This window comes from Scyliorhinus torazame, chromosome 22 (genome assembly GCF_047496885.1).
Source record: "Scyliorhinus torazame isolate Kashiwa2021f chromosome 22, sScyTor2.1, whole genome shotgun sequence".
Lineage (NCBI taxonomy): Eukaryota > Metazoa > Chordata > Chondrichthyes > Carcharhiniformes > Scyliorhinidae > Scyliorhinus > Scyliorhinus torazame.
This window is the reverse complement of record NC_092728.1, coordinates 86,905,020-88,058,452: the sequence shown is the minus strand read 5'-3', so window position 1 is coordinate 88,058,452 and position 1,153,433 is coordinate 86,905,020. Positions and strand designations below refer to the sequence as shown.

The 1,153,433-nt window shown below is 46.9% G+C and overlaps 5 protein-coding genes, 2 long non-coding RNA genes and 1 other non-coding gene across 19 annotated transcripts in view; 6 read left to right on the top strand and 2 right to left on the bottom strand.

The window, feature by feature from the left end:
* Positions 1–98,700, top strand: part of garnl3 (GTPase activating Rap/RanGAP domain like 3) — a 617,196-nt gene extending 518,496 nt beyond the window's left edge. For 4 of the 6 annotated variants that reach the window (XM_072488531.1, XM_072488532.1, XM_072488530.1 and 1 more), the window contains 13 exons: positions 1,073–1,184; positions 6,692–6,790; positions 11,229–11,345; positions 14,545–14,714; positions 17,808–17,966; positions 34,549–34,615; positions 35,213–35,320; positions 36,687–36,805; positions 37,506–37,644; positions 63,228–63,302; positions 84,688–84,897; positions 90,470–90,590; positions 97,710–98,700. In XM_072488531.1, coding sequence (XP_072344632.1) covers positions 1,073–1,184; positions 6,692–6,790; positions 11,229–11,345; positions 14,545–14,714; positions 17,808–17,966; positions 34,549–34,615; positions 35,213–35,320; positions 36,687–36,805; positions 37,506–37,644; positions 63,228–63,302; positions 84,688–84,897; positions 90,470–90,590; positions 97,710–97,869 — 1,656 coding nt within the window. In that variant the 3' untranslated portion in view covers positions 97,870–98,700. The remainder of the gene's footprint in view (positions 1–1,072; positions 1,185–6,691; positions 6,791–11,228; positions 11,346–14,544; positions 14,715–17,807; positions 17,967–34,548; positions 34,616–35,212; positions 35,321–36,686; positions 36,806–37,505; positions 37,645–63,227; positions 63,303–84,687; positions 84,898–90,469; positions 90,591–97,709) is intronic. The other 2 variants (XM_072488536.1, XM_072488533.1) reach the window with 1 other exon arrangement.
* An 88,846-nt stretch (positions 98,701–187,546) lies between these two features.
* On the bottom strand, positions 187,547–213,137 carry slc2a8 (solute carrier family 2 member 8). Of its 2 annotated transcripts, none has more exons than XM_072488526.1 (10): positions 212,998–213,137; positions 203,161–203,323; positions 202,120–202,326; positions 199,021–199,120; positions 197,568–197,779; positions 196,413–196,562; positions 194,692–194,800; positions 193,307–193,483; positions 190,456–190,601; positions 187,547–189,108 (listed from the first exon to the last, which is right to left on the bottom strand). In XM_072488526.1, the coding sequence occupies exons 1-10, from the start codon at positions 213,069–213,071 to the stop codon at positions 188,953–188,955; spliced, it is 1,494 nt and encodes a 497-aa protein (XP_072344627.1). In that variant the 5' UTR covers positions 213,072–213,137; the 3' UTR covers positions 187,547–188,952. The 2 variants fall into 2 exon arrangements, with proteins under 2 accessions (XP_072344627.1, XP_072344628.1); XM_072488527.1 differs by having other exon boundaries at positions 196,413–196,478.
* Positions 213,138–213,272: 135 nt separating this feature from the next.
* Positions 213,273–273,699, top strand: fbxw2 (F-box and WD repeat domain containing 2). Of its 2 annotated transcripts, none has more exons than XM_072488529.1 (7): positions 213,273–213,910; positions 239,642–240,151; positions 244,938–245,132; positions 246,144–246,277; positions 248,264–248,350; positions 253,261–253,430; positions 272,884–273,699. In XM_072488529.1, exons 2-7 carry the CDS (start codon positions 239,662–239,664, stop codon positions 272,960–272,962), a joined length of 1,155 nt encoding a protein of 384 aa, XP_072344630.1. In that variant the 5' UTR covers positions 213,273–213,910; positions 239,642–239,661; the 3' UTR covers positions 272,963–273,699. The 2 variants fall into 2 exon arrangements, with proteins under 2 accessions (XP_072344630.1, XP_072344629.1); XM_072488528.1 differs by lacking the exon at positions 272,884–273,699 and adding an exon at positions 262,240–264,052 and having other exon boundaries at positions 213,279–213,910.
* A 5,135-nt stretch (positions 273,700–278,834) lies between these two features.
* On the bottom strand, positions 278,835–1,118,651 carry LOC140399187 (ras-specific guanine nucleotide-releasing factor RalGPS1-like). Of its 5 annotated transcripts, none has more exons than XM_072488521.1 (22): positions 1,118,309–1,118,651; positions 1,012,020–1,012,129; positions 940,910–941,037; positions 924,937–925,044; positions 908,587–908,637; positions 877,228–877,311; positions 875,253–875,342; positions 873,954–874,046; positions 815,554–815,680; positions 573,558–573,695; positions 550,162–550,255; positions 476,473–476,540; positions 427,309–427,440; positions 383,526–383,652; positions 356,135–356,283; positions 341,516–341,567; positions 340,383–340,463; positions 312,009–312,114; positions 308,132–308,224; positions 287,543–287,648; positions 283,349–283,440; positions 278,835–282,763 (listed from the first exon to the last, which is right to left on the bottom strand). In XM_072488521.1, the coding sequence occupies exons 3-22, from the start codon at positions 940,964–940,966 to the stop codon at positions 282,734–282,736; spliced, it is 1,878 nt and encodes a 625-aa protein (XP_072344622.1). In that variant the 5' UTR covers positions 940,967–941,037; positions 1,012,020–1,012,129; positions 1,118,309–1,118,651; the 3' UTR covers positions 278,835–282,733. The 5 variants fall into 5 exon arrangements, with proteins under 5 accessions (XP_072344622.1, XP_072344621.1, XP_072344623.1 ...); XM_072488520.1 differs by having other exon boundaries at positions 1,118,366–1,118,651; XM_072488522.1 differs by lacking the exon at positions 340,383–340,463 and having other exon boundaries at positions 1,118,366–1,118,651.
* LOC140399186 (angiopoietin-related protein 2-like) lies at positions 727,433–786,681 on the top strand. Its single transcript, XM_072488519.1, has 5 exons — positions 727,433–728,101; positions 742,286–743,093; positions 777,729–777,922; positions 780,550–780,820; positions 784,809–786,681. The coding sequence occupies exons 2-5, from the start codon at positions 742,289–742,291 to the stop codon at positions 785,006–785,008; spliced, it is 1,470 nt and encodes a 489-aa protein (XP_072344620.1). The 5' UTR covers positions 727,433–728,101; positions 742,286–742,288; the 3' UTR covers positions 785,009–786,681.
* trnak-cuu (transfer RNA lysine (anticodon CUU)) lies at positions 937,447–937,519 on the top strand. The gene has a single exon. It is a non-coding gene; the product is annotated as a tRNA-Lys (tRNA).
* LOC140399185 (uncharacterized) lies at positions 1,022,412–1,029,002 on the top strand. The gene is made up of 2 exons (XR_011937658.1): positions 1,022,412–1,022,900; positions 1,027,862–1,029,002. It is a non-coding gene; the product is annotated as an uncharacterized lncRNA (long non-coding RNA).
* LOC140398843 (uncharacterized) lies at positions 1,038,147–1,057,144 on the top strand. Its single transcript, XR_011937591.1, has 3 exons — positions 1,038,147–1,038,278; positions 1,049,414–1,049,492; positions 1,057,037–1,057,144. It is a non-coding gene; the product is annotated as an uncharacterized lncRNA (long non-coding RNA).
* Positions 1,118,652–1,153,433: the final 34,782 nt, after the last annotated feature.

The window sequence follows — 1,153,433 nt, the reverse complement described above, 5'->3', positions numbered from 1 at the left end:
CCAGGGTCACCGCTGAACCCAGGAACCACCAGAAGCGGAGGTGAACTTGGGATAACAGTGGCAGTTTAGGAGGGAAAGGGTTGATTAGTGGGCCCCGCTACCCTTTAGGCCCTGTTTCCTCCCCTTAGTGGTCATTCAAGCCTTGTTAACCGTCTTATTAAATGGTAACACTTACATTCAGCATGTGTGTCCATGGCCTTCAATAGGCCTGAACCTTACTGTTTGGTTGTAGTGTGGAGAAAAGTTGGCATTCAAAAAAGAAAATCGCAGAATTGTTCCAGCCCAAAAGGAAGGCATGCGGCCCATCTGATCTGCACTGGCTAGCTGAACGAACAATTCATTTGGTGACATTTTCCTGCCATCTAACTGTAACCCCTCACATTCTTCCTTTTCAGATAGCAGCCTCATTCACTTCTGAATGTTTCCATTGAACCTGCCTCCACCACACTCTCAGTCAGTGCATTCCAGACCCCCCACTACTTTGCTGCCTGAAAAAGCTTTTTCCCCTTATCGCTTTTGCCAATTACTTTAAATGTGTGGTCCCTCCCCCCCCCCCCCCCCCCCCTCATTGTTCACAGGTGGGAATAGTTTCTCCTGATCTACTATGTCAAGAACAAGAAACATCTTATCCAAGCTTCCTTCTCTGATTATTAGGAGCCTGTATTTGGGGGGGGGGGGGGCTTTGGGGAGAGGCCAGATTGGTTCTTGGATTTGTTAGTCAGGAGAGCAGTGTCCACACCCAGGGAACCCTGTACCTCTCCTGTACAGGAGAGTCCAAACATGTCCGTAGCCCAGTTTGTGCTCAACTCCCAGCACAGTAAGCAGCAAACCAGCGAATTATGGCAAAAGAAAAACGTGCTCAGTGAGTTTGTGATAAGCAGCCCTCTCATTGCAAGCATCATTATCAAATGGAAATCAAAAGATAAATGCACTAAATCTGCCTTTCAGCTCTGAGGAAATGAATGTATGTTCGTAAAGTTATTTTAATTAATGCATTCACGTTTGGCACCATCCTATTCTGCTCACTTTGAGATGTTCCTAAATTGCGTTCTTTGTGTACTTTACCTTCTAGCCCTGGGAGCCTCAGTGTTTCTGCAGCAATTTCCCCTTTGAAATCATCTGCAGTGATTCTTGGGGACAGTCGTTACTAATCTCCACAGATGCTGGAGTATTGTTGTTAGACGGTTAGTGTTTCATTTGTCTCGAATTGGCATTCGATGCCAGCCATTTTCCGCCGCGTAGTAATCTCATTTGCGCGCTCATCACGGTGACCACTTCCTTTGCATTCCTCAGCGTTTATGGCAGCCGGTTTTAAAGCCAGAGTGGAATGTCCCATCCAGTGAGGAGAAAGCAGACAATGCAGTACATGGCCCGATAATTAATTGACCGAGCGGCTGATGTTGTGACTATTGACTTCATGGCCGCCTCCAACAAGCTGATCCTGAATAATGACTGGAAGCTATCGCAATGTGCACCAGCATCATTTGCAGCGCAGCATATGTGACTGGGTTTTTCACACACAGTGGATGAACAAAATATTTGTGGCTTCAATCTTTTGACACTGAATAACATTGTCACCATTGTGAAACCTAATTCTCGTTGGGAATGTGAGAGGGAAATCAATATGCTTCCCACTAAGTCACAAGCTGCTTTACCACAATTGGAGTTGTTTATCACGAGGCCAATTAGTTAGCGTTTCTTTTTGCATCTTGCACCTTGTAGCATGCTAACAGTGCAGTAAACACAGTGCTGGAAGATTATTGGAGCTTGTTGGGGGTGCGCGAGATAAAACTGGGTTTCAATGATCCATTATACAAGACACATGGAGCAGAAACCACAGTAGTGTGTGATTCAGGGCAACTTTAACTTCATGAACTCTAATTCCCCTATAAAGTGGCATTTGGTGTTTATTGATCCAACTGTTTAAGTTCTAATTGAAAATATCTTTCACTTACGAGGCTGTGGAATATATTCGCCACCTCTATGACTACGGCAAAGTACATTTGTTTCAAAAACCCTGCAGTTTTAGACTCACTTTGTTTACCTCATGTTTACTTGCATTCAATGTTAAATTTCTCAGATTTATCCAAAAGTGTGTCACTTTATTCTCAAGACTAGAAATTCTCACACGTGCCAGGTTGATTTGAAATGCAAATGAAATTTATTTGAACACCCTGTCAACAAACTTTGGTTATTTTCAATGTGTTTTTTCTGAAACAGTTAGGCTTAAACTCATGCACACATGTACATATGCAAACACGCCCACAAACACACACACACAAAGATGCCCCCATTCAAGGGTGCACAAACATGCAGACATTTGCACATGCAATCATATGCACATGTGCAAACACACCCACACTTGCTGTTACAATCCCAGTCGAAGTTATAACTGGATGCGTGGTTCCCAGAATGGAATTCTGGCTCAAAAGAACATAACTTTTTTTTTGGAAAACATGGGGCAACAGAGTCGCAGGAATGCCAATCAGCTTTTAACAACAACAAAAAGATATTTATTGAAAGTGAAAAGTTTGATGATCATACAGTCCACCTTCTCTCCCCCCTTATCTTCACAAATGTGCGCAGATTTTAAGGATAACACAGGTTACAGAATATATCTTATGCTATAATGTTCTCAATAAACACACAGGCTCTAGCCCAACAGGCTGACTGTAGTCATGCGACACCACACTCTAGAACCAAGTGGCAGATGCCACTCAATCGATCTTCCATGGATTTCTCCTCAAATTCCCCCAGTTGATTGTCACACGAGTGTTTCCAAATTCCACCCTCAAAAAAGCATGTCTTGAAATTTTCTTTACACAAATATTTTCCATCAGCTGTTTTCATCGAGGATCCACCTCCAGGTTTTCCAAGTCTCCTTTCAAACAAGGTTTTCTCTCAGCTGTTTTGGCAAGGAGCCACCTCCAGTTTTCCAACTCGCCTTTCTGTATTCCTTTGTCTTGAATGCTTTTACACAAACTCTGAGATCCAGCCATTGAGCGCTCCACAATTACTTCAACTATCACTTCACAGGCTGCTGTATCACAAAACTTAAAATCACTTCAGATACCTTTCTGGCTTCTTACTAGCCAGCACCTTCTCAGTTCTCTCTGTGGCTTCAATGATCTGAACCTTGATCCAGGTTCCTTTGTTCCTTTAACTTCATACAGTCTGGAAACATCTCTTAATTTCTCTACTTTCTTTAAAGAGCTGTTCTTTAGATTTTTGGCACTGGTTTTCTTGCCTCTAACTCCATTATATGGCTTTTCTTCTAACAAAGCTGTGAGAGATGGGTTTTCTCTCTCACAGTTAAGCTTCTTCTCTAGCTTCCAGGTAAAACTAAACTCAAAAAGTTATTTTCCCCATACGTGGCCCCTAGTTGTTAAGCAACATCTCATACTTTCCCAAGCTCGTATTTACTTTCCCCCACTAGGTTCTTGTCTGGAACTACATCCTTCCTAATTCTGCGTTAGTATCTTTGCTTTGACCGTCAGTTAAATTGAAACTCTCTTTCTCTATTTCTATCCTTTTCTCTTTCTTCCTGTTCTACATTCTCCCTTTCCAATTCAAGTTTCTTCATTCCTATTTCTCTTCATTTTCCATTTCCTTTGCCTCCAATTCCATTTTTCTTTTCATTTTCATATCTCTTTCCAATTGCTTCATTTCGAATTGATTTTTTGCCAATTTAGTTGCCTCACCTTTCAGAGGACTTGGTCTCTCAGCCATCCCTTCCACTTTTAAATGCTTTGCTACACTTGCAATAATGTTAGCTTTCAGAATTCCTATTTATCTGTCAATTCAGTTAAATAATTCTTGGTTACTTTCTGTAAACTAGTCAGAGTTACATCTTCCATCTTTAGAAAAGTCTCCACCATTTCCAACACTGTTTTGTATTAAACCCATACAATATACCTCGCAGCAACTCCAATTCTTATGGCCAGTAACGCACTTAATCCTTTTTTAAAGTATTCGCAGATCCCTCCTTTTAACAAAAAATCCCAAATCATGTTTTACTATTCAACATTCAGAAACTTGCTTTTCACTTTTCAAACTATCCCAATCGTTTGTTACTAATCAGCATCCAATAACTGTTTCCCCACGTTTTGAAATCCTGGACGAGCCCCAAATTTTGTTAAGAACCCCACTGATCTTAAGCTCTAACAGGTAACTTGGAATGACGGTTCTTATGAGTGTGCTTGTTCAATTTGGCATAATGTGAGGATAGATTTACACACCAGTGAGGGAAAAGGTCCAGTTTGTTGTAACCACTCAAATAAAATAAGATTTATTAAAATGTAAAACACTCAACAAAAGAGGCCACAATAAAAAACAAAGGTACATTTAACTACAATAATGGCTACACACACACTATACTCTAGAATTAACCCTGTTCCCATCTATCTATGTCCCTGAACTCTGAGAAATGTCCCTTGTCCCAAAACAAACATCCCTAACAGTATAGCTCCATGAGCTAAATCCAGCAAATAGTTACCACCCACGAGTTATCTTTGAGTTTAAGAAGCCACCTTCAGCGTAATTTTTCTCTGAGGTTTTCAAATCAGCAACTCCGAGCCTTGAATTCTGCTTTCTGGGAGAGTTCCGTGTTCCAGCTGGACATGGCTGTGATCGTAACTGCTTTCAAGCTGCTTCTCTTCTTTCTCATTTCCATCTCTCCTGTCAGTACAGAGCTAGTGGCTACCGTTATACCATATTTCCCATTTGATTTGCTCCTACCTAAATTACTCACTTGAAAAGCCAGGCTTTAAGCACATACGTGTGAACTGTATTTTCATGTCTCCAATTTGAACTCACCTCTCCAGCAGTTTTAACACCTAACATTCTATACTTCTGTTGTTCCCACCTTCACATAAGTAAATATCTATCTCCCTTGCTTCTAAGCTAATTTGCATATTAAAACCCCTTCAGACAGCTGCACTCTTTTCTCTTTCATTCCATTCCTCAAACTATATTTTTTCCAAACATCTTTAATTTTTATTGTATCCCATTCTAAATCTTTACATTATTCAAGCTCTTGACTCTTGACACATGCGAACAGACTCAAATACATATGGAATCGAACAAACACATGTACGGAAAAACGCTCCCACTCAAGTACATGCGCACGCAAGCACAAACCATGCACACATACACAGGCGCTCGTACACAATCATACATCGACATGCATGTGTGCAATCACACAAACACTAGCCCACTGCGACATGCCCCCACTCAAACATGACCACAAAAGGACATGCGCACACAAGCACAAAAAATGCACACATGCATCGACATGTAATCACACACCACACCCAAACATGTAAACACACACATGTCTACACCAACATGTTACTCTATATTCAATATATTTTAGTGAGAGAACCCTCCTTAGTTCTGCTGAATTGAAAGTGAGCGTGAAGCAGAGGTTTACAAATTATTAACCTTTCTTTAACAAGTTGGAGATTTAATGATAAAACCTCTGTTTTCCGTGACTGAATATTAAGAAATATTCAAACCTTAATGTGTGAACGAATACATCATACATTCTAGAAATAAAGTTCATTGACATTTAATTGCTAGTGATTGTGCTGGTTGGAAAGTTTGATGGATGGATTGGCCTCATTGAGGGGAGGGCTGTTCTATGATTATGTCGCCTCCGTCTTATGGTGTAGTTCACTTTTGCGTTACTTCGAGTGGTGTGTCGTCCCTGAGTTGATCTATTGTCCAGGTCCACTAATGTAACAGGACGTGATCGACACGTGGGGTGGCATGGTAGCACATGAGTTAGCACAGTTGCTTCACAGCTCCAGGGTCCGAGGTTCGATTCCCAGCTCGGGTCACTGTCTCTGCAGAGTCTGCACGTTCTCCCCGTGTCTGCGTGGGTTTCCTCCGGGTGCTCCGGTTTCCTCCCTCAGTCCAAAGATGTGCAGGTTTGGTGGATTGGCCACGCTAAATTGCCCTTAGTATCCAAAAATGTTAGCTGGGATTACTGGGTTATGGGGATAAGGTGGAGGTGTGGGCTTCAGTAGGGAGCTCTTTCCAAGGGCTGGTGCAGACTCGATGGGCCAAATGGCCTCCTTCTGCACTGTAGATTCTATGACCGTACAGCTTCAGCTCGGGATACTTTTCTGCGCGCAAGTACCTGCCCAGAACAATCTTCAATTGCTTCTTCTGGATTTAACTTTTTTTTTTAAGGTTGTACTTTACGACTTTAATGCAAAATGCAATCCCAATTCTGTCCCCAGTTGGATTAGATTGGACAGACTGTTGACATCACACATAGTGAGGTATGCCAGTGAGGCCGTAATCAGTCATTTTTAGTTCTCCAAAGCTGATTGGCGCTGCGAAAACATTTTGTCCTTGGTTTATGGAAAGAGCTGGAAATAGTCAGCAGGTCTGGCAGCAGCTGTGGAGGGGGAACAGAGCTACCATTTCAAGTTGATCACACCAGTTTCTCAGAACTTCTCCTCAGAAGAGGAGTCATACAGACTCGAAACGTTAACTGTTTCTCTCTCCACAGGTGCTGAGTACTTCCACCACTTTCTGGTTTATTTCACATTTCCAGGATCTGCAGTATTTTGCTTTTACTTTTTTTTGACAGTTTTAGGCGACGGGGAAAGGGTTAATTAAAAACAAAAAATGTACATTAGAGGTGTCTACTTTCAACACTCTTTGTTTCTGGTTTATATAGAGGGGCAGACCCCAGTGCCCGTCTTTGACAGAACGTTGCCGGTGAAACAGATGGACATTTTGGAAACTCAGGACCTCTTGCTCACCAGAGCTGACAAAGGTAAACTCCAATGAGAATTATCTTAGACCATAAGACTATAAGATATAGGAGCATAATTAGGCCACCCGGCCCACCGAGTCTGCTCCGCCATTCAATCATGGCTGATATTTTCTCATCCCCATTCTCCTGCCTTCTCCCCATAACCCCTGATCCCCTTATTAATCAAGAGGGCCCTAATGAGGAGGCCGGCCTTTAGCTGGTGAGAGGGGGAAACAAGTGATCATGCAGACGCAGTTTACTACGCAGGGGGGATGGTGGCGTGATGGTAATGCCGTTGCCCTAGTAATCCAGAGGTTCAGGCTAAAGCTCCATGAACCAGGTTCAAATCCCATGAAGGCAGCTGCTGCAATTTAAATTCAACTGATAAAAAAATCTGGGGCGAAATTCTCCCCAAACGGCGTGATGTCCGCCGACTGGTGCCCAAAACGGTGCCAATCAGACGGGCATCGCGCCGCCCCAAAGGTGCGGAATGCTCCGCATCTTTGGGGGCCGAGCCCCAACATTGAGGGGCTAGGCCGGCGCCGGAGGGATTTCCACCCCGCCAGCTGGCGGAAACGGCCTTTGTTGCCCCGCCAGCTGGCGCGGAAATGACATGTCGGGGCGGCGCATGCGTGGGAGCGTCAGCGGCCGCTGACAGTTTCCCGCGCATGCGCAGTGGGAAGAGTCTCTTCCGCCTCCGCCATGGTGGAGACCGTTGCGGAGGCGGAAGGGAAAGAGTGCCCCCACGGCACAGGCCCGCCCGCGGATCGGTGGGCCCCGATCGCGGGCCAGGCCACCGTGGGGGCACCCCCTGGGGTCAGATCGCCCCAGGACCCCGGAGCCCGCCCACGCCGCCTTGTCCCGCCGGTAAATAGGTACTTTAATTTACGCCGGCGTGATAGGCAATTTATCGGCGGGACTTCGGCCCATCCGGGCCGGAGAATTGGGCGGGGGGGCCCGCCAACCGGCGCGGCCCGATTCCCACCCCCGCCGAATATCCGGTACCGGAGACTTCGGCAACCGGCGGGGGCGGGATTCACGGCGGCCAACGGCCATTCTCAGACCCGCTGGGGGGGGTCGGAGAATGACGCCCCTGGAATATAAAGCTAGGGCGGGCTTCTCCGACCCCCCCGCCGTGTCGGAGAATCACCGGTGTTCGACGTGAATCCCGCCCCCGCCGTCCTCCGAATTCTCCTGCCCCCCAAAAAAATCATCCCGGCGTGAATCAGGCCGCCCGCCTCGGAGAATGGCAGGGACCGGCGCCACCCAATGGGCTCCGGGGCCACCCGAGTTCTCCGGCTCGCGATGTGCCGAAATCCCGCCCGTTTTTTGCCAGTCCCGCCGGCGTAAATTGGAGTAGGTCCTTACCGGCGGGACCTGGCGGCGCAGGCGGATCTGGAGGTGCCCCCACGGTGGCCTGGCCCGCGATCGGGGCCCACCGATCCGCGGGCGGGCCTGTGCCTCGGGGGCACTCTATTCCTCCGCATCGGCCGCTGTGGTGCTCCGCGATGTCCGATGCGGAGACGAACCCGCCCGCGCATGCGCCAACTCACGCCGGCCGGCGGAGGCCCTTCGGAGCCGGTTGGCGTGGCGCCAAGCCCCTTCCCCGCCGGCCAGCGGGGCACAAACCACTCCGGAGCGGGCCTAGCCCCTGAAGGTGCGGAGGATTCCGCACGTTTGGAGCGGCCTGACACCGGAGTGGTTCATGCCACTCCTCGGCACCGGGACCCCCCACCCTGCCGGGTAGGGGAGAATCCCACCCCTAGTCTCAGCAATGGTGACCATGACAGATGACTGTCATTGATTGTTGTAAAAACCCACCCGGTTCAATAGTATCCATTAGAGAAGGAAATCAGTCATCCTTACCCCAATCTGGCCTCAACAATGTGGCTGACTCTTAAACGCCCTCTGAAATGGCCGAGCAAGTCACTTAATCAGAGGGTGATTAGGGATGGGCAACAAATTCTGCCCTTGCCTGGGACACCCCCACATCCTATTAAAGAGGAACAAAAACTGTCCAGAAACCCGATGGTGAAGCCTCCTTTTCAGCTTCGCCTGGCATCATCTCTCTCCCGAATTGCTTGATTCATTAAAATGTAAGGTTCGAGGGCCCCTGTTTCTATCTGTGAAAGTACGACACTATCCAATGGAACAGCTGACTAGACGCAGCTTTGTGGCTGTCTCATCAAAAGGTATGTTTTTGTTAATCTGTCGGAGAATGCTCATTCCTGCCCACAGACCGGGCTTTTATTATGGTGTCAGTGACAAGAAGAAAGCTTTTACCAGTGACCCAACTATCTGCAGCTCTGCAATCTGCAAGCTGCTTTGACGTGATAAATCTTAGCCATTGACGATGATTATGTATATAAATGAATGTGCGGGGGAATGACAATATTTCAATTTTCGACCAGGGTATGCAACGTTTACAATGTCCATTGAATGAAATGATTCAAAGAGCATTTCTGGCTGCTAGTTTTAGAATTGAAAACTGAAAATGCAAGAAACTGTAATATGTCTCCAAGGAACCACAAGGACTTTACAAGTGTTGCAATGATTCCTGTTATCGTGACCATCAATTTAAGGGTGCATTTGTTGTGCTTTTAATATGCCCTGGTAGAATGGCAGCATCTTGGCAATTCAGAGTCTGATAGGTTTATGAGAACATGTAACTAGGACAAATTGCAACCCTTGCATGGAGCTAATCTGTATTTCTAGCTCTGTAATTGAAGAGTCAAGTTCCGTCAAAAAACCCTGTTTTGTTTGTCCGACCCTCCCCCTGAGAGAAGTGGTGGAAAACGTTGTGTGCTGTATAGGTAAAAAGTAAATATAAGGTTAATATCAAGAAATTCTTCTTTGTTAAAAGGGCAGTGTGTGGAGTGGAGGTAAAATCCTTTCCCTTTCCGTGAATGAAACTTGGCTCCACAATGCGAATGTTCACGAACGTGAGCCCTCACATTTTTCAAATTGGCTCGGGGGTGGATGAGAGGGCGTTTTTCCACCGTTTGACTGAAGGTGACTGGAGACGTATAGTTCTCTCTGTGTTGGCTGCACTGCACGTTCCAACCCACGCAGCCAAGTGTCGGTCCAGAGTCTCCCATTGGGATAAAGGAGCCAGTTTCTGTTGTGATACTAATTGTCAACCAGAGGGAATTTGAAAGGTTGAGATTTATTTCACCTCGCCTCATTGGCGCATCGACCACATTCATTATTGCCAACAGCAAAGGAGAGAAAATTGCCCATTATTGGCCAAAAGCTATGGCTGCCACCAGCCAGAATGCGTCTCCCAGTCTGAAACCGTCACTCTTACTGGACTGAAACAATGCCGCTCTGGGCCTTGCTGCTGCTGCAACTCCTTTCCCTGTTCATGTGATGTCACCCTGGTTGCCGGACATCCCTCCCTATATCCATTCCCATTGAGCAGAGGTGGATGTTTGTGCAGCTGTTTCCATATCACCTGCCCTACAGTAACCCCCAAAAGTCAAAACCCACCCACGTGTGCACAACCGTGCAAACAGATTCATAACGCTCCCAAGAGTTAAAAGCAACATATTAAAAATAGACTGCCCAATGAGTTTGAGTTGCTGAAACATGCTTTAGGTGGGGACAAATGTGCTTGAATGTCCCCCCTCTCCGCTGCATCAACATGTAAACATTTGCAGTAGAATTCTGCAACATTTTAGCCTCTGCCTAACCGGCTTTGCCAGCTTTATGGTTCTGGGAGCAGACTGGTAACCCAAAGGTCGTAGGTTCAAACCCCACCATGTTGAAAGCTAGTCTCAGTAATGGTGACCATGAAACTATCAGCGATTGTTGCGAAAACCCATCTGGTTCACTCATGTCGTTCAGGGAAGGAAATCCGCCGTCCTTACCTGGTCTGGCCTACATGTGACTCCAGAGCCAGAGCAATGTGGCTGAATCTTAACTGCCCCTGAAGTGGCATAGCCAGCCACTCAGTTGAAGGGCCATTGGAGATGGGGAAACAAACGTCACCCTCGTCCTTGAAAGAATAAAGAAACAAAATTGATGAATTGTGTGTCTGAGTACAACAGATCTGGCGATTTGTGGTCTGGGTAGCAGCAGATATTACAATGAAAGCTGATGATTTGTTATTTTAAAAAGAAACCTAACTGGATCACTCGTGCCCTCCTAAAGGCCTACCTAAATCTCACCCACGCAGTTGTAAAGACGGAAAGCAGCTGGCGATGGAGAATGAACCGTCGCCTTGCCAGTGCTGCCCACACCCCGAGGTTTAGAAAGGTAGGCCAGGAAGATGGGCACCAATATAACACAAAAGTGATCGGCAATACAGCTTGGGTTTTCTCATTCCCTCCCTCTACCTGGATGGGTTCCAATGAGAACAGATGTATCTGCCACACTGAGGTTGCACTGAAGACTGCGCCTGTCTTTACTGTTTGTCAGTCATTTGAATCTAAGCAAAATGTGCCGCTTGTCCCCACAGGAAAAGATGCACGTCTGTTTGTCTTTAGACTGAGTGCAGTCAAGAAAGCACTGGAGGAGAAGCAACCGGTGAAAAGCAAATCCGACAGCAAGGACAACAAGCTGGAAAAAACAAAAGGTAATGTGCATGAATAATTAATGCCCTGCGAAGACATGTTCCCCAGAGAAAATATTCTGTATGTTTTTGGACCAGCGAAGAAGGGTCATTCACCATGGGCAAGAGTGGAGGTCCCACTACAGTATAATAGTCCAGATTCTCTGACCAAAACTCCCTGTGGGCATGGCTCTATGCTGGGAGTGCAGAATCAGAATTATTGGGTTCAGATGAAGTTAGTTGGGAGGCAGATCGTGTGGAACATAGATTTGTTGAGTTGCTGTTGTGCTATATAATTCTATATAACTCTGTCATATAGGAGTCACTTGCAGACTCATCTTAGGCTTCACTTACACTACTACTGTTGGTACACAACAAACACATCATTGCAAAGAGGTTGATGTATAATTCCACGAAAGGTCACAGACCTGACTACAAAGCGACAGGGTAAGCTTCCCTCTTCCACTCAGTGTTGCTCTCCCTTATTCTACTTGGAGACCAGGGGCGGGATTCTCTGACCCCCCGGCGGGCCGGAGAATTGCCGGCGGGGGGGGGGGGGGGGGGGGGGGGAGGCGGTGTGAATCCCGCCCCGACGCCAGCTGCCGGATTCTCCGGCGCTGGTTTTTCGGCGGGGGCAGGAATCGCATCACGCCGGTCGGGGGCCGTTGGCAGCGGCACCCCAGGCGATTCTCCGCCCCGCGATAGGCCCAGTGGCCACCCTGTTTTCGGCCAGTCCCGCCGGCGTAAATTAAACAAGGTTCCTACCGGTGGGACCTGGCTCTGCGGATGGCCTGCGGAGTCCTTGGGGGGGGGGGTGCGGGGGGATCTGGCCCACCAGTCCGCGGGTGGGCCTGTGCTGTGGGGGCACTCTTTCCCTCTGCACCGGCCGCTGTAACGATCCGCCATGGCCGGCGTGGAGAAAAATACTCCTGCTCATGCGCTGTGATCACGCCGGAACATGCTCGTGCTCCTGCGCATGCGCCAACTGGCGCCAGCCGGCGGACGCCCTTCGCCGCTGTTTGGCGCGGCGCCAACCCCGCCGGCGCCAGCCTAGACCCCGAAGGTGCGGAGGATTCTGCACCTTCCGGGCGGCCCAACGCCGGAGTGGTTCACGCCACTCTTCGGCATCGGTACGGCCCGCCCGTCGGTTGATGTCAAGTGTCCTCCATGTCCATGTTTTTGGTGCCAAATCACTGAGTGGCGGCATGGTAGCACAGTGGTTAGCACTGTTGCTTCACAGCTCCAGGGTCCCAGGTTCGATTCCCCGCTGGGTCACTGTCTGTGCATAGTCTGCATGTTCTCCCCCGTGTCTGCGTGGGTTTCCTCCGGGTGCTCAGGTTTCCTCCCACAAGTCCCGAAAGACATGCTGTTAGGTGTATTGGACATCCTGAATTCTCCCTCTGTGAACCCAAACAGGCGGTGGAGTGTGGCGACTAGGGGCTTTTCACAGTAACTTCATTACAGTGTTAATGTAAGCCTACTTGTGACAATAAAGATTATTAAAGATTAAAGATTCAACTTTCCAGCTGCTGGCAAGAAGCCTTTGAAGATGGATTGTTTTCTTCAAAATAAGAGATGGCCAGAGACTCAAATAGGCAGTGTACCTACTCGACAGGATCTCACAACAGAATCTGCTGGAGAGAGCTGCGCAGGAGAGTCCAGGGCAGGACAGAGCAGTACTAGTGTTAGCTCTGTACAGAACTCCAGGGCCTCTGGTTAACAGCCTACAAAGAACTTAACAGAGCAGTAGAAAGATGATTCTTGAGGTATGGTTTTGTCAATTGTGCTAATGTAAATAAGGAAGCAAAACACATGTGTGTTATATGCAGGGAATTACTGACAAATGGGAGCAGTTTCAGATTTTGAAAGAGAAGTGGTGGGTGAAAAATAATTTTTGAGGTTGTGACCCCAGAGTCAGTTATTAACGTAGTGCAGACTCTAAATTAAAAGAGTGCTGCTGTAGCTGACCTGTGATACCACATTAAGAACACGCCAAAAGCCCATGAGGCTGTCAGCATTCTGGAGTAGCATCGCCCAGTTCTGAGTAAAACAAGCATTTTGTCGCTATTGCCTTTCATGACGACCTATATGTGCGAGGTTGGATTTTTAGTTTTCACAAAAATGACGACAGCACAAAGGTACTGGTTGAACTTTGTGCCTGATGTGAGCATTTCCCTCTCCTCTTGTGAACTTGATTCAAGTGAGAGGGTGAGAACCAAGCAGGCTCCCCTTTTGCATCACCAAGGTCGGCCGGCATTGGTCGCCTGGGTCAGCCGGCGTGGGTTGCGTAGGTCAACAGGCTGCCAAAGCTGGGTCCTGGGGAAAAAAAGTTTGACGCTGCCATAAAATGTTAATATATTTATTGAATTAAGCAGGAGTAAACCACAGAATTCAAATGTGATTTAATGCTCCACATCTACTAAAGGCCATGTGCATTATTGATGGATGCAGGTTTAGCGAATGTAGCTTCCAATTTTACTCAGATTACTAATTCAGCAGAAGCATTAAAACATTTATTTAGAATGGTTATACAATTTGTGACGTATTCACCCATCAGTTTTGTCAACATCATCACTCGGTCACAATTCCTTTCTGATAGTTAAAGGTCAAAGGTTGTGGATTGGCCATTCTGTGCTGAATATCAAATCAAATAAGGTTCACTGCACAGAGACCACTATTTTCATTGTGGGCACTTATGGCATTTCTTTTAGATGTTGTGGCTGAGAGACCCCAGAGGTGTACCAGTAGTTGCGGGAGCCCTTTGGATTGTACCAATATATGTAGAGGGTCTCCAGGAGTGTGCCAATATTGGCAGGAAATCCCTTGCTTTTTTCTAAGGTTGAAAACCGCGGGAACCACTCAAGGTCACAAAAGGTGGCATTTTCACGTTCAGTCCTTTTGAAACATTGAAAGAGCAGAACGTTTGTTCTTGCAAAGGAACGAGCGGTCATGGGGACACATGGGGCTGGATTTCCCGCCCTTCTCCCGCCAAAGTCAAAAACACCCCCTCCCCCAGCAGGTTCCCCAGCGGCTTGGCAGCAGATCCATGTGAAAGCCCATGGACCTCGGGAGATCTCGCCAGCGGACAATGGCTCGCTGCATCCCCCCCTGGGAAAATATGCCGTGGGGTGGGGTTGGCAGCGGAGAACGGCGGCCACATTCTTCAGTGCGCAGTGTGTCTTGTGACAGCACAGGCTGACACTCTCCTGTTTTGCCTCAATAGGCTGCCATTTGTACGCCATCAACACACATCACGGGGCTGAGCTGCGTATCGTCGCAGCCATTCGCAACAAGCTGCTGCTCATTACAAAGAAAAACCTCAACAGGTCCAACAGCTTTGCAAGCCTGCAAACATCTGCAGAGTCACCTGTCGAGGAATTCCAGTACATCAGGGTAAGATCTGGTAACCACACTTGTTTTACCTCTGCACATGTTCCACAATCGGGTCAAGTCAATCCGATAGCTGGAGCTTTGCTTCACTTGGTGTCTGTGTGGATGGTGCAACATCATTGTGAAGATGGGCTAGAACCTTGTCCAGTGAGTCCATATCTGCATTCCCTCCATTAGAAGGAAACCGAATTGATAGAGCCTCTAAATTTTGATGGGCCGTGTTTTTGGTGTGGTGCTGGCATCCCTTCACAAATTGTGGACAATCTTTGACATTGCTAATGACTCCTCCAGTGGATATGCTAATGAGTGAGCCCATGTAATATCTGTGTAAGTGCGACCCTCCCCAGCTTAAACCCGATAGGCAGATTCCTTTCCTATTCCTCTGTGATACCAACTTATTTGCTAATGATCAATAATTGAATTGACACCGTTTGAAATTGTGAAGGCCATGGGCTGAATTTTTGCGTCAAGCGGGAGCTGGGACTGATTCCAGTTCCCAGACTCAGACCCGGGATAGTATAGATGCTCATTGGGATTTTGAACCCCCCCCCCCTCCCCACCTCCTGCTCTCCCGAACCTGAAGGCAGATAGGCATGGAGGGAGGGCCTGTAGTCTGCCTGGGTACTGGGTTCCTGGTCTGTTCCTGGATCCCCACTTCCAGGCAGCTGAACTGTCCGCTGCCACATGGGGAAATTCGAGGCTGACTAGAAAATCCCAATGACCCTCCTGTTATCATCATCAACAAAGGGTTGCCTAATTGCCTACCTGCCAGGTGGGGATGGGCAGCCTTTGCTGGATCTTGAACCTGCCTCCTCCAAAATGGCTGGCACCGCCACCTTCGGGTCCTGTCCACCCTTGTTCCTGACCTTGGCGAGTCCCGACAATCCTGCCGGCAATGTTCTCAAAGGAAAGGTTGATTTTTCCCGAGAGTTTCGGTTCATTTAGAACATAAGAACTAGGAGCAGGAGTAGGCCATCTGGCCCCTCGAGCCTGCTCCGCCATTCAATGAGATCATGGCTGATCTTTTGTGGACTCAGCTCCACTTTCTGGCCCGAACACCATTACCCTTAATCCCTTTATTCTTCAAAAAAAATCTATCTTTATCTTAAAAACATTTAATGAAGGAGCCTCTACTGCTTCACTGGGCAAGGAATTCCATAGATTCACAACCCTTTGGGTGAAGAAGTTCCTCCTAAACTCAGTCCTAAATCTACTTCCCCTTATTTTGAGGCTATGCCCCCTAGTTCTGCTTTCACCCGCCAATGGAAACAACCTGCCCGCATCTATCCTATCTATTCCCTTCATAATCTTATATGTTTCTATAAGATCCCCTCTCATCCTTCTAAATTCCAATGAGTACCGTCCCAGTCTACTCAACCTCTCCTCGTAATCCAACCCCTTCAGCTCTGGGATTAACCTAGTGAATCTCCTCTGCACACCCTCCAGCGCCAGTACGTCCTTGCTCAAGTAAGGAGACCAAAACTGAACACAATACTCCAGGTGTGGCCTCACTAACACCTTATACAATTGCAGCATAACCTCCCTAGTCTTAAACCCCATCCCTCTAGCAATGAAGGACAAAATTCTATTTGCCTTCTTAATCACCTGTTGCACCTGTAAACCAACTTTTTGCGACTCATGCACTAGCACACCCAGGTGTCTCTGCACAGCAGCATGTTTTAATATTTTTTCATTTAAATAACAATTTAAATAATAATCCCTTTTGCTGTTATTCCTACCAAAATGGATAACCTCACATTTCCTTTTGAATGCTGGAATTATGAGGCATAAAATAGCAATAGCTTGAAGATGATGATTGCTGTTCATTTTCATCTCAAAAAGAAAATAATTCACTTGCAACTGATTCTTTTGATTCCTAGTTTAAACTTAATACAGTCAGCACAGTTTAGTTAATGATAATTTCCTTCAGAATCAGAAGGTTGCAGGCACAAACCCAGCTCGAGGACTGTATCACATAATCTGCGCTGACCTTTAATGCATTACTAAAGAGGTGCTGCACAGTTGGAGGTGCCATCTTTTGCAAAGGACCTTTAACAACCACATGAGGCCATAGTTTCATTTCTAAGTAACAGGTGCCACCCTGCTGTCCCAGCCAACATTTGTCCCTGAACCAACACTATCAACAAAGAAATAGATGGAAACAGAAAATGCTGGGTTAACTCAGCAGGGGTGGCAGCTGTGGAGATAGAAACACAGTTAACATACCTGCTGAGATTATCCAACATTTTCTGCTTTTATTTCAGACTTCCAGCCTCTGCAGCATTTTGCTTTCACTATCAAAAGCAGATTCATTCAGCTTTTACCTCATTGCTGTTTGCAGAACCTAGCTACGTGCAAATTGACTGCAACATATAAAAAAAGTGATCATACACAAAAAGTAATTAATTGAGCACACATTGGCTGCTGTATTTTCCACAGTGCACTTTAAAAATACCTTTGATGCTTTGCGATGTCCAGTGGTTCAAAAGAGTACTATAGAAATGCTTACCTTTTATTGGCTGGGAAAAGAAAGACTTGCATTTATGTAGCCCCTTACATGACTTTCAAATAACCCAAAGTGCATTGCTGTCAATGAAATGCTTTTGAAGCACAGGCACTGTTGTAATGCAGAGCAGCTAATTAAGAACAGCAATGCGATGATGACCAGATACGATGTGGATTGAAGGGTCGATGTTAGCCGGGACACAGGGAAGAATTCCCCTGCTTTTCAAGGAACACTGTGGAATTTTTTACCTCCACCTAAAAGGGCAGATGGGGCCTTGGTTCAATGTTTCATTCAAAAGACAACTCCTCTGACAATGCAGCACTCTGGAAAGAGACCTGGACATGTGACCTCTATTTCAGCGGTAAAAAACATAGAATAATAGAATGGTGTGGCTTAGAAGGAGACCATTCAGTCCATCGGCACAGTGCTGGCTCTTTTGAAAAACAGCACAGTTAGTTCCACCCCCCTGCTCTTTCCCGATATCACTGTGGTTTTCTTCAGAGAACAGTTAAGATTCTGCGGAAATGGGCTCCTTTGTTTTCTTTCTGCTCCTCGGATGTAATCACCTCGCCCTCCTTGTCTATGCACAGGAAATATGCTTGTCCGACCCACCCATCGTAATGACCCTCGTGGACGGACCCACTGGAGAAAATGACAATCTAATCTGCGTTGCATACCGCCATCAGTTTGACTTGGTGAACGAGAGCACGGGGGAATCCTACAGGTTGCACCATGTCGATGCGAGCAAGGTGAGCACAGAGCTCGTTGCATGCAACTCTGCACAAGAAACCTTATTTAGCAATCTTCTCTTAGCGTGACTGAGAGCTCCTGCACTGTCCTGAAAACAACTCCGGTTGATGAAAATATGTCCAGCCTAACACAAAACTGGCAATGGAGACTAAGCAAACAATTTGTTGTCTAGCGAAAAGACAATGGGTGGGATTTTCCGCGCAACCCACCGCGCTTTTTGAAGCGGCGGAGGTGGCAGGCCATTGCTGGCGGAGGGATCTTTTGGTCACGCCACTGCCAACAGGATTTCCCGTAGAATGCATTCCTCGCTGCCATGCAACCCACGGCGGGGGTCGCTGTCTGTGTGACCGAATGATACTGCCGGCATGAACGGCCAGGAAGTTTGGAATTTCCCAGCGGGATCTTCTGGTCCTGCTGACGGCGCATCCCCACTATAGGTTTCCTGGCCAGCAATGGGAAACTCCGTTGACAATAGTGGCGCCAGAATATCCCGTCTCCGACCAATGGCGGGCTGCCCCCATCGCTACGAACCACGGGGGAGGGCAGCAGGCAAAAAGTCCCGCCCAATATGAGTTAGCAGCGCAGGCAATTTTAAAGAAAAGGAAATCGGCAAGGTCTTTGTTGAAGGGCAACCTGAAAATCTGTAATAAAAGCAGAAAATGCTGGATAAACTCAGCAGGCCTGGCAGCATCTGTGGAGAGAGAAAAACAGTGAGTGGGGGATTTTCCGCCTTTTTTTGCCCGCCTTGGCCAGCAGTGGGATCTTGTGGTCCCACCGTTGACAAAGGGGTTTCTCATTATTCATACTCTCCGCCGCTGGCGGCTCCGGGAAAAACCCGCTGGTGGGAAGGGCTGCAAAATCCTGCCCAGAGTTAAAGTTTCGAGTCCATGAGACTCTTCTTCAGAACTGAGAATTCGAAGCATTACTCAGTTGGCTGTGCATTGTTAAAGCAGGGTGACATTTCAAACTTAGAAAGGCAACACTTTATCATGGCTTATTATTGAACGACCTTTTCAGTTTAACGTGATTTTATACAATGATAAAATGTTTTGCTCAGCATGCAGCCAATGTTACGTTTAAAGATCCGAGTGGACTGATATCCCAGGGTACCTTTAATTGAATCAGGTTAAAATGCACAACAGTGACAGGAATTTGTTCAACAGCAAGAAGAAGATGGTTGGAGTTAAGATATCCTGTAATAAGCTAACAGAAATAGCTTTGAAGTATGGTGGTCTATCAGCATCTGGTAAGATGTCCTCATGTTAGCACTTCAGGGGGTAAGACCCTTCATTCTGATCACTAGGTCACCTCATATTGTTGGTGAATCTTATTGAAAACAAGCTCTTTACTATTTTTTGTGCCTATCAAGGGTCTGAGATGTTAATGCAGAGGGAAATGGATCATTTTCCATGTCATTTTCCATGTCACTTGTATTCCAAAGGGATACACAGCCAGACGCAGGGTAAGCTCCCACCAGTGCTACCTAACAATGTCCCTCGGCTACCAGCCTCACAGGAACCCCAGTGTGGCGCTCTTTCTTCAGGCCTCCCTGAGTCACATAAAAGAAAAAATAACTTATATTTATAGAACACTTCTCATGACTGCCCGGTGTCTCAAAGCGCTTTACGCTTCAAGAAGTACTTTGTTTGTTGTAATAACTTGTTGAAAATATGGCAGCCAATTTGTGCACAGCAAATTCTCTGTTAAGAACCCCGCTGATGTCAAAGGTGAGGTACCCCAAAATCCAGAAGGCCAACTTGGAACACCGGTTCTTAGTGGTGTACATTTTCAGTTTGCTGTAATGTGAGAAGAAGGTGGGCAAATCATATCCAATCTTGTTGCGATCAATTAATAAGGAATATTTATTAACTTAAAAGAAAACACACAAGAAATACTATAACAGTATACCTGAAACAGTACACTACAACAGTATATCTACAGCAGTACACTACAACAGTATATCTACAATAGTACACTACAACAGTATATCTAACCAATGGTCGGCGCAGGCTTGGAGGGCTGAAGGGCCTGTTCCTGTGCTGTACTTTTCTTTGTTCTTTGTTTTGTACACTAATGGCTATACACAGTGCCTCATGAAGTTACCCCATGATCCCAACTACCTATGTTTCCTGAACACCTTTTCCCCAAACGTCCATTATTATATAACTCTATGCGCTAAATCTAGCAGATAGTTCCCACCCACAGGTAATTTTTCCAGGTTTGGGAAAGCTGTCTTCAGTTTTCAGCGTCGAGTTCCTTCTCTGCTTGAGTTTTGATTTTAACAGTAGCCTTTCAGCAGCAACTGGTTTTCGGGGGAGCCTGCTTTCAACAGCCGGGTGTGGCTATGATGGTAACTGCTTCTCTACCCTCTTCACCAGTGGAGATATTGTTTTTTCTCCCTTTGATGTTACCCGTCCCAGGCATTTAGCATATAGCTGCTTATCTTTCCACTTTGAAGTCGCCTCTTCTGTACACCATTGTTTTCCCCTCGTCACTTAGGTAACCACTTATTTGCATCTCAAAAACACCCCTTCAGACAGCTGCACTTATCGGTTCCCCTTTCATCCAATTTCTTTATCCCCATTTCATTTTGTAATCTTGATTTCCTTCAATTCTTAACAGCCCCACAAATGGAAATGTGATAACGGCCGGTAATCTGCATTTTGGGAGGCTGATTGAGCAAATATATTGGCCAGGACACATGGGATAATTCTCTCGCTCCTCTTCAAAATAGCGGCATGAGATATTTTACATCCACCTGCGTAGGCCTCAGATTGACGCCTCAGCTGAAAGACGGCACCTCTGACAGTGCCGTGCTCCCTCAGTGCTGCCGATATCGGAGCGTCAGCCTTGATTTTAGTGCACAAGGCCTGGGGCGGGACTTGAACCCAGAGCTTTCTCAGTCAAGAATAGGTGAGTTACCAACTGAGCCCAGGGCTGACACATTGACCATTGTAGGCCTTGTGCATTGTTGAAGGCATGAGGGAAGAGGAAAATCAGGACGGGATGTAGAGGCATCGCACAGGAAGAGGCCGCTCAGCCCATCGGGTCTGCGCCGGCCACCAAACACCTATCCTAATCCCATTTTCCAGCACTAGCCTTGTATGCCACAGCATTCAAAGTGCTCATCTAAATATTTCTTAAATGTTGGGAGGTTCCCGCCTCTCCCACCCTTTCTGGCAATGAGTTCCAGATTTCCCCCCTCCCCTCCCGGTGAAAAAGATTTTCCTCCAATCCCCTCTAAATCTCCTGCCCATTACCTTTACCGTTTGCCTCCTGGTTATTGACCTCCCTGCGAAGGGACGGTCAGTCTGCAAGCCCTGTTTCCCACTACCCCCAAGAGTTAAAACCGGTTGTTACCTGGGAGTTGCAACATTTGACGATGACGTGCACTGGCTTTCACTGCTAATATGTTGAGGAACCTGCTGTTTGTCTAGTTACAGGATGTTGTTATCCCTCAGGTCAAATGCTGCTCTGCCCTTACTTCTATGTAATTTTCTCACAAGGTTCACTACTGCAGTGCTGCCAGCTGAGTTAATGCATCACAGGAGGGCAAAACTATTAGAAGACGCCCAAAATAGATCTAGTTTTGTCCAAGTGACTCACTCCAATAAACATAAGTTTGCAGTAAAAGCTGCCCTTCTAGCAGCAGTCAAAATGCAAAGCTGCCTCTAAAAGTGCCAGGGAAATAGTAAATCACTGGGCCGCTGAGCGACATATGGGGCGTCATTCTCCGACCCCCCAGAGGGTCGGAGAATGGCCGTTGGCCGCCGTGAATCCCGCCCCCGCCGGTTGCCGAAGTCTCCGAAGGGAGAAAAGTCGGCGGGGCGTTAATGGCGCCGCTGCCGCGGAGAATGTCACGGGTCTGCGCAAGGCAGCCGATTTTCGGCCTGCCGATATTCTCCCTTCCGGATGGGCCGAAGTCCCGTCGACGTGATGACCGTTCACGTCGACGTGAATCAAACCTCCTTTTCATCGGCGTGACCCGGTGCTCCAGGCTCACGCCGACCAGCGTGGAGTTGAGTGACGGCCTGGGGGGTTGGCTCTGGGCAGGCAATGGCGTGGCCGCAGTCTGATTGCGCGAGGATAGGTGTCTCGGGTTGTGTGTGTGTGTGTGTGTGTGTGTGTGCGGCGGGGGGGGGGGGGGGTGGTTAGAGTAGGCTGGGCTCCGGGGGAGTGCCGGGAGGGGGTCCGTGCCGGGGTGGAGGTTGGGGGGGGTCCGTGCCGTGCCGGGGTGGAGGTTGGGGGGGGGGGGTCCGTGCTGGGGTGGAGGTTGGGGGGGGGGGGGGTCCGTGCCGAGGAGGGGGATGGGAGGGCAAGTGAGTTGGTCCACCTGGCCAGGTGCCAGCCTCCAACAGTTGGACCCATGCGGTCCATGCCACCTGGCTGGGGGGAGGAGGGGATATGGGCAATGATGACATGTCGTCGTTCCCCTCCCCCCCACCAGGCCGTCATGTTTTCAGATCATCCAGCGATGTTGGCCGCCGTGGTGGCAGCCGCTCATGTCTATGTTGCCCTGGATGAGGAGGAGGAGGAGGAGGAGCGTGCCAGAGAGGCGGCGCAGGCTGCCGCAGAGGGGCAGGCGGCAGCCGCCCAGGCTGGAGGGACACCTGACCGACAGGACGAGGAGGGGGAGGAGGACGTCGCGGCCCCACGGCAACGGAGGCACCCGAGGGCACCCCGTGTGTACCGGCCCCGGCAGTCAGGACCTCACGGACCGGGAATGCAGGAGGAGACTCCGGATGAGCCGGGAAACCGTGGCACACATCTGCCACATGCTGGCACACCTGTCACCGCGTGGCACTGGCGGGGGACACCCTCTCCCCGTGTCCGTCAAGGTTACGGTGGCCCTGAACATTTATGCAACGGGGTCATTCCAGACACCGAGTGGGGACCTGTCCGGCATATCGCAGACATCGGTGCACCGGTGCATCCGGGCAGTGACAGATGCCCTATATGCCATGGCGCACCGCTACTTCCGCATCCCCGTGGACCGGGCCAGCCAAGATGCCCGGGCCGTGGGCTTCTCTGCCGTTGCCGGGTTCCCCATGGTCCAGGGCGCGATCGATGGGATGCACGTCGCCGTGCGGCCACCTGCAGATAACGGGGCCGTGTTCACTAATAGGAAGGGGACATATTCGATGAACGTACAGGTGGTCTGCGACCACCGCATGATGATCCTGCACGTCTGCGCCCGTCACCCAGGCAGTGTACACGACTCATTTGTGTTGTCGTGGTCATCCAGCCCCGGCATGTACGAGGGACGCCATCCCCGGCTGAGGGGCTGGTTGCTGGGCGACAGGGGCTACCCATTGCGATCGTGGCTGATGATGCCTATACGGAGGCCACGCAATGAGGCGGAGAACCGCTACAATGATGCCCATGTAGCGACAAGGGGAGTGATCGAGAGGTGCTTTGGTGTGCTGAAGATGCGTTTCAGGTGCCTGGACCTCTCTGGGGGCGCCCTCCAGTATCGGTCAGATAGGGTCGGCCGCATCATTGTGCTGTGCTGCGTCCTGCACAACATAGCCCAGCAGAGGGGCGATGTGCCGCAGGCAGAGGAGGGCGGAGTGGAGGAGCAGCAGGAAGAGGCCCAGTCCTCCCCAGATGAGGGGGATGGGGGCAATGGTCAGGGCAGACGGGGTAGACACAGGCGGGTGGCTGTCCACCGTTACCGGCTGGCCCAGCGGGCACGGGACAGACTGATAGACGCCCGCTTCACTGACTAGATGGGCGTGGGAATCGGGTAGTATGGCCACAGACCGCACACCATGGCAACAGCCGACCACCCACACCCCCCACCCACCCAGCACCCTCACCCCCCTCCCCAACCCCACCCACCCCACCTGCATGCACACCCCCCCCCCCCCCCCCCCCCCCCATTGCCGATCCACCTGCGGTACAACGGGCTGGGCTCACACAGTTGCGGGTGGACGCGTGTCTATCGCAGGCCATGGAGGATGATGACAACCCGCCCTGCGATGAGCTCTTGGCTCTACATCGTTGGACTATGTCTGACCCATGGCCACAGTACCACCATCCACCCGGACCATCCCTGCATGCGGCCGTGACACTGCAGCGCACGGTCCCGTCCTCCGCCCGGGGGATGTTGATGGCGGCCCAGGGGGAAGGGGGCAGACTCACCTGGGGCTGAGGTAAGACAACCCCTCACACACACACTTGCGCTCAACGTACATGACACCCCCGCACACTTTGGACAGAGCACAAAGGCAGCTTCGGTAGGTGTAACATTGACTTTAATAACCAAAGGAGTTCATGCACGTGCCCTAGCCCCTAAAACTCATCTGTGCCCTGCACCCGTGCCAACTTACTCAGTGTCTAATTGTTTGGCCTTACGGGCCCTTTGACTACGTCTACGTGGTTCCCCAGACGGTACAGCAGAACTGGAGGTGGACTCCTGTGATTCCTGCCCTCTGACACTGGATCCCTTTGGCGGCCGGGCGACTGGGATGGCGAGCTGCCAGCCTGTCCTGCCCGTTGCCCACCCGATGCACCTGGGACGGAAGGGGGGGAGTCCGAGGTGTCGCGGTGTACCGGGACCTCCCCTACAGAGGGAGCCGGGACGGACCACACCACCTCCTCCTCCCTCGGGGTGCCCGATGGCCCCCAGGCCTCTACATGGGTGGGGGATGCGAACGGACTGGCCATCCGACGCCCCCCCCGACATCTGGTGCTGCCAGTCCTGGAGGCCCGTGCTGGTATCGACAGGGGTCTGCAGGTTTGCAGCCATGGAGCCCAGGGGGTTGGCAAACCCTGTCTGTGACAGTGCGACGCCGGCTCGCACATGGCCACTGGCGCCGATGCCCTCAGCGATGGCCTGCAGAGACTGGGCCATGGCCTGCAGAGACTGGGCCATGGCCTGCTGAGACTGGGCCATGGCCTGCAGAGAATGGGCTATGGCGTTGAGCGCCTCTGCCATCTGGCGCTGGCACTGGCTCATGGCCTCCTGTGAGAGGGCAGCCATTTCCTGGGCCACAGACGCCGCCTGCACGGAAGGCCCCAGGCCTCGCAAACTGTTCCCCATGTCTGACACCGTCGCACCCATTGCCTCCACCGCAGACGCCACCCGTGCGGTGTCAGCCTGGGTGGCACGCATGACCGGCACCACTCCCAGCTCCTGGACACGGGTGGACTCCTCCACCTGCGACCGCAGCAGCCGCAAGCCGCCCGTCACCCTCTTCGCTCGTCTCCGGGTCGGTGGTTGCATCGGATCTATGTGTGGGTGTGGTAACTACATGAACCCGGGATCCATCTGGGCGGCAGATGTTCGCTTGGGCTGGGCTGCCCTCCGACAGCCCGGTCCCTCTGCTGCTCCTACCTCCACCTGCTGTACCGGGACGGCTGTGTTGTGCGCACCAGTGAGTGTACCAGACGCCTCATCACTAAAGTGCCCAACCGTGGTGAGTGTTTCTGCGATGGTGGAGGGTGATGGTGACAGCAGTGGCGTTGTGTCGTGCTCTTCGTCCCACTCTGAGTCCATGGCACTTTGGGGTGGGGGTTCGTCTCCACCCATCCACTCTGAGTCACTGTCCGGTATTTCGTCTTCCTGGGTAGTGCTGTCCCGGGTAGGGGTGTCCTGGGTAGTGCTGTCCCGGGTAGGGGTGTCCTGGGTAGTGCTGTCCCGGGTAGGGGTGTCCTGGGTAGGGGTGTCCTGGGTAGTGGTGTCCTGGGTAGTGGTGTCCTGGGTAGTGGTGTCCTGGGTAGTGGTGTCCTGGCTCGGATGTGACGGGGGCCTGTGGCTGCCCCCCTCGTCACTGGGTGGTCGCTCCCGTACGTGACGGGGGTGTCGTCTCCCTGTTGCTCCAGGTCTCTCCGTCTCCCGTGGTCTCCGAGGGGCATCCTGCGGGCGTCGCATGCTGGAGGGTGCAGGTCTCTCCGTCTCCTGTGGTCTCCGAGGGGCATCCTGCGGGCGTCGCATGCTGGAGGGTGCGGGTCTCTCCGTCTCCCGTGGTCTCCGAGGGGCATCCTGCGGGCGTCGCATGCTGGAGGGTGCGGGTCTCTCCGTCTCCTGTGGTCTCCGAGGGGCATCCTGCGGGCGTCGCATGCTGGAGGGTGCGGGTCTCTCCGTCTCCCGTGGTCTCCGAGGGGCATCCTGCGGGCGTCGCATGCTGGAGGGTGCGGGTCTCTCCGTCTCCCGTGGTCTCCGAGGGGCATCCTGCGGGCGTCGCATGCTGGAGGGTGCGGGTCTCTCCGTCTCCTGTGGTCTCCGAGGGGCATCCTGCGGGTGTCGCATGCTGGAGGGTGCGGGCCTCTCCGTCTCCTGTGGTCTCCGAGGGGCATCCTGCGGGCGTCGCATGCTGGAGGGTGCGGGTCTCTCTGTCTCCTGTGGTCTCCGAGGGGCATCCTGCGGGCAGTCTGCATCTGTGGGGATGGGTGCCAGGACGTTTGGTCGTGCGATACACAATGAAGCATGCATGGTTAGACATCAGGCAGTGATCAGGTGATGCGGGGGAGGGGGATATAGGGGAGGGGGATATGGGGACAGGCTGTCGGTGGCTCACTCGCTAGTACGCCCCCGACCTCTACATCAGCAACCTCCCGGTCCTCAGGTCCGCCAGCCAGTTCCAGGGCCCTTTCCTCGTGTACGGTCAGTGGCCTCTCATCAGCGGGTCCTCCTCCAGTCCTCACATGCTCCCTATTGTTGTGTGCGCGCTTCTCCTGGGGGGGGGGGGGGGGGGGCAGGGGTAAAAGGCAACAGTGTTAGGCAGGTATATGAATACACGCCATCGGTTGCGCGTGCATTGCAGAGGTTAAGGTTAGGGCTGGATTCACTTGGGGATATGGGGGATATGGGGGAGGGGGGGATATGGGGGAGGGGGGGATATGGGGGATATGGGGGAGGGGGGGATATGGGGGATATGGGGGAGTGGGGGATATGGGGGAGGGGGGATTATGGGGGAGGGGGGGATATGGGGGAGGGGGGATATGGGGGAGGGGGGGATATGGGGGAGGGGGGATATGGGGGAGGGGGGATATGGGGGAGGCTCACCCTGCCTGCTCTGACGAGGTCGTTCACCTTCTTGTGGCACTGGGTGCCTGTCCGTGGTGTTAGGGCCACAGCGGTGACGGCCTCTGCCACTTCCCTCCACAGACGCCGGCTGTGGCGTGGGGCAACTCTGCGGCCGTGCCCGGGATACAGGGCGTCCCTCCTCTGCTCCACCGCATCCAGGAGCGCCTCCACATCGCGTGACTCGAACCTCGGGGCTGAGCGACGGCCAGCCATCCAGTCGGGTGTTGCGGTCGGGTGGGGGGGAGCAGCGCGGCCTTATGAGCCGTCACGCCGTGCAGCGCGTATGACGCTGTACGGCGTGAACCACTGCGCAAGCGCGGATCCCGTTACGTCGCTGCTAGCCCATTTCGGGCCGGAGACTATCGACCCATTTTTCCGACGTGACGCAAGTCGGATTTGCGCCGTTTTTTGCGCCGATCGGCGGACTTTCCACCGATAACGGAGAATTTCGCCCATGAAATTTAAAACCATTTGCAGCGAGTTAATGGCAACAGCATCACCGCACGGTGCAAGTGATGCTGACACACCTTCCTCGTATTGTCTTTCCAGCTATCAGCACTGCCTTCGGAATTACTGCTCTTAAGGCACTCACAGGAGTCTCTGATTTAACCTGTAATCACTAGATTAGCTTGGATAAATGGAAGAGAGACATGTACACTTTCAAACCCTTGCTCAAATGGATCAGCAGAGATTTGAGCAGGCCACCATGCATCCATCAACCAGCGTGTGAAACAACTCCGGCGCTCTCGCCAGTTCTGTCTGCGTTCATCTCAACCACTTCCTTCTGCTAATTGCGCCATTTATCATTCTTACACCTTTCCCACTCCAGTAATTGTTTCCCCTGTTGAAATCTTGGCATTTAGTCACGAACATCTCCCAGACGTGCCTTCAAATCTTGTATCGAAGCAAGTAGCTTCAATTTCCTGTTTTTCGCACAACAGTGACAAACTCACTATCAAAACTTCCGAGTGCTGCTGTTCCAATCGATTATTGTAACCACGGCAACAGTGTTTTTTTCCAGCTGGATCCTGTGGGATATTTGACCTGCAAGAATATCCTTCCCGGTTGCCTTTTCTTCCTTCCGTAGGAGAGGGAGGTCTCCATGGTCCTGAAAGTTCACACACTTTAATCCTCACTTTAGTTCGACAATATTCAATTTGATTTTCTTTCTTTTAACATCTGGGGCGAAATTCTCCGGTATCGGCGCAATGTCCGCCGACTGGTGCCCAAAATGGCGCAAATCAGTCGGGCATCGCGCCGCCCCAAAGGTGCGGAATGCTCCGCATCTTGGGGGGCCGAGCCCCAACCTTAAGGGGCTAGGCACGCGCCAGACGAATTTACGCCCCGCCAGCTGGCGAAAAAGGCCTTTGGTGCCCCGCCAGCTGGCGCGGAAATGACATCTCCGGGCGGCGCATGCGTGGGAGCGTTAGCGGCCGCTGACGGCATTCCCGCGCATGCGCAGTGGAGGGAGTCTCTTCCGCCTCCGCCATGGTGGAGACCGTGGCGAAGGCGGAAGGGAAAGAGTGCCCCCACGGCACAGGCCCGCCCGCGGATCGGTGGGCCCCGATCGCGGGCCAGGCCACCGTGGGGGCACCCCCCCCGGGGCCAGATCGCCCCGCCCCCCCCCCCCCTCCAGGACGCCAGAGCCCGCCCGCACCGCCTTGTCCCGCCGGTAAGGTAGGTGGTTTAATCTACGCCGGTGGGACAGGCATTTTAGCGGCGGGACTTCGGCCCACCTGGGCCGGAGAATCGCGGGGGGGGGGGGGGGGGCGCCAACCGGCGCGGCGCAATTCCCGCCCCTGCTGAATATCCGGTGCCGGAGAATTCGGCAACCGGCGGGGGCAGGATTCACGCCAGCCCCCGGCGATTCTCCGACACGGCGGGGGGTCGGAGAATCTCGCCCCTGGTGTCTCTTATTTAATGAGGACTATTTTAATCTCCATGGCAAGACACTTGTATTGTTCCAAATCCCTTTCTTCCTTAAACTTATCCCTTTTAAAATGTTCCCTCATCAGCTATGTAAGTGTAACAGTCCAAGGACGTGCAGGTTAGGTGGATTGGCCATGATAAATTGCCCTTAGTGACAAAAAGGTTAGGAGGGGTTATTGGATTACGGGGATAGGGTGGAAGTGAGGGCTTAAGTGGGTCGGTGCAGACTCGATGGGCCAAATGGCCTCCTGTAAGTGTAAGGAGATATGGGCAGAGTGGATGGGAAGGGCCTATTCACCTTAGCAGAGAGGTCAGTGACTAGGGGGCATTGATTTAAAGTGATTGGTGGAAGGATTCGAGGGGAGGTGGGGAAGTGGGGAATTTCTATTTCACCCGAGGGTTGTGGGGGTCTGGAACTCGCTGCCTGAGCGGGTGGTGGAGGCAGAAACCCTCATCTCATTAAAACGTGTCTGGGATGTGCCGATACCTGCAGGGCTACAAACCAAATGACGGAAAATCGTATTCGGCAGGGCGGCTCATTGTTCAGCTGGCCTGAATGGGCCAAGTGGCCTCCTTCTGTCTGTAAACCTTCTATGATTCTAATAGATCTGAGATTAAAACAACCTCCTGTGCCAAGAGGAGGTTGCCAAGGCCGCTGCTGCCTGCAGTATGTAATACGTTCCTTTATTCGTTCTGAGCAAGTGAGCATCGCTGGGTGGGGCAGCATTTCGCGCCCTCCCCTAATTGCCCTTGAACTGAGAGGCTTGCTGGGACAATTCAGGGGGCATTTTAAGAGTCAATCAGATTGCTGTGGGTCTGGATTCACATGTCGGCCAGGCCAGGTAAGGCTGGCAAAAGGACAGTAGGGAACCAGATGGACTTTTACAACAATCGACTTTTAATTCCAGATTTTAACTGACGTCAAATTCCTCTATCTGCAGTGGTGAGATTTGAAGCCAGGTCCCCTGAGTGCCTTGGGTCGCTGGATTGCTGTTCCAGTGGCAATATCACTACACCATCACCTGTCGGAGCATTTCAGAGCTCACCAGGGATACTGTCCTTCTTCAGACCCAGCTGCTTTAGCTGTGTAGCATTCAAAGCCAAGGAATCTACTTGGTTAGAACTATCACTAAAATGCTTGGAAAAGAAGCAAGAGGCAGACTAATGATTGGGTGACACGGCATTTACCGCTGGTAACTGGACTGCCATTTTGCTGTATTATATTTCTATGTAGCTGCAAAGATGTACCGCAGGTCTCACGCTCAGTGGCAGCTGTTTTACACGATTCTGTCAACCTGACAGCAACAGAATTATTGGTTTATTATTATTGAGGAAAGCAGGGTTTACTTCACAAAGATATTTACACTGGTCCACATCACTGCTTACTAAGATCACAACTTTCTGCTTGTTCACGCTGATGCGATTCTCCAATCCCACTGACGGTGCACCCCCGCCCCAGGTTTCCAGGCAGAGAGGAGTGCATCCAACGGGAAACCCCGTTGACAACAGTGGGACCAGAAAATCCTGCCACCAGCCAATGGTGGACTGCCTCACGCTGCCGCGAAATATATGGTGGGTTGTACAGCAAATCCCACCTAACTTACAAACAGGAAAGACTGACCAAGCAGGGACTCTTTTCTCTAATGGCCTGATAGAGGCCTTTAGTTTTATGGAAGGTTTTCATAAGGTGGCACGGTAGCAGAGAGAGAGAGACAGAGACAGAGAGAGACAGCACGTCTTTCGGGACTTGTGGGAGGAAACCGGAGCACCCGGAGGAAAACCACGCAGACACAGGGAGAACGTGCAGACTCCGCACCGACAGCAACCCAAGCCGGGAATCGAACCTGGGACCCTGGAGCTGTAAAGCAACAGTGCTAACCACTGAGAGAGACACAGAGAGAGAGAGAGACAGAGTGCTGTTAGGTAATTTGGACATTCTGAATTCTCCCTCCGTGTACCCAAACAGCCACCGGAATATGGCAACTAGGGCCTTTCCACAGTACCCTCATTGTTGCGTTAATGTATGTCTACTTCTGACAATAAAGATTGTTATTGAAAGGTAGATGAAGAGAAAATGTTTGCATTTGTGGGCAAATTCAAAACCTGCCACCATATAGAATAGTCACCCAATAAATCCAATTGGGAATTCAGGAGAGCTTCTTCATCTTGAGTGGTGAGAATGTGCAACCTGCTACACATAGAGTAGCAGAGATGCCTTTAAGGGGAACCATTCTTACACAGTGTGGGCATCACTAGCTGGGCCAGCATTTACTGTCCATCCTTAATTGCTCTTGAGAAGTTGGTGGCAAACCACCAATCTGAACCCATGCAGTCCACGTGGTGTAGGTATAACCACTGTGCTGTTAGAGAGAGAGTTCCAGGATTTTGACTCAGCGACAGTGAAGGAACGGTGGCATCGGTCCAAGTCAGGATGGTGAGTGACTTGAAGGGGAACATCTAGGAGGTGGTGTTCCCATGTGTCTGCTGCCCTTATCTTCTAGGTCAGAGCTTCCCAAACTGTGGGTTATGACCCTTATGAGATGTGATTCTGGAGGGGTAAGCTCTGAGGCAACAATGGCTGCTGAGGATCTCCGACTTAACAGTCCGACTTATATTCTCACATTTTTTAACAGTGGGCGTGGCCTAACTGGCTGATCTTTGAGACCAGGGGCGGGATTCTCCGCAATCGGCGCGATGTCTGCCAACCGACGCCTAAAACGGCGTGAATCAGTCCGGCATCGCGCCGCCCCAAAGGTGCGGAATTCTCCGCATCTTGAGGAGCCGAGCCCTCACCTTGAGGGGCTAGGCCCGCGCAGGACTGATTTCTGCCCCGCCAGCTGGCGCGGAAATGACTTTGCCATGCGCGGGAGCGTCAGCGGCCGCTCACGGCATCCCCGTGCATGCGCAGTTGAGGGGGTCTCTTCCGCCTCCGCCATAGTGGAGACCATGGTGAAGGCGGAAGGAAAAGAGTGCCCCCACGGCACAGACCCGCCAGCGGATCGGTGGGCCCCGATCGCAGGCCAGGCCACCGTAGGGGCACCCCCCGGGGCCAGATCGCCCCGCACGCCCCCCCGAGGACCCCGGAGCCTGCCCGCACCACCTTGTCCCGCCGGTAAGAGAGGTGGTTTGATTCTCGCCGGCGGGACAGGCATTCCAGCAGCGGGACTTCGGCCCATCGCGGCCGGAGAATTGCCGGGGGTGGGTGGGGGCCCGCCAACCGGCGGGGCGCGATTCCCACCCCCGCCGAATATCCGGTGCCGGAGAATTCGGCAACCGGCGGGAGCGGGATTCACGCCAGCCCCCGGCGATTCTCCGGCCCGGTGGGGGGTCGGAGAATCCCACCCCTGATTTCTACTCCCAAAAAATCTGTGAAAAGACACTTTCCCTGCATCACCACCCCTGGAGGGGGTCTCCAACACCCTTGCTATCACAGGCTCACATCTACCCCCACTTTCACCCCTCCCACTGAAAGGTCACAGCAATTTTCAGCCCTCAAAATGGAGTCACAGTAGGAAAATGTTTGTGAAGCATTGTTCTGGATGGTAGACGTCGTGGGTTTGGAAGTTGCTGTTGAAGGAGTTTGGGCGAGTTACTGTTGTGCATCTGTAGATGGCACACATTCCTGCCACTATTTGGTGGAGGGTTTCAAATGTTTAATGTGGTAGATGGGGTGCCAATCAAATGGGTTGCCTTGTCTTGGATGTTGTCGAGTTTGTTTTGAGTGTCGTTGGAGCTGAACTCATCCAGACAAGTGGAGAATATTCCATCACACTCCTTACTTGTACCTTGTAGATGGTTGACAGGCTTTGGAGAGTCAGGAAGTGAGTTACTTGCCACAGGATTGCTAGCCTCAGTTTTTGTAGCCACTGTATTTATATGGCTGGTTCAGTTCAGTTTCTTATCAATGGTAACCCCCAGAATCTTGATAGTGGGAGACTCAGTGATCAGAATGCCATTGATTGTCAAGGGGCAATGGTTAGATCCTCCCTTGTTGGAGATGTTCATTGCATGGCACTTGTATGGCATGAATGTTACTTGCTACTTGTCAGCCCAAGCCTGAGTATTGTTCAAGTCTTGCTCCATTTAGACATGGACTGCTTTAGTTGCGAATGGTGCTAAACATTGTGCAATCATCAGCGAACATCCTCACTTCTGACCTTATGATGGAGGAAGGTCATTGATGAAGTACTAAAGATGATTGGACCAAGGACATTACGCTGAGGAACTCTTGCAGTGATTTCCCAGGACTGAGATGACCGACATCAAACAACCACAACCATCTTCCTTTGTGCCAGATATGACTCCGACCAGCAAAGAGTTTCCCCCCTAATTTCTATTGACTCCGGTTTAGCAAGGTCTCCTTGATGCGACACTCGATCAAATGCTGTCTTAATGAGAACTATTGTATTTTCACCATGACTGCCATGTTGGAATCTTGGTACTGCTAGTGGTTACTGCTTGTGCCTGCTGTCACACTTGTGTTTCCCAGCTGTTCATCTTGTTGAGCCCTATTGATCCAATGACAGTATGAGCAGCAGGATTAGAGTCTGTTAGTACCGCAATATTAAATCTAAATGAGGCTACAGACACAGCCTCATAATTAGGAGTCCCATCTTGCAATAATTTAGAACATTCTTATAGTATGAAACTCCAGAACATTTCGGGTTAATGAGTACAGTGTCGCCCACACAGTGATGTAAGGTGAAGGTAAAGTCACCATAGTCCCAGATGAGGCTGCTTTCCCCTTTGAGGGGGAGAGCTGACTGGTGGTGGCTTAACCTGGAGATCACTGCACCTCAGGCGAGGGGCGAGATTCACCTTCATGAATAACCTCAGCCGGTACAGGAATTGAATCCACGCCGTTGGCGTTGCACTGCGTCACAAACCAGCCGTCCAGCCAACTGAGCTAAACCAACCCCCTGACGTAAGAGAGCACATGACGAGCATCCAAGATCAGTCTGGTGATGGACAGAGCTGTGTGTACCAGCAAGCATGGAGGCAGCTCCTGGCATGCACACTTTACTGTATATCTGTAAATAGTTGTTAGAGTCAATAAAGACTCAAGTTAACCTAAATACGATTGTGACGACCTCTTGGCCCACAGAATTGTAACTAACACTTCACAACAACTCTCACGCATATTTTTCATCTTGAAATCCAGCAGGGATTAATTTGCTACCATTTGGGTGTCATCTATTCCACCAAATAATTGGTTACTTTACATAGTCTGAAAATTATTGACATTCTAATGATTGATATAATTTGTGTGGTGAATGTGTCTGTATATTTTTACACTTTTGCAATATTTTATATCCCCAATAAGTTGCATTCTGTTAACAGTCAGTCGGGACATTTCTGATCGGCAAGTGTGAGAGATTGTAAACATGTTTAGCTACGGTTCTGTGCCCATCCAACATTGAAATATTAAACGGGTAGATTGGCATTGCCAGTGAGTGAAACTATGCTGCTCTCCATTGTCAGTGTAATTTTGAGTTAGGTTAGTGGCAAGGGTAGTAGTCTTGGCTACACTGAACTTATCCTTGCATTATGAGACCTTGTTTCAAAAGTTAAGACTTTCCAAACTTCTTGTCAACACTATGCACTACCCATTATCATTGCAGGTTAATTTTGTTGCAGCTATTGATGTGTATGAAGATGGTGAAGCAGGACTATTACTCTGTTATAACTGTAAGTTGAAACCTTTCCTGTGGTTTGCGTGATTTCATGTCAGTACGGGTTTTACTGAGGAACAAAGCAAATACTGTCTGCAGTTCTATTAGTTCTGAACATTGTTCAGTCCGGCCTTTCCTGCAGTTGGATGCAATGGTGTTGTAGCATTGCAATGCCATTTAAATAACACAGCGACATTGGCATCTGTTGCATTAGTTTAACTTCCTCAGTTGCAGAGGAAATCTCCACAGTTGGGTACTTAGCAATCATCGGCTTGCATGTTTACTAAAACTCCTCCAGGGTTACATATGCCACCTAACTTTCAAAAGGCCTCTATGGCGTAATGTGTTGATGTACCAGCAATGCCACTTCATGAGCTGGCCAGGGCACCTTGTAAAGGAGAGCACCAGCATTGGCGGCGGTTTGGCACAGAGAGCCTGTTTGCCCCCTATGCCCTGGACTCGTGTGCGTTTTAGAGTTGCTTTTACTGTCTATTTGCCGCGCAGCGGGGGGTGCTGGATCTTTGCACTGCTGGAGTCTCTCCTCCTGTCAATGTTGATTCACTAAGTTCCACTTAACGTTAAAGTGATACAGTATTCTTCTGTTGTCTTACAGATGTCTGTTACTATAAAAAGGTGTGTCCCTTTAATGGTGGCTCTCCATTGATCCAGCCGTCAGCTTCAGACTTTCACTTCAGTTGGAATCAGGTTCCTAATGATATAGGTATGAGTGTCCGTTTGTTACGGGCTAACTTCAGGCACAGGTTAAAATAGCCACTGTGGATGGGCGAAAGATTATAATCTTGCTTGTTACCACTTAACTGGATGAAAGAAATTAAGAGAATTTGATTCCAAGGGAGAACTTTTATATGGTGCTACTTGTGTAAATCTCGATGGGGGGGGGGGGACATTTCCTTTTGATCTTGGTGTTACTTCACAGCTTCATGTAGAATGCACTGTAAATTCAAAATGGAGCAAGGTGCAATATGGCAGCATGGAAAATTAAAGCACGATGTTTGGAGGCACAGTAGCAAAGTGTGTAGGGAGTGGAATGTGCAGCCTCGGGAGACGCTGACTTAACTACACTGTGGAACAACAGCGGCATTTCAAATGTCCCCTTTCTAAAACAAGACTGAGGAGAAATTACTTCACCCAAAGGGCTGTGAATCTTTGGAATTCTTCACACAAAAGAGTCAGTAGTTTCAATGGCAGCCTTTGGAGGGAATTTCCATTTTGATGACACCAATTAAATGTTTTTATAATTACTTCAGTTTTGTTCCTTTCTCTCCCTTTCAGTATGCCCCTCTGATTTACCTTGTCATTAATAAGATGACAAACACCAGCAGTAACAATGTACGGGTGGGGATTCTCAGTGTTTATCCCTGGCCAGCCTCTGAAGAGCTAAAGTTAAGCATTGCAGCTGGGAACTCTCCTCAGGAAATCTCAGACGGGTTTTCTGACCCTTCCCGCTGGCCAGTCCAGCTGGAGGTGACTCCCCCCCCCCCCACCACGGCAAGTTCTCCGGTGGCAGGACGGGCGTGCCACACAAAACGCTGTAGACATCGGCAAGACCAGAAGATCCCACCAGGGGCCAATGGCGACCTTAATCCCTCTGTTGCCACATTTTACGAACAGAGATGAATTGGCACCATTCTACACCCATCCTGAAAATAGCAGCTCAGAGTTAGGTTTGATAGAAACTTTTCTGCTGTATATTTCCTATCAAGACCAACACTGAGGACGGCGCGGTGGCGCAGTGGTTGGCACTGCTGCACCACAGCGCCGAGGACCCGGGTTCGATCTGAGCTCCGGGTCACTGTCCGTGTGGAGTTGGCACATCCTCCCCGTGTCTGCGTGGGTCTCACCCCTCACAACCCAAAGATGTGCAGGGTACGTGGATTGGCCACGCTAAATTGCCCCTTAATTGGAAAAAAAAAGAATTGGGCTCTCTAAATGTATTTTAAAAGTGGCCAACATTGAGATGGTCATTTCGCTAATCCTCGCTTGTACATTGCCGTGTCGGGCAATAAGATTACACCAGAAGATTCTCAATATGTTATAACATTTTTGTTCCATTTTCTTTTCCACAGTGTGTGTGTTTCCTTATATTTTGGCCTTCACTACTGATTCTATTGAGATTCGACTAGTAGTGAATGGAAACCTCGTTCACACAGCTGTAATGCTTGATCTTCATCTCACGGCATCACAGGTATGAGACTCGGGTGCTGATTACATATGCACAACTTTATATATCCTGACAAATGATGTGCCATTGTGGGCAAGGTGACACAGAAACAGTGCCTACCCTATTGTGGAGTGGATCACCTGGGAAACAGTAACATTGTCATGGTCTAATGACATTTGAAAGATTCAATTGTAAATGGACGAACAGATTTATTTCAAAGTTAAAATACAGACCAATAAAAGTGTGTTCAAAAATGCAAGAGCCAGGTATTTCTGTGTATTGTTAAACGGCAGACATGGTTCATTGGAGTATGCTCTCCCTGTGGGAAGGACGAATCTTTTGTGTTCATCATGTTTAGGAGCCGAGGCTGAGGGTTTCGGGCCCATCGTAAAGTCTACAGAGCAAGACGTAAATACAGAATGGGTGTCTCACAATGTCACAGGAATATGGCTTAATTGCAATCACACAAGAATATCTCAATTGCACAATCCTACGTTACGCAATAGAGATTGCCACTGAGTGCTGCAATGGCAGGTTGTACACCACGCGCCCACACCCAGGGTTATGCTATCGTGATGGAGCCTGGAAAATTTAATTCCCGCAATCTGGGGTAGATTCAAATCCGTTCCCATTGGTGAAAACCAACTGCAACTTCCAGTCCCCTCAAAACAACGTCATTGCTCTTGGGAAACGACTAACCTGCCAATTGATTTTCTTATTCCAGTCCGACATCTATTTTACCTCTGCCGCAGCGTCAGTGAACGCAGCCTCCAGTGGCAGCTCGAAGGAAACAAGCTCACACAGCTCTCCGCAAACCCCAACAGGGCAGGAGCTGCCTGTGCTCCCCTCATCTCCAGGTGAAGGTAAGCTGTAACCTGTACCTCTCAGCAGAAACATTCAGGCATGTCAAAGATTTAGATTTCAATGAAAGTATTCAATGGTAATCTGCATTTATCTTTGTGGTAATGAACATCTCAAGGTGCTTACAGATGGCTAGGTAACGAGCAGGAGTGGGCAAATTAAGAAGACTGGTTCAAACGTCACGGGGAGGACTGGGTTGATGAATGTGCAGGACAGGATGTGGGCCGTGGAGTTTTGCATAATTGGGAGTTACTGAAGGATGGTGTTTAGGAGATCAGTGAGGAGGATTGTAGGAGTGCTGGAGATTTGAGGAAATTTCGATGGTGGACAATGTTTTGGAGGTGAGGGCGGTGGTTAGCACTGCTGCCTCACGGCACCGAGAACCCGGGTTCAATCCTGGCCTTGGGTCACTGTCCCTGTGGAGTTTGGACATTCTTCCCATGTCTGCGTGGGTCTCACCCCCACAACCCAAAGATGTGCAGGTTAGGTGGATTGGCCACGCTAATTTGCCCCTTAATTGGGAAAAAAAAAAGAATTGGGTACTCTAAATTTATTATTTTTAAAAAATGTTTTGCAGGTGGAATTTAGTCCTGGTGACTGATTGGATATCGGCGAGTGGAAATTTGACTTGTGCCTGAAACGGACAATTGGTCGCTTAATGTCCTTATGTTTGTGCTGGTGTGCAGTCCAGGCCCAGTAAAACAGTAAACCAGCGAGCAGCCTGTCAGTTCAGAGGTCACTAATTTAGGTTGGTTACAAAACTGTAGCGGCCATATTGTAAGCATTGGGGATGTGCGGTGGTCGGGTTTGTTGGCAGGGGAGGGCGAGGGAGGTTGCGCAGTGCAGATTGACAGTACCCCCCTGAGGTGCTGTCCTCCTAGCACCATATTTGGAACATGTGAAAAAAGACTTGCCTCTTTGCTCTGAACCCTGAAAGTACCATTGATTTGGCCATCGCAATTCCGAAAGCATATCAAGCAGAGCTCAATTCAATATTTGGCAAACAGAATTGCAAACAGCATTCCAGGTCTCAAGCCATAGACAATTGTAACAGTACGCCTCTATTCTTGTACTCCGATCTTCTTACAGTAAAGGCCAACATGTCATTGGTGTTCCTCATTGGTTGCAGTACCTGTGTGCTAACATTTTGTGTACCTTGTACAAGCACACTCAAAGTGCTCTGAACATACATGTTTAACACCTTTTAAAAAAATATTCTACGGGCGGGATCCTCCGTAGCCCGACGCCGAAATCGAGAAGGGCGATCGGTCAGAGAATGGCTCTCGACCCCGAAATCGGGGCAGGAGCCGATTTGACGCCGGTTTGACGCCGGTTCGCGATGCTCCACCCCCTCCAAATCGGCGTCATCAGGACGCGCGCCGTGCGCAGTCGCAACCCCATCGGAGCGCCATCATCCGACCCACTCGCGATGCTCCGCCTCCGATGGGCCGAGATCCCGATATGTGGTCCCAGCGGTCGGGAGCATGGAGTGCTGGCTGCGGACAGTGTAGCCACACTCGGTGGTGTTTTCCGGTGTGTGTGTGTGTGGGGGGGGGGGGGGGGGGGGGGGGGGTGTAGGCTGCAGCTTGTCAGCCCTGTGCATCTGCGGCCCGGGACCCGGCGGTTCTTTGACCATTTTCCGCACGTTCCACGGTTTTTAACGTGGCGCCGGTGCTAACCCCTCACCGATAGCTGAATCGGTGAAGGTTTCGCGGCGACTATGGATCCTCCGTTGGCGTCGGCACTTAGCCCCAGAAAGGGAGAATCCAGCCCTATGTTTCGATGCCATGAACCAAAGCAAATGATCTCACACTTCCCCACATTATATCTGCCACCGTGTTGCCTGTCTCTTTGCAGCCTCTTTATTCAGAATTCTCCACCAGCAGGATTCTCCATTGCGCTGGCAGAGCACCCGTGCCCGCGGGTTTCACAGCGGCGTGGGATGGCCGCATGGGAAATCCCATTGGCTGGTGGCAGGCCCGGAGAATCCCGCTGCTCAGGAAAGTGCGGCTGTCTGTCGGGACAATTCCGCCCCTTGTGTCCTCCTCACAGCTTGCATTCCCATCTAACTTTGTATCATCAGCAAACTTAGAAACATAACTAACTCCATCTCTTCGTCAACGTCATTAATATCGCGTGTAAGTAGCTGAGGCCGCGCAGTGATCCTTGTGGCACTCTGCAAGTCGCAGCCTGCCAACTTGACAGTGACCTACTTTTCCCTACTTTCTGTTTCCTGTCTGTTAGACTATAAGGCCAGAATATATAGGAGCAGAATTAGGCCATTCGGCCCATCGTGTCTGCTCCGCCATTCGATCAGGGCTGATATGTCTCTCATCCCCATTCTCCCCTAACCCCTGATCCCCCTATTAATTAAGGACATTTATATCTCTGTCTTCGAGACACTCGGTAACTTGGTCTCCGCTGCCTTCTGCGGCAATGAGCTCCACAGATTCACCACCCTCTGGCTGAAGAAATTCCTCCTCATCTCCATTTTAAAGGATCATTCCTTCAGTCTGAGGCCCTCAGGTTTATGTCTCGCTTACCAGTGGAAACATCTTCTCCACGCCCACTCTATCTAGGCCTCTCAGTATTCTGTAAGTTTCAGTAAAGTCCCCTCTCATCCTTGTAAGCTCCATCGAGTACAGACCCAGAGTCCTCAATCACTCTTCAAACGACAAGCCCTCCATTCCCGGAGTCATTCTTGTGAACCTCTTCTGGACCCCCTCCAAGGCCAACATATCCTTCCTTAGAAATTGGGCCCAAAACTGCTCAAAATATTCCAAATTATGTCTGACCAGAGCCTTATATAGCCTCAACAGTACATCCCTGCTCTTGTATTCTAGCCCTCTCGAAATGAATGCTAATATTGCATTCGCTTTCCTAACTGCCAACTGAACCTGCGCGTTAACCTTAAGCAAACCCTGAAATGTGTGAGGTTGTCCATTTTGGAAGGACAAATATGAATGCGGAATACAGGGTTAACGGTAGAGTTCTTGGCAATGTGGAGGAGCAGAGAGATCTTGGGGTCTATGTTCATACATCTTTGAAAGTTGACACTCAAGTGGATAGAGCTGTGCAGAAGGCCTATGGTGTGCTCGCGTTCATTAACAGAGGGATTGAATTTAAGAGCCGTGAGGTGATGATGCAGCTGTACAAAACTTTGGTAAGGCCACATTTGGAGTACTATGTACAGTTCTGGTCGCCTCATTTTAGGAAGGATGTGGAAGCTTTGGAAAAGGTGCAAAGAAGATTTACCAGGATGTTGCCTGGAATGGAGAGTAGGTCTTACGAGGAAAGGTTGAGGGTGCTAGGCCTTTTCTCATTAGAACGGAGAAGGATGAGGGGCGACTTGATAGAGGTTTATAAGATGATCAGGGGAATAGATAGAGTAGACAGTCAGAGACTTTTTCCCCGGGTGGAACAAACCATTACAAGGGGACATAAATTTAAGGTGAAAGGTGGAAGATATAGGAGGGATATCAGAGGTAGGTTCTTTACCCAGAGAGTAGTGGGGGCATGGAATGCACTGCCTGTGAAAGTAGTTGAGTCGGAAACATTAGGGACCTTCAAGCAGCTATTGGATAGGTACGTGGATTACGGTAAAATGATATAGTGTAGATTTATTTGTTCTTAAGGGCAGCACGGTAGCATTGTGGATAGCACAATGCTTCACAGCTCCAGGGTCCCAGGTTCGATTCCGGCTTGGGTCACTGTCTGTGCGGAGTCTGCACGTCCTCCCCGTGTCTGCGTGGGTTTCCTCCGGGTGCTCCGGTTTCCTCCCACAGTCCAAAGATGTGCAGGTTAGGTGAATTGGCCAATGATAAATTGCCCTTAATGTCCAAAATTGCCCTTGGTGTTGGGTGGAGGTGTTGAGTTTGGGTAGGGTGCTCTTTCCAGGAGCCGGTGCAGACTCAAAGGGCCGAATGGCCTCCTTCTGCACTGTAAATTCAATGATAATCTATGATTAATCTAGGACAAAGGTTCGGCACAACATCGTGGGCCGAAGGGCCTGTTCTGTGCTGTATTTTCTATGTTCTATGTTCTATGAATCCTGAACTTGGACTCCCAAGTCCCTTTTTGCTTCAGATTTCTCCATTTAGAAAATAGTCTCTGCCTCAATTCTTCCTACCAAAGTGCATAACCTTTTCCACATTGTATTCCATCTGCCACTTCTTTGCCCATTCCCCTAGCCTGTCCAAATCCTTCTGCAGCCTCCCCGCTTCCTCACCACTACCTGGCACTCTACATATCTTTGTATCATCTGCAAACTTAGCAACAGTATCCTCAGTTCCTTCTTCTAGATCATTAATGTATATCATGAATAGTTGTGGTCCCAACACCGCTAGTCACCGGCTGCCATCCTGAAAAAGACCCCTTTATCCCCACTCTTTGCCTTCTGCCAGTCAGCCAATCCTCTATCCATGCCAGTACCTTGCCCATAACACCATGGGCTCTTGTCTTATTTAGCAGCCTCCTGTATGGCACCCTGTCAAAGGCCTTCTGGAAATCCAAATAGATCCCGTCCACTGGCTCCCCTTCGTCTAACTTCCTCATTACGTCCTCAAAGAGGGCTGGTTTAGCTCAGTGGGTTAGACAGCTGGTTTGTGATGCACAACAAGACCAACAGCGCGGATTCAATTCCCGTACCAGCTGAGAATTCTGAATTCTCCCTCTGTGTACCCAAACAGGCGGCGGAATGTGGTGACTAGGGGCTTTTCACAGTAAGTTCAGTGCAGTGTTAATGTAAGTCTACTTGTGACAATAAAAAAAAGATTATTATTAAGAATTCTAACAGATTTGTCAGGCATGACTTCCCCTTGATGAAGCCGTGCTGACTCAGTCCTATTTTACCATGCACTTCCAAGGACCCTGCAATCTCACCCTTAATAATGGACTCGAAAATCTTACCAATGACCGAATTCAAGCTAACAGGCCTATAATTTCCTGTCTTCTGCCTCCCTCCCTTCTTAAACAGGGGTGTTGACATTAGACATTTTCCAGTCCTCTGGGCAGCTCCCTGACTCCAGTAATTTCTTAAAGATCACCACCAATGCCTTCACAATCTCCTCAACTATCTCCTTCAGAACCTTAGGGTTTGGTCCGGGTGATTTATCCACCTTCAGGCCTTTCAGGTTCCCCAGCACATAGTCCTGGACCCTCAAATGTGCCAGTCTGCGACATGCAGTCGTCAACAAGCCTGCACTGGAAACCTAACAGGTTTGGGGATATTGATGATTTCACTAATAGCTGAGGAGCACATTTCGACACTTTATTGTCCCCATCCTTCGGGCAAGATTCAGCGGACTCAAACTCAAGTCCGCGGAACGGCACAATTAGCAGGGTGTCTCTCAGCAGCTGCAACGCCGCGAGACATCCCACTATCCAACCCCCACTCCCCCACCCACTTCAGGCACACTCGCACTCTTTTAACCCCCCCCCCCCCCCCCAAACCTTGGGGAGGCCCCCCCCCGGGCCCGACACCTGGCAGTGCCAATGTGGCACCTGGGCAGCCTGACACTGCCAACCTGGCACCCTGGCAGTGCCCAGGTGCCAGGAGGAGTGCCAGGATGCCACCCTGCCCTGTCCCCGACCAGCCGGGGCCCCCAATGACCTGGGAGACCCCGCAGGTGCTGTTAGGCCTGCTCCAAGTTGGTGTGGACCAGTACTATATGGCACCCTGATGAGGTCTCCCAGGCACGGCCGTTGAATCTCGGGCGCTGGGTGAATCAAATAGTCACATCTGGATCTCGCCCATTGGGTGGGTCAGCGGCAAGCGCTTCGGGGTCGTTGAATCCTGCCCTTCACCTTTTACTACTTTTGGAAACCATTTATCAGGTTTGTTGTTAACTGTGTAATATTTACACCCTGCCTAAATTCCAATCAGGCTCCAAAGATAGATGAAAAAATGGAAATGAAAATCGCTTATTGTCACAAGTTGGCTTCAAATGAAGTTACTGTGAAAAGCCCCAAGTCGCCACATTCTGGCGCCTGTTCGGGGAGGCTGGTACGGGAATCGAACCGTGCTGCTGGCCTGCCTTGGTCTGCTTTCAAAACCAGCAATTTAGCCCAGTGTGCTAAACAGCCCCTGATTCGCAATCCGCAGCGCGTTGTGATTCAAGGATTGGTTATATTATCAAACAGCAAATCCAATAGCTAGATTTGGCCATATTCCAGAAACATTTGAGTTGTTTGTGTCTAAACCTTTCTTGTAAGAAGACTCTGTAACCTCCCGAAGGCAGCTCTGCCTGTCCTGAAAGACCGGTGTAAATTAATTCTTTCTTTCAATAACACCTAAGGCTTTGCAACATGGGTCCCAGTGCACTGGTTATCAGGCATAGCTTCTACATTTCATTAATGTTTGTGTTGGTGCTGGGTGAGAATAATGTGGGGAAACCTGCTAATTGACAAACAAAGGGAACTATCCCTTTGTGGGGATATTAGACTGTGTGTTTATTGCTTCAAAATAGCCCAGCAGATGTGCTTCACGTTTACATGGTCACGGAAAGAAACACTCCGTTTAACGAACGGAATCTGTTTCCACCAAGGATTAGCAGAGAAAAGTGAGTCTGATGCCGTCTCTCCCGTTATTAATGGTGGGAAATTGGGGAGGGGGAGGAGATTTATCTTTTTGGCAATAATATAATTCGGCCAATATCAGATTAACTGACTGTTAGGCGCCTGCCTGGTATTTCTGGACTGAGATTGAAGGCTGAATTGTACCAGCTCCGAGGTGGTGGTCACAGAATCGAGAGGATGCTGGTGAATTAACAGTGGATCCACATTGTGGTGCCACTGCCTGGGAAGTTTTTAAATGTCTTTAAAGGGGAGGTGATCTGCTGCTTTTATTGCCCATCCTTGATTGCTCTTGAGAAGATGGTGCAGAGCCGCCGCCTTGAATCGTTGCAGTCCATATGGTCGAGGTACACCCACAGTGCTGTTAGGAAGGAGTCTTAGGTTTTTAGCTCAGCGACAGTAATAATAATCTTTATTAGTGTCACAAGTAGGCTTACATTAACACTGCAATGAAGTTACTGTCAAAAGCCCCTAGTCGCCACACTCCGGCGCCTGTTCGGGTTCACCGAGGGAGAATTCAGAATGACCAATTCACGTAACAAGCACGTCTTTAAGGACTTGTGGGAGGAAACCGGAGCACCCGGAGGAAACCCACGCAGACACAGGGAGAACGTGCAGACTCCGCACAGACAGTGACCCAAGCCGGGAATCGAACCTGGAGCCCTGGCGCTGTGAAGCAACAGTGCTAACCACTGTGCTACCGTGCTGCCCATGAAGGAACGGCGATATAGTTCGAAGTCAGGATGGTGTGTGGCTTGGAGGGCAACTTGCAGGTGGTAGTGTTCCCATGAGTCTGTGACTCTTGCCCTCTAGGTGGTAGAGGTCATGGGTTTGGAAGATGCCTTAGAAGGAGTCTTGGTGAGTTGCAGCAGTGCATTTTGTACGTGGTACACACTGCTGCTACTGTGCGTCGGTGCTGGAGGGAGTGAATGGTTATTGTGGTGAATGGGGTGCCAATCACGTGGGCTGCTTTGTTCTGGATGGTGTTGAGCTACTTGAGTGTTGTTGGAGCTTCGCTCACCCAGGCGAGTGAAGAGTATTCTAGCACGCTCATGACTTGTGCCATATAAATGGTGGGCAGGCTTTGGGGAGTCAGGGGGTGAGTTACTCTCTGGAGAATTCCCAGCCTCTGACCTCTGTTTGTAGGCACAGTATTTTTCTGGCTAGTCCACTTCAGTTTTGTCAATGTCTAACCCTAGGATGTTGATAGTGAGGGATTCAGCGATGGTAATGCCAAGAGGAGAGGCTCAGCTTCTCTCTTGCTGGAGATGATCTGGCACTTGTGTGGCACGTATGTCACTGGCCACTTATTAGCTTAAGAGCTGAGGGGCAAATTGGCTGACCATTCCATGGAGGTGGGCAGCCTATTTGCATAATTAAGAGCCCAGTTATTCCTGGCGGCAGGAGGGAAACGCGCGAAGCAAAGGCAGATCCCCCTTTGGCTCCAGTGACCTCTCCAGAAGGTTCTTCCCTGTGACTGGTGAGGCCTTCCTCCTCAGCCATACTGTATTTGTGCTTGGCTGTACGAGGAAGCCGCCATCTAGAGGTGCCCCTGAGGTGACCGGCCTGCTTCAGCAGGGCTCGCCTGTCCTGGTGGGCTGGTTGAAGTTTCAAAGCTGCCTGTCCTCTGACTGGCCCAGCAGCATCAGGAGCCAGCCCACTATCCTTAATTGGGTGGCGATCCTGGAGACAGCCGCTTAGCAATAAAATTGCCGAGCTGGGCCCACTTTATTTTAACTGCCGCAAAACGCATTCAATGACATAGTTAAAATACAATCTGAAAAGTGGAAGTACCAATTTTGCAGGAGCCAAGCATTTCCAACTCTCTTTTCCCATTCCTTCTTTTCCTGCACTTTTCCAGTTGCCTCGAGCCGCGTCAGCACCCTGCTGTAATCTGTGGCTCACCCTCTCGCTGTGTCGCTCTTTTAAGTAGCAATCAGGAGGGGGGGTCGAGACCCTCCAAAGTTGTCTACACCTCCAGATGTCCCACCAGCCACTCTGCAGTGAGGTCTAGATTTCCATTTACCATCAGGCCCTCACAGGACCGCCGAGGTCAGGACCTTAGTGTCATGGAGGGGTGAGTACCGGAACTCTAAAGCAGAGGATCAATGTCTGCTTCTCTATAATCTCTATCAGGATATTGGGAGAAGGAACTGTTCAAGAATGACATCTCACAAGTCATTGCAGGATTTATCATTGAGCCATTGGGGAATAAATTGGAATTCACATGGGAACAATTAAGGGAAAAATGAAAGGGCAGGGATGAGACTGCAATCTAATTTCAAGCTTAGATTCCACCAACATTGCATTTCATAGATTAAATTCAAATCAACCTGGTCTGATTTTGCTTCCATCTACGCTGAAGAGGAACTTCTTATAATTCTGATGTGATTCAAGCCAAGGCTATACCTCTTTGCCAATGTCTGTTATGTTTTTCCATTTTAATCAAGATTAGAGTGTTGGGAGGCTAAGGAGAGGAACATTGGCGCCATTAACTGCTGCAGTGTGCACAACCAATTTTAATAAAAGGGATAATATTTAACTTCCAAATTGGAATTTGTTGTGCATGTCAGAGTGCGACAGTTGTAATGAATAAATATACGGTTCCAGCAAATAATAACTTCGTCTGAGGATGACTACAAGGCCTAATAAATTGGACTTTGTCGCAGCCTGCCCCGTGGGGAGGTTGGGATTATGAGCAGGACACTTTCCCCACACAGTCTGATTGAGATGGTTGTAGTGATTAGCCACCAGTCACTTTATTCGCACAGCAGCCTTTGGCATAGGCCCCCAACTCCCACCAAGTGAAATTAATTGAGGCATTATAATTGAATGAGTGGCAGGGACACTGCAGAGTAGCTTGAGACCTGCTATTTACAGGGCTTATCGTGAGGAACATTTGTTTTAACTCTCCACTGCTGATCTGTTAAAACAGCTTAGACAAGTGAAACAAAAGGAACATGGGCGGGATTCTCCGACCCCCCCGCCAGGTCGGAGAATGGCCGGGGAAGGGGGGGGGGGGGGGCGTGAATCCCGCCCCCGCCGGCTGCCAAATTCTCCGGCGCCGGGGATTTGGCGAGGGCGGGAATCGCGCCACGCCGGTCAGCGGCCTCTGGCAGCGCACCCCCCCAGCGATTCTCCGGCCCGCGATGGGCCGAGTGGCCGCGCGTTTTCGGCCGGTCCCGCCGGCGTAAATTAGAGTAGGTATTTACCAGCAGGACCTGGCGGCCTCCGGGGCCCTCAGGGGGGGGGCGCGCGGGGGGTTCTGGCCCCTGGCGGTGGCCCCACGGTGAGCCGTGGGGGCACTCTATTCCTCCGCGTCGGCTGCCGTGGTCCTCCACGATGGCCGACGCGGAGAAGGTCCACCCCTGCGCATGCGCTGGGATGACCCCAGCACACGGTTGGCGTGGCGCCAAGCCCCTTCCCCGCCGGCCGGCGTGGCGCAAACCACTCCGGGGCCGCACCATCAGAGGCACAGTTTATGTCGGAGGAGAGGGGTTAAACTGTCTGCCCTCTTAGGTGGATGTAAAAGATCCCATGGCACTGTGATGAAGAAGAGCTCGGGAGTTTCCAGGCCAACATTAACATCACAAAAACAGACTATCTGGTCATGATCATGTTGCTCTTCCAATCTCAGGCTCCTTCAGCGCTGCATTGGAGTATCCACCTAGATTTTCATGCTGGGGTCCTGAACCCACAACCCAATGCAACCAACTGATCCACTGCTGGCATACATTTACTTTGGAATGATCGAGCATCAGGACATTCTCATCTCCAGGAATAGCTAAAGCTTCTATTATTAAAAGCTGTTGGTTTCACAAAGCGATGTAACCATTTAACAGCGTCACTTTATGCAAGATGGTAATTATCAGGTACAGGCAGAGTGAAGGAGGAATCTGCAGATAATCGACTTGCACAACATCAAGGCCAGCGACTCTGCATGGTGCCATTGTACCATTCTGGGACTTTGTGTGAAGCCACAGGGCGGTATTATGTATCTTGAAGAATTAGTTTGTTCTTTAAAGGTAAGGAGCAGATGCTAAGGATTTGTCTCTGTATTCCATTCTAACATTGGTAACTATGAGTAACAAGATCAATGGACAATAGAAGCCACTTTGGGCCTTATTATTTAAGGAAAGTTGTGAATACATCAGAAGCAGTTCAGAGAAGGTTTACTATATAAGAAATCGGCGGGTTCTCTTCCGAGGAAGTTTGGAGAGGTTAGGTTTGTATCCGTCGGAGTTTCGTAGAGTAAGAGGCGACTTGATCAAAACCATTAAGGTCCTGAGTAGTATTGACAGGGTGGATGTGGAGCGGATTTTCCTCTTGTGGGAGAGCCTAGAACTAGGGGGTTACTGTTTAAAGATCTGGGGCGAAATTCTCCAGTATCGGCGCGATGTCCGCCGACTGGCGCCAAAAACGGCGCAAATCAGTCCGGCATCGCGCCGCCCCAAAGGTGCGGAATCCTCCGCACCTTGGGGGCCCGAGCCCTAACCTTGAGGGGCTAGGCCCGCGGCGGATTGATTTCCGCCCCGCCAGCTGGCGGGAAAGGCCTTTGGTGCCCCGCCAGCAGGCGCGGAAATGACATTGCCGGGCGGCGCATGCGCGGGAGCGTTAGCTGTGGAGGGAATCTCTTCCGCCTCCGCCATGGTGGAGACCGTGGCGAAGGCAGAAGGAAAAGAGTGCCCCCACGGCACAGGCCCGCCCGCGGATCGGTGGGCCCTGATCGCGGGCCAGGCCACCGTGGGGGCACCCCCGGGGCCAGATTGCCCCGCACCTCCCCAGGACCCCGGAGCCCGCCCGCGCCGCCTTGTCCCGCCGGTAAGAGAGGTGGTTTAATCTACGCTGGCGGGACAGGCATTCTAGCTGCAGGACTTCGGCCCATCCGGGCTGGAGAATCGCGGGGGGGGGGCCAACCGGCGCGGCGTGATTCACCCCCCGCGATGAATCTCCGGTGCCGGAGAATTCGGCAACCGGCGGAGGCGGGATTCACGCCAGCCCCCGGCGATTCTCCGACCCGGCAGGGGGTCAGAGAATCGCGCCCGAGGGCCGGGATTCTCCGATCAAGCGGCGGGTTGGAGAATCCCCGGGGGGAGGCGCGAATCCCCGGGGGGAGGCGTGAATCCCCGGGGGAGGCGCGAATCCCGCCCCGCCGCCCCGACACTGGCTGCCCTATTCTCCGGCGCCGTTTTTCGGTGGCCGACGGATTCCCGCCACGCGGTCGGGGGCCGTTTACAGCGCCCCCCAGTGATTCTCCGGGCCCCGATGGGCCGAGTGGCCGCAACATTTTGCCAGTCCGCCGGCGTGAATTACTCACCTCACGCACTGCGGGACATGGCAGGTAAGTGTGTGGGGGTGATCCTTGGTGGCGGGGAGGGTCCGAACCCGGGGCGGGGGCCCACGTGGCCTGGTCCACGATGGGGGCCAACCGATCTGCGGGCGGGGTGGTTCCCTGGGGGGCCTTCTTTCCTCCGCACCGGGCCCCTGTAGGGCTCCGCCATATTGCCCGGGGCCCGGGGCCCGGCACAGAGAAGGGAACCCCCGAGCATGCGTGGAAATACACCGGCCGTTCTCTGCATGCATGGAAATACGCCGGCCGGTCCTGCGCATGCGCGAGATCACGCTGGCCGTTCCGCGCATGCGCAAATTCGCGCTGGCCCTTCAGCGCCGGCTGGAGCAGCGGGGACGACTCCGGAGGCAACCTAGCCCCCTAGAAAGGTGAGAATTCCTCACCTTGGGGGGCCGTTGACGCCGGAGGCGTTGGCGTTGGTTTTCCCCAGCGTGGGGCATAGCCCCATTTCAGAGAATCCCGCCCAAGGAGTCATCCATTCAGGCAGAGAAGGTTGTGAGTCTCTGGAACTCTCTTCCTCTTTAGGGGCAGCACGGTAGCATTGTGGATAGCACAATTGCTTAACAGCTCCAGGGTACCAGGTCGATTCCGGCTTGGGTCACTGTCTGTGCGCACATCCTCCCCGTGTGTGCGTGGTTTCCTCCGGGCGCTCCGGTTTCCTCCCACAGTCCAAAGATGTGCAGGTAGGTGGATTGGTCATGCTAAATTGCCCTTAGTGTCCAAATTGCCTTAGTGTTGGGTGGGGTTACTGTGTTATGGGGATAGGGTGGAGGTGTTGACCTTGGGTCGGGTGCTCTTTCCAAGAGCCGGTGCAGACTCGATGGGCCGAATGGCCTCCTTCTGCACTGTAAATTCTATGAAAAAAAATCTATGTAAAGGCAGCGGAAGCAGAGTCTTTGAATATTTTTGAGGCAGAGCGAGCTGGAGCCTTGATTAACAAGGGGGTGAAAGGTTATCGGGGGTAGGCAGGAATGTGGGGTTGAGTTTACAATCAGATCAGCCATGTTGTATCAAATGGTGGAGCTGCCTCGAGGGGCGAGTGGCCTACTCATGTTCCTAATTTATATTTTCACATGTCCAACATGTGCGGAAACCCGAATCTCGACACAGTTCCTCACATTCAGGAAAATGGTTCAGGGACGTTTAGATGAAGGAGGAGACATATACAGCAGAGGCAGAAAATGGGAAAAGGAGCGAAAAGGGGAAAGTATAACAGGGAGTGAAGGCAATGAGTGAGAGAGAGAAGATTTTGAACCCGGGGATAGAGGTGGATAAGGAAAGCCAATTAGATCAACTGGCCCGACATTGTAGCTGAATGAGCAAGTGTGAGGCTTGGGGGGGATGGAGAATGGGCACGGGGGAGTGGGTAGGGATGGGGAAAGTGGGTGTGGGGGAGGGGAGAGTGGGTGTGGGGGACGAGAGAGTGGGTGTGGGGGAGGGGAGAGTGGGGGAGGGGAGAGTGGTGTGGGGGAGGGGAGAGTGGGGAGGGGAGAGTGGTGTGGGGGAGGGGAGAGTGGGAGTGGGGGAGGGGAGAGTGCGTGGGGGGGGGTGGAGAGTGGGTGTGGGGGAGGGGAGAGTGGGTGTGTGGAGGGGAGAGTGGGTGTGGGGAGGGGAGAGTGGGTGTGGGGAGGGGAGAGTGGGTGTGGGGAGGGGAGAGTGGGTGTGGGGAGGGGAGAGTGGGTGTGGGGAGGGGAGAGTGGGTGTGGGGAGGGGGAGAGTGGGTGTGGGGGAGGGGAGAGTGGGTGTGGGGGAGGGGAGAGTGGGGGAGGGAGACTGGTGTAGGGGAGGGGAGAGTGGGTGTGGAGAGGGGAGAGTGGGTGTGGGGGATGGGAGAGTGGTGTAGGAGAGGGGACGGTGGATATAGGGAGGGCAGAGTGGTGTAGGGGAGGGGAGAGTGGGTGTGGGGAAGGGGAGAGTGGGTGCGTGGAGGGGAGAGTGCGTGGGGGGGGGGGGAGAGTGGGTGCGGAGAGGGGAGGTGTGGGGGATGGGAGAGTGGGTGTGGGGAGGGAAGAGTGGGTGTGGGGGATGGAGAGTGGTGTAGGAGAGGGGAGGGTGGGTATAGGGGAGTGGGTGTGGGGAGGGCAGAGTGGTGTAGGGGAGGGGAGAGTGGGTGTGGAGGAGGCGAGAATGGATGCGGGGGTGGAAGAGTGGGTGTGGGAGGGAGAGTGGGTGTGGGAGGGGAGAGCGGGTATAGGGGAGGGGAGAGTGGGTGTGGGAGGGGAGAGTGGTGTAGGGAGGGAGAGTGGGTGTGGGGGATGGGAGAGTGAGTGGGGGGTAGAAGAGTAGGTGTGGGGGAGGGAGAGTGGGTGTGTGGAGGGGAGAGTGGGGTGTGGGGGAGGGGAGAGTCGGTGTGGGGGAGGGGAGAGTGGGGGTGGGGTTGGAAGAGTGGGTGTGGGGAGGGGAGAGTGGGTGTGGGGGAGGGGAGAGTGCGTGGGGGGGTGGAGAGTGGGTGTGGGCGAGTGGGTGTGGGGAGGGGAGAGTGGGTGTGGGGGAGAGGAGAGTCGGTGTGGGGAGGGGAGAGTGGGGGTGGGGTTGGAAGAGTGGGTGTGGGGGAGGGGAGAGTGGGAGTGGGGGAGGGGAGAGTGCGTGGGGGGTGGAGAGTGGGTGTGGGCGAGTGGGTGTGGGAGGGAGAGTGGTGTAGGGGAGGGGACAGTGGGTGTGGGGGATGGGAGAGTGAGTGCGGGGTAGAAGAGTAGGTGTGGGGGAGGGAGAGTGGGTGTGTGGAGGGGAGAGTGGGTGTGGGGAGGGGAGAGTGGGTATAGGGAGGGGAGAGTGGGTGTGGGGAGGGGAGAGTGGTGTAGGGGAGGGGACAGTGGGTGTGGGGGATGGGAGAGTGAGTGCGGGGTAGAAGAGTAGGTGTGGGGGAGGGAGAGTGGGTGTGTGGAGGGGAGAGTGGATGTGGGGAGGGGAGAGTCGGTGTGGGGAGGGGAGAGTTGGGGTGGAAGAGTGGTGTGGGGAGGGGAGAGTTGGAGTGGGGGAGGGGAGAGTGCGTGGGGGATGGAGAATGGGTGTGGGGAGGGGAGAGTGGGTGTGGGGAGGGGAGGGTGAGGGTGGAAGAGTGGGTGTGGGGGAGGGAGAGTGGGTGTGGGGAGGGGAGAGTGGGAGTGGGGGAGGGAGAGTGTGTGGGAGGTGGAGAGTGGGTGTGGGGAGGGGAGTGTGAGGAGGGGAGAGTGGGTGTGGTGGGTGGGAGAGTGGGTGTGGGAGGGAGAGTGTGTGCGGGGAGGGGAGAGTGGGTGTGGGGAGGGCAGAGTGGTGTGGGGGGGGAGAGTGGCGTAGGGGAGGGGATAGTGGTGTAGGGAAGTGGAGAGTGGTGTAGGGGAGGGGAGAGTGGTGAAGGGGAGGGAGAGGTGGGTGTGGAGGAGACGAGAGTGTATGCGGGGGTGGAAGAGTGGGTGCGGGGAAGGGGAGAGTGGGCGTGAGGAGGGGAGAGTGGGTGTGGGGAGGGGAGAGTGGGGTAGGGGAGGGGAGAGTGAGGTAGGGGAGGGGAGAGTGGTGTAGGGGAGGGGAGAGTGGTGTAGGGAAGGGGAGAGTGGTGTAGGGGAGGGAAGAGTGGTGAAGGGAGGGGGAGAGTGGGTGCGGAGGAGTCGAGAGTGTATGCGGGGGTGGAAGAGTGCGTGCGGGGAAGGGGAGAGTGGGCGTGAGGAGGGGAGAGTGGGTGTGTGGAGGGGAGAGTGGTGTAGGGGAGGGGAGAGTGGCGTAGGGGAGGGCAGAGTGGTGAAGGGGAGGGGAGAGTGGGTGTGCAGGAGGCGAGAGTGGATGCGGGGGAGGAAGAGTGCGTGTGGGGAAGGGGAGAGCGGGCGTGAGGAGTGGGGTGTGGGGAGGGGAGAGTGGGAGTGGGGGAGGGGAGAGTGGGTGTGAGGACGTGAGAGTGGGTGTGGGGAGGTGAGAGTGGGTGGGGGGTAGAAGAGTAGGAGTGGGGAGGGTGGGGGAGGGGAGAGTGGTGTAGGGGAGGGGTGAGTGGTGTGGGGGATGGGAGAGTGGGTGTGGGGGAGGAGAGAGTGGTTGAGGGAGGGTGAGAGTGGGTGTGGGGGAGGGGAGAGTGGGTGTGGGGAGGGAGAGTAGGTGTGAGGAGGGGAGAGTGGGTGTGGGGGAGGAGAGAGTGGGAGGGGAGAGTGGGTGTGAGGGAGGAGAGAGTGGGTGTGGGGAGGGGAGAGTAGGTGTGGGGAGGGGTAGTGGGTGTGGGGAGGAAAGAGTGGGAGTGGCGGCGGGGAGAGTGGGTGTGGCAGTGGGGACAGTGGGTGTGGTGGTGGAGAGTGGGTGTGGAAGAGGGGAGAGTGGGTGTGGGGAGGGGAGAGTGGGTGTGGAAAAGGGGAGAGTGGGTGTGGGGAGGTGAGAGTAGGTGTGGGGAGGGGGAGAGTGGGTGTGGGGAGGGGAGAGTGGGTGTGGGGAGGGGAGAGTGGGGGAGGGGAGAGTGGGTGTGGGGTGGGGAGAGTGTGTGGGGGAGGGGGGAGTGGGTGTGGGGGGATGGGAGAGTGGGGGGGTAGGGGAGTGTGGGTGGGGGGGATGGGAGAGTGGGGGAGGGAATGGGAGAGTGGGGATGGGGTGAGTGGGTGTGGGGTGTGGGGGTTGGGAGAGTGGGGAGGGGAGAGTGGGGGTGGGGGAGTGGGTGTGGGGGAGGGTAGAGTGGATGTGGGGGTGGGGAGAGTGGGTGTGGGGGAGGGTAGAGTGGATGTGGGGGTTGGGAGGGTGGGGATGCGCGGGTGGGTGTGGGGGAGGGGAGAGTGGGGATGAGAGAGTGGAATGGGGGAGGGTAGAGTTGGTGGGGGGATGGGGGAGTGGGGAGGGGAGAGTGGGTGTGGGTAGGGGAGAGTGGGTGTGGGGGAGAGAGTGGGGAGGGGAGAGTGGGGATGGGAGCGTGGGTGAGGGAGGGTAGAGTTGGTGGGGGGGAGAGTGGGGGAGCGGAGAGTGGGGGGTGGTGTGGTGGAGGGGAGAGTGGGTGTGGGGGAGGGGAGGGTGGGGGAACGGAGAGTGGGGGGTGGGAGTGGGTGTGGGAGGGTAGAGTGGGGGATGGAGTGTGGGTGTGGGGAGGGTAGAGTGGGTGGGGGAGGGGAGTGTGGGTGTTGGGGAGGGGAGAGGGTGTGGGGATGGGTAGAGTGGGGGGATGGGGCGTGTGTGGTGTGGGGAGGGTAGAGTGGGTGGGGGGAGGACAGAGTGGGTGGGGGAGGGTAAAGTGGGTGGGGGGAGGGGAGAGTGGGTGTCGGGGAGGGGAGTGTGTGTATGGGGAGGTGAGAGTGGGGGCTGGGAGAGTGGGTGGGGGCAGGATAGAGTGGGTGAGGACTGAGTGGGTGAGGGGAGGGTAAAGTGGGTGAAGGGAGGGGGTAGTGGGCGGGGGGGATGGAAGTTAATTGAAAGGTTCTGGAGGTGGACCAACTTTCATTAATCCGAAACTAACCGAGGAAATGGCCACGGTTGGGAGTGCTGCCCTTTATCCATTTTCACTGATTCACCTGGGCTGTGGAAAGTGCCAGAAGACTAGAGGAAGGTGCATATGGACAATATCCTTATTTAAAGAGCATTAAAAATGCAAGTTGGCAACCATAAACCGTTAGGCTTCTCGCCCCAATGGTGGAATATTACTGGTGATCATTTAGAATTATGTGCTTCTTGGGGATACAAGGCATGGCTTTAAGAGTTAGAGGTCATCTTCTGTGATGTGGGCAGCACGGTAGCATTGTGGATAGCACAATTGCTTCACAGCTCCAGGGTCCCAGGTTCGATTCCGGCTTGGGTCACTGTCTGTGCGGAGTCTGCACATCCTCCCCGTGTCTGCGTGGGTTTCCTCCGGGTGCTCCGGTTTCCTCCCACAGTCCAAAGATGTGCAGGTTAGGTGGATTGGCCATGATAAATTACCCTTAGTGTCCAAAATTGCCCTTAGTGTTGGGTGGGGTTACTGGGTTATGGGGATAGGGTGGCGGTGTTGACCTTGGGTAGGGTGCTCTTTCCAAGAGCCGGTGCAGACTCGATGGGCTGAATGGCCTCCTTCTGCACTGTAAATTCTATGATAATCTATGTGATACTCAGTGATTCACTGAGGACGAGGGACTTGGAGGAGTTTCTAAAATAAACTTAAGATTTGACCAAGGAACACTGTTCGTTAAATATACAGCAGTGGAAATTTTCTGATCCTTTATTAATGAATCCAAAAGGTGAATGTGCTTTATGAACAGTCACTCAGTTTGCCTTCTCTAGATTTTTCTCGCAGTATTGGACTCCATTTCAAATTTTGACAGAAGTTAACGCCAGCCATTGTCGAGCTATGTATTTGAAGATGATCGAAACAGATAACCTTTCAATTTAATTAAAGTAAGCAAATGGGAATCAAATATTGTTGAGTCACCTGCCATAGTAACAAAGTGAAGTGAAGAGGGCACTCAGTATATTGTTATTACAATTACGCAGCTCTAATTCAAGCTTTTCCTCTGCCTGGCTGATGCTGAAAAGATAATCTTTTTATTAGGTGCTTGCATCTCACCGAGGTGGCTTCAAGCCAATCCATACCGAACAACCTGCTCTGAAAACTCTGCTTACCCGTTGACCGCTGGGACAAATTGCGCCACGGCAGCTGAGACAATCCGAAACAATCAACAACACCCTAAATCAAACAACCTACAACCGTGGGGGGCATGGTAGCATAGTGGTTAGCACAGTTACTTCACAGCTCCAGGGGTCCCAGGTTCGATTCCCGGCTTGGGTCACTGTCTGTGCGGAGTTTGCACTTTCTCCCCGCGGCTGCGTGGGTTTCCTCCGGGTCCCCCTTAGTGTCCAAAATTGCCCTTAGTGTTGGGTGGGGTTACTGGGTTATGGGGATAGGGTGGCGGTGTTGACCTTGGGTAGGGTGCTCTTTCCAAGGGCCCGTGCAGACCTCGAGTGGGCCGAATGGCCTCCTTCTGCATTGTAAATTCTGTTTAAAAAAAATTCTTTAAAAAAGTAATTTCACCCTGTCTCCCAATGTTAAAGGTCTCTTTAAAAATAATCCTGGGTTCCGGATCCCTATCTTAACCAGTTGTTCCTTGGGCCTTATCTGTGTACCAGGTTTTGTGGAAATCCATCCATTATTTTTTCCAGATATATTGGGTGGGATTCTCCGACATCCCCGCCGGGTCGGAGAATCGGCGGGGGCTGGCGTGAATCCCACCCCCGACGGTTGCCGAATTCTCCGGCACCGGATATTCGGCGGGGTCGGGAATCGCGCCACGCCGGTCGGCGGGCCCCCCTCCCCGGCGACTCTCCGGCCCGCGATGGGCCGAAGTCCCGCTGCTGGAATGCCTGTCCCACCGGCGAGAATCAAACCACCTCTCTTACCGGCGGGACTAAGCGGCGCGGGCGGACTCCGGAGTCCTGGGGGGGCACGGGGCAATCTGGCCCCAGGGGGGTGCCCCCATGGTGGCCTGGCCCGCGATCGGGGCCCACTAGAGTGATTCACGCAGCTTTAGCTGCGGATACGGGCCCCCGCACTTCCGGTTTTGAGTCCATGCATGCGCATGGCGGCGGCCTCAAGCGGCCGTGCCGAGCTCCACAGCTGACTCGGACCGCGGAGGCAGACATAAAAATTAGACCGCCCCCCCCCCCCCCGATCTGCTGCCAGCCCAAGGATCTGACCGCGCAGATATTAACCCCGGCCGCCTATAAGGCCCCCCGCCCCGGTGTCCAATACCCCCACCCCCCACCATGGCAGCCGTGGACTGAGTCCGCAGCCACCACGCCAGCATCCCGACCGGCAATACCAGGTTAGTTCCATGCTGTCGGGAACTGGGCTGGTCGGGAGCGGAGGGTCGCTGGGCTGGCATCTGTCAATGGGCCCCCAGCGCGGGCGTATTCCGCGATCACGCCGATTCTCGGGTCCCGGAGAATCGCTGGACCGGCCCGATTTCGCCATGAAATTGAATTCTCTGCCCCCGCGCTGAACGCGATTTTGGGGCGGGGGCAGAGAATCCAGCCCCAGGTATTTTCAGATTCACTTCGTACAATCGGTTCATTTGATCTACATGTTAAGAATGACTTGCATTCATATAGTGCTGTCACAACGTCAGGACATCACAAAGTGAATTACAGACATGGAAGTACTTGTTGAAGTGCAGGTAACACAGCAGCCAATTTGTGCACAGGAAGGTCTCACAAACAACAATATCATCACCACCTTCACCATGTGTGCTCTGGAAGGCAGGTCCTTGGCTCATCATCTTCTCCGTAGGCTGGGTTGCATTGCCCCCACCCTGCCAGGTGTGGTTTTGGTGGGAGGGGGGCATCTAAAACATGAGGGGGGGGCAAGCCCACTTCCTGTCCACCCCCACCTGGTCCTCATAATATGGTGGGTGGACAGACACCAAGAACAGCAGGCCACCCACTATTTACAAATAAATAATGAATGGGTAATTGAGCTGGTCACCAAGCCTTGGTGACCTTGGTTTCATGTTGCCCCAATTCCATAAAATGTTGGATTGAAAGGAGTGAGGAGCCTCCTTTTGAAAAGATTTCTGTAAAGGCTATAAGGAAGGGGGATTGGGGGATACCGCATTCGGAGGCGCCCTTTGCACATTGGGAGGACCCCTCCCCCATGATGTGACTCCACCTTTGTGCCTCCCCGCCTGGCCTTCAAAACTTGTCTCTCTCAACGCCAGCCTCCGCTTCCAATCCAAAACTGTGTTTACCCTTCCTGCCCAAAGAGACCCAATTTACTAGGCTTAGGCATCCAGCTTCTCTTCTTCACGGAGACGCTTACGGCCCCAGCAGCGTCCAGTACCCATTCTGGTGCTGCTGGACCTGCTAACCAGTCAGATTAGCTGGGAGCTGATGGGCAGGACTGAGGGGCGGAAGTCCCCTCTATGCTGAGCCTGCCGGCAGCGTGTCATCGCTGCAGGGTGGGCTTTTTTATTAATGAGTCAGCTGCCGGTTCTTGCAATGGCAGGGGGAGTGGGGGGAGGGGGGGGGGGGGGGGGGGGGAGGGGGGTCAACACCGCTTGCAACACCCCCACCTGTGAAATTCCACCCCATACCACGGTCCTGTGCCAGTCTTTTCATTTTCCAATAACTTCCTTCGATTTTCCAGCATTGATATTCTTTCTCTTCCTTCCTCTTTTTTCTTGAAATCTTTCCTCCACAGCATTCCTAATCATTACCTTTCTTCTCAGGATGTCCTTTCCCGTCCTCTCTGCCTTTTCCACTGTGTTAATGAGCTTTTTTGTTGAGATGGTGATTGAAGGATAGATATTGGTCATGACACCAAGAATAATTCATACGCTCTTCTTCAAAACAGCACATGGGATCTTTTATGTCCACCTGAAAGGGTAGCGAGGACCTGGTTTTTAACGCCTCATCCAAAGGACAGCAGATGTGCCGGTGCAGCACTCCCTCGGTACCGCACTGGAGGGCCAGCTTTGATTTTTGTCCTAAAGCCCCTGGAAAGGGCTTTAAATCCACAACCTCTTGGATCAAAGATGAGATTGCTAACTGAGCCACAACCACGCAGGTATAACATTAATAAACACACTCCCCTACCCCGTTTCACTGAGCTGCCTTGCTCAACTGAAGCAGTATTTTTGCCTGCCTTATACTGAGGCCTTCCTGCCTCATCAGCTCCTCTGTTCCAAAACCCTTGGCTTTATTTTAGGTGTCTGACTCTCTGCTTCGCTCATGGCCATTCAAACTCGGGTGGAGGGGGGGGCCCGGTGAAATTAAAAAGCTTCCAAAATGGTGGGTGGTGCTCATTGACTATGGAGATGAGCAAATGAACAGCATTTAAAGCAGCTTCTTAACTACGACTGTCTCAGAACCCCCATATCTTTCTTTCCACATGCAAGCATACACGACATTCTCAGAACACATTGAAAGTAATTTCTTGTTAATCCTTTCTGTGGCAAAATCTTTGCGAGATGGTGAATTGTGGTGACAGTGAGATTAGGATAAAATTGTTCGCACGGAATGGCTCCAAGGTGAAATTCTCTGCTACGAGCCGTTGTTGAAGTGCATCCAAAAATTCTTTTGAAAAACGCTCGAGCCGCATGAGGTGCTATGGGAGCGAGCTGGCACGTGGGGCTAGGCCACATGGCTCCCCAGCACAGACCTGGTCAGCCAACTGGCCTGTTTCTGTGCTGTGACACGCTACCACCGAGAAATGGTGTAAAGATCTACTGAACCTCACCCTTCCGTACCCCAAGTACAAATATGGGGCGGGATTCTCCGACTCCCCCCCCCCCCCCGGCCCACCTATCCGCGGGCGGGCCTGTGCCGTGGGGGCACTCCTTTCCTCCGCGCCGACTATCAGCCTCCGCCATGGCCGACGGATAGGTGAACCCCCCCCCCCCTGCGCATGCGCGGGGATGACGTCAGCAGCCGCTGACGCTCCCGCGCACGCGCGGACTCGCGCCAGCCGGCGGAGTCCCTTCGGCCCCTGCTGGCGTGGCGCCAAAGGCCTTCCACATCAGCCGGCGGGGCGCCAACCACTCCGGGGCGGGCCTAGCCCCTAAAGGTGTGGAGGATTCCGCACCTTTGGGGCGGCCCGACGCCGGAGTGGTTCACGCCACTCCGTCCAGCCGCGACCCCCCGCCCCGCCAGGTATGGGAGAATCCCGCCCATGGTGTTCATGATCAATAAGGGGATTTCTTGATTAATAAGAAGACCTGAGGTTAGGGGGATGGGGATTAGGAACATTCCGGACATGATTGAATGGCGGAGCAGGGTCAAAGGGCAAATGGACTCATCCGGCTATATCTTATGAACTTATAATTGATCCCCTGACCCAGCAACATTCCGAGAGGAGGACTGAAGGGTTAACAGGCGTAACGCTGTCTATTTTTATACCTCTGAGCGGTGACTGGTCGGGAACAGTGCATTAGCCAGGATCAGTGGGGTGAGATAATTTGCTTTATTTTGGAGTTTGTTTTATTGGTTACTGTGATGTTGTTGATGTAACCACTGGCACCATAAGGGGAAACTGCTTCAATGAATCTGGTCAATAATGACCACTTAAAGGCCTCATCCCACTAACCCAGTAACGCGTCACCCTATCACCATGCTGTAAGTACAGTGGCTAAAGCTGTGTGGTCAGCTTGTCACCTCCAGGTGTTCGGGGGGATGGGCGGGAGAGGGGGGATGGGGTGATCCCAGATTAAAGACACTCAGTGTCTGATCTAGGAGACTGAATATTGGGAAGGGGCGTGCTCGTTGAGAGACACCCTGCTTGTTCTGCCAAACTCCCTGCACTACTCTTTCCCCCCCCCCCCCCACCCCCCCCCCCCCCCACCCCCACACACACACAAAGAACAAAGAAATGTACAGCACAGGAACAGGCCCTTCAGCCCTCCAAGCCCCTGCCGACCATGCTGCCCGACTAAACTACAATCTTCTACACTTCCTGGGTCCGTATCCCTCTATTCCCATCCTATTCATGTCTTTGTCAAGATGCCCCTTAAATGTCACTATCGTCCCTGCTTCCACCACCTCCTCCGGTAGCGAGTTCCAGGCACCCACTACCCTCTGCGTAAAAAACTTGCCTCGTACATCTACTCTAAACCTTGCCCCTCTCACCTTAAACCTATGCCCCCTAGTAATTGACCCCTCTACCCTGGGGAAAAGCCTCTGACTATCCACTCTGTCTATGCCCCTCATAATTTTGTAGACCTCTATCAGGTCTCCCCTCAACCTCCTTCGTTCCAGTGAGAACAAACCGAGTTTATTCAACCTCTCCTCATAGCTAATGCCCTCCATACCAGGCAACATTCTGGTAAATCTCTTCTGCACCCTCTCTAAAGCCTCCACATCCTTCTGGTAGTGTGGCGACCAGAATTGAACACTATACTCCAAGTGTGGCCTAACTAAGGTTCTATACAGCTGCAGCACGACTTGCAATTCTTATACTCAATGCCCCGGCCAATGAAGGCAAGCATGCCATATGCCTTCTTGACTACCTTCTCCACCTGTGTTGCCCATTTCAATGACCTGTGGACCTGTACTCCTAGATCTCTTTGACTTTCAATACTCTTGAGGGTTCTACCATTCACCGTATATTCCCTACCTGCATTAGACCTTCCAAAATGCATTACCTCACATTTGTCCGGATTAAACTCCATCTGCCATCTCTCCGCCCAAGTCTCCAAACAATCTAAATCCTGCTGTATCCTCCGACAGTCCTCATCGCTATCCGCAATTCCACCAACCTTTGTGTCGTCTGCAAACTTACTAATCAGACCAGTTACATTTTCCTCCAAATCATTTATATATACTACAAAGAGCAAAGGTCCCAGCACTGATCCCTGTGGAACACCACTGGTCACAGCCCTCCAATTAGAAAAGCATCCTTCCATTGCTACTCTCTGCCTTCTATGGCCTAGCCAGTTCTGTATCCACCTTGCCAGCTCACCCCTGATCCCGTGTGACTTCACCTTTTGTACTAGTCCTGGCTTGAGACAATTCACACCTCTTTAACCTGGGGTTACCCCATCTCTGGATCTGTAAAGATTTAATCACCTGCTAATGCTTGCATTCCAAGCATTGTTTGGCATCTTTGAATTTGTCTATATATGTGTTTCTGGAACAGACCTCTTCATTCACCTGAGGAAGGAGCAGCGCTCCGAAAGCTAGTGACATCGAAACAAACCTGTTGGACTTTAACCTGGTGTTGTAAGACTTCAGATGTTAAGAAAGTTGAGACTAAAGTTTCTGCGAGTCTCCTGAACTGAGAGCGTGATTATAACTGACTTAAAAGTGACAGAATTTTGTCTCTGGCAGTAACCATTCACTAATAGGCATTCAGTGCAGACTAACCTAATAGAGAAAGTCACTTCGATTTGGCCTTTTACTCAAATGGAGGTGATTAGTAATAGCACTTCAGTGATACGAGAGCTGCTGACTTTTTATTTTGTTAAGCAGTCTGACGTCTTGTGTTCCATTTGATGATTAAACTGCTCTGCTTTTGTAGCTTTGCATGGAGCACGCAGTCTCGAGCCCCAGCTTTCAGGACGCCGCTGCTGAATCTAACTTGCGCACATTAAGAATTATTCAACGGTTGAAGCAATTCATAGATTATCATAGATTATCATAGAATTTACGGTGCAGAAGGAGGCCATTCGGCCCATCGAGTCTGCACCGGCTCTTGGACGTTGACGACTTGCAAAAGCCGCAACCATAATAAGTCCGCGAAAGAGGCGCTTTGCAAATTTTTTTAATCCACTTTGGCGTGGACGTTATTTTGTAGACGGGTGAACATTTACCGCTTGTTGCATTCCGTGAAGCACACGGGAAGTGACGTGCCACTAGTGTGGGCGGCTTCCCCTAAGCAGGCAAACACACAGCATGCAAGAGCTGCTTGGATTGTCGAATCAACTCTTCGGTGTGTTAATCCCTTGTCGTCAGCCTACACCACCCAGTAACCTCTACACCTTATACCACCATGTAGTCTCGCTTCGCCCTGAGACCGGACGTTTCCACCCGAGGTCAACGGACCTTCAAATGGTACTTCACATTTTCCCGTCTCGCCCACGAAGACCGGTTGGCGAGACCGGGAAATTCACTCCACTGTTTATGTTTATGAGCTTAACAACAAGCAGTTGACTGGGTTCAGACATTAAAATGCAATTACATAGGATATGGAATGTGGGGGTGGGGCCGGTTACAGCAGGACCACTAACAAATCGGAAAATCCAATTATTCTCACCCATATTACCTCAGAAAGATCAAGGTGGCACAAGATTCCGGAGACTAAGATCCTCAGAAGATCATCCATTATGGCCGACACGTCAAGGAGTATATTCAGGATGTAAAACATTTTAATTGTGATTAAGTCGAAACAGTGAACAGCTCCTGGTTCTACCACGTTGTAGTTTAAGCTGTTCCTCACTTGACTCCTGTGACTCTTAACGGCCTATAAAACCACAGTACATTGATGCTAAGAATAACGCAGTGACAGAAATAAATGTTGTCACGACACCCTGGCCTGGTGCACAGTCAATTCCAGCCCCACTTGACCCGGAGTCACAACCCAGGTGAAATTAGATTTTATTTACAATACCCGAGGTCCTTCGCTGAGCCCAAACAAACTGCAGTCACCAGGTTTGTAACTTTAACACAAGTAAGATTTTATTATGTACAGTATTACAATTATACGGACAGAAAATGTAACTGATGATCTATTACCCCTTTCACAACCCCCGCCCCTCCTACTTTGTCCCATTCTCTCTGCATATAATATACATACACACACAGACCAACAACACAGAGGGGAAAGGGTAGTGGAAAGGGAAAGAAAATAACAATAAAAGAACAAGTATCTTTGATGCACTGGGATGATCTCCAGTTAATGTCTTTCTGAAGATTAAGGTTTCATTTTGGTACTTCTTCCTTCTAGGCTTGAGATGGTTTTCTCTAGCAACGTTGTCTTCCTTCTCGACATACTTAGCATCATTTCAGGTTTGCGGCAAAGAATTTGCAGGGACAACGGACCAAAACAACAAAGCAAAATAAAAGAAATGGGAGAAAAGGAAATAAATGAGAAGGGACTCTTACAACGTTCATCAATGCTTTAGAATTTGCTCATTGTTTAGAACAATCAATGTTCAAAGGGCTAGAGTTAAATGTTGCGACATTTGAAATACCCACTCCCGACGAACCTGTGAATCACATTTCCTGATCAATGCTATCATCGTTGTTAGCCGTTCTCCCCATGGAGAGGTCAACTTCTGAGTCAGAGACCAGTACACTCTGTAACGTTGAAACAAGAACAGAGGATGTGGTAAACATCCACTTCGTAATGGGTATGCGTGTCCACAGATAAAACTCACCCAGGGTCAACGGAGGTGGCTATCTGATTCTGTGAGAAACTATTGTTTTGCACTCGGGAGGTCAGCACGTGAAATAATGCTAAGTATGTCGGGAAGGAAGACAACGTTGCCAGAGAAAACCATCTCAGGCCTAGAAGGAAGAAGTACCAAACTGAAACCCTAATCTTCAGAAAGACATTAACTGGAGATCATCCCAGTGCATCAAAGATACTTGTTCTTTTATTGTTATTTTCTTTCCCTTTCCACTACCCTTTCCCCTCTGTGTTGTTGGTCTGTGTGTGTATGTATATTATATGCAGAGAGGAAGGGGCAAAGTAGTAGGAAGGGGGGTTGTGAAAGGGGTAATAGATCATCAGTTACATTTTCTGTCCGTTTAATTATAAAACTTTACCAAATACTGTACCCCCCCCCCCGGTGGGGAGTCGGAGAATCTCACCCCTGGTGACTGCAGTTTATTTGGGTTCAGCCAAGGACATTGGGTATTGTAAATAAAATCTAATTTCACCTGGGTTGTGACTCCGGGTCAAGTGGGGCTGGAATAGCACAGGTAGCATCTGTAGAGAAAAACTTGAGTTTCGTGTCCGGAACATGAACAATTGTTTCTCTCTCCCCAGCTGCTACCTGACCTGCTGAGTATATGCAGCATTTCCCGCCTTTATTTCAGATTTCTAGCGTTGCTTTTCTATTTTCGTTGCAATTGCTCCCACACCTCCATTCCCTTGAGGCAGAATAAACTTGCATCTCGCACTCTCTGGAGAACCGAATCAGTTCACAGCCAGTGAATTACTTCTGAAGAGTTGCTTCAGAGACGCATGTCAATTTGTCAAGATTCCACAAAGAGCAAATGAGATGAATGGCGGGTTAATCTATTTTGGTACAAAACTAAAATACTGCAGATACTGGAATTTCTGAATTAAAAACAAGTATCATAGATTATCATAGAATTTACAGTGCAGAAGCAGGCCATTCGGCCCATCGAGTCTGCACCGGCTCTTGGAAAGAGCACCCTACCCAAGGTCAACACCTCCACCCAATCCCCATAACCCAGTAACCCCACCCAACACTAAGGGCAATTTTGGACACTAAGGGCAATTTATCATGGCCAATCCACCTAACCTGCACATCTTTGGACTGTGGGAGGAAACCGGAGCACCCAGTGGAAACCCACGCACACACGGGGAGGATGTGCAGACTCCGCACAGCCAGTGACCCAAGCCGGAATCGAACCTGGGACCCTGGAGCTGTGAAGCAATTGTGCTAACCATCATGCTACCGTGCTGCTCCGGCTCCCCGAACAGGCGCCGGAATGTGGCGACTAGGGGCTTTTCACAGTAACTTAATTGAAGCCTACTTGTGACAATAAACGGTTATTATAATTATTATTATTAGAAAAGACTGTTTAAAAGATAAATTCTTCCCTACGGTGTCCCCTGCAGATCAGAACAGTGCCTCACACTAAGTTTTCAAAATGATGTCTGGAGGAGCGCTATTGCCAACCCCAAAACTTGAAATAAATTTTCAACCTCAGCGGATCTGGCAGCAAGTGTGGGGAGAGAAAGAGAAATATTTTGGGCGAGATTCTCCGTTCCCCGACACCGATTCCGTAATCAGCGATGGGGCGGAGAACCCCTTTTTACGCCGAAATAGGGAGTGGCGCCTGTTTGACTCGGGTTTCGTCTGCTCTGGCCCCTCCGAAACGGCGTCATTGCGGCGCGCGCCGTTGGGTCAGCCTCAGCGTGTCACCCGAAGGCCCTGCCCCGATGCTCCGCCCCCGATGGGCCGAGTTCACGACTGGGCGGTTCACTTCTGGTCCCAGCCGCGCGGGAACCCGGCATGGCGGCTGCGGACTGTATGCAGCACCGCCACAGTCGGGAGGGATCCGTGCTGCTGGACAAGGGGTGGGGGGGGGGGGCTTCTGCGAGTGCTGGGGGGACCGATGGGGGGTGGCCAGGGGTTGGCGAGTCAGTGTCCGGGGGCGCACTATCTGGCAGGTCGGGTCCGCGCATGGCCGGCGCCATTTTATAGGTCGCGACCACTGCAGGCCGCCGCAGTGCGCATACGCGGCCACGGACCGGACCATTCTCCAGCCGTTCATTTTGTGGAGGCCGGGAGTTCTACGTGGCGCGGCTGCTAGGCCCTCACAGGTCGCAGCATCGGTAAGGGGGTGGCGCTGATTTTTGTTCCACATAAAACGCCACGGACCCTCCACACGGCCTCAGAATCGGAGAATCTGGCCCTTTGACTCTGCAACTAGCATTTCCTGTAATCCAAGCTGGTGGTGTTTGTGGAGGGATATATTTCCCCCAGGACTCCATCTTTAAATAATGGCATCAGACGCGGGCAGCCTTAATTCATTGTCAGCACCTTCAACAGTGTAGCACCCCTTCAGAAAGTCAGTTTGGTGTCGAAGGATGAACAAGTCGGGGTTTTTATACCTCCTCGGAGATTGGTTGGAAGTACCAGCCTGGATTGGGTATGTATGACTTTGATTTGCAAAATGCCACCACTGAGCCAGACTTTACCAAATAATTCTTGTGAAAGCTACATGGAGACTTGCTCGCAGTTGGGTGGATTGAAAATAGCTTTGTAGATTTTGTAACATCACCAGTTTTCTGGTCATCATTTTAATTCTGCGGTCTGTGACGAGGTTGAGCTGTCTGTGCTTAGTCTCCAACATTAGCGTTTGGCTCACCAATGCCTCGATGGTAAAATTCTCATTCTCATGTCCAAATCCCCCTATTTTCTCGCCCCAACCCTGTCCCTGGGACATCGCCCCCACAGCCATACAACATTCCAGAAAACCTGCATTGTTCCGACTCTGGCCTCTTGTGCATTTCCCACTCTCCTCACCCTGTCATTGGCACCCGTGTAGGTCCTGGGCTCTGGAATTCCATCCCTAAAACCCTCAACCTCTCCATTTCTCTCTCCTTCTAAAATAACTGCCATAAAACCTCTTTCACCCAGTTTTTGGTCATCCAACCTTTGTCCCAGTCCCAGTTTTGTATCTGATTACACTCCTGTGAAGCATTTTGGGACACTTCACTACATTGAAGGTGCTATATAAATGCAAGTTATTGTATATTGAAAAAAAATGGACGATCTGTTCCTGTAATCTTTCAGCAGAGTCACCCACGGTAGCAATCACGTGATTCTTTTTCCACCTTTGTCTTTATCAGAGAGTTACTTGTAATTCGGAGGGGGGGGCGGTTGTTGGCTCAGTTAGCTGGCCAGCTGCTTTGTGAAGCAGAGCAAGGCTAGCAGCGTGGGTTCATATTCCCGTACCGGCTGAGATTACTCATGAAGGCCCCACCTTCTCAACCTTGCCCCTTACCTGAGGTGTGGTGACCCTCAGGTTAAATCACCAACGGTCAGCTCTCCCCCTCAAAAGGAAAAGCACCTTACGGTCATCGAGGACTATGGCGACTTTACCTTTTATCTGTAAACGGGATCAGCTTCAGTCATCAATTGAACACTGCAAGAAATAGATTGGCTTGCAAAATATCGACCTATGACTTCAGGGCATGGAAATGCTAGATTTAAATTTCACTAGATATATGAAACATTGTGGTCACATATTATGAAAGATTAAAAAATGACGAATTGAAGGCAGAAATTCAATCCCTTGAGTTCTACTAATGTTAAACTGTTTGAGCTTTCTTGCTGTGATTTATTATGTGATCATCTACTTTGCGATTAAATTAATGTCTTTTAACTCCCTGCCAGCCACCCATTATCCTGTATATAATCCAGCAGTACGACAACTCTTCAATAAGAGTTATGTTTATCAGTGTACCAGCCTCTTCCATCACCTGAAATGACTCATGGGGCATATTTATGTGTGCCACCTTCCATCGAGCTGACTCCAGCTGGTCTGAGTAAGTTAAGGGTGTCGATTATTTTTGTGGGGCCGGAAAGAACATTAATGCTCCTCCTGATCCCACAAGAATCATTTTGAGAACTTCAGCTTATTTTCGCTCCATTTCTATAAGATTATAATGGATATGGGAGTCTGTTGAACCCAATTTTTTTGGGAGTACGGACGGGATTCTCTGATCTTGTCCCTGGCGGGACCCATGGCGGGCAAGAACGGAAAACCTTGGGCCCTCCAGCCAAAACTCCGTTCGCTTTCAGCGGAAGGCACTGGGAAATCCCAGGCGCAAACGGGGACGGGAGATTTCGGCCTATGTATTTGCATGGGTTGAATGAACAAACAAACAGACGAATCACTGTCCTGGGAGTGGTACCCAGATCTCCTGAGGGAAACGTGTTGAGGTTCTCGGAAAGCTTGATTTTGGATAATGTACCTATGCAGCAATTTTGTTCAGCGCTCTTTCACTCAGGCAGATATCGTGGGACCCGATCTTCTTAAGATCCCAGTTCCCACAGGACCCCGATTTGCGACTGCTTCCTGCCTGTTTAAGGCGAGCGCCGGGGGGGGGGGGGGGGGGGGGGGGGGGCACAGATTTCAGGGTGCCCACCAAAGTACCATGGGCAGGTGGTCTGTGCCCCACTGGCACTTTCCTTGTGCCTACAACCCCATTCCCACCTTGCAGATGGAAGGAAATCCAGCATCACTTATTAAATAAAATGTGACAGCAAAAAATCTTTTGAGTACAGGAGATTTTCACTGGATTAAAATACGAGCCATTGTAGTGATTGAGTCAGTAAAATCCTAGTTTTATTACTTGGAAGGTGACAGTGTTTTTGACAATGAATTATGTTATCTGGTCGCTCCATTTTTCAGTGAAAAACACAAAATGCAACTTTTTACCATATTACTGGGCTGTGGGTAGTATTCCTCCTGTATTCATAACCTGCCGTCTTTCAAACTGATGTTAACCTGCTGATTTCGCTGCCACAGTTTTGTTAACAAATGATACTGTTATGTTGCTATACCATTAAATTATATTGGGCTGGAATCTCCGTTCCCCCAGCCGCATGTTTCTCGGCAGCGGGACGTAGCGCGCCGTTCGCTGGCAGCGGTATTCTCTGTTCCCGCTGCTGTCAGTGGGATTTTCCATTGAAGCCAGCCCACGTCTCCGGGAAACCCGCAGGCAAGGGGGCACTGCCGGCGGGACAAGAGAACCTCTCCGCCAGGGAACGGCTGGAGAATTCCAGCCATTATTACATCCCCCAATCGGTGCCAAGTTGAATGCACTGGATATGAAGTAGGATTCAATATGCTGTGTCCCAAACTAATATGGTTTTGTTACTTGTTTTTTGATGTTGGTGTCATGACCGAGACGGTAGGTACTGATTACCCATCCCTGGTTGCCCTGAGGACAGTACGTGTTATCACACAGGGTGGAATCTTGTGGAAGTGACCGGAGTCACGGTCGCTGGCTGGAGAGCTGGCCAGATCCCCACACTGCCTCTGTTTGAAAAAGCCCACTGCATCTTGTGCCAGTCAGGCACTTGATAAGCCAGTGCCGGGCCTCTTCACCCGGTTCAAGGACCCCTGGCGGAGGTCCCACCCACCGATAGCTGTCGGCCAGTCGGAAGGGCCAGCACCTCAGCAGGAAGGTGGCGACTGCCGCCTGTACTATAGCCGCCCGAGGCCTCAGCAGGCGCAGGTGAGTGCTGGCAGGAAGGGGTTCGTGAAATGGGGATGGGTTACAAGGGGCATGACGCTCACTGGGTCACACCTTCCCGATGATGGGTCCTTCCACCAGGCACTGAGTGTCAACCTCCGCACCCCCCCCCCCCCTCAACCCCGAGAGCCCACAAGCAAATGACCAGGGATCAATTGTGCTCCCCACATGGTGAGACACTTTGCGCCCCCCTCCTCCCTATTGGTTAGCCATGTAAAGGGGCGGGCCTCTGCCCACCATTTACAAGGTGAGGAACATGAAGCTGTGGAGTTTCCCTCCAATGGGACTTTCTGCTCCCCTAACTTCTCTGCGATATATGTTGGAGCCCCATATTCCCGAAAGATGCTGGAACCCCACATATTCTACTGGGGTTAGCTCCAGGAGGCACCTTTATGGCCTATTTCCTGAGAATCTCTGGTCCATTGTTGGGCTAGAGTATCCTGTACCCAGCTGCATTACACTTGACCATGAAACAATCAACCACGGCTGTAAGTGTTTAAAACGGAAAATGTTTCCATTCTTCCATATTCACCACCGCCAGGACAAGTCATCAAAAAATGAAAAGCACAAATAAAAATATACTTTTTCAACCTCTGAAGCGATCATTTGCATCCTTGTGAATCTGTTAGTGACCATGCCTTGCTGCGTTTAATACAGGAGAGCGCTGGCAGCTCTGAATACTGTGGTCCCTAAATCCAAAAATCAATTTCCTTGACATTTTAACATGGCATTTGAATCTATGGACATGTAGCATTTGCTTAGCTCAGGCTCTCTCTCTCTCAGCAGTGTCCCGGAGATTCATTCGTACGACTATTGCTTTTAACATTTACGATGGAATCCTAGATTAGTTTGATGACCTCAGTAATCTCAGTGACAAAGGCCGTCGTCTGGTTCCTGGATGCCTCACAGCACTGGCTAAGACTCTGAAGCAATATTAGCAGCTAGTTTCAGACTCTTACATCAACCGCCTGGCAGCCTGCCAGGTAAACTATTACCCAACGGGCATTCGCAGCAACTTGTGGAAGTACAGGTTTCAGCAAATATACTATAAAAATGGAAGCGGATCATTCTCCTCCTCGAACCTCTTTGCCCGTTCATTTCGGTCATGACTGACCTGCATCTCAAGTACACTCAGCTTTGCTCCATCGCCTCACCCAACAAATATAGATGGACCACGTCTTCAAAGTGCCAGCTCACCCAACATCTCCCTTTGGGAGAGCAAGTTCCAGATTTTCCTTTGTGTGAAAACGTACTTCCTGATTTCCCTCCTTCAAGAGCCCAGTTATAATTTTAACATTTTGCACTCTCTTCTGGACATCCCCGCCAGAGAATATGTTTATCTAGCCTGTCGAGTCCCTTAAGCATTTTACGCGCCCCCGTTAAAATCATCCCTCAACCTTTTAAACTCAAGGAAATTTTAAAAAAAAAATTTTTTTTTAATTCTCCTCCTTTTTCACGTTTTCTCCCACATTTACATCCATCAACAATAAACAATAATCAGCAAGATATGTCAGTCCCGATAATAACAACGATCCCATCTACCCACCAACCCCCGAACCTCAACCCGCATGTTTACATAAACAAATGACAAAAAGGAATCAGGGATTACCCGTAGTCACCCTTAATCTTACGCCCCCCCAGTCTCCAGCTCCTCCCGTCCACTGCCTCTTGTAAAACTCCTCCTCCCAACCTCGGTTCCTTCCCCCCCGGCTAGACCACTCGGACCCTGTTCTGCCAGGCTCCGATGGCCGCAGCCCCTCCCCTCACCTCACTCCTGTTCACTGGCCGGCTTAAACCGGCCAGCGTGGAGGCCCCCGCCCGGGTCCCTTTCCCACTTGCCCGGTACTAGGAAAGCCCAAAGATCCCCTTTTAGCACACAAACCCCGCATATCCACCTACACCCCAAAGAACCCTCTTTTCGAGTGAAAGTTCCCTTGTCCAAATATATACCACATTGGCTCCTTTAGTCTCTACAGTGATACAAAAAAGAAGAAAATACAGTCATGAGGTTACATCGGCAGATGGCCATTCCTCAATTTGTCAGTTCTGCCACAGTCCTTCTGCTTTCGCAAACTCCTCCGCTGCTTCCGCCGTTCCAAAATAAAAGTCCCTGAGCTTGTAAGTCACCCTCAGCTTCGCTGGATATACAATGCCGCACCGCACCTTGCTAATGTACAGTGCCCTCTTCACCCGGTTGAAGGCAGCCCGCCTCCTTGCCAGCTCCACCGTAAAATCCTGGTATACACGTATACCAGCTCCAGCCCACTGCACCACCCGCTTCTGCTTGGCCCAGCTCAGGAACTTCTCCTTCACACTGTACCTACGGAAGCACAGAGTCACTGCCCTTGGCGGCTCACTCGCCTTTGGTACAGGCCTCCACGACCGATGAGCCCGATCCAGTTCATATCGGGAGGGATCCTCCCCCTCCCCCAATAGTTTTGACAGCATCGCGGCAAAATACTCAGTCGGCTTCGGTCCTTCAACTCCTTCGGGCAGCCCCACAATCCTCAAATTCTGTCGCCTGGATCTGTTTTCCAGGTCTTCCATTTTTCCTCGCAGATCCTTGTTAGTATCCCTCGCCTTCCGCATCTCTTTCCCCATCGAGGCAAGTTGATCACCGTGCTGCAATAACGTCTCCTCCACTTCCTTCAGTGCCTCCCCTTGCTCTCGCACCTCCGCCACTGCGCTCGCCACCTCCGTCCTCACCAGGGAAACCGTCTCCTCCACCAGCACACTCAAAACCTCCCTCATCTCCTTCGTCACCGTCTCCATGCATTTCGCAATCTGCGCCAACTGCTTTTCAAATTCCGCAGCCATCACCTTAGTTATTTCTTTAGCCGTAAGCAGTGCGGCCTTCCCTGGTGCTCCAGCCTCCATTTTCCTTGGTGATCCCGCGGTGACCTTTCCACTCCCCGACGGACCTCCAGCTGTTTTTTTGTCCGGCCGTTTTCTTGCTCACCCTCGACATTTTTCTTTGTTCTTTTTTTCCTCTTGTGTCTTCACTGTGCCTCCTCCGTGCCTTCTCCCTGCCTCTGCCGCCTCCGCGAACCCTGGGACCGGGCTTAAAGCCCCGAAAATGCCGTTGCCGAACGGGAGCCCTCCATTGTGCGGCCGCCTCCCGCCCGCCGTCACCGGAAGTCAAACTCAAGGAAATTTAAGCAGCGTAATTTAATCATTTAAGATCTGATATAATTCTGGTGAATCTTAATCAGACACCCTCCAAAGCCATTGTATCTTTAATGAGGTGATCAGGACTGAACAAATTCAAATCCTCTTGTTAAGGTCCGGGGCCCTGTACAACGAATGGAAACTTCACTTCCTCATTTTTTTTTAGTAGTCCAGTCTTCCTTGAGGTGAAGGGCAACATTCTGTTCAGCTCTTTGGTTACCTTTCGTAGCCACGCACTAGCTTTAAGGGGTTCGTGTACCTGGACACCAGTGTCCCTTTGGCCAACCCACAGCTCCTCGCTTTTGTTATGGGCCAGAGTTTAGAGAACCCCAAAGTGTATCATGGAGTTCACCCGACCCACAACTTTTAATAGATTGTGGTATGGAGAGAACACGGCCCACTCTACAAGTGTGGTACAGCAGAAATGGAAAAGCATTTTTTTAAACAAAACAATGTTTATTCTATGGACTCAAGTTCACCTTTTCAAAACATACAGTGAACATCTTGGCAACCATCAATTTAAATACAACCCCCAAAGAATACAACACTAAGTAATCCTTAATAACTTCCCAAACAACATCCAGAAGACAAAAGAAACACCTTTTAACAGAAGCACATCAGGTTTACATTCACTACTGAGAACATTTATAATTCTGAATTCACCAAATGATCAAGAGATAGTCTTTTCATGGCAGAGAGATCAACAGTACACCTGCTCTGTCTGGCTTCAGTTCCAACACTGAAAACTAACTAAAACACACTCTGCAGCAAACAGCCTAAAACGAAAGTAATAATCTGACAGACAGCCCAGCTCCACCCACACTCTGACATAACTGATAAACACCCATTTCTTAAAGGTACATTACTTAAACACCCATTTCTTAAAGGTACTCTCACATGACACTTGAAAGAAAGGATTCCAATTTTCTCTCTGGAATCTGTCATCTGCGTATTGAAGCTGCGTCTGCCATACTTTTGCCCACCCCCTGGAATCATAGCTACCTGGCAGATAAGGATGAAGAAGGCCCTTCATCCCACTCGCATTCACTCTTCCCAAATAAAATGCTACCCATGTTGCACAATGGCACCTCACCATCCCGAGAACCAACCAAGCTCCTCACCTCATATGGATCTATACAACGTAATACCCAGTTTTATAGTTGAAAAGAATCGCCATGCACTAAGTTGACAATGTAGTAAAAATACTTCATAAGACTCTCTGAGTCGCATTCATCTGTGATGTCAAATGTCTTTTATGGCACCCCCACTAATGGGACATCCCATTAATAAAGTTCTTTTCTATGACTCCCAAAAATGGACAGTGACCCGGGGCCGGGATCGAACCCGGGTCCTCGCACCTTGAGACAGAAGTGCTAACCACTGCGCCACCGTGCCTCCTCGGGGTGGGTTTCCATTGTTTCCATTATTAACCGTTTTTCAACAGGCCCTAAGCCTGATCGTGCTCTCATCCTTATATTGTACTCACGGGAATTCAGTGGTGAGGGATTGAAATGTTAAACAGAGTTGCCACTGTCAGAAGTGCGTATTCATAACATGGAAACAATTTGTGAGCGAGCAGAGGGCAGTAATGCAGATGTACAAAATCCTCTTAATTCCTCCCACTGTCATTGGTTTGTCGGCGGAAATACACGCAAAATTCCAAGCAAATGTTGGTCACTTTACGCGACCGAGAATCAAACACAGGAAACCAAAGTGATATTTTGGTGCACACTGGTCAAGTTGCCCTGGTGTTTCTCACATTTTGTTCACAATACAGCTCTCTAAACAAAATCAGTCTGTGGACTCTTGTAAAGAACGCGCAACAATCAATCCCACATTCAAACAAGCATCAAAGACCCTTTTCAATGTGACAGGAAAGTGATGTTTTTTGCCGTATTGGAAACTAAGAAAGGAGGTGAATCATAGGGCCATCCTCCAACAAAAGGCTGGATTCCTTTCTGTTTTGTGGAACCTGACACATCGGGCCCAGTTTTAAATCTGTGCAAATGGACCCGCTTTGAGTGGGTTGAAATCTCGTCCATAATGTGCCACGACCATCAGATGGCCAAACATATTGGCCCGAATCTTCCGAGCAGTGGTAATCACCTTCGGATTGACACTCTGTGCCTCCTTTTCTGCGCCATGCTGGAGCTCTGCGTTTCTGGCCAATCCCGGATTCCCTAGAAATGTGAAGCGCTCCTGTAATGGAAATGCTTCTTCATAGCTCTAGACCAGTGAGGGTAAGACAAGCGATACCCACGTTTTGCAGCACTAGCTGCTGCATTCTGAAAGTAAAGAGCTTAAATGCCCCAGAGCTTCTTTGAAAAATCACAGAGAAAAGGGGTAGGATGGTGGGTGAAAAGTGGGCAGGTTGGGTAAGGTAAGGGGTAGGGTGGTAGCTGGTAAGGGGGCAGGTGGGCGAGGCAGTTTGGGGGGGTAGTCGGGTAGGGGTGGGAGGCGTTGTGAGGTGGGACTAGTCAGGGGTGTAAGTCAGGGGGTGTCAGTTATATAGTTATGCAGGAGTTAGAACATAGAACATAGCACATTACAGCGCAGTACAGGCCCTTCGGCCCTCGATGTTGCGCCGACCTGTGAAACCACTCTAAAGCCCATCTACATTGTCCATATGTCTATCCAATGACCATTTGAATGTCGAGTTAGGCTCGTTTCTTTTCCCTGTCTAACATTCCCTGGGTTACTATCCAGGTAAATAAGACAGAACCATCCGAAGTCTCCAACATTTTCGAAGGATCCCTGGAATTGTCCCTTGGAAGTTCAAACTGAAGTTGGAACTTCCGAGGGGTGCTGTGGAACATCTTTTGGGGTATGCATGGTCTCAAACGGTCTGAGACTAGAAGATTTGCTCCAATGTTATAATTCCATTAATCTGTAAGGCTTCACAATGTTGATCAAGCATTTGGACAAAATTATAATTTTATTTCCCAAACTGTTGGACACAAGCAGACAGTTACTGGTACAGGAAATCTCAACAACTCCCAGACGTTACTCACATTGCCTCAGTAAAGAGGATTCTTCTGGGTATTTATTTTTCTCTGCAGTCAGAGGAGCTAATTGATACTTTTGTCTTCAATGCGATGCAAATGTACCTATTATGGGCCAGTGTTTAGAGAACACCAAAGTATATCATGGAGTTCACCTGACCCACAACTTTGAATGGATTGTGGTTAGGGGGAGCACAGGGGCCCACTTTACAGGTGTGATGCAACAGAGATCGAAAGGATTTTTAAACAAAAGCAATGTTTATTCTATGAATCCAGTTAACATTTTATAAACACACAGTAAACGTCTTATCAACTACCCGCACTGATAACCCCCCCGAAGATACAACACTCCATAGGTAACCCTTAGTAACTTTCCTAACAACATCCATAAGTCGAAAACCCTTTTTAACAAAGACAGTAGGTTTGCAGTCCTTACAGAAATAGGTATTACTTTGAAATCATCCAGTGATCTGGAGACATTCTTTAGCATGCAGAGAGAGACCAAAATTGGTTTGAATGCAGCTCTCCAACTGAAAACAAAACTAAAACTCAGAGCTAAAAACATCTTCCAGCTCAAAACGAAAGTAAAAAGCAGAGCCAGAGCCCAGCTCCGCCCACACAATGACATCACTGCAGCCACTTGAGAAGACAAACATTTCTTAAAGTGACATTCCCATGACATATCGAACATACACAAGGATTGATGAAACAATAATGTGGGATTCTCATTTGAAGATACGACTATATACAGATAATGTTCAATGGGAAGCTGTGAGGCACATGCCTGACGCCAATCACTGCTGCTTATAGACTGCCGACAAGGCATGGGACCAAGACATCACATCCTGCTGAGGTATGTAACGATTGACGATAGTTTAAACAACATTCCTTAAAGGTACATGCGCATCATGTGTCATAGTAAGAAGTCTTACAACACCAGGTTAAAGTCCAACAGGTTTGTTTCAATGTCAATGACATTGAAACAAACCTGTTGGACTTTAACCTGGTGTTGTAAGACTTCTTACTGTGCTCACCCCAGTCCAACGCCGGCATCTCCACATCATGTATCATAACATCTCCCTCTGTTCTAACTAAAGCTTTACTTTAAAGAATCAAACTGCCTACATGACAACAAAACAAAGTAACATTGTGTCTGACTGTACGTTAACACAGAACAATAAACTTCAAGTCTCTGAAACATATCGGCAGTTTGTTTATCTGCCCAGACTGAGTTAAGGTGATCTCCGCTGGAGGCTGCTGTAGCTTTTCAGAATGCAGATTGGGGTTTCCTTGCTGGTGTTGCATCTTAGACTGTGTTCTAATCACAATAGGGTTACTTGGTGTTCCTGGTTGTGGTTTAGATCTGATTTGGCACCTGTTATGTCACACTGTCAACGCTATTTGGTGCGTGTGCTTGACACAGACTTGGTTCTGGGCATATGCTGACGATGCCCACTGGGTTCCAGGTGCCATCTGTTGGGTGTTGTACTCGAAATTTCCGCCTGATGTTCAGGTTGGACAATTTGTTACCTGCATGCAACACATGGGCATTTTTCACCTTCCTCTGTTTTTTGAGTACTGCTTCTCCTACACCTGCGATTATCGACAGGTGATGACTGGGGAGGTTTGTCTGCTGGATAGCAATTCCACATCGGTTCCACAGCCTGATGCAGTGTGCACATCTGAGATGGGTATACCCATTCAATTCAAATTGCACCACGCAGCCTGTTGGCTGATAATCTGCATTGCAGATTGAGGTGATATTTTCCCAGTTTAAGAATGGTGCTCCTTTTCATTATCTAGGCGGTACCATGGACGGTGACCGTGGACTGGCCCTGGCACACCGGTGCGCCCTGAGCACTGGACTTGTGGTGTCCACAGTATAAAATACCCGGGGTGACCATGGTGAGATTTTGTACTCGGTGAGTTTGGCATTCATGAGCTGAATCATCACTTGCCACTTCTGTGGGTACATATATTTCAGTGTGCAAAGTGGAAGGATGTTTGCACCCGCACATGCGGTACCCAGTTTTGCGTATAGGTCATGTTGACACTGCATCTGTGAGGGTGTAACATGGACTGTGGCAAAGGCTTCTTTCTGTTGGTATCACTACGTCAATACATTTTTTGATGTTCGCCATGCTGAATGTCAGCTTATTTTGTGTGACGGTGGCCTGGTTATCCTCAGCAGTGGACCACGGAGCTTGGCTAGATATTTTGTGCCACTTGTTTTGGCCTTTGCTTTCTGCATTGACATTTCCAGTGTCCCCCTGGTGCCACATGCCTTGCATATTTCTTTGAAAGTTGAGCAATTCCAAGGTGCAGGAAGGAGGTGTCACCACCCACATTGCTTACGAGGCTTGGCCTGCATTGTCAATGGTGGACACATTACCGTAGCTTGTAAATTCTGTCTACCCATTAGCAGGTCTTTGTACTTGCACCCACTTTGTAGTCATGTTTCTACAGTCTAACCATTGTGTTGGTCCAAGATACCTTTTGGATCACATCCATTGGGGTAGATGCTATCACGAGCTTTATTATTCTGACAGCTAGATTTGCCCCCACGAAAAGTTGTAATCACACCCCTTGGGTGACATTTTCCCATAATTTGTCAGAATGTCAGTCTCTGACTAAAAACCGGTCATATCTCGCCGAGCTTTCAGATCAGATCAGGTCTCAGACAAAAATAAATTTACTCCCATCAGTCTGGTGGGCTGGGGCCTGATAGAGCTGGCACAGAGATCGGGGCGCCATCTTTAAAGGGCACCCTGATCAGCGTTGAAGTTAAACTCCACCATGGAGGTATCAGGGGTTCTCCCCCACCCCCCCCCCACCCCCAGCTCCTCCCAGCACAATTGTTCAGGTCTCTCTTTCCCCCCTCCCCACATCCAACAACCAATGTGACAGTATCGGTGGCATCATTTACCCCCTTCACTGCTCCCCCACCCCATGTCAGCAAGTTCCTCCCTCAATGGCCTTGGTGTTCTCCCCATCACCACACAAAGCGGGCAACCCACCCCCATAATGCGGTTTGCCAGAAGGCCCGCTCTGGCACTGCCCTTTGGCACAGGCTGCCAACCTCGCGGTGCCAACCTGGCAGTGCCAAGCGGTGCCACTGTCCCGATACTTACTTTTGCGCTCCTGTGGGGGGGGGGGGGGGTCCCTCGACTGTCCCTCGACTGTCCCTCGACTGTCCCTCGACTGTCCCCCCTCGGCTGACTTACGTCTTCAAATAGCTGTTGTAAACCTCGCCCAGGTCACGTCACGAAAGCGAGGTTTGAATATTCAGTGAGGGGGAGGGAATCATGTGGTGCGGGACGCAGTAATGAGATTAAAATGTAGGTAAAATATTAAAATGAGGTTCTTGCCCTTGTGACATCGCCAGCGAGGGGCGTGGAAAGTCAAGAAACGAGACCTCGCCGGCGAGAATCACATTTCCAATTTCTCGCTGGACTTTCTGCCCACGTGTCGATCTTGATGACGGCTAATGTGGGCTGAAAATCGCCCTGCTTGTCTCGGAAGCTCCTAGTGAACTGATCAATGGTCAGTGTTGGCTGTTGGCTAAAAGACAGGAATTCCAGACAGTGTAGTCCGAAATTGAACCCCACTCCTAATTGATCTTCAAGTGTTGACCATATTTCATCTGGAAATTAAGATGGCTGTCAAACATACTGATGTGTTCAAGCTGTGGAGACCTTCATTGCTGATTGCAATTTAAATTTTAATGGCTTGTTTATCTGGTTTGGAAATATTCAGGACCACATAACACAGCTCGGTGTGCTTTCGGGAGAACTAAACTCAGCTGGGAGATCCGTTGCATTCTGATTGAATGTTGGAGACTTTGTGATCACCTTTTGGCTTTTTGCAGGATTTTCAATGCTTTCTGGAGTTTTCGACAGCTGGGCAAGCTTCCTCCAGTTCTTCAAATTAACTTAGCTCTTGAGCTGCAGTACCTTCAGTGGCCATTGCCTTAGGTGGTCAGAGGCTACTGCTTGGCTGCAGTGGGGGCACTGTTGAGCTTGGTGATTCTTCCAGTTTGTAGCTCCAGGAGGCCATTCTCCGGCGGACGCATTGCGCCAGGTGCAAATCCCACGAGGTGGGAGGAATCCCGGGGGAGACCGGAAGCGGGATTTGTGCCAGAGGCCAAACAGTTTCCCCCACAGGTGCCGTTACGCCTGGTCCATGTCTGTGGAAACCAGTGCTAAACACCGCCATGGTGCAGTCTCCCAGGCACGGCTGTTAGTCCCCGGACCCCGAGGGAATCCAGCACAGACATACTTAAATATGTAAATCTGGATCTCACCCTCGCTGGGCTCCAATGAAGCACCTTAGCACATTTTATTATGTTAAAGGAACTAAATAAATATGCATTTTGGCGTTTGCAATCCCATAAAACCAGTTAAACAACGGTGAAGGTTTTAGAAAATGCTGCGAATGAACGGTAGCGTCACACAGCAGCAGCTCTTGAGGGAAGTGTCTCCGCTATTCAATTCTTGTTCAGATCTGCTGGGTCATCAAAAAATTCAAAATATCTTGTGTCTTTGTGGTTGTGGGTTAGAAATCACTTCACAGAATCACAGAATACTACAGTGCAGAAGAGCCCCTTCAGCCCATCGAGTCGGCACCAACGCAAGAAAGGCCCTGCCCCCTACCTAATCCCACTTGCCAGCACTTGGCCCATAGCCTTGAACGTTATGACCTGCCAAGTGCTCATCCAGGTACTTTGCAAAGGATGTGAGGCAACCCGCCGCTACCACCCTCCCAGACAGTGCATTCCAGACCGTCACCTCTCTCTCGGTAAAAATGTTTTTCCTCAAATTCACCCTAAACCTCCCGCTCCTCACTTTGAACTTGTGTCCCCTCGTAACTGACCCTTCAACTAAGGGGAACAGCTGCTCCCTATCCACCTTGTCCATGCCCTTCATAATCTTGTACACCTCGATCAGGTTTCCTTCTCAGTCTTCTCTGCTCCAACAAAAACAACCCAAGCATATTCAACCTCTCTTCATAACTTAAATGTTCCATCCCCGGCAACATCCAGGTGAATGTCCTTCAGTGAAATTACATCCTTCCTATAATGTGGCGACCAGAATTGCATGCAGTACTCCAAGTTCTATACAGCTCCATCACGACCTCCCTGCCTCGGTAATCTATGCCCTGATTGATAAAAGTGAGTGACCCATATGCCTTTTGCACCACCACATTAACCCTGCCTTCAGAGATCTATGGACAAGGTCCCTTTAATCTGTCAGTCAGACAATGTCATTGGCTGAGGCACATTTGGAGAAATGTTAAGGGGCTTCACTCCGAATGCAGAATCTCACTCAATGGGTGTGTGAATCATGGAGTACAGCTCCACCCACACCCCTGTTAAACGACATACAACTGGGGCTGCTGCCTTGTTGAATTTACCTTTACAGATGCTGCCTCAGATGAGGGATTGTAGCCTGTTTGGATCCTGAACGAGAACCCAACTATTTTCAATTTGTAAAACTTTGAGGAAATGTTACTGCACCACAGGAGTGATAACACTGACCAATCAGGATCTTTCATGTTAAAATAAATTTTAATTTAATCACAGAATTAACCACATTAGCAACAAAGAAATAGCTTTACAATTAACAGTCTCAGCAGTTCTTAAGTAAAAGAAGAAATCTTAATTTACCTCTTAAACCTGTCACTATATTCCAATTAAGCACACCAATATATATGAAATACCACTCATGAATAAAGTTAACAACTTGCGTTTCTCTGTGCATAGTGTTTGGAGAGAGAACCTTTCAGGACCTCTGTTCAGATGAGAGTTCTAGGGTCCTTTGACTCTTCAGATGGATCTGATTCCTCCCATTAACTACATCATCTGTACCCAAACCATAAGGCATTCTTTTGTCTCTTCTTACAAGATGTCCCTTGACTTGTTCAGCCAGAAACAAACACAATACTCCTCATGCATTATCTACACCCTTCCTTTCCCGGGTTGCCACCCTTGAGGCTGCAAGATAAGGTGTTGTCGAGGGAAAGGGTAGGGGACGGTAAGGTGCCCGAGATCTACAAGGAGCTGATGGACTGGGAGTGAGCCCCGATTGGAGACATTAAAGCGAAGTGGGAGGAAGAGCTGGAGGGGTGGGTGGGGGGGGGGGGGGGGGGTTGAGGCCGAGACGTGGGGGGAGGCCCTGCGGAGGGTGAGTGCGTCCATATCGTGTTCAAGGCTCAGTCTTATTCAGTTTAAAGTAGTCCACAGGGCACATATGACAGTGGTGAGGATGTGTAGGTTCTTGAGGAAGTAGAGGACAGGTGTGGGCGGTGCGCGGGAATGCCCGCGAATCATATGCGCATGTCCGAAACTGAAGGGGCTCTGGCAGGGGTTTGCGCAGGTAATGTCTGTCGTATTCGGGGTGAAGAGGTGGCCCCGAATCCAGAGGTAGCGATATTTGGGGTGTCGGATGATCCAGGAGTCCAGGGGGCAAGAGAGCCCGATGTCTTGGCCTTTGCCTCCCTGATAGCCCGGTGACGGATTTGCTTGGGTGGAGGGACTCGGAGCCGCCGAAAGCGGGGGTGTGGGTGAGTGACTTGGTGGAATTCCTGAGTTTGGTGATGATCAAATTTGTCTTGAGGGGATCGGTTGATGGCTTCGCTCGAGGTGGAAGTCGTTCATTGACGTCTTTAAGGAGGATTGAGGGGTAGGGGGGTTAAGGGGGTTAAAAAGGGGGAACTCAGGACAGGGGGAGGGAGTAAGGCGGGGGAGTGGGTGTTGGTTATTTATTATGGTGTGCAATTTCACTTCTCTTTTTTGTTCTGTTTGTTGTTTGTTATATACATTTCTGAATAAAATATTTTTTTTTAAATTATCTGCACCCCAGGGTCCTCAAACATGAAAAATATTCCATTAGCTAGCTGTCTGTAAACAAGTAAATGGTTCTCAAGATCTATTAGCAGAACACTGACTTCATATGCAAATCAAAGATTATCTCACTTTTATGATACCTTAATCACTGTTCTGGCAGTCAGTCATTCTATATATGTGCATCTTAACCCAGGTTTTAAATATTAAATATGACAATTTCTTACATTGATCACAAGCCCTACCCTACAAAAAAAAAAGACAGCTTACTCTCATACGTGATTCGTGGAATAACTCTGCCTCATGACTCTGATGACAATAAGAGTTTAAATATGTAGTCACCAAAATTAAATTGTGTTAATGGTTAACCCAAGTAACAGATGTGAGTGTCTGTCATAAGGAGTAATGTTGAAGATGAATACCAATGCACTGAAATTATATGAAATATTCAAGCTCAGTGTATTAACAAAACAGAGATTAATAATGCTCAGCTTGTGAACACATGCAAACATCTCCTGTCTATAAGGGAATAATGTGATGGCTCCATCACGCCACCTTCTGGTATAGCCTCACCAAAATGATGTTTAATTCTCTGCAGTTTGGCAGCAGAGGTGCTGGTCCTGTTCTGAGTGGGTGAAAGTTCATTTTCTTGCATATTGACAATCACTGTGTTGTTAAGTTACATTATCTGAAATTTCAATGTCACTGAAGAACTTTGTTGAAGTTATAACTAACTCGTTCGGGACTTGATGTTTAAAATCTAACCGGCCCTTCAGAATGTCATCGATTTTAACCTCAGAGGGTAGATATGATTAATATTGTTAGAGTCTATTTGATTCAGAACCACAAAGTCGATTTTCTTGCTACAGCTGGATTTTTTCCTATTTAATTAATAAGTGCCCAAAATATACTGATGTCAAATATATGTCCATACACTGACAGAAAGTCCAGATTGTTTTACTTTCTTCATGGAGGCTCTGGAGAATACCAGGTCGGGCCCACTAATGACATGCAAACGGTGTTTACTGTGCATGTATTCTGGACGACATTGACGCCGCTGTTGAGGTGATGGAGAATTGTGAATTTGCGGCAAATCGGCATCCAGCGCGATTTCCCGTCAGCCAACGCAGAATCCCGCCCAGTATGTCTCCATTGTGGGACTATGAATTGGATTCAGTTTGAATTTACCAATCTTTTAAGATTTATTTTTAAAAAAAATTTGGGGAGCAAGCAAGGAGCTGGTTTAAGGGTGTGCAACACTGCACATTAGCTTTGCAACTCTAAGAATGGAATTAAAATGTTTCAAGTTCTCTGAAAGAGTTGCAAATTAGCCCCACTTCCCTGCTGTTGCTTAGGGCCCTGCAAATCTTTCCTGTTTAAATATCTGTCCAATTCCTTTTTGAATGTGCTTCGACCACCATTACAAATCAGATAATGGTTCTTTTTGACTTTTTGGTTAATTTGATATAGTCGTATTTTAGAAACGTGTTCATTTTAGATTTTACAATTCATGACTACGGTCATTTTAACAATGACACCATGCCAGTAAACAATTCATTTCAACTGGGCATGACAGTCTGTATCAGTTGCTGCAACAAAGTCACCAGGATCTACTGTACAGGTGATCAAGGATATGGTAGCCCGTTATAATTAATTATCATTCTCATTTTATAATTCACTGGCACCATTGACCAGCCCTGTACAAGACAGTATGATGGACGGTTGCTAACAATATTGTTGTACTTTAAGGTGAAATTCAATGGAGGTACATTTATAAGATTCCTCTCAGTAACCTCATTGGAAGGAGCATCGAGCGGCCCCTGAAGTCACCTCTGGTTGCCAAGGTTATTACCACCCCGACGTCCAGCGGAGTTGCAGCAATGCCAGTCGCCCATTCGCTTTCACTTTCCCGCATGGAGATCAAAGAGATTGCGTGCAGAACACGCAAAGAGTTGCTGGGTAAGGGTTGTTCCTAAATGACAAACTGTGCCGCTCCCCGGCTCTGCTAAACGCAGTCAGAAACTCAGTTCGTTAGATTTGACGGACTCTGAATTTTCCATCTTGCCTGAAAGGTGTCAGGCACCTTCCCCAGATTTTGGAGAATCCTGTTCAGTGAGGAGCTACAGACTAGAAGCAGTGTTATTCAAAACAAGATTACAAATAAGGCCACAGTGCAGCTCTGAAAAACTGCAACATGACGTTTTCGGGTACTTTACATGGTGTGTGTGAGTGAGCCCTTAATGACACGTGCTGGTATTTTAGCAGGTGGTGAAGGCTAGTCGTTTCAGTTTCCACTCCAATTCTGCCCAATTAAAATGAACATTATGTTGGTGTCTTTTCAATGTTGCTTACCTCTTAAATCCATATTTTGTCTCTCTCTCCCTGTCTCCTTGTTTCCATCTCTCTCACTCGCTCTCTGTTTCTTTCCTCCTGTCTCTCTCAATTGCTCTGCCCATTTGATCTCTCTCTATTTCCTGCTGCCCTCCCTTTACCCCCTCTTTCTCTCTCCCCTTGATACCCTATCTCTATTTCCTCCCTTCCTCTTTTCTTTGCTCTGTCTCTGTCTTCCTCTGGTTGTCACTCTCTCTCACTCGATCTCCTCTCTCTATTTTCTCCTCCTTTTTCCTTCTCTCTCTCTTCCTGCTGTCACACCTCGATCCCTCTTTCTCCCTGTCTGTATTTTTGCCTCCCTCTCCATGCCACTCTCTCTTTTTCTCCCATTTCCTGCCTCCCTCCTTTTCTACTCTATTTCTATCTCCCTCCTTCTGCCACTCTCTTGCTCTCTAATTTCTGCCTCCCTTTCCTTCACTCTCTCATCTTGCTGTCTCTTCTCAATCTTTCTCTCTCTCTCTATTTTTGCCACCCCTCTCACTCCTCAATCTCCTCTATTTCCTCCCTCCCTCTCTGTTCTCCCTGTCTTTCTTCGATCTCTCTCTCTATTTTTGGCTACCTTTCCTTTCCCCCTCTCTCAGTTGGCACTCTCCCCAGGTTTGGTCCAAGTGCAGCTCTTGAGAAAGCACACAGTTAGAAATTAGACATTGTCTTAGCAAAGAGATCAAATAATATGCCATATAATTCCTTCTTTGCTCTCAAATGGTTACCGGTAGAAGTTGAGTAAAATAAATACAAATGACAATACACTTGAAAAGGCGAGTTGATTCAGCTGGCCTTAGCTGTGCTTATCGAATAAGCAGATTACCCTGTCAAGCTACAGGGTATTATTTTAGAGTGTGAGCCTTAAACCTAAAACTGAATACAATATTAAACTAACTTGAATCTTTATCTTCACCAACTATCACTTAACAGCAGGATTTGTTTAATTGTTCCTGCACATACCCGCCTGGAGTTTGCACTCACTCGCTCTGGGTGCTGGTGCATCGGGCTTGAATTCAGAGAGACCAGTGCAAAACGAATTGCGAAACTTTAAGTGCAAATTACATTCAGCACAATTTGGGTTTTCGCAGTATTTTTGTTAGTTTTAAAAACATTACATTGGAAGCAGGGCCCAGCCACAAAGCTGGCCGAACCCCTGACCAAATTCATTACCATTGCAAGTCCCCACTAACTGCATCTCTTTTGGGCATTCAAGGAGGCTCATAAAATTAAACTTCTCTTAAGCACAGAATCACAGCATTTTTACGCCGTGGATGGAGGCCTTTCAATCCGTCGTGTCTTCACTATGGGGCAGTTTAGCATGGCCAATCCACCTAACCTGCACATTTTTGGACTGTGGGCGGAAACCGGAGCACCCGGAGGAAACCCAAGCAGACACGGGGAGAAAGTGCAAACTCCACACAGACAGTGACCTGAGAGAGGCCGGAATTGAACCCGGGTCCCTGGCGCTGTGAGGAAGCAGTGCTAACCACTGTGCCGTGGTAGGAGCCACGCACATGATAACTTCTTTATAAAATTGTGGCATAAATATCTATTATTCTAAAGCTCTTGAGATCATCTGTACAATGATTATGAAATTCTGCTTTACCTTCTGTCTTTACATGGTATGAAAAAGGAGCTTGCATTTACCTCAAACAATCTATGTCCATAGAAAATCCCCAAAGTGTTTCATAAATAATGTGCTATTGTTAAGTGTAATTGTTATTTTGTGGCCAGGTGCTGGAGCCTGTTTCACACAGCAAGGCCTCACAGGCAGCAACGAGATGAATGACCACTCACACTGTTTTGGCTGGCACTTATTAACAGATAAATGTTGCCCGGTTATCGTGGGAACTCCCTGCTCCTCTTCAAATAGTGCCATGGGGTCGAAGCTTAAACGGGCAGTCATGGCCTCAGTTTAACCTTTCACCCAAAAAGCTGCATTTCCAACTGTGCAGCACTCCCTCAATAGTGCCCTGAACTTTCAGCATAGAAAGTTATGCGCTCAAATCCTAGGCTTGAACACCAGCTCTTCTGACCCAGTGAACAAGGTGCCACCAATTTAGAACGTGAGGATTATTTGATATATTCTTCGATACGCCGCCCCTTTTTTTTTTGCTAGCTTGTGGAATTCTCTGCCCCAACCTGTTGTGGAACTAGAGTCTATAAGTTGTTTTAAGAGATAATTAGACAGTTACTTAATATAAAGGAGCATTATAAAAGGGTTGGGAACAAGCAGGAGAAAGGGATTAGATTAGGGGAGCCAAACAGTGCCATAGATCTGACAGGCCAAAGGGCCAGTATCTGTCACATAACATTGTATGATCCTGTGATTTATTTTTACACTTGCATGAGAGCATCAAATATTAAATAAACAATCTTACCTCAGTTGTACAGTGTTGTGTGTTAGCAGCCCAGCATCTCGAGCTTGTACTTTCGATATTCCTCAGTCACAAATGACTGAATCCATTGGCAAGCTGAAGATCGCCAATATTGTATTGGAAAGGGATAGAAGTTGATGGGAAAATTGTTACTGAATCCATTACATCTCTGCTCTCTGATTATGTTTTCAGGATAATATTCAATTATGATACACTCAGGCAAATAATGAGCTTTGTCTGCCGTTTTACCTGAAGTTAAACTAAAATATGTGCCGGATTAAAAACTAAGATATTCTGGTCTTGAATTGGAGCACTGTTATTCATAAGAGCGGTGTGGTTTATGGTCCAGTTATCCGAAGTGGCACTACATCCAGATTTAATTGCTTTTAAGGAAATTGAAATTTTAACTAGCTAACTCTATTAAGCTGTTGCCTGCTGAGGTAAGATGAGAATCTATCTGAAGCCAAAGGCAGGTGAACCAAAATATACCTTGACTTTCAGTCACCTGTATGTATGATCATCTGAAGCTGTCATTTTGCCAACTTCTGGTGGAGCATCGTTTATATTCCAAAGAAATTAAATTTTATTCCAAAAATGTGCAGGTTAGGTGGATTGGCCATGCTAAATGAGGTGGCACAGTGGTTAGCACTGCGGCCTCACAACTCCAAGGACCCAGGTTCGATTCCCGCCTTGGGTGACTGTCTGTGTGGAGTTTGCACTTCCTCCCCGTGTCTGCATGGGCTTCCTCCGGGTGCTCCGGTTTCCTCCTACAGTCCAAAGAGGTGCCGGTTAGGTGGATTGGCCATGCCAAATTGCCCCTCAGTGTCCAAAAGGTTAGGTGAGGTTACTGGGTTATGGGGATAGGGTGGAGGCGTGGGCTTAAGTAGGCTGCTCTTTCCAAGGGCTGGTGCATACCTGATGGGTCGAATGGCCTCCTGCGCTGTAGGGATTCTATCAGTCTATATTTGTAAATCCGAAAACAACACATCTAAAAAAGGCAATTTTTGATATCTCATAGACCTTTCGTGCAGGAAGTCCAATTGTTTACAAAGAACAAAGAACAAAGAAATGTACAGCACAGGAACAGGCCCTTCGGCCCTCCAAGCCCGTGCCGACCATACTGCCCGACTAAACTACAATCTTCTACACTTCCTGGGTCCGTATCCTTCTATTCCCATCCTATTCATATATTTGTCAAGATGCCCCTTAAATGTCCCTATCGTCCCTGCCTCCACTACCTCCTCCGGTAGTGAGTTCCAGGCACCCACTACCCTCTGCGTAAAAAACTTGCCTCGTACATCTACTCTAAACTTTGCCCCTCTCACCTTAAACCTATGCCCCCTAGTAATTGACCCCTCTACCCTGGGGAAAAGCCTCTGACTATCCACTCTGTCTATGCCCCTCATAATTTTGTATACCTCTATCAGGTCGCCCCTCAACCTCCTTCGTTCCAGTGAGAACAAACCGAGTTTATTCAATCGCTCCTCATAGCTTATGCCCTCCATACCAGGCAACATTCTGGTAAATCTCTTCTGCACCCTCTCTAAAGCCTCCACATCCTTCTGGTAGTGTGGCGACCAGAATTGAACACTATACTCCAAGTGTGGCCTAACTAAGGTTCTATACAGCTTTGCACTGTTTACCTTGCGAGTTTTATGGTGGAATTGCCAAAAATAAACTTTTTCTCGTACCCTATTATTCAGTGACACTTTCATTTTTCTAACCACTTTTCCAACCATTTTATTGACTGTAGCAAGCCCAGGCTTAGGCTAATGTAAATTTATATGCGGCATCAGAAAACCAAAATGATTTGAAATCCAACATGCAATTCGCCTTGAGGATTTCGGATAAAGGATTCTCGACCTGTATTACATGATATGTTTGCCAAATTTTTAGAATTGTCGCAAGCGTTTCGCCCTTTATTCATAGAATTTACAGTGCAGAAGGAGGCCATTCGGCCCATCGAGTCTGCACCGGCCCTTGGAAAGAGCAGCCCACTTAAGCCCCCGCCTCCACCCTATCCCCTTTATCCCCGTAACCCAGTAACTCCACCTAACCCCTTTGGACTCTTAAGGGCAATTTAGCATGGCCAATCCACCTAACCTGCCCATCTTTGGACTGTGGGAGGAAACCGGAGCACCCGGATGAAACTCACACAGACGTGGGGCGTGCAGACTCCGCACAGACAGTGATCCAAGCTGGGAATCGAACCTGGGACCCTGGAGCTGCAACTGTGCTAACCACTGTGCTACCGTGCTGCCCTATTGATTTGGAAGTTCTCATCTGGTATAATTCTTTTCAGTTTTTTTTTATTCGTACATGGAACGTGAGCGTCACCAGCTGGGCCAGCATTTATAGACCATCGCTAATTGCCCTTGAGGAGGCAGTTAAGAGTCAACCATGTTGTTGTGGATCTGGAGCCACATGTAGGCCAGACCGGGTAAGGATGGTAGATTTCCTTCCCTAATGGACATTAGTAACCAGATGGGTTTTTACGACAATCGACAATGGTTTCATGGTCATCATTAGATTTTTAATTCCAGATTTTTATTGAATTCAAATTTCACTATCTGCAGCATCGGGATTTGAATCTGGGTCTCTGGTTTACTAGTCCAGTGACAGTATCACTATGCCACCGCCTCCCCATTACGGTGCTTAACAGGCACCTTATTGATTTCCAGTTTAGTCCACTAGCCTCAACTACATTCTAGTTTTCATCAAGCCGGCAGCATTGTGCACTCATCCAAACTTGAATATTTTTCCTGCTGTGATTTCAGGTTTGACATCTGAATCAACTACAACCAAATCTGACACAGCGCCGAAACAAAAAAAATGGACCCGGAAAGGAATGGATGAAGAGATCAGGAAAGGTGCTGTGAGATCAACAAGCAGCGACAGGTAAGCAGTTATCAATGTTACGGATTTTCGTGGAAAGAGATTTTAGCATTGGGGAGGGGGGCGGTGGCAGGACATTAACTGCCTTGAAAAATTCCTGAACATCAACGTCAGCGACTGTAGATACTGGATTATTTTGGGATGAGCACTTTGATCTCATTTCGATAGCTTTCCAGATATTAATTATTCTGAATTATTTTAGTGTCACTATTAAACTAGCTGCCAAGTTGTCGGTCCTGAGAGACATTTTATAAGAACACTTAGGATTTAGAATTGAGGAGCTAACACTGGAGCCATAACGGTGACCCATCAAAAATTCAATGGAATTAAATTATTCTTTGTATCACGTTAGTGGAATGAATTTTCACGACGTCCGGTGCCTTGGTGCACCTTGCTATTCTGGCAGAGGAGGGCATTTTGGCATTTAATTGCAAGGTATCTATTTCCAGAGGGCATCCTGTCAGCCAAGTTTGGTAGATTATTTGGTGGCTAGTGCCAATGTACATTTTTGGCGACTGCTGTTCAATATCCATTAATTCTTCAGAGAGCTGCTATTGATACAGCGAGGCCGATTAAATTAGCAGGCAACGTTCATTGGTACGAGGGATTTCTGAGATAGACCAGCATCTGTAATATCCTTTCGCTTTTCTTCACTTTTCCCATGTTAGAGAAACCGGAAAGTTTGATACCTGCACCTGTGAGGATGGAGACAAAGGTTAAAGAGTAGAAAAGGGTACGGTTAGAAGGAGAGGCATGGTGAGTAAATGATGGGGCACAGAAAGAAAGTGAAGAACAGACAGACGGACAAGAAAGAAGGACCAGGAACTGAGAAGGACATAGGGACAGAAGAGAAACAGAGGGCGAGGAGTGAAAGGATGTGAAAAAGACAGAAAAAAGAGAGGCAAGAGTGAGAAAAAATAAAGACAAATACATTAGTACCATGTATGCGCAACCCTGAATGATGTAATGACTCCACCCGACAACAATGAAAGTAGCAGCCTGATTTGGATACATTGAAGCACCTTGCGATGTCTTACTATGTTAAAGGTGCTCCATGATTGGAAATTGTTGTTGGCTGCATGCTTCAATCACCGTGAGGTGGGGAAGGCAGTGTTTTCCATGCCTGCTCAAATGTATTTCGAGGGGATAAGACTCCACACTTGTAAAGTTTCAGTGGTTACTGCCAGTTACTTATTATGTTGTTTTAAAAACTATCTTATTTCTGATTGCAATAGCACAAACATTTTTAGCCATCTTTACTCTGAGACCAGTGCATCATTTCCCAATTTCACACCATTAGAATGCTTTCTGACCTGATTCCAACAGCAAATGTTTGCTGAGCCGATGGAGAAACAGACTGTCACTGACAGTGACTTCCAGAATTCCGCATTGAACAGACGTGTTCGGATCCCAGTGGTTGCTGTCAATTTAACCCTGTAATAATAGTGAGCACGGACAGCCTTGCCTTCACTAGCACAGTAAAATCTGGACCTTTGTAAATGCTGAGCATCCAGTTCGAAAATGTATGTTTTTACTTCATCCCTATTTCCCAGAATCAAATGGGATTGTTAATTTTTTTCCGTCATTACATTGCCACTGCTGGTTGATCAGGGTTTCTTTAATATTAAAAACTCACCTTTTCTCTCATTATGACCTTATCCCCGGTTGCTTTTGCATAGCGACCAATGTTATGCCAGTGTGAAACTACTTCTCCCAGGTGATTCCTGTGAGATGATTGGCTGTAAGTGTCTTTTCCTATAGTTTCTGGATAAACTGAAGAGCTGTGCTTCAATCTCACGTAGAATATTTATTTTATAAGGTTCTCTGAGAGAGCTCAGATCCAGCCAACTATGTTATCAACTCAAACTGTGAATTGTCTATTGCTTTGCAAATCCAATTATCTTCTATGTCAAGCTTTAAAACTGACAGATAAACGTTCAAGCTTGGATGATCACGGATGAAGACACCCCCTCCCTTTATCTGTGTCAGGCCTGCCCCGGCCTATACAAACTTCGAGCTCCAATATTAACAAATAGAGAACATCACAGAACTGCAGAAGCAGAATCACAGGATTGTCACAGCTCACAAGGAGGCCATTCAGCCCCTTGTGTCTGGCTCTGTATAGGAGCAATTTGCCCAGTGCCACTCCCCGGTCTTCTCTCCGTAACCCTTCTTAACCCGTAACCATTCTTACTTTTCAGATTAAAATCCAATTTCCTCTCAAATGACTCGATTGAACCTGCCTTCACCACACTCTCTTTTTTTAATTAAATGTTTTCTTAACGTTTTTCCAAAGAGCGTTTTTACATAACAAAAATAGAAATACAGATAATAAAAAATAACAGTCAACATATCCCAAAGCTTACAGTGAAACTACTTGCAAAACAGAAAAGTTTTTCCTTTTTTTAAAACAGAACAAGGTGGGTTTTGTCTCCATGCCCAACTCACATTATATCAACAGTACCCCCACCTGAACCACCACCCCCTCCCCCCCAGGATGCTGCTGACACTTACTGCTCCCCTAGAAAGTCAAGGAAAGGTTGCCACTGCCGAGAGAACCCCATCAAGGACCCTCTCAAGGCAAACTTTATTCGCTCCAGGCTGAGGAACCCAGCCATATCGCTAACCCAGGTCTCCACACCCGGGGGTTTTGAGTCCCTCCACATTAGCAAGATCCGTCTCCGGGCTACCAGGGAGGCAAAGGCCAGTACCTTGGCCTCTTTCGCTTCCTGCACTCCCGGATCCTCCGACACCCCAAATATCGCTACTGTTGGACTCGCCTTCACCCGAGTGTCCAAAATCCTAGACATCACCCTCGCAAACCCCTGCCAGAATTCTTTAAGCGCTGGGCATGCCCAAAACATATGGGCATGGTTCGCTGGACTCCCTGCACATCTCGGGCACCTGTCCTCCACCCCAAAAAACTTACTCATTCTTCTTCACCACACTCACAGGCAGCGCACTCCACATCCTAACCACTCACTGCATGAAAATCTTTTTCCTTGTGTCACCTTTCGTTTTTTGCCTTCTTTCGCCAATTGGCGTAAATCTGTGCCCTCCTGTTCTGGATCCTTCCACCAGTGGCAACGGTTTCTCCCATCTACTCGGTCCAGACCCCCCATTGATTTTGAATACCTCCGTTAACTCTAATCTCGTCTTTCCCTTCCCCAAGGAAAACAGTCCCAACTTCTCAATAATAAAAACAGAAAATGCTGGATCAGCTCAGCAGGCCTGGCAGCATCTGCGGAGAGAGATATAGAATTCACGTTTAGAGCCCATATTGTGCCGATGTGCATACATGCTTAAATGTATTTCGCTGTATAAATGTACAAAGTTGCTTATCAGTGCATGCAACTATAGATAATAATAATAATCGCTTATTGTCACAAGTAGGCTTCAATGAAGTTACTGTGAAAAGCCCCTAGTCGCCACATTCCGCGCTTGTTCGGGGACGCCGGTACGGGAATTGAACCCGCGCTGCTGGCATGGTTCTGCATTACAAGCCAACTATTTAGCCCACTGTGCTAAACCAGCCCCTGGAATACTGAGATATGACCTCCTGCCAGTAGGTGGCGCCAGACATGCATCACGTGACTGTCGGGATTCGGCAGTCGGTAGTAGGAGGTAGAGTAGGACAGTCGCACTTAGAGTAGCTCCCTAGGAACTTGAGTAACCTTGTATAAAAATCTGATAGTTATCATTCCATGTGTTTGACAATAAATCATCGTTCTGGTTGAATACATATCTGTTCTGTGTGCGCCTTCATCGTCGGGGAACCAAGGAACACAACACATATGACCCTTCTACAGAATCAATTTTTCCCATCTGACTACATAACTGAAGTTCGCCATCCCTGGAACCATTTTGATGAATCTCTAATTTTGCCCAAAGTGTGGTGCCCAGAATTGGATGCAGTCATCCAGTTGGGGATAAATCAGTTTTCTATACAAATTCAACATAATGTCTTGCTCTTATCCTCTGTGCCACTATAAATAAAGCCTTGGATACAGTATGCATCATTAACCTCTTTTTCAATCTGTCCTGCCACCTTCAATGATTTCTGCACATTTACCCCCAGGTCCCTCTTGCAGCCCCTTTAGAATTATATTTGAATTCATATATTGCCTTTCATGACTTCAGGATATCCCAAAGTGCTTGGCAACCAAATGAATATCATTGAACTGTAGTCACTGTTGTGATGTAGGGAAATTGCAATCGTCAATTCTCCATCAGCAAGGTCGCACAAACAGCAAAGAGATAAGTGACAATGTAATCTATCTCAGTCACGCTGGCCAAGACATCAGGGAGGAACCCTCGCCCACATCCTGCTCTTCCTCAAATAGTGCCATGGGACCTTTATGAATAATCTGAAAAACGGTACAGCACTCCCTCAGCACGGTACTGAAATGTCAGCCTGGGTTATGGGCCCAAGTGTCCCGAATGGGGCCTTTAACCCTCAACTTCCTGATTCAGGGAGAATCCAGCTACCGTTTACTGCTAGCCAAGGCTAACACTGGGTCACAGATCAAGCACATTTTTCTAATTGGACATTTTCTGAAGTAAAAACAGAAAATGTCTGAAGTAAACAGCAGGTCAGTCGGCATGCGTAACGAGAAAGGAACATTATGATGCACTTTCCTTTGGAAATAGCATTGAAAAGATGAACAGGCAGCATGCAAGATTGTCTTACCAACATCTAAATCTCGAGAATCAATCATTAACTTTGCTGAGAAGTCTCATTTAAAGGGATTTATATTGTGATGTGTTTCGATCATTAAGATGCAAAATTCTTGATGAGAATCAAATGCATTGTCTAACAATGTTTAAAATCTAGGGTGGGATTTTCCGTTGCCCGACGCTGAAATCGGGAATGGTGATTGGGTGGAGAATGGCTCCCGACGCCGAAATCACGGCAGGCGCTGGTTTGACGCCGGGTTGCGATGCACCGCCCCCTCCAAATCGATGTCATTGAGACGTGTGCGGCGGTCAGTCGCAACCCGTTGGAATGATGTTAGCGGGCCCACCTGCGATGCTCCGCCTCCAATGGGCCGAGTTCCTGACGGCGCGGGCCACGTGGGGGTCTCAGCGGTCGTGAGCTTGGTGTGGAGGCTGCAGAGAGAGAGAGGGCGTGCGGACAGTGTCCACCAGTGCCACATTCAGCCGAGATCTGTGACACTGGCCGGGGGGGGGGGTTCTGCAGGGCTGGGGGGGAGGGGTGGGGAGGTGGCCAGGAAGTGAGCTGTGCGGTCGGGTTGGGTCGGTACGCAGTCCAGCACAGTCGGCACCATCTTTTCCGGCGCGATTGGTGTGTGTGTGGGGGGTGCAGACATGCGTGTGGCTGCAGCTTGTCAGCCCTGCACATGTGCAGCACGGGTGCAGCACGGACACGGCGATTCTCCAACTGTTTTCCATGCATTACGTGGGTGTTTCATGTGGTGCCGGCACTAGCCACTCACCGGTACCTGAATCGGTGCGAGTTTCACGCCAATTCTCCCGGTGTGGAATACCACGGATCCTCCGTTAGCCGACGCACTTAACCTCAGGTCAGAGCAGGTCAGTTCCCCCTGGTTTCCTGGGCACTCTTTATCCCTCAGCCAATGGCTCTGAAGCATGTTATCTGGTCATTTCGACTTTGCTGCTTGTGGGCGTTTGCTGCATGCACATTGACTGCTGCATTTCCTATATTACAAGACTGCACTTCAAAAAGCACTTCATTGGCTGGAAAGGACATCCTGATGTCATGAGAGGTGCTATATAAACACAAGCTCTTCCTCTCTTTCCGTCTCCCACAAACTAATCGGTGCCACAGGTGCAAACGGAAAGGAAAAATACCCCCCTCTCCATTGGCCAGGCGTTGAATCGCTGTGACTGCTGCATCACAACACTGGCGGTACGGTAGCACAATGGTTAGCATTGTTGCATCACAGCGCCAGGGTCCCAGGTTCGATTCCCGGCTTGGGTCACTGTTGCGGAGTCTGCACGTTCTCCCCGAGTCGGCGTGGATTTGCTCCGGCTGCTCCGGTTTCCGGAAATGTTGCACCCCAATGAAATTAAATTCATCCTTTCGTCAGTATCTCACTGGTCAGCTACTACAATTCCTCTATACTGTCGTGTACAGAGAACAAATTCTAACGATAAGGGGCCTTTGAGGTCTTCAGGTTCCCATCACAGCTAGAAAAGTACTTTTGATTTGCTGTGATGTAGGCAAACAATCTGCGCCCAGCAAGCCCCACAGTCACCAAATAAATGACCGGTTAATCTCTCTGTGATGTTGATTGACGGACAAATGTTCGCGAGGGTGCAGGGAAAACTCCTCTGCTTCTCCTTCAAGCCGTGTTGAACAGCTGTAACCTGACAGCCGAAACTGGGAACTCACTTGACATGTGAGCCCGTCACTCAGGCACAACACGCCATCAACCAATTGCTTTCCATCAATGACTGTATGCATTATATGACACCTGATGTGGTCATTTAATTTTATGGGCATAATTATCTCTTCAGTAGAAGCAATGGATTGCAAACACACTGTTGAAAAAGAACTGGGAAGAGAAGGGGGAGGAACTGCACAGGTTAACTATTAATAGGATGGAGGTAGTTTTTGAAGGTTATTTAAAAGTGTAACGTCACCATAGTCTTGGTCGACCATAGGTTGCTTTCCCCTTTGAGGAGCAGAGCTGCCTGGTTGTGATTTAACCTGAGGGTCACTACACCTCAGGCGAGGGGTAAGGTTGAGAAGGTGGGGCCTTCGTGAACAACCTCAGCCGATACGGGATTTGAACCTGCACTGCTGGCCTCGTCTCTGCGTCACGAACCAGCTGTCCGGCCAACTGAGCTAAACCCGCCCCCAAAATGAAGATTATTTACCCCTTGTTATTTTGCCTCCATTTTATTCAGTTTTCGCATCTCAGGAAATATCTCCAGGACGCCTGCCTGGCGACGTTTCTTCAGTGGGACAATTCACTGTGCCTCTTTTACGAAGGGAAACACCAGTGGGGGTCATTATAACCTGACTCACCTGCTGAAAAATCCACGGATTACCCCCTTCCACCGACTCCCCTGGGACCCAGGGATAAAAACCTCAACTCCGAAGCATTTCCTTAGGTTTTCTTTCCTTGTTTGCAGGATCCTAGCGGAGATAATTGATACCGAGGTGGAAACCCAACGTCACTTATCCACCAGCTCCGACCCGGACACGGCGGCCAGCAGAGACGAGAGCCCCCCCACCAGCGGCTCGTTTCAACTGAATACTTCATTGGACGAAGAGATTCTGGACTTGAAGTGACAACTGGGAGACTGTTGCTTTCTTTTTATTTTTTTGTTTAAAATCCCTTCCTTCCCCCTCCCCCTTCCGACGAATCTGTAACCATAGCAACCTGCCCGAAATGTATAGTGCATGTCTGCTCAGTTCTATCCTTGCTTTTGCACCTTCGAAAAAGACCGACAACCTCTGTCCTCCTATTCAATGTGAATTTCACACATTTAATATGAGCCTTGACTAAAAGTTTTGGAATATTTTTGCAGATGATTTAACTTCTTATTATTTATTACCACGTATTTATCTCGTTGAACGGAAGAACTTTGTTGGCTGAAGGTTTGTACATTTTGTTTCGTCGGCCTAATGTTTGGTTCTGAACCCTTGGCCTCTTCGCAGTAGTTTTGTACTCAATGAATATGTACTGTCAAAACTGTTGCTGGACCTCTGTGATGGGAGAAAAAAAAACACCAACTGTCTTAAAATATTGTATTGCCATTGTTTTTAATGCCAAGAATTAAATGTAAATGTTTTGTGTTTCAAATGTTGCCTCTAAAATTACTGAATTCGTACCTACAAAAATATCTATTTTCAGTGCTATAGAGCACTGCTGTGAAAGTAGATTATAATTCTGTTAATTAATATGAAATGAATATTATGGGATATAAAACGTGTTTTGCTTTACAACTTAAAATATGTTCATTTCACCTAATAAGTAAATATTTTTGTTAAGTGAATGGAAATGTAAAAAAAAGAGAAAAGCATTTTCTGTCCAATCTTAATGTATTTACTCCTGAGGTGACCTTCAGGGGCAGTCTTTGTGAAATAATGCTTAAATAAATCTGTATTTATTATCTGGGATACTGCTAAAAAATGTTCTTTTCATAAGGGTCCTCTTTAACAATTGGTCACTATTTGAGCTAAAGTGGTCTGATTGTGAGTTGGAGGCTTCAGTGGGGCAGAATCAGGTGGAGCCGCAGTTTGATCGTTTAGAGATACACAGTCGGGTTGTTGTAACCACTTCATTTAAACTTTGCAAACTCATTCTGAAAATTGATTGCATTGTCTCTTCAGTTTTATTACGGAAAGGGTCTCATTAACTGAAACAGCCATTACCACCAGATGATGTTCGTGTACGGTGCTGCTTAAGGTAGTTGTCATTAATGATCTCTGTCCGCTGTCAACTGGAACATTGGGAATGAACAGTGTAGACGTGAATAATGCTCACAGGCTTCCTAATGGTCTCAATTGGGCTGAAGACATTGGCGATTAAGCTCAGGGCGTTGAGGTCTTACCAACAGATTGTAAGTATGTAAATGTACATCAATTGTTTGCTTCCTATGAGCAAAATGTTTAGTTTTAACCTTCCCCCGCCGCCCCTCCCATGTTCCCCAGAGGCGGAGGGTGTGAACAATGGGAAGTCCCATTGACAGCGGCGGCACGGAAACATCCCACTGCCGGCCAGTTGGGGGGGAGATTTCTTAATTAGGTACTCGGGTGGGTGGGATGTCTTAATTAGATGCTTGGGTAGGGGTGGGATTTCTTAATTAGGTGTGGGGGGGTGGCGGGGGGAGGGTGATAATGATTCTTAATTTGGTATTAAAGTTGCTGAAATTAGACTATTAATAAGAAAAACCATTGACCAAAATCTTAAACCCCATCCCTGCAAATGGACATTCACATTCGATGATAGGACTATCTTTGATAAAGAGAGATAGTTTTTTGAAGAATAAAGGGATTAAGGGTGTTCGGGCCGGAAAGTGGAGCTGAGTCCACAAAGGATCAGCCATGATCTCATTGAAGGCGGAGCAGGCTCGAGGGGCCAGATGGCCTACTCCTGCTCCTAGTTCTTATAACTTGTCATATTATTCACTAAGTTGTGCTTCCCTTCCTCCAACATCAAATGGACTTACAAACAACAGTTCTGAGGTAGGTTAAGGGTGTATGTTAATAAAGTAATAAATAGTGCAGTGAAGGAGGACCCATTATTATTACTTCAAGGTAAGTCATGTAATTATGTCAACAGGGCAGAAAGTTAAGTTGATGCTAAACATTAGAAATAATCTGCCATGTAAGGTAGTTAAATCGAAGACAGGCGACTCAAAATCATCGCTGGATGCCAAGTGAGGTTTGATTTACCAAGATTTGGCCTTAGTTTGGAACATTTGGTTCACCTGATCAAAGAGCAGCTCTCCGAAAGCTCGTGATTCAAAACACAGTAAGACTTCTTACTGTGCCCACCCCAGTCCAACGCTGGCATTCCACATCATGGATTGCATAGCCTTTTCTCGACCAGAATGTTTGCTTACTTCCTGGACAACTTAATTTTCCTGATGTCCTGATGAGTTTCTGATCACAGCCCTCCTGCCATCACAAAGACTATCTACTCCTGTCTGTGTAGACTCACCTCTATCTCAGTTCAGCTCCTGCCAAAGCTTTCATTCATGCAGTTGTTACCTATAGATTATCCAATTGCAATGCTCTCCTGGCTGGTCTCCCACATTGATCCCTCCATGAATTTGAGGTCACTCAATGGTCTGCTGCCCATGTCTTAACTCAGCCAATCACACGTACCTGCCCACTTGCTCGCAGTCAGGCAGTGCCTTGATTTTAAAGTTCTCATGCTCGTTTCCAAATGCCACCGTGGTCTGTCCCCTCCCTGACTTTGAAACCTCTTCCAGCCCCACAACCCTCCCAAGATAATTTCTCTCACCTAAAGCTTTCCTCCTCATTATTCTCAATTGTAATTGCATCACCAATGGTGGCTGCACCGTCAGCTCCGGAATTCCCTCCCTGCACCTCTCCACGTCCTGTTCCTTCTTTTAAGACGCTCCTTTCTCTAGTGCCTCCTTATGTGGCTCAGTGTCACGTTTTGTTTTCCAACACTCCTGCCAAGTGCCTGAGAATATATTAATGACGCTATGAATGAAGGTTGCTATTGTCCTGTGCTGGGAGCCTTGACAATCTCATTGCTTCCAGCCTTTGTTAACCAGAGATTTTTTGCAGGTTCTGAAATCTGCATTGAAATCTATTCCCACTTTAGATGTGCAAGGCCCAGGCAGCTGGCAGGGTTCCGCCCAGGCCTGGGCTGAGACAGCAGGGCTGGGACAGGTGCTGCACACATTGTGTGGGCTGCGCTGGGGCAGGAGGCTGTGATGTTCTTTGTTTGTTTCAATTAATATTATTAAGGTTGTAGTGTTGCTACAAAGAACATGCAGAATTTGTACTAAATCAAAGTCAATTTATTTGCACTACGCTATAAACTGTGAATTCTTAAGTATGCCGAAAAAGCTAAGGATTAGATCAAATAATTACATTCCACAGAACTACTAAAAAAACACAACTGTCTTTAACCTCTCCATTAACACACGCCAAGAACACACAGACCACTGTGTGGCATGTGATATGTGCTCTTACTCCATCTAGTGGCTGGATGCTGTAATTACACACTATTCTACATGGTCATTCATATATACAAAGATAATATACTATATGTACAAAGATGATATACTAGATATTGTTGCAGAGGCTCCCAATCACAGAGTAGAGGAAACTTCCCTTCGACTTAGGAGAGTTCTGTAAATATCCTGGACAACAAAAGAGAAGTTGGTGTCAGACCATAAAAGATAAATGAACTGAGAAAAATATGACAGATAAGCAAATCCCTCATGAACTGAATGTTTACTGAAAGGTATCCAAACACACACTGTGCTCTGTTTTATAAATTTGACTTGTTTTTATTTCAGGCAGGTATAAACTGACAAGCCATTTCTCCCTCACAACTTAATAATTTAACAGCAGTTTTTATTTTGGATCTTGCTTGGGAGGAACAGTTAGGGAATCTGAAATGTCTTCAGGCGATATTTCTTTCATAACAGCAAAACAACAGAAAAAGCTCAATTGCAATCCGGTGACGAGATGAAATCAAACTGCACCGTTTCTTGGTCATTGCCTTTTTGTTCTTCATCAGTGCTCGGCCGCAGAACCAGAGATTACGACTCAATAGGGATGATTTTTTAAAAAACATGTTTCAGATTAATGCACACATTAAGTTTACAATATCGGGCAGGCAAGACTTCCGAGCCTGTTGCACGTTCGAAATCCCGAACATCAGCGTCTCCGCTTAATGATGCAACGACACAGCTTTAAAAAATCATTAACACGAAGCCAACCTTCTACTCCCCTGAACCGCTCAAGCACCGATTTCTCCACTTTCAGCTTTGGAAGTAAAACTGTTGAGCAGCGATTTCCCCAGAGCGTTTATGACCTTGTCACCTTGCATTATCAGTTGTATGGTGATGGGATTGCACGATCTTCCTCAACAGGCACCAATCCCCACCCCCTTTTTTCATCACATCACTCTCAACATTACAAACAGATCTGGATTAAAATCACTAATTTCTCTCAATCACCCCGACGTTTACTTCTACTTTTGGATTTAGAAGTTGTTACCTGGATAACAGACCCAGAGTACGTATTTTGCCCAACACTCTCTCTCTTTCTTCTGTTGCATTGTACAGTTCAGCTCCATGACCTGACCAGGGGCCGGGAGTCTTGCACAATGCATTAAGAAGTAACATTGTCACTGACCCCTGCATTCAACCAAACATACGGCTCAGGAGTAGGCCACTCGGCCCCTCGAGCCTGCTCCACCATTCGATAAGATCATGGCTGATCTGATTGTAACCTCAACCCCACATTCCTGCCTACCCCCAACACCCTTTGTTAATCAAGAATCTATTTAGCTCAGCCTTAAAAATATTCATAGACTCTGCTTTCACTGCCTTTTGAGGAAGAGAGTTCCAGACACTCACGAAAAAAAGTCTCCTCATCTCCATCTTAAGATGCGGAGATGCCGGCGTTGAACTGGGGTGAGCACAGTAAGAAGTCTTACAACACCAGGTTAAAGTCCAACAGGTTTGTTTCAAACACTAGCTTTCGGAGCGCTGCTCCTTCCTCAGGTGAATGAAGAGGTATGTTCCAGAAACATATATATAGACGAATTCAAAGATGCCAGACAATGCTTGGAATGCGAGCATTAGCAGGTGATTAAATCTTTACAGAATCCAGAGACGGGGTAACCCCAGGTTAAAGAAGTGTGAATTGTGTCAAGCCAGGACAGTCGGTAGGATTTCGCAGGCCAGATGGTGGGGGATGAATGTAATGCGACATGAATCCCAGGTCCCGGTTCACACTCGTGTGCGGAACTTGGCTATAAGTTTCTGCTCGGCGATTCTGTAAAGATTTAATCACCTGCTAATGCTCGCATTCCAAGCATTGTCTGGCACCTTTGAATTTGTCTATATATATGTTTCTGGAACATACCTCTTCATTCACCTGAGGAAGGAGCAGCGCTCCGAAAGCTAGTGACATCGAAACAAACCTGTTGGACTTTAACCTGGTGTTGTAAGACTTCGTACTGTCCATCCTAAGAGACTGACCTGTAGTTCTAGATTCTCCCACTAGAGAAAACATCCACTCTACATCCACTCCGTCAATACCCCTCAGGATCTTATATCTTTCAATCAAGTTGCCTTTCATTCTTCCAAAGTCTAATGGATACAAAAATCAACCTTTCCTCATAAGACATCTCACCCATTCCTGGTATTAGCCCAGTAAACTTTCTCTGAACTGCTTCTTATATCTTTCCTGCACAATGGACAGGAGGAATTTCAGTTCAAACCGTTCTTGTAGGTGGAGTCATTTATGGCACAAAAGGAGGTTATTGGCCCATTCTGTCTTTGCCAGCTCGCCATGGCCAGTGAGTCCCATTCCCCTGCTCAATTCCCATAGCCCTGCAAGTATATTTCCTTCAAGTGCCCATCCAGTTTCCTTTTGAAACCATTGATTATCTTTGCTTCCACCAACCCAGTGGGCAGCGAGTTCCAGGTCATTGGCACCTGCTAAGAAAGCTCTTTCTCAATCCCCTGCATCTCTTGTCCAAAATCTTAAATCTGCATTTTCCTATCCTGCGCCATTAGCTGATGGGTCAGTTGTTCCTTGTCCACTGTCTCCAAATCTCTCATAACCTTGTACACTTCAATCAAATCTCCCCTCAATCTCCTTTGCTCCAAGGGGAGTGACACTTCTGCATCCTAATCTTGTTACGAAAATCCCTTATGCCTGGAGCCATGCTGGTAAAACTCCTCTGCACCCTCTCCAGTAACCTCACAGCCTTCCTAAAGTGTGCTGGCCAGGACTGGAGCACTATAAATGAATTGAGTTTGTTTTTGTAAACTGCTGGTGTTGGTAAAACAAATCTGGCAGGAGAGCGATTTTAGCAATAACCGCAGATGTTGTCCACCTTGTGACTCTGCGGAACTCTTCTGAATGCGATATGTCATTGCCCAGATGTGGAACTGTTTTTCTGTTAACATTCCTTTCTCTTTAGTGAGGTTTGAGTCTTCTCCACTGGCAATCAGCTACCACTAGGTCTTAATCGATGCGATTGTATATGTATTTTCCGAGAAAAAGTGTGATTATTAATTTGCATTGCGTTAGCTGATCTGTATTGATGGACATACGCATTGGTCTTTGAAGAATGATTTTTTTTGGCATGGAAATAGTGCAGTTTGCTGACTAGCTAACTGTAGCTTTAGTCGAATCCACTGAGTCAAGGGAACACCTGCATTTGGATAGCACTCTTCACGACCACCGGATCTCTCAAAAGTACTCAAACGCCAATGAAGTACTTCCAAAGTGTTGTCACTATTATAATGTGGGAAATGCAGCAGCCAATTTGTGCACAGAAAGATCCCACAAACAGAAATGTGAGACTGACCCGGATAATCTGTTTTCTGTGAATTGGTTTGTAAAATACTGCAGCTGTTGGAAAAACTGGAATGCAAACAGAAAATGCTGGTGATGCTCAGCAGGCCTGGCAACATCTGTGGAGCAAGCGCGTGAAATAACATCTCTCGTGCTACCCAAAAGAAACAGGTGTTATCCATTCACCTCCTTGATATTTATGGGATCCCACTGTGCTCAAAATCCTTGCCATGTTTGTCCGCATTACAATTACCACAGTGCATTCAAAGTAACTTGTTGCCAGTGAAGGGATTTGAGATGCTCCTGAGAGAGGTGATGATGAAATAGATGTAATGATTACTTCATGATGCTTAATTCAGAATAAACACAATTCTGAGCAGGATTTAACTCTGAGCCTGCTTGGTCCTCACAATCTCCCTCAATGTTACATTTCTGTTAAGGACTTCAGCTGACGATTCAAGTTCTTGCAGCATCTTTTGAAAAAAATCAAGAGGTTCATCCTTGAACTCGCAATGCTTAGTCTTCAAATGCCTTTGAAGATTTGAGGGTTTTAAACTTTCATTTGCCAGTACTTCCCTGCATATAACACACATTAGCTTTGCATCCTGATTTGCATTGGCACAATTAAAGCCAATCTTTCTACTGCTTTGTTCCCGATTTCAGATTTTTCTTCATTGTTTGGTCACCAGAGGCCCAGGAGCTCTGGATACAGCTCACACCAGCACTGTTTTGTCCTGCCCTGGACTCTCCTGTGAAGCCCTCTCTTGCACATTCACTTGTGAGATCCTGGCCTGTTTGTGTTCTGCCCCTCTCTTTTTATATAATTATCCATCTTCAGTTCTTCACACAGTACCGTTGCCTGCTTGCTGGTAACTACTGTGATGGGCGAGGCGTTTTCAGAACCCCAAAATGTATCATGGAGTTCAACCTTCCTCTCCCTTTAATGGATTTGTTGCTTTTCCTAACACACGGCTTTTTCCTTAGGTGTGGGATTACAATTATGGACACGTGGGTTTTTAAACACAAAACAATGTTTATTTCATGAACTCAACTTAACATCTTAAATAAACATTGGATCTCTTAACTCAGAAAATATTGCAACAGTAAATAATTCCCTAAAATGTTCCTTCCAACATCCAAAAGGCTTCAAACCTTCAAAACAGTAATACACCAGTTACAGTTAATATATATTTTCTGTTTTATGGCAGAGATATATATGCTTGGTTGACTTCAGCTCCAGCACCTTGCTTTCTTCCTGCAGCTCTCTGGGAACACACAGACACACCCAAGCTGCTTTTTCAAACTGGCTTTCTCTCTTCAAGCAACTCACAGCAAACCAGAACTTCTCAAGCTGCTGTCTCAAACTGGCTTTCTCCTTTTAATCAGCTCACAGCAAAACAGCCGGGCACTTTGAAGCTGCTCTCAGCAAAACCAGCCAGGCACTTTTTAAAACTGAAACTTCAAAATGACTGAACTGAGCTGAGCACCACCCACTCTATGACATCACTGTTTTCTTAAAGGTGCATTGCTTAAACATCAAATCTTAAAGGTACTCTCATGACACCTCACCCCAAGAAAAAAAATAAACCATCAACTTCAAGATGGTTTCATTTTTCACTTTTGCACCATCCACTAAGAAATGCACACAGTAAATATACATTTTCATTTAAAGAAAACAACACACTCAAACAGGTATAATAATATAGTCCATTTTTCTTCGTTCTTCTTCCTCCAACCGAAAACATTCTCGATTGACAGTCTCTTTGAACAAAGTCTCTGCACAATCCATCCATTCCTCTACTCCTCGGCATTTCTCGTTAAAATCAGATAATTTCGTTCAATCTGACCACAGAGTCCCTTGTAATTCACCAATACAGGAGCATTGGTAATCACAGCTTTCAGGCAGTCAAATCCCTGTTGAAAGTCTGCTGTCCATTGAAATATTTTAGGTTTCTTTAGCAAGTCCATCAGTGGAGTAATCACTGTTCGATCAAAGCCATTCATGCTAAGAAATCGTATTATTTCCCTTTGTCTTTATATCGGAAACTCCGGAAGGAAAGTGATTTGGGCTTCTCCAAATTCACTTTCGGCTAGGTTCATCACCAAACCCGCTACCTGAGGTCGATCGAAGAACTCCATACAATGTTTTAAATGTTCTTTCCATGTCTGGAAGTTGTAAATAAAAGCAGATTGTCCCACTTTCTCAATGCAATCCTTCAAACGTGGGATAGGATAAGAGTCTGTTCTTGTAACTGCAGTCACCTTTCTATAGTCCACACACAACCGTTGGGTACCATCTGGTTTAGGTACCATCACTATGGGTGAGCTCCATTGGCTGCAACCCACTTCAATTATGCCATTCTTCAGGATACTCTCAATCTCTCTGTTAACCTGTGCCAATTTTAAAGGATTAAGTCTATATGGATGGTGTTTGATAGGAACAGCATTTTCCACATCTACATCATGTATAGCCATTTTAGTACTTATCAATTTATCTCTACAAACTTGCCCATGTGATATCAATAACTCTTTCAGTTCAGTACGTTTTTCCTCTGGAAGGTAACAACAATTCATCCCAATTTTTAAGAACATCCTCATTTTCCAATTTAATGTCTGTCAAATTCACAATCATCTGGATTTGGTTTGTCACTTTGAGTTAGAATCATTAAAATCTCCTTTTTCTCTCCTTCCCTTTCAAAGTACCTTTTAAGCATATTCACATGACAAACTCAGTGAGTCTTCCTTCTATCTGGTGTTTTTACCACATAATTCACCTCACTTAATTTCCTTTCAATCTGATACGGTCCACAAAACCTAGCTTTTAAAGGCTCCCCTACCACTGGTAACAAACACTAAAACTTTATCCCCACTGGCAAAACTACAAACTTTGGATTTCTTGCCCGCTACCCGTTTCATCACATTTTGTGCAACTTTCAAATGTTGTCTAGCCAATTCACCTGCTCTATTTAATCGTTCCCTAAAATTTGACACGTAATCCAATAGTGTAATTTCCGATTTTTCACCCACCAATTTTTCCTTAATCAATTTAAGTGGTCCTCTTACCTCATGACCAAAAATTAGTTCAAAAGGACTAAATTTGGTAGACTCATTAGGTGCATCCCTAATTGCAAACGATACAAATGGAATTCCTTTATCCCAATCCTCTGGATAATCTTGACAATACGCCCTCAACATTGTCTTTAATGTCTGATGTCACCTTTCTAACGCTCCCTGCGATTCTGGATGGTACGCAGTTGATTTAAATTGTTTTATTCCTAAGCTATCCATAACTTCTTTGAATAACTTTGAAGTAAAATTTGTTCCTTGATACGATTGAATTTCTGTGGGTAGTCCATATCTAGTAAAGAATTTAAGTAACTCCTCCACAATCCTTTTAGGTGTAATAGTACGTACTGGAATGGCCTCTGGAAACCTAGTAGTCACATCCATTACAGTCAAAAGATATTGATTCACACTTTTTGTTTTAGGAAGCGGTCCTACACAATCGATCAGGACCCTTGTAAAAGGTTCCTCAAATGTTGGAATGGGTATTAAGGGCGCTGGTTTTATCACTGCTTGAGGTTCCCCTATCACTTGACATGTGTGACATGATTGACAAAATTTAACTACATCTTTATGTAGTCCAGGCCAATAAAAATGTTTCTGGATTTTAGCTTGAGTTTTCCTTATTCCCAAATGACCTCCCACTGATACCTCATGTGCAACTCGCAACACCTCCTTTCTATACCCTACCGGCAATACTATTTGATGAACTTCTGCCCACTTTTCATCCGCCTGCATATGTACAGGTCTCCATTTTCTCATCAAGACATCATTTTTACGGTCATAACACTCTGGTATGCTCTCAGATTCCTCTTCCGTATATGCTTTCTGATATATCCGTTTTATTTCCACATCTTTCTGTTGTAACTCCGCCAATTTTCCTGAACTAAAAATATCCGCCTCATCCTCCACCTGTTCTTGTTCTTTTTCAACCATCTGATCAAAAATCGTTTCTGATAATTGCACTTCAACTTCATCTTCACTCTTTGATTTCTCCTCTTGTCTTAACCTGTGACTTTGCGACCTTGTTACTACATAATCCGGAAAAATCCCAGGATATTCGTCCTTCAACACTTCAGTTGACTGATTTTCCACTGGCTTATCAACCACAGTAGGCATCACTCCCACCTGCGATCTAGCTATATCATTACCCAGGATAAACTGTATTCCTGGACAAGATAGTTTATCTATTACTCCTACTACCACTTCACCACTCTTCACTGGACTTTCCAACCTTACCTTATATAATGGCACGCTACTCCTCTCACCCTGAATTCCACATATCACCACCTTTTCTGGCAACATTCTTCCCAAACTACATAATTCCTCATCTCTTACCATTAAAGATTGACTAGCCCCTGTATCTCATAAAATTGTGACTTCTTTACCTGCTCCTCCTGATACACATGAGTAAACTTTACCCACACAAGTAAATTCTTCAAAGACATCTGGCACCTTCTTAACAATTACTTCTTGAACAGGCTGTACAATCGTTTGCACCTCCTTCGCTTCCCTTGGGCTTTCCTTTACCACTTTAACAAACCCCACTGTCTTATCCTGTTTTACCACATCAGCCTTCCCAGTGTTTTTCTTCAACCACCAACACTGTGACTTTACATGGCCTAGTTTATTACAGTGAAAACATCTGAAACTTTTCATTTCTTTTCCACCCTCCTGGATTTCTTTTTTAATCTGAGGTACACTCTCTTTATCGTCTCCTATCAGATCACCTTTACCTTTACCACTTGAGTATTTCTCATGTCCCCAATTTCTATCCCTCACCGGCTGAAACTGATGTCGGAAACCAATCTTTGATTTATGAACTAATTCATAATCATCTGCCATTTCCGCTGCTAATCTTGCGGTTTTAACCCTCTATTCTTCCACATGAGTTCTCACTACATCAGGAATTGAATTTTTAAACTCCTCCAAAAGTATAATTTCTCTGAGAGCTTCATACGTTTGGTCTATTTTCAAAGCCCTTATCCACCTATCAAAATTACCCTATTGATCCTTTCAAACTCCATGTATGTTTGACCAAATTCTCTCCTTAAATTTCTAAACCTTTGTCTGTTGGCTTCAGGCACTAGCTCATATGCACCTAAGATGGATTTTTTCACCTCCTCATACATTCCAGATATCTCCTCCGGTAGTGATGCAAACACTTCACTAGCTCTACCTACCAGCTTTGTTTGCATCAGTAACACCTACATGTCCTGTGGCCATTTCATTTGTTAGGTATCATCTCAAATGAAATGAAAAAGGCTTCTGCCTCCTTCTCATCAACCCTTGGCAATGCTTGGACATATTCAAATAGATCCCCACCAAGCCTTCGACTTTGACGCTCTTTCTCACTATCCTCATCACTATCAGCCAACTGTACGTTTCCCTTTAGACCTGCCAATTTTAACTGATTGTCATGTTTCATGGCCATTTTCTGAAGTTCAAACTCCCTCTCTTTATCTTTTTCCCTGATCTGTATCTCCCTTTCTTTTTCTTTTTGTTCTGCTGGGGCTATTCTTTCTTTTCTCCTTTCTTCTCTCTCCTTTACTTTTTCCTCTCTCTCTCTTTCTTTTCCCTCTCTCTCTCTCTTTCTCTTTCTTTTTCCTCTCTCACTCTCGTATGCCAGCCGCTTTAATTCTTTCTCCTGTTCTATTTGTTTAATTTGCAACTGAATTTTTGCCATTTCCAATTAGTGAAGCTCCATCTAAGGCAACTTTAAATGCTTAACTACCGCCATAATTACCTAATCTTTTTGCATTTTGGCAGGTAATGTTAACTGCAATGTTCTTGTCAAATCTCACAGTCTGCTTTTCGTTTCTGTCCGTAAAGTACTACGTGTGACATTCTCCACCCCCAAAAACTTCTGAGCCTCTGAAAGAGCCATTGTTCAAAACATTCTCCCCACTTAAACTAAAATACCACACAGGAAAAGCAACAATCCTTCACTGTCTTTAAGTTCACAAAAGCCAATCCAATAGATCGACTTTTATCCCCCTCGAGCCTCCAATTGTTATGGGGGAGGCGTTTTCAGAACCCCAAAATGTATCATGGAGTTCAAGCAACCTCTCCCTTTAATGGATTTGTTGCTTTTCCTCGCACACGGCTTTTTCCTTAGGTGTGGGATTACAATTATGGACACGTGGGTTTTTAAACACAAAACAATATTTATTCCATGAACTCAACTTAACATCTTAAATAAACATTTCATCACTTAACACCCCTTCAAAGATAACCCAGAAAATATTGCAACAGTAAATAATTCCCTAAAATGTTCCTTCCAACATCCAAAAGGATTCAAACCTTCAAAACAGTAACACACCAGTAACAGTTAATATATAGTTTCTATTTCATGGCAGAGATATATATGCTTGGTTGACTTCAGCTCCAGCACCTTGCTTTCTTCCTGCAGCTCTCTGGAAACACACAGACACACCCAAGCTGCTTTTTCAAACTGGCTTTCTCTCTTCAAGCAACTCACAGCAAACCAGAACTTCTCAAGCTGCTGTCTCAAACTGGCTTTCTCCTTTTAATCAGCTCACAGCAAAACAGCCAGGCCCTTTTAAACTGCTCTCAACAAAACCAGCCAGGCACTTTTCAAAACTGAAACTTCAAAATGGCTGAACTGAGCTGAGCTCCACCCACTCTATGACATCACTGTTTTCTTAAAGGTACATTGCTTAAACGTCATGTCTTAAAGGTACTCTCACATGACACTACAAAATGGAGGAATCTCTCCTCCATGATTTTGCGCCCAAAGATTGGACATACAGGGCACGTGGCTGTTTACATGCCGGGCGCATGACCTTCTCTCTGGCGGTAAGACTCTATCTTTTTTATTTAAAGGCCGCCCTCTTTTTTTTACTTTGAAACTTTATTTCCAATACTGGATTTTTCCAGATTTATGACTTTTTATTACTGAAAATTAAAACAATTTCAGTTGAACATGCACACCCTTACATTTACACATAAACTTTGTTTTAAATATATTCCCATTTCTTTAAAAATTTAAACAAGTATAGGAAAAAGTATAATCTTGTTTATATTTTACAAACTATGATTTTAGACGAGATGAAGTAACTTGTCAAACACACACAATGTCACAATATTTCTTACTAGTTCCACCGCATTGCACTATGCAAACATCCAAGTCATCTTGTTCTTCATTCTCACCAAAAGCACTTTCTCTTCCTGGTTTCCAGAGAGTGGTGACAGAAATAATGACAGTGTAGGTTTCTTCCAGTGTTGATACGTGTCAGCCGTATTGACTGGCCTCGTTTGATCAGCATTCCTCCCGACAAACCTGGCCTGGCTTCTTCTCACTGTCCAGTAACAGCATTAACCCCACTCACAGGCTGCTGATCACTTTCCGACCAGCACTTCACGTTGTGGGAGTGCAAGCGAACGTTGTGCCGGACGTTGAACAGCTTACCACGGAGCTGCAGGTCGCATGCTTCCAATCGGTGGCGGAGGATGAGCTGAGCAGTGCGCAGAGCACTAGCACCAGAGCGGAGCTCCAAGCAGGGGCCACAAATGCTAGCATTGCTTGCCAAAATGGACGCCCGTCAGCCCCTGTAGGATGTCTTACTTTTCTCTTAAAAATGAGGTACTCAGTCTGGTTGATTGGAGGTGTCCAAAACACACTTTTTTGCGAATACTCACTTAATACACACTTGCATAAGAACTGAATCAAAACTTAGATCAAAATAATACATAAACTTGTCAAGACATAGCGAAAAATCATTTTAAACATAAACTTGAGAAAAAGGTAAAGAAAATACTTTTTAAATAAAAGTGATTTCAACAGATGCTTCAAGAAGTTTGGAAGGCTTTCCGTCTCAAAAATTAGTCTTATGATCATATTCTTACGGAAATCCTTATCTATAGTTTAGTCCCCTACTTATTTTTCATTGTTTTTAACTCTTGGCTGAGACCCCCTGATTCGTTCAGAAAGGTGTCAATCATTCGACAAGTGATTAGTTCATTAAACATTAATCACTTACTCAAGATTTAATTAACATTTCCCTGACACAGTACAGTTTCCCATGCCACTTTCTCACGGTTAAAGCCTTTACGTCATGACTAGACACCAACTTTACTGTGTTACTGGATTTGTTGCAATTTGCTAAATGTTTCTTCAGTACAAAAGCATATTCATATATTTCATTTCTTTAGGTAGCGTTCACATGGAACACTCTTAGAAACATTGTTAGTATCTGCAGACATGACCTGAAGGGTTCAATAGTTCACACTTTTTATAACATTGATTATTTTTGCAGACTAAGCATTTCCAAGATTTGTTTTATTCCCCAGGATGTATTTAGTTGATTTAGTTGATTTCTTAAAGGACCCCAAACAATTAATAAATCTATTAGCCTCTGCGCCCCCCCCCCCCCCCCCCCCCACACGCATGCAGTGACCAGCACACAGCCCAACCATGCGCCACGTCCCCCCCACCTCAAATACCGAAACCAATCAGGGACTGCCCGTGGCCGGCTTGCTTAAAATCTGTCACAGCCGCTGGGGACTTCTTCCTGCGATCGGGAACACCACAACTGATCGCCTGAAAAGTACATAACATCAAATTGCAATTATATAGAACTTTTAACATCAGCAGATGGTGCTTCCCAGAGGTATAATCAGAACGAAGTGAATGCCAAAGTAAGGAAGGAGATTTTCTTTTTCTTTATTCTTTCATGGGACGTGGGCATCATTGGTAAGGCCAGGATATGTTGCCCATCCCTAATTGCCCTAAACTGAGTGGCTGGTTCGGCCATTTCCGAGGGCAGTTAAGAGGCAACCACATCACTACGGGTCTAGAGTCACATGCAGGCCAGGCTGGGTAAGGACGGAAGATTTCCTTCCTGAAAGGACATTAGTGAACCAGGTGGGTTTTTACAATAATTGATGATGGTTTCACGGTTGCCATTCCTGAGACTAGCTTTCAATTCCAATTTTTTAAACATTGAATTTAAACTCCACCAGCTACGGCGGAGGGATTTGAAGTCCCAACGGAATGAGCCCAGGCCTCAGGGTTACTGCAACATTACCATTGCACATCTGCCCCCTCCGCTGGAGGAGGAGGGGACGTTGTCGAGGCAGAGGAATGTAGGGAGGAAACTCTAGAGATTAAAAGCACTGCCACCGATGGTTTGGCAAAGAGAGCGAGAGAGCAAAAGTGACCAGAGCTGAAGGAATGGAAAATTATGGAGAGATTATAGGGCTGGAGATGGTTATAGATAGGGCGGAGACAACAGTTGGACAGGGTGGAATGTGGTCAACAGAGCTTTTTATGATCTGAAAGATGAAGAATTGGAGGCTGGAGGTGAAGACCTGGGAATGAGGGTTTCACCATTTAATCCACGGCAGTGGTAGAGATGAAAAATGTTGTGGAATTGGATGAGGCCGTCTTCCTGATCAGAAAGGAAAGGGAATGAGAAGCTTAGCTCAAAGTCTGATAGGGTGCCAAGTTTGCCAACCACCTGATTGAGGCTGCAGGGTGCGCAATGCAGTTCCCGTGATTGAACCAGAACCCAGTGATGTTAACTCACGGGGTTATCCTCCAGGTGAAGTACAGGAGACATCCTTGGAATTGTTAATTCTTGAGGGAGATCCTTTGTATCTGTGGTCATCTCTCAGCGCAGCTCCCTCATCTAGAGCTGATTCCAACCAGTTTATGCAGGACTCATTCTCCGCTGCGGATTGGTCACTTCATTCTTTGTTCGATATGCGTTCCTACAAATTTGTTTCATAGGCAATTGAAAGAGAAAAAACAATTGCACCTCTTCCTTAAGCCATTTGTGACAAACAATGATTTTCACAGGATGTCTGTTTTCTACACCTTTACTTCCAATAAATAGCGGCACAGTTGATGTTCTTATTTCTGTGTTTAGTCTCAATATTTTCTTCATTATTCTTGCCAATTAACCTGTTACTGTTTCCGTTTCTGATGAATAGGTGTATGCATTGAATGCTATCTCACCGCATTGATAGGAAATAGTGGGCGCGATTCTCCACTCCCACGCCGGTTGGGAGAATCGCCTGGGCCTCCAAAATGTCTGGGGACGCCGGTCCGACGCCCTCCCGCGATTCTCCCAAGCGGCGGGAACGGCCCGGTTGAGTTTTGCGGGCCGCAGGCCGGAGAATCGTCGGAGACACCCAAAATGGCGATTCTCCGGCACCCCTGCGATTCTGAGGCCCGGATGGGCCGAGCGGCCAGGCCAAAACGGCAGGTTCCCCCCGGCGCCGTCCACACCTGGTCGCTACAGTCGTGGGCGGTGCGTGAACGCTGGGGGGGGCGGCCTGTGGGGGTGCGAGGGGGGATCCTGCGCTGGGGGTACCTTAAATGTGGGGTGGCCCGCGATCGGTGCCCACCGATCGTCGGGCCGTCCTCTCTGAAGGAGGACCTCCTTCCTTCCGCGGCCCCGCAAGATCCGTCCCCCATCTTCTTGCGGGGCGGATTTGGACAGCACGGCAACCACGCATGCGCGGGTTGGCGCCGGCCAACCCGCGCATGCGCGGATGACGTCCGTTATGCGACGCCGGCCGCGTCATCTATGCGGCGCGCGTTTACGCGGGCGACAAGGTCTGGCGCGGGTAGATGACGCGGCCCCGATACTGGCCCATTGTCAGGGCCTGAATCGGTCGTGACCGGGGCCGTTCCGTGCCGTCGTGAACCTTGACGCCGTTCACGACGACGCGGCCACTTCGGCGTGGGGGTGGAGAATCCCGCCCAGTGTTTTATAGCATATTTGCATCACAGTTTAGTGTCAAATTTCTCCTACACCAACATTAAACTGGCAGTATAGGTACAGAGTCTGACACTGAAGTGAAAGGAATTAGACTATTTGTTCTATAGTGACAGGGGAATGTAGGAAATTGCTGCGTCCTACTTTCAATCCCACACACTCCTGTGTCATGTTCACCTGGTGATAAATCCATAGCACATAGGATGTCTAAAACCCAACCCATTAAACTTAAACTATACAGTCTATTTAAGATGTCAGTTCTATATTATAAGAAGCCAAATTACTCCTTTAAATCTGTCGCTGGTGTAACTTGGTAATGACAAATGGACAGGTTGAGATGATTGTTCAGTAACATTAGCAGCTCAACCTCTCTCAGTTCATTACCGACTGCAGCTATTGAAGAAGCTAACAGATTGGTGTGTAGGAGTGCAAATAGAGCTAGTTGCGTGGTGTCAATCGAAGAACAGTGAGCTGCATGTGCTATTAAAGGGTTACTGCATAAGACGATGGCCCACCTACCTTACGGAGCCAGATATTTATTCCTGCGGATATAAGGTTGCCAGGCCCCTCCTCCCTCAATTCCAAAGTTGTTCCAATTGGGCCCTCCCTAAATAAGTGCATTGATCATTTTTTTTTAATGTATCGCTTTTTGGAGGTTATGGCCACATGTCAAGTCTGGATTCTACCACTGATATTCTTGCAGAGAGCAATATGTCTCAACCTAAAGATGTAATGGTTACCAATGACATACTGTATCCTCATCCTGGGCCAGGACTGGGAACATCTGAAACAAAGACTTATCTTTTTACTTATGGAAGGCCCATATTTGGTCGTATACTCCTATAATTTGCTTGGGATCAATTTCAGTAACAATCCTAGAACCAAGGTCTGTGCTAATTCCAATTCCAATATCAATACGATTTAAGATGTTTGCTTACCTTTTGTGGGTGGGGAGGGGGAGGGGGAGGGGGGGGGGGCAGCTCCTCTATAGCTTTATAAAGGCATGACTGAAGTGCCAGATCTGAGAGCACAGGTTGGATTCCTGATCTGTGTTGTTCCCAGTTGAGACATCATCGTTGGTTTAAGTATTACAAGTGCTATGAGTTGGAAAAGATCTGCAGGCTAGTGGCTCCTGCCAGAGATCTTGTGGGACTAGGCTGGGACTCTGATGCTTCTGTCATAGAGTCATTATGGCACAGTAGGAGGCCATTTAGCCTCCAAGCTGTATCTCAAATAACCTACTCTCAATCATTAGGTTTGGAAATAGATGACAAGCATTTTTTCCAAATTTCAGAGGATGACTAGAACAAAGAACAATACAGCACAGGAACAGGCCCTTCGGTCCTCCAAGCCTGTACCGGTCATGATATCAACCTTTGCCAAAACCCTCAGCACTTCCTTGTGCCATATCTCTCTATACCCATCCTATCCATGTGTTTGTCAAGTTGCCTTTTGAATGCCGTTAATGTATCTGCTTCCACAACTTCCCCTGGCAACGCGTTCCAGGCACTCACCACCCTCTGCGTAAAAACCCTGCCTCGCACATCTCCTCCAAACTTTGCCCTACGGACCTTAAACCCCCTGGTGACTGATGCCTCCACCCTGGGAAAGAGTGCCTGCCTATCCACTCTATCCATGCCCCTCATAATCTTGTAGACCTCTATCAGGTCACCCCCTCAACCACCCTCTTTCAAATGAAAACAGTCCGAGTCTATTCAGCCTCTCCACATAGCTAAAACACCCTCCAGACCAGGCAACATCCTGGTGAAACTCCTCTGCACCCTCTCCAAAGCCTCCACATCCTTCTGGTAGTGTGGCGACCAGAATTGTGCGCAATATTCCAAGTGTGGTCTTACCAAGGTTCTATACGACTGTAGCATGACTTGCCAGTTTTTATACTTGATGCCCCGTCCAATGAAGGCAACCATGCCTGTGCTTAGGGCAGGACCACCAGGAAAGAATTGGAGGAAAGAAGGGTTTGTGTAATGTTATGACCCGTGGGCAAATGCACGGTAAATTTTAGCCTCACCTGAACGGGAATCACAGCACAATTGAAATCAATAAATATTACTCCGAAAAAAATCCCAAAGTCTTGGCCCTTCACTGCCCAATAACTATTGTCACCAGATTTGTAAATTTAAACACAATTAAATGGATTAATAACAGTAACTATAATTAAATATTCAGCAAATACAACAGGTTGACTATTATCTAATTCTAACCTCCCCCCCCCTTTATGTATACATGCACCCACACAAGACAGTCAACTCAGAGGGGAGAAGAGGGGGGTAAAATAGTAAGCAAAGTAAAAAGATACATCTTTGTTTCAGATGGTTGGTTCTGGCACACCTTCCTTCAAGGTTTCGAGATTTCTGTTTCCAGTCTGTAATGGTTTTCAGTGTAGATTTATTCATTCAGGTTCTCTGTATGTTTAGAAATATAGCAGCTCACAGCATTTCTGGAGAGAGTGGGAAAGAGAGAGAAGAACAGGCACTCACAGCTCCTTCTTCCTTGAGCGTCCTGGACCCCTTACTCTGCTTTCCCAGGGTCTCTGGAAATCATTCCACTCAGGCAAGATCCGATCACCACCTGTTACCAGGCAGAATATGGTCTTTTGTCCAATTCAAAGAACAAAGAACAAAGAGAAATACAGCACAGGAACAGGCCCTTCAGCCCTCCAAGCCTGTGGCGATCATGATGCCCTAACTTAAAAAAACCTTCTGCCCTTACTCGGTCCATATCCCTCTAATTCCTCCCTATCCATGTATCCATCCAGATGCCTCTTAAATGTTGCTAATGAGCTTGCTTCCACCACATCCTCTGGCAGTACATTCCAGGCTCCCACCACTCTCTGCGTGAAAACATTACACCGCACACCTCCCTTAAACTTTCGCCTTGAACCTGTGCCCCCTTGTAATGGGCAGCACGGCAGCATAGTGGTTAGCACTATGGCTTCACAGCTCCACCGTCTCAGGTTCGAACCCCAGTTTGGGTCACTGTCTGTGCGGAGTCTGCACGTTCTCCCCGTGTCTACCTGGGTTTCCTCCGGGTGCTCCGGGTTCCTCCCACAAGTACCGAAAGACGTGCTATTAGATAATTTGTACATTTTGAATTCTCCCTCTGTGTACCCGAACAGGCACCGGAATGTGGCGACTAGGGGCTTTTCACAGTAAGTTCATTGCAATGTTAATGTAAGTCTACTTGTTACAATAACAATTATTATAATTGACACTTCCAACCTTGGAAAAAGCCTCTGACTATCCACCCTGTCTATGGCTCTCATAATTTTGTAGCCCTCTATCAGGTCTCCCCTCAATCTCCATCTTTCCAGTAAAAACAACCCTAGTTTACTCAACCTCTCCTCACAGCCAACACCCTTTTTTTTTGGAAATTTTTTATTTAAAACAAATTTGTAACATTTACAGCGAGAAAAAAGGCCCTATGCAAAGGGCCTTAACATAGTGAAAACGAACAGTGGGAAAGAATAAACATGATAATAAGGCACCTCCCCTGTCAGCTCTGTCTGCCCATGCCCATGCCTCTGCAGCAGCGCCCCCCACCCCCACCCCGTTGCAATCTCCCCAAAACACCCTAAGCAATGCGCCCTCCAGTCCCTGCTCTCTGTCCAGGCTGAAAACAATCCTGGATAAAACATTACAGTACAGGATAATTTAACAAACCGCCGCCATACAAAAGCTCTGTGAGCCCAGAGTCCTTTAGTTCAAGTCCAGCTTCTTCTTTTAACAAAAGTCCATTCCTAGTCAAAGCAAGCTCGGTTAACAGACCGCCGCCACTGTACAGCACTGAAAAAACCAAGTGCCCGTTAGTTCAAGTTCAGCTTCTTATCTTTAATGAAAGCCCAAACCTGTTCTGGTGTCTCAAAGTAGTAGTGGAGTTCCTCAAACGTAACCCAAAGCTTCGCAGGATACAGCATTCCAAATCTCACCTTTTTGTAGAGGGCTGCCTTCACCTTGATGAATCCTGCACGCCTCTTGGCCAGCTCCGTTCCCAAGTCCTGGTAAATGCACACCTCGCAGTTCTCCTATCTGCTGCTCCACTCCGCCTTGGCCCATCGCCAAGAGGAAAGCCTCTTCCCTATCGTCTCCTCCACCGATTCAGGTCGCCAGGTCCCGAAAAAGTCCTTTGGAAAAGGTCCGTTTGCCCATCGCGGGCAGGAACGATCCGACCTGTGACCTGCTTCCTCGAGGGCGCCACCGGAAACGCATAGCCAACACCCTTGAGACCAGGCAACATCCTGGTAAACCTTCTTGGCACTCTCCAAAGCTTCCACATCCTTCTGATAATGTGGTGACCTGTACTGCACACAATACTCCAAATGCGGCCTAACCGAGATTTTATACAGCTACAACATGATTTCACAACTCTTGTACACAATGCTCCGGCTGATGAATGCAAGCATTCCATATGCCTTCTTAATCACCTTGGCCACCTGTGTTGCCACTTTCAGGGAACTGTGGACCTGTATGCCCAGATCCCTTTGTATGTTAACGTTCCTAAGGTTTCTGCCATTTACAGTATAATTCACACCTAGAGTTGATCCTCCAAAATGCATCACCTTGCATCTGTCTGGATTAAAGTCCATCTGACATTTCTGTGCCCAAGTCTCCAATCTATCTATACCTTTTGGAACCTCTGACAATCTTCGGCACCATCAGCAACTTCGGCAATCTTCATGTCATTTGCAAACTTATTAATTAGACCACCCACAATTTCCTCCAGATCATTTATATATACTGCAAACAACACAGGTCCCAGCACTGATCCCGGCGGAACACCACTAGGTACAGATCTCCATTCTGAAAAACACCCTTCCACCGCTACTCTCTGTCTTCTATAACCAAGCCAGTTCTGTATCCATCCAGCCAGCCACCCCGAATCCCATACGAGTTTAGTTTCTGTACCAGTCTGCCATGTGGGACCTTGTCAATCACCTTACTAGAGTCCATATAAACTACATCCACAGCCCTTCCCCTCATCAATTTTCTTTGTCACCTCTTCAAAAGCTCAATCAAGTTGGTGAGTCATGACTTTCCCCGTACGTGGGCAGCATGGTGGTGCAGTGGGTTGGCCCTGCAGCCTCACGGCGCCGAGGTCCCAGGTTCAATCCTGGCTCTGGGTCACTGTCTGTGTGGAGTTTGCACATTCTCCCCATGTTTGCGTGGGTTTCGCCCCCACAACCCAAAGATGTGCAGGCTAGGTGGATTGGCCATGTTAAATTGCCCCTTAATTGGAAAAAATGAATTGAGTACTCCTAAATTTATTTTTAAAATGACTTTCCCCGTACAAAACCATGTTGCCTGTCACTAACTTGTCAATTTTCCTCCAAATGTTCATATATTCTGTCTCTCAGTGTCTTTTACAAAAGCTTCCCACCACCACTGATGTCAGGCTCACCGGTGTATAATTTGCTGGATTATCCATGCTTCCTTTCTTAAACAAGTAAATAACATTGGCTATTCTCCAGTCCTCTGGAACCTCACCTGTGGTCAAAGAGGATGTGACGATATCTGTTAAGGCCCCAACTATTTCTCCCCTTGCCTCCCACAGTAACCTGGGATAGATCCCATCCGACCCCGGGGATTTGTCTACCTGAATGCAATTTAGGATACTCAACACTTCCTCCTTTGATATATTGACGTTCTCAAGAGCGTTCACATACCTATCCCTGACCTCAACATCTGCCATGTCCTTCTCCCTGGTGAATACCGATACAAAGTATTCATTAAGAATTTCACCCACTTCCTGTTGATCCACGCATAACTTCCCTCCATTGTCCTTGAGTGGGCCATGTTTCCTAAAGACATTTCATGGCCCCTTTTTGCCCTCCTAATTGCACGTTTAAGTTCCTTCCTACTTTCACTGTATTCCTCAAGGGCTTCCTCAGTTTTTAGATGCCTAGACCTGTCGTATGCTTCCTTTTTACTTTGGTCTGAGCTTACAATTTGCCTTGTCATCCATGGTTACTGAATCCGGCCATTTCTATCCTTCATTTTTGCAGGGACAAGCCTGTCCTGCACTTCAATCACCTAGCCTTTAAAAGCCTCCCACATGGATTTGCCCTCAAATAGCCGCTCCCAATCCACATTCCCCAGTTCCTGTCTAATTTGGATGTAATTAGCCCTGCCCAATTAAGTACCTACACCCGTGGGCCACTCTAGTCCTCATCCATGACTACTCGAAATGTTATGGAATGATGGTCGTTAATCCCAAAATGCTCCCCCACAGAAACATCAATCACCTGCCTGGCTCATTCCCTAATACCAAGCCTAGTATGGCACCCTCCCTGGTTGGATTGTCAATATATTGTATAAAAAGCCCTCCTGGACACATCTAACAAATTACTCTCCATCCGAGTCCCTGGCTGTAGGGGATTCCCAGTCAATATGGCGGAAGTACGGCAGCACAAGTGGATAGCACTGTGTGGCTTCACAGCGCCAGGGTCCCAGGTTCAATTCCCCATTGGGTCACATTCTGTGCGGAGTCTGCACGTTCTCCCCGTGTGTGCGTGGGTTTCCGCCGGGTGCTCTGGTTTGCTCCCACAGTCCAAAGACGTGCAGGTTAGGTGGATTGGCCATGATAAATTGCCCTTAGTGACCAAAAAGGTTAGGAGGGGTTCTTGGGTTACGCGGATAGGGTGGAAGTGAGGGCTTAAGTGGGTCGGTGCAGACTCGATGGGCCGAATGGCCTCCTTCTGCACTGTATGTTCTATGTTCCAACTTAAAATCGTCACAACTACCCAGCGTAGTTCTGAGAAGCTGACGGCTGAACCAAAAACAAATCATAACGTTTACCTGAAATAAAGAACACAAAAACTAAAAATACAACATGGAATAAGACCAAAGGCCAAACACTGGGGAGAACGTGCAGACTCCACACAGACAGTGACCCAGCGGGGAATCGAACCTGGGACCCTGGCGCTGTGAAGCCACAGTGCTATCCACTTGAGCTACCGTGCTGTTATTGCTAATAGGCAATTGGCAATCATGGTGAAGTGAGCACTTCACACAAGTGGATTCCCATGGGTGGGCGGGCCATGTAACATGTGCGAGTCATTTCCTAGCATCCCAATTACACTGTGATGCCTGGACACTGTGCTTGAACACTGCTGGGGGCAACACCACACACGCAGCAGCCAACATCCAAATGCCCAGGGGATGGGACACAGTTCTGGGGACGTCCACGGTTGGTGGGTAGGTGAGTCCTACGGGGAGGGGGTGATGCCTGGAGAGATAGGCCAAGGATTTTGCAGTCAGGCCTCATTGCGGAAGAAAGTAACAGAGGCGTCATAATGGTTGAGCTCAAGGGTTTTCAATATGTAATGCAATTCCTCACTGCTCTCCCACTCTCTCCAGCACTCCTTCACTCTCCCCGCCCCTCCCCGGTGCCCTCAGTGATCCTCAACGTGCGTGGCCCTCCTAGCTCTCCCGCTAACTCTTGGTGTGTCCCCAGGATGCACGTCAGAGGTGGAGGCAGCCAGCTGCTTACCTTGCCCCGTGGCCTTCGACGCCCATGGCGGGCATCCTCTGGAGCCGGAGGGCCCCGGCGCACTTGTCAATGGCACGTGCACAGCCGTACCACCCTGTCCCATGTGCTGGCTGCGAGACACGGTCTCATCAGAGGGGTGAAACTCAAGGGAGTTGTAGGCCACCATGTGGACTACATGGGACGGGTACGGGTTGGCACCCAGCGCCGCTTCCTGCTCGATGCCCATAGGGCCCTGGGCTTCACCTTGGGATGCAGGGACAGCTGGTTTGCGCCCCAGATGCCCCTGCATCATCCCTGGTGGCTCCCCATGGTCTGCACCATCAGGTCCACTCCCTTGGCAATGCTCCTCAGTGACTGGGACATGCTCTGCAGCACCTCGGCAATGCCCACCTGTGACTGGGACAAGCTCTGCAGTGCTTCGACCATTCCCATCTGAGAGTGGGACATGTCCCGCAGGACCTCATCAAGGTCAGCCTGGTACTGGGTCACGTTCCCCCAACAAGTCGGACATTCTGCCGTGACCCTTGGCCATCGCCGTCACCGACGGAGCAACGCCTTGGACACCTTCACGAATGGTCCGACATCGTGCAGCAGGCTCTCCACTGCAGTCTTGGTGTCGGAGCCACGCATTGCTGGCGACATCTCCTGTGCCCGTATCCTCTGGGACATCTGCCTTTGAATGTCCTGGCAGAACCCTAGCGTCTCCATCGGCTACGGGTAATGCTGTACCAGAGGCTCAGCATCAGGCTGGGTCCTGGGATCCAGCAGACCTCCGACTACTGCCTCAACTGGAGGCCTCCGACTACTGCCTCATCTGGAGGCCTCCGGCTACTGCCTCCACCTGATGTGCATCAGCAGCTGTGTAGTGTTGTGCCCCAGAAGCCTGACCACTAACATTTCCCACCGAGGTACGTGTATCTGCGCTGGTGGAGGGTGGGGATGAGAGTTATGACACATCGATCATGTCTTTCTCCGAGCTCCCCTCCGGGGTGTTCTCCTGGGAGGCTGGAGAGGTGGCCACCTGGGATGGACTGGTGCCATTGGCTGGAGGACCTGTGGGAGAATGGACATGTGGTCAGTGGGAGGGATGGGTCCGTTAGTAAGGCAATAACAACTCACGCTTGACAGGTCCTCCGGGTGGGGCCCAGTGAGTCCTCACCTTTGTGGCTTTCGCCAACCTCCGCGTTGGTGGCCGCTCTGTCCTCGGCCACTCCCGTCACCTCCAGGGCCTGTTCCTCAAAGGTTGTGAGGATTCTTAAGGTCCGGCATACCTTCGCCAGTCTGGGCCCTCCCGCAGCGATTGTGGGAGAGCTTGACTACAAGACCACCTCACATGAATGATAGGCAGTTGAAAAGTTAATTTTCATAGTTAAGGGATTAATTGTGAGTTATGCACTTTTCTCAAGCTTAAATTATTTACATTGATTTCCACTGAGATTTGAGACATTTTTATATCCTGGCAAATGTTAATGACAGCAGCAGCTGTTTTGGTATGAATCGACATGAGAAAACTGGACATAATTTTGTGTGTATATTTTCCAATCACAGCTGCATAATTTCCATCCCATGTACCTTGCCTTATTTTATTAATCTGGTGTTTGAAGAGGACGGATTTTCAATTATAATTCATTTCTCAAATCAATAAGATTCTAGGCATTGAAAGTCGGGCATCATAGATATATTAGGTATCCAGTACATGCAATGGCACATTTAATAAATACTTGCCTCACTGCCTCTTTCTTTGGGTGTAATTTTCACTTAAGCACATGGTTCCTTTAAATAGCTTTTGCGCCACCATGCACGGGTGGCATCTTAATGGGGATGACATTCAATGGCATTATCATCACTGAATCCTCCCACAATCAACATCCTGGGAGTTACCATTGAACAGAAACTGAACTGGAGTAGCCATATAAAGATGTGGCTACAAGAGTAGGTTCAGAGGCTGGGAATCTGGTGAGCAGCATGGTAGCAATGTGGATAGCACAATTGCTTCACAGCTCCAGGGTCCTAGGTTCGATTCCGGCTTGGGTCACTGTCTGTGCGGAGTCTGCACATCCTCACCGTGTGTGCGTGGGTTTCCTCCGGGTGCTCCGGTTTCCTCCCACAGTCCAAAGATGTGCAGCTTAGGTGGATTGGCCATGATAAATTGCCCTTAGTGTCCAAAATTGCCCTTAGTGTTGGGTGGGGTTACTGGGTTATGGGGATAGGGTGGAGGTGTTGACCTTGGGTAGGGTGCTCTTTCCAAGAGCCGGTGCTGACTCGATGGGCCGAATGGCGTCCTGCTGCACTGTAAATTCTATGATAATCTATGACGTGGAATTCACCTCCTGACTCCCCGAAGCCTGTCCACCATCTACACATCTACAAGGCACAAGTCAGGAGTGTGATGGAATGCTCTCCATTTGCCTGGATAAATTCCTTTGCAGAAGCTTAACACCATCCAGGGCAAAGCGGTCCGTTTGATTGGCACACCATCCACAAACATTCACTCCCTCCACTGACGCACAGTAGCAGCATTGTGCACCATCTACAAGATGCACTATAGCACCTTCGACAGCAGCTTCCAAACCCACGACCACTGCCATCCAGAAGGACAAGGGCTGCTGATACATCGGAACTCCACCCCCTGGAAGTTGCCCTCAAAGCCACTCGCCATTGTGTCTTGGAAACATAACACTATTGCTGGAAAAGAATCCCGAATCCCTAAAAGCACTGTAGGTGCATCTACACCACAAGGACTGCAGCGGTTCAAGAAGGCAGCTCACCATCACCTTCTCAAGGGCAATTAGCGATGGGCAATGAATGTTGGCCGATCCAGCAACACCCGCCTCCCTTGAATGGTGTAACTTCCAGGTTGGAAAGCAGCTCAGAGAGAACATTTTTCCCAACTGAACCTGCTGGTTTAATTGATAGACTCCAGCATGTCGTAGTTCTAAACTAAGCCTTTACAAACCCAAATAATCATTGCAAACTGCCAGTCTCTTATCCCTTCAAAGCAACACCCAGCACAATTCTGCATTACAGAATTACAGGTCCGTAAAAAGCAATTCCATGTAATGAGATTTGATTGATTGAGACCTTATTAATCATTTAAGCAGGGAAAGCTAAATGAGATAATTGAAGGAAGCAAAACAATCTCCAAGAATATTTTTGTTACCCATGGACAATCACCATTATAACTCTCCCCTCCCCCAGTGTTATCGTCTGCACCCATTACAATGGCTGATGCAAGCCCAAATGTTGTCCTTTACAGCATTAGCCGTTTTGCCACACTGCTTGCACATTATCAAAGGCTCCAAAACTTCTAATTCAGTGCGTAATGACAAATCTTTTTAATTAAGTCTATTACTTCAGCTAAAGCTGACCATTGCTGCTGTGTGAATTCTCGCCCAATAGCCGAGTGCTTTAGATTGACACTTCCCTGGTTAACAGGAAAAGGCTAAAGGTCGACATTACTCCAGCATAAAGGGAAATCAATTGTTACTTTAACATTAGTAGACCTCGGGACAGTTCTGATTAACCCTTTCCTGACCAGTCTTACTTACAGGGCAGTAGGTGGGGCTGTTCTGGAGTAACAAAATGGTTCTGGGTTTAATGCAGATGTTCGGTGAATCCTTCATTGAATTTTTGTAGGTTCCTCTTCACTACACCAATGAGGAAATGGTAATAATGGAAACCAGAATAAAGCTCGAGTGCAATTTGTAAGAAAGCTTTAATTATTTCCAGTTGTTTGAAAAGCCAACTTGTCAAATCCAACCAAATTGTGCAATTTGAGATACAGCAGAAAAGCTGGTACATCCCAGTGTGAACAACAAAGGTGTTTATGTTGAATCGGAAAATAAACTGGGAGGAAGGAACTGTTGAAATCTTCTCTTCTCGCGAATCCCAATTCCTTTTCAACATTCTACTTATGCTTGTGGAGGTGGAAATTCTAAGTGAGTGTGTTATTTTAAGTGCTATTTTGAGATAGAGAAGCATGAGTTATACAGAAGACGTGTTAAGCAATTTGAAGTATTTACTGGGAGCCAACTCACACGAGCCATTTCATCGCTTTACTGAAAAGGTTTGTTTACTTACCTGGGATCACAGTCTTTCTGATGAGAAAACTGGAGCAATGGGAGAAAGTAGTGAAATTGCCAAGAAAGACTTACTTTGTGTTAGGATACCGGACCAGACCCCAACATTTGTTAGGATACTGGACAAGAACACCAAACGCATGTTTTGTCATTTGTAAAACTGTGAGGAAAGGATGCTTCACCCCCAAGATTGATAACTCTGATCAATAGGCATCTTTTATGTTAAAACAAACTTGAATTTACACGCAGAATTAACACATTAACATCAAAGAAAATAACTTTACAATTGTCAGTTAAAGAGTTCTTAACCCAAAGAAGAATTTAAACTTACTATCTGTACCTGTTACTAACTTCAATTAAGCAATCCAATACAGTTCAAATGCCACTTCTAAATAAAGTTAACAAATAGATTACTTGCTCAGCTGTGCAGACCTTTACAGAGAATTCTTTTCAAGAGCAAATTTAGTACACTTCTGCTCAACCTAGCAGCATTGGCAAAACTGCAAAACTACAGACATACCTGGCTCCTCCCATTAATTACATCATCTGTATCCCACTAAGTTGTCACATGACCTGCATAGCTAAGACTAAATACAATCCCTCATAAATTATCTACTCGCCAGGGAATCTTCAGTAATTATAACAATGTTCCATTAGCCCTCTGTATGTAAATAAATAAATGATTTGAATCAATAATTTTTAAAAATTTTAGAGTACCAAACTAGTTTTTTTCAATTACGGGGCAATTTAGCGTGGCCAATCCACCAATCAACCCACATCTTTGGGTTGTGGGGGCAAAACCCACGCTAACACAGGGAGAATGGGGAAAATGTGCAAACTCCACATGGACAGTGACCCAGAGCCAGGATCGAACCTGGGACCTCGGTGCCCCCGAGAATCACCGGGGGGAGCCCGCCGACTAATGCGGCGCGATTCCCGCCCCCGCCGATTATCTGGTGGCGGAGAATTTGGGAAACGGTGGGGGCAGGTTTCACGCCAGCCCCCGGCGATTCTCCGACCCGGTGGGGGGTCGGAGAATCGCGCCCCTCCCCGGCGATTCTCCGGCCCGCGATGGGCCGAAGTCCCGCCGCTGTCAACCCTCGCCAGCCGGCGTTGATTGAACCACCTACCATACCGGCGGGAGCAGATGGCGCGGGCGGGCTCCAGGATCCTGGGGGGTGCCCCCACGGTGGCCTGGCCCGTGATCCAGGCCCACCGATCCGCGGGCAGGCCTGTGCCGTGGGGGCACTCTTTTTCTTCCACCTTCGCCATGGCCTCCACTATGGCGGAGGCAGAAGAGACCCCCTCCACCGTGCATGCGCGGGGATGCCGTGAACGTCCAACAGACTATGCCCTCCCGATCAGCCGCGCGCCCGAGGATCCTTCCGGCCTGATTGCTGCCCCGGCCGCTGATAAGGCCTCCCCTGGTGCTCGATCTCCCCTCCCCCCCACCAGGGTAACTGCGGACTGAGTTCTCAGCCGCCACGCGTGAGTCCCGACTGGGCAGATCACATTAGTTCCACGCCGTCGGGAACTTGACCGGTCGGGAGCGGAGTACCGCTGGGAAGGCCTCTGGCAATGGCTCCCTAGCCGTGCAGCTTTGATTCTCCGCCCCCGCGTCAAACGCGATTTCGGCACAGGGCTGTGGGGAATCCAGCCCCATGTTCTTCACACTAAATCTGGCCTATAACTCAGAATATCTAGGACATGAGGAAGGCAGTGGCGTAGTGGTATTGTCGCTGGATTAGTAATCCAGAGACCCAGAGTCATTCTTTGGGGACCCGGGTTCGAATCCCACCATGGCGGATGGTGAAATTGAATTCAATAAAAAAATAATCTGGAATTAAAAGTCCATAGATTACCATTGTCGATTGTCGTTCAAATCCCATCTGGTTCACTAATGCTTGTAGGGAAGGAAATCTGTTATCCTTATCTGATCATTCCTGCGTGTGACTCCAGATCCACAGCAATGTGGTTGACTCTTAGGGATGGGCAATAAATGCCGGCCCAGCCCGCGACACCCACATCCCATGAACGTATTTTTAAAATAGCGGACAGATCAGTGGAAATAGAATGTACATCGCATTACTAATTCCCTTCATAACACTATTGCTTAAATCACTTTTATTAAATATTCAAAGCATAATGTGAAAATTTATTATTTAAAAAAAATAAGTTTCGAGTGCCCAATTCCTTTTTTTCCAGTTGAGGGGAAACTTAGCGCGGCCAATCCAGCTACCCTGCACATCTTTATGTGTTGTGCAGGTGAGTCCCAGGCGTGCCCGGGGAGAATGTGCAAACTCCACACAGGCAGTGACCCGGAGCCGGGGTCCTTGGCCCCCTGAGGCGGCAGTGCTAACCACTGCGCCACCGAGCTGCTCTATGATGTGAAAATGTATCAATGTTATGGAGACTCTGCAATCTTATCCACCGGTTTTCTTCAGGTTTTGGATATGTTTTGAAATGCATCAAGCCCAAATCGCTCTCTCAAGTCCACCTAAAATGCACAAAAAAACTAATGTCACATTTGTGTATTTATTGTCGCTTCTACTTGAGTGGATATTTTGTTTCTTACTCTTCCTCATACTTGTATCCCCTGTAATTACTGTCATTGCTCTATATTTTTAGCCTTCGCCTGATTCAATTATCAATCATCCATTTTATGGTGGTGTTTTACTTCATGACATCCTAGGGAAAGTTAACTTTTTGGATTCATGACTGCTTCCTCTTCGAAGCATTGTAGTTGATGGGAGTCGGCTTGGCTCAGCCAGCTGGATAGTTGGTTCTTGATGCAGAGAGAGGTCAGCAGCGCGGGTTCAATTTCCATACCTGTTGAGGTTATTCGTGAAGGCCCCACCTTCTCAACCTTGCCCCTCGCCTGAGCTGTGGTGACCTTCAGGTTAAATCCACCAGTCCGCTCTCCCCCTCAAAGAGAAAAACAGCCTCTGGCCACCTGAGACTATGGTTACTTTACTTTGTGTCATAATATACATCTATGTATACAATGGAGTGCAGACAGGCAATGACTGACACACAGGATGACCAGTAAGCACACAGAACAGAGCAGCCAATCACCAGACAGGACACGACCACTATAAAGCCAGAGGGCACCAGTTTTCCCGCTCCCTCGGGACCCAGCCTCTGAGACAGTTAAAGTTAGTGAGCTGGCCAGTGCAAACACCATGTGGTAGCTAGTAAGTCTGGTTAGGCTAGTATCAGGGGCGACATTCTCCGACCCCCCCCCGCCGGGTCGGAGAATCGCCTGGGGCTGGCGTGAATCACGGCCACGCCGGTTGCCGAAGTCTCCGGCACCGGATATTCGGCGGGGGCGGGAATCGCACCGCGCCGGTTGGCGGGCCCCCCCGCTCGATTCTCCGGCCCGAATGGGCTGAAGTCCCGCCGATAAATTGCCTGTCCCGCCGGCGTAAATTAAATCACCTACCTTACCAGCGGGACAAGGCGGCGTGGGCGGGATCCGAGGTCCTGGGGGGGGCGCGGGGCGATCTGACCCCAGGGTGTGCCCCCACAGTGGCCTGGCCCGCGATCGGAGCCCACCGATCCGCAGGCGGGCCTGTGCCGTGGGGGCACTCTTTCTCTTCCACCTCCGCCACGGTCTCCACAATGGCGGAGGTGGAAGAGACTCCCTCCACTGTGCATGCGTGGGAAACTGTCAGCGGCCGCTGACGCTCCCGCGCATGCGCCGCCCGGAGATGTCATTTCCGCGCCAGCTGGCGGGGCAACAAAGGCCGTTTCCGCCAGCTGGCGGGGCGGAAATTCCTCCGGCGTCGGCCTAGCCCCTCAATCTTGGGGCTCGGCCCCCAAAGATGCGGAGCATTCCGCACCTTTGGGGCGGCGCGATGCCTCTCTGATTGGCTCCGTTTTGGGCGCCAGTCGGCGGACATCATGCCGTTTCCGGAGAATTTCGCCCCAGGTCTCCAGTCAAGTCAGCATAGTGTTGAACATGTATAATAATGTTAAATAAAATCGTGTTGCATCTTATCAAGTGTTGGAGGTCTGCCTCTCGCTACACTGCATCAAGTGCAGTCCACATCAACCCAGCCTACCCAACACATCAATGTGTATTATTACCAAATAAATAAACCAATGTACCTCAGATAGTCAACGGCTCTTGGCAATGTTGCCTCCATATGTATCCAGTTGTCAGAGTCTAGCTCCTGATCAATTATCATTAGAAAAGGTGAAATTGGTTTGACGGGTTTGATTATGTTTTTTTTAACCAGTAATGTTTTCCTTTGTAAATCTATGTCACGGGCTCTCAAAGTGTGGTCCACAGCCCACTGTTGTTCCTTGAGGGTCCTCTAGGTGGTCAGCAGACTGGTCTAAAATACACGTCACTGTCGCACAAGGCCGTTGGAGAGAACAGGTCGGAGCCCTGCCCACTACTCACCAGACTCGACCAAACTGAGTACACGGCATGAGCCATTATTAGTGCAAGCAAATGCAATGGGGTTTTATAAGCAAGATTTATGTTACTGCTACAACATACATCTGCCAGGTCAAATTTTCAACACCCGGAGAGCTGAAAACAAAGGTGAGCCAGCTGAATGTCGAACCCAACAGAAACTCTCCAACTGGAAATTGGACTCTCCTCATTGCCAGGATTGGCCCGGAGTCTCCAGGATTTGAAGATCAGTCTCCAGGACACTGTTGTGTGCGACCCTGGAGAAAACAAATCTTTGTCAATTTCATTGTATTTTTCTCTTCACCAGGCATAAAACTCTTGATAATGGAAAAGCAAAATGGCTGTTTAGCTGACAGCCAGTAAGGTACCTCAGCCGGTATGGGAATTGAACACGTTCTCCTTCAACTCACTCACCACCTGACCTTGGAAACATATCCTTCGCTGTCGCTGGGTCAAAATCCTGGAACAACCTCCCTGACAGCACGGGTGGGTGCACCGACACCTCAGGGACTGCAGCGGTTCAAGAAGGCAGCTCACCTTCTGAAGGGCAACTAGGGATGGGCAATAAATGCTAGACTAACTAGTGATGCCCACATCCCATAAATGAATTTAAAAAAACGTCAAGCAGCATCCAATTGGGCAATGCGTCATTTTCCTTTCCAATTGATGTAAGAAAGTAGTCCATCACAAGAATGGAAATGGAATGCGTTGGCGGCTAATGACAAGAGCATGTCATGCGACGAAACCTCCAGGAATATATTTAAGCACATTTGGCAACCCTACTGAAGTCTCCGCAAAAACTCTGGCATTCTTCAAATTTGCTCTTGAGCTATCTTCTTATGAGTGGCAAACGATAGCGGAGGGGGGAGGGGGAACTGATAGGTCATCTTTAGGCAGGGGGAGTGGTGGGAGGAGTTTTGATTTGTGCTTCCTTGTAATTCAGGAAAATTGAAAATGAATAACTCTGTTAATATTTTCAGAACCATGCAATCAACAGTTCAAGATACGTAAAATCAGGTGTAGTACTCCAGAATGGACTCTTTACAACCAGTCAGTTAATTGTATGTTCCCAGAATGGTAGAACAATTGGACCAGTATTCTCTGATTTCCCTGTTTTACTGAGTGCTTTTCCCCTTCTGGGAACGAAAGTTCAGGGAATGTGGAGGATCAATTGTTGTGCTGATCATTTGTTTTGGGATATCAGTTGAGACAGACCTAGAGGCACATACAGATGCTTCACCCAATCTGACCTGAGATTTGTACAAGCCAGGGCACTTGCTGAATTAAAGAAACTCTATAAATGCTCATGTTATGTCATTTCAAGTCTCTGTTAGAAAGTCAATGGCAAGAACATCATGCGACCCAGAGAATGAACTAACAGCCCTGAAGGTGTGCCTGCTGCAGATTACCCAGGTAACTGGGCATTCGCTCATGTGAGTACAATCTGAATTTGGATTTCTTTCTTTGCAATGCTCTTACATTAATGTTCCAAGGCAACAATCGGCAAGAACAGTTAAAGGTCAGTCCCATAAGTATTGTCTGAAGTATTTTTAATTGTTTTGGAAGAACCAATATAAAATGAGTGACAGCACCTATAATACCTTCATGTGGCAGCACTGCGTAACCTTCAATAGTCCATGCGAAAAATCAATGCAATGAATTGTGCAGATAGTTAGAGTGGAATTGATAAAGGTGCTTATCATTAAAATTCCCTGTGCCCTCCATGCTGCAATTGCAGAGGCAGTTTCTGTAAACTTCCCAACATTGAACTGCTACAAGGCCAAGAATTGCGGTGAAAACAAATGGAGGTGGTGTCTTCAGTTCTAGGCCCCAGATTGTTCAGAGGCTGGGATGAGGAAATAGAGGGAAGAGGATTTGCGAGGTCTAATGGACAGAAGGGACCAATTGTAACACAATGAGAAAGTGAGGAGAGAATTTTGAATGTAGAGCGATAGTACGCAAGTCTTAAGCAAGTAAACAAGAGGGTACCTGGGCGACAGTGAGTTAAAAGAGTTGCCAACCCTTCTGGAATGGCTGGGACTCTCTTGGGGTCGCTATCAATCTCCTGGTGGCAAAGGAATGCCTTTTGGGAGTATTTCATGTCATTCATTACAGTTTGACCAGTTTGACCCACCAGGGTAATTCCCTTCGAATCCAGGAAGGATAGGCCCTTTGGTCTAGCTGGGAAATGTCATCTCTCCATCTAACAGGGAACTGGGTGGAGAGCAGATTATATAGTGCACTGTGGCCAGGGTACTGGCATACAGAGACGTGTTTGTCAAGTGAAACTCCAGAAGTTGAGATGAAAGCCTTGTGTAGCCCCCCCCCCCCCCCCCCCCAACCCCCAACCCCCACCCCAAGTATTGTGCATCAATTGCAGGAATCGGAGTTGGGGAAGGATTTTTATTTTCCCTGTTTGTACAGCCAACTCAAACCTAGAATCTGATTGCGCCATGCCAGACGGTTTTATCACTTCCATCAATATCTTCCAGAATGTGTCCAGCCCAAAATGGCAACCTGATGAGTTGGACACTGTGTGGAGGGGGATTCTGGCCTGGGTGGCAGGTGGTTGGGGCCCAGGTGGCAGAGTGGGTGAGGCATTGGATGGTGGAGTGGGTTTGGAACTAGATGGCAGGATGGGGCTCAGGTGGCGCAATGGGTTAAGTATTGGGTGGTGGAGTGGGTTTGGAAATAGGTGCCAGGATTTGGCCCAGGTGGCGCAATGGGTTAGGCATTGAGTGGTGGAGTAGGTTTGGAACCAGATGGAAGGATGGGGCCCAGGTGGCGCAGTGGGTTAGGTGTGGCCTTGCATTCCTTGGAGCTGGATTTGACCCCAGGCCGAGGTGATTGGTTGGGAGTCCCCTCTGCTTAATGGCTGCACCACTTCTGTTTGAAATGCATTTGGACAGTAATTTGAAATTTGGCTCAGTGTCAGGATACAGATCATTAACGATCACTCCTCCGGACAATTAACCTAGGACACAACTGGAGGAGTGTTACTCTCTATGTGGCTGTCTGGTGTCTGACCCCAAAGAACTTTATCCTGACGTATTGGTGACAAGTTGGTTTAAGTTAAAGTTTGGTCTCTTCCTTTGAGAGATATACTGTTCTATTATTCCTCCAGTTAAGGTGAAAACTATGCCGATGGTATCTTTTTAATTAATTGTGGTGAAATTAGAAACAATGCTGGCTGCTTTGCCCTAGCAACACGGGGCTATTTTGGGACATGAATTGCTTTCCATTCCAGTGGGTGGCAGAATTGATGGATTTCATTTTAAGAAAAACCTACTGGTTCCAGAGTGGGTGCAGGAGCAATACCATGAAGTGCAGTTTGAAATGCTATCTGCTTACTCTTCAAACAATAGACAGTGATGAAGAGCAGTGCGTTTTATTTAAGCATACCCGTCTTCTTTATCTGGTGCAAAATTCCGCTGGCCTCTCCCACGTCGGATTCAATTCAAACTTCAAAGCTGTTTCCCCCAGTAAAAGATTATAGGCCCAAACTCAGCTTCACTTTTGACAATTAGCATGGGACATGCAACGAGGAACAGTTGTGCTTCACTTGAGTGTGTAGGGAAGTAAATAAAAGGCAATGTTTCTGCAGTCAGATTTTAAGACCTATTAATGAATGAAAGAGACTTCAAAAGAATCCAGGGGTCTATTGAGTGACATCTTTTTATCTGGGAAAGGTCATATCTTGCATTCTTATGTAGAAGCTATGGGCGCCATGGTAGCACAGTGGTTAGCACTGCTGCCTCACAGCTCCAGGGTCCCAGGTTCGATTCTCGGCTTGGGTCACTGTCTGTGTGGAGTTTGCACTTTCTCCCCGTGTCTGCGTGGGTTTCCTCCGGGTGCTCCAGGTTAGGTGGATTGGCCAGGCAAAATTGCCCCTCAGTGACAAAATATTAGGTGTGGTTACTGGGTTACGGGGATTGGTGGAGGCGTGAGCTTGAGCAGAATGGCCTTTCCTTTCCAAGGGCCGGTGCAGACTCGATGGGCAGATTGCCCACCTTCTGCACTGTAAATTATATGACTTCTAAGCTGCCATTCATATCTCCAGTGACGAGCCCCTTTACAGACTGAAGGGTACTTTCCTTTCAACAGATACTTTGATTGGGAGACCTCTCCGAATTGCAAGTAAAAACACTTGGATAATGAACCGAACTCCACCTGCTCCTCAAATTATGTCGTACGCAGCTTTACAGTGGATCCCACAGCAGCAGAAGCTGAGCCTGTTTCGGAGTTGCACTTTTGAATCAGAAGTTGAAGTCAACATTATTTAACAGTGACAAAAAGCCGTGAATTCTCGTTGCTGTGTGAACCTGTTATCACGTGCCTCCTGGCACAGAGCATCATTTCCTATCAGAAACCTCATTAGCAGAAAATGAGCTCAAATCCAACAGTCCCCTCGAGCTTTTAATAACAAACTCATTATAAGATTTCACTGTCCACCCACTGATCCTCGTGGTTGCTGAGAAGCGCAACATATTGTCATGTGAGAGTACCTTTAAGGAATGGGTGTTTATCAGTGATGTCAGAGTGTGGGTGGAGCTGGGCTGTCTGTCAGCTTTTTACTTTCGTTTTAGGTTGTTTGCTGCAGGGTGTGTTTTCGCTTTGTTTTCAGTGTTGGAACTGAAGCCAGACAGAGCAGGTGTACTGTTGATCTCTCTGCCATGAAAAGACGATCTCTTGATGATTTGGTGAATTCAGAATTATAAATGTTCTCAGTCGTGAATGTAAACCTAATGTGCTTCTGTTGAAAGGTGTTTCTTTTGTCTTCTGGATGTTGTTTGGGAAGTTATTAAGGATTACTTAGTGTTGTATTCTTTGGGGGTTGTATTTGAATTAATGGTTGCTCAGATGTTCACTTTATGTTTTAAAAAGGTTAACGTGAGTTCATAGAATAAACATTATTTTGCTTTAAAAAATACTTTTCCATTTCTGCTATACCACACCTGTAGAGTGGGCCGTGTTCTCTCCATACCACAATCTATTAAAAGTTGTGGGTCAGGTGAACTCCATGATACACTTTGGGGTTCTCTAAACCCTGGCTCATAACATTATTAAAATATATGAAGGCTGGTGTGTGTTACATCCAATCCATTAAACGTTGGCTGACGTTTGAGACTATTTTCCTTTGTCACGTGTGTGGGTGGACTTTTCATTGTGCCAACTTTCTGCTTTATTGCGCTTGCTCTTGGGCGAGAGTGAATTAGTTACTCCACAAAACGAAGAAATTCTGTCAAGTGATTACCTGGTTCCTTCTAAATATGGAAAACATGGGCCGGAATTCTCTGGTCATTGGAATTCACTTTTCCTGCTGGCAGTGCAGCTCGGCTGCGGGTTTCCCAGTGACTTCGGGTGGCTTCAATGGGAAACCTTATTGACAAGCGGCGGGAAGTGAGAATCTCCCCACTAGCGAATGGCGTGCCGCCGAGAGGCACACTGCTGGGGGGGGCGAGAGAATCTTGACCCAGGAGTGACCAAGCCACATGATTCAAACGCCAACATGGCAAAGCCCAAGGATGCACTTGAGTCTGGGGCAGCCGCAGAGGCACAATGGGGAAAGATCGCTGTCTAAGGCCTTTCAGAGTGCACCGAGGGGAGGGGAATTGTATGGAACCCTCCCCGCCCCCCCCCCCCCCCCCCAGGCTGGATGACCCACAACGTCTGTGTACATGTGTCACAATTGTAGGGAAACACCTCAGAATACAACGCGATCTATACAGACAACTGAAATACCTTTGCACCCTTTGTTTCTTTGCCTTTATTGAAACACCTCAAGAGTGCAAGATTATGTATGTAGAGAACTTGGATATTATAGCATTTTGTGCGATGGCCATTTTGAAATGCGTGTATTGTTCTTTCAGATATTTTATGAATGAAGTTTATTTTGGGGGGGAACAAAATGGCCACTTTGCCCTATGGCCCGAGGGGGTTCTATACCATTCCCCTCCACTTGGTGCACTCTGGCTGAAAGATCTTAGACAGCGACTTTCGCCCATTGAGCCTCTATGGATGCTGCCCCAAGTTTTAGTGCATCCCCAGCACGTAGTCCTGGGATTTGAAATGTGCCAATCTCCAACACTCGGTCAGGGACAACTGATTCATTTCATCGATAATGATGAGTTCTGTGCTTCGGGGTCACCAGCTGATTTGTACAGACTTGCATGTGATGGTTTCTAGGCAATCTTCCCAAATGTGGAAACCATTCTGAAAATATTTTTAACAATAACCTGTCACAAATACTTCTGGTGAACATTATTTTTCTGTATTGAAAATAATTTAGAAACGAGCCAGGAACATTTGACAAGTTCAGCAATATTGACGATTGAAAGTGCACCATGACAGGATTTCACCGACGATGATGTAGTTGTTGATTGTGAAGAAAAGATGCAGAAAGAAAGCTATCTAAATTGCAATGGCAACAGGGGGTGAAGCAAGAAAATCTTTAAAACCTGTCTGTCTTCCATGTAGTCTTGTTTAAATTCTGTTTTCCAAAATGGACCATTGCTGGTCTGATATAACGGTTGCAGCTGGTCACATGCTGACAATTCTAACCACCATCGTTCTCAAGACTGCCCTTCAGAAAGTCTCTCATCAGACAAAGAATGGAATCCTGCCAGACAGAGTCACTAGTATTGGACTAGGACTCACTGGGCACTCCACTCATGTGATTTTATGGCAAGAACCTCTTTGATGTTGCGACAGGAAGGTAACTTTTGAAGCTGAATGGGACTGAAATATACTGAATGGCAGCGTATGCATCTTGTTGATTGGAGTATTTAGTCCTGCACTGACCTGGTCTGCAGTGATGTCATCGGCTGATTTCTCCATCTCACTGCCCCTCAGCAAGCTCCATGTCTGTTTGCCTCAAGACTCGCACGTCACAATATTGGCCACCTTTACCATCATTCTGACAGGAGGTAAGCAATTCAGCAAGTATTCACACCAGCGCGCTTTTGCAAGCTGAAAAGCACTAAAGCAGCTAAGCAGTGATTTAATTTGAGTATTTTTGGTACTTACGCGTTTATGTTCTGTGGGGAGAGGGTGGGTGGGGAAGAGAGGGGTGTGATGTCATTGCAGAGAGACGTGACATCATGGGGGAGGGGTGCAACATCACTGCGGGGGGGGGGGGGCAGAAATGATGGTGACGCTGGACTCCACAAAGTGTAAGTCTGCCACTGCACTGAAGACGTGAGTCTTCCATTTACTTTTCTCTGTGAATGTGAAGAGCAAAATGTCCAATCTTGTTACTGGGTAAACCACACCTCATTATGCCCCTAAATGTTTGCTAGTGTTGCTACTTTCTGTTATTTCATTTTCATCCCAAGTTCACTGTTAACCTTGTTAACTTCCTACATTCCTGACATTAAATATATCTAGTCAATATTTGTCTGGAAGTCCTCGAGCATATTTGCATCTGAGAGCCAGTGTTGCGTTTAAGTGCGATGATCAAGTTGATGTGAGGAGAGGGTTGAGAAAGTTGTATTTTATCTGTCTCTTTTCTCTCCTTTAATTCTCAGAGGTAAAGGAGGCCAGCTGACCCATTGCCACTTCTGTTTTAAAGCAAGATCTTTAGAGATTTATAAGAGGGGTACGATGGAACGTTGGTTTAAAATTGCTTATAATTATTTCTACCTCTCTGGACCTTTGGAGCAACTTTGTTGCTTCTACGTATAGTTTAGCACAACTAAAGAATTCAACATGTGGGGAATTATGGAGAAGAGGTCAACTATAACAACAATGAATGTCGTTTCCTTCATGGAGAAATCATAAATACTCTGTTTATGCCACCCCTTTCCAGAAAACTCTATTACTTTAACCACACGATGTAAGATACTTTGCTTACACTTCCTACTCTACTAGGCAAATTAGGGAAGATGGTGGCGTAGGGTCAATGTCACTAATCTTGTAATCCAGAGGCTTGGGCCAATGGCCTGGGGACATGGGTTCAAATCCCGCCACGGCAGCCGGTGGAATTTAAATTCAATTCATAAACGTGGAATTGAAAGCTAGTCTCAGTCACGGTGACCATGAAACCGCCATCAATTGTTGTAAAAACCCATCTGATTCGCTAAGGGGCTGGTTTAGCACAGTGGGCTAAACACCTGGCTTGTAATGCAGAACAATGCCAGCAGTGCGAGTTCGATTCCCGTACCGGCCTCCCTGAACAAGTGCCGTAATGTGGCGACTAGGGGCTTTTCACAGTAACTTCATTTGAAGCCTACTTGTGACAATAGCTATTATTATTAATTATTAGTAATAATTATTACTATTATTATTAATTTCCTTCAGGGAGGGAAATCTGCCGTCTTTACCTGGTCTGGCCTTACATGTGATTCCAGATCCACACCAATGTTCTAGACCCTTAACTGGCCCTCTGAACTGGCCTTGCAAGCCATGCAATTCAAGGACAATTAGGTGTGGGTAACGCTCACATCCCATGAAAGAATAAAGAGGAAAAAATATGTAAAATATCTTCACACGTACGTCACTCTGCTTATTCATGCCCTATTTTTAGCTTCCACAGACAGTTGTACAGCAGGTCTACTGCACACAAACTATTACCATCAGCTCAAACTGACACAATAGGACGGAGACAAATTAAAATGACAAATGAGTATCCTGTGGGAACAGAAGCCGTTTTTTTCTCCCCAATTAGTATCGTACTCCAGAGAGGCTGAGTGATCGTTTATTGATGTCATCAGATTTCTGTTGTCTCCACCGTGACTTTTCTTTTCTTTTTCACAAAAGTCACGTTGCCTTTTGTAAATAAGAAAAACGGAACATTTAACTTCTCGGGATCTGGCAGTGAAGCAGCGAGGACTGGCCGGTAACATCACCCAAATGAAGCACTAACAATAACTGGTTCACTCCTTCTCCCCTGCTTCCACCCCACCCCCACATGTCAGATTTTCAATGTTTTAAAACCTGTGTTTCAAAGATGTATCAAATTATTCTCCAAACTATGCAATTCAAGGGCAATTAGGAATGGACAATGCCGGCCTCGCCAGCGATGCTCATATCCCGTGAAAGAACAAAGAAAACAATGCAAAATACCTTCACCACGCGCCACTCGCTTTGCTTATGTGTGTTCTCAATCAGGTGTACTTTTTTTTGAGGGGTTGGTTTTGGTTGGACGGGGAAAGAGGAGAATTTATCAGTTCAGTTAATCAGCTGTTGCATTTAAATATCATCAAGTGAGCGATCTAAAATATGGAAAATCTCACGCCAGTTACTCCCATGTTTTCCATCTTACAGTAATATGAATGATACAAATACATTAAACAGCTCAGCGGAGTCTGCCTGGTTCCGGTTACCAACAAGGCCGTGTCAGTCTGAATTGAAACCAGAAAATGCTGGAGCTGCTCAGCATGACGGTCAGCGTGTGGAAAGAGAAAAGGAAAATCCCATATGGAAGCCGCTGTGTGGGAGCCGAAGGATCTGTTTTAATTCCGCATCATTCCACGTTTCTCAACGCACCACCTCTGACCAACCGAATATTTTTACAGCACTGAAAGAGGAGCATTTGGTCTCTTGTGCTAATAATAATAATAATGAAGTTACTGTGAAAAGCCCCTAGTCGCTATATTCCGCCACACACCGGTGCCTGTTCGGGTAAGCTGGTACGGGAATTGAACCCGCATTACAAACCAGCTCTCTAGCCCACTGAGCTAAACCAGCTACGTTGGCTCTTGGTGAAAATTATCCCATTAATTCTACTCCTCAGGTCCTTTGTCATAGCCCTGAAATTCCCTCCCCTTCAAACATTTAACTATTTCCCATTTGAAAGTTACAGTTCATTCCAGGTTTTAATAGTTCACCATGTACAAAGAAAAGTCTCCTAATTGCACCTCTGACTCTTTTGCCGATTACCTTTGAAATGTCCTCGGATTAGCAACCCTTCTGCAACCGGAAGCTGTTTCTCTATATTTACTCAACTCTTTGTCATGCTAAATGCCACTACTAAAGTGCCCCTTAATCTCTCCTGATCTAAGAAGTGTCATAAATGCTTAAATCGCAGAAAATTGTGCATCTTCAAGGACTAAGAACATACTGGAATCTTTAGGATCTACGGTGCAGAATGAGGCCCACAGTCTGCACCGAACCTCCGAAAGAGCACCCTACCTAGGTCCAGTCTCCCACATCTCTGTAACCTCCACCTGACCTTTGGACACTAGCACGGTCAATCCACCTAACCTGCACATCCTTGGACTGGGGGAGGGAACTGGAGCACCCAGAGGAAACCCACGCAGACACAGGGAGAAAGTACAAACTCCACACAGTCACCCGAGGCCAGAATAGAACCCGGGTCCCTTGCGCTGTGAGGCACTGTGGAAGAATGTTTTTTTAATAAGAAACTACCCCCAAAGGGTTAATGCAAGCAATCCGGTTGTTACTATTCATGGAAAAGACGGCATTTTACAAGAAAAGGTCATTAAGCAGTTTTTTTTTAAAGCTGGAAGCTTCTTGACTGGGCTGCTTACAAAAGTGTTGCATGGTGGTTTATGGCTTTGGGGGAAAAAACACTCCTGGAGAAAAGGAAGATCACACAGCAGCTTCTGAAGCTCCAGCCCGAGTCCTAAAGCAGAGAGAGCGAATGGAAATTGCTCCAAGATCATTCTATGATCTCTGAACCGGACCGAGTGCAAGCTTCTCATGCATCCACCTGAAAGGTAGCTCAAGAGGGACTGATTGTTTCGCAGAGCAGCACTGAGAAACCAAACAGGTAACGGGGACGCCATTTCAAGGACTCCACCATCCATCCTCCTCTTTTGAACCAGTGACTTTTATCCTTTCGGTAGAATTCCTCTTTGTGTGTGTGTGTGATTATTATACTTTCATATTTCATACTGTATATTTATAACCTTTGCCTTTCTAACTAACTGGCAGGTTTGGTGTTATAATAAACTAATAATCTTGCTGTATATTGAAGAAACCTGGACATTGAGTGCTGATTCTGAGATTAATAGACAAAGCACATATATGGCCCTATAGCTAGGTGGATAAATCATTTCAGTATATGTTGTTACTCATGGAGCAGTGGAACTAGACACAGACAGTGCACTGCTCCCATCTTGGTTGTAACTGACAATCAATGGGAAATGGGGGCATTGTAGTAATGTCACCTAACCAGTAATCCAGAGATGCAGGCTGATGCTCTGGCAACACGAGTTCAAATGCCACCAGGGCGGCTGATGGAATTTAAATTGAATTAAGTAATGGTGGCCATGAAACCATTGTTGATTGTCGTAAAAACCCACCTGCTTCATTACTGTCCTTTAGGGAAGGAAACCTGCCATCATAACCCAGTCTGACCCACATGTGGTATGACAACTGCCACCAAGTCACTCCTCTGAATTGTTTCTAAAGTCTCCGTGGACTTTGTGGAGTTGGTCTGAGCTAATTCTTTTGTGGGTGAAGACTTTATGCCACTTAAACCCCTTGGTGGATAATCTCCCAGTAACCAGAAATCCCCCCACTCTTCAGGCAAGGGTGTTGCCGTTGGATTGTGGGGAGGTGAGTTATTTAGACATGCGGAGAATGCTACATCCTGGAGGTAAATAATTCACATTTTTCTCAGCTTCTCATCAATATCATACAAGAATTGATTCTTTCTTCATACCTCGAGCAATCCTACATTTGAGTTTCCTTGAGTTTTTACTCAAAGGCCACCCCACTCCGATCTAGATCATGTCGTTTCGAAAAGTCCTTGCTGAGGGACTTTACTATTTATTGTGAGAAGGAGTTTGAGATTTTTACTCCGTCAATTCCATTTCTGATGTGACCCCCTCCGTTTTGTGGGAGACTTGCAAGGATTATGCTAGGGGATTGGTTATTTCCCATGCAGTCAACAAAAGGCATAGAATGCTGGAATGTCAGCGCACGTTGGAAGTCAGATTAGAATGAAGTAGAGAAGGAATATGGGTTGAACCCCATCCCGCAGTTGTTGAGGGAGATTAACACGGCTCGGGTGGCACATGATTCCTTGTGGACCCAGTGGGGCTGAGAGGTGTTTAAAGTTTGTGAAGCAAAAATGTTATGAATTTGGGGACAAGCGGAGTACAACTTATAGATTTTACCTTTTAATAAGATAACTATGCATCTTGACACTTGCATTTCCGCAGTGGAAGAAATCCTGACTTTTGTGGAGCCGAAACAGTTAATTAGCAAGTTTCATTATGCCTAGTATTCTAGATCTGGTGTGAGTTTATTGGGTACCTTGCAGTCTTGGGAAAGAGGCTTGGCAATTAACATTGATGAGGAGACATGGGGTAGTATATGGGACTATGTCAATAAAATGTCAATACGAAACAGAATGAAGGAGACTGAGTTCAAGATATTGCAACATTTGCACATTACACCAAGTTTGAGATACAGGTTTGATCCTACTATTTGCCCGATTGTGCCGAAAGTCCCTGGTAGTCGAGGGTGATTGCATATTCTGCGTATGGTCCTGTGTCAAGATTCAATCCTGTTGGTCTGGTGCTATTAAGGAGTTTGAGAGTATATGTGGCACGGCCAAAGAATTTGCTCCTTTATTCCTAATTCTGGGTCTCCCAGATAGGAGAATTATTGACACTAATGAAAAAAGGCTCTATAACATCCTAACTTTTGCAGCTCAGGAAAATATGACCTATTCCAGAATTAGTGACAAGCATCCTTCGGTTCAAAATTAGCATAATATAGTTATGGATTGTATTCCTGTGGAATTCCTGACTTCTCTACTCGGTTCTAGAACAAAGAGAACAAAGAAAATTACAGCACAGGAACAGGCCCTTCAGCCTTCCCAGCCTGCGCCAATCCAGATCCTTTATCTAAACCTGTCTTCTATTTTCCAAGGATCTACTTCCCTCTGTTCCTCGCCCGTTCATATATCTGTCTAGATGCATCTTAAATGATGCTATCGTGCCTGCCTCTACCACCTCCGCTGGCAAAGCGTTCCAGGCACCCACCACCTTCTGCGTAAAAAAACTTTCCACGCACATCTCCTTAAACTTTCCCCCTCTCACCTTGAAATCGTGACCCCTTGTAATTGACACCCCCACTCTTGGAAAAAGCTTGTTGCTATCCACCCTGTCCATACCTCTCATAATTTTGTAGACCTCAATCAGGTCCTCCCTCAACCTCCGTCTTTCCAACAAAAACAATCCTAATCTACTCAACCTTTCTTCATAGCTAGCACCCTCCACACCAGGCAACATCCTGGTGAACCTCCTCGGCACCCTCTCTAAAGCATCCACATCCTTCTGGTAATGTGGCGACCAGAACTGCAAACACATTATTCCAAATGTGGCCTAACCAAAGTCCTATACAACTGTAACATGACTTGCCGACTCTTGTACTCAATACCCCATCTGATGAAGGCAAGCATGCTGTATGCCATCTTGACCACTCTATCGACCTGCGTTGCCACCTTCAGGGTACAATGGACCTGAACTCCCAGATCTCTCTGTACATCAATTTTCCCCAGGACTCTTCCATTGACCGTATAGTCCGCTTTTGAATTAGATCTTCCAAAATGCATCACCTCACATTTGCCTGGATTGAACTCCATCTGCCATTTCTCTGCCCAACTCTCCAATCTATCTATATTTTGCTGTATTCTCTGACAGTCCTTCTCGCTATCTGCAACTCCACCAATCTTTGTATCATCTGCAAACTTGCTAATCAGACCACCTATACCTTCATCCAGATCATTTATGTATATCACAAGCAACAGTGGTCCGAGCACGGATCCCTGTGGAACACCTGTTGCCCAGCCAGTTCTTTATCCATCTAGCTAGTACACCCTGAACCCATGCGACTTCACTTTTTCCATCAACCTGCCATGGGAAACTTTATCAAACGCCTTACTGAAGTCCATGTATATGACATCTACAACCCTTCCCTCATCAATTAACTTTGTCACTTCCTCAAAGAATTCTATTAGGTTTGTAAGACATGACCTTCCCTGCACAAAACCATGCTGCCCATCACTGATAAGTCTATTTTCTTCCAAATGTGAATAGATCCTATCCCTCAGTATCTTCCCCAACAGTTTGCCGACCACTAACGTCAAGCTCACAGGTCTATAATTCCCTGGATTATCCCTGCTACCCTTCTTAAACAAAGGGACAACATTAGCAATTCTCCAGTCCTCCGGGACCTCACCCGTGCTCAAGGATGCTGCAAAGATATCTGTTAAGGCCCCAGCTATTTCGTCCCTCGCTTCCCTCAGTAACCTGGGATAGATCCCATCCGGACCTGGGGACTTGTCCACCTTAATGCCTTTTAGAATACTCAAAACTTACCCCTTCCTTATGCCGACTTGACCTAGAGTATTTAAACATCCATCCTTAGCCTCAACATCTGTCATGTCCCTCTCCTTGGTCTAAATCAGATACACTCCATAAAGTGTGGGACACCCTATCTCAAATCTATAGGCTCCGCTCTGTCCGACCTGCTCTTGCAAGGTTTTCCGTGAGCCAAGTTGCAAATCTGGATTTTGCGATACATAAAGGTGCAAATCTTATGGCCGCGATTCTCCGAAATGGAAACAGAGTGTTCGCGCCGTCGTGAACGCCGTCGCGTTTCACGATGGTGGGAAAACGGACGTGGGCAGTAGCGAATCTGGTGCGGCGCTGGACCGGTTCATGCTGCTCCAGCCTCCCTTCCTGGCGCCAAATGGGCACCGCGCCAACCCTCGCATGCGCAGTTGGGCCGCGCCAACCTGCACCGGTGCAAATGGCACCGATTCTCCGCTCCTCAGAGAATCGCCTGCCGGCGTCGGACCGTGCCGCTGGAAAAAATGGCGCGAACGGCGATTCTCCCATACGGCGCGGCATTGGAGAATCACGCCTTATGTCTTTCTACCATGTTGTATGGCTTTATCCTCCTTCTCCCCCCCCCCCCCACACCCCCCCCACCCCCCTCCCCCACTGCATGCTCTGATTGACTGATTGACTTGCTGTGTAATTAGAGGTACTGCTACTTAAGGACCACAGTACTGTGATTATCCTGTTTTCCACTGTTCTTATGTTTGCAGGAATAATTGCTTCGCACTGTACTTTTGTGTTTTGAAAGGTTGTTGTGTTATCTGGAAAAATGATAAAACTCTAATGAAAATAGATGTTAAAAAAAAGCTGGAAACCTTTTAACCCTGGTGGACTAACCCTGGTGGACTGACCCTGGTGGACTGACCCTGGTGGACTGACCCTGGTGGACTGACCCTGATGGACTGACCCTGGTGGACTGACCCTGATGGACTGACCCTGGTGGACTGACCCTGGTGGACTGACCCTGGTGGACTGACCCTGGTGGACTGACCCTGGTGGACTGACCCTGGTAGACTGACCCTGGTGGACTGACCCTGATGGACTGACCCTGGTGGACTGACCCTGGTGGACTGACCCTGATGGACTGACCTTGGTGGACTGATTACAAAGACATTTACAAAGGTGGTTTATGGCTTTGAGAAAACTCTCTGATGTTTCCTTGCAAAGCTGACAGCATTGAAAAAAAAATACATGCATTCTCCAAAACTTAATTTTAGGATTTAGGTTTTAATTTACAGCAGAGTAGATTGTTCTCCAGCTACAACAGCTGAATAAAAACCCATTGATCTTTAGAATTACTTTTTAAAGTTGAACTGCACAAACCTGTCAGGGAAGCAAGTAATAGGTAAAATATTGAAGTAAATGATCGTCAATGTGACGACTGGAAGACTTTAGGAATATTGGATTCTAAGTACTGGGCAATTTAAGGGTTAAAGGCCTGGGGTTAGAGTGTGTTTGACTGCAGTGGTCATATTGTTTTAAAAAAAAAATTCTGCTTTGTGAGGCCTGGGTGCTTTTAGCAGCCAGAAGGTGAAATTGACAAAGCAATTGTTGATATTATTTGTTTATCTTGGTGAACCACAAGCCTTCCCTTATATCGATCAAATGACCACACAACCAGTTAGTTAGTTCAAAAGATGGTTTATTTACATACTGTGGTATTATAGGTATTACGGTACCTGAGAGACTAAAGTACCATTGGTAGAAACTGTATGCTTGCTATTGGCTAGAGTGTATAATAGCTCCGCCCTGATAGGCGGGGTATAAGAACCCGTGCCGCTCCAGCAGCCCTCATTCTGTACCTGAGCTGCTGGGGGAAACATCTAGCTTATTAAAGCCTTCAGTTGGACTACAACCTCGCTTTAGTGGTCATTGATCGTGCATCACATACACAAGAGTTATCTCAACATGCAACCACAATATCTACTATGAGTTAAACGACACCTATCAGCTACAATAACCTATACTTAACTTCAGGACGACCGGCACTGTGCAAATGGATAAAGGCCTTTATCTGGATTTCACTTGGATGGTTCGAAGAAAGTGGCTCTGTCTCTGCTGGGCTCATCCATCAGGTAGCGATCGTTGGTCTTGAACTTGGCTGGCTGTTCTTGCTGCAGTTGGGCTGGCACAGGCCTGTTCCAAAAGAGACAGCACACTGGCTGTGCTCTCTTTTATCCCTCTGAGATTTTGCGCTCTTTGGGGCGGTCCTTAACCTTGGACCCAATAGTTCGACAGGGCTCTGATCACTCTCTTTGATTTTGGCCAATAAAGGGGTGGGTGCTTTGGTAGCTGGGTGGGTCCTTAGCGGTCATTGACCTTGGCAGTTGTGCTTTCTGAGTAAGGGGAGTGGCGCCAATCAGTCTGTGGCTGTACCGGTTGCTTGATTGGAGTTCTATTGTCCTGGGAAAATGGGCCACTGAAATGTAAAATGAGCGGGGGTTTCGGTCAGATCTGGTTACCTGTCTTTTAGATACATATAGGCTGTGTATCTGTCTGAGTCCTGGTTGGCCATAATTCCCATGGTCCTTTGCAGGTGGCTATCTTAGATGGCGACATTCCGTCGTTTTGATCCTGAACGCGAAGCGTGGTGTATCCCACTATTGACCCCTGTTCATCCTTGGTGGACTGGTCACCCTTGGTCAAGGCAAGGTTCTACTCTACTCTATCTTATGGTTTGGGACATTTACCTAATATTCCATTAATACGTTCATAAATTAATTCATTTCTAACAGTTACTATAATTTAGGTCACTATAACATTTAATTTATCCGCACAGTTGATCTCTAGCTAACACTATCTAAGTTACTCTCATGCTGCTGGTGAATATCAAAGAACTTATATACAGTACAAAATTCAAAACAGCAGCATCACATTTCTACTTAATCCTAATAAAGTTAAAGAGGCACATGGTTTATTCTTAGCAACGATTAGTACATGCGTTTAATTTTGTTGAATTCCAAAGAAGGGGGATCGGATTGTATATATCGGGGAGCGGGAGGCTTTTGCTCGCCATTTACGGAGTCTGAGTGTCTGAATGATACTGTAGATTACTGCAATTACTAGAAGGGCCTTTACTGTGTATGAAAGGGGGGTCCATTTGGCAATGTTTTCGCACCAGGTGAGGGTTTCGGTGTCTGTCTTTATGTGTGGTGTAGTATCCGGGCTGGTGGTGACCTGTTGTATGGTAGTGTTCAGGGCTGGTGTGGGGTTTGTAACAAAGGTCCGTTGCGCGCGCAGTTGCAGAAGTCCAGCGATGATCCAAACGCATGTCAGCAGTCCTTGCTTCATCCTGTGTTTCCTGTTTTCCGGGTGATCCTGGGGGTGCAAGCATAGTATCTGTTATTATCTTTGGTTAATATCTTGTTTTATTAGCCTTTCTCTCCTTTCTCCAATTACTTGTTATGATTGTCACCATGTGTGACTCCCTCATTTTTTTTTTTTTTTAAATACCGTCTTGGAGAGACAAGAAATGCAAATTTTTAAAGTACAGAGACTCTCGCTTGTGGTCGATGCGGGGAGTGGTCGGACATTTTCTTCAACCAGTCTTTCTTTACTTGCAACCAGTGATAGTTAAGGCTTATCGTAACCAGCCGAATTTCAGGGCGGCCAGTTTTATAGAGTTTTGTTCCAGGGCTCAGAGGTAGTTCGCATATGGAAGCATGTAGAGCAGCTGTAAAGGGTCCTGTGTGGTGTTCGGCTGCTATGATCTGGCACTCATGTGGGGTCCCTGCATATTGGAGATTGTTGGCCAGAAATGTGTGGGCCTTGGTGCGTTTTACCGTAATGTCCCTGCCTTGTAACAGTAGTGTCCAGCGAGCTGCTCTGATTTGGCTGACTTAACCGTCCTTTAATCTACCGTCTAGTAATAGTTGAGTGGGGGTATGCGCGGTCAAGATCGTGACTGGGTTAAGGCCGGTGATGTGCGCAAAGTACTGTACTGCCCAAAAGACTGCAAGCAAGTGCCGTTCGCAGGCTGAGAATCCTTGTTCTACGGGGTCTAATACTCTTGAGGCATAGGCTACGGGTCCTAAGTGATCGTGTCGTTCTTGCAGGAGTACTGCTGATAGGGTTCGGTAGGTGGTTGCTACTTCTATGGCATAGGGCAAGTCTGGGTCTGGAACTTGTAAAGCGGGGGCTGTGCTGAGGGTACGTTTTAAATCGTCAATGGCATCTGTGTGCTACGGACGCCATTCCCGTGGGGCATTCTTTTTAAGGAGCTCTGAGAGTGGGGCTGCTTTGGTGGCAAAACCATCTATATAATTTCTGCAATATCCTACCAAACCTAGGAATGACCGGAGTGCAGTGACATTTTGGGGCAGGGGCAATTTAACGATGGATTCAATCCGTTTTTGCTCAATTTCTCTCTTCCCGTGGGTGATGATGGTGCCTAAATAAAGAACCTTTTCCTTTAAAATCTGTGCCTTTTTGGGGTTTACCTTAAATCCGATTGATTGCAGTAGGCCTAGTAATTCCGATAAGAGCTCTACGTGTTCCTCTTTTGTGTCCGTTTGCAAGAGCAGATCGTCTACATATTGTATTAGACATTTGGGTCGAGGAAATTTAGAAAGTCCGTTGGCCAATTGTCGGTGTAAAATGGAGGGGGAGTTATGGAATCCTTGTGGGAGGCATGTCCACATGTACTGCTGCCCTTGAAACGTAAATGCGAATTTATATTGGCAGGCCCTGTCCAACGGGATGGACCAAAAGCCATTGCTGATGTCCAACACTGTGAAATACTTTGCCTGTACTCCCAGTTTGAGCATGGTCGTGGGACTCGTGGCAACAGTGGGGGCTGCTAAAGGGGTTACCTTATTAAGTTCTCGGTAGTCGATCGTTAGTCTCCATGAACCATCGGGCTTTTTTACAGGCCAAATTGAGGCATTATTTGTGGAAGCTACTGTTCGAATAACTCCTTGGTCTAACAAACTGTTAATAACCTTTGAAATCTCACCCTTGGCTTGCTGTGGGAAACCGTATTGTTTTTGCGGCTTTGGATCGGGACCTGAAATCTTCACTGTACCTGGGATCTTCCCATAGTCGTGTTCGTGTTGTGCGAACGAAGCTTTGTGTTTTATGAGGACCTCTCTAATTGTCTGGACTGCACTAATTGTTTGCGGATTAAACCAATAGTCCCCTACTGAATAAATCCTGTTTTCATAATCCCCTACTGTGAGTGTAACAGGAGCCCTAGCTGTTTTGGCCATTCGCCATATACATTTGTTTACTGGGTCAAACGAAAGGTTATGGGAGCTCATAAAATCAATACCTAAAATGTGCTCTGCAGTTTAGGGTAAGTCAACTAAAAAGACAGGGGGTGGAATTCTCCGCAATCGGCGCGATGTCCGCCGACCAGCGGCAAAAACGGCGCAAATCAGTCCGGCATCGCGCCGCCCCAAAGGTGCGGAATCCTCCGCATCTTGAGCGGCCGAGCCCTGACCTTGAGGGGCTAGGCCCGCGACGGACTGATTTCCGCCCCGCCAGCTGACGGGAAAGGCCTTTGGTGCCCCGCCAGCTGGCGCAAAACTGACTTTGCCGGGCGGCGCATGCGGGGGAGCGTCAGCGTCCGCTCACGGCATCTCCACGCATGCGCAGTGGAGGGGGTCGTTTCCGCCTCCGCCATGGTGGAGACCATGGCGAAGGCGGAAGGAAAAGAGTGCCCCCACGGCACAGGCCCGCCCGCGGATCGGTGGGCCCTGATCGCGGGCCAGGCCACCATGGGGGCACCCCCCGGGGCCAGATCGCCCCGTGTCCCCCCCAGGACCCCGGAGCCCGCCCGCGCCGCCTTGTCCTGCCGGTAAGAGAGGTGGTTTAATCCACGCCGGTGGGACAGGCATTCCAGCAGCGGATCTTCGGCCCATCCGGGCCGGAGAATCGCCGGGGGGGGGTGGGGGGGGGGCGCCAACCGGCGCGGCGCGATTCCCGCCCCCGCCGAATATCCGGTGCCGGAGAATTCGGCAACCGGCAGGGGCGGGATTCACGCCAGCCCCCGGCGATTCTCCGATCCGGTGGGGGGTCGGAGAATCTCGCCAGGGTGTTTGGTGCTAATGTTCCCTATCTGGCTGGGTATGGGAGCTGTGATATATCCTTGCTGTATGTGGCCTGTGAATCCACTCAGGGTGATGGTGTCTGTGGTGGGCCATTTGTCCTGTTGAAACATGGTGGAGGAGTTTAAAGTGGTGCGGGATCCTCCTGTGTCCCAAAGAAAATTAACTGTATGTCCCCGGACTGTGCCTGTAACTACTGGTCTGCCTGATTTGTCCCAGCGTGTGTCACAGATCTAAGTTGGGGAGTCCGAACACCGTCAATCTGGAGTCTTAAACGCTAAGTCGTCTGAACGGATGCTAACATTATGCATGGGCCTAACATTGTTCCTAGGTGGGAGGTTTGGTTGTTGGTATGTTGAAAGTTCGGGGGGGTTTTGTCGGCAATCGCGGGCGTCATGTCCTATGTAGCCACAATTGTAACAACCTCGTGGTGCCTGTGCTCTGGGGTGCTGTCCCTCCTGTCTACCCTTGTTTATCCATGCTGGGTCCTGGCTAGTCCTAACTGGGTGCATGTTTGCTTCTATATCGTCTTGATCTGTCTGTCGGTGTAGGGTTTGTTCCCATGCTCTGGATACTCGTTTCAATATCCAAACTTCATTATGTGTGTGGTCTGCAGGGTCGTAGTTTACACAAGCCTTTTGACCTGCGTCTGTGGAATGCGAGACTAAGCTGCGGGACTATTTAGTGGTGTCCTTCTCATTTAGGTGTGCGTGGTTTAAATCCCCAAATACTGCCTTAAAATGTATCCATAGGCGACCAGCAAATGCGGTCGGATGCTCTCCCTTCTTTTGCCTGCAGTGATTTAAACCCTCGACTGGATCTCCTTTTTTATACCCGATGGCATCTAATATGGCCGTTTTCATTTCCTGCAGGGCTCCTCCTGCTACATTTTGGGGTTCGGGCAAAGCTGATCTTACGGACTGGCTAAGGCTCATAACTATTAGCTTTACTTCCTCCCTCTCGTCTAGGCTGTACATAACTTTTTTTGTTGGTGCACCTCCTCAAAGAAGCTGTGCGGATCTGCGGTGGGCTGGAATGGAATAATTTTCGTACAAGCGTCTCTTAATTGGGTTATGGATAGTGGGGTGGTGTAAACGATATCAGGCTCCTCCTGATCCGATGACCTGCGCTCTGTGGTAACCGGATTCATGGGGGTCGAATTGTGAGTGGCGGTGTGGGCTGCCGGTGCAGTCGCTGCTGCGGGTGCTTTTCTTTTTGGGCGTGGGGGGTTCGATTTTGATTTCCTGTGTCCTCTACGTATTTTTGGGCGCTTTCGTTTACCTCTTGCCAATCGGGAGCATCTTCCTCATCTAAATCCTGCCCGAAAGTGTACCTGAAGCCATTCTGTACTGAGAGTAGCGACTGTAACTTTTCTATCTTCTGTCGGAATTTAGCATGGTTAATGGTACTCTGCCTCTGTTCCTTAGTGGTTCCGTGGAGCGCTCTCAAAGCTGCTTTTAAATCTGCGCATTTGCTGGTTAGCTGGGCGACCTGTTGTTCTGTTTCTTCTCTTACCAGGACTGCATGCTGTGTATCTTGGTAGGCTTTATCATGCTGGGTCTGGAAGCTACTACGTGAACTAGACAAGATTGATGTGCGCGTTTTACATCGTCCATTTCATTATCCTTAGCTGCTAACTGTTCCCGGAGTTGCTCAATTATCTTCTCGCTTTTGTTACTGTTTCCCTCGTTCTTTTCTTCCTTCTCAATTAACTGCCTCCTCTGTGCCTCGCAACTGTGCCAAACAGGACACTATTGCCATCGGCTTTCTGACTTTCCCTCCGTTTTACTTGTGAACCTCGCTTAGGTTCTCCCACCAAGTCTGTCCTATCTTTCCTGGACCTGACTCATTATTAGTGCAAATATTCGACCAAAGGGGCCATCCTTCCCCCTTTAAGTATTTCCTTAACTCTTCCTCCCATATGGGGCATTGCTCTGCTCTGTTGGTCGCTGCGACCTCGGGTTCCTGTGGATTCATCAATCTTTCCATTGCTTTAGTGGCCATTACTTCTCTTATCTCTTTCTCTACTTTTAATTTTTGACAGGGGAATAAGGTGGCGATTTGAACAGCAGGTATGGCTTAAGCTATTTTCCGGCTCACAATCCCTCGATAGTTGTACACAATTCTAACGAGTTTACCTTACTCTTCCTGTTAGGTACGCATGCGGGTTAGTATACACTTCTGAAATTTGGTTATTTGGTCGATATGGAACTTGCATTTGTGGTTCTTTCTCTTTCTCACAATTGGATTCAAAGTTTGTGGATTCTCTTGGAGTGACAAAGTCACTTCTAATCGAGTCACGCCAGTGGTCGCCAATAATTTTGGTATTATTTATTTATCTCGGTGAACCACAAGCCTTCCCTTATGTTGATCAAATAACTACACAACCAGTTAGTTAGTTCAAAAGATGGTTTATTTACATACACAAGAGTTATCTCAACATGCAAACACACTATCTACCACGAGTTAAACGACACCTATCAGCTACAATAACACATACTTAACTTCAGGGCGACCGGCACTGTGCAAATGGATAAAGGTCTTTATCTGGATTTCACTTGGCTGGTTCGAAGAAAGTGGCTCTGTCTCTGCTGGGCTCATCCGTTGGTCTTGAACTTAGCTGGCTGTTCCTGCTACAGTTGGGCTGGCACAGGCCGGATTCAAAAGAGACAGAACACATGGCAGTACTTTCTTTTATCCCTCTGGGATTTCGCGCCCTTTGGGGCGGTCCTTAACCTTGGACCCAATAGTTCGATAGGGCTCTGATCACTCTCTTCGATTTTGGCCAATAAGGGGGCCCTGGTAGTTGAGCGGGACCTTAGCGGTCATTGACCTCAACAGTTGTGCTTTCTGAGTAATGGGAGTGGCGCCGATCAGCCTGTGGCTTACCGGTTGCTTGATTGGAGTCCTATTGTCCTGGGAAAATGGGCCATTGAAATATAAAATGAACGAGGGTTTCGGTCAGGTCTGGTTACCTGTGTTTTAGATACACACAGGCTGTGTATCTGTGTATCTGTCTGAGTCCTGAGTTGGACACAATTCCCATGGTCCTTTGCAGGTGCCCATCTTAGATGGCTACATTATGTGTTTTTCAGTCTGGGCTAATGGACTGTGGTTTGACTGAGAAGGCCCCTGGGGGGGGTTAATGTGCTCTGCAGCCTGCAGGGATAATTTGTTTTGCGACTTGAGGAGATGAGGTCTTTGCTGGGTGGAGCCAGGGAATGCAGAGAGACAATTAATAAAGCTTTAGAGTGGCAAGCTTTTGAAGAAAGTTTTGGAGAGAGCAGTTGAATTCTGATGCTGAGTCCGCAATTCCCCCACAGTAAGATCGATAGAGAGCTGTATGATTCCTTCCCTATTGAATGGAAAATCGAGTAGTAGTGTTTAAAGGGTAACCGTAAGCTGTTCGTTTCGGGTGTGAAGTTAAAAAAGTTAATATCGTAGTCGTAATCAAGTTTTATTTTTATAAATAACCAAGTCCTATTTCTTCATGCAATCACTCCTGGAGCAAGTCATTCTTTCCACAGTCTTAAAAAATAAACTGAAATATTGGGGTTTTGGTCCAGTATCTTAGCCACTGTTGGGTTATCGTCTGGGACCGTAATAGTCAATGCGTTTTAAACTTAGAGCACAGACTGCTTTTATAATTTAGTTTTGCCATACACTGACCTTTTTATATGTTTTCCCCTCTGGAACGCAATCAAAGTGAATCAATCTCCCTGTTTTTATTGACTTTCATCCTGAATTCTCAGAAGTGCCCTTTTTGTCCATAAACCCCCGGCTTAGTTAATGTCAGGCACAGATATTGTTTGCTGGGTAACGTTGATGAATGGATTATAGCAGTTCAGAAATTAAGTGAAATGAAATCATGCTCCTTACCTTGGGAGTGCTTAATGCTAACATCTGTGCACCTGAAATCGGAAAGCGTTCCATTTCTCACAATTAACATCACCAATATTAATGAGCAGACGAAGGAGAATCACCAGAACCTTTTAGAAATCCTTTGAACAAAAAAAAATGATTTATCTGTGCTGGTATTAACATTTACCAACAGCACAATAGGTCACCTTGAACAACAATATCTGACATACATATCAGAGGCAAAGTAGCATAATATTGGCACGTAACGATTAATATTCAAAAGCCTTGTGTCATTATTTTTGGTTTTATTTTGGGTGTTTTATTGAGTGCAGTATAAAAATCCTTTAAGTTTATTTTGATTTTTTTTTTAATGCCTGTGACCCACAATTAGGAATCAATCAAAAGACAGGCTTTTCCTTCTGTTTGCCTGAATAAGGTTTGAAGTTTTATAATATAACATGGCCCGAGAGAAGTGTTTTCTGAGCTACATAAAGTATTCACATCAAAGCTAAATGTGTACAATATGCATCCTGTCTTTATTTGCAAAGCACTGCGTGGTAATGGGCTGTATTGAGCAGATAGTTAGCATTCAGAGATACATACAGAGAAAAACCTAGTGGAGTGGTGTAGCGACAACAATCTCTCCCTCAATGCCAGCAAAACCAAAGAGCTGGTCATTGACTTCAGGAAGCAAAGTACGTGCACACCCCTGTCAGCATCAACGGGGCCGAGGTGGAGATGGTTAGCAGTTTCAAATTCCTCGGGGTGCACATCTCCAAAAATTTGTCCTGGTCCACCCACGTCGACACTACCACCAAGAAAGCACAACAGCGCCTATACTTCCTCAGGAAACTAAGGAAATTTGGCATATCCACATTAACCCTTACCAACTTTTACAGATGCACCATAGAAAGCATCCTATCTGGCTGCAACACAGCCTGGTATGGCAACTGCTCGGCCCAGGACCGCAAGAAACTTCAGAGAGTCATGAACACCGCCCAGTCCATCGCACGAACCTGCCTCCCATCCAGTGACTCCATCTACACCTCCCGCTGCCTGGGGAAAGCGGGCAGCATAATCAAAGACCCCTCCCACCCGGCTTACTCACTCTTCCAACTTCTTCCATCGGGCGGGAGATATAGAAGTCTGAGAACACGCACGAACAGACTCAAAAACAGCTTCTTCCGCACTGTCACCAGACTCCTAAACAACCCTCTTAAGGACTGACCTCATTAACACTACACCCTGTATGCTTCACCCGATGCCGGTGCTTATGTAGTTACATTGTATACCTTGTGTTGCCCTATTATGTATTTTTTTTTAATTCCCTTTTCTTCCCATGTACTTAATGATCTCTTGAGCTGCTCGCAGAAAAATACTTTTCACTGTACCTCGGTACACGTGACAATAAACAAATCCAATCCAATCCATATATCTTGTCTGCCTCTGTGCTTTAATGATGATGCAGTGTGCAATGATGCAGCGACAGCTGGGACATTTTAATACATGGTGATGAGAGTTCGCTATCCTCTAGCAGACTCAATATTTTAATCCACACCTGGGCTTAATGGCCATATCTGTCCTTGCTGCTATTTTTTAGAATTGTTAAGGCAATACATCATTGACAATTTTCTTCTAGATTTTAGTCTGCCTAGATGTTCACTGGATGTTCATTAGTTGTTGACACCCTTTTTGCCTTCACCATGTGGCAGTTCTCTGTCCTGTGAAGACTAAGGGCGAAATTCTCCCCCAACGGCGGGATGCCCGCCGATTGGCGCCAAAGCCGGCGCAAATCAGACGGGCATCGCGCCGGCAAAAAGGTGCGGAAGTCTCCGCATCTTTGGCGGCCTAGCCCCAACATTGAGGGGCTAGGCCGACGCCGGAGGGATTTCCGCCCCGCCAGCTGGCGGAAATGACGTTTGTTGCCCCGCCAGCTGGCGCGGAAATGCGGCGCATGCACGGGAGCGTCAGCGGCCGCTGTCAGTTTCCCAGCGCATGCGTGGGAGCGTCAGCGGCCGCTGTCAGTTTCCCGCGCATGCGCAGTGGGGAGAGTCACTACCGCCTCCGCCATGGTGGAGGCCGTGGCGGAGGCGGAAGGGAAAGAGTGCCCCCACGGCACAGGCCCGCACGCGGATCGGTGGGCCCCGATCGCGGGCCAGGCCACCGTGGGGGCACCCCCCGAGGTCAGATCGCCCCGCGCCCCCCCTAGGACCCCGGAGCCCGCCCATGCCGCCTGGTCCCGCCGGTAAATACCAGGTTTGATTTACGTCGGCGGGACAGGCAATTCCTGGGCGGGACTTCGGCCCATCCGGGCCGGAGAATCCAGCGGGGGGTCCCGCCAACCGGCGCGGCCGGATTCCCGCCCCCGCCCAATCTCCGGGAGCGGAGACTTCGGCGGGGGCGGGGGGCGGGATTCACGGCGGCCAACGGCCATTCTCCGACCCGGCGGGGGGTCGGAGAATGACGCCCTAAATGTTTATAGTTTTTCCCTACCATGCCCATGGGGCAGCACAGTGACAGAGGGGTTAGCACTGCTGCCTCACACCGACCTCGAGTGACTGTGTGGAGTTTGCACGTTCTCCCATGACTGCGTGGGTTTCCTCCCTGTGCTCCGGTTTCCTCCCACAGTCCAAAGATGTGCAGCTTAGGTGGAATGGCCATGCTAAATTGCCCCTAGGTGGGGTTACGGGGAAAGGGTGGGGGATTGGGCCGAGTTAGGGGGCTGTTTCAGAGGGTTGGTGCAGACTCAATGGGCTGAATGCCCTCTCCTGCACTGTAGGGATTTTATGATTCTACTGGCACCTCCTGTGTGTTGATCAGTAAATCTGACTTTCTGAATTGTGTGTCAATTGCCAAGCCCATGTGCTCGTTCAAAGTTGCAAATATGCTACTCAAGGAAGCCATTAATATTTGTGTTGTGTCACTACATTGTGGTAATTCAGACCCAGGGCAGTGTCTGAATCTGTATTCGTTGAATTTATGAACTTAGCAACTCACGCAGTTGAGTTCAGTTTTAATGACACCATGGATGCCCAAATAGATGGTGTTAACTTGGGACCCACTCAAGGCCCAGCTAACAGTTTGTTGATTTCCACAAGAAACGTGTTTTCGATGGAATGACCTCTACCTCTTGCATATTTCTGATACTTTGATGACACATTTGCTTTAGTTGAGTGTGTAAGAATCTCCTTACACACTTGTTGGGCTCCATCCCAAACCCAAATTCACCTTTAAAATGAAGCAGTATAACGAGCTCCCTTTCCCTAACATATTCGCTGAAAAGGTTAGTGAACAGGTTCTTTACCACTGTCAACCATAAGCCTATTTTCAATGGTCAATACATGCATTGCGATTCCTGCAGCTCCATGTGCTAATGTGCAATGTGATCAACCTTAATGGCAAGCTCGTACATAGGGGTTCAGAGCAGGAATAGGCCAATAAGCCCCTCATGCCTGTTCCACCAATCAATAGGATCACGGCTGATTTGATTGTGACCGCATCGACATTCTGCCTACCCCGATAACCTTTGACCCCCTTTTAATCACAAATCTATCTACCTCCACCTTAAAATTATTCGATGACCCTGCCTCCTCCACTCTCTGTGGGAAGAGTTCCAAAGATTCATCCTTTTGGATGTCAGAGGATTTTAAATATTACACATCTGTTTAAAAAGGGACTGAGGGATAAAATCAATAACTACAGATGGGGGGATCTTTCAGAGACAACAATCCAAGAAAAAGTTAACAATCCAAGAAAAGGTTATTTGGAATTTGGAAAAGTATGGGATTAATAAATTAAAGTTATTTATAAATTAATAAATTAATAAAATAAATTACTGCTGAGGGCAGTAGCGAGAGCACGGAAAAGATTCATGAGAATGGTTCCAGTGATGAGAAACTTCAGTTACTAGATAGGTTGGAAAAGTTGAGACTGTTTTATTTGCAGAAGAGAGGGTTGAGAGGAGATTTAATCCCCCATGAGGGGTCTGAACAGAGCAGATAGGGAGAAAGTGGGCTGGATACTCTGTTTGGGAGACTTATGGGCAGGATTCTCCATCCTGCAAGCCCCATTTTCTGCCGCGGCGCCCTCCCGCCGACAGTGGGATTTTCCGTTCCCACTGCCAACCATGGGGTTTCCCATTGTGGCCAACGCATGCCGTCGGGAAATCTGCGGGCATGGGTGCGCAGCCGGCAGAGCAGAGGATCCCACCGACGGAGAATCATGTTCTCCTGCCGGAGGTGAATTGCAGCCAGTTTGCGATCCCACTGGGAGCGTAAACCGGCCAATAATTCATTGTTCCTTGCCATGCAAATTTATGCATGGCATGGAATACGAAGGACTCCACTATCGAGCCCCCATTTTGAGAGGATGGGCCAAAGAGCGAGGTACCGCAGCCACCCCCACATCCAACACTGCAAATCAGCAGCATCACATTTATCTCCCATCCCTCACTGAACTTGAGAAGATGCAGTTGAACTGCATTCTTGAACCGCTACATTCCCTGTGGTGCAGGTACACCTACAGTGCTGTTATGGAGGGAGTTCCAGGGTTTAAGTAATGGAGCATATGGCGCTATAGTTCCAAACCAGCATTGTATGTGTGGCTTGTAGCAGAACCTCCAGCTGATGGCGTCCCCATGCATCTGCTGCCCTTGTTCTGCTAGATGTTGATTTGCAGCCAGTTTACGATCCCACTGGGAGCACAAACCGGCCAATAATTCATTGTTGCCTTGCCGTGCAAATTTATGCATGGCGTGGAATACGAAGGACTCCACTATCGAGCCACCATTTTGAGAGGATGGGCCAATAGCGAGGTACTGCGGTCAGCCTATAGGTGGTAGAGATTGTGGGTTTAGAAGGTGCTGTTGGAAGCGACTTGGTGAGTTGTTGCAGTGCACCTTGTCTGGCGGTGGTGGTGACGAAAATCTGCGCGGGCATAAGGAGGGCCTGCAGTAAGTCATTAACTAAACCCCGGTGGGATATTTGACCACACATAATCATGTCAGGTTGTTCTGAAGAAATATCACTCAAATCGTCCCTTATTGTGGTAGTTTCCTGAATCAAGGCTAAACAGTCGTGGCCAGGTGCGTCTTCATGGACAGGGGGACCACTAAGAAAACAGGCTGGATTGATAGTGGTACAGTGTTTAAATGTCAGACGTGGATTGTTCAAAAGGTATATCTCATACCTATTCTGACGAGCTGCGGTAAGATGCTGAGTCTGCAGTTGCCTCAGTAATGCGATGACCGAGTGGGAGCTATACACCGTAATATCCTGTTGGAGAGTGAGAGCATGTAACGGCTGTGCAATGGCATTGGTTGAACGTAAATCCTGTACTAATCAGTACTGGTCTGGCTTGGCTGGTTTAGGCACAGCAAGTATGGGGGTGTTACATTCTGATTGGCAAGGGACCAAAATACCCTGTTGCAACAGCTTGCGGATTAATTTGTCCATAGACGGGGCTGCAGTCGAGTGTTAATCGTTTCAGGGACCTCAAAATATTTTATGGCAGTGCCGTCTGGCGTGACTTGAAGTGCGTACTCTATTGGATCTGAATGATCCACTGCCCTCCTTACCATAGGTCCCAGATCCCTGGCATGGTACTGGTCGTGGACCTGACGTGTAATATGAGGGCTTACCGAAGCTGACTGTGGCCATAAATGTGGTGGTATTGTAACTAAATCGTCTGTACCTTCTTTTCCCGTGACTGTGGCTGTAACTTTGACTGGCCATTCGGTCCAAATTAATGGCCAGTATTTGTCCTCCAACTCCCTGTTTTGTCCGGTTCTGTCATAGGCCAGGGTAACGTGATGCAGTGAATGTTCAATGTCTAACGTCCCCCACTGGGGGTGATAGAAATATAGCACTGTTGTCTCATCCTCCATGATTGGACCGTTACCCCTTCGTCTCCGTACTCTAGCTGTAGCTGGAAGATACACAGTAAATCTCGGGCCAACAAGTTACAGTCCAATCCAGTAGTCACTACAATCTGATGATCTGCAGACTTATTCTCGTAAGTGACTGTCACAGGTTCAGAAATAGGATACTCACACACCTGTCCTTGGAACCCCGACAAATGCTGCGTGTGGTCGGATAATGGTAGTCGAAGTTCTGATTGCACAGAAGACATGGCTGCTCCAGTGTCGATTACAAATGAGTGATGTTGATCTCCTATCTGCAGAGAGATAATAGGTTCTCTGTCCGATTGGAGAGTCCTTATGACTAAATTAGCTAGTCAATCCTGTGTTGGGAAAGGGTTTGCCTGGGAGAAGTCAGTGTATCTCGTCTGTCCTCCCCTTGGTGGGTACCCCCTCCTTTGGGTCGGATAATCTCCTTCTGCTGCCTGTCTTTTAAAGGGGCATTCCTGTTGCCAGTGATCTGCACGGCCGCAATTATAACATGCATTGCTCCCTCTATATCTGCCCCGTCCTCTTCTCCCAGTAGACCAATGGCCCCTCAGAGGGGGCAGTTGTAAAGCTGTTGGTGCATATGGTGGGCCATAAAAAGGAGCTGAGGGTCCCTTTGGGTGGGTTTGATATCCTCCCCCTCGCTGATCCACCCACCCAAAGTCACAATATTGGGGCTCCAGCTGGTAAGCTACCATTTCTGCCGCTTGTTGGGGTCGCAGATCATCCTTTTTCATTACATACTCAGTCTTAACCTTTGTAACTGAGCCTCCTTCCTGGCCTACACCCTCCTTCCAATAAAATCTGACTGCCCTTGCCATCTGGGAAGGGTCGTTCTCTGTCCAATTCATGTTATTACATTTCACAGCAGTAGCCACGGAAGGTGGTAGGCAATGCATTAACATAGCACAATATTGAGGGGAATTCTGACCATTTTGATATGGCAAGTCGCCTGACTGCCCACGGTAGATTTCATTAAAACGTTTCAGAAATTCCTCTGGCTCTTCAATCTTCTTAGGTTTTAGGTCTAAGATAGCAGAAATATTTATGGGCTTTTGAAATGTGCTATTCAACGCATTCAGGATTTGTGTCCGTCTATCATCGTCTAACGCATGGGCTTGCTGAAGTGCGGCGTGGCTAGCATAATTCAAGTGATTAAGATAATTGCGGTACTCTGCTGGGGTTAAAACCTGCTGGACTAGGGCCCAGAGGTCCCTAGAATCAGCTTGATAAATTGAGATGGTAATTCTCAGGGAATCCACGAAAGCAGCAGGAGATTCTTTTCTATCTGGGATTGTAGCCATAATAGCCATCATCTCACTGGGTGTCCATGGGAACTAAACGTCTATCGTGGGCTGGGCCCCGGCGTCAAGGTTTGGTATCTTCCTAATCGGCAACTGTCTCCGAGTCTCACCAGGGGGCACTCTAGCTATTTCCTTTGGTTCTTCCAAGACTTCGACGTCTCTTCCTGTCACTAGAGGGAGTTCTTTCTCTTTCAATCCTGGCATCTCCCTTTGTTCTCGAAATTTGCGGTTTCCCCTTGGTCTGAAGGGATTTAGGTGGTATGCTTAATTGTTTCTGGTTAGGATCAAGCCCTTCTCTCTCTGTCCGAGATCGGGTCCTAGAGCTAACTGGGCTTGCGGAACAGAGCTCCTCTTCCCCTACTGATCATGAAGATGGTAAATCGGGACCCACGCTATCAACCAAAAGGGCTGGAGTTGCTGGCATGATTGGAATCTGGGGAGCAGTGACTGGATATAAATTATTATACTCTGGTGGTTCTGGAATTAGTGCAGACAATGCTACAGGTGCAGTCGGAACTTTTACTGACATTTTTAAATCATCGAATTGATCATTTTCCGTCAATTCAAGGCCAGCCATTGAACTACGTAGCCCATCTTTTGTTTGACCCGAGCCTTTCCTGTCTTTACTTGCGCGTTTTTTTGAATGCACATTCCTTTTTCAAGACCTGTAATGTTTTTTAGTTACCCTGTTCACTAATTGGAATTCCCATTTTAAGGGCATTGTCCTGCCAACTTGATAACATGATCTTATCTCTTTCCTCTTGACAATATTGTCTCCATAATCCAATTAATTCTTCTGCTTTCATACTTTGACTCTTTTTCCAGATGTGTCCCTGAATTTTCTTAATAATCTCTAGGTCTTTGGTGCCCCCTAGTGGCCATTCATCCCCCATTTTACTCCTTAACGTTGCTGACATTTTCCTGAAATCTTTTGCTTTATCCGGATACATATCGCAAAATATTTGCAGTGGCATGCCTGGATCATTTGTGCTATCCAAGGAATTCCGCATAATCTCAACTAGTCCTCAGAACTGCATTTTTCACCACTACAGTCCAAGGGTACAATTTTAGCATAATCAACTATAGATTTAAAACACTCACACATGGAATTGAATCATCTTCAGATTTAAAAACACTTATTGAACTGAATCTTCATCTACTGAAGTCACATCAGCCTTAAAAACACTTACTTAGCTGAACCTCAATCTACTGAAGTCACATCAGCCTTAAAAACACTTACTTAACTGAACCTCCATCTACTGAAGTCACATCAGCCTTAAAAACACTTACTTAACTGAACCTCCATCTACTGAAGTCACATCAGCCTTAAAAACACTTATACTTGGAATTGAATCATCGTTTTAGATGTCCCATCAACCCAAAACCTAACCCAAGCCGAATATTGAAAGTGGCAAATGGGCTGTCAATCAAATGGGCTGCTTTGCCCTGGATGGTGTCAAGTTTCTTGAGAGTTGTTTGAGTTGCACTCATCCAGGCAAATGGAGAGTATTCCACCACACTGTTGACTTGTGGCTTGTAGACGATGGACAGGCTTTGGGGAATTTGAAGTTGAGATTACCCTTCGCAGAATTCCCAGCCTCTGACCTGCTCTCATAGCCACAGTATTTATATGGCTAGTCAACTTCAGTTTCAGGTCAATAGCTACACCCAAGTTGTTGATAGTGAGGGATTCAGAGATGGTAATGCCATTGAATGTCAAGAGGAGGTGGTGAATGCTCTTGTATTGTACTTCAGATTTATTAAACAATATCTCCTCTGCCTGTGACTTTTCAAGCAGTTATATAAGTAAATTTGCATTCAAACCACATCTGTCTGCTTCTGTGTTGGATACTTACACTTGGAAAGCGTTTTTTTGAACCTGTCTCAACTAATTTGTCACCTTGCACACACAGTCTGAAAATTACGCAAAATAATTAATCTTACAAAAACGAAAAAGTGTTTTACCATAAATGAGTTGATTAGTGGAGCGGTGATGAGCTGCTTCATGTTGCAGGGGCTGATGGTAGCAGACAATCAGGAGGATTTGAGGTCCACAGGTCACTGAAAGGGGCAACAAAGGTGGAGAAGGTAGTCAAGAAGGCATACGGCATGCTTGCCTTCATTGGCCGGGGCATTGAGTATAAGAATTGGCAAGTCATGTTGCAGCTGTATAGAACCTTAGTTCGGCCACACTTGGAGTATAGTGTTCAATTCTGGTCGCCACACTACCAGAAGGATGTGGAGGCTTTAGAGAGGGTGCAGAAGAGATTTACCAGGATGTTGCCTGGTATGGAGGAACTCGGTTTGTTCTCACTGGAACGATGGTGGTTGAGGGGCGACCTGATAGAGGACTACAAAATTATGAGGGGCATAGACAGAGTGGATAGTCAGAGGCTTTTCCCCAGGGTAGAGGGGTCAATTACTAGGGGGCATAGGCTTAAGGTGCGAGGGGCAAGGTTTAGAGTAGATGTACGAGGCAAGCTTTTTACACAAAGGGTAGTGGGTGCCTGGAACTCGCTGCCGGAGGAGGTGGTGGAAGCAGGGACGATAGTGACATTTAAGGGGCATCTTGACAAATACATGAATAGGATGGGAATAGAGGGATATGGACCCAGGAAGTGTAGAAGATTGTAGTTTAGTCGGGCAGCATGGTCGGCACGGGCTTTGAGGGCTGAAGTGCCTGTTCCTGTGCTGTACTTTTCTTTGTTCTTTGTTCTTTGAATTGTGAATCAGAGGCAGTAACATTTTGACTTGCCCTGGTCGGGAAGTTTCTCAACCCCTCAGTGGCCGGGAGTGGTGTTGTCTGTTAGTGATGCAGGTTCACAATGCAATAATCATTACTTGTCGCATAAAGGCTATAAAGATTGACTAAATGTCATGCAGGAAGCACAAGTGATTTATTGTTGCTTAAACCGCTCACAAATTCACAACACTTTTGCTGCCAATGTGAATTTGAAAATGTTATCAATGCTCGCTGTAGGTGGTAAGGGTGGAACTTGGCAGAATAGGTGACACCATTGTTAAATTACTTCTACTCACAGATCCTGATCTCATGATTCTCTAAAACTAAATTTGGCTCACTAGATTTGATTTTTTTACAAGTCAGATAGCTATTTTAAAGGAAATAGATTGCCTCCCCATGTATTGCACATCTCCAAATTTAAGGTCACCACTTGCGGTCATCCCTTCAGCTATCGTGGCCCAAAGCTCCAAAATTCATTCTCTAATTTTCCACCGCCCTCTCCTCCTTGACCAAGCTTTTGGTCGTAATTCCTAATATCTCCTCATGTGGCTCAGTGCACAAGGTTGCTTGGTGCGGCACGTTGGCACAGTGGTTAGCACTTTCGCTTCACAGCGCCAGGGTCCCAGGTTCGCTTCCCGGCTTGGATCACTGTCTGTGCGGAGTCTGCACGTTCTCCCCGTGTCTGCGTGGGTGTCCTCCGGGTGCTCCAGTTTCCTCCCACAAATCCCAAAAGACGTGCAGGTAAGGTAATTTGGACATTCTAAATTCTCCCTCATGCGCCGGAGTGTGGCGACTAGGGAATTTTCACAGTATCTTCATTGCAATGTTAATGTAAGCCTACTTGTGACACTAATAAAGATTATTAATCTTAATGATCCTGTGAAGCAACTCTAAATATTTAGCTACGTTAATGGGGCTGTATAAATGCAAGTTATTGTTGGTCCATTTCCATTTGGGCCAGGGATAGGCATTGGAAATTCCTTCTAGAAGCAGCTGACTTTTCCATTGGAATAGTTTAAAGGGGTGAAAAATGGAACTGTTCCATTGTGCAGATGGTTGCCAAGTTGCTAAGTTCGAAATGCAGTGCCCAGAGTTTTGCTCTTGAAACATGCTGTGGAAGCAGCGGGTCCTGTGTTGCTTGATGGTTTGAGACTCATTCATGTCCCATTTTGGCCAGCCCTTTAATGCCCTTCAATTTGCCCTGGTGTTTATTTGTTTTTTGTTGCCAGGGGATTGAAGCTCAAGAATAAAGAAGTTTTGCTACAGTTGTGCAGGGTTTTGGTGAGATTGTATCTAGAACTCTGTGTGCAGTTTTGCACGTTTAAGAAAGAATATACTTGCATTGGAGGTGGTAAAGCAAAAGTTGGTCTCTTTTCGATTGGGGGGGGGGGGTTGCCCTCTGATGAGAGGCTTATACTCGCTGGAGTTTGGTAGAATGAGACAATCTCATTTGAAACCTAAAAAAAAAATCTGAAGGGGTTTGATTAAGTGGACGCTGAGAGATTGTTTCTGCTGGATAAGGGGGCTAATCATTTAGGACTGAGATGAGGAGAAATCCCGCCACTTCAAAGGGTTGTAAATCTTGGGAATTCTCTAAACCTGGGAGTTGTGGATGCATTTAATTACAGAATCATTATGGCTGTCAGACATATAGTGGTGACAACAAAATATCAAGGAAATCCAAGAAATTGGAATATTTTCTGCTGGTTTTATATTTTAAAAACTGCTGGAAAATGTAAGTTGCTTAAGGCAGGGGCGGTTTGGCTACATTAATGAAACTAGTGCCTTTTTTTTAACAAATGATTTTATTCAGGTATTTTTGGCCTTGTAAACAGTATACATTAGTGTGCAAATATCAATTACAAAAACATAGTGCAAATAATAGTTCCTCTCTCGCAAATAGACCCGCCTATTCTTCCCCCCTACTCTACACTATTGAAACTAGCGCCTTTGCTATGTTGATGAACTTCGCAACACTGCAAACTGATGCTTACCTATGGCAAGTCAGTAGCATTGGGGAACAGCACATGATTGGATTTGAATAGGGTGCTAAAGGTTCAAAGGAAGCGACAAGGTGTGAATAGAGGGTCACAAAGTGAGTGTACTTTACATTTGCACTCTAAAAGCTAGGATTAAGAAATGAAGATAATTAAGTCTGACTTTGGACGGGTTAGGTCAATTAAGGAAAGATCAAAAGGGGGAAAGTATATATAGAATCATAGAATTTACAGTGCAGAAGGAGGCCATTCGGCCCATTGAGTCTGCACTGGCTCTTTGAAAGAGCCAGGTAATTATATCAGGTAATTAAATATCTGCAGGTAAGCTGATATTTGACCTCAGCTAATGGCAGAAATGGCTGTGCCTGTAAAGAAAGCTGGCTGGAAAAGCAAGCTGTTTGTTCTACCTCAGAAGCAACCAATGTGATATAACTGCCTGGTGGGGTAACTGTTACTTGATGTTTATAGTTTAAAAATCTATAAGGAGTTGTGGAATATTTAGGGATAATCAGCTCTGAAGTTACTCAGATTGTTTAGAGCGGTGCAAAATTAGTGATACTCTGTAGAGCCATTGTCTCAGTTAAGTGCACTTCTAGTTTACTTTATTATTGTTTATTTTATTGCTTAGTTAACATTTATTTTATTCAAAGTCATCACAAAACGTCTGGGGCATAATTCTCTGGATTACAAACTTTTCCTCACATTGTACCAAATTGCAAAAACACAGTTGAGGGCAGCTGTTTCACGTTTCCCTTTTGGAATTTGGAATAACTCGATGTTTTGTTTTTTAAAAAATATATTTATTAAGAATTTTAACACAGTTTTTCACCCTTACAAACAACCCCCCCCCCCGGTAACAAAAAGAAAAAAAGCACACATCGCAAGACATGAACATGGTAAATTGATTTGACACAGAGATTTTTACATTGGATTCCTCCCGTACATGTCAGTTTTCCGGCTCATTTGTGTATTTTCTTGCTCGAATGCCCCCCAAATAAACCCCCCTTCCCCCTCCCTCCCATCTCCCCCCCCACAAAAGATATCCCCCCCTCCCCCCCCCCACCCCCCCTGGGTTGCTGCTGCTGCTGACCGACCTTCATCTAACGCTCCGCGAGATAGTCTAGGAACGGTTGCCACCGCCTGTAGAACCCCTGCGCAGACCCTCTCAAGGCAAACTTTATCCTCTCCAACTTGATAAACCCTGCCATATCATTTATCCAGGCCTCCACGCTGGGGGGGCTTCGCCTCCTTCCACATGAACAAGATCCTTCGCCAGGCTACTAGGGACGCAAAGGCCAGAATGCCGGCCTCTTTTGCCTCCTGCACTCCCGGCTCGTCCACTACTCCAAATAGTGCTAGCCCCCAGCTTGGCTTGACCCGGACTTTCACAACCTTAGATACTGTTCCCGCAACTCCCCTCCAGAACCCCTCCAGTGCCGGGCATGACCAAAACATATGGACATGGTTTGCTGGACTTCCTGAGCACCTCCCACATCTGTCCTCCACCCCAAAGAACCTACTCAGCCTCGCTCCCGTCATGTGCGCTCTGTGCACTACCTTAAACTGTATCAGGCTAAGCCTGGCACACGAGGAAGAGGAATTAACCCTACTTAGGGCATCAGCCCACAGCCCCTCCTCAATCTCCTCCCCCAGCTCCTCTTCCCATTTACCTTTCAGCTCCTCTATCAAAGCCTCCCCCTCTTCTTTCATCTCCTGGTATATCGCCGACACCTTGCCCTCCCCGACCCATACACCCGAGATCACCCTGTCTTGAATCTCCTGTGCCGGGAGCAACGGGAATTCCCTCACCTGTCGCCTCACAAACGCCCTCACTTGCATGTATCTGAAAGCATTTCCTGCGGGTAGCCCAACCTTCTCCTTCAGTGCCCCTAGGCTCGCAAACTTCCCATCAATGAACAGGTCCCCCATTCTTCTAATCCCTGCTTGATGCCAGCTCTGAAACCCCCCGTCCATCCTCCCTGGGACAAAACGATGGTTACCCATGATCGGGGACCACACCGAGGCTCCCATTGCACCCCTGTGCCGTCTCCACTGGCTCCAGATCCTTAGCGTTGCCGCCACCACCGGACTCATGGTGTGCCTTGTCGGCGAGAGCGGCAGCGGTGCCGTCACCAGCGCCCCAGGCTCGTTTCTTTGCAGGACGCCATCTCCAACCTCTTCCATGCCACCCCTTCTCCCTCCATCACCCACTTACGGATCATCACCACATTGGCTGCCCAGTAGTAGCCACCCAGATTCGGCAACGCCAACCCTCCTCTGTCACTACTGCGCTCCAGAAACCCCCTCCTTACTCTAGGGGTCTTATTCGCCCACACAAAAACCATAATACTCCTGCCTACCCTCTTAAAAAAGGCCTTGGTGATTACAATTGGAAGGCACTGGAACACAAAAAGAAACCTCGGGAGGACCACCATTTTGACCGACTGCACTCTACCCGCTAGCGAGAGCGGCAACATGTCCCATCGTTTGAAGTCCTCCTCCACCTGCTCCACCAGCCTCGTCAGATTAAGTTTATGTAGGGCCCCCCAACTCCTAGCTATTTGGATCCTCAAGTACCGAAAGTTCCTTTCCGCCCTCCTCAACGGTAGATCGTCTATCCCCCTTTCCTGGTCTCCTGACTGTACTACAAAAAGCTCACTCTTCCCTACATTAAGCTTATAGCCTGAAAAATCCCCAAACTCCCTTAGAGTCTGCATGACCTCCACCATCCCCTCCACTGGATCTGCCACATACAGCAACAGGTCGTCTGCGTAAAGCGACTCGATGCTCCTCTCCCCCTCGGACCACGCCCCTCCATTTCCTAGACTCCCTTAATGACATGGCCAAGGGTTCAATTGCTAATGCAAACAACAGGGGGGACATGGGGCACCCCTGCCTCGCCCCACGATACAGCCGAAAATACTCCGACCTCCGCCGATTCGTAACCACACTCGCCACCGGGGCTCTGTATAGGAGCTTAACCCAACTAATAAACCCTCCCCCGAACCCAAAGCTCCGCAGCACTTCCCAGAGATACTCCCACTCCACTCGGTCAAAGGTCTTCTCCGCATCCATAGCCGCCACTATCTCCGCCTCTCCCTCCACCGATGGCATCATAATCACGTTTAGGAGCCTCCGCACATTGGTGTTTAGCTGCCTGCCCTTTACAAATCCCGTCTGGTCCTCGTGAATCACCCCCGGGACACAGTCCTCGATCCTCGTAGCCAGCACTTTTGGAATAACTCGATGTTTACCGTCAGCCATACCCTTAACACGGGGCAGAAGGAGGCTATTCGGCCCATCATGTCTGCACCGGCTCTCCAAGTTAATACGATGGCTGAGCGCCATTCTCCTGCCTTTTCCCCATAACCTTGCACATGGTTCCCATTCAAAGACTCACCCAATGCCCTCTTGAATGCCTCGAACGGACCTGCCTCCACCACATCCCGGCAGTGCATTCCAACCACTCTCTGTTTGGAAAAAGTTTTCCCTCACATCACATTTGCTTCTTTTGCAAATTTAGGGCTGGGGGTTGGTCTCCCGGGGAATTATGGGTAATGGGTTGCAGGCGGGAAAATGGAGTTGAAGGCCAAGATCATCCATGATCATATTGAATAGCAGAGCAGGCTCGATGGGCCACATGGTTCTTCTCCGTACTGCATCATAACAATCAAAATGGAAGGATTAGGAGCAGGAACAATAGAAACTGTATGGTTCTAAACCCAGGCAAAACCAATTCTGTGGGCAAAAGAATGTTCAATTGAACTTCTGTTTGATAGGGGATTATCCAATTTGGTCTGCAATCACTGGATCTTATATCTGTGCACTCTTAACATTTGCTCTGAGCTATTTTTCGGGGATAGTTTTGGCTTTTGTTGCTGTTCTGCTAACATTGTAGTACAGGATAACTCATCTTTCTACCAAACAAAGACCCACAGGCCTCAAATCCTGCTGTCGATGCTGTTTGCGCGTCGCCCCACATTGCTGAACCGCTGGACACTAAATGACTGCCCTAAATTTTCTGCTTCGGCATATTCGAATGACCACTTTGCTATTGGACAAAGGGCAGGCCCAGTGAGAAATTTTGGCCAACAGGCCCAACTTAAAGGCATGTGTACAGTCAAAGAAATTCAGATGAATCTTTATCAAACTTCAAGATAAAATTTAGATACTCGTTAGTTTTGGCCAAGACCTGAGAGTTGGAACGCGGAGGCAAAACCAATTCTGTGGGCAAAAGAAAGTTCTTTGACCTTCTGTTTGATGGCTGCAATGGGGATGACCCAATTTGATTTGCTTCACAAGACTCACCCCGAGAGTATATCAGGGTATATTCCAGGCAGCAATTGGTTGGCAAGCTGAACATTCTGTACATTACCTGCAATGAACAGATACAGAAGTCGGCATACTTCAAGAAATCTGGCAGGTAACCAGCACCCCACAGTGCCATGAATAGCTCAAGGATTACTTCTTGGAAATTGTTGTCCTTCCCACGTGAGGCTTCTCATCCATAGCCCTCATTTGACCTTAGAGCATCTTCTCTGCAAGGCATGCTAATTCCTGGAGGTAAAGCCATATCTTTGTCAGACTACCATTTCTCAAGGCCTTGCGCTGCAAGTCATTTCAGGCAGAGCTAATTGCATGAATGATGCACAGTCACGTACGGACACCCAGATTGGCAAATTGTACCCATGTCTATCACTGTCCATGTGTTGCTTCAACTTTTAACCTCTTGCGACTATTCCCCTGCTAGTTCATCTAGGTGGCACCTTGGGGAGGGGGTAGGGGTGGTGCTGCAGAAAGACTTCCCTGGACAGATGTAAGTGGCCAAGGCACATTTCCACTGACATGCCCAAGGAATTTGTGATCATCGGGGGACATGACCAACCCGCCTTATTACCCCTCCTACTGATGAACCTTCTGGAAACTCCTAGCTAGCTTCCAGAGGGAAAGAAGACTTCAAAAGAGGGCACGTTGCAATTCAGAGGGAGTTGTCAGTGTTTCAGGAAAAATCCGTTGCAAGAGAAAATAATTTAAACGTTTAATATTTTATTAAATATACTGCTTCTTTTGAGCTAAATAAAATCTGTTGTCATAAGTCTTTGATTACAGAGTTTACCTGCTGGATAATTTGTGGCATTTATCATAAATTATAGTCATTAAATCGCTGCTAAACTATAATTAAAAAGTAACTCAACTGAAAAATCCCAGAAACTTTTCCTGCAGGAAACCATCTGTGTGCAATCTACATGCTCTCCAGCCATCGAGAACACCGTCAGCTCTGTTTTGATCTAATTGGTGAGTTTAACAAGTGCTTCAGAATCACTTTATGCGCAACACAATATTCAAGGTTCCCACATTTTTTTTAATGAGGCACGGACCAGGAAGCTGTGAGCCGTATAGAGGGTGTGGAATTGTATAGAACTGTGGAGAGGCTCAGAGTTGAGTCGGTCCTCATCTAGTACCCAGCAAGTTTCACCTGGATAGCAGTCGGGAGAGGGAAGCCTTCCTTAACCCAGAAGAGTTGAGGCTGCCTGTTGCTGCCCTGACCAATCCCCAGCCAAGACCTTGGGTGGGATTCTCCACTCCCGCGCCGAAGTGCCCATGCCGTTGTGAACGCCGTCGAGGTTCACGACGGCACGAAACGACCCCGATCCCGACCGATTCAGGCCCCGACAATGGGCTAGGATCGGGGCCGCGTCATCTACATGCGCCAGGCCTTGTCGCCGTGTAAAGGCGGCGCCGCATAGATGACGCGGCCGGCGTCGCATAACTGACGTCACCCGCGCATGCGTGGTTGCCGTCCTCTCTAAGTCCGCCCCGCAAGAAGATGCCGGACGGATCTTGCGAGGCCGCGGAAGGAAGGAGGTCCTCCTTTAGAGAGGACGGCCCGACGATCGGTGGGCACCGATCGCGGGCCACCCCACATTTGAGGTACCCCCCGGTGCAGGATTCCCCCCCCCCCGCCCCCCCCCCCCCCCAGTGTTCGCGCGCTGTTCCCGACGGCAGCGACCAGGTGTGGACGGCGCCGGGGGGAACCCGACGTTTTGGCCTGGCCGCTCGGCCCATCCGGGCCTGAGAATAGCAGGGGTACAGGAGAATCGCCACTTTGGCTGTCTCCGGCGATTCTCCGGCCTGCGGAACTCGACCGGGCCGTTCCCGCCGCTTGGGAGAATCGCGGGAGGGCGTCAGACCGGTGTCTCGGGAAATTTTAGCGGTCCAGGCGATTCTCCCAACCAGCGCGGGAGTGGAAAATCTCGCCCCTTACCTATGAACAGTCAGATTTGTTTTCCTGCTTCAACTCTTTTTGACCCTTTTTCCGTGTAAGCTGATGATCAGGTGAAGAGTGCTTTTGTCGGCCTGATTATCATTTAGAATGGTACTGGAAATATTTCCAGTTCAGTCTATTAGAACATCAAAAGTTAGTTTAAGAAATGAACACTGTCTATCGACCTCAGTTCCCAGGACACCACTTGCTCCTTGTTACATTGCCACAACGATCTTAAGACTTTTTTTCTTTCAAAGGTAATAGTTATCTCAAGCGGTTCTCGAGGGTCAATCCATTGGCTTTAGCGTCACCCTTTAATTTAGCTCAGTACCATAGTCTACTATCGCTTAATCACACTTCCATTGCATCTAATTATTTGGCAGCTTCGCGACATCCTGGGCGGGATCCTCCGTTAGCCAATGCTGAAATCGGGAAATTAGATTTGGCGGAGAATAGCTTTCGATGCTAAAAGCACGGCAGGCGCCGATTTGACGCCAAATCACGATTCTCCGTCACCTCGAAAACGGCGTCAATGCATTTCACTCCGCACATACAATGGGTACCGTTTGCATATCATTAGCAGGCCCGACCCAATACGCTCCAGGGCCTCCTCGATTCTCCGCCTTCGGTGGCCCGAGTTTCTGATGGCGTGGTTCACTTGTGCTTTTAGAAATTGTGAAATTGGCGTGGTGGCTGCTCAGGGAGAGGGGGTACGGAAAAGGTCCAACATTGTCATAGTGTGCTGACAGTTGTTCTGCTGACTGGGATGTGCTTCTGCCAGGGCTGGGGGGAGTTGTGGGGGTGTACGGTCGGTGTGGACGGGCACGGAGCACCATTGCCGCAGCCGGCAAGGCAGCCATGCAGTTGTACACACTGCTAACAGCCCACTTTGAACCTGGTGCCACGGGTTATATAGGTTCTCCTCTAGGGCACCCCACCCCTGGGTGCCCCCTGGCCCAGGCCAACCCGTCAGCTTTATGGGCGCTCCAGCACAAACAGTGCCATCTTTTTGGCTGGAATAAGTGTGTGTAGGTAGTGTAATGCGTATGTACAGCTGCAGCTTGTCAGCCTCCTGAGTTTCGATCACTGACCCCGTGTATCCCACACCATTTTTCAGTGGAATCGAGTGTGTTCCATGTGGCACCGGCGCTAATCCCTCAACGGTAGCGGAATCGGTCCAGATGCCGCGCCGGTTTTTCTGTCGGAAAAGTCCACGGATTCTCAATTGGCGTCAACACTTTGCCTCAGAAACGGAGTCCCCTGTATGTCACCTTTTTATTCTGAAAGGAAGCTATTAATAGGTTGACCTCAATAAGGTACTTATATTCTTTAGGAACCACCGAGGTTGTCACTTTTGAAATAAATTTTTAAAAAACATTTTATTAAGACATTTATGGTTTTATAGCAATAAACGATACAAATACAAATGTAAACATAATTCAGTGCGTAACCATCTCCCACTGTTCCCGCCTACTCTAGACATTGAAATAATTTATTCTGATTTCAGTGAAAGGTATCCGATACGTTGTCAAAAACAAAACAAAGCACACACTTTGTGTGGGGGGTCACTGTTTTTAAATAGCTTGTCACCTCCTGATCTGAGGTACTTTTCTCACCACCTTCTGGTATGTCGTTGAAATCTCGGGTTCTGCAGTTCTGCTAGGAAGGTCTCACCGATTCCATTTTGGTTTTCTCGGGCCAGACTTTCACATGTGATATGATCCTGATTCCTCCAGTCCACCTAGTGGGAAATCCGGTGATTGATATTGAAATCCCCGGCACTACCGCTGGTCCAAGATCCAAACGCTACGCACTGAAGGCGTATAAATGGTGCCATTTTGCCTGAGTTTTGAAATGCATGGAGCCTCATGTTTTTCAGTATCTCACCGAAGAAGTCGAGGATACAGGTTCCAGAGGGATTGTGCAATAAAACCACGTGGACCTGAGCAGGGTTCAGGATTATCTCATTATTTCCCCCCACCCCGCCCTCCCTCAGGACAATCTGCTTCATGTTAAATTAAAGGGAACATTTGAAAACTTAGTCTTGGATCCATAATAATATCCAATCGCAAATTGTTCCGAATATTAACAAGCCCAGTGAGTACTTCCCCGCCCCAACCCAGCCTTCTCTTCCACTATTATATTCTGGAGTAGAGCCAGCGGGATTACATCATCGCAGCAATCTGAGCCTGGAGGCTGCTATAACTCAGAGTCACTGCAAAACTAAGTGCCTGCCTGAATGATTTAAAAGCACAATATTGACTGTCACCTTATTTGTTTCTTTGAAGTATTCAAAAGTCATCAATGCATAAGCCACAAGAGCGAGTGTTTTTGGAGTGTTCACATCTACAAATTATAAAGCTTGCCCATGGTCCTGGCGCGAATACAATGGAGTGGTTTGGCTAATTCGCTCAGCGACTGCACAGCACTATTTACACCTTGCGTCACAAGGTAGAGAAGGGGAGATTTTCCTGAGACTGTGCCCAGGCGTCCTAGTTGTCTGGCAGTAACAGATGTTGGGACCTTGGGTGGACTCTGGGTGCATGCCGGCCAAGAAACCTGCAGAATTTCATTCAAAAGGAAGAACATTGGGCGTTTTCCTTCCACAGGACTTCCCCTCTCTCACCCACCAGGTCTCCAGTCCATTGCAGCTGCAAGCCCAGGAACACCTCCCGCACTCAGTCTTATGCTAGGCCATAAATTTTAGTCAACAATACATTGCAACAGCGGTGACCCTGAGAGACATGGCAAACAATCAAACAGCATGCTCCACGCTTTTATTTGATACACCTCTCCTTCACAGTATCATATATAGACCTCACAGCATGGAAACAGGCCGTGAAACCCAACTGATTTCTGCTGGTGTTCATATGCTCCAGTTGAGCCTCCTCCTCCTCCACCTCATCTAAATCGTAACAGGATATCCTGCTGGATTTACATATCTTCGTACAAGCCCCGAGGAGACATCTCTTCTCTATGTAAGTCCATTCCACCAACAGCTCATTCTGTTTTCTGCACTCACTTCAGTGAACACTCTGGTATCCTGCACCATTACCCATTGCATTCGGGGTGTTGTTTTCGGCGTCGGGGAGCGGAGAATCCAGCCCATTATTTTTAAATCTGCAATGATCAATGCGGAAAAAGTGGCAGTAATAAACTGCCCTTTGCCCTGTATCTGATTTAATATGGTAATGCCACACATTTCCCTTGTTTACTTGAAAACGTCAGCAATGAATCAGGGAGAGGGTCCTTCAGTTTCAATTTCCTCGGTAACAGCATTGATCTGAAACCAATGTATTCAAATGCTGGAATCTGTTTGAAGCACATTGGGGTATATTACTCAACACCTCGCTCTCATGCCCGCATGTCTGTCCTTGGCCTGCTGCAACGTTCCAGTGAAGTCCAACGCAAGTCTAGGGCTGCAAACCCCTGTACATTGTTTCTCTTTATCAATAAATACATTTTGGTTCCTACAAAGCCTGAAGTGACCTGACAGTGCCTGAAGTACCACTGCATAACATACTGGCGACGAGGTGGATAAATTGTGACGGCAGAGCCTACCTGTGAGTATCCGATTCAATTGAAGTTTGCAAAAGAAGGATAACTCAACCGAGTGCCTGGCTTTGGGTGAAGAGACTCAGAGAGAGCTGTCGAGGTAATGCCAGGCCCTGAGGGACAGACAACGTAATGGACCCAGTGTGGCTGGTGAGTCAAGAGGTTTGGAAAGGTACAGAAAATTAAAATGAAGAGCGATTAGCCTTCAGGAGCAAGAGAAGTATAACTTGAGTGAAAGAGAGTCTCAGGGAGCTGCCAGGCCTGTCCCAGAAGCACAGGAAAGTGAGGAGGCTGGGACTCTAGATCCCGATCCAAGCAGAGCATGCGGGAGGGGGGATTCTGAGTAGCGATCCCTGCACTCGTGGACTACAGGCAGCGAGCTTCTGAGGTTTTTGAAAGAGAAGACCTCCATCTAACAAGCAACATGGATCATGGGCATCTTGTAGATGTAGTATATCTGGACTTCTGTAAGGCATTTGATAAGGTGCCACGCAGAAGGTTAATACACAACATTAGATCACATGGGATTCAGGGTAATTTATTAGCTTGGATAGAAGACTGGCTGACGGAAAGCAGACAGAGAGTTGGGATAAATGTGTATTTTTCTGGATGGCTAGATGTAACTAGTGGGGTGCCACAGGGTTCTGTCCCTGGGCCCCAACTTTTTATAAGCTATATAAAAGGCTTGGATACATGTAGGCCAGGCCAAGTAAGGACAGCAGGTTTCCTCCCCTAAAGGACATTTGTGAACCAGTTGGGATTTTACAATCGACAACGATTTCATGTTCATCATTAGACTTTTCATTCCCAGATTTTTTAAATTAAGTTTACATTCCATGAGTTGCTGTGGTGGGATTTGAGCCTAGGTCCCCAGAGGATTACCCTGGGCTTTCAGAGAGCTGGCTTGAACCTGACAAGATGAAGAGGCTAAATGAACACGCACAACTAAAATAGCACCATTGCTAGAGTTTTTTTTGCTAATGAATGGGTGGCTGTAAATCTTAACTCATCTCCCTCAAAATGTCAAACTTGCGCCTTGTTCACATTGTGGAACATGTATAGGACATATGGCAGCTCGAAATGTTGAATTATTATGTCTTTTCGTTATTAACTCCAGACCTTCCTCGAAGTGCTGAAGATCGTTTGGATTGGCCCGTCTATACAAATGGGCTGAGTGCTGTGACATAATGCTGACGGTGTCAGACACCTGAAATGAAATGAAAATCACTTATTGTCACAAGTAGGCTTCAAATTAAGTTACTGTGAAAAGCCCCTAGTTGCCACATTCCGCCACCTGTTCGGGGAGGCTGTTACGGGAATTGAACCGTGCTGCTGGCCTGCTTTCAAAGCCAGCGATTTAGCCCTGTGCTAAACAGCCCCTATCTCAGACGGCGTTCAAAAGGCATCTTTACAAATACATGGATAGGATCGGTATAGAGGAATATGGCACAAGGAAGTGTTAAGGGTTTTGGCAAAGGTTGGTATCATGACCGGTACAGGCTTGGAGGGCTGAAGGGCCTGTTCCTGTGTTGTATTGTTCTTTGTTCTTTTTTGTTCTATGTGGACATCCTTGTGTGCATGTTTTTGATGATTACGATGCTATAATTTCCTTTGGTGTAAGTGGTTGTCAACATGCTGTCCGTTCTGTGTCGATATTCTCCCAGCTGCTTCACTGCTGTGTAATCTTTAACTAGTGACTGAAAGACAACTGCAGGAGTTTTTGGTTCAGAAATCTCACAGCGACTGTTTCCTATTGCGCTATCACCACTATTCATAAAACATGACATCGAGTTCTTGTCAGAATTAACTCTGTCAGCCCTTGATCTGTTTGCATTTTCTGTCTTTCTCAGACTTTAGAAACACATCAAATGATTCTGTTGATTTTTATCATGTTGAACTGAATTCACATGAATATCAGTGAAGAATGATTTTTGTTAACTTACTTAGAATCATAGAATCCCTATAGTGCAGAAGGAGGCCATTTGGCCCATCGAGTCTGCACCGACCCTCTGAAAGAGCACGCTAACATAGGCCTACTTCCCGCAACCCTGTCTAACCTTTTGATACCAAAGGGTAACTTAGCATGGCCAACCCACCTAACCTGCACATCTTTGAACTATGGGAGGAAACCGGAGCACCCGGAGGAAACCCACGGGACACGGGGAGAACATGCAAACTCCACACAGTCACCCAAGGTAGGAATTGCTCCTGGGCTCCTGGCGCCGTGAGGCAGCAGTGCTAACCACTGTGCCACAGTGTTTGCCAAATTATAGTTTTTTGAAAGACCCCCCCTCCCCGCCCCCCCCTGCCCCACTCAACATTCTCAAGGGGCTTGACAGGGTAGATACTGAGAGGTTGTTTCCCCTTGTGGGAAAGCTTAGGGGCAGAGGGCATAATCTCAAAGTAAGGGGTCACCCATTTCAGGCAGAGATCAGGAGGAATTTCTTCTCTCAGAGGGTAATGAATCCGTGCAATTCTTTACCGCAGAGCTGTAGAGGTTGGGTCGTTAAGTAGGTTCGAGGCTGAGATAGACAGATTTTTAATCAGTAAAAGAATCAAGGGTCATGGGGGCAAAGCGGGCAAGTGGAGTTGAGAATTATCAAGATCAGTTATGATCGCACTGAATGGCAGAGCATACGCGATGGGCCGAGTGGCCATGGTCTTCTTTCCACAGGTTCTGTTTGACGTACGGAGTTTCCAGCATGCCCCTTTTTTTTGTCTCAGCCTTCCACCATCTGCATTCTTTCCCTTTAAGTTCACATGAATTTCTAACGTTTAATTTATTTTACAAACACTCAGAGCCAACAAGGCTTCTGGATGGTGCTTAACATGAGCAGGAACAGAGACACCTGGGTGTTCATGTATATCAAGCTTAAAACGTGGCAGGGCAAATTGATAAGACCGTAAGCATGTGGGATCCTTGGGTTTACTGATAGAGGCACAGAGTACAAAACCAAGGAAGTGATGCTAAACGTTTATAAAATATTTTGCTTAAGCGTCAAATGGTGTATCATGTCTGGGCACACATTATTGAGAGGACATCAAGGCCTTGGATAGGGTATTGGTGAGATTCACTGGAATGGTGCCAGCTAGATTGGCTTCAGTTATGTGGAGAAACTGGGGTCATTTTCCTCAGAGCAGAAAAGGTATTGAGGAGGTTTAATAGTGGGGTTCAAGATCATCAATTTCTTTGTAGGGTGCAAACATTTTCTACATTATAAGAGTAACAAAACATCTGAAGTAATTGATTGGCTGTGAAGTGCATGGCAATGTCCTGAGGTTGTGAAAGGTCCTATAGAAAAGCAAATCTTTACTTTTTTCTTTTAATGGGTCCAATCCATCATTATAGGCTCCCTACAGTGCAGAGGTAGGCCATTCGGTCCATCGAGTCTACACCTACCCTCCGAAAGAGCACCCTATCTTGGTCCACGCCCCCACCCCGTCCCAGTACCCCCACCTAACCCTTTGGACACTAAGGGACAATTTAACATGGCCAATCCACCTAACGTGTGCATCTTTGGACTGTGGGGGGATACCAGAGCACCCGGAGGAAACCCACGTGCACACGGGGAGGACGTACAAACTGCACAGTGACCCAATGCTGGAATTGAACCCGGGTCCCTGGTGCTGTGAGGCAGCAGTGCTAACCACTGTGCCACCTATGGTCAAATTCCATTCACATAAAGGTCCAGATTTCAGCAGTGGATAGGGCGATGGTTAGGCCAGCATCTTTAATTCCTCACACCTGCAAAGACCCATATTCAAATGAGTGTAATCTGCTTCTACTGGTGTGTGCAGACTCTGCCCTTCACCTGTTAACATTAAGACATTGCACACAATCATGACTGCACGGGCCTTTGACAAGTTTGCCGAAACTTGGACGACTTGGCTTCTCATTTGGAAAAAGATTAAACTATTTCAAATTTGGTATTTAAATCTTTTGGAACTGAAAATAGTGCGGTGTCATAATGTTGACTATTGCCATGACACTAATGTTTTACAGATGAAAGGCATTTATTAAATTATTCAAACTGGATGGCTATTGGCTACTGCAGTCATTCTGCTCATACAAATTACTCATTATTTCTCCTTCCTGAAATGTGCTTACCAGGCTCAATAACTTAGCCAGCTGAAAGGGATGAGAATGATTGCCTGCCATCTGTCTTATTTAGACACCGAAATAAACAGACAAGAAGTGAGACTTATGACGGGATGTGAGTTCACAGCTATTCTGAGAATATTTCTGCCTCAGTCTTGCTAAGAATGAAACAATGGAGATTGTTGTGGGTTTTCATATTCTTTTAAAAAAATGTTTCTAATTAAGAGGCAATTTTAGCGTGGTCAGTCCACCTACCTTGCACATCTTTGGGTTGTGGGGGTGAGGCCCAAGCAGAGAATGTGCAAACTCCACACGGACAGTGACCCTGGGCGGGGATTGAACCCAAAGATGTGCAGTGTAGATGGATTGACCATGCTAAATTGCCCCTTAATTAGATTTTTTTTTTAATTTAAAAAAAAAATTCAGGACAACCAAGATGGTGATGGGAGGCAACTGCTGTTGTGCCTAGCTCACGAACTGGGTTTGCTGCACACTCCACCAGGCTGCACTGTATAAGGCTACAAGTGTCTCAACCAGCAGTATTTAAAATGGCTGCACGAGACTACTACACAACAGTGCAACGTGGGTCCAGCACAAACTAAAATGTAGACTGCTTCCAATCTGTCTGAGGCTCATTGCTGCCTCCCAAGATTGCCTCTCCCCACAGCTCTTGATAGGTTTAATATGGGGGGGGGGGGTTATGCAGGAATGACCAGGCATACGGTGAGGTTAAAAAGCAGCGGCAACACAATGTGAATGCAGGGCATTGGAGGTCGACGTTAATGTGGAGCGAAGTTGTGCGGGACAACATTAAGCAAGGATTTCCTACGACAGCAAACCTGATTGCAAAGTTTGCCTTGCTTACATTTAAAATCTTGGTTTGTGCTACCCCCCCCCCCCCCCCCCCCCCAAACACCAATATCAAATTCAAAAGCGTGCCTTCTAGATAACTAATTCAGGTTAATTTCGTAGCAGCACCAAATCTTTAAGTCCTTTTCCCTTGTCAGTTCTAAAATGTAATCTTCCAGCAAGAAATACAAGCCAGGAAGTCACTGCTGTTAGTAGTCTGCTTTTACCAAGTTTGAAAATGCATTGCCCACTATAATTGCACTGGGGAAAGATGACAGAAACAAACTCCATATGTATACAGGTCCCTGACTATTCCAATGTCAATTCCCAGAGTCCTGCACCCTTTACTTGTTAATAAATTCTATCAAATGAGAGGAAGAAAAATACTAACTGCAAGTCTAATAACTCAAATTTGGCAGAAAAGCAGGTCTTCAGTGAGGGTAAGGTAGCTCCGGTCTTCCATATATTCACTCCTTCATACTCCAGGTGCCCCGTTTACTGATGTCTTTTGTCTCAGATTCAGAGGGACTGCCTTACATCTGTGGTGACCTTCAGAGATCAACCTACAAACGGCACCAGTTTTGTGTTTGAGTGTACGTTAAACTCTTGGCACTGCATCTTTTCAAGGCAGAATTGGGATAGATGTAAGCTTTGTAAATAATTCATAGACGTCTAACCTGAATGCACTGCAGGCTAGTTTGGGTCAATCAGCCATTCTTGAAAGGTTTCGCTTATTTAAAATTTTTTTTAAACTGCGCAGTTAATAACCCCTTTACAATGCTGGAGGGTTTTATTTTGTCTTTAGGAGATACAGATCAAAATTCCTGTGACTTGTATTATATAATGTATTATATTTAACATTATTGTGGCTTCCACAAAATATTTTTTTTAAAAAGGCTGGTTTGGCCAGAGCGCAGAGTTCTTTTCCTACATTTTAAATTGCTAGCCTTTCTACTAGTAAAAGCCTGTTTTACGGAAGTGCCTCACTTTTTTCACCTGCAGCATCGCACAGCACATTGAAGTGAAGCTCAAGGTTACAATATTCAATTTGAGGAAATCCATGTAAGGTTCTCTAGAGATTGGCCAGGGGCAGGTATTGACAGGGAATTCTCTCCCATCTGGGACTAAACTTCGTGGCAAGGATGGAAATCACGCCATGTCGTCTGGCCCCGACCTCATTAATTTTGGCAGCCGGGAGGGGGGTTTAGTGCCATGTTGTGGGGTGGACTTGGTTGCTCATTCCCCACCATCATATCTGGGTGCCATATTTAAAAGGTGCTCAACATCACTGACCAACTCTTGAAGAAAGGAATTGAACGTCCTGAAGAACATGGATCTCCAGCAACTCTTGAGGCTGGAAGATGGACTTTCTCAATGACACCAGCTGGAAAATCCACCTGATAGTTGTGCCACCCCACCACTGTATTATTCCAGGGTCACTGTTGGCCTTTGAACTCTGGCAGCACCAGGCATTCCTCTGGTAACTTCGACTTCCGCATGCCATGTTGTTCCAGATGTGTTCTGGTCAGATGAGTTCTGAGCCCATGTATTTTCCCATCGGCGTTACAGAATTTCCCCCACCCTTTAACCCAGTAGCAGTGCAGAATTCTGCCAAGAAACCTTTTCAAAGATTCTATTTCATTTTTACACCAGAAATAATTTCCTTCACTAGATTAGTTAAAACCTTCAACTATGCAAGTTGCTAATATTTTTATGGTGCAAACAGATGGAATGGATCCAGTCTATTATAGAAAGAATATTTACTGATAGTGGTCATCCTTCTAGGTTTGGTTACACCTGGCAAGATTTAGTGGCTTGACCAGTTCCACATCCAACACCAGAGATCCAGGAAATGGGTCCACCAAATTTATCAGTCTATAGATTCACTCCAGATAGTGTGTGAAATGGCCCTCCCTGCTTCTACAAAGGAGCATGTGGTTTTGCATAGAGGTTACTCTGATGAGAACACAGCTATTAGTCAGGATGGGTTGTTTGTAACAGAAGAATGCAGAATGCGAAGGGTAGCTGGTACAGTGACCTGGAAACAGTAAAAGCAGGGTAAACAGCAGAGACAAAGATATCCTCCAGCAATCTAACATTAATGTCGACAGCTTGGAAAATTTCACAGCTGATTGCATGAGCTGTTGAGCAGTGATGCACGATGGTATGAGCATCAACATCATCCTTCTGTGAAGTGACAGCAGAAACATGAACAGCAGAAACATGAACAGCAGAAGTCTGTTTATCCTCAACAGGTTACTTATATCTGTGAAACGCATAAAATAAAGCTTATATTTGAAACCAATGCAAGGTGCTTGGTGTCCAAAATTATGCGGAACATAGCTATGGGAGGTGGAAAGGAACTTATTCCCTTAGTAGAGAAGTCACTTCACCAGGGAGCATAGGTTTGAGGCAAGGGACAGGAAATTTAAAGGGCATTTCATGCGAGGGTGATGGGAATCTGGAATTCACTGCCTGAAAGCAGGTAGAGCCGGCAACCTTCACAACATACGCTTACATGAGCACCTGAAATGCCATAGCATACAAGACAATGGAACAAGTGTTGGGATCGGTGCTTGATGGGTGGCCATGATGGGCTGAAAAACTTTGACTAATTTCTTCCCTAATGAGCATCATGACCTTCTGAGTGTAAAAGGACTATCAGATCCCACTATGCTTTAAATTATTACTTTTTAAATTATATGTTTTCCACATTTACCATTAGCATATTAATGAAATGTTTGGTGGGGGGGGGGGGGGAAAGAGTAACACATTTGGAAACTGAGCATTTGCTTTTGTATCCTCCGGCACAATCAAGTATAACACAACAGGTTTGTGCCAACTAATAGAGAACATCTAAGGTTTAAAGACTTTAATGAGTAAACCTTTGACAAATCATTTGTTTTGCATCGATGAACAATCCAGCTATTTACAGTAGAGTAGCTGAGTTGCCAACGAATAAGGTGATAAATAGACTAAGAGATGATCACAACCAATAACTAGACACTTGCCTCCCCCAGCCTCATCCTCACTTACTTCTGAATCTGTTGCCAGCCAAGAGTGCAGAGAAACAAATGCAAGGTATTGCTGCCAACACAGCCTACACTCAGTACTGCACTCAGTGACGACTTGGATTTCATGTTCAAACCCTAGGGCGAGATCTACATTCAATCTCATCTTGTAAGGCGTTCCACCTCTTTAAATCTAATGTCGGGATATTTATTCAATTTTAAAAGTAAGGCAAGTACGCTGATCTGCATAAAAACAGAAAATGCTGGAAATACTCAGCAGGCCAGGCAGCACCTGTGGAGAGAAACAGAATCAATGTTTCAGGTCAATGACGATCGGAAATGTTAACGGTTTCTCTCTCTCCACAGATGCTGCCTGGTCTGCTAAGTATTTCCAGCATTTGCTGTTTTTCTTTCTATTTTGGAGCACCTACAGTGTTCTGCTTTTGTTCTAAGGTAAAGGTTTAATCGAAATAGTCAAGATTCTTGGGGCAGGCAGGAGCTCACCAACATCTGGGACAGGTCAGAAAAACAGAGGTAACTTTTTTTTTTTAAATGGCATTTACACCTATTGCACAAGCTTCTGATTTCTTTATTCGAGAAGGCAATTGCACTTAGAAATGGAGGTTTGAGTTTTTGTTTTATGGCTTTAGTTTGGCAAAGGCTGAATTAGGGCCTCAGTGAGAAAACATCATGGGCGCGATTCTCCACTCCCACGCCGGTTGGGAGAATCGCATGGGCCGCCAAAATTTCCGGGGACGCCGGTCCGACGCCCTCCCGCGATTCTTCCAAGCAGCGGGAACGGCCCGGTCGGGCTTTGCGGGCCGGAGAATCGCCGGAGACACCCAAAATGGCGATTCTCCAGCACCCCCGCTATTCTGAGGTCCGGATGGGCCGAGTGGCCAGGCCAAAACGGCGGGTTCCCCCCGGCGCCGTCCACACCTGGTTGCTGCCGTCGCGGGCGGTGCGTGAACGCTGGGGGGACGGCCTGCGGGGGGGATCCTGCACCGGGGTTTACCTGGAATGTGGGGTGGCCCGCGATCGGTGCCCACCGATCGTCGGGCCGTCCTCTCTGAAGGAGGACCTCCTTCCTTCCACGGCCCCGCAAGATCCGTCCCCCATCTTCTTGCGGGGCGGGCTTAGAGAAGACGGCAACCGCCAACCCGCGCATGCGCGGATGACGCCAGTTATGCGGCGCCGGCCATGTCATCTATGCGGCGCGGCTTTTAAGCGGGCGACAAGGTCTGGCGCGTGTAGATGACACGGCCCCGATCCTGGCCCATTGTCAGGGCCTGAATCGGTCGGGACCGGGGCCATTCCACGCCGTCGTGAACCTCGACGGCGTTCACAACGGCGCGGCCACTTCGGCGTGGGAGTGGAGAATCCCGCCCCTTGTTCCTGGACTGCGTAGTATATGACTTGCCGCCAGGAAACACAATTTACTCTAATTGGAGCTGCTCATTGTATGTATCTTGAGCAATGGGCCAGATAATTTATTAGGCAACTTTGGGGTCTCCATCAAACAACCAATCCCAGTAGGTCATGACTTCCATAAAGCTTTTGTGGAGACACCATTACATATTCTGCTTTGTGATAGATGCTTGGAAAGAGAAAAATAATTCCTACAGCACGCAATATTAAATTGTTTGCATTAGATTTAGAACTGTTCTAAGATCTATTAAAAGCATTGGTAATGGTGCTAATCAATAAAAAGTAAACAGGACATTTATGGTTATGTTTCTCTATCCCACCCACTCCAAATAACTTGTTGCACCATACTCTATGGGCAATGGTGGATGGGCTGTAAATGAAGCAATGCACTTACTATCTATGCAACCCAAGCTTCCTTCTCAATGTATCTAACTTGGTCTAAGATCGACCATTAACCATCAATTTTTTTCTGTGAATCTGTTCACATGACCATTATTCTTAGGGATGAAAAGGAGGCTTCTGCCCCTGACCTTGCTCATGAACTCGTCTCCCTGGAAAATTGTCACTGGAACCTTTCACCCAACCTGGTGGTGGCAAGGGTTAATTCGTCAAGTGTAAAATTATTTTTGTTTGTAGAGTAAAAGCAGTGCAATCTCAATGAAACAACAGTTGTCAAGTTATATTATCCGTTTGTCTAAACGACTGGAATGGATTAGGTATACAATGACCTAGAAATCATTATATTCAATTTATTACAATAGCAGCAAAACGTTCAACATAATTATTCTAAACTGAATTTGCATTTGAACAAACAAGGTAAACATGGAATTAACAATGGTCCTACATTTTGCTGACATTATTCAGTGAGGTAGTGTTAAATCTAATTCAGATGGAAAATACAAATATGCAATCTGTTAAAACACATAATATATCAAAGCAACAAGGACTATACACCTTCATCAACTCTCATCTTCAACTTAAAATAGTGCAATAAAAAAAAATCTAATTCTGGATCCTGCACTTTTGTTTCTATGTTATGGGTATCAAACTGGGAAAATCAAAAACCCAGATCGAGACTATACACCTTTATCAACTCTATCTTAAACTTAACAACTTAAAATAGTGTAATTAAAAAATTAAATTCTAGATCCTGCATTTTTAATTTCAATGTTATGGGCATCAAACTGGGAAAATCAAAAACCCAGCTCGAGACTAAGTTTTCCAAATAATTTACAGTACACTGGAACTTCTTTATGGCTAATTCCTGCTCCTTTTCATCCAGTGGTCGGGGTAAATGTTTTAAAATCTCCCAAGGATCGCCCATTTTAATATTGTTTCTGTCCTTTCCGTCAACCCCAACCCTGGCACCATTCCCTTGCAAGGCAAGCAAACAATTTGCTCGACAATTTGTCTCTGGCTGCAGCACTGCACAATCTGTTTGGCATTTTCTCAGACCGTGCCCATGGCAACCTGCATCTTCCTCCTCCCCACTATGTGGGGCATACATAAACATTTGGGGTACTATAAATGTTTACTGTGCACAATTTTAAAAAAATTAGGCAACTGTCCGTACTAAGCAGCTGCTCTGAATAGCGAGTCTTAAATTATTTGCTTTTACAAATGGTATGCACGGTGTATGGAAATACTATGGGACCATTTTGACTTTGGACATTAGCAAATTGGGAGATGGGGGAAAAAAAACTTCCTATTTGCTGGTTCCCAGTTTACAATGCTCCCAAAACTACCCCCAATAACTGTTTGCAATATGAACTGCCACCAAATCACTCATACAAATTCAATAGCAACGACGGACAGACAATTGTTTAGACAAATTAGAAGATAAGAGATTAAAACTTAAAAACCAAAACATTTTTAAAAATCAACACAGTGCTATAAGCACTTGGGTCCAAACTGCAGCTTCCACGTGTGCTAGTTTAGTATTTCTTCTCTGTCCGATGTTTCATGCTACAGGGAGCAAGAGGAAGGCAAATGGTGGACTGATGAAAGGGAATGATCAATGGTGATATGATATTGACAGCTGCAATATCAGTGAGGGCCCAGATGTGGTACCACTTAAAAAGATCCATATACAATCACAGTTAAGACACAACTGAACAAAAGCGGCTTTAAAAACAAGTAATTCAGTTCGCCTGCCCTGAAACAGTTGCTTTAAAATGGGCCTCGATTTCTTCTAGTGTTCTCCCTTTTGTTTCAGGAACAAAGAAAATTGTGAAGAGCAGATTCATGAAACAGAAGCTGGAAAAGAGCCAGAAGGTCCCATATTGAGTAATGTTCTCCTAGAACAAAAAAGGAAAAGCTTGTGACTTCTGGTAAAAAAAAAAACACAGGTATGTAAACATTTAAAGGAACACCTGAATGTTTCTCTACAAAATCAAAAAAGTACATAAAATAATTCCACATGGGGCATGACACTGAATAATATAAAATGGTTCCAAATTTTTGCCCCTTTCTCTAAATAGGGGCTGGTTTAGCTCAGTGGGCTAGACAGCTAGTTTGTGATGCAGAACAAGGGAGCAGCGCGGGTTCAATTCTCGTACCAGCTGAGAATTCTGAATTCTCCCGTGTACTCGAACAGGTTCCGGAATGTGGCGACTAGGGGCTTTTCACAGTAACTTCATTGCAGCGTTAATGTAAGCTGACTTGTGGCAATAAAGGCTATTTTTGTAAATATTGCAGTGACCTCAAACTTGAAACAAGCCACATGTCTTCTATTTGGAAGAGCTGCTGTACTACTACGGGTCTGCAAAGGGATACAAAATAGGTTAAGTGAGTGAGTAATCAATTTGGCAGATGGAATATAACGTGGAAAAATGTAAGGTTGTCCACTTTGGTGGGAAGAATAGAAAAACAACATTTTAACTAAATAGAGATGCTATGGTACAGAGGATCATGTCCTCGTACACAAATCAGAAAAGGTTAACATGCAAATAGAACGTTAATCTTTATGGAAAAGAGCACAGAGCACAAAAGTATGGAGGTCTTGCTACAACTGTACAGGACATAGGTGAGACCACAGCCAGAGGAGTACTGCATATTGTTTTGGTCTCCTTACTGGTGGGGTATACTGGCATTGGAAGCAATTGAGAAGGCTCACTAGGTTGATTCCTGCATAGATTTATTGACTTTTGGGGGCTCAAAAGATTAATAATAATCTTTATTGTCACAAGTAGGCTTACATCAACACTGCAATGAAGTTATTGCGAAAAGCCCCTAGTCGCCACATTCCGGCGCCTGTTCGGGTACACAAGAGGGAGAATTCAGAACGTTCAAGTTACCTAACAGCAAGTCTTTCGGGACTTGTGGGAGGAAACCGGAGCACCCGGAGGAAACCCACGGGGAGAACGTGCAGACTCCGCAGAGACAGTGACCCAGGCCGGCATCGAACTTGGGACCCAGGTGCTGTGGAGCCAGTGCTAACCACTGCTACCGTGCTGCCCATTGCGTAAGAAAACAACAATAGTAGATTTAGAAATGAGATGGTAAACATATTTGAGTGTTCTGGCACCTCAATTTGGTACTACACCCCTGGTGTGGAATACTTCAAGATGCCTGGTCAATTCAACACAATATTAAACAATAACTTAATTTTGGACAATCCCACAGTAGAAAAATGTCATACTTACGACGAGATCATGGAACTCCTTGGTTACCAAAAATGCCGCAGACCAGTTTGCCAGGACACAGGCTCCACTTGCTATGCCTCTTACTCTGACTGGAAATATCTCCGACATCACCAACCAGGGAATAGGACCACAGCCAAGTGCAAAACCTGAAGTGGATCAGTTCAGCTTTTTAATCTGTGTTGTTTCTTACAAACATTGCAAAAAATAAATTGTTAAAAGCCATAACTGTTTCTGCTTCGCTGGACTAAGGCAGAGCAATGCAGTGAGCCCCACTGATGGTTCTCTCCTTGTACACAAGTCAATAAAGATTGATCAAAGAGTACTCCAGTGTATGCCTTGCAGTAACTTCAATAGTAATTGGAGGTTCCGGTGAGGTGACTAACCCCTGGAGTGCTGGATACGGGTACATAGTGTGGTGCCTCACTAGTCAACAACTCAGGAGGCCACGGCTGCCGGATTTCAGCATTACGAGGTTTTGACAAAAGAAATGCATACGCTCACCTGTGTGACACTACAGAGGTAAGTCATCATTAGTCTAAAGGGTGGTTCAAGTCCCCCAATGGGGTTTGAGTCCCCTGTCGGAACTGGGGTTCGAGTCTCCAGCTCAGTAGGGTTCGAATCCCTAGCTGATGAGGCACGGCCAGTAAGGTTAGAGTCTTTAGCTGAGTAGGCATGGCGAGCAGGGTTCGCGTCCCTGGCTGTTTGATCAAAGCTAACTTGAACGCCAGCCGGCAAGGTATGATCCGAACTTTTACCACGGGTAGCGTGTCGACCAAGATTCAATTGTTCATGTTCCAAATATATATATTCCCCCCCCCACCTTGGGATATTTACCATCTGCAGCTGGTGTTCAGTTTGATCCTACCCATACCACGTTTTCAATGAGTAGTTATCAATTCCTAAACGGCCGACCGCAGATGAAGCGGGAATTTTTTCGCTCTCAATTGTGAATATTTGGAATTCTCTATTCCAGAGGCAGAGATTATTTTACTGGACTAAATTTGGACGCCTGGATAAATGATCTGGAGGAGAGTTAAAATCTCTCCCTGTACCTCCCTGGAAGCTGGAGAATTTATATATTTTTATCTTCAATAAAAAGCCATCAGTTATGGTGACCATGACACTATTGGATTGGTGGAAAAATTCTTCTGGCTCATTAACATTTAGGCGAGAAAATCAGCTGTCTTTGCTTAGTCTGGCGTGTGTGGCTCGAGACTCGGAGCAATGACTCTTAACTGCCCTGTGAAATGGCCTAGAAATACAGCTGTTTTCGCGGAAAGCAGCTCACCACCACCTTCTCAAGGGCAGTTGGGGATGGGCAATAGACGCTGACTTTGTCAGTGCAGTTACATTCTGGGAATTAATAAACGCGAAAGGCTATGGATGCTCAATTGTTGAGTGTATTCAGGTCCGAGATTAACTCTACACGAATCAAGGGATAGGCAATTGGGCAGGAAAGTGCAGTTGATGTTAGAGCTCAGTCACGATCGCAATAATCAAACGGCTCAAGGCCGTTTGGAATATATATGCTCCTTTTTATGGCAATATTTTCCATTAATAATCCTGAATCGCCCTGTAAAGAGGCCATTTGGCCCATTGAGTCTGCAGCGACCCTCTGAAAGAGCACCCTATCTATCCCCACCCTATCCCCGTAACCCAATATCCCCACCTAACCTTTTGGACACCAAGGGGCAATTTAACATGGCTAATCCACCTAATCTGCATATCTTTGGACTGTGGGAGGAAACCTGAGCACCCGGAGGAAACCCACGCACACACGGGGAGAACGTGCAGACACCGCACAGACAGTGACCCAAGGCTGGAATTGAACCCGGATCCCTGGCAGCAGTGCTAACCACTGTGCCGCCCATGATAAACAGATTAAGTATTCCCCAAAGTTCAGTGACTGGGCACTTAGCAGATGGAGGTGATTGGACCCAACTCCACATGCGCACTTTTCTAATAAGTGGCACCATTCTGGCTCAATTGAAACCTTTCCTCAATATTCCCTTTAGGGCCATTATTTCTAGTGATGGTGGATAGAAGGGACTAAAACCTCAAGCTGCCACAGCTGATAGTAAGGGCGTGGAAGGGGATAGTAAGGGATAGGAAGGGTATGGAATGCCCTGCCTGCAACAGTAGTGGACTCGCCAACACTAAGGGCATTCAAATGGTCATTGGATAGACATATGGACGATAAGGGAATAGTGTAGATGGGCTTTAGAGTGGTTTCACAGGTCGGCGCAACATCGAGGGCTGAAGGGCCTGTACTGCGCTGCAATGTTCTATGATGTACAATGAAAACAGTGACCAGTCAGTGATCCAGGGATGAGGATCTGGGATATGAAAACAAGATCACCTAAAGCCAGCATGCACTCCTTTAGCCAGTTTCAGAAGCAGAACAGCTTTCAAGAGGATGTTTAGTTGCGGGAACCAGATTACAAAAGGTCTCTGGTTTCACAGCCTTGGCCCACGGCGAGTTAACTGATCTTTAAAGGTCCATGGTAGTTGATGCTTCACTTCACTTCAGCACTGAGGTAGAGGGGTCCAGTTATCGGCCCAGCTCCTGTTGGTCAACCAGCAATCATTGCTGAGAATGGAGTACGAGGACATCAGAAGGAAGGATCAGGTTTGATTTTGATCTTGACCGCAGTCATGATCAAGGCTTACGTATGAAGAAAGGCTACTTGGAGAGAAATGTCTTGACATGCCAATGAGGCTGCATCTTCACGAGCAGAGTGAAGTGGAGGGATATATGAATTTTCTTTAACGCTAGTAGTGCAACAGAAACCGTATGAGCATCAGCTTCTTCCCCATTCCCCCAGCAAGTCTTCTCAAATGTTAAACTTACCGGCTATAAAAACAACTAGACAGATGAGAGGTAACCACGTCGGAACGCTTCTTGCCTCAGAAACTGAATTCGCGAACATTAAAATGTCAGTTTTATGAAGTGAGGAGTTGTTAATATCTGCTTGCCAGATTTTAAAATATACCCCAAAGACTGCTGCACTGATGCACATGATCAACGCTGAAAATAAACACAAAAACAGCAATTATCGACAGCTTAAAGCCCGCATCACCAAGTGATTTTTAACTAATTTCAACCTGTCATTTCTATAATCCCCAGTTATGTTGAACTTTCTGGCAGGGACTTGCACCCAGAAATGTGTTATGCTGATATTGGGGGACTCTGGACTGTGCTGCACCTGCACCGTTGGCATAAATCTACATCAGTGCAAGACTGGCATCAACTAGATCTTTGCATGGGGGTAGGGCTATGTAAGCAAGTAGCAAAGTGACAGGAAACATAATTGGAATAGAAGTCAAGAGAAACTCATGTTTCAGTGCAGATCAGTTACATACAAACCATCGAACAAAAACACCGGTGCTACACTGAAGTTACAAGCAGGCTTTCCAAGAAATTCCAGATCGGCATTTTCAAGAGATGCTAAACAATGGGATAATTATAGCAGCAGTATTTCATATTCCCTGCAGTTATTTAATTTTCATCTCCCTCTGAAATGGGAAACTGGAGATGGACTTAGGACGAGGCTACAAGTCTGCAACCAGTCTTGAAGCCATGAGACCCAGACTACTTGTTTGCTAATCCCCGGTTCACAAACACTCGTTCCCGCCACTGCTGAACTACCCGAGGAATTTTTATTTTTATTTTTTTTAATGAATTTAGATTCACCAATTATTTCCCCCCAATTAAGGGTCAATCCACCTATCCTGTGCATCTTTGGGTCGTGGGGCGAGACCTACACAGACACGGGGAGAATGCGCAAACTTCAAAACGGACAGTGACCCGGGGCCGGGATCGAACCTGGGACCCTCGGCGCCGTCAGGCAGCAGTGCTAACCACTGCACCACTGTGCTGCCCTAAAAAAGAAGATGCAATATTAACTGGGGATGCACTGCTGTGTTCAATGGTCTCATTCCACAATTAGGTTGCAGCACCTCTAAGAGTATATCGCTTACAAAATGACACCAAGCTTAATCTTTGGGTTCTGACAACACCCAAAGAATGATTCAAGCTTTGGCTCAGGTCATTTTCAGAATATCAAGGCGGCATTGCTGCTTTAAAGGTTTTTACCAATCGCTTAATCAGCCTGTAATTCTGACAGATTAATTGTTTTTTCTTCAGTTCATGCCGTCACTGGAGTTTCAAAAGTATGTTTACGCAGAGTGTTGAATAACCTGAAGAGGCTTTTTCCCTTTTAAAAAGATGCTCACCTGACACTGCCAGGAGAAGTTTCCTTCCCGCTTTGTCCATGATGAGAGCTGCCACAGCCGTGAAAACTACCTGAACAATACCAACTATCACCGAGCCCTCACTGCTGTTCTGAAAGAGAATGGGCAGGAACGACGTTTGTTTCCATTTGATGGAAAAAGATTTTTAAAACTACCTAGCAGTGAGCGTAAACATTCCTATTTAATTTCCCAGTTAAATTGGTTATTTTAGCTTTCATGGTCATTTACATAGTTGGTTACTTTTTAATGCCTCAGGTAATGCTGTTCTGAATACTGGGCTAAAATATACACCTTTCTTATGCTCCTCAACAACATCTAGCTGTTGCAAAGTACATATCTAACTAGACTAAACTCCTCATTTGTTTCTCAAGAGGGAATGGAGAACTTCAAACACTAAGCGAGAATTCAATTGTGACTCAAAGACTGGCACAGGTAGATTCTGGTGGTGGTTAGAGGTTGATCCTTTTATTTTTATTAATATTTTCTTTACCTCCCAATCACCCTTTCCCTTCTGTGTTGTTTGTCAGTGTGAGGGTGGAGAGTTGGGGGGGGGGGGGGGGGGGGGGGGGGGAGAGGAGGAGTCTTAGATAGTGAGTTACATTTCTCTGTTGGGTTAATTATAATACTGTACATAATAAAAAGGTTACTTGTGTTAAAGTTACAAACCTGGTGACTGCAATTTATTTGGCCTCAGCCAAGGACCTCAGGTAATTTAAAATAACATCTACCATCACTTGTGTTGTGACTCCGGGTCAAGTGGGGCTGGAATTGACCATGCACTAGCTCAGGGTGTCGTGAGAACAAGGCAACATATTTTACTGAACAATATACCAGTGTGTTAACAAATAAATTAACAAATCAATTTACAAAAGGGAAAGGGGCTTTAACGGTGATTACTATTCACACACCCAAGTGGAAATTGTGTGAATGGTATTATGAATACTCACGTACAAGGCTATGGAACAGACGTATAGCTGGTAGGCTGCATCACCTTGAACATCTCAAGGTGCTTCACGGGGCGCTAGCAAAACAAAATTTTACACCAAGTCGCATAAGGAGCTATTAGGGCAAATGACAAAATCTTGGTCAAAGAGGCAAGTTTAAGGAGCAGCTTGGAGGAAAGGAGCGTAAAGGCGTGAAGTTTGAGAGAAAAATCCAGAGCTTAGGGCCTTGATAGCTGAGGCACAATCAGGGATGCTCAAGGAGGTCAGAATTGGTAGTGCATAGATATCTCTATTATATGGTTTGTTTTACAACTACATAAAATAGTCAGCGCGCTTAAGAGACACCTTTGCAACAGCGAATGGCTAATGCCTCACCCAGATTATAGATGGCTGTTCAGTATAAGCACGGAATGCCCTCTCTGGTTTTTAACTGCATCATTTAATCATGATTCAGCTCAACTCTTGTGCACGTTTGGGATCTTGCTATGCTAACCTGGCCTGTACCGTTTAAAGTCAATGCTCTGATGAGACAATGGAAGGTAACTGGAGCTACTTATAAATCCCTCAGGCCAAGCAACAACAATCTGCATTTACTTGTTTCCTTGTATCACAGAGGATCTATGCATGCTGACTGCTTGCCAATTCTAGACTTCGTTCAATGACCGGATTTCTTACATGTCCGCATTATAGAAGATAACTGAACACAATATTTAATTAAAAAATATGAATATAATGCTTGTGGTTCTGCAACTTTACTACCTTAAAATTTGCTTGTTCAAAGATGTTTTCTGCATAAAACATAACTGCATTGATTCCACTCAACTGCTGAAAGAGCATCAGAAATATTCCAATAAGAACAGGCTTGTAAATAGTTGGATTTTTTAGCTCCGAAAGTGCAAATTTGGTATTCTATAAATAATTCAGAAAAAGCATGATCAGTTAAAACAAAATGAATCAGACAATTGCCATAACTTGTTCTTACTCCAAATTGGCAGGGTTTTGATGGCAAACTGTTAGTGTTTGCTGTCAATACCTTTCTGAATTGAATCACAATGTCAGGATTGAACGCAAACAGAGGAATACAGAATTCCCAAAGTTGCGGTCAGACATTCGGTGCTCCAGCACCGGTCGCACTGTGTCAACCACACCCCCACTCTATGTACCCCCACCATTCCCCCGAAGCTGGCAGTGAAATCAACTGATTTCACAAGAACTTCCACATCGCTGTTGAAATAAATACACAAAGCCTCGTTCAACTGGGTATTTAACAGCAGTCTGAATAATAACAATTGCTAAACAGGTGAGCTGGCTGTGCGAAATGTGTGACATGCTATTTTAAAATCACTAGATTTTCTCAAATCGGAATTTAACTAAAAGTTTTTTCATGAAATTTCAGCTGTTTTTTTATAACCCCACAAAATAAAATGGTAGTGATCAGACTGTTCCTGCTTTTCACTTCCTGGTTGGCTGCCTATGAAAATGCATTAATGCGATTGGCTGCTTGACCAGCAGCTCCAGGGCGATAATCCACATTAACTTTCACTGTGCAACTGCGTCATTTAAAAGTTCTCGCTGGAGAACATCTCGGTGGCCAGTGAAGAGCACAAAATCTAGACCAATGCTACTATAACTGTAATTGGCTAACCAAGGTACAGGTGATCTAAATTCAGTGTGTTTGATTGTCAAGATGTTGACCATTTGGCTTTCAATTCAAGTGCAACAAACTACTGTTTGCTACATTGCTTAATAGCCCACTTGACGAGTCCCCTTTTATTTATTAAATTGGGAAGAGCTTGCAGTCGCTCTCAATAGGTGATTGTTGAAAGGCAGGGGAAGGAGGGGGTGAATTTCAATTCAATGTATCGGTACAAGCGAACATCTACTTAAGGTTCAGATCTGGGTCAACACAATTACCTGCTCATCGCAACTTGTTTCGATCTGCCTACATTCCCATTCAGAATCCACGTCAGGTCCTCTGAGCCATGCCAGCACCTGTAGTGCCTCAACACGTTGGTTCTTTCTCAGCAGGTACCTCGGAGTTTCTGGCATGAAGCACATTAGTACAACCATGACGGCTGGTGGTAAGGAACACAGCACAGCAAGCCAATACCACGATAAGAACATTCCTGATAAAAATGAAACAAACCTTAATGTAGTTACTTCCAATTATATCCTCATTGAGCTACTGCAATGTTAGAATGAATTTTTTAAAAAATTTCAATTTAGCGTGGCCAATCCACCCACCTTGCACATCTTTGGGTTGTGGGGTTGAGACCCACACAGACAGGGGGAGAATGTACAAACTCCACATGGACAGTGACCCGGTGCTAGTTATAATTTTAAACGGGACCGAATCAGATTCAATATTCAATCTCCAAAAATACAGGCCTTTCTAATTTCTTACTGGGAGCCCAGTTCTCTGACAGTTCACAGCAAGATGATCAGCTTTTCTGAGTCTTCAAGACTGTTAATGATCGAGCTGTGTCTAGTACAAAACTAGCTGCACCACAATCAGAATTTACAGTGCAGAAGGAGGCCATTCAGCCCATCGAGTCTGCACCGGCCCTTGGAAAGAGCACCCAACTTAACGAAGCATATCTACTTGATAAAGAGCACATGCATATGCCTCATCCTGTACAAGCTGCGCGTGTTGTAGTGATATTATTTGATGAGCTCATGGTGTTCTATGTACTTGGTGGTTAATTTATCAGTCCCTCTTGGTGCACGCTTCCTCTTTACTGCAAGTGCACAATAGGTCAGCGGCCTGGCTTTGAAGTTCAGGAAAGTAGCGCTTCTAAGCTGCTCGCCAAAAAGGCTTCTATTCAAGCCCACACTGATTGTAGAGTAAATGAACCTGAGCCTGGGCTGGTTTCACACCAGAGTGTGAAAGCATCCCAGCAAAAGGTGCCAATTAATTGCAAGATCAAATCTCTTTTATTGCAACTATGTTCCTCTACCCACATAACATTTCTCGTCAATGTCAATGCTCTTTACTGTGGCAACAGTGATGATCGAGAGCAGGAATTCTGCCTGGCTTGTGGATGACGAGAAGACATTCAAGCTTGAACGTGGCATGCCTTTACTTTGAAGAAGTGCGGTTGGCCAAGCGGCACTTGCAAATTAATTAATTAAACCGATTGAAGCTATCAAAGCAATATGGAAAAGAGATTGTAGGTAAAGCCATTACCACCACAACCTTTGCACGTCACAATGCTCGTTACAAGAGGACAGCAGAAAATTAAGCAAGTGACAAATTGTCAGGTGGGAAAGGAAAAGCCCAAGGGTGAAGAGAGCGTGTCAGGGGAACCCACAATAACTCTGCCTTTTAAAAAACCATCAACCATAAAAATAAAAACTCAAGTCATACCACCGACATATGCACCCATGATTCCAGTTACCACCATCAGCTGAACAGTGGATCCCAAGAGCCCTCGGACTTTAGGATGGGCCGTTTCAGAAATGTACACCTGGAAAAGAAAACACCCCACAAAAATAAAAACCACTTGTTTCGAAAGTTTCTTAACAAAAATATTTCTGCGCATCAATTAAATGACACTCTTAAAAGTACTGTTATTACATAGTTTGAAATTGGGTAAACTCAAAAGTGGAGAGAGCTGCACGCTCCAGTTTTGTTCAAATCGCCTGTAAAGAACTGTGATACATTAACTCCAGTTTTCTTTTTTTTTTTAAATTTAGGAGTACTCAATTATTTTTTTTCCAATTAAGGGGCAATTTAGCGTGGCCAATCTACCTAACCTGCACATCTTTGGGTTGTGGGGGTGAAACCCACGCAGACATGGGGAGAATGTGCAAACTCCACACGGACAGTGACCCAGAGCTTGGATTCGAACACAGGTCCTCAGCGACGCAACTCCATATCGGAGTTGTTGATATTACTCATGGGAGCCATAACCAACCAGTTTTCAGGAACTCACCATTAGATTGATTAGTTCTTTGTAGGTTATCAATGTCTTAGCCAGGCCTGCCCTCTATTGGTCGAGGAGGGTTCCTACAGGCTCCATTTCGGCCAAAGAGCAGATGAAGAGTTTAAATACTGTCGATGCTGATCGTTTAAAAAAAAAAAATCTCACTCTTCCAGGAAATGGTGAATTTTAAAGCCCAGAGAGCAGCCATTCCAGGAAAGTGGAGAAGCTGCTGCCTTCTGGCATTAAGCAGATGGGGCAGTTCCCCAGGAGGTACTGGCCTGATTTCTGTAGAGTTGGCTTGTTTACGTGCTGAATGACCAGAAAGGCATAGAATTGTTGGCATGCGTTGAACTTTGCCCTGTGACATGAGTCACCACCATATGAGGACAGGAGGGTTTTCTGGGGAGGGAATGAGGCAAGCAAAGGACAAAAAGGAAATCTGGCCACTTTAGTCTTCATTCTGCACTGCAAAGCACAATGCAACATTTTTGGTTCTGGTATGTTTTTTATTCGAAGGGATTCGGTTTTGGCTGTTTTGGAAAGATTGCTCTGGCACACATGCTCCACGCAATTTATTCTTGTACTTGATCTTTGATGCTTCATTTATTTGGAAAATTTGCTATAGTATCCTCTGGCTGAATTTTGTAAAGTAAAAAGGTGCAATCAAAACCACTTTTGTCTGTGGCCGAGATTATGAAAAATGTTGAAAGGGTCAGACACAGACAATCCTGGTTAATCATTGTGGTGTTTTGAGCTGAACATGCAGAGTTTAGCGGTGATCATGTGAAGTGTGTGAACTACCCTTTTCCAGGTTGAGAACTTTCCAACAAACTATATGGTAGATGGGCTAAGATTTTAATGTATAAAAGAGATCGCAAAACAAAAACTAGACAAAAGCATATAATTTTTAGGCAGTTAAGCCTTTGGTATTCAGCACATTTTTTCTTGTCCTTTTCCAATGTAATTCATGAATTCAAAAGAGCTTTATTTACAATTAAGTGTGCAAAGCAGGGCAAACAAAATGGCTCATTATACGGTTATTAGATTGTGACTTGAAAGTCTAGGTTAGCAGAGGCCAATCACATGAGAAGCAACCCAACTCGCCCAGCAGAAAAAGTAGGCAGATTTGGGTCAGACATTGGGTTTACACTGCACCCAGTTTTACACTCATTTAAACTGTTAGCTCAGTGGGCTAGACGGCTGGTTTATGATGCAGAACAAGGCCAGCAGCGCGGGTTCAATTCCCGTACCAGCTGAGAATTCTGAATTCTCCCTCTGTGTACTCCCGGAACAGGCTCCGGAATGTGGCGACTAGGGGCTTTTCACAGTAACTTAATTGCAGTGTCAATGTAAGCCTACTTGTGACAGTAAAGGTTATTTATTTAAATAAGTGTGCAAAACACACACGGGATGCAAAGCTCCCCACTTCAGATGAAGTTACAATGACCAACTTTGTTACCTGTCTCTTGCTCGTCACTGATTCTGTGCTTTGCTCATTGGGTTGTTGACCCTGGCTGACTTCTAATAGAACATAGAACATAGTGTAGAAGGAGGCCATTCGGCCCATCGAGTCTGCACCGCCCCACTTAAGCACTCATTTCCACCCTATCCCCGTAACCCAATAACCCCTTCTAACCTTTTTGGTCACTAAGGGCAATTTAGCATGGCCAATCCACCTAACCTGCACGTCTTTGGACTGTGGTAGGAAACCGGAGCACCCGGAGGAAACACACGCAGACACGGGGAGAACGTGCAGACTCCGCACAAACAGCGGGGAATCAAACCTGGGACCCTGGCACTGTGAAGCCACAGTGCTATCCACTTGTGCTACCGTGCTGCCCATATGATATATGATATGTATGAAATAATACGAGAGACACCTTGCTCAAGGGTGAAATTGTAGTAAAACTGTTAAGTATCTTAAGGGATTCAATCACCAGCCACCCCTCACTTCAACACAGACATTGAGTGACAGTTTTCTAAGAGGCAGCAATTCAGTTTAATTTTCACTGTCAAGCTTCGAGTGAACGGATGGACACAGGGGAGAGTCGTTAACACAATTCTGGTAATTGTTAAAATATAGGAGGTTCATTACACATTGAGTGACTGCAAATTGTTCATTGGCTTGGTCTTTTACATTGCTCTAAAAATCGCATTTTAAACTTTTTGTATCGAGCAATTGCTCGATACAGGAGATCAACCTTCAGCAATGTTGTGTCTTAAAAAAGGGCACTTAAGCAAAACTATCCAATAATTACTAAATTAGCCCAATACATCTCTGGCATGGTTTGCAGGTCACAAAATGGTGTCAAGACCGGCATCGCACAAATGATCATTCATTGTCCCAAGTGCAGGAACGGTCAGAGATACAGAAAACGGGCCAGGTTCAGGGTAGAGCACAAATGGTAAGGGGAGTGTGGTTGAAATTGACTTTGCACACTGCATTTTTACAGATTTAAAGTAGGCTGTTTTTGTCAATAAGATGCTCACATTAATATAGGTCCCTATAGTCCAGCTCAATGTTGAGACATTGTACTTACTGGCACAACAAGCGAGGTCACTCCACTGGCCACTCCAGTCAATACTCGTCCACCGTACAGCATCCAGACATTCTGTGCTGCGATGATCAGTGTAAACCCAGTGACATATGGAACCGCACAGATCATCAGGCTCAGCTTTCTGCCAATTTTATCAACAAGCCATCCTCCAATTATGCCACCCACGGCTGCTCCTATTGTAACTAAGGACTACAAAAGTAGTTAGATAGCTATTTCATTGAAATAAACATTTCAATTCTTCCATTTCCACTTATATCAATTGGGCAGTAAACACATACAATTCTCAATAAATGAAACTACTTGTGTAATCAACCAATTTAAATTAATCCACTCCAGAGTCAGGCAGTCTATGCATTCACTCAGAGTGGCATAAATCTTCATGTTAAAAAGTCCAATCTTCAGCTTGAGACTTCAGTATTCCAATAAATCCAAAAGTTGACTAACTGGGTGCATTGTACGATGGCTGACAGAGGGAGTGTGAAAATGGAGCAAATAAATAAGTTTCTAACTGAACAGTATAATGGAATACTGCATGGAAGCACAGTGATTTGCACTGTTGTTTCACAGCGACAGGGACCCCAGGTTCGATCCCCGGTTTGGGTCACTGTCTGTGCAGAGTCTGCACGTTCTCCGTGGGTTTCCTCCGGGTGCCCCGGTTTCCTTCCACAAGTCCAGTTAGGTGAATTGACATTCTGAATTCTCCGAACAGGCGCCGGAGTGTGACAACTCGGGGATTTTCACAGTAAATTCATTGCAGTGTTAATGTAAGCCTACTTGTGACACTAATAAAGATTATTAAAATGCTATTCTCCAAGCCCATGTTAACCACCACCAACCTTAAAATGGTGCTGGTGGGAGGAATGCAAAATTAAAGAGGAGAATCAAACAGCCTGTGCCAAATTCAGCAGCAGGAAGAGTACGCCAGTTAAGGGGAACTAAAGCTGGAATATTTAAAGAATTTGCCCAACTATACCACATGCAAAGGTTGGAGGAACATCCATACATTATTGCATCATTGCTTACCCCAAACCAGGAAGCCTGAGTGGAGTCAAGGTTCAGATTTGGGTTTGGATTAGCTTCCAATTCCGGAATGGCAGGAGAACTGTAACCGAGGACAAATCCAAAACTAAGAGGCCCCAAAACAGCAACGAATGTAGCCAGGTACAGATTCCTATTACATACGTAACTGTGGAAACACAGGAAAACAGAGGCATTGTTTCATCCACAAATGTTTGAAGGTTTGAACATTTAACACTGGAACAAGGATTGTAAACTACACATACCCAGAGTGTACAATTCCTTGCTCATTCGCAGTTTGAAATCATTTTGTGGCACAGCAAGCAGGATTCATCAAACACAAAATCTATTATTTAACTAGAGGGAAATCATCTCGCTAACAATTGAGATTTGCAGGACCACAGGGATTCTTTGAGAGAATCAGACACAAGCTGAAGAAAGTAAAAGGTTCAGATAGAATCATACAGGAGGCCATTCGGCCAATCCAGTCTGCACCAGCCCTTGGAAAGAGCACCCTACTTAAGCTCTCATCTCCACTCTAGCCCCGTAACCCCACCTTTTTGGACACTAAGGGCAATTTAGCATGCCAATCACCTTAACCTGCTAATCTTTGGACTGTGGGAGTAAACCGGAGCACCCAGAGAAAACACGGTAGCAGTGGTTAGCACTGTTGTTTCACAGCGCCAGGGTCCCCAAGGTTCAATTCCCAGCTTGCGTCACTGCCTGTGCGGAGTCTGCATGTTCTCCCCGTGTCAGCGTGGGTTTCCTCCTGGCGCTCTGGTTTCCCCCCCACAAGTCCCAAAAGACGTGCTATTAGGTAATTTGGACATTCTGAATTCTCCCTCAGTGTACCCGAACAGGCGCCGGAACATGGCGACTAGGATCTGTTCACAATAATTTCATCGCAGTGTTAACGTAAGCCTACTTGTGACAATAAAGATTATTATTATTAAACCCACGGGGAGAACATGCAGACTCTGCACATACAGTCTCCCATGCCGGGAATCAAACCTGGGACCCTGGAGCTGTGGAGCAACAGTGCTAACCACTGTGCTACCGTGCCGATGTTCGGTTAAGCACAGCTACTTGCAAATAGAGCGTCATTGAGTTGAGTTTTCAGCGACAATACTTTCTACTTTCCTTCTCAGTTCATTGGGCAATATACCACAGGTGTCTGTTCACAACCCCGAAACAATGTTCCTTTTGAGCTGCTTGTGGAGAAGTGCCCATATGGCGCTGTATAAAAGATTTTTTATTTTGATGTTGGTGTGCTATTGCTTTCAAAGGCAATTTTTTTTTTTTTTTTAAACTATGAAAAATGGATGATTAAAGTGCCTTGCTTGAAACTACTTATTGATACACAGCAAATGAAATTATCACCGAGGCAATTTCAGACACATCTACTTTCCAAATTGAACTAGACTCAATTACTTTCCTGCGTTCTGGTGGGAAAGATGGATATGAAAATGATAAATATTCTTAGATGTTAAATGCTGATTAAGAATAGGAATGTGCAGAGGATTGTGTTCCCCTGAGTCAGATGGAGATTTTCAAACTCACGAGGGGCCTGGACAGAGTAAGCGGGAGAAACAGCTCCCTCTCATGGAAGGATCGAGAATGGGAGGGTACACATTTAAGTAACTAGCAAACGGAGCAAAGTAACACGAGAAAAAACTTTTTCATGCAGTGAGTGGTTAAGGTGTGGAATGCATTGCCCGAGAGAGTGGCTGCACAGTAGTGGTTAGCACTGTTGCTTCACAGAGCCAGGGTTCTTGGTCCAATTCGCGGCTTGGGTCACTGTCTGTGTGGAGTCTGCACGTTCTCCCCATGGCTGCGTGGGTTTCCTCCGGGTGCTCCGGTTTCCTCCCACAGTCCAAAGATGTGCAGGTTAGATCAATTGTTCACGCTAAATTGCCCTTTCTAGGGAGGGAAAATCTGTTCCACATTCTCCTCCAGAGGTCTGTGAGGTAAATGTTAACGCTCAAGGATAACGGGTCAGCAGGTTTGCCCACAGACAAAGACTTTTCCTGGCATATTCCCTATCAATCGCCATGTGATCTTGTAATCTGTTCTTTTAACAATGAAATGTAACATCGAGACATTCACTATTCTTGGTTTAAAGATACATCCAACTCTGTCACATCCAACTCAGTCACATGCAGAGACTGGAGGCCAACAGTGCATTCATTCTACCATTTAGCTATGCTAATCTAATCATAATGTTCAGACAATCACTTCATTCTTTGAACTGCTTGCTAGCTACCGTAAAGATACCTACTGATTTTGATTTACAATTGTTCACTGGATTGGAAACCTGCATTATTGAAGGTAGGGAGGGAGGAATCAGGCAACCGCAAACCCGTCAGTTTAACATCAGTTGTGGGGAGGTTATTGAAATCAGTGATGCTTGGACAGGTATCAGTTGATCAAAGAGAGTCAGGATGTGCTTGTGATGGGGAAGGCATGGTCTGATTTAATCTGGTCAAATAGAAGGGCACTAACCTGTACATAGAATTTACAGTGCAGAAGGAGGCCATCGAGTCTGCATCAGCCCTTGGAAAGCGCACCCTACCTAAAGCCCACACCTCCACCCTATCTCCATAACCCCACCTAACCATTTTTGGACACTCAGGGGCAATTTAGCATGGCCAATCCACCTAACCTGCACAACTCTGGACAGTGGGTGGAAACCGGAGCACCCAGAGGTCACCCATGCAAACAGGCGGAGAACGTGCAGGGAATCGAACCTGGGACCCTGGAGCTGTGAAGCAACTGTGCTAACCACTGTGCAACCGTGCTGCCCAAGGGAGTGTCTATGTGCACAACTGTCTCTAGGGGAGTGTCTATGTGGACTTCCAGAAGTCATTTGATCAAATTTGCAAAAAAAAAAAGGTAAGCATGGATCTGGAAGGAACCTTGAGAAATGGGCTTCTAATTTGCTGGGAAGGAGAGACTGTTCTGATTGGTGGGATGTGGCAAGTGGCATTCTCCAGGGATCTGTACTGCAGGCTCTCAACATGCTTGTTAATGGCTCAGATGAGCTGCATCCAAAGTTTGCAAGTGAGACCAGGTTCGGAGGCAGTGTGTGTTGTGTGGATGATGGGAGCAGCAAGTTACAGAGATACACACAGACACTGTCATTGTGCAAAACTATGATCGATGTGTGACAATGGAGGGAAATGTGAGGTTATCAACTTTGGATCCAAGATGAAAAAAAAAAGAATATTTTCATAATAGCGAGATTAGGAGCTGTGGAGGAACAAAGGGATTTAGGTGTCAGTGTACTAAAATTCCCAAGAGCGGAGTACACAGGTATGAATAATCAAAAAGGTTAATGGCATGTTGGTGACTATCTAATGGAGATTGGAATTCATAAGTCAGGCAGTCATGTGCTTCAGTTATACAGACCCCGTCTCTAGTACTTATAGAATCATAGAATTTACAATGCAGAAGGAGGCCATGCGGCCCATCTAGTCTGCATCAGCCCCTGAAAAGAGCACTCTACTTAAGCCCACACCTTCACCCTACCCCCGTAATCCAGTAACCTCACCCAACCCAACACTTTTTTGGATTCCAAGGGGCAATTTAGCATGGCCAATCCACCTAACCTGCACATCTTTGGGCTGTGGGAGGAAACTGGAGCACCCGGAGGAAATCCACGCAGACACGGGTAGAATGTGCAGACTTCGCACAGACAGTGACCCAAACCGGGAATCGAACCTGTGAAGCAACTGTGCTAACCACTGTGCTGCCCTTTAGAGCAGGAGTTGAATAATCCAAGCTGCTTCAGGTGATTCCTTAATAATAACCCACCTGTTTAGCAGAATCATGAAAACAAGCGGTGAATAAGCTGCTGGAAGATGGATGCCACACTGGCAAGAACCTGGGGTACAGCAGAGCCAACGGTGCACAGGAACGAAGGTCAGTGTTAAATTGAGAATGTTGGAAACAAGAGAAGAGGAACTGCTATCTCTGCTGGAGGCTTCACTGGGACCACTAACAGTCAGGGACATAACATTTCACCAGTGTAAAAACATTTTAATTCACGTTACAACAACTGCCCCGGATAACAGCCTCAACGGTCAAAGTAAATGTTGTAAGGGAGAAGATTGAAATCTGCACAAGTAGGGGTGTTGTGTAGAAGATAGCTCTGTAATGGATTTTGGGTGAAAGCCAGCAATTAGGAAGCATTACTAAACAGCTTTTGAATTGTAGCAAGGATATTAAAAAGAAGTATATGTAGGAAATCTATAGGCAGCCCACACGCTACCTCAGGCACTGCACTCTGGCAGACATTAAAAGTTTTGCCTGAAGATGACAACTGTTCAATGCCTTGTGCAACTACACTCGACATACAACATACCAAGTTGAATGAAGAGCTGTATCACATTAGGGTTTACGCACCAAACGTCACCAAAATTGTACTGGACATGGATGGCGTAAGTGAAGGCTCAAAGTATTAAATTATGGGTCTAGAAATCTATCTAATTGCCTTCTTAAATATATTGCATAGCCTGTGGTGGAGAATTCCTCAGATTCACCTTTCTGAGTGAAGAGGTTTCTCCTCATCTCAGTCCTAGACGCCCTACCCCATATCCCGAGATTCTAACCCCTTCTCTGCCCCCTGCCTCCAGGGGAAACATCATCCCAGCAACCAGTCTGGTGTCAGAATTTTATACGTTTCTAAATTCCTGTCAATACAGGCCAAGTCAACAATCTCACCTCGTACGCCAATCCTGCCCATCCCAGGAATCAGTCTTGTGAACGGTCATTGCACTCCCTTTATGGCAAGTATAGCCTTAGGAGGAGACCAAAACTGCACATAATACTCCAGGTGTGGTCTCACCAAGGCCCTGTACAACTGCAGCAAGACATGCTTATTCCTATACTCAAGTCCTCTTGCGATGAAGGCCACCATACCATTTGCCTTCCTAACTGCATGCTGCACCGCGCCTGCTTGCTTTCAGCGACTGCTGCCTTGGTACATCAACATTTCCCAATCCAAAGTGGATAACTTCACATTTGTCCATGGTATACTGCATCTGCCGTGTATTTGCCCAACTTGCCTAAATCACCTTGAAGCCTCTCAACATCCACCTCATTCAGATTCCCACCAGGCTTCCTGTCGCTGGCAAACTTCAAAATATTACTCTCCTCATCCAAATAATTGATGTCCATTTGTTACATTGTGAGTAGTTGGGGCCCGAACACCGATCCCTGGGATCACACTAGTCACCACCTGCCACTCTGAAAAGGACCCTACTGTTTCCTGTCTGCTAACCCAGTGGCTCCCAACCAGTGTGCCATGAAGACATAATTAAACTGAAACTAACCATAGTCTTCAGCTCTATGGTCGGCGTCTCCAAGACTCGACGGATCTTGGGTCTCCCGTGCATGCGCTGGCTGGGAAAGAGCTGGTTTAGCACACTGGGCTAAATCACTGGCTTTTAAAGCAGACCAAGGCAGGCCAGCAGCATGGTTCAATTCCCGTACCAGCCTCCCCAAACAGGATCCGGAATGTGGCGACTAGGGGCTTTTCACAGTAACTTCATTGAAGCCTACTTGTGACAATAAGCGATTTCCGTTTCATTTCATTCAAGAGCCGTACATGCCTAGTTTAGACATTTTATGTCGGTCAGGCCCTTGCGCACGACCAATGGGACTTGGAGCTGAAGTCAAAGGTCTCATGCGCCTGCCCAAAACCTTTAAAAAAAGGGTGCAAAGCCCCCGGGAGAAGTGAGAAAGACAGGGAGGGGTAAAAGAAACCGGGGGGGGGGGGGGGGGGGGGGGGGGGGGGGGGGGGGGGGGCAGGGTGAATATAAAAACAAAGTTCTCAGTAAGGGAAGAAGACAGAGAAAGTACAATTTGTGCCTCGAAATATATTTTGTATATGGAGCTGCACCATGACATTTAGTACGTTGGGAACCGTGTTAAACAATTCTTAATACATACCAATATTTTACCCTCAATCCCAGGTGCTTTTAACCTCTTATGTGGGACTTTTACCACAAAGCTCTCTGAAAATCCAGAAAATCCTTGGAGTTTAAAAAGTGTGAGGGGTGATCAGATCCTGAGGGGGCTTGACAGGGTAATAATAATAATAATATTTATGTCACAAGTAGGTTTACATTAACACTGTAATGAAGTTACTGTGAAAAAACCCTTGTTGCCTGTTTGGGTACACAGAGGGAGAATTCAGAATGGCGAATTCACCTAACACCACGTCTTTTGGGACTTGTGGGAGGAAACCCGAACACCCGGAGGAAACCCACGCAGACACGGGGAGAACGTGCAGACTCTGTACAGACAGTGACCCAAGTGGGCATCGAATCTGGGACCCTGGCGCTGTGAAGCAACAGTGCTAACCATGGCGAGATGTTTTCACTGTGGCAGAGTCTTGAACAAGGGGTCATAGCTACAAGATTCAGCTTTCCTAAATGATTAGCTATTTCCTCTGTGATTCCAGCATCTTGCCAATAATTGATGTTGAACTAACTGGCTTATAGTTCCCTGCCTCTCTCCCTTTTTGAACAAGGGAGTCACATTGATCGTTTTTCAATCTTCCGGTACCCTCCCGGAACTTAGCGAGATACAAAACATTTCAACCAAAGGGTGCACTGTCTCTGCAGCCACTTCCATTAAACCCTAGCGTGCAGTTCATTGGGTCCTGGGGACCGGTCTGCCTTTATTCCCTCGAGTTTCACAAATACTCTCTCTTGTGACTGGGATTTTTGGAAGTTCTCCATGTTATTTGCAACACATACACTTGTCCGTTCAATTTTAGCCACCGTCATGCCTTTTAATTTAAAGCAGAGCAAGGCAGGCCAGCAGCACGGTTCAATTCCCGTACCAGCCTCCCCGAACAGGCGCCGGAATGTGGTGACTAGGGGCTTTTCACAGTAACTTAATTGCAGTCTACTCGTGACAAGCGATTTTCATTTCATTTCCCCAATTTATCTTGGTCCACTCACACCGCTTCCTTCATATTTCCTTTGTTTAGGTTCTACATTACATCCTAATGGAGAATTCTATGTTATGGTCATTGTTAAGTGACCATAACAAGATTAATTAACCATTTCACACTGCATAATACCAAATATAGGAGAGCCTGTTCCCTAGTTAGTTCCTCAACAGGATAGTCTAAAAAAAAATCTCGTACACACTCCGGGAATTCATTTTCCACAGTACTGCTGTTAATTTGGGTTGCCCGATATGTAAATTAAAGTCACCCATGATTACTATAGCACCCATGTTACATGCATCTTTAATTTCCTGTTTAATACCATCCCCTGCTTCACAACAATTGTTTGAGGTTGATACACAACTCCCGCTAATGTTTCTCGCCTCATGTTGCTTCTTAGTTCCACCCACACTGATTCAACATCCAGATTTTGAGCCAATACCCTCACTCATGATTGCTCCGATTTCACCCAACAACAACACCCCACCGCCTTTTCCTGCTTGTCTGGCCGTCCTAAATACCAAGTAGCCTTGGATATTCAGTTCCCAGCTTTGGTCACTCTGCAGCCATGTCCCCATAATCACAATCATATCGCATCTATTTTTAATCAATTTGTGCTGTTAATCTGCCTACCTTACAGCAAATGTTCTGTGCATTCACATAGTGCCTTTATAGACTTGTCTTAATTTTACACAAGGATTTTTGTACTATAGCCCTATTTTATGTTAGTGCCAGTTTCCTCTGTTTCCACTTACGCTTCCTATTTTGCTGACCAATTCTATCTTAGTTTCCCTGCTCAGGTACCTATCCCTCTGCATCCTAGTTTATTCCCCCTGCCCCCAACAGCACTAGCAAACACCCCTGCGAGGATATTGCTCTCTGCCCAAGGCCGAGACTCCTTTGGAGTATTCCAAGATGGATACGATGGGGATGTTAAACAAAGGCCTCATTTGCCTCCTCAGGCAGCTCGGCACCATGTCCGAATAGAGCAAGGCCTTTCTAGGTGTTCTGACGGCTTTTTAAACCCTTCAACCAATAACACTAAGTCTGCTGTGATCGGACTCTGTATATTTGGCTGCTGTTTGCATATTTGGCTGCTGTGTTTGCCCACATTACAACAGTTTAAGCTTTTGAAGTGAAGGAAGGCTCAAAATGTGAGGCCATGCTCCACATCTTTCTTCCGAGTACTTTTATACTGCTTCCATTCCCAGTGGACATGCTGATGATATCTGAGAATCTAGCAAATATCACATGCTGGACACTGTGCAGGCTTCTTTCACTGTAATGCTGATGCCATGACACAGCCAACATCGTACAAAGTCTTACAACACCAGGTTAAAGTCCAACAGGTTTGTTTCGATGTCACTAGCTTTCGGAGCGCTGCTCCTTCCTCAGGTGAATGAAGAGGTCTGTTCCAGAAACACATATATAGACAAATTCAAAGATGCCAAACAATGCTTGGAATGCGAGCATTAGCAGGTGATTAAATCTTTACAGATCCAGAGATGGGGTAACCCCAGGTTAAAGGGGTGTCAGTTGTCTCAAGCCAGGACAGTTGGTAGGATTTCGCAGGCCAGATGGTGGGGGAGCCAACATCAGGAATGGTACCGGTCACCCATGTGTCACTGCGAAATGTATTTGGCTGCGCAGTGTATAAATGGTAGATAGGGTGAGATGTCAGATTATTGCTACATTGGAACAGCATAACTCCTGCCTACAGGGTCCTTTCTATTTACTTACACCCTTGCAAGGGAAATCTAACACGTTGGCTGGGATTTCTCACACCCCTTTGACAGATATTACCTTGAAATCACAGTAGCCTCCTAAGCATCACGGTATGCAGAACAATGCAGTATTAAATATTACATCTTTGATAGGTCAGTAACCAAATTATAAGATTTGGAGTGAGTGGCAGACAAACTTGCAAGACTTCATGCGTCCACCATGATGACTATCGCAGAGACACTGATAAGAATAATTTAGCATGATCTTTAAAAAAATGGGCTTAATATGCAGCTGGCAAACTCACCGAATGCATTGAAAAAGATAAAATGCAGATGCAACAGTTAGTGAAAGTAATGAAAGGCATATATACAATGCAAAATAAATAAAGACAAAACCAAAAAAACTGCAGCTGCTGGAAATCAGAAATAAAAACAGAAGATGCTGGAAACACAGGAGGTCTGGCAGCAACTGTAGTGAAAACCAGAGTTAACGTGCTGAATCCAATATGGCTCTTCATAATCCGGACTTGAAAATACAACGGTGTAAATAATATATATATTTCTTCAGCCAGAGGGTGGTGAATCTGTGGAACTCTTTGCCGCAGAAGGCTGTGGATGCCAAATCACTGAGTGTCTTTAAGACAGAGATAGATAGGTTTTAAAATCAATAAGGGGATCAGAGGTGAAGGCAGGAGAATGGGGATGAGAATAGTATCAGCAGAGCAGACTCAGTGAGCCGAGTGGCCTAATTCTGCTCCTATGTCTTATGGTCTTAGATAAAAGTCAGCTGGAAAACTCAGTCACAATGTAAATAAATTACCGCAACTGGGATCAGAATTATAGAAGTGGGAGGCAGTTCGGCCCATCCTGTCTGCACCTGCTCTCCAAGTGAACAATTCACTGAGGACCCTCCTTCCACCTTCTCCCCATAACCCTGCACATTCTTCCTGGCCTAATTTCCCGAGGTTCCACTGAATGTGCCTCCAGCGCACTGCCAGGCAGCTCACTCCACACCCTGGCCACCAGCGGTCTTGGCCAATCTGTGCCTGACCCTCTCCAGCCTCTCAGCACCAGTTGCCCCCTCATTTACTCTTGACACTCGGTGAGACTGATGCAAAGTCTGCACAAGCTGCAATGGGGGGGGGGGGGGGCACTCACTGAAAATACTGCTCCTGCCCGGTGTCCCTCTCTGAAGTTGTCTCCAGTAAAGGTCGGTGTTCTTCTCGAGACATTCTCCTCACTCTGGCCTCAAGGTCCTCGATGGGAGTGGGGCGAGCGCACGTGACCCTGACTCCTCCCCCCCCCCGCGCACACGTGACGCTCCCTTGACCGCTCCCTCCGCGCGTGACCCTCCCCGGCTCTGCCCCCGCGCGCACGTGACCCTGACTCCTCCCCGCGCACGTGACCCCCCGGCTCCGCTCAGACCGTTGGCCGACGCAGCGAGAGTTTGCTCCATCGCCGTCTCCAAACAATTTCCGCCCGGCGGCGGGGGTCTGACCCACAGGGAGCACTTTCCCAATCAGCTATCCCGCCGCCTCCATACTCCACAGGTCGGGTCTCATTCTGAGCGTCCACTCAAACCGCTCAGCGCATGCGTCCACTCTGACCGTCATGCCCATGCGCACAACCCCTTGTGGTGAAGTCCGGGCGCCGCCATCATTGATACGGGCACACAAAAGTCTCTCTCATTCATGTGAAACCGCAATATTACATCGCATTAATTATCAAAGCCTCATTCCAAGGCACAAAAGAGATTTTCGTCTTCCTGATAAAGCAAACGGTAGCTGTGCATGTGAATCTCACCTGTAATTCCCAGGGCGTCATCGCCACGCGACCAACGAGAGGCAGCGCAGGTAATGACGTATTAACCCCGCACCGAGCTCGCGGGCTCAGAGATTGGGGAACGCGCAGGCGCGGCGATGTTGTTGCGTCATTTCCGGCCGTCTCAAACTTGGACTTGTCCCTTTTCTACCCCCGGCTGAGGATCAGGCGGCGGGGCCCATGTGAGGAGTGAATGACCCCCCGCCAGATTGGTGGCAACGGCAACGATGGTGACATTATTCACGAGATGGTAAGCTGCGATCAGCTGCACTGGGCCGGATGCTCTTAATTTAATGTTTTGAAGAGATAACTTTCTGTTAGTCTGTAATGGGGGTGGGGCACTGTTTACATTGACCTGCTCACACAGCAATGTGATTATGGACTATGACTTCCCAATTTGTGTTGTCCATCCATGTCTTTTTATTTAAGTGATGAGGTGTTTCTCTGAACCTCAGGAAAAGAAACCTCGTTCGCACTTGACAAAGATCATAACCACATTTAATTGGAAAATAGCAGATAGCGGGTGGATGAACCACATGACTTCTGCATCTCCCTTGAAATGGGAGTTGAACTTGGTGTATATAATAGATGAACAAACTCAACTTGTGTACTCTGGTGGTTCATCTGTGTAATGATAAAATGATCTAGCTAAGAGTCTTAAAACTGCGTTTTTGTGTCAAGCAGTAGCTTCTGATCAGATAATAATTAACGATTCTTGTTCTATATAAAAATTGTGGTTGAACAACATGCTTCTCCACACTTAATGTAATGCCTCTTACTATTATAGCTATTCAGGCTAAATCGGTCAATGTTGTAATTGTTTTTGGAGGGCACATTTCCTGGCATTACTTCCACAGTTAACTGCTTAATTTTGAGCACTGGCTTTAATTCTGAATATATGATACTGCATTGGCACTCTCCTTATTCATTCACCAGTTGTGGCCATCATCTATCCCTAATTGTCCCTGAGAATGTGGTGAGTCACCTTTTATTGAGTACAATTGGAAGGTTTGCTGGACTATTTCAGGGACTGTTAACGGTCAAGACCATTGCTATGGGTCTGGAGGTATATCTATGCCAGACTGGGTAAGGACAACAAAATTCCTTCCCTGAAGGGCATTGGTGAACTGTATGTGCGCAGTAGTTTTATGATCATCATTATTGAGACTAATTTGTTTGTTCAATTGAATTTAAATTCCTAGTTGCCGTGGTGGGATTTGAACTCATGACTCTGGATTATTAGAGCAGATCACTAGATTACTAGACCACTGAAATTTGAGTTTCAATCCAGTTCTACCTTGTAGGATGGGATACACAGGAAGAAATAATGGTGGCTTGTAATAAAGGTGTGGTGATAAATCATAGGTGATTTCAAATCTACATATATATTGGATGAATCAGAAAGACAAGGGAAGTCTGTGTTTTGGGACAGAGTTTTAAAGCAGCACATTCTAGAGCTAACCAGAAAGCAGGCTATTGTAGACCTGGTAATGTGTAATGAGGCAGAATTAATTCATGACTTCATAGTAAAGGCACTCCTTGGAAGCAGTGATCATAACATGATTGAATTTTGCGTTCAGTTTGTCGGAGAGGAGAGTGGTTTTAAGGTTAGTGTTTAAACTTACAGGCAATTATAAGGGTAAAAAGGGTATAGGAAATTAGGTTAAGGGATAGGTCAGTAGAGGTGCAGTTGAAGACAATTAAGAAAATATCCCAAAATAACACTCAGCAAAGATTCCAGTGAGAAAGAAGGATGCCTGGTGAAAGAAGCATCATTCATGGCTAACTAAAGAAGTTAAAAGTGTAAAATTCCACGAAGGATAGTGGCAGGTCAGAAAATTTGCCGGAATGTAAAGAAACAACAAAGAATGACAAATAATGATAAAGAAGTGAGTATTTAGAGTAAGAGAGAGAGCTAGCTAGAAACACAAACACAGATAATGGGTTTATGCTGGCATTTAAAAAGGAAAAACATAACTAAAATGAGCATTGGTGATCTAGAGATTGAGTGTGGAGCATTTGGGCAGCACAGTGGCACAGTGTTTAGCACCGCTGCCTCACAGCACCAGGGACCTGGGTTCGATTCCGGCCTTAGGTGACTGTCTGTGTGGTGCTTGCACGTTCTCCCTGTGTCTGCGTGGGTTTCCTCCCGGGTGCTCTGGTTTCCTCCCACAGTCCAAAGATGTGCAGGTTAGGTGGATTGGCCATGATAAATTGCCTTCAGTGTCCAAAGGGTAGGCAGGGTTCTGGGAATGCAGGGGGGGTGGGCCGGTGCAGACTCAATGGGCCGAATGGCCTCCTTCTGCACTGTAGGAGTTCTATGATTCTATGAATTGATAATGGAAAATAAGATGCATTGAACAGCTATTTTGGCTGTGTCACTGTAGAAGACCAAATAACATCCCAATGAATCAAGAGGTGAAAGGCAGGGAGGGAGGAACATAAAATAACTACAGTTCCCAGGGAAAGGGGACTGAGAAAATTATTGCCATTAAAGACTGAAGCCCCCCAGGTCCTGATGGACTTCATCCGGGATAGTAGATGCATTGGTTTTAATTTTACAAAATTTCCTAGATTCTGGAAAGGGTCTATCAGATTGGAAGCGAATGTAACTCCTTTGTTCAAGAAAGTGAGGAGACAGAAAGCAGGAATCTACAGACCAGTTAGCCTAACATGTGTCATAGGGAAAATGCTGGAAGCTATTATTAAGGAGCTTATAGCAGGGAACTTAGAAAATCTCAATGCAGTCAGCAGAGTCAACATGGTTTTGTTAAAGGGAAATCATGTCTGACTAACTTATTGGAGTACTTTGAGGAAGTAACAAGCAAGGTGGATAAAGAGGACTGTAGATGTGGTTGTATTTCCAAAAGGAATTCAATAAGATGTCACATCAAAAGTTACTACACAAAATAAGAACTCATGGTGTAAGGGATAACATAATCAGTAAGAATGAACAACAACACCTCCTCCACAATAGTCCTCAACACCGGCGCCCCGCAAGGCTGTGTACTTAGCCCCCTACTCTACTCCCTGTACACACACGACTGCGTGGCAAAACTTGGTTCCAACTCCATCGATGGGTTTGCTGACGATACAACCATAGTGGGCCAGATCTCGAATAACGATGAGTCCGAATACAGGAGGGAGATAGAGAACCTAGTGGAGTGGTGTAGCGACAGCAATCTCTCCCTCAGTGCCAGCAAAACTAAAGAGCTGGTAATTGACTTCAGGAAGCAAAGTACTGTACACCCCTGTCAGCATCAACGGGGCCGAGGTGGAGATGGTTAGCAGTTTCAAATTCCTAGGGGTGCACATCTCCAAAAATCTGTCCTGGTCCACCCACGTCGACGCTACCACCAAGAAAGCACAACAACGCCTATACTTCCTCAGAAAACTAAGGAAATTCGGCATGTCCACATTCACTCTTACCAACTTTTACAGATGCACCATAGAAAGCATCCTGTCGGGCTGCATCACAGCCTGGTATGGCAACTGCTCGGCCCAGGACCGCAAGAAACTTCAGAGAGTCGTGAACACCACCCAGTCCATCACACGAACCTGCCTCCCATCCATTGACTCCATCTACACCTCCCGCTGCCTGGGGAAAGCGGGCAGTTTAATCAAAGATCCCTCCCACCCGGCTTACTCACTCTTCCAACTTCTTCCATCGGGCAGGAGATACAGAAGTCTGAGAACACGCACAAACAGACTCAAAAACAGCTTCTTCCCCACTGTTACCAGACTCCTAAATGACCCTCTTATGGACTGACTTCCTTAACACTACACCCTGTATGCTTCATCCGATGCCAGAGCTTATGTAGTTACATTGTATATGTTGTGTTGCCCTATTATGTATTTTCTTTTATTCCCTTTTCTTCTCATGTACTTAATGATCTGTTGAGCTTCTCGCAGAAAAATACTTTTCACTGTGCCTCGGTACACGTGACAATAATCCAATCCAATAGCATGGATAGAGGATTGGTTAACTAACCGGATACAGAGAATAGGCTTAAGTGGGTCATTTTTGGGTTGGCTAGATGTAACTGATGGATCAGTGCTGGGGCCTCCGCTATTTAGAATCTATACCAATGACTTTGGGGAAAGTTCTGAATGTATGGCTGCTCAATTTGCTGATGAGATAAAGATCGGAAAGTAAGTTGTAAAGAGGGCATAAGGCCCCGAACAGCCACTGGAATGTGGCGACTGTGGGCTTTTCGCAATAACTTCATTACAGTGTTAATGTAAGCCTATTTGTGACAATAAAGATTATTATTAAGGTGTTTTAAAGGGGATACGGATAGGTTAAGGAGTGGACAAAATGTGGCAGATGGAGTACAATGTGGGAAAATGTGAACTTGTCCACTTTGGTAGGAGGCATTGAGAAACAGCGTTTTATCTACATGGAGAGAGATTACCGAACTCTGCGGTACACATGGGTCCGAGTGTCCTGGTACATGAATCACAAAAAGTTAATGTGCAGGTACAGCAAATCGTTCGCAAAGCAAATGGAATGTTAATGTTTAGTACAAGGGGAATTAAATATAAAAGTAAGGAAGTTATGCTGCAGTTGTATAGGTCATTGATAAGTTCTATGTACAATTTTGATCTCCTTATTTAAGAAAGATATAATTGCTTAGAATGCAGTGCAGAGAAGTTTCACTCGGCTGATTCCTGGGATGAAAGTGGTTGTCTTATGAGGGAAGGTTGGATGGATTAGAATATAAGATCCTGAGGGAACATGACAGGGTGGATGCTGAAAGGATGTTCCCTCTTGTGGGAGAAACTAGAATTAGGGGACACAGTTTAAAAATAAGGGATCTCCAATTTAAGATAGAGATGAGGAGAATTTATTTTCCTAGAGCATTGTTAGTCTGTGCGATTATCTTCCTCTGAGATCAGTGAAAGCCAGGTCATTGAAGGCATCTTTAAGGTTGAAGTGGATGGAGCTTTGACTGGCAAAGGAGCCAAAGGGTATAGAGGGTAGACCGGAAAGTCGAGGCCACAATCAAAACAGCCAAGATCTTATCAAATGGTGGAGCAGGCACAAGGGACTGAATGGCCGACTGCTGCTCCTAATTCTGTGTTCGTAGCTCTAGTCATTTACATTTGTTTGCTCTTGTTCTTAATGGGAACCCAGCCACTGGTACTGGCAAGCCAGCCTGGATAGATGGAGAGGGTGAGTGACAGGAATGACATTGAGTTGTAAAACTACAGTACACAATCAAAAGAAACTGATGGTTGCTATGAAAGATGATTAACCAGCATTGTGGCAACTCTATGCATCATTGGAAAAGTGGAAAGAGGAAGCATGCCTCTTTGTCCCTTAGTGCCCAAAGTTAGGTGGGGTTACGGGGATATGGCGAGGCATTGGTCATAGGTAGGGTTGTGCTTTCGGAGGGTCGGTGCAGACTTTATGGGACAAATGCACTGTAGAAATTCTATGATTGTGCATGCGTAGCTGTGAATAGCGATGGTAGATGCTCCAATTTCTTTCAATCACATGCCTGGTCAGGAATTTCTTCCCACTCTGACCACTGTCATTGGCGTATGTTGGAAGGGTTTAAAAGTTTTTGGTATTCAACCTGTTTCAATGCGTTACAAATTCAGCCACCAAGTTCTGGGGTACGACTTAAACCCAGAGCTTTTGGCTCAGAGGCAGCAATGCTCCACGAGACCTCCAGAACACAAATGCAAATGTTTTACTATTAGGATTAACTATCTGTTATCCTACGTGAACAATGGTGAGTTAGAACTCTTCCAACTTCTTCCAGCGGGCAGGAGATAGAAAAGTCTGAGAAAAAGCACAAACCGATTCAAAAACAGCTTCTTCCCCACTGCTACCAGACTCCGAAACGACCCTCTTATGGATTGATCTGATTAATACTACATCGTAACAGCCTCCCCGAACAGGCGCCGGAATGTGGCGACTAGGGGCTTTTCACAGTAACTTCATTTGAAACCTACTTGTGACAATAAGCGATTTTCATTTTTCATTTCATTTCTTGTATGCTTCACCCAATGCCAGTGTTTTTGTCTTTACACTGTGTACCTTGTGTTGCCCTATTACGTATTTTCTTTTCATGTACCAAATGATCTGTTTGAGCTTCGTGCAGAAAAATACTGTACCTCGGTGCACGTGACACTAAACAAATCCAAACCTTCTGATTTTGTACGTCCAGCGAGCCACATTATTCAGTCGGAGCAGATAGCCCATGGGATTTCCTAAACATTTAATATTCATAGTTAAAACTCATGTGTCGATCCCCCCTGAATTTCTAATATGTGGGAGGCTCCCTCCCCACTGGCACCATTGAAGTTGAAAAATAATCCTGAAATGTAGATTTTTGACTGTCTAACTAATTGTCTCACCTATTCCTCTGGATGGTTTTTGATATGTTATCACGTTAGTCTGGCAGTTTTCAATTGTGACATTATTTAGCTGGCATTGATGCTGTTTTCATCTTACTGAATACACCGCATCCTGCTACAAATAAGCGGTTGCAATCTGTTTTATGCTTCAAAAGGATGTAAATTTATGTATTACTGATTATGAATGCTCTTTATGTGGACGTTGAGAAGGAATTGGTTTAAAAGTTTCTTAATAATTTCCAATCAAATAATCATGAACTTATCAACTATACTTTAAATCCTGATTGGAATAATGTGCTTCCCTCAAAACAGTATACTGTAAATATTATTGCCATTGCAGTTATTCAGATTAAATCTCACACTGCTATAATAACTGGCATGTTGCCTGACTTTCTTCCCAAGGCTGCATATTCGGTGTAATAATGATGTCAGATGTTCATTGCACACTTCTGTGTGGTGCAAAGTTGATCTCCCTGATTTTAATTTTGAAAATATGCAGTCAAAACCATGAGGTTATTACCTGTCTTTGCGTTCATTTATCTGGAGTTCGCCATCTTCCTGCAAAGAAATGGAGAAGAGCAATAAAACTGTTCATTTTACACATAGCCCTTATTCACAAAAGGTTCTGTGTCTCCTTTTTCCTTCATTTTGAATGAAATTGTGTTCTAGATGGTGCACCCACAGAGTAATTTATTCTAAAGAGAAAAATCGTGTGCTGTCTCTCATGATTTGAACCCAGGAAGAATAGATTGCTGCCTAGGGCATTTTCCGTGGCTATCAAGCCTGCTCAGTAGACTGGATTGTTGAATAATTTTGCTGACTTATAATTGCTTTGATTTCATGCTTAACACATGATGTAGATAAATCTATGACAGTTCTGTTCAGCAGGAACCTGATTCAACCCTGTGAGCAAACTGCATAAAGCAGTGACCTTGAAATTAGATTAGCAATAACACTGTACCAGCTCAAACCACAAGGCCCACCTCCCTGTTGTCACAATACCCTGGGCTAGTCCACGGTCAATTCTAGCATTGGTATACACGATGATTGCAGAAAGGAATGGGTGGTTGTTCATCAGATAGTGGTCGCTCAAATATCGTAGGTAAATAACTGCGGGTGGCACAAAATACCAATGGCAGGACATGTGAGAATTCAGAAAACTCGGGCAAAGGTCAACAGGCATTTTTCCTGGCCAGGGCTGTATAAGGATGTAGTGCAATTCTGATTTTTGAAAGGCAAGAGGCACTGCCTATCTCTATTGACAAAGTCCTCCAACCTGGGAATCGGACTCAACTCCGTTCTGGTGATGGGTGGCACGGTAGCATAGTGTTAGCACTGTTGCTTCACAGTGCCAGGGTCTCGGGTTCGATTCCGTCTCGGGTTACTGTCTGTGCGGAGTCTTCACGTTCTCCCCGTGTCTGCGTGGGTTTCCTCCAGGTGCTCCGGTTTCCTCCCACAAGTTCCGAAAGACGTGCTGTTAGGTGAATTGGACATTCTGAATTCTCCCTCTGTACCCGAACAGGCACCGGAGTGTGGCGACTAGGGGCTTTTCACAGTAACTTCATTGCAGTTAATGTAAGCCTACTTGTGACAATAATAAAGATTGTTATTACTATTATTGATGTTCCGATAATCTATACGGAACTGGGTTGTCCCATCCAGCTTAAGTAGTAACATGACCAGTGAACTCCAGCTACTCTTTCCCAGCTCATTTAAATGATTCTCCAACATGTATTGGATTTCTGCTTCTAGCTGAGCCAGTTTCTGTGGGTCAAGTCAATATAGATGCTGCTTTATCGGGTTGGAGTCCCTATGTCTACATCATGTTTAGTTAATGTAGTGGGTCCTTACAAAACTTATGCTTCTGCAGTAGCTTTATGAGATCTTTTTGTTGCTCTTCTTCTAAGTATGCAAACTCAGTATCTAACTGTTCTAGTATTGCTGTATTTGCTAGGCGTTTCAAAGGAGAGTCGCTCTGTGAATAGTCGACCTCTTCCCCTACCTTACTCTTACCATCCCTGTCCTCTTCTATTACTTCTACTACCTGGTTCCTTCCTATCTTCTTCCCTACAATGATATTGCAACATATTTATGTGCCATAATCGGTTCTTCCTACCACCTGGAGTCATCTTACTGACTCTCCGAACTACCTTATAGGGGCTGTTGAATTTCACGTTCAGAGGCGACAAGACCAGTACCTCATCTCCAGCTTAGAATATTATGGAAATGGCATGTTTGTCTGCCCACATTTTTATTCCTGCTCCCGAAATCTTTGAATGCTCTTGGGCTACCTGACAAGCTCCTGTGAGTCTTTCTAGAAATGGGACACAAATGGAACCCTAGTTCTGCATTCCCCCACCACTGGGAACATTCTATCTGAATCTACCCAGTCTAATCCTGTTGGAATTTTATAAGTTTTTATAAAATGCCCCCTCACTCCTCTAAACTCCAATGAATCTATTCCTAACCAACTTAGTCTCTCTTCATATGACAGTCCCGCCATCCCAGAAATCAGCCTGGGAACCCTTTGTTGCACTCCCTCTACAGCAATAACAGCCTTCCTTAGATAAGGACACCAAAACCGCACACGATACCCCCGGTGTGGCCTCATCAATGTGCTATACAATTGTAGTAAAACATCCTTATTCCACTCAAATCCTCTTGCTATGAAGGCCAGCATACCATTTGCCTTCTTTACTGCCTGCTGTACCTGCACGCTTACTTTCACTGACTGATGCACGAGGGCACCAAGGTCTCGCTGTGTATCCACCTCTCTCAATTTACACCCATTCAAATAATAATCTGCCTTCCTATTTTTACTACCAGCAGGTTATACTACATCTGCCATGTCCAAATTCTGCTGAAGCACCTCTGCATACTCTTCATAGTTCACTCTCCCACCCAACTTTGTATCATCTGCAAATTTGGAAATACTACATTTAGTTCACTTCCCACAATCCCATGCGCTTTAACTTTACATAGTAATCTGCTATGTGAGACCTTGTCAAAAGCCTTTTGAAAGTCACACCTGCTCCCACAGCAGTGTTTGCCGCAGGTCTCCTAGTTCTCACAAGAGCTCCAGTATGTCCTGTAGTATTCTGCACTTTTATTCCCTTTTCAGAACCCCAATAAAGTCCTGGGCTTTCCTTGTAACTTCCAACATGCGAAACAAACGTGTGCCACTTTATTGCAATGGTAACACTTAAGTTTTCGAATCTCACCTCCACCTTCAGCATGTTCCTTCCTGGTTGGAGATGGGGATCTCTTAGCATTCCTAACTATCCATTCCTTATCTTAGCTATCTGCCTTCCTTTTATTCTCCCAATTCCTATAATTTTCAAACTTAAAAAAAAAAAAAAATTATTCTCCATTTTCACATTTTCCTTCAAAAATTTACACCCCACCCACAAACAGTAAATGGTAAAAATACAAAATCAATCCCCTTAACAATACCAATGATCCCATCCTCCCACCACCCCAAACAACGGCCCAACTGTCAATATATGCATCCAATAAACCAAACCCTCCCACGGTGGAAACAAAGGAAAAAAAGAAAAAGGAGTCCGGGACTGCCCATGGTCACCATTGACCAAGAGAGTCCACTCCCCACCCCCCCCCTACACTCAACGCCATCCAGCCTCTGAAAGAGTACGGTACATGATACCCAAGAGTTGTACCACCCCCCCCCCAAAGTCTCCAGCTCCTCCCGTCCACTGCCTCTTGTAAAACTCCTCCTCCCAACCTCAATTCCTTCCCCCCAACTTTCAACCCCGGCTAGACCACTAGGACCCTGTTCTGCCAGGCTCCGATGGCCGCAGCCCCTCCCCCCACCTCACTCCCGTTCACTGGCCGGCTTAAACCGGCCAGCGTGGAGGCCCCCGCCCGGGTCCCTTTCCCCCTTGCCCGGCCCTAGGAAAGCCCAGAGATCCCCTTTTAGCACACACACCCTGCATATCCACCTACACCCCAAAGAGCCCTCATTTCGAGTGAAAGTCCCATCCCTTCCCTTGTCCAAATATATACAACATTGGCTCCTTTAGCCCCTACACCCGCACGCAGTGAAACAAAAAAGAAGAAAATACAGTCATGAGGTTACATCGGCACATGGCCATTTCTCAATTTGTCAGTTCTGCCACAGTCCTTCTGCCTTTGCAAACTCCTCCGCTGCTTCCGCCATTCCAAAATAAAAGTCCCTGAGCTTATAAGTCACCCTCAGCTTCGCTGGATATACAATGCCGCACTGCACCTTGCTAATGTACAGTGCCCTCTTCACCCGGTTGAAGGCAGCCCGCCTCCTCGCCAGCTCCACCGTAAAGTCCTGGTATACACGCATACCAGCTCCAGCCCACTGCACCACCCGCTTCTGCTTGGCCCAGCTCAGGACCTTCTCCTTCACACTGTACCTACGGAAGCACAGAGTCACTGCCCTTGGCGGCTCACTCGCATTTGGTACAGGCCTCCACGACCGATGAGCCCGATCCAGTTCATATCGGGAGGGATCCTCCCCCTCCCCCAATAGTTTTGCCAGCATCGCGGCAAAATACTCAGTTGGCTTCGGTCCTTCAACTCCTTCGGGCAGCCCCACAATCCTCAAATTCTGTCGCGTGGATCTGTTTTCCAGGTCTTCCATTTTTCCTCGCAGATCCTTGTTAATGTCCATCACCTTCCGCATCTCCTTACCCATCGAGGCAAGTTGATCACCGTGCTGCAATAACGTCTCCTCCACTTCCTTCAGCGCCTCCCGTTGCTCCCGCACCTCCGCCACTGCGCTCGCCACCGCCGTCGTCACTGGGGAAACCGCCTCCTCCACCAGCACACTCAAAACCTCCCTCATCTCCTTCCTCACCGTCTCCATGCATTTTGCAAACTGCCTTTCGAATTCCGCAGCCATCACCTTAGTTATTTCTTCAGCCGTAAGCAATGCGGCCTCCCCTGCTGCTCCAGCCTCCATTTTCTTTACTGACCCCGTGGTGACCTTTCCACTCCCCGACGGACTTTCAGCTGCTTTTTTCACGGCCGTTCTTTTGCTGGTCTTCGACATTCCCCTCCTCTGTGCTGTCTCCCGACTTTTACTGCCTTCGCTGGCCCTAGGACCGGGTGTTAACCCCCGACAATGCCGTTCCCGAACGGGAGCCCTCCAACGCGCGGCTGCCTCCCGCCCGCCGTCACCGGAAGTCCCATCATTTTCAAACTTATGATGGTGACGGAACTAAGCTTTAAATTTATGGATTAGCTCATAAACCTTTGGTCGTCAACATGGGTTCTTATCACAGAGTGTAGTGAATTCTTAAATTCTTCCAAGGGAATGATTTGTCTCAGAGCCTCATAGGTAGTTTCAACTCCCAGTGCTCTTATCCACCTATTAAAATTGTTCTGCTTACCCCATTTAAATTCTATATAAGTCAGTCCCGGCAGTTTCCTTAGATTCTGGAACTTCTCCCTATATGCCTCTGGAACTAATTCATATGCATCCAGGATAGTATTTTTTACCTTGTCGTAATCCTTAGGCACCCTCTCTTATAGGTTGAACCTATCCAGAGAAGCATAAACTTCCTGCGCTCGCCTTGTTAGTTTAACTAGCATGGGCAATCTCCACTTTTCCTTTGGTTGCCCCATTTGAGTTGCTATTTTCTCAAGTACGATGAAGAATGTCTCCACATCTTTTTCCTCAAATTTTGATAGGGCCTGTACATATTTCAACATACCCCCACGAGGATTTGGACTGGGAAGAGTTGCACCTCCCTCTTGATTTTCCTCAACTTCTGTCTTTGTCTCCAACCTTTATAAGTTGATGTTTTCTCTCTCTCTCTCTCCTTTTCCCTTGCTAATCTTTCTATTTCCACATCAAGTTTCACCATTTCCTTTTGACCAGTCTTTTCCCCGTATCTCGATTGTTCTTTCTAGCATGTCTATTTAAAAAAAATTCCCCCTCATGTTCGAACGGCAACTGAATCCTCTCCAGATCGGTTTCTTCACCAGAAAGTGTTTCTTATGCTACGCTACCTAGACTACTTGCTTGTGGGCTCTCCCGTGTTTCTAACAGACCCAAGTGTACATCTCCGCTACCTTAGCTTCAACCAGCACCTCGACGTTTAGCTAATTTGCCAATTCAGGGCGGCACGGTGGTGCAGTGAGTGGCACTGCTGCCTATGTCACTAAGGACCCGGGTTCGATCCCGGCCCCGGATCACTGTCTGTGTAGCGTTTGTACATTCACCCCCACAACCCAAAGATGTGCAGAGTAGGTGGATTGGCCAGGCTTAATTGCCCTTTAACTGGAAAATCATAATTGGGTACTCTAAATTTTTTTTAAAAGTTCAACAATAAAAAAATTGCCTATTCAACTGACTTGTATTTTTGAAACCCTTTTAAATAAACCAAAGACAGCTCCTCCAGCTGAAGAAAGGCTTCAACAGCTTCCAGAACCACCCTGTTATACTATTATACTAGCTCAGTGGGCTAGACAGCTGGTTTGTAATGCGGAACAAGGCCAGCAGCGCGGGTTCTATTCTCGTATCGGCTTACCTGAACAGGCGCCGGAATGTGGCGACTAGGGGCTTTTCACAGTAACTTCATATTTGTGACAATAAAAGATTATTATTACCAACCTTATGCCTCTTTAATATATACTATACTCCAAATCATCACTGTTTACCATTCTAAAGATCCCAGACTGGCCCCAAACTATGTCATGACACCCTGGGCTAGTGTGCAGTCAATTCCAGCCCCACCTGACCTGGAGTCGCAACACAAGTGAAATTATATTTATTTAAAATACCCAAGGTCCTTGGTTGTGCCCAATAAACTAATGTTTGTAACTTTAAAGCACAATTTTTTAATAATGTACAGTTTTATAATTAAATGGACCGAAAATGTAACTATCTATTACACCTTTCCCAACCCACCTCCTAACTCGCCCCACTCTCTCTATATACAACATACACACAGACCACAGAGAGGAACGGGAAAGAAAATATGAATACAAATAAAAGTATAAGGATCTTTGATGCACTGGAATGATTTCCAGTCATTGTCTTTCTGGAGTTCAGGCTGTTGTTTTGATACTACCACATTCTAGGCTTGAAATAGTTTTCTCTGGCAGGATTGCCCACTTTTCTGCATACTCAGCATCATTTCACGTTTACAGTAAAGGATGTGCCAGGCACTCGCTGCTTTCAGAACAGTACAGCACTTTTTTCACTTCAGCGAGAGAGAGAGTGCGTTCCTTTCACTTCCTAAGGTCTAAATACGTCTGCCCAGTTCTCAGAAAGCATCATGCAGGAACCAGTCACTGACCGTTGTCGGGTTGAATACTGTCCCTGGACAACCCACTCACTGGTTGCCGGTTAACCAATCAAACCGACTATCTCCAAACCTCGTTCCCAAGATCCACTCGATGTTGGAGAATCTGGCTTCTCCTTTCCAGAAGCAAAACCTGAGAACGCAGCGTCCTGACGAGCAGGTGGTTTCAACTTTAAGTCTTCTGCTTAATGGCACATCCAAAAGAAATGGGACCAAAGGAAATAAACGGGAAGGGCTCTTACACTATGTTCTTGAATTGAATTACTTTGGAATGAGGTCGACAACTTGATTTTTGTCCTGTGATGGTGCTGGGTTCCTGCATTGCTGAGTAGATCACCTGATGTCATAGAATCATAAAATTTACAGTGCAGAAGGAGGCCATTCGGCCCATCAAGTCTACACTGGCCCTTGGAAAGAGCAGCCTACCTAAGCCCACACCTCCACCCTATCCCCGTAACCCAGTAATCCCACCTAACCTTTTTGGACACTAAGGGCAATTTAGCATGGCCAATCCACCTAACTTGCACATCTTTGAACTGTGGGAGAAAACCGGAGCACCCGGAGGAAACCTGTGCAGACACGGGGAGAATGTGCAGACTCCGCACAGACAGTGACTCAAGCCGGGAACTGAACCTGGGACCCTGTAGCTGTGAAGCAACAGTGCTAACCACTACGCCCTCCACTGCGCGACCGTGCCACCCTTGTAGGGCTGGATTATCCGGGACCCCCAATCGCGAGTTTCCCAGCAGCAGTTCGCTGGCGGCGTGATTCTCTGTTTTCGCTGCTAGTCAATGGGTTTTACCATTGAAGATGCCCTTTGCTGCCGGGAAACCTGAGGGTGGGGGTGCCCTGCTGGTGGGAGCAGAGAATCCCACCGCCAGCGAAAGCAGTAATGCTGTTAACACCATATTTTTTAGTTCTTATTGATAGTTTAGTGTAGAAAGGAACGTACATAAGACAAAATGACTTGATGTTGGGCAGGAGATACCTTTGCTCTTAATTTGTTTATATTGCTCTGAATATTACCACTGCACGTACACATTAGATGTTATATGAGTCATAATGATGTCTCAAGACAGTCCAAATCTGGAAGGACAAGATCTATAACAATACTGTGAGAAACACACAATTTTTTGCATAATGCCCTCTTAAACTATTATACATTGAGTTTAATTGGAATCAAGCTGCGATATAAACAGTGTTTTGACAAAATTTCACATGACCACAGACACACTTTTTCTCTTTTCAGGCACCATGCGCCACAAGAGTGTTGGCCATCGACCTGTGTGTTAACTTTACTCCGGAGGTGTGATCATCTTTATTAGTTGTGCATTAATCCAGTTTGCGAGGCTCTGATTCTTTGCCTACTTTGATCTCTTTTAGCAACGGTCTTTCCCATCAGCATCAGACTTTCCAGATCATGATCTTTTTATTACATCCCAGGAAATTCCAACTCTCTCTTCCTGATCCTGGCCAGCAGGGTACTTTTGGTCTCAGGTTTTCCTAGCACCTCTTCGTTGGTAGTGTGGCTTGTCCAAAATATCTTCATTATTTGTGGGTGACACAGTGGGTAGCACTGCTGCTTCACAGCTCCAGGGACCCAGGTTCAATTCTGGCCTTGGGTGACTGTCTGTGTGGAGTTTGCGCTTCCTCTCCTTGTCTGCGTGGGTTTCCTCCGGGTGCTCCGGTTTCCTCCCACAGTCCAAAGATGTACAGGTTTGGTGGATTGGCCATACAAAATTGCTCTTAGTATTGAAAAGGTTATAATAATCATAATCTTTATTAGTGTCACAAGTCGGTTTCCATTAACATTGCAATAAAGTTACTCTAGTCGCCACACTACGGCGCTAGTTCGGGTACACTGAATGTCCAATTCACCTAACAAGCACGTCTTTTGAGACTTGTGGGAGGAAACTGGAGCACCTGGAGGATACTCACGCAGACACGCGGAGAAAGTGCAGACTCCACACAGACAGTGACCCAAGCCGGGAATCAAACCCGGGTCCCTGGCACTGTGAAACAACAGTGCTGCCCACTGTGCTGCCGTGCCGTCCATGGGTTACTGGTTAGGTAGGGTTGCTGAGTTATGGGGATAGGGTGGAGGCATGGGCTTAAGTAGGGTGCTCTTTCCAAGGGCCAGTGCAGACTCGATGGGCCGAATGGCCTTCTTCATTCATTCTATTTGTTTCAAAAACCACAACATTGCAGCCTCAATACTTCTCTGCATTGCTTCACTGATCATCATTTCTGTATGACAAAGTTGGTGCGATGGATTGGCATGGTATAGCATTCCAGGATTCTCAACTTTGTTTTCATCGCTAATTTTGAGTTGGTTGTAATGTTTTTCATTTTTGAAATGGTTCTTTGGCATTTCCCAATCCTTGGTCTTAATACTTGGTCACACTTTCCATCTGATGTAACAAAATTTGTCGACCTGTGTGATCTTTTCATTCTTCACTGTGATCTTACATCCTGGTATGATTTTTCTTCTCGGACATGACTAGATATTTTGTTTTCTTGCAATTAACGTTCAGCCCTTTCTTCTCACTCTACTCTGTTGGCATATCTTATATTATTAAAGTTGTAACCTCCAACTGATAATCCAGGGAGATCCTAATGACAATATTGAATTCTTTACCCGTCAGTCTGGCCTCAATAAAACTCGAGATGGATTTGTAGGTATATTATTTATTTTTAACCAACTTGCAAGGCTGACTCGCTCCGCAATGAGTTCCAGAACACACAAGCTGTCTCCTGGAGCTCCGGAACCGAGTGAGGTCGGAGACAAAGAAATCTCTGCAAATACATTCAAATGGCATCATGTTTCACATACAAGATTCCCATAGGTCATCCTATACACCACCTGACCTGGCCATATATCCTGATTGGCGCACTTCGCATTCCTTAACCCTGGGCCTCTTGTTACCCAGCATCCTTTTCACCATCCTCCTTGCCATGCTTTCTGAATTCCTTTGTCCTTTGTGAACTCACTACTATCTACGTTACTGTAACTAATATTTGAACTAACTATTTTATATCTCATTCGTTTGTTCAATTCCTCACTCAATCATTCAGAATATTTTCACTATACAAATTGAATAAATCTGGGAAGAAAGCACACCCCTGACTGACACCTCATTTAATCTTCCCAAAATCGCTTAAATAGCTCTCAACATTTACAGCTGCAGTTTTGTCCCAATAAAGATTTCTTATCACTCTAAAATCGTTGCCATTAAGGTCGAGAGATTCTAACATGCTCATCAGTTCTTGTGTTGCATCATATGCAATGTCTTGCTATAATCAATAAAACACATAAATATATATTTTTTTACAAGCTCTGCTGCACCTTCTCACAATGCTAGATCCTAAATCGGAATCTCGGGTGGAGGAAACCAAAGTCACTCAATGGTTCACACCTTGTCGATTTTAAGGGCTGTAATATTGCCGGATCCTGTGAATTAAAAAAAAATCTAGCTGCTGCCTAACCAGTTGATTAAATCCAACATTTCCCATTGTTTCCAGATTTCCAGCATCGATAGTATTTTGTTTATTGTTTACTATCCAGTCCATCATACACAACTGGCTTTTCTGCATGACTTTGCTGTTGAAAAGGATCTTCTTGCGATTTCAATCTTGGCCTGGGTTCTCCCTCTCATTCTGCCTGACTGGATGCAGTGTCTGCAGACTCTATACATCACCGCAAGAGCTTTGCAGAGGGTCCATTTCCATCCAGTTGTGTTTAATCTAAACTTTGGCGGTCTGTGATCTTTGCATCATTGAGCTTATAGCAGCATGTTGTCTCTGAAGATATCAAGATGAAGAGCTGCGGGCAGGCAGCACTAAGGTTCAAGAGAGGAAAGTCTAAAGATTTCATTTTCTGTTACATGTTGGGTTATTTAAAGTTCATTTTGATTCCGAGAAGGATATTGACCAAATCACTGGGCGATCCCCAGATAATGGACTTGGCTTAATAGCTCACTCGAAAGACACAATATCTGACAGTGCAACTCTCCTTCGGTGCTACAGTAAAGTATCTGCCTATATCACATGCTGAAGCTCTGGAATGTGATTTGAAGTTACGGCCTGCTGACTTAGAGGGGAGTACGTGACCAGCTGAACTGGTGTCCCAGAAGTAGTGCGGAGAGTGACTTTAAACCGGTCGGCTGTCAGTAGACGGAGAATGTCTTTCTTTTTAAAACTTAAGAGGATTGATGAGGGTAGTTTTGTTGATGTTCTCTGCATGGACTTTAACAAGACCTTTAACAAGGTCCCACATGGCAGACTGGTTTAAAAAAAAAGCCCATGAGTTCCAGGGGAATGTAGCAAGCTGGATACAACATTGATTCAGTGGCAGGAAACAAAGTGGAATTGTTGATGGATGTTTAGTGACTAGAAAGTGGTTGCCAGTGGGGTTTTACAGGGCTCAGTACTAGTCTCCCTATCTGTTTGCGGTATATATTAATGATTTGAAAGTAAATGTAGGAATGATCAAGAAGTTTGCAGATGACACAAAAATTGGCCATGTGGTTGACAGCGAGGATGATTGCTGTTGATTTTAGAAAGATATCAATGGATTGGTCATTTGAGCAAAAGAGTGGCAAATGGAATTCAACCCAGAGAAGTGTGAGATGATGCATTTGGGGATTACATAGGAGGACACAAAGAGGTGTTGAGGAAGTGAGGGAACTTGGAGTGAATGTCCACAGATCCCTGATTGGCGGGAGTAACTATGACTCTCTTAAGGCGATAGGTTACTGTAGCTGTGAGAATCTTTTGCCTTTTCTATATAGCAGTGATTGCGCCTCCCCGCCGGAATGCCACTACTTTGGGCATCGAATGGTGGTAGCTAATGCAACTGGCCGAGAAACGTTCATCGGGAGTGGATACATGTCGTTTGTCTGTTACTATCTGACGGGCCTCCAGCGGTTAGGAAATATTTACAGACAAGACGTTTCCTTTAGGGTTGCCATCATCAGCCATTTCAATGGTGTTGATTTGTATTCACCTAACTGCAGTGACCGTGAGGTTGTAAGCTGCAGGGAGTCATGCCGTGGTCTCGCTGGGACAGATCATCGCATGCTGCCACCGAGATACTGAATGGGTAATGTGATGTGTTTCGACACGACTGGCCGAGAACCTCCTGAATACAACCCTCTGCCTGAATTAACTTAGACTTTTTTGTGTATACCGTTCAAGCCACAACATTCAGGTCCACGAAAGAATATTCGGCCCGCTATTCCTGGGCTTTGGGTTATGTGACCTTGACCCACACAATCGGTTGAAGAGATATGGCGATTAACATTTAAACTCTCCTTGCAGTATATTGGACACATGATGATGCCTTTCCGATTCCTTGGGATGCTTAAGGAGGTGAACAGACATTCAGGGGCACCTTGTCTTTAAATTGACACCGAACTTGGCTGCCTGAGCCCCATATGGATGAGTAGGGCGAAAGAGAGGTCGTCACTCCCTTGATATGCGAGTATGTACCGCACCAAAACATGCTACAGTTTGGTGTATTTTATATGTGCGCTAGCACTTTTAATAAAAGATAATACATTTATAATGAAATTATAATTTATTTTGGACATGTGTCTCCAGACTACCGAAATACAACTAACCTTACTGACCCCGCCCTTGGTAGCTGGCTGCCTGCTGGTGCTTCTGTTGAACTTGTGGGTCTGGGTGTACATTGAGATCAACCCCTGTTTTGCCCACTCTGTCCCTCCTGCTGTGGCGATCGTTGGAGGTAGTACTTTTCCTTGTTGACGAGCAACATAAAGACTTGGTGATAAAGCATGCAAATAGCAGGACCGATCGATAAGGTGGTTAAGAAGGCAGATTGAATTTTCTCATTTATTAGTCGACTAATATAATAATATTTGCTTAATGTCACAAGTAGGCTTCAATTAAGTTACTGTGAAAAAGCCCTAGTCGCCATATTCCGGCGCCTGCTCGGGAAGGCCGGTACAGGAATTGAACCCGCGCTGCTGGCATTGTTCTGCATTACAAGCCAGCTCTTTAGCCCACTGTGCTAAACCAGCCCCAGAACGGGAGCTATGCAAAACATTAATTGGGCCACAACTTAAGTATTATGTGCTCTTCTGGTCACCTCATTACAGAAAAGATGTAATTGCACTAGAGAGAGCACATAGAAGATATGAAGATGTTGCCAGGACTGGGAGGGTACAGCTAGAGGAAAGATTGGATTGGCTTGAGTTATTCTCACCGGAGGCTGAGCGGATATTTGATTGATGTGTACAAAATTAAGAGGCCTAGATAGAATGGATGGAGGTCAGTGTCTAGGGAAAATAGATTTAAAGTGGTTAATGGAAAGATTAGAGGGGAAGTGAGGAAAATCCTTTTCACTCAGAGGACTGTGGGATCTGGAACTCACTGTCTGAATGCGTAGTAGAAGCAGAAACCCTCAGCCCATTTACAAGGTGCCTGAATATGCACCTCCAGTGCGGTAACCTGCAGGGCCACGGACCAAATACTGGAAAGTGGGATTAGACTAGCTGGCCCTTGTTTGGCCGGTGCTGACACGATGGGCCAAGTGGCCTCTTTTTGTGCTGTGAACTTTTTATGATTCTGTTCTATGAACACAGTTGGATGACTTTGCTCACCTTATTTCTGCTCAGAACCAGGATGGTAGTGGGTAGAAATGGAGTTTTGTTTCTTCCTGCCCACATCTCTGGCAAACATCGTTCCTGGCAGCTTGAACTGCCATGTCAAACAGGTGGGAACCTCCTGAATAAATGAATGTGAAATAGAGACATGACAATGCAATTTCCTCGTCTTGCTTTCCAAATAATGTCACTGCCTGATCCGACCCAAATCCATGTGACGCAGTCATTTCATATCGTATTTGAAGCAATCCTCCGCTCCTTGCAGGTAAGTGTCATATGGAGCGTTGGAGTAATATTTCTGGCATCAGCTTGAAGGTGTTTTGTCTTTGAAGTTACTGTACTTGCCACTGTTATATAGGCTCTGAACTATAAAGGGACTTCAGGCACCACATTGTTTTATAATAATCTATGTGCCTGTTGCCTTATTGAACACATTTATAAGTATTCCCATGAACACTAAAACAGAAGAATGGGGTGTTGGTGATTGCAGGATTTGCCCAAATCCAAGCTGTTTTTGCACCCACATCTCCTTTTGGGCTTCTTTACACTGCTCTCGAGTAACGAATGGTCAGCTGTTGTGTGTCGACCAGCAGCACATTGTGCAAGTCTCCGACCCCACTGTCTTGCCAACCTGGATGTGTTTATATTGTATCACTCAGCCAATTCCCCATGCTTTTCCTCTGTGTAGCACCTTAAAGGTTGGCTTCTTGAGAGTTCTCTCCTGCCCACGTGGTTTCTGACATCTTTTAGGTACCCAATGCCAACAGTAGAAGTTCCCAACAATCAGAGCAACCAAAGCCCACATCAATCATTAGAATGCTCAAACAATGATTCAGATGTGCGCCCCTGTCTATTGGCTTCCTACACTGCTGCCCAGTAATAATGCTCCTTATTGTGCTGTGCTGTGTGTGCACGATTTTGAAGATGTTCATGTGTTGATATGAAACCACCATTATGGGCAGCCTTGAGCATGATGAGGGAGTGTACACTGATGGCACAGGGGGTGGTGAGGAAGCAGGAGGGGAGTGTATCCAGAGTTGTTTAGCAACAGCTCATTAAAGAGAGCTTCAGCAGAGGAATCTGTGCTCTCTTGCATTAACAGTCAATGCCCAACACCACCATCAGTATGTGCCCCAAATAGCAAAATTACAGTTCAGGTGACCCAATATTGGAAGATCAACAGCTAAGACAGAAACACTCTCCACATAAAAGTTTAAAATTACATTGTGATTCTAATAGCTTGTGTACTGTTTGTCACCTCTGTGTGAGCTCCTCATCTTTATTGCTTCAGTAAGGTATTTCTCTAAAAGCTGCAAAGTGGATGGAGGTGGGTTGTTCCGGCTCAATTAGGGGCTCACATGATGTTGATGATTAGTGAATTCTAGGAACTGTGGATTGCGAGCCCATCTTCAGAGTTTAACAATTCACCATCTGTGGGACCAGCTTGGCATCAGGGTATGGGTATTGGTTTTCAGGATTTGAAAAGGTACAAGGGTGTTATCATGAGAGATGGATTTTTTTTTGCATTCCCATTGCTTAAACTGCCACTGTTACTGATCTGCAGGAGAGTAGCTCAGTGATCTGAATGAAGCCCCTGTCCATTTGATCTCCAAACCTGCCTGAGGCAATGAAGATGGTTGAAACCAGAGTTTGCACAGCCCCCATATGAGTGTCCCTGCAAGATGCTATTACTGCTCGAGGGATGCTCTGTGCAATGGGCATCAAGGTGACTACATGGTTCAATGCAGATATCGATGATATATGAGAACCCTTTCATACTATCTGACCCGTTTTGCCATTTCCCTGACAGGTAATTCAGTGCCTTCAGTGATTGCTGGAGCATAGGAATCTAATTTAAAATGACAGGACCCTGAAGCTTGCATCTGTGTCCTCTCCAGACTTATAAACTGGCCATCCAGTTAACTCTTTCCTTGACTTTCTTTGCCATTGCCACCTGACCTATCTGTGTTACTATTTGGTGTAGAGAGCGGTGACATTGCATTGCCATCAGTCTTTTGATAGATCTAGCAGAAAAGGGGAGAAGGATAAGAGTAAGGAAGCAACTTCAGCGCTTAGCACTTGCTGGTTCAATGCCAGCACTATGCCACACTAGCTTCTTGCGTTAGAGGAGATGAATGTATGACTGAGTCAAGTAGAATGATATCTGTGTTATGGGCCAGGGTTTAGAGAACCCCAAAGTGTATCATGGAGTTCACCTGACCCACAACTTTTACTAGATTGTGGTATGGGGAGCACACGGCCCACTCTACAGGTGTGGTACAGCAGAAATGGAAAAGTATTTTTTAAAGCAAAACAATGTTTATTCTGTGAACTCAAGTTAACTTTTTTAAAACATACAGTGACATCTTAGCACCCATCAATTCAAATACAACACTAAGTAATCGTTACTTTCCTTTTAACATCCATAATATCGTTTAAAAAAAACTTTTAACAGAAGCACATCAGATTTAAATTCACAGAGAACAGTTATCACTCTGAATTCACCAAATGATCAAGAGATGGTCTTTACATGGCAGAGAGAACAACATTACACCTTCTCTGTGGCTGGCTGCAGCTCCAACTCTGAAACGAAACCAAAAAAATGCAGACACACCCAAGCTTTTCTCAAAGTGAAACTAAAAAGCAGAGCCAGAGCTCAGCTCCACCCATAATTGGATTGGATTGGATTTGTTTATTGTCACATGTATCGAGGCACAGTGAAAAGTATTTTTCTGCGAGCAGCTCAACAGATCATTAAGTACATGGGAAGAAAAGGGAATAAAAGAAAATACATAATAGGGCAACACAAGGTATACAATGTAACTACATAAGCACCGGCATCGGGTGAAGCATACAGGGTGTAGTGTTAATGAGGTCAGTCCATAAGAGGGTCATTTAGGAGTCTGGTAACAGCGGGGAAGAAGCTATTTTTGAGTCTGTTCGTGCGTGTTCTTAGACATCTGTATCTCCTGCCCGATGGAAGAAGTTGGAAGAGTGAGTAAGCCGGGTGGGAGGAGTCTTTGATTGTGCAACCCGCTTTCCCCAGGCAGCAGGAGGTGTAAATGGAGTCAGTGAATGGGAGGCAGGTTCGTATGATGGACTGGGCGGTGTTCACGACTCTCTGAAGGATCTTGCGGTCCTGGGCCGAGCAGTTGCCTTCCGAGGCTGTGATGCAGCCAGATTGGATGCTTTCTATGGTGCATCTGTAAAAGTTGGTAAGGATTAATGTGGACATGCCGAATTTCCTTAGTTTCCTGAGGAAGTATAGGCGCTGTTGTGCTTTCTTGGTGGTAGCGTCGACGTGGGTGGACCAGGACAGATTTTTGGAGATGTGCACCCCTAGGAATTTGAAACTGCTAACCATCTCCACTTCGGCCCCGTTGACGCTGACAGGGGTGTGTACAGTACTTTGCTTCCTGAAGTCAATGACCAGCTCTTTAGTTTTGCTGGCATTAAGGGAGAGATTGTTGTCGCTGCACCACTCCACTAGGTTCTCTATCTCCCTCCTGTACTCTGACCTGTCGTTATTCGAGATCCGGCCCACTATGGTCGTATCGTCAGCAAACTTGTAGATGGAGTTGGAACCAAATTTTGCAGTCGTGTGCGGTGTGTACAGGGGGTAGAGTAGGGAGCTAAGTCGCAGCCTTGCGGGGCGCCGGTGTTGAGGACTATTGTGGAGGAGGTGTTGTTCATTCTTACTGATTGTGGTCTGTTGGTCAGAAAATCGAAGATCCAGTTGTAGAGTGGGGAGCCAAGTTCTAGGTTTTGGAGCTTGGCTGGGATTATGGTGTTGAAGGCGGAGCTGGAGTCAATAAATAGGAGTCTGATGTAGGAGTTCTTCTGACAATCTGACATCACTGCAGTAACATGAACAGACAAACATTTCTTAAAGTGACATTCTCATGACACCTGACACAAATCCTGTTGTAACAAGCATGTAGCTTCACTATCTCCAAAGACTGCTGTGACTTCTCAGTATGTCAGTGTACCCTCTTTCATGGGAGCAAATGTTTGTGTACTGGCAGAAACCCCCCCCACCCCCAGTCTTCTCCTGTAAGAGGTGTGGAAGTGACTACGTATGTCCTGATTTAAGGACTTGCGACCCTGCTGACAATTGTGTGCATGATGAGAGATAATCAATGGGAGATGTGAGGATGGCAGCAGTTTTCGAGAATGAGCGAAAGCAGAAAAGTGTCAGGAGGCTTCCCTCTTGATTGACTGCAAGCCATGAAAATGAGAAAGGGACATTTGATTGTGTGGAGGTGAATAGGGCAGAAGGAATGCAATGTAAACAGGAGTCCCAAATTCTGCACTGCAGCCAGATCCTGGAGGAAAATGTTGTGTGCATTCACGTGTGGACTGTTTCTATCTGAGAGGAAGAAGGCTATCCTCTGAAATGTGCGCCACCAGCATTTCCAATGCTGTGCCAGCGAGTCTTGGAGCCCCACTCTTGCTGACCTTGTGCATCTTCCTGCAGCTCAATAACATTGCTTCCCTTTATTTGGCCACAAAATACTTCACTTTAAACTGCTGTAATCCCTTAAGAGCTTGCAGCAGTGGCCAATTTCCTGCCTCCAGTTTGATAAGATGTGCTTCTGTTATAAGTTTTTTTTTTAATGACTTATGGATGTTAAAAGGAAAGTAAGGATTATTTAGTGTTGTATTCTTTGGGGGCTGTATTTGCCTATTGGAACCACATATTGCACTGGCAGCTGCATTGCAAATTAGGGATGTCAAACAACTGGGGTAGATTTAATGCAGCTTCATTAGATGCCCATTGCTTGTTCCCTGTTCACCACCCACTGGTTTCACACCAGAGAAGCTGCATTTGATCCTAGGGTTTTTTTTCTTGACTGATGATTGACTTTGGATGATTTCTTCAGAAAAATGCTATTTATTTGAAAGAATGACAATTCTCAGCAAATCAGCTCATGTCCACTCTTCCTTGTTGTGAAGTAGCATGTCGCTATCACAGTTTTGAAAATATTTGTCCCATAATAATCAAATGGAAAATGGTCGCGAATAGTCCAGAGACTCAATTTTTTTTATTAAGTAGATTGCAATGTGACAACAATAGAAATCCAAATGCTTTAGTTTTTAAACAAAGAAAAGTTGGCATATAGCACCTTTCACAGCTACAGGACATAACTATGCACTTTGCAACCATTAAAGTGCCTTTTGAAGTGTAGTCAATGTTATGGTAGATAAAAAAACACAGAAGCCGTTGAATGGTGACATTCGTGTTCCACATACGAAGATGTTGTGTAACTTATGCAGTGTTATCAGAAATCGGAGATTGATTTTTAAAAATATATCTTTTTTGTTTCTCATTTACAAAGTAGTGTTCAGAATTAAAGCATTGCCTCCACTGCTCTCTTAAGGTAATTCAGGAGCAGAACATGCAACTGCAAATAACATAGGCCAGCAAATTAAATAAGTTTGACTTGGAAATACCAGCTGCATAGAAATAAGTGACAAGATAATTAGTTCGAGTAAACCTTTCTTAAAAGAAGCAAACGTTGCAATTGAATAAAATTTGTACTTTTCTTTTTTGCAGAGAAACTCTGTGCAAAAATGTTCACCCCTCAGTTGATAGGCAGCAGGGAGCTGATTTGGCTGCATATTTGACCTGTTCTCCATGTCGTTAACTACAGACGTGATATGCTGTCTTATGTTTCGCAGGTATATTGTCACATGGTCACATGGAGAGAAAGGACTTTAATGCATGGCTTGAAACCCTCTCCAGCACGTTTATCACCCTGACGGAGACACAGAAAAATGAGACCCTGGACCACCTAATCAGCTTGAGTGGGGCTGTCCAGTTGAGGCACCTCTCCAACAATCTGGAAACACTTCTGAAACGTGACTTCCTCAAACTGCTTCCATTAGAGCTTGGTTTTTATCTGTTGAAATGGCTTGACCCCTCAACCCTACTCAATTGCTGCTCAGTCTGTAAGCAGTGGAACAAGGTGATAAGTGCCTGTACTGAAGTTTGGCAGGAGGCCTGTCGAAGCTTAGGATGGCAGATTGATGAAACAATTCAGGACACTCTGCACTGGAAGAAGATTTATCTGAAGGCAGTTAGGAGGATAAAACAACTGCAGGACAAAGAAGCCTTTGAGACCTCTTCTTTGATTGGCCACAGCGCTAGAGTGTATGCTCTTTATTATAAAGATGGATTGTTGTGCACAGGTCAGTATAACAAAAGATCACCATTGCAAGAATGTTTGGGAATAAAAATGCATGCAAGCTTTAGTTGTGAAATGCTTATCTCTTCTAAACGTGGTGCTTTTACTGAAATGGCGACTGTAAAATCAGGGAGTGAATTATTAGCAAAATTTTATAGGCAGAACCTTTTTCTCCTAACCTTTTCTCCCAGCTGTTAACTGCCACTTAGTGCCTTCGCCCAAGAGGACATGCTGCTCGGTGCTGTAGTCCTCTCTACATCCGCAGTTCAGTTGGTTGTTGGGTTGTTGGGAAGTAGAAGAGTAACCATGGTGTTTAATCTTTTCTCCCCTTACAACGGCAATTTGGTTTGCTCTGCCTCAGCAGCCTAGCTGCCTATTCGAATGATTGCTAACCCTACGGAAACATGCAACTGTTAATGAGAGTCTGACATCTCTGGGTCATCAACCAGCCGGTGTCAGATGTTACTGGCGGTGGTATCCTTTCTGGTATTCGCTGGGTGCGCTATAATCCTCTCCGGTCGAGTAATATCTGAAAAACAGAATCAAATGTCACGTTATCATTCTTCAGTTTGAAATGAGTATGAACTCCGGTGTCTGGAAATGTAGAAATCTGCAATGACCTCACAGTACCTTCATTGCTTCATGTTTACTAAAATAAGTGTGAGCTGTTTATATCTGCCTGTTGCTGCTTCATTTGATTGTGGGCTATTTTCAGAGTGTAATTCAACCTGTGTTCCACTTGTCACTGATACTGGTTTGTAATGTGCCTAGTCTGTTTGATTAATGGTAATTTGGCTGAATAGACACTTCAGAGGATATCCCATTCCCTTGTACACAATACTGCGCAGAGCAAACGCACGTGCTCTGTACAGAAACTGAAGCCGAGGCATTGACCAAAACACAGTGCATTTTCCTTCAATGTCCTAAACATCTCTGATCAAGCACAGCACTTTTTTATTTATCTTCAAGATTATCCTGCACTAGCAACTATTGTAAGCAAAGGGAACCTGCTTTTTGTCAAGGCCCCGTTTATAAAAAAAAAAAAAAAAAAAATTTGCATTGGCAAATTGAGTGTGGATAAAGGGACATGCTGAGTAGAAGGACCTCTTGAGGGCCAGGCCTGAGAGAGGTATGGAAGCAAGTGACCCAAATTATATTTCCGTATAATTGCTTGAGTTCCACTTTAGAAACTAACTCTGGGTACACTAGTACAAGCAATTTTATGGTGACAGTGCTGCAGTTGTACGTTCTTACTACTGTATTAATATCCACTTGTATGATATGTAAAGCAACTTTTGTGTATATCATTTCTTTCTGAGACTGTTTATTGTATAGATTTGGCTTGCACATGTACTTTAGCAACAAAAATCGGGTAATAATCGTAGGGGATTTCAAACCCCCCCCCCCCTAACTGGGATATTCAAAGTGTGAAAGGTTTAGAGGGAGTGGAATGCTTAAAATGCATCCAGGCAAGCTTTTTATGCCAATATGTAGAAAGTCCTACAAGCGAGGGGCAGTGTTAGATCTAGTTTTAGGTCATGAAGCCGGGCAAGTGGCTGAAGTTGCAGTGGGGGAACATTTTGGAAACAATGACCATAACTCCGTAGAATTTAAGGTAGTTATCGAAAGGGACAAAGATGGACTGAATATATAATTCTTAATTGGGAGAGGGCCAATTTTACTAAAATAGACCAGGATCTGTCCAACGTTAACCGGGACCAGCTACTTGCAGGAAAATCTACATCATAGCAGTGGGATTCATTCAAAAAGGAAATACAAGGTCAACATGTTCCAGTGATCGTGAAGGGTGGGAGCAATAAGCCCAGAGAATCCTGGATGTCAAGGGATATCCAGGGCAGCACGGTAGCATTGTGAGGGCAGCACGGTAGCATTGTGAGGGCAGCACGGTAGCATTGTGAGGGCAGCACGGTAGCATTGTGAGGGCAGCACGGTAGCATTGTGAGGGCAGCACGGTAGCATTGTGAGGGCAGCACGGTAGCATTGTGAGGGCAGCACGGTAGCATTGTGAGGGCAGCACGGTAGCATTGTGAGGGCAGCACGGTAGCTTTGTAGGGCAGCATGTTAGCATTGTTAGGGCAGCACGGTAGCATTGTGGATAGCACAATTGCTTCACAGCTCCAGTGTCCCAGGTTCGATTTCTGGCTTGGGTCACTGTCTGTGCGGAGTCTGCACATTCTACCCGTGTGTGCGTGGGTTTCCTCCGGGTGCTCCGGTTTCCTCCCACAGTCCAACGATGTGCAGGTTAGATGGATTGGCCATGCTAAATTGCCCTTAGTGTCCAAAATTGCCCTTAGTGTTGGGTGGGGTTATTGGGTTACGGGGATAGGGTGGAGGTGTGGACCTTGGGTAGGGTGCTCTTTCCAAGAGCCGGTGCAGACTCGATGGGCCGAATGGCCTCCTCCTGCACTGTAAATTCTATGATTAGGGGAAAAAAAGGAGGTTTATGGCAGATCCAGAGGTCTCAAAATAGCAGAAGCCCTAAAGGGATATAGACAGTGCAGAGGGTTACTTAAGAAAGAAATTAGGAGAGTGAAGAGGGGGCATGAAAAAGTACTGCAGGCAAAATAAAGGAAAATCTAAAGGTGTTTTATAAGTATATTAAGGACAGGAGATTGATTAGGGGAAGAGGAGGACCCATTAGGGACCAACGTGGCAATTTGTGTGTGGAACCGGTGAGGCTTTAAATCAGTACTTTGCATCTGTGTTCACTGAGGAGATGGATAATTTAGGTATAGCAATCAGAGAGGGGCATTGTGATTCACTTAAACAACTTAACATTGAGAGGGAGGAGGTATTAACAGGCCTAAAAGTGGATAAATCCCCAGAGCCAGTTGAGATGTATCCCAGGTTGCTGTTTCAGTGGCTCTGACAAAACTTTTCATATCTTCTCTGGCCACAGGAGAGGTGCCAGAGGACTAATGTGGTGCCGTTATTCAAGAAGGGACCGAGGGACAAACCACCAGGAAATTACAGGCCAGTGAGCCTAACCTCAGTGATAGGGAAATTACTGGAAAAAATTCTGAGGGACAGAATTAATCTCCACTTGGAGAGGCAAGAATTAATCTCCACTTGGAGAGGCAAGGATTAATCAAAGATAGTCGGCATGGCTTTGTCAAAGGGATATTAGCCTTACAAACTTGATTACATTTTTTGAGATGTGTAGGCAAAGGTAGTGCGGTTGATGTAGCCTACATGGACTTTAGTACGGCATTAGACAAGGTCCCACATGGGAAGCTGTTGAAGAAAGTAAGGGCCCACAGGATACTGGGTAATTTTGCAAACTAGATCCCAAACTGGCTTGGTGGTACAGCAGAGGGTGATGGTTTAAGGTTGTTTTTGTGACTGGAAGCCTGTGTCCAGTGGTATTCCGCAGAGATCAGTGGCTCCCTTGGTGTTTTAGTACACATTAATGATCTGGATGTGAATGTAGGAGCTATGATAAGTAAGTTCGCAGATGACACAAAAGTTGGTGGTGTGGTAAATAGGAGATTCAACAGGATGTTGCCTGGGCTGGATCGTTTCAGCTATCAGGAGAGACTGGATAGGCTGGGGTTGTTCTTCCTGGAGTAGAGAAGGGTGAGGGGGGGATCTGATTGAGGTGTATAAAATTGAGGGACATAAATAGGGTGGCAGGAATGTACCTTTCCCCTTAGTTGAAGGGGTCAATAACCAGGGTGCATGGATGTACGGAAATGGACAGGCGGTTTAGAGGAGATGTGAGGAAAAACGTTTTCACCCAGAGGGTGGTTGGAATCTGGAACTGACAGCCTGAAACGGCGGTAGAGGTGGGAACCCGTAAAACTTCAAAGAAGTATTTAGAAGCTGGAAAACGGGATTAGGATAGGTGCTTGATGGTCAGCGCAGGCGGGATGGGCTGTAAAACTCTTAAGTTCTATGACTCTAAATACTCACTTGACAGGACGGTGATTAGTACTGTTGCTTCACAATGCCAGGGACCTGGGTTTGATTCCCGGCTTGGGTCACTGTCTGCACGTTCTCCCCGTGTTTGTGTGGGTTTCCTCCGGATGCTCCTGTTTCCTCCCACAAGTCCCGAAAGACGTGCTTGTTAAGTAATTGAAAATTCTGAATTCTCCCTCCGTGTACCCGAATGGGCGCCGGAGTGTGACGACTTTCGACACTACTTGTGACACTACTAAAGATTATTACTATTATTATTTACTGTAGCTGGGCAAATTTAAACAATACAGTAGACGCAATTAAGAGGTCCAGATTCCGAACTTAGAGTACCTGTTTCTAAACAAAGTTAGTGTGAGGAGGAATGAGAGAATCTCTCAACTCTACTTTAACTCAGTTGAGCTGAATATAATGTTTGTTTAAACTGTAATTGGGGGTTGAAGGCACCCATATTAGAGAGACCTGTCAGTTCAGAATGATTAAATCTCTTTTTTTGCAGAAATTGGAAATGTTGGAACTTACAATTTATTTATATTATAAAATTGGCACATATAATAATAATCTTCATTAGTGTCACAGATAGACTTACATTAACAATGCAATGAAGTTACTGTGAAAAGTTCCTAGTCGCCACGTTCCGGCGCCTGTTTGGGTACGCCGAGGGAGAATTCAGAATGTCCAATTTGCCTAACTGCACGCCCTTCGGGACTTGGAGGAAACCGGAGCCCCCGGAAACCCACGCAGACACAGGGAAAACGTGCAGACTCCGCACAGACCATTTGTATTGTGAAGTTGTATATTTGTATATACAGTGCTGAAAAGATTACTGAATTCAATTTTGATTTGAACTGCAGGCTCTGATGATCTATCTGCCAAACTCTGGGATGTTTGTACTGGCCAGTGTATATATGGGATCCAGACTCACACGTGTGCTACAGTGAAGTTTGATGAGCAGAAACTTGTTACAGGATCGTTTGATAACACAGTGGCCTGCTGGGACTGGAGTTCAGGAACCAAGACCCAAAACTTCCGAGGTCATACAGGAGCAGGTAGTGAGCAACAAAATGGAAATAATTTTACTTCTGCTACTCGACCTTCAGAGTAAATTAATTAAAAGTGGCTGTTTAAATTTGAGTATGTAATTCTTGACATACTAAGATCTCTTACTGCATACATACTTTCCCTAATACAATAACCCCCTATAAAGCTACAGTGTGGTGTATGGTGATATTTGTTTTCCCCAATCATGTAGCTCCAAAATATTCTGTGTACCATTTTGTTACTAATACTCTCAACAGTAGTTGCCATCTGTAATTTCATGCTCTTAAATCCCAAGCACACTTACTATCACTTACCAGAGGGTATCCATAATCTAGTGCGCTTGTGCATTGTTTGTTTTTTAAGTTGAGCAAGCGGTTGTAATTCAGTATTTATTCATGGTTTAAGAGCTTTTGCATTCTCCATCTGATGTTTCCTTCTCTTCCAGCATAGTTTTCAGGCTCCTAAGCCCCACTGGGTATATTAAAGTCCAACTGTTGTAACATTATACATCACCCAGTATGCTTGAGCATTGAACTTCAAAGCATGGTGTACTGTGTTCCCAGTTTTTGATGGCTTATTTTGAGTCTACCTTAGCCCCCGGCTACTGGCGTAATTTGCTTCCTTGCTGCAATCTCATAATCTCTGCCAAGCCACCGCGACTTGAAAGCTACTTGCATTCAAATTGGGACCGATCCATCCTTGTTACCAGCTGCTGAAAGTAACACTGAAATTAAAACTGGTCCCAGTAAAATGGTCACAATGAATGATGAACAATATAAGCAATAATTAGAAAGATCTTCTTGTTTACTTGATCTGACCCTACCCCCCTCTTCCCTCCCCTAGATCCTGATAGGTTCATCTGTCTACATCTACACCTCTCCCCGACGGCGCATCCAGACCAGACAGAAATGTTATGGACACGCTGAAGGACATATTTCCGAGGCATTTAAGGACATTTTTTTTTTTGTTTGTTGATTCTGAAATCTGATCTGTTCTAACATCGTAACTTTTTCTCTCAGTTTTCAGTGTTGACTATAATGATGAACTAGACACCCTGGTCAGTGGGTCTGCAGATTTCACTGTGAAGGTCTGGTCATTATCAACAGGAATCTGTCTGAATACCCTCACTGAACACACTGAATGGGTGACAAAGGTGACTATTATTGTGTTATATTTTAATCTTGCAAATCTGCATTGTTTCTTCTGTTTGTTTAATTAAAATATGTTACAATGTGAAGATGGCCCTAACTCTGTGGTTTACTACTTGCTGTGGACTTTGATGATTTTTAGAAAGATATCCAATGTTATATTAGTACTGGAAATAGATCAATTTACTACTAGCATTCAGTGAGTCAGTTCTGAGTTACAACCTAATGCATCCTAAAGCTCCCTTTTAATGTTGCCATAGAAATGCTCCTTGGAAGAGCTAATGCTAGTGTAATTATTTCCATTCTTCATTCTTACAATCTCTTTAAATTAATTTGTCCACTTGTAGACAAATCACTGATTGTCAGCTGCCCAAATTTACGTTAGGGTTTGTTTGTTTGGAAACTCTTAAACCCAGGAGTAAAAGTACAAAATATTGACTCCATCATGTCCCCATGTTCTCTTCCTTTTCCCTTTGTTATCAGTCTCGCCATCATTGTGAGTGTGCCTTGTGGCACCTAGATCAAAATAAATCACTTCTTCACAATGGACCTGTCACATGAAAGCCATATTCCTTGTGCTATCTCAATAGAAATTGCCAAGATGATTTCTATCCTCCCACTATGTTGTGAATTTTGTTAAATGTGAGACTTCAGAACGGTGAACAGAAGACTTCAGCTGCAACAGTCTTTCTATTGCGTATTCCTAAGCAACTGTGAAATTGGAAGAACCTTAGCAAAACCTGATGTCAAGTGTACAAGATTAGATTTCTACCATTGTGAAAGTGTTAATTATTGTCTTTAACATAAGAGATGAGTGGTGTCAAACCTTGAGTGGAACTTTGACAGTCACGTTCGTGTGCCCGAGTTGAATTTGTAACAATATCAAATACATTAAGTCCTCACTTTATGTCAACTCACTTAATGTTACATCACTTTAATATTGTTCATGAAGTAGTGTCAATATATCCGTTTAATGTCGCCTGGTTAACTTTAACATCGTTTGCCACAAACTTCCTCTTCTGTGGCCTGTCTGCTCACATGACGTTTCCCGCAGTGCTTCCACCCTTGCCTTTGCTTCCCCCGGACACTGCCGGCTATACACACACACACACACACACACACAAACACACACACACACACACACACACACACACACCGACCTACTTGCTGAAGTCCTGGGCTCTATCTAGTGGCAGAAGTTGGTCGGTGCAGGTAGTCAGGATCTCAGCCGCTACCTGCACCGAGCAGCTTCTGCCACTAGCGGGAGCCTGGTTGATCTCAAAGTAGTGTGCACTAAGGTGGGTACTGTAAACTTTAAATAATTTAATGGTATTGTATTTTGTATTTCTTTTATAGCTATTGATGTATTTTAGCTTACAAGTTATTTCAGCTAGGAACTCTGGGTTCTGCATATGTATGGTACAGTATTTCAAATTGTACTTTGGTTTTCCCGGGTGAGAAATGTCCAAAGGAACCTAACTCTGGCATTAACATCAATTCCTATGGGAACCTGTGATTCACTTGATGTTGATTCCTATGGGAACCTATGATTCACTTGATGTTGATTCCTATGGGAATCTATGATTCACTTTGTTATTTCACTTAAAGTTACGACTTTCAGGAATGTAACCTTGACTTAAGGGAGGACTTCCTGTACAATGATTTTCTAACAGAAATGGGTAGAGCATTGTAATTTATATATAGTAAGCGTCATTTAATACGCATGTTATTCAATATTAATTGAATGCAATTAAGTTTGACTTCATTTTAAATGCACTTTTAAAACTTGTAAATAGTTGGATCACATCACTGGATTTCGGGAAACTGGTCTAATTTGTTGTTAGCAAATTGTTTGTCATGCAGGTGAATTTCATTAATATGTGGTGTATGACCTGGTAGCGTTTGGTAAGCAAGTCTGCTACACTGTTGAGATAACATCATAATCTGTGTCTCCCGCTCTGTACTTCAGCCTATTTCCTTTCCCAATGTAGGTGGTTTTACAGGTCAGCCAGGTCGAATCCGTGATGCACAATCCAGGGGACTACATTTTATTGAGTGCTGATAAATATGAAATCAAGGTAAAATCATTTTTTAAAGGAGATAGAAACTCCTCTCTATCCTCTCGTAGCTTTTTACGACTACTTCAGTTTTTGCAGCAGACCGGGGAGATAGCTGCGCTTCTCTAATATTGCGCATCCCTGAACTGCTAAGCTGCAATGGCTAGGCCTTAAGCTGCGTCCCCTCGCCTCTGCGTGCCGCTGCATCCTCTTATCCCTGCCGTGACACCTGCCATCCTCCTCCTCCTTTAGAATGCTCCTTAAAACCAAGGTTTTGCTTACCCGTCCTAATGTCTCTTTAAGTGATTCGGTGTCAAATTGTGTCTAATACCGCTCTTGATATTTTACTCCATTAAAGATACAAATTCTAGTTGACTAGTTATTCATCAAAGATTGCTGAATTATAAGTTTGCCCATTTCTTTTCTGATCTTTTAAAAGTGTGATTAGCTACCGTGTGCTTTTCATTGTATTCATATTTGTTACCTCTAAATGTGACTTTACCTATTTTTATTTTCTTGACAGATTTATTAGAACTTTTGATTCTGTTGTCCTTTGTTACTGATGCACTTAATAAATTATGATGGTCTATTTCTATTGCATGATTTTCAAAGCTGCTATAAAAAATGCAACATTTCCCTGATTTCATGTTAGATAATTGATTTTACAACAACCAATAGTTTAATCCGGTGTTGTATACCTATGGAATAATGACGTTCACCTTTATCATGCCATGAGTTGAAAGAACAACTTTTAGTGGTGGAATGGATTGACCGCAATCTAATCCGGGTTTTGTTCCAATATATAATTGTGTCTCTTGTTTGGGAGTGAGTTTTGTTACTTTTCAGCCACAGTAATTTGTGGGAGACCTTTATAACATCAATATGCCTGGGTGTTGGGGGGGTCCATCATTTTCATCGCTGAAGAAACCTGCTGACCAGTATATAACAGCAGCAAAGAGATACGGTGAATTGTATGCTTTATTGGCATTTGAAACTTAGGAAATAAAGATGCTACAGAACAAAAAAAAAAAAATATATATATATATATATATTTAAAAAAAATAAATAAAAATAATGACTTTGTGAAGTTTAATGTTGCTGGTGAAAGTTTGTGTCCTAACCTATCATACAGCACGTCCCACTCCAGCCCTGGCCACTTTCCATAGGTCTGTCAAATGAACCCCCCAAAAAAAATTATTTGCTGTTTTGTTTGTTCCAAATCCACCCATGTAAAGTGATACTGTGTCACACTTCAACTTTTTAAATAGATTTTTTTGAAGTTGCCCATCTGACTATCCTTTCCTGAAGTACTGACTTCTGCACAGTCTTCAGTGTATTTATGATTCTGGATTTGGGAGTTAACATGTAACTTAACCAGGGAGGGTGTCACAATCCATGAGGGGATATGACTAACTCATTCTCCCTCTTTTTCTCTTTGCCTGTGTCTTGTTCCTGCCTCTTTCTCCTCCATCTTTCCTTGAGCAGGAACACTCCTCCCCTCCCGCTTTGATCCCTCTCTGGCAAAGAGGCCAGACATGTTAATTCTACTGTCTCTCTCTCTGCCGATTTTCAGGTAACTTTGATCAGATTGGAATTCAAGCACGAGAGCTGTTTGGCGTCTGAGGCACAGCTGCTTCCTGGATAAACTCAGATCTCCCTTGGTGCTCCCCTTTAACTACATTAATTTTAAGAATGAAGACTTCAGTTTTGTTCTCTGGTTCAGTTTTTGCAATAATTGTCTGCATCGCAGCACTTGCATGTGCCAAGCTGTTTTCAGTTTGCGTGACATTCATGTGCAGGCTGTGCATCTGTTACCAAATCGTGGTGCAGAAGCTTCCTCTATCAGACAGCCGTTTCTTATACCAGTCTGGTACTGGCTCAGTTGAAGGCTTAGCTCTGGGTCAAGGACCTGATGCTGTTAACTCATTAGAATCTGGCTGTCTGATATCCCAGTTCTAGTACAGGATTCCTGCGGAAGTCTAAACTGAATTTAATTCTCATGTGCAGGCACACAATGTAGGACAGGTTTGGTGCTGAGTGCGAATCCTCAATTATCAAAGGCATTCATAAGCATTCGGCTGACTTAGAACAGCATTCTGTCCCAAATCCCAGCGATTCCAAACATAATATTTTTTCTGGTGCTGGGGAGAGATGACTTTGTTACTAATTCTGATTGGTATCACTGTTAATGAAGACCGTGGCACTGAGTATAATGAATCAATACCTTTTGACCTTCATCCTTCAAGAACTCTGATCCCACTTATTTATTATTCGTTAATCCATTCATTCTTAGAATTTTGCTGCTGTCTAAAGGTGGTTGAGGTTCTGAGGAACATGCTTATTTTAAAAGGAAACTATTCAGCCCACTGTGCCTTTGCACACTTTTAAAAGGTCAATCCAATCCCTTGTTCTTTCCTTTGTATAGAAGAACAAGGAGCAGGATTAGGCAATCCAACACCTCGAACCAACTGCGCATTCAATATGATCATGGCTGATCTCATCTCGGCCTCAACTCCACTTTCCTGCCCGTTCTCCATAACCCTTCAACCCATTACTAATTAAAAATATCTCTATCTCCTCAAATTTACTTAATGTCCCAGCATCCAATGGACTCTGGGTAGTGAATTCCACAGATTCATGACCCTTTGAGAGAAGTAATTTCTCCGTATCTCTGTTTTATATCTACTACTGCTTATCTTAAAGCTATGACCTCTCATTCTAGAATATCCCACAAGCAGAAACATCCCCTGTATGTCACTTTGTCAATACCTTTTATCATCTTCTATACCTCAATTAGCTCTCTCATTCTTCTAAACATGTGGGAGTACAGGCCTAAACTGCTCAATCTCTCTTCATAAGGGTGGCCTGGTGGCACAGTGGTTAGCACTGCTGCCTCACAGTGTCAGCAACCCAGGTTCAATTCTGGCCTTGGATGACTAAATGGAGTTTGCACATTCTCCCCGTGTCTGCATGGGTTTCCTCTGAGTGCTCTGATTTCCTCCCATAGTGCAAAGTTGTGCAGGTTAGGTGGATTGGCCATGCGAATGGCCAATGGTTAGGGGGCATAGGTTTACGGTGCGAGGGGCAAGGTTTTGAGTAGATGTACGAGGCAAGTTTTTTACACAGAGGGTAGTGGGTGCCTGGAACTCACTGCCGGAGGAGGTGGTGGAAGCAGGGACGATAGTGACATTTAAGGGGCATCTTGACAAATACATGAATAGGATGGGAATAGAGGGGTACGGACCCAGGAAGTGTTGAAGATTGTAGTTTAGTCGGGCAGCATGGTCGACACGGGCTTGGAGGGCCGAAGGTCCTGTTCCTGTGCTATACTTTTCTTTGTTCTTTAATATTGCCCAAAAGGTTAGGTGGGGTTATGAGGATAGGAGCGGAGATTTGGGCCCAGGTATGGTGTTCCTTGGAGGGTCAGAGCAAGGGCCGGTGCAGACTCGATGGGCTGAATGACCTCCTTCTGCACTGTAGGGATTCTATGAAAAGTGCCAATCAAATCCATTTAATAAGACAAACTCCTCAACTCTGAAATTAATTTAGTGAACCTCCTCTGAACTGCCTCTAATGCAACTACATCCCTCCTCAAGTAAGGGGACCAAAATTGTACACCAGGTGCGATCTCACCTTGCACAATTGCAGCAACACTTCCCTACCTTTAGCCATAAATGCCATGATTCTATTTGCCTTCCTTATTTCTTGCATCCCTCTGCACCAAAGCACTCTGAAGTTTCTGTCCTTTTGAATACAAATTTGCCTTATTTTTCCAACCAAAATGGATAACCTCAAGTTAAGCTCCATTTGCAAATTTTGGCCCACTCACCTAATCTATCCATATCCATTTATAAATTTCTTATTTCCTCATTGCAATTTGCACCCCACCTATTTTAGTGTAATCTGCAAGTTTGGCTATAGTACCTTCTATCCCTGCATCCAAGTCATTCCTATAGATTGAAAATAGTTGGGTCCATGAAGACCGAACCCTGTGGCACTCCACTAGTTACATCTTGCCAAGTAGAAAAAGACCCATTTATCCCGACTCTCTGACTTCTGCCGGTTAGCCAGTCCTCTATCCAAGCTAAGAAATTACCCTAACCCCATGTGATCTTACCTTTTGTATTAACTTTTTCTGCGGCACCAATTCCCTAAACATTTGAGTAATTTTAATTTTCCTTTCTGTGACAGCAAAGTTCTACAATTGCACTACAATTGAGACCTCACCATTATGTCTTGAAATCCACATTATATTGAGTCATATCTTCATGTCATCGCTTCTGGATGTCATAGAATTTGCAGTGCAGAAGGAGTCCATTTGGCCCATCGAGTCTACACCGGCCCCTGAAAGAGCACTACCTCAGCCCACACCTATCCCCGGGAGAACCTGGTTGTTCCCAATCTGACTTGTTTCACAAGGATGAAAATATTTAAAAGGTTCACTACAGTTAATGATGGCTCCCACAATTAATATTTTGGGCATACCTATTTGTTCTACTCTGGAACTACATGCTTTAGTTGCCCTCTAACATTATCTCCACAGTTAAGGTGTGAAAAGTACTGGTGAAACTATCGGTGAAATTTCTCGAGTAAGCAAACCATATTTCAAGAGTCTCCAAAAGTCAAGGTTTTTAGAAGGTAATAGACACCATATTATTGTTGGACACCTTATTGTATACACTTGACACTAGTTTCATCGTTCGAGATTCTAATCCTTATAATGCAAATGCTGTAGTGAGGACCATTTTATGGAATTACATTAATTCCAATACACAGTTCGGGGAAGCCTTTCAGGTCTGCTAACTTGCAGAGTAGGAATAGGTAAGTCTTGTCTAATGCAGTCACGCATTCTTATGTGAGCAAATAATAGCCTAGATTTTCCTTCTTAGTAGTTCTAATATATTTCATTAAATATCATTAACATTTTATAGGTTTGGCCAATTGGGCGAGAGGTCAACTGCAAGTGTTTGAAGACTCTTGCTGTGTCAAATGACCGAAGCATATGCCTCCAACCAAGACTGCAATTTGATGGCAAGCACATTGTTTGCGCGTCTGATCTAGGGTTGTACCAGTGGGACTTTGCAAGTTACGATATTATCAGGTATTGTGCACGGTGGTTTTGTTATGTGAAAGTTATCGGGAACATTTTTAATGAAAGTCTTGCCGCCCCGGCGTGGGAGTGAAATGTGAATGCTATTCAAACAGCAACCCCCAGAAGCTTGTCGAGTTGGATTCAGTAAATTTGCTGAATTGGGGCCTGTTACTGGAACAAGTACCTTTTTAAAAACTGTAATTTTGGGCGGCATGGTGGTGCAATGGTTAACACTGCTGCCTCATGGAACCGGGTTCGATCCCGGCCCCATTCGTCCCGTGTCTGCGTGGATCTCACCCCCACAACACAAAGATGTGCAGGCTAGGTGGATTGGCCACGCTAAATTGCCCCTTAATTGGAATTTTTTTTAAAAAAACTATAATTTTATCACAAAAAGCAATGTCCTTTGGGAAAGGGAGCATGCCACCACTACTCCGTCAGGCTACACAGACTTCAGGCTTCAAGTTTTCAGAAGAGACATGGCAAAATAATTGCAAAGGCATCTCATCCTGTGCAATAAATCTAGCCTTGCCACCTACATGTAAAGAACAGGTGGAAAAGCATTTGCTTGTGCAAGTTGCAAACTCTAAAATGTTTAGGAAAAAGATTTACTGAAGATTAACAGTAATATAGTAACAATAGAATAGATGGTAAACTACAGCATTGTCAATGGGATCAATTTAGATATGTGGAATAACTTAATTTAAAATAAAAATGAGCTGTAAGTGAAAAATCTGTGTGTTCTCCATTTGGATGATGATGGTGATGAACAGTAACGGTAAAGATTCAAAGTAGTTTACAGTAACAATCTCAAAAATGCAATTTACTACGGCATGTAGACAGACCTCTAGAAAGGGGTAACTCATGAGAGGAAAATCTTGATAAAATAGGTACTGAAATTCAGTGGGTAGGATTTTTCTTCAAGTCTGCAAGTCTTCTTTCAGCACTCCTTTTGGATGGGAGTCTCCGGCCACCAGGCCGCATGTTTCTCAACAACGGGAGGAGGCCCATTGTTTGCTGGTGGTGTGATTGTCTACTCCTACCGCTGTCAATGGGATTTTCAATTGAAGCCACTGTAGGAGCAGTTTCAAGACCTGTGTATTGAGTCAGCTTCCACGTGGGGTTATTCCCTGTGGCTCAGCTCAGTACAGAGAGAAACAAAAATATCACAACCTGGACAAGATGGCTATTTAATCAAGCTTGTTACGTGTACCCGGAGAACAGACTGGATATCAGCAAAGATCTGTTCTACCGAACAAAGAGCCGAGCACAGTAATTATCACAGTTCAAAAATCAATAGCCCACCCAGTTGAACGCGATCCAATCCCTGAAGCTGCTTCTTTTAAACTTATCCAATAGAATTGCAAGCAATGTTTAAACTTCACCCAATAGAGTCGCAAGCAGTGCATGATTGATCATCATCCTGACAGCTGCTTACAATCCCAGCAGCTTGCTGACTGTTTGTGAGAAACAGAATAACAGATGTCAGAAGTAATGTCCTTTTGGTCAAGTGAGCTATCCTAAATCCCATTTGAGTACTTATTACTGCCATGTCCTAAAAATACATGTTTAATGGTTAATAATGATTACTCAGTCCTATAATTCATCTCAATCCCTAATAAAACAACTTATGTAAAACTACTCATGCTAACGATTCAGTTTTAAGACATATGATCGCTGACCCCCCCCCCCCCCCTTCAATCCCCCCCTTTTGGCCCTTGGCTAGCCCAAGAATAGGCCATTAAAGAGACATACTGAATTTACTGGAGTCCGGCTGATGTGTGGAATATTCAACAGGTAAGAGCTGCAACAGTTCCCCTTTAACTAGGGGGCGACAGTCTGTCTGCCGTTTCCTAATGCGGCGTCTGAGGCAACAGAGCATAATAAAAAAGACGAACAATATAAACAGCCGCAAAAGTACAACAACGTGCGAAATAATACGCATCCATGGATGGATATTGGCATTCAATCCCCAATTCCATATTGTAGAGAAAACGTTCTGTGTACTGAAACAGTTCTGCAGCCTTCTCAGCGTGAGTCTGGATGAGCTCCCGCTCCTTGTTCCAGAGGTGGTCAATTGGCGTTGCCGCCTCCTGACGTCCTTCCCAATCGGCCCGCAAGCGCGGGATGCGTGGAAGTCCCTTCTGGCCATATCGGTGAATCCGCTGGTCATTGTCAGTTCGCTCGAGGTCATCCGCGTCCACGATGGACACATCGCTGTATGGAGTCAGTTCATGTCGGCCAATGGTAATAGACTCTTAGAATAAATTGCTTAGAACAATATTATGCCCAGGCAATTCACACACAATGCTTTGCTTGGTATAGTTATACGACGTAACTCATTAATTGTTGTCTGATATGGCTACAACTGTTTAAGTGCCTTCCACACAAGCTGATTGACTTGCTGGCTAAGGGTTGTAGCCGTTTCGGCATCGTGGTATATATCCTGAACCGCAGCTCTCAATTGCCCTTTCATAACCTCAATCCCTTCACTTATCTCCGCAATGTCAAGGGCGTTCAGTTCCACTATGTCTCTCTCTGTTGTCGCTTATGTATTTTCCAGCAACTCCTGTCCAAAATCCCCCTCACCAAAGGCGACAAACAATCCTTGACCACAGCAATAGACTGGTTAGTGTAGATTGCCGACATCAATCATAACTCTTACATGTCCATATCCTGATACTATCGTCACTGATCCATCACCGTCACTGATTCATCCGTGAGGGTCAGAACTAACCCGTGTCCCACAGTGTGGCTAGGGATATGCTCATCACATTCGGGCTTGGGGGTTGTCCTTGAACTCGTGGTTGTAACCGATCCAGAGCTCACCAGTGTCACAGTGGTGGTGGTAGGCTTTGCCTGGTCCCCACCCATAGCCTGTGGAGCCCTTGCTTCCTACAATATCCCACCCGATTCTCGGACTCCTTCGCTGACTGGCTGCCCACCTCACTTCCCCGGTACAAAGCTGTTAATGTATCACACATCATCTCATGGTTGTCAGTACGGTTAGGTGCCTGGCAGGGATCTATTCAGTGAATTACCAGACGGTCCCCCATAACTTACTAGTTCACAATCGGATGATTTGGGCCATCGATGGCATATAGCGTTGCCTGATTCGTCATTTTATAAACCATGTCATCCTGCCTGGGGGCAAAGGTCCTGCGTCCCAGCTTTCTGTATCACCTATAACTCCATGATCCTGGGTTCCCAACTGATATAGGGCCCAGGTATTTCGGAATTTCACGTAATTCGTATAAGCCACCCCGCAGGGAAATATGGAGTCCTGTTTGTGCATACATCCTGAGAGTCTTCGGAATAAAAACCTACACCACTCCTCCTCTTTGCATCTCTCATAACATTAACAGCATCCCGACGCACCCGCATGACATTTAGTATATATGCGATCACTGGACTTGTCTTCAGCAATGTCTGGCTCCTTCCGTGTCCCTGGCGAGGTGGTCGATGTTGATGATTGCAACCAAAGATGAGATGGAATCCAGAGGTGTGATAGCAATAGAATCCTGTAGGAATAAACAAACCGCTTCCGGTGCTCAATTTGTATTATATCATTCACATCATCGCCATCATCCTTCCTCGTATACATCCTCTTCGTGCCTTAGTCCCATATCCTGAGCCACTCTGGTGACCCATCTACAAATCCAGATAAGTCCCATTACAAGTGCCGCAGCTGGCAATGCTCCCCGGATCCGCCGACCCACCGGAGGGTTCTCTCAATCCTTGTGACTATGGGATGACTCATGAGAGTGTGATTTCAACTGCGTCCAGTGCCGCCACCGCGGACCCGGTTTCACGTCTATTAAGGCACATATTTGTCCAGCGATGATTACTGCATAGGGTCCCTCCCATCAAACCCCTGGTCCCTTTTTACCTGTCATGAGTTTGACCATGACCCTATCCCCTGGTGTCGGTAGTTCTGGGGTATCCCTTCCAGTCAGTTTGGTCCAATCTCTATGTTGTTGCTGTGCAATTACCTAACCCTTAAGGGCATGCAGGCGGTTCACCAGATCTTGCATGCATTGGAGTACAGTGCCTTTGCTTATCTCAAGTTCCGCTCCTCCAGTTATCACCTCCTCCGGCAGCCGCATTGCTCATCCTGGCATTAACTCAAAAGGGGTTAGACCCTGTCCCCGGACGGGAATGGCTCTTTGTCACAACACTTTTGCATGCAGGGCCTGTACCCAATTATTCCCTGCAATATAGCTTTGGCTAGGCTATTTTCAAGGATTGATTCATCTGCTCTACCATTCCCAAGCTTGGAGGATGGTGTGGGATGTGGAATCTTTGCTGGATGTCAAAAACCCCACAAGCCTCCCTGATGACTTTCCCCGTGAAATGGGCCTATTGGCCAGAATCCAGTTGAAGTGGCACCCCCCCTCCTTGGTATTATTTCATTAGCCAATATCAAAGCCACGGTACTAGCAGTGGCATCCTTACACGGGAATGCTTCCACCCACCGGGTGAATTGATCTACAATCACCAAACAGTATGTTTTACCCTATAACTGAGGCAAAGGTCCAGTAAAATCTAGTTGCAAATTTCCCCCTGGTCCCTGGGGCCGGGGGCTGACTTTGCATTTGGGCCGGGGGCTGACTTCCCATTTATCTTGCAGGGATGGCTTGGTTCCACCAAGATGCACTGTATGCATCGCTAGCAGAATTTGGCCACATCCCTGTCCATTCCCTTCCACCACCAATAGTTTGATCATATTGTTTCTCCCTGTGTGCGCTTGTCCATGGTATATGTCCCACAGGGATTGTTGCACAGCCTCGGAGGCTATTATCTTTCCCTCTCTCCTCCATATTCCAACATGGCCTATCTGTCTCCTGTTATTTCTCCACCCTCCCTTTTCCTCCACTAGTGCTTGTTCTTGCACCTGCCTTACATCAATATCAGCATTGCCTGCGGCCTTCACAGCTGCTATTCCTGGAGTCTACACCCCCATCCGTTCCTGCTCTAATAGGTCTCTCGCAGCCTGATCGGATCAAACTGTTACCTTGCTGCGCATAATTCTCATTTCTCCGATGGGCCTAGACCTTAATCACGGCTACTTCTAAGGGCTGTTGGGCGGCCAGGATCAAGTCCCTGATTAAATTCTCATGCTGTATGTGTCCTCCATTGGAGGTCACAAACCCTCGCCTACTCCAGGGTGTTGTATAGGCATGAACTACGCCAGAAGAGTCCTGACTGTCAGTATACACATTGATTAGCTTTCCCTTGCCCCATTCCAGGGCCTTCGTTACAGCTATTAATCCAGCTATTCGTGCTGAGTGGTTCCCTGGGATCTGTTCTCCTGCAATCAACTCATCTTCAGCCCATGCCGTATGGGGCTCCCCTCCTATATACGTCCTAGCTCCATCCACATAGAAGTTGCTCACTCCCTCTCCCACCAGTGGCTCTTCTGCTTTTCGATGGAGCCTAAAACAGGGAACCCCAGAGGGGCTCAGAGTAAGTTACCAGTCAGACAAAGCTGGTGTCATTATTCTGAGGTTGTATGTGTAACAAGATTTGAAACCCCACTGCTTAGAGCAGCTGTGGATAAAAGGGGAAGTACAAAAAGTGACAAAGATACGTGAATTGGAGCACAAAAGTTAACTGTTTTAGCATGCTATTGATTTGTTTTTAAATTGCCCTGAAAAATGTGGGTAAATTACTTGATACAAGATTAAATTGTGAATGTATGGGAATTCAATAACGCAAGTTAAAAGTCGAAATTCTAAGCATGCATCACCCCTGTGAGGGAACGAAGGTTTGGGTGAAATGCCTTTGAGATTTAAATTTACTAAAGGGTTGGTCATGCCTATGAAATCAGGTGTTGAGGAATGGATTAAATGGAAAAGAGAAAGATAAATGAATCAAACAAAAAGTTTAAGTTTTATCATGAAAAAGGGTAGCGGGCCTTGTTCATTACTGTAACCGAAAGAGCAGCACAGCAAAAACAAGGCTGCTTTGAACTTTATGAGCAGCAGTATCATGTTTTGTTTGTTTGGGGAGTAATGTTATTATTTAGAGTTATCTTTCTGAGGAATGATTATTTTCATTTCAAAACACTTGCTGCCTGAAGTTGTGTGTTTTTTTGATGTTTAATCATTTAAATGCTTCAAGTCCAAACAGTTGACAGAAACCTGAAGTCATGTTTTCTGGCCAGAGGCATGATTCCAGGATTATTCTGAACCACATGTGGGAATTTTAATCCGGATATAAATTCACACATGTAAGAATGAGGCCATTTTAATTTAACAAGATGACAAAATGAAATGACATGACGAAATTAAAATCGCTTGTTGTCACAAGTAGGCTTCAAATGAAGTTACTGTGAAAAGCCCCTAGTCGCCACATTCCGGCGCCTGTTCTGGGAGGCTGGTACGGGAATTGAACCACGCTGCTGGCCTGCCTTGGTCTGCTTTAAAAGCCAGCAATTTAGCCCAGTGTGCTAAACCAGCCCATTGTTTGCTGGTGGTGTGATTGTCTACTCCTACCACTGTCAATGGGATTTTCCATTGAAGCCGCTAGGAGCGGTTTCAAGATCTGTGTATTGAGTCAGCTTCCACGTGGGGTTATTCCCTGTGGCTCAGCTCAGTAAAGAGAGAAACAAAAACACCACAACCTGGACAAGATGGCTATTTAATCAAGCTTGTTACGTGTACACGGAGACCAGATTGGATATCAGCGAAAACCTGTTCTACCGAACGGAGCCGAGCACAGTAATTATACAACGTTCAAAAATCAATAGCCCACCCCAGTTGAATGCGATCCAATCCCTGAAGCTGCTTCTTTTAAACTTATTCAATAGAATTGCAAGCAATGTTTAAACTTCACCCAATTGATCCACATCCTGACAGCTGCTTGCAATCCCAGCAGCTTGCTGACTGTGCGAAACAGAACAACAGATGTCAGAAGTAATGTCCTTTTGGTCAAGTGAGCTATCCTAAATCCCATTTGATTACTTATTACTGCTATGTCCTAAAAATACATGTTTAATGGTTAATAATGATTACTCAGTCCTATAATTCATCTCAATCTTTAATAAAACAACTTATGCAAAACTACTCTAGTGGCATGCTAACGATTCAGTTTTAAGAGATATCATCGCTGAACCCCACCCCCTTCAGCCACCCCTCGCCGCCGGAAACCCCACGAGTGGGTGTGCACTGCCTGAGAGACCAGAGATTCCCGCTGCCAGCGAGCGGCCGGAGAATTCCGGTCTTTGTTCCACTTAAAACGGTGGAAATCCTTTTTGGTAATTTTGAGAAGGAATAGTTTAGTAATTGCAACAGAATAAGCCGGCACAGGCGTTTATCCTCAGTTTGCTAATTCATTTTGATTTTATTTCCTGTAATTGCGTGTCATAATTTATAGAAACATAGAAAATAGGAGGAGGAGGCGGCCTGCTCCACCAGTCATTGTGATCATGGCTGTTCTTCCAATTGAATAGCTTAATCTGTTTTACCCCCTTTTATCCTTTGGTCCCCATTGCCCTATAAGTGCTTTTTCTAACTGCTTCTTGAAAACGTACAACTTGCATTTAAAAAAGAACTGAATTTTGTCAATTGCTTAGAAACAGGCCATTTGGCCCAACCAATCCATACTGGAGTTTTATATTCCACTTGAGCCATTCCCATCCTTTCTCGTAACTTAATCTGCATAACACTATATCCCCTTCTAATCGAGCTTCCCTTTCAATGCATCTATGCTATTTGCGTCAACTGCTCTGAGATAGAAATGCCACATTCTCACCACTCCATGGAAGGAAAGTTCTGTGCTTTTCAGTCTGGAGTGAAGTTGAAAGCAGACTAGCAGTGAACGGCCAGTGTTCACTTGCACTTCTCCAATACCTTCTATTCCCTAACCATCAACTCTATCCCTCTTCCTGACCGCTCTCTGAAGCTGAATCTTGCCAACCTATTTGAGCAGAGTTGAGCTTCCTTGCCCTCCTTAACATTGCCCATTTCGGCCCAGCCCCCGCTCACCTACTGAAACCCTTGAACATGCCTTTGTCAGCTTTAAATTGGTCTAAGTCCAATGCTTCCCTACCAGCCTCCTATGCACCCTCTAAAGTTGATCATCGAACATTATGTTGTTCGTATTCCATCGTGCACCAAGTCCAGTTACCCATTGCCACAGCATTCAATGACTAATATTGGCTCCTGATCTGGTAACTCGCCAATTTTCTTTCATCTTTGTTTCCAAGGCTTTGCCATATCCAATCTTTGTAAACTCCTACAACCCTTGGATCTCTGCCCTCTTCCAATTTTGACATCTTAAACATCTCCAATTTTTATCGCCCTACCATTGGTGGTCATGCCTTCAGCTGCCTGGACCCTGATCTCTGGAATTCACTCTCTAAACATTTCCACCTCTCACTACCTCCTTTTTAAGACTCCATAAAATCAACTTCTTTGACTTAGCTTGTCGGTCACCTTCCTAATACCTGCTTATATGCCAATCCACCTACCCTGCACATCATAGGGTTGTGGGGTTGAGACCCACGCGGACATGGGGAGAATGTGCAAACTCCACATGTTCAGGGACCCGGGTCCGGGATCGAACCTGGATCCTCAGCGCTGTGAGACACTGCGCCACTGCCGCCCTTGTGGTGTTTCTCTAAAGGTGCTATATAAATGCATATTGTTGTTGACTACAGTAACTTGTCAGAGACTGCTGACTTGGAAATTAGCCCATTTCCCTTTCGCTCCTTTGGAGACACACAATTGCTACCATGACCTGTTCTGCATTGATCATTGTATTAACATTAGTTGCATTTAGTTACGGCTTCACCTATTTGTGTTTCTCTTGACAGAGTTATTAGAACTCCTGATTCTACGAATCTTTCCTTGCTGAGCCTGGGAGAAGTCTTTGCTCTGCTGTTTGACAGCCATTATCTGTACATTATGGACCTGAGGACAGAGAAACTAGTTGGTCGCTGGCCTTTGCCCGCATATAGGAAATCCAAGAGGGGTTCAAGTTTCCTGGCGGGGGAGACGGCATGGCTAAATGGACTCAATGGCACAAATGACGCAGGCCTGGTTTTTGCCACAAGCATGCCAGACCATAGTATTCACATGGTCCTGTGGAAGGAAAACGGATGAAGAAACATTTTTAAAACAGTCAGGCATGAACTGCTCGTGCTGCTGTTTCTGGGGATACTCCTGAGAATGCAAAAATCTTTGCATCAACCAAAGTCCGTGCAGACCTGGCATTCTCGTGTGTACAGTTACGGTTAATTGCCTTTATTTTTTTTAAGAAAGTCAAATGAAACCAGCATGTTGAAAATTATTTTTGCAGCTTAAATCCGTTTGCTTGCAAATTAATGTACCAATACAGGGATGGGGAAGGAAAAAAAACAGTAATAGCTGTTTAATTTTTCATGGCACTGTTTAGAAATTTATTACGAGCCAAGGGTTGAATATTATGCTTGACGAGCACATTTCAATGTAATGAATCTATTGTTTGCAGTATTCTGAACATTCCCTGAATGCCTTCATTTCTTCTGCACCTGACAATATGGAACACCTTACTTTTTTATATATAATATATAAATATTTCCATTCAGGACTTTGCCTTAATGCTTTTAGTAGTGGTTGCTCTCAAAGAACATGTTTATAGAACATAAGTAGGTACTTTAAATTTGTCCACATTTTATATTTTGGTATAGTCAGTATTTACAATGATATTTTTACTGAAATTTGCCCATGTTGTCACCGTTGTTAATTATCTTCAATATATTCTTTCTGAAAAAAATAATTGGGAATTTACTTGGTTGCTTTGCTCATTGTAAGTCTACAAAAGTGGAATCTTTAACACAAAGCAGTGTAATGAAGATATTCCCTTTGCACTTGAGATTGTTAGAATGGAAACAGCTTTTGCAGTGTCTCTGGTAAGACATGGTTGGGAGGGGCGGGGAGAGAGAGGAGGTAGATTTGGGGGAGATAGCGGGGTGCCACATTTCTCCCTCCCACAAGACTTGGACATCTGCCTGTCTAGTAATTAATGCCAAGATCAGGAGCTGCTGAAAAGGTTTCAGTCAGGCAGTATGCTGCCTGTACTGCCTACATAGGAACAGGAGTAGGCCATTCTGTGAGATTGTGGTTAATATGAATCTACCTTCCATGGCTCTTATCTCTGCTCAGGGGGATCTAATATGCTCCTTCCCAAAAGGGGGTTGTGGTTACAATTTTTTTTAATAAAAGCATCTGCACATTTAATATTGAAGCAAACTGCAAGGGTGTGTGTGTGTATATGTGATATGTATATTTATAAATATACACACTTGCAGTTTGCTTCAATATTGAGTGTGCAAAAACTATATACAATATATGTTTTAAAATACAGGAGAGATTACTTTTATTCAAATCTTTTATGGTGCTTTTCTCTGGTGTCAGGTTGGAATTATAGCTGCTCCATGGTGATGCTTAAATTAAGTGGCAATATTGTTGAAGGATTACACAAGAACATGTGATTGTATTTCTTTTTGAGCAATAGCTAAAGCGCTGGTTGAAATCAGCCTGAAAGGAATGAGAATAATTCATGTGAACTTGCCATCTGCACCTGTCATTGTGTTTATTGAATTGTGTAACACGTTGAGGTTTTTATAAAAAGAAACATTTGCAAAATATGACTGAAAAGTAAAATGTAAAGCTGGTGTCTACAACACATGCTCACTTGGTAAGGGATGGTTTGACCATTATCCTTTGAAGGATGAGTATTATCCCATCTTCATGCATTTAGGAGATGAACCAGAATGACAGAGCAGATCTAGTGAAGAGCTTCCGTTCAGTTATGCTGTGTACCCTCACCTCCTCTGACTGAAAGTCACCAAAATGGTGTTGCTACTTCCAGCTGGAATATCGGATGTTCTGATACTGAGCCAGTTTTGATTGCAGCTTTTGGTTTATATATACACACCTACAAAAGGTATGAGGACCATGTTGTAAATTTCCTGGCTTCACGTTGTTGTACCAACTATTATATTCACTTTCCTTTCATCTTTAGTTCTTATGTATTAATTATTGAGTGCTAATTACTTGTAGACTATTTTAATAATTTTTTAACCTCTGCAACAGATTAACCTCTTGCTGCCTGACATAACCTCTGACCATCTGACACGTATGCAATGGTGCACTTGGTCAAGGACGTGCAACCTTGTTTGTTTTTGCGTAAAGAATCTATTGATGTTTAATTTTAAACTTTGCATTTTTCTCCATACTTCATTCTCTAGATATTTAATTGACATCTGTTTACATTCTAATAATGTGTGAGGGATCAGAGAGTTCAGCTTTCTCAAATGCAGTTGAAACCATTCCAGCAAATTAACAGAGGCTAGTGCAATATTTTCCTATCTGTTAAATATGTAATTATCTGAAAGTTATTGCTGGCAATGTTTTGTAGCAACGATGCCACGCTGTCACACCAGTTGCCTATTTTTGTATATGCTTGTAAAAAGATATCTTGATAATGATTTGATTCCCAGAATGACATTGTTCAGGTAAATTCTTCTGAAATATTATCTGGGACTGAGGAATATTGATTTGTAACAATGACCTCATCAAAGTTAGGGCTAGACCATTCAGGAGAGATGTCCTGAAGTACTTCTCGCAAATGTGGCCGAGGTTTGGAACACTCTCCCACAGACAGCAGTTGAAACTAGAACAGATGTTAATTTTAAATCTGAGATAGGTCGATAGATTTTTGTTAAGCAGAGATACTAAAGGATTATATATGGAGTTAGGTCATAAATCAGCCATGATCTCATTAAATGGCAGGACAGGCTTGAAGAGCTGAATGGCCTACTCCTGTTCCTATGTCCTTAAAATGAAATCATCCTATTTTTGTCACGTACAAGATACACATTTTTCCCCAGGAGAATTTCCTAAGGGTAGATTTGAGTATTGCTGAGAAAGGGTTTTTTTGTTTTGTTGAAGCTTTTCATCTCGGACTCATCAGGACAATTCCCAAGAATACTAAAACATCAAATATTTGGTATTTGACGGAAAGCCACAAGAAAAAATATATTTTTCAGCCATAGGCAAGTTCTGTAAACAAAAACCCTCCAAGATGAGTATTTGGAATGATTAATTCAGTCGTTGTTCTGTTTCAAATGTAAACACGTGGTGTAATTAGTTTTTAAAATTATCATAGATTATCATCATAGAATTTACAGTGCAGAAGGAGGCCATTCGGCCCATCGAGTATGCACCGGCTCTTGGAAAGAGCACCCTACTCAAGGTCAACACCTTCACCCTATCCCCATAATCCCATAACCCAGTCACCCCACCCAACACTAAGGGCAGTTTATCATGGCCAATTCACCTAACCTGCACATCTTTGGGCTGTGGGAGGAAACCGGAGCACCCGGAGAAAACCCACGCACACACGGGGAGGATGTGCAGACTTCACACAGACAGTGACCCAAGCCGGAATCGAACTTGGGACCCTGGAGCTGTGAAGCAATTGTGCTATCCACAATGCTACCGTGCTGCCCATCTTGGGTTACAACCAATTAATTGGTTCAGCAGTTTATGCAGAAAACCTTTTGGGAGAAATATGTGCAAAAAATAAAAGCCGTGTCCATCTCTGATCTTAATTGAAACAAAAAAACTTTTGTCTAACGCATGAAATATTAAAGTGTGCAAGCAATACGTTATAATATAAATTAATTTCTACTGTTTAGAAATTTACTGTGTAAAAATTATGATGTTTAGATTTATTTAGCAAGGGTTAAATGTGATGAGAATTATAAACCCTTCAATTCAATTTAATTGTTGCAAATATCTATTAATCCTGTGATATTGGAATAACGGTGTCCCGATGGGAAAGCCATTGGGGAGAGAGATGGATAGATTATAGCTGTGGTGTATTTCCTGGAGAGTGGTGAGCTGTACTTTAAAACAACTTTCACAAACCAATAATTGCATCATAAATGTGTGTGTAAAATTAAATCTTACACATTCAGACCCTTTTTTTTTTTTAAATAATATTTTATTGAAAATTTTTGGTCAACCAACACAGTACATTGTGCATCCTTTACACAACATTATAACAATACAGATAATAACGACCTTTTTTATTTAAACAAGAACAAAAGAAAACAACAACAAATAAATAAATATTAAATAACAAAAATAAAAACTAGCCCTAATTGGCAACTGCCTTGTCTCAGGCCACACACCCCCCCCCCCCCCACCCCCCACCCCCCAAGTTCTGGGCTGCTGCTGCTGCCTTCTTTGTTCTCCCCTATCTATCTTTCCGCAAGATATTCGACGAACGGTTGCCACCGCCTTGTAAACCCTTGAGCCGACCCCCTTAGGACGAACTTAATCCGCTCTAACTTTATGAACCCCGCCATTTCATTTATCCAGGTCTCCACCCCCGGGGGCTTGGCTTCTTTCCACATTAGCAATATTCTGCGCCGGGCTACTAGGGACGCAAAGGCCAAAACATCGGCCTCTTTCGCCTCCTGCACTCCCGGCTCTTGTGCAACCCCAAATATAGCCAACCCCCAGCTTGGTTCGACCCGGACTCCTACTACTTTCGAAAGCACCTTTGTCACCCCCATCCAAAACCCCTGTAGTGCCGGGCATGACCAAAACATATGGGTATGATTCGCTGGGCTTCTCGAGCACCTCGCACACCTATCCTCCACCCCAAAAAATTTACTGAGCCGTGTTCCAGTCATATGTGCCCTGTGTAATACCTTAAACTGAATCAGGCTTAGCCTGGCGCACGAGGACGACGAGTTTACCCTGTTTAGGGCATCTGCCCACATCCCCTCCTCAATCTCCTCCCCTAGCTCTTCTTCCCATTTCCCTTTTAGTTCGTCCATCATAGTCTCCCCTTCGTCTCTCATTTCCCTATATATATCCGACACCTTACCGTCCCCCACCCATTTCTTTGAGATGACTCTGTCCTGCACCTCTTGTGTCGGGAGCTGCGGGAATTCCCTCACCTGCTGCCTCGCAAAAGCCCTCAATTGCATGTACCTGAATGCATTCCCTTGGGGCAACCCATATTTCTCGGTCAGCGCTCCCAGACTCGCAAACTTCCCATCCACAAATAGATCTTTCAATTGCGTTATACCTGCTCTTTGCCACATTCCATATCCCCCATCCATTCCCCCCGGGGCAAACCTATGGTTGTTTCTTATCGGGGACCCCCCCAGTGCTCCGGTCTTTCCCCTATGTCGTCTCCACTGTCCCCAAATCTTCAGTGTAGCTACCACCACCGGACTCGTGGTATAGTTCCTTGGTGAGAACGGCAATGGGGCTGTCACCATAGCCTGCAGGCTGGTCCCCCTACAGGACGCCCTCTCTAATCTCTTCCACGCCGCTCCTTCCTCCTCTCCCATCCACTTACTCACCATTGAAATATTAGCGGCCCAATAATACTCACTTAGGCTCGGTAGTGCCAGCCCCCCCCTATCCCTACTACGCTGTAAGAATCCCTTCCTCACTCTCGGAGTCTTCCCGGCCCAAACAAAACCCATAATACTCTTTTCTATCCTTTTGAAAAAAGCCTTCGTGATCACCACCGGGAGACACTGAAACACAAAAAGGAATCTCGGGAGGACCACCATCTTAACTGCCTGCACCCTCCCTGCCATTGACAATGCTACCATGTCCCATCTCTTGAAATCTTCCTCCATCTGTTCCACCAACCGCGTCAAATTTAGCCTGTGCAATGTGCCCCAATTCTTAGCTATCTGGATCCCCAGGTAACGAAAGTCTCTTGTTACCTTCCTCAACGGTAGGTCTTCTATTTCTCTACTCTGCTCCCCTGGATGCACCACAAACAGCTCACTCTTTCCCATGTTCAATTTATACCCTGAAAAATCCCCAAACTCCCCAAGTATCCGCATTATTTCTGGCATCCCCTCCGCTGGATCCGCCACATATAGTAGCAGATCATCCGCATATAAAGATACCCGGTGTTCTTCTCCTCCCCTAAGTATTCCCCTCCATCCCTTGGAACCTCTCAGCGCTATCGCCAGGGGCTCAATCGCCAGTGCAAACAGTAATGGGGACAGAGGACATCCCTGCCTTGTCCCTCTGTGGAGCCGAAAATATGCCGATCCCCATCCATTCGTGACCACACTCGCCACTGGGGCCCTATACAACAGCTGCACCCATCTAACATACCCCTCTCCGAACCCAAATCTCCTCAACACCTCCCACAGATAATCCCACTCCACTCTATCAAATGCTTTCTCGGCATCCATCGCCACTACTATCTCCGTTTCACCCTCTGGTGGGGCCATCATCATTACGCCTAACAACCTCCGTATGTTCGTGTTCAGCTGTCTCCCCTTCACAAACCCAGTTTGGTCCTCATGAACCACCCCCGGGACACATTCCTCTATTCTCATTGCCATTACCTTGGCCAAGACCTTGGCATCTACATTGAGGAGGGAGATTGGTCTGTAGGACCCGCATTGTAGCGGATCCTTTTCCTTCTTTAAAAGAAGCGATATCGTTGCTTCTGACATAGTCGGGGGCAGTTGTCCCCTTTCCTTTGCCTCGTTGAAGGTCCTCGTCAGTAGCGGGGCGAGCAAGTCCAAATATTTTCTGTAAAATTCAACTGGGAATCCGTCCGGTCCCGGGGCCTTTCCCGTCTGCATGTTCCTAATTCCTTTCACCACTTCTTCTACCGTGATCTGTGCTCCCAATCCCATCCTTTCCTGCTCTTCCACCTTGGGAATTTCCAGCCGATCCAAAAACTCCATCATTCTCTCCCTCCCATCCGGGGGTTGAGCTTCATACAATTTTTTATAAAATGTCTTGAACACTTCATTCACTCTCTCCGCTCCCCGCTCCGTCTCTCCATCTTCGTCTCTCACCCCCCCTATTTCCCTCGCTGCTCCCCTTTTCCTCAATTGGTGTGCCAGCAATCTGCTCGCCTTCTCTCCATATTCATACTGTACACCCTGCGCCTTCCTCCATTGTGCCTCTGCAGTGCCTGTGGTCAGCAAGTCAAATTCCACATGCAGCCTTTGCCTTTCCCTATACAGTCCCTCCTCCGGTGCTTCCGCATACTGTCTGTCCACCCTCAAAAGTTCTTGCAACAACCGCTCCCGTTCCTTACTCTCCTGCTTCCCTTTATGTGTCCTTATTGATATCAGCTCCCCCCTAACCACCGCCTTCAACGCCTCCCAGACCACTCCCACCTGAACCTCCCCATTGTCATTGAGTTCCAAGTACTTTTCAATGCATCCCCTCACCCTTAAGCACACCCCCTCATCCGCCATTAGTCCCATATCCATTCTCCAGGGTGGACGCCCTCTTGTTTCCTCCCCTATCTCCAAGTCTACCCAGTGTGGGGCATGATCCGAAATGGCTATAGCCGTATATTCCGTTCCCCTCACCCTCGGGATCAATGCCCTACCCAACACAAAAAAGTCTATGCGTGAATAGACTTTATGGACATAGGAGAAAAACGAGAACTCCTTACTCCTAGGTCTACTGAATCTCCACGGGTCCACCCCTCCCATCTGCTCCATAAAATCCTTAAGCACCTTGGCTGCTGCCGGCCTCCTACCAGTCCTGGACTTCGACCTATCCAGCCTTGGTTCCAACACCGTGTTAAAGTCTCCCCCCATTATCAGCTTTCCGGTCTCTAGGTCTGGGATGCGTCCTAGCATTCGCCTCATAAAATTGGCATCGTCCCAATTCGGGGCATACACGTTTACCAACACCACCATCTCTCCCTGTAATTTGCCACTCACCATCACGTATCTGCCCCCGTTATCCGCCACTATAGTCTTTGCCTCGAACATTACCCGCTTCCCCACTAATATAGCCACCCCCCTGTTTTTCGCATCCAGCCCCGAATGGAACACCTGCCCTACCCATCCTTTGCGCAACCTAACCTGATCTATCAGTTTCAGGTGCGTTTCCTGTAACATGACCACATCTGCTTTAAGTTTCTTAAGGTGTGCGAGTACTCGTGCCCTCTTTATCGGCCCGTTAAGCCCCCTCACGTTCCACGTGATCAGCCGAGTTGGGGGGCTTCCCACCCCCCCCCCTTGCCGGTTAGCCATCATCTTTTTCCAGCTTCTCGCCCAGTTCCCACGCGGCTGTATTTCTCCCAGACGGTGCCCCCCCGCCCATCCTTTCCCGCACCCACTCCCCCCTTTCCCCAGCAGCAGCAACCCAGTAATTCCCCCCTCCCCCCCCCCCCCCCTGCTAGACCCCCCGCTAACGTAATTACTCCCCCCATGTTGCTCCCAGAAGTCAGCAAACTCTGGCTGACCTCGGCTTCCCCCCGTGATCACGGCTCGCCCCGTGCGGTGCCCCCTCCTTCCTGCTTCTCTATTCCCGCCATAATTATCATAGCGCGGGAACCAAGCCCGCGCCTCTCCCTCGGCCCCGCCTCCCATGGCCAACGCCCCATCTCCTCTCCCTCCCCCCCTCCCCCCATCACCACCTGTGGGAGAAAGAAAAGTTACCATACCGCAGGATTAATCATACAATCCCTCTTCGCCCCCCCCCCCCCCCCCCCCACTCGTCCCACCACTTTGTCCAAACGTTCATTTTCGTAGTCCAATCATTCCAATTTTTCTTCTACAATAAAAGTCCACGCTTCATCCGCCGTCTCAAAGTAGTGGTGCCTCCCTTGATATGTGACCCACAGTCTTGCCGGTTGCAGCATTCCAAACTTTATCTTTTTTTTGTGAAGTACCGCTTTGGCCCGATTAAAGCTCGCCCTCCTTCTCGCCACCTCCGCACTCCAATCTTGATAGACGCGGATCACCGCGTTCTCCCATTTACTACACCGAGTTTTCTTCGCCCATCTAAGGACCATTTCTCTATCCTTAAAACGGAGAAATCTCACCACTATGGCTCTGGGAGCTTCTCCTGCTCTCGGTCCTCGCACCATAACTCGGTATGCTCCCTCCACCTCCAACGGACCCGTCGGGGCCTCCACTCCCATTAACGAGTGCAGCATCGTGCTCACATATGCCCCGACGTCCGCCCCCTCCACACCTTCAGGAAGGCCAAGAATCCTCAAGTTGTTCCTCCTTGCGTTATTTTCCAGTGCCTCCAACCTCTCCACAGATCGTTTCTGGTGTGCCTCCTGTATCTCCGACTTCACCACCAGGCCCTGTATGTCGTTTTCATTCTCTGCTGCTTTCGCCTTCACGACCCGAAGCTCCTGCTCCTGGGTCTTTTGTTCCTCTTTCAGCCCTTCAATCGCCTGTAATATCGGGGCCAACAACTCTTTCTTCATTTCCTTTTTTATCTCCTCTACGCAGCGTTTCAAAAACTCTTGTTGTTCAGGGCCCCATATGAAACTGCCACCTTCCGACGCCATCTTGGTTTCTGCTTGCCTTCCTTGCCGTTGTTCCAAAGGATCCGCTGCAATCCGGCCACTTTCCTCTCCTTTTTCCATCCGTGTCCAGGGGGAACACCCTTCTGGTTTACCGCACGGTGTTTTCAGCCGTTAAAATTGCCGTTGGGGCTCCTATCAAGAGCCCAAACGTCCGTTTCACAGGGAGCTGCCGAAACGTGCGACTCAGCTGGTCATCGCCGCACCCGGAAGTCCCCACATTCAGACCCTTAACAAGTAATTATAATGAAGCATGCTTGAGCTGCATTATATTCCTTTAGTCCTTTACTTTGGTGTGACTAATTCATATTGACTTAAGCAATTAAAAGGCAAATTTTATGATGACCAACACCACTTCTCATTCTCCCCAGAGTGTTAGTAATTTGTTATATTGGCATCTGCCTAAACATTAAAACCCATGAATCTTCATAAGTCTGTTGACAGTCCAAGGTAATATATAACAGTACTGAAGCCCAAATCGAAGTTTGACTTTCACAAGCACCCAATGCAAAAAATTAACATGCTGACGTTCAGAATATTTGTTCATGGGGGAGGTGAGTGTTGCTGGAAAAATCAGCATTTGTTGCCCCCGTCCCTCATTGCCCTTGAGATAGTTTTGCCTACTGCAGTCTATCTGGCACAGGTCCATCCACTGTGCTGTTAGGAAAGGAGTTCCCATTTTTATTTGACCCAGCAACAGTGAATGAATGGAAATATAGTACCAAGTCAGGAGGGGAACTTGAAGGCGGTTTTCCAGCACGTCTGCTGCCTTCGACCTTCTAGGCAATAAGGGTTGCGTGTTTGAAAGGTAATTTCAAAGGAGGGTGGGCAGGTTACTGCAGTGGATCTTGTCTATGGAATGCACTGCTGCCATTCTGCTTCAATGACGAAAGGAGTAATTTGTGGTCAATGCGACCTGGCTGCTGCTTCGAGGAGTGTTTGAGCTTGTGTGTGGAGCTGCACGCATCCAGGTAAGTGGAGAGAATCCCATCACCTTCCTGACTTGTGCCTTGTAAATGGTGAACAAGTTTCTGGGAGTCAGGTGGTGACTTGCTCCCTGCAGAATTTTTGGCATCTGATTTGCTCTTGCCTGGCATTTATGTTACTTATTACCACTTAACAGCTCAAGCCTGAATGTTGTCCAGGTCTCGCAGCTTTATGGAGACAGACAGCACTATCGGAGGAGTCGTGAATGGTACTGAAAATTGTGCAAGCATCCCCACTGAGCGAGGGAAGGTGAAGTAGCTGAAGATGGTGGTGCCTTGGACACCATTGTCCTTTGACTGAGCTGACCTCCCCCATCAACAAAATTTCTTCCTGATTCTGTTGACTTACTTCGGGCTCTTTTATGCCACAACTCAGTCTAATGCTGCCTTGATGTCAAAGGATGCCATGCTCACCACACTTCAGAAATTGTGCTCTTTGTCCATGTTTGGACCGTGACTACAATGAGGTCTGGAGCTGAGTGATGGCAAGATTGAGCAAGGCACAAAGTCCTACAATACACAAAGAAACAGGAGTTTCACTCCTTCAGCATGACTTTTGAAAACCTTCAGTCAGTTGTGCTATCTGTATTTGTACAGTTCCCTAAATGTTATAATGGTTTGCAGTTCTTATAAAATGTATGAGTATGACTCTACAGAGTATGTTTAGAGTCAGATAGAACCAGAATGAAGGAAACACTGTTCAGCAAACATTAATGTACAACGTTACAATTGTTACCATCAACAAATTCTAGCAGTTAATATTTGCCTGAATCTAGGTAATTTGTTTAGTAGATAATGATCAAATATTTCTTCCTTCCTGTTAACCACAGATTGGAGTCAATTGATAGAAATTCTTAAAGGGAAAACACCCAGGTGCATTTAAGAGCCATACATTCCTTAAATTGCATGACAACTTTGATATTTTAAATTCAAGAAGTTTAATACAGATCCTTGATTACTGAGTCACTGTTCTATTTATTCAGTTTTAATCTTTTTTTTTTAAATCAGAAAAATTCACAAACTTGTTACTGATCTTCAGTTTTAACAGAGGTGCGTTTGGCTAAATGCGAGTAACAGTCAGGAGGTGGACTCATGGGATGTGGGTGGAACTGGCTGGGCCAGCATTTTATTATTGCCCAGCCCTATTTGCCCTCAACTCTGCACTGAGGGCATTTTAAGAGTCAGCCACATTGCTGTGGCTCTGGAGTTGATGGTAATTTCACATGCTAATGAGGTGCATTTGAAGAGATCTCAACATCTTTTGAATTCATCACCTTCATCTCTCGGGTTTTCAGTGGACTGTGAAATAAAGGTGAGACTTCATACAATAGGATAAAGGCAGCCTTCACCATCTGCTGCGACACTGTTAAGCAGTGGTGGGATCTGTATGAAGTCAGAGAGCAGAAAAGAAGTGAGTCCATAAGACCGTAAGACACAGGAGCAGAATTAGGCCACTCGGCCCATTGAGTCTGCTCCGCCATTCAAACATGGCTGATATTTTTCTCATTCCCATTCTCTTTCCTTCTCTCTATAACCCCTGATTAATCAAGAACCTATCTATCTTAAAGACATTCAGTGATTTCGACGCCACAGCCTTCTGCGGCAAAGAGTTCCACAGATTCACTACCCTCTGGCTGAAGAAATTCCTCCTCATCTCTCTTTTCAAGAATCTTCTCTTTAGTCTGAGGTGGTGTCCTCTGCTAGTTATTCCTAAAAGTGGAAACATCCTCTCCACATCCACTCTATCCAGGCTTCGCCATATCCTGGAAGTTTCAGTAAGATTCCCCTCATATCCTTTAAACTCCAACGAGTACAGTCGCAGAGTCCTCAACCGTTTCCCATCCGACATGCTCTTCATTCCAGGGATCATTTTTGTGAACTTCCTCTGGACTCTTTCCAAGGCCAGCGCATCCTTCCTTTGTTAGGGAGCCCAAAACTGCTCACAATACTCCAAATGGTGTCTGACCAGAGCCTTATACAGCCTCAGACGTACATCCCTGGTCTTGTATTCAAGCCCTCTTGACATGAATGCTAACGTTGCCTTACTAACTGCCGACTGAACCTGCATGTTAATTGTGAACAAGGACTCCCAAGTCCCTTTGTGCTTTTGATTTCCTAAGCATCTCTCCATTTAGAAAATAGTCTATGCCTCCATTTCTCCTTCCAAAGTGCATAACCTCACACTTGTCCACATTGTATTCCATCTGCCACTTTTGTTGACTCTCCTAGCTTGTCCAAGTCCTTCTGCAGCCCGCTTTCTTCCTCAATACGACCTGTCCATCTACAGAGCTTTGTATCATTTGCAAACTTAGCAACAGCTAAGTAACAGCTGTTACTCGGGTAGCACGGTAGCCTTGTGGATAGCACAATTGCTTCACAGCTCCAGGGTCACTTGTTCGATTCCGGCTTGGGTCACTGTCTGTGTGGAGTCTGCACATCCTCCCCATGTGTGCGTGGGTTTCCGCCAGGTGCTCTGGTTTCCTCCCACAGTCCAAAGATGTGCAGGTTAGGTGGATTGGCCATGATAAATTGCCCTTAGTGTCCAAAATTGTCCTTAATGTTGGGTGGGGTTACTGGGTTATGGGGATAGGGTGGCGGTGTTGACCTTGGGTAGGGTACTCTTTCGAAGAGCCGGTGCAGACTCGATGGGCTGAATGGCCTCCTTCTGCACTGTGAATTGTATGAACAGTGCCTTTAGTTCCTTCTTCCAGATCATTTATGTATATTGTGAAAAGTTGTGGTCCCAGCACTGACCCCTGAGGCACACCACTAGTCACTGACTGCCATCCTGAAAAAGACCCCATTATCCCCACCTTCTGCCAGTCAGCCAATCCTCTATCCATGCCAGGGTTCTTACCCTTAACACCATGGGCGGCACCTTGTCAAAGGCCTTCTGGAAATCTAAATAAATCACGTCCACTGGTTCTCCTTTGTCTAACTTCCTTGTTACTTCCTCAAAGAACTCAACAGATCCTCCCCTTGGCGAAGCCGTGCTGACTCAGTCCTATTATCATGCTCTTCAGAGTATTCTGCAATCTCATCTCTAATAACAGACTCTCAAATCTTACCAATGACCGAAGTCAGGCTAACCGGCCTATAATTTCCCGCCTTCTGCCTCCTTCCCTTCTTAAAAAGTGGTGTTACATTAGCCACTTTCCAGTCCTCTGGGATCCTTCCTGCCTCCAGTGATTCCTGAAAGATCGCCATCAATGCCTCCACAATCACCTCAGCTATCTATTTTAGAACCCTGGGGTGTAGTCCATCCGGTCCAGGTGATTTATCCATCTTCAGACCTTTCAGTTTCCCCAGAACCTCCTTCTTCGTGATGGGCACTGCACTACCCTCTGCCCCCTGATTGTTCTGGAGCTCTGGCTTCCACCGTGATGACGGATATAAAGTAACTATTCAACCCCACTGCCATTTCTTTGTTTCCTATTATTACTTCTCTAGCCACATTTTTCAGTGAACCAATGTCTATTTCTGCCTCTCTCTTACCTATCTTTATATTACTAGCTAGCTTGCACTCATTTCATCTTCTCCCCTCTTATTGCATTTTAGTTTTCTGCTCTCTTTAAAGGCTTCCCAATCATTTGGCTTCCCACTAATACTCGCCACTTTGTATGCTTTTTCTTTTATGCTGTCCTTGACTTTCCTCGTCAGCCATGGATGTCTTGTCCCCTTATCATTTCTGTTGTGCCTCCAGAATAACCCCCAAAATCCCCTGTTCCACTGTCTACCGTGCTAGGCTCCTTTTCCAATCAACTCTGGCCAGCTCCTCCCTCGTGTCTTTGTAGTTACCCTTATTTAATTGTAATACCGCTACATCTGATTGCAGCTTCTCCCTCTCAAACTGCAGGGTAAATTCCATCATATTGTGGTCACTGCTCCCTAAGGGTTCCTTCACCTTAAGTTCCCTAATCAAGTCTGCCTCATTACACGTCACCAAATCCAGAATTGCCTGTTCCCCAGTAGGCTCTGCCACAAGCTGCTCCCAAAAAAATCTTAGACATTCCACAAATTCCTTTTCTTGGGATCCACTATCAACCTGAATATTGAAGTCCCCCATGATTATTGTAATGTTGCCTTGTTAACATGCCTTTTCTATCTCCTGGTTTATTTTCTGTCCCACATCCTGACTACTGCTAGGGGGCCTGTACCTAACTCCCATCAGGGTATTTTTACCTTTGCGATTCCTCAACTCCACCCAAAGAGATTCTATGCCTTCTGATCCCATATCGCTCCCTGCTATTGATTTAACTTATTTCCTTACTAACAATGCAACTCCACCCCCTTTGCCCAGCTGCCTGCCTTATCAATAGGACACATATCCTTGGGATATTTAGATCCCAGCCCACAAATGGATAGATTCTGTAATGAGATGTAGAGCTGGTGAAACCAATTTGAACATTGGTACAAATACTTGGCAAGTGTCACTTAACACTGGATGACTCCTGTCATCACTTCATTGACCATTGAGGAAAGGCTGGCTGGTAGGATTTGTCCTTTTTGTTAGTCGGTCACATGGAGAAGTCCTACCTGGACAAGGTTCCACATAGCCGGGTAGGTGCCAGTATTGTAGTTGTACGAGAACTCTTGACTTGAGTTACAGGTAGTTGTGAAGCACAGTACTGCAGGTGAGATATTATCGAGCTCTGCAACTTTTGCTGTGTCCACTACACTCTTGTCATATCCTGCTACTGTGATTGAAGTCTATGCTCAGTTATCTCCCTCTATTACCATATATTGACACCCCCACCAATGTTAGATTATTTGCCTTTATTATGTGCACCATAGCTGGTGCTAATTGCGTTAGAGGTAGTCACACGTGCCAAGATTACATTAGGAATGCCCCAGAGTGCTTTAACAAAAGCAACTATTGCTATAAGAAGAATATAAGCAGGAGTAGGCAATTCAGCACCTCAAGCCTGTTCTGCCATTCATGGCTGATCTCATCTCCACCTTACTGCCTGCTCCCCCATTTCCTTCATCTTGTTACTAATTAAACTCCTTTCTATCTCCTCCTGAAATTTGTTTAATGTTCCAGCATCTAATACCCTGTGGGGTAGAGAATTCCACAGATTCACGACACTTTGAGTGAAGTAATTCCGCATTTGTTTTGAATCTGCCACCCCTTAGCCTAAATCTGTGGCCGTTCGATTTAGAATGTCCAACAAGGGGAAATGTCCACTTGACATCTACCATGCTAATCACCTTTAGCATCTGATGTACCTCAATTAAATCTCCTCTTATTCTTCTGAACTCCAGCGAGTATAGGCTGAAACAGCTCAATTTCTCTTCATAACACAGTCCTTCATCCCGGAAATCAATCTAGTGAACTCCTCCAGTAACGGGACCAAAACTGTGTGCTAGTACTCCAGGTGAAGTCACCAATGCCCCATACAGTTGCAACAGCACTTTCCCTACTTTTATACATAGGAAACCTAGTAGCCAATTTGCACACACAAAGACGAGAAACACAGCAATTTCGACAATACAGCCAAGACTACACTTTACATAAAGTACTTCATTGGTCACAAAGCCCTCCAGGACATCCGGAGGTTGTGGGATAATGCTCAATAATGCAAGTTGTTTCCACATATGACCAGATGATCTTCTTTCTTTAATGTTTATTGAGGGATAAATATTGGGAAGGAAAGCAGTAAGAACTTCCTTTTTTTCAAAATAATGCCAAGGCTCACCTTCAGCCACCTGAGGAGAGAGAGAGAGGGGGGTTGGGTTGGGGGGGGGGGGGGGGGGGGGGGAAAGAGAGAGAGGAGCAGGTAGAGCTTTGATTTAATGTCTCCGCCAAAATACAGCACTGCCAAAAGTGAAGTACTTCAGTATTGCATTAGTGTGTTGGTTGTGTGCTGAAGAGTGGAGTGCAATTTGAACCCATAATCTTACTCAGATACAACTGCATGACGACTGAATTACTGCTGAAGGCGTTCCCCCCCCCCCCCCCAAATCTTCGAATTCACTATTTTAATACGTTCCCCAACTTGACTTTACACACCAAGACAAATGACCCCATGTGGGTGCTGTAAAAACACATTTTCTCAAAATGAGTGGAGTATTGCAATCGCAGGAAAGCTTTTTGAAACAGGAATTTGTTTATTCAGCAAGTGAAACTGCATCATCAATGTAACAAGCTGACAAAACAGCAACTTGATACAAGCCTGAGGTAACAAATAATTTAGCAAAGAACATCCATTTGGGCAGTCTTGAGTTCAGTAGTTAAAACAGATTAGCTTAGCAGTTGTAGAAACACACATCAACACAAATGGCATGCGAGTAACCTTTTACCATGATTTTCTTTTCTTGGAACTGTAGGAAAATCCTAATACTATCCAAATGTGTAAAAGCTTAACAGTAGCAACATCCACTGATGGAGCACTTGGCTCAACTAAGCAAATGTGCTTTTATTTAGCACTTTACAAAGGTCAAACCCATTGCATTCAAGCAAACCTGACGGTCACTGTGTACACCTCAATCAATATTGGTGTGACAGAAGGTTATGTTGGCTGCAGTTCATATATTAGCAACATTGAACATGAATCCACGTATGGTTATGGTGGAGCTAGAGTGAACTCAAAGTTCTCTGGCCAAGCTTGCTGGCACAAGAATCATGGAATCTACAAATGAGGAAACCAATAACCAATCCATGGCACTTGACATTTAGGGAATTGAAGTCATTTAAACATTTGAATTCAAGCGTCAACAGATATCTTGAGGAAGAGAAAAAGTAAAATTCTGGATAGTAGTTAAATTACTCAGATGAGGTGTGGCAACTAATAATAATAATAAAGAGGGTTTCACGTTGGTTAAAGAGCACTGCTCTTTGAATGTCCACTATACCAACCTCCCATGTGCTAAAAGAAACTGATGTTAACAATGTGGAAGAAAAATGACTAAATGCTTTATGGTGTCACATCATTTTCTCCCCTATGTGACTTATGACTTTTATCTTTGAATTATTTCATTTTTCTGTGTTGGAGATAGCCATGCTACAGGTTAGTCCAGTTGCACCTTGGCACAGAAGGTTAGATAATGTACCAACACAAGGGTAAATATTAGCACTAAAATGGATTTGGGGCTGCAGTGGGGAATCAGAAAATAAGCTAGATTTCCCTTGTGTGCTAAGACACCCTCCATTTTAAGTCATGAGCATGAAGTACAAATTTCAAACTTTGAACCTAACATGGACTTCTTCCCTATAAATCCTATTTTGAATAAAGGAAGGTCTTTTTCATAGATCATAGAATTTACAGTGCAGAAGGAGGCCATTTGGCCCATTGAGTCTGCACCGGCTCTTGGAAAGGTCAACACCTCCACCCTATCCCCGTAACCCCACCCAACACTAAGGGCAATTTATCATGGCTAATCCACCTAACCTGCACATCTTTTGACTGGGAGGAAACCGGAGCACCCGGAGGAAACCCACGCACACACGGGGAGGATGTGCAGACTCTGCACAGACAGTGACCCAAGCCGGAATCGAACCTGGGACTCTGGAGCTGTGAAGCAATTGTGCTATCCACAATGCTACTGTGCTGCCCATGGCATGATGGAGCTCTTAAAGTGGAATTTGCTTTGTGGTAATGCATTCGGCATCATTTTAATGCTAGGCCGTTTTCATTCACATTTTCAATTATATTACTGGTCTAAATGTAGGGCGAGTTTAATGGAGATGGCCAATTAATGAGGGGGGTTGAAGGAAAATCCAAACCAAATGCAGGACTTCATGGCTGAAGAATGAAAGACAAATTCTATCCACAATATTGTGGGATGGACATGTTTAAGACTCGGCAGCAGATGGTGAATGGTAAACTGCTCATTGTTGGGTATTTTTACAGGTTGCTGAAACACACTTGCAATACCGAGCAAGTTAGTCACCATCTGCATCCCTGTTCCACCAGTCACAGTTAGGGATGCAGACAGTTCATTCACTACTCCCATCAATGAAAGCTGGCACACTTTTTAACATCACCATCGACAGTACAAGACAGGCTGCACAGGTCACAGATGTTGGCGCAGTCCAAGTTCAATTTACATTCTGCCAGTGTGAATTTGGTTTTGACGTGCCTTGAGATGCCAGCTACGACTGAAGGGCTGCAACACTCTTTGTGAACCTTTCCCCCATCTCTTAATCCAGCAGCTGTTAACAGATAACCTGCACTCCGCCATTCTTATCTGTGAGAAAGCACCAGGCCCTTGTTTCATTTTACCGTCAAATCACAGGTGCTAATCTGTGTGGAACACAAGAGTGGCTTGGTATTTTAATTCCCTGGAGTGCTTAATTCTGAGATTTTGATAGAACCTTTATTTCCATTTGATTTGAGAAAATAAATATTCTGACTCCTGTGCAAAAAATCTGAGCAATCTACATCACCCATCAGAGAGGTTGCCAATCAATGCAATTTGAAGGAGGCTATAAAACCTGTTTGCTGTTTGCGCCCAAAGCGAGTGCCTGACAGCAACAGGCTTCTCTTGGGAGGGCCAGAACTAGAGGTCTACGTTTTGCACAGATCTAACCACTTTAGCTTGTCTGACAGATATAAATCTATAAAAATAAATTAACTCAGTGTCGCTGAAACAGAATATACTTTATATGGAAACCATGAGATACAGTTAAACACACAGTGGCACAGAGTATTTTACAAGTTATAACATGTCTCAATGGTTCAGATAATGCTGAAAAACCATTCAAGTTTCAATCATGTTGATTATGAAGTTGGGTGAACCCTGCTTCTGTTACGTACCCTGGTTGCATATTGACCACTATATTCAACCTTTTAAATAATACACAACAAATGAGGGTCCATCATACATTACATACCTAATGCAACATTTATGCAGAAGTCATTTGAAATAGTTATTTTGAAACTAAAGATGTCTTGAGAGATGCTGGAATTAAGTTGCATGGCAAAAATAAAATGACGGATGTTGTCCAAACATCTTTTAACTTGAGTTGTAAACAACAGAATTATAACTGGTGTAACCTGATGCTGTGAAGCACAAGTCCAGCACGATAAAGCAGACACATTTGGATCGGTCGTACAATGTTTTCTTTACCCAGCAGTGTAAGGTGGATAGAATGTTTCGCCTGGGGGAGGCACCATCGCTGCATGGTTCTCATGAACCAACTCCCAGTGGCCAGTACAGAAATTGGCACTGCCAAAGAGCTCGGATCAGGAAAAAAAATCACACTCTCATACATTCTCTGAACTTAGAAATACTGCCTGGCATGGGTCAAAAAGAGTTAGATTGGTTTCGGGGGGGGGGGGGGGGGGGGGGGCGGTGGCGGGAGTTAGAGAATTTTTAAAAATGGGTTTGGAAAGGGTGTGAACTGTTAGGATTCCTCGAATGTCTCAAAGGGTTCAAACTCCACCAGCCGGAGAAGATTGCAAGAATAATCATAAAGAACTATCACGATGCAGACACTTTTGAGGCAATCGCAGTGCCAGACAATTCAGTGCACTTCATTAAAAAAAACTCTGTTCACTGATTTACTCTTCCAAGTGCCACTCAATGCAGCCTGTTAACACTGTCAGTAGTATGATTTGTGCATAAGAAAGTTAATACCCAACATGGGCTAAAAAATTGTTCCATTACAATAAAGCAGCTTAAGAATAAAAACAAACATTTAAAAAAAAATTAGGCAGCAGTTATTACGCACAGTTCCCTTGGTCGACAACTGTGCTTGCAGTGTAAGTCAGTCTTTGTTGTTTCGCCAATGCTAAAACTGTGCCTAATGTCTGCAGCTGGTACCATAAATTAGGAGCAGTTGTTCACTTCCTCTTTCAAGACATACCAAAATCATTTCAGGGTCACGAAGTAAGCTTCAAAAAAAGTGCTTCAGTATTCAACGCTGGCAGTTGATGCACAGATTTCTCCTCATCAGATCTTTTTTTTCCTTCACTTAAAAGTTTTATTTCCCATTGCGTGGGTTGGCACTTTGATCACATCATGTGTACTGGATCCATATGTTCACTCAAACGACATAAGGTTAGTGGGTATCTGAAAGTCGATGGGAGGGAAAACACGTTAGTCAGGGGCCATCTGCGGTTACAGAGTCATGGGGTTTTACAGCACAGAAAGCCCTTCGGCCCACCACTTGTGTGCCAGCCATCAAGCACCTATCCTGGGCAGCACGGTGGAAATTTAGCGTGGCCAATCCATCTACCCTGCACATCTTTGGGTTGTGGGGGTGAGACCCACGCAGACACGGGGAGAATGTGCAAACTCCATACGGACAGAGACCCAGGGCCGGTATCGAACCCAGTTCCTCAGCGCCATGAGACAGTAGTGCTAACCACTGTGCCGCCGTGCCTCCCTTCGACTTGCCATTTTAACCGACCCTCAGCAGGGGAACAATATTGACTTCCTCATCAGGTGAAACCTGCTGGGAATAGCAGCTTAGACCAAGCCAAGACAAAAAAGCGCTGTGTTTAATAATGCACTCAACAACATCAAGCTTTGTGTGAGTTGGGTTTTTATGGGGGGATTAATTCTGTAATTTAATGTGCTGATTTGACCTATTCTGGCAATTATCAGTGAGCACGCACTTTGGACCACATTCTGATACCAGGTGAACGGTCCTACCTGAGGCCTATTGCTTTTGCATGCATCATCCAAATGCTTGTGCCACAATATTGCATGAAACCTCGAGCTGGTCTGGAACTTGTAAACATTACCTGTAAACGAAAAACAGACGTGTAGTCACACAATGATATCAACTTACAAACGTACAGAGCCTGTTGGGTAGTAAACCTGTCCAAAGGTGTCTCATATGAGCAGTCAGCAAATGCCACGCTTCAAAAATTGACGTCTGTAAAGACTTTTAAACTAATATCCTGTGACTAAACTCTGACACTGAGCCATTCACTCATGTTGAACCGATTTACAAATGCTCTATCACCATACGGTCTCAGTGCTGGCAGTGTAATAAAAAGAGAAACAGAGCATTATCTCATCACCTACCTTTGAAGAAATCTATTAAATCAAAGAACAAAGGAAACACAGCACAGGAACAGGTCCTTCGGCCCTCCAAGTCGGCGCTGACTATGCTGACCTTTTAACCTAGATCCTTCTCCACCTCCAGGATCCATATCCCCCTATTCCCATCCTATTCATGTATTTGTCGACACTTTATAAACGTCACTATTGTACCTGCTTCCACCACCTCCTCTGGCAGCGAGTTCCAGGTACCTTCAATTCTCTGCCTTGCACATCTCTAAACTTTGCCCCTCACACCTTAAACCTATGTCCTCTAGTAATTGACTCTTCCACACTGGGGAAAAAGCTTCTGACTATCCACTCTGTTCATGACCCTCATAAATTTGTGGACTTTGCACGCAAATCACTGAGGACTCTGATCTCTGGCAAGGAAGGAAACCCTGGCAGGTGGGCGGGGAGGATTCACAAACACCCGCTGGAGCCCCAAACTCCCAATAAGACCCATTCAAACTCCGTCATTACAGTGAGAACAAACTGAGATTATTCAATCTCTCTTCATTGCTAATTCCCTCCATAGCAGGCAACATGCTGGTAAATCTCTTCTGTACCCTCTCCAAAACCTCCACATCCTTCTGGTAGTGTTGCGACCAGAATTGAACACTATGTTCCAAGTGTGGCTCAACTAAGATTCTATACAGCTGCAGCATGACTTGCCAATTTTAATACTCAATACCCCGCTTTCTTGACTACCTTCTCCACCTGTGTTGCCCCTTTCAGTGACCTGTGAACCTGTACACCCAGATCCCTCTGTCAATACACTGAAGGGTTCTACCATTTACTGTATATTTCCCATCTGTATTTGTCCTTCCAAAATGCATTTCCTCACATTTGTCCGGATTAAACTCCATCTGCCATCTCTCTGCCCAAGTCTCCATCCGAATTTGGCTAGGATGAGCACAAAAGCCTTCACTTGAGGTGTGATTCAACAGTCTTCCCAGACACTTTAATCAAACAAGCTTTATTCTAAGAACTTAGTTAACATTTATATAAACACAGCAGGAGATTTTTATCAATTACAAACATAAAGATACCCCACAGCTACAGTAATCTATGTATAACACTTAATGAATTCCCCCTTAACTGTTCCAATTCAAAAACAAAATCCCATAAACCAAAACCTCTTTTCAAGGGCGTGACCCAGCACTCTGCATTCTCACTTGAATAAGACTGACTTTTCCTGAGATTCTGACCCCATCTCACCAGCAGGTTTAAACCCTTCCGGAAAGCAAACTATATCATAGAGAGAGACAGGCCAAAACACTTCTGTTCTCTGTCTGAGTCCACAGCAGCCAAAACGTGAAAGCGAAACCAAAAACAGCTCACAGAGCCACAGCCCAGCTCCACCCACACAATGACATCACTGAAGCCATGTGATAAGACAAAAACCTTTCTTAAAGGAACACTCCCATGATACGACAAACAGCAAAGGTCCCAGCACTGATCCCCGAGGAACGCCACGAGTCACAGCCCTCCATTCAGAAAAGCACCCTTCCACTGCTACCCTGGTCTACTGTGACCGATCCAGTTCTGTATCCATCTTGCCAACTCACCTCTGATCCCACGTAACTTCACCTTCTGTACCAGTCTGCCATGAGGGATCTTGTCAAAAGCTTGACTGAAGTCCACATAGACAACATTCACTGCCCTTCATCAATCATCAATCTTCATCACTTCCTCAAAAACCTCACTCAAGTTAGTGAGACACAATCTCACCTTCACAAGACCATGCTGCCTCTCGCTAATACGTCCACTTGCTTCCAATTGGGACTAAATCCTGTCTCGAAGAATCCTCTCCAATAATTTCCCTATCACTGACGTAAGGCTCACCAGCCTGTAATTTCCTGGACTATCCTTGCTACCCTTTTTAACCAAAGGAATAACATTAGCTATTCTCCAGTTCACTGGGACCTCCCCTGTCGCCAGCGAGGATACAAAGATATCTGTCATTGCCCCAGCAATTTCCTCCCTTGCCTTCCTCAGTATTCTGCGTTAGATCAAGGTCCTGGGGACTTACCTACCTTAATGTTTTTCAACATTTTTTGATCTCATTGTGACCCAGGCTATCTACACACCCTCAGATTCATTATCTACCAAGTCCTTCTCTTTGGTGAATACTGATGCAAAGTACTCATTTAGTATCACACTCATTTCCTCTGGCTCGATGCATAGATTCCCTCCCCTGTCCTTAAGTGGGCCAATCCTTTCCCCAGCTACTCTCTTGCTCTTTATACACATATAAAAAGCCTTGGGATTTTCCTTAATCCTGTTTGCCAATGACTTTTAGCCCTCCTGACTCCTTGCTTAGGTTCCTCCCTACTTTCCTTGGGTTCCTTCCTACTTTCCTTGTATTCCTCACGGGCTTTGCCTATTCCTAATCTTCTAGCCCTTACAAATGCTTCCTTTTTCTTTTGGACGAGGCTCACAATATCCCTCGTTATCCAAGGTTCCCGAAACTTGCCATACTTATCCTTCTTTCGTACAGGGACATGCCGGTCCTGAATTCCTATTGACTGACGAATCCAGCTTAGAAATTTATGTAACATTTTTTGTTGCAGATTTCCAAAATGGGACCGCCTCCGTGTCGCTCACTCACTCGCAGCTGACTTGCGCTCAGGTAGGCTGGGGGCTCCTGGCTGGACACGAACAGGCCCACCCCAGACAGGCCAGCAATCAGGGTCAGAGGGCGAGCAATGCCCTGAAATACCTTTGCGTTGAAAGAAGTGAGTTTCCATTTTAAAAATAAAGCTGATAGATGCCGATGTATAACTTGAGCATTAAAAAAAAGCGATTTTATATTGAATCAAAGGGCTCTCCATTCCGGGAAAAATTCCAGCAATCTTCAACAAGCCTGACTGGAATCTGCCAACAAGTTGGCTGTCAGACGGGCTATAACGCAGTTATCTTCAGATCAAACATGTGAGCACCCAATGATTCACAGTCAAGGGACAGAATTTGTGTTTAGAAGAATGTGAGGTGATCTTGTTGAAACATAAGATTCTGAGGGGGGCTTGCCAAGGTGGATGTTGATAGGCTATATTTCCCCTCACGGGCCAAATGTAGAACTATGGGAGCCACAATTTCAAAATCAGGGGTTTCCCATGTGAGATGGAGATGAGGAGGAATTTCAGGGTTGTTAGTGTTTGGGACCTGAGACAGCAGCGGAGGCTGTTAATCGAATATATTTAGGCCGAGTTTAAGGGACAGTAAGAAGTCTTACAACACCAGGTTAAAGTCCAACAGGTTTGTTTCGAATCGATAGATTTCGGAGCACTGCTCCTTCCTCACCTGAGGAAGGAGCAGTGCTCCAAAAGCTAGTGATTTGAAACAAATCTGTTGGACTTTAACCTGGTGTTGTAAGACTTCTTACTGTGCTCACCCCAGTCCAACGCCGGCATCTCCACATCATCGAGTTTAAGGGAGTCAAGGGTTATGAGAGACGGGTCGGAAACTGGAGCTGAGGTCACAACATGACCAGCCAATATCTTAGTGAATGGTACAGCACGCATGAGGGGGCCGAATGGTCTACTCTGGTCCTAATTTCTTTCGGATTCCAGACAGAATTGTGTATTTGTTCCACCGCTACACATAAACACAAACACAAAAATACATTACTTTTGCCACACTTAGCTCGAACTTCTTACGAAGATAGATTGCAATATCTCACAGGCTGGAGAGCACATTCTGTTGCTGTGTCATTGAGGTCTATTTAATGTGAGTGTGAGTCCCGTCATATATAAAGGGTATGAGAGAATGAGCCCTTTTTCTCTTTCTGTTGCTCACCTTTATCAGGATCACTTAGCTGAAAGATGTCTGGGTGTTCTGGGTCATCAGGTAGAACGACCATCCATCCTGCTATAGACACCTTCTTACTTGCTGACGATTTGAACTGTTCAGAAGTTAAGATACAAATTTAAAAATGAACTCGGATATTTTAAGAAAAATCTGAAAATTTGTCAAGAGAAACAAAGCTAGAAACTAAAGACACTGAACGACAGCTGATTAGTCATGTCCACGATAATAGAGACAGAACAACTTGTTTCTGTTGTGATCAAAGCAAAATGGTTTCGCCAATCTGAAGTTTTTAATTTTTCATTTGCTAGTAGTTTGCGCAACTTTGAAATAAATTCAATTTAGATAATTGAAAGATTGCACGCGAAAGGATTTCCAAATTTACAAAAGTCTAGCCAAACAGCCCGGCGCATACTTTGTTGAAAAAGCTACTTAAAATAACTTGCAAACAATTAAGAGCTGTTAACCATCTTTCTAAAGCCAAACTAAACATATACAGAAGCATTTCTCTCTTAATTTCCCCTCTGCTGGTGCCTGCTCGGATCGTTGGCTTCATAGAATTTACAGTGCAGAAGGAAGCCATTCGGACCATCGAGTCTGCACTGGCCTTTACAAAGAGCAAAAGACTGCAGCCCAAGTATCTCCCCTATCCCCGTAACCCCCACTTAACATGTTTTGGACACTAAGGGCAATTTAGCATGGCCAATCCACCTAACCTGCACATCTTTGGACTGTGGGAGGAAACCGGAGCACCCGGAGGAAACCCACACAGACACGGGGAGAACGTGCAGACTCCGCATAGAGTGTGACCCAGCCGGGAATTGAACCTGGGACCCTGCCGCTGTGAAGCAACTGTGCTAACCACTATGCTGTGAAGTAACTGTGCTAACCACTAAGATATCTTGCTGCCCTGCTTGTACAGTCAGCTCTGCCCATGGACTTCTACAGAAACTTCAAGTTAACCATATGTTCTAGAGACACAAATACCTTTAATGCTGTGGCATTTCAAGTGCTCATCTAAATACTTCTTAAATGTTGTGAGGGTTCCCACATGTATCACCCTCTCAGGCAGAGAGTTCCAGATTCCCACAACCCTCTGGGGGAAAATGTTTTTCTCACAACTCTAAACCTCCTGCCCATTACTTTAAATCTATGCCCTTTGTTACCGACCCCTCCACTAAGGTGAAAAGTACCGTCCTATCCATTTTATATCCCTCATAATTTTATACACCTCAATCAGTTCCCACTCAGCCTTCTCTGCTCCAATGAAAACAACACCAGCCTATCCAGTCTCGTGATAGCTGAAACAATCCAGTCCAGACAACATCCTCGCGAATTTCATCTGTACCCTCTCCAGTGCAGTCACTTCCTTTCCATAGTATGTACTCTCTCCAGTGCAGTCACTTCCTTACTAGTGTGTACTCTCTCCAGTGCAGTCACTTCCTTTCTATAGTATGTACCCTCTCCAGTGCAGTCACTTCCTTTCTATAGTGTGTACTCACTTCAGTGCAATCACTTCCTTTCTACAGTGTGTACTCGCTCCAGTGCAGTCACTTCCTTTCTATAGTGTGTACTCGCTCCAGTGCAGTCACTTCCTTTCTATAGTGTGTACTCGCTCCAGTGCAGTCACTTCCTTTCTATAGTGTGTATTCGCTCCAGTGCAGTCACTTCCTTTCTACAGTGTGTACTCGCTCCAGTGCAGTCACTTCCTTTCTATAGTGTGTATTCGCTCCAGTGCAGTCACTTCCTTTCTACAGTGTGTACTCTCTCCAGTGCAGTCACTTCCTTTCTATAGTGTGTACTCTCTCCAGTGCAGTCACTTCCTTTCTACAGTGTGTATTCGCTCCAGTGCAGTCACTTCCTTTCTATAGTGTGTACTCTCTCCAATGCAATCACCTCCTTTATACAGTGTGTAGTCGCTCCAGTGCAATCACTTCCTTTCTACAGTGTGTATTCGCTCCAGTGCAGTCACTTCCTTTCTATAGTGTGTACTCTCTCCAGTACAGTCACTTCCTTTCTACAGTGTGTACTCTCTCCAGTGCAGTCACTTCCTTTCTATAGTGTGTACTCTCTCCAGTGCAGTCACTTCCTTTCTACACTGTGTATTCGTTCCAGTGCAGTCACTTTCTTTCTATAGTGTGTACTCTCTCCAGTGCAATCACTTCCTTTCTAGTGTGTATTCGCTCCAGTGCAGTCACTTCCTTTCTACAGTGTGTACTCTCTCCAGTGCAGTCACTTCATTTCTACAGTGTGTACTCTCTCCAGTGCAGTCACTTCCTTTCCACAGTGTGTACTCACTCCAGTGCAGTCACTTCCTTTCTATAGTGGGTAATCACTCCAGTGCAATCACTTCCTTTCTACAGTGTGTACTCGCTCCAGTGCAATCACTTCCTTTCTATAGTGTGTACTCGCTCCAGTGCAATCACTTCCTTTCTACAGTGTGTACTCGCTCCAGTGCAGTCACTTCCTTTCTATAGTGTGTACTCTCTCCAGTGCAGTCACTTCCTTTCTACAGTGTGTACAATTCCAGTGCAGTCACTTCCTTTCTATAGTGTGTACTCGCTCCAGTGCAATCACTTCCTTTCTACTGTGTGTACTCGCTCCAGTGCAGTCACTTCCTTTCTATAGTGGGTACTCACTCCAGTGCAATCACTTCCTTTCTACAGTATGTACCCTCTCCAGTGCAGTCACTTCATTTCTACAGTGTGTACTCTCTCCAGTGCAATCATTTTCTTTCTACAGTGTGTATTCACTCCAGTGCAGTCACTTCCTTTCTACAGTGTGTATTCGCTCCAGTGCAATCACTTCCTTTCTACAGTGTGTATTTGCTCCAGTGCAGTCACTTCCTTTCTACAGTGTGTATTCGCTCCAGTGCAATCACTTCCTTTCTCCAGTGTGTACTCTCTCCAGTGCAGTCACCTCCTTTCTACAGTGTGTATTCGCTCCAGTGCAATCACTTCCTTTCTATAGTGTGTACTCGCTCCAGTGCAATCACTTCCTTTCTATAGTGGGTACTCACTCCAGTGCAGTCACTTCCTTTCTATAGTGGGTACTCACTCCAGTGCAATCACTTCCTTTCTATAGTGTGTACTCGCTCCAGTGCAGTCACTTCCTTTCTATAGTGGGTACTCACTCCAGTGCAATCACTTCCTTTCTACAGTGTGTACTCGCTCCAGTGCAATCATTTTCTTTCTACAGTGTGTATTCACTCCAGTGCAGTCACTTCCTTTCTACAGTGTGTATTCGCTCCAGTGCAATCACTTCCTTTCTACAGTGTGTACTCGCTCCAGTGCAGTCACTTCCTTTCTATAGTGTGTACTCTCTCCAGTGCAATCACTTCCTTTCTACAGTGTGTATACTCGCTCCAGTGCAGTCACTTCCTTTCTACAGTGTGTACTCGCTCCAGTGCAGTCACTTCCTTTCTACAGTGTGTATTCGCTCCAGTGCAGTCACTTCCTTTCTACAGTGTGTACTCGCTCCAGTGCAGTCACTTCATTTCTATAGCGTGTACTCTCTCCAGTGCAGTCACTTCCTTTCTATAGTGTGTACTCGCTCCAGTGCAGTCACTTCCTTTCTACAGTGTGTACTCGCTCCAGTGCAGTCACTTCCTTTCTATAGTGTGTACTCTCTCCAGTGCAGTCACTTCCTTTCTACAGTGTGTATTCGCTCCAGTGCAGTCACTTCCTTTCTATAGCGTGTACTCTCTCCAGTGCAGTCACTTCCTTTCTATAGTGTGTACTCGCTCCAGTGCAATCACTTCCTTTCTATAGTGTGTACTCGCTCCAGTGCAGTCACTTCCTTTCTATAGTGTGTACTCGCTCCAGTGCAGTCACTTCCTTTCTATAGTGTGTACTCGCTCCAGTGCAGTCACTTCCTTTCTACAGTGTGTACTCTCTCCAGTGCAGTCACTTCATTTCTACAGTGTGTACTCGCTCCAGTGCAATCACTTCCTTTCTACAGTGTGTACTCGCTCCAGTGCAGTCACTTCCTTTCTATAGCGTGTACTCTCTCCAGTGCAGTCACTTCCTTTCTATAGCGTGTACCCTCTCCAGTGCAGTCACTTCCTTTCTATAGTGTGTATTCGCTCCAGTGCAGTCACTTCCTTTCTACAGTGTGTACTCGCTCCAGTGCAGTCACTTCCTTTCTATAGTGTGTACTCTCTCCAGTGCAGTCACTTCCTTTCTACAGTGTGTATTCGCTCCAGTGCAGTCACTTCCTTTCTATAGCGTGTACTCTCTCCAGTGCAGTCACTTCCTTTCTATAGTGTGTACTCGCTCCAGTGCAATCACTTCCTTTCTATAGTGTGTACTCGCTCCAGTGCAGTCACTTCCTTTCTATAGTGTGTACTCGCTCCAGTGCAGTCACTTCCTTTCTATAGTGTGTACTCGCTCCAGTGCAGTCACTTCCTTTCTACAGTGTGTACTCTCTCCAGTGCAGTCACTTCATTTCTACAGTGTGTACTCGCTCCAGTGCAATCACTTCCTTTCTACAGTGTGTACTCGCTCCAGTGCAGTCACTTCCTTTCTATAGTGTGCACTCTCTCCAGTGCAGTCACTTCATTTCTACAGTGTGTACTCTCTCCAGTGCAATCATTTTCTTTCTACGGTGTGTATTCGCTCCAGTGCAGTCACTTCCTTTCTACAGTGTGTATTCGCTCCAGTGCAATCACTTCCTTTCTACAGTGTGTACTCTCCCCAGTGCAGTCACTTCCTTTCTACAGTGTGTATTCGCTCCAGTGCAGTCACTTCCTTTCTACAGTGTGTATTCGCTCCAGTGCAGTCACTTCCTTTCTACAGTGTGTATTCGCTCCAGTGCAGTCACTTCCTTTCTACAGTGTGTATTCGCTCCAGTGCAATCACTTCCTTTCTACAGTGTGTACTCTCCCCAGTGCAGTCACTTCCTTTCTACAGTGTGTATTCGCTCCAGTGCAGTCACTTCCTTTCTATAGTGTGTACTCGCTCCAGTGCAGTCACTTCCTTTCTACAGTGTATATTCGCTCCAGTGCAGTCACTTCCTTTCTATAGTGTGTACTCGCTCCAGTGCAGTCACTTCCTTTCTACAGTGTGTATTCGCTCCAGTGCAGTCACTTCCTTTCTACAGTGTGTACTCACTCCAGTGCAGTCACTTCCTTTTGATAGTGTGTACTCTTCCAGTGCAGTCACTTCCTTTCTACAGTGTGTATTCGCTCCAGTGCAGTCACTTCCTTTCTACAGTGTGGTGACCAAACTTGCACACAGTTCTCTAGCTGGGTCCTAACCAGCATTTTATACAGCTCCAGCATAGCCTCCCTGCTCTTATATTCAATGCCTCTGTTAATAAAGGCTGGAATCCCATAGGCCTTCCCAAAGTCCCATTACCGCCAGATATGGTGGTATTCTGCACCCGTAACCGGCACATTACCCTGTCCCTCCAATTTCTTTCATTTCAGGCACATTGCTCTGCAGCCAGGTGAACTATCACCTGCACCCCCCCCCCCCTCCGCCCCCCCCAACCCACCACATCGCAGTTACAGATGCTACCCTTCGATTCACGTCACAGCGGATTGATACCTTCAGCTGATTCTTCAATCCTGTGCAAGATGAATATTTCTGACAGTCGGAGTGTTACAGCCGATGGCACTGATTTGTGGAGCTGCCACCGGCCGACGACAGTGGACAAAAAGACAACAGCGCGGCCACTGCTAACACTTTCACCCGATCGCCACAGCTGTCAACACACACACAAATGGCAGCCATACCTGAGAAGGCTTAGATACGCTCCTGGAGCATAGACACATGGACACCGACAGCAGGAGCCCTTTGTTTTGTTAAAAAAAAACACAGAGGTCACCTTTGAAAGATGGGAAAAGCCTTAGAAACCACTTTTTATGCCGGCTGCAGAAATCAGCTTTGATTAATTGCTGCAGCCAGCAAAAAAAAAAACCAAGGCGTGGGCTTGCTTTGAATTCAACAGATTCTGGCTTCTGGAGCAATATAAAAGTGTCGGGAGGCACTGCATTGAAAGGAACGGCTCCGTATTGCACTCCATCGAACGTTTGTTACGTAAGTTTCATGGATAAAATATAACTTTGGAAAAGAAACAAAAATGTCCAAGGATCTAAAGCAGTCACTTTGATGATGAGGTTGACCCTTACGCCAATTGTATGTCCTCTTCCCCTAAATGCAAGGACAGTAATCTCACGCCCATATCGTCTAACGTCTTTGGCTGCTGTGGGAAGAATTTTGAGATGGGAGCTTTTTTTTTTTTTAAAAAGCACAATTTACATCACAGAAAGAGGCTCCACACGTCCTCCTCCCACTTCACCTCACCCGATCTGCATGTCATTCACTGGCTTTCTCTCTCGGCTCCGCCCTCTGCGACTGGATCCGGAACTTCCTAACCCACAGGCCACAATCAGCAAGGATAGGCAACAACACCTCCTCCACGATCATTCTCAACACCGGTGCCCCACAAGGCTGTGTCCTCAGCCCCCTACTATACTCCTTGTTCACCTCTGATTGTGTGGCCAAATTCCCCGCCAACTTGATTTTCAAATTTGCTGATGACACCACCGTCGTTGGTCGGATCTCAAACATTGACGAGACAGAGTACAGGAATGAGATAGAGAATTTGGTGAACTGATGTGACGACAATAATCTCTCCCTCAATGTCAACAAAACAAAGGAGATTGTCATTGACTTCAGGAAGCGTAGTGGAGAACATGCCCCTGTCTACATCAATGGGAATGAAGTAGAAAGGGTTGAGAGCTTCAAGTTTTTAGGAGTCCAGATCACCAACGACCTGTCCTGGTCCCCCCATGTCGACACTATAGTTAAGATAGCCCACCAACGACTCTACTTTCTCAGAAGACTAAGGAAATTTGCCATGTTAGCAATGACCCTCACCGACCTTTACAGATGCACCATAGAAAGCATTCTTTTTGGTTGTATCTCAGCTTGGTATGGATCCTGCTCTGCCCAAGACCACAGGAAACTACAAAAGGTTGTGAATGTAGCCCAGTCCATTACGCAAACCAGCCTCCCATCCATTGACTCTGTCTAAAATTCCCGCTGCCTCAGAAAGGCAGCCAGCATAATTAAGGACCCCACGTACCCCGGACATACTCTCACTTTCTTCTGTCAGGAAAAAGATACAAAAGTTTGGGGTCACGTACCAACCGATTCAAGATCAGCTTCTTCCCTACTGCCATCAGACATTTGAATGGACCTCTCTTGTATTAAGTTGATCTTTTCGCTACATCCTAGCTATGACTGTAACATTACATTCTGCAGTCTCCTTCCTTCCCTATGTACTGTATACGTTGTCTGTATAGCATGCAACAAACAATACTTTTCACTGTATACTAATACATGTGACAATAATAAATCAAAATCAAATTGGGTACTCGTTTAGCTTCCCCTATGCTGTTCACCTCAACCACTCCACAACCGTAACAATCTCCAAATAAAGAGGTTTCTCCTTAATTCCCTATTGTGTTTAATAGCGACCATCTCATGTTTATGAACCCTGGATTTGGACATTCCCACAAGTAGAAACGCCTTCTCTGTGTCCACACCATTAAACCCTGGCATCACCTTATCAACCTCCACCAGGTCACCGCTCAGCCTTCGCGTTTCTAGCCTAAAGAGCCCCAGCTTCATGCAGAGTTTTTATCTCAGTGCTCTTGCATTGCAACAGCCCTCAAAAAAACTACAGTGATAGATGCTGAGCGAGATCCATCGCTGCAGCTGCCTTTTGCAATCTCACGTCTCTCAGCGAGCGGAGACACTGGTAAATCCTGCAGCTGAATAGCTGTGAAGGTAGTAAGTGAGGCAAAGAACGTCTAAAAGTGCAAAAGCTAGAGATGAAATGGGTGTTATTCCCTTGTCACCGCAGCGGATGTGATAGAACAGCTTATCACTTGCAACCATATTTTTGGGGGGCACAATTTAACACCTCCGTTCCAACAATAACTTGCATTGAGATAGCACCTTCAATATAGTCAAATGTTATCAAACATAATCAGCAAGCGAGCCACGTAATGAGATTTTAGGGCAGCTCACCAAAAGCTTGGTCAATTAAGGAGGAGAGGGGGGTGGAGAGGGGCGGCACAGTGGCGCTGCAGCCTCACAGCGCCAGGGACACGGGTTCAATTCCGACCTTGGGTGTCTGTCCGTGTGGAGTTTGCACTTTCTCCCAGTGTCTGCGTGGATTTCATCCGGGTGCTCCGCTCCCACAGTCACAAAATATGCACGTTAGGTGGGGGAGTGGGCCTAGGCAGGGAGCTTTTTCAGAGGGTTGGTGCAGACTCGATGGGCTGAATGGCCACCTTCTGCACTGTAAGAATTCTATAGATGGAGAGATTTTGGGAAGAAATTAACGAACTCAGTATCTCAAAGCATTGCCACCGATGTAGGAGCGGTCTTTCAACTGACCTTTACTCTGTTTAAGAATAATTCTTGCCAAGCACTTTGGGTTGCTCGTCAGATAGGAGGGCTTCTTAACACTTGCACATTAAAGCCATGAGAAAATATGCAGCTGGGTTAGATAATTACACACACTCCCAGAAGATGGAGCTCTTCAACTTTCCAACATCAGATGGTCACAATCTCGTGGATCGTGAAGCAAAGTACTTCATGAACCACAATAGCCCCTAATTATTGCCATTGCTAACTTTTTTTTAAACTTCATCTGTGATGACCTCTGACTTCAGGCATACAGTTGCTATTGTAGACAAAAATCCAAATAAAGTCACATTCCGTTCCATTCATAATAGAGGAAGCTTTCTGAATAAAGCCCAGAGATCAATTTAAACTACACTGAGACAATCACAAATACAAAGGCATTAAGAGCTCAAGTAGACCATCAAATACCACATCAAAGGGTTTCAAAAATTTTAACGCCAGGTTTCAGGGTAAATTATTGTTGGCAAAAATATTGCCGTGTTTCTGAATGCATTTCTTTCTCAGAAATGTGCACTTTTCATCCCTTTTTCTCTAAAGTTACTTTTTTTTCCAGAAAGAAACAATGTGGTAAAATGCAGCAAGATACAGGGTAAACGCTCCCTCCACTTAGCCTCAACAATATACCTCCGTCCCCAATATCCTCCCACTGGCCAGATCTCCAGCCCCCACATCATTTATTCGGTGATTAGCCAGGTAAATAAAGACAGTTTTGTGGGGCAAGCCCAGGTCCACAGGGAACTGGGGTGAGTCTGCTGTTCCTCGGGGAACTGGGGCAAGTCTGCTGTTTCTCGGGGAACTGGGGCAAGTCTGCTATTCCTCGCAGAACTGGGGTACATCTGCTGTTTCTCGGGGAACTGGGGCAAGTCTGCTGTTCCTCGGGGAACTGGGGCAAGTCTGCTGTTTCTCGGGGAACTGGGGCAAGTCTGCTGTTTCTCGGGGAACTGGGGCAAGTCTGCTGTTCCTCGGGGAACTGGGGTAAGTCTGCTGTTTCTCGGGGAACTGGGGTAAGTCTGCTGCTCCACAGGGAACTGGGGCGAGTCTGCTGTTTCTCGGGGAACTGGGGTAAGTCTGCTGTTTCTCGGGGAACTGGGGTAAGTCTGCTGTTTCTCGGGGAACTGGGGCAAGTCTGCTGTTTCTCGGGGAACTGGGGCAAGTCGGCTGTTTCTCGGGGAACTGGGGCAAGTCTGCTGTTCCTCGGGGAACTGGGGCAAGTCTGCTGTTTCTCGGGGAACTGGGGCAAGTCTGCTGTTTCTCGGGGAACTGGGGCAAGTCTGCTGTTCCTTGGGGAACTGGGGCGAGTCTGCTGTTCCACAGGGAACTGGGGCAAGTCTGCTGTTCCCCGGGGAACTGGGGCAAGTCTGCTGTTCCTCGGGGAACTGGGGCAAGGCTGCTGTTTCTCGGGGAACTGGGGCAAGTCTGCTGTTCCTCGGGGAACTGGGGTAAGTCTGCTGTTTCTCGGGGAACTGGGGTAAGTCTGCTGTTTCTCGGGGAACTGGGGCAAGGCTGCTGTTTCTCGGGGAACTGGGGCAAGTCTGCTGTTCCTCGGGGAACTGGGGTAAGTCTGCTGTTCCTCGGGGAACTGGGGTAAGTGTGCTGTTCCTCGGGGAACTGGGGCGAGTCTGCTGTTTCTCGGGGAACTGGGGCGAGTCTGCTGTTTCTCGGGGAACTGGGGCAAGTCTGCTGTTTCTCGGGGAACTGGGGCGAGTCTGCTGTTTCTCGGGGAACTGGGGTAAGTCTGCTGTTTCTCGGGGAACTGGGGTAAGTCTGCTGTTTCTCGGGGAACTGGGGCGAGTCTGCTGTTTCTCGGGGAACTGGGGCGAGTCTGCTGTTTCTCGGGGAACTGGGGTAAGTCTGCTGTTCCTCGGGGAACTGGGGCAAGTCTGCTGTTCGACAGGGAACTGGGGTAAGTCTGCTGTTCCTCGGGGAACTGGGGCGAGTCTGCTGTTTCTCGGGGAACTGGGGTAAGTCTGCTGTTTCTCGGGGAACTGGGACAAGTCTGCTGTTTCTCGGGGAACTGGGGTAAGTCTGCTGTTCCTCGGGGAACTGGGGCGAGTCTGCTGTTTCTCGGGGAACTGGGGCGAGTCTGCTGTTTCTCGGGGAACTGGGGCAAGTCTGCTGTTCCTCGGGGAACTGGGGTAAGTCTGCTGTTTCTCGGGGAACTGGGGCAAGTCTGCTGTTCCACAGGGAACGGGGGCAAGTCTGCTGTTCCTCGGGGAACTGGGGTAAGTCTGCTGTTTCTCGGGGAACTGGGGTAAGTCTGCTGTTCCTCGGGGAATTGGGGCAAGTCTGCTGTTTCTCGGGGAATTGGGGCAAGTCTGCTGTTTCTCGGGGAACTGGGGCGAGTCTGCTGTTTCTCGGGGAACTGGGGTAAGTCTGCTGTTCCTCGGGGAACTGGGGTAAGTCTGCTGTTTCTCGGGGAACTGGGGTAAGTCTGCTGTTCCTCGGGGAACTGGGGCAAGTCTGCTGTTTCTCGGGGAACTGGGGTAAGTCTGCTGTTTCTCGGGGAACTGGGGTAAGTCTGCTGTTCCTCGGGGAACTGGGGTAAGTCTGCTGTTTCTCGGGGAACTGGGGTAAGTCTGCTGTTCCTCGGGGAACTGGGGTAAGTCTGCTGTTTCTCGGGGAACTGGGGTGAGTCTGCTGTTCCTCGGGGAACTGGGGCGAGTCTGCTGTTTCTCGGGGAACTGGGGCGAGTCTGCTGTTTCTCGGGGAACTGGGGCAAGTCTGCTGTTTCTCGGGGAACTGGGGCGAGTCTGCTGTTTCTCGGGGAACTGGGGTAAGTCTGCTGTTTCTCGGGGAACTGGGGTAAGTCTGCTGTTTCTCGGGGAACTGGGGCGAGTCTGCTGTTTCTCGGGGAACTGGGGCGAGTCTGCTGTTTCTCGGGGAACTGGGGTAAGTCTGCTGTTCCTCGGGGAACTGGGGCAAGTCTGCTGTTCGACAGGGAACTGGGGTAAGTCTGCTGTTCCTCGGGGAACTGGGGCGAGTCTGCTGTTTCTCGGGGAACTGGGGTAAGTCTGCTGTTTCTCGGGGAACTGGGACAAGTCTGCTGTTTCTCGGGGAACTGGGGTAAGTCTGCTGTTCCTCGGGGAACTGGGGCGAGTCTGCTGTTTCTCGGGGAACTGGGGCGAGTCTGCTGTTTCTCGGGGAACTGGGGCAAGTCTGCTGTTCCTCGGGGAACTGGGGTAAGTCTGCTGTTTCTCGGGGAACTGGGGCAAGTCTGCTGTTCCACAGGGAACGGGGGCAAGTCTGCTGTTCCTCGGGGAACTGGGGTAAGTCTGCTGTTTCTCGGGGAACTGGGGTAAGTCTGCTGTTCCTCGGGGAACTGGGGCAAGTCTGCTGTTTCTCGGGGAATTGGGGCAAGTCTGCTGTTTCTCGGGGAACTGGGGCGAGTCTGCTGTTTCTCGGGGAACTGGGGTAAGTCTGCTGTTCCTCGGGGAACTGGGGTAAGTCTGCTGTTTCTCGGGGAACTGGGGTAAGTCTGCTGTTCCTCGGGGAACTGGGGCAAGTCTGCTGTTTCTCGGGGAACTGGGGTAAGTCTGCTGTTTCTCGGGGAACTGGGGTAAGTCTGCTGTTCCTCGGGGAACTGGGGTAAGTCTGCTGTTTCTCGGGGAACTGGGGTAAGTCTGCTGTTCCTCGGGGAACTGGGGTAAGTCTGCTGTTTCTCGGGGAACTGGGGTAAGTCTGCTGTTCCTCGGGGAACTGGGGCGAGTCTGCTGTTTCTCGGGGAACTGGGGCGAGTCTGCTGTTTCTCGGGGAACTGGGGCAAGTCTGCTGTTTCTCGGGGAACTGGGGTAAGTCTGCTGTTTCTCGGGGAACTGGGGTAAGTCTGCTGTTCCTCGGGGAACTGGGGTAAGTCTGCTGTTTCTCGGGGAACTGGGGCAAGTCTGCTGTTTCTCGGGGAACTGGGGTAAGTCTGCTGTTTCTCGGGGAACTGGGGTAAGTCTGCTGTTCCTCGGGGAACTGGGGCAAGTCTGCTGTTCCTCGGGGAACTGGGGTAAGTCTGCTGTTTCTCGGGGAACTGGGGCGAGTCTGCTGTTTTTCGGGGAACTGGGGCGAGTCTGCTGTTTCTCGGGGAACTGGGGCAAGTCTGCTGTTTCTCGGGGAACTGGGGCGAGTCTGCTGTTCCTCGGGGAACTGGGGCGAGTCTGCTGTTCCTCGGGGAACTGGGGCAAGTCTGCTGTTCCTCGGGGAACTGGGGTAAGTCTGCTGCTCCTCGGGGAACTGGGGCGAGTCTGCTGTTTCTCGGGGAACTGGGGCGAGTCTGCTGTTCCTCGGGGAACTGGGGCGAGTCTGCTGTTTCTCGGGGAACTGGGGTAAGTCTGCTGCTCCACAGGGAACTGGGGCAAGTCTGCTGTTTCTCGGGGAACTGGGGTAAGTCTGCTGTTTCTCGGGGAACTGGGGCAAGTCTGCTGTTCCTCGGGGAACTGGGGTAAGTCTGCTGTTTCCTGGGGAACTGGGGTAAGTCTGCTGTTTCCTGGGGAACTGGGGTAAGTCTGCTGTTTCTCGGGGAACTGGGGCAAGTCTGCTGCTCCACAGGGAACTGGGGCGAGTCTGCTGTTTCTCGGGGAACTGGGGCAAGTCTGCTGTTTCTCGGGGAACTGGGGCAAGTCTGCTGTTTCTCGGGGAACTGGGGCAAGTCTGCTGTTTCTCGGGGAACTGGGGTAAGTCTGCTGCTCCACAGGGAACTGGGGCAAGTCTGCTGTTTCTCGGGGAACTGGGGTAAGTCTGCTGTTTCTCGGGGAACTGGGGCAAGTCTGCTGTTCCTCGGGGAACTGGGGTAAGTCTGCTGTTTCCTGGGGAACTGGGGTAAGTCTGCTGTTTCCTGGGGAACTGGGGTAAGTCTGCTGTTTCTCGGGGAACTGGGGTAAGTCTGCTGCTCCTCGGGGAACTGGGGCGAGTCTGCTGTTTCTCGGGGAACTGGGGCGAGTCTGCTGTTCCTCGGGGAACTGGGGCGAGTCTGCTGTTTCTCGGGGAACTGGGGCGAGTCTGCTGCTCCACAGGGAACTGGGGCAAGTCTGCTGTGTCTCGGGGAACTGGGGTAAGTCTGCTGTTTCTCGGGGAACTGGGGCAAGTCTGCTGTTCCTCGGGGAACTGGGGTAAGTCTGCTGTTTCCTGGGGAACTGGGGTAAGTCTGCTGTTTCCTGGGGAACTGGGGTAAGTCTGCTGTTTCTCGGGGAACTGGGGCAAGTCTGCTGCTCCACAGGGAACTGGGGCGAGTCTGCTGTTTCTCGGGGAACTGGGGCAAGTCTGCTGTTTCTCGGGGAACTGGGGCAAGTCTGCTGTTTCTCGGGGAACTGGGGCAAGTCTGCTGTTTCTCGGGGAACTGGGGTAAGTCTGCTGCTCCACAGGGAACTGGGGCAAGTCTGCTGTTTCTCGGGGAACTGGGGTAAGTCTGCTGTTTCTCGGGGAACTGGGGCAAGTCTGCTGTTCCTCGGGGAACTGGGGTAAGTCTGCTGTTTCCTGGGGAACTGGGGTAAGTCTGCTGTTTCCTGGGGAACTGGGGTAAGTCTGCTGTTTCTCGGGGAACTGGGGCAAGTCTGCTGCTCCACAGGGAACTGGGGCGAGTCTGCTGTTTCTCGGGGAACTGGGGTAAGTCTGCTGTTTCTCGGGGAACTGGGGTAAGTCTGCTGTTTCTCGGAGAACTGGGGTAAGTCTGCTGTGTCTCGGGGAACTGGGGTAAGTCTGCTGTGTCTCGGGGAACTGGGGCAAGTCTGCTGTTTCTCGGGGAACTGGGGTAAGTCTGCTGTTTCTCGGATAACTGGGGCGAGTCTGCTGTTTCTCGGGGAACTGGGGCAAGTCTGCTGTTTCTCAGGGAACTGGGGTAAGTCTGCTGTTCCTCGGGGAACTGGGGTGAGTCTGCTGTTTCTCGGGGAACTGGGGTGAGTCTGCTGCTCCACAGGGAACTGGGGTAAATCTGCTGTTCCACAGGGAACTGGGGTAAGTCTGCTGTTTCTCGGGGAACTGGGGCAAGTCTGCTGTTACTCGGGGAACTGGGGCAAGTCTGCTGTTACTCGGGGAACTGGGGCAAGTCTGCTGTTTCTCGGGGAACTGGGGTAAGTCTGCTGTTCCTCGGGGAACTGGGGCAAGTCTGCTGTTTCTCGGGGAACTGGGGTAAGTCTGCTGTTCCGCGGGGAACTGGGGTAAGTCTGCTGTTTCTCGGGGAACTGGGGTAAGTCTGCTGTTTCTCGGGGAACTGGGGTGAGTCTGCTGTTTCTCGGGGAACTGGGGCGAGTCTGCTGTTCCACAGGGAACTGGGGCAAGTCTGCTGTTCCTCGGGGAACTGGGGCGAGTCTGCTGTTCCACAGGGAACTGGGGCAAGTCTGCTGTTTCTCGGGGAACTGGGGCGAGTCTGCTGTTTCTCGGGGAACTGGGGCGAGTCTGCTGTTCCACAGGGAACTGGGGCAAGTCTGCTGTTCCTCGGGGAACTGGGGTGAGTCTGCTGTTCCACAGGGAACTGGGGCAAGTCTGCTGTTCCTCGGGGAACTGGGGTAAGTCTGCTGTTCCTCGGGGAACTGGGGTAAGTCTGCTGTTCCACAGGGAACTGGGGTAAGTCTGCTGTTCCTCGGGGAACTGGGGCAAGTCTGCTGTTCCTCGGGGAACTGGGGTAAGTCTGCTGTTTCTCGGGGAACTGGGGTACGTCTGCTGTTCCTCGGGGAACTGGGGCAAGTCTGCTGTTCCTCGGGGAACTGGGGCAAGTCTGCTGTTTCTCGGGGAACTGGGGCAAGTCTGCTGTTTCTCGGGGAACTGGGGTACGTCTGCTGTTCCTCGGGGAACTGGGGCAAGTCTGCTGTTCCTCGGGGAACTGGGGCAAGTCTGCTGTTTCTCGGGGAACTGGGACAAGTCTGCTGTTCCTCGGGGAACTGGGGCAAGTCTGCTGTTCCTCGGGGAACTGGGGCGAGTCTGCTGTTCCTCGGGGAACTGGCGCAAGTCTGCTGTTTCTCGGGGAACTGGGGTGAGTCTGCTGTTCCACAGGGAACTGGGGCAAGTCTGCTGTTCCTCGGGCAACTGGGGCGAGTCTGCTGTTTCTCGGGGTACTGGGGTGAGTCTGCTGTTCCACAGGGAACTGGGGCAAGTCTGCTGTTCCTCGGGGAACTGGGGCAAGTCTGCTGTTCCTCGGGGAACTGGGGCAAGTCTGCTGTTTCTTGATGAACTGGGGTAAGTCTGCTGTTCCTCGGCGAACTGGGGCAAGTCTGCTGTTCCTCGGGGAACTGGGGCAAGTCTGCTGTTCCTCGGGGAACTGGGGCGAGTCTGCTGTTTCTCGGGGAACTGGGGTAAGTCTGCTGTTCCTCGGGGAACTGGGGTAAGTCTGCTGTTTCTCGGGGAACTGGGGCGAGTCTGCTGTTCCTCGGGGAACTGGGGCAAGTCTGCTGTTCCTCGGGGAACTGGGGCAAGTCTGCTGTTTCTTGATGAACTGGGGCAAGTCTGCTGTTCCTCGGGGAACTGGGGCAAGTCTGCTGTTCCTCGGGGAACTGGGGTGAGTCTGCTGTTCCTCGGGGAACTGGGGCAAGTCTGCTGTTCCTCGGGGAACTGGGGCGAGTCTGCTGTTTCTCGGGGAACTGGGGTAAGTCTGCTGTTCCTCGGGGAACTGGGGTAAGTCTGCTGTTTCTCGGGGAACTGGGGTAAGTCTGCTGTTCCACAGGGAACTGGGGTAAGTCTGCTGTTTCTCGGGGAACTGGGGTAAGTCTGCTGTTTCTCGGGGAACTGGGGCAAGTCTGCTGTTTCTCGGGGAACTGGGGCAAGTCTGCTGTTTCTCGGGGAACTGGGGCAAGTCTGCTGTTTCTCGGGGAACTGGGGTAAGTCTGCTGTTTCTCGGGGAACTGGGGCAAGTCTGCTGTTTCTCGGGGAACTGGGGTAAGTCTGCTGTTTCTCGGAGAACTGGGGTAAGTCTGCTGAAACTCACTGTGTCAGTCAGCAGAGTAGATTCTCACCCCAGTAGCCGTGCCTGAACACTCACTCGAGAAATAAAGACGAGTGTGTGACTCGCTCCACTCCACAGTCCCCTCAATAAAAGTGGGAAAGGCAGGGGAAGGTATACCCAAGAGATATCAATCCTTTCAAGAGAATTATCATTCAGATGATACAAGAGGACCAAAAAGTTCCTCTGAAGAAGATAACCTTGCTGGCTGTTAGTTTCCTCTCTTCCTGTTAGCATCAATAGTAATACCCACTCCAGCCAGCAAATGATGGATTCAACGTGGTTTGAGAAACACTTAAAATATTCCCCATTTGTTGTATTATTAATGCACAACCTAAGAGTTTTAAACAAGTTGAGAACCACCTTCTGCAGGCTCTGGTGCTGTTGTTCAGTTTCAAACTCTGCTGAAGGGGCAGAAACCTTCGGCGATGGCAAATGCACATCATAGTCATATGAGGCAAAGCATCAGAGTCTGCCAGTAGAGGACGTTCCAGTATCAGACAGCCAAGCTCCATTTAAAATGACTCTGCCCAGGTAATCAAAGTATCAAAGGAGGAAAAGAATATCCTTTTTTTTTGGTGGGGGCGGGGGAGCAGTGTAGCTCAAGGGGGGTGGGAGATGCATAGGTTGTCTTAATCTGGGTTCCTTATGCTGCTGTGGTGGGGCTCTGATTGAGATCCTGAAACTTGTATGTTTAAGCATGAACACGTAGAATTGCACTATTTATAGTTCCAAGTATTGCCCTGCATGGTGATGCTCCATCATGCAGGCTTGCTGCTTACAAGAGTATTTCTTCTAGGTTTCTCCCAGAGTCTCTTACCATGTGACTACACACATCACACAATGGGCAGTGCCACCCTCCAGTTCCCTTAATGCTTGCTCTGCCGAGCAACATTATGCTACAATGCATTCAGGAACATATCATCGCATTAGCCCAAATCAGAGATGCATAGACTAGTACATAGATGGACAATTGCATAGCCGAGCCCAGGCAGACAGACAAATGTAAACAAGCACAGAGAGAGAGAGAGAGAGATGCATAGACTCGCTTAGGAGGAGAGAGACTCATCGACAAGCTCAGAGTGTGAGACATTCACAGTCCGGCTCAGAAAATGAGAGAGACACATAGACTAGCTCAGAGAGTGAGAGACATTCACAGACCAGCTCAGAAAATGAGAGAGACACATAGACTAGCTCAGAGACTGAGAGAGACACACAGACTAGCTCAGAGTCACATGGACTAGCTCAGAGAGGGGAGAGACACATAGACTAGCTCAGAGAGGAGCGAGGCACAGACTAGCTCAGAGAGTGAGAAACACAGAGTAGCTCAGAGACTGAGAGAGACACAAACACTAGCTCAGAGAGTGAGACACAAAGACTAACTCATAGAGTGAGACACAGACTAGCTCAGAGAGTGAGACACAGACTAGCTCAGAGAGTGAGAGAGACACAAACACTAGCTCAGAGAGTGAGACACAGACTAGCTCAGAGAGTGAGACACAAAGACTAACTCAGAGAGTGAGACACAGACTAGCTCAGAGAGTGAGACACAGACTAGCTCAGAGAGTGAGAGAGACACGGACTAGCTCAGAGAGTGAGAGAGACACAAACACTAGCTCAGAGAGTGAGACACAGACTAGCTCAGAGAGTGAGACACAAAGACTAACTCAGAGAGTGAGACACAGACTAGCTCAGAGAGTGAGAGAGACACGGACTAGCTCAGAGAGTGAGAGAGACACAAACACTAGCTCAGAGAGTGAGACACAGACTAGCTCAGAGAGTGAGATACAGACTAGCTCAGAGTGAGAGACACATAGACTAGCTCGGAGAGTGAGACACAGACTAGCTCAGAGAGTGAGACACAGACTAGCTCAGAGAGTGAGACACAGACTAGCTCAGAGACTGAGACACACAGACGAGCTCGGAGAGTGAGAGAGACACAGACTAGCTCAGAGAGTGAGACACAGACTAGCTCAGAGAGTAAGACACAGACTAGCTCGGAGAGTGTGACACAGACTAGCTCAGAGAGTGTGACACAGACTAGCTCGGAGAGTGAGAGAGACACAGACTAGCTCAGAGAGTGTGACACAGACTAGCTCGGAGAGTGAGAGAGACACAGACTAGCTCAGAGACTGAGACACACAGACTAGCTCGGAGAGTGTGAGACACACAGACTAGCTCAGAGAGGAGAGAGAGAAAGAGACACTTGGACTCAGAGATGTGAAATGCTGTGGCTAGCTCAGTGGAATGCCAGCAGTCGGTCCACTCCTGCTACATCCATCTTACATCACTTTGAGGAAAGCTCAGAGGGCAGAGAGACACAGACTCGCTCAGAGAGCGAGAGAGATTTACTCTGGCTGTTTTTAAAGTGAACATGGAGAACCAGGAGATGGCTCTCTTCTTCCTTCGTTACTACATTGACCATCCTCTACCAAGCTTCTCTATGATGGGAGAAATGAAACAGGCTATGTTATTCTCAATGAGAGAAAGAAAAAATGCAAAATAATGAAGATGGAGGAAATCTCAAATCAAAACAGAAATCGCTGCAAACGGGCAGCAGTTCAGGGAGCCTCAGTTGGATGAAGTTAATGTTACAGACTAGATCATTTTACAGTGTGGACCTTTCACCTGAATGAACTTCCAGCATTTCCCATTTATGCTTCAAATTAGAAAGAAGGTTCCCAACTCATAACCCAAAATGCCCCAATTCACCCCGGACACCTGCAACTTGAAAGATGCCTTGGCGTTGGACAGAGAAGCTGGTTCACTGACCAATAGGGAGGGTTCACACTATTTGTCTGAACTGTTCCTGTGGCCTCAATGCTGATGCTTTAATCCCAGTGAAAACCAGCTCTATCTGGCCGGCACGGTGGCACAGTGGTTAACACTGTTACCTCACAGCGCCAGCAACCCAGGTTCAATTCCGGCCTTGGATGTCTGTCTGTGTGGAATTTGTACTGTTTCTCCGTGTCTGCCTAGGTTTCCCCCGAGAGCTCCAGCTTCTTCCCACAGTCCAAAGATGTGCAGGTTAAGTGGGTTACAGAGAAGGGGTGAGGGAGTAGGCTTAATTAGGCTGCTCTTTCTGAGGCTCAATGCAGGCCCAAGGGATGATTGCCTCCTTCAGCACTGTAGGAATTCTATGTTTCTATTCAATTCTACCTCCAGGATCAAGACTTCCCAAACTTTATTCCCCGAGAATCTTTACAGCCGACAAGACAGAGAAAGAGATAAGATTTTATTCCACCAAGCTGTGATGAATTCTAATCAAGGTCGCAGAAATCAAATGTTAATTCTGGACAATTACTGGAAAGTTTTATGTTTCAGCTATGTATCAACTTTCAAGTGGTGTTAACGGATCTTTAACAGATTACGTTTCCAGGTTAAATGAAAATGGTCAAAGGAGTTCAGAACTTCGAAGCAAAATCTATCAGTCATGAAAGGGAATATAAAATGAATATAGAATGATACAATCAAAAGTCTAATGATGATCATGACCTTTGTCGATGGTTGTAACAACTCAGCTGGTTCACTGGTGTCCTTTTTCATATATTATCATAGAATTTACAGTGCAGAAGGAGGCCATTTGGCCCATCGAGTCTGCACTGGCTCTTGGAAAGAGCACCCTACCCAAGGTCAACACCTCCACCCTATCCCCATAACCCAGCAACCCCACCCAACATTAAGGGCAATTTTGGACACTAAGGGCAATTTATCATGGCCAACCCACCTAACCTGCACATCTTTGGACTGTGGGAAGAAACCGGAGCACCCGGAGGAAACCCACGCACACACGGGGAGGATGTGCAGACTCCGCACAGACAGTAACCCAAGCCGGAATCAAACCTGGGACCCTAGAGCTGTAAAGCAATTGTGCTAACCACTATGCTACCGTGCTGCTCCTTCATGGAAGGAAATCTGCTGTCTTTACCTGGTCTGGCCTAAACGTGACCCCAGACCCACAGCAATGTGGTTGATGCTTAAATGCCCCCTGAAAAGGCCCAGCAAGCCATTCAGTTCAAGGACAATTAGGGATGGGCAATAAATGCTGATCGAGCCAGCAACGCCAACATCCCACGAAAGAACTAAAACAAAAGAAATTGGATGCTTTTGTGAAGAGATTTTTTTTTTTTTGTAATCCATTAGCGATATACAAGGAAATCCATTTCTCATTAGAAAAATGGAGTGTTTAAGCCATCGTTAATCTGATGGGTGGAGATTACTTACATGCTTCCTCTCGGAGGCCCGCAGGGACTTCGCGGAAAAATACAGCAGAAGCGATCCAGAAAGTATGAGCCAGTAACGAGTCCAGGATGACACCTGAAGGGAAACAGGAAGTAAGTGACTTTTCAACATTAAATCAAACTGAGCAACGTTCCGAAATGAATAGTCACCAGGACCTCGGAGTACCCAGTTATTCCAGCTGCACATCACGGACTTCCACATTTTGCACTCGGAATGTTCCGCAGAATGCCCATCTTTTATGGTGCTATGCTGCAGGCGGAGAACACCTTTCGCTTCCTCCGTACGTGCAGCCTCATTATACTGAACTAAGTTTTAGCGAATCACTGCTCCTGATGTTTTCTTCCCATGTGGTTTCTGGAGATGTTGTCAGCACCTGTGCAGTTTATTCAGCATAATCAATTAAAAATCACCATGAACAACGGGGTCAGATTTGTTGCCATTCTGCCCTGGTGTCATCCAGCAATGTCTAACTTTTCAAACCAGTGAGCCAAGCTCTCCAACAACATGGTTGGGGTTCAAAGTCCCAATGTGGGGAGAGGGAGCTCAAGTAGCTGCAGTGGCTATGGGTGGGGGGGGCCTAGAGGTGGCTGAAGCACTGAAGAGGTCTGGTCACAGGGCCTCTGGTCTGGCTCGGCGGGTGACGTATTGGTGGGCTCTCACGACTGAAGGCTCTGATGGGGTCCAGGAAATGCCGCATTGGTAGGCCTGCAGGCTGTTGGGGAAAGGGGGCGGAGGAGATGATTGGTGGGTGACACGGAGGGGTGGGGGGGGTGGTGGTTCCTGCCAAAATTGCTCCATGGCACTCTTCCAGCACCTCCACCAGACAGAGATCACTGATGGCAAGTTGCGAGGGGAGTTAATCATCCGAGGGTCAACGTAACTAAATAATTCAATCAATGGCATCGCTCAATTCGGGGTCTGATATAAAACAGAATTCACTGCCATAAATTCTGAATTAACCTTTTCTTCGTGTTTTCAGTGCTTTTTGATCGATCCCACTTTGAACTGGTTACAATTTTACATCTGGGCTGATCTATTTATCTCCAATGTGCACGGTAGCACAGTGGTTAGCACATTCGCTTCACAGCAGCAGGGTCCCACCAGGTTTGTATCCCGCTTGGGTCACTGTCTCGGCGGAGTCTGCACGTTCTTCCCTTGTCTGTGTGGGTTCCTCCAAGTCCCGAAAGATGTGCATGTTCGGTGAATTGGACATTCTGAATTCTCCCTCTGTGTACCCGAACAGGAGCCGGAATGTGGCAACTAGGGGATTTTCACAGTAACTTCACTGCAGTGTAAATGTATGCCTACTTGTGACAATAATAAAGGTTATTATTAAGATCATATGGCACAACTGCCCCCCTCCCCCTCCCCTTCCCATTCAAAATGCCACAGCGATTCAGGCTGCAGAGACAATATTGTGATGCCTATTTATGGAAAAGTCTTGAATAAAGGCACAGCATCATCAAAGATGAAGGATTGACTGCAAATTTGAGATGAAAATCAAAGTAATTTGATAGGTTGTGAGTATTAAACGAATCAAATGTGAGAAAACATCCATTTTGTGAGTTCTTCTGTCCTAACCTGGTGTCTCCTGGCCAAACAGCCGCTGCTCCACAGGCCCCCGATACAAAAGAAAAGGCGACAAATTTGCCATGATGGAATGAAATCAAGTACCTTTGTGTTAAAATACACAATGCCGTGCCACTGTTCTGTTGAGACTCTGCCAATAGGGGGAGCAGTGCACCCTGCAGCTCCTGCATCGTGGTCACTGAGAAAAAAGGCACTAAAACTAAATGTGAAGCAGCAGCTTACCACGCGTGTGATCGAGTGGTGATGAATTATGCTGTGTTTGTTATTAGTTTTCTACCTGCGAAGGGATTTGTCTTTTTAGAGCGGATAAGTAGCCTTTTTTGTTAACTAGTCGGGATTACTCAAATGCATCCCGCTTTGAACTGGTTACAATTTTACATCTGGGCTGGTCCATGTATCTCCGATGAGCAAGATCACATGACACAGCCACAGACCTCCCACCCGCCCCATTCAAAATACCCACAGCGATTCAGGCTGCACCAACAATATCGTGATGCCTATTTATGGAAACCATGATGTGTAGATGCCGGCGTTGGACTGGGGTGGGCACAGTAAGAAGTCTTACAACACCAGGTTAAAGTCCAACAGGTTTGTTTCGATATCACTGGCTTTCAGAGCGCTGCTCCTTCCTGCGTTACCAGAGGAAGGAGCAGCGCTCCGAAAGCTAGTGATATCGAAACAAACCGGTTGGACTTTAACCTGGTGTTGTAAGACTTCTTACTATTTATGGAAAAGTCTTGGATATGGCACAGGAGCATCAAAGACGAGGGATTGACTGCAAACTTGAGATGAAAAGCGAAGTCGTTTGATAGGTTGTGAGTATTAAACGAATCAAATGTGAAAAACATCCATTTTAGGCAGTTCTGCTGTCTCTTGGCCAAACGGCCACTGCTCCACAGGCCCCCCTATACAATAAATTCAAAATCCCACTATAGCCTCTTCACATTTTACCTCCGAAAATTTCTGCAACCCTAGATTCTCAATGATTAATTCTCAGGACGTGGCTGTCATCGTCCAGCCAACGTTTGTTGTCCGTGAGTGTCCTGTGCTTGATAGAACTGGAGTTGTTCTGCTGCAATCCTCCTGGCCCCTGGCAAACCATTAGCACTCAAAGCAGAAGGATTTTTTTAACTATGAACCTGTTCCCTTCTCTGAAATGGAGGGTGAAATTCAGCGCGAGTTCAAAAACCGGTTCCACACCAGCATGAATTTCCCGCGGGATGGTCCTCTGGTCCCCGTCACGGCAGATTGGAAAACCCACTGGAGGCTAATGGGGTGCAGATGGAAGGCCCTGCCCAAGAACACAGAGCTGAGCCTCCAGATGCCCAATTAATGAGGTCGCGGCCAGACGATTTGGTGTGGTTTCCCACCGGCCTCCGCAACGGGAAGCGCTCCACGTTCCCGCCCCTGCCGCGGGACTTAGTCCCAGGCAGGAGAATTCCGCCCTTAATAACAAAAAGGCGATTGGCTTCAGAAAGATAAGGGACAACCGAATGCGTGGGTTTCCTCCGGGTGCTCCGGTTTCCTCCCACAGTTCAAAGATGTGCAGGTTAGGTGGATTGCCCATGCTAAATTGCCTTTAGTGTCCCAAAAGGTTAGATGGGGGTCACTGGGTTACAGGGATAGGGTGGAGATGTGGGCTTAAGTAGGGGGCTCTTTCCAAGGGCTGGAGCAGACTCGATGGGCTGAATGGCCTCCATCAGCACTGTAATTTCGATGATTACTAAAAATACATCTGACTCCTTTTATGAGATAGTTTGTTGTATCCATTATTAACCTATGCCTTTTGCTTCATTGCTGTGGGGTTTTTTTCTTTTTAGAGTAGCCAATTATTTATTTTCAATTAAGGGGCAATTTAGTGTGGCCAATCCACCAAACCAGCACATCTTTGGGTTGTGGGGTGAAACCCACGCAGACATGGGGAGAATGTGCAAACTCCACACAGATGGTGACCCAAGACCGGGATTGTACCCGAGTCCTCAGCGCCTTGAGGCAGCAGTGCTTAACCACTGCGCCACCTTGCCGCCCCTTATTGCCACGTTTTAAAAAATTATTTTAATTTATTTTTTATTTCCAGGAATTAAGTGCCGGAGGAATATCCTGTGAATGTAAGACTGATGGGAATTCCGGCTTCAGAGCTCGTTTGGTTCAAAGACTTGATACTCGGCCTCAGGATGATTAGCCACAAATCACTGCCAAATCAAACAGCTGAACATTTGGATGACCCTGAAAAGAAAAAGAAAACCCTAGTTTGATAGGTTCCACTTACTGCTGGCTTCTTGCCTTCCTTCAGTAAGGTTTTCCGTCTCAATGGTCCTTCTATGGTGATGGCTCCGGTTGTGCCACTTAAGGGGCAACTACATGCGTCTGTCGGGCTGAGGAGAAAAAGTAACCAGTTAGGCCGATAACCTCTCAAAAACTAGCACTTTATTCTGTACATTTCTATAGAATACTGCTCCCCGTGGGCAGTCATCAGAATTACCTTAAAGATTGCAAGTGTCGGTTGTGTGTTTATAATGATGTAAAGGCTCCAATCACTCGTAAGAGACTGGATTAGCACGTGGGTTGATTTATTGAGACAAGGCACTGAGAACCTTTATACAAAGATAGAAGATTTCAGCAGCAGGGCCGTGGGTGCTGTGCTGTGCTCTGCTCACAGTGAAACTGAGACTGGATGTAAATGTGTTGGAAGCGGTTCAGAGAAGGTTTACCAGACTAATACCTAGAATGGGCGGACTGCCTTACGAGTACAGATTGGACAGACTAGGCTTGTATTGGCTGGAGTTTCGTCAGGGATGCATAAACTGCATAAAATGTGTCATGTGAGAGTACCTTTAAGAAATGGGTGTTTATAAATGGGTGTGTATATAAATATCTGTAGTGAGAGTACCTTTAAGAAATGGGTGTTTATTACTGCAGTGATGTCAGAGAGTGGGTGAAGCTGGGCTGTCTGTCAGCTTTTTACTTTCATTTTTGAGCAGGCTGCAGGGTGTGTTTTAGTTTCGTTTTCAGTGTTGGAGCTGAAGCCAGACCAAATAGGTGTACTGCTGTTCTCTCTGCCATCAAAAAACTATGTCTTGATCATTTGGTGAATTCAGATTTATAAATGTTTTCAGTAGTGACTTTAACCTGATGTGCTTCTGTAAAGGTTTTGTTTTTAAGTTGTATGGATGTTAAAAAGGAAAGCTTAAAGGATTACTTAGTGTTGTAGTCTTTGGGGGTTGTATTTGAATTAATGGTTGCCAAGATGTTCACTGTTTTGCTTTACAAAATACTTTTCCATTTCTGCTCTGCCACACCTGTAGAGTGGGCCGTGTGCTCCCCTTACCACAATCTATTAAAGGTTGTGGGTCAGGTGAACTCCATGATACACTTTGGGGTTCTCTAAACCTTGGCCCATAACAAATGGATGTCTTTCATATTTGATTCGTTTAATACTCACAACCTAAGAAATGGCTTCTTTAGTGAGAGGTGACACGATTGAAACAAATAAGATCCTGAGGGGTCTTTACAGAGTGGACGCAGAGAGGATGTTTCTTCTTGTGGGAGAATGGGAGAATCACTGTTTAAAAATAAGGAGTCGCCCATTTAAAATGGAGATGGGGAGAGATGTTTTCACTCAAAGGGAGTGAGTCTTTGGAAATCTCTTCCTAAAAGGCCATGGAAGCAGTCTTTGAATATCTTCAAGGTCGAGGTGGATAGATTCTTGGTAATCAGGGTAGATGGAGTGCAGGTTTCAGTTTATTGTCATATCAGCTGTGATCTTAAAGGGCGGGGCAGTCCCGGGGGGGGGGGGGGGGGCTGAATGGCCTACTCCTGCTCCTTGTTCATTTATTTGTATCATATGATGTACCTCCTTTCTGGTGATGGCACACTGCTATCCCTTAAAGGCACAGTACAGCACAAGTTAAGTGCAGAGTATAATGTAAAACTTAATATGTGTAAGCAAAAAAATAAATTGTTGCCGTTTTCTGATTTTAGGAACTATCTGTTGTTGGACTGGATCATATCTGGCTCTGAAGAAGTCACATTGAAACAGTAACTCTGTTCCTCTCTCCACAGACTCTGCCAGTCCTGCTGTGTTTTTCCAGCATCTTCTGCTTTTGTTTCAGATTTGCAGCATCTGCAGTATTTTGCTTTTACAATAATATGGCCTGCAGTCAAAGAAAGATAAATAAGTGCTGTACATTCTAGCACAGTGACTGAACAAGGGGGTTAAGTATGAGAATGTCCTGTGTTGTGGGTCTGTACATTATGTCAATAACTCAATTCCAGCACAACTCAACCATTAAACAAGGGTGGTTTCTAGTTTCCACTTGTGGGGAGAAGTATAACTCGTAGGATGAATATATGTATGATGAATGTACGAAATTGGTATATATATATATTGTATTTTATATTTGTGGCAATGGGTTAAGGTATATATTTGTTGCAGTAACATATTAAATAATCCAGCTTAAGGTATCCAGTCTATATGTCTGCTACAGTTGTAATTAAGAGGTCATAAAAGAATCATGATTGATTCTAACCATTTACTTGTTTGCAAAGAGATGCCTAATGGAACTTTGTTATGATTGCTGGAGACTCTGAGGAGAGTAGATAATTTGAGACACTTCTTTTACACTTAGGTGAGCCGCTCATGGGATATCGGAGTGGGAAAGAGATTATGTAATTAATAGGAGGAGCCAGGTCTGTAGCAAGAAGTTCAGCTGTGGGATCTTTTAGTCTGATAAGGACAGCAGGATTACAGGTTGTTCTTGCAAGTCTTTCTCTCTCCTTTTCTGAAAAGGAAATCTCGACACAATGGTATGTGTTTGCTAACTATATTTACAAGTGCCTTTTGACCTATAATGGGCTTTGCTTAACTGGAGAAGGCATTAGTTAGTAGTTAAAGTGTTCCCTTTTTTTTTAATGGTTAAAGTGTTCCCTTTCTTTATAAAAAAAAAGAACTGTTTAACTGTTAATTATGGAGCTATTTTTCTGTGATGCTAATGTGGTATTACTTTATTCATAATGAAGTTTGTTTTAAAATTTAAAAATCCCTATTTGTCTGTGAAATCACCCCTGGAGCGATGTATCATTTCCTCACAGGGTTTCCCGTCTGGTTTCCTAATGCAAATAAGGGTCTGGTCCGGTACCATAACATAAGATAGTCAACCAAGAAATTCAATAGTGAATTCTGAAGAAGCGTTTTTTTTCCCCCGAAGAGTGGTGAGAATATGGAACTTCTACCAGTGAGAGTGGAGTAGGGTACATTGATTTAAGCGGAGGCTAGATAAGCATATGAGGGAGACGGGAATGGAGAGTAGCAATGATAGATTTAGATGAGGAAAGGTGAGTGGAGCATAAATGGCTGCATGGACTGGTTGGGTTGAATGGTCTATTTTTGTGCCATATATCCGACATGAAGTTAGAAGGATCTTTTGTGACCTTAGGGGGTGGTCACTCTACTTTCTTGCGAGTCATCCAGGCAAGGGTGCCATGCTGAGGATTACGGGCCATGGCAAACAGTGGAGCCAGCAAATGTTTGCTGGTGAATGCAGAAGACCTCAAAGAGGGACAACAGCTGCTTTCAGGTGAAGGATTCTTGAGAGGAGGACTTGTCCTTCCTTTAGGCATGCATGAAGAAGACAAAGGGAAACCACCTCATGTATTTTGTCCCTAGTCATATTGCTCATATTTCATCAAAATAGGAGGTTCTGTTGAGGAACAGAAGAAGAAAATACTTGACCACAAGGCATAGAGAAATGAGCAAGGACCTGGCCTTGGGAAGATCACCACCACTGCTATATCCTACGTAATCCTCTGCTCTAAGTTCGAAAAGGAGTTCAACAAAATGTGTAACTATAAGAAGATGGTGTGGCTGGCTGAATAATGAAAGAGAGGACATTTTCTTGGGAAGATTCTAGAGTGTGATGATGACACAATGAATGAAACACTGAATGTTCTGTTTTCTACAATACAAGCCAGATATCGAAGATGTCTTTCTAAAGTTTTAGTTAGATATGCAATAATCACAATATGGTATACCGCACCACAGTGCTAGACATTGTGATCAGCTTAAGTTTCCTAACGGCTGTTCTTCAATGGGAAGCTTGAAGTTCTCTTCTGTTTGTGTATCCTTGATGGTCAACATAATTGGAGGTTTGAAGAACTCTTTATTTAGGTTTGGAAACCATTTTAAGCGCCTAAAGCACAGTCTTTCATTGTGGATAGCACAATTGCTTCACAGCTCCAGGGTCCCAGGTTCGATTCCCGGCTTGGGTCACTGTCTGTGCGGAGTCTGCACATTCTCCCCGTATGTGCGTGGGTTTCCTCCGGCTGCTCCGGTTTCCTCCCACAGTCCAAAGATGTGCAGGTTAGGTGGATTGACCATGCTAAACTGCCCTTAGTGTTGGGTGGGGTTACTGGGTTATGGGGATAGGGTGGAGGTGTGGACCTTGGGTAGGGTGCTCTTTCCAAGAGCCGATGCAGACTCGATGGGCCGAATGGCCTCCTTCTGCACTGTAAATTCTATGAAAAAAGATGGGTTGAGAGCAAATCCAACCATTGTACAAAATGTGTATACTATTGAGTTATGGTATACCAGAATATCCAAATAAATATAAAACAGATTCAACTGCCAGATTTTCCACAACTTGTTAAATGCCTGTGTGTTTTGGTAAGTCACAGTATTTCACTGCTGTTTCATCATTACTGCTGACCCATTGGTAGATTGTTTGTAGTGTGAAGAGTTAAAGCTAAGTATGCAAATAGTCCACAGCAACAGTGGTGCAAGAGCACATGACAACAGAGTATGCTGAGGGATAGTTTTCTTTGAATAAATGAATCCCAGTCTTGTACTGTACACAGTGGCACAGTGGTTAGCACCGCTGCCCACATGACGTTTTCACCCACAAGTCAATGGAGGGGATGAAAGAGGAGTAAGAACAGTGAAGGCTTTGTTGAAGAAAAATGATGATATAAACTTAGTGCCATTGAGCTACCATTCCACACTACTCCAGAATGGTTTGGCTCAGTCGGAACGTCTGATGGGCTGACAGCTACAGACTCAACTTCCTGTTCATCCACGCACACTTTTGCCATGTCTCAAAGCAGCAGATATAGAAAGAAAAGGTGATGGAGGATAAGGATCGTTCAAATCAATCCAGAAATTAGAATCAACATCATAAGATGCAGGAATTACCAGTACTCTAGCCAGGGGAAACTGTATGGATTCATGACCAGAATCGCAAAGGCCTAATTTTGAAAAAAAATAAATCCCTGATCTTATCTTGTTGAAATTGAAATTGGACCAGTGAGAAGCAACTGAAGTCATGGATGTCTACAGAACAGAGAAGGCTCTTTGGCCCATTCCATTTGTTCCAGTCAAAAACAACCACCTACCTTTTCTAATCTCATTTTCCAGCATTTGGCTCATGCCCTTGTGATCGCAAGTGCGCATCTAAATGCTTCAGAAATGTGATGAGGGTCTCTGCCTCCACCAGCCTTGCAGGCAGCGGGTTCCAGTCTCCCACCCCCCTCTGGGTGAAAAAGCTTTTCCTGACATCCTCTCGAAATCTCCTGCCCCTTACCTTAAATCTATGCCCCCTGGTCATTGATCCCTCCACCAAGGGGAAATGTTTCTTCCTGCCGACCCCATCTATGCCCCTCCTAATTTTATACATCTCAATCATGTCCCTCCAGACTCATCTGCTCCAAGGAAAACAAGCCAGTCTGTCCAATCTCTCTTCATGTTTAAAACTCTCCAGCTCAGCTAATATCCTGGTAAATCTACTGTACACCATTTCCAGTGCTATCACATCCCTCCTATAATGTGGATTCCAGAACTACATACAACACTTTAGCTGTGGCCTAACCAACATTTTATACAGTTCCAGCGTAACCTCTCTGCTCTTAAACTCGATGCCTCGTTTCATAAAGAGAAGTGTACCACATGCCTTCTTAACCACATCTACTGTCCTTAAGGGACCAGTGTACTTGCACACCAAGGTCTCTCTGATCCTTGGTGCTTCCCAGGGTCCTGCTGTTAATCATGTATTCCCTTGCCTTGTACGAAGTGCATCACCTCCTACTTAGCTGGATTGAATTCCATTTGCCACTGATCAGCCCATCTGACCAGCCTGTCTATATCCTTCTGTAATCTAAGGTTATCCTCCTCACTATTTACCATCCCGCCAATTTTCATATCATCTGCAAACTGACAGTTCAACCCTCCGACATTAAAGTCTAAATCATTTATAGAAACCACAAACAGCAAGGACCCCAAAACTGCTCCCTGTAGGACCCCACTGGATACAGGCTTCCAGCCAAAAAAAATACCCTTCGACCATCACCCTTTGCTTCGTGACACTCAGCCAATTCTGGATCTAATTTGTTAAATTTTCTAGGATCCCATGGGCTCTTACCTTTGCTATCAGTGTCCTATGTGGGACATTATCAAAAGCCTTGAAATCCAAGTAGACTACGTCAAATGCATTGCACTCCTCTATACATCTGGTCACCTCCTCAAAAAATTAAATCTAGTTAGTCAGACATTTAAAAAAATAATAATTTAGAATACCCAATTCATTTTTTCCAATTAAGGGGCAATTTAGCGTGGCCAATCCACCTAGCCTGCACATCTTTGGGTTGTGGGGGCGAAACCCACGCAAACACGGGGAGAATGTGCAAACTCCACACGGACAGTGATCCAGAGCTGGGATCGAACCTGGGACCTCGGCTTCGTGAGGCAGCAGGGCTAACCCACTGCGCCACCGCGCTGCCATAAGTTAGTCAGACATGACTTCTCCTTAACAAAATTATGCTGACTGTTCTTGATTAATCCTGCCTCACCAAATGTAGATTAATTCTGTCACTCAGAATTGCTTCCAATAATTTCCCCACCATTGAGGTTAGACTTACTGGCCTATAGTTTCCTGATTAATCCCTTCCTCCAAGTACACTTGTATTTATGAAAAGACAACCTTCAATGGAGTGGGCAATCAGGAAGTCAACCTGAACTGAGAGCGAGTAGTCTCTACTATCCTAAACAGCTCCAAGTGAGCCGAGAACAAGATTGGGGCGATTAGTTAAAATAATTCTTGGGGGGGGGAGATGTAGGGTTAATGTTAAAGATGTAAATATACATCATCAATGTCCACATCATCATTGACGTAAGATCACACAACAACCAAGCATGCTGGGAGATAGTTTTTATGAAGCCTCGTGCTAAGCCAGACAACCTCATCCAAGTATCACAACCATGAAATAAGATTGGTGTTCACCAGTCTGATTCAGGGGTCAGTATAGCTAAATATCACCAGTGACCATAAAAGGTTGATGTTTTTTTCCATTTGGGCTTTGATGTGACAGAATGCCACCAGCGGCCAACCTGACTATTAAGATACACGTTTCAGTTTTCTCTTTGTTTTTTGCTTGCAGTCAGCAGCACACCTGCCCTCGGCACGCCTGTTGGCTCTTTTCTTGTCCCATCACCATTCCGTTTGGTCTGTCTTTAAAATTCTCCTGATTTTCACCCCATCACAGACCTCCCTTTTTGTCCTTAACCCAACCCTTTCTCAACACCTATTAGATCTCTAACTTTTCCCAGTACTGACGAAAGGTTGCAGGCCCGAAACAGTAACCCTGCTTCTCACTTTACAGATACGGCCAGACCTGCTGAGCATTTCCAGCAATTTTTGTCTTAATTTCGGAGTGTTGAGATAATCCGTGCTGGAACCATTGGCTAAGCTCCATGGTCAAACTCGCATGGGACACCAAACAGAACAAAATGGTAGCAGCACCTTTGCAACACCTTTCCACACAATATTGGGCCACATCACGGTAGCACAGAGGTCAGCACTGTGGCTTCACAGCGCCGGGATCCCAGGTTTGATTCCCGGCTTGGGTCACTGTCTGTGTGGAGTCTGCACGTTCTCCCCGTGTCTGCGTGGGTTTCCTCCGGGCGATCCAGTTTCCTCCCACAAGTCCCGAAAGACGTAATGTTAGGTAAATTGGCCATTCTGAATTCTCCCTCTGTGTACCCGAACAGGCGCCGGAGTGTGGCGACTAGGGGCTTTTCACAGTAACTTCATTGCAGTGTTAATGTCAGCCAACTTGTGACAATAATAAAGATTATTGACTTATTTATATCAGGTCTTGTGCTCACAAAATAGAGCCTACGTTCTGTTTCCCTCACACATTTAATATGCTAACACTCCTCATGTTGGCAATCTCATCTTTAGTCTGTTACAGGAAAACATGACGGCAATTAATACAGGCTAGTCTGCCAAAGAAATAACTACATGAATATGAGAAACCTCCATCGCTGACCTAAATCAACTGGAAGGGGCTGGTTTAGCACAGTGGATTAAATAGCTGGCTTGTAATGCAGAACAATGTCAGCAGCGTGGGTCCACTTCCCGCACCAGCCTCCCCGAACAGGCGCCGGAATGTGGCGACTAGGGGCTTTTCACAGTAACGTCATTGAGGCCTACTTGTGACATTAAGCGATTATTATTATTATTATTATTAAAAGGGTTCTGGGAAATATGCTACTACTGATCTGTTTCAAACTGTTTATTTTTTCCCCATTCTTGGCCACAATCTGGACGTTTGGTCTTTAGTTTCCTTGATTCACAAAATTGGCTTTGATTCCAATTGGGTCAGAAGGTTTCCTTGATGCTCATGCAGTCTATCATTTAGCTTGTGACTTAACCACTTCCACTGGGTTTGGATTCTACTTAACCTCTGCTATTCTACAGGGAATCATTCTGTTCAATTTGAGTAGTACGTAGAAACCTACAATTCTCTACAAGAATGGGAGGGGGAAAGGGGGGGGGGGGGTGGCTACATTTCTGCTGAGCTTTGCTGGAAGTTGATCAAACGCCGCGTGGCTGAAAAAGCAGGAAATGCCTTTTCTTCTTGAGAGAGCGCCAAAACGTACCTCACAGCCATACTTGTTGCCTCAGTTAGCATTACCAAACCAGCGGAGCTCCAAAAACACCATGAGCAGTGCTTTGTGGGGGACCTACCAGGAAGGAACCATTCTTTAAGACAGCTGCTCTGAAATTGTTAAGTGAGGTACCCTCAATAATGATGCTTAGAGATTAAACTGTAAAGAACGCTTTATTAGACTAATAACTATGCTACAGCTAGAGTCGAGTGCTGACTGCTATACAGACCATGAGGCAGCCCTTTATGTATGGCTCCCAGATGGGCAGAGCCAGAGGCGGAGTCCCCAGGGTTCCAAGCCCGGTCTTAAAGGGGACATCACCTTACATGATGATAAGGCAGTAACCGTTCATCACATTAAGTAGGTTCCATCAGGAATCTGGATGTCAATCTGGTCCCTTGCAATATTTACATGGCTTTTGAAGCTCGGAAACAGGCGTTCTGCCTAGCATGTTCACGCATGTTTAAACTCCAAACAAGTTCCCTTCCATCCTTCTTCATCTCATCAACATATCCATTTATCTCTTTCTCCCTCCTACAGCCCTTTAAGTGCATCCGTGCTTCACCTCAGTCGCTCTTCGTGGTCGAGTTCCACATTCGAACCACTCTTTGCTTACAGAAGTTTCTCTGGAGTTTCCTATTGGATTTATCAGTGATTATCTTATATATACACCGACAAGTCCCGGTCTCCCCGAAGTGTAAACCATATTCTCATTGCTTACCCATATAAAGCCTTTCATAATCGAAAAGACATCTATTAGGTCAGTCCTGTTCTGTTTTATAGGAGAAAGAAGCCCAGGCTGCTCTATTGGTCCCTACCTGTGCAGCCACAATGGACTGAAGGGCCTCTTTCTATGCAGTAAAACACTATGGGTGATTCTCCAGCCGCGTTACGCCCAGCATAAATCCCGTTATGTCGGGTGAATTCTGGGAGGGGGCGCCAAACATGTTTGAATGTCCCTGGGCCCTCCCAGCAGACATAACCTACCTTCGCTGGGCATGAACTAGATTCACATATTAAAATTATCACTTAAATACACAGAGTCAGCTTGAAGCTGGATTGTCCCAGCTTCTGCAATTCTCCCACCCTTCGGCAGAACATGACGCCGCCGTGAGTCACTCGTGGTCTCCACAATCAGCGACTAAGTGTGATAACCACGCCGGGGGGTGGGGGTGGGGGGGGGGGAGCTGGGAGGCCATGTAGCCCCCCAGGTGGTTGGGGACATGGTAGGGCAGTGCCCTGGCACTACGATGCCATAGTACCTGATTGGTACTGCCAAGGGATGGGGCCTTAAGGGGGTGGGGGTCAAAGTGCGGGGCCTAGTGGGAGTGGGAGACCCTTTAGGAGTCTGCCTTGATGCCAGCAATCCTCGAGATGGGGGAGGGAGGTTTGATGCCAGCGAGGATTGGGGGTTAGTTGCTGGCGAGGATGGGGTGTGGGGGGGGGGGGGGGGGGGGGTGGCAGGTCACCCTGATGGCTGAATGGTGCGGGTGGAGAGGTGATGTGACATTTGGACAGTGCGATGTCTGTTGTGAAGAGGGTGGCACCTGTCACTTAACTTTGAGATCGGGGGCGCCCTATTAAAATAGTGTTCTGATCTCGGTGAAGCCAGGCCGGTGGGCGTGTTGCGATCACACCCTTCTCAATGGCTATGCTCCCTTCAACAACGTGACTAACTGCTGGAAGATCGCAATCAGAATCCAGAGTAATTGCATCGATTTTCACACCCGAGATGACATTTGGTCATTCTCTGGGAAACTCTGCTCCTTGACTACATGACTTTGACACGTCACCTCTCAGCTGTGGTATCATTTTAGTAAATCTATTTTTTCCCATGCCTCTATATTCTTTTCATAATACAGAGACCAGAACTATTCACAGTATTCCAAGTGTGGTCTCGCCAAGGTTCTCAACTCTATCTATCCCTCTAGCAATGAAAGCCAGTGTTTTGCTCATTTTCCTCTGGCCATATTAAGGAGCATTGCTACTTTTAGTCATTTGTTTTTGTGTGCCCCTAAATTTCTGTTCCTCCATTTTCCAACGAGTATGTGACCTCTTTATTCTTCCTGCCAAAATGCATTGCCTCAGACTTAGCTATACTGAAGTTATTTTTTTAAATTTCCAACTGTCTTGTGAGAGTATCTTTAAGAAATGGGTGATTAAGAAATGTACCTTTAAGAAATGGGTGTTTATCAGTGATGTCAGAGAGTGGGTGGAGCTGGGCTGTCTGTCAGCGTTTTACTTTCATTTTAGGCTGTTTGCTGCAGGGTGTGTTTTAGTTTCGTTTTCAGTGTTGGAGCTGAAGCCAGACCAAGCAGGTGTACTGCTGTCTCTCTGCCATCAAAAGACTATCTCTTGATCATTTGTTGAATTCAGAATCATAAATGTTCTCAGTAGTGAATGTAAATATGTTTCTGTTAAAAGGTGTTTCTTTTGCTTTCTGGATGTTGTTTGAGAAGTTATTAAGCATTACTTAGTGTTGTATTCTTTGGGGGTTGTACTTGAATTGATGGTTGCCAAGATGTTCACTGTATGTTTTAAAAAGGTTAACTTGAGTTCATAGAATACTTTACAAAATACTTTTCCATTTCTGCTGTACCACACCTGTAGAGTGGTCCGTGTGCTCCCCATACCACAATCTATTAAAGGTTGTGGGTCAGGTGAACTCCATGATACACTTTGGGGTTCTCTAAACCCTGGTCCATAACACAACTAAGGGGCAATTTATCGTGGCCAATCCACCTACCCTGCACATCTTTGGGTTGTGGGGGTGAGAGCCATGCCGACACAGGGAGAATGTGCAAACTCCACACGGACAGTGACCCGGTGCCGGGATTGAACCTGGGTCCTCGGCGCCGTGAGGCAGCAGTGCTAACCACTGTGCCGCCCCACCTATACTGAAGTTGACTCCGGTTTTCCAATGTGCCCCGGCTGCTTTAACTCCTGCACGGAAAACAGACATCGAGCTGTCAGTGTGACATTGTATATACCCGTTTGTAGTGAAAGTGTCCTAGCTCTCAACAACGGTCTTAGTAAGCTCCTCTCTTCCCATCTCTGTGACCTCCGTGAGCCCTTCCACCTTTCCAGACATTTGTATTCCTCTTACTCTGATTTCTCACGCACTCCTCACTCCCTTCAGCTCCACCACTGGCAACCAATACTTTCTTTAGGGTTGAAGTTAGGGTTGCAGATCTGGAGTTCTATCCTTGTGCCCCTCACTCTCCTCCTTCAGGATGATCCTTAAAGCCAAACTCTCTGGTCAAACCTTCAGCTACCGGTCCTAATTTCTCCTCCTTTGGCTCGGTGTCAGCTTTAATCTAATAAATGCTGAGGGTGTGTTGGGATATTTTACAACATCATATAGATGTTGCTGGTTGTTGAATCAGCATCCCTACTCCAGCCCGCCCAACAAAGGCCACATGGTTTATGAACTGAAACAATGCGGATGTACAGCCAGCATTGGTTTTCCTAATTGTGTATGGTAGTGGTCTCTTTGAACTATAGAATTCCCACAGTGCAGAAGGAGGCCATTCGGACCGTTGAGTCAGCTCTGATCCTCTGAAAGAGCAGTCTACCCAGGTCCATTCCTCTGCCCTGTCCCCGTTACCCCATAACCCCACCTAACCTGCACGTCTTTGGACACTAAGGGCAACTTAGCATGGCCAATCCACCTAACCTGCACATCTGTGGGTGGAAACAGGAGCATCTGGAGGAAAGCCACGCAGACACGGGGCGAAAGTGCAAACTCCACAAGAACAGTCACCCAATGCCGGAATTGAACCCGCGGCCCTGGCACAGTGCTAACCACTATGCCACCCCTTGGTGCAGAATAAAATAGAAGGTCAAAATATCTGAAGTAAATGGACACAGAAGCACTGGAGCGTTGAATGTGATGCGCAAGAAATTGTTTAATGCAGAGGTCCTGAATCTCAGGGAGGCCAGTAGCACACTCCTGATGTAGCCTGACTACCAATTCTTCTGGGAGTGCAGCCAGACTTTGGCCCACTGTTTGAATTTCTTTCAGGGCCTGTTTGGAACCAAAGTCGATCTATCCCACTTGAGACCCAAGACATTGGAGAGCGGGCAGTCAGCGGAGAAAGCTGGATGGCCAGGACGTGCATCAAAATCGACTGGCATCTCCAGAGTGTCCAATGGGGTCAGGCGTAGTCGTCACTTGGCAACTACCCTGCTGTGTAGTTCTGTTGTTGGGACAGGGCCAGGGATTTTCAGGTCCAATATTTAGTGTGCAAATGATGGAAGCATACATCTCAGGAATCATCATCTGGTTTTCAGTCCTCCTTCACAAAAGGTCACTCGCCATTTCATCCTGCTTTGCTCGCAATTACAAACAAACAGTGGGAAATGGTTGCCACAGCAACATTAAAAATGCTCGTCAATCTTAGCAGTAGTGTGCAGAAGTTTGCTTGTCACTTTGCGCCACTTATCCAGATCCAGACCTTGAAAGGTCCGTCAAACTTCCCATGAATTCGGCACTTAAGTCGAGAATCTCACTGACAAACTGCAGGAAGGCCAGTGAGGGAAATGGGAAAATAGTCACGCAGGGTTGAAATGGAGGCACATTTCTGGGTCAGCGTAGAGGGAGCTCTGATCTAGCTGGTGTGCTGCATTAATACTATCACAAGAGTGCTTCAATTGAAAGTGCTCCATTTCTCAGCATCAACATTCTTTACCATGAGAAAGAAAGAACTTGCCTTGACATGGCACCTTTTACAATCGCCAAGTGCTTTACAGCCAATAAAGTTGGAGTTTTGTAATGTAACACATCAACCAGCTTGCGCACAGCAAGCTCCCACTAATAGCACTATGTTAATAACCAGATAATTCACAGGAGCACAGTGGTTAGCACTGTCGCTTCACAGCGCCAGGGTCCCAGGTTCGATTCCCGGTTTGGGTCACTGTCTGTGCAGAGTCTGCACGTTCTCCCCGTGTTGCGTGGGTTCCTCCGGGTGCTCCGGTTTCCTCCCACAGGTCCCGAAAGACGAGATGTGCTGTTAGGTAATTTGGACATTCTGAATTCTCCGTGTGTACCCGAACAGGCGCCGAATGTGACGACTAGGGGCTTTTCATAGTAACTTCATTGCAGTGTTAATGTAAGCCTACTTGTGACAATAAAGATTATTATTAATTAATTTGGTTTGTAATGGTGTTTAAATATTGGCCACGACACCTTGTCTTTGAAAATGCGCCGTGGGATCATATATCGCGCTGGTGGGATCCGGGTTTTATGCCTCATCCAAAAAGAGAAGCAAAAAGGTCGCTTAGAGAATTGCTTCCAAATGGCTTACAGGAAAGGAGCAGAAGCTGGGTTCCCAAATGACACAAGTGGAATATTTTCCATATTCCGCAAAGTAACGGAAACACACGTGCTGTAGGCACAGTCTCGCAGTGGAGTTTCCCTACTAACTGCTGGTTAACAGTGAAGTGTTCACCCATTCAACAGAACATCAGACAACATCTTGAATACATTTAGTGCATAATTGTTCCCATTGCTAGCATAAATAAACTTTGGTTGCGTTAATCGACTGGTTTAGGTCATTTATATCAGGGATTATCATTTCATGACAGGCACAATAAACAAAAGTGTGGTTTCTTGAAGATATGCTTTTGCAGTGTTGGCGGAGAAATGTTGATGTAAATAGCAACACTGATTGGCGTGTAAGTAAGGTAATTAATGTGACTCAGGGTTACAGCAGCAAAGCTCTGTTAACCATTGCACACGACGAGTCCTAGATCAGGGTGAGCTTCATTTCCACTGTCTTTAGCTCAGTTGGCTGGACAGCTGGTTTGTGATGCAGAGCGAGGTCAACAGCAAGGGTTCAAACCCCCGTACCGGCTGAGGTTATTCATGAAGGCCCCACCCTGCCTTCTCAACCTCGCCCCAAGTGCGGTGATCCTCAGGTTAAATCACCACCAGTCAGCTCTCCCCTTCAAAAGGAAAACAGCCTATGGTCATCTGGGACTATCCTGGAGACATTACTTATTAAGTATCACGTCACCAAACAACCCCTCTGGCTACTGCAATCAGGTCGATCACACCCACTAAACTCCCCAATGTGCACATACGACTCTTGACGACCGCATCCAATGTTCAATGCTTTACTCTTATTACCATGTCCCAAAACCCTCATCCGTCCCTTTATTATCTCGAGACTGAACTATTCCCATGCCTACCCTGTCAGCCTCCCTTCAAACATCATTCAAAAACTTAACATAATCTGTTGAAAGCAACCCAGCTTGCACTAATTCCATTCATCCCTATACAGTACGCTCATTGATCTATATTTGTTCATGTTATAGTTCTTTGTTGCCACAAAGGAAAGAATATGAAGGTGCTCACACTGTGGATTCTTATAAAACATGATGAGAGGTGTTGCTTATACAATCAAAGATGGTGATCTGCGAACTTCCGGTTGTGGCTATGCAGAGCTAAGTCGCACATTCGGCAGCTCCCGCTTGGAATGGACTTTTGGGCTCTTTTCAGGGCCCCCAACGGAATTTTTTCGACATTTCCCGGTGTGGGAAGAAGACTGCAACATACCCCCGACAGTGTATGGCTTGGACCAGGAGTGGGGCGATTAAAAAAAGTGGTGGTGAACCCAAAGAAAGTGCGAGGGAAGAAGAGCAAGATGGCGGCAGGCAGGGATAAGGCAGCGTGGATGCCCAGCAGAAGCAGCAGGAGGTTATCCAGCGCTGCTTCAGGGAGCTCAAAGCGGACCTGCTGGAGCCGATAAAGGCTTCTATTGATAAGCTGCTGGAGACCCAGACGGCCCAGGGGGTGGCGATCCGCGAGGTCCGCCAAAAGATCTCAGATAACGAGGACGAGATCTTGGGCCCAGCGGTAAAGGTGGAGGCGCACGATGCGCTCCACAAGAAATGGCAGGAACGGTTCGAGGAGATGGAGAACCGGTCGAGGCAGAAGAATCTGCGGATCCTCGGCCTCCCGGAGGGGCTGGAGGGGTCGGACGTGGGGGCCTATGTGGTCACTATGTTAAACTCGCTGATGGGAGTGGGGTCCTTCCAGGGGCCCTGGAGCGAGAAGGTCCAAGGCTAACGAGCCGCCACAGGTGGTGCTGGTGCGGTTTCATCAGTTCGCTGATCGGAAGTGTGTACTCAGGTGGGCCAAGAAAGAGAGCAGCAGGTGGGAGAACGCGGAGGTTCGAATATATCAGGGCTGGAGCGCAGAGGTGGCGAAGAAGAGGGCTGGGTACAACCGGGCGAAGGCGGTGCTGCACAGGAAAGGGGTGAAGTTTGGCATGTTGCAGCCGGCGCGACTGTGGGTCACCTACAAGGACCAGCACCATTATTTTGAGTCCCCGGAGGCGTGGGCCTTTGTTCAGGCCGAGAAGCTGGACACAAACTGAGGGTCAGGGTGGGGATGGTCGGGGATTGTTGTTGTTGTGTTACATTTTGACGGGCAGTTCATTGTTCTTGTTTCTTTATGATTCGGTGTGGGTGGTTAGGGTGGGTTGGGCACTGTTTTTGTTGGGTCTGTCGAGTAGGCTCTTGGAGGGGGGCAAGTAAACAGAGTAGGGGGTGGATAGTCGGTAGGGGGGGATGGGGCTCCACGGGGGAGGGGGAGGCCCGAGTCGGGGGTGAGGGGACTGGGCCTGTAAAAGGAGCTGCGCCAGAGGAGGTGGGGCCGGGCAGGTGGAAAGCGCGGGCTTTTTCCCGCGCTGAGGGCTGGAGGGGGCGGGGAAGCGCGGGTTTTTTTCCGGCGCTTGGGATGATAGGGGGAGGCGGAGAGCCTGCTGGTGGGTAATGGAGGGGGAGGGGAAGTCCCACAATAGGAGGAGTCGAACGAGAGGCAGGAGTGGCCGGGGTCAGCAGGAGTCAGCTGACTTGCGGGAGTGCAATGGGTGGAGCAGAGCAGCTAGGAGGGGTCCTAGCTGGAGGGTGGGGGGGGGGGGGGGGGGAACCGTGTTGCTGCTGGTATGGTCAAGGGGTAGCTGAAGCGAGTAGAGGGGGTTGGGACGGGGGTCTGCCGCCGTGGGGAACGGGCCGGGCGCAGGGTGCGGGCGCGTGGCTGGCCGAGGAGGGGTTATGGCTCGTCGGCGGGGGAGGGGGGCGGGTAACCCCCTGATCCGGCTGATAACCTGGAACGTAAGGGGACTGAACGGGCCAGTTAAGCACACTTGAAGGGCCTGAAGGCGGATGTGGTCATGCTCCAGGAGACACACCTGAAGGTGGCAGACCAGGTAAGATTGAGGAAGGGGTGGGTAGGTCAGGTGTTTCATTCGGGGCTGGATGCCCAAAATCGGGGGGTGGCGATTTTGGTGGGAAAGAGGGTGTCGTTCGAGGCGTTGAGCATTGTGAGAGACAATGGCAGCAGGTACGTAATGGTAAGTGGTAAGCTGCAAGGGGAGAGGGTGGTGCTGGTCAACGTGTATGCCCCGAACTGGGACGATGCAGGTTTTATGCAGCGCATGTCGGGTCGGATCCCGGACTTGGAAGTGGGGGGTGGGGTGGGGTGCCTGATAATGGGGGGAGACTTTAAAACGGTGTTGGATCCGGCACTGGACCGCTCCAGGTCTAGGACGGGTAGGAGGCCGGCGGCGGCTAAAGTGCTGAGGGGGTTTATGGACCAGATGGGAGGGGTGGACCCTTGGAGATTTGCAATGCCGGGGGCTGGGGAATTTTCATTCTTCTCGCACGTTCATAAGGCCTATTCCCGGATCGACTTTTTTGTTCTGAGCAGGGCGCTGATAGCGAGAGTAGAGGATACCGAGTATTCGGCGATAACCATTTCGGATCACGCCCCGCATTGGGTAGACCTAGAGCTGGGCCAGGAGAGAGACCAGCGCCCGTTGTGGCGTTTGAAGGTGGGGCTGCTGGCGGACGAGGAGGGCCAACGCCAACGGGGAGGTCTGAGTGGGAATGGTCTGGGAGGCGCTGAAGGCGGTGGTTAGGGGAGAGCTGATCTCCATTAGGGCCCACAAGGAGAGGAGGGAGCAGAGGGAGAGGCTGGTGGGGGAGATGGTGAGGGTAGACAGGAGGTACGCGGAGGTGCCGGAGGAGGGACTGTTGAGGGAGAGGCGTAGCCTCCAGGCCGAATTCGATCTGTTGACCACCAGGAAGGCGGAGGCGCAGTGGAGGAAGGCTCAGGGGGCGGTTTATGAATATGGGGAAAAGGCAAGCCGGATGCTGGCACATCAGCTTCGGAAGCTAAGGATAGGGAGAGTTAAGGATCGGGGGAGTTAAGGATAGGGGAGGGAGTGTACTGCGGAGTGGGGTTGGCATCAATGGGGGCTTCAGGGACTTTTATGAGTAACTGTATCGGTCCGAGCCCCCACTGGAGGAGGGAGGGATGGGTCGCTTTCTGGACCAATTGAAGTTTCCGAAGGTGGAGGAGGGACTGGTGGTGGGATTAGGGGCCCCGATTGGGCTGGAGGAGCTGGCCAAAGGGATAGGGAGCATGCATGCGGGGAAGGCACCGGGGCTGGACGGTTTCCCGGTCGAATTCTACAAAGAATATGTGGACCTGTTGGGCCCGTTGCTATTTAGGACCTTTAATGAGGCAAGGGAGGGGGGGCTTTGCCCCCGACGATGTCCCGGGCACTGATCTCCTTGATCCTGAAGCGGGACAAGGATCCTCTGCAATGTGGGTCTTACAGGATGATTTCGCTGTTAAATGTAGATGCCAAGGTGCTGGTGAAGGTCTGAGCCACGAGGATTGAGGATTGGGTGCCGCAGGTCACCCACGAAGCCCAGACGGGGTTTGTGAAGGGGGGGGCAGTTGAAAGCGAATGTGCTGAGGCTCCTGAACGTTATTATGATGCCGGCGAGAGAGGGGGAGGCGGAGATAGTGGCGGCGATGGACGCTGAGAAGGCCTTCGATAGGGTAGAGTGGGGTTACTTGTGGGAGGTGCTGAAGAGGTTCGGGTTTGGGGAGGGGTTCGTCAGGTGGGTAAGGCTGTTGTACGAGGTCCTGATGGCGAGTGTGGCCACGATGAAGAGGAGGTCCGAGTACTTTCGGTTGCATCGAGGGACGAGGCAGGGGTGTCCCCTGTCCCCCCTGCTCTTCGCGCTGGCGATTGAACCCCTGGCTATGGCACTGAGGGAGTCGAGGAACTGGAGGGGGTTGATGCGGGGTGGGGAGGAGCATATGGTGTCGCTCTATACCGAGGCCCCCACGTCCCCCCTGTGCCACCTCCACTGCTCCCAGATTTTGAGGGTAGCAGCCACCACCGGGTTCGTAGTATACCTCATTGGAGGGAGCAGCACCAGCGTCTCCAGGTAGGAAGTTTGATAATGGGGGTGGATTTTAACACGGTGTTGGACCCAGTATGACAACGGGTAGGTGCAGGTGGGGGTAGTATGGGAGGCGCTGAACGCGGTGGTCAGGGGAGAGTTAATCTCCATCTGGGCTCACAGGGAGAAGAGAGAAGGCAGGGAAAGGGAGAGGTTAGTGGGGGAGATTTTAAGGGTGGACAGGAGATATGCAGAGGCTCCTAATGAGGGACTACTCCGGGAGAGGCGAAATCTCCAGACGGAGTTCGACCTGTTGACCACAGGGAAGGCAGAGGCACAGAAGAGGAAAGCACAGGGGGTGATGTAGGCGTATGGGGAGAAGGCGAGCCAGGGGCTGGCACATCAGCTCCGTAAGAGGATGGCAGCGAGGGAGATAGGTGGAGTCAAGGATGGAAGAGGAACTATGGTGAGGAGTGCGGTGAAAGGAACTGAGGCATTTAAGGCCTTCTATGAGGAGCTGTACAGATCGCAGCCCCCAGCGGGGGAAGAGGGGATGTGACGATTTTTGGACCAACTGAGGTTCCCGAGGGTGGAGGAGCAGGAGGTGGCTGGTTTGGGGGCGCCAATTGGGTTGGAGGAGCTGATTAAGGGACTGGGGAGCATGCAGGCGGGGAAGGCCCCGGGACCAGATGGGTTCCCGGTTGAGTTCTACAGGAAGTATGTAGACCTGTTAGCCCCGTTGCTGGTGAGGTCTTTCGATGAGGCAAGGAACGGGGGGACCCTGCCCCCGACAATGTCGGAGGCGATGATCTCTTTGATCCTGAAGCGGGATAAGGACCCACTGCAATGTGGGTCGTATAGGCCGATTTCGCTCCTTAACGTGGATGCTAAGTTGCTGGCAAAAGTGCTGGCTACGAGGATTGAGGACTGTGTCCCGGGGGTGATTCACGAGGACCAGACGGGATTTGTAAAGGGCAGGCAGCTAAACACCAATGTGCGGAGGCTCCTAAACGTGATAATGATGCCATCGGTGGAGGGAGAGGCGGAGATAGTGGCAGCTATGGACGCGGAGAAGGCCTTTGACCGAGTAGAGTGGGAGTATCTCTGGGAGGTGTTGCGGAGGTTTGCGTTTGGGGAGGGGTTTATCAGCTGGGTTAAGCTCCTATATAGAGCCCCGGTGGCGAGTGTAGTTACGAATCGGCGGAGGTCGGAGTATTTTCGGCTGTATCGAGGGATGAGGCAGGGGTGCCCCCTGTCCCCCCTGTTGTTTGCATTAGCAATTGAACCTTTGGCCATGGCATTAAGGGAGTCCAGGAAATGGAAGGGGGTGGTCCGAGGGGGAGAGGAGCATCGAGTGTCGCTGTATGCAGACGACCTGTTGCTGTATGTGGCGGATCCAGTGGAGGGGATGGTGGAGGTCAAGCAGATCCTAAGGGAGTTTGGGGACTTCTCGGGCTATAAGCTCAATGTAGGGAAAAGTGAGCTCTTCGTGGTGCATCCAGGGGACCAGGGAAGAGGGATAGACGACCTACCGTTGAGGAGGGCGGAAAGGAGCTTTCGGTACTTGGGGATCCAAATAGCTAGGAGTTGGGGGGCCCTGCATAAACTTAATTTGACGCGGTTGGAGGAGCAGATGGAGGAGGACTTCAAACGATGGGACATGTTGCCACGCTCGCTAGCGGGCAGAGTACAGTCGATTAAAATGGTGGTCCTCCCGAGGTTTCTTTTTGTGTTCCAGTGCCTTCCAATTGTGATCACCAAGGTCTTTGTTTAAGAGGGTAGGCAGGAGCATTATGGGGTTTGTGTGGGCAAACAAGACCCCGAGGGTAAGGAGGGGGTTTCTGGAGAGTTGTAGAGATAGAGGAGGGCTGGCGTTGCCGAATCTGTGTGGCTACTACTGGGCAGCCAATGTGGCGATGATCCGTAAGTGGGTGATGGAGGGAGAGCAGGCAGCATGGAAGAGGTTGGAGAGGGCGTCCTGCAAAGGAACGAACCTGGGGGCGCTGGTGACGGCACCGCTGCCGCTCTCGCTGACAAGGTACACCACGAGTCCAGTGGTGGTGGCAACGCTAAAGATCTGGGGGCAGTGGAGACGACACAGGGGTGAGATGGGAGCCTCGGTGTGGTCCCCGATCAGAGATAACCATCGGTTTGTCCCAGGAAGGATGGACGGCGGGTTTCAGAGCTGGCATCGGGCAGGGATAAGAAGAATGGGGGGCCTGTTTATAGATGGGACGTTTGCGAGCCTAGGGGCGCTGGAGGAGAAGTTTGGGTTACCCCCGGGAAACGCTTTCAGGTACATGCAAGTGAGGGCGTTTGTGAGGCGGCAGGTGAGGGAATTCCCGTTGCTCCTGGCACAGGGGATTCAGGACAGGGTGATTTTGGGTGTATGGGTCGGAGAGGGCAAGGTGTCGGCGATATACCAGGAGATGAAAGAAGAGGAGGAGGCTCTGGTAGAGGAGCTGAAGGGCAAGTGGGAGGAGGTGTTGGGGGAGGAGATTGAAGAGGGTCTGTGGGCTGATGCCCTGAGTAGGGTTAATTCCTCTTCCTCGTGTGCCAGGCTCAGCCTGATACAGTTTAAAGTTATTCACAGAGCGCATATGACAGGGGCGAGGCTGAGTAGGTTCTTTGGGGTGGAGGACAGATGTGGGAGGTGCTCAGGAACCCGGCGAATCACGTCCACGTGTTCTGGTCGTGCCCAGCACTGGATGGGTTCTGGAGGGGTGTTGCGAGGACTATGTCTAAGGTGGTTAAAGTCCAGGTCAAGCCAAGTTGGGGGCTGGCACTATTTGGGGTGGCGGACGAGCCGGGAGTGCAGGAGGCGAAAGAGGCCGGTATTCTGGCCTTTGCGTCCCTGGTAGCCCGGCGGAGGATCTTGCTATTATGGAAAGACGCGAAGCCCCCAGTGTGGAAGCCTGGATAAACAACATGGCAGGGTTCATCAAGCTGGAAAGGATAAAGTTTGCCTTGAGAGGGTCTGTGCAGGGGCTCCCCAGGCGGTGGCAACCATTCCTAAACTATCTCGCGGAGCGTTAGGTGGAGGTCGGTCAGCAGCAGCAGCAACCCAGGGAGGGAGGGAGGGTGGGGGTGGGGGTGTTTCTTTCGAGAGGGGGGGGGGTAGAAGTGTGGGCGGGGAAAGGTTTTTTGGCCTCGGGGCACTTGAGAAAGGAAAAACATGAACATATGGGAAAATCAATTTGGGCGGAGGAACCCTTTGTACAAAGTCCTGTATTATGTTGGATTGATATGTTTATGTCTTGCTTTGTTACTCTCCTTTTCTTTTCTGTTACGGTGGGGGGGGTTTGAATGGTTGAAAATTTTTGTTGAAAAATTCTGAATAAACATATCTTTAAAAAAAAAATGATCGGGTTCACACCACTCCTCGGCGCCGGAACCGCCCGCCCCGCCGGATAGCGGAGAATCACGGCAGGGTTCATGACTGAGGGCTGGAGAATTGTTTTTGTTCCGGAAGGGTGCAAGGATAAACCCAGCAACTACAGACCAATCAGTTTAACCTTGGTGGTGGGAAAGATTTTAGAAATGATGACTCAGAGCAAAGTCAACCATTATTTCGACATATGCGGATTAATTAAAGAAAGGACAAATTGTGTTTTAACAAATTTGATTTGAGTTTTTTAATGAAGTAACGGGTAGATCAGGGTCATGCGGTTGATGTGGTGTACACGGACTTTGAAACATTTGATAAAGTGCCACATAACAGGCTTGTCAACAAAATTAAAGCCCATGGAATGAATGGGGACAAGGAGAGGCTGGTGGAACGAATGAGCACATAGTGGATGATATGCAATGCAGAAAAATGTAATTTTTTTTTGACCGGAAGAATAAGGAGAGGAAATTTAAAATAAAGTGTTCAATTGTCAACGGGGCATAGGAACAGAGAGACCTGGGGAGAGGTGTACCTAGGTAGTTGAAGATGGCCGGGCAGATTGAGATAGCGATTAATAAGGACTATAGGATCCTGGGCTTTTATAAATGAAAGTAGTGTATAAAAGCAAGAAGTTATGGGGAACCTTTATAAACCATTGGTTCGGCCTCAACATAAAAGTACTGAATTGAGATTTTCCGAAGGAATTAGTTAATTATCTGAAGAGAAAAGATTTGCAGAGCTCCAGGGAAAAGACAGGTGAGTCGGATTAATGGAACGGCTCTTGCAAAGAGCTGAAACACATAAGGCCCAGGGTGGGAATCGTAGCACAATGGTTCGCATTGCTGCCTGGCAGCGCCAGGGACCCGGGCTCAATTCTGACCTTGGGTGACTGTCTGTGTGGTGTTCGCACTTTCTCCTCGTGACTGCGTGGGTTTCCTTCGGGTGCTCCGGTTTTCTCCCACTGTCCAAAGATGTGAAGGTTAGGTGGATTGGCCATGCAAAAAAATTGCCCCTTAGAGTCCAATGGTTGGGTTAAGAACAAAGAACAGTACAGCACAGGAACAGGCCCTTCGGCCCTCCAAGCCTGCGCCGACCATGCTGCCCATCTAACCTAAAACCTTTTACACTTCCGGGGACCGTATCCCTCTATTCCCATCCTATTCATGTACTTGTCATGATGCCTCTTAAATGTCACTATCGTCTCTGCTTCCACCACCTCCTCTGGCAGCGAGTTCCAGGCACCCATTACCCTCTGTATAAAAATACTTGCGTCGTACATCTCCTCTAAACCTCGCCCCTCGCAGCTTAAACCTATGCCCCCTAGTAATTGACCCCTCTACCCTGGGAAAAAGCCTCTGACTATCCACTCTGTCTATGCCCCTCATAATTTTGTAGACCTCTAGCAGGTCGCCCCTCAACCTCCGTCGTTCCAGTGAGAACAAACTGAGTTTATTTAACCTCTCCTCATAGCTAATGCCCTCCATACCAGGCAACATTCTGGTAAATCTCTTCTGCACCCTCTCTAAAACCTCCACATTCTTCTGGTAGTGTGGCGACCAGAATTGAACACTAAACTCCAAGTGTGGCCTAACTACGGTTCCATACAGCTGCAACATGACTTGCCAATTTGTATACTCATGCCCCGGCCAATGAAGGCAAGCATGCCATATGCCTTCTTGACTACCTTCTCTACCTGTGTTGCCCCTTTCAGTGACCTGTGGAGCTGTACACCTAGATCTCTCTGACTGTCAATACTCTTGAGGGTTCTACCATTCACTGTACATTCCCTACCTGTATTAGACCTTCCAAAATGCATTACCTCACATTTGTCCGGATTAAACTCCACCTGCCATCTCGCCGCCCAAGTCTCCAAATGATCTAAATCCTGCTGTATCCTCTGACAGTCCTCATTGCTATCCGCAATTCCACCAACCTTTGTGTTGTCCACAAACTTACTAATCAGACCAGTTATATTTTCCTCCAAATCATTTATATATACTATGAACAGCAAAGGTCCCAGCACTGAATCCTGCAGAACACCACTAGTCACAGCCCTCCAATCAGAAAAGCACCCTTCCATTGCTACTCTCTGCCTTCTATGACCTAGCCAGTTCTGTATCCACCTTGCCAGCTCACCTCTGATCCCGTGTGACTTCACCTTTTGTACCAGTCTGCCATGAGGGGCCTTGTCAAAGGCCTTACTGAAGGGTTGGGTGGGTAATGGGGATGAGGCGGGGTAATGGGGATGAGGCGGGGGATTGGGCCCAAGAAAGGGTGCTCCTTTGAAGGATTGGTGCAGACTCGATGGGACGAAGGGCCTTCTTCTGTACTGTAGGGATTCTATGATTCTATTATATGATAGGCCTCCGACTGTGCTGTGAAATTTGTGAATAGCTGCCTGTAGTGATGTAGTTGCCATGTATAGTGCAGTGAGAATTGTTTTAAAGCTGACTCTTAACCCATCTCCACCTTGGAGCAAATAAAATCCCCTTGTATTGATTATTAACCAAGAATGATTTACTGTTGGAGCTTTTTTTAACACATGGACAAGTGGCATCTCTTCAGCTGAAAGATAAGACGCATTTTAAGTTTGTGCAACAAACCCATGTACATAGGACACTGGTAGGAAGTTCATTTCAATGTGTTCTTTTGCAAGCAGCAAGTTAAAATGGTGTAACTGAATTTGTCGTTGCTGATACTGAGTCTGTACTGCAGTCGATGTGCAAGGGAAATGAAAAGAATCTCGGGCTTTGTGCATATCACGTAAACTACTGCAGGGCTAGAACTGTAAATGTTTCAGCCAAGGAATAGGATCAGGAAGTTGCACAGAGCAGCAAATTCCGGCAGGTTCTGGTTTGAACCGAGCAGCTGATTTCAGACAGAGCAGAAACCAGGTGATGCTGGAAATGTCCTTAACACTGGCATAGGGCAGAGAAGACACAGACAAATTCTGGTTCCAATCCAAGTGTCCCTGCACATGGACCGGAGGTGGAAATTTGATCAGGCAGAACAATGACGCTTCTTGCCAATAAACAGCCAGTTGAAAGTGACGGCACAGTAGTTAGCACTCCTGCCTCTCAGTACCGAGGACCCAGGTTCGATTCTGGCCCCGGGTCATTGTCCGTGTGGAGTTTGTACATTCTCCCCGTGTCTAGTGTGGGTCTCATCCTCACAACCCAAAGATGTGCAGCGACGTAGATTGGCTTTGCTAAATTGCCCCTTAATTGGGAAAAAAAATGAATTGGGTACTCTCAATTTCTATTTTAAAAAACAGCCAGTTGACAGTTTGTACATGATCTTAGACATGGAAGACCAGGCCTTTTGTAGAAGGTACTGGAAAATCCCTGCTACTTGTGGCACCATCACATTGTGCGCTCGTGGAAAGATCTGGAATGGTTGGGCGACACGGTGGCACAGTGGTTAGCACTGCTGCCTGACAGGGACCCGGGTTCAATTCCGGCCTTGGGCGACTGTGTTTGCACTTTCTCCCCATGTCTGCGTGGGTTTCCTCCGGGTGCTCTGGTTTCCTCCCACAGTCCAAAGCAGTTTAGGTGGATTGGCCCTTCGTGTCCAAAAGGTTAGGTGGGGTTACTGGGTTCATGGGGATAGGGTGGAGGCGTGGGCTTAAGTAGGGTGCTCTTAGAATACAGGCGAAAGACAGGAGGAACGGCTGAAGCGGAGGTGAGCGCGAGACGACAACGGCAACGAGATCCGTCCAGGAGAAGCAAGTGACAACACCAACACCAAACGTATTTGAGTATTGCCCTCCGTAATTGTTTCTCCGGCACCCAAATGTGTATCTACCTCCCTAGTCTTCACACACACCCTCCCCGCTGGGGCGCCCCCCCCCCAAAAACAGTTGCCAACTTATGTGTTGTAAATAATTTTGCCAGTTGTACAGAGTAGCTGCTGTTGAGCTGGTGCACAATACCCTACCAGTTATTTTATTTTATTTTTTATTATTACCTTTTTTTTGGTATGTTTGTGTGTGCCCTTCTCTTCTATATATATATATATATATATTTTTTTTTTTTTCTTATTCGGTGTACAAAACGGTAAATAAACTTTGTTCAAAAACCCAATAAAAAAACATTTATTAAAAAAAAGTAGGGTGCTCTTTCAAGGGCCGGTGTAGACTCAATGGGCCGAATGGCCTCCTTCCGCACTGTAAATTCTATGATTCTATGATTCTCATCCTCTTGGATCCAATCAATGGTTGCTAGGTGATTTAAAAAAAAATGAGGAACCTTTGCAACTATTTTGTAACGTCTGTTATATTCCTCACTGAACCGCATTTCCTGGTGACCAAGGTCAATTATGAAGTGAAAACTGTTTATCTCTTGTGTGATGATTCTTCAGCCAGTAGCACATCGTATTTTAATCCGTTATAAATGCTAAAGGAAAAAGTTACCCACTTTGCTTCCTTTCTTACTTCTCAATAAGCACCAAATGGATGATTAGTTATTATATAACACCATGCCCAGAAAAGCCAATCTAATTTCAAGGACTTTTTTATTTTTGAATTTTCAATATTGAAGGTGAACCTTTTAATGCAAATATTCTATCCCAGGGTGTTATATAACAGCAATAATGAATGGCATAAAGAGGCGGTGAGCCTCGTGTATAAAGTTTGGATGGAATGATTCAAAAGGCATTGCGGCTTTAGCACACCTCCACATTCACGATTGCTATCATCCTAACACAACAGAAGGCTACACATACAGATGTGTGGTTCACAGTAAGAAACAACACAAATGAGTTGTCAGCAATCTAGAAGCTAAGAGTATTTGTCTCAAATAATATATACTGTATGTGGAGATTCCAAGTAACGAGCAACAATTCCATTGGCGTCAACCTAGAAGAACCGTATGAACATGTTTCACCGCCTTGAAAGGCCATTAGTGGCTGTTGGTACAAAATCTGACCAATTTCGGACCACAAACCCTCAATTAAGTTCCAACAGTATATATTATAAATAATAACAGACATCAGTGGCTGACCTCAAGGTCACTAAGTAATTGGACACTAACTGGCCTGTATAAACCACTTGGTTTTCTCTTGTACATTTAGAGGCTGGTTTAGCACAGGGCTAAAGAGCTGGCTTTGAAAGCAGACCAAGGCAGGCCAGCAGCACGGTTCAATTCCCGTACCAGCCTCCCCGAACAGGCGCCGGAATGTGGCGACTAGGGGCTTTTCACAGTAACTTCATTTGAAGCCTACTTGTGACAATAAGTGATTTTCATTTTCATTTAATTTCAACATCATTTGACCCCCTTCAGATTATTGCCTTGGGATCAGTCCCACATGTCCATTATTCAGCACCTGATCTAAACTTTGGTTCTCAGCGTTTAGCAATAACTCTCCACTCGGTCTACGTTGGGTTTGACAAAGAGAGCTGTTCTAAAACGAGCCAAAATTTGCAAAGCTGTGGTGTGTACCTGGATTTAAAAAACCAAAACATAAATCCTTAGGTTTGGACAGCTAGTCTATTAGCCCTCGTAGCCGAGAGGAGGCTAATGCTAGTTGTGAGCTCAGTTAAAAGCATTTCTATAAACTTATATAAAACAAATCAAAGCAGTATTGGCTTCATGGAAAGTCATCATTCGGGCAGACCACTGCAGTTACTGATTTTCAAGGTAGGTGTGAAATCTTTGTCGCCGCAGCACATGGGAAGAGTTTTAAGAGCCCCATTTTAATAGTCTCTTCTCACTATCAGTCCACCATCTGACAAAAACAACCCAGAAGGAGCCCTGTGATTTTGCATTGCGGGATCCCAGTCGAATCAATTCAATCATTCTCGGCATATTGAACATGAGAATCCAATAAATAAGAAGGAAACGGAATGGCTTTGTTGCTTTAGGCATAGTGATTCTGCCATTAATTGACATGTCACTTAAAAATCCAAAATGGCTGGCGGCCCAAGAAACCAGGAATTAGCTGTGTCTGCCCTTACACAGTGTAAACGGTTTCCATTTAAAGGTTAGTAACTCGATTTCTGAGGTTTGAAGATGATGAAGTTGATTCAGGATGGAGGCATGCAGACCCACATTAGAACGGCTTATGATCTCTGACCTTTCACCTTACGACAGACCCCCGCCACCTTACTGTACCTGTTAATACTGCATCGACTCCTTGGAGAATTCTTTACTGAAACCCGCCAGTTGGGACCTAGTGTTGCATACAACCGGTTCCTGTTTGCAAATTTAAACATGAGTTCTGTAGAGCGCACAATCCCCGTATAATATATAGACATATTCATATTAGCATAAAGAATCGGCCACATGCATTAGTCTCTGCAAACAGTATACTCCTCGGTTAACTGATCCTGCTGACACTTGCTGTCCAGGCACTTAAAGACTGGATAATAGTGGCTGTGAAATGGACTTTAGCAAAGCGCCATTATGAAGCGGAGGGGCAAACAGATTGGGGAATGACGATTAGAAAATGGACGTGGTCCTCATGGGGCAAAATCAAATGGTGAAAAAATAGGAACTCATATGTTCCTTTGAAAATTCCTCTTACGCATCCAAAGTAAATGATTGTCTTCACTTAACTAGTGGCAAAAGGAAAGTCTTACAGATACATTAATTGCTTCGTTACTAATGTAGCATCTTTACTTCCACTATCATTTCATATTAGTGAACTAAATTTGAATCCCACCATGGGTGGGAATGCAAATAAAATCTGGAATTTAAAAGTCTAATGATGACCAGGAAACCACTGTCGGTGGTTGTAAAAAATGATCTGGTTCGTTAATGTCCTATGAGGAAGGAAATCTGCCATCCTTACCTGGCCTGGCCTACATGCGACTCCAGACCCACAGCAATGTGGTTTACTCTGAACTGCCCTTTATACACCTAAATGGCCGAGCAAGCCACTCCGTTCAAGGGCAGTTAGGGATGGGCGATAAATGCCGTTCCAGTCGGTGAGATCCACATCCGGTGAATGAATAAATAAAAGTGGGTTTGGCGACTTATTTTATTATTTCTCAGTCAGCTCATACAGAGTGATTTCAACGCATCAGATTCTGCGAGGTATATTTCTAAATGACGATACATAGGAAGCGGAAGTAGGGGTTTCACCTTTAGTACTTGGAATTTAGAAATAAATAAAAAATCCCTAGGAATTTTAATCGATTCACCTTAACCTCAGCAAAATGTCACTCGTTGAAAAAGGAAATTTGAAAAGGTGAGGGCAAGCAAAAAAAATGCGACGAGAAATGGTTGGTTATACTGTCACTCACCTCTCCAATCCTGAAGACAACTCTTCGCTGAACTCGGAGCTTTCACTGCTTCCTGTAGCAAAAAAAAATAAATGGAGAGATGTGTTGAATTGATAAACGGGAGTGGGCAGCTAAAAATTACTTTCTGGGAATTATGTGCAGCTCAAACGTTGTCACTTCAAGTGCCAATTGGAGGACTAAAATAATCTTCCACCATGATGAAAGGCAGAAATTTCCTTTCCCCAAGTCTGAATGTTGTCGTAGAAAGTATAAAGCCCTCCCACCTTAACCAAGATACAAAGCCTTCAATAGGAAATAAATTTCAAACACATTCTCCAAATCCCCTGTGGCATGGCCAACTGGGCTGTTTAGCACAGGGCTAAATCGCTGGCTTTGAAAGCAGACCAAGGCAGGCCAGCAGCACGGTTCGATTCCCGTAACAGCCTCCCCGAACAGGCACCGGAATGTGGCGACTAGGGGCTTTTCACAGTAACTTCATTTGAAGCCTACTTGTGACAATAAGCGATTTTCATTTCAACTGTTCAGACCAAGCTAGTAAGGGTTGGCATCAGTTCCTGCCTCAATGTGCAAGGTGTTAAAGCTGCAGAAAAAAGTGACCCTTGCCTATAACATGATACTACAGTAAAATGATAGGTTAAAATCTTTACTAGGTCTAACTCTGGCAATTTGAAAAGCCTGGGCCGACCAGTCGCTGGGCCTGGGCTGGCCTTACACCAGGCACTGGGCCTGGGCTGGCCTTACACCAGGAACTAGGCCTTGGCCAGCCAAACACCAGCCGCTGGGCCCGGGCTGGCCTTACACCAGGCACTGGGCCTAGGCTGGCCACATCAACCACTGGGCCTGGGCTGGCCTTACACCAGGAACTAGGCCTGGGCCAGCCAAACACCAGCCGCTGGACCTGGGCTGGCCTTACACCAGCCGCCGGGCCTGGGCTGGCCTTACACCAGCCGCTGGGCCTGGGCTGGCCTTACACCAGGAAATAGGCCTGTGCCAGCCATACACCAGCCGCTGGGCCTGGGCTGGCCTTACACCAGGAACTGGGCCTGGGCCAGCCAAACACCAGCCGCTGGACCTGGGCTGGCCTTACACCAGCCGCCGGGCCTGGGCTGGCCTTACACCAGCCGCTGGGCCTGGGCTGGCCTTACACCAGGAAATAGGCCTGTGCCAGCCATACACCAGCCGCTGGGCCTGGGCTGGCCTTACACCAGGAACTGGGCCTGGGCCAGCCAAACACCAGCCGCTGGGCCCGGGCTGGCCTTACACCAGGCACTGCGCCTGGGCTGGCCACATCAACCACTGGGCCCGGGCTGGCCTTACACCAGGCACTGGGCCTGGGCTGGCCACACCAACCGCTAGACACGGGCTGGCCTTACACCAGCTGCTGGGCCCGGACTGGCCTTGCACCAACCGCTGGGCACGGGCTGGCCTTACACCAGCCGCTGGGCACGGGTTGGCCTTACACCAGGCACTGGGCCTGGGCTGGCCACATCACCCGCTGGGCCTGGGCTGGCTTTACACCAGGCACTGGGCCTGGGCTGGCCACATCAACCGCTGAGCCTGGGCTGGCCTTACACCAGGCACGGGGCCTGGGCTGGCCACATCAACCGCTGGACCTGGGCTGGCCTTACACCAGGCACTGGGCCTGGGCTGGCCACACCAACAGCTAGCCATAGGCTGGCCTTACACCAGCCGCTGGGCCTGGGTCAGCCATACACCAACCACTGGGCTGGCCTTACACCAGGAACTAGGCCTGGGCCAGCCATACACCAGCCGCTGGGCCTGGGCTGGCCTTACACCAGCCGCTGGGCCTGGGCTGGCCGTACATTAGGCACTGGGCCCGAGCTGGCCTTACACCAGCCACTGGGCCTGGGCCAGCCATACACCAGCCGCTGGGCCTGGGCTGGTCTTACACCAGCCGCTGGGCCTGGGCTGGCCGTACATTAGGCACTGGGCCCGAGCTGGCCTTACACCAGCCACTGGGCCTGGGCTGGCCATACATTAGGCACTGGGCCTGGACCAACTGTACACCAGTCATTAGGCCTGGGCCAGCCATACACCAACCGCAAGGCCCAGGCTGGCCTTACACCAGCTGCTGGGCCTGGATTGGCCGTACATAAGCTGCTGGGCCTGGGCTGGTCATACACCAGGCACTGGGCCTGGGCTGGCCACATCAACCGCTGGGCCCGGGCTGGCCTTACACCAGGCACTGGGCCTGGGCTGGCCACACCAACCGCTAGCCATAGGCTGGCCTTACACAAGCTGTTGGGCCCGGACTGGCCTTGCCCCAGCCGCTGGGCACGGACTGGCCTTACACCGGCCGCTGGGCACGGGCTGGCCTTACACCAGCCGCTGGGCACGGGCTGGCCACATCAACCGCTGGGCCTGGGCTGGCCTTACACCAGGCACTGGGCCTGGGCTGGCCACATCAACCGCTGGGCCTGGGCTGGCCTTACACCAGGCACTGGGCCTGGGCTGGCCACACCAACCGCTGGGCCTGGGCTGGCCTTACACCAGGCACTGGGCCTGGGCTGGCCACACCAACCGCTGGGCCTGGGCTGGCCTTACACCAGGCACTGGGCCTGGGCTGGCCACACCAACCGCTAGCCATAGGCTGGCCTTACACCAGCCGCTGGGCCTGGGCCAGCCATACACCAGCCGCTGGGCCCGGGCTGGCCTTACACCAACCACTGGGCCTGGGCTGGCCATACATTAGGCACTGGGCCTGGACTAGCTGTACACCAGCCATTAGGCCTGGGCCAGCCATACACCAACTGCAAGGCCCAGGCTGGCCTTACACCAGCCGCTGGGCCTTGGGCCAGCCTTCCACCAGCCGCTGGGCCTGGGCTGGCCGTACACCTGCTGTATTCATACTTGAGCTCCCGCTATGAAGATTGTGCTCACTGCGAGCTTGTCATTGTGGTGCAGAAATGTGTGCACTACTGGAAGATTCAAAGGGCTGCTGTGGGTTCATATCTTGAAAATAAGTTGGGATGGAAATTCTATGATGCCGAAGACCACCATCCAAAAGAAATCAAAACCATAATGAATACTGAATTCCCATGTTACACCAGTGACTCCACTTCAAAAGTATTAATTGGCTGTAAAGTGCTTTGAGACATCAGGTGAGTGTGAAAAGTGCCAAATAAATAGATCTTATTTCTTCTTCTTGGAGCTTTTGAACATGATCAATGCAAATGTGTTAAACAACGAAGCTGTCCCTCTTTGTCTCCCACTGCGTTTCATTATTCCTTATAGGGAGGTACAATCTTCCAGTAATCACCCAGTCACTGGCTACACTTTAATGGGGAAAAGAATCAGGAGCCTCTGTTCCACACCAAGCAGTTTAATAAACGTGGCCATTACTATTTGGCCCATGATGTGGAAAATCCAATGTAAAGTTATGGAGGTTGAGCAGCTGAGCGAGGGCCAACCTACCAGGGAATGTGGAGCTGCAAAATCACATTACAATACTGTGCACCCAGCTCAAAGGAAGATAGTTGCGGCTGTTGGAAGTCAATCAACTCACTCCTCCTGGGAAACCACTGCAGGAATTCCTCAGGATAGTGCCCAACCACTTACAGCTGATTCATCAACAACCTTCCCTCCATTATAAGGTCGGAAGTTGGGATGTTCGCTGTCAGCACCATTCACAACTCCCCCGATACTAAAGCAGTCTCTGTGCAGCTGAAGAAAGACCTGGATAACATTCAAACTTGGGCTGGTAACTGCAAGTAACAAGCCACACAAGAGCCAGGAAATGACGACCCCCCACAAGTGAGAATCCCGCCACCTCCCCTTGACATTCAATGGTATTACCATTGTTGCATTCCCCACTGTCAACACCTTGGGGGGGATCACTGTTGACTAGAAACTGAACTAGATCAGTCATATAAATACTGTGGCTGCAATAGCAGGCTAGAAGCTGGGCATTTTGCAAAGGTTAACTTTGCTCCTTGACTTCCCAAAGCCCGTCCACCATTTACAAGGCACCAGTCAGGAGTATGATGCAATACTCCCCACTCGCCTGGATGAGGGCAGCTCCAACAACACTCAAATGCTTTAACACAATCCAGGACAAAGCAGCCGACTTGATTTGCAACTCATCCACCACCATAAACATTCATTCCCACCATCACTGATGCAGAGTGGCAGCAGTGTAGACCATCTACAAGATGCACGGCAGTAACTCATCAAGACTCCTTCAAAATCTGCAACCTCTGACGCACGATCAATTGCACAGAGACGAGAGTTGAATACAACTGAGGCTTTATTACTCTAAGATGTGTGGCCTCCTACAGCAGCTGGCGTAATGGCTGCTGTATAGGGAGCACACATATTTATACTCCACCTACTGGGCGGAGCCAGCAGGCAGGGACTACCCCCGTACCTGTAGTACAGGGCCTTACCGTACGTCTCCTAATATATACAACAGTGGTGATTACCACATTCACCCCCTGTTAAAATTGAGTCCGGCGGGGGTGCTCGAGAACTATATACAGAGCAAGTTTAATATACAGAAGCGAAAAAAAATATTTCTTTCCGACGTCCAGTACAAGGTGGTTTGATAGTCGGTCCAGGGCCTTGATGTGGCGTTGGGAGCGACGCAGTAGTGGCGGCGATTCCGGTGTTGGTCTGGTCCTCGGTGACTCCGGGAGCGTGCCAAAATCCTCTTCATCCTCGGGCGTGGGCAGCGGGAGGACTGATGGTTCTGGGGGGGTTGCTGCTGGGTGTGCCGGGGGAGGGGGGGGGGGTGGAGCCGGGCCAGAGGGGTATGTGTGTGTGGAACCTGCTGGTGCCAGGTCCCTGAGGGGGACAGTATCCTGGCGGCCGTCGGGATATGCTACGTAGGCATACTGGGGGTTAGCGTGGAGTAGCTGCACCCTTTCAATCAACGGGTCCGCCTTGTGGAGTCGGACGTGCCTACGGAGGAGTACGGGTCCTGGAGCTGCGAGCCAAGAAGGGAGCGACACCCCAGATGTGGACTTCCTGGGGAAGGCAAAGAGACGTTCATGGGGTGTGTCGTTAGTGGCGGTGCATAGTAGCGACCGAATGGAGTGCAGTGCATCGGGGAGGACCTCCTGCCAGGGGGAAGCCGGGAGATTTCTGGACCATAGGGCCTGTTGGATGGCCCTCCAGTCCGTCCAGTTCTCCCTCTCTACCTGCCCGTTTCCCCGGGAGTTATAGCTGGTCGTCCTGCTGGAGGCGACACCCCTGCTGAGCAGGAACTGACGCAGCTCATCACTCATGAATGAGGATCCCCTGTCAATGTGGATGTAGGCGGGAAAGCCATTTCGCCAGCTACTGTAGCAGGTCACACATCTTAGAGTAATAAATCGATACACGATCAATTTCACAGAGCCGAGAGTTGAATACAACTGAGGCTTTATTACTCTAAGATGTGTGGCCTCCTACAGCAGCTAGCGAAATGGCTGCTGTATAGGGAGCACACATATTTATACTCCACCTACTGGGCGGAGCCAGCAGGCAGGGACTACCCCCGTACCTGTAGTACAGGGTCTTACCACATATCTCCTAATATATACAACAGTGGTGATTACCACAACCTCTATCACCTAGAAGGACAAGGGCAGCAGATACATGGGAACACCACCACCTACACATTCCCCTCCAAACAACATCCTGACTTAGAACAATATCGCTGTTCCTTCACTGTCACTGGGTCTGTCCTGGAACTCCCTTCCTAACAGCACTGTGGGTGTACCTACACCACATGGACTGCGGCAGTTTAAGGCGGCAACTCGCCACCACCTTCCCAAGGGCAATTAGGGATGGGCAATAAATGCCCACATCCCGTGAAAGAATAAATTAAAAGAGAATTGATACAAATTGGAAAAATGTAGTTTCCTTCAAAAATGTTTGGAAAATAACTCTGGAACCAAGAAAGGCGGACAAATTAGACTGGATACAATCGATATATTAAAAGAATCGAGAAATTAAATGTTCTATGCCAGAAAATCAAAACCCATCGACCCCATCAAGAGAAAGCAAAGTGGAAAAATGGCTTAGAAGTCAGTAATAATACTGCTCTAACTCACTCCCTATCATTAAACAGACCGGTAGATTACTGTTTTGAATATATGACTAAATCATGAGCAAATGCCGTGGGGAATATTAAGAGGCAATTTGGTTTTAGAAGCGGGTTCATCATGGAATCACTTTCTTCTTGTTTGACATTTTCAGAAACCATATCCCCTTGAAGTAGCCACACTTTGGCAACAAATGGTATAAACTAAAGTGGAACTGCCTCTCCCAATCTGTGGGGCTATCTTTTCGCTAGTTGAAAGAAAGGCACTTGCAGAACCAGCCAGCAGTTATATCAATGCTCCGAGCGTTGTAACGGTTCTCCACTGTGGCGGGGTTGAAAGGCAATTCAAAAACAACTTAAAAAGAATCTGTGGCCAGTTTGAAAAGTGCTTGCCAGTACTTCACCATTCACTGACGCACCTTCAGACAGCATTTCAGAGTGTTTCAACTATTTGCAAAGACTTAAAACGGGCCGGACATAACTTTCAGTTACCAACGGGTAACCTTCACTTCACAGGGTGTGGTTCACATCAAGCCAGGAAGAAGGGAGATAAATCCACCTGTAAGCACAATGGAAACGTCTGTTTTGTGGGATTTCTGGAACTCTTCAAATACCAGTCATCCCTGAACTCGGGTCAGCAGCAGCTCAATGACTGAGGAGGGTCGCCTTTAAACTGGGATGTCCCCGGACTTGTCCGAAGATGATTACTGCTGAGGTTACACAAGAACTAGGAGCAGGAGTAGGCCATCTGGCTCCTCGAGCCTGCTCCACCATTCAATAAGATCATGGCTGACCTTTTTGTGGATTCAGCTCGACTTTCCCGCCCGCTCACCGCAATCTTTTATTCCTTTACTGTTCAAAAATCTATCTACCTTTGCCTTAAAAACATTTAACGAGATAGTCTCAACTTTTCACTGGGCAGGGAATTCCACAGATTCACCTATGGATGAAGACGTTCTTCCTCAACTCAGTCCTAAGTCCGCTCCCTTATTTTGAGGCTACACCCCCGAGTTCTAGTTTCAGCTGTCAGTGGAAACAACCTCCCTGCTTCTATCCTATCTATTCCCTTCATAATTTTATATGTTTCTACAAGATACCCCCTCACTCTTCGAAATTCCGATGAGTATAGTCTCAGTCTCACCTCATAAACGAATCCTAGTAAATCTCCTCTGCACATACTCCAGTGCCAGTACATCCTTTCTCAAGTAAGGAGACCAAAACTGTACACAGTACTCCAGGTGTGGCCTCACCAGCACCCTGTACAGCTGCAACATAACCTCCCTGCTTTTAAACTCCATCCCTCTAACAATTAAGGACAAATTTCCATTTGCCTTCTTAATTACCTGCTGCACCTGCAAACCAATGTTTTGCGATTCATCCACCCAGGTCCCTCTGCGCAGCAACATGCTGCAATTTTTTTTTACCATTTAGACAGTAGTCCATTTTGCTGTTATTCCTACCAAAATGGATGACCTCACATTAATCAACATTGAACTCCATCAGCCAGACCCTTGCCCACTCACTTAAACTATCTACATCCCTCTGCAGACTTCCAGTGTCCTCTGCACACTTGGCTCTACCACTCAGAAGGAAACCTGGAAGGGGTCAAACTAGTTGCAACAGGGTCAGAGTGGGAAAACAAGCTAAACCACAGCTGGATAGTTATGTACCTATAAGGACCTAGCTGGCTGAGGGAGGGCAGCACAGCGGCAGAGGACAATAGCTCAGACAGCTACTCACATGGTCACCTGCTTGCCAAAGGATTGGGGCAGTGTCGTTCTGCACTGTTGCCTAGATCCTGTATGTAACTATGATGTGGAGATGCCGGCGTTGGACTGGGGTGAGCACAGTACGAAGTCTTACAACACCAGGTTAAAGTCCAACAGGTTTGTTTCGATGTCACTAGCTTTCGGAGCGCTGCTCCTTCCTCAGGTGAATGAAGAGGTCTGTTCCAGAAACACATATATAGACAAATTCAAAGATGCCAAACAATGCTTGGAATGCGAGCATTAGCAGGTGATTAAATCTTTACAGATCCAGAGATGGGGTAACCCCAGGTTAAAGAGGTGTGAATTGTACCAAGGCAGGACAGTTGGTAGGATTTCGCAGGCCAGATGGTGGGGGATGAATGTAATGTGACATGAATCCCAGGTCCCGGTTGAGGCCGCACTCATGTGTGCGGAACTTGGCTATAAGTTTCTGCTCGGCGATTCTGCGTTGTCGCGGGTCCTGAAGGCCGCCTTGGAGAACGCTTACCCGGAGATCAGAGGCTGAATGCCCTTGACTGCTGAAGTGTTCCCCGACTGGAAGGGAACATTCCTGCCTGGTGATTGTTGCGCGATGTCCGTTCATTCGTTGTCGCAGCGTCTGCATGGTCTCGCCAACCTCAAACGAACCATTGTTTGCAGCAAACTACCCAGTCTTCAGAACAGTGACCACGACACCACACAACCCTGTCATGGCAATCTCTGCAAGACGTGCCAGATCATCGACATGGATACCACTATTACACGTGAGAACACCACCCACCAGGTACGCGGTACATACTCGTGCGACTCGGCCAACGTTGTCTACCTCATACGCTGCAGGAAAGGATGTCCCGAAGCGTGGTACATTGGAGAGACCATGCAGACGCTGCGACAACGAATGAACGGACATCGCGCAACAATCACCAGGCAGGAATGTTCCCTTCCAGTCGGGGAACACTTCAGCAGTCAAGGGCATTCAGCCTCTGATCTCCGGGTAAGCGTTCTCCAAGGCGGCCTTCAGGACGCGCGACAACGCAGAATCGCCGAGCAGAAACTTATAGCCAAGTTCCGCACACATGAGTGCGGCCTCAACCGGGACCTGGGATTCATGTCGCATTACATTCATCCCCCACCATCTGGCCTGCGAAATCCTATCAACTGTCCTGGCTTGGTACAATTCACACCTCTTTAACCTGGGGTTACCCCATCTCTGGATCTGTAAAGATTTAATCACCTGCTAATGCTCGCATTCCAAGCATTGTTTGGCATCTTTGAATCTGTCCATATATGTGTTTCTGGAACAGACCTCTTCATTCACCCGAGGAAGGAGCAGCGCTCCGAAAGCTAGTGACATCGAAACAAACCTGTTGGACTTTAACCTGGTGTTGTAAGACTTCGTACTGTATGTAACTAGTTGACCTTTACCACCGCTCAATGCCACTGCATTTGGCATCACGTTGAACAATTTTAAAGGGGTACAGGAATACAGCATATTTCAGTACCAACTAAGATTTCCACATGACTTCCTTCAGCCTGCGTCTTTGGCTGCATCAAAACCTCATCTTCAGATGCATCGGCTGCACTCCTCATTCCCCACTACCCTCATGCATCTGCTACTCCAGTGTACTTCACATTTGCCTGTTCATGAAGTCATAGAATTTATAGTGCAGAAGGAGGCCATTTGGCCCATTGAGTCTGCATGAGCCCTAGGAAAGAGCACCCTACGCCTCCACCTTTTCCCAGTAACCCAGTTACCCCACTTGGTGTCCCTTTTGGACACCAAGGGGCAATTTTTGCACGGCCAATCCACCTAGCCTGCACATCTTTAGACTGTGGGAGGAAACTGGAGCACCCAGAGGAAATCAACACACATGGGGAGAAAGTGCAAACTCCACACACACAGTCACCCGAGTGCAGAATTAAACCCGGGACCATGGAGCTGTGAGGCAGCAGTGCTAATCACTGCACCACCATGCCATGGCCGTGGGGAGGGGGCATTGACAATCACCAGAAAGATTTGATCCCAGCAATTCCCCCGAGGCCACAGGAGTATTTTTTCCCAAGTGTTGAACACTTTTACTATTCTGATGCGTCACCAACTTCAGTTTCTTCGCTCGCCTATATGACCAAATTCAAGGTTTCACAAGAGGCTGCGCCTGAGATTCTGTTGGGCTCCTCGTTTTCAGCGGGGAAAGTGAAACCGTGACTTCAAGGGCAGGCAGAACATCTGTTTGCCTGCATCTTTCAACTTCTCAGCTGGATCCATAAGTTACCTTTAGCTTCGCCAACTGATCAGATAGTAAGGACATACTCCACTGGAAAGATAGTTGAATGGATGGTCAAACTAACCAGGTTCAAACCGGGAGCAGCTGAGGGGTTCTTCTGCACTGGGCTCAGGGCACCTACATGAATGCAACCTCCTGTGATATAGCTGCAGTCGGCTTCTGAACAAACTATATCCCTTTCGGGTGATAATGCTCAACACCAAAGGTCTGGACGGTAACTTTAAACATCACCTGGTTCTTGGTGACATTTTGATTAAAAACATTAAAACTCAGAAAGTTAAACCCAGTATCCATTCGGGATGGGCAATAAATGCTCACATCCCATGAACAAATAAATTAAAAACAAAATCGGTTTTCTCCTGGGTGATTAAGGCTGGTTAGAAGTCAATTTACTTTTCAAGGCTTCAATCGAACTAGCTGCTTTGTTCCATATATTAAGGAGTCCACATTGGGAAGTTATCCCTTAAGTTTAGTTCATGATTTCCACTAATTTCTACCATATCTGCTGGGAATCATTTAAATTCTCTCTCTTTATATCAAGTATATTAGCTATTTAAGAAAAAATAATTGGGACCAATTATATAACAGCTAGGTGCAGAACATTCAAGTGTGATTCTTAAGGGTTGGAGATCACTGCCACAGACTTGTTGGGACCTTCCTTTATATATACTCTCAATTTTTCCATCTCATAAGCAAATACAACCTTATTGCCTGGATGCACATCGTGCATCTTCCCATTCACATAGTCACGCAACATATCGAGCCACAATAAACACATAGGATAGGACAGAATTGAAGGAGCTGGCTAAATGAGGAACACTAGTGGAAGGTGCATGATACCGAAGGTAAATTAGTCCTATACGTCCTCTAGTCACTAACACCTTCATCTCAGAACAGCAATATTTACTGCCTTTTCGTACTGATTGAACCCAATCTGATCAGCAATATCCAATCTTATGAAGAGAAGTACAACTGGAAAAGGACTCTTCATCCGTAAAGTTGATTCCTGCCAGAGACCAGGTCAAAATGTGTGGCCTAGTCGGTGCTACCTTATGGGCCGGATTTTCATTATCGAGGTGGGTAGCTCGAGGTGAGAGGTTTCCTGCCTCGGCTATTCGACCTCGGTTTAAACGGCCCATTACATCCTATTTTCACTAAGTAGAGGTAGAAGCTGGATAGGGTTGAGCCTGCCAACCCTAGAAGTGCATCGTAAGCGGTTATTGGGGTGGGAGAGTACTGAGGTGGTCGGGTTAGAAGGCCCACCTCAGTTCTCTGGGACTTTGTCCCAGTTGGTTTGGTAGCTATCAGACCCTCTAGCCCTCATGCCTCACACCCCAATCCACTCGCATACACTAATACCTTCTCCATGCCCTCTTATATCCCCATGCCATCTCTATAGCCACATTTTCAGTATCCACCGTGGGCAGAGTTCAGTTGCCATGTGGAGATGAAAAAAACCCAACTTCTAACAATATATTAGATCTCTACTTGATGCTGAAAACAACTCCTATTCATGAAACCTATTCAGAGATTTTAAATGTTCAATGTGGTATAAAAACAAACTTTTATTCAGTAACTGCTTCAAATACAGCTAAGCTTTTAATAGCCTTTTTAAACCAATAATCAAAATGCTAACTCAGCCCTCTCACTGAGTTGTGCTTTTCACAGCTTTTGATACTCAGCCAAGTATTCATAATGGCCTCAGCTGTAAAAACAACAATTGGGAAGTGTCAACAAAGAACTTCCTTGAAACTGCAACAACAGATGGTAATTTTTTTTCCTAACCTATACTAGATGACCTGTCAATGAAAGCAGTCCAGCAGAGGTTTTTGAAAAAAAAACTTTAACTGACAACTTCAGTCTCTTTCCATATTTCAAGGGCTGGGAAGTTTCAAAAAAGAATCAGATAATGACACTTAAAACTTATTTGCCCAATTATGAGCGTTAACATCTATTTCATCAATTTGTGTCTCCCATGCTGTGGGTTGGAGAATCCAAAAATGGATTGGTTTGAACTCAACACAAATTTCTAACGATCTTGCTGAGTTCAGCTTTTCCACCGATATAATTCATACCCTATGCCCTTCTCCTTGCCGACACAAACAGTATCCATCAGAAAAGAGGGCGGGATCTCCATATCTGGGCACTGCCCACCATTCCTAAAGGTCGCCAGAGTCAACCCGACTCTGTTAAAAATCCGCTCTTTGCCTCCTGTGAAATAGTAACCCAGAAGAACAGCACACCGTCTGTTTTAATAAGAGACAGCTTAATATTAACACTGCTGAACGCTATGCAATAAGTCCGAGTTCCTCCAATGACTTTATTACATTCGCAGAATCATGAACAAGAATCCTTGCAGCTGACCCCGATTTGACTCCTAACACAAGACATGATTCACCTGTTATAACTTAAAATCCAGAGAAAAATCAGGGCCAGTATGTTTGAAACATAATTCAAACAGTGCAATTACTGGATTGCTTGCAGGCAAACAGCTCCAGCAGCCAAAAGGTGGAATCTGACCAATGCTAAGCTGAAGCGTACTGTTATGATATCCCAAAGGATTAAGTCTTTTAGATACAAGATACATTGGATAAGAGCAGTCATGGTTCAGTTGGTAGCACTCTCGCCTCTAAGTCACAAGATTCTGAGTTCAGGTCCCACTCCAGGTCTTGAGCACGAAGATCGAGACTGACACTCCCAGTGCTCGGAGGCGTCCAGGGATTGGAAAGGCGCTACATAAATGCAAGTCTTTACAAGCGTATATCAAAGCTCGACATACTCTAATTGAATAGGAAATTCATTTTGAAGCAGATTGGCTGCCTCAGAATGAGGGGCAATGGACCCATGTCACATAGAGACCTCCTGAAGCCTTCTTTGATGGTTACAGGGCTCATCATATGAAGTGTGTCTGAGTTTAGATGTCCTAGCTTGGCATAGTGGAGCTCTGATGCGGAGTTAATCCCAAATTACTTTCCTAATTCCTAAATTTCATTTGAACCATTTTTCCTTTGGAAGAGAACCAAATCAACAGAGTAAATCATTCCTAAGATACAAATTACTTAAGAGTTGAAATTGCTAGTGACTGCTCTCTTGATTAGGTACTTATATTTCGATCATGACTTATTCAATCTCATCACAGCAACTCACAATTATAACAGCAATTTTTTTTAGAATGCCCCAAAGGACTGGGAGTGAATGGGTCAGGAAGGGTTGAAGCAATGAATGAATGTGACTCGAACGCAGGCAACAGAGGTTTAGGTGAAGTGATGTTTGTTGAATGTGGAGGACAGGGATTCAGCCACGAGAAGATTTGAATAGTTGTGTTTACTACGGTTAAGATGAGGCACAGACAAGGGCTTCACCGGCAAGTGAGCTGCAGCAGAGGAAGAGGCAGAGGCAGGGGAAGGCGATATTTAGGGGTTGAAGGTCGGGGGGAGGTCGTTGGTGATGGAGAGACCATAAGACATAGGAGCCAAATTACGCCACGCGGCCCATCGAGTCTGATCCGCCATTCAATCATGGCTGATATTTTTCTCATCTCCATTCTCGTCTTCTCCCCATAACCCTTGACCCCCTATTAATCAAAAACCTATCTACCTCATGTCTTAAAAACACTCAGTGATTTGGCCTCCACAGCCTTCGGGGAGGCTGGTACGGGAACTGACCTTTCTGCAACACTCTCCGACACACAAGACCACTTTGAAAAGCAGCAAAGTAGACAAGTGGACTGCAAATTGGCAATATATAAACAGCTCTGAATACATTGGCCTTTAATGTGTAGAAAGCACCATGGGATCCTTCGCAATGTTAAAGATACTATACAGGTGAAAGGTGCTATTGTTGCTGGTACACTGAAAGGGCAAGTGAGACTTGGATTCATTAGATAACTTATGCCGCAGGTATACCTGGGGTCTGAGTTTTGTGAGGTTAGCACGAAAACGGAATCATATAATTTTAAACGTGACAGTTGGATTCATCAAGACAGGGAGTGTTGACATAATTAAGAGTGTGTGTGAGCTCCCTCTCAACCCTCACATGGTGAATTTCCCAAACTCAGAAGAGCTACCAGCAGGGTGCAGGATGCATTCTCCCAGCAGGAAGTGTTAGTCAGTGCTGTCCTTGGATTCCTGGGCGTGTACAAGTCGAGAGTCATGTCGGCTGAGGGCCTGAAGAATCAGCACGCTCGACAACTCCCTCCTGTCTGCGAATTGTGGCTGATATTGCGGACCAATAAGAAGAAATTAAATAAAAACTTCAAAACAGGGTGAAAACAAACTGATTCGGGGCGGGGTGGGGGGCATTTCCCACCTGGCACTCTTCAGTATGAACCTTTTTACATCCAATTCCTGCCTGCGCTATTTTAACGCAAACCGGAATTAGAGAAGCGTCTCAGCAAATTCCTGCTCGACCTTAGTGGCCCTCACAAAACTGCATTGGGGGTTTGAAGCGGGGAGACGTCGTGAGCGGGCCGCCACTGATTATAAAAGGCATCAAAGTTCAGCAGGCAAAAAAGAACCATGTGCAAGTTTATAATCCTTACCTATCGAAACCCCGTTGGAGAAATTGGAACTTTCCTGGTTCTTGGCCGGACTGTGACTTTCTAGAACACTGTCGTCCAGTAGGTGCCGCGGGCGTTCCGTAGGGAATGTTGCACTTTTACTTTCAACAACACTAAACTGGCACATCACACTGGAAGAGAGAAAATATCTGGCTTGATCAAAAGATAAAGAGCTTGCGCTTGTCGCATTTATGAACAGTGAAACTAGTAGCAGTGTTTAAGCTTTACCTCCAAAACAATAACTTACATTTATGTATACATTATGTGTGTATATATAACAATATATATATATAAATATATCAGGGCTGGATTCTCCAGTCCCTCAGTCGCAAGTTTCTCAGCAGCACGCTGTTCGCAGGTGGGATTCTATCTCCCAGTCGCTGGTCAATGGGAATTCCCCAAGCCGCGTGCGCTGCCAGCGGGAAAAGCGAATCTCAATGGCTGGAGAATTCAGTCATATATATATATATATATATATATAATATACACACAGAACATGGGGGATATATATATGTGAGTGTGTGTGTTTGTGTGTGTATATCACATATATATATATTCCCCTTTGATGTATTAAAATGTCCCAAGGCACTTCACAGGACTGTCATGAAACAAAATGTGACATCAAACACACAGGAGATACTGATGAACAAAAGCTCTGTCAAAAAGGTACATTGTAAGGAGTGTCTCAATGGGGGAAAAGACCGATCAAGAGGTGGAGAAGTTTACCAAGGGCACACTGGATCTTAGGCCTCGACAGCTTAAAGGCATGACCACCATCTTGGGCCAATTAAAATCAGGGATGCACAAGAGACCAGAATTCGAGAGGCAGAGGTATCTGGGAGGGTGGTGGGGCTGGAGGAGTTTACACACAGCGAGGGGCGAAGCCATGCAAGAATTTGAAAAGAGGAAGCAAATTTTAAAATCCAAGTGTTGCTTGTCTTGGGAGCCAATGTCGATCTGTGAGCACAGGGGTGATAGGTGAATGGGACTTGGCGCAAGTTAGGATAATTGGATGATGGCAAGTTTTTAAGGAACTTAGGAAATGGGAGATCAGCCAGGGGCGCATTGGAAAACTTGAGTCCAGAGGTAATAAAGGGTGCGGTTGGTCTTATTTTAAGGTGAAAGTATAAATGTTCGTCAACAGAAATCTCTGCAGTTGATGAGGTGAGCTCATCCACAGTACCACCTAGGAAGGTTCAATTGTCAGTCTGTCCAGTTAGCTGAGCTCAGGCAGTGCTGAGACACTATAATGAACCTTGATGTCCCTTAATTGTCTGACAAAACTCCTGCTGAGGACCATTATCCAGTGATCCCGAGTGGAAGTGCTTGTGTGTGAATGTTGGTTGAAGGCACAATGGGGTGGCATGATGGTTAACACTGCTGCCTCACAGCACCAGAGGCCCGGGTTCAACTCTGGCCTTGAGTGACTGTCCATGTGGAGTTTGTACATTCTCCCAGTGTCTGCGTGGGCTTCCTCCGGGTGCTCCGGTTTCCTCTCACAGTCCCAAAGTGTGCAGGTTGGGTGGATTGGCCATGCTCAATGCACAGGGTTGCGGGGATAAGGCGGGGGATGAAGCCTAGGTAGAGTGCCTTTTCGGAGGGTCGGTGCAGACTCGATGGACTGAATGGCCTCCTTCTGCACTGTCCTGATTCTGTGGAATGCTCTGTTGGATTACGTAAAGACACATTTAATCATGGCTTGGGCATGAATAACGAGCGACTAGTACTGGAGGAGAGTGATGCGTTCAGTGCAGCCATCAATTTTGGCCCCCACCCGATACACTTCCCTTACCGCTGACTAACACTTGCCTCACAAGCTCACTCAGTATCCGTATCTGTCATCAACCCTGATTATTTCCAGTCTTGCAACACTTTCTCCCTCTTCTGCTATGGACCCAAAATGTAACACCTACATTCTGTCCTCCATTCCCATTCCTATGCTGACTAGCTTTCCCCCAACATATTGGATTTCCAATTCTCATCTTCAAATTCCTTCAGGGCCCTACCTAGCTCTGAGCTGTGTCTCCGTCTGCCGCCTGACACAACCTCCAGTGTCTGTCTCTGGCCAACCTTTCATCATCACCACGGGTGACAGAAACTTTCCTATTCCCCTGAAACCCGTTCCTCGGACCCCTTAAAGCTTTTTCAAAATCCATCCTTTTCTCGGTCATCATGGCGTCCTCCGTGGCCTGTTGCCATTTATCCGGCTTTTTCTTATTTGGGAATCACCTCAGGGTGGTTTTTACATCACATGGTGATATAAGATTGCAACCTGTCGTTGTCTACAGATTCATACCCTGGGAAGGAGACAAATAACCTTTGGGACTGGGTTGGAGAGAAGGGGAGGAAGCCAGCAGATAAATTGGAGACAGGGAACAGACATTAAAAACATAGGAAATACCTTTTTACACTTGATCTCAGAATTTGCACGGACACATTTTCAGACGTCAGTTAACTGCCGAGTTTCCCCATCTATCTCAACATCACGACTTCCCCTCTCAGAGAGCGTCATGATTCAAAACAGATACAGATGTTAATGATTAAAAGAAGCAAATGAAACATCTGCAAGTTTTCCTTCGAGCCAGTGTTATTTTATAGACTCTTTGTATGGAAACATTAATAGTTCTAATAACGTCGTCATTTGTACAAGAAATGAGAAAAGGCTTTATTCGAAAATTGTAATCAATTATTAAGATTCAGTATTTAACTCGTTCTGTCTAGTTTACTGGCCTTTTGAGCCCTTCCGGACCATCATCTGCTCAGATAGGGGGAGACAGCAGTATTGTCACTGAACGTGTAAAGGTTTCAGGGGTAGCAAGGAAAGTGCTCAGGGGGCCTGGGTTCGAATTCCACTCTGGCAGATAGCAAAATTTGAATCGAAGAAAAGTTACAGCTAAAGATCTAAATGATTGTGTTAAAAAGCCACCTGGTTCACTAATTTCCTTTAGGGAAGGAAATCGGCCATCCTTACCTGACCTGGCCTACTTGTGACTCCAGACCCCCAGCAAGGTCCTTGACTCTTAAAAAGCCCCCTGAAATGGCCTAGTGAGTCACTCAGTTCAAGGGCATTTAGAGATGGGCAATACGTACTGGCCCAATCATAGAATTTACAGTGCGGAAGGCGGCCATTCGGCCCAACTAGTCTGCACCGGCCCTTAGAAAGAGCACCCTACCCAAGCGCACACCTCCACCCTATCCCCGTAACCCCATCAAACCTTTTTGGTCACTCAGGGCTATTTATCATGGCCAATCCACCTAACCTGCACATCTTTGGACTGTGGGAGGAAACCGGAGCACCCGGAGGAAACCCACGCAGACACGGGAAGAGCGTGCAGACTCTGCACACAGTGACCCAAGCCGGGAATCGAACCTGGGACTCTGGAGCTGCGAAGAAACTGTGCTAACCACTGTGCTACCGTGCTGCCATAAATGATTAAACAACTGAAGCCATTCTCGCAGCTCCGCTTCAGGGTGAAACGGAGCTTGTTAATCCCAAGTACAAAGATTTGCTCAGGTCCGGCAATTACATTTTTAATGTTTACGAGTCTGTTAGCAGAATGCTGGAGATCCTTTTAGTTGCTAAGAAGGTGGTTTGCACCAGATGCCATTGCAAAGCCCTCTCTTCGCCGTGGCCCGCAGGGTTTGCCAGAATCTGACGTGACCATCAGACGTTGTCTCTCAAGCACACCGCAGATTTTCACAGAATTTGTTACGGTACAGAAGGAGGCCATTCGCTCCGTCGTGTGTGTATTTGCTCTCTGAATGGCTCTCGACCGAGGTGCCACTCCCCTGCCTTCTCCCCGTAACCCTGCCCGACATCAAAAATAAATCTGGATAAACGCTGCCCAACTGGCCTGCGACACAACCTCTTACGTCTGGGGCTGAAAATTGCAGTCACCACGCAACGTAGGTTTCATCAAGCCACATCAAATTGTCGAAATGTGGGGATGATCATTCACATGGCCATGTGGATTTTATAGTCTGCATTTGTTTGGAAATTGATGCAATTGAAATTACAGCCTGGCCTCCTGGAGTTTCACCCTGGAATAATATTAAACTACAACGTTACCACAAGTGAGGAAATCCACAGCACACACATCGAGGATGAAAAAACATCAGGCAACAATCTCCCACTACCATTCAATTACACTTTAAATTGTACAATTTGGAATTCACCCTCAATTACACTGGCAATTCGCTCCAGATCGCAGAATCTGAAGTGCAAATTGCGTTCAGCATCAACTCATCTTTGTGATCTTTTGCGGGTGTTGAGGAAATGCGGCGTAAGCAGGCCAGCCTTGCCCACTAGCTTGGCCATGGCCCTCAAGGGCGAAGAACTTAAGCAGTGGGATTTCCCACATTCCAAGGTGTGGTAGTCACCGCTAGTTGTATTACGGCACTGCCCGTATAGTAGAGGTACAAGGGTAAATCTCTGCCTGCTGGCTCCGCCCAGTAGGCGGGGTATAAATGTGTGCGCTCTCCTGTGCTGCAGCCATTCTGGTTCCAGCTACAGGAGGCACAACATCTTTGCTCAATAAAGCCTCGATTATTCCACTACTCTCGTCTTTGTGGTAATTAATGGTGCATCAATTTATTGAGCAAAGATTTTTTTTAAACGATGGATCTCCACATCAAGCCTGATCACCTGCTGCTGAGCCCTCAAGCAGCCAACGCTAGGTCCGCTTTTGACCACTGGCTAGCCTGCTTCGAAAGCTATCTCCGAACATCCGCTGAGGAACCCTCGGATTCGCAGAAGCTCCCAAGTCCTCTATTCACGGGTGAGCCCTGCCATTTTTCCACTCATCCGGGATGCGGCCACTTACTCCGAAGCGATGGAGCTCCTGAAGGGACATTACGTCCGACCAGTCAGTCAAGTATACGCCAGGCACCTCCTGGCCATAAGACAGCAACTCCCTGGGGAGTCTCTGGATGATTTGTGGTGTGCCCTGCACATCCTAGGTAAGAACTGTGACTGCCAGGCAGTTTCGGCAGTCTAGCACACCAAACGTTTAATTACGTTACGGGCATGAAGTCTGCGTACGTCCGCCAGCGGCTACTGGAAGGGGGAACGCTTGATCTTGCGGGAACTAGGCAGCGCGCTAATTCGTTAGAAATGGCCTCCCGTAACGTCCAGTCCTACGCCACTGACCACGCGGCACCCTCGTGAGCTGCCGACTCCGGCTCACCGCAAGCCTGCGCCGTGCAGCAGCCAGCCAACACCGGGGGGCCCCCCAAGTGCTATTTTTGCATGCAAAACAAACACCCCAGGCAGCGCTGCCCGGCGCGGAGCGTGACCTGCAATGGCTGTGGGAAGAAGAGACACCTTGTTTCTGTTTGCCAGGCCCAGTCGGTCGCCGCTGTTTTCAGGCCCGGCGTTCCTACACCCCCCACGTGCGACCCACGGGCGCCGCCATTTTCCCCTTCGCAGGCCACATGCGGCCCGTGGGCGCCGCTATCTTTGATGTCGCTCGCCATGTGCGCCCCGTGGGCGCCACCATCTTCAGCGCCATTTTGGACGGCGTCTCAGGGCCCCTGCTCATCTGACCATTCATCGCCTGCCGATACCTCCATCACCGCTGACCAGCTCGGGACCTCCCAGCATCTGCCGCAGCTCGCCTCTGTCATCCTGGATCAGTCCCGGCCCCGCAACGTCGCGACCGCGACAGCGACGGTGAAGATCGATGAGCACGAGACGACCTGCCTCTTTGACTCCGGGAGCACAGAGAGCTTCATCCACCCCACTACGGTAAGGCGCTGCTCCCTCCCGGTACACCCTGTCACCCAGAAAATCTCCCTGGCCTCCGGATCCCATTCCGTGGAAATCCGGGGGTACTGCATCGCGACCCTCACCGTCCAGGGCATAGAGTTCAGCAACATCCAACTCTCCTCCCCCACCTCTGCACTGCCCTGTTATTCGGCCTGGACGTTCAGTGCCATCTCCAAAGCCTAACTGTAAAATTTGGTGGACTCCTACCCCCCTCACCGTATGCGGCCTCACGACCCTTAAGGTCGATCCACCTTCCCTGTTTGCGAACCTCACCCCGGATTGCAAACCCGTCGCCACCAGGAGCAGACGGTACAGTGCCCAGGACAGGACCTTCATCAGGTCGGAGGTCCAACGGCTTCTGCGGGAACGGGTCATTGACGCCAGCAACAGCCCCTGGAGAGCTCAAGTGGTAGTAGTAAAGACTGGGGAGAAGCACAGGATGGTCATTGACTACAGTCAGACCATTAATCGGTACACGCAGCTCGATGGGTACCCCACCCCACGCATATCTGACATGGTCAATCAGATTGCGCAGTATCAAGCCTTTTTCATAGTGGACCTGAAGTCCGCCTATCACCAGGGGTGAAATTCTCCTACCCGCCCCGCCACATTTCTGCCCCGACCAGCTGGCGGGAGCCTCCGTAACACCGGCCGGTCAATGGGGTTTCCCATTGTGGGGCAGCCCCACGCCGTCGGGAAACCCCCCGGCGCCGGCAAAACGGAGACTCCCGCCGGCGGAGAATGACGCCCCAGATCCCCATCCGCCCGGAGGACCGCCAATACACTGCGTTCAAAGTAGATGGCCGCCTCTATCACTTCCTTAGGGTTCCTTTCGGCGTCACTAATGGGGTCTCGGTCTTCCAGCGAGAGATGGACCGAATGGTTGACCGGTACGGACTGCGGGCCACCTTCCCATACCTAGATAACGTCACCATCTGCGGCCACGATCAGCAGGACCACGAAGCAAACCTCAAAAATTCCTCCAGACCGCCAAACTCCTTAATCTCACATACAATAAGGAGAAATGAGTGTTCCGCACCAACTGCTTAGCCATCCTTGGCTATGTCGTGGAAAATGGAGTCCTAGGGCCCGACCCTGACCGCATGTGCCCCCTCATGGAACGCCCACTCCCCCACTGCCCCAAGGTCCTGAAACGATGCCTGGTGTTTTTCTGCTCCTATGCCCAGTGGGTCCCTAATTATGCGGACAAGGCCCACCCACTCATTCAGCCCACAGTTGTTCCCCTGACGACTGAGGCCCACCAGGCCTTCAACCATATCAAGGCAGACACCGCCAAGGCCAAGGCCACGGATGTAGCTCTGGCCGCCACCCTCAACCAGGCCCGTGGCCTTCTTTTGAGAGGCCTCCATGCCTCCGAAATTCGGCACTCCTCTGTCGAAAAGGAGGCCCAAGCCATTTTGGAAGCTGTGCGACATTGGAGGCATTACTTGGCCGGCAGGAGATTCACTGTCTTCACTGACCAACGGTCGGTTGCCTTTATGTTTAATAATATACAGCGGGGCAAGATCAAAAATGACAAGATCTTGAGGTGGAGGATCGAGCTCTCCACCTATAACTATGAGATTTTGTATCGCCCGGGGAAGCACAACGAGCCCCCTGATGGCCTATCCCGCGGTACATGTGCCAGCGCACAAGTGGACTGACTCCGGGCTCTCCACTATGACTGCTGCCACCCGGTTCTTCCATTTCATCAAGGCCCGTAACCTGCCCTACTCCATTGAGGAGGTCACGGCTGTCACCAGAGACTGCCAGGTCTGCGCAGATTGCAAGCCGTACTTCTACCGGCCAGATCGAGTGCACCTGGTGAAGGCCTCCCTCCCCTTTGAGCGCCTCAGCATGGACTTCAAAGGGCCCCTCCCCTCCACCGACCGCAACACGTACTTTCTGAACGTGATTGATGAGTACTCCCGGTTCCCTTTCACCAGCCCATGCCCCGATAATTAAAGCCCTGCACAGGATCTTCACTCTGTTCGGTTTCCCCACCTACATCCACAGCGGTCGGGGATCCTCTTTATGAGCGATGAGCTGCGTCAGTTCCTGCTCAGCAAGGGCATTGCCTCGAGCAGGATGACCAGCTACAACCCCTGGTGAAACGGGCAGGTGGAGAGGGAGAACGGGACGGTCTGGAAGGCCGTCCTGCTGGCCCTGCGGTCTAAAGATCTCCTGGCTTCCCGCTGGCAGGAGGTCCTCCCCGACGCGCTCCACTCCATCCGATCGCTCCTCTGCACCGCGACCAATGAGATCCCTCACGAATGTGTGTTTGGCTTCCCCAGGAAGTCCACCTCCAGGGTCTCGCTCCCAATATGGCCGACAATTCCTGGACCCGTCCTCCTCCGGGAGCATGTTCGGACCCATAAGTCGGACCCCTTAGTTGAAAAAGTCCACCTCCTACACGCAAACCCGCAGTACGCCTACGTGGCACACCCTGACGGGCGCCAGGACACAGTCTCCCTCTGGGACCTGGAACCTGCTGGATCCCCACCCACGACCTCCGACTTGACCCACCCCCCCCCGGTTGCCTCATTCACCCCCGTGCCACTCACCCTCCCTCCAACGAACCTCACCGCAGCCCCCGCCCCAGTAGGATCCATCCTCCCACTGGTTCCACTCAGGGGTGACGGAGACGAGGACAACACACTTCAGGAGTCGCAGGTGACCAAGTCAGCGCCCACATCACCACCAGGACTGAGGCGATCGCAGAGGAGGGTCAAGGCCCCCGACAGGCTTAACTTGTAATGTTTTCCACCACTGCCGGACACTTTTTTTTTTAAAACAGGGGGTGAATGTGGTAGTCACCGCTAGTTGTATTACATGTATTACGGCACTACCCGTATAATAGAGGTACATGGGTAAATCCCTGCCTGCTGGCTCCGCCCAGTAGGCGGGGTATAAATGTGTGTGCTCGCCGGTGCTGCAGCCATTCTGGTTCCAGCTACAGGAGGCACAACATCTTTGCTCAATAAAGCCTCGATTATTCCACTACTCTCGTCTTTGTGGTAATTGATAGTGCATCACAAGGCCACCGCCAGTTCAGGCATCATGGAGTTATACTGTCAGCTTGACTTTCAGGTCAGGCTGAGCTCCTGAAAAGAGCAGATGCAAAGCTTTGCGCAGGTCGCCAGTTACATTTTCCTTGTGGTCAAGGAGTTGGTTAGAGGGATGCTTGGGATCAGTGCTCCCTCTAGTGTTTGCACAGCTGCTGTAACCTGGAATGTTCCACGCACTAAGTGTCCCGTTGAAGCAACAGGCATGCATGGCCATGAGGGAGACGGTGAATTAGCGATCATGTCCCTGCACAAGTAATCGAGCGCCCCAGGTTAATGCTCAGGGGACATGGCTTCAAAACCACCATGGCAGCTGGTGGAATTTAAATTTAATTAAAAATCTCTGGAATTTAAATCTTTAGGGCGGGATTTTTCAGCACCCCACGGGATATTCTCCGGCACCGGAGGCAACCCTCTATTGTCGGGCAGCGGGATCTTCCAGTCCCGCCGGCGTCTCGAGGGTTTTGCGTGCCCCGTATCCTCCGCCAGGGGTCACCATCGGCGGGGCTGGAAGATTCTACTCAAGGGAAGGGCTGGAAAATGTTGCCTTTTAGTTTCCGTAATGGTGACCATGAAATTATCTGGTTCACTAATGTCCTTTAGGGGAGGAAATCTGCCGTCCTTATCTGGTCTGACCTACACATGTGAATCCAGGCCCCATAGCAATGTGGTTGACTCTTAACTACCCTCTGAAACGTTCAGCTCAAGGGTAATTAAGGACGGGCAACAAATGCTGGCTTTGCCAGAGATGCCCATCTCCAGTGAAAGAACAAGAGGAAAGAAACTGTTAAGTTACCATGCGTGGAAAAGATCAAGAACAGGCCACGCACAATTGAAAAAAATGAATGGACGCAAAGCTCGTTGCGATCTTCTGGGTGTGAAGGAAGTGGTTTGCAACAGGTGCAAAACTGGCCGCATTCGCAACTCGAGTTCATCACCATGGAGAGATTCTGCTAATTTGTGTTCATTTGCGGGCCTTCGAGGAGGCTTCAGAATTTAGGCTAGTTCTTTTTACTGCAAGCAATGCTTTAAAAGCTTTATGAACGTTGAAATCTATTCAGAAACTGACTGCTGCATTTATAACCAGAAAACGGTTCAGTGTGGCTCGTTACCAGTTATTTTCTGTCATGTATAATTGTGTTATTCACAGGTGGCAGTTCGCCACAGCAACCATAAAACTATTTTTGCCTTGATAAACCGATTTTCAGCTACGCTAGTCAAACCGCGTGCTAAGTTACCATTCTTAAATACATCGAGGAATATTGTAAAATCATAACTCAGATAAAATAATCACACACTTAAGAAGCTTTCCAAACACGTTGCCCAAATCGAAATCTACCCTGAGCCAATGTGAAAATAGAGACCGAGCGGAAACACAAGAGAAAAAAAAAACACTCCAAGAAATTGGCGTTATTTTGAAAAAGTCCCAAGTAAATTCAGGTGGTGTGATGAACACATTGTGGTGGTATGTATTAGGGGTAATACGGTACACCATGAATGCTGAGGAGCTATTGGAGGACAGATGCTGGGTCCCGATTGGATCTGCCGCCTACTGGGCTCCACCCAGATAGGCGGGGTATAAGAACCCGGCTTACTCCCCGCAGCTGCATTCTGTGACTGAGCTGCTGGGGAACAAGTCTGAACAATAAAGCCTCGATTGAAGTTCTCTACGTCTTGCCTCGTGTGTGATCGATGGTGCTACACACATTTACAACTATATTTGGCAAGGAATATATTAAATGGCAACAAAATCATTTCCAGAATCACAACATTGCGAGTTGAGCAAATTATATTCAAACGGATTAGAATTGAGGAAACAACAATTCAATATATTTTTGGCAACGCGAGGTGTAAACAGGGAAACAAAAACGCTAATCCCCGAAGACCTAATGTTAACATTTTTGACTGAATTATTCTTCATATTGTCACCATATATATTTTGTATACAATGAAAAATGCTGCCAGGAATTATATTTTATAGTTGATTCAACGTGTGGGAGCTAGTCCTGGAGATTACAGAATTCCTTGACAGAAATCTTTGGATCCTCACTGTCTTCAGGTGATGTCCCGGAGGACTGGAGAATAGCCAATGTTGTTCCTTTGTTTAAGAAGGATAGCAAGGATAATCCAAGGAACTACAGGCCGGTGAGCCTTAAATCAGTGGTAGGGAAATTACTGGAGAGAATTCTTCGAGACAGGATCTACTCCCATTTGGAAGCAAATGGATATATTAGCAAGAGGCAGCACGGTTTTATTAAGAGGAGGTCGTGTCTCACTAACTTGATAAGAGTTTTTCGAGGAGGTCACAAAGATGATTGATGCAGGTAGGGCAGTGGATGTTGTCTATATGGACTTCAGTAAGGCCTTTGACAAGGTCCCTCATGGCGGACTGGTACAAAAGGTGAAGTCACACTGGATCAGGGGTGAGCTGGCAAGATGGATACAGAACTGGCTAGGTCATAGAAGGCAGAGAGTAGCAATGGAAGGGTGCTTTTCTGATTGGAGGGCTGTGACTAGTGGTGTTGCACAGGGATCAGTGCTGGGACCTTTGCTGTTCGTAGTATATATAAATGATTTGGAGGAAAATGTAACTGGTCTGATTAGTAAGTTTGCAGACGACACAAAGGTTGGTGGAATTGCGGAGAGCGGTGAGGACTGTCAGAGGATATAGCAGGATTTAGATCGTTTGGAGACTTGGGCGGAGAGATGGCAGATGGAGTTTAATCCGGACAAATGTGAGGTAATGCATTTTGGAAGGTCTAATGCAGGTAGGGAATATACAGTAAATGGTTCTCACTGGAACAACGGAGGTTGAGGGCCGACCTGTTAGAGGTCTACAAAATTATGAGGGGCATAGACAGAGTGGATAGTCAGAGGCTTTTTCCCAGGGTAGAGGGGTCAATTACTAGGGGGCATAGGTTTAATGTGCGAGGGGCAAGGTTTAGAGGAGATGTACGTTTTTTTTACACAGCGGGTAGTGGGTGCCTGGAACTCGCTGCCGGAGGAGAGGGTGGAAGCAGGGACGATAGTGACGTTTAAGGGGCATCTTGACAAATACATGAATAGGATGGGAATAGAGGGATATGGACCCAGGAAGTGTAGAAGATGTTAGTTTAGACGGGCAGCATGGACGGCACAGGCTTGCAAGGCCAAAGGGCCTGTTCCTGTGCGTTTCTTTGTTCATTGTTCTCTTGGTACACTGTCAGCAAACAATGCAAGAGAAATTTCATTTGTTCATCAGAAATTTTGCATTCTATTTTAGCAAAAGTCTCAAATTGTAAAATACATTTGCAAAACTTCCAGAGAAGTGAGTTTCAGATGAACCATTAAAATTGTTGTTATGGAATCATAGAATTTACAGTGCAGAAAGAGGCCATTCGGCCCATCGAGTCTGCACTGGCTCTTGGAAAGAGCACCCTACCCAAGCCCACTTAACCTTTTTGGACACTAAGGGCAATTTATCATGGCCAATCCACCTAACCCGCACATCTTTGGACTGTGGGAGGAAACCGGAGCACCCGGAGGATTCCCACACAGATACGGGGAGAACGTACAGACTCCGCACAGACAGTGACCCAAGCCGGAATCGAACCTGGGACCCTGGAGCTGTGAAACAACCGTGCTATAACCACTGTGCTACCGTGCCGCCGTTATTCCAGATTCCCACAGAGTCATTTGAAAGCCAAAGTGCGATCAAGTGTTAATCAAGGTTAGGTTGCTTCCGACATTCAATTCTATCCGATTGGAGCGTTAACAGGGATGGACAGAGTTGATGCAGGGAGGTTTGTTTTCCCCGATTGGGGAATCTAGAACCAGGGGACACAGACTCAGGGTACGGGGTAGGCAATTTCGGACTGAGATGAGAAAACATTTCTTCAGTCATAGGGGAGTGAACCTGCAGGATTTTCTACCACAGAAGGCCATGGAGGCTAAGGCTTCAAGAAAGAGATAGAGTAGACAGCAGGAACCGGCTTCCATTAGCGGAGAATTCTAGAACCAGGGGACAGAAGGGAAGGTAAAGTCGCCACAGTCCCAGATGACCATTGGCCACTCTCCCCTTTGAGGGTGTAGAGCTGGCTGGTGGAGATTTAACATGAGGATCACCGCACCACAGGCGAGAGGCAAGATTGAGAAGGGGGCATAGAGTCTAGCTAAGTGGCAGACGGATTCAAGGGACACGAGGAAGAAGTATTTTACGCAGAGGATGGTGGGTATCTGGAATTCGCTACCTGAGGAGGGGTGGTGGAGGCAGAGGCCCCAAACTCTTTCAAAATGTGACGGGCTCTGCCCTTAAGTGCTGTAAGCTGCAGGGCTATGGGTCGTGTTTTGATTAGAAAGGGCACCTGTGTGTCTTTGGGTTGCCATGGACAAGATGGGCTGAATGGCCCACTTCTGTGCTGTATCTTTTCAATGGATTGATAATTTTTTAGATTTTAATGGCATTAAGGGTACTGAGGAGAAAGCGGGAATATGGCATTGTCACAGACTATCAGTCAAGATAATATTGAACGGTGGAGCAGGCTCTAAGGGCCCAATCGCCTACTCCTGGTTTCTATCATTTCTGCTCAGAGACTTGGTAAACTATCCGCATCCAGTCTGGATACTTAACATGTCAGATTGCCATCGAAACTGGAAATATTTCAACACAGATGTCAGACATGGAAAGGGTGGCAATGTGCTAACCATGATAGATACACGCTTCTCAAAGCACCTCTGTTAATACTGGGGTGACGGTCAGTACGAGAGTTCTATTGGTAGCCTGGGTGTGTGTAAATGGGCCGCACGGCCTTTTCTCATCTGTGACTTTCTGCTGCTGAGTATCGAACTTTTATGCCTTGATCCACCTGCCTGGAAACGGCCTCCAGTCAGAAGACATGGATGCCCACTCTCCAGCTAGGTGTGCCCCCCCCCTGTAGCTTCCTAAAGGAGGGGCTGCCCGACACCTCCACTTTGATGCATGCCTGGCTATCAATTTCGTTTTTCACTTAAAAGTTTGAGAGTGGGGCAGCTCCATCTTCACACCCTCTGTCTCACTCAATCAGCTGAACAGGCAGCTTCAGCAATGGAGGGTCTCCAATTGGCTCTCCATCTTGGACAGCCCGCCTGGCATCCTTCATTGTATGGCCAGTCTGCCCATTGGCCACTAACTGGGCCCAATTTGAGGAAAATCGCTATGGGGTTAATGTTCGCCACATATGGCGGGATTGTGACCCGCATTTAACCCTGGCGTTGGGTATTTAAACCCCCCCCCCGTTGAAAAGTCCTGCCCCAAGTCTAGTGTTCTAATGGCTCTGGGTTAAGGATGCCTTTCTGGGTTTAATGCTGCCTTTTGTTATTGGGAGGGGGGGGGGGATTCCGATGCTGATGTCGCTAGGTGTGAAGGGATGGCCGAGACTTTCCGTGGCAAAAACAACTGAATTCTTGCGTGAGTGCAGAGCGCAGACGAGACGCTTACAGACACATACTGGATGTGAGCCAGGGAACAAAGAGCACACCTGGGGCTACAGTACACATCTGGCAACAATTGATTAATTATCAACACATTGAAACTGGGTGACTCATTCAAACTGTTCCCTGGATACATTGAAAATAGTCACCAAGGGGATCCAATATAATATAATCAAACCCAATAAAAACAGGTCCTGATTACTCACTTTCTAACAGTGCTGAAAGTGAGTTAGTGAGTAATTTTCTTTGCGATCCATCGAGTATGATGCTGGAGGTATTGACATCAATGACCAAACATTTATTTTTAATATAGACAGTGGGTCCTGCGATATGTTGAACGTTCTCCTCGTAAGGTTGTGGCCTGCCAGCCCCGATTACAGTTTAAAAAAAGAAATGTTTCCTCAGCATCGGTTTCTCAGGTGAGGTAAAACACAGGCCAAATATAGATTCAAGTTCCCACCAACTCCCCATTCATGAATTCCAGTCGAGGAAATCCCTCAGCTCATCTAGGTCGTCTTCTGATTACCTACATAGGTAATTCCCACGTGTGCTCAACGTGGCGTCAAGAAGGAGCCAGAAAGCCAATTCTAGTTGAATATATTCCTGGAGGTCTCATCACATGACTGCCCTGCCCTCCCACCCTCCTGCCATTGGTCCTTAGGTTGCACAGTCTTCCCTGGCCATTGGATAACAGATGAATCTTCCCTCGTCAGTCGACCAGCCTTTCCTCCCATCAATATTTCTCAAAACTGTTAAACAGACGTGTTCAAAGAAAATAGAAAAGAATTGTTCACTGTGGCTGTGATGTCTCTCCTGGAAATTAATCTCTAATTAGGGAGACCCCTGGCCAATCTGGAGTGTTGGCAACAGTGTGACAATCAGTGCTGGAGGATTCCCTCCCCGCAGTGATTCATGTCTATCGTGCAGGTGTGTTAAGGCTACATAAAGTTTTTACATTGGCTCTTCAAGGTGGAGAGAGAGAACTTGATTTTAACTACCTGGGATTGAGAGAGTAATCTTATGCACTGCATTCCCACCTTGACCTGGCTCTCCGTCCCTGTAAGTTGTGGGTGCCAAGGATACCATTGCCAAGCTGACACCTCCTACATCCTCTCCATATGAGAATTAGGCTCCAACCACGCCATTGAGACCCAACCTGCCAGTTTAACCCAAGGTCTAAATGAAGGGAACAAAGTTGGTGCTTATTATTATTCAGATGTGCCTGCCTGCTGCCACTCCCAGATGGGGAGACAACTCACCCAGCCAGGTTCCCACCCCGGAGTTAAAATCAAACCCAGATTTCAAAGTGGGTGTCAGAGATGAAAGGACTCTAGACTTGAGTGGGGGGGGGGGCGTTGAGGAGATTGATGAACAGGATGGGCGATAGGGTGGGGGGGGGGGGTGGTTTGGTGAAGATTAGAAGGGACAGATGTGGTGTTCTTTGTGTTTCTTATTCTCAGGATGGATGTCGTAGTGTTCACAAAGACCACACAAACTAAATTCAATAATAAAGCTATTATTTATTACACTACTTAATATCCAGCTCGACGACTTACTCCTATGTCAAGCAATAATCTATCGAACTACAAACTACATTATACTATGACTTGTCTCATGCACTCTGTCTTAAACTGTACTCTGCTCTCTTCTACACTCTTTCCCATTCTCTCCTGCACTCTCTCAGAAGCCAGAGAGTCAGTCCTTTTTATAGGTCTGTTCCCAGCTCCATCTAGTGGTCAATTGTGATATTACATTAACCCTTTATATACCAGACATTCTACATAATGTCACAGTAGAGCGAATGTAACTAAACTACATTTCGAGGAAGGGAATGGGACAAAATATTGGAGGGATAGAGAAAAAGGGGATGGGAGGTGGAAGGGTTGAGAGACAGGAGAGAGGAGATGTGAGAGAGATACAGAAGTGATAAGAACCCCTCTGAGTAGAGCTTCTGCCAGCCAAAACAATGCAGAATGGAGAAGTGCCCGAGGGAAAAGTGAAAGACAAATGTTTACTGGAGGGATTCACAAGGTCATTGGAAATAGGCGCGCGCATGGCCCATTCAGCCCAACGAGCCCACTCTGGCATTCAATAATCATGGCTGATCAGATTGTGGCTCCGATTTCACAGCAGCCGGGTCTGTTCCCCATACCCTCGCTTGTCCATTGATTGGACAAAATTGAGTATAGTTCGTGGAGGAGGTGAAGGCTTCAGGTGAGAAGGCTGCTTGGTGAAGGATTCAGGTCAGTCAAACGATCAATGAAGCCTAAGGTTTGCTGGGAGATGGGATTCCAGGGAGCAGCAAGCTCCAAATGTAATCCCAGATCGAAGGGAATAAGAGTTCTGGAGAAGAGGCATCTGTTTTAAGAGCAAGGAGCATCAGAGAGTAGGTGGTTCCAACAATGGTGGTGGGGGTGGAGGGATGTCATTGGCTGGTCCTTCAAAGCAATAAGCTTCACAAAGTAATTGGGGCACATGATGATTACGAGGAAGGTGGTCAGATACAGGCGGTGGCGTAGTGGTATTTGTCACTGGACTAGAAACCAGAAACACAGGGTAATGCTTTGGGTTCAAATCCCTCCACTGCAGATGGTGACATTTGAGTTCAATAAAATATCTGGAATTAAAAATCCAATGATGACCATGAAACCATTGCCAATTGTCGTAAAAATTCTCCTGATTCACTAATGTCCTTTAGGGAAGGAAATCTGCCGTCCTTACCTGGTCTGGCCTACACGTGACTCCAGACACAGCAATGTGCTTGACTCTTAACTGCCCCCTCAAGGGCAATTAGGGATGGGCAATAAATGCAGGCACAGCCCACATGAACGAATTTTTAAAATAACCTTCAGGGGCTGAATACGAAAGAGAGAGTGGCCCAGAGGTGAATGGGACTGGGAGCATTGGGATCACATTAGATGCTAATGTAATTGGAGGCAAAGTTATAGACATAGAACATAGTGCAGAAGGAGGCCATTCGGCCCATCAAGTCTGCACCTACCCACTTAAGCCCTCACTTCCACCCTATCTCTGTAACCCAATAACCCCACCTAACCTTTTAGGACACGAAGGGCAATTTAGCATGGCCAATCCACCTAACCTGCACGTCTTTGGACTGTGTGAGGAAAACCGGAGCACCCGGAGGAAACCCACGCAGACACGGGGAGAACGTGCAGACTCCACACAGACAGTGACCTAGCGGGGAATCGAACCTGGGACCCTGGCGCTGTGAAGCCACAGTGCTATCCACTTGCGTTACCATGCTGATAAAGCAACAGAATATTGAATTGGAGATCAGCAATGGTGATCCAGATTAAATCAAGGTGGGAAATGGGGGGGGGGGGGGGGGGGGGAGAGACGGACTACAAAGCAGCAGTGATCAAAACAACTACAGTTATGCATCATTAAAATAAAAAGGGTAAGGTAATAGATGAAACAAAATTAAGGATTATTTGGAGGTCAATGAGAAATTAAATACGGTTCTCCCTTGAGAGCTGGAGAGCAAATGTAAATGCCAGCCAGAAACCCTCGTCAGTAGAACGAAGAATAAGTGTTGGCATGAAAGGGAAGGAGAAACGATAATTTACCCAAGTTAAAGTTCAAATTACAGTTTCACTGAAAATCCAAATCTATCATGGTGGCAAGATTTGGAGTGAAGTTGGGAGTGTTTCTCATTTTCCAATCTGTGGCCAGACAATTGAGCTGTGGTCAGATCTGAAGCAATTTTGTCGACTTCCGATTGCGGCTATGCCTAGATAGGTCGCACGTTCGGCAGCTCCCGCCGGGAACGGACTTTTGGGCTCTTCAAAGGGGCCCCAACCACAATTGTTCGACGGCTTCCAGTGTGGGAAGGTGACAGCAAGGTCCCCCCAACATTATATGGAGTGGACCAGGAGTGGAGCGGTTAAAAAAGTGATCCTAGTGCAGCGAAAAGTGCGAGGGAGGAAAAGCAAGATGGCGGCCGGTGGAGGCCAAGTAGCGTGGGCGCAGTGGTCGCAGGAGCAGCAGGAGTTTCTTAAACGCTGCTTTGAGGAGCTGAGGACCGAAATGCTGGCGCCAATGAAGGCGGCAATTGAGAAGCTTGTGGAGACCCAGAAAGCCCAAGGGGCGGCGATCCGGGAGGTGCGGCAAAAAGCCTCGGAGAACAAGAGATTTTGGGCCTGACGGTGAAGGTGGAGGCGCACGAGGCGCTGCACAAGAGGTGGGCGGAAAAATTCGAGGATCTGGAGAATAGGTCGAGGAGGAAGAATCTTCGGATTCTGGGTCTTCCTGAAGGAGTGGAGGGGCCCCGATGCCGGGGCATATATAAGCACGATGCTCAATTCGCTGATGGGCGCGGGAGCTTTCCCGAGGCCCCTGGAGCTGGATGGGGCTCATCGGGTCCTGGCAAGGAGACCCAAAGCCAACGAGCCGCCAAGGGCTGTAGTGGTGAGGTTCCACCGCTTTATGGACAGAGAGTGTGTCCTGAGATGGGCCAAAAAAGAGCAGAGCAGCAGGTGGGAGAACACGGAAATCTGAATTTACCAGGACTGGAGTGCGGAGGTGGCTAAGAAGAGGGCTGGTTTCAACCGGGCTAAGGCGGTGCTCCATTGGAAGGGGGTGAAGTTCGGGATGCTGCAGCCAGCGCGATTGTGGGTCACATTCCAAGATCGGCACCACTATTTTGAAACGCCTGATGAGGCATGGAACTTTATACAGACTGAAAAGTTGGACTCAAATTGAGGGTTTGTCTTGGGGGGATGTTTACTGTGTTTACTGCGTTTGGGGAATGTTCTTTTTGTTTGAGTGCTGGGTGGGGATGGGTGAATGGATTTGATGTGGGGGCTGTGGGAGAGTGTGGGCGTCGGTGTAGGAGGGGCAGGGCCCCACGGAGGAAGAGGGGGGGTGGAGGCCCGGGGATGGGGAGTTGGGGTAAGGCCGCAAAAAGGCAAAAAGGAGCTGCGCCAGAGGGGGCGGGGCCGGCTCAGGAAAGCGCGGGCTTTTTCCCGTGTTACGGAAGGATGGGAGCGGGCCCGGGTGGGGTGGGGGAGGGGTGCTGGAGAGGAGCGCACACTGACTGCCAAGGGGTGGGGGGTTTCTCACACTGGGGGGTCGATGGAATGGCGGGAGAGGCCGGGGTCAGCAGGAGTCAGCTGACTTACGGGAGTGTCATGGGGGGAGCAAAATGGCTCGATGTGGATCTAGCAGGGGAGAGGGGGGGGGGGAAGAGAAGGGGGGAGGTGGGGGAACTGGGCTGCTGCTGCATTGGCCAAAGGGGAGCTGGAAGTAGGAGAGGGAGTCGGGGCGGATGTCCGCCGCCTGGGGGACTGGAGGGTGCGGGAGGCGCGGGCACATGTCTGGCCTAGAAAAGGAGATGGCTAGTCGGCCGGGGGGGGGGGGGGGGGGGGGGGGGGGCGATGCGGCTGAAAACTTGGAATGTGAGGGGCCTGAACGGGCCGGTCAAGAGGGCCCGGGTGTTCGCGCAGTTAAAGGGACTGAAGGCAGACGTGGTTATGCTCCAGGAGACACATCTGAAGGTGGCAGATCAGGTTAGGCTGAGAAAGGGATGGGTAGGGCAGGACTTTCATTCAGGGCTGGATGCGAAGAACAGAGGGGTTGCAATGCTGGTGGGGAAGCGGGTGTCGTTTGAGGCAATGAATATTGTAGTGGATAATGGAGGTCGATATGTGATGGTGAGTGGTAGGTTGTAGGGGGTGCGGGGTGGTAGTGGTGAACGTATATGACCCGAATTGGGATGATGCCGGATTTATGAAACGCATGCTGGGTCGGATTCCGGATCTGGAGGTAGGAAGCTTGATAATGGGAGGGGACTTCAACACGGTGCTGGACCCAGCACTGGACCGTTCTAGGTCCAGGACGGGTAAGAGGCCGGCTGCGGCCAAGGTGCTTAGGGAGTTTATGGATCAGATGGGGGGAGTGGATCCATGGAGGTTTGCCAGGCCGCAGGCCAAGGAGTTTTCCTTCTTTTTCCACGTCCATAGAGCCTTCTCCCGGATAGATTTTTTCATTTTGAGTAGGGCGCTAATCCCGAAAGTGGAGGGAACGGAATATTCGGCCATAGCCATCTCGGACCACGCCCCACATTGGGTGGAGCTGGAGTTGGGGGAGGAGAGGGACCAGCGCCCGCTGTGGTGCCTTGATGTGGGACTGTTGGCGGATGAGGGGGTGTGCGGGCGGGTGCAGGGTGTATTGAAAGATATTTGGAGGCCAACGACAACGGGGAGGTGCAGGTGGGGGTAGTCTGGGAGGCGTTGAAGGCGGTGGTGAGGGGAGAGCTAATCTCCATTAGGGCCCACAGGGAGAAGAGAGAGGGGAGGGAGAGGGAGAGGTTGGTGGGGGAGATTTTCCGGGTGGACAGGAGGTATGCAGAGGCCCCCAAGGAGCGGCTACTTAGGGAGTGACGGAACCTGCAGACGGAATTCGACCTGTTGACCACGGGGAAAGCAGAGGCACAGTGGAGGAAAGCGCAGGGGGCGACGTATGAGTATGGGGAGAAGGCGAGTCGGATGCTGGCACATCAGTTTCATAAGAGGGAGGCAGCGAGGGAGATTGGTGGAGTTAAGGATAGAGGGGGGAAGACGGTGCGGAGTGCGGTGAGAATAAACAAGGTACTTAGGGATTTCTATGGAGATCTGTACAGGTCTGGACCCCCAGCGGGGGAGGAGGGGATTCAATAATTCTTAGATCAGCTGAGGTTCCCGAGGGTGGAGGAGGAGGAGGTGGCTGGTTTGGGGGCGCCAATTGGGCTGGAGGAGCTGGTTAAAGGATTGGGGAGCATGCAGGCGGGGAAGGCCCCGGGGGCCGGATCGGTTCCCGGTTGAATTCTACAGGAAATACGTGGACCTGCTGGGCTCTTTGCTAGTGAGGACTTTTAATAAGGCGAGGGAGGGGGGGACCTTGCCCCCGACAATGTCTAGGGCGCTGATTTATTTGATCTTGGACAAGGATCCATTGCAATGTGGATCGTATAGACCGATCTCGCTCCTCAATATTGATGCTAAGTTGCTGGCTAAGGTGCTGGCCACGAGAATTGAGGACTGTGTCCCGGGGGTGATTCATGAGGACCAGACGGGAATTATGAAGGGTAGGCAGCTAAATACAAATGTGCGGAGGCTCCTCAATGTGACTATGATGCCCTCGGTGGAGGGGGAAGCGGAAGTAGTGGCAGCTATGGACGCAGAGAAGGCCTTTGACCGGGTGGAGTGGTAGTATCTTTGGGAAGTGTTGCGGAGGTTTGGGTTTGGGGAGGGGTTCATCAGTTGGGTCAGGCTGCTATATAGAGCTCCAGTGGCGAGGGTGGCTACGAACCGGCGGATGTCCGAGTACTTTTGACTGTACCGGGGGACGAGGCAGGGGTGCGCCCCTTATCCCCCTTGTTGTTTGCACTGGCAATTGAGCCGCTGGCCATGGCACTGAGGGAGTCTAGGAAATGGAGGGGCCTGGTCCGGGGGGGGGGGGGGGTGAGAGGAACACCGGGTGTCGTTGTATGCTGATGACCTGTTGCTGTATGTGGCGGATCCAGTGGAGGGGATGGCGGAGGTCATGCGGATCCTTAGGGAGTTTGGGGACTTTTCGGGGTATAAACTCAACGTAGGGAAGAGTGAGCTCTTTGTGGTGCATTCAGGGGACCAGGGAAGGGGGATAGATGAATTACCACTGAAGAGGGCGGAAAGGAGATTTCGGTACCAAGAGATCCAAGTAGCTAGGAGTTAGGGGGCCCTGCACAAGCTCAATTTGACGCGGTTGGTGGAGCAGGGGCTGGTTCAGCACAGAGCTAAATCGCTGGCTTTGAAAGCAGACCAAGGCAGGCCAGCAGCACGGTTCAATTCCCGTACCAGCCTCCCCGAACAGGTGCCGGAATGTGGCGACTAGGGGCTTTTCACAGTAACTTCATTTGAAGCCTACTTATGACAATAAGCGATTTTCATTTCATTTCATTTCAGGTGGAGGAGGATTTTAAAAGATGGGATATGCTGCCACTCTTGCTAGCAGTAGGGTCAAAATAACCTCCCGAGGTTTCTCTTTGTGTTCCAGTGCCTTCCCATTATGAACCCCAAGGCCTTTTTCAAATGGGTAAGCAGGAGCATCATGGGATTTGTGTAGGCAAATAAGACCCCGAGGGTGAAGAGAGTGTTTCTGGAGCGTAGCAGGGACAGGGGGGTGCTGGCGCTGCCAAATTTGTGTGGCTATTATTGGGCAGCCAATGTGGCGATGATCCGTAAGTGGGTAATGGAGGGAGAGGGGGTGGCGTGGAAGAGGCTAGAGATGGCGTCCTGTGTGGGCACGAGCCTGAGGGCGCTGGTGACGGCACCGCTGCCACTCTCGCCGACAAGGTACACCATGAGTCCGGTGGTGGCGGTGACGCTGAAGATCTGGGGGCAGTGGAGGCGACACAGGGACGAGGTGGGAGCCTCGGTTTGGTCCCCGATTCGGGAGAATCATCGATTCGTCCCGGGAAGGATGGATGGGGGAATTCGGAGCTGGCATCGGGCAGGGATTAGAAGAATGGTGGACCTGTTCATCGATTGGACGTTTGCGAGCTTCGGGGTGCTGGAGGAGAAGTTTGGGCTACCCCCGGGAAACGCTTTCAGGTGCATGCAAGTGAGGGCGTTTGTGAGGCAGCAGGTGAGGGAAATCCCGCTGCTTCCGGCACAGGGGATTCAGGACAGGGTGATTTCGGGTGTATGGGTCGGAGAGGGCAAGGTTTCGGTGATTTACCAGGTGCTCAAGGAAGAGGAGGAGGCCTCGGTGGAGGAGTTAAAGGGCAAGTGGGAGGAGGAGCTTGGGGAGGAGATAGATGAGGGTCTGTGGGCTGATGCCCTGAGTAGGGTTAATTCTTCCTCCTCTTGCGCCAGGCTCAGCCTAATACAGTTCAAAGTTCCTCACAGAGCGCATATGACAGGGGCGAGGTTGAGTAGGTTCTTTGGGGTGGAGGACACATGTGGGAGGTGCTCGGGGAGCCTGGCAAATCACATCCATATGTTCTGGTTGTGCCCAGCGCTGGATGGGTTTTGGAGGGGTTTTGCGAGGACTATGTCCAAGGTGGTGAACGCCCGGGTCAAGCCGAGCTGGGGATTGGCATTATTTGGGGTATCGGACGAGCCGGGAGTGCAGGAGGCGAAAGAGGCCGGTATTCTGGCCTTTGCGTCCCTGGTAGCCCGGCGGAGGATTTTGCTATTATGGAAAGGTGCGAAGCCCCCTAGTGTGGAAGCTTGGATCAATGACATGGCAGGGTTCATCAAGCTGGAGAGGATAAAGTTTGCCTTGCGAGGGTCTGTGCAGGGATTCCTCAGGCGGTGGCAACCGATCCTAGACTATCTCGCGATGCGTTTGGAGGAGGTCAGCAGCAGCAGCAGCCCAAGGGCGGGGGTGGGAGGGGGGGGGTTCTTTTGGGGTGGCGTTTGGTTGAAGGTTTGTTTTTTTCCCTGTTTGTGTTGTAAAATGTTTTCTGGGGGGGTTATTGTATATGGGGGAAATCCAATGTATAATTTCTGATTGTTGTGTTCTTGTTTCTTCCTTTTTGTTGTGGGGGTTTGTTAAAAATTAGTTGAAAAATTTGAATAAATATATATTTTTAAAAAAAGATCTGAAGCAATGTTTTTTAAAGGTGTTCTTGGGGTCACAGATAATCACATTCACATGTGTGACCGGACGTGGACACAAATCATTTATTTTTAAAAAATAGAGACAAATGATCATAGAGGAATTTGCCAGGGGAAGATGACCATTTCATTCTCTGACAGCAACTGTACAGCTGTGCATGCGCTGGGGATAATATAAACCATACAGATCATGATAAACAATTTTTGCACTTTGCAGCGCCGCAGAAATGCCACAAGCCGCTGCCACCTTGGCTAACCCCTCGCAGCCACCCCTAACCCACCCCGGAAAACACCGCCACCTGGAGGTCCCCCTCCAAACCACCCCACCATCCCGACTTGGACATTCTTTTGGCCGTTTCTTCACTTCTGTTGGGTCAAAGCCCTGGAACACCATCCCTAACAGCACTGAGGGTGTGCCGGCGCCATGTGGGACTGCAGCTCACCTCCACCTTCTCAAGGGCAATTAGGGGTGGGCGATAAATGTTGGGCCTAGCCAGCGACGCCCACATCTCATGAATGAATAAAAGAAAGATGCCCATGGGTTGCTTTGGGATCAGAGCCTGCCTAGCTAGCCTGCTCCCCATTGCTTCCATTCAAATGAATCACAATGCCAAACTTGACTGGAGCTCCAGGTAGTCATTGACGTGTGTGTGTGTGTGTGTGTGTGTGTGTGTGTGTGTGTGGTCCACCCCCCACAATGCCGCAATGGTTTTTCTCCGGGTCAGTTTCTTCTCTCATTTTCCTGTGTTTTGCCTCCTTTCCTTGTTTTGGTTCCGTTCTAAATGCCCCTCAGCTGTAATATTCTCAGCTTCTGATGAACAATTTGCACTTGCCCGCCGCCAACCTATCTGTTTTCCGCACATGCTGCCTGACCTGCGGGGGGCTGCCAGCATTGTCTGTTTTTGATTCGGATTTCTAGTTCAAGTCTCAGGGTTTGTTTTTGAAACTATGATTTGCAGTCCATTCCCACATCTGGAGCCAAAATATTTCAAATTGCCCAATACATTCCAATTAAGCAAAGTAAGAATTTTGTTGAACCAAGTACCATTTGCCAGATAATTCGAATGAAGAACTAAGAGGAGTAAACTGCAACAATCTCAGTGAGCAGTGTCCTTGGCTTTTTTGGGAGTGTGATTAAGAGGAATCTCAATATTTAATTTTGGCAACGAACCATAAAACCACAAAACCCCTAACAGTGCAAGAGGAGGTCATTCGGATTATCGAGTCTGCACCGACCCTCTGAACGAGCACCCCACCAAGGCCTACCCCCCACCCCCGTCCTAGCCTCGTAACCCAACCTGTACATCCCTGAACACCAAGGAGCAATTTAGCATGGCCAATCCACCTAACCTGCACATCTTTAGATCGTGGTAGGAAACTGGAGCACCCGGAGGAAACCCACGCAGTCACGGGGAGAAAGTGCAAACGCCGCACAGACATGTCACCCAAGGCCGGAATTTGCCACTGCGCCGCCCAAATTGTAACCAGTACAGAGCAGCGGGGCTTTTGATGAAACAGTGAGGCCAGTGTCATCTCCACACTGTTTGGAGGTAATTCAAACATATAAAGTATACCTGAAACTGCTGAAACACAACATGGTCCAACTGCTATCCCCAACTGTTCCACCACCATTATCTGTAACTCAAACTGAAATTCTCACCTCTGTCAAGCAACAAACAGCAAGTGTGACTGAGTGCTGCACAAAAATAAAGGAACTAATTTTGTTAAAGTTCCTGTGGCTAGTTTACTCCCAATTCTGTTTTTATAAGTCCCGCTTCATCTACACCCAAGCATTTTCAATAGAAAGTGCGTTAATGTGCTGATAGAGGGGATAAAAAATGAAGCGAGCTGAATGGGGAAATCTGAAAGTTTGAAACAGTTAAAACCTATTCCTGTGAAACAGTTCACCCCAGAGACGAGATGCCTGGGGACATGAATCTCTCGCAGTGTAAACTCTGCGAGGAGCATCACTTTTTCCAAAAGCCCGTCCCTGAAATCTATTAGTCTCATGTTTCCAGAACGGAATCTCAGAAAAAATAACTGCAGGCATGGTTCACAAGGAGGGCGTTCGAGATCCATCAAGTGTTCTATCTCCGAGAATTACAGCTTAATTTTTAGTTTACAGCAGGCCTAGAGCCGAAAGTGAATCCACCCTTAACAGCCGCACCTGAACAAGACTGGAAGTGGCTGAGGCTACCCTCTCCAATTGAGCTGACGATTTTATGGGATTTCCAGAGGCACTGATTAATGGGTCTTTATCTTGGAACTAGCAAGTACACTGGACCAGCCAATTACCAATGACCACATCTGTCCAAATTTTAAAACCATCTGATATTAAAGTTACTGGAAATCAGATAGGCCAGTCATTTTAAACCAAATTCCTATAAAACAATAATGACATTAAACGAAATAGCAGAATCGTTACAAAAATGACTTGTCAGAATAAAACCGCCACATGCTTTGCCTTTTGTATCTGCCTCCGCATTAGAATTTGATAGCTGAAATAAGTTGTGATAATTGCGCACTTGGGATTAGTGGAGGGTCGATTATTGTTCTGAGATTACAGGTGGTAGAATCCTTAAATCGGTCCCGTACGGCATCAACATAGCGACACAAGGAATAGGAAAAGGATTTAGTTACAATGGCCCCTCAAGCCTGCTCTGCTATTCAATATATTTGGGACTGATCGTCAACATCAACTGCACTCTCCTGTCCATATCCTAATTTCCCCCAATTCCCTTAGCACCAAAAATCTATCGCTCTCAGTCTTGAATCTATTCATCGATGGAGCATCCAATCCCTCTGGGGTGGAGAATTCCAAAGATTCACAAGCTGCTGGGTGGAGAACTTTCTCCTCATTCTCAGTCCAAAATGTCCAATCCCATACCTTGAGACTATGATCTGTAGTTCTACACTCTCCAGCCAGGGGCGCAAGTCTCTCAGCATCTGGCCTATCAAACCCTCTAGGAATATTATATGTTTCATTCAGATCAAACCATTCTTCTAAACTGCAGAGGATATAACCCCCATTCCACTCAATCTTCCTTTGATACAGAACAAATGCCAGGCCCACATGTAGAGGTTACAGTTGCCATAGTGTTGCCAACTGTTATGTAAAAACCAGCAACGGTTGAGTGCAGTTTAATCATATCATATGGCAGAAGTGTTTTTCATGGAAGAACCATTTATATTTTATCACTATCTGTGCACTGACATTCTCTTGTATGAATTGGAGTGGGTGTTATGAACACAATGAAATGGCATTTTCGCCATTCCCCCAACAGTGGAGCAAATTTCAACCCGATTTCCCACAGAGTAGCAGAAGGAAGGAGGAATCATCAAATTTTACAAACAATTTTTCTCACTACAGAACACAAAGAACTGCCTCAACAAGCCATTGCTTTTTAAGGCTACAAGACATTGGTTGTCCAAAACCATTCTCAGCATGACTCGAGAGAACTCTCTTGAATCTAAGAGATACTTTCACCCACTTGTTTCCCAGGCTGTGGCTCTTCCTGTGTCTGGGGACTGGGGGAGTGTTCAGGCTGTCCACCAAGGAGGCATCAGGACAGGTTGGCCTCCGGCTGTATCTCACCGAGGCTGAGACCTCAGAGGGACCTGAAAGGAATAAGAATAATCATTCACAAGAAACAAACATGTCGGGAGTGACAAAATTAATTTCCCAAATTCCAACTCCGCCTTTTGGATCAATTTATGTGCAGTGTAGCTTTAAATTATTGCGTAAAAAGCATGTCTTTAAATAAAAAGAGGAGTCAGTTTAGTCAGCGGTAAATACTGTGATGTCTTCATCATCATCAGTGGCATAAACAAAAGGTCCATGGTAAACATTTACTTCCATTTCATTGTCAAACTTTAATTGAGACAAATATATGAACACAGGGCATACTAATCACAAATACTGTTTCCTTAAAGGGCACTAACTTCATGATAATGTGTTTGGTAAACCTGGAAGAGATGTACAGCTTATAATAAACAGCCGTAATGTCACAGCGATGATGATTAATGGAGTCTTCTCACATGTGGAAGAGACTGCTTTGATTGTCACTTACTTTCCCAGTAATTTGCACTTACATCTGCCGTAATCTTTCACAGGGTCTCGAGCAGTTTATATTCCACACCGAGCCCACAGTGTAAACACAATAATGCCTGGACATCTGTGCAATCTGACATTCACTCGATGCACTGACGTCGCACAATAAGTGTCTACGCTGACAGACCAACATTTGTTTTTTTTTTACATAAATATTTTATTGAAAATTTTTGGTCAACCAACACAGTACATTGTGCATCCTTTACACAATATTATAACAACACAAATAACAATGACCTATTTTATAAACAAAAAATGAATAAATAATAAATAACAAAAATGAAAACTAACCCTAATTGGCAACTGCCTTGTCACAAGTAAAACTCTCCAAAAATATAATTTAACAGTCCAATATATAATTATCTGTAGCAACGACCTATACATATTATACAGTATATATTAACAACCCTGAGAGTTCTTCTGGTTCCTCCTCCCCCCCCCCCCCCCCCCCCCCCCGATCCTGGGCTGCTGCTGCTGCCTTCTTTTTTCCATTCCATCTATCTTTCTGCGAGGTATTCGACGAACGGTTGCCACCGCCTGGTGAACCCTTGAGCCGACCCCCTTAGGACGAACTTAATCCGCTCTAGCTTTATAAACCCCGCCATGTCATTTATCCAGGTCTCCACCCCCGGGGGCTTGGCTTCTTTCCCCATTAGCAATATCCTGCGCCGGGCTACTAGGGACGCAAAGGCCAAAACATCGGCCTCTCTCGCCTCCTGCACTCCGGCTCTTGTGCAACCCCAAATATAGCCAAACCCTAGCTTGGTTCGACCCGGACCCCTACTACTTTTGAAAGCACCTTTGTCACCCCCATCCAAAACCCCTGTAGTGCCGGGCATGACCAAAACATATGGGTATGATTCGCTGGGCTTCTCGAGCACCTCGCACACCTATCCTCCACCCCAAAAAATTTACTGAGCCGTGCTCCAGTCATATGCGCCCTGTGTAATACCTTAAACTGAATCAGGCTTAGCCTGGCATACGAGGACGACGAGTTTACCCTGATTAGGGCATCTGCCCACAGCCCCTCCTCGATCTCCTCTCCCAGCTCTTCTTCCCATTTCCCTTTTAGTTCATCTACCATAGTCTCCCCTTCGTCCCTCATTTCCCTATATATATCTGACACCTTACCATCCCCCACCCATGTCTTTGAGATCACTCTGTCCTGCACCTCTTGTGTCGGGAGCTGCGGGAATTCCCTCACCTGTTGCCTCGCAAAAGCCCTCAGTTGCATATACCTGAATGCATTCCCTTGGGGCAACCCATATTTCTCGGTCAGCGCTCCCAGACTCGCGAACTTCCCATCCACAAACAGATCTTTCAGTTGCGTTATTCCTGCTCTTTGCCACATTCCATATCCCCCATCCATTCCCCCCGGGGCAAACCTATGGTTGTTTCTTATCGGTGACCCCCCCAAGGCTCCAGTCTTTCCCCTATGCCGTCTCCACTGTCCCCAAATCTTCAGTGTAGCCACCACCACCGGGCTTGTGGTGTAGTTCCTCGGTGAGAACGGCAATGGGGCTGTCACCATAGCCTGTAGGCTAGTCCCCCTACAGGACGCCCTCTCTAATCTCTTCCACGCCGCTCCCTCCTCCTCTCCCACCCACTTACTCACCATTGAAATATTAGCGGCCCAATAATACTCACTTAGGCTCGGTAGTGCCAGCCCCCCCCTATCTCTGCTACGCTGTAAGAATCCCTTCCTCACTCTCGGGGTCTTCCCGGCCCACACAAAACCCATGATGCTCTTTTCAATCCTTTTTAAAAAAGCCTTCGTGATCACCACCGGGAGGCACTGAAACACAAAGAGGAATCTCGGGAGGACCACCATCTTAACCGCCTGCACCCTCCCTGCCAGTGACAGGGATACCATATCCCATCTCTTGAAATCCTCCTCCATTTGTTCCACCAACCGCGTTAAATTTAACCTATGCAATGTGCCCCAATTCTTGGCTATCTGGATCCCCAGGTAGCGAAAGTCCCTTGTTACCTTCCTCAACGGTAGGTCCTCTATTTCTCTACTCTGCTCCCCTGGATGCACCACAAACAACTCACTTTTCCCCATGTTCAATTTATACCCTGAAAAATCCCCAAACTCCCCAAGTATCCGCATTATTTCTGGCATCCCCTCCGCCGGGTCTGCCACGTATAGTAGCAAATCGTCCGCATACAAAGATACCCGGTGTTCTTCTCCTCCTCTAAGTACTCCCCTCCACTTCTTGGAACCCCTCAACTCTATCGCCAGGGGCTCAATCACCAGTGCAAACAATAATGGGGACAGAGGGCATCCCTGCCTTGTCCCTCTATGGAGCCGAAAATATACAGATCCCCGTCCATTCGTGACCACGCTCGCCATTGGGGCCCTATACAACAGCTGCACTCATCTAACATACCCCTCTCCAAAACCAAATCTCCTCAACACCTCCCACAAATAATCCCACTCCACTTTATCAAATGCTTTCTCGGCATCCATCGCCACTACTATCTCCGTTTCCCCCTCTGGTGGGGCCATCATCATTACCCCGAACAGCCTCCGTATATTCGTGTTCAGCTGTCTCCCCTTCACAAACCCAGTTTGGTCCTCGTGGACCACCCCCGGGACACATTCCTCTATTCTCATTGCCATTACCTTGGCCAGGATCTTGGCATCTACATTTAGGAGGGAAATAGGTCGATAGGACCCGCATTGTAGCGGGTCCTTTTCCTTCTTTAAGAGAAGCGATATCGTTGCTTCAGACATAGTCGGGGGCAGTTGTCCCCTTTCCTTTGCCTCATTAAAGGTCCTCGTCAATACCGGGGCGAGCAAGTCCACATATTTTCTATAGAATTCGACTGGGAATCCATCCGGTCCCGGGGCCTTTCCCGCCTGCATGCTCCTAATTCCTTTCACCACTTCTTCTACCTCGATCTGTGCTCCCAGTCCCACCCTTTCCTGCTCTTCCACCTTGGGAACTTCCAGCCGATCCAAGAAGCCCCTCATTCTCTCCCTCCCATCCGGGGGTTGAGCTTCATATAATTTTTTATAAAATGTCTTGAACACTCCATTCACTCTCTCCGCTCCCCGCTCCATCTCTCCTTCCTCATCCCTCACTCCCCCTATTTCCCTCACTGCTCCCCTTTTCCTCAATTGGTGTGCCAGCAACCTGCTCGCCTTCTCCCCATATTCGTACTGTACACCCTGTGCCTTCCTCCATTGTGCCTCTGCAGTGCCCGTAGTCAGCAAGTCAAATTCTACATGTAGCCTTTGCCTTTCCCTGTACAGTCCCTCCTCCGGTGCTTCCGCATATTGTCTGTCCACCCTCAAAAGTTCTTGCAGCAACCGTTCCCGTTCCTTACTCTCCTGCTTCCCTTTATGTGCCCTTATTGATATCAGCTCCCCTCTAACCACCGCCTTCAACGCCTCCCAGACCACTCCCACCTGGACCTCCCCATTATCATTGAGTTCCAGGTACTTTTCAATGCACCCCCTCACCCTTAGACACACCCCCTCATCTGCCATTAGTCCCATGTCCATTCTCCAGGGTGGGCGCCCTCCTGTTTCCTCCCCTATCTCCAAGTCTACCCAGTGTGGAGCGTGATCCGAAATGGCTATAGCCGTATACTCCGTTCCCCTCACCTTCGGGATCAACGCCCTTCCCAGCACAAAAAAGTCTATTCGCGAGTAGACTTTATGGACATAGGAGAAAAACGAGAACTCCTTACTCCTAGGTCTGCTAAATCTCCACGGGTCTACACCTCCCATCTGCTCCATAAAATCTTTAAGTACCTTGGCTGCTGCCGGCCTCCTTCCAGTCCTGGACTTCGACCTATCCAGCCCTGGTTCCAACACCGTATTAAAATCTCCCCCCATTATCAGCTTTCCCATCTCTAGGTCCGGAATGCGTCCTAGCATCCGCCTCATAAAATTGGCATCATCCCAGTTCGGGGCATATACGTTTACCAAAACCACCGTCTCCCCCTGTAGTTTGCCACTCACCATCACGTATCTGCCCCCGTTATCCACCACTATAGTCTTTGCCTCGAACATTACCCGCTTCCCCACTAATATAGCCACCCCCCTGTTTTTCGCATCTAGCCCCGAATGGAACACCTGCCCCACCCATCCTTTGCGTAGCCTAACCTGGTCTATCAGTTTCAGGTGCGTTTCCTGTAACATAACCACATCTGCCTTAAGTTTCTTAAGGTGTGCGAGTACCCGTGCCCTCTTTATCAGCCCGTTCAGCCCTCTCACGTTCCACGTGATCAACCGGGTTGGGGGGCTTCCTACCCCCCCCCTTGTCGATTAGCCATCACCTTTTTCCAGCTCCTCACCCGGTTCCCACGCAGCTGTATCTCCCCCAGGCGGTGCCCCCCCGCCCATCCCCTCCCATATCAGCTCCCCCCTCTCCCCAGCAGCAGCAACCCAGTAATTCCCCCCTCACACCCCCCCCGCTAGATCCCCCGCTAGCGTAATTACTCCCCCCATGTTGCTCCCAGAAGTCAGCAAACTCTGGCCGACCTCGGCTTCCCCCCGTGACCTCGGCTCGCACCGTGCGACGCCCCCTCCTTCCTGCTTCTCTATTCCCGCCATGATTATCATAGCGCGGGAACCAAGCCCGCGCTTCTCCCTTGGCCCCGCTTCCAATGGCCAACGCCCCCTCTCCTCCACCTCCCCTCCTCCCCCCATCACCACCTGTGGGAGAGAGAAAAGTTACCACATCGCAGGATTAGTACATAAAACTCCTCTTTCCCCCCTTTTTAACCCCCCTCTTTGCCCCCCACATTCGCCCCACCACGTTGTTCAAACGTTCTTTTTAATAACCCGCTCATTCCAGTTTTTCTACCACAATAAAAGTCCACGCTTCATCCGCCGTCTCAAAGTAGTGGTGCCTCCCTCGATATGTGACCCACAGTCTTGCCGGTTGCAGCATTCCAAATTTTATCTTCTTTTTATGAAGCACCGCCTTGGCCCGATTAAAGCGCGCCCTCCTTCTCGCCACCTCCGCACTCCAGTCTTGATAAACGCGGATCACCGCGTTCTCCCATTTACTGCTCCGAGTTTTCTTTGCCCATCTAAGGACCATTTCTCTATCCTTAAAACGGAGGAATCTCACCACTATGGCTCTGGGAATTTCTCCTGCTCTCGGCCCTTGCGCCATCACTCGGTATGCTCCCTCCACCTCCAACGGACCCGCCGGGGCCTCCGCTCCCGTTAACGAGTGCAGCATCGTGCTCACATATGCCCCGACGTCCGCTCCCTCCACACCTTCAGGAAGACCAAGAATCCTCAGGTTGTTCCTCCTTGCGTTGTTCTCCAGTGCCTCCAACCTTTCCACACATCGTTTCTGATGTGCCTCATGCGTCTCCGTCTTCACCACCAGGCCCTGTATGTCGTCCTCATTCTCGGCTGCCTTTGCCTTCACGACCCGAAGCTCCCGCTCCTGGGTCTTTTGTTCCTCCTTTAGCCCTTCGATCGCCTGTAGTATCGGGGCCAACAGCTCTTCATTTCCTTTTTGAGCTCTTCCACACAGCATTTCAAGAACTCTTGTTGTTCAGGGCCCCATGTTAAACTGCCACCTTCTGACGCCATCTTGGTTTTTGCTTGCCTTCCTTGCCGCTGTTCTAAAGGATCCACTGCAATCCGGCCACTTTCTCCTCCTTTTTTCATCCGTGTCCAGGGGGGATTCCCTTCTGGTTTACCGCACAGTGTTTTTAGCCGTCAAAATTGCCGTTGGGGCTCCTATCAAGAGCCCAAAAGTCCGTTTCACCGGGAGCTGCCGAAACGTGCGACTCAGCTGGTCATCGCCGCACCCGGAAGTCGACAGACCAACATTTGTGGCATAGAGCTTGGAGGTCACACAGGGCACAGAGACCTATCACAAGGCAGCCTCCTAAAAAATATTTTATTTTTCCATTCGTGGGATGTGAATGTCATGGACTAGGCCAATGCTTATTGCCATCCCTAATTGACGTTGAAACGGTGGTGGTGAGCTGCTTTCTTGAATCGCTGCAGTTCGTCTGGTGCAGGTACACCCACCGTGCTGTTAGGGAGGGAGATTTAGGAATTTGACCCAATGAGGATGAAGGAACAGCCAGATATCTCCAAGTCAAGATGATGAGTGACATTTTGTCCCTATGCTCCTGTCGCCCTTGTCTCTCTGGTTGGCAGAGGAATGCTACTATCTATACTGATTTGGCCGGCTTGTCCATGACAGCAATGAGATAAAATTGATAAATAATATAGGCACATATTTCTGGACCGCAAAGATCTTTATAATTCAGATAAATTAATCTCCTGATTTCCCAAAGGCTATCCGCCATCTACACAGCACAATTCAGGTGTGTGATGGAATACTCTCCTTTTGCCTGGATGAGTGCAGCTCCAACAACACTCAAGCAGCTTAACACCATCCAGGGTAAAGCTGCCCAATTTCTTGATACCCCATCCACCACCATAACAGTCACTCCCTCCACCCCCGACACACAGTAGCAGCAGTGTGAGCATCTACAAGATGCACTGCAGGAACTCAGCAAGGCTGGCTCAACAGCACCTTCCAAACCCACGACCACTAACACCCAGAAGGACAAGGGCAGCAGATGCATGTGAACATCACTGACAGGTTTAATTCAACCTAACGTCAGAACAAACGCCATGTTCAGGGGGCTGGTTAGCCAAGTTTGCTGGATGGCTGGTTCGTGATGCAGTGCCACACCAACAGCGCGAGTTCTGGAGGAGGTTATTCATGAAGGCACCATCTTCTCAACCTTGCCCCTTACCTCAGGTGTGCTGATCCTCAGGTTAAATCACCACCAGTCAGTCCTCTCTCTCTCTCTCTCTCTCAAAGGGGAACAGCAGCCAATGGTCCTTGGGGACCATGGAGACTTTCACTTTCAGTTTAGTAGGCAACTGGGTCCTCTCTAATTGGTAAGCTCCCATTTTGCGGATATTTATGGAGCTACCACCTGTACTTTACCCTGTTCTTAAATAAGCTGGAATCGGGCGGCATGGTGGCATAAACCTTAGCACTGCTCTCTTACAGTGCCAAGGACCCGGGTTCAATTCCAACCTGGGGTCACTGCCCGTGTGGAGTTTGCGGTTCTCTCCCACAGTCCAAAGGTGTCCACAGGTTAGATGGATTGGCCATGCAAAATTGTCCCTTAGTGCCCAAAGGTTAGGTGGGGTTACGAAGATAGGGCAGGGTAGTGAGCCCAGGTAGGATGCTCTTACAGAGGGTTGGGTAGACTAGATAAGCTGAATGGCCTCCTTCTGCACTGTAGAGATTCTATGATTTCTGCACATACAAATCCTCTTCACCTTGTGGACTTGTAATCTAGCTAGACATGGTGTTGAATTGCGCATTCCCAGGTTATGGATGACTTTAATGCAAGAAAAAGATTTATTAGCAAGGGCTGCTAAATGATTGATCCATTGTCTCCTACATGTTAACCTACATCATGGAATCATAGAAGGATTGAATGGTTAAAGAGGAGGAGGCCATTCGGCCCATCGTGCTGCATGATTCTCTGCAAGAGAATTCAGCTAGTCCACTCCCCCACCCCTTTCCTAAAACCCTGCATTTTCTTTTCTCAGGAGATCCCCGCTGAGGCCCCCTATCTAACACGAGTACCATTTTATCGCGTTGTGTTTCTGGGCGCTGAGTGCTGGGAAGCAAACGTCTAAGCGCACTCGCTAGGAGTCTTTATTCCCATTTAGTTAAATCGCACCCTATATTGCTATATCGCAATGCAGTACTCAGAATGTTGCACCAGCACCAAACCAAAATTTGAAGTATCCAAACAGTCAGAAATTAACAATCCCTTGCTAATCGAAGGGCTGCAGGAAGTGCTCCTGAGGTTCTGTCATACACCAACAACTTGTGGCAGAGTAGTAGTGTCCCTATCAGAAGCTCCAACGCCTGGTCTTGTCAGCCACGGAAGGAACGTTCGTAACGCTGTTCAACAGGCTGGGGATAATCAGCTTGAGAATCCTCCCAAAACTACCCCATTATTTCCCAAAGGGAAAAAAGTGTGGGTGTGAAGATACGCTAAAAGAAAATCACAACGACAAATAAATTGACCAGATGCTCGTCCCATCGCTAATGCGGAGATGATTTGAATAGTCACCACTTCGCCGGAGTAACTGCAGGCACTTCATTCCAAATGTTATTCATTGTGTAAAGTGATTTGAGACATTTCAGAATCTGCTTTATAATGGATCGTGGGGAATGTATGAATTTCAGTCTTCTCATATCATGGCTTTCTTAATTATCTTTTTCAAGCTTTTATTCACGCTCAAATACAGGAAACTGGCTAAAGATGAAAATCCTTACTTTTTAAAAGGAGGCAGCACATTTTAAAAATAAAGGCTTAAAATTTAAAGAAGACAGGCACAGCCTCGCCTCCCAGTTAATGTCATTAAATTGGCCTCAAGAAGGCTGAAGTTTTGAATTGAGTGTCTCACAGTAATTATTTAAAAAAGATTTAGAGTGCCTCATTCTTTTTTTTCCAATTAAGGGGCAATTTAGCGTGGCCAATCCAGCTACCCTGCACATCTTTTTGGGTTGTGGGGGTGAGACCCATGCAGACACGGGGAGAACGTGCAAACTCCACACAGACAGTGACCCGGCGCCGGGGCCCAACCCTCAGCGCCGTGAAGCAGCAGTGCTAACCACTGTGCCACCACGCCACCCAAGAGTGCGTCACAGTAATTGAATTATCTTAATGTTGACAAACTTCGAGTGATAACACTCAATCAGCTATAAAGAAACTTCTGAGCCAGTGAACAAAAATTGCAACCATCGAGATTTTACTGGAGTGAGATTTCACTCCTTCAGCCATTGATCCAGTGGGAATTGTGTAGGTTAGTGCTTCATGATTACACGTTGATTAATTGTTGATTGTTGTTTAACTAGTGAAAAACTACACAGCAAATTGAGCAGTAATTGGCAGAAAATGTCATAATAAATAAAAAGTGAGAAGAGGCAGAATATTTCAGCGTGGTTTGAATCCGAGATTAAAGTATCATAGAATTTACAGCTCAGAAAGAAGCCATTCGGCCCATTGTCCATATGGAGCTCTTTGGGAAAAAAACGATCAAATTAAAGTGATATAAATAGTGGATTTATAAGTCGGCTCTGTTTTAAACTTTCTCCTTTAATTCAAGTTAAATGAATTAGTTTGGACCTCTTGCAGGATGTGCCCGGAGACAAGCCCATGTGGCCCACTTGTTGCAGAGACAGAAACTCAAGTTGAAACCTAAGCAGAAAATGTTTTAACACTTTGACACATAGGAGGCGGCAGCTGGTCTTGTTGCTGCCCAGACCATCGGAGTCAGAGTCTGTCAGACCAGGGGATTTGGGGAAACAAGGCCTACAACAAATGCTGCTATTCCTGGTAGAAGAAAAGGGCCGTCTTTGGGTGAACCACCAAGCAGCAGGCAGGTTAGGTCAGAACTCTTGTTTAAAGAAACAGTGATTGCGGAGAGTTCAGGACCAAGAAATCACCAGAGGATACCTTGCTACTAGAAGTTCATTTGATTATGCTCAGATGATTGAATGAATGGGCTTTGTTCAAAATGCCACTGAAAATTGGGCGGCATGGGAGCACTATGGTTACCACTGTTGCTTCACAACGCCAGGGACCCGGGTTCAATTCCCGGCTTGTCTATGGGGAGTTTGCACGTTCTCCCTGTGTCTGCGTGGGTTTCCTCCAGGTGCTCAGGTTTCCTCCCACAAGTCCTGAAAGACGTGCTGTTAGGTGAATTGGACATTCTGAATTCTCCCTCAATGTATCCGAACAGGCAGCGGAGTGTGGCAACTAGGGAATTATCACAGTAACTTCATTGCAGTGTTAATGTAAGCCTACTTGTGACAATAGTAAAGGTTATTATGTTATTATTATTAAGATTGACCCAGGGTTGGGGGGTGGGGGGGGGGGGGGGGGGAAGGGGGGGAGAAGTGAAGAGGGCCTGCTAAAACTGGAAGGAGTTCCAACTATTTAAACACAGAACTACATTTCTGCTGAGGGTGCTTTACCACGTATAAAAATGACATGGGGTTTCAACAATGTTGAGAAGTTAATAAAGAATATATTTTCTGCAGTTTAGTATATCAATGCTCCAAGTAATGTTTTGATATTATTTTAGCTCGTTTGCTACAGTAAAAGTCTGAAAATGTGAAATGTTGTTGAGCGATCCTTTGAGCCAGCCATTGTGAAGTTTGTATCTTTTATCAAAAAGTTATTGCTCTCTTATGGGATTCGAACATTAGTCACCCCAATCTCCTGCTCTTTCCCCATATCTTTGCAAGTTTTCTTTCCTTCAGGTATTCTCAGTTTTGAAAGTTGCTGTTGAATCCGCTCCCTCCACCCTTGCAGGCAGCTAATTCCAGATCATAACAACACATTCCGTGAAATGAAATCTCCTCATCCCAACCTTTAACCCTTGTCCTCTGTTAAATGAGTCTTTTGCCACTGGAAGCAGTTTCTCCTTATTTACTCAATTAAAACCCTTCATGAGTTTGAACACCTGCATTAAATTTCTCCCTAACCTTCTCCGCACGGAGGAAACCAATCCCATCTTTTCATGTCACGGAGGTTGCTCATGCCTGGTAGCATTCGAGTAAATCTCCTCTAGGGAACCTTGACATCCTTCCTGAAGTGTGGTGCCCAGAACTGACCACAGTACTCTAGTTGAGGCCTAACCAGTGGCCAGAATTTCCGGCCACGTCCGCGGCCGGGGTCTTCAGGTCCCGCCGAAAGTCAACGCGACTTGACTTTCAAGTTGGCTGGTTGGCTGCATCTCCCATGGCGGGTCCTGCCATGGCGGGTCCTGCCATGGCGGGTCCTGGAAAGACACAGCCAGCATCTCACATAGGTTTAATAAAATTGCTTTTCTATTCTATGCCACTATTTTTTTTTTAAAGCAGAGGATCATGAATGCTATTCAAACAATCTTCTCAATTTGTCCTGTAACCTTCAAAGGTTTACGCACCCTAACCTTTCTGCTCCTGTGCCCTCATTACTGTCGCACCAAATGTAACCCCTGATATAACCCCTTGATTCACAATACTGCGCGATGTAAACGTTGCTGTTTAGGTGATCTGGGATAAACTGCAGTCTGATTGTGATGCTCCCACTGCTACAGTTTACTTGAGTTCTTTCCTCTGTTACCTCTCACTGGCTTACCATCCGTCAAAGGGCCATTCAGGAAAATCTGCCTCTACAACTTTCCACAGCTGTCCATTTCTGGTCTGTTCGAGATGCATTTACACAGAAGTAATTAACGTGCTACATTTTCCAGCACCACCTCTCGTGTTTGCACCTATTAATCTTACCATGGGCGAGAAAGCATCAGTGGGGATCTGAAGTCGGTCATGCATGCATCAGAGATTGATCATGCTGTTTGCCTTCTGTTTATTTTTTTATTTCCTTGAAAGTTATTACTTTTTTCACCCGATGGTGCTTCACACTGGGCTATACCTCCAGGACCTTCATCATAAAGAATCGCTACAGTGCAGAATGAGGCCCTTCGGCCCATCGAGTCGGCACTGACCCTCTGAAAGAGCACCCTATCCAGGCCCACTGCCCATAACCCCACCCACCCCTGTACATCCCTGGACATGAAGGGACAATTTTATCATGGCCAATCCACCTAACCTGCACATTTGTGGACTGTGTGGGGAAACCGGAGCACCCGGAGGAAACCTATACAGACAGTCACCCAAGGTCGGAATTGAACCCAGGCCCCTGAAGCTATGAAACTACAATACAGTCAATGGAAGATGATATACTACACAGTCTACCAAAATTAAATGGTCTTTTCCACAAATTATTGATCAGTGGATGGACATTTTCAGTTTGAACATCATTACAAGGAAGAATTTTAAAAAACCATTGATCCATTTTTTTAAAAAAAAATTTAGAGTACCCAATTCTTTTTTTTTTTCCAATTAAGGGGCAATTGAGCGTGGCCTATCTACCTATCCTGCCCATCTTTGGGTTGTAGGGATGAGATCCATGCAGACACAGGTAGAATGTGCAAACTCCACACAGACAGTGACCCAGGGCCGAGATCGAACCCGGGTCCTCAGCGCTGTGAGGCAGCAGTACTAACCTCTATGCCACAGTGCTGCCCCAAAACCCCATTGATCTAATGTTATTTAAGTTCTTGCTGACAATGCCTTATCAATTACTTTGGACTCGGTTCTCCAGTCCCTCAGCTGTGCGTTTTTCGGCGACGGGAGGTGGCAACCCATTCGCTGGTGGCGGAATTCTCTCATCCCCCGCTGAGAATGGGATTTTCCCATTGAAGACACCCCGTGGGCGGGGTGCAGGACCAGAGAAGCCCGCCGCCAGCGAATGGCTGGACAATTCCAGACATTGTTCAGGTTTGTTAACGGTAATTACATTGTGTTCTGAAAGTTATGAAGCTCGGAGATCGGGAATCTCAACGTCCGATGGACCTCGGAACTTTTGCGCATGCGCAGGCCGAGAAGGGGATACACATGAACATTCCAGCAATCTGAGAGCCCTTTGGGTCCAGAACAGTCCCAGCAGGCTTGCGTGTAAAGAGAGGGGGAAAGAAAAACGCAAAATCCAGGTCGGGTGAATGGGAGCGGAGCACCTTGTAAGATAAATGCTCCAGGGGAACAGGTAGGAGACCCAAAAGGAAATTCCAGATAGGGAACAGAGACAGGGGGCAGAAACAGGTCCCAGATAAGTTAATGAAATCGGGTGCAGAGGAACAAGCTCCAAACGGGAAAAGGGGTGCGGGGTGCAGACTTTAAGTGAAGAATGTTGCGACTCCATATTGCGGGCTATTGGGGTAAAGAAAAGATGCTCCTTTGGAGCAGTCGTGATCTGCTTGACGCGGCCGAAGATCTGGGGTGCGATTGAACCAAATGGAACCATATGACATAGTGAGAGTGTTTAGCCGCGAGCTTCCCAGTGCTCAGAGAGCCGGGAAACACAACGCAATCTATGCGACTCCAGTTAGAAATGGGGCCTCAGTGAGGAACGCATGGCCGAGGCCGCACTTAGTCCATTTTTTGTTTCCTGCACTGAGGAGCCCGGCTCGCTGAAACTCTTCAGTGCAGGGAGAGCGCGGGACATCATTTTAAAATGGTCCCGATTGCTTGAGCCCCCAACGTAACCCCCAACACCCCCCCTCCACAAACCCCAACTCACTGTAAAGGGGCCCCAGCTGGCACTGCCAGGTTGCCAGACTATCACTGCCAATGTACCAGGCTGGCACTGCCAAGGTGGCACCAGCAGTGGCAGGGCACCACCCTGCCCAGAGGACATGCACCTGGGGGCCTCAAATGCCCTGGGAGACCCCAAGAGGCCGTTACATCTGGTCCTCATTTGTGGAGACCAGTACTGAATGGTGCTTGCCAGAGGCCTCTAAGGCTAGGGAGTGAGATCCCATCGCCTTGGTTTCCTCAGGGAACTGCATATTAGAGTGACACTAGCTGTCTCGCTCTAATATGCTGTTTTGCCAAAAAGTGGTTCTGCCTACAATGGGCGGGCTTCACATTGCGACGTCTCGCGAGATTGCTTTAGATCTCACGAATCGTGGCGAGCGGGTGCGGGGTCTCCCGTCGTTTACTGGCCATATTGCGCTGCAGTGCACTGCGTTGTGGGCACAGCGGGCCGGTAGAACGCGTCCCTGAAGTTGTGCCTGCGATTTGGTGTTTGAGTGCATATTCAGGAATCAAGGAGAATGGAACCTCGAAGACCAGATTGAAACCCTGCGAGGTGGACCGTTGTTGACACTGTCTGAACCTGGTCATTGAAGAGGGCTCAAGAGAATCCCTGAAGATTCAGGAAGGCAGCCGATTGGAATCCCTCATGAGAGAGACAGAGTTTCAGTGAGATTGGTTGACTCACGGCGCTACTGAAATCTGGGTGCGTTGTTGAGAAATCTGTGGAATCTATTTTGGTCGCATCTGTCGTCTATTATGTAGCATGGTGTGTTTTCCCACAATCTGCCTGTTAATTCACATAATGCTCACACTCACTCTAAATATTAGAGTAGAAGGTAGATATTGTAATTGGTTTTATTTTCTTATCTTGAACAGTAAAGTTTGTTTGTTCAAAATCGATGGGATCTTGCGTTTTGTGTTTTAAATCTCAAACTTTATCCACTTTAAACAAAATATAATTGGTCCCTATGTCATCAAGCCTGACCGACAAAAAGTTTATTTTACTTCGAATCTGGTTCTTGACCGTACTGCCACTGGGAACAGTTTCTCCCCGTCTACTCAGTGCAGAGCCCTCATGATTTTGAAATGGTTGTTCTTTTCAACACATGGCTAACTACCCATCGAAAGCAGCTATTGCCAGTATGGTGTTCAATACTTTAAACATTAATTTTTGTTTTTTAATTTTAGATTACCCAATTCATTTTTTCCAATTTAGCATGGCCAATTCACCTACCCTGCACATCTTTGGGTTGTGGGGGTGAAACACACGCAAACACGGGGAAAATGTGCAAACTCCACACGGACAGTGACCCAGAGCCGGGATCGAACATGGGACCTCGGAGCAGTGAGGCAGCAGTGCTAACCACTGCGCCACCGTGCTGCCCACCTTAAACATTAATGTGTGCACTGTGACAAATCTCTTGCAGCCCACACACTCTAATTTAACAAGGCTCTACATACGAAGGCAATTAAACCTGCACACACAATGTTCTGCCATTACTAATATTTGTCGAGTTTTGACTTACGGTTAGAATCCATTTCCACCAAACTGATCCTCCCCCATGGTTCAGATAATCTGGAGCTTGGGGGTTGGCAGGAGTAATCACCAGTCTGTCATTGCCTCTTTGAATGGCTGTTATATTCATTAAAAGTCACACTGGCGTTTGGGATTTATGAAAGATGGGCGACTGAGCCCATCAGAATTGTGGCACTTAGCTGAGCATGGATTTGCTTATTTCACACTTTTATGAAAACCCATATGCCTGGAGGACAAAACTCTGTTTCTATTTTGGCGGAAGAATACAGTCATTCTCCAAGGATGGCAAATGAAACGGTAACTGTTTAAATCACAATCTGCGGTTGTCGTGGTGATAATGACATTCAATCAGATAGTCGTTCCTGAGGCTTTGAAAGAAGTGTTTCACAAGACTGAACGTGAAAAGGCCAGTGTACGTAAGGAAGATGACACAGCTCAGTTCATAGATATCACTAAGATTACTATTCATCACAATGCTGCAAGAAACTTCTTTAGGAATCAGGTTTTAATTTTAACGGAATCAGTACACAGAGTGGTTGATGCGTATTTGAAACTAAATTAATCACAAAACGCATGTGCCATGCATTGCCCAAAACAACGTATAAGGAGGTGACATTCATTCCACATACCTGGTGGAAGCGGCAGTGAATTTACGTATTGCAATTACAATATAGAAATGACATTTTTCTTTGCCACAATTATTCTTGTTTAACAATGGACAGCCCAATTGTTTCACAAGACTGTTATAGCGGACGTATAGAAAGAGTGCTCATCCCAGAACCTGGGATCATTACTGGGATGGTTGAGGAAGGTCAACCTGAGGAAATAAATGCGAGAAAAAACATTTTCCCGCTGCGTGTGGTTGGGGGTCTGGAATGCACTGCCTGAAAATGCGAGATGAGGGCACGGTTCAATCGCGGCAGACAAGAGGGCATTAGACGATTATTTGGATAGAGACAAGGTACAAGAGTATGGAGAAAAGGTAGGAGGATGGTATGAAGTCATAACGCTCATTCGAAGACACGATGGGCTGAATGGCCACCTTCTGCACCGGAACAATTGTGTGATAACAAAAATCAAGAACCAGGGGCCAGGTTTTATGGTCCTGTCATGGAGTCAGGAATTAGAAAATAATGGCTGCTGAGTGGCGAAGTTGGAAGTCCCACCTCCATTCTGGTTATTTTCAGTGGAGCAGGAAAGGGGGCGCATCCAGGAAAGGGGGAGTGTCCGGAACACTATATATGCTGTTGTTTAGACGTTGCCGGCACCCACCTGGAAATGGACATTCCAGAGCTTCTGGAATTTTCAGTGAGGCGACGTATGTTGGAAGTCTTTCTACATCACACCTACGGGGTGCAGACATGGATTGGAGATGGAAAGAGCAAAAAGGGTGAGTAAGAATTGAGTTGCCTCATTCGCAGTTCATCATTGAATGCTATAGTTTAAGTTATATCTGTGCTTACCAAAGTGAGTGATGACAGTGCTGTGGTTGCAAAAGGTAAGTGATTGTTAAATAACGTGGTTCTTGCTTCTGACAATTAGCAAGCTGTCCTGTGAAAAAAAATGATCATTTTGTCCAATGGATAATCTGTTCTATTCTGCTGTAGAAAATATTGAAAGACTTGTTTAGTGTGTGTGTGGAGCCGATGGTTTAAACTCCCTCCATGGCTTTCATTCATTGAGCTCAGCCAGCTGTTTGGCTGCTTGAAAGTTTTGACAAATGTCTGAGTTATTGGTTACAGACACAAATGGATTTGGTGCTGCAGTTTGTTTACACAGCTGCCTTGGGAATGTGGGTTTGATAGCTTTGACAAATTTATGACCTTCTAAAGACAATAATGTTTGTTAGTTACCTATCCAACGGATTGTTTATTTCGTCAGGTTAATCAGCTTTCAATGCCAGGATGGAGGCGGGATCACAATGTCGGAAAATTCCCCGTCTCCCTATTCCCACTTCCATGATGAACATTTGGCCCCGTACATCCATCACTCCACAACTGTCTGTCATAAACGCTAGGCCGAAATATGAAATATCGAACCTTGCGAAAGATACTCAACTAATAGTGCTAATGCAATCCAATCATTGAGCTGGCTCACTGAGGGAAACTGTTATAATATTTTAAATATTTAATATTAAAACATTGAACTCTTGTTTTGAACTGTAACTAACTGTAATTAAAAAAAACTATTCACACACACTATTTAAACAGAATGGTTAGAGTACATTTCGGATCTCTGCCTAGCTACCATCTACAGCACTGATGCCTTCAATTACTCTCCGTCTCTCCCTCCACAACTAATTAGCGCCTCGTGCTGCTAGATTGCCTCCAAATCCACGCAATTCTGTTTTGCCAACAATCTTCCGCGGGGGAACTTAATCAAATACCTTCCAGAAGTTCATAGAGGCAATATGCATAGACTCTCTGATGTCCTCCAAGCTAGTGACAGAAGAACATAAGAACTAGGAGCAGGAGTAGTCCATCTGGCCCCTCGAGCCTGCTCCGCCATTCAATGAGATCATGGCTGATCTTTTATGGACTCAGCTACACTTTCAGGCCCGAACACCATAACCCTTAATATCCCTTTATTCTCCAAAAAACTATCTATCGCTATCTTAAAAACATTTAACGAAGGAGCCTTAACTGCTTCACTGGGCAAGGAATTCCATAGATTCACAACCCTTTGGGTGAAGAAGTTCCTCCTAAACTCAGTCCTAAATCTACTTCCCCTTATTTTGAGGCTATGCCCCCTAGTTCTGCTTTCACCCGCCAGTGGAAACAACCTGCCCGCATCTATCCTATCTATTCCCTTCATAATTTTATATGTTTCCATAAGATCCACCCCTCATCCTTCTAAATTCCAACGAGTACAGTCCCAGTCTACTCAATCTCTCCTCGTAATCCAACCCCTTCAGATCTGGGATTAACCTAGTGAATCTCCTCTGCACACCCTCCAGCACCAGTACGTCCTTTCTCAGGTAAGGAGACCAAAACTGAACACAATACTCCAGGTGTGGCCTCACTAACACCTTATACAGTTACAGCATAACCTCCCTAGTCTTAAACTCCCTCTAGCCAATGAAGGACAAAATTCCATTTGCCTTCTTAATCACCTGTTGCACCTGTAAACAAACTTTTTGCGACTCATGCACTAGCACACCCAGGTCTCTCTGCACAGCAGCATGTTTTAATATTTTATCATTTAAATAGTAATCCCTTTTGCTATTATTCCTGATGTTATAACCTGCCTACTTACCATTGGCTGGGGACTAATGACTATCCCACAGTCCTGTGGGAGTATGAGCTTCCCCAATGAGGGGGGGCGGAGAAATCACTAGTCGACTAGTATAAATAAAGCTGGCCAGTTCAGGAACCAGCAGGAAGGAGTATGTAGCAAGGGAAGTTACTGCTACTGTTATGTATATATGTTATAGTAAATAAATGTTATTACTTTGTATCCTTAAAACTCGTGCTGGATTCTTCGTGGCCCTTACAAAACCTACCAAAATGGATAACTCACATTTGTCAACATTGTATTCCATCTGCCAGACCCTAACCCATTCACTTAACCTATCCAAATCCCTCTGCAGACTTCCGGTATCCTCTGCACTTTTTGCTTTACCATTCAGCTTAGTGTCGTCTGCAAACTTGGATACATTGCCCTTGGTCCCCAACTCCAAATCATCAATGTAAATCGTGAACAATTGTGGGCCCAACACTGATCCCTGAGGGACACTACTAGCTACTGATTGCCAACCAGAGAAACACCCATTAATCCCCACTCTTTGCTTTCTATTAATTAACCAATCCTCTATCCATGCTACTACTTTACCCTTAATGCCATGCATCTTTATCTTATGCAGCAACCTTTTGTGTGGCACCTTGTCAAAGGCTGTCTGGAAATTCAGATATACCACATCCATTGGCTCCTCGAGATCTATCACACTGGTAATGTCCTCAAAAAATTCCACTAAATTAGTTAGGCACGACCTGCCCTTTATGAACCCATGCTGCGTCTGCCCAATGGGACAATTTCCATCCAGATCCCTCGCTATTTCTTCCTTGATGATAGATTCCAGCATCTTCCCTACTACCCCGTAAAGATTTCCCAGTCCTCTAGTCTCCCACTAATATTTGTCACTTTGTATGCTTTTTCCTTCAATTTGATACTCTCCCTTATTTACTTAGATATCCACAGTCGATTTTCCATCTTTCGACCGTCCTTCCTTTTTGTTGGTATAATCCTTTGCTGAGCTGCGAAAAATCGCTTGGAACGTTCTCCACTGTTCCTCAACTGTTTCACCATAAAATCTTTGCTCCCAGTCTACCTTAGCTAGCTCTTCTCTCATCCCATTGTAATCCCCTTTGTTTAAGCACAAAACACTAGTGTTTGATTTTACCTTCGCACTCTCCATCTGTATTTTAAATTTTAAATTCCACCATATTGTGATCGCTCCTTCTGAGAGGATCCCTAACTATGAGATCATTAATCAATCCTGTCTCATTACACAGGACCAGATCTAGGACCGCTTGTTCCCTCATAGGTTCCATTACCTTCTCGGTGACCTTCTCAAAAAATTCAACTAGACTAATCAGACATGATCTAGTCCACAAATCCACACCATCTTTGATCAGCTCATACTTTTAAGTGCTCTCGGGTCACTCTGGTTGAAATGTTCCAGCACCTCCCCATCTCCCCCCCATCTCCCAAACTGCCCCCACTCCCATGAGGCGGGTTTTCCGCAGCAGAGGCAGCTCCCCTCTGTCTGATGATAGATTCCAGTAGCTTCCTATAACTGATATTAAATAATAGGTTTGCAGTTACCTGGTTTTTCTCTCGCTCTCTCCCTTCCTCAATAATGACATTTACAATGTTCCAAGTCAAAGGCACAATTCCTGAATCTAGAGGATTTTGGGGAACTCATGACTAATGCATCTTATATTCCTCCATTTAGTCTTTAAACATTCAGGCGTGGAAGCCATCATGTTCTGGGGATTAGTCTATTCCAGGCAGTTTTATTTTCTCTATTATCATTTTTTTAAAAAACTTATAATAAATTCACTATAGTCCCTCTCTTGTATGGTTAGTAATTTGCCCTTATCCTCCAGTATGAAAGCAAGTAGAATGCACTGGACCATTTTCTTATGAAGCAATCCCCAGCTAATCTTTTATTATTGTCACAAGTAGGCTTACACGGCAAAGAGGTTACTGCGAAAAACCTCTCGTCGCCACATTCCGGCGCCTGTTCGGGTACACAGAGAAAGAATTCAGAATATTCAACTCACCCAACAAGCACGTCTTTCAGGACTTGTGGGAGGAAACCGAAGAACCTGGAGGAAACCCACGCAGACACGGGGAGATCGCGCTCACTTAGATAGATATGACTTTAATGCGTCTCCTTCTTTCTCTAATTATGTTTATACAAAAGTTATTTATAAAAAGTTTTGATGTTAGCTTTGACATGTCCTGCAATATTGGTTCTATTCCTTTCTGCACCTCTTCTTGCCCCTTTATATGATTGTTGCGGTTTTAAAAATCTCGCACAGTCTGCTGGATTTGCTCTATTCTATTTTTGGAAATACTTTTGAACTTGGCCACTATTCCAATTACTTTTCCATTTAGAGTCGGCTTTTGTTAAATTGACTTAACTTTTTTTTGTTCGAGGCGCGAGAAGAATTGTGCATTATTCTTGTTGTGATCTTGTCAAAGACGGTCTTCCAGTGCCACATTTATCCTCAGTTCTGTGCATTTAGTTTTGATATACGTTCTTCACAGGTGCTTTAACATTTTCGACAATCATACTGCAACCTGCACCAAATTTGTTTTTGGCTGCATTAACTGCACTAGATGGCTTATTTTTCCACTTCGAAATGTTTTTGTCTGCGGAATTTCCACCTAAATTTCTTCTGAGGTTTTGGTAGGAAGAATAGGGAGGCACGGACTCCTTGGAAAATAAGGGTCTTATATAAGGCAGAGGGTTCAAGGTTACAGATACACTAATCACTAAAGATAACAATGCATGTAAATAGGTTAATTAAAAGTAAATAAAGCACTTGGACTAATTTTCAGATGGATAGAATTGAAAAGCAGAGAATTTATGTAAATCTTGTAAACAGCCTTGGTTAGACCATGCTTGGGAGTATGGAGAACAGCTCTGGTTCCATGCATAATTATCAGGAAAGATTGAACTGAAAGACAAGAGGAAGCCAAGAAAGGGAGATTCAGGGTGAAGTGACAGTGTGCAAGGATAAATGGGTCACAGTACCAACACCAGCTCTTATCTGTAGACATATGAAAATGAATGGAAGCAGGAATTTTATTCTATTGTGTGCTCTTCACGGGAAGCATCTATGTACTCCATGAAGACAAATGTTTGGAAACCTTTGCCGTAAGGCGATAAGGTCAGGAAACCATGATGCTGCACTAGACATTGTGACGACCTTTGACCATGCAGGAAGCAGTACAGCAAGGAAAATTTGTAATTTCTTTAAAATATCCATGGAATCTGCAATTGCTTTTAAGAATGATTGAAACAATCATTTTAGAATGTTGCCTCTATTGTAAAGGCAGAGAATCAGAGGACCCCTACAGTACAGAAGGAGGCCATTCAAACCTTCAAGTCTGCCCTCTGAAAGAGCAGTCTACCAAAGGAAGAGCTGCAGCAGAGGTGAGAATAGAGAAGGCACATTTGCAAGGAGGTGTATGTGTGTGTCTGTAATATACAACACAGCAATCTGAAAGCAGGGTTAGAGCAGGGATTGTGTGAATTGGACAATTTCACTGCTTTGCCAGAGCTGATGACCAGAGCGTTTAAAGTTTGTTAAAAGGAATGGTTAAAGGAATCTCCGGGAAATTGCAAGACCGTCTTGAGCCAATCTAAGGAGATTTTGCAGGAGTGTGCCTTTCGGGTGATGAATCATCCGGGAACCCGGCATGGAATAAGCCAGTGAGCGTGACTCGAGGGCCAAATTGACGGAGTAGGAAAGTGCGAGATCATATGAGCCAGAGGCTGAATCAGAGAACTTTGAAACTGGATATGGTGCCACATACCTGTGGGGGGAGTGATGCTGGTGGTTGTTTGAGGCATATTTTTGCTGTATCAATTATTTAAAGTTTTTATTTGCAGTGTCATTTGCTTGTTAATTTATGTCTCATTTGCGTTGGTTCCGATTCATGCTCAAGTACAAGTTACACAAAGTTAAATCTTGTTGGTAATTCCTTCATTTGGGGGTCATTTGGTATTTTTGTTTCTGGCTAACCCATGGGGAATGTAAAACATACTTAAAGTAACACTCCCACTTCCATATGTCCCAATTTTCTAAGGAGCTTACACAGGAGCAGGAATGATCTTTCCATCTGTTGTGCTAACTGCTCCAGGTTCAGACGCTTTTGCCCCAACTTTTACTTCTGAAATGTGTGAAGTCTCAATCCGCATGCCTTTTAAAAATGGGAAACTGAACTTGCTGAGCTATTTGCAGGGTTTTGGAAGTAAAAGTGGGGACAAAAAAGTCGACCTCTTTCTAGCAGGCAGCCCAATAGAGGGAAAGTTAATTCTTGCTCCTGTATAAGGTCCGAAGGAAATCACAAGCCTTCTAGGGTATAAGCCAACAATGTAAGACCTGCTTCCCAAACCCTTCATTCCTGAGCCAGTTGTTAGGGGGGAGTGTGACAATGGCCTGTTAGCAACCAGCTCTGATCTCAATGCTGTATTGGTACCAGGTGCATTCACAGTACCTCTCCTCAGCGGTGGTGCAATTGTTATCCCATGAAATTGGCAGGCCCTGGCACATTTCTCCCCCCATTCTCAGGCACATTACTCTCCAATGTTCATCGGCAGCAGGTGTCACAACACTGTGTAGAACAGAACTTTCCTACTCAACAGGTATTGTCTCCTTAATGTTAAAAGGAAGTTGCTTCAAGCAGGTTCCCAATTCACTTTGCAGCCAATCACGCTAATGAAGTGTAGTCACTGTTATGGTGCAAGCAATGCGGTGGCCATTTTGTGGCCAACAAGCTCCCACAAAGAGCAATACAGAACCATCAGGGGCAGAGACACACAACACACAGATCCAAGCGTGTTTGGTGAACCACTGTAATAGGAGATGTAAGGTAGGACCTGCACTACAGGTTCGGCGGTAGCTCCTGCCGGCTGGCTCCGCCCACCGAGAACTGTATAAATATGCATGACCTCCAGTGCTCTGCCATTTCGCCAGCTGCAGCAGGAGGCCATGCATCTGACTGTAATAAAGCCACAGTTGTACCCAACTTTAGTCTTTGTGCATCAGCGTGCAGGTCCACAGTTCCTTAAAAGTGGCAGCACAGGTGGAAATGGTGGTAAAGAAAGCATATGGCATGCTTGCCTTCACAGGACAGGGTATCGAGTGTAAAAGCTAGCAAATTATGTTACAGTTATACAGAATGTTGGTTGGGCCACGTTTAGAATACTGTGTCCATTTCTGGCCACCACACTACCAGAAGGACTTGGAGGCTTTGAAGAGAGTACAGAAAAAGGTTACCAGGATGTTGCCTGGTATGGAAGGAATTAGCTATGAGGAGAGATTGAATAAACTAGGATTGATCTCCCTCGAGAGACGAAGGTTGAGGGGCGACCTGATATAAAATTATAAGAAGTATAGATAGGGTGAACCGTTGGAGGCATTTTCCCAGAGCGGAAATGACAATTACAAGGGGGCCCTAGTTCAAGATGAGAGGGGATAGGTTCAATGGAGATGTGCGGGGAAGTTTTTTTACACGAGGGTGGTGGTGGCCTGGAATGCACTGCCAAGTGAGGTGGTTGAGGCAGATACGTTAGCGACCTTAAGATTTATCTGGATAGACACATGAACAGACTGGATATAGACGGTTGGTCTAGATGGACACGTGATTGGTGCAGGCTTGGAGGGCCGAAGGGCCTGTTCCTGTGCTGTATTGTTCTTTGATGTTGGTTCAGGGATATATATTGGCTAAGTTAGCAAGGAGAATTGTCTTGACCTTATTCAAATAGTGCCATGACCACTTTTACACCCTCAGTTTAGCATCTCATCGGTTAGATGGCGCCTTTGAAAGTTAAGTCTGGCTTGAGACCTAAACACACAGCTTTCTGACTCAGAGGCGAGTGTGTTACCCACTGAGCCACGACTGACACCATTTTCTTAAACATGTTTTTTTGTTCATTCATGGGACGTGGGCCTCGCAGGCTGTGCCAGCATTTATTGTCCAACCCTAATTGCCCTTGAGGGGGGCAGTTAAGAGTCAACCACAATGCTATGGATCTGGAGTCACGTGTAGGCCAGACCAGGATGGCAGATTTCCTTTGCTAAAGGATCATGCACGAGCAATTACACAAAGACGAGAGTTGAATGCAACTGAGGCTTTATTAGACTAAGATGTGTGGCCTCCTACAGCAGCTGGCGAAATGGCTGCTGTACGAGGAGCACACATATTTATACTCCGCCTACTGGGCAGAGCCAGCAGGCAGGGAACTACCCCCGTACCTGTAGTACAGGGCCTTACCACAAATCACCTAATATGTGCATCAGTGGTGACTACCACAAAGGACATTAGTGATGGGTTTTTACGGCAATGGTTTTATGGTCATCCAAATTTGTTTTATCGAATTCAATTTTCACCATCTGCGGTGGTGGGATTTGAACCTGGATCCCCACAGCATTACTCAGGGTCGCTGGTTTACTAGTCCAGTGAAACAATACCACTACGCCACCGCCTCCCCGGCAACTTCAAGCAATTCCAAAACCCAAGTGACCGGCCGCTTTCCTCGGACGAAACTCGCCTTTCTAACCAACTTTGAAATGAAAGTGACAGAACTGGAGCTGAGAATAAGGCAGCCTCCTGGAGAGTTCCCTCAAGCTGTTGTCATGGAACAGTCTAAAAACAAGAGCAGTTTGTTGCAGAGAAGCCCTCTATTTAGCAGAACTGACGTAGCATCTGAAGGAAGCAGTCGGCAAAAAAATAGCTTTGGGTAGCACTCTATTCGTATGTTAAACTCACTGTTCTTTCATTCACATCATTAGATAATCAATCATGTTCGACCAGAAGCGCGAGAAATCCATTGGAACAGGCTTGCAGTCACCGAGTCTACCAAATGCTTATAAAAATCTTGCAATAAATTTGTTAATGCATCATACAAGTTTGAGATAATATTATTCCTCTGCCGTCTACATATTTTTGCCTTTTCCTATTAGGCTGCAATGCTACTGCTACTATTTATAAAAGCCCACAGCTGATATTGTATTTTCCATCGGAGCACATAAGTTTAATAAAAGTCAGTAAATAACGGTGACCATTTGCAACACCAGCAATTAAAGGAATAGTACGGAACTTCCAGCAGCAAATCTGTCCATGAATGTCTTCATTTCACGGAGCCTATTGTCTACATTGCTGCACCCAATAACATTGCTGGTTGGAGTCATACCTGGCACAAAGGAAGGTGGTGGTGGTGGTGGGTGGAGGTCAATCATCTCAGCTCCAGGACATCGGTGCAGGAGTTCCTCAGGGTAGTGTCCAAGTCCCAGCCATCTTCAGCTGCTTCATCAATGATCTGCCTTCCATCATAAGGTCAGAAATCAGGATGTTTGCAGATGCCTGCACAATGTTCAGCACCATTCGCGACTCCTCAGATAATGAAGCAGTCTGTATCCAAATGCAGCAAGACCTGGACAATATCCAGGCTTGGGCAAGATGCATTCACGCCACACGAGTGTCCGGCAATGACCATCTCCTACAAGAGAGGATCTAACCATCGGCCCTTGATTTTCAATGGCATTACCATTGTTGAATCCCCCACAATCAACATCCTGGGGGTTACCATTGATCAGAAACCAAACTGGACTAGCCACATTAATACTGTGGCTACCAGGGCAGGTCAAAGGCTAGGAATCCTACAGCAAGTAGCTCACCTTCTGAACCCCCCAAAGCCTGTCGACCATCTACAAGGCACAAATCAGGAGTAGAATACTCTCCACTTGCCTGGATGTGTGCAGCACCAACAGCACTCAAGAAGCTCGACACCATCCAGGATAAAGCAGTCCGCTTGATTGCTCCTCTTTCCACAAACATCCAAACCCTCCACCACCGACGAACAGTGGTAGCCGTGTGGACCATCTACAAGATGCACTGCAGCAACTCACTAAGATTCCTTCGACAGCAGCTTTCAAACCCACAGCCACTACCATCTAGAAGGACAAGAGCAGCAGATACATGGGAACACTACCACCTGGAGGTTCCCCTCCAAGTCACTCACCACCCTATCTTGGAAATATATCGCCGTTCCTTCACTGTCACTGGGAGAAAATCCTGAAACTCCCTCGCTAACAGCACAGTGGGTGTAACTGCACCTGATGGACTGCAGCGATTCAAGAAGGCAACTGACCACCACCTTCTGAAGGGCAACTAGGGATGGGCAATAAATGCTGGCCTAACCAGCGATGTCCACATCCCATAAATGAATTTTTAAAAACTTTAATATTTCACATGAAAACGAAGAGTGCACTCAGACTAAAATCTTTGTGGAAAGACAAGTGAAAGATTCTTTGCTGATTTACATGGAATGTTGGGCGTGTTACCATTACAGTTAAATAGCTCTGCTGGGAATATAGCTAGGCATCCTTCCTCCCGTATCCACCTTCCAATTCCACCAACTTAAACTTGCGCATCGCTTTCCCAGTGCTACATTGGTTGGTCAACTTTTGTCCGATGTCAGAAGGTCCATGAATAGCACGGTTTCAACACTACCTCATGTGGGGGGCAGAACTCCCTCATCGACAAGCAATGGACTCCCCTCCCTGATAGGGAAGGGAGCCCTTTCACATTATGTGAACCTTAATACTCTGGAAAGAAACATTTTTACAATTGACAAGTTCACTCCTTCGTGTAATTCCATTCATGTCCACATTCTCTAATTCTTTGTCTGAATTGCAAATATTAACGGTGTCTAACATAGAGCATACAGTGCAGAAGGAGGCCATTTGGCCCATCGAGTCTGCACCGACCTACTTAAGCCCTCACTTCCACGCTATCCCCCTAACCCAATAACCCCTCCTAACCTTTTTGGATGTGGAGATGCCGGCGTTGGACTGGGTTGAGCACAGTAAGAAGTCTTACAACACCAGGTTAAAGTCCAACAGGTTTGGTTTGAATCACTAGCTTTCGGAGCAGTGCTCCTTCCTCAGGTGAATGAAGAGCTATGTTCCAGAAACATATATATAGACAAAATACAAAGATGCAAGACAATGCTTAGAATGCGAGCATTTGCAGGTGATTAAGTCTTTACAGATCCAGAGATGGGGTAACCCCAGGTTAAAGAGGTGTGAATTGTCGCAAGCCAGGACAGTTGGTGGGGGATGAATGTAATACGACATGATTTTTTTTCCCTGTATTGTTTTCTACTGTGGTACCGAGGGAGGCTTGGTTGCTGCTGGTGGTGATGCCGAGTTTCTCAAGCTTCCTGTTCTTGGTGTGCATATAGGTGGCATAGTATCGTTGTCTCATCTGTTTGGCGGTGTTCCGCAGCTGGTCTGCTGCATCCTGAGCCCAGGTTGAGAATATGGCCTCGAGCTTGGTTTCCAGGTTGCGTTGTCTGCTGTAGAGCTGGCGTATGAGGTGGTTGAGGACTGTGAGAGAGGTGCAATGGCAGAGTCTCTCAGCGTAGTCTGTGTTGTAGGTCGACTTGAGTGGGTTTGTGATCTGTAGCCCTTTTTGGACACTAAGGACAATTTAGGATGGCCAATCCACCTAACCTGCACGTCTTTGGACTGTGGGAGGAAACCGGAGCACCCGGAGGAAACCCACGCACACACGGGGAGAACGTGCAGACTCCGCACAGACAGTGACCCAGCAGGGAATCAAACCTGGGACCCTGGCACTGTGAAGCCACAGTGCTAACCACTATGCTACCATGCTGCCCAACAGAATTGCTTCAACCATGAATAAAACAAGTAGAACAGAAATATTTCCAACTACTACTCTTTCATCACTATTGTGGTCAGAACTGCATGAGTACAATCTGAGTGCTTTCACTTCAAAATGCATAAACTTCAATCACTTAAAGTTATCAAAAGATTGTGTTAAAATATTCATAAATGTACATACGGCAACGATTCAAATACTTCAACCCTTGCAAGGAAATCTTCCACCGATAATACAGGGGAACTGTAGATAAACTAAAACCACAATAATCGGTGCAATCAGTGTGGACGCAGGCTGTGAATCAGCAAATAGAGAAACAGGGGCGAGAATGATGCAGGTAAATATCACTCGGTGTTTGTTACCATGATAAATGCAAACATTAATGTCACAGTTCGTTGTTTTTCTTTTAAAAAGCTACAGAAAAAACTATTGGCAGCCGTTCATAATGTGCATTTCCCAGAGTTTAATCAGTAACTGAGCACTTTGTTATTGTGTAGCTTGTATGTGAAACAGAAAATTCTGCAAGTAACAATTTTTATTTTGTTTGTTTGTATTCCAGATTAAAAAAACTCTTGCATTTATGCAACACTTTTCACGACCATTGGACTTACAGTCAATTAAATACTTTTGCCGTGTAATTACTGTTGTAATGTAGGGAAAATGGCAACCAAATTGTTCGCTGAAAGCTGCCACAAACAGCAGTGAGATATTGACCAGATAATCTGCTTTTTTTGCGATGGTTGCTGACTGATATTTTTTTCCTTTGATTTAAATTTAGGAGGACCCAATTATTCTTTTTCCCCAATTAAGGGGCAATTTAGCCTGGCCAATCCACCTACTCTGCACATCTTTGTGCTGCGGCGAAACCCACGCAGACACGGGGAGAATGTGCAAACTCCACACGGTCAGTGACCCGATCCGGGATCGAACCCGGGACCTCGGCGCTGTGAGCTGTGAGGCAGCAGTGCTAGCCACTGCGTGCACCGTGCCGCCCGGGCGTGGTATTGCCCAGTGCAACTGGGATAATCCTCCTGACCTTCTTTGAGATGAAGCGCCACGGGATCTTTCCTGTTTACCTGGGAGAACCGATGGATTCTGGGTTAAGCATCACACCCAAATGACGGCACTTCTGACAGTGTAGCAGTCCCTCAGTGCTACACTGGCGGATAAGCTTTGATTTTTGCACACAAATCCGAGAGCGGGACTTGAACCCACACCCCTTTGATTCAAAGGCGAGTGTGCCACCACCTGAGGCACAGATCACTTGTCGCAATATTTAGATATTTTACTGATAAGTTTATGTGTACATCTGGTGAAATCCTTCCCTTTAAGTGACGGATGTCAAAACAACTTGCATTTATATAGAGCCTTTTGCAAGACAATGGAATATAAAAGTAGAGATGTATGGGTGGCATGGTGTCACAGTGGTTAGCACTGTTGCCTCACAGCTCCAGGGTCCTGGGTTCAATTCCAGCCTTGGGTGACTGTCTCTGTGGAGTTTGCACTTTCTCCCCGTGTCTGTATGAGTTTCCTCCGGCTGCTCCGGTTCCCTCCCGCAGTGGAAAGATGTGCAGATTAGGCGCATTGCCCATGATAAATTTCCCCTAAATTGTTCAGGAATGTGCAGGTTAGATGGGGTGGCGGGGTTACGGGAATAGAGCAGGAGAGTGGGCCTAGTTAGGGTGTTCTGTCAGAGGGTTGGTGCAGACTCGATGGGCGAATGGCCTCTTTCTGTGCTGTAGGAGTTCTCTGTTATTCTCCAAGTCTGAATGAAGACTGAAGACTTACAGTTAACACACACTCTTTATTCAAAGGGTTCGTTCTGCTTCCAGAGCTCAACTAAATGTAAAACAGTCAAGACGTATGACTAGTGAAACTAAGGTAAACTACCTATGCTGAGCTGTATCTGTGTGCCTCTGCTCCCTAGCTCTGTGCTTCTCAAAGAGGCGGATCCTACCTTGGGCTCGACCCTTTATACCTGTCTATGATGCTGCCCTCTAGTGGTGCTGTGACTGTTACATCTGTGCTGCAGTCCCTGGTGTCTGTGCAGATGTATGTACAGATGTACAGATCACTACATCCCGCCTTTTTGAGTTGATATGTTTCCTAAACTGACAAGAAAACTGTACAGAACAAGTGGTGAGAATAAGCAAATCTGTACACTGCGAAAATGATAAAGTAATACAGAAACAATTAACAGTATTATGAGTCCATCGTTAGAAATGTTCATATTCGTCTTGTGGGTGTGTTGAAGTGTTGTTACAAATCCAGCCGGTCGGGTGCCTTACGGCTTCTGCTGGAGCGTCGTAACGGTGGAGGTGGGGATGACGGTTTGATGTCATCAAGAGTACTGTCTGGTGTTGTCTGGCTAGGAACGTCCTGTGGACTAATGGACTTGGTCAAATCCAGTGTGGGAAACACCGGCGTCGTAGGCCGAAGCATTAACAGATCCCGGCGGTTGCGGCGAAAGAGTACTCCTACCGATGACTTGACAATGTAGGACCGCGGTGCCTCCTGCCTGATCACCGTGGCTGGCTCAGGCCATCCGCCTTCTGGGTCCCTGATCCTGACGATGTCGCCCATGTTCTGTGGCTTGAGTGGGATCACATGTTGATCGTAGTATTGTTTTTGTTGGACCGTAGTACCCGCATTTTGTCGAGTATCAGAGCGTTATCGGGGTCTCGGAATTGAATCGCCGGTAGGGTTGTCCGGATGTTCCTGCCAAAGAGCATCTGCGCTGGTGACAGTCCTGAGCTCAATGGGGTTGCGCGGTAGGATAACAGTGCTAGGTTTATGTCCGAGCGTGAATCTGTTGCCTTGCTAATAAGCCATTTAACGATGTGGACACCCTTTTCCACTTTCCCATTTGACTGTGGGTAGCGCGGACTGGACAGTACATGCTTAAAGCTGTATCGGTCTGAGAACCCTTTCCACTCCCAGCTTGCGAAGCAGGGACCATTATCAGACATGACCTCACGCGGGATTCCATGTCGCGCGAATGTCTCCTGGCACGCCTTGATGACAGATGACGACGTGAGATCATAGAGTTTCATTACCTCCGTATAGTTTGAGTAATAGTCCACTATCAAGAAGTAATCACATCGTGTGGAATGAAATAGGTCAATGCCCACTTTTGTCCACGGCGCCATTGTGAGTTTGTGTTGCTGCAGTGGTTCTTTACACTGCGGGTTGATGTCTTTGACAGGTGTCACATGTCGTGGCCATGTCCGTTATGTCTTGATTCATGCGGGGCCAGTACACAGCCTGTCGTGCTCGCCTTTTGCATTTCTCAATGCCTAGGTGGCCTTCATGAATCTTGTGTAGCATCTCGGCGCGGAGTGTGGCCGGAATCACAACCTGCGCATTGTGTAGCAGGAGGCAGTCAACTTCAATCAGTTCGGACTTGACATTCTGAAATTGTGGACATTGTCCCCTCGTCCAACCGTGCTGGAGTAGGTGCAGCACCCTCCGTAAGGTTGCATCTTTCTGCGTCTCCTGTCGGATTAGGCAAAGCTTCTCATCCGAAGCAGGCAAATTCTCCGTGCATAACTGTGTTTGGGCCTCGATTTCTCTGATAGGGGCTGATGGTGCGTTGTCAGTGCCAATGGATCGGGACAGTGCGTCGACAGTGGCAAGGTCTCTTCCCGGGGTGTATACTAGGGTGAAATCATACCTTCGCAGCTTCATCATGATGCACTGCAGAGGAGGTGTCATGTCATTTAGATCCTTGTCTACGATATGGACCAACGGTCTGTGGTCGGTTTCCACTATGAACGTGGGCAGGCTGTACACATAGTCATGGAACTTCAGAATCCCAGTGAGGAGTCCGAGACTTTCTTTTTCGATCTGTGCATATCTGCACTCAGTTGCGGTCATGGCCCTGGACACGTATGCCACCGGGACCCAGTCAGACTGGTCGGCCTGTTGGAGGAGAACGACGCCAATCCCGTCCTGGCTGGCGTCAGTGGAGATCTTGGTGGGTCAAAGAAAGCAAGGGTCGGTGCACTCGTTAGTTGCTGTTTGAGATCCACCCATTCATTTTGGTGACGTTGTGTCCACTCAAACGCAGTGGTCTTTCGTAGGAGATTGCGTATAGCTACCGTCCGTGGGGACAGGTTTGGAATGAACCTGCCGAGGAAGGTGGCGAAGCCCAGAAATCGTAGCACCGCCTTCTTGCCGTGTGGCGTCTTCATGGTCCCTATTGCAGCGATTTTCGCCTCATCAGGGCTGACACCCTGAAATGATATGGTGTCACCCAAAAAGCTTACAGACTCCTTCGCAAATGTGGATTTTGCCTGGTTCAGTTTCAAACCATATTTATGAATCCTCTGGAACACCTTCTTCAGACGACAGAGGTATTCTTCTTCAGTGGTGGACCATACGATGATGTCATCCACATAGACTCTGACACCCTCGATGCCCTCGGTCATTTGCTCCATTATCCTGTGGAAGATCTCTGACGCAGAGATAATGCCAAAGGGCATGCGATTGAAGCAGAAACGTCCGACTGGCGTATTGAACGTACACAGTAATCTGCTCGAGTCATCAAGCCGTATCTGCCAAACCCCTGCGAGGCATCGAGCTTGGTGAAGATACGAGCATTCGCCATCTCAGACGTGACCTCTTCACGCTTGGGGATGGGGTAGTGTTCCCGGCGAATGTTCTGGTTCAGGTCCTTCGGGTCTATGCATACGCAAAGATCTCCAGAAGGTTTCTTAACACAGACAATGTCAGTCGGCTGTGTGACTCGCGATATTACACCTTGTGACTGAAGTCTGTTGAGTTCCGCTTTCAACTTCTCCCGCAGTGGAGTTGGAACCCTCCTGGGCGGCTGAATGACGGGTTTGGGGTCTGTCTTCAGCATGGTTTTGTATTGGCAGGGTAGGGTGCCCATGCTTTTGAATACTTCGGGGTATTCTTGTAGCATGCTGTGGATTTTAGCTTCCAGGCTTGATGGATCCTGGGTGTGCATGTAAATGTGTTGCACCAACCGCAGGTCTTTGCAGGCCTGAGCGCCTAACAGTGATGATTTGTTGTCATCTACAATCTCGAATCGTAGCTGCTTGAGTATCGTCTTGTTGTCCACCCGGAGATGGCATGATCCCTTTGAGGCGATCTGATTGCCGTTGTAGTCCTTCAGCCGACATGCAGCGGGTATTATTTCATGGTCTCCTGGAATCGAATGGAGATCCTTACCAGTGAGGAGGTTAACTGAGGCCCCAGTGTCAAGCTTGAAGACTAATGGAAAGTCGTTGACTTGCGCAGTCGCAGTCCACTCACTGCTGGAAGCAATGCTGTTGACCGGGTGAGGCGTGGCCATTGTTGCGTCATGTTCCTCGATTGTCTCGATCATGTCCACAACAAGCGAGTTGTCGCAAGGGAGGTTGTCCTCCACCGAGGAATACTCATTGGGTTTTTTGTGCTCCATTGAATCGATGCTTTTTACATTGAAGTTCAGGTGTTTCTGTCTAGTTGTCTTCATTCGCAGTGCAGCTCTGCGCTGTGAGGCAAAGTGATTGTATTTGCCACACTTTAAACATTGTTTTCCAGAAGCTGGACATTGCCCTTTTAAGTGGGCGTGTCCGCAGCGGGGACACGTCATGATGCTGTCCCTCCACACTTGCGCATGCGCAGTAGGCCTTTCTTCCGTGTCAAATCTTCGGGAGAACTGCGCATGCGCGTGGCCTGCATCCAGGTTCGCGCGGGAGTGCCGCTAGAGGAGCGCCTTCTGGACGCCTGGGCCACCATTTTGACAGGCTCAACCCCGTGGTAAAGGCCTTGGTCCCGGTAAGTAAACTCCTCATATTCTTCTTTACTTTTTTCATAAGTAGAGCATCTTTGCATGGCTGTTTCTAGGGTTAGGTCTTTTCGTTTAAGTAAGGATTTTCTAAGTCCCTCATCAGATATACCATTGACTATCTGGTCTCTGATGAGGGATTCACGGAGGTTTTCAAAGTTGTAGGATTGAGCTGGTAATTTTAAATCAGTTACAAAACTGCTGAAAGATTCTCCCAGTTTTTGCAAACGCCTGGTGAACTTGAATCTTTCAAATATCTCATTGACTTCAGATTGACAGTGGATTTCAAATTTTTTGATGGTTATTTCCAGCTTGCCCTTGTCCTCCCCTGCCAGGAAGGTAAAGGAATTATATATTTCTAGTGCCTGCGGCCCAGCCAGGGATAAGAACAAGGCTATCTTCCTGGCATCAGATGCTGAGGTTAGATCCTTAGGTTCTAGATATATTTTGAACTGTTGTATAAAAAGTTTCCAATTGGAATGCATATTACCAGTGGTCTGGAGCAGGCGTGGAGGTTGGATTGGGTCCATCGTGCCGATTGGTATCTGAAGGGTCCGAATGCTGCAAGGCCTTCCTGGTCAAATGTCTGGTTTAAGCCCTCTTCTCTTGCTGTTGTCTAGCTAGCTTGCTGAAATCACACCTGGTACCATATGTTATTCTCTAAGTCTGAATGAAGACTGAAGACTTACAGTTAACACAAACACTTTATTCAAAGGGTTTGTTCTGCTTCCAGAGCTCAACGAGATGTAAAACAGTCAAGAGGTATGACCAGTGAAACTAAGGTAAACTGCCTATGTTGAGCTGTCTCTCTGTGCTGCTGCTCCCTAGCTCTGTGCTTCTCAAAGAAGCGGATCGTACCTTGGGCTCGACCCTTTATACCCGTCTCTGATGCTGCCCTCTAGTGGTGCTGTGACTGTTACATCTGTGCTGCAGTCCCTGGTATATGTGCAGATGTATGTACAGATCACTACAAGTTCTATGGTTCTATGTTTTTGCTACAGTTGTACAGGGCGCTGGCGAGATCACAGGTAAGATTCTCTGGCCTCTCAGCCGCGCTTTTCTTGGCGGCGAGAGGTGGCGTCCCTTTCGCTGATGTCGGGATTCTCTGCTCTCGCCGTTGCCAATAGGAATTCCCTTTGCCGCCGGGAAACCCCCAGGTCGGGTACGCTGCCAGGAGGACCAGAGAATCCCGGCACCAGAAAGGACATCAAAGTAGTTCAGAGAAAGTTCACTCAATTAATTCCGGAGATGAAGGGGCTTATCCAACAAGGACAGGTTTGTGCCTGTATCCATTGGAGTCCAGGCGAACCTTATTGAAATATGCAAGATCCTGAGGGGACGTTACAGAGCGGATGCTGAAATAATATTTCATCTTGTTGGAGAGACCAGAACTAGGGGACAGAGTATAAAAATAACAGATCTCCCATTTAAGACAGAGATGAGGAGAATTTCTTTTCTCCTTTAAATATTGAATATTATGGGCTGGTTTAGCACAGTGGGCTAAACAGCTGGCTTGTAAAGCAGACCAAGGCCAGCAGCGTGGGTTCAATTCCCGTACCAGCCTCCCCGAACAGGCGCCGGAATGTGGCGACTAGGGGCTTTTCACAGTAACTTCATTTGAAGCCTCCTTGTGACAATAAGCGATTTCCATTTCATTTTTTCAAAGGCTCGTGAGTTTGTGGAACCCTCTTTCCCAGGCAGCGGTGGAGGCAGGGCTATTGAATTTTTTAAAGGCAGAGGTAGATGACTCTTTGACGAACAACGGAGACAAAGGGTACGGGGAAGAGGCAGGATCGTGGTGTTGAGGCCACTCCAGGTTAGCCATGGCCCTATTCAATGGCAAAGTAGGCTCGAAGGGCCAAATGGCATACCCCTGCTACTAATCTGTGAGATTGTATGCAGCAAAACACGTCACAGGAACATATACAGCCCAAAGCGGACACTGCCTCAAAGAAAGTGACACTAACTGAGGTGATTAAATGCTCGATCAAAGAAATAGCTTTTGAGGAAAGAGAGAGAGAGTGTAAGAGAGAGAGAGAGAGAGAGAGAGAGGTAGGTGATCTGTAACGTTAATCTTTTGGTGCTGGTGCACTTCCCCATTTCGGGCACTCCATTTTTATCACCAAGCATTACTCAGTGAGGCACAACATGGCAAGATGGAGAACAAAGCTCTCTTTACAAAAACAGTGACTACACTTCACAAAATGGCTAATTGCTGTGAAGTGCTTCGGGATGTCCTGAGGCACTCTGTAAACACATGTTCTTTCTTCCTCACAAACTCACAGAAGGCTCCTTTCTCCACCAGTATTACATGCCCATTTTCCACACCAGCCATCCTTGTGGCCTTGCTGAATGATATCGCAATGTTAGTCTCAAGTCTGTGTGTGGCTGCACACCCACCACCAACTGGATTTCAAACCTCTAAGTCATCACAGTAGACCATTATACCTCATCTAGTGAGAGGTGGTTTTCGTGCCATCAAATTGAGCTGGATTCAGGCCCAGATCCTGGGGATGAAAAATAATTTTTTTATTCCGTCGTTGGATTGGCAAATCCCCCAGCATCCATCCAGCATTTATTTCCCATTCCAAATTGCCCTTGAGAAGATGGGGGGTTTGCTGTTTCCCTGAAAACTGGGATGACTGCAAAGGCCATGGAAAAGAGCAATTAAGGGGTCAACCGTGTTGGTGTAGGTCTGGAAGCATATTTGAGCAGACCAGGTAAAGATAGCTGATTTCCTTCCTTAAAGAACGAGTCGGACAACAATCTCGTCATTAATGGATCACAAATACAGATACTTGCTTTTTACTCCAAAACGTATTTCATTCACTGCTGCCATGGTGAGATTTGAACGCAAGTGTGTCTGGATCATTACTCAATTCTCTGTGCTAGTGTTCTTGATAGTTCCAGCATCATCAAAACTATACATGTGCTTTATAAAGTTTCTTCTTACCTTATAACGAAATGATGCAAAAACCCCCATCCAGGTGCTTTTGATTTAGTTATAGCTTGCAGGTATTTGCACCATTTCATTATAAGGTAAGCAGAAACTTTATCTCGCATATGTCATGATCTTAAGATGTCCAAAAGCACTATAACAACAGGTTCCATTCCAATTCCCTTCTCACACCTAGTGGTGCACTAAGGCAGATATTAGTTTGTTTCCATAGCTAGTAATCCTTGGAATACTCTGTCACAAGGGGCTTATAGCTTGAGGAGTGCCACTCCATATCAAGCGTGGCTGACCAGGAGTCTCTCCCACTCTTAACGCCAGTCATTGGCGTGTTTGGAAGGATTTTTATAGGTTAGCACGCAACCTGTTTGACTGGGTTTTAAACGTACCTTCGTTGGCCATGAAGTCCTGGGGTAGAACTCAAACCCAGGCCTTCTGGCTCAGAGGCAGGGACGAAGTCCATTGCGCCACAGCGGCTGCTGAAACATACAGAAACAGGGTAGGTAATCGGTATGTAGCAGGATGCCCAAAACAGCAGAGATAAATGATCAGGGTTTTGTTTCCGAAGTAATCATGGGTAGGATGTCAACATTTGCCAGAACACCAGGAGAACTCTGAAATAGCACCGTGGAATCTTTTAAGTTTACCCGAAACAGGAGAGGTCACATCCGCAAAACAGAACTACCGGCAGTGTGGCCATCCCTCAGTACTGTACTGAAGTATTAGCCTCCATTATGAGCTCAAGGCTCTGCAATTCAGCTTAAACCCCACAGCCTTCTGATTGAAAGGCAAGAATGCTGCTGTTACTGAGCAAAGGCTGAATCCTGCGTTAACATGCATTAATATTTCAGTGAATATACCTGTTCATCAAATATGTGAATAAAAACAGCAGGGTTTCTATTATAAATCCCAAAGACTCTCAGCTCCTAATTTGTTCTTACTGCGCATTTTCTTAGGCTCCAGGGCATTTGGGCAAGTTAGAATATTATCACACTGTATTTGAATACACAGTACAGTGTGAGCAGACAGGTTGGCAGACTGAGAAATATGTTGGCAGTTTAAAAAAAAAAAAATCCAATCATTATCCCAGGTTACCACAGAGTTTTGTATGAAAAAAGGTACTAAAAATACTAGCCAGAGGTTTAAGGAAGCTGGTGTGAAATACATAATCTACAGCAGCAGAGTGGAATAACTTTCCGTGCGGAACCACAAAATAAAGGAGCCAGCCAGTTTGAGGATTTTGTTTTTCTGCTACTGCGTTATGGACTTTCCATGTGGATTATCTGTCGGGTGGTTTTGCCCTGTGTCAACCATATCCCACCGCCGTACCTATTTGACAAATGCCACTTTACAAACCTTCCTGTGCACTAATGTTGTTCAAATGCCTCCAAAATAACTAGCCCCATATTAAGAAAATGATGAAGGGGCTGCGCTCCGAAAGCTAGTGATTCGAAACAAACTTGTTGGACTCTAACCTGGTGTTGTAAGACTTGTTACTGGGCCCACCCCAGTCTAACGCAGGGATCGCCTCATCAATGGGACATCATCCAGCCTCCTGTGTGCAAACTAGGAATCCACATCAAACCTCAGGGTGAGGCTGCGATTCAGAAAGTTGATACAACATGTTTAATTTGGATTTGCTGCAGACCCACTTTCCCCCAAATTGTAATCAAATATCTACAGCTGCATTCTCAATACAAAGTTTTCAATGCCTAGAGAGTGGAATGATTCATGAACAAAACTCCACATAGGACCAACTTTTTAAACAATAAATTAGCAAGTTGTTTCTATGTCGCAGTTTCATAATATGTGTAACACAAACATTTATTTATACTCTGTAATGGGTATCTTGTTTGTGGTTGATAATATTTCTTGATAATCTTGATAATATTTCTAATTTTTAGTTCTGGGAAGATGGCTATTGTGAAGGTAAGTTTACTAAAACGATAGCCTTTAGAAATTGCCAGAACACCTCAAAGAAAATGACAGTTCAGAAGGTTACCTATATTTGTTGAATAGATTCAGAATAGAAGAGATGGAGCTTTAAAACAGGTGGCTTATTTAGCTGAAGAACGGGAGGTATGGTGTCCACACTGCTTGAAAAGATATTCAGTCCAGAGAAAGATGTTTTGTTTTATGAGTTAGTCCATCAATTTAAAAGCATCCAGTGAACCTTTAAAGATTATGTTGTCACGGCGAGGAGTAAAAGGTTCTCTCATTTTATCGGCACTTGCTGGAAGAGAGGGGTAGTTGCAGTTTAGACCTTGTGTGATTTGCAGCTCACATAGAAGCCTTGGGAGCTGTGAGCAGGATCCAGGCAGTGAGGGCTCAGAGACACCCAGGGGAGCTGAGAGGGTTATGGAAGGTCACTGGTTCAGTGCCAGGCAGTTGGGGCTCGGAGAAGTGCTGGAAGTAATTTATAGCTTGATGAAGCCAGGAGACTGAAGTTCGGAGAACCCCAGGGGGAGTGCCAGCCTATTGAAGCTTCCGGGTTGTGAAAGAGATGGAATTCTGCTAATAATTAGAGTCAGGAGTGCAGATTTGTAAATCCTGTGGAATGTTAAAAGAACAGACTGAATCATTGGGAGGTGAGCAGTTGCTGTGGCAGAGTCCGAGCAGCTTTTGAGGGAATTCAGTAGGTTAAATCTTCAAAAGTGAGCAGCTGAGGGAGACAGAATTTTACTGAGATTTTGTGACACACAGTGGTCACTGACATCTGGGTGGATTGTTGAGAAATCTGTAGGACATGTCTTGGTTACATCTGCCATTTAATATGCAGTATGGCATGTCCGACCGTTTGCCTGCTAATTCATAGTTACTCTCATGCTAAATTTGCATGTTATTAAGATGGATATTGTCCACCATTTTACTTTTCTGACTTTGCAGAGCAAAGTTCAATTTTTGTTTGTTGACGTCCTCATCGCCATAGACAGCAGTGCTAACCACTGTGCCACCGTGCCGCCCCGGCTTACTGATCATTTCTAAATTTCCTGTGCAATTATTACCTTCTGGAGCTATTGATAATAATGTGTCAATTTAAAAGGCCATATCAAAACTCGTTTTGATTAAATTAGATTATTAGTGTCCGATACAGAAATATACAGATCTGGGTGCGTATCCATTGACAGCTTTTGCTCCCTGCCCTCAGTGGTAGAACTCTCATACTTAGGTTCCACCTTCAACCCCACCTCCAGGGCTTGAACAGAAAAGTCAAGGCTGACACTTTAGTGTTGCATCAAAGCCCTGCCTCATGTTGGAGACACCGTTTTCCAGATAGGACCTCAAAACCAAGGCCCCGCCCACCTGCTCTCTCAGGTGGACATAAAAGATCCCATGCCAACATTCCATGGGAGAGATGGGCGGCACGGTAGCTCAGTGGTTAGCACTGTTCCTTCACAGCGCCAGGGACCTGGGTTCGATTCCCGGCTCGGGTCACCGCTTGTGCGGAGTGTGCAAGTTCTCCCAGTGTCTGCGCGCGTTTCCTCCGGGTGCTCCAGTTTCCTCCCACAAGTCCCGAAAGTCGCGAGGCGGGACTCTCCCAACAGGAATCTAACTGCCGACGCCAGAGTAAAAACCCGTTCCCAGACCTCATGCTGGGGCCCAGCGGAGTGGCGTGATTTGCGGGGGCGGGGCCTCGGCGCGGCGTCGGAGACCCGGCGCCGTGTAAAAGATGCGCGCCTTGGGTCCCGCGCATGCGCAGTTGGGCAGGCGCCAACTAGCGCATTCGCAGTGGCCGTCCTCCCCCAGGCCGTACCGCACAAAAATGGCGCAGGGATATAACTTGCCGGCGGAGGAAAGGAGGCCTGCCGATAGAGAGGCCGGCCCGCCGATCGGTGGATCCCGATCGCAGGCCAGACACCATTGGAGGCTCCCCCCGGCGAGGGAGGCTCCCCCGGTGAGGGAGGCTCCCCCCGGTGAGGGAGCCCACTCCCCCCCCCCCCCCCACACACACAGGCCACCCCCCCCCCCCCCCCCCCGAGCGTTCCCGCAGAGTTCCCGCTGGCAGCGACTAGGGGTGAACGGTGCTGGCGGGACTCTGTCGTGTCGGAGCGGCCGCTTGGCCCATCTGGGCCGGAGAATTGGCGGCCCCGCCGATTCCAGCGGCCCACGCCCAGCGCCGCGCCAAACGTGCCGGCGCAAGTGGCGTCGATTCTCCGCACCTCGGAGAATCGCGCACCGGCGTCGGGGAGCGGTTGCTCCGATTCTCCGGCCCGGCGCAGGGCTCGGTGAATCGCCCCCCCTGTTCGTTAGGTGAACTGGACATTCTGAATTCTCCATCTGTGTACCCGAATAGGTCCCGGAATGTGGCGACTAGGGGCTTTTCACAGTAACTTCAATGCAGTGTTAATGTAAGCCTACTTGTGACACTAATAAAGATTATTATATTTATCTTCTGTGTCCTGATCAACATGTATCCCAAAATCAACATTAAAAAACAGCTTCTCCAGCCATCATCACATAGCTGTTTGATGGAGCTTGGCTCTTCATTTCCTGCACTGCAACAGTGAGAAGGCTTCAAAAGTACATCATTGGTTGTAAAATGCTTTCAGATCTCCGGTTGTCACGGAACGTGCTGTACAAATGCAAGTCATCTATTTTTCCCGATCATGTTCTGGTGGCGAAGCTTTTGGGAGAAAAAAAATGAACCCCTTCGAGACTTGTAGCAAAATCTCTGCACCAATTAAAGACAACCAACGAGTGACATCACACCCTGGCGTTCAGAAGTGAACTTTCCATGGCCACAGGCCAATTCTTCGCTCTGTGAATAGGGTTAATGCTAGAAACAGACTCATCCTGTGGCAAAAAAACACCCACGCAGTGGGGAAAGTGATTCTGCTCATCTTGAATCGCAATCTTTTAACCGGCTGAATAAAGGTATTGTCTCGAAAGTTGAGTGAGCTCATGTGTTGTCTTTGCTGCAAAAACAGAATTGCATTTGTCTCGGGTCTCATCATATTGACAGGGCACCGTAAAGTGACAGAAATACTACTGACGTGTTCTTGCTACTGTTCTGTAGGCAAGTATGGCAGTAAATCGGAACTATAAGCGAGATAAATGAATAATCGGTTAGTTTTTTGGCTGTGTTGGCCAAGAAAGAACAATCTTTTCCATCCACCCGAGCGGGCAGGCCTGGCTTCAATTTAATGGTCCATCAGAAATTCTCCATCTCTGAAATGCAGCACCTCTGTACTGGAATGAATGTGCCAGTCTCGATCACATCCTGGAGTTGCACCCTCTGACTCATGGGCAACACAGCTGCTGACAGCTCCAAAATATCACTGGGCACACTGCAGTAATCTCAAACTTATTTGATGAGTCAAATCTGGGCTCAATAATAGTCTCTCCGCTTGTTGTCAAAGTACACTGCCATTTACAGCTATACCACATCCTATTTTAACACATTGTTGACGTCAAGATCCAGTCTTCATCCGAACAGACCAACAGGGTACGGTGTTATGGGCCAGGGTTTAGAGCAACCTAAAGTGTATCATGGAATTCACCTGACCCACAACTTTTAATAGATTGTGGTACGGGGAGTACACAGCCCACTCTACAGGTGTGGTACAGCAAAAATGGAAAAGTATTGGTGGAAGGTGTGGGGGGGGGGGGGGGGAAGAGAGTCAGAGGTGGGTTCTTTGCCTGGAGAGTGGTGGGAGCGTGGCGTGCACTGCTTGTGGAAGTGGTTGAGTCGGAAACATTAGGGACCTTCAAGCATCTTTGGATAGGTACATGGATTACGGTAGAATGATATAGTGTAGATTAATTTGTTCTTAAGGGCAGCACGGTAGCATTGTGGATAGCACAATTGCTTCACAGCTCCAGGGTCCCAGGTTCGATTCCAGCTTGGATCACTGTCTGTGCGGAGTCTGCACATCCTCCCCGTGTGCGCGTGGGTTTCCTCCGGGTGCTCCGGTTTCCTCCCACAGTCCAAAGATGTGCAGGTTAGGTGGATTGGCCATGCTAAATTGCCCTTCGTGTCCAAAATTGCCCTTAGTGTTGGGTGGGGTTACTGGGTTACGGGGATAGGGTGGAGGTGTTGACCTTGGGTAGGGTGCTCTTTCCAAGAGCCGGTGCAGACTCGATGGTCCGAATGGCCTCCTTCTGCACTGTAAATTCTATGATAATCTATGAAAACAATGTTTATTCAATGAACTCAAGTTAACCTTTTAAAACATAGTGAACATCTTCGCAACCATTAATTCAAATACAACCCCCAAAGAATACAACACTAAGTAATCCTTAATAACTTCCCAAACAACATCCAGAAGACAAAAGAAACACCTTTTAACAGAAGCATATTAGGTTTACATTCACTACTGAGAACATTTATAATTCTGAATTCACCAAATGATCAAGAGATAGTCTTTTCATGGCAGAGAGATCAACAGTACACCCGCTCTGTCTGGCTTCAGTTCCAACACTGAAAACGAAACTAAAACACACCCTGCAGCAAACAGCCTAAAACGAAAGTAAAAAAGCTGACAGACAGCCCAGCTCCACCCACATGCTGACATCACTGATAAACACCCATTTCTTAAAGGTACATTTCTTAAATACCCATTTCTCAAAGGTACTCTCACATGACAATGGTAACACAGTGGTATTTTACTGGAGAAGTAATCCAGAGAACAAACCTATCGTGGTATCACGAGAATTGGCGTTCAGTTTTTAAAATCCGGAAATAGAAAGGGCTACACGCACACAGATGGACACTGATAAATAAAGGAAGAAGAGTGAGTTAACGTCAAGCAAGGGGACAAGAGTCAGCACCTTCAGGGCGGCACGGTAGTACAGTGGTTAGCACTGTTGCTTCACAGCTCCAGGGACCCAGGTTCGATTCCCGGATGGGTCGCTGCCTGTGCGGAGTCTGCGTGGGTTTCCTCCGGGTGCTCCAGTTTCCTCCTACAGTCCAAAGATGTGCAGGTTAGGAGGATTGACCATGCTAAATTGCCCTCACTGTCCAAAAAGGTTAGGTTGGGTTAGTGGGTTGCGGGGATAGGGTGCAGGTGTGGGCTTAAGTGGGGTGCTCTTTCCAGGGTTGGTGCAGACTCGATGGGTCAAATGGCCTCCTTCTAGACTGTAAATTCTATGATTCTATGGAGAAAAACTCAGAAAAACAAGCAAATCGCTTCAGTGCTGCGAAGTTAAAAGAAATTGTCACTCTACATGTTCCCAAACCAAATCTGACATTTTCTGTTGCTCAATAGAGAATTTGTTAAAAAGAAAAATGTTCCTCAGGTTTATATCATCATTCTTACTCTACTGCAATATATGTTAAGCTTCCTTGAGGTACAGGCATTTCCAACCATATCACCAGTTGGTGGAAAGTGGAATTTATTTATTTTTACTACCCCCTCATCCCCGGCCAAAGCAAAATGTATCTGAGTAACCTTGCGCTGCATATTGAAGCCTGCAGGAAAAGTCAAGATGAAAAGTCAAGGTCAGCGGTCCGAGGAATTATTCTCCCAAACCTTTCAATCATTGCAGGGATGTGGTATGTTATTTAATTACTGTGCACAACTGAAGTGCAATTTAAGATGATCTTTCCCTCGTACCGTTTTACCTTGCCATTAATGTGCCCTGACTAACTTGGAAACCAAAGTTATCTTTTTGCACAGAAGCTACTGTAAAACGGTTGTTTGATCAGCAACCCCATTGCAAACCGAGGCCCCTTCATTTCAGCAAACCATCAAATTAGCCAACGCTGCTTTCTTCTCTCCAGACTCCAAAACTTTATGTATCCATTTTGCTGTTGAAGCTTATCCTTTGGGTCACCTCCAGCAGAGCAGTGGAGCTGAGGGATGACATATTCATCAGTTACTGTGGTTAACATTTATAAAAATAAATATGCTCCCTCAGCGTTCACTTTTTATTCAAGGCATTTTAGAAGATTTTTTGCAAGCACAGTTTTTTCTTAATCATACAAAAATGAAAAGGAATGGAATTAAGCAAGAATTAAAAGCCTTAGATTTAGTTTCTCTTAACAATCATATCCCATAGAATCCCTACAGTGCAGAAGGAGGCCATTTTGACAGTCGGGTCTGCACCGGCCCTCTGGATGGGCTCCCTACCTAGGCCCAATCTCCCGTCCTATCCCCGTAACCTCACCGAGGGGCAATTGAGTGTATCCGATTCACCCAACCTGCACACCTTTGGAATGTGCGGGGAAACCGGAGCACCCGGCGGAAACACACGCAGACACGGGGAGAACACACAAATTCCACAGAGATAGTCACTCGAGGTCGGAGTCAAACCCGTGTCTCTGGCGCTGTGAGGCAGTAGTGCTAACCACTGTGCCATGCCGATCCTGACATGTCCCCTCAGTTCACCCTCATAACTAGGCACTATCAATGGATTTTCACTTTTCAATGCTCATCAATTACAGTATAATGATGATAACTTTCACATTCCTCCAGTCCTGCTTCACCAATGGAAAACTGGAATGCCTTTGGTTTAGACCAGTATTTGTCAAACTTTCTTTCCCGGGACCACTTTTACCAACCGGCTGACCTAAGGGACACACGCCAGCTGACCTTAGTGACCCACGCCGACCGACCTTAGTGACCTACGCCGGCCGACCTTCACGACACACCATTATATATTACCTTTAATGCGGCAGGTGAGTCTGCTTGGTCCTCACGATCTCTCTTGCTTCGCCATTCAATGTTATATTTCTGCGAAGGACTTCAGCTGACTATTTAAGTTCTTGCTGCATCCTTTCAAAAAAATCAAGGAGGTTTGTCCTTGAACTCGCTATGCTTAGTCTCAAATGCCTTTGAAGATTTTAGGGTTTTAAACTTCATTTGCCAGTACTTCCCTGCATATAACACATGGGCTTTGCATCCTGAATTTGCATTGGCACAATTAAAGCCATACCTCAAGAAATCTTCTTTATACTGCTTTGTTACCGATTTCAGTTTCTTCTTAATAGTTTCTTCACCAGAGGCCCTGGAGCTCTGGATCAGCTCACACCAGCGCTGCTTTGTCCTGCCGTGGATTCTCCTGAGCAGCTCTCTCCAGCAGATTCAATTGTGAGATTCTGGCCTGTTTGTGTCTCTGGCCCTCTCTTCCTTATCACAAAATGACCCATCTTCAGTCTTTACACAGTCCTGTTAATTGCTTGCTGGCAGCTGCAAAATGGAGGAATCTCTCCTCCATGATTTTGCGCCCTAAGCGTGGCATCAGTGTATACGCTGAGCGTGTGACCTCTCTGCTGCTACGTCTGGCGGAAAGACTCTATCGTTCATATTTAAAGGTTGGTCACAGCCGGCATTCTTTTATTTTTACTTTGAGACTTTATTTCCAATACCTGATTTTTCCAAGTTTATGGTCAAAATTTAAACAATTTCAGTTGAACATGCGCATCCTTATATTTACACACAAACGTAGTTTTAAATATATTCCCATTTCTTTAGAAATTTAAATAACTCTAGAAAAAAGTACAATCTTGTTTTTACTTTACTTCATCTCATCTAAAGTCATAGTTTGTACCTTGTCAAACACACACCCCAACATCCAAGTTGTGGTGGTATGTATTAGGGGTAGTACGGTACCTGTGATGCCAAGGGGCTATTGGTAGACAGACACTGGGTCCTGATTGGATCTGCCGTCTGCTGGCTCCACCCAGTAAGGCGGAGTATAAGAACCCGGGTTCTCCCAGCAGCCGCATTCTGTAACTGAGCTGCTGGGGAGCAAGTCTGCTTAATAAAGCCTTTGATTGACTTTAGCTCTTCTTGTCTCGTGAGTAATTGATTGTGCTACACAAGTCATCTCCTACTCCATTCTCACTAAAAGCACTTTCTTCCTGGTTTCAAGGGAATGGCGATGATTGTGTAGGATTGTTCCAGTGTTGACATGTGTCAGCCGTATTGACTGGCCTCGTTTGATTGGTATTCCTCGCCGACAAACCTGGCCTGGCTTCCTTCTCACTGTCCAGTAGCTGCATCCACTCCTGTCACAGACTGCTGACCACTGCCAACCAGCACTTCACGTTGTGGGAGTGACAGTGGCTGTTGTGCCGGCCGTTGAACAGATTGGCCGCAGGTCGCATACTGCCGCTCGGTGGCAGAAGACGAGCCGAGCAGTGCGCAGAGGGCGAGCACCGGAGCGGAGCTCCGAGCTGGGGCCACCACTGTTAGCATCGCGCGCCCACGTGGACGCCCAACAGCCCCTGTCCCCACCTCTCCTCCCAATACTTGTGGTTACCAGCACACGGCCCAGCCTCGCGTTGCTCCACCCCCTGAAATGTAACCAATCGGGGACTGCCCATGGCCGGCATTCTTAAAAGCCGGTCGCGGCCTTTGGGGACTTCTTCCCACAATCGGGAATGCCAAAACCCTCCCAACATCCGCCGACGACCCGCAAAACCCGGTTTTAGACTGTTGGGGAGACTCTACCCACAGGTATTGACCATCCAGATAAGGCAGCCAATGGAGGGGAACTCCCAGGAAAGCCAACACGACCGACTGGACCAGGAAAGAAAGTCACAAAGGAAGGGGAGTTTAGTAGGACAATTGGCTGCTAAATCCTGGAGCTCCCTACCTAAGAACCCTGTAGAGTATCTTCTAACACAGGCATTGTCAAACTTGGGGGCGCGACCCGCAGGTGGGTCACGGGCCGGTGTTGGGAGGGTCGTGGAGCCGTGGGGGAGCAAATCTGTGCGCAACAGCCGCAGCAGCCGGCTGTTAACAATGCCGGCTGCAAGCGGCCTTCAAAATGGCCACGAACATGTAAAGAAAATGCGGCCGCACTGCGCATGCGTGCGCAAATGGCACCTTTTTTTTTTTTAAAAAGCGGCTGCACGGTGCATGCATGCGCATAGGGCACACCTACGCAGTGCAGCCGCTTTCTTCTTTTTAAAACAGTCTCAGCTTTTTGTTTTACAAGTTCAGGGATGATTTATTCATTTAATCTTTACTTTTTTCATTTATTTTATTCATTTAAAAAAAGATTATTTTTAATTTTTTTTACAGGTTCGGGGGGGGGCGGGGGGGAGATTTATTTGATAAAATTTTACAGACTGCGGCAGCTCCAAGGATGCAGGAGGTCAGTGTCCAGCATCGTAAGGGCAGCTAGGGATTGGCAATAAAAGTTGGCCTTGCCAGCAACACCCACATCCCAAATCCATTTTTAAAAATGGCATCAAATCATTGGGTAATGAACACACAACCTATGTTTTTCCAGCGTTTATATTTGGGTGGGTGGGTGGGTGGGAGGGTTGGGGAGGGGAGGGAGGGAGAGGAGCAGTGTCTGGATGTTATAGACAAAGTTACATTAAAATGATCTGTGCGGCTCAGCTGGATGGCAGGCAGGTTTTGCCTTCCTTTCAAAGTGGACTCAGGAGGTAAGGATTTGTGAACATAGAGTCATTTTTCGACTGCGCTGTAACTGAAAGCAACGGAGCATCTTTTCATGGTACCTGACGTCTCAACCCATCTTTCTTACTGTATCATGTTTGCAAATGTATAATTGTGTATCCACGGCTGAAAAGAAAGCATTTTCATATTTGGTCATATGGCTTCGGAGGTTGCCGGGGGGGGGGCTGTGGAGAAATTTCTGCCAACAAGGTTTACAGGCAGAATTTAAGAGTGGAACCTAGCAGTAAGCATTAATCATTCCAAATGCCATGTTTTTCAAACTATAATTTCACTCGATATGTTTTTATGTTCGGGGCTTGACACAATTTCTCGTAATTACTGTCTTCCTGGAATGTCTCTTGGCTTCCTGACTGTACCTTTACTTTGGCCTATCCCATTGGAAAGAAATGCCTCATACAGCTACCTAGGTGCATACGTGTCACAGTTAACTGCTCCAATGCTCAAAGCTCACATCCAGAACCCTGTTCCGTTTCCAGCACAGATTACAAAACAAAGCCAGAATAGCTGCGGAATCCAAACTATTTGGACAAGAGTATTGTCAGTTCAATTTTTAAATTTTTTTTAAAAAAGACCCTCATCATCAATGAATCATAGAATAGTACAGCACCAGAGGACATTCGGTGCATCAATTTCGGCTGTTTAGACAGTTGTCCCCATTCCCGGTTTCTTCGCCATATGCTGCATTTTTCCCCCCTTCAAGTATTAGAACATAGAACAGTACAGCACAGGACAGGCCCTTCAGCCCACGATGTTGGGCCGACCATTTATCCTAATCTAAGATTAACTTAACCTACACTCCTTCAATTTACTGCTGTCCATGTGCCTGTCCAAGAGTTGCTTAAATGTCCCTAATGACCCTGACTCCACCACCTCTGCTGGCAGTGCATTCCACACACCCACCACTCTGTGTAAAGACCCTACCTCTGACATCTCCCCTATACCTTCCTCCAATCATCTTAAACTATGTCCCCTCGTGACAGCCATTTCCACCCTGGGGAAAAGTCTCTGGCTATCCACTCTATCCAGGCCTCTCATCACCGTGTACATCTCTATCAAGTCACCTCTCTTCCTTCTTCGCTCCAGAGAAAAGCCCTGGCTCCCTCAACCTTTCTTCACAAGACATGCCCTCTATTCCAGGCAGCATCCTGGTAAATCTCCTCTGCGCCATCTCCAAAGTATCCACATCCTTCCTACAATGAGGCAACCAGAACTGGACACAATTCTCTTTTCCAGGAATAAATGAATACCTCCGGGGCTAAATAAGGATTAGTCAATTGCCGTACCTCAGCCTGCGACGAGAACACTGCTCCACATTAATCAACTCCATTCATCGATGGCTCTACTGCTAAGAAGCCCCTCATTCCAAATCTCCATGAGGTTGAGGATGACACTTGTAATCTCTCTGCACTTTAAAGGTTACTCTATCTCTGGCAGACTAGTGCATCCCCAGACCTTATTTTCTTAGCAGAGTGAGACTTTTTACCAACTTCACAACGGTACGGCATCGGTGATTTGTTACCCACCTTGGGACGGGTCACTCGTGTTGGAGTTGGTAACCAAAGGAATGTTGTTTTTTTTGTAGTTGCTCTCACTGAAGGGGTTCCTGCCTGGCGAGATCAAGCTCATAACGAGAAACTTTACTACCTCAAAGGATTCACCAGACCTAAATGGTAGAGCCATGTAGCTGCACAGACTTCCTGTTTAAGGTCACTGGATACCTGTTCACCAAGATCGCCCCACTACAACGCTCATCAGCATTCACCGTAATTACAGCTGTGAAGCAGGCAGCAGCTTCTAGCATCCACTGATGCACTGCAGAAGTCCCAGAAGATGCAGTCTCTCTAGAAATCAATCTGTGAACTGACATGAACCTCCCCTTTTATGCTGGAACACCTCCATTAAATTCACCCACCCCTCAGATGGAAGTTCCAGTTTTTTCAGTGAGGTGACTAGAGACTAGTGTGGAACACCCTCTTTGCCCCTGAAAAACAACTTCATATTGTCATTGATTTCTCCATTACGATAAAAATTCCATGGATTTAATTGAATTGTTTGAAGCCTTTTGTGATATTTCAGTTTTGAATCTTTATTTTTGCTCCCCATAAAACGTATAAAGATGTGAAGGATACTCCGTGCATTTTACCTCCCGGTTTGCTGTTGGGTGCTCCGGTTTCCTCCCGCAGTCCAAAGATGTGCAGGTTCGCTGGATTGGCCATGCTAAATAGCCCCTTAGTGTAAAAAAGGTTCGGTTATGGGGATAGGCTGGAGGTGTGGGTTTAAGTAGGGTGCTCTTTCCAAGGGCCGGTGCAGACGTGACAGGACGAATGGCCTCCTCCTGCACTGTAAATTCTATGATTCCAGCATTTCACTTGCACCTCCCTCAATTTGCTCCAGGGTATTTGTTGCTCACAATGCAGTCTTTTCTAGACTGGGGAGACTAAACGCAGACGGGGTGACTGCTTTGCGGAACACCTTAACTCAGTCCGCACGCATGACCCTGACCTTCTTGTCGTTTGCCATTTTTACTCATTAGTTTGCTCTCATACCCACATTTCTGTCCTGGGCCTGCTGGAATGTTCCAGTGAAGCCCAATGCAGACTGGAGGAACAAATTAGGCACTTTACAGCCTTTTGGGCTTAACGTAGAGTTCAGCAACTTCAGACCTTTTTTTGTAAATTCATTTACAGGATGCGGGCATCGCTGACTAAACCAGCATTTATTGCCCATCCCTAGGTGTCCTACAGAAGGTGGTGGGTGATCTGCCTTCTTGAACTGCTGCAGTCCCTGTGGTGGAGGTACTCCCACAGTACTGTAGGGAGAGAATTCCAGGATTTTGACCCAGCGACAGTAAATGAACAGTGGTATATTTCCAAGTCAGAATGGTGAGCAACTTGGAGAGGAACCGCCAGGTGGTGGGGTTCACAGGTATCTGCTGCTCTTGTCCTTCTAGATGGTAGTGCTCAAGGGTTTGGAAGGTGCTGCCTAAGGCACTTTGGTGAGTTTCTGAAGTGCATCTTGTAGATGGTACGCACTGCTGCAACTGTGCATCGATGGTGGAGGGTTTGAATGTTTGTGGAAGAGAGAGCCATCAAGTGGGGCTGCTTTGCCCTGGATGGTTGAACTCCTTGAGTGTTGTTGGAGCTGCACTCATCCAGACAAATGGAGAATTTTCCATTACACTACTGACTTGTACCTTATAGGTGGTGGACGGGCTTTGGGGGATTCAGGAGGTAAGTTACACGCCACAGGATTCCAAGCCTTTGACCTGCTCTGGTCAGCACAGTATTTATACTGCTAGTCCATAAACTCGCTGTTTCATTTTGAGATATTATATATATTGATTCCCAAACCCTTCCTGACAGGGCCACCTGTAACTTGTTTGGATTTCTGAGTGCTGACCCTTGTTCTGCTCTTAACACATTCTGATATCTTAACCTGTATGCCACTATTAGCACTTTCTTTAATCTTTAACACTACCATTAACACTCCCTTTGTCTTGTGTCCAATCTCTCCTGAGCACCCACCTACCCCAGACCTTCTATTCTGCTCCACCTTCTCCACCCACCTCGCCAACTATAGAATCCATCACACCTCTACCCCTCTTCAGCGCTGTAGAAAACTGATATGGACATTAACGATGTTTCTCTCTCCCCAAATGCTGCCAGACCCGCTGATTCTTTCCAGCATTTTCGGTCTTTTTTTCAGATTTCCAGCATCTGCAGTATTTTACTTTTAATCGGTGCTAAAATTAGCGGAACAAAAATTAACCTCCCAACAAGGAACCAAAGTAATGCATTTATAAACATGTCTGTCTTTTGTTTCTAAAACATAATTACCACACTTAATCAGCACAAAAGCACCAAGACAATTTGCTTAGGCTAACTAAGAAGCATTTCAGAAGAAGCCAACATTATAATGCTCGGATGAAATGATGTTTGCCTTGTTGTTAATCTGTGTGACCCTTTAAGTATCTTGTATCTGTAAGGTTCATGTGGAGCCTTGACACCAGCATGGGCCTGGATCCGAATGGCCGGCAGAGCAACAACTACTCTGTGTTGCTCTGTGAAAGAGCATTTGTAATGTTTACTACCCCATTAACAACCTCACAATTCAACTCCCTTTAGCTTGTATGGCTGGAGAGGGAAATGGAGGGGGGGGGGGGGGGGGGGGGGAGAGGATTAAATAAAATACTGACTGTGGTGTTTTATAACATTGAAGAAAAAAATTGCTGCCTTTAATGGCAAATGTATGCCTATAAATTGCCATGACAAGTTATATGATGGCCATCTCTACCGTGTTTGCACAAAATGGAGCGCTAAATAATTATAGGAATACTTTGGAACTAAAAGAGATAGAACGGGATACTTTGTAAATGGTAAAACGCCAGAAACAGTGGACGTCCAACGAGCATTGAGGTCTTAAGTACATTAAGTGCCATGAGCAGCTTCAGAAAGTAATTTTAAAAAGCTAATGGGATGAAATAGTGGACTTTATATCCAGAGGATTAGAGTACAAGGGGGCAGAAGTCATAATTGAGTTATGTAAAGCCCTGTTGTTGGACCAGTGAGCAGCTCTGGGTGCAACACCTGAGGAATGATATTGGCCTGCGAGAGAGTTTGGTGTAGATTGACCAGAAACCACAGTGCTTTCTGGGCTCCAATAGCTAAATCACAAGGAAAGATCGCCACAAATGAGGGTGGTTTTGATTCCCTAGAATTTTAGTAAGTTGATAGGTGATCCGATCAGCATTTTCAAGGTGTTAAGGGGATCAGAGAGGATAGAGAGAGAGGAACTAATGCCAGTCGTTCCCCCCATGTCTAGGATTAAGAAAACATTCGAAACAAACTAGAGCCAGACCTTTCCAAGAGTGAAATTAGGAAGCATGTCTCCACACTATGGAAAAAAAACTCAAAGGGTGGGGTGGTAGGAGTTTTGATCTCTCTTCCACAAATGGCAATTGATGGTATTTCAATTGTCAATTTTGAATCTGAGATTGATAGATTTTTGTTCACCAAAGAAATTCGGAGTTATGGAGCAAAGTTAGATGTATAATACCAAGTTACAGATCAGTCATCATCTCTTTGAATACTGGAACTGGCTTCAGGGGCTGGGTTGACTCATATTTTCCAATAAACACTTTAAGAAAATGCTGCTTCATAAAATGAAAAGATCTACTTATTGCAACACAACCTGAGTGTTTATCTGGGTTGTTGAAAGCTGTAATGCCCTGACAATGATTTCTGGAGAATATCATGGTCCAAACCGCCTTATCACCGCTGCCTCACAGCACTGAGGACTCAGTTTCGATCCCGGCGGCGGATCACTGTCCATGTGGAGTTTGCGCATTCTCCTCGTGTTTGCGTGGGTCTCACCCCCACATTGCCTCAGTGGATAGGCCACACTACATTGCCCCTCAATTGGAAAAAAATATTGGATAGTCTAAATTTATTTTTAAAAGAATATTTCATAAGTTATACAAAATGCTTAATCATTCATATATTAATAGAACTGTAATCAAGTGGTTAAAACCAAAAATGTTTACGCTTGATTAGATACAGAGGGGACGCACGGCTCACCGTTGATGTTGTGAGCAATCAGCACACATCTCACTTCACTTGCCCGTGCCTTACGTGTGAATCATTTCAATCATACCCGTAGGGGGAAAAAAAAGAGGAATGTGGCAACTCTACATGTGGGCAACATTCAACTAAATGTCTTGTCAGCCGCTTCCAGAACCCTGATTGGTTGTATGTGGCCCCCGGTCCACAGGTTGCCCATCACTGCTTTATACGATTTGCACAAGCAAGGGATTTTTTTTTTTTTTTTTTTTAAACGTAGAATGCCAACTGGAGAAATGCAAAAGACTGACCTCAGCAGTTACAAATGTAAATAATGGAATCTGTGCCACTGCTGTAGGCTTTCCACAAACACCACATAAAACCGCATTAAGTATCATACAGAAGCTCTCAAGTCATCAGTTGTTGACACAACTTTTCGTTCCTCAAAAGTTGGTTCAAAATGCTCTGCTTTTCTTTGGCTCAGGAGGCTGGTGATTGGCATATTTACATTTTTGTCTCCCAGCTCCAGACACTGCTTTTCATTTTTCTCTATTTTCTATATTACTCCCCTTCCTGCGTCTTAGTCTGACCACCTTTGCACCATTCACTATGGACACCAACTGTGTTTGATTCCTTCCCTTTACATTCTCCCCCATTAACTTTAGTCGTAACTTCTATATTCGAAACATTATATACATTGTTCCAGTTTTTGGAATGCAATGACATGGACTTTGCCAGTCAAATGGTGAATGAAAGGGGCTTGCCAATTATTATTGTTATGATCTGCTTAAGAGCTAGTAACCTTCAGTTGAAAGTAGACAAAGTTTGAAATCCCAATTACTCAGTAGGGGAATAAAGCCACAAGATTCCAGTGGTTTTAAACAAACAAAATAAACTTTAATATACAAGTCAGGAAAATAAAACAATTTGCAATATCTGTCTTGGACTCTAACATTCAGAATTAGTGAGGTAAGTATGAATCTACAGGCAAACTGTGATCAAAAGCACCGCACTTCACATCAAATGGCAGATGCGACCAAGACGGGTGCCGTGGATCTTTCAGCAACACACGCAGACATCAGTGAGTACTATGACTCATAAAATCTCACTAAAAAATTCTGGCGCCCCCATGAAGGATTTCAGCTCTTCACAGTCAAAGATCTAACCTCTGAATTCCTTCAAACGCCACATTGATTTGCACTGCCTCCACAGCTACCTCACCTCCCAATGGTTCCTTCTCTTCTCCTGAGACTGTGTTCCATGGGATTTACAAATTACATCTCTAATTGCAGCCACAATTCCAACTCTTTCACATACTGCCAGCTTCACTGAGCTGGCATTGCCCCTGGGCCTCCCCGGACTCCAGTCTCCCAGTTACACCAAGCCATAAATGGCTTCCTGGGCTTTTCCCGAGTCATAATTGACTGGAGTCTTCTCGCAGCAGCATTGTGTTGATATGCAGCCTGCTGCAGTTTACTCGGGTACATTGAAACCAAGTAATTATCTTAAGCTCTCCCCATCTCCATGATGACATAGTCTTTCAGAGTTCACTGCGTGCTCTGAAGCTAAATTAGCTCTAACTCACAAATCAAGCAGTGTGGATGTCTTGTCTCTGATTCTCCAGCTAAGTGAGCACAACTGCTGTTTCATGGCTCTTACCTTATTAGCTGTTAATCCCATTGACTCAACATGGTCCCAACCTTACAGAAATATTTTTATTCAAGGCGTTTTACATATATACACAAAAACCAACATGAACAAAACCAGAAATCTCCAACCTCCCCCAATACCAACAGACCCACCTTGGTCCAAACCTTTGAAATGTAATAGACTCCAAGCTGCTTTAGTTGCATTTATTCCATTTTCTACTGTTACATTTTAATCTTGTCAGAACTAAACATTACCGCTAAAATATTACTATGAACAAAATATTCGGAACATTATGCTTATATTTATGGTATGCTTTCCATGGACCATCACACTGTGATTTGTGGTGATCAGATAGTCACAGCAGAATGGCGTTTTCTATGGGGGATTTAGGACCTGTGTGAACACACATGCTGTGTCTCCTTAACTAATCAGAGTAAAATAATCCATATTGAGACACGCAGAGCTTAAAACACAAAATGCAGTCATAGCATCTTTGATGCAATAAAGTTCAATATAAAATCATGCACAGAAGCAAAATAAAGGGAGGGAAATAAAAATTGGATTGAGGGAGGCAAATTAGACAAAACAAATTTAAATCCTCTTGTAAACTCTCCAATAATCATAATCTGAAGGAATGCTGCTACACACTTGTGAAAACACACTTGAAGTATTGGTGACACTGTTTAGTAGTAAATAAGACTTAGCGTCCCTTTAAAAGTTCACTTAGACTTGAATTGTTCTGACATGTTTTGTGAATAGTCATAAAGAGGAAGTACAGCAACTTCATGCCCTTCGATCTTCCTCAGCAGAGGTTGCCTGAACCCTGGGGAGCCCTTTCAAAGTAAATGTAGTGAATTGTTTTGACCAAGTGTTTACTGCAGCTGCCGTCAATTTGGTTTGGGGTGGGGTGTGGGAGAGGTATTGATCCCTTGTCAGAGACACTGATCACATGGACAGCAGAGTGCGGGAATATTTGTAGGGGTGGTATCTCCATATTTGAATCAAATCCTTGGGAGTGGGTTCCTGGAAATTGTAATCACACCAAATCTTAAGGTGAGTATTTTCTCAGCCACACAGTAATCAAAATCGCTCACGTTATAGTAATCGCTGTATGTTAAAGAGCTTTGCACTATTTCAACATGGAAAGGTGGTGACTAAGTACAAGTCTCTTCCCTCAATGTATATTAGTCACATCCTGTGGATGTTGGTTGCCAGCACCTCGTTGACAAGAATAAAGGTTTTGGGAAGTTTCTAGTATGTATTAAAGCTGTTGTGTATTGCACTGAGTAAGACAAACACATGCTCAACTGCAGGCAGCCATTATTCAACAACTCTACTTACCTCTCGCAACACACGAGTATAACAAAATGCTCAGCTATGACATTATTCTGCAAAAAAACACTTTTTTTGGGTGGAAGCTGAGCATAGACTGCATTACTCCTGTTATTCATTATCCTCTCACCAGACTGCACACCAGATGCATTCCCTTATAGTTTGCATCAATTCTTCTTGAATGCAGACCTAGAGACATTGGGTTCTTGAGCCTCCTGTGGGTTGTGTTCTCACTAATAGGGCTCTCATTTCGAGGGGGCTAGAATACAAGAGCAGGGATGTACTGTTGAGGCTGCGTAAGGCTCTGGTCAGACCCCATTCGGAATATTGTGAGCAGTTTTTTGCCCCGTATCTAAGGAAGGATGCTCTGGCCTTGTAGAGGGTCCAGAGGAGGTTCACAAGAATGATCCCGGGAATGAAGGGCTTGTCATATGAGGAGCCCAAAGGGTTTGTCGTGTGAGGAGCGGTTGAGGACTCTGGGTCTGTATTCAATGGAATTCAGAAGGATGAGGGGGGATCGCATTGAAACTTAGGGAACACCGAGAGGCCTAGATAGAGTGAACATGGAGAACATGCTTCCACTGGTAGGAGAGACTAGAACCCGAGGGCACAGTCTCAGACTGAAGGGCCGATCCTTTAAAACGGAAATCAGGAGGAATTTCTTCAGCCAGAGGATGGTGAATCTGTGGTACTCATTGCCATAGAAGGCTGTGGAGGCCAGGTCACTGAGTGCCCTTAAGACAGAGATAAATAGGTTCTTGATTAATAAGGGGATTAGGGGTTACAGGGAGAAGGCAGGAGAAAGGGAATGAGAAACATATCAGCCATGATCGAATGATGGAGCAGACATGATGGGCCAAATGGCCTAATTCTGCTCCTATGTCATATGGTCTTATAATAGAATCTTGTAGACGAGCAGGAGGCCATTCATCACATCATGTGTGTCCTAGTTCTCTGAAAGAACTATCCACTTTGCCGCATTCACCTACTCATCCTCACACTCCTGAAAATAATGTGCAAACAGCCTGGGTAAACATTTCACTGACACTCACCTGACTATGTGTCTTGTGAAAATTATGATCATTCGTGACCAGACTCTGGGGTGTTGGAGGAGACCTGGTTCAAGGACCAAATACATTTTGTTTCAAATAGAAAGAAATTGAATATCAATCTCATATTGTAATATTCAGGATAAGTATGAGATAGATGTCAACTAACAGGCAAACTGTGATCAGACGCACTACACTGCACAATAGTGGGCAGATGCGACCAAAACAGAGTCCATGGATTTTTCAACACCCTACCCAAATGTTTGTCACACTGTGAGCCAACCTGTCTCCATAAAACTTTCTCACGAGGGATTCCAATCCCCACACCTGAAGACCTCACCTTGGCATTCTCTACCAAGGCCGCTCACACTCGGTTGTCATCACGAATGACTCACTACGCAGGGTTTCAAACTCGCCTTCGGAGATTATTTTCCCCTGTATCGCCGAGCACACTTGTTCACCGTTCCACGTACAATCTCAAGTCTTCGGCTGTGCCAAATAGAACACCACTTGCTCCACAGCCGTAGCTTTGCCCCAGCTGCCCACAGCATGGAGTCACCAGCTTTTGGCTGACTTCCCGATCTTCAGGGACTCTGTCATTCCCACTTTGTTGAAAGCCTTCCCCCTGTAGCTCCTTCTTGAATTTGGAGGCTATTACTCTGCTCCTTTCTTTAACTTCACTTAACAGGGCCTGTTCGTGTCCCCCGTCTTCATCCCTTACCTAGGACCTCATTTTAGGACCCCTCCCTGGTCCTCTCCTTTGTCCTCTGCCATGGGACATACTCACTGTAACGGTACCTGGATCAGAACATCTGATGTGCATTTCTGCGCCATTGTTTCAATTCTTCTGCGCAGGCCCCATTGCTGGTCTGAAGAATGTTTAAAAAAATGAACTGCGCACGTGCGGTCATTTCCCGGCTAGCACGTTCGAAAGAGGTCCAAGCTTCATTGGGAACCGCAGTTCCTGATCTCTGAACTAAGGACGGTAAGTATAGTTGTCTTATCAAGATGCATTGTCACAGTGAGACTCCTCAAATAACATCCATTGAAGAATAACTAATAAAACACATTTCGTAGAGCCGTGCCCAAGTATGTGTTCTGTTGAAAACCAATCATTCAAAAGTAGTTACATAAAAGACACCATGCACGGAAAGTCACTGGGCTGAGATAAATTAGGGTTTTGCAAGAGGAAAATAGTATAGCCGTGGCAGCTTTCCGAAAGCAGGTCACCTAAAAGTAGACATAACATTCTAAGTGCAGCCTAATTAATGATTTGTATAGATTGGGCATTGCTGTCTTGGTTTTGCACTTATATCCTGACTTATAACATCTGGGATCCTGGTAAAACTTATTTTGAAAAATAAACGCCCTCATGCTTTCAAGGGTTTATGGACCAGAGGTCCGCACATCCCTCAGCTACTTTGCAGTTTTTAACCAGTTATTATGTACATCCTCTCTTTTCTGCATCCTCCCAAAATGGATCACCTCACATGAATGCCATCTGACATCTGCTAAACTGATCAGAGGTTATATGACCTGAAGCATTAACCCCATTTCTCTCTTCTTGCTGCCAGGCCTACTGTATTTCCAGCAGTTTCTGCTTTTACTGTGTGCTCTATGTCCCCCTGAAGCCTTTATCCATGTTTCCTTTGCACATTTTGCCATTTTGTTCCTTGTGGCCAAATCTCGATCGTTTACATCAATTGAGAAGAGGAATGGCCCCAACACTGACCATTGGGGAACACCATCATTTACATCTGTTATGGGCCAGGGTTTAGAGAACCCCAAAGTGTATCATGGAGTTCCCCTGTCCCACAACTTTTAATAGATTGTGGTATGGGGAGCACACGGCCCACTCTACAGGTGTGGTACAGCAGAAATAGAAAAGTGTTTTTTTTAAAGCAAAACAATGTTTATTCTGTGAACTCAAGTTAACCTTTTTAAAACACACCGTGAACATCTTAGCAACCATTAATTCAAATACTACCCCCAAAGAATACAACACTAAGTAATCCTTTAAGCTTTTCTCTTAACATCCATAAGACTGAAAACACCTTTTACCAGAAGCACATCAGGTTAAAGTCACTACTGTTATTAGTTTTAAATCACCAGGATTGATTTACAGTCTTTAGATTACAGAGAGAGACTCTAATACACCTTCTGGCTGTGATTGCAGCTATCCAGCTCTGAAAACGAAACTAAAACACACCCTGCAGCAACCAGCCTAAAACGAAAGTAAAAAGCTGACAGAGCCCAGCTCCACCCACTCTGACATCACTGCAGTAATAAACACCCATTTCTTAAAGGTACTCGCACTACAGATACTTATATACACACCCATTTATAAACACCCATTTCTTAAAGGTACTCTCACATGACACATCCTTTTCATCTAAGTAAAGTACCCAGGACCCACTATTTCATCACCACTGAAGACACGTTCACTGGGTACACCTTGTCCCTTTTTACTCCGATTGCCATTATTTTCACTCATCTCTACTTCAAGGGCGACTTGTTTGGAAATCTAACTTCACAGCTCGATGGCAGTCCTGTCATTGAAAATGCAATTCATGTACTTAGTATTAAAATACACTTGATTCCCCCAATATCCAAAATGAGTTGAATTATACAACAATGCAAATGAAAAGTGCTGGAAATACTCGAGGCAGCTCGCATCTGTAAATATACGAGGTGGCTGAAGATTTTGGGTGCAAGAGCTTCCTAGGAAATTACCCTAACATTGTTTCTGGTAGTCAGTGCAATTCACAGTCCGTGAATTACAAATTGAACTCTACGCTCAAAGCCTGTGTGCTTTGTTGCAAAGTTCTCAAAGGCATTTGTAAAGAGCAATGCAAGGAGGAATGTGTCAATTACTGTCAGTTCACAAAATATGAAATTGCTTGTGGAAACTCACTACTCAACTTGATCAAAACTGAAACATTTGGAAGAAATATTTGATGTTTCTTTTCTAACGAACATATCATTAATGTCAATACACTTCCTTTCATATCTTGTGGTTACCAGCCAACTAACAGATTCAAAAACAGCTTCCTCCCCGCTGTTACCAGACTCCTAAACGACCCTCTTGTGGACTGATCTGGGGCGTCATTCTCCGACCCCCCGCCGGGTCGGAGAATGGCCGTTGGCCGCCGTGAATCCCGCCCCCGCCGAAGTCTCCGAAGGGAGAAAAGTCGGCGGGGCGTTAATGGCGCCGCTGCCGCGGAGAATGTCACGGGTCTGCGCAAGGCAGCCGATTTTCGGCCTGCCGATATTCTCCCTTCCGGATGGGCCGAAGTCCCGTCGACGTGATGACCGTTCACGTCGACGTCAATCAAACCTCCTTTTCATCGGCGTGACCCGGTGCTCCAGGCTCACGCCGACCAGCGAGGAGGTGAGTGACGGCCTGGGGGGTTGGCTCTGGGCAGGAAATGGCGTGGCCGCAGACTGATTGCGTGAGGAGAGGTGTGTCTCGGCTTGTGTGTGTGTGCGGCGGGGGGGGGGGGGGGGGGGTGGTTAGAGTAGGCTGGGCTCCGGGGGAGTGCCGGGAGGGGGTCCGTGCCGGGGTGGAGGTTGGGGGTTGGGGGGGGGGTCCGTGCCGGGGTGGAGGTTGGGGAGGGCGTCCGTGCCGGGGTGGAGGTTGGGGGGGGGGGGTCCGTGCCGGGGTGGAGGTTGGGGGGGGGGTCCGTGCTGGGGTGGAGGTTGGGGGGGGTCCGTGCCGGGGTGGAGGTTGGGGGGGGGTTCCGTGCCGGGATGGAGGTTGGGGAGGGGGTCCGTGCCGGGGTGGAGGTTGGGGGGGGGGTCCGTGCCGGGGTGGAGGTTGGGGGGGGGTCCGTGCCGGGGTGGAGGTTGGGGGGGGGGTTCCGTGCCGGGGTGGAGGTTGGGGAGGGGGTCCGTGCCGGGGTGGAGGTTGGGGGGGGGGTCCGTGCCGGGGTGGAGGTTGGGGGGGGGGTCCGTGCCGGGGTGGAGGTTGGGGGGAGGGTTCCGTGCCGGGGTGGAGGTTGGGGAGGGGGTCCGTGCCGGGGTGGAGGTTGAGGGGGGGGTCCGTGCCGGGGTGGAGGTTGGGGAGGGGTTCCGTGCCAGGGTGGAGGTTGGGGAGGGGGTCCGTGCCGGGGTGGAGGTTGGGGGGGGGGGTCCGTGCCGGGGTGGAGGTTGGGGGGGGTCCGTGCCGGGGTGGAGGCTGGGGGGGGGGTCCGTGCCGGGGTGGAGGCTGGGGGGGGGGGTTCCGTGCCGGGGTGGAGGTTGGGGAGGGGGTCCGTGCCGAGGTGGAGGTTGGGGGGGGGGTCCGTGCCGGGGTGGAGGTTGGGGGAGGGGGTCCGTGCCGGGGTGGAGGTTGGGGAGGGCGTCCGTGCCGGGGTGGAGGTTGGGGGGGGGGGTCCATGCCGGGGTGGAGGTTGGGGGTTGGGGGGGGGTCCGTGCCGGGGTGGAGGTTGGGGAGGGCGTCCGTGCCGGGGTGGAGGTTGGGGGGGGGGGTCCGTGCCGGGGTGGGTGATGGGAGGGCAAATGAGTTGGTCCACCTGGCCAGGTGCCAGCCTCCAACAGTTGGACCCATGCGGTCCATGCCACCTGGCTGGGGGAGGAGGGGATATGGGCAATGATGACATGTCGTCGTTCCCCTCCCCCCCACCAGGCCGTCATGTTTTCAGACCATCCAGCGATGTTGGCCGCCGTGGTGGCAGCCGCTCATGTCTATGTTGCCCTGGATGAGGAGGACGAGGAGGAGGAGGAGGAGGAGCGTGCCAGAGAGGCGGCGCATGCTGCCGCAGAGGGGCAGGCGGCAGCCGCCCAGGCTGGAGGGACACCTGACCGACAGGACGAGGAGGGGGAGGAGGACGTTGCGGCCCCACGGCAACGGAGGCACCCGAGGGCGCCCCGTGTGTACCGGCCCCGGCAGTCATACCAGGACCTCACGGACCGGGAATGCAGGAGGAGACTCCGGATGAGCCGGGAAACCGTGGCACACATCTGCCACCTGCTGGCACACCTGTCACCGCGTGGCACTGGCGGGGGACACCCTCTCCCAGTGTCCGTCAAGGTTACGGTGGCCCTGAACTTTTATGCAACGGGGTCATTCCAGGCACCGTGTGGGGACCTGTCCGGCATATCGCAGACATCGGTGCATCGGTGCATCCGGGCAGTGACAGATGCCCTTTATGCCATGGCGCACCGCTACATCCGCTTACCCGTGGACCGGGCCAGCCAAGATGCCCGGGCCGTGGGCTTCTCTGCCGTTGCCGGGTTCCCCATGGTCCAGGGCGCGATCGATGGGATGCACGTCGCCGTGCGGCCACCTGCAGAGAACAGGGCCGTGTTCACTAATAGGAAGGGAACCTATTCAATGAACGTACAGGTGGTCTGCGACCACCGCATGATGATCCTGCACGTCTGCGCCCGTCACCCAGGCAGTGTACACGACTCATTCGTGTTGTCGCGGTCATCCATCCCCGGCATGTACGAGGGACGCCATCCCCGGCTGAGGGGCTGGTTGCTGGGCGACAGGGGCTACCCATTGCGATCGTGGCTGATGACGCCTATACGGAGGCCACGCAATGAGGCGGAGAACCGCTACAATGATGCCCATGTAGCGACAAGGGGAGTGATCGAGAGGTGCTTTGGCGTGCTGAAGATGCGTTTCAGGTGCCTGGACCTCTCTGGGGGCGCCCTCCAGTATCGGTCAGTTCGGGTCGGCCGCATCATTGTGGTGTGCTGCGTCCTGCACAACATAGCCCAGCAGAGGGGCGATGTGCCGCAGGCAGAGGAGGGCGGAGTGGAGGAGCAGCAGGAAGAGGCCCAGTCCTCCCCAGATGAGGGGGATGGGGGCAATGGTCAGGGCAGACGGGGTAGACACAGGCGGGTGGCTGTCCACCGTTACCGGCTGGCCCAGCGGGCACGGGACAGACTGATAGACGCCCGCTTCACTGACTAGATGGGCGTGGGAATCGGGTAGTATGGCCACAGACCGCACACCATGACAACAGCCGACCACCCACACCCCCCACCCATCCACCCACCCAGCACCCTCACCCCCCTCCCCAACCCCACACACCCCACCCGCATGCACACCACCCCCCCACCCCCAATTGCCGATCCACCGGCGGCACAACGGGCCGGGCTCACCCAGTTGCGGGTGGACGCGTGTCTATCGCAGGCCATGGAGAATGATGACAACCCGCCTCCGATGAGCTCCTGGCTCTACATCGTTGGACTATGTCTGACCCATGGCCACAGTACCACCATCCACCCGGACCATCCCTGCATGCGGCTGTGACACTGCAGCGCACGGTCCCGTCCTCTGCCCGGGGGATGTTGATGGCGGCCCAGGGGGAAGGGGGCAGACTCACCTGGGGCTGAGGTAAGACCACCCCTCACACACACACTTGCGCTCAACGTACATGACACCCAGCATTGTCAATGGCAGGGAGGGTGCAGGCAGTTAAGATGGTGGTCCTCCCGAGATTCCTTTTTGTGTTTCAGTGTCTCCCGGTGGTGATCACGAAGGCTTTTTTCAAAAGGATAGAAAAGAGTATCATGGGTTTTGTTTGGGCCGGGAAGACTCCGAGAGTGAGGAAGGGATTCTTACAGCGTAGTAGGGATAGGGGGGGGCTGGCACTACCGAGCCTACGTGAGTATTATTGGGCCGCTAATATTTCAATGGTGAGTAAGTGGATGGGAGAGGAGGAAGGAGCGGCGTGGAAGAGATTAGAGAGGGCGTCCTGTAGGGGGACCAGCCTGCAGGCTATGGTGACAGCCCCATTGCCGTTCTCACCAAGGAACTATACCACGAGTCCGGTGGTGGTAGCTACACTGAAGATTTGGGGACAGTGGAGACGACATAGGGGAAAGACCGGAGCACTGGGGGGGTCCCCGATAAGAAACAACCATAGGTTTGCCCCGGGGGGAATGGATGGGGGATATGGAATGTGGCAAAGAGCAGGTATAACGCAATTGAAAGATCTATTTGTGGATGGGAAGTTTGCGAGTCTGGGAGCGCTGACCGAGAAATATGGGTTGCCCCAAGGGAATGCATTCAGGTACATGCAATTGAGGGCTTTTGCGAGGCAGCAGGTGAGGGAATTCCCGCAGCTCCCGACACAAGAGGTGCAGGACAGAGTCATCTCAAAGAAATGGGTGGGGGACGGTAAGGTGTCGGATATATATAGGGAAATGAGAGACGAAGGGGAGACTATGATGGACGAACTAAAAGGGAAATGGGAAGAAGAGCTAGGGGAGGAGATCGAGGAGGGGCTGTGGGCAGATGCCCTAAACAGGGTAAACTCGTCGTCCTCGTGCGCCAGGCTAAGCCTGATTCAGTTTAAGGTATTACACAGGGCACATATGACTGGAACACGGCTCAGTAAATTTTTTGGGGTGGAGGATAGGTGTGCGAGGTGCTCGAGAAGCCCAGCGAATCATACCCATATGTTTTGGTCATGCCCGGCACTACAGGGGTTTTGGATGGGGGTGACAAAGGTGCTTTCGAAAGTAGTAGGAGTCCGGGTCGAACCAAGCTGGGGGTTGGCTATATTTGGGGTTGCACAAGAGCCGGGAGTGCAGGAGGCGAAAGAGGCTCTTGTTTTGGCCTTTGCGTCCCTAGTAGCCCGGCGCAGAATATTGCTAATGTGGAAAGAAGCCAAGCCCCCGGGGGTGGAGACCTGGATAAATGATATGGCGGGGTTCATAAAGTTAGAGCGGATTAAGTTCGTCCTAAGGGGGTCGGCTCAAGGGTTTACTAGGCGGTGGCAACCGTTCGTCGAATATCTTGCGGAAAGATAGATAGGGGAGAACAAAGAAGGCAGCAGCAGCGGCCCAGGACTTGGGGGGGGGGGGGGGGGGATGGGGGGGATGGGGGGGGGGGGGGGTGTGGCCTGAGACAAGGCAGTTGCCAATTAGGGCTAGTTTTTATATTTTTTTTTTTGTTATTTAATATTTATTTATTTGTTGTTGTTTTTGTTTAAATTTAAAAAAGGTCATTATTATCTGTATTGTTACAATGTTGTGTAAAGGATGCACAATGTACTGTGTTGGTTGACCAAAAATTTTCAATAAAATATTATTTAAAAAAAAACGTACATGACACCCCCGCACACTTTGGACAGAGCACAAAGGCAGCTTCGGTAGGTGTAACATTGACTTTAATAACCAAAGGAGTTCATGCACGTGCCCTAGCCCCTAAAACTCATCTGTGCCCTGCACCCGTGCCAACTTACTCAGTGTCTAATTGTTTGGCCTTACGGGCCCTTTGACTACGTCTACGTGGTTCCCCAGACGGTACAGCAGAACTGGAGGTGGACTCCTGTGATTCCTGCCCTCTGACACTGGATCCCTTTGGCGGCCGTTTCCTGGGGCGTCCTGGCCTAGATGGGCCAGGCTGCGGCCCGGGCGACTGGGATGGCGAGCTGCCAGCCTGTCCTGCCCGTTGCCCACCCGATGCACCTGGGACGGAAGGGGGGGAGTCCGAGGTGTCGCGGTGTACCGGGACCTCCCCTACAGAGGGAGCCGGGATGGACCACACCACCTCCTCCTCCCTCGGGGTGCCCGATGGCCCCCAGGCCTCTACATGGGTGGGGGATGCGAACGGACTGGCCATCCGACGCGCCCCCGACATCTGGCGCTGCCAGTCCTGGAGGCCCGTGCTGGTATCGACAGGGGTCTGCAGGTTTGCAGCCATGGAGCCCAGGGGGTTGTCGAACCCTGTCTGCGACAGTGCGACGCCAGCTCGCACATGGCCACTGGCGCCGATGCCCTCAGCGATGGCCTGCTGAGACTGGGCCATGGCCTGCAGAGACTGGGCCATGGCCTGCAGAGACTGGGCTATGGCCTGCTGAGACTGGGCCATGGCCTGCTGAGACTGGGCTATGGCGTTGAGCGCCTCTGCCATCTGGCGCTGGCACTGGCTCATGGCCTCCTGTGAGAGGGCAGCCATTTCCTGGGCCACAGACGCCGCCTGCACGGAAGGCCCCAGGCCTCGCAAACCGTTCCCCATGTCTGACACCATCGCACCCATTGCCTCCACCGCGGACGCCACCCGTGCGGTGTCAGCCTGGGTGGCACGCATGACCGGGACCACTCCCAGCTCCTGGACGCGGGTGGACTCCTCCACCTGCGACCGCAGCCGCCGCAAGCCACCCGTCACCCTATTCGCTCGTCTCCGTGTCGGTGGTTGCATCGGATCTATGTGTGGGTGTGGTAAGTGCAGGAACCCGGGATCCATCTGGGCGGCAGATGTTCGCTTGGCCTGGGCTGCCCTCCGACCGCCCGGTCCCTCTGCTGCTCCTACCTCCACCTGCTGTACCGGGACGGCTGTGTTGTGCGCACCAGTGAGTGTACCAGACGCCTCATCACTAAAGTGCCCAACCGTGGTGAGTGTTTCTGCGATGGTGGAGGGTGTTGGTGACAGCAGTGGCATTGTGTCGTGCTCTTCGTCCCACTCTGAGTCCATGGCACTTTGGGGTGGGGGTTCGTCTCCACCCATCCACTCTGAGTCACTGTCCGGTATTTCGTCTTCCCGGGTAGGGGTGTCCTGGGTAGTGCTGTCCCGGGTAGTGGTGTCCCGGGTAGGGGTGTCCTGGGTAGTGGTGTCCCGGGTAGTGGTGTCCCGGGTAGGGGTGTCCTGGATAGTGGTGTCCTGGGTAGTGGTGTCCTGGCTCGGATGTGACGGGGGCCTGTGGCTGCCCCCCTCATCGCTGGGTGGACGCTCCCGCACGTGACGGGGGTGTCGTCTCCCTGTTGCTCCGGGTCTCTCCGTCTCCCGTGGTCTCCGAGGGGCATCCTGCGGGCGTCGCATGCTGGAGGGTGCGGGTCTCTCCGTCTCCTGTGGTCTCCGAGGGGCATCCTGCGGGCGTCGCATGCTGGAGGGTTCGGGTCTCTCCGTCTCCCGTGGTCTCCGAGGGGCATCCTGCGGGCGGTTTGCATCTGCGGGGATGGGTGCCTGGACGTTTGGTCCTGCGATTCACAATGAATCATGCATGGTTAGACATCAGGCAGTGATCAGGTGATACGGGGGAGGGGGATATAGGGGAGGGGGGATATGGGGACGGGCTGTTGGTGGCTCACTTGCTCGTGGGGCCCCGACCTCTGCATCAGCAACCTCCCGGTCCTCAGGTCCGCCAGCCAGTTCCAGGGCCCTTTCCTCGTGTACGGTCAGTGGCCTCTCATCAGCGGGCCCTCCTCCAGTCCTCACATGCTCCCTATTGTTGTGTGCGCGCTTCTCCTGGGGGGGGGGGGGGGGGGGGTGGCAGGGGTAAAAGGCAACAGTGTTAGGCAGGTATATGAATGCACGCCATCGGTTGCGCGTGCATTGCAGAGGTTAAGGTTAGGGCTGGATTCACTTGGGGATATGGGGGAGGGGGGGATATGGGGGATATGGGGAGGGGGGATATGGGGGAGGGGGGAATATGGGGGAGGGGGGGATATGGGGGAGGGGGATATGGGGGAGGGGGGATATGGGGGAGGGGGGATATGGGGGAGGGGGGGATATGGGGGAGGGGGGGATATGGGGGAGGGGGGAATATGGGGGATATGGGGGAGGGGGGATATGGGGGATATGGGGGAGGGGGGAATATGGGGGATATGGGGGAGGGGGGATATGGGGGAGGGGGGATATGGGGGATATGGGGAGGGGGGATATGGGGGAGGGGGGGATATGGGGGAGGGGGGGATATGGGGGAGGGGGGGATATGGGGGAGGGGGGGATATGGGGGAGGGGGGATATGGGGGAGGGGGGGATATGGGGGACATGGGGAGGGGGGATATGGGGAGGGGGGATATGGGGGATATGGGGGAGGGGGGATATGGGGAGGGGGGATATGGGGGAGGGGGGATATGGGGGAGGGGGGATATGGGGGAGGGGGGATATGGGGGAGGGGGGGATATGGGGGAGGGGGGATATGGGGGATACGGGGAGGCTCACCCTGCCTGCTCTGACGAGGTTGTTCACCTTCTTGTGGCACTGGGTGCCTGTCCGTGGTGTTAGGGCCACAGCGGTGACGGCCTCTGCCACCTCCCTCCACAGACGCCGGCTGTGGCGTGGGGCAACTCTGCGGCCGTGCCCGGGATACAGGGCGTCCCTCCTCTGCTCCACCGTGTCCAGGAGCGCCTCCACATCGCGTGACTCGAACCTCGGGGCTGAGAGACGGCCAGCCATCAAGTCGGGTGTTGCGGTCGGCTGTTCCGGTCGGGTGGGGGGGTTCTGCGCGGCCTTATGAGCCGTCACGCCGTGCAGCGCGTATGACGCTGCACGGCGTGAACCACTGCGCAAGCGCGGATCCCGTTACGTCGCTGCTAGCCCATTTCGGGCCGCAGACTATCGGCCCATTTTTATGACGTGACGCAAGTGGGATTTGCGCCGTTTTTTGCGCCGATCGGCGGACTTTCCGCCGATAACGGAGAATTTCGCCCTCGATCTTTTCACACATCTCTACCGAGTAGTACGACGCTCTGTATGCTTCACCCGATGCCTGTGCCTACGTATTTACATTGTGTATTTTATGTTTGCCCTATTATGTATTTTCCTTTCATGTACGGAATGATCTGTCTGAGCTGCAAGCAGAACAAAACTTTGCACTGTACCTCGGTACACGTGACAATAAACAAATCCAAATCCAAACTTGTGTGCACACTGTATTCCCTCCCCCTTTGTAATATTTTCCCCATTTCTCACAGGAGGGGTCATGAGGCTTTTCTTCCTCAAAAGACAGTGGAAGCCGAGTCTTTGATTATTTTTAAGGTTGAGCTAGATAGATTCCTGATAAGCAAGAGGGAGAAAGGTTATTGGGGGGGGGGGGGGGGGGGGGGAGTTGAAGTTACAATCAAATCAGCCATCTTATTGAATGGTGGAGGAGGGCCGACGGGACATGTGGTCTACTCCTGCTCGTAATTCATATGTATTTTTCTCTTTCAAATGCCTAATCAATTATGGGAGGGGGCTTCACTTGATATCCACATCCACTTGAAAATACAGTAGGAACATAGGCCAGTGCCCCTATCGCCAATCCATGCTCAAATGGACTGAGCACACTCCCCTTCACGGCTTAGACATGGAAAGTGGCCATGAATGATGTGTTGGAGAATGACTAGCACTCATGTAATTAAATTCCAATAAGAAAGCTCGAAGGAGATGGGGAAGAAATTGAGTGAAATCCTAAGCAAGGACAATATTGAACTGTATTATTATGGAGGTAAAAAGTATTGGCCCTACTCATTCAGTTCAAAACTGAATCACTTAGGTTTTAGAAAGATGTTTATACATGGAGAAATTGTTAGTCCCAATGATGACTTAATTATTTTCCATGTTTAAAAAGAACCAAAATGACAATGAGAAGTCAGTATGACACATTTCTAACTAATTACAGAAATGTCAGTGTCTCCTTAAACAGTACAAGTTCAGATGCTGTTTGAAAGAGATCAGCTTGATTGGGAAGCAGTCAGTTATGGTTTGACACATGGCCCACACATGCAAGAAGAACTTCAAGTGGTGCTGTGCCAGACATGATCCTTTGGAACACAATGAGAGCTACCAAATTCATGCAGCCACAGGCTCTAATGGAGTCCAGTCAGCAAATAACCAGCAATGAGCATTATCGAGGACACCCAAGATGGTTTACAACCCTTTGCACAAATGATACAACTGGTAGGGCAAAGGACTTTTGTCGTATAGGTTTCCATTGGAAGCAGTTTACGAACATACCTACCACCAACACAAATTAGGAGCAGAAGTTGGCCATTCAGCCCTTGAGCCTAAGAAAGAGAAAATGCTGGAAAATCTCAGCAGGTCTGGCAGCAACTGTGGAGAGAGAAAAGAGCTAATGTTTCGAGTCCGATGACTCTTTGTCAAAGCTTTGACAAAGAGCCATCGGACTCGAAACATTAGCTCTTTGCTCTCCCTACAGATGCTGTCAGACCTGCTGAGATTTTCCAGCATTTTCTCTTTTGTTTCAGATTCCAGCATCTGCAGTAATGTGCTTTTAGCCCTTGAGCCTGCTCTGCCGTTTGATAAAACCATGGCTGATAAGGATTGTGGCCTCAAGTCTACTTTCCTATCTAACGACCCCCACCACACCTGTCTTTTGACATCTTGTCATCAAGAATCTATCGAATTCAGTCTTAATAATATTCCAGCACCCTGTCTTCACTGCTCCCTGGGGAAGACAATTCCACAGAGTAATGATCCTCAGAGAAAAACTTCCTCCTCATCTCCATCTTAAATGGAAAGTCCCTCATTTTTAAACTGTGGCCCCTGTTTTAATATGTGGTTAGCACTGCTGCCTCATGGCGCCGAGGACCCGGGTTCGATCCCAGTCCTGGGTCACTGTCCGTGTGGATTTTGCGCATACTGCCCGTGTCTGCGTGGGTCTCACCCCACAATCTAAAGATGTACAGAGTAGGTGGATGGGCCACGCTAAATTGCCCCTCAATTGCAAATTAAAGAAACATAATGTCTTTAAGGGATTGCAGCATGACATCACTATAAGGGTTGTGTGTCACGTGATCTAGCCTCAGTTTCACATCAGCCTGGAGCAGGACAGACACACACACACAGCTCTGGTGTCTTCAGGTTGTCTGTCCAGGACAGACACACACACAACCCCTGTGTTTTCAAGCTTTCTGTCCATGTATATCTATTTTCATCTGCCTACAATTAGTAAGTGAACTCACAATGTGCTTGCACAATCCCTAATGAGTGATCATCATCACAAACACAACAGCCCCTAACTCTGGTCTCTCCCATACGAAAAGACCAATAAATTATTATGGTAGACTAGTCATGAGAACAGGGCACACAAGACAATTTTGCCAGTATGTGAGATGTAAAGTGTGACAATTGCTAACATGCACTTTCAGGACAAATTCAGAAATAGCAAGAGAGGTGGCTACACTGCAACATTTTGAACCAGTTAGATCTTCAGCATTTTGACCCTCCCAGGCAACTCATGTCTTAGTCGCTGGAGATCATTAGACCAGGCTCCCATTTACTTGGGCTCAGTACATGAACCCCAGTGCATCAGCCATGCTGCCGAGCTGATCAAATGGTGAAGTTTGACATCAGCCACACACAGGTCTGTTTCAGTTGAGCTCACTGGTGATTAAACAGCTGGTGAATGTGGCCCTGACGCTAACCAGTGTCACTATTTCATTTGGAACTTTGCCAGCTCTCAAGCAAGTCAGCCAGTTAAGCAACTCCTCGTTGTGGGGTCAGTGACAGATATAGTGCTCTCTACCCAGGGACTCTGCTAAATACCTTGCACCAATGGAAGATTGTCCAGCGAGCTGTCATAAATTTCAACCAGCTTTTCAACTTGTGAATGAAAACTCTTGACAGTCAGGGAACTAAATTGTCAACGAGAAAGGAGGTGGCTGGTGCTCCAATACATTGAGATTTGCTCTCCTGGATTGTAATCCTGTAGAGTAAATTGTTGACAATATAGAATTGGTAGTTTTCATTCCGCACCGGAATTAAAAAATTACATAACAGATGTGCAACCCGCTCCTTTGCATTACTACCCAGGCAGCAAAGATATAACAATCTTTATTACTGTCACAAGTAGGCTTACATTAACACTGTAATGAAGTTACCGTGAAAAGCCCCTAGTCGCTACACTCCGGCGCCTATTTGGGTGCACTGAGGGAGAATTCAGAATGTCACCTAACAAGAACATTTTTCGGGATTTGTGGGAGGAAACTGGATCGCCCGGAGGAAACCCACGCAGACACGGGAGAACGTGCAGACTCCGCACAGACAGTGACCCAAGACGGAATTGAACCTGGGAACCTGGCGCTGTGAAGCAACAGTGCTAACCACTGTGCTACCGTGCTGCTCTTGTAAAATTCTAGCCCCACAAAGAGGGGAATTTGACTCAACGTCACTGAAAACACTCTCACTGGGTACAACCTGGACTCATTTTTACTCCAATTACCAACATTTTCCCTTGGTCTATTTCCATTTTCCCTTGGTGCTATTTTCTAAATCCAACTCAAGCCAACGATTCCTTGCTTCAAAACGCAATCTTTGTAGTTAGCATTAAAATACATCTCGTTTGAACAAAGAACAAAGAAATGTACAGCACAGGAACAGGCCCTTCGGCCCTCCAAGCCCATGCCGACCATGCTGCCCGACTAAACTACAATCTTCCACACTTCCTGGATCCGTATCCCTCTATTCCCATCCTATTCATGTATTTGTCAAGATGCCCCTTAAATGTCACTATCGTCCCTGCTTCCACCACCTCCTCCGGTAGCGAGTTCCAGGCACCCACTACCCTCTGCGTAAAAAACTTGCCTCGTACATCTACTCTAAACCTTGCCCCTCTCACCTTAAACCTATGCGCCCTAGTAATTGACCCCTCTACCCCGGGGAAAAGCCTCTGACTATCCATTCTGTCTATGCCCCTCATAATTTTGTAGACCTCTATCAGGTCGCCCCTCAACCTCCTTCGTTCCAGTGAGAACAAACCGAGTTTATTCAACCGCTCCTCATAGCTAATGCCCTCCTCATAGCTAATGCCCTCCATACCAGGCAACATTCTGGTAAATCTCTTCTGCACCCTCTCTAAAGCCTCCACATCCTTCTGGTAGTGTGGCGACCAGAATTGAACACTATACTCCAAGTGTGGTCTAACTAAGGTTCTATACAGCTGCAACATGACTTGCCAATTCTTATACTCAATGCCCCGGCCAATGAAGGCAAGCATGCCGTATGCCTTCTTGACTACCTTCTCCACCTGTGTTGCCCCTTTCAGTGACCTGTGGACCTGTACTCCTAGATCTCTTTGACTTTCAATACTCTTGAGGGTTCTACCATTCACTGTATATTCCCTACCTGCATTAGACCTTCCAAAATGCATTACCTCACATTTGTCCGGATTAAACTCCATCTGCCATCTCTCCGCCCAAGTCTCCAAACAATCTAAATCCTGCTGTATCCTCTGACAGTCCTCATCGCTATCCGCAATTCCACCAACCTTTGTGTCGTCTGCAAACTTACTAATCAGACCAGTTACATTTTCCTCCAAATCATTTATATATACTACAAAGAGCAAAGGTCCCAGCACTGATCCCTGTGGAACACCACTGGTCACAGCCCTCCAATTAGAAAAGCATCCTTCCATTGCTACTCTCTGCCTTCTATGACCTAGCCAGTTCTGTATCCACCTTGCCAGCTCACCCCGATCCCCTGTGACTTCACCTTTTGTACTAGTCTACCATGAGGGACCTTTGTCAAAGGCCTTACTGAAGTCCATATAGACAACATCCACTGCCCTACCTACATCAATCATCCTACTGACCTCCTCGAAAAACTCTATCAAGTTAGTGAGACACGACCTCCCCTTCACAGTTTGACAGAAGATCTCACCTAATTTCCCCATATCCAAAATGAATTGAATTATACGTCAATGCAAATGAGAAGTGCTGGAAATACTCAAGGCAGCTGGCATCTGCAAAGAGAAGAGATGGCTGAAGATTTTGGGTTTAAGACCTTCCTAGAAAATGAGCATTTCATTGTTTTTGGCGATCTGTGCCCCTCTGTCCATGAATTGTAATTTGAACACTACACTCAAAGCCTTTTGTGCCAACTGTAAAACTCACCCTGTAGCTTAGTTGCAAAGTTCTCAAAGGCATTTGTGTTGAGCAATGCAAGGAGGAATGTGTCAACTACTGTCAGTTCACAGAAAATGAAATCTGCCTGTGGAAACTCACTTCTTGCTTTGATCACAAGTTCAAAGTCTGGGAGATGTGCTCAATTATTAATTATAGGAATAAATCGAAAAAGAAAGCTAACTCGTGTGTCATCCCAAGATCAGAATCACAAAATACTATAGTGCAGAAGAGGCCCTATGGCCCATCGAGTCTGCACCAACGCATGAAAGGTCCTGATCTGCCGACCCAACCCCATTTGCCAGCACTTGGCCCATAGCCTTGAACGTTATGACCTGCCAAGTGCTCATCCAGGTACTTTTTAAAGGATGTGAGGCAACCCGCCCCTACCACCTTCCCAGACAGTGCATTCCAGACCGTCACCTCTCTCTCGGTAAAAATGTTTTTTCCTCAAATTCACCCTAAACCTCCCGCTCCTCACTTTGAACTTGTGTCCCCTCACAACTGACCCTTCAACTAAAAGGAACAGCTGCTCCCTATCCACCTTGTCCATGCCCCTCATAATCTTGTACACCTCACTCAAATCACCCCTCAGTCTTCTCTGCTCCAGAGAAATCAACACAAGCCGATCCAACCTCTCTTTCTAACTTAAATGTTCCATCCCAGGCAACACTCTGGTGAATCTTCTCGGCATTCCCCCAAGTGCAATGACGTCCTTCCTATAATGTGGCGACCAGAATTACACACAGTACTCTAGTTGTGGCCTCACCAAAGTTCTATGCAGCTCCAACATCATCTCCCTGCTTTTGTAGTCTATGCCCCGATTGATAAAAACAGAGTCCCACCTGCCTTTTTCACCACCCGATTAACCTGCCCTTCTGCCTTCAGAGATCTATGGACAACACGCTAAGGTCCCTTTGTTCTTCGGAACTTCCCAGTGTCAGGCCATTCATAGATTATCATAGAATTTACAGTGCAGAAGGAGGCCATTCGGCCCATCGAGTCTGCACCGGCTCTTGGAAAGAGCACCCTACCCAAGGTCAACACCTCTGCCCTATCCCCATAACCCAGTAACCCTACCCAACACTAAGGGCAATTTTGGACACGAAGGGCAATTTATCATGGCCAATCCACACAACCCGCACATCTTTGGACTGTGGGAGGAAACCGGGGCACCCGGAGGAAACCCACGCACACACGGGGAGGATGTGCAGACTCCGCACAGACAGTGACCCAAGCCGGAATCGAACCTGGGACCCTGGAGCTGTGAAGCAATTGTGCGATCCACAAGGCTACCGTGCTGCCCCGTATTCATTGAATACTTCCTTGTTAAATTACTCCTTCCAAAGTGTACCACCTCACATTTTTCAGGGTGAAATTCCATCTGCAACTTATCCGTCTATGTCTTCCTGTAACCCGCTAATCATAGAAGAATCCACTTGCTCCCATCTTCGTTCTTCCGCTCAAAGACCCCAAGATTCTCCCATTCGGCATCCCATTTCTTAAATTACTCCAAGGATTTTGCTTCCACTGTCCTTTATATCCATCAACTGAAATGAGGAATTTAGAATCAGCCATAAATATCAGTTGCCTTTCACCTACTACCGAATGAAAGCACTTACCTAGATTCATCTTTTCCATAACTTTTAAGGAACTGTTTCATTTACCTTTATGAGGCCACCTCTCAGATGCCACCTATTGGAGTTGAAGTGCTTTTTCCTGTAACTATCTTTGTAACTCAGAATGATAACACTGAGGATCAGCCTTGTCAATCTTACCCACCTTGCACCGAATGTTTCTGCCTTATACCTGACTGGGCACAGTACTCAAGGTAGTGGGCTCACCAGTGCCCTATGCAATTTGATCAGGACTCTCACTGACTTATATTACACTGACTTGGTGACAAGAATTCAACAGTCTATTGGCAGTGGAACTCCAGAATCAGGTGGCAAGGCATGTGCTTTCCTACAGCCTGGCCCAGGAGAATTCTCCAACTCTGTACCCAGCAGAAACGGAGGAGGTTTGCCCAGCCAGGAAGACTATTTTAAAAGACAATTGGGATTTACAGTCATCAGAGCTTGGCAATGCAAACATTTGTCACTAGACTCCTAAAGCCCATGTATCAGTATTAGCATTTATGCAGCATGTTTGATGTACACCGGTCATCTCAAAGCACCTTATAGATAAAGGCTGTAGCCATCTGGGATGGCCACTTCCAGTATACAAAATGGACACTCGCAGAGCCTATAGGGAAAAATGGACAATACAAAGCAACAAGCAGGCACAGAGCCTGAATGTATATTTGAAAGGCAGTCAGCAGACGGAACCGAAACTCTGGGCCGATTTACATATTGGTGGCCCATCTCCCCCAACCAGAAGACACAAACAAAGCAACAGCCACCTAGGACACACCCAGCCATCAAGGCACCCGCCCCTTTATTGGCTTAGATCGATGACAATGATCAAGAAGCTGCCCAACCAATTAGGACCAAGTTTAAGGCCGCCTAAAAGTGCGCAAAGCCCCTCCAAGTATAAGAAGGAACCACCGGAAAAGGTTCGCTCTCTCGGATTTGGCTCTCAAGCGGAGAGACCCGTCCACCAGCACCACCAGAAGCAAGTAAGTTCAAGATGGACGACCTTAGCTGTACTCCTGTTACCTCTTGGAACCCAACAGGCCCAGATCCGAACAACGGCCATTGTTCCTCTGACCTAAGTGGGCACCCGAAGTTAAGTATAGGTGTTAGTGATAGGTATAGTTTAGCCTGTAGTGTTATTGTGCATGAGTAAATCATACTGTGTGTAAATAAAGTAGTATTGACTTTGAACTAACTAACTGGCGTATTGGCTCTTTGATCGGTATTCAAGTTGAACCTTGTGGCGGTATTGAGAGATACCTGGCGACTCTGAAAGCATATTCATAATTAGGATAAAGGAAGGCGACCTTATTAACTGCCATATTTATAGCAAGTGAACAGAACAACAAGGCGCACTTGTAGTCATTGCTGTACTATAGGAGAGGAAGCAACCAGTCTGTATACAGGAAATTCCAACACACTGTAATATAGTAATGACCAGGTAAGCTATTTTTTAATGATGTTGACCGAGAGATAAATATTGGCTAGGATGCTAGGGATAAATCCCCTGCTCTTCTTCAAAATGGCACCATGAGAACTTTGACATTCATCAGAACACAGATAGGGCCTCGAGTTAACATCTCCCCCATAAAGATGACATCTCCACCAATGCATCACTCCCTTAGTAATGCGCTGGACTGTCAGCTTTGATTTTTGTGCTCATGGCTTGGAGTGGGGCTTGAGCCCAGAAGCTCAGAGATCAGAGGCAAGAGTGGTACCAACGGGATTAATGGCTGACATAACAATTCATCAATGATTGATCTCTGTAACTACACTGTAATAGAAATTCAAAAATTCCAGCCAAGTCTTTAATGGTCATTCACTTCCACGGGACAATGGTAGAATGGGACACTGCACTTGCCCATGGAGCAGAGCTGGCCAGGCTTTTGACATCCAGCACAATGAAGTGGAGAGGCGATGGATTTAATAAGGCACTTGCCGTAGGGAAGGACTGAAGGGCACAGGGTACAGTCTGTCAATATTCAAATTGTGTTGCAACAGACAAATTTGTAATTCGAGCAGCATTGATGAATTATTCTGGAATCATTGCAAGAGTATAAAAACCAGTTCACACTGGTTGTTGCGGGGAACTATAGGAATCTGCACTTTTAACCTGCAGTATCGAGAATAAACCTGGCTTAAGAAAAAGACTGGCTCTAGATTGATCCTTCCCTCAATATGTGATTGGTAGATTTAACACAATCAACCCAAGAAATTGAGGGCGTAGGTATGTAACTCAGCGAGAGAGAATGAGAGGTTCTTGAGCAAATTGACATAGGGACTAACAAGGTATTGGCGGTGTTGGCAGGCTTAAAAGTGGACAGATCTTCACATCCGGATGAATTGTGTCCCAGGCTGCTGTGGGAGGCGAGGGAGGAGACTGCAGGGGCTCTGGCCCAAATTTTTAATTCCTCTCTTGCCACGGGAGGCCATGCCTAACAAATTTGATTGAATTTTTTGTGGAGATGACCAGCTGTGTAGAGGAGGGTAGTGCAGTTGATGTAGTTTATATGGATTTCAGTGAAGCCCTTGACAAGGTTCCACATGGAAGATTTATAAAGAAGGTAAATGCACATCGGATACACGGTAATTTGATATGGAATGAAGTATTTGTCGTATGAGGAACGGTTGAGGACTCTGGCTCTGTACTCGTTGGAGTTTAGAAGGATGAGGGGGGATCTTATTGAAACTTACAGGATACTGCGAGGCTTGGATGGAGTTGATGTGGAGAGGATGTTTCCACTTGTAGGAAAAACTAGAACCAGAGAACACCATCTCAGACTAAAGGGACGATCCTTTAAAACTGAGATGAGGAGGAATTTCTTCAGTCAGAGGGTGGTGATTCTGTGGAACTCTTTACTGCAGAAGGCTGTGGAGGTCAAATCATTGAGTGTCTTTAAGACAGAGTTAGATAGGTTCTTGATTAATAAGGGGATGTGGTTATGGGGAGAAGGCAGGAGAATGGGGATGAGAATAGTATCAGCCATGAGCGAATGGTGGAGCAGACTCGATGGGCCGGGTGGCCTAATTCTGCTCCTATGTTTTATAAGGTGGATTCAAAACTGGCTTAGCTGTATAAGAGAGGGTGATGACAGATGGCTGCTTTAGTGGCTGGAAGTCAGTGCCTGATGGCATACAACATGGATCTGTGTTTGGTCCCCTAATATTCATAATTTGTATAAATACATAGATGACTATGTGGCAGGTAGGATCAGTAAGTTTGTAGATGACACAAAGATTGGCCGGGTGGTTAACAGTTAGGTTGAGTGTCTTTGGTTACAGGGAGATATAGACGGGATGGTCAAATGGGCAGATTAGTGGCAGATGAAATTTAACCTTGAGAAATGTGAGGTAATACATTTTGGAAGGAAAAGTTTAAGAAGAAAGTATTCAATAAATGGCCTGACCCTGGAAAGTTCGGAGGAAAAAAGTGACCTTTGCATGTTTGTCCATAGATCTCTGAAGGCAGAAAGGCAGGTTAATAGGGTGGTGAAAAAGGCACAGGAGAAACTTGCCTTTGTCAACCGAGACGTTGGACGTGATCCTCCGGCCACGCTGTGCTGGAAAAACAGCTCGCCGCGGTGCAGCGTGGCTGGTGAAAGCCAGGCGACCCCGCTCCCGGGATCTACCCGGCTCGCAATACAACACGAGATTTAACGCAATCCCGCGAGACGGTGAATCCCGCACACAATGATCGGGATCACTTTTTGGAAAATCTGCTTATTAGAGTGAGGAAGTGCTCCTTATTCGAATGTGCAAATTCCCAAGGTACCTGAGACATTTGGATTCAATCCCTTCGCCTCGGGGACCTCGGGCGAGCGCCATTTGATGCTGGTCCCTACAAAAGGGGAGGACCAGATGGAACGGCACTTGTGGGGGTCTCCAAAGGGATCGGAGGCCCCCAAATGCATACCCTTGCACTGTTGATGCCATTTGGGTCCCTGGTAGTGCCAGCCTGACATCTTGGCAGTGCCGCCTGGGTGCCAGCCTGCTGGCAGGGGCATTGCCAAGGTGCCTGGTTGGCACTGCCAAGTTGGCATTTTTTGCGCGTGCGCGACCAGGCCGGGGTTGCCCTGCGTGGGTGTTTGGGTTCCGGGAGACCCCTCCCATATTGCGTTCGGGCCAGGGATTATTTTCAGAGCCTCAGAGACGGGGTGCCATTTTTAAATCTCCCTACAACAGAGTTTCAGCCAGTGGAGCTCCCCATTGTAATAAGCGGGGCTATGTTCGGCCGCAAGTTCCCCATTCATGCCCCTTATTCAACACGAGCCGCCGTGTTGAATAGCCAAGTGTTTCTGGGCTCTGCGAGTGCCGGGAAACACACGGCAAAGCTCACTCACTCGCGGACTTTGTTCCCTTTTGGGAAGATTGCACCCATAGGTTACAAAAGCAGGGCAGTCACGTCGGAGTTGTATAGAACTTTGGTGAGGCCACAGCTGGAGCACTGGGTGCAATTCTGGTCACCACATTATAGGAAGGATGTGATTGCACTGGAGGGGGAACAGAGGCGATTCTCCAGGATGTTGCCTGGGATAGAACGTTTAAGTTATGAAGAAAGGTTGTATAGGCTTGGGTTGTTTTCGGTGGAGCAGAGAAGACTGAGGGGTGCCTGATCGAGGGGTGCCTGATCGAAGGGTACAAGATTATGAGGGGTAGATAGGGTGGATAGGGAGCAACTGTTCCCCTTAGTTGAAGGGTCAGTCATGAAGGACACAACTTCAAGGTGAGGGATATGAGATTTAGGGGGTGGGGGGGGGGGGGGGGGGGGGGGGGGGGGGGGGGGGGGGGGGGGATGTGAGGAAAAGCTTTTTTTAACCCAGAGGATGGTGACGGTCTGGAATGCACTATTTGGGAGCGTCGTACAGACACGTTGCCTCACATCCTTTAAAAAATACCCGGATGAGCACGCGTCATGTCATAACATTCAAGGCTCTGGGACAAGTGCTGGCAAATGGGATTAGGTAGACAGGTCAGATGTTTCTCATGTGTCGGCGCAGACTCGATGGGCTGAAGGGCCTCTTCTGCACTGTATTTCCTGTGAACTCATGACATGCGTCTCCTAATGGCTGGGTAGAGACCCGCACAAGAAGGCCCATACCTGCAACCAATGAGTGTTTGACCTGGGGGCAACGATGGGTTGGTGGAGGCGGGTCGAGTTGGGTGGCGGGACAGTAAAACAAGATTGCGTGGGGGGAAAAGAAAAGGAAAATAATATTTTTAAAATTCTCCCGGCAAGCGTGGGGCTCCACGTGTCTCTCGTGGAAAGGCTATTAGGAACGCACTTTGGGAGCTGCCTGATGTGTGAGTTATGGTTTGATCACATTCAGAAAGAGGCGCAGAATTCTCACCCATGAGCAGCCTCCTCTGGAATGCGGAAAGCTGCATGTGGCGAACTATTATTACGTGGCGTTTTCCAAACGTCCGTGCTTTGCCAGATTTGTCTCATAAACTCGTTTTAAAGAAAACACACAATTCTTTAAAGGATTACATCAAGCAGGTTGTAAGGTTTTAAAGGCTGCTGCACTCTGAGATTATTGTGCTACATGCTGCAATGAAGACACGAACAGATGTGGCAGTTCAGACTCTTTAACACAAGTGATTTTAACAGCCCCTATTAACTCCTGTGGAAAGTTCCAATCATCTCCTCTCCCATGGCCTCAGCCTGCCCATACCCAGTTTGCAGTACTGGTAGGAAACGCATGCCAGTGGCACCTGTAAAATATTCCTGCTGCCCAACAAAAGTGATGTTCTTTGTTTGCAGAGATTGAATGTCTTAATGGTTGACTGTGCCGGATTTGAGAATTACTGATAGCTTCATTGTACCTCCCCCACAGGTCTTAAACTTGAATTCTGTCCCTGTTCTCCAAACCGACAGGCTTACGTAACCAGTGTCTTGAACTGGCTACAAAACCCCCGATGCCGAATAAAACCTCAGACCTGACACTGTCGACTCCTTGCATACGCTGAACATAGGGCGCGCCCAGAAAGGACACCAAGGTCCAGCTTTTGTGTGTGGTCATTGGGGCATTCAGAGGAATACAGTCCCCCACACCCCCATTTCTCATTCTCATTTCCTGTGTGCGGGTTTAATGCTCCATGTCTTATTCGGGAGCAACATTCCCGCTAATTTTCTCCCATCCATGTGCTGATGGAATTTTGTTACATGTGCACCCAACATCAAAAGGTAAAATTAGCAAAATACTGCGGATGCTGGAATCTGAAACAAGAGGACACTGAAAAAAACTCAGCAGGTCTGCCAGCATCTATTAGGAGAGAAACAGTTAACGTTTCGAGTCCATAGACTCTTTCAAGAGTTTCCAAAACACCCATAAGTAATGTGTGCCACCAGTGGAAACAAAATATCTATACAATAAATATTTTTTTCTAAAATGTTACCACGGTATGAAAGAAGAAGAAAGAACACCACCCTCAGTCATTGTCACGGTAAGAGCAAGTCCACAAATTATTAGATTTTGGAACATGATTTTAAATTTACCATGGCAGCATGGGGCGACACGGTAGCGCAGGGTTTAGCATTGCTGCCTCACAGTGTCAGAGACCCGGGTTCAATTCCAGCCTTGGTTGACTGTGTGGGGTCTGCATGCTCTCACAGTGTCTGCGTCAGTTTGCTCAGTGTACACCAGTTTCCTCCCACAGTCCAAAGATGTGCAGGTAAGGTGAATTGGCCATGCTAAATTGCCCTTAGTGTCCAAAGATGTGCGGGTTAGATGGGATTACAGGGGTAGGGTAGGCGATTGGGCCTAGGTGGCGTGCACTTTAAGAGGGTCAATGCAGAGCCAATAAGTCGAATGTCCTCCTTCTGCACTGTAGGGATTCTATTCTATGAACTCACAACCTCTAGCTTTCAAGTTCAGTACAATAATCACTGCACTGTCATTTGAGAGGCATTTGTTAGATTTGATATTGTAGCTTATATTCTAGGCATTTGATAGAAAAAAAGTTGAATTATGGCCCCTCATACATGCCAACTCAATTCCAATTCTTGCCTCCAAGCCACTCCCCGTTGCCCCTCTCTCAACTCAATGCCAACTTTTGCTCCTTCTATTCCCATTCACCCAATATGCATCATGCACATAACCAGTCATATAATAACAATGGCAAGCATGGAACTATTGAGAAAGAAAACACCCATTCGGAAATAGCCTTTGAAAATGTTGCAACTACAACCATTTAAAAGTGTTAATCAAATAGTGCTAAAGTTTCAGTAACATAATAAGGAGAGGTGGAGACCTTTGTACCCCTGTAGACAAATAAAAATGGCTGCAACGATTGGCTGCAGTCCTTTCCTTCGCCAACTGGCTTTCTGGAATAGAACAGAAGTGCTCGAGTAGAGTTACCAACATTTCCAACAATTCCACATTGTGCACTAAATACTTGTGGAAACGGTTAAGGAGGTTGCGTGAGCTGGATGATACATTGATGCATACTTTTTATTGATGCACTTATTCTGCAGCACAGCCACATTTAAATCATTTACTTCAATAACTTAAACCAACAAGCTAATACACAAAATGGGACCGGGTGTGCTGTGCTTGATCCAATGGTAAATTTAGGCACTTTATGAAACATATCTCCAGCTTAGCCACTATGGTTGTTCCGTTACCGTCATAAAGATAAGGCACAAAGTTTATATAAACATGTGTAAGTTTGTGATGGTGCAGACTGATAATGGATTAATATTCCTGGAAGAGAATCTCTGGAGGCTAAAGCTGAACGATTAATGAGTCGGCCATGTTTAAGAGAATTCTCAGTGCGTAGAAACATTAAGTTTTTTTTTGCTTTGTTCTTTCAGCCTTTGGCTTCGCTCCCATGTTTCCCCCCACAAAAACGTCACTTCAAAAATGTTCCACAAATCAAGTTAGCGCTGTCTCAGCATTATTTCGCGAAGGCAAAGAATACATGCCATTCACAAACCTTGTCCCCCGTGTCTCGTTGTCTCAATGTTGAGCATGGTATATAGCATCCTCCCTCGCTGCTGCAGACCAAGCCAGAAGTTTCAGTAACGAACATATTATTCTTTCTTTGAACACAACTTGCCAACCAATTTCTTGCAATAAATGACACGCCAGTAAGCTTGTTGTAAATAAGAGTCAACATTGAAGGGTGACGTTGAAACCCACATCGGCCAAGTGCCCCTAGCTGACATTGAAATTATTTCAAACAATTTGAGAATTAATATTACACGGCAGCAACGTCCCACAGATACAGCAGCTGACATTCATTACGTAACAAGAGCCTCGAAGGTCAAAGTAATGGAGCAGGAAGCTGAACATCCACGAGTTGAAATATTACCACACTGCTCAACTAATTCACTCCTTTCTCAGAGTTTACTTCAGTGCGGTTAATGACATTTCATTTTTCCAGCCATTTCGAGCTGTTCTAATTGTCGGGAGAATTGAAAGCTATCTAGCCAAATATTTGGATACCGTGCTAACTTGAATCCACACTTTCCACCTCAAGTTATACCTGAAAAATGGGCCAGAAACCTTAGTCTACCTATAGCAACGCACTGCACCTTTGACAGCAAATATAGTGAAATGAGAAACTGCTGCGTCAAATATTCATTAGTAAAAGGTAAAGTCGCCATTGTGCTTGTTGTGTTGGGCGCTCTGGATCCGTGGAACACATACAGGTCACCAACACTTGAAATAGTGCAACACTATTTTATTGAGTCATTAACTGTTTAACATACTCTCACTGTGGGTTAACACAATATTAGCTTTAACTAAAGACCTTTGCCTTGTCCTAACCAGTCGATGCACATGGTGAATGTCTGTGCTGCAGGCTGTGAGCTCTGTCCTACTAGAAAGCTGCAGATCGAATGAGTGGGAACTCTGATGCCCCCTGTCTTTATAGTGCGTGTGCTCTAACTGGTGATTGGCTGCGGTGTTGTGCGTGTTGATTGGTCCCACGGTGTGTCCATCAGTGTCTGTGTCTGCACCATGATATACTGGTGTATATTATGACAGTGCTGACTGACGGTAATTTAACCTGAGGATCACCACACAAGGTTGAGAAGGCGGGGCCTTTGTGAATAACCTTAGCCGGTACGGGAATTGAACCCGTGCAGTTGGCCTCGCTCTGCATCACTAACCAGCTGTCCAGCCAAGTAAGCTAGTATACCCTTCACTGCAACAACTGGGCTTCCTCTTAAATGTATCTAATTTTTGAATTTGTTTGATGGGATGTGGACATCGCTGGCAAGGCCGGCATTTGTTATCCATCTCCAATCGCCTTTGACCCGAGTAGCTTGCTGAATTATTTCAGAAGGCAGATAAGAGTCAACCACATTGCTGTGGGTCTGGGTCTGGAACCACATGAAAGCCAAACCAGGTGAGGATGGCAGATTGCCTTCCCTTTGTCGGGCAACACGGTAGCATAGTGGATAGCACTGTGACTTCACAGTGCCAGGGTCCCAGGTTCGATTCCCTGCTGGGTCACTGTCTGTGCGGAGTCTGCATGCTCTCCCCGTGTGTGCGTGGGTTTCCTCCGGGTGCTCCGGTTTCCTCCCACAGTCCAAAGATGTGCAGGTTAGGTGGATTGGCCATGTAAATTGCCCTTAGTGTCCAAAAAGGTTAGGAGGGGTTATTGGGTTAGGGGGATAGGGTGGAAGTGAGGGCTTAAGTGGGTCGGTGCAGACTTGATGGACCGAATGGCCTCCTTCTGCACTGTATGTTCTATGTTCGAAAGGACATTTTAGCGAGACAAATAGGTTTTCACTGACCTGCTTTCAATTCCAGATTTATTAATTTACTTCGAATTCCACCAGCTGCCATATAGTGGGATTTGAATCCATGTCCCCAGAGGATTAGCTTGGATCTGGCCATTAGGGAGGCACAAGGGAGGTAGCAGTGGAGATAGTGGATGCATTGGTTAGGATAGTTCAGAATTCCTTGGACTCTGGAAGAGTCCCGGTGGATTGGAAACACGCTAATGGTGTCGTCCCTATTCAAAAAGGGAGAGATGCAAAAAGTAGGAAACTATAGACCTCTGTGGTGGTGGGGAAGTTGCTGGAATTAGTCATTAAGGAGGAGATGATCGAACAAGGACAAAGCTCAATCCACCATTGTCAGTATGGTTTTATGAAGTGGAAGTTGTGCTTGACAAACTTGCTCGAGTTATTTGAGGATTTAACCAGCAAGATGGATAATGGAGAACCTATGGATGTGGTATATCTAGACTTCCAGGAGGCGTTTGACAAGATGCAACATTAAAGACTGATCCAGAAGGTGAGATCACAGAGGATTGGGCGTAGAGCACTAGATTGGATTGAGGATTGGCTGACTGACAGAAAGCAGAGGGTCAGGATAAATGGGTCTTTTGATGACTGACGAACTGTAACTAATGGGGTGCCACAGGGGTCAGTCCTTGGGCTTTAACTGCTGACAATTTTTACAAATGATCTGCAAGCAGGGACATAGCAAAATTTGCAGCTGATCCTAAAATAGGTGGGAAAGCAGGCAGCGAAGAGGAGATAAAGATTTACAGACGGATATAGATAGGCTATGGGGATTGGGCCAAAATTTGGCAGATGGAGTTTAATGTGGATAAGTGTGAGGTGATCCATTTTGGCTGAAAAAATAGAAAGGCAAATTATTATCCAAATGGAAAGCAGATTCAAAATGTGTCTGGGCAGAGAGATCTGGGTGTCTTGGTTCATGAATCGCAGAAGGTCGGTGTGCAGGTACAGGATGTAATTAAAAAGGTAAATGGAATGTTCGCATTTATTGCAAAAAGACTGGAGTATAAAAGTAGAGAAGTGTTGTTGCAATTGTATAGGTGAGACCACATCTGGAGTATTGTGTCCAGTTTTGTTCTCCTTATTTGAGGAAGGATTGGTGGCATTGGAGGCAGTTCAGAGGAGGTTCACCAGGTTGATTCCAGTGATGCATGGGTTGAAGTGCGAGGAGAGATTATACAGTTTGGTCTTATATTATTGCTGGAGTTTAGAAGGCTGAGAGGGGATCTGATCAAGGTATATAAAAAACTACAAGGGTTTGATAAAATAAACGTCGATCAAATGTTCCCCCTTGTGGGGCAATCTGGAACAAGAGATCAGGGACATAGGTTGAGAGACGGTAGATTTAGAACCGAGATGAGGAGGAACTACTTCTCGCAGAGCGTGGTGAATTTGTGGAACTCGCTGTCCCATAGTGCGGTCGAGTCGGAGTCATTAAATGGTTTTAAGAAGGAGATAGATATATTTCTGATAAAACACGGGTCAAAGGGATATGGGACCTGGTAGGGAGGTGAATTTGAGACCAGCAGGAGATCTGCCATGATCTAATTAAATGGCACAGCAGGCACGAGGGGCTGAGTTGCCGACTTCTGCTCCTAATTCCTATGTTCCAATTAGCTGGTACCACTAGCCACCGTCTCCTCATCTGTGTTGTTCACTTCAGCTATTCCATGTGGTAGAGAATTCCACATTCTGATCACTCTCTGGGCAGTGTTGTTCCGGATAGGATGCCTTTCCGGATAGTGTTGTTCCAGCTTCGGAAAATGTCCAAATTGGAAGTAAAGGAGGAATGATAGCAGAGTGGTTAGCACTGTTGCTTCACAGCACCAGGGTCCCAGGTTCGATTCACGCTTGGGCCACTGGTCTGTGCAGAGTCTGCATGTTCTCCCTGTGTCTGCGTGGGTTTTGCTCCGGGTGCTCTGGTTTCCTCTCACAAGTTCCGAAAGACTTGCTTGTTCGGTGAATTGGCCATTCAAAATTCTCCCTCAGTATCCATGAACAGGCGCCGGAGTGTGGCGACTAGGGGCTTTTCACAGCAACTTCATTGCAGTGTTAATGTAAGCCTACTTGTGACAATAATAATGATGATTATTATTAAATTTCAGTATTTCTTGGAATTGAGAGAATAGCTTTACAATGAGATCTTCAATGATCTGCCTTCCTGACAGCAATGGGCTTAGTTATCTGCCGTGCCCCACTGTGCCTTCCTGCTCCTCTTCATTGAGTCAGGCAATAGTGGGCAGTGTACTGGTTACTACTTTTCTGACTTTCCCTCGTCTTCTATAACACACGAGTGGGGATTGATGGCATTATGTCTATTCTGGCAGCACAGCTAAACTTCTACGCTGCTTGTTTACTTCTGGGTTTACTCCAAAAATATCCAAGTTTTGCTGAAAGGTTGGTTTTGTACACCGTGGAGAGAGCAAGTGAGGATTATGTCTATTGCTCTGTGTGTTCTGGCACTGCCATTCAGTGTATTGCCACAGTGTCTGTCTCACACCTGGGAACAACTCTCAACATTCAGGCTACACGACAGCTCCACAGGGCAACTAATGGGGCAAATGACTTGATAAAGAGTGACATCCCACAATACATCCTGGAAACTTGAAGGCAATTTTACAATCCAATACTCTCCTAGTGCCTCTCCCATCATGTACCCTCCGTAAGATTGAGCTGAATCCAGAAGACTGCTGCCCAGATGCCAATTTGTACCAAGCCCGGATTACCCATCAGCCCTGTGCTCACTGACCAACATTGGCTCCTGGCTCAACAATGACTCGATTTCAAAATCTTCATTCATATTTTCAAATCCCTTAATGGCCTTCTGCAACCTGTACATGCGTGACAACAGTAAATAAGGTGAGCTGCACTACCCTGCATTGACCTCCCCGCCCAAATTATTGCATAATGTTAATTGGATTGGATTGGATTTGTTTATTGTCACGTGTACCGAGGTACAGTGAAAAGTATTTTTCTGCAAGCAGCTCAACAGATCATTAAATACATGGGAAGAAAAGGGAAGAAAAGAAAATACACAATAGGGCAACACAACACATACAATGTAACTACATAAGCACTGGCATCGGATGAAGCATACAGGGTGTAGTGTTAATGTGGTCAGTCCATAAGAGGGTCATTTAGGAGTCTGGTAACAGTGGGGAAGAAGCTGTTTTTGAGTCTGTTTGTGCGTGTTCTCAGACATCTGTATCTCCTGCCCGATGGAAGAAGTTGGAAGAGTGAGTAAGCCGGGTGGGACGGATCTTTGATTATGCTGCCCGCTTTCCCCAGGCAGCGGGAGGTGTAGATGGAGTCAATGGATGGGAGACAGGTTTGTGTGATGGACTGGGCAGTGTTCACGACTAATGCCAGAAGAACGCAAGAAATCGGAACAGGAGTAGACCACAAGATCTCTGTACTGTTACAATTCTGGCTTCTTTATCACTCTTATGGTGGCTGCTGTACCTTCAGCTGCCCAGGGCCCCTAAGCTCTGGAATTCTCTCCATTTCTCCATCGTCCTTGAACTTTTAAAAAATTTAGAGTGCCCAGTTCTTTTTTTTCCCCCCAATTAAGGGGCAATTTACCATGGCCAATCCATCCACCCTGCACATCTTTTTTTGGGTTGTAGGGGTGAGACCCACACAGACATGGGGAGAATGTGCAAATTCCATACAGACAGTGATCTGGGATTGAACCCGGGTTCTTGGCGCCGTGAGGCAGCAGTGCTAACCAATGTGCCACCATGCCGCCCAGTATCCCCCTTTAAGATGTCCCATACAATCGACCTCTTTGACAAAGCTCTTGGTCACTTGTTCTAATTTGCAGAATTTTCGGAGGGATTTGGTGGTGGAGGCCGTCCATCGTTGGCCTTCGGTGGGATCTTCCGGTCCTGCCAACATCTACAGGTTTTGAATGGTTTGTGCCCTCTGCCACCGGGGAACTCGCCAGGGGGGGTATTCATTGGCAGGACTGGAAGACCCCACCAATGGGAAGGAACGGAAAATTCTGGCCAATATCTTTATCAGTGGCTCGACTGTCAACTTTATTTGATAATGCCCCTCCGGATATTCTTCTTTGTTAAAGAGGTTATAAAATATTGCGGGCCAGTTTAGCTCAGTTAGCTAGACAGCTAGACCGTGATGCAGAGCGAGACTAGCAGCAGGGGTTCAATTCCTGGACTGGCTGAGGTTATTCATGAAGGCCCCGCCCTCTCAACCTGACCCTCAGGTTAAATCACCACCACTCAAAGGGGAAAGCAGCCTATGGTCATCTGGGACTGTGGCGACTTTACCTTTACCTAATATAAATAAACAAGGGAAGTTGTTGTTGCTGCAGATTTGAACAGGCAATGTTTATACTGTCTGGAGTTTAGAAGAATGAGATCTCAGCGAAGCTGCAAGATTCTGAAGGGGTTTGATAGGCTGGATACCGAGAGATTGTTTCTGCTGGTCAGGGAATCTGAAACACGGGGGGACAGTCTCGGGATAAGAGGTCGATCATTTCAGACTGAGAACTTCACTTAAGGGTCGAATACACTTTTTAAGGCTGGAATAGACACATCTCTCCGGGAATTGAGCAGAATGGGGAACTGGTGGGAAAATGCAGTTGAAGTTCCAAATCAGGCATGGCCGTACTGAACGGCGGAGCAGGCTCGACAGGCCATCTGGTCTACTCCTGCTCCAATATTTCCGTCTTATGACTATAACATAATGCAATAATTTGGGCGAGGGGGGGGGGGTTGTCAATGCAGGGAACTTGCAGCCCACCTTTACTTACTGCAATGTAAGCAAAATATGTAAAGTGACAGGCGCTATGAAACAATGATCTCCAGGCTGAAATTCTGGAGACAGGTTCCAAGCACTTGGAAGCTCTGCGAGGATCCGAACACCATCACTTCAAATGACACCCGTTTAAAATTATTGGGTGGGTTTGATTTGCTGCCGTTGCGCCTGGAAACCATGTAGGCCGTAAAATTGCGAGTTTCTGGACTGACGTGAGAATAATAAATCTGCCAGTCGATCCACTGTGTGACTTTCAGAGTATTTCCCAAATCAGGGAGTGAATCTATCGTAGATTAGAAGCCCCCCCCCAGTCCGTCTATCCGGTCTATTGTACAAAGATCAGCGGCCTATCTGAAGCATGCCAGGCTCTACAGTCAGTGTGTAAACATTTGGAAGCCAGTTATTTGTGTTGGATATTTTAGGAAGTAAATAATGTGTTGAAAGCACACCACATTGGCTGTGACTGCTTCTGTCCATACCGCACCAAGGCAGAGGGTTCAGTACGCCTTCCCAAAACATGGGGTTTACTGCAAGATAGGCAAAGCTGCAAACCACAAGTCAGAAGCTACAGTTTGCAGTCTTCTTTTCTCCAAAGTGCCAAGATAGTCCAAAGATGTGCAGGTTAGGTGGATTGGCCATGCTAAAACACCCCTTAGTGTCCAACGGTTAGGTGGGGTTACAGTAATTGGGTGGGGCAGTGTGTTTAGGTATGGTGCTCTGTCTGGGGATCAGTGCAGATTCGATGGGCCAAATGGCCTCCTTCTGTACTGTAGGGGTTCCATGATTCTATGAAATCAGTTGCTTGCAATAAGCAGTTATTTATCTCAGTTGGCTGGACGGGTGATGCAGCACGGGTTCAATTCCTGTACTGGCTGAGGTTATTCATGAAGGCCCCGCCTTCTCGACCTTGGCCTTCGCCTGAGGTGTGGCGAACCGCCACCAAGTCAGCTCTCTCCCTCAAAAGGGGGAAGCGGCCTAGGGTCATCTGGGACTATGGCGACTTTACGTTTAACACATGGTATGGCCCAGGGATCTGAGCGACTGGGACCAAATGTGCTGCTGCAGTCTGATGTCTCTTTCTGATCATGACTGCTTTCTTCAACAACTGCTATCATTCAAACATTTGATGACTTACTTCCACGGATGGTACCGCCATCAATTAACGCTGCTCAACAGAAATTCTTTGTCCTCGAGCTACCCACGCAAATGGGCTGAAAACGGAGTGAAAGGAAATTCCCACAGCTATGAACTGACTCATACTTCCTCTTCCGAACCAGGAATTATTAAACAGGAGCAATAAAATTTGTAATTTAACCATCTTTCTGGGACAAAATAAGCCATGTGAACAAGCACAGGCACTTCGACAACCCTTTCGGATCTTCCCAATTAAGCCATATTCTCATTACTTCCTGCAAGCCATCCATCACATTTCGATTACACATTCACATCACGGTCTCAAAAACGATCGTAATGCTAACAGCATTCAACTCCACTGCGAAAATTACTTTGATTGATGCCATTATTCCAGAAATTGCATTGCTCATCATGACTGACGGGGAGACTTTAATAAGGAATATGAGGTTTGCAGTTGGTAAGAAAAACCACTGGGCCATTCAGAGCATGGGAGTAAAAGAAATATATACTTGTGCAGCAAATCACTTTTTATGACTCAGTGTCCCAAATCAGTATGTGCAACAGATGCTTGCATTTTGGACCTTTAGTATTCATCACCCAGAAACCGACCATTCACCAAGCATCTGGGCTTTGGTTGGGATTTTTTGTAATGTTGGTTGCTTCAGGTTAATTAACCGGGACCAAGATTTTTTCGAGGGCACCGGTCTCGTCAGGTATTAGTTCGAACATTGCAAAGCCCACAATTAAACTATAGTCCCACACTCAGAACAGCAACCGGCAAGATCGAGTTGCCAAGTCAGCCACGACGAAATCCATAGCTGTTTAACACATTGCTTTTGTAGTCTGATTTACATTTGTCGAAACCTGACTTGCAGGAAAGAAGCAATTACGATAATCAAGGCAGGCAGGATGTGTCGCGGAAGCAATCCGGCCTGCGTTTTCTGAAGCCTTGCGTGTGAAACACCAAGTATAACTTTGCAAGCAGCCTGTATCGTGGCCTCCTCAGGCTTGCAGCCAGGGAATTCCAAACAGGATGGTGGGGGGGGGGTTAATTTCTGAAATCCTTTTTCTTACCTGCTAGGTCCTCTTTGGAAGAGACCAGGCGAGGAGAACTGTTCCCTGGTTCTATCTTCAAAGATAGCCTGTATGTCAAGCGAAAGGAAAGAGAAAAAAAAAACACATGCACAAGGCTTCAGTTAAATCATTGATCATAGAAAGGAAAGCAGAAAATGGTCACTTATTCTCTAGGGGGTAAGCAGGAAGCACACTTTCCTCTCAAGTAATATCAAATAGGTTGATTGCAAAGACATTTGTTCATCTTTGGATGATCAAGCATCGAACACACATCTGATCTCAGCTGTCTCAATAAGGACAAGGACAAACCTACGGGAAGTACAGAATTCTTTCAACAGATCATGATCTACAACCTGTCGTTCTGAAACTTCTTTCTTCTGGTCAGAGAACCCCTTTTCACAAGGATCAGTAATCTCAACCCCACCATTTAAATTACAGTGCTACAGAACATGAAAACGCTTCATGTAAGGAGTGCTTTAACATTGCTTCTGAGACAACAGGTTATTCACTTTCATGTTGCTCTGAGTGCTCCCCTCCTCAAGTGAGTCAGAGAGATATGTCCCACTCTGCATTGCCCATTTGGTGGTCTCACTCCACTCCCAGCTACTATCACAGTACTTTAACACTCTGTTCATGTGGACCCTCGGGGGTCCACAGACGCTAGCTTGAGAGCCACTGATTTATGCCACAGGAAAAAGGAAACCAATCAACATTAAAATATTTATTTTGGACTGGAAGCCACGTCTAAGAGGACATATACGGAAATGTGGGCAGTCATTTCCAGAGATGTGAAAAATATTCAGTTCTCTTTTCTTGAGATTCCTGACCCATGTTTTCTGGTCAGTTGACCACTTGGCACAATGGATTTCACGGACCACTGCATGCGTCACGTCTATTTAAATAATGACTCCTTTTTCCTGTGCAAAACTTTCTTTTCAGACCATTATCCAATTCTCCGCCTCTGCCGCAACCTCAGGCTGGGATTCCAGGTCTGAACCTCTTACTGCACATGAAGGGCTTTCCTCATGTGGTTGTGGTATTATCAGGTATTGCAGCACCCGAGAGGCTGAAGTTCCATTGGTCAAACCTGGGGGGTAAACCATTGGCTGTATAGTATGTAGCTCCACCCACATAGGCGGGGTATAAGAGTCGGTGCCATCCCAGCAGCCCTCATTCTGTACCTGAGCTGCTGGGGAACAGTTCTACTCTATTAAAGCCTTCAGTTATGCTTTAACCTCATCATTGCTGTAATTGATCGTGTATCAATTTAATAGACTACACTTAAGCAGAGAAGATGGATCTCCGAATCAAGCCTGAGTGTCTGCAACACAGTCCCCACGCGGCGATTTTCAAACACTGGCTGGCGTGTTTCAAAGGCTACCTTGAGACGGCTGGAGGCACACCCACAGGGGGGGTAAAAACTGCATCTCCTGCACTCAAGGGTAAGCCCTGGGATCTACACCCTCATCGAGGAGGCGGAAGACTTTGATGCAGCAATCGAACTTTTAAAAGGGCATTATATCCGCCCAATAAATCAGGTCTACGCATGTCACCTGCTTGCAACGAGACGACAAAGCCCCGGGGAATCGTTGGAAGAGTTCTACTGCGCGCTACTGGTGCTGGGCAAAAGCTGTGGCTGCCCGCAAATTTCGGTGAGCGACCACACGGAACTCCTAATCCGGGATGCCTTCGTAGCAGGTATGAGCTCCTCAGAGAGCCGACAGCGTCTTTTAGAGAAAGACACCCTGGGACTTGGGGAGGCATGGGCCCCGGCAGGGTCCATGGACGTTGCCTCCAGGAACGCACAATCCTACATGCCCAACCGCGCGGCGGCCCCCTGGGCAGCGTGGAATCCCGCAGCACCAGCCCCTCAGACCTTCCCCGTCCCCGCAGGCCTGCGCTGTAAGGCGGCCCACCAAGTCCGATAGGTCCCACTGTTTCTTCTGCGGGCAAGAATAGCACCCCCGCCAGTGCTGTCCGGCCCGCACATCTACCTGCAAAGGGTGCGGCAAGAAGGGCCATTTTGTGGGGGTCTGCCAGGCACGAGCGGTGGCCGCGGTCTCCAGCGGCGACTCCGGGCTGCCACAGAGAACTTCCTCTTGGGCCCCAGGTGGCCAGCAGTCACCGCCACCCCCTTATCCTAGGGCCACGTGCGGCCCACGGGCGCCGCCATCTTGTTCCCCGGACGCCGCGCTGGAAGGATGGGTGCCACCATTTTGTCCATCTCCGACCACCATGTGCGACGCCATCTTGGATGGGGCCTCAGGACCCCAGCCCGGCCAACTATACAGTGCCCGATCAAAATTCACTGTGTCTGGCCTCGGTGACTCTGGACCAAACTCGACATCGAACACTCTCAACAGCAACGACGACGGTCTTCATCAACGGCCACGAGATGTCCTGCATGATCGACTATGGGAGCACTGAGAGCTTTATACACCCCGACACGGTAAGGCGCTGTTCACTTTTTACCCACCCTATAAATCAAAGAATCTCCCTGGCCTCTGGTTCCCACTCAGTGGAGATAAAGGGGTTCTGCCTAGCAAACCTCACTGTCCAAGGCAGGAAATTCAACAATTTCCGCCTTTATGTCCTGCCGCACCTCTGTGCGGCTACACTCCTGGGGTTGGACTTCCAGTGTAACCTGCAAAGTCTGACCTTCAAATTCGGCGGTTCTATACCCCCACTTACTGTCTGCGGCCTCGCGACCCTTAAGGTCGACCCGCCTTCCCTGTTTGCGAACCTCACCCCGGATTGCAAACCCGTCGCCACCAAGAGCAGACGGTACAGTGCCCAGGACCGGACCTTCATTAGGTTGGAGGTCCAAAGGCTACTGAGGGAAGGGGTCATTGAAGCTAGCAACAGTCTCTGGAGAGCCCAAGTAGTGGTGGTAAAGACCGGGGAGAAACATAGGATGGTCATTGATTACAGTCCGACAATCAACAGGTTTACGCAGCTGGACGCGTACCCTCTCCCCCACATATCTGGTGGTAAACAGGATTACGCATTATAAGGTCTTCTCCATGGTGGATCTCAAGTCTGCCTACCACCAGCTACCCCTCAGCACGAGTGACCGCAAATACACTGCCTTCGAGGCAGACGGGCGGCTCTATCATTTTTTAAGGGTTCCCTTCGGTGTCACTAACGGGGTCTCGGTCTTCCAACACGAGATGGACCGAATGGTTGACTGGTACGGCTTGTGCGCAACATTCCTGTATCTCGATAACGTCACCATTTGCGGCCATGATCAGCAGGACCACAACACCAACCTCTGAAAATTCCTCCAGACCGCTAAAATCCTTAACTTAACGTACAATAAGGATAAATGTGTATTTAACACCAATCGTCTAGCCATTCTCGGCTACGTAGTGCGAAATGGAGTTATAGGCCCCGACCCTGAACGCATGCGCCCCCTCATGGAGTGCCACCTCCCTCACTGCCCCAAGGCCCTGAAGCGCTGCCTCGGGTTTTTTAGTTACTACACCCAGTGGGTCCCCAGCTATGCAGACAAAGCCCGTCCCCTGATCCAGTCCACAACCTTCCCCCTGTCGATGGAGGCCCGCCAGGCCATCAGCCGCATCAAAGCAGACATTGCAAAGGCCACGATGGACGCCATCGATGAATCCCTCCCCTTCCAGGTCGAGAGCGATGCATCCGACGTAGCTCTGGCGGCCACCCTCAACCAAGCGGGCAGACCCGTGGCCTTCTTCTCCCGTACCCTCCATGCTTCCGAAATCCGCCAGTCCTCAGTCGAAAAGGAGGCCCAGGCCATAGTAGAAGCTGTGCGACATTTAAGTCATTACCTGGCCGGCAGGAGATTCACTCTCCTCACTGACCAACGGTCAGTTGCTTTCATGTTCGATAATGCACAGCGGGGCAGAATAAAAAACGACAAGATCTTGCGGTGGAGGATAGAACTCTCCACCTACAACTACGAGATCTAGTATTGTCCCGGGAAGCTAAACAAGCCTTCTGACACCCTGTCTCACGGCACATGTGCCACCGCACAAGTGGACCGCCTCCAAACCCTCCACGAGGACCTCTGCCCCCCCCTGGGGTCACTCGCTTTTTCCACTTTGTTAAGACCCGCAACCTGCCCTACTCCATCGAGGAGGTCAGGACAGCCACCAGGGACTGGCAAATCTGCGCGGAGTGCAAACCGCACTTCTACCGGCCAGAGAGGTTGCACGTGATAAAGGCTTCCCGTCTCTTTGAACGCCTCAGCATGGACTTCAAAGGCCCCCTCCCCTCCACCGACCGCAACACGTATTTCCTTAACGTGATTGACGAGTACTCCCGGTTCCCCTTCGCCATCCCCTGCCCAGACATGACCGCAACCACCGTCATCAAGGCCCTCCATAGCATCTTTGCACTGTTTGGTTTCCTCGCTTACATACACAGTGATAGGGGGTCCTCCTTTATGAGCGACGAACTGCGTCAATTCCTGCTCAGCAAGGGCATCGCCTCAAGCAGGACGACCAGTTACAACCCCGGGGAAACGGGCAGGTAGAGAGGGAGAACGGAACGGTCTGGAATACCGTCCTACTGGCCCTACGGTCCAGGAACCTCCCAGTCTCCTGCTGGCAAAAAGTCCTCCAGGAGGCCCTCAACTCCATCCGGTCATGGCTCTGTACGACCACCAATCAGACACCTCACGATAGTCTCCTGGTCTTCCCCAGGAAGTTCTCCTCGGGGACCGCGCGCCCGACCTGGCTAGCGACACCCGGACCCATGCTGCTCTGAAAACACGTGCGGGCGTACATGTCGGACCCATTGGTCGAGAGGGTCCATCTGCTGCACGCTAACCCCCAGTACGCCTATGTGGCGTCCCCTGATGGCTGACAAGATACGGTCTCCCTACGGGACCTGGCGCCCGCCGGAACCCCACGTGCACCCCAAACACCACCACCACCACCCCGCCCCCTCTCCGCAGCACCTCACAGGAGGGTCAATCCTCCCGCCGCTCCTGCCTGGGTCCTCCCACCTAATGACGCCCCCTACAGGCGCCCCCCTCCCTGGTCAACCGCTCTCCCCACCAGCGCCGTCTAGGGGTGACGAAGCTGCCATGGAGGCCGAAGCCACGCTCCCGGAGTCGCAGACGCCTGGACCCCCACCAGAATCACCACCGAGGCCCAGATGATCCCAGAGGATGACAAGGGCACCCGACCGACTGATTGCTTCATCTTAACCGATTTGTAACTGTAAATAATAAACACTGACTGTATATATCTGCCATGACTGTAAATATCCTCTGAACACTGTAAGGAGGTATCACGGTACCTCCATATCTGATCATACCATGTTGAATACAGTTGTAGCTGGACTCTTTTTTAATGGGGGGTGAATGTGATATTATCAGGTATTGCAGCACCCGAGATGCTGAAGTTCCATTGGTCAAACCTGGGGGTTTACCATTGGCTGTATCGTATGTAGCTCCTCCCAGATAGACAGGGTTTAAGAGTCGGTGCCGTCCTAGCAGCCCTCATTCTGTACCTGAGCTGTTGGGGAGCAATTCTAGTCTATTAAAGCCTTCAGTTATGCTTTAACCTCGTCTTTGCAGTAATTGATTGTGTATCAGTGGTCATTGCTTCCTTTGCCCATCACCTTTAATCGATGTCCTCTGGTTCACAACCCTTCTGCCAAAGGGAACAGTTTCACTCTGGCTTCACTGCTCACTCCCTCCATGATTTTGAACACCTCGTTTGTTTACGAGTTATAAAATATTGGACTCGTGGGGAACAAAATGTGTCTGTTAGGAATCATCCAATCAGGTAATGAATGCTTCCTCACTTTCCAATCAGTCTCAGAAGGCTGGGCACTGGGTGACCAATGGCAGGGTTCGGTGTCAACGATGGGTTCAGGGGAGCCCCTAAATGAGATAAACCCTCCTTCTTGCCCAAAAGCAGCCGCATAGTGAAGCTGCCAGGCTATCTGTCTTCCAATGCCACACGTAAAATAGTGGAGGCCGAATATAGCCCATTACTTGGCCACTTAAGGGCCTCAATAAGTCTCAGGGTGAATGGGTGACACTTTCCCCGCCCACTGTAATACAGGAGACAGATCAGGGGTGGGTGGAAAGCTGGTGGGCAGGCGGCTTTATGTTACGCGCTTCCTCCGCTTCAAATGGCCAATGAGTGAGATGTAAAATCCAGCCGCTGGTGTGTCCCAGTACCTTGACTCCCTGGCAGGAATTACCAGGATTAATGGGGATGAGGGAATATCCACACTTGCTGGATCCATTGGGACTTTTCGAATATTGTTTGGCTGGTAAATGTTCGGAAAATACCACAGTGTACATTGTGACCATATTTGTCCCGGATATCTCCTGAACCCCTGCAGACAAGATTAAAGAGTGCAGTGTTTATTATACTCTTGTCCTTATCCAAACTGAGTTCAGGATGGTTGCTTCCAGTCAGTGGCGCATAGTCACACGACTACGGCAAGCCAGGCAGGACCCTTTAGGACATGATTGCATTTTAATTGAAACAAACACCATTTAATCTGTAGAGGCCCCACACCCCAGGCACACTGCTACATTTATTTTGGTGCTCTGCTTTTTGGGTATTATTAGTGTAAAAAGAGGAGTGAGATGGTGCCATGGGGAGGGGGCAGAGCAGGGATGTGCCCTCTTGTCTCACGTAAAGGCCTACACCCCAGGCCTGAGCTCACTCCAGCAGCAAGCCTAGCTGTGTTACCAATGGGGAGCCTCAGGGAAAACTTGAGAGGAGCATAAACACCAGCACAAACCATTTGAGCTGAACGGCGACTCATATTATGCATACTGTACGTAATATATAAACCATCTTGAAAGACAAGTCACTTTTTGTGATATTTTACAAACCAAACAGCTTGAGAGGGGGGTCAAGTTGTGACACGCTTAAGTACTTTGGGCAATATAAATCAAAACATAATTTCATCAACAACATCCCAATCCAAAAACTGCATTCCAGTCTTTCACAACCAGTTTTTATTATTTATTAAAATAAATATTTTAATTTCTTTGCCATTACTAGTATTCGTTATTCATGATTTGCCATTGAAGTTCCCATTTTCCATATCTGCTGCCGCTTTGTTCCCAGTTTTCATAGAATCATAGAATTTACAGTGCAGAAGGAGGCCATTCAGCCCATCGAGTCTGCACCAGCCCTTGGAAAGAGCACCCTACTTAAGCCCCAGCCTGCACCCTATTTCCTTTATCCCCGTAACCCAGTAACCCCACCTAACCGTTTTGGACACTAAGGGCAATTTAGAATGGCCAATCCACCTAACCTGCACATCTTTGGACTGTGGGAGGAAACCGGAGCACCCGGAGGAAACCCTCACACACTGGGGAAAACATGCAGACTCCACACAGACAATGACCCAAGCCGGGAATCGAACCTGGGACCCTGGAGCTGTGAAGCAACTGTGCTAACCACTACGCTACCGTTTTGAACTTCTCCTCAGAACAAATGTTTTTAATAAGATTCAGTGACCAACACTGACCAGGGTTATGGGCCAAGGTGGGCAGCATTGTAGCACAGTGTGTAGCACTGCTGATTCACAGCGCCAGGGTCCCAGGTTCGATTCCCGGCTTGGGTCACTGTCCGCGTGGAGTCTGCACATTTTCCCCGTGTGTGTGAGGGTTTCCTCCGGGTGCTCCGGTTTCCTCCCACAAATCGTGAAAGATGTGCGGTTAGGTGAATTGGACATTCTGAATTCTCTTTGTGTACCCGAACAGGCGCCGGAATGTGGCGACTAGGGGCGTTTCACGGTAACTTCATTACAGTGATAATATAAGCCTACTTGTGACAATAAAGATGATTTTTTTTTTTTAAAAAAGCAAACCAAATCCGAGATGTGAAGAGAAAATCCTGCAAAATAAACAACTGGCCTCTGTGAGTGTCTGAAGATTGAAATATTAGCGCGTCTTTTCTCGCCACAGCTGCTTATTGGAACTGTCACGCATTTCCAGCGGTTTCTGATTTTTAAAAAATTAGTGGAGAGGAATTTGAAGAGACTTGCCTGTTAGACGGGGAGATGCTGAGTGTCGCTCAGTTGGCTGCGCTCTTGCCTCCGCGGCAGAAGGTAGTGGGTTCAAGCCCTATCGAGAGACTGGAGGCAAGACCTCCACCGGCTCCAGTGTATCAGTGAAACATTGCTACCCAGTCAGAGGTGCCATTTGTCAGATCAGACGTTAATCCGCCTGCTCTCTCAAGTGGGCATAAGATCCCACGGCGTTATTTTGAAGGAGAATGGAGGGGCTCTCCCCAGGGTCCTGGCCAATGTTTGTTCCCCAAATCAACATTGCAAGAAATTAGACACGCTCAACACAGGTCACCTTATTATTATGAGGTCTGAGGACTTTGAAGTGTGCAAATTGGCTTCTGCTTTTAATAGTAAGAAGTCTTACAACACCAGGTTAGTGGAACGTATCTCTTCATTCACCTGAGGAAAGAGCAGTGCTCCGAAAGCTAGTGTTTGAAACAAACCTGTTGGACTTTAACCTGGTGTTGTAAGACTTCTTACTGTGCTCACCCCAGTCCAACGCCGGCACCTCCACATCATGGTTTTTAATAGTATCTGATTGTCTGTGAAGCGCGTTGGCAGACACTGAGCTTGTGAAAGGCTTTATATGAACGCATGTTCTTTTGCCTCATGGATTTGTAGGTTATTTTGGGCGTGTCAACCTGCTCATCAACAATATAGGAGGAGCAGAAACTGGAGACCATTGTGTCCATTTTCTGGATGAGAAGTTAAGTGTGTGGACCGCCGGTTGAGCTGCCAGACCATGCGGGCCAAGTGGAGAAAGAAACGGATGCGCAGATTGAAGCGTAAGCGAAGGAAGATGAGGGCAAGATCCAAGTGATGCCCCCGTAACTAAAGAACGGCAAAACCACGGTGACTGGTGGCTGTGTTTAAGCTTCACCTTCATCAGTAATCAATGAAAGATTTTCAAGCTTCCATGTTTCAAGGAATACCCATTTGTTTCATCAGTTACTGAACTCTGTTTTGGAATGTGCTTTTATGTGGTTTTTGATGTTATAAAATAAAATTAACATTGTTTTGGAAAAAAAAAAAAAAAGTATGTGGACCGCCCAGGAAAGGTGCAGACTCTGGGCGAGATTCTCCACTCCCGCACCGGTTGGGAGAATCGCCTGGGCTGCCAAAATTTCCCGGGACGCCGGTCCGACACCCTCCCGCGATTCTCCCAAGCGGCGGGAACGGCCCGGTCGAGTTCGGCGGGCCGCAGAATCGCCGGAGACACCCAAAATGGCGATTCTCCGGCACCCCCGCTATTCACAGGCCCGGATGGGCCGAGCAGCCAGGCCGAAACGGTGGGTTCCCCCCAGCGCCGTCCACACCTGGTCGCTGCCATCGGGAACAGCGCGCGAATGCTGGGGGGGCGTGTGGGGGGCGAGGGGGGATCCTGCACCGGGGGGTACCTCAAATGTGGGGTAGCCCGCGATCGGTGCCCACCGATCGTCGGGCCGTCCTCTCTGAAGGAGGACCTCCTTCCTTCCGTGGCCCCGCAAGATCCGTCCACCATCTTCTTGCGGGGCGGACTTAGAGAGGACGGCAACCACGCATGCGCGGATTGGCGCCGGCCAACCCGCGCATGCGCGGATGACGCCAGTTATCTTTACGCGGGCGACAAGGCCTGGCGCGTGTAGGTGACGCGGCCCCGATCCTAGCCCATTGTCAGGGCCGGAATCGGTCGGGATCGGGGCCGTTTCGCGCCGTCGTGAACCTCGACGGCGTTCACGACGGCGCGGGAGTGGAGAATCCCGCCCTCTGAGTATGAAGCTGGATAATTACCTGGAGCAGGCATTAGGTGCCTTGAATATACAAATGATGGTCTGAATGCTAGTTTTAGACAACCTGTGCAGAGCAGGTCCTCAGCAGGGTGAGCATGTGCCACCCCAGCTCCTCCAGAAGAGGTCGAGCCAGTTGTCTTTAAGCCCACTGCCAGGAGGCCGCTCACAAAAAGGAAAGGTAACTTCAGGTTATATATTTTCCTTAATTTTTCCTTTGCAACTTTAGTCTGTTTCAATTGTAAATACACGTACAGTTGCTCTGTATGGGAAGACGCAGTGGATATACATCCCACTCCTGCCTGGACCATGCTGTTTGAAGTGTAAATTTGTAACATGTCTTTGCCAGCTAAAACAGAATCTCACCACCTTGGAATCAATCGTATTTTCAGCAGCCACAGGGATTACAGTGAGAAGTAATGTTTGGAAATGTTACTGCAGCTTCTTTTCTTAAAAAAAAAATCATGGAAAGAATTTCCTTATCCCAGAGATGGTGGCATCTTAAGTGTGAACTAAACAGCCATAGCGTATACAGCAGAGTCGCCCAAGCAGCAGAGTCGTTGTGCAACGGAATGGCGGGTAATCTGGTCTGTGCTTACCTCCACCAAGGGAAAGCGAGTGAGAAAGCAAACAGGGTGAAACTGCCGCACCACATGAGTAGCGCGGTCAGTCCAAACCCTCGTCAGACACATTCCCCACTTATTTCCCCAAAACCCACTGCACCGTTTACACTCAGAAATGGCAACATTGCCAACTCGCCAGTGCTCCAAACGTGCTCCTATTTCCAGCGATTAGTCTTAATTTCCATGAGTAAGAACCTTGCTTCTTACAGAGACATTGCACGCCCAGTTCAAATTGGGGGGGGAAACGTTATTGGGAGGGGGGGGGGATTTGCGTGCCCACCCATGTTTCCCGATGGCGGGCGGATGCCCGTTGTTGACACTGCCTGCTAACACATCTGCTGCAGGTATTGCTGCTTACATCGCACTCCCAGTTTTGGACCACCTGGACTGGCAGCCGTTCGAATTGAAACCATGAGGTGTCCAGTGTTGCCAACCCTCCAGGACTGGCCTGGAGTCTCCAGGAATGGAGCATCAATCTTCAAGACACTTCTGCATGAAAGGAAAATCATCGGGACATTAAACATAGATTGGTCTTTTTGCCATTTTGAACAATTCTCTTTACTAGATATAAAAATTGAAAATGGGAGGAGGAAAAAAGGTTGTTCATCTGACATTATTTAATTGGAAAATGTGTCTTTGTGCTTTCCAATTTGTATAGGAAGGTATTACACCACAAGGATAGGTGTGTTGGCCAACTAATGGCTGGAGCGTGGGAGCAAGCCATATACTGAAACCTCCAGGAATATATTTAATCACTGCTGGGCAGCCTGAGACACATTGGTTAGGCCAGATGATGCATTGTGACACTCAAGAGCAAACCGAGTTACTATATAACGAATGCGATTCTCAACTACCCTATCTGTCCTGCTATACATGAATCATGCCAGTGAGACAAAGACATTGGCAAATTGTCTCAGGCCTCAACTAGAGTACAACGTATTGGAGACACTGAGGCTGTTCTCCTAGGAGAAGGGACAAGTCAGAGGAGATTTGATAGAGGTGTTCAAAATTATGAGGGGTTTGGACAGAGTAGATGGTGAAAAATTGTTCTCGTTGGCAGAAGGATCACGAACCAGAGGACACCCATTTGAGGGGATTGGCAAAAAGAAGCCGGGGCATCAGGAGGAAAAAACACGCGAGAGGTTAGGATCTGGAATGAGTTGCTTTGAGAGTGTGGCGGAGACAGGTTCAATAAAGGTTTTCAAAAAGGAGAAATGGATAATTATTTGCAGAGTGAATATTTGTCGGGCTGTTAGGGAAAGATTAGTGAGCAAGGCTAGATGAGCTGCTCTTTTAGAGAACTGACACAGACACAATAGAAATAATTGGCCTTCAACTGTGCTGTAACCATGTATGATTCTAATTATAATAATAATATTCTTTGTCACAAGTAGGCTTACATTAACACTGCAATGAAGTTACTGTGAAAAGTCCCTAGTCTCCACAGTCCGGTGCCTGTTCGGGTACACAGAGGGAGAATTCAGAATGTCCAAATTACCCAACAGCATGTCTTTCGGGACTTGTGGGAGGAAAGAGCACCCGGAGGAAACACACGCAGACACGGAGAGAACGTGCAGACTCCACACAGACAGTGAACCAAGCCGGGAATCGAACCTGGGATCCTGGCGCTGTGAAGCTAACCACGGTGCTAACTACACTGTGTTTCATCTCTTTGAATTATAGATTGGTACCGGTTCAAATGCTGGGTGGATTGCAAATGCTTGCGCGGTGTCATAATTCTAGAAGACATTATGATAATTACAATAACAGATTCACCGGCCAACCAACGGAGTCAGTTCAGTAAATATTTGTTCTGGCTCTTTTCCCTAATCTGTGCTGTTTATTTGTAGACGAGGGGAAAGCACTGCCAGGAACGTGCCTTCACCCCACTATAGTTCTTCCCCTACACAACCACGAGTCAACTGTTACTGGCGGAAGTCCACATCAGTGCAAACAGTGAGTAAGTTGGAGCTTCTCACGTGGGAGCTATGGCAACCAGCTCAGAATACTGAAGCCATTAATGAACATCGCCACCGACACACTTCCACTATGCAAAGCAACAAAAAAGATTTATTCAAATCCACGGCTGGTTCCTTTCTTCTGTGCTAATGGAAATCAATTTTTGAACAATTATTGTTCGTTTGTTTCTGGCCTTATTGACATCACAGGGATGAAGCTGAAGAATATAATCTTAAAGCATCAAATTGGAAATGTAAAAACATCAATTTGTCCATCACCATAATTAATTAGCAATGGCACCTGCCTATATTTAGTAAAATACAGAAAATGTATGGAGGAAAATTTGGAGTTAGAACAGGATTGGAAATATTCCCTCAGCTCAAAGCAAAGTAAACTTGTGTGTAACTATCCACGTTTCACCAAGACAGACCCTTTTTTTTTTTTAAACGTAACATGGGAGCCAAGGTCAGTGGGGTATTTAGATACAGAACCCTTCAAACCCACATCCCATGCTCAATATCATGTACAATCATACACACTGTTCTAGTCTGGAAAATGAGTCTGTGAAGGATAATCCTGAAGCCAATCTTTACTCACAGAGTGAAACATTACAAGCATACACCTCCTAACCTGAGCAAGAAACAAACAAGCGCAGGATCTTTCCCTTCAATAAAATAGGGACACGGAGGCCAAACGTAGCACGTCTGCCTGTATTACAGATCATATCAGTTAACTCGGTACAGAGAAAGCAGGACCCGGAACTCTTATGATCTGGATAACTCTTTAGCTCATTGTCTTAACCAGGCATCCAAACCAACATGGGCACTTCAACAATGAATATAATTATCAATCAGAAAAGTTACCATTAATTCTCTCGCTTTCCTACATATAGCCTCATTCTACAGGAAAGGAAAAGAAATGGAAACTAAATAAATGAAAAGAAATGGAAAGGAAATGGAAGAGGCAGAATAAAAAAACACAGAAAATAGGAAGAGAGAAAGAAAAGCGCAAGAGAACTATGCAATAATTTACAAGTTGGCTGCACATTTTGTACAAATACTGCTGCTGACCCTGTCCATCGTCAGACCAATGTCTTTAGTTAATAATGAGATACAGGCAGGTTCAGCCCAAACGGTTCTGGTTAAGATCAAGTCCTTATCATTACCACTAGAGAAACGTGAACTGTAAATATTTAGCTGATTTCCAGGACAAAAGTTTGTCCTGCATACAAAAAAAAAAATCCCAAACCGATTTATAGGAGGAGATTTAAGGACCGCAAACAGGGAGGCTAAAGGAAGTCACTGAGGAATGTTGTTAAAGGGTCTTTTAGGGAAAGGTGGAGATGGAAGATGGGTGGGAATGCCAAAATCTCAGGCTGTGGTGGCATGGAGGGAGAGGCGCAAGAGAAGACCTTAATTGAAAATATGGCGGTTGGGAGGGGGGGGTGGGGGGACAATCTGAGATCGCAGAGACAAGGTGGAGTAAAGCCACTGATCGAGGTGAAAATGAGGATTACGGAATCGCATTGAGGGACAAGGAACATTTGTTCTGAGGAGAAGTTCAAAACTAACAAGAGGGCCAGCATGACATTAGTGAGATGGAGCATGGAAGAAGCAACACGGTTCTCTTCAACAATACAGCAGAGTCAATTTCAGGATACGTTTAATGGTCCTTAATGGGCAGCACGATAGCACAAGTGGATAGCACTGGATTCACAGCGCCAGGGTCCCAGGTTCGATTCCTCGCTGGGTCACTGTCTGTGTGGAGTCTGCACGTTCTTCGTGTCTGCGTGGGTTTCCTCCCATGATCTGGGATTACATCGCTCCAGGAAAGAGAAAAGGATTTTTTTTTTTTTGTTCCATGCAAAGTTTGTGGAGAAATTAAAAAGATGAATTGGGTACTCTAAATTTTAAAAAAAGATTCAAGTCATGTAGCCACCTAAATTGGCCAACTCCCAATTTAAAATGGCGAACGGCAAAGACTGATGGGAAAGTCAGCCAACAAGACAGAAACCAGCAGCTGCAGGTTTGCTGTATATTTACCTCTGCAAAGGCCAGACAACATCGATACCAGCGGCCATCAGCATAACAAAGTAGCAGCCATCTGCATACTGATGAGCAATCCCCGGGCACAATAAGTAACATTTTGGACACACAAAGCAAAGCCACACTCCTCGGCGCCAGCAGGAGCCAACACAAAGGAGGTGAACGAGCACCTCGAGACCGCCCATCGATCAGGGAACCGCTCCAGTATTGGAGAAAATCGAACCAAGCGATTGGGACAAAGTCCAATCATTAGGACCAGGTACAGGGTGCGCCCCGAAAGGCGGGAAGCCCCTGGGGGCTATAAGAGTTGAGCCCCAAGCTCTCTTCACTCTCTTCTTCCTGCCCGGGTCACCCCGCAACACGAACCAACATTGACCGTGACCGGTGCAGTGATCGTCGACTGATGCAAGTCTTAATTCAACGCTCGCTACGAGATAGGCGCTCCTAGCTACCAATCCGTACCAACTTCGAATCCCGCAGACTCAGAACCCGAAAGAAAGGCCATTTGTTCCCCTCACCTGGTGGGCCAGTCCAAAGTTAAGTATAGGCCTGTTAGTTGTAGAAGTAGCTTAGACGTAGAATTTGTGCATGAGTAGCGATTACTGTGTATATTAAATGTGCTTTGATTTAAATCTTACTAATCGGTGTATTGGGTTATTGATCATTACTCGGACTTGTACCTCGTGGCGGTATCGTAAAGATACCTGGCGACTCGAGAGCAAAGGTAATAAAACAGAGCAATTGAACCAAGGAGAAAATCAGCAACATTAATTGGCGACATCTGACGTGACCTGAACTAGAAGTGTAAAACCACTCCGGGAGAACCCAGAATTTGAATTAGAGATCCAATTGGAAACAGAAAACCACAAGTGTTCAAGCAGTTTTGATCAATACTCATAATTCGGAAGTGTGTGTATGCATGCGTAACTAACAGGGCGATAAGGTAAAACTGATAGATTTTTTGTTGCGACAAAACTGGCGGAAGTTTGTATATCGGAAAGGAGCAAAAGCCGTACCCGTATTTACAGCACCGCCTTAATACCCCTGTCCCAAATTTGAAGAGCAGCATTCGGATAAGAAAGATGGCAATGCAGGCAATGCAACGCCTCATGAACCCTGAATTGGTGGTCGCAGCGACCAGCAGCAGTAGAGTGGGACAATGTCCCATTTGGGAGGAAGAGATCAGGAAATATCTCAAAGGGAAAGGATGGCCCCTTTGGAATGAATTCTGTGACAAGGAGGAATCAGGCCCCGGGAATATAGGACATACTTGGTGGGAGAACCTGAGCGAGATCCACAAAAAGAGCTTAGGGAAAGCTCACAAGCTGATGGCAATCGTGTCCTGCTTGGCACAATTGCGACGCACAGAGGAGGTCGTTAGGATGCTCCGGAAAGAAGTTGAGGGCATACATCGAATGAGTAAGGTCGATGTAAGCGAGGTAGAAAAGGAGAATTTGGAATTGAGAAGGAAATTGGCAGCAAAAGATGGAGAGGTGGAGGATGCCAAAAGGGCACACCAGTCTTGTCTGGCGCACTTAAGCAGCTTTCAGTCTCAATATGAAAAGGCCTATCAGGATACGCAACGTGCAGTCCTCGTACGTGAAGAAACAGAAAATCAGGTAGAAGCATTACAGAGACAGTGTAGTGACCTAAAGGCAGCATTAAGAGCACTCCATGCTGCCACCACAGAACAAATACAAAGCACGTTAGATCACGCAAAGTGCCGGAAGCAGATTGCAGAGCTGCAATCGCTGCTTTCAGTTCAGAAAGGCTTCCAGGAAACCTTTGGAGCGAAATTAGATCAGAAAGACGGCCCTGATTGGGAAGAATTAAATGAAACAGCGCAGATATATGTTCAGGGAACATGTGCACAGGGAAAGCCACAAAAGAACAAAGCGCCCCAACCCCCCACAGAGCAGATAGTTCAAGCTCCAATGAACCCAGTTACCACCCACCGCACAGCCACATCAGACGATGCGGAATTTCTATACTCCACCCCATTAACAGTGACCCAATTACGGGATGCGTGCGAGACGATCACACCGTTCCTCCCCACCTCAGACCCCCACCATTTCTTTGCCACAGTCAAGCATCAGGCGACCATGTACGGCCTGGATGAGCGAGGGCATGTAAAGCTCACAGTTTTAAGTTTAGACCCTTCAGTAGCAGCAGCCCTTCCCGACCCACAGAATGTAGGAGGAGGCACCCTTGCAGAAATGCATACCGCGATCCTGGATGCGATCGGGTATAACTGGGGTGACCCCGTAAGATGGCCTCAATAAATGCAGGCAAAAGAAGACCGAGCACCCCACAGCGTTCGCTGGACGCCTGTGGATCCACTTTGCAGCAGTCTTTCGAGACGTACACCGTGCCCATTTGACCGCAGACAACATGGCCAAATGGACCCGCACCCTTATCTCCCGTGCCACAGAAACAGGACAGAAAGCGTGCGCGAATTATGATCCCTCAGAGGAAGCTCATAACGAGAAGTGGGTAGTAAAAAGATTGTCCCGGGCTTGGGAGCAGTCTGTACAAAGCAAACCCGCAGTTAAAAATCCCAAAGAAAAGCAGGCCGACGCAGATACACAGGCAGTTACAACACACCAGAACCCCGAATGGGTGAATGAAGGAAAGAACAGCCCCCCACCCAGGGCACAGGAGTGTTACAACTGTGGACAGTTGGGACACTTCGCAAAGAGTGCAATGCCCCTAGAAAGCCACAGAGAGCCCAGCAGACGGGCACTCTGAGTAAGAAGAAGATAGAGCCCATTCATAGCGTTAGCGCCCGTTCAGATCAGACGGACTTGACCGGAAAGGACTGACGGTGTACGGGCTCCCCCAGTTGGGTCTGCGACACCCTTTGGGATAGGTCCGGACGACCAGTAGTTGCAGCGAAAATTCGGGGACAGCCCATCGAATTTCTCTGGGACACAGGAGGGTCCCCCACCACAATAAATTCCTCCACCATGTTCCAGAATGACACGCGGCCCACTACAGCCACTACCACCCTCAGCGACTTTACAGGCCACTCACAGCAGGGACACAACATAGCCCCTGTACCCATTCAAATCGGTAACATTACCAACAAGCACCCCGTGGTTTTAGTTGACCTGCCCCACACAGCAGAACACATTCTGGGAATCGATTTCATGAATTCCCACAATCTTTCATTTGATCCAATCAACCAGTGTGTCTGGAAAATGGCAAAATCCGCAAGAGCCCCTGCAACGCTTAACATAGGAGAGTACGCGAACAAAATTAGCGCAGTAGGCAAATTTTGGTTCAACCCGACCACGCTTAGCACGGACAAGCAGGTTAGGCCAGTTCTGCAAAAGAACAGGGCAGCATTCGCGACCCACAAGCACGACTGTGGATGGATGACTGGCTCCGTACAAATAACAGGACCTGGCACTAGACCCCCAAAACAGTATGGATTTCCCCAAGAGGCAGAGGGAGAAATCTCCAAGGTAATAGAAAGCGTGGGCGGAATTCTCCGGAAACGGCGTGATGTCCGCCGACTGGCGCCCAAAACGGCGCAACTCAGATGGGCATTGCGCCGCCCCAAAGGTGCGGAATGCTCCGCATCTTTGGGGGCCGAGCCCCAACCTTGAGGGGCTAGATCGGCGCCGGACGAATTTCCGCCCCGCCAGCTGGCGGAAAAGGCCTTTGGTGCCCAAATGACATCTCCGGGCAGCGCATGCGCGGGAGCGTCAGCGACCGCTGACTGCATTCCCGCGCATGCACAGTGGAGGGAGTCTCTTCCACCTCCGCCATGGTGGAGACCGTGGCGGAGGCGGAAGGGAAAGAGTGCCCCCACGGCACAGGCCCGCCCGCGGATTGGTGGGCCCTGATCGCGGGCCAGGCCACCGTGGGGGCACCCCCCGGGGCCAGATCGCCCCACGCCCCCCAGGACTCCGGAGACCGCCCGCGCCGCCTTGTCCCGCCGGTAAGGTAGGTGGTTTAATTTACGCCGGCGGGACAGGCATTTTAGCGGCAGGACTTCGGCCCATCCGGGCCGGAGAATCGAGCATGGGGCCCCGCCAACCGGCGCGGCGCGATTCCCGCCCCCGCCGAATGTCCGGTGCCGGTGACTTCGGCAACCGGCGGGGGCGGGATTCACGCCAGCCCCCGGCGATTCTCCGACCCGGCGGGGAGTCGGAGAATCTCGCCCCTTATTAGAGCAGGGCGTACTTAGATCAGTAGCCTCCACTAATAATGCCCCGATTTGGCCAGTGAGAAAGCCCGATGGATCATGGCGACTGACCATCGATTACCGGGAACTCAACAAAATCACCCCCGCAGCAGCCTCCACAGTAGCAACAAGTCCCGATTCTTTACGGTTTTGGACGTCAGTAACGGATTCTGGTCCATTCCATTGGCAAAGGCGTGCCAGTACAAATTTGCCTTCATCTTTAAAGCACAGCAGTACATGTGGACATGCCTGCCACAAGGATTCCACAACTCCCCCTCCATTTTCCACCGACAGCTGGCAAATGGTTTAGCCAAATTCTCTCACCCCGAATGTCTGGTCCAGTACGTAGACGACCTACTACTGCAGACAGACACCAAGGAAGAGCACATTGAGCTTCTGTCTGAACTCCTGGAACTCTTACACTCAATCGGTTTTAAAGTCAACCCCAAAAAGTCCCAGATTTTGGAAGATAAGGTGATATATTTGGGAACAATTATCACACATGGTAAACGCGAGATCGAGCATAAAAGGATTGACTCGATTGCTAAACTGCCCCTTCCCCAGAACTTTTCAGCCCTCCGGTCGTTTTTAGGACTGGTTGGCCACTGCCGAAACCACATTGACGGTTTCGCCAGCAAGGCAGCGCCCCTCTCAGACCTCCTAAAGAAAGGAGCCCCCTGGGAATGGCTTCCGCAGCATATGGATGCTGTGGACTCTTTAAAACAGGCACTCATAGCAGCCCCGCACTACAAGTTCCAGAGCCACTTTCCCCTTACGCCATAGAGGTAGCGACCACAGACCGCACCCTTTCGGCCGTGCTCCTCCAGGAACGGCACGACCAGTTAAGGCCCGTAGCTTACGCCTCCAGAATTTTCGATGCTGTGGAGCAGGGATTTTCAGCCTGCGAGAGGCACCTGCTCGCAGTATTTTGGGCAGTGCAGTATTTTTCATATATTACCGGACTGAACGCCATCACAATTCTCACCGAACACACCCCCACCCAACTTTTACTGGACGGACTCAAGGACGGTACAGTAAGCCAGGTTAGAGCAGCTAGATGGACCCTTTTCTTGCAGGGACGGGACATCACTGTTAAACGGACAAAGACGCACACCTTTTTAGCCGACAACTTACAGTACCCCGGAACCCCCCATGAATGTGAAATTATCTCTCCACACCACAACACAGGCCCCTTTATTGCTAAAACACCCCCCAGAAAGATAGGTAGTTCAACCCAGTGCTCCCAGCACACAGACACGTGTGAGCCCATAAAAATCTATGTGGATGGATCTTCCACAGTCTTGGATGGGAAGCGCATAACAGGTTACGGCATTTATGTCGAGGACGCGCAGGGAAGCGCCCTCGAAGAAATCGCATTAAAACTACCAGGCCACTTAGGCGCGCAAGCAGCAGAGCTCGCGGCCATCGCATATATATTGGAACACCCAGATTCCTTCCCTAGCCCAGCAGACATATACTCGGACAGCCTCTATGTCTGCAACAGCCTCACGGAATTTCTGCCCTTGTGGAAAGCAAGAGGATTTGTTTCCGCAGACGGAAAACCCCTCCCCTCAGCCCCATTGCTCTGTCACATTTTAGAGAGAGAGCCCAGAACCGGACTTTTGGGATAGTCAAGGTTCGTAGTCACCATCATTCCTCCCCCCCCCTGGAAATGTGAAAGCCGACGCACTGGCTAAGGCAGGTTCCAGGCATGGATATTTTTGGACCCACCCCGAAAGCGCACCAGTGAGTGCAGTTCAGGTCTCACAGACAAAGATCTAGTGGAGGCCCAGAAGCAGGACAGCAATCTCAGGGAGATTGCAAAAGGAAAATATCCAGCACCCTATGGGAGGTTCAAAAATGCACTGACCACACATGACGGTGTGGTGTTAAAAGACACCCTTTATGTGGTTCCTGAACAGGACAGGAATCAACTGATTTGTTTGTTCCATGACGGTCATAGACATCAGGGAATCGATCCCACAACAGCCCACCTCAAGCAGCTTTGTTGGTGGCCGAATTTAAAGGACGATGTAAATCACTACATCGAGAATTGTTTTATCTGTGCCCAGAATAATCCGGACAGATGTGCCAAAAAGGCTCAACTCAGCCACACCCGACCCGTTAATGGCCCCTGGACTAACCTCCAGATTGATTTTATAGGACCATTGCTCCCTTCCAGGAATGGCTATAAATATGTACTCGTGGTGATTGACACATTTACGAAATGGGTGGAAGCATTCCCAGCCCGCACAAACACTGCAAAAACCACAGCCAAGATTTTGACCCACCACATCTTTACAAGATGGGGACTCCCCTGCAGCATTGAATCAGACCAAGGTTCCCGTTTTACGGGACGAAACATGCAGAACGTCCTCATGATATTTGGCATCACCCAAAAATTCCACATAGCTTACCACCCACAGTCGAGTGGTATCGTGGAGCGCATGAATCGGACCCTAAAATCCACCCTCAGAAAAATGGTCCAGAAAAACAACGCCACTTGGGACTCAGTTCTCCCTTTCGCGCTGATGTTTTTGCGTAACACAATTTCAACTTACACAGGTTACACCCCCCACACCCTCATGACCGGACGCCCCATGAAAGGCACAGAATTTTTATTAGGTTTGGACTTGACCAGCCCCGAAGTGACGGCCCTCACACACGAAAAAGCAGTAGAGCAATTAGTGAATAATGTTAAAACAGCTCAGCTAGCAGCCGCAGTGAAATTGGGCACAAGGAAGAAACAGAGCAAGGCCTGTTTCGACAAGACAGTGCATGCGACGGAGTACAGTATAGGACAGCAAGTCATGCTCTCCGTATATAACCCCAGCACATTCCTGTCATCAAAATACTCGGGTCCGTACTCCATTGCGGACAAAGTAAGCCCTTCCGTATATAAAATAAAGTATCCCAACGTTAAGACTGCGTGGTTCCATATCAACCAGCTGAAGGCATACGGAACACAGTCTAACCACTCACACCACGTCATGCTCGACGCAGCACACCACGCCCCACCCACAGCCAATGTAACCCTACCATCCCCCAACACGTCCAGCCCAGCCACGGACTCGACCTCGACTCCACCCCTGAAATATACACTCCGCCCTGGAACGCCCACCAACTGCAGCAGCAGAGACAGCGACTGTGACTCGGACGATAGCCACAGCACGCCTCCCTACTATCCCCATGCAACAGGACCAACACCCAGCGAATCTGACCACGATTCGAGTGATCCCTTCATGGTCACTTTCCTGAACAAACCCCACCACCGACCACCGAACTACACGGACGACCCCGATTCTGTCCCCACACAACTAGACACCACCTATTGGCACAGAGACAACTTATAAAGACTCGTCCGAAACGACGAGAGCGACCCCAAATCACACCATGCAGCCCCATCAACCTTAGTACATTCAAGAGTTTGGCACCCGGGAGAAGATGATGACCTTGAGTCTGACTCCCAAAACGAGAACCCCTTTGCGACCCTGTTCGCAACCGATAACGGAGGTGTCCAGATGATGTTTTAAAGGAACCACTTGGGAGAAGTGGTGTCCTTTCTGATGGAACCTGCCGCATGTTTTAGGTTGTTTGTAAGTTTGTTAAATATTGTTTGTCAGACAGAAAAAAAATTTCCCGGCCCCACGCCTTTTCGGCCGAAACCTCTGAGGACTTGCCCACAGAGACTCGCTATTGGCCAGACGCTAGTTCAGAGGAACTAGTTTGTCTGCAGAGACTTGTTAAGGCCCCAGACGCCAGTTCAGCGGAACTCGTCTGTCGGCAGACACCCGTTCATAACTGCCCTTCTGGTTTGAGGGAAGAACCACTACGGCAGCCCCACCACAATGACTACATTTCTTGCCCGTTCTTGTCGGTTGCTCAGGCAGTGGAGAAACGGCTTGGGACCCGCCCTGCCTGGGAACCCTCCTCTGGTCAACTCAGCTTGGGTCGGGGAGACACGGCATTGGTAGCCGTCCTACCCGGGGACTCCATCCAACTCTTACCCGTCGCGGCCCATACGCACCTCATTTTGGAAATTTTAGTTCAAAAACCTTTGTTTTGTTTCAGGTAACCCTTAGGTTGCCAACCACATGCTATTTCCATCCTGAAACATTTGGATGGTAAATTGCACACTCTGCGAGACGGCTCGCACTGGTTCATTATTTGGAAGTGTGTCTTGTCCTAAAATTCGGTTTTTGAAAAAAAAAATGAGGGAGTCACACATAGTGACCAATTATAAAGGGAGTAATTGGCACTAAGGGACAGACACACTATCGTACGAGATATTAAACAAAGATAGTTACAGACACTATGCTTGTTTCCACAGAACTCCAGAAGCTCCAGGACCGGAGAAGAGAAGAAAAGAAAAGAGAAGAGCCATGAGGACTTCCTTCACATGGGTCATCATCATGATAATGGACATTTGGTTACGAATGAACGCGAACCCCATGATCTCAAGCCCCCCAGCCGTTAATGATTCACTTCCCCGCAGTACCCAGAGCCCAGTCACCAGCGACACCGCACCATCTTGGTGTGCCAGGTTTATAACCTGGTACTCTCTGTCATATGTAATAGAAACCTTACTGGTATTGGCGATACTCTGCTGCATCGTGCAGACTATGCGTCTACAGAAATGGAGAAGGAGAGCCTACCGCGCTCGCACCCCGGTATATAGGATCAGATCCCCTATTTTTGGATACGACCAGACCCCTGACCCCCACGATCTATAATAAAGAGCATTCATTTGCGGTTTTATTGTAAATAAAGAAATGTAAAGAAATGTTCATGAGCAATTGTACGATCCTGAGCTTGACTGCCAAGCCAGGAAAAATGTGTATAAACTGCTATGATTTGGTTTGTATGGTTGAGGAAGTTCGAGTGATGAAATGTTTAAGTGAGTGTAGTGTATTAAGGATAGTTAGAGGTTCCCATTTTTTTGTTTTGTAATGCATTTCCCTGTTTGACATAGCGCCCCTTAGAAATGTCAGTAAAAAAAATTTTGCATAGTTATGGTCAGTGAAGAGGCCATGAAAGAAATGCCCCCCAGGTCAGGGAATGGAAAGCAACATAGTTATGTGATTCTTCACGCTTCGCTTTAGGATCACAAGGAGGGAATGTTGCCACCTAAATTGGCCAACTCCCGATTTAAAATGGCGAACGGCAAAGGCTGATGGGAAAGTCAGCCAACAAGACAGAAACCAGCAGCTGCAGGTTTGCTGTGTATTTACCTCTGCAAAGGCCAGACAACATCGATACCAGCGGCCATCAACATAACAAAGTAGCAGCCATCTGCATACTGATGAGCAATCCCAGGGAACAATAAGTAACATTTTGGACACACAAAGCAAAGCCAGACTCCTCGGCGCCAGCAGGAGCCAACACAAAGGAGGTGAACGAGCACCTCGAGACCGCCCATCGATCAGGGAACCGCTCCAGTATTGGAGAAAATCGAACCAAGCGATTGGGACAAAATCCAATCACTTGGGACCGGGTACAGGGCCTGCCCCGAAAGGCGGGAAGCCCCTGGGGACTATAAGAGTTGAGCCCCAAGCTCTCTTCACTCTCTTCTTCCTGCCCGGGTCACCCAGCAACACGAACCACCATTGACCGTGACCGGTGCAGTGATCGTCGACTGACGCAAGTCTTAATTCAACGCTCGCTACGAGATAGGCGCTCCTAGCTACCAATCCGTACCAACTTCGAATCCCGCAGACTCAGAACCCGAACGAAAGGCCATTTGTTCCCCTGACCTGGTGGGCCAGTCCGAAGTTAAGTATAGGCCTGTTAATTGTAGAAGTAGCTTAGACATAGAATTTGTGCATGAGCAGCGATTACAGTGTGTAATAAATGTGCTTTGATTTAAATCTTACTAATCGGTGTATTGGGTTATTGATCATTACTCGGACTTGAACCTCGTGGCAGTATCATAAAGATACCTGGCGACTCGAGAGCAAAGGTAATAAAACAAAGCAATTGAACCAAGGAGAAAATCAGCAACAGTCAGGAGTGATGGAAATCTGTCCACTTGCCTGGGTAAATAAGCTCAACACCATCCAGGACAAATCACTTGATTGGCATCTCATCCATCACCTTAAACGTTCACTCTCTCCACTACTGACGCACAGTGGCTGTAGATAGTACGTTCTGCAGGAACTTGTCAAGGCTTATTTGACAGCACCTTCCAAACCTATGTCCCCTAACACCTAGAAGGACAAGCAGCAGATGCATGGGACCACCACTACCTGCAAGTTCCCCTCCAAGTCACACACCATGCTGGTGTGGAACTATATCGCTATCCCTTCACCGTTGCTAGGCCAATATCCAGGAATTCAGTCCTACAGTGTTGACATTTTTTATCCGGGCAAGTGGAGAATATTCCATCACACTCCTTACCTGTACCTTGCTGATGGTGGACAGGCTTATGGAGAATAAGAAGGCGTGTTAATTGATGGAGAGGTCCAATCTCTGACCGGTGTTTGAAGCCACAGTATTTATATGGCTGGTCAATGGTAACCCCCAGAATATTAATCGACAATTAATCCAGAGACCCAGGGTGATGCTCTGGGGGCTGGGTTCAAATCACACCAGGGCAGATGGTGGAATTTGAATTCAGTAAAAAAATCTGGAATTAAAAGTTTAATGATGACCATTGTTGATTGTCTTAAAAACGCATCTGATTCAATAATGTCCTTCAGGAAAGGAAATGCAGTTCCTACCCGGTCTGGCCTACCTGTGACTCCAGACCCACAGCAATGTGATTGACCCTTAAATGCCCACTCAGTTTAGCAATTGCTCCCTAACAGCACAGTGGGTGTCTCTACGCCACATGGGCTGCAGCGGTTCCAGAAGGCAGCACTCACCAGCACCTTCTCAAGGGCAATTAGGGATGGGCAATAAATGCTGGCATAGCCAGTGAAGCCCACATCTCGTAAATGAATTTAAAAAAATAATACAAATAAAAGGATTCAGCAATGGTAATACCGTTAAACGTCAAGGAGAGATGTAGTAATTGTCAAAAAAGTTGCCAAAGTCTGGTCAACCGCACATGGACTGCAGCAGTTCAAGAGTTTGACTCAGTACCACCTTCTCAAGAGTATTTAGGGATGGGTAACAAATGCCGGTCTTGCCAACAATGTTCACATCCCACGAATGAAAACAAAGCCTCCAACCGAGTCAACAAAAAAAGTGACAAATGCGCATCACATTTATAAATTGTATAGACGTTCATCGGTCATTAATTCTTCTAGTCATCCTAACGGAGAAGGCTCGAAGGGCTGAATGGCCTCCTCCTGCTCCAAGTTTCATTATATTTTGCTGATGTTACTGACAACAGCTTCAAACGATTGGCCCAAACAGCCATGAAGACCTCTCCCCGCCTCCGCAAAATGATTTGACTGGCAGTTCATTAAGAGGGACACAAAATGTCAGCGCCGATTAAAATGCCGCTGTCAAATTTCCGATTTTATTGTTGCCTTTGATTTCGTGAAATTGGAGGAGTTGCTGAGCCCAAGAGGCGAAGAGTCAGAAAGTGCAGTCATTAGTCCAGCAATCACTCGAACTAGAAAACAAATACAGCTTCCCCTTCTTCAGTAATTCCGTCTGGCTTTTCCCATAATAGTGCCAGTGTGGGGAAGCAAAAACAAAACATTGAAATGCAGGAATACAGAAGAATGCCTGCTTCCCTCCTTAGAAAACAGGCCGAGGATCCTTCAACGTCCTTTATTCTTGGGACACCCAGATTTCTGACAGATGCTCCGAACAAATGTAGAGAGAAAGCCACATCAATGTTTGCCTGAAGTGGAGAGGGAGCACAGCTTTCCCTATTGTGATACACTCACGCGTCGAATCCCAGTGACCTCAAGGCACACGTTGCCTTTTATAGATATTAGGCAAAATGATTGATTTCAGAAGAAGCACTGATGACAAGATTCTCTCTGTGATCTAACCAGCTGCAAACACAATTGGTCCCAGCTCTACAGAATCTGTTTTGTTCTCTTAGTTTCCCCCTCAAATGGAGGCTGTTTGTAGTCTGCGTCACTGTGGTACAAACGCATTTCCTCTTAAAGTTGGTAAGTCAGATGCCTGACTCCACAATGCTCACTCGGGCAGTTGCTATATTTGCAGGGTTATGCGGAAAAAGCCGATGACTTGGTGGATGGCTTGTTTACATATAAAGGATTTCATAACAGATACTGTATAGAAAGAGGCCATTTGGCCCTGCCAGTCCATGCCAGCCTCTACGCTCTACTCAAACTCCCTCGCATCTTTCCTCAATCTATCTAAATCTATCTAAACCCAAATCTAGCACCATAATCCTCTAACCCCCCTTCTCCCTCAAACGCATGCCCAGCTTCCCCTCGAATACATCAACACAATTCACCTCAACCTGCGGTAGGGAGTTCCACTTTCTCAACACTCTGGACAAAGACGTTTCTTCTGAATTGCCTATTGTTTTTTTTGGTGACTGTCTTATATCGATGGCCATCAGTTATGCGCTTCCTCACAAGAGGAAACATTCTCTCTGCATTGACTCTATCAAAACCTTCCATAATTTTCAAGACCTCTATTAATTCACCCCTTGGTCTTCTTTGTTTCAAGAGAAAAACAACCTCAGTCTTCTTTATAGGGCTGTCACAGGCATGGGCAGCACGGTAGCATTGTGGATAGCACAACTGCTTCACAGCTCCAGGGTCCCAGGTTCGATTCTGGCTTGGGTCACTGTCTGTGCGGAGTCTGCACATCCTCCCAGTGTGTGCGTGGGTTTCCTCCGGGTGCTCCGGTTTCCTCCCGCAGTCCAAAGATGTGCAGGTTAGGTGGATTGGCCATGATAAATTGCCCTTAGTGTTGGGAGGGGTTACTGGGTTATGGGGATAGGGTGGAGGTGTTGACCTTGGGTGGGGTGCTCTTTCCAAGAGCCGGTGCAGACTCGATGGGCTGAATGGCCTCCTTCTGCACTGTAAATTCTATGATAATCTATGGTGGGCCAAATGGCCTCCTTCTTTGTTGCTATTCGTTCATGGGATGTGGGCTTCGCATGCTCGGCCAGCATTTATTGCCCATCGCTAATTGTCCTCGAGAAGGTGGTGGGGAGCTGTCTTCTTGAACCCTTGCAGTCCATGTGGTGTAGTTACAGCCACAATGCTGCTGTTAGGGAGGGAACTCCAGGATTTCGACCCAGCGACAATGAAGGAACTTCTATTTTTTAAGATTAAATTATTTTTTTCGCCAATCTATGGGAGGACTTTGGGGAAGGACGGGGTGTCCTTGGAGGGGAGCAAAGCCAAGTGGGAGGTTATGGAAGACGGTTTGTGGTGGGAGGTGCTCCGGAGGGTAAACGCCTCACCTCGTGCGCGAGGTTGGGGCTGGTACAGCTGAAGGTCATGTATAGGGCGCATCTCATGAGGGCGAAGATGAGCCGACTCTTTGAGGGAGTGAAGGATGAATGCGAGCGCTGCGGGAGGAGCTCCATTTTAGTCCTGCCCGAAGCTGGAGGTGTATTGGAGGGAGGCTTTCAATGCCATCTCGGGGGTAGTGCACGTCAATTTGGAACCAGGGCCCCTAGTAGCCATTTTCGGGGTGCCGCACCGGCCTGGTGTTCAGGCAGGTGCGGGGGCAGATGTTTTAGCCTTGGCCTTGCTGATTGCCTGGAGGTGGGCCCTGCTGAGATGGAACTCAGCTTCTCTGCCCTGTGCCTTGGTTTGGCGGGGGGTGGGGGGGTGGGGGGATGTCCTGGAATTTTGGACTCTCGAGAAGGTGAAGTTTGAGCTAAGGAATGAAAATGTTGAAAATGGGGAGAATAAAAGATTTTTTAAAGATTAAATTATTACAGAAGGTGCGATTATCCTATTTCTGAAAATATTTGCTGGGTAGATTGTCTGATTAATAAATGTGTTTAAAACCAAGACAAACATCAGCAGAGTGATATGGAACGGGCAAGACAGGGTAAAGCCACAGCATTGATAGCTTGGACTTGGTTAACTTATTTTTTTGAGGTGCTGTGGCCACAATGAGATTTTACACAAAAGACAACGTTTGAAGGCAGCTACAAATGATGACAGATCATTGGAACCAAGACTGACATCTTTTATACCTCAAGGTATTCCAACAACATCCTTGTCTAGTCGGGAGGCTGCTCAGGGCTACCGAGCACAAATTGTCGAATGGCACTGGAGCTAGACTTATTTTCTCTGATTCAAATCTCTTCACTCCCTCATGACAGAACTACAGCAGCTATCATAAATCCCACTGTGTTTATTCAGCAGTTCAGAATTGTTAACTGTTGTATCACAAAAGCAAATAAATAACCTTTGTCGTTTATCACAGCTGGCTTAGTCAAATATAATCAAGAGCTAACATCTCTATAAATTCAAGATTCTACAAATTAATCATTTTTTTTCAAGTAGATATGCATTAAGTGGTGTTTTTTTTTAAAGCAGTTTATGTTTCAGACTATTTTAAGAGCCATACTTACAACAAATAGGTCGCATTGATATAGCACCTAAAACACAGTAAATTGACCCAAGCTGCTTCACAAGAGCAGAATCGGGAAAAGGAGCTGAAGAAAACTATATTAGGGCTGGAGACCAACTGCTTCGTCAAAGAATTAGGTTTTAAGCGCCGTCTTCAAGCAGAAAGATCTTCAGAGAATATGGTGATCTATTTTGAAATACCAGAGACCTCCAGCAAGTTTTTAAAGAATTTTAAAGGAATCCTCAATACCATCAATAAGGAATTAACTAAATTCCCAGAGCAGCACTTTCAGCCCTGGGTTGGAAGACTTATGGTTTCAAACGCTAAGCCAGGTTTCAAACACCGCCGATACCAGCAATGGGAGGATTTCCAGTTTGGGCTCAGGACCGTGATGCTGAGATCAAGTGTGAATCCTAACCCTGCACCATGCCACAAATAATCACCTGCCAACAATATTTTTCAGGATTGATCAATTAATGGCCAGAGGGCATGTCGCCATCTAATTTATAGAATCATAGAATTTACAGTGCAGAAGGAGGCCATTCGGCTCATGTCTGCACCAGCCCTTGGAAAGAGCACCCTACTTAAGCCCATACCCCCACCCCATCCCCGTAACACAGTAACCCCACCTAACCTTTTTGGACACTAAGGGCAATTTAGCATGGCCAATCCACCTAACCTGCACATCTTTGGACTGTGGGAGGAAACTGGAGCACCCAGAGTGAACCCATGCAGACCCGGGGAGAACGTGTAGACTCCACACAGACAGTGACCCAAGCCACCTGGGAACCTCGAGCTGTGGAGCAACAGTGCTAACCGCTGTGCGGCCGTGCCATTGGATGCTGGGTGGGCTCCTGAAGCTGGAGGACCAGTAGGAAACCTTCCAGCAATATGGGCAGCCCTAGCGACCGAGGCAGAGAGCATGAGAGCGCGAGGCAGCAAGGGACAGAGGGGAAAACAAACGAGAGAGCAGACCAAAGAGAAAGAGTGTGAGGAGTGAGAAAGCGAGACAGAGAAAAAGAGAGAGTGAAACAGAGAAAAAGAGAGAGCAAGGCAAAGAGAAAGACTGAGGGACAGAGATTCAAGGTTAAGGTGGCCTTGGGCAACCAGATAATGAAAACATTTTAAAAGGCTCCAGTTGCCTGGCTATGATTGTGGAGGCTCCACTCCTCCAATGAACAACCAGCAGCCATCATAGCTCAATGAGCATAAGAGGTGTGAGGGAGAGTTCCAAGTAGGTTGAAACTCTGCCCCTCTGCCTAAGTGTCTCTCACCTCGAGGCCCTTTAACTTAACCCAAATTGGCTCCCTGCCATTTTTAGGCATGTAGCTGTCCTGCCCCAACTTGATCTGGTCAAAAATGGCTGGGGAATAACTGATGTTGGCAAACTGGCATGTTGGCTGGCGGCATGAAATTCCAGGTCTGCCCCCCCCCTGGTCCCATTCCCATAGGCCTCAAAAATCCTGTCGCTGGCAGTACGGAGGGAATGCTGCATTGCTGGAGAAGCAGCCCTTCAGATATAGGGTCCTGGCTGCATCTTTATGCAGACGTTAAAAACCCTGTGAAACCATTCACAGAACAGCAGGACACAATCTGAATCAACCGGTACAACCACACTAGGAGTTGTTCACCTTGCTGTTTGTTAGTGAGGCATCAACAGATTGGTTTGTATAAAAACTCATTTGACGCTGAAACATGGTAGGTGCTGTTCTGAGCTGGATATTAATAGGACATTACGTTACAGTGATTATTAGCAAAATGAGAACACAGAATGAATAAAGGCTCTTTAGTCCAGAAAGCATTTTCATGTACAGTAAATAGATTCTACCTAGCTCTTTAATTCACGGAGGAGATCATCAACCACACCTCACCCAACCTCATACCCAAAGTAAATCAAGGTGTCATGTGAGAGTACCTTTAAGAAATGGGTGTTTAAGAAATGTACAAAGAAAAATTATAGCACAGGAACAGGCCCATCGGCCCTCCAAGCCTGCGCCGATCCAGATCCTCTATCTAAAACTGTCGCCTATTTTCTAAGGATCTGTATCCCTCTGCTCCCTGCCCATTTATGTATCTGTCTAGATACATCTTAAATGACGCTATCGCGCCCGCCTCTACCATCTCCGCCGGCAATGCGTTCCAGGCACCCACCACCCTCTGCGTAAAGAACTTTCCACGCATATCTCCCTTAAACTTTTCCCCCCTCACCTTGAACTCGTGACCCCTAGTAATTGAGTTCCCCACTCTGGGAAAAAGCTTCTTGCTATCCGCCCTGTCTATACCTCTCATGATTTTGTAGACCTCAATGAGGTCCCCCCTCAACTTCCGTCTTTCTAATGAAAATAATCCTAATCTACTCAACCTCTCTTCATAGCTAGCGCCCTCCATACCAGGCAACATCCTGGTGAACCTCCTCTGCACCTTCTCCAAAGCATCCACATCCTTTTGGTAATGTGGCGGCCAGAACTGTATGCAGTATTCCAAATGTGGCCGAACCAAAGTCTTATACAACTGTAACATGACCTGCCAACTCTTGTACTCAATATCCCTTCCGATGAAAGAAAGCATGCCGTATGCCTTCTTGACCACTCTATCGACCTGCGCAGCCACCTTCAGGGTACAATGGACCTGAATACCCAGATCTCTCTGTACATCAATTTTCCCTAGGGCTTTTCCATTTACCCTATAGTTAGCTCTTGAATTGGATCTTCCAAAATGCATCACCTCGCATTTGCCTGGATTGAACTCCATCTGCCATTTCTCCGCCCAACTCTCCAATCTATCTATATTCTGCTGTATTCACTGACAGTCCCCTTCGCTATTTGCTATTCCACCAATCTTAGTATCATCTGCAAACCTGCTAATCAGACCAGCTATACCTTCCTCGAGATCATTTATGTATATCACAAACAACAGTGGTCCCTTTAAGAAATGGGTGTTTAAAAAATGTACCTTTAAGAAATGGGTGTTTAAGAAATGTACCTTTAAGAAACGGGTGTTTATCAGTGATGTCAGAGTGTGGGTGGAGCTGGGCTCTGTCAGCATTTTACTTTCGTTTTAGGCTGTTTGCTGCAGGGTGTGTTTTTAGTTTTGTTTTCAGAACTGGATGGCTGCAGTCACAGCCAGAATGTGTATTAGAGTCTCTCTCTGTAACCTAAAGACTGTAAATCGATCCTGGTGATTTAAAACTAATAACAGTAGTGACTTTAACCTGATGTGCTTCTGGTAAAAGTTTTTTTTAAAACTCTTATGAACGTTAAAAGGATAGCTTAAAGGATTACTTAGTGTTGTATTCTTTGTCGGTTGTATTTGAATTAATGGTTGCCAAGGTGTTCACTGTATGTTTTAAAAAGGTTAACTTGCGTTCATAGAATAAACATTGTTTTGCTTTAAAAAATACTTTTCCATTTCTGCTGTACCACACCTGTAGAGTGGGCCGTGTGCTCCCCATACCACAATCTATTAAAAGTTGTGGGTCAGGTGAACTCCATGATACACTTTGGGGTTCTCTAAACCCTGGCCCATAACAAAGGAAGATTCCAGAACAGCTAAGTTAAAACATCCTGAACAACTGCTTTCTTTGGCGCTAAAGCTTCAGTGCCATAGTGCTCCACACAGTACGCTAGAATCTATAGAATCCTTACATTGCAGAAGGAGGCCATTCAGCTCGTCGAGTCTACACTGACCCTTGAGCACCCTACATAGGTCCACTCCTCCACCCTATCTCCATAATCCTACCTAATTGGCACATCTTTGTTCACTAAGGGGCAATTAAGCATGGCCAATCCACCTAAGCTGCACATCGTTGGACTGTGGGAGGAAACCGGAGCACCAGGAGGAAACCCACAAAGACATCGGGAGAATGTGCAAACTCCACACAGTCACCCAATGTCGGAATCGCACCCAGGTCCTTGGCGCCGTGAGGCAGCAGTGCTAACCAGAACACCACCGTGCTGCCCCTTACGTCATCTTCAATTCACTCCAATGCTGCGAAACAAAAGCTGGGAACAGCTTGGGGCAAATGCATCACCGTATCATCATTGGCTACACTTCGGGTCGAGGACGCTTTTTTCTTGTGGAGAGCGGAGTACAAGTCAGAAGTCAGTGACAGCTGTGGGTTTGCAGATGGTTCACAAGCTAGCCTTGTAGGCTCTCCCACATTGAGGATCTTGTTGGCCAGAGCAGCTCTTTCCATCTCTCTCGCCGTTTCCTCATAATGGTTGCTCCTGTTGACTGGGAGGCCCAGGTTGCATTCTTAATGATGGCTCACCATTTTGGGCACGCTTCCCATCTCTTGATGGTGACAAGAGCAGGCCTCCATGGAGGCTTTGAGGTTGCCTTTTGAACATTTCCTCTGGCCCTGGTGTGAACGAGCCCTCTGGCTTGGCTCTGACTGGAGAGCCGCGTTGGCTAGCCCTTCCTCCCCAGACCAGGAGGTCACCAGGGAAGAGGGGTCGAAACCATTTAGGATAATAGCATTAGCATCGAGCAACTTTGGGTTTACTTGTGCGGGGTTCAAAGGTCATCATGAAAGCTCTCAACTCCAAAGATTTATTCCTTCACTTACTAAATGGAAATAGTTTACTTTTAAAAGTAGAAGCAGTGATGATTTCTCACTCCATGTGGGTTGTTAGTGAGGCTTTAACGAGATATTCCAAAAGTCAACATGATGAAATTTAATGAGAAATTATGTTAGAGTGTGTTGGCTACAAGGACAGAGCTGTCTTTCTCATCTAGCTCAGGGCAGATTTAATATTCTCCAGATGTGAGTGAGACAGAGCTCACACCAACAGTCAACTGGAGCAGATGAAAGGCCTACATTATTATTTTGGGGAGAGCCAGCAATTCTAGTCAACAGCTGTTACGGATCAATTATTTCTCAAAGCTTGATGACCCACAATCCTACATTCTTAAACTGGACCCCCAAGAGAACATGAAGATATCCCAGAGAGTCCCCAAGATCATCGGTGTCTATTCAGCTGTTGACGTCCTTGCTGACTGGCTAGGCCTCGTATTCCTGTTGTAGCGAACACATTTCAGGAGGGGGAGCATATTCAACATCGACAACACTGTCTCTCTTTTGGGTCACTGACAGCCTTTCAGAATTCGGGAAAGGAACCCCACAAGAGTGTGTCAGCAACTTGTAAAGTGTTCCTGGCAACGTGTCAGTGTTTAGAGGGGAATAGGGCCGAGCGCCAATATTTGCAGGATTGTGCCAGGAGAGTGTCAATGTTTGCAGGCCCCCCCGCCCCCCGGTCAGGAGTGCGTCAATGTTTGCAGGCACCCCCTCCACTCACACACACACACACACACGGATAACCACTGTCCTAAATCTGTTATATTCTTCTATTCCGTACAATTGCACAAAAACAGCGGAACAGCATTACATACTGATCACACTTAATTAATGTACCCAATGGAGTCTAAGCTAACCAAGATGTGTACTCTGTTGGGAAAATCCAGCCTTAACAGCAGTTGAGTCATTTTTTGGTCCAGTTCAATTAATAAACAATACTGGTGACAATAAACAGCAGGAGATCCCAATCCTTAGTAAGCACTTGGGCCTCGTCGAGGAGTTGCAAACTGATTCAAATTGTGTACAAGAGTCGCAGTTAATGGGAGACGTGCCCAAGATGGGCTGCAGGTAGGATCATGCAACCTTGTGAACAAAACTATCAAATTACTGGCCAACACTTCCCGAACAAAGCTCGTCGACGGTTAAGTAATAAAGCTATGATGACAGCAGCTGTTGTACACGTAAGGAAAAGGTTATTGACAAAACAAGGTTGCATACGGGTAAACGGAGTATTAAAGTAGCAACATTTGTGGGATGAAGTCTAACAACGTTACAGCTTCCTTCTTCCAAAATATTTTAAACGATGGTGAACCTGGCTTCGTACATTTACCAACATGATCAGAATCGTTACATTTCCAATAAAGAAAGAATCCAGCAGAGGCTGACTTAACACCCAATGTTCAAAGCTGTTTGTCATCTCTCATGGGGTAATCTCTCTGAACCATATCTTAGATAGAGACGTTGACAGAAAAAAAGTAGCAGCAAGCTTATTTTCCTCGAAACTTAACATTTGAAAGGGCCAGAGCTTTCAAGCCATCAAAGGATAAACAGTCAACTGAAAAGGAAACAATCGATCAAAACTTCAAGTTTAATTAGATGAAACTCAGTAAAATATACAAGGACCACACATTCCCCCAGAGGCAACATGTCATTATTTTGAACTCGGCTTCCATTGGCTCCCCCCCCCTTTTGTTTACACTCGTTTTCCCCCATCCTGCAATGCGAGCCCAATCCTTGGCCAAGGTGGCGTGAACGCGCGCTGGTTCAGAACCTTGCTCAACTGGATTGCATCTTAAATATCAAAAGACCTGCTTTTTCAACATGAATTTTGCAAACTTTTAGAACTCGAGCAGTTTCGAAGAAAGCAAATTTGAGTGCAAGAGTTTGTGACAGCTTTCTTTGGGAGGGGGGGGGGTGGATTTGCAGAGCTGACCATGTGTGGCCAGCATGTAGTGGTCGTTTATCAAGGCAGTGAGTAATTATGCCGAAGAATTCCTCAACAGATCCAAGTTATGACTAAGCCGTTTAACTCAAGCTGTATCTTTTTCAAAATCTGGATAAACCAGGAATTATTAAAGACTGAAATGTTAGAACCGTGTCTTCAGACTTAAAAATACATTTGATACAAGTAAATCATATCCTTTTGTCAAACAAATTGGATATATTTGACTTGTTATTATCCATTGCAGATTGGTTGACTAACCAGAACCAGGTTGGGCTGCTGATGGAGCCTGCTGAGATACAGCGATACTCCAGCGTCGGAATCCTCTCGCATTTCAATCTTGGTCTCCTCTTCATACTTTACATAAATTACATCATTCATAATTGCAAAAACATACCTACCGGCCAACTCCACTCAGCAACTATCTCCTCTATTATTATTGCAACTTGAAACTGCCCCTCACCTGACTCAAAAAGAACACATTTGAACAATGTCAATTTGCTGCTTTTCGCGATGAAATGGTTGGGCAATTCAAAGCCCAAAAGAATGACCAACTCTGATTGTAACTCTGGGCATGAAAAGCAGGGATTAAGGGTGGGTGGGAAATGCCCAGGAAGCTAATGGCACGACCTCTGAACACGGTGGGAATCACTGCTGCTACTCTGGCCTATAGAACCCAATGTGAGGTCACCTGGGCCTCCTCTAGGTAGCATCCAGCCAGCCTTCAGGCTTCTCCAGCTGACGAGGCACTGAGTGTTACTGCCAGGGTCAGGTTTTTCCTCTTTATTCTTTCATGGATGGGGGTATTGTTGACAAAGGCAGAGTTCGTTGCCTATCCTTAATGTTCCTTGATCTGAACATTTCAGAGGTTTCAGAGGGTAATTAAGAGTCAACCACATTCTTTTAGGAAGGAAATCTGCCATCCTTGCCCGTTCTGCCCTCCACACGACTCCAGACCCACAGCAAATGAAAAAAAAATGAAATGAAAGTCGCTTATTGTCACAAGTAGGCTTCAAATGAAGTTACTGTGAAAAGCCCCTAGTCGCCACATTCCGGCGCCTGTTCGGGGAGGCTGGTACCAGCGACGGCGTTCACAGCGGCGCGGACACTCTGCCTCCATTTCGGAGAATCCCGCCCCTTGCCTTTAAAGCAGTGTCAAAAGCTCTTTCTTTCTCAAAGAACATCTTTGCAAAGCAAGTGGCATTTAAAAGTGGATTGAGAGCGGAGGTGGGGGTTTTTTCTTGTCGTTTTCGTGGGAATAAAGATAGCAATTAAGTATTCAGTGTATTGGGTAGTATTGTTTACGGGGTAATTGCAAGTTATTTTCTAGTGTGATGTTAGAGATGTTTTAATACTATGTTAGTAATAAAGTTTGTTTTAATCTACTGTATCATTATTTTTTTGTGCAAACACTCCTGGAGCGATCACTCCCATCCTCACAGTCTTACAAAGTTATAAATATTGGGGTTTCTGTCCAGTACCCTGGCAACTGTTGGGGCCTGGTCTGAGATCGTAACAATTTCCATCAGCAAAAGCAAAAGCAAAAGCAAATGGTTTTGGTGTGCCAACTGAGTATTGACCCAAAACGTCAACCAACATAAAGCAATCGGAAAGAGAGATAGTGGGGAAGAGGCTTTTTGGCCCCTCTCACCAGCGGATATTCCGGTCTTGCCGACGTTGAACGCCCGCCGTGGATTTCCCAGTGGTGGGTGGGGGTGAATTTAACTGGAAATGCTATCGACAGCGGCGGTACCAGAATATCCTGTGTCCCCCCCTGGCCAACAGTGGACCACCTCCTGCCGCGGGGGCATGGAAAATCTTCCTCCCCAGTATGTACTTGGCTGTGTCTCATGGGCTGGTTTAGCACAGGGCTAAATAGCTGGCTTTTAAAGCAGACCAAGGCAGGCCAACAGCGCGGGTTCAATTCCCGTACCAGCCTCCCCGAACAGGCGCCGGAATGTGGCGACTAGGGGCTTTTCACAGTAACTTCATTTGAAGCCTACTTGTGATAATAAGCGATTTTCATTTTTTCATGGGCACGCAACTAAGTCAAAGGAAGCTATTCTAACCTTGGTTAGATGATGGCGAGGCCACATTTGAAGAAAAAATAAGTTGCATTTATATAGCGACTTTAACCTCGTAAAATGTTGCAAGGTACTCTTCAAATACGATACAATTACGTGTAACATTGCCTTCAAATGGAAAATGCTCGGGGGCAAACAACAGGGAACATCATGTGTTTGTGCAGTCAGTAATTGAGCAATACAGACTAGAATAGCTCTCTGGTTAAATTGCTGGTCAGTGTCAGGGTGGTCGATCAGAGCTACAAGTTTCCAAATTTGGATCTTATGTTAGGCAGGAAACAAATCAACTCATTTTGTTTTTTCATGTTGACTTGGTGATCCATGTATGAAGGATTCTCAACTCCGATGCTTCCCACACCCACAGGTATCCCAATGGGTATCCATTCAGTCATCAGAGCTGCTGGTTTAGCTCAGTGGGCTAGAGAACTGGTTTGTGATGCAGAACAAGGCCGGCAGCGCGGGTTCAATTCCCGTACCAGCTGAGAATCCCGAACAGGTGCCGGAATGTGATGACTAGGGGCTTTTCACACTAACTTCATTGCAGTGTTAATGGAAGACTACTTGTGACAATAAACATTAAAAAAAAGAACCGGAGATTCGGTCTGCATTGTGCGGGATTGTGGGAGCAGGACTCCAACTGTTCCTCTTCTCACCCTATCACAAAGGGTTGCTCAGCAACAAGTTAACAGCAGAGAAAGCAGGGCAGCTCCACTCAGCTAAGTCAGGTCACAAAGTGAAATTTCACTCCAGCATGGACTATTGCGATCGAGGTTGACAACCCAGTGTACCATCAATAGGAATGCTGCCCTGCCAGAGGTGCCAGCCGTTAGCAGAGAAACTGATCAATCAGGTGGATGCAGACACCATTATTCGAAGCATATGCTACCAGGGGGGATTTTACACCCCCATTTTTGGCGGGGTTGGGGGGGGGGGGGGGTGTAATCCACGGCGGGAGCTGGAAATCCCACGAGTGTCTCAAAAGGAGGATTTCCCCTGGCGCTCGTTCCCGACCTCCAATCAATGACATAATGGGAATCCCGAGGGTGCTGCGGAGGGGTGGGGGAAGTTCCGTGGGGGCCACTATTTAATTTCTCGGCACCCTAAACCTTTAAAACCGAAGTTGCTGGCGAGGCAACTATGAGCTGAACGGAATGGTGGGGAAACCCACCTTTTGGGCTGGCTACATCCTCGCCAGCTGCACCACTCTTGGCTATTTTGGGTAAATTCCGCCCAATTCTCCCGAACCCCCAGTAGCGGGTTCAATGTATGGCAGGAGAATATGTTGGGAAATCAATTTCACATGGGTGTGAATTTACAGCGGGATCTTCTGCTGGTGTCCACCCTGGCGAGTTGGAAAACCCGTCAGAGCCCGGAGTGAACCTCATTTGCATCCTGTTAATGAGATGAAGATGAAGGCCCGCCCCCCCCCCCCCCCCCCCACTCCAGATTCTCCACGATACCTGCAGGAAAACACGGCAGTGTGAAACACGCTTGGAACAAGGTAGCGCGCGGATGTCAGGACCCCTCTGAACAATGCCTGGGGCAGCCTCCGGAGTTCAGGATGGAGGCCACCTGCAACCCTGGGCCCAGGAACATCACAGCAGCGGGCTGGATCCTCCGCATCCCCCTTCCTCAAGGGGGGTCCAACTTCCAGCCTCAATGTTCCTGGAGACCCATCTTCGTTCTCAGGAGGTCCACTTTCTTTCTTCAATAGCAGGTCAGTGATAGTGGGCACCTTTTCAACATGGCGCCCGGATACAATGGCAGACGAGGTGCTATCCAGGTCTGTCCCACCATAATAACGGCATGGAACACCCGGGTGCATAATCGAGGAGGTTGGTGCCAGAAGGTTTGGCGCGTTTTCCTGGACCTTGATGTGTGCACATTTGCCAACATAACAATGTGTCTGTACCTCAAGTGTTTTGGGTCAACCGGTTAATATCATTCAGCTTTCTAGGAACGCATGTTAAAATGTCCCATGTTGGTAACGTTTGCATCTTTGCAGCGAGCTTTGTTTTTACACCTGGCACAGTTGGAAATTTTTTTAGACTTCTGTCACCCACGTGAACCTGCATGAATGTTCCCATGGAAACAAAACCAATTGTGTTTTGGCCAGACAGACAAGGATAGGAAACCAAAATACATTGAGGTCAGACATCCACATAGAGCAAGTTGCCAATGGCTAATTGCTTTGGAGCTGGAGATATGTTTTTGGTCATCTGCAAAATGACTTTGCAAAGGAACAAAGGAAACCCTCGGAAGCCATATGAGAGATACAGCTGGCTGATCCCCCTTTTTACCCAACTTAGCCCATCTATTTAAAACCTTGTCCATAAATACTCCGACTTTGGCAGAGAAGGCAACTCAAGGTGTTTTAATATAGGATTAAGCAGGAGTTTAATGTGCAGCAACTTTCGTTTGAAGTATTCCTGGAGGCCAGAGAAACCAGCCTGACGTCTGAGGGATTATATTGTGTGTTGCCTGCAAGAGGTTTGGGTTTTATTGGCCAAGTTGGCTCGATTCTTACCAAGTCAAGAGCCTGGGGATGACACCACAGAACGTAATTCTCAACCAACAAGGCAACAACTGTCTGAGAGAGAATGGTTCTCTTTTCTTTCACGCAGGGGAGCCAATGTTAATGGCCACATGTGAACTACGGGTATTTCATGCTTCCAGGTTGAACATCTAAATTGTATTATTTCCTGTACAATATTTGAAAATGTTACTGTCGTACTTCAAAATGAGTCAAGTGTGAAAACAGCAATTTTCCAACCTTATCTTACCTTATCCAACCCCTCAATTTTTTTTAGTCTTTCAAGGGATGTGGGCACCTCTGGAAAGACTATCCCTAATGGCCCTTGAACTGAGAGGCTTGCCTGGCCATTTCAGAGGGCAGGTAAGAGACAACCACATCGCTGTGGATCTGGAGTCACGTGTGGTCCAGACCAGGTAAGTTTGGCAGATTTCTTTCCCTGAAGGCTTCTTATCAAGATCACCATCGTTGAGACTAGCTTTATATTCCAGGTTTAGTAACTCAATTTAATTTTCACCAGCTGCTGTGGTGGGATTTGATCTCATGATCCCAGAGTTTTAACCTGGGCCTCTTACGAGTCCACTAAGCCACCATCTCCCCCAAGATACATTGGCTGCACTATTCTGTCAGTCACAATTGGATGATTTGATAAAGAGGCACCTTTGTAATAATAGTTATCTTGATAATAATACGTGCATTCATATAGCAGCTTATTCCATCATGGCATTGTGGTATCGTCAGTGAACTAGTAATCCAGAAACTCTGGGTTCGAATTCCACCACAGAAGATGGTGAAATTTGGATTCAATAAAAGACCCAAATTAAAGTTCAATGATGACCACAAAACCAGTCAGTTGTTGTAAAAACCCATTTGGTTCATTAATGTCTTTTATGGAATCTGCTGCCCTCCCCCGATCTGGTCCACATGTGACTGCTGATCCACAAAAGTGTCCTCGGTTCTTACGTGCCCATCAAATCATTCAATTCAAGAGCAATTAGGGAATGACAGTAAATGCTAGCACAGTCAGAGACGCCCACATTCCATGAATGAATAAAAGTAACACTTGCGTGACTTGATCAGCCACAAATTGTTAAACTGCCTTAAGCTGCTAGCTTTCGAAGCACAGCTCCTTCCTCAGGTGAATTTACTTACTGTGCCCACCCCAGTCCAATGCCGGCATCTTCACATTATTATTTTACTGAAGGTGAGTGAACATATGGAGTTACTGCCATTGAATCTCACCCGTTCATTCAACTTTTCACCCATCCACACACGTAATATAAGCCAGGCTACGTTAGCCCAAATTAATGGGTTAACTACCTTTTTATTCCTCCAGTCAACCTGCAGGGCTGGTTTAGCACAGGGCTAAATAGCTGGCTTTTAAAACAGGCCAGCAGCATGGTTCAATTCCTGTACCAGCCTCCCCGAACAGGCGCCGGAATGTGGCAACTAGGGGCTTTTCACAGTAACTTCATTTGAAGCCTACTTGTGACAATAAGCGATTTTCATTTTTAATTTTCTTTGGCTCCAATCGTCCCTCATTTGGCTGCCTCCCACCCAACCACCGACCACACTGACGGGACAAACCATCATATCTGCTTTACCTTCGTTTCATCCCCATTGCAGCGGACCACAGGGTATGGGTGGACTTGTCCCTTCAGCCTCTCTCTGCTCAGTGATTTGTCAATTGGCCCATCATAAAAATGGCCCGCCATGACTCCGCCTTCAGTTATTGAATGCCTCAAAGTGACGTCCTCCTACTATATATACACACATACACAAGAATGAAAGAGACCACCCTGAATCAAGGAGTCTTGGGTCAGTCAGCTGACCCCTTTCTCAGTTTGAAGAGGATTTGCAAGTAGCAACATTCGGCCCGTCTGACTTTAATGCTCGTTGATAAATTAACTGGTCTTTGTTTGACCAGCTGCCATATATAACTGCATGCGAAGCTTGTGTGAACCCCACGCACCATTTAAATGCAACACATTTTCAAAACCCTCCAGTCAAAGAACGGTCAATAATAAAGTGATTGGGGCATGGGTTAAAAAGCAGGATAACGTTGCAGGACTTATAAGTACTGATTTCAGCGCTGATGCTTCCAACATGATCGAGTTCCCGAGAATATGAAATATATTAAATGCAAAGGCAGAGGAAGAATCTCGGACCTGAGAGAGATTATATTCGTGATGGGTTTTTTTTGCAACTGGAACACAGGAAGTTAAATAATAATAATCTTTATTAGTGCCACAAATAGGCTCACATTGACACTGCAATGAAGTTACTGTGTGGAGCGGGGATTTTTAAAGTTATGAATTTGAGAGGGCAACTGGTGTAAAATAGTTTCCATTGGATGGCTGAATGGTAAAGTGGGGCAATAAACGCAGAAACATCATTAGAAGAATGAAGGGAGAGTTTAGAAAAATATATTTTCACACAAAGATTTAGAAGGACACATGGGTGCGTGAGGCAGATTGTACAATTCTATTTAAAAGATAATTGGACAAGAATATGCAAAGGGTGTCAATAAAAAGCTATGGAGAGCAGACTGGTGTTTGGGTCGAGAGTTCTGTCTGAAAGGCTATCATTGACATGGTAAGCTAAATGGCTTCTCTCCCTGTAGCAACTGCAATAAATCATGTCCTGTAATATTTAACATCGACTTGAATCATGGAATCTTGATTTGATACTAAGCTCTGGGAAGGACACCCTCCACTTAACAGCAATGCCAACAACGTAGTGGAAGGTTGCCTCAAAAACAGTTCAACACTTCACACGAGACATATTACATTCTGATACAGAATCAAAGATTCTCCCAAATCGGCCAGTCCCCAAAATGGTAGAAATGACCTAGATGCCCAATTGACTAATTTGCGTATTTGTTGCCACATTTTCTCTGGAAACATCCTCTTTCATTTTTTGTTTCAAATTAGAATCATAGAATCTCTACTGTGCAGAAGGAGGCCATTCAGCCCATTGAGTCTGCACTTACCCTCTGAAAGAGCACCGTACCCAGGCCCACTCCCCCACCCTACCCTTATAACCCCACCTAATGTGTACATCCCGGGACACTAAAGTATATTTTTTATCATGGCCAATCCACCTAGCCTGCACATCTTTCGACTGTGGGAGGAAACCCACTCAGGCACGGGGCGAATGTGCAAACTCCACACAGACGGTCACCTCAGGCCAGAATCGAACCCGGGTCCTGGGTGCTGTGAGGCAGCAGTGCTAACCATTGTGCCACCGTGCCGCCCACTAAATTTATGTTAATTTTTGCTTCTTCAAATTACACTTTCTCTGTAATATTAAAATCTTTGCATCCTTATATTTAAACAACATCAGCTTTGGACTTCACAAGTGTTTCAATATGTGAAAGTGGCTCTCCCATTCAACGTGGAAGGAAGGGGATTTCCTTCCGAAATAACTTCAGACAGAACTTAGTGAGGGTGACATTTGAAGTTGAATATTTAACTTGGTCAAATGACAGTCCTCTCCTGTTTTTAATAGATAAAATGGCTAACTTGCATTTTAAAGAGCATGCATAGACATTTTGAATAGTGGAATGTCCTTAATTGTTTAAATGCTAATATTACCAAGAGCGTTTTTTCCATTGAATTGTTCCAGGAGCTATTCCCATAGTAATAAGTGTTCTTTGTTAGTCCCTGGTTTCTTCCCTATTATGACATGTAAGTTTTTCATCTCAGTGTAATGCCAAATTGGGTGTGCTTGCATTTCAGGTCTGCAAATGTTTGCAATAATTTCCAGCTCCTCTTTACCTTGCCAAACGTCCTTTCGAAAGGCTTCATGAACAAGGCTTCATGAACAGGGCGTTCCCCTAAACAGGGCCTGCCCCTAAACAGAGAGGGCCACAAAACAATGATTCCACAGAATGACATGTTTGTTCTTACAAAGCAACCATGACACCTTTGTTGCCTTTTCATTCCATTGGCAGAACTGCCTCTCTCTCTTGCTTGGGTTAAAAATCAGTGCACTTCAAGGGAAACGCAATTATTGCATAAAGCATTTAGATGTTTGAAAGGGAACGAACTGTACAAACGCAAGCATTTTTTTTTGTAAAACATTTTATTAAGGTATTTATGTTATAATAACAGCAAACAGTACAAATACAAACATAGTGCATAAACCATCTCCATTCCTAACAAATCCCACCTACCCTAAACAGAAAATAACTCCCCCCCACCATCCCCCACCATCCCCCACCACTGTTTTTTCTTATTGCCTCTGCTGACAGTTAGTTTTCCCAAACGAAGTCGACAAACGGCTGTCAACTCCGGATGAACCCTAGCATTGACCCTCTTAAGGCAAACTTAATTTTCTCAAGTCTGAGAAACCTGGCCATGTCGCTAACCCAGATCTCTGATTTGGGGGGCTTCGAGTCCCTCCATGCTAGCAGTATCCTTCTCCGGGCTACCAAGGAGGCAAAGGCCATGACGTCGGCCTCGCTCACCCCCCTGGGCTCCCAGATCTTCCGACACTCCAAAAATCACCACCTCTGGACTCGGCACCACCCTTGTTTTTAGCACCGTGGACATGACCTCGGTAAATCCCTGCCAGAAACCTCTAAGCTTCGGACATGCCCAAAACATATGGACATGGTTTGCTGGAAATGCAAGCAATTTATTGATTAACAAGATCATCCCTCACTTTTTTGGTTCCTGGCTGCGCACATTTTTGAAAAGGGAATTAGAGAAGGGCCCACAACAGCACAGGCCTTCCTCAGTAGACTTTCCCAAGAACCAGCAATTACACTGAACATTCTTCCAAGATGTGTAATTTCTAAACCACTGCTTAATCCAACTATTCTCATGAATACACACTACTCTTTTGTAACTACACTGTTTTCCTGCCCATTTCATGACCACCATTATAGAGTAGGACATTTTCCTTCATCCTCCACAAACTCGCTCATAATTGGAATGCAAGCTTCGAGTTTCCACCTCACAAAACCATTCCAACAACACACATTTCGAAAGTTTTTTTAAAAAAATGATCAGCCAGCAGTCTATTCGAAGGGATAAAAACAGAAAATGTTGGATAAGCTCAACAGGTCTAGCAGCATTGTGAACACAGCCCAGTCCATCACGTGAGCCTGCCTCCCATCCATGGACTCCGTCTACACCTCCCGCTGCCTTAGGAAATCTGTTTGTCTTGCGCCATCCTCACACATCCACTGCAGCAACCACGCACGCTGTGTCGTCAGTCATCTGACGACACCGAGGATGGCCTTTCCTCTGCTAACCTCCCCTTTGCCCTCTTGGCCTTTCATCAAATGGCCAAATTACTGACACTTTCTTTTTTGGGGAGCCATTTTTTAAGATTCCTTTTGCTCTTGCAAGTTCAAGCACCTCTTCATTTGTCTTGAGGTCTAAATGGAATTTTAAGCATATGACTTACACCCAGATTCGTTTTTTCCTCCGAGGGTTATGAGTCTTTGGAACTCTCTTCCTTAAAAGGTGATGGTAGCAGATACTTTGCATATCTTTAAGGCAGAGCTAGATAGATACTTGATAAACCGGAGTTGAAGCTACAATCAGATCAGCCATAACCTTAATCCTGTTTCGAATTTGCATGTTTGTTATATACATGTTCACATTTCAAAAGGCCTCTATTTTCTTCCACAGAGCTTTTATTTATTGTCCATTTTTCTGACATCTACAGGAAAGTGGTTGGAACATAGCATCTCATGGGTTTTTCTCTTTGTTACAGCTTGAGGTTTCTTACCATTGGACAGCACAGTGGTTAGCACTGCTGCCTCACAGCGCCAGGGACCCCGGTTCAATTCCGGCCTCGGGCCACTGTCTGTGTGGAGTTTGCACGTTCTCCCCGTGCCTGCGTGGGTTTCCTCCGGGTGCTCCGGTTTCCTCCCAAAGTCCAAAAATGGGCAGGTTAGGTGAATTGGCCATGATAAATTGCCCCAAGTGTCCAAAGGTGTGAAGATTATATGGGGTTATGGAGATAGGGCAGCGGAGTGGGCCAAAGTAGGGTGCTCTTTCAGCGGGTCGCTCCACCCCGATGGGCCAAATGGCCTCCTATATATGTTCACAGATCCTTCGTCTCCACAAAATTACTTCTAGCTATCCCTGTCCTTATTCTCACTTTGGCATCACAGCTACCATCTTCTGTTATCCTTTGTCCCAAATAGACAAACTCACCTACCTGGAACTCAAGTGGATTAGTTTGCTATCATATATATTGCAAAACACATGTCAAAATAATGTTAAAAATCAGTGTAGATGTGCCTCCATAACTGAAGCCTTAATTACCTTAATTACTCCACGAAGCACAAGTTCACCCTGCAGCACAAAGTGGATCTTAGGAACGGGAGCACGGAGAGGGCTTCTTGTTCTGTTGTGGTTGTTGACACGGACCCAAGCAAGCTGTGGTCTGTTCGACTTTAACAACACATCATTTAACAGGCACTTTGACAGACCCAATACTGTATCAAAGTTGGAAAAGGTCCGCCGGGCTCTTCGCTTTCCTTCATTAAACAAAGTGCGTTTGTATTCTGAACAGCAAAATGTTAGAAGCCGACGAGCCTGTTACAGTTTTTCGTGCATAACTTCCCCTGTTAAATTTTACGAAGCACAAGAAAAGCCAAGAGATAAGTGTTCACAAAGAGGCTATTCTGACCACGGGCCAGGCAACTTGGCAATGGAGTGTTAAATAGATACAGGAGTGCAATAGTTTCCATTCACCAAGAGACACATGATATAATGCATATGGTGGACATATGATTTAAACTGATCACTGAAGAAAAAATTATTCCAATGGTGACCTCAAACACGCTGTACCAATGTATCGATTTGAGGCATTCCTGAAGCAAGGAATGCAAGAGTTGAAAGTATTTGAAAGTTTTATTTACTCTTTAGTGGGATTCGGGTGTTGCTGGTAAGGCCCACATTTGTCACCCATTCCTAGCTACTCTTGAACTGAACAGCTAGGCTATTCTCAGAGAGGAGTTAAGAATCGACCACATTGCTGCGCATCTGGAGTCGCACCTTGGCCAGACCAGGTAAGCACGTCAGATTTACTTCCCAGAAGGTCATTATCGGTGAATCAGATGTCTTTTTACAGCGATTGATGATGGTTTATTGGTTACTGTTAGCTTTCAACTTCAGATTTGTATAAATTGAATCTAAAGTTCCATCATCTGCCATGGTGGGATTTGCACTGCTGTCCCCAGAGTACTAGTCTGGGCCTCTGAATTACTAGTCCAGTGCCATGTCAACTGTGTCACTGTTTCCCAGAGTAAAATGTATGCGACCGACAGAGATCAAATAATGCCAGAAGCTTTTTCTTTACAATAACAAAAGAAATAAAGTGTGCAAGTCTATAGATTTTTGATTATATGTGCGGATGTACTGGAGGCAATTCTAAATCTAGCATCAGGTTTATAAATCCCTTTGACCGAGAAGCCAAATGTTCAATGTTCAAGAACATTCTTGCGATTGTTTTGCGAGATCAAAAGTTCCTGTTGGCAGCAGTTTTATCCACTGCAACAGTATTGGTTTCAGATAGAAATTGGTACTGGTGGAAAAGGCAAGAGGAGCTTATGTGTAAATTGGGGGTAGAGGAGGGGTGGTGGGGGGGAGAATGCATAGAGGGAAACAAGGATGGCGACATGAACTGAGGGAGGAAAGAAATGTGCCGGCATAAATTGAGAAGAGGGTGGGATTGGGGGGGGGGAGAAAGAGGGGGAGATGGCAGTGTGAACCCAAGCTCCAGACAGGAAAGGAGAGCTGTTGTGAATTCAATCAGCAGAGACAGCATTAGCTGAGGTAAGAGCGTAGCCAGTAACAGAAAAATTGAACGTCAGCTCAAAAGCAAAATACTGCCTATGCTGAAAATCTGAAATAAAAATACTCAGCGGGTCAGACAGCATCTGTGGAGAGAGAGAGCGAGAGAGGGACAGAGACAGGGAACTTCCGGCCCTGTCGGCGTGGGACCCGCCGCCGCAGGAGGTTCGACGGCCCAGCCACAGACTCTGAGGGACCGGGAGATCCAAGCAGTGGGCGGGGCGAGAAAATTCTGCATCAGAGCCAACGCTTCAGGTCGATGACCTTTCATCAGGACTGTTGCCCCATAAATCTTGTTGGGATTCCTTAATAATCTCTACTCATTGAAAATGATCATACAATACATCCCCAATATGTGATGTTCTTTGTGTTGCTTAATTCAGGATGGTTGGCGTAGTGTTCACAAAGGCCACAAAATAGCTTGAACTTAAACAAACCTATAAATTTATTAACACTACTAATTTGGATTCGACACGTACTTCTAAATAATACCCAGTTGAATGTTAACATATAAAGTACACTCATCTACAACTAATCTCAATGCTGTTATAAACTATGATCTGCTCTTACTCATACTAATAATACTTTGGATTGCCTGGAGTTAACTCCTGGACTACTCTCCCCAACAAGGCTTAGCATCAATGCCTTATATTCTTGTTTCTGTAACTCCCTCTACTGGCTACTCTAGACATTTCATTAACCCTTGCAGCTCCTACAGTTATGATAATACCACACAATAGTTCCTTACAGCAATCTTCAAAACTAAGTTCAAACTAAATAGCCTATACTTCGCAGGTTCTGACTCACTTCTCTTCTTAAATACAGGCACTCATTAGGCCAATCAATAGGAGCAATCTTGGGTCTCAATAAGCTATTGAATGTGTGCGTCAGTCATTGGCATAACAGCTCCCAATTCTTTGAAGTTTAAGGTGAATACCACCAAGTCCAGCAGCCTTGTCTAAATTAACATTCCTGTTCCAAGTTGAGACTGATTCTGCATTAATTTCCCCGAGTCAATGCCAGCACCATCTATTGGAAGCACTTTATTTCAGGTTTATTAATGAATTAAATTTAAATTCCTCCAGCTGCCTTGGAATTCATGTGCCGCAGAGCATTTATTGGTCCAGACCTCATCTTTATGAACTCAGTGTCAATACCACTATGCTACTGTCCCCTACATTTACTGGGATCACTCAATCAACCTTATCTAAACACTCTCTCAATTGTCCCAAATCCAGCTCTGTTAATCTGGCACCAATTTCAAATTGCTAGCATGGATTTGGGGGAGAGAGGGGATAAAGGTCACAAGCAAAGAGACAGAGGCAAAATATAATTTAAATTCAGAGTTGGATGGGGAGTGGGGGGTGTTGGGGGGGCGGGGGGGGGGGGGGGGAGATTGCTTCCATCTCAGTGAAAACTGTACAAGTCATTTCTTAACAAGATGCAAGGGGGAAAAAAAAATTAAACTTTTGCCAAGGTCTTGCAAATATCTGAAGGAGTTCAGGTCATTGAATGTTCTGTTTATTCTTTCACAGAATGTGGGCGTTATTGGCTAGGCCAGCATTTGTTCCTCATCCCTCAATCCCCATGAGAAGCTGGTTCTGAGCCGCCTTATTGAACTGTTGCGGTCCATGTGGCGTTGGTACACCCACAATGCTGTTAGGAAGGGAATTCCACGATTTTGGAACAAGAGGAGCTGAAACTCCTCTCCTCTCTCCATTGGCACTTCAAATTCCGAGGGGTGCACATCACCAACAATCGGTCCTGGTCCACCCACATCGATGCTACAACCAAGAAAGCACAACAGCGCTAAGGAACTAAGGAAATTCGGCATGTCCACATTGACTTTTACCAATTTTTACAGATACACCACAGAAAGCATCCTATCTGGCTGCATCACAGCCTGGTTGGCAACTGCTCGGCTCAAGATTGTAAGAAACTACAGAGAGTCAGGACAACAGCCCTGTCCATCACGCGAATCCGCCACCCTTCCAATGACCCTGGGTGGGATTCTCCGACCCCCCGCCGCCGGGCCGGAGAATCGCCGGGGGGGGGGGGGGGGGGCGTGAATCCCGCCCCACCACCCTGACGCCGGCTGCCGGATTCTCCGGTGCCGTTTTTACAGCGGGGGCGGAAATAGTGTCGCGCTGGTCGGGGGCCTTTGGCAGCGGCTCCCTCCGGCAATTCTCCGCCCTGCAATGGGCCGAACAGCTGCCCGTTTTCGGCCGGTCCCGCCGGCATATATTACACCAGGTCCGTACCGGCGGGACCTGGCTCTGCGGGCGGCCTGCGGAGTCCTCGGGGGGGGGGGGGGGGGGGGCGGCCGGGGGATGGCCCCCATGGTGGCGGGAGATCGGGGCCCACCGCGATCGAGGCCCACCAATCCGCAGGCGGGCCTGTGCCGAGGGCACTCTTACCCTCCACGCCAGCCAGTGTAACGGTCCGCCATGGCCGGCGCGAAGGTGAATCCCCCAGCGCATGTGCGGGGATGACGTCAGCAGCCGCTGACGCTCCCGAGCATGCGCAGAACAGCGCCAAAGGCCTTTCACGCCGGCCGGCAGGACGCAAACCACTCCGGCGCCGTCCTAGCCCCTGAAGGTGCGGAGGATTACGCACCTTTGGGGCGGCCCAATGCCAGAGTGGTTCATGCCACTCCGTCCTGCCGAGACCCCCGCCCCGCCGGGCACGGGAGAATCCCGCCCATAATTTCAATACTCATTGTATGGCTTTTCTTCTGGCAAGAGTGAAAGAAATGTTCCTTGTAAAACCAACTGCTTCTCGCAGAGCTGTGAGAGTTGCCTTCTCTCTCACTACCTATCTTCAACTGCAAACAAATTAGCTAAACTAAGATTTAAAAGCTCCTCTATCATAAAAACTCCAGTTGCTAAGCAACACCACATGCTTATGTCTTTTATTTATCCTTCACACCATAGCCCTCTCAGCACAATAGAATCACAGTTGGAGGTTAACTAACCCCCCAAACATTCAAACCCCTTTGTCCTGCTTGAATCTATCGGTTTACCCTTCCAGGCACAGAAAGCTAAATTAAGCCCACTTAAAACTACATCTTATTTCCAATGTTTACCAATACAAATATAAATCCCTTAAAACCACCTATATTTGCCGAACAAAACACATCAAATGGAAAGAGAATTTTGAAAAATAATTTACATTCTATTATGCTGCCCAATTCTGTGGGTTTTTGGAAGATATGACACATGTTGTAATACAAATAGACCTTAGTAGAAGCCTGAGGCCTAACCTAACCAAGCACAATTTTCCTGATTGTAGTCAAAATGGAATCTCTGTCCCAATGCCTTATTTCTGTATAAAGTACAAAAAGAGACATGGATTACAAACAGGGGCCTGTGGGGGGGGGGGGGGAAAGAGGGGGGTCTGCAACCCAATTACCCCCAAGTACGAGAAGCAATTACGTTATATCACTCGGCTCTTTCAATGTCAATCTATCAGGATAAAGTCACAATTAGCTTTTAGAATACTGTACAGTATGTATTACGGAGTTTGCTATCTAGTGTTTAAATAAAATATCTGATTGGACAGATTGGGCTTTCAAAAGCGATTCTCTACTTTTAGGGTTTTATGGGCATAATTTTATTTTGATACAATAGTTATGATTTGAGTCCACTACAGCAGGCACAGAGACTAGGTATGGCTCTATATTCTCAGAGGTTAGCATTTCTTCTGAAATTGTACAAGGACACTGATGCAATTGAGGGCGGCACGGGCAGCACAGTGGTTAGCACTGTTGCTTCACAGCACCAGGGTCCCAGGTTTGATTCCCGGCTTGGGTCGCTGTCTGTGCGGAGTCTGCACGTTCTTCCCGTGTCTGCGTGGGTTTCCTCCGGGTGCTCCGGTTTCTTTCCGAGTCTCGAAAGACATGCTGTTAGGTAATTTGGACATTCTGAATTCTCCCTTTGTGTACCCAGACAGGCACCGGAGTGTGGCGGCTAGGGGATTTTCACAGTAACTTCACTGCAGTGTTAATGTAAGCACACTTGTAACAATAATAAAGATTTAAGAAATTAATTCTGAGAAATGCCATTAAAAAAAAAACTGCTGCATCATTTGGGCTAAATTCATTAACTCGAGGTTGCTGCTTGCTCCCCAGATGCCAATGGGTGAATAAATCTTCTTAGATGGTTCAGTGGCTTCCAGGGCAGCACGGTAGCATTGTGGATAGCACAATTGCTTCACAGCTCCAGGGTCCCAAGTTCGATTCCGGCTTGGGTCACTGTCTGTGCGGAGTCTGCACATCCTCCCCGTGTGTGCGTGGGTTTCCTCCCGGTGCTCCGGTTTCCTCCCACAGTCCAAAGATGTGCAGGTTAGGTGGATTGGCCGTGATAAATTGCCCTTAGTGTCCAAAATTGCCCTTAGTGTTGGGTGGGGTTACTGGGTTATGGGGATCGGGTGGAGATGTTGACCTTGGGTAGGGTGCTCTTTCCAAGAGCCGGTGCAGTCTCGATGGGCCGAATGGCCTCCTTCTGCACTGTAAATTCTATGTTAATCTATGTTAATAGCGTCAGTAAATGAAGAAGTAAATCCTTGTGTGTGTCCAAACAGCAAACGTGTTACCAGTTCACAGAAGATTTAATAAAACAAAACAGGGATTGCATCGGATTTAAAAGTGTGAATAATGAACAAGTCTTCGAGGGACATGGCTGCGCAGTGATGCAAATTCAGATGCAATATATAAGATAGAAACAGCACAGATTTGGGCCATTCACCACAAACCAGTCACGCTGGTGTTTAAGGTCCACTTGAGTCTTTTCCTCATTTAACTCTACCATCGTAACCCTCTATTCCCTTCCCTTTCATATACTTGTCTAGCTTCCCCTCGAACACATTGATACGATTTGCCTCAACCACTCTCCGTCATCGTCGGTCAAAGAGGTTAGAAACGATTCAACTGCTCACCGTAAGCACCCTAGCCCAGATTGCCTCTAGGTCATAGCAGCCACGTGCCTGGGGGAGGGTGGGTTTTGTGTGGGACGTAAGAAATTGAACCTTGAGAAGCGGCAATGGTCACCAGGTAGGCTTTGGCTGGCTTTCTAGGTTGGCGGGCACGTAGAACTTGTGTTGCATCTTTCGGATACCGTGAGATAAGTTACACCACCCCGCCCCCACCCGCCAATGCCTTTTAGAACATTTGAACTTTTAAACAAAGTTATGAGGGTTTTCTTTCTTCTAAAGGAACGTGCTTGAAAATTCTGGAATGTAATGTAACATATTCTTATGACACTTCATTAATTTGGTGAGCTGTTTGCCAACCCAAGGCCCAAAATTTAAATTGCTGGCTGTGCATTTTGTTGCGATTGGCAAGGCCATTGGGAAAATAAGTGATCAGGAAAGGGACAAAATGGCGCCAGGCTATGGGCGAGGATGGAAAGAAAGAAAGAATGTAGATGAAGCAGCAAATATCAAGCAGTGCCAATTGTAAAAATCTTCCATTCATCAGAAACTTTGGCAGCCCATAAAAAATTAATTTCCAGCCAATATTGTTCAGAGAATGAATCAAATTGACCATTATTACAAATCCGAATCAAACACAGTAGAGTAGAGGGCGGAAGAGCTTGAAAATGACCATCATTGTGGATCACACCAACACTTTTCATTATGAGTGAATTGTAGTAATGCTACCAGAGTAGTACTCCGGTGGCCCAGACTAATGTTCTGGAGAATCTGACATGGTTGCTGCTGGATCGACATTTAACGCTTGAAAAAGCAAAAAAGCTAGTCTCTCAGTGATGGTGACCGATTTAAACTACTGGATTGTTTTAAAAACCCACCTGATTCCGGCAGGGAATCTGTCATTCTCATCTGGCCTGCATACACGTGACTCCAGTCCCACAGCAATGAGGTGGACTCCTAAAGGTCCTCAGAAATGGCCTTGCAAACCACTCAGTTAGAAGGTAGCTCACCCCCCACCTGGGCCTTGCCAGTGATGCTGAGATCCCATGAAAGCATAAAGGGTCTCTTGTGAGTCACTGTTCCATTAATAGCCGGGAATTTCTCTCACAGTGAGCTGCTCCTTTTAAAATGAATAGTGCCTGCCTGAAGCTTGGATTTCCTGCTTGTTCACACACCCATTGATATATTCACTGGTGTCGACCCAGTGTAAGAGGAACCGAGCTACATGTTTGGCCTTTCAAAAGGCTGTTCAGCATTCTGAGGGTCATTCAGGTGGGAGAGGAGCAATTTGGTTCTTTTCCCTTCATTCTCAAATAGCTTTGCTGCATACCTCATTAATTTATAAAGTCATTGCAAAATAATGGATACTGAATCACCATCGTTACGGATGCACGTGACTCCAAATCCACAGCAATGTGGTTGACTCTTGACTGCTCTTGGAAATGGCCTTGCAAGCCACTCAGTTAGAGGGCAACCCACCATCATCTGGGCCTTTCGAACACTGGGGAGGTCAGACTGCTGGGATTGGTTAACTAACAGAAAGCAGCGAGTGGGGAGAAATGGGTGTTTCTCTGGTTGGCAACCTGTAACTAGTGGGGTCCCTCAAGGATCAGTGTTGGGCCCGCAGTTGTTCACAATTTACATAGACGATTTGGAGTTGGGGACCAAGTGCAATGTGTCAAAGTTTGCAGACGACACTAAGATGAGTGGTAAAGCAAAAAGTGCAGAGGATACCGGAAGTCTGCAGAAGGATTTGGATAGGTTAGGTGAATGGGCTAGGGTCTGGCAGATGGAATTCAATGTTGCCAAGTGTGAGGCTATCCATTTTGGGAGGAATAACAGCAGAATGGATTATTTAAATGGTAAGATGTTAAAACATGCTGCTGTGCAGAGGGACCTGGGTGTGCTGGTGCACGAGTCGCAAAAAGTTGGTGTGCAGGTGCAACAGGTGATTAAGGCGGCTAATCGAGTTTTGTCTTTCATTTCTAGAGGGATGGAGTTCAAGACTAGGGAGGTTATGCTGCAATTGTATAAGGTGTTGGTGAGGCCACATCTGGAGTATTGTGTTCAGTTTTGGTCTCCTTACCTGAGAAAGGACATATTGGCACTGGAGGGAGTGCAGAGGAGATTCACTAGGTTGATCCCAGAGTTTAGGGGATTAGATTATGACGAGAGGTTGAGTAGACTGGGACTGTACTCATTGGAGTTTAGAAAGATGCGGGGGGGTCTTATTGAAACATATAAAATTATGAAGGGAATAGATAGGATAGATGTGGGCAGGTTGTTTCCACTGGTTGGGGAAAGCAGAACTAGGGGGCATAGCCTCAAAATAAGGGGAAGTAGATTTAGGACCAAGTTTAGGAGGAACGTCTTCACCCAAAGGGTTGTGAATCTCTGGAATTCCTTGCCCAGCGAAGCAGTTGAGGCTCCTTCTTTGAACGTTTTTAAGAAAAAGATACATACCTTTCTAAAGAATAAAGGGATTCGGGGATATGGTGTCCGGGCCAGAGAGTGGAGCTGAGTCCACAAAGATCAGCCATGACCTCATTAAATGGCAGAGCAGGCTCGAGGGGCCAGATGGCCTACTCCAGTTCCTAGTTCTTATGTTCTTATGTGTGCTGCTAAGCCGGCCAGGGTTAAAAGTTGAGATTGGGAACTTCCGGGTGCGGCGATGACCAGCTGAGTCGCACGTTTCGGCAGCTCCCTGTGAAACGGACTTTTGGGCTCTTGATAGGAGCCCCAACGGCAATTTTAACGGCTGAAAACACCGTGCGGTAAACCAGAAGGGTGTTCCCCCTGGACACGGATGGAAAAAGGAGAGGAAAGTGGCCGGATTGCAGCGGATCCTTTGGAACAACGGCAAGGAAGGCAAGCAGAAACCAAGATGGCGTCGGAAGGTGGCAGTTTCATATGGGGCCCTGAACAACAAGAGTTTTTGAAACGCTGCGTGGAGGAGATAAAAAAGGAAATGAAGAAAGAGTTGTTGGCCCCGATATTACAGGCGATTGAAGGGCTGAAAGAGGAACAAAAGACCCAGGAGCAGGAGCTTCGGGTCGTGAAGGCGAAAGCAGCAGAGAATGAAAACGATATACAGGGTCTGGTGGTGAAGTCGGAGATACAGGAGGCACACCAGAAACGATCTGTGGAGAGGTTGGAGGCACTGGAAAATAACGCAAGGAGGAACAACTTGAGGATTCTTGGCCTTCCTGAAGGTGTGGAGGGGGCGGACGTCGGGGCATATGTGAGCACGATGCTGCACTCGTTAATGGGAGTGGAGGCCCCGACGGGTCCGTTGGAGGTGGAGGGAGCATACCGAGTTATGGTGCGAGGATCGAGAGCAGGAGAAGCTCCCAGAGCCATAGTGGTGAGATTTCTCCGTTTTAAGGATAGAGAAATGGTCCTTAGATGGGCGAAGAAAACTCGGTGTAGTAAATGGGAGAACGCGGTGATCCGCGTCTATCAAGATTGGAGTGCGGAGGTGGCGAGAAGGAGGGCGAGCTTTAATCGGGCCAAAGCGGTACTTCACAAAAAAAAGATAAAGTTTGGAATGCTGCAACCGGCAAGACTGTGGGTCACATATCAAGGGAGGCACCACTACTTTGAGGCGGCGGATGAAGCGTGGACTTTTATTGTAGAAGAAAAATTGGAATGATTGGACTACGAAAATGAACGTTTGGACAAAGTGGTGGGACGAGTGGGGGGGGGGGGCGAAGAGGGATTGTATGATTAATCCTGCGGTATGGTAACTTTTCTTTCTCCCACAGGTGGTGATGGGGGGAGGTGGGGAGGGAGAGGAGATGGGGCGTTGGCCATGGGAGGCGGGGCCGAGGGAGAGGCGCGGGCTTGGTTCCCGCGCTATGATAATTATGGCGGGAATAGAGAAGCAGGAAGGAGGGGGCGCCGCACGGGGCGAGCCGTGATCACGGGGGGAAGCCGAGGTCAGCCAGAGTTTGCTGACTTCTGGGAGCAACATGGGGGGAGTAATTACGCTAGCGGGGGGTCTAGCGGGGGGGGGGGGGGGGGGGGGGAGGGGGGAATTACTGGGTTGCTGCTGCTGGGGAAAGGGGGGAGTGGGTACGGGAAAGGATGGGCGGGGGGGCATCGTCTGGGAGAAATACAGCTGCGTGGGAACTGGGCGAGAAGCTGGAAAAAGATGATGGCTAACCGGCAAGGGGGGGGGGTGGGAAGCCCCCCAACTCGGCTGATCACGTGGAACGTGAGGGGGCTTAACGGGCCGATAAAGAGGGCACGAGTACTCGCACACCTTAAGAAACTTAAAGCAGATGTGGTCATGTTACAGGAAACGCACCTGAAACTGATAGATCAGGTTAAGTTGCGCAAAGGATGGGTAGGGCAGGTGTTCCATTCGGGGCTGGATGCGAAAAACAGGGGGGTGGCTATATTAGTGGGGAAGCGGGTAATGTTCGAGGCAAAGACTATAGTGGCGGATAACGGGGGCAGATACGTGATGGTGAGTGGCAAATTACAGGGAGAGATGGTGGTGTTGGTAAACGTGTATGCCCCGAATTGGGACGATGCCAATTTTATGAGGCGAATGCTAGGACGCATCCCAGACCTAGAGACCGGAAAGCTGATAATGGGGGGAGACTTTAACACGGTGTTGGAACCAAGGCTGGATAGGTCGAAGTCCAGGACTGGTAGGAGGCCGGCAGCAGCCAAGGTGCTTAAGGATTTTATGGAGCAGATGGGAGGGGTGGACCCGTGGAGATTCAGTAGACCTAGGAGTAAGGAGTTCTCGTTTTTCTCCTATGTCCATAAAGTCTATTCACGCATAGACTTTTTTGTGTTGGGTAGGGCATTGATCCCGAGGGTGAGGGGAACGGAATATACGGCTATAGCCATTTCGGATCATGCCCCACACTGGGTAGACTTGGAGATAGGGGAGGAAACAAGAGGGCGTCCACCCTGGAGAATGGACATGGGACTAATGGCGGATGAGGGTGTGTGCTTAAGGGTGAGGGGATGCATTGAAAAGTACTTGGAACTCAATGATAATGGGGAGGTTCAGGTGGGAGTGGTCTGGGAGGCGTTGAAGGCGGTGGTTAGGGGGGAGCTGATATCAATAAGGACACATAAAGGGAAGCAGGAGAGTAAGGAACGGGAGCGGTTGTTGCAAGAACTTTTGAGGGTGGACAGACAGTATGCGGAAGCACCGGAGGAGGGACTGTATAGGGAAAGGCAAAGGCTGCATGTGGAATTTGACTTGCTGACCACAGGCACTGCAGAGGCACAATGGAGGAAGGCACAGGGTGTACAGTATGAATATGGAGAGAAGGCGAGCAGATTGCTGGCACACCAATTGAGGAAAAGGGGAGCAGCGAGGGAAATAGGGGGGGTGAGAGACGAAGATGGAGAGACGGAGCGGGGAGCGGAGAGAGTGAATGAAGTGTTTATAAAAAATTGTATGAAGCTCAACCCCCGGATGGGAGGGAGAGAATGATGGAGTTTTTGGATCGGCTGGAAATTCCCAAGGTGGAAGAGCAGGAAAGGATGGGATTGGGAGCACGGATCACGGTAGAAGAAGTGGTGAAAGGAATTAGGAACATGCAGACGGGAAAGGCCCCGGGACCGGATGGATTCCCAGTTGAATTTTACAGAAAATATTTGGATTTGCTCGCCCTGCTACTGACGAGGACCTTTAACGAGGCAAAGGAAAGGGGACAACTGCCCCCGACTATGTCAGAAGCAACGATATCGCTTCTTTTAAAGAAGGAAAAGGATCCGCTACAATGCGGGTCCTACAGACCAATCTCCCTCCTCAATGTAGATGCCAAGGTATTGGCCAAGGTAATGGCAATGAGAATAGAGGAATGTGTCCCGGGGGTGGTTCATGAGGACCAAACTGGGTTTGTGAAGGGGAGACAGTTGAACACGAACATACGGAGGTTGCTAGGGGTAATGATGATGGCCCCACCAGAGGGTGAAACGGAGATAGTAGTGGCGATGGATGCCGAGAAAGCATTTGATAGAGTGGAGTGGGATTATCTGTGGGAGGTGTTGAGGAGATTTGGGTTCGGAGAGGGGTATGTTAGATGGGTGCAGCTGTTGTATAGGGCCCCAGTGGCGAGTGTGGTCACGAATGGACGGGGATCGGCATATTTTCGGCTCCATAGAGGGACAAGGCAGGGATGTCCTCTGTCCCCATTACTGTTTGCACTGGCGATTGAGCCCCTGGCGATAGCGCTGAGAGGTTCCAAGGGATGGAGGGGAATACTTAGGGGAGGAGAAGAACACCGGGTATCTTTATATGCGGATTATTTGCTACTATATGTGGCGGATCCAGCGGAGGGGATGCCAGAAATAATGCGGATACTTGGGGAGTTTGGGGATTTTTCAGGGTATAAATTGAACATGGGGAAGAGTGAGCTGTTTGTGGTGCATCCAGGGGAGCAGAGTAGAGAAATAGAAGACCTACTGTTGAGGAAGGTAACAAGAGACTTTCGTTACCTGGGGATCCAGATAGCTAAGAATTGGGGCACATTGCACAGGCTAAATTTGACGCGGTTGGTGGAACAGATGGAGGAAGATTTCAAGAGATGGGATATGGTAGCATTGTCAATGGCAGGGAGGGTGCAGGCGGTTAAGATGGTGGTCCTCCCGAGATTCCTCTTTGTGTTTCAGTGTCTCCCGGTGGTGATCACGAAGGCTTTTTTCAAAAGGATAGAAAAGAGTATCATGGGTTTTGTTTGGGCCGGGAAGACTCCGAGAGTGAGGAAGGGATTCTTACAGCGTAGTAGGGATAGGGGGGGGCTGGCACTACCGAGCCTAAGTGAGTATTATTGGGCCGCTAATATTTCAATGGTGAGTAAGTGGATGGGAGAGGAGGAAGGAGCGGCGTGGAAGAGATTAGAGAGGGCGTCCTGTAGGGGGACCAGCCTGCAGGCTATGGTGACAGCCCCATTGCCGTTCTCACCAAGGAACTATACCACGAGTCCGGTGGTGGTAGCTACACTGAAGATTTGGGGACAGTGGAGACGACATAGGGGAAAGACCGGAGCACTGGGGGGGTCCCCGATAAGAAACAACCATAGGTTTGCCCCGGGGGGAATGGATGGGGGATATGGAATGTGGCAAAGAGCAGGTATAACGCAATTGAAAGATCTATTTGTGGATGGGAAGTTTGCGAGTCTGGGAGCGCTGACCGAGAAATATGGGCTGCCCCAAGGGAATGCATTCAGGTACATGCAATTGAGGGCTTTTGCGAGGCAACAGGTGAGGGAATTCCCGCAGCCCCCGACACAAGAGGTGCAGGACAGAGTCATCTCAAAGAAATGGGTGGGGGACGGTAAGGTGTCGGATATATATAGGGAAATGAGAGACGAAGGGGAGACTATGATGGACGAACTAAAAGGGAAATGGGAAGAAGAGCTAGGGGAGGAGATTGAGGAGGGGATGTGGGCAGATGCCCTAAACAGGGTAAACTCGTCGTCCTCGTGCGCCAGGCTAAGCCTGATTCAGTTTAAGGTATTACACAGGGCACATATGACTGGAACACGGCTCAGTAAATTTTTTGGGGTGGAGGATAGGTGTGCGAGGTGCTCGAGAAGCCCAGCGAATCATACCCATATGTTTTGGTCATGCCCGGCACTACAGGGGTTTTGGATGGGGGTGACAAAGGTGCTTTCGAAAGTAGTAGGAGTCCGGGTCGAACCAAGCTGGGGGTTGGCTATATTTGGGGTTGCACAAGAGCCGGGAGTGCAGGAGGCGAAAGAGGCCGATGTTTTGGCCTTTGCGTCCCTAGTAGCCCGGCGCAGAATATTGCTAATGTGGAAAGAAGCCAAGACCCCGGGGGTGGAGACCTGGATAAATGATATGGCGGGGTTCATAAAGTTAGAGCGGATTAAGTTCGTCCTAAGGGGGTCGGCTCAAGGGTTTACTAGGCGGTGGCAACCGTTCGTCGAATATCTTGCGGAAAGATAGATAGGGGAGAACAAAGAAGGCAACAGCAGCGGCCCAGGACTTGGGGGGGGGGGGGGGGGGAGGGATGGGGGGGGGGGGTGGCCTGAGACAAGGCAGTTGCCAATTAGGGCTAGTTTTTATTTTTTGTTATTTAATATTTATTTATTTGTTGTTGTTTTTGTTTAAATTTAAAAAGGTCATTATTATCTGTATTGTTACAATGTTGTGTAAAGGATGCACAATGTACTGTGTTGGTTGACCAAAAATTTTCAATAAAATATTATTTTAAAAAAAAAAGAAGTAGCTTAGACGTAGAATTTGTGCATGAGTAGCGATTACTGTGTATAATAAATGTGCTTTGATTTGAATCTTAAAAAAAAAAAGTTGAGATTGGATACCCGCCACCCCGCTGGTCTCTGGGGACACAAAGTAGGATCCAGTGGAGTGGCGAAAGTGATTTTTAGGATAGCAGTACATGCCATGCCGCCATCCTTCGAGCGTAATGCCAGTGGAATACGAAATGTGATGTCAGGGTGCCCAGAAACCCTCGCCGATGGAGCCAGCAATGACTCAATGCCAGAAACAAATTAAGTGGGCAGCACCCTCAGTCCCACTGACCCGTCTGTACAGCACGGGGAACCAACACACCGCACAAGGCCCAGCCTATTGGCTGGCACTTAGAAAGAGCATTGGAGCAGGGGACAGACAAGCAAGTGTCAATGACCAGAGAAGCAAGGTGTTAGGTTAGGGTAACTTTTGTATCGGGCTCAATCTTCAGCGTTTGATTATGAGAGTCTGTTTACTAATGATGCTCACCGTGCTTGATTAGTTAAGCCTAGGTGGGGACTCAGAGAAAACAAACAGCTGTAGCATGGAGTAGACATTTAACACACTACGAATAAAACATTTTACACTCATAGAAACCTTTAGTGCCATCTCTGCATAGTTCAAATATATAAAATATACAATATGTGACAATCATTGTACTAAAATAGACTGCATTTTGTTATTCGTGGAGCATACAATAACAGAGAAAAGGGTGCACATTTTTGGTGCTGACTTAGTCACGCACTGTCAAGTGAAGGTTAAGAGGACAATTTGTTGTGTGATAGAATAGGTGGTGGAATGTCTCTTTCTAGACAATTATTGGAGAAGAAAGTCAGGCAAAATGCTCCCTGAGGGTTTGGAGTCACTTTGGGCACTTTCAGTGTTTATGGGCCCCATCGGGACACTCAGTAAAGCAAAACCAGAACTGAGTGAGTGGATGGGGGGGGGGGGGGGGGGGGGGTTCGCCGATGTCTACATTGATTTGCGTGGCTCACTCACCCCGCTGGGGGGGGGAAGCCACCTTCGGTGGGGCAGGAAGGTCCGCCAGCGGGAAGGACATGAGAACAAGCCAGTCAGCAGCGCAGCAGGAGAGGGCGAGTAACAAAGCAAAGTGTTGCAGAATACTTGGAACTATTGACATTCACACCACAGGACACTACCATCCAGCCCAATATGTCTGTGTTGGCTATTTGCTAGAGTAATCCAAAACCAAACATGCTGCCTTGCTTTCTCCTATTGGCCCTGTATCTTCCTCAGTTTCAATATTCATCCAATATTCTCTTCACATTTCCAATAGTCTGTGCCACAACCACTCGCTTCTGCCGAGCTTCCCCATAACCGTGTGTAGGTCCCGTAAGTAGCTGCTAAAAAAAATCCAATACATATGCACGAGATAATCTTTTCAGCACTCTAAATAAGATGTCAGATAATAATCTTCCAATTTTCTACCGGATTAAGCAACCTACATTTATATTGTGTCTCTAGTGTAGAGGGACATCCCAAGCTGCTTCACATTTTAGTTAAGAGGGTTTATCAGAAGTTTGATCATTTACAAGATACTCAAGGGGAGCAGGTAACTTATGAGACAGAGGAGATTGACGATGGGTTGCCCAAGCATGGGGCCTAGCAGGCCGAAGGCATGGGTTGCTATGGTGGGGCGAAGAGAATGGACAATGCACAAAGGGTCAGAGGAACAGAGAGCACAGGGGAGCTTTAAGGTTGGAGGAGGTTTACAGAGATGGAGCCAAAGGCCATGAAAGGATTTAAACACTGGGAGCTCATGTATGTCCGCGAAGACAGGAGTGATGGGCAAGTGAGACTCAGTGCAGCATAACGGACAGCAGATGAACTGAAGTTTATGGAGCATGAGAGATGGGAGGGCTGCCAGGATCGGAATAGTCGAGTCTCTATACTATTTAGTGAAAGCTTGTCCTACATATAATCTGTTAAAGTAACTGAAGGAAAGACTTGTTTATATCAAACCTTTCATACCCTGAGGACATCTCAAAGTGCTTCATGGCCAATGAATGGCTCTTGAAATAAAAAAGAAAGATAGATTTGAGTTTATAAAGCCCCTGTTACGCCCTCAGGACATCCTAAAGCTCTTTACAGCCAAACTCTTTTCGAGTCTATTCACTGTTGTAATGTTGGAAACCCGACAGCCAATTTTTACACAGAACGCTCCCACAAACAGGAAGGTCGTAACGATCAGGTGATTTGATTTTGCAATGTTGATTGAGAGATAAAGAGTGGCCAGGACAGAAATAGTGCCGTATGTCTTTACATTCACCAAAGAGAGCAGGCGGAGCCTTATTCTAATGTCTCCTCTGAAGGCCAGCACCTCCAACAGTACAGGACAGCAGCGGCAGCCCAGTGTAGCCACTGCTCTTATGTAGGGGAGCAACGTACCCAACTGACCCAATGACTTCCTGGAACAATTGATCAGATCACTTGCTTTTTGATGGTACTAGTTGAGAGATCAATGTGATCAGACTACAAGGAGAATTCCCTTGTGTTTTGCTTTTCAAATGTCCCATTACTACTTTCTTAATTCCAACAATTTTCCAATGACAGATGTCAAACTAACTGGTCTATAGTTTCCTGCTTTCTACCTTTCTCTCTTGTTGAACAGGAATTATGCATTAACCTTTTTGCAATTCACTGGAACCTTTCCAGAATCCAGGGAATTTTGTAATATTATAACCAATGCATCCACTATCTCTGCTGTCACTTCCTTTAAGACCCTAGGACGTAGGCGATCAGGCCCTCTGGACTTGTCTGCCTTTAATCCCAATAGTGCTCAGCACGTTTTTTCCTATGGATTGCAGTTGTTTTAAGTTCCTCCTTTTCAACAACCTCTGCATTACCTGTTACTATTGGGATAGTTACAGTGTCCTCCACTGTGAAGACCGAAGCAAAATATTGATTTGACGTCCCTGCCGTTTCGGAGTTCCCCATTATTAACTCCCCAGTCTGGACTTCTAAGGGACCAACATTGGCTTTAGCTACTCTCTACCTTTTTATATTCTTGTGGAATCTTCTGTTGTCCATTTTTATATTTTGCGTGAGGTTTGTTTCATAAATTACCTTTGTTCTGTTTATTACATTTTTAGTAACCCTTTGCTGATCTTTAAAATTTTCCCAATCATTCAGCCTGCCACTGAACATTTGCAACATGTTATGCCTTAGTTTTTGTCTATATGTTATCTTTAACCACCTTGCTCAGCATTTCCCCCCTCTTAAATCTTCCTTCCTCTCTGGAATGTGCTCTGGTTAGGAGGAATTGAATATCTCCTTAACTGCCTGCCACGGTTCATTAACTGTCCTATCTTTTAGTCTTTCTGCACAGTCAACTAGGAGCAAACCTGTCCTCATGCCTATGTAATTACCTTCCTTTAATATCAGAGCATTAGTGTGGGACTCAAGTTCATTGCCCTCAAACTGAATTTGAAATTCATGCATGCAATAATCACTCTTCCCTATAGGATCCTTCACGACAAGACCAATAATTAATTCCATCACAGTACACAATACTAAATCCAAAACAGCCAGCTCACTGGTTGGTTTGACAACGTATCATTCCAAGAAACTATATGAACCCTCCCACAAGGCTTGCCAATTTGATAAATCTAGTCTATATACATCTTAAAATTACCTCTTTTTTGAATCGTGTTGTGATATCGTTTACATTCCACTGAACAGGAGACCAGCCCTCAGTTGAACATCCCATTTGTAAGACATTTCAATAATGAGCAAGTCTGGCCAATCAATGGGTAGGGTTCCTGCATTTAAGCCAAAACTTCCAGTTTTGAGTCCCACCCCAGGACTCGAAGGTGAGTTCATAATGCAGCCAAACAGCTGGAGGGAATACTGACCTGCGAATCCTCCCAGCATGCGCAAATGGCAGGTCTAAGAGTGGGAGAGATTCACGGTCAGCCCATGTGATGGAAAGAAATTGGAACCTCTACCACCACTACAGCTCCAGGCTACAACATTTATGTTCAAATGCATGTTGCCATTGCAATTTAGACTCCCTGGGTGAAAAGTAACACACCATCACATTTCAATATCTATAAGAAAGTACCACAAACAATACATCACCACTGATGCAATGGAAGTCCACACTTCTGGAAATGATAAAAGCAACAGCCAGTTTCACAAGTGAGCATTGTTTTCATTCCAAAATGTGACTTTCTATCAAACAATGTGGGCAAAGGTCTAATGTACAAGTCCTCAGAAAAAAGCTACAATATGGGAGGACATTTTCTATTATAGGGGAAAATAGAGACAACAAATTCTGAGGAAAGCTTGTAGTTGCTCAGTGCCAATCACAGTGAACAAGGCAAATAAAGTGTGAAAAAGACAGAGAATCACAGAGTGCCGTTTAACCACAGAAACTATACGTCTTCAACATATCATGTACGGTGACACGTGGTTAGCACTGCTGCCTCAGCGCCAGGGACCCGGGTTCAATTCCAGCCTTGGCTGACGGTCTGGGTGTTGCACGTTCTCCCAATGTCTGCGGGATTTCCTCTGGGTGCTCCGGATTCCTCCCACACTCCAAAGATGTTCAGGTTAGGTGGATTGGCCATGGTGGCGCTACAGGGATAGGGCGGGGGAGTGGGCCGAGGTAGGGTGCTCTTTCGGCGGCTCGGCGCAGACTCGATGAGCCGAATGGCCTCCTTCTGCACTGCAGGGATTGCATGGGTCTTCTGCACATTGGTTCTGTCTGCCAGGAGGCGATGCAGGTAAACCACAGGTAAAACCTTCGAGAAAGGGCATCTTTATGAAACATCTTCCATAGTCTGGAAAGGGTTTCAGATACCCAACTATGTTACAGCCCATCATTCAACCCTGACCAACTGCAAACCATAGATACAAATTCCGTGGTACCCAGCAACAATGAGACCATCACGTGCCAAATAATATCAATACTCTCAGAGAGGCAGTAATAACTACAAATCGAGCCGAGATTTGCTGGCGGGCATCCTCGTGGGTGGATTGATAAAATCTGGAGAGCTGCTAAATTCTCCAAATTTTCACGTCCCGCCCGCAATGATGCCTGCTGGCGTTGGGGCCAGAAAATCACATTTTCCGGATAACATCATTTGTTGAGTTTAAATTATTTGATCAAATTCAACAATATTTGATTTTAGATTTGAAATTATCCTAGAAATGGAGATTATTAAAAAAAAAAGACGTGCTAATAATTTGAAAACCCTCCCAACAGCTTTTTTGTTTAATGTACGCTTCAAAGCCAACATTTCCCGTAACTTTTAGATGCCAAAGCAAATTGGTTAAATTCCATTTCATTTTCCACAGACAGTGCAATCTGTGCTCAATAAATTCAGAACACGCTCCAAGAGCTTAGTTCTTGAAAAGGCACATTTTCCTCTTTTTTTTTTGTCTAAATAAATATGATTTTTTTTTTTTGTATTCTGCAGTTTCCTGTTCAGAACCTGATTCCCATCATCGCAATGTGAAAGTTAAATTTTGCATAATTTTGGGCTGTTTCACACCTCATATTTCAGTAGCTCACCATTTACATATGAAGCTATCCCAGTCTCTCTTGGCTGACTGTTGGAAATCAATCAGGAGTCCGGAGGCAAACTTTCTTTTGTGAGGGCCACGAAGAATCCAGCACGAGTTTTAAGGATACAAAGTAATAACATTTATTTACAATAACACATATATGTAACAGCAGCAGCAACTTCCCTTGCTGCACACTCCTTCCTGCTGTTTCCAAACTAGCCAGCTTTATTTATACTTGGAGTTTACTAATGGTTTCTCCGCCCCCCTCATTGGGGAAGCTCATACTCCCACAGGATTGTGGGATTGTCATTAGTCCCCAGCCAATGGTAAGCAAGCAGGTTATAACATCCCTCCCCCCCCAAAGTCCAAGGAATCCACCGAAGACCCTGGCGATGGAGGGCGTCGGACTCATTTTGCCGCAGGCCGGACACGATTTGCACGCGGCGCTGGATCAGGCGGCGTGTAATGAGATGGAGACCGACGCTTCCGTGATGAACGGCGCAACGGTTGTACATCCATGGCCCGTGGACCCGAGGATTCCCCCTCTGATGCATCCTGTGACTCCATCTCGGAGTGAGAGTCTGCTGCCTCCATCATGTCAGCGTCTCTATCTCCATTCGGTTCTGTAACGACCTGCGCAGGCTTCGAGTGAGGCACCAGTGGAAGATTGTGAGGACTACCTTCCCTTGGCTCTGGTCTCTGCAGCTGTAGAAATGAGCTCCGGGGGGTGGGGAATCTTTTGAGGGGTTAGTCTTCTGGACCGAACGTGGTCTACATGTTTGCGCTGGAGACGACCCTGGGCTTGCACCTGGTAAGATATAGGGCCCGTTTGGCGAAAGATTACACCAGGAACCCACTGGGCACCACCAACAAAATTCCGAACGAACACTGGGTCACCGGGTGCAAACTGCCGAATCGGCCGATGCCGAGAAAATCCCTGTCCCTGCCGTTCTTGTGTGCAGCGTACTTTTGCGCCAATGTCCGGGAAAACCATACTAAGGCGGGTGCGAAGTCTCCGGCCCATTAGGAGTTCTGCGGGAGCTACCCCAGTCACCGCATGGGGGGTGGTCCTATACGTAAACAAAAAGCGAGCCAGTCTCGTGTCCATTGATCCGTAAGACTGCTTCTTTAGGCTTCTTTTGAATGTCTGCCAACCCATTTGAAGCTGGGTGGTAAGGGGCAGTGCGAATATGGCGTATGCCGTTCATCTTCGTGAACCTCGCAAACTCCTCACTCGTGAATGGAGTGCCGTTATCCGTGACCAGCACCTCGGGGAGGCCATGCGTACTAAAAGACAAACGCATCTTTTCAATTGTTGTGCAGGACGTTGTCCCCTGCATCTTATGCACCTCTAGCCATTTAGACTGGGCGTCAATTAATAGAAGGAACATGGATCCTTGAAAAAGGCCTGCGGAATCTGCATGCAAGCGTGCCCAAGGCCGCCCTGGCCATTCCCAGTGATGTAGGGGCGCGGCCGGCGGAAGCTTCTGATGCTCCTGGCAAATGGAGCAGTTTTGGGCCACCTTCTCAATGTCGGTGTCGAGGCCTGGCCACCAGACATAACTCCGGGCCAACATTTTCATTTTGGTCACACCTGGATGCCCATTGTGCAAGTCTGTTAGTATCAGCTCCTGGCCTTCTTCCGGGACAATCACACGCGTCCCCCACAAGAGGATGCCGTCTTCCACGCTGAATTCTGACAGCTTGGAGGAAAATGCCCGCAACTCGCCTGGGAGCTGTCTATGCTGCCCACCATACAGGACTATGTGCCGAAACTTTGACAGGACTGGCTCCGTCTGGGTCCACTCACGGATCTGTGATGCCGTGACAGGCAAGGTGTCCATAAAATTTAGGGTTGCAACCACCTCACCGGTTGTGGGGGTCGACATGGGGCCGGTCGATAAAGGCAATCGGCTCAGCACGTCGGCATTTGCTATCTGCCTTCCTCGTTTGTGCTCCAGAGAATACTTGTATGCAGCGAGCAACAAATCCCAGCGCTGGATCCGTGCGGAAGCAATGGGCGGTATTGGCTTATCCTCTCTGAAAAGTCCCAGCAGAGTGAAATGGTGGCCATACACGTACTGGTGGAAGCGTTTCACCGCAAAAACCACTGCCAGGCCCTCCTTCTCGATCTGCGCGTACCTTTTCTCCGCTGCAGTCAATGTGCGGGAGGCGAAAGCTATCGGTCGCTCAGCCCCGTTCTCCATCTTGTGGGACAGGACTGCCCCAATACCATACGGGAATGCATCACATGTGACGAGCAAAGGCTTTCCAGGATCATAGTGGGTTAGTAACCCAGACGATGACAATTGTTGCTTTACCCGCCGGAAAGCGGTTTCTTGCGGCTGACCCCAAACCCAGGTGTGATTTTTCTTTAACAGAAGGTGCAAAGGGGCCGGCGTAGTTGCCAGATTGGGGAGGAACTTCCCGTAATAGTTTACGAGACCGAGAAAAGAACGAAGATGCGAAGTGTCAGTCGGGGCGGGGGCCTGTTGAATTGCACGCACCTTCTCTGCGACGGGGTGCAAACCTTCGCGGTCCACCCGATAACCTAGGTAGACTACTTCCTTTGCCTGAAATACGCACTTTGTGCAACGTAAACGGACTCCAGCCTCCGAAAAGCGTCTAAGGACAGCCTCCAGATTTTCCAAATGTTCCCACTCCGACGTCCCTGTAATCAAAACGTCATCTAAGTAGACAGCAACACGTGGTAAACCTCTCAAAATGCCCTCCATAACACGTTGAAAAATTGCGCAGGCAGAGGATACTCCAAAGGGCAACCGTGTATATTCATACAGGCCCCGGTGTGTATTAATCGTTACATATGGTCGGGAGGCATGGTCCAGCTCCAACTGCAGGTAGGCGTGACTCATATCTAATTTTGTGAACGAGAGTCCACCTGCAAGCTTTGCGTAGAGATCCTCTATGCGAGGCATTGGATATCGGTCGAGTCGGGAAGCCGTATTCACTGTAAGTTTATAGTCGCCACACAAGCGAACTGTGGCATCTGGCTTCATTACAGGTACAATTGATGCTGCCCAGTCAGCAAAACGGACGGGCCTGATGCGACCCAAACTCTCCAAATGAGTGAGCTCCCCTTCTACCTTCTCGAGCAAGGCTCAAGGCACCGGGCGCGCCCGGAAATAGCGCGGCGTGGCTCCTGGTTCGACTTGGATACGGGCTACAGCCCCTTTTATATTCCCCAAACCAGGCTGGAATACATCTGGGTATCGTCCTAGCACCTCAGTCAACCCTTCAGAAACTGTTTGGAGGGTGTGCTGCCATTGCAACCGCAAATGGCGCAACCAGTCCCGACCCAACAGGCTGGGCCCATGGCCGCGCACCACGATAAGTGGGAAACGCCCCTCCTGGCATCCATAAACAACAGGGGTCATTGTAGTTCCTGCAATGTCCAGTAGTTCCCCCGTGTAGGTGGCCAACCTGGCCTGTGAGTCGGTTAATGTAAGGGTCTGTATACCCTGCTTGATGTGGTCGAAAGTCCTCTGGGCGATCACGGAGACCGCTGCGCCAGTGTCCAACTCCATCTCAAGTGGGTGACCATTGACCCGTACTGTCACCTTAATGGGGGCCACACGGGGAGCTGTCACACAATGCAGCTGCAGGCAGTCGTCCTCCGTCTCCACGTCCTCAGGAGTAGTCACCGCAGGTTCATCCACATGGAAGGTACGGCCTCTGGGCTGGTCCCAGTTACGGCCCCTGGGCTGGTCCCAGTTTCGGTCGGAACGACGGCGCCTCTGGCGTCCCCAGGACCGCCGTCCGCGACGGTGTCGGCGCCTACAAGTCTGACACGGACATGGCTCCTCATCCATTGGCTCTGGAGAAGGATCCCTTCGGGGAGGAATATCCGACGGCCACTGGCATCGGTCGGGACGTTGCCTCGCCCAAGGTACCGCAGGAGTGCGGGGGGACGTTTTCAGACGGAAGGGGTTGCGCCCCAAGGCATGCACTTCCATTCCCTGTAGCTCCTGCACTCCCTCGGGACAATACTATTTGAATGGCCTGTTGAAAAGTCAATGTTGGCTCAGCTAACAACTTTCTCTGGGTGGCCGCATTGTTAATACCGCAAATCAAACGGTCGCGTAACATTTCTGACAAGGTCTCACCATAGTCACAGTACTCCGCAATCCTGCGTAGCCTGGATAGAAAATCGGCAAGGGATTCTCCAGGGGTCCTCGCAGCGGTATTAAACCGGTAACGCTGGACTATCGTGGACGGGGTTGGGTTAAAATGTTGCCCCACTATATTCACAAGTTCATCAAACGTTTTGGTGTCCGGCGCAGCTGGGTACGTAAGGCTCCTAATCACCCCAAACGTATGCGGGCCGCAGGCGGTGAGCAATATGACCACCTGGCGCTCGTTTTTGGTGATATTGTTTGCCCGGAAATAGTAACACATCCGTTGTGTGTACTGGTTCCAGCTTTCCAGCGCAGCATCAAAAACATCCAAACGTCCGTACAGAGGCATGGTATAATAGAAAACTTCCAACCTGTATCCAACAAAAATCCAGGGAGGTGGCTTCAGCAGTGTAGACAGCTATTCACTAACTCTCGTCACCAGTTTTGTGAGGGCCACGAAGGATCCAGCACGAGTTTTAAGGATACAAAGTAATAACATTTATTTACAATAACATGTATAACAGCAGCAACTTCCCTTGCTGCACACTCCTTCCTGCTGTTTCCAAACGGGCCAGCTTTATTTATACTTGGAGTTTACTAATGGTTTCTCCGCCCCCCCTCATTGGGGAAGCTCATACTCCCACAGGATTGTGGGATTGTCATTAGTCTCCAGCCAATGGTAAGCAGGCAGGTTATAACACTTTCCCTCTGAACTTACAGCTACATTTAGGGGCATTCATCTGTGTTTAGACACTGATGTGGATGTGAACAATCCCGCGGCACCATTCAAACTTCGCCTCTTACACACAATGGCCAATGAAAACACCTGAACATAGGACAAGATGAATGCTCGCCTCAGGGTAAAAGTGTTGCCATTTTGATTGCATTCCACTGGGTTCGATTATTTGCTTTGCCATAGACAGTCGCCACAGTGACGGTGGCTATCCATCCAATGTTGACTCAATGGGAAGTACCATCAAGAACAGCACCAGCCCTTTCTGTGATGTAAAACTCGATGACTCGTCAGATCTAAGCCAGTTGTCCCCTAGTTGGCGCTCTGTGCGTAACCTCGGACGGCTGCTGTGGTGTTCTTTGTGTTGCTAATTCTAGTTTGCGTAGTGTTCACAAAGACCACAAATAATTTTAAATTGACCAAAGCTATAAATTTATTAACACTACTTAATTGGATTGGACACTTACTCCTATATAATACATAGTTGATAATAAACATATAAACTACACTTATCTACTAGTAATCTCTACACTATTACATTAACTATGATCTGCTCTCACTCACACTATCTTTCTTTTCTTGCGCTATTATGTATTTTCTTTTATTTCCTTTTCTTTTCATATACTTAATGATCTGCTGAGCTGCTCACAGAAAAATACTTTTCACTGTACCTTGGTACACGTGACAATAAACAAAATCCAAATCCTTCAGTCTGTTCTCTAGCTTTCTCCTCAACCTCTCACCCACAAGGCTTAGTATCAATGCCTTATATAGCTGTACATCTAGCTCCCTCTAGTGGTTGATTTATACATTACATTAATCCTTCTTTACATTTATGATAATGTCACAGCTGCCTTTATTTTCACTCTGATACTGTTGACTCTCCTCAGAAACACCGACTAGCTTGTCCCACCCCACTTCATATCGAGCAGCACCTTCTTAAACTTTGTTCCTTCCAAATTAATCAAGTTCAAGTCGTTTGGAGGTGGAGGCCACAGTGGGTTAAACAGTCGATCATTTAACATACGCTAATTAAGACGACTATTCAGATTGGTCTTGCAGTCTTCTGGATTCCTCCAGACAACACACCAGGTGAATTGCTAGTCCACTTACAATCCCAGTCTAGTCGTGTCCAGAAGTGGACTTAATCAGAGTGAGCTCATTTTAAAGACCTTTGGGAGCTCAACAACATCTACCAGTGTTCGTTACAGATCTCCACAGACCCAGCAGTATATGACGAATGTCTGCACTACACAAAGAAGCTCTCACAAGGAAACCTATAGACTGAGAACCACATTACACAGCGCATCTCTATGCATTATACAGTTCAAGTTTAGATGTAGTCGGCTGGTTAACTGCTGCCCACAATTTTATATCCTCTTCGTAGCATGAAGAGGTCTGTTTTCGCTTCTTAAAAATACGATCATTACTATGTGATGACAGCAGCCTCCCACACAAACTAACTCTGCCAGGACGGGGGAAAGCTAACTCCTCCACTTAAATAACTGTCACCCATTATGTTTGTTTTTCTTGTAATTCTGCAACCAGCCTGGTTTTTTTAAATAAAAGCTTCAGAAGCTGGTGTTTTAGAGGGAACCTATTTTTTTTCCCCTTCAGAAATAAAAAAGGGATACAGTATTAATGTAGTTATTTTGTTACTTTTATTGGATTTTAATCAGAATCATTTGTCACCATGTTTCGCTGTACATGAACCATATTTATATTAGAGAGAGTTATTTTTTTTTTTAAGTGTTGCGTTCAAATTACAACACTAAGTTTTGGTGTATGTGGTAACACAGTCAAAGCACTTTCAACTTTTAGTTCATGAAATCATCTTATCCAAACTAAAATTCCAATGAACATCATAATTAACAAACTGTAAATAGTCCAGACCCTGAGGCAAGGTCATCATTATTTCCAAGTTATTTGGCAATTCCCCATTGAGTCTCTTATACTTGTTTAAGCTACAGAAGTGTGTTGGCAACTGAGCATCGTGTTACGCAAGTTACTTCCCTAAACAATGCGATCTATCATTGAGTACTGTGGTTGTAAAACAATCAGATGCACTTACTTGTAATTGTCGTCTTCGACAAACTTCTGTAGCTCTTCGATGTACCGTACAGATTTCAAGTACTTTTGCACATGGGGTAATGTTACCAGGTAGTCTGTGATGGAAAGTAATGTACCAGCATTAGTCACTTCATCGCAGTGAGAAATGCAAGGTTAATATTTTTAGTTGCAAAGAATATTTTTAGTTGCAAAGAATATTTTCTTTCATTGAGAAACCTTGGGGCAGGTGTACAGCCCTAAATGCAGCACGTCACTTAGTCTTTCGCAACCAGAATCTTTCACCTGTCTCCATTTCAATAATATTCTGCTTTCCCATTCTTCCTTCCAAAGTGGACAACTTCACATTTTCCCCACATATTGCACCATCTAAGAAGGTTTTGCTCACTCACTTAACCTATTGAAATCCCTTTGTAGACTTCTTCACAATTTGCCTATCTACGCATTTCTGTAACATCAGCAGCAGCTTTGGCCACAATGCAGAAACAAACTGGACGTCTTCACAGCTTTGTGAACTAAGTTTTGCCTTCCATCCAAAAGACATCGTAAGGCATGAGCATTAATGGGAATAAATGAAGAAATGTTGAATAAAAGTAAAAGAATGATACAGTATGAATGACTGGCTCAATGATGATTTACGTTCTTATTCATTTGCCTATCGGTATAAATGCTGATGGCATCACGGATGGCCAAATCATTACAGCAAATTCATATTGATGAGAGGCCACAGCACCCTTTGGGCGGTTTTGTGGGGCAGTGGACCGCATCCCTGCCTCGAGTCCCACCTTAGGACTTGATGACCAAGGAAGGTACGTTCATAAAGTGGCTCAACAGGTCTCGTATCAACCTGCAAAAACCTTTCCTCACTCACCAATGAGAGGCAGTAAGAGTGGGGGAAGATTCCCAGTCAGCCATGAATCTGATGGAAACTCTCCATAGCTCCAGGCTACACCAAGCATGTAAGAAGTGCATGTTGCCATAGCAACCTTCCTTTAAGTAAACTGTAACACATCACCACTACCACAACATGCTTTGTAATCTTCCAACCCAAATAAAAATACCAGAAGGGAACATTTCTCAAAAAAAGGACGTGTCTTTAAAAACTCTTCAGCTGATTTGCATTAGATGCGAAAATTGTATTTTATTGTTGTGTTATTGCTTGGAAATGTTTTTTCTAAGATAACCATGTGGGCAAGTGAATTTAAATCCATTTGTGATTTGTTTGAAAGATTAATATATATCCTCGAGTACGGAAAATAATTTTCAAATTATTTCAGGTCCTCTTGAAATGTCTCAATGAATCAGGGAAGATATCTAGTAGAAAGAACAGCCCGTAGAACCATGGTCAGGTCTCGGTCAGATTTAGTGTCACCCCTAGAGCTAGGGGAGAGATGGCATAATGGTAATGACGTGCAATCCAGAGGCCCAGGCTATTGCTCTGGGGGACATGGGTTTAATTCCCACCATGGCAGTGGTTTAAAATTAATAAAATCATTCAATTAATACAATCTGGAATTGAAAGCTAGTATTGGCCATGAAACAATAATCCATCACCATAAAAACCCATCTGGCTCACTCAAGCGCTTTGGGGCTGCCCCCACCTGATCTGCCCTAAATAATCTACAGATCCTCAGCAATGTAGTTGAATCTTAACTGCAATTTTTTTTATTTCTACCACCAGTGTGCTTGACCTACAAGGTACAAATAACTAGTATTTATGAATCAAGCAGAATTTATTGAGCACGATTTTACATATTCTTAACAAGAAACAATGAAGACAACATAGATGTTTCTTATCTCTCAACATCCCAGAAATTGGTAGTCAGCACAACCAATGTCTCTCTCCTTTTTCTTTGAAGTGATGTTGAACTGTGTGCAGTAGAGTCACACTCCAGCAGCCGTGCTATCACTGCCAACAAAGGCACTGATTCGCTAACTTCTATCCCTCAGTCTCTCCTCATTTAGAATATCGAACATAGAACATACAGTGCAGAAGGAGGCCATTCGGCTCATCGAGTCAGCACTGACCCACCCAAGTCCTCACTTTCACTCTATCCCCCTAACCCAATAACCCCTACTAACCTTTTTGGACACTAAGGGAAAATTAGCGTGGCCAATCCACCTAACCCGCACATCTTTGGACTGTGGGAGGAAACCCACATAGACACGGGGAGAACGTGCAGACTCCGCACAGTCAGTGACCCAGCGGGGAATCGAACCTGGGGCCCTGGCGCTGTGAAGCCATGTTACCGTGCTGCCTCTTCTTTTGCACTTCCTCTTTTAGAAATGGCCCAAGTTCACCTGTCCTTTTGCCTGCAAAAGATGCAAACCATCTTCTATCACTCCACCTTTGCAATACCTGCTTCAAAGGTCATAAACTGAGACACAGATCTATCAGTTACTTCCTCCGACTGCAGAGGTTTACAATCCATCACAAACAAATGCACATTCCCTTTTGACACCAAACAGTCAGAAATAAAGTCACATTCTCTTGTCAACATATTTAACCTAAGCCCCACAGGTATAAGAAAATAAAGGTTCCCCCTGGCAAAGATCAATTAAAGCAATACACGGTTTGTTTAAACATAAGGCGGCATCCTAGAATAAATGTTAATTATTCCTTCAAAAGCAGAAAACCCTTAAACTCAGACTTTGTGGCACCATCAGTCATAAAGTCATCAAGTATAGCTTCGCACAAGCAACTGCCTACCTTGATTGGTTACTAATTGTCCAACAGAAATTCCACCTGATCATTTTAAAAGGGGCTAACTGAAAAGTTCATAAATATTAGTCCACCCTAATAAATCCTTAGAAATACTGTTGCCAAAATCATACATACCCATAAGCCACTCACTTCAAGGACAATTAGGGATGAGCAACAGGAATACTGGCCTAACCCAGTGGCACCCGCATTTGTGGAAGAATAAACAATAAGGCAAAATTTGGAGGATTTGAATGAGTGGGAGAGAATGTAGAAAAGAGGTTGTGGACACGCGAGACTTGGCACAGGATAGGTCAGATATTTGGATGAGCTGTAGTTTCTAAAACGGGGTGAAGTAATTTCAGCAGGACCGTCAACAAACATGGCAAAATTTCTCTATGTAAAACATGGACCAAAACTACTCAAAAATAACCACATACTTAGTATGTGGACTTTTTAATCTGCATATTATCTTAGTACTCTCAAAATCTAAAGGAAGAATTAAATCAAGAAAGAGGCTAAGAGAAGGATGTACCATCCATGACTAAGTAAGGTGGTCAAGGGCGGCATCCAACTGAAAGATAAGGTAAACAATGCTGTGAAGATTAGTGGTAATCCAGAAGTTTTAGAAACCAGGTTGGCTAAAAATAATAGAGGGAGAAATTTGAACAAGAGAGTAAATTAGCTGGAACCACGATATGCAGTATATTTGTATTTCCCAAAGGCATTTGATGAGCAACCACAAAACAGGGTACTGCACAAAATAAGAACTCTTGGCATTCGGGGGATAGGATCAATAGAGGATCAGCTATCACAGGATTTTTACGGAAAGAATGGGCGCACATTCTGTTCATTGTGTTTGCACCAGCTCTCTGAATGAGAAATTCTCCTGCCTTCTCTCCATAACCCTGCACATTGTTCTAAGGAAATCTTGTCACAACTCTACACAGCATTGGTGGGGCCTTGCCTAGAGTACTGTGTACAGTTTTATTCTCCTTATTTAAGGGGAACATATGTGGATTGGAAACAGTTCAGAGAAGGTTCGTGAGGCAGATCCTGGAAAGAATGGGTTGTCTTCTGAGGAAAGGGTGAGCAGGTTGGGCCAATACTCACTGGAGTTCAGAAGAATGAGAGGTGGTCTTATTGAAACACAAAAGATTCTGAGGGGGTTTGACAGGGTGGATGTTGAGAGGATGTTTCCCCTCATGGTGGAATCTAAACCTCAGGAACACAATTTCAAAATAAGGGGATCTCCCATTTACGACCGAGATGAGGAGAACTTTCTTCTGTCAGTGAATCATTCATCTTGGGATTGCTCTTCTCCAGGGATCAGTGGAAGTTGGGTTGTTGAATATATTCCAGATTGAGATAGACAGATTCTGGGTCAATAAGGGAGTCAAAGGTTAGGGTAGGACAGGCAGGCACGTGTCACAGCCAGATTAGCCTTGATGCTATTGAGCAGCCTCGAGAGGCCAAATGGGCTGCAACCTGCTTCTATTTCTTATGTTCTTATTTTGATGAGATTTTTCTTGAAACAATCTTTGTTAGGTGGTTAAAATATATTGACGCTATGAGCTTCATGTCACTTTAAAAGAAAATCTAGAGGCAAAGGATTACGTGGACTGTTCAGTGTACATTTAAGTATTGTTGTGAACAAAGAGCTTGGCAGTTAACTGGAGAGAGAAGGGAGCTGGCGTTCCAAGTCTGCAAGCCCCTTTGTCAAAAGCTTGACAAAGAGTCATCCAGACTCGAAACATTAGCTCCCTTTCTCCGTCCACAGATGCTGAGATAGTCCAGCATTTTCTGCTTCTGTTTCAGATTCCAGCATCAGCATTAATTTGCTTTTAGCTCAGCAGTTAACTGTTGCCTGCTGCATTTCCCATGGCAACGCCTCTACCAATCAAGAGTCCACTTTCCAAGCAATCAATCAGCACTCTCTTTTCAAGCAGGATAAATTGTTGTTCCTTCCACTGTTGCCATTTTCTTGCGAGCTGTCCTGAGAGCATGTCTCTTTTTTTCAGTAATACTCGGTTGTAAATCAATTCTGGACAAGGCACAAATGAATACGCCACATATGTAAGATAACAAGAAATTTGTGTGGTTCAGAACGTTCAGCAATAAACTTGCAGAATTTAGCTAATTGTTGCTTAAAACCTGTTAAAGTCATTTAATCGTGAACAACAATCCACTTAAGAGTTTTAGATCAGTATAATTTTCACATTTGACTAATCCTTCCGCTTGACTGCAGTTTCAACATTAACTGTTCAGAAAGGTTATAGCTCGTGTTGTCCGTACAAAGTGATCACACATCTGCGTTATGAATCAAGCCAATAGAAATCAGATCCCATCTGTGGATGCTACTCATCCAATATAATTATTCTTCCTGGGGCCAGTGACTTTTAAATTCAGATATTCCACCCTGTTAATAGCAGGGCACTTTCCTAAGGCCAGCACAATCTGGTTCACAATTGGCAACATAAACTCGTAACGTTGCTGAAGTGTCAATGCATGTTTTCCATGGCCCCGTAACGCTGGATGACTTCTTCCCTTCCCAGCTGAGGGCCATTGTAGAGTACTGACTAAATCAGTTCAGTCAGAGTCCAGGTATCAAATGGGAGACTCTCTGCTCTGTAGAGCTTAATTCATGACAAATCAGAAAATCATGACAAATCATGTGATTTCAGAAGATTTCCATCCGTGAGGACTTCAGTCTGACTGTAAAAACCTTCAGAAAAGTTATACCTGCTTGACCTGGGTTAATAACAGCGTACCATGTCCATAATTAATGTGGAGCACCCTCTCTGGCTTGGAAACACTTTTAAAATTTTATTTGCGGAAATGCAGCTGACTGCATTATGATTTAAAAAGATTCCGCTGAATGTTTTTTTAAAATTAAGCTTAGTACATTTCAGCTTTTGTATGTGTTGCAATCATCTAATTCACTCTCTGCAAAATAAATTAGAAATTGAATAATAATCAGTGCCGTTTACTTCCTGGTTTGCTGCCTGTGAGAATACAACACCGGGATTGGCTTCTTCGCCGGCTTGACGTCATCAATGGACACCGGAGAGCTCCAGGAGCCGACACTGGACTCAAACTAACATCAGATGTAGAGAAATCAACACCAGGGATCGCATGGTCTTTGCAGACAGCTACCTTTGAGGTCAGGGGCAAGTTCCGTCACCTCACCACTCACCGCAGGGCCATTGTGCACTGTGAACTGCTTCAGAAATTAGAACTCATCTACAAAACCAATTTAAAAAATAATATTTGCTTTATATTTTTTAGTCAGCAACTCAAGGAATAACATTATTTTATTAGCTTCAGAAAATACACAAAATCCTCGGAGCTTCTTTGATGGATTTAGCTGTTCAGTTTTTCCTTACAGCTACTGTAAACATACTACAGTGGGAGTTTATTTTTTTCTCAAACTGTAAGAAAAGCATGGACAAAGGTCCATAGATACGTTACATCGGGAACTAAACTGACTGATTAACGGCCGTCTCAAAAAACAAACTTACTGGGCAGCGGAGCACATGCATGTGAAATTTGACTACATCAAGTTGTCTAATTCCTTTGGTCAGGCAGCATATCCGTGCTTTGTTTCTAAGTAATGTTGCTGAATAAGATTTAAAGAAAAAACAATCTTTGAGAAATGAAAGACTTCTCAGCTGGCAGTCTCAATTGGCTCTCCTGCTATCGCTTGAAATAACATTCTACAAGACCAAAAGACCATAAGACGTAGCAACAGAAGTAGGCCAATCGGCCCATCGAATCTGCTCCACTATTCAATAAAATCACGACTGATCGGAAATGAAAGGGGAGGCACAGTGACTAGCGCCGCTGCCTCGCTGCGCCAGGGACCCGGGTTCAATTCCGGCCTTGGGTGAATGTGTGGAGTTTGTACGTTTTCCCCGTGTCTGCATGAATTTCCTTCGGGTACTCCGGTTTCCTCCCACAGTCCAAACGTGTGCAAGTTAGGAGGTTTGGCCATGCTAAATTGCCCCTTAGTGTGCACGGATGTTTAGGTTAGGTTCAGGGGTTATTGGAATAGGGCGGGGAAGTGGGCTTGGGTAGAGTGCTCTTTCAGAGGATCGGTGCAGACGTGATGGGCCAAATGGCCTCCTTCTGCACTGTAGGGATTCTATGATTCTATGATATGCCTCAACTCCACTTTCCTGCCTTATTCCCATAGCCCTCGATTCCTTTACTGATTAAAAATCTGTCTACCTCAGCCTTGAACATACCTGACGACCCACAGCCCTCTGCAGTAAAGAGTTCCATAGATTCAGTATCCTCGGAGAAGAAATTCCTCCTCAGCTTTGTCTTACTCTGATATCATGCCCTCTTCCATAAGGGGAAACAACCTCTCAGCATTGACCCTGTCAACTCCCCGAGAATCCTATACATCTTAACAAGGTCGCCTCTCATTCTTCTAACTCTAAGGTGTACAGGCCCCACCTACTCAATCTTTCCTCATAACCTCACCTCATAAGAAAATCTCTCCTTACTTGCGATCAACCTAGTAAACAATATCTGGACTGTCTCCAGTGCAGTACTATCTTTCCTTAAATAAGGAATTGGGGGCTCCTAACCAGAACACCCAACTTCAAATTAATAAAATACACAGATGGCATTTAAGGAGCCAAGTGCTCTCTTTCAGAATATTGTGCAGTGCCATGTTGTGGTCTTGTGCTACTTAACCGGATGATGATGAAAACGAAATTGTCACTCATTAGAAAAATCTATATAGTTTCCTGTTTCAGGATCATGGACGAAAACCCCCAACAATTTGCAATTTGTAAAACTGTGAGGAGAGGATACTTAGCCCCAGGAGTGATACTACTGGCCAATAGATGTTTTTCATGTTAAGACAACTTTAATTTAAACACAGAATCAATCACATTAGCACCACAGTAACAGTTAATAGTTAAAACAGTTCTTAAATAAAAGTAAAAACTGTAACTTGCTCCCTACACCTGCAACTATATATATATATTCCAATTAAGCAAATCAATGTAGTTCAAAAACCACTTATAAATAAAGTTAACAATCAGGTTTACTTGAAGTTTCTCTTTGCAAAGACCTTTGAGAGAACTGTCCAGGAGCCAGCTGAAGCCCTGTCTCATCAGACTAAAATTCTATGGCAAACTGCAAACGTACACAGACTTGGGTACACCCACTAATTACATCATAAGGTATTCTTCGGTCTTCTCCAGGATGAAGAACCATCCTTCATAAATTATCTACACCTAGGGATCTTCCAAAGTCAAAACAATGTTGCATTAGTCATCTACGTAAATGGTTAAAACCAATGATTACCACACTTTTATGACCCCTTAGTCACAGCTTTAGCAGACACACTTAAATCAGGATTTTAAATAACATTACTGCAACAATTATAATATATATATAACAATTTCCTACATTCATCACATCTCCTCCCCTTAAAAAAGATGAAGCAGCAATATGAAAAGATGACTTCATTTTTCAAAGCCTTTTCAATTTTAAATACTACATACATGGAGCTCTCAAAGCATCCTGCACAAATATGGTCTGATTGCAAAGCAAGTTGATATTGCTTCTAACTTCGTTGTGAAATGAATCCATTTGAATAAATTACATTCTAAATAGTTTGTGCCTCGCACCTGGGTGGAATTTAGAAAATCAACTTTTTTAAATTCTATGCACTTGTTCAAATACACACGGCCATTTCGGTCCCTGGGTTTTGAACGTACAAGAGTCCAAGGGGTCATTTCCAGGCTGTGCACTCTTCCACATTCATCAGGACAGATGAATGTCCAAAAATAATCTTTATTAGTCGAAGACTTGCTTCCTCTGACTGAGGGGTCAATTACCAGGGGGCACAGATTTACGGTGATTGGGAGAAAGATAAGAGGGGACATGAGGAAAAACGTTTTTCACCCAGAGGGTGGTGGGCGTCGGAAATGCTCGGCCAAAATCGGCGGTTTAGGCTGAAATGCGCAACTCATTGAAAAGATACATGGATCGACATGTGAAGTGCTGTCACCTGCAAGGCTTTGGACCAGGTGCAGGAAAATGAAATTAAAATGAACGGCTAGGTTCTTTTCTCTCTCTTTTGGCTGATAGAGATACGATGGGCTGAATGGTTACATTTCTATGGTCCTAGATGAAACCTCACCTATTCAGGGCATTAATCAAGGGTACAGGGAGTTAGCCAATCTGATGGGGTGCATATTTCCCTGCTATTCTCAGACAAGGAGGAAAAGGAGAATGCTCATAAAATAAAAGCAAAATACTGTGGAAGCTTGCGATCGGAAATAAAAACAGATTGCAAGAAATACACAGCAATTTTAGCAGCATCTGTGGCGAGTGAGAGTCAACATTTCAAGTGGCATTTGACTCTGCTTCAGAACTGCCAGTACTCCCCATAACCCTTAACTCCCTTGTTGATCAAAGATCTGTCTAGCTCACTGTTTTATATGGAAGAAAATTCCAAATATTAAGGGGTCTCCGAGTGAAGAAAATCATCCACATCTCCAGCTTAAATGGGAGACCTCTTACTTTTCCAATTGTCCTCCCTTGTTCTAGGTACCCTACAAGAACAGGCATCCTCTCAGCACCTGCAGCCTCCATGGAATCTTGAATGTTTCAATAAGGTCACCTGTCATCCTTCTAAACTCCAACCGGCCCAATCTTCTCAACCTTCCCTCGTAAAGTAACACATTCATCCTAGGAATCAGCCTAGTGAACCTTCTCTGATCTAAGTAAATCCTTTCTTAAGTAAGGAGAAAATTACGATCCCAGAACAGACCCCAGCAGTGGCTTAGATACTGGACAGAAACCCCAATATTTTATTTTAATTTTGAAAGGCCGCGTGGAAAGGATAACTCACTCCAGGAGTGATTCTATAAAGAAATAGGGATAAAGTAAATTAAAATAAATTTTCTAACTAACACAGTATTAAGATATCTTTAACATCACACCAGAAAATAGCTTACAATTACCCCTTCAATAATGCTACTCAATACAGTAACCCTGAACTGCTATGTTTATTCCCACTCAAACAACAAAGGGGGAAAAAAATTCAGCTCTCAATCCTCTGTTAAAATACCATTAGCACATAGGAATACCTCCTATACAGAAACGTTCTTTGAGAAAGAGAGATCTTCTGGTGCTGCTTTAAAGAAAAGATCTGACTCCTGTCAGAACCATGCAGAAACTCTGGCTGTATTTATTCAGAAGCTGTTTCAGCTAGTTTGTTCACCTACCCAACCACATTGCTCTTCTGGTTGCAGACATATCTTTTAACTGAACTGCAGAGGGGAAACTGCTTGACATCTGCTCACAGTTTCATCGAGAACTCCACCGACCTTCTTTCTGCACAATGCCCGATAACTCAGCTCCACACAGTAACGACATCATCTTACCAAGTTGACATCTAATTAACTCCACAGGGAATCCCCTTAATCTAAACGAAACTGCATTAGCCCAAGCTTTTAACGCTGGCTTAATTGCATCCCTGGCTCCCAAAACCTTGGTTGTCTTTAAAACTAGGATTTCTTTTAAAATATGACTGCAGCAGTCAAATTCTAACTTTGGCTTTAACCCTTATGGCACCAAATAACTACAATACAATATAGCTAAAATTCCTAAATTCATCACAAGACCAACACTGTACACAGGAATTCCTTTCTCTCAAGAGGGAATTTAGTCTCTGGAATTCTCTTAGCAGACAGCAATGAAGGCTGGGCCATTGAATATTTACAATGCCGAGCTAGATAGATGTTTGATTGGCAATGGAGTCAAGAGTTAGGCTTTAATGCCAAGGATTTGAGTGCGCTGGAGAAGAAATAGTCTGAAGCTCACCTGCACCTTAAAACAGGTTTATTTCCATCACAGGAAAGCAAAGTCACAGACTCTCCCAGTTCCTTGCAGACATCCGGGGTTGACGGTTCACCATCAACCAACAGTGGAATCTTCCAGTCCTGCCAAAGTTGATGGGGATTTACTGTCACGACACCTGGGGCTGGTGCACAGTCAATTGCAGCCCCCCGAGTCGCAACGCAGATGAAATAAGATTTTATTTAAAATACCCGAGGTTGAGCCCATTAACTACAGTCACCAGGTTTGTAACTTGAACACAAGTAACCTTTTATATGTACAATATTATAACTCATATTATAACTAAACAAACAGAAAATGTAACTGACTATTTAATACCCTTTTCCCAACCCTCCCTTTCTAATTACCCCCACTTTCTAGACATACACACACTCACAGACAAATAATACAGAGGTGAAAGGGTAGTGAAAAGGGGACAAAAATATTGATAAAAATAAAAGGATAAAGATCTTTGATGCACTGGGATGATTTCCAGTTAAAGTCTTTCTGAAGTTCAGCTTTGGCTCGATGCTTGAGATATTTCAGGTTCACTAGCAAAGGCACCCACCGTTTTCAGAACTATAATGCAGTTATTTCAGAGAGAGAGAGAGAGAGAGAAAAAAGAGAGAGAGAGATCCTTTCACTTCGAAGTCTAAAAGCTTCTGCCCAGTTCCCTCAGAAAGCACCACACAGGAACAAATCACTGACAGTTGTCACGTAGAACACTGTCCCTGTTCAACCCACCTGTTGTTAGATAGCCAATCGATCCACCACCCTCAAACCTGGTTCATAAGGGGCGGGATTCTCCGATATCGGCGCGATGTCCGCCGACCGGCGCCAAAAACGGCGCGAATCAGTCCGGTATCGCGCCGCCCCAAAGGTGCGGAAGTCTCCGCATCTTGAGGGGCCAAGCCCTCACCTTGAGGGGCTAGGCCTCTCGCCGGACTGATTTCCACCCCACCAGCTGGCGGGAAAGGCCTTTGGTGCCCCGCCAGCTGGCGCGGAAATGACTTTGCTGGGCGGCGCATGTGCGGGAGCGTCAGCGGCCGCTCATGGCATCCCCGCGCATGCGCAGTGGAGGGGGTCTCTTCCGCCTCCGCCATGGTGGAGACCATGGCGAAGGCTGAAGGAAAAGAGTGCCCCCACGGCACAGGCCCGCCCGCGGATCGGTGGGCCCCGATCGCGGGCCAGGCCACCGTGGGGGCACTCCCCGGGACCAGATTGCCCCGCGCCCCCCCAGGAACCCGGAGCCCGCCCGCGCCGCCGTCCCAAAGGTGGTTGAATCCACGCCGGTTGGCGTGGGTTGACAGCGGCGGGACTTCGGCCCATCGCGGACCGGAGAATCGCTGGGGGATTCCCGCCGACCGGCGCGACGAGATTCCCGCCCCCGCCAGATCTCCGGTTGCGGAGAATTCGCGACACGGCAGGTGCGGGATTCACGCTGGCCCCCAGCGATTCTCGGACCTGGTGAGAGGTCGGAGAAGCACGCCCAAGATCCTTTTGGTGCAGAGGAATCTGGCCTCACCTCTTCAAAAACAAACCTGGGAACACAGTGTCCTGAACAGCAGGCTGTTCCAAATTTGAGACTTTGCCTGAAAGGCACATCATAATTATGGATCCACAGACCAAAATAATAAAATAACATAAAAGAAATGCAAAAAGGAAATTGCCAGGAAGGACGGGTTACATTCCATATGCGCGCCCCCGCCGGGCAATGTGTAGCAGGGTGCGGGGGGGTGGACGGTGGACTACAATGGGCCCAGAAGATGCTGTCGGCTGGAGAGCTCCAGCCTCAGAGTGAACTGCTTTATATATTCTTACAATGACCCCCTAATCATTCCCCAATTGGGGACGGCCCTGCTTAATGACCAATTTAGAGCCTGCATTCCATTGCAACTCAAATTCAACGTTAACAATGGAGACAGACAGAAAGTGGAGTTGAGGTCACAATCAGATCGTCCACGATCCCACCAAATGGCAGAACTGGCCCGATGGGCCGAATAGCCTGCAGCAAGTCATGTTGCAGCTGTATAGAACCTTAGTTAGGCCACACTTGGAGTATAGTGTTCAATTCTGGTCGCCACACTACCAGAAGGATGTGGAGGCTTTAGAGAGGGTGCAGAAGAGATTTACCAGAATGTTACCTGGTATGGAGGGCATTAGCTATGAGGAGCGGTTGAATAAACTCGGTTTGTTCTCACTGGAACGAAGGAGGTTGAGGGGAGACCTGATAGAGGTCTACAAAATTATGAGGGGCATAGACAGAGTGGATAGTCAGAGGCTTTTCCCCAGGGTAGAGGGGTCAATTACTAGGGGGCATAGGTTTAAGGTGAGAGGGGCAAGGTTTAGAGTAGATGTACGAGGCAAGTTTTTTACGCAGAGGGTAGTGGGTGCCTGGAACTCGCTACCGGAGGTGGTGGTGGAAGCAGGGACGATAGTGACATTTAAGGGGCATCTTGACAAATACATGAATAGGATGGGAATAGAGGGATACGGACCCAGGAAGTGTAGAAGATTGTAGTTTAGTCGGGCAGCATGGTCGGCACGGGCTTGGAAGGCCGAAGGGCCTGTTCCTGTGCTGTACATTTCTTTGTTCTTTGTTTGTTCTAGCACGGTAGCACAAGTGGGGGGGGGGGGAGGGGGGGGGGGGGAGTGAGGGCTTAAGGGGGTCAGTGCAGACTCGATGGGCCAAATGGCCTCCTTCTGCACTGTATATTCTGTGTTCAAACAGCCAGGGCTAATGTAATGCAGAAATGTGGCAGAACGAGCGGGAACCTTGCACTCTTGCAGCCCGTCCATTTTCTCACAGGAGGTGCAATCAGCAAAGCTCTATTTGAGTGCAAATCTGAACGGGCAACTATAGACCGGTGAACCTCACGTCTGTAGTGGGTAAAGTCTTGGAGGGGATTATAAGAGACAAGATTTATAATCATCTAGATAGGAATAATATGATCAGGGATAGTCAGCATGGCTTTGTAAAGGGTAGGTCATGCCTCACAAACCTTATCGAGTTCTTTGAGAAGGTGACTGAACAGGTAGACGAGGGTAGAGCAGTTGATGTGGTGTATATGGATTTCAGTAAAGCGTTTGATAAGGTTCCCCATGGTAGGCTATTGCAGAAAATACGGAGGCTGGGGATTGAGGGTGATTTAGAGATGTGGATCAGAAATTGGCTAGCTGAAAGAAGACAGAGGGTGGTGGTTGATGGGAAATGTTCAGAATGGAGTTCAGTTACAAGTGGCGTACCACAAGGATCTGTTCATAGAATCATAGAAGTTTACAGCATGGAAACAGGCCCTTCGGCCCAACCAGTCCATGCCGCCCAGTTTTTACCATTAAGCTAGTCCCAGTTGCCCGCACTTGGCCCATAACCCTCTATAATAGAATCATAGAAGTTTACAGCATGTTCTGGGGCCGTTGCTGTTTGTCATTTTTATCAATGACCTAGAGGAAGGCGCAGAAGGGTGGGTGAGTAAATTTGCAGACAACACTAAAGTCGGTGGTGTTGTCGACAGTGTGGAAGGATGTAGCAGGTTACAGAGGGACATAGATAAGCTGCAGAGCTGGGCTGAGAGGTGGCAAATGGAGTTTAATGTAGAGAAGTGTGAGGTGATTCACTTTGGAAGGAATAACAGGAATGCGGAATATTTGGCTAATGGTAAAGTTCTTGGAAGTGTGGATGAGCAGAGGGATCTAGGTGTCCATGTACATAGATCCCTGAAAGTTGCCACCCAGGTTGATAGGGTTGTGAAGAAGGCCTATGGAGTGTTGGCCTTTATTGGTAGAGGGATTGAGTTCCGGAGTCAGGAGGTCATGTTGCAGCTGTACAAAACTCTGGTACGGCCGCATTTGGAGTATTGCGTACAGTTCTGGTCACCGCATTATAGGAAGGACGTGGAGGCTTTGGAGCGGGTGCAGAGGAGATTTACCAGGATGTTGCCTGGTATGGAGGGAAAATCTTATGAGGAAAGGCTGATGGACTTGAGGTTGTTTTCGTTGAGAGAAGAAGGTTAAGAGGAGACTTAATAGAGGCATACAAAATGATCAGGGGGTTAGATAGGGTGGACAGTGAGAGCCTTCTCCCGCGGATGGAAATGGCTGGCACGAGGGGACATAGCTTTAAACTGAGGGGTAATAGATATAGGACAGAGGTCAGAGGTAGGTTCTTTACTCAGAGAGTAGTAAGGGCGTGGAATGCCCTACCTGCAACAGTAGTGAACTCGCCAACATTGAGGGCATTTAAAAGTTTATTGGATAAGCATATGGATGATAATGGCATAGTGTAGGTTAGATGGCTTTTGTTTCAGTGCAACATCGTGGGCCGAAGGGCCTGTACTGCGCTGTATCGTTCTATGTTCTATGTTCTATGAACACTATTCATGGAATGGGCTTTGCACAACATGCCACAGCTTCCACTGAGAATTCTTTTCAATCTAATGGGACAGTTCATTGTGACCGGAACATTGAGCGGCAGCCAAATGTTTTTGAACGAAAAGAAACTCAAAGAGATTACACGTTCAACTTTACTGCAGCTAGCATCTAACAGAATTGACGCAATATACCTCAGGAAAGTGAAGTTTGCTTCCAACACGCTTTAGTAAGTGGTCAGTAACAGCTGCCTGATCCCACTCCTCTATCAGCAGGACCACAGGCTTCTCACTAAGATTTCCATTTCCAAAGTGCAGCACAGCGGCAAGCATTACTTTCCCCAAGCTGCTCCTCACTCACTCGTGTGTCTCCGAGCTGATTGATGGAAGGTTGTAATGATGCATTTTTGAAATTGAAGAAGGATTTTAGCAACCCTTAATGGCACACTGCAGGAACAGCTGGGCATTGTGAAGGCTGCTATTTGGACAGTGACGTCATTATTTAGTATAGGGTTCCTGCCTCATTGTTCCAGCTCAGATTATGTTCTTTGGTGACAGTTACTAACATCCAGAAGCTTTCAGCAACAATGGGCGCGATCATCCGCAAAGATTTCTCAGTGTTGTAGCGAGCGGGAACTGCTGCGGGCTTCCTGGTACTCAGCCCAGCGTGGCTGGCAACCCTATTCAATGCTAAGTGGTCCACTTACTGAGACCCTGCGGCCTTCCCGCCACAACTGAAGGCTCGCCAGCAGATTCGCCGGCACCGCGCTGGCCGGTCCCCCGCTAACAAGGTCGAGCAGCACTTAAGCTGCACTTGCCCCGCCAACCCCAGCCAGATCGCTACAATGGCGCCCAGGGCTCCAGCTCCAAGATTTGGAGATGCAGTTCTGGGGAGGTTGCTAGACGCAGTGGAGGCCAGGAGGGATGTCCTGTTCCCCCGAGGGTCCCGGAGGGCAGCCAATGCTGGACAAGGTGGCTATAAGGGCCGAGAGGGTGACTAGGAAGACTGACCTCCAGTGCCGGAAAAAGGTCAATGATCTACACTGGGCAGCACGAGTGAGTCGACACCAACGCCCTCCCACCCCCCTCCCCCAAGACCCTTCCGCCCCCACGCGAGCATCCACCCCCCAACTCTCCATGCGACCCTGCCAAACCTCCCTCCACACATCTCCCTCTTCAACCACCCCCCCCCCCAATCCTTGCTTCACATCCCCACCTCCCTCAAACCCCCCTCCCTCAAACCCCCCTCCCCCCTCCAATCCTCCCATTCCACCAGTGTGAACCACGTGTGTGGCTAACAATGCCCTCTCCATCTCCTCAGGAAAAGCTCTCTCACAACCGTTGGAAGAGGACCCAGACTGGCAGTGGTGTGCTGGACATAAGAATCCTCACCACCTTCGAGGTGCGTGCCCTGGAGGTGACAAGGGGACAGGGCAGTCACCAACGCGGAGGCTGGCAGACGCCACAGAGGTGAGAAACCACTGGGCCCTACCCAGAGGACATGCCAAATGTGGGTTGTAATTACCTTACTGAATGACCCATTCCTCCCACTGACCACATGTCCACTCTCGAACGGGTCATCCAACCAACGAGCCGGCCCATCCCAGATGGACCCCTCTCCAGCCCTCCCAGGAGAACACCTCGGAGGAGAACACCGAGGATGCCACCATAAATAGTCGCGTCACAGCTGTCATCTCCACCCTCCAGCAGAGCAGATACAGGCACCTCGATGGGAAATGTTAGTAGTCAGGGTTCTGGGACATAATCTGGTGAACACTGCTGCTGATGTACATCAGGTGGAGGCAGGAACCCTCGGGCGAGACCGCATTCGGAGATCCCAGGATCCAGCTGGGTCACAGCCAGAAGCTGAGCCTGTGGAACAAACTATCCCGGAGCTGATGGAGTTAGAGTGGCTAGGACATTCAGAGGGAGATGTGTCTCTCAGAGCGACACTCCAGCAGGTACATAGATGCTTGGAGGAGTCCCAGAGGCTACAGGCGCATATACTGTTTTCGGCATTGTTTGGCACTGAGGCCAACATTGCCTGGACGGCAACCGCAGTGAAGAGCCTGGTGCACGACATCGGCACCATTACTGAAGGTGTCCAAGGCGTCATGCAGTCGGTGACGGCCATGACCGAGGGTCTTGGCGGACTGTCTGACTCAAATGGGGACCTGACCCAGTACCAGGCTGACCATGATGAGGTTCTGCGGGACATATCCCTCTCCCAGGTGGGCATGAACAAGATGCTGCGGAGCTTGACCCAGTCACTAGGGAGAATTGCCGAGGGCGTCGACGTGATAGTGCAGGTATTGGGGAGCCGCTAGGACTGGCAGAGCCAGATGATGCAGGGGCAGCCGGAGGTCGAACCAGCTGTCCCTCCATCTCAAGGTGAACCCCGGGGTCACATAGAGGATGCTGGTGCCAACACGCACCCATCCCATGGAGTGGCGACGGTGGCCACCAGCTCCCCAAATTCCACCCCTCTGATGAGGCCGCGTCTTGCAGCCCAGCACATGGCACAGGACATTGAAGGCCGCCGGACGTGCCAAGCAGCTGGCAGCCTCCACCTCTGATGTGCATCTTGGGGACACACCTAGATGTAGTGGTAGAGCTTGGAGGGCCAAGCACATCGAGTATCACCGAGCGCTAGGAGGGCCAAGCACATCGAGTATCACCGAGCGCTAGGAGGGCCAAGCACATTGAGCATCACTGAGCTCGAGGAGGGCCAAGCACATCGAGTATCACCGAGCACTAGGAGGGCCAAGCACATCGAGCATCACTGAGCGCTAGGAGGGCCAAGCACATCGAGCATCACTGAGCGCTAGGAGGGCCAAGTACACCGAGTATCACCGAGCGCGAGGAGGGCCAAGCACATCGAGCATCACTGAGCTCGAGGAGGGCCAAGCACATCGAGTATCACCGAGCACTAGGAGGGCCAAGCACATCGAGCATCACTGAGCGCTAGGAGGGCCAAGCACATCGAGCATCACTGAGCGCTAGGAGGGCCAAGTACACCGAGTATCACCGAGCGCGAGGAGGGCCAAGCACATCGAGCATCACTGAGCGCGAGGAGGGCCAAGTACACCGAGTATCACCGAGCACTAGGAGGGCCAAGCACATCGAGTATCACCGAGCGCTAGGAGGGCCAAGCACATCGAGTATCACCGAGCGCTAGGAGGGCCAAGCACATTGAGCATCACTGAGCTCGAGGAGGGCCAAGCACATCGAGTATCACCGAGCACTAGGAGGGCCAAGCACATCGAGCATCACTGAGCGCTAGGAGGGCCAAGCACATCGAGCATCACTGAGCGCTAGGAGGGCCAAGTACACCGAGCGCGAGGAGGGCCAAGCACATCGAGCATCACTGAGCGCGAGGAGGGCCAAGTACACCGAGTATCACCGAGCACTAGGAGGGCCAAGCACATTGAGCATCACTGAGCACTAGGAGGGCCAAGTACACCGAGTATCACCGAGCGCGAGGAGGGCCAAGCACATCGAGCATCACTGAGCGCTAGGAGGGCCAAGCACATCTAGCATCACTGAGCACTAAGAGGGCCAAGCACATCGAGTATCACTGAGCACTAGAAGGGCCAAGCACATCGAGCATCACCCAGCGCTAGGAGGGCCAAGGACATCGAGCATCACTGAGCACTAAGAGGTCCGAGCACATCGAGCATCACTGAGCACTAGAAGGGCCAAGCACATCGAGCATCACCCAGCGCTAGGAGGGCCAAGCACATCGAGCATCACTGAGCACTAAGAGGGCCGAGCACATCGAGCATCACTGAGCACTAGAAGGGCCAAGCACATCGAGCATCACCCAGCGCTAGGAGGGCCAAGCACATCGAGTATCACTGAGCACTAGGATGGCCAAGCACATCGAGCATCACTGAGCGCTAGGAGGGCCGAGCACATCGAGCATCACCGAGCGCTAGGAGGGCCAAGCACATCGAGCATCACTGAGCGCGAGGAGGGCCAAGCATATCGAGCATCATCGAGCGCTAGAAGGGCCGAGCACATCGAGCATCACTGAGCGCGAGGAGGGCCAAGCACATCGAGTATCACCGAGCGCTAGGTGGGCCAAGTACATCGAGCATTACTGAGCACTAAGAGGGCCGAGCACATCGAGTATCACTGAGCACTAGGAGGGCCAAGCACATAGAGCATCACTGAGCACTAGGAGGGCCAAGCACATAGAGCATCACTGAGCGCGAGGAGGGCCGAGCACATCGAGCATCACTGAGCACTAGGAGGGCCAAGCACATCGAGCATCACCGAGCACTAGGAGGGCCAAGCACATCGAGTATCACTGAGCACTAGGAGGGCCAAGCACATCGAGCATCACTGAGCACTAGGAGGGCCGAGCACATCGAGCATCACTGAGCACTAGGAGGGCCAAGCACATCGAGCATCACTGAGCACTACGAGGGCCAAGCACATCGAGTATCACCGAGCGCTAGGAGGGCCGAGCACATCGAGCATCACTGAGCACTAGGAGGGCCAAGCACATCGAACATCACTGAGCACTAGGAGGGCCAAGCACATAGAGCATCACTGAGCACTAGGAGGGCCAAGCACATAGAGCATCACTGAGCACTAGGAGGGCCGAGCACATCGAGCATCACTGAGCGCTAGGAGGGCCGAGCACATCGAGTATCACTGAGCGCGAGGAGGGCCAAGCACACCGAGTATCACCGAGCACTAGGAGGGCCGAGCACATCGAGTATCACCGAGCGCTAGGAGGGCCAAGCACATCGAGCATCACCCAGCGCTAGGAGGGCCAAGCACATCGAGCATCACCCAGCGCTAGGTGGGCCAAGTACATCGAGCATCATTGAATACTAGGAGGGCCAAGCACATAGAGTATCACCGAGCACGAGGAGGGCCGAGCACATCGAGCATCACCCAGCGCTAGGTGGGCCAAGTACATCGAGCATCATTGAATACTAGGAGGGCCGAGCACATCGAGTATCACCGAGCACGAGGAGGGCCAAGCACATCGAGCATCACTGAGCGCGAGGAGGGCCAAGTACACCGAGTATCACTGAGCACTACGAGGGCCAAGCACATAGAGCATCACCGAGCACTAGGAGGGCCAAGTACATCGAGTATCACTGAGCGCTAGGAGGGCCAAGTACATCGAGTATCACTGAGCGCTAGGAGGGCCAAGTACATCGAGTATCACTGAGCGGTAGGAGGGCCAAGCACATCGAGTATCACCGAGCGCTAGGAGGGCCAAGTACATCGAGTATCACTGAGCGGTAGGAGGGCCAAGCACACCGAGCATCATCGAGCGCTAGGAGGGCCGAGCACATCGAGTATCACTGAGCACTAGGAGGGCCAAGTACATCGAGTATCACCGAGGGCAGCAGGGAAGGGGGGAAAACGGCACCATCGGGAGTGGGAAATTGTGACACACAATCAACACTCTTGTGCACAACCAGCATGTTGTCTCTGTCACTTCCTTCCGCAATGCGGGCCGACCTCTGAACCATTGGCCCATCTCTCCAGGCAGCACACCCTCCCGTGTCACCCACCCACTGCAGTGTCCAAAAGTGCCCTTAGTGTTGGGTGGGGTTACTGGGTCATGGGGATAGGGTGGAGGTGTGGGCGTGGGTAGGGTGCTCTTTCCAAGAGCCGGTGAAGACTCGATGGGCCAAATGGCCTCCTTCTGCACTGTAAATTCTATGATAATCTATGAATGTCGACCTCCAGTATTAATCTGAGCGTATTATTCCTTTTCCAATCCTGAGGGCGTTGAGTTGCATTGTCTCCTACCTTCTCTCCTAAGTTCATCACAGACCAAGATCCAACCTAGCACCTTCAGTTGTTCGTTCGATGAACTCACTTGACTCCAGGCAAACCAAAACATTTTCAAAATCCGCCAGGCAGTCCTGAACCTAATAGCCATGAAGTATCATTTTCCTTTGAATTGAAATTGCTTTTTGTTTACTCAGTGGTAAACTGAGATCTTGAATGGTGGCAAACTGATTCAAGCTTATTCAGCGAGGTTGGCTGATTGTTCAGTCCCACTGGTTGGGATATTCACTACTGCGAAGTCCACTGGCTCTGACAAACAGCTGGACTGAATCGGCTTTTTCTGTGTGTTATCACTCTGTGATTCTGCAGGCTGAATGTTGTGGGGCACCTTGTCCCCCACCCCACTCCAGCTAAAATGTTGGTCGGGAGCATGTCCACAATGAAACCGGCAACCCTGCAGCCATTTATCACTCTGCGGGTGTTAATTGATTCACGGTGAGACTCCCCCCCTCCCCTCGCCACTTTTTCTTAGAGCTGCTGACCAATCAGATTGCTGGCGGTTCTGTAGTCCGTAGATCCAGCAGTGGTCACTACAAGCGGTTCCCAAAGTAGTGGAGGCTATGTAGGCCGGACTCGGGGTACATCCAGGGTAACCGCTTGGTCGAACGGCCAGGCCCTGGCGAGCGGAGGCAGGTACTGGCAGTGGCCAGGTTTAAGTGGTGCAGACTCGGCCGTGGACATGTCTCCAGAGCAGTGTCCTATCCCCTGGGTTTGCGGGTGTTGGCTGCTGCATGTGTGGTGTTGCCCCCGCAGTGCTCAAGCACAGTGTCCAGGTATCAAGATGTGATTGGGATGCTAGGCAATGACTCCCACATGATACATGGCCTGCCCACCCACAGGAATCCACGGGTTGTATGAAGTGCTCACTTAACCACGTTTGCCATTTCCCTATTAGCAATAGCCTTCAGCCGCACAGCCAGAGGCTTTGGCAGTCGGTGGGGCAGAGACAGGGGTTGCCCCCGAAACAGGTACACACGATCCAGGGATTGGCATGGTGGTGCTGCAAGTGGTTGCCCTCTGGTTGCCCCCCTTCATGCCTCCCCCCCACCCTCCCATGGTGGCCCAGCCCTGGGAGTGTCCCATCCGCATCCGAGGGTCTCCCACCCCCTGCTGAGCACTGGGGTGGCAGGCTCGGCGCCCCCGGGCTCTTTGCCTGTGAGCAAAGATAGCTACTCCCCTCCTCGGCTCCCCGCAGAAGCCCTTCCGCAAATTCACATTTTTAAAAAGGAGTACTAACCGGCGCCAGCGTGAGCACTTGCTGGGGAGGCTGCTGGATGGCGGGAGGCTGTTGGTTATGGGGTGGCTCTTGTTAATTGCATGGAAATGGGGCTTACGTGGTGATAATTGGTTTCTCGCCACGCTACGGCGAGATCCCGATTTTACCTACAGGAATGGGCCAGCTGCATTGCAAACTGTTTGGCTCCTGGCGTGGTTCTCGTTTTTGGCTATTCACCGGCCTTGTTTCGCCTGAGCGAGAGCGTAACGAGGCCGGATAATCACGACCAATATCTTTGCAACAACAACTTACATTTATATAGCACCTTTAGCTCAGTGAACTGTTCCAACTCTCAGCAATGCCCTGCACTGTCACCCATCCTTCAAACATTTTCCCCAAGTGTTCTCGACAATCATCTTAAGCGACGAGGATTCACATCACAATTCACAGGTTAATATTGTTGGCAAAAGAAAATTCTGAATTAAATATAAGCCTAATGCAAAATATAGATCAAAAAATAAATTCCGATATTCAGTCAGAGAGATCTAGATGTACAGGTCCACAGGTCATTGAAAGGGGCAACACAGATGGAGAAGGTAGTCAAGAAGGCATACCTGCTTGCCTTCATTGGCCGGGGCATTGAGTATAAGAATTGGCAAGTCATGTTGCAGCTGTATAGAACCTTAGTTAGGCCATACTTGGAGTATGGTGTTCAATTCTGGTCGCCACACTACCAGAAGGATGTGGAGGCTTTAGAGAGGGTGCAGAAGAGATTTACCAGGATGTTGCCTGGTATGGAGGGCATTAGATATGAGGAGCGGTTGAATAAACTCGGTTTGTTCTCACTGGAACGACGGAGGTTGAGGGGCGACCTGATAGAGGTCTACAAATTATGAGGGGCATAGACAGAGTGGATAGTCAGAGGCTTTTTCAGAGAGTAGAGGGGTCAATTACTAGGGGGCATAGGTTTGCAGTGCGAGGGGCAAGGTTTAGAGGAGATGTACGAGGCAAGTTTTATTACACAGAGGGTCGTGGGTGCCTGGAACTCGCTACCGTAGGAGGTGGTGGAAGCAGGGATGATGGTGGCATTTAAGGGACATCTTGACAAATACATGAATAGGATGGGAATAGAGGGATACGGACCCCGGAAGTGCAGAAGATTTTAGTTTAGACGGGCAGCATGGTCGGCACAGGCTTGGAGGGACAAAGGGCCTGTTCCTGTGCTGTACTTTTCTTTGTTCTTTGTTCTAGGTTATAAAACGGGTAAGTGCCCCGTACTGCCAGAAATGTTTATCCAGGAACTGGATTTGCCAAATAAATAATGTTCACATTTTTTAGCACTTTAAAAGCAATGCTTATATTGTCACTTATTTGACACAAACGTTTATGTTTAAACAAAAAGAATGGGACAAAAATTAAATACAGACCACAATTGAAAGAAACTTGTAAATCGGAAATGCTCCTCAAAATGTTGTTCATCTGATTCGATCTCTGCTCATTTTCCATGATGCTGTCTGATGCGGGATAGGCTGAGTCAATGTAGATCAAATCCAACAAGTAAATCCCTAAAATTGAAACATAATATTCAACGTTAGACTATGAATGTATCATTCAGCTTTTAATAACTTTGATGTTAGAAAAAAAACGTTACAATCTCGAAGTATCTTGTAGTGGTACATTAATGAGATTGTTAGCATTCACAAGAGGCCAGCTGGGTGGGGGGCCCAGCTGGGACACTGGGCTGGGGAGGGTAGCTGGGACACTGGGCTGGGGGGCCCATCTGGGACACTAGGCTGGGGGGGGGGGGGGGGGGTAGCTGGGACACTGGGCTGGGTGGGCCCATCTGGGACACTGGGCTGGGGGGGGGTAGCTGGGACACTGGGCTGGGTGGGCCCATCTGGGTCACTGGGCTGGGGGAGGGCAGCTGGGACATTGGGCTGGGGGGGGGGGGGGGGGGCAGCTGGGACATTGGGCTGGGGGGGGGGGGGGGGGCAGCTGGGACATTGGGCTGGGGGGGGGGGGGCAGCTGGGACACTGGGCTGAGGGGGCCAGCTGGGACACTGGGCTGAGGGGGCCAGCTGGGACACTGGGCTGAGGGGGCCAGCTGGGACACTGGGCTGAGGGGGCCAGCTGGGACACTGGGCTGAGGGGGCCAGCTGGGACACTGGGCTGAGGGGGCCAGCTGGGACACTGGGCTGAGGGGGCCAGCTGGGACACTGGGCTGAGGGGGCCAGCTGGGACACTGGGCTGAGGGGGCCAGCTGGGACACTGGGCTGAGGGGGCCAGCTGGGACACTGGGCTGAGGGGGCCAGCTGGGACACTGGGCTGAGGGGGCCAGCTGGGACACTGGGCTGAGGGGGCCAGCTGGGACACTGGGCTGAGGGGGCCAGCTGGGACACTGGGCTGAGGGGGCCAGCTGGGACACTGGGCTGAGGGGGCCAGCTGGGACACTGGGCTGAGGGGGCCAGCTGGGACACTGGGCTGAGGGGGCCAGCTGGGACACTGGGCTGAGGGGGCCAGCTGGGACACTGGGCTGAGGGGGCCAGCTGGGACACTGGGCTGAGGGGGCCAGCTGGGACACTGGGCTGAGGGGGCCAGCTGGGACACTGGGCTGGGTGGGCCAGCTGGGACACTGGGCTGGGTGGGCAGCTGGGACACTGGGCTGGGGGGGGGGGGGGGCAGCTGGGACGCTGGGCTGGGAGGGGGGGGCAGCTCGGACACTGGTCTGAGGGGGCCAGCTGGGACACTGGGCTGAGGGGGCCAGCTGGGACACTGGGCTGAGGGGGGCCAGCTGGGACACTGGGCTGAGGGGGGCCAGCTGGGACACTGGGCTGAGGGGGGCCAGCTGGGACACTGGGCTGAGGGGGGCCAGCTGGGACACTGGGCTGAGGGGGGCCAGCTGGGACACTGGGCTGAGGGGGGCCAGCTGGGACACTGGGCTGAGGGGGGCCAGCTGGGACACTGGGCTGAGGGGGGCCAGCTGGGACACTGGGCTGAGGGGGGCCAGCTGGGACACTGGGCTGAGGGGGGCCAGCTGGGACACTGGGCTGAGGGGGGCCAGCTGGGACACTGGGCTGAGGGGGGCCAGCTGGGACACTGGGCTGAGGGGGGCCAGCTGGGACACTGGGCTGAGGGGGGCCAGCTGGGACACTGGGCTGAGGGGGGCCAGCTGGGACACTGGGCTGAGTGGGGCCAGCTGGGACACTGGGCTGAGGGGGGCCAGCTGGGACACTGGGCTGAGGGGGGCCAGCTGGGACACTGGGCTGAGGGGGGCCAGCTGGGACACTGGGCTGAGGGGGGCCAGCTGGGACACTGGGCTGAGGGGGGCCAGCTGGGACACTGGGCTGAGGGGGGCCAGCTGGGACACTGGGCTGAGGGGGGCAGCTGGGACACTGGGCTGAGGGGGCCAGCTGGGACACTGGGCTGAGGGGGCCAGCTGGGACACTGGGCTGAGGGGGCCAGCTGGGACACTGGGCTGAGGGGGCCAGCTGGGACACTGGGCTGAGGGGGCCAGCTGGGACACTGGGCTGAGGGGGCCAGCTGGGACACTGGGCTGAGGGGGCCAGCTGGGACACTGGGCTGAGGGGGCCAGCTGGGACACTGGGCTGTGGGGGCCAGCTGGGGCACTGGGCTGAGGGGGCCAGCTGGGACACTGGGCTGAGGGGGCCAGCTGGGACACTGGGCTGAGGGGGCCAGCTGGGACACTGGGCTGTGGGGGCCAGCTGGGACACTGGGCTGAGGGGGCCAGCTGGGACACTGGGCTGAGGGGGCCAGCTGGGACACTGGGCTGAGGGGGCCAGCTGGGACACTGGGCTGTGGGGGCCAGCTGGGGCACTGGGCTGAGGGGGCCAGCTTGGACACTGGGCTGAGGGGGCCAGCTGGGACACTGGGCTGAGGGGGCCAGCTGGGACACTGGGCTGGGTGGGCCAGCTGGGACACTGGGCTGAGGGGGCCAGCTGGGACACTGGGACGCTGGGCTGGGGGGGGGGGGGCAGCTCGGACACTGGGCTGAGGGGGCCAGCTGGGACACTCGGCTGAGGGGGCCAGCTGGGACACTGGGCTGAGGGGGCCAGCTGGGACACTGGGCTGAGGGGGGCAGCTGGGACACTGGGCTGAGGGGGCCAGCTGGGACACTGGGCTGAGGGGGCCAGCTGGGACACTGGGCTGAGGGGGCCAGCTGGGACACTGGGCTGAGGGGGCCAGCTGGGACACTGGGCTGAGGGGGCCAGCTGGGACACTGGGCTGAGGGGGCCAGCTGGGACACTGGGCTGAGGGGGCCAGCTGGGACACTGGGCTGAGGGGGCCAGCTGGGACACTGGGCTGAGGGGGCCAGCTGGGACACTGGGCTGAGGGGGCCAGCTGGGACACTGGGCTGAGGGGGGAAGGGGGTTGCAGCTGGGACACTGGGCTGAGGAGGCCAGCTGGGACACTGGGTTGGGGTGGCAGCTGGGTTATCGTGTTTGGGGGGGGGGGGGTGGGCGGAGCAGCTGGGGGAGCTGGGATACTGTGCTGGGGGGGCAGGTAGGACACTGAGTTTGGGGAAGCAGCTGGACGGGTTTTTTTTTTTGGGGGGGGGGGAAGCAGCTGGGGGAGCTGGGACACTGGGTGGGGCAGCTGTGACACTGAGTTGGGGGGGAGGCGCAGCTGGGTTATCCCGTTTTGGGGGGGCGGGGGGAGCAGCTGAGGGAACTGGGACACTGGGTGGGGCAGCTGTGAACTGTGAGACACGAAGAAAGTCAATAAACTCTCTCAAGAGAGAATCTTGGTCTCGATTTCAAAAGCCAGCTAGCAACACTGGGCACAGGCCACGTTCTACCAGGCTGGAAATCCTGAGGCAATATAAAAAAGGGCAAGGAATAACTCCCTCTTGCGCCGTACCTTTTTCCTGACTTTTCCATCTGGATGTTCCCAGGAGGAAAAGTCAGCATAATTGCACCATATTTTTTCAGGGATGGTAATGGAATGATTACTTTTGCTTGATAATTGGAATGGGAAGAGACTACAGCACAGAACAGCATTGAATTTCCCATCATTTGGCAATGTCTTTCAGCTATGTGTCAGAATGAAAAATACCGCAGTCATACAATTAGGAGTGGTCTCCTGAGGCTGAAGCTGGAGCCTACTATTGGTACAAAGTATAGGGAGCTGGCTGTGCTATCATCTGAACTAGGGCTGCTCAACAGGGTTGCCAACTGTGAGTAAAATACATTCCTGGATGTGTCGTCACATGACTTTCCCCTGACACTCCAGCCACTCGGTGGCCAACACATCCATCCTTGTGCCGCAGGGATCTTCCTATACCAATTGTAAAGCAAAAAGACACATTACCCGATTGGGTGACGCTTGATTGACAGCCAAACAGCCCATTACCCTCTGCAATTTTCAATATTTTACATCTGATAAGGAGAAATGTTCAAAGAAAATAACAAAAAAAATCCCAACAAGTTTTGATGGCCCGATAGGGCAGCACGGTAGTGCAGTGGTTAGCACGGCTGCCTCACGGCACCAAGGTCCCAGATCTGACCCCGGCCCTGGGTCATTGTCCGTGTGGAGTTTGCACATTCTCCCCGTGTTTGCGTGGGTTTCACCCCCACAACCCAAAGGTGTGCAGGATAGGTGGATTGGCCACGCTAAATTACCCCTGAATGGGCAAAAAATGAATTGGATACTCTAAATTCATTTAAAAACTTTTTAAAAAAGTTTTTGTGTCCCGATGATTTTACTCCAGGGTTACACGCGGCAGTGTCCTAGAGATTGACCATCAATCCTGGAGACTCCACCCCAGTCCAAGAGGATTGGCAACACTACTGCTTTACATTAATCAATAAGGAAAGCATTCCATTCCCAGTACGAGATGGGCATAAAATCAGTTGCACAGTTCAACATTTGGTGGAAAGATTTGAGGTGAAAGGCAGAGAACAGCAATAACCCGATAACTGTGGAGTTAAGTCATGAATGAGCTGCAATCAGGACTGGGATAGGCAGATTTTTAATCCGTGAGGGGATCAAGGGTGATGGGGAAAAGGCAGGAAGGTGGAGTTGAGGATTATCACATCATATCGTCGTGATCTCATTGAACAGCAGAGCAGACCAGATGGGCTGAATGGCCTACTTCTGTTGCTACATCTTACGGTCTCAGCACCCTCAGTTGTGGAATAAAAGGTCGGATGTAGAGAAATGTTTACTTATTTTAATCACTACACAAATTCTTTCAACCCTCTTAATTCATACCTTCTGATCACAATTTAGAAATGTTCTGTCAATTATCATGAACATTGGCAATAGGGTTGCCTTTATCTGCTCACCCAGTGCAAAACTCAACCATGTGTTGTTAACAGTAAAGGGATCAATCAGAATATATATAAAAAGCCCAAATAGGGTTTTCACATTTCTTTTCTGTTATTGGCTGCTGGTGAATGTCCTTTTAAAATAATGACAGTGCAGTTTTCAGCAAAAGGATGTAGCACTGCTTCATCTCTCCCCCTCCCCTCCACCCCCGTACAAAAACACACCAGCAGAAAAAGCACTGTGGCCTTTTAGTGACTGGTAGGTGCCGTTCGAAAATGTTCCGCAGGATTGCAGGACACAGCAAAAGCCAAATGTTGTGGCGTTGTCAATTAGGTGGAAATCTACATGGCTCATTTGCCGAGAACACGCAAGCCACAATGAGGCTATTTTACCTCGAATTACGTGAAGAAACGGCACGACCTCGGTGTCCCATCCCCACTTCCCCCAAATCTTTACATTCCAAATAAATGCAAAAACTGGCGTTACTCAGTCAGTCATGCAGAAACTGAAAGGGGAAAGATGATTTTTTTTTTGGGATGGGAGCCCTAATTTAAGGGTCTCATCGTGACCTGCCTTTCAGTTAGAAGTTGCCTGTTGCACATTGGCAGCTTCACCTGTTTTGGTTTAGCTCCACCATATTGAAATCTGGACTTTCTCATAACACAGAGCTACATGGTTCAGGACACCTAGCGGAAAGCCTATGAATCAATTCAAAATAAGAGGGAATTTGCCTTGATCTGACACTTTCGATGTCGCCCAATAGCCTCTTATAACTGTGGGACTTTGCAAAGGGAATTTTCAGCAGCCAATCTTGCAAAAGAATAACTAACAGTCTGGTGCAGCCAAGTTGACACGATCTAGTGCTGAAGTGGTGGTGCAAGTTTCCCAACGTAATATTGTGAATAAATCATCCAACTGATGAGACCTCAGCCCTGAATTATTCAACATGATTTACCTTGCTGTAGCTGATCTTGTGAAAACAGCCTCCAAACTGTGACCAACCTTCCAAAACCCGTTTCCCAGAAGGCACAGCTACATAAAACTCTCAACTTGTCATCACGCCATCTTGCATCGCTATCCCACCCCAGTCCATCTTCTCTTTCATCATCTAATCTCATTTGATTCGCCAAAAACGCAAAGTAATCGAAGCCATTTTCGACTCATTCCAATGGGGATAAGTCATTGACAACTCTTAACAGATGAAGCACTTCACTGAGAACTTAAGCAGAATGCCTGAAGCTTTGATATCTCACAAGTGAGATACAGAATTTGTGTCTTTCATTGCTTGGGCACGTTCGGAGCCTCTCGGGAGTCTGGGCAATTTTGAAAAATGACAAACTGTAATTGTTACACATAAAACGAGGAGTGACTTCCTTTTGTTAATCATTATTTCAAGGGATTTGGGCTTCACTGGCTACGCCAGCTATCATTGCCCATCCCAAAGCATCTGAGGAATAAGTTGCTTCGGAAAACCTGACCAGTTGGTTATGTCCAATTATCCTTTACAGCTCTTGCTCTGTTGAGCTTGTATTTATTATTGCCACACTCATTGTCTGAGCAATTAAGCTACTTATTATTTTTCCACCCCCCCCCCCCCCAATCAGATTTCTGCTCTTTGCTTTTCGGTCCTCGCAGTCCCTACGAGATTTGCAGTAGCTGTCTCACACATGAGCTTAGACGTTAGCTTCAACAATCTGCTTTCAATATGGGGCTTGAATTTCGTCCACGATGCTTTATTCCCAATATCGCTTCGCTTTGACAAATGCTTAATGAACAGTTAATGGCAAAATAATTGGAGCTGGGTACACTGGGTGCTGCCAGGATTTGACATTTGTTTCCGCTGAAGGTAGACAGCCTGTAATATGATTTGTCAATAAATTCTTGACAGAGCATTCAAACATTTGAGCCAACCATGCAATAATCTGACCATTAAATGCTCTAGCTGCCTTGCTGACAACCAAGCTCTTTGACGCTTATGATCAGCAGGAATGTCAAGCAGACACAAAATGATATTCCACTGAAGCCATCTAGTCTTCTGAAAGAGATTTCTTTGTGTTACATAGAACATACAGTGCAGAAGGAGGCCATTTGGCCCATCGAATCTGCACCGACCCACTTAAGCCCTCACTTCCACCCAATCCCCGTAACCCAATAACCCCACCTAACCTTTTTGGTCACTCCCGTAACCCAATAACCCCACCTAACCTTATTGGTCACTGAGGGCAATTTATCATGGCCAATTCACCTAACCTGCACGTCTTTGGACTGTGGGAGGCAACAGGAGCACCCGGAGGAAACCCACGCAGACACAGGAAGAACGTGCAGACTCCGCAAAACCAGAGACCCAGCAGGGAATCGAACCTGGGACCCTGGTGCTGTGAAGCCACAGTGCTAGCCACTTCTTTCACCAACTGTTGTGTGATGTTGAAGACAGCACTTTTTTTTTTTTGCTTGGTCCTCACTAATTTTCCTCCTTCCCCTCTTTTCCCGAATGTACTTGCTCTTTACCAGAGTTTAATTCCATGAGCACCAGTGCCCTCTGGTACCAGAACCATGAAGCCATTATTATGCAATAATAATAATATTATTATTACACGCAAGTCAATTTTTTATTTCCCTCTTCAAGATGGATATGTGGGTAGCACGGTAGCATTGTGGATAGCACAATTGCTTCACAGCTCCAGGGTCCCAGGTTCAATTCCGGCTTGGGTCACTGTCTGTGCGGAGTCTGCACATCCTCCTCGTGTGCGCGTGGGTTTCCTCCGGGTGCTCCGGTTTCCTTCCACAGTCCAAAGATGTGCAGGTTAGGTGGATTGGCCATGATAAATTGCCCTTAGTGTTGGGTGGGGTTACTGGGTTATGGGGATAGGGTGGAGGTGTTGACCTTGGGTAGGGTGCTCTTTCCAAGAGCCGGTGCAGACTCGGCTCTGTGGTTCAGTCATTGAGCAAGGTCAAGACAGAGAGCAATAGATTTCTAGATGGTAAAGGCATTAAGGAACATGAGGATAGTGAGAGAAAATTACATTGAGGTGGAATCAGCCATGATCTAATTGAATGGCGGAGCAGGCTCGAGGGACAGAAATGGTCTCCTCCTGCTCCTATTTCGTAGTTCCAATGATAAGATTAAATTAATGTAACGGTATATAGCCTGGAGCCTACAGAGCCTATAATAAAATATAGGTGAATGGATAAAGGTACTCCCTGTCTATGGAGTTCTCATTTGACCGTTTCACATCCAGAAGCTACAAAAACAAGACTGACTGGAATAGTACAGGCATGCTTTATGGATGTGCAGTGCCCATAAGCTCTGAGCTTTAACGGAATGGAGACATCTTAAATATCCCAAAGATAGCTACATAACTGTAGCTTTCCAGGTGCAGCTAAAATGGAAAGGGAGTGCTGTAGGACACCCAAATAAAATAATCTGCACAAAACCAGGTTAAATACTTCAGAAAGTGGAATCAAATCAGTAACATGGTAGAATAAGACACCTCTGGCCAAATAACTTTCCACAGAGCTGTGTGTTTAACAAGAAGATAACTGACTTGAAAGAAGGAAACATCTAAACAAATTATCTGTTTAAGCAAAGGAGCCAACTGACATTGGGACTGTTAGTGGGCCAATTAAAACATCGAAGAAGGGAAATTGGTCAGAGTTGGCTGTATTCTGCAGAGTGTTACATTCCGCCAGTTATTAATCCTCATGCCAATCATGTCCATTGTTCCTTTTGACAGGAGCTTGAGAATACAAAACAAATAAGCCTGGCGCAGACTGAAAAGCGAACTGCAGTGGGACGCTACTTCCTGAGCCTTATCCACCTTTGCTTGTGGCACCAATAAGCAAAAGAACAGCAACAATTACGGAGGAACTGTGGCATGAAATAACGGAGCAGCCAGGGCTGGAGCTCAAGTGGTCAACTGAACACCACACGTGGCTGCTGGATATCCTCACATTGTGATTTGCGTTATTTGATAAAACACAATGAATGGTACACTGAGAATAGAGGTAAGCTGCTCATTGCAACTACTCTCTGTTAGCATATGTACAGGCCATGATTCATTGCCTTACTGCTATGACTGGGGCCAGCCAGTAAGGATTGTCCATGGCTAATGTGGTGCATTGACACAACAAACAGTTCTGGATGAGCATTCTCTGCTTTTACAATAGGATAGTACAAAGTCTTACAACACCAGGTTAAAGTCCAACAGGTTTGTTTCGATGTCACTAGCTTTCGGAGCGCTGCTCCTTCCTCAGGTGAATGAAGAGGTCTGTTCCAGAAACACATATATAGACAAATTCAAAGATGCCAAACAATGCTTGGAATGCGATCATTAGCAGGTGATTAAATCTTTACAGATCCAGAGATGGGGTAACCCCGGGAAAAAAGAGGTGTGAATTGTGTCAAGCCAGGACAGTTGGTAGGATTACGCAGGCCAGATGGTGGGGGATGAATGTAATGTGACATGAATCCCAGGTCCCGGTTGAGGCCGCACTCATGTGTGCGGAACTTGGCTATAAGTTTCTGCTCGGCGATTCTGCGTTGTCGCGCGTCCTGAAGGCCGCCTTGAAGAACGCTTACCCGGAGATCAGAGGCTGAATGCCCTTGACTGCTGAAGTGTTCTCCGACTGGAAGGGAACATTCCTGCTTGGTGATTGTTGCGCGATGTCCGCTCATTCGTTGTCGCAACGTCTGCATGGTCTCGCCAATGTACCACGCTTCGGGACATCCTTTCCTGCAGCGTATGAGGTAGACAACGTTGGCCGAGTCACACGGCGAAGAATCACTGAAACGACTAATCACCTGCTAATGGTCGCATTCCAAGCATTGTTTGGCATCTTTGAATTTGTCTATATATGTGTTTCTGGAACAGACCTCTTCATTCACCTGAGGAAGGAGCAGCGTTCTGAAAGCTAGTGACATCGAAACAAACCTGTTGGACTTTAACCTGGTGTTGTAAGACTTCGTACTGTGCTCACCCCAGTCCAACGCCGGCATCTCCACATACAATAGGATAGGATTAGGTCAGTGAAACGGAGATTGATTGGATTGGAGAGGCGACGGTTTTAATTGTTTTCTCTCCTTCAGCTCATTTTCATCAGAAGCACTTAAATCAAATCAATAAAGGCGGAAAGAACTCACTGATATATTCCGCCAGAGCTTTAGATTGCCTGAAATTCAGACAATTTAAAGTTGAAGCCAAAACTAAAGATGCTACATGTTTCTCATAGTCACATTGGTCTGGATAATACGGATTTGAAGGCGGGCGTTCGAAAAATGTGATGTGCCCGCCGCCTACCCACCTGTCACTTAATGGCCACATGCCCCCACCGCTTACCCTGAGCAGGGAGGCCCATGCCATGGCAGCTTTAAATGAGTGGGTAATGTCGGGCAAAGGGGAGGAGTACCACCTTTGGGAGGGTCTTTTCTGCCACCGAGGGCAACCTTCGTAGGGCCTCAGCCCTACCTTTATAAGCCTCTCCCCCCTCAGCCTCTTAAACCTGGCCACTGCCAGTACCTGTTGCCTCCGCTCGCCAGGGCCTGGCCGTTCGACCAAGCGGTTACCCTGGATGTACCCCGAGTCCGGCCTACATAGCCTCCACTACTTTGGGAACCGCTTGTAGTGACCACTGCTGGATCTACGGACTACAGAACCGCTGGCAATCTGATTGGTCAGCAGCTCTAAGAAAAAGTGGCGAGGGGAGGGGGGGGAGTCTCACCGTGAATCAATTAACACCCGCAGAGTGATAAATGGCTGCAGGGTTGCCGGTTTCATTGTGGACATGCTCCCGACCAACATTTTAGCTGGAGTGGGGTGGGGGACAAGGTGCCCCACAACATTCAGCCTGCAGAATGACAGAGTGATAACACACAGAAGAAGCTGATTCAGTCCAGCTGTTTGTCAGAGCCAGTGGACTTCGCAGTAGTGAATATCCCAACCAGAGGGACTGAACAATCAGCCTACCTCGCTGAATAAGCTTGAATCAGTTTGCCACCATTCAAGATCTCAGTTTACCACTGCGTAAACAAAAAGCAATTTCAATTCAAAGGAAAATGATACTTCATGGCTATTAGGTTCAGGACTGCCTGGCGGATTTTGAAAATGTTTTGGTTTGCCTGGAGTCAAGTGAGTTCATCGAACGAACAACTGAAGGTGCTAGGTTGGATCTTGGTCTGTGATGAACTTAGGAGAGAAGGTAGGAGACAATGCAACTCAACGCCCTCAGGATTGGAAAAGGAATAATAGGCTCAGATTAATTCTGGAGGTCGACATTCATAGATTATCATAGAATTTACAGTGCAGAAGGAGGACATTTGGCCCATCGAGTCTTCACCGGCTCTTGGAAAGAGCACCCTACCCAAGCCCACACCTCCACCCTATCCCCATAACCCAGTAACCCCACCCAACACTAAGGGCACTTTTGGAGACTAAGGGCAATTTATCATGGCCAATCCACCTAACCTGCACATCTTTGGACTGTGGGAGGAAACCGGAGTACCCGGAGGAAACCTACGCACACACGGGGAGGATTTGCAGACTCCGCACAGACAGTGACCCAAGCTGGAATCGAATCTGGGACCCTGGAGCTGTGAAGCAACTGTGCTATCCACAATGCTACCGTGCTGCCCACATAATATAACTCCAGCCCAAAGTCTGTGCATGCAGTCTCTCGATATGGACAGCATCTGGCTCAAATATCAAGTTCGTCACAGTTGGATAGGATTTGCTGTGAAATCCTTTATGACAGTCTCCGAGCACTCAACACTCAATGTCAAAGTGCACACATTAATAAGATCAGCCTCTCTCCAGCCAAGTGCTGGAGGGAGTCTGGGGCCAATGAAATAAACCCCAACAAGGAGTCAAAGCGACAAAGAGAGGCCATGGGGGGGGGGGGGGGGGTGATAGAGAAAAGGAAGAAAATTCTTTCATTCTCTAATAGGTGCGGCTAGTATCATTTAACAACACAGAAGGATCTTCAATTTATGGATTGTTTTTGTTTCAAGGAAGGTGCCAAATAAACAAACCTTTCTTCAAATCAAACACAAATGGTGAGGCAAAATGTTGAGAATGTTTAAGTTTCTAGCACAGAAGTGTTGCTTTATGCTGAGGCACTTTGTGGTTGGAATGATCTGTAAGCTGCTAACTGAAACCATATTGTCGGAATGAGGGTTGGCTGAGGGAGGAGTGGCCAGTTGTTTTGTACACGGTGATTTTTTTCGGCACCAACGTAAAACTGGAATTACACAAAGATGTTTATAAAAGCCACCAAGCGATATGAAGGCTTTTAAGGGGAAGAAAAAGGTCAGAAACATGAATTTTATTATACTGTCCGAATACCAACATCCTGGGAGTTGCCACTGACCAGAAACTGAACTAGCCATATAAATATTGTGGATAAGAGAACGGGTCAGAATGCAGGGGCCCTATGGTGAGCAACTCACCTACTGACTCCCCACTATTTACAAGGCACAAGTTAAGAGTGTGATGTAATATTTTCCGCTTGCCTGGTTGAGTGCATCAACAACACTCAAGAAGCTCAAGGCCATCCCGGATAAAGCAGCCCGCTTGATTGGCATCGCTTCCACAAACATTCACCCCCTCCACCAGACACACAGTCGCAGCAGTGTGTACCATGTACAAAATGCAATGCAGAAACTCACCAAGGTTCCCAAGGCAGGACATTCCAAACCCACGACCTCTAGGATCTAGAACTACAAGGGTAGCAGATAAGGTGGAACGCCACCACCTGGAGGTTTCGCTCCAAGCTGATCGCCATCCTGACTTGGAAATATTTTGTCATTCCTTCTCTGAAACTGGGTCAATATCCTGGAACTCTCTTGGTAACAGCGCTGTTGGTTTACCTACATTACTTGGATGGCAGCAGTTCAAGAAGGCAGCTCACCACCACTTCCTTGAGGGCAATTAGTGATGGACAATAAATGCTGGTCTAGTCAGGGATGTCGACACCCCATAAATGATTTTTTAAAATAAATGCAACAGATAGTTTCCCAAGAAAGGCAGACATATCGTCCGCAAGAGTACCCAAGTGAAAACAATGTCTCGCATGTCTCTCACTCTTAATAAAACACTTTGAATTGGAGAAAATTAATTGTTGAGAATGACGTTCTTGCCAATTGTTGTCTACTGGCTTTTTGACTGGCTTTCGGAATTACCCTCTTCTGCCCACTTGAACTCATCTGGAACAAAGACCAACATTATGGTGCAATTTGCATAACCCACGGTGAGAGCTCAGACAGGTCAACTTTTGAGGTTGTGCTTTCAGCTTCTACACAGTCATTTTGGCTGGTGGTCAAAGCTCTCAGCAGCTTTAAGCTGATTTAGACTCTAAGATAGAAAGAAGCACAAATTGCGTCTGCCATTATCCCAAGACACAAGTCCGGATTCCAATTTGGGGCGGCTATCAGGTGGGTGGAGCATGTGGCAAGCTGCGTGTGCAACTGTTCAGTGTTTGATTATAAGAGTCTGGTAGCTAATCCATGATCACTGTACTTGATTGGTTAAGCCTGGGTGTGGACTCAGAGCAAAGTAAACAGGACACCACAAAAAACTACCAGAAGCTGAGCTGGAAGCATGAAGGTAAACATTTTGTGATTGAGGAGATATTTTAAAACTTTTGTAAATAAACCTGTTGTACATTTAGAAATGAGTGTCATCTTTGCATTTCTGGAGAGATATGAAATATAGAACTCTGCCATGTTGTTCATAGCATGAGGACCTGATGATTTTAATTCTGAAGTGATATTTTAGTAAGACTGGCAGGCTGCCCATTCGATTCCGTCAGGATAGCAGCATTTCCTCTACTTGCATAACACAGTATTTGATAAGCCACCCGAGACACACTTATTTAAAGCAGGAATGCACCTCTTAAATCGAGTGTGCATTGGCTGTTTTGAGAGATTTCACTGCAACTGCATTGGATAGAACTCAACTTTAAGAAAATGGGTTGGACGGCTGTGCCCAGATTGTCTGGTATCTCCCTTGCGATTCTCGTGAAAGGTGATCGGGCTGGGCAAGCAGGATGCGACTGAGTCCAAACACGTACAGCAGCCACTGTACAGTCGGCCTAGGAATAATCCCGCCCAGGATTTGGCTTACGTATGGGAAGAGGGTCAGCGTGTTCACGAGAGTTGCAAGGATGAGCACAGCTCATCAGCTCTCCGTCTCTCTCGACACTACTTGCTGACATTCCTTTCCCTCCCTTGTGTTACACCCTTACATGCGTACAGTCACAACGTCTCCTTCTGCCAGTGCAAAAAACCACACACTAACCTCATTCTCTTCTCACACTCCAGCAAACGCACAACCAGCAATTACCCTCCGAAATGTTTCCTCACTTCACATTCAACTTTCTTCAAAAGATTTGAACTCTATCTTGCTCCATTTCTTGCTTTCCTCAGATGTGAGCAATCCGGCACACCTCCACTGACAGCTACAACGCTCAGTAACTCTTGGCCTCTCTATATCCTAAGCTGGACATGATTATAGTGCCAGGGAGAGCAGCGAGAAGGGTGGCAGTACCAGCCAATACTGCCCTCACCCAAACAGAACGGGATGTCCTGGACATGAGTGGTCCTGGCAAAGCTACAAGCCTTGGGGGGGGGATGGTACCCCGTTTAGTGAAGATGCCTGACTTTATTTTTAACTGCTACTTCACCTCAGAAAATATTTAGCTAGGTTCACGACTGCATTCGCCAACTGATGTCCAACTTCTCAATGCCATCCTATCAAATACTGAAGGGAATTGAACCTCGTGCATGTTTGATTGAAAGAAGGTTCTTGTATCAAGTAACTTCTCAGTATATTTAAGCTGCAGTTATGTATTGCCAGAAAAGCAAATTAAAGCTAAACCAAATTTAGATTTCTCGCTGCCAGAACAAAAGAACATTGCAGGGAGAAATGTTTATATGGGAGCTGTATTACAAAGAGCGATTCATGATCTCTTCAAGTGGAATCAGACTTCTATAGCAAAGGAAATAGTCAAGGTATGCTAATCATGGCGAGACCCACATGGTGGTAACAAATTGAACATACTTACAAACAGCCCGATAAGCCCGATTGGCCATGATAAGCTGAACTATTAGTGGAGACACATATCAGCCGCACACGAATAGGAGTTTTCAGAATCAAGGTCATTTATTTATGTCTCTTCATTGGCCAAAAACAAAATCCTATTTAATGCACCTTCAGGATTATATTCACATAATTCTTAAATCCTGTAGCTTCACGGAGTTCCATCAAATGCCATATAGTGAATAAAGGATATGAAGGGGTAAGTTAGAAGGTGGCGTTCTAAGCTTTTGTCTTTCAAATGAGGCAAATCAACAGTGACAACACTTCAAATAAAAAGATCATTGGTGGTCAAGCACTGAGGGAGTAAAGGTGGATGCTATTTGACCGCTTGCTTATTTCCCCTGTGGGTTCAGGTTCCATCACAAAGACCGTCGGGAAATTGGGCAACACGGTAGTTAGCACAGTTGCTTCACAGCTCCAGGGTCCCAGGTTCGATTCCCGGCTCGGGTCACTGTCTGTGCAGAGTTCTCCCTGTGTTTGCGTGGGTTTCCTCCGGGTGCTCCGGTTTCCTCCCACAGTCCAAACATGCGCAGGTTTGGTGGATTAGCTGTGCTAAATTGTCCTTAGTGTCCAAAAAAGGTGAGATGGGGTGACGGGGATAGGGTGGAAGTGTGGGGATAGGGTGGAGGTATGGGCTTAGGTAGGGTGCTCTTTCCAAGGGTCGGTGCAGACCGATCGGCCGAATGGCCTCCTTCTGTCCTGTAAATTGTATGAAATCTATGAAATGTTACCCAATCAGAGTTCCTTCAAAGGGGACAGCCTTGAAGTCAACAGTGCAGCTGTCAAATTTCCAGTATGCTCCCGGTGCACCTCAAATAATCAAATGAAGATATCATTTCTTGGATTGGAAAGGATCTTGTGAGAAGGGGGTCTTTTTCTAGCAGGTAACCAACATGAGGGTCACCATGGGGCTGGGGAAATTGAGAGTCTTTCTTCGAGGATTGGACACACTTTGTCAGAAGTCACTTTGCTCATTGAGCAACCCCCCCCCCCCCCCCCCCCCCCCCCCGGCCCGTCATGCAAACCTTACAGCCGCACAATAAATTCATTGTACGACATCCCAGGCACAAGTCATAAGACGAGAGGGGAGATTTGTAAGAGGAGAGGAGGGATTACAATCAGTGGTTGTCATTTAAAAGTTGTTCTCTTGACATAAAACGTTAAACAGAAAGGGCAATCACAGGTCTTACCCCAGCCTAAATTCACTTGAGCTCGCTAGCAGAATGCAATATTGCTAATGTTACCCAATGCAGTTATTCCTTAAATTCAAATTAACATCATACTTCCTTAACTTCGAATCACATCTCAAACTCTCCTCCTGATTCAGCAATTTTCTCATGCACGTCTTATTAAACTAGGGATATGGGTTGGATTTTCCCCTCCAGCTGCAAGGCTTAAACGCTTTAAAAATGGCAGGTAGGACACGATTCTTGGTGCTGGCAATTTTCAGTGACACGGGTTTAGGGGGCATGTCAAGAGCCCACACACTGAAGTCCTGATATTGCCAGCACCATTGTGGAAGTTGGTATTTCAGACCTTCTGCAGTTTTGATGCAGTTGGGCTGGTTTTGGTGGGACAGCAGCATAGAGACGGCACGGTAGCACAGTGGTTAGCACTGTTGCTTCACAGCTCCAGAGTCCCAGGTTCGATTCCCGGCCTGGGTCACTGTCTGTGCAAAGTCTGCTCGTTGCCCCCTTGTCTGCGTGGGTTTCCTCCGGGTGCTCCAGTTTGCTCTCACAGTCCAAAGATGTGCCGGTTAGGTTGATTGGCCATGATAAATTGCCCTTGGTGTCTAAATAGGTTGGGTGGGGTTGCTGGGTTGCAGGGATGGGTGGAAGTATGGGCTTAAATAGGATGCTCTTTCTATGGGCCGATGCAGACTCGATGGGCCAAATGGCCTCCTTTTGCACTGTAAATTCTATGTTTCTATGCAACATCATGACCATGGTTGGGAGGCATGAGCCTTTTGAAAAGTAAGTACAAAATGTGTTGCCGATTTCACATGTCAAAATGAAATGCTAGATGTTTTTAGAGCAGTGAGTGATTATGGTGCTTTATTTTGGAGAGTTTAAATGATCATTAAATAATATTTTTTGCCTGGTTGCTACATCTAACAACTGGCAAGCTGTCAAGGGAATAGACAGCATTGTGAAAGTAGAAAAGTCTTCTGATGCATTAGAGTACATTATCGATTGGTTAAAGTGCTATTCTGAATTCTACAACAGCAAAATCTAGAATTTATGGTGTTCTGCACTGCTTTGATTTTTTGCTTGAAGTTGAACTCACTCATGCGTTTGGCTGTTTCAACACTGACAGATGACTTATCTTCTAGCCATGTTCAACAGCTTTAATGTATTCTATTCAGGAAAGTGTTGTTATCAGTTGTTCAGTGGGATCTAGTTATGAATGATTGGTTGACTTACAAACCAAATAATGGTTTTTGATCAGCAGTGGATGTGAACAGAACTGTGCAGCGGAATCTCATTATGAATGCTTGGCTGACTTCCAAAACCACTAATTGATTCTGCTCTTCAAGAGTTGTTTACATAACTGTCAAGGTAAATGAGAGTTTGTTAATGTTTACACAATTATGAGCTTTTAAGAGGATAATGTTTTTTTAAGTAGATTTCAAGCAATGTACATTTTGATAGATATACAAGCTTTTCAAAGATTGAAAATGTTATGAGAGTTCTTTGCTTCTCTTTGTAATGGATACAGAGAGTGGTTTGGGGATGAGGAGTTTAATGGGAAGAGTGGGGCCTGAAGGGGTATTGAGATATGGAGTGCGGGGGCAAGGGGGTTAAAGTTTGGGTATCATCATCTCCAGAACTGGGCGGATGTCTCAGTGAACTGAGGTGGTCATTTTAACTTTGCTGCCTTGGCATTGACCTGCCCGAATGTGGACTGTCCCCACCTTCTCTGAATGAGAATCGTGAGTGGCAACGCCGGTTAGGAGACAGGGCTACGATGTCAGGGGATCTCCCTACTCCCAATTCAAAGATGAAAATCCAGCCTGTCGTCTCTCCCTCTCATTCCCTTTATTCTCCCTTCCTCGACCAAGAAACCATCAGCTCCCTCAGCGTTTCTCAATGTTCCTCACATGAGGACTTGCTCCCATTCTTTGTGGGTGTCACGGTGGCACAGTGGTTAGCACCGTTGCTCACAGCACGCGTTCCATCCCAGCCTCAGATGACTGCGTGGAGTCTGCTCTTTCTCCGTGTCTGCCTTGGTTCTGTCCGGGTATTCCGGGTACGTCCCACAGTCCAAAGATCCAAACGTTAGGTGGATTGGCCATGCTAAAATTACCCCATAGTGTCAAAAGATGTGCAGGATAGGTGGGGTTATGGGGATAGAACAGGGGTGTGGGGCTAGGTAGGGTGCTCTTTTGGAGGGTCAGTCCAGACTCGATGGGCCGAATGGCCTCCTTCTACACTGTAGGAATTCTATGAATCCTCCTCTGTGCCATGTCACAGTCTAACTTCAACTCTGCCTATTGATCCTTCAGGTTTCAGAAGCAAACCTCCTCTGGAGCTCCATAAATCAGGGGAGAGCCCACTTGTGGAGTACATGTAACATGTTCTATTTATTGCACAGTTGAGTGCCGTTGTGAAGAATTGATACATAATATAGGAAAAGCAATTAACATCAAAACGAATTCCGCTGTATTTTTAGATGGGAGGTCTTAGTCTGCAACTGCTTCTCAAGTTAATTGGACATTCTGTAAAGCTACTTCGAGTCATCATAAGTATGGCTGGCCAACAGCTTGGTATCCCGTCTCTTCCATAGCCCCTCTACCATGATTATTTGCAGACTACAACTTTTGGAATGCAAGCTCCAGAAATCTATGGGGGTGATGGTGGTCAATGTGGTTCAGACATTCTTCTGAACTATGAGACAGCAGCTGGATTGGAAGCGCTGTTGAAAGTACTAGAATCGACCCTGGCACAATCTGTGGCTTGGTCCCTAAAGGGAAGGGTGATTACTGCAAATAAAGTACTCGGCAGGCTGCCTCACAGTGGGGGGGGGGGGGCGGGAGAAAGTGGGGGGTACTTGAAGATCAACTTACAAATTGTAACATCTGGTTCACAGCCATTATGAGGAAGATGCATCAGACAAAAAGAAAAAAGTCTCCCATACTTTACTTGTGACTTAATTCAAGTTCAGTTACTCAATACTCAGTTGTGGTTATCATAAGTAAGACACGTGGCTAATTCCGATGACAAGGCAGATATCTTGTAGCATGTGAGTGTGACCTCAACACTGCAGCAACTAAAATATTTAAAATGCATGACATTTAACTAACAGAGCTGCAAAGGTTTGTCCTTATGTGAGTGATGATCAAAGCCCACAAAGGGACTGGCATTTAATCTGGAATTCTTAATGTCAAATCTCTTATTTCATTTGATTGAACGTGACATTATCTTCTCACATCACTTCATATACAAGCTAAGGCCGCTGTGGCAGGAATTAGCAGGAACATATCAGAGTCATCTGCAAATTTGTCAAGATTTCTGGATTTATCATATTTAAAATTGTGTTGGGGAAACAATTTCCCAAGTGTGCTCAACGCTTTGGGTAGCACTGAAGGCAGTGGCTTGACTGGGATTTTCTCACAGTTACCAAAGTACAGTAACATGAACTCCTCCAACTAAATTAGAGTCTTAACGTCACATGTCAATGTAGATCTATATTTAATAAAACAAGTAAAGCATTTTCAGAGCTATAGATTAATCTAATTACATCTAGCCAGCTCGGTAGCCAAAAAGATTGCAAACATAAGAGCAGTTTTTTAAAAAACATGAACCATTTGGGTCAAATATAATTAACATTTTTCCACTTTCCCAATTAAATGCAGGGGCTTAACCCTGCTATTCTTAATTGCATGAAATGTATGCAGAAATGAATCAAGCACGGTGCTAGCACGGTGGCTAGCACTGCCACCTCACGGCGCTGAGGACGCGGGTTCAATCCCAGCCCCGGGTCACTGTCCGTGTGGTGTTGCACATTCTTCCCGTGTCTGCGTGGGTCTCACCCCCACTGCTCAAAGATGTGCAGAGGAGGTGGTTTGGCGACACTAAATTGCCATTTGATTGGAAAATAACAAATTGGCTACTCTAATTTTTTGTTAACTGAATCAAAAAATAATCAGGGCTGTTCCTTTCATCAGATCATCTACAATAGCTCCCGCAAAGAAATCAGCCAGGGAGCTACAAGGGAACTGCACCTTCTAGTCAATATCTAATATTTCTCAGATTAGCAGGGAGGTTGACTTTCGTCATCATGTGCAAGAAGAAAAATGACGGTAGCACACAAACATTCTTCTGTGTTACTTGTGTTGAGCTGAATTCACTGAGATTTAACTCAGCAAATGTGATTTTCCCCACACTTTTGCATTATTTTTGTGCACATTAACCATACTCATGTCCCACTGTCTGATTCAGTGCTTGTAGACGGTGACACGTCCAATCTAGATGGGGAGATCGCCTTTCCCAACATAGGATGAATCAGTTTTTAGGACAATCGCTCCCATTTCAATGAACATTAGCAGTTCCTATGCATTGTTGCCTATTAACCTTTCCGTAATGTGACAATTTTTCCAAATCAGGTCTGAACACCTGGAGAAAAACGGTTACTAAAACTAGTTTTCATCTAATTTCAACAGTCTCAATGATGCACAAGCCACGGATTATGTGGTTTCGCATCAAACTTTGGCATTCCGTTTTAATCAGTGTCTTTGAAAAGTGAAAAATCATGCTCTCCCCATCTGGAAAAGATCACTAGGTTAATGGTCAACCATATAGATCAACAGGGGTAAATAAACACACGATCTAAAGATAACATGGTTGCCGATTAATTACTTTTGATCTTCTGCAGAACTGTCAGTCAGATTATACAGAATAATGTTTCCTCGTGCTGCAGAATCTTGCAGAACCAAGTGTGGCTATTCAGCATCTCTCTCTCTCTCCCCCCCCCTCCCCCCCCCAAAAGCCTCTGTTGGTTCTTTGAAGAAGGAACTGCCCATTTCGGTATAGCTCCAAATGACACCTCGCAGCATCTCTGGTTTTTCACATAGAACATACATAAGAACATAAGAACTAGGAGCAGGAGTAGGCCATCTGGCCCCTCGAGCCTGCTCCACCATTCAATGAGATCATGGCTGACCCTTTGTGGACTCAGCTCCACTTTCCGGCCCGAACACCATAACCCTTAATTCTTCAAAAAATTATTTATCTTTATCTTAAAAACATTTAATGAAGGAGCCTCTACTGCTTCACTGGGCAAGGAATTCCATAGATTCATAACCCTTTGGGTGAAGAAGTTCTTCTTAAACTCAGTCCTAAATCTACTTCCCCTTATTTTGAGGCTATGCCCCCTAGTTCTGCTTTCACCCACCAGTGGAAACAACCTGCCCACATCCATCCTATCTATTCCCTTCATAATTTTATATGTTTCTATAAGATCCCACCTCATCCTTCTAAATTCCAACGAGTACAGTCCCAGTCTACTCAACCTCTCCTCGTAATCCAACCCCTTCAGCTCTGGGATTAACCTAGCGAATCTCCTCTGCTCACCCTCCAGTGCCAGTACGTCCTTTCTCAAGTAAGGAGACCAAAACTGAACACAATACTCCAGGTGTGGCCTCACTAGCACCTTATACAATTGCAGCGTAACCTCCCTAGTCTTAAACTCCATCCCTCTAGCAATGAAGGACAAAATTCCATTTACCTTATTAATCATCTGTTGCACTTGTAAACCAACTTTTTGCGACTCATACACTAGCACACCCAGGTCTCTCTGCACAGCAGCATGTTTTAATATTTTATCATTTAAATAATAATCCCTTTTGCTGTTATTCCTACCAAAATGGATAACCTCACATTTGTCAACATTGTATTCCATCTGCCAGACCCTAGCCCATTCACTTAGCATATCCAAACCCCTCTGCAGACTTCCAGTATCCTCTGCACTTTTTGCTTTACCACTCATCATAATGTCGTCTGCAACTTGGACAAATTGCCCTTGGTCCCCAACTCCAAATCATCTATGTAAATTGTGAACAATTGTGGGCCCAACACTGATCCCTGAGGGACACCACTAGCTACTGATTGCCAACCAGAGAAGCACCCATTAATCCTCACTCTTTGCTTTCTATTAATTAACCAATCCTCTATCCATGCTACTACTTTCCCCTTAATGCCATGCATTTTTATCTTATGCAGCAACCTTTTGTGTGGCACCTTGTCAAAGGCTTTCTGGAAATCCAGATATACCACATCCATTGGCTCCCCGTTATCTACCGCACTGGTAATGTCCTCAAAAATTTCCACTAAATTAGTTAAGCACGACCTGCCCTTTATGAACCCATGCTGCGTCTGCCCAATGGGACAATTTCCATCCAGATGCCTCGCTATTTCTTCCTTGATGATAGATTCCAGCATCTTCCCTACTACCGAAGTTCAGCTCACTGGCCGATAATTACCCGCTTTCTGCCTACCTCCTTTTTTAAACAGTGGTGTCAAGTTTGCTAATGTCCAATCCGCCGGGACCACCCCAGAGTCTAGTGAATTTTGGTAAATTATCAGTAGTGCATTGCAATTTCCCTAGCCATCTCTTTTAGCACTCTGGGATGCATTCCATCAGGGCCAGGAGACTTGTCTACCTTTAGCCCCATTAGCTTGCCCATCACTACTTCCTTAGTGATAACAATCCTCTCAAGGTCCTCACCTGTCATTGCCTCATTTCGATCAGTCACTGGCATGTTATTTGTGTCTTCCACTGTGAAGACCGACCCAAAAAACCTGTTCAGTTCCTCAGCCATTTCCTCATCTCCGATTATTAAATCTCCCTTCTCATCCTCTAAAGGACCAATATTTACCATTCTTTTTTGTTTTATATATTTGCAGAAACTTTTACTATCTGTTTTTATATTCTGAGCAAGTTTACTCTCATAATCTATCTTACTCTTCTTGAAAGCTTTTTTAGTAGCTTTCTGTTGCCCCCTAACGATTTTCCAGTCCTCTAGTCTCCCACTAATCTTTGCCACTTTGTATGCTTTTTCCTTCAATTTGATACTCTCCCTTATTTCCTTAGATATCCACGGTCTATTTTCCCTCTTTCTACCGTCCTTCCTTTTTGTTGGTATAAACCTTTGCTGAGCACTGTGAAAAATCACTTGGAAGGTTCTCCACTGTTTCATCATAAAGTCTTTGCTCCCAGTCTACCTTAGCTAGTTCTTCTCTCATACCATTGTAATCTCCTTTGATTAAGCACAAAACACTAGTGTTTGATTTTACCTCCATCTGTATTTTAAATTCCATCATATTGTGATCGCTCCTTCCGAGAGGATCCCTAACTATGAGATCATGAATCAATCCTGTCTCATTACACAGGACCAGATCTAGGACCGCTTGTTCCCTCGTAGGTTCCATTACATACTGTTCTAGGAAACTAACGCGGATACTTTCTATAAACTCCTCCTCAAGGCTGCCTTGACCGACCTGGTTAAACCAATCGACATGTAGATTAAAATCCCCCATGGTAACTGCTGTACCATTTCTACATGCATCCGTTATTTCTTTGTTTATTGCCTGTCCCACCATAATGTTACTATTTGGTGGCCTATAGACTACTCCCATCAGTGACTTTTTCACCTTACTAGTCCTGATTTCCACCCAAATGGATTCAACCTTATCCTCCATAGCACCGATGTCATCCCTTACTATTGCCTGGATGTCATCCTTAATTAACAGAGCTACACCACCTCCCTTACCATCCACTCTGTCCTTCCGAATAGTTTGATACCCTTGGATCTTTTCCTCCCAGTCGTGACCATCCTTCAACCATGTTTCAGTAATGGCCACTAAATCATAGTCATTCACGATGATTTACGCCATCAACTCATTTACCTTATTCCGAATACTACCGGCATTCAGGTAAAGTACACTTATGGTTTTTTTAAATCTCTGTTCTGAATCTTAACACCTCGATCAGTAACCTCTCCTAAATTATATTTCCTCTTAACTTTTCTCCTAATTTTCCTAGTCGTTGAACCCATATCTTCATGTAACAACCTGCCGCGTCGCTGTCCATTAATGTTTTTACTTCCAGTTTTATTCCTTTTAGTATTCCTGGTCCTATTCACTGAGCTCCCCTGAGTCACTGTACCTTGTACTGTGGCCCTTTTTGATTTTTGACTATGGCTTCTCTGCCTTACACTTTCCCCCTTACTGCCTTACATTTTCCCCCTTACTGCCTTTTATTTCTGTCCCTGTGTTACTACCTTCCAACTTCCTGCATCGGTTCCCATCCCCCTGCCACATTAGTTTAAACTCCCCCCAACAGTTCTAGCAAACACCCCCCCCCCCCCCCCCCCCCCCCCCCCCAGTTCGGCCCATCGAGTCTGCACCGCCCCACTTAAGCACTCACTTCCACCCTAACCTTTTTTGGACACTAAAGGCAATTTTGCATGGCCAATCCACCTAACCTGCACATCTTTCGACTATGGGAGAAAACCGGAGCACCCGGAGGAAACCCGCGCAGACACGGGGAGGACGTGCAGACTCCGCACAGACAGTGACCCAAGCCGGGAATCGAACCTGGGACCCTGGCGCTGTGAAGCCACAGTGCTATCCACTTGTGCTGCACAGAATTGCTATTGCGGAAGGAGGCCATTCAGCCCATCGTGTCTGCACTGGCTCTCCAAACAAGCAACGTTACTTAGTGCCATACCCTGCCTTTTCCCCGTAGCCCTGCACATTGATTCTATTCAAGTAATCATCTAATGCCCACTTGGAAGCCTCGATTGAACCTGCCTCCACCGCACTTCCAGGCCGTGCATTCCAGACCCTCCAGTCACATGTGCCAATTATCGCCAGACTCTGCCCTCTAGTTGCTGATCTGCCGGCCACCTGCCATGCCAGTGAAAACAGTTTCTCCTCGTTTGCTTTATCCAAACACTTCAAACGTTTCAGCACCTCTATTAAATCTCATTTGCTTTGATCTTTTCCGGTTCCAAGGAGAGCAGGACCCGATTCTTTACTTTCTGCACATTGCTGATGTCGCAGTGCCAACCCAGTAACTCTCCCCTGCACCCCCGCCCAAGGTTTCGGCACCCTTTTCTCAAAGCGTGGTGACCAGAATTAGACACAGTTCACCAGCTGAGACCTCACCAGCAAATGATAAAGCTTGACCAGGACCTCTTGGCTTTTGTATTCTGTTTCCATTTATAAATTCAATCAGAAAAAAGAAAAAAAAACAGTCCCCACTGCTTCACTGATTGGAGAATGAGAACCCACAGGTGACTCTATTCCTGCACTCCATTTACAATTCTATTATTTCCTTTCCTCGTCCTTTCTATGATGGAGTGCTTTAAATGATGCAATTTGTCCTGACTTGTAATAACTTCTGAAACGACGCAGCATGGCAGCAGGAGCGGCTAGCCAACTGGCAGGCGCAGGCTACTCCTGCTGTTGTCAGAAGGTTTATCCCCACTGTTAGTAATGAAAGACATACTAGTGTGCAGTGCCACAACAGATAATCAGAAAACGCATTGAGAGTTCATGCAGAAATATTTCAAACACAAAGTCTGGGCATACGAGCTAACAGGAAATAACTTGGAAAAGTTCAAATCCTCAGCCGCCCCTATCGAGTGCCGGGTTGTTTCTGATGAATGGTTACTGCACAGGATTTAAAAAAAACAAATCTCACATGATGGCGAGCCTGGAGGCGTGCAGGCAGGGAAATGTGTGCCGCCGGCCACCGTGCCAGTTTGCAGGCACCATGCCGCTCCGGGCCATTTTCCCAGGGGGGCAGTCAATTGAGGACACTTAATAGCCTATTAATAGCCTATTAAGGCCTAGTGGGCCTCTTGAGATGTTGAGGACTGCGTGGACGGGGGCCTCCCGGTTGCAGGCCCGTTGGGAGATCTCCATTCTCAGCAGGCTTCCGAGGCCTCTCCGTCTCCCCCCTCCCTCCCCGCCTTGGCCAGAGTTGCGGACACTAGCCCCCTGCAAAGGGGCATTCCCCCTCCCCGCATTGGTGGTTAGGCTGCTGAAGACATTCTTAAATTCAACATTTTTTTTTCCAAGTTGGAGAGAGGCCGCCTCAAAACGGGGGCACTCCCCCCCCCCCCCCCCTCTCTCTCTCTCAACCTGACCTGAACCCCAGGCTGTTACCTCTTCAGTGCTGGAGGGCTTCCTATTGGCCCTGCAGTTTAGAGAACCCAGCTACCATCCTTAATTGGATAAATAAATGTCGGTCTCACCCTCTGGCCATGAATCAGCCAGTTCAGATAAAAAACACTGCCGGGTGACTCCTTCCCAATATGAGATTGTGACTCCCATTGTACCTGGATTCCACCCTCATGTTGGAGTCCTGCTTCAAAGGGAAAAATCTTGCCAGGTGAAACTATGAGGTTGCCTTCAGCGATTTGCAAAACTGATTAATAAAGGGATCGGAGGTTACGGGGAGAAGGCAGGAGAATGGGAATGAGAAACGTATCAGCCATGATCGAATGGCAGAGCTGACACGATGGGTCGAATGGCCTAATCCTGCTTCGATGTCTTATGGTCTTACAACAAGCAGCATTTGTATCCCCCAAGGGAAAAATGTGTCTCAAGCAGTGAGCAAGAAAGACACACAAAATGGTCAAACTACCATGTCCCGCCACAAAACCTAGTGAGCATTTTACTAATAACCTCCCACTAACTGCATGTCAAAAACAACTCCCCAAGACAAAACTCGGGGTCAAAAATTAGAGGGCTGACCGTTACACAAGGGGTTGGAATCCCTCCTCGTCTCGCGAATGCAGAGCTGCCAGGTCAGAGAGTTCCTGCCAATCCCGCCCCCAAATGGAGCCAAAAACTGTGACATTTTTATTTACAGACAAATAATGACCTCCAAGGAGATAGACATTAAACTTGCCTACACCAAAATCAAAAAGCCATTTGTACAAATTTATAAAATTTTGTTCAGTTTTTGGCCTAGAACAGTAAAGAATAATACTCGACAGTAGAGCATGCATTGAACATGTATCAAAATCCACAAAAAATCCTCCTCCTCTTCATCTTGAAATCAAACTAGCACAGCTCAATCTGCATCATCATCTGGATCAGCGACATCAGTAATCATGTCATCATCAGCCATACCATTCCACAAATAACCATCATCACCCATGCCAAGTGCATTAGATCTCAGGCTTCTTTAACAAATTCCACTCTGATTTCATCCCTGGCTTCTACAATCCATAGTCTACTGTCATTCAAACAGGTTTCTAACGTCAGAGACCATATGCTGCCTTCCTTGGTAAACGTCTTCTCTCCTCCAATCATCCATTCATTCCATTTTTTTCTCATTCTTGTTTCGTGTTTGTTTCATAATACATCCACTCATAGAATTTATGACGCAGAAGGAAGCCATTTAACCCATCGATTCTGCACTGGCCCTTGGAACGAGCGCCCTACTTAAGCCCACGCCTCCACCCTATCCCCGTAACCCCACCTCACCTTTTGGACACTAAGGGGCAATTTAGCACGGCCAACCTAACCTGTACATCTTGGGAATGCGGGAGGAAACCGGAGCACCCGGTGGAAACCCACACAGTCACCCGAGGCCGGAACTGAACCCGGGACCCTGGATCTGTGAGGCAGCAGTGCTAAGCACTGTGCCACCGTGCCACATTCAATGGTTAAACAAGGCTGGTTAGACCACCAGGAATCATTGCAATGTCACGGTTTAGGGATCCGACTTCAGCTACATCATCGACAAGGTGTGATCTGAACACTTCCCAGATGTGAAGCCTCTTTTCTTTACATTATCCTCTCGTATCGGAAACTCCAAAGTTTCTTTAGGCATATTTTCAAACCACCTTCATCCATCCATTCTGTATCCTGAATGCGGACGGCCATTCCCTTTAGGAATGGCTGATTTGGAAAGGTTTTCCTCTTGGAGCTTTGTCCCATCAGACATTCACACTGCAGAATCGGAATCCACTTTTTTTTGTGCCCAGTTGTCTTCACGAACGCTGTTTTCTCTCCAACTCTGCTCACCGTCTGACTGGCTGGCTTGGCAAAATTCACACGAGTCTCTTATCCATATTCCCTCTAAGGACAATCTGTATCTGTTCTTTTGTTGATGTTTGATTATAATGCAATAAGCCGGTCCTCAAGTTCAGCTGGAGATGCTGTGAAATCATTGTCTTCTGTTGCAGTACAAAATTGCTTCATTTCATCAACCTGGTACACCACCCCCTGGGCTGGCTTGGAAATCTGAAATGCTCAATCTTCTTGCTTGTTTCAGGGCAGGTCCTAGATCCTTGAGAAACTGAATCCATTCTGACGATTTTCACGGATATATTTTGCAACATCATTTCCAACTGCAGTCACATGCTAGGCGTTCCTCTGTTTGCACATCCGGCATCAGCCTAAGCTGCGTAGAGAGCTTCCTCCAATCTCCAACGTTCTTCTTCCAGATCTTGAATTATTTGTCTGCTCCACACGGCTCAGAGTTTGAACTGGGCTGTGTATCTGCCATTCCATGTGTTTTTAAATTTGATTTTATGGTTTACAGGCGTGGTTGGCTAGGCCAGTATTTGTTGCCCATTTCCAACTGCTCGGTGAGCAGCCTTTTTGAGCAGCTGCTTCCCATGTGGTGTAGGTACAACCACAGTGCTATTAGGGAGGGAGTTCCAGGATTTGGGCCCTACGACAGTGAAGGAACAGCGATATGTTTCCAAGTCAGGATGGTGAGCAACTTGCAGGGGAGTTTCCAGGTGGATGTGCTCCCATTTCTCTGCTGCCTTTGTCCTTCTAGATGGTAGCGGTCATGGGTTTGGAAGGTGCTGCCGAAGGAGCCTTGGTGGGTTACTGCAGTGAATCTTGTTGGTGGTACACACTGCTGCTACTGTGCTTCAGTGGTGAAGGAAGTGAATGTTTGTGGAAGGGGGTGCCAATCAAGTGGGCTGCTTTGTCCTGGATGGTATCCAGATTCTTGAGTGTTGTTGGAGCTGAACTCGTCCAGGCAAGTGGGGACTTCCATCACACTGCTGACTTGTGTCTTGTAGGTGGTGGGCAGCCTTTGGGAAGTCAGAAGGTGAGTCACTCACCACAGGATTCCTAGCCTTTGACCTGATCATGTAGCACAGTATTTATACAGCTAGACCAGTTTAGTTTCTGGTCAATGGTAACCCCCAGGATGTTGATAGTGGGGGATTCAGTGATGGTAATGCCACTGAATGTCAAGCAACGATGCTTTGATTCTGTCTTGTTGGGGATGGTCATTGCCTGGCACTTGTACAGCATGAATGTTACTTGCCATTTGTCAGCCCAAGTCTGGATACCGTCCATGTGGATTGCTTCAGTGTCGGAGAAGTCGTGAACGGTGCTGAACATTGTGCAATCATCAGGGACATCCCACATCTGGCCTTATGTTGGGAGGAAGGTCATTGACGAAGCAGCTGAAGATGTTTGGGCCGAGGACTCTACCCTGAGGAACTCTTGCAGTGATGTCCTGGAGCTGAGATAACTGACCTCCAACAACCACAACCATGATATGATGTTGCCATATTGGAGGGCGGGATTAACAGGAATGCAGCGCACACGAGTGAGGCAATAGTCTAGACATCATGAGTTGACATGCACAGGGACAGTGGTGCTCTATTCCATGATTCTATTACTGAGTAGGATTGCAACAGATCATGTTTGACTTCAGCAACTAGCAGGCAGTAAGTATGAAGAGCTGGGATTTTTGACTATAAATTGGGGGTCAACTTCTACACGAAGCACATGGAAATTAAATTATTTTTAAGCCAAAAGTCGGGGGGGGGGGTGGATTTGACTTTTTAATGTGAGATAAACCATTACTCAAGTATATATCGTAACTATCCATTATTGGGAAATATGGAGCTGTAGAGTGATTCATAAATATTATATGCTCATATAAATGTTTATAGATCTGTGGGTGTTTTTATATATTTATCAGACATCAAGTAGCAAGTTTTGCTGAAAAAACCCCACCACCACAGGAAACACTGGAGACATTCAGCAGCTCGGGTAACATCTGCCAAGTGAACACACACAGACACTGCAGGTACAAAGCCCGGCAACATTTTTTGCTTTATCCATAGACACCCAGGAGGAGGCAACCACTGGGCATCCATTGCCTTTTGCAATGGACTCGAGCTATTGCGAACGTAACTTTCTCATTCGCTGTATTGTCCAACCGGCAATATTTTCTCGGAATGCCAGATTTGGGGACGTGGGCACCTGACCTGATGCTCTTGCTCCTGATGACCTGATGGTTCTTCAGCAGCTTTTCAAACTCTCATTCTCTCTGTTTCTAGACTTAGATACTCCCAATTCCAGTAACGTTTACTTTCCAATTCTTGCCGCAGATTTGTTTAAAATTGATCAGGGACACCGCTGCAGAGATTTCATTACAGTTGAAACAGGTCTTGAATTCTTTCCTAGAAGTTTGGTGTACTTATTTTGGCTTCAAACATTTTCTTTCCATTCTGTTTTTCTTACCTCAAAAGCTTAGCTGGAGATGCGGATTATGTGCATTCAGTGCCCGACTGAAGGACCAGGCATCGGGGGGGGGGGGGGGGGGGGGGGGGAGTCTGAGAAATCACCCCCTGCCCTTGCTGGCACCCCCTCAATCCTCCCATACAATCCCCAGCTGCCACTCCTCACTTGTGACCTGGAATCTAGCGAGAATGATGGGCCTTGGGTGGGTGCAATACCACCAGCGGCCACCACCTCCTTGGTGGCACTGCTGTTCCACACAACGGCTGACCCGATTGGCCGGCAGCTCTAGTTAGGTGGGACTTTGCCCCTGGGGTCCCTGCTGCTGGGGAAGGCCTGCCGCTACCCAGTTAAGTACCCGAGTGGCACGTAATTGGGAGGTCCCTCCATAAAGTGGCACAGGGCTCTTACTGGCTCTCTAGCCGAGAGCAGGGAGGGGGTAGGGGAATATTAACATTCAGCTCATAAACCGTCTACCGCATTTTAGTGTTGCAATTTAGAGCTTCAAAGAAATTTCACTAGGGTTGTGTGATGGTTCTTTAGCTTCCTACGCACCTCCCTTGCTCACCAGTGTTACAGTGCCAGAACATTTGGCCATCAGGAGCACATTCTCTACTTCTCCTTGGTCCGACCACTGGCTTTTCAAACCTAATGATTGGAATTCCCGACAATGGGTCAATTCTTTCCCAACAATGGTAAATGCCTGGGCATTCATTTTACATATTGTGTCCCTCGTGTTGATCTGGATAAATATACCCTCCCATCCCCGTTTGCAAGGGAGTCAGCAGCAGAGAAACAGCTAACTTGGTTCAAAGTTCCATTTTGCAACCAGCCTCTGGGGAAAGACACGTCTCCTGAATTTCTTATTGGATTCATTAGTGGCTGCCAGTCTGACCCCCAGTTTTGCTCCTGGCACACGTGCAAACATTTTCTATCCCATCAAAACCGTCCTGATTTTATAGGTCTGGGACAGTTCTCCTTGGAGAGCAGAAGGCTAAGAGGAGATTTGATAGAGGTGTTCAAAATCACGAGGGGGCTGGACAGAGCAGATAGGGGGGAAACTGTTCCTGCTCATGAAAGGATCGCGAACGAGAGGACACAGATTGAACACGATTTGCAAAAGAAGCAAATGTGATGCGAGGGAAAACCTTTTCACACAACGAGCGGTTAGGTCTGGAATGCGCTGCCTGCAAGTGTGGCGGACGCAGGTTCAACCGAGGTACTCAACAGGGCATGATTGAATATTGTGAATTGAATAGAAAAAACAAATGTGCAAGGGTACAGGGAAAAGGCAGGAGAATGGCACTGGGTCATGATGCTCATTTGGAGCTGGCCTACTTGTTACATTGTGCCCAAAGTCTACTCTGTTCACTGAGCAACAGTATTCATGTGGCTGCTTCAGGTAGCTTGCTGGTCAGTTGCGTTTCTGCATACCCAAGATGTTGAGTTTGGGAGACTCATGGAAGGTGGTGCCAGCCAAGGCCAGAGGCTGGGTTGGGCATGTTATTGTTGGAAATGGTCATTGCTGGCACATTGGTGGCATGAATGGTACCTGTCACATGAGTGGTCCAAGCCGGATGTTGTTCAAGTCCTAACTCTAGCTGGCTGAGGAACACAGGAACCGGCCATTCAGCCCATCGGGCCTGCTCCGCCATTCAATAATGGCTAATTGAGCACTTCAATGCCTTTTACACCCACTATCCCCATCACCCTTCCCATTATTGTTCATCAGAAATGTGTCAATCTCTACTTCAAACAGACTCAATGACTGACCTTCCACCTCTCTCCAGGGTAGAGAAATCCAAAGGTTCGCAACCCTTTGTGAAAAGCCGCGTCATTCCTGTGGAAGGTAAAGGGCAGGAGAAAGCACCTTTTCCTATTTTCTGTTCGAACTGATCATTTTGTTCCGACTGACCATTTTGCCCATGTTCATGGCTGGATGGAAATATGCCCTGTCAACTCGACAGCATCATTCGCACAAGACCCTACAACACATTTAATTGGAGGAGAGGTGGAAATATTTGAAGGAAAGAAAACTCCCCAGAAATGATTAGAAGAATTAAAGGGTGCTACAGTCATACAATGTAATGTTTTACTGACAGGTCTTGATGGTGAAACTCCCTCCAAGTTCAATTCAAACAGACTTCTCTCCCACAAGGAGGAGGAGGAGGAAATGGCAATTCTCCACCATGTTGTGTGGGAACATTTCTGTGGGTGAAGACATTGAAGGAAATAATGCGTGAGAAAGTGCTTGTGATTTGCATCCTTCTGTATGATTAACCCTTTAACCTTTCTTTCAATCTACGGAGGATGAAATCCAGACTTCCAAAAAAAAACTGCACTTTGTTTTAAGGTATTTTTGCGCTTTTGAAAAAAAAGGTAGTCGATTTTAGATGTGTTTTCATAGGTATTTTAAAATTAGTGCATCGGTCTCATTTAACTTTTAATGCAATGTATTTGAACTCCGAGTCATTCAGTGGCCACTATGGTGAGGTTCCAGTTTCGATGGAAAGTTGCCAATGGCAAAAAACCTCAAGTGGAAAAGTAGTTTTCATATTTGCTCCCAGGAGATTTATGTATGTGGGGCATTTGAAGAGAAAACAAGGTTTTAGTTCCAGCTTAATGTTCTCTATTCTGCATTGGAGTGCATTTATATGTGAATAGTATAACGATCAGGCTTTTTATTCCCATCGCAAGAAACTTTTTACTTCACGCAACAGCCAGCAACCTTTCAAGCCTGTTTTCACAAAAGAAAATTCAACGCAGTTTGCACACAACTGCATTCTTTGTATTAATATTCCCAGGTTCAGTGACCTCTGAATTCCTGGGATCCTGACAGAAATGCGGCCTAGCAGCACAAATGCACCCCCTCTCCCCCCCCACTCCACCAACCTATGCACCACAGCGGATTTAAAGGCACCATCCCAAATCCTATATATTGTGTTATTTGCATATCCAGAGCAAGTTGCCAGTGCCTACACGGTCACCTGACCCAGTGTGACTTTGACATCTTCTCAGGGCCCCAAGTCAACTGGGACAAAGAATATTTTTTAAAAATCGACTTCCGTACCATTTGATGCTAGAGAACAGAAACATTTCCCTTCAAGATCCACCATCTCATTGTAGTAAAGGCTTTTAAAGGGGCTAACACTGATCTTTCAAGGATTCCAACCTGCCCTGGGAACAATGTCCCTTTTTCTGCCCCCCCCCCCTTTCATCCATGTTTCATTAATGTTGGGAGTGAATGGTCACGGACACTTACTCAACGGTAAATCAGAAGTGCAGTTTGATTGGGGGTGGATAGAGTAACATTCCAGTCAATATTCTGGCCCACCCACTGAACTGCAATGGCCCCCTCTCAACATTGAGCCTGCACATTTTTGGTCATCATACTGGAGAGATTGGTGCTTGATATACCATGGCAAAGGGCCCAGATTTCTGCCCTCAAGGTCCCAGTCTTAGTCGCACACAAATGCAGAGCATTGGAAGAGACAGTTCTGTTCCATTTGACTGATCCTGTTGTCAGGGGAGTAGAGGTCACGCAGGGTCGAGTGAGGTTTTGCAGGTCATCGTCAGAAATTTCCGAGTTAACCAATGCAAGCACAAAATCACCAACGTCTTGTGGCTGGGCTTTCACGTGAGACCAAAAATTGAATGAGTAAGAAATGGCCAGAAGTATTCATTGACAAAGTGATACTGATTAACGTCTGTATCTATTCACAACCCCAGAGGCACATACGTAACACTTGTATAGAACCTTGGTTGGAGCACGCTTGAAATACTGTGCACAGTGGGGTCATAAAAAGAATAAATAAGCAAAAACAAAATATTTATAATAACGATACTGTCACTGAGCAGATATTAGGAAAGCCTGAACAGACTGCTTTCCTAGACTATAGAAGGTTGACGGATGATGCAATTCAAATAATTGTTATGTACAGAAGGCCATTTGGCCCATGCTGGAGAAGTCAGGAGTGTGATGGAATACTCTTTAATTACTCTAATGGGTACAACTATAACAGCACTCGAGAAGCCCAACATCACTCAGCTGAAAGAAAGTTTTCTCACGGGCACTAGGATGGGCAATAAACGAGGCCTTGCCATATCACCCACACCCTGGGAACAAATTGTAAAAGAAAATGCTGGCAGTTGTTGACGGAAGAAACCAGAGGCAGTCTTTACTTGGGAGTAGATTTTATACAGAGTGAAACATTGCACGTATACCCTCACTCCACTCCTGTGTTCGTAGGTGCCTCCTTATATGTGCTCAAGTAACCATCTTGTCAATGCTCTCCGCCTGTACATGCTTAACCTCAATTAACATAATTAACAGCAGTCGCACAGCGCATCTCAACAAACAACGTGGCTCTTCATTTTGAATGGAAGAATTTGCTGGGTCGGTTGGAAATGTTATCCGGCAGATAGAGGTCATTAAAGTACATCATTCGGTCTTTGCAAAATTCAAATGACATTGATCATAACTCCTCCTAATTCCCACTGTGGGGCTCACAAAATGTCAGTGCAAAGGGAATTTCCCCTAGAATACACAGTGTGTGTGAGTTTAGCAGTGAGGATCTGCTATTTATGATCTTCCATCTAGTGGCAAAGGTATGCAGTTTCACGTGTGACAGGAAGCTTTATAAAGGGAAAGTGCTGTTGAGGGACCATCGAGAAGCATGACAAAACGGCAATGTCCAAAAAAGAAGCACATGATACACAGAGAAATATGATTGCACATTATGGATTTTAAGGACCTTAAATCTGGAGCGATGGGCGCGATTCTCCCAACGGGAGTCTAAGTGCCGACGCCGGAGTACAAACCGGAGTGTTTTACTCCGGCGTCGGCGCCCGTTCCCAGACCCCTATTCTCCCCCTCCGTGGGGCTAGCAGGGGCATCGCGCCCTTTACGGGGGCGAGGCCTCGGCGCGGCGACAGAGACCCGGCGCTGCATAAAAGACACGGAGCCTTGGGTCCCGCGCATGCGCCGTTGGGCCGGATGCAACTAGCGCATGCGCGGTGGCCGTCCTCCCCCAGGCCGTCCCGCACAAACATGGCGAATGGACCGAGGTTGGTCCCGATCGCGTACCAGGCCACTCCGGAGGCCCCACCCCCAGGAATGGAGCCCCCCTTTCCCCCTCCACAGGCCCTTCGCGACGAGTACCGCCGGCAACGACCAGCTGTGGACGGCGCCGGTGGGACTAAGCCGTTTCCGCGTGGCTGCTCGGCCTATCCGGACCGGAGAATCGGCGCTCGCTGTTTGCGGCGATTCTCCGAGCGGCCAGGCGCAATTCGAGCGGTGCTGGTTTCGGGGGGGGGGGGGGGGAGAAATCGCTTGCGGGGGTCGGGGCAGCGTGGCGCGATTCGCGCGGCGCCCAGTCGATTCTCCCCCCCCCCGATGTCTTCCGTTAACCTTTCTGAAAAAATGTCTGCAAAAGCAATGCTTATTACAGAGTAATCCTTTTGTCTGTGAACATTTTGTCTGTTGACGTCATTTGCAGTTCTAACTATAGATTTTTTTGAGGCTGTAATCTCTCTCTCTCACATTTTCAGACTTAGTTATTGGAGGTTGTCACAGTGGTACAGGCAGGATTGTGGTTTGCTTCCATCTCCGCACCGGAGAAGATTGTTTTCTACTCCTCCTCCTGGTAATTGGCTCTCATGGCTTGTTGGAATAGGTTAGGGGTTGCCCTGTTCTGTATAAGCTAGTACCGCCAATCACATCTTAACCCAATCGTTTCAACAAATATACATATCGCACGCAACTTTATGATCGCTTTAGTCTTCAAAGCATTCTACGTTCTAACTTAATGTACAAGCTACATCTGGCTGACAAACTCGGAAAGGTCTTGCAGTGTATGAATTGGAAGAAATTGTTCATTGACTGCGAGCGTACCCCTTGCCCTCCTAAGCCAACACAAGCCCTATGTGGTCAGGGTAACAAAAGCAATCAGTATTTCCAAGATCTTCCAGTCAATGGAGCACTTCTGTCAGTTGAACTGTTGGCATTTTCTTGACTTCCTCCCTCCCCTCTTAAGTCTAGCCCACAACAAAGCATCCTCTTTCAGCCAGAGGAATTAGTCCGGGCTTCAAGCCGCTGCTCAGACTACCTGCTGTTCCTGGCGTTCTCCGATTAGTTCACAGAAGCTGTGGGTTTTGCAGGTCGAGACTCTCCTTCTCGCTCCCCGCTGAGTCGCTACACACCCCACTCCACAACTGGATTATTTATAATGTCTATGGAGTGTTTTTTTTTTTTAAATCTCCAGATATCACATCTGTTCTGCTTTGCACAAATGCTACCGCCGTCAAATCACATCTTAAATAAGAGAGAAACAAATTTCATAGCTATTGCTGAACGCTGATTGCAACATTCAGCAGGTTGAATAGGAAAAGAAGGGTGGGGGGGGGGGGGGGGGGGAGTGGCAGGGGAAAACCTTTAGCTGCAACACCAAGATGCCTTAGCATCATCATGGAACAACGGCAGCTCAATGCCTTGCATTTTATCTTGCTTCTGGTTTAATGTATTCATTTTTGATTAAAAGAGCTATGATTTTATGAGCATAGATTTATATCAAAATTAGTAAAGAACTGTATTTGGAGCACCCTTCCAGATTCATCTCATTCAGCGTTTCATTTTGAATCCAAATAGTCAGACTTTTTTTTTTTCTAAACCCCTCCAACATTCATATTTTGGGCTAATTCTGCGCCATTATCATCGGATCCCTACAGTGCAGGAGGAGGCCACTGAGACTGCACCGGTCCTTTGAAAGAGCACCCTACCTAGGCCCAATCCCCAGACCTATTCCTGCGACCCCATCCCAATTTAGCATGGCCAATCCATCCAACCTGCACATCTTTGGACTGTGGGAGGAAACTGGAGCACCCGGTGGAAACCCACGCAGAAACGGGGAGAACGCGCCGACTCCGCACATGCACCCGAGGTCGGAATCGAACCCGGGTCTCTGGTGCTCTGAGGCAGAAGTGCTAAGCACGGTGCCGCCCCCGATTTGGATTCAGAATTTGGCTCCGGTGCAATCCCCAATGACCACCAGTTAAATCGGTCTGTTCGTTTCATTCTCGTATCAGCCGATTTCAGAAAGAATTAAAGGAATTCCTGGTATTGTTTACAACTTGGTCTCACTGGCATAATAGGCAGATTGTACAATGCTTTTGCAGTGTGATCTGTTCTGGAAGGCATCTTACCTTCTCATCCAGAACAGAAGTCAGGAACTCCAAGTCCCGGCAGACCGGGAGCAGGTTGCACAGGCACAGTTCTTCTTTGGGCCCAGCACACCTCCGCAGATAGGAAAACAGTGCAAACGTTTGAGTCATGTGACTGTGAGTGGCATGCCACTGAAGGCACGTGGGTGGGATTTTCCGGTCCCGCGGAAATTCCTGCCTGAATTAGTCACCAACCCATGGCGATTGCTGTGGTGGGAAGAACTAAAAGTGCCCCAGGCAGGAGACAAGAGGGGTCCTAAAAGAAGAGCCCCAGAAGGAGACAGAGACAGGAAGTGGCCCCAGTTAAGTTAGAAGAGAAAGAGGCTGCAGTTCGCAGACTTTTTAAGTGAAGAGGGCTCAGGAGACATCCTGGACACCAGCGTGGGCTCGGGAGAAGCCCTGAAGATCTAAGAAGACAGCCAAAAGTTGGTTACGCCATGTCATGGGTCACTGGGGCAAAGTACCCTTTTGGAGCAATAGTATCCTGCTTGCCACAGCCAAAGAGCTGAAGTTGTGCGTGTGAGTTGGTGCTGGAGTACAGACATGGGAACAGAGCATTGCGAGATGTGATTGAAACCCTGCGAGGTGGGAAGGCATTGCTGCCGTCCGAGTTGGGTGACCTGTGGAGAAAATCCCAAGGTGGGACGTTTGATGATGAAGACAGGAATCGCTTGTGGCTATACAGACTTTCAGTGAGATTGATTGGCTCGCTGTTTACTGACGTCTGGGTGGGGTGGGTTAAAAAATCCGTGGATTCCGTCTAGGTCACATTTGCCATTTATTTTGCAGCATGGTGTGTTTGACCATAGTTTGCCTGTTAACTCACATGTTTACCTGGAATGTTAGAGGATAAGATGGATATTGTAAATTGTTTCCTCTTTCTGATCTTGTAAAGTTTATTCAAAACCAGAGGAATCTTGCGGCTTTATTCACTGAATAAGTGTCTTGAATCTCAAACTTTGTCTACTTTGAACAAAACGTTATTGGTTGCTAACCAGATCTCGTTAACAGTTTCAGGGTCTGGTCCAGGATCAGGACAGGTCTCACTCTGATTAACCATTCTTCTGAAGTTGAAATATGTAAGCACAGTTTGCGCCTGTTTACTTTTTTTTTTTTTATACAAATAATAGATTTGAAAAAGGCTCACTAGATACAGTCCGACTCAAACTGTAATCAAGCCAGTGTTGGTTCACATGCATCTATATCTTGGGCGGGATGTCTGCCGACCGGCGCCAAAAACGGCGCGAATCAGTCCGGCATCGCGCCGCCCCAAAGGTGCGGAATTCTCCGCATCTTGAGGGGCCGAGCCCTCACCTTGAGGGGCTAGGCCCGCGCAGGACTGATTCCACCCCGCCAGCTGGCGCGGAAATGACTTCGCCGGGCGACGCATGCGCAGGAGCGTCAGCGGCCTCTCACGGCATCCCCGCGCATGCGCAATGGAGGGGGTCTCTTCCACCTCCGCCATAGTGAAAACCATGACGAAGGCGGAAGGAAAAGAGTGCCCCCACGGCAGAGGCCCGCCGCCGATCAGTGGGCCCCAATCGCGGGCCAGGCCACCGTGGGGGCACCCCCCGGGGCCAAATCTCCCCGCGCCCCCCCCAGGACCCCAGAGCCCGCCCGCGCCGTCAGCTCCCGCCGGTACGCTAGGTGGTTCAATCCACGCCGGCTGGCGAGGGTTGATAGCGGCGGGACTTCGGCCCATCGCGGGCCGGAGAATAGTCAGGGGTGGGCCCGCCGACCGGCGCGATTCCCGCCGACCGGCACGATTCCCGCCCCCGCCGAATCTCTGGTGGCGGAGAATTCAGGACACGGCGGGATTCACGCCTGACCCCGGCGATTCTCCGACCCGGTGGGGGGGTCGGAGAATCGCGCCCCTTATTTCTCCAAAAGCGTGGGCCATAATTTGAAAATTTGTTAGGATTTTACAATCCTGTGCTTGGATGTTTGGACAGAGCCTATACCAGAATTTCCATTAGGGAGGAGCGTATAGTTTAAAGAGGGTCAATGCCTATATTAATTAATGGCTGGAAAATCAGATGAGCTTCTTCACAGTCATGCACTTCTGTCCAGCTGATCATCCACTATCTTCTGCACTTGCGTGATCCAGAATGATACAGAGGGCTAAACAGGTGACGTTAAGGTGATAGCTTACATAGACCAAGATTGCATTCCCTGGTGTGGAGGAAGATTAAGGGCTGACTTAATTGAGATGATTAAAGGAATTTGTAAGATCCAAGCAGGCGACCATGCGAAAGCGATTATGGATAGAAACAAAAAGATTTTATTTGACTTACTCGCTACACACTCTAATCCCCGAAGTGTCTCCCGCGCCCCAACCCGCACTCAGGCCGGGGTATTTATGTCCCAGGGCACCCTGGTGTGTTTTCTCTGCTTTGCTGGATGGCTTGGATGCCATCAGTCCGGCATCGCGCAGTGTTGAACAAAGAACAACAAGCTTTGTTAACGAACAAAAGTAATTTATTAACACTACGAAATAAGATTTGTACGTATTCCTAAAGTATAGGGTTACTGTATTGAACTATGCTATATCTAACTACAGAACTCTCAAATACACAACTGATCCTCCTATGCCTAACCATCTTCTACTCTACTCTCCTGGACTCTCTCCAGCTCACTCTCCCAGAAATCGAAGAATCGGTGCAATTTATAGTACTGTCCCTTAGCTCCCGCTAGTGGCTACTTTTAACATAACATTAACTCTTCACATGCATTACACAGTTGTGTAATATCGCACCTGGGTTACGGATGTAGCCGTGCCCCTTCATCTGGGGAGATCATACTCAGGTGAGACCACAGGGAACCTAATGGTCAAGACCCCGTGGCCTGCCGTAGGGTTATAACAGAATTGATAGGGTAGAGATAGACAGAAATATTCCTCTGTTGGAGTTACGAGGTACAACCTTAAACCTAAAAGCTCAGTTTGTGCCAGGGAGCACTTCCTCACACACAAAGTAGTGGGAGTCTGGGAAGCTCTCTCTAAAGTCAGGGTGTCAAGTGAAAACTTCAAAATGGAGTGTATTATTAACATATTGTACAATTTATTAATACTGAATCAGTAGTATCAAATTTGATTAATTTATTTATTGTTATTCTTTAAGAATTATAATAATTATTGCTGAAATGCTTGTAATGCAATGCTTATCCACTCTATTGTTTAAAACTGCAATGACAATATGAATAACTGTGAAGTTTCGTTCGGTCATTTTTATCTGGATCACTCTCTATGTAATCCTAATTGGTTTGGATTAACATGAAATGAATTTGATTTGAGGGTTAGTTGTCACTCATTTATAGGCAACATTAACCTAAAATGTATTCTTGTATGAGTTAGGAATGCGATTCGGCTTTCCTATCACATACTTGCCTTGTCCTTGGCTTATTTTATCTTGCTAGCTGCACAGGAATTTCGGTTTGCTGCCCTGTTCTTGAAATGCTGAATGTGTGATTTTCTAAATGACCTGAGGTTATGAGTGATTCAATAGACCAGGGGCTCAATATTAAATAGCTATCTTTCGAACTATCACTTTTACCTATTAGATGTATTAGGAAACAGCGGGTTTCAACATCGGGGTTGGTGCAATGTTGGGTATGAAGGGATTCGGAGCCAAGGCTGGAGCTGAGATACAAATCAGCCACAATTTAATTGAATGGCCAGCGGGCTCAATATATTGGTTCTCAACCACATACCAGGGAATTTTGACCATTAACAAGTTTAACATGGGTTTAAGAGCGGTAAGACATTTGACTACACAGAGCTGCAAGGTGGAGAATTGAAGATATTTTGAGAAAATCATCGTGCAAGTAGAAAATGTTTGGAATTCACAAAGGACCAGACGTAATCATTTCTGGAAGACTACTCGTTAGCTCTGATGAGTAGGAGTATTTTAAAAAGGAGGACGAATGAGAATATCTGCTCATAAAGCTATCGATAAAGCTGCTACAACAGCAACATATTTATATAGCTCCATTAATGGAGCAAAATGTCCTGTGGGAGAGTGATAAAACAAAGGGTGTGATTCTCCGGAAAAATTTGAAAGTTAATTTGTGGCGGGTTTTTCAGGGAGTTTCCCGCTGGCTCTGCCGGCTATTCCCCACCATTATCCAATGAGACTTAGTCACATGTTTGGGCCCTGGGGTGATTCTCACCGGTTTAGCCCACACTTAAAAAAAAATTCACCACTGGGGAGTTGAACTCGGAGGTCGGGACGCCATTTTGAAAGGGTGCCCTGATCGCTATGTGAGCTTGTGGGTCTCCCACACTCCCCATACATGGGAAGCGTCACCTGCACGACTCCATCCCCCCCCCGCACGACTCCATCCCCCCTCCCCCCCCCCCAGTGATTTGTATCTCCCCCACAACGGGGTCCCTGAACACCCCACTATGGGGACCCTGAGCCCCCCGCTCTGGGGTCCCTGGGGGTCCTTGGGTTCCCCCCCCCCCCTCTTTGGCCGGAGTTCCGATTCCGAAACCTCGCGGGACTTGGGTGAATACCGCGAGGCGAGCAGGCTGCCGCGAGATCTGCAGGAGACCTCTCCTGGGATTCTCCAGCCGTGTGGTGTGCTCTCGCCTGAGCTGATACGAGTTGGCAGAGTCAGAATTGGATGATGTTGGATAAATGACTGCAAAGACAGGTTGGACCAGATCGAGTACACAACTTTAAGCTATGTCATACATCGAATCCTCTGTAAAGCCTTTTCAGATGGTTAAGTTTTACAATTCAATGCGGTTATCGCTGCATTACAAACTTCTTGTTTCATGTCTTGGAGAGAATGTGAGTTGGCAGTGACACAGGGCAGGATTTGCACCAGAGGCATATGATACGAATTAGCCGAGGCAAGCTGACAAATGACAGCAGCGAGAAAATGGGACAAGTTATGAATGTGCTGTTAAAAAATGTTGTTTTGGACTAGGGATGAAACTCAAAAGTGCAACTGTTACAACGAGACATCCGAGAGCCACTGGTCTCTTTTGCTGACATCTGCCAGTCATAAGCCAGGGCTTTGCTGTGTGTAATCATCCATGGTGGCCCTTGATCGCTCCGCACCCCCCCCCCCCCAACCCCTTAACCTCCCTCCCCCCCCCCCCATAATCGCCCTGTACCTTCCATCTCTTGTCTGAATGATCCATTGCCTTAGGTCAGCCCATCACTGTCGAGGTTATTGTGACAGACCTGCTGCATTCCAAGGCAGTGATATCACAAACCATGGCTCCCATTATTATAAACTGTACTTGATTATCAAAAGCAAAAACAGAAAAACCATGTCAAAGCTTCACGATGACACACAGGCAGGGTGTGTTTGTTTTTTTAAAAAACTGTAGGTTCTGCCACAATTAGAAGCATTAATATTCTAAAGAAAGCATCCCCTATGTAGCCAACTCCAATCCTCCTTGAAGGCTTGTAAGATACCACACAGCAGTTACATTTGTGCGGTTTGACATAATGAAGCCTCAAGTGATTTTACTAATGTAAGTGATGTAATGTTGAGCGGTTTAGGACTGTTCTGACTTTTAATCATTGACATGTTCTTCATCGGTATTGTTTTCCACATTCCTTTCTTTCGCCCTCTTTGAACAGCCCAGAATTAATGCTCAATTTCATTACATTTGGATAGGACCCATCAGCAGAGAATGCAAGGCTTTCAGAATCTCCTCCAACTTTAACAAGTATATCAAATGAACAACACATGAAGGAAGGCTCCTATTGCTTCTTTATTTTTTGTAACACGGTAACTGAAGAAAGCTTCAACCGCAGGGGAATACTTTTCCTCCAAACCTCACAAATGACATCTAAGCTGGGCGGCCGGGCTACAGGGAAAACAAAATGCTTTTTAAGCAAATCCATGGTCACTCCAGACAAGGCCATGGTTTTACTGCAACTTAATAAAATGTTGTTTTCATAACGTTGGCCTGAAAGGATTTTCCATTTTAAATGTCATTGGGTGACAGTCAATGAAATCATTTATTTAAATATATGAAAGAGCGTAGCATTACACATTACCCTGCCTGGAAGCAATTACACACCCACAAAAGCGTGAGAGACCAGGCAGATAAACAATGCAAGATGCAGGTTTCAAAGTGCTTATCGGATAATCCTGCCACGTGAATGTGTGGCCAATTTTCATCCATTTGCTGGGGCATTTATTGCACAAGTGAGAATCAATCTTACAAAGTCAGCTGGAGCGATGGGAAAAAAAAACTTGAAATTTGTTTTGAACTTTTAACAGGAATGAATTTTTCCATTTTCTCTAAAGACCCCGCGGATCTTCCTGGCCCACTCACTACCTCACGCCAATAAGACAGATGGTTGCTACATTCCCAGGCCGCCTCTTCTGCTGCTGAGTTGGCTGTTCAGAGGCAGACAGTGACCTGGGAGCAAACTTCCCTCCCTGCTAACGGCAATTTCCATTGGTATCGCACCATGAGCAGTAAACAACCATGCTAAAGGTTTCACTGAGGCACAATTGGAAACCAAGCGGGTGCTAAACTGAAGGAGAGGTATCATTAATGGGAAGTGGACATCACTGGCAAGGCCAGCATTTGTTGCCATTGGATAGAATAGTTTGCCAGGCCATTTAAGCAGTCATCCACAATTGCTGCGGATTTGGAGTCACATGTCGGCCAGATCTCCTTCCCTAAAGGACATTAATTAACCAAATGGGTTTCTACAAGAATCGGCAATGGTTACCTTTAGTCTTTTAAATCTAGAATTTTATTGAATTCAAATTTCACCATCTGCATGGTGGGATTTGAACCTGGGCCGGTTGGGTCTCTGGAATTACCTGTCCAGTGACAGTACCACTACACCACTGCCTCCCTGCAGAATGAAAGGACACAAGCTTTCCCAGGAGGTTTTTAAGGATGGAATTACATAGTGTGGGGCCATAGCAACTGAGGACACATGACGGGGGCAAATGGGAAGGATAGGAAGCTAGAGTTGGAGGAAATGAGAGTTTGGTGATGGGATGTAGGGCTGATGTGATTATCCCCCTAATGAGATAGGAAGCAGAGACACCACGGAAGAGAATTAAATATAAAGGTGATAGTTTTAATCTCAGCCAGGGCAGAAGTAATAGGTGAATGGGATTTGGTGAAGGATCTGATAAAGGTTCAAGAATGCCATGCCAAAAGAAAATATTTGAGAAGCATTGGAAAAAAAGCAGGAAGATGGGACTACTTGGATAGCACAGGCAAAATAGGTTGAATGGCCTTCTTCTGTACTGCATCATACCATGAAAGCAGTGTGCCTAAAATGTGCTCCTCTTAAACCCCTCTGCCACTCATTTCGCTCCGTTAAACACCTTGGGCGGTATTTTCCGTTGCCCGACACCGATATCATAATCGACGATCGGGTGGCGAATCCACTCCAAAGGCCAAATCAGGGCCAGCGCCGGTTTGACGCCGGTCAGCCATGCTCCGCCCCCTCTGAAATGGCGTAATCGTAACGGCATTGGCGCATCATCAGCAGGCCTTCCCGCGATGCTCCGCCCCTGATGGGCCAAGTTCTCGACCGCTGCGGTCTTAGCGGTTGGGCACCCGGGCTGGCGGCTGTGGATTGTGTCCAGCGCCGCCAGACTCGACCAGGGATCCGGGCCGGTGGCTGGGTGGTCTTCCGCGAGGGCTGGGGGAAATAATGGGGGTTGGCCAGGGGGTGGCCTGTGGGGTCACGGATGGCGGGTCGGGACAGCAAACGGCCCATGCCATGTTGTCGGGCGAGACCGCTGCAGGTCGTCGCCGTGAACATGGGATCTGGCCGTTCTCCGGCCGTTTTCGGCGCGAGTGCTGGGAGTTACACCTGGCGCCCCTGCTAGCCCCTCACTGGTTCCGGAACAGGTGAAGAGTCGGTGCCAATTTTTTTCTTTGTCGAACTCGTGCAAATTCTCTGTTCCAGCTGGCACTTAGTCGCTGAAATGGAAAATCCAGCCCCTTACTTTAAAAATTCTGATCCTTGCATTCAATATCCCTCTGTGGCCTTGCCACTCCCAAGGCCTGCACCTCTCCGGGCTCCCCTCCAATACTGAATTTCACACATTTCCATCACTTCACCATTGGCCCCACTGAACCTATAGCTGGGTCCCAAGCTCTATAATTCTCTCCTTAAATCATTCCACCTCTCCTTCCGTAAATCCCACATCTTTGACCTCGTTTTTGATCATTTAATAATTACCCCTCCTTTAGCTTGGCGGACATCTTTGGTGATTACACTTCTGTAAAGTGCCTCGGATTGTCTTTCCACGCTCAAGGGAGTAGGCAAATGGCAACAGATGCATGGGAACATCACCACCATCTCCTGCAAGCCCCACACCATCCTGACCCGTCCCTTCACTGTCGCCAAGTCAAAATCCTGGAACACCCTCCCTAACAGCACGGTGGGTGTACCTACACCACACGGACTGCAGCGGTTTCAAGAAGGCAGCTCAGCACTGCCTTCCCAGGGGAAATTCGGGATGGGCAACAAATGCTGACCCAGCTAGTGAAGTCAAAATTCATGAATGAATAAAAAAATAAATACAAATGCACATTGTCGTATTAAATTTAATGGGAAAAATTCACTGACTGCGAGATTCTGGTTTCTTAAATTGTCAACCCCGTGAGCTCTGCTCCTGGAAGTGAAGAGATTGGAACATTTTCCGGAGTGTGCCTACCTTGGTTTTTTTTTTGGTTAACATAGCTGCTCATAGGAAGCAAGGAGCAGAACCTCGGAGTGCTTTCTTTCCATTCTCTCATTCAATAGCCAGCAGGGAAATCGAATCTGAAAATGTTCTCCGTGGACTATTTACAATGTTTCCCCTCCCACTGCTCGCTGCCAAACACAGACTTGAAAACTGTGGAGCTTTGCAACGTACTCCATCAATTCACAGCGCAGAGAGGGCTACTGCAAATAATTGACTATAAACCATAGACTTGCAAAGTGAAGTCTCTGGTTCCTCACGCTTCTTTGCAAGAGCTGTCGGGAGGCCTCTGAATTCATCACGTTTCAGTCCATCAATCACACTTTCGTTGACTTTCTTGCACAGCATTACTCTAATAGAAGTTGCTGTAATTATTCCCTCAGCGACCAACCCAGATCGCTTAATTTTTCTCCTCCCCACCCATCTTCCCCACGTATTTATTGGATTTCATGCGCATCATTGTCCTGGACTTATGTAAAGGATTTGCAAGGGAGTCGTCCTGCCTGCCCCCTCTACCGCAGCAACGTTTGCGGCCGTGTGGTCTCAGAGACTACGTTTTCCATTGATGTTTTAAATTTGTTCCAGTGCCCCACCAGGTGCTGTCATCTCTATAGTTTAATATAATACAATTGCTGCTCGAAAAATATTGGGCAAGACTTTCCATCCATCCCCCCCCCCCGCAGCATGCTTTGTGGCAGCGGAGGTCCCCCCCACCCTGGCCGGCGGCAGGATATACCAGTCCTGCCAATGTCAAAAGCTTTTTCCATGGCTCGCGGAATCTGCTGCTGGGGAACCCACTGCGGGGGGGGGGGGTCGTCATTGGCGAGACCAGAGGACCCCACCGACTGGAAGGGATCTCGCCCATAGTATCCGCTTCCAAAAGGAAAACAGTCATTGGGGAGAAATCCCAAGGAATGTGTTACTATCGTCAGACCATAAGACATAGGAGCAGACATTCGGCCCATCGAGTCTGCTCCGCCATTCAATCTTGGCTGATGTGTTTCCCATCCCCATTCTCCTGCCTTCTCCCCGTAACCCCTGATCCTCCTTATTAATCAAGAACCTACTGGTTTATCCACAAAGAAAGATTGATACCTCCGTTGTCTTTTAAAGACTCCTTGCCGGTTTAGCTTTCCTTTTATTAGTTGTGATTAGCCTAGTCCACCCCCAGCTGGCCTTTTACCCTCCATAAACCGAACACCATCCAAAGTTCTGCTGCCCTGGCCTCACCCACATCAAGTCCCATTTACCACTCACTCTTGCCCTCGCTGTCCATCTCCCGGTTACGCAGCAGCTCCATTTTAAAACTCTCATCCTTCCATAGTCTTGTCCTTTCCTACCTTTATAATCCCCACCTGCCCCACAACCCTTTAAGACACCTGCACTTCTCGAATTCTAATCTCGATTTTCATCACTCCATTATTGGTGGTGATCAGCTCCTAAGGCGCCAAGTTCTAGATCCCCAAATCTTTCCAACTTCTTTAAAAATCTAGTTGATTGACCAGGTATCAGGCCAGCAGTCCGAATATCTCTGTGGTTTGGTGTCAAATGTTGCTTCACAATGCTTTTTTGAGGTATCTCGGGCATTCTATTTGAGTTAACGGCACTAAATAAATACAATCTGTCGTTTGGAAGGACATGCACGTTATTGCCGTTATTCCATGCTGGTCAGATCTTTCTTTGGGAGTGCGGCTGTTATTTTACAGAACACTTTCAGACTCCACATAGTGCTGTCATTAACTGGCTAACAGGCCCGACAGGCCAAGAGGCTGACAGGCAAGAAACCAGCAGAGATTTTCTGTGAAATATCTCGAGCATCTTACTGGCAGCTGTTTACAAGTCCCAAATATTCCATCAGAGGAAACAGAGCTTTGTTTAGCAGGCAGTCAGAAATAATTAACAGCACAGCGAAGGCAGCCGTCTCATGGTTGAGAACACGTGTTAAAAGCATCGTTACATAAGAAGAAAAGGAGTGGAGGAGGCTGTACGGTCTCCTGAGCAAGCTCACGCCATTCCATGAGATGGCGGATGATCTGGCTCAACTCCACTTTCCTGCTGTCCCCCAATATCCCTCGCTGCCCTAATGCTCAAAACTCTATCAGTCACGAATGTACTCAACACCCGAGCATCCACAGACCTCTGGGGTTGAAGATTCCAAAGACTTAGGAGTCAGGACACAGGTCAGCCATGATCTCATTGTTTAGTGAGACAGGTCCAAGGAGCTAAACGACGTACTCCTGTTCCTATAGTCACAACCCTCTTGGTGAAGAAATGTCTCCACATTGCAGTCCAAAAATGACTGACCCCTTATCCTGACACTATGGGCAAGATTCTCCGCTCCCCCGCCGGTTGGGAGAATCGCCTGGGCCGCCAAAATTTCACGGGACGCCGGTCCGACGCCCTCCCGCGATTCTCCCAAGCGGCGGGAACGGCCCGATCGAGTTCCGCAGGCCGGAGAATCGCCGGCGACACCCAAAGTGGCGATTCTCCGGCACCCCTGCTATTCTGAGGCCCGGATGGGCCGAGCGGCCAGGCCAAAATGGCGGGTTCCCCCCGGCGCCGTCCACACCTGGTCGCTGCCGTCGTGAACGGTGCGTGAACGCTGGGGGGGGGGGCGGCCCGCGGGGGGGGGGGCGAGGGGGGATCCTGCACCGGGGGGTACCTCAAACGTGGGGTGGCCCGCGATCGGTGCCCACCGATCGTCGGGCCGTCCTCTCTGAAGGAGGACCTCCTTCCTTCCGCAGCCCCGCAAGATCCGTCCGCCATCTTCTTGCGGGACGGACTTAGAGAGGACGGCAACCACGCATGCGCGGGTTGGCGTCGGCCAACCCGCGCATGCGCGGATGACGCCGGTTATGCGGCACCGGCCACGTCATCTATGCACGCCGCCTACACGTGGGCGACAAGGCCTGGCGCGTGTAGATGACGCGGACCCGATCCTAGCCCATTGTCAGGGCCTGAATCGGTCGGGATCGGGGCCGTTTCACGCCGTCGTGAACCTCAACGGCATTCACGACGGCGCGGCCACTTCGGCGCGGGAGTGGAGAAACCCGCTCTATGACTCTCCAGAAGGACAATAGGAGACCTGTGATAGGAAAACAAACGTAGTTTTAAGGGATTTCTATTTGTATTGGGGAACAATAGAAATAAGGAATAGTTTTAAGTGGGTTTAATTTAATGTTCTGTGCCTGGAAGGGAAAAACCTATTGTTAGATTCATGCTGGACATAGGTGTTTGTATGTTTGGGCGTTGGATCAGCTCCAGCTGTGCTCCTATTGTGCATAGAGAGGGCTTAAATAAAGTGGTTGCTTAGCAACTGGGGGCCATTTTTCAAAGGGAGAGGATTTCCTTTGTTCTTGGTTTCAGCTGAATTTTTTTGGCAGTTGGAGACAGGACACTGGGGAGTTAACATCTCTCAATTCTGCCAGGAAAAGCTGAACAGGACAAATGAGCTGTGAAGAGGCAGGTTTCCAAGGAACCAGTTACAGTCCAGATAACCAGGAAATTGGGACAGAAAGAATGTCTCAAGATGACTGAAATGAAGAGAACAGAGACCATGATATTGTTCAGAAGAATTCAAGGAAGACTAAGCAAAGTGTTCTGAGTTAAAGAGACAATTGCAATAACCAGTGGGGAAGCAAATGTTCGATGCCATTTTAATAGAGTCCGTGAATGGAGAGTTGAAGCAATTGTGAACAGTTTGTACAGCAGTCAAAATAAAGAAATCCTAAAGGGGTGGTGTAAAACCTGGACTGGATTCGCTGTTAATAGTGGAGTGGAAGCTATTGTTTAAAAAAAGTCATTTGGAAAACTTGGACTGGATTTCAGAATGCAACCATCAAGGGAAAGAATTATTATGAAAGACGATTATAAATCATGTTTTTGGGAGTGGTGTTTGGAAACGCTCATGCGACAAATGTCTGCCAGAATTCTTAGGAGACATTCACAGACACTAACTTGGGTACAGAGCAGAGTGTGTGTATCTGACCACAGCCAATCTGTGTGTTTAAAGGGACTCTGTTCATGAGACTATTGTAGCTTAAGGTGTGTTTTGTAATCTGTGTTCATCTGAAAATCTGTGTGATATTGTTAAACTAAGAGTGGAGTAAAGGAGTATTGTATCATAACCCAATGTTTTCAGGTTTAATAAATGTTTTTTCTTGTTCTTAAAACTAATTAGCAGTCCTGTGACTCTGTTCCTCTGTGTTTTATTTAAAAAATAAAAGTTGCAGTGTTCTGAGCCGGAGTCCTATTCTGGAATCTTCCCATCCAGTTATGACATCAACTGGGATTGTAACACCTGCAACACACCCAGTGAACCCTGATGCAGAAGGAGCCTTCAGAGCAGCATATAATCTTTTGGCTGGACAAAGTAAGTTGTCGACCTAACCTCTGTCCATTTTCCTGTCAAATTATCGCTGCACCTATGAGCATCACATTACTTTTGTGGCTTCAAACCGACTGGTGATTTTTATAATGGCAACATTGCTTTCTGCAAGGTAACTGGCAGATTATTCAACCACAGGATGGGGTTTCCCTCAGGAGTGAGGGTCTCCCTCGCAGGAATGGGGCGGATGGGCACCAATAGAAAAGTAAAAATTGGGCGCAGAGCTGTGAGACCTACAACACACCAACTGAGGTGGTAATGAATGCCCATTACCACCTCACCCTGCTCAGGTAAGTGAAAAGCTCCAGGGAGTGTGCAACTCAGTAAGTGGACTTCAGTAAGGTGTTTGATAAAGTTTCCCATGGCAGGTTGATGGAAAAAGTGAAGTCGTATGGGGTTCAGGGTGTACTAGCTAGGTGGATAAAGAACTGGCTGGGCAACAGGAGACAGAGAGTAGTGGTGGAAGGGAGTGTCTCAAAATGGAGAACGGTGACTAGTGGTGTTCCACAGGGATCCGTGCTCGGACCAGCTCCACCCACACTCTGACATCACTGATAAACACCCATTTCTTAAAGGTACATTTCTTAAAGGGACCACTGTTGTTTGTGATATACATTAATGATCTGGAGGAAGGTATAGGTGGTCTGATTAGCAAGTTTGCAGATGATACTAAGATTGGTGGAGTTGCAGATAGCGAGGACTGTCAGAGAATACAGCAAAATATAAATAGATTGGAGAGTTGGGCAGAGAAATGGCAGATGGAGTTCAATCCAGGCAAATGTGAGGTGATGCAGTTTGGAAGATCTAATTCAAGAGCGGACTATACGGTCAATGGAAGAGTCCTGGGGAAAGTTAATGTACAGAGAGATCTGGGAGTTCAGGTCCATTGTACCCTGAAGGTGGCAACGCAGGTCGATAGAGTGGTCAAGAAGGCATCCAGCATGCTTGCCTTCATCGGACAGGGTATTGAGTACAAGAGTCGGCAGGTCATGTTACAGTTGTATAGGACTTTGGTTAGGCCACATTTGGAATACAGCGTGCAGTTCTGGTCGCCACATTATCAGAAGGATGTGGATGCTTTAGAGAGGGTGCCGAGGAAGTTCACCAGGATGTTGCCTGGTATGGAGGGTGCTAGCTTGAGTAGATTAGGATTGTTTTCGTTGGAAAGACGGAGGTTGAGGGGGGGACCTGATTGAGGTCTACAAAATTATGAGGGGTATGGACAGGGTGGATAGCAACAAGCTTTTTCCAAGAGTGGGGGTGTCAATTACAAGGGGTCACGGTTTCAAGGTGAGAGGGGGAAAGTTTAAGGGAGATGTGCGTGAAAAGTTTTTTACGCAGAGGGTGGTGGGTGCCTGGAACGCTTTGCCAGTGGAGGTGGTAGAGGCGGGCACAATAGCATCATTTAAGATGCATCTAGACAGATATATGAACGGGCGGGGAACAGAGGGAAGTAGATCCTTGGAAAATAGGTGGCAGGTTTAGATAGAGGCTCTGGATCGGTGCAGGCTAGGAGGGCCGAAGGGCCTGTTCCTGTGCTGTAATTTTCTTTGTTCTTTGTTCTAACTCAGTAGGTACATTACAGCTCTTGATATTACAAGTCTGGTCGCCATCCCATAATGAAAGAGCACAATGAATGCAGAGTCATTCCAAATGGTTGAAGGGCAGGTCACCAGTCAATGTGGATAGTCCACATTTGAACATCATTACCCGTTGCTCTGTATGGCCTGTGCCTCCCCTCCACTTGTGTTCCCATCGACTGCCACAACCCTGACTGGCAGAAGATGACATTGTCCTACAGACCACCTCACCATCAAAGATAGGATTGCCAAGCCTCCAGGATTGCCCGGCGAGTCTCCCCGACAATGCTGCTAGCAATCCGGAAGCAAGAAATTAAAATAATAAACACACTGGATCAATTAGAAAAAAGTTAATTGTTTCCCATTTTCTTTGAACGCCTTTGCTCATTAGTTACAGCCATACTGGAAATGCCTTCGTTAATCAGGGCTGTTCGGAGGGAAATGGTCAGGTGCTGAAACCTCCAGATACGTGTCCAACCATGATTGGCAACTTAAATCAGAGATGGTCCATCGATTTGAGAATGTTTCTCGGACGTATATTCTTAGGGCGAGTAATAACTTGTTTCTAAATCACCAAAAATACATCTTGAACCTCATCGCAAATCACTTTAGGAAGGAATAATCCTACCTCAGTGCATCATAATTCCAATTATAAATGTAGTAAATGATATGGAGCTGCACCCACTTCAAGTCAGGGATTCAAATTCCCTATCGTATTTGTGGCAAACAGATGTGAAAATCTATATTATCCTGCCATAGATACCTTTTTACTCATCTAATTTAGTTTAGTCGGGCAGCATGGTCGGCGCAGGCTTGGAGGGCCGAAGGGCCTGTTCCTGTGCTGTACTTTTCTTTGTAAAATATTTTGGTCATAAACAAATCATGATGTACAACTTGTGTAAGAGCAGTGAACAACTTCTCAAGACTGAAATCAGTTTGTATAACTTAAAAGGGATCACGGAATCAAAAACAATTGTTCAATCAATCATTGTCTCGCGCTCACTCTGACACCAGAATCTTCTTTGCTCCAAAATGAAATGAAATGAAATGAAAATCGCTTATTGTCACAAGTAGGCTTCAAATGAAGTTACTGTGAAAAGCCCCTGGTCGCCACATTCCGGCGCCTGTTTGGAGAGGCTGATATGGGAATTGAACCGTGCTGCTGGCCTGCCTTGGTCTGCTTTCAAAGCCAGAGATTTAGCCCTGTGCTAAACAGCCCCTGCCAAACCCACTTCCCAGTCTCTTCTGTTTTTAGTCTTGGTGAACTGGTTTGCAGCATGTTCCCGATGGTGGTGGGGGGAGGGGGGGGGGGGCCGAGACCAAGGGTCACAGTCTAAGGATATGGGGTAAACCATTGAGGACTGGGGTGAGGAGAAATTACGTCACCCACAGTGTGGTGAGCCTGTGGCGTTCACAACCCCAGAAAGCAGTTGAGGCCAAAACATTGCGCGTTTTCAGGAAGGAGTTAGATATAGCTCTTGGGGCTGGGATCAAATGATATGGTGGGGAAAGTGGGAACAGGAGCTGGATGATCAGCCATGGTCATAACGAATGGCGGAGCAGGTTCGAAGGGCCGAAAAGCCTGTTCCTACTTTTGATGTTTCCAAAACACGTGCAAACTAAATAAACATGAATGGAGAAGCAAGCTGCAAAGCTTATTTTTGAAAAGGTCGAAGTGGCTTTAATAAATTTTAGTGTTTGTAGACTGAGTGGTCACATGGATGCTGGGCTGACGCAGGTATATAAGAGGTCACATGTTGGTAGCACGGGAATTCTTTCCGGAGTACGGGCAGACGCACAGCCTGTAAGAACTGCTCAGAGTATACCATAGACTCATATTGTCAAAGTCCTCCGTCGCCAATCATTGGAACCCAGCAATTCTAACAGTGCTCTTAATGAGCCATGGTTGGGAAGCCTCCCTGGCGACCCCTCCCCCACCTCACTTATTTTCATCATAAACCCTATAGAGTACAAGCTTAAAGATTGAGCTTCCGTAAGGATGCCTTGGTCAACTTCATTGCCGTAAGCCTGCACTGTAGGGGGTGCAGGTCAAAAAGTCACATACCCACCTGTCACTTAAATCCTCTGTGTTTTGAACATTACTGCCAAACTTTAAACAAGCACAGAAATTCTTCTGGCCAAAACAGTGGCATGGATGGATTGTTAGGTTTCAAAACTAATCAAACTGCGTTTGACCCCATTTCAATTCCTAGCTTCCAGGATTCCGTGCACCTCAGTTATATCATCCCAGACAAAAACAAAGAAAATCTGCTTGAACACCTTTTCTCTGCCTTTTGGTTACTAGTTTTGCTGTTGCATTTAGATTAACTACACTTGGCCCTTTCAGCACAAGCCTGGGCCTTTTGTTGGTTTACTCACAGGAAACTAGCTGTGAAGATATGAGCTTCTGCTTCTCCGCATGTACCGCGTGGTGTATTATTCACAGCGCCAGCGAATTCAAAGTCCATTGACTACATTGTAATCTGCCACATCCTCCGAGTAGCAAATAATGTCAAGCCTTCCACCAGCAATTTCATGGGATTAATAGATCAAACCAGTTAATCTAATCAACAACTGGCGAACATTAAAAACAGATCTTGCTATGTGGCACATGAGTATGAAAGTTTACACAAGGTCAGAACAGACTTTATTTTAGGCCCTGGATGAATCCACTGCTCCATCACAGGTAATAGCTATCACGCTGGCTGTTTATCGTGCACTCATTTTGTGCATTGAAAAGAAAAATCTTTCAGTTTTATTCAGGCACGGATCACAGTGACACGGATACTATGACTGACCTGACCCTACTGCAAGTGCTGGCTTTCAACCTCCTGCTCTTTGTATTGTTTACATCTTGGCTTGTAGCTTGGTGTCGGTGCAAAGGCAGAGCTGCTTTTACAGAGAGGTAACTTGGGTGTGAAAACCCCAACCGACTCGGCAACAAAGCAGGATACAACCCTGGCCTGGATTTAATTCTTCCGGTGGCGGATCTGTCCATTGGTTCCAGAGGCGGTGGCAACTCCACCATGATCTTATTTAGTGCCAAACGGGCACTTACCTGGTGAGAGTCGAAATCAGAAGACACTCTCCTGTACCGACAGTGCCACCAGGAACGGTGTCCACTGCCAGTATTGCAGGAGGCCCAGGCGACAGGATTGTTGCTGGAGCCTGCAGTGAAGGGAGGTAAGGCAGCCTTGGTAGGGCAAGGTAAGGAAAATAGGTTGAGGAGAAAGGAGGGAGTTAGTATTTAGGGTAGGCAGATGTCTTCATCCATTGGCAGTCCATACGGGACTTTCTGTTATACATGGGTTGTCCTGTGGATTGTAGGTGGATTGGCCACACTAAATTACCCCTTAATTAGAAAAAAAAATAATTGGGCACTCTAAATTTATTGAAAAAAAATATGGGTTGTCCGATGAGGGGACCCCCACCGCAGGCCACAGGAATACCTGCCAGGGTTTACCTTGTAGGTTGTCCACATGGTGTGGCTGCAAGAAATCATGGCATAATAAACATATAAAATCCCAAGAAATTTATTGAATATGGTACGGCTATCTCTCTCAACCCATGGCAGCTTCCTGGGCCTGACAGGACAGGGAAGGCTATTAATGGCCTCAGGATAGGCATTGAAAAAAGACAATCCTGACAAGGAGGGAGTGACTTCATGACCCACATCTGTCTGAATGTTAAACAAGATGTCCAAACTAGGAATGATTCACAAGATTACTTGATGGATTTACGACAGAGGGATTACCTATATGTCCCTTGCCAATGGGCAATTGAATAAATGATTGGCGTAAGGCTCCCAGAAATAAGGATATAAACAGACTTGAGGGGAGAAAAAAAAAATCACTTTGGATGGAAGAGAGCTTCTTGAGATGCTGACTCTGACTGGCACCTTGGCTGCCTGAAGATAACTACAAAACTCAAGAAGATGGAAGACAAAAGAGACTGCCACCTGTCAGTTCCTCAAATCTGGGACTAGTAATTCATTTTCACCTGTGTTTTTATTAATTTACCGGGTGTAGGTTTGCTGGTTGGGTCAGCATTTATTGCCCATCCCTAACTGCCCTCCATTTCAGAGGGCATTTGAGAGTCAATTAACATTGTTGTTGATCTGGAGTCACAGGGAAGGGCGGCAGATTTTCTTCCCTAAAGGACATAAGTGAATCAGATGGATATGAATCAACAATGGTGTTTCATAGTCGCCATTGGGCTTTTAATTCCCGATTTTTATTGAATTCAAATTTCACCATCTTCCGTGGTGGGACTTGAATCTGGGTTCACCTGATCTTGCCCTGGGTCCCCGGATTGCTAGTTTAGTGACACTACCACTACGCCTCTTATCTTGTTTATTGAGATCATATATCACATCCAAGCTGTTACTTCTTAATGAACTGCTTTAAAATCACCCATGATATCAACCACCTGTTTAGGGTAGGTCTTTTCTGGTTGCATATGATCTCACTTGGTTTTTGGGTGGAAAGGTCATTGTTGAGCCTTCCTGTGCTGGACTTAGTTTGGGGGGTTTGTTGGTAAAGGCAGCGATGCAGACTCCAACCCACACCTTTCCACCAAATAAAAAGGGCCTTTCATCTCCCAGCCCTCTTCCAGGAGAGAACAAAATTCTGCCCATTTCTTCCTGGGAGGTTGAGTCTATTAGGTACGGAGAGCAGAATCTGAGTCCAGCTTCTGACTGTTTTTACACTAACTACAGCACTGTGTTATGGGCCAGGGTTTAGAGAACCCCAAAGTGTATCATGGAGTTCGACCCACAACGTTTAATAGATTGTGGTTATGGAGAGTCCACGGGCCTACTTTATATATAAAGTACTTTTAAATTAAAACAATGTTTATTTATGAAACCAGTTAACACTTTATAAACCCACAGTTAACATCTTAACTATCAACACCAATCATCCCCACAGATGCAATATTCTATAAGTAACCCTTCATCTTTCCTTGCAACATCCATAAGACAAAAGACCCTTTTTAACACAGAGATCAGGTTTAAATTCTCCACTGAGAGTAGTTATCACTTTGAAATCACCCAAATGATCTGGAGACAGTCTTTAGATTGCAGAGAGGTCCTTATACAGCTGCTTGCTTTTCCTGCAGCTATCCAGCTCTCACAACAAAACTAAAAACACCCTGTAGCTGCCTGCTCAAAAACGAAAGTGAAAGACAGACAGCCCAGCTCCACCCACTCTCTGACATCACTGCAGCTATTTGACAAACACACATTTCTTAAAGGTACTCGCACATGACAACTGTCCAAAGTAAAACGTGTGGGTGCCAACACCAGGGCCCATAGGGCAGAATTCTCCCAAAAAGTGACTAAATGTCATTTTGGGCAGGAAAAGCAGGTGCATTTTTTGAAGTGCGGCTCGACCTCAAAAAGAGAATACAGTCTTCCCCTCCCCCAATCAAAGATCGCTGACATTGTGGCCCTCCCAACGGGTCTACCTTCAGCTCCCGCCCCGCCCCCCAATTGTCAGTACCAGTACCACCCATCAGGTGAGCAACACCCCACTATGGGGGGTCACCAAATGCACCTTCCCAATCCTCCCTAGTGGTCAGGCACCCTTTCAAGCAGTGCCCCCTGGCAGTACTAACCTGGCATCTTGGCAGTGCCAACCTGGCGGGATGTGCGCTGGGTGCAATGCAGCTGGAGAATCACCCCTCATAGATTTTAGTTAGAATGTACATTAAGAGATCTGCCAGTTTGTAGGAGTTAATTTGATTACCTTGTATAAAAGAATCAATTTACTCTATCTTAACTATGCCTATTAGATAAACTAAATGTTGCATTCCGAGATTGTGATGGTAGATATTAAACGTGGGAAGTAGTTGGATAATGAAAACATTTAGTTTACCAGATCTTATAACTTAGATCTTTCAATGCTGGGAAATGTTTTGCAATGACTGTTTGATACAGTCATTGGCCTCGGAGATAGGAAAATGCTTCACTTTCGTTATCCCAGTCATTGCTGGCAGTACGATCCACAGGAAAGGCCCACATTGCAAATGATAATACCCGACTGGCCTGAACACTGACACAGAAACGTGATAACGTTCAATCAGAAAGTAAGTTTGGCATCAGCCATTCCGACAAATCCACTGCAGGACGGATTTCTCAATATCCAAGTAAAACAGCTCCCCCTAAACACTACCGAACACACGTCACTTTGTCATGAATAGCTATTTGACTGGCAATATGCTTTTGCCAAGATGTAATCTGCATAATCTTTATCTAAACAGGTGTTTTTCCTTTTCCTAAAATCATGGAAAAATGCATCAACAATCATGAGCATGGTCATTTTCTTTCTTCCAAACCAGGTTAAGCAACAGCTCCATTTTTGTGAAATAGTAAAGACTGTGCATCGCCTTGACAAGCTTTGCGATTCAGACTGCTGCTGTTTTAAAGGGTCACATTAAAGGTAGGCAATGTACGGCGTGATGGTATAATCACTGCTGCCGGTCAGGGAGCTCCCTTCATTTTGAAAAGTAGGTCATTCCACCCACCTGAACAGAAGGAGCATTCAGAAAAGTCACATCAAGACAGGAAGTACAATGGTTAACATTGTCAAATTCAAGTGGAACTTCCATGACCTGAGGTCAGGTGATAATATAATCAACCCACCCGGTCACGATTTACTCAGCTTCAAATCACCACATCCAACAGAATCGCTCCCTGTCCACAGCCAAAGCTCCTTTTCAATTTGACCTAGTTTCCAGTGCTGATAGCAACTTGTGCCTTTAATGTGACAATATTGGGCATATGTGTAGAAATACCCAATTGTGTTCGGGGAGGGGATGGTGGCATGTGTCTCCCAGTCACTGCATCTGGTTTGGGTGGTGGTGGTGGTGGTGGTGGGGGAGGCGGAATGAGGGTGAAACTAGTCTCCCGGTGCCACTGACGTCTGCTGGAACTGGTTTAGCACACTGGGCTAAATCGCTGGCTTTGAAAGCAGACCAAGGCAGGCCAGCAGCACGGTTCAATTCCCGTACCATCCTCCCCGAACAGGCGCCGGAATGTGGCGACTAGGGGCTTTTCACAGTAACTTCATTTGAAGCCTACTTGTGACAATAAGCGATTTTCATTTTTCTTTTTCGCAACTTAATTGCCTTTGGCAGTTGGAATGGAGATTGCCAAACACTGGTGTCTCCAAACTGGATCTCGTGTTTTCTCTCTGTCTTGTTCTCGGTCTCCCAGGAGAAGTGCACGTGTGTGTGCGTGAGTGTGCTTGCCCGCATGAGTGTGCGCGCACAGGTGTGTGCACATATGTGCGCATGGGTGTGTGCACACGTGTATGTGTGTGCTTATGAGAAGTGCATGGGTGCACACGCGTGCAAATGTGTGAGCATTTTCATATGCACGTGTATGTGTGCGCGCGCATACATGTATGCACGTGCACATGAGTGGTGCATGCGGATGAAGGTTGCATCATGAACATATGGGGAATGCTGGGTAGTCTTTGTTTCACATGTTCAACTTTAAAGAGCTTTCATATTTCAGCTCAATTTTGCTCCATAAACACATTATCGTTGGCTACATAGTGCAATAGAAGTGCTGAGAGTGAAGACTTTCCAGCTCCTAAACGACGTATTCAGCATCACAAGCTCACATCCACTACTGGTGCATAAGCTCCTTGAGGAATTAGGGATCAGCACAGAGGAAGGAATTCTATACAGTTAATAATCTGTAACACAGGAAATCTATTAATAATGCCAAAATAGAGTTTCTATTGTTCTCTCGGTTGTGCAAAATATATTCCAAGATCAATATAAAGGCTCCTCTGACAGCACCTTTCAATCCATCACCTCCCTCACTGGGAGGATAAGGGCAGCAAGCACTTGGAACCTGCAAATGTCCCTCCGAGCCACACACCACCCAGTCTGGGAACCTTATCGCCGTTTCTTCATTGTCGCTGGGTCAAAATCCTGGAACTCCTTCCATAACAGGACTGTGGGTGTACCTACACCACGTGGATTGGAGCAGTTTAAGAAGGTAGCTTGGGCCACCATTTTTCAAAGGTTTAATTGGAATAGGCAATAACTGCTCTTAATTACAGGCTTCGCTGAACAGCACCTGTTCTCAACTCAAGGCAGCAGGGTAGCACAAGTGGCTAGCACTGTGGCTTCACAGCGCTAGGGTCCCAGGTTCGATTCCCCGCTGGGTCACTGTCTGTGCGGAGTGTGCACGTTCTCCCCGTGTCTGCGTGGGTTTCCTCCGGGTGCTCCGGTTTCCTCCCACAGTCCAAAGTCGTGCAGGTTAGGTGGATTGGCCATGCTAAATTGTCCTTTAGTGACCAAAAAGGTTAGGAGGGGTTATTGCGTTATGGGGATAGGGTGGAAGTGAGGGCTTAAGTGGGTCGGTGCAGACTCGATGGTCCGAATGGCCTCTTTCTGCACTGTATGTTCTATGTAACTCACTCTGGAGCTTTTCCTGATTTACTCTTAAAGGGATTTTATTGCGTGTGTAAACCTGGAACGATAATTTCAGATGCTTCCAAGTAGCAGGGCTAAGTTCAAGTTCCGGGGTGAGGTTTGCCAGCTCCCATGCCCTCTCCTTCCCAAGAACTCGGATCTTCTCAATAACACAGCAAGTAATAAACAGACACTAAGAATGGAGTTTGGATTTCCTCTCCTCTTACCTCACCATCGGTCTTATTTCCATTCTTGAAAAATCTCTAATTAAAATGATCCTCGCCTGCTCAAATCTGAATGGCACAAAAGCTTCCTCACGCAGAGCGACAAGAAGCTCTAACGTGCAACTCTCGCAGACGTCAACACCAGTGGGTTTAGGAATATGTACCTTTGGAGTAGCTGTCAAAACAATGTGCTTTCACAGTGCATGGAAACACTTGTGAGGCAAGGTGTGAAATGCTAATCAATATCTAAGCAATACAACACAGCTATCTTATTCAAAGAACAATCTGACGACAATTTGGTCGCAGGTACTTTGTGCAACTCACAAATAACTACCACCCGTAAATCAGTTAAGTGGTTTGCACAATCTTAAGAAGTACTTCTGCTACTAGTTGTCAAATAAATGTAATTTATAATTAAGTGTTAATTATGTTACTTTTCATGAAAAACAGGCAAAAGGCAAACTGAACCTTGGTTTTCTATCTGAATACAGCCTTCGCGCACACTGCCATAGAGTCACACAACACAGGTGGAGGCCATTCAGACCATTGTCCTGTGCTGCCCCTTCAGATGAAGCACTCTTATTGTTCCTGGTCCTCAAAAATAATGAAAAACATGACTTTCCACGACCTCTTCGACTCTTCCACCAGTGAAATTGGTCGGAGAGTGCAAGGCACATGTTGTCATGTCAATTGGTGTTCTATGTACGCCATGTTCCCGACACCCACAGGGAAGCCCCTCAGAAGATGACAATGGATCAATCATCAATATTTATGGGACGCTCAGTCTAATAATCCCCTTTGAGCCCATCATCACCCGGTTAATTGCAACATTTAGCAAGTTATGGTCGACCCTATCAAGACTAATTCACAACTGTGTAAGTTGAATTGACGCTAAATGCATTTTGAGACCACAAACTGCATTCTGGTCCACCACAGACACAAAAAGGAATCTTGAAAAAGGTAATCCAAATGAATATCACATCCTACATTGTGGCTTGTGGTGTTTGCAGGATTGACTTAAGGAGACTGTGGAGGTTCAACAAAAAAAAGAAAGAGCTTTATTTAGGAGATGTTAACACTACAGCCGGCCATGTTACAATGCCCAGTCACCTTTGCAAGCGGCCAATGATGTCACGCACGCATTCTCTTTAAGTGCCCCTGTTCAGCTGCTGGAAAGGAACTACTGAAAATATTATAAATACACAACAGCCTTGATACCTTAAAATACAAGTCCCAGCTTTCTTGGGTTTGAGATACCCTCAATTACGACTCAGGAGAGAAGATTGATAATTCAAAGGCTTTAATTACCAGAGAACCAGACAGCTGCCGAGAGGTTTGCTCACTGCACGCTGCCCCCTGAACGTCACCTCATATACAGTTCCCTGGGGGCGGAGCCGGAGTCCTCCAGGGTTCCAAACCCGGTCTTAAAGGGGCCTACGCATTAAAGGTACATGTGTATACAGATATCATTCATCACATTCACCCCGTTTTTTAAAAACGCATAGTCCGTCGGGGGTGAAGTGGAATTACATGTTCAGTCTTTTGGGTGGTCTGACTGTCCGTGTCGACCTTCCCACGACCGGTGGTGGTGCGGTGGATACGGTCGTCCTCGGTGGTGGTATATCCGGGAGCACGGTTGTCTGAGCCTTTGCCCGCATTGGAGCAGGGGGGGTATCCGGGGTGACCAGGGTGATTGGTGCCGGTGCCGGCTGGGGGGGGGGGGGGAGGGGGGCACTATGGGGGGGGGGACGCTGTCAGAGTCAACAGCTGGTGCGGGGAGGGGAGCGTCGATAGAAGGGGGAGCGTCAGTGGGCAAGCCAGCGGGTGCCAGGTCTCGCAGGGAAATGGTGTCCTGCCTGCCGTCGGGGTGCTCGACGTAGGCGTATTGAGGGTTTGCGTGTAGTAGTTGGACCCTCTCGACCAGCGGATCGGTCTTATGGCTCCTCACGTGCCTCCGGAGTAGAACAGGTCCCGGAGACGTCAGCCAGCGTGGAAGCGAGACCCCAGAGGTGGACTTCCTGGAGAAGACAAACAAACGGTTGTGAGGGGTCTCATTCATGGCCGTACAGAGGAGTGACTTCATGGAGTGTAGGGCATCGGCTGGGACTTCCTGCCAGCGGGCGATTGGGAGACGGCTAGAAGGACAGCCTTCCAAACTGTCGTGTTCTCCCTCTCTATCTGTCCGTTTCCCCGCGGGCTATAGCTGGTCGTCCTGCTCGAGGCGATGCCCTTGTTAAGCAGATATCGACGCAGCTCATCGCTCATGAACGACGTACCCCGGTCGCTGTGGCTATAAGCGGGGAAACCAAACAGTGTGAAGATGCTGTGCAGTGCCTTGATTATGGAGGCCGAGGTCATATCGGGGCAGGGGACAGCGAAGGGGAAGCGGGAGAATTCGTCGATGACAGTGAGGAAATAAATGTTGCGGTTGGTGGACGGGAGGGGCCCTTTGAAGTCCACGCTTAGTCGCTCAAAGGGCCCAGAGGCCTTTACCTGTCTGGTCTGTAGAAGTGCGGTTTGCACTCCGCGCATATCTGGCAAGCCTTGGTCATGGCCTTGACCTCCTCAGTGGAGTAAGGTAGGTTGCAGGACTTGATGAAATGGGCAAGCCGGGTGACCCCCGGGTGCAGTGGTCATCGTGGATGGCCCTCAGGCGGTCTATTTGCGCGTTGGCGCACGTGCCGCGGGACAGGGCATCTGGGGACTCGTTGAGCTTCCCCGGACAATATGTAATATCGTACGTGTAGATGGAGAGTTCAATCCTCCACCTCAGAATTTAATCATTCTTTATTTTGCCCCGTGGTGCTTAATCGAACATAAAGGCGACCGACCGTTGGTTGGTGACGAGGGCGAACCTCCTACCGGCTAGGTAGAGCCTCCAGTGCCGCACGGCCTCCACTATGACTTGTGCCTCCTTCTCGACTGCAGAGTGTCGAATTTCCGAGGCGGTGAGGGTTCGGGAGAAGAACGCTACCGGTCTGCCCGCCTGGTTGAGGGTAGCAGCCAGGGTGATGCCTGATGCGTCGCTTTCTACGTGGAAGGGAATGGTTTTGTCCACCGCGTGCATGGCGGCCTTGATGATATTGGCCTTGATACGACTGAAGGCCGACTGAGCCTCAGCCCTCAGGAGAAAAAATGTGGTCTTAAGGAGTGGTCGGGCTTTGTCCGCATATCTGGTGACCCACTGGGCATAATAGTTTGAGTGCCTTGAGGCTACGGGGGAGGGGAAGTTCCTTAAGGGGGCGCATGCGGTCAGGGTCTGGGCCTAGGACCCCATTTTCCACGACGTAGCCGAGGATGGCTAGCCGGGTTGTGTGGAACACGCATTTCTCTTTATTGTATGTCAGATTGAGGGCCTGGGCGGTCTGGAAGAACTTCCTCAGGTTTGTGTCGTGGTCCTGCTGGTCATGGCCGCAGGTGGTGACGTTGTCCAAGTACGAGTATGTAGCCTGTAAGCCGTACTGGTCCACCATTTGATCCATCGCTGTTTGGACAACGGAGACTCCGTTTGTGGCGCCAAAAGGGAACCTAAGTGGAAGAGCCGACCGGCTGCTTCGAATACCGTATAAGGGCGGTCCTCTGGGCGGATAGGGAGTTGATGATAGGCAGATTTTAGGTCAACCGTGGAGAATATTCGATACTGGGCGATTTGGTTCACCATTTCTGCTATGCGGGGAAGTGGGTATGCCTCGAGTTGCGTAAAGCGGTTTATGGGCTGACTATAGTCCACCACCATACGTTGTTTTTCTCCGGAGCGGACAACAGTATTTGTGCCCTCCAAGGGCTGTTGCTAGCCTCTAGGACCCCTTCTTTTAGTAGCCCCTGAACCTCTGACTTGATGAAAGTCATGTCTTGGCCACTGTACCGCCGACTCCAGGTGGCGATGGGCTTACAGTCGGGAGTGAGATTCGCGAAGGGGGGGGGGTGGTGCAAAATTGAGTGTCGCCAGGCTACATACCGTGAGTGGGGGCAGGGGTCCGCCGAACTTCAGTGTCAGGCTTCGGTGGCTGCACTGAAAGTCCAGACCGAGCAAGCAAGGGGGCGCAGAGGTGAGGGAGGACATAAAGTTTAAAACGGGCGTATTGGCGACTTGAATAGCGAGGTTCGCGACACAATACCCCGTGTTTTGGACCGAATGAGACCCAGATGAGAGGGCGATAGTTTGGGAGGCGGGATAGGTGCGCAGGGAGCAGCATCTTACCTTGTCTGGATAGATAAAACTATCCTTGCTCCCGGAGTCAAAAAGGCAGGGGGTGTCGCGGCCGTTGATTTGAACCTGCATCATTGAGTTTCCCAGGTGCTTCGGCCGAGATTGATCGAGCGTGATCGCTCCTAGTTGCGGGCAGTCATAGTCCTCGGCTGAATCGGACTCGCAAAATGGCCGCCGCCGTCGGTCGCACGTGTTGGGTTTTGAAGATTGCCGCCGCCAAGATGGCCGCCCCCATGACTCGCACGAGGCCGATGATGCATCGGAGGTCGGCATGTCCGGCTGCCGCGCGGCCGCGTTGCGGGGCCTGTGGTGCCGGGAGTTCGATTTCTGGGCCCAGCCAGGCAGACCTTTGCGAAGTGCCCCTTCTTTCCGCATTCGTTGCAGATAGTGGAGCGGGCCGGGCAACGCAGGCGTGAGTGCTGGCCTTGCCCACAGAAATAGCATGGGGGGCCCCAGTGTGAGCGGGTAGCATGGCCGAGTCTGGAAGGGTTCGCAAGGTCCGCGGAGTACGTGCGTAGATTATGGTGGGCCGCTTCCACAGAAGAGGTGAGCGTTACCGTGCCTTGGAGGTCCTTCGCTCCGTCTTCTAGAAGCCGCTGCTGGATGTACGTGGATCGGATACCGGACATAAAAGCAACACGAATATGTAAGTTCATGTGGACTTCTGCCGTCACTTCTTTATGGCCGCAGTTCCTGGCGAGCGCAGTGAGTCTCTCCAAGTATTCGTCTAGCATTTCCCATGAGCGCTGGCAGCATGTCGAGAGCAGATGTCTGGCGTGTACCTCGTTTATCGGCTTTACAAAGCACTTCTGTAGGATTTTGACCGCCGTTTTGTACTTCGTAGCTTTCTCGATCACGGAGGATTGTCAGTGGCCCACCTGGGCATGTAGTAAGCTCAGCTTGCGAGGTCCGTCAACTTCAGTCTCTGAGGAATTCAGATAGGCCTCAAAACACCAGAGCCAGTATTTAAAAATTTCAGTGGCCTCCGGCGACCGAGCGTCCAAATTGAGCTTCTCCGGCTTTAGACCGCTGTCCATCTTGATTTAATCTGGTAATTAAATTGAGATACCCTCAATTACGACTCAGGAGAGAAGATTGATAATTCAAAGGCTTTAATTACCAGAGAGCCAGACAGCTGCCGAGAAGTGTGCTCACTGCACGCTTCCCACTGACCCTAACCTCATATACAGTTCCCTGGGGGCGGAGTCCTCCAGGGTTCCAAACCCGGTCTTAAAGGGGCCTACGCATTAAAGGTACATGTGTGTACAGATATCATTCATCACAGGGTTCATGTGCTTGGTTTGTAAGAATTGGATTGTACAGGTTCTATATACTCTCACACAAGTCAATAGCCTTCCATTCAGGTGCAGCACTGCCATAATATTCAAACACAAAGACACAACCTCTTCAGCAAGCAGTCCCTAGAGTACCCACCGCTCAGGGACACTGTGTCACAGAATGCCTGCCAACATTGAGAAGGATACAGGGGAGTTATAACAGAAAGTCAAACCCTGCGGGTGCAAGTAGTTGAAATAAAAACAGACGGCGCTGGAATGACACAAAAGGTACATCAGCATTGTAAAGAGTAACGAAGACCAACTTCTCAGCAATGTGCGCTCCTTCAGTTCTGAAGGATAAATGAGCCTCTGCTGTGTGGAAGATGGCAATAAAGGAAGTGGAGTACAAAAGGGAATAGATTGTCACTGAGTGGCAGTGAATGGGTTAAAGGACCTACAAACTGCTTAACAAAGAAACATGCCAGATTGTTTTTTTAAAAAGTAATTTAAGGAAGGTAATGACAGCAGTAAAATGAACGTAAAATGGTTTAAAAGAACAGGAAAGACACAAGGTTTGAAATGAATATAGGAAATACTGTAAAGCTCACAACAGGTGCAACAGGCTTGAAGACTAAAAGCTGGGTCCTGACCAAAGGCATTAATGTAAATAACAGAATTAATGATTTCCCTGTGGTGAATGATTTGTTGTATTAAGTCATTTTGTTGCGTTACGGCATTTGTTATCATTGTGCTCCACTCAGAGGCCAGCACGTTTCAAGGCCAACAAAACTGTAATAGTTGAACAGCAAGTGTTGCACCACGTGGCAAACTCAGAAAATTCAGAGATTTCCAATAGAACGACGTTGCCCCAAAGCCCTTGCCTCAGATAACCTCTCAATGTAAGCACGTTCATTGCTCTGCATTGCAGCAAAATCAGCTGTTCGGCAGGCACAAAGGCGGTTTCTAGGTGAGGTCTGCACACAGCTGAAGGCGCCTTAGCTCTTGGGAGGCACTCGCCTTAGGATGTCAGAAAGTCGTGGGTTAAAGTACTACTCCAGAGCACTGAGTGGAATGTGACATGTTGTGCAGTACCGGGGGAGCGCTGCACTAGTGAAGGTGCTGTGTTCAGGTGAAAAATTCAATGGAGGCTCTGACTGCCCTTTCAGGTGGCCATAAGATCCCCTGGCAGTACTTTGAACAGGAGAGTGCTATTGGCACCTTGGGTAACATTTATTCTTCAACTAACATAAAAAAGTTTAATTCATCTCATCAAATCGACGGTCACATTTACTGACAACAGTAACACTTGGAAAGTACACTTTGCAACATCCTGGGTTCAGTAAAGGTATAATAACATAGATGCAACTAAATAATTCTCTAGAATTCCTACGAAAGGGAGGGACTTTTCTCTTCCCTTTTAACCTAATAGTATGATTGATTGTGGAGCTTCAGACATTAGGTCGTGACCATATGCATTTCTAATGTGGGACAGGATCTATAACTGTTGCAGTTTGCCATCTTTATCTGTTTCTAATATCTTATTTGGCAGAGCATTTACAAAGAAAAGTAAATTGCAGGCATAAACAGGTGAACTGTTCAACTCATTGCACTATTGTAAAGAAAACATTTTAAATTGTATTCATCAGAAACCAAAGCACCAGGTGCTGGAGATACCCACAGACCTCTCAGCATTTGAAAAGCGGAAAGACAAATTGAGTTTTTGCATGCAAACATTTGTCCATAATAGTTTTCTAAAATGGAAGAAGAGTACAAGTATTTGAAATGTAAAGATGCAAAAGCGTGTGGGAATTGGACAAGGTGAATGGATACATCTTTCAGCGATGAGGAAAGGAACATCTTTCTCTTCTGCAAGACCCTACAGGTAACTTGTCCGTTCTCACATCAGATAATGATAGGCAAGCTCTCCCCAGCATTGTGGGGCCTTTTGGTTTTGTAGGTGTACATTTATTATGGTTTAAGAGTCATATTTCAAGGAACAATTTGTTTGACAATTAAATTTGGTAATGTTGTGCTCAGCTCTGAAGAAACAGGTGCTGGCATAACAACACGGTGCTGTGAGTCAGACTAAATTAAATGCTTAAAGACCAAGATAGCAGCTGGCATCGTTTGCTCTTGTTCTTGCTCTTCTCATACAGTAGACACCTGGGGCGGCACAGTGGTTAGCATTGCTGCCTCACGGCGCCAAGGACCCTGGTTCGATCCCGGCCCCGGGTCACTGCCCGTGTAGAGTTTGCACATTCTCCCCGTGTTTACGTGGGTCTCACCCCCACAACCAAAATACGTTCAGGGTAGGTGAATTGGCCACACTAAATTGTCCCTTAATTGGAAAAAATTGGGTAATTTAATTTTTTTTTTAAATGCAGTACACACCTCTGCCAGCCAGTGTCTGTCACTGCATATGGTGCGAGCAGCATCGGTCTGTAAATACCTCTAACTAGCCATGCCTGTCTGTTAGCACATGTGCAAGCCAAGTCTATCTCTGTACATACCCACTTTTCAATTGAAGTCTAAAAAGTCACACCAGTCCCTCGTTATAATAAACTTGCGTTTCTACCCCACCCCACCCCACCCCACCTCCTCATGGTTTGTTGAAGTCTTTCCTTCGCAGACAGAATTTGGTCTTAAATGTGAGCGAGCAGTCCATTTCAAATGATGTTACATCATTTTTCATTCACATTGACTCTCTTTTTGTTAATATTAGCAAGAGGAATACACAGCCCTAGATTTTTTCCCCCTCACAATTCATTTTCCAGGTGATTAATTTGAAAATGAAAAATGGATTTGCCATATGGTGGAATATAAAGTGCAAGCTAAGGGATTTTATGTCTGCCTATCCTGTTTGTTGCTTTCCCAACTGGGTTTCTGCCAATCATAATTTATGGAAACTCGGGCAGCCAACTTCACTTCATCTTTTTCTTTTTTAAAACAAAAAAAGTAAAGAAAACATCAAATCAAGTAACAAAAGATGAGAGATTTCAAGTGTCGCTGGTAGCAGCTGTAGCTCTTCAGCACACACCTAACACAACCCGTCATTTATGTAGCTCTGTTGGCTTTGAACATTCAAATAGCACAAAAACAAGGTGCTAACTCAATGCCCAGGCAAGGTAATATATCTCTCGCAATATAATTTGCCCTCACGGTCAAATTGCCTTTCAGCCAAGTGTTTGAGATGAATAACTTCACCGACGTCCATGTCGATAGCTGCTGCTTGCAATCAATAAATCTCCAGGAATCAAGCTGCTGTCAGTGCGGTAACAGGGTGAACTGAAATGCAATTTCACCCCCTTTCTTCGCCCATCCAAGTGGGATTTTTGTGAAAACCACTGACTGGCTGGGAAACGAGAATGCAACAAATTGTTTTGGCAAGATTTGGGGGATTTTATTACTAGGATGAACTCCCAATACTTTAGTGCTCGTCTTTCATGGTGGAAAATGATCTTGGTGTCAACTCAAGTCCATTGAGCTGAGTTTCAGGTTAGGGTGCAATGTGTTCGCAGATGACCAATCAGTCCAATTTGAGCGCGAAAGGTCTGTTGCATTTTTGGACACTCGTGTATTGATGTGAAGAGCTGCTTGTGCCTCTGGTTTTGCAGAGCTAACATGTTTCCTATTGGCCAGAGTGACTCAGGTTATGTTCATAGGAGGTGGCGCCTTTCCTGATGAGACTGCACCACCCTTGCAAGGTTCCCCCGTATTGGAGAGGATGTCAAAACTCTTCAGTGAGACCTTCAAGGTATCCTCAAAGCATCTTTACTGGCCTCCATGTGAATGTTTCCTTTCAATTAGCTCAAAGTAGAAGAGGCTTTTTGGCAAACGCTCATGACTTTCTGCCCATCTTATCTCCAAATGGCCTAAGCGACCAGCTGGATTGCACGTAAACACAGCTTACCCACCTGATGGAGGTTGCCCTGCAGCCTATGCAGATATACGCATGCATCATGCCATCCATTTCCGAAAGCAACTTCTGATTATTTCCTCTTACTGCCTAACAGCACCCTCTTAATTCCCGCTTAACGATAACAATTCTAGAATCATAGAATTTACTGTGCAGAAGGAGGGCATTCGGCCCATCGAGTCTACACCAGCCCTTGGAAAGAGCACCCAACTTAAGCCCACACCTCCACCCTATCCCCATAACCCAGTAACCCCACCTAAACTTTGGGGCACTAAGGAGCAATTTAACATGCCCAATCCATCGAAACTGCACATCTTTGGACTGTGGGAGTGTGATGAACGGTTACTGTAAAATGGAAAATGGTGGAGAGTAAAATGGAAAATAAATTCTGGTGGAGAGGAAACCCGAGACACTACACGTGTAGTGTCTCCCACCCACCCTCCTCCTCTAACCTAATAATAAGACCCATTGGTGTAAGGTAAGTGTCATATTATATTATTATTATATTATTAGCATAGTGCAGGTCAAGGTTCGGAGGTGGAGGAGCAGTCTCTGTCAGCGAGAGAACCTGAGAACATCTAAGACACTCAGAAGGTAAGAAGGTAAGTAAGTGATTTTTACTTATTTTTACTTTTATACCTTTTTTCAAATTGTGTGTGTCGGGGGGAAGCTGAAGTGACATCACAGAAAAGCTGTGGCCAGAGTGGCTGGTTGGGATTCTACCCTAAATTTAAAAAAAAATGTGAGTATTTGGTAACTAATTAAACATAATAACTTAATTATAATTTAGAGGGATATCTAAGCCAGAGATCGGAGAGTATTATAGTTAGCTATCGCATTTCTATTAGAAATCTAGTGCTAGGAAACAGATAGTTGTCTTTTAAAAAGACAAATTTTAATTTTAATTAATTGACGCAATGTCAGTTAGAGGGGTGCTGTGCTCTGACTGTGAGATGTGGCAGGTCCGGGAGGCTTCCAGCGTCCCGGATGGCTTCATCTGCAGAAAGTGCACCCAACTGGAGCTCCTCACAGACCGCATGGTTCGGTTGGAGCAGCAATTGGATGCACTTAGGAGCATGCAGGTGGCGGAAAGCTTCATAGATCGCAGTTATGTAAATGTGGTCACACCCAAGGTGCAGGCAGAGAAATGGGTGACCACCAGGAAGGGCAGGCAGTCAGTGCAGGAATCCCCTTTGGTTGTCCCCCTCTCGAACAGATATACCCCTTTGGATACTGTCGGGGGGGATAGCCTATCAGGGGAAAACAGCAGCAGCCAGAGCAGTGGCACCACGGCTGGCTCTGATGTTCAGAAGGGAGGGTCAAAGCGCAGAAGAGTAATAGTAATAGGGGACTCTATAGTCAGGGGCACAGATAGGCGCTTCTGTGGACGTGAAAGAGACTCCAGGATGGTATGTTGCCTCCCTGGTGCCAGGGTCCAGGATGCCTCCGAACGGGTAGAGGGAATCCTGAAGGGGAGGGCAAACAGGCAGAGGTCGTTGTACATATTGGTACTAACGACGTAGGCAGGAAGGGGCATGAGGTCCTGCAGCAGGAGTTCAGGGAGCTAGGCAGAAAGTTAAAAGACAGGACCTCGAGGGTTGTAATCTCGGGATTACTCCCTGTGCCACGTGCCAGTGAGGCTAGAAATAGGAAGATAGAGCAGATAAACACGTGGCTAAACAGTAGGAGGGAGGGTTTCCATTATCTGGACCACTGGGAGCTCTTCCGGGGCAGGTGTGACCTGTATAAGAAGGACGGGTTGCATCTAAACCGGAGAGGCATAAATATCCTGGCCGCGAGGTTTGCTAGTGTCACACGGGAGGGTTTAAATTAGTATGGCAGGGGGGTGGGCACGGGAGCAATAGGTCAGAAGGTGAGAGCATTGAGGGAGAACTAGGGAATAGGGACAGTGTGGCTCTGAGGCAGAGCAGACGGGGAGAAGTTGCTGAACACAGCGGGTCTGGTGGCCTGAAGTGCATATGTTTTAATGCAAGGAGCATTACGGGTAAGGCAGATGAACTTAGAGCTTGGATTAGTACTTGGAACTATGATGTTGTTGCCATTACAGAGACCTGGTTGAGGGAAGGGCAGGATTGGCAGCTAAACGTTCCAGGATTTAGATGTTTCAGGTGGGATAGAGGGGGATGTAAAAGGGGAGGCGGAGTTGCGCTACTTGTTCGGGAGAATATCACAGCTGTACTGCGAGAGGACACCTCAGAGGGCAGTGAGGCTATATGGGTAGAGATCAGGAATAAGAAGGGTGCAGTCACAATGTTGGGGGTATACTACAGGCCTCCCAACAGCCGGCGGGAGATAGAGGAGCAGATAGGTAGACAGATTTTGGAAAAGAGTAAAAACAACAGGGTTGTGGTGATGGGAGACTTCAACTTCCCCAATATTGACTGGGACTCACTTAGTGCCAGGGGCTTAGACGGGGCGGAGTTTGTAAGGAGCATCCAGGAGGGCTTCTTAAAACAATATGTAGACAGTCCAACTAGGGAAGGGGCGGTACTGGACCTGGTATTGGGGAATGAGCCCGGCCAGGTGGTAGATGTTTCAGTAGGGGAGCATTTCGGTAACAGTGACCACAATTCAGTAAGTTTTAAAGTACTGGTGGACAAGGATAAGAGTGGTCCGAGGATGAATGTGCTAAATTGGGGGAAGGCTAATTATAACAATATTAGGCGGGAACTGAAGAACATAGATTGGGGGCGGATGTTTGAGGGCAAATCAACATCTGACATGTGGGAGGCTTTCAAGTGGCAGTTGAAAGGAATACAGGACCGGCATGTTCCTGTGAGGAAGAAAGATAAATACGGCAATTTTCGGGAACCTTGGATGACGAGTGATATTGTAGGCCTCGTCAAAAAGAAAAAGGAGGCATTTGTCAGGGCTAAAAGGCTGGGAACAGACGAAGCCTGCGTGGAATATAAGGAAAGTAGGAAGGAACTTAAGCAAGGAGTCAGGAGGGCTAGAAGGGGTCACGAAAAGTCATTGGCAAATAGGGTTAAGGAAAATCCCAAGGCTTTTTACACGTACATAAAAAGCAAGAGGGTAGCCAGGGAAAGGGTTGGCCCACTGAAGGATAGGCAAGGGAATCTATGTGTGGAGCCAGAGGAAATGGGCGAGGTACTAAATGAATACTTTGCATCAGTATTCACCAAAGAGAAGGAATTGGTAGATGTTGAGTCTGGAGAAGGGGGTGTAGATAGCCTGGGTCACATTGTGATCCAAAAAGACGAGGTGTTGGGTGTCTTAAAAAATATTAAGGTAGATAAGTCCCCAGGGCCTGATGGGATCTATCCCAGAATACTGAAGGAGGCTGGAGAGGAAATTGCTGAGGCCTTGACAGAAATCTTTGGATCCTCGCTGTCTTCAGGGGATGTCCCGGAGGACTGGAGAATAGCCAATGTTGTTCCTCTGTTTAAGAAGGGTAGCAAGGATAATCCCGGGAACTACAGGCCGGTGAGCCTTACTTCAGTGGTAGGGAAATTACTGGAGAGAATTCTTCGAGACAGGATCTACTCCCATTTGGAAGCAAATGGACGTATTAGTGAGAGGCAGCACGGTTTTGTGAAGGGGAGGTCGTGTCTCACTAACTTGATAGAGTTTTTCGAGGAGTTCACTAAGATGATTGATGCAGGTAGGGCAGTAGATGTTGTCTATATGGACTTCAGTAAGGCCTTTGACAAGGTCCCTCATGGTAGACTAGTACAAAAGGTGAAGTCACACGGGATCAGGGGTGAGCTGGCAAGGTGGATACAGAACTGGCTAGGCCATAGAAGGCAGAGAGTAGCAATGGAGGGATGCTTTTCTAATTGGAGGGCTGTGACCAGTGGTGTTCCACAGGGATCAGTGCTGGGACCTTTGCTCTTTGTAGTATATATAAATGATTTGGAGGAAAATGTAACTGGTCTGATTAGTAAGTTTGCAGACGACACAAAGGTTGGTGGAATTGCGGATAGCGATGAGGACTGTCGGAGGATACAGCAGGATTTAGATTGTCTGGAGACTTGGGCGGAGAGATGGCAGATGGAGTTTAATCCGGACAAATGTGAGGTAATGCATTTTGGAAGGTCTAATGCAGGTAGGGAATATACAGTGAATGGTAGAACCCTCAAGAGTATTGAAAGTCAAAGAGATCTAGGAGTACAGGTCCACAGGTCATTGAAAGGGGCAACACAGGTGGAGAAGGTAGTCAAGAAGGCATACGGCATGCTTGCCTTCATTGGCCGGGGCACTGAGTATAAGAATTGGCAAGTCATGTTGCAGCTGTATAGAACCTTAGTTAGGCCACACTTGGAGTATAGTGTTCAATTCTGGTCGCCACACTACCAGAAGGATGTGGAGGCTTTAGAGAGGGTGCAGAAGAGATTTACCAGAATGTTGCCTGGTATGGAGGGCATTAGCTATGAGGAGCGATTGAATAAACTCGGTTTGTTCTCACTGGAACGAAGGAGGTTGAGGGGAGACCTGATAGAGGTATACAAAATTATGAGGGGCATAGACAGAGTGGATAGTCAGAGGCTTTTCCCCAGGGTAGAGGGGTCAATTACTAGGGGGCATAGGTTTAAGGTGAGAGGGGCAAGGTTTAGAGTAGATGTACGAGGCAGGTTTTTTACGCAGAGGGTAGTGGGTGCCTGGAACTCGCTACCGGAGGAGGTAGTGGAAGCAGGGACGATAGGGACATTTAAGGGGCATCTTGACAAATATATGAATAGGATGGGAATAGAAGGATACGGACCCAGGAAGTGTAGAAGATTGTAGTTTAGTTGGGCAGCATGGTCGGCACGGGCTTGGAGGGCCGAAGGGCCTGTTCCTGTGCTGTACATTTCTTTGTTCTTTGTTTGTTCTTTGTAACACTGTACCCTTGTCATCATGTAAGGTGATGGCCCCTTTAAGACCGGGCTTGGAACCCTGGGGAACTCCGCCTCCGGCTCCGCCCATCTGGGAGCCCTATACAAGGAGCCGCCTTGTGGGCGGCGTAGCTGTTAGTACACGTCTCGGCACTAGTCTAGTTCTTAGTTTATTAAAGCCTTCTTCACCGTTTACACTCTAAGCATCATTATTGAGGGTACCACAGGGAGGAAACCAGAGCACCCGGAGGAAACCCACGCAGACACGGGGAGAAACTGCAGACAGTGACCCAAGGCGGGAATTGAACCCGGGTCCCTGGAGCCGTGAAGCAGCAGTGCTAACCACTATGTCGTGCCTTTTACTCACATTACACACCATTGAGAGTTGTGAATGAGGCGCCGTGTGTGTCATTTCATGTAGAACTACGCCTTTGCTGTCCCACATTCCACATTCTCGAGTTCAGAAAATGTAAACCTCTAAATTGTTGAGACAGCCTCCAATGAATTTATCTGCTGCCAACTTTGATTGAAAACATGACAAAGTGTCCTGTGTCCAGCCAACCGTACACGGACTCCGTTACATTCTGCGCAGAGCGAGACCCTCTCTGGCAAACATCAGCTTTATTTCAAGAGCAATAAAACTTTGCACAAATTCACCTGGAATTCATTGGTCAACCTCCTGTTCTCTCGGCTAACAATTACAGGCTGCTGGAAACTCCCTCCCATGTCAGCCAACAAAGCAGAAAACGCAAGGGGCAATTTGGCTGCTATTGTTCCCCCATAAATATTGTGAATGTACAGTACTTCCAACAAATTAAAACCATCTTTCGGGTTCGATGTTATTTCTCCTACGTCTTGTGAAGTGGCGTTTCAGTCCAGATTTCACAGGCTCACCAGCAGACTGGCTGCTCACAGATCTCTCAATTGTACTTCAAAATTACTGAAGTGCTTCTCAGGAACCTCGTCATACATATTGATTTCGTGCCATTGTGTTTGAAAAAGTTTCAGCTATTTCCTGTTGCCCATCACATCAAGCTCCACCCTCCGCTATACCATCTTGCCTTATTGGAAGAAGCTTTTGATGCGATGTTGCAAATAATCCCCAACCCACGGTTTCAGCATAAACATCTAGGCTCACCAATGAAGGAGTGCTGCATCGTAATTTCAGTCTTTCAGACAACATGTTAAACAGTGCCAGCCCCATATCTGCCCTGGAAGCTGGATACAAAAGAACCCACACTGTCCTACACTCCGTTTCCTGTCCAATATTTAGCCCTCGCTCACCATCGTGAAAACAGATCATCTGGTCATCATCACACTGTGGGATCTTGCAGTGCACAAGTCGGCAGACACATTTCCTACAGTACACCAGTGACTCCACTCCAAAAATGCTCCATGACTTGGTAAACACTTTGAGGCATCCTGAGGTTGTGGAAAGTGCTCAAAAAATGCAAATGTGTCTTCTTTTTTCTTATTACATATCCCTTTCAAGTTTTGGCTTGGCAGGGATATCCTTTTTTTCTTGAAAAAAAAAAAATAGTTTCTATATTTCATTTCACGCCAATAGTTACCCCACCCATTCTTCCTAGCAATCTCCCTTTTACACTTCCCATTCTGGATAATTTTACTAGTCATTCATTGCGGCACTTAAGAATGTACTTCATGTGGTGTCTGGTCCCTTTAAGGAGCGATCGGCCAATAGGGTCACATAACCAGGGAAAACCAATTGGAGACCAAGGTGGGGGGGTTCACCTTGTTACGACCCCCTGAGCTAGCGTACGGTCAATTCCAACCCCACTTGTCCTGGAGTAACAACACAATTAAAATGAATAAGAGAGCTCCCTTCCTCTGGGTCTTCTGGCCCTGACTGTGCTTTCCTTAGATCTCTGAAAAAAATCATGCTCTCTAGTAGGATCCAATCACCACCTGTTACCAGGCAGAATACAACCTTTCGGCCAATTCATTGGCCACCAGGCAACCAACAGAACCCAGTCCCACCGATCTCTTGGGTGTCAAAAAGTCTGAGTCCTGCTGTCCGCAGGCTAGCACACTGCACTATGTTGCCCATTTCCTCTACTCAACTTAAAGATGTATGTCCTTAACGGCAAAAATAAAGAAAGGGGAAACAAGGGAATCGACTGAAAGGGCCTTTACATACCTCGCTCCCTAAAAGGAATGAAATGTCAGGCCATGGGCATTTAATTACCAGGTATGCAGGACATAAATCACAAATATGTATCCATTCATCCATCCCTTTCCAGTCTCTACATTGGTAAGTAGTCAGCTCTTACATCTGTGACAAAACATCGGCTATCACATTATCCATTCCAGGGATGTGTACAATTTTAACATTGAGTTATTGTAATAATAAACTCCAAAGGAATAATATTTTGTTCCGGGTTTTAAACGTTTCGTTAACGTTAACGTTTCTATTAACGTAAGCGAATTATAGTCCGTGTAAACGTAAGCGGATTATGGTCCACTTTATTGTCATGCCGGACATATACATCAAAGTGCTGAAGGGCTAGTAGTAATGATCATGCTTCCTTTTCAATGGTGGAATGCTTTCTTTGGCACAAAGCAAGTTTTGTTGAAAAATATCCCACTGGCCTCTCTATTCCTGCATCGTCACCTTGTAGTAACACTGCCCCTAGCCCCAGGTCACTGGCATCTGTGGCCATTTAAAAAAAATTAAAGATTTTCCATTTTACAATAAATTTCATAGCCAAACCCATAATACCCAAAGCAGATGTTTTACAAAACATAACAAAAACCCAACCAACCATACATACTTCAGCCACAAAGGAAATAGAGAATCAAAAAAGAAACACCCCCCAAGGAACCCACCCTATTACCTAAACCCCCTCCCCCGCAACTGACAGTAACCAATTTCTTAAAGTAGCTAATGAATGACTGCCATCTCCAGTAGAATCCCTCAACCGACCTCATAACGGTGGACTTGACTTTCTCCAGGTACAAGAACTTCATTCGATCACCCATCCACACAGAGGCGCTGGGAGACCTCCCACCCCAGCTGGACTCACCTCCAGGCAATCAACGAGGTTAAGGCAAGGACATCTGCCTTCACTCCCGTCTGCAGCCCTGGCGAGTCCGACGCCCCAGAAATGGCCAGCAAAAGACAAGATTCCAGATCCATATTCAGAATCGCTGACACGGTGCTAAAGAATAGCTTTCCAGTTTGCGACACGACCAAAACATGTGTGTTTGAATGGCTGGCTGCACAGAAAACCGCTCGCACCTGTCCTCAATCTCTGGAAAGAAGCCAGTTATCTTAGCTTTGGTCAGGTGCATCTTATGCATCAACTTAAGCTGGACCAGACCAAGCTGCGCACATAAAGACATCAAGTTCACCCTATGAAGGGCCTCAATCTACCCCTCATTCACTATGGGCAGGATTCTCCGATCCTGGGGCTAAGTGTTGACGCCGTCATAAACGTTACGATGGCTTCAACTGGCCTCTAGGATCAGCGACCCTGCGCCGCCCAGGGGGCCGGCATGGCACTGGAGAGCCTCACGCTGCTCCAGCTGCTGATATGGGCGCGAGCACTGCCGTCGCGGGTTCATGCGTGCGCTTGGGTTGCGTTCTCCGTGCCAGCCCCCGGGCAACATGGCGGAGCCCTACAGGGGCCCGGCACGGAGGAAGATAGGCTCCCCTCCCCCCTGGGATAAGCCCGCCCGCTGATCATAGGCCCTGAATGCAGGCCAGGCCACTATGGAGGCCACCCCGTAGTCGGATCCCCCGATGCATGAACGGCGTGGTCCCGCCAGGTATGACCACACGTGAACGGCGCTGGCTGGACTCGGCAGAACTCAGCAGGCATTCGGCCCGTCGAGTGCGGAAAATCGCTGGGGGGGCGCATTGAGCGGCCCCTGACCAGCGGCGCGCCAACCGCACCGGCGCCATTGGCACCGATTCTCCGGCAGCCGGAGAATCAGCGGACCGGTGGCGGAGCGGCGGCGCGTGATTCGCGCCCCCCTCCCGGCAATTCTCCGACCCGGCGCAGTGTCGGAGAATCCCGCCCGAAAGGTCCCAGCTCCCACTCCCAATTTGCCTTCACCCCATCCGCCAAGTCCAAATCCTCAAACAGAAATTGCCCGTAAATACCGGGAGTGCCACATTCCTCCGACCTTGCCAGCAAAAGGATCTTTTCTATCAGAGATAACGGCGGTGCCACGGGAAAAGTCAGGAAGCCCCTTGGTGAAACATTCCTTATCTGGTGTTACCTGAACGAGTTCGACCCCGCAAGCCCAAACCTAACGGACAATTCCTCCAAGCTGGCAAACCGTCCCTCCACAAACAAATCCCCGAATCTCTCGAGCCCCTTCCCTCCGCACACCCGAAACACGGCATCCAATCTAGACGGCTTAAATAAATGATTGGCACAAATAGGGGCATCCGCAACCGGATCCAAGCTTAAAGTGCTGCTTGAGATTCTCTCCACATCCTTAAAGTCGGCACGACCACCGGGTTCGAGGAGGACCTTGCCGGAGAAAACGGAAGCGAGGCCGTCCCCAGTGCGCCCAGACGAGATTCCCGACACAACTTCACCTCTATCTGTCCCCGTGGAAACTGGGTCGCTGCACCACCCCAGCACATTTTCAGCATTGGCCCCCCAATATTAATAAAACAAATTCAGTAAGGCGAGGGCCCAACCCCACCGACTGCCTATCTCTTTGAAGAACTGCCCTGTAGATCCTCAAGGTCTTGCCCTCCCATATAAAGGATGAGATCAACCTATTAGCTCTCACTTGAAAAGATGCAAGGAGAAAGTTAGGGAGACATTGAAAGAAAAACAAAAACCTTCGAAGAATATTGATTTTAGTAGACTCGACGCTACCCGCCAGGGACAAGGGAAGTTTGTCCCATTTCTGCAAATTCGACTTAACTTTGCTCACCAGACTTGCATACTTCAATTTATGAAATGGGCCCAATCATGGGCCACCCAGATACCTGAAACAAGAGCTTATGATGGACTGGTTGAATAGATTAAATGTTAAATTTAATCTGTATAGTTTAACTGTTTTCATTGCATTAAGGACTTGGTGGGGGGGGGGGGGGGGGGGGGAGTGGGAGGGAGGGGTCTCTGGCCTTTTAAAAAATAAATTTAGAGTACCCAGTTCATTTTTTCCAATTAAGAGGCAATTTAGCATGGCCAATCCACCTAGCCTGCACATCTTTTGGGTTGTACCGGCGAAACCCACGCAAACACGGGGAGAATGTGCAAACTCCACACGGACAGTGACCCAGAGCCGGGTCCTGGGCGCCATGAGGCAACAGGGCCAACCCACTGCGCCACCATGCTGCCCCGGTGTCTGGCCTTTTAAGGGCGATTGGCCGAAAGGGTCACATAACTGGGGGGTTACCAGGGTGGGGGTTCACCCTAGCAAGCACAGGCTTTTACGTCAGGTGGATTCCAGACGCTAACTGGCAGCCAGAACGCAAGACTCTGTAAGATAGTGTGTTGTAAATGTACATTAGTTGTTTAATACCTAGCCGGTGAGCCAAAATGATTACATTTCACCTTGGATAATACTTCGACTGGCCATTTATCATAAAGAGATCTATCCTCAACTATTGCTCCTGGGTAATGACACTGAGGTCATTCATCTAATACCTCATGTCATATACTAGGGTTTAGTGATAAACCTGCATGGTTCCAATCTGTTATGGAAAACATCACGTGGTGGGGGAAATACACTTCTACTGCACCAACAGTGCATGGGTCACTCACAAAGACGTTTTTAAAATCCTGAATTGCGCACTATCTGATGCATTAAGCATGAAAACAGTAACAATCTATATTCATATAAAAGACGCGAGTTAAAAAAGAAGAAATAGACATTGTTTAAAAATCTATTAACTTCTTTTACTATCCTCCCATCTCCCTCTAAAATGTTTAAAGTACCGATCATTGGGAGCTCATTACTCCAATGAATTACTTTGTGTCCTTCAATAAAAGAAAAAGAACTCCACAGGTTAGAGCAGTGATTTATTTTTGTGTGCTTGAGAAACTTGGGCTCAGTTTAATGTCCTTAGTAAAGTTTTGTCAATGAAGATTTGAATATAAATGCCTCTGTTAGATGATGGATGATAGGTGGCTGCTCTAGCGGTAACTGCAGCGAACAGCGTTATAATCAGCAGTTAATCAGCATCAAATGTGTGGTTTGCTTCAAAGCCAGAAATGCTGTGTTCCTATTGTGTTTGTATGCCAATGTGTGTGTGTGTGTGCATGTGCCCATGTGTGTGCGCGCTCCATGTGTGTGCGCACGCTCCATGTGTGTGCGCGCTCCATGTGTGTGCACGCTTCATGTGTGTGCACGCTTCATGTGTGTGCACGCTTCATGTGTGTGTGCGCATGCTCCATGTGTGCACGCGTACGCTCCATGTGTGTGTGTGCGCGCGCTCCATGTGTGTGTGTGCGCGCGCTCCATGTGTGTGTGTGCGCGCTCCATGTGTGTGTGTGCGCGCGCGCTCCATGTGTGTGCGCGCGCTCCATGTGCACACACGGATCTTGTGACATTTCCATTGGATTATTGGCAAACTGTAATTGCCCGAGATTGGTAAACGATCATCCCAAGGAGCTGGTTTGGTGGCCGGTTGCACCAGGAATGTAGTCAATGACCCAAGATAAGTCACCAGCATATTTCATACAATAATGGCGTATAGGTTCCGAAACAGATGTTCAATCAATATGGGGAAAGTAATCTCAGTCGACGCGATGCAGACATTCTGCCATTGCACTCAGCTAACCCAAGAATACGGTGGAAAATCTCTACCCTGAAGCTTATTAATGTTTGAACCACAGGACTTCCTTCCACACAAGCTTGTCAAGTGTCTCATCATGATGCACCCCTTTAAAAGTCCAAGACTTCCAACAAATGATGAATTTCTGTTGCATACCACAACCAACCGTGCGCTGATTAAAGAGATTGTTGAGTTCCTGAGCCAGAGGACAAGCAGAGCAAGCACATGGGATGGTGACCAGATTAGAAATAAATGCTAAGGTGTGCGATACTGGGATATACATTTGCTCCAAGTTCTTTGCTGTTTCAGAGAAGGTGTTAACAACTTTCCGCCTTTCTTAGACTGGGGCCTACAGCAACTTTATATAAATGAGAAGCATTCAGATGCCAATGCTGCACAGCAGCACCTCAATAGGTCAAATCAACTGGGCAAAATTGGCTTTTGTTCATGATCCTTGATCCAAACATCACACTTTCAAACAAGCTATAAAAGACAGACAGACTTCCATTTATAAAGTGTCTTTCATGGCCTCAGGATGTCCCAGGGCGCTTTACAGCCCGTGAAGTACTTTTGAGGTGTAGTCACTGCTGCAATGTAGGAAAGTTGTAATGTATGAATCGAAAGTTATGAGCTGAATAAAATAATAATGTGGAGTCTCTCTTTCTCTGTCACTTGTCGTGAAAGCTACTTGATGCCTGCTGGACTCAGGAGCAATGGAGACGGTGAAAATCAAAATTAATGCTGCTATCTAGGAAGTCTCCTCCTCCCCGAGCCAGCTGGAGCTGCAAGCGCAGTGGTTTACTCTGACTTACATTAAACAGATTGCCTCCTCGGTGCCATCCTGACCTATTGACTCACCTCGCGCTCAAAATCATCTGTGACAATGAACGGAGGCCAACACATCCTCATCCCACCAGTCCAAAATATCGGCAGAGCCTTCTGATTTATATTGGTGGAGTGGTGTTATTTCTTGTGCAGTGACAAACGATTTTCAACATCAATACGTGTGAGCTGTGACATTTCGGCAAGAGGTATAAGGAAGTCATATGTTAATAGTGGAAATACGAACCTAAATGGGGGTAGAGGAGCAAAGGGATCTGGGAATGCTACATGGGTCATTAAATATTGTGACGCAGGTCAACAGGGCCATAAGAGAAGTAGACCAAATGTTAGGGTTTATTTACATGGAACATTGAAGGAGGCCATTCGGCCCATCGAGTCTGCACCAACCCACTTTAAGCCCTCACTTCCACCCTATCTCCGTAACCCAATAACCCCTCCTAACCTTTTTGGACATCAAGGACAATTTAGCATGTCCAATCCACCTAACCTGCACGTCTTTGGACTGTGGGAGGAAACCGGAGCGCCCGGAGGAAACCCACGCACACACAGGGAGAATTTGCAGACTCCGCACAGACAGTGGCCCAGCGGGGAATCGAACCTGGGACCCTGGCACTGTGAAGCCACAGTGCTATCCGTGCTGCCCCTTTTCTCAGGGAATTGAATTGAAAAGTAGCGAGGTTTTGCAAAGCTTATTTGGAACTTTTGTTAGACCACATTGAAGGACTGTGCACAGTACTGCTCGCCATATTCTGAGATACAGAGACACTGGAGACACTGCAAAACATATTTACTCGGCTGCTATCAGAACTACGTGCCTATGCGGAGGAAGAAATGATGACCAGCTTGGATGTATTTCCAGGCTGAGGGATGCATCCTGGAAGAGGACTTAAAAACTATGAAAGGCTTTGCAAGAGTTAAAACACTGACCATGTTTTCACTTGTGAGGAAGAGCAAAACTAGGGAGTCCATCGATGTAATCTAGTCACCAAGTGATTAAAACAGGAATTCAGAAGAAGCTCATTTACACAGAGTAAGAGAACGTGGAACTCACTACCACAGGGAGCAGACGGGGCAAATAGCTTTGACGCATTTAAGGGGTGTTTTGCCTTTTGAGTGCGGGGTCGAGTTGGAGTTTCTTTAGGGTTTGCCTGCCTGCCTAAGAAAGCTACCATAGACTGTTACCCATAAGAACCATTCTTGTGCATTTGCAAATCTATATTCATCTCTGTACTCCAGGAGGTTGCACCTGTGCTTCCCACTGGATCACTCAATCCCTTAATCATGTGACATTGCCTCACAGTTACAACAGTATCAGGTACTCCCGAGGGCAACCCTTTATTCTACAAGGGGAAGCTTGGTAAGTAAGGCAGAAGGGAGGAGAGAATTAACCTGATAGCATTGGGATGAAGGATGATGGGAGGAAGTTTAACTGGAGTGTAAACAGCACAGAGTCACCAGGCTGGATGTACGTTTTCCTGTGTGGATTCTACAAAACTCCAAATGATACTGAAAACTTTTATTTTGTAACTCAAATTGCTATGAAGACGCTATCCACATCCTCTTATTTCCAGCCTTGCCAGTGCTTTACATCCATCATTTTTAAAAACAAACATAAAACAGTCCATGACAGAACTTGGAAAAGAAGCAAGATACATAAAAGCAGATCCAACCGTAGGTGAGTGTTGCACACAGTCTGATGAATGTAAGAAATTATTGTATGTTATATTTTATTGTCGTAATGTTATTTTAAAAAAAAAAGAGTTCAAATATATACAGGCAGTATGTCTGTTAAAGTGGTGATTAAGGGTCGTAAATAATAATCAATTATTTTAACCATTTACTTGTTTACAGAGAGATGGCTAATGGAGTATTGTTTATGTTTAAGAGGTTCCCTGGGGGAGTAGATATTTTATGAGGAATTATGTTTAGTCCTAGCCAAGCAGGTCACGGGCATCTTAGTGGGCGGAGACTGGAGAATGCCTTATGCTTGGGATACAGATGTAATTAATAGGAGGAAACAGGTTTGCCTGTTGTTTTGCAGTCTGCTATAAGATTTTAAATTGAACTGCACTTTGTCATAGGATTTTAGTGTGACAAGACAGAAGGATTCTCAGGTTGTTCCTGAAAGGGTCGCTCTCCAAAGGTCTGCATAGAGAAGAAAGTTACCTTGATTGTTAACTTTATTTATAAGTGCTATTTGAACTGTATTGGGTTGCTTAATTCGAATGTACAATGGCAAGTGCAGATAGTGAGTTACAATGGCAGGTGTGGATAGTGAGTTATAGTTTATTTTACTGTGTTGCTAATGTGATTGATTCTGTTTGGTTCAATCTAAAATATACCTATTGGTCAGTGTTATCATTCCTGTTGTTTAACAGTCTTCCCTCACAGTCTTACAAATTGCAAATCATTGGGACTCTCGTACGGGAGTCCTAACAACGGGCACCTCTCATTTCAGAGCTGATCACCTGAAATCAATACAGAAGGGGAATGGTATTTGATTGGCCACCTCCTGAATCTTAACAGCTCTATGAAAACAATGTCCCCAGCAATCGCATTCCAGCCCGCAGAGACAGAAAGAGAGAGAAGTAGAAACAGAGAGGTATAAAGAGCGAGAGAGAGAAAGGTAGAGAGAGAGAGGGAGACACACACACACACACTGAAGGTTAAGTGAAAAGGTATTGAAAAGTGAGTAGGTTGAGAGTAATTCCTGTTGTTTCTGCTGCTCAATGTTACAATTGAAGTTCTTCCTATCTCGCTACAGCATGGAAAAGACCATTCAGATTGCCACAAGCCTCCAGCTAGCCACTTCATCTCGAACCATCAGCAAATCCTTCTATACCTTTCTCCCTCCCTACTTATATTAATTTTGCTTTCAACGCTCTTCCCACTCTATGGGCTGGTGAGTTCTACATTCGCCGCACCCTCTGCGTAAAGAAGGTTGTTCTGCTTTGAAAAGGATCTGGAAGGCACCCTTTAATCATTCTAATCATTCTAATGAGGTCCCAGCAGGAATTGAACCTCCTGGCGTTCACTGCCACCTATGTCCCAGTCTTTGGGCACGATCGAAATCCTGGATGTTTACCCTACAATAATCAAAGTCAACTGGCCAGTTTCCAGTGATATATTCACCAAGGCACCTTAGTGATATCACCACATTTAGCCATCTGCCATTACAGCTTCTCCAAAGTTTACTGCTGACCTGGATCCAAGCCTTCTGGCAACTCAGCTCCCACAGTAGAGGCATCCAGATTTCAATTCAGTTAACTCTCTCCCATCGGTACAAAGGTAAAATCCAGATGCCATTGAATGGAAGGACCTTTTGCTGAAAAGAGTCTCTGCCTATGGTTAACCACTGTAGAGAAAAATAAATTATTGTTTTCTTCCTTGGAAGATTGGTCAACCACAGTCTCCAAAAGTGAGGGCCAGTGACTGGGCCTACTGTTGGCCTAATGTGTGTGACCTGGTCTCCTGGGAGTTATTTTGTTTAAACAAGGATGACTGGTTTAGTCTACTGGTAGAATATCTGCACCAGGAATAAACCAAGATGTCATTTGACCTCTGGAAAAACACATAACTTGAACCAATTCAAACAGAAGTGCGTACAATATTTACAGCAATAATTGAAAAGACTTCAGTTTTCCCCTTGGCAACTTCATCTTCTCTATGTAATCTGTTATTCCACAAAGTGGAAAACAAGTTCAGTGAAATAGTCAAACATCTGCGCCATCAGTTTTAGGCTCATCACTCGCAAACTGAATAAATGAATAGAGACTCTATTTGTAGTGTCTTTCTCTGGTTTTGTAATTGTATCGTCTTAACTTTGCTCTTTATTTTCATTTTGATCCCCACCCAATCATGCATTCTCAATCTGCTATTTTCTTCTGAAGATTAATGCAGTTTTCATCTTAATTCATTCACAGGATGTGGGCATCACTTGACTGGGCCGGTATGCATTGCCCATCCATAATTGCCCTTCAGAAGGAGATGATGAGCTACATTCTTGCATTGTACAGTCCACGTAGTATGGGTACACCCACAGTGCTGTTAGGGAGGGAGATCCAGGATTTTAACCCAGTGACAGTGAAGAGAGGGCGATACATTGCCAAGTCAGGATAGTGCGTGTCTCACAAGGGAATTTGCAGGTGATGGTGTTTTCATGTGGTGGAGGTTGTGGCTTTGGAAGGAGCCTTGGTGAGTTGCTGCAGTGCATTTTGCAGATGGTACGCACGTCTGCCACTGTGCATCGGTGGTGGAGGGAGTGAATGTTTAAGGTGGCGAATAGGGTGCCAATTAAGCGGTCTGCTTTGTCCTGGACGGTGTTGAGCTTCTCCGGTATTGCTGGAGTAGTACGCATCCAGGCATTCAGTCACACTCCTGACTTACATATTACAGATGGTGAACAGGCTTTGGGGAGTCACAGGGTGAGCTACTCACCATGGAATTCCTGGCCCCTGACATGCTCTTCTCGCCACAAAGTCTATCTGGCTTGTCCAGTTCAGTTTCTGGTCAACGGTGACCCTCTCCAAGGATTTTGGTGGCAGGGAAGTCGACAGTGGCAATGTCATTGAATGTGAAGGGAAGTTGATTAGACTCCCTTTTTAGAGATGGACACTGCGGGGCATGTATGCAGTCAAAATGTTACTTACCAGCCCATGACTCAATGATGTCCATCCAGGTCTTCATACATGCAGGCACAGACTGCTTTAATATTGGAGTCACAGTTGGTACTGAACAATGCAGTTGTCAGCAAACATTCCCACTTCTAACCTTATGATGGACGGAAGGTCACTAATGAAGCAGCTGAAGATGATTGGGCTGAGGGTATTTCTCTGAAGAACTCCCCCGCAGGCAATTTACTTCAAATTAAAGCTACATTTATTCCACTGAATAATTTGAACACAAGAATGCAGAAAGGAACGAGAGAAGCAATTTATTAAAATGCAACTTCCCAATGCTGCTCATTATGGAGATAGTAAAAATGTTTGGTGATCACTGGATAGTTTTCCCTTTGCTTTAATAGTTTTATAAACCACAGAGTTGGGGCCCTGGGGAAAAGAGCAGAAATCATTGCAAGGAGTGCACAAAGTATCCAGTCTGACTGACATTTCAAGCAGAAAAATGAAGCCAGCAAGACAAAAAGTGTACAAAATAACTACGCGGCATTTTGTATTATTTAATCACTCTGAGGGACTGCATCTTCAAGTGAATGCAAACACATTCTTATGAGCTGTTTTAATAAATGGAATTTGATTCTTATTTCAGAAAATTAGGGTTTATATTTTGACGTAGAGAAGGATTTTCTGGCCCTGTCTTGCTGCTGGGATGGTCCAGTCCCACCTAAAGTTAACGGACCTTTGGCTGGGCCGTCGAACCTCCCGCGGTGGGCCCGCCACAATGGGTCTGGAAAATCCCAACCTTAGTTTGAAGACTTTCCTATTATTTTGTTTGGTTAGTTGCATATTTGTGTGTAAAGACCGCAGACTTGGACGAGATTCTCATGAGGTTGTGGGGACTCCATGCCTTATCCAGTATGCTGTTGGATCCAGAAATCCCGGCTGCATTTTCAACAGATCCTATTTTTGCCGGTAGGAGAACGGAGGTAGGATGTGACTCACACAGGGGAAATCCCAACTCAGCAGGCAAACAGACCCCATTTCACTGGAGCGAGGGTCTGATCCCACAGTGTGAGCGTTAAACATTTTTTGGGGTGACGTAAATGTTCACAAAAAGGCGGATTAGGTTTGTGAAATAGTTAAGCTATCAAGTTATTTAAAACCCCTGCTGTTTAAATTTTTTTAAAGGCTGGCTATGTCTGTGAGTTGAGAATATTATGTGCATGCAGTTTCAATCGATGCTTGTTGGCCCCAAGTGCTAGTATTTTAGCACTATTACTGCTCAAGTGCTTCCACAACCTACCATTAGGAGACTGTAAGTTCACAGTTTGATTGACAGCTCCAAGAGAGGTTATTATCTGTGTGCGAGTGTGGTGGGCCTGACTCCATGCTGCACACAATCACCCCCCTACCCACACCAAACTTCCGCCACTCCCACAAACGGATTTGGGGCACTTTTTCCTGAGGTGGGCACAGCCAGCTGGGTGATTTCCCGATGTTGCACACCCGTCTCGAGAGCAAAAATCCAGGCCTTAAACTTTAGGTGCTGAGAACAGCATATTTACTTTGTGCTGACTATTTCCATATACCGCAATTTTAATTCATTTCACTTCCTTTAAGATAGAAATGAAAAAAATGAAATGAAAATCGCTTGTCACAAATAGGCCTCAAATGAAGTTACTGTGAAAAGCCCCTAGTCACCACATTCCGGCGCCTGTTCGGGGAGGCTGGTACGGGAATTGAACCGTGCTGCTGGCCTACCTTGGTCTGCTTTCAAAGCCAGCAATTTAGCCCAGTGTGCTAAACTTTCATCTGGTAGCTTTTTCTCTTCAACACCCCAATCTCATTGCCCTCCCTTGTCTTAACCATGTCTGAGAGAAAGGGGAGGGCAATGAGATTGGGGTGTCGAAGAGAAAAGGCTACCAGATGAACCCCCCCGCCCCCCTCCCCGCAACATTGCCCGGAATCTGAAAATATTTTTGCTTTTTAGAAACATCATATAACATAACCCACAGACGTCAATTTTCTAACATATATCAAACTCTTTGTGAGAAATCCTAACTGGTGCCACCCTTCCAGAAACATGTGTAAAGTTGTTTTTTTTAAATTCAGTTTGATGGTGCTGTCTCTTGAAGGCAATGGCGGTTGGAATGGTGTGTTACAGTTCACTCAGGGAGCCCGAGTTGAAGTGGCAACATACACTTTACATGCATATCGTGGTCAGGAGCTGTGGACAGCGATGGGAGAGGCTCCAACATTCTTTCCATCACACAGCTGATCGGGAACCGACTCGCACTGACTTGCGTTGGAATGATTTTGCAACCTGCTTGGCTGCATTATGAACACACCTTCCTTGGCCATCAACTGCCGGGGTGGGCCTCGGACCCGGCGCTTTTGGTTCAGAGACAGGAACGATACCCATTGTGCCACAGGAAAACCGATAGCAATGGGGGGAAACGGGAATAAATTCAGGCAGCTTCATGTGGATAAAACCACGGCAAATCCAGAGTCCGTACAAGAGCCTTTCAGTGAGGTCCATCCAGATTCAATGTAGACTGCTGCCAAATATGAAACTGAAACTACTCTATCAAGTCTCGAGTGTTTATTGCAATGTGAAGCCAATCCCAGGTGCTGGCAGCACTGGTAGAGATTGAAAAGTTATGCTGTCTTTGCACCATGGTCCTTGCAATTATCCTTCACTACATTTGTACACTACTAAGATGATGTCATTTCACAACCTTGGCTGTTGAGTCACATCTTACTGGGGAGTCACTTGCACCAACATTCTCGTACGCAACACACATTCTTCCATTTAAAAAAAAAGCACTGGGATTTTTCTCCCATCTTTTTCACACCCTCTTTTCACCACATAACGATGCCTAGGACACACTCTGAGCTCAATCATGATGTTTTCACCTTTTCCTTATTCTTCCTTGGGATGTGAACATGGTTGGCAAGGTCAGTATTCATTGCCCATCCTTACTCGCCCTTGAGAAGGGGTGGTGAGCTGTCGCCTTGGACCGCTGCAGTCCATGAGGTGGAGGTATGCCCAGAGTGAAGCTTGACTTATTTAGTAGTGGATTGATACAACTGAATGGCTTGCTCGGCCATTTCAGAGTCCACCACATTGCTGTGGTCAGGGGTCACATGTAGGCCAGACTGGTTATGGATGGCAGATTTCCTCCTCTGAAGGATATTAGTGAACAATCCGGTAGTTCCACGATCATTATGAATGGGACAGTATTTTATTCTTCGAATTTAAATTCCACCAGCTGCCATGGTGGGATTTGAACTCCCGTCTCCAGGGCATTGGTCTGGGCCTCTGGATTACTAGTCAAGTAACAGCAATGCTACATATACTACCTTGGGTCAAAGACAAACACACAGATTTCAGGTGATTGCCTCATTCAAGGACAACCAAAAATTGCATTTATATATCACCTTTTGAGGTAATAAACTATCACAATGTGCTTCACAGGAGTGTGACCAAACAAAATTTTACCCCCAACTACGAGGAGGTCACAGGACAGATGATCAAAGGTTTGGCCAAAGAGATAGGTGTAAAAGGAGGGAAGGGAGCTAGAGAATGGAAGAAGTTAAGCAAATTAATTCCAGAGCTTAGATCTTCCATTGTTGGAAGGGCCGTCTGCCAAGAGTGGAGCAATGAATGAGGAGGGGTGCTCAAGAAAGCAGAATTGTGAACATTTTGCAGGGCTTTGGGACTGGAGAAGATGACAGGGATAGGGAAGGGCACGGTCGTGGAGCAATGGAAACAAGGATGAGAATTTTAAAAATCAAGGCATTGCTCAGCCAATGTACATCAGCGAGAACAGGGGAGATGGGTTAGTGAGAGTTGGCCCGAGTCAGGATACTGACAGCAGAGTTTTGGATGTGATGAAGTTTGTGAGGTGGAAGATGGGAAGTACCACCAGGAGAGTGTTGGAATAGTCAGGTTTAGAGGTAACAAAGGCGTGGAGGAGGGTTACAGTGGCACATGAGCTGAGGCAAGGCCAGAGTGGGTGATGTTACAGAGGTGAGAGTAGACAGTCTGAGTGGTGGTCTTGTTAAAACGATGAGGTTTGATGGATTGTTATATTTTGGGACTGTAGCTTTACATTTAGGGTAAATGAAGAGGGACATGTGGACGGCACGGTGGCACAGTGGCTAGCACTGCTGCCCCTCAACGCCGGGGACCCGGGTTCAATTTCAATATTGGGTGACTATCTGTGTGGAGTTTGCACTTTCTCCCCGAGTCTGGGTGGGTTTCCTTCGGAGGTGCTCCGGTTTCCTCCCACAGTCTAAAGATGCGCAGGTTAGGTGGATTGACTATGCTAAATTTCCCCTCGGTGTCCAAAAGTGTGTATTTTAGGTGGGAATTTTTAGGATAGGATGCTCTTTCAGAGGGGCGTTGCAGACTTTATGGGCTGAATGGCCTTCTTCTGCAGTGTAGAGATTCTGTAAATCTATTCCATGTGACCTTTTGTGCTGTTGGCCTTACAGTTCATTGGAGTGGTTTGATTTTTAGATATAAAAGTAAAGCTTAGATTGTTAAACTGAGAAGGCGGTGCAAAGGTTTTACGCCTGGAGAAAATGGCTGCAGTCACGGATTTACCACAAAAGGTGTTGTAGGTATCAGGTTGTAGACAGTTGTGCTGTAAATAGTCCATTTACTTTGGAGATGAAAGTGAGTTGAGGTCAAGAAGGGCTAATTGGCATTTCTACGTGGATGCAAGTTTAATTTGTTTCCCATTGCCAATGGGGAAGAGAGGCAAGGGAAGCCATATCTCAGACAGGCAGTAATTTGTGCGGTCAGCGGAGAGAAGAGGTTGCTTGGCTTTGAGAACTACCAGAGCTAGAAGTGGGAACGAGAGGAGACACACATATTCTGCAGCCTTCGAAGGACTCCAGGAGATTTGTTTTGGCATAGCCAGGTTGAAGAAGAACCATTGGAAATGAAAATGAAAATGAAATGAAAATTGCTCATTGTCACAAGTAGGCTTCAAATGAAGTTACTGTGAAAAGCCCCTAGTCGCCACATTCCGCCGCCTGTTCGGGGAGGCTGATACGGGAATTGAACCCATGCTGCTGGCCTGTTTTGGTCTGCTTTAAAAGCCAGCTATTTAGCCCTGTGCTAAACCAGCCCACACCTCCACCCATCCCCATAAGCCAGGAACCCCACCTAACCTAAGGGCAATTTAGCATGGCCAATCCACCTAACCTGCACATCTTTTTTGGACTGTGGGAGGAAACCGGAGCACCCGGAGGAAACCCACACAGACACGGGGAGAATGTGCAGACTCCGCACAGACCGTGAACTCCCAAGCCGGGAATCAAACCTGGGACCCTGGAGCTGTGAAGCAACAGTGCTAACCACTGCCATCCACATCAAGGTTATCTGCCTGTTCCTATTCTGGATGCTGCAAGACTGTGCATGTAACTCTCATTACTACCGCTGAAGCTAAATTCTGAACTATTTCCAAAACAAAGGCAAGATGAAAGTGTATCCCCCGCTTCAGAAGGCAGAGGGGAGTAGGGAATAGCCTCAAAAACGCTATCATGGTGAGTCGACTTACAAAGGCGTCCTTGCTTCATGACAAGTGTGGTGTGGTGGGAGGGGATGATGATATCTGATCAGATTTTACATAATGTGCCTCTGGTAAACCTTAGAAAAAAACCCTCCAAGGACAGGAAATTGCGGAAGCTTTCCTTCCAGACATCGCCAGACTCTGCTGAAAGCAGTGAGTTTAGCCTCTCTAAGTGGACTCAGGGGCCTTACTTGGAATGTGTTGCAAGGTGGGCAAAACACATTTGGCTACTGAGCTCTTCATAAAATATTCTCTATTTCCATGATCCCTTGTGCCAACTAGTCATACAGGATGTCTAGGATCCCAGGGCTCCTTACTAAGGTTAAGGTTGCAAACTTGAAACTAATCTATCAGTTTCACACAGCTTTTGAGTCAAGGTAGCATTTTCGGCTGGCAGTTGTCCAACCTCCCTCAAGAGTCCTTCTCTGCTAGGTGCACTCACTATCTGAGTGTTCAGGACCTCAAGGCAAAATTATTTGGAAATTATTTAATGTTGGTTGGGCTAATTCTGGTGACAGACAAATCTTTGAAGAAAAAAGCTAACATTAATGACCAGCAAATTGATTACAGTTGTTTGTTCTCTCCCCTGTCGATTCAGATGCACAGCCCATCGTACACATTGATCAGAGACGGCGCAGGGAAATAATACTTTTCTTTGATGAGTCCACCTTACTGAAGGTCTTCCCCTGCATTCATTCAGTGGCTGAAGGACAGTAAAAGAGTCCCATCTTTCCAAACACAGGCAATGAATGAGGAGAAATGTAGAGAGTCGATTTTCCAAATGTGACACGCAATGAAATTCAGAGTTTGCAAGTTGTTGTCTGCGCTGACTGCGGTTTCCCCAATTGAATAAAGTAAACTAAACAACAGGTTCCTGGGAGGAGGCGCTTTTAAATTGGAGCCCATGGCTGCGATATCCCACTGCTGAAAAATCAGCCCGACTCTTGGGTTGTTGGAGAAACGGAAGCTCATTGGGAAGATAAATCATTAAAGCTGGGAAGTCAAATTTCAGAACAGACACAGAGCTCTGAGAATTTAGGTTTTCAGCAGGTCGAGAACAGTCAGTGGCGGAGGAGGAGCTGTGTGTGTGAGACGGCTAAGGAAGGAAGAAGTGGTGCTGCTGGAAGAGGAACAGGAAGGCTAGTTCCACTAGCAGAGCTGAGAATGACCCAGAACGTTGGGTCATGGCTGATCTGTACATCAACGCCCCTGTAACATGTATTGCTTCTACATGACGTACCCATTGGTATGGTGACATACTTACGAATGAATGAGAAATTGTATTAATTAATCTACCTTTTAAGTTAGAATTTTGTTCTACTGAAAATGTACCATGAAATTTACTGAGAGTAAGCGTGTGTTGCACCATCATTGTGCATTAACAATAATAATGATAACCTTTTATTGTCACAAGTATGAAGTGAAAGCCCCTAGTCACCACATTCCGGCGCCTGTTCGGGTAAGCTGGTACGGGAATTGAACCCGCGCTGCTGGCCTGGTTCTGCATTACAAACCAGCTGTCCAGCCCAGTGAGCTAAATCAGCCCATCAGTGACCAATACAATATTCCATCATAGAACCACATATAAAATAGCTCTGACTAGTAATTATCTCATCTGAATCTTCTCAGTTCATAGATGGGTTCTAAAAGGTGTTATTCTGTTGTCTCAAGTGCCAGTGAAGAGCAACCGTAAAACGGACACAAGGGTTGTTCTGAGTGTAATGTGTGTCATGATATGCAGACATGCAGATAATGATATACAGACAGGCACAGGCAGGCAGCTAATGAACACAGAGAACAGGACATGACCAATGAACAGGCAAGGACACTCAGGGGTGGTATCTCACTATAAAAGGCACGAGGCACTCACACTCCGCCTCTTTCCACTGATGAACATCTACAGAGTGAGTCAGGGTGTATGTACAGTATCACACCTCCAGCACGTGGCTAAGAGCTAGTCTGGTTCAGTCAGACAGAGTAACCACACTTAGGCTAGCAGAGAGTCAAACTCATAGAGAACTGTGCTACTGGTTCAATAAATCAGATTGAACTAACTTCAAGGTCTGGAGTATCTTTTGGTTAAAGCTGCATCCAGTTTCAGCCTGTGTTATCCCAGAGTACATAACACATCAATATGTAACACTCTGGTGAGACAGATGTTGAAGTGGTGACCTTTCCTTTACAGGCACTTAGCTTCAGAAATTTCTAAAACATCGCAAACGTCATTGGATGGGCAAAGCTCAGTGTTAAAGAACCTGTCGACATTCAGACCCAAAAGTCAAAACGCTCTGTGCATATTCAGTCCCCACTCAATAGCCCTTTGGAAGATCTGAGTTATCGTTTCATCATGACAACATACCAAAGAATAGCTTCACTATTTTGGCAAGGGCAACCAAGTTGTATTTCCAAGCTCAGTTTTCCCATGTGACGGCTGCTTTTCCCATCTACTTCAGATGTACCTTGAAATGCATTTCTACAGTTACGAATAGGATCCATTCGCTATCTAATGTTTGGGTTATTGTGGCTGCAAATGAAACTTAAAAGAAGCTTTATAACCAACCTTATTCACTTTTCAGTTTGCGACAACTTTTTAATGTGTTGCTGCGGAAAGAAAACCTTTGTTCCCTTATTTCTTTCTCGTCTATTTCGGTTTTAAAAATATATTTATTTAAAGTAATTAGTGGCACTAGGTTCAACAGAAGCACGTCAAGAAAAGCACCCAGACTCCAACGTGTAGGCTCTTTGCAGTCAGGTACTTACAAAGTGCAATCATTTTAGATAATCAACGATGTACAGTGTATTTTTGAACAGAATTTCACTTCAGTCTCAGCATTTCTTGCATCTGAATACTCACATTTTCAATATAACGGTGACAAACCATTTATGGCGAGCACTATTTATTGTAAATGTGGCTGACTGGTAGAGGTTGCGAGGGTGTTGCACAGAAGAGCAATATGTTCCTATTTCCACAAATTGTCCATTTTTAAGATACCTATTTAAGCTGGTTGAACATATTTACCAATGTACTGAGTGTCGGTGTGCTAGGATCTGGATTTTTAATCTGGCAGTTACTGGGGTAAGGAATAAAAACAGAAAATGCCGGAAAAGCTCAGCAGGTTGAACAGGATCTGTGGGGACAGAGACAGAGCTCTTCGGACAAAGAGCCACACAGAGTCGAAATTAAATCTGTTTCTCTCTCCACAGGTGCTGCCCGACCAGCAGGGTTTTCCAGCGTTTCCTGTTCTTATCTCAGACTTCCAGCACCGCGCGGTATTTTGTTTTTTTTATTGCCAAGGTAACGAAGGTTTGTCAGTGAACCATACCAAACTTGTGCTTGTCCTTGCTGCAAATATTACTAAGCGTGTCAATGTCTTTTATAACAACCCACTCACTTTATTCGGTTTGGTTATCATGCAAGTTGTTATTTTAAAACTGCGAGGATGTGTGTAGCCAGAATAATCGCAGCCTCATAAAACGTTCTGACCATCATTGTGCTCGAGGGAAATAAGGAAAAGCAATTTTCTTGAAAAAAATAATTTGTGTACTGCACGTGTGCAAAGCTCCATTACTACAGGGTGCCACGGTAGCACAGTGGTTAGCACTGCTGCTTCACAGCACCAGGGTCCCAGGTTCGATTCCAGCTTGGGTCACTGTCTGTGCAGAGTCTGCACATTCTCCCTGTTGTCTGTGTGGGTTTCCTCCGGGTGCTCCAGTTTCCTCCCACATGTCCCGAAAGATGTGTTGTTAGGTGAATTGGACATTCTGAATTCCCCCTTTGTGTACCTGAACTGCTGGAGTGTGGCGACTAGGGGATTTTCACAGTAACTTCATTGCAGTGTTACTTTACACCTACTTGTGACAATAATCAAGATTATTATTCTGATTAATCACCATTTTGTTTTTAGCTCTTTCGAATGCAAGTGTACCGTTTATACATTAATATTATTTTCCAAAGCGAGTAAAGGGCAACATTTAGTATTGCGCCAGGTTTTGGAAATCAGATGCCCTTTATTTTGTGCAAGATAACTGCTGTTCAAATGAGCCATCAATAGTCCTTGCGTGGGATTTTCCAGCCCCGCTGAGGCGTGTTTTCTGGCAGCGGACGTGGCTTGTCATTGGCCATAGGCGAGATCTTCCAGTCCTGAAGTATTCAGCGTTTTGCATGGTTCTCCCGCCCTGCTGCAGGGGGGGCTCCCTGAAGGTTTGCAAGTTAGGTGGATTAGCCGTGATAAATTAGTGTCCAAAATGTTAGGTGGGACTACCATGGCATTGAGTAGGGTGCTTTTTCCAAGGGCCAGTGCAGATTCGATGGGCCGAATGGCCTTCTTCCGCCCTGTAAATCCTATGATTCTATCCTGCCCCGTCTTTCAGTTCTGAATGCGAAAGGGAATCAGTTCCATTCAGGTGATACCAAAACAGACATGGACCCTCCCATCCTTCCTCCCCCGTGGAGTGGAATAGGGCGGCGGTGAGGGGGGAGCCAACTGCAAAAGCAGGGAGATGGCCACCAGAAGTCATGAACTCCCAACAACTATCTAGGGTTGTTAAAATAAGCCCCTACCCATCACTGCAATAATTCGACATAGCTTGTGAGAGGGTCAGTGCGAGAGTAAACTCGACACAGTGGAGATTGTCGAAACTCCCGGAGTTACCCAGAGGCTGCAGTTCCAAACACAAAACTCACTGTTTGAAATTTTAACACGGGCAAGTGTTTCTTCGAGAGCTGTCGGAAAACTGATTCAGTCATTTGACAGCTGTGTTTGTTAAGTGAATGTATCAGCAAAGAAATGCTGGCACATTTTGCTCCAAGCACTCTTAGGGAAATGACCTCTCCGGAAGAATCTGTAGAGACGGACTCATGTTTACCCTGTATTCACTCACAATAGTCTGCAAAACGTAGACATTCTAAAAGAATGGAAGACCACAACAATAATCACCTACATGCCAATTCAAGTCCTCTTTGGTGGCGCATTCTGTATATGCATTCCGTTTATTGACTAATTAAGTTAATGACAACTTACACCAAAGTGTTTGAAGAGGGCTGCTGTGCTCACTTACAGACCTTTACTTGACACCAGGCTAATAAACGTGAAAGACTTTAAATTCTCCAGGTAATTAGTAAAGCGCTCTCAAAAACCTAGTGTCTGTGGATGAATAAAGAGGAAATGCCCATCATGCAAATAACTTTATCATCATTGCTGTCATCGATGCTTGACCAAGGACACCAACAATACACACAGTAAAATAAAGCCAGTATTAGAACTTAAAATGAAATGCTGGGTTAACAATGCCTTGAAGTAGTAGACTTCATTATACAGTCATTTAGTACCATAAAGGCATTTGGCATTCAATCTCAAAAACAATTTATGTCAAATGGTTGTTTTTAAAGCTAGAGTTAATTGTGAGAAAGGTCATGGGAGATTGTAGGCAGCGACACAGCACAATAGTCCGGTTCCCTTCGATAGTCCTTAGAAGCTGGCTATTGAAGTTAATTCCGCGGTCCCAGTGGATACAACCCCACAATGAGAGACCACCCTCACTTCAGAACAACTGCACCAAATGAAATCCTGCAACCTGCGTCAACCTAATACCCCATTCATGCCACAGCAGTCACATTGGATAGCATGTGAAGGAGTGCTCTTGCTGATGAAATCACTCACTTACACTTTTGCTAGTGTTTTAATAACTGGTGGCTGAATGGGACGATTGTTTTTTTTTGACACGGCTGGCATTTGCTCCCGTTCCAAAATAGTAATGAGATGCTGAATAATAGACGAGGGACAACTGGACGCCATATTCTCACAAGAGTGCATAACCGGTCTTAGGTTAAATCAAGATGCATTTATAATGGGAGTGGCATGGGGTCTTGCCTTTTCCCCCATCCCCTCCCCCAAACTGCATCCCCCCTCCTCACAACAAATCCCTCCCCGCCCCATCTCCACATAGGTTGTTCACTGAGTGATATACTGGGTTAATTAATTCCTTCAGAAGTCAACATCAACATTTCCCGAGGAGCAAACAAAAGGTGGCAATTGTGAAATGCAAGCTGCTAATTTGTCAGCCGCAACCTCACTGCCTCCCATATGGGATATTTGTGGCAGGGGTTTCAGAGTTTGGGCAAGAAGTAAAACTTACCCAGCTAGGTGTTCAATTTTTGACCTTCTGTCAATAGTCAAGAACTCAGCTATTTCGGTTACCTGGCTAGCCTGATTTATTGTACAATTCAGGTGAGAGTATAAAAACTCACCTGAGCATATAGGTGAGAAATATTCGACTCCGAGGCTGGGATTTTACAACCCCCTGTGGCGGGGTAGCAGGTGGGCCACAGGAGTCATAAGGTTGGGCGCAATGCCACTAGCACCTTTCCTGGCACCTGCCCAACCCCTGATGTGATTCTACCAGCGGCCTGGGAGGCACGGACCTATTAGGACCTTCCTCTGCCACCACTGTGAATATTGCCCATGGTGAGAAAGCTGGCATGGTGCCAGGCAGATATAACACAGGATCTTGCCAGCTTCACCCCAATGAGACCCTGGACTTACCCTGGGCTCCATCGCTGTATGCCTCCCTCTACCTGTAGCGTCAGTCGTGACCACCTCGCCCGATGACACGGCTGAAACAACAAAGCTGCCATCGCTCTTGCTGTGGGGCGAGCCGGCCAAGCTGAAACAGACCCAGCCCGCTGGCGCAGGACCCCACATCTAGAGTAAAGGCCGGCCCCAAGCTTCATCAATCAGCTTTGTAAAAATGCAGCAAAAGCATCAAAAACTGTAATGTAATGACCTTGATGCTTAGGAGGATGTTTGCTTATGTGGAGCTGGTTTGCAAATTGGCCATGATCTCACTGACTGGTGGAACAGGTAGAGGGAGTGAACACCTACTCCTGCTCTGACATTTTATCAGTCTGTTATGTGAAGGCAGGATGCACATTTTGAGAGAGATTTCACATTAGGTAGGACATTAACAGCCAGCAGCCTTCACGGATATTTTTCTCTCAAGGCATAAATAAATTTTGGGATTAGCCATTAATTAATCTGGATTCACCCGTCATTTAGGAAATTCGCACCCTAATTAATTAAGACAACAGCAAATAGAGCCAGGTTGTGGAGTGAATTTGCTCAATTGGAACTATTTAATAAGCAAACAATGATCATAAGTTATCTCACGTGAACTAAGAACGTTTTGTGGGTGGAATATAACGCAGTGCAAGACTAATTTATCAATCATGAGTTCTATTGTCAGAATAGGTGTACAGATCATTGTGGTATGAATTCATCAAAATGAGAAACTGGACTGTAAAATTTTGAAATCAATGAATTTGCACAAATGTCTGCAATTCAGATCTAGGGATAATGCAAGCAATTAAACTTGATAGGTTTCTCCAAAAGTACTGCCCCTCACTCAGCCAGAATCAAGACTTTTTGATTAATAGGCATGATAGGTTTCTTTGATGTAATACGTGTTTATTCACTTTCCAAGCAGGGCCACTTCGGTCATACTGTAGTTAAAACACTTCACTTTCAAAGGGAATTGTAATTTTATATGAAAGGCCCAAACAAACATGTATGAGAGAGAGAGAGTTAAGAGAGAGGGAGATAGAGAGAGAGAGAGAGATAAAGAGAGAGATAAAGAGAGAGGGCGATAAAGAGAGAGAGATAAAGAGAGTTAAAGAGAGATAAAGATAGAGAGGGAGAGAGAGAGTGTGAGAAAGAGAGGGAAAGGGGACGGAGGGAGAGAGGGAGATAACGAGAGAGAGAGAGAGAGATAAAGATAGAGAGGGAGAGAGAGAGAGGGAGATAGGGAGAAGGGTGGGAGAGAGGAGGGAGGAAGGAGAGAGAGGAGGAGGGAGAGGGAGTGGGAGAGACGGAGAAAGAGAGAGAGAGAGAAAGGGTGGAGGAAGAGGGAGAGAGAGACAGAGAGAGAGCGAGAGAGAGAGATAGAGAGAGAGAGCGAGAGAGCAGGAGGGAGAGGGGGAGAGAGAGAGAGAGACAGATAAAGAGAGAGAGAGAGAGATAAGGAGAGAGAGAGAGAGAGATGAGAGAGAGAGATAAAGAGTGAGAGATAAAGAGAGAGAGAGAGAGATAAAGTTTGTGATGATAACACTAGCAGGGAATGACTTATGGGGACATCAACACAAATAGCTAGGCTACAAAGTGCAAATCTGGCCTCAGGGAAAATATCCTGTGGCATTAATTGCTTTAATCTAATAGAAGGGTGTATAGAGTGGATGCTTGCAGAGCCACGTAACATATTGAAACCCCGGCCGACTCGATAACCTTTTTTTAAGTTTGTATTGATGTTATAGGGTGACTGCGTAAATGTGCAACACCCAAACCGACTGTGGGAATAACTGATTATATGTTACACGGAGGAGAAACATCTAACTTCACAGTTCAGTTCCATCCATTTTAGTTTATTCTTTCTTCCTGTAGAGCAACAGGATGAGGCAGGAAATCTTTGTATTTACAAAGTTTTAAGAGCGCAGCATTAGGCCATGGAAACTCAGCCGCACCAGGATGTCGTTTCGGATTGAGTTTCGGAGCCATGAGGTCATGTTGCAGCTGTACAAAACTCTGGTGCGGCCGCATTTGGAGTATTGCATGCAATTCTGGTCGCCGCATTATAGGAAGGATGTGGAAGCATTGGAAAGGGTGCAGAGGAGATTTACTAGAATGTTGCCTGGTATGGAGGAAAGATTTTATGAGGAAAGGCTGAGGGACTTGAGGCTGTTTTCATTAGAGAGAAGAAGGTTAAGAGGTGACTTAATTGAGGCATACAAGATGATCAGAGGATTGGATAGGGTGGCCAGTGAGATCCTTTTTCCTCGGATGGTGATGTCTAGCACGAGGGGACATTGAGGGGAGATAGATATAAGACAGAGGTAGGTTCTTTACTCAGAGAGTAGTAAGGGCGTGGAATGCCCTGCTTGCAACAGTAGTGGACTCGCCAACACTAAGGGCGTTCAAATGGTCATTGGATAGACATATGGACGATAAGGGAATAGTGTAGATGGGCTTTAGAGTGGTTTCACAGGTCGGCGCAACATCGAGGGCAGAAGGGCCTGTACTGCGCTGTAATGTTCTATGTTCTATGTTTGTGCTCCACATGCACGATCTCCCACCCCTCACCATCTAACCCCTTTAATATATCCCACTCCTTTCTCCCCCATGTGAATATCTCCGTTCCCGTCGGAAGTACCTGCGGCATTTGCCTCAACTACTCCTTCTGCTCTCAAGTTCCCCACTTTCGTGGGAAAGAGTCCTCCCAATACATTGACGTATTGATGCTCAAAAGCTGCCCTTCCATTATTTTGGAAGAAACTGACAAGCATAAATCATGTAATAATTGCTAACCATGTGTATAAAGCAAAAGTCATAAAATTATTCATTCAATTGCGCGGTACGGTAGCACAGTGGTTAGTGCTGTTGCCTCACAGCTCCAGGATCCCAGGTTCGATTCCCGGCTGGGTCACTGTCTGTGCGGAGTCTGCACTTTCTTCCCGTGTCTGAGTGGGTTTCCTCCGGGTACTCCGGCTTCCTCCCACAGTCCAAAGATGTGCAGTAGGTGGACTGGCCATCCTAAATTGCCCCTTAGTGTCCAAAAAGGTTAGGTGGGGTTACTGGGTCCCGATGGATAGTATAGAGGTGTGGGCCTAAGTAGGGTGCTCTTTCCAAGGGCCGTGCAGAGTCGATGGGCCAAATGGCCTCCTTCTGCACTTTAAATTCTATGAATTCTGTGTAGGCCACTAATATTCTGAAAACCTTTCCATCCCATCTAAATATCTTCACAGAAAACCTAAAGTGTGAGATTTTATTTTGGAATCATGACCTCCGTCCTTTGGATTTCACATACTTTGTAATCATTTTAGCCTCAGGAACATCAGCAATGATAAAGCACCACAAATTAGGACAACATCCCAGGTTCGCTGCAGAAGAATTTCAAGTATGACATTTACCGAAACAGTCTGAATGTAGATAAATTGTTATTATATTCCCCGCAGTTATTTTAACCTTGGCCAATTTTTCTCTTGCAACTGTTTATCCAGATGTGAAGTAATCATTAAACAGCTGCATGCAATTAGTTCAGGTGAAGCAGCCAACAAAGCTTCACATCCACGTAGCACTTGGAAGGACGGAAGAAGGAAATCGGAATTTTGTTGGAAGTTCATTACGCTCAGTCCCCCAAAATAAAAAAGGTAGACAGACTAGATGTTGCACCGTGAATTTTCTACTTTGATGATATAAAGGAAATTGTTTTTGTGCCAACAGACCATGATTGGAGAGGACCAAGCTCGTAACTCAGAACCAGACTCTGCAAAATTCATGGTCTCTGCACCGAATACGCCAAGCTTACAAAGAACAGATGAACTACACCTGGTGAACACCATCAGCAAATTAGTACATGTGCGGAAGTGTCCGAACTTTTACCCCCTTGAACTCTTTCCCCTCGGTACTCTGTCAGAACGAATTGCTATTCCCGTCAGTGAATTCCCAAAGCTAAGTCAATTATGGCTACGAGAAGGCAGGAAAGTGGCACTAGGTGAAGTGCTCCTTCCGGTATCCAGGAATGATAGGACAGGCCAAATGGCTTCCTTCTGTGCTGTACCGTGATTAATTATGTCCCACATTAGAAATCTGTACAAAAAGGCTCAATTTGATCTCAATGTACTCCCCTTTTCCATATCCTATTGATTTGAAATGAAAATGAATGAAAATTGTTTATTGTCACATTTAGCCTTGTGCTAAACCAGCCCCAGTTTTGGTTGAAGGATCACACTAATTTTTCATTCCCAATATTGAACTGATTAAAAATCATCATATCATGTCATAGAATCACAGAATTGCCGTAGTGCAAAAGGAGGCTGTTTGGCCCAACATATGTGCCCGACTCTCCAAACAAGTATCACGGCTTAGCGCCAAGCTCCTGGCTTTTCCCCATAACCCTGCACATGATGAAAATGTTTTTTTCTCCCATCACATTTGCTTCTTTAACAAGTCACTTTAAATTTAGATTTTGAACATCTCTATCAAGTCTCCTCTCAGCCCTCTTCTCTCCAAGGAAAACAGTCCCAATCTCCCCAGACTATCCTCATATCTAAAGTTTCTCATCCCTGGAACCTTTCTGATTTTAAAAGTTCATTCGCATAAACGAACCAGGTACCAGGTGAGGACGGCAAATTTCCTTCCCTTAATGGACATTAGTGAACCAGATGGGTTTTTGCGACAATCGACAATGTTCATCGTTAGACTTTAAATTCCAGATATTCATTGAATTTAATTTTCACCATCTGCCATGGTGGGATTCGAACCCGGGTCCCCAGAGCATTACCCTGGGTCTCTGGAATACCAGTCCAACGACAATACCATTACGCCACCGCCTCCCCTAAATCTGCCATTCTTCCCAGGTGCAGCTGACATGGGGCTCCAGACCCACAGCATAGTGGTTGACACTTAGGGCGGGATTCTCCAATCCCGCAGCAGAGTGTCCACACCGTCATAAATGCCGTCGCGGGGTCGGAGAATCCTGCCCACTATTTCCCCCAAATATGGCCGAGTAATCCACTTCAGTCAAGGAATGCCCACATTACCCGAGAGAATATAGAAAAAAAGATATCTTCTTTAGGTGTTGTTTCATTTACCTTACAGCATTCCCGTTAAAATTCAGAGCGTCATCGGTCGTTGTACTGAAAGATAAGTTCACGAATCTGGGATATACAAACTGAATTCAGCAAAGGACAACCCAGTGAAGCACTGGAACGGATCAGTGAAATAGTTTAGCTGTGCAGATCAATTAGAGGCTTTAGGAAAATGATTGAATTAACTCAAACGCTAAAACTAAACAGACTGGTTGCTTAAACAAACTAAGTTCTGATTAGAATTGAAACTTGATCTCCATCTAAGTCATGCCAACAGAAGTTTGTTGCCAGTGTGATATTGGAGTGAACAGGTTAATAGGGTCTCACTGCCAAACTCATGCCAAAGCACAAGCCATGCCCAGGAAAACTCTGGCATGATTATGGTGTTTGCTCCATTGAGCTAAGTGCTGCTCCGTTGCACAGAAGAGTGCCTGACCCAATGTGATGAAAAGGGGCACTATTCCTCTAAATTGTTTTCAGTGAAAGCACTGGGCTGCTAATCCTCGTGTTAGTCAAGATATCAGAACTCGCAACCATTAAACAAAATGAAGATTTATGCCTCATCCTTGGTTTTATTAAATGACGTTTGAGGGATTTCATCTTCTCCTGCCTTATTTAAAAGCCTGTGTAAAAGTTAAGTTGAAAAATTTTGTTTAAACATTTGGACGTGTTTCCCGACAGCAGCTGACCCCTTGCAGTATTTAATTTTTTTTGACTGTGAATTTCAATAATTATGTAAACAGACTAAAAACAAATCCAAAGGGATATTCGAAAGGCGTTCCAAATAGAAACTATACAAGGAGCCTATCTCTTCAAACACATTACTCTGTTACAGCAAATGCAACAACAGCTGTAGAATGAATAAAAGGTGCATTATGGCTATCAAAGCCGGTCATGGATGTAAATACAAAACAATTCTGTTGCATTCATATCACACACACAAAAGCTGGAAATGAAATGATGAAAGTAAATTAAATGGGAATAGTTGTGTACTTCTGGAATGCCTCCCATTTTTGCTGTGGGGAGATCCCAAAGGAGATCAGCAACTTACTGGTACAAATCATGTACCAATGTACCCAAGCGCACCACAGTAGCACAGTGGTTAGCACAGTTGCTTCACAGCTCCAGGTTTGATTCCCGGCTTGGGTGACTCGATAGGCTGACTGGCCTCTTCCTGCACTGTAAATTCCATGATCATGACTTTAACTTTCTGGCTGTAGACTTCTTCAAATAGCCACACAAGGCCCATACAGGTTAGAACTCGGGTAAACAAAACCTGTAGCTGCCAGCTTCCAGAACTGTTCAGTTTAAGCCAGGTGCTACAACCCATGTCTCTGAAGTCAACAGGTATGGGTTCAAATGCTTGTCCACATAGGTTGAGGAAAGGCTGACATTGGCCTGTAACTTCCTGATCCCTGGATTTGGGGGCATCCCAAAGGTGCGCTGGGGAATCCCTCTCGGAAGTTGCCAGGTAAGGATTTATGCGGTAATTGTCCAGAGGGCTTACTTCGCCTGGACAATTGCGCTGCGCTGGGAACCATTCGATAACTGGATAGTTCTGTCAGCGATACGCGAATAGTTACTCTGGAAGAGTTAGAAGAAATAAAGTCAGTCCTGCCTCTCAGACACACACACACGCAAACATAAAGTCGAAACATCTTGCTTAGTTACACAAATGTTTTAATATACATTCTTGAGCACTGACTAGCTCAGTACCTGTCCAGTTAGCTCTGGGTGGAGCATGAGGCTCTTATTCTCAGAGTCATGGGTTCATACCTCATGTTGGACGCCAATGATTGGGGCGATTTGGTAGCACAGTGGCTGGCACTGCTGCCTCACAGTCCCAGGGACCCGTATTCAATACTGGCATTGAGTGACTGTGTGGAGCATGTACATTCTCCCCGAGTCTGCGTGGGTTTTCTCCGGGTGCTCCAGTTTCCTCCCACAGTCCCAAAATGTGCAAAGGGACAATTTATCATGGCCAATCCACCCAACCTTCACATCTTTGGACTGTGGGAGGAAAGCGGAGCACCCGGAGGAAACCCACGCGACAGGGGGAGAACGTGCAGACACCACACAGACAGTCGTCTGACATCGGAATTGAACCCGGTCCCCGGCGCTGTGAGGCAGCCGTGCTAACCACTGTGCCACCGTGCTGCCCTTCATGCCAGCTCTGTATTGGAGGGGGTATTTTTAAAACTGTGCCTGCAGTTTATGCTACCCACACTCGGGTAATAGTGGGACCATTTAATCACTAAGACCGAGTCCCTCATGGGAGAACCCCACCCCTCGAACTAAGCACCCCAACCCCTAGGATATTCCCCACCGGCACAGGATTCCCCACCTCCCCTTTAAACTGACCCCCAAACCTACCACCTACCAGCTGGACACAGCTTACAGCACCCGTCACCCTCCTTGCCAATTCGACCTGGATCCCACATAGCCCGCACCCCCTCAACGTTGCGACGCCCCCACACTTCCAATATCTGACTGCACCCCTAAATATCACGACACCCCACCAACCCCAATGCTCGACCCTCCACCCAGCTCCAATGCTCGACCCTCCACCCAGCTCCAATGCTCGACCCTCCACCCAGCTCCAATGCTCGACCCTCCACCCAGCTCCAATGCTCGACCCTCCACCCAGCTCCAATGCTCGACCCTCCACCCAGCTCCAATGCTCGACCCTCCACCCAGCTCCAATGCTCGACCCTCCACCCAGCTCCAATGCTCGACCCTCCACCCAGCTCCAATGCTCGACCCTCCACCCAGCTCCAATGCTCGACCCTCCACCCAGCTCCAATGCTCGACCCTCCGCCCAGCTCCAATGCTCGACCCTCCGCCCACCCCCAATGCTCGACCCTCCGCCCACCCCCAATGCTCGACCCTCCGCCCACCTCCAATGCTCGACCCTCCGCCCACCCCCAATGCTCGACCCTCCGCCCATCTCCAATGCCCGACCCTCCACCCAGCTCCAATGCTCGACCCTCCACCCAGCTCCAATGCTCGACCCTCCGCCCACCTCCAATGCTCGACCCTCCGCCCACCCCCAATGCTCGACCCTCCGCCCATCTCCAATGCCCGACCCTCCACCCAGCTCCAATGCTCGACCCTCCACCCAGCTCCAATGCTCGACCCTCCGCCCAGCTCCAATGCTCGAACCTCCGCCCACCCCCAATGCTTGACACTCCGCCCACCCCCAATGCCCGACCCTCCACCCACCTCCAATTTTCGACCCTCCACCCACCACCCAATGTTCGACCCTCCGCCCACTCGCAATGCTCGACCCTCCACCCACCCCCAATGCCCGACCCTCCACCCAGCTCCAATGCCCGACCCTCCACCCACCCCCAATGCCCGACCCTCCACCCAGCTCCAATGCCCGACCCTCCACCCAGCTGCAATGCCCGACCCTCCACCCAGCTCCAATGCTCGACCCTCCGCCCACCTCCAATGCTCGACCCTCCGCCCACTCGCAATGCCCAACCCTCCACCCACCCCCAATGCTCGACCCTCCACCCACCCCCAATGCCCGACCCTCCACCCAGCTCCAATGCCCGACCCTCCACCCACCTCCAATGCTCGACCCTCCACCCAGCTCCAATGCCCGACCCTCCACCCACCCCCAATGCCCGACCCTCCACCCAGCTCCAATGCCCGACCCTCCGCCCACCCCCCAATGCTCGACCCTCCACCCAGCTCCAATGCCCGACCCCCCGCCCACTCACGATGCTCGACCCTCCGCCCACCCCCAATGCCCGACCCTCCACCCAGCTCCAATGCCCGACCCTCCACCCACCCCCAATGTTCGACCCTCCGCCCACTCGCAATGCCCGACCCTCCGCCCACCCCCAATGCCCGACCCTCCGCCCACCCCCAATGCCCGACCCTCCGCCCACCCCCAATGCTTGACCCTCTGCCCATCTCCAATGCCCGATCCTCTGCCCACCCCCAATGCCCGACCCTCCGCCCACCCCCAATGTTCGACCCTCCGCCCACCCCCAATGCTTGACCCTCTGCCCATCTCCAATGCCCGATCCTCTGCCCACACCCAATGCCCGACCCTCCGCCCACCCCCCATGCTCGACCCTCCGCCCACCCCCAATGCCTGACCCTCCACCCACCCCCAATGCCCGACCCTCCACCCACCCCAATGCCCGACCCTCCACCCACCCCCAATGCCCAACCCTCCACCCACCCCCAATGCCCAACCCTCCGCCCAGCTCCAATGCTCGACCCTCCACCCCCCCCAATGCTCGACCCTCCACCCACCCCAAATGCTCGACCCTCCACCCACGCCCAATGCTCGGCCCTCCACCCACGCGCAATGCCCGACCCTCCGCCCACCCGCAATGCTCGACCCTCCGCCCACCCGCAATGCTCGACCCTCCGCCCACTCGCAATGCCCGACCCTCCACCCACCCCAATGCCCGACCCTCCACCCACCCCCAATGCCCAACCCTCCACCCACCCCCAATGCCCAACCCTCCGCCCAGCTCCAATGCTCGACCCTCCGCCCACCCCCCAATGCCCGACCCTCCACCCACCCCCAATGCTCGGCCCTCCACCCACTCGCAATGCCCGACCCTCCACCCACCCCCAATGCTCGGCCCTCCACCCACTCGCAATGCCCGACCCTCCACCCACCCCCAATGCCCGACCCTCCACCCACCCCAAATGCACGACCCTCCACCCACCCCCAATGCTCGGCCCTCCACCCAGCTCCAATGCTCGACCCTCCGCCCAACCCCCAATGCTCGACCCTCCACCCACCCACCAATGCTCGACCCGCCACCCACCTCCAATGCTCGACCCTCCACCCACCCCCAATGCCCGACCCTCCGCCCACCCCCAATGCTCGACCCTCCACCCACCCCCAATGCTCGACCCTCCACCCACCCCCAATGCTCGACCCTCCACCCACCCCCAATGCCCGACCCTCCACCCACCCCCAATGCCCGACCCTCCGCCACTCGCAATGCTCGACCCTCCACCCACCTCCAATGCCCAACCCTCCACCCACCTCCAATGCTCGACCCTCCACCCACCTCCAAACCACCAGCCCCTCACAATCCCATTAGTTACCCTAGCCACCTTTTCCCTGGCCTGTTATTTTTAAGGGGCCTTTGCAGCAGCTGGTGCTGTAAAAAAGGTGAATGTCTTCCTTCACTCCGCTTCACTTACACTTGGCCGCTGGAGCCAGGCACTCGCTGTACTGCCTGCATTTCGCTCGGTCTGAGTCAGGTGATCCAGAATTTCAGTGCAGGTAAATTGATATGGAGTAATAATCTGCTGCTGATTGCCACCCCAAGGAACGTATGGCCCAATATATCAAAGCAAGGCCCTTTTTCTTTGTTTTTCCGGTGGATTCGAAGGCACTGCCGTATTAATTCAAGGAAGGGCAGGCAGTTCCGCCCCTTTACTTCCCTAATTAATACCTTCAAAAGCAGGTCAACTGACTCGTTCATGATTGTCGGATCTTGCTGTGCATCAAATAACTACAGTCCTTCCCTACCTGGGAATTCATTGTTATTATATTAATTATATTTAATTATATGCAGGTTGGGGTTATAAATTGGGGTTTCCCTTGAGCACATATAAAGAAACATTTACCTAACTATGGTGTGGTTCAGTTTGGTGTGTTGTAGTCTTTCACTCTGCAAATAAATGTTAGATTGAGTAAAAGTTGGTTACAATTTCACAAACTAGCTTTTCCGATTATAACACACTGTGCTTCACTTCAGACTCCTTCAATGTTTATGAGTGAGTGTTCGGACCCCAACAATTTGTAGTTCTTCTTTATGGGCAGCAGGGTAGCACAAGTGCCTTGCACTGTGGCTTCACAGCGCCGGGGTCCCAGGTTCGATTCCCCGCTGGGTCACTGTCTGTGCGGAGTCTGCACGTTCTCCCCATGTCTGTGTGGGTTTCCTCCGGGTACTCCGGTTTACTCTCACAGTCCAAAGACGTGCAGGTTAGGTAGATTGGCCATGCTAAATTGTCCTTAGTGACCAAAAAGGTTCGGAGGGGTTATTGGGTTACGGGGATAGGGTGGAAGTGAGGGCTTAAGTAGGTCAGTGCAGACTCGATGGGCCGAATGGCCTCCTTCTGCACTGTATGTTTTACGTTCTATGTTCACCCAAGCAACTAATCTTCATACGTGAGCATGGACAATGTGTAATTTGGAATACGCAACCACTCCCAGGGGGCTAGCATGGGTGAACAAAAAAAAGGGGCTGTTTAGCACAGGGCTAAATCGCTGGCTTTGAAAGCAGACCAAGGCAGGCCAGCAGTACGTTTCGATTCCCGTAACAGCCTCCCCGAACAGGCGCCGGAATGTGGCGACTCGGGGCTTTTCACAGTAACTTCATTTGAAGCCTACTTGTGACAATAAGCGATTTTCATTTCACAATGTCGGCAGATTATTTTATTGTGGAGGATATCATAGTCATGGTAATCCTTTGTCCTTCCCAGTCATATACGCAGTAAACAACAGGGATTTTTGCATAGCACCCAGAAATGCCTGATACTTCCTTACACTGTTCATGTGCCCAGGATTCCTGTCTATCCTAGAATGCAAGATGCCCAACAAGGGAGGATTTGTTCCAAAACAAATGGTAATGGGGAATGAATCAGAGCAGGCAAGAGAAGTAAAAGTAGGGGAACATTTAGGCAGTAGTGATCATAACAATGTGGTTTTAAGATAATAGCTGTAAAAGCAAGTATTGTCGGGTACAGGGTAACAGTGCAGAAAGCCACTTTTGAAGAGCCAGAATACATAGAGAAGGTGGAAAAATAAATGGACAACATTGTTTGCCAATGACGTAGGGAAACACTGGTAACATTTAAAAAGGCGTTCAACAGAGTCCAGGAAAAATATATTCCATGGAGAAACAAGAAAAAAACGAAACACAAATGAGTTACCATGGATGAATAAAGGCACACGGGAAACATTGAAGGCAAGGACAGGGATAGACACCAAGTACGCAGGCAGCAGAGGCTGTGTGATGAAGAAGAACATAACGAGACTGGGAGAGAATCAAAAAGATAGGAAGGCAAAGAGGAACATGAAATGAAGTGATTAAGGAATATAAAACAAAATACTTATTTATCTGCCTGCACAATATTTGAACAAGGAAACGGCAGGCATATTGGGTGGGGTTTTCTCCCTGATCCTGATTTTCCAGTCCCGCCGATGGCAACCCCTTATCATGGATTCCCCGGCGGCAGAGGGTGTGAACAACAGGAAACCCCCGTTGACAACGGTGGGACTGGACAGTCCCACCACTGGCCAATAGCAGACTGTTTCCGCCACCTCTAATGAAGTCAGAATCATATAACAGCACTTCGAATAAAACAAATAAACTAAGCAAACTTTTCATAGGGCAACGTCTAAATTTGCACGTGGCACCAATTTGGGTGGAAGGGGGATAGTTCATACTGAAGAGGGCTGCAACAAATTACACGATGACAATGATAAACTTGCAGGATGGGAAAATGAAATCCATCACTGAGGAATTTGAGGTATTACATTTTGCTGAGAAAAGTAGAGAGCTCACATATTACTTGGAAAAGAAGAATCTAACGTGGACAGTTGAGCAAAAAGGGATCTCAGAGTACAAATACACATCATTACAAAGTGGTGGCACACATTAACAAAGCTATATAGCAATAAGATAAGCACTAGGATTTATTTCTGGAGGGAGAGAATTGAAAGCAGAGAAACTGTGCAAAACCTGTATACGACCATAATTCAGCACACCGGAAACAATGGGAGTGACTTGCAGCCCACGTTAACCGTCAGCGAGAATGGCGACACGGACAGGAAATCCCGCGAGGAATCAGAAAATGCGATTCTCGCCGGCGGGGTTGCATTTTCCGATTACCCGCGCCCCTCGCCCATGATGTAACGGGCAGCACTGTAGCACAAGTGGAAAGCACTGTGGCTTCACAGCGCCAGGGTCCCAGGTTCGATTCCCCGCTGTGTCACTGTCTGTGCAGAGTCTGCACGATCTCCCTGTGTCTGCGTGGGTTTCCTCCCACATTCCAAAGATGGGCAGGTTAGGTGGATTGGCCATGATAAATTGCCCATAGTGCCCAAAAAGGTTAGGAGGGGCTATTGGGTTACAGGGATAGGGTGGAAGTGAGGGCTTAAGTGGGTCGGTGCAGACTCGATGGGCTGAATGGCCTCCTTCTGCACTGTATTTTCTATGTAACGAAGTGTATGCCCAGAAAGGGCGGGAACCTAATTTTAATACATTTTTATATTCTTACCGAGCCACCCCACCACTGCCCCCCCAAAACACCCCGACCACATGATCCACTGTCACTGAATACTCAAACCTCGCCGACATGACAACAGGTTTGGAAAAATCAGTTGAGGGGATCCTCAGGGGATGCAAAGGTCGATATAGTTCTGGGGGGAAAGCGTCATGCCCCTCCTTTGCACTGCCCCTTGGCACAAGCTTAATGGGGTACGAACCCCAGATGTTGGTGGTGGGACGGAGGAGGGTGGTGGGGTGAGATCCTCGATACTGATGCTTGTGGTGGTGAGAGGTCCCAAGCTGATGGTGAGCTGGTGGTGGTGGGGGGGGGGGGGGGGGTCTCAGAGCTGGGTGGTGGAGGGAGGGGGTGAGCCTCATTGCTTGTGAAGGCAGAGTGGGGGAGTTGCCACGTGCTGATGGTGGTGGGGGAGGGGGCGAGAACCCGGCTGGGGATGGCGGCTGTGGAGAGCCGTGGGGGCGAGAGCCCTGGTGGTGGCGATGGGGGTGAGGACTTTGATGTTGGTGGTGGGTGGGGGGAGGGGGAAGAAGGAGACGGTAAGACACTTGATGCTGATGGTGGTGGTGAGGGTGGGGGGGGGGGGGACCCCGAAGGTTATGGGGATGTTCCCCCATGCCCGTTGGGGAAAGAGTGCTGCGGAGGTTTCCTTTCTGTGCTGAAGCGCCCCGATCTCTGTGGAGCTAACCTTGCTGGCTCCATCAGGACCCACCACAATGATGGTGTAAAATACCCCCCTGAATTGCCCCCCCTCCCCCAAAAGAGAGGCTCAAAATCTCCACTAAAAACTCAGCTGTGCAGCTGGCGAGCCCCACACCGGATTTCAGTCAGAGACTGCCACTAAAGTGAGGGAAAATTCCACCCAACGTCCCCTCAAACAAATAGGACACCATGTCACAGCAGAACATAATTCAAGTGCTTCGAGACGCCCGGTGGTCATGGAAACCCCCATATAAACGCAAGTCCTTGTCAACCCACCGACCGTTCACAGCACTGCGTCGCCTCATTTCACAGGACTGCAACCAATGGAAGCAGATTTCATATCTTGAATAGAAATACTTCATGCAAAAGAAATCGCTGTGTAAACAAGTGGAATTATTTTCGCAGAATTTTCCCTTAAACCGCGCCGCGTGGTCCGGACATTGGAACTGTGCGCTATTCATCTCCCTCACTCGATTTGTTGAAAAAGAAAACGGAATCCAGCAGGATCCGGATGTCTATAGACTGTTAACAACACAGAAATGTAAAGAATGCATTCCTGGACTTCGCTTTTTCCATCACCAAAAGGCAGATGGTGCGTGCGAATCTTCTGTGCAGCCCACTTCTTATCACCTTCCCCACCTCCCTTCATTTCCAGGCTCCCCACACGGGCACGTTTATCGAGTTGGCCCTGAACCACGCTCACCTATCTCAGCTGTCACCGACTGAAATAAATTGTTCTCCGATTAAAATCATTTGCATCAAACTTGGCGGCTGAGCAGGAGATGAGTAATCCCGATGTCATTGTTGGGTCCTCTCGGGAGCCAAAGACAGGGTGCCAAAAAAGATTGAAGAGTTTTGGTCGTATCAGCGAATGTATAGTTCGTGCTATGCAACTTTCGAGTCAGTCTCCGTTTGTTTTTGTACACACAGCAGCAATTTTTTTTCAAACCACTATTCCAGGGTTCTTTTTTTAATAAACTGGAGTACCCATATTCATTTTTTTCCAATTAAGGGGCAATTTAGCATGTTCAATCCACCTACCTTGCACATCTTTTGGGTTGTGGGGGCGAAACCCATGCAAACACGGGGAGAATGTGTAAACTCCACACGGACAGTGATCCAGGGCCAGGATCAAACCTCGGACCTCGGCGCCGTGAGGCAACAGGGCTAACCCACTGCACCACCGTGCTGCCCCCCTATTCCAGGGTTTTTGTGGCTGGAGGGTGGTGACAACACCTAGTTTAATTGTCTTCAGGACTCAGATTGGGATTAGGTTTCAGAATGATGTTACTATGTTGGATTGATTTGATTTATTGTCACATGTACCGAAGTACAATGAAAAGTATTTTTCTGCGGCCGATGGAACGTCCACAGTACGTGCATTGTAGACAAAAAGAATAATTAACAGAGTACATTGACAAATTGTACATCGACAAATAGTGATTGGTTACAGTGCGGAACAAGGGGCCAAACAAAGCAAATACATGAGCAAGAGCAGCATAGGGCGTCGTGAATAGTGTTCTTACAGGGTACAGATCAGTCCGAGGGGGAGTCGTTGAGGAGCCTTGTAGCTGTGGGGAAGAAGCTGTTCCTATGACTGGTTGTGCGGGTCTTCAGACTTCTGTACTTTCTGCCTGATGGGTCTGGAAGAGGGCAAAGCCTGGGTAGGAGGGGTCTCTGATAATGCTGTCTGGCTTCCTGAGGCAGCGGGAGGTGTGAGAATCAATGTGAGGGTGGCAAGGCTGTGTGATGCGTTGGGCTGAGTTCACCACACTCTGCAGTTTCTTGCGATCATGGACTGAGCAGTTGCCATACCAAGATGTGATGCAGCCGGATAGGATATTCTCTATTGCACATCTGTAGAAGTTTGAGAGAGTCGATGCAGACATGTAGAATTTCTTTTAGCTTCCGTAGGAAGTAGAGACGTTGTTGGGCTTTCTTGACTGTTGCATCAATGCGAGTGGACCAGGACAGACTGTTGGTGATGGTGACCCCCAGGAACGTAAAGCTATCGACCATCTCCACTTCAAAGTCATTGATGCAGACGGGAGTGCGTGTGTGTTGTGCTAGGCTCCCTGAAGTCGATGATTAGTTCCTTGGTCTTTCCGACATTTAGAGACATTTATGGACACAATGATGTGCAGTTGCACCACAACTGTGGCCTTAATCTTGCTAGGTCTTGGTTTTAAGATTCTCAGCTTTGCCTTCAAATCGCTCCTTCATCTGTAACCTCCTTTGGCCCCATAACTCTCTGTGTTCCTTGTGTCCATTCAAATTTGGCCTCTTGTACTTTCCCCAATTCTCATCACTCCACCATCGTTGGTCATGCTTTCAAGCTGGCTGGGCCCTGAACTCTGGAACCCCCTCCCACCCTCTACTTCACTTGTCCCCTATAAGACGCTCAAAACCTACCACTGGGTCAGGCTTTTGGTTATCTACCCTAATATCCTATATGTGGCTTTCTGCCAAATGTTTTTTTGTAACACTGAGATGAAGCATCTGGGGACATGTTATTAAGTCAGGAGGATATTTTCTAAGTGTGATGCCTTCTCACAGCACTGACTGCAAAGGTGAGAAGATCTCAATAAGATCAGAGTCCCAAAATAAAGGATTCTATTTTGAAATCCTCCCCACCCCCCAGCCAAATTCTTGCCAATATTTACAAACTTGTCTTAAGCCTCAATAAAAGGAATTCAATCTTAAACGTTCAAGAGATAAATGATGGTAGATAAAATCTTTGTTTTCCGACTCCAAATTCTTGTTGCCATGGATAATAGACAAGATCAAGGCAAACTGATGGTCTGCATTAATCAACACCATCAGATGGATGTCAAACAGCAGAACATCACTGGAACAGCGTTATCAAATCCTGTCCTTGACAACATAAAGATGACGACATCGCAAGTCGACGATTGACAACTGCTTTTTATAATGAATTATGCATCTTGGCAACTACCTGTCGCATGACTAAGGCTGCTGTTTTTACTACTAAATCTGGGTTTACACAAGCTTTGCTTTTGTTGTTTCTGTCTATACTGTAGCTGGAGTATTGTCAAGCCAGTCCAATATGCATGATTAGAGAATCCCAAAAGGATTTCTTTAAAGCCATCAACATACTTGACATCTGCAGGGAATTGTGGCACCTCCACATCAATAAAAAAAAATTTGGCCAAGGTATTTCACGGTTTGGAACAGATCGACTTGTTTTCTCAAGCAAGCCACACTAATGCTGCAGTGAAACCTGCTCTCCTGCACCCAGAACCGTTCCGTCCAGCTTTTGGCAAGCAAGCTGAAAAGTAGAAGAAGCAACTGCATCAGCAACTAGTTTCCAATGGATTAGAGTAGAATTGGATTACATTGTAACTGATAGCCAGAACCTGCATTGCGTGACAAATTAAGCATTAACCCACATTTTGACAAAAAGCAACAGGAGAGTTGCTTTCAAATCCTAAATCGGGGAAATGAAGCACCACTGGATTTATAATCAATGAACTCTGTCCTGCTGTGAATTTAACCTGTATCAAATAAGCATTAAGGCACCGGTACAATATGCCCTTTGCGAAGTCAATTGGTGAGGTGTTTTTGTATTGACTTTGAACAAATAGGGGGGGAAAAATAGAAATATAGCATGTAATTCTGTGTAAAATCTACAGCACCAATGCAAGGTTTTGTAGAAATGAATAATAAATAAATGAATTAATGGATCATGTTCTGTTACCCTCTTCACAGAAAACCAAAGAATGAGTTGATGGTGGGGTAAAGGGGTTCTTTTCCTATAAGAACCTATAAATATACCACAACATTTCTTTAGGGGTCATCAAGACACCAATAAACCTCCTTCACCGACAAAGTGACACTGACCTTCTGGGCAGTTGATTAATCAACATTTTTACCTGTAGAAATAAATGTTTGGAGTGGATAGAACCAATATATTTCTATTCACATTCAAGGCCTCACGTCATGGACAATGCCTTCTACTTCTACACAAAAAACACGTACAGTGCACGGGATCTGAATCCCAATGCAATGCCCCCTCGACAATCCCACACCTTTCCTGAATCTGAATCCCAATGCAATGCCCCCTGGACAATCCCACACCTTTCCTGAGGAAGTGGCACTGGCAGCTCATTGGAAGCATCACAATATTTCCAAACAGGGTGATAGTGGGCGGGATTCTCCCAGCCTGGGGCCGGACTGGAGAATCCCCGCCCCGCGGAGCAGAGAATCAGAGCCATTAGCGCCGGCGCGCTTGGCACGGTGCCGATCGTGGGCCGTTGTACGCAGCCGGGCTGCCGATTCTCTGGCCCGGATGGGCCGAGCGGCCGCTCTAAAAAAGCAGAGTCCCGCCGGCGCCGTCCACACCTGGTTGCTGCCGGCGGGGGGGGGGGGGGGGGGGGAGCCCTTCGATGGGGCCTTTCCCGCGATCGGGGCCCACCGATCCGGCCTCTTGCTCCCCGGGCCTATTTTCGCCTGCGCCGGCCCCTGAACTCCCGCGCCATGTTGCGTCGGGGTTGGCGCGTAGAGGGAGGCCACCACGCATGCGCGGGTTGGCGCCGGCGCCACTGCACATGCGCGGATCCTGCAGCGCACAGTTTGTGCCGGGATGGGAGGCTGGAGCAGCGTGAACCGCTCCAGCGCCGTGCTGGCCCCCTTTGGGGCCAGAATCGGTACTCCCAGCGGCCCATTTCCGATGGCTTGGTCACTCTGCCGCCGAATGGGAGAATCCCGCCCAGTAACTTTCAAATTCAATTAGCCTTGACATAAACAATAACTTCATTTCTGCCCTTCGCTCAAAACATGAGGCAACTTGTACAGTAAGTGTCTGACCTTTTCCTCATCATATTATTTCAACTTTGCACGAATATTTTATTGAAGGATTAAAGCTACTCTCATTTAAAGGTAATTGTCAGAAAAAAATTATTAATGCTCCCGCTAAGTATCAAATAAAGAGAAATGTTTTGCCAAGGGTAATGTAGACAGGTGAATCCAGTCACGCATGGTTTAATAATTTTAACCACTGCAAATGAGTAACCTATGTGAATATACTTAGGGCGCAAACAAAACTTTGAACTGGACAGTGGTTAACAAGCATATTTAACTTATTATCTCCAAGTATGGATGGTTAAAAAAACAAGATGACAAGATATCAGTTATTTCCATCTGCTTTATCCAATTTTCTTAACACATGGTCAGTTCTGTTGCTATGCTAACAATGGGGCACATGGGACTTCCGGTTGCGGCTATGCGGAGCTAAGCCGCACATTTCGGCGGCTCCCGCTAAAACGGACTTTTGGGCTCTCCAGAGGAGCCCCAACGGCAATTTTTCGACGACTTCCCGTGTGGGAAGGTGAGAGCAAGGTCCCCCCTCCATAGTATATGGAGTGGACCAGAAGTGGAGTGGTCAAAAAAGCGGTTTTGGAGCAGCGAAAGAAGCGAGGGAGAAAAGACAAGATGGCGGAGGGCGGAGGTCGAGCGGCATGGGGGCCGGAGCAGCAGGAGTTTCTCAGGCGCTGCGTGGAGGAGCTTAAGAAAGAGGTGCTGGCGCCACTGCTGACGGCGATCGAGGGGCTAAAGGAGACCCAGAAGGCCCACGGGGCGGAGATCCGGGAGGTGCGGGAAAAAGCCGCAGAGAACGAGGACGAGATCTTGGGCCTGGCGGTGAAGATGGAGGCGCACGAGGCGCTGCACAAGAGGTGGGCGGAAAGATTCGAGGACCTGGAGAACAGGTCAAGGAGGAAGAATCGTCGGATTCTGGGTCTCCCTGAAGAGGTGGAGGGGGCCGATACCAGGGCATATGTGAGCACAATGCTCAGTTCGCTGATGGGTGTGGAGGCCTCTCCGAGTCCCCTGGAGCTAGATGGGGCTCATTGGGTCCTGGCGAGGCGACCCAAGGCCAAAGAGCCGCCAAGGGCGGTAGTGGTGAGGTTTCATCGTTTCGTGGACAGAGAGTGTGTCTTGAGATGGGCCAAGAAAGAGCGGAGCAGCAGGTGGGAGAATACGGAGATCCAAATCTATCAGGACTGGAGTACGGAGGTGGCAAAGAAGAGAGCTGGTTTTAATCGGGCCAAAGCCATAGGAAGGGGGTGAGATTCGGAATGCTGCAGCCAGCGCGATTGTGGGTCACATTTCAGGATCGACACCACTACTTTGAAACGCCTGAGGAGGCTTGGACCTTTATACAAACTGAAAAGTTGGACTCAAACGGAGGGTCTGTGGTGGTGGATGTCGGTTGTATACAGGGTTTTAACTATGCGTAGGGAATGTTCCACGGGTTGGGTGATGGATGGGGATGGGGGAAGAGATCTGATGGGGAGACTGTGGGGAATGTGGGCGCCGGTGCTGGAGGGAGGGGAGGCCCGGGGATGGGGGAATTGGGATAAGGCCGCAACAGGAGCTGCGCCAGAGGGGGCGGGGCTGCCTCAGGAAAGCGAGGGATTTTTCCCACGCTAGGGCAGGACGGAGGGGGGGGGGATGGAGGAGCGCACACTGATTGCTGGGGAGGAGGAGGAGGGGGGATTCCCACACGGGGGGGGGGGGATCAATGGGATGGCGGGGGAGGCCGGGGTCAGCAGGTGTCAGCTGACTTACGGGAGTGTTATGGGGGGAGCAAAAGAGCTAGATACGGATCTAGCGGGGGGAGGGGGAAGGGGGGAGGGGATAGGGTTGCTGCTGCATTGGCCGAGGGGGAACTGGAAACAGAAGAGGTGGTCGGGGCGGGGGTCCCCCGTCTGGGGGACTGGAGGGTGCGTGAGGCGCGGGCACGGGACTGGCCTAGAAAAGGAGATGGCTAGTCGGCAGGGGGGGGGGGGGGGGGGCCCAATCCGGCTGATAACGTGGAATGTGAGGGGCCTGAATGGGCCGGTTAAGAGGGCCCGAGTATTCGTGCACCTTAAGGGACTGAAGGCAGACGTGGTCATGCTTCAGGAGACACATTTGAAGGTGGCAGACCAGGTCAGGTTGAGAAAGGGATGGGTAGGACAGGTATTCCATTCGGGGCTGGATGCAAAGAACAGAGGGGTGGCAATACTGGTGGGGAAGCGGGTGTCGTTTGAGGCCAAGAATATTGTAGTGGACAATGGAGGTCGATACGTGATGGTGAGCGGTAGGCTGCAGGGGGCGTGGGTGGTATTGGTAAACGTATATGCCCCAAACTGGGACGATGCTGGATTTATGAGGCGTATGTTGGGGCGCATTCCGGACCTGGAGGTAGGAAGCTTGATAATGGGGGGGGGGGTGGATCGTTCCAGATCTAGGACGGGGAAGAGGCCGGCTGCGGACAAAGTGCTTCGGGGGTTTATGGACCTGATGGGGGGAGTAGATCCATGGAGATTTGCTCGGCCCCTGGCCAGGGAATTTTCTTTTTCTTCCCACGTGCACAAAGCCTACTCCCGGATAGATTTTTTTGTTTTGAGCAGGGCGCTGATCCCGAAAGTGGAGGGAACCGAGTACTCGGCCATAGCCATCTCAGACCACGCCCCGCACTGGGTGGAGCTGGAGTTGGGAGAGGAGAGGGACCAACGCCCGCTGTGGCGTTTGGATGTGGGATGAGGTGGTGTGCGGGAGGGTACGGGGATGCATTGAAAGGTATTTGGAGTCCAACGACAACGGGGAGGTGCAGGTGGGGGTAGTATGGGAGGCGCTGAAGGCGGTGGTCAGGGGAGAGTTAATCTCCATCAGGGCTCACAGGGAGAAGAGAGAGGGCAGGGAAAGGGAGAGGTTAGTGGGGGAGAGCCTAAGGGTGGACAGGAGATATGCAGAGGCCCCTGAAGAGGGACTACTTAGGGCGCGGCGAAGTCTCCAGACGGAATTCGACCTGTTGACCACAGGAAAGGCAGAGGCACAATGGAGGAAAGCACAGGGGGCGACGTACGAGTATGGGGAGAAGGCGAGCCGGATGCTGGCACATCAGCTCCGTAAGAGGATGGCAGCGAGGGAGATAGGTGGAGTCAAGGATGGCAGGGGAACTACGGTGCGGAGTGCGGTGAAAGGAAATGAGGCATTTAAGGCCTTTTATGAGGAGCTGTACAGGTCTCAGCCCCAGCGGGGGAAGAAGGGATGCGACGATTTCTGGATCAACTGAGGTTCCCGAGGGTGGAGGAGCAGGGGAGGTGGCTGGTTTGGGGGCGCCAATTGGGTTGGAGGAGCTGATTAAGGGACTGGGGAGCATGCAGGCAGGGAAGGCCCCGGGACCAGATGGGTTCCCGGTTGAGTTTTACAGGAAGTATGCGGACCTGTTAGCCCCGTTGCTAGTGAGGACTTTCAATGAGGCAAGGGAGTGGGGGACCCTGCCCCCAACAATGTCCGGGGCGCTGATCTCTCTGATCCTGAAGTGGGATAAGGACCCACTGCAATGTGGGTCATATAGGCCGATTTCGCTCCTTAATGTGGATGCTAAGTTGCTGCCAAAAGTGCTGGCTACGAGGATTGAGGACTGTGTCCCGGGGGTGATCCACGAGGACCAGACGGGATTTGTAAAGGGTAGGCAGCTAAACACCAACGTGCGGAGGCTCCGAAACGTGATTATGATGCCATCGGTGGAGGGAGAGGCGGAGATAGTGGCAGCTATGGACGCGGAGAAGGCCTTTGACCGAGTGGAGTGGGAGTATCTCTGGGAAGTTTTGCGGAGGTTTGGGTTTGGGGAGGGGTTTATCAGTTGGGTTAAGCTCCTATATAGAGCCCCGGTGGCGAGTGTGGTTCCGAATCGGCGGAGGTCGGAGTATTTTCGGCTGTATCGAGGGACGAGGCAGGGGTGCCCCCTGTCCCCCCTGTTGTTTGCATTAGCAATTGAGCCTTTGGCCATGGCATTAAGGGAGTCCAGGAAATGGAGGGGGGTGGTCCGAGGGGGAGAGGAGCATCGGGTGTCGCTGTATGCGGACGACCCGTTGCTGTATGTGGCAGATCCAGTGGAGGGGATGGTGGAGGTCATGCAGTTCCTAAGGGAGTTTGGGGACTTCTTAGGCTATAAGCTCAATGTAGGGAAAAGTGAGCTCTTCGTGGTGCATCCAGGGGACCAGGGAAGAGGGATAGACGACCTACCGTTGAGGAGGGCGGAAAGGAGCTTTCGGTACTTGGGGATCCAGGTAGCTGTGTTCCAGTGCCTTCCTGTTATGATTACCAAGGCCTTTTTTAAGCGGGTAGGTAGGAGCATCATGGGTTTTGTGTGGGCAAACAAGACCCCGAGGGCAAGCAGGGGGTTTCTGGAGCATAGTAGGGACAGAGGAGGGCTGGCGTTGCCGAATCTGGGTGGCTACTATTGGGCAGCCAACGTGGCGATGATCGTAAGTGGGTAATAGAGGGAGAGGGGGCGGCATGGAAGAGGTTGGAGATGGCGTCCTGCAAAGGAACGAGCCTGAGGGCGCTGGTGATGGCACCGCTGCCGCTCTCGCCGACAGGTACACCACGAGTCCGGTGGTGGCGGCAACGCTAAAGATCTGGGGGCAGTGGAGACGACACAGGGGTGAGATGGGAGCCTCGGTGTGGTCCCCGATCAGAGATAACCATCGGTTTGTCCCAGGAAGGATGGACGGGGGGTTTCAGAGCTGGCATCGGGCAGGGATCAGAAGGATGGGGGACCTGTTTATAGATGGGACGTTTGTGAGCCTAGGGGCGCTGGAGGAGAAGTTCGGGTTACCCCCGGGAAATGCATTCAGGTACATGCAAGTGAGGGCGTTTGTGAGGCGGCAGGTGAGGGAATTCCCGTTGTTCCTGGTACAGGGGATTAAGGACAGGGTGATTTCGGGTGTATGGGTCGGAGAGGGCAAGGTTTCGGTGATATATCAGGAGATGAAAGAAGAGGAGGAGGCTTCGGTAGAGGAGCTGAAGGGCAAATGGGAAGAGGAGTTGGGGGAGGAGATTGAAGAGGGTCTGTTGGCTGATGTCCTGAGTAAGGTTAATTCCTCTTCCTCATGTGCCAGGCTTAGCCTGATACAGTTTAAGGTTATTCACAGAGTGCATATGACAGGGGCGAGGCTGAGTAGGTTCTTTGGGGTGGAAGACAGATGTGGGAGGTGATCAGGAAGCCCGGCGAATCACGCCCACATGTTCTGGTTGTCCCCGGCACTGGATGGGTTCTGGAGGGGTTTCGCGAGGACTATGTCCAAGGTGGTGAAAGTCCAGGTCAAGCCAAGTTGGGGGCTGGCACTATTTGGGGTGGCGGACGAGCTGGGAGTGCAGGAGGCGAAAGAGGCCGGTATTCTGGCCTTTGCGTCCCTGGTAGCCCGGCGGAGGATCTTGCTATTATGGAAAGTGTGGAAGCCTGGATCAATGACCTGGCAGGGTTCATCAAATTGGAGAGGATAAAGTTTGCCTTGAGACGGTCTGCGCAGGGGTTCTTCAGGCGGTGGCAACCGTTCCTAGACTATCACGCGGAGCGTTAGAATGAGGTCGGTCAGCAGCAGCAGCAACCCAGGGAGGGGAGGGGGGGGGGGGGGGGGGGGGGGGAAGTCTCTTTCGGGGGGGGGGGGGGGGTTTATGGGTGGGCGGGGAAGGGGGTTTTCCTAGGGGCACTTAAAAAAGGAAAAACAAACATATGGGAGAGTTAATATGTGCGGGAGGAACCCATTGTACAAGTTCTGTATTATGTTGGATTGATATGTTTAGGTTCTGTTCTGTTCCTTCCCTTTTTCTTTTCTGTTGCGGGGGGGGTTAATTGGTTGAAAATTTTTGTTGGAAAAACTTTGAATAAACATATTTTAAAAAAGAAACAATGGGGCACATGCCACGCAGATAATGAACAGCAGAAAATACATCTTTGGCGCAGGACTCACCAACTCATGAATGTCATGCAGAAGGAGTAACACTGATTTCCTTCGCTGTTCTTTAAATGGATCTGAAAGCAATGTGACGTTGGCCCATAACTTCCTTTCGGGTCTACGAGTTAAGTCGCTGGGCCACCGCACATCCCCCAATGGCCCAGAATTTAGATTATGGTCATAAGATTTTAAAAGCACCTCTCTCTTCCCTTCCCGCTGCACCGTGAGGCCTTGGTGAACGTCTAAAACTTAGTTAAAAAGCGGCTCCTTTAAAGTGCCAAGTAGCTCTGTCATATCAGGAATACTCCGTCAAATTCACAGATCAAATTTTACCAGCAAGTATGTAACCCTAAACAAGAAGATTAACACTGGGACAAGAAAGTAGTCGTAATCCCTCATTATATCCTTATCTGTATTATTCCATCCTTGGCCCCCACCACACTATGCAGAAATCAAGCAAAACAAAATAAACTGTCAGGGCGGGTTATAAAAGTGGCTTTTTGAGTCGACCATGGAAGTGAAGTTGGGCAGAGCAGAGTTCTGCATGTCTGAAAACACTCTCGTTACAGGTAGAGTGGATTCCAGAGCTCCGATAAATTCCTGGAATGCAGTTACTTTTCATGCCGAACAAGGTATATTAACCGTCCACATCATGGCAGAGAGCCAGTCTGCTATTGATTTTGACAAAAAGCAATTTATGCTTTGCTCCCATAATGAAATACGGTTGATGTTTTATGTATGTGAGACCTTTTCCATTTGATTACCCTCATGCAGTCATAATACAACAGCGCTGGTCCACAGGAAAGAAACTGGAAATGAAAGAACCGACTGTAACACGACTCATTGGTTCGCTTGTGATTCTGTCAGTTACAGGAGCAATGTGGATCCATTTAAAATCCTAAACATGTTCACTTTCCTGGTGAAGTCAAACATAATTTGCCTCTAAGAAGATGAAGGATTGGAAGCAAAGTCGTTAAAGCTCCAAGCGCTGGATTCTCAGTGGAGTCCTTCAGGGAGCTTGCACTGTCATCTTCAGCTGCCCCTCAATCCAACAATGACCCCCAACTCAGGGTCATGAGTGTCAATGACGTACCTCAAGGGATGGATCTGCCACAAGTCTGACCCTGTGTTCCTGTGGTTAAAATGAGCCCTATCGGCCACAGTCTAGCCCATTCACTTAAACCTGGCCAAGTCCTATTAAAGCCTCCTTACATTCCCACCCAGTTTGAAGTCATCAGCAGATTTGGATGGGTTTATCATAATGGTTTGCGAATAGATGTAACCCTAGCAGTGATCCTTCCGGTAGCCCACGAGCAACAACCTGCCATTCTGAGCATACATAGAAAACATAGAAAATACAGCACAGAACAGGCCCTTCGGCCCACGATGTTGTGCCGAACCTTTGTCCTAGATTAATCATAGATTATCATTGAATTTACAGTGCAGAAGGAGGCCATTCGGCCCTTTGAGTCTGCACCGGCTCTTGGAAAGAGCACCCTACCCAAACTCAACACCTCCACCCAACACCAAGGGCAATTTGGACATTAAGGGCAATTTATCATTGGCCAATTCACCTAACCCGCACATCCCTGGACCGTGGGAGGAAACCGGAGCACCCGGAGGAAACCCACGCAGACACGGGGAGGACGCGCAGACTCCGCACAGACAGCGACCCAAGCCGGAATCGAACCTGGGACCCTGGAGCTGCGAAGCAACTGCGCTATCCACAATGCTACCGTGCTGCCCTTGAGAACAAATAAATCTACACTATATCATTTTACCGTAATCAATGTATATATCCAATAGCTGCTTGAAGGTCCCTAATGTTTCCGACTCAACTACTTCCACAGGCAGTGCATTCCATGCCCCCACTACTCTCTGGGTAAAGAACCTACCTCTGATATCCCTTCTATATCTTCCACCTTTCACCTTAAATTTATGTCCCCTTGTAATGGTTTGTTCCACCCGGGGAAAAAGTCTCTGACTGTCTACTCTATCGATTCCCCTGATCATCTTATAAACCTCTATCAAGTCGCCCCTCATCCTTCTCCGTTCTAATGAGAAAAGGCCTAGCACCCTCAACCTTTCCTCGTAAGACCTACTCTCCATTCCAGGCAACATCCTGGTAAATCTTCTTTGCACCTTTTCCAAAGCTTCCACATCCTTCCTAAAATGAGGCGACCAAAACTGTACACAATACTCCAAATGTGGCCTTACCAAAGTTTTGTACAGCTGCATCATCACCTCACGGCTCTTAAATTCAATCCCTCTGTTAATGAACGCGAGCACACCATAGGCCTTCTTCACAGCTCTATCCACTTGAGTGGCAACTTTCAAAGATGTATGAACATAGACCCCAAGATCTCTCTGCTCCTCCACATTGCCAAGAACTCTACCGTTAACCCTATATTCCGCATTCATATTTGTCCTTCCAAAATGGACAACCTCACACTTTTCAGGGTTAAACTCCATCTGCCACTTCTCAGCCCAGCTCTGCATCCTATCTATGTCTTTTTGCAGCCGACAACAGCCCTCCTTACTATCCACAACTCCACCAATCTTCGTATCGTCTGCAAATTTACTGACCCACCCTTCAACTCCCTCATCCAAGTCATTAAATGAAAATCACAAACAGCAGAGGACCCAGAACTGATCCCTGCGGTACGCCACTGGTAACTGGGATCCAGGCTGAATATTTGCCATCCACCACCACTCTCTGACTTCTATCGGTTAGCCAGTTCGTTATCCAACTGGCCAAATTTCCCACTACCCCATGCCTCCTTACTTTCTGCATAAGCCTACCATGGGGAACTTTATCAAATGCCTTACTAAAATCCATGTACACTACATCCACTGCTTTACCTTCATCCACATGCTTGGTCACCTCCTCAAAGAATTCAATAAGATTTGTAAGGCAAGACCTACCCCTCACAAATCCGTGCTGACTATCCCTAATCAAGCAGTGTCTTTCCAGATGCTCAGAAATCCTATCCTTCAGTACCCTTTCCATTACTTTGCCGACCACCGAAGTAAGACTAACTGGCCTGTAATTCCCAGGGTTATCCCTAGTCACTTTTTTGAACAGGGGCACGACATTCGCCACTCTCCAATCCCCTGGTACCACCCCTGCTGACAGTGAGGACGAAAAGATCATTGCCAACAGCTCTGCAATTTCATCTCTTGCTTCCCATAGAATCCTTGGATATATCCCGTCAGGCCCTGGGGACTTGTCTATCCTCAAGTTTTTCAAAATACCCAACACATCTTCCTTCCTAACAAGTATTTCCTCGAGCTTACCAATCTGTTTCACACTGTCCTCTCCAACAATATCGCCCCTCTCATTTGTAAATACAGAAGAAAAGTACTCGTTCAAGACCTCTCCTATCTCTTCAGACTCAATACACAATCTCCCGCTACTGTCCTTGATCGGACATACCCTCGCTCTAGTCATTCTCATATTTCTCACATGTGTAAAAGGCCTTGGGGTTTTCCTTGATCCTACCCGCCAAAGATTGTTCATGCCCTCTCTTAGCTCTCCTAATCCCTTTCATCAGTTCCCTCCTGGCTATCTTGTATCCCTCCAATGCCCTGTCTGAACCTTGTTTCCTCAGCCTTACATAAGTCACCTTTTTCCTCTTAACAAGACATTCAACCTCTCTTGTCAACCATGGTTCCCTCACTCGACCATCTCTTCCCTGCCTGACAGGGACATACATATCAAGGACACGTAGCACCTGTTCCTTGGACAAGTTCCACATTTCACTTGTGTCCTTCCCTGCCAGCCTATGTTCCCAACTTATGCACTTCAATTCTTGTCTGACAACATCGTATTTACCCTTCCCCCAATTGTAAACCTTGCCCTGTTGCACGTACCTATCCCTCTCCATTACTAAAGTGAAAGTCACAGAATTGTGGTCACTATCTCCAAAATGCTCCCCCACTAACAAATCTATCACTTGCCCTGGTTCATTACCCAGTACTAAATCCAATATTGCCCCTCCTCTGGTCGGACAATCTACATACTGTGTTAGAAAAGCTTCCTGGACACACTGCACAAACACCACCCCATCCAAACTATTTGATCTAAAGAGTTTCCACTCAATATTTGGGAAGTTAAAGTCACCCATGACTACTACCCTAGGACTTCTGCACCTTTCCAAAATCTGTTTCCCAATCTGTTCCTCCACATCTCTGCTACTATTGGGGGGCCTATAGAAAACTCCTAACAAGGTGACTGCTCCTTTCCTATTTCTGACTTCAACCCATACTACCTCAATAGGGTGATACTCCTCGAACTGCCTTTCTGCAGCTGTTATACTATCTCTAATTAATAATGCCACCCCCCCCACCTCTTTTACCACCCTCCCTAATCTTATTGAAACATCTATAACCAGGGACCTCCAACAACCATTTCTGCCCCTCTTCTATCCAAGTTTCCGTGATGGCCACCACATCGTAGTCCCAAGTACCGATCCATGCCTTAAGTTCACCCACCTTATTCCTGATGCTTCTTGCGTTGAAGTATACACACTTCAACCCATCTCCGTGCCTGCAAGTACTCTCCTTTGTCAGTGTTCCCTTCCCCACTGCCTCATTACACGCTTTGGCGTCCTGAATATCGGCTACCTTAGTTGCTGGACTACAAATCCGGTTCCCATTCCCCTGCCAAATTAGTTTAAACCCTCCCGAAGAGTACTAGAAAACCTCCCTCCCAGGATATTGGTGCCCCTCTGGTTCAGATGCAACCCGTCCTGCTTGTACAGGTCCCACCTTCCCCAGAATGCGCTCCAATTATCCAAATACCTGAAGCCCTCCCTCCTACACCATTCCTGCAGCCACGTGTTCAACTGCACTCTCTCCCTATTCCTAGCCTCGCTATCACGTGGCACCGGCAACAAACCAGGGATGACAACTCTGTCTGTCCTGGCTTTTAACTTCCAGCCTAACTCCCTAAACTTGTTTATTACCTCCACACCCCTTTTCCTACCTATGTCGTTGGTACCAATGTGCACCACGACTTCTGGCTGCTCCCCCTCCCCCTTTAGGATCCTGAAGCATGATCCGTTCTGAGCAGGATCTCTGCTTTCTGTCTGTTAACCAATTCGGAATCCATGCTGGTATATTCTCCCCAATTAACTGTAAAAAGTAATGATTAGGTTAAACAAGATTTAAAAAGTTAAACAGAGATGTGGATTTTTAAGGACGTTCGAGAGGAGGTGACAATAGTGTAAACGCGCCTGGGGAGGGGTTAAAGATACAGGTGCCAGCGGAAGAGCAAAGGGAAAGACGACAGCAACGAGCCCCAGGAGTCAGCGCAGCGGAGAGTCTGGATGAGGTGACGGAGATGGTGAGGGACATAAGCATCGCTTCAAACACAAGGATGTAGATTTGAAATTTGAAATGGAGGGCAAGGGGCCAATGTGGGTCAGTGAGAACAGCAGCAATTGGTGAACGGAACATGGTGTGCCATAGGATACGGGCGGCAGAACTGTGGATGAGCTGAAGTTTACAGGAGCACGGAGAATGGGAGGCTGGCCAAGAGAGCGGAGACGAGTCTGGAGATACCAAAGACACGATTGAGGGTTCCATCAACAGATGGAACAGTTCTTTGAAGAGATAACAAACAGGTTAGACCAAGGAGAGCCAATGGATGTTATCTATCTTGACTTCCAAAAGGCCTTTGATAAGGTGCCTCACGGGAGACTGCTGAGTAAAATAAGGGCCCATGGTATTCGAGGCAAGGTACTAACATGGATTGACGATTGGCTGTCAGGCAGAAGGCAGAGAGTTGGGATAAAAGGTTCTTTTTCGGAATGGCAACCGGTGACGAGTGGTGTCCCGCAGGGTTCAGTGTTGGGGCCACAGCTGTTCTCTTTATATATTAACGATCTAGATGACGGGACTGGGGGCATTCTGGCTAAGTTTGCCGATAATACAAAGATAGGTGGAGGGGCAGGTAGTATGGAGGAGTTGGGGAGGCTGCAGAAAGATTTAGTCAGTTTAGGAGAGTGGTCCAAGAAATGGCTGATGAAATTCAACGTGGGCAAGTGCGAGGTCTTGCACTTTGGAAAAAAGAATAGAGGCATGGACTATTTTCTAAACGGTGACAAAATTCATAATGCTGAAGTGCAAAGGGACTTGGGAGTCCTAGTCCAGGGTTCTCTAAAGGTAAACTTGCAGGTTGAGTCCATAATTAAGAAAGCAAATGCAATGTTGTCATTTATCTCAAGAGGCTTGGAATATAAAAGCAGGGATGTACTTCTGAAGCTTTATAAAGCATTAGTTAGGCCCCATTTAGAATACTGTGAGCAATTTTGGGCCCCACACCTCAGGAAGGACATGCTGGTACTGGAGCGGGTCCAGCGGAGATTCACACGGATGATCCCAGGAATGGTAGGCCTAACATACGATGAACGTCTGAGGATCCTGGGATTATATTCATTGGAGTTCAGGAGGTTGAGGGGAGATCTAATAGAAACTTACAAGATAATGAATGGCTTAGATAGGGTGGACGTAGGGAAGTTGTTTCCATAAGCAGGGGAGACTAGGACCCAGGGGCACAGCCTTAGAATAAAAGGGAGTCACTTTAGAACAGAGATGAGGAGAAATTTCTTCAGCCAGAGAGTGGTGGGTCTGTGGAATTCATTGCCACAGAGGGCGGTGGAGGCCGGGACGTTGAGTGTCTTTAAGACAGAAGTTGATAAATTCTTGATTTCTCGAGGAATTAAGGGCTCTGGAGAGAGAGCGGGTAAATGGAGTTGAAATCAGCCATGATTGAATGGTGGAGTGGACTCGATGGGCCGAATGGCCTTACTTCTGCTCCTATGTCTTATGGTCTTATGTCTCGAGGCAGGGGTGGAGGGAGGCAATGTTAAAATGTTGCCATCAGCAAATGAAAATAAATTATGTGTTTCTACTTTAGTCTTTTGTGTAAAGCACTGCCATTAGAGCGAGGCTTCTGGACACACAAGCTGCATGTTCGCACCACAGTTGGACATATTGTGACCAACTTTGAGAACAAATTCGAGGAAAAACAGTCATTTCTAATCCTCTGAGAACTTCCCGAGCAACAGAGAGTGCCCTCTTGATGACCTTGGGCTATCCCCAAGAGCAATTAGCGTTCAAGTGAGCTTAAAATACTCAATTACAATAATTAGATCATGTGGTCTTAAATTAAAGGGGTTACCTTACTCACAGATACACTTTAGCAAAAGAATAAGATATAATTAATTATGCACTACAGGAAATACATTCTCCTTCTTATAAAATAACATATTCTTTGGCTTAACCATAAGCATAGGTAGTTCATTGCTATTAACTGAAGTAGAAGCACGAGCTCCTGTAAATGGGAAAATGATTCAATTTTTTTTTTTAAATGAATAAAATTACAATCAAAGGCAGCACACAGATTTTTTAATTTTCAGTGCAGTACTAATTGCTTACATGAAAAATCGCATGCTAAGGCAATGCATTGAACAGATCGATTCTACAGACACAGAGTTGAAATTCAGCCATACGTAACAATTCTAAACCTTTGGAACCAAAATCTGTTTCTACCCACAAAACAAATCGCAATAACTGAACATGAGATCTGTTCAAACACAGACTTTCCAACTTTTAGAGCAATGCAACAGCAACTTGTATTTTTCTATATTTATGCTTTTAACTTGTAGATCATCCCATGTTGCTTTACGAGATTGTCAGCAAATAAAAACACTTCAGGAGATAACAGGGCAGGTGACTGAAACCTTGGTCCACGAGGTGAATTTTAAGGAGTGTCTTCGGAGGCGAGATCGAGGGAGAAAGGTTAAAAGTTCAGAAGGGTTTAGGGAGGGAACGTCCAAATTTTAGGGCCTAGGGCCTAGCCAGTTGACAGCAAGGTTGCCAGTGATGGAGTGATCAAAACTGCGGATGAGTGGAGGCCAGAACTGGTGGAGCACAGAGATCTTGGGAGGGCGGTGGGAACTTGGAGAAATGGGGAGGGGCAGAGCCATGGAGGCATTTTAAAATCAAGGTGTTGCGAGATGAGGAGCTAAGTGGGGCAGTGAACAGGTGTGCACGGGGTGGAGCAGAAGGTTTGGATAAGCTCAGAGGGTTCGTAGTAGGGAGCCAGCCAAGCCAGCATTGGAATAGTCCATTCTGGACTATTTTACAGGGCTACAAATAAATTGCGGTGTGGCTTTTTGGAACGAACAACTGTGAATATTTCTGGCTCAATTATTTCTGAATTAGCCTCGGAGCTCACAAAAATCCCAGATAACATTTTCAGATTACACCATTACCTCAGAGGATAATTCTACAATAATGTCATGTGGATATGAGCTAGTTTTAACCTAATGTGGGAATTGTAACTTAATTGCTTCTTGATCCAATGCCTGCTGCTGTTGATTAGGGACTCAACAAGTCAGCTTACCAGCTGCACACTGGTTAACAAAGCCTTTCAGGTTGTTGCTGCCCAAACCCTGCTACATGATATGGGTTAAAAGGTAACATCTCCCTGTTGAGGGGCAGGAGTCTATCCCATACTCTCTAATGTATGGTGTGAGGAGCTCAATCAGGATTGCATGGCCTAAGCCCAGTGCAGCTTTGTAGAATAAATACTACTTCATAAGGCATCTCCTTTCCCTGAAGTTCTACTTAATGATATAACGTCAAAGGGATGAAGGTAATTTTACTGCAATTTCTCAATAATTTAAGACCAGTTATGGAGCTGCCCCTGCAGCATCATCTACCCAGGACTTTTCCGTGCCAACGACCTTCTTGCCTGGACCACCTATTCACCTTGGCATGAAACCAGTCAGTTTGAAGGAATTTGAACCTTGGGGAGGGACGGATGCACTTTGCAGAAAACAACAGATGGTCTCTGGGATAAATTACAGATTCACATGAGATCCCGTCAGTGTTTTGGAATCTGATCAGCATTAACAGTTCAGGTTCGTTACCTCCACCACTGAAGGCGGGCCGAGATAAGGTTTTCACCCCTGTTCGCCCGGAAACAAAAGGCGGATTTCAAGAACGTTCAGTGCAGAGATGCGGTATGGCCCAAGAAAGAATTGAACAGTTTTGGGGGAAGATGTGGATCCGGATCCTGGATTTTAAGGGTGGTACTGTTGCTCCACAGCGCCAGGGACCCGGATTCGATTCCCGGCTTGGGTCAATGGCTGTGCGGAGTCTGCACGTTGTCCCCGTGTCTGCGTGGGTTTCCTCCGGGTGCTCCAGTTTCCTCCCACAAGTCCTTAAAGGTGTGTTTGTTAGGTGAATTGGACATTCTGAATTCTCCCTCAGTGTACCCGAACAGTGTGGCGACTAGGGGATTGCCACAGTAACTTCATTGCAGTGTAATATAAACTGACTTGTGACACTAATAAAGATTATTATTATTTTAAAAGGACCCAATGACATGGGGAGATGGGACAAACTGACTGAATGTTGTGGCTATTTGATTTAGAATTTGATTGTTTTAGAATGTTCTGGATTGTCTCAGCTGCTGTGGCGGAATTTGGCACAGCTGTCAAAATACAAACAGAGTTTTTAGAGCAGGTTGCCCGATGTGGATTGGCCAACACCTTTTCAGCTTTGTAATTACACAGCAAGGCAGTCTCGTGACGCAGTGGGTAGCTCCCCTCCTTCTGGGACAGAAGCTCTGGATTCAAGTCCCACTTCAGGACTTGATGGCCATGGAAGGTGTGTTCATAACGTGGCCAAACAGGTTGATTATCAGCCTGTAAATCCTTCCAATACACCTGATGGCAGGCACTCAGAGCGGGGAGTGTTTCCTGCTCAGCCACACTGCGGAAAATCAGTGCAGTACTTTGCCAAGTATAGTCATGGCCCAATCCAATGGAGGGCATGGTTGCCAACGCCCTCCTAGGGAATGGTGCCTGGAGGAGAAGGAAATACAGAGCATGGACCAGGCCGTGAAAAGCACTTAGGAAGAGCTGCATACTTTTAAGAATATCAAGTAAATGCTGCACAGCGGAGGAAAGTGCTCTAATGAGCTGGTTTCTACTTAATTAAAGCAAAGTCTCTAAAAATCTGTTTAAAACTTTGCACATTAAAAACAAAAATATTCTGTAATATCAAAATGATTTATTACCCACTGAAATGAAGAAACATAATTTGGTTACATTTCTACTGTAGTAAGTAATCAGTCAAAGGAGTGCAAGGGGCTTCAGTGAAATGATTTTTCCTTCCTCTTACCATGTCTTGAAGGCACCTACTTCCTTCCTGGGTTTCATGGTGCCACACGTACCCTCCAGCATGTCTTTGGGAGTAGTGATCATTCATGTGTGTGAGCTTTTGACAGTGTCAGCAGATTGTTTGACCATGGGGGCCATTTAGACAAACTCCAACCCTAGCCTGTCGCATTCCCTTTCAGAGTTGCTGAATAATGATCAGGAGCATAGGAATCCTACTCAATTCTTGTTCTGTCAGCCTGGGGCATTGAGACTAATGTAGCCAAGAGCAGCCGGTGCTATTGATAAGGATTGAACTCGGGACCTGGGTTACTCGCACAAAAGAAGTCTCCCAGTTGTCAGAGACCAATCTTATTGAAAGAACTAATATCCCGCACTAATATGTGGCCCTCCTTGAAGGTGTTAGAATTAAGCGAGTCAACATAGTCTCCTTCACAGGAAAAGCTGTTTCGACTGATGTTTGAGACCACAATGCTGATTCTACCACTCAATTTCTTCTATTTCAGTAACTTCTGATTTGAGTATTTTCACCCAAATAGTGTTGTTTTTTTTAAAACACCCAGGGCGGGATTATCTCAACCTGGGGTCGGGCCGGAGAATCCCCACGACCGGCGCGAATCGCGCCACGCCGCCGGGACGCGATTCTTTGCAGAGCGGAGAATCGGTGCCATTGGCATGGCGTGGTGCCGGTCAGGGGTCGCTCTAAGCGCCCCCCCCCCCCCCGCTGATTCTCGGCCCGGGATGGGCCGAGCGGCCGTCGCAAAAAACTCGAGTCCCGCCGCGCCATTCAAATCCGCTCTCAGCCGGCGGGACCTCGGCGTGGAAGGGTCCGGGTGCGGCCTGTGGGAGGATCGACCCCCGGGGGGGGGGGGGGGGGACCTCCATTGTGGCCTGGCCCACGATCGGGGCCCTCCGATCAGCGGGCCGGCCTCTCGTGCTGGGAGTCTCCTTCCGCGCCGGCCCCTGTAGCCCTACGCCATGTTGCGTCGGGGCCGGCGCGGAGAAGAGAGACACTGCGCATGCGCACGTTGGCGCCGGTGCCACGTTGGCATGCTTGGACCCCGTGGCACCCAGTTGACGCCGGGTAGCAGCTGGAGCAGTGTGGGCTGCTCCAGTCCCATGCTGGAACCCTGTAGGGGCCAGAATTGCTGATCCTGAGGCCATGTTGGCGCTGTCGCGTTTCTCGACGGCATTCTGACGGCGCAAAACACAGCCTCAGGATCAGAGAATCCCGCCCACAATCTACTTGTTGCCACCTCACTTGTAAATACCGAAGAGCTTTGTCAACAATGAACAATTTCTTACAACAGAAGCTCTGCTGAGAGTGAAAATACATGAGAGCAATGTAAAACAAACACGGGAAGAATTGTGGAGGGAAAGGTATTTTGAATATTTAATACTGAAAATTAAACTGCATTTTATTTTCACTTTGTCTTACTTTACAGCTTCCGTACCAGGTTGTGACACATATCTGTGCATCAACGGGAATGCAGTTAAGATTATTTATCCTAGAAAATAGTTTTTAAATTATTAAGATGTCGCTCCCAATCGCATTCGGTGTTTCCTGCACTGTTCACTCCTCCGACTCAGAATATTCCATTCATGAATTTCCTCCCTTCTTTCTCCCTGTTCAGTGCTGCACCTCCCATCAGCACACATCACGTAGCTGCCAAACTTGCATTATCTGTAGATAATAATAACTTCTCTGGAATTGCTCGTGATATCACTCCCATTATTCCACACGGAACCATGAAATTTTCCATTTACAAAGTGGGAAGAACAGCAAACATGACCTAGCGGCAAAGTTTAAAAAAATAAAAACCTGCTGTGGTTATGCCAGCATCGCCCATTTCCCCCTTTTCAGTTGCATCATTAAAGTAGAAGCTTGCTCATGTAAGGGGAGTGTCACTGCTCTAACAATTAATACTGTTAATTTGTGGAATAAGGGAGAGATTTTAGAGGCACTCATTTGGCAAGGTTTCAATTAACCTCACAAAGAACTCTTTCTTTCACCAAGGAGGGAGCTTCTGAGACATCAGCAATATTTAATCAAATATCTTTTGTTTTTAAACCAAGAGCCCAGAGAGTTTATTGGATTAATATATGCACTGCAAGAGCAACGTGACCCTCCAGAGAGGCTGAAGCCCTATCTCAATGGTACCGGCGCAAAATTAGCACGTAGGCCAAACGGGGTTGGGATGCTTCATGGGAAAAGGAGCATGAATAGTTGCAGATCAGAGAAAAGATACGATCAACACCCTGATATATCAGAGCAAAACATATCGGCAGAACCCACCCGAAGCGCACAATGCTTTATTTGTCCAAGATGTACGGCTAGATGGATTGGCCACGCCAAATTGCACCTTAGGGTAGGGTTGTAGGAATAGGGTGGGGAATTGGGCCTAGATGGAGTGGCCTTCTTTCGAAGGGTCGGTGCAGACTCGATGGGCCAAGCGGTCTCCTTCTCCACTGTAGGAATTCTATGATTCGACGAACTGCCATCGTGGCAAACGAGTGATGAATCGTGTGCAAAAAAAAAAAATCTTGCAGCATCTTTCATAATTGTTCAAGAGTTCTGTAGAATTAATCAATCACATTTGGAATTGGTAAAACTCGATGCTAAATTTTCCTAATTTTCGCACCAAATTCCAGATTCCGTCAGCACTTTTAATCTAGGGGCCATGGCTCGAGATTTTTATTTTGAAAGTCGAGCGGAGCGGGTATAAGGGGAAAGTCAAGCACAAACATTGACGAACTTCACGATGGATGAAATATAATGAATGGATCTTTTTAGTGCAATTAAAGTTGCTGTCTTACTACTGAGGACCAATTCATATCCGTACACAGCAATGGTCCGTTGGCAAACCCAAGTTATACCTCCAGCAGTCATTCAACTTAACTCAATAGTGATAAAGCTTTTTTGCAAATGTTTCGTTTTTTTTTGTTAAGTATAGCTTCACACCTGCCGAGGAGTTATACATCATCTGTACAAAGCCCAGGTGTGCAACACTCTCCTCATTGCCTTGAACATTACTTTATGTGTGTCTCTTTTTTTGCTAACATGCAAACCCCACTTAGCTTCTTACTTCCTTAAATTGAATAACTTGCCAATCATCATTGGATATCAAATATTAATCAAATCATATGTTAGCACAAAACCCACTGCCCACCGACATCAACCTTGGCCGCCATTACCGGTTGATAAAATGGACAGAGAAAAAAAAAAGTCAACACAAACGAATTTCAGGGGAAACATATTGCAGTAAACTTACAGTTTAACATGAACATGACAATTGCATCCTGCTTAAGTTTCAGACTCCTGATTTATTCGATCTGATGACCCTCGATAGGATCATGGCCTCATAAATCTGTCTGTGGTTTTCATCCAGCTCTTGAGGTGCATTTAAGGTGAACCGAGTTAACAAACATGTTTTAAGCATGTTCCTGAAACAGAGCCTGTGTTAAGATGAACAACTATGGACAATGTAATATAGTTTGAACGAGAGTCTAATGCAGAGTAAATTGCCATTTTAAGTAGACCCCTGAATATTTTCAGATCGGAAAAGTTTTCATCATTGAAATGGTGGATAATATTATTAAAAATTGCTTGCTTTAAAAATGCAACTTTGAAACTGAACTATGTGCGGAGTTTTCAAAGGCACTAGCTTGTTGACCCCTATATTTAAAATGCAATTGCTTCCCATTGGGTCATTTCTTTTCACTAAGAAGTTACCAACAGAAAAGGATAATCTTTTAAACTCACAAAACTCAATGGGCTTCTTCCTGCTACTGTTCTGCAGGGAGGTCTAAGCACCGAGATTACCAACTGACCTAGAGCATTGCTAACAACAGTAATCTTCTCGCTAATTGACTGGGCATATTTCAAGACTGTAGAAGGCACAGTCAAAGCTTTCTAGGACTGGTGTTGAAAATAGTAACAAAATACTCAAGGTTATTTGAAAACCGTCGAGCAGCTGGACTGCTTTCCAAAACATGCTACCCACATGATTACAGGGTTATCCAATAGGAGTGCCCTCCAGCTGTCCACTGCTGCTTCTATTGCCATAATTAGTCTGTAATATTGGATGATCTATATTTATTCTGAACTTGTTTCTGTCATGTTATTTAATAAATAAGGCATCTAAGGCCCACGTGCTTCAGTAACAATCTACATTTATATAGCACCTTTGACCTCAAAATGTTGGAGGTGTTTAGTTAGGCTGCAGTAACTCCAATTCAATGGTGGGCAACCTGCGGCCTGGGGGGTGGGGGTGGGGGTGGGGGTCACATGCAGCCCATCAGGGTTCTGCGTGCGGCCCATGAGACATTCTGTTGATCGTTGTTGTCCACGTACAGAGTTGCCATGTTCTGTTGATTTCTGTCCATGTAGTTTATTCCGACCAATGTGACTGAATTGATAAGGGCAGCACGGTGGCGCAGTGGTTAGCACTGCCGCCTCACGATGCCGAGGTCCCAGGTTCGATTCCGGCTCTGGGTCACTGTACGTGTAGAGATTGCACATTCTTCCCGTGTTTGCGTGGGTTTCACCCCAACAATCCAAAGATGTGCAGGGTAGGTGGATTGGCCACACTAAATTGCCCCTTAATTGGAAAAAATTGATTGGATACTCTAAATTTAAAAATAAACATGACTGAAATGATATGCACGCAAAGCGAGGGCAAGTGAGGTGAGGTGCATGCCGATTGCTCACAACACTGACTGTGGGAGCCAAGTGCCCCCTCTGTGTCCATAGTCCACAGTGGTTAGCACTGTGGCTTCACAGCGCCAGGGTCTCAGGTTCGATTCCCAGCTGGGTTACTGTCTGTGCGGAGTCTGCACGTTCTCCCCGTGTCTGCGTGGGTTTCCTCCGGGTGCTCCGGTTTCCTCCCACAAGTCCCGAAAGACGTGCTGTTAGGTGAATTGGACATTCTGAATTCTCCCTCTGTGTACCCGAACAGGCGCCAGAATGTGGCAACTAGGGGCTTTTCACAGTAACTTCATTGCAGTGTTAAGGTAAGCCTACTTGTGACAATAAAGATTATTATTATAAAGATTGTTATTATTATTATAAGTGTAAATATTTATTTTGTTTCTCTGATTTCCCCCCCCCCCCCCCCCGCCCAAGGGTGGCATGGTAGCACAGTGGTTAGCACTGCTGTCTCACAGCACCAGGGATCCAGGTTCAATTCCCGGCTTGGGTCACTATCTGTGCGGAGTCTGCACGTTCTCCCCGTGTTTGTGTGGGTTTCCTCCGGGTGCTCCAGTTTCCTCCCACAAGTCATGCTTGTTAGGTAATTTGGACATTCTGAATTCTCCCTCAGTGTACCCGAACAAGGTCCATAGTATGGCGACCAGAGGACTTTCACGTAACTTAATTGCCGTGTTAATGTCAGCCTACTTGTAACACTAATAAAGATTATTATAATATTACATTATATTTATTGTTGGGTCTCGTTGGCTCATGTATTTCCCGTTATCATTTTCTGCGTTAACCTTCTGGGGAAGGACTGCACAAGGATCCGATTTGCTTTGGCTTGTTCAGGGATTGTGCCCACACTTTTGTGTAAAAAATAATTGAAACCACAAATCACAGCAACATGAAAAACATTAAATACAAAAGTGAAACACATTTACAATAACGCTGCCAAATGGAAAGACATGAAATGGGAATATTTTCGTACGAAAATAAAAAATACAGATATCCACCCCTTATATTCATTCCTGTTGTTTACCTCCGTTTGCAAGCACAGTTTCTTCGATTCATGATCATCTTTATGCCCCTTTCCTTTCATGTCTTTACCATCTCATTTCTATTTTCCCTAATTCGGTTCTCTGCTCCCCAAGCTATAAGAAGCTATTTGCTTTATCAAGGAATGGAAGCCAGGTATCAAGTTGCACGGTGGGGTGTGGGTTAAAATACCATTAACTCACTCTCTGGTGGCTTGAGGATTCTGATGCACCAACACTTCAGATTTGTCCACAGTAATGGTCAGTTGACAGACCAAAGTTACACCTCCGGCTGCCCTCCACTAAACTTAATAGCGACAAAGCTTTTTGCAAATGTTTCTTTTCTTTTGTTTTGTTTTGTTGTGATGTGGAGATGCCGGTGTTGGACTGGGGTGAGCACAGTAAGAAGTCTTGCAACACAGGTTAAAGTTCAAAAGGTTTGTTTCAAATCACTAGCTTTCGGAGCTAGCTTTCCTCAGACCCGAGGAAGGAGCAGTGCTCCGAAAGCAAGTGATTTGAAACAAACGTGTTGGACTTTAACCTGGTGTTGTAAGACTTCTTACTTTGTTTTGTTAAGCAGAGCTTCAAACCTGCCTGGGAGTTGTACATCATCCATACGGAGTCCAAATATGTAATACTATCTGCACCGACATGTATCCTACTTTATGTTGACTCTTTTGCTAACACACAAATACAAATAAACCTCATACTTCCTTAAAATTAGTAACGTGCCATTCATCATTGGATGGGGTTGATGTTATAATTATTGATCTATTTTGGTTTCCTGCTCCCCCAGCCATAAGAAGCTGTCGGCTTGCACAAGGAATAGAGGCCAGGCATCGTGTGTTGGGGTCTCAGAATCCTCGAGCCACCATAGAGTGATTTGTTGGTATTTTAACCCCCGCCCCACCTTGCAAGTCCGTGTAACTCGATGCTTGGCTTCCATTCCTTGTAACGTCAGTGCACAAGACATTGCTGGTACCAAAGTATCACACAAAAAGAATGGTGCATGCAACAGATTTCAATATGCTCCTTACTTTTGAGTTCAGCATAAATTCTCGTGTGGTTTGATCTTAATGCTGTCCACAGTGTCTTTTCGATACATACGTGAAGGTGCTGTACTGGGTTCCTGGAAGCTGCTCCATATAGGAGCATAGAGCATTAGAATGGTCTCAAAACTGCCCGCCACCAAGCCACCCCCCCCTGCCCCACGTGAAGCTGGCTTCGCAAGTCCAAAGCAGATTTGAAGCTGCAGCGAGGCCCAAAATAAGCCAATATTGTAACATTGCGCACCTCCACCCCCACAGTCGTATCCTACCTCAAGAATGGCAACAGAAGCAAGCCAAATCAGAAAGGTTCATTCCGATATATTCATGCTTCTCTTTTCAAATGAATAGGTGAACAAAGTAAAATGATAACTAGGAAAAATAAACTAATTGTTTGAAAAGTGCAAATGTAATCTATACGCTACTCTCCTCACTGATATTCAGGTTGGGGGCAAGTGGTATGAAAACAACACTATATTAGCCAATTTCTCTAATCATTTGGGGTTTTTTTTGCGTCTCGATCCAGATTACCTTCTTAACTGCAGTTGCCTCACTGGTACGAGTTATATGAAGGGGGGTGATGTATGTATGGCCTGCTTCAGGGAGACTCAGCAATAACAGACTCATATCAGTTGGTTACATAAAGAGGTGTCATAGGTGTCGGATCAAAAACAAATAAACCAAGTTCCAGACAAGTACGACTAATCTATCACGGAGGAAAAGTGCCTCATCCAAGCATGGACATATCCACACCCTCGCATATTTACTGCATGTCCACCATTTCAAATATGGCGGGAGTACAAAGAGGCACGACTCTAGCCATAGATGGGAGGCTCGGACAATTTCACTCAGTGTTGTTAGAATCAGTAACGCTTGATGTGGGTTTTTTTAAACAATAAAGAGATGAGATTAAAAAGGGTTGACACTTCTCACAACACTGTGCTGAACCACATGTGTGCGTCTTGTCACGGCATGAAAGGAAGCAAAACTTGAGGGAATAATAGTAACTTTGTACTTCAGAGAGAAATACAGGTCGTCTGGAAATTTTAAGTCCTAGTAATTAAAATCACTAACTGGTTCCAGTATATAAAAACATTGGGTTATAACTGTCAGAAAACATTGGCCCATTTTAATTACAAGATGTGCATCTACCTGCTCCTGAACATTGCTCCGAAACCTCCGATGATTGGGGCCTGGCAGGCTTTAGTCTCAGAGAGGGCACAGCCCCCCTTTGTACTGGACTGGCTGCCCTAACGCAGGTAAGTTTAAAGAGCACAGTGATAGGCCAGGAAGAAGGAAAGAGTCCAACATGAAGTGGATGGGATTTGGCTGGTCGGGAACTTTGGACATTGGGGGTCGGAGTCATCGAAGGTCATAGTGGTGGATCGGACATCAGTGGGGTAGGGTTGTTGCATGTCCGGGGGGGGTGGGGCTCAGGTGGTCGGACATTGGAAGGGTGGGGTCGGGTCAGGGGGAAGTGGGGGATGTAAGTCAGGTCAGGGGCATTGCGACGAGTCGGGTCAGGGATGGAAGTTGGGCCCCGAGGGTTGCGGGGTACCCATGTCCGGGTGAGAGTTGGGTGTGTTCGTGCGGGGATCGGTCTGGGTATTCAAAATAGTTACGCAGAAGATGGAAGAGGTTTATTTCTCTAAATATTGCACAACCCTGGCACAACTATCAGAAGTTAGAGATTTAAATCACTTGCCAGATGGTTACCAGCACAGCGCAATTGTCCAGGGAAAGTTGGTGTTTCTGGAAAATTGCCAGGTAAACCCTTTTCCTGGGGAATTCCAAGAGGGACTCACCAGCGCATCTTTGGCATATCCCCCAAATCCGATGCTGGTGGGCCAGGATGTTACGGGTCATTATTTTTGAAAAATCATTGACAAACTATTCCGATCATTAAATCTAGCAACACTTATTCTTCATATTTTCAATTTTGCTTGGTTTAATTCGGCATGGCCCTTTTCCTTTCTCCTTCTCAACTAAGCTTTGTTTCCATTCAAAAATGTTAGTCTGGTTAGAGGTTGGAATGTGGTAGCCTCTTTGAGCTGAACGAGCAGTGACACCTCAAAGTGTTGGTGGATCGGGAGATAGTGGGGAGAAGGGGACCGTTGGAGTGAACAGGAGCAGGTGATATCAGACTTGTTTCTCCGGACCAGGAAAGGTTAAAGAACTTAATTCAAAGGAAGACAGCTCGGCTACAGCTCAGAAATACTGGAGAACAACAAATTTCAATGGGACAAAAATCAGAGATTCTGAGGGAAAAGAATCAGACAAGGAAAAGGTCAAGAGGTTCAGATTTAGGACTCTTTCTGCTTCTCCAATCACTGTTTGGATGTATTGCCAGCATAGTCCAGCCAGTGGTCATCTCTGCCAGCCTTTGCGTTGGAGTGACAAACATAGATTATCATAGAATTTACAGTGCAGAAGGAGGCCATTCGGCCCATCGAGTCTACACCGGCTCTTAGAAAGAGCACCCGACTCAAGGTCAACACCTCCACCCTATCCCCATAACCCAGTAACCCCACCCAACACTAAAGGCAATTTTGGACACTAAGGGCAATTTATCATGGCCAATCCACCTAACCTGCACATCTTTGGACTGTGGGAGGAAACTGGAGCACCCGGAGGAAACCCACGCACACACGGGGAGGATGTGCAGACTCCGCACAGACAGTGACCCAAGCTGGAATCGAACCTGGGACCCTGGAGCTGTGAAGCAATTGTGCTATCCACAATGCTACCGTGCTGCCCATAATGACATGCAGGATAATATATTTTCCCATTTGGTCAGCCCTAATGTTTTCTCTCCCTCCCTCCCTCTTTGCCGGGGAAAGATAATCTCAGAATATCAAGTTGAATTTGAGATTTGAACTTGACGCTTTCTTGGGTGTCTAATTGCCAATGCACCCCAAATAAATAATTCTACACCAAGAGGAAATGAGGTAATATTAACACGATGGGCAGGATGGACCATGCACCACCCCCTCCCCCCCCCCCCCCCACCCTGCAGCGTGTTGCCCGGCAACGGAGGCAGTTCGGCATTGGTCACCGACGGGATCTTCCAGTCCCACTGATGTCTACGACATTTTGCATTTCTTACCCATCCTGCCCGGTCAGGGAATCCGTCATTGGCGGGGAAGGGGGTGGGGGTGGGGGGTGGTTCGCCCTTGGTGGGAGCGGAAGATCCCTCTGGCGGGAAGGGCCGGAAAACGCCACGCATACAACATGTTCCGGTAATGTTTGTTTTCTTTAATAAATTTAGTGTACCCAATTCATTTTTTTATCTTCCCCACCTCCCTTCATTTCCAGGCTCCCCACACGGGCACGTTTATCAAGTTGGCACTGAACCATGCTCACCTATCTCAGCTGTCACCGACTGAAATAAATTGTTCTCAGATTAAAATCATTTGCATCAAACTTGGCGGCTGAGCAGGAGATGAGTAATCCCGATGTCATTGTTGGGTCCTCTTGGGAGCCAAAGACAGGGTGCCAAAAAAGATTAAAGAGTTTTGGTCGTATCAGCGAATGTATAGTTCGTGCTATTCAACTTCGAGTCACGGTAGCACGGTAGCCTTGTGGATAGCACAAATGCTTCACAGTTCCAGGGTCCCAGGTTCGATTCCGGCTTGGGTCACTGTCTGTGCGGAGTCTGCACATCCTCCCCGTGTGTGCGTGGGTTTCCTCCGGGTGCTCCGGTTTCCTCCCACAGTCCAAAGATGTGCGGGTTAGGTGGATTGGCCATGCTAAATTGCCCATAGTGTCCAAAATTGCCCTTAGTGTAAGGTGGGGTTCCTGTGTTATGGGGATAGGGTGGAGGTGTGGACCTTGGGTAGGGTGCTCTTTCCAAGAGCCGGTGCAGACTCGATGGGCCGAATGGCCTCCTTCTGCACTGTAAATTCTATGAAAGCTCTATGAGTCAGTCTCCGTTTGTTTTTATACACATAGCAGCTATTTTGTTAAACCACTATTCCAGGTTTTTTTTAATATAAACCTGAGTACCCAATTCATGTTTTTCCAATTAAGGGGCAATTTAGCATGTTCAATCCACCTACCCTGCACATCTTTGAGTTGTGGGGGCGAAACCGACGCAAACATGGGGAGAATGTGCAAACTCCACACGGACAGTGACCCAGCACCGGGATCGAACCTGGGACCTCGGCGCCGTGAGACTGCAGTGCTAACCCACTGCGCTACCGTGCTGGTCCTTTTTCCGGTAATGGTGATCATTTACGCTCCAGGGAGTGAGAAGAGTTTGATGGTGTCCACGGGAATGATCGATTTGCAGAAGAAACCTTCATACAAAGTTAAACCCGATAAACACCACTATTGTTATTCACCAAGAAGATAACGATTACACAATAATGAAAAGCGATGGCATATTTTTCTGATAATTCATATGAAATGCACTTTGTGTTTCAAAGCTGTGTACGGCTACACTCGCCCATTTAAAAACAGGAAAACTGATTGCACAATGATACTGAATAACCCGAAGATCTGACTCAAAAACAAGATCATTTCTGTCTAAATCCGTTTTCATTTAATTTACAGAGCCCCCTTTGGTATCTTTATCATTAGGCAGACTCATTTATCCTCTTCACTGTCGGAGTTTGGATTGCATTCAAGAAAGCATAACTGACAATATTACAGACTAAGGGATTGCGTGCAGAGGTGATAGCTTTCTCAGCCAACTCTTTTAAAGAGCGCTCCATAAAAGCTTCACATGAATTCTTTCTCTCTCGAAAATAAAATGGGAGTGATTTTGTAGGGGATTTCTGGCAGATCTTCATCTGGAGATAAGAACGATGAAATTGCTGCTGCAAGTTAAGAAAGGAAGAAGTGAAGGTGCCAGTATTTTGACCGCTAGAATCAAGTCACTTCAAATCTCAATGATGATTTTAGTGCAGCCTTTTCCTTGTGTGCGCGAACAAGTGAGGTTAGCCACGCGGTCGCAGTTGATGGACTGAGTGCGCTATTATGATACAGATGGAAGCCATTCAGCCCATCAAACCCCATGCCACTTCTATGTACAGAAACCCAATCAGTCCCATTCCTCCCCCTCTCTATTCCCTTACAAGTTTATTTTGCTTAGTGTCCACACAATTTCCATTAAATCATTCACCTTCATCGGCAAAGTTGGTTCTCACGTCCCATCTGTGTGTTTTTCCAAGAATTTTAAGTCTGTGTCCACTAGTCCTTGTATCAGTAGCTAAAAGAAATAGGTTGTGCCTCTTTACCTTCTTTAAACCGGTCATAATTTTGTACACATTTATCAAATGGTGGCGGCCCACCACTGCTGCCTCTCAGCGGCAGGGCCCCGGGTTCAATTCTGGCTTCGGGTGACTGTCTGTGTGGAGTCTGCACTTTCGCCCCGTGTCTGAGTGGGTTTCCTCCGGATGCTCCGGTTTACTCCCACGGTCCAAGCTGTGCAGGTTCGGTGGATTGGCCATGCTAAATTGCCCCAGAGTGTCCAAGGATGTGCAGGTTAGGTGGGGTTACAGGGACAGAGTGTGGGCCTAGATAGGGCGCTCTTTCAGAGGGCCGGTGCAAACTCAATGGCTGAATGGCTTTCTTCTGCACTGCAGAGATTCTATGTCTATGTCAATCTCCTTTGCTCCAAGGAAAACAAATCCAACCTCTCCAACCTAGCCTTGTAGCTAACATATCTCATCTCTGGAACCATTCCGGTCAATCTCCTCTGCACTCAAGGATCCTCACAACCCTCCTCAATATGGTGACCAGAATTGGAAGCAATTCCAGAGCTTTGGAAATGTTACTCATACCCTCCCTGCTTTTGCACCAAAACTAATATTTATGAAGCCCAAGATCCCATTTGCTTTGTCAGCCACTCCCGCAATATGTCCTGTCACCTTCAAAGAGCGATGCGCAGGAACCCCGGTCACTTTGCCCATGCATCGTGTTGTAGTGTATCAAGTGACACTGAACAGAGAGGTGTTAAAAGTCCAAACAAAACAAAGACTTTATTCTGTGGTTTAGTTCAGTTGGTGAGCAGTTGGTTCCTGATGCAGAGCGAGGCCAACAGCACGGGTCCAATTCCCATACCGGCTGAGGTTATTCATGAAGGCCCCGCTTTCTCAACCTTGCTCCTCGCCGGAGGTGCAGTGATGCTCAAGTTAAATTATGACCAGTCAGTTCTCTCCCTCACAGGGGAAAGCAGCCTATGGTCATCTGGGACTATGGTGACTTTACCTTTACTTAGGCTCACAGGATACAGCTCAAGAGCAACTGCTCAATGAACAAAGTTTGCTTTACATATTCACATGCTTTATAATGTGCTTGTCACTCAGGTATCCAGTTTGTCACATGACCACAAACAGTACGAGACAACTATCGATTCCTTGCCAGAAAACTGAACCAATCTCCAGTTGAATTAAACACTTCCTATGTAAAGCTAATCGCGCCCATATTACAGTGACCATGTGTCTTAACCAAGTTCCCATTCACAACAATTCTCTCTCTATGAATCTAACAATTTTCCAGTTTACATACATAATCATGGTAATGTCTTCTTGTGCAGCTAAACTTTTCTGGATATGAGCAGGTATGTTTTTAACCCTTTGAATACCTCCGCCTTTTGTTAACTTTACACTAAGTTTCCACTAGTGTACCTACATATCGTTCCACCCATATATCTGTGCAGTTGCATTACTTTCTGTACTTTTGTACCCCTACAACACTCTTTAACTGTGCCTTTAAATCTATCTTACCGCTCCTTATCCCTTCTGTCCAAACCTCATTTCCCTTCCATAAATTCCATCTACCACCCACATATGTCCACCCCACCAGTCTATTTACCTTTTGTTGCAGCCGATTAGATCATCTTCACGGTTTGCCACACAACCAAATTGCTGGCAATTTTGGGAATTTTACTAGGTATGCCAATATCCAAGTCAGGGCTTGGCTCCATCAGATTTCTTTTTGTTATTCTCTCCTAGCTCATGGGCAAATTCACTGTGCAGTCCAGCAGGTCCCAGGTTCAATTCACACTTTCTCACATTGGCTTCAGTGGCTCTGTGGTGAGACATGAGATGGGAAGCAATTGGGCAACTCTTGGTGAAATTGCTGGCATTGACAGGCTTGGGTCGTGTACGCTGCGATGCCCGCTCACAAAAAGGGCAGCTACTTGTGGGCAATTTCCCCAAAAGGTGTCAGTGTCCAGGGAGCAACATTCCAGTATTAATCAGAGCCTTCGGCAGAGGAGCAATAAACATTCACTGAGGAGAAGGGGGAGGGGACTGTCACGGTCACTTCGCCAAAGCAGCCAGGAGTGTTAAAGGTCTCTCAAATCATTAAGTTAAAGGAAGTGTGAACAGCAATTAGTTAGATACTGCACCCTGAACAATATATCAGTTGTGATTTTTTAAAATATTGGCTACAGAACCCCTGCCGTACAGAAAGAGGCCATTCGGCCCATTGAGTCTGCACTGACCCTCTGAAAGAGCACCCTAAAGCAGAAAGACCAGCAGCAGAAAGCTACTTTGCCTCTTTCATTCTCTCCCAACCAAGTGGCATCGTGTTTTCTAACATCGGATTGTGGGCAGCAGACAGAAAAACGCTAAAGATGACTTCAACTTTCTGAGCAACGTACCAGGCAAGTCAACAGCTCGAGCTTAAACTTTACCAGACGGAAACCAAATCTTGAGGATTGTTGAAGCCAGACCATTCAGCCACTCGCAACCAGTGAAACTCTGGACGCCTTTGTCTTTTCATTTGGCCAAAAGTTAACCTCGTTTACTTTGTAACTTGTATTTTTGCATGCTCATGTGTGTGTGTTGCGATAGTCAGGCTGTAAGTTGACCTTTTTTTCATATCTTTGTCTGGGTGGGATTTGACTATGACAGAAATTACTTTGACAAGGTAAAGGAGACTGTTAAATAAGTTAGGAGACTGTTAAATAAGTTAAAAGCTCATGGTGTTAAGAGTAAGATCCTGGCATGGATAGAGAATTGGCTGACTGGCAGAGAGTGGAGAAAAAGGGGTCTTTTTCAGGATGGCAGCCGGCGATTAGTGATGTGCCTCAGGGGTCTGTGCAGTGACCACAATTTTTCACAATATACATTAACGATCTGGAAGAAGGAGCTGAAGGCACTGCTACTAAGTTTGCAGATGATACAGATATCTGTAGAGGGACAGGTAGTATTGAGGAAGTTGGGGGTGGGGGGGGGGGGGGGGGGCTGCAGAAGATTTGGACAGGCTAGGAGAATGGGCAAAGAAGTGGCAGATCATAGAATCATAGAATTTACAGTGGAGGCAATTCGGCCCATCGTGTCTGCACCAGCCTTTGGAAAGGGCTCCCTACTTAAACCCACGCCTCCACCCTATCCCCGTAACCCCACCGAACCATTTGGACACTAAGGGGCAATTTAGCATGGCCAATCCACCTAACATCCAATGTTGGGAATGTGGGAGGAAACCGGAGCACCCGGAGGAAACCCACGCAAACACGGGGAGAAAGTGCAAACTCCACAAGAGGCAGTCACCCGAGGCCGGAATTGAACCCGGACCGTGGAGCTGTGAGCCAGCAGTGCTAACCATTGTGCCACCGTGCCACGCACAGATGGAATACAATGTGGGAAATTGTGAGGTTATGCACTTTGGAAGGAGGAATGGAGGCATATTTTCTAAATGGGGCAATGGTAAGGAAATCAGAAGCACAAAGGGACTTAGGACTCTGAGTTAAAGATTCTCTTGAGTTTGACGTGTAGGTTGTCGGCAGTTAAGAAGGCAAATGCAATGTTAGCATTCATGTCAAGTCAAGCGGGCTAGAATATAGTAGCAAGGATGTACTTCTGAGGCTGCATTAGGCTCTGGTCAGACCCCATTTGGAGTATTGTGAGCAGTTTTGGGCCTCGTATCTAAGGACATGCTTGCCTTGGAGAGGGTCCAGAGGAGGTTCACAAGAATGATCCCTGGAGTGAAGGACTTGTCATATGAGGAGTGGTTGAGGACTCTGGGTCTGTACTCATTGGAGTTTAGAAGGACGTGGGGAGACCTTATTGAAACATACAGGAGAGGCCTAGGTAGAGTGAACGTGGAGAAGATGTTTCCACTCGTGGGAAAAACTAGATCCAGAGGGCATAGCCTCAGACTGAATGGACGATCCTTTAAAACAGAGATGCGAAGAATTTCTTTAGCCAGAGGGGGGTGAATCTGTGGAACTCTTTGCAGAAGGCTGTGGAGGCCAAATCACTGAGTGTCTTTAAGACAGAGATGGGTTCTTGATTAATAAGGGGATCAGGGGTTATAGTGAGAAGGCAGGAGAATGGGGTTGAGAAACATCAGCCATGATTGAATGGCGAAGCAGACTCGATGGGCCGAATGGCCTAATTCTGTTCCTATGTCTTTTGGTCTTATGGACTTGTTTAACTCTGACAGAGGTCTTAGCAATCAGCATGCAAATAGTTAAGTGCAGGCATTGAATTGGCACATTCACCCTTTTAAATTTCTAAACTCTGTTATAATCAACCAATTGATGAGTGGAAAAAAGGGCATCCTTAACACTTCCTGGCCTGGTCATAACAAGAGGTTCGGTGGTTACATCAGAGATTTGAACCCACAGACTTAACCAGAGAAATTGAGAGTGGGAACTAAAATTATTCCTGAGACAACAAATGCCTGGACCTTCGTCTTGGCGTAGACGTTTCAAGCGTCACACATCTGTTCTGGCACAACGCCTCTTCCTCAAACGGATGAGCTCGGAATAAGAGGTATTGCGCACAGTCAAAGCTCACCCTGGGGTCAGTCCACTCTGGGAAACACAAATCCTGTTCCTTGTTAGTTTCACACAGGATTCAGCTCGAGTTGGAAATCTGGCACGTGTCCTATCTACACGAAGATTTCATATTCCAATTCATTAGCTGTGGACCAGCTTTTAGTGTTTTGCTGTCAGAATGCCAACATTGTACAAAGTAATTGTTCAACAACATGTTGTTGAGACCAAAACTTACTCACTGAAGTCAACAATTGTATTTTGTTTCTGTTTGCATCGCATCCACGGAAAATGACAAAAAAAATCCATTTAAGGATTTGAAATATGATTCAGATTTGTTTGGCACTGAACTAACTGCTAACGACATGTTTCATGTACACACTACGTAGATGGAAAGTTTAACAATGTCCACACATTCATTCTTCAATATATTCTTCAATATATTTTTATGAGTAAATTAGCCTGAGGAAATAGAAACTGCATTTTTCTTACAGCACCTCAGTCTGCATTGGCTCAATATGGTCTCACAATTCGGGAAAGTACAATATTTGCACTGATAATTTCATAGAATTTACAGTGCAGAAGGCCATTCGGCCCATCGAGTCTGCACCGGCCCTTGGAAAGAGCACCCTACCCAAGCCCACACACCCACCCTCCCCGCAACTCAGTAACCCCACCCAACCTTTTTGCACACTAAGGGCAATTTATCATGGCCAATCCACCCAACCTGCACATCTTTGGACTGTGGGAGGAAACCAGAGCACCCGGAGGAAACCCACGCAGACACAGGGAGAACGTGCAGACTCCGCACAGACAGTGACCCAAGCCGGGAATCGAACCTGGGACCCTGGAGCTGTGACGCAACTGTGCTAACCACTATGCTACCGTGCTGCCCATTTCATCGTATCAGGTAAGTAAATGGACAAATCTGACACAAAAGGGGCAACGCAGGCTGTAGCCGGGCAAGCAGCGAACTCACCCGCAGCCCCCTTTGTACGGCATGGTAGTTAGCGCTGTTGCTTCACAGCTCCTGGGTCCCAGGTTCCATTCCCGGCTTGGGTCACTGTCTGTGTGGAATCTGCACATTCTCCCTTGTCTGTGTCAGTTTCCTCCCACAATCCAAAGATGTGGATTTGCCATGCTAAATTGCCCTTAGTATCCAAAAAGATTAGGTGGGGTTACTGGGTTCCGGGGATAGTGTGGAGGTGTGGGCTTAAGTGGGGTGCTCTCTACAAGGGTCGGTGCAGACTCGATGGGCCGATTAGCCTCATTCTGCACTGTAAATTCTCTGATTCTTTGTGAATAGAATTTGCAGGGTGACAAAGTGATTAGCACCGCTGCCTCACAGCGCCAGGGATCCAGGTTTGATTCCAGCCTTGGGTGACCGTGTGGAATGTGCACTTTCTCCCCATGTCTGTGTGGTTTCCTCCTATGCTCCGGTATCCATCCCATAGCCCAGAGATGTGCAGATTAAATGGATTGGCCATGCAAAATTCTCCCTTCATGTCTAAAGATGTGGTGAGGTGGATTGGCCAAGATCAATGCACGGGGATAGGGTGGGGGAGTGGACCAAGATAGAGAGCTCTTACGGAGGGTTGGTGCAGACTCGAGGGGCCGAATGGCCTACTTCTCCAGTGTAGGGATTCTATGGAGTGTGGCCGCAGCCCGGGGCGAGGGAGGCCTCAGCTCGGGGCGAGGGAGGCCTCAGCCCGGGGCGAGGGAGGCCTCAGCCCGGGGCGAGGGAGGCCTCAGCCCGGGGCGAGGGAGGCCTCAGCCCGGGGCGAGGGAGGCCTCAGCCCGGGGCGAGGGAGGCCTCAGCCCGGGACGAGGGAGGCCTCAGCCCGGGGCGAGGGAGGCCTCAGCCCGGGGCGAGGGAGGCCTCAGGCTAAGGTGTTTTGCGAGGTGAGGAGAGGACTTTAATTAGGTTAGATTATTTGGAGACAGTCGGGTGAAGGGACTGGAGGTACAAATCAGCCATGATTAACTGAGTGATGGAGGAGGCTGAAGGGGCTGAATACCCTTTAACATGACCCCTTTTAAGGTACAGTGGCCACAAATGGCGTTTTGCCTCAAATCCACAGGTTATCAAATGGTCCGTGCCAAATTGTATTTTGTTACTACCGATCTGTGCAGAAGTTGCAATTTCTCCCCAGTGTAAAAAGGACATCTTTCAGCACAAGGAGTGAATTTCCTTTACAACTAACTAGCAACAGCGCAGAAATATTCTTAAACTTTGGGAGGGGAAAGAGTGCACATACTGAGAGATTTTAGTGATACAAGGATTGTGTCAAATCGTTTAAACAGTACTACACTGTTCAGACTCACTTTATTTATCCTTCCCATTTGCTGACCTTTCTCCCTACCACATTTGATGCTATGTTCGCCTTTCTCTGGTGTTTTCTTCACTCTCTCCTTGTAAAAACTACAAACCCAGGCGTAACCCTTCCCCTTAGGCTCACGAACTATACCTTCAAAAAAAAAAAAGTTTTAATGCAATGTGGAGGAGGTCTCCTGCCCTCTGCTGAAATATATCATTTAAACTGTCGACCTCTCCATTGCGAGTAGGTTGCATTTTTCTGTGCTGCTGTCAAAAGGCAGGGTTTTCCACCGCGGAGCTTGCCAAAGGCTCAGGGGGCAGTCCACATCCCTTTAATCAGAGCTGACTGCTATGACATCATTGCACTCGAAGCTTCCCGCCCCCCCCCCCCCCCGAGCCCGCCCACTGCTATCTGTGGTGGAGGAAGGAGGCTCTGCAGATTGGACATCTGCTCGGGAAACTCTGAAGCCGAAGGAGTGGATAGAAGGAGGTCCCACGGCAAGACTTGCTTGCTACGTGCTGGGCAGTTTCACTTGGGAGCTCTCTTCACAATGTAAATACACCAGCAGAAGGATCCCGTGCACCAAGGCACTTTGGCCTGCCCCAGTTATATGCTCAGAAGCGAAGAAGGAGATGACATGCTGGATTTCAATGCACTTCATACTAATGCCATGCTGATGCTGCAGATAGCGTGTCAGCAAACATCAGCCCTGACACTGTGCTTACTCACCCTGCCTTGAAGGTTCGCTCAACTCATTTTTACAACCTTTTTTATTTGCAGCAAATAGTGAAGACCCATGGTGTTGTTAACACAAAGGACCTATTAAGTGCCAGTAGGAGAATTCAGAATAAAATATTGTGTTTTTTTAAAAAAGCCTTTCTGACATTTACTACTTGGAACTGATACCTGGGCATCAAGCCCTTGAAAGTCTTTGACAAGAGAGCCTCAGTGATTTACACAGACGAGATTGGAGTCCCTGAGAACAGTTAAATCTCTGGTGAGATGCTACACTTCACACAGGCATTTTGTCCACTTAAAGAACAGAGGCAAGAAAGAGTGTAAGGACGGCAATAGTGGCGGCAGAGATCTGGTAAGGAAGACTGTTTCGGTATCTCAGACTTGCACAGCGAGTTTTAAATGTAAAATGCAGAAGGAATCATCAACTGAGGGCAGAATGTTTTTTTTGTGTGCGTGTGTGAGGAAGGCACGGTATCAAATTGACCTGCACCAATGTTGCAATCCAGGCTTTTAATGGTCTTCCCTGGCTGTCATCTTAAAAATGTCAGAAAAACTAAGTTGCTTTATTGTGAAACGTTATTTCTCTTAAAAGTAGGATAGTAATTGGTAATTCATTCTGCAACTTCGGGAGCACAGCAGCGCTCTGTGAGGGCTGAGATTACAGAAGATTGCGAGGGTTCTCAAGTTAGCTTTATGGCTGGTTTATTGGCTAACAAAATTGGCACCTTCTCCTTTTCTGCTCTTATTTACAACAGACTGAAAAAGTGACTTTAACTAGTTTTCCACACTTTCTTTTTAAAACGCTCAATTGTAGATAGACAGAGCCTAAGGATCAGTCTGAATAGGGACAAGAATGCATGTTTCAAAGAGTCAGCTGTACTGGTGTTTTAAGGTAACAGAAAGCAATTTGAAACTGCCAGGCATCGATATCATTTTACACCCATTCAAATTCTACAGATTAAACGAGCTTCAGATGTAACCGACTCAGTGTAATATTGCTGAATTTCTAATGTATTCCTTTAATATTGCGCACACCATCTTCAACAAAAGTGGGATGAGCCTGTTTGTTTCAACAGGTTTATAACTGGACTGAATGGGGAGAACCCTGCTTGATATAGCAGAGTCTTCAAGAAAATAAAGTGGAACACCAGAGAGACAAAGGATTTTTCTTTCCAAGTGTTTGAAAAGTGCATTCCAAGTCCTTTCCCACTCATCAGCAGCTTGCCCGTGACAGCAGACTTTAATGAGGTGCCCAAGAATGCCCAGCTAGCTGATCACTCTTGGGATGCAGTCTCTTGGGCAGGCAGATTCTCCTCACAGAATCTCGGCGCTGAGGCTTTGAATGAAACGAACGTTTCTCTGTGGCCACTGTGTGTGTGTGTGTGTGGAGGGGAGGAGGCGATGGGGAGGGTGTTGGGGAGGGGAGCACATCTGACAAGATAGTGTCAAACTAACAACAATAAGGAGAGAGAGAGAGAAAAAAAGTATCTTCATCCCCTCTTTCCCTTTCGCGCATTAGGAGTTAAAACTGGTGGTTTCACCACATGAGACACACTTTCCACAGGCGGGCTGACGTTGAGTAAAGTCTTGGCAGACTCGAGCGAGTGAAGCTGCTGAACTGAAAGAAAAACAAAGAGCACACACCAGTTATCTCAGACGCAGATAACCCCCTCCCCCCACCCCCACCCTGCACCAGCAGAACAATATCCAGTGGGGAGGGCGGCAGGGTAGCCGGGATCTTTGTTCAAAGTCTGATATCAGAGCGAGAAAAAATTCGTTAAGCTTATTGTCACAGAATTGTTAAATACTCGGACTTTTTAAAAAGACAGATCAGATTACCTACTTCTAGCCGGGTCCAAATGCAACTGCTGTAGAGACTTCACACAAAAGTGGCCAGACAGTTTTCAAAACTGTTCCGCAGGAAGTACACAACGGAGTTCAATTTCTTCTGCTTGATTTCAGGGTGCAAACTGTTTCTTATGTTCTACTAACGTTCGTTACTCAGCAAAAGTGGCACTGCCAGTGTAGGCATTGCAATTCGGGTCATGGAATGTTATTGTAACGCTTACTAATAATGCGTGTGGTGCTGTCAAAGAGTTTGCAGAGTGGCACAAGTCAATGGATATTTTTTTTAAAAAGAGACAGTCAGTACCACAAGACCAGTCAGAAATTGACTTGAAAAAAAAATATTGTTGTTCCAGTGACGGTCGATGCAACGTCCTTTATATCTTTAAATTGATGAGCAAAAGATTTAACATCAACCCCACTGGGAGGCCTGCAGTCTCTTAGAAAGAACCCAGTTTTAAATTCTACCATGCAATAGCGCCCACAGCATTATTCTGTCATTTGCAACGTGTCTCAACCATTCAATACAATGTTATGTGCTTGAACAAAAAGGAAAATAAGTTGGAATCTTGAACAAAACTCTGCTTATGTTACATCAGGCCTTCACCTCAGCAGATGTGGCAGTACAGCACTTTAGCAAATTCCAACATCTCTCTTTCTTTTATTCCAAACCTTCCCATATACTCTGGTTTCAGTTTTGTTGATCCTATTAACTTTTTGAAAGAAAGAATTTTAAATCATGCTCGCCTGGAGCTCAACTTGATCCAATTCAGGTTCTTCCCCCATTTGGATAGCAGCAAGTCACCAACGTTGTTGGCACCTGCAGTTTACGCAGGAACACGTGTGCAGCCTGAAATAGTGCATCGTGAAGTAAAAGTCACCATAGTCTCAGATAACCATAGACTGCTTCCCCCTTTAGAGGGGGGAGAGTGGACTGCTGGTGGTTTAAACTGGAGGATCACCACACCTCAGGCGAGGGGCAAGTTTTAGAAGGCGGGCCTTCAAGAATAACCTCAGTGGGAACGGGAATTGAACCTGCGTTGTTGGCCTCGCTCTGCATCACAAACCAGGTGTCCGGCCAACAGAGCTAAATCGGCCCCCGCGCACACACTGACCACTGTACAAAGTCATTGAAACCATCACTCCACAGGAGGAGGAGATGGTTGTCTTGTTGTTTCTAACAAACAAACGTCATTTAGAAAGAAAACACAACAGGTTCCACCTTAAGAGCACTTACCTCTAAATAAAAGTGGATTAAATGCGCAGTTGGACAGGTGTGTTCGAGTAGCACAGGCAACAGAGCACCTGTCCGTCAGTCAACAGATGGCCTCAGATTAAAGTCAAACAGCAGCAAAGCTGCTTTAAGAGCGTTGGCCACTATTGGGTGCAAGTTTTGTTTCTCATTTGGATTGTTACATTATGCTGGTCCGTGCCAACCCAGGAGTGCGAAGTAGTCTGACACAGTTGGCTCACCTCTTACAATAAGATTACTACAAGAGCATTGTTCATCAAATGACAGAGGAATGGTGAGGTCATAGAGATTTCTGCAGACTAGACTAGGCTGCTACATGCTGCACTCTTTCATCTCCGCTCCCATCTCCACTGTTCGAGGACAGCTACCGAGTAGCAAATAAATCCCAAGACATGAATGGCACAAAACCGGGAGATAAAAGCAAGCAAGGAAGGAAAAAAAATCTCCTAAAGGATGTTTTCTAAAAGGTTTATCCAAAGGAAGAGGATTCCCAGCAAATCCATACTAGGTGATATTGGTTTTTTTTTAAGTAACTTTCCAATTAAGGGGCAGTTTCACGTGGTCAATGCACCTACCCTGCACATCTTTGGGTTGTGGGGGTGAAACCCATGCAAACACAGGGAGAATGTGCAAACTCCACACGTACAGTGACCCGGGCCTGGATCTAATCTGGGTCCTCAGTGCCGTGATGCAGCAGTGTTAACCACTGTACCGCCCCGGTTATTCAGATTGGTAATACCTTATTACAATAGTAATAATCTTTATTGGCATCAGTAGGCTTACATTAACGCTGCAATTAAGTTACTGTGAAAATCCCCCAGTTGCCACATTCCAGCACCCGTTTGGTTACACGGAGAGGAAATTTGAATGTCCAAATTACCTAACAGCTTGTCTTTCAGGACTTGTGGGAGGAAACCGGAGTACCCGGAAGAAACTCACGCAGACACGGGGTGAATGTGCAGACTCCGCACAGATAGTGACCCAAGCCAGGAATCGAACGTGGGACCCTGGCGCTGTGAAGCAACAGTACTAACCACTGTGCTACCTTGCACAGTACAATGCACATACTGAAGTTCGCAACAACCACAATTTGTATTGATACAGCACCATTGACATAATAAAATGCTCCAAGGCCCATGAACATGAAAATGCAAAATTTGACACTGAATCACAAAGAAATATTAGGGAAAATGCCCAAAAGCTTGTGCAAAGCTGCAGTTTTTAAAGAGGGTGTTACAGGAGGAAAGGGAGGTAGGGAGGTGGAAGATTGTTGGAGGGAATTCCAGAGCTTGGGGCCCCATGTAGCTGAAGGCAGGGCCACCAACAGAGGAATGATTAAAATCAGGGATGGCGGACACTTGTGCAAGTGAAACCAGTGAATGATACAAATTCAAGATTTTCAATTGCCAATCTGGCCTAATTTGGGCAGTGTAAAAGTGCAGATTAAGCTAAGTTACAAACTGCTCTGACGCAAAATTCCCACTATGTCCAAGGCACTATTTGTGGCTTTCATACAGTTGGCTGGTTGGTGATGCTGAGCGAGGCCAACAGCGCGGGTTCAATTCCCGTATCAGCTGAGGTTATTCAGGAAGGTCTTCTCAACCTCACCCGTGTTATGGTGGCGCTCACGATAAATCACCACCAGTCAGCTCTCTCACTCTCCGTCTCCAAGGGGAGGGGGGACACTACACGGACTTTAACTTTTACTGTGAATGTTCCATCTTATAGGATGACAGTTAATTTCTTTATCCAGAAGAGAGACAGTTGCATAGAGGAAGGCAAAATAATAAACTAAAACACAGCTGAAAAGCTGCCAACAATTCATTTTAGAACTATTTTCCAAAATACACAGGCAATAAACCATAAGATGACTGAATTTAAAATGGACAATATATTGCCAGATACCAAGTCCTTTCCAGGAAAACTCAATGCCACCCATTGATTTATTGTGCTTACTTTCAAAGTGGAAATAAACAGTTTATTGTTCACTAATTACATTTCCCTTGACATTATACTTGTTCATGAAACACAGCAATGTTGCAATGTTCCACAAAAATATGTTGCTAGGCAACTCCTCAAAAGCTGCTAGATATGATTAGGCATCAATTTTAGCAAAGAAGTTTTAAAAACACCACCAAACCATGGAATGGAGATATTTAAAGCGTTAGTCAGACATAGGTTGAACATAACTTTTGCTTCTCCTATTCTAGAGCAGAATCATCAGGCCCCACAGGAGGCTGGAAGGCGGTGGGAGGACCTGAACATTTGGTGGATTGTCGTCACGACTTGTACATGTGGTCTTCCTGCCCCCACCGGAAGTAAGCTCTGGATGGGAGGGCGACCTCCACTTGTGACCCCTAACTCAAGGCTTGAAGGAATGGTCCATAAACTCAGGGCCAGTCTTCTCTGCTCCAGAATCTCGGTGTTCCATCCGGTGGGAAGAGGATGGGGATTGTGGGAGAGAGTGAGTGTGTCCCACATCACACCAACGGAATAGTTTGTTCCCTGATGCGGAGGCGCTCATATGGAATAAACTTGGCCTCTCATGGTTGTGCTGCTGCGCCTTCAGGTTGCAGTTGAACATACAGATACTTAGGCCAGGAATAGCAGCAACAAAGCTCAGGATCCTCCACATACGTGACACCTGGTTTTCCTCGCCGCCAAGCGGTACTGAAACTCCGGCGGAAAACTGACCCAAACCGCTGCCACCCATAAGTGCAGTTAATGACCAACGGCCAATTAATGACTACTTCAGGGCCTCTTCCCACATCCACTGCAATTTTCTCAGCTCCAAACATTTTCTCAGCTCCAAACAGGCCTGTTAACATGCACGATTAGTTATGCGGACTGCATGTCAGCTGGAGTGGGTGGGGGGGGGGGGGGGGGGAGCAATCGATCTGCACTAATCTGTGCATGATCTAGGTCGAGGAGCTGGAGTGGCAGCTGACAGCCACCCCCACCCCCATTTTTGCTTCCAACCCCTTCCCATTACTTACAGTTGGGTGCTGTGACTCCATTGGGCATTGTTCCAAGTCCAGTCACACCCTCCTCCATGGTGCTGTCCTTCACCAGAGCTGCCAGTCTCGGATTGGTCGGCAGCTCTTGGCAGGTGGTAAATCCCTCGGCCTCCAGGGACTTGACTCACCTGAGGATGGAGCTGCTCTCCGAAAGCTAGTGATTCGAAACAAACCTGTTGGAATTTAACCTGGTGTTGTAAGACTTCTTGCTGTGACCACCCCAGTCCAACTCTGGCATCTCCACATCTTGACTCTGGAGGAAGGCATGTTGGTGTCCCTGGCATTAGATTAATTGGCCCTTCCAAAGACTAGGTCTCCCACCAGCTCTCAAGCCAGCAGGGTTCAGCCCCAAGATGCAGTAATGTTAGTCTCATACTGATGGAAAGAAAGTTTATTCTGGGCCCCGGTGGAGGTTTAATTGCAGTAGTAGAACAACGACAACTTGCATTTGTATACCGCCTTCAAGTCAGAAAACATCCCGTTGTGCTTCACAAAAGCAGAAAATTGATACGCAGCTGTGGACGTATTTGGAGAGATGACCAAAATTATGGTCCAACCGGTTAGTTTTAGTGCTTGGGAGAGAGGTTAATGAGGCAAAAAGTTGAGGGAGGCCATTCCAGACAAGAGGGCTGCGCCAATTGGGCAACTGAAGGTGGAATGGAAGGAGGAGGCGTGAGACACGAGAACCGAGTCAGGACACAATTTTAACTCACCAAAACTTACTTCAATGGCACAGAGCTATAATCAGGCCCACAGAGTGAATGGAGACCAATGGAGAATGGGTAATTGAGACTTATACTAAACAAGGCACAGGCAAAGGAGTTTTTGGACGAACTGAAGGTTTATTTTCATTCGTTCTTGAGATGTGAGCATTACTGACAAGTTCAGTATTATTTCCCATCTCCATTTGCCCTTGAGAAGATGGTGGTGAGCCGTCTACTTGGACAGTTGCAGTCCATCTGGTCAATCCATAGGTTTTTTTTCTGTCACAATTTGATGTAACTGAATGGCTTGCTAAGTTTTTTTGGAGGCAGCTAAGAATCCATGCAGGTTGGTGTGCATCTGGAGTCACATGTAAGCCAGACACAGGAAGGGCAGCAGATTTCCTCCCCTGAAGGCTGCTAGTGAACCAGATGGGTTTGCACAACAACCCGGTAGATTCATGATCATTATTGAAAAGATCAGATTAATCAATAATTTAATTTAATTTTCCCAAACGGCGGTGCTGGGATTTGACCACATGACTTCAGAACGAGAGTCTGGACCTCCAGATTACTAATCCGGTTAACATTCGCACTATGCTATAGCTACACATGCTGGAGAGCTAGGGAGGATAACATGAAGAATAAATCAGGTGATAAGGTAACAAAACTGGAGACAATGTTCCGGCAGCAGCAGGAGCTCGCAGGCTGAAAAGTGAAACTGGTTTTGGGGTGGAGGTGCGCTTTGAGCTCAGTTTTGGCTCGAGCGAGTCACTAAAGTGATCCAGCCCATAACCAGGAGAGTGGGATTGGTGGAGATTCATTCGTCGAAGATGCGAGACAACAGTGCTGATGGAATTGGGGGCGAGGGGGAAAAGGTTCAGCTGGGTGAGGGTTAGCGTGACTGACCGTGTCAAATATTGAACACAGATTAAGAAGCATTAAGAGTGACAGTGCGCCATGGCATCAGCTACGTGGGATATTACTGTATTTGACCATGACCTTGATGTCATGGGCAGTACAGAACCCAGACTGAAACGATTCAGATTTGTGAGAGAGGGGAACAGAGATAGTTGATGACTAAGATGTTCCAGAAAATTGCAGGGGTAGGGAATGGGCAGAAGGTGGAGGAAAGGGTTTGGGGGGGGGGGCTTAAACCTAGAATGGCAACTTCATATCCAATATTTAGCTGTGTTATGAAAATGTGACTTTCCTCAAATACCCATTTCACTGACATCCCTCATGAAGGGTACCTGCCATTCTTACCTGGCTTTGCCTACACCTGTCCCTCATTCCACACTGGTTCCTGGTGCTCTCAAATGAGCAATAAGTGTTGCCTTACCAATAACTCAGACAAACTTTTAAATGAGCACCTATGCTGGCAAAACAGCTGTTGGTTGTGTGAAGTAGTGACATCTTGTTGAATGGAGTGATTGTCCTTTTGGCAACTTATTCATCACATTCCCATAAAAAAAGAACGGTCATATCTGATTGAATAAGGTGCAGTTTCAAATAGCACGGTAGCACAGCGGTTAGCACTGTTGCTCCACAGCACGAGTGTACCAGGTTCGATTCCCGGCTTGGGTCACTGTCTGTGCGGAGACTGCACGTTCTCCCCGTGTCTGCGTGGGTTTCCACCCACAAGTTCCGAAAGACGTGCTGTCAGGTGAACTGGACCTCCTTCAATCTCCCTCTGTGCATCCGAACAGCCGCCGGAGTTTGACGACTAGGGGACTTTCACAGTAACTTCATTGCAGTGTTAATGTAAGCCTACTGGTGACAATAATAAAGATTATGATTATGGTGCTTATTTCAGTAAATGTCGGCTCTGGTGGGGGAGGGAGTTGGGGGCGGGGCAAGTTGCACCATACTCAACCCGTGCCGCAGCCCTGAGCAGCAGGCCGCAACTGCGAATGCCTGTGGTACCCCGAGGTTACAGTTGGTTTCTGTAGGGCAATGGCAGCGAATGCTCACCTTTAAAATCTCTACCGAGTCAATTAACCAAAACTTTATAGTTTCCTTTAAAGTTTTAAAATCTATAAGGTTTGTAAGCAAAACGGTACATCCTAGGTTTGCCTCCAATTCTCCACTGATTGGAGTATGGCTGTGATTGTTGGAGATCAATCATCTCATTAGAGCATCACTGCAGGAGTTCCTCAGGGTAGTGTCCTGAGCCCAAACATCTTCAGTTGCTTCATCAATAACCTTCCCTCTTTCATAGGTCAAAAATGGGGCTGAGAAACATTCACAACTCCGCAGATACTGAAGTAGTTCATGTTTATATGCAGCAAGAGCTGGACAATATCCTGGCTTGGATTGACAAATGGCAAGTAACATTTGTGGTACACAAGTGCCAGGCAATAACCATCTCCAATAAGGTCAAATTTAATCATCTCCCCCTGACATTCAGGGGCATTACCATTGCTGAATTCTAACATCCTAAGGGATACTATTGACCCGAAACTTAACTGGACTACTCATATAAATACTGTGGCTACAGGACGGCATGGTGATGCAGTGGTTAGCACTCCTGCCTCATGGCACCGAGGACCTGGCTTCGATCCCAGCCCAGGGTCACTGTCCGTGTGAAGCTTGCACATTCTCCCTGTGTCTGCGTGGGTCTCACCCCCACAACCCGAAAAGATGTGCAGGGCAGGTGAATTGGCCACACTAAATAGCTCCTTTAATGGAAAAAAAAATACTGTGGCTACAAGGGCAGGTCCAACTTCACTCTCCAAAGCCTGTCCACCATCTTCAAGACACAAGACTGGAATACTCTCTACATGCCCTGGGATGAGTGCAGCTCCAACAACACTCAAAAAGGTGGACACTATCCAGGACAGTGGCAGCGGTACGTACCATCTACAAGATGCACTGCAGCAACTCACCAAGACACCTTCAACACCACCTTCTAAACCTGTGTCCTCTACCAGCTCATATGGGCAACATATCCAGGGGAACACAAGTTCCCCTCCAAGTCAGACACCATCCTGATTTGGAACTATATGACCATTCCTTCACTGTTGCTGAACTCCCTCCCTGACAGCACTGTAGGTGTTCATACACCACCTTGACTGCAGCAGTTCAAGGCAGCAGCTCATCGCTACCTTCTCAAAAACATGCAATTGGGGAAGGCCAATGAATGCTGGCCTTGCCAGCGATGTTCACATCCGAAGAACAAATAAAAATGAATTAAATGTGCAGTTGCACTGATTTTAAACACAGGAGGGTTGGAAGGAAAGAATATGATTGCAATAATGTGACTCTTTGCACGTGGTGTAACTGGGTTATTTTCTTTTCAGTAGGAACAACTGTACTTAAAAATCGACTAAAGGAACTGGGATTGGCTCAGTTTAACTTAATCCTCCCAAGGTTGGTGGGAGGCCAATTTGAGGTCGCGTCCATCTCTACTCCCATTCCAGTTGAGCAAACACTGTAGAATGCAGAAAGAATTCAGTGCAAGACACATGTTCCCTTTTCCACAAACATTCCCATTGTCACTTCCATTAAAAACGCCACACTCCTGACTCATCCAAAAAGTTCATGCGTCTCTCAGGGATCATATTTTTCCATGAGCAGGTGCTCTGTCGGCATAAGGATTGCTCATATGTTCCCCACAAGCTGATTCAAATATTGGAATTCTCACTAAAACGATGTAAGACATTCTTAGGGTCTGGGATTTATTAAGCTTTCCACGTTTTTTTATAAACAGACTTGTATATAATGGCAGTAAGAGGGGAATTACACTGACTCACACTGTTCTTTATTATAGTATGAAGTCTTACAACACCAGGTTAAAGTCCAACAGGTTTGTTTCGATGTCACTAAAACTTTATTATAGACACCCCTCAGAGACAATCGCTGCCATAAAATATTCTTTAATGAACTATCCCAAAAGCAAACAGAAAGACACAGATATATTTAACAGAGGCATTCTGTTCTAAAACAAGCTTTGCATTTCTCCACCACTTGGACCCTGAGACTCCAAGCTAATTACTGCAGGTCTCTCAATTGGATTTCTCCCTGAGACCAATTAGTACAGCTTCTCTCCTCCAAGCGACTAAGTTGCTTGCTGAGTTTACAAACCCATCAAAATAAAAGCCACTTAATTAACCAAAGTACAATTTCGCTTGAACATCTGGTAATGATGATTTCTATCCGTTGCACAACCTTTCACCAACCAAATCTAAACGTCTCCCACCGCTATTACGGCTCATATCTCGAGTACAATTTGCCTAAACCTCCTTTTGGTGGATTTTCAGTATGATGGGCAAACAATGCTAAGCACACATGGAAGCGGAGGGATCGCAAACCCAAGTATTCATCAAACAAAAGCTGTGGAAATGTTCTCTTTGTGACTACAGGGTTCGAGAGAGCTCACAGCTCGTAGCAAACGAGATACAATCACGTACACCGACGAGTCAGAATCATTAAAAGGCAGGGGGGGGGTGGGGGGCAACCGGTCCTCATACGTAGACTGGCTCTTTTGTAATAGTATGTAGATCTTTGTGCCCTTTCAACTCAGTTTATCACCAATGACATTTGCCCTCTTTGCATGGCTGGGCTCCAAATGGTTATTAATAATTTAATGCAATAGGAAACGATAGGAGTATTTATAATCAGTGGAACATATATCATAATTTCACTAAATTTATCCTCTGGTGCACAGCTCATTTAAAGAGGTGCCCCAGACCCGCAGCATTATCTCTGAAGACAACATGACGTGAATGTGGCAGAGAAGAATCTGTAAGAATATAGATGTGTTTTCACATTTCTAATATCGAGCAATTCAGAACAGCTAGCGTAGGCAGAATTGGGTTCATTAACTGTATGCTTGCAGGTCCTATCTTGTGATCTCAAAGACGTTCCTGGGTAAGGTCACAGTTCGGGAAAGCAAAGATAGAAAGAAAAGAGTGAACACTGGAGTAGGATGGTAAAATAATTCAGACAATAGAACAGGATATTGATAAGGAAGAGGCCCCCCCAGTTGCGTGTTCACCATCCTGCTTTATGACCCGAGGGTCACAAGGGGCGAGATTCTCTGATCCCCCGCCAGGTCGGAGAATCGCCGGGGGCTGGCGTGAATCCCGCCCCCGCCGGTTGCTGAATTCTCCGGCACCGGATATTCGGCAGGGGCGGGAATCGCGCCGCGCCGGTTGGCGGCTCCCCCCCGCGATTCTCCGGCCCGGATGGGCCAAAATCCCGCTGCTAAAATGCCTGTCCCACCGGCGTAGATTAAACCACCTACCTTACCGGCGGGACAAGGCGGCGCGGGCGGGCTCCGGGGTCCTGGGGGGGGCGTGGGGCGATCTGGCCCCGGGGGGTGTCACCACAGTGGCCTGGCCCACGATCGGGGCCCACCGATCCGTGGGTGGGCCTGTGCCGTGGGGGCACTCTTTTCCTTCCGCCTTCGCCACGGTCTCCACCATGGCGGAGGCGGAAGAGACTCCCTCCACAGCGCATGCGCGGGGATGCCGTGAGCGGCCGCTAACGCTCCCGCGCGTGCGCCACCCGAAGATGTCATTTCCGTGCCCGCTGGCATGGCACCAAAGGCCTTTTCCGCCATCTGGCGGGGCGGAAATCAGTCTGGCGCGGGCCTAGCCCCTTAAGGTTGGGGCTCAGCCCCCAAGATGCGGAGGATTCCGCACCTTTGGGGCGGCGCGATGCCCAACTGATTTGCGCCGTTTTGGGCGCCGGTCGGCGGACATCGCGCCGATACCGGAGAATTTCGCCCAAGGTGTTCAACAAGGTTCAATAGAGCAAGACTTCAACAAGGTCTGCTTCATTTTAAAATGGTGTGAAAGGGGGTAACTAAGCAAAACCCACACTGGAAACTTCACCTATCTTCAAGGTGAGGTATGTGAACAGCCAGGCAGTCTCTCACAACTTCTAAGAAAGTTCTTTACAGACAAGTTTCTAGAGGAAGACCAGATTGTACTGCTGTTTATGTAGTCTTCAGATTAGTACATTAGCTGGCTTAGCTCAGTTGGCTGGACGGTTGGTTTGTGATGCAGAGTGTGGCTGACAGTGAGGGTTCAATTCCTGTACCAGCTGAGGTACCCAGTGAAGACCCAGCTTTCTCTTTTTTTTAAATCAATGTTTTTTTATTGAGTTTTTGAACAAAGTATATTTACCGTTATGTACACAGAATAAAATATACATAGAGCACAAACAAAACAAAAAAAAAATAACTGGTAGGGTATTATTCACTAGCTCAACAACAGCAACTCTGTACAATTGGCAATATTATTTTAAATACATAAGTAGGCATCTGTTTGTTGGGGGGGTGGGGGTGGGGGGGGGGGGGGGGGGGGAGAAACTGGGGAGGTAGATTTACATTTGGGTGCCGGAGAAACAATTACAGAGGGCAATACTCGAATGGATCTGGTGTTGGTGCTGTCACTTGCTTCTCCCGGATGGATTTCGCTGCCGAGATGCCAAGTTTGTTATCGTTTCCCGTGCCCTCCTTCCGGCTATCATTCCCTTGCCTCCCCCTCACCTCTCTGGTTCCCCTCTATCGTTCCCTATCTCCTCCCTCTTCCCCCCCCGCCACCCCCTTTCTCCTGTGGTTCGCCTTTCTTTTCTCTTGGGTTTAGCTGTCCCCCGTCCCCCATACCCCACACCCCCTGTCTATCCCTCCCTCTCATGCCTCGGCTACTTTCCCCTGATTCTTGGCTACCTGGCTATTCTTCTACTTGTTCGTTGGCCGCAAACAGGTTCTGGAACAATTGGGTGAATGGCTCCCACGTTCTGTGGAAGCCGTCGTCTGACCCTCGGATGGCGAATTTGATTTTCTCCATTTGGAGAGATTCGGAGAGGTCGGACAGCCAGTAGGCCCCGCCTTCTCAACCTTGCCCTTGTGGTGATCCTCCGGTTAAATCACCACTAATCAGCTCTCCTCCCTCAAAGGGTAAAGCAGCCTATGGTCATCTGGGACTCTGGCGACTTTACTTTACATTGAAATGCTAATAAATGAAGTTAATTTTCAAGGCATATTGCAGTCTATAGATTTCACAAATCTGTTACTAAAAGGATAAGGATTATTCAGCAGTATCCAATTATACAAGCCTTTGCGTATAAATGAAGATGAACGAGGACATATGTGGTAACAGGTGACTGAGCAACAGCCTGTTAATACCCTCGGTCCCCATGGGCAGCGTGAAGTCAGGATGACCCAGTTTGTGTGCAAACGCTGACAGCTGTCCCCAAGTTAAATTTGGCTGGAAATGTGGATCAGAATCCTCACCAGCTTGACACAAATTTCTCACTTTCCTGTCACGATCTGGACCAAGAGCAAGGTGCTGAAGCTTGCATGGCGGAGATAAATGCAGCCCTGGCTGATGTGAACAGACTCAAAGTGCAAATTTACAACCAGCGTGAATTTATAGCGAAAGAACAAATAGAACGGTCTGTGTTTGTGTAAGAGGTGATCACAGCTGGGTCTGGCTAACATTAATAGACATAGTTGTAAAGGTTAACACTAAACTCAGGGTTCATTTGTCTGCATTTGTAGACAGTGAAATATAGTTGGGTAAAGACCGTTTCCACCAGATGAAGGCATTTGTTAAATTTTACAACAACAACATTGTCAAGAAAGCATGACTTCACAGCAGTAAATTATTTTGGGGGAGTTATCCTTTTATAATTTCAATCATGTTCTCTTTCCACTGTGCCATTTCAGAATTATGTTATTGATTATCATTACTCTGTCACCCTAACAGAAGATGCACACCCATAGGAACACCATGAAGAAACTGACTCTTGTAGTCTTGTTGACACTGGTCAAGCTCACGGTCAATGTGGACAACATGGAGGAATTTCAGGCTAATGAGGAAGGCGATGGGCAGTTTATCTACAAGAACAGATACAAACGCGCCACAGTGTCCATGGAAAACAAGTGTTCCTACACCTTCATTGTGCCCCAGCAGAAGGTTACAGGCGCTGTTTGTGTGAACTCAAAGCCTGACTCGATCCCGGAGAGCAGGGTCCATAAGCAAGAGCTGGAGGTGCTCAACAATGAGTTGCTGAAACAAAAAAGGCAGATTGAAAGCTTGCAGCAGCTTGTTGAGGTAGATGGGGGTGTCGTCAATGAAGTGAAGCTCCTGCGGAAGGAGAGTCGGAACATGAACTCGCGGGTCACGCAGCTGTACATGCAGCTCTTGCACGAGATCATTCGCAAGCGGGACAACGCACTCGAAGTCTCCCAGCTCGAGAACAAAATTCTCAACCAGACAGCAGAGATGATGCAGCTTTCGAACCGCTACAGGGACCTAGAGCACAAGTATCAACATTTAGCGTCACTGGCAAACAACCAGACCTATCTGATTGCACAGCTGGAGGCAAGGTGCCAGCTGTTGCCAGCTGCCAAGCCAGTCCAACCACCGCCACAGAAACACAAAATCAACCTAATTACAACCAACGAGATCCAACGCGATCAGAACCATCAGGACAGGCGCCAACTGGCACTGAACTTATTACCAACCATGCCACCTATGCCTTCTAACATGCCTACTTCAAATGCCCCATCTGGTAAGTGAACTGCAGCATTCATTGTAGAGTTTAGGACAAGTAGCCTTTAAAGATTGAATTGTGTGTGGAAGTACAGTCGACATGTCTCAGAAAAGTGAAGACAATTGTCGATGGAAAATGCAGCACAGAATATAATTATTTTCATAAACGAAACGCAACATTACTTTTATCAAAGCTTAAATAAAGCTCAGGCTTCAGAAGGTAGTATCCAATTAAAGCACCACACATGATAAAACAATCTTATTTAAATTGCAAAGAAATAAAAGTTCAAGTGTTCCTTCCCCGTCTGGTGGAAAGAGGAACACAGACAGTAGGGAGGTAGCAAATGTGTACTTTGCTGTTCAAATATGCCCCTCTTTGGTTTGAACAATGGTTCCTTATGCACGAGTCTCGCAACAGAAACAAGAGGAGGTGACAGACCACATGTCTGGACGGCATGAGAAATTTATGCTGGAATGCAGAGCACTGATTCTGGACAGTCAGAATGGAACGTGGGTCAACCGAAGCAAACAGTTTGTCAGCAGAAAATGAGCACCATTGCCCATGGTCTTCGGAGTCGAAACCGAATTGCGTTTAAACAAAGCCCTTCATTTCAGTTGAGAAAATACTTGCACTAAAAAAACATTCCAAACGCCTTGCCTCTTAAAAAGTTCTGTTCTGCAATTTCTCCGGTGGAAGGCTGAGTGCGATTAAAGTCAGATGTCTATTTTGACAATCCTACGCCAGTTAAAAGTGCAGGGTCGTCCAATGCTTTGGAGCAGGGAAGTACATACTTGTGGTGAAACTGGGAAGTCTCTATTTCACGTCCTAATGCAGAGAAAATTCAAAAAGAGCCAGACAGAAGAAAAAAAAAATTCATACCTCCATGTGCAAAACCTGCAAAATGCCATACGCAAAGCACTTGGGTGCTGTGCATGGTCCCATGCAGGCAAAAGGCTAGATTTTCCCCATATACACAAAATGCAGTGTCACTGTATGCAAAGGGGCAGGGTCTCCGTATCTACCAACAGTGACGCATGTAAAACTCCCAATCCCATGAGCAGCGCCCCACCTCCTTGTCTTGCCATCCTGACTCCCATTCCTTCGCCAAAGGCTTGGAAGGAAATCTCAGCCCCAAGTGCTTTTAAACTGGTCAAGCTAGGGGTACTGATTGGTGATGTTCAACAATTGTGGGAGTGGATGCATGTGTTACTTCAGCCCATGAACTGTAGAGCAGGATTGAGGTGCTGATAACCCATTCTTCTCGTACGAAGCTCAGAAAGGCTATTGAAAACGCAGAGGGGTTTCTGCTCCCAGTAATACTAACAATAGGTGGAATCGACAAGAGAAAGTAAGGGCAGATTGAAAAGCGGGCAGCTGCTATGGTTGCCAATCCTCTGGGAATGGCTGGGTAGACTGCCGGATAAGCCATCAATCACCCAGCAATAATTAAATGCAATCCACGATAATTCGGTTTCCATTCTTTAATGGTAGTCTCTGGTCATAGTCCATTCATCAACAAGTATTTACTGCATTCGCAAGCAGCCACGCAGGCACAGCGCAATGAAACGGAACGTAATAGACATGATTGCACACAGCTATAGTGTTCACAAATGTTGCTCCGGGCCACTGCCTACTTTTTCCCCAAGGATGCGGTCTGATCCTCTCCTTGACCGAGAGAGAGAGAGAGAGAGAGAGAAACTGACAGAACCATGAGTGAGCCAGGAGGTAAAAGAACGAGTGACTAAGCGAGGGGCAACTATCCGGACTTTCAACTGCCCCTGCCTGTAAAATGCATAGCACCAATAGCCAGCCTAGAAAGATCTACACAGCTAAAGAGTCCTGAGGCTACAGATAAGAGTAAGCAGCACTACCCTGCTTTGCTGCTAGGCTAGAAAAATTACATCGATTAAAATGGCCTGAAAGGGTCACTTGGCCAATCCGCGAAGCTGCTGACAACACAGTAACCTGGCTGGCACTAGGTCGGTAGAGACGTGGCAGCGACAAGAGGGGGAAATGACCACTCAGGCCCTGCCTAAAGCCTGGGCCTTTCCTGTACCAGTCATGAAAGGTTCAAACGCATTTCCTCAACACCGAAGAGGCAGTGGATGGGAGGGTCGCCAATTTTTAGACACGCTGTCTCCTAATCTTGAACAGTAACCGTACCAGATGTGTCCTACGCGGGGTGGGGTGGTGGTGGTAGGGGTGGAGGAGAAGCAACCAAAAGTAGAAATAAATGCCGAAGAACAGAATCTTGGCGAGTGGCCAGGGGAAGTGGGGCGAGGCAGTGGGTGTATGAGACATTTGGACAAGTTAAATAGTTCACCCACTCGCACTACGCCACTGGCTTTCGGTGATGCCACTTACGCCAACATCTCCTGGAATATGTCCAGTCAGAGTTGGCAACACAACTTGACAGTAATTATGCAAAATATGCAATAGTAGTGTAACTTCCATCTCCTGTCAATGATGTTGCATGCTGTCTGTTCATCCAGCACACCATTCACTACATGAACAACCAGACCGATCTGGAGACAGGGTGCCAGCTGTTACCATCTGCCAAGCCAGTACAGTGACCGCCACACAAACGCAAAGTAAACTTAATTACAACCAATGAAAACCAATGAGGCACGTTACATCCTAATTTGTATGGAGTCTTGGCCAACATTCCTCCCTTTGCCAACAGTTATCCATGTCAATTCTGTCTGCAAGATGCTGGAAAGTACAGAGAATGTTTACATAACAACATCTGCTGCTATGGCTGCCCCATTTTGGACTCTTTTCTATTAATGGGTGTCTGGGGTGGGAGAGGGAAGGGGGGGGGTGGTTTCAACTTCCAGCCTCAGAAAGTGCCTGCCAATCCATCTTCATTTTCAGGGAGGTCACCTTCTTCCTTTGATGGTGGGTCATTGATAGTGGGTCAGTGTTGTTGGGCGCCTTTTCAACAGGGCACCAGGACACGATGGCAGACTGCGCGTCATCCAGGCCTGTCCCGCCACTGAACATGGCGTGAAACATACGGCTGCATGATTAACAAGGTTATGGTCAGCAGATTTGGAGTGTTTTCCCTCCCACCGACCGTCGTGATGGAAATTAGTCTCAAGAGGAGAGACTAGCGTCCTTGCTCTCCGCGTAAAAGCACAGAGACATTGCCGCTCCAACCTTTTGGGAAATCATCTGGGGAGAGTTAGACACAGCAGCTGGGGGTATTCCACCTTGAAAGTCCTCAGGGAACTGGTACATTGCAAACGGGGAACTAATTCAGTCATTAACACATGACAACTTAAAGGTGCTATGAGTATTCAAGCTAATAATTGACCTGGTCTCTTTTTAAAAATGTATTCATGGGATGTGCGAGTCGCTGGCTGGGCCAGCATTTGTTGACCATCCCTAATTGCCCTCAAACCGAGTGGCTTGTTCACCCATTTCAGAGAGCATTTTAAGAGTCAACCGCATCTCTTCTCTGGTGAGATATTTACCTGCCTGAAGCGAAAAGTATTTAAACAAAGTGAATTCAGTCGCCGCCCTGTAGTATCCGAACAGTGGCAGTCGGCTGCAGGTTTTTGACTGTGACACTGCATTATCTGACGGGTAGAGCAGCCAAAGACATCAACTTCATCAGCCCCTGTCCTTTCCCATGCCACAACCCATCCGGTTATTTTTCTTGTTGGCTCTGAGTCACTGAATCTCCAAACCATTCATTGTATGGGAAGTGCTTTGCCACATTTCAGAGCCATGATGAAGTGCTGCGTAAATACAAGGGTCTTATTTCCTTTTACTTTTGCGGTGTTGATTTAAAACCTCAAATGTGATGTGAGCCACCAAACAGAATCGTGGAACTTGTCCCACGAGCAGGGAAGCAAATCCTTCCAAGTCTCCATTGGAAATCCAGGTTTTTTTTTAAAGCTAGTTCCAGAGTTAGTTTTGATTGGTTGGTAGCACTTCCTTTTTGTTGTGTTATGGGCCAGGGTTTAGAGAACCCCAAAGTGTATCATGGAGTTCACCTGACCCACAACTTTTAATAGATTGCGGTATGGGGAACACATGGCCCACTCTACAGGTGTGGTACCGCAGAAATGGAAAAGTATTTTGTAAAAGCAAAACAATGTTTATTCTATGAACTCAAGTTAACCTTTTTAAAACATACAGGGAACATCTTAGCAACCATTAATTCAAATACAACCCCCAAAGAATACAACACTAAGTAATCTTTTAAACTTCCCAAACAACATCCAGAAGACAGAAGAAACACCTTTCAACAGAAGCACATTAGGTTTAAATTCACTACTGAGAACATTTATAATTCTGAATTCACGAAATGATCAAGAGATAGTCTTTTGATGGCAGAGAGATCAGTACACCTGCTTGGTCTGGCTCAGCTCCAACTCTGAAAACAAAACTAAAACACACCCTGCAGCCTGCTCAAAAACAAAAGTAAAAAGCTGACAGACCAGACCAGCTCCACCCACACTCTGACATCACTGCAGTAGTAACCACCCATTTCTTAAAGGTACTCTCACATGACAGTTGCGAAGCAAATAAATAATCCACGTTTTTGAAACGATCAAAACTGCTTCACTTTCACACAATATATAGATGTGCATAAACAGTTTATGCATTACACACACGACAGCGTTGAAGGGTGTTTAGATCTGACTCGAGAGTTGAACCGTGCTAGTTCTGTTTTACAACAGGATAGCAACTGAGCTGGCAAGATCTACAAATGATGTTATAAGTGAACTCCCTTTCTTAATTCACACCAACTGTCATTCTCAGTTGAGTAGTAAGGGAATTAAACAGACACCAATCAATTGGAGTAGTATAGACAGCAAATTATGGAAAAATGTCTTGGACGAACTGCAAATGGTTTGTGATTTCTTATCTGCGTAGGAAGGGAGGAAGGAACTGATCATTTTAACTGCTTGGCAGAATCATTGACTGACTGTCAAAGTTCAAATGGGATGGGAGGTGGCTGAAGAGTGCATGGGTACTGGTTTCAGAAGATAGGAGGAGCTGTTAGCTTATAGCAGAAGACATCACAACTGTGAAGTACTGTCTCAATCAGTCTCACTGGCCCTGGCATGGAATGGTAGATGGGTTGCACATCAGAAGCTAAGAAAACTGTCAAGTTCAGGCTATTGGAATTAAATGCAGCCAAAATGCTAATCTGATGGCAAATGTGCACCACCCATTTGGTTAAACATAAATTGTTTAAATGTGTGTGTTTTCTTTCCAGCTTGTTTTTTTTTTGCCCTCTGACTAAGGGAGGTTGCATGTGTAAAGATTGAAACGTTTTTTATATTCTTTATTAGTGTCACATTAACACTGCAATGGAGTTACTGTGAAAATCCCCTAGTCCCCACACTCCCGACGCCTGTTCGGGTACAGAGGGGGAGAATTCAGAATGTCCGATTCACCTAACAAACGCGTCTGTCTGGACTTGTGGGAGGAAACCGGAGCAAACCCACGCAGACACAGGGAGGACGTGCAGACTCCGCACAGACAGTGACCCAAGCCGGAAATCGAACCTGGGTCCCTTGCGATGTGAAGCAAAAGTGCTAACCACTGTGCTCCCGTGCATAGTTAGGCCAAGTGAAAAATGAATATTTTGATGTTCCATCCGACCGGCTACAATGTTTTTTAGTCAACATTACCCAGAATTTTTCACCTTCTACAAAATCCATCTTGACCGACGTGTGAATTTGAAGGTGCGCTCCGCTCAAGATAAGAAACAAATAAAATCATCGGTGACCTCACCACACTTGCACCAATCACCTTCCTCCAGGTTGGGCACTCCCCACTCTGTCTGTAGCTTCTTCCATGGGTTGCCCTGACTGCCAGTGATTATTAACGTCACTGGCCTTTCTAGCTAGCTCAGAGGCAGTAGCGCAGGGGGAAAGATTTGAAAAATAAAAACAAGTGGGGGGTGGGGGGGGGGGATGCAATTTACAAAATGTTTTGTTTAAATAAAACACAAAATAAAAACAAACAAAATGTTAAAAGGTTAAACAAAACGATGAGTAACAGAAAAACTCAAAATACAAACACATTCTACTGCGTAAACCTGACTATTAAATATAAACTCTAAAAATAAACACCATGAAATTAGTACAATATTCAAACTGGTCATTTGTCTGACGTATATCCAGAAAAGAATTGCCAGTGATTGTTTTATCTGTGCCTCATGAAGGATATGGCAACTATGGGTAAGTTTGAGTGATGGCATATGCTGCTGCAAGATCCATGCCAGAATAAAGTGAACAGGCGCCACACACAAATCAATCAGATCTTAGCTACAGTAGCGGAGGAATACATTTAAACAGAGCAGGTTAGTCTGGCTCATGCCTAATGCAATACCATGAGCAGATTCCGTATCCTCTCCAGACACACACATGCACATTCTCTCGCTCGCCCAACATCAGAACCAAACACTGTGAAGGCCAGGAAAAATATTTTGAAATGCATCCTCAGATTACTATAAAAAGATAGCTTTCCCAGTGAGATTAGGAGCAACGAGAATGTGGCTTCCTGCAGGGGTTCCTTTCGAGAAAGCAGTGTGCTGCATACCCACTTCCTGCATCACAGCGTGTGTTCATTCTACAGCCCTTTAAACTTCACCTGACTGCTATTAACATGCTTTACTGCTGCTTATTGCTATATTCTATAATAAATTCTACACAGTCCAATTTATTATATTGTGCGGAATTTACAAATTGAAACAGGCCATTCAATCCAACCGGTGTATACTGACCTTATGATCTATACAAGCCCCCTTCCTTCCTTTTTCATCTAACCCTAACAGTATATCCTTCTGTTCCTTTCTCCCTCTTGTGCTGATCTAGCTTCTCCTGAAAGGCACCATATTCACAGTATGACCATTATACAATGACTACCTAATCAGTATGGGCATAATCAAGCTTCCATCTTATCCAGTGTTAGAATTAAAATCGGACACCGGTTAGTTCAGGACTTCCACCCCACAAGTGTCATCGTGGAACATTCATTGTAAGATGGCAGGATTGCAGTACAGTGGAAGCACCAGCAAAACAAGGGTGCAACAATGCATTCAAAATGATAGCCCATCATCATCTTCTCAGGTAATCTAGGGATGGGCAAATAATGCATCTTTGCTAACACTGTCCAGATCAGCTGGGGGGAGGGGACATTCAATTCAGCAGCCTAAACACTTGTGCAAAACCTCTTCCGAGTTACTAAACTGCTCAGAATTGTGGCTTTCCATTACCGATCATTCCCACAGGTAATTAGAATTCTTCTTCACAAAGATCTTCTGGAGGTCTCTCCTCATGGCTTGGTGCACAATGCATTAGCCAGTGTGTAACAAAACCGTAAGGTCACCACAATCCCAGATGACCATAGGCTGCTTTCCCCTTTGAGGGGGAAGAGCTCACTGGTGGTGATTTAACCTGAGGATCACCACACCTCAGGAGGAAAAGGTTGAGATGAGCCTCACTGAATAACCGGTTTGGGAATTGAACCCTCGCCATTGGTCTTGGGGTCAAATTGTGTTCCTCAATCTATGCTGAGCTGGGTGATGTGAATTGGACAGTGGTAGGAGCACTCCGTCCCCTTGGGTTTATAGGCAGAACACCAGCTTTGCAGAGCAACAGAGTCAACTCAATTGGCAAACGTGCTTGTGAATGTTAGGCTCAGCTATGGAGTTCCTCATCAATGAGCCGGTTTCGGACATGTTCTAAGCTCACACATTTACCGCAATCTGAACCCACTACATTATTACCCCAGGATGAGCCAGTCCCATCGGACAACAAGGAAGGAAATTAGAAAGAGAAATAAAATCTCCAAAATTTGTTTGATTAAATCATAAGTGATTTCCCTACAGAATTAAACCTTTGAGATAAATACAGTCAATTTCTAGTCAGTTCACCCATATATGCTCAGAGTGCTGAAAGACCAATTCACGACCACATCCGTCAGTGCCAATCATGTGTAGATTTTGTTCAGTTTAGTTTAAAACCCTGCCAATGTCGAATTAAGGTGCAGTTCCTTTTGTAGGGGATTCGTAATTACAGCACAGAACGCACGGCAGATGTTTAATTCATTAGTGGTGCAGTTAGCAGACATACTAATTGAAGAATTAGACTGCCCAATCATACCACTCTACAACCAGGGAAATGAGACTTCTGTGTAAACGCACTTAAATGTCAACTCATTTTTTTTTAACGAAAGGAAGGACTGACTCTTTTTTCAGCTGTTTAAATTTACTGTTTAAAGGAATTTCAGATTTGCCACCAAACCAGTTCTCACACTATACAGTTACAGCTCCTATGAATGAGAAATGGAGATGTTTGCTGATGATTGCAGTGTTCCAGTACCATTTGCGACTCCTCAGATGTTGAAGCAGTGTGTGCCAATATGCAAGACATGAACAACATTCAGACTTGGGCTGATAAGTGGCAAGTAATGTTTCTGCTACACAAGTGGCAAGCAATGACCATCTCCAACGAGACAGAATCTAACCAGCTCCCCATGACATTCAATGGCTTGAATCCCCCACTGTCAACATCCTGGGCTTACCATGGACCAGAAATTGAACCGGGCTTTCCATATAAATACTGTGGCCGCAAGAGCAGGTCAGAGGCTGGGAATTCTGCAGGGAATAACTCACCTTCTGACTCTCCAAAGCCTGCCCACATCTAAAAAGGCACAAATCAGGAGTGTGATGGAACCCTTGCCTGGATGAGTACAGCCCCAACAATACTCAAGAAGCTTGACACCATCCAGGACAATGGAGCTTTCTTGATTGACACCCGATCCACCACCATAAACCTTCACTCCATCCACCACCAATGCACTGTGGCAGCAGCATGTACTGTCTACAAGGTGCACTGCAGCAACCTGTCAAGTCTCTTTTGACAGCACCTTGCAAACTCACAACCTCTACCACCTAGAAGGACAAGGGCAGCAGATACATGGGAACAGCACCATCTGCAAGTTGCCCACCAAGCTACACATCATCTTGACTTGGAAATATATCGCTGTTCCTTCACGGTCGCTGGGTCAAAATCCTGGAACTACCTTCCTAACAGCAATGAAGGTGTACCTCCACCACATGGAGTGCAGCGGTTCAGGAAAGCAGCTCGCCACCACCTTCCTGAGGGCAATTAGGGCTGGTTAATGGTGGTGTAGCCAGTCATGTCCACACTCCATGAAAGAATAATGAAATTGTGTGTATGCTAGTCAAATATAGGAGTAGTCATGACCAACTTCCATTACTGAATAGCATGCTAATACTCATTTTTCAATCACCACACGTTTAAGTGTAGTAGCTGCTGAAGACCTTTTCCCCAGCAGGAGTCACTGGAATTTTGACAACGAACCAGCTTCAAACACCAACCGTCACCTGTGCTTGTATGGCTTCACGTGAAGCTAAAACAATGTGAAAGCATCATCTTATTCCTGACAAGTGCCAAACCAATGCGAGTTTTCCAGGTTGTACCACTCATCTAATATCAACAGGAAACAATGCTATCTGAATTACTGGAAGAACAAACAGAATTGATATGATCTCACCACGAGGTTTGAAGTACTCGCCCCAATTTGAACAACATTCAGTCATTAACTTTCGAGATTCAAATGATGCTACTGCAGCTGAATGATGTGATTTTTTCCAATGCCTTAGCAACTAGAGTGATTAAACGATTGCCAGGGATTTTATGCAGCAATCAGGCATCATGTTGAAAGGAAGTGATGTGTTGGAATACAATTAATTTATTGGAACCCGCCATAGTGGACACAATGATAGGATGCCAAGCGAATGGGGGGAGTGTATTGGATTAATTCGGGGCTGGGAATTGTACCCACTTAGGTCGGGAGTGGAAAATAAGCCACTTAAAGCTAAATATCTGTGAGACCACTGGAGCTTAATGATGGCTCAAGGATTTTCTAGGACTCTCACATGTTTCCTCTGACTCCCAAAGGCCTTCAACGTGCTAAAGATGGGATGGGGGGTGGTGGAAGAAGGGGGCCCACTGAAAACCTACCCCCTGCCCTGGATCCCCATTGCGTGACCCCTATTCTACCCTACTCACTATCCAGGCATTCAGCGCCGATTCTCTGGATAGGCCCCAAAGCAATACCACAGCTCCCGGTGGCGCTCCTGGCAATGGAACCTGCAGCTTCAAATTGGCCGGCAGCTCTCAGGGGACAGGGTTCCCACCACCATCTGTCTGCCCATCCCCCCCCCCCATAAGGGCCCTGATCCCGTGGGAAGCTGGTCATTGTCCAATGAAGTGGCTGGGGCTCCCACCACTATCGCGCGGGGGTCGGGGGGGGGGGGGGCATCACTGGCAGTTAATTCTTCCCCGGTGTTGCATTTGAGTAAAGTGAAGCCGTTTACAAAACAAACATGGATGCAACGTTGCTCCTTATTGAATAATGGTGTAAAAATGGAACAGCAGCCTAGAAATGGTGGGAACCTGGGAGGCAGGGATAGAGAAAAGGAGACAATTCTGAAAGGAGTGAGTAGGCGAAAAAGGTGTGGATACAAATATGGAGATGCAGCAACAAGTGGGCTGAGGTGGGAGCATTTTCACCTTGTGATTTGCAACATAGGAGCTACGGCATAGAAACAAGGCATTCCACTCAACTGGGCCTGCTGGTGTTCATGTTCCAGACAAGACTCCTCTCACCCTACTTCATCTCAGCCCATCAAAATTGAGAGTCCAAGTCCCACACTCGTACTCAGGTGCAATATGCAATCTAAGATGCCATTTTGCTGATGGAGTGGTAATTCCGAAAGGGCCATCAAACTACGACTCCACCTGCCTGCCCCGATCAATGTAAAAGATCCCACTGTACTTTTCAGAGTAGAGTTGAGCATTCTCTCGGTGCCCTGGGCAATAATCACTCCTCAACTAACTCCAGAAAATACATTTAACCGTTCATTTATCTAATTTTTTTTTGTTTATGGGACTTGATGGTAATAAAGCAACTCCCATGTTTGGCTGAAAAATGAAACCAACCACACTTGAGAAATGATTTAGTTGTTGTAAAGCGCTTAATGCTATCCTCGGGTTGTGATGGCAACAACGCAAATGCAAATTTGTTCTTTGTGGAAAAATTAGAAAGTGAGCGACACAGTGCGTATGTAGAAAAGAGTGAGAGAGAGAACCTCCGGTGCTCCGGTTTCCTCCCACAAGTTCCGAAAGACGTGCTTGTTAAGTGAATTGGACATTCTGAATTCTCCCTCAGTGTACCCGAACAGGCGCCGGAATGTGGCAACTAGGGGTTTTTCACATAAATTAATTTCAGTGTTAATGTAACACTGTGACACCAATAAAGATTATTATTATTGACAGAGAGACAGTTGAAGAAAGAGACCTTTTGTTTTATTATTTATCACCATGGCAACACCACAGGAGATTGATTAATATAACAGTACAATCTGTTCCATTATACTCAAAAAATACACTTTACACTTCCTCATCGTTTATCCCCTCTTATTTTAAGATGCATGGTTATTCTCTTGCCTCCAGTAAAGCAAACCTCCATTGAATTGATGCATTCAAATAATGTTTTTCCAGTCAAAGTGACATATGCTCCATTTACACACACACAATGGAACAACCCATCTCTCGCACCATGTACCTGGAAAAGCTGGTTTAGCTCAGTGGGCTAGACAGCTGGTTTGTGATGCAGAACAAGGCCAGCTGCGCAGGTTCAATTCCCGAATCAGCTTACCCGAACAGGCGCCGGAATATGGCAACTAGGGGCATTTCACAGTAACTTCATACTTGTGACAATAAAAGGTTATTATTACTATATAATTATTATTATTACCGTGCTCTCTGGAATGAATGACAGCTTTGCACAATTAGTTATTCCAGGGTGTTATAACAAACATGACGTCTAAACCCCGCGTAATTAGCAGGGCAATTTCTTGATCAAGAATTCAAATCAAAATAATTGGCAAGCAACAGCTTCTAATTTAGTTAGCTACTCGTCTTACAGAATTTCAGCGTGCATTTTAGTTGTATTTTTGGTTCTTCTTGCATCTGTTCCTGTTGATTTGCTATGCTGCGGTATGGAGAGGGTGGCAACTGAGAGGCTCTTACTGATGGTCGGTTAATTGTTCAAGGACTGCAGTGAGGTGTGGCAGGGGTACTTCAAATAATGATCGCACGCATGTTCATTCAATACTTTGTTACATGCTGTTTGAAATAATTCCACTCACATCACTGTGCTTTGATTTCTGTCCACACACACAACACGTGTTCAAAGCATCGCGGAACAACAGCTGGAAATGCCGTGTTGTCCCGGATTTAATCATGACTGTAATAGCCTGCCCGCTGCAACATAATTCAACTTGGCTGTCTACCTGGACCAGACAGAAATGAAATGCTTCCACAGAAACAATGCAGGAGTTTCCTTTTTTAAATCCTAGTTTTTACAATAGCACCAGATGGCTTTCAGAGTGACCATGTTTTGTAAGGATTCTTCTGCTGTGATCATTCATGCTTAGCCACCAAATATTTTTAATGGCAGTGATGGACTTAATAGCTTAGTCACCAAATGCCAGTGTCCCTTTTCCATTAATCAGGAGCTAATGGCGAATATTCAGCCCATTTCGCAATATTCTGGGATCGCTGGAATTCTCCATATAACTTGGTTTTTCATAGAATCCTACTGTGCAGGCGGCCATTCGGCCCATTGAGTCTGCACCAACCCCCTGAAAGAGCAACCCAGGTCGACTCCCTGTCCTATTCCTGTAACCTAACCTGCCCATCATTGGACACTAAGGGGCAATTTTCGCACGGCCAATCCACCTAACCTGCACATCTTTGGACTGTGGGAGGAAACTGGAGCACTCGGAGGAAACCCACTCAGACACGGGGAGAAAGTGCAGACTCCGCACAGACAGTCACCCGAGGCCGGAATTGAACCCGGGTCCCTTGCACTGTGAGGCAGCAGTGCTAACCACCGTGCCACCCTTTCTAAATATAAGAATTAAAGATGCTTGCAATCAGCATAAATACAATTTATTGTTCATCGCAGATTTTTTTTTAAAAATACTTTTTATTAAGGTTTTCATAAAATATCAATAACAAAATGAAAAAGGAACCCAACAGGGTTAAGTACAAAACACAGTCTAGAAAAGCAACCCTCCATACCCCCCTCCCCCTGTACATAAATAATAAATTAACATTAACACCCCGACTTAGCACAACAAATATATACACCCCCTCAGACCCTCCAGTGCAAATAAAACAAACAAAAATAAAGTAACCACCCCCCCCCCCCCCCCCCCCGAGTTGCTGCTGCCATTGACCAATGTCTACCATTCTGCCAGGAAGTCTAAGAACGGTTGCCACCGCCTAAAGAACCCTTGTACCGACCCTCTCGAGGCGAATTTCACCCTCTCTAACTTAATAAACCCCGCCATATCGATCATCCAGGATTCCATGCTTGGGGGGCCTCGCATCCTTCCACTGAAGGAGAATCCTTCGCCGGGCTACCAGGGACGCAAAGGCCAGAATAACGGCCTCTTTCGCCTCCTGCACTCCCGGGTCTTCTGCCACCCCAAATATTGCGAGCCCCCAGCCCGGTTTGACCCTGGAACCTACCACCCTCGACACCGTCCTCGCTACACCCCTCCAAAATTCCTCCGGCGCTGGGCATGCCCAGAACATATGGGTGTGATTCGCTGGACTCCCCAAGCACCTAACACACCTGTCCTCACCCCCAAAGAACTGGCTCATCCTTGTCCCGGTCATGTGTGACCTGTGCAGCACCTTAAACTGTATGAGGCTGAGCCTCGCGCCCTCCCTAGGGGATCTGCCCACGTCCCTTCCTCGATCTCCTCTCCCAACTCCTCCTCCCACTTACCTTTCACCTCCACCACTGAGGCCTCCTCCTCCTCCTGCATCACATGGTAAGTTTCCAAGATCTTCCCCACTCCCACCCACCCCCCGAGAGCACCCTGTCCTGTACTGTGCGTGGGAGCAGCCGCGGGAATTCCACCACCTGCCCCCTGGCAAATGCCCTTACCTGTAAGTACCTGAAGGTGTTCCCCAGGGGGAGCCCATACTTCTCCTCCAGCTCACCCAGGCTCGTGAACTTCCCGTCCCAAACAGGTCCCCCAACCTTCGTATCCCTGCTCTGTGCCACCCCGAAAACCCTCCACCTGTTCTCCCTGGGACGAACTGGTGGTTCCCCCGTATTGGGGTCCACACCAAGGCCCCAACTTCCCCTGTGCGGCCTCCACTGCCCCCAGATTTTGAGGCCGCCGCCACCACCGGGCCCCTGGTATACCTCCTTGGAGGGAGTGGCAGTGGCGTCATTGCCAGCGCCCCCAGACCCGTACCCACACAAGACGCCGTCTCCAGCCTCTTCCATACAGCCCCCTCCCCCTCCATCACCCACTTGCGCACCATCGTCGCATTGGCGGCCCAGTAGTACCCACAGAGGTTGGGCAGCGCCAGCCCCTCCCTATCTCTACTCCGCTCCAGGAACACCCTTCTCACCCTCGGAGTCCCTCGCGCCCACACAAACCCCATTATACTCCTGTTAACCCGCCTGAAAAAAGCCTTCGGGATAAACACGGGGAGGCACTGGAACAGGAACAAAAACCTTGGGAGCACCGTCATTTTGACAGACTGCACCCTACCCGCCAAGGACAGCGGCAACACATCCCACCTCTTGAACTCCTCCTCCATTTGCTCCACCAACCTTGTGAAATTAAGCCTATGCAGGACCCCCCAACTCCTGGCCACCTGGACCCCCAAATACCTGAAGCTCCTCTCCGCCCTTTTTAGTGGGAGCTCGCCAATCCCCCTCTCCTGGTCCCCTGGGTGAACCACGAACAGCTCGCTCTTCCCTATGTTGAGCTTGTACCCTGAGAAATCCCAGAATTCCCTAAGGATCCTCATTACCTCCGGCATTCCCCCCACCGGGTCCGCCACATATAGCAGCAAGTCGCCCGCATAGAGCGACACCCTATGCTCCTCCCCACCCCCCACCAACCCCCTCCAGTTCCTCGACTCCCTCAGTGCCAATCACCAGTGCGAAGAGCAGGGGGGACAGGGGACACCCCTGCCTCATCCCTCGGTGCAACCGAAAGTACTCAGACCTCCTCCTGTTCATGGCCACACTTGCCATCGGGACCTCATACAACAGCCTGACAAACCCCTCCCCAAACCCAAACCTCTTCAGCACCTCCCCAGGTACCCCCACTCTACCCTATCGAAGGCTTTCTCAGCGTCCATCGCCACCACTATCTCTGCCCTCCCCCTCCCTCGTCGGCATCATGATAACGTTCAGAGGCCTCCGCACATTCGCGTTCAACTGCCTCCCCTTCACGAACCCAGTCTGGTCTTCGTGGATGACCTGCGGCACACAATCCTCAATCCTCGTGGCTAAGACCTTCACCAGCACCTTGGCATCTACGTTTAGCAACAAAATCGGCCTGTAAGACCCACACTGCAGGGGATCCTTGTCCCGCTTCAGGATCAGGGAGATCAGTGCCCGGGACATCGTCGGGGGCAAAGCCCCCCTCCTCCCTTGCCTCACTGAAGATCCTAACTAGCAACACGCCCAACAGGTCCATATATTTTTTATAGAATTCGACCGGGAAACCATCCGGCCCCGGTTCCTTCCCCGCCTGCATGCTCCCTATCCTTTTGGTCAGCTCCTCCAGCCCAATCGGGGCCCCCAATCCCGCCACCAGTCCCTCCTCCACCTTCGGAAACCTCAATTGGTCCAGAAAGCGGCCCATCCTTCCCTCCTCCAGTGGGGGCTCGGACTGATACAATTCCTCATAAAAGTCCCTGAAGCCCCCATTGATGCTAACCCCACTCCGCACCACACTCCCTCCCCTGTCCTTAACTCCCCCGATCTCCCTAGCTGCATCCCGCTTCCGAAGCTGAAGCGCCAGCATCCGGCTTGCCTTTTCCCTATACTCGTAAATCGCCCCCTGGGCCTTCCTCCACTGCACCTCCGCCTTCCTGGTGGTCACCAGGTTGAATTCGGCCTGGAGGCTGCGCCTCTTCCTCAACAGTCCTTCCTCGGGCACCTCCACATACCTCCTGTCTACCCTCACCAATTCCCCCACCATCCTGTCCCTCTGCTCCCGCCTCTCCTTGTGGGCCCTAATGGAGATCAGCTCTCCCCTAACCACCGCCTTCAGCGCGTCCCATATCATCCCCACTCGGACCTCCCCGTTATCGTTGGCCTCCAGGTACCTCTCTATGCTTCCTCGGACCCGCTCACTCACCTCCTCGTCCGCCAGCAGCCCCACCTCCAAGCGCCACAACGGGCGCTGGTCCCTCTCCTCCCCCAGCTCTAAGTCCACCCAATGCGGGGCGTGATCCGAAATGGCTATCGCCGAGTACTTGGTATTTTCTACTCTCGCTATCAGCGCCCTGCACAAAATAAAAAAGTCGATCCGGGAATAAGCCTTATGGACATGTGAGAAGAATGAAAATTCCCTAGCTCCCGGCCTTGAAAATCTTCAAGGGTCCACCCCTCCCATCTGGTCCATAAGCCCCCTCAGCACTTTAGCCGCCGCCGGCTTCCTACCCATCCTAGACCTGGAGCGATCCAGTGCCGGATCCAACACCGTGTTAGAGTCTCCCCCCATGATCAGGCCCCCCACTTCCAAGTCTGGGATCCTACCGAACATACGCCGCATAAAACCCGCATCGTCCCAGTTCGGAGCATACACATTGACCAGTACCACCCTCTCTCCCAGCAACTTACCACTTACCATTATGTACCTACCGCCATTATCTGCCACAATGCTCAACGCCTCAAATGACACATTCTTTCCCACCAAGATCGCCACCCCTCAATTTTTGGCATCTAGCCCCGAGTGAAACACCTGACCTACCCACCCTTTCCTCAGTCTTACCTGGTCTGCCACCTTCAGGTGTGTCTCCTGGAGCATAACCACATCCGTCTTCAGCCCCTTCAGGTGTGCGAACACGCGGGGCCCCATCTCACTGCCAGCCATCCACCCCAGTTCCATTTGGTTACCCCCTCCAAGAGCCCAACCCAACCAAAACAGTGCCCAACCCGCCCTAACCATCCTCACCGAACCAGAAAGAGAAAGAAAAAAAAACCAAGAGCAAAGGACCCCCCCCTCAAAAAGTAACATATCAACCGCAATCCCCAAACGCCCATCCCGACCCTCAATCTGTGTCCAACTTCTCGGCCTGAACAAAGGCCCACGCCTCCTCCAGAGACTCAAAATAATGGTGCTGGTCCTTGTAGGTGACCCACAGTCGCGCCGGCTGCAACATGCCAAACTTCACCCCCTTCCTGTGCAGCACCGCCTTCGCTCGATTGTACCCGGCCCTCCTCTTCGCCACCTCCGCACTCCAGTCCTGGTATATTCGAACCTCCGCCTTCTCCCACCTGCTGCTCCTCTCCTTCTTGGCCCACCTGAGCACACACTCCCGATCAGCGAACCAATGAAACCGCACCAGCACAGCCCGCGGAGGCTCGTTAGCCTTGGGCCTCCTCGCCAGCACTCTACGGGCCCCTTCCAGCTCCAGGGGCCCCTGGAAGGACCCTGCTCCCATCAGCGAGTTCAACATGGTGACCACATAGGCCACCATGTCCGGCCCCTCCAGCAGGCCCAGAATCCGCAAATTCTTCTGCCTCGACCGATTCTCCATCTCCTCGAACCGCTCCTGCCATTTCTTGTGGAGCGCCTCGTGCGCCTCCACCTTTACCGCCAGGCCTAAGATCTCGTCCTCGTTGTCAGAGATCTTTTGTCGGGCCTCGCGGATCGCCACCCCCTGGGCCATCTGTGTCTCCAGCAGCTTATCGATAGAAGCCTTCATCGGCTCAAGCAGGTTCGCTTTAATCTCCCTGAAGCAGCGCTGGATAACCTCCTGTTGCTCCTGCGCCCACTGCATCCATGGTGCCTGGTCCCTGCCCGCCGCCATTTTGTTCTTCTTCCCTCGCACCTTCTTCGGGTCCACCACCACGTTTTTTTACTCGCCCTGCTCCTGGTAAAAGCCATATACTGTCGGGGAACTATTGTACTCTCCTCCCCACCGCGGGAAACGTCGAAAAAATGCCGTTGGGGGCCCTGAAAAGAGCCCAAAAGTCCGTTTTTTGCAGGAGCTGCCGAATGTGCGACTTAGCTCCGCATAGCCGCAACCGGAAGTGGCTCATCGCAGATGTAATCAACAGAAAGCCAAATAAAATGAATTTTGGAAGAGACAAAGGTTGCTGGGCCATTTTCACCTCAGTCTACAATGTACTTTCACAGGGAATGACTTCCACACAATTCTGCTGATCCAGGGCAGGAAGCTGTAAATTTCTCTAAAGCTTCTCACACTAATAGGCTCATTGGTACTATGCACAGAAAATAGTAAATAAATTAAATTTCATTTAAAACTTGGCCCATCCATGTACAGACACACCTACACACATGTATGAACGACTGCACACTACACGTCTGCCTACAGAACAATAGTGACTGCACCTCACATTAATCTGTTGGTGATAAACTGTTTGAGATTCTGCCAAAGACTTTTGCCCGAGGAGCAGGCTCTTTATTACCTGAATTTACACATCTCGTATGATTCAATCCTGGAGTGTTACATGCCCTTCAAAGTGAATGCAGCATATTGATGGACTGAATTTGGAAGAATTAAATATACTCTTGCATTCATGGTCACTTGACTCACACTCCTGTGGCAGAAGGTCACAGTTTCAAGCCCATTATAAAACGAGATCCATATAATCTCGGCTGACATTGGCACAACCAAACGAGTGCTGCACTGTTGGAGGTGCCAGCCTGAGGCCCTCTCTGTCTGTTTAGAGGAATGCAAAACATCTCTTGGCACTTGGAGTGCCCTTGTCAACATTCCTTCCTTAACCAACACTGCCAAAAGCAGATTAACTAGTCATTCATCTCATTTCCAATAGTGAAACCTCGTTCGGATGCAAATTATCCTCTAAACCTGCTGTCAAAATAAGTGGCTCCACTTCGAAAGTAACTTATTAGCTGGGAAGCGCTGCCCAGAGTATTTGGTTACGTGCTCGTTAAAAGTTTGGTTACTATAAACCCCTTCTCAGGTTCAGTGGCATCAGACACTGCCCCAAGTAGTGACGCACTTTCAGAGACTTTATTTGTGAACACAAAGGGATTTGCTTAGTGATCTTCAAGAGCAGCAGCATGTTTGCAGCTCATTCTAAAATACCTCTGCAGAGGAGAACCCCTCCCCCTGGGGTGGATTCCCACTCTGAGTCCTGATTGGACTCCAGGCCAGTTCACCTTACTCTGCTGTGTTGCCCTTGGAGGGACAATCACCACAATCTCACTATTATAGGACTCACTCTACCCCCTGTAATCACAATATCGTAACCGAAGGATTTAACAATAGAATCCCATTGTGATGTGTAATTGATAATCATTAGTTTCAGGCTCTTGGCCCAATGGTTGCACGCTCCTCGCTGCCTCAGAAAGCTCAGGTTTCAAGCCCGAGTTTCAAAGAATTTGGCAGAAAAGTAACGTTTCCATAGTCCCAGAGGCTGCTTTCCCTTTTGAGGGGGAGAGCGGACTGGTGGTGGTTTAACCAGAGGGTCACCACACCTCAGGCGAGGGGGCAAGGTTGAGAAGGCCGGGCCTTCAAGAATAATCTCAGCCGGAACGGGAACTGAACCCGTTCTGTTGGCCTCGCTCTACATCACGAACCAGCTGTCCAGCCAACTGAGCCAAACCGGCCCACGAACTTGGCAGTACTATGCCAGAAATGTCCTTTCCCTACTACCATGTTTAATGATATTGGCTGAGGTTAGCTGTGCGCTTAACAAAATTATTAATTTCGCAAACATCTATACTTCGTAACTACTCAGAGGTTTCATTTGGATTTCCTCGGATTTGTTTATGTAGGGCTGGTGCCTGTACTGGTAGCTGTAGATCCTGGGGAAATTTTAGAATAATTGGGCCTGGCCTTTCTCAGAGACCACATCATATAAGACTGCTAGACAAGCTGAGATTGTGATAAACATCTTGGAAAGGAATTTTCCTTCCAGATTTTCTTTCCTGGTTCACCTGGGTCTTTCAGTCTGTTTTCTCATCTCTCACAGGAGATCGCATGGTGTCCCGCGGGGATGCTGAGTGTAATCCACAGGACAGCATATTTTCGGGCAACAGGTTGGAAGGGTCTTCTCCTATCTAGTGAAAAGAACGAAAGTCACTATAGTCTCAGAGGACCTGACTCTGCTCTCCCCTTTGAGAGAGAGCTGGCTGCTGGTGATTTAACCTGGGGGGTCACCACGCCTTAGGCTATTGAAATTCAAATTCTTTGAAAGTCGGGCTTGAAGCCTGAGCTTTCTGAGGTTGAGAAGGCAGGCCTCCATGGTAACCTCAGCAGATATGGGAATTGAACTCGTGCAGTTGGCATTGCTCTGCATCACAAGCCAGCCGTCCAGCCAACTGAGCTAACCGACTTCCTATCCAGTAGAGCTTGCCTGTTTGTACTAAGAGTGCCCAGCAGGAAAGACAAAGCACTGTGTTAAAACTTAAGGGTGACATGTTCACCTAAGGTGGATGAGCGATTCTTCTTCCTAAGGAATCACAGGCTTCACAGTAATGTGGTACTGGAGTTTGGTTTCCTGGTTTTAAGGCTTTAACTAGCTCAAGCCACAGTAAAGTGACAGGCATTCCACAGATTAAACATTTTATACCATTTAGTCACATTATAGTTAAGTACAGTATTATGACACATTAAGGAGTATTAACCAAAACTCCTTAAAGCTGATAAGTTGTACTGTAAATGGATATTATCATTTGGCTATTGAAACAAGAAACAGTGCCAAAACACACAATAGAATCACCAGCTCAGATATCCAATATAATTACTTCAGGGACTTTTTCTAATTTTCCTAAAAAAACCTTGTCCCCAGTAATTTCAAACGAATGGAACCAATTTCTGTCAATTGGAGAACAGCTATTAGGCACATTGCATCAAACCACAGCCCTCAAAAGAACCAGGAGAGCTCAAGCATCACAAAGAGAACTCTTTTTTTGTTTGTAAAATCCCAGTTTGCATGAAAACATCTGATCGCATCACAGTGGGGGGGGCGGGGGGGTTGCTGGTAGAGATGTTGTATTCTCAGCGGCAGGCCAGACTCAACACAGAGCAGGGGATTGCATACTTTACGAAAACCCTTCTGCTCCTGAGATAAAGCGGCTGACCCAAGAGGGAATACGGAGTGATTAACTTAATTTAACAAAAGATTACTGAGATTCCATTCATAATTCAAGCTGCCGGGAATGAGAAAATAATTCCATTCACACATCCCCTTACTCATTTAGGACTGAAGAATAGCGAGTCAGTGTACAGAACTTCCGCTGTTCGTATTTTATTGAAATTAATAGACAGGTTCTGAAAAGAGTGACACCCAACAGCACCCATCTCCCCCCCAACTTTTGCCACATAAATGAAATCAGAAATCTACCTCAATGTCCTGTTTGAAGCTTTTGGTTCCTTACACAAATTTTTAAAAATAATTTTGCTCGTCCCAACCATGTCGCTGGTGATATATTACGCAAATCTGGTTACTATTGCTAAATAGCACAAAGGAAGTTGAGGGTCACTGTATACAACCAAATACAACTGAAATGTACTAATACAATAGGCAGTATATTCTTCTTAACTGGGGCAGAGACATAACTGAGAGTCTGGAATATAGGAGTAGACGACCACTCGGCCCCTCAAGTCTGCTCCGCTATTCAATTAGATCATAAGACCATAACGGCGTTGGAGCAGAATTAGGCCATTCGGCCCATCGTCTCTGCTCCAATGAGATCATGACTGATCTGATATGACAGTCCTCACTTTCCTGCCTTAACCCCATAACCTTTGATGCCATTAGTATCCAGAAATCTATTGATTTCGATCTTGATCAAGCTCAATGATTGAGCTTCCACAGCCCTCTGAATGGAATGGTTTCTCTCAAGTTACCACTGTCTATCGTTCAGGCACTGAAAAGAAACAAGCAGTATTCATACAAGAGCTGCACTTCTAAGTTTTAAAAAAATCTTGCATTTAAAATATACTTTTGAAGTCCCACAAGCCACAAACAGCAGTGAGGTAAATGGCCAGATGATACAGATTGAGGGATGAATGTTGGCCAAGGCAACTTCAGATGATCCCGTGATATATTTAATGTTCACCCTCAAGAGGCAGACGGAGCTTGGGTTTAAATTTTTCACCTGCAAAACGGCCCCTCCAACCATACAGCAACTCCCTTCGGTTCTACAATGAACAGTCATCCTGGACTATGTCTGAATCTCGTCGGAGCAGGGCCTGAACCCATGACAATCATGTTTCAGTGGGTGAGTGTGCCAACACAGTGCAATTGCTAAAATTCAATACTTCAACCTTGTGCACCACATTACACCTCACAAAGCAGAAGATGCAATCTATCTTGCATGTAACTAGAAGATTGCCTTAAAATCTAAGATGCTGCAAGTCCCTGGAAGAGGAAGCAAACGTCGCATTTAGAGACCAAACATATACAATAACGGATTGGCAATCTAAATTAAACTATTGCAGCGTCAGGATATCCAAACTATGCTGTCAGTCTCCAAGATTCTGAAGGCATTTCCGGGAAAAAAAAAATCTAAAACGGTCTTTTGCTACATATGCCGAAATACCACATCAACGTTCGCCCACAGAGGCAACTTGACAAAAAAATGGAACAAAAGTAATGCATGCTTATTATCACTTGCAGCATTTTACTAAATGCACTAATTAATTACAATATGTACAAGGCAATAAAATTACCAGTCGGGGTTGGACATTCAGACCAACCTCCATGCAAGATTCTTATCTGGGAGGCTTGCTCATTAGACAGTTAATAACGTTTTCCAGAAAGAAACTTAATTACAGCCCCTCCATATGTCAACACATTCCTGTGACACACACAATGCAAAGGTATAGTAGCCATCAAGCTGGAGGTCGCTGTTTGCTGGGAGGTGGTCAGGACACACAATCAAAAGGGTATTTGCAAAAGGATACAAATGCAGGAAAAATAGTGGATATTTTTCAGTGTAAATTATTTTTTTGTTAAACGAGGTACTAAGAGCAGAGGCTTTAGCTTACTTACTTACCTATGTTAGGTTTGTCAGGAAAATTATTTGTGGTACATCAGGTAGCCGGTAATGTGGCTCAGAATTTCAGATGTACTGTGCAATTTCCGGGAGTACGCAACTTCAAACCAGACCATGGCCGGGATTCTCCGGGTCGGAGAATCCCCGGGGGGACGCGAGATTCGCACCGTGCCGCCCCGACGCCGGTTCGCCGATTCTCCGGCGCTGATTTTCGGGCACCCGCGGGATCGACGCCGCGCCGGTCGGGAGCTGTTGAAAGCGGCGCCCCCGGCGATTCTCCGGGCCCCGACGGGCCGAGCTCCGGCGACGTGGGTTACTCAGGTCCCACATGGCGGAACGGGAAGGTGTGTCTGCGGGGGCGGGGGATCCGACCGCGGGGGGCCTCCACGGTGGCCTGGCCTGCGATCGGGGTTGGTTCTGTGGGGGCCTATGTTCCTCTGCACTGGGCCAACTGTAGGGCTCCGCCATATTGCCCAGGGGCCAGCACGGAGATGGGAACAGATGCGCATGCGCGAACTCGTGCCGGACGTTCTGCGCCGGCTGGAGCTGCGGGCACCACGCCGGCGCCGACCTAGCCCTCTCGGAAGGGGAGCATTCCTGATTATCGGGGACCATTGACGCCGGAGTGGTTGGCGCTGCTTTTCACGCCGGTGTCAGAACTTGGCCGCGGGATTGGGTTCAATATATAAACGCACACGAAAACCCATTTCTCCCGCAAACTATAAATCCTGGTATATTGTGATGTCACAGCTGGTTTAGCACGCTGGGCTAAATCGCTGGCTTTTAAAGCAGACCAAGGCAGGCCAGCAGCACGGTTCAATTCCCGTACCAGCCTCCCCGAACAGGCGCCGGAATGCGGCGACTAGGGGCTTTTCACAGTAACTTCATTGAAGCCTACTTGTGACAATAAGCGATTTTCATTTTATTTCATTTCATGAGGTACAGATTATTTGGCTGTAATTTACCATCAGATCTTTGTTTGAGCGTAGGTTGCCCTCATCATGTTACTCAACTATTGTACTTGACGTTCTCGCTCAGCCCCATGCAAACTGCAGAAAAGGGCAAAGGCACCTTGTCACCCAGTGCACAGAATGGCTAAATGGCCGGATGATAATATCGAGACGCATGTGGCATACGATACATTTGCTGGTGGGTCGAGTACATGCATGATCCTAGGCTAATGCAGCCACGGTAGAAATGGATTTACTTCTGAAACTTCCTCCAACTAATCAATATTCACAACATTGTAAATCTTTCTGACAGCTTAATCCTCCAAAACGACACTCCTCACCAATGTGGATTTGCACCAACACCAAAGAAAGTTTGGCCACGTTAGCAACTGCAAACATCATGAGGTTTAACGGGTTTCATCATTTTGCCAGCACAAGGGCAGTTCAAAGCATATTGGTACACCAATTGCACACAGATTGTACATCATGTGCCAACATTGTGTATTATATGCGATCTTTATCAAAAGCAGCACTATTGGCAGGGCAGACCAGCCTTACATTATTCAGTTTTGTCTTTGAGGAAGTTCACAGACCCAAGGTGCCAGCGAGGATTTACACTTGGAAAGTTCATGGGGCTGGAGATCAGGCTGCAGGAGTGTGACACTAATTCTCTGGGATCAGTAAACTTCATGGGCGGGATTCTCCGACCCCCCGCCGGGTCGGAGAATCGCCGGGGGCTGGCGTGAATCCCGCCCCCGCCGGTTGCCGAATTCTGCAGCACCGGATATTCGGCGGGGGTGGGAATCGCACCGTGCCGGTTGGCGCCCCCCCCCCCCCCCCCCGGCGATTCTCCGGCCCGCGATGGTCCGAAGTCCCGCTGCTGGAATGCCTGTCCCGCCGGCGAGAATCAAACCACCTCTCTTACCGGCGGGACAAGGCGGCGCGGGCGGGCTCCGGGGTCCTGGGGGGGCGCGGGGCGTTCTGGCCCCGGGGGATGCCCCCACGGGGGCCTGGCTCGCGATCGGGGCCCACCAATCCGCGGGCGGGCCTGTGCCGTGGGGGCACTCTTTTCCTTCCGCCTTCACCATGGTCTCCACTATGGCAGAGGTGGAAGAGACCCCCTCCACTGCGCATGCGTGGGGATGCCGTGAGCGGTCGCTGACGCTCCCGCGCATGCGCCGCACAGCAAAGTCAGTTTCGCGCCAGCTGGCGGGGCGCCAAAGGCCTTTCCCGCCAGCCGGCGGGGGCGGAAATAAGTCCGGCGCTGGCCTAGCCCCTCAAGGTTAGGGCTCGGCCCCTCAAGATGCAGAGGATTCCGCATCTTTGGGGCGGCGCGATGCAAGACTGATTCACGCCGTTTTTGGCGCCGGTCGGCGGACATCACGCCGATTGCGGAGAATCCCGCACCACAAGTCAAACGAAAATAACTTTTCTTAGTGGGATGGTGAGAGCGATGCGGTTATATTTAGGGCACTGTACTGCACAGCATAGAGAGGCACATGTTGCACTGGGCACAGCTTGGAGAGGCACATGTTGCATTGACAAAGCTTGGGAGAGGCACACGTTGCACTGGGCACAGCTTGGAGAGGGACACATTGCATTAGACACAGCTTGGAGAGGGACACATTGCATTGGGCACAGCTTGGAGAGGGACACATTGCATTGGGCACAGCTTGGAGAGGGACACATTGCATTGGGCACAGCTTCAAGAGGCAGACGTTGCGTTGGTCACAGTTTGGAGAGGCACACATTGCATTGGACACAGCTTGGAGAGGGACACATTGCATTGGGCACAGCTTGGAGAGGGACACATTGCATTGGGCACAGCTTGGAGAGGGACACATTGCATTGGGCACAGCTTCGAGAGGCAGACGTTGCGTTGGTCACAGTTTGGAGAGGCTAACATTGCATTGGACACAGCTTGGAGAGGTACGGGTTGGGTGGGGTTACTGGGTAATGGGGATAGGGTGGCGGTGTTGACCTTGGGTAGGGTGCTCTTTCCAAGAGCCGGTGCAGACTCGATGGGCCGAATGGCCTCCTTCTGCACTGTAAATTCTAGGTTGCATGGGCACAGCTTCGAGAGGGACAAATTGCATTGGACAGCTTGAAGAGGCACACGATGCATTGGGTACAGTTTGCAGAGGCACAGGTTGCATTGGGCACAGCTTCGAGAGGCACACATTGCTTTGGGCACAGCTTGCAGAGGCACACGATGCGTTGGGCACAGCTTCAAGAGGCACAAATTGCATTGGGCACAGCTTGCAGAGGCACAGGATGCATTGGGCACAGCTTGCAGAGGCACACGATGCATTGGGCACAGCTTGTAGAGGCACACGATGCATTGGACACAGCTTGCAGAGGCACACATTGCATTGGGCACAGCTTGCAGAGGCACACGATGCATTGGGCACAGCTTGTAGAGGCACACGATGCATTGGGCACAGCTTGCAGAGGCACACATTGCATTGCGCACAGCTTGCAGAGGCACACGATGCATTGGGCACAGCTTGCAGAGGCACACGATGCATTGGACACAGCTTGCAGAGGCACACGATGCATTGGACACAGCTTGCAGAGGCACACGATGTATTGGGCACAGCTTGCAGAGGCACACGATGCATTGGGCACAGCTTGCAGAGGCACACGATGCATTGGGCACAGCTTGCAGAGGCACACGATGCATTGGACACAGCTTGCAGAGGCACACGATGCATTGGGCACAGCTTCGAGAGGCACACGATGCATTGGACACAGCTTGCAGAGGCACACGATGCATTGGGCACAGCTTCGAGAGGCACACGATGCATTGGGCACAGCTTGCAGAGGCACACGATGCATTGGGCACAGCTTGCAGAGGCACACATTGCATTGGGCACAGCTTCGAGAGGCACACGATGCATTGGGCACAGCTTGCAGAGGCACACGATGTATTGGACACAGCTTGCAGAGGCACACGATGCATTGGACACAGCTTGCAGAGGCACACATTGCATTGGGCACAGCTTGCAGAGGCACACGATGTATTGGGCACAGCTTGCAGAGGCACACATTGCATTGGGCACAGCTTGCATAGGCACACATTGCATTGGGCACAGCTTGCAGAGGCACACGATGCATTGGACACAGCTTGCAGAGGCACACGATGTATTGGGCACAGCTTGCAGAGGCACACATTGCATTGGGCACAGCTTGCAGAGGCACACGATGCATTGGACACAGCTTGCAGAGGCACACGATGTATTGGGCACAGCTTGCAGAGGCACACGATGCATTGGGCACAGCTTGCAGAGGCACACGATGCATTGGGCACAGCTTGGAGAGGCACACTTTATGGGTGTGCCAGTTTTTACACAGCGCTTGTGCTGCCACGTGCAATGAGGGATAGTAAAATACACAAATGAAAATGCAACATTTTAGCACTGCCTCACACAGTACCTGAACTGTCACCAAGACAGCAAGGCACAAGTAAAATGCTTTATTAAAATCAAATATTTTGACACAAAGGTGATGTATCGACTAGCTGCAAAACAATTAATGTCCGATGCTAATACATTGTTCATGCATCTCAAATTTTATTATTGCCTTTAGCTCTATTCAGTTTCCCATAGGGCAGCACAATAGCACAGTGATTAGCACAATTGCTTCACAGATCCAGGGTCCCAGGTTCGATTCCAGTCTTGGGTCACTGTCTGTCCGGGAATGGAACATGGGACCCAGGAGCTGTGAAGCAACAGTGCTAACTACCATGCCGTACAAAGGGGGCTGCGGGTGAGTTCGCTGCTTGCCCGGCTACAGCCTGCGTTGCCCCTTTTGTGTCAGATTTGTCCATTTACTTACCTGATACGATGAAATGGGCAGCACGGTAGCATAGTGGTAAGCACAGTTGCGTCACAGCTCCATGGTCCCAGGTTCGATTCCCGGCTTGGATTGCTGTCTGTGCGGAGTCTGCACGTTCTCCCAGTGTGCGCGTGGGTTTCCTCCGGGTGCTCTGGTTTCCTCCCACAGTCCAAAGATGTGCAGGTTAGGTGGATTGGCCATGCTAAATTGCCCTTAAGTGTCCAAAAGGGTTAGGTGGGGTTACTGGGTTAAGAGGATAGGGTGGTTGGTAACTGCGCCTCTGCCGTACCCGCTAGCACGGTACTCCACCAGTCCAGTGGTGGTGGCGGCCCTGAGAGTTTGGCGCCAGTGGAGGCGGCATGTGGGAGCAATGGGAGCATCGGTCTGGTCCGAATCTGTGATAATCACCGGTTTGCCCCGGGGAGTATGGACGGGGGGTTCCGGTTATGGCGGAGAGCGGGGATTGAGACGTTGGGGGATATGTTCATATAGGCGAGCTTTCCGAGTATGTGGGCGCTGGAGGAGAAGTTTGGGTTGGCGAGGGGAAACAAATTCAGGTATCTGCAGGTACAGGACTTCCTTAGTAAACAGGTGTCAACCTTCCCACTCCTACCGCTAAGGGGGATTCAGGACAGGGTAGTTTCCAGAGGGTGGGTAGGAGAAGGGAGCATCTCGGACATTTATAAGGAGCTTATGGGGTCAGAGGAGATGCAAACCAAGGAGCTGAAGCGCAAGTGGGAGGAGGAGCTGGGTGGTGAGATGATCTATGGGCAGACGCATTGAGTAAAGTCAACACGTCCGCAACATGTGCCAGGCTCAGCCGGATACAATTTAAGGTTGTTCACCGGGCTCACATGACTGTGGCCCGGATGAGCAGATTCTTTGGGGTGGAAGACAGGTGTGCGAAGTGTGCGGGAGGACCAGCGAACCATGTCCACATGTTTTGGACATGTCCGAAGCTTAGGGGATTTTGGCAGTGGTTTGCGGACGTCATGTCCACGGTGTTAAAAACAAGGGTGGCGCTGAGTCCAGAGGTGGCGATTTTCGGGGTGTCAGAAGACCCGGGAATCCAGGAGGAGAAAGAGGCAGACGTTCTTTGCTTCCCTGGTAGCCTGGAGACGGATACTATTAGCTTGGAGGGACTCAAAGAACCCGAAGTCGGAGACCTGGCTATCGGACATGGTTCGCTTTCTCGGTTTGGAGAAAATAAAGTTCGCCTTGAGAGGGTCGCTGTTAGGGTTCGCCCGGAGGTGGCAACCGTTCGTCGACTTCTTTGTGGGAAATTACTCATCAGCAGCCGGGGGGGGGGGGAGTAGTTTAGATTAGAGTAGATGGTTAATAAGGGTGGGACCTGGCTGGTAAATGGCTTTTGCACTATGTTTATGGTTTCATGTATATTGTTTATTTTGTTGTTGTTACTATACCAAAAATACCTCAATAAAATGTTTATATTAAAAAAAAGAGGATAGGGTGGAGGTGTGGGCTTAGGTAGGGTGCTCTTTCCAAGGGCCAGTGCAGACTCGATGGGCCAAATGGCCTTCTTCTGCACTGTAAATTCTATGATTCAATGATTCTTTGAAAGATCAAAGATGCCCATTGCTGAATCAAAAACAAATCCGTGCAGAGTAATGAGCAATTTTAAAAGGTGTTCAAATCTGCAATGATTGTTTATTATGATTTGATGAAGTCACTTTCAGTGGAATCAGGCAATGCTGGTTTGTCTTTCTCAATAAATATATCTAGAAAAACATTTACACACATTTATTTCCAATGCTTTACTGGCCAGTAAATTACCAACAAAATAATAATCTGTCCAACTATTTACGCTTCGACACCACAACCATGACTGAGAACGTCTAACCCCCAGCTATGACTTGGTCTATATGTCAGAGTTGTTCTTGGCTTGTTGTCGAGCGGTGCCTGCTCCCAGCCCAGAACACAAGCCAAAACAAACTTCACTGTTTTGAGTTCCCCAAAGGAAAACCAGGCCTGTCAGTTATACGTTTCATACCTAGTATCATGACGCGACAGACTGGCCCAGCGGGTAACTGATACTCCGTGTTAATTCGAGAGACCAGGCCGTCTGCAACATTAAGAACAGCACTCAAACATCCTGTTCTTCAACAGGTGTAAATGAGCTTAACCTGCTCTTGAGGAATGGTACATCGATCGGTGTTCCTAGAGTTACAGCGTGTCAATGCTGGGCCAGAAAAAATGTTCACGAACTCCAGTCACTTAAACAGAGTCCACCTGACTTATAAGTTTCATTTAGGGCAGAATCGGCCCCCAAGGGGGGCCCCAAATGGTGTGTGTTACTGGAATTCAGAAGGCTGGTGAGGTCCAGATTTAACACGCAAGCATGGTTATAAAAGGATTGGCCGGCTGGCTAGCTAATTGCATTGGTAACTAGCCACCCACCCAGCCACACGGGTAATCTAATCTTGGGCCACAATTCAAGGGGTGATTACACCTCTTAGAGAAGGGCTGCATTCAAACAATTTTAAGACTTCTTTTGGCTTCTGCCAACACTTAGCTGTTGCTAGAAAATGGATCCATAAAGGAAAGAAAAGATGGCTCCCCAGTTTTCTGATGCCCTCCCAGAGGGAAGTGCTCTTCCCACAAGGTGTAAAGAGGAGCCCCAATAGAATGGCAGGATTGAGGGTGCAGAAGTTGCAAAAGGAATGTCGACCTGGGGACCTGGAACTAGTGTCACAGAACATTCAATTATTGCATAAGATCAAGGGGAGTATATCTGTTGCATCCTCAGAGGAGTCCGCACGAGAGGCGTAAATAAACTGGTCATTCATTGAATAAGAAGCTATTGACACTTTGTACACAGGTCCCACTCGGGCCGAGCTTTTATACATAGTGTCCATTGTTCCCCTGATGATGCCCTGCCCCACAGGGGGGACGTTCGTATTTAACGAGACTCACGGCGAAACTAATTGGTCTGACCCCGTAGGTCTCGTGCGGGTTATGACAATACCTCTCCTTCCCTCTTCCTGCAGCGTCCCTCTCCTTACTCCTCTCCCACCAGATCAATCGTTACCCATATAATTTAACTCGCTACTTGTCATGAGCCGCACTCTACAATCCCTTTTGTATATTCACTGCTGCACCTCCCACCTACACTCAAACTCGGACACTACACCTTACCTTTTGACCTCCTTTCCCTGATTCACAGCCCACTCACGGTGCCTGCGTTCTATGCATACAAGCCCCATATTAGTCCTCTTAGTGCGCACTCGGCTCTCTCCTTCCTTATGCAGGTGAGAGTGCAGAGCACAAAGCAAAACAGTAATACGGAGAAACCAGCCAGTAACCCAGGTGGTGAATGACACACAGGAATCCAGTGGGATTTCCAACACATTGAGTGACAAAGATGCTAAGCTGGCAGCCCTGCCGAGCGCGGCGATGAGATCTCAATTATACCTCTTCATCTATCACCAAGAACCATCAGCCAACCTGAAAACTTCAACGAGCATGGTGAAACCGGTTAACGAATGAGCAGCCTCTTATTGCCATCCTAACTCTTGTTCCTTCCAGCATGACCCTTATCATCAGCAGAAAGCTGAAGAACCTCCTGAAGATGCCTTGGAGGACGACATCCCTTGTGCCAGTGGATGTCACAAGCTACATCCTTCCCTAGGCACTAATGTGGGGAGGTGAAATAGATGACACCTAAAGGGGCTTCACTGGGTGGTGGTGTTGGGAGGGGGAATGACAAAGATCATAAAATCATAGAATCCCTACAGTGCATTAGAGGCCATTTGGCCCATCAAGTCTGCACTAACCCTTCAAAAGAGCACGCTACATATCCACAACCCATTCACCCAGTCTTATCCCTGTCACCCCAAAACCTAACCTGGACACTGAGGGGCAACTTATCATGTCCAATTCACATGACACTTTGCACATCTTTGGGCTAAGGGAGATAAGATGATAAGGGAGAAATAAAATCAACTGCCGTGTACCTGATGACGAGAATCTTTCCACAAGTCAGCATGAAGCACTGCCAGAATAACAGCTGCAGAGTGAAGCGACATTTACTCTGCTTCAACCTCAGATCAGTCTCCAGCACCAGCATGCACTTTTACATTTGCTACATCTCAGCTTGCTGCCTGGCCAGTTTGGGTTGGCCCAGCTGGAAGTATCAGACTGTTGAAGTTTGCGAGTTTTAATTGGCAGGAAAGGTTTTATTCTCAACGATGTTGTGGGGCGAGACCATCAGGTGGACAACATTTTTTATTTAATTTTTTTTTAAATCAGCTACTGGTTTGAAGCCATCTACCAGAAACTGGCAGCAATTTCAAAAAGCCCATGACAACCATGTGGCAGAACACACAACATCAATTTAGCTGTTCATTGTCAATTAATACTCACGGAGCATTCAATACATTCCATGTGGAAGGAGAAGAGAAGGAGGCGAGGGAGGGAGTAAGAGATAGGAGTGAACGAACAGAGGAGAAGGGAAGGTGCGAGAGAGGGGAGGAAGCGAGGGAAGCGAGGGGCGGGAGCGAGGGGAGGGGAGTGAGAGGGGGAGGGGAGTGAGATGGGGAGGGGAGTGAGAGAGGGGAGTGAGAGAGAGAGGGAAGGGGGAGAGAGGGAGAGAGAGAGAGAGAGAGAGGAGGAAGGGGAGAGAGAGGAGGAAGGGGAGAGAGAGGAGGAAGGGGAGAGAGAGGAGGAAGGGGAGAGAGAGGAGGAAGGGGAGAGAGAGGAGGAAGGGGAGAGAGAGGAGGAAGGGGAGAGAGAGAGGGGGAAGGGGAGAGAGAGAGGGGGAAGGGGAGAGAGAGAGAAGGAGAAGGGGAGAGAGAGAGAAGGAGAAGGAGGAGAGAGAGGGGAAGGGGAGAGAGAGGGAGAGAAAGGAGGGAGGGAGAAAGGAGGGAGGGAGGGAGAGAGAGGAGGGCGAGAGAGGAGGGCGGGAGAGGAGGGCGGGAGAGGAGGGCGGGAGAGGAGGGCGGGAGAGGAGGGCGGGAGAGGAGGGCGGGAGAGGAGGGCGGGAGAGGAGGGCGGGAGAGGAGGGCGGGAGAGGAGGGCGGGAGAGGAGGGCGGGAGAGGAGGGCGGGAGAGGAGGGCGGGAGAGGAGGGCGGGAGAGGAGGGCGGGAGAGGAGGGCGGGAGAGGAGGGCGGGAGAGGAGGGCGGGAGAGGAGGGCGGGAGAGGAGGGCGGGAGAGGAGGGCGGGAGAGGAGGGCGGGAGAGGAGGGCGGGAGAGGAGGGCGGGAGAGGAGGGCAGGAGAGGAGGGCAGGAGAGGAGTGCGGGAGAGGAGGGCGGGAGAGGAGGGCGGGAGAGGAGGGAGGGAGAGGAGGGAGGGAGAGAGAGGAGGGAGAGGAGGGAGAGGAGGGAGAGGAGGGCGGGAGGGAGGGAGAGGAGGGCGGGCGGGAGGGAGGGAGAGGAGGGAGGGAGGGAGAGGAGGGAGGGAGAGAGAGGAGGGAGAGAGAAGAGGGAGGGAGTGAGGGAGAGAGAAGAGGGAGGGAGGGAGAGAGAGAGGAGAGAGGGAGAGACGGGAGGGAGGGAGGGAGAGGAGGGAGGGAGGGAGAGAGAGGGGGGAGGAAGGGAGAGAGGAGGGTGGAGGGAGGGAGAGAGAGGAGGGAGGGAGAGAAAGAGGGGAGGGAGAGAGAGAGAGAGAGGAGGGAGAGAGAGGAGGGAGGGAGAGGAGGGAGGGAGAGAAAGAGTGGAGGGAGGGAGGGGGGAGGGAGGGAGAGAGAGACAGAGGGGGAGAGAGAGAGACAGGGGGAAGGGAGAGAAAGAGGGGAAGTGAGAGAACCAACATACTACTGTTGTATTCCCTGAAATTTAAGAAATTAAGGAGTGACTGTATCAAAACTTTAAACATAATTAGGGGAACAGGAAAGAGAGGAACTATTTCCACTGGCTGGTCAGAGGGCATAATCTAAAAATAGAGCCACACCTTTAAGAAGTGAAATTAAGAAACATTTCTATGTACAAAGAGTGATAGAAATTTGGAAATGTCTTCTGCAAAGAGTAATTGATGCCAGATCAATTGTAAAGTTATTCAAATCGAAGATTGATAGATTTTTTGAGATTCAATGTATTGAGGGATATAGGCAAAGACAGGTATATAGAGTTAGGTTTCAGATCAGCCATATCTCACTGAATGATGGGACTGGCTCATGTGTCTTAATGATCTATTACTGTTCCCTTTTTCCTATATCTGGGCTCAGATGGAAGCCTGGTACACAAAAATGAAAGAACCAACCCTTGTTCCATTCCACGACAGTAAATAAATTGCTTTCCCGCCAGTACTGCTCTCGTGTGGATTGACGGAGACCAGGGCATGTGACACCGACTTGCTTCATGTTGCTAAATCCGGCTCCCTTGACTTGCAGGCTCACGGACAACAAACTGACAGGCACAGCCTCCCAGAATCCAAACCTGCATGAAAACCTGTCCAGGACCCTTAAGATCTGTAGAAGAGCCATCCGGACGTGAAATGTTAACTCTTGTTTCTTTATCCACAGAGGAGGCCCGACATGCTGAGTTTATCCAGAATTTTCTGTTTTGATCCCATACTCTGTTCACTCAACAGCAATGGGACTTTGGGACCTTTTAACGGGCTCGGCAGCAGAATATTACATTATGCATCACATTTTGCAACATTCCTGTATTTAGGTATCATGTATCGTACTGTGAATAAGCTGTAAGGAACTCCCTTGGGTTATACTCTCGGCTTAGACAATCTCCTGAAATGCTTTTTAAAAATCTGCTTTACATTTCTTCAATTGACGTTCTGTAGGGCCATGGAAAGACTGTTTAGAAGCAGCAGAGGCTGGCAATGAAGCCACCGGCATCTACTTGCTGAAACCAGAAAACACAAACCGCCTTATGCAGGTCTGGTGCGACCAAACACATGATCCTGGCGGCTGGACAGTCATCCAACGACGACAGGATGGATCGGTGAATTTCTTCCGCAACTGGGAGACCTACAAGGTGAGCAAAGCAGCATTTTACCTCAGTAATGTCGATTTAAATCAAAAAGTGGTTTTGTGCACTTAAAGGGAAGCTAGAAAAGTACACCGTGGAGATAAAGGGAATCGAAGAATGTACTTACGGGTTAAGCTGAAGTAGTGTGGGAGGGGATTTGGGTGGAGAAAGAACAGACCAATGGGACTGAATGATTTGGAGTGTTTCTGGGAGACTCCATGGAATATGAAATGGCAATTGGTCAAGATCCATAGAATTGTTACAGTGCAGAAGGAAGCCATTTGGCCCATCAAGTCTGCACTGACCTTCTGAAAGAGCACCCTACATAGGCCCACTCCCTCATTACATCCCCGCAACCCCACCTAACCTGCACATATCTAGGCACTAGGGGTAATTTAACATGGCTAATCCACTTAACCTGACTGTGGGAGGAAACCGGAGCGTTTGGAGGAAACCCATGCTGACATGGGGCGAACTTGCATACTCCACACAGTCACCCAAGGCCGGAATTGAACCCGAGTCCCTGGTGCTGTGAGGCAGCAGTGCCAACCACTGTGCCACAAGATCACTGAGCCTGCTACCTAACTCAGGATGCTGGCCGTTTGTTCCATTGAATCCAGTGTTCTCCCTTGCGGTATTTTTTTTCCCTGAAAGCTAAATGGAAGAGTTGAAAGGTGCACTGCACTATTTTCCAGACCATCCTATTTGGAATCTCTCAAATTGTGTGAGCGATTCTTGAATGTGGTTATTGACACACAGCCAAGGCAACGTTCAGGCATTTTTATTGAAAGGGTTGACAGCCCAGGCTCGACCAGAATTTCATAGAAACTTCTCAAAGTGAATTGAATATACCCTTGGAAAACAAACATTTTCGGTGTGACAGGAAAGATGAGGGAGTTTGGACTAACTGGAGAACTCTTTTTATTTAAAATAAATAATAAATTTGGAGTACCCAATTCATTTTTCCAGTTAAGGGGAAATTTAACATGGCCTATCCACCTACCCTGCACGCAAACACAGGGAGAATGTGCAAACTCCACCACGGACAGTGACCCAGAGCCGGGATCGAACCTGGGACCTCGGCGCCGTGAGGCTGCAGTGCTACCCCACTGCACCACCGTGCTGCCCTACCAGGGAACCCTTGCTGAGGGAAGACACAGAGATAACGGGATGACTGGCGCTCTTTGAATGCTCCAAAAGGAAGTAGAAACTAATAACGTTTACATCGTGCGCAGTGCAGGAATGGAAACTGGAGTTTGGGGAACTCAGAAACTAAACCTCGGTTTCGGAGTGCGGTATTTGAAGCCAACAGCAGAAATCAAAATAGCCACCATCTCAATTCATCCGTCGAGCTGGTTTAGAATTCAAATTGCACCATTGGCTGCGGTGGGATTCGAACCTGGGGCCCCCAGATCTCAGGATTACTAGCCCAGCAACAGTGACACTACTCCACCACCTCCCCCATACAGCAGCCTTTTGGCTCCTGTACAGCAATTAGCACAGAAGACGAGACTGCACAAACAAATAAACCAATGCTTCTGTCTCTACTCCTGCAATCAAAAGGCCTGTTCAAGTGTTGGTTGCTCTAAGGACAGATAGGAGCAAAAGGTTTCTTGCTCAACTTATTCTTCTCAGTAGTTTCACCTTGCTCTACTGCACTTGCATGGCTGGGTGTACCCTGACTTCACCTCGCCTGTGCTGACCTTGGATGTGTCTGCACAGTTCCTTTTTAACACTTGCCAAACAGATTTAACAAATCCAACATTCCCTTACCGCACTAAGTGATTCATTTCATAAAGGCTCAAATTTATATAGCACTTGGTCGGGCAATAAAGTACTCTTGAAGTGATGTAATGCAGGAAACTTGGAAGCCAATTCTGCACACAGCAAAATCTCACAAAAAGCAGCGAGATTACCACTAGATCGTCAGTTTTTTTTTGGTGATGTTGAACGAAGGGGTAGGACACTGGAGATTACTCCCCTGCTCGTCTAGTTCCAGGGATCTTTTCCACCCACCAGAGAAGGCAGATGGGGCCTCAGTTTGCCATCTCATTTGAAAGACAGCACTTCCGAAAACACAGTGCCAGCCTTGGTTTTTTTTTGCACTCAAATCCCAAAATACGGGCTTGAACACAAAACCTTGGGACGCACGAGGCCAACGTGCCACCAACTGAGACACAAACTCATCCCGTTTTGTATGTCACTAAGGAGGTTTAGGGAAAGGACAATATTTAATTTGATCTTGTATTAAAGTATTTAGAAAATACAAGACAACTGCCGCATGAATTATCACAGGGAGGGACGGGTTAACGCACAATCACCCTCACTAAAGGTATATAAATGTGACAAAATTAACCACCAGTCTGAACATAATGCATAGAGTTGTAAAACCATATTTAACAGGACTGAGAAATATTCATGGAAAACATGACTGTAATGCCTTCAGGGCAGCTCAGGGACTGATAACTGACCACAGTGCTGATTCCTCGTGGTAGAATTAACAAGGCCTTTCTCTCGCCATGCTTTTTATTTTTGTTTTCAGCTTTCCCCGTACTCAAATTAAAAATCGAGACTGAGTGGTATGCTGAGTTCATGTTATTTAAGCTTCACGTTTTTGCAATATTCCACCACAGCAAGGGTTCGGGAACATCGACGGGGAGTACTGGCTCGGCCTGGAAAATATTTATTGGTTGACAAACCAAGGGAACTACAAGCTGCTCATCACCATGGAGGACTGGCAAGGGCGCAAGGTGTTTGCCGAATACGCCAGCTTCAGACTGGAGTCCGAGACGGACAACTACAAGCTTCGGGTGGGACGTTACCATGGAAACGCTGGCGATTCCTTTACTTGGCACAACGGCAAACAGTTTACGACACTGGACAGAGACCGTGATGCATACACAGGTAATGACAAGTTTGCACAACAGACTGTGGCACTTTTCAATTTTTGTGTAAAATGCAGCAAAATAGTATTCATTCACCCTCGGCTCAATCATTCACCCTCGGCTCAATCATTCACCCTCGGCTCAATCATTCACCCTCGGCTCAATCATGCCACCCTCGGCTCAATCATGCCACCCTCGGCTCAATCATGCCACCCTCGGCTCAATCATGCCACCCTCGGCTCAATCATACCACCCTCGGCTCAATCATACCACCCTCGGCTCAATCATACCACCCTCGGCTCAATCATACCACCCTCGGCTCAATCATACCACCCTCGGCTCAATCATGCCACCCTCGGCTCAATCATGCCACCAAGAGGTTTGCTTCCTTTTTGCTGTACTGATGGCAGTGAGGACTTATCCTTATTCTTGGTGATTGTTTTCAAAGGTCTTGCAACTCGCCTTCTTTAGACTTCCTTTCTTCTTACAATCATGAAACTGAAAAATCTAGACTTGTTGCCATATCCCTTGAACCCTTTTGCCCCAAGAGCGAAATCTATCTCCTTGAAATTATAGTTTTGGCCTCAACTACTTTCTATGGTAGCGAATTCCACAAATTCACCACTCTCTGGGTGAAGATATTTCTCCTCGCCTCAATCCCAAAAGATTTACCCCTTATCATCAAACTATGACCCCTAGTTCTGGACTTCCCCACCATTGGGGACATTCTTTCTGAATCTACCCTATCTAATTCTGATGGAATTTTATAAATTTCTATGAGATCCCCCCTCACTCTTCTAAACGCCAATGAATATAATCCTAACTGATTTAGTCTCATGATAGTCCCGGCATCCCAGGAATCAGTCTGGTAAATCTTCGCTGCAGTCCCCCATAGCAAGAACATCCTTCCTCAGATAAGGACACCAAAACAGCCCATAATCCTCCAGGTGTGGCCTCACGAATGTGCTATACAATTGCAGTAAAACATCCTTATTCCTATTCTCAAATCCCCTCGCCATAAAGGCCAACATACCATTTGCCTTCTTTACTGATTGCTGTACCACTGCGCTTACTTTCAGCGACTGATGCACGAGGACACCAAGATCTCGCTGAGTATCCACCTCTCTCAATTTACACCCATTCATATAATAACCTGACTTCCTATTTTTGCTACCAAAGCAGATAATCTCAGATTTAGCCACATTATGTCGCATCTGCCATTCATATGCCCACTCAGCCTGTCCAAATCGCGCCCACCCAACTTTGTACCTTCTGTAAATCTGGAGATAATACATTCAGTTCCCTCGTCCAAATCAGTAATATATAATGTGAACAGTTGAGGTCCTAGCATAGATTTCTGCAGTACCCCATTAGTCACTGCCTGCCAATCAGAAAGAGATCCATTTATTCCAACTGTTTGCTTTGTCTGCTGACCAGCTTTCTATCCATCTCAAGACACTATCCACAATCCCATGCGCTCTAACTTTACGTAGTAATCTGCTATCTGAGACTTTGTTGAAAGCCTTCTGAAAGTCTAAATAAATCACATCCACCGGTTCTCCCTGACCAACTCTGCTAGTTACATATTCAAAGAATTCTAGTAGATTTGTCAAGCATGATTTCCCTTCCATAAATCAATGCTGATTTTGTTGGATTATACCCGTTTTCCAACTGCCGAGCTATGAAATCCTTCATAATGAATTTGAGCAACTTCCCCACTACCGAACTTGGCTCACTGGTTTATAGTTCCCTGTTTTCTCATTACCTCCCTTTTTGAATAGCGGGTTCATATTAGCTACCCTCCAATCTGCGGGAGCCATTCCAGAGTCCAAAGAATTTTGGATAATGACCACCAATGGATCTACTATTTCCAGGGCCGCTTCCTTAAGTAATCTGGGATGAAGATCATCAGGCCCTGGAGATTTATCTGCCTTCAAGCCCATTAATTTCCCCCAAACCATTTCCCTACTAATACTAATTTCCTTCAGCCCCTCACTAAAATTTGTGTTCCTCAGAACTTCAGGTACATTATTCATGTCTTCCTTTGTGAAGACAAAAGCAAAGTATGAATTTAGTTCCTCAGCCATTTCTTTGTTCCACATTATGAATTCCCCCATTTCTGACTGTAAGGGGCCTACATTAATTTTTGTCAATCTTTTGCTCTTTACACACCTATAGCAACCTTTACAGTTAGTTATGTTCCCTCTAGCTTACTTTCATATTGTATTTTCTCTTTCTTAATCAATCCCTTAGTTTCCCTTTGGTGAATTTTAAACTGTTCCCAATCCTCAGGTCTATTGCTTTTTCTTGCTAATTTCTTCTTTGAATCTAATACTATCGCTAATTTCCCTTGTAAGCCAACAGTTCCCTTTCTACTCCTGCGCCAAATAGGAATAAACAACTTTTGGAGTTCACCTATTCGTTCCTCGAATGCCTGCTATTGTCTTTCCACTGTCCTTTCTTTTAATAATGTTTTCCATTCCAGCATAGTCAACTCATGTCTCAAACCATCATCGTTACCTTTATTCAGGACCCAGGTCTCAGAATCAACTACCTCACTATTCACCTTGGCAAAGAATTCTACCATATTATGGTCACTCATCCCCAAGGGGTTCTCTCAACTAGATTGCCAACTAATCCTTTCTTGTAGGGAATATACAGTGAATGGTAGAACCCTAAAGAGTATTGAAAGTCAAAGAGATCTAGGAGTACAGGTCCACAGGTCATTGAAAGGGGCAACACAGGTGGAGAAGGTAGTCAAGAAGGCATACGGCATGCTTGCCTTCATTGGCCGGGGCACTGAGTATAAGAATTGGCAAGTCATGTTGCAGCTGTATAGAACCTTAGTTAGGCCACACTTGGAGTATAGTGTTCAATTCTGGTCGCCACACTACCAGAAGGATGTGGAGGCTTTAGAGAGGGTGCAGACGAGATTTACCAGGATGTTGCCTGGTATGGAGGGCATTAGCTATGAGGAGCGGTTGAATAAACTCGGTTTGTTCTCACTGGAACGAAGGAGGTTGAGGGGAGACCTGATAGAGGTCTACAAAATTATGAGGGGCATAGACAGAGTGGATAGTCAGAGACTTTTTCCCAGGGTAGAGGGGTCAATTACGAGGGGGCACAGGTTTACGGTGCGAGGGGCAAAGTTTAGAGTAGATGTAAGAGGTAAGTTTTTTTTACACAGAGGGTAGTGGGTGCCTGGAACTCACTACTGGAGGAGGTGGTGGAAGCAGGGACGATAGTGACATTTAAGGGGCATCTTAACAAATACATGAATAGGATGGGAATAGAGGGATATGAACCCAGGAAGTGTAGAAGATTGTAGTTTAGTCGGGCAGCATGGTCGGCACGGGCTTGGAGGGCCGAAGGGCCTGTTCCTGTGCTGTACATTTCTTTGTTCTTTGTTTGTTCTTTGTTGTTCCTCAATGTATTAATCCAGAAAACCATCCCGTATACATTCCTGAAATTTCTCCTCTATTGTACGGTGACTAAATTGAGTCGCCCAATCTGTACATACATTAAAGTCACCCATAATCACAGATGTTCCTTCATCGCACGCATCTCTGATTTCCTGCCTAATGCTATCCCCAACATTACCACTGCAGTTTGATGGTCTGTATACCACCCCTACGGATGTTTTTTTGCCCCTAGGTGTTTCTTAGCTCGACCCATACAGATTGCACATCATCTGTGCCAATATCTTTCCTCAATATTGTATCAACCAAATTGCCAAAGGCTGCAGCTACAATGTGACAGTTGGGTTATTGCCAAACTGAGCAATGGCAGTTGCCAGCAAGGAACGTTGGCACAAGGTCATAAGACATAAGGCACAGCAAGGTTTTCTCGTACGCCCCATGCAAGGGGTATAAAATTAATATATAAAGAAAATTACGCACACGGTTTCCTTAAAGAACTGGAAAAAAAAAAGTTTATGCCACAATTGAATGATTTAACTTCACAAAGGTCTTTAAACTTTTTTGATGCAGATTTTTTTCTTTCTGTAGGCAACTGTGCGCATTATCAGAAAGGTGGATGGTGGTATAATGCCTGTGCACACTCCAATCTCAATGGTGTGTGGTACCGTGGTGGACACTATCGCAGCAAGTACCAGGATGGCGTGTACTGGGCAGAGTTCAGAGGAGGGGCTTACTCCCTCAAGTCCGTTACTATGATGATTAGACCCAACCCCAACACTTTCCATTGAAAAGAACTAGGTGTTTTGAACATTCAAGAAGTAGAACTGAATTGACCCGGTATATGAAATCAGCCTTAAATCAACATATATACACCCTGAGCTGTGTTTATTTGGAAATGAAAAGAAAAATACTTCTGTGTATTTATTTCCTTCAAAAGTATGAACTTGTAATATGTATACAAACTTTTCTTCTCTCGCGTAACAGCAATTTGCTGGTGAAAATGAAAGTTCAGACTATTTGTGCTTACGATCATTTAAAAAAAAAAAATAGTATTGTAATAAAATTCCATCGTGTTTGGGAGGCTATTTTGCTTCTGCTCTACAGAACACCAGAACCTGTTTAGGTACGCAGAGGGCTTCAAGGGTGGTATCTATCGCTGTTCAGGTGCCTTCTGCAATATTAATAATATTCAACCTGAAAGCATGCCTGGAACAGGGCAGTCCAGTAACATAGCGAAATGCAAGCCTGGGCAGTATATTTTGTCACACTGCAAGGTTTCATTTGTTCTGTAATTGACGCAGGAAAGGAGTTCTGATGAATCTATGGGTGCTTGTCGTACTCTAGAAATTAGCTCTGAGAATTTCCACAGATTATTAATACCTCTCTAAATGTTTCCAGCTTGCTCGGGATATCTGTAAGAAAAGAAAAACCCCAAATGCTCAAGTGGACCTGAAACACTCTCTTTCCACCCAGTAACCACTCGAGCATTTTGGATGAAGGTTTTGAAGAGAGAGTACAACTTCCAAGAGTTCAAGCTTTGCATGGCAAGAACATAAACTGGGAACTCAAGTGTGTGTCATCTCCTAGCCATTAATGTTAATAGGCTAATATTCATGCGAGTGCATCCCACTATCCCCAAGATGTAATAGGGTGGATTTCCCATTGCCCAAAACCGATTTCCCGATCCGGCGGAGAATGGAGCACGAAAAACAGGATTGGCGCCTGCCGTTCTGATGTTCCTGTCCCCCGATGGTGGAAGCAGCGAGCTACAGGCAGCATGCCGGCACGAGACCATTTGCATCTGATTAACGGGCTGGAAGCCCGGGTCTCCACCTCCCCGTTATGTACAACTTCCATAGTGGGAAATCCTCCCACTGGGATTTGGTACAATTTTCCCCAAGTGGGGCCCTGATGCGGTGGGCCCCACGTTGGGTCAAGAGGGTCAGTGAATAATTGAGGTGCCCCCCAAAGTTCATCGGAAGGCCCCCTCCCCCAATAACGCAAATCCTGCCCCCCTGCCTGAACCACCGATCACTCCAGCCCCCATCAGAGACCTATCCCCGCGTCGGCGACCTACCGTGCTTTGAAGACCTCCCCCGCATCTGCGACCTCCCCCGTGTCTGTGACCTGCCCTGCGTCAGCGACCTCCCCCGCGACAGCGACCTCCCCGCATCAGAGACCTCCCTTACCCTTCTCTAACATCTGCTACCTCAGACAAAAGTATTTAAAGTAGCAGCTGTTCAAGTGTTAGAGGCTTCCTCAAAAGCCAAGTACACTTCAAAGGGCTTCAAATCCTTTGACGGCATTTGAAATGCAAATCTTCCATTCAATTTCACTGTGATACATTGCCTTAGCCAGTGATTGACAGTTTTATTACTCCAGAGGCAGGTGCTTGATGGATTGTTGATCTCGCTTTCCTTTCATGTTTGAATAAATCTCAAATGTCCTGCTTTGATGATAACCACAATGCTTATAAACACTTGCTATGATTGACAGTTCCTCGCCACATCAAAAGCAACTAAGTGCTTTCACTTCCTCTTTTCCACAGCAGATATTAGGTAAGAGCAAGTAAAAATGCAGTTATCTTTTTCATTTTACTGCCTGGACAGCTCTTCAGCTTTCAGGCAGGGGTCTCTGATTGGGGTCTCTCGTGGCGGGGTGGGGGGGGGGGGGGGGGGGGGAGTCTCAGTTCGGGGTGTCTCTGATGGTGTCTCTATTTGGGGATCTGATGGGGGGGGGGGTCTCTCTGATGGGGATCTCTGTTTGGGGGTCTGATGGGATGTCTCAGTTGGAGGGGTCGCTGAAGATTATCTCTGTTGAGGGGTGTGATGGGGGACTGGAAAAATTGGGTCATCCTCATGTGTGTATGCTGTGGGGGTAGGTAATCTGTTACTACCATGATTGGGGGGGGGGGGGGAGGGTGGAATTTGAGATGTGTTGGGGGGGGGCGGGGAGGGGGGAGTCTGCACCAGACCCTGGTTTAGGGCCACTTGCTCCAAATGGCAGCCGGATACCAGGGTTGCGATGGAATCCTGTGAGCTCTCCTCAATGCATAGATTAGCATGGAGAAGGAGTGGGAATTGCACCTGGGCGCCACTCCTAGCGCCAGCGGAGACCAGTAGCGACTCTCTGCTGGCGGGAGCACAGTCTCCCAAACGGAAAGTCCAGCCCAATAATCCTGGCTTACAACAATCTCTACTGGGAACACTGTGGAGTAAGGTGTCTCCTTCATTGAGCAAGCAAAGATAATGCTACTCATTTTTGAAGTCAACCCATTGCTCATCGCACTACAGTCCACCAGCACGTCACCGCATTCAAACACGGGGAACGAAAAGTCATCGTTTGAAAACGAAAGCACGTTGGAGCCGAAACTCCGGGGGCGATTCTCCAATATGGAGGCCAAGTGCCCGCGCCATCGTGAACACCGTCGCGTTTCACGATGGCGCGAACAGGCCCTGAGGACGACCGATTCTGGCCAGCATGGCGCTGGAGCGGTTCACGCCGCTCCAGCCTCCTTTCGCGGCAACAAATGGGCGCCACGCCAACCCGGGCATGCGCAGTTGGGCCGCGCCAACCTGCGCATGCGCGGGGGACTTCTTCTGTGCGCCGGCCCTGACCAACATGGGTCGGTGTTCAGGGGACGGCCACGCCAAGAAGTAGGCCGGGGGGGGGGGGGGGGGAAAGAGAGGCCGGCCCGCCGATCAGTGGGCCCCGATCGCGGGCCAGACCCCATCAGAGGGACCCCATTGGCGGCCCCCACCCCCCCCCGGTGAAGGAGCCCCCCCATCCCACAGGCCGCCACCCGGCCGTTCCCACCGTCAGCGACCAGGGGTGAACGGCACCGGCGGGACTGTCGTATCGGCACGACCACTTGGCCCATCCGGGCTGGAGAATCGGCGGCCGCGGCGCTACAAATGGCGCCGATTCTCCGCACATCGGAGAATCGCGCACCGCGTCGGGGCATCGTGGCGATTCTCCGGGCCATCACAGGACTCGGAGAATCGCCGCCTCGATGCGAGGCATCAACGTATAACAGCCTAAGCATCACTATGAAATTCCTCCTGTCATTTTAGCGGGGCAAGTTCGTCGCAAACCCATTGAAATTAATCTATTCTAAATGGGTAGATCTATCACTTTAAAATAACATGAGGAATTTCACACCAACACGTCAATCTGTTATGATGGAATATCCCATCATATAATCCCCCATCTTTACTTTCATTTTCTCCTGGGGGGGGGGGGGGGGGGGAGGAGAGAGAAACAGGGGTGAGAAACATAAATATTGGCATTGCAGCTTAAAAACGCAAGAAAATGGGAGTGACTGTGTGTTTGTGTATGCGTGTATTCTAATCCCTTGTTTACTATCCCATGCCCATTGACGTCAAAGAATCTGATACAGGTAAATAAATATTGCTCATAATCATCTCTGGGGGTAAGGGAGGGGCTGCGCACCTTTTTTTAATTTATGCAGTTACTTTATGATAATATTCCTACTGCATTCTTTTGTGTACATCTTATCTGTCTCTTACTAACTGTAACAATATGTAAATTCCGATTTTGAGCCTTCATTGTAGAGTTAATAGAACCAAACGCTACTGGCAGAAAACTTTTGTCTTTTGCAACATTGTCTTGACAGTTCCGATATACACTTTAACTGCCACAATAAACATACTTAAGTACATTTGCTAGTATTATTTACGCTAAACTTGTAGTACGGACCAAACTGCAGGAAGACAATTTGCAGTGTTCCAAACTCTGGTTCCATTAGTTCAGCTTTGATCAGGAATTAGAACTGGTGTCTCCTGCTCAGCTACACAGGGACAAGCCTTCCGAGAGGAGGCAGCCACCGTTAGGTTGCCACGCTGCTCCTATTAATACGTGCCTTCCACTGGAGTTCACATTTCTTGCCCAGACTTCCAAGCAGGGCTTTCTCAGAAATACGGAGTGCACCTGTTCTAGGACTCCTTCAGTCGTATTGTCGAAAGAAGCCAAGCCGTCCCTGCGTTGTCACGGCACCAGCTGTCGTATTCCGGGAAGTGGAGGGGGCGGGGGGGGGGGGGGGGGGGGAGACGATGGCAGGCAAGAGTCTGAGAGGGTAGGGTGGCAGGTGGGTGAGGGGGTAGTAGGAGGCAAGTATTTGAGGGAGGTGTGTAAGTGTTAGGGTGGTTTGTGGGTGTACAAGAGCAGTCGGGTCGGGGGGGGCAGCCGGGGTCAGGGGGGGGACAGTCGGGGTCGGGGGGGACAGTCGGGGTCAGGGGGGGGACAGTCGGGGTCAGGGGGGGGACAGTCGGGGTCAGGGGGGGGACAGTCGGGGTCAGCGGGGGGACAGTCGGGGTCAGCGGGGGGACAGTCGGGGTCAGCGGGGGGACAGTCGGGGTCAGCGGGGGGACAGTCGGGGTCAGGGCGGGACAGTCGGGGTCAGGGCGGGACAGTCGGGGTCAGGGCGGGACAGTCGGGGTCAGGGCGGGACAGTCGGGGTCAGGGCGGGACAGTCGGGGTCAGGGCGGGACAGTCGGGGACAGGGGGGACAGTCGGGGTCAGGGGGGACAGTCGGGGTCAGGGGGGACAGTCGGGGTCAGGGGGGGTCAGGGGGGACAGTCGGGGTCAGGGGGGACAGTCGGGGTCAGGGGGGACAGTCGGGGTCAGGGGGGACAGTCGGGGTCAGGGGGGACAGTCGGGGTCAGGGGGGACAGTCGGGGTCAGGGGGGACAGTCGGGGTCAGGGGGGGACAGTCGGGGTCAGGGGGGGACAGTCGGGGTCAGGGGGAGACAGTCGGGGTCAGGGGGAGACAGTCGGGGTCAGGGGGAGACAGTCGGGGTCAGGGGGAGACAGTCGGGGTCAGGGGGAGACAGTCGGGGTCAGGGGGAGACAGTCGGGGTCAGGGGGAGACAGTCGGGGTCAGGGGGAGACAGTCGGGGTCAGGGGGAGACAGTCGGGGTCAGGGGGAGACAGTCGGGGTCAGGGGGAGACAGTCGGGGTCAGGGGGAGACAGTCGGGGTCAGGGGGAGACAGTCGGGGTCAGGGGGAGACAGTCGGGGTCAGGGGGAGACAGTCGGGGTCAGGGGGAGACAGTCGGGGTCAGGGGGAGACAGTCGGGGTCAGGGGGAGACAGTCGGGGTCAGGGGGAGACAGTCGGGGTCAGGGGGAGACAGTCGGGGTCAGGGGGAGACAGTCGGGGTCAGGGGGAGACAGTCGGGGTCAGGGGGAGACAGTCGGGGTCAGGGGGAGACAGTCGGGGTCAGGGGGAGGGACAGTCGGGGTCAGGGGGGGGACAGTCGGGGTCAGGGGGGGGACAGTCGGGGTCAGGGGGGGGACAGTCGGGGTCAGAGGGGGACAGTCGGGGTCAGGGGGGGACAGTCGGGGTCAGGGGGGGACAGTCGGGGTCAGGGGGGGACAGTCGGGGTCAGGGGGGGACAGTCGGGGTCAGGGGGGGACAGTCGGGGTCAGGGGGGGACAGTCGGGGTCAGGGGGGGACAGTCGGGGTCAGGGGGGGGACAGTCGGGGTCAGGGGGGGACAGTCGGGGTCAGGGGGGGACAGTCGGGGTCAGGGGGGGACAGTTGGGGTCAGGGGGGGACAGTTGGGGTCGGGGGGGGACAGTTGGGGTCGGGGGGGGACAGTCGGGGTCAGGGGGGGACAGTCGGGGTCAGGGGGGGACAGTCGGGGTCAGGGGGGGACAGTCGGGGTCAGGGGGGGACAGTCGGGGTCAGGGGGGGGACAGTCGGGTCAGGGGGCGGACAGTCGGGTCAGGGGTGGGACAGTCGGGTCGGGGGTGGGGGGATTGTCAGGTCGGGGGAGGGGTAGGCGGGATAGAATTTGAACTAGTTTTAATCCTGGGTGATTAGTTTGGTAAGTGAGTTGGAACCATCCCAAGTCTTCAACTTTGACTCAGGTTTTGGAGAGTTCCAGACACATGGAATTGCCTGTGGGAGGTCCAAACCTTCCTAGGCAATCCCCATACAAAACAAAGAAAAGTACAGCACAGGAATAGGCCCTTCGGCCCTCCAATCCTTCACCAACCCTGCTGCCCATCTAAACTAAAATCTTCTACACTTCCTGGGTCCATATCCCTCTATTCCCATCCTATTCATGTATTTGTCAAGATGCCCCTTAAATGTCACTATCGTCCCTGCTTCCACCACCTCCTCAGGCAGCGAGTTCCAGGCACCCACTACCCTGTGTAAAAAACTTACCTCCTGCATCTACTCTAAACCTTGCCCCTCGCACCGTAAACCTGTGCCCCCTCATAATTGACCCCTCTACCCTGGGGAAAAGCCTCTGACTATCCACTCAGTCTATGCCGCTCATAATTTTGTAGACCTCTATCAGGTCGCCCCTCAATCTCCATTGTTCCAGTGAGAACAAACCAAGTTTATTCAACCTCTCCTCATAGCTAATGCCCACCATACCAGGCAACATCCTGGTAAATCTCGTCTGCACCCTCTCTAAAGCCTCCACATCCTTCTGGCAGTGTGGCGACCAGAATTGAACACTATACTCCAAGTGTGGCCTAACTAAGGTTCTATACAGCTGCAACATGACTTGCCAATTCTTATACTCAGTGCCCCGGCCAATGAAGGCAAGCATGCCGTATGCCTTCTTGACTACCTTCTCCACCTGTGTTGCCCCTTTCAGTGACCTGTGGACCTGTACTCCTAGATCTCTTTGACTTTCAATACTCTTGAGGGTTCTACCATTCACTGTATAATTCCCTACCTGTAGTAGACCTTCCAAAATGCATTACCTCACATTTGTCCGGATTAAACTCCATCTGCCATCTCGCCGCCCATGTCTCCAAATGATCTAAATCTTGCTATATCCTCTGACAGTCCTCACCGCTCTCCGCAATTCCACCAACCTTTGTGTCGTCCGCAAACTTACTAATCAGACCAGTTACGTTTCCCTCCAAATCATTTATATATACTACGAACAGCAAAGATCCCAGCACTGATCCCTGCAGAACACCACTAGTCACAGCCCTCCAATTAGAAAAGCATCCTTCCATTGCTACTCTCTGCCTTCTATGACCTAACCAGTTCTGTATCCATCGTGCCAGCTCACCTCTGATCCAGTGTGATTTCACCTTTTGTACCAGTCTGCCATGAGGGACCTTGTCAAAGGCTTTACTGAATTCTATGTAGACAACATCCACTGCCCTACCTGCATCAATCATCTTTGTGACCTCCTCGAAAAACTCTATCAAGTTAGTGAGACACGACCTCCCCTTCACAGAACATGTGCTGCCTCTCGCTAATACGACCACTTGCTTCCAAATGGGAGTAGATCCTGTCTCAAAGAATTCTCTCCAGTAATTTCTCTACTACTGACGTAAGGCTCACCGGCCTGTAGTTCTCTGGATTAGCCTTGCTACCCTTCTTAAACAAAGGAACAACATTCTATTCTCCAGTCCTCCAGGCCATAACCTGAAGACAGTGAGGATCCAAAGATTTCTGTCAAGGCCTCAGCAATTTCCTCTCTAGCCTCCTTCAGCATTCTGGGGTAGATCCCATCAGGCCCTGGGGACCTATCCACCTTAATATTTTTCAAGATCTTTTTGGATCTCAATGTGACCCAGGCTAACTACACACCCTTCTCCAGACTCAACATCCACCAATTCCTTGAAGGTTTATACCTTCAACTATAAATATCCTTTGGTGAATATTGATGCAAAGTACTCATTTAGTACCTTGCCCATTTCCTCTGGCTCCACACATAGACTCCCTCCCCTGTCCTTCAGTGGGCCGACCCTTTCCCTGTCTACCCTCTTGCTTTTTATGTACGTGTAAAAAGCCTTGGGATTTTCCTTAACCCCATTTGCCAATGACTTTTTGTGACCCCTTTTAGCCCTTCTGACTCCTTGCTTAAGTTCCTACTTTCCTTGTATTCCACACAGGCTTCGTCTGTTCCCAACCTTCTAGCCCTGACAAATGCCTCCTTTTAGCCTTCTAGCCTCCTGACAAATGCCTACAATATCTCTCGTTATCCAAGATTCCCAAAATTTTCCATATTTATCCTTATTCCTCACAGGAACATGCCGGTCCTGAATTCCTTTCAACTGACATTTGAAAGCCTCCCACATGTCAGATGTTGATTTGCCCTCAAACATCCACCTCCAATCTATGTTCTTCAGTTCCCGCCTAATATTGTTATCATTAGCCTTCCCCCAATTTAGCACATTCACCCTAGGGCCACTCTTATCCTTGTCCACCAGCACTTTAAAAAACTTACTGAATTGTGGTCACTGTTCCCGAAATGCTCCCCTATTGAAATTTCTACCACCTGGTCGGGCCCATGTAGTTAAGCCTTTCAAGGGGACCCCAGAGCATCTTCTGGGGGACTTCTGGGGCACAACCTTCCAGAGGTTTTGGCCAGGTGATGTGTCAGGATGAATGTACCTGGCTGGCACATTCACCAGCTTGTTTGGCATAGGGCCAAGAGTGTTAACAAACAGGCCAGATTCCAGCAAACAAATAAGCACAAAGTGCTGCACAGAGAGTGTCAAAATAAGTTAGTGGGTTTACATTAGAAATGCTTAATTTACACTGCAGCTCCCAGCTTCATAAAGCTCCTCATTCAGCAGTTACAATGGAAATAGTTAGATTGCTCAATTATGGCACCAACATGGGTGGGATATTTCAATTTATGAATCAGTGTGCGTCAGTTTTAAAGGGACGCGCAAATACATTTACTGAAACCAAGTTTGACAATAAAAATTGGGATTTGTACCTGATCCATTGTCAGACCACTGATCTGTCTCACATCGCATCACGAGAGTTCAGTCAGACCCCCGAACTTACAATAGAAATGCACCACTTGTGAAAAGTGGAAAGCAATGGTTAAGGTTGAATCACAAACTGGCCCACTGAAGACAAGAACGTTATCAATATTCATTCATCTGCCAACCAGATTGCATTTAATCCTTGAAATCACAAACGTGTTCAAGCCACCATTTATACACAAGTAAATGTAGAATGGGGCTAGAATTGGAATGGTAATGATCATCATAGAAGCTCCAGGCACAGACCTGGCCCCAACAACAACCTATATCTATATAGCACCTTCAACTAATGTTCCAATATGCTTTACAAGAACATTATCAAGCACAAATTGACAGGACAGAATCTCAAATAAAGCAAGCTATTCTAAAATCAACCTCCTGTTAAAGTGTTTCTAATAGTAAACATACCTTTACACTTAATACGAATGTTCACCAATATATCTCTTTAAAAAACAGTTTCTTAATCCAAACCACTCTTTCCCCAGAGTGCATCAACAGGAAATAGGAGGGCCGTTGCAGTCAGCCTCTCAAGTCAGGGCCCAGGAAGTCGGCCTCGCAAGACAGGGCCCAGGGAGTCGGCCTCCCTAGACAGGGCCCAGGAAGTCGGCCTCCCAAGTCAGGGCCCAGGCTGTCGGCCTTCCAAGTCAGGGACAGGCAGTCGGCCTTCCACGTCAGGGACAGGCAGTCGGCCTTCCAAGTCAGGGACAGGCAGTCGACCTCCCTAGTCAGGGCCCAAGCAGTCAGCCTCCCTAGTCAGGGTCCAGGCAGTCAACCTCCCTCGTCAGGGTCCAGGCAGTCAGCCTCCCTAGTCAGGCCCCAGGCAGTCGCTGTCCCAAGTCAGGGCACTGGGACTCGGCCTCCCTAGTCAGGGCCCAGGCAGTCAGCCTCCCTAGTCAGGGTCCAGGAAGTCGGCCTCCCTAGTCAGGGCCCAGGCAGTCGGCCTTCCAAGTCAGGGACAGGCAGTCAGCCTTCCAAGTCAGAGACAGGCAGTCAGCCTCCCTAGTCAGGGCCCAAGCAGTCAGCCTCCCTAGTCAGGGTCCAGGGAGTCAGCCTCTCTAGTCAGGGCCCAGGCAGTCGGCCTCTCTAGTCAGGGCTCAGGGAGTCAGCCTCTGTAGTCAGGGCCCAGGCAGTTGGCCTCCCTAGTCAAGACCCAGGCAGTCGGCCTCCCTAGTCAAGACCCAGACAGTCGGCCTCCCTAGTCAAGACCCAGGCAGGTAGCTTCCCAAATCAGGGCCCAGGCAGCCGGCCTCCCTAGTCAGGGCCCAGGGAGGTGGCCTCCCTAGTCAAGACCCAGGCAGGCGGCTTCCCAAATCAGGGCCCAGTGAGTCAGCCACCCTGGTCGAGGCCCAGGCAGCCGGCCTCCCAAGACAGGACCCATGGAGTTGACCTCCCTAGTGAGGGCCCAGGGAGTTGGCCTCCCTAGTGAGGGCCCAGGCAGCCAGATATTGTGATTTGAAACTTAATTAAACATTTACGTGAGAGTTGCACCTTTGCTCTTTATTCAGAATGCTTTGTATTCAAGTCAAATCTTACATGAGCAATGAACATTTTTTTTCTGCCAGATTGTTTTTGTTCAAATTGGCACTATGACTCCAAGAAAAGCACTCCACCTCCCAGACAATGTCCAAATATACATATGTACAGTGACCCCACCACCTGGGGGTTCACCTCGAAGTCACTCACCACCCTGAATTGGAAATATATCGCCATTCCTTCGCTGCCGCTGGGACAAAATCCTGGATCTCCCTCCCTAACAGCACAGTGGGTGTACCTACACCGGAAGGACTGCAGCAGTTCAAGGTGGCAACTCACCACCACCTTCTGAGGGGAAACTAGGGATGGGCAATAAATGCTGGCCTAACTCGTGACGCCCACATCCCGAAAATGAGTACAAAAAAAAAACAATTTTGTACTCTGCCCAGCCAAACCAAGTACAGTAAAAATCATTATCCAGCACCTGTGGGAATGGGTGGTGCTTGTTCAACGGAAATGCCAGTTAATGCCATTCACCAACGGAATGGCATGGGTTCAGGATAACTTTGTAATTGCTTCCCTTCCGTATGAAGTGACAATTTGTATTAGGGGAACATCAGAATCCGGTGAGTAGTGTGTTCCGGTTGGTGGAGTGCCTGATAACACAAAGTTTACTGAATTAACAATGCACTGCAAATGACCCTGACCCCTGATGCCATAACAACAGTAAACCACCAATAACATAACATATTAATTACCACATTAATAAACGGGGACTGCACAAACCTCAAAGTAAATGGGAATCTCGCTGCAGACAATAAATCGCAGCAGGGGTTTTGGCCAAGATTTACAGATACGATATCAAAGACTTGGGGGTAAACAGTAGCTCCAATTTCGGAGGTGTCAATACTTGGAGTGTCGGAGGATTCGGGAGTGCAGGTGGGGAGAGGGGCCAATGTAGTGGCCTTTGCCTCCCTGATACCCCGGAGACGGATCTTGTTGTGCTGGTAGGACTCAGAGCCGCCAAGCATAGATTATCATAGAATTTACAGTGCAGAAGGAGGCCATTCGGCCCATCGAGTCTGCACCGGCTCTGGGAAAGAGCACCCTACCAAAGGTCAACACCTCCACCCTATCCCCATAACCCAGTAACCCCACCCAACATTAAGGGCAATTTTGGACACTAAGGGCAATTTATCATGGCCAATCCACCTAACCTGCACATCTTTGGGCTGTGGGAGGAAACCGGAGCACCCAGAGGAAACCCACGCACACACGGGGAGGATTTGCAGACTCCGCACACACAGTGACCCAAGCCGGAATCGAACCTGGGACCCTGGAGCTGTGAAGCAATTGTGCTATCCACAATGCTACCGTGCTGCCCGTCGGGTGTGGGTGAGTGATGTTGCAGAGTTTCTGCGCGTAGGGAAGATCAGGTTCGCCATTAGGGGGGCAGAGGAGGGGTTCATCTCGAGGTGGAACCTGTTCATCTGCCTCTTTTTGAGTCATCAGTTTGAGGGGGAGGGGTTTCTTTTCAGTTCAGGTTGGGTTGAAAGGTTAAAAAGGGGGAGGGTTGGAAAAGAGGGTTGAGGATGTTTTGATTGCTTGCTGTTGCCGCGATTGTTTTTTTGTGTTTTCTTCTTCTTTATTACGTATGTATTTTGAAAAATGCCTCAAATAAAATGTTTTTCAAAAAAAACAAAAATCACAGCAGACTCATCCAGCAGTAGCAAACAGGAAAAGCTGACAGAACGTGTACAAGAGCTGGTTATTGTAAATTAATATGACTTCCCTGGATTGAAAGCTGGCCTTATGGGATTTCCCAAACAGCAGTAATTACATTCCAGAATAGCTGGAACAAATGGCCTTGACAGAAACAAAATCCCTCCAACAATAAGAACCACATGTGACAGAAGAATTACCAATCAGATAAGACAGAAAAAAACACTCATCAAAACTCAATTCATACAGAAAAGCGACACGCAAAAACACGTAATGTGACCCAAACATGTAAGAAACACAAGGCAACTTGCCAGGGAGTTTAAGGCTAATTGGAAGGTGCATGAGTTTGCAGGATAGTTACAACTTGTTTTTGACATACCTTACCATATTTTACAAACCTTTCGTGGCCACAAGCAACTATCAAGATCAAATTTACCTGACTTCAATGATTACAGTAATGGTTGACTGAACCGTGCCACAATGCCACCTACGATATACGAAAGGGTAACTTGTAGCATCACAAGCAGCCTACAGAATCAACCAGGCAATGTCTTAAGGTACTCCGTGTAAATCACAGATGCAATAAACATTCCTAATTGGGCAATGCGACCATTTGACCATACTGCATACAGTCCTGGTCACCATTTTACAGGAAGGATACGACCACACGAGAGGGGTTATAGGAGAGATAGAGGATTTTGCCAAGAATGGAGACTCTTAGCCATGAGGAAATATCGGAGAGACTGTGGTTGTTTCCTTGGCAAAGGAGGAGGCCGAGACAAGATTTAATTAAGATATACAGGAGACTTGGATAGAGTGGAAAGGCATTGGATATTTCTTTCTGCCTGAAAGGGTAATAGAGGCATAAACTCTCAGTGCTTAAATAACACAATGTGCTGTAAGCTACAGGGTTACAGGCAAAGAGCGGGAAGGTGAGATTAGGTAGCCACTTCGTTGGCACAGACAAAGGGCCAAATCACTGCTCTCTGTGGCGTAAACCTGTATTTCTATTTAACGAGAAATAAAACATACCAATTTGACACTGTTTCACAGTAATTCACACTTACTACCAAAAGTTAAGAATTTAGCGCACAAACCTTCATTGTTGTTCAGAAATTATAATACCTTGGAATGTCTCGAAAGCAACAAAATCTCAGAAGAGGCTAAATGTTTGATAATACGAACAAAATATAAAATGGATAACTTCATCAATCAGGTACCAACATGGACAAAAGCAGCAAAATCCCTGATATCGACCAGGACAGCATATCTTCTCAAACTCTCGTGGTAAACAGCATCTCTTAATTCAGCCTCGTTGCAATTCCTTTTGCCTGCTCAGGTTTAAAGTTACTGCCTGAAATAAAGCTACTTTTTTGCTCTTCATTCACCTCATGTGATTTTATTTTTGTAAGTTAGTTGAAGGGTCAACATTACACAAGTAAATGTACCTCTTCTAATTTATCAACTGTGGGAACATCCAACTGAAATTAGACCATTGTGGCCCTGTTTAGAACACTCCACCTGACAATGAAACATTTGGATAAACACTTGGACATGAGCAACTGAAAGCTCAAAGACAAATTACATCCAATTCGCTCGGAGAGTGCTCTGTGTAAACCATAAAACACAAAGACAAAGCAAAACTACGTCCAGATCACCTCAAATTCACCAAAACATCTACACCAAAGGTCGAATTCAGTCTAAAGCCCTGCCCTGGGACTTAATCCAACTTGAGCACAGTCGACTGCAAAACAGCAATGAAATTTTCCGTCAGGAAACATTTTATTCAAATTGCCCACCATAAGGTATGTTGGTTGCCTCGCAAATTTCATGGAAATTGGGTAAGGAGCATGGGGTGGGTCTCATGGATGAAGAGCTCAGAGGTGTCATGAGCTGAATGGCGTAGGAGCCGGAGAAAGACAGGAACTCGGGAGAAAGCCTGGGGAGGGGGTAGATTTCTGAGCAAGGAGTTGGCAAGGCTAGATCCAGATGCAACTGATCAATGCAGGCGATGGAGGAAAATCATGAGTTCTTCTCGCTTGCTGTTGTAGGTGAGGATAGAAGCAGCTCTGGAGAAAAGGAGTTGATCGTTAAGTAGGCCGCAGCTTTGGGAGAAGGACGAGTGCGAGGCCGATAGCACTTGACCGGATGATTGGTGGCTAAGCAGGAGTCGTGCCTGAGGCCGCAGTCCTTGGATTTGAGGGAGCTGACGAGGAAGCCATATCAGGAAGGAGACAATAGAAATTTCTCTGAGAACGATGGCATTAAAGACAGAAGCAAGTGAACAGTTGGGAAGAATGGTCTGTGGAAGTAGCTATCAGTCTGAACCTTTGAATCACAATGCGGACCATCTTTTAGATACCCAAAATGTACTTCTTCAATCTTTTGTTCTGACTCTACCTGGATATTGATTGTTGGTACCCCATGCTGGGAAGGGGGGCAGGATCCGACACAATTGAACCAACACTAACGGACGTTAAGAGATCCTTCTATATCTTTGCAATTTTAAGTAATAGCAGGCGCTGATGTAAAAAAACAGAAAATCCCATCTGTGTGATTCCCCCTTTCCTTTCTTCAGGAAGAATATTTAATGACGAGCTCTTCTTTGCCCGCTTCGGGGTATCCTAGTTTACTGTTTTCTGTGATAAGTCATTCTGTCACGCCTGTGTTCAGGCTGACTAAAACAAAATCTCGCCAAAGCATAAATTAAAATGGTAGGGGGTAAATCTTGGCAGTCGGTTAAGAAAGTGAATAATATAACAAATGTTATGGGCCAGGGTTTAGAGAACCCCAAAGTGTATCATGGAGTTCACCTGACCTACAACTTTTGTAATAGATTGTGGTATGGGGAGCACAGGGCCCACTCTACAAGTGTGGTACTTCAGAAATGGACAAGAATTTTTTAAAACAGCAAAACAATGTTTATTCTATGAACTCAAGTTAATCTTTCTAAAACAAACAGTGAACATCTTAGCAACCAGTAAATCAAATACACCCCCAAAGAATACAACACTAAATAATCTGTAAGCTGTCCTTTTAACACCCAGAAGACTTAACAAACCTTTAAACAGAAGACATCAGGATTTACATTCACTACTGAGAACATTTATAATTCCGAATACACCAAATGAGCCAGAGATAGTCTTTCATGGCAGAGAGCTCAACAGTACAGTTGCTTTGTCTGACTTCAGCTGCAACACAACACCAAAAAGACACAGACACACCCTAGCTTTTCTCAAAGTGAAACTAAAAAGCAGAAGTGGAGCTCTGCTCCACCCATACTCTGACATCCCTGCAGTAACATGAGCAGCCAAACATTTCTTAAAGCGACATTCTCATGACACAGAGGTAGCACCAATCTACTTTTCAAAACAAAACCTACAGGAAACATTTGAACCAGATATTCAAATTTTGCTGCTATTTTAGCCGCATTGGGAATTTGCCAAGGATGGCATTGTTCTGTTACTTTGTACCTTAGCTGGCATCTAACCTTGTTCCTTTAGTTGGAAATTTCCGGCCTGTGGTAAATCTGACAGTTCAGGTCTTAGAGATTAAATAAATATTAAAAAAAAACTGGTAATTTGAGAGTTGGAATCAAATAAATGACATTTAAGCATCAGGCAACTGGTGTTTTTTATTTGTATATCACAGAATGCTGAATCACCTTTTCTTATGTCGTCATTTGCTGAGGCATTTGACCCTCGGTCATAGTCACAGCGGTTTACAGCCCCAAAAAGAGGCCATTCGGCCCACCGTATCTGTGCCAGCCATCAAGCATTCATCTATTCTGATCCCATTTTCCAGCACTTGGGGCCGTAGCCTTGTGTGCTGTGACGTTTAAAGTGCTCATTTAAATGCTTCTTATGTTGTGAGACTTCCCGCCTTTACCACCTTTTCAGGCTGCAAGTTCCAGATTCCCACCAGCCTGTGGGTGAAAACGCGTAGTCTAAAAATCCCCATTACCTAGCTAATGGTTATTTGACAAGAGAAAATCCCGATTAGAATGTAAAGTAAAATCATACCTCTCTAATGTTATGTCTATTGTTATTGTGGTGTGATGTGTGTCTGTGAGGAATATTATCTTTAACTGAATCAGCTGGTCAATATATATATTGACCTGGTTCTAAAGGACTTTTTAAAGCAAGTAAAATCACTGGTACAAAATGACTGCCACAGGTCACCTGACAAGTATGATATTATAAGATGGTCAGTTTCTGGAGGTTTCCAAGGTGAATTACAGTTAGCACATACCAAGGCAAACCTTTCACAGCTGTGAATATCAAGAATTACTTCAAAGAAGAACTGAAACTTGTAACTGGCTCTCACAATTTACATTTTTATAAAACTACATTCTGATTGAATTGGATTGGATTTTTTTAATGTCACGTGTACCGAGGTACAGTGAAAAGTATTGTTCTGCGTACAGTTCAAAGAGATCATTCCGTACATGAACAGAAAATATATAGGGAAAACATAAATGTAAATGCAGAGACACAGGCATCGGATGAAGCTTACAGGAGTGTCGCACTACTCAGTAGAGAAGATTTGTGAAGAGATAAGATCAGTCCATAAGAGGGTCATTTAGGAGTCTGGTAACCGCAAGGAAGAAGCTGTTTTTGAATCGGTTTGTGTGTGTTCTCAGACTTTTGTATCTCCTGCCCGGTGGAAGAAGTTGTAAGCGTGAAGAAGCTGGGTGGGTGGGGTCCTTGATTATGCTGCCCGCTTTCCCAAGGCAGCAGGAGGTTTAAGAGTCAGTGGATGGGAGGCGGGTTTGCGTGATGGACTGGGTGATGTTCATGATTCTCGGTAGTTTTTTAGTTTTTGTTTCCAAACAGAGACAGCAGTTTGACCAGGACAATGGCGACATAGCAGGTGTTTATATGTTCTTCTTGGTTTATTGCAAGAAAGGTGGTCTTTCAGAAGTTGGGACATCAAACAAATTCATCAACTAGACCATAACACAATAGTTAAGGTCTCGCCAGACATGAGCTAATTAATTACCTTCTATAGAATACCCAACTCATTAGGGGGAAGAAAGGTCTAGTGACCAGAATAACAATTTTGAAATATATTTTATATTTATGGCTGCTTTTACGGTGTCAGAAGTAGCTGCTGTAAATGGAGCAGTAACCCAACTCTCTTTCTCCCTGCTGGTCTCAGGTTCAAGGCCCTATCTCTATTCCATCTTAGAATCCATTACAGGGATAGAGAATTTCAATTGAAATGAACCTTGGGTGCAATAGCATCAACTTTGGGAAAGGGCGGAATACAGTTTTTAAAAAAAAGAGGTTGTATCCAGAAATTGCAGTTTACATCAGCCACAATCCCACTGGAACTTCAAAATCACTGTGGCAAAGAATCTGCCTCAGCCACAAACAACAGGAAAAGATTCAAAACAAGGAACACCATTTTATTTTACCATTTATAATTGACTCTTAATTTGGTCCAAATTTAATCTCCTCTACTGTATAATGCATCTTCATGCGTGCGGTGGGAAATTCCTTTTTAAATTTATATCTTTACCAGGGTGGGTTTATGTAGCATGATCTGCTTTAAGGATAATGATATCTCAATCAATTTGTAGCTTGGAGGTTACATTCACTTGTCTCAACTCTTGTCCAATTTATTCCAGAGGCAGGTGCGATCGCACATTTGAGGAGGAATTCAGATTTGCGGTTAGTCTGTTTAGCAGTTTTCCTTTCTTCCGCCCCCTTTCAACACGCCATGGTTCTTTAGGTTCTATTTACAAATTGATTGAACTGTCCACCATGGATGAGTTTGTTCACTTTCCTTCAGCTCAGGGAAGAAGTTAATCTTGGGTCGTCCCATCATCAAAGATTTTCACTATGTCCAGGCGTTGAGTTCATGTCATATGGCCTTGAGCTGCGGCCAAGCTGTACGAGTCAAGGCTCAAATGGTTGAAATCATAGAACGGTTACAGCACAGGAGGAGGCCATTCAGCCCATTGAATCCATCCTAGCTCTCTGCATCAGCAACTCAATTAATCCCATTCCCCACCCTTTCCTGTTGCCCCTGCAAATGTTGTCTCTTCGGACGTGTCCCCAATGCCCTTTTGAAAACTCAGATCGGATCGATCTCAACCACACTCTCACGTGGTGCATTCCATACCTCAACCATTTGCTGCATAAAAAGACTTTCCTCATATCGCTGTAAATCATTTTTCCAACCACCTTAAGTTGGGGGCGGCACAGTGGTTAGCACTGCTGCCTCAGGGCGGCGAGGACCCCTGTTTGATCCCGGCCCTGGGTCACTGCCTGTGTGGATTTTGCCCATTCTCCCAGTATCTGCGTGGGTTTCACCCCCACAACCCAAAGATATGCAGGGTAGGTGGATTGGCCACGTTAAATTCCTTCTTAACTGGAAAAAAATAAGTGGGTACTCTTAAAAAAAATTTTTTAAATAACCAGCTTAAGTTGATGCCCTCGGCCTGTCTGCCTATGCAAGCTGTTTTGCTCTGTACACTCTGTCTAGACCTCTTTATGATGTTCATCACTTCAATCAAACCTTGACCCTTCCAACCTTCACTTCTCCAAGGAGAATAACCTCAATTCTCCAATCTACCACGTAACCGAGTCCCTCAACCCGGAAAACATTTTTGTGAATCTTTCCTGCATGCTTTCGAAAGCCTTCACGTCTCTTGCCTTGTCACTCGATTCTCATTGAGGAGCAGTGGCTGTGGGAGTGAAAGATCTTAATTGACACAGGTAGAGACTTGCCCACTTCTTACAGCCTTAAAGAGACACATTCAATTTGTGTTTGTGCATATACTCTTGTCTATATTCATGACATTTGTGCCCCTCAGAACGTCAGTAGCTTGCTCAGGAAACAAACACTAAGTTCCAGGGCAGTTTCTCCTGATTGCGTGCTGCTGAAATTGTTGACTTGAACTCAGCTGTGCCTTTCAGTGGATGGTGACAGTAGTATGAATGAGGCGCCAACTGGAACATTACCTCAACCATATGCACAGTTGATGGATAGACTTGTGATTCTTGGTGCCAGACACAAAACTGCTGGGTGATGATCTGCAGGCCTTCCACGGAATGGGCCAAGAAAGAACATAATTGGCTCTGATGACATGAGATTTATCATGGCAATGTGCAAACAGCTTGCTATCTAACCTGAACGGGGTAAGTGCCACCCTGTCGGTTATCACTCGTCCTAGGAACCCGCGCGTAGCTACGGTCAACTTTCACCAGGAGCTCCCATGGTGCCTTGGCTTAAAAAGAGCATTGCCTGTGATGGTTTTAAACAGCTGATCTTGAAAAGCCTGGCAAAACAAAAAAGTCCAAGCAATAGACAGAAGTACAAAGTCAGTTGTTTCCACAGCCAGACTGGTTACTGACATTTGTGCGGTATGACAAACAATTGCACGCACTCCATTTGGAAGACGGTTCTGCTCTCGGCAGTCTAGCGATTGTAAAACATCTCTTTGTAGAGGTCGCTATGCAGAGCGTCGACTTTGTAGAGGTCGCTATGTGGAGCGTCGACTGAGTCCAGTGCCTTTTCTTGGATGACGCCACAAGATACCAATGTGGACACTTCCCCACCACCCGGTTAGAGGTTTGCAGCATCTGAGATTCCAGAACATATCTGACTTAGCTGAAGAAGCACGGAGTCTCGTATCATCATCAGCTTCCTGGCTGACACTTGGCGATCAGACAAAAGGTATAAGGTAAGGTGGTAATACAGGTAAGAAACTGACTTTGCTTAAAAAAAAAGAATAGTGACATGAAAGGTGATGGGTACCATTTTGTATATTTTAGACAACACAGAAATAATAAAATTAGGAAAAACACTGTGGATACTGGAATCGGAAACAAGAACAGAGGACGCTGGGAAAACTCAGCAGGTCTGCCAGCATCTAGAAATAATAAGTCTCTTTCAAATTCAAATCGCTGGTACCTGGTGATATTTTCTTTCCTTTACAACTTTTATATTCTCAGCAGCGTTAGAGAACCTTTAGGGACCAACTAGGAAGGAACCTGCAGATACTTGCCAAAGGGATGGAAAAATCAGACTTCGACTCGCGCACAAAATTCTCTCACATACCTCTGGCTAGAACCCTCGGCAGCAGCATTATAAGCTTGGGAGCAGGTCATTCTCTTCCAGAAAGAAATACATGGCAGAGGGCAGATTCCCAGAAATATTACTTTTGCAAAGAGAAAAGTAATGATGTGAGGAGGATGTTTTGCAAAATGACGAGACGCACAGAGACCGAGAGAGACGCAAAGAGACCGAGAGAGACGCACACACACACAGACCGAGAGACACACACACACACAGACAGAGGGAGGTACACAGAGACAGAGAGAGACACACAGAGACAGAGAGACACAGAGACAGAGAGAGACACGGAGACAGAGAGAGACACACCGAGACAAAGAGAGACACAGAAACAGAGAGAGAACACAGAGACAAAGAGACAGACAGAGAGACAGACACAGAGAGAGACACACACACACATAGAAAGAGTGAGACAGACAGAGACAGATAGACAGAGAGACAGACAGAGACAGAGAGACAGAAACAGAGACAGAGACACAGAGGGAGAGAGGGGGAGAGGGGGAGAGGGGGAGAGAGAAACAAAATAATTAAATGGTGCAGATGATAGAGAGAGTAGCTATTGGGTAGTTCACCCAATCTTGAAAGGAAGGGCCCAGCATGGTTGACGAGTGCACAGGCAGATGTTGTATAGACCATCAGAATGAACATGTATTGGATCCTTTAAACTGCACATTTGTGATGGAGAAAAAAATGCTGGAAACAGAGTCTGTATTAGGCATTAAGTTTTCATTTAAAATTGGCATTCTATAGGAAGAAGTTAAAATTTGCATTCTATGTACACCATGAAGCCTGGGATGTCTGGAAAAAGAGCAAAGGTGTGTGTGGGGGGTGTGGTGGAATCTCTGAAGGAAGAAGGTATGCCTCAGAAGTGATGAAAAAAAGTGCAATATAAAAGTTTCCTTCCAAATGTTCTCTCAATCTGAATCATTTCAAGTTGAGAACATTTTCAGAAAAAAAGCATGGCCACAGAATGCACAGAGTTGCAAAATCCAATCCCATCTCGGGTATAAGTGGCATCATTCTGTCTTCCCTAATGCAATCTTCCTCTTGTACAAATGCCCAATATTGTCTGCAGTGAGCAGGGTTATAATTATGTTGTGATACAGGAAGTATCTTACACCCAGATGAATGCAATTGTTGGGTCATCTGGACGCGAGGGCTATGGGCAACCTTGCAGTGATGCTGCACCTACTACTACTGGCTTGGCATTTTCACTCGCTCTCCCATTACGTTGGTGCTCAGATCCCAGCCCAATCCAGGCAGCTTCAGCTGCACCAACGCCAAGGATGGGGAAATTTAAAATGTAGGCGAGTTACAGGCAAAAATCACGTACACTCATGTTCACCGCTATCTTTGGCATTGTCCAAGATTCACTTCATCCCAATCAGACTCTGCCCATAATTGGACCATTGAAATGACCAATTCTCTGCCAGTTGCACTGGCTTGGGAAATTGCATTTGTGTATTTGGGCTCAGAAATACCGGTAGGCGTGTTTAAAATGTTTCATCATACCTAGAAATGATTTGGTATGCTGACAAAACTACTAAATACTTCGGGAAAGTTTTGCTAAAGTGACCAGTAGTGATTTTAAATCACTGGTGGTAGACCGGACAACCATATTAAAATGCTCCTTTTTGGTCAAGGATTCATTTTCCGTTGTATTAATACCAATCTTAAACCTAATGAGGAACATCTTTGAAAAAAACAATTCCATTCCATTAGATGACCAAATTATGTTGTTTCATGGGAGATTTTACACTATCGAGCAAATTAATTTTAGCAGACCTAACCAGCACGATTTCACTCTAGGCACAATTCCCCAGTTGCACTCAAAGTGGAAATGCTACCACATCGAATCCACAACTGAAACATGATGGTACCACTTACCATGAGGTATAGTGCAGCTGAAACTATGCTGTAAATGCTATACCCATTGTTTTGTATGTAACAAAAGAACATGGACAACAGCTGCCATTGTATTGAGCATCACCATCATTTAGACAATCTTTTATTGAACCTTGCAATTCAGGTTTTGGGCCCTAAAGCCTAAAGATGACAAAATGCACAAAGCGTTATTATTGGAATCATCTTAAATTGAGGCAAATGCGACCAAGGCAGTGAGATGGTGGATGTGAAGCGATATTGCTATTGCTGTGTTTTAAATGATAGATGAGCGCTCCGATTCAAATACAGAAATGCACTTGAAACATTGACTGTGGAGGGATTCGCCTCTGTACTCGTCTTCAATCGGTCGTTAACATTGACGGCCTCCGCCGATAAAAGAGTTTCAGAATGGGGGCGAGAGGCAGGATGCAGCTAACGGGGGTGAATTCAGTTGATGAAATAGAAGTACATCTGAGCAATGGCAATAGACATTACTTAAAGTGCAGCAAAGTCAAAGCTCAACACCTCTTCAAAGATTAGCAGTAGAAAATGCTAATTGCTAATATTGTAACATGGTTTGAATTACAGTGTTACAGCTGGGGTTTTCCCAGATATGCGACTGGACTTCAGAATCCAGCTGTGGACTTTACACATGGCCCAACACTAAAAGTACAGCTAGCATAATTCTTAATACTGAGGCACCTATGCATGCATTTAAAGCTCTGTTCCTGTTGATGGTTGGCTGGTTGAAATGTTTACCGAAATGTGAAGCAGTCTCCGGTACTTGCGAGTTTTAATGAAAACATGGAAATATTTACTCCTTGGCCTTGCATTTTCAGACAGAAGGGTGTGCATTGAAAATATATGTTTTACAGCTCATTTCCGAGAGAGAGAGAAAAATATCCTTTCAAGGCAGCAGCCTTTAGATTCAACTGGCCTCCTTTTTCCATTGCTTTGAAAAGTGGCCCCAGTAAAGAACGAGGCTGTTCAAATGGTGGCGACACAGATGCAGGTAAAGCCAGGCCTATCAAACAGTTCACCATATTAATAAATTGGGCTGAAGCAATTAAATATTTAAAACAATCAGTGAGATCCTGAAGATCTACTGGGAGGAAGCAGATTATTCCACTACTGTCATTAGGCCAGGCTTTTATTATTACAGCCAAGTCCCCGATTTCACGACGTTCAAGTTACAATGAATGGCACTTGCAACTTTTACAAACTGGCACCCCACAAGGTCAGTTTCGACTTATGTTGCCACGCCAGTACATTCATTTGTGTATATTAACGTCCTGTGCCGCTCATCTCTATGACTGGGCAGGTTGAGCTGACTTTCCTAGGTTGGAAACAAGCGTTTATATTGTTAAATTGTTTTTGCACAATCATCGCGACTATGCATTTATGCCCTTCTGTTGTATTGAATACATACTCAGCCTCATAGAAGTTGTTCACGGACCGCGACTGGCAGCGATCGATGGCTTCATTATATCCCCCACAATAACCGAGGAACTTGAGCTAAGGCGTGCAGGCATCAACAGTCATCTCAGCAACTTGACAGGCCAAGAGGTGAAAGCATTTAACATCGCCTGGCACCCCACAAGTGATTTTCTACCTTGGTTGAGGAACCTATCCCCCATTAAAACTTCCCCCTGGGAAAATTGGTTCAGACTTACGACCTTTTGACTCATAATACAATTGGTTCCTGAAAAACATGTTGTCCGTCCGAGGACTTCCTATATTGATCGCAATTAACCCAGGTTCCCATTGGCTATCTCAGCATCTCCAAGCTCCATCTCATTATCCGTCACTCACTTTGTTAACGGAATTAAATTCAATCCCGTGTCATCAAAGGCAACAGTTATTTCACAAAATCGAGTCGCGGACATGTAAACAAAGACGTCTGGTGAGATTACAGCAGTAAATTGCACATGTAATTAAACAGTGATTGTGACAAATAATGTCTTCTGCAATGTCCAATTTCATGGGAGTGGTCCCTAGCCACCTATCTCATAAAATTGGTTACTTCAGCAAAAGGACACCGGTGATGGTACTTCAGTAGCAAAACTGTCACTCGCACGGCAAGGAGGAGGAGAGTTATAGGGGAGGTAGCGGCGTAGTGGTACTGTCCCCGAAATAGTAATCCAGAAATCCAGGATAAAACTCTGGAGATCATTCTTTTCAACCCCGCCAAGGCAGGTGGTGAAATATGAATTCAATAAAAATCTGAAATTAAAATTAAAAGCCTAATGATAACCATGAAACTGTTGTCGATCATCATAAAAACCCACCTGATTCACTAATGTCCTTTAGGGAAGGAAATCTGCCTGGTCTAGCCTACCTGTGATCCCAGACTACAGCAATGTGGTTGCCTCTTAACTTCCCAAGGGCAATTAAGAATCATAGAATTTACAGTGCAGGAGACCATTCGGCCCATCGAGTCTGCACCGGCCCTTGGAAAGAGCACCCTACTTAAGCCCACACCTCCACCCTATCCCCGTAACCCCACCTAACCTTTTGAACACTAAGGGACAATTTAGTATGGTCAATACACTTAGCCTGCACATCTTTGGACTGTGGGAGGAATCCGGAGCACCCGGAGGAAACCCACGCAGACACGGGGAGAACGTGCAGACTCTGTACAGACAGTGACCCAAGCTGGGGGACACTGGAGCTGTGAAGCAAAGGCAACAGTTAAGGATGGGCAACAAATGCTGGCCCAGCTAGCGACACCCACATCCCATGAGTAAATTTTTAAAAAATAGCCAAAAGATGTCACCGATTAGCCAGATGTCGTCACCAATCGGAGTCATAGCCATATCAGATTACAGAATGGTAGGCACACAATAGTGTCCCATTGTCCTTGATAGCAAGGGGACATACATAGATGTGTTTATTTACTCGCCAACATTTACCAATGGACCAAGGACCATTGTGTGCAGTAGACTGCAACCACATGCAACGTAAAGAGAGCACAAGATTCAAGGTTTACGGCAGTATCGAATTGCAAACATTCCAAATAAAAAAAATCAATTGATACTATTAATAATTACAAATAATTAATAGGTAGCGTTGTGCAGGTCTGGGCTGAGTTAGGAGAGAAATAAGCAACATGCTGAATTAACCTACTGCTTCAATTCCATTTGAAATCACTGGAGTGTTCATTTTGAACTGGCCTAGGGCCCAAGTGGAGAAAAGCAGAAAGAAATAACAATGTTCGATACTTCAATTCACATGCTTCAGTGGGAGATTTTGAAGGAAATAGCACACAGGGGTAGACGAGCTTTAAGCAATGAAGACCTTTTGAATAATATAATCTTGGACAAATTTGCAGGGGTGGGGTTGGCAGCTGTCAGGTCCATCGATTACTAACAGGCTCCCACTGCACAACACAGGCAACAAGCATTTGACGTTTATGGCTGAAGTGAGAGGGTAAACAGTCAAGGTGGTTTTGAAATGCACATACCCACATATACTTAATATAATAAACTTCTCAAATGATTGGTCCTGTTGAAACGAAACCAGAAAATAAATCTCAATTTATCCTGAGCATACACAGTACATTCAAATATTTTTATTACTAGGTTCCGCAAAAGTCTAATTTTAAATTCTGACAGTAGTTGCTTATGTATCGAAATGACCTTCACAGCAGGCCACAGGCCCAATTTCAACACATTCAAAACACATCCACTTACACACAGCAATCAGGCCCAAATGTACTGTGAATATACGGACTGATCGAAGATGAGGCATTGCAGAGCCTCATTACCAATTCAATATTCACAATCAATTTGGATTGGAAGAGAAAGAAGAAAATTAGTTGGAATAGACCTCATCAGCATCCAACTGTCTCAAAGTACTTCATACAACCAATGACTTCGAAAGCGCGGTAACTGACAAACAGCAGTCATCTGGTACATCTGATCGACAGCCATAAAATCAATAAGCAGTTAACAGATGACCAGTTTTCCAAGATTTTCCCACAAGGCACCCAACGATCTCAGCAATAGGGAACGATCATCATGTCAACTATTGGACTTGACCCATGCAGAAAATCAATGATTATAATCTACATGAGAATGGATACAGACCCTTGCTTTAACTGTTCTCGAAAATCTAATCCCCAACATTAACCTTCTCCAACCACCTTCCAACTCCCAGGTGGACGAGACAGACAAGCACATTTGCAAGAAAAAAAAGACTTCCTGCATCGCCCATGCAGAAGCCAAGTCAAATCCTTTCTTTTCCACTTTTATGCTGTTTCTTACAATTAACCTCAGCGCAATTGGAAGCAGGACAGGTCGAGTGACACTGGAGATCAGGAGCAGGCATTTCTAAAACAATAAACACTTTTCGGTGCAGCCTCAGCACCTCCTGACCTGTGCCATAGAGGCAAGTAAACCCAACCCCAAAGGGACATCACTGAAGAGAAGACCAGGATTATCTTTCATTATAGTTAAGTCTAGCTTACAGGAAAAATACACGTAACTACTCCTGGGACGGTACCTTTTATTAATCTGTAACTCACAGTTGATAGATCCCGCAAGACATCAGGCCAATATCTGGCTGCTGTCAAAGAAACTAATGGGATGTTGGGTTGTATAAAAACAGGCAAGAAGTATAGATCAAAGGAAATAATGCTGCCATGATGCAGACCGCTGGCCACAGCTGGGAGTATTGTGCACAGTCCTGCAAACCACACTCCGGAAAGGATCTAGCCAAGCTGGAAAAAAAACACAAAGAAGAGCTACTAAAAAACTAAGGACAGTAGAGAACAAAAACGCACTGGGCTGGATAGGCTCAAGGAGCCAGAATGTTTCTCACTGGCGGAGGTATGAGTGCAGGGAAAGGTGACTGGAGGCCACCAAAATTAATGGATGTGGATAACCGGTCAGACCTCTAAGAGTCAATGTGAAAGAATTGAGAGGACATTAATCTGCATTGAGTTGGCGAATATTGAAATGCCAATCAAAGGAAATTAGAGACAGGAGCTCGTTTCCGTTCCAAGTAAAATTAAACGGGTATTATTCATTACAACTGCGAGGGGTGAACAAACGCAATGACATTTCTATGTCTTCTGTTGCAAAGTGAGAAGTAATTGTTGAGGTTGTGCCCAAACCTCTCCTTTTGTATGGCAGGCAGCACTGGAAAAATCAAAGTCTGCTTCAGTTCAGAATTTTAAAAAGTGGTTCAAACAAAGTTCTTAGACACAGTCTGTCTAGAATCACAGGCTAAGTGCAACACAAAATTAATCAATCGCAGCTTGCAGGCCCTCCTGTCCAAACTGCCACTAAAGGATTTCAGCTCGTGCAGCAGCAGAGAATTTAGTAGCCGCCACAACATAAAAATCAGAGTTCAGATTTCCACCCATCCAATTCATCAATTTTACTTTGTGGCAGACGAGCCGAGTGCAGCCACAGACGGTCCGTTGACTGTTCACGTTCGGGCCCCAATTTACTCTCTCTTCCCACATTGTCGGGGCACTTAATGTGTTCACAGGAAATCCCGCCAGGCATAGGCTACAACTGTGAGTATCATTTTGGGCAAAGACTCAAAAGCAAAACCAACGCACTTTCCCCTCCAAATAGATATCATATATTCCTATCCTGGATGCAGACCTGCTGTTCAGCATGCAGATGTTGGAACCTGCATCCTTAATACAGGAAGGGGTTGAGGGAAATTACTGACAGCTAGCTAGCATCTGCTCAAGCTAACAAAAAAAAAAGTCTGTGCTTTCACTCTCCAAGTGCTGACTGAATGGCTGCACGTTTCTGGCACTCTCTGTTCTTATTGTCCAACTTCCAGCGCATGCAGTTTTCCACTCAATAAATCTTGATTTCTGTTTACTGTAATCACCACGTGTGCCTGCCTCTTAAATTATTCCAAGGGTTTTGCTGCACCCTATCTGCATTCAGCACTCTGGGTGAACAGTTTCCTGCCATTCATTCTCAATTAGCCTTTTGCCAGTTTGAATCTTTGACCCGTGTTCGATTGCCGCAATTTAACTTGAAGTAGAGGTTCTGATTTCCCTTTTTCTGTGTTGCTTACAACGGCTTCTATGATTATCCCACTTCCTTCCACAAACCACCTAACCTTGGATCCACTCGAGCACAACATCAGCAACATTCTAATCGTCTTGGGTGAGACTATCTGTGAATCTGGGATCAGTGTCCACATGGAGGTTGATGATACCTAAGCTGGGCCTCTCCACCTTTTCCCTCAACCACCTCTATTGCTGGCCAACACCGATTATTCATTCCCTATGAAGTAATTAATATTGTAGGTTATTGTTAATAATCTTTATTATCTCTTGCTTAATCGCATTTGCATTTCCCAATCTTCTCCATCATTGAAATCTAATTTATATTGTCTATTTTGTACTTCCTAATTTGGAGTTCGTGTAGCAGTGGGGATTCTTCTGACATTTTGAAGAACTTAGCTGTCGATTCGGTAAATACCATGGTTCACCTGGAGGTGATGCCACACTGAAACAGGTGCCCGATGAGGGGAAGCCTGTGCTCTAAAGCCTGACAAACATTTGTGGGCACCTGCCAGTGACACAAATTTCCTTCTCTACAGGCAAACCCAGGCTATGATGCAGCATTAAAGGATTTGGTTTTGGCATGAGCGCAAATATAATTCCCCATTTTGGGTCTTAACAATGCAGTCTTTGTGGGATGGGGGGGTGGGGTGGCGATGTGAGGGGCAAATCTGGGCTTAAAAGGCCAGCTTGCAAAATCACATTAATCTTTAGAAACAGTCAACAACTTCAAACTGATTTAAAACACAACAGATGATTTCAAGGCTAGAGGGCACTCAATACTTCCTTTTTATGCACGCACACACTCCCCTACCCATGCTCCCCCAGATGCACACACACCGCACTACGCACGCTCGCACTCCTCTTTACACACACACACACAAAGAACAATACATTGCTGTTTATTACAGTTCCGAGTTGCACTGGCAACATGCACCTTTACATGCAGCTATGGATAGTGATGGTAAAGGTTCCAACGTTCTTTCCATCATACAGCTGACCAGGAATCGCTCCCATTTTCACTGCCTGTGGTAGTTACCACTGTTGTATTATATTGTATATCCTGCACTGCATACGAGGGTATTACGGTATGGACCCTGTACTACAGGTACGGGGGTAGATCCCTGCCTGCTGGCTCTGCCCAGTAGGCGCAGTATAAATGTGTGCGCTCTCCGAACTGCAGCCATTTCGACAGCAGCTGTAGGAGGCCACACATCTATGTAAAAAAGCCTCGATTACTCTCTGCTGTCGTCTCGTCATAATTGATAGTGCATCACTGCCCACCATTGACATTCGAAGGGTTTTGCAGTTTGCAGTTGATAGTTGGCCTGTGTTATGAAAGTGCATTCCTTGCCCAGCAACTCCCTGGGTGGGGTTTGAACCCGAACCTTCCAGCTTAAGAGGCAGGGGCACTACCAACTGTGTCACAAGACTTGATACATTGCTGCCCACAGCCTGAAAATCCCCTTGATCTGAAATGTGTGAAGCTTACGAGTCGCAATAGGTTCAAAGGGTTAAAGGTAGCTTTTAAAATGATCCGGGTTGCAGCTGTTGCAACGGGCCATGTGCAGTCCTCAGTCAGGCCGACTGTTTATTGCTTCATAAAACTGGGTTAGGGCTGAAATTTGAGAGGCTGGTTCATTTGCTAATCTCTCACAATCAATAAAGTTAGCAAAATAAAAGTACATTAATTAAAATGGAGAACAGGGAGGATTATATGACATATTTTGTCAGCTACCTTCACAATGAGATTTCAGGCTGGAACGTTTGATTGTAACATTATAGTCATCTTGCTGACAAACAACAGTTCAAAGTGCAAGTCAGAAACCTGAAGCTCTGGTCAAGCATTCCTCCAGTCACTGTGGTGAATGGAAATAATCCCTTCAACCCTCTGCAGTCATTTGTGATGTGTCTGCCCAGGAAGCAATGCAAGAGTAGACATACAAACAATAAATGGAGCCCCAAGCTACACAAGAGGTACACAACATTCAAACAATATAACTGTGTCAACGACACCACAAATTGGCTGGAATTTTGTAGCAACAAACTTAGTTTAAACATTTCATTTTCTTCAAGCACTATTTTTAAAAAAAAGTTTCGGAACAAAATCTTCATTCGCGACGAGAAGCATTCAGTTATATCTGGTGGCAATCAGGACAAAGAAAAAAAGACGCTCAGAGCACCAGGCATGACTGTACTATGAATCACGAGCCTGACATTCGCAGAGGCACACTTCAAAACTTGGCATGTGACCCACATTATCTCCCCTTTTCGCTGGTAGATGGATTCATTTTGCGTAATATCAGGCAGTGGCCTAATGTACTTCCTTCATCAATCAAAGAAAAGTCTGACTTACCCAAGTAAGGGATGCAGGGAACCATCCTCAAGCTGCTGATGAATTCGCGCATTCTCTTGTAATTGTCTTCTTTAGTCACTAAGTAATCCAGCTTCTCAAACGTCGCTTTGTCTTTTCGACTGACCAGCTGTGAAATAAGACCAAAACAAGCTTCATTGATAAGATTCTGAGGAACATAATTGATAAGATCCTTAGGTCAAATAACACATGTGGTCAAGTTGCAGATAATGGGTTTAATAGCCTGGAATAGAGAGAGATATGCATGAGATGGTATACATCTCAGGCAGGTGTGTAAAAGGCCAATAAGGGTGGCACGGCGGCACAGTGGTTAGCACTGCTGCCTCACAGAGCTAGGGAACAGCGTTCGGTTCCGACCTCGGGTGACTGTGTGGAGTTTGCACATTCTCCCTAAGCCTGTGTGTGTTTCCTCCCCCCCCCCCCAGTCAAAAGATGTGCAGGTTAGGCGAATGGCCATACTAAACTGCCCCTAAATGTCCAAAGGCTGGGTGGTCTTACCGGGATAAGGTGGGGTATTGGGCCTAGGTAGGGTGGTCGTTCGAAGGGTTGGTGCAGACCCAATTGGTCGAATGGCCTTCTTCTGCGCTGTAGGGATTCTAAGATGTTATTTGTGTCAATTAAGGTTAAGTAGCTACAATTGGAGGCACTCCTTGGGTAAGGTGTGCCCCCAAAACAACATTTGAATTTAATTTTGATATTTCTTTGTAATTTTCTTATAGTTTCAGCTCCCTTTAAGGGATTTGATTATTTGTTATTCGCGAAATATAAAGAGACGCTCAAGTTTTGGTTAAAGATTTTGTTTTGGTTTACAATAGTGTGGAATTGCCCCTTTAAAAGCGGTCGATCATTTGTTTAGTAGGTTTTTCAAGTGTATAAAAATAAACCTATAGGCACAGGGTGAGGATTATAAAGTTAAGAACTATAAAGTTGGAATGTCTCACTTTGTGAATAATTTTAAAAGTGAGTAAAAAAGCTGCAAAAAAACCCACATTAGGGTTGATTCTCTGTACAGGTTGAGCATCCCTTATCCAAAATACTTGAGGCCGAGTGTGTTTCGGATTTAGGAAATTTTTGGATTTAGGGATATACTGCGCAGGTGCGGCGAGTGTTGGGAACTGAGCATGTGCGGTGCGCGTTGGGAACTGAGCATGCGTGCCGTGCGTTAGAAACTGAGCATGTGCGGTGCACGGTGGGAACTGAGCATGTGCGGTGGGAACTGAGCATGTGCGGTGCGCGGTGGGAACTGAGCATGTGCGGTGCTTTGGGAACTGAGCACCGCCCAGGAGCCTTGTGGGATTTCCCATTCATGACGACATGTCGGCGCTTGAAAAAAAAAAAAAAAAAGTGCGGATTACAGAATTTTCTGGTTTTCGGAATTTCGGATAAGGTAAGAGATGCTCAACCTGTACAAGTATTTTGCACGTTTTCCTGGTGACCCTCTTCTATTTTCTTCCCTTTTTCTCTTTGCCCACCCTTTCTTTCCAATCAAATTCATTCATGGGATGTGGGTGTCGCAGACTGGGCTTACATTTATTGCCCAACCCTAATTGCCTTTGAACTGAGTGGCCCGCTAGACAATTTTAGAGAACATTTTAAAAGTTAACTACCTGGTGGATTTGGAGTCGCACGCATGCCAGACCAGGTAAGGATGGCAGATTTCCTTATTTCCCTATAGGGCATTAATGAACCAGATGGGTTTTTGCGACAAGGTTCCATGGTCATCATTGGGTTTCATGGTCATGATTAGACTTTTAATTCCGGATTTGTATTGAATTAAACTTTCAACATCTGCCATGGTCGGATTCGAACCCAGAGCATCACCCTGGATTCCTAGATTACTAGCCCAGTGACAAGAGAGCCGCCACCCTGATGATATAAGAATGTGGTATGATTCACTGCAAGAATGGTGGTTTATTTCCATCATTTCCTATTCTCAACTGAGATTTGCACCATTTACAGTTTCCCTCCTTGTTATCATGTTCTGAAATTATAGTCATATTGGTGTCATGTTTTGTGCTTATTTCATAATCCAATTAAATGTCACTTCAGTGGGTGTTTAACAAGATGGCTCGTGAGCTAATTATATTTTCTTGGGAAGACATTCAAATAAAATGTTGATATACTTATTCCCGACAGTAAATTACTGTTTTATGTTTCCATCATCCATTTTATGAACCTTCTTCTGAAGTAATAAAAGTGATTTTGATAAGCTTCCCAGAGAAGACAGAATTCTTGTAAAGAAGGATTTATTCAAGCTGAAGTTTAAAACTAATCCACTAGCTTTTTTCAAAACAAGAGCCTGGCATTTTGCCATTGCTAATCAGCTTTTTGAATTCCTGCTCGAGAACGGCAATGGTAAATCAACATCAAGTTGGGAAATAGAGATAAGCGGGTGAGTGAGAAAGGAATAGATGCATGTACTGCGAGGGTTAGACAAAGAGCTAAAGTGAGGAGGGGTGGAAGGAGGTTATGTACACATAAACACGGGGGCCGGTTTAGGTTCAAACCCCGTATGGGCTGAGGTTATTCCTGAATGCCCTGCCATCTCAACCTTGCCCCTCGCCTGAGGTGTGGTGACCCTCAGGTTAAATCACCACCAGTCAGCTCTACCCTTCAAAAGGGAAAGCAGCCTATGATCACCTGGGACTATGGCAACTTTACTATAAACACTATCAATAGCCCAATCAGGCCCAATGGGCTTTTTCTGTACTGTAATTTGAATTAATACTCTGAATAATATTAATAATATGAATCAATGGAAGAATGTATTTTGCACATTACAAATAGTATAATTGTAGATTAAACAAATGATTATCAGTAAGGTTCACAAAATGAACTGTAGCAGCACCTGCACAGACTTCGGAGGATGTTTGATTATTGCTCTAGGTTCGGGACAACTGATGTTAAGCGCCGTTAAAGAGGTCGTAAACCAATAACGAATCTGCTACAAAATGCTTTGCACCAAGTTCTAAACATGTGGAGTGTAAACCAGCTGTTCAGGAACAAAGTGGCTGTGTGATGAAGCAGAAGTAGATAGCTTTGCTCAAGTAGGCTTGACTCCAGATTCATCCCACAGTCTTAAGCAATTTACCTTTTGAAACCTATAGCAGTCTGTGCAAGCTCTGACCTTTCTTCAAAAGTGGTACCAGACAGAGCCAGAATAGTTTCTTGTGGACAGTCAAGCAGGAAGGACAAACACTCTTGATAATCACACGTACAAAGCAAAGCTTCAAATATTTTCTGAAACGATTGGCAGTATCTTGTGATGTTGTAGGTTGAGAGAAACAGAAAGCATGAAGTTATGTTGGACTTTACTGATTTCAATCCGTGTATTTTGGAACATTGAAAGCAAGCGGAACTCTCGGTGATTGGTAAACATAGGGATACAAATTATATGAATAGTACAGTGAGAGTCTGGAAAAATAAAGTCAACCACTTTCACGTCTGACAAACAGGAAGACTATAGTAACCCCAGACATCGACTAAAACCCCATGCCGATTGATATTTTAAAACATATTTCAGGCATTTGTTTTGGAACAAACTGATTTTTGAGTAGCCAGTTTGAAACATATGCTCACCTTTAATTAGCAGAATTAAAATTAAATGCTGTTCAGTAATCATAGGATCTGGATGGTATTATTTTAAATGCTTAAAATAACATGATACATACCCCATGTTTCCTGAACAGCATTTAGTTTTCATTGTTAACAAACTGACAGTGTTGATAGCTAAATCATATTATACTATATTATAGTCAGTTGTGTGCATTGATTTGTTAGTTAGCTTTCTTCTTTAACATTACTGTATTTTAAAGTGTGTTTTTGAACCATTTTGTGGAAAAATCCTTTTACTTCTAATTAACAATTCACTACCCACTTCAGCAAAAGCAATTAAATGTTTCTCAAATACCCTCGTGGTCAACTATCAGTTATTGCTTCACGTGTAGAAGTTATATGGGCACTGTTTTCTTTCACTCCTGCTGGTGGGATTTTTTGGTTGGTCCCGCCAAAGTTAATGAATTATTAAAATGCTCATCGTATTCTACAGTCCCACCACCACCGTAAAATTCCGCCCTTTGAAATTCTGAAAGGCTGATGGCAAATTGTTGATACGTTTGGAAAAGAAAATCAAAGTTGATGAGAATCATTTACACTGTGATCTCTTCCCGACCCACTCATGTTTAATTTGAGATTGGAGCTTCCAGTAACACCATGGCCTCTCGAATAACCTTGTGCTGATCTCCAGCTGCTCAAAGATTCACTCCACGCCGCATCCCAACGTTGCGCCAAAATGCACTTCGAACTCTTTAATCAGGAACGAGCAAGGATTTGAAGGCAGTGCCCACAGGGTGCCAAATCACATCTTCTCAATGGCAGCATTCGTGGACACTTCCATTTTCCACACTCCGCGACCATATCTGGGTGAGGTTCTGAATAAAACGTATCTCGCTGTCCAAGTCTTTTGGCCATCCAATGTCTCCATGTGGCTCAGAATCAAATTTTGTTCAATGACACTCCTGTTTCATTATGTTAAAGGTGCTATATAAATGGAAGGAGTTGTTGGTTTTCCCAACCTATATTGAATTGTGGACAGTTTGGAGTGGGATGTGCACCTCCAAACCCCAAATCACTTCACTTTACACCCCAACAACCCTGGAAAAAAATCTGTATGAAATCCAAATTTAAATGTAGTTATGACGTAGTTTCTTGATTAGTTTATTCCAATCATTCTTTTAAAAAAAAAAAAAAAATTTAGTGTACCCAATTCATTTTTTTTCTCCAAGTTAAGGGGCAATTTAGTGTGGCCAATCTACCTAGCCTGCACATCTTTGGGTTGTGGGGGCGAAACCCACGCAAACACGGGGAGAATGTGCAAACTCCACACGGACAGAGACCTAGAGCCGGGAGCGAACCTGGGACCTCGGCGCCGTGAGGCAGCAGGGAGTTTATTCCAATCATTTTTTTAAAATTAAATTCCTTTGTGTTGTACCGCTTGGCTGAATAGTTTACATTTTATTGAGACATCCTTAAATTGATACAACCGGTGAAATTTAGAAATTCTGGGGAACATCAGCTCGTTAAGGTTTATAGAAAGTGACTTTTGAAACTTCGCCAGTTCCTTGCTCTTTTCAGCACACTACCAAATTAACCTTACCTTTAAGGAAGCAGAGCTACCAATTCACTTCAATTGCTGAGGTATAACACACTGGTGATCTTTTTGTATCTTTACAGCCATTGTGGTACAGTTAAAACATGATGCCGCATTTTTCCTTTTTTTTTTAAATTGGCAAGATCCTTTACTGAAGCATTGTACAATAACATAGGCAGTCTTGTGGCACAGTGGGTAGCCTCTCTGCCTCCGAAAAGCTCCGGATTCGAGTTCCACCCCAGGATTTGAGGGAGGTGCATTCATAGTCCAGTCAAACACATAGAGTATGTCAACCTGCAAAAATCCTTCCAAAATGCCAATGGCAGGTGAAAGAGCAGGAGAGACTGCTGGTCAGCCATGCTTGATGTGGCTTGGCACTTCTCAAGCTGTGAGCCCCTGGCGACAGACTAGCGAACAGTTCCAAGAATAACTAGCTACGGAAGCAGGCAAAAGCCTGCCTTAGTGCACCGCTAGGGGCGAGAAGAAAATTGCAATGGAGTAAAATAAATTAATTATTTTTAGAATCATAGAATTTACAGTGCAGGAGGCAGCCATTCGGCCCATCGAGTCTGCACTGGCCCTTGGAAAGAGCACCCCACTTAAGCCCCACACCTCCACCCTGTCCCCTTTATCCACGTAATCGCACCTGACCTTTTTGAACACCAAGGGCAATTTAGAATGGCCCATCTTAACCTGCACATCTTTGGACTGTGGGAGGAAACCGGAGCACCCGGAGGAAACCCACGCACACACACGGGGAGAACGTGCAGACTCCGCACAGACAGTGACCTAAGCCGGGAATCGAACCTGGGACCCAGGAGCTGTGAAGCAACTATGCTAACCACTGTGCTACCATGCTGCCCTTAGGATAGGTTGGATGGGTAGCTGGTCTTTCTCTTACTGTAAATTAGTTCACAATCATAGACGGCACAGTGGCTAGCACTGCTGCCTCACAGCACCAGGTATCCGGGTTCGATTCCGGCCTTGGATGACCGTCCGTGTGGAGTTTGCACTTCCTCCCAGTGTCTGTGTGGGTTTCCTCCGGGTGCTCCGGCTTCCTCCCACAGCCTAAAGATGTGCAGGTTAGGTAGGCTGGCCATGATAAATTTCCCCTTGGTGTCTAAAGGTGTGTGCAGGTTAGGTGGGGTTACAGGGTTACGGCTGGGGAGTGAGCCTAGGTAGGTTCTCTTTCGGAGTGTGCAGACTCAATGAGCCGAACGGCCGTTTGCTGCACAGTAGGGAGTCCATGTCCTCAACAGCGTCTCTCCTCCGTGATTTTGCGGCAAAAGCACAATCGTACAGGGCACGTGACATCATTGTACGTGCTGGGCGCATGACCTGCTGTCTGCCGCCGCTTCCGCCGTCAGACTGCATTGTTCACATTTAAAGGCCGGTCGCTACAGGCATTCTTTAAAGCCGGTCATGGCCATTGGGCACTTCACCCGCAATCGGGAACGCCGCGACCGACTGCTCGGTGACCCTCCCGTGAGTCGCGACCGGGATGCACAATCAATACTCTTGAGACCACGAGGAGTCATATCGATTCAGCTTTAATCAGATAGAACTGTACCCAGCAGCGATGTTACAGAAGTGAAGGCTGCTGGGACGGCATCGGTTCTTATACCCCGCCTCGCAGGGCGGGGCTATATACATTACCCAATGGTAGACCCCGCGGTCTAGCCAATGGTCATTCACCTCTCAGGTACTGCAATACCTGGTATTACCACATTCACACCCTGTTAAAAAAGGACCCAGCGGGGTGATGGCCAGTGTTACTGTCGCCTTTGCATGGTAGGACCAGGTATTGCAGGTACCATGCTGTCGAGGGTAAGGGAGAAAGTTCTTGTGTTGTTTATTTTTTCATGGTGCTGCAATCAGACGATCGGGTGGCCTGGTCGTCCTTGTGGAGCGTCTAAGATTCGGCGGCAATCCTGGTGAGGGCCTCGGCGGTTGTGACTCTGGGAACGTGGTGACTTCCTCCCAGGCAGTTTCGTCACCCCTAGGCAGCGCTGCAGGGGTGAAAAATGGGCAGGGGGGAGGGGCGCCTGTAGGGGCGTCGGTGCCTGTTCGGCGCTGGGTAGGGTTTCCGGTGGCAATACTGACCCTCTGCTCAGGTGCTGCGGTGTCGCTAGCCAGGTTGGGAGAGAGGTCCCAGAGGAGGACTTCCTGGGGAAAACCAGGAGACGATCGTGAGGTGTCTGGTTTGTGGTAGTACATAGCAGGGACCGAATGGAGTGAAGGGCCACTGGGAGGACTTCTTGCCAGCGGGAGACTGGGAGATTCCTGGACCGAAGGACCAGCAGGACGGTCTTCCAGACCGTTCCGTTCTCCCTTTCTACCTGCCCGTTTCCCCGGGGGTTGTAGCTGGTCGTCCTGCTCGAGGCGATGCCTTTGCTAAGCAGGAATTGGCGCAGCTCGTCGCTCATAAAGGAGCACCCCCTATCACTGTGGATGTAAGCGGGGAAACCGAACAGTGTAAAAATACTTTGGAGGGCCTTGATAACGGTGGTTGTGGTCCTGTCTGGGCAGGGGATGGCGAATGGGAACCGGGAGTACTCGTCAATCAGTTTAAGGAAGTACGTGTTGCGGTCAGTGGAGGGGAGGGGGCCTTTGAAGTCCATGATGAGGCTCGTTCAACTTCCCGGGACGGTACAAGATCTCGTAATTGTAGGTGGAGAGTTCGATCCTCCACCGCAAGGTCTTGTCGTTCTTAATCTTGCCTCGCTGCGCATTATCGAACATGAAGGCCACCAACCGTTGGTCCGTGAGGAGAGTGAATCTCCTGCCGGCCAGGTAATGCCTCCAGTGTCGCACAGCTTCCACTATGGCCTGGGCCTCCTTTTCGACCGAGGAGTGGCGAATTTCGGAGGCATGGAGAGTGCGGGAGAAGAAAGCCACGGGCCTGCCCGCTTGGTTGAGGGTGGCTGCCAAAGCTACGTCAGACGCGTCGCTCTCGACCTGGAAGGGGAGGGACTTGTCGATGGCGCGCATCGTAGCTTTTGCGATGTCCGCTTTGATGCGGCAGAAGGCCTGGCGGGCCTCCGTCGACAGGGGGAAGGTTGTGGATTGGATCAGCGGTCGAGCCTTGTCGGCATAATTAGGGACCCATTGTGCATAGTAGCTAAAGAAGCCAAGGCAGTGCTTTAGGGCCTTGGGGCAGTGAGGGAGGGGGAATTCCATGAGGGGCCGCATGCGTTCAGGGTTGGTGCCTATGACTCCATTTCGCACTACGTAGACTAGGATGGCTAGACGGTCGGTGCGAAACACGCACTTCTCCTTATTGTAGGTCAGATTGAGGAGGTGCGCGGTCTGGAGAAATTTACGGAGGTTGGTGTCGTGGTCCTGCTGGTCATGGCCGCAGATGGTGACGTTGTCAAGATACGGGAACGTTGCGTGTAAGCCGTATTGGTCAACCATTCAGTCCATCTCACGCTGGAAGACCGAGACCCCATTTGTGACACCAAAGGGAACCTTTAAAAAGTGGTAGAGCCGCCCATCTGCTTCGAAGGCAGTGTACTGGCGGTCACTATTACGGAGGGGTAGCTGGTGGTAGGCAGACTTGCGATCCACCGTGGAGAAGACCTTGTATTGCGCAATCCTGTTTACCAGGTCGGCAATATGGGGGAGAGGGTATGCGTCCAGTTGCGTAAACCGGTTGATGGTCTGGCTATAGTCGATGACCATCCTATGTTTCTCCCCACGATCTAGCCAATGGTCATTCACCTCTCAGGTACTGCAATACCTGGTATTACCAAAGTGACCCTCCCGTGAGTCGCGACCTGCAGTTTGAAAACGCCGGTCCTGTGCATGATTCGCAAAAGGTTGGCATGCAGGTCGATCAAGTAATTCGGAAAGTAATAGAATTATTGTAATTTATTGCGAGGGTGATTGATTACAATAATAAAGAGTTTTTGCTTCAGTTATGTCGGGCAATTGGTGAGACCACATCTGGAGTACTGTGTATAGTATTGGTCTCCTTATTTAAGAGAAATGTAGATGCATTGGAAGCAGTTCCGAGAAGATTTATTGCACTAATAGGTTGAATGGATGGGTTGTCAGATGAGGAAAGGTTGGAGTGGCGAGACTTTTATCCGCTGGAGTTTAGACGAGTAAGGCAAATTGTCTGAAACATACAAGATTTTAAAGAGTATTGACAGGGGTAATTTCCTCTTGTGGGTGAACTTAGAACAAGGAGGTCACTATTTAAAAATAAGAGGTTTTCCATTTGAGACAGAGGTGAGGAGAAATTCTCTTCCCCAGGAGGGCCTTTGGAACACTCTTCCTCAAAAGGCAACGGAAGCAAAGTCTTTGAATATTGTTAAGGCCGAGCTGGATAGATTCTTCATCAGCATGGGAGATGGAACGGTTTTCTGGGGTAGGCGGGAATGAGGGGTTGAAGTTACAATCAGATCAGGCGTGACCTTATTGAATTGCAGAGCAATTTTTATAAATCCCTAGGTTCTTAGAAACCCCTTCCTTTCGTCTGATGTTAAATCCTTTGCCAAATCACAAACCATCACTGTTGCCTTTGTATTCCACTACATCAAATACCTCATGACGTACCAGTGCACTGCCTTAAGCGAAACAAAGTCAACACTGGTTTTCCCTCTACAATTCGGTATTTCTAAACAGGTTGGTCATGAAAATCTTCAATCCACCACTCTGGTGGTTCAAACACGTCTTTTCTAAAACCAAAGCAGTAACCTCCGATGCCAATTCATTCTTTCCCGGGGCACCAAACTCTTTTATCTGGTTCAAGTGAGAGTTTGTAATGTCCGAGCTCCACCTGCACGAAGCAAAATGCTTCAGCCAGTGAATAGCTTCAAAGCAAGGTGGCACCTTGGGAGTGCAGAAACCTCCACACAAATACCCCGACTTAAAATTACTTTCTAAAAGGTGCAACATGATCAGGTAACCAGCCATAGCTAAGGAAGAGCTGGTGTTTGGTACAATTTTATCCATGTGCAGTCTACATAATTGGGAGGATCTGGATACATGGTAGCACAGTGGTTAGCACTGGTGCTTCGCAGCTCCAGGGTCCCAGGTTCGATTCCCCGCTGGGTCACTGGCTGTGCGGAGTCTGTACGTTCTCCCCGTGTCTGTGTGGGTTTCCTCTGGGTGCTCCGGTCTCTTCCCACTGTCCAAAGATGTGCAGGTTAGATGGATTGGCCATTCTAAATTGCCCGTAGTGTCCAAAAAGGTTAGGTATGGGCTTAAGTAGGGTGCTCTTTCCAAGGGCCGGTGCAGACTCGATGGGCCAAATAGCCTCCTTCTGCACTGTAAGTTCTATGATTCTGTGAACAGTGAAACCCAACATTTCAAAAATTTGCCATTGGATTGTCATCACAGGCAGAATTCTGTCACATCAACCATGACAATCAGGTTTTGATTTATTTCAGAATCTCCAGACAGTTCATTAATTTTCTTTAATGCATTCATTCATGTGTTGTGGGTGGCGCGGTCTAGGCCAGCATTTATTGCCCATCCCTCGAGAAGGTGGCAGCTGAGCTGCCTTCTCAACCACTGCAATCCACGCGGTGTCAGTGCGCCCACAATGCTGCTGGGAAGGGAGTGCCAGAATTTTGACCTCGCCACAGTGAAGAATATTCACAAAATTAGAACAACAGCTGCCCACAAATGGATAAGAATTTGATGTTATTTGGCTGCATCATTTTGATTTCCACACACTGCTGGATCCAGTCTCACTTACTCCTGGAACTCCGAAAAAAGATAGCGTAACGATGAGCTATGGCTAGAATTAAAAAGGCGGCATGATAAAGGCTTGAAAAACGTGATTATCGTTTAGCAAAGGTGTGGCACATGAACGGTGCACAGCTCCAGAAATTTAAAAAAAATATTTCAAGGCTTTTAACAATGGGATTCGAATGCACCACTTTCTCACTCGAAACCCACCACCAGCAAGCCACAGGTTACACCCCGGTGAAGAATAGTGTTATGGGCGAGGCGTTTTCTGAACCCCAAAATGTATCATGGAGTTCAACCAACCTCTCCCTTTAATGGATTTGTTGCTTTTCCGAGCACACAGCTTGTTCCCCAGGTGTGATATTACAATTATGGACACGTGGTTTTTAAACACAAAACAATGTTTATTCTGTGAATTCAACTTAACCTTTTAAACAAACATTGGATCCCTTAACACCCCTTACTTCAAAGATAACCCTGAAAATAATACACCACGAAATAATCCCTCAGTTATTCCTTTCAACATCCAAGAGAGACTTAACACCTTTAAACAGAAACACATCAGGTTAAAGGATATATATATTTTCTGTAGAATGGCAGAGATATATTAGCTTGGTTGACTTCAGCTCCTGCACCTTGCTTTCTTCCTGCAGCTCTCTGGAAACACACAGACACACACAAACTGCTTTTTCAAACTGGCTTTCTCCCTTCAAGCAACTCACAGCAAACCAGAACTTCTCAAGCTGCTGTCTCAAACTGGCTTTCTCCTTTTAATCAGCTCACAGCAAAATAGCCAGGCCCTTTTAAACTGCTCTCAGCAAAACCAGCCAGGCACTTTTCAAAACTGAAACTTCAAAATGGCTGAACTGAGCTGCGCTCCACCCACTCTATGACATCACTGTTTTCTTAAAGGTACATTGCTTAAACATCCAGTTCTCAAAGGTACTCTCACATGACGATAATGATAATTGTACACAGCAGTCTCGCACAAACAATACGAAAACGGCTGGGCAATCAGCTTAGGCCATGTTAAAGGTCAAAATATTGGACGGGACACCAAAGAGAACTCTTCTGCTCTTCCTCGGCAGCAGGTCACTCGTTGGGGCTGCAGGAAGGAAGTGCAACAAGAAGAACTAAAAAGGAAACAGAAGCAAAGCAAGTAACAAGACGTAAATGCTCACTACTGGCTTGGACTGCACACGCAAGGCTACACACCAGTTGAGGGAAGCAGGTAGTGTCATGGGAAAAGTCAGGAATGATGCAGAAGGGGGAATACTTGTAAAGAGCAAGAAAAATTAAGTAAATACACAGGCTTCATGCATTGAAAGAAGCCGTCCACAGAATGGAATACATTTCTTGAATGAAGTCACTAGTTTGGCACAAGCTTAGGGAAATTAACCGTGCGGGCTTCTCGAGTGGACAGCAGCCTTACAAAGAATGAGGAGGAATGGCAGCAAGTAAACACATTAAATCAAATGAATTAATTGGCGGAGACCCATTAATTCCATTTTAAGTGGTAGATATGTTTTGGGAAATAACTAATTCAATTAAAAAATGTATCAAAGTTTTCCCAGTTAACACATGTTAATATCAGGAGGTGCCTTCCGGACCAGAGGATTGGAAAACAGCCCATCCAATGACTGACCCAGTTGGTAACCATGCAAACAGCTACAAATAAACTTTTGCATCCAGTTCCTAACTGCTTCATAATGGGTTCGGGAGCACAGGGAGTACATGGATTGTATTTTTTTTTTATAATTGCTTAATCATTAAACTACTCCATTTGAAACTAATTATAACAGGGTATAATTATAATTGAAAGTCAACAATTTGAAAGTCATCAGTTTGTTGCATATAAGTAAATATATATAAATATATGGGCTTTATAAATGAAAATCAGCCCGACAAAGAACAAGCAGAAAGAGCAGCAAGAATAAAATAAAGACATAAATGGTGGGGAAAAGACGGCCTTTCATTTTATTTATACTGTTTTCATGCATGGCAGAATTAATTAAATAGTCACATCGGGACGAATTTTCAGTGGGGTGCGGAGATGAGTTTTGGTGTCTGAATGGCCACACTGATCTATTTTGTTGGTTAAATCCGATTTTTCTCTGCATTCCCAACTTCGCCCCATTTTATTTTGGCCTTTTTGCAGGCTGGGAAAGCCTAGCGTCCAAAACAGGTCTGCTGCCGCTGAGGTAGTGTTCCCCATTTTAAATGGGCAGCACAGTGGTTAGCACTGTTGCTTCACAGCTCCAAGGTCGATTGCCGGCTTGGGTCACTGTCTGTGCGGAGTCTGCACGTTCTCCCCGTGTCTGCGTGGGTTTCCTCCGGGTGCTCCGGTTTCCTCCCACAAGTCCCAAATTACGTGCTGTTAGGGAAATTGGACATTCTGAATTCTCCCTCTGTGTACCCGAACAGGCGCCGGAATGTGGCGACTAGGGCCTTTTCACAGCAACTTCATTGCAGTGTTAATGTAAGCCTACTTGTGACAATAAAGATTATAATTATAAAATTGGATTGATTGGTAACATTTTTGACATCCTCAAAAGCCACAATTAGTCGCTGTATTGTGAGATAGGGCGAGGAGTGGCCCTAGGGTGCCCTTTTAGAGGGTCGGTGCAGACTCGATGGGCCAAATGGCCTCCTCCTGCACTGTAAGGATTTTGATTACCCATCTATGATTCACGCTGAGCTGCGGCTGACATAGTTTGCGATTGCAAAGCAGCCTTGTAGGAATGGCAGGAAGTTAGTGATAAATGAAGTTGCCATAGAGGCAGAAAGTCAGGAGAATAAACAAGCTAAATAGACAACAAAATAAATACAGTTACAATCAACAGCGAGGGCCAGCCAGCTCTGTTAAAGGCTGGACTCTAATCCTTTAGGCTCAGTGCCCACGCCTGACTCAACGTCCTGGGCCTGTATTTATTTTTTTAACTAATTAATTTGCCGTTGCCCAATTCCGATCAAGTCCAATTGCATCTGATGCGATCACAGTTGTTTGAATTATTTGGACAACTAAAAGGTCCATTCATTTCTGAAACATTGTAAACAGTGACATAATGCTGAAGAGTTTTCTCAAAGTTGCTCCAAGTCCAGCGCTCTAACTTGACTGGAGCGCAGTGTAAACTACACACAACACTACACTTCCTTGAAGTAGAGCTGGGTGCAGACACCGGTGAGGGGGTGGAGTTTGAGACACAAAACAGTGTGGGGGGGTTTGAGAGGAGAATGCCTGGATACTACAAGCAAGTGTTACTCAAGGTGCTCTTGTGGTGCAGTGGGGAGCATCCCTACCTCTGGACTTGAAGCTCCGGGTTCAAGTCCCACTTCAGGACTTGACAGCCACAGAAGATACGTTCATTAAGTGGGCAAACAGGTTGATTGGCAGCCTGGAAACCATTTCCGATTCATCTACTGGCAGTGATGTGAGCAGGTGAATGTCGTGGTCAGTCATTTGGCAGAAAGACGGACTGTTAGGTAATTTGGACATTCTAAATTCTCCCCAAGTATACCCGAACAGGTGCCGGAGGGTAGGGGATTTTCATAGTAACTTCATTGCAGGTGTAAATGTAAGCCTACCTGTGGCAACAAAGATTATTATAGGTTTGAGGCGGTACGATGTCACAGTGATTAGCACTGCTGCCTCAAAGCTCCAGGGTCGTGGGTTCAATTCAGGTGACTGTGCAGAGTTTGCACGTTCTCCCCATGTCTGTGTGGGTTTCCTCCGGGTGCTCCGGTTTCCTCCCACAGTCCAAAGATGTGCAGGTTAGGTGGATTGGCCATGCTAAATTGCCCAGTAGTGTCCAAAAGGTTAGATGGGGTTACTGGGTGCTCTTTGCAAGGGCCAGTGAAAACTCGATTGGCTGAATGGCCTCCTTCTGCACTGTAAATTCTATGATTCTAGGACAACGGCAAACGATGGTGATACTTGCCAAGCCTAGCCATGGACCAATCCAATGAAAGTCTACGCTCACCGATGCCCTCTTAAGGTCATCGTACCTGAAGGAGGTGGTATGACAAAACTGTGACTTCAGGAAGCATTTGCAGGAAAGAGATTTTTTGTTGAGTGTCTTCCAGTATTTACATGTCTCCAGCCCAGTCCTTCTGGCCTCTGCTGCTGACTTGCAGCTTGTCTTTTGCAAATACATTCCCCATCTACAAAGTTCCCACAACAAACATAATTAAACTGAAAAGAACCACGAGGCTGTGTTTACTTTACAATGAGGACAATGTGGTTTTTCTAAGGAACACAGCTGCATTCTGGCAGAACAATACCTTTTGCATCACATGATTAACTAGCCTAGCTTTATAAAACAGCGCATCATCTAACCTGTCTTTAGCAACACAATCTGAAATCTGTTAGGACATGTGAAAAAGACCTTTTGTCTCGCATGACTCCCAACAGAGTTCAAAGTGCTGAAAGTTTAAGCAAAGGGAAAGCTAATCATTTCTAATTTATTGATCATCTGGCAGCTAGCCAAAGAAAAGAAGCCGAAAATTGACAAACAACTACCAAACTACGCAATGTCTCTTAGCAATTAGCATTTAATGTCATTCAGAACAGGACTATAAATGCCACAGCCTTCCTGGGCGTGCCCAGAGAGTTGCCTAAACCCAAGATATTTGGGCTAAACAAAGCTCTATAGCAGCTAACATCATTAGCATTCCCCAAGCTATGTACGGCAGATCTGCTACCCATTCAAATCCTCCATGGCTTGCCCCCCTCTATCTCTGTAACCTCATCCTGTTATCTGTGCACTTCTATTTCAGGCCTTTTGAGCAAGACCCATTGGAATTATTTCACTGCTTACAGCTGAGGCTGGAAGGTCAGTAGTTCCCTCTATGATCCTAAACCTCACCTTTTGCCTCTTGAACCAGATCTGCCCTGATATCTCCTCTGTGGCTCCTGTGATAGGTAGTTGAATGGGACCACAGGGGCAAAGCTGTCATTCAAAGTCTCTGACCAAGGGCAGCACGATGGTGCATTGGTTAGCACTGCTGCCTCACGGCACTGAGGTCTCAAGTTCGATCCCGGCTCTGGGTCACTGTCCGTGTGGAGTTTGCACATTCTCCCCGTGTTTGCGTGGGTTTCGCCCCCACAACCCAAAAGTGTGCAGGCTAGGTGGATTGGCCACGCTAAATTGCCCCTTCATTGGAAAAAAATAATTGAGCACTCTAAATTTATTTTTTAAAAGTCTCTGACCTTAAGCAGCTTAGGAAATCGCAGAATAGCACACTCGTACGGTTGCCCTGAATTCCTTTTATCGATAGCTGATGACGGTTTAGAGTTACTGGGCTAATGACAAGCCAGCAAGTTCACATCCTGGATAGGTAACTGTTGAGCAACAGGGGTGGCGCAGTGCTTAGCATTGCTGCCTCACAGCGGCAGGGACCCAGGTTAAGTCTAGCCTTCAGTGAGCAGAGTTTGTATGTTCTCTCTGTGCCTGTATGGGTGTCCTCCGGGTGCTCCAGTTTCCTCCTGCAGTCCAGGTTAGGCGGAATGGCCGTGATAAATTACAGGGATGTAAAGGTTAGGCTACAGGGATGGGGTGGGGAGTAGACCTGGGTAAAATGCTCTTTCAGAGGTTTGGTGCAGATGGGCTGAATGGCCTCCTATGACAAGAGTTCAAACACATTTCCTCCCCTGGATCAAATGCCTCAGTTAGTAAAATTTGGGAAGAAGGTTCACCCAAACAGGGTTGAAGGAAAAACCACTGGGATTATTTTGTCGACGGAAAGTTACTCAACATTAATCAGATCTTGTTTGACAGTTCTAATACTCTCCATTAATCTGTCAAACAACTTATTAATTATATTGCAGATTAGTAAAACTCACACTATGGGACACTGCTGGATTTATGCGTTCCAGCACTTTTATCCACTTTTTACAGATTTGGCTCAAAGGTAGAAATTTATGTTTTAGTGGTTGTGTTAGATTTTCCCCACTTTGTGTGATTCACTTCATTCATCTTCGTCGCAGCGACATGTGTTAGATAACACTCTGGCTGCAAGATATTTTCCAGATGACATCATAACCAAGTGCTCTTTCTTAAAATGTCTAACCTCAAAACACTCCGGAGAGATGAATCATTCTGACTGGAAAATGTACATTCGGATTTTGTTCCTTTTTATTTTAATACGGTGATGTTATTAATGCTGTTTCATGTGGGAATGCAAATAATATCTGACCTTTTGCGGAGGAGAAATATGGGAAAAACACATTTACAGAATACACCCATGTTCAGATACCATTTAATTCCAAAACCAGAAACGATTTCCTCCGGTTTCCTCCTACAGTCTAAAGAGGTGCAGGTTAGGTGGATTGGCCATGTTAAATTGCCCTTAGTGACCAAAAAGGTTAGGAGGGGTTATTGGGTTACGGGGATAGGGTGGAAGTGAGGTCTTAAGTGAGTCGGTGCAGACTTGATGGGCCGAATGGCCTCCTTCTGCATTGTATGTTCTATACAAGTGCAGCGAGATGCTCATTTGAGTGGTTCTTCTTCCGTAGAGGGATAATCTGAAGGCTTTAATGCAGCTTATCCCCCTACCTGAACTGTATTTACTTCATCCTTGTCCTTTGCAACTGTAAACTTCAGTATGTTCCATAAGAAAAAAATGTTGGCTGCTTTCTCCCCTCATTCATCGACTCTCCTCCTCCAGTTATCATTTCCTTTTTACACTGTTGTTAAATCTCAATTCCTGACTTCCCTTTTGCAATCCCCTGCAGACTCTTTCGCCTTCGGTCTCTATAAACCGCTGGCAAATGATACCAGTATAACAGTCACTAAAGAAGCTCACCTTCAACGCCGTCCTAAACCTAAATGTTGTAACAGGCGTCGGACTTCGAGCAGTCAGGTAAACGTTAAAGCTACCAACCTCTGGGAAAAGTGGAATGTTCTACATTTAAGTGGTGAGGCATCATGGTTGTGTGGGAGTTGGGGTGGGATAATTTGTCACAAAAGTGACAGCGAAAAACCAACTGGAAAAACAAAGCACGGGAAATGGGGGTGTGGGGGAGGGGAGAGAATTTGCCTCGGTGCCCAGAATTTAGTAATGTTCTCCTTGCTGGGGAAAGCAGCCTCGGGGTGGCCTGTATTAAGGCATTTCTGAAAGCAGCAAAGTTGGTCTCTCTCCACTGCCCTTCACCAGAGAGTCACCTTGAATCAGGAGATGTGGTTTGGCGGTATCTCCTTCGAACATCACTGCCTCTTTCAATTCGCTATTTCATCTCCCAATCTACCAGCGGTCCAGCTGAAGAATTCATTTCCTTCTACCACCTTCCAACATCCCCTCCCTTCTCAGCACATGTCCTTTCTCTCATGTGGGACCACATTCGCCTTAGTGTTCACACCAAATGGAATAGGTGGGTGGTTCACGGGAGGAAAATACAAAGAGTGGAAATACATATGCTACCCTGCTTGATATTGTGTGTGGTTTCATTATCAAACGGCAGGATAGTATTAATGCAAATGCTGCTCTGGGCACCATCTTATGACGAGAGGATATCCTGACCTTGGAGGGAGCACAGTGAAGGGCAACTCAGTTGATTAATGGTATTAGGAAGTGGGGTTAGAAAACTAGAAGACCAAGGAGCATTTGTACTGAGACCATGTATTAGCTCCAATGTTAACTCTCCAGAATTGGTCACTGCAGCAACGTTGAGGATGGATTTTAAAAGGTTATTCTAGCCTTAACAGAATTAATAACGCCAATTCTTTTACAACCCATTTAATAGTCAAATACAATCAGCACGCAAAAGTTTCAGACGGTAAAAGATTGCAGGCGCGATCTAACCGCCTTGCCGGGCCCCATTCGGGACGCAATGATACCGGGAAAGCACATGATATGATATTTGTTGGACTCATCACGCCTCACAAGATCCCTTGAGGCCTCACGATCTGGATCTTGCTCACTGAGGCCAGGACCAGATTTGTATATTCAAGTGAACAGTCAGTCTCACCTGAATAAGTCTATGCCGGATCTACCCAGCACCTGGAGACCCGAGCGGATGCCGTTTAGCACTGGTTTTCACAACCGTGGAGAAGTACCGGCACTTTGGGGGGGGGGGGGGTCTCCCAGGCGTATGGGCATTCCCAATGTCACTCAGGCACCATGGCATTGCCAGCCTGGCACCCTGACAGTGCCACCTGGTGCATCCTTGGAGTGCCACCCTGGTACCACTGCTAGGCAGTGCCAAGGTGCCCATGTAACATCATGCCCCTGCTGGGAATCAGGCCTAGGGATGCCCTGCCCTTGATTAGGTGAGGTACGGGGGGGACTTGCCCCATGTTTTGGTGAGTTTCGGCATTGGGGGGTTTCGGAAGCCATGATTGGGGGGGCGGGGGGGGGGGGGGAGAGAAGGTTTACAGATCGAGGTGCCATCTAAAAATAACACCGCCATCGGGATAAAGTGTGGCTATGGTGGGGCATTCCTCGCCAAGGCCCAGAAATGAAGCAGAATCCTCTTTGATAGCGGGGTCGCTCTCGCCGCTCCCAGTGCCAGGAAACACCCGGCTGAACGCGCCCGGCAAGGGACTCTGTTTCATTTCCGTTAAATCACACCCGAAAAGGTCTGGCCTCATGAAAATGTAGCAATGTTTCAGAGACCCAAGTATCTGTACAGAAATATTTCATGTTAGATAATACATTTTAGTTCAATTCAAAAAACACAAACAGCCATTGGCAAGTTTACCAAATAATCCCAGATATCAGAGCTCGATTCACATGTTTTTAATATATCCAGGATTGTAATAACAAACAAAGTTATGAACTATTAAGTTTGCTTTGACTTCTGGAGGATCTCCATGCTAAGTATCATGATTACTAAAGGTCAATGTCAGGTCAACTTAGTAAATAATTGAACTGATATAACCCGTAACCGGAAGGATGGATACTCGATCACTCAATGGCAAGGGCACAATGTGAATAACATGCCGATAAACTTGCACTTTTTATGTAGTACAGTGTTACTCAAACTCCCAAAAAGCAATATCCTTGCCATACTCCAGGATATCAGACCACAGGAAACATACAGCCCAGGAAAATTAGGACAATTTTTGAGTACAAATTTGACATGTATACTTCATGCAAGGAAATAACAAAGAAACTAGAAATTTTCATTATTGAGCCCATTATCTTCAAAGATGCAGTTCAGCGCCTAATTTTTCACATCCAATTCCAAATGATTTCAGGTCAGCATCAATATAAAATTGAAAGCAATGGTGAAATGAAATCCATCAATCTCAGCACCCCTGCAGTATGTTAATCCACAAGCCAGCTCTGTGCAAGCCTCAAGATAGTCACAATGGTTTCCAATCGCTTCCCATCTCCATTTTTCAATACTTATTGTGCAAAATTATTCTGTAGGAACCAACTGACTTCATTCCACACATTATATTGTATATTTAAAACACCAAGACAACTAACGTTTGGCCATAGTCCATAGAGGACCGTACAGGCATTTATCTTGGTTAAGAGACAATTGGTTACATAATAGCTTGAGGGGCACCATTCTGCAGGCATAGATCAAGGCGAGAGCCAGGCCTCCATGAACGAACTGCATACATAGTCGATGCAGGGATTGACTCTAAACCTTTGGCGTCATTCTGCATCACACTCTGTAATCGTCTAGCCAACTGGGCTAGTACCACTACTATGGTAGCGGTCGCGGGACTACTACTGTGCTGTACTGACAGTAACTGTGTAGCACTATTAATGAGGACGGCGTACAATTTTATCATCTGCAATTTTATTCTTCGATGTCCCAGGAGACCAGGGGTAGAGGCTTTGCAAGGGCTCCGTAACTTGTCTATAGGAATGCATCGATGTATCAACCCACTTTGCACCGATTGAAAAGAAACCATTGCAAAAAAACGTACTTTCAAATCAGTGAAAAGGGGATTGTCGATGTCTTGAGGGTTCTTTTTCAGCAATAAGTGATCTTTTGCCAGCTGAAACTACGCCCATTGGAGTGAATCATCCTTTTGGGAAGCAGTTTGGCTCTTGTCAATAGTTTTGGTATCAGATTTTGATCACTGCACACCAACAAATTCTGGCATAGCACCTGTGCCAAAAGATGAGCTGGATGACAGCAGAGAGACTACCTCGAAAATTTCCAGGAGGCATCCGACACTTGGCTTAGTGAACAATGATTCTGTTAATCTTTGGGGTTTACAATTGCACGTTTGTGAAGTTACCACATTTCAATAGAGCGCCAAAAAATCTTTCATGGCTTTCTGCCCTTACAATGATTGATTAAAATTTAAGACTGGCACATGTCAAAAGCAGAGGAATCGTGTGCGATTTTGTTAAAAAAGGAGCAATGAAACTGTTCGATTCATATTGACCTTTCCTGCAACACCGCAGAGTGACAGTATTATGCTCAACAAACAGATCTATGCTGGCCAAGTGAATCAATTCTATGCCTGGAACCGTTAGGTCGTTGCCAAACAAAGTGGCTTTCTTAACTACCTCTCCCCGCTAAAGTTTTAAGAGCCCTTATTTATTAACTTAGAATACGCCGCAGTGGTTTTTACGATGAACACCACCAGTAAGCAGCAGCGATAATTATTCCTTTGAACAGAGTTAAAGAATTTTCCATTCACTGCAGCCTTCTGTCATATTAGCTTGCTGGATGGAATTCAATTACAACAAGACTTGAATCTCACTTTCATGCCTTGGGCAAGAAACCCAAGCTGAGGCTGCAGCACATTATTCACACACACACACACACACACACACACACACACACACACGTCCATTGCCCCAGAGCCCTTTTCAAAAGGTACCTTTTCCAGTATGTAACTTGGTTTTTTGTTTCATGATACATTGTACCAACAAATAGCAGCAATTGAATCATTTATCTAAAGAGCCAAGACTGAAAATGCGTCAGACATCGCAAAAAATGAATTGGGGCGAATATGGTTTTGAACTTGTTCCTTGTAAAATAGAATTTAAAAACAGAAAATTTCAGCTTGTAGTTTTTCACCATTACAGCTTTGTTTTATGGCCAGCATCACTAACTTATTTCCAGTTCTCCTTTCTCGCCTCAACGCACAAATTCATAATGACGACAAGCGAAGATAGACATACTGTACATTTATCACAGAATCCCTACAATGCAGAAGACCATTCTGCCCATCGGGTCTGCACCAACCTCCAAAAGAGCACTCCATCCAATCCCACTTTGCTGCTCTATCCCAATTGCCCTTAACCTAACCTACACATCCCTGGACACTCGGAGGCAAATTTATCATCGCCAATCCACCTAACCTGCACATCTTTGGACTGTGGGAGGAAACCAGAGCACCCGGAAGCAACCCACACAGGCACGGGGAGAAAGTGCAAACTCCACACATACAGGGCGCAATTCTCCCATCGGGAGTCTAAGTGCCGACGCTGGAGTGAAAACCGGAGTGTTTCACTCCGACGTCGGAGCCCGCTCCCAGCCCCCTATTCTCCCGCCCCCGGGGGGCTAGGAGTGGCGCCGCGTCATTTACGCGTGCCGGGCCTTGACGCCGCATAAAAGCAACGCCGCGTAAATGACGTCACCCGCGCATGCGGGGTTGGCCGGCGCCAACCTGCGCATGCGCGGTTGCTGTACTCCCCGAGGCCACTCCGCAAGAAGATGTCGGATGGATCTTGCAGGGCGGCGGAGGAAAGGAGGTCCTCCTTCAGGGAGGCCGGCCCGCCGATCGGTGGGCACAGACCCCATTTGAGGCCCCTCCCGGTGCAGGAGCCCACCATGTTAGGCTGCCACTGTTCAGGGACTTGACAAGGTAGATGATGAAAGGACATAGTTTAAAAAGGGGGGCTCCCATTTAAGGCGGAGATGTGATGAAATTGTTTTACTCAGAAGGTCGACTATCTTTGGAACTCTGGGTGGTGGGGGCAGGGTCAGCAAGGCTGAGGTAGCTAGATTCCAATTTATAAAATAAATTTAAAGTACCCAATTCTTTTTTCCCAACTAAGGGGAAATTTGGCATGGCCAATCCACCTAACCTGCACATCTTTGGGCTGTGGGGGTGAGACCCACGTAGGCATGGGAAGAATGTGCAAACTCCACACGGACCGTGACCCAGGGCCGGGATCGAACCCGGGTCCTCTATGCATTGAAGCAGCAGTGCTAACCACTGTGCCACCGTGCTGCCTTGGATAGCTGGATTATTGACTGACAAGGGAGTCAAAGGTTATCGGGGGTAGACAGGAAAGTGGAATTGCGGCCACAATCAGATTAGCCACAACGTTACTGAAGGCAGAGCAGGCTCGAGAGGCCGAATTGCCTACTTCATCTGCTAATTTGGATGCTGGCATGTTCATATGCCAACCAGTATGTTAAGTTTGGTATGGCAACTACTTGGCCGAACATTGCAAGAAACTGCAGAGTGTGGTGAACTCAGCCCAACGCATCACACAAGCTTCCCACCCTCCCATTGATTCTGTCTACACCATCCCGCTGCCTCAGGAAGGCAGACAGCATTATCAGAGACCCCTCCCACCCAGGCTTTGCCCCTTTTCCTGACCCTTCCATCAGGCAGAAGATACAGACGTCTGAAGACCTGCACATCCAGACATAGGAACAGCTTCTTCCTCACAGCTACTAGACTCCTCAACGACTCTCGCTCGGACTGATCTGTCCCCTGTAAGAACACTATTCACGACGCCCTATGCTGCTCTTGCTCATGTATTTGCTGTGTTTGTCTTTGTTCCGCACTGTAACCAAAAACTATTTGTCAATGTAGCATCAGTCAATGTACTCTCTTGATTATTCTTTTTGTCTACTATGTATGTACTGTGTACGTTCCCATGGCCGCAGAAAAATACTTTTCACTGTACTTCGGTACATGTGACAATAAATCAACTCAAAATTAAGTTGAATATAATTTTTAATTGGCCTTATTGCCCCTTCCACTTCCTCATTCACAGCACAGGTCACTGCTGTGTTCTCAAATGGATCCTCCAAGATTGTGCCAGAGCTGACCAACCTCGACGACCACCCCATTTCCACTGCCTCCAGCCACGTGAGTTGCCTCAGGCCACAACTGGCACCTACAACTCGACAACACTATCCTAATGGCACCCAGAATGGCACACCATTCACCGCCAGATATTTGGAACTGGTTCTATAGTATAGGCAAGACAAATTTTATCAGCTGTCGGCCAGAGTAGGCATGTGCACTGCACTGGGGGGTCGGCCAGAGTAGGCATGTGCACTGCACTGGGGGGGGTCGGCCAGAGTAGGCATGTGCACTGCACTGGGGGGTCGGCCATGGTAGGCATGTGCACTGCACTGGGGGGTCGGCCAGATTAGGCATGTGCACTGCACTGGGGGGTCGGCCAGAGTAGGCATGTGCACTGCACTGGGGGGGGTCGGCCAGAGTAGGCATGTGCACTGCACTGGGGGGTCGGCCAGAGTAGGCATGTGCACTGCACTGGGGGGTCGGCCAGAGTAGGCATGTGCACTGCACTGGGGGGTCGGCCAGAGTAGGCATATGCACTGCACTGGGGGGTCGGCCAGAGTAGGCATGTGCACTGCACTGGGGGGGGTCAGCCAGAGTAGGCATGTGCACTGCACTGGGGGGTCGGCCATAGTAGGCATGTGCACTGCACTGGGGGGTCGGCCATAGTAGGCATGTGCACTGCACTGGGGGGTCGGCCAGAGTAGGCATGTGCACTGCACTGGGGGGGGTCGGCCAGAGTAGGCATGTGCACTGCACTGGGGGGTCGGCCATGGTAGGCATGTGCACTGCACTGGGGGGTCGGCCAGATTAGGCATGTGCACTGCACTGGGGGGTCGGCCAGAGTAGGCATGTGCACTGCACTGGGGGGTCGGCCAGAATAGGCATGTGCACTGCACTGGGGGTCACACCCCGATTTGGGCACCATCTAATTTCTCGATCATGCCTTTTGTTTTGGTTTGCGCACTCTGATATCCAGTTTCATATATCTCCAAAGTGGGGCCTTGACTTGCCATTCTACAAGCTTCAATTTCTACACCAAAGTCTTCCATCTTTACACCTGCGCATACAAGGTGTGTTGGGGGTGAAGAGATTTTAAGCTTTGAATGTTTTCTGGCAAAACTCTATCCGATGGCAAATGCTTACAGGTTCTATGCAAAGTAACATCCTCGTCAAAGTCCCTCAGCACTTTACTTGTGAGTGATGCATATGCCACGGTTTAGTTGAGATAAAATGTAACGTCGTCATACAAATAAGAGAATTCTGGGGTTGTGTTTTGGCTGGATTGTCATCAACTAAAATTTTTATCAAATGGATACATTCCACTGTTCAGAAGTCCTCTTTTTTCTCATTGATAGCCGTTACCTCTCATACGCCGGGAGTTAGTGCTTTTCAAAGAATTGTAAAGGGATTGTGAGTATCTTTTCGCATTAATAGCATTGGTTACCCTTAGGGGTGCTGTCAGTGATGCAGACTGGGACCTGTAATTGTCTTTAAGATTATTTGTGTCTCCATCATGAACTTACTCGATTGTGTCTGTTCTTTTTTGTTGGGAGAATGCCCTTGTGATTGAAAGCATTTAGCAGAATGACATCCCGAATTACGAAATAATAATGAACACAGCATAATCATCTGTTCAACATCCGGAATCAGCCCTTCAGCCGACTAATATCGAGAGAAAAAATAACAGGTGGAACGATGCAGTCACCTTTTACCAAGCTGTTCTGCAGTGAAATGTAAAACTCTAGATGGCGAGTGACACTTGGGAGATGTCCTGAACAGCATTCGATGCTGTAGCAAACATAACAGCATTGTTTTCCTCAGTAAAGGAAAAGTGGTTCGCACTGCTTCCTCCTAGCGCCAACGACCTGGGTTTGATCCGGCCTTGGATGACTGTGCGGAGTTTGCATGTTCTCCCCATGTCTGCATGGGTTTCCTCCGGGTGCTCCGGTTTCCTCCCACAGTCCAAAGATGTGCAGGTTAAGCGGATTGGCCCCTAGTGTCCAAAGGTTAGGTGGGGTTATGGGATGGAGTAGAGGAGTGGGCCTAGGTTGGGTGCAGACCCAATGGGCCATGTGGCCTCCTTCTGCGCTGTAAGAATTCTATTCTATGGAAGTAGCCTGCCTCCTCACACTCAGCCCCAATGAGGTTCCATTGATCCTCATCATCCATTCAGCTTTTCATTGTCTGACAGCTTTGTGCTGCAGTAAATTGGAACAAATTCCATCACCAAACAGCCTTGACTTCTCTCTGTCTTATGAACAAAGTTTTTGAAAGAACTGTGACTGTTGAAACAAAGGACGTGGGCACAACTGTCTGAATGATCATTGGACGTTGAAATCAGCCAGAATGGCAGGCCCTTCACAAGATCCAATACTGGACTGAAACACATTAACTGTGAGCTAGAAAGATACTATCCTGCAATTTACATCTCCACATGTTGGTAAATTGCTACACCCATGTTCTTCTACATTGTCTACTTTGGGTTTGGCGAACACAGAATTCTATTGGCACAATTGAAAATTTGAAGCACTGACATGTTCAAGAAAGAAAAATCATTTTTCAATGCAAGAGGGTTTAACGTCCGCGAGAAGAAAGATCTGACAATATTTTGGTGAAAATTCTGTCACGTGTTTATCGGGTATTTATTTTTTTCCATTGGTCTATTCTATGTTATTGGCAAGTCTTCAGATAATTCATCGGCTGACAGAGGACATGCAAAATGTCACCCATGTGATTCATAAACTCAATACTTCAACAAATGTTCTGACATTTATATTTGCTCCACATAATCTCACCATGGAAACAAACCCTTCTTTCCATTCACCTTGGGATCTATGATGTAAGGATATTTAATGGAAGTCCCATAAATGTACCTCTCTGCACAAACTCAACACTTTTTAATAAGGACATGTGAGATTATGTAGAGACATTCCACATTGCCATACAATAGGGAGCATTTAGCACAACAATCACGCCTCAAGGTTGTGACTGCAAATACAACTCGAGATTATTTAATACAGGAGTGGGGACGTCTTGTTGAAGTTGTACAAGACATTGGTAAGACCACACATGGAATACTGTGTTCAGTTCTGGTCACCCTATTATAGGAAGTATATTGCTAAACTAGAAAGAGTGCAGAAGAGATTTACCAGGATGCTCTGAGGACTTGATGGTCTGAGTTATAAGGAGAGGCTGGTTAGGCTGGGACTTTTTTCCCAGTAGCGTAGAAGGCTTAGGGTTGATCTTATAGAGGTACATAAAATAATGAGGAGCATAGATAAGGTAGATAGTCGACATCTTTTCCCAAAGATAGAGCAGTCTAGAACTAGAGGCCATAGGTTTAAGGTGAGAGGGGGAAGACACAAGAGACCAGAGGGGAAATTTCTTCACAGAGGGTCATGAGCATCTGGAACGAGCTGCCAGAGGCAGTGGTAGAGGCGGGTACAATTTTGTCCTTTAAAAAGCAGTTAGGCAGTTTCATGGGCAGGGTGGGTATAGAAGGATACGGGCCAAATGCAGGCAAGTGGGACGAGCTTAGTGATAGAAACTAGGCGGCATGGACCAGCTGGGCCGAAGGGTCTGATTCCATGCTGTAAACATCTATGACTCTATAACTTTTGCTTTGCCACTATTTTTCAACAGCAGGATAGTTTTTTTGAGAGCTTTACTTTCCTGAATCACTTTGGTGCAGTTTACATCGAATCAAATGGCAAGCATATAGCTTAAGCACAAAGCACCAGTGCAGGACACGATGAAAGGTCAGAAAAGGTTTCCAGACTCTGAATGGAGTGATTAGAATTTGAAAGACCTGTAACCTTCAAACTGGACTATTGGAAATGACAGATAGCATGCACAGAAAAACAATCATTGATAGAATTTGGACCCTGGCCAATTTACAGTCACTTCATCAACAGGAGTTACGGCGCAGACCACACAAATACTGAAAGCACATCGACACTGATGGATTTTCCGCAGCAATGGGAAATCGCAAATTAAAAGGATCTAACTCTAAACGAACAAAGACAAATTAACCATGTCATTTTTCAAAAAGAAAACAGGTAGAACAAAAACTGAATGGATAATTATTTGGGGAAAAGGAATCAAAACAGGTGGAATTAAAGGTGGACCAAAGTGTTTCAGTTGTCTTTCACACTCGGTAATTGAGGATAATCATCATCTCCCCCCACACATGCAGTTACAGATTTATGTCTTCGCATAGACAATGGTGTTTTGTGCGGATTTAGGTTAATGGGTCAAACCAATTTAGCCGGACCATGAAGTGAGAGACTAATGAGTTTATCTTGTATAATAGTGAGTCTCATGAGATATCGAACTTACCCAATTTTGCCACAATTATCTTCCTCACATTTAGCGCAAACCCTCTCTTCAAAGCATAGATTTATTTCGGTGACATGGTACCACATTGGGTGCATATTACATCACAGTTTTGACTGCATATTCTTGGATCAATTTTGAATTGATTTGTTATAATGATGTTATGGATTTATAGAAGAACAGCAGGTGAGGAATAATGTAATGCAAACAAGATTTCAATCATTTTACAGCGATATATTGAAGACTCTGGATAGGTGCTGAACTAAAAGAACATTTTTATGAGGTGTAAATTGGCCAATGTTCATATATTCATAATTTGAGCTTCCTACAATCGATCCTAACCTTTGAAGATAGGGTCCTGATTGACAAAATCAACACCACCTTAAAATATATGCATAATGCCTAACTATCCATACTATTTATCCATACTATTTGAGGGCAGCACGGTAGCATTGTGGATAGCACAATTGCTTCATAGCTCCAGGGTCCCAGGTTCGATTCCAGCTTGGGTCACTGTCTGTGCAGAGTCTGCACATCCTCCCCGTGTGTGTGTGGGTTTCCTCTGGGTGCTCCGGTTTCCTCCCACAGTCCAAAGATGTGCAGGTTAGGTGGATTGGCCATGATAAATTGCCCTTAGTGTCCAAAATTGCCCTTAGGGCCGCAAAAAAAAGAGCTCCCGCCAGTGGCCGCGATTTCAGGGAAATCCCCGAGCCTTCACGCACCCCCCGACTATCGTCGGTCTTTGGGGCCGCCACGAGCAGCCAGCGGGGCCGGTTTAAAAGCCGGCAAAGAACCCCGCGTGGGTGTCGGGCGGCGGGGGCTGAGGTGCCGGGCCCGGCAGGTCAGAGCAGCGGGGGCGCAGCTTTGAAGAGGTCGAGGCGGCAGGCCAGAGTGCCATGTACGGAGGGTGCTCCACGACGGATGGCTCCCACCTAGGAAGAAGAAGGTTGAAGCCTGGTCCCAGGTGAATGTAGAGGAGAAAGAAAGAAGATTTATGGAAGTTTGGTAAAAGTTTTTTTTCAAAAAAGAAGAATGTTAGATTGATGAAGGGCAGGAGGATGAAGGGGGAGAGAGGAGAAAGGAAAGAAGATAAAAAACAATAAGCCGCTAAAAGATGCGAAAAGCAGCGTCAAAGAAAGGAGGAAACGCGGGTTCGCCGTCGAAGGAGAAGATGAGCAAAAGCAAAAGTGTTGACAGGATGGCGGAAGTCGAGCTGCAAGGCGGGGCCGCACTACTTACGGTGGAGAAGATGACCGAGGTGATGGTGGTGGAGCTGGAAAAACGTTTGGTGAGGCACATGGAGATCCTGAGGAAAGAGATGGTGGTCGTGGTGAGGTCATTGTTGGAGGAGGCAATCGGCCCGATCAGGGTGGAGGTGGCAAAGGCATTGGCCGAGGTGAGAGAGCAGGGCGAGAAGATGAAGGAGGTGGAGGAGGCCGTGACACGACACAGCGACCAGGTCACCTCGATGGGGGACGAGCTGCGGAGGGTGGTGGAGGTTAACAGAGGGCTCCGAGCAAAGCTGGAAGACTTGGAAAACCGCTCAAGGCGGCACAATTTGAGAATTGTGGGCTTGCCCGAAGGGACAGAGGGCCCAAGGCCCACGCAATACTTCGCTAAGAAGTTAGCGGAGCTGATGGGGGAGGGGGAGAACCCCACCCTGTACGAGCTAGACCAAGCTCATCGGTCATTAAGGCCGAAGCCCAAAGTGAACGAGCCGCCAAGGGCAGTAATTATCTGCTTCCATAAGTTTTGCATGAAGGAGAAAGTATTAAGCTGGGCGAAGCAGGAGCGGGAGGTGCTGTGTGATGGTACTGCGGTTCGGATCTACCAGGACTGGACGGTGGAGTTGGCAAAAAGACGAGCGGCGTTTGGGCGAGTGAAGGCGGCTTTGTACAAGAAGGGGGTGCAATTTGGTGTGGTGTACCCGGGGAAGTTGAGAGTAACGTATAAAGCCAAAGACTTTTATTTTGAGACAGCGGAGGCGGCTGAGGCGTTCGTGAGGGCAGAAGGCTCGGGACAGACGCGAGGAGCGGAACTGGAAGAGAGACTGTGGACTGTGTTTGAGCGGCTGGGAAATGTACAAATGTTACAACTTTCTTTTTACTGATTTGTATTGAAATTTACTTCTCTTAGCATTGTTACAGCATTCAAGTTAATGGCGTTCTGTGTTGCGACGGTTAAATGTTATGTTAGTGAATTGTAGGGGTTGGATTGTTGGGTTTGTTTTGGTGTTTCTTTCTCTGGGACTGGGCGGAAGGGGGCGAGAGGTATTGGCGGGGGGGAGCCACCCGCGCTAGCTAACTAGAGTCAGTTGGTGAACGGGGGTGAGGTGAGAGGAGGACTGCGGACGTTGGAGCCTAGATAGTAGGCTTCAATGGGCCTACAAGGCGAGCAAGAGGGGGTGGAGGGAGGGATGTTGGGGGATGTTTTTGTAGGGGGGTTCTTGGGAGGGGGAGGGGGGGAAGGGGTTCGATGTTAACAATGGACAGGGGTCAGGCTTATGGGGCAGGGCCCGGTGGTATGGTGATGGTGGATAAGAAAGGTGTGGGGGGGGGGGGGGGGGTGAGAGACCCCCAGTAAGGATAATCACGTGGACCGTGAGAGGGCTAGGAGGTCCGGTCAAGAGGTCAAGGGTGCTTGCACATCTTAAAAGTTTGAAAGCCGATGTAGCAATGCTGCAGGAGACTCACTTGAGGGTGAAGGACCAGGTGAGACTTCAAAAGCGCTGGGTTAGCCAAGTGTTTCACTCCGGATTTGATGGAAGGGCTCGAGGGGTAGCGGTGCTGGTCAGCAAAAGGGTATGCTTCCAGATGGAGAAGGTGGTGGCAGATCAGGGGGGTAGATAGGTGATTGTGACAGGGGCATTGGAGGGGAGAGTAGTGGCGCTGTTAAGTGTATACGGTCCCAATTGGGACGATGTGGGATTCGCGAGGAAGGTGTTTGGGGCTATTCCCGACTTAGACACGCATGAGCTGATCGTGGGGGGGGACTGGAACCTGGTGCAGGAGCCAAGGTTGGACAGATCACGGCCGCGCTCGCTGGTCCCATCAGGGGGGGGCGAAGGCGCTGGCTGGGCTAATGGTGGAAATGGGAGGGGTGGACCCTTGGAGGTTCCTGCACCCAAGGGAACGGGAGTATTCGTTTTTCTCAGCGGTCCATAAGGTATACTCGCGGATCGACTTTTTTGTGGTGGGGAAGGCTTTGCTGGCTGGAGTCAAGGGGTCGGATTACTCTGCAATTGCAGTGTCAGATCACGCTCCACATTGGGTGGATATGGTGCTAGAGAAGGGGGCAGCGCAGAGACCGGGGTGGAAACTGGATGTGGGGCTTTTGGGGAACCAAGTATTCGGTGAGAAAATTGAAAAGGTAATTAAGGAATATGTAGGTTTCAATTGTACGGGTGAGGTGTCGAAGGCAGTCATCTGGGAGACTCTAAAGGCGGTGGTGAGGGGGGAGGTAATTTTGTTTAAGGCCAGGGTGGATAAGGAGGAGAGGTTGGAGCGGCAGAGGGTAATAGATGAGATGTTGGAGGAAGATAGGAGGTATGCAGAGGATGGGGACCCGGTGAAGCTGGAAAAGAGGCAGGAACTACAGGCGAGCTTCGACCGACTGTCCACCAGGAAGGCGGTGCGCCAACTGAGATGAGCAAGGGGTGCAGTTTATGAACATGGAGGTCAGCTCCGGAGGGAGGCAGCGGCAAGGGAAATTCCTCCAGTGAAGGATAGGGCAGGGAAGTTGGTGGTGGCCCCAGTGCTGATTAACAAGATTTTTGAGGAGTTTTATGAGAGGTTGTACAAGTCAGAGCCACTCGTGGGAGACCGTGAGATGCAGGAATTTCTCGATGGGTTGGAGTAAAAAATTTAAGGATAGGTTGGCACCCCTAATGGTGGGGATGTTTGAGGAGGTGATAGAGAAGGGGGTGTTGCTGCAAACCTTGGGGCAGGCATCGATTTCCCTGTTACTAAAAAAAGATAAGGATCCGACGGAGTGTGGGTTGTATCGGCCCATATCACTTCTGAATGTGGACGTAAAAGTGTTGGCGAAGGTACTGGCGGGTAGGCTGGAGGAGTGCCTCCCGAAGGTAATAGGGGAGGATCAGACGGGGTTCGTGAAAGGGAGGCAGCTGTTTTTGAACATTAGGAGGGTTTTGAACGTTGTTATGGCACCGGCGGAAAGAAAGGAAACAGAGGTAGTTGTGGCATTGGACGCCGAGAAGGCGTTTGATCGGGTAGAATGGGGGTACCTGATGGCAGTGCTGGAGCGGTTTGGGATTGGACCAAGGTTTGTGAACTGGGTAAAGCTATTATATAAGGAACCGAAGGCGAGTGTCCGCACAAATTATATCAGTTCGAGATATTTCTCTCTCCACCGTGGGACGAGGCAGGGATGTCCTATGTCCCCCCTGCTGTTTGCACTTGCGATTGAGCCGTTGGCCATAGAGTATGGGGAATAGAGTTGGGGAATAGAATATAGGGTGTCCTTATATGCCGACGACTTGCTGCTGTTCGTGTCGGAGCCGAGTGCGTCGATAGGAGGAATATTGGAGCTACTGCGGGCATTTGGGTCTTTCTCGGGGTACAAGTTGAACCTGGACAAGAGTGAGTACTTTGTGTTGTCTCGGCTTGGGGTGGGGGCGGGGGTGGGGGGGCTGCCATTCCGTAGAGCAGGGACTCATTTTAGGTATCTGGGGGTGCAGGTTGCCCGGGAGTGGGGGAGGCTTCGCAGGTACAACATCACTAGTTTTGGTGGGAGAGTGAAAGCCGATCTGGCAAGGTGGGACGGCCTTCCTCTGTCACTGGCGGGTCGGGTACAGGCGGTTAAAATGAATGTTTTGCCGCGATTCCTGTTTATTTTTCAATGCCTACCGATTTTCCTGCCAAAGACTTTTTTCAGGGAGATTGAGGGAAGGATTACCTCATTCATATGGGGAGGGAAGGTGGCCAGAGTGAGAAAGGTGCTGCTACAGAGGGGAAGACAGGCAGGGGGTTTGGGTCTCCCGAACTTGTTGTACTACTACTGGGCGGCGAATGCGGAGAAAGTGCGGAGCTGGGTCAGAGGGGTGGATTCTCAGTGGGTCAGAATGGAGGAGAGTTTGAGGGGGGGTCGGGGCTGAAGGCACTTGCAACAGCGCCGCTCCCGATAGCTCCGGGGAAATATTCAGGGAGTCCGGTAATAATAGCTTCATTGAAAATCTGGAGGCAGTTTCGCCAACACTTCGGGTTGGGGGCAGGGTCAAGGGAAATGCCGATTCGGGGGAACCACAGATTTGAGCCAGGGAGGTGGGATGGAGGAGAAGGGAATTAAGACACTAAAAGATTTGTTTCTTCGGGGTCGGTTTGCAGGATTGAGGGAGCTGGAAGCGAAGTATGGGCTGGAGCAGGGAGAAGGGTTTAGGTACATGCAGGTTCGGGATTTTGCCAGGAAGGAAATACAGAGCTTCCCAGAGGAACCGGCCTCCACATTGCTGGAGGAGGTGTTGATGACAAGGGGACTGGAGAAGGGGGCAGTGTCAGCGGTGTACGGAGCTATTCTGGAAGAGGAGAAGGCACCACTGGAAGGGATCAAAGCAAAGTGGGAGGAAGAGTTGGGAGAGGTTATAGAGGAGGGGGTCTGGTGTGAGGTGCTCCGGAGAGTGAATGCCTCCACCACATATGCGAGGTTGGGGCTGATACAGCTGAAGGTGATATATAGAGCGCACCTCACGAGGGCGAGGATGAGACGATTTTTTGAAGGAGTAGAGGACGTGTGCGGTGCGCGCGTTGGTGGGGGGGGGGGGGGGGGCTGCGAATCACGTTCCTATGTTTTGGTCCTGTCCAAAGGTAGGGGAGAACTGGAAGGAGGTGTTTAGGATGATTTCCAAGGTGGTGCGTGTGAAACTGGACCCGGGTCCCCAGGAGGCCATATTCGGGGTGTCGGACCAGCCAGGGTTGGAAACAGGAGCGGAGGCAGATATCATAGCCTTCGCCTCGTTGATCGCCCGAAGGCGGATCCTGCTGGGATGGAGAGCAGCCTCTCCACCCAGTGCCCTGGCGGGGGGACCTGTTGGAATACTTGACCCTTGAGAAGGTCAAGTTCGAACTGAGGGGAAGCTCGGAGGGGTTCTACAAGTCACGGGCACTATTTATTATGCACTTTCAAGAACTGGATAACATCGAACATTAGTTGGAGAGGTGGGTGGGGTGGGGGGGGGGGTGGGGGGCTGTGTAGATTAAGGGTGACTATGGGTAATCCCGGATTCCTTTTTGTCATTTGTTTATGTAAACATGTGGGCTGAGGTTTGGGGGTTGGTGGGTAGATAGGATCGTTGTTTTTATGGGGATTGACATATCTTGCTGACTATTGTTTATTGTTGATGGGTGTAAATGTGGGAGAAAATGTGAAAAAGGAGGAGAATAAAAAAAATAATTTTTTTTTTTAAATTGCCCTTAGTGTTGGGTGGGGTTACTGGTTATGGGGATAGGGTGGAGGTGTGGACCTTGGGTAGGGTGCTCTTTCCAAGAGCCTGTGCAGACGCGATGGGCCGAATGGCCTCCTTCTGCACTGTAAATTCTATTAAAATACTACGAAAAAAAGACCTATATTCAACGTGCCTTCTCTATTACCTACTGAACTTGCGATTTATGCATGAGGATCTCCAAATCCCCATGCTGCAACTTTCTGCAGTCTTTCTCCATTTAAACAATGTTCAGCTCATTTATTCTTCTTACAAAAGTGCATATTTTCCTGCATTATTTTCCATCTACCTAGATATTACCCACTCACAGCCTGTCTATATCCATCTGGAGACTGTTTGTGTCATCCTCACTATTATGATCCCAGACCAGACCCCAACAGTGGCTAGGATACTGGGTCAAAACCCTAACATTTTAGTTTACTTTGTAGGGCTCTGCTGAAAGAATGATTTCCTCCAGGAGTGATTGCATGAAAAAATATAGGGATTTGGGATTTCAAAACTAAACTTTATTATGAATACAACATTAAAGTACTTAACTTCACACCCAAAAAGAACAGCTTACAATTGCCCCTTAAACACTACTACTCAATTAAGAAACATGCAGCTCTCAATCCAGCTCAAAATCAGCAAAACATAGAGTAATACTTGCTTTACGGAACAGATTTTAGGCTCCACTAAGAACGCCTTCAGACTCTGGCTGATTGTCTTCAAATCGCTATTTCAACTGGATTGTTTCAGCCTCTTCCTCGTCTTCAGACAAAACTGCTTAACTCTGCTTAGCTATTACCCTTTTTTAAAAAAAACCCTATCCTATCGAAAAAGAAAACGGTCTTTACTTGTGGTCAAGATAAGGATTGCCAGATCAGACTTCAACTCTTCTCCGAAAGCTTTTTCATAACGTCTCTGTTTGAATCACTTAGCTCCAGCTAGCAATGACATCATGTGCTCAAGCTGAAAAACAGATGAACTCTCCAGGGACTTCCCCAGTCAAACCTCAATGCATTAGACCAGACCGAAAACATATTCCTCAGCTTCTGGCCCCTAAAAACTCCCAGGCCCTACAAAACAGGATTCTTTATAAAAAACATGGCCACTGCAGTCAAACACACTCTAACCCCAAGCTTTAAGCCCTTAAATTAACCAATATTTAGAATCCAATATTCCTAAAATCTTCCATTTGTCGCACTCACCACTGGCCTTCCCACCTATTCTTACGGGGGAAAGTCTATGCACTTTCTCCAGTGCTTCAATATCCTTTCTTTGTCTTACAGAGATCAGAACTCAGAGTGCCTATAGTGCAGAAGGAGGCCATTTGGCCCATTGAGTCTGCACCAAACCTATCTAGGCCCACGCCCCCACCCTATCCCCGTAATGCCACCTAACCTTTTAGACACTAGGGGACAATTTAGCATGATCAATCCACCTATACTGTACATCTTTGGACTGTACACATTAATCCGAGCTAGAGTTAACAAAGGTTCCATGTAAGCTTAACATTACTTTCGATTTTTCTATTCTTTATGAAATTAGCCCTAGTACTTTGCACTCTTTAAGACCTCATGAACCAGTTTTGGGTCTTTCAGCACTTTATGCATTAGCATTTCCAGATCTTCTTTCCTTCTTAACCCCATTTCAGAGTCAGCTGTGCCTCAGTGGGGAGCACCCTTAACTCATTGGTCAGAAGTTCAGAGACTTGGCAACAAAAATCTAGGCTGATTCCCCCGTGCAATACAGAGAGTGTGCTGCACCATCAGAGGTGCTGTCTTTTGGCTAAGACATTAAACTGGAGCTTTCTGCTGGTTAAGTGATGAAAATAATAATAATAATAATAATAATAATAAATGCTTATTGTCACAAGTAAGCTTCAATGAAGTTACTGTGAAAAGCCCCTAGTTGCCACATTCCGGCGTCTGTTCAGGGAGGTCGGTACGGGAATTGAACCCACGCTGCTGGCATTATTCTGCATTACAAGCCAGCTGTTTAGCCCACTGTGCTAAACCAGCCCAGGGATGTGCAAGAGGCCAGAATTGGAAGATTACTGAGATCTCAAAGGGTTGCAGGGCACGTGAGGATTTCAAAATATGGATGAAAACCTTGAAATCCAGGCTTTTCTAAACCCAAAGCCAATACAAGCGAGTGCGCACAGGGATGATGGGTGAATTGGACTGGTCCAAGCCAGGCTACTGGCCTCAGGGTTTTGGATGAGCTCAGGTTTATGTGGGATGACAGATGGAAGGGCAGTGCAGACAACAATGGAACAGTCAGTTTTAAAAGCATCAAAGAACTGCAGCAACTCACCAATGCTCCTTCAACCGCACATCCCAAACCCACAACTTCTATCATTTTTTTTTTTTTTTTAATTAAGTTTTTAAAAAATTTCCAATTAAGAGGCTATTTAACGTGGCCAATCCACCTACCCGGCACATCTTTGGGTTGTGGGTCACTGTGCGTATGGAGTTTACACATTCTCCCCGTGTTTACGTGGGTTTCGCTCCCATAACCTAAAAGATGTGCAGGATAGGTGGATTGGCCACACTAAATTGCCCCTTAATTGGAAAAAATGAATTGGATACACTAAATTTATAAAAAACAAAAAAAGATAAACTAAAGTAAAAACTAAAAAGAAAAAGAAAAAAAAAAAAACTTTGGGTTGTGGGGGTGAGACCCACGCAGACACGGGGAGAATGTGAAACTTCCACAGGGACAGTGACCCGGGCCGGGATCCAACCCAGGTCCTCGGCGCCATGAGGCAGCAGTGCTAACCATTGCGCCATTGTGCTCCCTACTTCGATCAATTTGAAGGAAAAGGCAACCAATACCTGGGAACACTTGTGTTCCCCTCGAAGTCACACATCATTGGAAATAAATAGCTGTTCCTTCATTGTCACTGGGTCAGAATCCTAAAACTCCCTCCCTATCAGCACCATTGGTGTATCTACAACACATGGACTACAGCATCCCTTTTCTCACTACAGAGGAGGTAATGGCGCAGTGGTATTATCACTGGACTAATAATCCAGAAACGCAAGGTCATGCTCTGGGGACCTGGGTGCGAATATCGCCATGGCAAATGGTGAAATTTGAATTCAATAAAAACCTGGAATTAAAAGCCTAATGATGACCAAGAAACCATTAGTGATTGTTGTAAAAACCCATCTGGTTCACAAACGTCCTTTAGGGAAGGAAATCCGCCATCCTCACCTGGTCTGGCCTGCGTGTGACTCCAGACACACAGCAAAGTGGCTGACTCGTGATTGCCCTCGGCGATGGCCAATAAATGCTGGCCCAACCAGCATCGCCCACATCCCATGAATAAATTAAAAAGGAGGGAGTATAAAACAGTTGTCCCCTTTGGCATTCTTGGGTCTGTCCCGAGGAATGCAAAATGAAAAGCTCTTGACAAGTACGCCTGCTCTTTCAGCAATTCCAATTCGATTTCTAAGCCTGTTTTACCAGAGAGTCAATATGCAAAGAACGTTTGAGTCTTTCAGCCAACAGCTAGAGAAATGTGAGCTTTTAAATTTTGCTGTAATACCATGCAAGTGTTTGAATACGGGTTACGGCATGAGCAAGTAGCATGCTTAAATCATCTGTTAAAAGGCCATATATTGAAAGAGGGGAAACCTTTGTTATTTACGGTGTTGACAAGATCAGAGTAATATAACTTGGATTGTATTCTTTATCGTACATTCACCTGTCTCAGCTAAACCCCTTCGTTCAAAGCCCTTTTGCCAAGACGGCACATTCTATACACTTCTGAAGAAAGGAGCACACGATGCGCTGTAGTTGCTCATGAATAACATACAAGTTATTCCAATCCCTGCATCTCACCACCATTTGCCCCCCCCCCCCCCCCCCAGTATTGTGGGGGAAAAAAGGGTGCACCCCAGATCGTAGGCGATACGGGAATGCCCTGAGCTCCAGAGAATCTCTCGTGCAAACATCCAAAATCATGACTATTTATTTATTTTACAGTTTTTAAATCACACAGGTGCATAGTATCTTCTCCGTCTCTCTTCACACTCAGAATCACAGAATAATAAAATGTAGCAGGGGCCCTTCGGCCCATCGAGTCTGCATTGGACATGTGAAAGACACCCGACCTGCCTACCTAATCCCAATTTGCCAGCACTTGGCGCATAGTCTTGAATGTTATGACGTGCTAAATGCTCATCCAGGTACTTCTTTTTAACAGAATCGCTCGAGAGTGAATCCAGCAATTATTGTAGTTTCAGACGGGGCAGAATGTCCATTAATTTCTTTTTTTAGGGCCGTGTTACCCAGATTTATATTTTACAATTACAAACAACTACGAGTTGCAGCCACGATTACTTTTACCCCAGTATTTAGGATTTCCCTCCATTGGCAGATCAGATCATGAAAGGGATATGGAGCCAAGTGAGGTACAAATGGAGGTCTGCAATGATCTAACTGAAAGGCATAACAAGCTTGAGGGGTTCAGTGTCCTCGTCCTATTCGCATAAGACACAATTTGCTCGCATCCTTTGGACCTGAATATACAAACGTTTACCAGCAGTGCCGTTACATCGCAACACCACAACAAAATAACAGTAACAGAATTATCAAAATTCTGTCCAAAATATCTTCACACCCAGGTGTGCTGTACTGATACTGAATGGAATTTCTTCAAGGTTAACAAAAAAATGAGTTAAGTATTTTATAAACGGCAAGCACTTTGTTGAAAGTAAAAACGATACCAGAACATAGATCGACTTTCAATATAAAAGGCTGTAATTTCAATATAAACTCCCCTAATCCTCTCGACTATTGAATTAACTGTACAGAGTAAGAAATTGAGGACAGATATAAATCCTACTGCCATGCCTCATTAGATTTAATCTTTTACAATAGTCGTTTGTTGTATTCCACATTCTGAGCGCAAGGAGCTCACAGTGCAATCCACAAATCTTGATTCCTTGCTCCCTGGAGTGTTTGGGTTACGAGCGCAGAGTTTTATAATGAGCCGTGTGAAAAGGACGGAGGAACGTGAGTAAGGGGTTAACCCTTTTCAGAGGGCTAGCGCAGGCACAAGGGGAAAGTGCAACATCCTACGATTTTTATTCGGGAAAAGAATCTTGCACAGAAGAACCACTGCCACTCCAGTGGCTGACAAGGGAAACGCTGTTAAAATGAGTAGAGCGAGCATTTTATTCATGTGTCGAGCTGATTGCTCCACAAAAGAGCTACAAACGTAACCTGCACAGCTATTAAGTCATTGAAAATTGAGATAATTTGGTGGCCATGTGCCTTGGCCACAGTCCGTGCAATCCTTTTAAGTCATTGTTGAACTAGTTTACTTGGCAAGTGTCCAATCCACAAAGTTTTTTTTTCATTTTACTGTGCAGTGATTTGTCCATGTTCTTGAATGTGTAATTTATAAAAACATTAATGATGATAACAGACATACAATCAAAATTATTTCTATTCCAGGTTGTCTTGTAAAGAGTGAGTCATTTTATACTAGTCCAGTAATCATTCACAAATTGGTGCAGAGGCATGGAATTATTAATATGTTTCAGTAAAATTGAACTGATGCTAACACCGTGGGCAGTCATCCTTTGAGTCATGTCTACTGGATTTCCTAAAGTTCCAGTTGGCAAATAAAAGCATAAAATACATAGTACATTAATGCAACAAAAACAACACCATTTTGCAGCCAAAAGATGACTCCTAGTTACCACAAAAAAGCAATATATGTTATACATATTGTGCTATTCTGAAGCCACCCAGAGCTAAAAGTCAACAGTATTACTGAGACATGAAGTCATTCAGTAAACCCCAGGAAGCTAGTTTGAAGGAAACCGACATTCCCTGTAGAAAAGTCTGCTTTTTACCTGTTTTGATGAGATAACCAGGCGTGATAATAATTATTGAGAGATAAAAATTGGCTAAGTCTGTGCCCCACTCTTTGTTGAATTAGTGCCATTGGATCTTTAATGTCCCCCATTGAGACCAGATGGGGCCGTTGTTTAACGGTACATCTGAATGACAGCACCTCCAACAGAACTGTTTTGTAGGATCGTGATCAGTGTTAGGATCCAGTTGTTGTGGTCCACGTTGGGACTAACAAAATAGGTAAGACTAGGAAAGAGGACCTGTTTGGGGATTATCAAACACTAGGGACTAAATTAAAGAACAGGTCCTCCAGGGTTATAATCTCTGGATTACTACCCGAGCCACGTGCCAATTGGCATAGGGTTGAGAAAATTAGAGAAGTTAACACGTGGCTAAAGGAGTGGTGCGGGAAAGAGGGATTCCATTTCATGGGGCATTGGCATCAGTACTGGGGCAGGAGGGACCTGTACCGTTGGGACGGTATTCAACTGAACCATTCTGGGACCAGTGTTCTAGCGAATAGGATAAATAGGTTGGTCACAAAGACTTTAAACTAGCAAGTTGGGGGGAAGGGAAGTGTAAAGCTATGGCCAGTATAAGGGTTAATGGAGAGCAAGGCAGCAGGTTACGGGACAGGTTATTATGTAGAGATATGGGTTCAAAGACGAGGAAAATTAGGAGAAAGGGTAAGAGGAAAAATAATTTGTGAAAAGTTACTGATCAAGATGTTAGGATTCATAACAAAGACATAAAAAACAGCATAAGTGTACTTTACCTGAATGCTCGTAGTATACGGAATAAGGTGAATGAGTTGATGGCGCAAATCATCGTGAATGACTATGATTTAGTGGCCATTACTGAAACATGGTTAAAAGATGGTCACGACTGGGAGTTAAATATCAAAGGGTATCAAACTATACGAAAGGATAGAATGGACGGTAAGGGCGGTGGTTTATCTTTGTTGTTTAAGGATGGCATCCGGGCAATAGTAAGGGATGATATTGGTGCTATGGAGGCATGCTATGGGCGTGCGAGAGGGGAGCTGCGGCACTGGGCGTGCGAGAGGGGAGCTGCGGCACTGGGCGTGCGCGTGGGGAGCTGCGGCACTGGGCGTGCGCGTGGGGAGCTGCGGCACTGGGCGTGCGCGAGGGGAGCTGCGGCACTGGGCGTGCGCGAGGGGAGCTGCGACACTGGGCGTGCGCGAGGGGAGCTGCGACACTGGGCGTGCGCGAGGGGAGCTGCGACACTGGGCGTGCGCGAGGGGAGCTGCGACACTGGGCGTGCGCGAGGGGAGCTGCGACACTGGGCGTGCGCGAGGGGAGCTGCGACACTGGGCGTGCGCGAGGGGAGCTGCGACACTGGGCGTGCGCGAGGGGAGCTGCGACACTGGGCGTGCGCGAGGGGAGCTGCGACACTGGGCGTGCGCGAGGGGAGCTGCGACACTGGGCGTGCGCGAGGGGAGCTGCGACACTGGGCGTGCGCGAGGGGAGCTGCGACACTGGGCGTGCGCGAGGGGAGCTGCGACACTGGGCGTGCGCGAGGGGAGCTGCGACACTGGGCGTGCGCGAGGGGAGCTGCGACACTGGGCGTGCGCGAGGGGAGCTGCGACACTGGGCGTGCGCGAGGGGAGCTGCGACACTGGGCGTGCGCGAGGGGAGCTGCGACACTGGGCGTGCGCGAGGGGAGCTGCGACACTGGGCGTGCGCGAGGGGAGCTGCGACACTGGGCGTGCGCGAGGGGAGCTGCGACACTGGGCGTGCGCGAGGGGAGCTGCGACACTGGGCGTGCGCGAGGGGAGCTGCGACACTGGGCGTGCGCGAGGGGAGCTGCGACACTGGGCGTGCGCGAGGGGAGCTGCGACACTGGGCGTGCGCGAGGGGAGCTGCGACACTGGGCGTGCGCGAGGGGAGCTGCGACACTGGGCGTGCGCGAGGGGAGCTGCGACACTGGGCGTGCGCGAGGGGAGCTGCGACACTGGGCGTGCGCGAGGGGAGCTGCGACACTGGGCGTGCGCGAGGGGAGCTGCGACACTGGGCGTGCGCGAGGGGAGCTGCGACACTGGGCGTGCGCGAGGGGAGCTGCGACACTGGGCGTGCGCGAGGGGAGCTGCGACACTGGGCGTGCGCGAGGGGAGCTGCGACACTGGGCGTGCGCGAGGGGAGCTGCGACACTGGGCGTGCGCGAGGGGAGCTGCGACACTGGGCGTGCGCGAGGGGAGCTGCGACACTGGGCGTGCGCGAGGGGAGCTGCGACACTGGGCGTGCGCGAGGGGAGCTGCGACACTGGGCGTGCGCGAGGGGAGCTGCGACACTGGGCGTGCGCGAGGGGAGCTGCGACACTGGGCGTGCGCGAGGGGAGCTGCGACACTGGGCGTGCGCGAGGGGAGCTGCGACACTGGGCGTGCGCGAGGGGAGCTGCGACACTGGGCGTGCGCGAGGGGAGCTGCGACACTGGGCGTGCGCGAGGGGAGCTGCGACACTGGGCGTGCGCGAGGGGAGCTGCGACACTGGGCGTGCGCGAGGGGAGCTGCGACACTGGGCGTGCGCGAGGGGAGCTGCGACACTGGGCGTGCGCGAGGGGAGCTGCGACACTGGGCGTGCGCGAGGGGAGCTGCGACACTGGGCGTGCGAGAGGGGAGCTGCGACACTGGGCGTGCGAGAGGGGAGCTGCGACACTGGGCGTGCGAGAGGGGAGCTGCGACACTGGGCGTGCGAGAGGGGAGCTGCGACACTGGGCGTGCGAGAGGGGAGCTGCGACACTGGGCGTGCGAGAGGGGAGCTGCGACACTGGGCGTGCGAGAGGGGAGCTGCGACACTGGGCGTGCGAGAGGGGAGCTGCGACACTGGGCGTGCGAGAGGGGAGCTGCGACACTGGGCGTGCGAGAGGGGAGCTGCGACACTGGGCGTGCGAGAGGGGAGCTGCGACACTGGGCGTGCGAGAGGGGAGCTGCGACACTGGGCGTGCGAGAGGGGAGCTGCGACACTGGGCGTGCGAGAGGGGAGCTGCGACACTGGGCGTGCGAGAGGGGAGCTGCGGCACTGGGCGTGCGAGAGGGGAGCTGCGGCACTGGGCGTGCGAGAGGGGAGCTGCGGCACTGGGCGTGCGAGAGGGGAGCTGCGGCACTGGGCGTGCGAGAGGGGAGCTGCGGCACTGGGCGTGCGAGAGGGGAGCTGCGGCACTGGGCGTGCGAGAGGGGAGCTGCGGCACTGGGCGTGCGAGAGGGGAGCTGCGGCACTGGGCGTGCGAGAGGGGAGCTGCGGCACTGGGCGTGCGAGAGGGGAGCTGCGGCACTGGGCGTGCGAGAGGGGAGCTGCGGCACTGGGCGTGCGAGAGGGGAGCTGCGGCACTGGGCGTGCGAGAGGGGAGCTGCGGCACTGGGCGTGCGAGAGGGGAGCTGCGGCACTGGGCGTGCGAGAGGGGAGCTGCGGCACTGGGCGTGCGAGAGGGGAGCTGCGGCACTGGGCGTGCGAGAGGGGAGCTGCGGCACTGGGCGTGCGAGAGGGGAGCTGCGGCACTGGGCGTGCGAGAGGGGAGCTGCGGCACTGGGCGTGCGAGAGGGGAGCTGCGGCACTGGGCGTGCGAGAGGGGAGCTGCGGCACTGGGCGTGCGAGAGGGGAGCTGCGGCACAGGGCGTGCGAGAGGGGAGCTGCGGCACTGGGCGTGCGAGAGGGGAGCTGCGGCACTGGGCGTGCGAGAGGGGAGCTGCGACACTGGGCGTGCGAGAGGGGAGCTGCGACACTGGGCGTGCGAGAGGGGAGCTGCGACACTGGGCGTGCGAGAGGGGAGCTGCGACACTGGGCGTGCGAGAGGGGAGCTGCGGCACTGGGCGTGCGAGAGGGGAGCTGCGGCACTGGGCGTGCGAGAGGGGAGCTGCGGCACTGGGCGTGCGAGAGGGGAGCTGCGGCACTGGGCGTGCGAGAGGGGAGCTGCGGCACTGGGCGTGCGAGAGGGGAGCTGCGGCACTGGGCGTGCGAGAGGGGAGCTGCGGCACTGGGCGTGCGAGAGGGGAGCTGCGGCACTGGGCGTGCGAGAGGGGAGCTGCGGCACTGGGCGTGCGAGAGGGGAGCTGCGGCACTGGGCGTGCGAGAGGGGAGCTGCGACACTGGGCGTGCGAGAGGGGAGCTGCGGCACTGGGCGTGCGAGAGGGGAGCTGCGGCACTGGGCGTGCGAGAGGGGAGCTGCAGCACTGGGAGTGCGAGTGGGGAGCTGCGACACTGGGCGTGCGAGAGGGGAGCTGCGACACTGGGCGTGCGAGAGGGGAGCTGCGACACTGGGCGTGCGAGAGGGGAGCTGCAGCACTGGGAGTGCGAGTGGGGAGCTGGGAGACTGGGCGTGCGAGAGGGGAGCTGCAGCACTGGGCGTGCGAGAGGGGAGCTGCAGCACTGGGCGTGCGAGAGGGGAGCTGCAGCACTGGGAATGCGAGTGGGGAGCTGGGAGACTGGGTATAAATAAATAAATAAATAAAGTAAATAAATAATCTCTACTGTCACAAGTAGGCTTACATTAACGCTGCAATGAAGTTACTGTGAAAAGCCCCTAGTCGCCACATTGCAGCCCCTGTTCAGGTACACGGAGGGAGAATTCAGAATTCTCAGCTGGTACGGGAATTGAACCTGCGCTGTTGGCCTTGTCCTGCATCACAAACCAGCTGTCTAGCCCACTGAGCTGAAGGTATGCGAGTTGGGAGCTGGGCGACCGGGCATGCGAGAGGGGAGCTGGGAGACCGGGTATGCGGGTGGGGAGGTGGAGACTGGGTATGCGAGTGGGGAGCTGGGAGACTGGGTATGCGAGTGTGGAGCTGGGAGACTGGGTATGCGAGTGGGGAGCTGGGAGACTGGGTATGCGAGTGGGGAGCTGGGAGACTGGGTATGCGAGTGGGGAGCTGGGAGACTGGGTATGCGAGTGGGGAGCTGGGAGACTGGGTATGCGAGTGGGGAGCTGGGAGACTGGGTATGCGAGTGGGGAGCTGGGAGACTGGGTATGCGAGTGGGGAGCTGGGAGACAGGGTATGCGAGTGGGGAGCTGGGAGACTGGATATGCGAGTGGGGAGCTGGGAGACTGGGTATGCGAGTGGGGAGCTGGGAGACAGGGTATGCGAGTGGGGAGCTGGGAGACTGGGAGTGCGAGTGGGGAGCTGGGAGACTGGGTATAAATAAATAAATAAAGTAAATAAATAATCTCTACTGTCACAAGTAGGCTTACATTAACGCTGCAATGAAGTTACTGTGAAAAGCCCCTAGTCGCCACATTGCAGCCCCTGTTCGGGTACACGGAGGGAGAATTCAGAATTCTCAGCTGGTACGGGAATTGAACCTGCGCTGTTGGCCTTGTCCTGCATCACAAACCAGCTGTCTAGCCCACTGAGCTGAAGGTATGCGAGTTGGGAGCTGGGCGACCGGGCATGCGAGAGGGGAGCTGGGAGACCGGGTATGCGGGTGGGGAGGTGGAGACTGGGTATGCGAGTGGGGAGCTGGGAGACTGGGTATGCGAGTGGGGAGCTGGGAGACTGGGTATGCGAGTGGGGAGCTGGGAGACTGGGTATGCGAGTGGGGAGCTGGGAGACTGGGTATGCGAGTGGGGAGCTGGGAGACTGGGTATGCGAGTGGGGAGCTGGGAGACTGGGTATGCGAGTGGGGAGCTGGGAGACTGGGTATGCGAGTGGGGAGCTGGGAGACAGGGTATGCGAGTGGGGAGCTGGGAGACTGGATATGCGAGTGGGGAGCTGGGAGACTGGGTATGCGAGTGGGGAGCTGGGAGACAGGGTATGCGAGTGGGGAGCTGGGGACTGGGTATGCGAGTGGATGGTGGGAGACTGGGTATGCGAGTGGGGAGGTGGATACTGGGAATGCGAGTGGGGAGCTGGGAGACTGGGTATGCAAGTGGGGCGGTGGAGACTGGGTATGCGAGGGGGGAGCTGGGAGACTGGGTATGCGAGTGGGGAGCTGGGAGACTGGGTATGCGAGTGGGGAGCTGGGAGACTGGGTATGCGAGTGGGGAGGTGGAGACTGGGTATGTGCGTGGGGAGCTGGGAGACCGGGTACGCAAGTGGGGAGGTGGAGACTGGGTATGTGTAGCACCGTCAATATGACACGAGGCAGGTTGAGGTAATGTCAACGGAAGGCTTTATTAAGCAGAACTTTATCCCCAGCAGCGTGGTTACAGAATGCAACTGCTGAGGGAAATGGAGGGAAAAGCTGGGTTCTTATACCGGCATTTCTGGGTGGAGTCCAGTAGGTGGCAGATCCTATCAGGACCTGGCATCCCTCCGCCTGTCGACAAGTGGTGTACCATATTACCCCTAATACATACCGCCACAGTATTCAAGTGGGGAGCTGGGAGACTGGGTATGCGAGTGGGGAGGTGGGAAACTGGGTATGCGAGTGGGGAGCTGGGGAGGTACGAGACTGGTTATGTGAGTGGGGAGGTGGAGACTGGTATGCGAGTGGGGAGCTGGGAGACTGGGTATGCGAGGTGTTGATGCATTCGAGAAGCTAGATAAGCACATTAGGGCCAAAGGAGTAGAAGGATAGGATTTAAAAAAAAATAAATTTAGAGTACCCGATTCATTTTTACCAATTAAGGGGCAATTTAGCGTGGCCAATCCACCTAGCCTGCACATCTTTGGGTTGTGGGGGTGAGACCCACGCAGACACGGGGAGAAGGTGCAAACTCCACACGGACAGTGACCAAGGGCCGGGATCGAACCTGGGACTCGGCGCCGTGAGGCAGCTGTGCTAACCACTGTGCCGCCGTGCTGCCCGTAGAAGGATATGATGAGGTGCTGAGATGAAGCAAATTGGCAAGGGGCTCATTTGGAGCTGGAACACCAGCATACTCCTGTTGTGCCGGACAGCGTCTTTATGTTCTTGGTAATATTGAAAAGCTAATATAGCAGTCACTTCTTTTGCAGCTGAACATCCGGCCTACACCTCCAAGTGCATTTTCTGGAGTACTTCATGGAACTTTGACAGGAGCATGGATTGGGGAATTGATGTAGAGGGAAGGCAGCCTGTCCATTTTTCAATGTTTACAGTTTTCTAGATATTAAACAAAAATCAACAAGCAAAATCAGAAGGGCCACATCCTTGTCAAAACCGATTGTTGGGAAGTTAGACAATGCCACATGTTTTTTATTTTTAGTGTGCCCGCCTACAATCAGTGATATCTTATCTATCTGCCTGTGCACTCCCACAAATCTCATCTGTGTGCTGAAGGTAGTGGCAAGTTAAATAATGTGTTCTACAGCAGCAGAATTGCAATAGTGACTCCTAGTGTTCAGTGCACGGGAGTCTCACATTTCACAGGCACAAAGACCATTCTTCATCACTCACCCACCCTTAGCAGACTTCATCTCTGCTGGTTTTCTTTCTCGTTGCAGTAGCCCGGTTTAGTTGCATTGTGCCCGAGGGGCTCCCCTATGGCTATAACCCTACTCTCTTTTTTTTCCCCCCTTGAACAGAATTAAGTAAAATGCCAGAGAAGAGAACATTTTCTCATGCTTACTGCATATAGACTGTGGCTGATCTGTGGTTAGGAATGTACAATGACAGGCTGTAACCCATTGCTGTTATTTGTATGCCTAGGCAGCAGTTTTGCAGCTTCTTCCATCCTGGCTCCGATGATCCAGCTGTTAAAATGTGAAAGGTGTGCTTTGGCCATGACCCCCATCAATGCACAAAATCAGACATTTACAAAAACCTGACTGATTATTTAACAGCTGCAAGAAACTCAAATGCCGACAGACTTACTGTACTTCCTTATCCCGCCTAGAAGCTCCCTTTTTAAAAAAAAATTAGGGTACTCAATTCTTCTTTCCCCCAATTAAAGGGCAATTTAGCGTGGCGAATCCACCTACCCTGCACATTTTTGTATTGTGGGGGTGAGACCCACGCAGACGCGGGGAGAATGTGCAAACTCCACACGGGCAGTGACCCAGGGCCAGGATCGAACTCGGGTCCTTGGCACCATGAGGCAACAGTGCTAACCACTCTGCTACCGTGCCGCCCTATAATCTCCCTTCTTCCACCATCGCTGGAAGCTTGATCATAGTGACCAATATCTAGTGACCAAAATAGAAGTGGAATAATAGGGAACAGCATTCACTGAATAGGGAACAGCTTTCACTGAATAGGGAACAGCTTTCACTGAAGAACCATATTATTGAGATGGTTTTATTAATCCCACCTTTTGTAGACAACACTGATTCAGAGCACTTTGTCACAGTCATAGAGTCATTAAGGCACAGAAGGAGGCTATTCATCCCATTGAGACCATGCTGGCTCCCAGTAGAGCAATTCGGTCAGTCCCATTCCATCACTCTGTTCCTGTAGCCCTGAAAGTTTATTTTGTTCAAGAGCCCCTCCAATTTTCTTTTAAATAACTGATTGACTACAAAGGTGTTTAAGCTGTTCTCTAATGAAAATATTTATAAATGAATACATCCAGGTTGAAGCAGCGTATGGATTCATTAGTGCTTAAGTGCTTAAAATAGACACACTTTCTTATACAGAAAGCTGAAGGCCTGCACTGCAAAAAAAGTTTGAGAAGTGTAGGAGAAAATGGTGAAAGGCCACTCGTGGTCAGGTGATGCTGGGATTGAGTAAGAAATTGAGAGGGGAAAGCGAGGGTAGCAGGAGTTCAAAGATCCTCAGGAAGAGGTGCGAAAGGAGGGCATGGACACAGCACATTGGAACGGAGAGGGAACAAGAAAGGAAAATTCAGGAAAAGCAACAGCCGATGGAGAGGAGCACCAAATGATTACAACTCTGAAAATTGTGTTGGTGGTGGCCACTCATAAATGCTTTGGGGACCAGCCCCTCTCTCGGGCACAAATCGAGGCTGAAGAAGTGCCAGAATCATGGAGGTGCTCACCCTTCAGCTCTGACGTCTGCCATGCGATCCTTAACATCTCCCCAGGCTCACCAACACAGGCAAATGTTCGAGCATTAAAGATCCCACTGTACGGTTTGACCATGGGCAAGGATGGCTCCCGATGTCAAACCTGCACCGACTAATAACAGAATAACTGGGCATTCATCTCATGACCGCCGGTGGTGAAGAACGGCTGAGAGTGTAATACTGCCAATGTTGAATGTAGCCGATTTTCTTTTTTGCAGGAGGCAGTCTGAGAATGGTTCAACTTTCTAAGGCAGTGGTTCTCAAAGTGTGTGTTCGCGAAGCACTGGTGGTTCAGGACAGTCCGTGAGCAGGTCAAGAATGCAAGTCGCTGACACACAATGCTACAGCCAAGGTCAAACGAGAGAACGGGGCAGAACCCTCACCTCCACACTCACATTATTTCACACAATCGCACCGGCCCATGTGTATGGCATGAGTCGTCATTAAGTGCAAGCAGCAGCAATATGGTTTCATAAGGAAGATTTATGTTACTGTTGATTTGGTAAGATAAGTACTAGTTCTTCAGAAGATTGTGAAGATATTGTAATTTTAAAATGTTTCAAATACATGCATTCTGTAATAATAATCTTTATTAGTGTCACAAGTAGGCTTACATTAACACTGCAATGAGGTTACTGTGAAAATCCTCTAGTCGCCACACTCTGGCGCCTGTTCGGGTACACAGAGGGAGAATTCAGAATGTCCAAATTACCTCACAGAATGTCTTTCGGGACTTGTGGGAGGAAACCGGAGCTCCCGGAGGAAACCCACGCAGACACGGGGAGAACGTGCAGACTCTGCACAGACAGTGACCCAAGCCAGGAATCAAACCCGGGACCCTGGCGCTGTGAAGCAACAGTGCTAACCACTTTGCCGCCCATGTAGTAGTAATATGAAAATTACTGGCACGAATTAATAATTTATTTCTGATGCTTAATTTTTAAAAATTAATGTAAATCAGGAATGTCAGCAAAATATTTCCAGTTTCTATAACTGTCGATGCTCTATCCAATCAGACACGTGCTTGGCAGAGTCCTTTGCCTCACTTAAATTGGTCTGGAGATGAAAAGGTTTGAGGGCCATTGGAAGAAGTCACTGATTATCAAGGTTTTATTTTTAAGAAAAACAGCAAATCCGTCTCTCTCAAAACTAACTGTTTTAGCTGTGGACGTTTACGCCAACTACTGAACCAACAAAACAGCTTTCCATCTGTAACTCGCCTTTCAAAGAAGCTTTAGAAATTTGGCCTGAATCGCAGTCAGAGCTTGTGTTGCTTATTTCAGGATGGTTGGCGTAGTGTTCAGAAAGAACACAAAATAGCTTGAACCTAAACAAAGCTATAAATTTATTAACACTACTAACTTGGATTCGACACATACTCCTAAAGAATACACAGTTGATTAATAACATTTAAACTACACTCATCCACAGCTAAGCTCACTACTGGCTTAAACTATGACCTGCACTCACTTACACTATCTGTACCTCTGACTCTCACGAGCTAACTCCTGCACACACTCTCCCACAAGGCTTGGCATCACTGCCTTATAGAGTTGTAACTGTAGCTCCCTCTAGTGGCTATTCTCAACACTTCATTAACCCTTGCAGTTCTTAGTTATGATAATACCACACTTCATACGAATCCCAATGATACAACTGCAATTAACTTCATCAAGCAACGCGATACCACTGTGAAAATTGCATCCCCCTTCGGATATTGCTTATTGTCCAAGAAAATAAATGCAGCCATCTTCCAGTTGCACAGTAAACGTGAACGACAATGTCTTCTGGGTTTTGCTTTGCACAGAGGAGGGTGCGGGAGTGTTACTGCACTGTTTAAAGTGGTGAGCTCAGGAAGTTGGAAGAAGGGAGAGGAGAAGATGAGAAAGGGGAGGGTGAGAGGAAGCTAGAGAGAGGGAGAGGAAGTTAGGGAGAGGGGAGAGAAAAAGCAGAGAGGGAAGGAAAAATGGGTTTACAAAATGAGAAAAAGTTCCTATCTGGAGGTAAAACTAGATGTAAAATGCAGATTCTCCAAATCATGATAAGGTCGGTGGAAAACGTTACAAAAAGCCATCGTCCTGCAAAATGAAGAGTTTCTGAAAACTGGATTGTGTCACCCTACTAGACATCTGTCTCGCATATGAATTCCGCTTTACTCTACTCTGACAAATGCAATTGTAAATGAGGTACTAATTACCAATTTTGGATTTTGGTATATAGTGCAGGCAAACTGAGACATGATGTGGCAGACATTGCTTGTGTAGGAGCCTATATTGACTTTGGACCTTTGATTTCCCCAAGTTTTCCACCACTGGGGTTTCCTTTATGCCATGTCTGGGTCTGCTGAGGACTTATTTATAGAGACTGGTTGCCATGGTGCGTTACCAATTCCATTATCATTGTATCAGGATGGATAAGGCAAATTAGATGGATTGTGGGCAATTTTCCTTAATATTTCCAACGCTCCTATCTGAATTGAGAAATTTCAACAGCAACACCGTGAAGACCATCAACTACAGATTAAATGTAACTTGTTGGGTCAGCATTTGTTACCCATCCCTAATTGCCCTTGAACTCGGTGGCTTTCTAGGCCACTTCAGAGGGTGGTTAAGAGTTGACCGCAATGCTGTGGCTCTCTGGGAATTGTGGGTGTCCAGCCTGTGATGTACCCCCTGAAGCGTATAGAAAGTTAACAGCACCATCACAAGAATTGGTCCAATTCAGCCTCCATTATGGGGCAGGTTCAGTTTCATCCGCCCGAGAGAGCTGACTCGGGCCTAAATACAAGCTGCAAGGAAAGGGCAGAACTTACTCTCGAAGGACTAAATCTGGAAGCATTTTCGTGGGAGCAATTAAAATAATTTCCCTCGTATTTCCTGGAGCATTGGAGGTTGTGGGGCGATCTGAGAGAGGTGTTTAAAATGTTAGGAGGGTTCAATAGACTAAACACAGAGAAACCATTTGGGAAATCAAGAATAAGGGAATATAACCTTCAATTTAGAACTAGGCGGGAAATCAAGGAGCATTTTATTTTCTCCTCCCAAAAGGCTGAGGGTGTTACTTGGGCAATTGGAACTTTCAAGGTCGAGATAGATTCTTGTCAGGTAAATTCTTGTCAGGTAAGAGTACCAAAGACGGTAAAATAGAGGTGAGCGCAGATCTGCCACGATCGAAATGAATGACGGGGCACCAGGACCATGTAGCCGAATGGCCTTCCCCTGCTCTTCAAGTTCCAATTTAGTTTAGACATTACAGCAAGCAAAAGCTGACCGATCTGCATTTCAAGCGGAATAAAAAATAATCCACAACAAACCCAACACAAAAACTGGCCTCACAGAACTGTGCATAAGCTTAAACTCTGACCAAAAAGACAAATCATTTTTTATTTATTTTTTTAAAACGTGCCATCCTCGGCCAAGTCCATGATTAGATCAACCAGTGAACAGAGTTCGGGGTCTGGTTTTGCCAAGTGCATTTCTGTTTCAATTTTGTCAGGTCCAATGCTGTCAGAATGATTTAAAATCTTCTTCAATGCACAAATCGAAGAGAACGACGGGCACATTCATTGCCAACACAAGTGTGTTTTCCCCCAAAAGCCGTGCTGAAGTGTCACCAATTTACACAACTTTGCTGGTTAAATGGAAATCAAAAATAGCAACGGTAAAGCACAGATTCTACACCGTTCCCCTATTAGTTATTCATTCCCTGCAACTGCACTCCGCCAAAACTCTTTCTAATATTCATATTGGTGCCATGCTAATAATCAAGGTGTTGAGTCACAAGCCTGTATTCCAAAAATCTGCTAATTTCTGGACTGCCAGTAAAGCCCAACTGAGGGAGTGGGGGGGGGGGGGGGGGGGATGATTTGCATTTAAATTGTGCCTTTCACAATGTCAGAATGTCACAAAATCAGCCAAAGAAGTGTAGTCATTGTTGTTCTGTAGGAAAAAACAGTTCACTCTTGTTCTGCATGAAGTAGAACCTTCCCCTGCTCCCAGCCAAATTGGCCACCAGTAGAGTACAGGTGGGGCTGTAAAATGTCTCACCCCAGTCCCTGGATGTAATCAATTATTGAGAATTACTGTACGGTAAACATTTGCCAGTTACAGATACAGGACCAGATGAAAACACGAGACGATGGGGACGGATTTATCGTCCCAAACTCCGAACAGAGTCTTCACACGAGACATAATCTGGTTGTAAGCTGATAGTTATACAAGCGCCAAACCTTTTTTGGCTAATCATCTCCTCCTCTGTTTTGTGTTGGGGCTTGGGTTGACAGATGCTTGACGTCCTCCAATACCTCACCCAAAGGGACATTGTTCAAGCGTAAGCTTAAAGGCCAATTTTTCAATGGCAAAAACACTGAGCTGTGCAAATTATTTCCATGGAAATGTTTTCTAATTGAAAAGGCAGGAACCTTAGAAATTCTAAAGTAATTATGTTAGAATTACTGACAGGATGGCAATTCACTGAATGATTCCCCCCCCCCTCTCAAAACACATGCACTAATGCAGACATGTATGTCCTGATTTTCCAAAGTCAATCGGAGTTAAAGTCACCAGCTCCAAGAGCTTCAGTCTTGTGAAGAATTAGAGCTAGCGTCTTTTATTTTGAGTGTCCATGTGAAAATTAAAGGAATATCATTTTGATGAGAAGGCATGAATAGCAAGCAACAGTAGCTTTAAGGAAAGGCCTTAGAAGAGAAGAAGCAAACGATGGTACAGGGGCATATCTGGATCCACAAAAAGCATCAGAAGATGCTACTGTTTGGTCCCATCCGATTTGTATTAATGTCCTTTTCCTGAATGTATTTGTCAATATCCTTGCCTGCTCACCAACTAGCAGAAAAATATTTTGGCAGAATTAATTTTGCCATCATGCATCCCGAAGCCAACTCGGTTTCAGTGCAACAAAAAAAATCAATTCAGCACTTAATGTTAAGAGAAGATATAAAAAGTAGGCTAATGGGGAGTTGTTAAGAGACTTCTGTGATGTGCTCTTTCCAGGAGCCAGTGCAGATTCGATGGGCCGAATGGGCACTGTAAATTCTATGATTGCTCTTGTTATCGGTTGAAAACCATTATCCAACTTGTAAAGATAAACGCTCATAGTTTTGGTCAAAGAATATTAAATTACTCATTTTGCATAGTAAACAGCAACAGTGGCACACGCAGTAACAAATATAACAACCAAGGATGGCATGTGGTTAGCACTGCTGCCTCACGGCGCCGAGGACCCAGGTTCGATCCTGGCCCTGGATCACTGACTGTGTGGAGCTTGCACATTCTCCCCGTCTCTACGTGGGTCTCACCTCCATAACCCAAAGGTGTGCAGGGTAGGTGGATTGGCTTTGCAATGTACCTCTGCAGTCAGCAGGGAGGTCACACGACTGCCTTCTGAATGCTATGTGGAAGACTCGCTGGATGAGCTGCCGCATTATAAAAAGAAAAATTCCGAAATCAGAGACACTTTCAGCCCCAAGCATTGCGGATAAGGGGTGACCAACCTGTAGTGTTTGTTTAGTTGGCTTATGGGATGTGGGCATCACTGGCTGGGCCAGCATTTATTGCCCATCCCTAGTTGCCTTCAAGAAGGTGGTGGTGAGCTGCCTCCTTCAATTGCTACAGTCCATATTTTGTAGGAACACTCGGTGCTAGTAAGGAGGACGTTCCAGGATATTGGCCCAGCAACAGTGAAGGAGCAGCAAGTCAGGATGGCGAGTGGGTAATGGATGTTTTTCAGGCTGGAGGAAGGTTGGCATTGGAGTTCCCCAGGTGATTATGTTGAACTTGTATAAGTCACAAGTTCGGCCTCAGTTGGAATATTACATCCACTGCTGCGCGCTAAACCTTACGAGGGGTGGTAAAGCAATAGAGAGGGTGAAGTAAAGGTTCAAAAGACGGGTTCCATGGGTGAGGGACTTCAGTTATGAAGATAGATTGGAGAAGTTAGGACTATTTTCCTTGGAAAGTCTGAGAGAAGATTTGTTAGAGGTCAAATCATGAGGGGTTCTGGACAGAGTAGATAAGGAGAACCCGCTTCTACCCTTAGAATGATGGAGAATGAGGGTGCACGGGTTTAATAATAATAATAATCTTTATTGTCACAAGTAGGCTTACATTAACACTGCAATGAAGTTACTGTGAAAAGCTCCTAGTCACCACATTCTGGCGCCTGTTCGGGTACACAGAGGGAGAATGCAGAATGTCCAAATTACCTAACAGCACATCTTTCGGGACTTGTGGGAGGAAACCGGAGCACCCGGAGGGAACCCACGCAAACATGGGGAGAACATGCAGACTCAGCACAGACAGTGGCCTAAGCCGGGAATCGAACCTGGGACCCTGCCGCTGTGAAGCAACAGTGCTCACCACTGTGCTACCGTGGGTTTAAAGTAATAGAAGCAAAAGGGGCAAGGGGGAAAACATTTTTATGCGGTGAGTAATTAAGGTCTGGAATGCACTTCCCAAGAGTGCGGTGGGGGCAGTTTCAATTGAAGCGTTCAAAGGGTAATGAGACTGTTGTCTGACAAGGAAGAATGTGAATGACATGGGGAGAAAGCGGGAGAATGGCACTTAATGGAATTGTTCATTTGGAGAGCCAGTGCAAACACGATGGGCTGAACGGCCTCCTTCTACACTAACAATTCTGCGATTTTCCAGCAACTGATTGTGATTCAGTATTTCAAACGAAAAGTAAGCCTTTGAAGCATGTGTTCAATTATTAAAATAAAACTCGTAAGAAAAAAAATACTGCTTTTACCCTTTAGGTGATCCTCAAATAAATACGGGTTTGAAAAATTATATAACATAGCACATATGGAAGTCTTTTAAATTTGCACATTGCAATGAATGACAGAAACCTGCATTACAATTGTCTCTAGGTCCCAAGTTTGCGCTGCTGAATTTTGCGCTGTTGATATAAGTGATCTCAATGTTCAAATTGTGTTCTCTGGAAGGAATTAGTCAGAGTTATCAACAGTCCCAGAATTTAGGAGTTATTTTGAGTGCTTAGACTAACAGTGGTTTCCAAACCCAGGTTGAACTGATGCAACCATCTATTTATGGCTAGTTAGTCCATCTAAACAGGTCCAGAATTCTGTTCTACTTGGCACCTTGAACACTGGGACGGGCTTTCCACTGCAGAGGAGGGATTACTTAAACTCTAGAGTAGCTTTAACTTTTTGCTCAGTTTTGAAAAACTGCTTTGATCATCTCCAAACAACCCCACCCCTCCACACCCTACCTTTCATCAGAATTATTGAACAAAGAACAAAGAAAAGTACAGCACAGGAACAGGCCCTTCGGCCCTCCAAGCCCACGCCGCCCGACTAAACTACAATCTTTTACATCTCATTAGCTTGCTTTGTGTATTTTAATTTTATTTCTGAATTTATAATTTGCAAATGGAATTTGATTAGTTATTCACAATCTATAATCTAAACTACAATTGAGATCTTATTGGTTGCAGTTTTCAATTAAAGAATCCAGTCGTAGGGGCAGCATGGTGGCTCAGTGGTTAGCACTGCTGCCTCACGGCGCTGAGGACTAGGGTTCGATCCCGGCCCCGGGTCACTGTCCATATGGAGTTTGCACACTCCCCCCGTGTCAGCGTGGGTCTTGTCGTGTCATGTACTCTGGGATGCAACTGGATGCAGCTTTAACCAAAAGATACTCCAGACCTTGAAGTTAGTTCAATCTGATTTACTGAACCAGTAGCACAGTTCTCTATGAGTTCGACTCTCTGCTAACCTAAGTGTGGTTACTCTATCTGACTGAACCAGACTAGCTCTTAGCCACGTGCTGGAGGTGTGATACTGTAAATACACCCTGGCTCACTCTGTAGATGTTCATCAGTGGAAAGAGACGGAGTGAGAGTGCCTCGTGCCTTTTATAGTAAGATACCATCCCTGAGTGTCCTGCCTGCTCATTGGTCATTCCTGTTCTCTGTGTTCATTAGCTGCCTGTCTGTGTATCATTATCTGCATGTCTGCATATCATGGCAGGTCTCACCCCCACGACCAAAAGATGTGCAGGATAGGTGGATTGGCCATGCTAAATTGCCCCTTAATTGGGAAAAAAAAAGAATTGGGTCCTGTAAACTTTTAAAAAATGAATCCAGTCGTGGCTGTTAATGGTGACTCGCCATAATACAAGCTGACTTTTAATTAGGAATGATCTAAGAAATACTTGCTGCCTTCAGGTCTTAAAAAAATATCCAGCAGTTTGTGAATCTTCACAGGAAATTGCAGTTTGCATGGTGTTTGGCCTACTTAAAAAAAAACGCGTCTCATTAGCTTGCTTTGTGTATTTTAATTTTATTTTAGAATTTATAATTTGCAAATGGAATTTGATTAGTTATTCACATGATTGCTAATGGTGGCTGGAGAGGTAGAAAGGGGTGAGGCTATGCATAGATTTGAACATTTTCAAACAGGTATTGACAGGCCCGGTGTGATTTCTTGCGGGTTAGAAGAAGGGCAGTAATTGCCTGGATGAGCTCAAATGGGCTGTTTAGCACAGGGCTAAATCGCTGGCTTTGAAAGCAGACCAAGGCAGGCCAGCAGCACGGTTCAATTCCCGTAACAGCCTCCCCGAACAGGCGCCGGAATGTGGCGACTAGGAGCTTTTCACAGTAACTTAATTTGAAACCTACTTGTGACAATAAGCGATTTTCATTTTCATTTCATGCATTGGGGGGGGGGGGGGGGGGGGGGGAATGAGACAGCAAACAAGAGACCATTGGAACTGCACACATAATTAAAATATACATATACCATTTATTGAAACCCATCTTTTTCTGTAACTCATCACTGTCAATTACTCTGCTAATAATTGAGATTCACAGAATATATAAGGTTCTTTTTCCTGAGGAACTTGTTGAGCCATCAGGGCCCAATCCATGAAGTTAGTTCCCTGTGATTTTTTAAATTTTTTAAGATTAAAAAGTACAAGTGTGCATTCTGATTAACTCGTTCGTCTTTCAGAGATTAACACAAGAGGAAAATCAAACTTACTGCCCAGGTTTTTGAGAGTCTGAATATCGGTGCACTTTGTAGACCTGAGACCACAGCCATGAGAGAATGAAGGTTATTCAATTCGAGCAACTTCTGGAAACGAGGGGAAAATAAATACAATAAATGCTGCAACATTTTCTCTCTAGTGGAAGAGCAAATCAAACAACCCGGCCGCCACAAATTCAAGTTGATTATCTTCTTAGTGTGCCGCTTTGCACAAAATATGCCTTTGAAATGATTTTTATTTTATGTTTTGAACTCTCTACTTGGAAATGCAAGGAAATGATTCCACTATTATATACACATATCGGGGTAGGTGTATTGCCCATGCTAAATTGCCACGTTAGTGTCTAGGGATGTGCAGGTTTGGTTATGGGGTTATAGGGACTGGACAGGCGAGGGGGCATGGGTTGTTTGCTCTTTCAAAGGGTCGGTGCAGACTCGATGGGTCAAATGGTCTCCTTCACCACTGTAGGGATTCGATGATTCTATGAAACAGTTGTCATTGCGGATGTACAACATTAATAATAAGAGGTTTTCAATCCTTCTTTTAGTTTTCAATTTCTTCCCTCATAAGCCAATCTGAATTTGGTCCCAGTCCAGGTAGACAGCAGTGCTATGCTTATGTTAACCACCTTAGGTAACACAGACTTCCCAAAGCCATGGAACCCTGCTAGTACTCTACGGTTCAGGAAATCTGCTGAGCCATTGGTGAAGGCCAAGGATAATTCTAACCAAACTTTTCAGAGCTTTTCTTAGTCAGGTGAAAGAAAACCTGACAATTTATAAGGAATTTGCCTTGAAAACTACTAAGAGAAAACATCTACTGGAGTTTCAACAACACTTTCTAACAGTGGCCAGTCAAAAGATGGAAGGGATGTTGAAGGCACTTTAAATATTGCGCCTAGACCCTAGTCCCCATGAAGTGATGGTGGGGATGGTGACTTCCTGCCCCGTGAGCTTCTCACAGAGTAAAGGCTGGGACAAATGACGAGGAGTTGCAGTGGTTAACAGATTTGTAATCAAGAGTAAGGATTTGGACTTCAATGCACTATGGGACAGGAACTAGAACAGGACAAGAATCATGGATCATCAGAATATATCCAAGCGACAGGGATTTGGACAATACTGGAGATTGGGATAGACGATAAGTGTTTCAGTATAGTTAGGAGCGAGGTACATTTGGATGCAAGCAAATGTACCTTTGCGTGCAGCCCTGAGGGGAAGAAAAGTTCTAGTTTGGATAGAAATAAATCTTAAATATACCAAAATGCTCTGACACAAAGAGGAATTCCTTACCTTAGCTAGTTTTATGAAATGGCTCAATATTTCGGCTCTTATTTTCAAAGTCTGAGCAGTCAGGATCTCGCGAACAATCCAGAAGCTGACCTGTGGGGAATGCACAAATTTTAGCCAAGTTTGAGATTTCTGACTGTGTGATGGGGGCTATGGAGGGTTCTATTATGAAGAAGCCTTAAAATCACGGGTAGAACATGCAAACTCCACACAGCTAATCACCCAAGGCTGGAATCAAACCCGGATCATGACGCTGCGAGACAGCAGTGCTAACCACTGTCTATGCCACACTGCCGACATGGGTAGTGGATCGGGGGAGGGTGCCGGCGATGAATGTTTGTTTTTGAAAATAAACTGGATTGGCACTGGAGGGGAAACAAACTTGCAGTAATGAAACTAAATTGGATTGCCGTACAGAGAGCTAGAGGCGGCACAGTAGCACAGTGGTTAGCACAGTGGTTAGCACAGTGGTTAACACCAGTGCTTCACAGCGCCATGGTCCCAGGTTTGATTCCCAGCTTGGGTCACTGTCTGTGTCTCCCTGTGTCTGCGTGGGTTTCCTCCGGGTGCTCCGGTTTCCTCCCGCAAGTCCCGAAAGACGTGCTGTTAGGTAATTTGGACATTCTGAATTCTCTGTCTGTGTCCCCGAACAGGTGCCGGAATGTGGCGACTAGGGGCTTTTCACAGTAACTTCATTGCAGTGTTAATGTAAGCCTACTTGTGACAAAAAGATTATTATTATTGGCGTAGACTCAATGGGCCAAATGGCTACCTTCTGTGCTATAATGAATCTGACCGCCCAACAACTGGTGTTATGTAGTAACACAAAAGATGATTAGCAAAGTTTCATTCAAACTATGAATTGACAGGAAGAACCCAGCCACTCAAGGTTAGGGCGACAGAACCAATAAAGTTGCTGACACGACGGACTTTCATTTTTTTGTTTATTGTTTTCCTATACCAGTCTGGATTTAAAAAATTTTTTATAAACACAAATAAACATTAAACGCTGCGTCAAAATCTGCAGAGGGTAGTGCTGACAAGCAGGTCAACTGAATTACCTCTTTCCCAGATATCTGGCTCCTCTTCCTCTTTATGTTGCTAATCATCTTGCCTGGACCCAGAAGCTCCCCCGCTTGCTGTGGCGCTTAACTCCACAGTGTGCATGCGATCTCACCAACAGGTTCCCCACCAGAAGCCAGCTTGACTAACTGGTTTGGTTTCCAGTTAATGCCTCGGGAAGGGAACAATCGCACAGATCCCCAGTGGGAATTAGTAGCCGAGAAGGAGAGGGCAGTTGCGTGGCCGGAGGTTAAAGGCTGGAATCAGGGGCCTCATGGAGACGTCCCACCGCTGAGGGCCATCCAGGCAAGGATCTTAACCCAGGTAGGAGGGTGGAAAGGACCCTGCATTGACAAACCTGGCCTTAGTTTTGCTGCTGGGCTTGGGGAGGTCCAGCCACCTATAGAGAGAGTCAAATGACCAGCACAAAAAAAGATCAAATCCTAATTTTAATATTTAAATTGTCAACCCACTTCTTTGGAGTGGTCAGTCACACACTCGCCTCTATTAAAACCAGGTATGAGGTGGGACTCAGATTTTTAACTCTTTAATCCCCACCTGACCCAGTTACCAATTGTGACAACTGGTTTCAGGGAAGGGCTTGCTTCATTTAATGCCTAGTTTGGGAGTCAGGCCTCAGAAACAAATCTAAATTTGTAACTAAACAATGAATAGAGAACTAAAATTCTTTGGGCAAGACACTCAGACTGAAATGGTGTTGACCTGAGAGAAATGTTCACCTCCTTCAAATCAGAAACAAATAATTCACGTGAATGGGAAATCAATTCATAAAGCACAGATACCCTTATAGACTACCTGGCCTTTCTGTCTGATTCACCCAATATGTGAAAAACATTAAGATAAACTGCAAGATGTTGTGTTCCTCAAACACTGCCAGTGGCTCTGCAGTACATACCTGATTAAACCGTCTTGTAAATGCAACAATATTTGGTGCCAGGATATGTTTGTCTTTTTTATTCCATCCGCAGCTAGTCAGCTCCTGGTAATCAAATGATCAAACAGAATCAATAATGATTTCAACACTCTATCAATAATTAAGGAAGACTGGAGTAGAGATAGCTCACAATTGGAGCAGCTACTTCTATTGTAAGCTGGCTGTGACAATTTTGTTAACTAAACCTAAATGTGAAGAATTAGGACAAAACCTTATACTGACATTAGTGCAAACGATGTACACCGTACTTGTGCCGAGAACTAAAAGTGGCATTTTCACACCACTTGGATGAACATGGTGTTTATTAATACCCTGGTACAATATCGACAGACGACCTGCATATCAACGGATCTATTGCTTGGCTGTTTTTTTTTTTCTCTGCTCGTTTCTCTGGAACTATGTTCAAAACAGACGACACATTTGGGATGGTCTTTCTTTACACCAAGTAGAATTGGTGAAACCCTTTTGTTTGGACTTGCGAGTTGTAGATATAAAAATGTGAATGATAAAATGAAGCAGAATTAGGTCGCTCAACTCCCCTTGCAATGCCCTGAAAAAGCAACACCGAAGTGGCAAAAGAGAGGAGATGTCTAGCAAGCACATCGACATTATCCACCAGATTACAGAGGGCAGCACGGTGGCGCAGTGGTTAGCACTGTTGCTTCACGGCGCCGAGGTTCCAGGCTCACTCCCGGCTCTGGGTCACTGTCCGTGTGGAGTTTGCACATTCGCCCCATGTTTGCGTGGGTTTTGCCCCCACATCCCAAAAGATATGCAGGGTAGGTGGATTGGCCATGCTAAATTGCCCCTTGGAAAAAATGAATTGGGCACTCAATTTTTTTTTTTTTTTTATAAAAAGATTACCGAGGTCAGTTCAAAAGCCTGACCCAAAGCCTCTGTTCACTGCTCATCCTCAGGAAACGCCAGTCTTCTTTTTCTACTGATTCAGCGAGAGATAAAGGGAGCGGCGGGTTTTTCAGCCGTGCATCAGGAGCACAGCTCGTGCTGCCGCTCAACGCAATCCTCATTGCACCATCCACTCGGGGCATGTTGCTCACCCAGGCATTCCAAAGAGTGGTACATTTGGGTCCAGGCCAGCTCAGCAACGCCTCTAGCAGCTGAAGCAACGCTGGAGTCTGCAGGCAGAGGCAAAGCAATCAAGAGCAACTTTTGTGTCTTTTTGTGCCACATTTGGTTTCTTGGCATGGCAACATTGTTTATTCCTTCAGATTGGGTGCTCAAATAAAAAGGTCGAAGTATTGATGTATACTGTTCTTTGACATTTTGTTCAATTTCCGGGAGGTTTTACAGAAAAGGGGTTATATAAAAAGCTTTCCTGAAATGGTGGTCCTTCCGAGGTTTCTGTTTGTGTTTCAGTGCCTTCTCATCGTGATCACTAAGGCCTTTTTTAAGAGAGTAGGCAGGAGTATTATGGGGTTTCTGTGGGCGAATAAGACCCCGAGAGTAAGGAGAGGGTTCCTGGAACGCACTAGGGACCGAGGTGGGTTGGAGCTGCCAAACCTGGGGAGCTACTACTGGGCAGCAAATGTGGCGATGATCCGCAAGTGGGTTATGGAGGGAGAGGGGGCGGCATTGAAGAGGATGGAGATGACGTCCTGTAAAGGAACGAGCCTGGGGGCGTTGGTGACGGCACCGCTGCCACTCTCGCCGACAAAGTATACCACGAGCCCGGTGGTGGCGGCAACGCTAAGGATCTGGGGCCAGTGGAGACGGCACCGGGGTGCAATGGGAGCATCAGTGTGGTCCCCGATCAGGGGTAACCACCGGTTTGTCCCGGGGAAGATGGACGGAGGGTTCCAGAGCTGGCATCGAGCGGGGATTGGAAGAATGGGGGACCTGTTCATCGACGGGACGTTTGCGAGCCTAGGGGCACTGGAGGAGAAGTTCGAGTTACCCCCGGAAATGCCTTTAGATATATGCAGGTGAGGGCTTTTGTGAGGCGACACGTGAGGGAATTCCCGTTGCTCCAAGAAGTTCAAGATAGGGTGATCTCGGGTGTATGGGTCGGGGAGGGCAAGGTGTCGGAAATACACCAGGAGTTGAAAGAAGAGGGGGAAGCGCTGGTAGAAGAGTTGAAGGGTAAATGGGAGGAGGAGCTGGGGGAGGAGATCGAGGAAGGTCTGTGGGCTGATGCCCTAGGTAGGGTTAATTCCTCCTCCTCGTGTGCCAGGCTCAGCCTGATACATTTAAGGTGGTCCACAGAGCGCACTTGACGGGGGCAAGGTTGAGTAGGTTCTTTGGGGTGGAGGACAGATGTGGAAGGTGCTCAGGGAGCCCAGCGAACCATGTCCATATGTTTTGGTCATGCCCAGCACTGGAGGGGTTCTGGAGAGGACTGGCAGGAGCAATATCTCAGGTGGTGAAAGTTCGGGTCAAGCCAAGCTGGGGGCTAGCAATATTTGGAGTAGTGGACGAACCGGGAGTGCAGGAGGCGAAAGAGGCCGGCATTCTGGCCTTTGCGTCCCTAGTAGCCCGGCGAAGGATCTTGCTAATGTGGAAGGAGGCGAAGCCCCCCAGCCTGGTGCCTGGATAAATAATATGGCTGGCTCATAAAGTTGGAGAGGATTAAGTTCGCCTTGAGAGGGTCTGCGCAGGGGTTCTACAGGCGGTGGCAACCGTTCCTAGACTATCTCGCGGAGCGTTAGAGGAAGGTCGGTCAGCAGCAGCAGCAACCTTGGGGGGGGGGGACTGCCTGGGAGGGTGGATGAGCAAGAGATAACATGAAGGGTTGGGGAAACTGGCATATACGGGTGAGGGCCAGTGTACAAAGCTGTGTAAATATATCATTTTGCCATGTATATATCTTGCTCTGTGCGATTTCTCGTTTTTTTTTTGTTACGGGGGGGGGGGGGGGTTATTGTTTGTAAGGGAGAAAAATTGTGTTAAAAAACTTTAATAAATATATATTTTTTTAAAAAGCTTTCCTGACTACACAACATAAGGAATATACTGTGAGCGAGTGGTGACACTTCCAAATTGCAGAATGGGCAAGCAGGGTTTTACATCACTGCCTGTAACTCTGTACAATTTAACTTTGTTTCCTTCATGTATAATCACTATTCAGCTTCAACTGTTGAAAAGTATATTACACACGTTATTTTTGGCTTAAAAACCTTGCACAGATAATTGCAGATGCTTTCCCGTTTTTTCCCCCTACAAATAAAGCTGTTTTGCCTCAGGATCCATTTCAAAGTTGCCTAATCTCTCTTTTGAGAAAAATCTAATCCTAACCATTTAGCATCTCAAATGGTTCCATGCTTAAATCCCAACGAGCTAATCACAGTACAGCTTTGGATGGCTGCCTTTCAAAATTACAGTTGATTTCTTGTGCTGTTTTTCGTCAGTTCTCAGTTTAGTTGTTAAATAAGAATCCACAATGCATAATGAATGGAAAGCTGGCACAATCCTACATTCCCACCATCGGCAGCACCCTTCAAAGGATTTGGGTTTCTAGCGGTGCAGGGTTTCAAAGTGAAGATGGTTGCAGAAGATATGGCAGGAGAGAAGAAAACTATGAAAGTAAAAGAGAAAAAAAAGTTGCCAGCTTGGGCTAAAACAAACATGAATGTATTTTTGCAAAAGCTTTGAAGAAATTACAGATGGTTAAGATGAACGATATTTCCACTATTCTCCCATTTTTGTTCAATAAAAGCTAACTTTTCTGACGAGCGTGAACAGTAAGCAATTTTTTCACTTGTACCGGTAATTAATAAATATCTCACACCCATTCCGTTGGGACGTCCCTGGTCCTGGACATTGGGTAGTGGGTATTTGGCAGGCCTTCCGTTCAGGGCAAGTCAAAAAGAAACAACAGCAAATTGTCCAGGCTTGCAACGGGAGCACAAGACTTGCACTGTTCCACAATGCATAACTCATTACACCATTAATTTGGCATTAATGATCGATTGCATTGTGTACAAGTGCTGGGTTCTCGAAGACTAGTGACCAAGAACTTGATACAAACTCCGTGTATTATTCTTCCCGCGCTCTGGGGAGCACGCCCGCACTTGACACTTGACCTCTCAAGTAACCGCGTCGTCATGTTATCACATGACCATTTGGTCTACACATTGCTCTCCCAGGAATTCTAACTAGTTGTATATTTGGCACCAGACAACATAGCACACATTGCTTATTTTCATTTGTTTTATTCATTCATGGGATACGGGCTTTGTCAACAAGGCCAGCATTAATTACCCATCCCTAACTGCCCTTGAAAAAGTAATGATGTGTTGCCTTCTTTAACTGCTGCAATCCATGTGGTGTAGGTATACACACTGTGATGTTAGGGAGGGGGTTCCAGGATTTTGTTTCACTGATGATGATGAAGCAACACTGCTATAGTGCCAAGTCAGGATGGTGTGTGACGTAGCAGGAAACTTGGTAGCAATGGAGTTCCTCTTTGACTGCTGCCTTTGTTCTTCTCGATGGTAGAGGTTGCAGATTTGGGAGTTGACGTTCGGAAAGCCTTGGCAATTTGTTGCAGTACATCTTGTGGCTGGTACGTAATGCAGCTCCATTAAACATTCACTCCCTCCACCACTGTGCAAAGTGATGAATGGAGTGCCAATCGCTCGAGCTGCTTTGCTTTGTCCTGGATGGTGTCGAGCTTCTTGAGTGTTGTTGGAGCTACACTCATCTAGGCAACTGGAGAATATTCCATCACACTCCTGACTTGTGTCTTGCAGATGGTAGACAGACCTTGGGGAGTCAGGTGGCGAGTTACACGCTGCGGGATTCCGAGTCTCTGATCTGCTCTTGTACTCCGTATTTGTATGGCTGGTCCAGTTGCATTTCTCCTCAATGAACCGCACACACCACAGCCCCCTCACCCCCAAGATATTGGTAGTGTGGACTCAAAGCTATTGAATGGCAAGTGAAGTTGGTTAGGTTCTTTCTCTGGTGTTGGTCATTGCCTGGCACTTGCTTGGCACAAATGTTTCTTGCCACTTATCAGGCAAGCCTGGATGTTGTCCAGGTCTTGCTACATATGGACACGGACTGTTTTATTATCTGAAGAGTCACAAATGGTGCAAACATCACCATGATTGTGGGGGGGGGGGGGGGGGGGGAGAAAGAAAGAAAGTCATTGATGAAGTAGCTGTAGATAATTGGTCCTTGGACACTACCCTGAGCAACTCCTGCAGTGATGTCCTGGGACTGAAATGATCGGCCACCACACCCTTTGTGCTAAGTAGGGCTGCTAGGCTGTTGCAACATTTGGATGTTGGTCTGTTATTAGCAATGCTTTGCCCCACATCAATACAAAACACAGCTTACAATATCCCCAATTCCAAATCCGCGTAGGTTTCATTTTACGAAACTGGATCCGCACAGTTCTGCGCTGTTAGCACATGATACGAAACAAAGCTGGGGAATGCATTGCAGAGGGGAAACTGCTCAAAACCTAAGAAAGTCTTTCAAAGCATCAGAACCATTCCCCATCCTGACTTGGAAACATATCATCGTGCCTTCTCTTGTCGCTGGGTCAAAATCCTGGAACTCCCTCCCCAACAGCACTGTGGGTGGACCTACACCACATGGGCTGCAGCGATTCAAGAAGGATCTCACGACCACCTTCTCAGGGCAATTAGGGATGAGCAATAAATGCTGGACCACCTAGCGAAGCACACACCCCTTGAATGAAGTAAGAAAAAACAAAAGAAAAATAAAATCTGTGGCATTTTTAGCATGGAATGGATAAATGTGACATTCACAACCATAAAATCCGTTTTTGAAATGAAATGAAAATCGCTTACTGTCACAAGTAGGCTTCGATGAAGTTACTGTGAAAAGCCCCTCGTCGCCACATTCCGGAGCCTGTTCGGGGAGGCTGGTACGGGAATTGAACCGTGCTGCTGGCCTGCCTTGGTCTGCTTTAAAAGCCAGCGATTTAGCCCAGTGTGCTAAACCAGCCCTTATTTCAGGATTTCAGGTGTAGGCGAGAGTTCAGCAATAATTATCGCTTAATATGTTGTTTACAACAAGATATACTGCATTCACTTTCTCAAGGGTTTTTACAGTGAGACTCACCATAAAGGAGCAAGCTCACACCAGACCTCAGATTCTAATTTATTCCCATCTCTACAATCCTCCACAGCGCACCCTGTGGAGGTGCAGAGAATCAGTGACTTTTCCAGTTTTTGACCGCATGCGTGTGGATGGCAGACGGTGTGGTCAATGTCAAAGTTCAATGACAGCAAATGCCAGCAATCTCGCCAAGGTTACAAACTGCAAAACCTGCCTGTGATAGTAACAAGAATCGAGCCCTTTTGCGCTAAAAAAAAAACAGACTGCAAAACATATTTCAGTGCCAGTCAAAGAACATCAGCGAGTTTACCCATGTTTAGGCAACATTTCTCCTTTCACCAGCATTTACCAAATCAGAGATCAACTCGTTCATTCATAGATTATGGGATCTTACTGTGCACAAAAATTGTTTGCCATATTGATGCATTGCTAAAATCCAACATATTTAACTCCCCTCTCTCCACACACCAATAATAGTCAGACCGTCTCCCAAAGCAACTCCCCAGGTAATAGATGTTTATTTATTCACTGATTACTTCCTCTGCATCTATTTTCCAGAAATCTTGCTCGTACATAATAGTGAGATATCCATTGCATAGAAAATATCATATGTGCAAGTATTGTATGTTGCCACCAGAGGTTTTATTTCAATAGCTTACAGAACCCACCACTGATCTACTGAGCTGACTTCCTCTGACATGATTCAAGTTGACACACTGAGATTTGCTGCAAGCTCCAAGTTTGCAACTGGAATAGATTGGTGTAGATCCAATCATTAAAGAGTGAGCCTAGAGACAGGACATACTTAATCAGGACAGCTACTACTGGGCGCTATCGTAAGAATGATAATAAATAATCGATCGGGCCATTTGCAGGTCCCATTCCGCCTTTGAAGGCAGCATGCTCGCTTGCTAGATCTTCTCGTGGGCAGCCTCCTAATTAAGAGGGCCAATCAGAGGGGGTACACAACCTTGGAAGGGTGACAAACCACTACCAGCAGAGGTGGGCACTGCAGGAAGTACGAGGGGGATCAGGAAAGCACCTTCATCCTCTGAAGAAGTCTTAATTGTTATTTTTATTTTATTTTTTAAATTGACTATGCCCAGTTGCCAGGTCAGCCCTGTGGAGGGCAAATAGCATGGTAGCACAGTGGTTAGCACAGTTGCTTCACAGCTGCAGGGTCCCAGGTTCGATCAGTCTGTGCAGGGTCTGCACGGTCTCCCCGTGTCTGCGTGGTTTCCTCCCACAGTCCAAAGATGTGCAGATTAGGTGGATTGGCCATTTTAAATTGCCGTTCGTGTCCCAAAACAAGGTTAAGTGGGGGTTACTGGGTTATGGGGATAGAGTGGTGTGGGTTTAATTAGGGTGCCCTTTCCAGGGGCCGGTACAGACTCGGTGGGCCAAATGGCCTCCTGCACTGTATACTGCTATGATGCTATGATTCAATAACTGTAGTCCGCTGATGCCTACACCGCAGATGGCCTCTCCACCCCTCCCCCAATCGGAAAACCATCGTCAGGCAGCTACTGTGCTTTTAGCCGCAGTGGAGGGACCGAGCTGCCATCAGGAAGATGCCAGTGGCATTGCCATTCTGCCCACACATGGGCATTTAATTATGCAAATGGGCAAACCGCCACTGCCAAGCGGGTAGCCTCTGCCAGTGATCAGCCTCTAGAAAGATCACTTCGAGCCATGAATCAATCCAACCCATCAACCTCATTCCAAAATGTCTTCCTTGTCCTGCCTCCAAATCCAATGTTGGGAAGGTTCCACCACCTCTTCTGGTCTTTTTGTGATGTTGGAGAGGATTTGGGCTCTCCCACCTGGTAAAGGCCCGTAACACTCAGAAGATGCTGGAGATAAACACAAAACCCTCTCCCTGCCGTGAGCTTGGCCCTCACTATGTTGTCCAGGGCAAGTCAGGTAGTCGGGCCACTTAATGTGGGAGGCCAAAGTTACCATTGATTTTGTGAGGGGTTAAGGAGTCTTGGGGCTCTTAGCACACAGCACGCGACACATGTCAATAGCAGAAGGCACACTATCTCAGGTACGACCTTGTATAGGAAGGTATAGGTGGTCCAGGTTTAAAAAGGTCCATCAGTTGAACTGTTGCAAACAGTTCAAGGGAGAAATAAATTACCGTAGCCACAGAAGATCAAAGAACCACAGAGATACCCACAAATGAAGCAGCCGCTCACTACAAAGCACTCCAGAAAAGACCTAAACCTACAAAGTGAGTGAACCTACAAAGAAGTGGACATTCCCTCCAAGAGTTGGCGTGTAATGCAGGCACTGGAACACATTTTGAAGCAGTCTACCGATCTGAATAAAGTTTAGGGCCATGGTGAGCCTGGGATACAGTTGTGCACAAGTTCACAGATAGTTGCCAATCCTTTTACCGGGTGTCCTTTTGCCCGACCTCAATGGAGCCATTGTCAAAAAGAGAATGACAGATCTGATGAGCAAAGATATTGTGTCTTCAAAGTGCAGCAAGATACCCAAGTGATCAAAGTGATAGATTTTGAAGGGAGAAAATTAAACCTGTTGAAAACCCATTGGGCATTTCTCAAGTCACAGAAGGCGCTCACAATCATGTGCTCCGGTTAGGACAGCCGATGGAGATTAACAACATACCGTTCATTGTACTTCACGGTCACCGTCAAAAACCTGGAATTGCCCACAATGGAGTTGTTGGAATTTTATCACCACTGGACTCAGGTCCACTGACATCTCTACAGAGCATCAAAAGAATGTGATCTTTCAAACATAGCTCACAATCCTGGAACAAAAGGTACATCCTGCTAAAATCTGCCTTTAAAAAGAATCTGATCATTTTCTGTTAGAACTGTCCCAGCACAAGTTACTTCAGACCAATGTCCTGTCAAGTTATTCTGCATGGTGACGCTCATCAAAATATTTATGTCAACTGCAACTCCGCTACTCCCACTGGAAGCATAAATAATCTTCACCCTAAAGTTCCTGCTGTCGGGTTTCTGGGCCTGTTCCAAGCACCACAGGAAAATAAATGGTTCCATTTGAACTGCAAGTTCATGGCAGCATCAGGAAAGATAATCTGCAGTGCTTTAGAATGGTTCCCCAAAACATGAATACTGGAAACTGTATGATTGTTAAAAAGATAACAGCAGAATTAAATTTATTGCCCTGCGTCCAACAAAACTTGGTCCAATAATGCTGCTGGTGCATGTTTTTTTGTTGCTTATAATGGCAATAAATCTACTCAAATAAACTGGATCTGTCCACATCTAATTGGCTAACTACTGCGGCTACATTCGCAGCCAGGCAGACTTGGAGAGGGAGCGCGCGGTCTACCGCTAGGTTCAGTCAGGCCTTCCATGACTGGTTAGGCCCGGGGGTGGTGGGGGGTGCATTAGCACCCCCCCCCCCCCCCCCCCGGGGAATGGCATTTTGGTTTGATTAGTCAAGTTTCCTTTTGATATATCTCTACAGTTACAGTGCCCCACCAGGGACTGCCATTTTTAATTTATAGATTGTTAGTTTGTTTATTTGTGTAACCAGGATAACGTGCGCATGATTCTAGATCAAGCTTTGAAATCATAAAACCACATACAAAACCACAATCGTGACCTCGGTATGTTTTTTTCTTCTCAAAGGACAGCCATTAAACCGCTAAACAATCTTCCCACAATATTCTTTTGGTACATTTCCCTCCATTTGACCAGTTCAGGAAATTGGAAGTAGCCAGTTAAAAGTTAGATCAGACTGACTTGCCGTTTCTTTGGCAGGCGTGGACTAACTGCAGTCTCCAGGGAGATCGGGGTTCCAATGATTCTGTTCATCTTGCCTTTCTTGCCAAACTGAAAGCTGAAGTATTAAAAGTAACAAGAATGGAAATGTCGAGGTGGTTGAGGCCGGTCACTGATTTGACCAACTGCACAAACTGCCCTCTTGCTGGCAACTGGCAACGTAATCCATCTCGGCTCCCTCCCCAGGTTTTTACCATTCACGCGCTTAATTTTGAGTGGGTTTCAACATCTGAGACATGAATGTAGGTGAGGAACAGTCTGGGCCTCCTGACCAATGTCTGTGACACTCCACTCAGTAACCAGACCCTAAAACAATTCCCCCAATGAGTACCCGCTGCTTCCTTTCATTCACGGGCACACTTACTTCAAACTGCCACTGTGTTCAGCTTCAATACACCTTTCATGTGGAACGCTTGTCAAAGGCAATTTGCTAAACTTTGATACATATGGTGCGCGATTCTCTGAAATGGAGACAGAGTGTTCACGCCGTCGTGAACGCCGTCGAGGTTCACGACGGCGCAAAATGGCCCCTATCCCGACCGATTCAGGGCGCGATAATGGGCTAGGAGCAGCGCCGCATCATTTACGCGCGTCACACCTTGGCGCCGCATAAAGGCGGCGCCGCATACATGACGCGGCCAGCGCCGCATAACTGGCGTCACCCCATTTGATGCCTCCCCAGTGCAGGATCCCCCCTCCCCTGCAGGCCTCCCCCCCAGCGTTCCCGCGCTGTTCTCGCCGGCAGCGACCAGGTGTGGACGGCGCCGGGGGGAACCCACCGTTTTGGGCAGGCCGCTCGGCCCATCTGGCACTGAGAATCGCGGGGGTACCGGTGAATCGCCATTTTGGCTGTCTCGGGCGATTCACTGGACTGCGCCGTGCAAAACGCAATTGTGCCGATCTGGCCGCTTCCGTGAATCGCGGGAGGGCGTCGGACCGGCGTCGCGGGAAAATTTGGTGACCCAGGCGATTCTCTGAAATGGCGCGGGAGCAGAGAATCACGCCCATGGTCTATAACTCTCCACTTGGGATGTTACTTCCTCAAAAACCTCTAGGAGCTAAACTTTTTTAACAATTTATCATTCTGCTACAATTCCCCCGCCCCCCCCCCCCCCCCCACCCCTCACCATTAGATCTTCCCCACATGTCACATTAAAATCTTAAAGCAGATTCTGGGTAGGTGGGGGTATTGTCTCTGGACACAGGGCACATCAGGCAGTCGGCCCATTTAACCTGGGAGGCCAAAGTTACCAGTTGATTTTTTTTGTGGAGTCAGAATGTCTCAGGGATCTCTAGGGAAATACTCTGGGAACCCGGGTTCAAATCCCAACTGGGCCGATGGTGAAATTGGAATTCAATTTTTTAAAAATGGAATTAAAAGTCTAACAATGTCCATCGTTGTAAAAACGCAACTGGTTCACTGATGTCCTTTAGCGAAAGAATGATGCCGTCCTTATAAGGTCTGGCCGACATGCGAGTCCAGGCCCACACGCTAAACACAATGGTGTGGATTTCCAGCCAGCGTTCGCCCAGGATAAAATGGTGACGCTGCCGAAAATCCCGTGAGACTGCGGGAATGAGAATCCCATTGGCAAGAGCTCGCCTGAGATTTTCCACACCCTTCACCGGTGGCCCAATGAGGATCCCACCCTTTCATTTGAGAGGATGTAAAGGGCTTCCCCGCCATATATCCATCCCCAGGTAGCGAATTCATCGCCTCAATGATATGATGTCACATCAGCGAGGTTTACACCAGCTATTGCAAAATCGGAAGCGTTCGACGGGAACCCGCTGGGGCACAAGACTACATATAGCCCCCGGGTGGGAAGAGAGATTTGTGCAGGCAATGTCCCGACCTGGCAATGCCAGGTCCTCGGGAAGCCCCATTGGGCGAGTTCCGTGTACTCTGTGTACGTGCGCGTGGCCCTGTTGCTTGTGAGGGGGGTGGGGTTGCCTTGTTGCTTGTGGGAGGAATCCCCCATATTCATGTGGGGATGTGGGGGGGTGGAGAAGGTTCTAACGCAGATCAGGGTGCTGTTTAAAGTTGGTGCCCCAAGCCGGCTCCATCAGCTATGTAGCTGGGGAGCTACACGTCGTCTTTCTCCCGCTGAAACCGGCACTCTTGACAAATTATCGGAAGCTTCCGTCCAATGAATGTTTGACCCTTAAATGGCCCAGCAAGTCACTTACTTCAAGGGCAATTAGAGATGGACAATCCCAGCAATGCCCAGATCTCATGAATAAACTTTAAAAAAAAGATTTTCCTATTTTAGAATATAAGGTTACAATTCTTAAAGAACTCAGAAAAACTTTAACACTTGAGCCCCCATCCCTTAAAATTTTAAAGAAGATGTAACTTTGCCCATGCCCTTAATGAATGGGAGGTTAATCACAGAGATCATACAATCCAATGAAAACACTCAGCTTCAAATGGTTAAATAAACATGCAGATTACATATAGGGAACAAAAGCTGGTGAAATAACTTGAATGTTATCATTACTGAATGCCCTGATGATATTAAAAGGAGGAGAATTTTCTGCTTCATGCAAAGTGAACTTTGTGGATGCGGTAAATTGGTGACTATTTTGAAAATCAGCGGCAAATCAAACTGTCCTTTTGGACAAACTATAAACGTCCTCAAACAATGAAATAGCGGGTGAATTCACAAGTTAGAGGCTTACCTTTTTTTTTAAAATAAAAAAAGAGAGTGGGTAGAACTAATGACCATTTGGTTGTTTTTAAGTTTAACTGCTCAACTTTGCAAATGTCCATGTTACACAGTAATATTGGCAGAGGGTTTGGAGCCTTTTACCCATGCCCTCCTTTCGGGACTGACTGTGGCCCAAGGAGAATAGGTAATCTTTTGGATGGTTCAAGTAGCTGCCAAACGTGGCTCACATGGTTTATAGATCTGTCTAAACCAGACAGTGTTGTTGTCCTATGATACCTTGATGACATTCCTTATCCTGCATTAGAATTAATGGCTAGTGGATGCTTCTGTGCAGAATAATGATACTTTGCTAATATTTGAGCACAAGTTACACACACACATTCTACAATTAGTAAACTTAAGCCTTCCATCACTCTAGGCACGGCAGATTATTGGCTAGATACTTTACTCTGAACAAAAAAAGTCATATAATAGCCCAACAACTAGACTGAAAACAGATTTTTTGATATTTTACGCAGACATAAAAGTTAACCAACGTATCTGTACATTATCCAACATTGATGTCTGCACTTTGGAATGTTCATAAACTCAGAACCCCGCATCCTCTGATCCACAGGAGAGATGGAAACTTTAGCTGACTATTCTAGCATCTGGCTGCTGTGAAAGAGTCGGAAACCATCACAATCAATACAGGCTGACTGACCCATACCACGTAATTCAAATTCTAATAAGATTAAATTAAATTTGCGGGGCCATTAGATCTTATAATTACAGCAAGCATATGGCTAAAAGACAATTATCCCATCATAAACGGACCAAGAAAGATGGACTTCTAAAACAACTTAATAGGTCATTTTTCACTGAAAGTGAAGGTCGTGTGTAATAATTTTCCCTGGGTTGGTCTTGGCCTAGCCATCACGTTGCAAGTGTGTAAAAATTACATTTTTCCTAAACATCTGGTATTCATCGAGGTCAAGTGAGTTTGCCTGCATCACAAAGCTAATGTGACATTTAAAAACAAAATTTACAGAACAAAATTATTGTTATAATTGAAATATTCATGGAGGAAATTGCATGAAATCAGTGGCCAGGCGATTCAGGAAAGAGGTTAGGAAACATTCTGACACACAAAGGTAGCAGAAGTGTGGAATTCTGTTCCCCAATTTTTAATGAGATTGCTGGCTTTTGCTAGTTCAATGCACTGGGCGATATGGAACCAAGGAGGGTGAATGGGGTTAGAATGCCGATCAGCTATGATCTCACTTGCTGGTAGCAGATGCTAGCAGGGCTGAATAGCCTACTCTAGCTCCTTGGTTTCTAGAAAGGACAATTAATAATGGTATTCTTATGGTTTTGGGGCCTGCTCCGCCATTCAATGAGATCATGGTTGATCTTTTGTGGACTCAGCTCCACTTTCCGGCCCGAACACCATAACTTTAATGAAGGAGCCTCAACTGCTTCACTGGGCAAGGAATCCCATAGATTCACAACCCTTTGGGTGAAGAGGTTCCTAAACTCAGTCCTAAATCTACTTCCCCTTACTTTGAGGCTATGCCCCCTAGTTCTGCTTTCACCCGCCAGTGGAAACAACCTGCCCACATCTATCCTATCTATTCCCTTCATAATTTTATATGTTTCTATAAGATCCTCCCTCATCCTTCTAAATTCCAACGAGTACAGTCCCAGTCTACTCAACCTCTCCTCATAATCTAACCCCTTCAGCTCTGGGATTAACCTAGTAAATCTTCTCTGCACACCCTCCAGTGGCAGTACGTCCTTTCTCAAGTAAGGAGACCAAAACTGAACACAATACTCCAGGTGTGGCCTCACTAACACCGTATACAATTGCAGCATAACCTCGCTAGTCTTAAACTCCATCCCTCTAGCAATGAAGGACAAAATTCCATTCGCCTTCTTAATCACCTGTTGCACCTGTAAACCAACTTTTTATGACTCATGCACTAGCACACCCAGGTCTCTCTGCACAGCAGCATGTTTTAATATTTTATCATTTAAATAATAATCCCTTTTGCTGTTATTCCTACCAAAATGGATAACCTCACATTTGTCAACATTGTATTCCATCTGCCAGACCCTAGCCCATTCACTTAACCCTATCCAAATCCCTCTGCAGACTTCCAGTATCCTCTGCACTTTTTGCTTTACCACTCATCTTACTGTCGTCTGCAAACTTGGACACATTGCCCTTGGTCCCCCATTCCAAATTATCAATGTAAATCGTGAACAATTGTGGGCCCAACACTGATCCCGGAGGGACACCAATACCTACCGATTGCCAACCAGAGAAACACTAATCCCCACTCTTTGCTTTCTATTAATTAACCAATCCTCAATCCATGCTACTACTTTACCCTTAATGCCATGCATCTTTATCTTATGCAGCAACCTTTTGTGTGGTACCTTGTCAAAGGCTTTCTGGAAATCCAGATATACCATATCCATTGGCTCCCCGTTATCTACCGCACTGGTAATGTCCTCAAAATTCCACTAAATTAGTTAGGCACGACCTGCCTTTTATGAACCCATGCCGCATCTGCCCAATGGGACAATTTCCATCCAGATGCCTCGCTATTGCTTCCTTGATGGTAGATTCCAGCATGTTCCTTACTACCGAAGTTAAGCTCACTGGCCTATAATTACCCGCTTTCTGCCTACCTCCTTTTTTAAATGGTGGTGTCACATTTGCTAATTTCCAATCCGCCGGGACCACCCCAGAGTCTAGTGAATTTTGGTAAATTATCACTAGTGCATTTGCAATTTCTCTAGTCATCTCTTTTAGCACTCTGAGATGCATTCCATCAGGAGACTTGTCTATCTTTAGCCCCATTAGCTTGCTCAACACTACCTCCTTAGTGATAACAATCCTCTCAAGGTCCTCACCTGTCATAGCCTCATTTCCATCAGTCACTGGCATGTTATTTGTGTCTTCCACTGTGAAGACCGACCCAAAAACCCTGTTCGGTTCCTAAGCCATTTCCTCATCTCCCATTATTAAATCTCCCTTCTCACCCTCCAAAGGACCAATATTTACCTTAGCCATTCTTTTTTGTTTTATATATTTGTAGAAACGTTTACTATCTGTTTTTATATTCTGAGCAAGTTTACTCTCATAATCTATCTTACTCTTCTTTATAGCTTTTTTAGTAGCTTTCTGTTGCCCCCTAATGATTTCCCAGTCCTCTAGTCTCCCACTAATCTTTGCCACTTTGTATGCTTTTTCCTTCAATTTGATACTCTCCCTTATTTCCTTAGATATCCACGGTTGATTTTCCCTCTTTTTACCGTCCTTCCTTTTTGTTGATATAAACCTTTGCTGAGCACAGTGAAAAATCACTTGGAAGGTTCTCCACTGTTTCACCATAAAGTCTTTGCTCCCAGTCTACCTTAGCTAGTTCTTCTCTCATCCCATTGTAATCTCCTTTGATTAAGCACAAAACACTAGTGTTTGATTTTACCTCCATCTGTATTTTAAATTCCACCATATTGTGATTGCTCCTTCCGAGAGGATCCCTAACTATGAGATCATGAATCAATCCTGTCTCATTACACAGGACCAGATCTAGGACCGCTTGTTCCCTCGTAGTTCCATTACATACTGTTCTAGGAAACTATCGCGGATACATTCTATAAACTCCTCCTCAAGGCTGCCTTGACCGACCAGGTTAAACCAATCGACATGTAGATTAAAATCCCCCCTGATAACTGCTGTACCATTTCTACATGCATCCATTGTTTCTTTGTTTATTGCCTGCCCCACCATAATGTTACTATTTGGTGACCTATAGACGACTCCCATCAGTGACTTTTTCGCCTTACTATTCCTGATTTCCACCCAAATGAATTCAACCTTATCCTCCATAGCACCGATATCATCCCTGACGATTGTCTGGATGTCATCCTTACATAACAGATCTACACCACCTCCCTTACAATCCACTCTGTCCTTCCGAATAGTTTGATACCCTTGGATCTTTAACTCCCAGTCGTGACCATCCTTTAACCATGTTTCAGTAATGGCCACTAAATCATAGTCATTCACGATGATTTGCGCCATCTACTCATTTACCTTATTCCGAATACTACGAGCATTCAGGTACAGTACACTTATGTTGGTTTTTTTTAACCTCTGTTCTGAATCTTAACATCTCGATCACTAGCCTCTCCCAAGTTATATTTCCTCTTAACTTTTCTCCTAATTTTCCTTGTCGTTGAACCCATATCTTCATGTAACAACCTGCTGCGATGCTTACCATTATTGTTTTTACTTCCTGTTTTATTCCTTTTAGTATTACTGGTGCTACCTATTCACTGAGCTCCCCTCAGTCACTGCACCTGGTACTGTCGCCTGTTTTGATTATTGACTATGGCTTCTCTGCCTTATACTTTTCCCCCTTTGTTTCTGTCCCTGTTTTACTACCTTCTAACTTCCTGCCACATTAGTTTAAACCCTCCCCAACAGCTCTAGGAACCCCCCCCCCCCCCTTGGACATCGGTTCCAGTCCTGCCCAGGTGCAGACCGTCCGGTTTGTACTGGTCCCACCTCCCCCAGAACGGGTTCCAATGCCCCAGGAATTTGAATCCCTCCCTCTTGCACCATCTCTCGAGCCAAGCATTCATCCTATCTATCCTGACATTCCTACTCTGACTAGCTCGTGGCACTGGTAGCAATTCTGAGATTACTACCTTTGAGGTCCTACTTTTTAAGTTTAACACCTAACTCCCTGAATTCAGCTTGTAGGACCTTGTCCCGTTTTTTACCTATATCGTTGGTGCCCATGTGCACCACGACAGCTGGCTGTTCACCCTCCCCCCCCCCCCCCCCCCCTCCCCCCAGAATGTCCTGCAGCCGTTCCGAGACATCCTTGACCCTTGCACCAGGGAGGCAACATACCATCCTGGAGTCTTGATTGCGTCCGCAGACCCACCTGTCTATTTCCTTTACGATTGAGTCCTCTATCACTATACCCTGCCATTCTTCTTCCTGTCCAGCTGCGCTGCAGAGCCAGCCATGGTGCCATGAACCTGGCTGCTGCTGCCTTCCCCTGGTGAGCCATCTCCCTCAACAGTATCCAAAGCAGATGATCTGTTTTGCAGGGAGATGACCGCAGGAGATGACTGCACTGCCCTTCCTATTCTTGCTCTGTCTTTTGCTCACCCATTTTCTATCTCCCTCAGTAACTTTCACCTGCGGTGTGACCAATTCGCTAAATGTGCTATCCACGACGTCCTCAGCATCGCGGATGCTCCAAAGTGAGTCCATCCGCAGCTCCAGAGACGTCAAGCGGTCTAACAGGAGCTGCAACTGGACATACCTCTTGCACGTGAAGGAGCCAGGGACAGTGGACATGTCCCTGAGCTCCCACATCGCACACACGAGGAGCAGGACACGGGTTATGTGTATGTGTACGTGTGTGTGCGCGCGTGTGTGTACAGAAGCAGAGGTGAGAAACAAGATTGCACGCTGAGGCCCAGAGATATTTTAGCTCCTTTGCCTCATTTACCGATGTAGGATTGAACTCTGCTCAGACACAGCAGGAATCAATGCCTGATAGGAGGCCATCGCCAAGGTGTCGTGTGAACAATTCCTTGCATGGGTTAAGTCCATCAGACAGCTCTGGGAAGCAAATTCCAGTGTGGGCGTGGAGATCGAGATGAGGTGTGGCTCAAAGTATCCTGGAGCTCAGAGAAGTACTAAACTAAAAAACCCTTTTTGGGCCTCTTATCTGTGCTCTAATGCCATTCCTGGAAGCTTCGACCTGGCAGAAAAGTCAACACTACAGAGTCCACGGGGTGAGGGTGGGGATTTTTAGAGCAAGGGAGATTGATGTGAGATGTCATAGAGGTATGTAAGAAAATGACAGGTTTAGATCAGGTAGATACGGAAAGAAAAAAATGCTTTTATTATTGATGATACAAGGACTAGTGGAAACGGGTTAAGGTTTTAAGCACGAGATATAGGGAAGACAGGAGTAAGATTTTTTCTTTTAAACATAGTGAGTGGTAACGACCTGGAACCTGTTGTCAATGAAGGAGGTAGAAGCAGAAACAATCAATGAGGTTGGAAGGAAATTTGATGGGCATTTCAAGAAGACCAGTGGAGTGGGAATAGCGGCTCTGTCAAAGAGTCAGACGGACTCAAAATGTTAACTCTATTTCTTCTCCCTCCACTGAAGCTGCCAGATATGCCGGGTTTATCCAGCATTTTCTGCTTTGGTTTCCGATTTCCAGCATCCCCAGTATTTTGCTTCGATTTTAATGGAGGTGGATTGGGTTTGTTTGGATTGCGACATGGAAGCCGGCAGAGAGACAATGGGCCGAATGCCCTCCTACTGTGCCATACAATGACTCAGTGACCACGTGCAAACAACTTAAAGCTAGTGCATGGATAGAAAGAGCAATCAAAAAGGCGGAACTTTGGGCTTTGTACAAAGTGGGCTGGAACCAAACCTGACAAAACTATGCTGCAGCGGCACAGAGTCTTAATCAGAAACTACCTCGAGGACTGTAGTGCATTCCAGGCACGAAACACCAGTAAGGAAAGGCCTTTAGGAAGGGTGCAGCACAGATTCACATCAGGGATACCAAGCCTTAAAGAGTTAAATCATGAGTATGCCCCATAAACCCTCACGATTGACACAGTCGAAGGCCTTCGCGAGATCGAAGGCGGTTGATACTGCTCCCTGCACTTTTCCTGGATTCGCCAAGTACTGAAGATCATGTTCATTGAGTCTCTTGATAGCCACACTGAGACTCAGGGAGGAGCTCTTCGGCCATTGGGAGGAGGCTGTTGAGGAGTATTCACACCATGGCCTTTCCCGTGGCAGAAAGAATCGGAAAATTCTTCAGTCGGACCCATCACCTTTCTTGAAGATGGTCATGACTAAAGTTGGAGATTGTCCAACATGCTCTCTTCCTTCCAGACAAGGGGGATGAGATTGTGGATTCTTGTCAAGGGTGCCTCTCGCCACAATTCAATACTTCTGCGGGGATTCCATCTGTTCCAGAGGCCTTGTTGGTTTTCAGCTGTCGGGTGGCTTTTTTGACCGCATGTTGAGCTGGGCTTGTGCCAAGATGATGGTGGGTAGCGTGTTGTGGGATGGTGTTGCATCGAACGCTGTGACTTGGTTGAGGTGGTCCTCGAAGGGCGTAGCCTGCCTCTCTTCTTGAGCGCCTATCCATTTTTGGCTCCCAGTGAGGTGGGTCCTTGGGTAGTCAGACCGCAGATGGTTTTGATTGCACTGAAGAAGCTCCACACATCATGGTTGTCGACAAGTTGCTGAGTTTCCTGCGCTTGCCATCCACTATCTATTTTTTAAGTCGGGAGTTCTTTGTTGCACCTCGGCCTTCAGTTTCCTGTCGGCGTCTTCCCTCTCACTCGGGTTTGGTGGAGGTGCCAGTTCAGGAATGCCTTGCGTTTGCAGTCAAGCAGATCCTGGACCTCCTGCTCGCTCTCGTCGAACTAATCTTGGTTTTCTTGATCGGGAGTCAGAGTGTCTCCTCACAGGTGCTGACTATGGTGGCCTTTAAGGCGGACCACGTGGTGTGGACATTCTGCGACTCTGACTCGTTGGTTGTCGCCAGGTTAGCCGTTGTCATGATATCCATATTTACATATCATGGTGCAATCACACACACACACACACTGATGGACAGGTTGACGGACCAATCAACACACACGCAACATCACAGCCAATCACCAGTGAGAGCACACGCACTATAAAACAGGGAACACCACAGCTCCCGCTCATTCCAGCAGGAGATAGCTCAGAGCACAGAGCTCACAGCGCGCCACTCAGACATACACCATGTGCTGAGTGCCTCTCTAAGATAGTGCTAGGGCTGGGTCCACAGGTTAACTGGTGAAGTACGAACCACAGCCAAAAGTTAACAGTTGTCATTATTCAGAACAATAAAACAGAGTTGTACCATCTACAACCGTGTTGGTTCGTTTGTAGATCGGAACACCCAACACGACGTGATACAAGGATTGGAAACTCCCCAGCAACTGTGAGACCTACCTGCACATCTTCAGAGATCCGCCATCCTGCGCCCTAACGGTCAACCCAAATTCGTCGCCCACCTACTAGGCTGGACTTATGAGCCTGTTTGCACATTGGACTCACTGAATTGTTGTGCAACAATGTTAACGTGTTTCTCTTTTTTTGTCGTTCCAGGAGTTCTCTTTCAATATTTGATGATTGCACGCGTTTTGTTTGTGGTACAACCTCGTTGCTATGTTGCACCTGACACCTTCCTATGTATATAGTTTAGCCTCATGTACATCAGAGCACAGAGCTCACAGCGTGCCACTCAGACATAAGACCATAAGACATAGGAGTGGAAGTAAGACCATTCGGCCCATCGAGTCCACTCCACCATTCAATCATGGCTGATTTCAACTCCATTTACCCGCTCTCTCTCCATAGCCCTTAATTCCTTGAGAAATCAAGAATTTATCAACTTCTGTCTTAAAGACACTCAACGTCCCGGCCTCCACCGCCCTCTGTGGCAATGATTTCCACAGACCCACCACTCTCTGGCTGAAGAAATTTCTCCTCATCTCTGTTCTAAAATACACCATGTGCTGAGTGCCTCTCTAAGATAGTGCTAGGGCTGGGTCCACAGGTTAACTGGTGAAGTACGAACCATAGCCAGAAGTTAACAGTTGTCATTATTCAGAACAATAAAACAGAGTTGTACCATCTACAACCGTGTTGGTTCGTTTGTACATCGGAACACCCAACACGACAGCCGTGAAGCGCCGACTGAGTAGCTCTTTCTTCTCAGGGTGTTTTGAGTCCAGTGACATTGAGACCCGGATGGCAGAGTTTTTCTCAGCCTGTGCCAGTTTGGGGACAGGGTGATGGAAATGGTAGAGCGGATTAGTCTGTGGTCAGTCCAGCAGTCGTCGGCTCTGGTCATAGTGGGGGGGGGGGGGGGTCCCTTGCTTGGACGATGATATAGTCTATAAGGTGTCAGTGCTTGGAGTGGGGGGTGTTGCCATGAAGTCTTCTGCTCGTCCCTCTGGCAGAACGGGAGTTCATGATGACCCTAAATAGTAGAACAGAGTTGAGAGGAGGTGAGTGTCTTTCTACTTGCCTGTGAATGGTAGAGTACAGTTCCTGACGTTTGTTGTCATTCCAATGTCAGTTCGATAAAATTGAATTTTTTACTGGCTAGACAGGCTGTCGGCAGTCAACCAGCCATCAAGAAGAAGACCGAACTTTGCATTTAGTGTCTTTCATGGTTTCAGGACGTTCCCATGCACTTTACAATCAATGAGGGGCTGGTTTAGCACACTGGGCTAAATCGCTGGCTTTTAAAGCAGACCAAGGCAGGCCAGCAGCACGGTGCGATTCCCGTACCAGCCTCCCCGAACAGGCGCCGGAATGTGGCGACTAGGGGCTTTTCACAGTAACTTCATTTGAAGCCTACTTGTGACAATAAGCGATTTACATTTCATTTTCATTTCATGAAGTTCATTTGAAATGTAGTCACTGGTGTAATGTGGTTCCTTATGCAAGTTGAGATTGTGGAAATATCTTGGCTTGTAATTACTACGAGCATGATTTCCTTGAAGGATTCTTCCAAGTGTACTTATTTTAAGAGTACCGTGTTGGCAATGTGCTCACTTTATTCCTCCAACTTTTACAATGACGACTCTCATTCCATAGTAATTATTGGGTTTCATGGCTGGATTATAATTAAAAGCACCAACTGTTCATCGAGAGATAAAGGCAGCTTGGGACCCACTGTAACAGTTGTTATTTTTTAATCATACTAAGCTCTCAACCCTGCAACACTAACATTTCAAAACATTGATTTGTAAAGTGCCCCAATTTCTATTACCTTCCCACACAAAGAACGCCCCCCCAACAAAAGAAAAATGGGGGTGCGGTTGCAATCATCCATGTGTTGGAAAGGTGCTGCCTGGAGGGAATTGTCAAATGAATAGGGAAGATGAAAAATCAAAGTGTTCCTTTTTTTGTCATAGTCTGTGGGACCACTGAAACCAGCTTAAGTGATCCCCGGCAATCTGGAACTCGATACACCTCTAATGAAATACAGTTGGTAGAAATTAGCTTTCAAGTTTTGGGTTAACTAGAAGATGCCACACCACAACTCCACAGAGTTATTATAATCTTGGTGTAAGATCTTAAAGCACACGTTTTGACAATTATTTTTCTTTCCATTTGCCAGAACAAAATCCATAGAATCCATCATTCAACAGTAGATTCAATCCCCCCATTCTTAAGGAAATAAAAAATAGACTAAACTCAGTTGATTGTTGAACTTCACAGACACAAGTGCCTTGGTACAATTTCTCATACCTCACATCTTGGGTGGAATTGAATTTCCTCCACCTGAGGCGAGTTTGGCCTGAGTGGCCATTTAATCGGGCTAGAGGCTGCAGAGTGGCGACCCCACTATGGTGACGTGCATCAATGTAAATGCATATAGGCTAGCTAGACACTAGAGGGAGCACCAGAAACATCACACACACACTCAACCAATAGATCAGTTAGATAGGACGCGACCAATAGATATTCACGATACACAAGGAGGTGACACGACCACAAGGGGGCATTACATCAACCCATATATAAAGGACACCACACACATGATCTGCCTCTTTTCAGTGGAGACAGTCAGTGAGTAGAGGCACAAGGTTGATTCAATATTACACCCACCACGGGGATTGCAGCAACTGGTTAGTCAGTCTGGGTAGCTATAGTAGGATTAGTAGTAGTGTCGAACCAGAGTAATAGAAGTGTAAATAGTTTAATCAACATGTTGAAGTTATCTCCATGTCTGAACCGTCCTTTATCAAGTGCACCACAAGGAAGCCGCTTATGTTACACCTACAACGTAACAAATCACCCACCTCCTTCACAACACCCACTATATCCCACCCTCATTTCCAAATGCTGTGAAGGTTTCCGACAATCGGAAATTTCAATGAGCAGAATTCGCCCAAGCTCCCGCCGGCGATGGCGGGCACGGCAGGAGACGATGGCAGGATGCCCCTTTCACATCTGGGGGTCCAGATAGCAAGAGTATGGGATAGCTCTGGCGGTTGAACTTTACAAATCTGATGGAGGAAGTCAAGGCGGCTCTGCAAAGACGGTCTCTAACTATCCCTGGCAGGACGAGTACAATCGATTACGAGGAATATCTTGCCGAGATTTTTATTTTTAAAATAAATTTAGAGTACCCAATTCATTTTTTCTAATTAAGGGGCAATGTAGCGTGGCCAATCCACCTACCCTGCACATCTTTGCGTTATGGGGGCGAGACCCGCAAACACGGGGAGAATGTGCAAACTCCACACAGACAGTGACCCAGGGCCGGGATTGAACCTGGGACCTCGGTGGCGTGAGGCAGCAGTGCTAACCACAGCACCATCGTGCTGCCCCCAAGAGATTTTTATTTTTATTCCAATGCCTCCTCCGGTGTTTCTGCCGAAGGCATTTTTCAGAGAGATTGACCGGCTGGTAAGTGAGTTTATTTGGGCAGGTAAGGGCCCTGAGGGTGATGCTGCAGAGGGAGAGACCAGCAGGGGGCTTGGTCTTGCCAAGCTTTCAATATTATTATTGGGCGGCCAATGCTCAAGAAGTGCTGAGTGAGGTGGGGATTCATGGAGTTGTGAGTCCAGGTAGAAGCAGAGTCTGGTGGTAGTAGCCACGTTAGTAATTTGGGGGCAGACTCATTTCAATATGAAGGCCACCTCAAGGATATCTCCCATCTGTGCAAACCAGTTATTCGAGCCTGCAAGGCTGGATGCAAAGTTTAGGGAGTGCAAGGAGAAGGGGTTGGAGAAGATGGGTGATTTATTTTTAGAAGGTGGGTTTACTAGCCTGGGGGAGCTGAAGGAGAAATATGGGCTGATGGACACGGATGAGTTCAGGTATCTCCAGGTGCATAGCTAGGTCATAAAGTACTTTCCAGCATTCTCGGAGAAGTAGCCTTCTATCTTGCTCAAAGTCAGACGGCCAGTACGTCAAGGACATACCAGCGGATAGTGGGGGAGGAGACGGGCTCGGTTGAGGGAGTGAAGGCAAAGTGGGTAGAAGAGCTAGGGCCAATTGTGGAGGAGGTTTGGAGCAAGGCAGTGAGGAGGGTGAACTCAACGTCGCCCTGTGAGAGGCTGAGTCTCATTCAGCGCGAAGAAGTGTTTCAAGCGCACCTCATGAAGGCCAGAATGAGCCGTTTATTCGAAAGTGTGAAGGATAGACGTGATCGGTGTTCGAGAGAGCCGGCACACCATGTGCAAACATCCTGGTCGTGCTCAAAGCTGGTGAGCTTCTGTAGGTCCTCTGTTGATCCCATGTCGGCAATCCGGAACATGGGGTTGAAGCCGTGCCCACTGGTGGCGACATTTGGGGTCTCAGATGTGCTGGAGCTCCAGATGGGGGCGAGCGTTGACATTTTGGCCTTTGCCTCGCTTTTGGCAAGGGGGCGGTGGACCCTCTTGGGCTGGATGCCGAATCCATCGCCAAGTGCCTCGGCGTGGCTGGGTGACCTGAAGTAGTTTTTGCACCTCAAGAAGGTCAAGTTCATCGTAAGAGGGTCGGTGGATGGGTTTTACCCTAGATGGAAGCCATTTATAAAGAGTTGGTCACTGTTAGCTGTTATGGGAGTGGGATAGGGTGGGGGGGTTAGTTTATGGTGTTGTGAAGGGGGAGGGGTTATTGCTGTTGTGATATTGTGTTGTTTCCATAAATTTTGTATATAAATTAAGACTTCAATAAAAACATTTTCAAAAAAAAATAAAAAATCTGTTTCACGCCAACATGAATTTGCAGTGGGATCTTCCACTGGTGCCTGCCATGGCAGTTTAGAAAACCCACCAGAGGCCAGCATGAACCTCTTTTGCATCCCATTACTAGGATGCAAATGAAGGCGTGATCCCTCACGCCAGATTCTCCGCAGCAGGAAAACGCCAGCATGAAACACTTCAGAACAACATAGAATGCAGATTGCAGGACCCATCTGAACAAACCGTGGGGCTGTATCCAGAGTTCAGGATGGAAGCGCCTACAATTCTGGAACGCCACAACAGTGCGGCGAGGATGTATCTGCAGGTGGACCTTCCAGATCTTTGCACGGTGGGAAGAAACCGGGGCACCCGGAGGAAACCCACGCAGATGCGGAGAGAAAGTGCAAACTCCACACAGGCAGTCACCCAAGGGTGGAATCGAACCCGGGTCTCGGACTCTGAACAGCAGTGCTAACCATTGTGCCACCACTAATTTAATGGCCCTATGTTTTCCTACGTCCCAACAGTAACTACACACCATAAGTACTTCACTGTTCAGTGGTTTGTGATGTCCCACAATCATGAAATGCCACATATAAATTAAAGTTATTTCTTTTCTTCCTTTAATTTACTTTGCCACCTTTAATGACCTATGCATTGAGGCGCAGGAACCCTTCACCCTTCTACTCCATTTACAATTTAAGGGTTGTCTCTTTTGAGTGTATGTGTCATTATCTGTTCACTGATGTATTCTCCTGCAGTATTCCACAAGCATCACTACAATGCGCAATGCTTAAAATCAAGAAGATAGACAATAGTTAGAAGATAGTATGTTATTTAGTAATAGTATAAAATCTTTCAGGGGGCCGAGAAGGTAATATAAACATGGGTTTGTTCTCAAGGCAAAAGTAAAGGTCACAACACAGCATACAGTGTTAGTGGGTCCGGCTTTTAACTCCGCCTCTCCCCTCAATGAGTGGGGGGGGGGGGCTATATTCCACAGTCCCAAACCCGATGGGGATTATTACAAACTGGTAGAAATAATTTGTTTGTTTTTTTAAAAAAGGAAGGCAACGAAGAAAAAAATTGGAGCGAAAGGGGACGGCAGGATTGGCAGACAAAAAGATTCTTACTTTAGTTGTGAAGAGTTAAAAGTTTGGGCAGGACTATAATATTCGGGTTTTTATTTGAGACAGTGTGAGAACTAAAAATAAACACCAGCCTAGGGAGATTGGAATAGACCAGACGGCAATGTAAATATACAAGACACCAATCTGCTTTACAAAATTCTCCAGCTGAAAGAAAAGAATAGACAGACAAGTAGCTTGGAGAGAATACCGACTCCTGCGATCAATGTCAATCTTATAGTTCAGTACCGCAACCACGAGGCTACTGTACATTGAAAGAAAGATGGGCCGTGTAAATGTTCAATAATCACAGTTGCCCTGCTCCATTTCTGCTTTTAAAGAAAGCTCAAAAAGAAATGAAAAGAAAGTATGCCAAATCACCAAAGCTGGAAGATTTCAACTATTAACCAAGAAAAATCTGCACGGGCCATTCATCTTTATAATAACCTGTTATGATGCAACATACTTAAAAAATATTTATTGCGACCCTGACTAAAACTACTCGAGGTCATCAACAATTAATGCAGAATTATGGAGCAGCGACATACACGGAGGAATCTCCCTATTTCGTCAAACACACTTGCATTAATCATGCTTATCAATGAGGGCAAAATTGTGGCAGATGGAATTTAATGTAAGCACATGTAACGCAATCATTTTCAACCAAAAACATAAAGCAGAGTACTTTCTAAATGGAACGAGGTTAGGTAGAGTGGAAGTCCAAAGAGGCTTGGAGGTTCAGGTGCATAGAGTCTTTAAAATGCCAGGAACAAATGCAGAAAATAATCAAAAGGAATAATGGAATGTTAGCCTTTATATCTAGAGGATTGGAAAATAAAGACACAGGGGTTATGCTGCAGCTGTATCAAACCCTGGTTAGACCCCAGTTGAAGTCACTGTGAGCTGTTCTGAGCACCACACCTGTTCTCCCTTCCTGATCAATTGCTGCTCTCCCTTCCTGATCAATTGCTGCTCTCCCTTCCTGATCAATTGCTGCTCTCCCTTCCTGATCAATTGCTGCTCTCCCTTCCTGATCAATTGCTGCTCTCCCTTCCTGATCAATTGCTGCTCTCCCTTCCTGATCAATTGCTGCTCTCCCTTCCTGATCAATTGCTGCTCTCCCTTCCTGATCAATTGCTGCTCTCCCTTCCTGATCAATTGCTGCTCTCCCTTCCTGATCAATTGCTGCTCTCCCTTCCTGATCAATTGCCTGCATTCCCTTCCTGATCAATTGCCTGCTCTCCCTTCCTGATCAATTGCCTGCTTTCCCTTCCTGACCAATTGCTGCTCTCCCTTCCTGATCAACGGCTGCTTTCTCTTCCTGATCAACGGCTGCTCTCCCTTCCTGATCAATTGCTGCTCTCCCTTCCTGATCAATTACTGCTCTCCCTTCCTGACCAATTGCTGCTCTCCCTTACTGACCAATTGCTGCTCTCCCTTCCTGATCAATTGTCTGCTCTCCCTTCCTGATCAATTGCTGCTCTCCCTTCCTGATCAATTGCTGCTCCCCCTTCCTGATCAATTGCTGCTCTCCCTTCCTGATCAATTGCTGCTCTCCCTTCCTGATCAATTGCTGCTCTCCCTTCCTGATCAATCGTCTGCTCTCCCTTCCTGATCAATTGCTGCTCTGCCTTCCTGATCAATTAGCAGCATGATCATTTTGAAAAAAAAGTCATTGCTGGTTTTCACGTCTGTTAATGTCTAAAATTCACAAAACTAGCATAATTTCCGGGGGTTACTGCCAGTTATAATGTAAATGAACTGTGAAAAATAACTCTGATTGCTATTAATTGCCAATAGTGAAAGATTAAAGCGACAAAGCCATCGCATACCACACTGTTATTATTTTAGATTATGTTGCATGCAAAAACATGAAAAGATATTTTGTACCTGTAAGATTAAAGTTAATTCATGACCTTTTTAACAACACTGCAGCATAGTCAGAAAAACATTTTTTTTTTTTTTTTTTTTTAAAGTACAGGAACCAGCCGTTCAGCCCCTCAACCCTGCTCAGTAAGATCATGGCTGATTTGTTTGGAGGCTCAACTCCACTGTCCAGACTTCCTCTTGTTCGATCACAACTGTTTTTTTATTAAAAGGATTTGTTTGCCAATTCTGGGTTTTTCCCCCCACTGTTAACATGCAGTGACTGCAAAAGACACAACAGACAGGTTTCCTTGAATTACTTGTTTTTTATAAAAAGGATGGTATTTATTGTACTCTTTTTTTTAAAAATTGTAACAAACCATTTTTTTTCCAATTAAGGGGCAATTTAGCAGGGGCAATTTAGCATGGCCAATCCGCCTACCCTGCACATCTTTGGGTTGTGGGGGCGAGACCAACGCAAACACGGGGAGAATGTGCAAACTCCACACGTGTCGTGTTGGGTGTTCTGGTCTACAAACAGGTCAACACGGCTGGAGATGGTGTAACTCTATTTTATTAACAACTCAACTGTAATAACATACTGTAAGCTTGGGTACGTGCATTACCAGCTTATCTGTGAACCCTGTCCTATCACTATCTAGGTGAGGCACTCAGCACATGGTGAATGTTTGAGACGCAGGCTGTGAGCTCTGTGCTCTGAGCTGGCTGCTGCTAGAAAGAGCGGGAACTCTGGTGTCCCCTGTCTTTATAGTGCGTGTGCTCTCACTGGTGATTGGCTGCGATGTTGTGTATGCTGGTTGGTCCTACTGTATGTCCATCAGTGTGTCAGTGTGTGTGTGATTGCACCATGATATGCTGATGTATATCATGACAACGCGGACAGTGACCCAGATTCAGGATCGAGCCTGGGACCTGAGCGCCATGAGGCAGCAGCGCTATCCACTGCCCCACTATGCTGCCCATATTTATTATACTCAACCAAATGAAAACACTAACTTTCATGAACAAGTCACTCTTATCACACAGAAAATCAGATTACAGAGTTGGAGAGATTAAGTGATATAATGGAGCCCAATAAAGATTAAAGCTCTAATGTTCTCGTAGGTTAGTAATTTGGGTGAATTCAGGCCAAGCTCAGTGGTCCTTACAGCTTTGGTGTTGGCGTGGTTTGACAATGGAGATGGACAATTGATCTCCGGGATCTATTCTTCAAGAGACAGCAACTGCTGGGTTCAGGTCTTTAAAACCTCTGACTCCTGCACGTCAATAGTCAAACAGCAGGCAGGGTCTGAGCTATCATGTGGGTGGTGAGTGTGGAGAGGAGAGAGAGAGAAATCAAGAGTGTTCTCTTGGACCTTCTGTCCCCTGTTCTGTCCTGTTGGTTTCCAGACTGGACTTAACTCCCTGGTTCTGGGAGAAAGATTTGTTAACTGAAGTTTGTTTCACTCAGGTGACTTCCATTGTCCACATGAATAATTTAAAGAAAGAAGACATGTTGCACAATGGGAAATGCATGGTGGTTGCTCACACCCACTTATGATGAATTGGTCTGTCTGCTGCTCTTTGTTATGTGTCATGCTGACAATGTGTCTGGGTGTTCATGGATTCAGAGTTTTGTTGTCCACAAACAATAGGTGTAAATTCCACAAATGGTTTTGCCTCAACATGTCCATTCAAGTGAGTGCACCCCACACAGGGTCATTTAATTCAGAACTTTCTGCAAACTTTCAGTAATTCGGAGTATGTACAGGAAAATACAAAACTCACCTGACTAATCGTAGTTTAACAACTTGCTGCGTTGGTCCTTTTAAAAAACTTTGTCAGCAATCTTCCACCAGTCAGCGCCTAGTCATTTTTTTTATTTATAAGGTATGGTTTCCTAACAACACTGGTATCATATTTGACACGATGATGAACTCCTGACCTCATTCATAAAACCGACTATTTCCACCTCTAACATCGCCTGATTTCACCCGCATCTCAGCTCAACTGCTGACACTCTCGTCTACGCCTTTGTTACCTCCAGCTTCGACAATTCCAATACTATCCTGGCTGGTCTCCCACATTCCACCCCCAAAAACTGGAGGTCATCCAAAACCCTTCTGCCTGTGCCTTAACTTGCAAGAAGTCCCTGTGCTCGCTGGTCGATATTGGCACCTGGTCAAACAACGCTTTGATTTGAAAATGATCTTTATCCTTTTTTTCAAATTCCTCACTTCGCCTCCATAATCTCTGCAATCTCCCCCAATCCCCCAACCCTTCGAGATCTATGTGCTTCTCTAATTCTGGCCTCCTGAGCTCTTTGAGGGAATCTGTTGGCATTCGTGATGGGGATTCCACGCTCTGGCATGATGGCCATGCCGTCAATCACTGGAGCCCGAAGCTCAGAAATTCCATCCGTGCAGTTCTCCACCTCCCTACTTCGTTAACCTCTTTAAAAGGTGATCCTTAAAACCGTTGCTTGGCCAAACCTTTGGTCATCTGACTTAATACCTCCTTGGTGGCGTACTTTGCTTTACACCACACCTATGAAGCCCCTTGGGACATGCCATTGCTTTAAAGGCACTTTATAAATATGAGCTTGTTCTAAACCCAATTCACCTGGAAATTCCACTTGGCCACATCTCCATGCGCCCGAAGGTCATGGGAGTTTGCATTATGTTTTAAAAAAGACATCGGCTAGAATTTTCCAGAGCCCCGCGGCAGCCTTTCTCGTGGCGGAGGCCCCTTCTCATTGGATCTTCCAGCCCCGCCGAGGTAAACAGTGCTTTGAATGGCTCGTCCATCCCACGGCAGGGGTCAACTCCGGCAGGACTGGAAAATCCTGCCAGTGGGAAGAGATGCAAAATCCTGCCCAACGTTTCTGCTAAAGTATTGTCCTTGCAACAACAATCACAAACCTATAAAGGCACGGTTAAGCATTTGGTAGGCTATTTAATTCATTATCGAAACATCCAGCTTCCTCCCGTGCCCGTCCTCACCCCAGAAAAAAATCAGTGTAAAATGCTGTGCCTTACCTCTGGTTGTATGGCTTTGAATACCGGGACATCCATTAAAGTGATTTGACTCTGCAAGACACAACATTCGGTCTTTTATTTTCAACCTCAACATCATCCTTGCAGTAGGTGTGTGATCTTCCCGAAACTTCAAATTTTCTATGATTGATTTGCACAAACAATTAGTAAAGCTTCTTTAATCGTGAAAAGATTTGAAATCAGTACACCCTCTTAGGCCCTCCCATGCTGCCCGTCTAACCCAAAATGTTTTACACTTCTTTTCCCATCCTATTCATGTATTTGTCAAGAATAGCTAAATTTGCACTGGATCACATCTACGAAACATTTACCATAATGAGGATAATAAAACAATTTAGCATTTTAAGTGAATTCTCTAAATAGGCAAATTTCCAGCACAGAAGCATTCGGGGAGGGGAATTGGTTGATGATCGGTGTAGGGTTAAGGGGAAAAGATGTAGAGATTGCTCATTTGGCGAGCCGACGCAGGCTCCTTCTGTGCTGTATCAATTCTGAGATCCTTGTCACGGCAAAGCAGATGTTAAGTGCCTGGCTGCACAAATCTCAAAGAGAAACAAGCCGTCACAATGGTTTACAATTTGTATATTAGGAGGAGGTATTTGAAATCAAGGTAAGTAACTCTCAGACCTTTTGTGATGAATTTAGACATTAAATTTAAACATTTATAAATGAAAAAGAAACCAAACAGTTAAAAACACAAGGTCACCATTATACAGCTAACACGTCTTCTGCCAACATTTCCGAAAAAAACATTGGCTTAAATGGGAGCTAAAACCCCTTTTGAATGCAATAATCGTATTGATTTTTAAATCTATAAAACTTCCAGTCACATTACCACACAATGTCCTGCTGCTCTAGAATCATAGAATCCCTACAGTTCAGAAGAAGGCCATTCAGCCCATCAAGTCTGTACAGATCCGCTGAAAGAGCATTCCACCCAGAGCTTATCCGCCCTGCCCTATCCCTGCAACCCCACATAACCTTTTGGACACTAAGGGACATTTTGTTTTAGCATGACCAATTCCTCTAACCTGCACATCGGTGGACTAAAAGAGGAAACCAGAGCACCCGGAAGAAGCCCACGCAGACATGGGGGGAACGTGCAAACTCCACACAGCCACTCAAGGCTGGACTCGAACCCGGACCCCTGGCACTGTGAGGGAGCAGTGCTAATCACTGTGCCACCATGTCGGCCTGGGGAAAATCTCACACTGACTCTCCTCTAAGAGGCAGCACACTGATGTTCACAGGTCTGGCTTGAGTGCGCACAGTTTTGGTCAAGATCTCACAGCCACACCACAACAGCCTTGGGTCTCACTTTCTATATGTATTTTCTTTTTAATCTTCCACTCTATTGTTTCTACAATCCTTCAGAAGGTCGACATCCCTGAATTGATCTTTTTAATGAAGTAAACTTACTACATTGCCTCACATATTTACGATTACCCAATTATACATGCTTCTTTTGAAATCCACAATCAACGTTAAAATCATTTCTCTTATCTGTCTAATGTAAATTCCTAGTCAAGTTGCTTCCTTGCCACTGCCGCCGCCCCCTTCCCAACTGTTCATTACCATTTCAACCACTTGCCTTCACACCTCCTTTCCTGATGTTTTCACCTGTTCAATCTAATTGCCTTCAGTTTAATTAAACCAGTCACACACATACGGTTGCCTGTTTCAATCCCAACAGCATCGCCAATACTGTTGCTAATATTAATGATGTTGGTGAACCACAAGCCTTCCCTTATATCGATCAAATGACCACACAACCAATTAGTTAGTTCAAAAGATAGTTTATTTACATACACAAGAGTTACCTCAACATGCAAACACAATATCTACTATGAATTAAACTACACCTATCAGCTACAATAACCTATACTTAACTTCAGGGCAACCGGCACTGTGCAAATGGGTAAGGCCTTTATCTGGATTTCACTTGGCTGGTTCGAAGAAAGCAGCTCTTCCATCAGGTAGCGATCGTTGGTCTTGAATTTAGCTGGCTGTTCCTGCTACAGTTGGGCTGGCACAGGCCAGATCCAAAAGAGACAGAACACATAGCTGTGCTCTCTTTTATCCCTCTGGGATTTTGTGCTCTTTGGGGTGGTCCTTAACCATGGACCCAATAGTTCGAAAGGGCTTTGATCACGGTCTTCAATTTCAGCCAATAAAGGGGCGGGTGCCTTGGTAGCTGGGTGGGTCCTTAGCGGTCATTGACCTTGGCAGTTGGGCTTTCTGCTTAAAGGCAGTGGCTCCGATCAGTCTGTGGCTGTACCGATTTCTTGATTGGAGTTCTATTGTCCTGGGAAAATGGGCCAGGTTTCGATCAGGCCTGGTTACCTGTGTTTCAGATACACATAGGCTCTGTATCTGTCGGAGTCCTGGGTTGGCCATAATTGCCAAGGTCCTTTGCAGGTGGCCACCTTAGATGGCTACATCCCGTCCTCTTGATACTGAACGTGAAACGTGGTGGATCACACTTTTGATCCATGTTCATCCTTGGTGGACCGATCACCCTTGGTCAAGGCAAGGTTCTACTCTCCTCTATCTTATGGTTTGGGACATTTACCTAATATTTTGTTAATACATTCATAAGTTAATTAATCTCTAACGGTCACTATAATCTAGGTCACTATAAAACATCTGCACAGTCGATCTCGAGCGAACACTATCTAAGCTACTCTCATGCTGCTGGTGAATATCAAAGAACTTATATACAGTACAAAATTTAAAACAGCAGGATCACATTCCTACTTAATCCTAATAAATTAAAAGAGGTACATGGTTTATTCTTAGCAGCGATTAGTACATGTGTTTAATTTTGTTGAATTCCAAAGAAGGGGGATCGGATTGTATATATCGGGGAGCGGGAGGCTTTTGCTCGCCATTTACGGAGTCGGAGTGTCTGAATGATACTGTAGATTACTGCAATTACTAGAAGGGCCTTTACTGTGGATGAAAGGGGGGTCCATTTGGCAATGTTTTCGCACCAAGTGGGGGTTTCGGTGTCTGTCTTTATGTGTGGTGTAGTGTCCGGGCTGGGGGTGGCCTGTTGGGTGGTAGCGTTCGCGGCTGGTGAGAGGTTTGTAACGAACGCGTGTTGCGCGCGCAGTTGCAGAAGTCCAGCGATGATCCAAATGCATGTCAGCAGTCCTTGCTTCATCCTGTGTTTTCTGTTTTCGTTGTAATCCTGGGGGTGCAAGCATAGTATCTGTTATTATCTCCGGTTAATATCTCATTTTATTAGTCTTTCTCTCCTTACTCCAATTACCCGTTATGATTGTCACCATGTGTGACTCCCTCATTTTTGTTTTGAAATATCATTTTGGAGAGACAAGAAATGCAAATTTTCAAAGGACAGAGACTCTCGCAGCTTGTGGTTGATGCGGGCAGTGGGCGGACAATTTCTCCGACCAGTCTTTTCTTCAATCACAACCATGGGAGGTCGAGGCTTATCTTAACCAGCCGAATTTCAGGGCGGTTGGTTTTGTAGAGTTTCGTCCCAGGGTTCAGAGGTAGTTCGCATGTAGCAGCGTGTATAGCAACCAATCGTGTCATGTGTAAATAGCAGGTGAGGAGCGACAAGGGGTTCGCGGAAGGTAAAGGAAAGAAGGGGTGAGCGTACAGAACGTGGCAAAATGCATTCTTTATACCACAGCCAAAGGGAGAGAAGAGAAGGTGAAACTAAGGCCTGCCAAAGACAGTGCAGAGTGTAGAGAACCATTCCAGAGTGTATGAAGTGATGGGAACATGAGGTGCGTGTGGGCCGCTGCAGGAGACGAATGGGTGGAATCCCCGGGTAGGGTGGGGGTTAGTGCCGTTACTCCACTACACAAGCTTAACTGACCTGATGCATTTGAGGTCCTCAGGTAGGGTGGGGATCAGTGCCGTTACTCCATACCTGGGTGACCTGAGTGGTCGGTAAGAGTTTGTAGTCATGTGGAAACTTGTCAGAAAGGCTGGGAGAATGGTGATCTGTTTTCTGACAAACCTGTGCCTTTAACTGCCATGGGGCATCGTACCCTCTAATCAGAAGAGTAATTGTGTGTCGAGCGACTTGAATTAAAATCATGTAGTAGAAAAAAGGAAAAGGCGGGCAGGCTCCATCAGAACTTGGACACCTTAATACTTAGGCGGTGTCTCTTTCTCATCATCTGAACACCTCAGGGTTCTGTACCAAAGAGTGTTGTAAATGCATTACCGAAACGAGAGTCAGTATCTGAATCATCACCATCTTCCGGTTGCCAGACTTGCGTCTGCCGTTTCTGTGCCATGGCTGCATGGGCCGTTGGATAATCTGAATCGTCATGCCTTACTAGTCTGCAAGAGTTGTTGCAGTGCCAAATATAGTGAGACATAGGGGCGGTGGGAGTGGAGGGCAAGTTACTGTGGTTGGGCGGTGGCTGTGGCGGTGTCTGGGGGAGGGCAAATAGGGGGTCATAGATATCTAAGTCCTGGTTCCAGGGGCTGGGGTGACTTGGGGCAGAGAGATTGCGCCAGTGTTCAGGGATAGTAATCAAATCCGGGAGCCTCTCGCTGTCGTCGGAGTCAAGTTCAAGGTGAAAGTCTGTGCCTGTGGGCGGAGACAAGTTCCAGTCTGTGGGTGTAGACAAGGGATAAATGCCGGCATGGCTGGGGGAGGGTTGGCGTAGGGGTCGGACTAGGTTGTCGATGGGCGGGGCGGAATCGTCTCCTATTTCCAGAGAGATGTGGTGGGAGTGGCTACATTGGGATCCGTAGACTTTGAGTTGGTTGATGTGGAACCAACCAGTTTTACCGTTGGGGTATGTTATCTTGTACACTGTCAGAAATGGAGTAGGGTCCTGCAAATTTGGGGGAAGAGGAAAGAGCTGGGGTTGTAAAGTGAAACGATTACTTGCTCACCGACTGTGTACTCTATGGAGTGGACGGTTTTGTTCAAGCAGGCTTTACTCTACTTATTTCTAGCACCTAATCGGACAGCTGCAGCGAGTTGTGCTGCTTTAATGTTGTCTGTAACCTGTTGGACTGCTTTTTCGTGGGTGAGACAGCTACTGTGGGGCTTGCCAAATCGAGGCCGAATAAATATTCAATACCCTTCATGGGCCGTCCACTCATCAGAGTGTGGCGGGTGAAACCTGTGGAACTGGAAACGGTGTTCCGAATAAACATGAGGGCGAATGGGAGGACCGTGTCCCACATGGTATTGTTCTGTTGCACCATCTTCCTAATGGTCACTTTTGGAGTTAGATTCATTTTCTCGACAATGCCACTGGATTGGGGGTGATATGCTACATGGAATTTCTGCCTGATCCCAAAAATTGTTAAAACATTTTGCATGACTCTGCCGGTGAAGTGGGAACCTTGGTCTGACTCAATGCTGCGGGGGAGACCCCAGCGTGTGAATATCTGTTGGGTCAAAATCTTAGCGGTGGCCTTTGCTGTGTTTGTCCGTGAGGGAAATGCTTCTACCCATTTAGTAAAGGTGTCGATTACAACCAGCACGTACTTGAAACCATTTCTGCAAGGGGGAAGGGGGCCAATGTAATCGAGTTGCAAATTTGTCCAAGGGCCATTCACAGGTCGGGTGTGACGTAATTGTCCTTTCTTTGAGTAACGTTCAGGATTGTTCTGTGCACAGATAAGGCAATTCTCGACATAATGGGTTACATCGCTTTTTAAATCGGACCACCAACACAAAGGTCTTAAATGGGCAATGGTATTGTCTATCCCCTGATGCCTGTGTCCATCATGAAATTGGTAAATGAGCTGGTTTCAGTCCTAGGTGTGGACCACATAAATTCCGTTTTTTAAAACTATGCCGTCCTGTACAGTCAGTGAGTCCTTCCATTTATCATAGGGGGCTGGGAAGTTGCCGTCTAAAACCTGTTTGAGGGTATAGTCTGCTTTTTGGGCTTGGCATAGATCCTCAATATTGGTCTGGGAAATCTGGACTGAGTGTATCGGTTCGCTTTCGGGTGGCTGCCAGAAGTGACCGTGGTGTGATCCTGCTTTGGCTAAGGCATCTGCCTTTACATTACCGTGTGGGGACGAGTGATGATGTCTTCTTACTCTAATAATACCGTATGTGCGATATGAGGCCGTCTTGAGAATGTGTTTTAACAACGGGGCAGAGGGTAGGGATTTTCCATCGGCTGAAACAAAACCTCGAACTTCCCACAGGGGCAGGAATTCTGTTAAGCTGTTGCACACATACAGCTGTCCGAGTATATGTCTGCGGGGGTTGGAAAAGAGTTGGGGTGCTGAATTCCAGAGGCTATGGCAGTGAGTTCTGCTACTTGTGAACCTAGGTGGCTGAGTAATTTCAAAGAGACTCTTCTCGTGGGCGTCCCGGCACGTCTTCCACGTAAATTCCACAACCAGTAATTATAACTCCATTTTCGATTGTGGAGGAACTGTCTACATACATTTTTAAGGCAACCCGTGTCTTGGGAATTCTGTGTCTTACTGTCTGCTCGTGGGTGCAGTGACTTTGGGATAAAGGATCATGTGTGATGTTGGGCTGCTATGATCTGGCACTCATGTGGGGTCCCTGCATATTGGAGATTGTTGGCCAGAAATGTGTGGGCCTTGGTGCGTTTTACCGTAATGTCCCTGCCTTGTAACAGTAGTGTCCAGCGAGCTGCTCTGATTTGGCTGACTGAACCGTCCTTTAATCTACCATCTAGTAATAGTTACGTGGGGGTGTGCTCGGTCAAGATAGTGACTGGGTTAAGGCCTGTGGTGTACGCAAAGTACTGTACTGCCCAAAACACTGCAAGCAAGTGCCGTTCACAGGCTGAGAATCCTTGCTCGACGGGGTCTAATACTCTTGAGGCATAGGCTACAGGTCCTAAGTGATCGTGTTGTTCTTGCAGGAATACAGCTGATAGGGTTCAGTCGGTGGTTGCTACTTCTATGGCATAGGGCAAGTCTGGGTCTGGAACTTTTAAAGCGGGAGGCTGTGCCTAGGGCGCGTTTTAAATCATCAATGGCGTCTGTGTGCTGCGGAAGCCATTCCCATGGGGCGTTCTTTTTAAGGAGCTCTGAAAGTGGGGCTGCTTTGGTGGCAAAACCATCTATATAATTTCTGCAATATCCTACCAAACCTAGGAATGACCGGAGTGCAGTGACATTTTGGGGCAGGGGCAATTTAACGATGGACTTGATCCATTTTTGCTCAATTTCTCTCTTCCCGTGGGTGATGATGGTGCCTAAATAAAGAACGGTTTCCTTTAAAATCTGGGCCTTTTTGGGGTTGACCTTGCAATCGATGGATTGCAGTAGGCCTAGTAATTCAGATAAGAGCTCTATGTGTCCTCTTTTGTGTCTGTTTGCAAGAGCAGATAGTCCACATATTGTATAAGGCATTTGGGTCGGGAAAATTTAGAAAGTCCGTTGGCCAATTGTCAGTGGAAAATGGAGGGGGAGTTATGGAATCCTTGTGGGAGGCATGTCCACGTGTACTGTTGCCCTTGAAAAGTAAACGCGAACTTATACTGGCAGACCTCGTCTAACGGGATGGACCAAAAGCCATTGCTGATGTCCAGCACTGTGAAATATTTTGCCTGTACTCCCTGTTTGAGCATGGTCTCAGCACTCGTGGCAACAGTGGGGGCTGCTAAAGGGGTTACCTTATTACGTTCTCAGTAGTCGATCGTTAGTCGCCATGAACCATCGGGCTTCTTTACGGGCCAAATTGGGGCATTATTTGTGGACGCTACGGATCGAATAACTCCTTGGTCTAACAAACTGTTAATAAGCTTTGAAATCTCACCCTTGGCTTGCTGTGGGAAACCGTATTGCTTTTGTGGCTTTGGATCAGGACCTGAAATCTTTACTGTACCTGGGATCTTCCCACAATCGTGTTTGTGTTGTGCGAAGGAAGCTTTGTGTTTTATGAGGACCTCTCTAATCGTCTGGTCTGCACTAATTATTTGCAGATTAAACCAATAGTCCCCTACTGAGCAAACTTTGTTTTCATAATCCCCTACTGTGAGCGTAGCGGGAGCCCTAGCTGTTTTGGTCATTCGCCATACACATTTGTTTACTGGGTCAAACGAAACGTTATGGGAGCTCATAAAATCAATGCACTAAATGTGCTCTGCTGTTTGGGGTAAGTCAACTAAATCGACGGGGTGCCTGGTGCTAATGTTCCCTATCTGAATGGCTATTGGAGCTGTGATATATCCTTGCTGTATGTGGCCGGTGAATCCACTCAGGGTGATGGTGTCTGTGGTGGGCCATTTGACCTGTTGAAACATGGTGGAGGAGTTCAAAGTGGTGCGTTATCCTCCTGTGTCCCAAAGGAAATCGACTGTATGTCACCGGACTGCCGGTAACTACTGGTCTGCCTGATTTGTCCCAGCGTATGTCACAGACCCAAGTTGGGGAGTCCGAACACCGTCAATCTAGAGAATTAAACGCTAAGTCATCTGAACGGATGCTAACATTATGCATGGGCCTAACATTGTTCCTTGGTAGGGGGGTTTGGTTGTTGGTATCGGTGCTGGTTCGGGGGGGTTTTGTCGGCAATCGCGGGCGTAATGGCCTGTGTAGCCACAATTGTAACAACCTCGTGGTGCCTGTGCTCTGGGATGCTGTCCCTCGTGTCTACCCTTGTTTATCCATGCTGGGTCCTGGCTAGTCCTAACTGGGTGCATGTTTGCTTCTATATCGTCCTGATCTGTCTGTCGGTGTAGGGTTTGTTCCCATACTCTGGATACTCGTTTCAATATCCAAACTTCATTATGTGTGTGGTCTGCGGGGTCGTAGTTTACACAAGCCTTTTGTCCTGTGTCTGTGGCAAGCGAGACTAAGGTGCGGGACCATTTAGTGGTGTCCTTCCCATTATGTGTGCGTGGTTTAAATCCCCAAATACTGCCTTAAAATGTATCCAGATGCTCTCCCTTCTTTTGCCTGCGGTGATTTAAACCCTCGACTGGATCTCCTTTGTTATACCCGATGGCATCTAATATGGCTGTTTTCATTTCCTGTAGGGTTCCTCCTGCTACATTTTGGGGTTCGAGCAAATCTGATCTTACGGACTGGCTAAGGCTCATAACTATTAGCTTTACTTCCTCTCTCTCGTCTCGGCCGAACATAACCTTTTGTTGGCGCACCTCCTCAAAGAAGCTGTGCGGATCTGCGGTGGGCTGGAATGGAATAATTTTCGTGCAAGCCTCGCTTAATTAGGTAATGGATAGTGGGGTGGTGTAAACGATATCAGGCTCCTCCTGATCCGATGACCTGCGTTCTGTGGTAACCGGATTCATGGGGGTCGAATTGTGAGTGGAGGTGTGGGCTGCCTGTGCAGTCGCTGCTGCGGGTGCTTTTCTTTTTGGGGCTTGGGGGACTCAATTTTGATTTCCCGTGTCCTCTACGTATCTTTGGGCACTTTAGTTTAATTTTTGCCAATCGGGAGCATCTTCCTCATCTAAATCCTGCCCGAAAGTGTACCTGAAGACATTCTGTACTGAGAGTAGCGACTGTAACTTTTCTATCTTCTGTCGGAATTTAGCATGGTTAATGGTACTCTGCCTCTGTTCCTTAGTGGAGTTGTGGAGCGCTCTCAAAGCTGCTTTTAAATCAGCGCATTTGCTGGTTAGCTGGGCGACCTGTTGTTCTGTTTCTTCTCTTACCAGGATTGCATGCTGTGTATCTTGGTAGGCTTTATCATGCTGGGTCTGGAAGCTACTAAGGTGAACTAAACACGATTGATGTGCACGTTTTACATCGACCATTTCCTTATCCTTAGCTGCTAACTGTTCCCGGAGTTGCTCAATTATCTTCTCGCTTTCGTTACGGTTTCCCTCGTTCTTTTCTTCCTTCTCAATTAACTGCCTGCGGAGCGTCTTCACGACCTCCTCTGTGCCTCGCAACTGTGCTAAACAGGACACTATTGCCATCGGCTTTCTGACTTTCCCTACATTTTTCTTGTGGACCTCGCTTAGGTTCTCCCACCAATTCTGTCCCATCTTTCCTGGACCAGACTCATCATTAGCACAAAGATTCGACCAAAGGGGCCATCCTTTCCCCTTTAAGTATTTCCTTAACTCTTCCTCCCATATGGGGCATTGCTCTACTCTGTTGGTCGCTGCGACCTCGGGTTCCTGTGGATTCATCAATCTTTCCATTGCTTTAGTGGCCATTACTTCTCTTATCTCTTGGTCTACTTTTAATATCTCTTTTTCTACTTTTAATTTGGGACAGGGGAATAAGGCGGCGATTTGAAGAGCGGGTATGGTTTAAGCTATTTTCCGCTTCACAATCTCTCGATAGTTGTACACAATTCTAACGAGTTTATCTTACTCGTCCCGTTAGGAACGCATGCGGGTTAGTACACACTTCCGAAAGTCGGTTATTTGATCGATATGGGACTTGCACTTGTGGTTTTTCTCTTTCTCGCAATTGGATTCAAAGTTTGCGGGTTCTCTCGGAGTGACAAGGTCACTTCTAATCAAATCATAGATCATAGAATTTACAGTGCAGAAGGAGGCCATTCGGCCCATCGAGTCTGCACCAGCTCTTGGAAAGAGCACCCTACCCAAGGTCAACACCCCCACCCTATCCCCATAACCCAGTAACCCCACCCAACACTAAGGGCAATTTTGGACATTAAGGGCAGTTTATCATGGCCGATCCACCTAACCTGCACATCTTTGGACTGTGGGAGGAAACCGGAGCACCCGGAGGAAACCCACGCACACACGGGGAGGATGTGCAGACTCCACACAGACAGTGACCCAAGCCGGAATCGAACCTGGGACCCTGGAGCTGTGAAGCAATTGTGCTGTCCACAATGCTACCGTGCTGCCTGTCAGAGTTCGCCAATAATGTTGCCTGTTTCGATCCCAACAACGTCGCCAATACTGTTGCTAATATTAATGATGTTGGTGAACCACAAGCCTTCCCTTATATCGATCAAATGACCACACAACCAGTTAGTTAGTTCAAAAGATGGTTTATTTACATACACAAGAGTCACCTCGACATGCAAACACAATATCTATTACGAGTTAAACTACACCTATCAGCTACAATAACCTATATGTAACTTCAGGGCGACCGGCACTGTGCAAATGGATAAGTCCTTTACCTGGATTTCACTTGGCTGGTTCGAAGAAAGTGGCTCTGTCTCTGCTGGGCTCATCCGCCAGGTAGCGATCGTTGGTCTTGAACTTGGCTGGCTGTTCCTGCTACAGTTGGGCTGGCACAGGCCGGATTCAAAAGAGACAGAACACTGGCTGTGCTCTCTTTTATCCCTCTGGGATTTCGTGCTCTTTGGGGCGGTCCTTAACCTTGGACCCAATAGTTCCACAGGGCTCTGATCACCGTCTTCGATTTCGGCCAATAAAGGGGCGGGTGCCTTGGTAGCTGAACAGGTCCTTAGTGGTCATTGACCTTGGCAGTTGGGCTTTCTGAGTAAGGGGAGTGGCACCGATCAGTCTGTGGCTGTACCGGTTTCTTGATTGGAGTTCTATTGTCCTGGGAAAATGGGCCATTGAAATGCAAACGGGCGGGAGTTTCGATCAGGCCTGGTTACCTGTGTTTCAGATACACATAGGCTCTGTATCTGTCTGAGTCCTGGGTTGGCCATAATTCCCATGGTCCTTTGCAGGTGGCCATCTTAGATGGCTACAATACTCACACACACAAGCTTGTTTCCCAATACATATTCAGAGCTCTCATTTTTCTCACCTTCTGAGTCCACTCTATCAAAGATGCGGAAATGCTGACACTGGACTGGGGTGGGCACAGTGAGAAGTCTCTCAACACCAGGTTAAGGTCCAACAGATTTGAAATCGCAAGCTTTCGGAGAGCAGCTCCTTCATCAGGTGCAGTGGAGGCTGTGATTGTGAAAGCCTGTGATGCCAAATAAACCTGTTGGGACTATAACCTGGTGTCGTGAGACTTCTTACTGTCCTCTATCAAAAGTACATATCGGAAAACATCCAATACATTCCATCCCATCCCATCCCTCCCCACCACCTCTCAAGATTCCACCATGAGACCATAATTCTTGGGATGAATCTGGAAATTCCTGCTCTGTGCTGTCACAAGAGTGCACAGGCAGCAACTCAGCACTTGATATTGATAAATATTCTAATACACTCGTGCTCACTCATATAATTAGAAGCTCAATTTGAACCATTAGATGTCAACAGTTTAAATAATACATTGCTTATGGTAAAATATTCTCTGCACGGTCAGTGAAAGTCAGTCTTGCATTTGGCTCCAATGGACTGGGGATTATTAAAATGCTACAAGAGGTGGCATGGGGGGGGGGGGGGGGGGGTGGATGGTGGCATGGTGGGGGGGGGGGGTCCCAATGGAAGTGAGCAATGAGCAAAGGAAAATTGAATTCTAATTCAAAAGAAAGACTGCAAATGGTATTCGCTGTGGAAATGAGGATTTGTTGGCGAATACTTTCAAGGACAAGATTACGTTTACTTTAGTGATGGAAAGGGATAGGTATATACCGCAGGGCAAGAGTTCTATCTGGGGGAAAGGCAATTATGATGCGATGAGGCAAGACTTAGGATGCATCGGATGGAGAGGAAAACTGCAGGGGATGGGCACAATGGAAATGTGGAGCTTGTTCAAGGAACAGCTACTACGTGTCCTTGATAAGTATGTACCTGTCAGGCAGGGAGGAAGTGGTTTACTAAAGCAGTCAAAACATTTGTCAAGAGGAAGAAGGAGGCTAATGTAAAGATGAGACATGAAGATTCAGTTAGCTAGGAAGGACCTAAAGAGAGAGCTAAGAAGAGCCAGGAGGGGACATGAGAAGTCTTTGGCAGGTAGGATCAAGGATAACCCTAAAGCTTTCTATAGCTATGTCAGGAATAAAAGAATGACTAGGGTAAGAGTAGGGCCAGTCAAGGACAGCAGTGGGAAGTTGTGCTTGGAGTCCGAGGAGATAGGAGAGGTGCTAAATGAATATTTTTCGTCAGTATTCACACAGGAAAAAGACAATTTTGTCGAGGAGAATACTGAGATTCAGGCTACTAGATAGAAGGGCTTGAGGTTCATAAGGAGGAGGTGTTAGCAATTCTGGAAAGAGTAAAAATAGATAAGTCCTATGGGCCGGATGGGATTTATCCTAGGATTCTCTGGGAAGCTAGGGAGGAGATTGCTGAGCCTTTGGCTTTGATCTTTAAGTCATCTTTGTCTACAGGAATAGTGTCAGAAGACTGGAGGATAGCAAATGTTGAAGAAGGGGAGTAGAGACAACCCTGGTAACTATAGACCAGTGAGCCTTACTTCTGTTGTGGGCAAAATCTTGGAAAGGTTTATAAGTGATAGGATGTATAATCATCTGGAAAGGAATAATTTGATTAGAGATAGTCAACACGGTTTTGTAAAGGGTAGGTTGTGCCTCACAAACCTTATTGAGTTCTTTGGGAAGGTGACCAAACAGGTGGATGAGGGTAAAGCAGTTGATGTGGTGTATATGGATTTCAGTAAAGCATTTGATAAGGTTCCCCACGGTAGGCTACTGCAGAAAATACAGAGGCATGGGATTCAGGGTGATTTTGCAGTTTGGATCAGAAATTGACTAGCTGGAAGAAGACAAAGGGTGGTGGTTGATGGGAAATGTTCAGACTGGAGTCCAGTTACTAGTGGTGTACCACAAGGATCTGTTTTGGGGCCACTGCTGTTTGTCATTTTTATAAATGACCTGGAGGAGGGCGTAGAAGGATGGGTGAGTAAATTTGCAGATGACACTAAAGTCAGTGGAGTTGTGGACAGTGCGGAAGGATGTTACAAGTTACAGAGGGATATAGATAAGCTGCAGCGCTGGGCTGAGAGGTGGCAAATGGAGTTTAATGCTGAAAAGTGTGAGGTGATTCATTTTGGAAGGAATAACAGGAAGACAGAGTACTGGGCTAATGGTATATTCTTGGCAGTGTGGATGAGCAGAGAGATCTCGGTGTCCATGTACATAGATCCCTGAAAGTTGCCACCCAGGTGGAGAGGGTTGTAAAAAAGACACACTGTGTGTTAGCTTGTATTGGTAGAGGGATTGAGTTTCGGAGCCATGAGGTCATGTTGCAGCTGTACAAAACTCTGGTCCGGCCGCATTTGGAGTATTGCGTGCAATTCTGGTTGCCGCATTATAGGAGGGATGTGGAAGCATTGGAAAGGGTGCAGAGGAGATTTACCAGAATGTTGCCTGGTATGGAGGGAAGATCTTATGAGGAAAGGCTGAGGGACTTGAGGCTGTTCTCGTTGGAGAGAAGAAGGTTAAGAGGTGACTTAATTGAGGCATACAAGATGATCAGAGGATTGGATAGGGTGGACAGTGAGAGCCTTTTTCCTCGGATGGTGATGTCTAGCACGAGGGGACATAGCTTTAAATTGAGGGGAGATAGATATAAGACAGATGTCAGAGGTAGGTTCTTTACTCAGAGAGTAGTAAGGGCGTGGAATGCCTTGCCTGCAACAGTAGTGGACTCGCCAACACTAAGGGCATTCAAATGGTCATTGGATAGACATATGGACGATAAGGGAATAGTGTAGATGGGCTTTAGAGTGGTTTCACAGGTTGGCGCAACATTGAAGGCCGAAGGGCCTGTACTGCGCTGTAATATTCTATGTTCTATAAAGGTCAACAGAAAGCTTTTTGTGATCATTTGAAATTTGGCATTCTTGCACTTGTCCTGATAGGTGAAAACAAAGAGCTTCGACAACATCTCTTTCTTTTCAGCAATATAGAAATCTAAGGAGGTTATACTGCAATGACGAAGGCTGGAAAGGTGGCTCATGCGAAAAGGGAAAGAATGTGGACAGGGATAAAAAGGAACCAGACATGCAGTAAGAACATAACTGGAATGTCGCTTTTGAAATGCACAGAGGGCACAGCTAGGGCATCTGCAGCTTGCGCAGATGCTTGAAATTCAGCAGCTACAGAGCAGAAACTGGATGATGATGCACGAACGGAGTGAAAGTGAAGTGACAGAGAGATTGGGAATAATGTAGAAAAGTGTAAAGAGTGATCTGCAAAATGGTTGCTATGGCGAAAAAAAATAAAAATGGAGGGATGAATTTAAGAAGCCAAGAATTGTACGTTGGCCTTCGTTACAAGAGGATTGGAGTTCAGAAGTAGGGATGCATTACTGCAGCTATACAGAGCCTTGGTGAGACCACACCTGACGATTTTGTCTCCCTACCCAAGAAAGGATATACTTGCCTCGGGGAGTGCACTGAGAGTCCACTCGGCTAATACCTGGGTTGGCAGGACTCTCGTATGAGGACAGATTGATCTGACTGGGCCTGTACTCACTTCGAGTTTACAAGGATGAGAGGAGATCCAATTGAAATGTATAAAATTCTAGACTGGTGTTCGGAAAACAAAGATAATTTTAAGGGATTTATATTTGTATAAGTAAGCATTATAAACAATGTATAGTTTTCATTGGGTTTAATTTGATAATTCTGTGCCTGGAAGAGTAAAACCTATAGTTAGATTCATGCTGGAGAAAGATGTTTGACGAAGGAGTTGGGTTTCAATTCAATTATAGCACAAACTTGGATCGTAACACTTGACGGGAAAATATCTTTCCTGATTGCGGAATTTAGAACCAGAAGGACACAGTCTCAGGCTATGGGGTAGAACATTTAGGACTGACATGATGAAAAAATGATTCACTCAAAAGTGTAGAAGGCTGTGGAGGCCAAGTCACTGTATATTTCAAGATTGAGATCGATAACGTTTTAGATTTTAATGGCAACAAGGATTATTGGGGAGAAAGCTGGCACATGGTATTGAGGTAGACAATCACCCATGATCATATTAAATGACAGAGCAGGCTCGAATTGTCTGCTCCTAGTTTCTATGTTAAGAATGGAATTCTCCATGAAATGGGTAGTATAGCGTGTGTTGATGTTTCGGGGCAGTGCTAAAGCATCAACATTAACAGCAGCCACATAGTTACAAGGTGCTATTTCACCTGGATCCACATCTAAAGTGCTGTAATCTGCAAGGCTCCAGACCAGATATCGTATTGTGGGACTAAAATGAGCGGCTAGTTTATTTTTTTCTCTCATTTGTTTTAGCCAGTGCAATGGGTCGAATGGCCTCTTTCAGCACCGTAACGTTTCTACGGTTCTAAGAATTTTTTTTTAACATTTTTTTTATTTTTTATAAAGTGCAGGGTTTCAGCTCCAGTTTTCGGACTGATTTTGCGTCTGACCAGGAGAGAACAGGTCAGATCTGCTCAACAAGAAATAAAAATCACAGGATCCAAATTGCGAACATAACGCAAAATGGCTCAAATTTTGCAACAGCTCAGGCCTAAAGTAGGATATTGCACCATGGCAGCAGCATGAAAGGTGTCCACTTACAGCAAACTCTTCAGGTGTTACTTTAAGTACGTCAAATACAACAGCATCGTAGCTTTTCATAGCATAGTCCGAGTACGGCCCGTCCAGAGAGTCTGAACTACTACTGCCCTGAAAGGAAAACAAGAAAACATTAAATGCATCTCCTGCTGCTCCTAATGATCACTCATAAACATTCCTTCTTGTAAAATTCTGTCAGGCACAGGTAATGCTTCTGAAATAATTGCCATGTGACAAAAAACTTTCAAATTTGGAGCACATCAGAGGACATATCCCCAGAGACTGAACATATGCTGTTATTCGAGCTTCCGGTTGTCATGAATTACGGTCCTGATTTTACGTCAACGTTTAGAATGAAGCTCCAACACAAAGCTCGGTGGCTCTATTGCAACACAGCGCCAGGGACCCTGGTTCGATTCCAGCCTTGGGTCTGTGTGGTGTTCACATGTTCTTCCCCTTTCTGTGTCTGCAGCAGTTTCCTCGGGGTGCTCCGAATTCCTCCCACAGTTCAAAGGTGCGCAGGTTAGATGGATTACCCCTTTGTGCCCAAAGATATGCAGGTTAGGCGGGGTTGCAGGGATAGGGTGAGGATGTGGGCCTGTGTAGAGTGCTCTTTCAGAGGGTCAGTGCAGACTCGATGGGCCCAATGGTCTCCTTCTGCACTGTAGGGATTCTATGGATTCTAAAGCAGTTTGTAACAATGTAACTGCAGGCTGGGGCCAGTAGTTTTCTCTGTAGCATTTCTGAAGGCTCATATTATAATCCCACTGCTGCCTTATACATAAAAAAGACCAAATCCACGTATCAACAGACCATGGGCAACATCACGGGCAGTTTACACAGAAGTACAACAATTAGGGTCTGGACTGTGTTGAGGAGGCATTTTCAAAAGAGAATTGGATAATTATTTGAAAGAGAAATATCTGCAGGCTTATGGGTCAAAGGTGGGGAGTGGGACAAAGCAGGTTGCTCTCGCAAAGATCCGGCACAGATACCAAAGCACAGTAGGTCCATTTTATTATTACTGAGCGCAAGTCCGAAGAAGTGTCAAGGTTCATCTATTAGAAACTCCATTGATAACATTAACCAACTGAATACCAGAGAGAGGATCCCCACTTTGCCTGACATTGGGGAGCTCCCACATCAGAAGGTGCATCTTACTATGATAAAGATGGCAGAGAATATGGGCCCCACCATTCTCTAAGTGGGCAGATACACCTTTTTGGAGTCGAAGTGTCTCTGCCAGCCATGTGTCAGGCCCCATGCCATTGCCAATCACCTAAATCCACACGCATTCCCCTCCTCTCTTCTTCTCCCCCCCCCCCCTGCCCCCCGCCCCGCCCAAGCCAATACTTGGAAGAGCAACAATAACAATTGGTGTTTTCACCGCCAAATCACCTTGGATAGTTCAGCACGAGAATGGAACCTGCAGATTTTTCAGCCCCAGATGAAAGCAGAAAGATGGGGATACTCGGTTATATAATTTTGGTATCGACCATTCATCACAATGCAAACACACACTTCGCAATGGAGTGGGCTGGCAGCCTCCCTATTTGGCTTCACGACAGGAATAAAGGCTTTACTTTCGAGTTGCAATGATGTTGTTCCAATTAGAAAGACGCAGCAAATAGGACTTTGCACCACAGTAAACAGTTCACACAAATAAACAATGCACGGATCGCAGGCGATCCAATCTTTTCTCCTGCTGCATTTCAAAGAGCAAAGCAGTTCGAAAGGGATTTTTGTTCCCAAATTAGGGCAATTCTCAATGGTGCAATCAGAAACAAATCAGAACTCAGACAGGCGGCAACCGAAGATGGCATTCGGTATTGAATGGGGTTGGCACACTGCTCACATCATTACCCAGATTTAGATGAGCAGGAAACAAGACTCTGCATTTTTAAAAAAGGTTGTTGAGGGATCGGAGTCCAGGGAGTTTCTCTCATTACTGGTCCTTTCTTTCTTCTTTTCATGGACTGGCACTGGGAGAACTGACATTTTATTACTTCAAAATTGATGCTGCATTAAAATTGACTTAAACTCTTCGGCTCTGAAAATTCATAAGGGAGGGTTAGTTTGTATTACAGTGTAAATGCTGAGCTCTCTGAATCTCTGCTGCTGAATAAGCCAATGTTCACTGGAAGTTTATCCAAGTTTGGAATGTCAAAGCTGCGTACCAGACCATCAGGGGGTGCATTTTGGGTCACCCACAGCAGCAAGATGGCGCCGGAGCGTGGCGACTCTCTGCGAGCTCTCCCTAACCGATCCTCTTTTTACTTATCTTATACTCGTTCTAATCTTTTAAAATTTAATTCTAAGATGTCGTTACATTGTGTACCTTGTGTTGCCCTATTATGTATTTTCTTTTCTTTTCAAGTACTTAATGATCTGTTGAGCTGCTCGCAGAAAAATACTTTTCACTGTACGTGACAATAAACAAAAATCCAAATCCACTCAGAGGCTAGAAATTTTCACCATTTATTAGCCAGGGATTCTGACCCTCAAGTCACAGAGCATAAGCAGCACCCGGCATTTAAAAACATATATGCTGGTTTAGAACATCCACTTTCAGGTTCATGTCCTGATCTGGGCCTGGAACTCCAGGTGGGGCCAATTTCTACCATTTGGTTGGCCAGAACACATGGGCTCATGAGATGTACCTCTCCCAATCCTACTCCATATTACTGGAAAGCAGGCCCCATCCCAGCCTGCTCATTCACTGACAATCTTATTTAAGCCAGGCACAAGTCCAAACTGGAGCTCCCCAGAGGTCAGGACCCAGCATAACCACCACCCGGCCTAAGTCGTGGCCCTCTGGGTGCAATCCTATGGAAGCAATGGCAGGAGAACACTTTAAAAGGAGGTGGCTAGTTAGTTCAACAATGAAGAATTGTAAAATTGTCACAGCTGCCTGCTCCTCAGATTTGGTGAATGCACTTTTGTTTCAAATGTGTTGCTCTTTCCAAAAAGCTTTTTGCATAATTTTCTCCCCCTACATCTAGGCTCATCAAGGTCCAGCAACAAACAGCAGTGAGCTATATAAAGAACCATCTCCAGAACTGGTAAGTTCTAAACCATAGTGAAGCCATTGAAAATAAATCAGGAAAAAAAATTCACTTCATGTTCCCCAATCGCCTCTCCAATCCAAATTAGCTCATACTGTATGTAACATTTCACCTACAAAGAGCAGCCTTCAAAATAGCCGAAAGAGTATGCACATCTGCCAAGTTCTCTCCTAGCATATGGAATACAATACTGTGGACCAAAAGTGGAAACAATTTGTTCCCCAACAGTTCACAAATAATAACTTCTATTTAACTGTAACTTGCCATTAAGGACCACCTTAAACACTTCCTAAGGCAGTTCACACAAGCATTATCAAAAGAGGGAGACCAGGATCCCAAATTTGAAAAAATAAGGCATAAATCGAAGGTGGACTTTAGAGTGGTTTCACAGGTCGGCGCAACATCGAGGGCTGAAGGGCCTGTACTGCGCTGTAATGTTCTATGTTCTAAATCAAATAGGATAGTAAAATCTCAGGAAGTTGTATGGGTCAGGTCATAGCGGACATTGAAACAGGACATAGCCAACCATACACCTGCAGACATCTCATAAGTTTTCAGACTGATGCAGGCCTCGAAATATATCTTATCTCCTATCTCAGGAGTGTCATTTAAGGGTCTAGAGCTATTCTTGCATTCCTTTACCAGCAGTTTCCTGATCAGAAGAACAAAAAACTCAGTGATCTTTCACATTTGGATTTCAATGTCTAACATGGAACAGTTACTGAGCAACATGGATAAACTAGACAGATAATCAATGGGGAAATAGGTAAGGAAATGAGACAGCAAATGAAGAGTGATTTATATACCACCATGGTTAGGGTGAAACAAAACGTAACTTAAAATGCTTAGTCCACTCGCACATAGATTTAAAGAAAAAAACAAAATTGCTTCCATTATGTGGCACAGCAACTGCTGGAGAGGCTATAGTCCTGAAAACAGACGTATAAACAAGCATATTGTGGCTCCCTGGGTCTTAGTTTCATAGACTTCAATGTCTACCTCAGGTCAACGGCTTAAGCAGGGAGGGAAGGAGCAAGACCAAATGGTTTTGGAAGACATTTCCAGAGGATGGGAGTAAAACGGCTAAAGATTATATTCCAGTCGGGCAGCACGGTGGTTAGCTCTGCTGCCTATGGCACTGAGGACCCAGGTTCGATCCCCGGCTGGGTCAGTCTCGGTGTAGAGTTTGCACATTATCCCAGTGTCTGCGTGGGTTTCGCCCCCATAACCCAAAGATGTGCAGGGTAGGTGGATTGGCCATGCTAAATTGCCCCTTAATTGGAAAAAAATAATTGGGTACTCTAAATTTATTTTTTTTAAATTTAAAAAGAATTACATTCCAGTGGTGTGTAGGTGGAGATAAATAATGTAAAAATGGTGGCCGAGACATAACTCTTTCGTGATTTGAAGCAGAACAGTTCGAGCACCAGCCCTCAAGTTAATAATGACGAGACTTCCGGTGACGGCGGGCGGGAGGCAGCCGCACATTGGAGGGCTCCCGTTCGGGAACGGCATTTTCAGGGAGTAACGCCCGGTCCTAGGGCCAGCGACGGCAGTAAAAGTCGGGAGATAGCGCAAGGAGAAGATGGATGTCGAAAAACACCAAAACAACGGCTGGGAAAAAAGCGGCTGAAAGTCCGTTGGAGAGGGGAAAGGTCACCGCGGGGTCAACAAAGAAAATGGAGGCTGGAGCACCAGGGGAGGCCGCAGTGCTTACGGCTGAAGAACTAACTAAGGTGATGGCTGCGGAATTCCAAAAGCAGTTGGCGCAGATTGAGAAACGTATGGCGATGGTGAGGAAGGAGATGAGGGAGGTTTTGAATGTTCTGGTGGAGGAGGCGGTTTCCCCGGTGAAGACGGCAGTGGCGAGCGCAGTGGCGGAGGTGCGAGAGCAAGGGGAGGCGCTGAAGGAAGTAGAGGAGACGGTATTGCAGCGCGGTGATCAACTTGCCTCGATGGGGAAGGAGATGCGGAAGGTAATGGACACTAACAAGGATCTGCAAGGAAAAATGGAAGATCTGGAAAACAGATCCAGGCGACAGAATTTGGGGGTCGTGGGGCTGCCCGAAGGAGTTGCAGGACCGAAGCCGACTGAGTATTTTGCCGTGATGCTGGCAAAACTACTGGGGGAGGGGGAGGACCCCTCCCGATATGAACTGGATCGGGCTCATCGGTCGTGGAGGCCTGTACCAAAGGCAAGTGAGCCGCCAAGGGCTGTGACTCTGTGCTTCCGTAGGTAGTGTGAAGGAGAAGGTCCTGAGCTGGGCCAAGCAGAAGCGGTTGGTGCAGTGGGCTGGAGCTGGTATACGCGTATACCAGGACTTTACGGTGAGCTGGCGAGGAGGCGGGCTGCCTTCAACCGGGTGAAGAGGGCACTGTACATTAGCAAGGTGCAGTGCGACATTGTATATCCAGCGAAGCTGAGGGTGACTTACAAGCTCAGGGACTTTTATTTTAGAACGGCGGAAGCAGCAGAGGAGTTTGCGAAAGCAGAAGGACTGTGGCAGAACTGACAAATTGAGGAATGGTCATGTGCCGATGTAACCTCATGACTGTATTTTCTTCTTTTTTTGTATCACTGCGCACGGGTGTAGATTAAGGGTGACTACGGGTAATCCCTGATTCCTTTTTGTCATTTGTTTATGTAAACATGCGGGTTGAGGTTTGGGGGTTGGTGGGCGGATGGGATCGTTGTTATTATGGGGATTGACATATCTTGTTGATTATTGTTTATTGTTGATTGGTGTAAATGTGGGAGAAAACGTGAAAAAGGAGAATAAACATTTTTTTTTAAAGTTAATAATGGCGATCGAGATGTAGAATTGAGAATAAAAGGAAGATGGTGTAGTCGAGTAATCCAGAGACCCAGCTTCGAATCCCACCCCAGCAGAAGTGAAATTTTAATTCAATAAAAATCTGGAATTAAAAGTCTAATGATGACCATGAAACCATTAAAAAAAAATTTTTAAACTGGTTCACTCATGCCCTTTATGAAGGAAATCTGCCAGCGTTACTGGGTCTGCATGTGACTCCATAGCAATGTGGTTGATTATGAAATGGTCAAGTAAGACTCAATGCAATTAGGGATGGGCAAGCCAGGATACCCACATCCCATAAAGGAATAAAATTGGCAGCAATGTAAACGAGCAGGGGAAAAAAAACAGATTTGTTATTTTTTCCCTGCAGGGAAGGAAAACTTGGGTAATCAGGAGCGCGGATGTGTTATGATCCCCGTTGATGTTGTAACTGGATGGAAAGGTTCCAGAATGAAACCTTGACTCAAAAGACCATAACTTTTACTTTTCTTTTATAAAACGGGAAGGAACAGTTACAGGATCACTAATTAGTTTCAACAAGAAAAAACATCTCATTAAACATGAAAAAATTGGTTTATAATACAATATTCCTGGAGGAAACCCACGCAGACGCGGGGAGAATGCAGAAACTCCACACAGAAAGTCACCCAAGGTCGGAATTGAACCCGGGTCCCTGGCGCTGTGAGGCAGCAGTGCTAACCACTGTGCCACCATGAGGCACTTACTGACACAGGAAAAGAATAGGATCAGGAGATTTGGGTTTCATTTGGTGAAAAAAATCTATACCAAGTTAAAGACTCCTCTGATTTCACCAGCTGGCTATCCGGATTATAACACTGACAACCGAACAGATTGGAAACTCGGTGGGAAATTACTGGTAGAAACTGTTGTGTTGCCAAGCCATGACTAACAATCTTTAGTCAAGTCTTTAATGCAAAATAATGCAGGTTCTTGTGACTACAATCTTTTTTTTTTTTTTACATCATAAGTCACCATACCTCAGGGCAAGTCATTTTAAATAAAGTGGTTTGCAACATTCCTCAAAGAAGATAAAGCTTCACTCATTCAGTTTTTCATTACAATGGCTTTGCCACACGTGTGGAAGTACAATTAGCTGCACAGTTATAGTTAGCCAAATTCTTCTTCATAACAGGAATTGTATTTTGGGATGGGTTCTCATGTCAAATTCTGTATGTCCAAAGATTAGGTGAATTGGCCATGCTAAAATTGCCCTTTAGGTGTCCAAAGTTTGAGTGGGATAAAAGATAGGGTGGGGATTGGGCCTTGGTTGGGTGGTCTTTCAATGGGTCGGTGCAGACATGAGGTGCCGAATGGCCCCCTTCTGCACTGGAGGGATTCTATTCTATTCAATGATAAGAGGGACAATGAAAAATGGTTGGTGATGGTGGGGATTTGACAATGGTAATGCCATTGAATATATAAGGGAGGTGGTTAGATTCTGTCTTGCTGGAGATGATCATTGCCTGGCACTTGCTTGCTACTTGTCACTTATCAGCCCAAGCCTGAATGCTGTCCAGGTCTTGCTGAATATGGGCATAGACTATTTCAGCAACAGAAGAATGGTGAATGGAACTGGAATAGAGCTGAAATTATTAAGAATTCGGAGGCTCAGGGATCTGAAGGAAATAGTGGACAGGCTGTATTTTCACCTCTGGGATCTGGCTTCGAATGCAATGGCAATGAAATGAAACTCTTTTCTCTGTAAGGATCCCAAGTACAGTATAAATGGGCAGGTTGAGTCCATACTGGCATGATGCCAATTCATCACCGACTGTCAGTAAATTGGAAAATTTGATGAAGGCAGCTACAAAGCTAGCTGTTGTGGGAAAGTTCACATTGGCGCAAGAGTTCCAAACTGAAATTGGAACTGGGGCACATTCTGGGGGCCATCTAAATGCCAGGAATAATACCTAACCAGGAAGCATTTGATGCTGGCAGTGTTTGCCAATAGCAGAACCTTCCACTCAAAATGGAGGATGACATTCTTTCCTTTGTTCAACACATTCATTCACTGGAAGGGGTATATTCTCTGGGCAATGAAAGCATGTGGAGAACTGCACCAGTTGTGTCTCATTTCAGACCCCCCTCTACACCTGACATGGCCAATACAGTGAATTAAATGCATGCTCCGAAGTGAAGGGTAGTGGTAGTTGTTACTGGCTGCTGCTGTCAGACGCGTTTAGTTGGACTGCTATCTCAAATCCATTTAATGCACCTCTGGTAGGAACAGCATGCAGTAAAACACCATTCCTAAGCCACTCTCGTGTTGTGTGCTTTATGGAGAGAGGAATACAGGAGTAGGCCACACAACCTGCTCAGCCATTGGACCCCATCATGGATTAATCGGTACAAACAGAATCATTATCTGGAGAGCTCCAATGGTCCTACAAAGAGTGATACTGTGCTGGTTGTATGTCACAAACCAGGCGACAGAGAAACCTGGGGGCCAAGAGTCACACGCTCAGGGATTGGGAGTAACAGTTCCCTTGGGATGCTGAAGGTGGCGACTGCTACCGCCAATTAGGTTAGATCTTTGTGCAGATAATCCCATTAAATTTGCTGAATAATTCCACTCCTGCTCATGTCCAACTGACAATGCAGAGAATTTCTTGCATCTTTTACATGCAACTTTTGACGCCCGAGAATAGAAATCGCTGTCGACAAAAACAGTGACTGGGTGCCTAATATATTGCGACAACATCAATTCTGTTCACGATTTTAAACTAAACTGCCTCACGCAGCTTTTAAAATAAGACAGAGAAATGGCACATCATTGCGACAAGTGTTCATCTTCGAACAACACTAATGGTTGTTTCTAGTCTTCAGCCTGGCAATAAACGTCTGGACTTTTGTTTTCTCCATATGCTTCAAAATAAAAAACATGTGATGTCATCAGTTTTAAGTGCCCGCATTTGTCGCTATTTCAAGCATTAGATATTCATGAAAAGCATGGTAACGCCCTTGCAATTTGAATGAAATTAAAAAGCAGCTGTCGCCGTACAACACTGCAGAACTGGCTCTGCTGATCAAATGTGAGGAAGCAAATGTTCCCAGGAGGAAAAGCAAGAGGAAATTGTGCGCGTGTGCTGGGAAGGAGGTATGAAATGTAGAAGGGAAAAAATCCCCACTGCAATTGGAAAATGATTTCATTTCGCCTCCAAGCATATAAAATCCAAGTTCTCTGAAAGCACTCTATAATACATTTAAAAAGTTTTCTCCTGTGAAAATGGTTGACAAAACAAATTGTTGCCCAAAGGCACATTTCTGCAGTAGCACGCATTGTTCCCTGGTTATTGCTGAATATGTCCTTTTTGTTTAAATTAGTGACCTCTCGCACATTCACAACTGCAGCCCTGTACGGAGCTTCCTCACAAGCTTTACCATATCCTTCTATTAAGACATGATGTATTTCTTACAGGAAACCTCAGACGGTTAATGACTTCCACAGTATCAATAAAAGAGACTTTTTCGGACAGCACGGTGACGCAGTGGGTTAGCCCTGCTGCCGCACGGCGTCGAGGTCCCAGGTTCGATCCCGGCTCTGGGTTACTGTCTGTGTGGAGTTTGCACATTCTCCTCGTGTTTGCGTGGGTTTCGCCCCCACAACCCAAAGATGTGCAGGGTAGGTGGATTGGCCACGCTAAATTGCCCCTTAATTGGAAAAAATGTATTGGGTACATGGAACATACAGTGCAGAAGGAGGCCATTCGGCCCATCAAGTCTGCACCGACCCACTTAAGCCCTCACTTCCAGCCTATCCCCATAACCCAATAACCCCATCTAACCGTTTTGGTCACTAAGGGTAATTTATCATGACCAATCCATCTAACCTGCACGTCTTTGGACTGTGGGAGGAAACCGGAGCACCCGGAGGAAACCTACGCAGACACGGGGAGAACGTGCAAACTCCGCAAAGACAGTGGCCCAGCGGGGAATCGAACCTGGGACCTTGGTGCTGTGAAGCCACAGTGCTATCCCCATGTGCTACCATGCTGCCCTTAAAATTTACTCTAAATTTATATTAAAAAAAGAGTCTTTTCCAGAAACGGTTTTGGTTACAATCTTACATGTGAAGTACCATTGTGTTTCCCTCCTATTATTAAATGCCCCTCCATATCGTTGGGCATTACTATGTGTGTATAAAAGAAAAAAATATCCCAAATTAGTTGGATTTAATTAACACAAAAAGATTATTAGTCTTATCCTTGGGTTTCAATTCCAGCCATTTCAACATCCAAATAATATTGCACACTTTTGCAATATAAAAAAAGGCTGACACGATATCAGAATTATCTTCTGCAGCGATCACAGTCAGAATACTTAAAAAGCATGCGGAGGAAATCTGCACCTTCAGTGGGTGTGTGGATGATTGGCTGAATGGGGAAAATGGCCAGCCCATGGTGAAACCTTGGGCTGGATCCTTCCGCCCCGTCCGCCACGGGCGGGACGTGGACCATGTAAAGGTCCATTGACCTTGGGCGGGAATTTCTGGTTGCCTGCCTGGTGCGGCCAGATAATCCCGCCCTTTGGCTGATTCTCACCGGACTGAAATAAATCAAGCAGATTGCGCACCAAGTAGAAGACCCACTCTAGCAGATTACCGACCAGGTAGAGGAAGTGTAAATTATGCATATAGCAAACACAGTACATTTACTGTTTCTCATGGTATTATGGTCATGGTACATAGAAACATGCATAGAAAATAGAAGCAGGAGATTACCATTCAGCCCTTCGAACCTGCTCCGCCATTCATCATCCTGGCTGATCATCGAATTCAATACCCTGATCCTGCCTTCTCCCCCCTCCCCCATATCCCTTGATCCTTTTAGCCCCAAGAGCTGCATCTATTTCCTTCTTGAAATTACACAATGTTTTGGCCTCAACTACATTCTGTGGTAGTGAATTCCACAGATTCACCACACTATGGGTGAAGACATTTCTCCTCGCCTCACTCCTAAAGGGTTTACCCCTTATCCTCAAACTATGACCCCTAATTTTGGACAACCCCACCATTGGGAACATTCTTTCTCAATCTACCCTGTCAGAATTTTGTAAGTTTCTATGAGATCCCCTCTCACTCCTCTAAACTCCAATGAATATAATCTGAACCAACTTGGACTCTCCTCATATGACAGTCCCGCCATCCCTGGAATCAGTCTGGTAAACCTTTGCTGCTCTCCCTCCACAGCAAGAACATCCTTCCTCAGATAAGGACACCAAAACTGCACACAATACTCCAGGTGTGGCCTTGTAAAACATTCCTATTCCTGTACTCAAATCTTCTCGCTATGAAGGCCAGCATACCATTTGCCTTCTTTACTGCCTGCTGGTGACTGACAACTTGAGTTACAGGGTTGACTGCTCGTCAAATTCAGCAGGAAGCTTCGCAACTCTAAGACAAATCGCATTAAGGAAAGGGTGTCTGGTGCCTTAGGAAAAGATACTGCAGATAGTTTGTACAGAAACAGTACTAACAAGCAGATTATATCAAATTCGCCAAATGGTTGGTGGCATAAAACACACTGTTCCTGACAGTGAGAAGTCAGAGGCATCAATGCCAGATTTAGGGACCCGAAATCGGAGTCGGACATGCCCGAGTCATCCACAGTATGATTGGGGATTTGCAGCCACAGGCAGCCTGTCACATTAACAGTTGGAATGCCTGTCGCGGAGTTTGTTGAATGAAAATTAATTGGCCATCATTCTAGTCATTCACTTCATCCAGTGATTCACTGCTGTCTCATCAGCAGTGGCCCTAACTACCAACTTTGTGTGATCACAAGTAGAATCATATGTACAAAGTGAGCTGCAGGGCTTGATATTGACGTACAAATTGGAAAGCAGAGACCATCATTTGTCTCCAGCCAATGCAGGAATATCCTTATGACGTTAGGGAGAGCAGCGTATTTGATTTCATACAGTTTTGAAATACAAACATACGAATTAAGAGGAGTAGACTACTCGAGCCAGCTCTGTTAATTAATAGGATCATGGCTGATCGGATTGCAACATCAACGCCACATTCCCACCTGCTTCTGATAATCTTCCACCCTCTTACTTATCAAGAACCTATCTGGCTTTTACTTAAAAATATCCGCTTCCACTGCCTTTTGAGGAGGAGTTCCAGAGTCTCACGACTCTGAAGGAAGGTTTCTCATCTTCTCAGTCTTGAATGAGTGACACCTTATTTTTAACAGTGACCCCCTAGTTCTAGATTTTCCACATCAGGATACATCCTCTTCACATCCACCCTGTCAGAGAAAAGTGAAAGTCGACCACCCTCACCTCCTTCAAAGCGGTTAGTGAGACAGGAACCTTTTATGGATATGTCACAGAACCACAGAGATTGGTTGACCTGATACTTCAAACATTTGTTCCAGACGCAAGTTGAATTATAGGTGATTAAGGCAACAACAAGTACTTCAAATACCGATGGCACGGGGACCTCCTCATTCCCATTCCATGCAATAACCCCAGCTGGGAGTACACTTCGGAATCTTTACTTCTTTTGTGAAATAGAAATACAGTGGACGAGCTGAGATTTGAATTATCAACATACAACTCTGAATCTAGAAAAAGGACAACCTGCATTTATATAGCACCTTTCTTGTGCCCGGCTAGCTCAGTCGGTAGAGCATGGGACTCTTAATCCCAGGGTCGTGGGTGCGAGCCCCATGTTGGGCACTTCCATATATAGCACCTTTCACAACCAAAGGACATCCCAAAATGCTTTAAGTACTTCATTATCTGTGAAGTGTTGTAATGTGGGAATCTCCCAGCCAATCTGTACAGTGCAAGCTCCCACAAACAGCAAGGTTATAAAGGCCAGATTATCTATTTTTGAGATGCATGATGGGGTGGCAAGGTGGCACAGTGGTTAGCACTGCGGCCTCACAGTGCCAGGGAACCGGGTGACTGTCTGTGCGAAGTTTGCACATTCGCCCTGTGTTTGCATGGGTTACCTCCTGGTGCTCCGGTTTCTTCCCACAGTCCAAAGATGGCCATGATGTGGAGAAGCTGGCACTGGGTGGGCACAGTAGGAAGTCTCACAACCAGGTTAAAGTCCAACACGTTTATCTGAAATCACAAGCTTTCGGAGCACTGCTCCAAAGGTGACTTCACCTGATGAAGGAGCAGCACTCCGAAAGCTTGTGATTTCAAAGAAACCTGGTGGATTTCAACCTGGTGCTGAGACTTCTTACGGAGTCCAAAATTGTGCAGATCAGGTGGATTGGCCTCTTATCAGTGGTGGGGTTATGGGGATAATGCGGAGGGAAGGGGGAGTGCTCTTTCGGAGGGTCGGTGCAGACTCGATGGGCCGAATGGCCTCCTTCTGCACTACAGGTATTCTATAGATAATTATTCAGAGGACACCAGGGATAACTCCCCTGCTCCTCGTCTATTTAGGAGATGCATGACTGGGTGGCAAGTTGGCACAGTAGTTAGCACTGCTGCCTCACAGCGTCAGGGACCCTTAGTGCTACACTAGAATGTTAGCCTTGATTTTTGTTATGGAGTCGAACTCTCAATCTGACTCAAGAGGTCTACCAAATTTTAACTGCTTCCCAAAAATCTTTAAGACTCAAAAATTGATATCTAACACCTTTTTAACAAATTTGTTACTTTGCTGTAGTATGTTAACTTCTCTGTATTAATAATTCTGTACATAAATCTGACCAATTGCCTTTAACTCCAGAAGCATTGCGTCTGTGGTGAATTTCAGAAGACCATAAAGAAGACCAAGAACATCTGTAGAATTCTTTACCGCAGGAGGCTGCAAGAGGCTGGGTCGTAAAATATATTCCAGGATGAGATGGACAGGTTTTCAATCAGTGAGGAAATCAACGGTTATCCCCGGGATAAGGCAGGAAAATGGAGTTGAGGATTGTCACATCAGATCAGGTCTGATTGAATAGCGCAGCAGGCTCGATAGGCCGCATGGTATACGTCTACTCTTACGTCTTGTGGTGGGCATCCATGTAATCTCTATAAACTATATATCAACAGTGTTTGAACGGTTATGGAATATACTTCGTCCATAAAACTTGCAGAAGCGTATTTTGGCGGTGAAAAAGGCCACAAAATCAAATCGAGAATTCAGAAGAAACTTTTAATTGGTGAAAATGTTGAACTTGCTACCACAGGAAGTAGTTGAGGCAAATAGTATTGGTGCATTTAAGGGAAGCTGGATAAGAACCTGAGGGAGAAAGGAAGAGAGAGGAGTCTGCAGATCATGTTTGATAAAGATGGCTGGGAGGAGGATCAAGTGGTGTAAACACCAGCATCGACTGCTTGAGCTCAAGGCCTGTGTCCATGCTGAATATTCAATGTAATTAGACTAATCGAACATCAAACAGGTAGAGAGATGAGCAGCTGTGTGTTTGGAGTGCTCACTGAAGAGTTGTCAAAGTCGATCAATTGTAAATCTAGCAGGGTGCCCTCTGTTTGTGTTCCACATGATGTGATTTAACTACAGTTAATCCTGGAATCTCTGGATGGAATTTTCCCGGATAGCAGGTGGGAAAAGCGATGCTGAAGCTGCCGCCAGCAACAGCGTCTTTCTCCACCGTGTCAGCCCGCACTCAGTCTGAAAATCAAAGGGCGGGTCCGACGATATACACCTGCTGGGGGTTCAGCACTAACTGGGCCTGCCCCGCCAGCCACTTAGTCCCTTGAAGATCAGGGTGCCATTTTCAAAAGCTGCCCCAGAACACAACAGTTCACTTGGAAGCCCCCCCCCACCCCCACTCATCCCGGGCAGTGCCTCCCGGTATGACCCACTCCCCCCTGAGAGATGGACTCCCCGGAGCTCATCTGGGAGGTCTGCTCACCAGGTGCACACCTGTAGGACCAGTCATGTTTCACGCCATTTAGCCCTCACGCCAACACAAGTGGACTTTCTTGCCCGGGGTGAGGATGCTGATTCAGGCATGGAAGCTTGATTATAATATGATTATGTATTTGAATGATATTCACAACAATGAACATCAGGAAATGCGCCCAGTCATTGACTTTGGGGGGGGGGTCCGGCGGCCGAAGGAACAGGGGGCATCGAGCCCGAAGTGAGCGGTGGGGGCGGAGCTTGGCACGAGGCGAGGCCCGAATCCAGGATGAATGTAGAGGAGGAGCAGAGCACATCGGGCAGCCCTGGTGAAAATGGATGTTGGGGATGTTTGAAGTCCCGTCCCAGGGGAAGAGATTTTTAAAAGTTTTTTTTGTTATTTTTAAAAAAAAATTAATTTATTTATTTATTGATTTATTTAAAGATTGAAGGGTAAAAATAATAAGCTGTTAAAGGATGCTAAAAACACATTTACATTGGCATTTTGGACTTTGTGAAATGTTCCACTCCCTTGACCGAACCCACTCAACAAAAACCGGTGCAGAAAGTTCCAGCCTACGGACCTCCTGGTACTTGGTGAACATTTATTCAGACTTACTGGGGCGGCACAGTGGCACAGTGGTCAATACTGCTGCCTTACAGCACCAGGGACGTGGGTTCAATTCCAGTCTTGGGTGACTGTGTGGAGTTTGCACATTCTCCCCGTGTCTGTGTGGGTTTCCTCCGGGTGCTGCAGTTTCTTCGCAGTCTAAAGATGTGCAGGTTAGGTGGGCTTATGGGGATAGTGAGGGGGAATAGTCCAAGAAAAGGTGCTCTTTTGGAAGGCCGGTGCAGACTCGATGGGCCGAATGGTCTCCTTCTGCATTGTGTGGCTTCTATGACTGTTAGGAATTAATATAGGGCCAATTTATCAAATACCTCTTTCCGGTACAGAGTTTGGACTGCTGGAAGCATGCATTGGAAAAAAACATCGTGATCCTCAAAACTTTCTTTCCGGTTCACTTTAATAGACGAAACATTATGGAGCTTATGCACTCCATTTCTTGGTGCAAGAATTTGGGACAGCTGTGCATAGGCACAAATCCCAACCCTATAATGTCCTCTCAGTGGATAACGCCAACAAGGAAAGTGACACTGTTTACAGCTGCTTAATGTACCATGTATGAAGATAACGATTTAAGACATTGCACCAAGATGTATTTGCATATTCACATTTCTTTTTAGATGATTACCTCTGGTGTGGCAGACGTGACTCTCAGATTGGCCATCAGGCCATTCCTCTTGTACATGCTCCCCCTGCTTGTCGAGCAGCGTTTATTTGAGCCTCAGCTGGTGGCAGCACCTGGCAGATAGCCAATCCCTGCGAGAGAAGAGAAAGGTCAGCAAAAATAGCTTCTCAGCATTTGCAATTCAGACACCGTCCTAGCGAGACAGAAATAAATTATGTTCAGGCTCCCTCATAGTTTATCCTAGTGGTTATTGGATCCACCCTCATCACAAGGCAGTGTCTGTAAAACTATGATAAATCCTCTGCACAGTCCCACAAGGGCTGCTGAACCGTTACTTTACGAATCATAGAATTTACAGTGCAGAAGGAGGCCATTCAGCCCACCGAGTCTGCACTGGCTCTTAGAAAGAGCACCCTACCCATGCCCAAACCTCCACCCTATCCCCATAACCCAGTAACCCCACCCAACACTAAGGGCAATTTTGGACACTAAGGACAATTTAGCATGGCCAATCCACCTAACCTGCACATCTTTGGACTGTGGGAGGAAACCGGAGCACCCGGAGGAAATCCACGCACACACAGGGAGAATGTGCAGACTCCCCACAGACAGTGACCCAAGCCAGGAATCGAACCTGGGATCCTGGAGCTGTGAAGCAATTGCGCTAACCACAATGCTACCGTGCTGCCCTAACTGTTATGCCGTTAATTATTTTTATCTGCTTCTTTGGGTCAATGTCTTTCTGAGCAGAATAACCTGACCATTTTGAGTGAAGGAACTCCAAGCTGCAGCATCAGAATGTGTTGGGGAGGGTTGGGGGGGGGTCAGGAAGGAGGCAGGTTCAGATAGAGTGCGATTAAATATGGCAAATGCAGTGCCCGTCCTGACTGCAGTCAACTAGTCTGTCTCTCAGCTGCCACCATCTCCTCATCCAACATCACGTGTGAACATCTGGAGGCAATTGCATAAATTCTGAGTCGGAATATAAATTTTAAAGCCCAACATCCAGTCCAATAGTGGGAAACTCCCATGCCAACCTATTAGCGAAAAAGCATCAACTCGTGTGCTTTAGAAATCAAACATGACAGCAGGCAATGTTAACAAACCTGGTTCTCCCATTTCAATAGTAATAGAGTCAGAATTATGTTAGACTCTTACATAAAGCATGTCAAATGTTTCTAAGAATTTGCCAGAACAGTATTTAACACGCGATGCTGCTGAAGACAGTTTTGTCTGTCCATTTTATTGAAGAATAAATTGGAATGGCTCACAACGAAGAAACAAAATTGCATAATTTGCAACGTTTCAATTCATATTGGAGGCTGAAATACTGCAATGCATTTTCCTGTTTTGGTTTCAAGTAAGCAAGCTTTGGTCTTGGGCTGCTGCAATAGTCTACCCAATGTACAGATATGTCGACAAATATAATCCAGTGGGCGGTGAACTCAGAGACGGTGCGGGTTGGAGTAGGGAGTCGGAGGCTTTGTGGGCGAGGATGGAGGCAGGTTTTTGTAAGGAGTCGCAGTTGCGGGCTCTGGCAACAACGCCGCTTCCGTTCTCATTGTAGTCTCAACTCCACTTTCCTGCCTTTCGCCCCATTAACTTTTACTCCCTTGTCTTATCAAAAATCTATCTGAACAAATCCTACATACAAAGAACTCGGAGGAAAGATTTCTCCCCATCTCGGTCTTTAAAAGGTCTTTAAAAACCTCTTATTCTTAAGCTGTGTTACCCTAGTTCTAGTTTCCCCCCATAATCAACACTAATGAGGCTGAAAAGCCCAAATTCCTTAATCTTTTCCCATCTTTTGGATTTTTATCTCTAGGGCATCAGCCTCATGGCGCTTCTCAAAAACATGTTCAGGACAGACCGTCTCCCAATGTCTTGGAGACTAGCACTGGGCACATAAGCAAGGCGAGATCAGACCAGAGCATTGTTAGGATTTGATCAGAACCTCCTCCAACATGTCTACTACCACTCTGGCTCCATAATTTAGCATTCCATTGATGTTCAGTTTTTAGTGGACAGGTTAAGTGTCAACTTTACTAAAATTCCTAAGTATCTTTCAATATCATCCTATCAATTGTCCTCTTTCTACCTCATCGCACAAGGGAGATTTGGGAGTTTCCACTTTGGACACGACCAGGAAACTGCACCAAGTTTCTGCTAAAATACACGTTGATAATCAGAAACCAAACTTCCCTGGACTAAAATAATTGGACAGTGTAAATTTTTGTATTAACGAATATTCACTGGCGTGGGTAAGAGTGGTAACCTGGTGCAGTTTTATTAAGACAGCTGAAAATGGGTTTATACACACAAAATGAGCATGTTCAATGTGCCTAATCTAACATGTGAGTAACCCAATTTTAAACCACTGAAAAAGATGTTAAAAATATATATATTGAGCCATTTACCAGTTTCTCTGATGTATACTAGCCAATTTCTTAATAAATTAAACATTTCCCCCCCCCCCCACAGAAATGAGTACAACCTGCTTACCAATCCTGGTGTTCCTTAGAAAATAAATTCAATTTGAAAAGTCCTCCTAAAACTATGCAAATCTGATGAACATGCAATCATAGAATCAGTCGCAGAATCCCTAAACAATGCAGAAGGCAGCCATTTGGCCTATCGAGTCTGCACTGACCTTTGGAGAGAGCACCCTACCTATGCCCATTCTTCCGCCCTAACCCCGTAACCCCACCGAAACCCGCATATCCTTTTAGACAGCATGGGGCAATTGAGCATGGCCAATATACCCAACCTGCATATATTTGGACGGTGGAAAGAAACCAGAGAACCCAGAGGAAGCCCTAGCAGACAGGGGGCTCAGTTTGCGGGTGGAGCTGGTCCCTTCCCAAAGAGTAAAAAGATTGTGGAAAATAAGAACGCAAGTGGCTTTGATCTTACTTCACCAAACGTCTCTGATCTTCTGTGCTGGATTGACTGGTTACACTAAAATCTAGGCACGAACTGGAGAAAGCTCGACCATTCGGCCCATCGAGTCTGCACTGGCTCTGTTCTTGATGATACTCTCGAATATTTAATTTATCTAATCAGCTCTTACTCTCAAGCAAAGGTTTCTCTACAACACTGCTTTTTTAATAGAATTGCCAACTTTCCAGGATTGGCCTGGAGTTTCCGTGAATTGAAGATCAATCTCCGGGCACTGCTGTATGCAGCCTAAGATAAAGATTATCGGGACCTTAAAAAGGGGTGGCGGTGGGGCGAGGGGGTTCATCGTCTTATTTGAACATCTCTCTTTACCTAATATAAATATATTGAAAATGAAAGAAAGATTTGTTGGTGGACATCATCCAATTGGGTAATTGTGGGCGGCACAGTGGTTAGCACTGTTGCCTCACAACATCAGGGGTACAGGTTCAATTCTGGCCTTGGGTGGCTGACTGTGCAGAGTTTGCACTTTCTCCCCGTGTCTGCATAGGTTTCCTCGCAGTCCAAAGATGTGCAGGTTAGTCAGATTGGCCATGATAAAATTGCCCCTTAATGCCCAAGGATGTGCAGGTTAGGTGGGGTTACGGTGATAGGGCGGGGGAATGTGCCTAGGTAGGGTGCTCTTTCAGAGGGTCGGTGCAGACTAGATGTGTCGAATGGCCTCCTTCAGCACTTAATAGTGATGAACCCTCCAGGAATACATTTTAGCACAGTTGGCAACTGTAGCCCCAAATTAAATTTCCTCTTCCCATTGTCTCCAAGTTGGGCCCGCAATTTATAATCTTTTTAAATATAAATTTAGAGTACCCAATTCATTTTTTCCGATTAAGGGGCAATTTAGCATGGCCAATCCACCTACCCTGCACATCTTTGGGTTGTGGGGGCGAAACCCATGCAAACATGGGGAGAATGTGCAAACTCCACACGGACAGTGACCCAGGGCCGGGATTGAACCTGGGACCTTGGCGCTGTGAAGCACCAGTGCTAACCACTGCGCCGCCACCGCCATGCTGCCCTGCAATTTATAATAGCGACACAGTTACCGGTGGCAAAGCGATCTGACTGCACTACAGGATACTCCAAGCGCAGCCTATTTTTACATTTGTGTTACAGACAACAACAAAAAAAAATGTGGGGAAAATATTCTTCAAGCAAGATAACAGCTTTCGGAAATCATTTTCAAGATCAGCTAACACACCTTTCCAGACAGAGCTAAAGCACTGAGATATTGAGATCAGGTTCAAGTGCAAGGTGTAACTAGAGTGGATATTTTCTTAAAGTAGTATTTCTTACAATTGGTAAATATATGTATTAGACAGAAGGTGTTTGCAGCTTCACCACACATAAGCACGTTAAAGAACACTCCTCCTATTTTTTTCGAATGAGCCTCAATCCTGCCGATAACCACAGTTCGGAAAACAATAATATTTAATATATATATAAAATCACTGCGTACTTGTATGTATGGAACCAAAGTGCCCTCTAGAGGAAGTGCTATGCTAATAATCTCCAATTGTGAGGCACTAAACCTGAAGCGTCATTACTAAAATTGCGAAAGTCAAGCAGCCAACATCTTTGCTCCTTTTTAATTAAATAAAAATTGCACTCAATGTGAATTATCAAAAAGGCAAATTCCCTTCTAATTCAACATAACAATATTTCCTCACTATGGTATAGCTGGGCATCCAAGCAGCTTTTAAATGTGGCTAACCCCAGAGGTAACACTTCAACTTTCACATATTCACTCTCATCTTCAGATGCACAAGGGATTTACACATGGGCCTCGAAATGCAGCCAGGCCACTTTGGGTCAATCCCTGAATGAAGAAGCCTGGGGGGACACTCGAAAGTAGCCCACTAGCCTCATTACTATCTGCACGTTCACTTGCTCGATTTGCATTGGGCAGCTCTCTGCCAAAGGCGGTTGTTTGAAGGGTAGGCCAATTCTTTAAAGCTGTGTTCCGGCATAATTTAGTTTTATAATAACCTGACCAACTCAATTTTATAAGTAACTACGTTAGTGCTATGGTTATTTTCGAAATATTAAATCTAAGCACTGCTGAGATTCCTTAAAATGAAACAATGCAATATCAGTAAAAATCTAAACACTGGTCAGGCAGAAATGGCAATTGAAATGATTGCTGTGGAGTTAGGATGGCCATTCACATAATGAGGATTCACTGGATAAAAAACAGAGGAAGAAAATGTCTTCACAAGAAAGAGGTTGGCCAGGATTGGAAAGGATGAGACAGACAGCAGAGAGAGAGAAGAGGAAACAAATGCAGAGGTCTGCCTCATACAGGAGAGGGCAACTTGGCAAACTGGATCCATCTAACAAGTCCGCCTGTTTGCTGGGAAGAGAGTTACTCTTTTGCCTCTTTGGAAGAGGCGCCAATCCAGATTCAAATTCACGAGGTTGATTGAAGCTTTTGTAATCTCTGTTCCAACACAATCCACTCTATTCCCAGAAACACCACTCGTGTCCAGGTTTATTAGAATAATGAGGTACCTGCTTCTAAACAATTTGTTTGAAAAAGATTTTATCCAAATTTTCAACGTTGTAACAATACACAATCCTCCCCCCACAACACCACTTCACTTCCCCTCCCCTCCTCTCCCCCCCCCCCCCCCCCCCACCCCCACTCCCCCAACCCAGACAGGTCTCCAAAATGCAAAACAGACAAGCCCATTGTTATATTACTCTTCGGTAATATATCATTACTCTTTGCTTCGTAATCCAGAATGGTCTGATGGTGTGATTCTGACGAAACCACCAATCTTTAACTTAAAGCAAAACAGATTTACTGAATAACGAATTGATTAATATTGAGTTTGCACGCACTACAGAACTATAACTAGTAATCAAGCAATCTATATTAAAGTATTAACAAATTTAAAGTACACGTGCTAACTATGCTGTGATCTAGCTCTCTAACATTCTGCTGTCGAGTCACTCCTGGCTGGCAGAGACCCAAGATCCTTTGCTGCATAATAATGTAGCAGCCATCTACATACTAATGCGCGATCCCCGGGAACAACCGAAACATTTGGGACAAACAAAGCCAAGCCGGACTCCCCGGCGCCAGCAGGAGCCAACACAAAAGAGGTTAACGGACACCTCACGACCGCCCATCGATCAGGGAACCGCTCCAGTATTGGAGAAGTCAAACCAAGCGATTGGAACAAAGTCCAATCACCTAGAACCAGGTACAGGGTCCGCCCCGAAAGGCGGGAAGCCCCTGGGGACTAGAAAGTTAAGCCCCCAAGTTCAAATCATTCTTCTTGACCGGGTCACTCAGCAACTCGAACCAACCCTCGACAGTGACCGGTTCAGCTGCCGCCAAAATCCAGCAAGTCTCAAGTCAACGCTTGCTACGAGATAGGCGCTCCTCGCTACCAGTCCGTACCAACTTTGAATCCCGCAGACTCAGAACCCGAACGAAAGGCCATTTGTTCCCCTGACCTGGTGGGCCAGTCCGAAGCGAAGTATAGGCCTGTTAGTTGTAGAAGTAGCTTAGAAGTAGAATTTATGCATGAGTAGTGATTACGGTGTATAATAAATGTGCTTTGATTTGAATCTTACTAATTGGTGTATTGAGTTATTGATCATTACTTGAACTTGAACCTCGTGGCGGTATCATAAAGATACCTGGCAACTCGAGAGCAAAGGCTATAAAACAGAGCCAATTGAACCAACCAAAAGTTAGCAACAGCCTGAACATGACCTCCAGGGTACCCGGCTCTAATTCCACTGCAGAACCTCAGATATGGTGCTGAAAAACGATGCCCAATAGTTCTCCAACCTCGGGCAGGACCAGAACATAAGGACATGATTGGCTGGGTCCCTCGCACGCCGCTTGCAAATATCCTCCACTCCCTCAAACAATCGGCTCATCCCTGCCTTCGGTAAGTGCGTCCTATACACCACTTTTAACTGAATCACCCCCAGCCTCGCACACTTGAACCTTTGCAGCACTTCGCACCATAATCCTTCTTCCTGCCCCACCCCCAGCTCTTCCTCCCACTTGGCCTTAATCCCTTCCATGGACTCCTTATCCCCCTCCATAATCTTACTGTAGATCGCTGAAACAACTTCGCTCCCCAGCCCCCCCACTGATAGCACCTCCTCCAATAACGAGAGGACGTTGCCACCAGGAAGCTCAGGAAAACGTTTCTCGCAGACTTCCACATCTGTATACACCTGAAGCCCTCCTCAAGCTGGAAGCCATACTTACCCCCAGCTCCCCCAAAACTGGCGTATCCCTCCTCCAGAAACAGGTCCATCTCTTTTACCCCTTTTTCCTCCCATCCCCAGGCTTCTAAATATAATTATCACTTCAAAATTGGCATTGATCTTATATTAGATAAATTGGAGATACTGAAATTATGACATTTGGGTTTTTTTCCCTCATGTTGTTTTGGCAACATTTACAGTTCAACAGGGAAGTAGTTTTACACCAAAATAGACATTCCTTTTGGTGTAAGAGTGAAACTAGGAAACAACTGATCACCAACAATTTACCATTAAGTTACTGGGGAATAGGAAAACCATGTTGCTTTTACATATCACTGGCAAAGACTGGAGAGCACATCAAGTTGTCATTTTTGGATGAGTGGTGTGGAGAAGAATGACTGACATTTTATTTGTAGGGTACGATCATTTATTAATCTACTTTTTAAAGAAATTGTTGCCAGGTTACTCTGCTATGGTGTTACAAGTGGCCTTACTTCCGCTCCTATGTCTTATGGTCTTATGGTGCTTTAAAGTAGCACTAATTGAGACTAGCCATGGATTTTATTTCCATAAATTAGCACTGCGGCTATGGGTATTAAATTTTTAAAATTCCTTCACAAGATGCGAACATCACAGGCAAGGCCAACATTTATTTCCCATCCCTAACTGCGCCTGAACTGAGTGGCTGGCTAGGCCATTTCTGAGGGTATTTAAGAGTCATCCACATCACTTGTGCGTCTGGAGTCACATGTCAACCAGACCAGGTAAGTACGGCAGATTTCCTTCCCTAAAATGATGTAAGTGAACCAGATGGGTTTTTAACAGCAATCGACAATGGTTTCATCGTTAGTGCCTCCCCCTCCCCTCCATGGGCATGAAGAATACAACCACCGCTGTGCGAAAACTTTCCAATTTAGGAAGAAAGCGACCAGATTGGTGTACCCACTGTGCACCGTTGCTGAGCTGTAATTCATGTAATTGTCCACAATATGATCCACGTAACGTGTGAAGATAAGATGCTCTTATAAATGACCATTCTGACAGTTGTTTGTGCAGTAAAAAAATTTGGCTTTGGCAGCTGCCCAGCAAAACTACTTCCAGGATCTTACGCACATCCAATATAAAATTCATATTTTTGTTCAAACTTTTTGAGACTGCTTTTATGCTGGGTGCTAGTGTCCAACTGTCAGGTAAAGACGAAGGGTCTGTGGTGCCGCACAAACCAATATGATTTTAATGCAACCACTTGGGACAGTTTAAATGTCGATGAGCTTTTTTGCCACCAGCTATTGCGGGCAGCCCGGTAGCATTGTGGATAGCACAATTGCTTCACAGCTCCAGGGTCCCAGGTTCGATTCCGGCTTGGGTCACTGTCAGCGCGGAGTCTGCACATCCTCCCAGTGTGTGCGTGGGTTTCCTCCGGGTGCTCCGGTTTCCTCCCACAGTCCAAAGATGTGCAGGTTAGGTGGATTGGCCATGATAAATTGCCCTTAGTGTCCAAAATTGCCCTTAGTGTTGGGTGGGGTTACTGGGTTATAGGGTGGAGCTGTTGACCTTGGATGGGGTGCTCTTTCCAAGAGCCGGTGCAGACTCGATGGGCTGAATGGCCTCCTTCTGCACTGTAAATACTATGACATAAATTTCACCTGTGTGTTATTCCATTCGCAGCCATTAAAATCCCAACAGCAAACCAGCCAAACGATGGGCAGAAAGCAAAGTCCAATATGGCTCTGGATGTCATAATTTAAGTAAACTGTGAGAGGAAAACAAACACTGAATCATAATTATCACACTTTGTGCCATTTTATATAAAACTCAAGCTCCAGTATCATTATCTCACAAAACCACAACGTACACCTCCTAATCTTGGCAGATTATATCATTGTTGCGTCCATTCAGTGAAGCGCCTGCAGAGTTGTTTTGTCTCTAGGCAGACAGTACAGAGCAGCCCAAGGACGAGCTAAATTACATTAAAGAACAAAGAAAAGTACAGCACAGGAACAGGCCCTTCGGCCCTGCAAGCCCATGCCGACCATGCTGCCCGACTAAACTACAATCTTCTACACTTCCTGGGTCCGTATCCCTCTATTCCCATCCTATTCATGTATTTGTCAAGATGCCTCTTAAATGTCACTATCGTCCCTGCTTCCACCACCTCCTCCGGCAGCGAGTTTCAGGCACCCACTACCCTCTGTGTGAAAAACGTGCCTCGTACATCTACTCTAAACCTTACCCCTCGCACCTTAAACCTATGCCCCCTAGTAATTGACCCCTCTACCTGGGAAAAGCCTCTGACTATCCACTCTGTCTATGCCCCTCATAATTTTGTAGACCTCTATCAGGTCGCCCCGCAACCTCCGTCGCTCCAGTGAGAACAAACCAAGTTTATTCAACCGCTCCTCATAGCTAATGCCCTCCATACCAGGCAACATCCTGGTAAATCTCTTCTGCACCCTCTCTAAAGCCTCCACATCCTCCTGGTAGTGTGGCGACCAGAATTGAACACTACATTCCAACTGTGGCCTAACTAAAGTTCTATACAGCTGCAACATGACTTGCCAATTCTTATACTCAATGCCCCGGCCAATGAAGGCAAGCATGCCGTATGCCTTCTTGACTACCTTCTCCACCTGTGTTGCCCCTTTCAGTGACCTGTGGACCTGTACACCTAGATCTCTCTGACTGTCAAAGGTCTTGAAGGTTCTACCATTCACTGTATATTCCCTACCTGCATTACACCTTCCAAAATGCATTACCTCACATTTGTCCGGATTAAACTCCATCTGCCATCTCTCCGCCCAAGTCTCCAAATGATCTAAATCCTGCTGTATCCTCTGACAGTCCTCATCGCTCTCCGCAATTCCACCAACCTTTGTGTCGTCTGCAAACTTACTAATCAGACCAGTTACGTTTTCCTCCAAATCATTTATATATACTACGAACAGCAAAGGTCCCAGCACTGATCCCTGCGGAACACCACTAGTCACAGCCCTCCAATTAGAAATGCACCCTTCCATTGCTACTCTCTGCCTTCTATGACCTATGATGTGGAGATGCCGGCGTTGGACTGGGGTGAGCACAGTACGAAGTCTTACAACACCAGGTTAAAGTCCAACAGGTTTGTTTCGATGTCACTAGCTTTCGGAGCGCTGCTCCTTCCTCAGGTGAATGAAGAGGTCTGTTCCAGAAACACATATATAGACAAATTCAAAGCTGCCAAACAATGCTTGGAATGCGAGCATTAGCAGGTGATTAAATCTTTACAGATCCAGAGATGGGGTAACCCCAGGTTAAAGAGGTGTGAATTGTACCAAGCCAGGACAGTTGGTAGGATTTCGCAGGCCAGATGGTGGGGGATGAGTGTAATGCGACATGAAGCACGGTACATACTCGTGCGACTCGGCCAACGTTGTCTACCTCATACGCTGCAGGAAAGGATGTCCCGAAGCGTGGTACATTGGCGAGACCATGCAGACGCTGCGACAACGAATGAACGGACATCGCGCAACAATCACCAGGCAGGAATGTTCCCTTCCAGTCGGGGAACACTTGAGCAGTCAAGGGCATTCAGCCTCTGATCTCCGGGTAAGCGTTCTCCAAGGCGGCCTTCAGGGCCCGCGACAACGCAGAATCGCCGAGCAGAAACTTATAGCCAAGTTCCGCACACATGAGTGCGGCCTCAACCGGGACCTGGGATTCATGTTGCATTACATTCATCCCCCACCATCTGGCCTGCGAAATCCTACCAACTGTCCTGGCTTGGTACAATTCACACCTCTTTAACCTGGGGTTACCCCATCTCTGGATCTGTACAGATTTAATCACCTGCTAATGCTCGCATTCCAAGCATTGTTTGGCATCTTTGAATTTGTCTATATGTGTGTTTCTGGAACAGACCTCTTCATTCACCTGAGGAAGGAGCAGCGCTCCGAAAGCTAGTGACATCAACAAACCTGTTGGACTTTAACCTGGTGTTGTAAGACTTCGTACTGTTCTATGACCTAGCCAGTTCTGTATCCATCTTGCCAGCTCACCGCTGCTCCAGTGTGACTTCACCTTTTGTACCAGTCTATCATGAGGGACCTAGTCAAAGGCCTCACTGAAGTCCATATAGACAACATCCACTGCCCTACAACATCCAGATGATCCTCAACACCTACTCAATGTACGAAGTCTAACAACATCAGGTTAAAGTCCAACAGGTTTGTTTCAGGAGACTCACCTGAGGAAGGAGCTGTGCTCCGAAAGCTGGTGATTTGAAACAAACCTGTTGGACTTTAATCTGGTGTTCTAAGGCTTCTTCCTGTGCCCACCCCAGTCCAACGGCAGCATCGCCACATCATACCTACTCAATGGGGGGGTGAGGGTGAGAATTTCCAGGAGATTGTGGTTATAATCAGCACAAAGTGAGCGAGATAAGCAACAGTTGAATTGCAAGAGCAAATAAAAGGGGCCGCCTATCAATAATACCAGTTTTCACTCAATTGTATTTTGTGAAAAAAGTGCTCAAGACTGGCTTGCACTTATGTAGCAATTCTCACAACCTCAAGACATCCCAAAAGGCTTTTATTTTTCAGCCAAGTAATAATAAAATGGAAGTCGATGTTGGACGTTTTAGTTGCTGTGATTTGAAGAGTCTAAAGTTCTCTTCCTTTTTCACCAACACACATTTATTTCATTCCAACAGACTTTGCACAAAACTCTAACTACACATCACCTGACAGAGGCCACCTGAAGCCCTTTTACATATCAGTGTCAATTAATGGATACTTAACATAAATGGGACAACTAATTGCAATGTCTCTTAACCCATTACTTAACAGTCTCCCCTTCCTTGGAGAAAAAAATAATTAGGTGAAAACAAAATTTCAAGAAACTCAAAAACACACATCATTCCCCCCCCCCCTTTTTTTCCAGTTTTTTTTTTTGTTTGGACGAGGAGAAAAAAAACAAGTCACAGAAACAAGCGCCTTTCATTAACAATATCCAAAAGTTTCTGTGAACTCGCCCCTCTTTTTGTAAAACAGTCTGAAAGTTGATAGCTACTGTCGACCCATTTAATTTTTGTTATTTCCCACCCGTCCAACATCTGCTTCAAACTTACGACGTCTATCCGTAACCTCTTTTCATTGACACTTTTTGTAGCGTGCACATTTTCCCACAGGGATTTATTGTCAATCTGACAGTCAATAGGTATATTACCCAAATCCCCAAATCGCTGTCAATATCTGACTTATATTAAAGGCCATATCCACCGCCTCTACAAGGCTTAACGTCTCAGCAGCCAAAGTGCTTTTTACCACACTCCTTATTTTCTTTGTTTCACACACAAGCGGGCAACATTTACCATTGTTCCCTAAAAGGAAAATTATAAAACCTCCTGCGCTTGAAACTCCATCACATAAATTTGCATAGGACGTATCACTATAAACTATGAGTTTCAAGTGCCTAAGGTCACCTAAAACCGGGAACTTCAAAACACACTCCTACATTTTTAGCTTGGCCAACGCTTTATTTGCTCTTATTATGTCTTCTACTTTGGGATCATTCATTTTTGTACTCAACTCCAAGACATCAAAACTCACATCCGGTCTAGTCTGTCTACCTAACCAATTCAGTTGCCCAAATAAATATCGTAGTTGCTCTTTTTCCATCTTTGAAACCATTGCGTCTTTTTGTGAAACTCGGCCACTAATAATTGCTATCGGGCTGATGCTTTCCAAATAAGATTGCTGACGTAAAGTTGCCCCTAACTTAGTCTGTCCGATTTCCAGTCCAATATATTTAAATGCACCGGAAGCCTGACTTCCAACCCTGAATTCTTTCCTCAAACCAGAGATTACAATAGCTTCAAAATCACTAGTCCCATCCCACAGAAAATCATCGACATGCATCATAAAGATGCCAGAAAGATTTCCTTTATAGTGCCAGTAAAACATTGCAGGATCTGCTTTCAACTGGCAACAGCCTAACTTTAACAAAACTGATCTTACCGAAAAATACCAGACTCTAGATGCATCATTTAATCGATATACACATTTGTTCAACTTCCAGAGTACCCCTTATGTGTTAGCTGCTTCTTTAGGAGGACAGCGAAAAATGTCTCTCTGGAGCTAATGCCCCTGCAAAAAGGCAGCTTTTATATCTATAGATTTGCATTCCCATGCCTTTGTGGCTAATAGAGCCAAGATGTTTAAAATAACCTTTCCTGCTGTAGGTGAATCTACCCTTAAATCCTGATCTTCTACGTTTTCTTCAAATCCCCTTGCCACAAGCCTGGCGTTTGCCTTATAAGTTCCATCCGGAAGAATCTTTTCTGTGCAAATCGATCTGTGGGATAGTACCTATCCGGTACTTCTGTGTATACCCCAAATTCACTCCAACTATGCAATTCTTGCTGTTTAGCATATTTGATAACTTTTCATCTAATTTATTTGAAGCCACCAAAATCTCACGTGCATGTGGGCGTCTACTCCTATTAGTATTCGTAGTCTTACTCCTGTTCAGAGATCTTGATAAACTACATCCCCTCTCCCGCCTGGTATCTCGTTCTGTATTGCTACTGCTTGATCTTTCCCTTCTGCTGTGGGATGTCCTTTCAATAGTTCTTGACCTTTTCCTGCCGACCTGTTCACTATCCAATGTAGTATCTGAACTGGCACTGCCTTTCTATGCCCTCCATTTTTGAACTTCGTTTTCCCAATCCATTGTCTGGACTCCTTCCCCTGAATGCTTTACATTCAACCAATGTTTATACTTTCCAGTGGCCTTCCCTGCTCTATTAATAACAGTTGCATCCTTCCATTGACTAGACCCTTCAGGCAAGTATGTCACTTTTGTACCAACTTTTGGCAGTTGCCCTTTCTGAAAAATGGCCTGTTCTAATTCATCAGAAGTGTTGTGTTCCTCTTCGGAAACCCTGTCTATATCAGTTAACTGGTCCTCATAGTTCTGTAACACATGCGCACCAGATGAATCTGGTTCTCGTCATGTCTGTCTGCTATGTCTAAATTTGAAAATTTGTAATCTGTACCCATTATCCTTGATGAATGTACCCCAACAGTTTAGTTACCATGTTGCAAAATAATTGTTTGCCATCTATGCCTATGATCTTCCCTGGGCCTTTCCATTCATTAGAATGGTCTCTTTTATAGTATACCATGCCTCCTTGCTGAAAAACGGCATCTGATGGCCGTACGTTATGTCTTAAAGCTCTGCGAATTCTTTCAGAGGCTTCTGCTTCCAAAAAAGCTTTTTTACTGCTATGTAATGCATTTAAATGTTCAGGAAAACTAGAACTAATTGTAGTCCCCTCCCAAGCTGGATGTTGGTCATCCAAAATGGACGGAATTTTAGAATTTCTACTAAACACAAATTGATAAGGACTATAGCCCCAAACCATCTGCAATGAATTCTTTGCATGTACCACCCATGCTAAAGCTGAATTTAACCTGCAATTTGGTCGATCTGCCAAAATTTTCTGAAGCATGTCATCGATGACAGCATGATTTCTTTCACAGATACCATTACTAAATGGGCTTTCTGCAGCCGTATTCATAACTCTGATATTCATGTTTTCACACATATCCCTAAACTCATCATTAGCAAATTCTCCCCCATTGTCCGTAAGGAATTTTGCCGGTGGACCCATTCCTGTACCTATCCATTTTTCCACGATTTGATCCAGAATTACTCTCTTTTCTTTACTTCGTACAATCGTTGATTGACTAAATCTGGTAGCTAAATCTACAAAATGCAAAATAAATATATTATTTGCTTTATCCCAGATCTTAAGGTCCATGGCCACAATGTCATTAAAATCCCTGGCCAAAGGTAGGGTTACTATCGGTCGTGCTGGTATCCTTCTGTACTTCCTACAAACTTCAGTGGTCACTAACCTGTTCTATCAGTTTAATGTAGTCATCATCCCTTACCCCTGCATCCTTTAATAAATTGTTCAGCCTCCGAGGAGACAGATGTGCAAATTGCCTGTGCAGTTTTAATACCACAAGCTTTTTATCAGCTAAAGTCCCATTTTCAACTGCCATTAACACATCCTGAACCACTCTACTTGAAATATTGTCAGTAATGGAATACAATCGTGTCCCGACTGCGTAAATTGTAAGTCCACCGTCTTTCCAAAAACTGTTGCCTTATCCTGTTCCATATCCAGTTTAGTGTGTGCTTTCTTCTTATAAAAAAAAAAAAATCTATATTTATTAAAGTTTTTTAACACAATTTTTCTCCCTTACAAACAATAACGCCCCCCCCCCCCCCCGTAACAAAACAAAAAATGAGAAATCGCGCAGAACAAGATATATACATGGCAAAATGATATATTTACACAGCTTTGTACACTGGCCCTCACCCGTACGTGCCAGTTTCCCCAACCCTTCATGTTATCTCTTGCTCATCCACCCTCCCAGGCAGTCTCCCCCCCCCACCCCCCACCCCCCCCCCGCAGTCTTCCCCCCCCTCCCCAAGGTTGCTGCTGCTGCTGACCGACCTTCCTCTAAAGCTCCGCGAGATAGTCTAGGAACGGTTGCCACCGCCTGTAGAACCCCTGCGCAGACCCTCTCAAGGCGAACTTAATCCTCTCCAACTTTATGAGCCCAGCCATATCATTTATCCAGGCCTCCATGCTGGGGGGCTTTGCATCCTTCCACATTAGCAAGATCCTTCGCCGGGCTACTAGGGACGCAAAGGCCAGAATACCGGCCTCTTTCGCCTCCTGCACTCCCGGTTCGTCCACTACTCCAAATATTGCTAGCCCCCTGCTTGGCTTGACCCGGACTTTCACCACCTGAGATATTGCTCCCGCCACTCTTCTCCAGAACCCCTCCAGTGCTGGGCATGACCAAAACATATGGACATGGTTCGCCGAGCTCCCTGAGCACCTTCCACATCTGTCCTCCACCCCAAAGAACCTACTCAACCTCGCCCCCGTCAAGTGCGCTCTGTGGACCACCTTAAATTGTATCAGGCTGAGCCTGGCACACGAGGAGGAGGAATTAACCCTCCCTAGGGCATCAGCCCACAGACCTTCCTCGATCTCCTCCCCCAGCTCCTCCTCCCATTTACCCTTCAACTCTTCTACCAGCGCTTCCCCCTCTTCTTTCAACTCCTGGTGTATTTCCGACACCTTGCCCTCCCCGACCCATACACCCGAGATCACCCTATCTTGAACTTCTTGGAGCAACGGGAATTCCCTCACCTGTCGCCTCACAAAAGCCCTCACCTGCATATATCTAAAGGCATTTCCCGGGGGTAACTCGAACTTCTCCTCCAGTGCCCCTAGGCTCGCAAACGTCCCGTCGATGAACAGGTCCCCCATTCTTCCAATCCCCGCCCGATGCCAGCTCTGGAACCCCCCCGTCCATCTTCCCCGGGACAAACCGGTGGTTACCCCTGATCGGGGACCACACCGATGCTCCCATTGCACCCCGGTGCCATCTCCACTGGCCCCAGATCCTTAGCGTTGCGACCACCACCGGGCTCGTGGTATACTTTGTCGGCGAGAGCAACAGCGGTGCCATCACCAACGCCCCCAGGCTCGTTCCTTTACAGGACGCCATCTCCATCCTCTTCCGTGCCGCCCCCTCTCCCTCCATAACCCACTTGCGGAACCCACTTGCGGATCATCGCCACATTTGCTGCCCAGTAGTAGCTCCCCAGGTTTGGCAGCACCAACCCTCCTCTGTCCCTACTGCGTTCCAGGAACCCTCTCCTTACTCTCGGGGTCTTATTCGCCCGCACAAACCCCATAATACTCCTGCCTACTCTCTTAAAAAAGGCCTTAGTGATCACGATGGGAAGGCACTGAAACACAAACAGAAACCTCGGAAGGACCACCATTTTGACCGACTGCACTCTACCCGCCAGCGAGAGCAGTAACGTGTCCCATCTTTTGAAATCTTCCTCCATTTGCTCCACCAACCTCGTCAGATTCAGTTTATGTAGGGTCCCCCAACTCCTGGCTATCTGGATCCCCGGATACCGAAAGCTCCCCTCTGCCCTCCTCAGCGGTAGGTCCCCTATCCCTCTTTCTTGGTCCCCAACCTGTAATACAAAGAGCTCACTCTTCCCTACATTGAGCTTCTAGCCCGAAAAAAACCCAAACTCCCTTAGAGTCTGCATGACCGCCACCATTCCCTTCATTGGATCCGCCACGTACAGCAACAGGTCAGCCGCATATAGCGACACCCGATGCTCTTCTCCCCCTCGGACCACCCCCTTCCATTTATTAGACTCCCTAAGTGATATGGCCAAGGGTTCGATCGCCAATGCAAACAACAGGGGGGACAGGGGGCACCCCTGCCTCGTCCCTCGGTACAGTCGAAAGTACTCCGACCTCCGCTGGTTCGTCACTACACTTGCCATCGGGGCTCTGTAAAGGAGCTTAACCCAATTGATAAACCCTACCCCGAACCCAAACCTGCGCAGCCAGAGGTACTCCCACTCTACTCAGTCAAAGGCCTTCTCCGCGTCCATAGCTACCACTATCTCCGCCTCTCCCTCCTCCGATGGCATCATTATCACGTGTAAGAGCCTCCGCACATTGGTGTTTAGTTGCCTGCCCTTTACAAATCCCGTCTGGTCCTCGTGGATTACCCCCGGGACACAGTCCTCGATCCTCGTGGCCAGCACTTTTGCCAGCAACTTTGCATCCACATCGAGGAGCGAGATCGGCCTGTACGATCCACATTGCAGTGGGTCCTTGTCCTGCTTTAGGATCAAAGAAATTGTCGCTTCCGACATTGTCGGGGGCAGGGTCCCCTCCTCTCTTGCCTCATTAAAGGTCCTCACCAGTAGCGGGGCCAACAGGTCTGCGTACTTCCTGTAGAACTCCACCAGGAATCCGTCCGGTCCCAGGGCCTTCCCCGCCTGCATGCTCCCCAAACCCTTGCTCAGCTCCTCCAACCCAATTAGTGCCCCCAAACCAGCCACCTCTTGCTCCTCCACCCTCGGGAATCTCAGCTGATCTAGGAATCGTCTCATCCCCTCTTCCCCCGCTGGGGGCTGGGATCTGTACAGCTCTTCATAAAAGGCCTTGAATACGTTTATTTTCGTCACACTCCGAACCGTGGCTTTGTGTGCTTTCTTCATCGACGGTCTGCACAGAAGCAAAGGTATCTCACTTGATACAACATCCGTGCTAATGAAATGATTCACTCTGGCAATATTGCAAGGGATCACCACTCTTTTCAGCGACTTCAGAGTATTATCATCCCCAAACCTGAAACTTGTGGGACTTTCAAATTCCTTAACCTTGTTACGATTTTCAAGAGGTCCAGATAACATTTTAACCAGTCAGTTCCACACACAGTAGATGTGCAGCCACTGTCCAATACAGCACAGTTGAAGGATTCTGCAACCAACACCCTCATTACCGGTGTAAAACTGCTTGTTATTAGGACAATGCCTTCTTTCTGGTCACTATCATTTTCCTCTTCAGTCTCTTCCGTGTCACGTGTCGCTTCAAACACCATCATAACGAGTTGGAGAGTTGAAAGCGTAATGGTATGGAGAGTCACATCGAAAACATCGATTTATCATGCCCTGTGCATTTCTGGGGTTCATCTTCCTATTGTAGGTTCTAACTGGGTTTCTATCTTCATAATTTCCTTGTCTCGGTCTCCTTCTATAGTCTTGAGCCCTGTTTGTAGCCATACGATTTTGCCATCCTGTTAGTAGTGTATCTTCCATATTCTGCCGTATTGCAGGCTGACCTATTTGGCTCATCAGAGTCATCGGAATTGAATGTTTCCCCAGAAACTTTTGTGAAGCTTTTGTCATCTGTTCGAATAAGGTATCCTTATCAGTAAACTGAACTCCTGTCAAAACCAGGAGCCTATCCATGTTGCTCACTCTAGCACAGTCAAGTAATTTAAAGGCCAACACAGACTTTGGAAATTCAATGTTGTGTTTCTGCAGCCTTTTATATAGTCTGCCAAATTCCATTATATAGTCTTCCATGGAGATATCCTCCATTTTCCGGAACTTATCAAAATCCGACCATGCTTCATATGCACTTAACAAGTCATCTTTCTTATAAATCTTATCCATATAATGTAATAAAGTCTCCAGATCTTCTTCTGAGTCTAACTCTTCCAATTTCAGCTCAGAAAGCACTTTGTTTCGGATTTTACTGCCATATGGTAGAGAAAGAGCCAATGCCATACCTTGTTTTCTCTTTCCCAAAGCAGTTACCTTAGTCCACATAACTACTGCACCTCTCCATTGGTCATACGATACCCTTTCAGAAAATAAGTGAGTGAGAAAAGAAAAAAAAAGGATATATGGCTGAACCGAGGATAAAGATGGCTGGATATGATGTGTGTCATATCCAGCCATCTTTATCCTCGGTTCAGCCATATATCCTTTTTTTTTTTTTCTTTTCTCACTCACTCCTTGGTTTGATCTGGAAAAGTTGTATCTTTCAACCCTTCACATTTACACAGCAACCATCCTCTGCTACCAATTGTTAGACGTTTTAGTTGCTGTGATTTGAAGAGTCTAAAGTTCTCTTCCTTTTTCACCAACACATTTATTTCATTCCAACAGACTTTGCACAAAACTCTAACTACACATCACCTGATAGAGGCCACCTGAAGCCCCTTTTTACATATCAATGTCAATTAATGGATATTTAACATAAATGAGACAACTAATTGCAATGTCTCTAAACCCATTACTTAACAGTCTCGGTTATAACACTGTCTCCTGCCAACGCATTGTGGCCATGCAAGATGGCCACCAGGATCCATCTGTACCTGCGCACTGACCCACAAGTGCACAGAAATTCTATGATATCACTGCTGGAGCCTGCAACCTGGAACTCGGTAACAGGAGGGAGAAGGAAAGGATTTGCAGACAGGAAACTAAAATCTTTTCCTTGTGGGATATTTTACTGCAGTGAGTTTTTGGTGAGTTTTTCGAAATTCTGTCCCACTATCCCAGTAATGCAAGTGGATTGTTGCTTGCTCTGAGTGTTAAATATGGCAATGTAGTCTAATATTCAACAGCAAACTACAATTCATAGAATTTACAGTGAAGGAGGCCATTCAGCCCCTCGAGTCTGCACTGACCCTCCAAAAGAGCACCCTACTGAAGCCAATGATCCACACTATCCCAGTAACCCAGTAACCCTACCTAACCGTTGGACTCGAAGGGGCAATTTAGCATGGACAATTGAACTAACCAGCTCATCTTTGTACTGTGGGAGAAAACCGGAGCACCCAGAGGTAACCTACGCAGACACAGGGAGGAAATGCAAACTTCACACAGACAGTAACCTGAGGCTGGAATTGAACCCTGGTCCCTGGAGCTGTGAGGCAGCAGTGCTAACCACTGTGCCACCCAAATTCACTTCCAATACTGTGTGAAGAAGGATATTATTTTTTAATATTTTGGGGGCTTAGTGTGTTATTCTGTGAAGTAGGCTCGAGACTGTGTCTCTGTGTGACTACGTTAATTAAACTGAAGACAGTTTGTTAGCCGGCTGAGGATATCAAAGAAGTCCAGGTGTGAAAGGCAGACCAGAGAAAAGTTATAGCACAGAAGGATGCCATTCAGCCCATCTTATCCATGCCCTTTCTAATCCCACCTTCCTGCACCTGGTCCCAAGCCCTGTGTCTCACAGCATTTAAGGTGCAGACCCATGTGCTTTTTAATAAAAAGAGTTTAGGATCTCTGCCTCCACCACCAACAGAGGCAGCGAATTCCAGAATCCCACTACCCTCTGCATAAAGAAGTTCTTCCTCATGTCCCCTTTACAGCTTCTGCCACTTGCCTTGAATGTGTCCCCTGGTTCTAGAATTCTCCACCAAGGGAAATAATTTTATCCTGTCCACTCTTCTCTTCATAATTTTGTACACCTCACTTAAGTCACACCCCTCAGTCTTCTTTGTTCCAAGGAAAATAACCCCAACCTATCTAATCTCTCCTCTTAGCCACACTTTTCTAGCCCTGGCAACATTCTTGTAAACCTCTTCTACACTCTCTCCAGAGCAATTACGTTCTTCCTGTAATGTGGTGACCAGAACTGCGCACAAGATTCCAGTTGTGGCCACAGTAGCACAGTGGTTAGCACATTTTGCTTCACAGCTCCAGGGTACCAGGTTCGATTCCCGGCTTGGGTCACTGTCTGTGCAGAGTTTGCATTTTCTCCCCGTGTCTGCATGGGTTTCCTCAGAGTGCTCCGGTTTCCTCCCACAGTCGAAAAATGTGCAGGTTAGGTGGATTGGCCATGCTAAATTACCCTTAGTGTCCAAAAAGGTTGGGTTGGGTGAGGTTACTTGGTTGCGGGGATAGGGTGGGGGTGTGGGCTTGGGTAGGGTGCTCTTTCCAAGGGCTGGTGCAGACTCGATGGGCCAAATGGCCTCCTTCTGCACTGTAAATTCTATGATTCTATGATTTCCTTACTTTTGTATTCTCTCCCTGTGCCAATGAAGGAGAGCATTCCATATGCTTTCTTAACAACCTTGTCTACTTGAACTGCTGTCATTAGGGACCGGTGTACTTGTACGCCAAGATCTCTCACTTCATCCACTCCTCTTCATGTATTTCCATTTATTATGTACTCCCGACAACTGTTTGACCTCCTTAAATGCATGACCTCACACTTCAGTGTTAAATTCCATCTGCCACTTTTTCGCCCACTCCACTAACCCATCTATATCATTTTGGAGATTATAGTGGAGGACTACACTGTCCACCACTTGGCCAATCTTTGTCTCATCTGCAAATTTCCCAATCATGCACCCCATGTTCATGTCCAAATCGTTCATATGTAAGTAAGGGTCCCAAAACTGAGCCCCGTGGAACACCACTTGAAACACCTTTCCATTTGCAAGGGCATCCACCGACCATTACCGTTGTTCCTAAACCAACTTTTCATCCAGTTTGCCACATTGCCCTGTATCCCATGGGCTTTAACTTTTTTGATCAAACTGCCATGTGGGACCTTGTCAAACGCCTTGATAAAATTCATGCACACTGCAGCCACTGCACTACCTTCATCAACCCTTCTTGTCACTTCCTTAAAGAATTCAATCATAATTGTGAGGCAAGACCTTCCTTAACAAATTCATGCCGACTATCCCTGACTGGTTCGTGCCTTTCTACGTGACAGTTAATCCTATCTCTCAGGATCGATGCAAGACTAATTGTACCTTAATTGTTTGGCATTTCCTTTGGTTCCCTTTTTACACAATGGAACTATGTTTGCATTTCTCCAGTCCTTCAGTACCTCCCCTGTATCTAGTGAGGGTTGGAAAATCATTCCCTGATCATCTACCATCTCCGCCCTGACTTCGTTCAGTAGCCTCGGAAACAATCCATCTGGCCCTGGCGACTTATCAACTTTCAAGGATTTCAACCCTTCAAGTACTTCCTCTCTTTATAATTATTCCATCCAATATCTCACTGTATTCCTCCTGGACTACTATAACTGCATTATCCATTTCCTTTGCAAAGACATTTAAAACCCTTCCCACAGCCTCTGCATCTACACACCAAGTTCACTTCTTCATCTCCGATGGGTCCCATTTTTTCTTTAACTACCCTTTTACCATTAATATATTGGTAAAGCATCTTTGGGTTTTCTTTACTTATCTTTTTTCATAGCCTCTCTTTCATTTCCTTATTTCTTTGTTGACTTCGTCCCTGCACTTCATGTACTTTCTAGGCTAGCCTTCTTTGGCATCCTTCTGTGCTATAACTTTTCTCTGGTCTGCCTTTCACACCTGGACTTCTTTGATATCCTCAGCCAGCTAACAAACCCATGCAGTGCTTCGATCTTTGGCTATCGTAAGCTTTCTTTTTCTATTTGATCTTCCCCTGTGTTTCTCTAGACAACCAGGGGGGTCTAGATTTGACAGTACTACTCATTCTTGGAGGAGACATTTGTACTTTTAGGATCTCGCTTTTTTAGAGCTTCCCACTGGCTTTCCACTGATTTATCCTTTAGCAATGCTGGCCAGTCCAACTCAGCCAAGTCCCTTCTCATTTCTGCAAAATTTGCCTTTCCCTCATTTCAAAACTTTACTTCTGCTTGATCCATGGTGATATTGAATCTAACTGAATTATGATCACTATCTCCAATATGGCCGCCCATGTCACGTCACGCACTTGCTCTTCTTTGTTCCCCAAGACTAGGTCTAGAATTCCATCTCCTCTTGTTAGGGTTGTCACTAATTTGTTGAAAATAATTGGTTGAAATAAATATTGCCAAGTTGAACAATCTACAAGTAAACAAGCTACAAGTAGAAATTTGCATTAGGAGATAAAGAAGATTTGTTGTGTTCAGTTGCTAAATTTCAGAGGGGATAAAATGTTTTACAGCTTGGAAAAGGTTATAAATAACACAAGGTTATTAAATTTTATTTGACCAAAAGTAGCGGCAATAAAGAGAACATAAAAGATTTTATATTCTGGGGGAGAGGAGTGTTAAAGAAAGATGAAGAATCATAGAATCATAGAATTTACAGTGCAGAAGGAGGCCATTCGGCCCATCGAGTCTGCACCGACCCTTACAAAGGGCACCCTACTCAAGCCCACATCTCTACCCTATCCCTGTAACCTAGTAACCATTAACCGCCACTTAACCTTTTTGGACACTATGTGCAATTTATCATGGCCAATCCACCTAACCCACACATCGTTTGACCTTGGGAGGAGAGCGGAGCACCCGGAGGAAACCCACGCAGACATGCAGACTCCGCACAGACAGTGACCCAAGGTGGGAATGGAACCTGGGACCCTGGAGCTGTGAAGCAACTGTGCTAACCACTATGCTACCGTGCTGCCCAAGGCAATGGAATCAAAATGAAAGAGAAAAACCTGAATGAGCAAGACCTCCTGGAGTGTTGCTCTGCCCTGTAAAAAAAAAACCTGCAAAATGGCAAAGTGAGGCCGCTTTCCGGCCAACCCAGAAAAATTTGCATTTCTTTCAGAAAGCAGAGTTTTGTTTAAAGGTTCTTGAATAGCCACAGAAGGGTGGGTGTGGGTGAGAAGCCACATGGCATATCTTCCCAGAGCAACAGCGGGTTTGCCTTGAGGTAATATTACTGGATTGACTCTGTAAGGGACCGTTGACCAAATGGGTGTTTATTTTGGAGTCTAACCAGGTAGCAAACTTTTTGGAGTGAGGGTGGGGAGGATGTTCTGTAAGATAATTTTTTTTTTTGTTAATAAATGTTTTAATTTAATATTTAAAATCCCCAAACTTGTGACTGGAACGTTCCAAATTCAGTACACATGTCTTGCCATGGTCAAAATGCAAAAAGGAAAGAGTTGTGATGGCTTGTCAAGTTTCCCTTTGGGATTTGGTTTGCAAGGCAATAATTGTTTCCCGGTTTATAACTAGGATAGTGAGACAAAGGTTAGAAACACTGGCCAACGTGACTGTAGTAAAATATCTCACACGGAAAGAATTTTAGAGGCCCGTCTGAAAATCCTTTCCTTCTAACCCCCTGTAAAAGGTAATTTACAAAATCCATCGTTGTCAGTCAAGAGTTCAAATTCACAGCATTCGCTTCTCTCACATCCAGTGATGACCACATGCGCCCTGGTATACATTTTCCCCCAATACATATGGCAGCCAATAATCCGGGCCTCTCATCAACATACAACTGCACATGCATGGCATTGGCAACAAACACAGCCATGTTACAACGTAGGAAACTCCGGCGCCAATTTCAGCACAGAAATGTCTATTAACAATAAAGCAAATCTCTTTTAGTAGTATTGGTCGAACCATCTATATTGGCCAGGACACTAGGCAGAAGAAATCCCAGGTTCTTCTTTGAAATACTTACTGCCGTGGGATTTTTTTTTTTTTATAAAACAGCCACGCTTAATGCCTCATCTGAAAGATGGTGCGCCTCAGACACGCAGCACACCCTCAGTGCAGCACCTAGGTATTGTGCTCAAGGCTCTTGTCTGAGGCAAGAGCACCAACTGAGCCATGGCTAACACCATCGTAACAACTAGATTACATATAGATTACATAGAACATACAGTGCAGAAGGAGGCCATTCGGCCCATCGAGTCTGCACCGACCCACATTAATCCCTCACTTCCACCCTATCCCCGCAACCCAATAACCCCTCCCAACCCTTATGGACACTACGGGCAATTTTTAGCATGGCCAATCCACCTAACCTGCACGTCTTTGGACTGTGGGAGGAAACCGGAGCACCCGGAGGAAACCCACGCAGACACGGGGAGAACGTGCAGACTCCGCACAGACAGTGACCCAGCGGGGAATCGAACCTGGGACCCTGGCGCTGTGAAGCCACAGTGCTATCCACTTGTGCTACCGTGCTGCCCAACTGAAGAAGGAAACAAAAAAAAATTATAAGACATTTACAGGAGAAACTTAATAACCCAGGTGACAGAACAGCACAAGCAGAACATATATAAACCATGTGATGAATGTAAGAAATTATCATATTTTATATTTTCTGCAGTAATATTAAAATCTGGGTTAAGATGCATGCCGACAGTATGACTGTTAGACTGGTGATTGCGGTGTCATAAAAGTGAGGTAATCATGGATTTGCAAGTGAAGTGTTCTGCTAATGCATCTTGAGAACCATTTACTTGTTTGCAGATAGCTAGCTAATGGAATAGTGTTTTGGCTTGAAGGATCCCTGGTGATGTTTGAGGGGTATTCCATTTGGGCCTGGCTAAACAAGTCAATGGGAATCGTGTAAGAAGAGACAAAAGAATGCCTTATGCTTTGGGTAGATGATGTAGTTAATGGGAAGAGCCAGGTCTGTCTGAAGATTCAGTAGGTCCAAGAACTCTCATCTGAACAGAGGTATTTCAGCTTGGTCCTAAAAGGCTCTCTCTCCAAAGACTCTGCACAGAGAAAAGCAAGTAAAACCCTGATTGTTAACATTATTCATGAGTGGTATTTAACATATATTGGTTTGTTTTATTGGAATATAGTGGCAGGTTTAGCAAGTAAATTAAGGTTTCTTCTTTTACTTCTTTTCATGTGATTGAAGGTAAATGGTGATGAAAAAGGAAGGGAACTGTTGTAACTGTTAACTGTAAAGTTTATTTCTTTTTTACTAATTTGGTTAACTCTGTGATTAAATTAAAGTTTGTTTTAACATAAAAGATCCCTATTGGTGTTCCTCCTGTGGCGCAGTAACATTTCCTCAGCTTTAGAAATTGAAAATGTTCTCATTCAGGATGCTAACACCACGTGAGATTCCATTATGTGGAAAAACACTGGGCTAGGGATTGTTAATAGATGGTTTATCCTTCTCCAAAATAGCTTCAGGGGAAAATAATTTTAGTGTTGGCAGGTATAGCCCTGTAATTACTGAAAATGTCTGAACTTGGAAATTACAAGTTACAAGCAGGTTACAATCAGAAAATCATAATGTTAAGCAGTAAAGAGAATTAGGAAAATTACATTAAGTGCACAGGTGAATGGGACATTGACTAGGGACAGAATTTGAACACTTGCAATAAATAAATATTCATGCAGCAACCCTACGATAAATCGGACTGCTTCCTTAACAACCGGATTGTTTTTTTACAAGTCTGCAATTATTTTGCATCTTTCGCAACTTCAGGGTGTTTCAAAGTATATCGCACTTGCTTCATTGCTAGAAGCCAGATTCTGTGACAATGTGATTGAAGGTTAATAATGATGTAAAACGATGGGAATGCGAAGCACCAGACACAACGTTAAACACAAGATTTGCAATCGGTAACCAGAGAAACCTTGTGACAAGAGATGAGGCTGTGGAAAGCCTTCCCAAAATTAGTGATCCAGGGAGGATTATGGCAAGATTCAAGATTAAATTGGCCAGGTGGATAAACCAGAAGGAGGGCAAAAGGAATGACAGACAGAGATTTTAAAAAACTAAATAGAATGACCAATTATTTTTTTCTAATTAAGGGGCAATTTAGGGTGACCAATCCACCTACCCTGCACATATTTTGTGCGGTGAGGGGTGAGACTCACACAGAGACAAGGGGAATGTGCAAAGTCCAGACGGACAATGACCCAGGGCCGGGTCCTTGATGTCATGAGGCAGCAGTGCTAACCACTGCGCCGCCCTCAGACAGAGGAGATACAACTGGAATGGTTTGCTCTTGTGAAGGTCAAACTCCAGCACAGACTGGTTGATCCCAATGGCCTGTTTTTGGGTTACAACGGCTACACATTACTAAGGATGCAGCCTGTTATGAAGACTGACAGATAGGATAAAGTGTTTAAATAGTGGAGATTGTTTCCATTGGACTGTGTGATGATTTGATATGTAAAGGTGGTTACAATTATGAAAGGATGGAAAAGGCAGACTTACCCCACTGATTCCAAGAGTCTAGACAAGGAGTCTGTTCAAGAGACAATAGTTCAAAAGGTTTGAGGATTATTCCTTCACGCGTCGAATTACTTCAACTCTTGTTTACATCTTGCCTCACTAGTTATTCATTTTTAGCCAAATCTGTGACATACAGTAATTGAGGGTTTACTAATTGAAAGGGGAAAGTAAAGTTAATAACAACATATTCAGGGTGCACCTGCAAGATGGTGTGGGAGCTGAACAGGGTGTTTTCTGACAAAGATACAAGATATTGCTTTGCCCATTGTAACTGAGGTGTTGATGCCCATATCATGGCGACTTAAAATGGAGAACCGCAAAGACTAAAGGGAAATTCAGCCAACACAGGCAAAAACGAGCAGAATCCTGTATATTGGAACTTGCAAAAACCAGACAGCACTGAAACCAGCAGCCATCTGCATAGTAATGAGCGATTCCCAGGCACAATTGATACACTTTAAGGTGAATAAGGCCAAGACAGACTCCTCTGCGCCAGCAGGAGCCAAGACAAAGGAAGACCAACGGACACTCAGGGACCGCCCAGCGATCAGGGAACAACTCCAGTATTGGAGAAATCGATCCAAGCGATCGGAATGTAGTCCAATCATTTGGAACCAGATGCGGGGTCCACCCCGAAGGGGTGTGAAGCCCCTGGGGACTATAAAGTAAAGCCCCCAAGTTCAAATCGTCCTTCTTGGCAGGGTCACTCAACAACACGAATCAACCCGAGAGTGAACTGCCCAGCTGCCGCACCAACCAAGTAAGTCTCCAGTCAACGCTCGCTACGAGATAGGCGCTCCTAGCTATCAGTCCATACCAGCTTTTGAATCCTGCAGACTCAGGACCTGAACGAAAGGCCATTTGTTCCCCTGACCTGGTGGGCCAATTCCGAAGCTAAGTATAGGCCTTTTAGTGATAGAAATAGTCTAGAAAGTAGAGTTATATGCATAAGTAGTGAATTACTGTATATAATAAATGTGTTTTGATTTGAATCTTACTAATTGGTGTGTTGAGTTATTGATCATTACTTGAACTTCGTGGCGGTATCATAAAGATACCTGGCGACTCTAGAGCAAAGGTTAAACAAAGAGCAAATTACGAATTAAGAGCCAACCAAAAGTTAGCAACAGGGTGCAGCTGCAAGATGGTGTGGGAGCTGAACAGGGTGTTTTCTGACAAAGATACAAGATATTGCTTTGCCCATTGTAACTGAGGTGTTGATGCCTGTATCATGGTGGTATAATCACTGCATACGTGGTTTTATTTCCCTATTCATTTATGGGATGTGGTCAGCATTCATTGCTCATCCCCAACTACCCTCCATTTCTGAAGGCATTTGAGAGTCAACCGCATTGCTGTGGATCTCGAGCTACATGGAGGCCAGACCAGGTAAGGACCGCAGATTTCCTTCCCTACAGAGCATCAGTGAACCAGATGGGCTTTTAAGACAATCGATTCATGGTCACCATTGGACATTTAATTCCAGATTTTGGGTCACCATTGGACATTTAATTCCAGATTTTGGGTCACCATTGGACATTTAATTCCAGATTTTGGGTCACCATTGGACATTTAATTCCAGATTTTTGGTCACCATTGGACATTTAATTCCAGATTTTGGGTCACCATTGGACATTTAATTCCAGATTTTTTTATTGAATTCAAATTGTCACAGTGGGATTCGAACCTAGGTCTCCAGATAGTGCCCTGCCTCTCTATTATGAGCCCAGTAACAATACCACTACACCACTTGTGGGCACCAAACCTCGAAACTTCCACATCTTCCAGGAGACTTGAGCCAGCTGACAAATTGCCATAAATATATCATAGCTCAAGCAAAACCTTAACATTAGTCAGCCTAAACTGCGCCTTTGTTTGAAAGTGATGCTCTCTGAACTGCTGTCTCAGACGACAGGCTATATGTTATTAAATGGTTGCTTAACATGATTTTTTCCAAGTTCCTCACCGCTATTCTAAAAGAGTCTTTCATCCATTTAATAAATGGCTTTGGGCCTCCAGTAAAACCGTGGTGACTAATTGAGAACCGTACCAGACAAGCACATGATAATATCACTCCCAGTAATTCCCACCGCATTACTAGTAAGAAGTATATTTATCTCTAGTCTAGCCATTTCTATCTGCCATCTGACCATCAATTGAACATGTTTTATCATGAAATGCACAAACTTAGAGTGGCCGTGATTGACTGAAGAAAGTGCGTCATCTTTCAAAAGAGTTGGTCTGTTTATTCTTCACTTTCAAAGAGTTGGTTACAGTCAGCTGCGGGGGGGGGGGGGGGGGGGGTGACGAGATGGGGGGCTATTCTTTGAGTTATTAGGGTGTTCGTTGGTAGAGTTGGTGGGGGGGGGGTCTATTGTCATTTTGCATTGATTTGTTTTATGTATAAAATGATAAAAACCGAATGAAAATATTTTCAAAAATAAAAGTCTTTCGAAAGAGTAATCATTTAGACTTTAATATGAACAGAAAATGCTGGAAATAATCAATAGGTCCGTGGCCTCTGAAGAGAGAGAAACAGTGTTAGCATTCCAAGTCAATGGCTTTTCTCCAGAACAGAGGGCAAGTTCTTCAGTTCTGAAGGAAGACCTGGATCTGAAACATCAACTCTGTTCCTCCTTCAGATTTCCAGCCTCCACAGTGCTTTACTTTTGACATTTAAATTATGTTTAACATGTCTAAAAAATTGTATTTTCCTAGTTTAATGCTCCATACAAAAGAAGACGCGTTGAACAAGTCAGGATAGAAGTGGACAATGTTAATGTCGCAAAGCTCAGGAACTGGGCTTCCACTTTCAATATTCATCAATTATCCAATCACAGGGGACAGTTGCATCACAGTAATGTTACTGGATTAGAATGTTCCAGAGACATACATTGAAGTCTCGCCGCCCCAGAGCCGTTCCAGGCCTCATTATAGCCTTAATCCAAACATGGGCAAAGGAACTGAACTCCAGACACGAGATGGGACATCAAGGCAGCATTTGACATAGGGTGGCACCAAGGAGCTCAAGCAAAATTGAAATCACTGGGAATCAGAGGGGAATTTCTCCACCATTTTTAGAGTCATACCGAGCACAAGGGAAAATGGTTGTGGTTGTTGGGAGGTACAATCTCAACCCCAGGACATCGCTGCAGGCATTCTTCAGGGTTGTGTCCTAAGCCATCTTTAGCTGCTTCAATGACCTTTCCATCACAGGGTGAGGGAGTTGGGATGCTCGCCAATATTCATGGTGTTCAATACCGTTCAATTCCTTAAGATAGTGAAGCAATCCACGTCCACATTCAGCAAGACCTGGATTGCATTCAGGTTTGGGCTAATAAGTAGCAAATAACATACACTCCACACAAGTATCATGCATGACTGCAGAACAGAGAGTCTTTGTCACCTTCAGTAGTCTTTGTTAACAAGTGGAACTATTTTACACATGTGGAGCAAAGGGTACTGGTTAGCAGGTATCTCCATGCTTAGATTTTAACCCATCCCTGCTCAACACTGCACTGATGTTGGGTTTAGGTCATGTGCCTTCTTGCATCACTGTGGGCAGTACTGCCTTCAGTCGGGGACTTCCGGGTGCGGCTATGCAGAGCTAGGTCGCATATTCGGCAGCTCCCGCTTGGAACGGACTTTTGGGCTCTTTTACAGGGCCCCCACGGCATTTGTTCGACATTTCCCGGTGTGGGAAGAAGACTGCAGCATTCCCCTGACGGTGTCCCCCAGGAATGTTGTGTCTTTTGGCTGCCAGACCCGGCAGAAACAGTGAAGGATTTGGCTTGATCTGCAGCAATAGACAGAGGCCTCTTCCAGCATGCAGGCGGGGGAAGGGCAAGCTTAAAGCTGCAATCTGACTTGACTCTATCAAAGGTGAATTCTAGCAGCAGAGGGAACAACTGTGAAAGGATCTACCAAGGCCATTGAAGAGGCGGGGACGAGGCTTCTGGTGGCGGCCATGGAGGAGTAGGTCGTGCATTTGGCAGCTCCCGTCTGGAACCGACTCTCAGACCTTTTTCAGGAGTTTCCATAGACGTTTTGGGGCAGACTGGTGAAGCAAACACTGCCAACTTCTATGAAACGGACCAGAAGTGTAACGGCCAAAGGAGCGGCACTGGAGCAACGGGAGAAGCGAGGGAAAGAAAACAAAATGGCGGCGGCCAGGGACAAAGGGGAGCTGCAGGAGTTCATCAAGCGCTGCTTCGAGGAGCAGCACGAGGAGATGCGCAAAGAGATGTTGGCGCCTATGCTTTCGGCAATTGAAGGACTTAGGATCACGCAGAAGGCCCACGAAACTAAGATCCAGGAGGTACAGAAAAGAGTCAGCCAGAACGAGGATGAGCTCGTGGGCCTGGCGGTGAGAGTGGAGCAGAATGAGGCGCTACACAAGAGGTGGGCGGGAAGACTCGAAGACCTGGTGAACAGGTCGAGGAGAAAGAATCTGCGAATCCTGGGTCTCCCCGAGGGAGTGGAGGGGGCTGATGCCGGGGCATACGCGAGCACGATGCTCGAGACGATGATGGGCACGAAGGCCCCTTCGAGGCCGCTGGAGTTGGACGGGGCACATCGGGTGCTGGCGAAGAAGCCCCAGGCAAATGAGCCGCCAAGGGCGATGGTGGTGAGGTTCCACCGGTTCATGGACAGAGAGTGGGTCCTGAGATGGGCCGGAAAGAAGTGAAATTCGGAATGCTGCAGCCAGCGCGACTGTGGGTCACATACAAGGGCCAACACTATTACTTCGAAACGCCTGAGGTGGTGTGGACCTTTGTACAAGCTGAAAAGTTGGACTCTAACTGAGGGTTTGTGAGGGTGGGGGGGGATGTTTTGGGGTTTGATGTGTGATGGTTGTTGTATATAGGGGGTCAATCACGCGCAGGAAATGTTACATGGGCTGGGGGAGAGAGACAAGGCCGCAACAGGAGCTGTGCCAGAGGGGGTGGAGCGGGCTTTGGAAAGCACGGGTTTTTTTCCCGCGCGCGGGAAGAAAGGCGGGAAGGGGAACGAAGGAATGCATATGGATTGGGAGACTCCCACGCGGGGAGGTCAATGGGACGGCGGGGGAAGCCGGGGTCAGCAGGCGTCAGCTGACTTACGGGAGTGACATAGGGGGAGCAAAAAAGCTAGACAGGGGTCTAGCGAGGGGGGGGGGGAAGGGGGGGGGAAGGGGGGGGGGGAAGGGTTGCTGCTGCACTGGCCGAAAGGGAATGGGACACAGACAAAGTGGTCGGGACGGGAGTCCCCCCTCTGGGTGACTGGAGGGTGAGGGAGGCGTGGACACTGGACTGGCCCAGAAAAGGAGATGGCTAGTCGGCGGGGCGGGGGGGGGGGGTGGGGGGTGGGGGGGGGGGGGGGGGGGGCGAGAGCCCCTCCAATCCGGCTGATAACGTGGAATGTGAGGGGCCTGAATGGGCCGGTGAAGAGGGCTTGAGTGTTTGCGCACTTAAAGGGACTGAAGGCGGACGTGGCCATGCTCCAAGAGACACATCTGAAGGTGGCGGACCAGGTCAGGTTAAGAAAGGGATGGGTAGGACAGGTATTCCACTCGGGACTGGACGCGAAGAATAGAGGGGTGGCAATATTGGTGGGAAAGCGGGTGTCATTTGAGGCCAAGACTATTGTAGCGGACAATGGAGGGCGATATGTAATGGTGAGCGGTAGGCTGCAAGGGACGTGGGTGGTGTGGGTCCCCGAACTGGGATGATGCAGGATTCATGAAGCGCATGTTGGGGCGCATTCCGGACCTGGAGATAGGAGGCCTGATAATGGGAGGGGACTTCAATACAGTGTTGGATCCAGCAACTGGACCGCTCCAAATCAAGGACTGGAAAGAGGCCGGCGGCGGCCAAGGTACTTAGGGGGTTTATGGATCAGATGGGGGGGGGTGGACCCATGGCGGTTTGCAAGGCCGCAGGCCAGGGAATTTTCTTTCTTCTCCCATGTACACAAAGCCTACTCCCGGATAGATTTCTTTGTTCTGGGTAGGGCGCTCATCCCGAGGGTGGAGGGGACGGAGTATTCGGCTATAGCCGTTTCGGACCATGCCCCGCACTGGGTGGAACTGGAGCTGGGAGAGGAGAGGGACCAACGCCCGTTGTGGCGACTGGATGTGGGACTGCTGGCGGATGAGGTGGTGTGTGGGAAGGTGAGGGGGTGTATCGAAAGGTACTTGGAGGCCAACGACAACGGGGAGTTGCGGGTGGGGGTGGTATGTGAGACGTTGAAGGCAGTGATCAGCCGAGAGCTCATTTCCATTAGGGCTCATAGGGGGAAGACAGAGGGTATGGAAAGGGAGAGGTTAGTGGGGGAGATTTTGAGAGTGGACAGGAGATACGCAGAGGCCCCGGAGGAAAGATTACTTGGGGAAAGACGACGGCTCCAGACGGAGTTTGACCTGTTGACCACAGGGAAGGCGGAGGCACAGTGGAGGAAAGCGCAGGGGGCAACCTACAAGTATGGGGAAAAGGCTAGTCGGATGCTGGCACACCAGCTCCGTAAGAGGATGGCAGCGAGGGAAATAGGGGGAGTCAAAGATGGAAGGGGAGCCACGGTTCGGAGTGCGACGAAAATAAACGAGGTATTCAAGGCCTTTTATGAAGAGCTGTACAGATCCCAGCCCCCAGCGGGGGAAGAGGGGATGAGACGATTCCTAGATCAGCTGAGATTCCCGAGGGTGGAGGAGCAAGAGGTGGCTGGTTTGGGGGCACCAATTGGGTTGGAGGAGCTGAGCAAGGGGAGCATGCAGGCGGGGAAGGCCCTGGGACCGGACGGATTCCCGGTGGAGTTCTACAGGAAGTACGCAGACCTGTTGGCCCCGCTACTGGTGAGGACCTTTAATGAGGCAAGAGAGGAGGGGACCCTGCCTCCGACAATGTCGAAAGCGATAATTTCTTTGATCCTAAAACGGGACAAGGACCCACTGCAATGTGGATCGTACAGGCCGATCTCGCTCCTCAATGTGGATGCAAAGTTGCTGGCAAAAGTGCTGGCCACGAGGATCGAGGAATGTGTCCCGGGGGGTAATCCACGAGGACCAGACGGGATTTGTAAAGGGCAGGCAACTAAACACCAATGTGTGGCGGCTCTTAAACGTGATAATGATGCCATCGGAGGAGGGAGAGGCGGAGATAGTGGCAGCTATGGACGCGGAGAAGGCCTTTGACCGAGTAGAGTGGGAGTACCTCTGGGAGGTGCTGCGTAGGTTTGGGTTCGGGGTAGGGTTTATCAATTGGGTTAAGCTCCTTTACAGAGCCCCGATGGCGAGTGTAGTGACGAACCGGCGGAGGTCGGAGTACTTTCGACTGTACCGAGGGACGAGGCAGGGGTGCCCCCTGTCCCCCCTGTTGTTCGCATTGGCGATCGAACCATTGGCCATGTCATTGAGGGAGTCTAATAAATGGAGGGGGGTGGTCCGAGGGGGAGAAGAACATCGGGTGTCGCTATATGCGGATGACCTGTTGCTGTACGTGGTGGATCCAATGGAAGGGATGGTGGAGGTCATGCAGACTCCAAGGGAGTTTGGGGAGTTTTCTGGCTATAAGCTCAATGTAGGGAAGAGTGAGCTCTTTGTATTATAGGCAGGGGACCAAGAAAGAGGGATAGGGGACCTACCGCTGAGGAGGGCGGAGGGGAGCTTTCGGTATCTGGGGATCCAGATAGCCAGGAGTTGGGGGAACCTACATAAACTGAATCTGACGAGGTTGGTGGAGCAAATGGAGGAGGATTTCAAAAGATGGGACATGTTACCCCTCTCGCTGGCGGGTAGAGTGCAGTCGGTCAAAATGATGGTCCTTCCGAGGTTTCTGTTTGTGTTTCAGTGCCTTCCCATCGTGATCACTAAGGCCTTTTTTAAGAGAGTAGGCAGGAGTATTATGGGGTTTGTGTGGGCAAATAAGACCCCGAGAGTAAGGAGAGGGTTCCTGGAACGCAGTAGGGACCGAGGAGGGTTGGCGCTGCCAAACCTAGGGAGCTACTACTGGGCAACAAATGTGGCGATGATCCGCAAGTGGGTTATGGAGTGAGAGGGGGCGGCATGGAAGAGGATGGAGATGGCGTCCTGTAAAGGAACGAGCCAGGGGGCGTTGGTGACGGCACTGCTGCCGCTCTCGCCGACAAAGTATACCACGAGCCCGGTGGTGGCGGCAACGCTAAGGATCTGGGGCCAGTGGAGACGGCACCAGGGTGCAATGGGAGCATCGGTGTGGTCCCCGATCAGGGGTAACCACCGGTTTGTCCGGGGAAGATGGATGGGGGGTTCCAGAGCTGGCATCGGGCGGGGATTGGAAGAATGGGGGACCTGTTCATCGACGGGACGTTTGCGAGCCTAGGGGCACTGGAGGAGAAGTTAGAGTTACCCCCGGGAAATGCCTTTAGATATATGCAGGTGAGGGCTTTTGTGAGGCGACAGGTGAGGGAATTCCCGTTGCTCCCGGCACAAGAAGTTCAAGATAGGGTGATCTCGGGTGTATGGGTCGGGGAGGGCAAGGTGTCGGAAATATACCAGGAGTTGAAAGAAGAGGGGGAAGCGCTGGTAGAAGAGTTGAAGGGTAAATGGGAGGAGGAGCTGGGGGAGGAGATCGAGGAAGGTCTGTGGGCTGATGCCCTAGGTAGGGTTAATTCCTCCTCCTCGTGTGCCAGGCTCAGCCTGATACAATTTAAGGTGGTCCACAGAGCGCACTTGACGGGGGCGAGGTTGACTAGGTTCTTTGGGGTAGAGGACAGATGTGGAAGGTGCTCAGGGAGCCCGGCGAACCATGTCCATATGTTTTGGTCATGCCCGTCACTGGAGGGGTTCTGGAGAGGACTGGCAGGAGCAATATCTCAGGTGGTGAAAGTTCGGGTCAAGCCAAGCTGGGGACTAGCAATATTTGGAGTAGTGGACGAACCGGGAGTGCAGGAGGCGAAAGAGGCCGGCATTCTGGCCTTTGCGTCCCTAGTAGCCCGGCGAGGGATCTTGCTAATGTGGAAGGAGGCGAAGCCCCCCAGCCTGGAGGCCTGGATAAATGATATGGCAGGGTTTATCAAGTTGGAGAGGATAAAGTTGCCTTGAGAGGGTCTGCGCAGGGGTTCTACAGGCGGTGGCAACCGTTCCTAGACTATCTCGCGGAGCGTTAGAGGAAGGTCGGTCAGCAGCAGCAGCAACCTTGGGGGGGGGGGGGGGGGGGGGGGGGGGGGACTGCCTGGGGGGATGGATGAGCAAGAGATAACATGAAGGGTTGGGGAAACTGGCACGTACGGGTGAGGGCCAGTGTACAAAGCTGTGTAAATATATCATTTTGCCATGTATATATCTTGCTCTGCGGGGGGTTATTGTTTGTAAGGGAGAAAAATTGTGTTAAAAAACTTTAATAAATATATATATATATACTTTTTTAAAGTACTGCCTTCAGTCCCACATTAACCTTATATATGCCAGACCCTTATAACACAATCTAATTCACCCCTCCATGTTCAACAGCATGACCATTGTTGAATTTCCCACACCATCAACACCCTGGAGGCTACCAATGATCAGTAACTTCAATATGGACTAGCCATATAAATACCGTGGCTTCGAGAACAGGTCAGAGGCTGGGGTTTCTGCACCGAGTAATTCACCTCCAGACTCCACAAAGCTTGGCCACCATCTGCAAGGCACAAGCCAGGAGTGCGATGGAATACTCTCCACTTGTCTGCATGAGTGCACAGTGTGCACCATCTGCAAGATACACTGCAGCAACTGACCAAAGTTCCTTCAACAGCACCTTCAAAACCCACAACCTCTGCCACCTAGAAGGACAAGGGCAGCAGATACATGGGAACACCACCAGCCGCAAGCTCCCTCCAAGCCACATTCCTTCCTGACTAAGAACTATATTATTGTTTCCTCAGTGTCACTGGATCAAAATCCTGGAACTCTTCCTCCCTTACAAGATTGTGTCAACTCACCACCAATAAATGTTGAATTTGTCAGAAACGCTCAGATCCAAAAAAAAACCATGAAGGCAAATACTGCGGACACTGAAATTCTGAAGTGAAAACTGAAAATGCTAAATAAACGTCAAGCCGCATCCATGGAAAGAGAAACCGAGGGAATGAGCGCCGTTTGGTCGGAAGAGTGGTGCAACGGGCGTTGAAGACGGCGTGGAAGCTGCCGGCCCCAACGGCAGTTTTCTCCATTGTATCGTTCGGTTAATCATTGAAAAAAAGAGGGGTGGGTCCCACGACGTAACGCTGGCGGGGCGGGTGCAACCAGCAACTTTGTCTTTTAAAAGACATGGGTATCTTTTAAAAGGGCTCCCAGATATTAAAAAGAGAACCCCCCTCCCGCCAACTGCTCAAGGGGGCAGTGCCTGGGTATGACCCTCACCCCCGAGCATTGCACTCATCTGAACTCTTCTGGCGGATTCCGCTTGCCAATGGGACACCTGTTGTAATTCACGCTGATGTGAATGGGTTATGTAATGCGGCGGTGGGGGGGGGGGGATTGGAGAATTATCAAGCATAGAGGTCAGATAATGAGATGCAAGTTTACTGTGATGAACTTCCCAACGTTGAACGTTGGCACCCCCGTTATGTCATTGACGGGCTGGGGACAATCGCAGCGTAAAGTCCTGCCAGCGTAACGCGCGATTTAGGCCTCTCACGATAGATGGCGTGCCTGACACCATTCGCGCCCACTGTTAACGGCAGCATGAAATCCCAGTCAAATGTTTCAGATCTGTGACCCTTCACCAGAACTGGCAAATGTTAGAGATGCAACAGATTTCAACTAAGCACCGAGGCCTAGGGAAAGAAGAGAAGAACAGTAGAGAAGATCCGTGATAATGTGGAGGGCAGAAGAGGTTTAAGTGACAAAAGTGTCCATGGTGTAAGGTTAAAGGTGGTAATGGGAACAAGCAAAGAAAGAAAAAACATTGATCCAGAGGAGCTGCAAATTATGCACATGCTTGTGGTGAGTCAAAGAGTAATCTGTCACACAGCCCCTAGCAAAAGGCCTCAATGGCGATAACAGCAATAGAACGTGTACCCACCACTGTATAAAAGCATATTACAAGTTGGGTGGGACGGTGGACCTGTGGAGCTGTAATCAAGCACGCAGGAAAGAGTGGAGGTCAAAACTGAACTGCTGCCTTTGAAACGGAGGAGGTTTTCACTCGATTGCTAACATTCATTACAAGTGAAATGCTTGTGCCTCATACTGCACAGTGTCAGGACGCTCCTGCCGAATTGTCTGTAGCAGGATTTCTAGGGGTGGCACAAATCTCCCGGTGCCTTCGATTTCTCCAGTCAACATTCAGTCCGATTTCTGACGTGTGTATCTGGAACCTATGGTGATGAAAGCTTCCAAAGGTCCAGCAGCATCCGGTTTACCTTTTCTCCCAATCCATTGCACTGATATGCTTTCCTTCATCATTTCCACCTTGGAACTGGATAAATAAACTGGATAAACAAAACCTCATCGACCTGAAACCTTAATTCTCCTTCTCTCCTCAGATACTGCCTGACCAGAGTTCTTTTCGATCATTTTCTTTTTATCCCAGATTTTCAGCATCCACACCATATTTTGCCTTTGAACTGAACTACGTCGCAATTGTTATTCCTCAACTGCCCTCCTGCTCACATCAATTATTTACGGCACATTTCATTCCCTGAAACTAAATCAAGCATTGGACAAGCAGCAGATTAGGAAACAGTCTTGCACGTGTTCATAGAAGTATAGCTGCTGTTGAGTATGTCTAGAGACCAGTTGTGCTAAATTCTCCACTGTAGGTTATGCAGAATACGTTATCCCATGCATCATCTTTACCCCAATTGAACCAACATTTGAGACGACAAATATGTGGCATTGGCAGCAGCAAAGTCAGCAGAACATGGTTTGAACACAAACGCCAGCAGCTGGCTGGCAAAGTCGAACATCTATTACTGGTTCTGGCTCAGCAGCCCAGTGACATTGCCTCAATAAAGTTATTAGCAGGCCCAACACCAGAGGGCAATAGCGGGTCAGCTCACTGGACTCCTAATGTCCGTGCAATTGATTTAGGAAAGACTTTAGCTTGATATGAAATTTTCAACAGGGTCTCACAAATCAGGACCAATCAATGCTACTTCTTTGAAGGAGCATTGCGGGAGAGCAATAAATAATATGATTAATTCCGAATTACACCCTCCTCCTTCAGGTTACAGTTTCACTGTGACGCCTATTTATTTTTTTCATCAGTTTATCTCATTTCCATAGAACCATAGAATCCATACAGTGAAGGCCATTCAGCCCATCGAGTCTGCACAGACCCTCTGAAAGAGCACCTTACCTATGCCCATACCCCCGCCCTATCCCCGCAATCCCACTTAACCTACGCATCTTTGGACACTAAGGGGCAATTTAGTACGGCCAATCCATCTAACTTGCACATTTTTGGACTGTGGGAAAAACCGGAGCACCCGGAGGAAACCCACGCAGACACGGGGAAAACGTGCCGGTGCAAAGGTTTTGTGGATTGGCCATGATAAAATTGCCCCTTAGTATCCAGAGATGTGGTTAGGTGGGGTTACAGGGATAGGGCGGGGAGTTGGCTTGGATAGGCTGCTCTTTCGGAGGGTCGGTGCAGACTCGATGGGCTGAATGGCCTCCTTATGCACTGTAAGGATTCTGTGGTTCTGACGTGCAAACCCCACACAGACAGTCACCCAAGGCCGGAATTGAACCCGGGCCCCTGGCGCAGTGCTAACCGCTGTGCCATGCTGCCCGTGCTAACCACTATGCCACCATGCATAGGTTTCCATCCCATCTTTCTCTTTTCTTCCTTGTGTAACCTTCTCTGACCATCAGAAGAAATATTCTTTGATGCCTCAGGCAGCCACTGATCTGCTACTACTATGGAATTCACTTTGATATGATGGCCTACTTGTAGTGCAAATGTCACTGCAGGATAGGGGATGGAGGATATAGGGAGTAGTAATTAGAGAGTCGCGTGGACGAAACTGATCACGCGATCTTAGTCAGAGTCTGGGTACTCCAAGTCCCTTAAAATGAAGTAAAGTTGGTTAACATGCTAATTAACAAGATGTAAAGACCAGGAACATTTCAAAGATTGTATTTATTTTTGAAAGTATCTGGTTCACATAGGGAGAAAACATGGTCAAAAAGCATAGCTTTGAAATAGAGCAATTAACTTACATCTCTCAAAATATCAGTTAAATATATGTCTACATTGAATGCATTGCTATTTTTAACTTGATTTGCATTTGACTTTACAAATCAGTGAAGCTATAATGCAGAATAAGTGAGGGGTGTGGCGAGTAGCACAGAGGATGAAATAAAAGAATCGCAAGGTAGTCATGCTGACATTTGACATCCACGCTGAAGGACAATCCACTCAGCGCAACACCAAGTGATAGCTGTCATGTGCTACAAAACAATACTGTCGGTATAAATTCTTAAAGAGGGTACTGGAATGATTTTTTATTAATTCATTTTTACGGGACGTGGGCATCGCTGGCTAGGTCAGCATTTGTTGCCCATCCCTCAGCGAAGGAACGGCGATGCATTTCCAAGTCAGGGCAGTGAGCGACTTGGAGGGGATCCTCCAGGTGGTGGCGGTCCCAGGTATCTGCTGCCCTTGTCCTTCTAGATGGCAACGGTCGTGCGTTTGGAATGAAATAGTGAGAATACAACCAAACCTCCGAGCTGCATTAATGCCTTTATTCAACTGAAGATTGTGCACAGACAAGAAGCACATTTTCCGTTCAGGTAGATTATGAGGTGGGTCAGTAGACTATTTATTTGATGGCGCTATGTGTTATTTGAAGGTGAACACAGTAAGATAACCCACAAAGTATGGTCATTTTTTCAAATATGCCTTGAACAGACATTGGGCACGGAATGTAGTCAGTCACATGATAAACCTGATCACATTAGCAGACCACCTTTGCAATAAATTAGATAGGAAAATTCCTGGCTTGTTTAAGTTTTTGTTGGCTTCATAATTCCAGAAGTGGTTGATTGCCATCTCTTAGTTGCCTTCCCATGTTTCGGGTCACAACAAAGGCTTGATAGTCCCGCAACTAAAACCAGGATTCAGGCCCTAGGGCTTTACACAACAGGCTTTCATGCCCATTTATGTGAAGACAATCCTGTTCTTAGCCAATATTCAAAATGATTACAATAAATGGTGAGCAATTAGTGTCCAACCAGTGCCCAAGTCCCAATCAGACAGACATGCCATTTTTTGTGGGTCACCTCAGTGACAAATGGACTTCCGCCTATTCTGAGAGAGCTCCTCTTCACTCCTGGGGAGAATATGCTAACCAGCTACCTTGGACTTCACAAGCTTGTCTCTGTATCCCACCAAGCTGGCGCCAGAGTGAGTTGTTTATCCAATGTCCCAATTGTTGATCCCTCCTATCTGAGATTGTCTGGTTCCTTACATTTTAATCACATTCCAGCCCACAACATGGCCTTGTATGCTAGGCTGCGGGTCTCCTAACAACCAGCTCATTATTCTAGCAATAGTTCAGCATTTTCTCCACCCAGCCAAAATATAAAGCGAAGAGCGCTTGGATACTTTGAACATTCAAGACATTTATAAATATTCTAATGTGGTTAAAATGGGTGCTTGTGAGGGTTGAAGAGGTGCTACAAGACCTGATGGTCTTCGAAGAAAATATCATATTCGTCATCATCCCGTTTTGAAATAACAGCCTTTACATCTGGAAAAGGACAAATTCCAACGGAATGAAACAGGCAGAGGAGAAGGCGAGGCAAATCCATTGACTATAGTCAGCAAGGGTTTATGTGGGGTTGGGAAATAGTACCATCCACAGTGTGGTGGAACGTGGTCTGAAACTAGGGTCATCTAAATAGTCCCCCCCGTCCTGTTAATCAATCATCGATTCACCTCAGTCTTTAAAATATTCAGAGGGCTTTTGAGCTGCAGGCACCACCTTCTCAAGGGCAATTAAGGGTAGGCAATAAATTCTGGCCTTGCCAGGGAAGCCGACATCCCTTTAATGAATAAAAACAAAACACAGCGACATTGTAAACGTATTAAAACATATGAGCATATTGCTGCACATTGTTTTCGCTCTGAACAGATAACCATTCTATAACTGTGTTCAAGGGAATAGTCTCAAAATGCAAAGCTGCCGTGCTCCATTACGAGGAAGAGTGATTCCAAAGCCCCTTTACAGAAAATCTCAAATTAAAGATGAGAAGCAAACACTGGCAAATAGTCACTAACCACTACCATCAATGTATGAGCAGAAGCACACCCCATAGAAAAAGTGAATAAATAACTCCTGTCTTTGGTCCAAATGGGGGAAAGCACAAACTGATTTCTCAGCTGCTATTGGCTTTATTTTTATTCATTCGTAAGATGCACGCATCACTGGCAATGCCAACATTTATTGCACTTTCCATATTGTCCTGGTCACGATGTGCCATTGTCTTGAATCACTGTGGTCGTGTGTGATATAGGTTCATAGAACATAACAGCGCAGTACAGGCCCTTCGGCCTTCAATGTTGCGCCGACCTGTGAAACCACTCTAAAGCCCATCTACACTATTCCCTTAGCGTCCATATGTCTATCCAATGACCATTTGAATGCCCTTAGTGTTGGCGAGTCCATTACTGTTGCAGTCAGGGCATTCCACGCCCTTACTACTCTCGGAGTAAAGAACCTACCTCTGACATCTGTCGTTTATCTATCTCCCCTCAATTTAAAGCTATGTCCCCTCGTGCTAGACATCACCATCCAAGGAAAAAGGCTCTCACTGTCCACCCTATCCAATCCTCTGATCATCTTGTATGCCTCAATTGAGTCACCTCTTAACCTTCTTCTCTCCAACGAAAACAGCCTCAAGTCCCTCAGCCTTTCCTCATAAGATCTTCCCTCCATACCAGGCAACATTCTGGTAAATCTCCTCTGTACTCTTTCCAATGCTTCCACATCCTTCCTATAATGCGGCGACCAGAATTGCACGCAATACCGTTCACCTCCAGTGCTGCCCATTTCCCTATTAAATACGGAGCACCTCACAGAGGCGGATTTACATGAAGCACACTGTGCCTAAGTGCAGGGCCCCGACCAATGGGGAGACTCCGTTACAGTCTGTGGACACCAATCAGATAACTGTAGGTGCTGATAGGTTCATGGGAGCCTATCCAGCAGGCAATACAGAGCGATCATGCTGATTGGTCGAATCCCCCTAGAGCGGGAAAACAGACTCCAAATGTTAAGGCGCGCGTGCCCACGAGGAACGACGCATGACTAGGCAGAGAGGGAGAGAAGCAGAAGTTCCTGTATTTGGCTTTTGCGAGCGAGAAACAAAAAAGACGCAGCCAGCAGGTTTCTGCCGAGGGCCGAGGGCAGGACTAGCCAGCGACAGCGAGGTGCCACCTCATAATGGTAACCTGGAACTAAATTACATTCCTGCCTGCCTGCACAACTGGTTTTATTTCACTGTAGCAGTGGTTAGTACTGTTGCTTCACAGAACCAGGACCCAAGGTTCAATTCCCGGCTTGGGCCACTGTGTGTGCGCGGAGTCTGCACGTTCTCTTCGTGGCTGCGTGGGTTTCCTCCGGGCGCTCTGGTTTCCTCTCAAGTCCCAAAGACATGCTATTAGGTAATTTGGACATTCTGAATTCTCCCTCCGAACAGGCGCCGGAATGTGGGGCTTTTCGCAGTAACTTCATTGCACTGGTAATGTAAGCCTACTTGTGACAATAAAGATTATAATTAAAAAATTATTATATCAGACAATGCTGGCTTTCATATTTACCAAGTTTGTTGTCTCACGCCATCTGCTCAGTGAAGGTAATATTTCATCACAGAAATAGTGTTGCACATACTTGACAAACAAGCAGGAACAGCCAGCATACCTCTGTAGGTGCACATTCTTCTTTTAAATAACTATTTATTGATGATTCCACTTTCTAATGGTCAGGTGTCATTCCTCCCCCTCACCCCCCCCCTCGCCCTCACCTCCTCCCCCCCCACCGCCCTCCCCCCTCAGAAAGTAACTAAATGCAACAGCGCTGGATCTTATTTTTAAATCCAAGACACATGGGGAGGTTGCAGCCTTGAGATTTCAGCTGCTTGATAAAGTGGTACCAGGGGAGAAAGCAAAAGAACTGGGCATTAACCCAGCGGCACAAAACTGACTCGCGTCAGCCCTTGCCAACAGCTTTATGCCTCGACAAACAATAAAACACAACTCATAAGAAACAAACAATTTTCAGCGATTTCACAGAATAAAAATCTAATGTTTTTAAATTCCTGAATTATCTTCCAGAAGCACAAGTTATTGATATAGCTGTGTGGTTGCGATTAGGATACCCGTTTGTCTTAATGTAATGTAAATATATTGCCACATCACGGTTCATTTCAAAAGCACTTCTCATACAATCAGCTTCTTTTTCTTTAAGAAAAGAGGCAACCAAAGTTCCCATGTGGACAATGACCATTCTCCTCCGGAAACATACCACAAGCGACAAGAAAGGTGAAGAATCAGCTGATCAGTTTCCGACAGCAGTGTGGTTTCGGGAAAGAATACCGGCCAGGACACCAGCACCTTCCTCTGCTTGGGGAACTTGACACACTGGGCCGCAGTTTATCTGCTGGTGGCACAAGGTGCAGAGTTCCATCAATATGGAACGTACATCTCAAGCCCTGAATGGGGCTCAAATCCACAACATATGACTCACAGAGTTAGAAAACCAACAAGCATTTTCTAAAAAAAATTCATTCATGGGATGTGGGCGTTGCTGGCTGGACCAGCATTTATTGCCCATCCCCCCTGAGGGTACTTAAGAGGCCCATGTCGACCAGACCAGATAGGACGACAGATGACCTTCCCTATAGGACATTAGTGAACCAGATGGGTTTTTAACCACAATCGACAATGGTCATCTTTAATTCCAGATTTATTTTTATTGATTCACATCTGCTGTGGCGGGATTCGTACCCAGGTCCCCCGTGAATGACTCTGGGTCTCTAGTCCAGCGAGAATATCACTACGCCACTGCCTCCCTTTGCCCAGTGGCTATTTGTATCTGGTTCTTTGGGATAAAAATATCTATTGTGAACAAGGATAATGATGCATCATAAATTCTATACAACAGGTTAAACTGACATTGTTGTAACCATCGGCTACTACCCTGTTCTGTAATAAATCCTGACAGCTGGTTTCTGGTTACCTTGCATGGTGAGGTCATTCACAAGCTATAAATAACATAACACAACCGATAACTAGACAAATCTGATCGCTTTAGTTTTTAAAAAAATGAAACACAGGAAATTAAATATTGCGCTCGGGCACTACTGAGTTTATGGGGAGGGGGGGTGGGGGGGGGGGGGGGGGTGAATGCTTCACCTGCTATCACACACAAGGATATTTGAAGGATTGCCGTCCTCCATTTTCAGGATGCCAACCTGTAACTAGTGGAGGGCCACAGGGGTCAGTTCTGGGGTCACAATTATTTACAATACATGTTAATGACTTGGACGAGGGAAGTGCCTATTGGCAAGTTTGCGAATGACACAGAAATAGGTGGGAAGGCAAGTGGTGAGGACGATACAGAGTCCACAGAGGGATATAGACAGGGTAAGTGAGTGAGCTTGGCAGATGGAATATAATGGAGGAAAATGTGAAGTTACGCACTTTGGTAGTAACAATAAAGGAGCTGAATATTATTTAAATGTAGAAAGACTGCAGAAAGCTGCAGCACAGAGGGATTTGGGCGTCCTTGCGCATAAATCACTAAAAGCCAGAATGTAAGTTCAGCAGGTAACAGGGAAGGCACATTGAATGTTGGTCTTTATTTAAAAGGGAATGGAGTCTAAAACAGGGAAGTCTTTCTAAAACTATAAAGGCATTAGTTAGACCACACCTGGAATAGGTGAACAGTTTTGACCCCTTTTCTAAAGAACGGCATACTGGCATTGCAGGCAGTTCAATGAAGGTTCAGTAGGTTGATCCCAGACATGGAGGGATTTTCTTATGAGGACAGGTGGAGTAGATTGGGTCGGTACTCATTGGAATTTAGAAGAATGAGTGGTGACCTTATTGAGACATAGGGTTCTCAGTCGGATTCTCAGGAGGCTTGACAGGGTTAGATGCGGAGGTTGTTTCCCCTTGTGGGAGAGGATAGGACCAGAGGTCATAATCTCAGAGTAAGGGGTCGCCCACTTAAGATAGAGATGAGGAGGAATTTCTTCTCTCAGAGGTTAGGGAATCTGTGGAAGTCTTTACTGCAGAGGGATGCGAGGCTGGGTTAAGTATGGTCAAAGCCGAGATGATCAGTAAGGGAATGGAGGGTTATGGGGTAAGGCGGGAAAGTGGAGTCAAGGATTATCACATCAGATCAGTCATGAGCTCCTTGAATGTTGCCGGCTCAATGGGCCGAGTGGCCAACATCTGCTCCTTCGCCTTACGGTCGTATAGTCTAAAATTAACTCAGCGGCTTGGAAGAGCTTTGGGGTATTTTGAGGATGTGGCATGGGCTATTTCCCTCCAGACTTCCAATATTTTCCTTCAGCCTACTGCTTCGAAAACACGTTCAGCAATCTTCGCTAGTTCCCCAGTTCCGAACACGGAGGAGGAGGGGCCGGGCCTGGGGGGGGAGAAGAGAAAGAGCGCCTCAAGATGTTTCCCTACATTATATAGGGCCAGATTATTTTTATGGCTTAAAACTTAAAGTAAGTTTTTTTTCATTAAATGCTCCCTTTTGGCAATGAATCGACCTCGCCAATCCCTAATACCATCTACTGACACAACCCATACAACAACCAGACATCCAACACCAACTAGTCCAGTTAGCCCCGAATTCACTCGCCCGGCTAATTCTTCCTTCCACATTCACAATCTCGAAGCAAATATCCTGACTATTAAAGGTTACAAAAGTGCAAATGATCTTCAGGAAGGAAAGCCCCAAAATGAAAGTCTGTTTTATACTATTCAGTTCTCAATTGGAAAATAAGTGAAGTGACACATTCAATTAGAATAAGCAGATGCGGGATGATCTTGACACAATATTCTCCTTCCATCTAGGCCATTTTTAAATTGTAAGCAAACAGGGGGCGGGACTTTCCAGTCCCACCACTGCCGACCCCTCCCCCCACCCCCCGGCACGGCGAGATGGGCAAGCCACGCATCGGCGGAATGGGAAGGCCTCAGTGGCGGCCAATGGCGAGTGGCTCTGCTATCGGGAAGCACACGGCAAAAAAAAGAGGGGAAGGGGGGGGGGGGGCCAAAAACTCCTAAAAAGAGTTTTCTTTTAAGAAAAAACATTATTGCCACGGCAGACATCTCTCTTTCTGGGTTTGCAAATTTAGTGAGTTGGTCATCTGTGTGCTCCTTTAGTCAGTCCAATACTGGCAGGCATTTTGTTCTGTCTGGCTGAATTCGTGACAGGGCTGTTTTTAGTCTCTTGACACCCTCCTGTTCGACATCCAAGGCCAGAAAGAATGTTAACTGACATTGACTTTGACAGAGTTACTGATGGATGAGAGTTTGGGACTAATCAGTTCGCTGGTTGAGCCCAGAAAACCAGTAAGACAGGCCTACTGGAAATAATTTAAAAATAATTAAATCTGATTTACCTACTACAAACTGAACCCCACACACACACACACACACCTCGTCCCCTCCAACCTGAATATTACAAACTGTCAGATAATACTTATTCCGGCAGTGAACTTTTGACTTTGGAATTTAATTATTCGAGTTCCCAGGGCACACGTATACAACGCAGGCTTTTCCATTTTTTAAACCCTGTAAAATCCATGCCGGCAGCCTGGGTTCTGCTGGTATCCCGGACCTGAAATTTTGATCATCGTGTTCACCTGACCAAAAGTAAATGTCAGTGACCCATACATTGTAATTGCACAACATGGAGAGCACTTGACAAGGAGAAAACAATGTCCAGTAGATGCAAAACTACAGAGCGTCGGAGGGGAGGAGGCAGGAGGGGACAGACAAATGGAAGGCTACAGACAAAGGCACAATCCAAGGGATTGAATTGGAGGGGCCATGCGACAGCAGGGAGGGCTTCAATAATGAGCACGTGGCAGCTATCTAGGCTGCAAGGGCAAAGACACGGTGACTGACGGAACAACCAGCGATGGTGGAACAGAGAATCTGACACCCACCATGATGCACTATCGATTACCACAAAGACGAGAGTAGTGGAATAATCGAGGCTCTATTGAGCAAAGATGTTGTGCCTCCTGTAGCTGGAACCAGAATGTCTGCAGCACCGGCGCGCACACACATTTATACCCCGCCTACTGGGCGGAACCAGCAGACAGGGATTTACCCATGTACCTCTACTATACGGCCTTACCGTAATACATGTAATACTGCTTAGTGGTGACTACCACACACCAGCAACCACATGTAGGATTAGTGATGAAGAACAGGGAGGTTAGGTGGATGAATCGCAGAGGAACGTGAAAATGAGATGCCTTGAGATTTTTTTTTTTTAAATAAATTTAGAGTACCCAATTTTTTTTTTTTTCCCCAATTAAGGGGCAATTTACCGTGGCCAATCCACCTAACACGCCAATCTTTGGGTTCTGGGGGTGAAACCCACGCAGACACGGGGAGAATGTGCAAACTCCACAAGGACAGTGACCCAGGGCCGGGTTTCGAACTCGGGTCCTCAGCGCGCAGTCCCAATGTTAACCACTGCGCCACCATGTTGCCCCAGATTCCATGAGATTTGATGGGCGGGACAAGGTGCGGGGAATGGGGGGGGGGGGGGGGGGGGGCAAGAGTTTGGATTTGGAAGAACCAGATTGGTAGGTGTGAGACATGCTGTACAGGTACTGAAAAAGCCCTCAAAGTGGCACGGTAGCACAAGTGAATAGCACTGTGGCTTCACAGCGCCAGGATCCCAGGTTCGATTTCCCGCTGGGTCACTGTCTGTGCGGAGTCTGCACGTTCTCCCTGTGTCTGCGTGGATTTCCTTCGGGTACTCCGGTTTCCTCCCACAGTCCAAATGCGTGCAGGTTAGGTGGATTGGCCATTATAAATTGCCCTTAGTGTCCAAAAAGGTTAGGAGGGGTTATTGGGTTACGGGGATAGGGTGGCAGTGAGGGTTTAAGTGGGTCGGTGCAGACTCGATGGGCCGAATGGCCTCCTTCTGCACTATATGTTCTATGTTCTATGAATGGATTATCACTGTAACTTCATTGCAGTGTTAATGTAAGCCTACTTGTGACAATAAAAAAAGATTATAACAAAGTACTGAAAGAGAGAGAATTGTATTTTATTGAAACTTGAAGGCAACCGGGAGAGCATCAGGGATGTTAAGCCTCAAGGGTGATTCGAGACGCAGACTATAATTTTGTCAACAGAAGCAAAATGGTAGGGCGTGTCGTGTTCTGTGATTCAACCGTTGTAATGACATACACAGAACATCTGGTTGTGCAACTGGAACAATGATTTATTGGCAAACATGTGGAACAATAACTACAAGATTACTATACAGACAAAGTTACTTGAATTCTCCAGGAGCAACTCGAATTCTCGAGGAGCAACTCGAAGTGCGACTATCCTGTTGTACCTCCTACTGCCAACTGGCGGGTCACTCCAGTCACGATGAATGGCTGATGCCAACTGCTGGCCGGTGGTTATACCGATAGCTCTGTGGACTGATATGCAACTATGCACATTTATACAAACATATACATTTGTGTACATGCATCACCACAGGTGTAATAAGCTGTAACAAGTTACAGTTATAATAATCTTTTTTATTGTCACAAGCAGGCTTACATTAACACTGCAATGAAGTCACCACAGGGCAGAGGCAGGAGTTGGTACAAAGCTGGAGGGATATCATAGTCACAGAAAGCTCAGACTGCTACTCAATGGTATTCTTCCCCTCCAGGTGTGGCTGATACAACAGTTAAGCCCAGCGGTGTGCAGGTGAAGGCAGGATAGAAGCAAAGAGGTTTTCATTCCATTCAAGTTTTCTGGATAAAATTCTGGCTCATGCGAATTCTCAAATCAAACAGGAAGTTGCAGTCGTAAAGCATTGGGATTGATGGGGAGGCCAGAAGGCGAAGTGGAGGGTTTCAGCGTACGTACAGATTTCTGGATGAGGAGTTTGCTACAAAGTCCTATTTGATACGGGGCATCTGGATAATAACTAATAGCCGAAGGTAAGGACTTCATATGACACCAGGTAAGCAGGATAACTATGTTTATTTACTGTATTCACCGTACGACAATAACACTACTCCTCACCCCACAGGGTCACCCTCCCCGACCTGCTCCCAAGTCATATAACCTGAGGTTCCTCCCAATTAGGGCGGGGAGAGGCCCCACCTCCACCCCACCCCCACCCACCCCACTGGGGAGTTTGGACTCCAGGTGCAGGAGGGACCCATATACAATATAGGGCTTGGCCCGAGGGGATCGTAACAATAATCTTCTTCCCTTGTTGGAGTAAACCCCATGCAGGGTGCGTCAAGGGAGAAGCTCCAAAGCTTTCATTTGCACTTTACCCAACTTCTGAGTACCTCGCAATCCTGGCACGTAATGAAGAATTCCCAACATAAACCAGAACATGTTTCAGAATATTAAAACCGACACATGGATGTGAGTACTTCAGAGTTTATTTTAAACAGCAAAGAAGGTGCAAATCTAAAAAATGTTACCTACATTAATTTTTTTCCACTGAAACTAATGAAAATGGGACAAAGCAACCTGGTGCATTGTCCTAAAATTCACAGTGCAAACGTCAGAAACTGCAGGAATATCTGTTTCCAAGTGGACTGGACACACTGAGGTAGCAGCTGACTGACAAAGGTTTTCCTCAACAGTGAAGTGGTAAAATGAATGGAAATCATTTACTTACATACATAATGTAGCGGCCACGATTTTGTGGCTGTATGTATCATTTTTATTTATTTCAAGATTGGAGGATAAATTATTGATAAGAGCCAGCTGTACTAAAAGGCGACACGGTAGTACAGTGGTTAGCAGTGTTGCTTCGCAGGGTCCCAGGTTCGATTCCCACTTGGGTCACTGTCAGTGCGGAGTCTGCACGTTCTCCCAGTGGGTTTCCTCCGGGTGCTCTGGTTTCCTCCCACAAGTCCCGAAAGACATGCTGTTGGGTGAATAGGACATTCTGAATTCTCACTCAGTGTACCTGAACAGGCACCAGAGCGTGGCGACTGGGGGAATTTCACAGTAACTTCATTGCCATATCAATGTAAGCCTACTTGTGATAATAAAAAAGATTATTATTAAATCTGACACCATCTGTGGCGGTACCCCTTCTCAGCGCCAACTAAGCAAAAAAAAAAAAAACCTCAAAGCAAACTAGCTTGTTACCTTAAACTTGATTATTTGATATACTGGGTTTTATTCATGTCATTAGTTATGAAGTGACCTGTGACACTTCTTAGCAACTAGATAGTGTTTTCTTTCTGCATTTGTTGGTTATGAAGGGGGAAAGCTAGCATATTGGGGTCACTTGAAAAATGTTCCTCAAGCCTGGGGGGCGGGGGGGGGGATTTGTCTGTATACCTGCATTTTTACAACTCTTGGAGAGAAGATAGAATAAATACAAAAATAGTAAAAACAAAATTCTGCTGTTGCTTAGCAACAAGACAGGAATAAACAAAGCAGTTTTAGGTCAGGTGGAAGCAGGTGCCGAGAGGATGTGAGCAGGAGAGGGAATTGCAGAAAGCTGATTCCCCAAGAGAACAGAAGAATGTCCCATAAACCAAGAAAATAACAGGAATCTGAACAAATTCTGGGAAAAGAAAAAGGCTAGAGTTAAAGAGAGAAAGCCGCAGGGAGCAGAATCAAGGCCAAGTGGGCTTGTGAGAGGCTCTTGAAGAGGATCAGGGGACAGCCAAAGGTTGGTGACTCCTTACTGTGTGCCGGTGAAGCGTGGCTAAGTATCTGAGTGTGTGCATGGAAGCTGTAGCTTGAATGCATGTGACGATCCAGGGGCGAGGAACATCAGTAGGAGGGGTTGAAACCCTGAGTGTTGGTCCAGTGTTGATTGGGAGAAGCTTCCAAAGGGAGGTCTTGAGTGGCGATTGGAAACCCAAGTTAAAAGGCAGAGCTTTCGAGAAGCTGGTTGGCCCAGAGTGACAAAAGCGCCTGGGGAGAGTGGAGCTTAGAAGAGAGAGAGGGGATCTTATAGAAACTTACAAAATTCTAACAGGATTAGACAGGGTAGAATGTTCCCGATGGTGGGGCAGTCCAGAGCCAGGGGTCATAGTTTGAGGGTGAAGGGTAAACATTTTAGGACTGAGGCGAGGAGAAATGTCTTCACCCAGAGAGTGGTGAATCTGTGGAATTCACTACCACAGAAAGTAGTCGAGGCTAAAACGTGTAATTTCAAGAAGGAATTAGATATAGCTCTTGGGGCTAAAGAGTTCAAGGAATTGGGGGGGGATCAGGGTATTGAACCTGATGATCAGCCATGATCATAATGAATGACGGAGCAGGCTGGAAGGGCCGAATGGCCTCCTCCTGCTTCTATTTTCTATGTATGTTTCTACGAGGAGAGATCCATAGAAGAAGTTTTGAGTGACAGAGTGCTGGGTGTCCAGTCTATTGGTTCATATGGACTGTGTACTTCCTGTGAACAGTGGACATAAGCTCGTGTTCTCCTTCTGAATCTGTATCCATCTGTAAAGGTGTACTGAAGTTGAAGGAGTAGTGTATTATAGTTCATCTTAAAAGTTCATCAGCAAACTCACGTGACTGTTCAGTGACCACCCACCACATTTCAAAATAAAATATATAAGTTAGGATATTTCAAGCCAGGTCCCACACCGACTTGTCCAATATTAACAACAGCTGGGATCACAACACACTTTAAAAAGCACTCTTTGCAGGTAACCATAAATTGACCCGAGGGAGAGTGATGTTGGCAAACTGCTTAGCAGCCAAATTAAACACATCACAATAACACCAAGAGACCAAATGGTCCCTTGAGTCTGTACAGCCATTAACATCTTGCCTGATCAAATAGCTCTACTTTCTCATACTAGCCCATTTCCCTCGATTTTCTTAATGTCCAAGCATTAATTGTTAAGACACAGCACCTGCATGACAGTAGTATTACTCTTAAAGACAGATTTTGAGACCCCATTTTAAAAATAGTTAAAACTGGAACTTGATGGCTCCTCAGAACTACCTGACAGTTTTGTGGATTAAACCATCTTATCGCTCAAGAGTACAAAGACACTTACTGCCTTATTGTAGTTTCAGCCAGAAGATAAACAAAACTCCATCAACCCCTACATTGTAAAAATGCAAATGTCTTGTCAAATCCCAAGCCTTTGGCCACCGTAGAAAACACAGGTAAAAGATTATAATATCCTTTTTTTTTCTTTAAATTGTTTTTATTAAAGCTTTTTTCAACCAGAATTTTTACATACCAGAAAAATAAACTAAAAATATTTAACAAACCTAGGTGGCTGTTATTATACAAAACGCAAATATACATTAAATAGACAATTCCCCCCCACCTTAGCCCCCCCCCCCCCCCCCCCCAATTGCTGCTGCTGCTGCTGACACTTACCGCTCCCCTAGAAAGTCAAGGAAAGGTTGCCACTGCCGAGAGAACCCCAGCAAGGACCTTCTCAAGGCAAACTTTATTCGCTCCAGGCTGAGGAACCCAGCCATATCGCTAACCCAGGTCTCCACACTCAGGGGGTTTCAAGTCCCTCCACATTAACAAGATCCGTCTCCGGGCTACCAGGGAGGCAAAGGCCAACACCTCGGCCTCTTTCGCTTCCTGCACTCCCGGATCCTCCGACACCCCAAAGATAGTTATTGTTGGACTCGACTTCACCTGCGTGTCCAAAATCCTGGACATAGCCCTCGCAAAGCCCTGCCAGAATTCTTTGAGCACCGGGCATATCAAAACATATGGACATGGTTCGCCGGACTCCCTGCACATCTCGCACAGCTGTCCGCCACCCCAAAGAACTTGCTCATTCTCGCCGTCGTCATGTGAGCCCAGTGCACCACCTTGAACTGAATTAACTGAGCCTGGCACATGATGCGGCTGAATTTACCCTGCCCAGGGCATCAGCCCACAGGCCCTCATCTAGCACCTCACCTAGCTCCTCCTCCAACTTGCTCTTCAGCTCCTCCACTGAGGCTTCCTCCGCCTCCTGCAGCTCCTGGTATATGTCCGACACCTTCCCCTCTCCTACCCAGATGCCAGACATAACCCTGTCCTGTATCCTATGAGAGGGCAGCAGCAGAAATGTCCCCACCTGGTTTTTGAGAAAGTCCCGGACCTGGAGGTATCTGAAAGCATTTCCCGGGGGCAGGCTGAACCTCTCGTCCAGCACCTTCAAGCTAGGGAAAGTCCCCTCTATAAACAGGTCTCCCATTCTTCTAATGCCTGCCCGATACCAGCCTTGAAGACCCCCAGTCCATCTTGCCCGGAGAAAATCTATGGTTGTTCCGTATCGGGGTCCAAACTGAGGCTCCCTCCTCCTTCCTGTGCCTCCTCCACTGACCCCAGACCCTCAGCACCGCCGTCACCACCGGGCTTGTGGTACATCGTGCTGGCGAGAACGGCAGCAGTGGCGTTACTAGTGCCCCTAGGCTGGTGCCTTTGCATGACGCCGCCTCCAGCCGCCCCCTCCTCCATTACCCATTTCCTAATCATGGCCACATTAGCCGCCCAATAGTAGCTACAGAAGTTCGGCAGTGCCAAACCCCCCCCCCCAAGAACAGTCTTTTGACTCGCGGGGTCTTGTTTGCCCACACAAATCCCGTGATAATCCTATTCACCCGCTTGAAGAAGTGTTTGGGGATGAAAATGGGGAGGCACTGAAAACCAACAGGAATCTTGGAAGAACCATCATCTTCACAGTCTGCACTCTTCCCGCCAGGGAAAGCGGAGGGGGCCATGTCCCACCTCTTAAAGTCTCCCTCCATCTGCTCTACAAGCAGAAATAAATTGAGCCTGTGTAGGGCATCCCAATTCCTAGCCACCTGTATACCTAAATAACAAAAGCCCTCTCCACCATCTTGAGCGGGAGCTCCCTCAGTCTCTCCTCCTGACCCCGAGCGTGGATTACAAACAGCTCACTTTTCCCCACATTCAACTTGTACCCTGAGAAGCTCCCAAATGCCCCAGGATCCGCATGACCTCCCCCCATCCCCTCTAGTGGGTCCAAAATATACAATAGCAGGTCATCCGCATAGAGGGAAACCCGGTGCTCCGCCCCCCCCGGACCAGCCCCCTCCAGTTCCTCGACGTCCTCAACGCTACGGCTCAATTGCCAGGGCAAATAGTAACGGGGATCGGAGGCACCACTGCCTCGTCCCTCGGTGCAGCCTGAAATACTCGGACCTCAGCCGGTTCGTGGACACACTCGCTACAGGGGTCTGATACAATAGTTTGACCCATCCTATGAATCCCTCCCCGAATTCAAACCTACCTAACACTTCCCACAGGTACTCCCATTCCACCCGGTCCACCCTTCTCTGCATCCATTGCAGCCACGACTTCTGCATCCCCTCCCTCCGAGGGCATCAGAATAATATTCAGGAGCCTCCTCATATTTGTATTCAGTTGCCTGCCCTAGACGAAACCCGTCTGGTCCTCCTCGATCCCTCCCAGGACACAGTCCTCTATTCTGGTAGCCAGAATTTGTGCCAGCAATTTGGCATCTACATTCAGGAGCGATATCGGCCTGTAGGACCCACATTGAAGCGCATCCGTCTCACTCTTCAAAATGAGCGAGATCAATGCCTGCGACATCGTCGGGGGGAGGGTTTCTCTCTTCTTTGCCTCGTTAAAGGTTTTTTAGCAGGAGCGGGCTCAGTAGCTCCAGAACCCCTCATACAATTCTACAGGGAAGCCGTCCGGATCCGGGGCCTTGCCCAACTGCATACTTGCCAGTCCCTTAACTATCCCCTCCAACTCCATTGGGGCCCCCTGTCCCTGCACCCGATCCTCGTCCACTCTTGGGAACCTCAATCGATCCAGAAATTGCTTCAACCCTTCCCCACCCCTCGAGGGTTCTGACTCGTACAGCTTCCCCATAAAACTCCTTGAAGACTTCATTGATCCTCTCTGGGCTCAACACCGTATTACCTTCCTTATCCCTCACTCCCCCGATCTCCCTGGCCACCGCTCTCCTGCGCAGTTGGTGCGGCAGCTTCCTACTTGCTTTCTCCCCATACTCGTAGGCTGCCCCTTTCACTTTCCTCAACTGTGCCTCCGCCTTCCCCGTGGGTCAGCAAATCGAACTCCGCCTGCAGTCTCCGGCGCTCCTTTAGCAGCCCCCCCTCGGGCCTCCGCGTACTTCCCGTCTACCCTAAGCATCTCTCCCACCAGCCCCTCCCTCTCCGCCCTCTCCCTCTTCTCTTTGTGAGACCTAATAGAGATTAACTCCCTCTGATGACCGCCTTTCATAGCCACCCAAACCTCTGCTGCCGTTACCTCCCGTGTCATTCATTATCACAGTTCTGAATGCTGTGACACACAGTTATCCGCCCACACACCTCCTCATCCGCCAGCAGCCCCACATCTTGTCGCCAGAGAGGGCGCTGCCCCGCTCCGTCCCCGGTCGCAGGTCCACCCAGTGCGGGGCATGGTCCGAGACCGCAATGACCGAATACTCAACCCCCTTCACCCTCGGATTAACGCCCTGCTCAGCACAAAAAAGTCAATCCACGAGTAGACTTTATGGACATGGGAGAAAAAGGAGACCTCCTTCTCCATTGGCCTCACGAATCTCCACTGGTCCATGCCCCCCCATCTGATCCATGAAGTCCCACAGGGCCCTGGCCGCCATCAGTCTCTTTCCCGACCTGGACGCAGACCGGTCTAGCGCCGGATCCAAGACCGTATTAAAGTCCCCCTCCCATGATCAAGTTACTTGCCTCCAAGTCCGGACTTTTACCCAACATGCGGCTCATGAATTCCGCATCATCCCAGTTCGGGGCATACACGTTCACCAACACCACCCGGGCCCCCTGCAGCTTGCCACTCACAATTATGTACCTGCCCCCTTATCCGCCACGATGCTCCCCGCCTCAAATGCACCAGTTTACGAACCAGAATTGCCACCCCCTCTGGTCTTTGAGTTTAGCCCCGAGTGGAACACCTGGCCCGCCCATCCCCACCTTAACTTTGTTTGGTCAGCGAGTTTTAAATGAGTCTCCTGCAGCATGGCCACATCCGCCTTCAACCTCTTTAAATGCGAGAACACGGGGACCTCTTGACCGGCCCGTTCAGGCCACTCACATTCCACGTGATCAGCCTGGACGGGGGGGGGGGGGTTGACCCCTCCCCCCCTCCCTGCCATCTAGCCACCTCCCTCTTTTGGTCAGCCGCGTGCCTGCGCCCCCTGCTTCCTCTAGCCCTCCGCTGGAGGCCCCCCAACCCGACTCTCCATCTATCCCCAAACAGTTGGTTCCCCTTCAGTCAGCAGAGCAGCACCCCTCCCCCCCCCCCCCAATCCCCTATGCCAAGCACCCGCTTAGCACTGATTTCCCCCCCCCCCCCCCCCCCCATTGCGCTTCCGTACGTCAGCTGACCCATGCTGACCCTGGCCACTCCCGCCTCTTACTCCAAACTTACTATGGTCTTCTTCTTCGGGCCCCCAAACCCCCCTCCCCCAAAGGGTAAGAGGGCAAGTGCCATCCGGATCCTTCCATTGCACCGGAGAACACAACCCGGGCGTTACCCCGCCCCTTGAAACAAAAAAAACAGGAAAAGAAAAGCAAACAAACTTAAATTCTACTAACAATCTTACACCAGGCCAACATCTGGTTACACATCTCCGCCAGCGCGTTTCACCCACGTGCAGCTGCCCCTTAGTTCAAGTCCAGCTTTTCGTGCTTAATGAATGCCCACGCCTCATCCGGCGTATCAAAGTAATGGTGCCTGTCCTGGTACGTTACCCACAGTCTCGCCGGATGCAGGAGCCCGAACTTCACCCCTTTGCTGTGGAGGACCGCCTTAGCCCGGTAGAAACCCGCACGCCTCCTCGCCATTTCAGCTCCCAAGTCCTGGTATATGCGAATCTCGCCTTTCTCCCACTTACTGCTCCGCTCCTTCTTTGCCCAACGCAGGACACGCTCCCGGTCTGTAAAGTGTGGAATCTTATCACCATCGCCCTCGGTGGTTTGTTCGCCCTCGCTTCCTCCGAGGATTCTATGCCCAGTTCCAAGAGCTGTGGGAAGGTCCCCGTGCTCATCAGCGTCCCCAGCATTGTAGTCACATAGGTGCTCGCATCCGCCCCCTCCGCACCTTCAGGGAGGCCCAGTATCCGCAGGTTGGTGACTCCAAGACCTATATTAGAGGTCATCCAGTCTCTCCTGCCACCTCGTGTAGGGCCTCGTGCACCTCCACCCTGACCGCCAGGCCCAGGATCTCATCCTCATTCTCAGGTAACTTCCTCTCCACCTCTTGATCGCCTTCTCCTGTACCTTCTGAACCTCCACCATCTTTTCCATGGAGGCCTTCATAGGGGCCAGCATCTCAGTCTTCAGCTCTGCGAAGCAGCTCCTCAGGAAGTCTTGCTGCTCTCTCAACCACTAGGCCCACTCTTCTTGGTCCGCGCCGGCCGTCATTTTGTCCTCCCCGGACCCGCTCCACGCTCTTCCCTGCAATCACTCGTTTAACGGCCCCCGCCCCCTCCTGGTTCCCTCCATACAGTAGTGGGTGGAACTTCTCCAGCGTCCTTTCCCACACCGGTATTCACCTTCCAAGTGCCGTTGCCGCCCCGTTTAAAGGCCCGAAACCCCAATCCCAGTGGGAGCTGCCGTGTATGCGACCTATTCGGACATGGCCACTACCGGAAGCCATTATAAATATCCTTAATTAGGACCGTGACCTGACACTGGTGAAACAGTGACCACTTTGGCTCCCTGCAGACAGAGAGAAAACGAGAGAGAGAGAACAAAGAGAGAGAGAACAAGAGAGAGAGAACAAGAGAGAGAGAGAGAGAACAAGAGAGAGAGAGAGAGAATAAGAGAGAGAGAGAGAGAACAAGAGAGAGAGAGAGAGAACAAGAGAGAGAGAGACGAGAACAAGAGAGAGAGAGAGAGAGAGAGAGAGAGAGAGAGAGAACAGAGAGAGAGAGAGAGAGAGAGAGAGCGACAGAGAGAACAAGAGAGAGAGAACGAGAGAGACAGAGAGAACGAGAGAGAGAGAACAAGAGAGAGAGAGAGAGAGAGAGAGAGAGAGAGAGAACAAGAGAGAGAACGAGAGAGAGAACGAGAGAGAGAGAGAGAGAGAACAAGAGAGAGAACGAGAGAGAGAGACGAGAGAGAGAGAGAGAGAGAGAGAGAGAGAGAAAAGAGAGAGAGAGAGAGAGAACAAGAGAGAACAAGAGAGAGAGAGAGAGAGAGAGAACAAGAGAGAGAACGAGAGAGAGAGAGAGAACGAGAGAGAGAGAGAGAACGAGAGAGAGAGAGAGAACTCGAGAGAGAGAGAGAGAACGAGAGAGAGAGAGAGAACGAGAGAGAGAGACGAGAACGAGAGAGAGAGAGAGAACGAGAGAGAGAGAGAACGAGAGAGAGAGAGAGAACGAGAACGAGAACGAGAGAACGAGAACGAGAACGAGAGAACGAGAGAGAGAGAACGAGAGAGAGAGAACGAGAGAGAGAGAACGAGAGAGAGAGAACGAGAGAGAGAGAACGAGAGAGAGAGAACGAGAGAGAGAGAACGAGAGAGAGAGAACGAGAGAGAGAGAACGAGAGAGAGAGAGAGAGAACGAGAGAGAGAGAGAGAGAGAGAGAGAGAGAGAGAGAGAGAGAGAGAGAGAGAGAGAGAGAGAGAGAGAGAGAGAGAGAGAGAGAGAGAGAGAGAGAGAGAGAGAGAGAGGAGAGGAGAGAGAGAGAGAGAGAACAAAGGAGAGAAAAAGAGAGAAGATCCTATTTATGAATAGGATGGAATAGCAGGATACGGACCCAGAAAGTGTAGAAGGTTGTAGTTTAGACGGGCAGCATCGTCGGCACGGGCTTGGAGGGCCGAAGGGCCTATTCCTGTGCTGCACTTTTCTTTGTTCTTGGAGCGAAAAAGGGAGAACAAAGGAGAGAAAAAGAGAACGAGAGAACAAAGGAGAGAACAAAGGAGAGAACAAAGGAGAGAACAAAGGAGAGAACAAAGGAGAGAACAAAGGAGAGAACAAAGGAGAGAACAAAGGAGAGAACAAAGGAAAGAGAGATATGCTCATTCTCATTCTTAATTGCCCTTAAGGTAGTGGTGGTTCACCTTCTTGAACTGCTGCCCATGTGGCGTATGTATACCCACAGTGCTGATCGTGAAGTCCAGGATTTTGGCCCAGTGACAGTGAAGGAACACCGCTAAAGTTCCATTGCCAGAATGGTGTAACTTGGGAGGGGAACTTTCAGGTTCTCGTACGCCTGCTCTTCTTGTCCTTCTTCTGGTTGTGGTAGAGGTTACAAGTTTGGAAGGTGCCATCAAAAGACCATTGACAAGTTGCTGCAGAGCATTTTTTAGATGGGACTTTTGAAAAAAAGCAATCTTTGTGGCATGGATTTTCCCTTTCCCTGACATCTGTTTCAATCTGGCACCAAGACAGAGATCTTCAGGCATCCAGAAACTGTGATGTAACCGAGCTGCTAAACAGCCAGTCACATTTAAGTATTCCCATAGACAGCAAACCAGAACATAAAACACTGGATTTCTCATTTTAATTGACGATTTTACAGAGGGTGAATTAAATAATGAGGACACGCACATGGGATAGAAGTAGAAGCCAAAATATCCATTTTGAAAACAAAATTAAAAATGGAGAAATTTAACAGATCAATACAAAATTGAGCTTTCAGGGACCACAAAACTTTTCAGCAATAGTTATGAAGTTAGTACACCATTGAAAACCCAGTTACACCTGATTTAATATGGTATAACTTCAAGTTTTTGAGACTAATCGTGCAAAAGGGCTCGCTTTCATCAATTCAATGATTTCTACCTATCTGCCATCTTGGGGGAACTTCAACAGCGAATAAGTATGGAATCCCTGACTGCAACCTTTCGATTTCCACATTTAAATCGCTCAAGTGTGGATTCCAGAGGCTATCGGTTTCAGAGGATTAACGATGGTGAACAATGACAGTTTCGCCAGCATTGCTCCTGCACACTCCAGGCCATACTTCACTCTCAAATTTCTTAGTCTAACATTGGAACTTGTAATTTCAGATAATTTGGTAACGAAACAGAACATCGAACCTGAACCTGGTGCAAACAAATATCATTTGGTGGAAAACCTTCCACAATTGCTTCATCAATACTTTACACACGACAAACTGACCTCATGAAGCAAAAGCACCAAAGCAAAAGAGCATACGCACAGATTAGCGAATTTGAAAAATAAACCGATAATCACATTACATTAATTTGCCGTGTAATCTTCAGCCACATTAAGCAAATTAAAAATGACTGTCAAATTAATTCCACAATTGTGCACATTTCTCATCCCAGGAATGTGGACGTCGTTGACAATTCCGACATTTACTGTCCCGCCCTAGGTTGGCCGAGAGAAGGTGGCTCAGCACCACCTTCGGGAACCTCTGCAGTTCGTGTGGTGACGGCAGTGCCACATTGCTGTTAGGTGAGGAATTCCAGGATGTTTCCCCCAGCAACCCTCGATAAAATCATATTTCCTGTCTAAGGCAAGATGGTGTGTGGCCGGTTAAGGAAGTTGGGAGACGGTACTCCCATTCAGACGCTGCCTTTGTCCTACGTGGATGTCACGGAAGGTTCTGCAAGACAAACCTTGGTACAATATATCCTGAACACACTGCGGCTACAGTGTGCTAATGGTAATGAGGGTGGTTGTTTAGGTCAGAGTAGATAATATCCATAAAGAAGTGGGAAATAATGACATGGAACAGGGAGAAATAAGAGGATGCGTCAGAATTAGCATTCAACCGTGCAAGTGTTAATGGTGACTATGGGTGATTCCCGATTCCTTTTTGTCATTTGTTTATGTTAACATGCGGGCTAATGTTTGGGGGTTTGGTGGGAGGATGGGATGGTTCTTATTGATATGGGTTACATTGCATTCGTTACTAATTGTTGTTTATTGTTGGGTGTAAATTTGGGAGGAAATGTGAAAAAGGAGAATAAAAATTTTTTTTTTTTTTTTTTTTTATAAAAAGAGTTAGCATTCAATCTTGAAAAGGCTGGCAGAAAAGAGTGATCCCTTTGTTAGAAGATTTGATAACGTGGCTGGGTTCAGATGAGCGAGAGAAAGAGAGCTGCAAGTTCAGAAGTAGATAGTGTCTAAACACTAACCCCTGCAAAAAGATTAAGAGGTTAGAAGGTCAGGGGCAAGCGTCCAGGTGGATTGAGGATTGCTGATGACGGGAGAGGGGGTCAGATATCTGGAAGAAATCTTCCCAACCAAAATGGCAGGCACAGAGGCAAATATAGAGGAAGAACTCAGCATCACATCAAGCGCGGAAATCACCGAAGGCAAGAGGTGGGAGTGTAGGAGGTTGAAGGTGAAGCTTTTTGATGATGGCTGATCATTTGGGGCGAGACAGGGGAATGTCAGAAGGAATGGCAAAATATGGCAAGGGGTGAGATTGGAAGAAGTGATGGAGGCAAAAGAAAGTGGAGGAAGAGATCCGGGAGAGGTCCGCAAGCTGTCACAGCTAGACCAGGGATAGGTCCTTCCTACCTGGCAAAACAACAGTTGCTGGGGAGTTGAAGGATAACATGAAATTGAGGACCAGGATAGCATTGAAACACTGGTCAACTACTGGAGGGGTTGAGGCCAGCAGTGCTGTGGGTGAGAGCAACATGGAGTGCCACCCATGAAGGGTGGAACTGAAATAGGAAATTTGAGCTGGATTCAACGTGGAATAAGTCAGAGCTGGAAGAGTGTCTGAAGAACATGGGCAGGATTCTGCGTAGGTCGACGCTGGAAATCGGGTAAAGCAATTGGGCGGAGAATCACGCGAGGTGAAAATCATGACCAGCGTCAGCCGCCTGACAGAATGCCATGCTCCAGTGCCCCGACACCGGCGTCAGGTCATTCTACTCCACACGTACAGTAAACGTCGTTGGCAATCATTAGTGGGCCTGGCCCGATATTGTCAGGGGCCTGAGCGATGCTCTGCCTCCGCCAGGAGGAATGACCAATGGCGAGTTTCACTTGTCGTTTCAAAAATTGGGAAACCGGCGCTGTGGCTGCTGAGGGAGAGAGAGAGGGTACGACAAAAGAGTGTCCAATATCGCCAGTGTTCTGACAGTTGTGCTGCAGGTCCGGGGGAAGTGTCCGGGGTTGGACACAGAACGCATTACCGCAGCCATGCAGCCTGCCCACTGCGAACTTAGTGCCATGGGTTGTATGGGTGTTTCTTCCCCCCCCCCCCCCCCCCCAGGCCATCGCCGAGGTACCCAGGTGACCCATCAACGGGATGCGCACGCAACAGCACAACCTGAGCCATCTTATTTGCTGGGACATGCGCATGTGTGGGGAGGGGAGAGCTAATATGCGGCTGCCACTTGACAGCGTCTCCAGTGCCAATCCCGACCCTGGAGAATCCGACACCATTTTTCATTGGAATCACTCGTGTTCCGTGTGGCACCGGTGCAAGCACATTACCAGTTTCGGAACGAGTGGCAATTCTGCTGTCGTAGAAGACCAGCAATTCTGTCCCACCGTCAACACTTAGTCTTTGAAACGGAGAAACCTGCCTGTGATGAATGATATCTGTATACACATGTACCTTTAATGCATAGGCCCCTTTAAGACCGGGCTTGGAACCCTGGGGGACTCCGCCTCCGCCCCCAGGAAGCTGTATATAAGGTTATGTTCATTAGGCAGCGTGCAGTGAGCACACTTCTCGGCAGCTGGCTGGTTCTCTGGTTATTAAAGCCTTTGTATTATCAAACTCCTCTCCTGAGTCGTAATTGAGGGTATCTCAGTGCCCATGATCAGGGAAAAGGACAGCACTGAAGTTGAAGAAGGCAAAAGAGAGAAATAAAGATCACATCTAAGAGAGGCACAGAGTTTCTTCAAGGCATTCCCAGACAGGTTGTGTTTCATAGAATGTAATTATCATAGAATTTACAGTGCAGAAGGAGGCCATTTGGCCCATCGAGTCTGCACCGGCTCTTGGAAAGAGCACCCTACCCAAGGTCAACACCTCCACCCTATCCCCGTAACCCAGTAACCCCACCCAACACTAAGGGCAATTTTGGACACTAAGGGCAATTTATCATGGCCAATCCACCTAACCTGCACATCTTTGGACTGTGGGAGGAAACCGGAGCACCCGGAGGAAACCCACGCACACACGGGGAGGATGTGCAGACTCCGCACAGATAGTGACCCAAGCCAGAATCGAACCTGGGACCCTGGAGCTGTGAAGCAATTGTGCTATCCACAATGCTACCGTGCTGCCCCTGTTGAAGTGTACAAGTGAAAAGCAACACAATAAATGCTGTAAATCGGAGGCAAAAACACAAAATGATGGAAACATTTTGCTCAGCCACAGATATGCCATTATGATGGTGTTGTATAAAACAGCTACAGTACTGTGTGCAGTTCTGCGCGCAACACTATAGGAAGGACGTGTATGCACTGGAGAGAATTCAGAGGAGGTTCATCAGGATGTTGCCTAGACTGGAGTTTTCAGCTGTGAAGAGAGGCTGGTTAGGCTGAGGTCATTTTTCTTTAGAGCAGAGAAGGCGGGGCGGGGATCTGATTGATAGGGCAGATAGGAAGAAAGGTTAGCAGGCTGCCACAGCTTGACCAGGGTTAGGCCCTTCCTGTCCGGCAAAACAACAGTTGTTAAATCTGTTATGGAGTTGAAGGATAACATGAAATTAAGGACTAGGGTAGCACTGAACCACCCCTTAGTAAAGGTGTCAATAGCCAGGGGGGTGCAGATTTAAGGCAATGGGCAGGAGATTGAGAGGGGATTTGAGGAAAGGTTTTTTCACCCAGAGGGTGGGGGCAATCTGGAAATCGCTGCCCGAAAGGAGGTGGAGGTGGGAACCCTCACAGCATTTAAGCAGCATTTAGATGAGCATTTGAAACACCAAGGCATTCAAGGCCAGAAAATGGGATTAGAATAGTGCTTGATGGCCGGTGCAGACACGATGTGCCGACCAGCCTCTTTCTGTGCTGTACCACTCAATGTAGATAAAACACAGGTGAAAGACTTTCTCATAAAACTTACTTCTGGCTGTTTAGACCAGCAGGCTGGTTGCCAGGAGACATGTTTCCACATGATATTTAGAACATATGGTGGTACACAGCCATTAAATTTTAAATGCGTTTGGGAAACATGAGCTCTCTGTGTGATGCAATTTACAGCTTTCTACGTTTATAAAGTGCCCAAGAGATGCAAAGGACCGAGCACTTTTTATACCTGGCCCAGCATCACATGTAAGTAACACTCCATATGGAGTTCAAGTCCAAGTGGTGCGAGACAGGTTTCCCTCAGGCACTGAGGACCCCCTCTTAGAAACTGCACTGAGGAAAGTAGAAATCAATTCGTAGCAAAAATCAGCAGTATTTCCATGCTGATACAACACGCTTTTTATATTGAGCTATAGGTGTTGAAACAGTTTAATGTAGCAACGTTCAAAATTTAGGTCACCCTTCCTCTGAAGAAATAAAGACATCCATACATGCCTTACGCCTACCGGGGGAATTTTACAAACGGAATTACTCCTGTGGGGAACTTTATAAAACATAAATCTGGGTAGCTTGTGGCATCCAAGCAAGTTGTCTGAAAGGGGATCAAAATTCTGATTCGAGTTCACATAACCGCAGAGAGTTATCTACATGCAAAACAGCACAGACCACAAGTGCATAATATATTGGCACAGCAACATTTTAAGGTGGGCATTTCAACTTTTACAAGTTGCTGAACAGGATATATTTTCATAGTTATATTTAGAACATGTTTAGGAAGTGTTTACTAGTTATTTTTAAATCTTCTAGTGCCTCCAGCTTTTTGATACGAGGCATCCTTGTGATTAGAGGCTTTTGGCAGGCGCACTATATAATGGGAGATAAACCCATTCTAACAAGTAGGTTGAACATCCAGCAAAATCAGCAAGAGCCAAAATGATTAACTGTCGGGAATGAAACAGTTGGGAAAGCCAGGCTGTCTTAAAACTAGACATTGGGGAAAAAAAGAATATGGCTAAAAAAGTGTGATTTACATCAGAGCCAATTCCTTAGACGCACACAACTTTCTCGTGGAACTAGTCAAAACATTTTCAGACGAGCTAGAAAAACTCCCCAATGGGTTCGGTTCGGAAAGGGAAAGGAGACTCAGAAGAATAAAGAAATGGCAATTATTCAAAGTTTCTAACAGATGGACCTAGGGAAGGTATCAACAGTCAACATATGCACACGAGCAATGAAAGATCCACAGGAAACAGTGGACACTAGGGCCTGGATTAGTGGAACTTAATCAATTCTGTAATGCACCAACAGATTGGGAATGCACCCCATGAGGCCATGATGCAGGTGCTGGAGAGGAAGTGCAGACCTTATGTCATGTGCTTTGCTGGAATGTCCTCAACAACAGCAGCAGCTCCACACAAACACATACCCCAGTGCAAATCCAGCTGAGAAACTGCTGCTGAGGGCATTCGGTTGTGGCATATCTACTGCTCCACCTGGGCCACTTTTAGAGGAAGCGCCCCATCCAGACAAACCTTTGCAGTTTGGACATTTTTCAAGTCATTATTGCTGCAGAAACAAACTATTTGATGCCTGTGTTGTTGCAGCCGAAGCTCCTGCCCCGATTTCTTATCCTGTCCTGCATGGTCACTGGCCTAATTTACTGTTTATACGTTTATACTCATGCAGAAGTCCAATTTGTGGGACCACTGATTTAGGCTCAAGGCCGAGGCATCAACTTTTAGAAGGGTCGTATTCTCAGGGTTGACATGTGACTGTGATGTGGGCCCAACTGAATTCCAAAGAATATTGTCACGATGGAAGGAAGTAAAAACCAAGAACAGTGAGGACTTAATAATAATTATCCAAAGTTCTTTATTTTATAACATTACAAACTGTATACATTACATCCATATTAATTATCTGACATTCATTTCCGAGGTATTTATACATTTACAATTGGATCATTAGCATCTCCAGGATTTTCATTTGGTTTGGAAATTTTGGGGGGGGGGGGGGGGGGGGTGTTGATTACTAAAAAAGTGTTGAATTTACGTGAGGTATATGAATAATTAGAGTTTAAGGCCCAAAAACCACGGGCTCAACTTGTATGCACCTGATACTAGAACATAGAACATACAGTGCAGAAGGAGGCCATTTGGCCCATCGAGTCTGCACCGACCCACTTAAGCCCTCACTTTCACCCTGTCGCCGTAACCAATAACCCCTCCCGACCTTTTTGGTCACCAAGGACAACTTATCTTGGCCAATCCACCTAACCTGCACGTCTTTGGACTATGGGAGGAAACCAGAGCACCCGGAGGAAACCCACACAGACACGGGGAGAACATGCAGACTCCGCACAGACAGTGACCCAGCGTGGAATCGAACCTGGGACCCTGGCGCTGTGAAGCCACAGTGCAAGACACCTGTGCTACCGTGCTGCCTACTGTATTCGGTGATTAGCTGAACTCCAGCCAAGGCTCAGACCATCTCCAAGTTAAATTCTTACTCAAAGTTTTGGGTCCCACCGAGGGCGAGGGAAGGGTTACCACAGTTACCGTCAGTTGCTTTTCAGGACAGGTCTTTATTTAAAAATTTTAACTATTTTATTAAGGCATATATAATGTTAATAATTTTCAAGAGGAAAAAAAACAAAACAAATACACCCAACCAAATGCAGCCAACATGTCTTACACACGGTTCCCCAACTCAGGGAAGGTCTTGAGCAGCTCTACAAGAAAGGTGCGTGCGTTCTTTAGCCATGTTTCTTTTCCCAGTGTCTAGCTCTAAAACTGTCTGGCTCTCCCAACTATTTCATCCCAAGTCCATTCTGCTGGTGTTACTGCCATTCAGTCTGCTCACGGGGATGGGTTTGTCTCTCATTATGTAGAGCGCCTGCCAAATGACCAATTACCAGGATATCTCATCTGAAAAAGCTACTGAATGCATTAGAAGATTTAGAAATAACGAGTAGCCACTTTCTCAGCAATGTAACGAGAAAAATCTATCCTAGTCAAGAACCTGGGCATTCTGAAATGCCCATTGACGGTTGTCTTACTAATATATTTTCAGAGCATGTGCACTTATGGAGCAACTGAAGGGAGCAACTGAATGCACTCAAAATTAGCACGAGTACTGACCATGTAGTGGCACCTAGTGCCTGTGGACCCTTAAGCCAGCAAAAAAAGTGAAGGGGGAACATTGGAAAGACAATTCTTTTTCAAAGAGAAAATTTCATTTCAGATTGATCATATTGTTTATTTTGTATGAACCCCTCAACTTCCTCCTTGGTTTCACTGGGCTCCAGACAATCACAGTCAAGCACATTGGCAGCTAATCTCATTTAGCTGCTGTTATCTTTAGGTAGCTCTTAAGACTTCTTTGTAAAATTCTTTTGTGGAACGTGAGCAACCCTGGCAAGGCCCAGCATTTGTTGCCCTTGAACAGAGTGGCTTGCTTGGCCATTTCAGAGGGCACTTTAAGAGTCAAACATTTTGCTGTGGTCCTGGAGTCACATGTAGGCCAGACCAGGTAAAGATGGCAGATTTCCTTCCCAAAAGAACATTAGTGAATCAGATTGTTTGTTGTTTTCTTTACATCAATTGCTTCACAGCTCTAGGGTCCCAGGTTTGATTCCTGGCTTGGGTCACTGCCTGTGGGGCGTCTGCACGTTCTCCCAGTGTCTGCGTGGGTTTCCTCCGGGTGCTCCGGTTTCCTCCCACAGTCCAAAGATGTGCGGGTTAGGTGGATTGGCCATGCTAAACTGCCCTTAAGTGTCCAAAATTGTCCTTAGTGTTGGGTGGGGTTACTGGGTTATGGGGATAGGGTGGAGGTGTGGGCTTGGGTAGGGTGCTCTTTCCAAGAGCCGGTGCAGACTCGATGGGCCGAATGGCCTCCTTCTGCACTGTAAATTCTATGATTCTAATCGACGATCATTACCATGGTGACCATTCCTGAGTCTAGCTTTATGTTGAAGGTTTCTTGGTCGAGTTTAAATTCTATCACATGCTGTGGTGGGACTTAAATCTATGACCCCAGAGCAGTAAGTAACCTGGACCTCTGGGTGACTAATTCACTGTCATTACCATTAAGTCGCAGTCTCCGTTGACAACCAGATTGATTGCAGTTATACCCTTGGGTCACTGATCTACTTTGAAGCACCCAAAGTAAGAATTCAAGTTGTTGTAATCTTATGCTAAAGAGCCACAGGCCAAAGATACTAGCAGATATACACAACATAGGTCGAGAGGGTTAGGGAGCAAATGCCAGAATTTAGGACTTTGACAAGTGACGGCATGGCTGCCAATAATTAAAATCAGGGATGCGCAAGAGGCCAGAATGGGACAAGTCAGAGGGTTGTAGGGCAGGAATCTCAAGCGACAATTGAGAGATTCTGGAATAGATGTAGCTGTTTAAAACTCAAGACACCAACTGCTGAATCGGTTTGTTTAGCTATTGTGACCTAATTTCTTAAGACGGTATAAAATGCTAGTTTGGTCATAGCTGGAGCTTTGCGTCCTATTCTAATCATCACATTACAGGAAGGACATAATTGTTCTGGAGAGGGTGGGGAGGAGATTTACAAGAATGTCGCCAGGGCTTGAAAATTGCAGTTATGAGAAAAGACTTGATGTGCTGGGGTTGTTTTCCTTGGACCAGGGGACGCTGAGGGGTGACTTGATTGAACTGTTCAAAATTATCAGGCGGCCTGGCCAGAGTAGACGGGGAAGACTTGTTTTCCTGTCGGAGAAGAGGTCAATTACCAAGGGGCATAGATTTAAGCTGATATGGAGAAGGGCCAGCAGGGATATTAGGAAAATCGGTTTCGCCCAGAGGGTGGTGGGTGTCTGGAATTTGCTGCCGGGGTTAGTGGTTGAGGCAAAAACCCTCAATTAATTTGATCAGCACCTACAGCCAGGTGCTGGAAGGTGGAGTAGAATGAGCGGCTAGCTTCTTCAGCCGGCACAGATCCGATGGGCAGAATGGCCATTTTTTTGTGCCGTAACTTTTCTATGGTTCTATGACTTGTGAACTAAGGTGTCTTAAGGGGTGGCTCTGTGAAAATACATCCAACAGTGACGACTGTTCAAAACCAAATACCAGTGCCTGGATTGCAAGCATTTTCAATGACTGACCAGCTACGTGGGTTGGGGTAGCATTTTATTTTGCAGCCGGTCACGAGTTAGCATTATTTGGAAAAAATCTAGGTGTGGGGAGAAAAGCAGACAAAACTCAAAGGATCAGGAAATGCCAAAAGCACAGAAATACAATAGGAATATTAGAGAAAACCAAAAACTTAGAGCCATAATAGAACACATTGTTTACAGTCTCTTTAAGCCAGAAACAGGTTAATAGAAAATACACCCGTGTGCTTGGTGAACAATTTTAGTCTTATGTTGGGCTGCTGAACGGTTTAGCTTAGAATAGATACATCTGCACTTACCCATATTCCTCTTTCAGTTTTGCTTTTACATCTGAATGGTTGAGACAAACAGTGAGACGATGAGGGACTGTCACAGTCAGGTCCTGGTCCAGTACAGTCTGTTCACAGTTCTGAAAATAGAGCAGCGCTGAACGTCATACATTTTTCAGACATATCTCAACGAATCCAGATTTTAATCTCCATGATATAAATACTCTCGTTTCGTTTACAATTTGCTTTGGAATGCTGAAACATTCTCCCCAAAACAGCATTATTCTGTAACGACGACATCACAATAGTCTCAACAATTTCATTCATTGTAATCTCAAGCCTCTCACCAACATTAACACTGCTCCAAACTGTCGCGTTGATGTGCCAATGCAAAGAATTACTGGAATCAGTCATTTTTTTGCGACAGTCCTTGCAACAAATAACTGATCACTTTTTAAATTTGCCGCATGGACTTATGGTGAGATGGCAGGTACATTGTTCCGAGGCGAGAAAAGGCGATGGCTTTTTTTCCCCAGATTGAAGGGCCTTTTTAAAAAATATAAATGATTCCATAATAAGATATCAATTGCATTCATCAGGACAATGGGGAATCGTTTTGTGACCAAAAATAGTTAGCGGCAAAAACATTTTTTGCCAATTGTTTTATTTGTATAAAATTAATTTCTCCTCAAACCAGCTTTTTTTGCTCATTTTGAAAATTTATTCAGTGGGAATGACAACTCAAGAGATATCATTGTATTGTTTAAAAAGTACCGTCTCGGGCTTTTAGTGAAGTCACAGCTGGAGTACCGAATACAGATTTGCTCTCCATGCCCAAGAAAGAATATTCTTGCCCTGGAGGCGGTGAGCATCATTAGCTTGGTGCCTGGGATGAGGGGGTTGTCATACCAGAAGCTGAGTAAATTGGGTCTCCCTAGTTTCTAAGAGGTGCTCTCGTTGAAGTTTCCAGTGGGACTTGACAGGGTGGACACGGAGGCCTTTTAAACCACAGGGGCTGGTTTAGCAAAGTGGGCTAAACAGCTGGCTTGTAATGCAGAACAAGGCAGCAGCACGGGTTCAATGCCCATGCAGGCCTCCCCGAACAGGCGCCGGAATGTGGTGCCTAGGGGCTTTTCACAGTAACTTAATTGAAGTCTACTTGTGACAATAAGCAAGTATTATTATTATTATTGCCCCCGGCTGGGTATTCCAGAACACGGGGGCAATGTCCTCAGGATTAGTGGCTGATGAGGAAAGATTTGGGCACTCAGTATTCCTGAATTGCTGGAATGGTCTACCCCAGGTGGGATGCTCCAACGTTGAGTTGAGATGAACAGATGGGGGTTGGGAAAGTGGAGCTGAATTATCGGATCAGCTGTGATTGCATTGAATGGTTTAGCAGTGTTTGAGAGGCCACACGCTCTAGTCTCGCTTTTATTTCTCATGTCATTGTATTGTTGCATTTGCTTCAAAATGAAAATGACCCGACGCCATTCCACAACTGATCCAATAATATTTCCATAAAAGACTCAACACTAAAGAAAAATATTGCTTTTGACTTCCGGGTGCGGCGATGACCAGCTGAGTCGCACGTTTCGGCAGCTCCCGGTGAAACGGACTTTTGGGCTCTTGATAGGAGCCCCAACGGCAATTTTGATGGCTAAAAACACTGTGCGGTAAACCAGAAGGGAATCCCCCCTGGATACGGATGAAAAAAAGGAGGAGAAAGTGGCCGGATTGCAGTGGATCCTTTAGAACAGCGGCAAGGAAGGCAAGCAAAAACCAAGATGGCGTCGGAAGGTGGCAGTTTAACATGGGGCCCTGAACAACAAGAGTTCTTGAAATGCTGTGTGGAAGAGCTCAAAAAGGAAATGAAGAAAGAGCTGTTGGCCCCGATACTACAGGCGATTGAAGGGCTAAAGGAGGAACAAAAGACCCAGGAGCGGGAGCTTCGGGTCGTGAAGGCAAAGGCAGCCGAGAATGAGGACGACATACAGGGCCTGGTGGTGAAGACGGAGACGCATGAGGCACATCAGAAACGATGTGTGGAAAGGTTGGAGGCACTGGAGAACAACGCAAGGAGGAACAACCTGAGGATTCTCGGTCTTCCTGAAGGTGCGGAGGGAGCGGACGTCGGGGCATATGTGAGCACGATGCTGCACTCGTTAATGGGAGCGGAGGTCCCGGCGGGTCCGTTGGAGGTGGAGGGAGCATACCGAGTGATGGCGCGAGGACCGAGAGCAGGAGAAATTCCCAGAGCCATAGTGGTGAGATTCCTCCGTTTTAAGGATAGAGAAATGGTCCTTAGATGGGCAAAGAAAACTCGGAGCAGTAAATGGGAGAACGCGGTGATCCGCGTTTATCAAGACTGGAGTGCGGAGGTGGCGAGAAGGAGGGAGAGCTTTAATCGGGCCAAGGCGGTGCTTCATAAAAAGATGATAAAATTTGGAATGCTGCAACCGGCAAGACTGTGGGTCACATATCGAGGGAGGCACCACTACTTTGAGACGGCGGATGAAGCGTGGACTTTTATTGTGGAAGAAAAACTGGAATGAGCGGGTTATTAAAAAGAACGTTTGAACAAAGTGGTGGGGCGAATGTGGGGGGCGAAGAGGGGGGATAAAAAGGGGGGAAAGAGGAGTTTTATGTACTAATCCTGCGAAGTGGTAACTTTCCTCTCTTCCACAGGTGGTGATGGGGGGGAAGGAGGGGAGGTGAAGGAGATGGGGCGTTGGCCATTGGGGGCGGGGCCAAGGGAGAAGCACGGGCTTGGTTCCCGCGCTATGATAATCATGGCGGGAATAGAGAAGCAGGAAGGAGGGGGCGTCGCACGGTGTGAGCTGAGGTCACGGGGGGGGAAGCCGAGGTCGGCCAGAGTTTGCTGACTTCTGGGAGCAACATGGGGGGAGTAATCACGCTCGCGGGGGATCTAGCGGGGGGGGGGGGAATTACTGGGTTGCTGCTGCTGGGGAGAGGGGGGAGCTGGTATGGGAGGGGATGGGCGGGGGGGGGGGGGCACCGCCTGGGGGAGATACAGCTGCGTGGGAACCGGGTGAGGAGCTGGAAAAAGGGGATGGCTAATCGACAAGGGGGGGGGGGGGGGGGGGGGGGGGGGGGGGTAGGAAGCCCCCCAACCCGGCTGATCACGTGGAACGTGAGAGGGCTGAACGGGCCGATAAAGAGGGCATGGGTACTCGCACACCTTAAGAAACTTAAGGCAGATGTGGTTATGTTACAGGAATCGCACCCGAAACTGATAGACCAGGTTAGGCTACGCAAAGGATGTGTGGGGCAGGTGTTCCATTCGGGGCTAGATGCGAAAAACAGGGGGGTGGCTATATTAGTGGGGAAGCGGGTAATGTTCGAGGCAAAGACTATAGTGACGGATAACGGGGGCAGATACGTGATGGTGAGTGGCAAACTACAGGGGGAGACGGTGGTTTTGGTAAACGTATATGCCCCGAACTGGGATGATGCCAATTTTATGAGGCGGATGCTAGGACGCATTCCGGACCTAGAGATGGGAAAGCTGATAATGGGGGGAGATTTTAATACGGTGTTGGAACCAGGGCTGGATAGGTCGAAGTCCAGGACTGGAAGGAGGCCGGCAGCAGCCAAGGTACTTAAAGATTTTATGGAGCAGATGGGAGGTGTAGACCCGTGGAGATTTAGCAGACCTAGGAGTAAGGAGTTCTCGTTTTTCTCCTATGTCCATAAAGTCTACTCGCGAATAGACTTTTTTGTGCTGGGAAGGGCGTTGATCCCGAAGGTGAGGGGAACGGAGTATACGGCTATAGCCATTTCGGATCACGCTCCACACTGGGTAGACTTGGAGATAGGGGAGGAAACAGGAGGGCGCCCACCCTGGAGAATGGACATGGGACTAATGGCAGATGAGGGGGTGTGTCTAAGGGTGAGGGGGTGTATTGAAAAGTACTTGGAACTCAATGATAATGGGGAGGTCCAGGTGGGAGTGGTCTGGGAGGCGCTGAAGGCGGTGGTTAGAGGGGAGCTGATATCAACAAGGGCACATAAAGGGAAGCAGGAGAGTAAGGAACGGGAGCGGTTGCTGCAAGAACTTTTGAGGGTGGACAGACAATATGCGGAAGCACCGGAGGAGGGACTGTACAGGGAAAGGCAAAGGCTACATGTAGAATTTGACTTGCTGACTACGGGCACTGCAGAGGCACAATGGAGGAAGGCACAGGGTGTACAGTACGAATATGGGGAGAAGGCGAGCAGGTTGCTGGCACACCAATTGAGGAAAAGGGGAGCAGCGAGGGAAATAGGGGGAGTGAGGGATGAGGAAGGAGAGATGGAGCGGGGAGCGGAGAGAGTGAATGGAGTGTTCAAGACATTTTATAAAAAATTATATGAAGCTCAACCCCCGGATGGGAGGGAGAGAATGATGGGCTTCTTGGATCGGCTGGAATTTCCCAAGGTGGAAGAGCAGGAAAGGGTGGGACTGGGAGCACAGATCGAGGTAGAAGAAGTGGTGAAAGGAATTAGGAGCATGCAGGCGGGAAAGGCCCCGGGACCGGATGGATTCCCAGTCGAATTCTATAGTAAATATGTGGACTTGCTCGCCCCAGTATTGACGAGGACCTTTAATGAGGCAAAGGAAAGGGGACAACTGCCCCCGACTATGTCTGAAGCAACGATATCGCTTCTCTTAAAGAAGGAAAAGGACCCGCTACAATGCGGGTCCTATAGACCTATTTCCCTCCTAAATGTAGATGCCAAGATCCTGGCCAAGGTAATGGCAATGAGAATAGAGGAATGTGTCCCGGGGGTGGTCCACGAGGACCAAACTGGGTTTGTGAAGGGGAGACAGCTGAACACGAATATACGGAGGCTGTTAGGGGTAATGATGATGGCCCAACCAGAGGGGGAAACGGAGATAGTAGTGGCGATGGATGCCGAGAAAGCATTTGATAGAGTGGAGTGGGATTATTTGTGGGAGGTGTTGAGGAGATTTGGTTTTGGAGAGGGGTATGTTAGATGGGTGCAGCTGTTGTATAGGGCCCCGATGGCGAGCGTGGTCACGAATGGACGGGGATCTGCATATTTTCGGCTCCATAGAGGGACAAGGCAGGGATGCCCTCTGTCCCCATTATTGTTTGCACTGGCGATTGAGCCCCTGGCGATAGCGTTGAGGGGTTCCAAGAAGTGGAGGGGAGTACTTAGAGGAGGAGAAGAACACCGGGTATCTTTGTATGCGGACGATTTGCTACTATACGTGGCAGACCTGGCGGAGGGGATGCCAGAAATAATGCGGATACTTGGGGAGTTTGGGGATTTTTCAGGGTATAAATTGAACATGGGGAAAAGTGAGTTGTTTGTGGTGCATCCAGGGGAGCAGAGTAGAGAAATAGAGGACCTACCGTTGAGGAAGGTAACAAGGGACTTTCGTTACCTGGGGATCCAGATAGCCAAGAATTGGGGCACATTGCATAGGTTAAATTTAACGCGGTTGGTGGAACAAATGGAGGAGGATTTCAAGAGATGGGATATGGTATCCCTGTCACTGGCAGGGAGGGTGCAGGCGGTTAAGATGGTGGTCCTCCCAAGATCCCTCTTTGTGTTTCAGTGCTTCCCGGTGGTGATCACGAAGGCTTTTTTTTTTATTTTTAAAAAAGGATTGAAAAGAGCATCATGGGTTTTGTGTGGGCCGGGAAGACCCCGAGAGTGAGGAAGGGATTCTTACAGTGTAGCAGGGATAGGGGGGGGGCTGGCACTACCGAGCCTAAGTGAGTATTATTGGGCCGCTAATATTTCAATGGTGAGTAAGTGGATGGGAGAGGAGGAGGGAGCGGCGTGGAAGAGATTAGAGAGGGCGTCCTGTAGGGGGACTAGCCTACAGGCTATGGTGACAGCCCCATTGCCGTTCTCACCGAGGAACTACACCACAAGCCCGGTGGTGGTGGCTACACTGAAGATTTGGGGACAGTGGAGACGGCATAGGGGAAAGACTGGAGCCTTGGGGGGGTCCCCGATAAGAAACAACCATAGGTTTGCCCCGGGGGGAATGGATGGGGGATATGGAATGTGGCAAAGAGCAGGAATAACGCAACTGAAAGATCTGTTTGTGGATGGGAAGTTCGCGAGTCTGGGAGCACTGACCGAGAAATATGGGTTGCCCCAAGGGAATGCATTCAGGTATATGCAACTGAGGGCTTTTGCGAGGCAACAGGTGAGGGAATTCCCGCAGCTCCCGACACAAGAGGTGCAGGACAGAGTGATCTCAAAGACATGGGTGGGGGATGGTAAGGTGTCAGATATATATAGGGAAATGAGGGACGAAGGGGAGACTATGGTAGATGAACTAAAAGGGAAATGGGAAGAAGAGCTGGGAGAGGAGATTGAGGAGGGGCTGTGGGCAGATGCCCTAAGCAGGGTAAACCCGTTGTCCTCGTGTGCCAGGCTAAGCCTGATTCAGTTTAAGGTATTACACAGGGCGCATATGACTGGAGCACGGCTCAGTAAATTTTTGGGGGTGGAGGATAGGTGTGCGAGGTGCTCGAGAAGCCCAGCGAATCATACCCATATGTTTTGGTCATGCCCGGCACTACAGGGGTTTTGGATGGGGGTGACAAAGGTGCTTTCAAAAGTAGTGGGGGTCCGGGTCGAACCAAGCTGGGGGTTGGCTATATTTGGGGTTGCACAAGAGCCGGGAGTGCAGGAGGCGAGAGGGGCCGATGTTTTGGCCTTTGCGTCCCTAGTAGCCCGGCGCAGGATATTGTTAATGTGGAAAGAAGCCAAACCCCCGGGGGTGGAGACCTGGATAAATGACATGGCAGGGTTTATAAAGCTAGAGCGGATTAAGTTTGTTCTAAGGGGGTCGGCTCAAGGGTTCACCAGGCGGTGGCAACCGTTCGTCGAATACCTCGCAGAAAGATAGATGGAATGGAAAAAAGAAGGCAGCAGCAGCAGCCCAGGATCGGGGTGGGGGGGGGGGGGGGGGGGGGGGAGGAACCAGAAGGGCTCTCAGGGTTGTTAATATATACTGTATAATATGTATAGGTCGTTGCGACAGATAATTATATATTGGACTGTTAAATTATATTTTTGGAGAGTGTTACTTGTGATAAGGCAGTTGCCAATTAGGGTTAGTTTTCATTTTTGTTATTTATTATTTATTCATTTTTGTTTATAAAATAGGTCATTGTTATTTGTGTTGTTATAATATTGTGTAAAGGATGCACAATGTACTGTGTTGGTTGACCAAAAATTTTCAATAAAATATTTATTAAAAAAAAAGAAAAATATTGCTTTTGAACTACAGAGCTCACCCAACTACTCAGAATTAAAATGAAAGCAAAATACTGCAATCCTATTAGTTGGCAACGCTTGTTAGAGCTCCTCGCACTGCTGCAACAACCTGCAGACTTGCGAAAATAGCACCATATTATTTCTCTTTCATGCCAAGTCGCTTTCTGAAACCGAATCAAAACTTTGCAACATATCAAAACTGCGGTTCAAAACAGTACTACCGAAATTAATTATTTATCCTCCTTAGGAGGAGGAGGATGAAAGCAAATTAATTGCCTGGGTTACAGACTAATGCAGGAAATGTAATACCTACCCACCCACCCCTCTTCCCGCAGGCCTCAAAATACACCATCAAATTTCACCCTTGCTGCCTTCATTTATGAAATTGCCTTGACCAGAGTTTCCATTTCTTGTTTTATCGACAATAAACAAAGGAGGAAAATTGGTGGCGGCGAAACGATATCAACAGGTGCAGGTAACTTTGTTTTCCCCTCCCTGATCACCCGCCGTGGAATCCTGCTCGGCTGGCGGTCAGCAGCACCACCCAAAGCTGCAGACAGGTTGTCCGACCTGTCGGAGTTTCTCCAAATGGAGAAAATCAAATTCGCCATCTGTGGTTCGGAAGAGGGCTTCCACAATGGGAGTCATTTACCCGACTGCTCCGGGACCAGTTTGTGGCCAACAAACTGGTAGCCAAGACATGATGGAAGAGAGGGGAGTGAGGGAGGACCCGGGGGTAACAAGGGAGGGAAGCCAGAATGGAGAAGGCAACACAAACTGGGGGGGAAAGCACAGGGGAGGATAATGTGCGCAACAAACACAGCAAGGCAACAAGAGAGAGAATGAACTGGAAAAGGGAACCCATGGCTGAAGCACTATACAGCGATAAACAGCTAGCCAAAAAGTGTAAATAGCATCAGGTGCACCACCCAGGTACCCCTCCCACCCGGTTTTGTTTTGTAACAAAAACAAAGGGGGAGGGAAAACCCCTGTCTCATTACATGTTTTTACTTCTTGTTTTTTGCGTGTATACATTAATTATACCATGTACAAAACCCAATAAAAACATTAACTTTATTTTCCCCCCTCCTTTAATTTGGCAAATATCCACAATTAGGCATCACTCTCGCAAATCTGCGGGAGCTGCTAAAGTTGTTGCGATTCAGTTTATTGAGATTCATTCTTCCGTTCAGGCTAAGGTGGAGTTTACCCCGAACCAGGGAGATGTTGTCTAAATTTAGAGATTTGTAACACCATGTTGCAATAAGATGTCAGCATGGTGGAAAAAAAAGACTTCCTCCAGCTTCAATAGGTATGTTACAAGCACCCAACACAGTCTCAGGGTTTCCTTTTAAGATGAAAGCAAAAGAAACACGAATATTCCTAATGTAGTGACCAGAACTGATGCATTAAAGATCAAAGAGAACACATACAATTTACTGAAATGTGTCCTTTAGTTGGAGCTAATCAAATCCAAACGAGATTGTGGATTCGGGTTACATGGTTCAAATTCTCTTTCGCTTAAATTGTTTGGACTGCTGTCTGCTTGTTGCTGTCCACCATGACACTTCTTCTGCACTGTAAATTCTATGATGACACTGGTATCATCCAAAACAACTTGCCAAAACCTGCCCCTACAAGCTACACTTGGGACAACAAATTAACGCACACCGTGTATTTCACGGAACCAGCGTATCACAGGGCTGAGAGATCATCAATAAAACACTCTGCTCCAAAGGAGGGTCAACACTTCAATGCTCCCTCATAAGTATCCTGAAATATTATTGATACATAAAATGCAAGAATTTGGTTCAGAGACTTTGCTTTGTCTTTCCAAGGTGACAAGCATATCTGATTTCCTACATTCACTTCCTCTTTAGGAATTGTCTACTTCCCCTTTATGTATTTTCTACATGTGATGCTTTGATTAATTGCCATTTTTTCTGCTACCTCCTATCCCTGGAGCTTTCAATCACTTCTACGCCCATTTGTTCTGCTTGTGCAAACATGCTTCACTGTGTTTATTTACTATGAAATAAAACCAAAGCAGAAGAAAATCTTAATAAGGTGGAGGTCATTCCAACAGCACATTCTCAAAACAAACAACGGGCACAATTAATGATCGTCATGTAACTTCAGAAGCCAAATTCAAGCATCTGATCGTTCGCATATCTTCATGGAGTTATGATGGGTGATGTTAGGGGGTAGATGAACATAAATGAAATGAAAAATGAAATGAAAATCGCTTGTCACAAGTAGGCTTCAAATTAAGTTACTGTGAAAAGCCCCTAGTCACCACATTCTGGCGCCTGTTCCGGGAGGCTGGTACGGGAATTGAATCGTGCTGCTGGGCTGCCTTGGTCTGCTTTCAAAGCCAGCGATTTAGCCCGGTGCTAAACCAGCCCCTCAGAGGTTTTTAGGCTGGCACAATGGGTAGCATTGCTGCCTCAACGCCGGAGACCCAGGTTAAATTCTGGCCTTGGGAGTTTGCACGTTCCCCCAGTGTCTGCGTGGGTTTCCTCCGGGTGCTCCAGTCTCCTCCCACAGTTCAAAGATGTGCAGGTTGGGGGTAGCAGGGATAGGGCGGGGAAGTAGGCTTAGGTAGGGTGCTCTTTCAGAGGGTCGGTGCAGACTCGATGGGCCAAATGGCCTCCTTCTGCACTGAAGGAATTCTATGGGTACGTGGATGGATTACCTTGTGTTTCAATTACCAAATCAGATCCCACCATTAACCAAATCAAGCCAGTAACTAATACACATTTACGTTACTAGGTACAGAACAAAGCCTCTCCATCTTTAATTAAAAGGGGCAGATGTTACATTTATCCAAGAGCACAAAAATGTAATATCAACCAGCAAAATAAAATCATCAGTGGTCTTTGAAGAGTGGCTGTAAACAAAACAGATGTTGCAGTAGGATTAAGTTATTGAAATTAAACCCATGCCTCTGTAACTCCTGAGGCTGTGATGCTCATTACTAATGGGATGCGTCCTTAAATAACTCAAATTGACAGCTTCCTGGCTTGAATCCCCTATTTATTACATGTGGCTTACCCTATGACAACCCCCACACTGGCAATGGTACTAAACACTTTCATGCATATCCTCCGTAACAAACCCTTCTCATCTTACACTTACAGGAACGTGGTGTTCTGTGCAAGTGTGGTCAAACTGCAGGGGTTCGAAATGAACAGGCCTTGTGCTTCACAAAAAAACAACAACAGCCTTTAACCAGCAACGCCACAACCCGAATAAGCCAAGCCGCAACCAAAAAGGTTCCGGTATCTATAAACATACTGGGTTACCCTACCCAACATGGTTGCTAAGCAGCAGCATTTGTTATCAAAATCCCGGAAACCAGCCTTGGCTAGCGTTGGTTCACAAGCTGAAGAAATCTATTTGAGTGGCTGCAGGCTTGTTTGGTGGGGAAGCGAATGCTGCGTCAGCCACTGTACAAAGTGTAAGAAACACCCATCCTGCATTTGGCCCACGATGTGAGACTGAGTAACAAGTGAATCAAAGGAAACCCTGCTGACCGGAATATATCAACTTGACTGCAGCCTCTCGAAGGCCGCTATCTGAACTTGCAGGTGCTCGAGGCAAGCCTATTCCAAACATCTGCAGTTTCTCAGTTGACAGGTAATACGATAGTTAGATTTTAGTTATTAAGCTCGAGTGCATGGTTTCTCTCACTTTAGTGATGCAGGTGCCACCTCAACTGCGCTGCATGCTAGTTGACCGCCTTCATTCGTATTAATACGTGACCATCTTGAGATGGTCACCATGGATACAGAAATCCCAGGTGTCACGAGCAAAGGCAATCACTTCACTTGACCGTTGCTTAGGGACAAGAAAATTTGCAGCGACGATAGGTTGCGAAAATTGTTGCCAAAACCAGCAATGTTAGAATTCACAATCATATTACTGCAAAGCCCTGATTTTCTGCAAACACAGATTTTAAATGTGTGCGTTACATGACCGGCATTCATGTTCTCGCTACTGGACGAGTGATTATGTCGCTGTAATCTGAAACTCCTGGTTAAATCAGAGCACTCAATGTTAAATCAAAAAGTGCTGGCAACCGGGCCGGGGTGCCCTGCGCGGGTGTTGCAGGGGAGGGGTGGCAGTTCCGACGAGAGGAGCTCCTAGGTGTAGAAAACAGAGCTGTGTGGCCTCGGCTGCGCGTTCCCCGCTGAGGCTGCTTATTTAACACCAGTGGCGGTGTATAGACATGTGTTTCTCGCTCATAAACCTAATCAAAGACTCCAGTCTGGTGTCAAAAACATGGCAGAGCTTGGAAACACATCAATTTCAGTAGCGGCGCAATCCAGCAGCCACGCTGTGCCGGAAAAGCAGCGTGCGGCGGCGCAGCATGGCCGATAAAAACCGGGAGACTCCGCTCCCAGGATCTTCCCGACTTGCAATGCTTTGTGAGATCTAACCCGATCTCACTAGGCTTTGCGATGTAAATTCCGGCCATTATGATGGGATCTTTAAGCAAATCTGCATATTAGAGCGAGACAGCTAGTCTCACTTTAACGTGCAGATTACCAAGGTAGCCGAGGGGTTGGGATCTATTCTCTTCGCCTCGGATATCTCGGGCGAACGCAGTTGAGCACTGGTCCCCACCAATGAGGACCAGTTGGAACGGCACTCGTGGGGGTCTCACAGGTGACTGCCCTTTGGGCAGGGTGATACCGTGGCACCCTGGCAGTGCCACCTTGGCAGTGCCACCATGGCAATGCCATATGGGTCCCAGCTGGCACTGCCATGGTGCCCAAGTGGCACTGGCAGGGGCACTGTCAGGTAGGCACTGCCAAGACACCAGGCTGGCAATCGGGCTGAAGTGCTCTTTTTACGTGTCATGGGGGGGGGGGCTGCGGAGGCCCCTCATTTATCACAAGTGGCGGGGTATCGCCATGTGTTTCTCGCACTTGCTAGGAGACTTCATTCCCATTTTGTTTAATCATCCCCTATGACTTGGCGAGAGCAACAGCGGGTACTTGGAAGAGTTTAAGTTTGCTGAAAGGTACTGACTGATCCCTAGAGTTAACCATGTTTATATTTCTATTCCCCCCCTCGCATGCGGTGACACTTGCTGTAACCACATCCTTGAAGTATTAGGCAGTTATCTTCAAGAAGTTGATTTGGATTTCTGCTAAAGGTCAATTCTCAATGTAAAATTAATTATAGGGCGGCATTGCTGCCTTCACGATGCCAGGGACCCCGTTCAATTCCAACCTCGGATGACTGTGCAGAGTCTGCACGTTCTTCCCGTATCTGCCCCGGTTTCCACCCACAGTCCAAAGATGTGCGGGTTAGGTGGATTAGTCATGCTAAATTGGCCATGGTGGGGCAGCACGGTGGTGCAGTGGTTAGCACTGTAGTCTCACGGCGCCGAGGTCCCAGGTTCGATCCCGGCTCTGGGTCACTGTCCGTGTGGTGTGGGTTTCGCCCCCACAACACAAAGATGTTCAAGGTAGGTGGATTGGACACGCTAAATTGCCCCTTAATTGGAAAAAAATGAATTGGGTACACTAAAATTTTTTTTTTTTTTTTTTTTTTTTTTTTTAAATTGGCCGTAGTGGCCAATGGTTAGGTGGGGTTATAGGGATAGGATGGGGGAGGGGGCCTAGTTACTGTGCTCTTTCAGAGGGTCGGTGTAGACCCGATGGGCCGAATGGTCTCCTTCTGCACTGTAGGGATTCTATGAAATCTTTTCCCAGTGCTCCCAACAACATACCATTTGCAAGCTAAATTTTTGCCTTTTCTGATACTCTGATGTCACCCCTGGAACATGTGAAGACCCCCCTCCCCCCACACCCACTCTTCAAATGAACAAACACCTGCCAAGAACAGAACGAGCTCCCTCTCCTCCACCACACACACGCACATGCACACACACGGTATCGCTGCAGTGTGCAAATTACAGACCTTAACACTCACCTCACACTCTTAACTCCCGGCCAACTCAGCTCCAGTCTAGCAACATTTCCATTGATCAGTTTTAAACAGATTAGAGATATTTGCAGTGACCTTTGAACAAACACCAAAGTATTGTATCTGATAACACTCCACTAATAAGAACTTACATTTATAAGCACCTTCCGTGTCCAAGGGATATCCCAAATATTTCACGGTCAACGGGTTATTTTTGTTGTCAGAAAAACAGTATTTGTAAACAGCAAGGTCCCACACACACACAGCAATGCGATGAAATGATCCCAGCCTTGGGTGACCGTCTTTGTGGAGTTTACATGTTCTCCCCGTGTCTGCGTGGGTTTCCTCCGGGTGCTCCGGTTACCTCCCACAGTCCAAACATGTGCAGGTTAGGTGGATTGGCCATGCTAAATTGCCCCTTAGTGTCCAGGGATGTGCAGGTCAGGCTAAGGGGTTATTGGGATAGGACGGGGCAGTGGACCTAGGTAGGGAGGCGGCTCTTTGAGGGTTGGTGCAGATTCAATGGACTGGCTGACCTTCTGTACTGTAGGGATTCTACGGATAATGTTGGTGCTGTTGGCAGAGGGCTAAATGTTGCTGAGGACACCTGGAGGACCCAAGTCTACAACTGCCTGACTCAATGCAGCAAGTGCTGTCACTCAGCTACGGCTGACACTTATTGGTGGGTAGGACATCATGACAGGAAAAAAGGAACTTCAGTCGTTACTTTTCACCTGCTGCTGCCCAAATGCCTGGCAGGCGTGCACGCATTCCTAGTCAAAGGACATGAAAACGAAGCCTATACTGGGCTCCTGCCTGATGTTAAATGTCAACAACCTCAATCAGATAGTGCAGTATATATTCAAGTATATTTAAGGTTACTGTATTTGTTTGATTGGATCTCAGATGTAACTCAGATGTTACACGTGTATGTAATTAACATTATATAGGACACCACGGGCAGGATTTTCTGGCCCTTTCCGCCAATGGGAACTTCCAGTCCCACCGAAGACAACCTCTCTCCTCCTCTTCTCCTCCCCTCTCTCCTCTCTCTCCCCCCCCCACAGGTTCTGTGGTGATGGGACAGAGCCACCAACATCAGCGGCACCAGACGATCCTGCCGGCAGTCAATAGTGTGCCACCTCTGCCCCGGTTAGCTATATGGCTGATTCGCGATGTGGAGCGACGCCAATAGTGCAGGTACCATTCCTGTACCAGCTGCGGTTATTCATGAAGGTCTCACCTTCTCATTCTTGCCCCTCGTCTTGAGGCACGGTGACCCTCGGGTTAAATCAAAACGTGGAGAGAAGCCAATGGCCATCTGGGACTATAGCGACATTTACTGTGTTGAAGTACAGGATCACGGAATATTCTAACGATCACAAGTGTTTTTAAACAAATCCAAAAGCAGAAAATGAAATGTGGTGAAAGAACAGGACATGAATACGCATTTTCTTAATATTAATACAAGAAAATCAGGTACAGTGGTCAACCAATGACAACATAACCAGTTAATACAGAATACAAGATAGGATTCCAAGGGTTCACTTCCGGATTGTGGGAGGTAAAGGGGCACGACAGCAAACCATTAGCTGTCATTACCCATCTGAAATGGACCACCAGATCAGGGTTTAGCACCAGCATAGAAATTCTGAAGTTGCAAACTATCATTCACTACTCCAACATAGACTGCACTGTGGACCTCCTCCCAGAGTCAACCATCTGGGAAATCAATCCGATCTGGTTCTTCCCTTTCACCACTCTTTCGTTGCTGTTTGAAGCTTCACAACCAGCTGCACCTTGTTCAATCAGGGATTTTAACAACTGCCGAGCAACAGATCTGAACCTGTAAAAACTTTATTTTTGTGGAGTTTGTTAAGTGTTTCCATCATGATTAATTACTGGAGTGTTTAACCTCAAACTAACAAGGTTTTCCTATAATGTGTTTAACAAAGATAAATTCTTGAAGAATTTTTGCTTGAACAGTGGTTAAATGACCATTTTTCTGTTAAAATACATAATCCAACACGTTCAATTTTGAGTTACAAAAGATATGGGGCTGGATTCTCTCACCCCGCCCGCAAGAACGCTGTAATGTTCTTGTCGGATAGCCTGATTTATATTACAAGAACACTTGTAGCTGAAGCTATAAATTATTTATTAATGTTTATTAACATTAACTGTGGGTAAACTATACACAAAACAACAGATGAATAACAGGATGATCATGCACAAGCAACCTTTCCTAGATTCCAATCAGTCTGAGGTCATCTGACTCTAGCATTCGCTTTTGTACTCATGAGACGCCTAGTGGTCAGTCGGTGAATCACAACACAACCATAACATCCCTACAAACACCATGGGCGAGCTGCCTACAATGGAGGGATTCTCCGGTGACCGGGCGGACATGGAGTGAGATTCCCACCTATAGGGTGAGATTCCCACCTATAGGGTGAGATTTCCCCCCTTTCTCCCCCCCCCCCCAGTGTTGCTTTCCGGCAACAGAGGTGGCGTCCTGGGTGCCAAACTGAAGGCTGAAACCAGGAAGTACAACTACAAAAACAAAAATGCAAAGAAATGCAATTTTACTTTAAACATGTTTATGGTTCAAGTAGTTTGCTTTCTGTAAGAATTAACTCATTCTCTCATTTCCAAGCCAGATTCATTTTTTGATCCGAACAAAGAGTGCCATAGTAAACGGGAGAAAGAAAACTACACACTAATCACAATATGCAGAGCGTCAGAATAAAGCAAAGTTACTGGTTCGATGAACAAACTGAAACAAGGCTTCAAGAGCTGGGAGCAGTTCTAGTGGATGAGGTCATTGTCAAAGATCACTATTATGACAATGACACATTTGATTTGGCCATCAACCAAATCTGGCTGAGTCAGAGAGACACTCAATGGCAGCTCATTATTGGCCTCCCAAAGGCTGACGGGTTGACAGATGCAAACGGAGATGGGGAGAAACAGGGTGAACAAGGCCATCGGAGAGCCTCCAAACCAGAAACGCGAGGCAACGGCGGATGTCAGCACGTGGGCCGTCTCATTTCATCTGGACGCAATCAGTGTCACCCCAAATTAAAGTCACAGAATACTAAAGCGCAGAGTTTCAGACACCAGGACAATGAAAACACAACTCAAGATCATCAAACACCAGTGTCTGAACAACAGGACACAAGGGCCAACGACAGTGAAACTGGTGACCATGCTAAAGCAGTGCCTAGATATATACATAATGAACTCAAATCACACAGAAAGATCATTGAACATATTGCACGATTCCTAGACGTATCTCTGACAAAGGAAGAAGAAAGCAATATGAAAATAAACCATTTCTGCCAACTGGCAAAGATTCACCATTACGCTAGCTACCACACGACCAGGAGAAAAACATACGAGCTGCAGGATACCTACAGAATTGTCATCGACAGGGACGAATTTGTTCCCAGAAATGTAGTTGTTATATATGTGAATGCTAATGTGTCAAACATCATCAAGGAACTTGAAAAGATGGAGGAAATAGCAGCACATTTGAGAATTAGCCCCTGTCAAACAAATTAGATTTTGATTTAATTGAATTGCCAATAATCTTTTTCTCACGCCATGAATAAAATAATTTTGGGTCACCAAATAAAACTATTATCCTGATCAACGAGCCGTTCAAATTGCATCTGAAAATGTTGATGATACATGCTCTCGTTCTGAATTTTAAATGTCGCAGCATTTGATTTTAAATGCAAACTTTCACATTTTGTTATTTAACAGAAAAATAAACATATTCTACCCACGATTAGCAAATGGTTCCTTTCTCTTCAATTTAATTTTGATATACTGCAATTCGTCTCCTCAGCTGCAACATGTAGGGGGGAAAAAAAAAAATCAAAAATTGTCAAAACTGTCTCACATTGTGAGAACTTGGGTAAAATGCAGAAAAAGAAAACACAACATCTGGAAATGTTTGCTAGTACTTTTATGCCTTTGGTGATTTATATACTACCTCACGGCTGGAATAAAAATCGAGTTAAGTGCCTCAACATGCATCAGTCTGTGTGTCATAAACAGCACATGTTTGTTCTGGAGTTCAAAGTGACCAGTGACCAAAGACAAAGTTGCACCTGACACCAGCAACGAATGTTCAAATATATTTCTGTATTACACACAAAACGTGAACAGGAAAATTGATCACATGCTCCCTCTCAGCCAACATGCAGACATCTCGGTTAATGAGTACCTCTGTTAATCTAATAAGGATTCCAATCCTCTTCACCCTTGAATGCCGATCAGTATCAGTTGTTAAATGTAGCAAAAGGCCATGTTTCGATGCGGTCTTTGTCTCCTGTATCCATTAGTAACCAGAGCAAGGTCACCGAGTGCAGCAGACATGTTCTTGTCGAATGCATTAACGTCGCTACACTGACCAAAGCCCAATATTCCTCCAGGCTAACTCCACATCAGATGGAAGAAGAACTGTTGCAAGGTTGAATGAGTGATGAGACATGAAGAAATAGTTACACAGTGACAGGCTGACAGTTTGTGAAGTGTCATGGAAAATCATGAGAAAACTCCAATTTTTATTGGGGGCAATTTAGGGCAGAATTTTACATGTCCCGGTCAGGCGTGCACCTGACCTAGAAGAGCGTAAAAGAGCACACAATGATGTCAAGCGCAACCTCACCCCCCACTCGTTTTATTATTCAGTGGTCAGGCACAGATTGGCAATGCACTCGCCAACAACTAAGGAGCCAATTGAAGGGATTATCTTGCCTGGAATGTTATGTTGCACATGTGATTTTTAGTTTGCTGAACGGAGAGGTGGGCACCCCAATTATCAACTCTTCCCAATCACGGATGAGAAGTGGGGGGGGGGGGGGGGGAGGGGCACCTCAATCTGAAGGCCACATTCAAATCTGGGGTTCCCTCCTCTCTGGGACCTGGGAGCTCTGGCCGCCTCTATCCCCCACTCCCCAACACTGGAATCCCTGGGGCCTACCTTGGGAATCGTCAAGGGATTTTGTTGCAGGCCGAGTGCCACAGTACCTCCACTGCAGTACAGGGCCTGGAGCACATTATGCACCTTCCAGCCTTAGATATTGGGAGAGATAATGGGCGGGATTCTCCGACTCCAAAATTGCGTTCTGCTATCGGACGGAGAATCCACTTTTCCGCTGGAACCAGAAGCGGTGCCATTTCTGCGATGCTCCACCCCCTCAACAACAGCGTACTCAGGGAGCACACCACACGCCGTCGGGATGGCCTCAGGACGTCAACTGAGGCCCTCCCTCCTGATGCTCTGCCGCCGATGGGCCGAGTCCCCGACGGCGTGAGGCGGGTGTCCTCACAATTTGCGAGGCACTCGCATGGCGGCTGCGAACTGTGTCCAGCGCCGCCACAGTCGGGGAGGGGGGGGGGGGGGGGAAGAGGGGGGGGGGGAAAGAGGGCGGGAGGCGAGCCATTCCGCTGGCAGCGGGGCTTCAGCAGGGGCGGTGCTACTGGGGGGCAGTGTTTGGCAGGCCAGGTCCGCACTCGGCCTGCACCATGTTGCACAGCATGCGCGGCCATTCTGCGGGGGGCTTTACGCTGCACTGCTGCTAACCCTCCACCAGGTGGAGGATCGGTGCGCCACCGACGTACTGGTCGTAAGACCAGATGGGCCCTGCGGACATAGCCGCAGGATCGGAGAATCCAGCGCAGTGTGTTGTATGAAGTGACGCGCATTAGTACGTTGGACTGAAAAAAGGCACATGACCCCGACAACTTCGTTCATATTGACAAACGTCGTTCACATTGACGAGTTGCAGAAAGGCATATTCAAAAATTCTAAATGCATAGGAAAGAGAGAAAGGTACAGCAGTTTGAAGGTTTACTGGTTTGTCACAAGCACAAAGCCACAAGGAAAGTATTGTGCCCATTGGTGGGTGGTGTCACGCTTCAGGAAAAACGTGAAGGCGTGGGAGAGGACGCAGTAAAGATTCACGAGAATGATTCCAGGGATGAGGAACATCAGTTATGAAGGTAGGCTGGAAGAAGTTAGGACTGTTTTCTCAAAGAGGAGATCTGGTGGAGGTATTCAACCTCATGGAGGTGTCTGGACGGAGGAGATGGGTAGAAACTATCCCTGTTCACGAAAAGAATGGAGGAGAAGGAGACACCAATTGAAAGTAATTTGCAAAAAGAAGCAAAAGCAACGCAAGAAGAAAAAAAAGCATACTTTCACATAGTGAGTGGTGGGCTTCGGGAATGTACTGCCTGAGAACGTTGTGGGTTCAGGTTCAATCGAAGCAGTCAAAAAGGAATTAGACTGTATGTGATTGACTGACAGACAGATACCCAGTACAGAAAAAAAACAACAGGCTGCAGCTGGATTTTTAAAACATTTCTCCAAGATCTGGCGGAGTTTGGCGATTCTGCCATCTCACCCCGATAGATCTTCTTCCTCCGTATTTTACAACCGTTATTATAGTATGTTCTGTTTTGATGTATGGTGCAATCCACCAGGACTGTAAGCGGAACAGTACTTTTCACTGTCCCTCGGTACACATAACAATAAATAAATAACTCAAATAAATCTAAATCAAATCAAAGAGTGTGCAGCGTCAGGAGCAGAAGGCAGGAAAATGGCACTCAGGGAACTGCTCATTCAGAGAGCTGGTGCTGCCACAATGGGCCGAATGGCCTCCTTCTGAGCGGATTCTCTGGATTTTGGGTACTGTTGAAATGAAATGCAATGAAATGAAAATTGCTCGTCACAAGTAGGCTTCAAATGAAGTTACTGTGAAAAGCCTGTTCGTCCTAATGTTTCTCCAATTCACCAGACAACATAAAAATGCAAAAAAACGTCGATCAGACGGAACACTCAGCTGTTGGAAGTGCAAAAAATATACTCTGTACATTAGTGTGTGTCACCCGAGTTACAGGAACAATACCGGAATCCAATGATTTCAGGTTTGAAAGATTATCTCTGGCCTATTAAAACATTAAGCGGTGCCTCAGATTTGTGTTATCTGGACATGGGAATGAATCAATTGGCAAACATTGCAGCTGCCGGTTAAATTGATCTCTGCACCACTGAACTCGGCCCCAGTTGCTAAGTGCACCGCACTACCAACAACACCCAGTTTGGGATTAGATTGGGACAGATGAGCAAACAGCATGGAATACAACAATTTTGGCATTTTGAGTTACTTGGTTGTATCAGCAGTGAAATATAACTACCCATCTTTTATTTCTGTAAGATGTTATCCGATTGCCTTTGGTGGGGGAGGGTGGGTAGTGGAGTCATGCAGCAATTTTGTAAAAGCTTCTTTCAAATGAAGAAATAAGCACAGTTAAACCCATGGGAAGCTACGCCAATGGGGCGTTCATGGTTAGCGGCTGATAGATATAGTAGCTTTTCCGTTCAAAAACAAATTATGCTAAGAGAGAATAAATTGAAATTCTACAAGAAAGATTTTTAAAGTTACATTTCTTATGCTCGGTGGTATTATCAGGTATTGCAGTATCCGAGAGGCTGTAGACCATTGGTTAAACCTAGGAGTTTACCATTGGCTGTTTGGTATGTAGCTCCGCCCTGACAGGCGGGGTATAAGAACCGGTGCCGTCCCAGCAGCCCTCATTCTGTACCGAAGCTGCTGGGGAACAGTTCTAGTCTATTAAAGCCTTCAGTTATGTTACTACCCAGTTTTTAATAGTAATTGATCATGCATCAATTTAATAGACTACACTTAAGCTGAAAGGATGGATCTCCGAATCAAGCCGGAGTGTCTACAACTCAGCCCCCACGCAGAGAACTCGGCGGCGATCTTTAAGCACTGGTTGGCGTGCTTTAAAGGCTACCTCGAGACGGCCAGAGGCACACCCTCAGGAGAACAGAAACTGCATCTCCTGCACTCAAGGGTAAGCCCTGGGATCTACACCCTCATCGAGGAGGCGGAGGACTTCAATGCTGCGATTGAACTGTTAAAAGGACATTATATCCGCCCTGTAAATCAGGTCTACGCACGTCACCTGCTTGCAACTAGACGGTAAAGCCCTGGGGAATCATTGGAGGAGTTCTACCGTGCGCTACTGGTGCTGGGCAGAAACAGTGGCTGCCCGCATGTTTCGGGGAGCGAGCACACGGAACTCCGAATCCGGGATGCCTTCGTAGCAGGTGTGAGCTCCTCAGAGATCCGCCAAAGACTCTTAGAAAAAGACACCCTGGGACTTAGAGAGGCACGGGCCCTGGCAGGGTCCATTGACGTTGCCTCCAGAAACACGCAATCATATGCGCCCGGCTGCGTGGCATCCCGCAGCGGCAGCCCCACAGACATTCCCCGTGTCCCCGCAGGCCTGCGCTGTAAGACGGCCTGCGATCTACGTCGGGCCCCGCTGTTTCTTCTGCGGGCAGGCGAAGCACCCCCTCCACGCTGCCCGGCCTGCACCTCCACCTGCAAAGGGTGCGGCAAGAAGGGCCATTTTGTGGGGGTCTGCCAGGCACGAGCAGTGGTCTCCAGCGACTCCGGACCGCCGCGGCAACCTTCTCTTCGGGCCCCAGGCGGCCAGCACTCACCGCCACCCCGAACCCTAGGGCCACGTGTGACTCACGGGCGCGGCCATCTTGCCCCTCTGACACCACACTGGACAGATGGGCGGTGCAATTTTGTCCATCCCTGACCACCATGTGCGACCCATGGGAGACGCCATCTTGGATGGGGCCCCAGGCCCCCAGCACGGCTGACTACACGCTGCCCAATCAAAACCCGCAACTACTTCATCTGGCCTCGGTGACTCTGGACCAAACTCGACCTCGGACACTCGCAACAGCAACGACGACGGTCTTCATCAACGGCCACAAGACGACCTGCCTGATCGGCTCTGGGAGCACGGAAAGCTTTATACACCCCGACACAGTAAGGCGCTGTTCACTTGTTACCCACCCTGTAAACCAAAGAATCTCCCTGGCCTCCGGGTCACACTCTGTGGAGGTAAAGGGGTTCTGCCTAGCAAACCTCACTGTCCAAGGCAGGAAATTCAACAAGTTCCGTCTTATGTCCTGCCGCACCTCTGCGCGGCTACACTCCTGGGGTTGGACTGTCAATGTAACTTGCAAAGCCTGACCTTCAAATTCGGCGGCCCAATACCCCCATTTACTGTCTGCGGCCTTGCGACCCTTAAGGTCGACCCGCCTTCCCGGTTTGCGAACCTCACCCCAGATTGCAAACCCGTCGCCACCAGGAGCAGACGGTACAGTGCCCAGGACCGGACCTTCAATAGGTCAGAAGTCCAAAAGTCCATTGAAACTAGCAACAGTCCCTGGAGAGCTCAAGTAGTGGTGGTAAAGACCAGGGAGAAACATAGGATGGTCATTGACTACAGTCAGACTATCAACAGGTTTACGCAGCTGTATGTGTACCCTCTCCCCCGCATATCCGACCTGGTAAACAGGATTGCACAATGTAATTCCTCTCCACGGTGGCTCTAAGGTCCGCCTACCATCACCTACCCCTCCGTACTGGTGACCGCAAATACACTGCCTTCGAAGCAGATGGGCGGCTCTATCATTTTTTAAGGGTTCCCTTTGGTGTCACTAACAGGGTCTCGTTTTTCCAACGCGAGATGGGCCGAATGGTTGACCGGTAGGGCTTACGCGCAACGTTCCCATATCTTGATAACGCCATCATCTGTGGCCATGACCAGCAGGATCACGACACCAACCTCCGAAAATTTCTCCAGACTGCAAAAATCCTTAACCTAACATACAATAAGGATAAATGTGTATTTAGCTCGACCGTCTAGCCATTCTAGGCTACGTAGTGCGAAATGGAGTTATAGCCCTCGACCCTGAACGCATGCGCCCGCCTTCAGCCGCATCAAAGCAGACATTGCAAAGGCCACGCTGCGCACCATCGACGAGTCCCTCCCCTCCCAGGTCGAGAGCAATGCGTCCAACGTAGCTCTGGCCACCACCCTCAACCAAGCAGGCAGACCCGTGACCTTCTTCTCCCGTACCCTCCATGCTTCCGAAATTCGCCATTCCTCGGTCGAAAAAGAGGCACAAGCCATACTAGAACCTGTGCGACATTGGAGGTTTTACCAGGCCAGCAGGAGATTCACCCTCCTCACTGACCAATGATCGGTGGCGTTCATGTTCGATAATGCACAGCAGGGCAAGATAAAAAACGACAAGATCTTGCGGTGGAGGATAGAACTCTCCACCTACAACTAAGAGATCTTGTATCGTCCCGGGAAGCTAAACGAGCCTCCTGATGCCCTGTCCCGCGGCACATGTGCCATCGCACAAGTGGACCGCCTCCAAACCCTCCACGAGGACCTCTGCCACCCAGGGGTCACTCGTTTTTTCCACTTCATTAAGACCCGCAACCTGCCCTACTCCATCAAGGAGGTCAGGGCAGCCACCAGGGACTGCCAAATCTTCGCAGAGTGCAAACCGCACTTCTACCGGCCAGAGAGGGCGCACCTGTTAAAGGCTTCCCGTCCCTTTGAACGCCTCAGCATGGACTTCAAAGGCCCCCTTACCCTCACCAACCGCAACACGTACTTCCTGAACGTGATTGACGAGTACTCCCGGTTCCCATTCGCCATCCCCTGCCCCGACATGACCGTAACCACCGTCATCAAGGCCCTCCAGGGTATCTTTACACTGCTCGGTTTCCCCGCGTACATACACAGTGATAGGGCGTCCTCCTTTATGAGCGACGAACTGCGCCAATTCCTGCTCAACAGGGGCATTGCCTCAAGCAGGACGACCAGTTACAACCCCCGGGGAAATGGGCAGGTGGAGAGGGAGAACGGAACGGTCTGGCCCTACGATCCAGGAATCTCCCAGTCTCCCGCTGGCAAGAAGTCCTCCCGGAATCCCTCCACGCCATCCGGTCGCTGCTCTGTACAACTACCAACCAGACACCTCATGAACGTCTCCTTGTCTTCCCCAGGAAGTCCTCCTCCGGGACCGCGCTCCCAACCTGGCTAGCAACACCCGGACCCATCCTGCTCCGGAAGCACGTGCGGGCACACAAGTCTAGAGGGTCCACCTGCTGCACGCTAACCCCCAGTATGCCTACGTGGCGTTCCCTGATGGCCGGCAAGATACAGTTTCCCTTCGGGACCTGGCGCCCGCCGGAACCCCACGCGCACCCGAACCATTACTACCCCCCCCTCCCCCCCACAGCACCTCACAGGAGGGTCAGTCCTCCCGCTGCTCCTGCCTAGGCCCTCCCACCCACCGACGCCCCCCTCTCGTGTCAACCGTTTGCCCCACCAGCGCCATTTAGGGGTGACGAAGCTGCCATGGAGGCCGAAGCCACGCTCCCAGAGTCGCAGACGCCCGGACCCCCACCAGAATCACCACCGAAGCTCGGACGATCCAGGAGGACGACCAGGCCACCCAACCGACTGATTGTTTCACTGTAAATGAACACAATGTGTTTACATCTTGCACGCTTGTAAATATTCTCGACAACCCTGTAAGGAGGTATCACGGTACCTCCATATCTAATCATACCATGTTAAATGCAATTGTAACCACTGGCCACCATCCCCGCCGGACTCTTTTTTAACAGGGGATGAATGTGGCATTATCAGGTATTGCAGTACCCGAGAGGCTGTAGACCATTGATTAAACCTAGGAGTTTACCATTGGCTGTTTGGTATATATCTCCGCCCTGACACGCGGGGTATAAGAACCGGTGCCGTCCCAGCAGCCCTCATTCTGTACCGAAGCTGCTGGGGAACAGTTCTAGTCTACTAAAGCCTTCAGTTATGTTACTACCTCGTCTTTAATAGTAATTCATCATGCATCATGCTCGTTTGGTACTTTGGGCTAGAAACACAGCTGACTAAACCCAAGTTCAGAATTGCTCCATTTTTATTTATTTATTTGTATTTTTTTATTATTTTTTAAATTTAGAGTACCCAATTCATTTTTTCCAATTAAGGGGCAATTCAGTGTGGCCAATCCACCTGCCCGGCACATCTTTGGGTTGTGGGGGGCAAACGCGGAGAGGATGTGCAAACTCCACATGGACAGTGACCCAGAGCCGGGATCGAACCTGGGACCTCAGCGCCGTGAGGCAGCAGGGCTAACCCACTGTGCCACCGTGCTGCCCAGAATTGCTCCATTTGATGGGAACACTATTCCCCCTAACCGCAATGCCCACGGATTAAACATTAAACAAATGTTTCTGATGCTCAAGTCAGTAAATATTTATTTCTCGAACATCGGTGAGTTCAGTTCTTTGTATATTTTGATTTCATTCTTTTGAGGGGACTGTTAAATGCTACCTTGAACGACAGATTACATTCGATACAGAGCAATCTCATTCACCGTCACATCAATTGGCTGTTGTGTCGCAGCAATTAAAAAGTAATTTAATTCTGGTGCCTGACAGAAATCAATATAAAAAGCCATCTCAATCAAGAGCTGTTGAATGAATGAAATGAAAATGAAAATCGCTCGTCACAAGTAGGCTTCAAATGAAGTTACTGTGAAAAGCCCCTAGTCGCCACATTCCAGCGCCTGTTCGGGAGGCTGGTACGGGAATTGAAACGTGCTGCTGGCCTGCCTTGGTCTGCTTTCAAAGCCAGCGATTTAGCCCTGTGCTAAACCAAGTTAAAACAAGTGACAAAATTACTGGATTTAATTTTGCACTGCTCAATGTGCCACAATCCACACCTGACAGAAAATATTGCTGTGTTCTATGAAATAAGGCAGCAAACTTACTCATTTCCAACATATTCCTTGCACCTCAAACAATTCATCACATACTTCAGCTGTCAATGCCAACAGGCTATTAGCCCCTGTATCTTGTCCCAATCCTCTCACTACTTTCCATAGAAGTATTACTGTTTATCCTGTTACAGACAGGTGTTACATTCCATAAATAGACCTCAAGGGCTAAAGCCAGAATCTCTCAACACGCTGACTGAGCAAAGTCTAACCAGTGAGCTGAATCCTAATCATTGCCAATCTTTCAAAACAACTCCTTAAAAAAGACAACCATATCCAAATAAATGTTCCCTGTGTGTGTCGCCGATGCGGCCAACGATCTCTCGCTGGAATCCTCAATCAGAAAGCAGGTATGTTATTTAACAGATCAAGGAAAGTGACGGCTTTCTAGCTCTTAGGCGGCAAGCAGTGCATCTGGAGTGGAGAAAAATGTGTACGGAGTCAGAAAAGAAATACCTGAAGCAGGCCACTTGCGGCACGGTGGTGCAGTGGGTTAGCACTACTCCCTCACGTCGCCGAGGACCCGGGTTCGATCCCGACCCCAGATCGCTGTCCGTGTGGAGTTTGTACATTGTCCCCATGTCTGCGTGGGTCTTGCCCCCACAACCCAAAGATAGGCTGAATAGGTGGATTGGCCATATCTTTTTATTAAAACAGTAAAAAATATATACAAGGCCAAACGGTACAAACACTAATTTTGTGTTGGAGAAACAGGGTACCTTCCCCTCAGTACCAATGTGGGGGGGGGGAGATACTCTGATTATTAAAACAGCTCACCACACGTTTCTACAAAAAAAAAAAACCCAAATGGTACAAGCACTAAACTTTGCGCTGGAGAGACCAGATACCCTCGCCTCTTTACCAACAGAAGGGAAAGGGAGGGGGTGGGGAGAGTGGGGAAAGGAGGGTGGTGGGGTGGGAGGGAGTTGGAGTGTTGGAGTAGGGGGGGCAAATAGGGCACTGCCTGAACTATCTACGGAGGCAGGAAAACTAAAATGCTAAATTGCCTCTTAATTGGAGGCCACTTATGCGAGAACAGATCTCATTTCACTGGCTTCACACGTTCATAGGATGTGGCCATTGGTGGGAAGGCTAGAATTTATTGCCCTTCGACGCCATTCATCCAACTTCTCGAATACAACGGAGTTGCTTGCTGGACGATATCAGAGGGCAGTTAGGAGTAAACCACATTGTTGAACAAAGAGTGACATACAGGGCAAACGAGTCAAGGGTGGCAATGTTCCTTCCCAGAAAGGACATTACGAACCAAATGGTTTTTTTTTCAAAGAAACAACTCAGTATATTCCTAGCTCCCATAACAAGCTTTTTATTCTAGAACCTCAGTGGGAAAGCTTTCAATACAACAGTATATTTTATGGCTAAGGTCATGTGTGAACTGTGGTGCACACCCACATTCTACCATTCAATGGGAAAGTGCCTCGTTCCCCTGTAACATTGTGTCTCGCTCAATATAATTTCATATTCACTCGTTATTATAGGATAGAACTGAACTGCAGATTCCCCAGCATCTGCATGGTAATTTCTCATGAAAATATATTGTAGGGAATCATCTCATAAATCAGCAAGGCCTGATTTTGGGCAGGGAAAGCATCATTTAGACCGCCAATGACAATGACTGCTTTTCCCACCATATAATAATAATCGCTCGTCACAAATAGGCTTCAATGAAGTTACTGTGAAAAGCCCCTAGTTGCCACATTCCGGTGCCTGTTCGGGGAGGCTGGTGCGGGAATTGAACCCGCACTGCTGGCATTGTTCTGCATTACAAGCCAGCTGTTTAGCCCACTGTGCTAAACAGCTGACTTGTAATATATTGTGGCACTTGGTGAAAAGAATTTGCAGGCACGGATTCCACACCTGATCACTGGCAGGAGCCTTTGATTCGCTTGCCCCGCTATCACCCCAGTGCTTCAATCATCTGGCTGTCATACTTAAAGGCCATTCTGACGCACAGCTAGCACACCAGATGTTGCTGGGAAGTGATGGTCGTCAGACTCAGGAAACATTCTGCAACTAAGTTTGCCGATGCCTCCCTCGAGCACCTGAACACATTAGAGGCTCACCGCAATGTACTCTATCCACTCTCTGGGAGAAAACCTGCAACCAAGGTGACAAATCCAGCATGGGAGGTGGTGGTCAGTGCCAATGCTCTGCAGAAGAGGGCAGCCAGCCAGTGCCACAAGAGGATGAATGATCTCCGCCGTTTTGCCAGGGCAAGTCACTTCCCATCACGCTCCACTTACACTCGCAGACGTATCGCAAACCTACAGGGATCTCACTCAATACCAGCTTAAAGGGACACTACCACTGGCTCTCCCACACACCTTTATCTTCACTGGAGGGTCGTCTCTTCATCAACTCCTTGTCCCACTTGCTATTGTCCTGTGAGAGTACCTTTAAGAAACGGGTGTTTATCACTGCAGTGATGTCAGAGAGGGGGTGGAGCTGGGCTGTCTGCCAGCTTTTTACTTTTGTTTTAGGCTGTTTGCTGCAGGGTGTGTTTTAGTTTCATTTTCAGTGTTGGAGCTGAAATAGGTCAGAGCAGGTGCATTGTTGATCTCTCTGCCATGAAAAGACTATCTCTTGATCATTTGGTGAATTCAGAATTATAAATGTTCCGAGTAGTGACTTTAACCTGATGTGCTTCTGTTTTTAAGTCCTATGGATATTAAAGGAAAGTTTAAAGGATTACTTAGTGTTGTATTCTTTGGGGGTTGTATTTGAATTAATGGTTGCTAAGATGTTCACGGTTTGTTTTAAAAAGGTTAACTGGAATTCATACAATAAACGTTGTTTTGCTTTTAAAATTAAAAAAAAAAAAAACTTTTCCATTTCTGCTGCACCACACCTGTAGGGTGGGCCGTGTGCTCCCCACACCACAATCTAGTAAAGTTGTGGGTCAGGTGAACTCCATGATAGACTTTTGGGTTCTCTAAACCCTGGCCCATAACACTATCTACAAATACAGCCCTCATCATCCGCCCTGACACGCGAGCTGCTTACATTCTTTTTTTTTTTTAAATCCTTCCAGGGGACCTTCTCAGCCTCTTCTTCGACCTCTTCACTTTTGGAAATGTGCGACTTCTCCATCTCCTCCTCCAGCTGTTCCGCTCTCTCTCCCTCCCTCTTTCCTCTCCCCCCTCTCTTTCTCCCCCCTCTCTTTCTCTTTCCCCCCCCCCCCTCCTCCTCTCCTCCCCATTGCAGCACCAAGTTGTGCAGAGCACAGCTGGCAACCACAATGTGGATTATACTGCAGGGCTCCACCAGACCCATCCAGGCTCCGGAATCTCATCTTCACCATCCTAATGATTTGTTCGACCAGGGTGTGAGTTGCAGCATGAGCCTGGATGCATCTGGTCTCAGCTGCACTGTGGCCTATACACGGCGCCATCAGCCTGATCCTCAGTAGGCAGCACACACCTCAGAGGAGCCAGCCCTGCAACCACTGTCGACACAGAAAGATGTCAGGTTTCGGAGATCCTTGGGAATCAAAGGGGCATTTGGCATGGTCGCAGACCAGCTGAACATTCAGCGAGTGGAAGCCCTTGCGGCGCACATAGTTGATGCTTGATGACACGGAGCTCCGAGTGCCACGTGTGTGCAATTGTTGGCACCCTGCACCTGTGGAAATCCCATTGCTCTTGCTTCCTGGCTTGTCGGATCTCGGTCAAATGCACAAAATTGAGTGCCCACGGGAAGATTGCATCGCAGGCCTCCTGGATGGCACTCGTCAGGTGCAGACTTGCAAACTCACGCAGAGGTCACCTGTGGAGCCCTGGAAGGAGCCACTGGGGTACAAAATCAAGTGTCTTGGTCACTTTCAGTGACACAGACGGTGGATGCCCTGCAAGATCCCATAGGGCCAAATCCTGCAGAAGATGGCAGATGCAAGCAACTAATTCCCTGGACATGCGTCGTCTTTGGCAACACTGGTTCTCGGACATCAGCAGGTATGTTGGCCGTTGTAGGTTGACCCTGGGTCTATCAAGGCACCTCCGAGCTAAGACGTTCTGGGGTTCACCCTCCTTGTGCAGAGCAGGCACTGGCCAAATATTACCTTTGCTGTTGTCTTCTTCTTCTCTCCTGTCTATCAGCGAGAAGAATGACAGATCACCAGATGGGCACCTCACTGTATTATCAAAGAGAGAGACTTGACAGTTAGCAATCATCTCCCAAAAGGACCACTCTTTGCCCACTCATCGTCTGCAAGTTCCTCTCAAAGGACACAGAATCGTGTCCTGGTCATCACAGTGACAGCCAGTCCTTAATTTGCATCCTAGTTGGAAAGACCCTACATCACCCCTGCCTCACACCACATGTCTGAGTGGTCACAGCTTTGGCAACTCTACTGAACTCCAAGCATTGTCCAAAGCTCCACTCCAAGGCCTTGTGCTCTGCTTGACCAAGTGGGGGGTGGCTTAGGAGCACTCTTTGGCAACCTTTCTAAGGGTTATTTACGAAGTCGGGAATGATCCAGCCATAGCACAGCAGTCATTGAATCTGGATGTCCGTGTGTCAAGTGCAGTAATCACTGGCACCATCAAACAAGTGCTGCTTAAGTGGGACAATTGCATGTCTGACTTCAAGCAAGTGAATGGAGTTCAAGCTGAACAGTGTCAGCTGCAATGGGGTACTGATCATTGACACGTTTTTCCATTCACCTTGCCCTCGTCTACCCAGCCTCTTTCTCTATTCTCCCCCCCCCCCCCCCCCCCACACCCCAAGATGGTGTGGAACCTACAGTCCGTGCTGTCCTCCCCCATCACATGCCACCCCACTCCACTCCAGGCCCCCTCTGTGCACTCCTTCAAAAAAGGCAATGGCCCCAAACCAGGAGGCTGCCTTGAATACATTGCTATTCAGAATTGCCCGTGACCCCACTCTCCCCCTGCCCCCCCCCCCCCCCCCTCTGACGACGCAGAGCCGCTCGCATGAATGCAGCGCCAGTTTGAGCGCACTAACCTCCAAGCCCCCATTGGGAGTTCTGCTCTCCAGGTTCTCGCCTTTTGAAACCAGTTGTACAACGTGCCATTCTGATACAGAATTTACATAGAATTTACAGTGCCGAAGGAAGCCATTCGGCCCATCGAGTCTGCACCGGCTCTTGGAAAGAGCACCCTACCCAAGCCCACACCTTCACCCTATCCCCAGAAACCCCACCCAACACGAAGGGCAATTTTGGACACTCAGGGCAATTTATCATGGCCAATCCACCTAACCTGCACATCTTTGGACTGTGGGAGGAAACCGGAGCACCCGGAGGAAACCCACGCACACACGGGGAGGATATGCAGACTCCGCACAGACAGTGACCCAAGCCGGAATTGAACCTGGGACCCTAGAGTTGTGAAGCAATTGTGCTATCCACAATGCTACCGTGCTGCCCATATCACACTGCTGTGGACGCGTTATTTGATGTGGGGTTAATATTCTGCCGTACGGTCCCGATAATGATATGTTAATGTATTATAAAGACATTCTCGTCGTTGAGCGGTGGGAAATGCAGCCCACCACTCCAGGAGGGGACGATTGCGCCCTGCATTTACGCTGCTGGAAATGCATCGAAGACGGTCTTGCGATATTTTTCACTCACGCCATCAAGTCTGCCCAATGTGAATGGAAGCGGAACATCCCGGTCGTGGTGTTCTACTGCACAAGTATTTTAGAAAACCCAAAGCAAAAATGCTTTTTAGGCTTTCTTTTGGCATGTTTAAGTTCACCGGTTCTTCTGTAATTTGCTGTTTCATTGTTCATCATCTGGCTAACATACGGGCTTGTGCTGATAAGTAATGTGACATTTGTACAACACAAATGCCAATGACAGAATCGAACCATCACCTCTCAATATTCAAATGCATCACCATCACCGCATTCCCCATTATCAACATCGTGGGGGTTACCAATGCCATCGTGGGGGGTTACCATTGCCCCAAAATGGAACTGGACTTGCCATATAAATACAACTACGGTAGCACAAGAGGCTAGCACTGTGACTTCACAGCGCCAGGGTCCCAGGTTCGATTCCCCGCTGGGCCATTGTCTGTGCGGAGTCTGTACATTCTCCCAGTGTCTGCAGGGGTTTCCTCCGGTTGCTCCCACAGTCCAAAGACGTGCAGGTTAGGTGGATTGGCCATGCTAAATCGCCCTTAGTGACCAAAAAGGTTAGGAGAGGTTATTGGGTTACGGGGATAGGGTGGAAGTGAGGGCTTAAGTGGGTCGGTGCAGACTTGATGGGCTGAATGGCCTCCTTCTGCACTATATGTTCTATGTCCTATGTATGAGCAGGAGAGGGGTTGGGAATGCTGCAGCAAGTAACTCCTCTCCTGGCTCCCCAAAGCGTGTCCACGCCACCTCAAAGGATACCGCCATTCTTTATCTCCCCTTCAGATTGTGCCCTCATCACCTGCCCGATCCCACTTGCTGTCCACACATACCAGGCATCCTTACCTGCCCTGGCACACACCCTGCTTACACTCTCGCCATCTGTCTTCATGCAGGACAAGCTGGCACACACAGCAGCATCATAAAGCCACAGCCACTATCACCTAAAAGGACAAGGTCAGAGGATGCATGGGTACATCCCCACCAAGCCACACACCATCCTGACTTCAAACTTAGGCACAGTGAAGGAACAGTGATTAACAGCACTGTGGGTGCACCTGCACCAGATGGACTGCAGTGGTTCAAGATGGCAGCTCACCACCACCACCTTGCCAAGGGCAATTCGGGATGGGCAATAAATGCAGGCCTAGCCAGTGTGGCGCACGTTCCAAAAATCAGCTATTAAAGAGCATCAAGTAAAATCCCTACAGATAGCGGATTATTTTTATTTTCAATCCCTGGTCAATTTTCCCAATGCTAACTGGATGAAGACCAACAGAAGGATGCCATCATCCTATTTAATATCACTTATTTCAGATTAACATGTAATGAACCCATGGTTCATAAGTCTCAGTACTCTATGTACACTGAGCCAACAAGAGAAATCCAAAATAAATGGAATAACTGGTCAAGCAGACGGTCAGCAAAAGGCATTTTTGCCTCTCTTTCTGGACCACTTTGAGCAATGTAGAACAAGAAATAAGGTTTGCCTTATTACTCGGTGTTTAAAATCACATGTAAAATATAAACATATGTTATGTGGGTATGTAATATATATGGCATATTAGAATTGGTAGTTAATACAGCACAACATATGACCACATACACACGGGTGAGTGCATACGCATACCACACACTAGTGATCCAGAATTTGGGGAAAACCAGAGTTTCTGAGATGCAGTGCTGCTTACTGCCATTTCTCCCGTAAGCCAGCAGCAGTGTTGTGCTGCTGTTAATCAGATGACAATAAACAGTGTGCGTCAGACATTGAGAAAAGGTCAAAGTGATGCAGAGTGGGGAAAAAAAGTCCCTGAACGCTTCTTCCCCACCCACACACAGTTGATAATTATATCCACATTGACATTAATTCTGTTTCTTTATGCTGTTGGGCCCAGTAACCCATTCAAGCCAGATATTTTCCAGATGTTGGCAGATGTTCTCTGGTTGCACAGTTTCAACATTCTGATTCACATATCACAAGACATGTCTCTCCCATTTCTAAACCGATCACTGCACAGGCCAAATCCGACAAGCAAATGCCGGTCTAAATTTGATTACCACTCGTGTTAGTACGAAACCAATTGGTCTTGGTCAGATGGTTACATTTCATTCCTAAGTGTTTAAGTTGATGGTCAGAACCAAGTACCAAGTACCTCGCTTCATACTAATTCAGCACATTCTCGTGGGGGAAATGGAAAACTACATTCTGGAATTACAAGATAGCGAGGTCCCATGTCATTGGAAATAGGCAGGAAAATGGAATTCAGGCCCAGATCAGTGACAATTTTATTTAATGGTGGAGCAGCCTCGAGGGACCACGTAGCCTACTCGCACTCCTCTTTCTGTTGTTCTTAAAGTTCCCGTTCCATAAAGTGTGCGCAGCCAAAGCTGTCATGTTCATTTTATCTCCCCATACATTATTTACATGAAATGCCAACAAGCCTTACATTACAGAAGTACCAAGAGCATCCCAGCAAAGAAACTTTTGAAAGATAGACAGAAGTAATCTCTATTCATTACTATATTTAAAGAAAATACAATGCTATCTTACATATAATCCAATTCCTTTGACTTCAGTGGATGGTGTAGCATGACATGTTTGGATTTTGAACTGGATGCTGATAATGACACTTCCACTTTGGTATGATGCCAATGAGCCATAATATTCGAACAATACAAACTTTGTGCAGAAGGATGCAGTTTCCAGTGAGTATTTACTACTATGGGGTCCTTTCAGAATCTCACAACAGGATATGGCAACTCATTCTGTTAAAAGACACAACAGGCAATTCTGATATCGGTGTAGAATGGAACACCCGGCGATGACAAACGTAGCGATTTCGAGGATTCAGGGAAGGAATTTTTATTTGTCTTCTACCATTTTAGCCGGGGACAAAGACCGTAATTCAGGTATTATCTGTTGTGTTGGGTGTTCTGCTATACAGACGAACCAACACGGTTGCAGATGGTACAACTCGGTTTTATTACTATCAATAACAACATCTGTAAACATATGACTGTGGTTCATTCTTTACCCTTTAACTTGTGGACCCAGCCTTAACACTATCTTAGAGAGGCACTCAGCACATGGTGTATGTCTGAGTGGCTTGCTGCGAGCTCTGTGCCCTGAGCTGTCTCCTGCTGGAATGAGCGGGAACTGTGCTCTTGCTTGTGATTGGCTGTGATGTTGCGTGTGTGTTGATTGGTCTGTTGATCTGTCCATCAGTGTGTGTGTGTGTGTGTGTGTGTGTGTTTGCACCATGATGTTTATCTGAATATCATGACATTATCCATGTTCACATCTGTGGTGGGCCTCTGCCGTCAATTCTGCCAGACACCAGGAATGGCCACTAAGTTGAGCAGGTGGCTTGCGAATAGGTTACAAGTGATGGAGAGTCATCTTTTTCACCATCATTTTGATGTACTCTAGAACCGTCAGAATTCAATAGGCATCCAACACTGCTGGGAGAGGGGCAACACTATAAATGATTTTAAAAGTCCCAAGGGCAATATTAGGAATCACTCTGGGCTCAGTGCTTTTGTAAATTATTGCCAAGTCAGTGGATTTTAAAAGCAAATCTCTATGGCTGCCTGGTTCTCTACGTTGCTGCAGGTGAACGTCCCTGGTAGTCATGGCCATTTATCACTGATTCCCACAGTGGGAAGTTTCAAAACACAGGCAAGGATTATTGGCAGAAGCCGGATTATTTTTTGAGAAGGTGACCTGCTTCAGAGCCTTTTTCGTGGCAACACGGAGTTAGCCATTGGCAGAAAACCCGGCTCACAACTGCTGCCAGTGGAAACTGCTCTTTAGAGGACACGGTGGGAGTGCTGCAATAAAAAATACTTTTCTGGGGAAAATGGAGCATCACATGGCTGGAGGTATTGGTCCAGGTCTTACTAAAATGGTCAGAATTCTCCCATTTCAGGGCTAGGTGCTGAGGCGGGACAAGAACATGGAGTTCTTCCTGCTACAGAGGCTGGCGGGAAAACATGCCAAATCATCCGGCCCCGACCTTTTTATGCATCCGGGTGTTCTACGTCTTATTCCATGGCAGTACAGGCCTCATTACATGTAATCCACCATTGTATCCAGGCACCACATTGAAAACACGTCCAACATCACTGACCCATGATTGGAGAAAGAACATGCGCCGCCTAAAAAAGAAGATGGATCTCCAAGAACATTGAGGCTGGGAGATGGACCCCCTCCAGGACACCTAATCTGGAAGGTCCACCTGCAGATGCCGCCCCCCCCCCCCCCCTGCTGCGGTATTCTCGAGTGTTGCGGCAGCCTCCATCCGGAATGCCAGAAGCAGGCCAGGCATTGCTCAATTTCTGGGACTCCTGCCATATTCTCTCGCTCTCTCTTCTCTCCCCTGCCCCCCACCCCATTGAACCTATCGGTGGAGGGGGGGGGGGCTTGGGAGAATTCCTCCCAATCCCTAGAAATCAGTCCTTTAGAAGATCGTTTAAGTACATTTAACTTTAACTCACAAAAGATGTCCGAATATTTAATGTCATAAGGGCAAAACATCCACAATGGTAAGCAAACCAGATTTCCCGAAAATCTATAAAGAAAAACACAACTACTACAACATGAGGTTAATATGAATAAAAGCTAAAGGGACTTGCCAAGAATGACCGTTGATTCAATATAAGGCTACCATAACCAGGTAATTTGACGTCATGTCACAAGGGTTGAAGCAATGTCCATGGATGGCCTTTATTGTAAGAGTGTAAGAATAGATGATAATTAATGATAATAAAGAACTAAAAGACCAATCTTTCTTGCTGTAGCATGTAAACTCAATTATTTATACACTGGTGTCAAATTATAGAGTTTAAAGCAATATAATTGGGGCCACCATGACAGGCTTGTTTCATTATAGCTGCCTGTTTCAGCTCTCATTTGCTCCAGGCTTCATTTATTTTGCCCAGACTGCATTTCATCATGATAAAAATTTCAATTGGCAATCCCCAATCCAGACCTATCAATTGGTCCTCACTGTAGAAATCATTTGCTGCGCGTCTTTCTGACCAGGTATCTGCTGTGTGTCTGGTGGGGTTGCACTAACAGCCAAGACGACCGAACCTCTTGTCGCTTCTCATGGAGAGCAGCGAAAGCTGCGCCAAGCAGCTAATGCAACATATGCACTCAGGCTCCTTCAGAGTTGATCTACAAAGCAGCTTGTACCAATTGTAACTAAGATCTGCTCTCTCAGCCGAGGTCTTGCCCAAAGCAACGTTCAAATCTCTAACAAATTAAACACAACTTTCCCCCTTAACAACAAGCACCTGTCCCACTTTAGGATGTCGGGCACAGTCCCAGTTCTGTAAATTCCCGTGGAAAAATTCAATCCCAGGGAGAAAACCCAGAGAGATTCTGGCTAATGTCTCCAGATTCAAAAAATTACTTCCACCTGCGGTTTCGTAGATCAAGTTTCAGAAGCCAGATCCAATAATGTAATTTATTGAGAAACCAATATACTGAACGTAAACTTTGCCAGGCAGCTTCACTTATCCCCCCACCCACCCCCATGGGCATCAGTGCATTTTTATTTTCCAGCTTCTTCTACCAGTTCAATCTATTTGGCATTAAGTGCAAAAGGACAGCAACTCCAGAACTCTTGGATTTTCATGGCAACCGCTGGGAAATCAGAAAGTAAATTGGAGAACTGGAGGCACTGAATTACTCCTTCGATTGTATGCGCGCACACACAAAGAACTGGTTAAAAAGGGAAATGCGTGTTTAGTGAGAAGACAATCTAACATAGCCATATCATGCTTGTGGACCATAATGGTTTGCAGTCAGTTTGAATAACATTCAAAGACTGTCTGCAGCACTTTTGTTTTATTCCAGATTTCTGTATGAAGATCATAGCCACAGTGACTGGCTCAATGCCTGATGCCGTAAAGCCTCTCCATCATCTCTGATTCAGGTGAGAAATATGACAACACCTCATTTAGCTCGATTAATGCAAGTTTCACAACATGCGAAAAATAGTTCCTTTACAGGTCACAGAGTATCCTGGATTGCACCTATAATACATCCTGTCATCATCCCAAGATAGCCCACCATCACCCTTCTCAAGGATACTGGAGACCCCGGGGAGGGAGGGACAAAAAAAAGACATGTTGAAAAGGCAGTGAGTCAACAACATGGTGGAGGTAATCGGAGAACGAGCAAGAAGAATATGCCTTCACCCTAAAGATGTCAATAGAACCAGAGAGTCGAAATCCAACTCTGGCAAGTTATGTATTCTGTGACTACCAACATGAACATGATATCAGCAAGGTTTATAAATCCAACTGGTCGATATTGTCCTCTTCAGGCTAGGGAATCTGCAATTACACGCCACTTGGATGGCTTAATATCTTCTTAAGTAACCTAGCGAGATACACGGTTATAAATAATCACTACAAATAAATTGGACATTAATGAGATATTTTAAACCATCAATTCCTTAATGCCGTTATACGAAGCAATTGGATCTAGTGTCCCAGAAACAGGGCCGGGATTCTCCGCCGGCGTGATTGTCCGTTATGCCGGCGCCCGGGGGTTTCCCCGACGTCGTGGGGCTGCCCCATAATGGGAAACCCCATTGACCGGCCGGCGTAACGGAGAATCCTGCCGGCCGGTTGGGGCAGAAATGCGGTCTTTTGGTCATCTCCAAGTCATCTGATCACTCATCTAATTTCTTTTTGTTTAAATATGGATTTAGAGTGCCCAATTTGTATTTTTTTTCCCAATTAAGGGGCAATTTAGCATGGCCAATCCACCTACCCTACACATCTTTGGCTTGTGGGGGCGAGTCCCACGCAGACACTGGGAGAATGTGCAAACTCCACATGGACAGTGACCCAGAGCCGGGATCAAACCCAGGTTCTTGGCGCCGTGAGGCAGCAGTGCTAACCACTGCGTCGCCATGCTGCCCGCATCTAATTTCTAAATTAGATGCTTAAAATAAATCCTTCCCTCTCTCAACTTTGACAATTCTCAACAAATCAGACAAAAATGGCATTGCCTTGGCTTTGCACATTTCATTTTTTGTGTTTGTGTACTTCACCAAATGCTAGCTGTTGCTTATCACAGTAATTACAAACCAAGACTGGGTGCTGGCCCGTTTCATTTTATTTCTTCCATTGCGTAGTACGACGTCTTCAGTTCCACTTGATATTCATGAACACTCTTGCATTAGCATTGCCATTCCAGCCACTGCATAATTATCAACCCCCTTCACCCAGAAATTGCGATCCAATTTGATCATCCATCCATTTTATGGACTCCAGTTCAATCTTCCCATAATCCAGCCTCTTACATAATAATCAGTGCTTGCTCCTTAGGCTGGATGCCCTGCACGTATTCTCCAGAAGTGGATGCAATCATCAAACAATTCAAACCTTTTTTTAACCTCAGTTTCTCCATCCATCCACAACTTTGCCCTCTCATCTCAAGTGACCCAGTAGCTGTAAACCTTCCCACTCCCACCCTAGTTCGAGCACAACAAAATAACTCAGCCAATTTTGACGACACTCAGGATATGATCGGGAGATCATATTCCAAAGCACACTGTTTCGCTGGCATCAATCCGAACTCTAAACAATAATAATAATAAATCTTTATTATTGTCACAGGTAGGCTTACATTAGCAATGAAGTTACTGTGAAAATCCCCTGGTCCCCACACTCCGGCGTCTGTTAGGGTACACCGAGAAAGAATTCAGAATATCCAATTCACCCAACAAGCACATCGTTCGGGACTTGTAGGAAGAAACTGGAGCACAGGACGCAACCCACGCAGACACGGGGAGAACGTGCAGACTCCGCACAGATAGTGACCCAAGCTGGGAATTGAACCTGGGACCCTGGCACTGTGAAGCAATTGTGCTAACCACTGTGCTACCCGTTAGTTTGCCCATTTCAATTTTATTTGTATTATTTTAGGGATATGGTCTCAAGTCTATATCGGAATTCAAAACCCGGAGAAAAATTGATCACTCAGTCAATTTGCAATGATTGAATTTACCCAATTAAAAAAAAAACATTCCCCCCACTCTTCAAGAAAAGCATGAACAACACAAAGGGACACAGAACACTCCTAATAACAAGATTCTATATATATATGATTCATGTTTAAATGCTGATTTTCCACCCCCATCCCCAACAGATTGTGTTGGACGGAGATGAAGTGTCTAATCCTTCAAACAGTGATGGCAAATTATTCCTTTGCAGCTAAATTTTCTGCCAGGTTGATAGGTTCAGGGATTATGGAAAAAAGTCTGGATCTGATCCCAGGAGATGCAGATTTTGGACACGTGTCTAAATCCTCTGGCAGCGAGGGACATTGGGACATATCGGAGCTCCATAAGAGTTCACTCATTGGCAGCTTCGATCAGATTCAGCCTTACAAATAAGAGCTACATTAAGATGCTGTTGTGTGTGTGGAAGGCCATGCCATGTCAGTAAAACACTGACAAGTATTTCACATAATTGATCATCTTTAAAGCATGCAGTTACCATGGTTAGGCAGGCATAAACTTGAATACTACATTTCCCATGCTGAATCATGAATCAAATCCAAATCTTGCCATTAACAATGACATGCTAGGTGCTCACAATATCCTATTAATAAATCCAAAAAAAAATCAAGTTTGACAATGCAAAATCTGGCCACAAATGGTTACCAATGATGTTTTTCTGACAAAACTTCATAAAACAAAATATTTTACCCACATATGCGAATACAATTTTTTTGCAAAATACATTTGCGTGCACAGAGTATCTTTTCTTGTGCATCGAATATCTAATGTTGTTATTTAAATAAATTTAGAGTACCCAATTTTTTTTTCAATTAAGGGGCAATTTAGCGTGGCCAATCCACCTACACTTGGGTTGTGGGGGCGAGACCCACGCAGACACGGGAAGAATGTACAAACTCCACACGGACAGTGACCCAGGGCCGGGATCGAACCCAGGTCCTCGGCGCCGTGAGGCAGCAGAGCTAACTACTGTGCCGCCCGAATATCCATAATAATGTTACATACAGTATAAAAGATGACACTGTATATTCACAATATGTAACCTCATGCAAGGCGTTTGATTTTCTAAATAATCAGATTTAGAACATTACTTTAGTCAGGATGATTTTCTTACTGTACCATAGATTTTACCAGAAAACCTCCAGTAAACTATGGTTTATGAATTTATCCATTTCCCAACTGAGCACATTACGGATAAACAGAAGATGCCCCAAGGTCTTATTCTGCAGGGATGCAGACCAGTGTGCCTCTTGACGGTCACAGAAACTTTAAAAAGCAATAGTCAGGCCATCTGCAACCCAAATGCTGGTGCATAGAACTCAAACCACAACACATTCATATTTGTGTCTATAGCAAATTATTCTGCGCACAGGCATAGATAACTGCCAATTTCTCTTACAAACCTAAGTAGTCATCACGAGAAAAACACGCAGTTGCTTCTGATTCCAAAATACTTCAACAATGATTATGCAGAAGGATGTTCATTTATATAGCACTTTTCAGGATGTCCCATGGTGCTTTGCAAAAATTAAGTACTGCATATTCCCTATAATTGAAAACCAAATAATAGTCTAGAGCACAACAGAACGATAGATACCAGAGGTCAATTAAGAAGCTATTTTAAACATTTTTCTACTTCTACTCAAATTAGTCTACACAACAATCAATTCAGATTTAAGCCAGTTTTCCTGTTATTTAATACCAGGCAACTCAACAATCTGATACCGGTTTAATTGAATGAAGGCGAAACCATCTCCACAATGTTAAAAAGCACTGGTCATTCACAAAGCTTTACTGTAACACTAACTGGTTAGTTGGTCCCAAGAAATAAATATCACAGTTTGAGATTCAACTCTCCGTTTTGGCGACATCGTCTTTTAGCGACTGTGAGGTGAAATCTTGGAATTGGTTCCGATAACACTCTCGGGCCGCAGCTTAGTGTGATGACAGGCTATTAGGTAATATTTATCACATTTAACGGCCTGTATTTTGCTGTGGTAATGACAACAAATCCCTCAAGTGCTTGCAATCTTCACTCCACTGGAACTAGTAGCAACTTTGGGAGTTTGAACATGCGCAGAATAACATGGAATTAACATCCATTTAGAGGTTTCCACACAATGATTTAAACAACTGTATAGAAGAACATAAGAACTAGGAGCAGGAGTAGGCCATCTGGCCCCTCGAGCCTGCTCCACCATTCAAATGAGATCTTGGCTGATCTTTTGTGGACTCAGCTCCACTTTCCGGCCTGAACACCATAACCCTTAATCCCTTTATTCTTCAAAAAACTATCTATCTTTATCTTAAAAACATTTAATGAATGAGCCTCTACTGCTTCACTGGGCAAGGAATTCCATAAATTCACAACCCCTTGGGTGAAGAAGTTCCTCCTAAACTCGGTCCTAAATCTACTTCCCCTTATTTTGAGGCTATGCCCCCTAGTTCTGCTTTCACCCGCCAGTGGAAACAACCTGCCCGCATCTATCCTATCTATTCCCTTCATAATCTTATATGTTTCTATAAGATCCCTCATCATCCTTCTAAATTCAAACGAGTACAGTCCCAGTCTACTCAACCTCTCCTCGTAATCCAACCCCTTCAACTCTGGGATTAACCTAGTGAATCTCCTCTGCACACCCTCCAGTGCCAGTACGTCCTTTCTCAAGTAAGGAGATCAAAACTGAACACAATACTCCAGGTGTGGCCTCATTAACACCTTATACAATTGCAGCAGAACCTCCCTAGTCTTAAACTCCATCCCTCTAGCAATGAAGGACAAAATTCCATTTGCCTTCTTAATCACCTGTTGCACCTGAAAACCAACGTTTTGCGACTCATGCACTAGCACACCCAGGTCTCTCTGCACAGCCGCATGTTTTAATATTTTATCAGTTAATATTTTATCATTTAAATAATAATCCAATAATAATGTTTATAAAGGAAAAATTATTAACAGTATATCTTAGTGCAGTCATGCAATTATTTCATTATCTGCCAAGTACTATTAATGTCCTAGCTTGCTCTGTAGAATACTTCAGTTTGACTGGTTACCTACCTGATAGCTGACATCACCGCTGTTGCACTCCAAGACATCCCTTTGATTTGGTGTCTGATTTTAACAGCTTTCGGCAAAGGGAGAAAAAGGCTGCCACCGAGATCGCTCAATCTTTATGGGCGGCGCGGACCACAAATTCTAGGCCCTGACTAATTCAAGGTGACAAGATAGATCAAAGGTTCTCTCTTGCAAAAGTATTTGAAAAATTATTTGCCCAGAGCCATTTTGAATTTGTAACATTCGCAAGTTGTTTTCAAAGAGGAAAAAACATCTCCTAATCAAATGTCACAGATGTTTAAATGAAATCAACCAGGTAGAAGGGTTCAGTTGTATGGTACCCATTTTGACTTATTATTTACGCTAAAGCCTATTTTGTAACATGGGCAATGAGGAGCATAGACAGTAGACAGGAAGAAACATTTCCCCTTGGTGGAGGGATCAGTGGCCAGTGGGCAGAGACTTTAAAGTAAGTGGCACAAGGTTTAGAGGGGATGCGAGGAAAGGCTTTTCCACCCAAAGGGTGATGGGTGTCTGGAGAACATTGCCCGAAAGAATGTTGGAGCCCCTCAAAACACTCAGCCATGCCACGGCATACAAGGCAATGGGCCAAGTTCTGAGAAACGGGATTGAAATAGGTGATTATTTTTGACTGGCACAAACGCGATGGGCCCTGGGCCTTTTCTGTGCTGTAGACCTCCAGGACGCTAAATCAAATTATTGGAAATATCGTTCTGATATTGCCAAGCACCTCAATGGATATACAGCCGTCCCCCCTACTTATGAGAGATGTGGAAAAGAGTTTCTCACAGATATGAACCTGACCCACCAGCACCTATCTCAGAGAAAGTAGGAATGGTCTCCCGATTCACCCTTCTCGCATCAACCACCACATCCAGGAAAAAAATATTAAAATATCATTTATGTCTATCAACTTTTAAATGTAAAAGTAACACAATGGCAGCAAGAACAAACCATTGGATATCTGCAGGAATTTGAATCTCCTTCAGCACATGAGCGAGGTAACTCACCTCACTATAAGCTATACTTGCAGCAATTTAAAATACATATTTCAGCTCGTTTCTATTCAGTATTTGAGTAATTCAAATTTCTCATCCCAACTGAAGTAGAAGACCAAAAGATCTACAATATGTTAATCTATAAATTGTGGCATCTTCTTCACGATGGATGCGTGCAAGTCACTCAAAAGATATACGGTCCCATGTTTTTTAGAAAACAGGAGAAGGACCATATTTTCTTTGAACCCAAACCGAGATACAACTTCAAAAGAATGGAAACTCGTTGAAACTTCTGCATGGTGAATTTTTGCCCCTTCAGTTCACAGTAAACTAACATAATTAACTAAGATCAGAAAACTGCCAACGTCAAATCCAAAGAATAGTCACTCTTCAGATGAAAAGAGCCACCTTCTACTTTATAATAGTGCACAGTACGAGCAAATGAAAAAAGGACACCAAAAGTTCATCAGCAGCTCTGCAGGAGCATAACAAAGTTTTACCAGATGTTTTCCTTCAGATGCCAGGGCAATCCCAGCCCTAAGGGCAGGCACTACAACTGAGAGGTGCTTACAGATAGAGCTTCAATCCAAAAATTGTCCAAGTCCATTGTGGCCGTGGTGCAAATAATGTATGGTTCTGCTGGTAAGGAGGCCAAGTGTACTGTTCTGGGTTTGCTGATGATAGAAAGCTAGGTGAGAATGCAAAGGAGACACAAAGAGGCTTCAAAAGGGTTATAGACATGTAAAGTGACTGGGCAAGAAGATTAGTAGATTGAATATAATGTTTCGGAATTGTGAAATACACCAGCTTGCTATCAAGAATGGAAAAGCAAGATTTTTTCCTTTAAAAATAAAGGTGGGTATGCAGAGCGATCTGGATGTCCTTGTACATGAATCACAAAGTTAACATGCTGGCACAGATAGTAGTAGTTAGGAAGTAACACTTTAGCATTTTTTTGCAAGAGAATTGGAATACCTCACTTTTGTGTCCACCTGCAACTGTGAGGTTAAGATTGGGGGTGGCATGGTGGCAGAGTGGTTAGCACTGCTACCTCACAGTGCCGGGAACCCGGGTTCAATTCCAGCCTTGGGTGACTGTGTGGGGATTGCACTTTCTCTCCGTGTCTGTGTGGGTTTTCTCCGGCTGCTCCGGTTTCCTTCCACTGTCCAAAGATGTGCAGGTTGGGTGGGGTTACAGGGCTAGGGCAGTGGAAGTGGACCTAGGTTGGGTACTCTTTCAGGGGGTCGGTGCACACTTGGATGGGCCAAATGGCCTCCTCATGCGCCGTAGGAATTCTATTCTATGGTTCTAGATTGGAAACTCCGTGGTATGAAAATAACTATTTCCATATGTTTCTCTTCTTGCCACAGCTCACGCTACTGGCCGTTGAGAAGTTGGCACGGAACTTGCAGAGTCCTCCAACCCTTCATGAAAAAGTGTTGATAGTTTATAGGATTGCCTTGTAGCAGAGGAATAAAATCAGGGAAAATAAATAAACTCTAATTAAAGTAAAATGAATCTCAAATTGTATTTGCTCCAAAGTCTGAAAATCCAGATGTAAATATCAGAATACTTTTCAATGCAAGAACCCGCAAGTGGAGGTCATGCAGCTGCTCGAGTCTGCTACATTCAATAAGATGTGATCGTCTACTTCAACTCTACTTTCATCCCCATCCCATATCCATCTATTTCCATTATGCCCAAAGATGTAGAAATCTCAATCTTGAATATATTCAATAACTCGTGTCTAATGTTCAAATGCAGTAAGATCTGGACAATATCCAGGTTTGGGCTGACAAGTGGCAAGTAACATTTCAGCCATATAAATGTCAGGAGGTGACCATCTCCAACCGGACAGAATCGCCATCGTTCCTTGATATTCAACAGCATTACCATTGCTGAATCCCCCACTGTCAACCTCCTGGGGGGTTACCACTGACCAGAAACTTAACTGAACTAGCCACATAACTACCGTAGTTAAAAGAGCAGCTCAGAGGCTTGGAATGCTGCGGCAAATAACTCATCTCTTGACTTCCCAAAGCCGGTCCACAATCTACATGGTACAAATGTGGAATACGCTCCACTTGCCTGGATGAGTGCACTTCCAACGACACTCAAGAAGCTCAATGCCATCCAAAATATGGCTTCCTGGATTGGCACCCCATCCACAAACATTCACTTCCTCCACCACTGACAGTGGCAGCAGTGTGGACCATCTACAAGATGTACTGTAGAAAACTCACCAAGGCTCCTTCGACAGCACCTTCCAAACCACAGCCGCTACCATCCAGAAGGACAAGGGCAGCAGATGTGTTGGAATACCACCACCTGCAAGTGCCCCTCCAATCCACTCACCACCCTGACTTGGAAATAGATCGACGTGCTTTCACTGTCACTGGGTCAAAATCCTGGAACTCACCTCCATAATAGCACATGGACTGCAGCGGTTTCAGAAGGCAGCTCTCCACCATCTTCTCAAGCGCAGGTTGGGATGGGCAATAAATGCTAGCCTGGCCAGACCGCAAATAGTTTTTAAAAACTGATCCACAGCATTCTGGGATGCAGAATGACAAAGATTTATAACCTTCTGAGTGAAGAATGTAGCAAAGTCAGCAAAACAGTGTCACATGAACACCCGAAAGTGGTGGCATATTAGTAGCTCTAATATAAAGTATAAAAGCATAGATATATAACCCCGCATTTCAATGCAGCCTTATCTCATCTCAGTATTCTTTAACTATCTAACTTCCAGTTCTTGCTGCCCCAGAAGCCGTAGTGTGGACTTATCCAAGGTGACTTTAAATGTCAGACCAAAGCGACTTCCGGTGACGGCGGGCGGGAGGCGGCCGCACAATGGAGGGCTCCCATTCGGGAACGGCATTTTCGGGGCTTTAAGACCAGTCCCAGGGTCCACGGAGGCGGCAAAAGCAGGAAGAAACAGTGAAGGCACAATGAAGAAAAATGTCGAGGGTAAGCAAAAAATCGTCCGTAAAGAAAACAGCTGAAGGTCTGTCGGGGAGTGGAAAGGTCACCGCGGGGTCGCCAAGGAAAATGGAGGCTGGAGCACCAGGGGAGGCCACATTGCTTACGGCTGAAGAAATAACTAAGGTGATGGCTGCGGAATACGAAAGGCAGTTTACAAGATACATGGAGACAATGAGGAAGGAGATGAGAGAGGTTGAGAGTGTGCTGGTAGAGGAGGCGATTTCACCGGTGGCGAGTGCAGTGGCGGACGTGCGAGAACAAGGGGAGGCGCTGAAGGAAGTGGAGGTGACGTTATTGCAGCACGGTGATCAACTTGCCTCAATGGGGAAGGAGATGCGGAAGGTGATGGACATTAACAAGGATCTGCGAGGAAAAATGGAAGACCTGGAAAACAGATCCACGCGACAGAATTTGAGGATTGATGGGCTGCCCGAAGGAGTTGAAGGGCCGAGGCCGACTGAGTATTTTGCCGCGATGCTGGCAAAACTATTGGGGGAGGATCCCTCCCGATATGAACTGGATCGGGCTCATCGGTTGTGGAGGCCTGTACCAATGGCGAGTGAGCCGCCAAAGGTAGTGACTCGAAATGAGGGCTCTTTGGGGTGTAGGTGGATATGCGGGGTTTGTGCGCTACAAGGGGATTTCTGGGCTTTCCTAGGGCCTGGCAAGGGGGAAAAGGGACCTGGGAGGGGGCCTCCATGCTGGCCGGTTTAAGCCAGCCAGTGAAAGGGAGTGAGGTGGGGGGGGGGGGCTGCGGCCATCAGAGCCTGGCAGAACAGGGTCAGAGTGGTCTAGCCGGGGTGGAAAGTTGGGGGGGGGGGGGGGGGGGGAAGGAACCGAGGTTGGGGGGGGGGGGGGTTTTACAAGAGGCAGTGGACGGGAGGAGTTGGAGACAGGGGGGAGGGAGGGGGGGGGGGGGGGTGTACAACTCTTGGGTATCATGTACGGTACTCTTTCAGAGGTTGGATGGTGTTGAGTGTGGGGGGGGGGGGGGGCGGGGGGAGTGGATTCTATAGGTCAATGGTGACCATGGGCGGTCCCGGACTCCTTCTTCTTCTTCTTCTTTTTCTCTTTTGTTTCCACCGTGGGAGGGTTTGTTTTATGGGATGCATATATTGACAGGTGGGCTCTTGTTTGGGGTGATGGGAGGATGGGATTGTTGTTATTGTTAAGGGGATTGATTTTGTATTTGTTACCGTTTACTGTCTGTGGTGGGGTGTAAATTTTTAAGGAAAATGTGAAAATGGAGAATAAAAACTTTTTTTTTTTTTTTAAATAAAAAATGTCAGACCAAAGAGTTCTACACTGAGGTAATAAAGCCAAGGTAAAGTCCCCACAATCCCAGATGACCACTGGCTGCTTTTGCCTTTGAGGGGGAGAGCTGACTGGTGGTGATTTAACCGGAGGATCACCACACCTCAGGCAAGGGGCAAGGTTGAGAAGGCGGGGCCGTCATGATTAACCTCAGCCAGTACGGGAATGAACGCGCGCTGTTGGCATCGCTCCGCATCACGAACCAGCTGTCCAGTCAAGTGAGCTGTACATCAAGTCAATGCCTTCATTCCCAAAATTAAAAAAAACATCCCAGTAACAACTGGGATGACACCATCCAGTCAGGCCTTAAATGTTCAACTGGAGGAATCAAATGTCAGCATCAAATGACTCTCTACATATTCCATTACATTTAGTTGACACTTTTTGTTGCAATTACCCAGACGGGAATGAATCATAAAATAGATCAGGTCAAAAAGCAAGCAGCCACTGCAGACATGCTCAGCAGGTCTGACCTAGTCTTGTCTGAACAGCCACATTCAGTCTCACGGGATTACTGCTCCCCTATCTGTGCTCCCGATTTAATTCACACGTTTCCTTTTCAATTTTTTTTTCAGGAAAAGAGCTCCAAGCAAACCACCTGTTCTTTTACATATAAAATAATCATGCTTTACAATTGTCTGTAGTTTAACATTTGGTTTCCATTGGAAACACAAGAGTTCAGAACATTTCATGGATGCTTTCCTGGCAGTAGACCATGAACACACTATCGGAGGCTGCAATAACTGACAACACTGGTCCCAAATATCACTAGCATGTCAATAATAATCTAAGAGGTGACTTAATAGAGGCATACGAGATGATCAGAGGATTAGATAGGGTGGACAGTGAGAGCCTATTACCTCGGATGGTGATGTCCAGCACAAGGGGACATAGCTTTAAATTGAGGAGAGATAGATACAGGATAGATGTCAGAGGTAGGTTCTTTACTCAGAGAGTAGTAAGGGCGTGGAATGCCCTGCCTGCAACAGTAGTGGACACTCGAACATTAGGGTCATTTAAATGGTCATTGGATAAACAGATGGATGGTAAGGGAATAGTGTAGATGGGCTTTAGATTGGTTTCACAGGTCGGCGCAACATCGAGGGCCAAAGGGCCTGTACTGCGCTGTAATGTTCTATTGTTCTATTGCTCTAATAATCTTTAATAGTGTCACAAGTAGGCTTACATTAACACTGCAATGAAGTTACTGTGAAAAGCCCCTAGTTGCCACATTCCAGCGCCTGTTCGGGAACACAGAGGGAGAATTCAGAATGTCCAATTCACCTAACAAGCATGTCTTTCTGGACTTGTGGGAGGAAACCTGAGCACCTGGAGGAAACCCACTCAGGCATAGAGAGAACGTGCAGACTCTGGCGCTGTGAAGCAACAGAGCTAACCACTGTGCTACTGTGCCACATTATGCCAAAGTACTCCTTTCAGCTACAAATCACTATCATATTTTTTTTCAATCACAAGAAATGTAAAAGTTCAATCTAGAAAGTTTCTATAATACGAAGCTCCTATAATATGAAGAAAGTGAATGAAGATGCATCAAAAGCATTTTGAGTTCAGTACAATGGGCTTCAGTGGTCGCTGTACAGAAATCCGAACCCATCCAAACCAGCAAATTAAAAGTTTTACATTTCTGCACTAAATAGCCATATGCATTTGGCTGACTTAAAGTAGCTCCCACAGGGAATGCACCTGGTATCCGAAGGGGTCTCTGGCATGGAAAATAAATGAACACTCCAATAATTTTAATCAAGCAATGCAACCCACAACAATGCAGAAATGTGGTGCCCAAAAAAATGTACTTCAGTTATTCTGTATTAAAATAGCTTTTAACCAAGAGGAATATATGCTTTCTTAATAAGAGAAATGGTAGAAACACTAGGAAGTCTGGCAGCATCCTTGAAGAGAAAAACAGTTGACCTCTTCAGAACTGACTTTTTATGCTGGTTGAAAAGGGGAGGGGAGATACAACAGAAGGGAAGGTCTGAGATAGGTTAGAGAGCAGAACAGATTAAATGACAAAGATATCATGGAAAAAAACGGCAAAGGGAGTGTATTGGCTGTAGTAAAGGGGCCACGCTACCACAAATCCAAACTGATCAGGTTCTATTATGAAAAATACGGTTTCATTTTCCTTTTGCACAGTGATTTAACCTCACCGCCATACACTTACAAAATTCCTTTCCAGGTGATTAGGTGAAGTGCAAAATGTAATTACTGGACCACAGATGAGATGATGCACTTGCTGAATGCAATCAATTTTACATTCTCATTTCAGAATCCTAAACATTAAAAAAAAAATTAAACGCAAGAGTCGCGTAGTTTTAAAATGTAAAAGAGGGACAATTAATGAGTTCAAAAAAAAAAAAAAGAGTGGACGAGAATGTGAGGGGAAAAAATCTCAGGGTTACGGGATTAGAGCTGGGTAATGGGAGTGATTGAATCGTTCCAAACTGTTGCCTTTTTTTACCTACTGTAAATATGGCAGTCAGTGAGTTTGCCCTCCTTTCTTTAGGTATCTATACTATCATTGCTCAGAGTTGCCAGGTATCGAATGATACCACCACAAGGTTCAACCGGCTATCGATCAAAGAGCCAAACACCAGTTAGTTAGTTCAAGGTCAAGGACACTTTATTTACACACAATTAACATGCAATATAAACACTACTAGTTAAACAACATCTACCGACTATGACAACCTGTACTGAACTTCAGGCACCCGGCTTAGGTCAGAGGAACAGTGGCCGTTGTTCGATTCTAGATCTATCGGGTCTGTAGGAGTAACTGCTGCTCAGCTGGGCTCATCCGTCTGGTAGCAGGCGTTGAACTTGAAATTGCTTCTGGTGGCGCTGCGATTGGAGATGGTCGTTGCTGGGGCGCCAGGTCCAAAAGAGGACGAACACATGGTGGACTCTCTTCTTGAGCTTGGGGTTTTACGCCCTCTTTTGGGCGGTCCTTCAGTTTGGACCCCATTAATTGGGTGATCCCTGATCATTGTGTTAGATTCGAACCAATAAATGGGCAGGTGCCTGGATGGCTGGGCGTGTCGCAAGCGGTCATTGACCTGTTGTTTACGCTTCCCTAGTACAGGGAGTGGCGCCGAAATGTCTGGGACTACCTGTCGCTCAAGTACCAGTCCTTTGTCTGGCGGAGATGGGCCATCAAATGCTAATTGGTCCATCCAATGCTAATCGGTTGGGGTTTCGACACCATCTGGATTCTTCACTCGCAAATATACATTTCAGGCTCTGAGCCTGCCTGAATCTCGCATTGTCCCTTTTTCCCGCTGGGCTTTGCGACCTTCCCTGTTCCTGGTTGCAAGTGGCCATCCCAGATGGCTACAAAACTGAGCTGGAATAGAGTCAATGGGCCAAATGGTCTATCCGCTGCCCTAACGTGTCTATGACTATGTCCATCGGTAAATCAAAAAGACGGAAGAATATTCACACACTCACTGTGAATGACTCATGGATAAAATATAACTTTCAGAATAAATTATCTTAAGGTGCTCCAGGCAATGAAACCAGACAAGAACATGCTTTGTGCAGAATACTTATTATCAAATACCATATAAATCAGTCAAGAACTTGATGAGAGCAAGTCATTGAGGGAGACAAGAGTCTGCACTTTTTTAGGCATTTTATAAACTGGGCTGACAACATCCAAATAATTTCTTGCCCATGACGGTGGCACAGTGGTTAGCACTGCTGCCTCACGGCGCCGAGGTCCCAGGTTCGATCCCGGCCCTGTGTCACTGTCCGTGTGGAATTGCGCACTTTCCCTGTGTCTACATGGGTTTCACCCCCACAAGATAAATGATATACAGGGTAGGTGGATTGGCCACACTAAATTGCACCTTAATTCGAAAAAAATAATTGGATACTCTTAAATTTATAAAACAAAATGCTTACCCATCACAAAAGTCACGTTTGTGTTTGATTAATTACCACAAAAATGATGGGAGAGAATGCAGTCCTTTACAGGACCACCAGTTGCAATCAAATTGCAAGAAAACTGGTCTCTCACAAGCAAATGAAGTATCAAGTGCTACAAATTTCAACCACATCAGGTTCAGAGTCACAGGCCTCTCCCCTAAATAGAGACTCATGACCCTACAGCCAGATGTTTCCCCAACACCTCGTCAACAGTTAAACAGAACTGGAGGATCGAGCTGTGTGAACTTGGGTGTTATAACCAAGTTTGCACTTAAAGAAAGGAGGAACTTGCATTAATGTAGCATCTTCTTCGATACTAGGATATCCCAAAGTGCTTTATGACACATGAAGCACATTTAGCAGGGGCGGCACGGTGGCACAGTGGTTAGCACTGTTACTTCACAGTGCCAGGGACCCGGGTTCAATTCTGGGCTTGGGCGACTGTCTGTGTGGAGTTTACATTTTCTCCCCGTGTCTGCGTGGGTTTTCTCTGGGTGCTCCAGTTTCCTCCCACAGTCCAAAGATGTGCTGGTTAGGTGGATTGGCCATGATAAATTGCCCTCAAGTGTACAGGGATAGAACGGGAACCTGGTTAGGGTGCTCTTTCAGAGGGTGCAGACCCGATGGTCCAAATGACCTCCTTTTGCACTGTAGTGGTTCTATGATTCTAAAATGTAGTCACTGTTTGTTATGTTGGAAAATTTGCAGCCAATTTGTCTGCATCAAACTCCCACTGCCAGCAATGATACAATTGATCAGATGACTTGTTTTGTGATGTTAAGGATAAATATTGGCACCGTACACCCCTCACTTTCATTCTTATGCAACATTGACGCAGGATTTTTTTTTTTTTTCCCAATGTTACATCTATTGGGCACTGGTCCAACATTTAATAGAAAACATACAGCCCCTCTATGCTGCACTGGATCGTCAGCATGAAGTATGCTCCAAGTCTCTGGAGCAGGGCTTAACCAGCAAACCTCTGACTCAGATGCTAGAGTCTTACCACTGCTCACAGCTGAGAATACATAAAACCTGGGTAGCAACACTAGCCCAGGAGTGGAGAACCCGATATCCGGGCGCGAATGGAGTATGGCACGAATTGTAGGTTGGAGGACGTGATATAGATTATGAAAGTGGGAAGGAAGGAAGCTCTTGTGGACAGCTGGTAGGATTAAAATAAACCAGCCAACAGCAAAGACAAGACAAAAGATGGATCGCCCAAGTTGCTCTTTGTTCAGTAATCATTTGCAGGATTGAGGTGGGCATGGAAAGAAGTCATGCCTGTCACCACCTGACACATGCTCCAACAAGCTTGGTTCATTCGGCTGTAGTTAACATTGTATGAAAATTATGGTGTACAATACACATGCGTTTAACAGGAACATAGTCTCCTGGGAGAGTTTGAGGCAAGAAACAACAGCTTAATGTTTTGACAACAAATGAGTGACACCTCTGGTGCTTTTCCAGCTATATTTCTGTGACATTAGTGGGTTGCAGTCCATGCTGTCCAGCCAATGGACCTTGGCCAATCTGTGATCAAATACCGGAAGTATTTGACTGTACAACACCATCTGCAAACAGTCTGACAGAACTCTAAGCAAGGCAGACCAGGTTAATGTTTTCCCACATTCCCACTAAGACAACCCAGTCAGATGTAAACATTTACGCTCAACACTACAACTGCCCTCACAGGTCCTTAACTGTGGCTGCGTATTACTTAAATTGCCTTTCGTTAACCATGAAGGTAGTCTGGCCAAGTGTCAGACTGGAATCAGAACAAAAACTGTTATCTTAAAGGAGGCCTAGATCTTCAGCCCAGCCCAGGTTTTGGTGCCCATTACTGAGCTCCCATGCATCTTTCATGTAATTTACTTTTATTCCCAAGCATTTTCCAGACATAGTGTTAATATGAAGACTTTTATTTGAAACCTGTACTTATTATTCCTGTTGACGTTAAATAAAAGAATTCTCCAGTAATAAGCAGGGTCCCAATGGTATATGTGCAAGGGTCCGTCCCACAGCAAAATCTGAAAACCTGCTCACCCATTTTTCTCTGACAACTAATGAAATTATGGGAACCCGAGGCTTAGAAACATGCAATATATGTTCCGGACGAAGTGGCCTTCTCCTGCATTTCATTACAAGAGGGATCTCCACTGACTACAGAGACAGTCAGTCAGTCAATCTGTTCATCTTGCCCCATTTCCAACGGCAACACTGGCGGAATTGCAGGCGCCTACTGCACTTGACCTTTCCAAATTGAGCACAATTGTGTATAAAACTCCAAAGGATAAATATTGATTAATGTTGCTGTTTTTTCCCCGAAAACCATAACCATACAATGTAATACATACCATATTTTAAAGAGCTAGCAGTAATTAAAGTCCTAACTATTTGTTGATTGGAGATGGTGAGAGGATGTGTACACTCAGTTGCCAAATATTATTAATGGTATCTTATCCACGACTTTTAAAATACAGGAAGAACAAAGAGAATCACAGATTATAAGATATCTCTAAAATGCCACTTCAAAGATTGCTATATTTTTGAACTATGTATATTTTTTATATTGTTGAAATATATATATTTTTATATATAAATATGTATAATATATAAATATATATCACTGACACACACTCACAAATGCACCCAAGGCTGTCACATTTGGGCCTGAAAATAGCTCAGTCTAGCTCTAATTACACTTGAAGGTAAAGTTTCCCCAAAATTTGAACAACTGATTAAGCTAGCCATTTCACACTGCTACCATGCAGCAGCAACACGATTGGTATCCACTACTAACAGGATGCTGCCATCAAGCCAAAAAAGACATTTTGTCTATCAAACTAATGAGTAATTTGGTACCCCTGGTATCTCGGCTGCAAGTCCCAACAATGGAGGATTATATCAAACGGCACTTGTCTTCAGCTGTTCACAACAGGCAGAGTACGGACCATTAAACAGTGCGCGCTTGAAAAACTCATAATAGGTGTCCAACATTAAATGTGACTCTGCGATTGGGCAGCACTGACTGAACAATCCCAAGGTGGCTCAGAATGACATCAATTTAAGATTATCAGTAAAGCTTGCAATGTAACCCACTTCCAGCTACAAGCTGCATATACTCATATGTAGGATCCTTCCTGCCAGAAATAACATGTCCAGCCATTACTATTTTTCAATTAAACAGAAGTATTGGGGACAACAGGTGGTGCATTCTCCATGGCAACACCTTAACCAGAGTCCACTTGCCAACCAAACAGGTTATATCCTCACACAGTATAATCTGTTACTTTGTTTGAAGTTTGGTTCTCTTCCCGGAGTGCAAGGGCAAAGGTTTTGACAGGACATTGCTTTTGTTAGTAACAGTATCAACAACATTTCAGAGATGCAAAACTACTGGCATCAGTAATGTTGTTTCAAGAAATTCTAAATGCCTATCCCTCAACCAGAAATTTCAAACAATTTGCAGAAAGCCTCTCCCCACCTTTACACACTTCACCAGTGTTACTGCCTTGGAACAAGAACGGATTCGTTTAGCCAATTGGAAATTGCACTGTAAAGTGAAACACTTGCTCGGTTTGCTTCCCAGTTTCCATTATTTCTGTAATAGATTGGATTGCCCAATATTATGCAAAAGAAAGTCCAGTAGTGCCCCAAGCCTTTGCAAGACTGCAAAGAATCCAGCTGCCATGGAAATGGTTGACAGGGGTGTGACATTATACAAATGTACAGCATGTGAAGAGTTAATGTTAAGCCTAACCATTGGCAGGAGCGAAGGGACAGTACAATAAATAGCACTGGCTCTTAAGCTCGGGGAACAGACTAGGTTTGGAGCTGACAACGATAAGCTTCATAGTGTCAGGAGGGTGTCACTTTAAGAAATGTTTGTCTGCTCAAGTTACTGCAGTGACGTCAGAGTGTGGGTGGAGCGGAGCTCTGGCTCTGCTTTTTAGTTTCACTTTGAGAACAGCTTGGGTGGGTCTGTGTTTTTTGGTTTTGTTTCAGAGTTAGAGTTGGAGCTGCAGCCAGCCACAGAGAAGGTGTAATGTTGTTCTCTCTGCCATGTAAAGACTATCTCTTGATCATTTGGTGAATTCAGAGTGATAACTGTTCTCAGTAGTGAATTTAAACCTGATGTGCTTCTGTTAAAAGTTTTTTTTAAAAATGTCTTATGGATGTTAAAAGGAAAGTTTAAGGATTACTTAGTGTTGTATTCTTTGGGGGTTGTATTTAAATTGATGGTTGCTAAGATGTTCACTATGTTTTAAAAAGGTTAACTTGCATTCATAGAATAAACATTGTTTTGCTTTAAAAAATAAATTTCCATTTCTGCTGCACCACACCTGTAGAGTGGGCCGTGTGCTCCCCATACCACAATCTAGTAAAAGTTGTGGGTTAGGTGAACTCCATGATACACTTTGGGGTTCTCTAAACCCTAGCCCATAACAATAGTGTATTGTAGAGTTAGTGAAGATATAATTGTTATAGTTAGCAGATAGAGATAGTGTTAGTGAGTGTAGATTAATTCTCGTTTGCTATTCAGAATAAGTGTCAAACTCAAATTTAGTACTGTTAATAAAGTTAAGTTTAGTTCTTCAAAAGAGCTTCATGTATCTTTGTGATCACTACGCCTTCCATCCTGGAAACCCCTCACAAACATCACCACAAGGAGAAATGGAGAAAAAAGTGCATCTCCATTTTTCTTCTCCCTCACAATCCGAGTCAACTTCCCTTTTTTTTTTTAAAGAATATTTCCATGCTACACCTAAAATTAAGCATTTATTAGGCAGGCTGAGGGCGATAATTCAGATCCTGCCAACCCAATGCGACGGCCCCAGCTTTAATGCCATTGACCTTCTTGTTCATCAATCCCTATTCAGTTCCAACACCCCCCAAAGTGCTTCCGTCGCTTCTAACAGAAAAGGGACTCGAAACGTCAACTTGGTCTCTCTCTCTCTCCACAGGTGCTGCCAGACCTGCTGAGTATTTCCTGCACCTTTTGTTTCTCTTTCAGATTTCAAGCACGCACAGTATTTTGTTTTTATTTTGAAGCTTCCTTTGCCGACACCCTTCCAACCAACCGCCGCCTCCAAGAACAATCACGGGCCGGAACAACTTTCCGCAAACTGGGATTTCATTTCCCTCCTCATTCAAGGAAAATCTGTCATAACTATATGACCATCGACCGCACTCATTGTCCCTCTCCGGTGAAAAATCCCGAGTGGGAGAGCACGGAGGAAAAACCTTGCCAAGCTCCAACTGCAAGAACGGCACTGTAGTAAGGATTAATTTGAATATTCTTTTCCACCTCAGCTGAATTATTTTTAAAATATCATTTAACAGCAGCGAGTAAGAAATGCATCATTGGGACAAGTGGGTTGAAAGGGTTGCTGAGCTCAATTGCAGGAAGGCGCCATATAACACAGCAGATAACAGTCATTAATTCAAAGAGGCTCAGAGATGGTGTTATTTTTAACTCCTAATGTTAATTCACTCCAATTACACTGGGCCAAAAGATCTTAAAGGGATTTCTGCTGCTAAAACTGAAATGATCCCAAGTATAGTTTTTGAACAGTTTGATTTTTAAAAGATTTACAACTTCTTCAAATCCTACTGATTTCCACTCTATAAACCAAAAGCGGTGAAAAAGCACACCACATCTCTAGATGCATTAATCAAAAAGGTTCATCGAGTATTAATGTATTTCTGCCCAGCCAGCACATCAACAATGAAAGGGGCAGAGAGAGGAAAGAGCATGAGAGGACCAAAAGGAAATCTCGCCATACTTTAAATCTTCCATTTTAAAAAAGAAACGCATTCAAAACAAAACAAAAATTATTCTATAACTTGAAAGATTTGTGGACCGGTATGCAGAGAGTTCATATCATGAGCTAAAAAGACTTTCGGAGAAAAAAAAGACCTCAACTGAATTTATTTAAGATTAACATTGTTACTCGGTTACAGTTATGGGATCATTCCAAGAATAACAGCAATCCTCATTGGCTCAACATGGAATGGAAACTGCTATCTTCACACAAACAATTCCGAGGGGGAGAGTCTAGAACAATTACATCACAATCAGTAACATACCCCACTTTTGAGATATAGGTTATTTTCACCAGACAATTTTTATTTTTAAACTTTTTGCGTTAATTGTGAATTATATTTTTTGGCAGCATCAATGGTTATTCATTTCAATAGCCAAAATCATAAAAGGGGGGGGGGGGGGGAAATAAAGACGCAGGTTTCGATGAGACTTAAAACCGAGATCCCTCCACCTGTTCTGGTGGCACTGTTGAGAAGATGAGGCTTTTTTCCCCCCACTGTCCAGGACCAGATTTATCCTTCATTCAACAAATGAATCGGTCATTATCACAATGGGGCTTCACAAGAGATGGTGTCCGTTCATTTCTCACTTTAAGGAATTAACCTCAGTCAACAGCTCAAAAGGGGGGTAGTTAGTTGATTCATTGTTTTAGAGTTGAGGGAGGGATTGTTAAAAGCGTGCAATGTAAATTATGTAAAACATTTTTTAAAAAGCTAATAAAAATATGAAAATGAAAAAAAAAAAGTCACAATGTTGTTTGGGGGCTTGCTGTGCACAAACTGGCTGCTGTACTTCCTACATCACAATAGTAACTGCACTTGAAATCATACTTCATTGGCTGTAAAGCACTCAGACATCACGTAGTCATGAAAAGCACTATTGTAAAACCCTGAGTGTGTGCAGCATTTTCTGTGTTATCAGACTGCCAGCACCTAGTGTTTTATTTTAAGAAATGGTTTGCGTATCCTCATGTGAAACACTTAAGTCACCAGCAGAGATCAATGAAATGTTTCTGTCTCACTGCCAAAGGGACATAGGCCTGAAGCGTGAACTCCGACCTCCTGCCGAAGGCTTCCTGCACCTTTTCAGTTCTTATTTTGGGATTTCCAGATTCCGTACGATCTTGTGCTTTTCTGCTGTGGTTATCACAAAACTCTCGAAAAGTGGTACAACATTCTGGAAATGCAGGCGCCTACGCCGCTTAAATAGAAATGAAACATTTTCATCAAGTGCCACGATCCATACAGCGCGGAAAGAGGTCATTTGACCCATTGAGTCTGTACTGGCTCTCCAAAGGAGCATTGTGGTTCCCCTGCCTTTCCCTCCCCCGAACGCCTGCACATTACTTCTCTTCAAGTAATCATCCAATACACTGTTGAATTCCTTGGTTGAACCGGCCTCTACCACACTTGCAGGCAGTGTAATCCAGACCAATCACTCGGAGTGAAAATGGTTTTTCTCACATCACATTTGCGTTTTTTGCAAATTCCCTTTAAATCTATGCCCCCTCATTCTTAATCCTTTAACGAGTGAGAACAGTTCCTCCTTGTCTACTTGGTTGGACCCACACAATTTTGAACATCTCCAACAAATTTCCTCTTCGGGCGAAATTCTCCCCAAAAAATGACTGTGATCCAATCCCCCGGCCGCGTTGTGCTCTCGCTCGAGAGTGGTGCGGCCGGTGAATCTCGGGAGAGCCGTCTCGCGGACTTCCCAGAAGTTCTCACGCCTCACGAGATTCACCCAAGTCCCGGAGGCGTGGGGAGACAGGATCCTGCCCACAAAGGGCGGGACCAAGTGGCACGCTGAAGCCGGTTTGAAACCGGCTTCAGCGAACTTACCCAGCATCCACTGGGTATTATTGAATAGTGGTGGGGAACCCATCAGCAGACCTGGCAGGAAACGGCCTAAAAAAACCACCACAAATGAACTTTAGAAATTTTTTCAGAGAATCGCACCCCATAGGGCAGGAATCATGGGGGCGATTTCTGTCGGGTATATGGGGAAGATCCAGATTACAATTCACCCACACAAGTCATTTTATTGGAGTTTGGGGAGATTCGCACCGAAAATTCCCACAATTAGAATTTTTTCTGCAATGGGGAGCTTAAGACACCGGCATTACCGGCTCCTCAGAGATCAGAGTTAAGTTGTAGGTACCCTCATCCCCTCCCACAGAGACATGGTCCCGACCTTCAACCCTGGAGGAGCAACATCCACCCCCCGCCCCCCTTCTCCAAATGAGCATACCCCGCTGTGGGATCGCTGAGGACCCCCCACCTTTCAGGCCAGCCCCTCTTTCAGTCCCCTCCCACCCTTATAACTCCCTGCATACCCACTGTTCATACCCCACCAACCCTTCGTACCACCCCCACCCACTCTTCATACCCCCCACCCTTCATACACTCCTTCAAGCCTGCCCCTTCATCGGCACTGCCCAGCATGCAGTGCTTCCCAGAATGCCGGAACCACCAGGGCACGAACCCCAGCACCGACAGGGAACTGCCCTGTCCCGACCACCCAGGGGCTCCAATGGCCTTAGAGCTCCTTGATGTTGGCCATCAGGTCTGGTATCCGTTTTTAGAAACCAGTACGGATTGGTGCCAGCCTCACCCTGTGCCCCTGCGGCTGGTGAATCCAGAAATCGGGAGACTCCAGCTTCAAACAGGCTGTGCATATTCAAATGAGTTTTAAGATGCATTTAAATTTGCTGATCTGGGTCGCTCCCTCCAGAGTACAGTGGGCGTCGCGGCGTTCGGGTGCTTCGCGATCAGTTCTGTATCTGGCACAAACCATGTTTAGGGGCTCTCCCACTAGCAGGATAGTCACTGGGCGTAACGTGGCCGGAAAATCACGCCCTTAGCTGCCTTCTCTCCAAGGAGAACAGTCCCAACCTCTCCCTTTCCAATCTATCCTCATAACTGAAGTTTCTCACTTACTGAGCAAACAAAACAAATATTTGCTGGTGGCGTTACTTGTGGCTTTTACCAAGGCGGAAACTTACAAATTCAACAGCCAATACCAGGTAGGATAAATCAGCGCTGCATGCCGGTTATAAAGTACCTGAACAATTCAGTCTTTGAACAGCAGCAGTTGAGATGGTGCAACCAGCTGATAGATTAGGTGCCTATTTTTCAAAAACTTTCCACAACCTTTTGATTTATCCATACTCTTAGAACATAAGAACTAGGAGCAGGGGTAGGCCATCTGGCCCCTCGAGCCTGCTCCACCATTCAATGAGATCATGGCTGATCTTTTGTGGACTCAGCTCCACTTTCCGGCCCGAACACCATAACCCTTAATCCTTCAAAAAACTATCTATCTTTATCTTAAAAACATTTAATGAAGGAGCCTCTACTGCTTCACTGGGCAAGGAATTCCATAGATTCACAACCCTTTGGGTGAAGAAGTTCCTCCTAAACTCGGTCCTAAATCTACTTCCCCTTATTTTGAGGCTATGCCCCCTAGTTCTGCTTTCACCCGCCAGTGGAAACAACCTGCCCGCATCTATCCTATCTATTCCCTTCATAATCTTATATGTTTCTATAAGATCCCTCCTCATCCTTCTAAATTCCAACGAGTACAGTCCCATTGTACTCAACCTCTCCTCGTAATCCAACCCCTTCAGCTCTGGGATTAACCTAGTGAATCTCCTCTGCACACCCTCCAGTGCCAGTACGTCCTTTCTCAAGTAAGGAGACCAAAACTGAACACAATACTCCAGGTGTGGCCTCACTAACACCTTATACAATTGCAGCAGAACCTCCCTAGTCTTAAACTCCATCCCTCTAGCAATGAAGGACAAAATTCCATTTGCCTTCTTTTAATCACCTTATTTTTTTTTATTTTTTTTAAAAAGAACCTCTGCAAAAAAATACCTGGAAATCAGCAACTCTGGAACTTTTATGGTAGAACACTATGACAAATGATTTTCAGTCTCTTAAAAAAAGGAATTTCCATAACTCAAAGCATAAAACTTATAAGAAAGTTAGTTCCTATCCTGTTGGAACACAACTACTCACCTTCAATAATAACTTGGACTGTCCACCTCGTGCGCGAGGTTGGGGCTGATACAGCTGAAGGTGGTATACTGAGCACACCTCACGAGGGCGAGGATGAGCCGATTCTTTGAAGGAGTAGATGATGTGTGTGAATGTTGCGGGGGGGGGGGGGGGGGGGGGGGGGGCCGCTAATCACGTTTATATGTTTTGGTCGTGTCCAAAGCTAGAGGACTACTTGAAGGAGGTTTTTAGGGTAATTTCTAAAGTGGTGCACGTGAAACTTGTTCCGGGCCCCCGGGTGGCCATATTCGGGGTGTCGGACCAGCCAGGGTTGAAAACAGGTGCGGAGGCAGATGTTGTAGCCTTCGCCTCGTTGATCGCCCAAAAGGTAGATCCTGATGGGATGGAGGGCAGCCTCTCCACCCTGTGTCCTGGTGTGGCGGGGGGACTTGATGGAATTCTTGACTCTTGAGAAGGTTAAGTTTGAACTGAGGGGAAGGATGGAGGGGTTCTACAATTCACAGGCATTATTCATCATGCACTTTCAAGAACTGGATAACATTGAACATTAGTTTGGGGGGGGGGGGGGGGGGGGCGGTGTGCGTTGATGGTGACTATGGGTGATTCCGGATTCCTTTTTGTCATTTGTTTATGTGAACATGCGCGCTACTGTTTGGGGTTTGGTGGGAGGATGGGATCGTTGTTATTGATTTGGGGATTGACATATTTGTTACTGATTATTGTTTATTGTTGGTGGGTGTAAATTTGAGAGAAAATGTGAAAAAGGAGAATAAATAAATATTTAAAAAAGAACTTGGACTGTCCTGTTAGTATATTGTTCCTACCAGTTCCCAGCAACCTATAGTCCCCCCCAGTATTTATGAATGGGCTCCCCCAAATTTTCTCTGGTCATCAGCAAAAAAAGAAATTAGTAAGAATGGTCAATAAAGCGATAATTTAACTTTTTGGCATTCATCCAGCTCGAGGACATGAAATGAATGAAGGAGAATTGAGACGAGTACAAATTCTTCCGTCTGCCAGTAGGAGCAATTATTGTAAAGCCCAATGCGGTTTCTCTATTTAATATTAAAAATGGCACAAATACGAATACAATGTACTGGACTGTTACCAAATCATGGTAAGCCCATAGTTAGAATGATAGCACATTTTATTATGACGAATGTGCCTGCAAAGCAATGGGCTGGATATAAATGAGGGAAACTCAATGGATAACACTCTCTCCCAAGTCAGCAGATTGGATTTTCAAGATTGACTTCAGCATGCGAGCATGTTCCTGGCTGACACACTAGAGAACAGAGATGCATCTTAGGGTGAGGCAATAAATTTACCTGTCTGTTCTAATGGATGTTAAGGACTCTTTATGATTAAAGCAATTCTGCTGGTCTCCTAGCCAACCAAGACCCACAAAATCAGATCAATGGATATTCTTTGAGGGATCTCACAAGCAGTGTAGTTATTGATGTAGCAGACATTATAATGAAGAGTAATTTCATGTCCAACACCTTGAGAGATTTTCAAGACATGAGAAAAAGTGAGCCTACTTCTCACACCAACCCTGGCCCCAAAAGGATTAGGAAGTTGCTAAAGTGGAACCAAACTTTAAAAATTGCATTTTGTTGTTGCTGGGGCCTAACATTGTAAATGGCAAATGGCTGTCACCAAAACAAGAGATAGACTGCTCGTTAAGATTTCCATTGCCTGGATTGCTTCACTGAAACTTTTCATGACCAAATGTTTACCTAATAAAAATGAACAGTGGATTATAATCAAAATGGGCTTGCCTCGTGTGACAAATGTTTTTGTTTACCATTTTATTAATCCAACCTCCTCCCCCCTCCCCAAGGTCCCTTGCATTTCAGCAAAAAAGGTCAGAGAGGGTCAGTTTAGATATCTGCATGAATGGGACGCATCACAAATAATTTCTGTTGGCATAGAATAATTTCAATTGGCACATGAAAAAAATTCCAAAGCATTTAAAATGGGAAATCACATGCCATTTAGCAAGTAATTCCCACAGTGCCCATTTTGTGGTAGATAATTGTAAGACTCGGATCCCACCCCACAATTTAAGTACACATTCGTATGATTCTTTTTTTTTTTTTTCTAATTAAGGGGCAATTTTAGCGTGGCCAATCAACCGATTCTGCACATCTTTGGGTGGTGGGAGTGAGATCCACGCATACACGGGGAGAATGTGCAAACTCCACATGGACAGTGACAAGGGGCTGGAATCGAACCGTGGTCCTCGGCACCGTGAAGCAGCAGCAGTAGGGCTTCTTTATAGGTCAGTCAAAACGCTGGATCTCCTTCCCCAAGAGCACCATGGGAGTGGGCAGCACGGTAGCACAGTGGTTAGCACTGTTGCTTCACGGCACCAGGGTCCCAGGTTCAATTCCCGGCTTGGGTCACTGTCTGTGCGAAGTCTGCACCTTCGCCCCGTGTCTGCGTGGGTTTCCTCCGGGTGCTCCGGTTTCCTCATACAAGTCCCGAAAGATGTGCTATTAGGTCATTTGGACATTTTGATTTCTCCCTCGGTGTACCCGATCAGGCGCCGGAATGTGGCGACTAGGGAATTTTAACAGTAACTTCATTGCAGTGTTAATGTCAACCTACATGTGACAATAAAGATTATTATTATCACCACACAGTGAGCCATTATCATGGAGCACTACAGTCCAAGTTCCTAAGGGCAATAACTGCTGACCTCGCCAACAATGTCCACATCCCAAGAATGAATTGAGAAAACTTCACTACTTGGAAAGACAAGTGCAGCGCATGCCATGGTTTGCTATCATTCCCAAGTCATACACCATCCTGATTATGGATATATAAAATCACCATTGCTTCATTATCAATGCATCAAAATTCTGCAACAGCTCTGCCCAAATGCATCGCAGGAGAACTTCACCAGACAGAATGCAGTAAATTAAGAAGGTGGCTTACCTTTGTGGATAACTGGGGATGAGCAATAAATGTCAGCCTTGCCGGAAATGCCCATAGCCAAAGGGTGAATTTTAGAAAATGAATGCAAGTCCTTTCTTTCTTTCATAAGCACACACACTGCACACACAAAAGAAAGTCCCATCAGGGTGGGATTGACAAGTATTCAAATTCCATCCCTTTAAACGTAGAAAACTGGAGAGATCGGCACTTCTCCTCAAATCGCTACCGATTTAAAACAATTGCCTGTTTGACAGAACGTTCTTGCTGTCAGGTGAACTATTATATTTTTCTTTCCTATGCACTTAGTCACACTCTTCCACCTACTTAACGTAATTCAGTATCTTACCAAGAGATTGATGAGTGGAAAACAGTCTTCAAGCGGAGTCGTCCAAAACACACTGAACAGGAACTTAAATCACTGTTTTTAATGTCTTCTGCAGGAACTCGAAATAGTTCAAACATTCAAATTCCACGCACAGGCACATTATATGGGTTCAATCTGCTCACTACCTCTTCATTGCGACTGAACGCTCACTTCCCTTTTATTTGTGGCACCCAGTTCCTCCTAGTCACTCTCATTCATCCAATTTACCCAGGACACACACATGAATCAACTTGTGCCCAGGCCATTCTTGTTCATTCCCTGCAGATCTTGATGAGATCTGTGACACTGTCCAGAATGATTTTGCCTTTAAAATTTTCTCTCCCCGGTGGCCATTTCTGGCCTATCATCAGTTTCTCAGATGAGATGTTGAAGCCCTCATGTGCCCTCGCAAGTGGGCAAAGGCCCCACAGCACTACTTGCAGGTGAGCAGGGCAGTCCACCCAGTGTCTGGACCAACATTCATCCCTAAATCAACACAGAAATGAGATGGTCTGGTTATGTATTTCAGTGCTGTACGCGAGCTAGCTTTGTGCAAATTAGTGGTCTTATTTCCTCCATAAACAGCAGTGACTACACTTCAAGGATTGTAAAGCATATCGGGATGTCTCAAGTTCAGGAAAGGTGCTATATAAATACAAGCTCTTAGATATCTTATTGAGAATGATATCTCTTCAAAGCAATGCAGCCAAAGACAGCGATGTACCAATTCAGGAATTAAATTGGCACATCTTACCATCACAGTACAGTGCATAACACCTGCAACAACAAAATTTAATCGGACCAAATGGAACCCAGATATAACCCAATATTAATTCATGGAAAGGTCTGCCAGCTATGTACAGAGATGGCCAAATAATGATGTTTTCCCTTCACAGCACATTCTCAACATTGCTTCCAGTAACGTCTATTTATGGAGTTTCACAAAAGGCAAGATTTCAACACTGTGCCTGAAAACTAGTTTCATCTAGTTCTGCATTTAGCCAATTATCTGTGTGGCCTACTTATCTTTTGGTACAGGATACAAATAATAATAATTACAGGTTTAATCTATGCATTATGTAAAATACTAGTCCCGATCCTGGAGGATGATTTCAGTAGCCCGATTGGGGACGTGCCGTGCCAACCAGTTGAGGATCCAGGGAGGACACCATTCCCCCAACCCAACACCACCACCCGGTGGGGGTGAGGGAGGAGGCTGGGGGTGTGGAGGTCCTGACAGTCAGAGGCATTATCAGGAGCAGTGGCAGCTGTCAGCAATGCGCCCACCGGAGGCCCAGGATGGTCAAGGGAGCCCAGACCAGAGGTGATTGGGGAGTGAGGACAGGATGGGATGGGGAGAGACAGGGGGTGGGAGGCTTGATCCCTGAAATCGGGCACACAGTGCCCCTGGGAGGTGGTTAGTAAACCCAACAGGGTTTTTGCAGGGCAGTTTTCAGTAGGCCCGGGAAAGCGTTGCAGCCCCCATTTAATCCCCAAGCCACCATGGAATTCCACTGGACTCAGCACTAATGGTTTCAATTGACTCATCGACATCCCACCGCTGGCAGCCGGGAATCCTACATCAGCCCCTTCCACCTTCAGTGGGAATGTTTTGCCACCACGAGACTGATGGGGTCCTCTTTCGCGATTAAACGGGCCTGTCACAACAGGCTTTACCAAACCCAGCACTTGTTCACAGCTCAAAGAGATTGCTAATCGGAACATAAGAACTGGGAACAGGATAGTGGGCCACTAACCCAACCAGCCTACTCCAGTCATTCAGTCCGATAATGGCAGATCTAGTTGTGGTCTCAACTACATTTTACTGTCTGCCCCCATAACCTTCGACTCCCTTGTCTGTCAAATGCCCACCTTAGTCTTGCATATACTGAATGGCTCAGCCTCCACTCGGTGGAGAATTCCACATAATAATGACCCTCCAGAGGAAATAAAAACTCATCTCAGTCTTAAAAGGGATACCTCTTATTCTTAAAGCTGCCAGGCAATCAAGTCCCCTCAGAATCTTATAGGTTACTGCTCATCCTGCTAAACGTCAATGGTTATAGGTCCAAACCTTCTTCACAAATTAAGCCTCCCAGACCAGGAACCAAGTAAAGTGAACCTTTCAACACAATTATATTATTTTCCAAATAAGGAGACCAAAAGTGTCCACAGTAGCCCTGCAGCCTCACGGCGCCGAGGTCCCAGGTTCGATCCCGGCTCTTGGTCGCTGTCCGTGTGAAGTTTGCACATTCTCCCAGTGTTTGCGTGGGTCTCGCCCCCACAACCCAAAGATGTGCAAGGTAGGTGGATTGGCCATGCTAAATTGCCCCTTAATTGGAAATAATGAATTGGGTACTCTAAATTTATTGGAAAAAAGTGTACACAGAATTCTAGATGTGGTCTCGCCCAGGCCCAGTACAGCTACAGTAAAAGTTCCCCTATTTTTATATTCCATCCCCCTTGCAATATATACCAACATTTAATTTGCCTTCCTGATCACTTACTGTACCTGCATGCTAACTTTGTGACTCATGAACCAGGATAACCAGATCCCTCTTGTCCGGTGAGAGTGCCTTTAAGAAATGGATGTTTACACAATGTACCTTTAAGAAATGCAGTGATGTCAGAGTGTGGGTGGAGCTGGGTTTTAGCTCAGCCATTTTGTAGTTTTTTAGTTTCATTTTGAAAAGAGCTTGGGGTGTGTCTGTTTTTGCAGTGAGCTGGATCTGCTGTGATCTCTGCCATGAAAGACCATCTCTGGATCATTTGGGTGATTTAAACTCATAATAGTAAAGCCTTTAATCGGATGTGTTCCTGTTTAAAGGTGTTAAGTCTCATGGATGTTGAAAGGAATAACTGAAGGATTGTGTTGTAATATTTTCAGGGTTATCTTTGAAGAAAGGGGAGTTAAGAGATCCAATTTTTATTTAAGAGGTTAAGTTGAGTTCCTGGAATAAACATTGTTTTGTGTTTAAAAACCCACGTGTCCATAATTGTAATCCCACACCTAGGGAACAAGCCATGTGCTCGGAAAAGCAACAATAGCATTAAAGGGGGAGGTTGGTTGAACTGATCGATTTGAACGCCTCGCCCATAACACTCTGCTGTACCGCAGAGTTGTGCAATCTCTCACCATGGAAATAGTACGCTGCTTTTCCATTCCTCCTGCAAAGTGGACAAGTTTGCAGTTTCTCACATTGTAGACCTTGTGCCAAGTTTTTGCCCACTCAAAGGGATCAACTTGAGCAAATGAAAGAAACCAGATTGACCTTCTTTTGGGAGTCATGGGGGATTTCCTTAGTGCAATTGCTGGAGTGATATTGGAAATACATTCCTTGTAAATGAGACAACTTGATCACACTTGGTGCACATAGTAAATCTTCCCCATTAAAGTTTTGGGTAATTAGACTACCTGAGGGATGGCACATAATGTGGCATGTGATTTGTTATTGTTTAAAGCCACTCAAACTGCTGTTTCAATACTTGTAGAAAATTGTATCACAAACACTACGTGCAGAAATTCGTGAGATGTCACGCCGCATCAAGTTAATTGTCCTGGAAATACAAGCTAAATTTAAAAATGGGAGCTCCCATCCAAAATGCCCAAGGAAAGTCCCGTCTCTTGAGAATTACGCAATTAAGCTTCAGTTTCACCTTATCTACCTAGCAATTCAATACTATAATAGACACGCTATGTAAACTCCCCAATGACTTGGCTGGCAAAGGCAGCAGCAGAGCACTCATTCGTTCTTGCTTCTTCCCTGAACTAGCAAATCTTAGCTAGGATAGCAGCAGCATAGAAAACACAGTTTGCTCACGGGCACTCCCGAGTTCTGCCAGGGCCACTGAGCTCCTGGCCTTATTATAACTTTGATCCAAATGTGACAAGAGGAGCTGAACTGCGAGGAGGCGAGAGTGACATTAAAGGAACATTTGACCCAAGTGTGGCATCAAGAGGTCCTGGCAAAACTGCAGTGAATAGGAATCGTGGGAGAGTGGGCCACTGGTTGGAGTCATACCTAGCACACAGCAAGATGGTTGTGGTTGCTGACAGTCAATCATCTCAGTCCCAGGAGTTCCTCAGGGTAGTGCCCTACACCCTTCTTCAACTGCTTCATTAATGACCTTCCCTCCATCGTAAAGTCAGATGCTGGCTGATGATGGCACAATGTTCAGTAGGATGATTAGCAACTCCTCAGGTACTGACCAGTCCGTATCCATGTGCAGCAAGAGCTTGACACCATTTAGGCTGATAAGTGAAGTGACATTCACACCACACAAGTGCCAGGCAATGACCATCTTCAACAACAGAGAATCATCTTCCTCAACAGTCAATGGCATTACCACCACTGAATCCCCACCATTGACCAGAAACTGAACTGGACGAAAGATATAAATGCTTGTGAAGAAATACTCTCCACTTGCCTGGATGAGTGCGGCTTCAACAACACCAAAGATGTTTGACGCCACTCAGGACCAAGCAGCCATCTTGATTGGCACCCGATACGCCACCTCCAACTTGCATTCTCTCCACGACCGACACATAGTGGCAGCAGTGTGCGCCAGCTAAAAAGATTCACTGCAGCAACTCACCAAGGCTCCTACGACAGCCCCTTCCAAACCCATGACCCATTTCACCTAAGTGGACATAGGCAGCAGACGCAGGAGAACATATCAAGTTGCCCTCCAAGCCACATACCATCCCGGCTTGGAACGATCATCGCGGTGCTAAATTCCTGGAACTCCCTTCCTTATAACACTCTGGATATATCGAGACCACATGGACTCCAGTGGTTCAAGGTGGCAGCTGACCACCAGCTTCTCAAATGGGCAATTAGGGGTGGGAAATGATGCCAGCGTCCTGTGAAAGGATCAGAACAAAATCCAATTGGCTTTACTAAACATGGGTTAAACAGCGGAATAAGTTGGCAGGAGTTCCCACTGTGGATTTATCGCTACCTGCCATGGAACGAATGTTGTCCGAGGCAAGAATGAGGCTCCATTGCAATGACCCTGCTTGCCCACCCGCAATGTCTAGTCTCAGACATGAAGAACGGTGCATTTGTGCGTGAATGGTGGAGGGCACCTTGCATCTGTGAAGTGATAGGTTGGCATGAAATTAATGCCTTTGGTAGGACAGGAAAAGAAAATCGGCTTAATAAGGGAGAAACGGGATTAAAAAAAGACACGACTATGTCCAACTGCCTACGTGTGAAGGAGTGTCCATGGTGCTGGTTTACAGGACTCACTTTGTATTACACAACAGTAACATTTCACATTGTTCTTAGACTGAAGGCTTACGCTGTTTAAATTAAACATTTACATTAAAAAAAAGACATTGTTCTTGGTCATTTTGAAGAGCATCCCCCATTTACACCACGGAAAAAGGCAGTTTTCATTCTATGGGAATGTTACCAAAGATTAAATAGTATCATTGCTTCTAATAAGTAAATGTTGTCCTTTCCATGGGTGAAAGCTATTTCACTGCTTGGGGAATGCAGGTGCGCTTCTGTCTTACTGACGCTGTCCAGGTTTAATCTGTGAAACATAACTGCTCAAGGCATCTTGTGTTAACATTAGCTCAGAACAGGAATTTTGCTCCAGTACTTCATGCAATAAAAGGAATAATTTTACAGCTTCATCTTTCTTTGAAGTTTACCTTATGACGACTCAAATCTTTCAAGAGATTAGCCAAGTTGTGTACATTTAATGACAGCACACTTGATGGATAGAAGAAAGTCTCAAATGACGTGAATGACCATTTAGTTTTTCCATTCTGCCCGGCTTCTGCTAATTTAATGCCTTTTTTCGGGGGGGGGGGGGGGGGGGGGGGGGGGGGTTATATTTTCAGCACCGGTGACTGTACAGCATAGGACTGCAATTATGTGGGAGGAATTGCTTGATGTGTACATCATGAAGCAGCAAGTAGATATGAACTGCTTAATATGACAAGTCATCAGAAAAAAAGTTGGATGTTAATTAACTTAACAAATGGAAATTTTGTGAAACAAGACCAATTAGGCTATACGGACACATGTGTTGCCTTGTTGACATTGTGCAAGTCGTCGCTTGATAGTTCAGAACTTGAATATTGCTAGAAAAAGAGACATGTTGTTGAAGCTTTGGTCTTGCAGGGAGCAAATGTCCCCCATGACTTGTTTAAAAAAGGGGCAATGTTTGGACATATTCCTTTTGCCTTCAGAGGGCAGGTCCCTGCATATAAATATACGTAGCTCCGAGCAAGCGGCATTGCAAGCCTGACAAATAATCTTAAATTGGTTGTTAGCGTAATTCTTAGCACATTTGGGATTATTCAGCAAATGTCGCCCAATCGTGGAAGCACATCTGATGCTGGACATTATGTTCCAAGTTTTGCAAGTACAGGTTGGTCGAGTACCATCAGTACTCTGCCTATTGTGAACATGTGGAGTGACGTGCTGTTTGATATGATCCACCAGTTTTTAGAATGTACAGCCTATGTACCTGACATTGTATCGCCACTAAAACACGTACCACATTACCGACTTCTTTTCATTCGGCAGAACATGAATGAAATGAAATGAAAATCCCTTATTGTCACAAGTAGGCTTCAATGAAGTTACTGTGAAAAGCCCCTAGTCGCCACATTCCGGTGCCTGTTCAGGGAGGCTGGTACGGGAATTGAACCATGCTGCTGGCCTGCCTTGGTCTGCTTTAAAAGCCAGCGATTTAGTCCAGTGAGCTAAACCAGCCCCCAAAACATCTTTTTGGCTCGACAGCAGCATCTTGTTGGTGGAGAACACTCATGCCACCACTGCAGAGTAGCAGCGTGAAACAGTTCGCTTCACCTTATTTTCCACTTCCAGGGTAATTGGAGGTAGACTGGGCACTTTTCAGGTCTGAAAGTGGCAGTCTTAGTCCCATTCACGAATAGGCACAATACACAGTGAGCAATGATCTAATCAGGGTGGTCATTATCCTGCAGGATAGCTTTGATGCGTGCTATTTTGGAGTCATGCCCGATTTCTGAAATTGCTAGTGATGCGAATCTTGTAGCACGGGGAGCTGCAGCAATCCAAACTCGTATGTTGATCTGTGAAGGTAAGCTTATCGTACATAGGCCACATAGCTCAATGACTGGAATTGCATCAAACAGCACATCCCTTTGGCTGATCGCAATAGGCAGAGTACTGACTGTACCCAACCCAACCGTGCCAAAACTCAGAACATAATATCTAAATATAGATCTGATTCTGCAATTGGGCAGCACTTGTTGAATAATCCCGTGTGCTGAGAATTACACTAACAACCAATGTAGCTCCCTTACGCTGACTAGAAGTAACATATATAATAATAATAATAATATTTATTAGTGTCACCAGTAGGCTTACATTAACACTGCAATGAAGTTTCTGTGAAAATCCCCGAGTCCCCACACCACAGCGCCTGTTCGGGTACATGGAGGGAGAATTCAGAATGTCCAATTCAAGGACCTGTCATCTACATGCCAAAGGAATATGTCCAGACATGTTTTTGTTTCAAAAAAAGTGCAAAGGCGCGGGGACAATAGTTGCTATTCGTCATGGCAATGTCTCATCAATCAGCACCCCTTTTCTTATGCAGTACAACTTGTCAACTTTGAAATTTGGCATTCTTGCATTGCCCGAATGAAAGGCAAAAAGCTTTGGCAACATGTCTTTTTTGTTCAAACAATATTATAGATCCAAATATTCCCCTTTCAAAAAAACAACTCATAATAAGACCAAAGAAAATAGGAAATGAAAATACATCAATATTCAACTCACTAAATTAGAGATATATAGCTATATAAATGTACACGCAAATTGCAATTAGCCACCTGATCAGCCAGGTGATTTCCTGGTAATATCAATATCTTGGTCTTTCTCGAGTGCAGGACTGGAACAGGTAATATTACATGCTTTCCTCCAAGAGCATTAATTTTACAAAGCCCCCACAGCGTTGGCACTGATTCCACCTTTGATAGAGTGCAATGCTTTTCTCAAGATGATATTTTAGTATTTCTTATGGGTGGCTAGGGTTACGATCCTAGTTGATGCTATAATTAGACAGGAAGATCCTAGAATGGAACTCTGCCTCAAAAGACTATAACTTTTATTTTAGAAACAATGGAAGAGCAGGACCACCAATTAGTTTTAACAGCAAGAAAAAAGACATTAAACATGAAAAAATATGATACAATAATATCTACCCCCCCCCCCCTCTTAGTTTACCAATTACATGCAGGTTTTAGGATTAACATGGATCACAAAGTACATCTTAATCGGCAATGGTCTCAAATTCTCTTAATCACACAAGATGATGGTGGGCAAATACACTCTCCACTTTCAACCCTAAGTGAATGCTTGCGGAGTTCTCGTCAGAACACCCCCCCCCCCACACGATTATCACATGAGAGTTTCCCCATTTCCACTCCCAAAACACATTAAAACTTTCTCTCAAAAGTGTGATTTCCCTTAGCAATTTGCGTTATGAAATCCAGACCAGGTTTTCTAAATGACACTTTAAGACAAAGCTTTGGCTCCACTTTTAAAGGTCAATCCGGTCCAGGATTTTACACCACCTGCTTTGTTGTCTTTTTAAAGGATTGACTTGCAAACCTCGAATGTACAAACAAATAAGAGCTATATGAAAAGGTGTTTAACTCCGCAGGCTGTTAGGATAGACTTAGACATCACCAATAAGTCAAATGATCAGACTCTTTAAATTGACCTTGTTCCAAATAAAAACAAACATCTCAACTGCTTTCACTCCAAGATCCAGCCACCAATTACCATAGTTATTTCAACTCAGTTCCACAGACTGTAGTATTTGAAAATCACTTCTGATATTTTGCTGGCACCTCAGCCCCCTCTCAGCTCGGTCGGTCTTTACTAAAGTCCCCTCTTCTGATGACTTCTCGGAAACTTCTATTAATTTCTATTGTTTTCTTAACTTGCTGCTCTTCAGAGCTTTGAGCTTGTTTTCTTAACCATTACTCCATGGTATGGCCTTTCTTCTAGCAAAGCCAAAGAGATGCTTCCTCTCTGGTTTTCTAAACCAAGTGCTCCTCGCAGACCTGTGGGAGCTAATTGCTCACTTGTTACCGAACTTCAAATGCAATCAAATTAGCTAAATTAATACTTAAATGCTTCTCCACCTTACAAGGCCCCAGTTGCAAAACAACACCCACATGCTTATGTCTTTGATTTATTCTTCACATTGTTGCCCGCTGTAAGCACAAACACTTTTGTCCAGTATGAATATAACAAAGGTTTTGCCCTTCCAGGCACAGAAACACTAAATTAAGCCCACTTTTTTAAAAAACCTGATTTATAACGTTTAACAATACAAATCCCTTTAAATTACTTGATCATTCTAACACCAGGGAGAAGCATACAAGCACAGCTTGTGTTGCAACCTGGCAGCAATGTCGCAAAAGGCATTGGACTTTAATTAGCTATTCAAAACATTGCTCCCTCTATTATTGACTAACCTAAAATACTGAAAATATGAATGCAGCATGTACATTATTGGAATCTGTGCAGAACATTTGAAGACGCTGAACTGTAAATACGTTATTCATTTTATTCTGTTAATGGGCTGATGAGAGTAATTTTTCTCCCTTTTATGAAGGCTGTATGGGTGTGTAATATTTATCACATATGGACAGTGAGACAGGAACTGAGCCAACACCTTCGACTTGCTGGTACAGTGCCAAGACTCCTATGTGTAAAATGGTGCTTTAGCCAAGATACCAAAAGCCTACATCTTCAGCAGTGGCCAGAAACAAAGGGAAATATTCATATTTTGAGGGGTATTGCAGGGTTTTTAAGTTAAACGTTGACTTCATTGAGCTGGTTTTACGATAGAGACTGAAACCAGCAATGGATTGCTCGAGAAATCAAGAGAGACCAATGGTTAAAAGTCCTGAATATCGACCCTTCTGTTGTCAATTGGCCCCTCAATTAACAAGGAAACCAGTTGAACTGCAGCCATATTTTCCATACAATTTGTTCTTGTGCATTCTTCATTTGTTGAAATAATCCACTTGAGGAACGGGAATTATCATTTGGGCAGTATTAAAATTTTTTTTTTTTTTTTTTTTTTAAAAAGCCAATTCAAGACGGAAAACATTTTCGCAACAGCACTCCCACAAGGCAAGTAAAATCGGCCAACTGAAACTTTGACTAAGTCATCTTTCAAACATTTAAAAAAATAGGGCTCTGTCCACATTTTGAAAGATTGCCACAAAAGCTGCATCTCGCTAGACGTGCAGAATAGCAGCTTGAGCATCCGAGGAACTGAAAGCACCCAAGTATAGCTTGGCAACACATGCTCCAACTACATACAGGCATGATTACACATGCCAAAGGAGCCCAACTGGCGAGGGAAAGTTAGAACGTAAACCATTTGTCACATTATGCACAAAAATTGTAACAGCTTCAACTAAGACCAGAGAATGATTGCACGGTTTAATTACTTAATGCGGGTGGCTCTCAAAGATGCTGAAAGTAATCTTGCCCATGCCAAATTGCCTACGAATCAGCAACTGTAGGATACAAACAACAGCACATTAGAACGCTTTTAACGGAATGAAACATCAAGGTTCTTCACAGGAATAACACAACAACCGAGCCACATTAGATGCTAAGTCAGATGACCGAAAGCTTGGTCATAGAGGTAGGTTTTAAGGAGTGTCATGAAAGGAGGGGAGCAAGATGAAGAGATGGAGAGAGGGAATTCCAGAGTTCGGGGCCTAGGCAACAGAAAGCATGGCCAGCATTGGCAGAGCAATCATAATTGGGAATGCACAAGGGGCCAGAATTAGAGCATGGACATCCTATTGTGGAGCTGCAGGAGATGACAGAGGGGCAGGACCATGGAGGGATTCGCAAACAAAAGCATGACCTCCTGAACACTACTCCCAACTGTTAGGGATTCACGTGGATTTAAAAGTGAACACCATCAACAAAATAATTTCAGATTGAAAAACATGGAGTGGAACAGAGAGGAAATGACAAAAAATGAATGATATCTTTTGAAGTAAATTTGAGTTTATAGCTAGTAAATAGCTAATCCAATTTCCACGGCAACAGAATTATAATTGTTCCATTTGTGCCTGGTTGGGCAATAACGCATTCCTTACTGAACCACAGACTTATATAATGAACAACTGGAGCACAGCTAAGGTCTTGTAATTTTCTCAAACCCATATTATTTATTTTCTTCAATTCAATGGTCCAATTCCCATCGTATTTCTCAGGCACGAAGACAGGACATAAATGAGGCAAGAAGGGGAAATTATAGATTAGAGGAATGCATCTCCCTACAAAAATAATGCAAATACCATAAACTCTCACCAAAAATCAGCAACTGCTGCATTAATAAATATTTTGTTTAGAATAGTTGCAAGAGCAAGTATAAACAGGGTCAAATACACAATCACAATGAAACGTGATGGTTCTAGCCGAACTAGAAGCACAATAGCATTGTATAACTCTTTTGTCGGTCGGTGTTGATTAATGTTGGCTGCAATGTTTGTCATTTAATTACTTTTGGGGGATCATGAAGAATCATCAGTAAATTGCATTCTGGAAGTTGCAACTTTGGCTTGTGACCTCTCGAAGAAGTCAGAGAGGGGCTCATTAGCCTCAAACTCTGGAGGATAGCTGATGGGAGATTACTTGAGTTGATCTCCTCCATGGTCTCCCAGCAGGATTCCACAATCACTCCTGACCTTATCAGATGGAAAGGTTGGCACTCGGGTATGAACACAATGCTGAGAACCAAATCGATACACAATGCCCCAAATCTCTCATTCCTTTTTCATTCCCATTGCAACACAATATGAAATGTGAAGTTATTTCCACTTAAACAAAATATCCTCATAATTGCAATAACACTTGTATATTAATATTTTTAAACAGATTGAACCTTGCAAAGGAGTTCACTAAATACATTTTGAAATGCCCTTCTCAATAGGTTTACAAGTGTCTCACACATCCCGCACCAGCAAAATTACTCCGTCCAAAATGAAAGTAAAAAGGCATGACATTATTTTGTTTTTCCTGTGTACTGATAGATGGAGGAGTGAGCAAATTCCCTGCTCTTCTTCAAATTTGGAAACAAAATCATTAACATTCACCTGAACCAGCAAAACAGGGGCCCTCAGCTTAACTTTTCTTCTCTTCACCCCACCTCCATCAATGCAGTATTGCTGCAGTACTTTCAGTACGGAGGTTATTCATGAAGGCCCCGCCTTCTCAACCTTGCCCCTTGCTTGAGGCGTGGTGATCCTCAGGTTAAATTACCACCAGTCAGCGCTCCCCTGAAATAGGAAAGCAGCCTACGGTCATCTGGGACTATGGTGACTTTACCTTTACCTTCACTGCATTAGACTCAGCCCAATTTCTAGCTGAGCCTCAACTTTTGGTGGGGAGTGTTTGACCAACTGAGCATTAGCTTTGAATGCTTTGTTGGGGAGACTTTTCACAACCTTGCAGATTCTGACAGACAACATCAGTTCGAGAAAGTGATTCTTCAACTGTAAAATATTTTTCATTAGTATATACAGCAATGGGTGAAATGGGCTAATAATGAACTGAAAGACAAGAATCTGAAGACCACATTGCCTTTGACCCAGAGGACTGGGGAACACATCTTGAAAATAGATTGCAAGAGAATTTGGATCTGATACCAAGAAAGATTCTGACACAATGTCAAAACTTTAGTCAGAAGAGAAAAATATTGTCCAGCTTTTCCTCAATACTTTCAGAATTTGTGAATGACAACCCAAGAACTTTATAAGCCTCGAGTCACACATACAATCCTCGTAACTTAAATGATTCACCATGGTGTGATAAGAGTTGTGAGCATGGTTCCTAGATATGAAATAATTCCTCATAAACCTCCAGATGTCCAATCCATTTACTATTAATAGTCTAATCATGTTCGACCTAATGTCTCATTTTCTATCTCCAGACTGCCTTGTTGAACGGTAATTCGGTCGGTAAGTACAAATTAGTTAATCCTATTATGGCCCAGAGTTTAGAGAACCCCAAAGTATATTTATGGAGTTCACCTGACCCACAACTTTGAATAGATTTTGGTTATGGGGAGAACATGGACCCACTTTACAGGTGTGATGAAACAGAGAATTAAAAATATTTTAAAAACAAAACAATGTTTATTCTATGAACCCAGTTAACATTTTATAAACACACAGTAAACAGTTCATCAACTACCAATCCCAATAAACCCCCAAAAGATACAGTACTCTATAAATAACCCTCAATACCTTTTCTAGCACAATCCGTAAGTTAAACCCTTTTTACAAACACAGGTTTAAATTCCCGACAGAAACAGGTATTACTTTGAAATCATCAAGTGATCAGGAGACATTCTTTAGCATGCAGAGAGAGAGATCAAACATACATCTGCTTGCTTCAAATGCAGCTCTCCAACTGAAAGCGAAACTAAGACACACTGCAGCTCACAGCTCAAAGACACACTGCAGCTCACAGCTCAAAACAAGTAAAAAGGCAGACAGACCAGCTCCACCTACACACTAACATTAACACCCATTTCTTAAAAGGTACATCCACCTGACAATCCTGTACAAATAAAGCAACAGTCAACTTATGCAAAGACATTAATAACCAATAAGAGATTAAAACACATCTTCCATATACATACATACAATAGGGCATCTTACACTATGTAGCATAGCATGCGTTAGGAGACACGTTTCATACTTGGCTCAATCATTAGGTTTTCCAGCATTCAGACAGTAACATTCCTTAGAATCAACATGAAATGCCACTAATGCAAACTTTCCAAGTTAAGCTCCCAATGCCTGTTTAATTCATATGGTTGCCACATTAGACGAGGTTAAAATGTGATGAAGGGAATGATCTGGAGATGTTGCCTCTCTCAAACAGTTGCTACAAGGCATACAAGAGCAACCAGAGATGGTTCCTGTTGATTTGTTGCATTCTTTCTGATGGTATACAGTTCCCTACAGAAGTAATGGTTACATCGGCAGAGGAGGAGGCCATTCCAATCTGTTCTGCCATTCAATTAGGCCATGGCTTATTTGTATCTTAAGCCCATCAACTAGCTTGTTTTTAACCTGTCACACCCCTGCGCAACAAAATTCTTTCAATCTCAGGTTTGAAATGTTACCATCAGAAGCTCAAGCAGAGCAGGGTACCATGAATAACAAACCCAGCCAAAATGTTGCATTTTGTTGGGCAAGAGGCCTCTCTCCCAGTACCTGCTCCACTCAATTTCTGTTTCCATTTATAAATTGACTTGTTTTCTTAAAAGGAAAAGGGACTTCAAATTATGTCAAATATGTAATGCACCATTTACAAGTACACTTTTTAAAAAAAATTTAATTTGTTAATTTGATGGCATTTCCCCCCCCCAATCCCCAAATTTCCTTTGAACTGAATGCCATTTCAGAGGGCAGTTAAGAGTCGGACATGTTACTCAGGGTCTGGAGTCATATGTAGACCAGATGGCAGATTTAATTAAGATCAATTTTTAAAATCGATAATAGCTTCATGGACAGCATGGTAGCACAGTGGTTAACACGGTTGCTTCACAGCACCAGGGACCCGGGTTCGATTCCTGGCTTGGGTCACTGTCTGTGCAGAGTCTGCACATTCTTCCTGTGTCTGCGTGGGTTTCTTCCGGGTGCTCCGGTTTCCTCCCACTGGTCCCGAAAGACGTGCTGGTTAGGTGAATTTGACATTCTGAATTCTCCCTCTGTGTACCCGAATAGGTGCTATGGTGTGGCAACTAGGGAATTTTCACAGTAACTTCATTGCAGTATTAATGTAAGCGTACTTGTGACACTAATATAGATTATTATTATGGTCACCATTACTGATACAAGCTTTCAATTCCAGATTGGTTATTGATTAAACTTAAACTCCACCAGCTCCCAGTGTCCCCAGCGCATTAGCCTGGGCCTCTGGATTACAAGTCGAGAGATATTAACACTATGACCCGCGCCTCCTTGATCAAATTGCACTTTGTTGAAGAATTCATTTCTCAGACTTGCCAACTGCAGGTGAACAATCATACAAAAAACTACCAATTAGTACTTCGGAAAAAGAAAAATCCCATTTATATAATAAATTTCATGTATCTATGCAATTCAACAAGAATCCACCTCTTCAAAATATTACACAGCTAACATTTAGACAGCGATGAAATATAACAGCACTCTACCAAAATCCCTGAAATATTTCAGCGCGAAGAAAATTTCACAAGTCGCAATTTTACTTTAAAAGATCCAAGATCAAACATTGCTCCTTCCATCGATTCCAAACATCCTCACAACCTCTTTATCCTATTTTTAAAAAGAAAAATGTTCATGGGATTATGGGCATCGCTGGCTAGGCCTGTGTTTGCTGTCCATCCCTAAATGCCCTCCAGAATGGCACCTCGTGCCACCTTCTTGAACCGCTGCTGTCAATATTGTGTTGGTACACCCACAGTGTTGTGAGAGTTCCAGGATTTTGGCCCACTGCCAGCAAACAATATAGTTCCAAATCAGGATGGTGTACGCGTTCCCATGTGTCTGCTGTTCTTGTCCTTCTGGGTGTCAAGGTTTCATATTTAGACGGTATGGTTGAAAGAGCCAACAAAAAAAGGCATTTCAACACAAGGCTGCCAATCAGCTCTTCGTGTTCCCATCGGCTTTCTGTCAGGCATTCCCCAACCTGCCTATGCAATTTCTTTTGAAATCAATCTCCAATTCCCACTACCCATGTAGGCATAGTGTTCCAGGTTATTACGACTCACTGCACAAAAATAGTTTTCCTCACATCACCCCCACCTCATCTCATGCCCACAAGTCTGTGTCCCCGTTGTGCCATCAGCTAAAAAGGAGCCTTGGCAAGTTGCTGCATCATATCTGTAGATGGTGCACACTGTTGCCACTGTGTACCAGTCACGGAGGGGCAAATGATTAAGGTGGTGGATGGGGTGCCGATCAAGCTGGATGCTTTGTCCTGGCAATTGGAGCTACACTCATCCAGGCAAGTGTAAAATATTCCATCACACTCCTGACTTGTAGGCGGTGGACAGGATTTGGGCATTCTGGTGGGTGAGTTACTTGCCTCTTGTAGCCACGGTATTTATATGGTTGGTCCAGTTCAGTTTTTGGTCAATAGTAACTGCCAGGATGTTAACAGTGGGGGATTAAGTGATGGTAATGCCCAAGGATATTTACAGTGGGAGAGATTAAGTGTTGGTAATGCCATTGAATGTTAAAGGGTAGATGTTTAGATTCTCTCTTGTTGGAGAAGACCATTGCTTGGCACTTGTTTGCACTGGTGCAAATGTTAATTACTACTTATCCACACAGGTCTCAATGTTATCCAGATGCTGCTGCATGCGGGAAGGCTTCAGTATCCAAGTTGTTAAACGATACAGAGCCCTGTGCATTTGGAAAACATCCCCACTTTTAGACCGAGGATGGGAAGCAGCTGAAGATGGTTGGGCCTCGAACTCCAGTTTTCCTTGGGCTCCTTAATGCCGCACTGGTCAAATGTTGCCTTGTCTTAGATCGGATCTGTTGGTGAATGGATCACTTAGCTCGGTCTTAAGAACATAAGAAATAGGAATAGACCATACAGCCTGTTGCATCTGCGCCGTTACTCAATATCATGGTTAATCTTGGGCTTCACTTGAAAATTCCCGCCTTCTCCCTAATCTCTTGAGAAACCAAAAATGTATCTATCTCAGCATTAAATATATTCATCAGTGGAGCATCCAGTGGGGTAGAGAATTCTGAAGATTTACAACCCTTGGGAGTGAAGAATTTTGTCCTCATCTCAGTCCTAAATGATCAGCCCCTTATCCCGAGACTCTGTCCTCTTGTTCTAGATCCCCCAGTTCTGTCCCCTTGTTCTAGATCCCTCAGCAGCAATGGATGAAAAATAAATGTCTCAAATATCTACCCTGACAATCAATTTTCAAAAAGATCATCTCTTGTTCTTCTAAACTCTAGCAAATCAGCCTCTCATCAAGGGGCAACCCTCTCATTCCAGGGGCCAATCTCGCAAGCCTTTGTTTTACCGCTTCCCTTGCAATTTCTTCCTTCCTTAATTATGGTGTTTAGCATATAGGCAGTCCGGTGTTGTAGCATCACCAAGCTGGCACCTCATTGAGATCTTCAGATACTATTCTTGACAGGCTCTCCTTTACTGCTCATGGAGATGGGGTTGATCTTCTGGTGTGATGGCAATGATGGAGTAGAGAGATGTGCCTGGCCGTGAGGTTACAGATTGCGGCTGAATACAACTCTTCTGCTGCGGATGGCCCACAATCCCTTGTGGATGTCTGGTTTTGAGTACTAGATCAATTACGAATCTATCGCATTTAGCACACAACACGATGGAGGGTATATGCCACTAACATCACCATTGCCAGGATCAGTACCACACTACAGCAGGGCAGCAGTAGACTTCCGGTGATGGGAATGTGCTGAGAAGTCGCACATCAGGGCAGCAGAGTGGTTCGCACAATTGCTTCACAGCTCCAGGGTCCCAGGTTCGATTCCCGGCTTGGGTCACTGGCTGTGCGGAGTCTGCACTTTCTCCCAGTGTCTGCATGGGTTTCCTCCGGGTGCTCCGGTTTCCTGCCACAGTCCAATGATGTGCAGGTTAGATGGATTGGCCACGCTAAATTGCCCTTAGTCCAAAATTGCCTTTAATGTTGGATTGGATTACTGGGTTATAGGGATAGGGTGGGGGGGGGGGGTGGGCTTGGGTAGGGTGGCTCTTTCCAAGAGCCGATGCAGACTCGATGGGCCGAATGGTCTCCTTCTGCACTGTAAATTCTAGGATCTGGTGGCTCTCTTCCCACAAAACTGAAAAATAGGCCCTTTTCGCCCGAAAAAGCCTGCTGACACTAACATCCTCACACCACTACCAACAACACGATGAGAGGATAATGCCAAACAGCAGCCATTCCAGAGGACATGTGGAAATCAGGAGTGGAAAAAGCCTGGACAAACAATCGACCGAGCCGGCCGACACACCAGGCGGCAAAACTTGCGTGGGCCTCACCAGAGTGAGAGGGACCGGCCCGCCGCAAGGGAAACACCAGGGGGTGGGTGCAGGGTGTTTCTCTCAAGTGCCAAGGGGGCCAGGCCAACCACGCCCACATGTTCTGGGCTTGCCCCAGACTTGCTGGGTTCTGGGCAGCCTTCTTTGAACAATGTCCAAGGTGGTGGGGACGAGGGAGCCATGCCCAAGAGTGGCAGTTTTCAGGGTATCAGAACAGCCAGATCTCTTCAGGGGGAGGAGGGTGGACGCCCTTGCCTTTGCCTCTCGAATCGCCCACCAGAGAATCCTGCTCAGCTGGCGGTCAGCAGCACCACCCAATGCTGCAGACTGGCTGTCCGACCTATCGGAATTTCTACAAATTCGCCATCCAAGGGTTGGAGGAGGGATTCCACAAAGTGTGGGAGCCATTCACTCGGTTGTTCCAAGACCTGTTCGTAGCCAACAGCCAATAAGCCAAAGAACAGGAGAGGGTAGTCATGATACAGCAAGGAGGGGGAGGGGGCGGGGAAACATGGAACCCAGCCATGCCCAAAAAATAACACTAGGCATGACAGCACACCAGTGTACTACAAGAACAGAAGGCTAGACAACTCGGGGGAGGGGGCAGGGGGAAACAGCCAGAAATCAAAAAAAACTACTGGAAAAAAAAAAAAACAGGAAACTGTAACCACTATTGTAAATAATGCAAGACGAATTATTGGAATAAGTCTTACAACACCAGGTTAAAGCCCAACAGGTTTGTTTCGAATCACTAGCTTTCGGAGCGCAGCTCCTTCCTCAGGTGATTCACCCGAGGAAGGAGCAGCGCTCCGAAAGCGAGTGATTCGAAACAAACCTGTTAGCCTTTAACCTGGTGTTGTAAGACTTCTTACTGTGCTCATCCCAGTCCAATGCCGGCATCTCCACATCGTAAATTATAGAAACAGACCAGTGTAAATAGTTTACTTCCATCCTTTTGTTTCCTAATGTGGGTCCGCGCATATCCTGGTTTTGTATACTACAAAAATCTCAATTAAAATATTTCTGAAAAAACAGGGCAGCAGCAGCATTACCCAGCCAGGCTAAGGTAGACAATCCGTACTTCACCCTCCCTACACCGAGTGCAACACCAAACTTGTTATCAGCCTAAACAGAGATCAGCTGAAAGTCACACACACGGAGTGGTGGTGCCGTTGTGGTATTGTCACTGGACTAATAATCCAGAGGAACAGCATAATACTCTGGGGCGACGGATTCGAATCCCACCATGGTATTAAATCTGAAATTAAAATTCGAGGGATTGTCGTGTTATGTGCTCTAGGATAACACAGGCTGCAACTGGATGCAGCTTTAACTAAAAGATACTCCAGACCTTGAAGTTAGTTCAATCGGATTTATTGAACCAGTCGCACAGTTCTCTATGAGTTCAACTCTCTGCTAACCCAAGTGTGGTTACTCTGTCTGACTGAACCAGACTACCTCTTAGCCACGTGCTGGAGGTCTGATACTGTAAATACACTCGCTCTGTAGATGTTCATCAGTGGAAAGAGGCGGAGTGTGCCTTTTATAGTGAGATACCACCCCCAAGTCTGCCTGCTCATTGGTCATGTCCTGTTCTCTGTGTTCATTAGCTGCCTGTATATTATCTGCACGTCTGCATATCATGACAAGGATGATCGTAAAAACATAAGTCAATTGTCCTTTAGGGAAGGAAATCTGCTGTGCTGTGTGCGCCTCCAGATGACACAGCAATGCAATTGATGCTTAATTTCTGAAATGGCCTAGCCAGCCCGTCAGTTGAAGGGCAATTAGCTATGTGCAACAAATGAAGTTTTGCTAACAGCACCCATATCCCCATTAAAAAAGAAAAGAAAACAGCCAAAGGAAGCAAATTCAAAAACCATCCATCACGTACCAGCGACTTAACTGTGAAATTGCTGACTGGTAGCTTTGCATCATGGATCAATGTCTCAATAAAACTAGGCCACAACTGTTGAGATATGTTACATCTCGGGTGCTTAATGAAGAACAGCCAGAACTAGTTCCCATGTGTGATTCGGAACAGCGGCAGTGTCTGCATTCACACTTCTGTTCGCATTAGAAATTATTTGAACAGGAAATTAAAACAAAGGCATTTGTAAATTTAAAAAACGCGTGAATGGATTTTCGTTTCACCAGTAAAAACATCAATTCCAAGTACGGTAGGTACTTAAGTTGAAGGGAAAATTGGAGATAATTAACAAGCACAAAGGACGGTGTTCATGCAACCATTGAAGAAGCTGTGAGAGCGATTGTGTTGCAACCTGTACTGCAGAAATATTTTCATCTCTTCCCTCAGGGAGTAACACTCAGTATTTAAATAGTTGTACTTTTACAGCACACAAGGGAATTAGAATAATTAAATCTCGCTGCATAAATTCTGATGAGCAATGCTAGCCATTGAGGTCGACATTCATCTATTTTTGTAGATATGCAAATTCTGTTTGCATGCCTTTCTTCCAAACTGTAATTTAACAGCCAACATTTCACAAACATTTCAGCCGCAGAGGGGATAGCAAGCACTCTTTTTACTGCCAAACTTCACTCTTATCTGCAATTTCTTGGAACATTGACATTTTGTTTTGTTTCATTGTTGCCAAGGAAACTTGTGGCAATCAGGTTGAACCTGGAAGGAGGAAGATCTGGGAACAAAGCACAGAAGCGCCAGCTCGCACCAGTACAGACATGACGAGGCAAGTTCCACATCGGAAATTACTGATGGAGCCTTCACCCTCCAGCAATACAGGCAAAACCACTTAGCACCAACATTAAGCCTGGTGTGCAAATAAAGGCACTTCTGTCCAACTCGTCCTCATTGTCGTGTGCTTCCTACATCTGAGCAGAGAAAATCACTCCCGTTATGGGTTCATAAAAAGGCCACTCTACGATGCAAAGGAATAAAGATCACCAATTCTTTCTGGACCGCTGTTCTACCTAAACCTTTTTCTTTAAAAAAACTTACATCTTTGACGGGTAGTAAGTCTAAATCTAACCCCTCGGATATGGGACACGGTCACAGAAAGGCCAAAGTGGTGATCTAAAGACCCTCCTCAACAGGTGACGACGGGGTTTGTGGAGTTGAGTCCAACACCAAGTTCTAACTGCATTAACACAGACTCTTCAGCATCAACCAAGTGAAAGTGGGGCAAATACCACTGCCTTTACAGTATGAACATACACCAAGAGTTTATTTTTTAAAAAGAATTGATGCAAGAGACCCATCAAACCTGCTCCACCATTCAATAGATCATGGCTAATTGTCCCGGCCCCACTCTACTTTCCCACCCCCATTCCACTTCCTCGGCGATCCAAGATTTTTCGAACTCAGCCTTGAATATAGTCAAAGACTCAGCATCCACTACTGTCCGAAGACCAATGATCCGCAGAAGAGATTGCTCCTCAGCTCCATCTTCAGTGGTAGACCCTCATTTTGGAACTGTGCCTCCTGGTTTTAGATCTCCTCCCCATGGCAGAAAACATCCATTTAGCATCTACAACATCAAGCTCCCTCAGAAACGTTTAAGCTTCAAAGATAGTGGACTTTCCGTTTTTGTTTTGTTAAATTCACGGGATGTGGGCTTCACCGGCTCGGACAGCATTTATTGCCCATCCCCAATTTCCCTTGAAAGGTGGTGAGGTGTTGCCTTCTTGAACCATTGTAGTCCATGTGGTGGAAATGCACCCACTGTGCTATTAAAGTACGGAGTTCCAGGACTTTGACCCAGCGGCAGTGAAGGAACAGCGATATATTTCCAAGTCCATAAGGCATAGGAGCAGAAGTAAGGCCATTCGGCCCATCGAGTCCACTCTACCATTCAATCATGGCAGATTTCAACTCCATTTACCCGCTCTCTCTCCATAGCCCTTAATTCCTCGAGAAATCAAGAATTTATCAACTTCTGTCTTAAACACACTCAACGTCCCGGCCTCCACCGCCCTCTGTGGCAATGAATTCCACAGACCCACCACTCTCTGGCTGAAGAAATTTCTCCTCATCTCTGTTCTAAAGTGACTCCCTTTTATTCCAAGGCTGTGCCCCCGGGTCCTAGTCTCCCCTGCTAATGGAAACAACTTCCCTATGTCCATCCTATCTAAGCCATTTATTATCTTATCAGGATGGAGAGTGGCTTGGAGGGTAACTGCCAGGTGCTGGTATTGCCATACATCTGCTGCTCTTGTCCTTCCATGTGGTAGCAGTTGGGGATTTGGAAGGTGCTGCCTACTGAGGCTTTTTGAGTTCCTACAGTGCATCTTGTAAATGGTGCGCATGCTGCCGGTGGTGGAGGGAATGAATATTTGTGGAAGGGGTAGCAATCAATCAGGGCTGCTTTGTCCCGAAATGGTGCTGAGCTTCAAGCTGCACTCATCCAGGCAAGTGGAGTGTATCCCATCACACTCCTCATTCTGTCTTATCGATCTTGGACTGGGTTTGAGGAGTCAGGAAGAGAGTTACTCGCTGCAAGATTCCCAACCTCTAACCTGTTCTTGTAACAACAGTATTAATATGGCTAGTCCAGTTCAGTTTCTTGACAATGGTAACACTCTGGATGTTGAAAGTGGGGGAGTCAGCGTGGTAATGCTATTGAATGTCAAGGGGCAATGGTTAACACTTCTCGTGTTGGCGATGGTCATTTGTGCCACAAGAGTGCCGAACAATGTTATTTGCCACTCGTCAGCCCAAGCCTGGGCATTTTGCAGATCTTGCTGCATTTTTACATGATCTGCTTCAGCATCTGAGTCACTGCAAATGTTGCTGAACATTATGCATGTGCTGCCAGAGAACATCCCACTTCAGACCTTCTGCTGGAATGAAGGACATTGATGAAGCAGCTGAAGATGGTTTGGGCCTGGGATACTACCCGGAGCAACTCGTGCAGTGATGTCCTGGAGCGGAGAGGATTGACCTCCCAACACAACAACCATCTTTGCTTCATGCCAAGTATGACTACAACTAGTGGAGAATTTTCCCCAATTCGTATCGACTCCCAGGCTTTCCTTAATGCCACACTCGGTCAAGTGATGCCTTGATGTCAGGGGCTGTCACTCTCACCTCACCTCTGGAGTTTAGCTCTTTTGTCCATGTTTGAACGAAGGCTGGAAAGGAGGTCAGGAGCTGAGTGACCCTGGCTGAACCCAAATCGAGTACCAGTGAGCAGGTTATTGCGGAGTAAGAGCCGCATGATAGCACTATTGGTGACCCCTTCCATCGCGTTACTGATGATCAAGAGCAAACTGATGGGGCAGTAATTGGCTGGGTTGGATGCGTCCTGCTGTGTCTCTACAGGACATACCTGGGTAATTTTATACATTGCTGGGGAGATACTGGTGCTGCAATTGAACTGGAACAGCTTGGCTAGTGGCATGGCAAGTTCTGGAGCACTAGTCATCTGTTCAATTACCAAAATATCGTCAGGGGTAATTGCCTTTGCAGTTTGCGGTTTCATTTAGCTGTTTCTTGATATAATGTGGAGCAAATTGAATTTGCTGAAGACTGGCATTGGTGATGCTGGGAACCTCTGGACGAGGCCGACAGAGATCATCCACTTGTCGCTGATATGCTGGGTTCCCCCATCATGGAGGATGGGGATATTTGTGCAGCTTCCTCCTCCAGCGAGTTGTTTTAATTATCCACCACCATTCTCGACTGGATGTGGCAGGACTGCAGATCACAGATCTGATCAGTGTGGAATTGCTTAGCTCGGTCTATTGCATGCTGCTTACACAGTTTAGTATTGTATCTTCACCGGGTTGACACCTCATTTGTAAGTATGTTGCTTTTGGCATACCTATTATGTTGGTGCCTGGGATATATTCCGCGAGTATGACTATGTCAAGCTGTTGCTAGACTCTTCTGTGAGACAACTCTCCCAATTTCGCATGGCAGATTTCCTTCTGTAAAGGCTATTAGTGAACCAGATGGGTTATGATAATTGACAGTAGTTCCATGATTTAATTCCAGATTTTTATGGATTGAAGTCAGTGGGATTCAACCTGTGGCCCCCCGAGAACTGCCCTCAGTCACTGGATTACTAGTGACAATAGCACAGTAACACCGCCTCCCCGTCTAAATTCCAAGGAGTACAGTAGGCCCAACCTACTCAGCATTCGCCAAGTAAACCTTCCCCGAATTGGATCCAAAGTATATCAAGCATCAAGTAAGACAACCAAAACTGTACACAAACTCTAAATGCGATCTCACCAATGCGATCTCACCAATGCTCTAGAGTTGTAGCAAGACTTTGCAACTTCTATATTGCATAAAAGTCCAACATTCTATTTGCCTTACTAATTATTTGCATGCTGATATTGTTATCCATGTACATGGACACGCAGATTCCTCGGTATCGCCTCCAGTTAAATAATAATCTAATTTGCTACTCTTCCTGCCAGATTTTTGCCCACTCACTTAACCTACCTACTAGTCGAGGGTCTTTAATGAACACCCAGCAGTGTAAAATGTTATACTTCAATACTGACTCCCTCCTCCAACATTAGTTTTAAATATTAGATCATTGTTCAACAGGACTCTGTCCGGCAATTGTTTCCCATGATTATTACGAAGTTGAGACCATTTGCCTGATAGACAGAACCTTCATCTGACAATCTTCACAGAATCAAACATCTTAAGATTTGGTGGAAAGAGTTCACAAATTTAGGGAGGACGTGGGGAGTCCACACCAAGTAAAATAAGAAAACCGCCAAGTAAAAGAAGACAAATAAACAACGTTTTATTTCCACAAACAATATATACACTACCCGGCAGACTCCTACTGGGTTCCGCTCTTTTTTTAAAAAATATTTTTATTGAGGCAAGCATCAAACACAACCATGAAAAAAAAGCAAGCAAACAAGAATGCAAATAACCAAAGAGAATAAATATCCAACACCCCACCGTCCCGTCGCGCCTCCTGATCTCCACCTCCCCTACCACCTTTTTAACTCCACCCACCAACATCATAACAATTTTTAAAGTAGGTCGATGAACGGTTGCCATCTCCGGGCAAACCCCTCCACAGACCCTCTCAAGGCGAACTTTATCCTCTCCAGTCTGAGGAACTCTGCTAGGTCACTGACTCAAACCCCCATTTTCGGCGGCCCCGAGTCCCGCCATCCCAATAAAATCCATCTCTGGGCTACCAGGGAGGCAAATCAAGATGTCGGCCTCTCTCGCCCCCTGGACTCCCGGATCTTGACACTCCAAAGATTGCCATTTCTGGACTCATGACCACCTTCACCCTCAAGTCCTCTGACATTACGTCAGCAAACCCCCACCTGAATCCCCCCAGCTACGGATAGGCCCAAAACATGTGGACATGATTCGCTGGCCCACCCGTGCACCGCCCACACCTATCCTCCATCCCTTCACTCTCATCCTGGCCACAGTCATGTGTGCCCTGTGGACCCACCTTGAACTGGATAAGGATAAGCCTCGCACAAAAGGACGTGTCCACCCTCCTCAGAGCCACCTTTCATAGCCCAGCCTTCAACAACCTCCCCAGCTCTTCTTCCTACTTCCGCTTCACTATCCCTATCAGGGCTCCCTCCCAATCCATTAGCTCCTTCTGAATTTGACACTCTGCCCTCACCACCCCTGTAGCCCCAGGGGGCGGCAGGTGGCGAAAAGGTCAGCACCTGCTTCCTAACAAAATCCCTCACCTGTAAATACCGAAACCCATTCCCGCTGGCCAGCTCAAATTCCTCCACCAACCCCTCCAAGCTCAGAAAACTGCCCCCGACGAATAGGTCCCCAAACCACTCAATCCCCACCCGTCGTCACCCCCAAAACCACACATCCAGCCCCCTGGAGCAAACCTACTGTTTTCCTCTCTGGCCGACCTTTTATAGGTTAATTGAGATCTCCTGAGCTCGTACTCCGTAAAAGGCACGGGGAAGGCCAGCATTCCCACTCCATTGGTTCAGTCTGGGATATTACAATCATCATCTCCAAACGATGAGAATGTTGAATGATCCTGCCTTCAATCCTGCTAAACTGGATTTTGCACAATTTCTATTTTTACATAGTTATATGACCAAACATGGATTTAAAAAGTGTGAAGCAGTTTGTGTGTTCCCACAGTAACCAAAGAGATGTTATCCACAGAACCAAGTATACATTCACAGTGTGTCGGCTCCATTCTAAAAGGAAGAGTCAGGGTGAGAAGGAGGACTAATGGTTTTAATGGGATGAGGATATGAAAGGCAGAGGTGAAGGTGTGGTCAAGCAGATTGGTAGCTGCAGAACTGCTATGGTGAATGGAGGACATAAGGCAAGACAATTTCAGTTTGAAGTGAATGTAGGGAGATCACTCGAGGAGCAGACAGAATGATGCGGGGCTGGGTGGTGAAAAGGGGACATAGGTGCGGCGCAATACGGTCGTGCCCATGGTTAACACAATGAGACAAGTGACGCCATGCGAGATGGTAAAGTTGAAGGAATGTAGATTGGGAGGTTTATGGGGATTTGGGGGGGGGGGGGGGGGAGAGAAAACAAGATTAAGAGTAGATAAGAGGTCAGTGAATTCTGAAGCAATATTGTATGATGAATTCAGATAGAGTTTGAAATGACCAAGAATGAGAAATTGGGCTAAGATAGGAAAGCAGCAAAGATAAAGGAATATTTTTATTTTATCTGGCCATGAAAGAATACCAATAAGGGACAAATGGCGTTCTTGTTCAACCTCTGATGCACCTTCAAATATTAATACAAAGTAGACAACATGTCACATCAGTGGGTCAATTTACAAACAAGGTGGCATTTATCTGTCAACATTTCCTACTCCTCAGCCTCGGTGAAAGTACTCAACGTTTCCCTCAACAATATCCCCGGAGCTTTCATGTATTAAAGCTGTTTCTGGCCTTTTATCTCCCTCCTTTCACAGATTTCAAAAGGCTTGTCCAGCTCAATAGGCATGAAGTGGCTTTTCAAAACACGTAGACAGACAAGCAAGTAAAGCATTTATTGTTTAGTCACTGGAGAAAACAAGTCACATTTAGTATTTTCCTCTCCTATCTATCTAAACGCTTCCACTCACACCCTCCCTTCCAACAACTTGAGAATATGCTTTGCTTAGTAACTCTTTTTATAAGTCCTCAAAGGAATCATAGAATTGTGTAATTTACAGTGCAGAAGGTGGCCATTCGGCCCATCGAGTCTGTACCGGCCCTTGGAAAGAGTATCCTATTTAGCTCATGCCCCCACCCCATCCCCCTAACGCAGTAACCCCACCTAACCTTTCAGACACAAAGGGCAATTTAGTGTGGCCTATCCACCTAACCTGCACAACTTTGGACTGTGGGAGGAAACTTAGGCACCCGGAGGAAACCCACGCAGACACAGGGAGAAAGTGCAAACTCCACACAGCCAGTCACCCTAGGCTGGAATTAAACCTGGGTCCCTGGAGCTGTGAAGCAGCAGTGCTAACCACTGTGCCGTTTTACATAGATATATAGAGGTACCGAATATATAAACAAGGATGTTGAACATTGGATTGACCACAAGTTAAGCAGCATTGCGTCCAGTCCTGTTCCATTCGCAGCCAAATGGAAACCATGAAGTAAACATGTACTATAATGGCAGAAATGAGGTTAGAACGTGAGAAAAGGAAGGGTCTTTTATTTACAGTGGAAGGGAGAAAACCAAGGCAGAAGGGGACAAAGCAGACATTTTCAAAATTACAAAAGACTTTGAAAGCAAAAACAATGAACAACTGTTTCTGCTGTTTAGCAAATAGCAAGGACACAAACTCAGGATTAGCATTAAAACGAATGAAGTTGGAAATTAGCATTAAGTGTACTCAAAGGATGATTGGAATGCAGAATTATTTAAATCAGAAGTGGCTATTGAGGCCAAAAAGGTAACCAGATTTAGAATGGAACTGGGAAGAATTCAAGAAAGGAATGTAATACGATTTGGGGACAAAGCTGGTTAATGGGATTTTTCTGGGGAAAAGCAACCAATTCCTAGCTAGAGTAGCCAATATTTATAGTAATTAGTCATCCATATGATTGCAAGGGAGTCAGAGAAGATCACAGATTGTTCCCCTAATTTTAGGCGCCAATTGATTTTTTTTTGCCTCTTCCAGGAGATTGCATGGCTGTGAGGGTCTTGACGAGGAGGGGAATGGAGTTCATTAGGAGCGGGAAGGAGTGTCGGGGACGATGGTGCTGCTATTGGAATACAAGGAGAAATGGAGTCTTTTCCTACCGGTCATTCGCGTACGTTCATAACAACTGAGCATGGACTCATGGGCCAAAAGGCTTCCTGTGCCCTCATGATTCCACAACCCCATGACGCAGGGCCCAATGGTCAAGTAACCACATTATGCACTGCAATTTGCAAGTGATGCACAAAATTAAGATCCCTTATTAAATTCATTCAGCAATTTGTGGGAATAGTTGGCATGGTTCAGTAAGGCAGCGAAAACTCTCGGAATTCTCCACACTGATAAGAGCACAAAGATAAATATCACCCAGCTCATCGAATGTCAATACAGTTTCGTCATCACGGCATCCAATCGTGTCAGTAGTGAGTTGGCAGCACTGTTGCTGCAGCATCAGAAACACGGTGGTTCAAATATTGACCCTACGGCTTCAGCACGCACCCTATTCCAGCTCAGTATTGAGGCAGTGCAACAGTGTCTCTGCTCAATGTGAAATGACAAACTGAGCCTTTACCCACGTAAAGACAAGTGACCCCGTGGCTCTATTTAAGGAAGTGCAGGGCGTTATCTGGCCAAAAATATTTCATCTTTTATGAACAGCAGCAAAACACAGCTGGTCATTCGTTGAAGGAACAAACCATGAGAGACTGCTGGGATTTTTTTTTTCATGCCAGGATGAGTTACTTGGAGGAATAACACGAACATTAAATTCCAAAAACAGTATTATGCACAAGTACACAACCACTGCCAATCTGTAACTGCATGAACATCACTTAATGGCTGACAGAATCTCACTGGTTGAACTTTAGTGTTGAACAGAGGATAGCATTTATTGATTTCTGTACCATGTCCAGAAGGTGGGTTTTTTTTTTTAAAACCCCTGAGCATATGAAAAAGAAATCTCCCTTTTCCAAGTAATCTCTCTCGGTGTGGCAATGGCACATCAGAAATAAATTTAAATTCAACCAAGCTCAAAAACATGTGTGCAGTAGTTACTCAAATTCTAATTGTTAATCTAAATGCATTACACTAACTTGTTGCCTCAGAATTTTGTGGATGAAAAATAACTTCCAGGCTCCTGCTATTTTTTTTTTTTAAAGTTTCCCGTCAAGAAATTGGGCACTTTTAAAAGTGGTATGATTTATGGAAACTTTTTCAGAAAGCATTTCTTTGAGTGCCAGATTGGGTACAAGTCTCTGTTCATGCTCTGCAATTTGAGAGAGTGTGTGTGTGTAGGTGAATAGTGCCCACTAAAATCTGGACTTTGCACATCCAGAATTAAATTGCTCTCCCAGTGCCGGCTGTGCCTTCTGCTACAAGGCCCCAAGCCTCTCCACCTCTTTAACCTTCCTTCCCTCAAACATTATTTAAAGCTTTGCTCTTTGGCTACATTTTTTGTCATCTGTCCTACCATCACCTCATGTGGCTCATCTTCAAATTTGGTTGGTAGCACTCTTATGAAGTGATTTTGCCAGAGGTGCTGTATAAATTATTGTTGCTTCATTTAAGTATCAGTGTTGCAGGATCTGGACATAATAAAAAGTGTACACGTTTGGAACATTTAAAATATATAATTGCTTCATAATATAGCACAGGGTGCCCGCTAAACAACAATGTGTGTTCTTGCTTAATCAAGTTTTCTAATTAGCATTGACAAAACAATTAATAAACAGAATTATTTACTCAGCTGACCAATGATTGGTATTATTTGTTTCGGATCCCATTAGTCACTACTTGCCTTTCTGACAATCATTGTTTTGTTAAGTAACGACTGCTTTTGCAACTGTTTTTTTTTTTTAAATCCTTTTGGGGAATTTGATGTTTGATACTCCACCATCCATTTGAAACCTGCAGTATCAGCAAACACTCGCAGGTTAGGTATGAAAATAGAAAATGCTGGATAAACGCAGTATGTCTGTGGAGAGAGAAAAGTGGCTGGGAAGGGCCACCCACGGCATCATTTATTTTCCCGCCTCTCGCCTGTACCTAATGAGGTTACCGATTATTGCCAAGTTAATGTCAGATTTGTAATTGGACTCTGAGAACTAACTGAGACTGCCCAAATTCATTTCATATGGGATCCTCACACCCAACCAGAGTGTTCATTCACTCCTTTAATCTCAGCAGAGTTTTGAATCTAGGTCCCATTGGTTTAGGCCCTCACCCCAATGGCTGAAACAGCCAATTAATATTTACTTACTGATTTTTAAAGGCAGGAGTTTGGGCTCTGGAAATACCTTCTATTGCTGGTTACATTTTAAAAGATTTGCTAGCAGGTCATATTATTCTGCTGGCAGTTTCATTATTACAAGGATCTGTGACATTTTACTCATTTGAAAAGGTAACTCAGTTATCAATTTACATTGATGTCTCTGGAGGAAAGTACAGAATTAATAATGCTCGAAAAATTAATAATTCAGAATCACGTGACAAACAGGATGTCACATTATAACAAACAGGTCTTTATTCCTTCTTCCTGGATTGTGATTCAGTTTCTGGTCCTATCGATATCGGAATCTCCTCATGACTACTGGTAAATCACACATCTATACTCACTAAACCCCTCATCCATTCGCACTGTTCGAAATTCTTCGGTACTAAACGCTGACAAGTATGAAACCAGTTTTAACAGTGCTCTGGAGACAGTTTCCCTCAAATCTGCAAAGCTTCCAATTACAAACCAGCCTTGTGCAAAACTGCCCGGTTGCAAAAGTGTCTTGCAAAATATTTAATCTGGAGGTAGACATGAAATTAAACCCCCTGTTCGAGCTCTTTTATAATCTGGAGGTAGGCATGAAATTAAACCTCCTGTTCGAGTTATTTTATTCGATCCTTTAGTGACTGAAGCATGTACAATATTAAGCGATAGAGCAACTCATTATTATTTGCTTTTACTGATAATTAATCTTTGTGTTGCAGATATAACAGCTGGATTGCTCTAAAGTCCTCAGGTTTTTTTCTGCCTGGAAAACCTGCTTAAGAAATACCACCCCTTCCATTATGCAATATATAGGCTATTTTTTGCAATAACTCTGTTTTTTTTTAATGGAATGTTTCCCCAAGTTCGTAACTTTGAGAAATTTATTGCAAGCATATATGTGGAAACGGCAGAGTTAAGAATTTAAGCATGCAAAATCACATCACATGGTGTAATGATATGCACTGTGGTAGCACTTATTAGGTAATGTTCAAAGACAAACTTGGAGGAAAAATTCCTGGCTACACGAGCTGTCGTTGAGCACACTTGGAACAAACGTGGGGGTTGGGGGGGGGGGGGGGGGGGGGGGGGGAGGGGGAGGGAAAGAGAAGAGAGGCCTCGGGGTGAGGGGGTGGGAAAAGAGATTTGTATCACTTCGTCCCATGCAAACCAAGTGGTATGACTGGTCACATCGCGGCTTCTACAAAATAAAGCAGGATGCAAAACGAGGGTTAACAAAAGGCAGCGCAGGTGTCCAAGCAACGAAACACTGCTAATATTAACAGTTAAAACTGTGTGTGTGTGCGTGTGCGTGTGCGTGTGCGGATATCATGCCACCTCCCCAATTTCTCATTTTTAAAATATATCTTTTCAGGCAAATGTTCAATACAATCAAGAACACAAAATGTTTATACAGAAGAATTACAAAATTAAGTTATGGCATTCTAGCATTTACGACCGATCTCCAGACTGTAAACGCTGAAGGTTGAGGTAAAAAAGACCATTTTCCTTTCACCGCAATGTTATTTTTATCCACCCCTCTTTGACACACTGGCACAATGGCATATTGAAAGTAAGATTGCACATTCATCCTGCAATTCTTCATTCTTGTCAACTGATTTCACACACTATTTTTACCCTCGAACTTTATAAGGAATTTGTGACGGATCTGGCACTACATCTGTTGGGGGCGTTTAATGAAGGGCTGGAGAAGGGGGAGCTGCTGGAGACCATGACGCGGGCAGTAATCACGCTAATCCCGAAAAAGGCGAAGCACCAGGTGGAATGTGGGTCGTACAGGCCCATATCACTATTGAACACGGATGTGAAAGTATTGGCTAAGTTGTTGGCGGGGAGAGTGGAGGATTGTGACCCGGGGGTGGTTGCACAAGATCAAACAGGCTTCATGAAGGGCAGGCAGCTCGCAAGTAATATAAGACAGCTATTGAATGTAGAGATGAATCCGTCAGGGGCTCTGGTACTGGAGGTGGTGGCGTCCATGGACGTGGAGAAGGCACTTGATCGGGAGGAGTGGCGGTACGGAGGTTTTGGGAAGGTTTGGGCTGAGATTTGTGGCATGGGAACAGTTGCTGTATGTGACACCAAAGGCGAGTGCAAGTTGCTGTATGTGACACCAAAGGCGAGTGCAAGGACGAATAATATGAGTTCGCGGAGCTTTGACTTACACAGGGGTAGGAGGCAGGGGTGCTGCTGTCGCCATTATTGTTTGCGCTGGCCATAAAGCCATTGGCGATGGCTCTCAGGGGGTCAGCGGAGTGACAGAGGCTTATGAAGGGAGTGGAAGCATCGCTGTATGCCGTTGACCTATTGCTGTATGTTTCAGATCCGCTGGAGAGCATGGGAAGGATTATGGGCCTGCTGGGAGGTTTGGTGGGTTCTCGGGTAATAAACTGAATGTACCGGGGGTAGCGGCTTGGTTGGGTGACCTGTACGACTTCCTGCGGTTGAAGAATAAAAAATATGATCCCCCCCCCCCCCCCCGCCCGCCACAGTGCCCCCTGCCCCAATTGAAGCTCCCCTTGCCCACGGATCGGCCCTCCCCCGACTGTGGAGTCGCTGGACTGAGTCCGCAGCCGCCGCGCTCAGTTCATGACGGTGAGACCATGAGAGTCCCACACCGTCGGGAACTCGGCCAGTCGGGGATGGAGCATCACGGGGCGGGCCTCAGGCAATGGCCTGAGGCCGTGGAGCGGTGCACTCCACGAGTACGCAGCTTTTCAGGGGACGTAGAATCCGCCCCCCACAACCAAAGCCGCCCCCGATTTCGGCGTTAAAGCGGATTCTCTGCCTTGTCGCCGAACGTGATTTTACCGTTGGGGGAATCGGAGAATCTCTCAACTCGGAAGCAAAAAATCTCCAGAAATCATTTATTTAGTTCTTCAAATCATGCCTTGTTAAAATTTACAACCAGAATTTAAACTACAGAAAAATTAACTTTTTTTCAACTCCTTGTAGAGCTGCCTTACTGGGTCGGCCTGACAGCAGTGAAGTCTCTCTTTGCAGGGTACCTGCATGTGCTCTCATAATTTATTTATTTATTTGATGGTGCAATTCTGCCTGGTCACTAGTGAACAGCGCTACCACTTGTCAGGTCTAGGTTTTAACCAGGTCCTGCTATACGCTGACATGAGACTTTAGTTTAAATTACACTTGTGAGTCTATTTATGTTTCTTCACTATTTTTGATACACTGCATACCCTTTTGCACAGCTGGCAAGAGCCGGACATGAAATGAGCCAGAGTGGATTCTGGTGCAGGTGTACTTCAGAATATTACCCAATTAGTACCAATTTGGTAACCTTATTCAAATAAGCTATTCAGATTGGCAATATAGACTAGTCCAGTAAAATATTTTTTTTTTTTTTTTTTTTTTAAATTCTTGAAAAAAATTTTTAGAGTACCCAATTCATTTTTTCCAATTAAGGGACAATTTAACGTGGCCGATCCACCTAGCCTGCACATCTTTGGATTGTGAGGGCGAAACCCACGCAAACACGGGGAGAATGTGCAAACTCTACACGGACAGTGACCCAGAGCCGGGATCAAACTGGGACCTCGACGCCGTGAGGCAGCAGTGCTAACCACTGTGCCACCGTGCTGGCAGTAAAATATTTCTTAATAAAATAAGCAAAATACTGTGAATCTGAAAAGAACAGAGGATGCTGGAAAAGCTCAGCAGGTCTGGCAATAACGTGGAGTCATTTTGGCTCTTTGTCGGAAAGAAAGAGAATTTCTTAATGTTGCGAAATACTTTTTTTTAAGAAACAGATCCCTCTCCATCTCCATAAGTTTATAAAAAGGCTCCCGAATAAGCATCTGCCCTTCAACAAAAAAGTGCTCCTGCATATAAATAATTCAAGAGCCACAAATTTACAAGCAAGTTGTCTCAGGAAAATGCGGAGAGATGCAATGACTGAAATGCAAATCAGCAGTTAATTCTGTGTCAGCAACATGTTGGCTACAATGACCTTATACAAAAGGCCATCGGACCCCTCAGTCAACTCAGCAAACCAGAGGAGCAATACAAATTTTCCTTCAACTTGAAATAAATAGGTCCATATCCCACCAGGATGAATAGTTACTAGAGAGAGATTTCCATTCACATGCTGCAGCGGCGACTTTCAAGATGTCAAAACCCACATGTAGAATAATTTATTCTCAAAAGTCAAACATCTAGCCAATCGTTTAAGGACTGGACACATTGTAAACAGCTGTAAGTGTAGTGAGGCACCTCAGAGTATCACATATTGAAAAAAATTGACTGTATTGCTCTTTATGTAATGTCAAATTTGAACTGTTATGGAATGTACTTTTAGAAATTTTATGAAAAGCATATTTTTCAAATAAGTACAGAACGAGAAGGGAAAGAAATGCACCGTTTCTTGTGAAGTGGTGAAGTGATCATTATCAGATAAATTTACATCTCAAAATAAATAAGTGCAGGCTTAATTTATCACAAGCCAACTTTTGAAACCAAAGTTTGCAAAATAGCAAAGCTAAATAGGAAGCCAGACGAGTAGTCATTTGGAACATACTCATTCTGCTTTACTGATAGTTTAACTTCTGTGTGATTGTACGAGGTTAGATTATGTTTGTTTTTAAAAAGCAGCCTGGATCACCATTCTCATACACCGTCTGATGACGCCTACTTCGGAAGTGAACGAATTGCTGGATACGCAAATGATTTGCACCGTGTACACTGGTATTGACTGCTGCTCAAACTGCTTGCTGACAAACTCAGTTGATGCTGATAAAACAGTACTGACGGATAGCAGGTGCCTGTGGAAGTGCACCCCAATCAATGCCTTCTACGAAATGAGAGATGAAAGATAAAAAGAATCCTGCCTCTGAGTGAAAAAAACCCACAGACATGGGCAGCATAGTGGAGCAGTGGTTAGCATTGCTGCCTCACGGCACCGAGGTCCCAGGTTCGATCCCGGCTCTGGGTCACTGTCCGTGTGGAGTTTGCACATTCTACCTGCCCCACAACCCAAAGATGTGCAGGCTAGCTGGATTGGCCACGCTAAATTGCCCATTAGTTGGAAAAAATGAATTGGGTACTCTTATAAATTTTTTTTTTTTTTTTTTTTAAACCCACAGTTAATTCAAGGCAAAACCTCCCAATAGAAATAACTATACCCTGAAACGAACTCTACACACATGCCTTTTGAATAATACACCTACAAAGGCTGTAATTTCACAATGTCGATTATCAATTGACCCAGTATAAGGCACAAGGAGTTAAGCAATTCACATATTTTAGCCTCAAAAATTCAAGATCAATATATGTCCCTATTTTAACTGTTCAAACTTAATGCAGCATCACCACTGAAGGGGTGGGAAGCAAGCTCAATTCCTGCAACCAGCAAACATATTTTGCTTCAAAATTATATTAGTCGCTCTGAAGGTATTAGTTTTACTTCCTATTGTAGGGTGTTCAGTTCTCAATTATTCATTTTCTCTTTCAACCCCTAGGTGAAAAAATACTGATAAGAACACCAGACAATTCATTGCTGGCATACCTACAAGAGTGCACCATATGGCCCTTCGGTCTGTCGTCCAATAAGATAATGGAAAAATGTCCACCTCCACTCCCATTTTCCTGCCTTGTCCCAAATCACGGTGTTTTTTTTTAAGTGTGCATAGCTCCGATTCAGCCTTGAATATATGACTGAGTCACCTCAGGAGGATAGAGAGTTTCAAAGATTCACAACCCTCTGGATGAAGATATTTCTTCTCATCCCAAATGGTCCTGAGACAAAACACCAGAGTTCTGGACTCGCCATACAGAGGAAGCATCCCATCAACATCGACCCTGTCAAGTCCTCTAAGAATTGTACACCTTTCAATGAGATCATCCTCAAGGCCTATTCTACTCGATCGTTTCTCATCAGTTGACCCTCTTATCCCAGAAATCAATTTAGTAAACCTTCATGGCACCTCCTCTCTGGCAGATATACCCTTTCGGAAGGAACAAGTCTAAAGCTATGAACAGCGCTTCTGATGTGAGTTGTTGTGTCTGACAAATCTGTTGGAGTTCTTTGAGGAGCTAACAAGCAAGTTAGACAAAGGAGAACCAGTGGACGTGATTTATTTAGATTTCCAGAAGGCCTTTGACAAGGTGCCGCATTGGAGACTGTTAAGTTAAGAGCTCATGGTGTTCAGGGTAAGATCCTGGCATGGATCGAGGATTGGCTGACTGGCACAAGGCAGAGAGTGGGGATAAAGGGATCTTTTTCAGGATGGCAACCAGTGACTAGTGGTGTGCCTCAGGGGTCTGTGCTGGGACCACAACATTTTACAATATACATTACTGATCTGGAAGAAGGTACTGAAGGCACTGTTGCTAAGTTTGCAGATGATACAAAGATCTGTAGAGGGACAGGTAGTATTGAGGAAGCAAGGGGGTTGCAGAAGGACTTGGACAAGCAAGTGGCAAATTAAATACAATGCGGAAAAGTGTACGGTTATGCACTTTGGAAGGAGGAATTTAGGCATTGACTATTTTCTAAATGGGGAAATGCTTCGGAAAGCAGAAGCACAAAGGGTCTTGGGAGTCCTTATTCACAATTCTCTTAAGGTTAATGTGCAGGTTCAGTCAGCAGTTAAGAAGGCAAATGCAATGTTAGCATTCATGTCAAGAGGACTAGAATACAAGACCAGGCATGTACGTCTGAGGCTGTATGAGGCTCTGGTCAGACCCCATTTGGAGTATTGTGAGCAGTTTTGGGCCCCATATCTAAGGAAGGTTGTGTTGGCCTTGGAAAGGGTCCAGAGGAGGTTCACAAGAATGATCCCTGGAATGAAGAACTTGTCGTACGAGGAACATTTGTGGACTCTGGTTCTGTACTCGTTGGAGTTTAGAAGGATGAGAGGGGATCTTATTGAAATTTACAAGATACTGCAAGGCCTGGATGGAGTGGACGTGGAGAGGATGTTTCCACTTGTGGGAAAAACTAGAACCAGAAGACACCATCTCAGACTAAAGGGACGATCCTTTAAAACAGAGATGAGGAGGAATTTCTTCAGCCAGAGGGTGGTGAATCTGTGGAACTCTTTGCCGCAGAAGGCTGTGGATGCCAATTCACGGAGTGTCTTTAAGACAGAGATAGATAGGTTCTTGATTAATAAGGGGATCAGGGGTTATGGGGAGAAGGCAGGAGAATGGGGTGAGAAAATATCAGCCATGATTGAATGGCGGAGCAGACTCGATGGGCCGAGTGGCCTAATTCTGCTCCTATGTCTTATGGTCCTCAATACCCTATACAATTACAAGACTTACTCGTTTACTCTAACCCCCTTGTGATAAAGATCAACATACAAGTTGTCTTCCAAATGCTTCCTGTACCTGCATCTCAACTCCCATTGGATTATGTACATCCAAATCCCTCTGCACACCAACATTAATTTGTCTCTCACCTTTTCAAGAATACCCTTCCTCCCAAAGTGGATAATTTCTCATTGCCTCACTCTGCTGTATGTTGACCATCTACTGAACTTCCCTTTATCTCTTTTCAGCTTCTGTGCATCTTAGGTCACAGTTTAATTTCCCAAGAAGCCTTGTATAATCAGAATATTGGACACTCTACACTCAGTCCCCTGCTCCAAGCCATGGTGTCAATAGTAAATAATTGGGTCTAAGTACAGGTCGTTTGGGCACTCCACCTTGCAATCTACCAACTCAAAAATGACCTGTTTATTCCGATTCACCGTGTTCTGTCCATTAACTCGTCCACAATCTGAGGTAATACATCAGGTCCAAAGGGTTTCTCTAGTGGTTGCCCATGTCACATTTATTTACATCAAATTAAACACCTTTAGTCTTAATAACTGTTTATGCTTGTAGTCATCTACATACGTTTTATAATCCCAGTAGATTGGAATACCCAAGTGTGATTAAAAGGTGTGTGCAAAACACTACGGAACATCAGCATCTTTGCTCTTTTGTCACTACATTACCACGGGATGGCATTTACGTGCTTGTGTATTAGGAATGCTGAATGCAAAGTACATAACAAGTAAATTATGCTTCGGCGGTATTTGTTTAAGTCAATTTTCCATGGTCTAATTAAATAGATATCACTGTGTGGTGAGATAGAGATATATTCTCGCCACAGAGCAAACCCTGCACAGCACTGTCATATCCGTTATGTTTCTTGCCAATCTGACCTAGGTAGAAATTATTAAATTACACAGCTTTAGTTGCACAAAAGCCTCTTAGCTCATCCACAAAACATCTGACCCAGCCCAACAGTATGTTAGTCACAATATGGAGTTGTGCAAGTCTCAACATCATTTGCAATTGATATTGCATTGAAACATCAAATTATTTAAGTGATTGAACAGCGTCAATGCTGGGAGGTTGCTTCCCCTGGATGCAGAATCTCCAACATGGGGTCACCGTCTCAGAAGGAGTCAGTGGTCATTTTGGGGTTGTGAATCTTTGGAATTCTCTGCCCCAGAGAGACGGATGCTCATTCCTGGTGTATAGTCAAGACAAATTGATAGTTGTGTTTTGTACACCGAGGGATATGGATATATTGCAGGAAAGTAGAGTTGAGATGAAAGGTCAGGCTTGATCCAGGCAGAAAGCCAGGATGGGGCCAAGGGCCTACACCTAGTCTACTTCTTGGGTGTCACCCATAATCAGACTCTTTGTTGACTCATCTGAAAGGGAAGAAAACTGTATGGGAAGCAATCCCTTCCCACACTATCCCTGCACTCCTCACCTCACTGTGCTCCATTGGCATGACCATCTTACCTTCATGATCAGCTACAGAAAATATAAACAAAAATATTAAAAGGTGCCAATGTTTGTCCATAAAGTTCTATGCGTTTTCAGGCTCTACATTGTTCCTGATACTCCCACCCACATGTTCAATCCTTTACTACTTCATCTCTTTCTTTCTCAGTTTGACTAATACCGAATTGGTTTCCTCGTCATTGAAAAAAAAAAATGAAGAAGTTTGGCCTATATTATTCTTCCAACGCAGATACAACTCAATTGCTTTCTAGTTAAAAAAAAAAATCACCCATTGCACTCTGAAAAATCAACAAATTCTAGTACTTTGACTGCTCCCCCTCGGTTTCTTTGGAGTCACATCTATGAGACGCTTATTATGTGCAGCAATGAAACTATTCTGCTGAAAACGGCCACATCGTTTTAAAATAATTTGCAGTTTAAAAAAAAATTAAAACACCCTTCCTCGTTCGCATCATTCAATCTTCCCTTAAAAAGGAAAGCATTTCGGACCGGACAGATCAAATTCAACTTAAATATTAATTCCAAAAGCTGAATTTATGTAGAGTTTTTTTGATCATGGTTGACTCCCTGGTTCCAGCATGTACACTTTTCACAGATTAGAACCCACAATATACAAGGTTTCAAATTTGAAAAGTAAAAACGGGAAAAAGAAAGGCATTAATTGTTCTCGAATGAATCTTCCCAGCAATGGTCATTTTTCTGGTGATCGCGGGGAGCCAGGATTAGGGTCATCCCCGCTTAAAATGACCATTAGACTGGACAGGTAGAAAGATGAGACAATAGGTCTGCCCTCTCTGGCTGTGGATGGAGTGTCACACTCCAGCACAGGGAAGAAAACTGCCTCAGCAACACCACTGGAGGGGAGGGGGAGGTCGCAAGATGCAGCAAAGCAACAAAAACAGGTGTATCCATTTCACCCAAATGTTGCCGAAATATAATCACGCGTCCCGCAAAAAAAAAACAGCATTAGCGAAAAAAAAAAAGCCGGAGGGGCGTTTCTCATTAGAACACCATCTACCATTCTCGAGAAATGAACTGCGAATGTTTATTTTTAGAGAAAAAAACAAACCACATTAGGTCGTTCCTGAATGGGGAGGAAAAAGAATGAACTGCACGTTAAGCTTGTCATCGGAATGAAGGGCGTTCATAATACTCCCGTTCAATTAAAAAAAAGTGCAGGCAGGTCTTAACGATTCATTTTCAGGGAGGTGCTGGGGCCGGTTGGTTAATAACACTGAAATGACCACGTTCTCCAGTACAATGGGCGTGTGAGCTGATGCCTATGTTACTTTTACATTCGCTGGAGCCAGGCGTGCGGTTCATACATATACACACACAATTACAGAGAAGAGGGAAAAAACGCTCACCGAGGTCCTTTGAGCTCGTTGTGTGCAACTGATTAATAACTTAAGAAAAAGATACAACGTAAATTACTGCCCAGCTGAAATGCGGTAACACAAGTGCTCGATTTCTATTGGCAAAGAGCTTATTTTGCTTGAATAAAGAGAAGCCAACTTTTGTTGCACCAGCAATTTTTAAAACACTATTCTCTCCCCACCCAAAAAAAAAAATCACAGTCCCCAAGGTGGTGGTGGGGTGGGGGACACCGTATTTTCAAATAGCCATTAGAACCGGGGTTGTCATTAAAGTCCAGAGTTCCTTCCAACCAGAGAGGCTCAGGTCTAGCCTTCTGCATCTCTGATGCCATGCACACACACACACTCCGCATCACCTCGTCACATTATCTGCAAGGAGAAAGCACTGTAGTAAAAGGCAACCTTTGTATTACTGACAGTGTCACATTACAGCGGAGTACTAATGGCATGTCCCTTTTACAATCAAACGCAGCATAATTGCTGTACCCTTTGTGAATAAACAACCTTTGGATTGGGGTTATATAGAGAGAGGATAAATCAAGGGTCCAGGTATGTCACGCAGAGTAGGCACAATTCCAATGCAATGCAGCCCGTGCAATAATGTTTCTCTACCTTTCTTTTCCCACCCTTTTATTTTGGTAGACCAGGAGCAGTGCCGCTGGAACTCACCGATCCCTCTGCTGTCACCGCACTCTGTCATTCCACTGAATATCCCGTCTCGGGCACCTTTCGCATTCCGCCGAGCAAAATAAAAAATGAAACTGCTCCTCGGCTAGTCTCTATATTATTTCCTGGGCAAAAGTGAGCGCCTGCAACAATCGCTCGCAGTCTCTGTTGCTTGCCGGTGCTACCAACGCAATGGTGCTCTGCGATCCATTGCTCAACATGGCAGGGTTGAGTGTGTATCTCTCTCCCTCTCTCTCGCAGACACTTGACACTAGCTCCAGCTGGCGCGTCTCCCCTCCCCTCCCCTCCCGCAACTTGACAACAGGAAGTGCAGGTAGATTGGCTGATTGACAGCCTCGCCCCACCAATAGCACGGGCCTGGCCCCTGGATTGGCTCCTCCGTTCCCCGATCATTGACAAGAGGCGGGATTCCACCCAAAACCTTTGAGCCAGGCTCTGCCCCAGCTGCATCCTGGGGAGTGTAGTTTAGCAAGGAATTATAAACTGAACAATTAAAAGCACTGTTGCTTCACAACTCCAGGGTCAATTCCCGGCTTATGTCACGGTCTGTGCGGAGTCTGCATGGTCTCCCCGTGTCTGCGTGGGTTTCCTCCGGGTGCTCCGGTTTCCTCCCACAAATCCCAAAAGATATGCTGATAGGTAATTTGGACATTGAATTCTCCCTCTGTATACCCGAACAGGCACCGGAATCTAGCGTGTAGGGGCTTTTCACAGTAACGTCATTGCAGTGTTAATGTAAACCTACTTGTGACAATAAAGATTATGAAAAGAAATACAAGGCAAAGTCAAGCAAACATCAATCCTGTTTCTTTTATAAAGTGCAATTAGGGATGGTAGGGATGGGCAGCATGATAGCATAGTCGTTAGCACTGTTGCTGTGCAGCTCCAGGATACCAGGTTCAATTACCAGCTTCCGTCGTTGTCTGTGTAGAGTCTGCACGTTCTCCCCGTGTCTGCTCCGGTTTCCTCCCACAGTCCAAAGATGTGCAGGTTAGGCTAAATATGCTAAATTGCCCGGAGTGTCCAAAAAGGTTAGGTGGGGTTAAGGTAAGAAGCTCTTTCCAAGGGCCGCAGACTTAATGGGCCAGACGGCCTCCTTCTGCACTGCAAATTCTATTAATTATGGTGCTGCTGTGCCAAAATGGCATTGCTGCAACTCACCTATCCAACTGTGACTTCTTTGATCCAATCACTAAAAACTAGTGGAGGGGCAGACACAATTTAAATTGCCACAGGGATGTTGCTCCTTAGCCCTCAAAAGTGAAAGGGAATTATGAAAGGATGCTCCAGTTATATCTTTGGCAGCCCGTTCGCCTCACGAGATGGTGGTGTGTACCAAAATGGGCAACTCCATGTGATGCAGCTCAGGATCCCCACTCTGGCATGGCAGACTGCAGCATGGCTGTCACTATCGCATTTATTGCAGATGAAGACAATGAGCTGGAACGGTGCAGGATGTACTGGCTTTTGTTTTCTCTGGGCTCTCTCAGCCAGCTGGCATTTCCATTTCTCATCTCTTTCAATGTCACTCCCGTCCACCCAAACAGAGTCCCTCACCATCAGCGATGACCTCCTAGTTGTCCGATCCAATGTCCACTATCTTTATATCCCCTTTACAGGTGCTTGTAAAGTTATGGACGTTTCACATTGATGAGAACTGCAGGAGTAGGCTATCTGGCCCCTCGAGCCTGCTTCACCATTCAATATCATAGATTTCACAGTGCAGGAGGCCGCCATTCGGCCCATTGAGTCTGCACCGCCCCTTGGAACGGGCACCCCAATTAAGTCCACACCTCCACCCTATCCCCATAACCTAGTAACCCCACCCAACCTCTTTTTTGGACACTAAGGGCAATTTATCATGGCCAATCCACCTAACCTGCACATCTTTGGACTGTGGGGAGGAAACTGGAGCACCCGGAGGAAACCCACGCACACACGGGGAGAACGTGCAGACTCCGCACAGACAGTGACCCAAGCCGGGAATCAAACCTGGGACCCTGGAGCTGTGAAGCAATTGTGCGAACCACTCTGCTACCGTGCTGCCCCAGATCATGGCTGATCTTTTTGTGGACTCAGCTCCACTTACCCACCCACTCACCATAACCTTTTATTCCTTTACTGTTCAAAAATCTATCTTTGCCTTAGAAACATTTAATGAGATAGCGTCAACTGTTTCACTGGGCAGAGAATGCCACAGATTCACAACCCTTTGGGTGAAAAGGTTCAACCTCAACTCAGTCCTAAATCTGCTCCCCCTTATTTTGAAATGAAATGAAATGAAAATCACTTATTGTTACAAGTAGGCTTCAAATGAAGTTACTGTGAAAATCCCCTAGTCGCCACATTCCGGCGCCTGTTCGGGGAGGCTGTTACGGGAATTGAACCGTGCTGTTGGCCTGCCTTGGTCTGCTTTCAAAGCCAGCGATTTAGCCCTGTGCTAAACAGCCCCTTGAGGCTAAGCCCCTTAGATATAAATCTTGGTTAAACCCCATTTAGCCATCAGTTCTGGGCACTGCAATTTGAGGATATATTGGTTAGAAAATACAAGCATGGTTTCACCAAAATGTTGCCAGGACTAAAGGGGTTAAATTGTGAGGACAGTTTGCATCAACCAAGGTTTGTATTCCTTTTAATTTAGAAGATTAAGGGGTGATTAAGAGTTGTTTAGGATAATTATAGGATTCGAGAGAGTGGATAGAAGTTATTGCTTCTAGTGGGGAGTCCAGAACTATCGAGAGGGGAGACCCTTGCTTCAAAATTAGTGTGAGGCCATTCAGGGTGACATCAGGAAGCACTTCACACAAAGAGAACTGGAAATCTAGGATTACCTCAACAACAACAAAAAACTCTGAAAGTTAAAACTGAAATTGATAGATTTTCTCTCGGCAAACTTTATAAAAGTAATGGAAAGCAAGGCAGGCAGATGGAGTCCAAATACAGCTTGGCCATGATCTATTTCAATGATGAGGCAGACTCAATTGGCTGAACAACATACACCAGTTCATATGTCACCATCAGGCAATTGTCTAATTTGCTACCTCCAAGGCTCAGAAATCCTTTCAAGTGCAAGGAAAAAACAAAGAGCCACACATGGTAACATGCAAGAAATTATGACTGCTGTACTTTATATTTTATATCACCCACTCGCATTATTCAGAGATTAGCTGCAGGATTTTAACTGAGTCAATAAAAATTACTTGTAAACATTTTGGTTTTTGGTGCTACCTTTCATTCTTATTCTGGAAAGTTGCTGAACTTTGAACAGACCAAAAAGCACAGAATATTCAGCCAAAGGGTAATATAAATCCAGTCAATGCAACCTGTTCTCATTATTTAATCTTCAACCCCAGTATCGTTCTAGTGAACCTGTGTTCGCACCTCCAAACCAACAAATCTTTCCTTAGGACGTGGTTTTATTTTATTTCATTAGAACGCGTGCATTTTTCAATCATTTGACTTCCATTCTTTCGTCCTCTTCCTGAGGACAGTGACTCACTTTTTTGGTCTGTGGTGGTATGGATACCAGCATCCTGCCAATATGTGAGGCTAGACACAAGTGAGTATTAATTAAATAAAAAACGAAACTGCTGGATAAACTCAGCAGGTCTGAGAGCATCTGTGGAGATAGAAACAAGAGTTAACATTTCAAGTCCATATGACTTCTACAGAACTGGTCTGTCGAAGGGCCCATTTCCCTCTCTCCACAGATGCTGCCACAACTGCTGAATTTACCCAGCATTTTCGGTTTTTATTTCCGATTTCCAGCATCTGCAGCATTTTGGTGGAGATTGATGGGCTCGTTAGCAATGGGATGTCATCAATTTAGTCCAATCCCATCTTTACTCCAATTCCAAGAGATAAGAATCAAGAGCAGGGATCCTGGCCAATAGGGGCTAGTTTAGCACAGGGCTAAAGAGCTGGCTTTTAAAGCAGACAAAGGTAGGCCATCAGCACGGTTCAATTCCCTTACCAGCCTCCCCGAACAGGTGCCGGAATGTGGCTGCTAGGGGCTTTCCACAGTAACTTCATTTGAAGCCTATTTGTGACAAGAAGCGATTTTCATGTCATTTCATTTCAATAGTTTCTTACCCACTTTATAGCTGATAGAGAGGTTGGCTAACTTACTGACACACAAGCTTTTATTGATTAACCAAATTAGACAATAATCTGAGATAGACCTTACTGGTGAGTTTGACTTTATACCACAGCTCATTCATTACCTGGGACCAGGATCATATAATTTTTAATGTTCTGTTACTCACTTTCATTTCAGTTGTGTTTGCCTTTTGAAAAACAATTACAAACAGGAAATTCAGAAATAATCAAATCTTTATTGTATTAATTCAGTAAAAATTAACTTTAACATAAGTGAACTGTAAATAGGTTTCCAAATGGATATAGTAATGATATGATTCTTCAAACAGCACAACAAGGGTGTAGATTGAGGCCATCATTATGCATATTTGTACAGTCATTTAATCATCAGCAATGGGTGGACACAAGATGAGGTAGTGTAGGCAACCTTTTAGAAAGTCAAGTTTTCAGATACGTTTTTTGCCCTGTGGACGTGCTGAAAATGATCCTCTCTCCCGAGAGGAAATTAGTTTAATTCTCGAGGAATTAAGGGCTCTGGAGAGAGAGCGGGTAAATGGAGTTGAAATCAGCCATGATTGAATGGTGGAGTGGACTCGATGGGCCGAATGGCCTTACTTCCGCTCCTATGTCTTATGGTCTTATAGTTTAGGTACCTACAGGTAAGGAACTTTGCACGGAAAGTTTGGAAAGAGTTCCCCAGGATGCGGAGGTGCACCCTATTGGAGCAACTGCTGCTTCCGGATGTGGATGGGGAAGGCAGGATCGGAGACATATATGGGTGGCTGGGAGAGCAGGGAGGTGAGCAGGTGGTGAAGACCAAGGAGAAGTGGGAGGGGAGATAAACTGGGGAGTATGGAGTGACGCGTAATGAAGGGTAAAGGCGACCTTCTCGTGCACAAGGATGAGCCTGATATAGTTCAAGATTATGCACAGACTACCTATGACTCAGGCAAGAATGAGTGGGTTCTTCCAGGGAGTGACAGATGAATGTTAGAAGTGTGGGTGAATCACGCACATATGTTCTGGAGCTGCATAAAATTGGAGAGATTCTGAGCAGGACTGTTCGTGGCGCTAACGGGAATAGTGGGGGAGGAGGTTGAGCCGGACCCTTTTGTGGCGATATTCGAGATATCGGAGAAACCGGAGCGGATGGAGGAGAGGAAGGTCAGCGTTGTGGCCTTCGCCTCTCTGATTGCCTGGCGAAGAAGTCTGGCGTGGCGGTCAGCAACACCACCGGGGGGGTGCGGTCTGGCTGGGGGACTTGTATGACGCTCTTCAGCTAGAAAAGGTAGAGTACAAATTAAGAGGTTTCAAGGCAAGGTTGGGGGGGTGGGGGGCGGTATTTGTGGCCGTGTTTGAAGAGCTGTTCGTCACAGGGGGGGGGGGGGGGGGATAAGGGAAACAATCCGTACAAACTGTATAGTCGTGTGTTGGGAAATTTGCTCCCCAACTTGTTTATGTTTTGTAAATTTGGAATAAAATACATTTAAAAAAAAAAAAGAAAATGACCCTCTAGATTATTTACATTTCTTCTCTCAATTATAGTCTCGCTTTAACTCCTACGATAAAGTATATGAAATAATATATACAAGGTGATATCTCGCAGCAGAATTTGAGCACCATCAACATGGGAAGCAAACCTCACACCGTCTTGTGGGCCATTTGGCCCATCCAGGTGGTTCCATCGTCTAATTGGAGCGTGGCTGATCTGACTGGTTCATAACACTTCATATGCTTAACGTTTAAAAAATAAATTAAGAATACCCAATTCTTTTTTTTCCAATTAAGGGACAGTTTGGCACGGCTGGGTCAAAATTCTGGAACTCCCTAACAGCACTGTGGGTGCACCTACACTACAAGGACTGGCGGCTCACCACCACTTTTTCAATGGCAATTAGGAATGGGCAATAAACGCTAGCCTCACCACCGGCACTCTCATCCCATGAAAGAAAAAGATTTTTTGGGGAGGAGGGAACTCGAGATTTTCTTTATCCTTTTTAAGAGCAGCTGTTTCCGGACACCACTAGCTCATATTTGAACATTATGCCCTGTTCTGGATTCTTCATGACAAACTCCGCATCTCTAGAATTAACCCGGTGAACCTCCTCTGAACTGCGTGCAATGCCACTACAATTCAAGGCTAAGATTCATGATCCCTTCATTATTACTCTCAGTCTGCTGAAAGAAATGCAGAGCAGATTGAATTGGAGAAATTCAATATTTGTCAGAATGAACTGGGCCTTTTTTCATTGCATTTTATACCTTCAATGTAGGACAGTTAAAACTATTGAGCTTTTACTTTGTCCTGGAGGGGAAAGAAAAGGAAATTCCACTACATTTACATCAACTTAAAAAATTGTAATATCCTCCTCGTCAAACCTTGAAATGCATAATGATTATCTTTTATCAGAAATGGGTTAGACTGCGTTTTCAATGACAATCCTTGAGAATTAGAAGTTAGATTGGCCACAAAGATAGAAATGTGAGGAATATTTCAAAGAAAATTTAAATTCAATGGCATATTTTAAACCAGCATACGTAAAATAGCTACAAGAACTTGGCAGAACCCAAAATGGTACAGGGCTGTGAATCCGACACTAAAGCTAAACTTTGGTGAATGACAAACAAACTGACAAGCGAGCAGGAGAGAATCAAACTTCAAAACTAAATATTGCTGGTTGCTGGAAATACACAACAGGTCAAGCAGCTGCTGTGAAGAGAACGTCTGTGAAAATTCACTTCACCTAGTGTAGTTTACAGCAGGGGCTGGTTTAGCACAGGGCTAAATAGCTGGCTTTTAAAGCAGACCAAGCAGCGTGGGTTCAATTCCCATACCAGCCTCCCCGAACAGGTGCCGGAATGTGGCGACTAGGGGCTTTTCACTGTAACTTCATTTGAAGCCTACTTGTGACAATAAGCAATTTTCATTTCATTTTCATTCATTACATTTGGAATTCCTGAAACCAAAATAAAGTGGAAGTGTTCCAACCGTCGAAACAAGATGCTCGAGTAGCGCGACTCCTCCAAAGGCGTATTGTACATATTCTTGCTGGTTTAAAACCCAAGTGCCTGGTTATAGGCACACTTTACATCTGTTCTCTTGTGATCTAATAAACAAGTCTAATTGCTGCTGCTGTGTTCGGTTGAGTGACAGCCGGTTAGCTAGATGACTGGACTCCAGCTGTTAAAAGTGCGAAGTAGAATAATGCCAAAGGCAAATGTACAATCCCTATACTGGCTGTGGTAGTTCATGGAGGCCTGCCTCTATGCTCTCAAGTTACATATCCACTTGTCTCTCTCTCTGTCTAATGGAGAGAGAGAGAGAGAGAGAGAGCTGCCTATGTTCCCTCATGGACAACGGCAAATTACAATTACCATGTTGTTCAAAGAGGGCAGACTAGTGACTGGCATTTTTGCGCATTGTGGCGAGGAGGATCAATAGAACCTATTCACATTTCCAATTCTGATCTAATTTCTCCAACAGCAATAACATGGCTGGTCATTGCAGCTGCTTCCACCAATGTTACTGGGGGTCTCCATGCCCAAACCTACCACTTTATTAATGATGCACTAATGCCCTGCCTTAATTCAGGGGAGGTGGTGATGTAGTGACAATGTCATTGGACCAGTAACCCAGAAGCTCTGTGGACATGGGACATGGTAACTGGTGGAATTTAAATTCAATGAAAGAATTTGGAATTGGACTTTTGGTGGCGACAGGTAAGAAAAGGTTGCATACAAGGTGGCTCCCATGGTCTTTGTTTCTTGGCCCTTTTAACCCAGTTCCCAGAGATTTGGGTTATCAAAACCGGCTCATTATATGGAATAAGGAATTTGCTGGCGAACATATGTTGGAATCTATGAATAAGGTTGGTGGCAAGAAGATTGCAGGGGGCAAACCTTCGACGGAGCCAGAAAGCCCACAAAGTTCATCAGGAGGAAAGGCGGTGGACCCGGCCTTGGGTGTGGCTGTTCATATCATGGTGGAAACGCTGATTGGGTGATGGTGCAAGAGTTTGAAAAATAGTTTGTGAAGCATTTTTCGGTGTTACAGAAGGGAGATATTAGGAAATGTTGTCCAGAAATGTGATCAAAGATGACGCAGGCAATTTAGTGGTTAAACAGGCGGAGGGGAAAAACTGCAAGTATCGCCTTGGCCTATCTGTGTAAGTGGAATGAGAGCGGCATGTTATTTAAAGTGCAGCTTCATGGGAACTAGTGTGCTAAGGTTAAGAAACTACATGTAATCTATTTTTATTATGGTTGAAATTTAAACGCTTAAACATTTTTGTTTTAATAAAGTTTGTTTTATAAAATAACCAATCCCTATTTCTTATATTATCAATCCTGGAACAAATCGATCTTTCTGTACTGCCTTAAAAACATTAAAAAGTTGCGGCTCGGGTCCAGTATCTTAGCCACTGCTGAGAACTGACCAGGTGTCTGAAACACAGGGCAGGGTGATGATGGAAACCCTTAAGCGGTCAACTGAGGAGGCACTTGGCCCGATTTGGGAGAAGCTGGAAAAAACCTTGGAGGCGGTAAAGGAGCATGGCGAGGTAAAGGGTGTGGAGGTGGCCATGTCATGGCATGATGATTGAATCACCTCGTTGGAAGATGAGATGTTGCTGGTGGAGGAGAGGAACGTGACTCTGAGGGGCAAAGGTGGATGGCCTGGAGAACAGATTGAGGAGATGGAATCTCAAAATCATGGGATTACTGGAGGGGTTGGAGGGCTCGGAGCTAACAGCACTTTTCTCGCCAAGCTTTGAGGGGGGAAGCAATGGGCGATTGCCCCTCCAGAGTTGCATTGGGCCTGCCAAGTACTCTGGCGGAAGCCTCGGGTGAATGAGCCACCACGGGTGGTGATTATTGGATTCCACAGCTTCCAGGAGGAGGAGCAGGTTCTGCAGCTGGCCAAAGTGAATCGGGACTCAAGGTGGGAAGGAAACATCATCAGGATATACCAGGTTGTCGGAGCGGAGTTGACGAAATGGCGTGTAGCTTTGAATAAGGCAAAGTTAGCGCTATTCAGGAGTGGAGTCAGGTTTGGAGTGGTGTACCCCACGAGGCTGAGTGTGACTTTTTGGTCGAAAGATCATTTTTTTCAATACGTCAGAGGAAGCGGAGGCTTTTGTCAAGGAGCACGGACTTGGGCTTGACGGAATAGATTCGATTGGGACTTTAATGGGGGTGGTTGGGATGGCTTGGTTTGAGATGTTTCGCAGTTTGGATCTCTTGTATGTTTGGGATTGAGCCAGCCATGGTTGTCGGGGGGGGGAGTGGTCGGGGTAACAGTGTGGGGAGTATCTGGCCTCCAGGGGAGTTTAAGTATTGTAAAGGGGTTGGGCTCTTCCGCAACTGGGACAAGCTGGGAGTGTAATTTTTCTTTGTTCTTTGACAATACACCCTGGGTGGGGATTTTGTTTAAAAAAAATTTTTTTTAATGTATTTTATTCTAAACATCTATCAAAACAGGTTACAACACAAACACCCCGGGAAACATACTTCCCAGCAATCAAATATACAGTCTGTACAAATCTTTTTCCCTTTTTCACCCCCCCCCCCCCCACCCCCGCACCCCCCATTGTCCCCCTCGTGACGAACAACTCCTCATGCATGGTCACAAACATCCCCCACCTTTTCTCAAACCCTCTGCAGAGCCCCTTAACTCATACTTTATCTTCTCTAATCGCAGGAAGTTGTACAGATCACCCAACTGAGCCGCTACCCACGGTGGCGATGCCGACAGCCACCCCAGCAACATTTGTCGCCGTGCAATCAGTGAGGCGATGGCCTAGACATCAGCCTTCCTCCTCTCCATGAACTGGCTTCTCTGAAACCCCAAATATCGCCACCAAAGGGTCCGGGCCCACCTCCTCCTCCACTATCCTGGCTAAGACTGCGGACGCTCCCGCCCAGAATCTTCCCAATTTTTTGCAACCCCAAAACATGTGCGCGTGATTTGCTGGTCCCCACCTGACTGGGACTATGGGCTTTTCGGTGTCTCGTCTTGGGGGTGGGGTTGGTATTGTTTATTTTTTGTTTTATAAAATCAAAACGTCGATAAAAGTATTTTCAAAAAAATAAATACATTTGGAATTAAAATCTAGCCTAATGGTGACCATGAAACCTCTGTTGATAATCCTAAAAATCAATTTGATTCACTAATATCCTTGAGGAAATTTGCTGTTCTTACCTGGGCTGGGTTATATGTGACTCCATACCCACAGCCTAGCAAGCCACTTAGTTCTATCAAATTGTTACAAAGTATAAAAGGAATGAAAGCGGATAGACCATCTGGCACTGACCTGGGCACCGGAAACAACAGTGGCATTGCAAAGTCCTCTGGGGCCTTGTGCCAACATTGGGAGAGCTGTTCTACAGACTAGTCTAGCAACAGCCTGATATGGTCATACTCAGAATCATATCTTACAAACACTGTCCGATCCCATTGATAGCAGAGTGGTGGCACAGTGGTATACATTCTCTAGCTATCCACCTTCCTAGCTTAGAGCTACAGGGCTATGGATCGGGTGCAGGAAGGTGGGATTAGAAAGGGCATCTGGGTGTCCTTGAGCCAAAAATGGACCAAATGGCCTCCTTCTGTACTGTAATTTTTCTATGATTCTATGATTCAGGAGGGTATTGCCCTGGGGGTCCTCAACATCAACTCTGGACCCCATGAAGTCTCATGGCATCAGCTCAAACATGCACAATGGGTCCTCCTGCTGGTTACCACCTACCACCCCCTGGCCTGAATCAGTACTTCTCCATCTTGAACATCACTTGGATGAATAATTGTGGGTGGAACCTTGTCCTGACCAATCTACCTGTCACAGCTGCATATGTCTCTGACAGTCATGGTGGGAGTGGCCACCATACAGTCCTCGTGGAGACCAAGTCCTGCAGGATGGCATGCACCAGGCAGACATAAAAATAAGGTGCAACCTGGTGAATCTACAACACAGGATCACTGGTATGTCCTGCTACAGTCATTAATGATGACCGACAATTAAACAACTTACTAGAGGAGGAGGCTTGACAAATATTCCCATCCTGATTGATGGGAGTGTTGAGCACATCAGTGCAAAAGACAAGGCTGAAGCCTTTGCAACAATCTTCAACCAGAAGTGCCAAGTGGATGATCCATCTCGGCTCCTCCAGAGGTTTCCAGCACTCAGATGTCAGTCAGACTGAAGGCACTGCATGCCGCAAAGGCTATGGGGCCTGGCAATATTCCGGCAATGGTACTGAACACTTGTGCTACAAACCAGCCACACACCTAGTGAAGCTGTTCCAGTAAATCTACAACACTGGCACCTATCGGGCAGAATGGAAATTTGCCCAGGTATGTCCTGTCCACAAAAAAAAAAACTGGACAAATCCAGCCTGGCCAATTATTGCCCCATCAATCTACTCTTGAACATTAGCAAAGTGATGGAAAGTGCCAGCGAGCGGCATTTGCTTAGCAATGGACCAGTTTACTGACACTCCATTTGGGTTCTGCCAGCACCATGCAGCTACTGATCTCATCACAGCCTTGGTCCAAAATGGACAAAAGATCTCAACACCAGAGGTGGGTGACCTTCCTTTGACATCAAGGTAACATTTCACTGAGGGTGGCATCAAGGAGCCAGAGAGACATAGGAACATCGAAAGTAGGAGCAATAGTAGGCCATTCAGCCCTTCCAGCCTTTTCCACCATTCAATATGATCATGGTTGATCCTCTATCTCAATACCATACTCCTGTGCTCTCCCCATACACCTTGACAACTTGAGTTTAGAAATCTATCGATTTCCTTTTTACATTTATATTCAGTGACGTGGCCTCCACAGTCATCTGTGATAGAGAATTCCACACATTCACCACCCCTAAATGGCCCACCTCATATCTTCATACTGCGACCCCTTGTCCTGGACACCCCTCCACAGCCAAAGGAAACAACCGCTCTGCATCCAGTTTGTCGAGCCCTTGCCGAATTTAAAATATTTAAATTAGATCCCCTCTCATTCTTCTAAATTCCAACGAATCCAGGCCGAGTCACCCAATCTCTCCTCACATGACAATCCTGCCACCTCAGGAATCTGTCTTGTGAACCTTCGCTGTACCCCCTCTCAGGCAAGTTAATGGGAAAACGCTGCTGATAGAAGTCATACATTGCACAAAGGAAGATGGTTGTGTTTTCAATCATTTCAGTCCTGGGACATTGCTGAAGGAGTTCCTCAGGGTAGTATCTCAGGCTCAACAATGACCTTCCCTCCATCATAAGGTCAGAAATATGGTTTTCTCTGATGATTGCACAATATTTACGACTCCTCAGATACTGAAGCTGCCTGTGTCCATATACAAGACCTGGACAATATTCAAGCTTGGGCTGATAAGTGGCAAGTAATATTCACACCACACAAATACCATACAGTGACCATCTTCAACGAGATGATCTAACCATCTGTCCTTGACGTTCAATGGCATTACCACTGCTGAATCTCCCACTATCAGCATCTTGTGGGTTGCCATTAACCAGAAACTGAACTGGACTAGCCATACAAACATGGTGGTTAAAGAGCAGATGGCAATTTTTTAAAGAGTAACTCGCCTCCTGATTTCCCAGATCCTCTCCACCATCTACAACAGTGTTTTTCAAACTTTCTTTTTCCGGGACCCCCTTTTACCAACAGACAGCCTTCGGGACCCACGCCGGCTGACGTTCACGAGACATGCTGGTCGCCGTTAGCGACCCACGCCTGCCGACCTTTGCGACACACCGATCATTGCTGACCTTTTCTGTGCCAGGTGAGCCTGCTTGGTCCTCACCATCTCTCTTGCTTCCTCATTCAATGTGACATGGCTGCTAGGCACTTCTGCTGACGATTTAAGTTCTCGCTGCATGCTTTGAAAAAAAAAAATCAAGAGATTTGTCCTTGAACGTGCCATGCTTAGTCTCAAATGCCTTTGAAGATTTTAGGGCTTTAAACTTCATTTGCCAGCACTCCCTGCATATAACACTCATGGGCTTTACATCCTGATTTGCATTGGCACAATTAAAGCCATACCTCAAGAAATCATCTTTCTACTGCTTTGTTCCCGATTTTAGTTTCTCCTTAATTGTTTGTTCACCAGAGGCCCTGGAGCTCTGGATACAGCTCACACCAGCACTGCTTTGTCCTGCCATGGACTCTCCTCCGAAGCTCTCTCCAGCAGATTCAGATGTGAGATCCTGGCCTGTTTGTGTCTCTGGTCCTTTCTTCCTTATTACAAAATAAGCTGGAATCTCACCTCTATGATTTTTGCATCCAAAGCATGGGCGTGTCGTCATACATGTGCCGGGTGCGTGACCTTCTCTCTGCCGCTGCCTCTGGCGGAAAGACTCCTCCATCGTTCATATTTAAAGGCAGGTCACAGCTGGCATTTTTTTTAAAACTTTAAAACTTTATTTCCAATACCTGATTTTTCCAAGTTCAAGACTTTTTACTGCTGAAAATTAAAACAATTTCAATTGAACATGTGCATCCTTACATTTACACAAAAAAAACAACAACTTTGTTTTAAATATTTTTCCATTTCTTTAGAAATTTAAATAATTACGTTTTTACTTTATAAACTACGACTTGAGGAGATGAAGTAACTTGTAAAACACGTCACAATATTTCGTACTGGTTCCACTGCATTGCACTATCCAAACATCCAAGTCATCTCCTCCTCCATTCTCACTAAAAGCATTTACTTTCTGGTTTCCAGAGAGTGGTGACAGAAATGATGATTGTGTAGGCTTCTTCCAGTGTTGGCACGTGTCAACCCTATTGACTGGCCTCCTTTGATCGGTATTCCTCGCCGAAAAACCTGGCCTGGCTTCCTCACACTGCATCCACCCCAGTCACAGGCCACTTCCTGACCAATACTTCACATTGTAAGCGGATGTTGTGCCTGCTGTTGAACAGATTGACCACGGAGCCGCAGGTTGCATATTGCCAATTTGTGGCGGGGGACGAGCTGAAAAGCGCGCAAAGGACGAGCACTAGAGCAGAGTTCCAAGCTGTGGCTTGTGATAGAATTGCGCATCCACGTGGACGCCTGTGAGCCCATGTGTCTTCCCCCCCCCACCCCGCCAGTGACCAGCACACAGCCAAGCCTCGTGCTGCCCATCCCCTCAAACGGCTGCAATTTTAAAAGCAGGTCGCAGCAGTTGGGAGACTTCTTCCCGCAATTGGGAATGTTACAACCGATTGCTCGCGACCCTCCTGACACCCGTCACTGACCCACCCACAGGCCGCGACCCTGAGTTTGAAAAACCCTGATCTACAAGGCACAAGTCAGAAGTGTGATGGAATACCCTCCACTTGCCCAAGTGAGTGCAGCTCCAACAATACTCAAGAGACCAGAACAAAGCTGCCCATTTGAATGGCACCCCATCCACCACCTTCATTCCCTCCATCACCGATGTACAGTGGCAGTGGTGTGTGCAATCTATAAGATGCACTGTAGGAACTCACCAAGGTTCCTTTGCAGCACTTTCCAAACCCACAACCTCTACTGTCTAGGACGACCAGGGCAGCAGGTGCATGGGAACACCAGCAGCTGGAAGTTCCCCTCCAAATCACTCACCATCCTGAATTGGAATTCTTATCGCCGTTCCGTCATTGCCGTTGATCCAAAATCCCCAAACTCCCTTCCTGTGGGTGTACCTACACCACATGGACTGCAACAGTTCAAGGCGGCAGCTCACCACCACCTTCTCAGGGGCAATTAGGGATGGGCAATAAACCCTGGCCTAGCCAGTGAAGCCCACATCCCATGAATGAATAAAAATAATAATTACGTTGTATACCTCTTGCCTACGATGGGAAAATACAATGTGACAAATTTAACAAATTGGGTTTCTGGAGCACATTTAACATGGTAAAACATCATTACATCTTATGGGCAGCATGGTAGCAGTGGTTAGCACAGCTGCTTCACAGCTCCAGGATCCCAGAGCGCCCGGAGGAAACCCACGTTCTCCTCGTGCCTGCATGGGTTTCTTCCGGGCACTCCGGTTTCCTCCCATAGTTCAAAGATGCACAAGTTAGGTGGATTGGCCATGATCAATTGCCCTTAGTGTCCAAATAAAATGATAGGTGGGGTTACTGGATTACGGGGATAGGGTGGAGGTGTGGGCTGTGATAGGGCGCTCTTTCCAAGAGCCGGTGCAGACTCGATGGGCCGAATGGCCTTCTTCTGCACTGTAAATTCTATGATAATCTAGGATAGGGAAATTGATAATCAATTGCGGAGTTAGGCACACAATCAGCATTAAAGATTACCATTTCCATATCCTAACTCCAACTTCATCCCTCTCTCTGGCAACTGGCTGAGGCTGAACTGGACTGTTCTCGACCATCGTGTCATGTTTCATGCAGAGATGAGCTTCAAACCACATATCCGCCCCATCTTCCCTACCAACGCTCAACTCTTGCCCTTATTTCAGCTCATCTGCTTTTGAAGTTCTCATCCATGCCTTTGTTGCCTCAAGACCCGAATATTCCAATGAACTCTTGGTTGGCCTCATCCATTTTATTCTTCCTAAACTTGAGGTCAACAGAAACCCTGCTGCATGTATCCTAACTTGCGTGAACTCTGCCAAGTGCTGTTTATCCATTATCCCTGTGCTCAGTGGCTCCTGGCTGGCACAATGCCTCTGATTAAACATTTTCAGCCTGGTTTACAAATCCATGGCCTCACTCCTCCTCGTAATCCCCTCCAGCCCATCGACCCTCGGAGATATCTGCACATCTCTAATTCGGGCTTCTGGAGTATTTTAATTGTTCCATCGTTAGTGGCCACGCCTCCAGCTACCAAGACCCGAATCGCAAGAATTTCCTCCCCAAAACACTCTGCTTCTGTAACGGTCCTTCCTTAAAACCTACCCTCTTGATGAAACTTTTGATCATCTGTCCCAATATCCCTTATGTGGCTTGGTGTCAAATTTCTCCTTCCAACGGTCCCGGTAAGTGGTTTGAGATGATATATCATGAAAAAGGCACGATTATTTTTGTTGAAAACTTAGCCATGTCTACTGGCTGGACAGAGGAAACAACAAGTTACCACTGATGCACGCAGCGCTTTTGGCACATCCAGAAAAACTTGATGGCATCAATGAGGCTGTTGGACACCGAGCATTGCTGCTTTCACCTGGAACAGCAGCTGTAAAGGTATGTCTCATGTATTACTGTCAGCAGGTCCTGCTCATTTTACAGTCAAAGCATAAAAGAGCCAACTATTGTAAAATCTGATATATTTAAGGTGATCCAGTGGTAAGGCCCGTTAGTGAAGAACAAAGAATACAGCACAGGAACAGGCCCTTCGCCCCTCCAAACCTGTACCGGTCATGATACCAACCTTTGCCAACACCCTCAGCACTTCCTTGTGCCGTATCTCTCTATACCCATCCTATCCATGTGTTTGTCAAGATGCCTTTTGAACGCCGTTGATGTATCTGCTTCCGCAACCTGCCCAGGCAACGCATTCCAAGCACCCAACACCCTCAGCACAAAAATCCTGCCTCGCACATCTCCACTAAACTTTGCCCCACGGATCTTATACCTATGCCTCCCATGGTGACTGACCCCTCCACCCTGGGAAAGAGTGCCTGCTCATCCACTCTATCCATGCCCCTCATAATCTTGTAGACCTCCATCAGGTCACTCCTCAACCTCCTTCTTTCTAATGACAACAGTCCGAGTCTATTCAGCCTCTCCATTTATCTCCACATAGCTAACACCCTCCAGGCCAGACCACATCCTGGTAAACCTCCTCTGCACCTTCTCCAAAGACTCTACATCCTTCTGGTAGTGTGGAGACCAGAATTGTGCGTTATATTCCAAGTGCGGCCTTACCAAGGTTCTATACAACTGTAGCATGACTTGCCAGTCTTTATACTCAATGCCCCGTCCAATGTAGGCAAGCATTCCATATGCTTTCTTGACTACATTGTCCACTTGTGTTGCCATCGTCAAAGATCTGTGGACCTGCACGCCCAGATCTCTCTGACTTTCTATATTCTTAAGCATTTCCCCATTTACAGTATATTTCCCATCTGTTATACCTACCAAAATGCATTCCCTCACATTTGTCCGGATTAAACTCCATTTGCTATTTCTCTGCCCAAGTCCCCAACCTATCTATATCCTGCTGTATCTTCTGACAATCCTCAACAGCACCCGTCACTCCACCAACCTTGGTGTCAAGTTTAAGATGCATTTGGCTCACGGCGCTGAGGATCCGGATTTGATCCCGGCCCCCTTGTCAGTGTGGAGTTTGCTCATTCTCCCAGTGTCTGCGTAGGTCTCACTCCATAACCCACAAATGTGCATGGTAGGTGGATTGGTCACGCTAAATTGCCCCTTAATTGAAAAAAATGAAATAAAACAAAAAAGCAATAACATTTTAAAAAATTAAGATGCAGTTGGCTTCAATGAACTTTCTAACTGATAAATTTCAGGTTTCAAGACCCCTGCCTGATAAAGACACAAAAAACGTGAAGACAGCTGCTGATTCTCCATAGAATTCCTGCAGTGCAGGCCCACCGAGTTTGCACCTGATAGAACACCCTACCTAGGCCCACTGCCCTGCAACCCCATAAACCCCACCTAACCAGCACATCTTCGGGCTGTGTAGTTTCCCTTTCTGCCAGTTCAATTGCAGGTGTGCAATTCTGCACTGTAAATTATAGCACATAGTATATACAGTGCAGAAGGCCATTCGGCCCATCGAGTCACCACCGACCCACTTAATCTCTCACTTCCACCCTATCCCCGTAACCCAATAACCGCTCCTAACATTTTTTAAGGGCAATTTATCGTGGCCAATCCACCTAACCTGCACGTCTTTGGACTGTGGAAGGAAACCGGAACACCCGGAGGAAACCCAAGTAGACGGGGAGAAAATGCAGACTCCGCACAGACAGTGACCCAAGCCGGGAATCGAACCCGGGTCCCTGAGGCAGCGGTGCTAACCGCCAAGCCACCAGGCCGCCAATGTTATTTCGATGCAGGTTAGGTGGTCTGCAGCATTAATCCTAATTTAAGAAACTCGTGGGTGAAAAGGAAGAGTCATCATCTGCTGTGCCAATTAGCCCTGTCAAAGACATCTGGTTCCCCTGTTGCTAAACTACTCTTACCCGTGATTCAGGCACAGCAGACAGTGTAAGATTTATATCCGTCATCATGGACTTTTCAGAAGTCTTACCTAAATAGACAGAGAATATAAATATGGGAAACAGACAGGATCTGGGAAAGAGACTGAGCCGGGCATTTTCTGATGAGCCATGGCTATTTAGAAAATAAACTTCATGGAATGTGGACATCGCTGGCAAGACAGGTATTTGTTGCCCATCCTTAATGGTCCTTGAACTGAGTGGCTTGCTAGGCCATTTCAACCACATTGCTGTGGGTCTGGAGTCACATGTAGGCCAGACCAGGTAAGGATGTCAGATTTCCTTCATAAAAGGTTATTCGTGAACCAGCTGGGTTTCTACAACAATTGTCGTGGTCACCATTATGGAGACTTATATTCCAGATTTACTAAATGAATTCAAATTCCACCAGTTGCCATGGTGCCTATTGAACCTGAAGCATTAGCCTGGGCCTCTGGGTTATGAGTTCACTGACATGACCAGTACACTGCAATCTCTCTCCCACCACAAGATCTACCAGAAGGACAAGGAGATAAATAATATTAACCTGAAAAGTAATCTTACACATGTACTAATAATAATCTTTATTAGTGTCACAAGTAGGCTTACATTAACTCTGCAATAAAGTTACTGTGAAAAGCCCCTAGTCGCCACATTCTGGCACATGTTCGGGTACACTAAGGGAGAATTCAGAATGCCCAATTCACCTAACAAGCATGTCTTTCGGGACTTGTGGGATGAAACCGGAGCTCTTGAAGGAAACCCACGCAGACACGGGGAGAACGTGCAGACTCCGCACAGACAGTGTTCCAAGCCGGGAATCGAACCCGGGTCCCTGGCGCTACGAAGCAACTGTGCTACCGTGCTGCGCTTGGAATTGCACGTTGCAGTGGATCAGAATGAGCCTTTCATCTCAAGGGTTTTCTAGATTAAAAGCTTTGCATAACGTTCTGTGCAAATAGCCTGCTTTGCCTGTCACTGAGTTTATACAACAAAGTTCATCCAAGTTTGATCAAGCTCCGAGGGTAACTACCCTCATTGGCCACGAATCAGGAATCTCATAGGCCACAGAAAAGCTGGTATGCAAAATGGAAACATGTTGCACTGGTGTGTTACACTCTTCTGAAGTTTAAGCTGAGCTACTAAATTGGGCAGAGCAAATGGAGATTTGCCAATGGCTGGCTGTCCTATACCAACCTTGAAGGGCCAACCATCCTTTGTGGAGAATAGGAATTGCTAGATACGAACAGACCAAGGCTCATCTAATTCATGGAACAGCTACAGCACAGAAGGAGGCCCTTCAGCCCTTCATGTCTGTGCTGGCTGTCTGCAAGAGCAACTCAGCATGTCTCACTTCCTCTCCCTTTCGCTATTCCCCAGTAATTAATTTCTGTTCAGATAATTATCCAATTGCCTTTTGAGAGCCCCAATTGTCTCGACTTCCAACACATTCTCACTGTGCCAAAACGGTTTTCTTTATGTTGCCCTTGGCTCTTTTGCCATCCGGGTCCTCTGGCTCTCTACCCTTCTGCCAATGGAAGCAACTTCTCCCTACCATGTTCAGACTCATGATTTTGAGCACATATCAAATCTCCTCTCAACCTATTCACCTAACACAAATCTCTCATTCCTGGAGCCACTCATGAGCCTTGTTCGCACCCTATCTAATGGCCTTCACAGCCTCCCAAAGATGCAGTGCCAGAATTGAACACAATACTCCAGCTGAGGACAAACTAGAGTTCAAGAAAGGTTCATTGTAACTTCCTCGCTTTAGCACTTTATGGCTTTATTTATAAAGCCCAGGGTCCCAATATGCTTTATTAATCACTTTCTCAACCTACCCTGCAACAATTTGTGCACACAGAAACACATATCTCTGTTCCTGCAGAACTGCGTTTTTTTTGCATGGCCTATCCCAGTTCTCCTCTACCAAAATGTACCACACTTCTCTACATTAAATTGCCACATATCCATCCATTCCACCAATCTATTGTTGTACTATTAATTCCAAGACTACCCTCATCACAGTTAACAATTCTTCAAGTTCTGTGTCAGACCCAAATTTTGAAATCTGTTTCATATTATCCTAGTACAGGTCGAATATCCTTTCTCTGAAATCCTTGGGCCCAATTGCATTTGGGTATTCAGATATTTCAAGTGTGGTATAGTTACTGTATATATGGTAGCTCTCGACATACTTACATCACAATAGCCTAAGACAGCCATTGTCTACAAATGCTAGATTGATTCTCCCCTTGCCAACTTTTGCACATCCTCCTTCTTGCCTGTTAACACTTATTTACAGCAAAACATATTACATCGCTTTGCTAACTTACAAGAAATGTTCGGTTTTGGACTTCCGGTTGCGGCGATGACCAGCTAAGCCGCACGTTTCGGCACCTCCTGTTTCAACGGACTTTTGGGCTCTTATTGGGAGCCCCAACGGAAATTTATTTACGGCCAAACCCAGTGTGAGGCGACAAAGGAAGGAGTCCCCCCGGGTGTGGATGGAAAGAAGCGATAGTAGTGGCCAGATTGCGGAGGATCCTCTGGAGCAACGGCAGAGAAGAGAAGGGAGAAGCAAGATGGCGGTTGAGGGAGCCCAGATGGTCTGGGGCCCGGAACAGCAGGAGTTCCTCCGACGATGTGTGGAGGAGCTCAAGGAGGTGCTGGCGCCGATGTTGCTGGCGATTGAGGGATTGAAGGAGGCGCGAAAGACCCAGGCGATGGAGCTCCGTGGAGTGAAGGCAAAGGCTGCCGAGAATGAAGACGAGATACAGGGCTTGGTGGTGAAGACGGAGACGCACGAGGCACTACATAAGAACATAGAACATAGAACATAGAAAATACAGCACAGAACAGGCCCTTCGGCCCACGATGTTGTGCCGAACCTTTGTCCTAGATTAATCATAGATTATCATTGAATTTACAGTGCAGAAGGAGGCCATTCGGCCCCTTGAGTCTGCACCAGCTCTTGGAAAGAGCACCCTACCCAAACTCAACACCTCCACCCAACACCAAGGGCAATTTGGACATTAAGGGCAATTTATCATTGGCCAATTCACCTAACCCGCACATCTTTGGACTGTGGGAGGAAGTGCATAGAAAGGCTGGAAGCCCTGGAAAATAGCTCGAGGAGGAAGAATCTAAGGATTTTGCGTCTTCCCGAAGGGACAGAGGGAGCTGATGTTGGGGCGTATGTGAGTACGATGCTCCATACTTTAATGGGAGCTGAGGCCCCTACGGGCCCCCTGGAAGTGGAGGGAGCATACCGGGTCCTTGTGAGAAGACCAAAGGCAGGGGAAATACGTGGCAATAGTGGTGAGGTTCCACCGCTACAAGGACAGGGAGATGGTCCTGAGATGGGCTAAGAAGACACGGAGTAGCAGGTGGGAGAACGTGGTGATCCGCGTGTATCAAGGTTAGAGTGCGGAGGTGGCAAGAAGGAGGGCGAGTTTCAATCGGGCCAAGGCGGTGCTCCACAGGACAAAAGTAAAATTTGGAATGCTGCAGCCAGCAAGACTGTGGGTTACACACCAGGGCAAACACCACTACTTTGAGACGGCAGAGGAGGCGTGGACATTTATTCAAGAAGAGAAGTTGGACTAGATTTGAGGAATTGATGTTTGGAAAGAAGTAGCGAGGTGGTGGCAAAGAAATGCAAAGGGGGGAGAGGGGGAGGGTTTATCTGTAAAAATGTTAGACGGGAGAAATTTTCCCGCGCTATGGAAATTGCGGCGGGAAAAGTGGGCGCAAGAAGGAAGGGGGCCTCACACGCAGGGAGGCCAAGGGTAAACGGGGGAAGCCAAGGTCAGCCAGAGTTTGCTGACTCCCGGAAGCAATATGGGGGGAGCAATCAAGCTAGAAGGGAATCTAGCGGGGGGGGGGGGGGGGGGGGACGGACCACTAACTGGGTTGCTGCTGCTGAGGGTAAGGGGGGGCTGATACGGGATGGGATGGTCGGGACGGGAGGGCGCCGTCTGGGGGACAAACGGGTGCATGGGACCCGGGTGAGGAGCTGGTTTAAAAAAGGGGATGGCTAGTCGACGATGGGGGGGGGGCGGTAAAGGGCCCCCCAACCCAGTTGATCACGTGGAACGTGAGAGGGCTGAATGGGCCGATTAAGAGGGCAAGGGTATTTGCGCACCTAAAGAGACTGAAGGCGGATGTGGTTATGCTTCAGGAGACACACCTGAAATTGGCGGATCAGGCCAGATTAAGGAAAGGATGGGTGGGACAGGTATTCCACTCAGGCTTAGATACGAAAAATAGAGGGGTGGCAATACTGGTGGGGAAACAGGTATCGTTTGAGGCTAAGACCATAGTGGTGGACAGTGGGGGCAGGTACGTGATGGTGAGTGGCAGATTGCAAGGTGAGGCAGTGGTGCTGGTGAATGTATACGCCCCGAACTGGGATGACGCGGGTTTTATGAAGCGCATGTTGGGGCGCATCCCGGACCTAGAGATGGGAAATTTGGTAATGGGGGGGAGGGGGGGGGGGGGGACTTCAACACGGTGCTGGACCGGTCCAGATCTAGGACCGGGAGGAGGCCGGCAGCGGCCAAGGTGCTTAAGGGGTTTATGGAGCAGATGGGAGGAGTAGATCCATGGAGATTTGCTAGACCGAGGAGTAAAGAGTTTTCCTTCTTCTCCCACGTCCATAAAGTATACTCCCGGATAGACTTTTTTGTCCTAGGAAGGGCGCTGATCCCAAAAGTGGTAGGAACGGAATATTCGGCTATAGCCGTTTCAGATCACGCCCCACAGTGGGTGGATCTGGATCTAGGAGAGGAGAAGGAGCAGCGCCCACTTTGGAGATTAGACATGGGACTGTTGGCAGACGAGGGGGTATGTGGAAGGGTGAGGGGATGTATTGAAAGATACCTAGAGGTCAATGATGATGGAGCGGTCCAGGTGGGAGTAGTATGGGATGCGCTGAAGGCGGTGGTTAGGGGGGAGCTGATTTCCATAAGAGCCCACAGGGGGAAACAAGAGGGTAAAGAAAGGGAGAGACTGATTGGGGAGATTCTGAGGGTGGATAGGCAATATGCGGAGGCCCCGGATGAAGGGCTATACAGGGAAAGACGGAGACTACAGACGGAGTTTGACCTGCTGACCACGGGTAAGGCGGAGACACAGTGGAGGAAGGCACAGGGAATACAATACGAATATGGGGAAAAGGCGAGCCGATTGCTGGCCCAACAACTTAGGAAGAGGGGGGCGGCGAGAGAGATCGGAGGAGTTAGGGACGGGGAGGGAAGGATGGAGCAGAGAGCGGGGAGGGTGAAGGGGGTGTTTAAGTCATTTTATGCGAGGCTGTATAAGTCCCAACCCCCGGAGGGGAAAGAGGGAATGATACACTTCCTGGACCAGCTGGGAGTTCCCAAGGGTTGAGGAGCAGGGTGTGGCAGGTTTGGGAGCGCAGATTGAGGTGGAGGAGGTGATTAAAGGAATTGGGAACTTGCAGGCAGGAAAGGCCCCGGGACCAGATGGGTTCCCGGTGGAATTTTACAGGGAATATGTGGACCTACTGGCCCCACTCCTGACGAGAACCTTCAATGAGGCTAAGGAAAGGGGGACACTACCCCCGACAATGTTGGAGGCGACGATATCGTTGATCCTGAAACGAGACAAAGACCCTCTGAAATCCGGGTCATACAGGCCCATCTCCCTCCTAAATGTAGATGCCAAGTTACTGGCCAAAGTGATGGCGACAAGGATAGAGGACTGTGTCCCAGGGGTGGTACATGACGACCAGACAGGGTTTGTTAAAGGGAGACAATTGAATGCCAATATACGAAGGTTGCCAGGGGTGATGATGATGCCCCCACCGGAGGGGGAGGCGGAGATGGTGGTGTGGATGGATGCAGAGAAGGCATTTGATAGAGTGGAGTGGGACTACCTGTGGGAGGTACTGAAGAGATTTGGATTTGGAGAGGGGTTCATCAGATGGGGTCAGCTCCTGTACGGGGCCCCGGTGGCAAGCGTGGTTACAAACAGGCAACGATCCGACTATTTCCGATTTCATAGGGGCACAAGACAGGGGTGCCCCCTGTCCCCGGTACTGTTCGCATTGGCATTCAAGCCATTGGCCATAGCGCTGAGAGGCTCTAAGAAGTGGAGGGGGGTGCTCAGAGGAGGAGAGGAAAATCGGGTGTCATTATATATGGATGATTTGCTGCTATGTGTGGCGGACCCAGTGGAGGGGATGCCAGAGATAATGCAGACACTTGGAGTTTGGAGAGTTCTCGGGATATAAATTGAATATGGGCAAGAGTGAACTTTTTGTGATGCACCCCGGGGAACAGGGCAGGGGGATAGACGATTTGCCGCTGAGGAGAGTGGCAAGGGATTTTCGATATCTAGGGATCCAGGTGGCCAGGAACTGGGGAACCTTGCATAAACTTAACTTGACGCGACTGGTAGAGCAGATGGCGGAGGACTTTAAGAGGTGGGACATGGTGCCCCTGTCATTGGCGGGCAGAGTACAGGCGGTTAAAATGGTGGTCCTCCCGAGGTTTCTTTTCGTGTTTCAGTGCCTCCCCATACTGATTACAAAGGCCTTTTTCAAGAAAGTGGACAGGAGTATTATGAGCTTTGTGTGGGCTGGAAAGACCCCGAGGGTAAAGAGGGGGTTCCTGCAGCGCAGTAGGGACAGAGGGGGACTGGCACTGCCGTGTCTGAGTGACTATTATTGGGCCGCCAACGTGTCCATGATATGCAAGTGGATGAGGGAAGAAGAAGGGGTGGCGTGGAAAAGGCTGGAGATGGCGTCCTGTAAGGGAACAAGTTTAAAAGCACTGGCGACGGCGCCGTTACCGTTCCCCCCGAAAAAATACACCACAGACCCAGTAGTGGGGGCGACTTTGAAGATTTGGGGGCAGTGGAGATGACATAGGGGAGTGACGTGTGCCTCGGTGTGGTCCCCGATAAGGAACAATCACAGGTTCGTCCCGGGGAGGATAGATGGGGGATTCCAATCTTGGCAGCGAGCAGGAATTGGGAAGTTGAAGGACTTGTTCTTGGACGGGACGTTCGCGAGCTTGGGAGCATTGGTAGAAAAATACGGGTTGCCACCTGGGAATGCCTTCCGATATATGCAAGTGAGGGCATTTGCGAGGCAACAGGTGAGGGAATTTCCGCAGCTCCCGGCGCAAGGGATCCAGGACAGAGTGATTTCGGGGGCATGGGTCGGTGAAGGTAAAGTGTCCGATATATACAGGGAAACGAGAGACGAGGGGGAGACGATGGTAGAGGAGCTGAAGGGTAAATGGGAGGAGCAGCTGGGGGGGAAGAGATTGAGGAGGGGCTGTGGGCAGATGCCGTAAGTAGGGTAAATTCCTTGTCCTCGTGTGCCAGGCTTATCCTGGCCTGATCCTTAGCCTGATCCAATTCAAGGTTCTACACAGGGCGCATATGACGGGAGCAAGGCTGAGTAGATTTTTTGGAGTGGAGGATAGGTGCGGGAGGTGCGCGGGAAGCCCGGCGCACCACACTCACATGTTTTGGTCATGTCCGGTATTGCATGGGTTCTGGGTGGGTGTGGCAAGAGTGATCTCAAAGGTGGTGGGGGTCCGGGTCGAACCGAGCTGGGGGTTAGCTATATTTGGGGTTGCAGAAGAGCCGGGAGTGCAGGAGGCGAGAGAGGCCGATGTTTTGGCCTTTGCGTCCCTAGTAGCCCGGCAAAGGATTCTACTTATGTGGAAAGAAGCCAAACCCCCGGGCGTGGAGGCCTGGATAAATGACATGGCAGGGTTTATAAAACTAGAACGGATAAAGTTCGCACTAAGAGGTTCGGCTCAAGGGTTCACCAGGCGGTGGCAACCGTTCCTTGACTATCTCGCAGAGCGATAAGGGAAAACAGAAAAGACAGCAGCAGCAACCCAGGGGGGAGGGGGGAGGTATTCGGTGTTTGGGTTTTTTTTTTCCATCCTAGTTGTTTATATTTATTTTTTCAGTATTATTATCTCTCTTTTCTTGTTCTTTTTCTGCACTTGTTGTTAGTTTAATATATTGTTTAAATAACGGTCAATGTACATTTTGTTACAAAGTTGTAAAAATGGAAAATTCTTTTTGATCGAAAAACTTTAATAAAATATATATTTTTTTAAAAATGTTCGGTTTTCAAATGTGCGGATAGAGGATATTCAACTGTAATCACCTGATGCAATGATAATGGAGTTGTTGATTAGTCTATCAATCAAATTCATCTGCAACAGATCCACTAATAACATGAGGAAACCCCAGTGGTGGAAAGATGTGGGATCCATGGTTCCGAAATCACGATTTTCCTCACAAACATGCCACACAACACGTCATGTCACAAATCATGTGTATCCCAGAAAATGATTTTCCAAAATAAATCTATCTAACTTACATTAAACCAATCAACATTTACTATGTTTCCTCCATCGCCTGAAAAAACATGTTCAATAGATTGACATTATTGTTAGTTTTGAAACAGGCTATGTCCCGTGGTTCTACAGCTCTCGGCAAAGTGAAGTAGCTGAGGAGCTAGATTATCAAGCCCCTTTAGTACAGTGGTCTTCAAATAGTCGATCGCAATCGATGGTGGGGACTTGAACACTCGATTGTTGTTGCCTGCTGAACCGTCCTAAATTTATGGATTTCCCGTAATGACAAGGAAACAGTTCAACGCCTGCCGGACAACTCCAAAAACATTCCGTACTCGGGCAACAAGAGTCTCACAGGCACCAAAACTTGTAATAAGCTGGTTGAAGCCAAGACGATGAGATAGGAGCCAGACATCCTCAAGAGGGCAAAAGCCAACCATTTCCACCAGGAATGGGAAACCCAATTTATTTTTTTGCGAATGGCAAAGGCAAGACTATTTATCAACAGAGTGTAGTCTTGAGTTAAAAGAGTTAATTTGTAATGGCATCACAAAACAATGCATGTAAGATTTCAAGAAAATGTCCCTTTCGACAGCACGTTTCAAACGAAGAAAGTGCGGGAGAATTTTGAAAGCTCAACAGTCACTCTTCAAAAGTCGTGGCTCAAGGCAAGGTGAGCAAAGAGACATCCTTTCGCTTCAGCCATCTGCTGGCGAAACATAAACCATTCGCCGATGGCAAAGTTATCAAGGAGGCTAGGACGGTTGCTGCCGACACTTTGTTCCAAGACTTTAAAAACAAAGATGAAATGAAGGCAGCCGTCAAGAGCATTGCGCTTGGCGCTTTAACAGTAGCCAGAGGGTGGAATTGTTGTCTGAAGACTTGTCTCAGCAAATACACCAGGACGTATCAGGCTGTGAATGTTTCTCACTGCCGTTTGATGAATCAGAGAGATGACGGATTCGGCTCAGTTGCTTGTTTATGTTCACATAGCAAAGACTCAACAAAGGAGGGCTTTCCTGCTCTCTTGCCACTCGAAGAGAGGACAAGAGGGAAGGATGTCTACAAAAAAAAAAAGGTATGTGACTGAGAAAAACATTGCGATTAAGAAACTGGTTTCAATCACAACCGATGGGGCACCGTCAATGATGGGTGTCAATGAAGGCGTTGTTGTACTTTGCAGAAATTATCCTGAATTCTCCTCCTTTGTCAATTACCACTGTTATCCAGCAAGTGCTAAGCAGCAAGATCATTGACTTTTCTCACATGACAGTTGTCACAGAATCCCTACAGTGCAGGAGGAGGCCATTCGGTCCATCAATTCTGCACAGACCCTGACAGAGCCCAAGCCCACTTGCCCATCCTATCCCAATGACCCCTTAACCTAACCTGCACATCCCTGGACACCAAGGGGCAATTTGGCGTGCCCAATCCACCTGACTTGCAGAACTGGGGGAGGAAACTGGAGCACCCAGAGGAAACCCATGCAGACTCGGGAAATGTGCAAACTCCACACAGTCACCCTCAGCCTGAATTGAACCCGGTCCCATGCACTGTGAGGCAGTTGTGCTAACTACAATGCCACTCCTATCTCGTCATCAAAATCTGCAACTGAATTTGTTCCAGAGATCTGCAACATTGTTTGTTTAAATCGTTACACAGCGAGCTTGATGCTACCTATGGCGTACCGATCCTTCATGCAGATCAGAGGTGCTGAAATGGAGGAAAAGCCTTAAAGAGATTTTTTAAATCTGCTCTCTGAAATTGTCACCTATCTTGAATCAAGAAATGAGGCGTGCAGTGATAATGTGTGGCATTTCTTACGGACGTAGGTGTTAAATTGAATGAATTTAATCTCGAACTGCAAGGGAGGGACGGAGACTTGTCACACCTGATCAGTGCAGGCAGGGAATGCAATAAAGTTGAAACTGGGAATGTGGTCCTCAGTTAAAGAACAAAATTACTGAGCACTTCCCAAATCTGGAGAAACGGGTTAAACAGAAAGGGTTCCATCCAAACAAATTCTGTAACCACCGTTACAACACCCTGGGCTAGTGTGCGCTCGAATCCAGACCCACAAACCCCGGAGTCCCAACACAAGTGTATTAACCAAAATTCGTACATAATGCTCAGAATCTTTGGCCCTTGACTGGCCAATTTGAAGTTATAGCCACGTGGTTTGTAAGTTGACCACCACAACTGTTAATTTACAACAGAAACAATGTTGAAATATGCAGCAATTATAACAGAATAACGCCCAGCTAACCTACTATCCCCTTTTCCTGTCGCACCCTCCACGCAAACACATACAAGACAGACAAACACAGAGGGAGGGGGGAGAGGGAAAAAACTACAAGGATTAAGGCAGCTAAAATAAAGAGGAGTCCTTGCTTCAGTTGAGGATTTCTTCTGCTCTAAGTAAACGATTAAAAACTACATTGTCTTCCCGGCAATGTTTAAAAAAAAATAATACTGAACTCATGCCTTTCCTGGGATGATAAGAGGCTTTGTTGCTTCAGACTTTGCTCCCAGCCTCTGGGGGCTCCTACGGGCCCTTTTCAGGATCAAACATTCCTGGGCTTATTTGCGAAAAAAAGTTGGCCTAATCTTTTCATGCAGAAAGTTTGTGGAGAGACTTCAGCTGGGGTCCTTCGCCTTCACAGCCAGAATTCCAACTTCAAGTCCAAAATGGAACCTGGTCTGGTCTCACTGAGGAACATTCCAGAGTCAGCAGAACCAGTCACTGCCGGTCCCAGACTAGGACCCAGCCCGTGGGGCCCTTGGCCACCAGCCAAGCCAGTCAGTCCAGGTCATGACTGATGTCAGACCAAAACCCCTGTTTTAAATTAAAGGTAAACCACTGAGCCTTAAAAGTCATTAATCATCCATGGACAAAACTAATAGCCAAAAGAATAACGGAAATTAAAAAGAACAAGGGAAAAACAAGGTTTAACAAATCCACAAGATGCTCTTCCACAGAAAATCATCAAGTACAAGTATCGCACTCCTCTCACAAATGACCATTTGATGGACTGTACGAGACTGGCCATCTCAAACTATGACCCAGACTTCAGAGCACTCACAGGTAAGTAGGATAGGTGAGTGTTATGCATGTGTACATTTTTTTTTAGTTAAGTTGAATTTTTAAAGAGTAGATCATGTACTGCATTTAGATTCTAAGAGTGATTTTGTGCTTAAAAAGGTCGGAGACCACTGCTTTAGAGTTTCGCCCCTTGATCTCTTTTCCAGGGGGAACTAACCTCCCCTTCCCCCCATAATTAACAAAAATTATACAGGGAAAACAAGAGATTTGTTCTGCATGTTCGTTAGTTCTTCCTTCAGAAGCATGTTTCATAAAAATTGTTGGTCAAAGCCGGTCTGGCCATGGGTGTGCGTATGTGTAAAATTCCTTTTGCAGCAGCTGGTTGCTGTGTATCAGCTAGCATTGTGAATGTAGAATATGGCTCACAGCTCATTACTTCAATATTCATCATACCAAGGCTGAATTGCAGACTGTTATATGACGGTTTCTGTTGGTGAAAAAAAATCACACTTGCCGTTATGTCGCCAAGCTACATCTGCTGCAGTGTTAACTTTTGCCAAGCAGCTTGGGACTGTTGAGACTAGAGGCTTGAGAGCAAGCTGTTTACGTAAAATAAATGTTCAAGGAGATCTTAAACTCAGCATGGACTTGCTCAAGACTTATAAGCCACAGAAATATTGTTAACTAACTGGCTGCTCGTGAAATGACACACAGACCAAGTGGAAACAACTCAGGCAGAAGGGAGGAAATTGGTAAAGACTGGAAGAAAGTAGAGGTAATCGTGCAAAATGCCTCAAGAATTCAGGTCCCACTGCTTCTTGGATTTGATTTCTTGTCTCACGTATCGTGAAATGGCAAACACAAGTCGATTAAAATCTGATGAAAATTAGAGTGCAGAGGGCTGAGGGAAGCCTCTGTGAACGGCTCATTCTAAATCAATCAAATGGAAATTTTCAAAACGTGTGCAGGAACCACTCTGCTTCAGTGGATGAGTACATGGCTGTGCAAAGCTTGCTTTCAGTACAAGAAATGCAAACAAATCTGTTTAAAACAAAAAGCTTTAAAATACTGCAAATGCTGGAAGGTTGAAATATAAACAGAAAATGCTGAAAATACTCAAGCAGGTCAGGCAGCATCTGAGGGGAGAGAAAGAGGTGGCCTTTCATCAAAATTGGGAAAGGTGAAAGGATGCAAATCAGGTTGTAAATTGAAAGTATAAATCCATTGTTCTTTCACTGGAGTTGCATGTTAGCGGTAAATAAGAGTGCAAATTATATTTTGACGGAGTCATAAAATTCGTTTCATAGCACGATTGAGTCAACTGTTGACATGTTTTTACTCCACAATACTCAATTTGACACTCAAGTTTGATATTTAACAAGCCTTGCAATTAAATGAGCTTATAAAACAGCTGGAGCAGCACAGCTGAAACAGAACTGCAACAAAATATTCCGAGAGGGAGGAGGGGAGTTTGCTTTTTAATGTCATATGAATGTTGGAAAGAGAATGAGAACAGACTATAGTTATAGTGTTGACTTGAGATAGATACCTTCATTCTCGTGATTCATTCTAGTGCTATGGGACACGAGGGTCAGGCCTATATCCACAATTCCTTACACAATCAGCCTGCAGTAGCCATTCCTCTAGCAAGTGGAATCGTTGAATAGGAAACATGCATTTCTCTACAGTAACCAAGAGGATGGGGAAGGGATCAGCATCCAAATCAATTCATTCTGAGAATTCTTGGCAAAACAGACAAGTCACCTGCTACTCTTCAAGACAAGGAATGGGGTATGAGAGCAGGAGGAAGGAGGGGACATATTGAAGAACCTTGAAATATTGAAGAATGTTTCTTATTATCCAAGAAATACATTAAAATAGGAGGAAACAAATAATTATGTGACTGTTTAATGCAGTTTAAATCGAAGTTGATGCAGTTGAGAGGCTTTAATTTAGAATATTGGGGTTATAGAAATAAATAAATTGCATGGAAATGGCAGATAGCAATTACAAGCAGGTTTTTTTTTTTTAAAAAGTGAAGAATGAGATGAAATTGCACTATTTTAGCCTAGGCAACAAGACGAAAAAGCAAGCAAAGTGTGAAAGGACACTGCTGCATTGAAAAACTGCGCAGCAAGAAGAATTTTACTCAGTTGAGTGCACCCGTACTGACTTCAGCAAACGAAGCAACCTTCATGCCATGCTCAAACTCGAGTGTTGTGGGCAAGGGGCCACTTCCCCTTCACCGAGTCATACATGAAATACACACATTGCTTGCACTCTATTTCGAATCAGTTGCCTTTTTTGCATAAGATAAACACAGATGAGAGAAACGATTTAGCTTATCTTAGCTCGTTCACCAAGATAAAGCCAACAGTTATTCAAGATAAAGCCAACAGTTATTCGCTTTCTCTCTTTTTCTTCCCCCCTAGCAACACCACCTCACTGTTTCTTAAATGAATCGTGTTATCATCAAACTGGATGTCTATTCCAACATCCAAAATGTGCCTTTTCACCCACAGTAATGTATGTTCCGACTTTTACCAGCTTGAAGCCTTTCTCCTTATCCTTTTGTCATGGTTTAGTGAGAAACAGTGTTTGCTTAACTCAAGGCCAAATACTTTTTTTCAGTTTAAAATCATCGGCTGGAACATCAGTGTCTCTGCTTTCAGCAGTTTTTAATCATTGTTTTTCAGGTATTTTGTCTCAAATACATATATGGGAGCTTCCTTTCTCATTAAAAGGTTTTGCTCTTGGTTACTTTCCTCCTTTTATCAAAGCAAAACCCAAATGATTTATAGTAGCCGCAGCACTAATCAAATTAGAATAGCAACCCTGCTTAGCCTGACTAGAGGGCAGTACTGAGGAATAAATAATCCTCATGCTTTGACAGAAAAGTTTCACCTCCATGTTGGAAAATTAATAATCTATGGTTCCTTCTGTCCATTCTCTGAACTGATACTGTGGTCAACGTCTCATTAATTTTGAGTAGGTTGAATCTGCTTGGTTAATTACTGAAATTGTGGGCAATCTTGGCAACAGTCAATGTGCTCAGAAAGACCTTTTAAGGCCGAATGCTTTCTCATTTCTGAAAAACCTCAACAATAATTGCATGACTGTTGAATTGGAGCCTATATTAATTCACAATTTAAAATTATATTAACCTCCCAGCTATTACAGTAATGAAAGTGCTTTCATTACAACTTGCGAAGTGAAGGATCATTGTGCAAGTCATGAATGCATCATAATTTGATTAGATGCCTGCATCTAACCAAATCACACGGTTAATCGGGTCTGCTTTACATGTGGCGAAGACTCATCCAATGGTGTCCTTCAGGTGGCTCACAGCACTGGACAGATCACTTATTTCTGTAAACTGGCTTTAATATTTTGAATCAAAGGCTTTACTTTCATATCATTGAATCGCTACAGAGCAGGAGGCCATTCAATCCATCGGGTTTGCACCGACCCCCTGAAAGAGAACACCAACTTGACCCACTCCCCTGCCCTATCCCCTAACCTGCACATCTTTGAACACCTTGGGGGAATTTTAGCAAGGTCAATCCACATAACCCGCACATCTTTGGACTGTGGGAGCAAACCAGAGCACCTGAAGGAAAACCATGCAGACACGGAGAGAACGTGCAAACTCCACACAGACAAGTCACCCAAGGCTGGAATTGAGCCTGGGTCCCACTGTGCCCTGGTGCCGCTCACATTGTCATTATTTGTGATATTATGTAAACTCTTCAAAGAGCCTACAGTATTAAAATTCCATTCCAGATATCCATTCTGCATTTGGAAAATTATCCGTAATAACAGAATAATTTAGTATATTTTTACCTGGCACTATTCATTCTCATATCAATGTGGACATCCAGCCTTCCTGGAATGCATGCAAATTGTCTTGGATGTATTTTATTCATAGCTCAGTGGCAAGTGATTCAATCAATAGTCTTAGGTGTGGATGGCTTTCTTCAACTAGAGTTTCAGCGTTGCCATACAACTGTGGCATCATCTTGGGATCTAATAACTGGAACCCACCTTTAGCTGCATTTGTGTTGGAAGCATGTATCACTTGCTTGTTTCGACAATTCTAAGCAGGAAGGGAAAGCCTTTTGTAAGTATAAAGTCGAATTTGCTCAAATCCAAATGAGATTCACTCGCTAACAACTGGGAGCAGGCGTCCTGGCTGATTATTCTCGCCCGATGACAGAGAGATTCATAAACCGCTGCACCAGCTGAGGTCTGCCACATCAGCGCAGTCCAGTAATCTAACTTGAAATACTCTGGCCTTTGTTTTAGTGTTACACTGCCTGACGCCTTATTCTACATAGATATTCTCTACTAGGTTATTGGGGAGGTAAGAGCTAAATTCTAATCAGTCCAGGAAGGAGTAAACATTTTCAAAATTATTACTTCATGATTGCCCTTAATTTACAACATATTTAAATGATTTAGGAAGTACACGCAAATATTTTTTTATAATCAAAACTTCCTTCTAAATGTCATGCTCTTATGCAGCTCTGACTTTAATCAGTCCACTATTGTTGGCCATGCTTTCAACTACCAAGACCCTCAACTTTGGAATTTCATCCCTAAATCTTTCCACCCCTGTACCACTCACTTCTCTTAAAAATATTCCTTAAAATCTACTGTTTTGACTGAGTTCAAGTCACTAATCTGAATATGTCATCGGGCTCAGTGTCAAACTTCATTTGACAACTACAGGGGGACATTTAATACCATGTACAAATGCAAGCTGTTAGTTTGCTGCTCTATAACTAGCAACGAGGAGATCGGTGTAAATGATCGCGAATGACTCATTTTCCTAAGAAAGCACTTAATCACCATTTAACATCTCTTTGATGAGCTAACCAAGATGTATTGTGGGTGTCATAATGCTTTATATGTATTTTGATATCACGTGGCACATTTGTCCTATGCGATGGTCATTATAATTTGATTTTGTAGGGCAGCACGGTGGCGCAGTGGTTACCACTGCTGCCTCAGGGCACCGAGGTCCCAGGTTTGATCCCAGCCCTGGGTCACTGCCCATGTGGAGTTTGCACATTTTCCTTGTCTGCGTGGGTTTCACCCCCACAACCCAAAAGATGTGCCGGGTGGATGGATTGGCCACGATAAAATTGCCCCTTAATTAGCAAAAATGAATTGGGTACTCTAAATTTATAAAAATAAGAAAATAATTAAATAAAATAATTTGGTTTTGCTTCTGGAGATAAAAAGGTGTGCAAGGCTGTAAACTAAACATTAAATGCCAATTTCAGGAGAAGCTAGTTTTAATTCGGGACAAGCAATTTTGATGAGAAAAATTATTTGCATCTGTGCAACATCTCTGGCGTTATCCATTCATTGTTCT

What these genes read in the sequence shown, in the direction of transcription:
- slc2a8 (XM_072488526.1), bottom strand. Translation starts at nt 213,071, where the DNA reads ATGTCTCGAGAAGAACACCGACCTTTACTGGAGACAACTTCAGAGAGG. An exon ending in CTCAGGCTTCCTGGTTTGGG is followed by an intron (nt 202,327 to 203,160) that starts GTAAGCAATGAT and finishes CTACTTTTGTAG; the next exon opens with TCCTTAGTTACAATAGGAGC. An exon ending in TCTAGTTGTTTTTATAGCCG is followed by an intron (nt 190,602 to 193,306) that starts GTAAGTTTAACA and finishes GATCCACTTCAG; the next exon opens with GTTTTGCACTTGGCTGTGGT.
- fbxw2 (XM_072488528.1), top strand. Translation starts at nt 239,662, where the DNA reads ATGGAGAGAAAGGACTTTAATGCATGGCTTGAAACCCTCTCCAGCACG. An exon ending in AGATGGATTGTTGTGCACAG is followed by an intron (nt 240,152 to 244,937) that starts GTCAGTATAACA and finishes TTTGAACTGCAG; the next exon opens with GCTCTGATGATCTATCTGCC. An exon ending in CCGAGGTCATACAGGAGCAG is followed by an intron (nt 245,133 to 246,143) that starts GTAGTGAGCAAC and finishes TTTTTCTCTCAG; the next exon opens with TTTTCAGTGTTGACTATAAT.
- LOC140399186 (XM_072488519.1), top strand. Translation starts at nt 742,289, where the DNA reads ATGCACACCCATAGGAACACCATGAAGAAACTGACTCTTGTAGTCTTG. An exon ending in GCAACTGGGAGACCTACAAG is followed by an intron (nt 777,923 to 780,549) that starts GTGAGCAAAGCA and finishes ATTCCACCACAG; the next exon opens with CAAGGGTTCGGGAACATCGA. An exon ending in AGACCGTGATGCATACACAG is followed by an intron (nt 780,821 to 784,808) that starts GTAATGACAAGT and finishes TTCTTTCTGTAG; the next exon opens with GCAACTGTGCGCATTATCAG.
- LOC140399187 (XM_072488521.1), bottom strand. Translation starts at nt 940,966, where the DNA reads ATGTACAAGAGGAATGGCCTGATGGCCAATCTGAGAGTCACGTCTGCC. An exon ending in TCACGTCTGCCACACCAGAG is followed by an intron (nt 925,045 to 940,909) that starts GTAATCATCTAA and finishes TTTTCCTTTCAG; the next exon opens with GGCAGTAGTAGTTCAGACTC. An exon ending in TTACAAGACGGTTTAATCAG is followed by an intron (nt 875,343 to 877,227) that starts GTATGTACTGCA and finishes CATTCCCCACAG; the next exon opens with GTCAGCTTCTGGATTGTTCG.